Consider the following 1,134,347-nt stretch of genomic DNA (forward strand, 5'->3'; position numbering starts at 1 on the left):
AAGTCAATATGTGTTATTCAGCGCTGGCTCTTGTATTTTAGATTGATCTTAACATTTTCTAGGTGAAGGGCACAAGTTATGCTGCATGATATGGACTACAGTGCTATAGAGTATCCCAGAAACATTAGGAAAAAAGTTTGATGCAAAAGTAAATTTGTTTAGGCTTTTTATTTCAAAAGTTATTTATTTGTATATTTCACTAAATATTTAATTTATATCTGTACATATTTATGATGCAATGTAGGCCTCTAGTCAACATGTGTGATGCTGAAATAGATGCCAATAACAATTGGTCCCACATCAATAACACTGCCTAATTAATTTGAGTCTTCCCCTCCTCCCTCCAGATATTGGCTTTGTAACTTTTTTCCCTGTAGTGAAGAGTGATTTGTAGGGAGGGTGGGGTTAAATTTTTATCCATGCCTGAGATGAGTGTGCAAATTCCTCTAAGCAAAGAGAAATTACATGCTGATTTATAAGATGTGCAACTCTATGTAATGATTCTTCCGTTCTGCCACATATACCTTTAAGAATGGCACCCATAAATTCCTGTTCTAAATGACATATCTGGACAAGACTAAGCATTTGCTTCCCCCACCCAAAGTATACTGTAACTAAATGTGCAAGTACATTGCTCATATTTTGCAATTAGCACACTAGCTAAGACTATTCTATGTAATGGCCAAGGTATTGTACTATAGAATAAACCAAACTCTGGAAATAACCTCTTTCCAGAACACATGCAGTGCTGTGAAATATTCATGTTTTGTGTTACTCTTACTGTACAATTTTTAATAAAAAGCAATGAAATTTGTATTTTCATAGTTTTGAAATTTCAGAATCACCAAGCAAACTCAGCAGTAGGACAGTATGATGTTTTAAAGAGAAAACTTGTATTTTAAATCACCGCATTTCTATATCTTTTGAGAAAACGTTACAAATGTGCTTCCTAAACAAACTCCTATTACTGTATCAGGTGCTTTTTTAAATATCAGATCATAATTTTGGGGAGACCAAAGGTGTTTTTATAGGATGATTTTGGTATTTTGATTTTTCTAACAGAGAATACCTAATTCAATATCAGTTTTTCCTTTTTAGACATTTTCAAATCAATTGGGTCTGGTTGTATGTTGTAAGATAGTGTTCTCATATTAAGAATGTAATTATTTCATTATTGTATTTTTAAAAAAATCATATTTAAAAATTTCTGTGGGGAAAAAAGCATGCAAGAAACATGGAAAATCTTTTGTTTTATTTTTGTTATTGGATATGTTGGCAGTGCCCTTTATAATTGTAAATATATTCTTTCTACTGTATTCCTTAATGTATTTAATTTTCAGAGACACATTCATGGAAAATCATGTTGTTAAAATCCAAAATGGACCCACCTCCGAGTGTGAGTCTTTAGCTTCATTTAACTTTCTGCCTTTCTAGTTTATTCTTCAGGAAATCGTAGTGTGTGATAAATGACCGGCACCTATTAGGTGTGACAGATTTATGTGCATTATTAATAAAAGTTACTCTGTCAAAACAAGAAGTGTTTATATAATTGTTTCTTTGTAGTTGTCAACATAATAAATGCATATTCCTTAGCAGCTCACTAAAGACAAACTGATACCCTGTAAAGGAGCATGGTATTAATACATAAATAGATTAGATAGTAGAAAATCAAAATGTACCTGGCATGACTCATCTAAATGGGTTCTAAAGAAAACACAAGTTATTACCAGTTTTGAAGATACTTGAAATTTTTTTCAACTGCAATCTTATCCTCCTAGTGCGTCAACTTTACAATAAGTCTTTGTGAAGCTAAGTAATGCCCCACAAGTGAAACAAAGGTTCAGAAGACTTAGCATTTCTGGCAGGAGAAAACTGAAGCTGAGCAAAGCCTAAAATCCTGTAAAAATTTGGCCTTTAGGCGCTCAGATCATATTAAAATGCAATGGAATTTGGGCATCTAATTCCATTATAAACTGGGATTATCAAAGGAATCTAAGTGCAGACATGCATCCTTCAGTGTCCAGGAATTCAAAATAGGCTGATAATGTCCCCTTACTGGCAAAACCACATCTATTCATGGTATTGGGGCAAAATATCTTTGTCAGCTTCTCCATCAAAACACAACTGTTTTGTATAGATATGAAAAGCTAAAGCAGTATCTTCTTTGCTGCTACAAATTTTTTTTCCTGTAAAATAACTTCATATTGTCATCCTTTAGTATCCTGGCACTTTTTAAAAGAATTGCATCTTGTGAAGACAGGAAAACATTACAAGGCCCTTCCTGTAGGTATAGATAATTGAATTAATGTAAGGCCTTTCCTATAGGTATAGATAATTGAATTAATTTAATTGCATCAAGGATAGTCCTCTCTAATAAACCCTTCTGATGACAAGGAAATAATTGTAAAAACGACTTTTTGTTCCATCCGTTATATTTAGCTCTATATGTTCCTGATAAGATTTTAAGAAGGAAAAAGCTGCTGTTTCTTGGTCCATTGTTAATTTGTAAATGGGTTGGTAATTGCTGGCGATTAATTATTTCTTGGGGTTATTGCCTTTTAACCTTTTTTAGTCCAGCCTTTTTCCTTGGTACTGTATCTCAGGCCAGCTTGCATGCATGATGCAAGGATGAGAATGTATTTTAAACAAAGATTAAACATGTAGTGAGCGGCTTGTCTCACACACACACACCCCTGCTCTCTCTGCCTTTTGAAAACACTAGGGTTCAGAGTAAACACATTCATTAAAGTAGTGAGCTTCCTGAGAAAACAATGCAGCTTTCCAGAGATAATTTAATAATAATAAAAAAAAAACCTTCTAGAAAATGGGGAAAAACATAGAAGTGAAAAATTGCTACTCTGAGAATAGCAAAGTAATTATCCTAGTGTTTTATTTGCTGTCTGTTTTTAAAATGGTTACAGGCTAAAAAGTATTAACATTCTTTTACTCCCTGTTCCTAGGCAGGAGGAGCTAGAGAAAGCCAACCTTTGTATTAAAGGTTAGCATGTTACATTGGGATGTCATAATATCAATGGACCTGGTTTGCTTTTCACTCTAAATTAGGAGTGCTCCACTGATAGTGATAGAGGAACACTCTTCCTCTTTTGCTGTTTTTAATGCTCCTGCTCCTCCACAGGATGTAGACCAGTAACCTGAGATTAGAAGACACTTCTTTTAATAGGGGAATTAGCTATTGCTCTGAAACTACTTTTTGTTTTATCCTGAAAGAAAAAAAGTGGTTTCAAAAGCCCAGATGATCATCTGAAGCAAACTTGCTCTCTCTCTACACTGTCAGCATGATGCTTTCGAGTTCATATTCATTCCCGAATCCAAATGCTCTAATAGCAAGGGCTGGTCTTACCATGAGGCAGACTGTGTGTGTTGGGGGCGGAGGGGCGCCACTAAGTCCCAGAGTGTAGAAAGTCTGCTGCTGGTGCATATGTATTCTCTCTGCTCTAGATGCACAGTACCATGAGAGTAGAAGAACAGGAAGAAGGCAGAATTGAGACCTTTCAAAGTTTTGGCCCAAGCGAGGGGATATGGGGGGGCGTCATTTGAGCTCCCCGCCTCAGGTGCCATAATGTTGTGGGCCGGCCCGGAGCACGAAAGGTGTGTCATTGAATGGGACGACAAATCTTTGCCCTCCAGATTTCTTAATACAGATGTTTATTTCTGTAATAACTGTTGGAAGCTGTTTCTTCCATTTGTCCAACTTTCGAGCACAACTTTTGCATTAAAAAAACAACACAATCTCCTACTAAAACCTTGTTTCTTTACAGAAACTACTACTTTAACACGTGGATTGATACCAATATTTTTTGCTGTTGCTCACCTGTTCTGGTGGAGCAAACAAAGTGGAAGCCAGGCTGTATCATGAAAGACTGGTATACACTTTTCCAATCAAACATGGTTCACACATACTGTTGGGGTCTTTGACAGTATTAGGTGCCATTGAACTGAACTTTCTTACCTTGAACTTGCAGCATTCTGTATTTTTATTGAGCTGCCTGTCTTTTTCCTGGATGAGTTAATTTGAGAGGCTGGTGATGGATTCCAGCCACATCACTGTTAGGACTGGCATTTAATACACTGGATAAGAGGCATCACATTTTATGATAGGCATGTATAGGATGCATAGATCTTAAAAGGACTGCGGACATCACTGTGGGCAGTGATGGTGTTGACCATTGTAGCCATGGAAATGGTTTTGACTCTGTTGGACCAGTAGAGTATGGTATTGCTTTGAATTGGCATGCCCTATTCTGTGGAGAGTTGAATCTTATGATGTTTGGGTTGTCTACAGACCAGAAGTAGGGGTTCAGGAAAGAGTTCTTTCAGCACTGCGGAAGGGGGGGAATCAAGTATGGGTTCAAGTTTTGTGTGTGTGTGTGTGTGTGAGAGAGAGAGAGAGAGAGAGAGAGATCTGTGACTACTAGAGGTGTGTGGTCAAAGGGGTTTTATTTCTGTATTGAAGCTAGTTTTCCCAGGGTATCAGCAGGTGAAGGCAGTTCTAAATGTCAATAATCTCAAGTTTTCCATTAGTATGTGGTATCTGAGTGCTGCATGGTATATAACAGATTTTTTTTTTTTTTTTTTTTTTGGTGGATTGGGGAGTTTGGCTCTGTGAGGGTAAATGGGTTTCTTGTATATAGTTGTACGTTTCCATTGCTGGAGTAGTAAAGAGAGAGTTTGATGGACAGGTGTTGGTAAAATTGTGGTAGAAATCTCAGGGGCTATGACTACACTACAGGGTTTTTGCGCAAAAGCCTGGGGAGCATCCATACCTCAAGCGCATTTTTGTGCAAGAAACAAGAACAGAGGCTTTTTGTGGTATAGATATATCTCCTCCTACGAAGCATAACTCCTTTTTGCGCTATAGCTCTTGCGCAAAAAGGCAAGTGTGGACGCTCCAGAGAGGTTTCTTGCACAAAAAGAGCCTATCCGAAAAAACACAGGTGCTCTAATGGCCATTCTGTGAGAGCTTTCTTGTGCATGCAGTGTGGACGCTCTCTTGCGCATTGAACTTTTCACAGTGATCTCTCTCTAGCTGACCCATCAGTCCTCTTCCTCAATGGAAACCTGCACAGCACTCTTATAAGAGGAGTCTGGGGCTAAGTCTACACTACGATTTTTGCCAGAAGAGGCAATGCAAATGAAGTGCGGATTAGCATTTTCTCATGCTTCATTTGCATAATCTCTTCCGATCTGTTTTTGCACAAGGGTTTTTGCGCAAAAACAAGCCATGTGGATATTTCCTTTTTGTGCAAAACCCCCCATTTTTTATCGTTATACCTCCTTTTTGAAGCATAAGGATCTTGCGCAAAAGGGGAGTTTTGTGCAAAAAGGAAATGTCTGCTCTGCTTGGTTTTGTGCAAAAACAGATCAGAAGAGATTATGCAAATTAAGCATAGAAAATGCTAATCCACGCTTCATTTACATTGCCTCTTCCAGCAAAAATCGTAGTGTAGACGTAGCCTGGGAGCTTAAATTCATAACTCTGCAAGACACCAAAAATAATGCACTTTATAAGACATTGGTGTTTACAAACCATTCTACCTTGAATAGACCCTTACAACAGTGGGTCTTAGTGGGGGAGGGATGCTGGTTGGGGAGAGGGGTGGAGCAGGGCACACAGCCCAAGCATGAGCTGTGGTTCCTTAGGCAGAGCAGGCCAGGCTATGGGCAGCTGCACACACACAGATGTGCTCCACCTCATCACACCTGGCTGAGGTGCTGTCCTGGCGAGGTTGGCAATGGGAAGCGAAAGCTGGGCAGGGCAGCTGCAGTGTTACTCTCTCGCCTCATGTGGTTGCTACTCGGCCCCAGGGCTGTGGCTGCTCCTCAGCTGTCAGCCCCTTTGACTGCTGGCACAAGTGGTGAGAGCTGCCTGGGGGGGACCCAGGGCCAGAAGAGGGAAGCAGTACTTGCAGGGGCTTAGTGCTGCTAGTTACCCCCAGCCACATGCCACCTGCCTGCATTGGCACCAGAATGGGTGGGCAGAGGGCCATGGTCCTCCCACTTTTTGAATGTGGATGGGCCTGTTCTGCCCACTTTTCACCACACCCCTTTCCTGGTTTAGCAGCCAATGTCCCTTTCCCAGCCCCTACGGGGTCCTAGTGTGTTATAGAATGGTGGGGAGCATCCCCAGCAAGCCAGAGATGGCAAACCTCCATGGCCGGTAGTGTAAAAGTCCAAAGAAGGTGCTACCCTCCCTGGCTTGAGCTGCCATGGTGGGAATTGGGAAACCGGGGTTTGAGCAAGCTTGGAATGTGACTGGCTGTGCCAGGGACAGTCAAGGAATCCGGGAGGGCTGAGCCTCGTGGAAGACGCAGGTCCATGGGGGTCTAACCTCCATGAAGGGGCAGGTGGGGGGAGTAGGCCTGCCCCCCTCAGAGGCAGGGTGTTAGGCCTCTGAGACCTCGCAAAAAGTGCATTACCCCATGTGTGTAACAAACAGTCCCAATGGCTTGTTTAGGGCCACTAACCACACCCCATCTCTTTGAGGCGGTGCAGCCTAGTGGCCACAGTCATTCAGGACACTCCCTTCTTAAAAGGCTGTGAGGCCTGGGGGCCAAAGTCCGTAATCACGCCCTTCCCTCAGGGCCATGATGTCCAGCAATCAGTCAATGGGGATGGGTAAGGATACCTGGGCCCACCCTTCCCACTTGGTCCCAGCCCAGGGCTCAGTCAGTGGGGTGGCCCACCACATGGTCAGGTGGACAGGGCTGCTGCTATAGGGACCTGGAGGACTGCCAGCTGTATGAAAGCGGTGGGGGAGCAGAGGGGCTGGGCTTCTGTTTCATTCCTTGGTGGCAGGGGCAGATCAGAGAAAGAAGCAGCCCTAGCAGCAGCTCCTCTGTCTGTTGTCATACCCCCCAGCACCTTTCCTGGATCGTATAGGGCATGGAGTGGGAGAGCGTGGGGACCCGGGGCTGGTGAGCAGGGTAGAGTCACAAAGAGGACTGTATGAACTTTCCCCTTAGCTGATGTTCCCCTCCTACCACAGTACCAATAAGCAATTTATTTCACTTGCACCATTGGTTAGGCGCAAGGCGGCTCCGTGCACTGGCCTTGCACCTGCAGGCACCGCCCTGTGGTGCAGGTCCCAGCTAATGGGTATTTGAGAGTGCACCTGTGGGTGCAGGGGCAGTGCCTGGAGCTGCCCTTGCAGCCCCTGAGCCTAGGGGCTACTGAGACGTGGCAGCTGCTTACAAGAGCTTTGCAGAGCCATGGTAGGAGGGAGCCCGCGTTCGCCCCAGGCCTCCACTGACTGGACTTTGAACGCTCCAGTCAACCCTGCCACTGGGAGCTGCCTGGCACCCACAGAGCTGCTGCTTTATAACGTGCTAACGCCGTATACGAAACACTCCGCTCCACCTCGCTGTGTGCTCCGGCTGGGCAGTCCACGGCCAGCCCTGACGTTGAAGCAGCATGTTGTGTGGCTTGAAAATAGCACGTGCTCCCTCTCACGCACCAGTAGCTATTGGTACATTAAAACATGTGGCCACCAGCCTGTTTTCCTGTGGCCATGATAGGCTCCTGGACAGAGATCGGGGGGGGGGGAGGGGACGCAGACGTCCCTCCTTGCAATCCTCAGGGCAGGAGGGCATCCGTCTCCCCTCCCCCACCTCAGCTGCAGGGTTCCAGGGCTGGGTTTACGCCCTCTGTGCCTTTCAGCATTGGGGCGCTGACGGCATTTTAGCCCCACTGGGGAAGAGGGGCAGAGTGCTCGGCTTCAGGTCAGCTCACCATTCACACTGCCTCTGGGCTTCAGCTCAACACTAGCAGGGTTCAGCAGAACTGGCCATATTAGGGGCTGCAGTAGAGTGGGGGTGAGCCTGGGGTACAAGATCACAGAAGGGGGCCTTAGGGCATATGTGGGGAGAGTGAGGGCAGTGGGCTGCAGGAGGTAAGAGCAGACCCAGTGGCTGGGGAGGCTGGGACAGGGAGTGGGAGCCAGAGGCAATGAGAGCAGAGTCCCCACAATACAGCTCTAACTTATGCAGGGCTATTTTTTTTGTAGCTTCAATAATACAAATATAGCACAGATTTTGCCATGTATCAACTATGTGTGTGTGAGAGAGAGAGCGTGCGAGAGTAGCTTATCTGTTTGTTCAGGAATTCAGCCTACACCTGCTAGGACTACCAAATTTGTTATGCAGCTTCATCGTATCATAATTTACAATTAAGGGTGTGGTTGTGCCAGGACAATGGGATGTACCTGGCATGTGATTTGGTTTTTCATAACATTGAACAGGAGGGGGCTGCTAGCAGGCACAGTTATACTGTGTAATACCCAAAGTGGGGGAGTTAGGGAACAGAGATGTGGCCCATGACAGTGTTAACTCTATTGGGCAGCAAGGCAGAGGTAAGCTTCCCTTCCACCCTCCCCTCCCCCGGCAGTCCAGCCCCCCCACTTCAGCCAGCCCCACATAGCCACCATTAGGGCTGTGTAGACCCTCCCTGCCAGTTCCTGAATCCCACACCGGTCTGGGCCCCCCCCACCCTGAGACCTGCCTCACCGTGCAACCCTGACTCCTGCACCACCACCCCACAAACCAGCTCCCTGCCCTGAGGCCTCCACAACCCTAAGCCCTTTCCCTGAGTCATGGGAATATAAGCACGTCCATACTGGGTCAGACCAAAGCTCCAGCTAAGGCAGTATTCTGGCGTCTGACAGTGGCCAATGCCAGATAACCCAAAGGGAGGGAATGAAGAGATCAGGTAATCATGACATGATCCCTTTCCTGTCATTCGTTTCCAGACAGGGGCTAGGGACACCATTCTTACCTATCGAGGCTAATAGCCATTGAGGGCCCTAACCTCCATGAATTTATCTAGGTTTTCTTTTTAACCCCCCATCAAAGTCCTCATCTTCACATCATCCTCTGGCAAGGAGTGCCACAGGTTGACTGTGCGCCGCATGAAGTAAAACATCCTTTTGTTTGTTTTAATCTGCTGCCTATTAATTTCATTTGGTGCCCTCTAGTTTTTAATGGGACCAAGTAAATAACTTTGCCTTATTCACTTTTTTCTGCACCCTCTCCCACACTCCCAGCCCCCTGCTCTGAGCAATGCTGGATAAATTGCCTAATACCTGCATAGTTATTGTTTTTACCTGCAGTTAATTAAGGAATTTAGGAACATTTGTCAGTTTGGCCACCAGCAAGCATTGGTGGCCACATGCTGCAGCTACCAAAGAGGTTATGAGACCATCCTCCCCTTCCCCCCCCCCCCCCGGGAATAAATAGCTAAGATGCTAAGGCGCTGCTTAAAGTAGAATTTAAAATGTCAGCTACTTAGGGTATGTACCCCTGCAGTCTTCACTAGATGTCCCCTCCCATTCCCTACAGCAAGGTGTAGCCCTCGGGGGCAGGGAGAGCCAGCAGGACTCCAGTAGGGGTTTTGGCCTCAGGCAAAAGGGGGACTAGCCTCCCCAAAGTCAGGACATCACAGAGAATGGCTCCCCACTGCCTCAGCCCTTGCTGTGTAGCTACACGCCACAGAGACAAATAGGCTGTGACTGAGACTATCTCTGGCATTAGACAGCGTGAGATCCAGCCCGTGCTGGGTTAGGAAGGGCAGCCCCTGCATCATAGGGCTGTGCTGTGGAATCTGTGTTCCAGGAACTCCTCTTTGTGCCTGCGCGCCTTAGGAAAATGCCAGCAGCCTGGCCCCAAGGGCACGCGGACCTGGCTCAGATGCTGCTGCGGGGAAACAGACCTCAAGTGGTGCATGGATATGTGGAGACCCCAGGGTCTGTCCTCATTCCCATTCTCCCCTGAAGTTGTTAGGGGCTCAGCTCCAGCTTGCAGGCTGGAGCTCAGGTCAGCAGCTAGTGGTTGGGACACATGGAGCCAGCCCAGAGATTGGGGGAGCCAGTGCAGCCAGGACAAGGCACCTGGCGTTCCTCTGGCTGCAGAGGGCAGGGGAAGCCCTCAGGACTCCAGTAAGGGTTGGGGCTTCAAGCAGAAGGGGTATGGTTGGGGGAATAGCCGCCCCCCCCCCCAAGTGAGAACTCACCCACCACCAATGGTGGTAACTTAGTAGCAAAAAACCATGGGGCGGGGGGGGGGCTCTGGGCGATAACGTGATGAAGGAATGTGTTTTAAAAAGCAAGGGAGAGGAAATGGATGGGGGAAAGAGAGAGAACATATGTGAAAAGAAAATCGGACACAGGAAGAGCTATGGCACACTCCCAACTTTAATTTGGGTAGCCATTATGGTGACCTCTTAAAGCCAGGGTTAAACTAGGGACCACTAGTGATATAACTCAAGGGTTTGGATTTTTTTCACCTCCTTGGGCAATGGTGTTCTAATGCTCTAACTCCATGTAGACAATGCTATGTCAATGGGCAGATGTCTTCTGTCACCATAGCTACCGTGCCTTGGGGATGCAAGAAGTTCTGCTAGTGCAGTGGTCCCCAACCTTTTGGGACTGCCAGATGCCCGGGGGCAGGGCTGCTCATGTACCACACGTGTAGGGTGCAAGAATGGCTTGGGGCAGCCCTGGTCACTCGGCAGGTGCACATAAATGCTCCGTCAGGCGCCATGGCACCCACGGGCACCATGCTGGGGACGACTGTGCTAGTGGTATAACAAGCTCTCCATATGCCTCCCATGTTTGAGAAAAAGCCCTAAGTGAGTCTGTAACTGAAAGCTTAACAGAGCATTAGCTGCAAAGAGTTATAGATCTGTCTCAATTAGGCAGGGGATGCTAGGTAGAGGGTGTGTCAACAGGGGCTAGGGTCACTTGTTGATTGTCCTGTTCTGTTCATTCCCTTTGACACATATGACTTTCACCACTGCAAGAAGACAGCCCAGTCTGTGATTTAACCCAGCAGCCTGACAGAATTGGCACCACTCAGTAGTAAGCCATACTATAGCACAGCTAAACAGTGCTGCTCTAAGAGGAAAAGGGCTGGTTTAAAGCTGGAGTCTATAAACAATAAAATTACGGTGCTGATACGTAGTGGCTGATTTTTATGCTATTGAACTTCTGACATCTGTTTGTTAATAAGAACTATAAAATTCAGCTATGTCAGGTGTGACGTAGTGGGGGGTAACCTGCTAACTCTCTGGCTGCTGTCTGTAGTTCCACAGAGCAGACAAGCGATGAGTCACTATGCAAAGAGGGTATCCCAACTGGTTTGGCCAGCTGACCCCCATGGAGAGGAACAAAGGAAGGTGGAATGCTGCCCTGGCTGGGGGGCAGGGCTGGAGGAGCGGGAGTTAGTTCCTGGCTGGAAAGCAGGGGAGAAGGAACTGGGGAGGGGGCTGGGATTCCCCTATCTCAAGAGGGGGCACTGAGGCCTCTTAGCCCCAGTTCCTGTAACCAGATTACATCTGTGCTATGCTGTATCCTGGAGGAGCAATAAACCACCCTCAATTCTACTGGCTGGTGGAGTCTGTTTGTGCCATTTTGGGGTGCAGGAGATGGGGGACCCCCCAACGTGCCATCACACTGGTGTCAGAAGTGGGATGCACTGCACCCCGTGTATGGAGCTCCCAGTGGCAAGCGACAAGGCGCAGTAGACGCAAGAGCCCTGGAGCCAGGCATGCTGGAAACAGAGCGAAGCGGTTCCTGGAATCGTGGGGCGCTGCAGCACTAGACTGGTGAGTCTGCACAGAGGGGACCAGCGGGCAGATGGCCTACGCCTGACTCTTGAAGGCAGAGCTGGTGAAGCTGTGCAGAGAGAGGGGCTTGCCTGTGCGGAAAGCAACCAAGGCCCAGCTGATTGACCAGCTGGAAGAGAATGACCAGACACAGGGCCAGGATCTTGTCCCCAGGGGGAGCAGCCAGACCCCCCCTGAGAGTGTGTCAGGCTCAGAGAGGGGGAGGCGCACTGGAACCCACCGGAGAGATGAGACAGCGTCTCCCGGGAGGCCTGCAAGCTCTAGCCCATGTAGGGCAGGGGCCAGCCCAGCAGAGCTGCGGCGGCTGGAGATCCAGCTGCAGATAATGGACTTGGAAGCAGAAGATCGAGAGAGGGCCTGCGAGGATCAAGAGAGGCAGCGACAGCATGAGTTGGCCATGGCAGAGCAGAGAACCAGCGGGCCACCGGCTGTGCCAAGAGTGGAGGGACCCCAGGGGCCTGGGACTGCCAGATGCTTGGAGAGGCTCGTGGTGGCCCAACTGAAGGACATGGGCGACATAGACGGGTTCCTCAGCTCCTTTGAGAGGGCCTGTGGCCTGCAACGGGTCCCCCCAGCTGACTAGCTGCAAGAGCTCGTCCCCGCACTGAGCCAGGAAGCGGCGGGAGTGCTCAGTCAGCTGGAGGACCTACAGCCAGGGGATTACAACCGAGTCAAGGAGGCCCTGCTGCACAAGTTCGGGCTGACCCCCGAGATGTACAGGAAGAAGTTCCGGGGGGTACAGAAAGGGCCATGGGAGACCTATGTGGATCTGGCCTCCCGCATGGCGCAATACTGCCGCAAGTGGGTGTCTGGAGCCGGAGCCCAGACCGCAGAGGAGCTGCTCAAGCATGTTCTATGAAGCATGCCCACCCAAACTGAGGCTGTGGCTCAAGGACCGGAGACCAGAGACCCCCCAGGAGGCCGGGAGGCTGGCAGATGAGTTCACGGAGAGCTGGTCCGGGTGTGAACGGGAGTCCCGGAGAGAAAGGGAATCGCGCAGAGACCGGATCTCGGCTGAGCGACGGAGGGAGTCAACTACGAGGCGAGCCCAAGGAACAGGTTGTCTGTGCCCCAGAGAACCAGCCAGGGCCTGGACAGAGACAGCCCAAAGCCTAACTTGCATTGCTGTGGGCAAAAAGGCCACAAGAGGGCTCAGTGCACCAGGTCCCAGGACCGGGGACTTTCCAGGGATAACTAGCTGGTGTGGGAGGAAGGGCAGGCTGCTCCAGAGGCAGGGGCTGGCTGGCAAACCTCAGCTCAGAGAGAGGGGAAGGATGCTCAGTGCACCTCCCCTGGGAGGTCTGATTCTCAGGAGGCGGATTTCTCCGTGTACCGGGTGGAGGCAGGACGGCCCCTGCGGAGCGAGTGCCTCATACCCCTGGAGGTGGATGGTAGGAAGGTGACGGGCTTCTGGGACACGGGGGCGGAGGTGACGCTGTCCCGATCCGATATAGTGGCCCCAGAGCGGATACTACCCCACACGCAGCTGACCCTGAAGGGCATAGATGGGTCCCCGTTTAAGGTGCCTGTAGCCCGGGTGCATCTGAAATGGGGGGCCAAGGAAGGTGTCAAGGAAGTGGGAGTGCACCCGCATTTGCCCACCAACGTGCTGATGGGGAATGACCTAGAGGAGTGGCCCCAGGAACCCCAGCGGGCTCTAGTCACCACCCATAGCCAGAGCCAGCGAGGGGCTGGCAGTCTGGGTCCAGGGAAGGACGCCCGGCAGAGTCCTCAGGGTCCCAGCCCAGTGGACACGGGGTCCAACCAGGCTGGGACGCCGGACCTAGGCAAGGGTGGGGAACTGGTCCCGATCCCTGCCTCAGCAGCTGAATTCCAGGCTGAGGTGCAGGCAGACCTCTCTTTGCAGAGACTGAGGGACCAGGCTGGCCTCCGTGCAGCTCAGCCCCTGGGAGGAGGTGGCCAGGAGAGATTCCTGTGGGAGCTGGGATTCCTGTTCCGGGAATGGCTCCCCCCCAGGAAGGTGAGGGCATGGGGGGCCCAGCGGCAGCTGGTCGTCCCCCGAAAGTATCGCCTCAAGCTTCTGTATTTGGCCCACGACGTCCCCGTGGCGGGCCACCGGGGGATCCGGAGCACCCGGCTGAGGCTGCTCCAATACTTCTACTGGCTGGGGATTTTTGCAGCCGTGCAGCGGTACTGCCGGTCCTGCGACTCCTGCCAGAGGGGCGGGAAGGCCCAAGACAGGAGGAAAACTGCTTGGGGGCCCCTACCCCAGATAGCGGAGCCTCTGGGCTTGCTGAGAGAGTTATGGGAGGGGAAGACCCCCCTGGATGGAGCGTCGGGGGTGGAAGCTGCCCTGGCTGTCCAGAGAAGGCTCGCTGGGCTCATGGCCCCGGCCCAAGAGACCCTGGCCAGAGATCAAGGCCAGCGGAAGGGTGGGTGTGACCCCCGAGGACAGGCCTGTGCCAGTCGCCCTGGAGCGGTGCGAGTGGACAGAGGGAAGCCAATTCATGTGGGGCCTCGCCACGGCTGGCCAGAGTCAAGGGGAGCACCCATGTCCCCAAGGCGGGTTCCCATGCAGAGGACCCGAACTTCCCTAGGTCACGAGCGGAGTGACCCTGCTCAGTTCGCTCTCGGAGGGGGGAAAACTGTGACGTAGTGGGGGGTAACCTGTTAACTCTCTGGCTGCTTGCTCCATGGAACTACAGACGACAAGTGATGAGTCACTATGCAAAGAGGGTATCCCAACCGGTTTGGCCAACTGACCCCCATGGAGAGGAACAAAGGAAGGTGGAATGCTGCCCTGGCTGGGGGGCAGGGCTGGAGGAGAGGGAGTTAGTTCCTGGCTGGAAAGCAGGGGAGAAGGAACTGGGGAGGGGGCTGGGATTCCCCTATCTCAAGGGGGGCACTGAGGCCTCTTAGCCCCAGTTCCTGTAACCAGATTACATCTGTGCTATGCTGTATCCTGGAGGAGCAATAAACCACCCTCAATTCTACTGGCTGATGGAGTCTGTTTGTGCCATTTCGGGGTGCAGGAGACGGGGGACCCCTAACGTGCCGTCACATCAGGTCAGTATGTTGTTCTTTTGAAAGGGTATTTCTACTCTGCATTCTTCTTTCGAGAGAGGAATACAAATACAGAGAAACGAAATTGCAAATGAAGCGCGGATTTGACTTTCCCAGGCTTCATTTGCATAATCACATCCGGCTACTATTTCAAAAAAAGAAATGCTGTCCAGACGCAGTTATTTCGAAAGAAACCCCTTCTTTTGAAATAAGCCTTAAACCGCATTTTATAAGGAGTAACGGTTGTTTCGAAAGAAGGGGTTTCTTTTGAAATAACAGCTTCTAGACAGCATTTCTTTTTCTGAAATAGCGGCTGGACACGATTATGCAAATGAAGCCCAGGAAAGTCAAATTTGCGCATCATTTGCAATTTCGTTCCTCTGTATTTGCATTCGTCTCTCGAAAGAGGAATGAAGTAGACATACCCAAAGGCTGCATCTAGACTGTCATGATTTTGCACAAAAGCAGCCGCTTCTGCGCAAAATCTTGCCGCCGGTCTACACTGGCCGCGAGTATTTGCACAAGACCACTGACTTTATAATGTACAAAATCAGTGGTTCTTGCGCAAACACTTTGAGACTCCCGCTCAGGGATAAGCACTCTTGCGCAAGTATCCTTGCGCAAGAGGCCACTGTAGACAGCCACGTTAATTTCTTGCGCAAGAAAGCCCGATGGCTAAAATGGCCATCGGAACTTTCTTGTGCAAGAGAGCGTCTACACTGGCAAGGATGCTTTTGCGCAAAAGCAAATCTTTTGCGCAAAGGCACATGCCAGTATAGACGCTCTCTTGCGCAAATACTTTTAACGGTAAAACTTTTCTGTTAAAAGTATTTGCGCAAAATCACACTAGTCGCATCCATAGAGTTTAGCTGGAGTGACTAAAAATATCCAATACGTTGTTTCACAGTAAAAAACCCAAACTCGCTCCCCCATTCTCCCCCTCAAAAAAATACCAATGAATGCAAATAGTTTAGAAACAAATTTTATTAAAGAAAAATCTGTAGTGCAGTTTCTCAAGACAAATGCATACCTTTGGATGCAGTGGAGTACACAAGTACGTATACAGTAGTTTGCCTGCTACATGTTGGAAGCTGAAAATACTGTTAAATCTGCATTGTGCAGGTTATAAGGTTATAAATATAAGTAAAATTTGCCAAAAATTTGGTGGTGGACCACTAACAGATACTTGGTTATGTATGTGCACTACATATTGCACAAGACTTTTGATTAAGCTATTGATTGTGCAACTCAATCACAGTTATGTGTTACATTAAGCATATTCAAACATATAGTTGATTCTTTGTTCTCCAAAACAGCACATCACTACAAAACTGCCATTTAATTCATTACATATTTACAAAAAATATACAAATAACTTTTTTCTTCATTTTTGACAATGCACAAATTATGGATTTAATTACATTTTTTCCCTGGAGCCCAGATACTGTGTACAAAGAGGCTTGGACAAAATCAAAATTTCCAGGAAAGTACGGCAGTATTGTTTTCACTACACTGACAACATGTGGAGGCAAAAAGAAAGGACTGCATACTTGTTGATGTTAAAGGCATATTACTGCTGAGAGCATTTAAGTGGATTGCAGGGTTGTTAGAATTCCAGGTAAAAAAATTAAATATTAAGCAATTGCTGCTACAGCTCATTAAAAACAACACAAAGAATGTAGGAAGCTGCATAAGTTACATCTTGGTGTCTTCTCTTTCATTTGTGATCAATGCTGTCATGGTAACCAGAGGCATAACAGTTACAGGGAACATAATTAGCTGTTTGCTTGAGTATAGCTGGAGTGAGCAGAAGAGGTTAATTTGGTCCACTGCTCTACGTCAGATATCAGATTCTGCCTTCTCTTCTTTAAAATGTAACTAATTAAGTCAACATAGTTGTGCAGTTCTGAGGGTTAAATTTAGTTCAGTAATATCAATAAATAGTAGTATACAGTAGAGCAGTGGTCTCCAACTTTTTACACCCAGGATCACCTTTTAAGTCTCAGAACAGGTGAAGATCTACTGCCTCGCCCCTTCCTTGAAGCCCCGCCTACATTACATGAGGAAATCTAATGTAAATGTACTGCGCAGGTGCGCAGTTCAGAGAGGGCTCAAGAGCTACTCTTCGAGCCCCTAAGATCTACCAGTAGATCGCGATCTACTGGTTGGTGACCACGGCACTAGAGTGATAATGTGACTTACAAACCTTCACAACTCACCTTTCATTTCTACTCCTGTTTCATGTTTTAATCAAGAGCTGTTGCTTGATTTGTCTAAATCCTGCAAGTTTGACCTATAGTCTCTTTGCCAAACCTTTCCTCATCTCACACAAAGTCAGTAAAGGCTCTATGATCATTTGCATGATGTACAAATGCAGGCTACATACATTCTAAAAAAAAAAAGGTCACACTATTACATTTCAGTGGTTCTCAAACTTTGTGGCCCACAGCCCAACCTGCTCAATGCAGACCTGTCTGTGGACCACCAGCCAACCACCCATGATGACAAAATGGGTGGAGAAGTGGGTGAGGGTACAAAGTCTGGGTGGGAGGTTGGGTACAGGGGCAGGTTGAAGGGAAGTCGGGGGGGGGGGGGAGGGAGGAGGCTACAGGGTCTGGAAGGGAGTGGGATGGAGAGTGCTTACCTGGCTACATGCCTCCCACTGCTCCCAGGCACTGACCTCTGCTGCTTCCACAGGTGGTGATTCCAATCAATGGGAGCAGTGGGGAAAGCCTCCAAATGAGCAATTTCCTATGTTGCCATTCCCCCAGCCCAGGGGGGTAGCCACAGTATGTGGAGCCACTTCTTCCCACGAAGCTCACTCCCCAGTCCTCCCCCACAGTGGGAAGCTGGCTCTGACACTCAAACCTCATGCAGGGCTGGAGTGCCAGCGCAGGCTCCCTGAGGTGTGGGAGGAGAGTAAGCCCCAAGCCTGTGGACCACCTGCAAGATGGTCGAAACCACACTTTGAGACCCACGATTTAACCTACAGCCATAAAAGGAAAATTCTCCAGCTCAATTATCTTTTCCCAATAAGGTATCCTTAATTATTCATATGGTAGAATTTGGCCTCCAACCACCATCCCTCCTCTGCCCCCTCTCCCAATTCTAGCTCCTCTACAAAGCTGTGAAGTTGTGGATGTACATCTGTAACTGATGATGCTTTAAGCATCCTCAAATCCATATACTCTGCATTAAAGCATCATTGTTCTGTGACTTTCCTCCTTATCTCTTGATCCAGAGGAAATAGCTTGGGGAGCAAACACACATGAGCCTCAAAACCATTACCCCCATATATACCATTTTATGCAGGGCTATTAAGTGTCACGCTTTGGGCAAGACTTACACATTGGCACCTTATTCCTCCACCCCTGTTGGACTCACATGTAAGCACCAGGCCACCCTTGAAGCCAATGGACAGAGACGCTCTTCTTTATGTACAGAGATCCCCTTGCTGGTGTCCAGACAGTGTGGAATTAAAGGCACTGGAGAGCTGCCAGAAGCAGCTGCCAGTAGCGCCACTCCTCTCTCTTCCTCCCCCCTCTGTTTGAAATGCATCAAAAATCAGGTCCCTGACAACCAAGTAATTGACTTAAAAATAGTGAGCTTTAAATATCAGAAGTTTAGGTACTTTTCATTTTGCCTCCTGGTGTTGGAGTATTCAGGACTCAGGTTTTCAAATTCTCTCTGCAACAATGCAGGCTAAAAACATACCTCAAGACAGTGAAACCAGAGATTGTCATGTAAATAGCTAATTGCAGGCTTGAGAGAGTCGTGATAAAAAAAATCGCAAGAGTTGGCAACACTGCCACTCCCAATCCACCTTACACATCTCAGGCTGCTCCAGAATATGAGCCACAAACCCTTTCTTAGGCCTCTCCAGACTCACTTACGCCTCTTCCCCTGCAACTGCCACCCTCACACTCTCCCCCTCTGTGCCCACAAGCTCCATCCTCCACAGCCACCCCAGAAATCTTGTGATTCTGGCTTCTGCCCTACCTGCCCCGCCCAACGCTTCTCTAGATTCCTCTCATGCACTTGACTCTGCCAAACTCTACTGTCCTCCAGCAGCCCTTGGTTACTGCTACGCTTGGTTGCCCATGAGGGACAAGCTCATCCTCTCAGGACGTCCCTGCTGCCCACTGGGGGCATGTGAGTGGGTAGCAAGTAATGATCCTGACTGGCAAGAAATGCCACATAGGAAGTTCTGCACAAAGTATCCATATGCTTCCCAGTGCGCACACAGCCCCTGCATGTGTCCCTTCCTCTGGTGAATGATGTGTCACATCCTATGTAAGCCATACTCTGGCTCAGTCTCCAGTGATCAATGGCTCGATATCAGGATGGCAGTTGGTTTCTAGTGGAGTGCCCCAAGGTTCGGTTCTAGGACAGGTTTTGTTCAATATCTTCATTAATGACCTAGATGAGGGGATGGACAAGTTTACGTATGACACTCAGCAAGTTTACGTATGACACTAAGCTGGGGGGGTTTTGTCTACACTACCTTCCTAGTTCGAACTAGGAGGGTAATGTAGGCATACCGCACTTGCAAATGAAGCCCGGGATTTGAATTTCCCGGGCTTCATTTGCATAAACTGGGCGCCACCATTTTTAAATCCCTGCTCGTTCGAACCCCGTGCCGTGCGGCTACACACGGCACGAACTAGGTAGTTTGGACTAGGCTTCCTAGTCCGAACTACCGTTACTCCTGGAATGAGTAGTCCGAACAACCTAGTTCGTGCCGCGTGTAGCCGCGCGGCACAGGGTTTGAACGAGCAGGGATTTAAAAATGGCGGCGCCCAGTTTATGCAAATGAAGCCCGGGAAATTCAAATCCCGGGCTTCATTTGCAAGTGCAGTATGCCTACATTACCCCGCTAGTTCGAACTAGCGGGGTTGTGTAGACATACCCGGGGAGAGGTAGATACGCTTGAGGGCGGAGATAGGGTCTAGAGTGACTTAGACAAATTGGAGGATTGGGCCACAAGAAATCTGATGAGGTTCAACAAGGACAAGAGCAGAGACCTGCACTTGGGACGGAAGAATCCCAAGCATTGTTACAGGCCGGGGACCAACCACTCAAGTAGTAGTTCTGCAGAAAAGGACCTGGGGGTTACAGTGGATGAGAAGCTGGATAGGAGTCAACAGTGTGCCCTTGTAGCCAAGAAGGCTAATGGCATATTAGGTTACATTAAGAGGAGCACTGCCAGCAGATCCAGAGATGTCATTATTCCCCTTTATTCTGCTCTGGTGAGGCCACATCTGGAGTATTGTGTCCAGTTCTGGGACCCCCACTACAAAAAGTATGTGGATGCATTGGAGAGGGTCCAGTGGAGGGCAACCAAAATGATTAGGGGGCTGGAGCATATGACTTATGAGGAGAGGCTGAGGGAGTTGGGTCTGTTTAGTCTGCAGAAGTGAAGAGTGAGGGGGGATTTGATAGCAGCCTTCAACTTCCTGAAGGGAGGTTCTAAAGAGGATGGAGAGAGGCTGTTCTCAGTAGTGACAGATGGTAGAATAAGGAGCAGTGGTCTCAAGTTGTGGTGAGAGAGGTCCAGGTTGGATATTAGGTAAAACTATTTCACTAGGAGGGTAGTGAAGCACTGGAATGGGCTATCTAGGGAAGTAGTGGAGTCTCCATCCCTAGAGGTGTTTAAGTCTCAGCTTGACAAAGCCCTGGCCGGGTTGATTTGGTTGGGATTGATCCTGCCTAGAGCAGAGGGCTGGACTTGATGACCTTCTGAGGTCTCTTCCAGCTCTATGGTTCTATGATTCTATAAGAGAAGCTCCGTACCAGGGCAGGTTAGTAAATAAGCCATACTCTGACTCAGTCTTCAGTGAAGCAAGCAGGTAGGTCCGTGGGTGCAGAGCTCACCAGCTTCTTTGCCCTCCCTCTCCTCAGCTCTTGGACAAGCATTTGGCAGGCAAAAGGAATAGGGTTGCCAACCCACCAGGATTGCCCTGGGGTCTCCAGGAATCAAAGATTAATCTTTAATTAATGATTGATGCAAACTTCAGGAATATGTCCAATCAAAATTGGCAATCCTAAAGTGACGAGATGGCATTCTGTGTGGTTACACACATGTGCCAGCAACACTCCTTTCTCCTAGAATCTGAGATGGAGAAGGGCCCCAGAGAGAAGACAGCAGGGGACAGTAGAGGATAGGGACGTTGGTGTGAGTAGGGGAGGGAGGAGGGCTTTAAAAAGGAGATTTCAAAGCAGAATGTGAGTGTGAGGAAGATTATTAGTGGCAGATTTGCTCTGCTGTTGAGGAGGTGCCAACATAACTCACAGCCCAAGCTCAGATTAGTGAGGAAACTAGAGATGAAGAGAACAGAGATGAGAGTCATATGGGGGTAGGGGAAGAAATTGCTCAGAAGAGCCTCAGTGAAGGCAGGAGGATTGAGGTCATGGGCGGAGGAGACAATTTAAAAAAATATTGGACGACCCAAAATAAAGTGAAATGGGGAAGACTGGGACGCTTAGGAGAAAGGGAAGGCAGCTATCAACTTACAGGAAAAGGACTGAGAAAATACATGGACAAAAGGAGTTAATATAAAAGAAAATAGGAATGAGTAGAAGGCTGGACTCCTAGCTTGTGGCTATGGCTTCCACTAGGTAGCAAGGCACCAGTCAGTTAGGCATTGCAATACTGAACACTGTAATGCTAAGAGTCTTTTGGGGACCAAGTCCAAAGGGCTAGAAGCAAAACGTCCAAGAACCTGGCATAGTATAATACACCCAAACCTATGGCTTATATCAAACAAATCAGTCATTCACAAAGGAAGGAGAGGAGCCAATATGAAGGCAGAAGTCATACTGAACAGAGTCTTGAAAATGAGGTTAATGATTGAACCCGATGCAGCTTTTTTTGGCAGAAGAGCAGATGCGCTCATTCGGAAGCCCTGTCTTCCTCCTCCCATGAGGAAGAAGGGCACTGATGAAAGAGGAGGCTTTTCCGAAATTTGGCCTAGTATAGATGGGCCAAATTTTGGAAAAGCCCCTTCGGAAAAAAACATCAGAAAAAAGGTATGCAAATTGCGGAGCGCCATTTAAGCACCTTTTTCCACTAGATCATTGTAGTGTTGACATAGCCTTAGAAAGGAAGACACTAGAACAGGGGTCGGACACCATTCCAAAGTGGCATGCCAAGATTTAACCCTCCTTCCTTGGGCCACAATGCTCTTCTGGGATGGGGAGAAGGGCTCTCTCTACTGTGTACCCCTCCTGGTGTCCTACCCTGGACTCTGCTCCAGCTTTTCCTGTGGGGAAAGGAAGAGCAGCACACAAGCTGGATCCAGTGCAGAGACTTGCCGCTTCCCAGGCCAGCCTGAACTACCAGACTTTGGCCTGGGGGCTATGACGGAGACAGGAACGTGCCGTGAAGTGGCCACCCACCCCCCCCCCCCGGTGGAGAAAGGGATGAGGCCAAGCTGCCACGAGGGGTGGCTCAACTGACTATGTCATTTCCACTTCTGGAAGCAGAGACAAAGCACATGTAATGTGCGGCGACAGCGCATGGATGTGCCTAGACTCTTCCTCCCCCATCCCCGAGCTCAGTCTCACATCTGCAGGGCAAGCGCAATGAATGGGCTCCCCCTCAATCTCCCCACCTCCCGCACAGTAAGCCAGCGCTTACATCTTATGTGCCACTTATAGCATGCGTGCTGGACATTGCCAACCCTTGTACTAAAAAGATATGGAATTGGCGGGGTAATAGTAAGGAAGGAAGAGACTTTAGCTGCAGGGAGTTGTATGGACTTATGCAGGAAGAAAGGAGATTCATAAGAGATGGAGAAGAAGAGGAAGTATTATTTGTCAGGCAGATGTCTCAAATCCACTTTGGGCACTCCTACTGCAATTCCAGAAGACACTAGTCCACTTCACCCTTATCCTTAAAGCAGTTTTTATGATGTGGATGAACAACCACTAGCACCTGAGTTGAAACAACTTTTTTCATGAACCTGACTCACCTTACTCAGACACCATATGGAGAAAAATCATGTGGAAATCTATTGTCTCTCTCCTACACTACCCATGACTTAAAGAAGAGAGAGAGGGAAAAAATATTAGTATGAGCTATAGTCCCGTATATACCAAGTTGTGAAAATATAGTATGTACTATGCCCTGCAATATAGTTCTAAAATATATCTGTCATTGTCTCCATAATCTGAATTTTCTTTCATGAATCTGGGTCCCTTATCAGTGTTTTCTTAGCAAAGCTACATTCATGAGCCTGAGGCTGTAGCCTTATTGCCTCACATTGTTTGTGTGCGCGCAAAGGTGTGTACATTCCTGCTTGTTGAGGTGATAAATTCCTCATCTCACACAGCACTGCCGACCTTTTGTTATATTCCATAACAAGACTGTCTGCCTTAAAGGCCACTGGCCTCAAAAGCTGCTGTTTTCCTACGTGAGCTGTTCCCGTGCAGAACCCTAATTTGGATTGAAGTACGTAAACATGAATGAGAAATGACACCACATTTGTACAGAGTGGGCCAAATTCTGCCCTTGGAGCAGCTAGTGTTCAGGTCAAAGGGAGCTTCTATGAGCATCAAAAAGTAGAATTTGGCCCATTAACATTAGCACCATGCAAAATAAAAATACAAGATACATTGTCAACATATGATATTTAAAAGCCTGGTCTCATCTATAATGGTACTAAGAAAATACACTACAAAGACAAACTATTTAAGAAATGTTGTATATGACTATGTAGCAAGGCTTTACACCATATCACTTAAATGTAAATTCTACAAACAACTATATCAAGAATAATCAAGAAGGTTCAAATATAGTTAATGTTTTCAAGGGTTGCAAGGAAATCATTAACATTAGAGTGGTCAGGGTAAAAAAAAAAAAAAATCTTCATTTTTGCCTTTTACCACCAACTAATGTCACCTGGATTGTTTTCATCCATTTAGAGAGAAAGAGGGTATGCAAGTGTGAGAGTAAATATTTGTTCCCACAGTCCTAAAGCCATAGCTCCCTAAGCCAACAGAACTAGATCACAAAGGGATTTAGGCATGGGCGGCGGGCAAACCCCGGTTTGGGGAGGCAAGTCCACTTTTGCTAAGGTCTTGTCCTTACAAGTCTGAGCCATGAAGAATCATCCCTGTAAAAAGAAAAGTCCTGAGGGAGTCTCCCGGACTGAAGGAGACATGACCCAACTGCCCCAGCCATAGCAAGCTTATCCGTCCCCCCCACCAACATCAAGCCTCTGTTCCCTGGCCCCTGAGCACCAGGCCATCCCAGTGCCTGACTGAGCTAGCAGCTGCCCCCTCCTCCACAAGCACCAGCAGTGAGCAGTGAAGCCTTTGGGTGGGAGATGAAGTGGAAGAGGTGGTTGGGTTCTCAGGGAAGGAGGCTCACTGCAGCCCATTGTATAGCGGCGGGTCAGTGGCAGTAGCAGGGAAGCCATTGCTTTCTCTGGCCTATTATATCTGCCATCCATGGAGTTAGGCACCTAAACCCCAGAATCAGGCCTCATGGGTACTAACAAAGCCCCCATTCACCTGATGCTGAATGCTTTAGGTGCCTACACTCATTTGGCACTTATGTTTTAGCATTAAAAGTTCCCTAGGTGCCTGTTTCTGCATCAGCGCTTATGCCCTGGAGCCTCATTTTAGGCATCTGGACAACCTTAAGCTCCAGAGCAATACATGAACCGGAAGATGGGCATTTCTTCCCTTAACTTACCTCTGGGCACCAATATGGTAGACATGCTCAGAGATTGCTTATTGGTGCAAATCACTCAAGGAAAAATCACACAAAATGGCAGATATTGGGGTGGGACAAGGTAGAATAAGAAAGAACAAGCAAGCATACAAAGGGTTCTATAGCCTTATGGTTAGGGCACTACCCAGGGTCTATGAGATCCCAGGACCTAGTCTTCCTACTCCACAGACTCGAATTATTTCTCTAAAGCGGAACAATTTCAAGAGGAAAAACCAAGGGACTGGACCATAGCTCAATGGATAGGGCAAGCCTTATCCTCATCTCTCTTGCAAGGGCCAGTTATTCAAAGTGCTCCACTCTGAATAATTAAAAAAAAAATGTCCATTTATCTAACTCTTTTGAGAATCTGTCCCTAGTTGAGAGTGAGTTTTTAAATGACTGTCCAGTGATACTCTAAAAATATGAAGAGTATAAATATCAATGGTAAAGATGTATTAGCTATTATGGCTTGAGGGGATTACCACTAAAAATATTAAGAGGAAATAAAAAATTCCATCATTTAGGCTGAATACCATAAAAACCTTTATGGGCAGATACTATTGCTACCTCCAGACACTCAGATACTACAGTGATGGAGATCATAGAGGTACTTCCATAGATTAGCTAGATTAGGCTGTATAAATCACAGGGCAAGTTGCAGAAGCCATATTCATTTGGGACTAGACTGGCGAAAGCAATAGAAGATGAACTGGGAACAAGTGGGACTGATGAGCTGGTATATAATTTGAGTTGGAAATGATGTGAGAAAACTTCCCAACCAAAAGTCATTATTTTGGAGATAATGTGAAGCTTTTATTTTAATCTAAAACATCTGAAATATAAATGGTGATGAAGGTGATTTTAGCGCTGTATCAATCAAATGCTCTTGTACAATAAAGACTTTAAATACATATGAACAGGCAATAAAATAAAAAACCATTCCCTCAAAAACAAATCTATTTTTTTAAAGATATCAATTGGATATATAGGAAAATTGATAATGATGGATGAATGAAAATACCACAAGCCCCTAGTTACGACATAGTAAAACTTTGAGTCTAATAATTCAAAACATACCTAGAACCAAAATGGTTCATAGTCAAGAAGACACATCAAATGAATGAACATATTTCTTATTCTTTGAGAAAGAAAAGTATCTCTTCACACAGAATCATATGGTGTGTACAGAATAGACACCATTGTTGTTACATTTGATTGACCTCAGTTGAAGAGACACTATCTACTGACAGAAGATCCCCCAAAAACACCACAGACAATATTTAAATAAAAAAAAGGGCAAAACTAGTAATCATTAAAAGGTTATATGAAAAATATTTCATTCTTCTAACAGCCCCCAATGATATATAAAAAACAAAAAACAAACAAACCTGATCAGTCTATCCTATTCCAAAAGGAGTAACTATAAAAATAAAGCACCAGAATTTGATTCCATACTAATGCTGAAAAGCATGTTATTCCTTGATTAATCCCATTGAAATCATACAACTCAAGAAAGGTACAATTCAGTGTGAGTATCAGGATCTGGTCCAAGAAAAGAGCAAATAGGATGCAGAATGAAAGAGGATGGGATCCCAATGCCTGATTCTGACACTGTTACTCAGATTTTAGTTTGTTCCATGAGTGGTCCCACTGAACACAAATAAGGCTATTCATGGAGTGAATTACTGCATAGTACACTTAAGGTTATCAAAATAATCTTTTTGTTGTACATATAACTAGAGTACTGCCAACTTATTTCATATGCAAATATTGAATAGTTATTAACACGAAACTAAATCAGGGTGGGCAAATTCTGGTCCAAGGGCCAGATCTGATCTGCAGGGTTAATCCTTGGAGGGCCCCCACCTCTAAATTTACCTGTGTCTCCGCAGGTATCAGATGATCGCAGCTCTCATCGGTCATGGATCACCATTTGTGGCCAATGAGAGCAGCAGGAAGTGGTATCCTGCTCTGTGCCACTTCCCCACTGCTCCAATTGGCTGTGAAAGACAATCTGCGGCCAACAAGAGCAGGACTAACCCTTGTGGGTTCTGGGCTGAACTGTATCACCCTCTCACATCAATTAATACCTGACTCCTCTAGTACTTCCATTTATTTTAGTGTGACTATTTGAGGAGAAACGGATGACTCAATCTGAAGACTGTTTAAGGAGTAAAGAACTATTCATCATTCTAATATAGAAGCATTTTACCTTCTCTGTAACCTGGTGTAAATGACTAAAAAGGGGCAGAGCTGCAATGAACCGGGTCCCAAAAGTATCACAGACACACCTTGGAGTTTATGGGGGGGGGGTTATTTTTGAGAAGTTTACTGATACAATGTAAGAGGAGGTTTTATAAACCTCTCAGATACGTTTGTGAGTATGCTGCAGCTTACGACGAGGAAAGCGTTTTAAAACTGAAACAAACTTGCCTAAAATCAGCCACAGGATGCTGTTCCACATAATGCAGAAAGGAAATCCAAAATGGCAGCCCTAACCCTAGGTATTTATTTAAGAATGCCTCATCGAGAAAAGTGAAGGCAGTAAGGAACATTCTAGATCATTCTAGAACTCAAGACACTTAGCATTTTAAGTAGATGAGGCCAATATACTGCCAGTTTTGCTATTACAGTCTTTGCTATATTCCAGTAGATGCCAACTGTGAACTGAACCCATATTATAAAGCCTTTTACTCATTAACACTGCAGAATGCAAATAAATTTAACACATTAGTTAGCTGTGGGCAGATGAGCAAAATCAAAGGTGATGTCACAATGCCGATATGCAACAATAAACTGTCTTAGAAAGTGTTTTCTTTTTAACACTATTACACCTTTGTATGGAGCTACTGATTTCATATTTATTCATAACCTTTTAAATTATCATTATTGTTATGATGAAAAGAAAGAAAAAGGGAATTAACTACTAATACTCTACACTTATAGGCCTTTCTTTTGGAGGATCTCACACAAGGAGCATTACATTTAGGCTCACAATATCCTTGTGAAACAGATTAAGGATTATCATCCCCATTTTACAGATGAAGAAATTTAGGCTAAATCTATACTGGCACTTTACTGAACCGCAATTTTCTGGCACAGGGTATGACTCTCCCCTTGTTTCCGGCCTCTAAGCACAGCAAGTTATAGTACTGGAACCACACTCTCAGGCTATGTCTGCACTGCCCCGCTCTTGCGGAAAAACATATGCAAATGAGGCTAAGTGTGGAATATCACTGCCTCATTTGCATAATGAATGAGGCTCCGTTTTTGCACAAGAGGTTTTTGTGCAAAAAGGAGCCATCTACACAGCTCCTTTTTGCGCAAAGCCTCCCTCTTGCACAAAAACTGTTCTTCTGCATTTTTTCCAGAAGAATGGCTCTTGTGCAAGAGGGGGTTTTTGCGCAAAAGCCTTTTGCGCAAAAATGAAACCTCATGAATTATGCAAATGAGGTGCGGCAATATGCTTAGCCTCATTTGCATATTTTTTTCCGCAGGGAAAAAAAACAACAAATGGTCTGGTAGCACTTTATAGACTAACAAAACATGTAGATGGTATCATGAGCTTCATGCCATCTACATGTTTTGTTAGTCTATAAAGTGCTACCAGACCATTTGTTGTTTTTTTACAGTAATTAGCTACTCCCCTCATGGAGGTGGTTTACATAGAGTGCTAAGAAAGCTCTCTCCCAGTGCGCCTGCTGTGGCCACACTTTAATTTTAGAAGTGTAGACAAAATTTCAGGTTCATATGGATTAAGACCCAGCTTTTTAAAGCTACTTAGGTACATAATTCTCATGACCGTAAGCATCTAAATATATTGAAAATCTGGGCCTAAATGACTTGCCCAAAGTAATGCAGGAAGACTGACACAGGAATAAAACCCAGATCACCTATTTCTTGTTCTTGAGTTTAACAGTGTCTTTCCTCACTTAGAACTTAATGCAATTACAAGCGTTTGTGTGTGTGCGCGCGCGCCTCTGTGCATATTTATAGAAGTGTGTTTACAACTATATATACACACATATATACAAATATATTTTTGTGCATTTGTCTATCTCACTGTATAAAGAGATACAAAAGAGTGTGGGTGTATACTAGGGATGTAAGAGTTTAACCATTTAACTGGTTAAACCTTATACTGCAGAGCCTGGAGCTCCGGATGGCAGCCATCTCCTCTGGAATGGGGCCAACATCCACCTCCCGGTGCTCACCAGCTCCCGCTGCCTGCCTGTTCCCCAGGAGCTGGCTGCGTTGCGGGCTCTGTAGTATAAGTGAATCCACAGCACATGTAACTGTATAACTGCTAGTATTTGTAATGGATGTGGTTACTTTTTTAAAACCTTTTTTACATCCCTAGTGTATATACACTTCTTCCCTTTAAAAACAAACATGCTCCCATGGACACAGTCAAACAGATTCAAAACCTACTACTGGTTGGTTTTTATTTAAATGAAAACTCATACTTGTACTGCATGGAAATGACATTCTCTCATTTTAGAAAGAATCCTTTATAAAGACATTCTGGTCAGGAACTCCAAAGGCCTGCTTTATTATCTACTGGGTATTATTTACACAGACATAACAATACTGAAAACGCCTCAGAAAATAGTGCCTCGCCACATTTGTGCATCATGTTATACCAGCCTCACAGGTTCAACAATTAAATTAATTAATGTTGGAAAATGCTGGGAAAATTCCAAGCACCACACATAAGTGCTAAGGATTAATGGTAATGACTGGTAGAGTCTTGCACAACAGTTCAATATTATGCTTTGCAGCAGGAGTTTCCTGCCAACAGGAATAATGAATCAAACTGTTGTAAATGTATAAAAATAGCTGTCAAAGCATAAAATTGGTGTATGTGAACTAATCCCTATAATTCCCTTAGCAATTAGGTAGACCAACAAAAAGACCCTCATACAGAAGTTTAATTCTTTACATTATTCAAAAGTTAAATAGTCAACCAATTTTTAGATAACCAGTTTCCTGTCCTGGTCATGTCAACAGCTTTGAATTTACTTCCCAAGAAAAGTGGTTTACAATATTATTTCTATTTCACTTTCCCTAAAAGCCGTAGTGAAAAAGCAAGCCGCTGGTACACCAGTCATGAGGGCATAATCTCAGTAAATCCAGGATTTAGATATTAATGGTCGAATGGACTGTGTCAGAATTATACTTAGTCCTACACACAGCACTGTCAACTCAAGTTCAGTGAAACCTTTGTCATCCAGCACTCTGTTAACAAGAAAACTTTGTTAACTGGCATTGCCCCCAGCCACAATACTGTCACATCTTCAGGCACACAGGCCTAGCTTGGTTTACCATGACTGGTTTAACAATTTTTTATTTAATCATCTTTAACTCAAAACAGAAATGTGACACCAACTGTCTCACACTACAAAACTATTAATATTAAAAACTTGAGTTTTATTGCCCATTGGTTTTTCCTAGGTTGATGGGACCCTCAGATAATCGGAATTTTTAGATAACCAGAATGCCTTAATCCCTGAGCGTCCTGGATAACACAGGTTTTACTGTATTTCCTCTCTCAGTGGATTAGTTCACTGGATGAAATTTTGTGAGATGGTTACAAACAGATCTTTTCTTGAGGAGCTAGCATGTACTTCCCATTCTTTTCAAATGTTCCCATCCACTTTCATACTGCTAATTCCTAAACTTGATTTTCTTGTGCTTTACACAGATTGTGAGCTTTGTATTGCCACACAGAAGGTGGCATGCTAATGTGTTGTTTCTGAAAAAAGCATATTCCATGATATCATTAATTCCCTGGCTACATGGAAGAGCAACCTACTGCATAGGAGAATTTTTAGAAAGTGCCATTCTGTCTTAGCGGCATGACTACTTGTTTATTCACAAGTATATAGTTGACTAACCACTTTAGGGAAGGTGGTACGGACACTTGGTTACAAGCATTAGCACAACATTCAGTGAGTAAAAAAGAGCTAGTCATCTCTTGTTGAAGGCAAAAGGTGAAAAGATTAAATAGGTTTTCTGAGAGAGTCCTAATTCCAGGCAGCTGTGATACATGGGATGCCTAACATTTGGATGAACGATGCTGTGGTTCATTTCCTACACAAATCCCTAAACCACCCCACGTACAAACAACCTGCAAGAAGGGAGGATAAACAAACTCCGAACTGACCCACATGCCTTTCCCAAATTGGCTTTGTTGACAATTCCTCTGTAGTTTCCTGCAGAAATATGGCCTCCTCAGCGAGGAGGGAATAAGAGTGACACCTGGCGGCCAAACTCAGAAACTGCAATCCCTAAAATTGCATCTGTTCCCTGCTACTATCCTTCCTGATTGTCAAACATATCCAGCATGGTGAAATTCAGCTGGGAGTTTGCCCATCCTTACATTAGAGGCAGGAACTGAACACAAAGGGAAACTAAGTATCTATACAACAAAAGTTTGTGGTGTGCTGCACTGACATGGGGGGAGGAGAGGAGGGAGAATTCTTACATGTATCGGGCTGCCGCCCTCAAAATAGAAATTTTAAAAAAACATACAAAAGCTACTTAAAAGAGGTATTTACACTTTAAAAAGAGAAAAAGGGTCAGGCAGTCAGAACTGTTAATTACATAATAACTGGTCTTGCAACTGCCAGGATGGAGGTGCTCAAGTTAGATGATGAGAGAGAAGCAACTTAAACTGGCCTCTAGAAGTGAAGGCACCTGATCTGGAAGTAGAATCAAGCTAGTGGGTTTTCTTGGGTGGGATGGGGGAGAAGTGCTGGGGGTTTCTTAGGACTCATTTTACTTGCAAGAAGATACATCACTTCTTCAGTTTATAGCAGGGACTCACATAGTGAGCTGATGCTCATTAGGCTGTCCCACACATTTTAAAGGTAAGAACTGGAATTGAAGAAGAGCTAAGGAGTTCCTTTGTCTCCTGGCTCATTCCTCTCTTAGTGCTGAACCAGACTGAGTCGTCACAGCCTTTTAAACAAGTATAAATGTATAGCAGTCAAGCAGCCATGTTTGCACTAGTCACTTGTTTTTAAAGTCAATTCTTCAGGGTTGTTAAATTTCAGCCTTCCATTGCACACCCTAGCCAGTAAAAAGAATTCAAGTCCAGTCCTCCTAAAGCCAAACATAAGGAACATATACAGAAATGAGAACATTTGGCATCCAGTGTGCCTAGGGCTACAAATCTGCTACCTTACGTTGAGTTTGAATTGTAACAAATTCCCAGTCTATAGTCTTCCCCCTCCCCCCCCCGGCAACAGATGATGGACATCTGTATTTTCAGGACTGTCTAAGAACCTACTTTCCATCAGCAGGCACAGCCATGTTTGCAACTTGGTGACATCCCCAGGGAAAAATTAAAAGATACAGAGAAGAGTCTTTCGGTTTTTGTGTTCAGCTGTAAACATCAGCTAACCAGGTAACTGTGCATCTCTCTGGAGTTAATGCTCAAAACCACGCCTGAGTGATTGCCTAAAAAATACAAAAACAAAACACTAACATTAGGATATTTTGGGCATTTTACTATGCATTCCCCTTTTATTGCAGAGACAAGTCAATCTAATTAGATGGTGGTCTTATCAAACAACAGTTCAGGTGCAGGTGATGCAGCAGCTCAGTGTACCTACAGCATACTTTCTACTTGAGTGCTTTAAAGTGCCTGCTCATGGTGGTTGGTAGTGAATTCCTAGTGTTTCCATCCCAGTGACAGCACAAGGTAGTTCTCTTTGCAGCTTAAAAAGGTGTAGTTGTCTTGAGGGGAGCAGGTGAGGGAGGAGAATGGAACCTGAACCTTCCATTCAACATGCCACTGACCTGGGACTGGACACTGACCGGCATCAGCAATAAGGGTATTCTGTAGCTGTTCAAGTTTCCACCTCTCCCAGAAGGAGTCACTGCAAGGAAATGGAGTTGAGGAGTCCCAAGGTGGGGGTTGCGATAAAGTAGGCAACATAAAATATATAGAAAACAAAAAAAGTGGATGGGTGAGTTGGGAAATACTGTACTGTGACAATTCAAGAGTTATGAAAAAAGCAAGAGCAAACAGAAAACTAGGTTTATAAAACTCTGCTGTGCATAGAGAGGAGGCTATTATAGTGATCTAGCGTGTGGGGAAGCCATCGGAATAAGCAGGAATCTCTGTATTATATGAGCCATCTGCAAATAATATCATGAAACAGAATTTAATATTTCAGTAGGGATGGTGATATGCTTCATACTTTAGCCAGACAAAACAGCACAATATTGAGATAACTAGGGAGATTTCCTAAGTGGCCTTTTATGTTATTGAAACTACAGGAAAATACTGTAAATACCAAAAAAGTGCAGGGTGTAGAAGTCATAAGAAAGAAAAAGTCATATGTCTGAAAACTGTCTGGCAGCTGATAAACAGAGATGGCTCTGACCTACGGACATGAGTTCTTCCTGTTTCACTGGATATTTGCTGATACCTTGGTAGAATTACAGGTCCCATTTAGATGTGCATTTGTTAATGGTCTAACTTAAGTCATTCTCGTTGGTAGGTCTTGGTCCTCAATCCTTTACTCCTCATTCAAGCAACATTCTTACTGAATTCAAGGGAAGTTTTATGTAAGTAAGGAATGCAAGATCAGACCAAATATAGCTTATAATGAATTATTTTTAAAATGGACTGTAAACCAGGATAGAAATTCTTCATTCCCATGTCCTTCTTCCTAAGCAGACACATACGAATAAATAGCGAGAGAGATTTCACAAATTCAGAAGGAAGATTGTGTTTGTAGAGTACCTGATGCTAAGGGGTTATGAGAGATTCTCACTAACTCCAGAACCCGGAAAGTGCCTCCTTGGTATTCAGAACTCTATTCTAGAGATGAGATCATTGAAACAATCTTGTCATGCACCATCATTTTTGTTACTCTGGATGACATGTCACACAGTACAATTCTGGTAGGGCTTTGTAGTATAATCAAGATTCTCTTTGAAGGGTTTTAATGAAACTATAATGACTTTAGTGTGTACAATTTGTTAAAAAATGTGCAAATCTGGGCAAAAACAATTTTGTATGTGAAATGTGTTTTTTCCCTTTCATCAAAGGTCAAATCAAAACAAGTAGTACCATATGGTTCAGATAAGGAAAATAAAAACAACAAAAGACAATTAGAGATAAATAGTAAGAATAAAAGAAAAAAAAAAAGGACTTCTGAGATGTCTGCCCTATATGGCTGATATTAGGTTTCCATGCAGGGTTCATGAAACCATTTAACCTCACAGTTGTCTCTACCACCATTTCAGACAGTTTTACAAACCTGAGATTTAGGGTCAGATTTTCCATTTTCACAGAGTTGTCAGAAACAGCACTAGATGACTAGACGATCTTCCTTTGTGTGCTACACACTCAGGCTATGTGTACATTGGCAAGATTTTGCGCAAAAACTTGCCGCCTGTCTACACTGGCAGGGAGTTCTTGCACAAGAACACTGACGTTCTAATGTGTGAAATCTGTGCTTCTTGTGCAACAACTATGATGCTCCCACTCAGGAATTTGCCCTTTTGCGCAAGAGCTCTTCCAGAAGAGGCCAGTGTAGACAGGCAACCTGAATTTCTTGCGCAAGAAAGCCCTATGGTTAAAATGGCCATCAGAGCTTTCTTGCGCAAGAGAACATCTATACTGGCATGGATTCCCTTGCACAAAAACACATACCAGTGTAGACATTCTCTTGTGGAAGAGTTTTTGCAGAAGAACTCTTCCGCAAAAGAGTTTTTGCGTGAGAACGCACCAGTGTAGATGTAGCCTTAGACTGCTCTTTTCTCTAAATGGATTTGGTGGAATTTATAGGCTCTCTATATAACATCCAGCAGACAACATTCCTGTATATCACAAATTGCCTAGATAAGCACTTTAAATCACTTGCTCTAAGAGCCATTCATAAAAGATTCCTGAATGGGAAGTCTAATGACTGTCCACTGGATTCTGGCGACATAGGACTCAAAATAGGATGAGCTCAATGAAGTTTTGTATTTGGGAATTAATTTCACATGCCTAAAAAAAGAACACCTTCCTTACAATCTACCACGCATTATGGAAACATTCATTTTACATATAATATCTGTCTAAAATTCACTATGCTTAGAATTCAGGGCATGCATAAGTTAATTTAAATGCTAGTAAAGTTCAATAATTATGGTCTGTGCTGTTTATTGTTTTATCTTCCTAATGTTCACATCATATGTCTCATGACATATTGTATATTTATATGGCATGTCATTTAACAGAATAAACTGAATTTAAAACAAAACAGAGGATAAAAATAGAGGATAAAAAGTTTTTTTCTTGTTAGCAGTTTACCATTCAATGTCCCCTGAAGTGGAGTATAAAAATGAAAATTCTCAAAATGCAAACATTAAAAAGAATTTTAAAACAAAACAAAATACTAATTGAGATGTTAATAAGTGAAGGTGAAGTTACCTCTTGCGTTACCTAGCGTTTGAGAATCCAGATCATCATCAATAAACTCCTCACCCTGGATGATGTTCTGGGTGTCCTCACTGTGATTAACAGGACTGGTCATCTCCTGTTCTTTCTCATTGTGCATCTGGGCATAGACATTTCTGCCTGGCAGTTTCCTAAATAGCACAGGAAAAAAATATCCTTTGATGGAATTTAGCTTCATGCCGTATACAACTGATCATATTATTCTCACACCCCTAACGAAAAATTCTATAGAATTAAATAAAGAATAATGTCTCCATTGAATTTTTAAATTCATCTATAGAACTCTTTCTATTGGATTTTAGAATAACAGCTATAGATTTCCTATTACAATCTACAGGAGTCCATTGGTTTTACCCTGTTACATTTTATAGGAATTTAATAGATGGTATCATGAACTTGCCCGGTTTTGATAAAAGGATTTCTATACAAACAGATTTTTGTTTATTGTTCACATATTTAGCGGAGTCCCAGTAGCTACAATTTTTTCATCAAATTAAAAAAAAAAAACTCTGTTGAAAACATGAATAAATTACAATTTCCTTTCTAAAATAGTGATAGAAATGTAGCCGTGTTAGTCTGGGGTAGTTGAAGCAAAATGCAGGACAATGTAGCACTTTAAAGACTAACAAGATGGTTTATTAGATGATGAGCTTTCGTGGGCCAGACCCACTTCCTCAGATCAAATGTCTTTCATAGAAAGCTGATAAAACATCATTTAGGCTGCAGGCTTCTTGTGCAAGAAGCTTTTTGCGGAAGAGTTCTTTCGCAAAAAGGCGTGTGTGGATGGGAAAAAGGACGTTCTTTCAGAAGAAGAGGAAAGAGGAAAAAGCACAGGTGCCCTGGTGGCCATTCTGTCCATTGCAATCACAGCTTATATGCGAGAGAGCGTCCATTCAGTCTGGACACTCTCTTTCAAAAAAGTAGATCGTTTTGTCGATGCACTTTTGCAGTGTGGACACTCTTTCGGAAGAAGTTTTTTTGGAAGATCTCTTCCGAAAAAAGATTCTTCCAAAAGAAGACTGTAGTCTAGACGTAGCCAGATTATGAGAAAAGACAGATCTTTCTCTTCTTGTGAAGACTCAAATGCACTCCCACTAAAACAGGCAAAATACTTACATAGAGGAACCAATAATCTAATCTAGTATGATGAAACCTATGTTCCTGCTGTGGAAAAAAATGATTTCATCTCTTCTGCCAGTGACAAATACAGGTTAAATCCCTCTCAAGCGGACACCCTTGGGACCTGACTGGTACTGAACCAGAGAATTTACCCAACCACAGGAGGTCAATATTGTCCAGCAGCATTACGAACACTTCCACTGCTTACTGTGCTCTTAAAAGACATTTGGGGTAAATTAGAGCCAAATAACAGCACAGAACACTGGGAACCAGGACAGGTGGCTATAAACAAACTGTATTGTGTTGCGAGAAACTTGACTACATGAAAAGTGAACATCCAGCTAACTAAAATCATGTTAGACCAAGGATGTTGCCAGATCAGAGAGTACCGGATTGGAGAGATTCATCCTGTACATGATAGTTTTGATGTGGGTGAAATATCGTTTTCTTGCTCTAGCCTTTGTGTGGTGGATACTATGCTGTTTGTCTGTATTACTGCATAATGCCCCACATCATGGAAGCCTATGCAAAGTGCAGCTGAAGAGATGAAGAAAGAAATTCTAATAGGAAAAACACAAACATAAAAATGCATTGGAAAAAAAAGAAAGAGAGGGATTTTCTTTGATTTAATTATATTTAATAAAGATAGAATTTCTTTGAAAAACAATGTGTATTCTGGATCCTTGCTAGATAAGAGAGTCACTGGAATTTTCCAGCTGCTTCATGCTGTTCCAGAGAAAGGATGTGCCCTCCCATCCCAGATCGTTTAGCCTCTGAAATATTCAGTTTTGTTCTGTGAATTGTTTCTTCCTTCAGCAGCATTTGCTGCCAAGGAAGCCACCCTTTTGTTTCATTCCCATCCCATAATAATGAATATTTGACAAAATTCTGGACTAACATATTGTTTGTTAACCACTATCATGAAAAAAAATAGGATACGTATTTGTAAAGTATATAACATTAAAAGTTTATTAGGAAGTATAGGTTGAACCTCTCTAGTCCATCACTCTCTGGTCCAGCAACATCCGTGGTCCGGCATGATTTTAGTGAGCCAGACGTCCACTTATCATGGGTGTGGTCAAGTTTCAGGCAATTCCATAAAGTTTATTTGCAGCCACCTGTCCTGGGTCGCAGTGTTCTGTGAAGTTATTGAGCTCTAATTTACCCTAAATGTCTCCTAAGAATCCAGCGAGCAGTGGAAGAGTTGGTAATGCTGCTAGACAATACTGACCTCCCATGATCTCGCACATTTTCTGGTTGATACGGTCTAGAGAGGGGCTGTTACCAGTCAGAACAGCCTCTGTCTGTGGCAGGCTTGGGAACCCCACAGGCAGGGGCTGCTCTGACTAGGATTGTGGGGGAAGTGAGAGCGCAGGATCTCATAGGTGAGCCTCTGCTTCAGGTTGATTAACCCGTTTCTAATCATCTCTGTCTTTTAGAACCTGCTTTGGTGGATCACCTGCTGTCTATTTTGGAAGAATCCAATTTTGCCGGAAGCTGCATGTTGCTGCTGATCCTGCTCTGGAGTATGATTTGTTGAACTGATGAATTACAGGAGTTAAAGTCATGTTACAATTCCTAGCATTCCTACAGTTGTCCTCTGCAATAACTGTCCCATTCAGAAAATAAGTCACTAGGACATTTTAGAAAGGAATCAAGATGAATAAAATTACCTTTTTCTTAAATATGGTATATTTCTTTGTCTGTTGTCAAATTGTCTGCAATTTAAGGGCTAATAAAGAGGGTGTAAATCACAATCTCTCATAAAAGATTTCCCCAACGAGTTTAATAATCATGTAATACAAACAGATAATCCCCGATGCACTGCAAATGAAATAGTATTATTGTATCACATAAACCATTTCTCTGATAATTTATGTTGCTCTGAGAATCCAGAATAGTTAAATGGATTTTTATTATCTATTCAGCTGTTGATAGAGTTTGATATTAAATTCTGTTTTTCAGCCTATAGGATGATAAGTCATAAATATCAAGAAACTTAAGATTCCACAGTTGAAAAGCCAAGAGGATCTTTCTATATGAAAAAAGTGCCTCTGTCAGAAGATAATATTTTTGCAAAGTTGAACTCTCAGTTAAATGCTGTTTTCTTTCTGTTGTTACTAGCTTAGGGTATGTCTACACTACCCTCCTAGTTCGAACTAGGAGGGCAATGTACGCATACTGCACTTGCAAATGAAGTCCGGGATTTGAATTTCCCGGGCTTCATTTGCATAAGCGGGGAGCCGCCATTTTTAAAACCCCGCTGGTTCGAACCCCGTGCAAGCGCGGCTACACGGGGCTCGAACTAGGTAGTTCAGACTAGGTTTCCTATTCCGAACTACCGGTACACCTCGTGGAAGCCTAGTCCGAACTACCTAGTTCGAGCCCCGTGTAGCCGCGCTGCACGGGGTTCGAACCAACGGGGTTTTAAAAATGGCGGCTCCCCGCTTATGCAAATGAAGCCCAGGAAATTCAAATCCCGGGCTTCATTTGCAAGTGCGGTATGCCTACATTACCCTCCTAGTTCGAACTAGGAGGGTAGTGTAGACATACCCATAGCATGGTAGATAGTCTATTCTGTAAAATATTGTTATTTTAAATAAAAATCCATCTTGAAATAATAATGGGCCAAATCAATAGGCATTTTCACTGAATAAGGGCTGCAGATATTGTGAAATGACAATAAATGTTTATTCCCAGGCTGCTCAAACCTGAAGGTTTTTGAGACCCTTAAAAACAGAACTAAAATCAGGAGCATGGTCAAATAATAAAACAAATACCTAAGCCAGAATTAAAATACCAGTAACATGTCACCTTCACAATAATGAATTCACCCCAATAATCAAATGTAGAATAAAAATCTCTTAGAGTTATTAAAAGAGTAAGTATTTGCTTACATAACATATGTGATAGTATATTAGAGAGGAGATGATATCACATGAACTCTATTCTTACTTATTTCTATCACAAACATGCCCGTCAACAAGAGAGAGAAATGGGGGAAACTGGCCTGGGGTTTGGTGATCCAAAAGGGCCCAGGAGTCAGATTCCTGGCTGATGTTGACATTATTGCAGCGGTGGGGGTGGGCTGAGCCCGGGCCCCTTAAAATGCAGCCAACACCCCAAGCAGTGCACTCCGGGTAGCACTGAAGGGCTGGCAGCTGAGCCCCTCCCCTCCATCTGAGGCCCTTCCCCTTCTGGGAGCAAGGAACCCAGATGCTCAGCAATTCTCTCAGCTAACCGGATCGCATATGGATACTCTTAACCTGAGCAGCACCGTTTTGGTAATCAAACTCTAACACGTTCAAAGAGAAATTCCACATAGTTTTGTTTTCTTGGTAAGAAATTAGACTCGTGGATCAATTAAATGTCCAGGTTCCCTAGGTTACTCATTACTCTTAAGAGTAGATAATTAGAGATATATTTTAGAATGGCTATTTTTGGTGGTGGCATTGAGGCAAGCTGAATGGTTCCTGCATTGCTGCTGCATCAGTTATAACCTCGATGTCTGAAAAGCTCAGAAAAACCCTACTGGTCTTTAAAAAGCTAGAGTACATTGCTTCAAAAAAGGCTATTTTTCAAGAAGTGATATGTAAATTTTCTGACATTTGAACAAATTTAGTTCTAAAAGTAAATAAGCTTTACTTGCCTTTTAAACTTGTAGAGAATGAAGGCTCCAATTACAACTAGACAGATAACAAAGAGAACCACTATTGCCCAGTATCCATTGCCTCCACCAATCCTCTGAGAGTCTGAAATGAATAGTAAAGAATAAAATTGTCAGACACGTAGAACATAATTTGTTGGGCAAAAGTCAACATGGTTTCTGTAAAGGGAAATCATGTCTTACTAATCTATTAGAATAGTAATAGAGAGGTAGCCGTGTTAGTCTGATCTTGCTGAGACAAAAGGAAAAACTATGTAGCACTTTAAAGACTAACAAGATGGTTTAATAGGTGATGAGCTTTCGTGGGCCAGACCCACTATGATCTGAGGAAGTGGGTTTGGCCCACAAAAGCTCATCACCTATTAAACCATCTTGTTAGTCTTTAAAGTGCTAATCTATTAGAGTTCTTTGAAGGGGTTAACAAACATGTGGACAAGGGGGATCCAGTAGATATAGTGTACTTAGATTTCCAGAAAGTCTTGACAAGGTCCCTCACCAAAGGCTCTTGTGTAAATTAGGTTGTCATGGGAGAAGAGGGAAGATCCTTTCATGGATTGAGAACTGGTTAAAAGACAGGAAACAAAGGGTAGGAATAAATGGTAAATTCTCAGAATGGAGAGGTGTAACTAGTGGTGTTCCCCAAGGGTCAGTCCTAGGACCAATCCTATTCAATTTAGTCATAAATGATCTAGAGAAAGGGGTAAGTAGTGAGGTGGCAAAGTTTGTGGACGATACTAAACTGTTCAAGGTAGTCAAGACCAAAGCAGACTGTGAAGAACTTCAAAAAGATTTCAAACTGAGTGATTGGGCAACAAAATTGCAAATGAAATGTAATGTGGATAAGTGTAAAGTAATGCACATTGGAAAAAATAACCCCAACTATACATGCAATATGATGGGGGCTAATTTAGCTACAACTAATCAGGAAAGAGATCTTGGAGTTATCGTGGATAGTTCTCTGAAAATGTCCACGCAGTGTGCAGCAGCAGTCAAAAAAGCAAATAGGATGCTAGGGATTATTTAAAAAAAAAGGATAGAAAATGAGACAAAGAATATCTTACTGCCCTATATAAAACTATAATGCGCCCACATCTTGAATATTGCATACAGATGTGGTCTCCTCACCTCAAAAAAGATATTTTGGCATTGGAAAAGGTTCAGAAAAGAGCAACTAAAATGATTAGGGGGTTTGGAACAGGTCCACAACTGAGGTCCATAATATGAGGAGAGGCTAAAGAGACTGGGACTTTTCAGTTTAGAAAAGAGGAGACTGAGGGGGGATATGATAGAGGTATCTAAAATCATGAGTGGTGTGGAGAGGGTGAATAAAGATGTTATTTACTTGTTCCCATAATATAAGAACTAGAGGACACCAAATTAAATTAATGGGTAGCAGGTTTAAAACTAATAAAAGAAAGTTCTTCTTCACACAGCGCACAGTCAACCTGTGGAACTGCTTGCCAGAGGATGCTGTGAAGGCTAGAACTATAACAGAGTTTTAAAAAGAACTAGATAAATTCATGGAGGTTAGGTCCATAAAAGGCTATTAGCCAGGGGGTAAGGAATGGTTTCCCTGGCTTCTGTTTGTCAAAGGCTGGAGAAGGATGGCAAGAGACACAATTTGCTTGATCATTGTCTTCAGTCCACCCCCTCTGGGGCACTTGGCACTGGCCACTGTCGGCAGATGGACCTTTGGTCTGACCCAGCATGGCCATTTTTATGTTCTTATGATTGGTCCTGCTTTTAGCAGGGGGTTGGACTTGATGACCTCCTGAGGTCTCTTCAAACCCTATGATTGTCAGGGATGGCTCAAGTCAAAACTATCCTTGCTGATAAAATATACTTTTTCAATGTATGCTACCTTCACAGAACACCTATACACGAATACAGAAAACTTCTCAGTCCTCGCCTCTGTTTTTTGTATATTTGAACTGTGAGCCCAAATACTTATATAGACTGGCAAATTGGGAACCCTGATATCTTAGATATCCAAAACAGTACAGATACAAATTGAATGCACTAAGTGTTTGATAACCTGTCTATTTTAGTGAAAAGGACAAAAATTAGAGAAAAATATTTTCAAGCTTCTAGGAGAGTATCACAAACAAACTACAAAAACAGTAAATTAAGTTGCGTGGATTGTAAATATTAAATTAATAAACAGCGTAAGAAAACAGTTAATGTGACTCTTCTTTCACACCTCTCAGCAATCTACAGATTGGGGTTTTTACCTGAATCAGAGCTGGCTAACGTCACTAAGACCCAATATCCTCCTCTCAGGAAAAAGCTGATGTTATGTGCATTCAAGGCCTGCTTTATAGCAGCTATTCTCTGGAAACGTAAGAGAGATAATGTTATGCATCTTCCATGTAGCTCCACTTTGAGAAATTTAGTGCACTAAACTGAGAAACCTCAGAGTGCAATTAACATGGTGAAAACCCCAGAAAACATTTATTGACTGTTTCAATGAGTTGTAATTTAGGTAATTCTGGTTTTAAAAATTATCCAAGTCTCTGCAACCCATCAATTCTGGAAAGTGACATATGTTCAAAGCTAAATACCTCTCTCTTTCTTTATGGACCTCTTTAATTTTTCCACATTATGTAATGGACAGCATTTTATTTACAGGATCTCCTGCATGTTCCTGCATTGTAACTTGCACAATGAATATGCCACATTAAAAGGTGCTTCCAACGTACAGTACATATTCTTTTAACCGTATGTAGCCCAAGGTCCAGTGTGCCTCAGCAGCAGCTCAGAGGACTACAAGTTGTGGACTAGAAACTGCAGCATTTTGGGAGAACTTCCTGGTTCCTGACACGATATACTCTCTGCCTCCAGCAGGGTCGCAGCAGGAACTAAGCTGGAAGCACCACACAGACTGCATGCAGAGAGGAGGCTGCTGAACTGTGATCCTGTTCTGTGTTTTTTTACAGGTAGGACCAAAAAGGTCTTATAGGGCATCCTAAGTGAAGTTCAAGTAACAGAAGGAGAACATGGACTTGTGGGGCTTAGTTAGAACATGTTTGTAAGGGGGCTTGTGTTGTATGATGTACCCTCTGCTCTCCCTAGGGCAGTGGTGGGCAATAATTTTTTGCCAGGGACCACTTCAGAGATTTTTGAAGTGGCCCCGGGCCACACTGGAAGGAGCAGGGCCTCAAACAGAAGGGTGGGACCAGGATGCTTCTGGGCTTCCCCACACACAGACCATGACTGGTCTGGGGGTAGGTGAGCCCTTTTGCTCCCCCACTTCCCACTAAGCATGCATGCCCCTGGCGGTGAGAGGGGACTTCCATGCTCCCTCACCCCCAGGCCAATCAGGGCCTGAGGGCGGGGAGCATGTGAAGCCTCCTCCCACCCTGTCAGGAGCTCACGGTGCTTCTAAGTGCCACACGCTCCTCACAAGATGCGGGCAGGATGGAGGAAACTTTGTGCGCTCCCTAGTGGGGCCTGGTGGCGGGGGAGCATGCAAAGCCTCCTCCTGCCCTGCCAGGAGTGCAAGGCACTTCCACACACTCCTCACAGGGCAGGGGTAGGGCAGAGGAACCTTTGCGTGTTCCTCCCAACCCCAGGCCCTGATTGGCCTGGGGGCGGGGGAGTGGTAGGGCCTTCATGGGCCAGATCAACCAGCTTGGCAGGCTGAATCTGGCCTGCGGAGGCCCTTTTCCCCCACCCCTAAAGGGTCTCAGGAGGGACTGAGCTGGAAGCAGCATGCAGAGAGGAGGCTGCTAAAAAGTGATCATGTTCTGTGGGGGTTTTTTATAGAATAAAGTCTATTCCTGGTTGTTTGTCTGAGTGGGTCTGGGCTGAGGTGCACACACACTAATACACAATGCAGAGCATACCAAGGAGCCTCAGGCCTAGTCTCCCAGCATTGTTTAAGAAGTCACTAGGCTTTCCCTATGCCTCTCTGGGATTCAAGATTTCTTACAAAATTTCTATGAGAAGTAACTGTGGCTTGATAGTGCATGGCCTGTCTTGCTTTAATTCATTTATCTATCTCAGGATGGAAGCCAGTTTGTAAGATATTGGTAAGAAGATTCTGTCAAAACAGTTATTTCCATCCACATAGAAACAATTTCTCCTATTTTTCTAATGGGGCCAAAGTATACTAAAATACCATTTTTTGCATTTTTATGGAACAGCCCCATTAAAAGTGCCACCACATCCCACAACTGGCAGACACGTCATCTGGTCTCTTTCTCCTGCTTGCATCTTCAGCATAGGCAATTTCCCAAAGGATCAAGGCTAGCTTTGTAGATTGTTCCTTAGTTCAAAATATTGCTCCCCACAGGATGCCAAATTAGAAGTTTGCATTTATATAGATATGAAACCTTCAGAAGAGGCTCTTTTTATAAGGTTACCTCTTATTGTATTCAGTTTTGACAGGCCTTCACAACCTGTTAGGTAGAAAAGCACCTGCTGTTTCTCTTACAGTATGTGCATGAACTTCAAAGGACAAAACTCTGATCCTTGCACCCACACACAGGCTGACTTTAATAATAATGGTTTCGCTGACTTTAATAAGGCTGCTTGTGGACTTATTGTAAAGGTAACATCATTTGGGCACCTGTTAATGTGTAGGAGAACTCTCCCAGAGATTTAACTTTTGAATCCCCAACTTACTTACTTGGTCACATACTGCTTCCACTACTCTGCTTCAAGTCTGATATGAGGAATAGTTCTGGCAGTTGTATTAACAGCACTTCTAAAATAATGCAACTATGGCTGAAATATATTTACTTAGTCTTTCTCCAACAGAGTTCTATACTGGAACCACCAGCAATTCTCAAGTCACATAAGCATTCTAGATCTAAAAGTAAAAAGTTCTTCCTGCTGTAATTCCTTTGAGAGACAAGCAGGTGAACAACACCTGACATTGAGATTGGATATTTTCAAAGGGATGCTAATTTTACTCACATTTCAGAGTACAGCTAAAAGGTAGAGCCCCTAAGGACTGCCCAGGCTAATGGACAGACTGAGTGCATTCTTGGAACATGACAACTCCTCAACAAGAATGCCTGGACATCAACTTTCAGAACTGGAGCTATCAGGAGAATAAATGTCCCTTTGGTGAAACATAAAAAGGGGGAATTATTGAAGATCTTGGAGGTTCTCCTCTCAGTTATTTATCAACAATATGCCATAAACATGCACTGTTTGCCACAAGGGACAGCTGGGGTCCTGCCAAATTCACAGCCATGAAAAATGCATCATGGACCATGAAATCTGGTCTCCTGGTAACTGACCTTTTGGGTGCTTTCACCCTGTACTATCTCTCAAATTGAGGGGCTTGATTCAAAAGGGAGTTTTAGGGTGTCACAAGATAATTGGGGGAGGGGGGATTATGCCACCTTTATTTTTGTGCTGCCTTCAGAGCTGGGTGGCTGGTGGGGAGTGGCAGCTATTGATCAGGTGCGACCAGCACTGGTGCATAAGTAAGAGTGGCAAAACCATGACATGCCATCCTTACTTCTGCACTCCTGCTGGTGGCAGCTGTGCCTTTGGAGCCGGGCTCCTGGCCAGCAACTGCCACTCTCCAGCTATCCAGCTCTGAAGGCAGCACTATCACCAGCAGCAGCCCAGAAGTAAGGATAGCAGTACTGCACCCCCATACACTTGTGGCCCTCCCACAACTCATTTTTGGGTCAGGACCCCACAATTACAACACCATGACATTTCAGATTTAAAGTTATATGACTGTGAAATTGAGCAAAACAGCCCATAAACTTGGAAGGGCCGTAATGATAACTAAGAGTTTAGCACAACACCCAGTGAAGTCAATGGGGTTCCTTCCATTGACTTTTCTGGACACTGGGTTAGGCCTTAGGACGGTCAGTTTGTCATGGATGTTTTTTGGAAGGATATGTACTGAGTCAAACAGATTTTGGTACCATCACAGAGGTTACAAAAAAATGTGACTTTAAAAAAAAAGTTCACACAGAAATACGCACACACCCGCAGCTTCAGTAGTTTACCTTGCTACATTAAGGTAACGATAAAGCTTCTAATACCTGCAAGTTCCACACAGGGTGTTTCAGTAGGCCACATTATATTATACACTACTAAGCAAGTTGGAGAGTTGTGGTAGGGAAGCTGCATGTTGTACTTCTTCCCATTGTGTAGAAAAGGTTACCAGAGCACACCCTGTGCTCTCTCTCTCTGGTGTCCTTGGAGGTACTCTTTCTGCTCCTGGTACCTGTATGCCCTTTTGTATGCTTCCTCCCCAGCTGAATGGCAACTGGATAGTGCCAGCAACATATAAGTATTATGCAGAATATACAGCTGCTCCCATATTTCTCTTTTCAATCCTGACTTTTGCATCCCTTTGATGCACTACTAGCTTAAATAACTATAAATTAGTTCTTAGGTGTGGACCTTTATCATACAAATTGTGCACTATTAAATTGCTTTCATTTCTAGCCAGTCCTGATATTAAGAATTTCTCCAAATCTTTGGCAGCTCTATGTAGCCTTCATGCCTTTCCTTTTGGAGTATCTGGAAGGGGGGAACAGATCTGACCATGAAGACACTGAGGCAGCACAGAATGTAACTAATGATATTGTTCAAGCTGCCTGAAAACAGATGTCTAATCACAGCTGATATCTGAAGGGAGCTAATCTGAGTAAACCTTGCTATTTTTAAAAAAACAAACAAACAAACAGCAGGGCTATGTCTACACTGGCCCCTAAAAACGGAAAAGTGATGCAAATCAGGTAAGTCAGCATAGGGAAATCCGCAGGGGATTTAAATATCCCCCGCGGATTTAAATAAACATGTCCGCCGCTTTTTTTCCGGCTTGGGGGAAAAGCCGGAAAAAAAAGGGTCTAGACTGGCGCGATCCTACCTGAGGTAGGAATAAGAGATCCTCCGGAAAAGGGCTTTATTCCGGAGGATCGCGCCAGTCTAGACGCTTTTTTTCCGGCTTTTCCCCCAAGCCGGAAAAAAGCGGCGGACATGTTTATTTAAATCCGCGGGGGATATTTAAATTCCCCGCGGATTTCCCTATGCTGACTTACCTGATTTGCATCGCTTTTCCGTTTTTAGGGGCCAGTGTAGATGTAGCAGGACTCTTAATCTGCCTTAATCTATTACTTTTAACTATTGAAAGTGTCTATTCTACATAAACTTGGAACAGAAAGATACAATGTCATCATAAATTGGTATCTCATTCCTTAAAAGGACAAAGTTTAAGACTTTTAAAATGATGACACTCAATTGTCTGAAAGCCACAATTCACAAAGGGCATATTCAAATACAGTGTTTCCTGGAAATTGTGATGTCAGTGTTTCAGAACGTCACATTGAGATGAGAGGGGGAGGCTAAGGATGTTTTTCCTGCATTAGGACCATTCTCAATCCTAATTAATTCAGTTCTGAATGTTTAAAGTTAAGTTTAAAACCATCTGCTTGACTATTCAGAAGCCACATCAAAATACTTTGAGATTTACTTCTTCAAGAGATTCTATGAGTTAGTTGTATTATGACACCCAGGGAAGTTGGCTTGCCTATCAGTAGACATGCTCTGGCTAGATGGATACTGTGTTCTGTTCTCTGAACTCATAAATTTCTAACATATTGCCCTCCTGAACTAGTCTCTTAAACACTATTCTTAATTGATGACTCCTTTTAACTGATAATGCTTGAGACTTTAACAATGGTGCAGCACTAAGATATTCATTTTATGGACAAAGACATAATGTCATAAGTTATGAATTAGAGATAGGGCCAGCAGATAGGGAAATGGGGGAAAATTAATATTTGAGCTTCACCCTGTTGCACTTAAAACTTTTTGCTCCTGTTGCCTCAATATCTAAAAAAAGCTGCCTGACTATTAAAAACCACCAGCTTTACATGACACTCTTCATGTAATACCGGGGTGAGCAAAAGGGCCTCCATGGTCCAGATCCAGCCCGCCAAGAGGATTGATCTGGCCACAGAGGTCCTGCTGCGCCCCCGCCCCTAGGCCAATCAGGGCCTAGGGACAGCAAGTATCCTGGCCCCGCCCCTTCCGTCTGAGGCTCCGCCCTTTGAGGTGGCCTGGGACCACTTCAAAAATTTCTGAAGTGGCCCCCCCCTGTCAAAAATTATTCCCACTCCTGATGTAATAAGCCAAATCCTAAAGCCTTGAGTCAGTAGTATCTGAGATCTAATGTGCTGAAGTTAGAAAGGAGGATTCCTCTCCCATAATAAATAATGTTACTGTTCTAGATATGCGGTTTCCATTCCAGATTAGAAAATGTAATCTACTGGATCACTATAGACCAATGTGTTATCACTGTTGTTCCAAAGGTAACAGACAAACATTAGCCATCCCTGAGAAATATTTATGCCAACTGGGGCTGGATTATTCAAATAGTCACAGTTTGGGGTACAAGTTGGTACAGTGACACTGTCCCTGGAACAGCTTGGAGAGGAATCCAGGGACTGTGGCATATTCCCTACTGTAGGGCATCCCACATTATGGATTGGACTAGAGGAGGAAGAACATCCATGGCCTGGTCTTTACCTAGTGCCTTTGGGGTAGATTCCATCCCAGGGTTCAAAGGGAAGGAACACTCTAAGTACAGGGATTGCAACTGCTGCTAGCCATTACATGGTTCGTGACAGGAAGGAGTGGGGTGGATGGCATTTTGGTGCATAAAACCTAACTCCTAATATCAATGAAGCCAGTGGGACTATCACCACTGATTTCAATGGGATGAAGATTTGAGACACAGAATGGTCTGGCTACCTTATCATTAGTTATACTTCTCTTCTGCTTTGGCTGGTTTGTTGGAAGCAGCACAAGCAAATCAGCAGTTGTGGGCAGACCAGGTTTCACCACAGTCACCAGTGTTTCTTCAGGGATATTCGTTTCCTGCAGAGACAAAGAGATGCAGAGATGTACCAGCCTGTATGCTAACTTTATGCCACCATCACCAGGACCAGATTAACTCTTCTGGAAGCCCAGGGCTATTAGATTTGGTGAACCCTGCCCCAGGATCTTGGAGGGGGCCAAATATGAGGAGTTCAGCATGTACCCAACACACCTAGTGGGTGTGGTTCACTGTCTCATGTAGAGGCACTTAGCCCACTAACAGCAGGAGACAAGAATGAGCAAGTTCTACAGCCTAAGCTAAGAGCCAGCTGGCTATATAGCTCAAGCTGTAGTGGCTCTTAAACTAAACTCTAGAGATCCCGGGTTTGAATCTGTCTGCAGGGTGCTACAAGTGTATGGGAAGGGGCTCTGACTGGGAGTGGGTGCAGGTTCTGGGTTGGGGCTAGGGATGAAGCATTTGGGGTGCAGGAGCAGGCTCCAGCCTGGTGCCACAGGGTGTATGAGGGGACCCAGGACAGGAAACTGGAGTGGGGGATCTGGGGAGGAGTTAAGGCATAGGAGGGGGTTGGGATCTGGGGCCTGCCATCTACAAGGGAGTTTGGGTGTGGGGGTCTGTGCTGGAGGGGACTGAGGGCTGGGGTAAAATGTTGATGTGTGGGCTCTGGCTGAGTATGGGGCCTCTGGATGAGGGATTTGGGGTGCAAGGCCTGGGCAAGAGTTAAGAATATGGGTGAAGGCTCAGGGCACTGCTCCCCACAACTCCCATTGGCTGTGATTGCCCAGAGCCTGTAAGTGAGGGACTGCATGGGGTCAGAACTCTCTCTTCTGACCCCAGAACTACTAAGTGCTGGCAGTTGGAGCAGCAGGTTTGCATACATTTTGGTGGTGGGATAGCGCAGTGGTTTGAGTGGTGGCCTGCTAAACCCAGGGTTGTGAGTTCAATCTTTGAGGGGGCAATTTAGGGATCTCGGGCAAATCTGTCAGGGATGGTACTTGGTCCAGCCATGAGGGCAGGGGACAGGACTTGATGACCTCTCATGGTCCCTTCCAGATCTATGAGATAGGTATATCTCCATATATTTAATGCCCAGAAGCCACACCCGCCTAAGGCTCTGGAGAAGAGGCTGGGTGAAGGCTCGGGGGGGGAGGCAGGGGACTGGGATGTACGAAGGGGTGCACAGTCAAGTTCTGGGAGGGAATGCCTGGGATGCAGGTGTGTGACAGTCTGGGTGCAGGCTGTGGGTTGTAGTAGGCTGGGGGTGCAGGAAGGGGTTCAGATGTGCAAGAGAGTGTAGGGGAAGAGGGTAAGGGGTAACCTGATTTCCTGGGGCACCCAAGCAGGGAGGCTGGGGAGTCTCTGCACACTGCTGTTCATAACTGATGCGGCAAGCCCAGAAGTACTGGGGCTATATAGCCAAGCCTATCAGTGTTGGGACTCAGTTTTGGCAAGCTCCTGCAAAAACGCACTAAATCTGAATCTAAGTCTTATTCATTTCTGCAATCTACATAATCTGGCGGCAACAAATTAATTCCTACACATATTTTCTGTAATTAAGCTCCTCAAAACTGTACATTTTTTTTTCAAAAAAACACACAATCAATTGTATGTCATTGTACTAAGGACATAACATTCATGGCACATTTTTTTCCCCAAGGTCAACAGTATTAGCTAATATTTCCACCTGGTCCCCAAATCCCTGAGAGCAGTATTTATTGTTAATTCCCAGTTAGGCTTTTAGAAATGAATTGACAGTATTGCAGTAGTGTGATCTATGGCCTGTATACACAAGTAACACCGGTCTCAAACTGCTTCCTAATGTGACTCATGGCGATCATTTTGTTGTTCTGCTCTACCTTTTTCTAAATGGAAAGGCATTAACTTAACCTTCAACTTTATGACTGGGGAAGAAGTTTATGAGTAAACTGAGAGAACACCTTTGCAAGAAGTCGTGTTACTACCAGACCTATGTCTTCCCTCCACTCCGGTATGTTGGGGTTGTACATGTCCAGATGTTTAGTAAACTTTAGAGAAAGAACTTGAAAATGATCTGGAACAGGAAAAAGAAACACCTTTGAGCAATTCAAAGAGCACTGGGGAAAAACAGTTTTGCAGAAAAGAGTAACTCTGGGGGGGAAAAAACAACTCCCCCGCCCCTCCCCCCATAAAAACCTACCTCCTGTCCCCAGGAGTTTACAATATAAGTAGCTAGGACCAATACTAAATTTTTGTATTTTCCTCACTGATGCATCATCTTAGGTCTAAATATTCTAGCCATCAGGAAAATGTTAAGTAAAGTTTCATATACTCCACTCAATGATCTTTCCAGTAATATGTCATGAAGACATAACTCCACAGATAAGGCAGAAGTTTTTGTTTTTAATGGGCATGATCCTATAGACTTGATTCTTATAAATATTTGGTTTTTGCCCATTGCATGTTCCTTTTTTAATGCAAAATGAATCAATACTTCTTTATGTTTTCTATAAACTGGCTGTGAAATTATAAACAAAAACTGATATGGCAACCGCTAACTACTGCATTGTTTAAAAAGGATAAATGAGCCACACGCACAACCTTTCTATGAATATAATCCAAAAATAACTGAAATATTATGAATTGACAGTTCCTTAAGAAAACAGGACTCTATTCTTTCCTTTCTCCTTACAGGCTTCTTGGAAGCATACCTGAAGAACCTAATGCAAAGCAGATAAAGATATCCTTTGGAATGCATGAATGATCCAGACACGATCGCTTAAGCAGTTTAGACATTTAATCAAATTTTTATATTTATTTTTTCTAAGGATTTCTTTATTTTCTTCAACCCAATGCCCTGGTAGGTTTTGACTCAGGATTTGCCAATGCTAACAGCAGCTGCAATAATGAAAAGTAATATGCTTACAAGCCATGATAATGGGGTTAATATTTTTAAAGCTTTCTAAAAGGCTGGTGGGTTTATAAATGCTGTCACAAGCATTCATGAAATCCATTTGTTAGAGGGTTTGCAAACCTCTTGCCCTGTATTTAGCTTGAATTCTGTTGTTTAGCATTATGTTATATTAAAAAGCATATCACAATAAAAAAGGGCAAAGTCTGCTTGGAATATTAGGACAATAGCCAAGTATCATTCAATGTGTCCAAGATATATGAAGATTTTAGCTCTCTGTATTTGTAAACCTTAGCAAACTAAGACCTATAATACATCCCAGATACCTAGATATGACAGCAAATATACAAGTTTAACTATTTCCTCTTCCTTATTTCATTTTTCATGGTACATCATGCCTCGTCGGCACATTATACAGCACAGCAAAATAAACTGTTATATTATGCAGCACATTATCTAAGGGGTCATTTGACATTTTTCAGCAGTTCTTTCTAATCCAAACTCAGAGAAATGACCAAATCATTAAACAAAAAGGTTTTATCACAACAGCAAATTCTTTTGTGTTTTTTATTCTGAAATTATATCCCCCACTGAATGCCTTTTCTCTCCACATTGTTGTTTCTGTAGTAAGATCAACAGAATGATTTAACAATTATAAAAACCTGTAAATTCTATAGTAACATATTTGTAGTGTGTTGGAATAATATGGTAGCATTTTTTATAAGGGATATAGGTCAAATTCTCTCTTAGTCTCTCTCCATTGATTTCAATGGTATTTCATTATCATTGGTCTAGAGTCTAAAATTTAGAAGTTTAAAATGGCATTAGATAAAATTTCACAATAGTATCTGGTCTCTAATTGCATTGTAAAATATAGAAGTACATTCAGTGGACAAAAAATATAATGGAGTAAAAGTATCTTACCAAAAACTTGGACAATTTTGGAATCCTGAAGCATGGAGTTCCCACAGGAGGCCTGCACTGTAACTCTCACCTCACCTGTCTCAGCAAATCTTGTGACCAAAAAATTGTCCAAAGTGAGAAGTGGCTAAAATAGAAGATTTTTTTTTTTAAAAAAAGAATGAGCAGAAGAATTATAAAAGAAGTTTTGAGTATGAAGGACTAGTGACCACTGAGCTCTGGGTCAGGCCCTCAGTGTGTAGGCCATTTACTTCTAGACACCTTAGTTTAGAGTCTGTCAATTAAGATTAAATTAGTTTTGTGGCCTGACTTTATTGCCCGATCCATACAGATGCTCTATTGCACACCTGCAATATGCAAAGATGCCAAAAGGGACCTGAGCTGTTCTGTACCTTGCTGAATTAGGTGCTTAGTTCATATTTGTGCACATCAATCTACTACACAATATAATCTGATTTGCATTCTGGGCTAAAGAAAGGCCCAATACTTGCATAATGGACTGGGGCACACCAAGATTATGGTGCAATGGCACAAGTGCAAAGAAAATCATGCTCATCTGAACTATTCCTCTCTCAGGCAGTAATCTTAGTCTCTTATGAGCACTACATTACACTCACAAATTTTAAAATAATTTTAAAAGACAATGAGCTCAAATGAATAGAAAAGAATAATGTTGTCCTAGTAGAAATATTTAGATTTTTAATGTTTTATGATTCATGTATCTAACAGATCTACCCACCAATAACCGGAACTATGGCACATGATCAATTTTTTATTTTCTGACTTTTTAGATTTCAGCTCATCTTTCTATAACAAACTGTAAAGCATATAGCATCACCAACAGTCTTTGTCAGAAATATATCTTTCATGACAGTATTTCAGTTCTTGTCTGTGTTAATGATCAAGTTGGTTGTACATAAACAGAAGCTCTCAGAATTCAGTGATGCCACAATTCCAAATGTGTTACATCATGGCTTCCTTAAAGGTGATGAACTGCAATATAATTCCGACCAGTGTTCCCTCTCAGCTATGTAGGCCAGCACAGCTTCAGAGGAGATTAATGAGCTCTGACCAGTCATGCACAGAGCACTGAGCCTCTTCCTGGGCAGGGATGATTAATCACCTGTGAAGCTGTGTTACCACACAGCTTAGAGGGAACACTGATTGTGACTCTGCTAAAGGAAATGTTATGAAGAAGTAGGCTGATTCTAAATGAGAAATGTGGATGCAAACATAAATAGCAATAATAGACACCAGACGATCAAAATGGAGCCCTTGTCCTCTGAAGTTTGTTAGCACTGTAATACAGAAAAAGACGCCTGATGCATATGCTACTGGACTGTACAATGCTTGGTTTCAGCAAACAGTCTCAGCTACAAACTATACCCTAGGGTTATATACATACTCATATATATATATATATATATATATATATATATATATATATATATATATATATATATATATATATATATATATATATATATAACTCCATCACAAAGACTTCGGTTCCTGTAGGCTACAATGATTATGAAGTGCGTGATATTACAAAAATGGAGGAGTATGTTTATGCCCACATTGTCTAAGTAAGCAGTGAAAGAAAGAACAGCCTATTGGCATAGATTACGGTGACAAATTTAAAAAAATTGGACCCCATTTCTTGATATATTTGGTTAAAGAATTCTGAGGTGGTTCATATAATGCCAAACCTCTATTATATCTGTGACATTCTGCATCCCTTTTCTGCCTATTTGTTTATGTATTATTATTATTACATCCTAATATATTATGTCTGGGTTACTGTCTGATTTTGCAGCTTTGACAATCTGTAAAAGTCCTTAATTGCATCGATCTCTTGGCTATCCTGTGAAATGTATGGTACTTGGCAACATATACAAGCTGCAAGGCATTTATCTTCTTGTACTTTTGTTTGTCTATGGAAATCTATATACAATTAATCAAAAATAGCAATAAAGAAAAACAATAGAGAAAGTTCATGATTATTTAATAGGGTTAAGATAATATCTAATAGATGGTATAAATGACTGTTTAAAACAGAAGACATTCTGCAAAATATCATATATTCTATGAGGGTATTTTCCTGAAAGAAACACGTTAGACATAATCCTTATTGAAGAGAGGCTGGAAAAACCATCTCCAATGAAACCCTATGTGTACCTGAAGATTGTTTCCTATCCACCAGTAGAAGACTGTCAAGTTAGGGTTCTTGGGCAATATGATGGCTGTCAAATTCACTTCTTGGTTTCTCCCAATGACTGGAACCACTTCTAGATGTAAAGCCTGCAGTGGAGCTGAATAGAGTTCCAAAAAGGCCATTAACCAAGAATCTTGTTCAGCAATTCTGCAGGAGTCTCACCTGCACAGAACAAAGTCCTGAACTTACTTTTCTCCTTCCCTGTTCTCTGCATTCATCAGTGAAAGTTGCTAAAGGCATGTTCTGAACATTTTAATTAAACAAAAGAGGCCACAAATAAAAATTCAGATCAATGTGATTTATTGGTGTACTTGTGGGTGTCTACCTGCTGCACGTTTAATATAGAAGACAAGTAAATTTAGCCCAGTTTAAAAAAAATGGGAAAGAAAAGGAATCAAAGATAAAATTGATGGAAATTCTTATCAGGCCTGTGATATTTACCAGGCAATATCTCAAAAGAATGATGCCAACTGTTTAATTTCATTATAAAATATCACCAATCAACCAGTCTAATAGTCAACATAATGTCCAATTAATATATGCTGTAAAAATGTGTCCATTAAAAGCTAATTCATTTGCCAATTAAAATGGATAACTTCTGTACATTAAACATGTACTAGAGTAAGTTTGTTCCTTTCTGAAGTTTTAACTAGGTAGTTGATAGCTGCAGCTATAAGATTTTCAGGCAGTGTACAAAACCTGCAACACTTTGAAATATCTTTATCGGGTTCTTATATTTTGCTTCATAAAATATTTATTAAAATAATATTATTGAAACTAAGTCTTTATAGAAGGCACCTGGAGGCTTTTAACACTATTTTTTTAAACTTATATTGCTCCTTCCATTTCAGAAACCCAAAATCTAGTACAAACATCAGTTAAGTCATTATGTATAATGAACTTATCCAATAATTTCTCACTGTCCTTTACATCTTTGTCATTCAGGGCATGTCTACACTAGAAAATTATTTTGAAATACCTTATTTCAAAATAATAACTCCTGAAATTTCAAAAGAGTGTGTCCACGCCATGGGGAAGCCTTAAAATTAGTCCGAGGTAGGCGCCGTTAATGTGAACGCGCTACCTCTACTTAGAGCCCCAGGAAGCACTGGTGAGTAATTACTCTGAATGATGCTGGGAAGCAGTTATTTCAAAATAGTGGCACCGGAGCGTCCACACTATTGCTAATTTTAAATAACTATTTTGAAATTCGCATTATTCCTCGTGGAAAGCAGGAGTTATTTCAAAATAACCAACCCATTATTTCGAAATAACGGGCTTGGTAGTGTGGATGCTCTGATTGTTATTTTGAAATAAGGGGAATTATTTTGAAATAACTCCCTAGTTTAGACCAGGGATCAGTGCCGTTAGCTTCAACCCAGACTGAGCCTGTCCTAACCCTGGTTGCACTAATTACATCATTACCATTCATTTCCAATTTATGCTACTGTGGGTAACTCACGCTGTGGTGGAGAAAAAAATAAAATAGATAATGAAAAAAAGAGATAATGAAACTGAGGCACAGAAGTTATTGGCCTAATCCTGCTCCTTTGCTTTGACTGGGAGTTTTTGCAATTAATGTATATGGATGGAAGATATGGTTGTAACTGGTCACATAGGTGGTCAAGGCAGAAGGAAGAATGGAATCCAAGTCTCTTTACTCCTAGTCATGTGCATGAATTACTAGGCAATACTGTACCTGAAAAGCTCGGGCTAACTTAAGGGGAAATATGGGTAGCTGGAACCACTGTCTTGCACTAAAATACAGGTAGCTGGAGCCTTTAGTTTAGTACAGGTGTCTTGCATTAAACACTACAATCTGTGCAGAAGCTCCAACATTTACTGTCTTGTATTTGATCCCAGGATTCATGAGGGAGGAAACCCATCCCACTCCCCAAAGCATGAAACTGGTACTTGGAGAACACAAGAGACAGAACCGGCTTTTTTTGACCATATGATTTGTTTCTAGGTTTCTAGTTGACGTACCTAACCATAGGAGAAGCTGTAATGAGTTCTGAAGGGGGAGGAAAATGAAGTTCCAGGGGTGAGCTCCCTTCTTTATTTCAATAATGAGTTGACTGAGGTACATTAAATCTCTGATGGAGCATGCTATTCCTGGTGCATTTCTGTTCCTTTTCTTTGAATTCTATTTTACACTTTTAATTTTGCTTTTAATTAAAAGAAAAATAAATGGTCTGTTTCATGTGGTACTACACAATCTCCCTGCAATATACTGTTAATTTACAGGACTGAGCATTTCTATACTTGGGTAGCTAAAAATAGGCAACTAAATCTAGATTTAGTTCACTTTCTCATTTCTGAAAATCAGATAATCAGTTAAACACCTACTGCTCCCCTTTCTCTGAATATGAGACTTCTGAAAGTCAGGGAAGAGAAGACATCCTTACTGGCACCTCTGAAAAACAAGTCGCATACTTAGGTATCTAAATATGGATTTAGGTGACTAACTTTCACTTCCTAAGATTTACATGATGTTTGAAACCACAGAGAGACTTAGTGTCCGACTTAAGATTTGAACCCCTGACCTTACCCACTAGACCATACTTCCCTATGAAGTAAAGTCTCCTTTTGCTTTAGTAACGTGCTCCCCCATTTGCAATTATCTGCATTAACCATGTGCGGCCAGTGCACAAGCAAATAAATAATGTATATTAGTGGTAGTATCTTTAATATAATTTCCTCTCGAAATCACAGCTCTGTAGCTATCATCAATTTGTTATGAAGCTGCAAAAGTGACACCAGAGAAAAACAAATCAGCATAACTTACAATTAACTTGAACAAACACCACAGCCTCCTCATGCCCGGCAACATTCTCAGCCCTGACTGAGACACGGTAAATCCCAGGGTTCTCATAATGGTGACGAATAGGTTCCCCTGTCATTGTGAGGTTCATGTACATTGCCTTAAAACCATCGCCAAGGTCCACCTGGTACTTGGTATTCAGAGTATCTCCCTAGTGGAAGAAATAGATCAGAGATGTTCTGAAGAGCCCAGACTCAAAGAAACCACACACATTGCTACTTCTTATTGGCATGCGTTAGTGCCTAGAAGTCCCAGAAATGAACCAGGGACCCATTATTCTAGGTATTGTAGAAATACAGAACAGAGATACAATCCCTGCTTCACAGAGCTTTGGACACATGGTGGTGGCGTTGGCACGTGCGTGTCAATATTCCCTTATTTATAACACAGTTCCAGTTTAATTAGGATAAAATATTCCAGATTAGTCACCAGGTTTCAACTATATTATGCTACACATAATATATCTTCTGGATATGATCAACATGATTGTGCAAAGCACAAGTATTCTTTGACCTTATCTAGGACTCTTAAACCCTGTCCTCTTAAATAAACCCTGTCCATTGTGTTAGCGAAAACCCACTTGAGTATGCATGATCGGCAGTGTAGTGTTAACATGCAATAATTAACACAGTATCACTGTAGCTAGCATAGCATTTACACCACCTTAGCCATTTTCTATAATTTATTATTCATTGTTGCTCTTCACAGTGCTTACAGAAATTACACTGTCTTTTTAAAGTCATGCCTAAAATATTGGCATGATGGAGATTTAATGGTGTGGTACACTGAAGAAAAAACAAAAAACAAAAACCCATAATCACTTATAACTTTACATGGTCACTGAGCAACACAGCATGGATATTCATGACAGTGAGTATAGAATTCATATTCTTCCATCTGGACAAAGCCACATGGTGGGAGCTTAAGGAGACTCTCCATTAGCAATCAGCAGTACATGGCCTATGGCAGTCAATGTACAAGTTCTGACTGCATCTAGGAAAAACAATCATGCAACTGGTCACCTAACAATTAATTAGAATAATTATATGACTGTAAAAGGATCACAGCATTCAAAAAATCACGTTATCACCTCTCAAATGACCCTGAAATCTTCAGTTTCATTATCCCATTTCCACCTAGGCCACTCTCTGAAAAAGTCATACTTCAAACAAAACTTATGTCCAAAACATGATATTAACAGATCGAAGGAGCAACAGCAGACAAGATTTTTCAGATCCTTGCATTACTAAGGTGAGGAAAACATTTTTAATACTGCCGTTTGGCAGATTTTTTTCAGTTTTGTCATACAAAAGGAAAAAAAAATGTTCACAATGTGAAAGAATGCTTACAATAAAGATCCTGCATAGTTCTCAAATGCCTCCAGGATGCATCACCCACAAGTACCTTGCATATTCCTCTGCTGGGAATATTTTCTTCAAATTACCCTTGTCTTTGAATGAAGGTGGGTGGAATTTAGTAAAGACGACAATACAGGCAGTCCCCGACTTACGCGGATCCGACTTATGTCGGATCCGCACTTACGAACGGGGCTTTTCTTGCCCCGGTGCTCACGGGCGGCGGGTCGCCACCCGTGTCCTCAGGGGCGAGAAAAGCTTTTCCCGGTCTCCCTAGTCTGCTGGGGGGGGGAGGTCCAGCGGCTTTGCTGGACCCCCCCAGCAGACCAGGGGGACAGGAGCAAAGCCACCCAGGTGTCGGGGGTCCCGCCGCCTGGGCGGCTTTGCTCCCGGGCAAACGAGCAAAGCCGCCCAGGCGGCGGCTTTGCTCGGGTGTCCCTGGTCTGCTGGGAGGGTACAGCGGCTTTGCTGGACTCCCGCAGCAGACATGGGGGACAGGAGAAAAGCCGCGGAGCACGCCCGCAGCAGCACAGCGCAAGCGCGCCTGTGCTGTCCCACTGCGGGCGTGCTCCGCGTCTTTGCTCTCCGTCTCCCTGCAGACCAGGGAGACAGAAAGCAAAGCCTCGGAGCATGCCAGCAGTGGGACAGCCGTGGCGCGCCTGGACTGTCCCACTGCACGCGTGCTCTGCGGCTTTGCTCTGCGTCTCCTAGGTCAGCAGACCAGGGAGACAGAGCAAAGCCGTGGAGGACTTGGGCGATCCCGCCACCCCCGTCTCCCTAGTCTGCTGGTGGGGGAGGGGATACAGCTAGTGCCCCCCTCCCAGCAGACCAGGCTTTTCTTGCCTACCCCTGGGGTAGAGCAGCTGGGGGCTGCCGGGTTGGTCCCGCAGCGCCGCTCCGGACCAACCCAGCAGCACCCCAGCTGCTCTGCCCCAGGTGTCCTGATTCAGCCGCTGCTGGTCAGTTTCAGCAGCGGCTGAATCAGGACGCCTGGGGCAGAGCAGCTGGGGTGCTGCTGGGTTGCTCCAGTAGCGCCGAGGAGCCGCGCTACTGGAGCAACCCAGCAGCACCCCAGCTGCTCTGCCCCAGGCGTCCCCAAGTCAGCCGAGTTGCTCTGCCCCAGGCTTCCTGGAATCAGCCGCTGATCAGTTTCAGCAGCAGCTGACTTGGGGATGCCTGGGTTTCTTAAGTTGAATCTGTATGTAAGTCAGAACTGGCGTCCAGATTCAGCCGCGGTTGAAACTGATCAGTTTCAGCAGCGGCTGACGCCAGTTCCGACTTACATACAGATTCAACTTAAGAACAAACCTACAGTCCCTATCTTGTACATAACCCAGGGACTGCCTGTACCATGTTAGGCTACGTCTAGACTGAAGGTTTCTTTCAGAAGAAGCTTTTCCAGAAGAGATCTTCTGGAAAAACTTTTCAAAAAAGAGTGTCCACATAGTAAAAGTGCATTGAAAAAGCGATCTGCTTTTTTGAAAGACATCTACATTGATTGGATGCTATCTCGCATTAAAGTTGTGATTACTATGGACAGAGTGGCCATTAGGCCACCTGTGCTTTTTCCTGGAGGCCTCTTCTTTTGAAAAAAAAAAGCCTATTCCCCGTCCACACATGCCTTTTCCCAAAAGAGCTCTTTCAGAAAAAAGGCTTCCTCCTCATAGAAAGAGGTTTACAGCTGTCAGAAAAACTCCTGTGTTTTCGACATTCTGCTGAAAGAACGCAATTGCAGTGTGCACGCAAGTGTAGTTTTTCTGGAAAAACTCTGCAGTACAGACATACCCTTAGACTATGTCTACACTGTAGGCTTCTTGCACAAGAAGCTTTTTGCGGAAGAGATCTTCCGCAAAAACGTCATCATGTGCGAGAGTGCATCCACATTACAAAAGCAAATCGCAAAAGTGATGCACTTTTGCTCAAGAGAGAGTCCAGACTGCATGGACGCTCTCTCGAAAAAAAGCTCTGATTGCTATTAGCCCCCAGAGCACCCATGCTTTTTTTGACTGGCTTTTTGCACAAAAAACCCCTGTTGCCCGTCCACATACACCTTTTTGTGCAAGAACTCTTGCACAAAAAGGAGTTATTCCTCGTAGAAAGAGGAATACCTAAACCACAAAAACCCCTCTGTTCTTTTGATTTACTATAAATTTACTTGCGCAAAAATGTGCTTGAGGTGTGGACGCTCCGTGGGTTTTTGCACAAAAACGGCCGTAGTTGTAGATGTAGCCTTAGAGTTTAAGCAAAGGAGATAAGTTAGCTGTCTGCTCATAAGAGCAATTCCTTTAGGTGACATTAAAATGAAAATACTACTTGCTTGCTTTCTCATGCTAGCAAAGCACCTGAGTACTCTCTTCTGTGGGAACAGGGGTAATGCTTTATGTTGTGAACCAGATCTGAGTTTTAATGAACCAGATCTGAGTTTTAATGAATGTTTGCTCTCACAGCGCCCTTCCTACTGTAATACTTTTTAACAGCTCTCTTGTTTTCAAAGCTCTGATGTCATTCTCCAAAATAGTTAGATAATGGTTTGATAACAAAAGGGGAACACACAGCTAAATTAAATAGAACTTGGAAATATTGACATAATTCTTCTGAAAATAGGCGATTTTCTTGACATTGTTTAGTCATACATTTTGTTGACTGAGTAAACAGAGCCCGGGTCACCTTATTTTCTTCTTGTTATTTATAAACTCGGTAATGTAACACCCAGACAAACACAAGTGAATCAAAGCCCTTGCTCCTGTGAAACTAATAACCAGCATTCATGCAGCAATACACTAATACTGTGTGACAATAGATACAGTACTACATCTCTTTGGTGTTAGTGGAAATACCCATTTAGCTCACTAATTGATCCCTTGTGCAAAACTTACCTTCTGTTTCTAATGTTACAAATTTATGGATTCAGCCGTAGGGGGCAGCAAATTATTTTTTTTAAAGGAAACTTACAGTTCAGAATATTATGTATAGTGATCACTAATAAAGAGGGATAGAATACTATTTGTGACCTTTAGCATCTTTGTATGGCTTTAGCTGTTCTATCAGGTGACAGAGAAACACATTCAAGTTTCAGAATTCCCACTTCAACAAAAAAAAATTGTAGATGCCTCATCACACCTAATAGAAATGATAAATCACTGAGCCCTCAGATTATAATCAAGTAATGTCTCTTTACTAATAATGAAATGGTGACAGCACAGAGAATTAGGAAAACAAATGGAGCTCTATCTGACCTTAGCATAATTCAGTCCAATAATTTTGTAGAACCAGATTCTGCCACCTATTAAGTAGTAACTTATTTGGCAAGTATTCCCACTGGCCTCTGCAGGAATGAATCATGCAGGCCTACTGAAATGCATGAATTTTTTTTTCAGACTCTTTGAAATCAATGGGATTAGTGACAGAGTATAACAGTACTCAACCTGGCAGAATCTGGCCCTTCATGAGTGTTAAGAACCACAGACTTAACAGATCTGACTCTTAGAGTGTGGTCGTGCCATTAAGATATTGCCTCTTTCAGTAAACACAGGATAATCTGTCAATAAGGACTGCACATAGTAGATATCATTATTCTTTGCTACCCAGTGATTTTATTTTGTGTTTTACCCAATTACTAAGAAGATGTGATTCACTTTTTTGAGAGGTGAGATTAAAAAAGCTCAGGGACAGATTTTTAGGTGCTCAGTACCCACAAATGGGGCCAGATGTTTAAAAGAGATACAAGTTCCCATTTCAGGCACTGAAATAAAGTTCAGATGCACTCGCAGCTTCCATGTAACACTTACGTGGGTGCTGAACCCTTTTGAAAATCCAGGATGATAGCTAATCCCCATCTGCAGGCCAGAAGGAATCTGTGATGCAAGTTTTATCAACTGCCTTGCTGAAATGCATGGAATTACTTCAGGCTCCTTGACTTCATCAAACCTGCCCACCCCCCAATTCCTTCACTGAGGCTGAACATTTATCTATATTAATGTTGTCTGTACTCCTTTTTTCACATGATTTAAGTACAATTTCTTTACATCTCACTGGACTCCTCTCTAACACTAAAGACTGAAATATTCAAAGCAGACCAAGGGAGTTGACGCTTAACTCATGTATCATGGATTTCAAGGTTAATGATGTCTTTAAGGAATAGGGGAGAAAAATTGCTTCTGTGGGGATGAACCCAGTTTCTTAGATTGAGCTGTCATTTGTGTAGCTCAATGAATATTTCTATTTGGTAAATGCACAGAGCAACAGTAAGGTTTGTGCTCCTGTTTCTAAGCCATGAGCTAATCCCAGTTCACCCATCAGCCAGAGAGGATAGAAATGACTGAAATGCCTCAAGATAATTCCAAAACCAGCACCGCCATTTTTCAGAGGTGGAAGTTCTTTGTTACCTGCTCTTGTGACACTACAAAGGTGACGTCTTCTCCAGGTTTAACAGCCAGGCTCTCTCCTTTGATGCTGATCAACAGTCTTTTGGGAGCAATCAGTGGACACATGTGCTGGGCTAAGTTCTGCTGCAAGTCGACACCACCTTCACATACATTAGACACCACTTTCCTGTACCTGTATAAAACAGTGAGCGGTGAGCACACAGGGCTGGAAAATAGCCTGGGTACCACTGGGGGGCAGGATAGTATAACAATGGCTACTACATGGCAATTCAGTTCTAAAGGGAGCTGGTCAATGTTCCAAAGATCAGAGGGAAATCAGGTCAAACGGCTTCTGCAGAAAATAATTTAGAAAAAGACTATTTCTCTCTCTTTTCTGATTGTTTAATTTGGGCCTTTGAGGACTGTTATTTCTATGCTGCATCTCCCTCATGTGCTGTTCTATCAGGAGTACATTCACGTGCTCCTTCACAGGCTCTGTAAGAAGCTGGTTATTAGTAATACAGGTTGAACCTCTGTAAACTGAGATTCTCTGGTCCAGCAACATCCATGGCCTGGCAGGACCACAGATTTTCCAGGACCAAAGAGTCCCAGTGAGGAGCTGGTGGATAAAAGCCCAGCAGGCTAACAGGACAGTGGGTTGCTAGCAGTGGGTTGCCAATGGGAATAGGAGCCTGGTGTGCTGGAAGCTGGGCTGTTGTGGCAATCAAGGGGAGGTGCAGGAACTGACTGGTGGGACAGCAGGCCCAGGGCAAGGGGGGGGGGACCCATCGAGCAGCCGGTCCAGGATTGGGGGGATAGTGGTGGTAGCAGAGGGGCCAGGTATGACCTCCCCTGGTCTAGCAAAATCCCCCATCCAGGACCAGTCAGTTTCCGAGGGTGCTGGACCAGGGAGTAGCAGCAACACTGACACTGAAAAGACAGCATTTAGGGGTACATGCAGGAGACAAAGGGGAAGCCGTGCACTCTTGCTGACAGTGATTTTTCACTAGTCTCTTCATGATTGCCGCTTTCTTGAAAGTGCCCGCTCCAGGTTATTTAAGAATCTGAGCTTTCACATTTTTTTTAAAGTAACTTTCTAACTCTTAGCATTGTAAAGAAAAGCGACTCCAGCAGCAGGCTTCATTCAGGCTGTGTCTACATTACGGGGCTTTATCGGAAAAAGCCCGGGGTACCATCGGGGGCTCTGCAGGATAGTATGACAAGGGCGGCTACATGGCGTTCTGCAATTTGCGTACCTTTTTTCGATAGCTTTTTCAGAAGAGGCTTTTCTGAAATTTGGCCCTTCTACACTGGGCCAAATTTTGGAAAAAACCCTCTTTCAGAAGAGCCCTTCTTCCTCGTGGGAGGAGGAAGACAGGGCTTCCAAAAGAGCACGTCTGCTCTTCCACAAAAAAAAAAGTCGAAGAGCAGACGCGTTCCCTGGATGTGGCAGAGTTTTTACAGTTCAGTTTACTTCTGGTATCCCGGAAAACCCCCGTAGTCTAGACAGCCTCAGAAACCAGCAGTCCTAATAGGCAGGCCCTGGCTCAACAATTCTTACAGCTTGCAGTGGGGTTTCACTCTGCAGCCAGTCCATCAATTCCCCAGTACCTCAGATTTCTCCTAAACCAACTGGAGAGCTAAGGGGAAGGAAGGGCTATTGGGGGCCCAGGCACTTTGTCTTCAGGGGGTCCCAGGCTAGAGCCTGAGGTGGAGAGCTGTGGAATCCCTCAGTTGCCTCTTCTGGTGCCCCTGCGCTGCTTCCTATCTCTTTGTTCTCTTTAGTTTGGGTTATAGCCCACGTTTCCCAGCAGGAGTTCCCAGTCAGTCACAGCAGCTCAGTCCATCAACTGAGCATTCCCTAGCTCTCTTCCAAGGGTCCTACTATTCTCCTTCAGCAGGGAGTCAAGGGAGGGGTAAAGGTCAGATTGCTTTCTTTCCAGTTTGGTCTTACCCAGAACCTCTCCTGTGAGTTACTTTGTCCTCAGAACCTGCAAACTGGCTTTCTCCCTTTGGATTGCCTTTCCTTAACTCTCCCTGACTGCCTGAGTCTCCTTTTGAGTAGATCCTCCATTTGGAATAGGCTCTGCACCTGCTGAGAGGTGGGCCCTCTTGTCCCAATACTGATCCTTCACTCCTTTGTCACTGTGTGGGGTCTGTAAAGCTGATCACATCTCTAAAAGATTATATACTACAAAATAAATGAAGAAAAAAAAGCTCAAAATCTCTATTTTCAAAGCCTATTTTATGTTTTTTTGGAGCTTGACAAGATTTATGGACACTTAGGGTTTGACCATGTTTTGCACGATTGATGTTTTTGCTTTCACATTTTTTAAAGAAAATTTTTAAAAAGATCAGGGTATATTATCCAGGGTATATTATCTAAAGGACACTCTATTAGTATTAAACACATTCAAGCTGACTGTGCCCTGGCTCTTACTGCAAGCTCTAGCCCTTCCCTCAATTTTCTTTGCTGGAGTGCTCTCACTCCTGAATGCTGGTAAAATATCAAATACTTACCCTGTGCTGCTTGCATAGGCCTGCCCTAATACACAGTCTTCAGGGGGCGATTCTGGGTTAAACCAAAAGTTAGCAAAGCATTTGCTAGATTCTGATTGCAGAGGTGCTGAACGTTCAAATCCATAATCACTGCAAAACAAACCCAATTAATCTGTTAGCTCCCCTGCTTTATTAGTAAATCTGTTTTTGGTGGGTGAACAGAGGTTAGGGAGAGCCTATTTTTAAATATTTCCTCATACCAAGACAACACATCATGTTGAGTCCAATTCTGCCTTCAGAGTGATTTCAAAGGGAATCATATATACATGACTGCAGAAATGGGCCCCAAAAGTTTTGTGAAATGAGTTGCATACAATTCTCTCTATCGGCAGTTCAGTTTTTTACAGGGGTTTTATACAACTTTTTCTCCTCCATTTCATTCATAACTAGGAAGGATATGTATTAAATACAATAAGTCAAATCCTCTGATCATCATTCAAGTTTTCCTCCATGGGAGTTCACCAGAGTAACACATCAACACTTGTCTAGTCATGTGGGGGGAAACCCCCCACCTTACTTCAAAAATGTTAATGCTTTTGTGATTCTATGTTTCAGAAGAAACTTCACAGCTTCTGCACAAACAACAATAGTTCTGCACATTTCTGCCACACTATGACATTCTATATAACTGCTTGAAAAACACACTGGCATAAATAGTAATAGAATTATTGAGGTAATTTTGCCTTTTAAATAGGAACAGATGTAACATTTTGGAAAACAACGTCTCATTCAGATTTTGCTGAGATGTTTTATTGTTGTTTTCAGTTTAGGAAAGTGGGGAAGGGGAGCAAACTTCCCATACTTCATCTTTTAGGATAATCCTGAAAAAAATCCATTGAAAGGCTCACCATAAGAAATCAGAGTTTGCACACTCGCAAACTTTGGATGAGAGTGCAGATGTGAAACTCCTCCCTTTAATGCACCAAGATGAAATCTTCCTCTTCCGAAAACTTCTCTGCTGACCCATGATGCAGCGATTACCCTGAACATTAAAGCATAGGAGTGTAAAAACCAAAGCTATGAGAAATTTTGATTTTCAATGTTTGTCCAAATTGTACTTTTGTCATAAACTCCTCCCACTTGTGACTTAAGACTGTAGTCAGAGAAAGGCTGGTCTTGTGACTAAGGCACTGGAATCAGGTTCAGGAAATCTTGGTTTAATTCTTGACTCTGTAACAGGCTTCTGGGTGAACTCTGGCAAGGCATTTATGTGAAGACTTTTAAAGTGCCAAGTGATTTTGAGTGTCTTGATTTGTGGTGCCAGATGTGAGACACCAAAAGGACCTGGTTTCTTGAATTGGCATTTAACTTCACACTTTCTGTAAAAAAAGTCCATTTTAGAGGTCTCAAGTTAGGCACTCAAAAACAAAGGCTACTGAAATCTTGTCACTTTTCGTTAATCTCTCTGAGCCTCATTTTATATGTAAAATAGGGATAATACTTTTTCCCTTCTGTCCTCTATATCTTGCCTAGTTAGACTTTAAACTCCTCAGGACAGGGATTGTCTCTCACTATAAGCTTGTACAGCTCCCTATCACCATGAAGTTCACATCTCACTTTGCTCTTCAGGTGCTATTTTTGTATTACAAATAAATAATAAGAACAGCAATAGTGGTTAATTGTTTGAGGCTGTGATTTATTTCTGTAGCATAGTTCAGCAACTGCACAGTTTTATACACACTTTTGATGCACTAAAATTAATAACATTTGCTTTTTATTAGAACACTATCTGGATCACTCACCATATAAATATGGAAAACAGAGTAATCTTCTCCAGACACTGAGATATATTTTTTAAGGGGCAGAAGTCTAAGGATATGAATTAAAATGTATGTGTAATTGTGGCCCTAATTCTCCAGTTATATGCACAGCTTAGATACTTTTGCCTCGCCTCGAGAATGGTCACTTATACACTTACTGTACTGGTACATTGGTATTTTTAAATACTTCCCTCAATTTTTCAAATCATTCCAGTAGTTTCCAGTTTTTGAAACTCCACAGAAAGGAGTAATTCCAGTGTTTCAGTTTACTTTTTTTGTTAAAGTGAGGGGCTATGTTACATTCTAAGAACATATTTAGCATGCCCCAGGGGAGGAAGAGCATATCAGTAGTGATAATGTATATAGTGGATGAGCACTAAGTTTGGTTGGAATAAAACAAAATGGCAGATAAAGAAGAGGCACAGAGAAAAGGGAATAAATTCACTAGGAAGAAAATAAAAATAATAGTGGCAGTGACTATCATGACAAACAGGGATATATGTCATTTTATCCAAAAAGATCACAAAGTGATCTAGACAAACACTACACTGTAAAGAGAATAATACAGAGAATGTAGTTGCTCAAAATTGAATTTTGCCAGGATGCTGGGATTAACATAGCATTAATGTATTAGTACAGAACTGTATTGCCCAAATCAATTGGACTCAAATACATGATTAGTCCACTGAGATTCTACATTATTTCTGGTTTTACTTCTATTTTTTTCCATGTGAATACAGTTCATGGTTGAATAGTTGACAGAACATGTTCAAATTGCTTCAAGCAGTGAGATGAGTTTTAATTTCCAGTGTGTGTCTAACTTTTCACACTCCATCACAACCACCTATTACTGTGGCAAGTAATTAAATATACTTCCTCCTTTCCCAGCCCAGTTTAGGTAATAAAAGAAACACAAAAATCTCTCCCCTGTACAATGACTAACACATTCTGAAGTCTCTGATAAAAACAGCAATGGACTATTTTCATCCTTCCGGATATCACTCTAGGGCTGTCAAAGCTGGGTGCTGAAATCCACACTCATTATGAATGTTTATGCAGTACAAAATGGCTATCAAAGTATTACATAAACACGATGTATTATTAACACAAGATCTTTGTGTACCCCAGTACCTGTAGATCTGTGAGATCCCAAGATTCATAGTCATCTTCAGTGCACTCCCTGGGGAAAGATGGTCTGAAGTCTACTTTCACCAGCTCCCAGTCTGAACGATAACTAATATGTCCAAAGACTCTGAACAAAAAGAACAAAAGTTAAAACCCTTTGGAAAAGCAATGCCATACTTTACAGATTTCCAATTATTAATTATATTCACTTTCCTCCTTTATTTATAGTGCCCTCTGCTGAAAATAAAATTACTGCTTCTTAATTTATCTGCTCCCCCCTTGATACTAGTTTCCAGGAGATCTCTACAGCGCGCAAACATCTGCCAGTTGTCTACAGAATCTTAAGAAATCATATACTACTCATTTATTACAAAACTATTATTTTACAATAAACTATTTTGGGATTAAGGTAGAAATATACATGATTTGAATGAGGGCCTGGCATTTTAGATTATTATTCCCTTCCAGTAGGCATTTTGAGTGACTGCAATAAGATGAGTGAGAATGAGTGTTAGTCATTAAAGTAGTGGAATGGGAGTCAGCACTGGTGAGTTCAATTTCCAACTACACCATTATGTGACTGATGCAAATTACTCAGTCTGTCTGTATTTTACCTTACCTACCTACAAAATGGCAATATTAGCAATAACCCACCTCACAGGGATTTTGTGATGTTTAATTAGTTAATGTTTTGTAATGTATTCTTAGATTTAGGATAAAGGTGAGGCATGTACTCCTGTTTATAATTATTTTTTGTCAGTGCATTGCATGAGGAAATTCTGACTCCTGTTCCTAAAGAGTTATATCTAAGGCTCAGTATCCCCATAAGCTGCAGAAGACAGTCCAAAATAGTTTATCTCCTTCTGAGAAAAATGGGAACTTAATTAAAGTTTAAAAACTGGCTTGTGCTTACCATTCAGTAATGAATTCCAAAGTGAGGCCATTTATTTCTAAAACAAAATTAGTAAAAGTATTATCTATTTGGGTAAAAGTTAGCTATATTTGTGCTTTGAATTGGGACCTCATTCACAATCTCATGTGGCTTAAGTGTCAAAGAATTTGTTTCAGTGAGAATCTGAAGTGAAAAGTTAAGGTTCAGTGCTTTCACAGAGCCCCTATTCCAGGATCTAGCAGCATCCCCAACTACTTTACTCTTTTTGTTATGCTCATAAGTTTGGTCAAGTCCACAGTAGAACCATGAGGCAAGCTGAAGATGGGAGGATTTGGGGCCTTCATTTTTTGGGCACTGCAGAATTTCATTACATCTGGTTTTCTATCCTACAGCCCTAAGAAAAGGTAGAAGAATTAAATCAGGAACAATGATGGGGGAATGGTGGATCTAGGACGGCAACATTGCATTTGGATTGCTGCTGCAGATTATGGGCGCAAAGGTCTGAAGGCTCCAGTAGGGGTTGTGGAATAGCTCCACAGATTAAAGATTTGAGGAGGATTTGTTTTTTCTTCACCCATGCCATGGTTGCTATTCAGGCCCAGTGCAGAGATGTGGATTTTGCCCAAGGAACACTGCCCATGCAGTTACACTGCATAGAGTTGTGCATACTCATGGAAAACTTTGCTGTTACACATGAAGGGGATAGAAGTGTCTCATGGCCAAATACTGAAGTCCTTCACAAAACAGAAACATACATTCCTCCAGTTGCCTATTTTACTTTTCAGAGCTGTGATTTGAGCAGTTAGATGACCTGTCTTCTGTCCTATTTCCTACAAACAAGCAGAGTGGCTCCGAGTTAGATGCATATACAAAGTCTAAAAAATGTTGGTGCCTTTTTTCACACAAGGTACTAAACTAAAGCAGACTTTGCGGTTTGCTAATGCAGTTATCTGCCTCTGTGACTCCTTCCTAAGCGGTTGGTCAACTGGGCATTATGGAACTTCTCAATTTATTCATATTTTCATTTTCTTGAGACAGGCCTGCCAATGGGGGGATGTGGGGCAATGGGAGCAGCTGTCATGGGCCCATTGATGCAAAGGGGCCCAGAGCTCCCAGCGGCTGCCACTGGTCAGAGTCCCAAGCCCCTCTGAATTGCTGTGAAAGTGCCAGAGTGCAGCTCTGAGGGCAGGGGGGAGGAGAGGGCGCACAGCAGTCTGGGTGATATTAAGGGCTGACTGCCCTGAGCCCCACCCCTCACTCCTCACCCCAGAGCCCATGGCGGCTGTCAGCCCTGCTACAGGTGCCAATAAGTATAATAAAGAGCAAGGTTCCAATGCTTAGGGCTGGCAATAGACTTCTCTGAGCTCTGGGCATTTTGGGGGCAGCTCATCTTTGGGCCCCTTGTGAGGATGGCTCCAAGGTCTTCTAAAAGTTCTGTCCAGGGTGTTCTCTCTCAGAGGGGGTGCGGATTACTGCAGTCAGAAATCAGCTCATGTTCTATTGGTGATGCTGTTGGTATTGAAGGAAGAATGTTCTGACTTGTAGACATAGGGGGGAAATTTCCACTGATGGGTTTCTCTAAATTCTTTCTTCCAGAGTACTGATGTTTCTGAGGACTGGATCTGATAGAAGAGTAGAGTATGGATACACCCTCTCCCTCCCCTCTCCCCCCCAAGTGTAAAGATCTCAGTTTATCCCTGTGTTTGGGGAGTACTAGGGACTGGTACAGACAGATCCCATGCATTGAAAGGCAGATTAATCATTGTCTGAAATAGTACCACTGAAGGAAAGTCCAGCATGGTATTCCTCACCCCATACAGTAAATGCATCAACAACTATGTACGTCAAACCTGATAATCACTATACTTTTGAATGAACTCACACAGAAAAATGATACAAGACAAAGCACCGTATATCACCAGTGAGTGAACCGTTTTCATGGTGATCATTCTACATCTGACTTATCAGTCCTCAGCCTGCAAGGAAACCTGCACATTAGTTTCAAAAAACGAACCTGGGAGCTAAAATTCAAACCTTTGCTAGACACTAAAAATCATGGTCTTAATAAAAAAACTGGATTCATGGCTTATTACAACAATGTGTAACTCACTTTTTCCTTGGATTACAGGAGTGTAATTATCACACATTTCATCTTGAACTGTCCCCTTACAGTATGTGCCAACTATTTATGCTCAACTAGATGATGAATCTTATATTCAGCTATTACATTCTAAGTACTTTTCCAGACCTGAAGAAGAGCTCTGTGTAGATTGAAAGATTGTCTTTCTTACCAAAAAGAAATTGGTCCAACTATTAAAACAGTGAAAGAAAGAAAGACCGAAAGACAGAAAGACTCAGATTCCGAAAAGAAGAAAGTGAAACCGTAATTAAATGTGAGTTTGTAAATAGACTGGCTACATATATTACATAATTTAATTGCATGTAATGTGGGCAGATCTCACTCTCTTCAGTACCAAAAGTATAAACTCCCATGATATGAATTAAAGGAAAATTTTCATTAGCTAATAGGAGTAAAAGGTCCTATGATCTCTTCTTAGCAGGCCACCTGCTCAAGGAAATATACACAAACACTTGGTTGGTTTGATTCCATCTACTTAAGATCAGTGTTAACTAAAGCAGCACACACACATTCCCCATGATAAAGTATACCTCATTCTTAAGCATCTGGGGTTCACAGGACCTGATCTGTAATAATCCATGGCTTCATATATTTTATAGAGGAAAATGAGCACCAATTAAACTAACCATTCCAGTCTTGGTGAGAGACATGTTGGGCCAGATTTTCAAAAGAATTCATAAATGAATGGGCTTCCATCCTACTGAAGGTCTTTCAAGATTTTGCCCCATGAGTCCTGTTTCCTTTAATAAATGCCTAACACCTGAGCTAAACTAAAGTGGACTTCTCCAAAACAAAGAAATGAGGAGATTCTTGGGATCCCAAGAAAGGCCAAAACTGAAGGATCTGGTGTTGGCTATCATGAAAGCAATCATAATCTAATTGCTCACATGCAAAATATTTCAATAAAATCATGTGAGGGAAAAATGGAATAGTGCAGACAGTGTAACTGATGATTATAAGATAAATACCAAGATGATATTAATTCATTAGCTAGTAAAACATTCTACTTGATTAAATGGATTTCATTACAAAGCCATCAAATCAATTCTGTAATAGCTGTAAAAGATGGTGCTGAGATAAATAATTTTTGAAAGAAATTCCAATTACCTTAGAAATTCATTTACTTTTATTTGCTAGAATTTGGGATCCATAATTCTAAATTCAGTGTTCCAGTTGTCATAACTTAATACATTTGTACCAAGTTCATTTATGAGCACATCATTTTTTAATTTGATTGCCTCATTTGGTGGCTAAGACAGGATTAATGTAGTTTTTAAGCTAACTGATTTAAACTTTGTTCTTGACAGACTCTCGCTATTTCTGTCTCTGATAAGGCTCATAATCAGGGAGAACTAATTTAACAGAAATTAAACAGACTATTTTCTTACCCCAAATCCCTGTTTCTCTACAGCAAAGATTCTTATTTCTTCTTAAGAATAATACTGTCATTTCTTCACCACTTTCAACGTGATCTTGAACCACCTTACTGACACTACCGTATTTTCCGGCGTATAAGGCGACTGGGCGTATAAGACGACCCCCTAATTTTCTAGTTAAAAGATAGGTTTTCGTCTTATACTCGCCGTATAAGACTACCCCCCCTTAAGAGGCCAACCGGCAGCGCCCCAGCACCCCTCCGCCTCCCCGGCTTTGCTCCCGGTGTCCCTGGTCTGCTGGGGACAGTCTCCAGCAGACCAGGGACACCGGGAGCAAAGCCTCTGAGGACGCCGGCAGCGGGACAGCCGCGGCGCGCCTGGGCTGCCCCGCTGCCGGAGCCCCTCCGCGGCTTTGCTCCGCGTCTTCCTGGTCTGCAGACCAGGGAGACGTGGAGCAGCTTTTCTCGCCCTGGAGTACACGGGTGGCGGGACCGCAAGGTCCCGCAGTCTGTGTCCTCCGGGGCGAGAAAAGCCCCGGCGTATAAGATGACCCCCGATTTTTGGGGGATGTTTTTTAGCATAAAAAGTCGTCTTATACGCCGGAAAATACGGTATATTATTTCTGTAAATGTGCACAAGCACCTCAGAATATTCCCTAGGATATATCTGCTCTACTGGGTGAACCAACCCTGTGGTGATCAATCCACCAGAGATTGATGTAGTGGTTCTAGTGAAGACCCACTATACTGACTGCTGATACTCTTCTCATTCTGGTGGAGTATTGGAATCAATAGAAGAGCTAAGAGGAATTGAGGGGAGATGCCTGTCAACACAACATAATGTAGACCCCATGGTAAGTAGATCTAAGCTATATCGACTCCAGTTACACAACTAACATAACTCAAATTGCATAGTTAGATTGACTTTTCCTTAGAGTAGACTTGCCCCTAGTTACAGGGAAGTAATTATATTTTTAGTTTACAGAGTAGAAATGTATGAATAGATGGGTTTAGCAACTTTCCTAAGGTTCCCTAGTGAACATGGGACAGAATTCAAAAAAGGATCCTAGTTCCAGAGCTGTTATTCAGTCACTAGACTTGGTTTCCTTTTTTCCCCTCGAGATTTCTGATTGAATCATAAGAAAAAACATTACATTATTTGCTGTGCTAATCACAAAACATTATCAAAGATTTAAAGTTTTACCAAGGTTCTAAGGGCTGGGCTCTATTTTTATACTCCTATGAAACTCCTGCTTAAAACACTTGCAAAATGGTAGCAAAGTCTTTATTTAAATAAATGCATCCATGCAAATAAATTATGCTGCAAAGCGTGATTAGGGATTTGCTCATGATAGCAGGGCTTCCTTTCCTGCATTAAATATATTAGCTGGGCCTTGGACTGTCTGAGAACTTACGTCTCAGGAAAATACCATTTTAAATGGTTTCATACCTCAGCAATTATTATTCTGGGACTAATGCAATTTCATGCACAGTTATTTAACGAAATTTTTGCCCAGCTAGACATATGAAGGTAACTGTACTATCAGAAATGTTACCTTCTCGGTTTACATAATAATGACCTCTAAGTTAGTTGCTTCCTGACAATTATTAAATGACTGAAGAGTTTAGGTCCTCAACTTCACCTTCGCCTAAACTTTCACCTTTAATTGTGGTAGGTGCTGTACAACACCACAGTAAAAAGAAACCATAACCAAAGAGTTCACAATCTAGGTTGTTAGAAGCTACCACAGGTGAAATAATCAAAGAAGGAGACCCATTAGGTGATAATACAGTGAGTTTGCAACCATATAATCAGATGGTGTCTCAGCTGTGCTCCTGCTTAGATATGGATAGTACTTTGTAGACATCACAGAGAGTTTAGAGATTTCAAAGAGGAAGTGTTTTGGAAAGGTGAGTTGCATATCTCCATGGATGCAATGTACTGAAATTCCTAGCTGTTTAATATCAGTAAAGCATTTAGGAAGGTGCAGACTCTGAATTATGTGGGCTTATCACAGGGTGGGAAACCCAGCTCCTGGGGAAGTCGGGGGGGGGGGGGGGAAGAGAAGGGTCTCTTGAGTCCTGTCTGTGTGGCCAGCAGCCTAGGCTATAGTAACCACCAGTCCACGGGGCAGTATGGCCCAGCAGCCAAGTCTTTAGTAACCCCTGTCTGTGGGGCAGTAAGGCCCAGCAGTCTAGTCCATAGTAACCCCAGTCCACAAGGCAGTAAGGCCCAGCAGCCAAGTCAGTATCACAACAGGCACATCTCCCCACTGGGGGGGGGGTCAATGGGAGAGGGGGACCTGGGCCCTCCCTCTCCACCGGGCCCCAGCTCAGAGCCCTGTCAGTGGTGGGTATCTCTCACCATTGGCTCAGCTGGGAATCCACCCAAAACATGCTGAGCTAGCCAGGAGGCCTTCAGTTCCCCACCCTGGGCTACTTCCTACCCTGTCCGCCAGCTGGTGTCTTCCCCACCAGTGTCCTCCTGGTTAGTTGCTCTCCCTGGTGTCTGCTTGCCACAGCAACAGCAATTACAGCTGCTCCTGTGTTCAAGCAGCAGCAGCAGCAGCAGCAGCAGCAGCAGCAGCAGCAGCAGCAACTCCTTCCCCTCCCATGGTCAGCCTTGACTGAGCTGCTCCCCTGGCTTTTATACTAGGCCTACAGTGGGAGCATGCCCAGCAGGACTGTGGGGGAGCGGCCGTCTCAGCCAAGCAGGCCTGGTTAACCCCTCCTGGGCCAGTGCGTTAACCCCATCACAAGGCTCAATTCAGGAGGAAACTGAACATAAAGTACCACTATTTAAGCTAATTACATTTTGCAGCTGCCATTGCCTTTTTATTTAATAATCTGGCTTCCATTAGTTATTTCTCAAAATATTTTCCATAATGGGCTAACTTTTAACTAACATACCCCATACTTTCCACTAGAGCTATGCAGTTATTCAAAGTCTTGATATATTTTATGATAGGTATAAAATCCCTTTTTGGGACTCCAACATATAAATAAGTGTATAGCAATCAGGCTACATTCACTTATCAGGTGGGTGTCATTATAATGTAGCCAAGGCAATTATATCAACAGATGATAAAATGAATTAAATGTAGGATTTAAATAAAACAGGTAATTATTTTTATTTTAGATCAAGTTTCCTAATTCCCAGCCCATCTTCACTGTTTTGTGGAGATATGAACTAAAAGGGGAATGCCCTCCTGAAACAGGATACATTGTAGCATCACGCATCAAAGTGATACAGACTTGGATAACTGTGAAGAGTTCCATATCACAAAGAATGGCTACAGCTTGTAGACCGCTTTTTGGGGTATTGCTACCACATGGGAAAGGCAATTGAACCATTAAGAACCCTAAACTGGATTCCCTCTATTTGTTTCCATAAGTGTGCAGAATAAAATTTATGTATACCGAGGCATGTGTGGATGTGCACCATCAACAGAAACACAAGCTTCCATCTGTGGGTGCTGTGGGCCCATTGCCTATCAATGGGGAGACATTTGTATCTCTCCTAGGTGACCACCCAAGCACTCAGTTCACAGGGAATACTGTCCCTATGTATAGGCAGCAGTCACAAACCTAGTCAGTTCTTCCAAATATTTCTAATACATGACCCACTGATATTGCCTCTATTTCATCTGAATCAAGCTTACACCAGCTTGTTTTCTGCTTCCACTAGCGATTATGGCCGTGTCCAGACTCAGGGGTTCTTTCGAAAAAAGTAGCCTTTTTTCGAAAGAACTTCCCCTGCGTCCAGACTCAAGCCGCGTTCTTTCGAAATTATTTCGAAAGAACGCGGCTTTTCTTTTGATGGCGGTAAACCTCAATTTACGAGGAAGAACGCCTTCTTTCGAAAGTTCCGCCTCTTTTGAAAGAAGGCGTTCTTCAATGTAAAGAGGCCGTCTTCGAAAGAGAGCATCCAGACTCGCTGGGTGCTCTCTTTCGAAAAAGCGGATTTCTCTTTCGAAAGATCCGCCTGCAGTCTAGACGCGATCTTTCGAAAGAGGCTCTTTCGAAAGATGCTTTCGAAAGAGCCTCTTTCGAAAGAAGCCTGCAGTCTAGACATAGCCATGTGTTTAATGAAAGAGGAAAATCTGAATATTCACTCTGATAGTACTGCAGTCCAAAAATCTCATGACCAACCTCAGCAACCATGTCATCATGTTAAACATCAAGGGTGACATAATAGAACTTTACAAGACTCCAGCAAGGAACTGTTGAGGAAGATGAACATCTTGATGCTAATACTGAACATCTTGATGCTTCAATACATGAAGGAATAGAATCCTTGTAAGGAAACTCCTTTTAAGCAATCCCTACATCTGGTCCAAACAAATGGATCCACAAGTCTTGAAGGCCTGCTGTATCAAAGATGCCACAGATATCAGGGCTATGTTGCAATCCTAACTAAATTAGGTTTTGGGATACAATAATTGATATTGTGTTTATGTTATTTTAAAAAAACAGATTTGAAACCATCCTGACTGAAAGATGTTTTCTTCAAAGAGAGTTGTATTTCACAAACATGTAGAATTCCTTCTTTTTCCACTAAGTGGGGCTATCACTCAACTCAGTGCTAGTAAGTAAAAGACTTTTTTGCAATAGACTGTAAAGTGTAACACTAGGAGATTGTGCTTTTCACTTTTTAAGAGCTTAAGACAAAGTGAAAATGACTGTATTAAAGCATGTGCAATTTCAAATAAATATACTGTTCTTGTTTCATTTAATGTAGAAAAACCCCTTACAAAGCCTCACTGGATTGACAATAAATGATAAAATGTAGTTCTTTATTTACAGAAATCTAATATAATACAACTGCATGTTGATTCCTCTATGGTACATGTTCTGTCCACAGCACACTTCTCAGTGCTTAAAACTTCTTGCTACATCAAAAGCTACATTTCTATTTTGGATATGGCTGTAGAGATGATTTCATGTTTTAATATTTAGATATAAAATACAGACTCAAGTCACAAAGTTGGCTTTGTCCAACATCTCTCTTTCTAAAGAACCCTGTGTAGCTCAAAAGTGTACCTCTATATCTGCTCTGTCTATACCTAAAAGTTCCCCTGGCATTTTTGGAGGAATGTGGATATTCCCTGGAAGGCTTAACCAAAAATGTACCCTCCACGCAAATACTGTTTTATTCCTCACCTAGCAGTGGTTATCGCTCTCCAACACCAGTGTGGTGACATCTCTGATGATATATGCATCTCTGATGATATATGATATATACTGTGATCCTAAATGCTTTACTTGGACAAAACTCCTACTGATTCTTTTTTGGAGGGAAGGGAGGTAAAAGCCCCAAAACATAATTACAGTTTGTTCAAGTAAGAAGTGCAGAAGCAGTTCCCTAATGTGTAATGTGCTTTGGGGATCCCTCATGATGAAGATACTATAATCAGTTTTCTATCAGTGCCATGGTTATTACTAAGTACTACTTTGACTTCGGAACAGAATCTCAGTCTCTGTCTCAAACCATAGTAGAGGTGGACGATATTTTTCTACAGAAAAGTATATCCATGGATGACATTTCTCAGAAGAAGCAAGTTACTATAAAAAACCCCAATCATCGACCCCAGAAGTGTGAAGTTTTAAAAGGAGGCTTTGAATAACTTACACTAAAGGTATGTCCACACAGCAATTGAAAGTACAACTGCAGCTTGTAAAGGCATACCTGTGCTAGATTTAACCTAACTACCAGAGTTAAAAGTCACAGTGAAGCTGCTGAGGTGCAGCTATTCTATTTACACACTCATATTCCTTACCCACTTCAACCACACTTGCTAAACTGAAGTTAGAGCAGGTACACCTATCTGAGCTGCAATCACATCTCCAGTTGCACATAGCTATGCCCCTAGTCAGGAAGTGCAATAGGTTTTTGACATGAAATCAAGCAAAACAACAGTGTGCAAGCGAGAGCATGCAAGGGGAGGGGGGAGAGGCTAGGGGGAGGAGGGAGAGAACCTCCAATTTAATCAAAATTGGTGAATATGGTACAGTGTTTCAAATCTTCCAAGGATCAGATGGTGGTAGTCCTACTCACTTTGAACAGTAACTTACTTCATTTCCAGTGACTTCAATGGGACAGCTTGTGGAGTATGATGCTACTAAATGTCAATAAAGGTATCAGAATCCAATTCCAAATTCCGTACTTTGGAATACAATGATAACTTTGCTCATGAACCTACATTTATATAATCTTAGAGAAGAGCTATAGGTAATTTAAATACTTTGGAGAGCCTATTTTTAACATGTTGCATGTTTTAGAGGATTTGTAATGCCCCATAAAGCTATTATATACAGTAGTGGTCACCAACCAGTCGATCAGGATCTACCAGTAGATCTTGGCGCCTCTGACAGGTGATCCTGACTGGTTCGGCTGGGAGGCTATCAAGTGCCAGCACATCAACTGCCCCTCCTCCCACTGCCCTGTTGCTCCTTCCCAGAGCCTCAGAACAGTCCCCTGGGAGCCTCCTTTTTGTTGCGCAGGATGGGGGAGACAGAGACAGGTGGCTCTGTCCCCCTCCCCTGTACCCCATCTTCAAAGAGAAAGAAGGGTGGAGCCTCAGCAAAGAGGTGGGGCAAAGGCAGAGCCTCGGAGAAAGGGGGGGGGCAGGAGTATGTGGGTTTGAGGTAGATCCTGGACTGACTTAAATTCAAAAAGTGACCTTGTGCTTAAAAAGGTTGGAGACCACCAATGTACAGATTAACAAAAGCAAAGTGGCATAAATCTGATGGAAATGCAGTTGTCCTTATGATATGAAAATAACTGCCCAAATGATCACCATAATTTGCATGAACAAGAGGAAAATCTCTTGTAATCACTCCTGAATAACTACCACGAAATGTTTCAAATGAGAAATGTTAAATTAAGCCAATCAAGCAATTATGTTCAGTTGTTTCCATCATATTTGACACAGATAATATGTGTGAGTAGTTCTCACAATGCTGTGTGTGGATCATCCCACAGAAAGTGCCAACAATTACTTGGATAAGAACTTATGTGAGAGTGATGGTCTATCTCTGTAGATCAAACGAGATACAAAATCAATAAGAGATTCTGAAATAGAACATGCTAGGTTTTCCAAGGGCATGTTAGCCAAACAATTTCAGGCAAGTGTAAAAGCTAAGAAATAACAAATGGAGTAGTTGTTTCCACTCTCAGAAAGTGACAAACACAGTGGGAAAAAACATTGTATAGCAATGAGTTACTGATTTCACAGAAAGATACACAAAATGCTAAGAAAGAAATAACTGAACACGCTTTCCATTGTGTATATTAAACCACAACCAGATGCAAAATGTCATGTGAAATTATATCAGTATAATCTACTATATATTTGAGAGAGTTTGTCTGTGTGTCTGTCTGACTTGTTGTTCAAGAACTCCTTCTCAATGGTAAGAGCTAGGATGACCAAATTTGGTATACAGCTTCCTCTTATCATAACTTAAAGCAATGTAAGGGTTTGGTTGTGTCAGGAAAATGGAATGTGCCTGGAAAGGGATTGCTTCTCATGAAATTATAAGAAAGAGAGACAGAATCACGAGGCAGGTGAAAGGGGCTGGCTAGTGGTATACCCTTTTATTCAGGTCTGCCCCAGCCTCATGCTGCCCACTCCACAGGCACTCATTAGGGAAGGTACAGAAACACTGCTGGCTGTTCCCCTTTGTCAGGAGTGAGGGAAAAGTACACAGTTTGCTTCATTATTCACTCTGGCTGGGAAACATAGGGGGCAGAGAAACCTGGACCTACCCCAGCTGGGGGACATGCAACCCTTCCCCGACTATGCCCACTGCAGCTATAGCAGCCATGGAGAAGTGTTTCTCGCCTGGCCCCAAGCTGCTGTGGTGAGGGAGGGCTGAGGTAGTCCTCTCTCCCTGGGGCAGCCTGTATATTGTACCCTCATCCCCAAACCCACCCCAAGCAATCATTTAAATGAAGCATGTACATTTTCATTTTATTTTCGAGAAACTCCCCAAATTAATTAAGGACTCGAGCAAAGCTGGGTAAATCTATATTCTCACACACGTTTCTGTTTTAGAGCTTTATATTGCTACCCATCTCTGCAGTATCTGCGTGCCTGTCATAAAATCAGTAACATTAACAATAGCAAAGTCCCTTATGGATTTAATGAGGTTTTTGGCCCTCCCTTATTGGGGGAAAATTTATTTATATATATATTATTTATTTTTTTGTTGGTAGTAGTTGCTGTGGTTGTTTTTGTTGACGCAAGGGATGAAGGTGTCCAGTGATAGAGCAGCATGGTTCCCTTCCTACCAACACGTGTAGAGGCTGGGACTCCTGGGAAGGCAGCCTGTTCAGTCCCTTCATGTCACTTTCTGGCATTCTCTCATATTATGTCAATTGAAATATTCATACTAATTAGATGTGGTCAGGGGATCCAACAGAATTGCCAGACCTTGGGCAAGCGGGAGGGAGTTGGCTTCATGCTCTCAGAAAGGGTAGGCAGAAGCAGGAGGCTGGGACTAGCCTCCCTCCACCAGCCCCTCAGGGATGTCCACAGCATGCCGCCTAGCACTGTTGGTGATTTAAAGGGCCTAGGGTCCTGGCTGCTGCAGCAGCTGGAAGCCCCGGGTCCTACTGAATCACCGGGCCCTGGGGCAACTGCCCCCCTTCTGTCCTCTGTCTTCTCCCCTCTCCCAGTTGACGAGTTTGGCTGTGGTAGAACACAGGACCAAACTGGATCTGTCCTAGAGGAAAATCCTCTCATCACAAACAAATAAAACTTTAATTCTGGGATTAATCACTAGTTCAATGCCTCAGAAAGAAAGAACCAAGCTTGACTCTGAATCCAGCTTGCATGCCTGTATCATTTCTGTATCTGAAGTTAGAAATATTGACCATATTTCAAATAGGCTATGTTGGGTTTCACCCCCAACTAGTCCTTCAGATACAATAATGAAAAGCCAAGATGTCCTATTAGCAAAAACAATGGGCCGTGAAAGGGCTTAGTCTTCCTGTGGATGCTCCAGACAGCCTGTGAGTAATGGCTGCCACAGCCCCGCAGGGACATGGATCTGAGTCACCTGGTAGGGGACCCCACACATTTGGAATGCCAATGTTTTTTCACTGGACGACAAAGAGTTCCCACTAGATACAAGAGTTATACAAGGCAGAGGATAGACCCCATCAGGGTTTCCCTCTGCCTCTCCACACAAATTGACACTGGAAAAGACCTGGAAGCAATAACTGAAGTGGAGGGAGAAGAGCTGAGCCCAGACTGGAAGGGCATCCATCTTATGAGTAAGAATACCTGAAGTTCCAAGCTGCATGCCAGTGCAACTGGTTTTGAAGCCTGTCTGTAATCAGCTTGTAACAACATTTATGGTGTTAAATTCTTATTGGTGGCCAATTTTTTTAGTGACTCAAACTTTGTGTGTTTTCTTTCACTCACTCAGTAATTTGCTTTGTTCTGTTTGCTATCCCTTTGTCACTTAAAATCTGCCTTTTATAGTTAATAATGTTGTTTTACTTATTATTAAACCCAGTTCGTGCAATTTCTAACTGGGGCATATTTTTATGAGCTCTGCAGATTTTTTGATGCAGTGCAAGGCAGTATTATTTAGGGTTTATCTTCTAAAAGGGGTGTGCATGTGCGTCCTCTCACACAGCTGAGTTCAGCCAGTGTTTGCAGGTGGATGTGACTCTACCTCTGTGTGTGTGCTTCAAAAGACCTAATTCAGCAAAACAGGGAGAGGGAATCAGGCTGGTGGACCAGAAGAGTCTCAGTGGCTTTGTCTACACTGCTGGCTTTTGCTGGCAGAAAGTATGCAAATGAAGCACTGATTAGCATTTTGTTGTGCTTCATTTGCATAATCTATTTGAGCTGTTTTTGCGCAAGCGGTTTTTGCGCAAAAACAAGCAGTGTGGACGTTTCCTTTTTGCGCAAGATCCTTATCTCTCTCTCAGAGAGGGATAAGGATCTTGCACAGAAAGGGGTTTTGCGCAAAAAGGAAATGTCCACAACTGCTTGTTTTTGCACAAAAGCCCCTTGTGCAAAAACAGCTTGAATAGATTATGCAAATTAAGTGTGACAAAATGTTAATCAGCGCTTCATTTGCATACTCTCTGCCAGAAAAAGCCAGCAGTGTAGACATAGCCAGTGAAACCCCAGTACATCAGGCAGCATCCTGAACGGGGAGGTGTCCTACCTGACACAGCCTCATCCTTCACCACTTACAGAAGGCATAAAGATTGGAAGAGGAGAAAAATCCCAGGAAGATTTAACAGAGAAAGCTTCAATATCCTTCCAGATCAGAAAGTACAAGACATCACGAGACCTGCTTTTGGGAGTAGAAGTAAAGGGAGATGACAACAGACTAAATTCATCATTGATGATTTCAACAGGATGAATCTGCTCCAATTACAGTGGGTCCAATTTGCTTCTGTGCTGCATTCCCATTATGTCACGCTGGTGCTGAGAAGGGGTGTTAAAGTGCATGGAAACAGCTCCAGGGCTGTGTCTACACTGGCATCCCTTCCGGAAAAGGGATGCTAATGTAGCACGTCGGAATAGCAAAATCCACGGGGAATTTAAATATCCCCTGCGGGATTTGCATTTACATGGCTGCCGCTTTTTTCCAGCTTGGAGATAAGCCGGAGAAAAGCGCCAGTCTAGACGTGATTCTCCGGAAAATAAGCCCTTTTCCGGAGGATCTCTTATTCCTACTTTCAAGTAGGAATAAGAAATCCTCCAGAAAAGGGCTTATTTTCCGGAGAATCGCATCTAGACTGGTGCTTTTCTCTGACTTATCCCCAAGCCGGAAAAAAGCGGCAGCCATGTAAATGCAAATGCCGTGGGGGATATTTAAATCCCCCGCGGATTTGCAATTGCGATGTGTCTCATTAGCATCCCTTTTCCGGAAAGGGATGCCAATGTAGACACAGCCCAGGTGTGTAGATAGACTCCCCAGCCAGCAAAGAGCTGCTGACACAGCAGTGTGTGGAGTTCCATTTTCAGCCTCCCTTTGATAGGATGTATGTCAGGGACACACTGTATTCGGGCCAATCTCTACTTTCCAGGGCCCATATGGGGGCCCTGTCACTACCCTTAACTAGTGATTGGGACTGTGCCAATCCAAAACAGCTTCCAAATATATGCAATTGCAATTGAAGCCCCTCTCCCCCACCTCTAATCAACATAACGATAGAGGCACTGACTGGGCTTTTTTTTTTTTAGGCTCAGATTGTTCAGTAATATTAGAATTTGGGACTATATTAGGAAAGTGCATATAGAAAACCAAACTTTGCAGCTCAGGTCCATATTTACAGTACATTCTATTATAGGATCCAGCACAAAAACTACAGAGAAGTGGGGAGAATGTATTTTTACAGGATGTTTGGTTAGACATAATTTATTACAAGGCTAAGTTACTAAGACAACAGCATATTGGTTTACACTGTGCAGACAATTTCTATAACAGAAAAAGTGAGAAACCTATTATTATTGAACACCTTAGAGTCTGCAAAAAACAGAGAAAGATAATTTGAAAGAACTATTTTCAGAGATCCATTTATGCCCATAATTGTTCACCATCCTAAGTCATGAGTTTGAAAAAACAAACTATAAATCACGTTTCATATTTAAAAATAAAATACTTGACTCAGATCATTTCAAGGACAGGCAGCTTGTTAGTGTTGTTCTGACCTGGTCAAGGTGAAAGTCCACATGCTTGAAAGACACTAAAGCCCGTGCTGCAGGGACTACAGTACTTACCTGTTTAAACTTAAGCCATGCTTAAGTATACTGCTGTAGAGTAGCCTAAATAAACAGACACTTACGTCATGACTAATGTCTCGTCTCCAGGTTCACTGAGTAGCCCATCTACAAAAACTGATGTACTGGTGAAATTATGCGTACTCCAGGTCTGACCTTCATCTATGCTGAACCTTTAAAGAGAGAAAGATCTTCCATTCATTGCAGCTCTTAAAGAAATATCATCATTACTGTGTTATGTTGGATAAAATCACAAGAGCATTGTACCAAAAGACTCAGGATCATCAATACACAATGGCAAAAATTGTGAATTCTTTGCCTACTTAATGTAGCAAATTAAATGTGACTCTTCCTTCCCCAACATGCCCTGCAACTCAGTATCTCCATTAAAAGATGTCTGTTAAACTGGCAATATTGCTGGATGTCCTCAGCACTGAGGTTTGTCACTGTATGGTCTTGCCATATGTCCAGAGCTTGTTAAGTGATTTAATTTTACCCAGTTGTATTTTATTTAAACTTGACAAACAGTATGTAGTGAAACATGATTAGACAAAACTGCTCAGTTACTAAAACTCAGACAGTGAGAAAAAAGAAGCCAGCCAAACTTTGACCCTTCACAAATTCAGTCATCTGATCAAGTAGTTTCTAAAGGATTGTATTGTGTATATCCTATCAAATGTTGTATGTAAACTGACTTTGAATTAAAACAAAATAGATCAATGTTCTGACTATGCCTTCCCCCCGCAAAGTGCTTGAATGCATTAACATGCAAACATTTCTCTCTCTCTCTCTCCAGTCAATATATGTGTGTGTTTCAGGGTATATGAAATTAGTGTGACACTCCACTATTTCCTTTATAAAAAGAAAGGAAAACAGAAACAATCCCCCTCTAAATAACAAAAAACCCACCCTCTTTGCTTTCCCATATTTCATATACGTATCATATACGTATCATCATTACGTAAAACTGAAGCATTGATCACTTGTATTCAGTACATATACATTACTCTTTTCATAATTCTAGAGGTGATAGCCCTGCATACTATTTCAAAATTAATGTGGGCAATTGTATACTGCCTATACCTAAATCCATCCTGTAGCTATACGTTTATTTATTACTCCAACCTTCATACTCTACATATTAGAGTATGGAGTTAAAATAGTATGGAGTTAAAATAGTTACTTGATTTTAGCAGTGAATAAACTTTAGGCTACTGCAGTCCACATTGGGAAGCTTTTGAATGAACAGTACTAGCCTGATGCAAAACAAATGTTACCATTAATCATGTAGCAAACTACTTTGCCAACAACTCTACTAGGAATCCTTTAATAAAATGTCCACCTGCATTTTGTTGGTTTAATGAATGTTAAATTAAAATGGCTCCACCTGGATTTCTTACACAAACTTACTGAAAAGCTCATTACTGATTAACTCTGAAGTACGATTGAGGTCTTGAAAATAATAACCCTACTATAACTGACTGCAGCATTACTTGAGTATTTTCAGAGGGATAGAAGTGTCTTTGATGGCCACAATGACTCCACCATGGTCCAGATATAAGATGTGATGTTCTTCTTCAAAGACCTAGAAAACAGATAAAAAAGACCAAGCAGATGTCTGGATTGGATAAAAATAAAATACATCATCAAAACATTATTAAAATACTTGTCAAGTTATAACTTTCTAACAGCCTGCTTTTCAAAATAAATTCAAAAGTACATGATTAGTGTTATTCCTACATTATACACATTTATTACAAGACAGTTTTTACTATGTGGATCGAGTTCTCTAGGTTCTGAAGGAAAAGATATTTATGCTGGTGAACTGGGAAATATTCAGATTCAAATCACAGTCAAACAAAACTATCTGTAGGTGAGCTGAGCCCAGACTTGTGCCTTTAATAACACACATTTTTCATTCTTTTCTACTATATATATTTTTCGTGAACTATTATCTTAGTGTATTTTTCATATTCTATATATCTTGCAAAATAGCATGCCTTGAAATATAATTCTAAGAAAAACAAAAAAGTTATTTCTGCCTTTGAGATTCTAACACAGTGTTTCCCAATTTTATTTGGCCACAGAACCCTTTTCAGCTTAAAAGAATTTCAAGGAACCCCTAGGGTTACCAGGCCAAAAAAAAAAAAAAAAAAAAAGACCCACCAGAATTGGTCAAGCAAAGAAACTCTCACCCCCCCCCCCCCCCCCACAAAACAGACTGTCTCTTTCAGAGGGGGCAAGGGAGTGCTGCATTCTCGCGGAACCGTTACTTTCACTTTGCGGAGCACCAGTTGGGATACACTGTTCTAGCATAGTCTTCAAACTATACAGAACATGATGTAAATTTTATATTTTTTCAGGATAAAAAGCTGCTATCGATACTCAGTTTGTCTAACTATTGAACCTGCGCAGTTTAACAATGCAGTCACTTTATAACTTTTTAACGCTCAGGATATATGTGACATTGGCTTGGTGATACAAGTAATGAATCACAACTAAGATATGGTGATAAAAAGACAGTTACATGGTCCATAACTGGTGTTCTTCAAGATATGTTGATCATGTCCATTCTACATTAGGAATGTGTGCTCATCGTGTCCACTGGTGCTGGAAATTTTTCCCTCAGGACTAGCAATGGGGGAGTGGCTCGGGAGACCCTTGGATTGGCACCTCCATGGCATGGTATACGGGGTGCCAAGTGCTCCCCCACTCTCAGTTCCTTCTTGCTGGAAACTTTGCCAGTGGGAAAGAAGGGCCAGTTTTGGACTTGAACTGAGCAACACATTTCAGAGAACACTAGTTACGGAACAGGCAATTGTCTTTTCTTTTTCAAATGACACTGAGTATGTTTTCAGAGAACTATCCACAATGACTCCAAGATCTCTCTCTTGAGTAGTTGTAGCGAAATTAAGTCCCCATCGTATTGTATATATAGTTGGATTATTTTCTTCAGTGTGCTTTACTTTATATTTATCAACATGAAATTTCATTTCCCACTTTGTTGCCCAATCATTTAGTTTTGTGAGATCTTTTGAAGCTCTTCACAGTCTACTTTGGTATTAGCTATCTCGAGCAGTTTGGTATCATCTGCAAATTTTGCTACCTCACTATTTACCCCTTTCTCCAGATGATTTATAAATGAATTAAATAGGATTGGTCCCAGGACAGTCTCTTGGGGAACACCACTAGTTACCTCTCTTCATTCTGAAAACTTATCATTTATTCCTCCCCTTTGTTTCCTGTCTTTTAACCAGTTATCAATCCATGAAAGGACCTTCCCTCTTATCCCATAACAACTTACTTTATTTAAGATACTTTGATGAGGGACCTTGTCAAAGGCTTTCTAGAAATCTAAGTATACTATATCCACTGGATCCCCTTTGTCCACATGTTTGTTGACCCCCTTAAAGGACTCTAGCAGATTAGTAAGGCATGATTACCCTTTACAGAAACTATGTTGACTTTCTCCCAACAAATTATATTCATCTATGTGTCTGACAATTTTATTCTTTACTATAGTTTCAACCGATTTGCCTGGTACTGATGTTAGACTTACCGGTCTGTAATTGCCAGGATCACCTCTGGAACCCTTTTAAAATATTGGCGTTACATTAGCTATCTTCCAGTCATTAGGTACTGAAGCTGATTTAAAAGATAGGTTACAAACCACAGTTAATGGTTCTGCAATTTCACATTTGAGTTCTTTCAGAACTCTTGGGTGAATGCCATCTGGTCCTGGTGACGTGTAACGGTTAAGTTTATTAATTTGTTCAAAAACCTTCTCTAATGACACCTCAATCTGGGACAATTCCTCATATTTGTCACCTAAAAAGAATGGCTTAGGTTTGGGAGTCTAACATCCTAACATCCTCAGCTGTGAATACTGAAGCAAAGAATTCATTAAGCTTCTCTGCAATGACTTTATCATCTTTGAGTGCTCCTTTAGCATCTCAATCATCCAAGGGCCCCACTAGTTGTTTAGCAGGCTTCCTGCTTCTAGCGTACTTTAAAAAAATGCTATTAATTTATATTTATATATTTTTACACTTAATTTGATAGAGTTTATGCTCCTTTCTATTTTCCTCTCTAGGATTTGACTTTTAGGATTTGATACAAAGTAATATTTATCAAGTTAATATGCAATGGTATGTGACATACACAGTTATTTCCAATTTTAAGCATAGGGAAATATTAGCTCTCTCACACACTATCGTGGTCCAGCTGTAGGTCAGTGCAGAGTTTTTAGTAGCAATTTCTATAAACAATACCTATGGTTAATGGAGACTATATATGAAGAAAATTAAAATAATCCCTTGAAAGCCCAAAGCTGAAATAAATAATGAAAGAATGAGGAACGAAAAGAAAAAAAAGGCAAAAGCTTTGTCTGAATCACTAGAAGCACTAAATATATAAGTATCTTTTCCTCTCTATAGCTGATATTTGTCATAAGAAAATGTCTGCTGCCTTCAGCTGTCTGCCAAACTTCATTTAACATAGCAGTAGGAGATAAAGTGAGTATTAATACACACTCCTTGAAAATTAACACACATACTTTCTACCCCTTATACTACTTGACAAAGGAAAGTGAATGAGACGTTTGCTTTACTTTGCCTTCAAGAATGAGAACTAACAACGCTAAAAGCTTCTCTTTACTCATTTTGAAGCCATATCCGTGATAGAATGAACTGTAGAAGAAAACCCTTAACCCCCAAGCACATTCGCATTCAGTCCAAGGAATGAGGAAGCATTAATAAAGCAGGAAGACCCCAGCTAGGACCTTGGCTGCATGTCTTTCTCTCACCTAATAAGAACATATTTAAAAAGGAATCCTGCAGTCTCAAGAATCCTGTTGGCTGTCTTCCATTTACAGATCTACACCAGATATGAAAAATGTATAGACCTGTCCACTTATTACATACAGCTGCATATTTTAGACAATTCAGTAATGGATAGACACTAATTTTAGATGCACTTCAAAAGGATCAAACCAGTTGCAATCAGATAAGCAAAGTTTGGATTCCACTCCAAACTTTCTCTAAACTTCTGTTCAAATTAAAGTACTTGCCAGATGCACTGGTGCAAGAAGTTTTTCCCCTCAGTTGTATCTGTAGGAGACCAGTAAGATCTCCTTCTCAACTGTGCCTAATTGTGAATATCTTGTATCTTAGCTCTTAGAAAGTTTCTATACAAACTTTTAAAGAATTAGATACAATTAGGCACAGCTGAGAAGGAAAACTTGCTGAGGCAAGGAGACATTCCAGCACCACTGCTGGTGGTATGAAGGAACTAAGGGAATGGGGGGACAGTGACACCCCTTCTACAGGCACATACACATTCCACTCCAGAGGACAACAGAACCAAGCACGTAAGGATACCACTAAGGGAAAAACTTCTGGCACTAGTGCATGTGGTGAGCACACACACTTACAATGAAATTAACATAAAAAATCACTCAAAGGAGAGTGAAACAGTATATGCTCGGATGCGTAGTCCTCCAAGAGCTATACCTCCATACTGAAGAAAAAGGGAAACTGATATCTGTATGATTTTATCCAAATTAGGTGAATTTCTCTGGCCCTGGACAAACTGGCAATACAGCTCTAGTTTGTACAGGTTGAGTAGCACAATTTTACACTATATTCTACTTAAAGCTGTGATTCCATTCTGCTGATACTGGTTACTTGTTTAATTTCACCTATTCTTTTTGTATCTATTTTTGGTGTAAATACTCTCTATAAAAATGGACTGGAATTCATAGCAATAAACAAGATCTTAATTAGAAACAGGAACATTATTGAGTGAATATCTATGGAAGAATATCAGAACGAGTACTGATTCAAAAGTTACTGAAGTCAGTAAAAAGACTGCCAATGAATTCAGTGGGCATTAGTTCAAGTCCTTAGGGCTTAGTTCTAAAGTCTCTATTCAGTCTGGCTATGTCTACACTGTAGAGCTTTTCTGGGATACCAGGGTTATCTCGGAAAAGCTATGCCACATCCAAGGTACACGTCCGCTTTTTTGGAACAATTTCTGAAAAAGTGGGCACATTCTTTTGCATCCCTATATTCTTCATTGTATGAGGAAGAAGGGATGTTCTGAGTGAGGAGGTTTTTACGAAAATAAGCGGAAAAAGATACACAAATTGCGGTTTGCAATTTGCATACCTTTTTTCGACTTTTCTTTGCATTCTAGACATAGCCTTTATGACTGCAGATCAAGGAAGGACTTTTGATCTGGGCCTATAATATGCATGTTCAATAATTCATATAACTTATAAGATTCCCTATAGTTTAAACATAGAAGGTAAAATTCGGCTTCACTGAAGTCAATGAGGGTATGACTACACTACAAAGTTAGTTCGAACTAACTTTCATAGGCGCTATACTAGAGCTCCGTTAGTACGATTAAGCCTAGTTCGAACTAGCTAGTTCGAATTAAGGGGTGTGTAGCCCCTTAATTGGAACTAGTGAGAGGCTAGACCTCCCCAGGTTTCCCCGGTGGCCACTCTGGCCAACACCAGGGAAATTCTATTGCCCCCCTCCTGGCCCCGGACCTCTTAAAGGGGCACGGGCTGGCTACGGTGCCCGTGCCAGGTGCAAGCCTGCCAGCACCCAGCCAGCAGACCCTGCACCTGGCACGGATCGAGCCACCCACCCGATGCCCCCCAGCCCTCCCCCTCTTCCCGGGACCAGGCTGGCGGCTCCCGGGAGCTTGCCCGGGACCGCAAGAGGCGGGCACCCGCCTGGGCTAGTGCAGACATCGTGGACCTTGTCCACGATCTCTGCACTAGGCACAGGGAAGTGGCCGTCCAGGCTGGCAGCTCTCCTGCCCTAGCCACCCAGGAGCAGGTGTGCAAGAGAATCTAGGGGGTCCAGTGAGACTCCCGACCCTGAGCCCTGAGCTTACAATGGCCGTCCTGGGTCAGACCAAAGGTCCATCTAGCCCAGTAGCCTGTCTGCCGACAGCGGCCAACCCTAGGGACCCTGGAGGGGATGGACCGAAGGCAGTGACAAAGCCATTTGTCTCGTGCCATCCCTCTCCAGCCTTCCACAAACCTTGGGCAGGGACACCACTCCTACCCCCTGGCTAATAGCACTCCATGGACCCAGCCTCCATGACTTGATCTCACTTCCCTTTAAAGTCTGTTCTAGTTGTAGCCTTCACAGCCTCCTGCAGCAAGGAGTTCCACAGGTTGACTCTTTGCTTTGTGAAGAACAACTTTCTGTTACTAGTTTGAAGCCTGCTACCCATTCCTTTCCTTTGGTGTCCTCTAGTCCTTCTTTATGGGAACTAATGAAGAACTTTTCTGTATGCACCCTCTCCACCCCACTCATGCTTTTAGAGACCTCTATCCTGTCCCCCCTCTGTCTCCTCTTTTCTAAGCTGAAAAGTCCCAGTCTCTTTAGCCTCTCTTCATATGGGATCTGTTCCCAACCCCTGATCATTTTAGTTGCCCTCCCCTCTCCCAGCCTCTCTCTTCCCCTCTCCCACCTCCTTTTCCCAGTCTCCCCCCGTTTTGTTCAATAAAGACAGATTCCATTTTGGAAGACACATTATCTTCATTTTGTACATCAAGAAGAGGGGCTAGGGAAGGGTAAGTGGAAGGAGGTGAGGGAGGAATGGGGCACGAGCCCCCGATGGGGAGGACTGGGCTGGCTCTGCGGGCTTCTGGGGGTGGAAGCTCTCCTGCAGCCCCCCAATTGCCCCGTCTCCCCAGATGGCAGCCTGCGGCAAGTGCAGCTGGGCTGATGGCCGAGTGGTGTGATGTGCCCAGTGTGGGTAGTCTGGGCAATCCAAGCCAGGACTGCTTTGCAAGCGGGGAACCCCTGAGAACTGTCTGTCCGGGGTGGGGGTCAGGACCCTTTAAGCACAGCCCTCGTCTAGCCTGAGACAGCATCTCCACGCTCTAAGTCCTCCTCTGATGCCCTGCCAGCACTGCTTCCGGCCATCCTTAAGCCCGGTTCAGGGTCCACTTAATGTGGACACCCTAGTTCGAATTAGCAAAAAGCTAATTCGAACTAGTTTTTTAGTCTGGATCCGTTAGTTCGAATTAGCTTAGTTCGAATTAACTAATTCGAACTAAGTTAGTTCGAATTAACGTTGTAGTGTAGACATACCCTGAGTCTTTTGTCATTCATTTGAATGGGACAAGGATTTCATCCTTAGATGATATTATATTGCACATCATCTTTAAGTATTTCATTCTGGCCAATGATTCTTCACCATTAAACTTATTCTATGTATGTGACACAGTGTGGTTTATTGATTCTATTGTCAACACTGCCACAGCCTTAATCTACAATCTTGGGGCAAGTCAATTAACCTCTCTCTGGGCCTCAGTCTTCTCATCTATATCAGATACGTAACATTATGTACAAACAGTGCTTGCATACCCTTTTATGAAATACTTTATACATATGTAAAGTAACTTAATTAGTGTTTTCCTTTGTGTGATATAACTGGAGAGAGAGTAATAAAAAGACAAATAACAATTTAAAAAAACAGAGCCAAAATGTAGCAAGACTGACTGCCTTTACAGTGTTTCAGTCTGAAGCTAAACCAGCAAAATGGCAGAGCCAATAAAATGTTGTTATGAACAACATGAGACACTAATACAATCTAATTCTTGAGTGTGCAGATGAAAAGGGCATAAAGTGTTCCAGGTCTAATTCACTTTCCAGTGAATAATATTGGCCTATTGTCAATTCTTTAAAACAAAGGAATATTGAAATCATATATTGATAACCTTCTACCTTCCATTCGTGAGCAAGTGGTGTAAGTGATACCTGAGTGAATTTGCTCAAGCCTTCTGTTTCTGTTCAGAAAGGGTATAGCACCAATGTGTATCTCTATCTTTTCCCATTTGTCTGTTTGTTTACATTATAAACGCTGAGTATTTGTAGGAGTAGCTTTTGCTCATCAGAACACTGGAATAACATGAACTAATTCTCCCAAGAAATATAGTACAGGAATATTATCCCAAACTTCTAGATAGGGAAACATGGTAACCCCAGTTCCTCCAATGGATTTTCCAAAAGCCACAACTGAAGTTAGCATCAGAGCCACCCTTAGAACACAAGCTCCTGGCTGCTAGTCCACTGGAGCATGCTTATTTGTGCTCATAACCAGCAACGAGATCAAATATGCAAGTCTCAATTATGCAAATCATAATTCTCTGCACTAACTACAATCAAAGTAATGAATTAATCATAATCTTCACTAACTAGAACTTGTTTAGTCTTTCCAGGTGGCAAGCTGCTATAGGGCAACACCACTGGAATCTCATGTATCTTCTATTATTTGTAGCTCTTTTGTAATGTTTACAGAATATTATTTGCTTCATAATAATGCCAACTGTTTTCTCTCTCATGGTGCATTATGTCTTTGTTATTGCAACAGCTGTAGAAACATCAGGACAGATTTTCTACTGGTGAAATTCAGCATAAAGTCTATGGAGCCATGCTGATTTACACCAGGTGAGGATTTATCCTATGAGATTTAATTTGCATTGGCTGAAACTCAAAACTAGGCAAAAATGCACTCAGTCCACTCACCAAGAAAAATCCATTCCTAAATTCCAAGCTTGAAGACTCTCCTACAATCCTCCTCGCAAACTCTCTCTAATCTTACCTGCTGAAATGGAGTGATGCCAGCCCCTCTTTGTTGTGCTTATCAGTGGTGCTACCCATCTCCTGGCTGCTTGGATTAAAAATAAAATCTGAGCAAAGCTGCTGAATTTTGTCCTGCTTAAGCAAAGGTTTCTCTAACTTGCCTAAAACAGAGGTATCAGGTAGAGAAGAAGAATAGTCTTGTATTAAGGCACTGGACTGGGATTCAGGAGATCTGGCTTCAATGTCTGCCCCTGTCACAGACTTTCTATGTAAACTTAGACAAGGCAATTGATCTCTCTGAGTTTCAGCTGTCCATCCTATGAAACAGGGCTAATGCTATTTTTTTCATCTATTTAAATTGCAAACTCCTTGGCCAATTACTGTCTCTTACTATTTGTTTACTCATCCCCTAGCACAGTGGTGCTACACTTTTCTGCAATAATAATCATCATTACTGCCAGAGTGCTATGATGCAGAAACATAGAAAAATCACCATCAACACTAGACAAGCCCACTAGCACTTTAAAAAAAAATGGAGAGCAGAAAAGTGCTCCATGAGGCCAAAAGCAGTTATAAAGCCTGAGAGAGAAGGAATCTTATTCAAAGCTGGGCTTTATTTCCATGAAGGCCCTTAAGCTACTCCCTATTTAATTTAGTATCATGTTAATCTTTCACATTAAACTACTCTGTTTTGTTAAGCATGATAGACATAATGATCCCAAGTAACTGCTAACATGTTACTCTAATCCTAATGTACTCTTTGGCTTACTTACTTTTCCTTTGGCATATGTCACAACTGTGCTTGTATTGCTTCTGTTTCAAGTAATTTTCTGATTCTTATCTTTCTATTCAATTCCTATTGCCAATACTTTTATTATTGCTGGTATTAGCTTATTTCCTGTACTGGCTTTTATTCCTTGCTCTAATACGTACCTTTCTATATTGGCCTATGTCTTTCTGTTATCCATGAGTCATAGTCCAATCTTGTTTTTCCTCTACAAGAGTTTGTAGATCGCTCTGCAGCAATGCTGGGGACGTGCAGTGAGGGATGTGACAAAGGTGCAGGACAATGACTGGTAGTCAGCAGTAAGAACTGCCCAGTCTCCAAGTCAGTGATCTGACCTCATCCAATGAACTGTGACAAAATGTGGGCTCTGCTTGTGCCAGCCTTAGAGACCAGTAATTATTCATCTAAATAATTGCAGTATCATGCAGTTGCTCATGTTTTGTTTTTAGCTTCATGAATTTCAGAGGAGAAAGGAAATGTATAGCCACTTTCATGAAGAACAAACAGATCACAATGAATAAAGGGGATATAAAATGTATAAAATAATCTGCATTCTTCTATCTAGACACCAATATGAAGATTTATGAAGATCTTTCCAAAGCCTTCTTGACAGTTTTAATTAAAATAAAGAAATCAGTGGCACTTTTCATTTTGGCTGTTGTAATGGGGATCAGAGGTTGTGTCTGAGTTTACATCTAGTGAAAAATCACCGAAAGCCTTGATAAACCAAGTTTCATCTCATTAGCTTAATTGTCCCCACAAATGCAAATAGAAAGAAACTGGATGCCAGCCCCTTTTCTCAACAGAAAATGCTATAGAATTTTGGTAAATGGCCATATTAGATATAAGTAATACCAGTTAACCTCTAAGCATGGAGATAAATTCCCACTGCTAAAATGCTAGAAACAATTAGGAACAAAATCTCATCTTCTGAAACTAAAAGAACATCATCATGACAAAAGTAATGTCATTATTTTTTTTAATTGTTCTTTTGTATATTATTACCAATATCCTATATTGCTAGTATACACAAATAAATCTTTTTTTTTTGGGGGGGGGGGGGTCTTTTTATTTAGCCTGGAGAATGAATCTAGACTGCTCAGTTTCACTCCTGCGGTTTCTTGTACTTCAGTACAGTTGTGTTATGTTTCAGTTCAACAGTGGAGTGAGAGCATTTCAATAGCATTTCAATTAAAACAGCTGTTTTCACTGAAATAGAATTATTTTATGACACATTTCTATTCTTATTAGGGCTTCTCACCTGATCTTTGGACATTATGAAGGTTTTTAATATCGCTCTCTTCTCCTCAATATCATCTACTACTTTCAGATTTAAAAACCCAATCTCTCCAAACCATAGAAATGTAAGTCTGGAAGGGACCTCAAGAGATCATCTAGTGTAATCCCCTGCACTAAGATAGGACCTAAGTATTCTTACACCATCCCTGGCAGTGTTTAAATTGAATTAAGACAGGGTAATTTAGAGTAAAATACATCATAAGGATGATATAATTATCCAAAATCCAAACACTGTAAATCCAGGAAATTTAAAACTCAACTGATGTTATGCAGTTATCGTAAGATTGTGATTAAGGTATTTTCATACTTTTGTATCAGGTTACATTAAACAACATTAAAAGTCACATTTTCTCCCTCATGTTGTAATTAAAGGGCACAACTGAAGTTACCCAAAGATTGAATTGCTTGAGTGCCTTCACTGCACTGTAGGTCTGAATTATTTAAAAGTTAAGGTTAACTCTGAATTTCCTGGGATCATAGTGCTTAGTATGGGCACCCACAATTTTAAACTGGGAAAAAAAGAAGAATTCCTTCTTTATTCTGGTTAATCAGGCACAAATCCTTTACATGTGGACATCCTAAGTCTGATCCAGCAGTATATACATTTGGAGTATCCTGAAATAAGACTAATAATTTAAAAAAAAAAAGCCCAACAAAATCTCCAAAAGACTTCTGCCATCCTCGTGCAAGTTACTCAGAAGGAGATTTCCAAATGGACAAAACAGGTGTCCTATTCCCACTGAACATCAATAGCAGCTGGGAATATAATTCTCATTAGTGCCCATGAAAATCTCCCCCATTAATCTGTTTCAAAGTAAAATGTGAATAACAATAGCTACTTACCTCTTCAGAAGGATTAAAAGGCTTAATTAGTTAACACATTAAATGTGACCATTATTGTTACCATCAATCAATAAAAATAATAACTTGATGATCACAGTTAGTTTCAAGTGTTTTATTTCTCCTTCCTTACCTGCTGCCAGGTATTCCCACAGTCAGATGTTATGTACATTTCTTCTTTATACTCAACTAGCTGAGAGCCCAGATTACCTGGACACAAAGAAAGCATACAAACAAACAAACAAACAAACAAAAGGTGAAGCTTGCAGTTAAATAGTACCTCTCTCATTATATAGTCACCTCTCCTTAGCAAAATAATCAGGAAAAAAGATGAAGATTAAATCAGTGGGACAAATTCTGCTCTGGGATCCTTTACTGGCTCTAGGCTGGTTTCAATGAGAGTTACAAGTTCACACTGGCCCTAGATGATGAAGTAGAATTATTTTATTTTCAGCAGTAACAATAGTTAATATAAGCTGTGCTTTTATTATGCATTTTAATGGCTACATTATTGTTTGTTGAGAGATGAATAGTAAATGCAGGATGAGAACAATCAAGATAATCCATCTGATTGAAATTGACTGCTCTGAGTAGTAACAGCACAGTTTGTGAGAGGCTGTGTCATCTTCTTTCTTATTTCTCTCACCTTCTCCCTGACCCAACAACTTTCTCCCTGCACCTGGATTCTCTCGCTTTCTCTCTCTCTCATTCCTCATTCTAATTAGAGCCCATCTCCAACTCTACTGCTCCTGTGGGATGAACATTGAGAGAAGCTGCTTCTGCAAAAGTGCCAGATTGCTGCCACTCACCAGATAGCTCGCCACTCTAGGCTCCATACTTTATCTAACCACCTACTATAGTTTCTCCTATTCCTATCTTGGGGGAGGGGTTGTTGGGGGGTAGCAGAGTAGAACACATTCACATCATGAGTCCCAACCACCTCTAAGTCTACGTCTAGACCACAGGCTTCTTTTGGAAGAAGCTTTTCCAGAAGAGACCTTAAGAAAAAACTTCTTCCGAAAGAGAGTGTCTACGCTGCAAAAGCGCATCGAAAAAGCGATCTGCTTTTTTGAAAGAGAGCTTCCGCATTGATTGGATGCTATCTCACATTTAAACTGTGATTACTATGGTCACCAGGGCACCTGTACTTTTTCCTCTTTCCTCTTCTTTTGAAAGAATTCCATCTTCCTTGTCCACACACCCCTTTTTCCGAAAGAGCTCTTTCGGAAAAAGGCTTCTTCCTCATAGAAAGAGGATTACCAATGCTGGAAAACCCCTCTGTTCATTCAATTTCCTTTCTAAAGAATGCGATTACAGTGTGGACGTAATTGAAGTTTTTTTGGAAAAATGGCTGTTTTTTTTAAAGCTCTCTGTAGTGTAGACATACCCTAAGAGTTCACCAATTTACTTCTTTTTTGACACATTGCCCCACAACAGCATCTCCATTAAACATAGGAAAATGGTCAGTCCCTAAGGATTAAAAATTGCCTCTTGCTGATTCTTCAATAAACTACATTTAGTGCTATTATTTATTAGTATTATTATAGTATCCCTTTGATCTGCCCTTTAGTTATCAGAACCGATTGTGCCAGATGCTATATACACATATAACAAAAATAGATTCCTGTTTAAGAGAGCCTGCAATCTAAGTATGGAACAGAATACAATAGGTGGATCGAGTTGGACAGGAGTAACACACGCTAACTGTGATTACTCCGATGGACATATTAAGAAATAATCACTATATTTGGCATACAAATCTCTAACTCAGGCTGTGTGAATAGTTTTTGAGGTTACCTTGGCAGAAGTTCCGCACAAAATTAACAAACAAAAATTAGTGATTTTTTTTAATTTAGTTTGTTCATGCTAAAATAAAAGGAAAATGAGCATTTATTCAAGATCTATGCCTTTGCAGCCCATTCTCTTGGTATACTTGATGCCAAATCTCTTACAGCATTACATAAAGTACCATTTTAACCTCTTTATTCATCTTGAACAACTGTTCATGTTTTTTTCTGGCTAATTATAGTAAGTGGTAGGAATATTAGAAGGAAGATTTATAGCACTTTAAAACAATAGTTTGGCATTTAAAAACTGTGTAAATTAAAAAAAAAGATTCTGAACTAGGATCATATTTCTTATTCTGAAAGAGGCAAAAAGCTGCTCGGCATTTTGACAATAAACAATGGAGAGCAGCAGCTAGTCTTCAGACGACTGCTAAGCAACCTTGGGGCATAAGATCTCAACAAGTACAGTTCTGAATGCACATCTCCATCATGTGATAAGCTGTTCTTCAAATAGCAAAGCGTTAAACTGCCACATTATAGTAAACTAGAAGAGAAGTGATCCCAGTTTGCTTTTGTACCTAAGTGATACTATTGAGTGGATTTTGCCTTAAATGTATGATTTGTATGTTCTTATGGAAAAAAGATGAATTATGTCAGATATTTTTAAGTAAAAGAGACATAAGAAAGGAATACACTTGAGATTAGTATAGTATTGTGAAATTTTACTAATCTGCTATATAAACAAATGTGTTAGATATAAAAACTATATATTTAGAGTTTATTCAGGAGGAAAGAGACTTGAGAGACTGACAGAAAACACTGCCCAAAGTTATATGCAGAGCCCTACAAATCCATGGATATCTGCTTTGTACGTGCAGGTATCCACATCAGTGGATGTAAAGGCAGATAATACAAAGCTCATTTTTGCAGCTACAGATGTAGATACAAATTTTGTATCTAGAACCCTGAAAATTTATATCTGCAGACATCTGTGGATGTGGATGCAGATATCCGTGGATCATTTTAGCAGATGCAGATGTGTATGCAGGGCTCTAGATATATGTTCCACTTAGACCATCAAGATTATGAATACTTGGCTCTTTAACAGGTTAACTTTACATTATTTAATCAAATTACAGCTAAAATGGCTTCATAAAATTCTTTATATCAGAGAATTTGTGGCAGCTAGCCTAATATTGGCATTTGGCAGGGGCTGTAACTGATGCTTCACATCATCACCAATCCCCCCTTTAACCTCACTTCATCTTGAAAAAAAAATCAAATACAACAAAACAACCCATCCAATTCTTTGAGAGGAAATCTCCTTCTTGACCCTTACAAAGAAAGTTGGCAGACTTCAATTTCTATTTTAAGTTTGAAGGATAATAACATATTGTAAGCGTTTTCCACAGCTGTTTAGCTATTTAAATTTTCACATTAATAGGAAAATATAGTGGGGATCAGACAAGTATTTAGTTGAGAGTAGACTGTTATATTCAATGTGCTAAAGGATTATAAACCGTTAAAACACAGATTGTTACCATCATATGTCAAATTGGATAAAGTACACATTCTCAAATTAACAAAACATACCTGTTCGGACTATTCATTTTCTTCACATATTCATTAATTACTTCATTCATAACAAGACTTATTCAAATATCTAAAGCACTGGATTTTAACTCTAGTAAGTTCTCAAGCAGCATTTTTCTTACTTTGCCTATTTGTAAATTTGGATGATTATTGATGGAAATATTTTTGTCTGTGGATGTATGGTGAAATCTAAGTTTACTGACATTTACTGATAAAACTAGTCTACCGGCAATCACCTGAGATAATGAAGCATGAAATTTGATTACTCTATCCATGTTGGGCTGAATTCACTTTCCCATGCATAATGCTCAACTAACCAAACTTTGGAAGGGTGAATTGCATGTAGGATTTGTGATTAAGGGAATAAATTCAGGATCAGAGATCAGTCATGTAGTTTAGTTCCCCCTGGACATTATGAGATGGAAAAGAGTCGCCCTGTCTACTACTTGTGTTGTGTGCTAAGTCCAGCAAAAACTACAGGACTCTGGAAGAGAAAGTGAAGGAATTGGGGTGCAGTTGTGTTCCTGGCCATCCTCTAAGTTGTGGGCTTAGGACTACAGAGGGACTTGCACATCTTGGAGATGAGTGCATTGCTGTGAATATGGTGTCAATGGGAGGGCTTTAGCTACCTCAATCATGAGATGCTCTTCTGGAAAGAAGGTCTGCTAGGAAGAGATGGGATCTGACCATCTTTGCACCAGTGTACGAACCTAGTGAGGAAGCTTTAAACTAGGTTCAAAGGAGGCAGGTAACAAAAACTCATATATGAGTATAAAAAAGGTAACTTTAACAGAGCTAGATGTTGGGAAAGAAATGGAAAATTACAACAGGGTAAAGGTGCAACAAAGAGGGCAATCAAGGGGGAATCAACTCAACATCTTAGATGTCAAATGCAACCATTATGGGGAATTAACAGAAAGAACTGGGAGCATTAATATGTAAGCTAAATTATGCCTTAATTGGCATCACAGAGACTCATGGGATAAATCTTATGACTGGGATATTGATATAGAGGAGTATAGATTCTCCAGGAAGGAATAACAAGATAAAAAGGGAGCAGGTATTGCATTATACATCAAGAGGTCAAAGACGATGTAAAAGGTAGGCTAGTTAGACATCCCTGGATAAAAACAAAAGGGATAAAATGTAGGGGTGATGCTCTGGCAGGAGATTGCTACACACCACCAAATCAGGAAAAAGGGGTGAATAAGGCATTTCTAGAAGAAACAACAGAAATATCCAAACCACAAAATTGATAGTAATGAGTGATTTTAATTACCAGACATCTGTTGGAAAAGTAATACAGCAGGAAATAAAAGTTCCAGTAAATTCTTGGAGATATTGGGACAACATTTTGTTTCAGAAAGTAGAGAAAAATAAAGGGAATAGCCATTTTAGCCATTTTAGCCTTGTTTATGACCAAAGAACTGATAGCAAATCTGAAGGCAAAAGGCAGTTTGCATGAAAGCGATAATGAAATTATCATGATTGATCATGACAAGTAGATTTAGCAGACTCACAGAACTGATAGGTAAGATCGCACAGGAAGAAAATCAAAAGGAGAAGCTGTTTGAGAAATCTGATATTTTCTCAAGAAGACAAGATTAAAGGCACAATTCCAAATTATCTCAAAGAAAAAATAGGAAGAATAGAAAAAGACCAACATGGCTGCATCAAGAACTGTTTAATGACCTGAAATAATAATAATAAAAAAGTCTCCTACAAAAGGAGAAAGCATGGACAAATTACTGAGGAGAACAAAGGAGTAGCACAAACATGTAAGGACCAAGTTCAGAAAGGCAAAGGCACAAAATAAGTTACACCTAGCAAAGGAAATAAAAAGCCAACAAGAGGAGGTTCTTTAAACACATTAGGAGTGAGAGAAAAATGAAGAAAAGTATAAGTTCTCTACTTAAGAGGTAAGGTAAACTAGTAATGACAGTAAAAAGAGGACTAAGCTGTTTAATGCCTGTTTTTTCAATCTTCACTAAAAAGATTAATGGTGATACACAACAAAATTAATATTAAAAAAAAATGCACAAGCCAAAATAGGGAAAGAACAGATTAAATTTTTTTTAGATAAGTTAGATGTATTCAAGTCAGTGGGGCCTGATAAAATTCATTCTAAGAACTTAAGGAACTAGCTGAAGCTAGCAAGCTAGTTTGGAGCCATTAGCAATTATCTTTGAAAACTCATGGATGATGGGCAAGGCCCAAGAGAATTGGACAAGGGCAAACATAATATGTATCTTTAAAAGAGGGGATACAGAGGACCCGGGGACCTCAACTTCAATACCTGGAGAAATACTGGAATAAATACATTATTCCAAAATAACACAGTCTGTGTCTACACTGCAAACAGTTATTTTGACATAATGTCAAAATAATGTCAAGCTGGAGGACTTCTTACTCTGACTCCCGTAACCTTCATTTTACGAGGAGTAAGGAAAGTCAGAGGAAGAGTGCTCTTCTTTGAAATTCCTGCTGTGTAGACAGCACCGAAAGCCAAAACAAGCTATTTCAACTTCAGCGACACAGTTGACATAGCTGAAGTTGAGTAGCTTATTTTGGCTTTAGTCCCACTGTGTAGATGTGCCCTTAGAGGATAATAGGATTTTTAAGGAATATCTAGCATGGATTTGTCATGGCTAACTAACCTAATTTTTTCTTTGACAGTGTTATTGGTCTGGTTTATTGGATGGGATGAAGTAATAGATACAATAGGTCTTGCTTTTTGTAAGACTTTTGATACTGTCCCAGATGGCTAGATGAAATTACTATAAGGTAGTTGGATAACAGGTTGAGAACTACTCTTTGAGGATGGTCTTTCAACAGTTTCCCATCCCCCTCACACACACACATACAATACCCTAGCCAGCTCTTGCACCCTCCTTCCTGGCCAAATCCTCTCACCCCAAGCCTTCCCCTGCACTTAGTGAGGCCACCAGCCACCAAATTGAGAGAGTGTAACTAATGCGGCTCTGGCAGGGTCATGCCTGGGTCTGGCACTTTTCAATATTTTTTATTAATGACTTGGATAATGGAGTGAAGAATACGCTTATAAAATTTAAAGATTACTCCTGGATAGAAGGATAGCAAGCACTTTAAAGGACAGAATTATAATTCAAAATGACCTTGACAAACTGTTGAGCCAATCTGAAATCAACAAGATGAAATTCAATAAAGGTCAGTACAAAGTATTTCACTTAGGAAGGAAAAATAAAATGCACACATAAAATAACTGGCTACTTACCTTTCATAACTGTTGTTTTTTTAGATGTGTTGCTCAAGTCCATTCTATGTAGGTGTGTGCACGCTGTGTGCACAGATTGTTGGAGAGTGTTCCCTGAGCTGCACCCATTGGGCCAGCAGGGGAGCCCCCTAGACTGGTGCTATCGCAACGTATATATACCTCTGCTGGCCCTCTACCCCCTTAGTTCCTTCTTGCTGGAAGGCTCTGATGCAGGAGAGATGAGTGGGATGTGAAATGGACATGAGCAACACATCTTGAAGAATAGTTACGAAAGATAAGTAACCATTTTTTCTTCTTCGACTGCTTGCTCATGTCCATTCCAAATAGGTGACTCCAAAGCCAAACCCAAGGAGAAGGGGTTGGAGACAGACTGCAACACTGCCCTGCCCATCCCCGCGTCATCCCTGGCCTGCTGCAGTATAGCAAAAGCGTGCACTGACAACCAGGTGGCTGCCCTGCAGATCTCTACAATGGGCTCCTGGGTCACGAAGGTGGCAGAAGAAGCTTGAGCCCTGGTTGAATGGGCCATAATGGACGGAGCTGGCACATACGCTAGCTCATAGCACTCCCTGATACAGGAAGTGATGCAAAATGAAATATGCTGGGCTGACACCGGCAGGCCCTTCATCCTGTCAGCTATGGACATGAATAACTGGTGGGACTTCCAAAAAGGTTTTATCCTGTCTAAATAAAAGGCCCAGGTTCACCTAACATCTAAGGTGTGTAGAGCCTATCTGTCCCAGAACCATGAGGTTTTGGATAAATAACCAGAAGAAATATATCCTGATTAATGTGACCACCTTGGGCAAAAATGCAGGGTATAGGCGAAGTCTAACCTAGTCCTTGAGAAAGATCGTATATGGAGGGTCCACTGATAAACCCCGCAGCGCTGAGACCTTCCTGGCAGAGGTAATGGCCACAAGGAAGAACACCTTCCAGGACAGGTGCAAAAGGGAGCATGTTGCCAGTGGTTCGAAATGGGGGGCCATGAGCCTAGTGAGTACTAGGCTAAGGCCCGAATGGGGCAGGGGCTTATGAGGATATACCCTGTCCAACCCCTTAAAGAAGCGATGCACCATAGAGTCTGCGAAAACAGACTAATCCCGTGACTCCGAGTGCAAAACCAAGATGGCCACCAAGTGCACCCAAACCGAGGAGGGGGCAAGGCCTTGGGTTCTAAGGTCCAGGAGGTAATGCAAAAATAGCTGGGAATGGGGCATTCATGGGGGCAAAGGATGAAGCACTTCCACTTTGCCAGGTAATAGGCCCTCGTAGAAGGTTTATGATTCCCCAAAAGAACCACCTGAACTTGTTCCGAGCTCTGCCTCTTCATGGTGGTCAGCCACAGAGCTTCCACGCCATGAGGTGTAGGGACCAGAGGTTCGAATGGTGAAGCCTGCCAAACTCCTGAGAGATCAGTTCTAGGTACAGGGGGAGGACTAGGAGCTGCTCCACCAAGAGTTCAAGCAGGGCCAGGAACCAATGCTGGTGGGGCCACACCCGGGCTATCAATATCATGGAGGCATGGAACTCCCTGACACTGAGGATCATCCTGTGAATCAGAGGGAATGGAGGGAAGGCATACAGCAGGCCCCGGGGCCAGGAAACCAAGAGTGCCTCCCCCAGAGACCCCGGGTTGTGGTTGAAGATGGAGCAAAAATGGGGGTACTTCCTATTGCCTCGGGTTGTGAACAAGTCCAGGAGGGGAAATCCCCACTCTTGGAAGATGGGCAGGGCACATCTGCCCTGAGGGACCACTTGTGCCCCTCAAAGGATCTGCTGAGGTGATCTGCCAATATATTCTGGGCCCCAGGGAGGTAAGAGGCTACCACACAAATGTCATTAGCTACACAGGACTCCCAGAGGAGGAAGGCTTCCCAACACAGAGGGTAAGAGTGGGATTCACCCTCTCTGTTTATATAAAACATCGCTGCGGTGTTGTCCATCAAAATTGAATTGTGCTTGTTTCAAAGCTGTGGCAGAAAAACACTGCACACAAGGCGAATAGCTCTCAGCTCTCCAAAGGGAGAGATCCCCGATAAACCACATACTTTGAGTGTGATTTCTGGGAGAGCATCACCACCAGTGCCGCAGCCACAGCCGGTGCCAGTACCGGCATTGATGTGTGTGCTGACAAGTGCAGCATCGCACATGCTGCCAGGCCTGAAGTCCTCAGAGAAGACGCAGCTGGTGCCAACCTCGATGACTGTCTGCCAGAGGTGAGAATCCCTGTGCCAATGTCTACCCCCACACTCCCGGCTGGGAAAGCAGAGGTAAGAAGTCACAGGGGACTGGTAGGGTGCTGTGCAGAACTAAGGGGTCTGATTTCAATCCTCCACACTCTCCTTTGTTGGTGGAAGCACTCCAGTGGAGGACATGCATCACCGACAGAAGGGGACTAGTATAAACATCAGCCCCATGCAGTAATTAACATGGTGGCTCTGTCAACTTAACAATGGTTGACTTAAGAGTGCAGTGCAGAAACAGCTTTACATGGTGGAATGTTTCCTTTCTGCATGCATCGGTGACATAACTATAGTTTTCTGCCGCATTTCCAACTCTAAGCTTTCACTGTGATTGCTGATTTCATTTTCTTAAACCTAGAACAGTTTTACCTTAAAAGCAAATAATCATCTTCTGCAATTGCATTTGAGCTCAACTACTCTTCTAATTGGAGAGTTTTCCTAATGTCTAACCTAAATCTCACTTGTTGCAGATTAAGCCCATTACTTTTTGTCCAACGTTCAGTGGATGTGGACAATAGGTGATCACCGTCATCTTTATAACAGTCTGGAACAGATGTGAAGACTGTTACCACATCTTGCCATACTCTTGTTTTCTCGAGACTAAACCGGTCCAGTTTGTTTATAGATCAAGTTTTCTAAATATTTTCACAGTTTTGCTTTTTCCTTCTCTGCGCTTTCACCAATTTGTTCACATCTTTCCTGAAGTTTGGTGCCCACAGTGCTCTAGCCAAATCCCAGTGCCAGATAGATCAAGACAGTGACTTTCAGTGCCTTACATATAACAAAAGACAGAACTATGTAGCACTTTAAAGACTAACAAGATGGTTTATTAGGTGATGAGCTTTCGCGGGCCAGACCCACTTCCTCAGATCAATATGTGGAAGAAAATCGGCACAACCATATATACCAAAGAATGAACAAAATCTATGCAACATTCCTAGTGAATTAAAGCACAAATGTTCTCACCTTCCTTTTGGGTAACTGTGCATACTTGGTATCATGTAATGTCTGTTACACCCAATATAAAACAATGAAAAAAAAGAAAGTAGCAAAACTTGAATATGCTAAGGAGGGAAAATACAATGTGCGTAGGACACACACACACAAAATTCCAAACAGAGAATAATTTGAAAGACAGGTGAGTCAAAGGGAGCCTGGGGCAGCTCCAGGGAATAACCACCATCTCTTATTTTTTTTCTTGGGAGTTATGCAGCATGTTTGTTCACAGCTAACTTTCAACATCTCTTCCACCCCACACTACCTGATCTTTTTTTCATCCAGAATCTCTATGCAAGCATTTTATACAAAATGGAAGAGCTTCAACAAAAGAAATGGAGTGAGACCCAGCATAGAATTGTGTAGCGAGTAGTGTACTCATTGGGAAGGGTGGGAACTGGGATCATATCCCTAATCCACAGCAAGTATTCAAACTTGGTCTCCGAGAGCCCTGATGAGAACCCTAACTGCTGGGGGAAATGTTACAAGGTGGAGGAAGTGGAGGCAATTAATTTGGCTAATTCTTGTCAAATTCACAAATAGTTTTGTGTTAACTGAAATGGCATTTTCAGCAAATAAACTATTTGTCCAAAAATCCCTCACTGCTATAGTCATAAATATTAACCACTCACCCACAGTCTAAGGTTCAATGAATACAATTCATACACACAAACAATTGCAGTACTGCCCATGTCTTCCACTCGTCTAGTGATTCAGACCAAATTCTGCCCCTGGCTACATCAGAGTAAATCTGGAGTAACTCCACTGGATCACAGCAAAAACAAGTATTTTCATTTACTTCAGTGGTGTCTGGATCAGGCCATGTGCACTGTCTGCACTCAAATAATAGCCCTAATAATTCTCTAATAGCTGGAACTTGAGGTATAGAGGTTCACATTCTTTTGAAAAGATATATATACACATTGCCTCTGGTGCCTCAGGTTTAACTTAAAATATCATATAAATCTTTCTCAGCCAATCAAAAAGGTATACTAGTAGGCCTACCCCCTAGCCTGAATTATCGCAAATGAAAAGTTCCCTCAATTTTAGTTTCTGTTCCTTTTACACAAATTAATACTTGGAGCATCGCTGACACCCTTTCCATAACCCAAGCCTGTGTGTGACACTTTTGTTTATTTTATTTTCAAGCCATTTTAACTTCTCAGTGTTACATTTTCCAAACGTGTGTTATGTAATTAATTATTTAATTAATTACTTTTCCGATCTTATTTTCTCATCTACATTATTCTTTGCTTAACATGCAAAGAAATGGGTACCCAAATGTAACACACAATGAGATAGTTTTAAATTCTTCAAATATGAGGTTTCCCCTCCCAAAATTTAGCAAACTTCCTCTTCTGGAAGCTTCTGTAATGTGTCTAACACACAGCTTAAATAGTCATGATTTATTTCAAGCTATGGCTAGCTAACGAATACTTTTTTATTTCAAAACTAATTGTCACAGCATAGAGTAATAAGGCAAAACAATTTTTGGTCAAATGAGACTGCTCCAGCCAAGTGTTATTTGTTTGGCAATAGGAAGTTTTGTTTATAACATGTGTTTTGGGGGAGGGGGTACATATCTTACAATGTCTAGAGGAAGAGAAATTCTGAGGGTCCCCAGAATCTATATGTGTCAGTAAAAGTCAAACATCTGTCTGTTCTTTTTTCCTTAATATGAATGGTGCCATAACATGCAACCTACATTCATGAAGACATGAACATCAATCTGTTTACAGCACATCTGGATCAGAGATGACAAAGAGTAACTTAACCATTTAGCAAAGCAAGTGAAGTACTCAATATATATTTTAATTAACCCTGCAATTTGTTCAAGAATGCAGTGTGCACTAGTAGCTTGATTTATTATCTGGAAAAGAGGCTGAGAACAGAAAGACAGCATACTAGAATCTGAAAATGTACACTTTTAGTATTTTTTGCAGAAGAATCCTTCACAGGTTTGAGGCTGAAAGTAAAAATTTACACATCAATTGCAGCATGTTGAATAGAAGCTTTTGCCAAGATAAAATGCAGTAAAATCAAATATAAATGTAAAAGCCTATTACATTCCTTAAAGAGAGCAGCAGAGTTATTTAAATATAATGTTTTAATGTGCAGCTATTAAATTTAATATTTTGTCTGCATAATTTACATACATTTAACTGCTAACAATATTTATTTATCAGAACTATATATGAAATTTTAATAAAGTAGAATTTTCATTCTGTAAATTACAAATGCTGAGGCTTGAAATGATGCAATGTTAACATCCTATAATTCCCAAGCATTCTAGGTATGAATGCTGTTCTCTACTTAGTTATAATTATTTGAAATTAAAATAAACGTGCAATTCCATATCCTGAACTGTATGATTTGCACACCAACATTCCATTCCTTCTCTCATTAAATTTAATGGTATTATTCAGATTTATTTCATTCAGAGCATGATGTATCCCAAACACCCACACTGTCCTTACTGATTTGCATATGTTCATCAATTCTCTGACCAGGCCACTAGGGAAATATAGTCTGTCTCAGGGTATAAAGTATTTCTGATGAGAAATGTGTTTATTGTACAAATTTTGCCAGATAAAACTGAACACCTCATTTCATTGCTTTGTGCACCAGCAGAGTTGCCAATTTTCTAATGGAACAAATTGGAACACCTTTGTCCTACTCCTGCCCTACCCTTCCCCGAGTCCCTGCCCTCACCCTTTCCCTTCTCCAAGGCCTTGCCCTCTCACTTCATCCCCCTTCCCCCTCCTTCACTTTCACCAAGCTGGGGCAGGTCATTTGAGGTGGAGGAGGATATGAGGGCTCCAGCTTGGGGTGCAGTTTCTGGGGCAGGGCCAGAGGTGATGAGTTTGGGACACAGAAGGGGGTCTCAGGGCAGGGATTGGGGTGCAGGGGGAGGTGTGAGGACTCTGGCTGGGAGTGAAGGCTCTAGGCTGAAAATAAGAAGTTTGGGGTGCAGGAGGGGTTGCAGGCTGGAGCTGAAAGATTTGGGGTATAGGAAGGGGCTCGGGGTTGGGACAAGGGGTTGGGGTGTGAGATGGGATGAGCGATCTGGATGGTGCTTACCTCAGGAAGTTCCTGGGAAGCAGTTGGCAGGTCCCTGCAGCTCCTAGGTGGGAGGCCAAGCAGATGCCACACTCTGCCTGTGCTCACAGGCTGCCCTGCAAATCCCATTGGTAGCATTTCCTGGCCAATGTGAGTTGCAGAACTTGTGCACCGGGCACATGGAGCCACCCTGGTCTGCCCCTACATGTAGGAACCGCAGGGACCTGCCAGCCCCTTCCTGAGAGCTGTGTGGACCTAGAGGAGGTAGAGAGCATCAGCTTGCCTTAAGGTTGGCGGTGCTGAGTGTAGCCACCAGGAACCCTATTTAATCAGACATTCTGGTTTAAAACCAAATATTGGGCTACCCAATGAACCAGGTTTGAAAGACTAGATACTAAGTTAATACATGTTGGCTGACTCAGCCTTTCCTCTTCCCTGGTGCATTCGATTTGCTCTGGAGGGGGCTTTCAGAGGAGGACTCAAATACAAAGGTTTTCTCCCTGCTTACCTAGGATATCTGCAATTCCATGGCATAGTCTATCATCCTATACATTTGCCCAGTATTCTTGGCCAAACTTTCCTCCCCTCCCATCCCATACTGTTTTTGTAGAGATGTCTGCCACCTGTGTTCTTGGTTGTTGCCTCGTGCTGCCAAAACAGCTGTATTTCAGATGTGTACTGACTCTTATATGCACTTAGAGCCAACTCCTTCAAACTGCTAATCATGGAAAATCCTTGTTCACAGATTTCAGTGGGATTATTCCTTGGAATAAGGACTAATCCATGGGTAAAGGTTATTAGGAATAGCCCCATAGCTTGGAAAGCATTTGAATTTGAACTAGACTCAATCAGGTCTAGTTCACGGTTTGGTCCATATCTTCAAAGCTCTCACAGAACTGGGCCCAAGGCATGTAGAAGATGGCCAACTGTGATTGATAGTTCTACTCCTGAGGCGCAGTAGAATTTTCCAAGCCAAGGGTACAGCTCCTCGCTGAAAGAGACAGCTCTTTCTCAGGGGTTGCTCTCAGAGAAGTCTTACCACCAATTCAAAGGGCACGGTGCACTTCCTCTTCCTACCTTTTCTGATACGAACCCACATTTAAAAAAATTAAACAAAAGCAACCCTATTAAACCCAAACACTACATTGCAGACATAGAGGGAGAGGTTGAGAAAAAGAATGAACCATGTGTAACCTATGCTTCATGCACTGGTAGAGGGTAATCGGATACTAGCATGATGAGGGCAGTCACTTTGCTATAATACAATACAGTACATCTGGCAATAACTTGATTCCTATACTGTCATGATTGTCACTTTTACCTCATCTTTCAGGCTTTCGCTGTCATGGATATAGAAGTTAATAAATATTGTAAGATAATTATATGGGCATTAAGTATAAGGGGAAAAAAAGATTTGCTGCTCCACCACAGATTTCCTGTGTGATCTTGGCCAAGTCACTTAGAGTCACTGTGCCTCATTCCCCCACATGGAAAGCAGGGATAATGGTGCTTCCCTACTTCATAAGGGTCATTAGAACAAATACATTAAAGATATAATGACAGTGATGGCCATATATGACTGATAGACAGCTAGATACACAAAATGCACCTGGCCACTTGTGATATTTGGGATTAAAAATTCCTTCCAATCACTGCAGGCTTCTTGTTGATAACCTCCTATTCACCAATTTGACCCATCACATTTGACCAGCCAAATTCAGTGGCAATGTTTATAATACAGTCATAATTATATCATTATTCAGGAGATTAAATGAGAAGTGCAAGAAACAACCAAGATAGTTGGGGGAAAAAAGCATTTTTGTGTATTTACCTGCCCCCATTATGAGCCCTGGTGCAGTGTCCTTGGTATGGACTGTTCCTGACACATATGGATTGTCTGCCCAGCGGAGATGGAGATGAAGATGGCAATCAGGCTTTAAGGAGAAGAGGAAAAACACAGTATTTTACAAGCTGTTAAGAGCAGTTCTCCTACTTTGGTAATTAATGCATAATCAGAAAGTAGCATGCAGTGATAACTGCCTTACAAAAAAGAGGGAAGAGACTAAATTTCACTAAGCAAGGTCCAGAATAAAATATTAGTTTGATGTATCTAGAGGGAACCAATTACCCTGGCTCTGTATATTTCTGTGCCCTTAAAACAAGGTCTGCAATTCAGAAAGAGACAGTGTGAAATTATAGCACAAAATAACTTTCTGACAGAATGACTGCTGAGATCTTTTGAAGAGGCAATAAAATCACCAAAGATTTATTTGTTGTTGTTGGTTATCATCATCCCTCGGCTCCTTTTACGCATTTATCAGCTAACAGAGAATCAGATTAAAAACAACTATTTTACTGAAACATCTTCTGTCAGGGGAAAAAATCATCTGAAAAAATATTTTAAATGACGCTTTTGGAGTGAGTTTGATCGTATTACTCATTAATTAACTTACTGGTTTCTGCTCTTTCCGCAGTGGTACAGGAAGCTCAATATTCCTCCCCAACTAAAGTTAATGGAAGCATTGCTAAGGACTTGACTGAGAGATCATGCCCTAAGTGAGTCCCTGATCCAAAGTCCATTGAATTCAAGAGGAGTCCTCACTCTGATTTCAAGTGGCTTTGTATTGAGTCCTGGGGAATGAACCAAGTATTGCTGTAGCCTGGCCTTTTGAAGAGAGACAATATCTCCCCCAATTTCAGTCTTTTATTCCTACTATGCAGAGAGGGATAAAGATTAATCTGTGCCCCTGAGTTTGGACACATACTCTGGCCAAAAATGCAGCATTCTAAGAGCCCAGGGGAGTAGAGAGCCTGTAAGAAGGACACCGGGGATCTGCCTGTTAGTGCTGTCTCAACACTTATGGGTAGCTGGGGCATGTAAACAAACCACAGTAATTTTTGCTCATAAAAAGAAGTTTTTTGACAGCACTAGCCATTTGACTTACATTTCCAGGAGACTTTCCCTCTCCCTCACTCATTGGGGCAATTGTGTTTTACCATTAAAAAACACGAACACAAAAACAGGAAAAAAAAAGTATTCGTATTTTTAATCCTATTGATGAAGTGCTCTCATTCCCACATCAGTTCACTGTGGTGTAAATTCATTAATAATTAATGAAGGACTGCCTTGAATCAGGATGCCTGGGCAGTCGGTTGGAGCACAATTGTCTCACACTAGTCAAATTAAGCCCCAACAGAAGAATGTGCAATGCTGCAAATGGAGCAAACCACAGATTAATTTGGCCCAATAACTTGTGAAAGCATCTTAAAGGTAGAGAAATGAAAGCATACATCCACATCTGGTGTAAATAGAGGGGAAGGTAGATTGCTTTAGATAACTTAACTACTGTTCACTTATTTATATTTCAACATATTCTACAAATAGTTCTTGTGCACATTGGAGAAAACAATAGGAATCATTAAAAGAAACCACTTACAGGTTTACAGTTGGTTGGTTTACCATTCATATCAGAGATTGGAGGGGTCAGATAGTCCCAGTCACGGCCTTTGTTGTAGCTTATTAGAGTCATAACTTTCCCATCAATTTTTTGATTGGCCAAAAAGACTCCTTTAACACCTCTGACCTGGAGCATAAAATTAAAGAGGGTTAATGACTAGCTTTCAAACACTTCCTCAGTATAGATAATTCCTGGTATAGAATCTCATTAGAAACTGAATATTCTAGCTATTTACTCTTAAAGGGAAAGAGAATGGACATTAAGAAAAAATAAGTGAGCTCGTACTTTTGGTTTCTGAATGTATTTCAAGACATTAGTAGAATGTCTACCCTATACATTTTTGACAACGTATATCACCATATTGCTTGTGCATCATGTGCATGCTTGATACTGAGTTGCACATTGGGATACTCACCTATGGTGCATTGACACAAGCACTCCTGGTGATTATGTACAGTGACAACTCAAGGAGCCATCTACTGCACTCTCTTTAGGGAAGTTTTGGAAATCCATAGTGGGCAGAACATACCACGCAGGGATGACTGGGAGCAAGAGGCCAAACTTCCCAGCTTGTAACTGATTACACCCAATGATGTCATCTATATCCTGTAATTTTCATGCTTTTTAAATAAAACTCCACAAACCCACTCTATTCTCACTGTCCACCATCTCTGACAGAAGCATAAAGCCAGCACAGCTCTACTGTTACCAAGAGCACTGAAAGCACAGGATGCATGCACTTCCGGTATTTGCAAAGCCACAAGAAGAACTGAATAAAAAAGAGCTGTGATGATTCCGTGGAGGACAGACTGCTGTGGGAGATAGCAAGAACCAATTCAAGTTTCTTGGGAGAATTCAGAGCAGCTGCAGATGGTGGACCCTCATTTCTGGGCCTGAGAAATAAGCACTGACTGGCGGGATCACATCACAATGTAGTTTTGGGACAACAAGCAGTGGTTGCAGAAGTTTCAGAGGCATAAATCCACACTTTTAAATTTGTATGCCAAGCTTGCCCAGAACACAGCTGCACGGACAGCACAGCAATTGCACCATCGGAAGCCTGCAACATCGGATGGCTTACTGATCAGCAGGATATCATCTGGGGGTTTTAAAATCCTCTGTGGGGGCTAGTGTAATGTGATTATGCAGGGCCATTAATCATCTCCTGCTATACAGGACTGAGACTCTCAGCAACGGGCAGGATATAATAGAGGAATTTGCAGCCATGGGATTCCCAAAGTGTGGTGGGGCAATAAATGGCACTCATATCCCCATTTTGCCACAAGACCATCTGGCCACAGAGTACATCAACAGAAAAAGCTACTTTTCTATGGTTATGCAAGCTTTAGTGGGTCACTGGGGATACTTCACCAACATTAGTGATGGCTGGTCAGGGAAGATGCACAAGGTGCTGATCAGAAACAACTTGCTTCTTTCCTAACAACTGATGATATGGAAATGACAACAGTGATCCTGGGGGACCTACACCGTCTTCTATTCCCCTTGCCCATGAAGCCATACACTGGTTCTTACCTCAACAGCATCAAGAAAAAAATAAATGACAAACTCAGCACGTGCAGCAAAGCAGTTGAATGTGCTGTTGGTAGACTGAAGAGATGCTGATGTTGTCTGTTCACTAGATTAGACCTTAGTGAAAAAAATCCCAAGGTTATAGCCAACTGCTGTGTCCTGTGCAATATTTGTGAAACAAATGGGGGAAATTGCTGCAGGAAATTGCTGTTGAGTGTGGAGATAGTGCAGCTATCTGCTGAAACTGAATAGCCACTATGAGGACTATTAGAAGAACTCAACACGTAGTTGTACAGCTGAAGAAGGCTTTGAAAGAGTACTTCAACAGTGACCCACAGCAAAGAACCTGTAGCACATTGTGTTCTACGTGGTCTTGCTATTTTGGGTCTTGTTAGGAATTGTGTAGTCCTTGGTGTATGTATATAACCCTCTCAATGCATCTATTAATTTTGTGGTGCTTGCTGTATGTTTATGATTATTACACTGTTTGTCACTGATCCTATGAGTTGTGTCACAATGCACAAGAACAAGTAAGTTGGTGCTTTCAGTACTGCTGGGCATTCTGCAAGATATATTTCAAACTAATACAGATGAATTATTTTCCAGATAAATAATTATTTCCCAGTAATCAAAATAAAGGCAGTCCCCGGGTTACATGGATCCGACTTACATCAGATCCCTACTTACAAACGGGGTGAGGCAACCCCGCATTAGTTGCTTCCCCCCAGCAGACCAGGGAGACGCAAAGCTAGCGCCCCCCTCAGCAGACCAGGGAGATGCGGAGCGGCTTTTCTCAGCAGACACCTCAGCTTGAGAATAAAGGACTGAGGGAAGTGAGGTGTGGGAGAATAAAACTGAGCTCTGGAGAAATGTTTGGCTAGAGTTTCCCCTACAATATGTACCAGTTCCGACTTACATACAAATTTGACTTAAGAACAAACCTACAGTCCCTATCTTGTACGTAACCCGGGGACTGCCTGTACTCCAAAATGCTGTGGAAGTTAAGTAGCAAATACACTACAAATGTAATATATATATATGGAACTTAATAAAGGAGAAATAACATTTAAGGCCATTTCAATACACATACAAGAACCATGATTCTCACAGGTCAGTACATGTGAAGCCAGGGTTGTCATTAATGTCCACAGTGGGGCCCCTTATGTTTAGTGGAATGTTGAAAAGAGTGCTCCCTTTTCCTGCTGAGACTTCTGTGCCTTTCTCCATATAATCTGCAATCGTGCTCCAGGCCCTCTGCTCATGGTCTGGTGGACCACTGCCTTGAAGGATCTCACTGAATAGGTCATCCCAGGTCCTTTTCTTTCTCTGGGTTATCTGGCTTAGGCATTCCATGGGGGCTGGAGGAAAACCTCTTATGGCCACCATAATGGCAGCAACAGATAAAACACACAGATGTACCATTGTCAGCAGAGTCACAACGGACAGGGAAAGTTCAGATTCAAAACTGCTTTCTCTTGCTCCCCTAAAGTTTTATACAAGACATGCTTATTGACACTTCTGGTTTGGCATGCGTGTAAGCACAGCACCACTCCCAATACCAGCTATGATGAATATGGTCCAGTAGGGGAGAGGGAAATGTGGAAGGAATCGCTTGACTGCATGAAACTAAGTACAAAGCTATGATTTTAAGTATTAGCACTGTTTTCCATAGGAGGTGGTGATCTTAGGTGATATCTCCCTCCTGAGGGTGACAAAGGCAGTGAGTACAGCTGCTGGTGGTGTCCCAAAACTGCCCAGGCCTCCATGCTACTAGCCTAAGGATGTTAAGAGGTGGGTAATTAGGTAATCGTGTAGTTGACACAATTTGTATTGTCTACACAATTAGTTGTTAAGGGAAGGTACTATCTCCGCTGTGTCTCTGCAGTTTAAATGTGGTCAGAGCCAGGCACAAAGGCAGCCCAGGTCCTACTCTGTTTAAACTGTAGAGCTGCAGCAGGCATAACTCTTAGACCCAATGCAAACCAGGACTGAGCAGGGCTTCCTCAGTCCAAGCTCTTGACAGGTCCAGCAGCCCCTGTCTGCAGGGGGTCTCGGCGGGAAACTGGGATCCTCCGCGAACACGGCCTGCTGCAGAGCTGGTTCCCCCCAGCACTGGCTTCTGTTCCTCCCTCTTGCTGCTGCTGATATAGAGGCAGCAGGGGGCAGAGGGTGCAAGTATTCAACTTGATTACCCAATAAACCTGGCATTATCGGGTAGTCAACTAATTGTCTACTCTTTTACATCTTTATACTAATCTGTTTACTATAGTGAAGCATAGTGAAGTTATCACCAACTGTCATTGGAAAGTGTTCTGTTTCTGCAAAATACTTAAACAAGCATGTAACTTTACATATGTACTTCTACTGAAGTCTAGAAGACTGCTCATATGAATGAAGTTCATCATTGTAGTAAAGATACAGCAGTCCCGTGGAATGAGGCACACATTTTTGCTTATCGCTTATCAGAGAAAGGTTCAAAAGAATTTTGGTAAACTGGCAACAAAAAACGAGCAACAAAAATGATTTTTAATGTATTGGGGGGAAGGATAGCTCAGTGGCCTGCTAAACCCAGGGTTGTGAGTTCAATCCTTGCAGAGGCCATTTAGGGATTTGGGGCAAAAAATTGTTAGGGATGGTACTTGGTCCTGCTGTGAAGGCAGGGGACTGGACTCTATGTCCTTTCATGGTCCCTTCCAGTTCTAGGAGATAGGCAATCTCCAAATCTTTTTTATCTCTATTTAGAGCCCCAGGAAGGACTGGGGAGAAATAACTTAGAATGGCCCTGATGAGGGTCTATTTTGAAATAGCAACAATGGAGTGTCTACACATGCCTTATTTCGAAACAGCTATTTTGGAATAGGCATTATTCTTTGTAGAATGAAATTTACATATTTGGAAATAAGCCGTCCGTTATTTCAAATTTATTCTGAAATAAGGAAATAGCTGTGTAGACGCTTGCATAGTTATTTTGGAATAATGGCCGTTATTCTGAAATAATTTTCCTGTGTAGACATAAGATGCCATAGGACTACTTAAAGATTGAAAGGCAGCCTAATGAATTCAGCTATGCTACTTTATTCCAGCTCAGGTCCTGGCCTAGACATTTGTTTAGTTATAAAGTGCTCCATCTTTCAGAAGAAAATGAAGGTGATTGGGTACTATAAAGTATACAGAGCTATGGTCATTTATTTTCTTGCATTTTACATTTATCTTTTGTTCTTTTAAAATGTCTATGAAAACTTTTCCAATAAAATTCATATGAAAAGAAAAAAAGAAAGATCGATGTGATGCAAATTCTTTCTTCACTCAGATGCTCTTCACAGAAAGAGTTTTTCTAGACAACATACCGTATTTTCCGGCGTATAAGGTGACTGGGCGTATAAGACGACCCCCTAATTTTCTAGTTAAAAGATAGGTTTTCGTCTTATACTCGCCGTATAAGACTACCCCCCCTTAAGAGGCCAACCGGCAGCGCCCCAGCGCCCCTCCGCCTCCCCGGCTTTGCTCCCGGTGTCCCTGGTCTGCTGGAAACGGTCCCCAGCAGACCAGAGGCACCGGGAGCAAGCCGAAGCGGCGGCGGGGTCCCGCGCCTCTGAGGCTTTGCCAGAGCAAAGCCTCAGAAGCGCGGCACCCCGCCGCCGCTTCGGCTTGCTCCCGGTGCCTCTGGTCTGCTGGGGACCGTCTCCAGCAGACCAGGGACACTGGGAGCAAAGCCTCTGAGGACGCCGGCAGCGGGACAGCCACGGCGCGCCTGGGATGCCCCGCTGCCGGCTTCCTCTGCGGCTTCGCAAAGCTTCGGGGGAAGCCGGCAGCGGGGCATCCCAGGCGCGCCTGGGCTTCCCCGCTTCTGGAGCCCCTCCGCGGTTTTGCTCCGTGTCTTCCTGGGCTGCAGACCAGGGAGACGCGGAGCAGCTTTTCTCGCCCCGGAGTACACGGGCGGCGGGACCACGAGGTCCCGCAGTCTGTGTCCTCTGGGGCGAGAAAAGCCCCATTCGTACCTGCAAGTCGGGGACTGCCTGTATACCCGGCGTATAAGACGACCCCGATTTTTGGGGGATGTTTTTTAGCATAAGAAGTCGTCTTATACGGCGGAAAATACGGTATATAGGACTGGCCTGAAATATTCAGTTGCTTTTCCCTTGCAACAATCATCCAGAAGAGTTTTATGAAACTTTTATTTTTAATGTTTAGTAAGTATGATACTGCTTCAGTGTGCCTCTGAAATGGAGGTAAATCTATAACATTAGCTATGTTAGCCAGATGCTCAAGTAATCTAACTATAGACTTTCACTGTTATTAACCAATTGCAATTGATAAAATATTAAATCTACTTTTTCCTAAGATAATATATATAATATTTAATTTATGTTTATGTGTATACATTAATTATTTCCCATCACACTGTTTCAATATGAATATATAGAATTTTAGTATATGAAAATGAATTCATATTACTGTGGCTCTTTTAGGTAATGTTGATCATTAATTTCGCTCCTGTCCTGAACCACTGAGTTCTGAGTAACACTGCCTTATTAGACGTCCAAAAAGCCAGAATCAGGAAAAAAGCCACCCTGTTTTTTAAAAAAAAAGTTGATTTAGCAGGGAAGGAAAGGAATTTGTAAACAAAAACAAAAACATATATAACATAAGAAAGGATAAGCTGATAGTGATGAATATAAATCAGAAGTTAGCAACTGCAAAAAATTGCCAGAGGAAGCCAAGGGACACAAGGATAAATCTATGGCCAGCAATATTAAGAACAATAAGGAGATTTTTAATGTATTAGGAACAAAACAAATCCCAACTATGGGTACAGGGGAAAATGGTAGAATTACCAGTAATAAAGCAGAAGAGGCATTAAGTGTTCAATAAATATTTCTGTTTTGTATTTTGGAGGGAAAAAAGATGGTATGGTCTCAACATGTGGGGTTGATAGCTTTCTATTAATATCTCTCGGGGATGTTAAACAGCTGCTACTAAAATCAAACATTTTTAAAGCTCCAGATAACTTGCATTCAAGTGTTTTAAAAGAGCTGGCTAATAAATACGCTGGATTAGTAATATTGATCTTCAGTAAGTCTTGCAGTAGAAGACTGAATAAAAGGTAACTCTGTGACAATTTTTAAAGAAGGGTAAATGGGATACCAATTGTCATTACAGGCCCATTAGCCCGACACTGATCCTAGGTAGGATAGTGGAGGATCTGATAAGGGATTTTATTTATAAAGAATTAAAGCAGGTCATTGTAATTTATGCAATAACATGGATTTATGGAAAGCATGCGTCTCAAACAAACATAAAACTTTTTATGAGATTACAACTTTTGTTGATAAAATCAATAGTGTTGACATAATATACTTAGATTTCTGTAAGGCATGTGACTTGGCATTACATGCTATTTTGATTAAAAAAATAGAATGATATAAAATTAACATGGCACCCATTAAATGGCTAACTGAAACGTAATTGTAAATGTAGAATCATCATAGAGTGTACGTGTTTCCAGCATGGTCCTGCAGGAATCTTGACCCTAAACTATTTAAAAAATGTCTCAATGACCTGGAAGAAAACATAAGATCATTACTGATTAAGTTTGTGGCTGATACAAAAATTGGAAGAAGAGAAAACAGGGAGTGGAAATTAATGAAGATAGGTTGCTGATTCAGAGTGATTTGTATCACTGGGTGGAAGCAAACAGTATGTATATGAATACAGCTAACTGTAAATGTATGCATCTAGAAGCAAAGAAAGTATGTAATTGGGAATTTAGTCTTGGGAAGCACTAATTTTGAAAAAGATATGATGGTTGCAGTTAATAATGAGTTGAATGGATACTCTCAGTTTGACAGTGACCTGAGATGTGATCGTGGGAAGCATGAACAGGGGAATCTTGAGTAGGAATAAAAAGGTTGTTTTTCTTATATATTTGGCACTGTGACCACAGCTGGAATACTGTGTTCACTTCTTTGTCCACAGCTCAAGAAGAAAGATGATAAATTGGAGAGGTTCAGAGAAGAGCCATGAGCATAATTAAAGGATTAGAAAACACTCCTCACAATGGTAAATTCAAAGAGCTCAATATACATAACCTAACAAAGACAAGATTAAGGGGTGACTTGAGTATAGTTTATGTACTCAAATGGGGAACAAATACTTAATAATGAGCACTTCAACCTACTAGAGAAAAGTGGAACATGGTCTAATGTCTGGAAGCTAAAGCTGGACAAATTCAGACTGCAAATTTTTAAGTGAGAATAAATAGTTTCTGGAATAATTTATCAAGGGTCATGGTGGATCCAATATCACAATGTTAAAATCAAGACTGGATGTTTCTCTAAAAGATCTGCTCTAGGAGTTATTTTGGAGAAGTTCTATGGCCAATGGTATACAGAACGTCAGACCTCATGATCACAATGATCCTTTCTAGTGTCTATGCTCTCTGACCCTGCTCAGAGGAACCTAAGGGCCCAGAATCTAATGGAAGTACAACAGGAGATCAGAATGGAGAGTGGGGTACATGGAGAGGCAGAGATGTGGAAGAAGAAGAAGAAACAGCAGCAGCAGCAAGGAGTGTGTCTGTGTATGGCAAGAGAGACTTTTAAAGGAGATCTTGCTCTTTGATTTTGGGATCACATTCTTCAAAGCTTTCATCAAGAAGAAAAACACTTTGCAAAATTAAATGACATTCCCTGAATTCAGGCCAAAATGCTTTCTCCCTCTCTTCAGCAGATGTGGCTGCTTAACATAACCTGAGGATTTATTACTGCTTTTTACTTGAATAAGTGTTGTTAGCTCCCTGTATAATCAGGAATGGCTAGTTATACTGACATTGTTATTCTGAATACTCTTTCATCCCTCTCAATCTGTAATATTTAAGAGTATAATTTGTCCTCGTTCTAAACACCAACTCCCTTTGATATTAACATTAATGAAAACTCTGCATGCAGATTTATGGAACAGCAAACCTATTAGCACGGTATAGTTTTAATACTAATTATGGGTATGTCTACACTAGAAAGTTAGTTCGAACTAACGGACGTTAGTTCGAACTAACTTTCCTATGCGCTACACTAGCGCTCCGCTAGTTCGAATTTGAATCGAACTAGCGGAGCGCTTAGTTCGAACTAGGTAAACCTCATTTTACGAGGACTAACGCCTAGTTCGAACTAGCTAGTTCGAACTAAGGGCTGTGTAGCCCTTTAGTTCGAACTAGTGGGAGGCTAGCCCTCCCCAGGTTTCCCTGGTGGCCACTCTGGCCAACACCAGGGAAACTCTATGCCCCCCTCCCGGCCCCGGACCCCTTAAAGGGGCACGGGCTGGCTACGGTGCCCGTGCCAGGTGCAAGCCTGCCAGCACCCAGCCAGCAGACCCTGCACCTGGCACGGCACAGAGCCACCCACCCGATGCCCCCCAGCCCACCCCCTCTTGCCGGGACCAGGCTGGCGGCTCCCGGGAGCTTGCCCTGGACCGCAAGAGGCGGGCACCTTCATGGGCTAGTGCGGACATCGTGGATCTCGTCCACGATCTCCGCACTAGGCACAGGAAAGTGGCCGGCTAGGTCAGGAGAGCTGCCAGCCTGGCCACCCAGGACCAGGTGTGCATGAAAATCAAGGGGGTCCACTGAGACCCCCGACCCTGAGCCCTGAGCTTACAATGGCCGTCCTGGGTCAGACCAAAGGTCCATCTAGCCCAGTAGCCTGTCTGCCAACAGCGGCCAACCCTAGGGACCCTGGAGGGGATGGACCGAAGACAATGACCAAGCCATTTGTCTCGTGCCATCCCTCTCCAGCCTTCCACAAACTTTGGGCAGGGACACCACTCCTACCCTCTGGCTAATAGGACTCCATGGACCCAACCTCCATGACTTGATGTCACTTCCCTTTAAACTCTGTTCTAGTTGTAGCCTTCACAGCCTCCTGCAGCAAGGAGTTCCACAGGTTAACTATTTGCTTTGTCAACAACAACAACTTTCTCTTACTAGTTTCAAGCCTGCTACCCATTCCTTTCCTTTGGTGTCCTCTAGTCCTTCTTTATGGGAACTCAGGAAGAACTTTTCTGAATGCACCCTCTCCACCCAACCCCTGCTTTTAGAGACCTCTATCCTGTCCCCCCTCCGTCTCCTCTTTTCTAAGCTGAACAGTCCCAGTCTCTGTAGCCTCTCTTCATCTGGGACCTGTTCCCAACCCCTGATCATGTTAGTTGCCCTCCCCTCTCCCAGCCTTTCTCTTCCCCTCTCCCACCTCCTTTTCCCAGTCTCCCCCAGTTTTTTTCAATAAAGACAGAGTCAATGTTGGAAGAAACGTTATCTTTATTTTGTACATCAATAAGAAGGGGGGCTAGGGAAGGGCAAGTGGAAGAAGGTGAGGGAGGAATGGGGTACGAGCCCCCGATGGGGAGGACTGGGCTGGCTCTGCGGGCTTCTGGGGGTGGAAGCTCTCCTGCAGCCCCCCAATTACTCCCTCTCCCCAGATGGCAGCCTGCGGCAAGTGCAGCCGGGCTGATGGCCGAGTGGTGTGATGTGCCCAGTGTGGGCACTCAGGGCACTCCAAGCCAGAACTTCTTTGCAAGCGGGGCACCCCTTACAACTGTGTGTCCGGGGTGGGGGTCGGGACCCTTTAAGCGCAGCCCTCGGCTAGCCTGAGACAGTATCTCCATGCTCTAAGTCCTCCTTTTATGCCCTGCCGGCACTGCTTCCGGCCATCATTAAGCCCTGTTCAGAGTCCACTCAATGTGGACTTACTAGTTCGAACTAGCAAAACGCTAGTTCGAACTAGTTTTTAGTTCTAGATGTGTTAGTTCGAACTAGCTTAGTTCGAATTAACTAATTCGAACTAAGTTAGTTCGAACTAGCGCTGTAGTGTAGACGTACCCTATGTTATTACTGATGATTTGCATGAGGACAGTGCTCCCCAACTTTTTTATACCATGGACTGGCAAATCCATTCACAATCTGTTGTCAGACCGGTAACATTTTATTTGCATATTTCCATGTTCATTACATGAATAATGAATATGCAAATATGCAAATAAAATGTTGCCTGTCCGCCTGGCCCCAAACCAGCCCCTTGCTCCCCAATACCTTTGATCTCCACCTTATGACACCCTTTGACCCCCACCCCATGTCCTGTGCCCTTTGACCCCTTAGCTACAGTCCCCCTATAGCCCATGCCAAGACCCTTTTGCAACACCCCTAATCCGTGACACCCAGCTAGTGGTCCCCCTCTCCTCCCCCTCTGCACTGCCCCGAACCCAGGAGGGCCGACTGGCCTGTGGACTAGGCCACAAGGCCGTATTGACCCCCAGAGAAGGGACCTCTAAAGACTGTGCCAAGAGGCCGTATTTACCCTCAGAAAGGGGACCTCTAAAGACTGTGTCAAGAGGCCGTATTTACCCTAGGAGAGGGGAACTCTAAAGACTGTGCCAAGAGGCTGTATTTACCCAAGAGGGGGGAAGTCAAAAGACTGTGCCAGGAGGCTGTATTTATGGGAACTCTAAAGACTGTGCCAAAAGGACATATTTACCCAAGAGGGGGGAAGTCGAAAGACTGTGCCGAGAGGCCCTATTGCCCCCAAAAGGGGGGGACTTTAAAGACTGAGCCATTGGGCCAATATGGGAGAGGTCCCAACCGAGGGGGGGCACCCCCTTGACAGGCACCTAAATAAATCACCATGTTTTCAAATGTGTGCAGCTCCAGTTACATGAATCTAGATCAGTGTTTCTCAAAGTGGTCTGTGGATCCACTCTGAGAAACCTGCTAACTGACTGCTGTGATGTGTTTATTTACCAGCCATGGAGCCTCGCAGCTCCCATTGGCTCCGATTCACTGTTTGCAGCCAAAGGGAAGTGGTGGCTCGGCCCACACCACTTACTATGGCTTCCCTTGGCTGCAAATAGCAAACCGTGCAGTGGCCAGTTAGCAGGTTTCTCAGTGGATCCGCAGACCACTTTGACAAACTGTGGCCAGACAGCCCGCCTCCATATCATCCATCTTATTTGCCTTCCTGAAGCATACAGGACAGAGAAGGAGCAATAAAATCAGCATACTCTATGCTGGCTCATCTGATCCTGAGAAGCTGAAACATAGATATGAGGAGAGATCAGGATATGTGAGACTGCCACCGGCTGGCACCTATGTTGATTCGAACACACACACAGTCCCTGAGAGGAATTTCCCACTGAGAAAACAATGTCCAGTACTTCAAAATTTAATCATCTCAATTCTCTCTTACAAGTGTAAATTAAGTTCACAACTTCCTTGTAAGAACTGGTCTCACAGCAGACAGACCAGCATCAATTGGCATTACAGATAAGAAAGAGAAATACGTGACCCCATGATTATAAAAGATGGGCCCAGCATACACTCACTTTGAGTGTCATTCTACCCTCTACCTGCTGGTCGGGTTAGGTGTTTGACCTCCCGAGGTTCTATGGGGACGCCCACCTCGTATTTTCGTCTTTCCTAGGAATTGAGGGACTGGCCCTGGCCTGACATGCTGGAGTCGAGAGGCACAGAAGGGGGTAAAAATTGTACCTGGATGTGGTCCTCTGTCTTAAGTGTGCACATAGAAAGAGTAAGCTGTTACTTGGTACCATTATTTCTATTTTTCTATCTTTATCTTCTTTGTAACCATTTTTAAAACCTATATTTTGCTAATAGTTAAGAAATAGAACAATAGCCATTACAACCATATGATTTATAAGCTTCCTGAAATAAACCTGTAACTGTTTAAGTTTTAACCTGACTCCTTCAGTTGCTGTAACAGAACCAAGCACAATTTAAAAAAACTTCAGCCGGTCTAAAGGGACAGTTATAGGAAGAGCTTGGGCGTTTGGATCTGTGTCACTCCCAGGTGACAGGATCCACTGGGGCATCTTTCAGTCTTTCCCCAAGGCTGCCCGCTGCAAAGGAATTATGAAATTCTAGCAGCTGAAATCTAAGATGTAATAAGCTCTTCCTATATAACGGGGCGTCTGTTGGCCTGCTGGCCACCCTCTGCGATGGGACCCCGGTCCTAGCAGTAAAGGCACGGACGTTAAACCTTTTCTCGGAAACATACACACACACACTGCCCTGACCGTCGGCTGACACAAACACCGATCAAGATGAAGCAGCACATGTTCAACAGCACTCAGCAGCCAGCAGCTTCTATTGTTCAACAGTAATTTTCTTCTTTTAACTAGACAGTATGATAAACACTAACTACAGGGTGAACCTCCATGGTCCAGCATCCTCGGGACCTAACTGATCCCAAAGTAGGGAGTTTGCCAGACCATGGGAGGTCAATTCCGTCCCTCTGCTTATGGACTCCAAGCTCCCTGGGGTCCGTCAGCAGACCTAGCAGAGCTCCCCTGCCACCAGGCCGCCATCTCCTGGCTCTGTGAGCCACTCATGGCTGCCACTGCTCCACTGCCCCAGGTCATTGTGGCGGCAGGGCTGCTGGGGCTGCCATAGCTCTGCGGGCGGACGTTGGAGCTCTGTTGCCCAGGGCTGCTGGGCTCCGCTGCCCTGGGGCTGCCAAGGGTTCCCAGCTCCAGGGCCGCCAGGGCTCTGTTTTTCGGGGCATCAGAGCTGCCGCAGGGCTGCTGGGACTCTGTTCCCTGGTTCTGCTGTGGCTCCCCTGCTCCGGGGAGACATTTATCTAACCTACTCTTAAATATCTCCAGAGATGGAGATTCCACAACCTCCCTGGGTAATTTATTCCAGTGTTTGACTACCCTGACAGTTAGGAACTTTTTCCTAATGTCCAACCTAAACCTCCCTTGCTGCAGTTTAAGCCCATTGCTTCTTGTTCTATCCTCAGAGGCCAAGATGAACAAGTTTTCTCCCTCCTCCTTTTAGATACCTGAAAACGGTTATCATGTCCCCCCTCAATCTTCTCTTTTCTAAACTAAACAACCCCAATTCTTTCAGCCTTCCTTCATAGGTCATGTTCTCTAGTCCTTTAATCATTCTTGTTGCTCTTCTCTGGACCCTTTCTGTAGAAACTACTGCAGAACTTTTTGTGCCAATTTACTTTGAAAGGGGTGGCCCAGCATTTCTAGCATATATTGTGTGCAGTGCTCACGTAATGGACAATTGTGTGAATGTTACAAACATTCAACTGAAGTCACTGGGGCTAAGTCAGATGACTGAAGAATCAATGTATTAGCAAGGCTGCAGTTTGGGTTTAAAATAAGCAGGTACTAGCACCATCTGTGTAAGCTGTAAAATAAGTGTCCGGTCCTGTAATCTTTACTCGTATGAGAACTATCACTTATTTCAGGATTGGAGCCCTGAAACATGATCTCAACATGCTTGTTTTGCATATCTATGCTAAGCTTGTGGCTGCTTCACCTTGACAACACTTGTTACAATATTTCAAGACCATACTGACTTTGAATCACTGCTTCTTTCTTTCTTTCTTTCTTTTAAAGAAATATTTCAGAGGTTAATCCCTGCACACACATGCAACCAGAGCAGAAAAGATGTACCTTACAAAAAAGATAAAGGATATAAGTGAAAATTAATGCAGACAGGTGAAAATCTCCAAAAGACAATAAAGTAGATGCTAATGTAAAGCATGAAATAAGGTGGAAATAAGGGTGGAAGATAATTAAAACAAAGCGGAATTATGCATTAGTTGAAAGAGAAATTCTTAAATCCCTTGAGAGTTGTCTGCATTTGGAGGTGCAATTTTTTTTCCACAACACTTTTATGGAAACACCCTGGAAGAAATCCCAAGTCAGAAGAAAAACCCAAATCAACAGCTACCCAGTAATCTCTCTACATCCTGGCAGCCTTATTTTTATTAATTATGTTATACTATGTAAATAACTCATCACAGAAAACCCTTGTAATTATTATTTGCTCATTGCATTCCAGTAAAGAAAACAAACAAACATATTTCACCGTAATGCAGCAACAGTTGGCAAGCTTTACATTTTCTATATGTAGGCAGAGAAATTTTCCATTTATAGTGCAGCTCTTCCCAGAGCTGGCCCAAGATACGAGCTGACTGGGCTACCGCTCGGAGCACCCCATTGTAGGGGGTGCTGCATGGGGCTGCCGGGCCGGGCGGGGGTGGCACCACACATGCGCCGTGCACCCGGTGGCGGGGCCACGCAAGCGCCGCACACGTGGGGGCAGGGCCATGCATGCGCCCCGGGCCTCAGGAGCAGGGCCATGCATGCGTCACACTTCCGGGGGCGGCGCTACGCTCCCGGGGCCTGGGACGCACAAATGGCTTGGGCCGGCCCTGGCTCTTTCTTAAACACTGTAAAAATGGCTCCATGTTTATTGTGTCTCAATCATTCCTTATTAAATAGGCTGAGTTTATGGTTTTTTTTTTTTTTTTTAAAAACTAGCTCTACAAACGAAACCAGAACTTTCAAATTAATCTAAGATGCCTTCTTTTTGTTCATCACCAATAACAGAGGTACCACAGGACAGATATTGCCCTCAGTGACACTTTTGCAACTCCTAGAACTTCAGTGGGCTTACACGGATGAAACTGAATGGAGTTTATACTGTAGAGCAGTGGTCCGAAGCCTTTCTTATGCTAACAATTCTGTAGCAATAAGGGAATAGGAGAGTGTTTGTGACCCTCTAACATCTCTTTGTGACCTCCAGGTTGAGAACCCATGCTCAAGATGCTGGAGGAGGAAAAGACCCAGCTTCTTTCCTCTTAGCTGCGCTGGCTCTGCCTAGCTAACAGGAGCCAAAAAGCAGCAAAAACAAATTTTGTCGTTAAAATCGATATATGGGACTTTGATTACACAAGAGGAAGAAGATGGCTTGTTCCCCCATAACCTCCTTTTCCCAGAATACAGTAAACAATGCTGGAATTGGGAGGTTGGACTGGTAATTTTGTCACACCTTCTTTTCTCACTGCAGACTACTGAAAGAGGGAATTGCATAAAGATGGAAGCATGCCATCATCCTGCCCTCCATCTAATTAGAGAAAATAATTTAACTCCTTTCTAAACATATGTGCCAGGATAAAGCACATTGCAAATCCTTTGCAAAAAAGCCTCGTGCATTTAGTAAAAATATTTTTTAAAGCTGCAGAGGAGGCAGACTATTAAGTTCAAGAGTTGTCATCATCATCTTTCTGAACAAGAGAATTGATGGCAATTTCCCCCCTAAACTATTTTTCCTTATTTCTTTAGACAACTGCTAAAGGTTTAAAATAAAGGGTATTTCAAGGATGGCTGCAAGGATGGGTGTAGGGGTCAATTGCGGAAGAACTTTGTACATGTTAGGTTAGGAGTGGTGAGGCCTGCATTCTTTTCCTCCTTTCCCTATATCTGATGAGCCAGAAGCAAGTCTTTGGGAACATATGCCCATGTAGCAAGAACGAATTGTAGATAAGGACGAGAACGCATAAACAATTCTGTTTACCCTAACGTATTGATCATGTAAACAGGGCCAGAGAACAAGTAGAACTAGATCAGAACCAGATTGATAACTAAGAGCTAAGCCCTACATCAGCATGTAATGAGTAACCCCTGGAAATTTCCAAACTGACAAACAAGGCAGGAAAACTGTATTTAAGGCTGCCTCAGAGCCTAGCAAATCGAACCTCACTGATGGGCTTTGGGTACCAGTGCCTCGGAAGCTAAGACAACCTCCCACTTCGTCCGCAGCCTACCCGGGATTCCAGGCTTGCAGGAAGGGATATAAAATATGCCGCTTCTTTGTTACGTTGTTCTTCCATTTATGGGGCACAGCTGTTAGCTGTCAGGAAATAAACGACTTGTATTTGACAGATACCTGTGTGGCGTATTTTGTAGTTTGGGAACCCAATGTCAGACGTTAGACTTACTCTGGCCGGCTACAATAGGGAAAAAGGGCCTACAGAAAACAAGAGGATTTGTGGTATGACTCAGATCTAATATTCTGGCTCTTCATTGTTTGGGTGAATAGTTAAGACTCAGTACTATGTTTGTACAACTGCTATTTGCTGAGATTCTCTTGGCAAAAAAAGCTTCCTGAACATTGAAAAACAAAACCACTGAAATCTGTAAACAAAACTCAATGAATGGACTTACATTGTATCTGATAATTACATTCTCAGACAAAGCTGCCAGCATCTGAAATGCTGACAAATTGTAAAACAAATGTAAGCCAAAAAGAATATTGCTGTATTGCTTACAAGCCAAATTTTGTTACATAAGACAGTTTCATGAATGTTTATAATCCTCCTTTCCCAATTAACTGGTGCTAACTGAATCTTAGTGCTTGACTTCCCAGTACTTGAAATAACCCCTGACCTTGAATTTGAAGAAAGTGAAAAATAATAAACTTGTTACTGCACATTCTTGGGAACTCAGGAAACTGAGTATTTTAGGAGGAAGAGCAGAGAAAGGGAGACATTAGAGAAATGTTGTACTCTCTTTACATCACTCCAGAGGATTAGGGATAATTTTATCACTGTAAAGTTAATTACGTTCATAATTAGAGCTGCTGATAACAAAAAGTAGGAGAAGCAAAGGAAGAGGCAAAAAGCAACAAAATGTTAATATTGGCATGGCTCCCTACCTCCAGAATATCTATCAGGACATTCTCTTCTGGTTGCTTAGTGCTCCTGACATTCTCCAGTAAAATGGAATAGTATACGCCCTGTGGGTCAGACTGGTACAGGTTGTACGTGTCTGTCTGGTACCATTCTTGAACAGCCACAAACACTTGGTTTTCATCTGTGCTGATAATCTGTAAATCCTGCAGAAAAAATAAGATATGAGATAAATTATAATTGGCAATTTAAAAGGCATTATCATGCCTACATAACAAAAAAATAAATTGGTCATGAGACTCAAGTGTCAGAGAGCCCTGACTATGAGCTCCTCCAGTCTGGGTACTGAGAAATCTACTATCTCCTATCTATCACAGATTATGAAAAAAATAATTTGTACCCTAGACTTTGAAATCCAAGTTACATATTAATATCTGAAAAAGATGCTTTAATTTCTTATCAGAAGTGGGTTGGAGTTCTTAAACCAATTCCTAGTTGAAAGATTTCTGCATTACAAAATCTCCACCAATATTTGCAGCAGAGATACATAAGACTGAAGGGACACAGAACGTGACGTAATCTCACAAGACAAACAAAACTTCATGAAATCTCCATATGATCTAAAATAGGATGAGTTGCAACCAACAATTAGGAGACATATTACAAAGAGGCTAGAGAATAACAAAAACTCTTTGTGGCAGAGTATGTCTTCCTATGCAGATCACTGAGCACAGCAGGGCCACTGAGTGTTACTTTAATATAAATATTAAATAACAACAACAACACTCTGCATTCATTTCTCAATAATTTCATGCTTGGATTATTGCAATAGCTTCTTTGCTGGACTCCCTACTTCCTCTCTTCATCCTCTGCAGGGAAAATGCAGGCTAATTCATCTTGTAGAAAATAGTCCAATACACAAATATTCAATCAGAGGAAGAAATCAGAAAATAGCAATGCTGAAATAGGCAGTAATAATGGACTGAAAATTGGACCTGCTTTTGCAATAGGATACACCAGCACAAAGGTCAATGCTGTTTTTGGTTACATACCAGAAGCATCATATCATGGGAAATAAATCATTACCCCTTTCTATGAAGTTGGTTGCAACAACATCTGGAATATTATATTCATTTCTTGTTACCTTATTAATGAAGAAATGCTGATAAAGTAGGAGTGCAGAGAAGAGCTTCCAAAAAATAAATAGGGGTATGTCTACACTACCCTCCTAGTTCGAACTAGGAGGGTAATGTAGGCATACCGCACTTGCAAATGAAGCCCGGGATTTGAATTTCCCGGGCTTCATTTGCATAAGAGGGGAGCCGCCATTTTTAAAACCCCGCTGGTTCGAACCCCGTGCAGCGAGGTGTACCGGTAGTTCAGAATAGGAATCCTAGTCCGAACTACCTAGTTCGAGCCCCGTGTAGCCGCGCTGCACGGGGTTCGAACCAGCGGGGTTTTAAAAATGGCGGCTCCCCGCTTATGCAAATGAAGCCCAGGAAATTCAAATCCCGGGCTTCATTTGCAAGTGCGGTATGCCTACATTACCCCGCTAGTTCATACTAGCGGGGTAGTGTAGACATACCGTAGGTGGCAGGAGGGAATGGCCTCTGAGTAAATATGTAACAACACCTTTATTACATTTATATTTCTTTATATAAAAGCAAGAAGAACTGACCAGATGCAGAAGAAGAGATGAGTACATATAAGAATGAATACACTGCACAGTCAGCACTTCTTTGGAAGGTATGGTGAAAAGCAAGACAAAAAACATTTTTGTATATAAAAGGAATTAACTGCAATGTCTCATTTAATCCCATTCACCAGTCCAAATTATTTAAAAAATGTCATTGATACATCTTCTGGAACAAAACAACCTGTGGGAAAGGTCTTTGTTGAAGACAAAATCTCTCACACATGGTTGACCTCAAAGCCATTCTCCAAAGCCTTGCAAGTATAACTTTGTATTGAATCAGAAGTAGATTTTTTTAATGAATCCATTTAATGGGTCTCTTCATTATTTTTAATTACCAGCACTATTCATAAACAAGCAAGAAGATGGGTATGCAACAGCTAGTAGTTTACCATAACCCATGACTAACATCATATTTGCCTTTCCTGACTCAGCCTGAGAATAGTTATGCTGCTATTCCAATAAACACGTATGGAGGTGGAAGCAAGATAAATTACTAAAGAGTATAGGAATAAAGAGTTTGAAAGGGTATCCATTAGTGAAAAGTTCTAAAAACCCTTTAAATTGTTATCATAGCTATTATCAGGACTTTTGCAGAAGCCTTAAGAGCATTATTACTGTAAAATGTTTATAAAGTGTCATAAACATACAGAATGCTTTACCGAACACAGATAAGATTGTTCCTTGTGCCAAGTGATGAGAATCTAAATAAAGCGAAAAAAGCAAACGCAGGATGAAACACAGAGCAGCAATGCAAAAGAGGGTGCCCCTGAGTGCTACTATTGATCAGAATGTGGAAGAAGAGATTACTTAGGCCACGCCTAGACTACAGAGAAGATTGATGCTACGGTGGTTGATCTTCTGGCATTGGATTTAACAAAGACCCACTGTAGCCAGACAGGAACCCCCCTTGTAACATCCATTTTTGCTTGCCTGGAGCATACAGGGCACACAGAGCAGAAGGCCCAGGCTGTGTGACCGTGAATGGCTGTAAACAGAGATATGCTAATTGCTGACCAAGAGGCTGCCAAGGAGTGTCCTTGACTCAAACCCATATTGATACGAACACACAGCCATCCGCGGGGGGAGGAATCTCTTGCCCAGTAAAAAAATGTCTAGTACACACAATTTAGTTATCTCTCTTGCAAGTGTAAATTAACTTGAAACTCGCTTGTAAGAACTGGCGCCACAAAACGGACCAGTACAATTCGGCATCTTAGATAAGAAAGAGGATACGGGCCCCCAGGGGTCTATAGATGGGTCCAGCAGCGCATTTTCTCTGAGTGTCAATCTACCATCTATCTGCTGGTCGGGTTTGGTGTTTGATCTTCCGAGGTTCCAGAGGGGACGCCCACCTCGTATTCGTCTTTACGAGGAATTGAGAGACCGGTCCTGGCCTGACACGCTGGAGTCAAGAGGCACAGAAAGGGGTAAAAATTGTACCTGGATGTGGTCCTTTGCTTAAGTATATATATACATAGTGTTAGAGCTCTTTAAAGATTAAGCTGTCACTTGGTACCATTATTTCTATTTTCTATCTTTACCTTTTTCCTGTAATCATTTTTAAGACCTATATATATATATATATATTTGCTAGCATTTAAGAAATAAAGCAATAGCCATTGTAACCGTATGATTTAAAAGTTCCTTTAATAAACCTGTAACTGTTTAAGTTTTAACCTGACTCCTTCAGTTGCTGTAATAGAACCAAGCACAATTTAAAAGAACTTCAGCCAGTCATAAAGGGACAGACATAGGGAGAGCTTGGGCGTTTGGATCTGTGTCACTCCCAGGTGACAAGATCCGTTGGGGCACCTTTTCGTCCTTTCCTAGGCTGCCCGCTGCGAAGGAACCCCTGTGTTCTAGCAGCTAAAATCTAAGGTGTAATAAGCTCTTCCTATATAACGGGGCGTCTGTAGGCCTGCTGGCCACCCTCTGCGACGGGACCCCGGTCCTAGCAGTAAAGACACGGACATTAAACCTTTTCTCGGAAACATACACACACACACTGCCCTGACTGTCGGCTGACACCCACTAAATCAAACTCTGAGGGCACCCCTGCCGATGTTCCAACTCCTACTCCTCGCGAGGAGTAAAGAAAGCCAACAGGAGCATTTCTCCCATCAATCTCCTACTATGAGGATGATGCTGAAGCTTAGTTCAAGGTACATTTGACTCCAACTACGTTTTTTACGTAACTGGAATTGTATTACTTAAGCCAAACTTCAGCTGTAGTGTAGAACTGGCTTCAGAGATGTGGGGTTTACAGATTAATTTAAAGGAGAAAAGATAAAGCAATCTTCAGATAAGCTGGGAGATTGGCACCAGAAACAGAGGGAACAAAGCTAGGAATGGAAGATGTAGCTAATCTGATTTTTACCCCGATGTAGCTGTACTGACTTCCATGAAGTTACTCCTAATTTCATTGATGTAAATCAGAGAAGAATCCAACAATAAGGAGAAAAGACAAGAGAACTGGGAAGAGGTAAGTGAGAACAGAGAAGTAGGTGGATGCAAGAATAGATGTGATTTTGAATTGCAGGATGAAGCATTTCAATTTTATGTGGTAGGAGATGGGAAGTCAATGGAAGTTCAGGAGGACCTAACAAGGTTGGAGCAGTGAGAGGAGATGATGCCTTTAATAAAGGATTTTTGGACAGACTGGCAGGGGACAGCTGGAAGGCAAGAAGGCCAGACAGGAGGCGTTGATACATTTCACTAATTCTTCTCTTCCAACTGCAACTATCAATAATAAGAAAGCAAAGTGTGCACTCATCCTGTTCAAGATGTCAATTGCTTCTTTTTCTGTATCTGGCAGGAATTAGGATGCTGGTATTAACAGAGGGTAACCAAATCTGCCTTTCACCCTTCCTGGACATAGCCTGTTCCATTCTTATTATATTTTCAGCAAAGTCTGTTTCAGCATATTTACCTAAGCATTTGCAACCCTGTTACTTGGTTATACTTCTTTCCAGCTGTCCCAAAGAACATCATCTGGCCAAATATTGCTGATATGACTCAGAGTAAATTAACTGAAGTGAGGAAAGCTGCAAGTTTCACACCTGATTCTAAAACATCTTTTAAACTTCCAAATGATACAAGGGTTGTGCAGACCAAACTAAAAAAAATTACAGATAAACTCCCTTTCCTGTTCCTCTTTCTTGTTCATATTGCTACCTTCCATTTTTCGATGTAAGCCAGGGAAACAGTCATTGAGGATTAAAGCTTAACAATTTTGATAAGGTCTATGCACTCACATTCCAATTGACTTCAACGAGTGCTCCACACGTCACCCGGGACAGTTAGCACTTTCCAAGCCAGGGGCCTTAGCGAATGTTGCTAGGCCGGACTTCTTGTCAATAGGGAAAGGGTTAACTGGTAACAGTGTGTGTGAGAGAAAATATCTGGTTCCAAAGAAGGCAAGTTTTATTGCTATATCTAATTCATTGCCTGCAGCCACCTTATCACGCTGTGAACTCAGCAGATCCTGGAAGCTATACATTCATTCCTCTCTTCTGCAGCCTACTCAAAGACATGCCACTCTCTTAATTTGTCATAAACATTCCTACCTGCACATTATTTACTTGATTTCATTAGTTCAGGGCTCTTTGGATGGCTTTAAAAGTCCTTAATAACCTGGAAACTTCCCAGTGTCTCAAACCAGGTTTTGAAGTCTTTTCTTGTTGTGCTCATGTAATGTTTGATCGCGGGTACTTTCATTTCCATATTCAGATTATAGAGCTGCACATTTGGGCCCCCTGAGGCAGAATTGATCTTCCTTGCCACTAAAATGATTTTTGCTGTTTGCCTCTCCAACCATGTCATCTCTTCTAATGGATTTTCTTCACTGGCTTCCTATCTTGCACATCATTTCCATTCCTGCTCTCACCAGTACTAGCAATGCCTCTGCTCCATCAGTCAAACCAGTGTCACACTCCTGTCAGCTCCTTCTTCTGCTGTCATCCTCATACCTTTTCCCATGTGGCTTAATGCTTGGAATTCCCCATTCACTGTGCCAGCTGCCATCCTCCCATCTCTGAAATCACGCCTCAAACCTCACTTTGTAACCCCTCAAGATAACTCATGTCAGGAAAACACCGTCCCTCAATCATTAGAAATCAGTGATGTTCCAAAAACATCCAGGTCATCTCACTGCTTTCTGAGGCAGGGACCAAGTATCCATAAGTGCTTTGTACAACAGGAGCACACATAAATAAAAGTAATATAGTACCTCCTCACTCCTAAGACTTTTGTCATGCCTCACTGTCTACAGCTCAAAACTTGTTTCCTTAGACTCCTCTCTTGTTTTGCCAGCTAATCTTGTTACACCCTCCCCTTCATCATCACCCCTCAAACAGCTCTAATGTGAATACCTGATTTTTCCATCACTTACAATATCTAAAAAACTGAAAAAAAATATTTCGCCTTGACTGAAAAAATAAATCACAATTTTCAGTGGCTCCAGAATTTTTTTAAAAATGGTGTGGAATGAAATATTTTTTTCACTAGACACAAAACATGTTGTTTTGATTTTTTAAAGAAGTTTTTATAAATTTCAAAAAACCCGAAGTGAATTTTGGTACAAAATTCTGAATATAGAAATATAATATAGAACATAGAAATTGAAATGATTTGTTTCAAAAATATAAAAAAGAAACAATTTCATTTTTTCTGCTTCTCTTTTTCCAGGTATCTCTTCCCTCCGCCCCCTTCCCCACAAAATAATTTGCCAAAATCTATACAATTCAGAATATCAGAATATGTTTCAGTTAACCTGAATCTTCATTTTTTAGTGATAAAATGTTTTGGTCAAAAAAATCATTCTGCTTTATTCATGACTCCTTTCCATCCTATCAAGCTAATCCTAATACTTCCTATGTCCTCACTGAACTCCATGGGCCTGCATGGGGGTCAGCTCTGTGGGATCAAGGATATGTCTGGGGTGTAATCCAACCCACTGATAGTAAAACTGGCCACAAAGGGTACGTCTAAACTACATGCCTCTGTCGGGAGAGGCATGTAGATTTGCTTTTTTGGCAAAGGCAAATGAAGCTGCGATTTAAATGATCGCGGCTTCATTTACATTTACATGGCTGCCGCGCTGAGCCGACAAACAGCTGATCAGCTGTTTGTCCGCTCAGCGCGCTAGTCTGGACGCTCCCCTGCCGACATCAAAGCCCTTTGTCAGCAGCCCCAGTAAACCTCATCCCACGAGGAATAACGGGGCTGCCGACAAAGGGCTTTGATGTCGGCAGGGGAGCGTCCAGACTAGCGCGCTGAGCGGACAAACAGCTGATCAGCTGTTTGTCGGCTCAGCGCGGCAGCCATGTAAATGTAAATGAAGCCGCGATCATTTAAATCGCTGCTTCATTTGCCTTTACCTATGTGTCTAATCTACATGCCTCTGACGACAGAGGCATGTAGTCTAGACACAGCCAAAGTGTTGTAAAATGCAGAGAGTAAACCATTTGAAAATGTTTCCCCTCACTCAATTGGTTGTACTCTTAAAAAAAAATTATCTTTCGCAACTGGATTTCCTCCATATGTGTACCTCACATCCATTCCATTGTAGGTGTGGTGCCAGAAGTTTTTTCCTCAGTGGTATCCATAGGGGACCAGCTCAGACACCCTCTGACGTGGCACACATCTGTGCCAGTGTAAGGGGTGCCACTAGCTCGCAGTTCCTTCTTGCTAGACTCCAACGGAGGGGAAGAACGGTGAGTCATGGAATGGATATAATTCAAAGAACAACAGATATGAAAAGTAAACAGCTTTTATTCTTGAAGTACTTGCTCATGTCCATTATATTATAGATGACTCCCAAGTCCCTAAGGGAGGCTGGTAGGAGTTCAAGGACATGTCGATTGCAACACAGTCCTGCCAAATGCAGTGTCATCTCTGGCCTGCTGCATGATCACAGAATCATAGGGCTGGAAGAGACCTTGGGAGATCATTGAGTCTAGCCCCCTGCCCAAAGCATGGCTCGATGGCATAGTGCATCATGAATATATGTACTGAAGACCATGCCATAGCACTGCAGATGTCTGGGAGAGGGACATATGCCAGGAAGGAAGCCTAAAACTCGTGAGCCCTAGTGGAGTGAGCCTAGTGGAGGTACAGCCTGTGCTATCTCGTAACAAATACGGATATAGTTGGTGAACCAATTTTAGATCCCTTGAGTGGACACAGGAAGGCCCTTCATCTTGTCATATTGCAATGAAGAGCTGGGTCAATCCTGCAAAAGAGTGGGGTGCACTCCACATAGAAAGCCAGAGCACACCTGACATGTACAGTGTGCAGCTTCATCTCCTAGTTGGTTGCGTGAGGCTTTGGACAGAAGTCCAGCAGGAAGATATCCTGGTTGACATGGAAATGTGACACCATCTTTGGCATGAAGGTTGTATGCGGCCACAGCTGGAAACTATCCTTGTACAATACCATGTATGGAAACTCTGAAGTGAGAGCCTTAATTTTGGAGACAGGTCCCACAGATGTAATAGCTACAAAGAATTCAACCTTCCACAACATAGTGGAAGAAGAACAAGAAGCCATAGGTTCATAGGACAGAACCATGAACCTGTAAAGAACCAAGTTAAGGTCCCATTGGGGTGCCAGGTCCTGGATCTATTGAAAAAAATCTTCCAAAGCATTTCAGGAACCTAACCAGAATTTCATGCAAGAATACCAGTCTATCCTGGATGTGATGATGAAAGGCTGATATGGCTGCTAGGTGCACCTTAACCAAAAAGGTAAGACCTTGGTGTTCTAAATAAAGCAAAAAGTAATTCAGGATGGACTTCAGAGATGGTAGATATTCCACACCATGACCAGGAAGATATTCCACCCCATGACCAGCAGGTGGAACACTTCCACATGGCCAGGAAAGTTGCTCTGGTAGAGGGCTGTCTGCTCTCCAAGAGAACCTGCTGTACCAGACTAAAGCAGGCTTGTTCCTCCGATTTCAGCATTTAAGATATGAGGTGGAGAAAGGCAAAGTTCAGGTGATGGAGTCTCCTGTGATCCTGCAAGAGTAGATCTGCGTGGCTGGGAAGTGGCCACAGAGCTGCAACAGCCAAGTTTACAAGCATGCCAAAGCAATGCTGACACAACCATGCTGGGGCAGTCCGAATGACTCATGGCTTGTCCTTCTTGATTTTTGAGAAAGTTTGCTGATAAGCAGAACTGGCTGGAGGGCTTACATCAGGTCTACTGATCAAGACAGGAGAGAGGCATCTGACAGTGAGTCTGTGCTGAAGCCTTGAAGAGAAGAAAACTGACGACTCTCTGGTGGTAAACAGGTCCACTCCAGGAGCTTCCCACTTAAGGAAGAGCTTTCTGGCAATCTCAGAGTGCAGGGACAACTTGTGATGAGAAAAGAAGGACCTGCTGAGGGGATCAACCATCATACTCCAGACGCTGCAGAGTTGCGAGGCTTCCACGTGGATTGCATGCTAGATGCAGAAGTCCCACAAGCCGACAATTGAGTCCTCCCTCCTCCCTCCTGTTGACATAGAACACTGAGGCTGTGTCATCCATCAATACCTGCAGCACCTGACTGGACTGTTGAGGAAGGAAGACACTGCAAGCCTGGCAAATGGCTTTGAGAGACATCATATTTATATGCAATGTGAGCTACTTTTGAGACCATAATCCCTGAGGGTATGTCTACACTACAAAGTTAGTTCGAACTAACGGATGTTAGTTCGAACTAACTTTCATAGGCGCTACGCTAGCGCTCTGTTAGTTTGAGCGCTTAGTTCGAACTAGGAAAACCTCATTTTACGAGGATTAAGGCTAGTTCGAACTAGCTAGTTCGAATTAAGGGGTGTGTAGCCCCTTAATTCGAACTAGTGGGAGGCTAGCCCTCCCCAGGTTTCCCCGGTGGCAACTCTGGCCAACACCAGGGAAACTCTATTGCCCCCCCTCCTGGCCCCGGACCCCTTAAAGGGGCACGGGCTGGCTACGGTGCCCGTGCCAGGTGCAAGCCTGCCAGCACCCAGCCAGCAGACCCTGCACCTGGCACGGATCAAGCCACCCACCCGATGCCCCCCAGCCCTCCCCCTCTTCCCGGGACCAGGCTGGCAGCTCCCGGGAGCTTGCCCGGGACCGCAAGAGGCGGGCACCCGCCTGGGCTAGTGCAGACATCGTGGACCTTGTCCACGATCTCCGCACTAGGCACAGGGAAGTGGCCGTCCAGGCTGGCAGCTCTCCTGCCCTAGCCACCCAGGAGCAGGTGTGCAAGAGAATCAAGGGGGTCAAGTGAGACCCCCGACCCTGAGCCCTGAGCTTACAATGGCCGTCCTGGGTCAGACCAAAGGTCCATCTAGCCCAGTAGCCTGTCTGCCGACAGCGGCCAACCCTAGGGACCCTGGAGGGGATGGACCGAAGGCAGTGACAAAGCCATTTGTCTCGTGCCATCCCTCTCCAGCCTTCCACAAACCTTGGGCAGGGACACCACTCCTACCCCCTGGCTAATACCACTCCATGGACCCAGCCTCCATGACTTGATCTCACTTCCCTTTAAAGTCTGTTCTAGTTGTAGCCTTCACAGCCTCCTGCAGCAAGGAGTTCCACAGGTTGACTCTTTGCTTTGTGAAGAACAAGTTTCTGTTACTAGTTTGAAGCCTGCTACCCATTCCTTTCTTTTGGTGTCCTCTAGTCCTTCTTTATGGGAACTAATGAAGAACTTTTCTGTATGCACCCTCTCCACCCCACTCATGCTTTTAGAGACCTCTATCCTGTCCCCCCTCTGTCTCCTCTTTTCTAAGATGAAAAGTCCCAGTCTCTTTAGCCTCTCTTCATATGGGACCTGTTCCCAACCCCTGATCATTTTAGTTGTCCTCCCCTCTCCCAGCCTCTCTCTTCCCCTCTCCCACCTCCTTTTCCCAGTCTCCCCCAGTTTTGTTCAATAAAGACAGATTCCATTTTTGAACACAATTGTCCTTTATTTTGTACATCAAGGAAAGGGGCTATGGAAGGGTAAGTGGAAGGAGGTGAGGGAGGAATGGGGTACGAGCCCCCAATGGGGAGGACTGGGCTGGCTCTGCGGGCTTCTGGGGAGTGGAAGATCTCCTGCAGCCCCCCAATTGCCCCCTCTCCCCAGATGGCAGCCTGCGGCAAGTGCAGCCGGTCTGATGGCCGAGTGCTGTGATGTGCCCAGTGTGGGTAGTCCAGGCACTCCAAGCCAGGACTGCTTTGCAAGCGGGGCACCCCTGAGAACTGTCTGTCCGGGGTGGGGGTCGGGACCCTTTAAGCGCAGCCCTCGGCTAGCCTGAGACAGCATCTCCACGCTCTAAGTCCTCCTCTGATGCCCTGCCGGCACTGCTTCCAGCCATCCTTAAGCCCGGTTCAGGGTCCACTTAATGTGGACATGCTAGTTCGAATTAACAAAACGCTAATTCGAACTAGTTTTTTAGTCTAGATCTGTTAGTTCGAATTAGCTTAGTTCGAATGAACTAATTCGAACTAAGTTAGTTCGAATTAGCGCTGTAGTGTAGACATACCCTGAGTCAGCAGTGTACCAAGATGCACTCCCCACCCAAGTCAGACACATCCAGAATCAGAGAGACTATGGGATGTGGGCTTGCAAATTTGACACCATCAAAGGAGGCTTAAAGATAAACATGGAATGGCTCCCACATTACAATAGGTAATTTCCCCTTCAGGTACGCTCACCTTCTCATCACTGTTGGAGGTAAGCCACATCCACTCTGATTTCATTAGCATTGATGTCACCCTCCCATCTCTGTATCCCTTTCCTTTCCTTTCCTTTCCTTTCCTTTCCTTTCCTTTCCTTTCCTTTCCTTTTCTAGCATCTGGAGAAGTGAGTTGTATCTCATGAAAGCTTATGCCCTAATTGATTGGCTAGTCTTTAAAGTGCCCCCAGATTCCTTGTTACAATAGAGATAGACTCTCCTCAGTTTCCTGACAAATGTTCACAGTGCTCCATTAGGCCTATAATTAAGTACCAGATGACATCTCACAACACCTCTGTGATAGGCGGATAGCATTATGACGTTTTTTCACATCAAAAAAATATGGGGGAAGAAGGGGCAGGGATCAAATTCACATGGCAAGCGTACTCTATAGACAATATTAGTAGAATGGTAAAATGGAGGATGGCATTCAAGGAAGAGAGCAAATGCTGCAATAGCGGCTACTGCTACTGACATCTGTTTCTTCTTCTGCAATTCACCAACCTCTCATATCCAAGCCCCAAGGCCTGGCCCAAGCCAAGTAAGAAAGTAACAGTCTGTATTGGCCAGAGAGTATTGGTGCAAAAGACAATTGATATCTGCAGTCTGCTTCAACTAAAAGAGCAGAGAGAAAATACCTTACACCACCATGCGCACTACAACAGCACTGGAAACAGACACACTATAATCATGCAGTCAAACCAGTGTTGCCAACTCTCCTCATTTTATTTCAAGTCTTGCATTATTTCTTGCTTTTCCTTCATGTGCCTGCTGTCAGAGGCATGTGATTATGTGATAATCTCAGTTTGCCTTTAAAAATGAAGTGAGTTCCTAGCCCACTCTGTTAAAGCTGTAAAATGTGACCTTACAGTACCCAAAGACCCCAACACTGCAAAACAAATATAAATAACCCAACATTTGTAATTTTTAAAAATCTCATGATTTTTAAGATGCCATGATTATTAGGGGGATTCATGCTTTGGGAATGGCAATCCTATTAATCTAAAACTAGGCAACAAATTACACTGAATCCAAAGTCCTTACAAACAGAATCCTGAGTGGATACAACATTTTGTATCTGCATCCGCATATGTATCCGCAAAAATGGTCCATAGATATCTGCATCCACATTTGTGCACATAGATACCCACGGATATAAAGCAGATATCTGCAAATTTGCAGGATTCTAGATACAAAATTTGTATCTGCATCCACTTCTATATCTGCAAAAATGAGCCATGGATCTCCACATCCATAGACATGGATATAAAGCAGATATCTGTGTATTTGCAGGACTCTACTTACTGGAATGATACTCTTGACTTTTATAGATACAAGAGGTGTGAATGTCCAAAGCTCCTACAGACAAAGTTGCATAGGACTTGTATTTCCACCATCCAAGTTCTCCCTTTACTCGCAGTGAATGAGATCAACAAAACTAACTACCCCACAAAAGCCTCATGCTGTCCTAGTGCAGTACTGTGAAAAGGGTGGACAGGAATTAGGGAGGAGAACTGCCTCCTGGGTCCACCTACAAATGTTAATGCTGGTTCTGCTTTTTAATATTTCTAGCTATGTCAGAGGATGAGACTGAAGAGTCTGCTGTTCATGCAGACACAGGCAATTGTCATACCAAAGGTGTGCCTGCTGTGGCACATTCTGAAAGGGGAGCTTCCCTCCTTCATCCCTCAGTCTATGTCTAGACTACAGGCTTCTTGACAAGAAGCTTTTTTTTGGAAGAGATCTTCCAAAAAAACTTCTTGCACAAGGGAGCATCCACACTGCAAAAGCGCATTGAAAAACCAATGCTGCCAGGATGCTATCTTGCATGAAAGCAGTGATTGCTATGGACAGAATGGCCACCAGGGCACCTGTGCTTTTTCCTCTTCCCTCTTATGAAAAAACTCCCTCTTCCCCATCCATACACACCTTTTTGCTCTTTTGCAAAAAGGCTTTTTCCTCGTAGACTAAGGATTACCAATTGTGCAAAAAGCTCTCTGTTCGTTCAATTTACGGTCCAAAGAACGCGCTTGCAGTGTGGACGTAGCTCAAGTTTTGTCAGAAAAATGGCTGTTTTTCCCGGCAAAACTCTATAGTCTAGACATAGCCTCAGTAGCACCACTAAGTGTACGTGTGGGATGTACCATATAGTTCCTGCACTGCTTCCTCACCAGCAATTCCAGCAGTCCCCGAGAAGGACCGAGTAGAAATCCTTTTGCAGCTAATGTCACCCTCCCTGCCAGAGCCCACTATCTAGCTTCAGCTCACAATTTTCATAGTTAGTACTACGAAAGGAACGTGGAGTCCATTCCCCTACTGGATTGCCATTCAGCCAATGGAAAAAATGGGGACCCAAAGCTGAGCTTCTATAGACATGCCCCAGTTAGGCAAGTCCCGTTGGAACTCACTCCATAGCTGGTGGCCTGGTATCACTTACTGTCACAAAAGGGTGTGGGACATCTTCCTGCTGCTACAACTGCTGCTGTAAGGAACAGCTACCAAGGAATGGAGCCACCTAAACAAACTCCAAGATGTGCTGGGAAGAGGGAGAAAAATGAATCAAGACCTATGGGAATGAAGGGACTGATTATAGGCAGAAAGGGTACAAAATTTATGGGTCATTGACAAGAAAGTGACATTTCAGCTTGGGGGTGCCATGTGTATCACTAGCTGACACACACAAGTTTAGAGCAAGCTCTCTTGTAATTTTTGGTGCACATCACTGAGACTGTTGCATGGAAGGAATGGCTCTGTTTAGAGCCATGAAAGAGAAGATGTGGTCTCATGTACATGTGGCTTATTTTGTGAGAAGGGTAATCTGCAAAGGCACAGTTATTCTTTTTGTTGCAATAAAAGCTATATGTCAAACAAAATCGTTTAGAGAAGTTTAACTTTATTTTCCTAACCCATATTTTTCTTTAAGCCTAATAAATATAAATTTTCACTGACAGAAAACCTCCAGGTGGTAGCCAAATAAATAAAAAAATCTTGCTTTCTCTATCCCTGTCTTTATTTGGTGACAGAGCATATACAAATAGTCATGTACCACTTTGAAGAGGTAAAAGGAACAGCACCATTTCTGAGGCAATAACAGGTTATTTATTTCCTATTCTCCTTTAACTTGGTTTCTATTACCTGGAAACTTTTATTTTATTACCCATTTGCCAATATAGTGCAGCTACATAGAGATCAAGTCAAATAATAGAAGTTTTCATTCACAATATTTCCACTCCATTATCTTTTTAGAGCCAGATGTTATGCTTTACTAAATTGCAGTAGGAAATGAAAGAGAATGATGCTTTTACATTATACAATTTTTGTATCTAGTTATGTTAACTTGGAATAAATGAATGAATGAATTCAGGAAAAGCTTGCAGCACTAGCTGCCTATGAAGAGATATTACCATCAGTAAAGGTTATTTGCAAAGGTGAGAAGTGGGTTAGAGTTGTGAGAATCTTCTGTGCAACACAGTAAATTGGTTTCAATATTATTTTTATTACCATAGCATCTAGGAGTCCTAGTCATGTACCAGGACTCCACTAAAGGTTCTTACCCCAAACAACTTACAGTCTAATTTACAACTACTTCAGCATCACATAAAAAGATCTGGTTCAAATATGGAGAGAAGGAAGTAAAGACTCAGTATAGACTCATTACACAGGCTTAACTCTGGTCATCTGAAGAAGTGGGCTGTGCCCATGAAAGCTCATGATACCATCTACATGTTTTGTTAGTCTATAAAGTGCTACCAGATCATTTCGTGAAGGCGGATTTTGGTAAGCTCAGAGAGTTGATAGGTAAGGTCTCATGGGAATCAAGACTGAGGGGAAAAACAATTGAAGAGAGTTTGTAGTTTTTCAAAGCGACAATGTTAAGGGCCCAAAAGCAAGCTATTCCGCTGCGTCAGAAAGATAGAAAATATGGCAAAAGACTGCGTTGGCTTAACCACGAGATCTTGAATGATCTAAAAATAAAAAAGGAGTCATATAAAAAATGGAAAGTAGGACAAATTACAAAAGATGAATCTAGGCAAACAACACAGGAATGCAGGGGCAAGATTAGAAAGGCAAAGGCACAAAATGAGCTCAAATTAGCTACGGGAATAAAGGAAAACAAGAAGACTTTTTATAAATACATTAGAAGCAAGAGAAGACCAAGGACAGGGTAGGCCCATTGCTCAGTGAGGAGGGAGAAACAGTAATAGGAAATTTGGAAATGGAAGAGATGCTTAATAACTTCTTTGTTTCGGTCTTCACCGAGAAGTCTGAAGGAATGCCTAACATAGTGAATGCTAGTGGGAAGGGGGGAGGTTTAGAAGATAAAATAAAAAAAGAACAAGTTAAAAATCACCTAGAAAAGTTAGATGCCTGCAAGTCACCAGGGCCTGAAGAAATGCATCCTAGAATACTCAAGGAGCTGATAGGAGGTATCTGAGCCTCTGGGAGACAGGAGAGATTCCAGAAGACTGGAAAAGGGCAAATATAGTGCCCATTTATAAAAAGGGGAATAAGAACAACCCAGGAAACTACAGACCAGTTAGTTTAACTTCTGTGCCAAGGAAGATAATGGCGCAAGTAATTAAGGAAATCGTCTGTAAACACTTGGAAGGTGGCAAGGTGATAAGGAACAGCCAACATGGATTTGTAAAGAATAAATCATGTCAAACCAATCTGATAGCTTTCTTTGATAGGATAACGAGTCTTGTGGATAAGGGAGAAGCGGTGGATATGGTATACCTAGACTTTAGTAAGGCGTTTGATATGGTCTTGCATGATATTCTTATCAATAAACTAGGCAAATACAACTTAGATGGGGCTAATATAAGGTGGGTGCATAACTGGCTGGATAACCGTACTCGGAGAGTAGATTATTAATGGTTCACAATCCTGCTGGAAAGATATAACAAATGGGGTTCTGCAGGGATCTGTTTTGGGAACGGTTCTGTTCAATATCTTCATCAACGATTTAGATATTGGCATAGAAAGTACGCTTATTAAATTTGCAGATGATACCAAGCTGGGAGGGGTTGCGACTACTCTGGAGGATAGGGTCATAATTCAAATGATCTGGACAAATTGGAGAAATGGTCTGAGGTAAACAGGATGAAGTTTAATAAAGACAAATGTAAAGTGCCCCACTTAGGAAGGAACAATCAGTTTCACATATAGGCTGTATCTAGAATGGCCAGTTTTTCCGGAAAATCAGTCGCTTTTCCAGAAAAACTTGCCAGCTGTCTACACTGGCCGCTTGAATTTCCGCAAAAGCACTGACTTCCTACTGTAAGAAATCAGTGCTTCTTGCGGAAATACTATTCTGCTCCCGTTCAGGCAAAAGTCCTTTTGTGCAAAGCTTTTGCGCAAAAGGGCTAGTGTAGACAGCTCAGATTTGTTTTCCGCAAAAAAGGACTGATCGTGAAAATGGCAATCGGGGCTTTTTTGCGGAAAAGCGTGTCTAGATTGGCACGGACGCTTTTCTGCAAAAAGTGGTTTTGCGGAAAAGCGTCAGTGCCAATCTAGAAGCTCTGTTCCGAAAACGCTTTTAACAGAAAACTTTTCCGTTAAAAGCATATCCGGAAAATCATGCCAATCTAGACGCAGCCATACAGAATGGGAAGCGACTGTCAAGAAAGAAGTATGGCAGAAAGGGATCTAGGGATTATAGCGAACCACAAGCTGAATATGAGTCAGCAGTGTGATGCTGTTGGAAAAAAAGCAGACATGATTCGGGGATGCATTAACAGGTGTGTTGTGAGCAAGACAGAAGAAGTCATTCTTCCACTCTACTCTGCGCTGGTTACGCCTCAGTTGGAGTACTGTGTCCAGTTCTGGGCACCGCATTTCAAGAAAGATATGGAGAAATTGGAGAGGGTCCAGAGAAGAGGAACAAGAATGATTAAAGGTCTAGAGAACATGACCTATGAAGGAAGGCTGAAAGAATTGGGGTTGTTTAGTTTAGAAAAGAGAAGTCTGAGGGGGGACATGATGGCCGTTTTCAGGTATCTAAAAAGGTGTCATAAGGAGGAGGGAGAAAACTTGTTCATCTTGGCCTCTGGGGATAGAACAAGAAGCAATGGGCTTAAACTGCAGCAAGGGAGGTTTAGGTTGGACATTAGGAAAAAGTTCCTAACTGTCAGAGTAGTCAAACACTGGAATAAATTACCCAGGGAGGTTGTGGAATCTCCATCTCTGGAGATATTTAAGAGTAGGTTAGATAAATGTCTATCAGGGGTGGTCTAGACAGTATTTGGTCCTGCCATGGGGGTAGCGGACTGGACCTTAATGTCCCTTCCAGTCCTAGTATCCTATGATTCTATGATCTGTTGTTTTTTTCTGTACAGACTAACTCAGCTACCTCCTGAAGCTTCTACACACGCTTTGTATGGTATGAGTCAGTCTCCCTCTAGTGACTGAGGCTATGTCTACACTATCAGGTTATTTTGAAATAAGTTATTTCAAAATAATAACTCCCATAATAACTATTTCAAAATAAGTTTATTCCTCTTCACAAACAGGAGTTATTGTTTTGAAACAACAAGCCCATTATTTCAAAATAACAGGCTTGGTAGTGTGGATGCTCGCCTTGTTATTTCTAAATAAAGGGAGTTATTTTGAAATATCTCCTCAGTATAAACATGCCCTGACTCAAATGAGTCTGGGTAATTCTACATTGCAAGCTTCTTTCGAAATAAGCTTTTCCAGAAGATATCTTCCAAAATAGCTTATTTCAAAATAGCATCCATGCTACAGGGAAGCCTCAAAATTAGTCTGAGGCAGGCTCCCCTAATGTGGATGTGTTATCTTGATTTAGAGCACCAGGAAACACTGGGAAGGAATAACTTAAGAATGGCCCTGGTGAGGAGCTATTTTGAGACAGCAGCGGTGTAGCATCCACATACACCCTCTTCCGAAAAAGCTTTTTCAGAAAAGGCCTTATTGCTTGTGGAATGAGGTTTACCAATGTCGGGGAAATCCCTCCGTTATTTCAATTTTATTTCAAAATAATACAATTGCTGTGTGAACGCTGGTATTGTTTTTCCAGAATAACGGCTGTTATTCCAGAAAAATGGTGCAGTGTAAACACACCCTAAAAGCTGTTAATCCTCCAGGATAAAAGAATTTGGCCTTGGCAACAGCAACAGCAGCTTGTGCTATGACGTTCAGGTCCAAGGTCCAATAGCCACAGATGACTGTGGTGTTTTCTATGCATGTAGCCATGATGTGCTGTAAAAAGACATTTCAGGAGGAGCTGGGACTCCTGTGGAGGTAGATTCTACCTTGCCTAACAGGGGCAGTATGTAAAATAGTTGCTCAGTACATGTGACCTTGACTAGAGGCTTACCTCAGTAACTCTAACAGACAGATATGTATTTATAACTAAAGGAGGCTTTTGGCGCTGAAGGTCTTGGGTCAATCCCTGTGGACATCCAAGGAGGCTACATGTATGTGTTACATACACATTTGTGAAATGGATGGCCAAAATTTAACCCAAAATAGCCAAGTCTCTCTCTCTCTCTGGGTGTGTCTAGACTACATGCCTCCGTCGACGGAGGCATGTAGATTAGCCAGATCGGAAGAGGGAAATGAAGCTGCGATTAAAATAATCGCGGCTTCATTTAAATTTAAATGGGTGCCCCGATCTGCCGATCAGCTGTTTGTCGGCAGATCGGGGCAGTCTGGACGCGATGCGCCGACAAAGAAGCCTTTCTTGATCGACACAGGTATGCCTCGTGAAACCAGGTTTACCTGTGTCGATCAAGAAAGGCTTCTTTGTCGGCGCATCGCGTCCAGACTGCCCCGATCTGCCGACAAACAGCTGATTGGCAGATCGGGGCAGCCATTTAAATTTAAATGAAGCCGCGATTATTTTAATCGCGGCTTCATTTCCCTCTTCCGATCTGGCTAATCTACATGCCTCCGTCGACGGAGGCATGTAGTCTAGACACACCCTCTGTGTACAAACCTAAAAAGCCAAGAAGACATCCACTTAAATCATTCTAAGTCTCCAAGGAAAACTCAAGATGTCAAACAACATTTTAAAATTGAGCAGTTTTAAAACATTCACCCTGGTTCCCCATGCAAAATCAGAGCAAAACACATATACACAAGGGAAGGATGTGCAAAAAATTCTCTCCCTAAGACACACATAGGATTTAGTGCTCCAGCATAGCTGTTCCTAGCATTAGACACAAAGACACTGACTTTCAAAAGTGCCAGAAGGTGCTCAACACTGCGCCCCAGCTCTGCCCTAGGCCACTCTCCATTCTACCTCTTCTTTCCCAGTTCTGCCCTCTCCCCCAGGCATGCCATGTCCTCTCTCCCACTGCAACCTCCAGCCTCCTGAATGCTGTCAAACAGCTGATCATACTGGGCGGGTGGCAGGAGAAGGAAGGGGGAGGTGTTGATCCATGGGGCCCACCAGCAGGCAGGCAGCACTGGGAAGTTGAGAAGTTGATGGGGGGCTGCCTGTGGGTGCTCCAAACCTGGAGCGGTCATGAAGTCAGCACCTATGACTAGACAGACTCTCTTTCCCAGCCTGCAGCACTTTATGGTTTGTCCACAATTCCCCTTTGTGTTCCTAACAAGGTTATTGAATCTACCCCAAATGAAACCACTAGCATCTAAGAGTATGTCTACACTACTACTAAGCTAATTCGAAATAACGCATCTATACACAAAAACTACTTTGAAATAGCGTTTTGCTATTTCGAAATAGCACATCCACACTGAGTGGACCCTGAACCGAAGTTAAGGCTAGCCAGAACCAGTGGCCAGCAGGGCATCAGGTTAGGACTTAGTGTGTGGGGCTGCTGCCTGAGGCTAACTGAGCTCCATGCTTGAAGGGACCCTACCCCCACCCCAGACAGACAGTTCTCAGGGTTTCCCGCTTTCTTGTCTACCTCAATGAGGGACAGCAAAGCAGTCCTGTCTTGGAGTGCCCTGAGTGCCTGAACTCGGGACACCACAGCACTCGGCCACATGGAGCCAGAGCTGCCCCTGGTCATGCTGGTCTCCCTGAGGGAGAGCGTCCACCCCGAGGAGCCCTCAGAGCCTCCCCGGTCCTCCCCACTGGGGGCTTGTGCCCCATTCCTCCCACATATCCTTCCACCTACCCCTCTCTAGCCCCCCTTGATGTCAAATAAAATACACGTATGTTCAAAAATAGAAACTGGGTTTATTGAACAAAACTTGCGGGGGCGGGGAGGGATGAACCTCTGGGGAGACTGGGAAAAGGAGGTGGGAGAGGGGAAGAGAGAGTGTGGGAGCGGGGAGGGGGAAACCTGCGAGGAGGGAGCTCGAAGGGGGAAGCAAGGGGAAGAAGGGGGAGGGGAAGCTCAGGGATCAGGGTTGGAGGTCTTGTCAGACCAACTTGACTTTCATGAAAACCTGCTCCTGGGTTCACATGTGGCCTTTGGTGGCCAGGCTGACAGCTATCCTGCCATAGACGGCTGTGTTCCTCCATCTAGTGCATTAAGTGTCCACACAGCACTTAATTCAAAATAGCTATTTTGAATTTGGCGTTATACCTCGTAGAATGAGGTTTAACAAATTCGAATTAAGCGCTCCGCTATTCTGAATTAATTTTGAAATAGTAATTTGTATATATAGACGCTATTAAAGTTAATTCGAAATAACTGTTGTTATTTCGAATTAACTTTGCAGTGTAGACATACCCTAATTTATTTATTCAGTCAAGCCTAGAGAGTCCCTGACAGAATTTAGCATCCAGCAGCACATCAAATAATCCAGACTACAACTGAAGCATATCTAAGAGTATGTCTACACAGCAAAGTTATTTCGGAATAATGGCCATTATTCCGACATAACTATTCAAAATAAATTTGAAATAATGGGTGACATCTGTAAACCTCATTCTACGAAGAATAATGCCTATTCCAAAGTAGCTATTTCGAAATAAGGCTCGTGTAGGCGCTCCACTGCTGCTATTTGGAAATAGTCCTTTGCCAGAGCCATTCTAAGTTATTCCTCCCCAGTGCCTAAATCAAGATAGTGCACCAGGAAGCCTGCCTCAGACTAATTTTGAGGCTTCCCTGCAGTGTAGACATGCTATTTCAAAATCAGATATTCTAGAATAACTATTCCGGAATAGCTAAATTTCAAAACTGATGTGCAGGGTAGACATAGTCTAAATGAGCTATGTTTAAAAGTTTTGTATATATTAAAGACGTAAATGTATAACCTAACCAATAAGCCTGGGCTTAGTGGTTAATGTTCATGGTTACATGCAGGCTCCCAACCCGCTCCTGGGGAGCCAGCTGTATCAGAGGCAGCAGCCAGCTTCCTGGGAGCATGACTGCAGGTAGGAGCTGATAATGCACCAGGAGCCAGCATTGGTGTACACCAGCTTCAAGAGAGCCACTGCCGCCCTGCACTACTCCCTCTAATACAGTTGAGTTTTTCAGCAGTTACACGTCTACATAGTTACCCACATTTTTACATCCCTAATATATATAATATAAGAGATAATACTCACTGGATAATTTCATGCTTTTGGTAAACCATGCGAGTGCCCTATACAGATGACACATAGATGTTAAGGCCAGAAGGGATTATTAGATTTTTTTTTCTAACCTCTTGATTAATACAAGCCAGAGAGTTTAATCAAGTTACTCTTGTATTAAGCCCAATAATTTGTATTTGATTAAAGCATATCTTCCAGAAAGGCATCCAATCATTATCTGAAGACTTAAGGAACTGAAGAATCAATCACTTCCCTTGATAGTCTGTTCAAACGGTTAACCACCCACCCTAATAAATAATTGTGCTTTATTTCTAAGTTGAATTTGTCTAGCTTTAGCTGCCTGTAATCGGTTCTTGTATTGCCTTTGTCTGCTAGATTAAAGAGCAATTTAGTACCCATATTTTCTCCCCATGAACCTACATAGCTACCACCAAGTTACCGATTGATTTTCTTTTAAATAAACTGAGCTCCATAAGTCTCTCACTGTAAAGGATTCCTTCCAAAATTCCTTCCACTAAATAAATTTAGTGGCTCTTTTCTGCATGCCCTCCAAGTTTTCAACATCATTTTTAAAATGAGACCACCAGAACAAACTGCAATATTCCAATACCTGTCTCACCAATGCCATTTATAGAGGTAAAATCACCTTCTTACCCCTACACATTACTTCCCTACTTATACTACCAAAATTCACATCATCCTTTTTTCCACAGCATTTCATTGGGTAGTCATATTCAGTTTGTCCAATATGACCCTTAAATCTTTTTTCAGTCACTGCTCTTCAGAATATATTCTATGGGGGAATGTAGCTAGTTAGTCTGCTTAATTTGTTCCTCAATGTATAACCTTGGATTTATCTGTATGTATTAAGATACATTTTATTTTAATGGGCCCAGATTACCAAGTGATTCAGACAGTCCTGTCCTTATCATTAATTACTGCTTTGACAATCTTGTGGCACTTGAAATAAACAAACAAACAAACAAACAAACAATGTGGTCAAAAATTTTAGATTTTCTTTTAGCCTACCAATTTAAGTAACAAATAGCTGCTGATCGAGTACCAATCCCTGCAGAACTTCACTACAGATAACCCTAATGTATGTTTCTATGTTGAAAACTTTTGAGGTCTATCAGCCAGTTCTAAACTCATTTAATATGAGCATGATTGATAGTGTACTTTGATTTTCAAAACTGAATGGTGTCCAGTACTAAATGCCTTACAAATTCCTCACAAAAATTTAATTGTGTTACATCTGTGCAGTTACCTTTAGCATCTAAACTTGCAAGCTTATCAAAAATGAAATAAGATTTGACAAAGGAGTTCTTAACATCTTTTGGAACTTAGGGTATGTCTACACTACCCCGCTAGTTCAAACTAGCGGGGTAATGTAGGCATACCGTACTTGCAAATGAAGCCCGGGATTTGAATTTCCCGGGCTTCATTTGCATAAGCGGGGAGCCGCCATTTTTAAAACCCCGCTGGTTCGAACCCCGTGCAGCGCGGCTACACGGGGCACGGACTAGGTAGTTCGAACTAGGTTTCCTAGTTCGAACTACCGTTACTCCTCGTGAAATGAGGAGTAACGGTAGTTCGAACTAGGAAGCCTAGTTCGAACTACCTAGTCCGTGCCCCGTGTAGCCGCGCTGCACGGGGTTCGAACCAGCGGGGTTTTAAAAATGGCGGCTCCCCGCTTATGCAAATGAAGCCCGGGAAATTCAAATCTCGGGCTTCATTTGCAAGTGCGGTATGCCTACATTACCCTCCTAGTTCGAACTAGGAGGGTAGTGTAGACATACCCTAAGGATCTTCACCATGCATCTGTTTTATTACGATCAACTTTTATATATTAAAGAAGTCTGCTTCCTGAAATCTTTAAATATACTAAATTTCCTGGAAGCAGATGGAATAATATTTCACGCTTGTCTAGGTCTATTTAGCGAAAGACCTAAAAAAATTTACAAATATTGATTGGTTAGGCTCACAACCCCCTTGTTATGTTGGCATATATAAGTTGAGGAGGTAGTTGGGCTAATCATGTCCACAATGCAGCAAACTAGATATCATAGCAGAAACACTGCTTCACTAGTGGAGGTTCTTGAACAGGCTTTGAGGGATAAGAGGAAGAGGCTCCCTCTTCCCCACCATGTATACCTCCCTGCATTAAAATCCTGGCCTGATAATCAGCATAACTAATAATGAATAATAGAAGCAAGCACAAAGAAATAAAAACAATCAACCAAAAGCTTAGTTTGATTGATGTGCTGAGACACTGCAATCAATGTTCCTTGAATTATACAGCAAACTGTGAAATTTATTTGAGAAATATTGTTTCTGTCAACACTTTCACTCATTTATTTCATGTGTAATAAGGCTTAAATTCTGTGACTCTGTAAATTATACTTTGATTTTTTGCATGCTTAGAATTTTATATTCTCTCTCTTGTTGCTTTCCTAATTACATGTTTACCCAGGAGACCACAAAGGCTACTTTGGATGCCATTCCAAACACTCAAAATATATATTATGTATATGAGTTCGATACATTTTTTACCTTGGTTATGCTTTTTATTCTTTTTTTTTAAAATAGTTATACCCAGAGAAGAAGGGGGCTACAGGTTCCTATTAAAACAGTATCTTAGGGATTATTAGGTGCTGTGTTGTATATTTAAAATTAATAAACTACAGCACACTGCTATATTAGAAAACATAGAATAAAACAGAATAGACATGCATCTGACGAAGTGGGTCTTTGCCCACGAAAGCTTATGCTCCTACACTTCAGTTAGTCTATAAGGTGCCACAGGACTCCTCGTCGCTTTTATAGAATAAAAAGAATCATTTGAGTTATTTTTTGCTTTAAAATGAAAGGAACAGGGAAATTCCATACAGCTTGAACAATAAGGTAGTACATACTTCATCAAGAAAATTAAGAGATAAAACCTCACATTTAACCAAGTTATTCCGTTAAGGGATTGCAGCTATTCCAGCTATTTATACATATATGGAGCATACTGTGTGTACTGCAAAACCTCAGTTACGTCAGAAAGACTGTATGCAAATAATATATGTCTGTATTTTATTATCAGTGTGCTATGCAAATACAGAAAGCCTTGCCCTTAGAAAAACACATCAGAGTGCAGAATTTTCTCAGTTAGCTTTGCCAACCTTAACACTTCGATGGGACTACAGAATATCTTGGGATTCTTGGTGACAGGAAACATGGATCAGCTGGTAAAATACCCTTATACTTCCATTTGTGTTTCTAGCACAAAGACACCATATGACATTAAACTGCAATTGTTTCTTGAAAGATTACTTACTATCACCACATTACAATTGGCCTGGTAGCAGTGAATGTTATTGTGATAACAAATGACAAGTTAGCCTCAGCTCTTCATTCTTATGAGTTGTAATGAAAGATACTATACTTCAAAGATGCATATTAAAGCAATAGAACAACAACACACCTCAGGGAGAATTCAGAAATCCTTATGGAAGCAAAAATAAAGAAAATAGTGAAGATTAAAAGGCACAGAAAAAAGCCTACTTCAGGTCAAAAGTGGAATGAAGACAGGGAAAAAATGGAAAGAAAAATAAGTTGTGCGGACTTACCTTCGGTAATGCATATTTTGGTAGCTTCATCTGAACAAAATCCTTTCGACGGTAAGAGACATAATATTTGGTCTGATTTCCTGATGTTGTCTATCCAAAGAAACAAAGGGGATACAAGGATTAGTCTGGCAGTAAGCCCAAGCATCCATAAAGGCAGAAATCAGGTTTTTTTCTGTCACAATTTAAATATACATGCAATATTAGTACCGGATTGTATTAATTTCTGTCGTTTCCACTATCACAGTATTCCTGGGCATTCCTGTAGAAGTGATACTGCAGACTGCTGATAAAAGAGCATGCAGAGTTTGCTCTCAGCCAACAATAGGGAGTAACATATAGTTATGTCACCCCAGAAATGGACAACATGTTCCAACAATCATAATTTCCTCCCTTGTTCTGGTCTATATTGGTACAGGCAGTCCCCGGGTTATGTACAAGATAGGGACTGTAGGTTTGTTCTTAAGTTGAATCTGTATGTAAGTCGGAACTGGCGTCCAGATTCAGACACTGCTGAAACTGACCGCCAGTTCTGACTTACATACAGAATCAACTTAAGAACCCCAGGCGTCCCCAAGTCAGCTGCTGCTGAAACTGATCAGCAGCTGATTCCAGGAAGCCCGGGGCAGAGCAACTCTGCCTGGGGCTTTCTGTAGTCAGCGCTGGTCAGTTTCAGCAGCGGCTGACTTGGGGACGCCTGGGGCAGAGCAGCTGGGGTGCTGCTGGGTTGCTCCAGTAGCGCCGCTCCTCGGTGCTACTGGACCAACCCAGCAGCACCCCATCTACTCTGCCCCAGGCGTCCTGATTCAGCCGCTGCTGAAACTGACCAGCAGCGGCTGAATCAGGACCTGGGGCAGAGCAGCTGGGGTGCTGCCGGGTTGGTCCAGTAGCGCCCAGAGCGGCGCTGCAGGACCAATCGGCAGCGCCGCAGCTGCTCTGCCCCAGAGTCCAAAACAAAAGCCTGGTCTGCTGGGGGCGGGGGTGAGCACACTAGCTGCGCTCCCCCCCCCCCAGCAGACCAGGGACACGGGGAGCAGAGCCGCAGCCGCGGGGGGGTCCCGTGCCTCTGAGGCTTTGCCAGAGCAAAGCCTCAGAGGCGCGGGGGAACCGCCGCTGCTGCCGCTTCAGTCCGGGTGCCTGTGGTCTGCTGGGGGACGGTCCCCAGCAGACCACAGGCACCCGGACTGAAGCCGCAGCCGCGGGGGGGTCCCGCGCCTCTGAGGCTTTGGCAGAGCAAAGCCTCAGAGGCGCGGGGGAACCGCCGCTGCTGCCTCTTCAGTCTCCTCTGTGCTATCTCAGTTCTGCTGGCTGGTGCACTCGGACTCCATTCTTTCCTCATCCCTGGTCTATCCCCACTAGTGTCTCTCTCTCTGTGGGCAGCTCATTCTTCTGCCCTCATAACATGCTGCATGAAAACGTAAGGCAAGAGAGTTTTAACCTAGAGAGGGACAGGAGGATATAAACTGGCAGTGAATACTAGCATCTTTTAAAAGCTTGTTAGCAATGTAGTTGTGGTCATGTTGATCCCAGGATATGAGAGAGATAAGATAGGTGAAGTAATATCATTTACTGGACCAACTTCTGATGGTGGAAAGCACAAGCTTTCAAGCTTCACAGTGCTCTTCTTCAGGTTTTGGGAAAGTAACCAGAGTGTCTGAGCTAAATATAAGATGGGACAAATTGTTAAGCATTAGAGGTCCACAAAATTGTCTCGGGGGAGACCACTCAAAATAGAGTAGGCAATAAAAAATTAGCAGTGGGGTGTAGTAAAATTGTAAGAAGTCAAAAAGCTAGTGTGTTTGTTGAGTCCATGATTTTTGGTGACTAACAGAGTTATGAATTTAAGTTTCCAGACTTGCCTTTTGAAAATGTTGTCCGTGTTTCCTTTGAGGATGAGGACTGAAAGTGATCTCCTATACAGCAAATGTGAACAACTTATGATTACCTGTCTGTTCCAACTGTATAACACTCAGGTTACCAAATCCAGACTAGAAGAGGAGCTCTGTGAAGACTAAAAGCTTGTTTCTTCCTCCAACAAAAACTAACGCAATAAAAGATACTACCTCATCTGCCTTGTCTCTCTTTTAAAACTGCTATTCTAAGTGCACTAATCAAACAGAACACAAGAAGCTGGATAAATCATAATGTCAGCTTTAGATAAAGCATTCTGTATCCCTATATCAGACAAGCATTTTCTAGTTATCAATCATTCTCTAACACAAATGTCCTAGAACTGCTATGGGGGTAACAATGAAACAATTTAACCTAGCGGTGCAGTAGTGATTTTGAAAATAGGTTAACTGTACCCTATAGATCTCATTCTAGCTCCATCTATACTGGTGACATTCACTTGGTTTGGATATAGACCTTTTACCTCCATAAAAAGGGCATAACTGAACTCTATGTAAACAATTCAGGTACCCTGAAAATATTTCCACCCAAAAGAAAAGAAACCACTAGCAGTTAATGAATGGAAAAATTAGCATGACCACCTTTTCCCCTTAATGTTATAACAGCCATATTAGTACTGAAAACCTTTCCTTTCCTTGCAGTTACTAGAATAACAACAGAAGTGTCTTTTTCAAAGTAGCAACATATTTGTGTAGAGTACTGATGGATTAAAACAACTAGGTGACTGGGTGTTCCCTTTGTACCATTCTATCATGGATTTAGGGCAGTTCCTTCACTGAGTAACCTGATACATTTCCACTGAAATCTATGGTGTTCCACCAAATTATGCTAGCAGAGAATTCAGCTCGTAATAAATATTTCACATTTTCCAAAACACTCCTCAGCAACAATGATTAGCACCACTGGCTTCTCCCAGGAGACAATAGCAATGTAGCCACTGACTCTAGATTTATGAAAAGTTATTATTTTATAAATTAACAAACTGATTAAAAAATATAACATTAAAATATACAAAATTCTCCTCTGGTTTATTACCATACCAAAAAAAGCCCTTTTATAGGTCAGCAGCACTAAGATACTAAATTTTGTGCTTTTAGTTAGAAGATATACGTAGCATGCCCAGCCTTGTCTTAGCTACTTGTCTTTTGCATAGAGACAGGTACGATCATGCATCTAGAGAAGGCTGGGATCCTTTATTTAGTCCCAGGCATTGAACAATTATTCAGGCCCTCCCTTTTCTTCCCTTTCAGACTCTATCCTCTCCTTTTGTAGAGGGATGGATATCCTGAATCAATGTAATAATGTTACACATCTGACATAGCCACCTCCATTGTGGCAGGGAAAAGGCTTTTAAATACGGTTTCCTATTTATCAGAAAATATGTGGCAATTTCTACTTCAAGTTCTCAAACAAAGCTTGATTAATACAGAAGAAAATCTTTATTGCCATAGTAGAAGCTGGATTAAAAGATGAATGTGCAGTGAACCTTTCTTTCTGGGCTCAGTCTTCTCTACCTCAGCTTTCTCAGAAAGGATATCCCCCAGAGCACAGGGAGGGATGATGGATAAAAATATCACAATACAGAAGGCAGCTAGTGAGGCAATGTAAGTCCTTATGGAATGCTTTGGTCCTATTCGTAGACGGTACACTGAAAAGCTAAGTTTTGATGTATTTTTCAAAACAAACTCCTAGGACTAACTGCTGGGGATTTTACTCATACAAAACACCCATTTAAATCAGTTGGAGTTTGCTGTAGTTGAAGCTAATTGAGGACCCTGGGAGTTGGCCCTACAGCATCACATATTTAATTACACGTTTAAAAAAAATGAATTGGCTTAAAGAACAAACTATGCTGAAACATGCAAATTCGACCTTTGCTTGATAAAAATAGAACTGCTGCGTGACCACAGATCTATCCACCTGAATATTTTAAATGTAATAATGAACTGAACACTGGCATCATTTTTACACTTCTTTCCCATCCATCTCCTTTTTATTGGCATAAAAAATGTGAAGCTTTTAAGAATGTGATTTGTTAACTAAGAGATAAAACTAAACACCTCCCATTTGCATTTATTTTTGTTAAATACTAGTTTTATTAATTGTAACAGTAAATGTAGACATCCTGGTGTAACAGTTTGAATCAGGGAGATACACCTGATAGTGTCTAGTCCAAGCATGGCATGACTTTCCTCATTACACAAAAGCTACTTCCTTGACTGTGGTAATCTGGCAACAGCTTTATGTTCTGTGCTTTATAATTGCAATATCATCAGTGTATCTGATGCCCTGGGAGACATTCATTTGGTTTCCTCTCCAAATATTGGTCCCTAACTCCATGAAAACTGGAAGTGCTACACGTGGCAGCACATTGTATTTATTAATTACTAGCCAATTAGCCCATCATAAGACGGGATTTTCAGGTCTCTCCTCCACGTTGGTCTTCTCTCCTGAGCCTCTGGTCTCTCACTCCATGTCTCTTTCTTTTTCTCTTCTCCTCCAACTGCCTCCCTCCTCTCTCTCAGCTCTCCTCCGCCTTCTGTCTCTCTCTCTATCTCTTCTCCCTCACCTGCCTCTCACTCTCTCTCCGCTCTTCTCTGTCTCCGTTGGGGATGCACACTCATCCAGGTCCCCCCTTTGCCTCCCGCCGCAGTGACTTCTGCGCCACTTAGCCGGGCCGCTGCGTGGGAGCAAGCAGCACAAACGGCCTCTCTCTCTCTTCTCCTCCTACTGCCTCACCCTCTCTCTTTCTCTCAGCGCTCGTCTGCCTCCTGCCTCTCTCTCCATCTCCCTTTCTCTTCTTCCCCTCCTGCCTCTCACTCTGTTTCTGTTCTCCTCCTCCTGCTGCATCTCTCTCACTCTCTCTCTCTTGCTGTCCTCCGCCTCCTTCATTCTCCTCTCTGTTTCCTCCACGTCCTCTGTGTCTGCTCCGCTTTCTTCCTTTTGAATCCAGCGCCCTTTCCTGACATCAGAGACGCACGCTCATCCAGGCCCCACCCCCTGGCTGTTCCCTCTGGGTGGCGCTGTTGCCTCCCACCATGGTGCTCGGCTGACTTCAGCGCCACTCAGCCGGGCCACCACGTGGCAGCAAGTGGCGCAAGCAGCCGTTTGGGGTCTGCGTTCCCCATGCAGCATGGGGGTGCTGCATGAGGAGCGCGAAGCCCAAACGGCCACTGTGCTGCTTGCTCCTGCACGGCGGCTCGGCTGAGTGGCGCAGAAGTCAGCTCAGTGCCATGGCGGGAGGCAACAGCGCCACCCAGAGGGAACAGCCAGCATTTCAGCATTACAGAGTTACAGACATTTGGCTACTATATATATGATTATTATTATTATTGTGTTTATGTGTGGTAACAGCAATGATGTGTTAGGTGCTTTCTAGACACTGAAGAAAGAATGGTTCCTTTCCTGAAAAACCCACAATCTAGGCCCATGTCTATACCAGGTGAGTTTTACAGTGATCCAGTGAGCGAAAGACACCATATTAATGTGATTTCCCACAAATACTATGAAAGGAAACACTGAAAGAATCTATTCCTCCCATGGAGTAAGGGCACCTCGCATTCACTATCATCGATAATGGCCAGTTCATCAGAAGATGAGATTCCACACCAAGTTTGTTGGTAGTGGTTTTCTGTTACCTTTCAATTTACAGTGGGTAGGTTTCAACTCATTTCTATGTTGTTCAGATCAGAACAACACTGCTTACAAATGTGTACTCTCCTAAAATAACACTGGTGTTTGACAAGGAAACAGCCTGTGTCATACTGAGCATAGTAGTCTGGAAGTACACATTGAGAGAGGCACTTTTCACCATCTAGTAACTGTGAAATGGATTTTAAAACATGCCTCGTGGGAGCTACCTTTGAGTGCAATGGCTGCCTCCCATGCATGGTTTGGGCTGGCAAATGCCAAATTTAATTCAAAATTTCCTTTCCAACTGCATTTTGTAGTTGGTTTGTGGTGATAAATATTTCATGTCATGTGCGCCTCCAGGCTATGTCTAGACTGCAAGCCTCTTTTGAAAAAGAGCGTCTAGACTGCAAGCAGTACTTTCGAAAAAGCAAGCCGCTTTTTCGAATGAAAGCAGCGAGTGAGTCTGGATGCTCTCTTTCTAAAAAGCCCTGTTGGCATTCAAGAACGCCTTTTTTCGAAAGAGCACTTTTGAAAAAAGGCGTTCTTCCTCGTGAAATGAGATTTACCGCCGTCGAAAGAAAAGCCACGTTCTTTCGATTTAATTTCAAAAGAACTCGGTTGCAGTCTAGACATAGGTGAAGTTTTTTCAAAAAAAGGCTACTTTTTTTGGAAAAACCCCTGAGTCTGGACCCAGCCCCAGACTGCAGGTCTCAGCAACATGGATGACAGTTTCTTTGTTCCTGTACTGATGTATTCCCCTGAAAGAAATAGGCCACAAGGGAAAAAAAGCTGTGGAAAAGCCAATCTAATGTACCCCAAGGCTGTGGAGCTGAGAGATCTCTTCTAATATCACCTAGTAAAAACAATATTGCTTTCCTGTAGGCGACAAAGCAAGCAGACTATAACAAATTGGGGCTAAAATGTGGCATTTTGCTACAGAACTGAGTAGGGGGCAGTGCACAGAAACACTACCCTATGAGGAATTTGGGGATGACTGGGGAGGAATCCTTCTCCAAATAGCTTGTAGTAGGAATGCAAAGGCTGCTCCATTCTCTGGGAGAGTGTTGGCTGTTCCCTCCAGCATTTCTGTCCTGCACTGGGGACAGACTCATGTTATCATCAGCTGTTGTGCCAAGCTCACACATAGACTAACTGGGAGGGAGAGGAGGTAGGTGGCCTCCTGCCATATTGCTGCTTCCCAGATCCTGTGGCTGCTAATGGATGAAACAGCCCCAATGTAACTTGGAGAAACCTGAAGGCTAGTCTAAACTACACCACTGGAGTGGTTCTAAAGAGACACTGGGGTCACTCCACCAGCCAACACCGGCCACAGTGCTATTTGTTCCAGAGCCATTCCCAACATCCTGGCTACATAAGCAGCTGAGGATCAAAAAACTGGCTACAATGTCAATTCAACATATACAAATACCCACGGCTGTCACTCAGCCAGCTTTCTGCCTGCTTTGTGCTGTAAAATCAGTGAAAAGAAACTAGAACAAAGCCTGAGAATTTGACTGCAAATACTAAATACTTCCTAATTTACACTAGCATTAACAGGAATTAGCCCATAGAGTCCAACCTAAATCTTGGCAAAGCTAGTGTCATCTAAATGAAATGATAAATCAAACTCCAAAGGTGATATGAGCCCAAGATTTGTGTTGGGTTAAAATGCATCATCTTTCATAAGAACCGTGGAATGTCTTATATATGAAGACTCATAATCTACTTCTAGACTGTGTTAGGTTTCTTTGTTTTCTTATGCTATTGTTTTGCTGTGTGGCTTATTTTTCCCAATTCTGAATTTAACACTGGCCTGTGTCTGCAGTAAGTGACATTACCTGGAGGAATATGTAGTCATCTTGCACAGTCAAGGAATCCCGGTCGATGCTGCCAGCAAACTGGACTGTCAGTGTTTTATCAGAGCAATTCTGAATCTGACAGGTGATGTAGCGATAACCTGAGGGTAGAGGGAGAAACATTTTACAAGGGTTTCAAAGACAGAGAAGCAAACATCTTGAAATTCTGTTTGTGTAGGGGAAGCACAACATTCATCAGTATAGTCATCTATAAAATAATTACACCTACCCTCACACTGAAACCTTTTAACTGCCAAAGTTCTAGATGCACATTAACTACTGAATCCTCACCTCTCTTCTCAGAGGTAAAAAGGAATTTGCCTCATTTCATGGTGAGAAAAACTGAGGCCCAGAAAGAGTAAGGAACAGATGATGTTATAATTCCTAGTAAATGTTTTAGGATTTTCCTTGCAGATTAAAACATCTATTTGAAGGGTAAATGGCCTACATAAAAAGCCTATGCTGATTTTCACCAGCTGAGGCTATGACTCATAGTATTTGCACTGGCCCACAATATTTGGCCCTAATCACTTTTTCTTCTTCACAGAATGAGTCACCCAAGATGGGGTGCTGAGTGGGACTGGTAGCAATCCGTTCCCATCTAATGAATGGAGCAAAGTGCTCCCACCTACTATGTATATCAACCTGCTATGGAACAGAACTCCTCTTATGGTGGAGCCTTGCACATTCTTGTCCCACGTTAGGGCTCTGTGCACTGCGCACAGTCAGACCAGTCCTACAGGATTTGCCCATAACTATAAGGGAAATTTCTGTCTCCCAAGCCTGAGATAAGAACACTATACATCATTTCGCTTCCAGCAGAGTCTGAATCAGCAAAACTTTACCACTCGTCTGTTTCATCATTCCTGCAGTGTGAGAAGAAACTTATCTCCTATGACCCCCTTTGTCTTGATTTTTTTAGAGAAGGTCCAAATCAGAACATGAAATCCAAACAGTGCCAGACTTTTGGGACTGTTTTAAAATCTGGACCAGGATCTGAAGCTGCAGGACTCCACACTCTACTGCTTATCTCCAAACCATCTTCACAAGGAAATTGGAGCAAACACAGCAAAGTGCCTTCAACATTTCTTTAGTTATTCATAATTCACATGGACAAGCATGAAACCACTAAGGCCTCTAATCTAATAAAGGTACAAAGAGCTTCATCCTGCTTCCATTGATGTCAATTGCCAAATGTCTGTTGACCTCAACAAGGCCAAATAAAGCACTAAAGGACTCAGCCAGGAAATAAATGCATGTAAGAGAACAGTGTTCTTTTCTCAGATTCTTCTTTAGAAAATAAGTAAAACACACAAATTACTTGTGATGGTGCACTGAGGGAATCATACCAAATACACGTGGTTGAGCTTTCTCATTGAACTTAAGCAAATAGGTGATAAAATATCATTACACTGATGTTGTTTAATTAATAGCTATATTGCAGATGAGTTATAAAATCAAGAACCAAACATAATAGGTCCTGCTCTTGCCCCCTTTAAGTTTTGGAGAAATTTGTATTCCAAACCTATATGTGGACATGAATTTTGCAAATGGCCACTCTCTATATAGCCTTGATGGCGAATGGAATAGAGAGCCAAAACGCATAGCGTAATTCATATCTAATTAAAAAAAATACCAAGGGACAACTCCCTGACCCTTTTCTTCTAACTGTGGAGAGCCGCGGGTAAAATGGAAATTATTTCATCAGGCAAGTGGAGGTAAGAGAAAGTCTACCAGAAAAAAAAAAGCCAGCACTTCACAGAACCACTCTGAAATATTTTAAGAATCCATTAATCTAATAATAGGAATTATCACCACACAGCAATTTGAGGGTAGGGTTGGATGGAGGAGGAGTGAAGTCATGACAATGGATCTCCTGCCACATGTAAGCCTGACTGGCCACTGTCTTCTGAAGAACAGCTGCAGGGGCAAGAGAGGCTGATGTTGCATCAGGGGAGCGCTGCTCTTTCATTGAAATCCTAACAATATTCTTCTGAATGAATTCGAAATGTCCTTCCATCCAGCTCTTATGAATCTCCCCTCAGTAAGCCAACCTCCTATTCAGGAATTCATTGGGACCTGCAATTGCTCTGAGCTTTTGTGATCTCTGACCACCTGGATTTAGGAGCTGAACTTTAGGTACCAGATTCTTAGGGGTTGGTTTTAATTTTTCTTAGTGGTAAATGTAGGGGTATGGAGAAAGAGCTATCATGTTGAGAAAGGTTAAGTTATACACCCTTTACAATGTGTTTGTCAGCTAGGATGATCATCCACACAACTAAACCATCTTTCAAAGGTACTATTCCTAAGAAGGCAGCCACATTCCTAAGAAGACAGCCTCCAAAAACCAGCACACTTTGGTCCAGCAACATTGGGGGTCAGGCAGGACTACGGGTGCTCCTGGACCAGAAAACGTGGAGCCAAATGGCAGAAGAGCCAGAGGGGATGGGGCAACAAAGTCAGTAGCCTGGCTGTGAGCAGTGTGGAATGAGGGCCTGAGCCTCGCAGCAATCTCCAGCATCCCACAGCATCGTGGGGCCAAGGTCCGGGAGCACCGGGCTGAGGTCGGAGCCCCTAGGCAGTGCAGGGCCAGAGTCTCCTGGCAGCCCCCTGAAGTGTGGGGATGGGACCAGAGTCCCTTAGCTACTTCCTGGAGTACAGAGCTCCAGGGCTGGAGCTCCGCAGATGCTCCTGGATGTGCAGGGCCAGAGCCCTGTGGCAGGAGCTGGAGCATGTGCTGCCCAGGGAGCTGGCAGCAGCTAGGTAAGCAGCCCAGCAAGGCTTGGGGGCTGGAGGAGGCAGGATGCCTGCTGGAGAAGCCTACCAGCAGCAGGCAATGGGCTTGAAGGCCAGCGGCTGGAGACCTCCCCTGGTCCGGAAAATTTTCTTGTCTGGGATTGGTCAGGTCCCGATGGTGCCAGACCAGGGAGGTCCAACCTGTAATAACTTGTTTGTTTGTTTTAAAAAAACTATGCTGAATGTATAACACAAGGATTTTCTTGGAGAAGACTTAATTCAGTGGAACTGACATATGCAAGGATTCACTCTAGCAGACACTTACCCAACACTACATTGCACTGCCAGCTGTATTTGCAAATCGGGAAAAAATGTTCAACGTTTAAGTGCCAGAACAAATTGCACTATTAATGGGCTTTTTCACTGGAGCATAGCATCTTGACTTCAATTTATTTCAGAGTGGAAAACAAGTACATTTTAAATCATACTACATTTTTATATATCAGGACAGTTTTGCTGAATATATATAAACAGAGCAAGAATCTGACATGTGGAAAATGTTTCTTCCCACTGTTTTACAAATGAATACAAAAAGTATTCTTTAGAATCAAAAGAAATAGCCATAGACCAGGGTATCAACTGCTAAAACTTTCATTAGCATACCTCCACTGGGGTCCTGGATTTCCATATGAACCAAATCAGGGTCTCTGTCAATTCCAGCAACGGCCCTGAGAACATAATATAATTAAGTTATCTTGGGTCTGCTACAGGCATAATAAGTACATGGATAGAAAAATAGAAAGATTTTGTATGACACTGTTCCCACATCCTATTTGGACATTTAAAATAAATCCCATTTATAATTTTAGATTACTAACATTTTGATGGAAATCAGACATTTCTTGTTCTCGGTATTATGCTTTGCTTTTTCTGTTTTTACTAGAATCTCCATTATTGGAACACACATACAACCAGGATATACAATAAGTTCAACTGGGGAAAGGGACAGAAATCAGTGGGGAACAGTAAATAACACTCTGTCATTCTGTGGTAATCCCAATTTAATCCTTTCCTAATTTTATAATTATACAGTACTTAATGTTAGCACATCCTCTTTTACAACTATCTCTGACATTAGTGACCGGAGGAAAGATATATTACTAAGAAATGTGCAGAGTTATTTTTGTATTAGAAATCTTCTAATCCTGACAGAGCCACTGTCAGTTATACACGTGCACTGGAACTATAGATTCTATTTTGACAAAGCAATTTAAAAATGAGGAACAATTTTCAGAGGGAAATCCTGAGAATGAAATTTAGTTGGAACTCAAAGGATATTTTAACTTATAAAACTTATAAAAAAAATTACAGAGATATCCAGACTGATTCCCTCAGAATAGATCCAGCATCAGATTGGTTCAGTCAAACGCTGATTTTTAGCCCTCAGAACTTTTATCATAATCCAGGATTAGAAAATGAAATGGTCGTATTTCTGCCTCTTACATTATTTGCAAGGAAGATTCTGTTAGGAAAATTTTGGGGACAATTCTGATGACCCTAAACCCAGCAAAGCAGAATCCAATTCACACTCCCACATCTGCAGTGGCTTTTTCAAGGCCAACCCTAGTAAAATAAAAGAGCCCATAAAATCAGCAGACATGACAAAGACAAAGAGAGAAAATAAATGGACTAAGAAAGTGCAATTTAGATTTTTTTTTAAACCCACTAAAATACGTAAAGCAAATGATGACTTTGAAATGGTTAGTAACAATAAAGAGCAATAAAGGACATTTTATTTTGAACAGACATAATTGTTTAATGACTGATTGATTAGAGGCATTGATGGGATTGTCTTAAGGCTAAAGATTAAGGATCAGAGGCAGTATGATGGAGTGTATCTACCTCGGACCAGGGTTAACTCTGCTTTGCAGGATGAGGAAGCCCCACATCTCTGAGTTTGCTGACATGCTCAGCCTGTAGGCACAGTATAAAAGGAAGCAGAACAGCTCAGTCTGGGCAGCCTGCTGAGGTGGTAGGATGCAAACTGCAGACTCTTTCCAGTGAACTGCTACAGGCTCCAACTATAGAGCCATGGCATGCAGAGCAACAGATGGACTCCAGGCTGCCTGATGAAGAGATAGCACTGGAGGGAGCTATGCCAGCTGAGGAGCCCAGAGACCTGCAGAACCATGGAGCATTGCGAAGGGAGAAAGGGTAGAAAGCAACCCAGGGACTTCTCTGGTAAGTGAATTGGGGCACCAGTCAGTGCGTTCTGGGAGGATTCCTGCTGACTCAGCAGTGAGCACTCTCCCACCCCCATCAGCACTGGACTGGAACTCCCATACCTCCGAGTGGCACACAACTTCCCCAAAAGGGCAATAGGCTACACAATCCCAAAGAAGTGGGCTACTCTATTGACTCCAGCCATTAGGCCATGCTGTCCTGGGAGGAAGGGTTTTTCAGTGATTCCAGCCATTAGGCCATATGGCCTTAGAAGGAAGGGCTGCTTAGCCACTCCGGCCACTAAGCCGCACTGCCCTGGGAGGTAGGGTTGCTCAGCAGCTCTGGCCATTAAGTCACACTGCCCCGGGAGGAAGTGCTGCTTTATTGATATTTGATAGCCAGGGTCACAAATGAAGGGTTAACTGGTGCTATACAGTTTTTTCCTTTTTCTCGGGTGAAGTGACCTCTACTCCTGTAAAAAGGCTGTACCTACTCTGCAACAAGCAGATTAAGGTTTCCTGTGGTCCTGGGTCAAAGCAAGTTGGTGAGGGGGAGCCCTCTGTACTCCTATGGCCTGTGGTCCTGCCTTTGTTCTGCTCCTTCAAACTGTAGCCTTGCCGCAGCTCCAGCACTTTCTGCCTCATCCCTGGGGCCCACCCTGCTCCACCCAGGGTCCTCCCATTTCACCTCTCCCTCTGTACCCCCCACAACATGTATGCTCCTTTCTGCCCCTCCTCCTCCCGAGACCTCAGGACCAGAGAATTTTTGTCCCTGTGCCACTGCCCTGGGGGACACAGGGGGAGTGAGAGTTCCTCCAGTCCCAGGGCTGCAGGAAGGATCCAGGTGCTGGGGCTTCTCCTGCTATCCCCTGAGCTTCTTTGGGGGATCAGCATCAGGTCACAAGGTCTCCTCCCCTTCCCACCTGCTTAGCACTTCTGCAGGAGTACAGGGCTCGGAGCTTACCTGTACTTCTGCCAGGAACAGGGTCAAGAAGTGCTGGGGGCTTCCCTGCCAGCTGCAGCTTCTGCTGGGGATAGGGTCAGAAGCTGCTGGTTGGAGGCTTTCCTAGCTGCCTCATGGTTTCTGCTAAGGATGGAGTTAGGTGGTGCTGGAGCTCCCCTTCTCCCATGACTTCTACTGGGGAAGTCCCACCTGGTGGCCTGGGATTTTTTCAGCAGATCTTTTCTGAGGTCTCCCAGTTGGCTTGGGTATAGGCCTAGTCATCCCAGTGGCTAATCCGCCACTGGCCAAACTGTAACTGGCTACTCCAGGAGTGTGCAAACCATAGGGAAGGCATAAAAAGCCATTTCGCCCCTGTACATCAACTAGAAACAACTGCAAGGCCTGGTTCCTCCTAATACCCTATGGGGGGAAAAAACAACCTGTGGAGAGAACAGGGCCCTCTTCCTGGTAAGCCAGTCAGCAAGGCTAGCCAGATGTGCAGGGTCAGTTTGCTGCATTCCTTGAAGAAGCACATAGTGGACATGGTTTGAATGTCCCCTGTGTGCAGGAGAAAGAATTCTACGTTCCTGACTAGAATTACACCAACTTGCTCTCAATGGACGTTAATGGTTATAAATAAACAATTGAGTCCTAAAAGCGCTATTGTAAATAGAAAGTGTTCATCTGTGTGCAGAGGATCAGCCCAAGGTCAATGCACCACTTCAATCCCACTTAAGTCCTCTAAGTAGGATTGGTATGAGGACAAGGTTAGTATGCACTAAAATGGCGTGGAGGAGAAAATGTGGCAAGAGAAGTGAGTGGAGATGCTGTTGAGTCCTTCAAAGATGCAGATCAAAAGTTTGACCTCTTCATGGCAAAAGAAAGGTAGTGTGACACTCACAACTAGACTATGATTTGGTAATGTGCATGTAGATGATACCCATCCCTCAGACAATGTGTGTTGGGAATAGGTGGAGCCTTGACTCCACTACACAATGTGCTAGCTAGAATACATGAAGCAACATGGTAGTATGCCAGCAGCAGATTAGTAGCCCCATCCACAGAGATGAGAGAAGCAGGGAGGGAACCGTGCTTCTGAAGTGACAAGTTCTCCTCTGAATTGCTCCAGGATGATGCAAACTACATTCTGACTCATATGCAGGCTTTGTAGAAAAGCCATAAGAATAAGGGAAATAACGATCAGATGAACTGATGAGAAGGATATTTGCAGTAGCATTTTGGCCAAAACTAACGGGGAGAGAAATGAGAAGTGGAAACTGGAAATAAGACAAAGCAGGAAACTGCTAGATTACAAATGAGCAGTGTTGTCTTCGAGTCGTCATTGTCAAGTCCAAGTTATGTCTCAAGTCACTACAGTTCAAGTCTCAAGTCAAGTCTCGAGTCCATAAAGTCACTTTCGAGTCAAGTCCCAAGTCGTGTCTCAAGTCTTAATTTAAAAAATGTCAAGTCACTTTTGTACAAGCCATCAATATCGGCATTTTCGGACAATTTTTTCACCAAGTCAATTTAACAAAATTCGAAAGTCTCAAGTTGAGTCTCAAGTCACAAACAATGAACCCCAGTTGAGTCTCAAGTCGAGTCACCAAAGGCAACTTAAGTTGGACTCGAGTTCAAGTCGTGGGACTCGAGTCAACAACTCTGCAAATGAGTAAAATCTTGCTTTTATGGAGAAATCGGTCTGCATAATGCAAAGTCTATTGTGGTATTTTGTGGACAATATCCTAAATCAGAGAAGCTATTAAACCTACAGAATGGCTTAAACTGAGGCATTGTGAATGGCGGGGAGATCTTCAATTTCTTTTACAGCATGGAACATATCTATCTAGTTATATGTAATATGTCAAATCAGCCACAATAGCTCAACAGCTATATTTTAGGGAAGAAGAATGTTGTTTGCTGAATATTTTACTTTTTGCACTTGACCCCATACAGCCGAGCAACAAACTTGCAGAAACTTTCAGCTGAAATTTTCAAAAGCTGAGATGGAGAGACCACTGTCATAAATAATGCAAAGATTTTCTTTTTGGGGTTCACTTTAAATAGCCTTTCGTATCCATAATTTATCACTAGTGGTTTCATAAACATAGATTGAGATGTCTGTCAATAGTTTTAAGCTTTTCATACTTCTAATATCCCAGACTTAACAATGATCCCCTGAAAACTTTATTCCTCACAACGGCACAGCAGTGGCAAAAGTCAAGTATGAATCTGTGCAGTATATTTTTGTTTCCATTGTAACATACTAGAGTGAGAGGCTGCAACTGATCTCTTATAAATGTGGAATGGGCTGACATTTAGTCCCAGAAGCTCTCTTCCCTCTAAAAAATTTATTTGAACAGAAATTAGAAGTTTGGTGGATTTTTTTTAAAGTTCTTTGGGGCTAACTAACGCATATGTGGGGTTTTTTTTCTGGTTCAGATGTTTTTCTTGTATTCTTCCATTACAATCATTTTCCGTAACTTATCCATAAGTCTCTTGAATGTGGACTTGATCCTATTGATAGTCAAAAATGAAACAGGCAAGTTAGCTAAAAACCTTATTCATGTACAGACAATACATGTTTTTATATGTAAACTCTGTTTCACATTATTACAGTTTGGTAAGATACATAAAGAAAAAATGCCAGCTGAGACAAGTTTAATTCAGCATGAAGAGAGGGGCCTCCTTTTTGGCTCATCTGGTAAAAGCATTACTTTTAAACCACTAGAGTCTAGAGTAGATTTGAGTCTCAGCTACACTAATATATGCTAATATCACCCAAAGTATGGGATGACACAAAGGTGAGGCGTGGATAGATTTCTGAATTGTTCTTTAGCTTTCTTTTTTTTTAAATTCAGTCTCAGTAGTTATTCTGTAGTTATGGGAGCAAAGAACATCTGCAAAACATGAATTACATATCACCAATGCACTGAGTTTGCAGACAGCCGGAAACAATAACTGTGAAGTATGAACTGCTTCCTTCATTTAAATAACTCACAGGCCAGCCATGCTTTAAATGCTAACATTGTTAACAATTTCACTAGTCCTCACTGAATTTAACAAAGGAGATACAGTATTAGATGTGACGATTTACACAAACATTTGAAAATTCTATGTCCGTGTTTATATATACATTTGGAAGGAGTAGCCTTTTATCAGTAAATATTGATTTCACTGTACATACACGTCAATAAAAATATTTCCCTGCACAAATAGGCAAAATTAGAAAATGCTGCTTAAAAACTTATTCACGATTGCTAATGTTATTTGCTTTGTGTGTTTCAATATGTGATGTTTACAATATGTGTTTTAATGGTTATAAAGCATTAACTTTTTGAATCTCATCATCTTTGGTCATTGCCTAATTATTGTCTGACCCTCCCCCTCACCATACTTTCCCAAACTGTGAACATTTATATTGATACAAATTTAAAAATGCTTAAATTAACCATATATTACCCACTGAAATGATAAAAAGTAGTTATTTGTCTAGAATCTACCCAGCTAAGTTAGAAGATATTACCATTTCTGTGGGACGTTTATACTCAAATATAGGCAAAGTTATTATTGATACACAAGCAATATTATTCTAGCTGGCTGAGGAATGCCCACACATCCAGTCATACATATTACTGGTACCAAGTGCATAACTGATATCAGCAGTGTGCCGCGCATGGTGGATCTTTGGAGTACATGGTCGAAGGTGTGGCCCACACTCCTTGACATTACCTTAGACTACTCTTTCTGCAACCCTGGAAAATCTATGGAGTGTGGACTCCATAGAGCCAGATTTTCAACTGGCTTGTACTTTGTGGAGCATGGCTGTCTGAAAACATTCCATCAATTTGGGTTTTCAATGAAGCAAACATTTTCTCAAGGTGCCTGCTTTCCTTGAACATTTTTATTTTTTAGTTCCATACCAAAAAAATAAAAATAAATAAAATAGAGACTTCAAACATTTTCAGTTTTCATCAGTCGTCAGCTAAAAAATTCTCAATTTTTGGCAGTTTTCAGTCAAAGATAGTTTGGTATTTGGTTGCTAGCAGCTGACTTAGGAGAGGACTTAATTTGTTGATGAAAATACAAAAATTTTCACTGAAAATTTTGACCTTTTTTGTTTTGTGTGAAATTTTCCATGAGGGGAGTGGTAGAGGACATTAATCGTACCAGACAGCTAAACAATAAGGTAAGGGAAGAGCTATTTATACTAAAGGACAATGTTGGCACAGGAACAAGTGGCTTTAAACTGCCAATGAGCAATGTTAGGGTGGAAATGTGAAGTAGTTTTCTAACCATCAGAGGAAGTTCTGAATAAACTTCCTAATGGGAGTAGTGGGGCAAGAAACATACCTAGTCTGAAAATGGAGTTTGGTAATTATATAAAAGGGCTTATATTGTAGGGTCACTTGTAATAGTAGGGCGCTGGACTTCATGACCCAGGTGATCTTATCCAGTCCTAAATTCTTATTTTTTTATCTCCCAACCAATTGTATTGCGGAGTTGTGCATACCTGTAGCAAATGTGTATAAAAGTACCAGTCTGATCTGGTAGTGGCTTATCCCAACTGTACAAGACTGTAAATCACTAAACAAGCTGCAAATCAGGGATAAATCAGTCCGCATGGGGTTTGGCCTTCTTTGTTCCCATATGTGCACCATGAGTGGCCTGAATTTCATCTTTTGGGTAGATTCTATGCAAATAAGTATTAATAGGCCTCCTAATAACAAATAAATATTAATAGACCACGTAGACCTCTTAATTATGTAGAGCATTCTGCAGTTCAGGGGAGGGGTTAAACACCTGTCCCGTAACTTTGTTACATCAGTTTTTACACTGTTAAAACATTGACTTTAAGGGAGTTGCATAAAAAATTATGTAATGGAATGGTAAAACAAGTTCCTGTGTCTGCATACGTATCCTCACATACATTGTGCAAATTTTACATTTCTCAGAAAGAACACAAAGAATTTCTATCTTCAGAATTCCTTTGTTCTTCTGAGTTTGTGAAGCCTTTAATAGTTTTAACAAATATTATTATATTTAATTATTTGTTATCCTTGTGAGCTTGACATAACAGTTTTCACTTATTTCAATCACACAAAAAAATCTAAAAAGGGGTACTCGCTTATAATTTGATCAACAGTAATATATGGGAATAAAAAACACAAGTTGTTAACACACAATACATCTTGAAATATGAAACAATAACCTTTCACACACTATACATATAAAGTTGATACCTTTGGATATTATCTCTACACGGACAAAACTTCAGTATTTTAAAAGCCCAGTGTTATTTTTTTGGGGGGAGAGAGAGGTGATTTCATTTCTCTCTCTTTTTTTTTAATCTCTTTATTCATCTGAAGTAACACTCTGGTACCTAATTAGGTGGAATCTGTCATGGATGTATAGTTCATCTACACTAAGTAGATTCCACAAGAAGCACACAAAAGGGCTCCACTGTTAAATATTTCATGCAATTCACTGTGGTTCATAGTGATGTCGAGAAATCCTCAACAATGCCATCTCTAAAAACAACAGACAAAACCCCCTCCATTGCTGTACCATGAACCTCCTACCAAAGACCCAGTGAAAACTAGCAGGTATGCGCTGTCTGTTCTTCAGCACCACTATAATATAATCAGTTAATCATATGCTTATTAGCACTTTAATAGGTTCAAGATTTGGAATTGAAGCTGATTTTTATAATTCACACTGTCAGTTGAAGAGCAAAGCACTGCTTAAAAATCCAGAGAAAAGAGTATTTATTCATTGCTTACAATGGAAGGACCAAATAAAAAAAAAACCTGTTTATACTACATATCATACTGTGGGGATTTAAAAAAAAAAGCCTGTTGCAAATGTCTACTCTGATTAACTTTAAAGAATAATGGCTCCTGGGAATGAGAGTTACTTGGTGAAATAAAAAATAATCTGATTTATGCAATAAAATAATATGATTTAATTACAACTGCTTTATGTTTTGGGTGTGGCCAGGGCAATTTATTATGTCATCTTTAAAAATCATCCTTCCAACTGCTCATTCAGTGCTTTCCTACGTCCACTGCTTGGTGTCAGCTCCTCATGTTTAAATGCTTTGTAATAAAAATATGCTCCCAGACCATCTCACCTTAACAGCAGTGCCAGTGCTGTTTGTCATATTGATTTCCACACAAAAATAAAAAAGAAATATTATTTTAACCAATCGAGCCAAATGTCAGAATGACGATCCATACAGATTCTTGGCTTAACATTCAAAAGCTTTTCACACAACATTTAGTATTACAGATTCAGTGAAATCCTGTCTCCACTTCTCTCCCCTTCAGAGCATAACATGTCTGAAATCCACTCTTTCACCTGGCATTTGAATAGGCAGAAACCAACTACAGCTGACATTCATGACTCCAGTAATGACTGATTGCTCATAGGGGAGTTCATGTTAGGAATTGAACTTTGGTCTTCAGAGTGAAATAGGTCTACACAAATAAAGTTTCTTTTATCCATTCATGAAAATAAAGACCCTATATTTTAATAAAATAGATTTCTATAGCACAGGATTGACATTCTCCACTGATTTAAGGATATATATTATTCAAGAATTGAGATATAGCAATAAAGAAACAATTTCCCTAATTCTAACTGAAAATTAGAATTCAAGTCAATGTTCAAGGTGCTGATTGAGGAGGTATCTGAGACATTAGCTATTATGTTTGAAAAGTCATGGACTACAAGACAGATTCCAGAGGACTGGAAAAGGACAAATATAGTGCTAATTTAAAGAAGAGAAATAAGGACAACTCAGGAAATTACAGACCAGTCAGCTTAACTTCTGTACTCAGAAAGGTAATGGAGGAAATAATTAAGGAATCCATTTGTAAACATTTAGATGATAATAAGGTGATAAGTAACATTCAGCATGGATTTGTGAAGAACAAATTGTGTCAAACCAACCTGATACTTTTTTTGACAGGGTAACAAGCCTTGTGGATTGGGGAAAGGGGAAGAAATAGATATGGTATATCCAGATCAGTGTTTCTCAAAGTAGTCTATGAAACCACTTTGAGAAACCTGTTAACTGGCCGCGCCAGTTTGTTTATTTACCGGTGCCATGGCCACAAAGCCTTATGGCTCCTATTGGCTTTGTTTAGCCATTTCCAGCCAAGGGGGGCCATGGGAAGGGGCGATCTGGCCCACTTTGAGAAACACTGATCTAGAGTTTACTAAGGCATTTGATGCTGTCTCCAGTGATCTTGGTCCTGCAGTAAGGGCAGGGGACTGGACTTGATGATCTCTCAAGGTCCCTTCCAGTTCAAGCATTCTATGATTCCATCTTCTCATTAACAAATTAGGGAAATACAATCTAGATGTAGTTACTATATAAGGTAGATGTGTAACTGGTCGGATAAACATTCCCAGAAAGTAGTTATGAATGGTTCACAATCAGGCTGAAAGGGTATAATAAGTAGGTTTCCATGGGGATCAGTTTGGGGACTGGTTCTGTTCAGTATCTTCATCAATGATTTAGATAATAGGACAGAGAATGAACATAAAGTTTGTGGATGATACCAAACTGGAAGGGTTGCAAGTGCTTTGGAGGACAGGATTATAATGCAAGATTTTCTGGACAAACCAGAGAAATGGTCTGAGATAAATAGGTTGAAATTCAATAAGGAAAAATGCAAAGTACTCCACTCAGGAAAGAACAATCAGTTTCACACATACAAAATGAGAAATGGCTGCTTAGGTAGGAGTTCTGTGGCAAGGGATCTGGGCTCCATAGTGAAATATGAATATGAATCAAGCTAAATATGAATCAACAGCATAACACTTGCAAAAAAAAGTTCACATCATTTTCATATGTATTAGCCGAAGTGAATTGGACAAAAACATGATTTTTCATGTGCTTCTCTGGCAACGTACATTTTTCTATACAGATGTAGCTATTACAAAAGATTCATCCTCTATAGATTTTTCCCTCTAGATCAGGGGTGGGAAATAAGCAGTCCGTGGTTCACCAGATGTGGTTCACCAGGGTTAGCCTGTCATGCTTTATTTATCTTTATTTACTTGCATCCATAGATCTGGCCGCTCAGAACTCCCACTGGCCATGATTCACCATTCCCAGCCAATGAGAGCTGAGGGAAATGGTGGCCTGGCAAAGAGCCATGGCACTTCCTGTGGCTCTCATTGGCCGGGAACAGCAAATTGCGGCTGTGAGCTCCAAGCAGAATACCTGCAGATGTGCAAGTAAATAAAGGGTCTGGCGGCCTGCCAAAGGCTAACCCTGGCAAACCACATCCAGCCCACAAGCCATTTATTGCCCACTCCAATCTAGTATGATAAGTCTGGCTTCTAAAGATCAGTTTTATTTGTAAAATGAAGTGCAGTTTGAGTGGACATTAAAATTCTCTCTAAATCCAGATCACTAGACCACCATGCTAAAAACTCCTACACTCAATTCAATGAGGCTGTTTGCCTGAATAAATATGAGTATGAATTTGCAAGATTGGACCCAGGCGAACAGGAGACTAGAATTGCCCCTGCAAAAGATGTCAGCTTTGCTTTATTCTTCTTCCTCCTGCCTCAGGAAAGACCTAGCATGATTAGTATCAGACACATTTTCCTTTCATGTGTTCATTGGAGATTAACAACAAGGTATGCCTCTTACCAAAATATATGATCTTTTGACACTTGTTCTTGCAGAAGAGTCCATTTTTTCCCCAAATCAGCTGACACGTAAAGCTTCAAAGAAAAAAAAAGACAAATATTAAGTGACAGACCACTGCTAACCATTAAAATTTTAAAACTGTGGCTAACCAAGGCTCTTTGAAATAAGCTATTAAAATGACAGATTTCACATCAATCAAAATCAGGTCAAGGAACTTTCCAGAATGCTTTCCAAAGCAACAATATTTAAATCTTTTTGCTCAAATAAAACCAAGATAAACTTCCTCCTATATAGAAGAGAAAAATTGTCAGGCAGGGACTTCATTTGAAAACAATACACAATTTCATTTTGGATCAGTGGCAGCTGTTGTTAATTCTCATGGGATTGTGCAAGAGGAAGGAGTGCAAAGGAACTTTTCCTCCGTTGGTTCTTTCTACGCCACAGCCAGCCAAGTAAAAATACTCCGGGTCCCTATTCTGCAAGGCTTAAGATGCTTACTGTTCAGCACAGGCTTCAGTTTCCTGACAAACCAATCAGATGCTTAATTGCTTTGCTGAACATGGATAGACTTATGCTCATGGTGGACAACCTGTGGCCCATGATGTTTCAGCGTGCAGGCCACGAGATGTTTTGTTTACCATTGCCCATAAGCAAGATTGCTAGATTCTGCTGGTTTCTTTTCACATAGTTTCCCACCCCCACCACGAGTATTACTAAAATGACACACTCCTAAATCAGAGGTATGTGTGTTTCATTCTGATTGTACACAACATTGACTGAGAGAGCCACGCGCTCCTTCTGCATTCAGTCAAAGCGCTGCTATGGTTCAATCGCACATAAGTGCAATTAGCAAAACTACCCTATCCCAGGAGATTGTTTTGGTTATAACCATCTTGTGGCTCACTGAGATGATGGAAGACCACTGATGCAGCCCACTCACTAGTCTAGGTTGCCCACTGATGACTTAGGGTATGTCTACACTACCCTCCTAATTTGAAATAGGAGGGTAATGTAGGCATACCGCAATTGCAAATGAAGCCCGGGATTTGAATTTCCCGGGCTTCATTTGCATAAAGCCGGCCGGCGCCATTTTTAAATGCTGGCAGTTCGAACCCCGTGCCATTCCACGAGGAGTACAGCTAGTTCAAATTAGACGCCTAATCCGAACTAGCTACTCCGTGCCGCGTGTAGCCGCGCGGCACGGGGTTCGAACTGCCGGCATTTAAAAATGGCGCCGGCCGGCTTTATGCAAATGAAGCCCGGGAAATTCAAATCCCGGGCTTCATTTGCAATTGCGGTATGCCTACATTACCCTCCTATTTCGAATACTTGTTTAACAGGGCTCCTAATAAGCAGAGAGACTCCTCCATGCTCACACCGTAGGGAGCAAAGCCATGTCAAAAGAAGTGGAAATGATAGGGACTGCACCATGATTTTCCTCCCTTCCTCTTGCACTGGTCATAGTTGGTAACACTAGGCTTACTTTCCTTCCTCCCATTTTACTTCTTATTTTCAGAAATGAATGTGCTAATAACAACAAAAAGACTGAGACCAAGTATATGTCACTGGCACAGATATAATTCTTGTTCCATGACATGCTCCAATATGTAACACTGTTCATTCAAAGACTCCCTCACTTCAATCAGAGCCTTCAGACAGCATTCTTCTCCCTTGCTACAAAGTCACCACTAGCACGTTAAGAAGTCAAATACATAACATTGAAATTCATTGCTTTTATTTCATTCAATTTACACATGATTGGGTTCCCTCCCCCCACCATATTTCAGATGAAAATCATGGAGAAAGTTACTCCCTTTCAAGGTAGTGCCACATTTACGTGTTTAGTCGCAGTTTGTGTTGCAGTGCGGAGCTTCATAGGGAATACTGAGGCACTTTTATTTGAACTACTCCCATTACAAAAAGTAATGAGTCCATTACATATATATTGCATTTTTATTATGGATATTACATACTCTGTCATTTACATATTTAATAACATAGGGTTATGCATCTTTTCTTGATGAATGTTTGTAATTAAAAAATAATACGAATGGTCAAACCACATTACCCAGGTATCTTGCAGCATATTGCATAGTAACATGACTTTGTTACTAACATGTGAAGGAAAGTGACCAGAATAGTAGACAGTGTTCACTATATAGTGGATATTCACTTGTACAGGGTGTTGCTATTTATGGTAAAAATTATAGGCTTTATTAGGCTGCACATGTGACATAGGAAATGCATGGTATAACAGGAAAAGGGAAATCACATTCTGTCCATGAATTTGGTGACAGCATCTCTGGTATACCATCCTTAACTAGTGCTAGGTCCAATGACTCACTAAGGATTAAAAAAACATAGAAGATACTTTCGTATGCATACAGATATATAGCTTTAAACAGGGAAGTCAACAGAATCGCTGGGCCCCTGGGCAATGTGTGTGTGGGAACCTGGCTCTGCATTCCTAGAAGAGGGGCAGGGCTTCAAGCAGAAGGGGGCAGGGCTGGGGCAGCAGCATGGGGCTCTAGAGTGTGCTGCCTAGTGTTCCAGTAGCAATTCTAAAGGGCCCGGGGATTCACTTCGGTTGGAAGTAGCAGCGATGGCAGCCATGGGCCTTGGTCCTTTAAAATTGCCAGGACCCAGGGCAATTACCCCCATTTCTCCCGCCCCACCTTCCCCATCAGCAGGCCTCGATATATACATGTATATATAAACAAATATGTAGTGGCTGGCAAAAAGCAACCAAATTAACACAAACTTGAAGAGTTTAAAACACAAAAAATGGAAGGAATAATTTATTACAATAAAGAGGTACATCTAAGAAGAATGAGCTAGAGCCCATTTCAGCAAGGCATTTAAGAATGTGTATAACTTGAGTTCAATAAGACTTCTTAACACAGTGTTTCTCAAGCTGTAGTACGAGTACCCTTAGGGCTACTCGCGAGAAGTCTGGTGGGTACGTCAACACAACTGAATTCAGAGAAAATTGAATTTTTGTTTTAAGTTTTACAGCACTTTATTATTTTTGTACTTTTTACACCCAAAAATTTCATCACCCACCTGGCTATGATTAAGTTGTTTAAACAAATGTGTTGCAATGATAGAAAAAATTTTATGTGTCTGAAATTTTATGTGTAGGTACTGAGGGTACTTAATTTTTTTTAAAGGGGTACTTTATAAAAGAAGGTTGACAAACACTGATTTAACATACTTAAATGTACGCATGTGCTAAAGTATCCTACTGAATCTGAACCTAAACAAGAGAAAACTCTGGCTCATTGTGTGTTTTATTTTTGATTCCCCATAACAAAAATCAAATTTGAGTTGTACTAATGGAAAAAGCAAAACCTTCAGTTTCACCAAACACTTCTGAATTATTTTTGATTCTGTTAATTACCAGCCTTGCATTAAAGCAGTCTCTTTTTATAAGGCCACAGAATACATGACTTCAATTTTTAATTTTTTCCCACCCTCACAGTTTTCAAAGAAACAATTAAAATCTCCTGTGATGCCTGTCTAGTCTTAAAAATGAAATCAAGCATTTATATTGTCTCAGTGAACAACTGATTGATGTTCATTATTATTGTGGTAGCCAAAAAAAGAAAGTATAGACTTGAGCCAGTAAGTGGATTAACCCAACTGCACTGACTAGATTTGTATTCATTTACAGAGTGTCAGTTAGAGATTGGAGCTTTATTTAGATAAAATACAGGCTACTGAATACCAGAACAATTCAGGTTTTTCTATATAGAGTAGGAATTAAAATCAAGACAGAAATCACAAGAACATTCAGATGCTCCAGGAGACAGAAGCCTACAGATTCTATTTGTCAAAGAACTCAATCCTACATTCCTTGTACACTCAAAAATGCTACTGCAATTAATGAGCTGATTAGGAAGCTTCTTCTCAGTTTACCCAAATTAGCTCAATTTCTTGAGTCTGCACATTTAGGTTGTAAAACTGAGAGCCTGTTATTATGAACATTACGTTACATTTTTCTTTCACTTAGGACAGAAATATAATTATAAAACTCCAAGATCTAGACTATGAAATCTCTCCAGGTATATTTTACTTCTTGGGCCACGGATTTCAACACAGTGATTCCCTTTTTATGTGAAATCTGAATTTTACCCTCCATCTCTTCCTTCTCTCTCCCTTGCCTTTACCTTTGAATGTCTCTCTCTTACTCTCCGTGGGCCAAATCCCTCAGTCCTTATTCAGAATTTACACAGGTAAATCCCCCTTTCCAGCAAATTATACCTTTCTTTTTGGAATAAAGAATAAATGATTTGGTTTATTATGCCCCTATGATTAACTTATTAAACTATAAGACTAATAGAAAGGAAAGATCTATTAGATCACCTAAACCGTCTCCTGGCTATACAAGGCTTTTACTTACTGCACATTTTCTAGTGTTTTGTCCAGTCTAATTTTAATGGAAGCTTCCACCACCACTTCTTGTGGTGGATTATTCCAGCAGAAGCCAAACTGAAAACAGAGTTTTCCAGATTTAGGTCTTTTGTGGTATAATTTCCCCATGTGAACATTTTTGCAGCTGTAAAATTTTCAAAACATTAGGTATGTACCTAAAACTGAATTTAAAAACAAAAAATTCCACCATGATGTTTGCAGGGCAGATGAGCTAGAAAAAATCAAAGCTGTTATGTTTTCATGTAAATATAGTCCTGTTTCCAAATAATGGAACAGCATTAACCACTGGTGATCAGCTGAGCATAGCTTTAGATTCAATTCCTGAAAGGCAGTTCAATAAAACTTCAGTAATATCTGTGTAATACTTGTCTGCAAAAAGTAACAACTTGCCTGCTTTTATCATGTAAGCAAGAGAAAAAGCCCTCCATACACCATGACAAAGCTTAAAGGGCCTGATTCTGATTACACTCAGTGTTGTACATATCTGGGATAACAGTGGAGTCATACTACAGATTGTATGCCCTTGGTCCGGCACCCTTGAGACCTGACTGGCCCCAAACCAGTGAATTTCCCAGACCAGCGAGGTCAAGGATGGCCCCGGCTGCAGGGCTCTGCTCCGATGTAAGCAGATAGGCTGGCATTGGCTGAGTGGGAACTGAGGGAAGACTCTCGGGGTAAGAGGCAGGGTAGCTGCAAAGCCCCCTGGCCAGGAGTGCAGCCCTGTGGGAGTGTGAGCCATGTGGTTGCTGGTTTGGGCTCCTGGCCCCCAGCCATGGGATTGTGTTTGTGGTTTTGGCCACAAGGCTCCACAGCTACTTAATCTCTTCCCCTGAGAGTCCTCTCCACCCTGTCGCTATTCCCCCATCTCCCTCCCTTAGCTGCAAATGAGCTATTTGTGGTGTTATGGAAGTTCTGAGAAGACAGGGGAAGTGCTGAACCTGTTGCTCTCCCTCCCCCAGATTTTCGTCATGAGAGTTTCAGCCCAGGAGTGCCCACAGGGATGCTGGACCAGAGATGTAGCTGGATGAGAGAAGTCCAGATTACAGAGGTCCAACCTGTAGTAAAAACCTACAGAAAATAAGATCAGAATCATGTAACTGAGCATCTGCAGGCACAGCTGCTTGCAGTTCCCATTAGCTTGAGTTTGCTGTTCCTGGACAATGGGAGCTGCAGGAAGTGGTGGGCAGATTCCATTGGCCAGGCATGGCAGGCAATGGGAGCTGCAAGCAGCTGTGCTTGCACACACTCAGATAAACAAACACTTTTACGGCATGCCAGCAGCTAAGCTTGATAAACCACACACATGTGGCCAGCACATGGGAGGTTCCGTAGCCCTGCCATAAATCTTTATACTTTAAGGAGCATTAATCCAGAACACTATTGAAAATCTACAAATAAATTTGATGTGACTTTTAAAATTTGTCTGAATACCTCACAGGGCGTATTCTACTTTTCTATAGCTCTATTCCATGGTTGCCTGGAATCATGTTCTGCTTTATACCTAAACAAAGGCTTATTCTATTTTACAATCCAAGAAAGACTTTGGAGCTAACATTTAATCTCAGTTAACTTTCTACTGCACTATAAATTAAAGAGCAATTGCTAATGGACAATTTCTAGGGAAAATAAGTTTCTAGGACTGCACTTAACCATAATTATGTTAGAGAAAAGATTATTTTGCCAATATCAGTACCAACAAGACATGACAGAGAATGAAACACTATACAAAGATAATGACATTTTGAGATTTATATAATTTACTGAAATAAAGAAAGCAACATTTCAGGAACTGAGTATTGCCTCGCCACTGGCAACTCACTTTATATAAACCAAATCAGTGAGCCATGACAATTTCATTAGGTTAATACAATACATCTTATGATGGTCAAGAACACCCAAGCTTTACCTTGCCTTCCTTGGTGTAAGCAATCACCTTGTCCTCATCTTTTGGGTGAAAAATCAGGGTTTCCACAAAGAAGGTAATAGGCTGCTTTTGAAAAGTGGCTCCTTCATCTGTGCTCATGAAAAGACTCTGGTCTCGGTCATTATGTGAAGAACTCACAAGAATTATCTACAAAAGAAAAAGAGTAATACATATTAAGTCACAGATTCTATATAAAGAATTGTTCATTGCCAATATCAGAAGCCAAGGCAGCGTTATTTCTGAAGGAGATGGTAAGAATTAGGCAACATGCTTCACAAGAACTCTGTATCTGAGCTTTTCAAAGCCATCTAGAGAACTTGAACACCCAGTTTCCATTAATTTCTTGAGCATGAACTTTTTTTTAAAAATCAGTCCAAGTCTACTTTATATCTAGGGTTCCTAACTCTCAAATCACATAAAACTGAACACCCTTGTCCTGCCCTCTACTCTGAGGCCTCACTCCCTCCCCCTTACTCCATCCACCCTCTCTCTGTTGCTCACTCTTCCTCATCCTCACTCACTTTCACTGGGCTGGAGCGGTGGGCTGTGGTGTGGAAGGGCTGTGGGCCCGGAGAGGGGCGGTGGGCGATTGGGCATTACGGTGATGCCAGTAACTAGAGTTTCAGGATGTGGGAGGGGGATCTGGGCTGGGGCAGAGAGTTTGAGCATGGGAGGGGGTGAGGACTCTAGCTGGGGGTGGGGTGAGCACCATCCATGTGTGGAATGAATTTTGTTATATGGACATGTTGTGTCACACTTCAACTCCAGAAGGCTGCATGTAACATAATGGACATAAAAAATAAGAAGAAACACTGACTATGGCTGCTCTTTTTGTGCCTAGGAGTCAGACATACTGGCTGCTTCCAGGAGCTGCCTATGCTGGCTGCTTCCAGGAATGGCACAGAGCCAGAGCAGGCTGCCTGCCTTAGCCCTGTGTACCACTGACCAGCCTGGCCAGCAGTGATGACTACAGCTGCTAGGTCTCTTTTCAACTGAGTGTTCCAGTCAAAAAACAGAAGCTTGGCACACCCTACTTATATCTGAAAGGCAATGAGTTTAAATCCCACTATTTCTATTGGGGTCCTTGCCCCAGGGTTCCTAAAGCCACATACATTCAAGAGCTCCAAACTACTGAGGAAGGAGTAGTTCTGGTAATATCTTGTTTAATTTGACCATTTAAATAGCTAACCCTTTTGTGTAGTGAAGCTATTTTTATAAACAAATGGCATGCTTAATCACTGCTGTAACTAAACTGAAGTTAATAGACACACACCAGGGATGAAACTGGTCTGTAACATCCACATATGGCTGAATATTCTTCTCTCTGGCTCAGATAACAATCTCACTTTGATGATTTGCAAAAATAAATGCTAGTCAATTATCTGCATTTCCTTTTCATTTCAGGATATTACTTTGACTCCAACCTAATAAAAGTTGCAGCTGCTGGCTGTCTGCTTGCCTGGACCTCATACTGGGCTTTTGGTAACACAGAAATATTTTTGCTGCAGAATCTAATAAGAATAAAAATCCTTTCAGCTTCTTCAAGCGTGCCTGAGTCTTATAGCATGGCTTTTGGAAATGGCATTGTGAGGTTCCATTTGTATCATGTCTCCTGCTTGTAAATAAAAAGATGATTTTACTAAGCACTGGCCCTGCAAATGCAACATCAAATTTAAAAGTCCACATGACTTCTTTCTGGCTCACACATCAACAGCAATTAGAAATTTTGCAATCAAAACAATTAAAATATTCAGTTGATGATGCACAAGCCAGCTACAACTGCCAGCTAGGGTTGCCACCTCTGCCCTATCTCTTCTCTGGGTCCTGCCCCTACTCGTTCCCTCCCTCCTCCCACTGTCACTCACTCTCCCCCACCCTCACTTGCTTTCACTGGGCTGGGGCAGGGAATTGGGGTAGAATCAAGGATGAGGAGTTTGGAGTGCAGGAGGGGGCTCAGGACTGGAGCATAGGGTTCAGGTGCTTAGGACTGGGAGAGGGCTTAGGACTGGGGCAGAGACTTAGGGTGCAGGAGGGGGTTCTGAGCTGGGCAGCAGGCTGGAGTGCAGGAGGAGACTTAGGGAGCAGGCTCTGGGAGGGAGTTAGGGTGCAGAAAGGGGTTCTGACCTGAGGTGGGAGGTGGAGTTCAGGAGGGAGCTTGGGGTGTGGATTCCAGATGAGTGGCATTTACCTTAGGCGGCTCACAGTTGACAGTACAGCAGCGTCTGTGTGGCTCCTGGAAGTGACTGGCATGTCTGATCCTAGGCAGAAGAGCCAAGAAGCCATGCATACTCCCAACACATGCTGTCCACACAAGCTCCATCCCGACAGCTCCCATTGTCTTCAGTTCCTGGCCAATGGGAGCTGCAGAGTCGGCGCTGGGGCTGGAGCATCGCACAGAGCTTCCCTGATTGCCCCTTTGCCTATGGGCCACAGGAACTTGCCAGTCGCTTTTGGGAGCTATGCAGAGCCAGGGAAGACAGGGAGCCTGCCTTAGCCCACTGCACTGCTGACTGGATTTTTAATGGCCTGGTCAGCAATGCTAACCAGAGTCACCATGACCTTTTTTCAGCCTGGCATTCAGGTTAAAAAACAGGCACCTGGCAACCTTAAAACCAGCAGAAAATCCTGATAACATTTTTTTTGCAGAAGAGCAGATGCGCTCTTTCGGAAACCCTGTCTTCCTCCATCCATGAAGAAGAAGGGCTCTTCCGAAAGAGGAGGCTTTTCTGAAATTTGATGCAGTGTAGATGGGCCAAATTTCAGAAAAGCCTCTTCTGAAAAAACTATCGGAAAACGGGTGCAATTTGTGTACCTTTTTCCGATAGATCAGTGTAGCCTAGACATAGCTTAACTCATAGTGGTGTTTATGTCTATGTTTTGTTTAAAAACAAAACAGCATCATGCTCTCATTATATTAAAAATGAATTCCTAAATACAAAGTTGGGGAAATTAACATAGTAAGATGCTGAGAGTCAGAAACATAATATTAGAATAAATCTATCCTCTCACACACAAAAGAGAAAGTAAAGCTGTCATCTATATTGTAAACATTCATTTGTTTTCAAGGTAAGCTATTACTCTTCTGGATCATGTATCAAACACTGATTGCCAAAAGGGTATCTAGTAATTAAATATTGTTAAAACAAGGAGAATTATTTATAGATATTATGAAGACCAGCAGACTTCTGTTCATCCCTTTAAACCTACTCTTGCACAGCTGTCCACCTTGCTAGATCTTTGGCAGGTTTTACACGAAACAAAACAGACAGATTATGATAATTCTATGTTTGGTTACCCATGGTATGCATAAAAAAACAACTGTTCCAAAATTTAATGGGATATCTGGCAAATCTCAAGCCATCTATAGAGGCATAAAACTGAGATAGCAACGCCTAGCTATTAGCACCATTCCCAACTATATTTCCAGGGAAATGTCAATATGAGTTAAATGTTAACAAGACAAACGTCAGTTCCCATGGGCTTATGCACAGGTATTTAGGGAGCAATTATGATGTTGTAGACAGACTCTTGAATGGCTCCATCAAACACAGCACAAAACCTGTGAGGTCCACGTGATGCAGCGATTTCATAAAAGGGCTTCCACAAGGTTGAACGAGTAAGTGCATGATGTAAGCTCAACTTCTGTCCAACCATGAGTCTTGGTCATTTGAAGCACTGCCAATGTTATATGTTGAAAAATCATGAGGCAGGCCCAAAAAATCATGTGAGATTGGATTTAAAATGAGTTTAAAAATAATAAATATGGGGCTCTTTTTATGAGCTTGCTGATATTTTTGAGCTATACAGGTTTATATTTTCAAGTGTTTTCCCCCTGAAACCATGAGGGCTTGTGACTTAGAATTTGTTTTAAATGAAAGCGGAGATTCTCATCAAATAACTTGCTTCCAGGAGTTGAACTTCAAGAAAAACATCAAATATTGTAAGACACTTAATGAAATTGCAAGTTATGGAAGTGTCATGTTTGAAAGTGTTCTCTGCACCCTTCATAGATAATGTAAGGGAGTACTATCATCTGCTTTTAGGAAGTGATTGTTCTGTTGCTTGGGCCTATTATATTTTTCACACACACAGCCTCCGATATACATCAGGATGAGTACATTATTAAGGATGATATTCCAGATAAAATATTGCACATGCATCAGGCACTTTACATAAGTTTTGATTTTTTTTTAAAACAATGAGACAAGTACCAATAGATCTTTCCCTTAGCAAGAGATTCTGTGACTGCTGTGTGACAATAACTGGGACATACTGTCAGTAGAGCTGAACCAAAGGCTGACTGCTGATGATTTTAGCTCCAAATGAGTAACTACTTGCTTGGATGGCTTTGAAGCCAGAAACCAGAATAGATTTTAATCACTGCTAAACTTCAGCTCAGCTTTTAATAATGATTTTATAGCTTTTTATCATTCCCTGTGGAATTCTCCACTATTTCTCATTGAAACTATAAAATTCTATGAAGTTATCCCTCATTTTCCTTTTAACCTTCTGGCATCTAAATAAGGTGTGTATCCATCTCTTGATGTGCTTGGATAATTCACATTAGCATTATCTGGAGTTATGTTAATTGAAAGTGTAAGGCTGCTTGGGTGAAAGTTATGAAATCAGAGTTCATGATTCTAAGGAATGGTAGAAGGTAGAACAGCAAAATAGAGACAATGGATTTCAGGAAGTCAGAATTTAGTAAACTCAGAGAGCTGGTAAGTAAGATCCCATGGGAAGCAAAAGTAAGAGGAAAAACAACTGAAGAGAGTTGGCAGTTTTTTAAAGGGACATTATTAAGGGCCCAAAAGCCAACTATTCCACTGCATAGAAAAGACAGAAAGTATGGCAAGAGACCACCTAGGATCGAGCAGGAGATCTTATATGATCTAAAAATAAAGAAGGAGTCATATAAAAAGTGGCCTTTTTTCCGGCAACCCCCCTCCTTTTTCGAAAAGCTACGTAAACCTTAGTTTTTGAGGAAGAGTGGCTTTTTAAAAAAAAAGCATCCCAACTACTTTCACTTTTGAAAGTGAGATCGGAAGAAGATATGCAAATTCCCATGGAATTTACATATCCTCTTACGGAACTACGGTGTAGTCTAGAAATAGCCTCAGAGAGTACAGGCAGTCCCCGGGTTACGTACAAGATAGGGACTGTAGGTTTGTTCTTAAGTTGAATTTGTATGTAAGTCGGAACTGGTACATATTGTAGGGGAAACTCTAGCCAAACATTTTTTTTAGTTTTGGATAGCATAGGGAAAGGTTAACTCCCCTCTAATGTTTGTTTTGCTGTCTGTTCCCCTGTTCAGAAGATTTCACATCTATTTCTGTCCCTGTGACAAACTCAGGACTAAAGGAGTAACTCATCAAATACCAAACAGCTCTGCACCATGCTTTGAGCTAATAGCTTTATTTCCACACACCACCCAGGGTTCTAGGAGGAGGGTCCTTTTTTTGCTAACACAATGAGGCCAGCACTTTGTTTGTTTTGGTGGAGTCTTTGTTTGCCCAGGGAGCCCAGCATGTATAGGGGGAGGAGGGGAAAGGTGGGAATAATAGGGGGCCGAGAGGCTGCTTTTGTCCGCTGATTTGGCAGCCTGTTGCCGGGGGCAGCCAGGTTGCTGTGGGGAGGGAGGCAGCTTGTTAGTTGGGGGAGGAGGGCACCTTGTTGCTGGGGGAAGGAGGGCATGCAGGCTGCGAGGCCGCAGCAGGCATGGGGAGGCACTTTTCCTCCGCTGGCAGCTCTGCGGGACACCTTTCCCAGTGGCCAGTTGCTGCTGCAGGCAGAAGCCAGAGCCGGAGGAGCCAGCCAGAGGAGGAGGAGGTGGATCCTAGGATCCAGGTGAGTGAGCCTCTGGGATGTATAGAGGGGGGGTGGAAGGGGAAGAAGGGGGGTGGAGGGGGAAGACGGGCTGAGGCTGGCCAGCGACCGGGGGGCAGGCTGCGAGACCGCGGCTGGCAGCGGACTTGGGGAGGCGCGTTTCCTCCGCTTTGCAGGACCCCATTCCCTACGGCCAGTTGCTGCTGCTGCACCTAGGCTCCACGTGTGAGCGAGCCCCGGCATGTATAGAGCGGTGGAGGGGGAAGAAGGGGGGCGGAGGGGGAAGACAGGCTGAGGCTGGCCGGCGACCGGGGGGCAGGCTGCGAGACCGCGGCTGGCAGCGGACTTGGGGAGGCACGTTTCCTCCTCCCAGCAGCTCTGCGGGACCCCATTCCCTAGGCCAGCTGCTGCTGCAGGCGGAGACCAGTCAGAGCCGGCAGGAGGAGGAGATGGATCCCAGGATCCACGTGAGCGAGCCCCGGGGATGCTGCTGCGCATGTGCGGCAGTTGCCTCACCCCCGTTCGTATCTAGGGATCCGACGTAAGTCGGATCCACGTAAGTCGGGGACTGCCTGTAGTTATTAAAGGTTCGCAATCATGCTGGAAGGACATAACAAGTGGGGTTCTGCAAGAGTCTGTTTTGGCACTGGTTCTGTTCAGTATCTTCATCAATGATTTAGATGATGGCACAGAGAGTACATCTATTAAGTTTGCAGATGATATCAAGCTGAGAGGGGTTGCAAGTGCTTTGGAGAATAGGATCAAAATTCAAAATTGGACAAACTAGAGAAAAGGTCTGAGTTAAAGAGGATAAGTTTAATAAGGACAAATGCAAAGTACTCCACTTAGGAAGGAAAAATCAGTTTCACATATACAGTATAGGAAGTGATTGTCTAGGAATGAGTACTGCTAAAAGGGATTTATGTGTCATAGTGGACAACAAGATAAATATGAGTCAATAGTGTGACGCTGTTGCAAAAAAAGCAAACATGATTCTGGGATGCATTAACAGAAGTGCTGTGAGCAAGACACGAGAAATCATTCTTCCACTCTACTCTGCGCTGATTAGGCCTCAATTGGAGTACTGTGTCCCGTTCTGGGGACCACATTTCAAGAAAGATGTGGAAAAATTGGAGAAGGTCCAGAGAAGAACAACAAGAATGATTAAAGATCTAGAAAATATGACCTATGACAGAATACGGCAAGAATTGGTCTGGTTTAGTTTAGAAAAGAGAAGACTGAGGGGGGACATAAGAGGTTTTCAAAGGGTGTTAGGAGGAGGAAGAAGAATAATTGTTCTCCTTGGCCTCTGATGATAGGACAAGAAAAATTAGTTTAAATTGCAGCAAGGAATGTTTAGGTTGGACATTAGCAAAAACTTCCTAACTGTCAGGGTGGTTAAACACAGGAATAAATTGCCTATGCAGATTGCGGAATTTCCATCACTTTAAGAGCAGTGATGGAGATATTTAAGAGCAGGCTGGATAGACATTTATGAGGGATGATTCTAGACAGTGCTAGTCCTGCCATGAGGGTGTGGGGACTAGACTCAATGACCTCTCAAGGTCCCTTCCAGCTCTAGGATTTTATGATTCTAGTATCAGAGGTGTAGCCGTGTTGGTCTGAAACTGCATAAACAACGAGAAATCCTGTAGCACCTTATAGACTAACAAATTTATTGGAGCATAAGCTTTCATGGGCAAGACTGCATCTGACAAAGTGGGTCTTTGCCCATGAAAGCTTATGTTCCAATAAATCTGTTAGTCTATAAGGTGCCACAGGACTTCTTGTTATTATGATTCTAGTGTTTCAAGGAAATAACCTGTCATTTAAATTGTAAGGCGAGCAGTTAAGATAAAGTATGGACTTGTATCACTGTCTTGGAGTGCAGAAAAAAAAAAGCTATAATGTAAATGAAAAATACTAATATAATTGCTTGCATATGTAGTAAAAGATGTATGCTGAAGGGTTTAGACTCCTGTGTTTTACTACCATTACTATCTGGAAGAAGACTGTGAAAAGGATATAAAATTAACTTGGTAGTGATATTGCCCAGATTACTAACATAGCAGAAGCTCAGAGCTTCTGTGTATGTGTATCTCTGCTTGATAAATAAGAATTGATCAGGTGAATGTGATAGCCCCTAACAGATAATGGAAGTTCTCCTTAGCTTAGACTGTAGAGACTTGAGCTTATAAGAGTGGGATGATCTGAGATCTTACCTCACTAAAACCATATCCATGAAGCACTGACTAGCCATGTCCAGCAACAAGATGACTGGGAAATCTTAATTGTAGTTTTGGTACCTTCTCAAAGGTGTGCTGACATGAAAAGTGCCAATAAATATTGGACAAGAACTTCTCCATAAGGAAAGATAACTCTTTTCTTGCACTCAAGGAAGCAGGAGTGTCTCACTGAAGAATCTGTTCATAAGGTTCTCAAAATTGGAGAAAAGAAGACTGAGAGGGGATATGATTACAGCTTTAAAGTGTTTTAAGTGTTCAAGCGTCACTAGCAGAAGGAAGAAAAATTGGACATTAGGGAATTTTTCCTTAATGTCAGGGTGTTAAGCACTGGAATAAATTACTTAGGGAGGTTGTGGAATCTTCATCAATGAAGATTTTTAATAGAAGGTTAGACAAACACTTTTCTGGAATGGTCTACATAATACATAGTCCTGCCATGAGTGCAGGGACTAGACTAGGTGACTGCTCAAAGCTCCTTTCAGTGCCATGTTATGTTAATAGCCAAGGAAGATAAACCTTATCAGAATGGTAAAAGAGATGTAGCCGTGTTAGTCTGGTCTTGCTGAAATAAAAGACAGGACTATGTAGCACTTTAAAGACTAACAGGATGGTTTATTAGGTGATGAGCTTTCGTGGGCCAGACCCACTTCCTCACATCAAATTGTGGAAGAAAATTGGCATGACCACAGATACCAAAGGGATACATTTTTTTTATTGTATCCCTTTGGTATATATGGTCATGCCAATTTTCTTCCACAATTTGATCTGAGGAAGTGGGTCTGGCCCACGAAAGCTCATCACCTAATAAACCATCTTGTTAGTCTTTAAAGTACTGCAGAGTCCTGTCTTTTGTCTCATCAGAATGGTGCTTATTATCAGTCACAGCAATCACTGGGACACATAGATCATACAACAGCAGTTTTTAGCAGCTTAGTCAGTCTTAGGATACATCTACACTGCAATGCTATTTTGGGATAGCAGAGGTATCCCAAAATAGCTACCCCACGTCCAAGGATCTGAGAAATCTGCTACTTCGAAATAATTTTTAAAACAGCAGACACCCTGTTTCACCATCCCTGTAAACCTTGTTGCACGAGGGATAAGAGATGGCTCAAAATAGCACTTTATTTTGAAATTTGGCACCGTGTAGATGTGCCAAATTTTGAAATAGCCTATTTCAATATAAAATTGAAATAAGATACCTTATTTTGATTTTAGACTGCAGTGTAGACATACCCTTAGTTTGCTAAGTAAGGGTATGTCTACACTACAGCACTAATTTGAACTAACTTAGTTCGAATTAGTTAATTCGAACTAAGCTAATTCGAATTAGCGCATCTAGACTTAAAAACTAGTTCAAATTAGCATTTTGTTAAATCGAACTACCATGTCCACACTGAGTGGACCCTGAACCGAGGTTAAGGATGGCCGGAAGCAGTGCCGGCAGGGCATCAGATTAGGACTTAGAGCGTGGAGCTGCTGTCTCAGGCTAGCCGAGGGCTGTGCTTAAAGGGACCTGACCCCCACCCCAGACAGACAGTTCTCAGGGTTTCCCCACTTGCAAAGCAGTCCTGGCTTGGAGTGCCCTGAGTGCCCACACTTGGCACATCACAGCACTCTGCCATCAGCCCGGCTGCACTTGCCGCAGGCTGCCATCCGGAGGGGGGGGGGGTCAATCAATGGGCTTCAGGAGAGCTTCCACCCCGAGGAGCCCACAGAGCCAGCCCAGTCCTCCCCATCGGGGGCTTGTACCCCATTCCTCCCTCACCTCCTTCCACTTACCCCTCTCTAGCCCCCCTTCCTGATGTACAAAATAAAGGACACATGTGTTCAAAAATAGAAACTCTCTTTATTGAACAAAACTCAGGGAGACTGGGAAAAGGAGGTGGGAGAGGGGAAGAGAGAGAGGGTGGGGGAGGGGAGGGCAACTAAAATGATCAGGGGTTTGGAACAGGTCCCATATGAAGAGAGGCTAAAGAGACTGGGACTTTTCAGCTTAGAAAAGAGGATACTGAGGGGGGATATGATAGAGGTCTATAAAAGCATGAGTGGTGTGGAGAGGGTGCATAAAGAAAAGTTCTTCATTAGTTCGCATAATAGAAGGACTACAGGACACCAAATGAAATGAATGGGTAGCAGGCTTCAAACTAACAACAGAAAGTTCTTCTTCACAAAGCAAATAGTCAACCTGTGGAACTCCTTGCTGCAGGAGGCTATGAAGGCTAGAACTAGAACAAAGTTTAAAGAGAAGTGAGATAAAGTCAGGGAGGTTGGGTCCATGGAGTGGTATTAGCCAGGGGGTAGAAATGGTGTCCCTGGCCTCTGTTTGTGGAAGGCTGGAGATGGATGGCACGAGACAAATGGCTTGGTCATTGTCTTCGGTCCATCCCATCCAGGGTCCCTAGTGTTGGCCGCTGTTGGCAGACAGGCTACTTGGCTAGATGGACCTTTGGTCTGACCCAGTACGGCCATTCTAAGCTCAGGGCTCAGGGTCGGGGGTCTCAGTGGACCCTGGCTATCCTGCCCTAGACGGCCACTTTCCTGTGCCTAGTGCGGAGGTCATGGATGAGATCCACGATGTCCGCACTAGACAAAGCGGGCGCCCACCTCTTGTAGTCCCGGGCAGGCTCCCAGGAGCCGCCAGCCTGGTCCCGGGAAGAGGCGGAGGGCTGGGTGGCAGTGGGTGGCTGGCTCGAGCCGTGCTAGGTGCAGGGTCTGCTGGCTGGGTGCTGGCAGGCTTGCACCTGGCACAGGCACCGTAGCCAGCCCGTGCCCCTTTAAGGGCTCCGGGGCCGGGAGGGGGGCAGAAGAGTTTCCCTGGTGGTGCCCAGAGTGGCCACCAGGGAAAGCTGGGGAGGGCTAGCCTCCCACTAGTTCAAATTAAGTGGCTACACAGCCCTTAATTCGAACTAGTTAATTTGAACAAGGCGTTAGTCCTCGTAGAATGAGGTTTACCTAGTTCGAATTAAGCGCTCTGCTAGTTCGAATTAAGTTCGAACTAGCGGATCGCTAGTGTAGCGCCTATCAAAGTTAATTCGAACTAACGTCTGTTAGTTCGAATTAACTTTGTAGTGTAGACATACTCTAAGACTCCATTATTACGTAGCTTAAAACTCAGCACATATCTACTATATCTTAAAATCAGAGGGGCAAATTAAGAAAAATAGAGAGATGCAGGGGAAGGAACCTCCACACACATGAAGCAGGATGAAATGAGCTTTGTGTTTTAAACTCTATTGTGGTTGAATATTAGAAGAAGGGCATTCTTTAGTGGATTCATTTGAAGGTTGAGACTCAGGACTTGCTGAGAATTAGTCCTTATATTATCATAGATTTACTGTGTGATCTCAAGTATGTCAGTTAACTTCTCTGGGTTTCAGCTTCCCCAGCTATACAGTGAGAATGATCATATGCTTTTACTTACCTCCTAAGGGTGTTGTGATGATGAGCTAATGTCTTTACAGTGCTTTGAAAAACTCAGGGACTCTGATCTACTTATTCTAAAGATGCTTATTAATCACTCCTTTCTCAGGTCAAAACTCCTACTGAAATCAACAGTGTTAGGGTACATCTACACTGCACAGCCATTTTGGGATACCGGAGGTACTCAAAATAGCTACCCTGTGTCTACACAAGCCACCCATTATTTCAAAATATTTTTCGAAATAATGGACGCACTATTTCGCCATTCCAGGAAACCTCATTGCATGAGGGACAAGGAATGGCTCGAAATAGCACATTATTTTGAAATCTGGCACTGTGCAGGCATGCCAAATTTCAAATTTCAAAATAGATTCAAAATAAGATACGCAATTTGCGTAGCACAAATTGCGTATCTTATGTTGAGTCTGGGGTGCTGTGTAGACACACCCTTAGTGAATACAATCAAGAGTACTGAAAAGGGATCAGGGTAGGAGTCCTTCACACTGTACCTCAGCATCCATTTTTGGCTGATAATGGAACACCTGATTCAGAGCCAATCGAAGGCTGTAGAGAAGGATGCCCACTGATTTTCCTTGGCTTTGAATCACGCCTCTAATGATCAGGCTGAGATGGAGTTACCTCAGCCTCTCCCTCACCCCTTCCCCACACACCCCCTCCGCTTCCCTACATCTGGCCAACATGCAGTACAGTGTAAACAATGGCTTTTGTGGGAGAAAGGAGGAACTAGAGATGGTTCTGGATTTGGTCCCAGCACCTGGAAGCCTTAAGTTAACAAAAAGACATCCCCCATTTCTGCCTGCCTTCCAACAGAAAGAGAGAAGAAAAGCATATAAGGGGAAAATAAGCTATAAAAATAGTACATTAGCATTCCACAGGTCAAAACACAGGAAATAAAAGGTGTTGGAAAAGTTATAATTACCCCATCGTTTATTTTTATCTTGATAATTATATGGTTACAAATCAGCCAGCAGTGTGTTAAGTACATAAAATGCTTCCAATTTGAACTAACTATAGTAATAATCAAATTATTGGAAATTGGACCAAATGTCTACAAATTCATGCTGCCAACCCTCTGACACACATACTCTGGGGCAAAAAATGCCATCTTCCCAATGTTCCCTCTAATTTTTTCCATCCAAGTGTGGAATCAATTTTGTTATCTGCATTGAGGCATGAGCAGATGTGCACTGCAAGTAGAAACACATTCATCCCATTGTGGGCACTCTGCTAATCAGCTGAACAACATCTGAATCTCTCTTGGGTAGCCAACCAAGTGTTCTTCTTACAGGGAACACGAATGCAAACCCTCTGGTTCATTGCAAGTAGTAGATAGCAGCAGTAGCAGCATAATATCTGATTTAAGGTTACTCCATAGCTTCAGCAATTAACTTCATCAATTAATTCCAGCACTGATTCTCTGTTCTTTCTCATGGCACTTAAAAAAGAATAGTTGAGTAGTATGAGGGATGATCATGAAGAATTATCCATGGTCATGCAGTAATAGAGCTTTCGACTAAGTATGGAGAGAGCACTTGTTTCTTGAAGTTTTACAAGAACAAAAACTGAAATATTCTAAAATGAAAAGAACTAATAGTATCCTTTTTTGTTATGAACAGAGTTTATAATATTATAGTCTACTTTGGTTGGGTGAAATAAATACATCAACTCCTGTTTTAAAAATTTCAGTCGCTTCCTGATAAGACGCTGAATGCTGCCTGTGAGGTTTTGAACATCTTAAATCTTGTTCAAGCTTTTCCATTAAAATGAACTCCCACTGAAGTTGGAGGATATGGCTATTAGAATTAAATCCTGCAAAATGCTGAGCACTCTAGCTTCAATATAGCAAAGCATTTAAGGATGTGCTTTAACTCTGAACACATGAGCTGTGCCACTGAGATTGATTAATTTCCATTAATGGGACAGAGAGAAAGTTAAGCAGAAATTAAGTGTCTCCCTGGACTGGGGTAAGAGTGCTCAATACTCTGAAGGATCCAGCCATTAGTGATGAAATAGCTTAAAACTGCTGATGAATGTGCATCACATACCATTCTCACGGAGTTTTGGACCTAGCTGTGCTTTGTAACAAAATACACATTTCCAGACAATGGTTAACAGTTCATCAACACTGCGGCCACATTCTCAACATTTTTCAAATGTAAGTAACTAACCTGTCTATTTTTGTTGTTTTTACAATGTACATTATTTATGTGTTATTAGATGTGCTTGGTTGATGCAGAAATTACTCTCGTTGCAGGCTCCAATTGTAAATGAGATGTTGTTTCTCAGAGGGCATTCATAAAACACACAAAATGGACTGCCATGGGTTATGATTTTTATCTCAGACAGTATGAAAGACCTGATAACTCATGAGCGGCATAGCCGAAATAAGTTATGGGCCCTTTACTCCCATACTGGTGAAAAAAACAATATCTTAAAAATCAACCCAAGATAATTCCAAGCAGAGAGAGGAATAAAATGCCTTGCAGGTATAAGTTTTATCTTTCAGATTTTCTTCTATGGCTGTCCGTAAATCACCCCACACAAGCCCTAATGTTATTAATGACTTTGTATCAGTTGTTTTAGGTTAACAAGAGCTTGAAATGTAGCTTGTGTTCGTTTACTGAATTTGGTAAGTGCCCACATGTGCTTAACACTCCCACATATTTATATTTCTCAATACTGTGTAGTGGTTACACTCTACTCATTCATAGCCTTTTCAGATCTATAGAGCTTTTCATGTTTTCTTGAGGGGCCTCTTGCAAATGCTTATGTATCACAGATAAATCTCAGGAGATACATTCCAGAACAGCAACTGATTTTCAAGTGAATTGTGAATGGGGAATGTTAATTATATAAGGTGGGAATGTTAAGAAGTGCTCCTCAGAAACCTGCTGAATGTAATCATATAACATCAGGACTAAAATCAAAGTTCATTTCAAAAACTCCTTGTAGGGCTAATGGGAACTGTGCATGGCAGTTTAGTTAATCATCCTGAATGTGACATTACTGGCTATGCTAGTTAATATTTATTATGTAGTACAGGTTGGACCTCCCTGGTCTAGCACCTTTAGGATCTGAGTGGTCCTGAACTGCGGAGTTTGCCAGACAAGAGGAGGTCAAGGCTCCCTACCCATTTGGAGCCTTTGCTCCTGGCTAGGGCTGTGCTCCATACCAGCTGCCCTGCTACCTCTAGCTCCCCATCATGCCAAGCCTGGCTGGGGCACTAGCCTACACTGCGCAGCGCCCCCACAACACACCAGCCCCGATTAAGGCTGTGCTTCTCACTGCATCAGCCCTGGCCTGGGCTGCACTCCCCACTGTGCCAGCTCCAGTAGGGCCTGCGTTCCTCCTGGCCACTGGCCCCACTACCTCCAGCCCCAGTAGGGGCTGTGCTCCTCACTGCCTCGCCAGGGCTGTGCTCTCCACCGTGCTTGCCCCACATGGGACTGTGCTTCTGCACCTCGACAGCCTGGGCTCTCTTGTCCAGCAATATCAATGGTCTTGCTGGACCACAGATATTGCTGGACCAGAGAGTTCCAGATTTTAGAGATGCAACCTGTATCTACAGTGTGCTAGACATTTGCAATGCACAATGAATCTTTCAGTGCTCAGGATGATAAAATAAGATGGCAACCAGCTGGAGAGGTAGCACATGAAGTGTGCTATAGAGAGAGACTGAACATCTAATCTGGCACACCCAGTCAACCTAGCAAGACATGCAAGCACATTTTTAACTTCCAGCACTTTAAGCACAACTTTAAGTGTTCTGAGGTCTTATGAGATATTTACAGTGCAGTACAACACATGCAGCTGGCTCATATCAGCTGCCATGGGCTGCAGGACTGTAAAACTACAGTGCAGCCATTCAGGCTCAGGCTGGAGCCATCAGAACGTAAGCCTGAGCTCTGAGACCGAGGCTCTGAGACTCCACTCACTGGGTCCCAGAGCTTTGCCTCCAGACGAAAAATGTCTACATAGCTCCTTTATAGCTTCACAGCCCAAGCCCTGCAAGCCCTAGTTATCTGTCCTGGGCCTGCCACTGTGTTTTATTACAGTGTCGAGATACCTATAGGGCACTTCTACACTGAAGGGGAAGGTCGACTTAAGATACGCAGTTCCAGCTACATTAATTAGGTAGCTGGAGTCAATGAAACTTAAATCCCCATCCACAGAGCAGGAGGTCTACAGGAGCAAATGCTCCCATCTGCTTCCTTTACTTATCATGAGGCATTCAATTTAGTGCATCTTCACGAGACCCATTAAATTGAACCCTGGAACATCTACTATGGCAGCATTGATCTTCCGTGAAGTGTAATGTAGCCTTAAGACTCTAAATATGGATTAAGAGAACTAACTTCATTTTACCCAGGTACCAGTGTTGGACTAAAATGTGCGTATTTCTAGTGTATTGGGAATATAATTTATGTACAGGGTGTCCCCACTATAAGTCGCCCCAGTATAAATCCATTCCGCCCTAAAGTCATTGATGCTTGTAGGAACTGATGCATTATAAGTCGCACACAATCCCTTCCCCCCCATTTTGCGCAAATGGAAGAAAAAATTTCCTGCTTTAAGTTGTTTCACTATAGGTACATCTAGACTGGTGTGTTTTTCCAGGATACCGGAAAAACTCCGCTGCGCCCAGAGAACGTGTTTGCTCTTCCACTTTTTTTTGCAGAAGAGCAAACGTGCTCTTTTGGGGAGCCCTGTATGCCTCGTTCTATGGGGCCAAATGGCAGAAAAGCCTCTTCTGCAAAAGTGATTGAAAAAAGCTATGGAAATTGTGCATAGCTTTTTCCGACAAAGAACTGTTATCTAGACCTAGCCTGTAAGTCCAAGTTTTTTGGAACGTATCTTGGACTTATAGAGAGGATCGCCTGTATCTAAAACCAGAATAATCTTAAATCATCCTCTTATGTGGGGTAAAGTATCAGCTGGATTCCTTAAACATGCAAGAATTAAATTGGATAGTCTTTATGCTTAGACAACAGTTTGATTCACAATGGCAGTGTGGGAGGCACACCACTAATTCTTGTCACAGTAGAGGAATCTTCTATAACCAAGTTTTATACTTCTGAAAAAATATGGACATTCTGCATGACTTGAAGAAATAATGAAAATTAGATTGCACAATGGAAATGAGCAAATTTCTCTCTATATATATTTATCTGAAAAGAAAGAATGAAAGGAAGACCTTACATCTCCACAATTGGAAATAATTTCCCAGAATGAGCAGGTAGACATTAAGCTTTTAAATTTGGGGGTTTTGCACATTATTATAATTCAAGAAGCTGCTTTACAGACCCCACCTTCTCTCCCTCCCCTCTGTTAAGCATGTATGTATTTTTAGCCTCAGGGCATCACAAAGTACAACTGTGTTTTTCAAGCAGGATACTGCATGCAGAAGAAATGACTGTATATATTCTTAATGAAGGGACAGAGCAAACAGTATCCACTCTCTGGTCTTAAGTTTGCTGGCAGCAAAGACAGCACTAGACTCTGTGGCAGTCTAGTCAAGATCCACATTTTGTCAAGATCCACATTTCTTGGCCAAGGTATAGTCCAGTTCCAGACTCCAGAGAAAAATAATGAAAAAATAACAATAATAAGTATAAAAAAGGATTTTGGCATCCATTCAACAGCATCTGTGGTCCGGATTTGTCCTGCAGACCACCTATTGACTACCGCTGCTCTAAGGGGAATTAAAGCAATAGCAGTAATTAGTTTAGCATATATGACTAAAGAGAAGACAGGAAGGAAAAAAAAGCAGTTTCCATGGCTAAATATTTAGCATATGGGTATTGAACAAGACATCAATGTCTTTCTGCTGGGGAACCAATTATTTTCACTCTCCCAGCTGGGGGCCATATTTTCACTTCATCTTCACAGAATACAAGTAACTCACTGAAATATCTTTCAGCAGGATACTGGTCTTCTCCTGGCCAGGCTGCCTGGAGAATTGAATGTATTTGTTGTATGTTTTATAATCATTTGAATAATGCAATGTATCAAAAATGCATTTCTCTTATAGGTGCCCTTTTCCCCACCTGCCCCTGCTACCTGTGTGGTCACTTGTGCATAGAAAAAGCCAGCCCTATATATTTTATTTCCTCACATATTTGGATTCTTGGACCCGCTTGCTCCTGAAAGATACAGAAAAGAACCAGTAAGGTAGCTGAAACTAGGAAGAAACCTGACTGCAGTAAGAACCTACTGCTGGGGAAGCACCGGGTACTTATAGGACAGTTTGGTGCTGAAGCCTGTACCATGTAATACACAGCCGATTGTGTGATTTATTAGGACACCAAAGGCGTGCCTTGGAAACATAATTATTAATTTCCACTTGAATTAAGCTACATCTCACTCATGTAGGCTACAAAGCTTAATTACAAAAGCTCTTTCTAGTAAGATATTTCCCTTATCTTTGATATTTAGTCCAAATGGACTGGAAAAAAAAGCCCTTGTAGAGCAGAAAGGAAATGTTTTTTAAAGTAATTTTTGGTCTCATCAGGCTGAATCTTATTAATAAAGAAAGGGCTTCACTGGATAATAGATCTTTTATATTTAACATCATTCAATGCTGCTGTCTCTGATTGCAGCAGAATGGTAAATAGCAAACCTTTCACAGGTTGGAAGGCCAGATGGTGGTGATCATCTAGTCTGACCTCCCATCTAACACTGGTGACAGAACTTCAAATTAATTCCTAAAGCATGACTTTTAGATCAGGGTTCAGGATTGTGTAGCTCTGCAGTGCCCACTTTTTAGAAAGGTAGGTTTTTAGAAAACCTACAAACCTGGCAAGATAACTCACTATTCTTCTGATTGTCTCCATGTTCAGGTATTGCTTAGAGCTGGTCACAAACAAGTTTTGTCAATTTTTTCAACCAAAAAATGCTTTTTCTTGAAAACAGACATGTTTTGTATAAACATATCAGCTCTGATGGAAGTTTTGTTGGGTAGAGAGAGAGAAAAAGGGAACATACCCCTGTTGGAGGTGTTTCAGTTTGTATAAATAATTAAATATTCATTGAGCCATTCACCTGGGATACAGGAAACCCAGGTTTAAATCCATGCTCTCAATTTTGCACAGCCAAGATTGGAACCTGGATGTCTCATCTCATAGTGAGTGCCTCAATCATTGGGCTAATTGCTATTCTGGGGTGGGTCTTCCTATCTTAGGTATATATTCCACTACAGCTAAGGGATGTATTGCTTCTCGCTTTAAACACCATTTCTTATTTGGGGCCATATTTTATTGCAAAAAAAAAAAAAAAATCAAGAAAATAGGAAAATGAGAAACGAATCATCTTACTTCAGTTTTAATTAAATTTTGTCATGGTAAAAGGTTTCCAACCATCTTTAGTTAGTTAAGTGTCTTGTTTTGAAATTGCAGATCTTTGTGTACTTTATATCCACATTCAGCAAAGAGGTGTGCAGCAACAAGAAAAGAAAATGTAAGTGATTGATTAAATTATTACATTATTTTAAGGGAAAAAATGATACAAAGGTCTGAAAACATCCACCTCAAGTAAGTCGTGTTTCTTAACATAGAACTGTATGCTGCACTATTAAAAATAATAAAAATGTTCATTAATGGGACTGGAATCAAGTCCATAGATCATAAAGTGAGCTCCTCTGGAATAGGACTGAGGATGATCTTATGGTTAATGCACTGAACTGAAAGTCAAGAGATTGTCTGAGTTCCTGGCTCTGCCAGAATTTTCCCATGTAACAGTGGAAAAGTCACTTAATATCTCTGGGCCTTATTTTCTAATCTTTAGAAAATAATTCTCCAATTTACAGGGGTTTTCTGAGAATTACTTAATTAATGCTTGCAAGGCACTCAGATACTACTCAAATGAAGGCAGTGAAAATGCAAAACAGGTACAGACAAGTGCTAGCACACACTGACAGAGCAACATGAGTTGCATGACAGAGCAAAGAGTACCCTAGAATTGTTTCACATTGCACCCTAATCTGACCAAACCTCTTAGTGAAAAACTAAGCTACCCCGCATTATTTGGTTTTATAATTAAAAGTTATTTGTAAGGTGATTTTTATTAACTTCTTCAGTGATTCAGCTTTTACATTCAGAAAGGACCAATAGAACATCTCATCGGACCATCTATATATTACTAGCCACTTAATTTCACCTGGTTACCCCAACATTCATATTAATAACTAATAATCTGGTAGCCTTAGAATAAACTTTATAAGGCATGAAAAATTCAATCCAAGGCTGATTTCTAATCTCAGATACCCAAATATGCACATCTCTTGTTGAAATCAGATACTGTGTTGGTGTGCACATACTGGTAGGAAAAGGAACAGGGAACAGCATATCTTCACCTCTAAATCAAATGAGTAGTCTTATAAAACCCTCCGTTAGTCATTAAGGATAAAAATAGCCAACCTCATTTAGAGATCTACTGCTGTGCTCCAGCACTGTCCCCATGTTTGGAAACTGCCCAAGAATTCTGTCAAAAATTTACCTCTCAACTTTAATTTGCAGTTCTATAGTTTTTCTCTCTCCTTTTGTTTTCAGATTGACATGTTCTCATGTCTACAATGCAAGTAGAACTCAGCCCACTCTTAGCAATTGTTTCTTCCCTCAGACCAACAACAGTGTTAAGTGATTCCTGACAGGCATCAGATACTGCAAATTATTCACCAAGCACAGCTCAGGTCAAAAGACTTCTATCAGGTGAACCCGTTTTGTTCCTATGATGACTAACAATATAGCAAATGTTTCAAACTCAACCTGTGGAGGAAGCCCAATTCCAGGTTAATCATGTTCTTGCTACATAAGGGTATGTCTACACTGCCACCCTAGTTTGAACTAGGGTGGCTAATGTAGGCATTCGAACTTGCAAATGAAGCCCGGGATTTAAATATTCCGGGCTTCATTTGCATGTTCCCGGGTGCCGCCATTTTAAAATGCCCCGTAGTTCAAACTACCTGCCCGCGGCTACCCGTAGAATGGACTAGGTAGTTCAAATTAAAGCTCCTAATTCGAACCTTGCAAGGAGGTTTAACGGTAGTTTGAATTAGGAGCTTTAATTCGAACTACCTAGTCCATGCCGTGTGTAGTCACAGGCAGGTAGTTCGAACTACTGGGCATTTAAAAATGGCGGCGCCCGGGAACATGCAAATGAAGCCCGGGATATTTAAATCCCGGGATATTTAAATCCATTGACTTCAATGAAGCTACACTCTGAAACGTACAGATATGTATGTTTAGCATGTTATTACTGAATGCAGCTATGCATGTGAATATATACTCACTTTTGAGACCACGATTATTTCTGTCTGTTTCTTTTTACTCCTCGACCTCCTTTATTGATTGTTCTCTCTCTAGAGTCTAGACCCCTTAAAAGCTTAGGAGAGGTCCTTTTGCACACATCAGAGCAGGAACTATTTTTATGGGCAGGCAAAATTTAGCCTCCAACTCTTTATTATATGGAAAATTCTACTCAATCCTCTGTCACTGAGAAAGGACTCAGGTGCAGCAGAATATATACTGTTCCACTGCATGCCGCTTGGATGGGCTAGAGAGGGAGACCTGAAGAACCCACAGAGGAGTCTATGTCTCCTGTGCATTATTACCCTGATCTATGAGGCTCCATACATGTCCCCAACATAGCAAAGTAAGGGATATGTGATAAGTAGGCCAGGGCAGAATGGTTTTCAGACTAGCAAATCTCCCACTACATGGTCCATTGTCTTTGGCCCCGTGAAGTAAGAGCTGTGGAAGTTAATGGGAAACTAGTATAGCCTCAGGTCTAAAACAGTGCCCACAGATCAGCTATACTGCCATTGCAGGATCTGTGTGTGGAGAATTACTTACATCAAACTTCCATGCACCAAATCCAGCTGTTCCAGCTTCACACAGAGTCAATTAAACAAATTTCAGGATGTCTGCAAAGTAATTTGTTTCTGCATTCCCAGATCTTGAATTTGGAGGGTTTAGGGACCATCCGCCCTTGGAAGAAATTCAGGGAACAACCAAAGAAATATTCTTGTTGAACAGTAAAGGGACAACTAAAACAGGCCATCATAAAAGGTAAATATTCTGAATCCTCTAGAATCTCACGTTCTTATTCACATATGTATGCAAATGTGTGGCACAGGATTTTATTTTCTCTATACTTCACTTTAAAACATCTAAGAATCTGCTGTTTGCAGAAAGTAACTAATGGTTTATAAGGTGGAGATCACGCAGCACATAACAGGAGGAACACACCATACTTTCTCATGGACTTCAGTTTTTGTTCTATCTTGTGCAGTTTTATTTAATCCAAAATAAAATGTTGAGGAGCCCTGGCGTACCTTAAAGACTAACACATTTATTTTGGACATTTGCTATTGTGGGCTGGAAACCACTTCGTCAGATACAAGCCTATGCCCAAACAAATGTATCCCATAGAACTCCTTGTCGTTTTTGCTCAAACAGACTAACACAGCTACATCTCTGAAATGTAAATTAAAATGTGCATCAAAAGCTTAATAATTAATCACTATAGATTATGATTTATCCACAAAAACTCATGCCCACTATCTAATTCCAAAGCCTGTTACAGGACAGCAGCATAGAAGACTTAAAAGTCCAGTAACTGTAACTGATAACTGTTCACTAGCCTTAAGAGTGGTGGCAGAGGCACAGAATAATGTGCTAAAATGGAGTTAACCCTTCCCAGGGTGCTAATAGGAAAATGCACCTCCACCACTAGACCCCTCTCTGGTGGAGCCCTATAATGATCTGTTCTCTCACTAGTTCTAGTCAACACTGAGATGGAGCCCCTAAATGAACAGGTCAGACAATATGGACTCAAGTGATAGAAAAATGTAGATGATACAGCTCTACTTCTCTTTCAGCACATGCGACCATCTCCTGCTTCCAGTGTCTGGATAATATCAGGATGTGGATGAAGAACAGCTGGCTGAAGCTGAACGCAAGCAAGACAGAGGTTAAACTGACAGGCAGAAGAAAACATCTCGTGGGCTACGTCTACACTGGCCCCTTTTCCGGAAGGGGCATGTAAATTTCACGAGTCGTCGTAGGGAAATCCGCGGGGGATTTAAATATCCCCCGCGGCATTTAAATAAAAATGTCCGCCGCTTTTTTCCGGCTTTTAAAAAAGCCGGAAAAGAGCGTCTAGACTAGCCCCAATCCTCCGGAAAAAGCGCCCTTTTCCGGAGGCTCTTATTCTTACTTCAAAGAAGGGCGCTTTTTCCGGAGGATCGGGGCCAGTCTAGACGCTCTTTTCCGGCTTTTTTAAAAGCCGGAAAAAAGCGGCGGACATTTTTATTTAAATGCCGCGGGGGATATTTAAATCCCCCGCGGAACGACGACTCGTGAAATTTACATGCCCCTTCCGGAACAGGGGCCAGTGTAGACGTAGCCATAGTGTTTGCAGCCATGGTGCAATTTTCTTTGATTGAAGGCAAACAGGCATAATTGGTCAGTTCAGTTCAGAACTTAAGGGTGCTCCTGGATTCCGCATGCTAAGCTCTCTCATAGTGGACCTCACAAGTAATGTTTATACCACCTCCCGTTGCCTAGGAGATTCCCTCCTGTCCTGGCAAACAATCAACTTACCTCAGTTATTCATGTTATCGCATCCTGACTACAGGAATGCAATATACGTAGACATGAAGCCATCAGCCCAGGAAACTACAACTGATATTGAATATTTCAGTGTTTCTTCACAACAACACAGACTATCAGGAGCCCACCAAACCTGTCCTCACCTCCCTCTACTAGCTAGACTATTCGATCAGGTCAGTCCTCAACTTGAAGGCACACAAGGAACTGTCACCAGGACATCTAAAAGACTGACTAGTGCTGTGGGATGGACACTGTTAATAACTCCATCCCATTAGCACAATGACTCTGACCACAGTAATGGACAGAGTTTGTGTTGGCAGGAGATGGGACTGTGGAATGAACTGTGACAGGAAAAGGATCTTCATAAACTTCAGGCACATTTGTTTGCACTTCCATTTTCTAACACAAACAGATAGCTCTGTGTACGTATGCACGTGATAAGCCTCACAAAAGAAACCACAGCATCTCACACACTTCTTCCCATGGAGAGAGGCTGAGAGGAAAAAAAACAAACCCCATGTGGCAGATGTTAGTTACACGGCTTAATCCCAGAATCATAGAACTATGGATCTAAAGGGGACTGCAAGGGTCATCTAGCCGAACCTCCTGCCCTTAATGCATTACTGGGAGGTGTTCAGACAGCTTCAGTGAAAAGCACGGTATAAGAACCTACAGAGCAAGGACCAGAGAGTTTTAAACTAGCACCAAGTCGCTTGTGTCACAGTTCAGATACAAGCTGCAACGGTATCTCCCCTCACTAGTTCAGCAAGAGCAACCTCTCTCAGGCTTCCATTTGCCCAACGGTTGCCTCGCTTGGGTGGAGACCCTGGACTGTTTCCTACCTTCCCTGCCCATCTCCCAGCAAAGGCAGCCTGCCAAAGCAAACATGCTTCAGAAACAGGTAACAGTGTTTTCTAGGCAAGTCTAATTCATTCTCAAGAGCAAAGTATTGCAGAGAAATCATATTAAAACAAATCCAACCCCCTGCATGAAAATTTACTAGCTTACCAGGGTTTAGCCCAGTTCTCACATGGGCTTTGGCAAGCGTAATCTTTCAGCATCCCACCCTAGAGGCTTCCTTATGGGTACAAGTTCACCAGAGCTTGAGCTCAGAACAAGCACATTCATAACATGTTCAATTTCCTCTTTAAAGAAATCAGGTTCTTTAAACTGGCATTTCCAGAAGCATGTAATTTGTGCACAATGGGTCTCCCCTCTTCCCCCGCCCCTCCCCCCAGTGTATTTTCAAAGGGTTGGCTTTGGAGAGAAGAATTTGCATTCCCATCACCCTAAACTATTTCCCAGGGAATCCATTTCATTTAATTGCTCAAAAAAGACTTTGGAAATTCCGAATACTTTCCAGGGATCACATTAATCGTGACTTCCTGCTAAAGTAGTTCCATGCAATCTCCAAATAGTACATAAACATTTACATTTCTAATACAATGAACTTTAAAGGTATGGATGTTGATTCAGTAAGTTTTAATTCCATAAAGGTATCATACTTCCATAAAGTTAGTTCATCTTATCACAAATATTACCAATCTGTCATGTATTGTACTCCTTGCCTCATGTCACTGGAGTTTGATCTTCTTTCCATGTCAGCCTCAAAGATCCATTAGTCTCATGCTGCAGCATTGTTGGAGCTGACCTTGGGCATAGATCTCATGAATTACCCTTACAAACATAATTTTGTAGCATTATATTAAATTAGAGTTGAGTACTGTCTGCCCCTCTTCATTTTGAGCAGCCTCAGAATTACTTTTCTACTCTTCAAGTTGTTCCATATTTTGTTTCTTTGTACTTTATACCTGTTAATATTACAGGCAGTCCCCGGGTTACGTACAAGATAGGGACTGTAGGTTTGTTCTTAAGTTGAATTTGTATGTAAGTCGGAACTGGCGTTCAGATTCAGCTGCTGTTGAAACTGACCAGCAGCGGCTGAATTGGACACCAGAGTCCTGGGGAAGAGCAGTGGGGGTGCTGCTGGGTTGGGCCAGTAGCGCCGCAGCTCGGCGCTGTGGGACCAACCCGGCAGCCCCCCAGCCCCCCAGCTGCTCTACCCCAGGCGTCGGCGAAAAAAGCCTGGTCTTCTGGGGGTGGAGGGGCGCACTAGCTGCGCCCCCCCCCCCCCCAAGCAGACCAGGGAGATGCGGAGCGGCTTTTCTCGCCGCGGAGGACGCGGCCGGCGGGACCGCGGCGCGTCTTGGCGGTTCCGCCGCCCGAGTCCTCCGCGGCGAGAAAAGCTGCTCCGCACCTCCCTGGTCTGCTGGGGGGGGGGGGCCGCTAGCTCCGCATCTCCCTGGTCTGCTGGGGGGAAGCGCCCCCTTTGCCGCCGGAGGCGGTGACAGTGGGGGAGGCACCCCGCACTAGCGGGCCCCCCCCGGTTTGTAACTAGGGGTCTGACTTAAGTTAGACTGACGTAACCCGGGGACTGCCTGTATCTCCACCACTGGATACATCAAAGACTATTTTCTTCTGTTTACAAATGCCTTTCCCACATATCTCTCCAACATCTTTGTCTTCTCATATTTTAATTCACTCCAGTCCCAGACTACAGTTAGCCACTGATTAAGAGTCCAGGATGCTTTACTGGCTTTGCTATCAAGTGTTTTTTAGATAAACACTGTTAAAAATATCTTTGCCTCTACCTTCAAAACCATGTAATACACCACAATCTGCTGTGTGGAGCCTGGACTGTAAAATAATCTGAAAGGCTGAGTCATAAAACAAAAAAACATTCAGAATTATGAAGAGTCTCTCCGTGTAATTACAAGATCATTAAAAACTCTTGGTGTAATCTACGTTCTCGCCTCTCCCCAAAAAATGGCCTTTTTCTCATTTATGTAAATAAGTTTCCTGAAAAAAGCACTCATCTGAGACTACAGCCCATTCCAGAAAAGTAAATAGAAATCACACAATAATTTCACAGCTCGTCCCACGTGGCATACTAATTTACTAACAGTTCTCGATAATTTATTGCAAGTTAAACAGCCTGGTGGCAGAGGGAAAAAAGGTTATTTCCTCTTCTCTCTGACAACGATGTCTCACATTCAAATCTACCTCGCTTCATCAGCTTGCTCCCAGGCATTTCTCTGAATTAATAAGCAGACAAGAAGGAGAAGTGTATGGAGAATTAAGCCTATAACTTGATTATAGCTTCTGAGAACAAAGAGCCCCATGGGGCACATGAAGGCATACCATACCGTTTACTTTTAAGGGAGAGAATAATCGCTTGGGCAGGCAGCCACTAATGGCAAGATGCCTCCAGACCCATTTTCATTATTTGTGTAATATCCTTTGCTTATTGTTTTTTGTTTGATTACAATAATCATGTTGTACATTTAAAAAGAATCTAATAGATAAGAACATAAGAACGGCCATACTGGGTCAGACCAAAGGTCCATCCAGCCCAGTACCCTGTCTGTCAACAGTGGCCAATGCCAGGTGTCCCAGAGGGAGTGAATAGAACAGGTAATGATCAAGCGATCTTTCTCCTGCCATCCATCTCCACCCTCTGACAAACAGAGGCCAGGGACACCATTCCTTACCCAACCTCCTCAGGCAACGAGTTCCACAGATTGACTATGCGCAGTGTGAAGAACTTCCTTTTATTTGGTTTAAACCTGCTGCCCATTAGTTTCATTTGGTGGCCCCTAGTTCTTATATTATGGGAACAAGTAAATAGCTTTTCCTTATTCACTTTCTCCACACCACTCATAATTTTATAGACCTCTATCATATCCCCCCTTAGTCTCTTCTTTTCTAAGCTGAAAAGTCCCAGTCTCTTTAATCTCTCCTATGGGACCCGTTCCAAACCCCTAATCATTGTAGTTGCCCTTCTCTGAACCTTTTCTAATGCCAGTATATGTTTTTTGAGATGAGGAGATCATATCTGTATGCAGTATTCCAGATGTGGGTGTACCATGGATTTATATAAGGGCAATAAGATACTCTGGGTATGTCTACACTGCCACCCTAGTCCAAACTAGGGTGGCTAATGTACACATTTGAAGTTGCAAATGAAGCCCGGGATTTAAATATCCCGGGCTTCATTTGCATCTTGCCAGGCGCCACCATTTTTAAATCCCCGTTAGTGCGGACTCCGTGCCCGCGGCTACACGCGGCACGGAGTAGGTAGTTTGAATTAGGCTCTCTAATTCGAACTACCGTTACTCCTTGTGGAACGAGGTGTACCGGTAGTTCAAATTAGAGAGCCTAATTCGAACTACCTACTCCGTGCCGCGTGTAGCCGCGGGCACGGAGTCCGCACTAACGGGGATTTAAAAAATGGCGGCGCCCGGCAAGATGCAAATGAAGCCTGGGATATTTAAATCCCGGGCTTCTTTTGCAACTTCAGGTGCCTACATTAGCCACCCTAGTTCGAACTAGGGTGGCAGAGTAGACATACCCTCTCTGTCATATTCTCTATTCCTTTTTTAATGATTCCTAACATCCTCTTTGCTTTTTTGACTGCCGCTACACACTGCATGGACATCTTCAGAAAACTATTCATGAGGACTCCAAGATCTCTTTCCTGATTAGTTGTAGCTAAATTAGCTCCCATCATATTATATACAGAGCTCGACAGATATGCTTATCTACTCGCCTGTGGCGAGTAGATTTCAGCCGGTTGCCCCATTCACTGGCGGTCTACGCATGCGCAGTGCGGGTCTTGCGCAGGCGTGGTGCGGGGCTGGCGGGTGGTTTTCGCCATGATCATTGAGCCTTGATTATACGTATACTTGGGGTTATTTTTTCCAGTGTGCATTACTTTACATTTATCCACATTAAATTTCATTTGCCATTTTGCTGCCCAGTCTCTTAGTTTGGTGAGATCTTTTTGAAGTTCTTCATAGTCTGCTTTGGTCTTAACTACCTTGAGCAGTTTAGTATCGTCTGCAAACTTTGCCACCTCACTGTTTACCCCTTTCTCCAGATCATTTATGAATCAAAGTGCTTTAGAAGCTACCAGTTAAATTCTTCTCTTAGTTGTATTGGGTAAAAGCAAAGTATTGAATGGGGTTGTACAGCTGTAACCTAGAACAGGAGGATACAGCACCATTTTAGCAATAGTAGATGGTTAAAAACCTTATGTGCTACATTTTCAAACTGGTTCAGCATCCGCCATCAGGACAATATTTTAAAAAGATTTCAGCACATTTCAAACCCTATTTATTTAGCTGTCACTTAAATTACCTCTGTTTGGGGCAGGAACTCTCTCTCTTTGCTACATGTCTTCAGTGCCTAGCACGGTAAGACCCTGACTTCTAGCTGCTAGTGGTAAAACATGAAAATAAATAATAACATTTCTAAGTGTCACAGTGTGAGCTGCTGGGTGCAGAGCAATTTTGAAACTCAGCTGTTATTTAGGTACTTACATGAGAACTGCACTGTTCTAAAAATTCACCACTGGTGTAAATTTACACCTGTAAATTGTGTCTCTCTCAACAATTCAGGTGAAAGAATTATACATAATGGGCAAAATTCTGCTGTCAATTACACCAGTGTAAACTTGGTAAAACATTTTTAATTTAATCCAGTTATGCTACTGCTAGAAAGACAATCAGATTTTCAAATTATAGCTCCCATTCACATCAGTTTTTATATTAATGAGTACCTCTGGAAGCCAGGCCAAATTTCTATCTGAAATCAAACCTGAGTTTGCTCAAATCTGTTATTTTTAACTTCATATTGCCTGCATTAGAGTTTCTTGAACCTCTGAATGTGAGGTAGCAAACAATTCTGGATTTCAATCATTGGAATTCAATAAATACTAATGTAAGGTTGTCACGGTGGTTCCCCACTCCGGCATGACAAATGCAGAAGTTGGGGGCCTGCAAGAGCACTCCAAAACCTTGCCTCTACAGCAGCGGTTCCCAACATTTTGGGGACCCATTTTGACAATTCAGGAAGACTTGGTGACCTCAGGTAATTCAAAAACGGGGGGAGGAGGGAGGGCAGAGCCACCTGGGAGACACTTGGTGACCCTTCTGAAATGTAATGGTGACCCATATTTGGGTCCCGACCCATAAATTGGGAAACCCTGTTCTACAGTCTTCAGTACAAAACTTTCCCCCCAAAATCCTAATACCCAGATTTTGGGGAATCCGCTGCCACCACCCAAGTCATTCCAAGAAAAACTAGGGAAGAGATCATTTGGGAAATCTCCTTCCTAAAGTAAAACTCTCGCCCTGCCCCAACCTACGTTTTGCTTGGAGTTGGGAAACACAGAGGGAATCCACATACAACAATGGACTCTGCCTTTGTAACTATGCACTGAGTCCTAAGGACACAACAATCAACCAATCCCAGTTAATTAGAAAAAAAATCCTTTATTATCAAAACAAAACTACAGTTGCAAGCATAGTAAAGTGGCTAGATGGAAAGAGCCACCAATTGACAAAGATACTCAGGGAAACCCCCTGGGCTAAAAGACCTAGTTACAAAAGAAAAAAAAACACAATTAACAGCTCAGATATTATTTCCAAACTAGCCAATTAGCCTGTCATAAGACGGGATTTTCAGGTTTCTCCTCCACGTCGGTCTTCTCTCCTGAGCCTCCGGTCTCTCGCTCCGTGTCTCTCTCTCTCTCTCTCTCCTCCTACTGCTGCTTCCCCCCTTCCCCCCCCCCCCGAGGTCTCCTCTGCCTCCTGCCTCTCTCTCTCTCTTCTCCTCCCCCTTCTGCCTCTCACTCGGGGGACCGCGGAGCCCAAATGGTCACCACCCCGCCCCCCTTCGCCTCCCGCCGTGGCACTCGGCTGACTTCTGCGCCACTCAGCCGGGCCACCGCGGGGGAACAAGTGTCCATTGGGGTTCCCCCGTGGCGGCCTGGCTGAGCGGCGCACAAGTCAGCCAAATGCCACAGTGGGAGGCGAAGGGGGGCGGGGCGTTGACGTACATGCCCAGGCCCTGCCCCCTGGCCATGTACGTCACTGCCCTGGCCCTCTTCCCCTCACGCCGTGGCACTCAGCTGACTTCTGCACCGCTCAGCCGGGCCATTGCAGGGGAGCAAGCAGCCGTTTGGGCCCCACACTCCCCATGCAGCACGGGCCACCCAGAAGGAAAAGCCAGCATTTCAGCAACAACGCCCCCAGAGGGAACAGCCAGCATTTCAGCGTTACAGACTCTCAGACACTGGGCTACTATGTATATATGATCCCCAAAAAGGAAAACAATAAATCCTGATGAACTATCCAAACTTTTCCCTACTTACACATTGTAAGAAGTCCATTCTTGGAGAGAGAAGTGTCTCCCATCTCCCTCAATACGTGGAAGAAACTGCTCTGCCTCTCAAACAAAGAACAGAGAGAGAAAACCACTCTCTTTCAGTTTGAAATTCCTACCTGCATTGTAATTGGCTGACCCCCCGATACCTGGCTAGGTACAGAAGACATTAGTTAACCCCTTAGTTACTGGGTGCTTTTCAGCACTCCTGATTATGACAAAGGTTAGTTGTGATCCAGGTTATTTTAATTGCTACGACCAATGCTATGGAAAGAGGAAGAAAATAAAACTGAAAAATGGAGGTTCATGCCTTAAGAATCTTACATCACCATGCTAACTGACAATTGTGATTACAAGACTTTGAAAAGGTGAACTGATCACCTGGAAAACAAGCTCAGATTAAGAAATGTCCAATTGGCAAGAGCTAGTTGAAACTCGAAAAGAGGAGAAGCTAAGGATGCAAGGATACTGGAGATTGCAGATGGGATTTTGCAATGATTTACCAATGTGCTGTGGTGCTCTGCATCTCTGGAAAAGGCAGGGAATCAAATCGCGGAGGCACATGGTGGACAGAGGCATAGCTTCTTCAGTTTTAAATCTAGTGTGAAAGGTCACAAAGACCATAAATACTGAGTCACACTGAGTCTATGGCCTGTGAATCATCCTGTATGGTGTTTGTGGAATATGTAATTTTGGCACAAGAAGAAACATTTCCAACAGATAGAAATCAATCACATTTCAGTTTGCCTGCATTAGTGGCCTGTTCTGCTTGCTATAATGTTTCACACTCAGAAGTAAAATATACTCCGTAGGTAAATGATTGCTCCTACAGCCTACATTACTTCACTTGTGGATATGAATGAGAATTGTATCCAAAGACATAGATTCTGAGTTCTAAACACTGAGGGCTTTAAATTTCCTAATGCAAAAATCTTTGTTATTGCTGGGCTTTAGTTTTCCACCCTAAACGTTGCTATTGTGGAATATGTAAAACTTCCAGGCTATGTGTAACATTTGATCTGAGATGTGGGATTCCCAGCTAGTGTAGGTTCTGCTTGATATATCACCTATTAATAGCACAGTGTTCAAAGGAACATATGTCATTTCCGCCAGCCCCCTGACTACAAGCCCACCTGGTACCTGGAATATGTACTCAACTGTGCTAGTGCAAGTTCACCTACATGACCTGGGACTCATACTTTCCAGCTCAAATACAGATGTACCCTGTGAAGGAGTCCTCTAATGGAGTTCCCTCCCCTCCATTCTCTTCGCCCTTGACCCAAACCGTGACCCCGGGGGTGGGGTTAACTTTATTCTCGGCGGTGCACAACTCCTGACCAGGAGTGTGAGGGGGTCCTGGGCCCTCCCTCTCTCCAGGTCCCAGCCCAGGGCCCTGAGGTGGGGGTAGTCATCTCCCCCACCTGGCTGGCAAGGCTAACCGCCAAAACTCGCCAGCCCACTGGCAAGACTCCTTCTGCCCGCCCTGGGCCACTTCCTCATCCCCGCTCTCTGGCCCTTCCTCAGGCCTCTCTCCCCTGGCCCACTGACCCCTCACCTGCCTCCACTCCCGTCACTCCCCCCAATCATGCCGGCCCCTCCCATTTTATGGGCTGCCAACCCCCTCCCTGGTTCGCCACCAGCGCACATGCACTGGTGTCCTCCAGCTCTGCCTCCAATGTGCATGCTCCGGCATCCTCCGGACCCGCCCCGACATGCATGCACTGGCATCCGCCGGACCCGCCCCCTGCGTCCTTGACCTGGTGCTCTGTGCCCACTCTCCACAGCGCATGCACCAGTGTCCACCATGCCTGTGGTTGCCGTGCGGGCACCTTCACCATCCTGGTGCAGCCCAGCTGCCGCCACCTTTCCCGCCACCACGGGGAGAGCTGGTCAGCCACCGCCGCCTTTCCGGGTCCTGCCTCCAGCAGTGCACGGTTCCTTCACCCCATCAAATACCCTCAGAAACTTACAACCATATGGGTGATATCTGACTCCATGTAATTCAGGCCTGATTCTATCCAAAACTAGCTGTACTGTACAGTGGTGTTACGTCTCACTAAATGATGTTGCCTTTTACTGAGGTTTATCTGAAATGCAATACACAGCACATAGCATTTTGCTACCTGTGAATTCACATACTATATAGTTAACCATGGGCACAACATACTTGACAGTACTACCTTTCAGGGTGGAAAATTACACCTCATCAAAAAGAAGAATTTTGCATTAGGAAATTCAATGGTTTATTCCAGCGTGATTGAGGACAGAATAACTTTGCATGTCTGCAAGGCACCAGAAAGGTTCACGGGATATCATGCTACAATAAGTATTTCCACTTAACATTGTCGTTAATATACAGGATTTATCATGTTCATGCTGGGAATTCATTTAATTATTTTTCTTAACCCAAGGGTACATCTTTTAGGTTGTCTATATTATTCATGTCTAAGTAAAATTGGAAGTTGACAAGCACTATCATGGAAGGCAAAGGAGAACAAATGGCATAAGTTACAGGCTATTGTAACAAGTAGCACTCATATAAACATGTCCATCAAATGTTTTGGCTAAAAAATATTCTTGCCTGCCATGTGGTAGTGTTGGATCTTGGACAGCTTAGGAAGGGACATTTGATGCTTTAGAGTTCCTATTTTTCTTACATTGTCACAAGATCATATATTGAAAGAGTGTCACATTGACTTATCACATAATAAAAACCTGTTTGCTTAGAGCTCTCTTTCTATGCTGGTGTTTAGCTACATACCCCTGTCTTGATCACTTTCAGTGAGATGTTATTTTATTTTTTCCATTATACATTACTATATTGTTTTCTTGGGTTAACACATAAGAAATTACCTTTATTAACGCTTAAGTTATTTAGCTAAACATGAAGAGAAGGAAAAAAAAAAACCTTTCTTTCACAGCATTTAATTTAATTTGCCAATAGAGAACATATTTGCAGAATGGTAATGGCAACAAAAATTATATTGTGAATACTGTAACACAATGTAAGCTGACAAGGTATAGCAGTAAGTATCTCCCAAAGCTCACGGCATAACACAAGTAAACAAGAGTTGCAAGAGATGTACAGTTTGATTCTAACAGAACATTTAGAATTAAATTAAATATCCTCCAAAAATCTCACTCAGCATAAGATCTAAAAGATTTGTTGACTATGAATATATCATTTACATCTCTTACCCTAATGCTAGATTGCAACGATGGGACGGGGAGGCAGTATAGCTAAAGGTGAGAGCAGGATGAAGACTCTTCAGATGCATTCCACGCTCTCTCAGTAATTTGGTGTGTGATTTTGGAGGAGCACATTAATATCTATATATGCTATAATTTGATCCACATAGTCCAGATCCACATCTGATCTTGCTTAAAGTCCAGGGTTATAGAATTCCATCTTTTGGGCCTAATCCTGTAAACTTAATTCTTTCACAAAAAGTCCAACTGAACAAAGTGAGACTGCTTATGTGATTAAAGGTTATAGAATTGGGCTCATGATTTGTGATCATCTCTAACTGCCACATTTTGCTTTTAGGATTGAAATGTTTTGTGACATGGATGCTGAATCTGAGGGAAATAAACAACATTATCCTAAATTGGCTTTTTGGCTACAGCATGCACTAGCTATATGGCTATTCTCAGTCATACATCGAACATAACATGCCTGTCACTTTGCTCAGAAGTACCACATATGGCACTAAGGCTGTGTCCAGACTCAGGGTTTTTTTCGAAAAAAGTAGCCCTTTTTCCGAAAAAACTTCACCTGCGTCTAGACTGCAGCCGCGTTATTTTGAAATTAAATCGAAAGAACGTGACTTTTCTTTCAACGGTGGTAAACCTAATTTCATGAGGAAGAACGCCTTTTTTCAAAAGTACTCTTTCGAAAAAAGGTGTTCTTGAATGCAAACAGGGGTTTTTCGAAAGAGAGCATCCAGACTGCCTGGGTACTCTCTTTCGAAAAAGCGGCTTGCTTTTTCGAAAGTTCCGCTTGCAGTCTAGACGCTCTTTTTCGAAAGAGGCTTGCAGTCTAGACATAGCCTAAGAGTTGAGTGCCATTTAACTAAAAGAGTTAATATAAAATTACTAGTTCTATATTTATCCAATAATGATCACTGGGCAGTCTTACTGCTCAGTAGAAAATGTTGACTTTAGCACCTACCAATATATTAATAACTTGGAATGGATGATGCTTGGATTACTTAATAAATTAAGAATAATTAGCTATATTCTAGCTAAACAAGTGAGAAAAGACATATGTTGAGTATGAGGAAGTGTAATCCATTCATTGGCTTAGCACCAGAGTCTCTCGGTGAGTGTTACAAGTTCACAGGGTAGTTTAAAATGTGGATTTTTCATAAGATTGTGTGATTTCGTTAGGTTTGATGTGTTCAAATCACACATAGGCTACAAGCTCCATACTGGATACTTTTCCAGGAAAACTTGTGTGCTTTGTTTCTTCCAGATAGTGCATTAAAATATATATGCAGTGTTGTAGTAGCCATGTTGGTTCCAGGATATTGGATAGAGTAATTTATTTTATGAACCAACTTCTGTCCATAAAGAGACACAAACTTTAGAGAAATTGGTCCAATAAAAGGAAGTTACACCCCTCACGTTGTCTCATTAAATATGTAGCGTTCATGAGATGTGTCTCAGTTTCTGACACAAGTATGCAACTACCTGGGTTGAAATCTTGGCCCCACAGAAGTTAAGGAGGGTTTAGCCACTGCCTTCAACAGGGTCAATATTTCAGCCCACTGAGTAAGTCTAGGAACTTCATTCTTGGTCATACCACACCAATATTCTTTACTGATTTTCAACACATTAATATTAGCTTTATCCTAATGTGATTCTTGGAGGACAGCATTTCATACTACAGATCAGGGCTACTCAATTTTGGAAGCCCGGGGGGCTACAATGATATTCACGTAACATGTCGAGGGCCGCAATATAACTGTGGTTGCATATACATGCAAATAGCTTATTTCACATTGACAGGCATGAATACAAAGATTAAGGAAAGACTACACAACACACAGGCCCCATTTAAGTCAGTTCTGCTGATATTAATAAAAATAAAATATTTACCTGATTTCCATCCATATGACAGCATTTTTAATGAGCAATGACAGTCCAGGAATTTAACTACTAAATGCATATCAACAGAAGACCATTATATTGGCTATTTTTTTGTTCACCTGCAGGCTGCATATTGAGCCCCATGTAAACCCAAACCTCCCCGCAGGCCACAAACCAGCTGTGGGCCACATGCAGCCCATGGACCACATGTTGAGTAGCCCTGCTATAGATATAATTGTGAGAAAAGGCTGCTAATAGCCTCTTTAAAGTATATAGTCCCACTCTGCAGAAATATTTGGATCAGAGATCAAAACTAAGCCTTTAATCAGGATTATTTTTGTGAAAGAACAGTTTTTAAAAAGCAAAGTGAAACATATGCTACTGCTCATCTACTAATTTGGATCATCTGTCTTAATGGCTGCTAAAAATCTCAGTCCTCACGAGTTCATCCTTAGACCTTATGCTTCTGTGTGGCCACATATTTTACTGTCTATAAAACCATCTGTCAGTTTCTTGACAATTATTAATAGATTTCCTTCAGCTCACTGGAGTAATTGTAAAATCCACATTGTAGTTCTAAGCAAAATAAAGCACCTGATTCTTCTCTCACTGACACCAATTTTATGTTCTTTACTTCACTGAAGTTAGCCCTATCATAGAATCACAGAGCTGGAAGAAACCTAAGGAGGTCATTCTTGGGGTCCTTAAACCATTTGAGGACTTCAATATCTGAGATATAGGTGAGAAGATTATCCTAGGAGAGGGTGGGTGAGATTCTGTGGCCTGCATTGTGCAGGGGGTCAGACTAGATGATCATAATGGTCCCTTCTGACCTTAAAGTCTATGAGTCTATGAGGTCATCAAGTCCAGCCCCTTTCTGAAGGCAAGACCAATCCCAACTAAATCAACCCAGCCAGGGCTTTGTCAAGCCGAGACTTAAAAACCTCTAGTGATGGAGATTCCACCACCTCCCTAGGTAACCCATTCCAGTGCTTCGCCACCCTTCTAGTGAAATAGATTTTCCTAATATCCAACCTAGACCTCCCCCACTGTAACTTGAGACCATTGCTCCTTGTTCTGCCCATCCATCACCACTGTGAACAGCCTTTCTCCAGCCTGTTTGGAACCTCCCTTCAAGAAGTTGAAGGCTGCTATCACATCCCCCTCACTCTTCTCTTCTGCAGACTAAACAAACCCAAATATCTCAGTCTCTCCTCATAGGTCATGTGCTCCAGCCCCCTAATCATTTTGGTTGCCCTCCGCTGGATCCTCTCCAATGCATCCACATCCTTTCTATCATGGGGGCCCCAGAACTGGACACAGTACTCCAGATGTGGCCTCACCAGAGCTGAATAAAGGGGAATAATCACTTCTCTATATCTGCTGGCAATTCTCCTCCTAGTGCAACCTTGTATGCCATTCGCCTTCTTGGCTACAAGGGCACACTGTTGACTCATATCCAGCTTCTCATCCACTGTAATACCCAGGTCCTTTTCTGCAGAACTGCTAGTTAGCCATTTGGTCCCCAGCCTGTAACAATGCTTGGGATTCTTCCATCCCAAGTGCAGGACTCTACACTTGTCCTTGTTGAACCTCATCAGATTTCTTTTGGCCCAATCCTTTAATCTATCTAGATCATTCTGGACCCTATCCCTGCCCTCCAGCCTCTCTACCTCTCCCCCTCGCTTAGTGTCATCCACAAACTTGCTGAGGGTACAATCCATCTCCGTATCCAGGTCATTAATAAAGATGTTAAACAAAACCGGCCATAGAACCAATCCTTGGGGCACTCCACTAGAAACCGACCGCCAACCTGACATCGAGCCATTAATCACTACCCGATGGGCCCGACAGTCTAGCCAGCTTCCTATCCATCCTACAATCCATTTATCCAATCCATACTTCCTTAACTTGCTAGCAAGAATATTGCGGGAGACTGTATAAAAAACATTGCTAAAGTCAAGGTATATCACATCCACTGACTTTCCCTTATCCACAGAGCCAGTAACTTCATCATAGAAGCTAATCAGATTGGTCAGGCATGACTTGCCCTTGGTGAATCCATGTTGACTATTCCTGATCACTTTCCCCTCTTCAAGTGCTTCAAAATGGATTCCTTGAGGATCCTCTCTATGAATTTAGTGTAAGTCAGAGGAGAATCAGGCTTAAAAAGGGTTACAAAGAAGACCAGAAAGATCTTTTAAAAACGGAACAAAGAGTTATTGTTAAAAAATAAGTTTGTGTATTCCTGCTTCTAAACTTATACAAATAGTAATAAATTTTAATATTGCAATGCATCTACCAATACATAAGTGTTACTATTTCTCTGTAATGACAGATATGGAAAATAAAACAGCCTCCAGAAATACCTAGTTATATATAATGGTTTCTACATTATTATTACACTATTAATGATTAGACCTTGGCAAGAACAAGAAACTATTGGTGCTTATATTCTGCTTCTTCTTCTTGGTTTATTAATTTTTAGTTTTATTTTCCTATTCTTTCTTATGCCATAGCCCCTTGCATAACAACAACAACACAACAACAAAAAGAATTAAAAACGTTATGAGTGTGTTCTCAAGATGCTGATATGAGGTATGCTATATCATCTGGGGCACTGAATCAGTTAAATGTTGGAATTCACAGTGTGACATTGAAACGGTTAGAAGTCGTTCTTAGCATATATTTAAACCTTGAATACCTTAGGATATTTATAGTTTCATCTGAATAATGAAGTTAAATTATTTACTATTTCTATTTATTCTTTATTGTGCTCATAACCGTAGAATAAAAGCACATTTTAGAACCGTAGAATAAAAGCACATTTTAGTGACATTACTAACATCTGTTATGTAGTTTTTTCTCTTGTCATCTTTCCGAGGGAATGGAGTGTTTTGGTAGACTTTTTTGTTTATCTGTTGTTGGGTATTTTCTGGATGTATGTGTGTGTGTTGCTCTGAGTGTATACTTAAGAAGGCAAGATCATACTAGTGCACTTTGCAGTAGGAGCAAAAGGTAGTAATGAAGATTGTGGTGGTCTTTAGTTCCTAATGGAATTTGTTCTACAGACTCAGACTGGCCCATGATAAATCTCTGCCTCCTGCACAGAAGAGTTTCTCCTTTGTTGTATAGAGCTTTCATTGTCCTAAAGCAGCAACATGATAACATGGTAAGAGAAGTTCACACTGTATGTTTTAGTTGCTGAGGATCTGAATTAGAACTGAAGAAGAGGTATGGATTCTATTGCTAGTTCAGGCACTGACCTGACATGTAAACTTGAGCAAGACCCTTCAACCTTCCTATGCCTCTGTTTAATTGTAAGCTCTTTGGGGAAGGCATTATCTAGCAAAATGAAGAAACAATGCCCTGCTGAGTAGAGCACTGATCCAGTTTGGAACATCTAGGCCCAACAGTAATATGCTTAATAGTAATGCACAACTTGGACCATTTAAATATGTATTTGTGTTTCCTCTTTTTAAGTTAGTGTTGAAAAATTCCCTGTCAAACCATAACCTCTTGTGCTCCCTTCTGCCACCCTTACTTCTATTATTTCCATGGGACTGCTTATGAAGTCATGGATATAATTCACATGAACAATAGTGACAGGATCAGATCTGTTGTCCATTCCAGGAAAAAAAAGACCCTGACAGTGCTGCCTAATTTGTGAATTAGTTTCTTTATTCCACTATTACATATTGGCAAACCTCAGTTCTCCTTTGCCCCACCTCATTAATTAATTTTTTTAAAAAGTGAACCATTTCTACAGCTCTCTTAAGTCATTTTCCCTGTGGGCCCTCAGGGTTCTCCCATGCACTGCTGTTGGCCATGAAGCAGAGGAGGATCTCTATAAGTGGCTGGTGCACAACAGAAGAAAGTTCGCTCATCAGTAATAGAGCATATACTCTGATGTCACTGCAGTTTGGGGCTGAGAAGGTCCAACTGTGCCTTGCCAGCTACCTAACTCTTGGGGGGTAACTCCTCTTCTCACACCTTCTGCACTCAGTGATCAATCTGCTTAATCCCACCACACAACTCACAGAGTCCTAAACTACTAATATCAAATGGAACAATTGTTGGGAAGGAGGGAAAGAGGGTGTTTGGGGGATCACAGAGCCACAAGGTCCTGACACAGATTGGAGACAATGGTCTTGGATATAATCAGAAGACAACAGTGTGCTACTGTAGCAACCACACACATTTCTTTAACCCTGGTTTGAATCCAAGTTCTGAAAAGTATACCTTGAATGGCAGCTTGATGAGCATTCATGACATTCCACATGCTTTCACTTTGATACAGTGGGCTTGCTAAATAATAAGTGCTTCACGTGACAATAGAGTGAATGTGATTATTGTTTAATGGCAATAATAGCATGTTCTAATGCAAGTGGGAATATACATCATGGCAGCGAGAGTCAAGAAATATTTTGGTGCAAATTGTTCAGAGACCTCACTGACATTGGGAACATCTCTTAATTATGCTAGGTGGAATACAATATGTATAAAGGGGCTGTGAAAATAATTTCTTGCTGGTTTAGAAATATAAGAACCCAGCAGGATTTTGTACAATTCATCAGGACAAAAATGTTATAAAAACTTTATAAAAATTATCATCTATGCCCAACAGCTAACCTTCATAATACTATGATTTTATGACACTGGTTGGAAAATGTCAGATTTATCCTCACATTGAGCTGTTTCCTAAGAGGATTTACTAACAACAATATTTTTATTACAATCTGAAGAGAAATATAAAAACAGCTGGTATTCTGAGAAATGATAATGTAAAAAACATTCTGGACACATCACTTCTGTGAATAAAAATATCTACTGTATGAAATCTAACTCCTTAATGCCTCAAGTTCAATCTCAATATACAAACCCTTATTAAAGAGAGAGAGAGAGAGAGAGAGAGAAAGAGAGAGAGAGGGGAAAGAGAAAAAGAAGCAGCAGCAGCCCTAAATGACTTTCTCAAGTTTAGACAGCATGGCTGTGTCTAGACTGGCAAGTTTTTCCGGAAAATCATCTGCTTTTCCGGAAAAACTTGCCAGCTGTCTACACTGGCCGCTTGAATTTCCGGAAAAGCACTGACGATCTCATGTAAAATCATCAGTGCTTTTCCGGAAAAACTATGCTACTCCCGTTCGGGCACAAGTCTTTTTCCGAAAGACTTTTGCGCAAAAGGGCCAGTGTAGACAGCATAGTACTGTTTTCCGCAAAAAAGCCCCAATCGTGAAAAAGGCGATCGGGGCTTTTTTGCAGAAAAGCGTGTCTAGATTGGCCATGGACGCTTTTCTGCAAAAAGTGCTTTTGCGGAAAAGCATCCTGCCAATCTAGACGCGCTTTTCCAAAAATGCTTTTAATAGAAAAGTTTTCCGTTAAAAGCATTTTCGCAAATTCATGCCAGTGTAGACGTAGCCCGTGTCTATGACAGAGCAAGGAACTGAAACTAGAACTTCACTTCCAGTTCAGGGCTTAATACTGAAGCCATCTTTTCTCCCTTTTATTTATTTTATTCTGCAATCAAATATCTACTTAGTGCTCTCAACGAATGCCAAAAACAAGTAATACTAGAAGTTTGGAGATACTGTTTTAGATATTATGGTAAATAGTCGGGCTGTCAATTGTCATGCGTTAATGCCTGCGACTAATGCAGTCCAGGATTAATGTGTTACAATTTTTTAATGCATTAATCGCAGGTGTTAATGCTGCACTGCCCCTTTGAAGTGCCGCTGCGGTGTTTCAAAGGGGCAGCACAACACGGAGCCTGGGATCAGCTGGGGACTCCCTAGCTGACCCAACACTCCACTGCCCCTGGGGAGCTGACCCCAGGCTCCACTGCCCCTCACAGTTGAGCCGGGCTCCGTGAGGCAGCGGAACCCCAGGTCAGCTGGGGACTCCCCAACTGATCCCGGGCTCTGTGCAGCATTTCCCCAGAACCTGGGTTCTGCTGCCGCAGGAAGCCCAGGATCAGAGACAGCATTTTAAAGGGGCAGCCGCAAAAGTTGAGCAATTGAGCAGACTGGAGGATGAAATTCATCAGCTCTACATAAGCATTGTGGAAAGGTCATAAAATGTTCTGCAATGTGCCTTCATATTGGGGGGCAAGAGAGAAAAGATCCTTAGCTATCTCAGTTATGAGTCATCCATTTGCCCAGATTCTAGGAGGCAGAATGTGACCCATATGTGCATAATTGAAATGATCAATGTCAAACAGTTTTTAAAAACTCTAATTTACAACACAAGTCCTGAACAATTTCCCTAACAATAAAAAATATCAATTAATAAATGTTAATACCACAAGAGACCATTATGATAATCTAGTTTGTGTATTAAATGTTGCCAAGATTATTTCTAGTAGTGTCACAGCTTTCTAATTGTCCAGTCTCAGCCTGATTCCAATCTCACATCATATTTAGGCTTGTGTATCTTCATTGACTGAATGAAGTTACTCAAAATCTACACTTCTTACACATTTACACCTGGCCTATCTTTCTAATGTAAGAAAACATACACACAGAAACAGGCCTTGGGCTTTTAATTCGCACAATTGAATTCACTGGGTTAGTGCCTGGTAAATATTTTCTTCTTTTAATTTATTTTAACAATATAATTCAGCTAGTAGTAGAGAATGAGTTTCCAAGATGAATGAAAGGGCAAAAGCAATGGTGAGTCATACTGACACCAGCAAAATATTATCAAATCAGTGATTCCCTTGTTTCCTTGACATTGAGCACAGGACTAGCTTATCGCCATACATTGAGATATCATTACTGTCCAAGTAATTTCAATCTATATTAACGGAAGGATAGTTCCATTGATAAAGGGTCCACAGCAGTCAAAGAAGAAAATGTGACTGATAAATAATTGCTGCCCCCTCCATGAGATTTCAGCTGCTCAGTTTTTAAGAGCAATTCTTCAATGCTGTTAGTGACAGATGGGAATATCCTACTTAGGTTATCCAATACTGAATACTTCACTTTAAAAACAAAACAAAATTTAAAAATAGGTCATGTCAGATTATATGTTTGCTTAATGTAATCTGCATTTTAGGTAATGATGCCAAACTGGAAAAAAACTGAGAACAATAAGTAGATTACTCTATATGTGCATCCACTCTAGACAATCCATTCTATAACAATCTATCTATCTGTAGGATGGCTAGCTGGCAAACAAGCTCAAACAACAGTATTCAAAACAGGTATAGCTGTCAGTTTGCCATGTGCATCACTGGCTAAACACAGACATCGGTTAAATCTAAAGTAACTCCAATAAAATTAAAGGCTGTGTTGAGCAAACTCATTCATTCTCTCTGGAAGTGCTCTAAGAGCCACTACATGGGACAGTAATCCACACCAAGTAGGCGGGTTACATACTGACAAATCGAAGATGAAAAACTCTTTCTAGGATAAGAGAGATACCAAATAAAAAGGTAGGAGAAGCATTAAGCTAGGCTTGAGTGTTTTAAGTATATTTAGAAGTATTTGTAAAACCAAAGATTTTCCCAAGAAAGCCAAGCAGAAATGTATAACTTTCTAACATATACAAAAGGATATGAAGTCTATGAAATCAGCAAACAAGCTACCAGATACATCAGACATCATTTTAGAAGATTAAAAACATGGAAATTGGCAGGACATTTCATCAGAACACACACAAGCACAGTGATGGATGCTGCATAAGACCCTGAATAGTTTGGAATAAAACACAAAAGAAAATGACAAAGACTGAAACATTTAGCTGATGTTGTTTATATCCAGTAGTGAGATCTTTAGGAACCTCAGAATTCAGACTCTGGGTCAGAATTCAGTAAGGATAGAAGAGGTCTCATAAAGAACAATATAGGAAGTAATAAGATGGAATACATACTGTTTTTTAAAAACCCCTGGTAACCCAGCTGCACTGCTTAAAATAGTTAGGGATTTGGTATAATTGATGTTGCTCCTTTGTTGTCTCTTTAATATTGGTGTAATGACAGCTTACTGTAGGGCTTTAATTAGATCTTCTTAAAAATATCTGACATTTTTGCAATTTGGGAAACAGCACCATTTCAGAAATCCTTTAGGTAGTGAACTTTACCTAGGATTTCTATAATAATTAGTTTGAGAGCAGAGAATGAAACTGGGGAATATAACGCAAAATGATTCAGCACCCTGATCTGAAAAAAGGATTTGAAAATTATTGCAAAAAACCTGAAACCTCACAATCCATTAACTTAGTATAGAGCAGCAGTATAGACAGACCACCAAAGAAACCAGATTGTTCTTAGCACAAAAATACACCATAAAATAAATATTGCAGTACTATTTCAGGATTTAGATCATATCCAGAATAGCAAATACAGCACAGACTTGCACAACACAAGAAAATATTATTGTCTGGAAGAAGCAGTGTGGTGTGTTGTACCTTAGAACCTGAGTTATAATATAACTCTTTAGTGCCATGACAGAGTACACAGCACAGCTTCAAAGGTGATTAATCAGCTCCGCCCAGTCACTCAGCACCCTGCACAGAGCCCTGAGCATCAGGGTGGGGCTGATTAATCATCTGTGAAGTTGTGCATTCTCCCAGCTTAGAGGCAACACTGCTGATGGCTACACTCAGGTAAAACTGCTTCACACACAGCTGTAGGTACCAAAATACAAGAACTGGTTGAAGTTTTGCAAACAAAAATGTTTTAATTTTAAAACCCCCGCTTTACTAAAACCTGGCAATTTTAAGATTATTTTTTAATTTTTCAATTTTTGACAAAATTAGAAAATAGAGTTTATCCCCCCTTTTCCTGTATTTATTTGTTTTAGAACTTTTCCATACATCAAAACAATCACGTTTATCCCAGTCCCTGTTCTCTGATGGGACTTAGATGGTTGAGTTCAGCACAGAAAGACTTATGTGTTGTTATTCTAACATGTAGCTTCCTGTGAGGCCAGATGGTCCTAAAGAAGCCAGCAAAATCTCTCAGCTCCCAATTGCTCGGGGCAGGGACAGCATGTGAAGTCTCTCTCCCTCCCTCCATACCTTCCATGCCCAGAGTGGAGCCACTTGGAGCAGTCAGCAACCTCCCACCTCCCAGAAATTCAAATAGTGCCTCGTACTGCAGCAGACAGTCTGCCACAGGTTGTTGCAGGGCTGCTGACTGGGAGCCACCTAGGTAACTGCCTCCCAGCCAGAGCATGCCTCTGGCCCCCTGCCCTTTGTCTCCCCCAACTACTTGCCCCAGGCCACCACCACTCAAACCCTCTGTACCCTTTTCCCCTTCTCCCAGGTCACAACTCCCTTCCAGACTCTACATCCGTTCCTGCACCCCACTCCCAGGCCAGAATCCTCTCCTGTACTCATACTCACTCCCTGAGCCTGCACCCCGTTCCCCTGCCCCAGGTCACCACCCAAACCCTCTGCACCACCTTTTCCCTGATCACAACTCCCTCCCCCAGGCCAGAATCCTCTCCTGCACACTTACCCTCTACTGGACCCTGAGCTCCAAGCTCCTGTCCCAGATCACACCTCCCTCCTTCATCCAAATCCCTGTCAGACCCCCACATCCTCTCCAGTTCTCTACCGCATTCCAGACCCCACGCCATAGGAGCGCAGCCCTTCGTCACTTGCCAAAATCTTGGAGTGCCCCCCCCCATCAAATATTATTGCCCACCCCGGTCTATAATGAAGGAGGTAACAAGCAAGCTTTTAAATCAGCATGCAGGGTCTGTGGGTAATGAGCTTTCACAGTTATCTGAAGATTATTGATGTTCAAGTCCTTCAACTAATCAGGGTTCTACCTTATTTTCTGTATTTGTAAACTACGATAACAGAACCAGGCAGGTACCCAGAAGTCACTACAGGACAGACCCAACCAAGAAAAGAGAACACTATTAGCCATTACCTACACCCCCTATCTTAAATCTCTCTACTACATCAAGAAAGATCTATGAGCTATCTTAGATGACGATCCCTTACTCCCATAGACCTCGCTTACAGACAGACCCCCTACCTAAAACATATTCACCACAACAGAAACACTAACATAGGAAGTTGTCCCTGCAACAAACCCCATTGCCAGCTCTGTCCCCACATCTACCATAGTGACACCATCATAAGACCTAACCACATCAGCCATACCATCAAAGGTTCAATCACCTTCACGTGTACTAATGTAATATATTGCTTCATGTGCCAGCAATGCCCCTCTGCCATGCACATTGGACAAACTAGAGTGTTTCTATGCAAAACATGGACACAAATCAGCATCAAGAATGATAACATACAAAACCAAGTGGGAGAGCACTTAAACCTCCCTAGACACAGAGTTTTAGACTTGAAAGTTGCCATACTTAAGGAAAAAAACTTCAAAAACGGCAATATGAAACAGCTGAGCTGGAATTAATATGCAAATTTAACACCATTAGAATGGGACCGAATAGAGACTGTGAATGGCACTCTCATTACAATAAGTAAATTTCACCTTGTAGGTATTCTCATCTTCTTATTACTGAAGGAAGTGAGCCACATCCACCCTGACTGAATTAGTATGGATGTAACACTCCCATCTCTGTAGCCCTTCCATTTGGTTGTTTCACTTCATGCGTCTAACAAAGTAAGCTGCAACTCATGAAAGCTTATTCCCTAATAAAATTGTTAGTCTTCAAGGAGACACGGTAGACTTGTTTTTACTGTAATAACAATATAGAAATGAAGAGCTCAACAGTATGTTCCTAAAACAGTAGGAAGTGAAGGGGTGATGGATAGGAGGAGTGCTGGCCAGCATCCGGTGACTAAGGGGTTAAACTCAATAGCTAGCAACATTATTGGCAGGGAGCCAGAAGAACCAATGGGGCTAGAGTGCTGAAATTTGAATGGTATAAGATACCTTGCCTGTTTTCTTTGTGTGGGATAGCTAAACCAGGAGTTGAAAGACATGGAATGATTTAAACTGAGGCAGGACTACTATGCCTACAAAGAATTTAGGGCATGGAAGTGGACTGAACCTGCAAGGAATCATGAGTAAAAAAAAATAGGGAAAAAGTTGATCTAGTCATGATCAGGGTTATTTTTCTTTCTTTTTTGTGGTTTGGTTTGAACTGCTCTGTGTGAATCTTTGCCTTCTTTTCCCCATTTACCATCTAAGAATTCTTCCCAGAGATTTTCTCTGTGTTTTAATTTTTTTTCCTTTAGTTGCTCTGTAACACTTACTAATCAAGTATGATTTATCAAGTATATCTTTTGTTTTGTAATAAAAATCACTTTTTTAAGGTGATGATTTGATTCTTGTGTCCTGGAACGTAACAGACGGTCTGTCTGTGTCTGTCTGCATGCCTGAGACTAAGAGGTCAGCTTCCAGAGACTGCAGTTTGTTTTTCTCTTCTCTTGTTTTTCAAACTCTCTTGTGGTAAAAGAGCTTGGAGTAACCCTGGGGGAGAATTCAAGTGTTTCCTCCTGTTGTTAGAGATAAATCACTTGATGGTGGCAGCTACCCCCAAAGTCAATAAATATGTGATTCTGGGGAGTTTTTGTAAGCAGAGTCTGTAGAGACAAGCAGAGGTGTGCGCAGCACATTTCATTAGGGTGTGCACCCAAAGAATTTTTTTTAAATGGACTCTTTGACCCCCCTATTAGCCACACCCCCTGACCCCCATTAGCCACACCTCTGGAGGTAACACTTTCAGGGCAATATGGACACATGACCAGAAATAAAAGGTGTCATGTGACACCCCCCCTGCCCCCAAGAACTTTTCCCACCGTCTTCTTACCAATAGGAATTAGTTTGGCCCTCACCAACCCCCCCCATGCAACTATCCTGCAATTGCACTTCCCTCTATGCACCTGCCCTGCCTCTCTCCTCTGGTGCTGGTCCCTCCCCTGCAGGTGTCTGCCCTTCTGCTTCACCCCCCCGGAATCCCCTGGCACCTGCACCTTCCCTTACCCCTGCACCCTCTTGGTGCCTCCCCCTTCCCTCACTGCCCCTGCCCCCTTTCCTTCTTTTTCCCTGATGCCCACTTCCTCACCACCCTCTGCCCCTGTTCCCCTCATGCCCCTGTGCCCTCACACGTGCCTTGCTCCATCCCCGCCTTCCTCATGCCCACCCCTTCTTTCAAGCCTTCTCCCCTCTAGCCCCCAAAGCCTTTCCCCTCTCCTCTCCTAGCATCATCCTCTCCCGCCCTCTCACTGACACCTCCCCTCCTGCCCTTTTCCTCATTGTCTCCACTTGGCCCCCTGGCATTTGTCTCTCTCCTACACCCTGTCCCTTGGTGCCTTCCCCTTTCATCTCCTGACCTGCCCCCCTCCCTCAGCACAAGCCCCTTCCTCTCTGACCCTTACCTTCTATTTTTCCCTCCTCTTCCAGCAGCTGCCAGCTGGTCTGTAACAGAGTTCTAGGGTCTCCCTGACTGTCACCCTTCTGGTGATCCCCCTACTCTGTCTTTCTTAGGTTTCTCAGCCCTCTTTTGGGCCACAAACCCCCACCCCACAGTCTCTGGTTCCCAAAGTTCTGGCAATCCCCATCACTTGGTGCCTGCACCGGGTCCAACTCGTAGGGTTGCCAGGTAGACCCTCCTCAAAAAAACCAGACACACTTGATCTTGGGCAGGGGGGAGGGAGGAAGAGGGACTGGCGGAGGGGGGCAGGGACTGGCTGGGGGCAAGAGGGGATTGGAAGCAGCTCTGGGGGAGGGGCCCAGCCGCGCTGCCCCCGATCCCGACCCCCCCCCTCTCCGAGGCCAGTCGTGCTGCCCCCAACCCGCTTCCGAGGCCAGCCACGCTGCACCCGATCCCCTGCACGGGGCACCCCCTACCTTCCCGCCTGGGGTTTAAACTCACCTCACTTAATGGGGCAGCCAGGTGATGTTGCTGTGTCCCTGCCGCCTCTTTCCGCGGGGTCCTAAGATCCGCTGATTTTGGCCGCGCATGCGCGGCAAACCCAGCACAGCATCCATTCCCCAGAGCACCGCTCCTTCATTCACACCCCCTTTGAAACATTAGTGTGTGCCTGGGCACACCTGGCACACCCCGTGCACATGCCAATGGAGTCAAGTTACTTTTTTAAGGTCTTCTGCACTTGGAATGCCAGAGTGGGGATTAGCCCTGACGGGTATTTCCAATCTTACTTCTGCACAGAGCTGGGTGGCCGGAGAGTGTCACCTCTTGACCAGTTCTTGACCAGTCAGCACTGAAGGTAGAACTCCACCAGCAGCAGTGAAGCAATAAAGGTGACAGTACCATACCAAGTCACCTTTCTGCACTATTACCTTCAGAGCTGGGCTGCTTGTGCATGGCAGCTGCTGAAAGAAGGGCTAATTATTCTGGTAGGAATGCAGAAGTAGGGGGTGGCAATATCATATTGTGCCATCCTTACTTCTGCACTGCTGCTAGCAGTGGCTCTGTCTTCAGAGTTGGGCTCCCAGCCAGCAGCTGCAGCTCTCCAGGTGCTCAGCTCTGAAGGCAAGAAAAGTGCCATGCCAATGCCTGTTCTCACTGTCAGTGGACATTGTGAATAAAAAGCAGGCAGAAATATCTCCTGTAAATGTAAACAAATGTATTTGTCTTCGTGATTGGTTGAACAAAAAGTAGGACTGAGTGGACTTGGCAAGGAGTGGACCTTCTGCTGCCCTGGCTACTTCAGGAGCTATGGCTGATGACTCACCTAGGAGAAGGAAAACTCCAATTTACATACTCTTGAGATGGAAAGAAATTAGAGTCCTGGGCAGTGGAAGTGCTTTTATGGAGTTCTGGAGAGACAACCTGAAATCATGTATATACTTCTGAGAACTGATGGGACAGTGGCAGATCCCATGAAGGAGGAAGCAGCAGGTAGATCAGGGGCCCTGTCAGATACAGTCACAGGTCTAGATCAGGATTCTAGGTTACATGCTGAGTCTTTGTCCTTTTTCACCTTAGAAGGAGAGATGTGTTACTGGTTTTATGTGATAACTAGGTGGACCTGCAAACAACCAAAACTCACACAATAGTAAGGTGAAACAGATGAAAATTCAGAATCATGAAACAAATGACTAATGAATCTTTGAGTTGCTGCCCTTAAAAGCTAATGGCATGGAATCAGCAGGGATGATAGTCTGAAGAAACATCAATATACTCTATGCACCTATATACTCTGCAGGTGGGCACTAGGAAGCCTAATCCAAACTATCTAGTCCGTGCCGTGTGTAGCCGCGCGGCACGGGGTTCGCACTAGCCGGCTTTTAAAAATGGCGGCGCCGGCTTTATGCTAATGAAGCCCGGGAAATTCAAATCCCGGGCTTCATTAGCAAGTTCGGTATGCATACATTACCCCCCTAGTTCGAACTACGGGGGTAATGTAGAAATACCCTTAGAGTGAGGTAGAGATGGACATAGGAGACGGAAGTGTTGAGAGTCTCTGGATTAGGCTAAAAGGGGTTAAAAACAAGGGTGATGTCATGCTAGGAGTCTACTACAGGCCACCTACCCAGGTGGTAGAAGTGGATGAGGCTTTTAATAAACAACTAACAATATCATCCAAAGCCCAAGATTTGGTGGTGATGGGGGACTTCAACTACCCAGATATATGTTGGGAAAATAACATAGCGGGGCACAGACTATCCAATAAGTTCTTGGACTGCATTGGAGACAACTTTTTATTTCAGAAGGTTGAAAAAGCTACCTGCGGGGGAGCTGTTCTAGATTTGAACCTAACAAATAGGGAGGAACTGGTTGAGAATCTGAAAGTGGAAGGCAGCTTGGGTGAAAATGATCACGAAATCATAGAGTTCACAATTCTAAGGAAGGGTAGAAAGGAGAACAGCAAAATCGAGACAATGGATTTTGGGAAGATGGATTTTGGTAAGCTCAGAGAGCTGATAGGAAAGGTCCCATGGGAATCAAGACTGAGGGGAAAAACAACTGAGGAGAGTTGGCAGTTTTTCAAAGGGCCCAAAAGCAAGCTATTCCGCTGCGTTGGAAAGATAGAAAATATGGCAAAAAACCGCCTTGGCTTAACCACGAGATCTTGCATGATCTAAACATAAAAAAGGAGTTGTATAAAAAAATGGAAAGTAGGACAAATTACAAAAGATGAATATAGGCAAACAGCACAGGAATGCAGGGGCAAGATTAGAAAGGCAAAGGCATGAAATGAGCTCAAATTAGCCACGGGAATAAAGAAGACTTTTTATACATACATTAGAAGCAAGAGGAAGACCAAGGACAGGGTAGGCCCATTGCTCAGTGAGGAGGGAGAAACAGTAACTGGAAATTTGGAAATGGCAGAGATGCTTAATGACTTCTTTGTTTCGGTCTTCATCGAGAAGTCTGAAGGAATGCCTAACATAGTGAATGCTAGTGGGAAGGGGAGAGGTTTAGAAGATAAAATAAAAAAAGGACAAGTTAAAAATCACCTAGAAAAGTTAGATGCCTGCAGGTCACCAGGGCCTGTTGAAATGCATCCTAGAATACTCAAGGAGCCGAAAGAGGAGGTATCTGAGCCTCTAGCTATCATCTTTGGAAAATCATGGGAGACAGGAGAGATTCCAGAAGACTGGAAAAGGGCAAATATAGTGCCCGTTTATAAAAAGGGAAATAAGAACAACCCAGGAAACTACAGACCAGTTAGTTTAACTTTTGTGCCAGGGAAGATAATGGAGCAAGTAATTAAGGAAATCATCTGTAAACACTTGGAAGGTGGCAAGGTGATAGGGAACAGCCAGCATGGATTTGTAAAGAACAAATCATGTCAAACCAGTCTGATAGCTTTCTTTGATAGGATAACGAGTCTTGTGGATAAGGGAGAAGCGGTGGATGTGGTATACCTAGACTTTAGTAAGGCATTTGATACAGTCTTGCATGATATTCTTATCAATAAACTAGGTAAATACAACTTAGATGGGGCTACTATAAGGTGGGTGCATAACTGGCAGTATAACCGTACTCAGAGAGTAGTTTTTAATGGTTCACAATCCTGCTAGAAAGGTATAACAAGTGGGTTCCACAGGGGTCTGTTTTAGGACCGGCTCTGTTCAATATCTTTATCAACGATTTAGATATTAGCATAGGAAGTACGCTTATTAAGTTTGCAGATGATACCAAGCTAGGAGGGGTTGCGACTAATCTGTAGGATAAGTTAATAGTTCAAAATGACCTGGACAAATTGGAGAAATGGTCTGAGGTAAACAGGATGAAGTTGAATAAAGAAAAATGTAAAGTGCTCCACTTAGGAAGGAACAATCAGTTTCACACGTACAGGATGGGAAGCGACCATCTAGGAAAGAGTACGGCAGAAAGAGATTTAGGGGTTATAGTGGACCACAAGCTGAATATGAGACAGCAGTGTTATGCTGTTTTGCAAAAAAAGCAAACATGATTCTGGGATGCATTAACAGGTGTGTTGTGAGCAAGACACGAGAAGTCATTCTTCCACTCTACTCTGCGCTGGTTAGGCCTCAGTTGGAGTACTGTGTCCAGTTCTGGGCACCGCATTTCAAGAAAGATATGGAGAAATTAGAGAGGGTCCAGAGAAGAGCAACAAGAATGATTAAAGGTCTAGAGAACGTGACCTATGAAGGAAGGATGAAAGAATTGGTGTTAAGTTTAGAAAAGAGAAGATTGAGGGGGGACATGATAGCAGTTTTCAGATATCTAAAAGGGTGTCATAAGGAGGAGGGAGAAGACTTGTTCTTCCGGGCCTCTGAAGATAGAACAAGAAGCAATGGAGGTTTAGGTTGGACATTAGGAAGAAGTTCCTAACTGTCATGGTTCTTAAATACTGGAATAAATTGCCCAGGGAGGTTGTGGAATCCCCATCTCTGGAGATATTTAAGAGTAGGTTAGATAAATGTCTATCACGGATAGTCTAGACAGTATTTGGTCCTGCCATGGGGGCAGGGGACTGGACTCAATGACCTCTCAAGGTCCCTTCCAGTCCTAGTATTCTATGATTTTATGAAGACAGCTCGACCAACACTACGAACAATAGAACACACACATTCAAATACACACATGCTATTACAATCCCCACCACCCACCCCTGCCAATATAACATACATACATACGTCTCAGGTTTTTTAATACTAGCATTGCATTTCCTAGATCAGCAGTTCTCAAACTTTTTGGGTTCTGGAGCCCTTTACATGTGTAAAAATGTATGCAGAGCCCCAGCGGTCCACTGATTATATATGTTGTACCTATTGATGTTTCCAGTTTGTCAACCACACAGAACCCCTGGAGATGTCTCATGGAGCCCTGGGGCTCCGCGGAGCAAAGTTTGAGAAACAATGTCCTAGATACAGATGTATCAAGTTTTCCCTGTGAGTCTGGTTCTATACCCATTATTGTCCAACGTGAACTTGTGGCCAGTAACAGATCTACTGGGGCTAGAGGAGCCCAAAAGGGAAACAACCTTTTTTCTCTAACTTGCTCCCGCAGATTAAATAAATTGCTATAGCTCACTACTTTACCCCCTCTTTACCTAACTGTTCAGGGGATATAGGAGAGTACCCAACACACAGCCAAGCACTCCTCTCCCAATGCTATCACTCAGACCCAAGATCCTGGAAGCTCAAAGAGAGCCATGTCAAGGTGTGGGGCCTTTAGTCTCCTGCAAAAGCACATTAGGGACAGTCACATTTTGCCCCGTAGGAGGAATGATGTGAAGTATCATCATTATGCTAAATATACCCAGAAGATCAATATTCTGCTGCTACCATCAGTCATCAAGATTCAATCTCTGTTTTACTGTGTTGTCCTATTCAAGTTGTGCATTGTACATGAAACTGTTGGTATAAGCGTGGCCTAGTTCATGTGGGCACAAAATAAATGTTGATTTAAAAAAAAGAGTAAAAGGTATTTTTGCTTTGGGGAGGGAAACTTTTGAAGGATCTTGTTTTTCTACTCCTTCCATATCTATTTGCTCTAAAGATCTGAGAACTGAGTCTAGCCACAAGGAACCACATATGTAAGGGGACTGTTACCCCTTACTAAAACTCTGTGGGAGTTTTTTGGTTTACCAGCTTCAGAAGGGGAAGGGTTCATGAGACTGACAGACCCCAGAGACAATGGAAAGCAGCCAACACTCCAGCTCAGCCTGACTGACAGGTTGTAAGTGGGGATTGTTCTGGCTCTCTCTCTGAGCAAACAGGGAGCTGAAAGAGCAGAGCGAGCTGTGTGCAGGAGAGGTCCTGCAAAGACAGAGAGCTGAAAGAGGAGTACAAGAAGAAGTCCTGCAGCGACAGAACCAGACACAGACAGGCCAAGCAGTGCAGACCCTGTGTTGAGCAGCAGACTGGCAGTGCTCAGAAAGCCAAAAGGAACAGAGAGGCAACACAAGGAGCTGGAACTGGCCAAGCAGCACAGCCTGCAGCTGGATGTGGTGAGCTACTGGGACCTGCAAAGTGTGGGGAAAGGCTCTGGACTGGGAGAGGGGTCTGGCCACTTAGAGACTGAGGCTGTGTGGTCACTGCCAGTGCAAGCGTGTCCAGCCTGCAGCCCCTTGCAGCACATCCAAGGCTTCTAAGGAAGAGACTGTGAACTGTCCTTACACTCTGCAGACTGCTGTTTTGATGTCCCTGTGCTACAGAGCAGGGCTGTGTGTTCTCATTTAACCATTCTCATTGTTTCTTATTCTATTCTCTTTAATCAGTTGATGTTTAATAAATTGTATTTGCTTTGAACCTTATGAAGTGATCACTGGGCCAAGAAGGCCTGCAGTGTAAAGAGAGCACCTCAGAGTGGGGACACCCTAACTCCTGCCCCTAGTGACTACAAGGTCAAGGATTAAGCCCCAGGAAACCTGGGCCCAGCCTTGTTGGGGGTTCAAGGGCTCTACTACTCAGGAGAGTGGAGGGGGAGCCCTCAGGATCAGGGAGCCGTGGGGTAAAGGAAGTGGGAGCGGGGACTCATCCTTTCGCTGGTTCATTTCACCGGGGTGTATAGAAGCCAGGAAAGTTCCCCACAAGAGCGGGACCATTCCCCCGCTTACACATAGTTCTCTCTTCTGGGTGAGTTATTACGGACTTTAAACACTGCACAAAGTAAAAGCAAGCTCAGAGGGTTTTGTCTGTATTACCCAGCCGACCTCCCTGCAAGTGAGCATCTACAGTACATTTTATTTCTAGTATTTTAAGGCTGGGGCAATATCAGTATTATTGACTTGGAGGACTTCCCATCATCCCATTCTTGGGTAGCTAGCTGAATTTGGTAGGAAAGAAACTGCTGCCATCATCAGGTGTTATATCGATGGGCTGATGTGTTCTCCATAGAAGCCAGTAATTCTCTCTCAATCATTATACTCCAGATATTTCAGGCCACACTTAAAATCAAGCAGCCTTTGTGTTTGACTGAACTTTGTTCTGACAGGGTATTGTTTTGATGTATGTTGTGTTGGATTTTTCTGCCCTCTGTGTGTGTTCTTGTTCTCACTTTCACTGTAGTTTACTCGGAAAGATTTATTTAAAGTGTTTTGCTTTTTGTTTTGTTTAAACCACCCAGAAATTTCTGAATGTGGGATTCCAGTATAATTTAAATTTATCAGAGTGTTATGTATGCTCTAAATATGATTATTAATAGCTCTTTGGGGAAAGAAAGATGCTCATACCAGTCTTTTTTACCCCTCTGGCTAACACATAGAGTTGCATTATTCAGATCCAGAGGGAGTTATGCCCAACATTCTTCAGCCAGAGCAACATGTATTTATTTATTACTGCACTTGAGTGTGTTCTCTAAGCTTCACCGATCATGTCTCAGGAATTTTTGGTGAAAGCCAGAATTAAAAACAAGCTTCACAGTGCCTTTGGTTATCTTTAAAATATTCTGCAAAGATATGTATAGAGACTGAAGCTTCTCCATGGCTCTTCACAAGATGCAGAATTCCACATGATGAGCAATTCTCTCTGGCTGTAAAACATACCTTGAAGCTGTCCCTGATTTTAACTCCGAAAGTTCACTATTCCTGCCTGATCTCAATGGCACCTTACTGGATAATAGAGGCAGAAAAATGTTAGGTATTAAAATAAGTAAAATCCTGTTAGCAATAATAAACAAAAACTGTAAGAAAAAATAAAGACCTTTTGGTGCATTTGAATCACCTTTTCAAAAGTGTCTGTGGTTCCCAAGGACAAGAATTTTAAAATACTGTTTACAACAATGGATTCTTGAGATACACTAGGCTTTTAAACTAATCTCTACATGGAAGGCACACACACATGCAGGAAGCAGAGCCTCTTTAAAGCTGTTCAATAGTAAGTGAAAATTAATGTGTCACTTTCACTCTCTTAACATGCCCAAAGGGACCACACTACAAGGCCAGAGTGGTTCTAATTGGTTTTAGTATTCCTAATATGACATCACTGTGAAAGTGCAGGATTCCATTGCCTGGCTTAGAGGTCTGACCTTCTGCATTGCTCATTCACTGACCTCTCTGGCCTTCACCTACTTATGGGACATTCAAAAGTGATATAAGATGTCTGGGCTCTCAAATGGGATGGCAGTTGTATTTAAGTTATGAAATGAGCTATGTCCCGTGGGACATCTAAATGTACTATCTTCATTTATACCATCGACTCGTTACAGCTGGTAGTCAGATACCCCAGAATAAAAATCTATCCCCGCTTTTGGCTAGAATATCTTAATGTCCCTAACATGGACAAACACATATAATAAGAGCTGTTGGGGATTAGGGGAATATGCCGGAGTCCCAGAAAGGAAAGACTCATTGTACTAATGAAATAATACTTAACAGAGTCAAGTAATATTCTTGGGTGGGGCAACATTTTTAAGAGACATTATACATTTTCTTTTCATTATCACCCACCATCATGGCAACTGGAAGGTGAATAGTTCATGTCTTTGCTTGTAAATAGTGCATGACAACTTTGGAAAGCTGAGCCAGCACTTACAGTAGGTAGTCATTTACATTTTCAATGCATTATACAAACATTAATTAATTAACCTTCCTAATCACTTGGAGGTTAGTAATTTTGCATTATGGGCCTGATTCAAAGCCCATTGTAGTTAAAGGAAATATACCTATTGACTTCAATGGCTTTGGATAAGGCCACCTTAAGCCTGGATTAAAAAGGAGAAAAGTGAGACCATAGAATTTGTCTTGCTTCAGGTCACAAAGCAACTCCCTATCAGAGTCACAGGAATCTCCAAGTCCATGAGCATTCAGAGTGTTTCAGCTCCTCTCCCTGTCACATTACCTTTATTAATTGTAGGTCCTACCAAATTCACAACCCTGAAAAAATGCACCACAGACCATGAAATCCAGATTCCCCCAGTGTTATGCAGTCTTTTCATGGGGGCTCTTACCCTATGCTATAAAGATTTCAAAGGGGTGGGGAAGAGACCAGCATTTTTCAAGTTGGAGATCCTCACCCAGAAAGGAGTTGCAGGAGGTCACAACATTATTTTAGATTTTAGGGAGCTTGCAGTGTTGCTACCCTTATTTCTGTGCTGCCTTCAGGGCTGGAGAGCAGCAGCTGTTGGCCAAGTGCCCAGCTCTGAAGGCAGCATCCACCAGCATCAGCGTCGAAGTAAGGGTAGCATATGACCATGCTGCACTGACTTCCGTGCTGCTGCCTTCGGGGTTGGGCAGTTGGAGAGTGGCAGCTGCCAACTGATGGCACAACTCGACAGGCAGAAGTAAGGGTGGCAATGCCATACTAGGCCATCCTTACTTCTGTGCTGTTGCTAGTGGCAGCACTGCCTTCTCACAGCACTGGTCCCACAGCCAGCAGCTGCCACTTTCCCAGCTTTGAAGGCAGTGCTGCCGCCTGCGCCAGCACAAAAGCAAAGATATCAGTTCCACAATTTCTGCTATAAAAAACTTACAATCTGCCTCCCTCCCCCTCCAGCTCAGGACCCCTACAATCAAAACAGTGGGAAATTTAAATAATGAAATCATTACGTTTACAAATGTTGAAATCCTATGACTGTGAAATTGACCAAAATGGACTGTAAATTGGCTAGGGACCTAATTATCTGTTATTTACAACAGGATACAAACAGTATTTCACAACAAGGTCCATAAATCAAGACTTTGGAAAAGTTCATTTCAGGTTGAGTATGAGGGGTGGGGCAGATGTTCAAGAGAAATTATATTTTCTCCAAACCTGTTTACCCATTCCCATTATTTTTTACAAGCAATGGTTATGGCTTACTTTGATGCTCTGCTAATGATATCTGCAAAAATATCAGCATTTACCATACTGTGACTTTCTTGACTGTGGTATTTCCTGTTCTTTTTCTCGCTGTCTCTTTCTCTCTCTTGCATGCATGTTTGGGGAGGAGAGGAGGAGAGAATTTACAGCTATATTTTTATATGTGATGTTGTTTCACTGGGGCTAAGACATTTAGGTGACTGAAAAATTTACTATGTTTATAATTAACATAAGAGATATAAAACCAAACTGAATAACCTGCAACATCTCCCGAGGAATGCAACATCTTCCATTAATATTAATGGAGATTGCATGATTATACTGAGATGAAAACACTAGACTTTCTAATCTTTTTAACCTGATAAAGACCTAGCATACATTTAGAGGGAAAAAACCTTTTTGTACTGAGCAAGCAGAAGGATTCTCTAAATCAAAAAGACATGCAGTTAAACCATAAAATCAATTAAAACAGGGACAGTACAAAACCCATTTATTGCATCTTACAAAACAGACAGAAGTCAAATCAATTCTGATCTGTTGTCTGTATCACTTTGCTCCATACCTAGTTAAATGGTTCAATTTGAGTATACTGCACTCCTATGCCAAATAACAAAACAAATGTCAAAAAGCAAAAAAAAAAATGAAGTGACTCCCCCATCTTATGTACCCAAGGGATCCCCTTCTCCCTAAATATTAGCACATAAACACAACTGGAGATGGTGACAGGCAAGTATCATTAAAGCAAATAATGGTACATTCTAGTATTTCCCTAATGCTCTATTCACAATGAAGCAAGAGAAAAAGACCTGGATAACCTGAGTTCAGGTTCAAAAAGAAAAAAGCTCTGCTCAAAAACACATAAGGCCATCTGGCAGTTGAAAGGCTTAGGCATGTTTCTAGCAGGGTTTAATATCAGCAAGGAACAGATGTATACAATTTTATGTTAGATGTGCATCCTAGGGTTTACCTGCCAAAAAATCAATTTTGTAAAACAAACTTCACACAGAGGCCCGAAGAAAAGCTGTTCAAAGGAACAAATGTTGCGAAAAAAGACCCTCTGTTATAAGCCCAAAAGAACAGCACTTGTTCTTCTGCAAGACTGTTCTCAATGAATCTTTACCGTTCTCCACCCTGAAAAGCTTACAGTCTGAATATGATCTTCTCTTGTATAAGGAAAAGAATATGGTAGTGACTCAGAAGTAGATACTAGCTTCAATTTTTATGGCACTCTTAACATTAGTGATAGAGTACTCACTGTGCGTAGTAAATATATAGCAAAACTGGGAAAAATCTTACATCCTGGAGCAATTATGGGACAGTCACAGCCCTATGAATTTTAGACAACTGAAATTGCGGTGCTTTGCTTCAATCTTCTTTGCATCAATTGTCCACACCCCCACGCCCATATTTTTCAAGGGCTAAGTATTTTTATAGCTAAAGATAATGGATATTTGGCGGTACCTGCTCTTCCAAATGATATTTTACTACTGAACCTTAAAACGTGAAGTCTTCTGGACTTTTCACTGAAGGGAAATGCAAATATATCAGCACACCTTTTTATTGACCACATCTCCTTTTTTATTTTTAAACCCCTTTATTCTTGCCAGATTTATCTTTGATGGAAAGGTGCATTGTTCAGATTCTAAAAATCTGCTAATACTTCAGTGCAATGTTGATCATGTTTTAATAGGATACAGACATGCTACTCCTTTGTGTTATGGAATCTCCAGGTCAAAGACTGAATGGAAATTGGTGTTAGTATGGTGCTATAATTTTATTAATGCACTCACAGTAGAATGTGAAACATATATAAAATGAAATCCTTATTACATGCTAAACAGGATTTAATGATAAAAAATACTGGAAAGTGCACTAACGACTATATTTTCCATCAATATTTCTGAAGCTTTCATCATTGTACTCGCAACCACTATTTAAGATACAGCAGTATCGCAAGGAGAAGTCAGTTCTTCACCCACTGTAATCTGGGACCCTATTCTGGGAGGAAAGTCTATTTTCTGTTCCATTTTGGGAACATGAAAAATGCAGTTAGAGTGATTGCAGAATATGGCCCTTTATCAGACATGTTGACTATTTTGGTAGAGACACCTAGGATAGAATTGTTCTATCACTCTTGAGGATAGCCATAGGCCCTTGGTAACCACTTCAGATTGAGTCAAAATTGAGGTACATTTACAGGGCAACGTGGGGAAAACACTCCGGCTATGTCTACACGGCAAGTTTTTGTGGCAGAAAATATGCTAATGAGGGATGAATTAGCATGAGTCATTATGTCATTAGCATATTTTCTGCCGATTCTTTTTGCGCAAGGGGTTTTTGCACAAAAAGAAGCAGTGTAGCTTGACTCACTGGCCAAGTCTCTTCACCTTTTTAGGTCTTAGATACATCCTCTGAAAAGTGGAGATAACACTTGTCTATCTCCTAGAGTTATATAAGGATTGCTAATGACTTATACAGCAGTTTGAAGATGTAAAGTACTATTGAAATGTTAAGTGTCACTACAATCATGAAGGAAATGAAGAAGCACTCACCAAAGCATAGTAGATGGAGTTAAATTTTATGCTGATTAATGGTACACTGAAAAATTTAAAATCATATCCTCAGAGAGCCAGCATTAATGAGACTCCACTTATACCTGCACTGATATACTATATTTAAATAATAAGAAAAATATTTCCCAATCTTCTAGAAATATATAATCACATCCCATAGGGGTTAATCTCAATCAAGGACTACCAAAATGTTATGATTCTGGTGTGGCAATGAACGCCAAAGACGAAAATTGCTCTTCAAATTAAAGATGATCTTTTTAAAATATCCCTTTAGAAGGATCCCTGTAATTAAAACTAGTATAAGTGATTCAGGCTGTTAGCAACTGAAATATTCTTGTAGAAGAACAGTTGCCATGAAATTCAAGAGTAAAGTGCCACATGTCACTGCTTAGTGAGTTTGGCACCATCTGGTCCTGGGCACAGACATTCAGGATTTTTAAAATCTTAGGTCATAATTCCTAAAGACTAGGCTATTTTCTTGGTGTTCTGGATGCCAGTCATTTGATACTGTTTTTTATAACAATACACATAATATTGAACATTGGTAATAATAATTAACTGCATGCTATTTCTGAATCACAGCTTTGCATATATGTATGTTGGAGGGAACTTAATATAAAGCTATAAAATACTTCTTTGCAATAAGTGTCAGTGACCATTACAGATAAACTTTATTTAATAACTATTTAAATCAACCAAATTCTACTTCTTCATCATTATATCCTTCAAACCCCGTAATGATATAATTGTTGTTATATTGCTGTTCAAATACACAAATCATTTTAACACCACAGATTCAAAATATGAGATGGATATAGAAATTCGGAAAGTACCAATGTGTAAAACCATTCCAAAAGGCAAATAGGAATGTCAGATGATACTCAAAACTGCAGAACAGTCACAGAAAAACCATGAAGTCACAGAAATGAAACAATTATTCAGCTATGACAACAACAAATACACTGATTACATGCTGGTATGGATTGTGATTAATTGCTATTGAAAACCGACAAAAATAATTCAATGTATATTTGTCTTAGCAGAAGCAAAATATATGTACCGTCAGCAAGAATTTTCCTCAAAAGAGGTTTGTAATCAGAAATCAAAATGTACTATAATAATAAAAAAGAAAACCATATCAATCAGCATAGAATTTTACTCAGATCTAGAATTCTGTATATGAAGTATTGCTCCTGCTAACATTCTTTTTCAGCTGTATGCCAAGTAACCTTTTCTTGTGCACCTGTGTGGTGTAGTGATATTGGAACTGATATTAATCTGTACTTTAACAGGGACCAAGTATAGCTTTTGTATGGTCACGCTCAGCTTTTTCTAGTCTTTGGGTAGATGATGGTAATGGGAGCCATATGAGAAAATACCTTGGCTAATAAAATAGATGTTAGTCCAATTTTTTCCATATAAAGTTTAGTATTTTCTCTCTTCCCTTTCATGAACATGGACAATTAATGAGACAAATCCTGCCCTTAGTTCTGTCTGTGTGTGGTTGTCTGGGCATCCCTGGGCTTAAGAATGATGCTAATGACAAAACTTGATCTAATTGTTGCATTTAGATAGCCAGTGCTACCAATGGATTTTAAAAAAATACAAGACATCTTACCACTATTGAGATAGTGTGGAAATATTTCAATATTGCCTCAGAAATTATTGCAACCAAATCTGAAGCCATGTAAATTTTCCCTGATCTGGGGTTTCACAATGTATTCAACTATCATTTTCCATCAGTCAAATGAATTGTGTTTTTTCTTATGATTCCATTGTCTCTATTCCTTACAAATTCAAAAGAGAAGATCAAATTCATTGAAATATTTATTTGAAAAGTCTGTGTGGACTGTGGTTCACCTTCAGCAAAACATAGAACCAACATATGTTTTGCTTCAAAATCCTTTGACATGTGCAGGTCTATGTGATTCTTCTGCAAAATTAGTTAAAATTAGGCAGCTGTGACTCAGTTTTACATTCATAATTTGCCTTTCTTCACACTGGAAATGCAAAGTGAAATATGGATACTGCCATCTTTACAGATAAAAAGAATGTTTGGAGAAGCAAAACCACTGAATTTTGCACAGATCAAATTCTGAGGTACAAGGCTGACTGGTTTGGTATATCATAAATAATCTTTCCATATGCACACTGATGTATGCCATAACATACACCTATCCTGTCAATCTGCTTTTGCATTCACCAATTATCTTTGTATACAAAAAGACCAGTGGGATGGGAAATTGCTGACCAATTCTGCTCCTAAAAAGAAAAATAATTTGGTGAATTGCAGCTATTTCCTTTCAATATTTTGTAGCTGATAGAGCTAAGGAGTTACATGTTTCAACCTCCTTCTGTGTTGTGGTATTATACATCACATGACATAACATTAACAAATATGAACAAAACCTTGTTTGCTGACAAATTATCAATAACAATTTATGAAAGCTTGATTGAGCCAAAGCTCAATAAGGTTGATTGAGCCAAAGCTCAATTCTGTTAGAGACCATGAAAAGTAAAGGGCCTGAGATACTGAATCTCTTATAGGGAAGTTTGGGAAAGAGGGTGACTAATCTTTTGGTTTTCTAACAATAAGAAACCTCACTATAATCAAATGCCACCCTGCATCCACAGCTGCAAATCAGTAATTCTTATAACAGTTTTTATAGCTGACATATGTTATTATAGTAGATTACCCAAAGATGGCAGCACTCTATTCCCTTATTCATTTAATACATCAGCTAAATCCCATACTTTTGTATCAGATGATGTGCTTTCCTGGTCTTTGTATATAACTCTCGAGACTAAAACCCCATATTAAGGCATGTAAAACTTTAAATCAGACATGACCTATTGCCCAGGGTCAATGCCTTTCAAGACATTCTCATTGTTATCACCATGTCAGAGAATATATATCTATAGTACTTTAGAAGTGCTCTTTTAACTGGACAGATGTTGTTCCCTTTGGAGAAATTCTGAAAGCTAAATATATAGAATACAGTGTTCGATACACCATACACAGAACTTCAAATATTGGCATTTCCAGCCAAAAGTAACACACATCATTATAAAGTGATAACTTGTAGGATTGTCTATTCAAGTGGTCTGAACCCAGCTTTTAATTCCTCACATATTCTTTCTGTCCATTTATCTGCACATTGGCACACTGGGTACTATCCAATTTGCAGATATTTTTCATAGGCAAAAATGACTGTGCATGCAGTTTTTGAAACTTTGACCTTAATCTCGTCCTTAAAAAATGCAGCTCGTGGCCTCGGCTGATAAGTAGGTCTTGAGAGGCATTCATTCACGGCTGAATCAAGATGTCTGCCTATTCTGCCTCCATCACTGACGTGAACTAAATCTGGACCAAGGAATAATAATCAAAGTGTCTCATTTCATAGTAGATTCATTTAAGACAATATGAACTTTACAAAGTTTTTCATTTTCACTGTAAAGAAAAGAAAAAACTTTCCAAGAGACTTTTTTAGTTAATCAATTTAATTTTCCAAATTAAGATAATCTTTTTTGTATGATTTCTCCCAGGAACCACATCAGAAATTTTTCTATTTGTCCTAGCTGGCATTTTTTCTGCCTTACAGAATAAGTTTAATTGAATAATGCCGAGTTCCTATTAGAAAAAGGGGACTCTCCTTTCTTAAATAACAGGTAGAATTTTATGGTTTTAAACCTTTATTAATTATTTGTAAATTGCACACATGGTGCTAAGCTCTTTATTAACAGAACTCTGCCCTGAAGAGTACAAAAATCAAACTAGATGAAGAGTGGATAGTGGAAAGATCACAGCATGGTGAAGCTCAGCATACATCTTTTAATTAACTTTGCTTTGCTTTCTCCATTTGCACAAATCTCATTCAGTATATTCATCAAGGGTACGTCTACACTGCGGATTAAAATTGAGTTAAAATACACAACTTCGGCTACTTTAATTGTGTATCTGATGTAGTACCTTAACTCGGCTTTTGGTGTTGTCTACACAGCAGGAATTCGAAGGACGAATACTCTTTCTTCAACTTTCCTTACTCCTCATGAAAGAAGTCAGAGTAAGAAGCCTGTTATTTGAAATTATTCTGAAATAACGGACTTGCTGTATAGATGCGCACTCTTTTATTTTGAAATAACATGAGTTATTTCAAAATAAGCGTGCAGTGTAAACATAGACTAAATGACCAGGGCTTTGGGTTAGACTGTATAGCTGCAGACTGCATACCTCTCTTTAGTGTTGTCTAGACTGGAATGAAGAGCGATTCATCATTGAAGACTCACCCAAGGCCATTTATTCAGTGGTTATAAAAGTATTTTACAATTTTATCTGTTGCCTAACTGATATTACTGTTGGTGCAACTAGGACAAGAGAAGGAATCTGTTTATGTACAATGTCTGCATTCTGGTGCATGCTATGATGTTGTTATTAAATTGTTGCATCATGGTATGCCTCTACATGGATATGAAATCCACAGTTTGCTGACAGGGGCCATAGCACTTTTGACTCTAACCAGACACGATGGTGTATCATTAGACTCTAATGTTCATCTATTCAGGTGAAAGCCTCTTGGGAAAGTGGTACACCTGGATGGAAACAGTAGTTTCTCTAACCTCTCTGTAAAGAGGTGGTGTGGAAAATCCTCAGCAAGATAACAAAGAACCTGGGCATAACTGCTGAACACCCATGACAACCCTCTCTGCTTCCTCCCATCCTCCCCCGTCAGCTCCCACCCACCTCCACAGCACCTCTGACTTTCTGGTGGTCCGCACAGATCAACACCTCCTTCCCCCTGCCTTTCCCCTCCCCCAGCTCACTGAAATCAGCTGTTTCATAGTGTGCAGGACGGAGGCTATAGGAAGAGGAGCAAGAGTGAGACAATGGTATGCTTGGAGGTAGGAAGTCAGGAAGAAATGGGGCAAGGGTGCTGTGATGTTATCTGATTAAAAATGACCATCCAGATCACTGTTGAAACCATTGTTACATATTTGCCACAAGGTGTACAAGGTGTGCCACTTGAATCAATGAAAAGCTTATAATTCACTGATTATGAGTATGTCATTCATATGCATGTATTATTTTTGTATTTGAAATTGTGAGTACTGGCTCTATGCTTGCACTTCAGATGTTTGCTTCTGGGAGACACCAACGGGAGGTTTGGCCAACTTTGAAGGGCCTATTCAAGTTGAATGGCCCATCAAGGAATAACTGACTGACAGTGGGCCTTAGGAGATGCCAGTCCACATCTGATAAGCCCTCCTCTGAACATTCAGACAAGCATGTGGGCAATGTGGCATGCACCTGCAAGGAACTGAGTTATGCATGAATAGGTAATTTGCCCATGTGACTCCAAACACCATCTAGTTGCTGTACTTTTCCACAGCAAGAACAATAGGATTCTTTCTACATGGCAGAAGATATAAAAGACACTAGAAACTCCTCCATTTTGTCTTCAATCTTCTTACCTCTGGACAAACTTTGCTACCAAATGAAGCATAAACAAAGGACTGAACAACCAATTCAAGCTGTGGATTTGAGTTTTGATTTAAGCCAGCAATTTGTTCCATGGGTATTCACTGATACAAGCCTGAACCAAGAACTTTGCAACTGTTGTATATATTTGATTCTTTTAAACTAATTATTTTTCTCTTTTTTCTCTTTCTATAAAGAAACCTTAAGATTTTTTTAAACCAAAGGATTGGCAATGGCATGATTTTTGGGTAAGATCTGACTTATAAATTGACCTGGGCATGGGGCTGGTCTTCTGGGATTGGAAGAACCTTTTATTGAATGAGATTAGTTTTCATAACCACTCGTGTATAAGGAGTGCTACTGGTGGTGACAGAGTAGAACTGAAGTGTCTGAGAGAATTGCTTGTATGTCTTCTTGTTAGCTAATGAATAGCTCTGCAAAGACTAACAAAAAATATAAATGGTATCATGAGCTTTCATGGGCTCAACCTGTTTCTTCAGATGAATGGAGTTAGAGGTCCAGGGTACAAATAAATAGAGAAAGAGAGGAGATGGGGAGGGAAAGAGAAGGGAAAAGATAAGAAAAATATTGGCAATTAGAGTGTCTTTGCTAAAGGAGGCTAATAGCATGGGTTATAAGTACCTGGTGCTTAGCTTTTTATTTCACTAGGGTGTTGAATGTAGTGGCCCATCCAGGTCAGGTGTTTGATTACAGGTGTCAAACTTAGAAATGAAACCAAATTCGGCAGCTTCTCTCTCCAGTTGGTTTCTGAACTTGTCACTTTTAGATCTATTAGTGAGGGCCCATGCAAGTGAAAATGTTCTCCAACAGGTTTCTGTATGTTACCATTTTTAATATCTGATTTGTGTCCATTAATCCTTTGTTGTAGAGACTGTCCAGTTTGGTCAATATACATGGCAGAGGGGCATTGCTGGCATTTGATGGCACAGATCACATTGGTGGATGTGAAGTTGCGTGAGCCTTTGATGTGATAGCTTATGTGGTTAGATCCTATGATGATGTCACTTATATGGATGTGTGGAAAGAGCTGGCACGGAGCTGGTTGCAGGGGTGAGTTCCTGGGTGAGTATGATGGAGGTGTGCTGTATGGTTGCTGGAAAGAATTTGTTTCAGATTAGGGAGTTGTCTGTAGGCAAGGATTGGCCTGTCCGCCAAGGCCTGTGAGAGTGAGGGATCATTTTCCAGGATAGGTTGTAGATTGTTAATGTTGCAGTGGAGGGGTTTAAGTGGGGTTCTGTTGTTTTCTTTGTTAGGCCAATATTGAAGAAGTTGATGCCTGAACACTTGTCTGGCTCTGTCAATCTGTTTTTTTCACTTCCCTGGGAGGGTATTGACGTTTTAAGAATGTCCTATTCCGGCGCATCCAGAAATATAATTTATGTTATCATGTGCCGAAAGTGTCCGTCTGCTATGTACATTGGACAAATGTCTCAGACACTTTGCCAAAGGATCAATGCCCACAAAACAGATATTAGACAGGATCACAAAGAAAAAACAGTTTCTTTCCATTTCAACCAGAAAGGACATTGTCTCAACAACTTGATTACCTGCATCCTGCTACAAAGGCCTTTTAAGAATACACTTGAAAGAGAATCCTCTGAACTGTCATTCATGCTTAAAGTCGACACTTTACACCTAAGTTTGAATAAAGAGTCTAATTATCTTACCCATTACAAAGATAGCTTCCCCAATTATCACCTCTAATATCATTAGCTCACAGACATTTACCTCCCCGCCTCATCCCCCTTCTTTTCTGAAATTTGATTTGTCCTTTTCATATGTGTTCATTTTTTTAAATTGTATCCTTTGGTATATATGGTTGTGACAATTTTCTTCCACTATTTGATCTGAGGAAGTGGGTCTGGCCCACGAAAGCTCATCACCAAATAAACCATCTTGTTAGTCTTTAAAGTGCTACATAGTCCTGTTTTTTGTTTCAGCTATAGAGATCCTGTGGGTGTTTGTTTCTGTTGGATTGGAGCAAATCCGGTTTTATTTTAGGGCTTGGATGTAAACAACTGATTGGGAAATGTGTCTTGGATGGAAGCTAGAGGCATGTAGGTAAGAATAACAGTTGATAGGTTTCCGGTATAAAGTGGTAGAAATGTGGCCATTGTTAAATTGTACTGTAGTGCCAAGGAAGTGGATTTCTTGTGTAGACTGGTCCAGGCTAAGGTTGATGGTGGGGTGGAAGCTGTTGAAATCCCTGTGGAATTCTTCAAGGGCCTCCTTCACGTGGATTCATGAAGAAGTTGACAATGTAGTGTAAATAGAGTAAAGGCGCTAGGGGGCGAGAGCTGAGGAATGTTGTTCGAGGTCGGCCATAAAGATGTTGGTATATTGTGGGGCCCATAGCTGTGGGATATAAATTGTCCCTAAACTGGAAATAGTTGTGGGTGAGGACAAAGTCAGCCACTACATTCCACACACTAATGACATCAAAAGTTAAGCACCGGGTACTTATAGACCACTTTATTAGCCTCCTTTAGCACAACCTCTCTAATTGACAATATTTCCCCCTTTTTTTCTTCTCTTTCCCTCCCCATCCCCTTTCTTTCTCTGCTATTTATTTGTACCCTGAACCCCTTACTCCATTCAGCTGAAGAAGTGGGTTGTGCCCAAAAAGCTCCTGATACCACCTACATTTTTTGTTAGTCTCTTTGGTGCTGCAGAACTATTCATTGTTTTTTAAGTTTTTTTCAGTTACAGACTAACACAGCTAACCCTCTGATATTTCCTGTTAGCCAGTGTGACGAAACAAAAGTTATCTTTATGTCTGGTTTGGTGTACAGTAAAGTGGAGGACTCCCCAGTCTTGGGCAGTAAGCTGCCCTGTCTATAATCAAATTTCCCTGAATTGGTAGTGTCCCCTCCAAAGCATATAGAGATGGCAAGAGATAGAGAGTGGGAGGGGCTATTGGGGAATGGGTGTCTTGAGGTTTGGGCCTGGGCCAGAGTCAGGGGTTCAAACTCACTCTGGCACTTTAGAAAGTCGGCACCTGTGAACCCAGGAATTGGTAAGGGGGACATAGAAACTCAAAAAACTCAGACAGGCTGTGGCCAGGAGATAAGATACCAGTGTCCATTTTTACTAAGGGACAACCAAGTGTTAGGAAAGTTATCCGACCTAAAAAAGCTCCATGATACCAAAAAGAAATCATGAGATGAAGACAACAATCTCAAACACCCCAGAGGACTCTGCCTAAGCCCAAAGAATTTGTGAGAGTAATGAGTAACTCAAGGCAGAGAAATGCTTGATAGTGTGCTAAGTGAGTTCTACAGATCTATGTATTTCTCATGCTACCTAAGTGAAAAGTGATGGTGTTTTTGAATGCTGTGTAAAGTCTGTCTGTGTGTCTGTTTGCTTCATTATCACACACTTCTGCAAAGGTAAATGGAAAATCAGAATGCTCACACCTGCAATGGGATTCTGGGGAATGTGCAATAGCTTCTGGTGAGGCTTGGGGTGTCGTGGGGTACGCCCCCGTCAAGGGGTTCGGCCCCCTCCTACCGGGCCTGTCCAGCCCCCAAAGTCCCAATGCAAAGGTCCCGGCCCTTCTATCCGGGCATATACGGTACTAAAGTCTCAAGGCAAAAGTCCAGGCCCTTCTATCAGGGCAAATACGGTACTAAAGTCTCAATGCAAAAGCCCCGGCCCTTCTATCAGGGCCTATACGGTACTCCAGTCTCAATGCAAAAGTCCAGGCCCTTCTATCAGGGACAATACGGTAGGAGAGGCCTAGCCGCTCTGAGAAGCCTCTCCTGGCCCGGGGTTTGTTTGTCCAGGGTAGGGAGAAAATGGGTGGTAGGGGGACCCGGGCCCTCCCTCTCCACCGGGTCCCAGCCCAGGGCCCTTTAGGCAGGGTCTATGGCTCCTGCCGGCCCGGCGGGGGCTCCGGCCGATACACGCCGAGCCAAATCTTGTTTCCCTTGCCCTGGGCTGCTTCCTACCACGCCCTGGTTCCCCCCCGGGCCCCTTCGCCTCTCAGGCAGTACCTGTCGGGGTTGTGGGCGCGCTCCTGCCGCCCTTGGTCGGCAGCTGCGTCCTCCGCGTCGGGGTCCAGCGCGGGCGGCGACTCGGGGCCCAGCGGCTGCAAGAATACTGGTCCGGCCTCGGCTCCTCCTTCGCCCTGGGGCCTCCTTGACTGCCGGGCTCCCTCGGCCTTTATACCCGGCCGCTGCTGGGAGCATGCCCAGCAGGGTCGGAGGGGCGGGGCCTTCTCTGCCAGCTGGGCCTGGGCTATCCCCTGCTCATCAGTGCGGGGCCTGTCCGCCCCGTCACACACCTTCCCCCTTAAATGGGTAGTTACAGTCTGCTTGGCGCCGGTTTCTTCTTCTCCTACTCGGGAAAAGAAATCAGCATTTATATGAGTCTTACCCGGGCGGTGGGCCACTTCGAAATCGTATGGTTGCAGTGATAAGTACCATCGCATTATCCGAGGGTTGGTGTCTTTCATACTGTGTAGCCATCTCAGCGGGGCGTGGTCAGTTACCAATTGGAAGTGGCTACCTAACAGGTAATATCGGAGTGCGTCTATAGCCCACTTTACAGCTAGGGCCTCTTTTTCAATTGTGGAGTACGTCTGCTCCCGGGGAAAGAGTTTCCGGCTTAGATAGAGCACCGGGTGCTCTCCACCGTCCCCTTCTTGGGCTAGTACGGCTCCTAGTCCCCTCTCAGAAGCGTCTGTCTGGAGGATAAAGTCCTTCTCGAAGTCAGGGGGGACCAACACTGGTTCTTTCACCAGACGTTTTTTTAATGCTTGGAAAGCCTCTTCACATTCTTGCATCCACCGTACCTTTGTCGGCATGGAATTCCGGGTCAGGTCCGACAGGGGTGCCGCCAGTGTTGAAAACTCGGGTATGAATCGGCGGTAGTAGCCCGCCAGTCCCAGGAATTGGCGAATCTGCTTCTTCGTTGTTGGCGTCTTCCACTCCTGCAGGGCTTGTACTTTGTCAACTAAGGGTCTCAACGTCCCTCTCCCCACCGTGTACCCCAGATAAGTCACCTCCCTTCGTCCCAAGTGACATTTCGCGGGGTTTGCCGTGAGGTTCGCTTCTTCGAGGGCTTTTAGTACTGCTTCAAGGTGTTGGAGATGTTCCGGCCACGTGTGGCTATAGATGACTATATCGTCTATGTATGCGGTGGCGTACAGCTGATGAGGGCGTAATAGCTGGTCTACTAAGCGCTGGAAGGTGGCAGCTGCGCCATGGAGGCCGAAGGGCATCGTGACGAATTGGTACAGCCCGAACGGGGTGGGGAAGGCAGTCTTTTCCTTGGAGGTCGGGGTCAGCGGAATTTGCCAGTACCCCTTAGTTAAGTCTAGCGTGGAGAGGTACCGGGCTTTTCCCAGCCTCTCGAGTAACTCGTCCACGCGAGGCATGGGGTAGGCGTCAAATCTTGAGATGGCGTTGACTTTCCGGAAGTCGATACAAAATCGCATCGTTCCGTCAGGCTTCGGGACAAGCACGATGGGGCTGCGCCACTCGCTGCGTGATTCCTCAATCACCCCCATTTCTAGCATCGCCTGGATTTCTCTTTGCACCAGCCCCCACATCTTCCGGGGTAGTGGACGGTGTTGGTCCCGAACCTTGTGGCCAGGTAGGGTGTTTAGGTGATGACTCATCACCCTAGTCCGGCCTGGCTGGGTAGATAAGACGTGGGCGTATTTCTGGACTAGGCGGAACAGCTCGTCTTTTTGGCCAGGGCTCAGTTCTTCCCCCAGAGTGGCTGGTTGGTTCGTGGGGGGGTCGACCACCAACGGCCCCAAGTCTTCGTCCGGTGGGCGGGGATCGATCAGGAGTCCTTCCTGCACCTTCCATTTTTTTAGCAAGTTTACATGATATATCTGTACTCCTCTCTTCCTCCCCGTCAACCTCACCTCGTAATCGACAGGCCCCACTCTGCGCACCACCTCAAAGGGGCCCTGCCACTTGGCTAGTAACTTTGATTCTTGCGAGGGTAAGAGTAGGAGCACCCGGTCGCCTGGCTCGAACGTTCGTAGTTTTGCCCCTCGGTCGTAGTAGCGGGCTTGGGTCTCCTGGGCCTGCAAGAGGTTGGTTCGGGCGAACTCCCCTAGCTTCTGCAAGCGCTCTCTCAATTGTAACACATAGGGGACCGTCCCCATCACACGGGACTCCTGCCCCTCCCAGTCCTCTCTCAGGAGATCAAGGATCCCCCGGGGCTGCCGCCCGTATAGGAGCTCAAAAGGGGAGAAGCCCGTGGAGGCTTGTGGTACCTCCCGTACTGCAAAAAGCAAGGCCGGCAACATTTTGTCCCACCCTCGGGGGTCCCCTTCTACGAATTTGCGGAGCATTGATTTCAGTGTCCGATTAAACCGTTCCACCAATCCGTCTGTTTGTGGATGGTAGACAGTCGTTCGCAGGGCTCGAATGTTTAACAACCGGCACAGCTCAGCCATTAATTTGGATGATACATTGGTGCCCTGATCGGTCAGTATCTCTTTCGGTATCCCCACTCTGGAGAATACCTCAAGGAGTTCCGCGGCTATGGTAGCTGCGGTTGTATTACGTAAAGGCACAGCCTCAGGGTACCTAGTGGCATAATCCACTATGACAAGAATATATTGGCACCCTGAGCTAGCCTTCTCGAGAGGGCCCACCAAGTCCAACCCGATCCGCTCAAAGGGAACCCCCACCACTGGTAGAGCCACCAAGGGAGCCTTGGGTACCCCCTTTGGGCTGGTGCGCTGGCATTCAGGGCAGGATTCGCAGAATTCCCGTACCTCTCGATGGATCCCTGGCCAAAAAAACCTCTGGGCCACCCGCTGTAGTGTTTTCTCACGGCCCAAGTGTCCGGCCCAGGGGCTGGCGTGGCCCAACCGCAGTACCCCCTTTCGGTACCTGGAAGGGACTAGGAGCTGCGCGAATTCCTCTTCAGTCTGCGGGTCCTGAACCACTCTGTAGAGCCTGTCGTTTCGGACCTCAAACCTCGGGCCTTGCGGTCCTCTTTCGCCCCCGGACCGCTTATCCTCCGCCTCCTGGACTTGCTCCCAGGCTCGGCTTAGTGTCGGGTCCTCCCTCTGGTCCCGCATAAAGTCCCCTCCGGCACCTGGCCACTCCGCCTCTCCCTCCCCTATGGGCAGGGGCGGGGGTCCTGCTGTGCCCGATGTCCCCGCTTCAACTCTCGATTCGTCACTGGGTTCGGGGTTGTCACCCTGGGCGGCTACCGTCTCTCCTCGGGGCCGTCTTCCTACTTCGGGAGGTTCCTGCTGGGCCCACTCTTGGACCAACCTGCGGAGACCGGGCCAATCTCGCCCCAGTATTACCGGGTACGCCAGTTGGGGGGCTAGCCCTACTCGACAAATCCTCTCTTCGCAGGAGTCTGCGATCCGCACCCAGGCCGTCGGGTATGCCTTTATGTCCCCGTGCACACATTGTAGCAGGACTGGCCCCCCTGCGGGTTCGGGGCTCTTTACCAGGTTCTCCTGTACCAGGGTCTGGCTACACCCGGAGTCTATTAGGGCCTTGACCAGGGTCCCTTCTACCCGTACCTCCGCCACGGCCTTTGCTGGCCCACTCCCCCGAGCCCTGTGCCCCGAGCTTGGTACCTGGGCATATCCACTGTCTGCGGTCGCCTTGGGTTGCAGTCTCCGCCCTTGCTGGGCGAGTAACCCTTCCGTCAGCTTCCGGAACAGTTGCCCTTGTTGCTCCAGTTGTAGCGCTGTCCACTGCTGCAGACTCCGGCTCAGCTGCAGGAGCTGCTCCCTCTGCCTCTTGGCCGCCTCTTCTAACAATCTCTCCACCTCCATCTCGCTCTCTCTACTCCCGATGATTCTCTCTCCGTTGGGGCGTTCATGCTCCCCTTCCCCCCCTAGGTTCAGGGGTGCAGTACCCACATTCTCCACCATGTTGTCGTGGGGTACGCCCCCGTCAAGGGGTTCGGCCCCCTCCTACCGGGCCTGTCCAGCCCCCAAAGTCCCAATGCAAAGGTCCCGGCCCTTCTATCCGGGCATATACGGTACTAAAGTCTCAAGGCAAAAGTCCAGGCCCTTCTATCAGGGCAAATACGGTACTAAAGTCTCAATGCAAAAGCCCCGGCCCTTCTATCAGGGCCTATACGGTACTCCAGTCTCAATGCAAAAGTCCAGGCCCTTCTATCAGGGACAATACGGTAGGAGAGGCCTAGCCGCTCTGAGAAGCCTCTCCTGGCCCGGGGTTTGTTTGTCCAGGGTAGGGAGAAAATGGGTGGTAGGGGGACCCGGGCCCTCCCTCTCCACCGGGTCCCAGCCCAGGGCCCTTTAGGCAGGGTCTATGGCTCCTGCCGGCCCGGCGGGGGCTCCGGCCGATACACGCCGAGCCAAATCTTGTTTCCCTTGCCCTGGGCTGCTTCCTACCACGCCCTGGTTCCCCCCCGGGCCCCTTCGCCTCTCAGGCAGTACCTGTCGGGGTTGTGGGCGCGCTCCTGCCGCCCTTGGTCGGCAGCTGCGTCCTCCGCGTCGGGGTCCAGCGCGGGCGGCGACTCGGGGCCCAGCGGCTGCAAGAATACTGGTCCGGCCTCGGCTCCTCCTTCGCCCTGGGGCCTCCTTGACTGCCGGGCTCCCTCGGCCTTTATACCCGGCCGCTGCTGGGAGCATGCCCAGCAGGGTCGGAGGGGCGGGGCCTTCTCTGCCAGCTGGGCCTGGGCTATCCCCTGCTCATCAGTGCGGGGCCTGTCCGCCCCGTCACATGGGGAAAGAAAGCACTAGGTTCAGAATCCAGGCAATTGGTCTGCAGGGTCCCCACTGCCAAGAGAGGTGTAAGACATGATATCTGCCCATGGAGTGCATGCCTAGAGGCTGGAAATAAGGGGCAGTGTTTAAACACTGCCCAGGCCTAGCAAGCTAAGACCATGTGGGATTCATCAGTCTGGAGAGAGTCCAAGAGTGAGATCCTAGCCATATCCATGACATTGTGAAAGCCACAAATTATAATTACTTGCCTGCAGAAGGGAAATGTAAAGATTCTAATCATAGGGTTAGAAGAGACCACAAGAGTCATCTAGTCTAGCCCCCTGCCAAGGTGCAGGATTTATTGTGACTATATCATCCAAGACAGAAGGCTATCTTGCCTCCTTTTGCAAACCTCCCAAGGCAGTCTATATCACTGTCCCACTGTTCTTACATTGATGACCCCTGTACTATAGATATGCATGAACACAGCCTAAGAATGGAAACTAGAGCATGGACACAGAAAGGGTATGTCTACACTTGCACCCTGTTTCAACAGAGGGATGCAAATGAAGACATTCAAAATTGCAAATGAAGCTGGGATTTAAATATCCTGTTCTTCATTTGCATTATCACATTATGGCACTATTTCAAAATACAAAATGCAGTGTGGATGCAGTTATTTCAGGAGAACACCGTTCATCCAAAATAACCCTTATTCCTCATAAAATGAGGTTTAACAGTTTTTTCGGAAGAAGGGTGTTCTCTTGAAATAACCACATCTACATCGCATTTTGTATTTTGAAATAGGGCTATTTCGAAATAGCACCATAACACAATTATGCAAATGAAGCACGGGTTATTTAAATCCAGGCTTCATTTGCTATTTTGAATGTCTTCATTCGCATCCCTCTATCGAAAGAGGGTGCATGTGTAGACATACCCTTTAAAGATATTAGAAATAAGATATAATTCTTAAATGTTCCTAGGAAAATATTGTTTTTTGCCTCCTTAGAAAGCCATGGATCACTGTTTAAATGCAACAGCTACAGTTTTGCCTCACAGTATTTCAGAGAACTTTTCACAGAATACATGTGTCATGCATTGTTCCCTTTATACAACCACTGCAGAGATTACATTTTTTCAAGTCTATTGTCAGGTACCAAAGAGACGGAGGCTAAACAGGCTGTATGGATTTGTTCAGTTCTGAAACTCCTCACTTCTACAAAGTAATAATTGGACCCATGGAGCTAGGGCTAAACAGCAACCAAGAGATAATGCACTGATTGCTAACAAACCTGTGGCAGCTACCTTGCCCCTCATCTATTTTCAAGACACATTTTATGTCTAGCTTGACTTTATAGCCCTAATCATCCCACATTTTGGACTAAAGCACTGTAATGAAGAGAGATGAAACTGCTGAAGACCTTTTACAAAATACATACATTTTCTGAATGAAAAAGGTCACTTATTCAAACATGGCTGTCTGGTACAATAGCTAGCCATGGGAGGGAGATGAGACTGCACACCACAGTATCTCCTTACTGGCCAAGGACTGCAAGGTGTTGAGATCCTCCTCTTAGCTCTGTGTGATTTGAATGGTAATGCAAGCTGAGAGATCTGGGCACCTCATGGGACTGGAGGTTTAGTGAATACATATGCTCAAGGGTGACTGGTGCCTGAGGCTGCGGGGGAGGAAGGGTGCATGGAGGGTCAACCAGATGGGCAAGGAGGGGGCATGCTGGGGAACACCATTTAGCAAGTAACATTTTGGCAGAGCCATAGAAGGGCAGTGCACCTCTGAAGTACGAGCAGGAGTTATCTATTCATATGCCTGAATCTGACTAAAGTAAGACTCATGAATTTGTACTACCCTGATCTTTGCAAAAGATGTCTCCGTACAGGCTACATATTTCAAAAATGTATTGAATTATTTGGCCTCCTACACCAACCCTCACCTTTGTGCTGGTCACAGATAGCTTGGATTAGTCACGACTCAGCTTCTGATCTCTGAAGCCCTTCATTTACCAACACAACTGTAATTATCCTTTCAGCTAATTCATGATTGTTACCATAGATTTAAAGACAGTTCAGTAGCTGAATCCTGTTTATATCAGAAAAAAAGAGAAAGGGTAAATGCTCCTGGCAACCAGTCATAGCAGGGTGTCAAAGGAGTAGTAAGCATCACCACTTTGGGAAAAGATAATATGGCAATTCAATAGGAAAGTCACAGCTCATCCTGAAAAATTGAGGCCATTGGAAGTGCCCAGCACCCCCCAGGAAGTCCTGTCAGACTAGCTCAAATCAGTTTTGCTTTCATTTGTTAATAATAAGCAGCCAGTGAAAACAAGAAAGTAAAATTTCAGAGAAGGAGAGAAAGAGGAAGCAAGACAGTGTCGTAATATATAATTATTAATAGCTCCTCTACAAATTAAAAGTTTGTACTGTACCATAGCCTAATACACAGTAGAAACAGACACCACGGGACTACTTATTTTTAAAACAAATACAGGAATGTTATCAATCTTAGAAAATAAGGGTCCTAAAATTAAATAGAAGAGAATGTTGGTACTGTAGTTATTTATTTGCACACTCTAAAATTTGTTTTAAAAAATCACAGTCTAGTCTCAGGACAAATTTCTAAAATGTGTAGTGAGATTCACTATCTACTCTCTACTATGCTTTTTATTAAGAATTTATGCATTTCAATAAATATACCATAGACTACTTATTAGCATCCTAAAAAGTCTTTAATTAAGTACATGAAGCAAATGTATTTTCTTATGCATCATCCTTGCATTTTTATAAAAGAAAACAAATGGTGTATTTGCTTACTCACTAGTTCACAGATTCAGTGATTGTATAACAAGTCTCCAAGTCATTAATTTGAATTAGTGGGATTCTACAATATATCTAACTGGAAAGAAAGGTCAGAGAGAATCAATCAGCAGACAGGAAAATTAAGTTATCATTGTAATATGTTCTATAGAACTGTAAATTCACCCTTTATGAGCTTGTCATGGTGATGCTACACTTGTCCTGTAAGCTGCTTTAGTGCCTTCTGAGTAGTGCCGAGTGCACTCAGTTCCCAATGACTTCAGTAAACAGGGGAGAGGATGGAAAGTTGCACCTTCGAAGGGATGAGTAGTCCTCTCAACTTCAAGCCCTTACTCTTTTTAAAAACTCCATAAGATGGTCAATGGGGAGATTTCCAATATTCTTGTGCTACTGTTGTTTATGGACCTGCTCCAAAACCTACTTAAGTCAACAGAAAGACTCCCAGGGGATTTGTCATTGATTCCAGCAGCAGCAGCACCAGGATTTAAGGTTCTATTTTTCCATGTGTCTCTGTGGCAGAGTCATGCAAAGTAATAACCCCTCCCTCAAAGGTTCAATTTAATTTCTGTGCCAAAGCAAGATTCAATCAGAACACATGCTGCACTTCATTTCCTAGCAAGATCAATAACGATGCGAAGTTTTCACGTTTAAGAAGATCACCTTGATGAGAAGTAATCTAGATTAAGTACAAACAATGAGTTGGCATATAGAAGAATTTACTATCTGAGGATCTGGATTAGTGCCCACAAGAAATAAATAAAACAACAATAAACCCAAGCCATCAGTCTTCTGGACTTCCAAGTTCCATCTCATCTTGTATCTGTCTTTTTTTACACTTCAAGCTCTTAAAGGCAGGGACTACCTATATTTTGTTTTGAACAATACATAAAACTCTATCAGTGTTGAACAACTATTATACAGAAAATGTCGGAGCAGTCCTGTTGCCTCTGCTACAAGGCATTTTGTCAAGCAGACAATGTTTTCCACGTATTTGTAGTCATGCTGCGCCTTAAGGCTTGTGCAATAATGCCACCAATAATTGTCAGAGTTGAGAAAACAGTGGAGAACAAAGAAAGCAGAGTCTCATTCAAAGAGAAAATGTGTTTAGATATTTTCTGCAACCAATATAATTACATATTGTTTATTTCTAAGGTGATTATAAAAATATAGGAAATTGTTTAGTCAAGTTTAAAACTGAAGTCAATTAATATATGTGTGCTTTTTTCAACCTAAAGGTACTCAAATACTGTATATAATAAATAGATGTGAAAATAATTTTAACCACATCCAGTCTTGACAGCACTTGAAAGTAGTCACTCCTTTTCTGGTTGCCTGGTCTGGTGATTTTCAATAGCACTGTTTCAGGAGAGCTTGTTTTCTGCTTAAGATCAAATCACACAGCTAGAATAACAGAGTTCCCAAACATGTCACTATTTTTCATGGGATTTCTACACATTCTTGTTTCTTGTTTCATTTTTAATAAGACTGTGTGATCTGGGGTTTAGATGAGAAGCCATGGGAAAATTAGTCACCGAGCCATGAACTTGACTGTGTAACCTTGGGCAAGTCCTCCTTTGTGCTTCCTTCAGTTCAGCTGGAAAAAATGGGTACAAATTTAAGACCTCAGAGAAAATCAGAGGTGACAGCTGAGCTGAGCTGAGCTTCCACTCCACCACCACCACACCACAGTGGGATGAAGAGTGCTGCTAGGGTTTTAAATTTTAAACAAATAATGAGAAGCAATAACAATACTAGAGTGCATATTATGAGTCAAGTAGATGGTGCCACTGTGTCTAATAATTGAGTACAATTTGGGGCTCATTCTCAGAACTTTGGAACACTGCCTATAAATCATTTGGTGACACTATCCATAGTGCACTTAAAAGCTATGTTTAATCTGATATCCATTTCCCGTTTGTTTGAAATATTCATATCACTAATTCATCAAGGAAAATGAAGTGCAAATAGCTATAGACTGAATAAAGATGACTACAATACAATACATATTTCAATGAAGGGTTTCTAGAATTTATTTTGTTTAGCAGTGACAATGCCATTTTTAAATGCCCCATTAAAAATGTGACAGTTTCAATATTTCTCCATTGTTTCCAGACTATTACTTAAGAAGAGGCCCTATTTCTGGAAGGATTTTTGTTGCTATTTCTTTCTCTTTTCTATGTGTCTGTTCACTCATTTCTTCCTGACACCTGTGTGTGTGTGTGTGTGTGTGTGTGTGTGTGTGTGTGTGTGTGCGCGCGCGCGCGCAGACATCATTTTCCATCCCTCTCTGTAATCTTTATTCTCTCTGCCTATAACTTGCCCAGTGCTCCAAGATGAAATGAGACTGAATTCAGTGCTACCTAACCAAGTTCAATGCTACACCTACACCTCTCTCACTGATGAGCAGGAGAAAAACAACAGCTGAGTTTCTTCTGATAAGCAGGAGAAACTAACCCCACCTGGAAACTAACTCCACAGGTGGAGAGGAGAGAAACAACAGCTGATCAATACAAACCCCAATCAGACATAGAGGCTGTGTCTAGACTGACAAGTTTTTCCGGAAAATCATCGGCTTTTCCGGAAAAACTTGCCAGCTGTCTACACTGTCCGCTTGAATTTCCGGAAAAGCACTGAAGATCTCATATAAAATCATCAGTGCTTTTCCGGAAAAACCATGCTGCTCCCGTTTGGGCAAAAGTCTTTTTCCGAAAGACTTTTGCGCAAAAGGGCCAGTGTAGACAGCATAGTTCTGTTTTCCGCAAAAAAGCCCTGGTCGTGAAAAAGGTGATCGGGGCTTTTTTGCGGAAAACCGTGTCTAGATTGGCCATGGACGCTTTTCCGCAAAAAGTGCTTTTGCGGAAAAGCATCCTGCCAATCTAGACGTGCTTTTCCGAAAAAGCTTTTAACGGAAAACTTTTCAGTTAAAAGCGTTTTTGGAAATTCATGCCAGTGTAGACGTAGCCAGAGAGTTTTTGGTCAAAGAGGACCTTTGGATCATCCAATCCAATTCCCTGTATATCACAGGCTATCAACATCACCTAGCCACCTTCACACTGAATCCAACCACATGAATTAGACTAATGTTCAGCAGTCCACATGAGACTAAACTATTGACTTACAGGTAAGAAAATGCTGCCGATGCTGAGAATGCTAGGAATTATGGGTGTTACATTATTGCAACTTGGATGTACAGTACAAATATTTCTTTTTGAAGTACAACAAAATAACAAATGGACACTACTTATATATTGTACTTTTGAATTTGCTACGGTAAAACTCCACTGGTCTGGCATCCAATGGTCTGGCACTCCTGATGGTCCAGCACCATCTGGAACCTGGAAGTGCTCTGGGTAGCCGGACAATTGGAGCTGCTCTGCCTCCGGCTTCCCCAAGTCAGCCACTACGGGATCAACCTGGCAGCACCCCAGCTGCTCTGCCCCAGACTTCCCCAAGTCAGCCGGTGCTGAAACTGACCAGCAGCTGACTCCGGGAAGCCCGGGGCAGAGCACCCCAGCTGCTCTGCCCCAGGCTTCCCGGAGTCAGCTGCTGGTCAGTTTCAGCACCGGCTGACTTGGGGAAGTCTGGGGCAGAGCAGCTGGGGTGCTGCCAGATTGGTCCCGCAGCGCCGAGGGGCGCATCCCTCCCACTCCATCCCAGACACCTCATAGGTCCCCCTTCTGATAGACTGGCATATTTGATAGTCCAGCACCCCCTGGGTCCTAAAGGTGCCGGATTATTGGAAGTTTACTGTATTTATAAAAAATACAGAAATATAGCCGCACACTACATTTATTCTGTTACCTTTCCATGAAAAAGGATTCAAGGACAGGAAGGAATTTAATTGCCTTTGAATTCTACTACTGTGTGTAAATTAGACAGGTCATTCAAAAAAGCTAGCAGTAGCCTGCTCAATATCAGTACGAATGACAAGCAGTTGGTAAGAGAGACAATTTACAAAATCATAGTTAAGTGTGAATGATGTACTCTGAGAAGAAGTTAAAAAAAAGACATTGGTGAAGAAAATAGGGAAAGTAAATGGGAGTTAGTCAAGAAGTAAACAATTTAAAAAAATTTAATTCTACAAATGTGCTGCTTGGCAGTAGTCGTAGTCTAGAAATAGAACATCTCCACATTTAACAGCTTGACATTAACAGAGATCATGTTTAAGAGGAATATTTTTGAACTTTTTTCCAGCTGAAATTATAGATGTTTTTAGGATCAGAACATAATGATGGTGTATATTTAAATATAAAAACCAGCCATTTTAAAGCTTCAGAAAATATCTGACACAAAAAGGAAAAATCCTCAGTAGGAAATTACTTTTTAAAAAATATTCCCCATGATATGGGAAAATATCAGCACAATCTTGACATCTGTTCTTCAGTGCACCTTCTACATGTGTGCATTGTAAGTCTAATAAGGTAGTAGTTCTTAATAAGAAGTTTTAAAATTTGTTTTCAAAACAAATCCAATTAAAATCTTATTGAAGCCTAGTAATAAGTTTATAGACTTCTTTTCCCATCCTTTGGACCAGGGTCTCAAAGTCCTAGCCCACAGGCCATTCCCAGCCAGAGCACCTGCAGAGGGCACACTCACCAGGAGTCTGAGACCCCTGCTTTAGACAAATATGAATTATTGAGATCAATACAGGAGTAACTCTGAAATATTATTTTCTATATAAAACAGGAGATCAAACTAGATGATCTAATGGTCCCTTCCAGTCATTAAAAATACTACGCTTTTTCTGAGAATAGTCATACACATAGCAGCAGTTACATTGTTTCCTCACATCTCACTCTGGCTCTGATAGCAACAATTGAGATTCTGCTCTCACATACTCAAGCTTTGTACTGATGTAATTCCAGTGAAATCTAGAGGTATGTGGATCATATAAATACTAACAACAATAAATTACAACATACATGAAGTAGTAAGTTACATGAAGACTGACAGAAACTTTCTACTGAAAAAAAAAAAGTAGAGTAGTGCAGTGGTGTTATTAATTCCCTTCTTGCTTAAGGCTGGCACTGAATCCAATAAATCCAAAGAAAAGAGACAAGAAAAGAGATTTACCGAGAAGAACTTTTTTTCCTCGTTCAAAGTATAGAAAGTGGTGCTTATGTGTATCTATTTAATAAAAACACACCAGGAAGAACAGAACTATTTGTAGTATTAGACAACTCTGACCACAAAGCAAACTTCTTGTACCCTCTTAAGTTATAGTGAGAGTTGGGGTACGTCTAGACTACAGGCTTTTGTCGACAGAGGCTTTGTCGACAAAGAGCGTCTAGACTACATCCAGTTCTGTCGACAAAGCAAGCTGCTTTGCTGACATGAGAGTGTAGATGCAAAGGACAGTGTAGATGCAATAACGCCTTCTGTCGACAGAATTCTGTTGACAGAAGGCGTTATTCCTCGGAGAATGAGGTTTACCACCGTCAACAAAACTGCTGAGTTCTGTCGACGTTATGTCAACAGAAATCGGTGGTAGTGTAGATGCAGGTATAGTTTTGTCGACAAAACCCTGTAGTCTAGACACACCCTAGGAGAACTATGAAGACACTTAGGGTGTGTCTAGACTACAGGGTTTTTTCAAAAAGTGGCCTTTTTTTAAAAAAAACATCCCCTGCGTCTAGACTGCTGCCGCATTCTTTCGAAAGTAAATCAAAAGAATGGGGCAGTATTTTCAACCACAGAAAACCTCATTTTATGAGGAAGAATGCCTTTTTTCAAAAGTGCTCTTTCAAAAAAAGGCGCTATGTAATGCAAACTGTGCTTTTTTGAAAGAGAGCATTCAGACTGCCTGGGTGCTCTCTTCTGAAAAAGTGGCTTGCTTTTTCAAAAGTACTGGTTGTAGTCTAGATGCTCTTTTTCGAAAGAGGCTTTTTCGAAAGCATCTTTCAAAAAAGACTTGAAGACTAGATGTAGCCATAGGTATGTTTCCAGTGCTATTTTCTCTGACTTTTATTCTGTTGACTTCCTTCATTTGAACTTTCGTCAATTTGCTATAATCACACCTTGAATAACTTGTGGAGTTCTGGTTGCCCCATATCAAAAAAAAGATATATTAGAATTCAAGAAAGTATAGAGGAGGGCATCAAACATAACTGGGGTATAGAACAGCTTTCATATGAGAAGAAATTAAAAAGACTGAGACTGTTCTGTTCACTCCCAATGAAGTATCCGGTACTGGCTACTATTAGAATATGATATTGGGTTAGATGGACCATTAGTTTGATGCACCATGGCCACTGTTATGTTCTCCGGTACCTTTTGTATCTCCAATCTTTCATTTGCTTACTGTGACGGGGCGGGACACCTCTGCCCTGCCGAGGCGAACCCGCCCCGCACTGATCAGGGAAGCTGCAGCCGGTCTGTGCAGCTTGCACAGCCGCGGCTGGGCAGCGCGCCGCCAAGCGCAGGGGCTGCCCCGACATCCGGCGTGGTGACGTCGGGGGGATGACGTCAGGGGCGTGCCCAGAGCGGGGAGCTTTAAAATGGAAGGAACAAAGCCCGGGGGGGGGGGGGAAGAGAGAGGAAGAGAGAGGGTGGAGAGCCAGTGGGAGAGGCGCGGAGCAGGTAGGGAGTAGGAAGCAGCCCAGGGCAGGGGCTGGAGTAAGCCCGGCAAGCCGGAGGGTTTCGAGGTTAGAATCCCCCGCAGGCTGAGTGGGTCTGGTGGGACCTGCTCTTAGGGCCCTGGGCTGGGGCCCGTGAGTGAGGGTGGGCCTGGGCCCCCCTACTCCCTCCCTTGGCTGAGGAGCGACCACCAAGCACCGAGGGCATGGCAGCTGCGAGAGCGAGCGCATTACGCGCCCAAGCGACGGTATCGGCCCTGGCAAAGGGCCCTGGCAAAGGGGGCAAAGGGGTAAACCTTTGCCGCCGCAGACTGGACTATAAGAGGGGTTGCGCCCCAACAATAGGATCTCAGGGGTTAGCACCCCCACACTTACCTTCTCCTTTCTGTTTTTGTTTTCCCCTGGAAATTCCACTGGTTCCAGAATTCCTTACTGAACCTCAATGCATCTACACTATTCTGTTAAGAGCCGCAAGAGGAAAAGTTGGGAAAAGAATCTCACTCCACAATTTACATTGTAGTAGTAAAATCCTATTTTAGATTATATATGTGTTACGATAAAAATAATATGCATTCATATGTTTTATGAGTATGATTGTGTTTCATATCCTTATGGCCACCAATTGTGATTAGCAGAAAGGAATGGTGAAACAGTTTGGTAGAGATGCATCAGGCAGATTGCTTGTATCTACATTCTCAAGGCAGGAATAGAACCTTATAGTCATCATTCTGTTTTAGGACAACAACAAACGTCATGAAATAATTAAAAGTATGTGATGATTGTTCTTCTTGAAATTGTAACTTGATATTCCTGTTCAAATGTGCATATTGCTTCTGTAACAAAGAAATCAACCCTGCTTTGTGTGAACGAGGAATGTGTGTTTTAAAAGATAAATATGCAAGCCTTTACTGGACTACGTGTTCCAGGGAGGAACCAGGGACAGACGTAAAGGTCCCAGAGATTGTATTGAGATGTAAGAAAAGGGAAGATTGACAATTCTGAAAGGAGGCATGCACCTATCAATTAGGACAGTATATCTGTGATTGAAATAAGCATGATAAAACAACAGAGAAGGGATGAGAAGAACTTAACATAAGCACTTATCAAACAAAACTAACATCTGAAACTCATCAAGCAGCGATAGATTACAGCATGACAGTGCAAAACTTACTGAACCCAATGAAGAAAAGCTGCTATAAAAAGGGAGATGTTTTGCCATAATTTTTGGATTCGTCCTGCCCCTGAAGACTGGAGCAATCCTCTCATGCCAAGTGCCCAGCAGAACACCCACCCAGCTGTCTGTCTTACCCTCAACAAGTGACATGATCTCATGCCCAACTAACTCTGGAATCTGACACTGATGACCTGAACTTCTGTATTCTATCAACCCAGCAATCGAGATGTCCCAGTTGCCATGTGTTGTTCACATTGACATCTGGTAGCAGCGTAAGGCTATGCTTACGCTGCACATAGAGCTACTCCAGAATAGTTATTCTGAAATAGCTTATTTCAACATAGCATGGCTACACTACAGGGAAGCCTCAAAATTAGTCCAAGGCAGGCTTCCCTAATATAGATGTGCTCTCAATTTAGAGCCCCAGGAGGCACTGGGGAGGAATAACTTAGAATGGCCCTAATGAGGGACTATTTTGAAATAGCAGCAGTGGAGCGTCTACACACGCCTTATTTCAAAATAGCTACAGTATTTCAGAATAGGCATTATTCCTTGTAGATTGAGGTTTAGAGAAGTCAGAATAAGCTGTCTGTTATTTCTAAATTATTTCAAAATAACAGAATGGCTGTGTAGACACTCATTGTTATTTTGATATAATGCTAGTTATCTTGAAATAACAGTGCAGCGTAGACACAACCTAAGAGTTACTATTGATCGATACTATGCAAACCCTGTACCTTCATTCCACAAATTACTGGGAACATGTACTCATGTGATACATAGAACCTCACCACTGAGGTAGCAAAAGTCTTGTGCACATAAGGAATGATAGCTGCCTTGATTTTCTTTTAATAGAAAGCATCATCCGGGTCAGCATAACAAAATGAGGAAAGGAGGGAAATGAAAGAGATGTCACAATATGCTCTATGGAAGAAAATGTATTGACTATCCCATCTGTATAAGATTTCATTCTGGGCTTTTTCTCACTACATGTCACCTAGACCTCATCAGCCATCCTGTTTTTGGTTTGAGGTTTTTTAGGTTAGGAGATTATAACTTTACTGAAATAACTTTGTTCAAATAGGGCAAAATCAGAATAAGAGTATTAATCTGGTTTTAACTGGTCTGAGGGATATCTTCCCAAATATTCTGTCCACTGCCAGATTTAGTTAGTTTTTATGCCAAAATTTTGCACATCCAAGATTTAAAACTAAAATTCTTCAACTTTATTAAGGGAGGAAAATTCCACTGAGCATAGTTTTATAAAACTCCCCAGAAAACAAAGTACATCTATTTTTTAATGCTACTGCCAATTAAAAGGAGAGGTTGGGGTGAGTTTCTCTTTCTCTCTCTCGTAGCAATGAACCACTGCATTTCTCTTTATCTACAATTGCATTAATACAATAAACTCTTTTAGAAGAACTCTTTATTACCTACCCTCAGAACACAGACAACAAAATGGATAGAGATGTTTTATGTCTTCTGTAATAACCCCATATAAACACACACAAAGCCAGATGAGAAAGCAACATATACTTTTATCAGAAATCCATCATGCGTGTACAGAATACAATGGGGACTCAAGTGTCAAATCTCACAGTGGTGGACTTCATCAAAGAAAGAATTACAGCTTTATATCTTCTTTTGACTAGGAGATCAAGATTTTATTCAAAGCCTTCAGTGAAATCCACTTCTAACAACCACCTAAATCACCTTTAATCCTCTAAAGCCAGAATCCAAAATGAGGAATTTGAGAGACGTTAAAGATATAGTGCTGAATTCTTTAACCAATTGACTATCTTTATTAATGCAACTTCATTTGATGAAGGCTTGCCTTTGAACGTGGCCAACGTCCAGTTCTAAGAATTCAGTTTCCTTTCTAAATTGAGTATGTCTCAAGGTCTGGACCCTAAGAATGGGACCTGTAACCACAAACATATTTGTTCTTATTCTTTGCTTTGCAAAAATCAGGTGTCATATTATTTTGTCTTATGATTGATCATATAATTTGTGTCCATGGAGGAGAACTTAGGAAGGAAAAAAATAATTTGTCTCTCAGGAAGGGTAAATTGGACAAAACAAGAATTTTCCCTCACTGAGGCTGAATCATATTCAAATCTTGTTTAAAGTGCAGTTCTTCTCTTAAAAGTGACTAAAGCTGTGTCATGGGATTTATTGACTCTCAGGGTATGTCTACACAGCAGCGTTATTTTGGAATAACAGACAAATAATGGTGAGCTGGAGGACTACTTACTTCAACTCCTGTAACTCTCTTTTTGTACGAGGAGTAAGGAAAGTCGGAGCAAGAGTTCTCTATTTTGAAATAAGTGCTGTGTAGATGTGCCCAAATTTGAAATAACCTATTTCAACTTAAGCTACGCAATTAGCGTAGCTCAAGTTGTGTAGCTTATTTTGAGGTTAGCCATGCTGTGTAGACATGCCTCCATGATTTCCATATATAATTCTTCCCTGTATGCTACCTCTGCAACCTCAACCTGAAAACTGAAAGTCAAGCTGGATATTTTTTAAATGCATCACCATCAGTAATAAAGATTCTACAGCCTAAATTATGCCACCTGTGTTACCCCAGTGTCTTATATTATGCCTTTAGTGACACGTGGTCAAGCCCTTGATTTTCAACAGAGATTTAATAAATTGTACTGTTAAGGTATAAGCAAGAAGAGAATCCAATTTACTCTCCTTAATCGATCAGTTGTAAAACACAGTAAAAATATTTAATACTAACATTCAGTAGATGCAACTTTTGAATGTACACAAGAGATACATAAATATAATTATTTTTATACCTCAATGAATAACTTTTACTGAATATTCATGAGAGCAGCTCTGATTTGTCACAGCTCACAATGCAGCTGGCAATATCTAAGCTAGTGACAAATTAAATGAAGAAAACGCAATCAACAGATAAAAATGCCGCCACTTTCAAAAAAGCAGGATCATGCTATAACAAAATGAAAAAAGGATTAAGTAGCATTTGATTAATGGGATCAAGATTCACACTTGCCACGTATGCTCACATTGAAATTAGCCATTATTTACTATTTTGATTAAAATACTGGAATACTGATTAAATACTGGAATAAGTCCAGGCTTCCCTATTGTGACATTTTGTTTTCAACATTGCACTAAGCTACAACAATCTCCCTATTTGTAGTTGTTAACTCTTTCTGATGTAGGAAAAACTGTTAACAAAACAGTAGCTGTCACATTTTATCCCTGATCCTGAGAAGTGATGAGTGCCTTTTACTCCCACTGAAGGCAAAGGGACTGAGAATCTTTATGACTGAAAATAACTAGGATTGTTTACCTTCTGATCAAGAAAAACAACAGTGTGAGAAAAAACAGCTGACATCAGTGTCCTTTGATATTCAATGTTTAAATTGTGAATCCATATTGACATGATCCGTTTTCTTTAGTTGGTTGGCTAGTCTCTCACAAACAGGAGCTAAGGGAGTCTGCTGCATTATTTGTGGGATGTTGCTGTGACTGGAAGATAAATGCAACCGTCTTGTTTTTATCTCTGAATTGCCTTTCTGATAAACAGTCAGACCTGAAATGGGGTCCCCTTCTCTGTTTAAGAACCAAATCAAAAGACATCCATTTTCCAAAAGAACCAGCTCCAAACAGAAAACTGGCTTCAGAATTTAGTGATCTTGACTAGGCCTATGCAAACGGCAGAACAAAAAGAAGCCTGCTGACTGATAAAGCAGTTTTATGTGAGAAAGGTGAAAACAGACAACATTTGAACTTGCAATACTATTGTTATGTTCCTTTGTCTCAGTCTCCACAGTGGAACCTCAGAGTTAAGAGAAGCAGAGCTATGAACTGGCTGGTAAATCACACACCTCATTTGAAACCAGAGCAGCAGAGACATAAAAAAAAAAAACCATCAAAAAACACCACAGTATAGTACTGTATTAAACATAAACTACTAAAAATTAAAGGGAAAGTACAAAAAAAAAAAAGATTTAACAAGACAAGAAAACTGTTTCGCTGCTTGTTTTATTTCAATTAAGACGATTAAAAGCAGCATTTTTCTTCTGAATAATACAGTTTCAAAGCTGCATTAAATCAATGTTCAGCTGTAAACTTTTAAAAGAAAAAACATAACGTTTTGTTTAGAGTTTTGAGTATTTCAGAGTTACAAACATCCCCCATTCCAGAGGTGTTCATAGCTCTGAGGCTCTATTGTATAAGTGTCCAACAACACCACATTCCGATACATTGTTAAAAATACATTAAATCATATAGCGCATAAGAAGCATCTATATTTTTATGAATCTACTTGAATGCAATACATTGTTTTACTTGCAAAATAAGCACCAGATTTACATGTGATTTTGTCACATCTAGTAAACAGCATCCCTCCCACCACCCTTTCCATTAGCCCAGAGGCAAATACAGTGCTGCCTAACTTTGGGTGAGCTTCATTCTTGGAAAAACTTAAAAAGCAATGAATAGTCTAGCAGCACCTTAAAGACTAACAAAACATGTAGATGGTATCATGAGCTTTCATGGGTACAGCCCACTTCTTTACATGAACAAAAGCTCATGATACCATCTACGTGTTTTGTTAGTCATTAAGGTGCTGCTAGACTATTAGTTGTTTTTTAAGTTTTTCCAGTTGCAGACTAACTTGGCTACTCCTCTGAAGTTTCATTCTTGGCATCAGGTTGTTGCCAAATACCATCAGTATGCTTCCAAAAATTCCTATCAGCAACCTTTTGTGCCTGGTCTTCCCACAGTTTCTCCAGTCTGCATCTGGGATCTGCCCATTGTCACTTAAGTTAATTTATGAAGCTTCAGTGTGGGTTAGTTGGAACAGAACGATATTTCCATACTGGAGTTTAGTACCTTCACAAGTTGACTGAGAGTGGCTTCCTGAGATGAGTCTATAATTATTCACCAGTAGCAGATGTCTTAGCTAATATGGGGGTAAGGATGTGGATGGAGAGAGATCTAAATATGTGTTGCTATATTGTCTGAATTCAATTAGTACAAGTCTGGCAACATATGGCAGCCCTCTTTTTTTTTCCTCAGTGGCATGTAATCCTGATATTATGATATGTTCCATTGTTCATGACAGCCAATTAATTTGCAATTACTGAGGCCAAGTGTTTAAAGAGTCTTGAAAGCTGAAATGTGCAGCCAAATATTTGGGTATCTAAAAAAACTCCACAATACATTCTGTTGTATGGATTTCTCATGGTAATCGTAGCCATACTAAGCTATTAGTGATAAATATGTTCGTTTCTAAATATCTTATTATTAAAATGCAGTTGCAGGATAGAAGTTAATGAATTAATGTTAATTAATTCCCCTCAGAACATTTCCTTTTTCTCCCAAAGGGATTTCAGTCATATGTGGTACTAGCAGAATTGATGCCATAATTAGAGTGAAATAAAGCACTGACAGAATGGACTTACCTCTGAGAAGTCATTCTCTTAACAAAATACAGCAGAGAGAGCACCTTCCTTTTCCCTAGATAAATAGTACTCAATACAGCATATGTGAGTTTCTCTCTTCATCTGAGCAAGAGTGATGTCTATATTGTGTGACTGTATACATGCATGAAGATATCAGGTTCTGTGCACTTAAAAAATATAATTGTCAATTGTCAGAGACACAAATAAATTAACAACACAAAATGCTTATCAGTCTATGGCATTTCTAAGATGTCATCATTGTAGTAGCTAGGACCTCATATTAGGCAAAGAGTTGCACTGAAGAGGTCCATAAAAGCAGTCTGCAATACCAGGTTCATCCCTCAGGCAAGTCTGTTTGCTGTTGTATGTTATCTAGTGCCTACATCCTGGCTAGCTAGAAACACTTCACACAGTTATCTCCATTTTCATTTTGAGTCTATTGTAAAGTTCTATGGATATCATTGTTGGAACATTTTCTGGAAATTCATCCAATATTTTTTGCACTTCATCTTACCACTAGTAGTTGCATTGTCTTTAGGGATGCCAATTTTCTAATGGCACAAAAGTAAACACCTTTGTCCTGGTCCCTTCCTTTCCCCAAGGTCCTGCCTCCACTCACTCCATGCCTTCCTCACTTTCATCAGGCGGAGGCAGGTAGTTCGGGTGCAGGAAAGGGCTCAGGGTTGGGATGAGAGGTTGAGGCAGGGAGTTAAGGTGTGGGAGGTGGTGCAGGGTCCAGGCAGTGCTTTGCTAAGATGGCTCCCAGGAAACATACAACATGTCCCTGCTGCTCCTAGGCTGGGGGCCCAGGAGGCTTCACACACTGCCTTCATCTGCAAACACCAACCCCTACAACTCCCATTAGTTACAGTGCCTGGCCAATGGGAGCGTCAGAGCCAGTGCTCAGGGCAGGGACACTGCATGGAATTTCTTGATACCCATATGCCTAGGAACCACAGGGACCTGCTGGCCATTTCCCGGGAGCTGGCCAGAGCCAGGACAAAAAGAGAGCCTGCCTTAGGCCCTCTGTGCTACTAACCGGACTTTGAACAGCCTGGTCAGTCGTCCTGACTGGAGCCACCAAAATCCCTTTCTGAACAGGTGTTCTGGTTAGAAATCAGATGCCGGGGCACCCTAATTTCAAATTGTGTTGTGTGTATCAAGTCCTCCCTAGTCTTCAAATTGCTTAGGCTCTTTAGTTGAAATTTTGATAAAATTCAGAGAAAGGCAACAAAAATGTAACAGTGACCATAGTAGCTGTGTGCTGAAAAAGACTATGAGGCTGAGATATTGATATTTTAAATCAGCGTCTCCAGCCCCACAATCCTTTTTCAGCAGTGAGCCACTATGGCCATTGTTACATATTTGTTACCTTTCTCTGAATTCCATCAAAATTGTCAACATTTTTTTCAGAGTAGAGAGGCTCCTAATATTGAATATTGTACAATACTGTTGGCACATGTATATAAAGAGTGCTAATGTACTTAAACAGTGTTTATGTCTAGATTATACTAAAGGTGCAGTAGTTAGTCCACTGTCATCTGTCTCCTTAAACTCCGGAAGGTAGCATAAATTAGCAATTACTTCATTATTGTTCTTTGTACAGTTCTTTGGTAAGAGAAAATGCTATAATGTAAGTATCATTATAAATCATTAAGATTTACAGAGCCACAGTTCATGCCAGTTTGTCCACAGCCAACAACACTCAGCCCAATAAGGGCCCACAATGTCCAGAGGAAACCTACTTGTAGTTACCTGTTTTCATTAGGAGTTAGACTGGGTAAGTGTTCTTGAGCAACAAGGGCCCAGATCCACAAAGGGACTTAGGTGCTTTGAAAAATCACTGGAATCAATAAACCCTGATCTAGGCTCTGAGGCTCCCTATATAACAAATGGGGAGAGATAGATGCCTGAGAATGGTATCCACAAAATAAAGTAAGTTAATTGGGTGCTGGGTAAACTAGCCCATAGGAGATGTCAACAAGAGGAGCACGTCATGAGCTATACACTTTTCAAGGAGTTAGGCTTCTAAATCTGGGCTGGAATCTGTCATCTTAGCAATACTTAATTTGTACCAGAGCTGAGCCCTAGTGCCCCTAGAATAGGAAGCAGAGAGTCCTGGTACCTTTGGGCTTGTTGCATCAATGATGAATATAAATAATTGCTTGAGCTCTGTTTCCTCCTCCATTACAAATTAAGCTCTGCAGTTTAGGTACCCAACTACCACCACACAATCCAGTCAGGGTACCCGGAAGCATTCTTTATCTTGTTTAGCCTACAACATGGGAGACCCCTGTTCAATTTTCTCCCCTCTGTCTGATGAGGAAAAGAGATTTGAACTGAGGTTCTTCAGTAAGTACCCAAACCACTGACAGACAACAGTGTCTGTCAACATCTTTTGTGAGAATCACTTTGTAAGCCCACTGACTAGGGCAGTGGTTCTCAAACTGTGGGCCCTGACCCCATTTTAATGGGATCACCAGGGCTGGTTCAGACTTGTTGGGGACCGGGGCCAAAGCCAGAGCCCCACTGCCTAGGACCAAACCCAAAGGGCTTCAGCCCTGGGTGTTTGGGCTCAGGTTAGAGGCACCATGTTTGGGGATGAAGCCCTTAAATTTTGGCGTTAGCCCCCTTACCCAGAATGGCACAGCTTTTGTTTTGGCCTGGCCACCTGGGCTCAGATTTTGTTCTCCCCTCCTGAGGTTGTGTAATAATTTTTGCTATAAGAAAATGGTTATGGTGCAATAAAATTTGAGAACCTCTAGGTTAGGTCACTTATCTGAGTGGATCCCTAAGCCCCTTTGTGGATCTGGTCTAAGGATTTCATATTCCCCAGCTAATATGAAGATAGTATTTCAGTAATTCAGGTCTCTTTGGTATCAATTAAAATGCTACCAAGATGGCTTATCATTCAGTTGAAAGGAACATTTTATTACAATAGATATGTGGAATGTAAAACAGTTACATACAACAGAGGAATTTTAGCAGGCAGAAAAATAAGACTAAGTTATTCCTCCTGCTAAAGAATTATAACATGCTGTACAATATCCCAGGCTTCATCACATCCTGAAGATCCAATTTTGCTCACAGTTTGAATATTTATTCTTTTTTATAACTGTAACAAATAGAAATTCATCTGTAGCATGATGGACAAGGAGTAACTCTTTGTACTCTATGCTTATTCCAGTGAAAATGCCAAAATAAATTCAGCAAAGTTTTTAAAAGATGCCGTAATCTGAAAGAGGCTTTATAAAGTGAACAATTCCACAAAAGTTGGACTTTAAAGGTCTATAAAAATAATTTGTGATAAGGAAAAATCAACTGTTCATTTTTCTAAAGAAAATATTAAATTCACTGATACTAAAAACAAACTTTTAAAATAAAATGTTGATAAAACAGAGAAAGTACTGACTTTATAGTTGAAAATTAAAAATGCTGTGCAGAAGAAATATGACGATACTAAACAAATGAAAGAGAAATTGCTGTACATTCAATACATATTATAAAAATAGACTTAATTATTTCAAAACAAATAAACTATTGTTAATTTTGGCTGCTGTTATATTACCTAGATATATTACCTCAAATGCACAATCACTGAGACACAAATATAAAAGGAAGTTCTTTTAGCAATTTCCCAACTTATATCCCATAATGTTCCAAGACCCTTTGATGTTTAAGGCTTTCAGAAAAGATTCATAATCTCATCAGTGTTCATAGTATTTGATTGTTACTCAAGGAGTTAGAGTTCAAATTCTATCTGTCACATTTCCTGTATGCACTTGAGCAAAACAAAATACTCTTAAAATATTTCTTCGCATCACAAAGGGGAACTTTGAGGGTAAATGCATTAATACTGTGAGGTTCTCCCATATTATAGTAATTGAGGCTGCATAAATGGGTAGCATGATGTTGATTTATTTCCATAAGATGTGATGCATTCAATTATAGGAATACAAACAAATGAACAAGAAAAACATAAAAAATAGGATGGGGAGGACGAGATAACAGTAAGTTAAGAAGGCTTAGGTTGCACATTAAAAAATTTCCTGTCAGGGTGGTTAAGCACTGGATTAAATTGCCTAGGGAGATTGTGGAATCTCCCAACATTGGAGATATTTGAGAGCAGGTTAGATAAACATCTATTCAGGATGATCTACGTGGTGCTTGGCCCTGCCGTGAGGGTGGGGACTGAACCTGATGACCTCCTGTGGTCCTTTCCAGTTCTAGTATTCTATGATTTTATTATAATATTAAGATATCATGTAAAATACTGGATTTGAGAATGAAAGAGTTACATCCTAATATTTACATAGGATTAGAATTACCTTCAATAAAGATTAGACACTCAAAATGGTCACTTTATTCAGTTGAATAAAATAAACTGAAGTTCTTTAGTTAATGTAGAAAAGGCTTTTGACTGCGTGGAGTGCAATTATTAAGCTGGAATTTTTGAAAATGTAAGTTTCAGCAATCTTTCCCTGAAATGGCTTTAAAAGATACGTACATAAGACTGAGGATAAGTTTTTGCTAATATGTTATCACCTTCTTTTGTCAACTGCATGCAACTTTTCACCCAAATGATTAGATAGAACTATTATGAACTGGATGTTAAAATGGCAACATACAAATTAATTTTGCCAATATACTTTGTCTCCAATTTACATTTTCTTTGTCAAGCCTAATGATAATCTGTTATGGTTTTTGTTTCGTCTTGGGTTTTAAAATAAACCATAATAAAACTGAGGCACTCCCAATCGTGTTGTGACATTGTTACATTAGCCCTTTTCTGATTTTTTTTAAGTTGGCAAGAGAATATTTAAAAACTTAAAATCTTTATATTTGCAAGATGTGATCAAATTTATTCTACTCTGAGATAAAATATTGAAGAATTTATCTCTGAAATGTTTCAACTTTATTTGGACATCTCAAATTAATATTTTACAATGAACATCCCGCTTGCATTTAATTATGTGTTTTAGCTATTTCCAGTAGATGACCTTGCTTACTACATAAAAAAAAAAAAAATAATTCATTAATTTTATTGAGTCAAATAAATAGTAGAAAAAAATGAGAAGTGAGGATTACCATTACCACACTTTTATTACTGCTTGAAACACTCTCTTGTTCATAACACAATAATTTCTAATAGTTTTGATTAGAAATTGATGAAAATTTGGACATGAAATTCTTATAATTTATTCCAAGGTATGACATACAAAATTATTTGTGCTAATCTATTTTCCATTCATGCTATGACTGTGCTTTATCAAGATTTTTAAATACATGAGTAATCTCATCCCAATTCAGCAAAACATTTCAAATCATGTTTAAATCCCATTGATTTAGGCACATATTTAAGTACTTTAATGAAGGCCATATAATTTAAAATATTTTTTCCTTTAGCCCCCATAAAACATTATTTTTTCATCTTAGAACAACTGTTGGGCTTTAATAAAATGGAATTGCTGAAAAGTTCCATGTATTCCACTATAATAAAAACATGGCCCCATGCCAGAAATTCAATGTTTATTGATTATCCTAATTTGAATAAGCAGCACTCAGTGTATGATGAAAAATACATATTATTATGTCCTTTTACTAAGCATGATATGTTCTTTCAGAAAAACAGTAATAATGGATTGTTAGGTTAGATGCATATTTTATTAACTACTGAACAAACACTAAACAGCTGGAATTGCAGTGAGGCTTGAGAAAGGGATAATGCCAAAAAAAGAAGTCCTAATAAATGATGGTATAAAATGTAGAAATATATTAAATAAGTTTCAATTTGTGGTACTATGGCTTCCTCAATATCTGTATTATACAGAGCTGCTTATAGGGGAGTCAGAAGTCCACTCAATGACTCCTCACAGTTTAGGATATGATGACTAAAGGCAGTGGTGGGGAACCTTTTTTGAGTTGGGGTGCCGCTGACACACAGAAAAATCAGTCGAGGGCCGCACAAAATATCCCCTCATTGATGTGGCCCCTGACTCAGAAGGAGAAAGACACTCCCCACATTCCCCTCACACACTACAGCCTAGGGGGTCCCAGACTAGTAGATTTTGTGTGCTCCAGCCCTGGGGGGTGGGTAAGGGGGAGTTGGAGCATCAACATGAATTCCCCAATGCTGGGGGAGGAAGCCCTTAACCTCGGGGTCAGACACAAGCAAACTGATGGCGCATCTCACCCCCGGCCCTGAGGGTTCCCACCCTGACTTAGTGAAAGATGATGAGATAACTAGGGATGTTAAATTTCAATTAATTTGCATCAAGTATTGGATTGGTCAATAGGGCACCTCTTCCTCCCTGTGTTCCCCATGGCTTTTCAAAGTGGCAGGGTCACCTGAAGCCTGGGGTCAGCTGGGGACTCCCCCGCTGACCGCAGGCTCCATGCAGTGCTGCCACTTTGAAATGCTGCAAGGAGTCCGTCATCAGACTGCACATGGTGTTTCAAAGCAGCAGCACTGCATGGAGTCTAGAGTCAGTCCCCAGGTGATCCCAGGCTCCATGCGGCACTGCTGGTTGAAATGCTGCATGAAGCCTGGGGACACCCAGGCTGGCCCCAGGCTGCATGCGGTGTTTCAAAGTGGCAGCTCCACGTGAAGCCCGGGGTCTGGCCCCAGACACATGGTGCTGCCGCTTTGAAGCACCCTCTCCTCTCCCCCCGGCCTTGCTGCCTATTTCTGTTACTTTAATTCAGATTATGTTTTCTAACTTCTCTTCATAGATATATATATTCACACTTTACAGCAAGGATACTAATTAATATGTTACTGGCAATGTTACACTTTTTGGTATCACAGGATACTTGGACTGTCACTTTTATTAGATGGAAGATACACTAACACTGAAAAGTTGGCTTACAGATAGTTGGAAAGGTTTAACAATAGCAAAATGACTTGATTTAAACTGACAACTTGAACATTTGGCTGCTCTTCAACATTTACAGTCAGAAAAGAAGTAGGATTGAGCTATTTACTAACATTTATTTTATTTATGCAAAGTTTTAACATATTATAGTTGGTCATGACATATTAATTGTTTGATATACAATATACTGAAGTGAAAGCTGTTTATCACAGACTTGCAGCCATTAACAGAAAGATCACATGACTAGACTAAGCCCAAACATCAAAGCTGCATTTTCAAAGAACCAAACTAATTGGAAATACTATCATTTGGAACTTCATTGCACCCATCTTGTAAATAAGGGTTGCTAACTTTCTAACTGCACAAAACCAAACACCCTTGCACTATCCTTGTCCCAAAGCTCCACCTTTGCCCTCCTCTGAGGCTCCATCCCCACTCACTCCACCCCCTCCCCTGTAACTCAGTCTCCACCACCCTTACTCACTTTAATGATGAGGACTCTGGGTAGGGGTATGGAATCTGGGATGGAGCTAAGGATGAAGGGTTTTTGGCACAGGGAGGGGTGTCTGGGGTGGGGCTAAAGGGTTCAAAATGCAGAAGGGGACTCAGGGCTGAGGCAAAGAGTTGGGGTGTGGGAGGAGATTCAGGGTCTGGGCTCCAGCCAAGAAGCACATAGCTCAGGCACTTCTGGGACACAGCCAGCATGTCCAGTTTCTAGGTGCAGGGCTCAAATGGCTCTGCACACTGCCTGTGCCTGCAGGTGCTGCCCCCACAGCTCCTACTGGCAACTGCCAGGAGCTGCACAGAACCAGAGCAGGCAGGGAGCCTGCCTTAGCTGTGCCGTACCAGCAACTGGACTTTTAGTGACCCTGTCAGGGTCCTTTTTTGACAAAGCATTCTAGTAAAAAACCAGATATCTGGCAGCCCCCTATTTGCAAAGATTGGGAAGATTTGTTTGTGCATGCTCCTTTTCCTGTAGTGCTCTCCATTCACAGGCCTGCACTTGTGGAATGTTTGGAACTTCTTCTAATAAATAGCATCAAAATACTCAAAATATTATTTTAATATTGGATCAGATTGTGACATCCTCACTCATACTGAGTAATACCTTTGGGTATGTCTACACAGCAAAGTTATTTCGAAATAACAGCCCTTATTTCGAAATAACTTTACTAGCATCTACACAGCCAAACCGGTATTTCCAAATAAATCAGGAAATAGCGGAGCGCTTATTTCGAATTTGATAAACCTCATTCCATGAGGAATAAAGCCAATTTGAAATAGCTATTTCAAAATAAGTGCTGTGTAGACACTTATATCGAAATAGGGGGCCTCCAGCCTTCCCAGGGTGCCCTGATGGCCACTCCAGCCTCAACCAAGGACACTCCTCTCCCTCCCCCCTCCCCAGAGCCCTTAAAGGGGTTGACTCTGGCCATAGTGCCTGTGCCAGCTACAAGCAGTCACTGCCCCTGACCCAGTGGCCCCAAAACATGAGCAGCAAGCTACTGGCAGCCAGCCCTCCACCACTCCCCAGGAGCAGTCTGCCAGCTCCCAGGAGCCTGCCAGGGCCTGGAGAAGGCAAGCGCCTTCCTGGTACAGGGTGGAGATCATAGACCTTATTCAGGTTTGGGGGGGATGTCCCCAATGTCCATGATCTCCGCACTAGACAGAGGAACGAGGCCGTCTATGGCAGGATAGCTGCCAGCCTGGCCACCAAAGGCCACATGCAAACCCAGGAGCAGATTTGCATGACAATCAAGTTGGTCCGGCAAGACCCCCAACCCTGAACCCTGAGCTTCCCCTCCCCTTTCTTTCCCTTGCTTCCCCCTTCCAGCTCCCTCCTCCCAGATTTCCCCCTCGCCTCTCCCACCCTCTCTTCTCCCCTCTCCCACCTCCTTTCCCCAGACTCTCCAGAGTTTAATCTCCCCTCCCCCAGTTTTGTTAAATACAGTTTGTGTTCATGAAAATACATGTATTTTATTTGACATCAGGAAGGGGGGTTAGGGAGGTGTAAGTGGAAGGACCTGAGGGAGGAATGAGGCACAAGCCCCCAGTGGGGCAGACCAGAGAGTCTCTTAGTGCTCCTCAGGAAGCTCTCCCTCAAGGCCTCCTGGATACTGGCAGCCCCACTATGGACCTCCCCGATGGCAGCCTGCAGAAAGTGCAGCCAGGCTCACAGCAACGCGTCCCAGAGAAGCACCAGAGTGTCCAGGGGCGGCTCTGGCTCCATGTTGCAGAGTGCTGTGGTGAGGACAATCAGATCACGCAGAGAAAAAGTGCTTTGCTGTCCCTCATCGAGGTAGGCAAGGAAGCAGAGAAAGCTAAAAACCGACTTTACAGGAGGGGTTCCCTTTAAGCACAGGCCTCAGATAGCCTCAGGCAGCAGCCACAGAAAGTAACTCCTGACCTGATGCCCTGCCAGACCTGGTTCTGGCCAGCCTTAAATGTGATTCAGCATCCACTCAGTGTGGACACACTATTTCGAAATAGCAAAACGCTTTTTTGTGTAGACGTGTTATTTCGAAATAACGTATTTTGAATTAACTATTTCAAAATAAGATATTTCGAAACAACACTGTAGTGTAGACATACCCTTACTCTACAACCAATCCACAATTAATACTCAGTGGTGCTACTTATTCAAACAGAATACTACTGGTTGCATGAGGGATAACACAATCCAGCCTTCAATCATACAATCATAGGCTTTACAACCAGATCATTGAATTTTACCTCTTGTATATCACTGGCCAAAAACACCACCCAGCACCTGCATTCTAACAACCCAACAACCCAAAATAAACAAATGTATTGCAATACTGTGTGCCATAGGCAAAGAACAGGAAGAACCAACATGCACCAGTGACGGAGGCCCCTGCCATGGCAGAGAATTGATTAAGTGACGTGTACTCTGATGATCCTGGCAAGTAACCCAAACTCCACAGAAGAAGGTGAAAAACCTCCCTGGTCACTGCTAATATGATCTGGGATAGTTACTTCCTATCTCTGTGCTGGCCCAGTAATTTGCAGAGCTACCTCAGAGTATCTTCCCACTCCATACAATGTCCTACCTTCAGCTGTGTCCATCTCTCTTCTCTAATGTTTCACAGGCATGAAACAACAAACACCAACCAAGAAACAGAATATATTGGGGGTACAGGGGAAGAAGGTTATCTCTTCTTGACTCAGGCATTGTGCTCAATGGTGGATAAGAGTTAGAAACAAAGATAAAGTCATCCCATGTGCTAAATAGCTTTCAGTTTATCCAAAATAAATTGCAAAACCTTGTTATTTAGAGCAACAAACTTGACCAACGTTGTAGAACAGCACTAATTGAAACCTGTGTCTGAATGTAGGCAGTCTGCCAGCCTAAGTAATTCTTTGTCAGAAGAAGAGTCCTACAACATAAGAACTTCACTTGATCTTGAGAAAAAGAGATTCTTTCTTTTAATGAAAACACAGCAATTTTCAGCGAAATTCACCCTGCACCTTTTCTGTATTGTGGGGCATATGGAATAATAAAGCTCCAAGACTGTATTTCATGATTGTAAGGAAACAGATTTAAGTAACAAACTGATTTCATGGCCAGAAAATCCATCTCCCTCCTTAAGTGCTGGAGGGATGCTGTGGGGACCTTACTACACAAATAAAATAAATTGGAAAAATATTTCCTGCCAACACGACATACGGGCAGGAAGCCATCTCACAGTCACTGTTTTTCTTCCCCTCTTCCCCAAACGCAGAGCTTCTAGTAACTTTTATCAGACATAATGTTAACATGTGAAAAAGAAAAAGGTCAGAAGGCAAACTTATTTCTGACCCTGCTGCACTGGTGAAATGTTGCTGACTTAAGACACAGTGGAAGAAAAAAAAGATCCCCAGGGTGGGAATGTACAGATGGCCAGTGGTATGACTGTATCTTGCACCAGGTATTTGTGCCTGGGTCATATGTAGGGTTGCCAGATGGTTTTAGAAAAAATACCAAACAACAGAAAAAAAAACACGACAGGAAAAAAGAAAAACCCACTATGTCCCCTTTAAAAACAACACGGTGAGATGATGAGGCTTTTTGGTCCTAACAGGTGGCCGATGGCCACCCGCCATCTTACCTCCCTGCGCCGGGCTGGACAGCTCCCCAGTAAGCAGCCTGGGATTTTCGCCTTCTGGCCGGGAAAAAATCAGAAAGTACCAGACATTTTAGGTGTCCACTATTTTCTGAATTTTTTTTTCCAGACAGGAGGCAAAAATAACGAACTGTCCAGTTCAATACCGGACACCTGGGAACCCTAGTCATATGTGGTTGCACAAAGAATGTAGGCCTCAGACTACACAATGTCTTTATCATCATGTTAACCTCACAACATGTCATTAAAAAAACAGTATTCTGGGAGACATTTTAACTAACTGGCGCTGTACCATTTTACCCAACATAAGGTGTAGCTCTTCTGTCCTTCTGGATATCCATCTTGCTCCTCTCTGCTTTCAGCATCGTAAATTACATTCTGTATCTTCCCCCTTTGTTTATTTATTTATTACTGAAGTGCTGAATATATAATTCAGTTCTCTTGACTAAAAGACAATAATGTAGAAGCCTCTCCCATTCTTGAGTCATGTGCCTAACTCATACACTCAAACCTTTTTGTTTTGTGACACCGTGATTCCCAACAGAGGCAAGAGAAGAAAAACCAACCAAACAAATCACATCAAGAAACTAGCAACCTCCTACAGCAAATATGAAGTTTTGCTTGACTATAATTTAACGTATTAACTTTGTTCTTGGGTTCATTAACCTTCAGTTTATATTTTGTGAACATTCCTTATGTGTGCCTGTCTAGCACCTTCTCATCAGACATTGCAATGGCCGGTACCTTGTTGAGAGGATATGCTCTGTCTTCCTATACACTACCTAAAATGCTCCGTGATCCATTAAAGTCAATGGCAGTTTTGTCGTGGACTTTGATGGAGGCAGGATTTCACACTCAACATTTTATCTGCTCATATTATAAAGGCTGAAGCAAGCATCTTTGCCATTATTATGATTTTTTTTGTTTAAGTGAAAGGCACAGGAGTAGACACTACATTCTCCCAAAGGCCTTTGAAAGTAATTAATATTACTGTGGTACTACCTATTCTGAGTATAGAGATTTAAACTAGCAGACTGTCTGAGCAGAAACAAAACACAGCATCAATCCACAAGGGTTTTCTCAAAAGATAATATTTATAACCTGAGTCTACACAAATAACAGAACACATTCCTTTCCCTACAGGATGAATACAGTGAAATATCTTTTTAATATGGCATAAAATTAACCCATGATATTCCTCACTGCAGCATATTATTGAGACAAATAACTGAGTACAATTTTAAAGGATAAGCTATACCTAAGAACAAGAATGGCATCTGCATATATTCTAGCTATGTTAAAGCAAAAAAGGATATTAAGCCTCATGTTCCAGGACATAAGATGATCAACCGGCATAAAAACGAAATCTCCCCAAGCCCCATGGTACATGAGGTTTTATGCATTCCTTTGAAACTACTAGCAATGGCTGTAGTTAGCACCAGGAATGAATGATCTGTTTTAGTATGGCAATCCCAAAAAACATATGTATTTAGCATAACAGCTATTAACTAGTGTAATTATGTAATGGCTTTCTATTTCTTTCCTGGACAACTGCATTCCAAAAACGAAGCATTAGGCAGATTGCTCCACATCCCAATGTACGCGATCGAGATTATCACTTTCTCCTCTAATCTAATGTAAGGATAGAATATAACTACCAGATCATTTGTTGTTTTTTTCTGTATCCTCTCTGTCTGTCTGCTTCAGGCATCTTAGTGACATGAGTGCTCAGCAGCGCTCTGAGCTAAGTATATCCCTTGCATATGTTTTTTTCGTATTCAGGTTCTTTGTTTCTTTTTTGGTAGTTACCATGGTGATGCAATATCTTGTTTTTAGTGTAGTGGTATTATTAACAGTAATATTTTTATAGTATTTTCACCTGTAAATTTCAAATTGCTTTACGAAGCTCAATACTGATAATTATTCCCATTGTACAGATGGGGAAACTGAGGAACAGAAAGGTGAACTATTTCTACAAATAGAAGCACACTATGACTTTTATTTTATTTAAAAAAATACAGACTCAAAGTGACTTACTAACAGAATTTTTCCTAAGGTCTGTCTGCTGGGGATACTGTAAATTGTACAAGAAATAAAACTTGAAAGTAGTAACATTAATAAGCACTTTTTACTTTAAAAGCACTGCAATATAAAATATCCATTGTTTTGTTAGGGTGTGTCTAGATTACAGGGGTTTTTTTGAAAAAAAAGTAGCCTTTTTTCGAAAAACTTCCCCTGCATCTAGACTGCTGCCGCATTCTTTCAATAGTAAATCGAAAGAACGTGGCAGGTTTTTTGACCACAGAAAACCTCATTTTATGAGAAAGAATATATTTTTTCGAAAGTGCTCTCTCGAAAAAAGGTGCTATGTAATGCAAACTGTGCTTTTTCAAAAGAGAGCATCCAGACTACCTGGATGCTCTCTTTCAAAAAAGCGGCTTGCTTTTTCAAAAGTACTGGTTGTAGTCTAGATGCTCTTTTTCGAAAGTATCTTTTGAAAGTATCTTTAGAAAAAGCCTCTTTCGGAAGAGGCTTGCAGTCTAGACATAGCCGTAGAAAACAGGATCAGGTCTAGGTAGAGATGGGAATGCTGTTTTTTTGTTGGTGGTTACTTGCCTTTCTAGTTTTGAAGTGCAAGATCAAATGAAGTTTTATAAACTGATTAATTTAACGTATAAACTTAACTGACAATGATGTAAATTCTTAGTGCCTGTCAGGGTTGTTCCCCACTCTGGCAGTACAGAAGGTGGGGGCCCACAAGAGACCTTAAAAAAATCTTGCTTCTATAGCACAGGTGGGCAATAATTTTTGACTGGGGACCACTTCAGAAATTTGTTAAGTGGCCCCAGACCACCCCAAAAGGGGCGGGGCCTCACATGGAAAAGGCGGGGCCAGGATACTTCTGTTCTTCCCTACCCATAGACCCTAATTGGCCTGGGGTTAGGGGAGCCCATGAAGTCTTTGTTCCCCCTCACCGCCCCCTAGAGAACTGCCGGCTGTTCAGAACAGTAGGCTGTTCCCTGGTATCCACGCCCCTGGCAGTGGGAGGAGACTTTGCACACTGCCCCCAGGTCAATCAGGGCCTGGGAGCCGGGAAGCACGGAAAGTCTCCCACTTTCTACACCCACCGTGCAAGGAGTACTGTGCTTAGAGTCATCCTCCAGTTGAGCAGCATTTGGAGTTGACTCTAAATATAACGTGCTCCCTGCAGGGCAGGAGGAGACTTTGTGTGCTCCCCTGCCCCAGCCAATGAGAGCCTGGGGCAGGGGGAGCATGTGAAGTCTCTCGCGCCCTGCCCTCCGGCGCATGGCTTTTAGAGTCAATTGCTAGGGTTGACTCTTAAGCACCGTGCACTCTCCCGTCCCTAGTCCCTGATTAGCCTGGGGCGGGGGAGCAGCAGGGCCTCCATGGGCTGGATCAACCCACTTGGCAGGCCACATCTGGCCTGCGGAGGCCCTTTTGCCCTCTCCTGCTCTATAGGCTTCTGTTTAAAAGCTCCCCAAGGTCACAGATTTCATAGAACACTAGAACTGGAAGGGACCTTGAGAAGTAATCGAGTCCAGTTCCCTGCCCTCATGACAGGACCCAGTACAGTCTAGACCATCCCTAATAGACATTTATCTAACCTACTCTTTAAATATCTCCAGAGATGGAGATTCTGCAACCTCCCTGGGCAATTTATTCCAGCGTTTAACCACCCTGACAGTTAGGAACTTTTTCCTAATGTCCAACCTAAACCGGCCTTGCTGCAGTTTAAGCCCATTGCTTCTTGTTCTATCCTCAGAGGCCAGGAAGAACAAGTTTTCTCCCTCCTTCTTGTGACACCCTTTTAGATACCTGAAAACCTCTATCATGTTCCCTCTCAATCTTCCCTTTTCCAAACTAAACAAGCCCAATTCTTTCAGTCTTCCTTCATAGGTCATGTTCTCTAGACCTTTAATCATTCTTGTTTCTCTTCTCTGGACCTTCTCCAATTTCTCCATATCTTTCTTGAAACATGGCACCCAGAAGTGGACACTATACTCCGACTGAGGCCTAACCAGCGCAGAGTAGAGTGGAAGAATGACTTCTCGTGTCTTGCTCACAACACACCTGTTAATGCATCCCAGAATCATGTTTGCTTTTTTTGCAAAACAGCATAACACTGTTGTCTCATAGTTAGCTTGTGGTCCACTATAATCCCTAGATCCCTTTCTGCCGTACTCTTTCCTAGGCAGTCGCTTCCCTTTCTGTATGTGTGAAACTGATTTTTTCTTCCTAAGTGGAGCACTTTTCATTTGTCCTTATTAAACTTCATCCTCTTTACCTCAAACCATTTCTCCAATTTGTCCAGATCATTTTGAATTATGATCCTGTCCTCCAAAGCAGTTGCAGCCCCTCCCAGCTTCATATCATCTGCAAACTTAATAAGCGTATTCTGTATGCTGATAAAGTAATTACTCATTTAACAAGTGCCCGCTTAACACCTTTTCACAATAGCACGATTTTTTTTTTAGGGAATATTTTTCAAATAACACGACCATACCTGAAATAACACGAAAATATTCAAGTGGTGGACTACTTTGCGCGGCAGTATAAATTGGTGAAAACAGTGGTAATACACGAGTGGATGAATACACATGGTCACAGCGCTCCTCCTCTCACTCACATGTTTATCTTTGTGTTTTAATAAACTGCAGCAACTTGTTTTGCTAGATACCTTGTGTTGCTAGATATCTAATGCTGACGTTGATGACCCACCACCAAAAAAAATTGACTTGGCCACCACCACCTGAAACGCATCCCCCATCTTTTCCATTATTTTTAATGGGAAAGTTGACCCCTCATAGCACATTTTCACTTAGCACAAACATTTTCAGAAATGCATCTACAGGCAGTCCCCGAGTTACGCGGATCCGACTTATGTCGGATCCGCAGTTACGAACGGGGTTTTTTTCGCTCTGGAAGACGGGAGCAGCAGGACGCCCAGATGCGCCCCGGTCCCACCGCCCGTGTCCTCCGGGGCAAGAAAAGCTGCTCCGCATCTCCCTGGTCTGCTGAGGGGGGGGGAGGGAAGCCCCCCCCAGCAGACCAGGGAGACGCTGAGCAAAGCCGCGGAGCACGCAGGCAGCGGGAAAGCCCAGATGCGCCGCGGCTGTCTTTGCTCCCCATCTCCCTGGTCTGCTGTCTCCAACAGACCAGGGAGATGGGGAGCAAAGCCTCGGAGAACGCCGGCAGTGGGACAGCCTTGGCACGTTTGGGCTGTCCCGCTGCCCGCGTGCTCTGCGGCTTTGCTCCCCATCTCCCTGGTCTGCTGGAGACCAGCAGACCAGGGAGATGGGGAGCAAAGCCTCAGAGGACACCAGCAGCGGGATAGCCTTGGCACGTCTGGGCTGTCCCGCTGCCCACCTGCTCCGCGGTGCGTCTCGGTCCGCCGCCCGCGTCTCCCTGGTCCGCTGTGGGGGGGGGGGGGGGCGCAGCTAGTGCGTCCCTCCCCATCAGACCAGGCTTTTCTCCGGCCTGTGGTAGAGCAGCTGGGGTGCTGCCGGTTGGTCCCGCAATGCCGCTCTGGGTGCTACTGGACCGACCCGGCAGCACCCCAGCTGCTCTGCCCCAGGCGTCCTGATTCAGCCGCTGCTGGTCAGTTTCAGCAGCGGCTGAATCAGGATGCCTGGGGCGGAGCAGCTGGGGTGCTGCTGGGTTGGTCCAGTAGTGCCGAGGAGTGGCACTACTGGAGCAACCCAGCAGCACCCCAGCTGCTCTGCCCCAGGCGTCCCCAAGTCAGCCGCTGCTGAAACTGACCAGCGCTGACTACAGGAGGCCCGAGGCAGAGTTGCTCTGCCCCGGGCTTCCTGGAATCAGCCGCTGATCAGTTTCAGCAGCAGCTGACTTGGGGACGCCTGGGGTTCTTAAGTTGAATCTGTATGTAAGTCGGAACTGGTGTCCAGATTCGGCCTGTTGAAACAGATCAGTGGCTGATTCCAGGAAGCCCGGGACAGAGCAACTCTGCCTCGGGCTTCCTATAGTCAGCCGCTGGTAAGTTTCAGCAGCGGCTGAATCTGGACGCCAGTTCCGACTTACATACAGATTCAACTTAAGAACAAACCTACAGTCCCTATCTTGTACGTAACCCAGGGACTGCCTGTATAGTGTTAAATGAGGAATTACTGTATCTAAATCATCGATGAAGATATTGAACAGAACCGTTCCCAAAACAGACCCCTGCAGAACCTGACTTGTTACTCGTTTCCAGCAGGATTGTGAACCATTAATAACTACTCTCTGGGAATGGTTATCCAGCCAGTTAAATTTCAGGACCATATCTCATTGGTTCTTCTGGCCTCTGGCCAACACCCTTACCTACTTGAGTTTAACACTTTAGTCACTGAGTGCTAGCCAGCACTCCTCCTATCCATCACAGTGCCAAGTCCAGCTCTTGGGTATGGCTCTAATTTAAATAAACACGAGTCTTAAAGGAAGACTATGGCCCTTTTTCACACAGACACACACTAACTGATAGACAAGGAAAGGAGGACTATTGTTAAAAAATGGGAAATGACCTCAGGCTGAAGAACTGAGATTATGCACTAACTAAAGAATATTATTGGTTATTGAAAGAAACCCTCTTGTAGAATCACCAGTGACTGTAATGTAGCCCTGATATCACTAAGAGCTGCTGCTTTGTATTTGTGGCACAGTAACATCCTTTCCTCTGCCTTTAACAAATGCTACGTATCTCACTTGGATCTATTTAGTATGCTGCTGCAAAGATAATTTCCATGGCCTTTTGCTTTCATCCGCCATCCCTTTCTTTGCATATCTCCACTGACTCTCGCTTTTCTATTACATCAAGGATGAGCTACTTGTCTTTATTTTCAAAGCCCTTCATCGTTTATCCACACTCTACCTATCATCTCTCATTCACTATTGAAATGCAGACTTCCTCTATGGACTGCCTAGTTGGCCAGTGGTCTCTGTTGCCCACTTATTGCATCTTTTTCAAACAAATACCACCAATATTCTTCTAGGCTACCCCTCAAGCTGGGAAAGAACCGCCTAAGAACATCTACACAACTAACTCATTATCCTCCTTTATACTCATAGTCTCAGTTCACAGACTAAAAACTACATTACGAGTTACATTTCACAGTATCACTAATTGAAGAGTAAAAAAAAAATTGCAGGGATGTAATTATCTCTGAACCAAATGTTATAAACACTGGAAACTTTTATACTTAAAAGAAATCCAAACATATTAAGAAATGTAGAATTAATGTACCCAAAGACCCTTAACTCTGCCCTGTAGTTATGTTTTGTAATAATCATGTGATTATAATTAAAGCATTTTACTGGTTTTTAAAGACATAATTTCCCCCTCTCATAGCATTCCTACAGGGTAGAATTAAGGTTCACTAGAACACCAAAGCAGTACAGTGAAAGGCAGCAAGTGCACACTAGACTGCTAAACTGAGTATATAGTAGATTTGTACCGAAGTAATACAAAATGGCCACAAAAATTAATCCTTTATTTAGAGAAGACTTATTGGTTTGGAGAACTATAGTGAGATTGGCATTATGAGAAAAGGGGACGGGAAGAACCCAGCACGTGAGTGTCAATGACTGTGTGCTGCAAGAGCACCCATGAGTTCCTGCTTCAGTTCCCCTGCAGAGTACAGATGAGACAGCAGTGCCATGGGAACCCTTTCAACTACCAATGTCCAAGCTACTGCAAGCCATTCAGATGCAAGAGAAAAGTTTGAAATTTAGGGCAATATAGTGGAAATTCTTGATATTTATAAAGGGGATAGCTTAAAGTACATAATGCTATACAAGACTTATGCTGCATATAAATTGCTATCCAGTTAAATAACAAATTTTTTACTGGAAAACCTTTAAAAACAACAAATAGTCTTGTGGCATCTTAAAGACTAACAAAACATGTAGATGGGATTATGAGCTTTCGTGGGCACAACCCACTTCACTCATGATACCATCTATATGTTTGGTTAGTCTTTAAGGTGCTACTAGACTATTTGTTACAAGGAGTCCTGTGGCACCTTATAGACTAACCTCTGGAAATTTCCACTACATGCATCTGACGAAGTGGGTCTTTGCCCATGAAAGCTTATGCTCCAATACATCTGTTAACCTATAAGGTGCCATAGGACTCCTTGTCGCTTTTGCAGATCCAGACTAACATGGCTACCCCTCTGATACTAGACTATTTGTTGTTTTTAAAGTTTTTCCTGTTACACACTAACTCAGCTACCCCTCTGAAGCTACTTTACAAAATTATCCACGCTATTGACCTGAGACCGTGTATAAGCCTACTAATCATAATGATTATACACAATACTTACTTAGTAACTTAATTTAATTAAAACCATGTTTTTTTCAACTATATCCTAGATGTAGGATTTCAATTAATTTTAATGACATGGAACATTCATTTGGATAAAAGATTGACACAGACGCTAATTTTCTTAAATGACTCAGTTTACTTTTTTCTTTCTTACAAACTAATTGGCTAAAGTTGTAAATATTCAGAAAATTTATTCTGTATTCAGAGTAAGCACTTAATGTTTGGAGGGTATAAGTTGTATTCTTTTTTCATAAAAATCCCAAAGAGTTTCAATCCCTGATTTACAGAAATGAGCCCTAACCCAGGGAGTTACATTCAATGCCTTCATGAAACCTTCTTACTAACCTATCTAAAATTCAAAACTAAAAGCATTAACTTTTGTTCTTCATGAAATCTTTTTTCAACAAATTGCTAGGTTCTGCTATAAGATGGAACTGTATTTTCCTTTTTTAAAATTAAGTACAAGTAATTAAAATGAAGTACAAGTTCATTTGATTTCAATTATGAAAAGCTGAAAAAAGAAGACTGTAAGATTTTAGTGGCAAATATTAATTTGACAAGATTTAGCTTGATTATTTTATGGTTAGGCACAGGACTAGCCAAGAGTTGTCAACAATTTCATAGCCAAAGTTTCTAGCTATTTTTAGGTCACAATATTAATTATCTGTATTCTCAGTAAACAGAACCCTGTACTGGGAAAGAATGTTGTGTGCTAATGTGATTGGTATTGGCCTCAGCTTTTCCTGTTGATTACTAGTAAAATTGGACCAAATTGTGATACCAACATATAGAAATCAACTTTGATATGTACTGAGTAGTTTAAGGTTAGGAATTTCTGACTTTTTAACATGAAATCCCCACACACAAAAAAAATTGAACTTTCCTTACTTTTACAGTTTTAAAGGATAATATATTTATTAACATTTTTCCGTGCAGTGATATATTGTCTTCACTGGACTTAGAAATCCTAAATATGCAATATGCTTTGGCAGGAAGGAAACGGATGCAGCATGGAATTCTAAATTGTATAGGGCAGGAACTGACTTTTTATGTTACATGTTTCTCAAATGAATAGGTCCTGATCGAGGACTAGGGCTCCTAGACACTATGATAATACAAATAATAAAAGATTATTATTTAACGCTACATTTAATTTTACTGTGTGAAAAGGCAACACGAACATTCTCAGATGTCTTTTTTAACTTATCAGAGGGCTTCAGTTCATACACACGTCACAGCGCACACAGCTCGAACTAGTAATTAATATCTTGTATGTTCACTGAGGTGTGACTATCCTCAGCAAACTCTATGGTCTTTACTTCATTAATTCTGAAGTCAGAGCTTTCCAAGAAACTAATTTCTTAATTATGAACTCAGATCAGTCAATTTGTCAAATTACTGAACGGTAAGAATAAATCAATCATTTACCTTTCTAATTATGATAGAACCATTTCATGTTGGACACTTATACAAATGGGACTAATGTGTTTTATTGAAGGCCACAGTTAAATGCTAAAACAACAAGCAATAAGAATGCAGTCTTTAAAGGGAAAGTACAGAGATTAACTTCAAATGCCTTGGCTAGATAAAAAACGGCTACTTACCTTCGTAACTGTTGTTCTTTGAGATGTGTTGCTCATGTCCATTCCATGTATGGATGTGTGCACTGCGTGCACGTGTCGTAAGGAGTTTTTTCTTTGACAGTACCCATTGGGCCAGCAGGGAGCCCCCTGGAGTGGTGCTGCTATATTGGCTAATATGTACCCCTGCTGGCCCTCTATCCCTTCGGTTCCTTCTTACCAGACTACCCCGAAGAAGGGGAGGCAGGCAGGATTTGGAATGGACATGAGCAACACATCTACTTACGAAGGTAAGTAACTGTTTTTTCTTCTTCGAGTGATTGCTCATGTCCATTCCATGTAGGTGACTCCAAAGCAGAAAACCCCAGGAGGTGGGGCCAGAGTTCTAACCTTCCACAGAGCAGATCACAGCCCTGCATCCTCCCAAGCCTGGTGGGCCAGTGCATAATGACTGGCAAAGGTATGAACCTAAGACCACGTGGCGGCCCTACAAATGTCCAGGATAGGAATTTGAGCCACGAAGGCCGTAGAGGAGGCCTGTGCTCTAGTGAACTGGGCTGTAAGGGGAGGGGCTGGCACACTGGTCAAACCATAGAACATCTTGATACAGGAAGTAATACAGGAGGAAATCCTCTGCGCAAAGACCTGCTGCCCTTCTGCCGCTCTGCAATTGCAATAAACAGCTGTGGGGACTTACAAAAGGGCTTTGTCCTATCTAAATAAAAAGCTACATCTCTCCTAACATCTAGAGTGTGTAAAGCCTTTTGTTTGTCAGAAGCATAGGGCTTGGGGTAAAAAAACTGGGAGAAAAATATCTCGAGAGACATGGAATAGATACCACCTTTGGCAGGAAGATGGGGTCGGGGACGTAACCTAACCTTATCCTTGAAAAAACCTGTATAATGTGGGTCTGAGGTAAGAGCCCTTAATGCAGACACATGTCTGGTCAACGTAATAGACACCAAGAATAACACCTTCCAGGAGACGTGTAGCAGCGAACACATTACCGGATGCTCGAAGGGGAGCCCTGTGAGTATGATCAGGACCAGGTTAAGGTCCCACTGAGGGACAGGTTGATGGACATGTGGGTAAAACCTGTCCAACCCCCTCATAAATCAGTGGACCGTAGGGTTCATAAAGAGGGTCTCACCACAGGAGCCCAGGTGAAAAGTGGAAATAGCCATCAGGTGGCCTTTAACTGATGAGGACGAAAGCCCCTGGACCTTGAGATCCAGAAGCTAGTCCAGGACTGATGGGACCTGGACATCTATAGGGAAAAGCTTCCATTTAGTTAGGTGAGTGGCCCTAGTGGAAGGTTTCCTACTCCCCAGCAGGACCTCCTGCACCCACTCTGAGTATTGCAGCTTCACCACTGTCAGCCATGGAGCTTCCAGACCATTAGGTGCAGAGACTGCAAGATCGGATCGGGTGGCAAAGCCTGCCAAAAGTCCTGCGCTATCACATCTGGATACAATAGGAGGGCAATCAGCCTCTCTCAGGAGAGGATCAACAGGGACATGAATCAATGTTGTTTGGGCCACACCGGTGCTATGGGAATGCAAAGCAAGTCCCCCCCCGCTCCCCTCGCCAAAACAAACTACTTACACTAACATCAGGGGATAGCCAAGTTAGTCTGTTACAGAAAAAATCAACAAATGGTCTGGTAGCACTTTATAGACTAACAAAACATGTAGATGGTATCATGAGCTGGTCATCTGAAGAAGTGGGCTGTGCCCACGAAAGCTCATGATACCATCTACATGTTTTGTTAGTCTATAAAGTGCTACCAGACCATTTGTTGTTTTTTACTTACACTAAGAAACTTGGGTATGTCTACACTACCCTCCTAGCTCGAACTAGGAGGGTAATGTAGGCATACCGCACTTGCAAATGAAGCCCGGGATTTGAATTTCCCGGGCTTCATTTGCATAAGCGGGGAGCCGCCATTTTTAAAACCCCGCTGGTTCGAACCCCGTGCAGCGCGGCTACACGGGGCACGAACTAGGTAGTTCGAACTAGGAAGCCTAGTTCGAACTACCTAGTTCGTGCCCCGTGTAGCCGCGCTGCACGGGGTTCGAACCAGCGGGGTTTTAAAAATGGCGGCTCCCCGCTTATGCAAATGAAGCCCGGGAAATTCAAATCCCGGGCTTCATTTGCAAGTGCGGTATGCCTACATTACCCCGCTAGTTCGAACTAGCGGGGTAGTGTAGACATACCCCTATTTACAGAAGATAACAGAACAACAGGAACACTAACTGATCTACAAAACAACTAGGTGAGAACTGCTAAGAGGCACTTCCAGAGCAAGAGCGAAACACATTCCAATAACCTTCAGGAGCGGAAAAAAGAAACAGGGGGTGGAAGGCCAGCAGAGGTATATATTAGATGATATAGCGGTGCCACTCTAGCGGGCTCCTAAAGGAAACTCTTCTGACAGTGTGCACGCAGCTTGCACACATGGAACAGACATGAGCAATCACTCAAAGAAGAACCAGCATTTAGTGATATTTGGTCTATACTACAGGGTTCAGTTCTGGAACTTCAGCTATGTTATTAATGTAGCTGGAGTTTACATAGTTTAGGTCTACTTATTGCAGTGCTGTGTTAGGTTAATGGTAGAAACTCTCCCACTGGATGAATCACTGAAGCAGCAATCCCTGCTATGCGTAGATATACTCTAAGGCTACGTCTACACTGGCATGATTTTCTGGAAATGCTTTTAATGGAAAAGTTTTCCGTTAAAAGCATTTTCGGAAAAGCGCATCTAGATTGGCAGGACGCTTTTCCGCAAAAGCACTTTTTGCAGAAAAGTGTCCGTGGCCAATCTAGACTCGCTTTTCCGCAAAAAAGCCCGATCGCCATTTTCGTGATCGGGGCTTTTTTGCGGAAAACAAATCTCTGCTGTCTACACTGGCCCTTTTGCGCAAAAGTTTTTTGGAAAAAGACTTTTGCCCGAATGGGAGCAGCATAGTATTTCCACAAAAGCACTGACAATCTTACATGAGATCGTCAATGCTTTTGCGGAAATTCAAGCGGTCAGTGTAGACAGTTGGCAAGTTTTTCCGCAAAAGCAGATGATTTTGCGGAAAAACTTGCCAGTCTGGACACAGCCATCAGGTGGCCTTTAACTGATGAGGAAGAAAGCCCCTGGACCTTGAGATCCAGGAGCTAGTCCAGGACTGGTGGGACCTGGACATCTAGAGGGAAAAGTACATCTACCCTGCATGGCTATTTCAAGATACTGGAGGTATCCCAAAATAGCTACCCCACATCTACACAAGCCACCCATTATTTTGAAATACTTTTTGAAATAACAGGCATGCTATTTCGCCACCCTGGTAAGCCTCGTTGCTCGAAGGTTAAGGGATGGCTCAAAATAGCATGTTATTTCAAAATTTGGTGCTCTGTAGGCTTCCCCAGCCGAAAGATCCACATCTAGACTGCCGCGCTGTGCCGGATCAGCTGATCGTCGGCACAGCGCAGCGACCATGTTTATTTTAATGAAGCGGGGATTATTTAAATCCCTGCTTCTTTGCCTATGCCAGGTAAACTAGTTTACATGGCTCAGTTGATGGAGCCATGTAGTCTAGACATACCCTAGGTTATTACATGGGGATTATGAGCTGTCAGCTCCCACCTCCAACCCTGCTTTGCCTCCCTCACTTATAACATAATACTGTTTTTAATTTATAAGGGGGACAATGTTCCCCTATTTTTTTCTATCCATGTGTGGGATAAATTTTGTTATGTGCACCAAGGCATGTGTGGATGAGCACCATCAAAAGAGTTGTGGGTGCTGTGGGTGTTCTGCTAATCAGCTGGACAGCGTTTGAATCTCTCCTGGGTGGTTTTCCAAGTGCTCAGTTTACAGTGAATTCTGAAGAAAGGTCACATCAAAGGGGGGTTTGCTATGTGAAAGGGGTTACCAATACAAAAGTTTGAGAACTACTACCATAGAGGGATGCAGTGTGCTGGTCACTTTGAGGTAAACAGATATGGTCACAGTTTTTCAACAATATGCATATTCATAGAAAAATGGCCTTTTTTCAAAACCAACAATTATCTCAAGACACTAAAACAATTTTGAGATTTTAATTTCCTTTTCACCTTCTTTTTATTTCATTACCAGCTGTAGTAGTATAGTAGCAAATCATGCTGAGGCCTATGGGCCCATGTCCTCCCACCCCTTAAAAGACAGCTACACTCCCAGAAAGCGTGAGGGGGAACATGACATTGCTCAGAAGAGAACAGGAACTGCAACTGTGCCTAGATCCTGTGTACAGGATGAAAGGCTTCTTTTGTCCTCCCCTGCTCCATGGCACACAGCTGGGCCCTAAAAAGAGCATAGCCCAACCTTAAGTAAGAATATAAAGTGTGGTTTGGGAAATGCTTGATTTTATTGTGGACCACTTTCCTTCGTGTCAGAACCTCCATTATTGTGAATAGGACTAGTATCTCTCAGTGACTGCAGCCATTGGATGGTACTGCACTTCCGTGCAGGAAGTTAATTCACACGATGACACACATAGAAAGTGCTGCTCACCACTCAGATGCATGTGAAAAGTCTCAAATTTAGGGCAATATAGGGGAAATTCTTGATATTTATTAAGGGAGTAGCTTAAAGTACATAATGCAATACAAGACTTATGCTACATATAAGTTGCTATCCAGTTAAACAACAAAATCAGAGGGGTAGTCGTGTTAGTCTGAATCTGAAAAAGCAATGAGAGTCCTGTGGCACCTTATAGACTAACAGATTTATTAGAGCATAAGCTTTCATGGGCAAAGACCCAGTTCGTCATGCATGTAGTGGAAATTCCAGAGGCAGGTATAAATATACAGGCAAATGAAAAGAGTACCAACCAAGAGTAAGAGATAACGAGGTCAATTCAGTCTTAAAATCAGGAATAAGGGACCTTTCGGAAAAGACTTTATTTTCCGAAAGATCCCCGTTTAGACTGGCGCTTTTCTCCGGCAAAGCCCCGAGCCGGAAAAAAAGCGGCAGCCATGTTTATACAAATGAAGCGGGGGATATTTAAATCCCCCACTTCATTTGCAATTCCGACTTGTCTCATCTGCATCCCTTTTCTGGAAAAGGGGTGCAGTGTAGACACAGCCATATAGTAGTCTTTGGGCAGGACTTCGAGCACGTCAGGTCATGCCTGTCTCTAAAATATATTTGGCCAGCTCTTCAGTGCTGCAAATCAGTATAGCTCTTTTGAAGTCTATTGAGAATCGGGCCCCGGCAATCTGATACATCAACCTAGGTCATCCTAGCTTTTTGTTGGCTATTATTCTTTCTCTAATGTACAGCAACGAAATCACATATAGAAAAATGGACTGAATTTGTTAGAAAAGGTTCACAAAGTTTACTCCACAAAGTTTGCCTCTCCATGCCTAATATTATGTGTGTGAGGGTATGTCTACACTACCCTCCTAGTTCGAACTAGGAGAGTAATGTAGGCATACCGCACTTGCAAATGAAGCCCGGGATTTGAATTTCCCGGGCTTCATTTGCATAAGCGGGGAGCCGCCATTTTTAAATCCCCGCTGCTTCGAACCCCGTGCAGCGCGGCTACACGGGGCTCGAACTAGGTAGTTCGCACTAGGCTTCCTATTCCGAACTACCGGTACACCCCGCTACACGGGGTTCAAACCAGCAGGGTTTTAAAAATGGCGGCTCCCCGCTTATGCAAATGAAGCCCGGGAAATTCAAATCCCGGGCTTCATTTGCAAGTGTGGTATGCCTACATTACCCTCCTAGTTCGAACTAGGAGGGTAGTGTAGACATACCCTGAGAGAGAGAGACAGAGAGAGAGAGAGAAATGAAAGTCCTAGTAAGGACCCACTAAATCAAGCACCCCATTGACACCAGTGCTCCACTGGGTCACGAGGAGTAAGGGAAGTCGACAGGAGAGTTTCTCCCATTGACCTTCTGCAGTGGGCTGCCGGAGAAATTTGATTTAATGTACGTTGTCTGCAGCTATACTATTCTCATAACTTAAAGTACATAATACATAATATAAGACGTATGCTACATATAAGCTGCATGAAGTTGCGTATCTTAAATCAAATTTTCACATAGTGTAGACCTGGCCTAAGATATCTTTGTAGGAAAAGTAGAAACAAGAAATAACAAATGGTATGTCTAGACTTGCTTTCACTTTCAAAAGATGGGCAAATTTGGTGGTAATTTCCATATCTTCTTCCGATCGCTTTTTTGAAAGAGCTTTTTTCAAAAAAGCAAGTAATTTGAAAAAAAAAAAACTTTTTTCGAAAGAACCTGTAAACCTCAAGAAAGGTAATGAACTAAAGTTAACCCAGCTAGATCAATGCCATTCATCAGCGAAGCTCTAATACAGAGTACTTTAAACATAACAATCAAACAATTTTAAAAAGAGGCTCTAATTATAGTAATTATGGAACTGCCAATAAGTCTGTTTTTTATCTCTGTATGTAAAGCCCAATGTGCAAGACTATTTCTAATATTCAGATGTGCAGAGCACCCACAGGCTTCATTGACTTCAGTTGCAGTTTTAGGTGCTCAGTACTTCTGAAAATCAGGTCAAATGCACTTAAAGTTAGAAACAGAAAATGTAAGGCACCAAAAAACAGGGTAGAGTTGGAAGTTTTTGGCTGCAATTGCAGGCTCCTTAGAGACGTTTATTGTATTGACTCATGACTCCATTCATTCCCCTGCCTCCCCACAAAAACAAACACACACACACACACACACACACACACACGGTTTGAATTCCAAAGCAACTGTGGCCCATGACTCCTACAATCTTTTTCCAACTCGTTGCAGTACCAACAAGATAGGTCTTTATACAAAATGGCATCTGTACAAACTACACAGGCACACAGATGTGATGTTTATAAACTGTGCATGAGATTTTCAGGAGAAAGCCTATGAGACAAGCCTACATTATTTGCTTTTGTTTGGAATGAATTTAGTTCATTTTTGTAGTGAGTACTCGGTCAGGCTACATGGTAGATTACCTTTTTCCTTTTAATGTAGGTAGCATCTGGTTAATGAACAATTCAAATGCACTGGGAATGCACTAAATCACTGGGAAAGAAACAGACACAAGGGCTGATTTCTTCAGGAAAAATCCTGTTAAAGTGGGGAAATAGTAATTACTCTTCCAGCACACAGTCAGCAGCAGCTACACTTGAGTAGCAGTAAAAAAATCACAATCTCAGAAGCAGCTGGTCCAGCGCAGGCAAAATAGACACTACTGGCTGTCCTCCTTTTCTGACTGCTGCACAAACCTCAGAATAGAAATGGAAGACTAAAGAAGAAAGGAATCCAGCCCAAAGAGAACTGTGGCTATGTCAGATTTCACTAACTACTTCCAGATATTCTCTCCCTTCTCCCTGTACTTTCATATTCGGTCTATCCAAAATATCACCTAACTTACCTGTTACTCTATCCATATCCAGCCCCACTTCACACCCCTTCCTACCATCTTGTGCATGTTTACCTGTGTCTTGCCTTCAGGACAATGGATAGTTTAGTGCCTGATTACTTCTGATATCTTGTCATTTTTCACTCTTCTTCATGTTCAAGTCTCTTGGCACAAATAATTCCCTTCTCCTATTTTCATGTCCAGACCGTCTTCCATATGTCCCTAGGAAGGTCTCAGTCCATGTCACATCCTCAACACTACACGATCCCTGAACCAGTCTCTAAAATCATCTCATTCCTGGGGTTTGGCTTTATAGGTATCTAAATAATAACACAACATGACCCTTTAAATACAGACTCCCTACCCTTGGAATCCATTCCCTCACCCAATGTTCCCCATATTTCCATTCCTTTCCTGCCTGTAAGTACACATCTCTATGGCCTTTAAACCCAAGGTATTCCTTCAGGAGCATTAACAAAACGGAAGTTTACCAAATAGTGGCAAAGCAATGCAGTTTGTAAGATGCGCAACAAACTTCACTTCTCGTTCACTTATTTGCTTCCGCTCGTCCCCTTTACCTTATTTATATATATATATACGCGGTCGGTTCAGTTATCCCTGGCATCTGAACTCCACTCAACATGGACAGTCAGCAAGTGGGGTGCCAAGGAGCCAGTTACAATTCTGTGATATCCGTTAGAACAGCCCAGGGGCTGCTCTAACTTAAAAGAACAGAGGACCAACATAGCAGACCTCTGCTCTCACTCACCTGTTTCTTCCCTGGCATACTTCCCTATGCATGGTTTTTTTGGGGGGGAGGGCACATGTTACTGACTAAAAAACCTATCTGCCTATGAGGAATTCCCATCAAACAGGAGAATTCTCCACTGACTAACTACAGCCAAAATCTGGCCTCTTTATTCCACCTGAATAGCATAACGTCTATGGAACAGATTGAGGCATTTGACCCTGTCTATCTAGAGTATGAGCAAAGTACTCAAAATGTGCTTCATTCTAAAGACATCATTATTATTTATCTGTATTTCATTTAGGTGTGATGTTGTGTCTTGATCCCATGCCTTGGTGTTCCAAGGCCTGCTGCATCCTGGCCTCCACCAAACAGCTACTTAAATTTGGTGGCCAAGAATCTAGTAGGATGATAGCTTCTGACAAGGTCTCACCTGTGGGACCCCTGATAGGATTACCCATCTCCACCAATTGGTCCAACCAAAGTATTTAAGTCAGGAGACGGCATAGGAAGTTTGTCTGAACAATAAGGTGATTTTCTGTGTTGGTGGCATTGGACCCTGTGGTGCCTGCTTCCGGCACCCAACAATGCTCCAAATGCATGCTCCATTCTTGGCTCCTGCATCACCACTGTTCTCACTGCATTCCTGCTCTATACTTTATTCTTGCCTGTCCTTGCCAATACCTCACTGCCAATCACCAGTTACCAGTCCTGGCTCCAACTGTGACGTCTAAGCCAGACTCTGACTTGATCCCTGGCTCTAGTAATTGGCAGTTCTGTCCCCACAGTCCCGGCATTAAAGAACACAAGCTAATACGTAAAAAGCTCAAAAACAGTTTCTTGTCACTTCTACATACTTTCTATATGACTTAATTTCCTTGGTACTCCTACATCTGAAGAAAATAATTAGCAATGAAAGCAGCTGTTAATGATGATTGATGTTGATAGCTGTGATTACAAAGAGAGATATAAACCTAATCCTACTTTGAGGGGCAGAGACTGTGCTTTCTGAGTTGAGGCATGGGTCTAGCTCTCTTTCTATATGTGTATATAGTTAGATTTTCACAAAATAGTTGTCAAATGCTTTCTTCATTGTGTGGTTTATGGTGGAGGGGCAACAGCCTATGTATAGCTAAGGTTGCAACCACAGTCCCACTGCAAGAATAATTCTAAGCTCTCATGCAACTTTGAGAAATTTTTCTTATAAATATTAATTCAAAATGTTGCCAGTATGAACTAGTTCCCACCAAGAAAGCAGCTAAAATGTTAGTAAACATTTCAGACAGAAAAAATAAATCATTCTGAAACTTCAGTAAACATTCCTGAGATTAAGGAAGATCCAAGGCAGAGAAAGAATGAAGAGAGAACTAAGCTTGGCATAATTAATTTCTTGGGGTAATGGCTCTCAAGCTTTTCCATACTGCTAATCACTTAAAGCAAATTTTCCATGGACACCTCCCTTCCCAACTCTAATCCCACTCCTTCGTAGTAAACAGAATGCAAATATTGGGCCAGATTCATTGCTATCCTCTGGCTGCCTTCCACTGCTTCAACAATGCAATGCAGCCATAAACCCAATTTAATGAAATTTAATTTTACATAAATTCTTTGTAAATTAACCCAATTTTAAAATTGCAGCCAGAGTGTACTAACTAGACATGATAGACCTTATTCTCCTTTCTCATCATTTTTACATTGCTATAATTCCATTGACTTTAGCAGAGTAATAGCCAGTTTCCACTGGTGAGAGAGAAAAAAGAATGAGACAGCGGAAATAAATGTACTTCACTGCTACCCAGACAGTTTTGTTACAACATCTCACTTTCAATCTATGGCGGGTGCATGACTTTATTAGTACCAAATTTTGCTTTAATGCCTATGGCTCCCATCTCACAAATCTCCCTGGGTTAGTTTAGAATTTTTTTTTCCCGTTTTACTGTTCGGTGACTGCCCTTCTATTTTGGTATCCTCCACAAATCTGACCATTATTGAATATGCATCAAAGAAATATTTAAACAAGGGAGATATGAAACAGGCATAGAGAGGGCACCTAAAGGGCTTTGACTATTTTTAGTACATTTTTAGTCAAAATAGCTTCTAGAAAACCTAAGCAAGTGTCGACCTTGTCTGTAACAAGTAGCAAATATCATTGTGCTTCACCGTTGTGACAAGGGCACTTCTATAGAGCAACTGCAAATGTTTCAGCAGAAAACAGTGGTGTGGGGGCTACAGTGTGACTACTAATGATTGAAAATAAACACTATAGTAACCTTTTATATTATGACCACTTTTCTTTCTTTCTTTCTTATTCCATTTGAGGGCGAATTGCTAAGCACAGGGTGATAGGTCAGATCAAGTCATTGTTCCATTCCTCAACATGATACCACTTTCTTCTGCATTTTTTTAAAATCCCCATTCTGAAACATTTCTACTCGTTAGAGATCTTAAAGCTTTGTTATACACGCTGACTTTAGAGAGTGTCTCTTCTGCTTAACAAGGCTGGGCCAGCAGGCAAACTGATTTATGATGACTAATACATGTATATACTGAAGCAGAGTTAGAAAACTTTGGCAAGTTTCCTCATTAGCTACATAGCTCAAGTTTTGCATGGAGAGTTACAAGCCCACAAACTTTTTTTTTCCCCCTCCCTTAAACTTACTTTTTCATTAAGGGCTAAAATACAAAGAAGGTCAATGAATCTGGCTGCCTAGACCTGGTACTTGAAGAATTTGAAACAAATTCAAGCTAATGGTGCATCTGCTTTTTCTTTAACCTATCTAAAATCCTGTCTTTAACCTATTTTAAAAACAAAATTAGAGGCAGTGGCTATATTTAACTCTTCCTCATTTACTGATTACATATGTTGAATACAGGACTTATTAACCATTTTTCATTTTGTTTGCTTAGTTTGTATTTCTTGTCCTTTTAATAATGAACCACATATGCCACTCAACAGACCATATATAACAGACCAAAGAACTTTAAAAGCATGAATTAATTCATTTTCAGAAGATCATGTGAACAAAGAGGCTAAGATCCAAATGTTCAAGTTTGGGTTTGAAGTGAACTGACTACATTAACTTCAAAAACTGTAGATTCAGTTGCTAAGAGCACAGTAATCTTTCATGCCTAAGAAACCAGAAAGCTTTAGGTTATTAACTAGGTAACCAAAAAGTTTGAAATTTTGGCATGCTGTGAAGTTCTTAGACTTTGTATGGTAAAAAAGCACACACATAACCATTAGTGTATAGTATTATAAACCATCTTGGTGGGGCCTCTAGCTACACTAAAAATTCTCCTTTTCTTAATTACACGAGCTTTCAATTTGCTTAATTTTATAGACATAATCCAAAGGAGCAAATGGCCTAGATTCTATTAACAAGAGCTAAAAATATGGGGCCAGGTTCATTGGTATACTATAGATGTCTTTGCACAAGTGATGAAAAACAACCGTAAACCCTTAACCCAGTTTAACTAACCATTTTTTGTCGTAAGTGTAGACGCTATGCATCACTGGGAGACCCAAATCAGCTGATACCATTGAATACAGTCTTTTGTGCCCCATTCTGAATTCCTCATTTAGTTCTTATTCACTCAGAAACCCTACTGAAGCAATCTTACATCTCATTGGAGGAAATCATTAGCACTGGCAGTTAAGGACTTAAGGCTCAAGCCCAGATTCCAGAGGCCATCTTGCACTGTAAACTCTTCAGGGCAGACACAATCTATTTGTTATACAATTATGCAGTCTCAAGTATGTCTAGTTGAAAATTTCCCATGTAAACACTTGAATGGAAAAATTGAGATTTTGATTAAATTTTTCACAAAGTGTTATTGAAAATGTTAATTGAAAAATTGATATATTTTAGCTTGATAGTCTGCTGCAATATCTCATGTACATATAATTAAAACATCTGATATCTTCTTCATATCAATGGGTTAGCTTCCAGACTTAATCTTCTGTGAGGTACCACAATCTACTTGGCTCTGTTTATGTATTAGGGATGTTAAAACAAATGATAAAAATAGTAATTATGTAACCAATAAAATTATATCAGTTACATGTTTAACCACAGCGCTGCGTACTTCTCCCAGCCCCATGGGGATGCTCCCAGCTGCTCCGACCCCATGAGGCTAATTGGAGCCCCACAGAGTTTAATCATTAACAACAACCACCAATAAGTATCTGCTTGTTGGTTAACCAGTTACATCCCTAGTATGTATCTCCTGTCGCTCACTAAGTGATGGTGGATGAGATTCAGTCATGCAAAACAATCTATACAGAGGAAACTACAACTTTGGCTGCATTCTAAATTGAAATATTTCAGTTTTCAGATGAAATATTTCTGGTTTTTTTTTTTTTTTTTTTTTTTTTTTTAGCAGGATGACTACATTTTCTGCAAAAATATCAAAAGAGCAAAAAAAAATTGTTTTAAATCTAACTCGCTGTAATGTCTAGCACAATGGGGCAGGTACTTCTATGTGCTACCAAAATATAAATAATAAATACATTAAACTTCAAACATAATACAAACTAAAACATTACACAGACCATAAGTAACTGTGCTCAAATGAGTAATATATCAAGAAGAATAAAATATATCAACTTGTTTTGCACTCCCTCTTCCTCTAATTATATGTATCAAAAATGAGTTCCCACTCTCTTCCTTATAGGTTGCATCAATAACAAAGCAGAAAAAACAAATTAACATTTGAAGGCTGCAACCTGTTTGAATATTCTTTGCATTTCTCCTTTGAGCTCATCTTTCCAGCCAGAAATGCATTGAAACTGGTTTAATTTATGCTTTTTGAAATATTGCTGCTATTTTTACTTTAATATATCAGAAACACAAAAGATGACTCCATTCTGATAATGGATAACAATAAATTTTGTATAAAGTTGAATAAATGAGAAAATAAGATAATCTAGCTATATCAGATTTGATGCTTTCAGAAAGTACTTTTATTTTACATAAACAAAAATTTACTGTTGAAATGTTTTCCTTAAGTCTATTTGCTTTTCATCTTACCCATTAACTTAATTTATCTCCAAAGTAAAGATAAATAACCTAAAAATAATTCCCAAGTCACACGACTTGTAGGACCATAGGAATTTATATAATGTCTAGCAGCTGAAATATGACAGTTAGTTAAATTATATGACTGTTATCATCTTCTGAGACGGAGTGACCAGAGCTGAGCACAGTATTCTAGATGTGGGTTATCAATGACTCTTTCTAAAATAGTAATATTATTCTTTGTAACATTCACCTTCCTACTCCTTCTGATGTTCATCCTGATTCCAATTTTTCATGGCCTTGCTATGATAGTGAAAGAGGGGTTTTTTCTATTCAGATAAATCAACTTAAGTACCTATCGACCTGCTTTGACAACACTTCCTGAATGCTGGAAACCTCAAGAATAAGACACAACCTCAGGCATACAAACAACAAGCCAAAAATACTAAGTTTCAGTAGCAGATAACAGACCATAACACTCAGGGCTTGATTCTTCTCTTGCAAGCTGGGTGATCATTTCTATCTGTGCAAAATGGGTGCAGAATACTACCAGAACAGTACCCTTTTATATCCCTATTTTGCACCAATATAAGGGTACATCTACACTGCACATTTATTTTGAAATAAACTATTTCGGAAGAAATACTTTGAAATAGCTTATTTAGAAATAGCATGTCTACACTACAGGGAAGTCTCAAAATTAGTCCAAGGTAGGCTTCCTGAATGTGGATGTGCTATCTCAATTTTGAGTCCCAGGAGGCACTGGGGAATAATTACTTTGAATGGACCTGGGGAGGAGCTATTTTGAAATAGCAGCAGTGGAGCATCCACACTGTTGCTATTCCGAAATAGCTATTTTGGAATAAGCGTTATTTCTCATAGAATGAGGTTTACAGATGTCGGAATAAGCTGTCCGTTATTTTGAATTTATTTTGAAATAACGGAATTGCCGTTTAGACACTTGCACTGTTATTTCGGAATAACGGTCATTACTCCAAAATAACTCTCTTGTATAGACACACCCTAAATGACTACAGTTTGGGCAAGGCTTTGTAGAATATTGGTCTACAAAAACAAAATTATACATTTTCAGTGCAAAAAATATCAGAAAGATCCTAAAAATGAGGAGGGTTTCACAAAGGCAGAAAGCCAAAGGTAGGAAGTTCTTTCTTTTTACAGAAGCAATGCAAGCAGATGTGTTCAGGAGACCTTCCTGGGTTTTTATTTTTGTTTGTTTTTCAATCAAGTGGTATTGATCAACAGTCAGTAGTGTAAGTGGAGCTGTATAAAACTGGGTGTCTGAAAGAAATATGAATGTCAGTACACAAGTCCTGCCTCTCTTTCAATTAAATAAGTTCAAGTCGATTTGAGATAAACAAATGAGCCACAGTAGCAACTCTGTTTGTTGCCTTGGAAGAAAGGAATTTTATTGGAAAAAAATGTTATTAGGCTTCTGCATCTGAACTAAAACAAACACAAATCTCAAAGAATACATTCAGCTGATGTAGAAACTGCAGCCAAATTTCTGCTTGCTTTCTATAATCACACATCAAAGCTGGACTTCAATTGTGAAATGTTGTTTTGTAATAAAATTTAGTTCACCCTCATTTGCATTTCAAATAAACCATTAACATCTTACACAAAGGACTCAGAATGTATACAGCACTTTGATATGTCAGTTTGTCAATGTGCCCGTTACACTACATGGTCCCATAGAACCACTTCACCATTTATTTTTATGTAACCTTGTGCCTTAACCAATCTGAATGTTTAAAAAGCTGTCCTTACAGGGACCTCTAAGCCACATGCCATTCTTTGATATAGAGAGTTCACCGTTTCAAAACCTTTCATAATACACGTATTACCTAATTTTTCCTTCATCCCCATTTAGCGCTCTCAGTTTCACCAGAAATCCCCCTGTGCAATACACTGCATATGGTGCACTTCTTAATGAGTGATGAGGTTTCCTAGTGCTCCAAACTTTTACAAACAGAAAAGAAGCTTATTGGAATGCTACAAAATAATAAGTCACAAAGGTTAATAGACCTGTTTGAGATAATGCTGTCAAGCCATGTGGTGTGAAAGTACCTCTAGAAAGAAGTGAAAATGTTAGTGTGATGATGGTTGTTCCCATTCCAGTAGTACATGCTATGGAATCAGAGCTGGCGACAGACTTCACCGGGCCCTGGGCAACATGGGAAGGGCTCAGCTCTGGGCTCCTGGAAGGGTGGAGCCTCAGGCAGAAGGGATAGGGCTTGGGGCAGCCAACACTCAGTATAACCCAGACCATACTATGCCTCTCCCAGTCAGCCCTCAGTGCTGCCTGGATCATGCAGAGCTCAGGTGGTGATTTAAATGCCTAGAGCCCTGGGTCTTTTAAATCACCAGCCTCAGGGCAACTGGTCAGCAGTCCTGTATAAAATACAAGCTGCTTCATGCTATCTGAGTTACAGAGCAATAGCTGCAGGACAGCAGTATTGTGACCATGTTATTTATCTGTCTAATAGTGTGTACCCACCTTGTGCATGCCCTATTATCTCTTGTTGCAGGGTTGCAGAGTTCTTGTCGTTGGCACCCTCTAGTGGCTCTCCCTTGGCCCTGAAATGACCTTTCCCAGTGTTGTCTTTTCCCATCTCTCCCTCTAGGTATTTTGTGTCTTGACCCCCCAGCCAAGTCACATGGATGTCTCTAAATCCCTTCCAGACTAACAAAGAACAAATTACAAATTAAAATCCAAATAAACTTGCTATCATCATCTGCCCCTCTCAAGTTCCCTTATAATTCTCTTGTGGGTTTCCTGCCCCTTCTGTGCAGTTAAATTAAATAAAAAAAATTAATGGAGATTGCATATCTCCTAGAACTGGAAGGGGACCTTGAGTCCAGTCCCCTGCCTTCACAGCAGGACCAAGTACCATCCCTGACAAATTTTTGCCTGAAGTGCCCTCTACAAGGATTGAACTCATAACCCTGGGTTTAGCAGGCCAATGCTCAAACCACTAAGCTATCCCTTCCCTGATTATCTTGTCACCTAAATTCTACCCCGAGCATTCTCTCTGCAGTCTCCTCTCAACTAAGCTTTCAATCTACTAATAAGGTCTAGCTCCACTTCCTGTGCCCAAAGGCAATTAGTTAAACACTTCCCAAGTTCAGAGCATAACAAATTGGGTTTTCCCTGTTACCTTGAAGGTGTTGGGGGATGAGGGAGGAATGTAAGCCCTATCAAAATCTGGTTTAGTAACCTGCACCTGAAATAAACATACCAAATCCCCATTTGGGAAGGATATGTTTGGTGCCTATATTTGGTGGATGTTTACAGTTCTGCCTGTGTTTAAAAAACAGAGATTGTTGTTATTACTCTGGGAAATGTCTGCCTTCCGAATTAATGGAAGATTGTTACTCCCTCATATATAACTAACCCCCAGGGAAGGATGCATGTTCTAGAAATGCAAATAATACAAACACATGCTATTCCCTAAGCAGAGATGTGGGGCTGCAGCTGCACCTCATCCATGGTCCTTCTGTGAATGATACCCACCCTTCTTAGTAAGCAACCATAATCTGGCTCACTGACCCCTCAATGGACATCAACAAGCACCACCAACACAGCTTACTGTCAGCATTTTTTAATACAAAGCATATATTGTCAAAGGTTTAGCTGTAACTGATTATGATTCATATTGGGACAAAATGTGGCATGTAAGGCTTTAGTCCATGGTGGTATTTATTTTAAACACAAATTTCCAAAGTAAAAACTAGTTGGGCCATTTATCAGAGCATCATCGTGAGATGAACGTTAAAGGCTGAGCTAAGATGGCACTTTCATTATAAAAGTGTTCAGTCATGTGTAACCCTTCCTCAAACTTATCATTGGGGATGAATTTCTCATACCTAGTCTTTGGCTACGAATGAAAATATTTTCGAAAGGTTAATACAATACTCATTCCTACACTTTTGAATTATCCACACATAAAGGAGAAAGCATTTTTCACTTAAGAACAGTATTCCGTAGCACAGTACTGTGAAACATCCACAGATAACAACTGTCCCTAAGGAATTTACATCTATCGTTTCCATGTGTGTTAAAGAATAAGAATAAGAATAAGAATAAAAGGAGACCCATTGTCCCTTCCTGCAAGAAATCTCACAAGTGTGTATTGGGGAGAAGGATGGACTATCCAGAAAATTTTCCTTATAGAGATTTGTCTCATGATGGGGTGGAGTTTCTCTTTCCTAAGACCTGGCCATAGGGATCATTCACAAATCCTTTTAGCAATGGGACAACTTGTATGGTAACATTTGCACAAGCAAGCTTACTGTTTTCAATAAAACCCTATATTAAAACATAACTTGCATTTATTTATTTACTTAACTTTTAAACGCTTTGTTGTTTAAATGAGTTGTTGCATCTTATTAATGTCATTCCTGGGCTTACTGCCAGCTGGATTTTTAGGGAAAAAGTGAAGAGGAAACAACGAAAAGCCTTGGCCTGCAAATTATTACACATGCCCACAAAGGAACACTAGTGAAGGGATAGATTCTAATGTATTCTGTTTAGAAACTACCTGGTTTTCTGCACTACTGAAGTGAGGAGGTATTTTATATTCTCATCTCCATGTGGGGGCTTTACACATGAAAACTCCCATCAATGCTAGTGGGAGTTATATAGGAAAATCTTGTGCCTCAGGATGCTATTATGCAGTACAGCTATGTTTTTGGCAACAAGAAATTCACAATGACATTTATTATGCATTATACGTGGTGCATGCACAGCAAACATATCACCCTGAGAGACCAGAAAGGTGCCTTTGGGCCATGATCATTCTGGTGTCAGACATTCATTTTGGGTAAAGGCTGTTGTGTTTGGTTTTTCAGAAGCAACACAAACTATTCTTAAACAAATAGGCTGTGTCTATATTGGCACTTTTTTCCGGAAAAGAGATGCTAATGAGACCAGTCGGAATTGCAAATGCTGTGGGGGATTTAAATATCCCCCGTGGTATTTGCATGAACATAGCTGCCGCTTTTTTCCAGCTCGGGGCTTTGCCGGAGAAAAGCGCCAGTCTAGACGGGATCTTTCGGAAAATAAAGCCTTTTCCGGAAGATCCCTTATTCCTCTTAAAATAAGGTGGCTGGTCTCTAAATCCAATATGTGGTGGATTAAACTTCTAATTCCAAATTGAACAACAGAAAATCACTCCTAAAATGCACTCCTTTGGTCCTAGCATGGGGGCAGACAGAATTACTGGGCCCCTGGGCAAGGTGGAGGACCAGCTCCATGTTCCTGGAAGAGGTGGGGCCTTAGGAGCAAGGGGCGGGGCTGGGGCAGTCAGCCCGTACTGCCATGCCATGCCCCGCTACAGACAGCCCTCAGGGCTGTCCAGAGCATTCCACTTGAGGGTCCAGCAGTTATTTACAGGACCGGAGGCAGGCCTGGTTTCTAGATAAGTAAAATTTAAGTGGGAATGATAATTGGATATAGAATCTGCTACCTATTGGCTCAGGTTCTTATTAACCTAAAGCCATTATCTGATAATGGTTCACTTATTCACGTTAAATAAATTGGTAAACTTAGTCCTCTAGCTAATGGACAGGTATCAATAACAATTGTCTTCTTTGTGTGATGCCTTCTCTGAGAGGCTAAGGATTGAACAGGTATAGAGGTGATCCCTTTTTGAAAGAGTGATATTCAGAAGTTTACCCAGCTGCTGTGTGTTCTATATTTGTTTCTATAGCTGAATGGAGGATTTCACAGGCATGGGCAATCAGTCTGGGCACCTTTCACAAACATTGCATTCAAGCAGGAAAACAATGAAAATCAATATAAATATACATTACACATTTGCTGGTATCATGTAGTCATTCATAGATGGCTGAGGTGGCACCAGACACCCATTTGCTTGTAATGTAAATCCTTCCACAATAGGCATCAGGTAATATTAATAAAACACATACAACTGTCAATACTTGAATGAACTGTTAACTAACAAAGGTTTTCAACATAAGAATTCCAATTCAATTATAACACAAAACAGAGAATCAATACTGAAAGAAAGATGAATTATTATTCTAAGATTTATTTTCATTGTACAATGATAGGTGAGTATAATATGGTCTTTAGTAGTCTCCACTTTTTGTGACACATTTTAGTGCCTTCATTTAAAAGTCTAGTTCTATATTATCAGGTTTTTTTCCTTCAGAAGTTTTGTCTCAGACATTCAGATTAGTAAAACCAATAGAAATGCTGATTTAAAATTTGCTTAGCATGACAAATCAATTTAAATGAAAAAAGCCATTTTCCCTCTAAGTATATGACATTTTATCTTTGTTACTATTACTAATGTAAGTTCTATAAAATCCATGTTTTAAGTTTGGCTCTTAATACAGAAGACATATGAAACCTTTAAAATGCAAATGTATGCAGTTATGGCATGAAGAATGTGGACACACAGATATTCATATGCATCTCATGAACCTGTCAATTAGCAAAGACAAAATACAGAAAGAACTAATACATTAACACATGACCCCTTACGTATATATCTTTCTGGAGGAGCTGTACTTTATTTGAGTACCAAGAGTAGCTAACTGCATATGAAGTCAACTTAGGTATTTTCACGTATACGATGGGTAATGATTTTGAAATCTTCCTATACAGATTAATTGTGTGTGAGATTATTAATGCCATGTATCTTTACCAAGCTGCAAAAAAATTTTTTAAATGTGCAGCCTGTTGCCTTCTCTATGATCTGTTTGTCTCCATGTTGCACTAATATTCCATGGATTGGTGGGAAAAGAATAACAAGAGAGTTGTCAAAGTTCTCTTTTCTTTGAAACTGAATAGTTATAAACAACAGACTGCCCACCGGAAGAACAACGTTATAGCATGGGAGAGGTCACCCTGGGAATGAAGTAACCCTGGGATTGTGTTCCCATGGGGAAGCTGGCAAAGTGTCACTTGATAAAGGGTGACAAAAGGTTCAAAGAGGAAGGAACTTATAATTTGGTAGTATCTGGATATTCTGTTTCTAGCCCAAAAGGAGAGTGAAGCAATCCAATATGAAGGGGCTGGCCTACTGTTGGGGAAGAAGACTCTATGGCTAGGTCTACACTACAAAGATAGATCGGAAAAAGTCTAGATGCAGTCAATATTTCAGCCAACAAGACATACAGTGATTTATACAGTCTAAGACCAGAAGGGACCGTTGTGGTCATCCAGTCTGATTTCCTGTATACTTAGGCCACAGTATTTCCCCCAAATAATTCCTGTAGCAGATCTTTTTGGAAAACATCCAATCCTGATTTAAACATAGTCAGTGATGGAGAATTAACTATGAACCTTGGTAAATTGGTCTGTAGTTAATTACTCTCATATTTGGTTATGGATATGAGTCAACAGTGTGCCCTCGTAGCCAAGAAGGCTAATGGCATGTTAGGTTGCATTAAGAGGAACATTGCCAACAGATCCAGAGATGTCATTATTCCCCTTTATTCGGCTCTGGTGAGGCCATATCTGGAGTATTGTGTCCAGTTCTGGGCCCCCCACTACAAAAAGGATGTGGACACATTGGAGAGAGTCCAGCAGAGGGCAACCAAAATGATTAGGGGCTGGAGCATATGACCTATGAGGAGAGGCTGAGGGAGTTGGGTCTGTTTAGTCTGCAGACGCAAAGAGCGAGGGGGAATTTGATAGCAGCCTTCAACTTCCTGAAGGGAGGTTCCAAAGAGGATGGAGAAAGGCTGTTCTCAGTAGTGACAGATGGCAGAAAAAGGAGCAATGGTCTCAAGTTGTGGTGGGAGAGGTCCAGGTTGGATATTAGGAAAAGCTATTTTACTAGGAGGATAGTGAAACACTGGAATGGGTTACCTAGGGAAGTAGTGGAGTCTCCATCCCTAAAGGTGTTTAAGTCTTGGCTTGACAAAGCCCTGGCTGGGTTGATTTAGTTGGGATTGATCCATGCCTAGAGCAGAGGGCTGGACTTGATGACCTTCTGAGGTCTCTTCCAGCTCTATGGTTCTATGATTGGTTAAACATTTACACTTTATTTCTAATTTGAACTTGTGTAGCTTCAACTTCTAGCTCTTGGATCATGTTATACCTTTGAAGAGCAGGAAGCAGGTGGACTCTGTATTATCCAAGGGACTCTGATTCCAACCCAAAACAATGCCCTGTAGTGGTGAGGAAAACTGAGGCTGGGAAATGTGTGTAGGGTTTATTTATTTATATGCCCTACACTTTCTTGTATTTTATATGATTAAGTAAGAGAACAAATGTGTTAGACTGTGCGCAAAGTGCCTGAGTGTGTTAAATGTTTTGCTACTACTGTGTGCTTCAGAGAACGTTAAACTTGAAACCAGAAGCTTCACCACTTTGGGATGTAGATCTGAGAGAGGGATGTCTAATTGGAGTATCTTTATGGTCAGCACTTTTCCTAAGGGCCTAAGACAGGGGAGGGAGAGAGTGTGAAGGAGCTCAATTTTTTGAAGGAGTAGCAGAGTCTATGCTCAGGAAACATGTCAAAGAGATCAAGGGAGGACACAGTGCCTCAGTCTGCTAAGATCCTGAGAATTTTAAAATGCTCAGGAGTCCCCGCGCAGCAATCTGGGGGGGGTAGCCAGCTAGATTTGTGACACAGTGCTCGAGTTGGCCTCTAACACATCCTTTTCTGAACAGATCATGTAACCACATATAGCACTCTATGGAGTACCTTTCATTTTAATGTCACAACTTTCCACGAAATAGACAATAGTACACCCTAAAAAGGATAACGTTTTATAGCAACCTATTTAATAGATAAGCATTACTCATGTGATTTGAAGAACAATTAGAATTGATTGCACACCAACAGCAATATAAGCTCCATGGCATTAGAGATTAAAAATCAGAAGAAGAAGGTGCTAAATAAGTGATTTTTATACTAAATACAAATAAGTTTAGTCAAGAAGATGGGAGAAGCCAGGACTAGTGATTCCAAAAGGTGACACGGACACACTGCACACTTGTACAAGCCAATTATCCTGCATGTGTTTTAATGCACATATCTGTGAAATGGGAATAGCACTTATCCCACAGGGTGTTCTGACCCTTACATGAAGTGATGGTTTGACATGTTAAGGCAGGAGTTCTTAAGCTGTGATGTTAGGATCCCAACAGGAGTCACAACCCCATTTTAAGGGAGTCAGCAGGGCTGACTTAAACTGGGGCACCTGTTTTGGTCCTGAGTAGAAGGGCCGATCAGCCTAATCTACATGGCTCTGTGGATGGAGCCATGTAGTTTAGACACGCCCTATGGTTGTGTCTACAGTACAAAGAAGATCGAAGCTGCCACTTTCAAGGGTTCAGGGTTTAAATTAGCAGGTCTAGTGAAGATATTTGACTTCAAACTGAGAGGAGTGCTCCAGTCGATGCTGGTAGTCCTGCTTCTGCAAGGAGTAAGGGAAGATGATGGAAAAGTAATTGAGTTAAGGTACTTTGACTTCAGCTACATGTAGCTGAAGTTGCATATCTTAATTACACTTTATCTCGTAGTGTAGACATACCCGAGGGCTGCGTCTCGACTGGTATGATTTTGCGGAAATACTTTTAACAGAAAAGTTTTTCTGTTAAAAGTATTTGTGCAAGAGAGCGTCTATACTGGCATGTGCCTTTGCGCAAAAGATTTGCTTTTGCGCAAAAGCATCAGTGCCAGTCTAGACACTCTCTTGCGTAAGAAAGCTCCGATGGCCATTGTAGCCATCGGGCTTTCTTGCGCAAGAAATTAACTTGGCTGGCTACACTGGCCCTCTTGTGCAAGAAGACTTGCGCAAGAGGGCTTATCCCTGAGCAGGAGTGTCGGAGTATTTGCACAAGAACCACTGATTTTGTACAGTACAAAGTCAGTGTTCTTGTGCAAATACTCGCAGCCAGTGTAGACAGGCAGCAAGATTTTGCGCAAAAGCAGGCACTTTTGCACAAAATCTTGCCAGTCTAGACGCACTCTAGCTCTGTGTCTACATTGGGCCACTTATTCCGGAAAGTCAGCCGCTTTTCCGGAATAAGCTCCGAGCGGTCTACACTGGCCCCTTGAATTTCCGGAAAAGCACTGACGATCTACTGTAAGAAATCAGCTGCTTTTCTGGAAAAACTATGCTGCTCCCGCTCGGGCAAAAGTCCTTTTTCAGGAAAACTGTTCCGGAAAAGGGCCAGTGTAGACAGCTCAGTAGTCTTTTCCGCAAAAAAGCCCCGATCGCGAAAATGGCGATCGGGGCTTTTTTCCGGAAAAGCGCGTCTACATTGGCCACGGATGCTTTTCCGGAAAAAGGGCTTTTCCGGAAAAGCATCCTGCCAATGTAGACGCTCTTTTTCCGGAAATACTTATAACGGAAAACTGTTCCGTTTTAAGCATTTCCGGAAAATCATGCCAGTGTAGATTAGCCTCTGGGTTTAGATAAGGGGTTTAAACCAGTGTTTCCATGCACAGAGCCCTGAGCCTTTGACTGGGTGGGCTAAATAATCAGCTGTGAAGCTGGGTTGCCACATAGCTTAGAGGGAACACTGGTTTAGACCATCTCTACTGTTTGTTTACTACTCAAAAAACAAAACTTTGCAATATGTCTAAACCAAAGAACCTTGTTTTTAAAATCCACTGACCTTCTCTTTTTCAGCCTATTTCAGAACTGTATAGTCTCCTCTTTCTCTACGGCCTCAATAATCTAGGGAAGTTTGGTTGGTTAAGCACATTTTATGCAGACCTAATTACTGATCAATTTTTCTCCCACTGTTAGTTTGAGGTCATCTTTTGCTTGTAAAACCAAACACCCAAGCTTCTCTTGGCAGTTCCTTACATCAAGCTGCTTCTTCATCTCTTTAAAAAAATTCTCGCATTAGTTAAGTTAAATTAGAACTTTAAGATTCTTTCAAAGCATCCTGTGGAATCTGTCAGTCATATAACTGAGTCCATAAATTTTGACATTATTCTTCACAATAGATTAAAAAAAAATGTGCCTCCAATGCATGAGCTAAAAGCCTTAACTAAGGCTGTAGGACAGTCTGGTCTCTAAATATAAAGATTGAAACCCTCTTTAAAGTACTTTCATAATGGGCAAAACTCTAAGTCAAATGTTTGTATTGTTTACAGACTGCATCCTGTCAAGGAGATTGAATTCAGATTCTGAAATCAAAGGCTGGTCTTGTGATTAGTCCTTGTTGCCAAATAATAAATTCAAAGAATTGTGTTAGCATTTACTTCTAGAATAGAAAGAATGAAAGCAAAACATGATCCACAAAATGTTTTTCACCAAATATAACATAAACATCTGCTGTATTCATGAATGGTTGTTGATAAGTTCATCAGCAGGGGATCCTTCAAAGAATCAGCTTGATCATAAAAAGAACATATCAAAAGAACCTATTACTGGAAGAACAGAAGGAAAATGTCACCTAGACAAGCAAATCCTCAAATATAATCAGATATTTGAGTATGTGTGCTTTATTAGAGAGAGCTTTGTTTTTGGTCTATATGTGTATATAGTGTAGTGAAAATGGCAACCAACTTATTATACCTCAGTAGTTTTTTATATTCTTAACCTCTATTTTCAATATGAGCTTTTTGTGTTGAAATTTCTCATGCTTTCTCTTGTCTAAGATGACATCAATTTGGCCACCTTGAAGGCATGTGGGAGGGTTGGAGAGGAATATTTCACAAAGTTAGGGGGTTGTTTCTGTTTTTTTGCCTCGTATCTCAAATATCTTATTGATGAATTTTACAAATATTTTTTCTCTATAATTCCAGCAACTGTCCTGCTTTTGTTTTCACTGTTCAGTCTTAAGAAAAAGAAATACAAGATTCTGTAGTTGAATTCCGAATACCTAATGGTTCAGGTTAATACTGGCCAAGAGCTAACAATTACAATGTACTCTAATCCTTCTCAGTGCACTCAATCAACAATAAGATGCTGAATTTTTAATGGCATTCTTAAAATGTACCTGTCTGAGAAAATCACATCATAAGAGCAATTCAACAAACTATTTCTGATTCAATTAACCACACATATCTCTGTAAAAATGGGAATTGAGACTCAATGTTTTTTAGATATTTTGAAGAATTATACTAAAAACTTACAAGAAAACAAAACTGCAATCTAACTTGGGTTTGAAGAAACATTCTCAACAGTCTTCTACTACCATTGTCACCATATCACTTGAAGGTTTCTACAGATTCCCTCAATTGCTCTGAAACAAATCATTTAAATAATAGAGTAATAAATTGTTAGAGAAACAGGTCAAAATCTCAGACAATGTTTATCTGGCAAATTTTAGAAGCCTGGTATGCCTTTTTATAGCAGTAAGAGAAGGAACCAACGCATATGACCAGCCTCATCTTTATCCTAGTAAACCTCATAGATACCAAGTTTAAGGTCATGTATATTAACAATGCTCCAATAAAGTAAATGAAGCTATATAATGTAGATTTACACCAGTTACAGTCCCAATTTCAGTCGGTGATTTCATCACCTAAATAATGCAGTGTTATTGAGTATACACATGGATTCTATTTAAGTGTGTATTTGTGGTATTTATTACAATGCCAATAACAGGCAAGAAAGTGCAAAATATATCCAAGTGACTTTGCTTAAATATTAATGATGTATCTTAATAAATTTAAGAAGTGACAATGTTCCAATTAGACCTAAAATAAAGACTATGAGAGCACCCATTTAGCATTTACTTATTGCAATTACCCAACAAATTGACTTATTCTGCATTTTTATTTTCCACAAACAGGAAGAAAATTTTTCTAATTATACCTAAAATGATTATTGTACAGCAAAAAGAATATGTAAGCAAAAAATAACCTAGTCTAACCATAAATTCTCATTCCAGAGATTAACTATATACATACACACTGAGTCTCATCTCATCTTCACTGGTTTTAGGGGTGATACTGATAGAAGGGGGTGAAGTGTAGTAGGAAAAAAGGACCCATAGGCAGCAAGAAAAAAAGTATTTCTTCAAATTCTGCTTAATTGCATAAAACCGTGTTTTATTCATAAAACCATGTTTTAATCCACCTATGTATCTCTGTTGATATCTTTCTACTTTTTACTTCTATATATGAGCTCCAAACCAGGCCCCAAATATCTATTTCTCTGACTACATTACATTTATGAGGCGTTGAGAATTCAGCAGCACTGTTCTGAGGTGGACTAAATCAATATATTTGGTTTTGCTATCTTCCCACCCTCCAAAAGATGAGACAGATTTTCCCAGGCTAATGTCAGCTTTCATCAACCTGGAAGGTGCAAATTCATGTCTTTGAGCAGGACATCATGTTCTGATTCCATGCTCTACTCATGTTGCAATCATGGCATGTGTGTATGCATGTGCTCAAGTGACATTTTTATAGAGTTACCTATATTTCCAAAAGCCTTTCGTGAATAGAACATTATTGCTTTCAATAGAGACTCTTTAGCATAGGAAGGAGACATTAAGAAGGGACAAAATTAAAGTAAATAAAACTATGAATGGTAGAAGGAAGGTAGATAAATAAATCTAGCCTCTATGAGCCTTTATTTTTGCGGTGGCTCTGGGCTAGGCCCGCCTTTCCCTCTGGCTGACCCCTTCAACAATCAGAGAGCTTGGGACCTGGTGAGCTTAGAGGTACTCATGGCCTCTGGATGGCATGAAGTATTTCCATTCAGCCCTTTTTGCGATGGGCGGCAAGGAGGAGAGAGTCTGCCACAAGGTGATTATGATCTTAGATACCCCTTCCTGCAGGGGCAATGCCATCTTAGCAGCAAATGTGGAATAAAGGACACCAAAAAGTGAGTTTGATGGCTTCCCCAATTCCTCTGCCCGAAGTTCCAGAAGGAGGTTGAAATACTGAGGCTGAAGGCCTATCTGGGGCTCCTACCACTGAACAAGAGAGCTGGGATGGCTGCATGATCCCCCACGAGGTACAGTGGTACCAGTCTGTTGCATACTAGCCTTGGGGCCATGAGGAGGGCTGCAATGCTGATGGCACAGAAAGTACCACTGAAGCTGAAGCTTGGTCCACCATCAGCAACAGCTAGCTGATGCCAGAGTCAGGTGGTGATCAGGCAATGGCAGGCAACTAGGAACAGGAGAAGCGGTCACCTCAAACATTAGGATCAGGATGTGTCCCTGACACAGGAAACCAGTGATCGATGGTGCTCAGCAGATTGGCATTCTGTGGATTGGTGGCAATGGCAGAGGTCTAGGATGAGTTTTCCCTCAGACCGGGGAACTGCAAGAGCTGATGTGCAGCGCCAGTTGTAAAAAGGTTTCCTGTGATGCCTGCAGGGCCTCAGGTGTTGACAGGATTTCTAGCTGATAAAGGTCCAATGTAGGAAACGTGGTTGGGGTGGGCTAGATTGCTCAACTTGAGTTGGTGTCCAGCTCCCTAAAGAAGGAGTTGAGCAGCCCAGTGTGGGCCTTGGCTCTCTTCCTCTCCTAAGAGATGAGAGATTTTCCTTTCACAAGTTTCTTAGGCTTCTTGGATTGAGCCAGGGAGGGAGATAGATGTTAATTGGAAGACGGTGCCAGAGGGGTACTCCTCCCTGATGCCATGATGCTCAGGGCACAGTGGGACAATTTTCTCTGGTGCCAGAGTTAATTTTGACTCCATTAGGAGTGCCCAGAGACAGCTGTCCCTCTCTCTCTTTGTCCAGGATTTGAATGACTTACAAATGTGAGACTTATTGCTTCTGTGTCCTTCACCTATACACCTCAAACATCTGCTATGAGGAGAGTACTGACGGGCATTGAATGCTAACAGCAATTGCATAGTTTGATGCCTGGGGATTGGGGCAGGCCACATCTCCAGGCAAATCCCGTCTGGTGCCAATGAACTAATTCTAATTAACAGTAATTCTAATAGGGGATAACTATTAACTAATTTACAGAAAAAGTTCAACAAGCTGAACTACATAATCAGTAGCTCCAGAGGGGTAGCCAAGTTACTCTGTAACTGGAAAAACTTAAAAACTGAATAGTCTTGCAGCACCTGGTGTGGGAATATTCTTCTGCCTTGTGCTAGCATTGATTATGTAAATAACGAATAGTCTTGCAGCACCTTAAAGACTAACAAAACAAGTAGATGGTATCATGAGCTTTCGTGGGCACAAAAAGCCATTCATCTGAAGAAGTGGGTTATGCCCACAAAAGCTCACAATACCATCTACCTTTTTTGTAAGTCTTTAAGGTGCTGCAAGACTATTTGTTATTTACATAATCCATGCTAGCACAAGGCAGAAGAATATTCCCACACCACCACTAGCAGCAAGAAGGAACTGAGGTTAGGAGGAGAAGGTAGCACTCCTTATACCATGCCATGAAGGCACCCCTTGCGGGTGCCAGAGTTGCTTTCCTACAGATACTGCTATGAGAAGAACTTCTGCCACTGGCACATGCGGCAAGCACACATATGTGGAATGGACACGAGCAATCACTCAAAGAAGAACCAAAACTTCAGAAAGAATATGAAACTGCATGGGTCAGGCTTTCAGCCAGTTTTATTACAATATCAGAATGAGACCTAACATGGAAGACAGATCATCTTCTATATCTGTATGCACCTTCCTCTAAAGCACCTGATACCAGCAACAGTTAGAGTTAGAATACTGGATCAGATGAATCAGAGAGAATCATAGAATCATAGGGCTGGAAGAGACCTTGTAGCGGCTTCCCGCTCGCCACAGCGCCACCTGCCGTCGAGTTGGGAAATTAGCACTGCTGGCAGGTGGCCGGATCCCATTCAGGACACTGCCCTCCGGCAATGTCCACAACAGCCGGGGGAAGTCCATGATAGGCCAGTAGGCCTTCAGGAGACGGCTCCTCTGCCTCCCGTGCAGTGGGAGATGGGCCTTCCTCACTGCGTTCCTGTGCCCAAAATAGTCCGGGCAGGCGAGTCTCTTCCCGGCCTTGCTTCAGGTTGGGACAAGAGGTAATAGTTCGCGTGCCCGGCCTTGCTCTCTGGGCCGCAGAGGAATAAGTTCCCCACCAGCAAGTCTATTATCTCACAGTTCTGAACCGGGCCACCGCTTTAGTCCTGGCCCTTTAAAAGGTCCCGCCCGACTCACGGCCAGCCCCCACATGGGCTGCAGGTAAGGCCGAGCCCTCGAGTAGGTGGCTACAAATCCAACCTATAACGTCCGGCCCTCGAGCAGGGCGGGGCAACCAACTCATTAAGTCAAGCCCAGGTCCTAACTCCGGGCGGGCAGCAAATGGTGGCCAGGCCCTGAGGCAAGGCGTGGCCGCAAACACACACAAGTCTGTTGAAGCTCCTACCTCCGGAGCGAGGCCGGTAGTGCACCCGCCGCAGCGGTGAGGGGGAGACTGCCACCCGACTAGTGGGTGGCAGGTGGGGGCGCAGGCCCACCCACTACACTGCGCCCCAGTCCAGGGGCCCTGAATGCAGCCGATTGGCTGCGCCTGGCTCAGCAGATTCCAGCCCGCAACTTGCTGGCCGAGGGCTGCGCTCAGCCCATGCTATCCCCTGGGCCACTTCTTGTCTCCCCCTTTCCCGGTACCTGTACCTCCAGCCGGTCCGTCAGGGAGTCAAGGCGCTGTCGTCCCAGCAGTGTCTGGCCGGCCCAATCCAGGGGTCAAGGTGTTGGAACCCTGCAGCATCCTGCGGGCTCACCCGGCCCCGGCATTCCAGTACCCATCGGGGGTCCAGCTGGTCCACCAGGTTGGGCCCGTCCTCTGAGTCCACGGGTGGTTCTGCTGGTGGGCTTGGCCAGGCCTCAGTAGCCCGGGCAGGGAAGCCTTGGCCGGCCTCCAGGGAGACCGCTGAGGGTGGCCTAGCCCGGGTCTTAGCCTCCCCAGGCAGGAGCTACGGACAGGCCTCTGGCTCCTTCAGAGGCTGGGCCCCTGACTGAGCTCCCTGGCAGCCTACTTATAGTCCTAGCCCCGCCCTTTGACTTCCGGTCAGGCGAGGGGGTGGGGCTAGACTGGGCCCAAAATGGCTCCCAGAGGGGTTCCTCCGCCTCCGGCTCAGTGGGTGGCCATTCCACCCCACTACAGACCTCAGGAGGTCATCAAGTCCAGCGCCCTGCCCAAGCAGGACCAATCCTAACTAAATCAACCCAGCCAGGGCTTTGTTAAGCCAAGACTTAAAAACCGCTAGGGATGGAGATTCCACCTCCTCCCTAGGTAACCCATTTCAGTACTTCACCACCCTCCTAGTGAAATAGATTTACCACAGCAATTCCTATGTTCTTAAATAGATGCAAATTCTATTAAAAGAACTGAATGGGAGAAGACACCACTCTAGTCATAATGCACCCCACACATATTAGTTAGTGTCCTAAATTTCCCTTCTCTCTGGGTATGTCTACACTACCACCCTAGTTCGAACTAGGGTGGTAATGTAGGCAACCGGAGTTGCAAATGAAGCCCAGGATTTGAATTTCCCGGGCTTCATTTGCATAAAGCCGGGCGCCGCCATTTTTAAATGTCCGCTAGTGCGTGTAGCCGCGCGGCACGGACTAGGTAGTTCGGACTAGGCTTCCTAGTAACGAGGAGTAACGGTAGTTCAGACTAGGAAGCCTAGTCCGAACTACCTAGTCTGTGTCGCGTGTAGCCACGCGGCACGGAGTCCGCATTAGCGGACATTTAAAAATGGCGGCACCCGGCTTTTGGCAAATGAAGCCAGGGAAATTCAAATCCCGGGCTTCATTTACAACTCCAGTTGCCTACATTACCACCCTAGTTTGAACTAGGGTGGTAGTGTAGACATACCCTCTTTTATCTTCTAAGTTTTAATATTAACACATAAAAACAGAAGCCTGAGGTTTCCATAAAGTTGCATTTTTCAATGGGATTTTCTCTTTGTAAGGTTTCTTATCTCATCTATCGTCTCTTATGTCCCAAAGAAATATCTTTTATATCTTTTATCTTATGCAGCACTTCTGTAAGTTTGCTAAAGCCCCAAGCACAAACAGATATCAAATCTATTTATCACCATTTATTGTGCAGTTCGCTCGTTGCAGATCATTTAAAAAGATAAATTGTGTTCAGACTGGTTTGTATTCAGTGTTCTTGTAGCCATTTTTGGTCTCGGGATGTTGAAGACATAAGATAAATGTGTCAATATCTATTATTGGACCAAATTTTGTTGATGAGGGAGACAAGCATTCAAGCTACACAGAGCCAATGGCACGGGAACATTTTTAAGAGTGGGAGTGCTGAAATCCAGCCCAGGCATGGGCCTGGCTGCAGAGCCCTTCAGTTCCTGGGGGGTGGCACCCAGACCCCAGGCGCAGGAATGACAGCCAGGACAGCTGGCATGGGGCTGACAGCAGAGCCTCCAGTGCCTGGGGCCAGCAGCCATGACTGCAAACAGTAGGCTGGAAGTGCCACAGCACCTCCTGCCTCCCGCACTCCTAATTCCTGCACCTATGCATAGAGCTCTTAAGGTCCATATTGACTTATGTCAGTTTCAGTATTTGATTCTGATGTACTAGAACAATGCTTTTGTACTTGGAACCATGACATCGAGAAAAACTGCTATATGCCATAAACAGTTTTTATTATGATTTTAAAGCATGAACAAACCTACTCATATAAATAAGGCAAGAGTTGTCAGAAACTCCACTTTTGCCCCTAAAAATCTAAGGTCAGATTTCAATATCCATACTACTAAGTAGTGCCTAATTCTAAATGGTATCCCTCTGAGATTTTCTCATGGAGTGGTGCCTTAAGGAAGTTGAGGGTGTCCCTTTTAATATAATTAAATCAGTGACCAATATTTCACACCATATAGTTTATTTGAAATTTTATCTTAAACAGCAATGAGGAAAACATGTACCTCCATTTCCCTACTCTCTGCAGGGAATGTATGAGTATATGGACTGAGATAGAGGGTATGTCTAGACTGCATCTCTCTGTTGGCAGAGGGATGCAGATTCGGCAGATCGACATTGCAAATGAAGCGGGGATTTAAATATACCGTGCTTAATTTGCATAAAAATGGCCACTGTTTTTGCCGACTCAGCACTTTGTCAGCAAAAAGAGTCAGACTAGAGGGGAATCTGTTGAGAAAGTCTCTTTCAACAGATCCTGTAAACCTCCTTGCAGGAGGCATAAGGGATCTGTCGAAAAAGGCTTTCTTTCTCTACAGATACCCCTCTAGACTGACTCTTTTTGCCGACAAAGAGCCGAGCTGGCAAAAATGGTGGCCATTTTTATGCAAATTAAGCACTGGATATTTAAATCCCCGCTTCATTTGCAATGTCGACACACCTAATTTGCATCCCTCAGAGAGATGCAGTTTAGACATACCCAGAGATAGAAAGAAAGAAAGAGAGAGAGAAGAGAAAGAGAGAAATAAAGGTATTACAATTAAGATGTTGCTGACATTTAAAAATTTTATATTTACTGTATTTATATAGGATTTAGTCAACTGGGAAATGACATTTTACTTCAGCTGTACACAGATAATGGAAACATTTGAATTTGTACAGCTGACATTAACAGGAAAAATATCCACCAATATATAAAGGACAAATAGACAGCTAATTTTTCTATAATTACATGACAATTAGACCTCATATTACTGCAGTGTACTTACACATCTAGTTATGACATGCACAACACAAATTATTAAATTCGAAGCCATTCTGCAATCCACACTTTGTATCAGAAGTCAACACTTATGATTATAAAGCAGAATTGCTATTGTAATTATTATCCTATAACTGAGTAATTACATGGTTTTTGTTGTTTATATGCTATAATATATTAAAGACATTATTATAAGATACTCGACAGTAGATACATGAATATTATGTAGGCATAACTTTCATTTTCCTTTTTTAAAACTGTATTTTATCCAAGAGTTACCACACTTTGCTGAGTGTAGAATTTAAATGATCACATGGGTATCTTTAAACCTTATAGAATAGAGACAGGAAAATGAACTAATACAATCAAAATAGAATTATTGAAGAAGAAATATAGTATTCCATCCAGAAATAGAACCTTGCATTAACAATGAACTAAGAAGCAGCATATTTGACTAAACATTCATTTTCCCCCATGACTTCTACAAACTGTCAGCATCTGTAAGTATACAGCGTTTATGTTGTCAATGATTGCTGACAGCACAGGTAAAGCAATAGGCTTTCCCTTCCCTACATGCTTGAAGAATTGTAATATCATTTATCCACTGCAAAGATTTAGAAAGGTATGATACAGTGAGATTAATATGTGTCTTTATGAACCAAGAAGTAATGTTTATGTTCTCACTTCTCCTGCATACAGATATTACAAGATGTTCATATATTGTTCCAACAGGCATTATTTGAACACCGCAAAAATCACAAATTAAAAAACACTTTACAATAAGTCAAATTCATGAAGAAACCAAGCAACTGCCATCAGAATCAATACGTTTTTTACTTTAGAATTATATAGGACTTCTCATCACTGCCAGTCTTCTTGACAATGCTTTTCTTTCAGCAAAACGTCAGCAGAGTTCTGTCTAGAAATCCCACATATTTACATTGTGAAACCTATTTAAATCTTATTCCTGGTCTTTCAATCAAGTATCTGCATGATTTTTTCAAGTCAAATATAGAACACAGCTTTCTTGCAGACCTGCCTGATGGATTCAGAAAATTGAAAGCCGCCTACAGGTGACATCCTCTGTCTCTTGGGGGAAGAAGTGGATGCTTCTTTCTCACAGGAATTTTGCAAGCTCTCATTCACAAATGACACATCCAACAGTCTCTGAGGAGGCAGTTTGCATGGTCTGCAGCTAAGAGGAAGATGCTGCATGACAGTCAGATGTAGGTAAAATATGATGGATGAACTTTGTCAACCCATTCCTATCATCACAATATAATCTGAGCAAATAGCAAAGCATAGGCCATATTCTGCTGTCAATCAAAGGGATGGAAATTTCCAATAATTCCTCTGAAGTTTGGATTTGGTCTGAATTAATGCTGGTTTAATTGAAGGTAGAATTTAGCCCCATCTCTTCAGTTATTTACAAAAGAAATGCCTTCAAATCCATTTTGAAAACCCACATTTTCTGCAAACCCATTGAAAATGAGTCACTGCATTAAGCCATCTCTTTTCTGGCTCATGAAGGCCGAAGCATGAATTTTCATATTCCTTCCACAATTTTTATCATCATTAATAACAACTCTGAATATTTTTGTTAACCATATCTCTCTCAAATTCTACTGGTGCATTAGTAGTTCAAAGGCAGTATTAGATATGCAGCATTAACACTAGAACCATCATTTCCAATTGACAAGTGGCATGTCAGAGAATACTACCGTGTTCTGTTGCTCCCCAGAAAATAACAGTGACGGTAAAGCCAAAAGACACCCTGGCATACTTGTGCTTTATAATCATTTTAGTACTATTGGTGTTGCTGTCTTCGCCTGATTTATCACAACTCACCTCGACTGTCCCAATAATATCACCCCCCCATCTCCCATTATAATCCTTGAGACCCTCCAAAAATCCTTGTTGACCTAAACCAATCACAGTAGCAGAGGCTATAGCTTGGAGAAGCCCATCTGTCAGAAGCCAGGTAGCACAATCTACTGTTTTCTAAAAGAACTGCTATTTTGTCTGCCTTCTGTACATCTTTGAAGTATCAAAAACTGGCATTGCTCATCTCGATATCCCAACTGCTCCTGATCATCAACAAGAACTATGCCATAAAAAATGGCCCACTCAATAGATGTGCAGTTTTCAGTATTTACATTTTATGACTAGTACTTTTCACAGAGGATGGTAACCACCTGGCACAGGGTGTTATCCAACAGCTGAGAATGAAGGATCATAAAATCCATCCTTTATTAAAAGTACTATGAGATATTTAGCACTCATACAAAGGAAACATGTCTTCAGTTGTTAGAATCTCAATGAAAAGACACATATGTGGCAAGTTTCAGGGATAGATAATTCATTTGGCTCAGAAAGATGAAGAAAAAGAGTCAAACTTGCTGGTAGTTCAACCTGTCACTCCAGAATTCAGGGAATCCAAATCTGATGCATAGGGTCCTACCAAATTCACCATGAAAAACACGTAACAGACCATGAAATCTGTTCCGTGCCCCATCCCTCTGTGAAATCTGGTGTTTTGTGTGCTTTTACCTCACATTATACAGATTTCATGGCACAGAACAGTGTTTCTCAAATTGGTGGTCCTATCCCAAAACTGACTTGTAGAGGGGTCACGATGTTATTTTAGGATTGGGAGTCATAGTGTTGCCAGCCTTATTTTTGCACTGTTGCCTTCAAGGCTTGGCTGCCAGAGACCAGCAGCTGCTGCTTAAGTGTTGTAAGGCAGAGATGTCAAAATGTAGATCTATTTGAATGTAAATGCAAAAGGTCTGATGTATATCACCCTGTAAAATAGATAAACAGTGCAAAAGGACTGCATTATATATTTGTCAATGAACTTTATTCGTAAATGTCTGTATGTTTAGAATATGCCAAGATTTGCCATATTTCAAGATGGAGTCTGAAACTCCATCTTGGATTTAGAAGCTTCTGATACCATCCATATCAGCCATAGGTTCTGTCACGTCCGCAGGTGACTGTTGAGATTTAAAACATCATTCACCTGCCAGTTTCCATTTGCATAATCCATGAATATTCAGTAGCATTCCTACCAGCCAATTACTTTGAACCATGTGTAACGTGCATCCTTGTAATATCCAATCAGTTTGAACTACCAAGGTGATGAATATGCATGAGATCAAGCTATAAAGGTTCTGATTGAACGATGGTTCGTTCTGGTCGTCGGGCTTAACCCGGGATCAGGGCGTTGCTTGTCCGTCGGGTCTTAGGAATAGGCTTAGATTGGAGCGAAAGAGAGTGAAAGAGATCGTGTATAGTTTCTAATGGTACTCTAGTTACCTTTTCCTTCAGGGAGTCTGACAGAAGGTCAGTTCTCCTACTTAGGTTATTTAGTTAGTTAGGTGGTATTAGATAGTTAGATCTCGTCATCGTGTCTGTACGTCAGGTCGCGTCGGTCAACGCATGTCGGCCGTCATCGAGTCTGTACGTCGGGCGCGTCGAGATTAGTGTAAGGTTTTATTTTTTAGGATAGGATTAAGGATACGTAGGGCACAGAGTCGTCCATCGTCTGTTCCGGTCGCTACCGAAACGCGAGAAGGGAAGCTGGCGAGCAGAGATTCCGCGCAAGGTGAATCGTCGGTCGTCGAACCCAACTCCAGCGACGAGGGACCACCTGGCTGTTCCTCGCCCGAGGCTCTAAATCAGCCAGAGGCCAGTAGGTCACCAGTACCGGACCAGCCGACGAGGGATCACCTGGCTGTTCCTCGCCCGAGGCTCTAAATCAGCCAGAGGCTAGTAGGTCGCCAGCTCTAACCGTCCATCATCGAAAGACTCTGTCGTAGGTATAGGGACCTTAAGGGACTTCCCCTTCTGGTCTATTTGTAGTGTAAATGGGGACTGCCCCCGATGTTAAATGGAGGTATTGCTTGTAAATTTAACTTTGCATAATATAGTCTTGTGGTTATCAGTTTGAAACCCAGACTCAAGTTTTCATTTCAACGCGCCACAAACACTCTAACCGGTGATTAGATACGGAAAAGAGGGTCCCATCCTGAAATACCATCCCCAAGCGGATTGGTCGGGGTATTAAATTATCTCTCTGGGAAATGTCCTTAAACACCCTTGACATTTCCTCATTCTGTTCAACATACAGGTAACAGTGTCCAACTCTCAAGGTGGTGCCTTGTGAGCAGCAGCACAAAAATAAGGATGAATTCCTCATGAAAATAGTTGCATATGGCATTAGATGTCTGTCAGACAATCCTCCACAATTCAGCTTACCAATGCAACCTCTTCTGATAAAAAAAATCAAGAGTTAACATTAGATCAATAGACATTTCAAGATTAAACAAAAGGAAAGGGGGTAATATCTTGGAGTTAATTAATGAAGGCCTTGTTTATAAAAGTGCCCTGTGAGTCACTTTATCAGCTATAATCCCACCCTTACTTCACAAAATGTGTAATTTACACCTATTTATACTAAGTTACTGATGTAATATCACTTCTGCATCAGGCCAATATCTGCAGGATTCTGAAAATGAAGAAGCCTATTTTTCCTTTGTACTAGTCACAGTGGCTAATATTTAGTTGGAAAAAAATGCCTGGATGGTGGTGTGTTCACTGAAAATTTAAAAATCCAATGACTTTTTACACTAAGAACAGTAATAGCATTGTCCTGCCAATATCCTCTCTTTCGCCCACACCGCTAATTCATTAACTGAAATTAATGTTGACAGCTGTAAGAGGGATATAGCTAACTGTTAAATGGTAACTGCATTTTCCTATGGATACTCATTTTACTGCTGTTCTGTAATTAAAAGTTTTGTCAAATCTTTTGGGAAATATGCTTATAAATCAAATTACAGAAATGCGAGTTGTTCCAAATTATATTTTCACCAAGCAGTTCAGGCTGCTAGCATGTCCCACCAGTAATCTCAAGAATTGTCTAAACCGAAAATAAGATTACCTGTAATCTGTATATCATACCACTACTGTACTACTTTGATCAGCTATTCTGGATACTGACCTAAACATAAATTACTCTTTGGCCTCATGCACATACAAGTGCCTACCTTAAACACAACAGTTTGCAAAGCAGAGTTCTTCAGCCTCATGGTTAGACAAGGTATTTTATGCAGTGTAAGAAAGTTTCTGATACAGTTACTCCAGACATATTGCCATGTTACCAAGCAGAATTTGGTCCACACTTTCCAACCAGCCCATATATTGTTAATGAAGTGTCCAGGAAACAGGAGTCAGTTCTGTATGTGGTTCTATATGGAATCAGGGTGGCAGCCACATTAGCCTGTAACTTTAAAAACAATGAGTAGTCCTGTGGCACCTTAGGGTACAGTACCTCCACACTGTGGGCTAAAGTCAAATTAAGATACATAACTTCAGCTATCTTAATTGTGTAGTTGAAGTCTAAGTACCTTAACTCAGCTTTGGCACTGTCTACCTTGCAGGAAGTCGAAGGAAGAACACTCTTCCTTCGACTACCCTTACCTTCTTGAAATGAGGGTTACAGAAGTCAGAGTAAGAAATCTGTTATTTCATAATTATTTTGAAATAACAGGCTTGCTGTATAGATGCACACTATATTATTTCAAAATAATGCTACTGTATAGACATGCCATTAGAGACTAACAAAATTAGAGACTTCTTCAGATGATGGAGTAGAAATAACAGAAACCAAGGGTATGTCTACACTACCCCCCTAGTTCGAACTAGGGGGGGTAATGTAGTCATACGGAGTTGCAAATGAAGCCTGGGATTTGAATTTCCCGGGCTTCATTTGCATAAAGCCGGCCGGCGCCATTTTCAAATGCCGGCTAGTTCGGACCCCGTGCCGCACGGCTACACGCGGCACGGACTAGCTAGTTCGGATTAGGCTTCCTAATCCGAACTAGCTGTACACCTCGTTCCTGGATGCTGCATTATAAATAATTTAGTTAATGTTATTTCTACTCCAGCTCATCATCTGATGAAGTGGATTTTGCACACAAAAGCTCATGATAATATATATTTTTGTCAGTCCCTAAGGTGCCACAGAACTATTCCTTGTCTATTAGAAATGTTATTAAAATCCATTTTCTCAGCACATCCTTACGCAGATAATTCACAGTGCTGATAACATGGCTGAGACATTGCCACAACAAAACCAAATGCCACAAACATGAAGTATTGTATGCAGATGTAATCTGAAGTCTGTTACACTGTCATCTCAGCTGTGATTCACCTTCCCCACCCCATCTCTTAATAACAGTGACAGAATGGCTATATCTGATTGCTATGAGAAATAGGCAAGATTCAGCATATGTCTCCATTCTAACTCTCCTAACAGGCTTTGAAGGAGCAGTAAACCAATTTATTCTAATAAAACAAATTGTGAATTCTAAAGCAGATTTATTTCCTATTGCATCCAAAGACATTTACATTTGGTGCAATTAAACATCTCTCATAGGTCAATCAGTATTTACATGAACTAAAAGAAGAGACAAAGAAACCACACAAAATATTATTTTTTCTGCAGTACATGTATAAAATGGATGTGAATGGAGAGGGTCCAGCAGTTGGCAACCAAAATGATTAGGAGGCTGGAGCAAATGACCTACGAGGAGAGGCTTAGGTATTTGGGCTAATTTAGTGGGCAGAAGTGAGGGGCGATTTGAGAGCAGCCTTCAACTTCCTGGAGGGAGGTTCCAAACAGGATGGAGAGAGGCTGTTCTCAGTAGTGACAGATGGCAGAACAAGGAGCAATGTTCTCAAGTTTCAGTGGGGGAAGTCTTGGTTGGATATTAGGAAAAACTATTTCACTAGGAGGGTGGTGAAGTATTGGAATGGGTTACCTAGGGAGATGGTGGAATCTCCATCCCTAGAGGTTTTTAAGTCCTGGCTTGACAAAGGACTGACATACTTTCAAGGACTGACATACTGACATTTGACTGACATACTTGAAAATAGGAATAAAAGATCCTCCGGAAAAGGGTTTATTTTCCGGAGAATCACGTCTAGACTGGTGCTTTTCTCCGGCTTATCCCCAAGCCAGAAAAAAGCAGCAGCCATGTTAATGCAAATACCGCGGGGGATATTTAAATCCCCCTTGGATTTGCCTATTCCAAAGTGTCTAATCTGCATCCCTTTTCCGGAAAAGGGGTGCAGTGTAGACACAGCCCTGCATTTTAAGGGATCTCATTTCATTTAAAAATCTAAGGGACTGACAGCACTTATTACTTTTTGAGGGTCAAGGGCATATAATTGAAATGTTCAGGAGCATAAAAGTAAGTACAAGTTATAACTACTACTACTTCTTTTGATTCTGATCTCATTTACAGTCAGGTGTCAGGAGTAGTTCAACAGATCCTCACAGGTGTACAGCCAACATAAAGGACATCAGAAGTAGGTGATTAGTGATGGTGCCATCACAAAACAAGAGGGCAAATGTGAGATTTAAGAACTGTCTGGATATTTTGCTACGTAGCTGAAACAAATCAATTTTTTCAAACCCTTGCAGGTTTGCATAGATATCTTTAAATCTACACATCATATAGAAATGCAATCTACACATAATACAGAAATGCAATAGGGAGTGTCAATTCAAAGAATTTGGTGTCATTCAATAGAATTCAGCTGTAGGACAGGAAATCTGCTGTAGGACAGCTGGAGGCTCCAAGAATGAACCCATTTAAATTTCCTTGTACTTCTATGCCACTGAATGTCCATGAGATTCGACAGTGTTATGTGTAAGTGGGGGAATGGCTCTGCTATTGTGGGGAACTTTCCTGTCTTCTACACTATCCCGGTAAAATGGACCAGTGAAAGGATCTGAATCCCCACTCCCACTTCCTTTACCCAAAGGCCTCCCTGACCATGAGGGCTCTCCTTCCACTCTCTTGAGTACCAGAGTCCTTGAAATCCCAACAAGGCTGTGCCCAGATTTTCTGGGGTTGAATCCCCAACCTTGTAGTCACTTAGGGTGCATCTAGACTACATGCCTCTGGCGACAGAGGCATGTAGATTAGACTACCTGGCATAGGAAAATGAAGCGGCAATTTAAATAATCGCCGCTTCATTTAAATTTACATGGCTGCCGTGCTGAGCCGATCAGCTGTTTGCCGGCTCAGCGTGGTAGTCTGGACGTTCCGTGGTTGACATCAAAGGCATTTGTCGACCTTCCAGGTATGCCTCCTGTCGCCAGAGGCATGTAGTCTAGACGTACCCTTAGGGCAGGGGGTAAGGTGTCCCCACTCTGGGGTGCTCTCTTCACACTGGATGCTTTCCTGACCTACTGATCATTACATACAGTTCAAAGCGAATACAATTTATTAAACAGCAACTGATTAAAAAGAAAAGAATAAGAAAAAAATGAGAAAGGTTAATTGAGAACACATAGCCCTGCTTTTGTGGCACAGGGACATCACAAACAGCAGTCTGCTGAATGTAAGGACAATTCACAGTCTGTTCCTCATAAGTCCCAAGGCTCTCTCTCAGCCCCTGGCTGTGCTGCGGGGTGGGGCTGCAGGTTGGACACGCTTGCTCTGGCAGTGACCACATAACTTCAGGCTCTAGGTGGCAGGACCCTTCTCCTAGTTGGAGATACAATCCCTCTCCAAGTCTGGCCTGCAGGGTCTCTTGGCTGGTGGTGACTCCCTGCCCAGAGCCTCTTCCCCACTTTTGCTGGCCCCAGCTGCTCACCAGACCTAGCTGCAGACTATGTGGCTTTGCCAGCCTCCAGCTCCATGCGTTGCTTCTCTGACCCCTTTTGCTCTCTGGTCACTGCAGGTCTGCCTCTCAGCACAGCGTGCGTTCCTTGGGCTGTGTGTGTCTGACTCTGTCACTGCAGGTCTGCCTCTCAGCACAGCTTGCACTCTTTGGGCTGTGTGTGTCTGGCTCGGTCTCCTTTTCTCTCTGAGGGGCCCGAAAATCCCAGCTTTCACAGAGGACGGAACCTGGCCTCCTAATTCCCTCATTGGCCTGTCCAACCTGTCAATCAGGCTGACCTCGAGTGTTGGCCTCTTCCCATTGTCCCTGGTGACTGTCAGTCTCAGGGCCCTGATTTCTCATGGACCATTCCCCTTCTGATACTGGCAGCTAGCCAACCAACCCTCCTCCCCCGAGTTTTAGTAAGGGGCTAACAGTCCCCTTACATACGTTACTCAACATTTTTTACTATGTGTTATGCACCCTTTCTGTCCAAAACTCCAACCATAATTCAATGAGTAAGCATGCCAGAAATGCCCTATGCCAAAGCTTAAGAAAGGCAGACAAGGAAGTGAAAGTAGTAATGCACTGTATCTCTATAATGCGCTGAATTATACATTTCTCCATTTTCTTCCAAAAATGTTTTAGCAGCAGTTACTGTAAAATGAAATCTTCATCTAGACCAGAAACGGGCAATAACTGGTCGTGGCCAGGCGCAGTTCAGCATGGTTAGCCCCAGCTGGGCTGCCACCACTGTATTTACTTGCGCCTCCACAATATGGGTGCTTACAGCATCCCAGTCTGCACCATTTCCTGCAACTCCCATTGTCTGGGAATGACAATCTGTAGCCAATGAACGCCACAAGCGCCCGTACCTGTGGAGGCACAGGTAAATACAATGGCAGCAGCCTGCCAGGGACTAACCCTGGCAAATCACTGCCATCCTATTACCCACCCCAATCTAGTCTAATCTAAAAAGTATTTCTTCTAACTAGTTACTTCTAACTAGTATTTCTTCTAACTAGTTAGTTCTATCAAATCCCATTTTGGGGGAAAACACAGGGGCTTTGTAAAGCTTATAATAATGGTAACTAAATTAACTTTTCTTAATTTCTGGAACATCTAAAATTGATCTTTGCAGACTCCAAGGGGTCTGCTTTCTCCTCTGTGTGCCAACGTAACATTATCAAGGGATTTGAACATTGGCAATCTAAGATGAATGAGATTCTCTGTCCTTACATCAGTTTGAAAGTCATAGAGTCTATTTGTCATCCCCTGCAGTAAGCCTGAGTGAACAGGCTCTGGAGTGTGTGTGTTAGTAGACAGAATCTTCTTTACAAAAAGAGAAAAGGTGCAGAGCTGTTTAACCGCCAACTCAGTCCTTAGTACTAATTATATTTTTAATTGTCATAAAATGCTCTCCACTTCATTGTCTGGAGGAGAGTGATTAGGGCGGATGGCATGACTCAAAGGAATAATATAACTATTGTCTTAAATTCTCTACTCCTGGGAAGTCTTTCATTTAATAATGAACAAAAAAAATGCAAAACAAAAGAAAAAAGCAACCCTGATGCTGATAAAGACTGTGACAACGTTTTACTCTTGATAGCAAATAGCTCTCTACTCACTGCTGACTTTGATGTTTCTACCTGAAGAGGAAAATATTTCAAGCTCTGTGTTAGTTTGTAAAAAATACAAGCAGCTGGACAGCCTATGGATCCTTGCACTTCTGCCTCCCCTACAAGGAACAAGCCTCCCCTACAAGGAACAACTATCAGCAAACTATCAGCCACATCCTACTTGGATAGATGCCACAAGGGGAGTGGAACATTCAAAGAATCTTCTCTTCCTGTATAAGGGCCAGGCAATATTATAGTCCCTGTTATAAAGAGTACACCAGATTTCCCCCTCTCTATTCACTTGTAGGGGAATGACACAACAAAAGGAGCAGACACAGATGGGGAGTATGCAGGGCAATAGTTTTATGCCAGCTCATGAAGTAGAGCAGAAGGCAATGCAGAGTGGGCTGCATCTCATAAAGGGCTGTAAATAGTGGCTGCGACCCCTTTATAGGCTGGGTATCTCCAAAAGGGCATTTCACCCTGATTTGGTCTTAACTATCTTGAGCAGTTTAGTATCATCTGCAAATTTTCCCACCTCACCGTCTACTCCTTTCTCCAAATCATTTATAAATAGGCTGAACAGGATTGATCACCGTATGGACCTTTGGGGGGACATCACTTGCTACCTCTCTCCATTCTGAAAATTTATCATTTATTCCTACTCTGTTTCCTGTCTTTTAACTAGTTACCAAACCATGAGAGGACCTTCCTTCTTATTGCATGACTGCTTACTTTATTTAAGAGCCTTTGGTGAGGGACCTTGTCAAAGGCTTTCTGGTCTATTTCTTTGTTTATAATACTCCATTAACTACTATTTTATCAATGTATAACACAATCAGCTAAAGAAGGCAAAAGTATTACAGTTATTTCACCAGAGCTAGTCACATACATAAATGAAGTATGTGACAGAACTGGAACTTAGTTCTGTTCCTGACTTTGCTGCACTTTTCCTGGGTAACCTAGGCCAAGTCATTTAAAGATGCCTTGCCTCAATTTCACCATCTGTAAAATGAAAACAATCATACGGCTAGTTTAGAGTTACATGTGGAAAGAACCTTGAGATCCTTGAATGGAAGATGCTACAGCTGTGTAGGTTGCTATATAGTTCTATACATATTAGATTACAAACAGAGAATCTCAGGTTTTATAGGGTGATTTCTTATAATGTTAATTCATTCCTTTGCTAAGATTTATGGTAGAGGCAATGAAAGGCTAATACAAGTATGGTTTTATTTTTATTGAAATATATCTTGATTTTTATCTCCCATTTCAGCAGTCCCTGGTGTCTCATTCTCTCACTCTTAGGTTGGCCCCTTTATTCATGTTGCACTCTATACTTGGCATAGACTTGGATCACAGGAAGGAGGAGACTATATTAGGCATTCATTAACTCTTGGAGATGAAACAGAACTCTGAATTCATGTCTTGGCAATATTTATGGAAAAATCTCTTATAACTTCACCGAGATAAAATCAATAGGATTCTATAGCATTTAACAGGATTCTAAAGAAATTACTCTAAAACAAATAAGGCCATTTTCAGCCACCATTATTCATGCTGAGCAATACTACATAGGTTTCCCCATGAGCACAATTTAGTATGAATAAGGAAGGCAGAACCTGGCAGACAGAATTTAAGAGTGTCTTTTTTTCTATAACTTTCTTGAACCAGCCTATAAAATTCTATAGCTGAGATATAATTTTATATTAAATTATATAGAATGATTTCATAAAGGAGGATAGGCTCTTAAAAAAACCCAGACAGTATACTTTAAACTTTATTTGGCACTGTTCTTGAGTTATTCCACTCTCAAATCTCCTGCTTAAGTCAATGTTCTCTTTATTTACAACTCCAGGGACAGACATGCAAATTCTTAGGGCCAGATTCTGTTGTCAGCCACACTTGTGTAAAGCTGGAATAAAGCCAGTGAAATCAAAGTGCTTATACTAATGCAACTGGGAACACAATCTGTCCATTAATGACCTCATGCACATTTTATTATTTATTTCTAAACAGAATTTCACTTGCTTGTTAAATGATTACAGTGCTGGTTTGTGGAAATAACCTTGGCAAAGTCTGAATCTTACAGGATGGGATGCAGGACTTCTGGCCAGCTTCTGACACAACATGGCATTTTTACCTCTCTAGCTGCTAGGTATTCAGTCATAATGGAGTAACCCAGAATCATGCCAAGACTAAACCATCTGGGCCAGATTCTCAGATCTTAGTCCAAGTAGTTCCATTAACTTCATCAATTTGCAATGTCTAAGATTCTGGCTCTCTGAAAGCAAATGTCCTCAACAGAGAGTACTGCTGCAGTGGTGGCAGTGCCAAGTCCTTCCACATGTTTCCCTTTCCCCACCTGCATCAATCTTGTCTTTAGGGGACTTAACTGCAGCTGGCTGCTCTTCATCCTAGTGCTGATGTTATCCAGACACAGAGACAGTTCAGAGATGGTGCTGTTTGCCTTTGCTGTAATTGAATCATAGCTCTAGGTGTCAACTGTGTATTGTCAGCAGATGCCTTGCACTAGAAGGGATATCATTATTCTCACTTGGCCCTGACATGGACTTAACCCTGGGTTGCTTCCAAGATAACAAAAGTAGTAGTGTGAGAATGTCAGATAATGCGAAGCAAGTGACTCTGTATATCTCCATCATCAAGATGTGTGAATCTTAAAAATAATGCTGTGTTTTAGCAATCCGGTTTGTGAATTTCTATACATGGAAAGTCAAATTACCAGTCCTTAAACTATGAGAAAAACAGATGAGGAACTCACCTTTCTCCATAATGATGCAGCTACTGTGTTTGATAACATTTTTACTGTTTCAGATGTTACCAGGACAACCTGGTGATAGTGTTTATTTTATGTTAGAAAAACAACAAACTGCCACAGCTGTTTATTCAACATTTTATCACTCCCTTCTCCTTTAAAATGTGTAATAATGAATTTACTGGGTTCATTAACATATAGCAACAAGGCTTCACAAAAATAAGAGTATCGTCCCTGGTAAGTTTATTAACTTGCATTTAAAGTAACACAGAAATTAGAACTGGTAATTAGTTGGTAAGGATCCATGTAGACAGTGTTTGGCTGATGGACACCTTTAGGCTTACTCCCAACATGTTAAATAACTCAGAAATGACTCAGCCACCTATTCAGACGACATTCACTGCAGCACAGCTGAGTAACTAATGGTTCTCTTTTTGTTGACGAGCCAAAATTAAAGGAAATCCTATTATGAATGACAGGAGGGGCATCATCCAAGTCACTGCTCCCTATGAATGAAGAGCACAGCACTAAGAACTAAACACAAAGCCGCCTCCTCTTCAATAGCTACAGTAAAAAGACACATTTTCAAAAGGTGGAGACATTCAGGAAAAGCTGACAAATGCTGAAAGCTGCTATAGACAAGGAAGTTTGCTAAGATGCTGCAATACTGCCGCAATGCTCAACATAAAGAAACTGCATTAGATTTCATGGTAGGTTCCCCCTAGATAATTCACTTTCTTGCACTTCTTGGCTTTTTAGCTATTTGCCCTGCCAATCACAAGCTTCAAGCTTTCATGACCCCTTCATACCTTGTCACATCATACCCATTTGAGCAGGGACAATCTAGGCAGTTGCTACACTTCAAAGGCAAAAGCATCGTGTGGAGCCCGGGGTCAGCTGGGGACTCCAGCTGACCCCAGCCTCAGGCTCCTCGTGGTATTTCAAAGCAACAGCACTCTGTGGAGCTGGAGTCCCCAGCTGATCCCGGCCTCCGTATGACACTGCTGTTTTGAAATGCCGTGTGCAGCCTGGGGACACCCCAGCTAGCCCTAGGCTGCATGCAGCGTTTCAAAGCGGCAGTGCCGCATGAAGCCCGGGATCTGGCCCCAGGCTCTACGTGGCGCTACTGCTTTGAAGTACCCCCTCGTCTTTCCTCCCCACTTTCTGCCTCTTTCTGATGGAAGTAGCAAGGGAGGGAAGCAACTAGGTGAGACTAGCCTGTCGACTATCCGATAAGCATTTATCGCATAGTCGACTAATCAACTAGTCGTTCACATCCCTAGTGTCGAGTTCACTTTCTAGGCTCAGTGTAATCATTTTGGGTGTGTCCACACAGCACACTACACTCGAAATAAGATATAGAATTTGCACTATGCAAATTGAGTAGGTTACTTTGAAACTATTTCAAAATAATGCCCTTTTTCAAGCCATCCCTTATCCTTCGTGCAACGTGGTTTACCAGGAGAAATAGCGTGCCCATTATTTCGAAAAATATTTCAAAATAACATGTGACTTGTATAGATGCAGGGTAGTTGAACTAGCCATGCAGTGTAGACGTACCTTTACAGAGGAAGAAAATCATGGTACAGGGTTTCCTCTGGTTGCTACATAATGCTCTGCTGAATGGAAGCAACCAAAATCCCAGCAGACTGGACTTCTCAGGAGACTTCCAAGATGCAATGTGTGCAGAATGATGTAAGAAGCACGATTTGTATCTGTCCCAGGACACCCATTTCACACAAAAAAATATTAATGTTACTGAGGTGCGTAAGAGGGAGAATAGATCTGTCCCCAGAAACTAAATTTAGATGTTTTGGGGAAACAGTTGTATGGTAGGCACATCCAGGCACAACTGACAACCAGGCATGCTCTAATTTATGTTGGAACTGGCCTGGGACCATGGTCCCTTTCATTTATACTAGCGTAAGTCCTAGGATTTAAATGGATTTCCTACTGATGGATGAAATTTAAGAGTGGGGTTTAGGCTCATTGATATTGTTCTTAAAAAAAGGTAAAACTGAGTTAAACTCAGGTTGGGCTGTAGATGAAATTTAACCTTTGATAAATGTAACAAGGTAATTTAAAACAATTTAAAAATACCTGAAGATATATAAACTTAGGCTATGAGGATTATTAAATGTCCTGTTTCTCATACTAATTTCTTGGGTGGCTAACGAAAGAGCTTTTTTCTCCATCTACTGTACTGAAAATTAATTTTTTTCTTGTTTGCCTTCCTCTAAAATATTGTACTGCTCACTGCTGGGGACTGAGGTGACCAATGGTTAGGTCCAGCATGGTCATGATTACAAGTTCTTTGTGACCACAACTAAATTGTATCATGAGAGCTGTACTGAGATCTTCCTCAGAGCTCCATTAATGCAGTTTCTAGGTCAGCTACAGGAGGACAATAATATGTGCTCTTTGCCCATAAGCCAAAACAGAACGCCCCTCCTCCTTAGCTGCCTCAACTCCTGTCACCTCACAAGAAGCCTACTAATGCCATAATGCACAGTGCTTACCTTTAGGGCACCAAACTGACCTTTCATATGCTTTTTTTTTAATGTGAACTTTAGAAAGCAACCCACACAGTGCTGAGCTCCAGGCAGAGCAGTCTCTATTCATACATTTATCTAGCAAAGGAAAAATGAACGTTGTCTTTAGACTACTGGATATTGATGCTGACACCCATTTCTCTGTCAGAAACAGGCTTGGCATTCTGTTAGTTACAGATTGTTGGAATCTCCTCTCTCAATTACAAAAAACTAATTGCACTTGTTTCTTAACACATATCTACAGCTGTTGTAAGTGATGAGAAGAATCCAGTTCTGAAGCACTGCCATGCTTACACTATGGGGCATTGCATACAACAGTGTAAATGAGGAGTAACCCCATATAAAAATCAGTGGAGTTACTCAGTGAAACTCATGTAATTCAGAGCAAAATCAACATCCTATCATTAAACACTGCTGCTCATACATGTGCTCTCTCAAATTCTGGCATAATTTACACAAGGGAACCACATCAGGGGCTTGTGTTATTTTAAATCTGAACAAGTCATTCAGAACCTCTGAATTCTAGAGCCATTGGTCTCAAAGAGTGGTCCACAGACTACTGGTAGCTTGTGGATCATTGGTTGATAGTACGTACAGAACTAGCTTGCCACCTGCTGCTAACTCTGTTCCTTGCTTTCATCTGCTAAATTGCACTATAATAAAGCTAAAATACATATATTCTTTTCTATTAATTTTCTATGTAAGCAATTGCTACAGCTTCCGAGAGGATGTTATGCAACTGTGGATAGGAAAGGAGCAATCTCTGCAATCATAATTTTAAAGACTGGACATGAGATTATCTAAATTGTCATGGGATAAGAGGGAAGGGCCTTTCATGGATTGATAACTGGTTAAAAGACAGGAAACAAAGGGTAGGAATAAACGGTAAGTTTTCCCGAGTGGAGAGAGGTAACTGGTGGGATCCCTCAAAGGTCTATCCTGGGTCCCATCCTATTCAACTTATTTGTAAATGATGTAGAGAAAGTGGTAAACAGTGAGGTGGCAAAATTTGCAGATGATACCAAACTGTTCAAGATAGTTAATACCTAAGCAGACTATGAAGCGCTTCAAAAAGATCTCCCCAAACTAAGTGATTGGGCAACAAAATTGCAAATTAAATTTAATGTTGATAAATGTAAAGTAATGCACATTGGAAAAAATAATCCCAACCATATATACAATATGATGTATAACAAATAAATTTGGCTACAACTACTCAAGAGAAAGATCTTGGAGTCATTGTGGATAGTTCTCGGAAAACATCCAGTCAGTGTACAGCGCAGTGAAAAAAGCAAATAGACTGTTAGAAGTAATTAAAAAAGGGATAGAGAATAAGACAGAAAATATCTTATTGCCTCTATATAAAACCATGGTATGCCCACATCTTGAATACTGCGTACAGATGTAGTTTCCTCATTTGAAAAAAGATATACGGACATTTGAAAAGGTTCAGAAAAGGACAACAAAATGATTAGGTTAGAAACGGGTCCCATATGAAGAGACATTAAAAAGACATGGACTTTTCAGCTTACAAAAGAAGAGACATGGGGAAGGGGATATGATAGGAGTCTATTTAATCATGACTGGTGTGGAAAAAGTGAGTAAGGGAAAGTTATTTACTTATTCCCACAATAAAAGAACAAGGGCTCACCAAATAAAATTAAGGCAGCAGGTTTAAAAGAAAGCGCACAGTCAACCTGTGGCAAAATGCAGGACAATGTAGCACTTTAAAGACTAACAAGATGGTTTATTAGATGATGAGCTTTCGTGGGCCAGACCCACTTCCTCAGATCAAATAGTGGAAGAAAGTAGTCACAACCATATATACCAAAGGATACAATTAAAAAAAATGAACAAATATGAAAAGGACAAATCACATTGCAGAACAGGAGGGGGATGCAGGGGGAGGGGAGGAAGGAAGGTAAGTGTCTGTGAATTGATGATATTAGAGGTAGGGAGAGTGGGATGTTTGTGAGTTAATGGTATTAGAGGTGATAATTGGGGAAACTATCTTGGTAATGGGTGAGATAGTTCAAATGTTTGTTGAGTCCTTTTTGGAAAGTGTCGAATTTTAACATGAATGACAGTTCAGAGGATTCCCTTTCAAGTGCAGATGTAAAAGGTCTTTGTAGCAGAATGCAGGTGGTTAAGTCATTGAGAGAGTGTCCTTTCTGATTAAGATGGCAAGAAACTGTTTTCTCTTTGTGATCTTGTCTGATATCTGTTTTGTGGGCATTAATCCTTTGGCGAAGTGTCTGAGATGTTTGTCCAATGTACATAGCAGACGGACACTTTCGGCACATGATAGCATAGATTATATTTCTGGATGCGCAGGAATATGTGTTCTTGATCTTATAACTCACTTGGTTAGGTCCAATAATGGTATCAGCAGAATCTTCTTGCTAGAGGATGCGGTGAAGGGTACAACTTTAACAGGGTTCAAAAAAGAACTAGATAGATTCATGGAGATTAGGTCCATCAATGGCTATTAGCCAGGATAGGTAGGAATGGTATCCCTAGCCTCTGTTTCTCTGCAAGTGGGAGACAGAGGAGGAAACACATGAGGATTACCTGTTGTAATCCCTCCTTCCGGGGCATCTGGTATTGGCCATTGTTGGCAGACAGGATAGATGGACCTTTGGTCTGACTCAGTATGGCCATTCTTATGTATGGTCAGTGATTTCCTATATCTGTATCCCTCAGACATATCCCTTGAGGAAGGGCTGTAGTGGAAACACTGTCTTGCCCTTCCTAGGCAGTGAATTCCCCCTGGCGTGCTTGTGTAGTGAGATGCAATTTGCATATGTAATTCCCTTTTTCCTCCCTGGGTTACTTGGGATCAGGCCATGCTCACCTGTGTGCCTGGGCACCTGATGTTTTTAACATAAAAGGAGATCCTGAGTACCCTAGTGGTGGTGGTGTTTTATTGGGGATTCCCTGTCCACCCCCTTCCTGCAGTCCCTTGCTCCTAAAGGAATATACAGTGGCGATGCCTCCACTTGCCTGGCCCTGTACACACTTTGGGAGCCTCCAGGAATAAAATTATTCCAGTAATAATCCGGATCTAACTCTAAAACAACATTTATAAATAATATACATCTAATTAATTAAATTAGAATTAACACACCTTGATTTAACAATTTAAAGAAACAGGGTTTAACATATTAAAAGTGAATAAAATCAAATAACAAAGCTCACAGAAATAAAGGAGACTTATCCATTTGGCATTTGCACTGCCACCATTTATCCCATCCCAGAAGGTGCCCTCCTCTAGATTCAGAGTCCAAGACACTTGCTTGTGTGGGTGTGCTTGAAGGTCTGCAGCTGGAGTGAAGACAGCACTGTGCAGTTAGTGTGTGTGTCAGTCCAGGCACGCAGCCAGCTGCACAATCCCTCTGCTACTGGAGCAGGCCCCACCAAATGCCAGCAGCTCTGGTTCACTAGGCAGATCACTCTGGCTCTCTTCCGACTCAGAGTCAGTTTGTCTTCAGTGCGCTGTCCCAGGCAGCACTTTCCCAAAGAGCCACATTTACACACAGTTACCTTCTGTTCAGAGTTATACAGGGCCTTCTCAGCCATGGGCACAGCCAAAATCTTTCCTCTCCAGGGACAATCACCAACAGCCTCTGAAGCAGTGTGCTAGATCCAAGCCCCAGGAGGCTCAACACAACAGCTCCTGGCCTGGAAAAGGCTCCACACCAGCAATCTAGCTGCTCTCCAAAAATGCAGCCCACCAACTTTCTCTCTCCCTGCCTGGGTTTCCTCTTTTTCCCCAAGAGCTGATGGGAATTGTAGTCTCTAGAGCTAGATTGCAGAACAAAGAATCCTCCTCCTACTAAAAGTCAGAGACTCCGGTAGTAAAATGGAGCCTATGCACATATTTGTACAGCAGCAGTGAGGAAGTATCGAATCACAAGTTACACATTTGTGTCAGACTATGTAGTGGTGAAGTTCCTTCTGTCACTACCTGCAATACTGCATGGAGGAAGGAGTGACAAAATTCTAATGGCATTAAATCAATGAAGCTATGCTCATTTATACCAGCTGAGAATTTGGCCCTGTTCTAGGTAAACAGACACAACAGGAATAGAGAAATAATATATTAAAGCTTATTAGATAAAGTAAAAAGGGAGATACATATGTTGTGCTACCTTCATTCTATGATACTAAACTGTTTAAGATAGTCAACACAGAAGCAGATTGTGAAGAACTTCAAAAAGATCTCACAAAACTGAGTGATTGAGCAACAAAATGGCAAATGAAGTTTAATGTGGATAAGTGTAAAGTAATGCACGTTGGAAAAAACAACCCCAACACTACATATAATATGATGGCGGCTAATTTGGCTACGACAAATCAGGAAAGAGACCTTGGAGTTATCGTGGATATTTCTCTGAAAACGTCCGCACAGTGTGCTGCGGCGGTCAAAAAGGCAAATACAATGTTAGGAATTATTAAGAAAGGGATAGAAAGTAAGACACAGAATATCTTACTGCCCCTGTATAAAACTATGGTATGCCCAAATCTTGAGTACTGTGTACAGATGTGGTCTCCTCACCTCAAAAAAGATATCTTGGCCTTGGAAAGGTTCAGAAAAGGGCAACTAAAATGATCAGGGGTTTGGAACAGGTCCCATATGAGGAGAGGCTAAAGCGACTGGGACTTTTCAGTTTGGAAAAGAGGAGACTGAGAGGGGATATGATAGAGGTATATAAAATCATGAGTGGAGTGGAGAGGGTGAATAAAGAAAAGTTATTCATTAGTTCCCATAATATAAAGACTAGAAGACACCAAATGAAATTAATGGGTAGTAGGTTTAAAACTAACAAGTGAAAGTTCTTCACACAGCGCATAGTCAACCTGTGGAACTCCTTGCCAGAGGAGGCTGTGAAGGCTAGAACTATAACAGAGTTTAAAGAGAAGCTAGATACATTCATGGAGGATAGGTCCATAAAAGGCTACTAGCCAGGGGGTAGGAATGGTGTCCCTGGCCTCTGTTTGTCAGAGGCTGGAGACGGATGGCATGAGACAAATCACTTGATCATTGTCTTTGGTCCACCCCCTCCGGGGCACCTGGCGATGGCCACTGTCGGCGGACAGGCTACTGGGCTAGATGGACCTTTGGTCTGAACCAGTACGGCCATTCTTACGTTCTTCTATACACTGTTTTCCTTCTACAATTATATTGTTCCTGAAACAATAAATATTTAATAGGTAACTACCAGCCTTGGGGAAATTTATGATCATATGAATTAAAGTTTTCTTCTAGCTGTCCTAAAATATTTATATCATTTATCCCCCCTAAAACAATGGTCAGTTTCTCTAAAGAGATACAACAATGCCTGTTTTAGCAAAACCATGGAGAGAGAATATGAGAGAATGGGGACTTGTAGAATTGTGAGCAGGTCTACGCTACAGTCAAAGGTCGGCTTAAGGTACACAATTCCAGTTATATAAATAACACAGCTGGATGTACCCTAAGTTGAGCTTTGGCACCATCCTCATACCCAGAGGTCAACAGGAAAAACACTCCGGTTGACTTCCCTTATTCCTTATCATGACTCAGTCCTCGTGTATACTTCTGCTGAGCCTGAATTTTGTTTTCATTGTGTAACACACACACACACACACACACACACACACACACACACACCAGACACACTAAATCACTTCCACTGATTGACAGGTTCTGTAAATTCTAAAGGAATCAATATGGATACTTTTATTAGATTGCTGAACAGAAATACAACTCTCCAAATGTTATTGTACTTTTGACTATAAATGTAATAAATAAATAATGCTAAATTTGTAGTCAGAGATAAATACTCAATAATTGGCATGTAGGTCACTTTGACAGCTTATTTTATCTCTGTTACTATTAATTAGTGTGCTCAGTATGATATAATACAAAAAGGGAGAGAAGGTCTTTGTCCTAAGATAATTAATTAATTAGCTTTTCAGATAATTAATTGGACTGACACCAACTACTCTTTAGTAAACCCAAAACAGTTTGGTTTGACTTGATGGTCACTGACCTTAGATCTTTTTCAGATCCTATTACTTGGAAAAATTCATTTTTCTTCTCCACCAGAAAAACCCTTGCATTAGTTCCCCCCTTGCATTGGTATGCACAGACCTCCTCCCCTTTAGGGAAAGAAGACAACTGAACCCTTTGTCTTCTCTGACATGCCTCACCTTGTTCTCTGCCCCCACCCCAGATAAAAGAGTAAAAGAACATAGCTATGAGAAAATATAGTACACTCTACAATAGGTAACTCGCTGTTGGTCTTTGGAGAAGAGGACTGTGTAATCACTAAATCCACATGAGTTTTACTGATCTGGGTAGTAACAATGTTTCTTGGAAAAGCTAATGAAAATGACAACAAAAAACACCACTCATCAATATGTGCATTAGTGGGTTATGCTGTGCAGTACAGAATGTATAATACCCATAGTCACGTTCCAGGTATTGTAAATTAACTCCTTTGAGTCTCCTTTAAAAAAAATCCTTCATAAGCCTAAATTCAGGATTCCCAAGAATTCAATGAACCAAGTCAAGCATCCAGAAGTACAATCATTGACCACAGTGAAACTAGGGATGTATAGATGAATCGACTACAGGCAGTCCCCGGGTTACGTACAAGATAGGGACTGTAGGTTTGTTCTTAAGTTGAATCTGTATGTAAGTCGGAACTGGCGTCCAGATTCAGACACTGCTGAAACTGACCGCCAGTTCTGACTTACATACAGAATCAACTTAAGAACCCCAGGCGTCCCCAAGTCAGCTGCTGCTGAAACTGATCAGCAGCTGATTCCAGGAAGCCCGGGGCAGAGCAACTCTGCCTCGGGCTTCCTGTAGTCAGCGCTGGTCAGTTTCAGCAGAAGCTGACTTGGGGACGCCTGGGGCAGAGCAGCTGGGGTGCTACTGGACCAACCCAGCAGCACCCCATCTGCTCTGCCCCAGACGTCCTGATTCAGCCGCTGCTGAAACTGACCAGCAGCGGCTGAATCAGGACCTGGGGCAGAGCAGCTGGGGTGCTGCCGGGTTGGTCCAGTAGTGCCCACGGGCGCTGCAGGACCAATTGGCAGCGCCCCAGCTGCTCTGCCCCAGAGTCCAAAACAAAAGCCTGGTCTGCTGGGAGGGGGGGGAGCACACTAGCTGCGCCCCCCTCCCCCCCAGCAGACCAGGGACACGGGGAGCAGAGCCGCAGTGGCAGCGGGGTGCCGCGCCTCTGAGGCTTTGCTCTGGCAAAGCCTCAGAGGCGCGGGACCCCCCTGCGGCTGCGGCTTCAGTCAGGGTGCCTGTGGTCTGCTGGGGACCGTCCCCAGCAGACCACAGGCACCCAGACTGGAGCGGCAGCAGCGGCGGTTCCTCGCGCCTCTGAGGCTTTGCTCTGGCAAAGCCTCAGAGGCGCGGGCCCCCCGCGGCTGCGGCTTCAGTCCGGGTGCCTGTGGTCTGCTGGGGGCCGTCCCCAGCAGACCACAGGCACCGGGTCTCAAGGGGCAGCAGCAGCGGTTCCCGCGCTTCTGAGGCTTTGCTCTGGCAAAGCCTCAGAAGCGCGGGAACCCGCCCGGTGCCCCTGGTCTGCTGGAGACGGTCTCCAGCAGACCAGGGGCACCGGAGCAGCTTACGAACGGGGCTTTCTCGCCCCGACTTCCGGGGCGAGAAAGCTCCGTTCGTAAGTGCGGATCCGACATAAGTCGGATCCGCGTAAGTCGGAGACTGCCTGTACTCGATTATCCGATAAGCAAAAGCTTATTGGATAGTCAACACGCTAGTCACCTAGTCTTTTCCCTTCTCCTTGCTGCCTCTTTCAGAAAGAGGTGGCAAGGGAGGGAAAGGAGGAAGAAGCATGGGGGGAAGCTGACTTAAAAAACGGTTCCCCTTAGCTCTAGCTCCGTGGGAGGGGGTAGGGGCACAGTGGCGGCATTCCATATTTGAAATGTATAGAGTCCCCACTGGGGCTCTTGTACATTTCAAAGCAGAAGCGCCACATGGAGCTGGCACTAGTGGAGGACAGATAGTCCCCGCTGGCCCCAGGCTCCATTTCAGTCTTTGAAATGCATAAGAGCCCCTGCTGGGGCTCTTGTACATTTCAAAGGTGGAACGCCTCCACACTTCCGACTTTGAAATGTAGCAACAGCCCAACCCTTGCTACATTTCAAAGTGGAAGCACCCTTACTGGCTAATCAAATAGTCATTGGAATTAGTTGATTAATCTAATTTTAACACCCCTAAGTGAAAACATATCTTCAACAAAATAAAGGGAGAAAGCACATAAGCTACTGGCTAGAATGGAATCAGCAATTGCTGTGTGACCTTGGGCAAACTACTCCATCTCTCTGGGTCTTAGGACCTGTCTACTCTGCAAACAGGATGCCATTTGGAGCTTACATATACAAACTAAAGCTACTGCTTAAGCAACAGCTACTGTGTAGCTGCAGCAGCATGGAAAGCAGCACAGAGTAGCTGCTTGAGTGTGTATCTCAGGTCCTTGGCAGGGTTGTACTCAGGAGGTTAGCCTTTGCTACTGCTCTTCCCATCACAACTAAGCTGCTGCTGTTACTAAAACAATTGTTCCATTATGTCTACAGAAGCTGCAATAACTCTTCCTGATATCCTTAGGCTATGTCCACACCACACTTTTGTCAGCAAATTTTTTTCAGTCAGGGGTGTGGAAAACCCTCCCACACATCTACCAATGAAAATTGTATTCATGAAAAGCACCAGTGTGGACAGCATTTTGTTAGCAGAAGACCTCTCTTACTGACAATGCTACTGCCATTGTTGAGGGTGGGGGGCAGCGTAGGCAATCCCCTTCTTTGGTGTGACCATATTCCGGGGTGTAGATGCTGCCTCCTTGGCCACAAGGTAGCTGTCTGTGTTTACAGCCCATGAATCTTCTCTTGTCTCAGGGTAACCCCAAGTCCATAAGCGGTCCTGTGAGCAGGACAGTGAGGCCCAATGGTCAGAGTCAATATACACCCCCTTGGTTCAGGGCAGTGTGGCCTACTGGTCAGGATCAGTAAATAGCCCTCAGTTCAGGACAATGTGGCCTACTAGCCATAGTCAATAAATAGCCTTCTGTCCAGGGCAGTGTGATCTACTAGCTAGAGTCAGTAAACAGCCCTCAGTTCAGGGCAATGTGGCTTACTGGCCAGAGTCAGTACAGTTGGGGCTAATGCCCTGGTAGGGGCACCCTGCTCCACTGCTTAAGCAACAGCTACTGTGTAGCTGCAGCAGCATGGAGAGCAGCACAGAGTAGCTGTTTGAGTGTGTCCCAACTCAGGGCCCTGTGAGCAGTCGAAAGTTCTGCTACTCCCTCAGCGGGAAATCCAGCCAAAACATGTCAACTATACCTAGGCGGGAAAGACTGCTCCTGCACCTTTCCTGGATTATGTCCTACCACTTTGGTCGGATCAATGCCCTACATGGTAGCTGGGTCTTCCAGTTCTCCAGCAGCAGCTTCTCCCTAGAATTCCGTGGGAGTTGCGTTGCGGCCATCTCCTGGGTCTCCGGTTCCCACCATCAGAGTTACTGACTGCAGCAGTTCAGGAGCTTTAGCTGGAGATCCTTCTCCTTCACTGGCCAGCCCTGTCTGAGTTGTTCTGCTGCCTTTTATACTGCCCAGCATTTGGAGCAGGCCCAGTCTAGGTGAAGGGACAGGACTTCTTCTGCCCACAGAGTTTTAGCCCCAGATGCTTCAGTGCGGTGTATACACTCCCCGTCACAGGGTAGTTTTATTTTGTTGGCTGGAGAGTTCTCTCCTGAAAACAAAGATACCTTATAGTAGCACAGCTGTGCTGCTGTAAGGGGCAAACTTTACACATAGCCTTAGAATATACCTTCAGTGCAATCAGAGGGGTGACTTCAGACAGACCCATGCTAGTGGTATCCACACTATGTGACCAAAGATAGTAATGTAGATACAGTGGAATGGGCTAGCAATGTGCACAAGTGCTTAGGGTTCCTGGTGAGCTTGTTTAGCTCACACCAGTTTTTAGCCATGCTATCACAAGTAAAGCTATTATTGGCAGGTCCACCAATGGCAGCGGGGGCAAAGAGAGCAAATGCTTCAGGGCCCAGCAATTCTAAAAGACCCGAAGCTCCCAACAGCAGCGCTCAGAGCCCTGTCCACTTTAGAATTGCTGCCAGAGCACAGCATGCTCCAAATGGTTCTAAGGACTGGGGGGCTGGCATGCTCTGGGGGTGGTACTAAGGGTTGGCTACCCCATTGCTGCCCCTTCTGCCTGAGGCCCCACCCCTTCTCAGAGCATGGAGCCAGCTCTATCCCCTACCTTGCTCAGGGGCTCAGCATGTCTGTTGGCTCCCCTGATTATGGGTAGTTTTACTCATGCTAAAAATCACACTTCAGATCGCAAAGTAAAGGTGGAATAACAACATTTAAACCTCATAGCACAATTGGGAGTTAATTCATTCACATTTGTAAAGAGCTTTGAATCTTTACAAAGTATAAATTCGTTCAGCCACATATATCCATCCTGAAGAGAATTCTGAGACAGAGAAGACAGGAGAAGGTTCCCTTTCTAATTAAAAAAAGAGGAAGAGAACAATAAATAGCAAAGTATGGAAGGCACAGAAAAAGGAAACAAAACTTGGGAGAGGAATACATTTCACTATGTTCCCACAAGCCAGCTCTGCTTTACCAATGAATAAGCCACAAAGGCACTTGCAAACCTTTTTCTAGGAGGGAAACCATAATTAATGACATCTGCCACCAGAACTAAGCAGCATTCAGTGCATTCCAAACCAGAACTTCACACATCTTTCATTCCAACACAACAGAGCCCCAATACCAAACTACGTCCAACTGGTCTTCAAAATGTCATTTGGGCTTGAAAACAGGAAAGCGATTAATTGACAAGTGAGACAAGTGACAAAAGAACCAATATCAATATACATAATGCAACAAAACCAAGCTAGTTTGGGTCATCTTGTTTACAACAGCATGTATTCATGCCAGCCTCTCATGGATTCTTGGTGCTCTCAGTCTAACAAGATACCAATTCTTGTCTGGCTTAGGGGGTGAGACTTTTTTAAGGCCAGGACTTTTTTAAGGCCTACAATCTTGGAAATGTCCAACTCAGATGCTAACAAAGAGGACAGCGTGCCAAGGAGAGGAAATGGGGAATAGATTTTTAAAACAGAATCTGTGACCAATCGTAGGAAAGGAGCAAAACGCATTCTTGCATTATTATTGTCAACAGTAAGCAACTGGTGACTTCAGATCTCAGAATGTCTATTGTAAAGGATTTATACAGCCTGCTTTACAGCATTTTACCTTGCCATAGTGCTTTGTACTTCTGCAGTACATAACTAGGCCAACTGTGTAAGTGGGCTCATCCATGCTGATGGATTCTTTAGCTGTTTTAGACAAATGTTAAAGGCATGGAAGTACAAAATTGAACTCATTGAACATAACTTGAAAGGCCTGACTTGGAGAGGCAAAAAGCTTGAAGACAGAGACTTAGGACTGAAATTTCACACTGAATCTGTCTGACTGGTTTTTCGTATTACAGCAGATATCAACTCAAACAATATTTTGTACTTCTAGCACCTTTCACCTGAGGAACTCAGAATGCCTTAATTAAGCCCCTTCATATTCCTGTGTCAAAGGTAAGTTTTATTAGCCACCTCTGAGATGAGGATACTCAGGAACAAAGTGGGTAAGTGACTTCCCAAAGTAATCCCCAAGGCTATATAATCTGTGATGTATTTTACAGTGACTTTTTTTAAAAAAAATTTTTTTTTAAAAATACAAAATGTGAAATATATAATTAGTTCATTTAGAGTCATTTCAGTAATTCAAACAGTTTAAATAAGTTGAGCCTGAGTCTTCATTTTTACTGTAGTATAAAAGCCTGCACAAATGATAGGCCAGATGAACCAGTACACTTTGGCTCCTTTAGGCTACTGCAGGAAGTCAAAGCAGCTGTAAAACTGCCTTATTTGACAGTTTAGTTGCATCCCGAACCAACACAAAGCAGTCAGGGCACTCCAGGGAATCCGCCCAATGTATTTGCTTATCCAAGAAGTTACATTTATAAATCACAGAACCAGTAAGACCCTGGAAAGGAGACAGCACACATTTTTTGACAACCACATTTCAAATGATTTAAGAAACAGCTATTTTTCTTATAGGCAGAATTAGTGGATTTAATTCCCTGAAACATTTGGTTTCCTACTTTATACTATTCTTAAATGCTCCTTCCTCCTTGCTGTTCTTCTCATTACAAAGAACACCCATGGAAAACCTTCTTTATACTATCTTTTTAGGTCTTATGTTGGGATTATTAGCACTAGTCTTCTCCGTTTCATAGGAAATAATCTCAATGGATGCATTGCTTTCAAACCTTTTCTGTTTTGTTTGTTCCAAGAGACATAATTTAGCATTTAATTTCCTTTGCTTTTAAAAGTATCTGTCCTTCTATTGTAAAGGAAATAAATAATAAGTAAAGGAAATATTTGCCACTTTTGTAATAGACAATGGGGAGGGTTTGACATTCCTCTGCCTTGAATTTTGTGTAGACATGTACTCACAAATGTCCACGTAAAACATTGGGGCCCAGATTCTCAGTAAGCATAAATAGTGCTTTATTGACTTACATTGAGTTATATTGGTTTACATTAGCTTAGGATCTGACCCTGCCATTCCAATTTGGTGGCATTTGGTACCCACTTGGCATTTGTTCTGACTGGATATAAACAACTCTGCAAAGAGCAAAGCAAGAGTGAACCAGGCCCAACATGTCAGACTATTCTGAAGGCACCCAGATTGAACAACTAACTGGGAATTGAATTTTGAAGCATCTGTGCAGCAATAGGGTCTAACATTCCTGCAGTTTAAATACTGCAGAGACCCTGCCCCTGAGTAAGCCTGCACAAATCCAGGAGGAGGGGGCAGAGATGAGAACAGGACACAATAGGACTTGAACTGTCAAACTGTCCATTGTGGACTCTGGAATTGGGTCCATGAGCAGTGACTGAGGGTGTGTCTACACTGCACCCTTAGCTCAAAATAAACTACGCAATTTGAACTACGCACATTGTATAGCTTATTTCGAGTGTATTTCGGAAAAGCTTATTTTGTAATTTGGCACTGTCTACACAGCACCAAATTTCAAAATAAACCACTATTCTGAAATGTCCCTTACTCCTCATGGAATGAGGTTTACAAGGAATAGCACAATCATTATATTTTGAAATAATGGGCATGCTGTCAAGATGTGGAATAGCCACAGCGCAGACATATCCTGAGACCTAGAGGGGCTGGAATGGGCACAGGACAAAGCAGGAACCTCCAGGATCCTACATCCCAGCCAGAAGCCAGCTACCTCAACTACTCCACCAAGTCTTAGTGCTTTCCTTCATACCTCTACCATGCTCCTGCATTGACAGGGAGCCTCCATCCCACTCCTGTAATGTCCAAACTAGCTGCAATAGTATTGCCAAAGAAGGATGACTCTTTAAAAAAAAAACCTCTATTGACTAATGTTTCTTCCTGTAACCACTCTTTTGCACATATATTAGAGCTGCAAGCAATGCAGAGACACACAGAAAAGAGAGCTTTGTCAGCTCTGGCTTTTTACTGGAAAATTCAGTTGCATTCAGAACACTGAATTGCCCATCAATGCACAGCTGAGCAAACCGAGACTAGGGAATCCCTCGGTGGTTATAATCCTTTTATCTCGGCAGAGGTCACCGGGAAAGCTGCAGTAAAGAAACAAAATAAAAATCCATCTGATGTAATAAGCATAGTTACAGAGTTGAGGCGTGCATGAAGGCTCAAAAGCAATAAACACAAAGACAACAAAAGATTTCACAATTCCGTGGCACACACAGTACATCAGCAATTCATAACTAAAAAAAAAGAAACATGCTGATGGAGGATTTCAGTTATACTATTTGTCCAACAAAATGTTCGCTTCTGAATAGTTTAAGAGATGGGTAAGTATTATGCCTCAGGAGGTATCTTTTGAAAACTAATAAATTGCTGGCTCATCGTATCGTGGTGAAATGTATGTAGGAACACTATATGTAAAGTTATGAAATCCCCCTGCATGATGATGATAGCACATTCAAAACCACACAGTGCTGGAGAATGTGTTTACCTCAATTAACATATAAGTGGTAAACAGTGTTCTCAAAACAAATGGGAGAAGAGAGGGCAGGTGACAAATCAAATTTCTGTTTCATCAAACACAGGCGAGAAGAAAAAATATGGAGCCTCCTTCATTCCCAGGCACCATGTTACCTTCTTTACTATTTGAATATACTTTCCTTTGAGTGATACCTTTCAGAAGTATGCATTTTAGAGGTTAACTGCTCCAACAGAGACAGGGAGAGAAACCCCCAAGCTATCTCTCTCTTCCTCTCACATAAGACACACAAACCTATCCTCTGACTTTTGGTTAAAGGGAAACTTGACCTGAGAATTTTGTCAGTCATGTTGCTGGGAATTTGGAGTGAGGACTTTAATGTGAACCAAGTCTAGCTTGTTAAGAAATCATTTAATTGTAATGCTTAATACTTGAATTCACTTAAAATCCTGTCTTCTTTTAAAAAGTGTATTAAAAATTCTAAACAAATTCAGTACTGCATTTAAATTAAGTTGTTTGGTAACTCCAGTTAAAGTAAGAAACCGTTGCATACTGACCCTTTACAGAGCAATGGACCTTTAATATCTAACTTTCCAGGAAAGGTCTGGACAGTGCAGAACACGTTTTTGTGAAAAATTGGCATTGGGAGAATGTTGGGGTCAGCAAGCTGGATAAGTCTTTTGGCATCAGAACTGCTGGGCCAGGGCTGCAGCTCTGTACAAACACTCTGGGTGTGAAATGCATGCTCTTAGGTTGTTTGGGAGTAGCCCTGGTAGGGAGCTAAAACAGTGAAGCATTGTGAGGCAGCCAAGGTTGAAGGGCAGACCGTAATACACAATCCCTCACTGCTCTGAACTTCACCCTGAAATGTGACAGGGATATCCTGAAGGGTTTCATGTTGGTAGTCCAAAGCTTGTTACACATCCAGAGACTGGAACTTCCTGTCCTCCCAGCATGTGGTTTTGGGTAGAAGACAGTAAGTGGATGATCTGGTTCAGGGAAAATTTTGAGATCACCTTCAGAATAAACTTTAGTCTGTAACCTTAGGGAAACTACCCCTTTGGAAAGCTTCATATGGAGAGCTTGTCATAAGGGCACCCAGATCTCCTACTTTTTTTGCTGAGGTGACTACCACCAGAAAGGCAACTTTCATAAGATTATTTTGCCCTGACTGGTGTGATTCCCAGCTTAGATAGACATACCCACATTAGTGGTGCTTACTTGAACATCTAAAAGTTCCACAGTGTCTGCCAGCTACCCTGTATATAATACCACCTGACACCCAGGTACATACTTGAGAAGTTAGCCTAAACTGCTGTGGATATGCTGCTATTTTTAAGCATTAGCCTGAGCACAGCTCACACAGGTAACATCCATGGAAAATGAGAAACACACCTCCCAGCTCAAATATATTTGTGCCCATAGATAGGTAAGCCAAGGCAAGTGAGTCCAAAGGCTTGACTTGCAGGGACTCGTTAATACAGATAGGACTATACCGAGGTCTCATATCTGGACAAGTTTCAGTACGAGAAAGAAGGCTCTGATGAGACCCCTAAGAAATCTCTCTGTAATCAAATGAGCACAGATTGTATAGTTGTTCATGGAGTGAAATGAGTTAAAAGCTGTGGAGAGCACTCAAAGAGTTGAGTGACAACACAGATATTTTCAAGGAGTAGAGATAGTCCAGCATAGCTGGAATCTCAGATCCCTGGGGATAGATGATGATGTTGACACAGTACAGAGTACATCTTCCAAATCCACAGTTCTTTGTAGAGTCTTTTCTCATACTGTTAAGGATATATTGTACAGCCGATGAGCGTGAGCTCTCTAAATTCACTGCCCACACAAAAAACAAGTGGAGAGATGCTGGACTGGTATGGAAAATCTTGTGTCTAACATAAGTCAAGAGGCCTGGCAGGAGCTGAAAACAAATACCTGGGTGCTCAGCCATCTGGAAGATTCTGCTGGACAGGAATTGTCTCACCTTCATGGGAGCCACAAGGATCACCATTGTTTTGTCTTGCCTGATATTCCTAAGGACTTGTGGTGAGAGTGGGGGTGATGGAAATGTGTACATTAGCACTTCCAACCATTATATTCTGGAGTTGGAGCTCTGAGCTACTCAGAGCAACAAACTGAACTTTTCCTGTTCTCACAACAGGAAGATGCTCTCTGCCACCTAGTCATATATTTTCCACTTGTGCTCTTCCAAAAAATGCCTGCAGAGGCCATCTGCCCAAGTGTTCTACGTACATGGTAGGTGCACTGCCAAGAGAAGATATAAAAATGAATACACTAATTCCAGAGATTGATAAGCCTCCATTAAAGGGTAGATTCTGTGCCCTTCCCTGTTTGTTGATGTAACAAACTGTTGTCATGTTTAGCAACATAACTTACATTTATAGGACCCGGAAAATATTCAAGATCTGTTTGCAAGCCTCATGTACTGGACACCAGTTTTAATACATTTATGTGTATGGCCAGTGGAGGGCTCATTCAAAGCTGAGTCAAGTATTCTGTCATAGCTTGGAATTGGTCCTGAGATAGGTGTTCTCTGTCAGTGACCATCCCTATTAGGGATGTAAGTGAGTAGTTGTGTTGAGCACTCAACTACTTGCTCCTCCTCCCCCACTTGCTGTCTCGGTATCAGAGGCAGCAATGGGGAAGGGAGGAAACAGGAGCTGGTGCTGGGAGGACTGCTCAGTTCTGGCTTGCACTTGGTCCTGGACCTACCCTGCTGCAGCTGCCTTTTAAATGTATAAAGAACCACCTGGCTCTTACTACATTTAAAAGGTAGAGCCTCAGTGGTCCTGGAGCTGGCGTGAGCCAGGACTGTTCATGCCAGCTCCAGTAGCCGTCTGTGCTGCAGCACTGCAGAGCACCTTCCCTTATCAGCTAATCGTGTAGTCAATGCAAATTGTATTTACTACACGATTAGCAAATATCCTCTCTGTATCATCCTTAGCTCCTGTGAAATTTATAGTCTGTATGGGAGCTGAAGTGGGCATTTTTGCATTTACCTCAAGTCCTAGCTTTAGAGTTGATACCTGAACTTTTTGGCTTGACTTTACTGTGAGCAGCCAGTCATCCAGGTAAGGAAGTACTGTCATGGCCTGATGATGCACATCCACCGCTGCTATCAATAATACCATTATGAAAATGGTTGGTGCGGTTAAGATACTGAAGTGGAGTATCTCTATACTGGTAACTCTATAGGCCTTAGGTAAAATGCAAGAACCTCCTTGGTGAATATCTGTCTATGTATAAAAAATGTCCTTCAAACTGAGAACTGTAAATCCATCACTTATTTTTAACAAGGGGATTATAAAGGCCAATGTGGTCATTCTAAACCTTAGATGGTTGACAAAAGCATTCAGCTTTCTGAGAGCTAGTAAGGGCTGCCAGATTCCTTTCTTCTTCAGGATAAGGAAATGTCTCAGGTAAAATTCTTTTGCCTAGGGATAGCGTCACACTGTAATTATAGTGCTCAGTTGGAGCAAGGACTTCCTGCCTAAGTAACCTTTCATGAGAGGGGCCCCTGAAGAAGGAGAGGGAAAGGGGTTGGGACAGGAATTCTGGTATATATCTGCTGCTGATGATTTCCAGAAACCATTTGTCTGCTGTTAGATGGCTCCATGCCAAGGAAAAAACAAACTAGATAACCACCAAAAAGAGTAGGGGGAGTTTGAGCTGACTTGGTAGACTTGATGGGAAAACTGGTTTGCAGCTCTTGAAGACCTTACCAAAGAGCTGCACATTAGGAGAGAAAGAATCATGAAGGGGGAACAATCTGCTTTCTGTGTTGTGTTCTTTGGCATCTTTTTGGAGGCTTATAGAAAGGTAAAAGTGTTGAGGGGTGATCCATTGTCCATGGCAGGACTAAGTCATAGAATAGTTTCATTGTTTTGCTCATATCCTGAGAATGAGGCGTTGCTCTTGAGTCTTTGAAGGTTGTAATAACCATCCATTTGTTGAATAAATTATGTTACTTAAAAGAAGATCCTCTGTGGTATATTGAACTTCACTGGGGAATCTGGAAGATTGGAGTCATAAAGCCCATTACCTGTTGCCACAGAGTTCAGCTCTGTCTTTGCTGCATCTATTGGAGCCCAGGGAGAAGACCTGTCCAGCAATTTTCTTTCTTAATGATTTCCTTGAACTGAAACTTATGCCCCTGTAGAAGTTTGTTGACAAATTCAAGCAAAGCATACCCTTAGATCTCTAAAGACTTCCTAAAACCATTCCTAATACTACAGTAAAACTGTTTGCAGATCAGAACTATTTACACTAGACAAAGAACACAAGCTAAAGTGTCGGACACTGGAGAACCTCTGACTCAGACCATAGATGATAGAAAGGCAGTTGGTCTGTACTGCCCCTTATGCCTTCATTTTAAGGAAAAGGAATCAAAGGGAGCATGGGTTTACCAGTGGATACTGCTACTAAAAATCTTCTAGTCTAAGGAGTGTGGATTTCATTCACAACCGAAGGGGAATACGTATAAAGACTATCACTTGAAGAATCTCCCCTTATTTTTTCTACAAGTCAACTGTCAGAAGTTTCATCAAGAACATTATTATTTGATTTACCTCACAAAACTAAACTAGATTTTTTACAGAATTCTTCAAAGACACAGTTGTGGTATGTTACAGGCACAGAATGATAGGAAGACAAAAATAATTTGCACTCTGTTTGCTACAGGTTGTATTGCCTCCTTTAGGGGGAAATTAGTGAAAGTATTTGAGTTTCCATTTCTTTGGAGAAATCTTAAGTTGCTGCTGTTGGAGACGTAAAAAAACAGTGTATCAATTGCTGTAGAAACATAAAAACACGTTGTAAATGTAGAGGTGCTAAGTATGGCACAACAGGATTTGCAATAGGATCCTAATCGACAGGAATTCCTCATCCAAAACTTCCACTGTTTATAACATTCATGTGGGGGAAAATAATTAAGTGATTTAGAGGTAAATACCATGCAAGTAGCAGATGTTCCACATGTTAGATTTCCGTGACTCTTGATTAGCTTCTACAGAACTGATATGAAGAAGGTGTGTATTACAGTCCACACACGTCTCATAGAAAAATACATGACCTGCCAAGTCCAGTTTTCTCAGTTACTAAGTAACCACAGTTCCCACTGAAGTTCAAGGCTACATCTACACAGCAGAATTATTTCAGAATAACTGACATTCTGAAATAACTTAGTGAGCTTCTATACTACACGCCTGTATTTCGAGATAATGTTGAGCTGCAGGACTTCTTACTCCAACTCATAGTAACCCTCATTTCATGAGGAGTAAGGGAAGTCAAAGGAAGAGTGTTCTTCCTTCGACTTCCTGCTGTGTAGACAACGCCAAAAGCCAAAATAAGCTATTTCAATTTAAGCTATGCAATCAATGTAGTGGAAGTTATGTAGCTAATTCTGAGTTTATCCCTGCTGTGTAGATGTACCCCAAGGGACATGCTGATGTTGACAAATTCAAGCAACATCTGAAAAGAAGACCCACTATCTTTGGGACCAATTCTCCAAAGCACTGAGTGCTCTCAGTTCCCATTCTCAGGAGGCCCTACATATATTAGTGGTGGGCAACCTGAGACAACTGCATGAAGCCTATCAGGTTTCTGTGTGGGGCCCACAAGACATTTTGTTACCTGTGCCATGTTGGCAGATTCTGCTGGTTTCCGTCCATGTAGTTTTTTTTCCCCTACTGGTATTACTAAAGTAGCATGCACACAAACCAAGGGCACATGAAGTGAGATGCATGCTGGTTGCACACAACATTGATTGAGAAACATGCACTCTTTCTACAACCAGTCAAAGTGCTGCTATGCTTTAATTGCCACACGTCAGAAAATCTAGATACGCAAGTGCAGTTAGCAAAACTATCCTATCCCGGGAAACTGTTCTGGATACAACAATCTTGCAGCCCACTGATATGAAGGAGAGCCACTCATGTGGCCCACTCACTAGCTTAGGTTGACCATTGCTACTCTATGTACACATTTGTGCTTTCCAGGTGAGAAAATATGACCGCAGTAAGCAATAAATAAAGAGTACCAAACGGAGTCCTTTATTAGCATAAAATGTATCAATGTTTTATAATGCTGTGTAGTGTCCTGACAAATGCATACAGCCAAACCTGAAATATGTAAACTTACCATAAGATTTCTTTTACACGTGAGCCTCATGCACAACATTGCCAGATTTCTAAAAATAAATTTGTAGCCATCTCAAAGTGTTGTTTTCTATTAGACAGGAGAAAACTTTCATTCTTAGCAAACACACAATGCTGCCATCCTCTAAAACAAACATGAAGACATTCTGAATACATGTAATGACAAGAAGCTTATATTTTCTCTTTTTTACTTAAAAACCAATGGTGAACTGAGGAAAAACAGTGCAGGTTAAAAAATATTTGAATATCCATTATGGAAAGTGTAGGGCATTTCAGTTTTTATAAGGAAATGTGGGCAAATTGGACCATTCTTTGTAATCTGCTGGAGATTGTCACAACATCAGGGCAAGAAACAAACCATTTTTGTTCTCCATTTAAAAACTCAGGAAATGCTTTTTATATTTGACACAGAACTTTTCTAAACCCACCACAGCTTTGCTAACAATGATCAGCCCTCAAGTGAGAGATCTTTGAGATGTATTATCCTGACAACCATTTATCTTTGACTTCAATTTGCAAGCAAACACTAACATAGAGAGCCATTAGGGAACAAGTGCTCTCTGGATACTGAAAATCAATAGAGGAGAATTAAAAATCAACAGTTCTCTCACACAGCCTCCTAAATGAAATGGCCCATGATCCAGTCAATCCTTGTTAAGAGCATAATGAAATAAATTCTTAAGCAAGGATGGTGAGCTCTGGTGACTTTTCTTATCATACCTTTATTGCATATTATACATCTCTAGTTATACGTGTACCACAATTATGTAATCAGATAAAGATATCCACAGTATACTTTATAATTAAGAAACTGTATAAAACGCAGCATTTCTTGTGACAGATAAAAGGCTGTAGCCTCTGGGTGGCTGATGAAGTCTGAATAGAGCAAACATAGCATAGGTAAAACTAATTTGTGTTCTGCATAATATTTTGCTAAATGCTCCTTTGCTAATATCTGGAAACCTATCGCTTGTGTGTGTGTGAAATTTTCTAGTTGTACTACTATTTATCAGTCTTTTAAAATTAGCCACTTCAGGTTGAGAAAACATATGTAGTCCCCTTACTAAAGGTTCCTCTGCTTAGTTTCTGGGAAGCCCCACAGACTACAATTCCCATGAGCCCTGGAGGAAAACAGGAAGGAAGTGACTTTTGTTTTGGAGTTTTGAGTCTCTCCACGTGTGTGGAGGAAGACTCAGCAGCCTATGGACTCTTCCCTTTGTTTTTTTTTTTTTTTTTTTTGGAACAAAAAGGAGTCAGGGTGCTGTGGGAGGAGTTTTTATCCAGTTCAGGAGCTCTTATGTTGCAGTTACAGACTGGGGGTATGTCTACACTAGAAAGTTAGTTCGAACTAACGGACGTTAGTTCGAACTAACTTTCCTATGCGCTACACTAGCGCTTCGCTAGTTCGAATTTGAATCGAACTAGCGGAGCGCTTAGTTCGAACTAGGTAAACCTCATTTTACGAGGACTAACGCCTAGTTCGAACTAGCTAGTTCGAACTAAGGGCTGTGTAGCCCTTTAGTTCGAACTAGTGGGAGGCTAGCCCTCCCCAGGTTTCCCTGGTGGCCACTCTGGCCAACACCAGGGAAACTCTATGCCCCCCTCCCGGCCCCGGACCCCTTAAAGGGGCACGGGCTGGCTACGGTGCCCGTGCCAGGTGCAAGCCTGCCAGCACCCAGCTAGCAGACCCTGCACCTGGCACGGCACAGAGCCACCCACCCGATGCCCCCCAGCCCACCCCCTCTTGCCGGGACCAGGCTGGCGGCTCCCGGGAGCTTGCCCTGGACCGCAAGAGGCGGGCACCTTCCTGGGATAGTGCGGACATCGTGGACCTCGTCCACGATCTCCGCACTAGGCACAGGAAAGTGGCCGGCTAGGGCAGGAGAGCTGCCAGCCTGGCCACCCAGGACCAGGTGTGCATGAAAATCAAGGGGGTCCACTGAGACCCCCGACACTGAGCCCTGAGCTTACAATGGCCGTCCTGGGTCAGACCAAAGGTCCATCTAGCCCAGTAGCCTGTCTGCCAACAGCGGCCAACCCTAGGGACCCTGGAGGGGATGGACCGAAGACAATGACCAAGCCATTTGTCTCGTGCCATCCCTCTCCAGCCTTCCACAAACTTTGGGCAGGGACACCACTCCTACCCTCTGGCTAATAGGACTCCATGGACCCAACCTCCATCACTTGATCTCACTTCCCTTTCAACTCTGTTCTAGTTCTAGCCTTCACAGCCTCCTGCAGCAAGGAGTTCCACAGGTTAACTATTTGCTTTGTCAAGAAGAACAACTTTCTCTTACTAGTTTCAAGCCTGCTACCCATTCCTTTCCTTTGGTGTCCTCTAGTCCTTCTTTATGGGAACTCAGGAAGAACTTTTCTGAATGCACCCTCTCCACCCAACCCCTGCTTTTAGAGACCTCTATCCTGTCCCCCCTCCGTCTCCTCTTTTCTAAGCTGAACAGTCCCAGTCTCTGTAGCCTCTCTTCATCTGGGACCTGTTCCCAACCCCTGATCATGTTAGTTGCCCTCCCCTCTCCCAGCCTTTCTCTTCCCCTCTCCCACCTCCTTTTCCCAGTCTCCCCCAGTTTTTTTCAATAAAGACAGAGTCAATGTTGGAAGAAACGTTATCTTTATTTTGTACATCAATAAGAAGGGGGGCTAGGGAAGGGCAAGTGGAAGGAGGTGAGGGAGGAATGGGGTACGAGCCCCCGATGGGGAGGACTGGGCTGGCTCTGCGGGCTTCTGGGGGTGGAAGCTCTCCTGCAGCCCCCCAATTACTCCCTCTCCCCAGATGGCAGCCTGGGCAAGTGCAGCCGGGCTGATGGCCGAGTGATGTGCCCAGTGTGGGCACTCAGGGCACTCCAAGCCAGAACTTCTTTGCAAGCGGGGCACCCCTTATAACTGTGTGTCCGGGGTGGGGGTCGGGACCCTTTAAGCGCAGCCCTCGGCTAGCCTGGGACAGTATCTCCATGCTCTAAGTCCTCCTTTTATGCCCTGCCGGCACTGCTTCCGGCCATCATTAAGCCCTGTTCAGAGTCCACTCAATGTGGACTTACTAGTTCGAACTAGCAAAACGCTAGTTCGAACTAGTTTTTAGTTCTAGATGCGTTAGTTCGAACTAGCTTAGTTCGAATTAACTAATTCGAACTAGTTAGTTCGAACTAGCGCTGTAGTGTAGACGTACCCTGGGACAGAGAGCCTTTGGAACTGGGATCTAGCAGGCTGATTCTGATTACCCTAGAGGGGAGGCCCTTTGGCTGTACTTGTGGATAGAAACTACTCTGCATCCAGCACACAGAAGGAGACTGTGAGTAACTGGGCATCTTTGGGAAAATGCTGCCTGGGACAGACCTCAGAGATACAGACTAAGTCTGGGTTCAAAGAGAGACAGAGAGGCCAACCTGGTGAACCAGAGCTGCTGCATAGCTTGGACCCACATACACACTACCTACAGAGAATCTCCATTACAGATGCAGTTACTCAAGCATGCCCACGCAAGCAAGAGTCTGGGACTCTGAGTCCAGGGGTGTGCACACTCTGGGGTGGGATAAATATTGGCAGTGCAAATGGCAGGTAGATAAGTTCCTTTTACTTCTGTGTACTTTGTTAATTGATGTTATTCACTGTTACTTTGTTAAATCCTGTTTCTTTAAGTTAAGTAAAGGTTGTTCATTCTAATGCAATCTATTAGTTGTATATTATTTATGATTTCTAATTGTTTTTCTGGAGTTAGATCCAGTTTATTGCTGGAATAAGTTTATTCCTGGAGGTTCCCCGGGAACACCAGTAAGTGTGTACAGGGCCAGCCAGGTGGAGGCACTTCCATTGTACATTCTTTATGAGCAAGGGACTGCAGCAAGGGGGTGGATAGGTTTTTCCCCCAACAAAACAACATCACCACTGGGGTACTCAGGATTTCTTTTTATGTCACGACCATCAGGCACCCAGGCACACTTGTGAGTGTGACCTGCTCCCGAGTAACCCGGGGAGGAAAAAGGGAGTTTGCTGCCTCAGAGGTGGGCTTGTCAGCTGGCAGGCCATGCAGCTTGCAGCCAAAAGCTCCTAGCCCCTGCTCTGACTGTGTCTGAGTGGCTGTTAGGGGAACCCAGGCCTGCTCTCCCCTCTGGGTTCCAACTCAGGGATCCTCTAATTCAGTGCTTTCCAGACTTTTTTCTCATGACCCACCTAAAGAAAACTGTGGATGCCCATGACTCAACGTAATTTGACTAAAGTGTGGGCTCCAGGAGGGAGGGGAAGGGAGGCCAGAAGATGAGAGCCTCAGCTTTGGGGGTGGAGCAGGGCTTACCTCAAGCAGCTCCCAGTCAGAGATACAAAGGGGATGCTAAGGCAAGCTTCTTGTCTGTTCTGGCACTGAAGACTACACTGTGCCCCAAAAGTGGCAAGCAGCAGGTTCTAACCAATGGGATATGGAGCTAGTGCTCAGGGTAGGAACAGTGCACGGAACCCCGTGCGCTCTTCTGCACCCGCCCTCACCTCGGAGTCAGGTCTGCAATATCATATATTGCTGCCATTTCTCTGAATTTCTCTTTAATCCACCTCTCACAGGCTTCTACTACACCACCCTTCTAGATAAAGTCCATCTTTCAGGGCTTTGATCCCTGTGTTTTATATTCCCCAACTGGGTTTCCTCCTTTCCCTCTCGAATTCCCTCTCTACAGACTTCCTCACTGCAGCCCTTTTGTCCCTTCCTTTCTTTTTTAAAGTGAAGTTGACATTATTGACTAGTCTGTCACCGCCTCCGGCTACAATTCCACAATACTTCACAGTTTATATCTTCTCACGCAGTTTTATACACACATCTCAAGAAGTTTGACTTCCTTACAAAGATTTTTCTTTATCAAAGCCCTTACATGTTGAGACAAGGGTGATCCATCTTTTCTTCCACCTTATAGAGTGCACATAGTCCATCTTTGTGTCTTTGTATTAAAAAAAAAAGATTTTTCTTTGTCACAGTGTACAGCTCAAGACAAGTGCCCTCATTAGTCTTACCCATGCCCTGAAACATCATAATCCTTAATTCTGTCACAATTAAAAATTCTTCTTTTTCGCGAATCAATTTTTTTATTTCCTTTTTTAATTTTTCTTTACTAATCTTTTGAAATCTTATTTACTCAAAAGTGTTCCTATGTCAGTCCTTTCATTTTTTACACCATTTTTACTTATTTTTTCCTGCCATTTGTTCCCGGTTATCCCAATATACTCAAGGATTCAAGTTAATGCCATATGTACTCCCAGCTGTTCTAACTCTTATTAGAAATAGAGCTTCATTGATTAAATCACTTCTATGTTTTCATCATTGTAAGTCCCAAGACTGCAGCCAAAGAAAATGACCACTGCTGCTGGGTGCACACCCCAGATCTAATTTAATGTTAGCATTATTGCTGCTCATTTAACTGTCATGATAGTACATCTAAAAGAATATCTGACGATGTAGCTAACTTCCAGTTTTGGTATACATTATGCCATCCTTACTCTTTGTGGGTTTTTTTCTTTTTTGGACTCATCTTTATATACAGTATTTGATAAAATACACTCTAACTTTTCAGCTATTATACCGCACAGTTCATTTTAAAACCATACTGTCTCTTTTTTATCCTTAGATTTATAAAATATATTTTATGCACATTTAGACATGTGACATTCCATTTGTAAAAAAATTTTGACTGGAAGTTTTGACATTGTTCAGTTTCTCCTTGCCTTTCAACTCCTTCATCCACACAACCTAGAAACTAACTCCTGCATGTGGATTTCTAACATTGTGTGTTATGGCTTGCCTGTCAAATTCCCAATAATCCTCATAAATTTGTTTGGTAATTTCATCATGCAGTTCCCATTAACTTTGACTCTGAAAGTCAGGTCTACTAGTTTCATTTGTACAACTGGCATTTCACTGGAAGCTATATGTAACACACACAATTCATAGTGCCTGAACTTGTATAAAAACTAAATTTTAAGTTCTGATTTTGATGATGACTCAAAGGCATGGCACTCAAAGTCAATAACTGGTCTGGTTAAGGCTCTATAAATCATTGGCAGTGTTTTCTTATCTCCCTTGTCCTCCGCATTAGTCCAGCAATACTTTTAAGCAGGTTAATCCTTTCTGTACATTTATAGTTAGAGTCCTACCAAATTCATAGTCCATTATGGCCAATTTCATGGCCAAAGATTTGAAAATTGGTAAATTTAACATTTTCAACTATTTAAAACTGAAATTTCACGGTATTGTAACCACAGGGTCCTGACCCAAAAGGATGTTTTGGAGAGGGGGGAGGTTGCAAACCTACTGTAGGGAGGTCATAGGATTGCTACGCTCATTTCTGCAGTTCTCCAAGAGGTAGAAGTGGGCCTGGTCTCCTTTGTGCTTCTGGGAGCACCCAAGCTAGGGGCCTTACTTCTAGTCCTCACTGGCTTTGGAGGGACAATACTTGCTCTCTCTCTGCACAGGATAGCACTGCACCCCGAGTCCCGCACACAGCTGCAGTAACTTCAGGCTGCTGCCCTCTTTCAGACAGCATCAGAGCAGATGAAGATTCCACAACCTCCCTAGGTAATTTATTGCAGTGCTTAACCACCCTGACAGTTTGGAAGTTCTTCCTAATGTCCAACCTAAACCTCCCTTGCTGCAGTTTAAGCCCATTGCTTCTTTTCCCATCCTCAGAGGCTAAGGAAAACAATTGTTTCTGCCTCCTCCTCTTGACTCCCTTTTAGATACCTGAAAACCGCTATCATGTCCCCTCTGTCTTCTCTTTTCCAAACTAAGTAAGTCCAATTCTTTCAGTCTTCCTTCATAGATCATGTTCTCTAGATCTTTAATCATTTTTGTTGCTCTTCTCTGGACCTTCTCCAATTTTTCCACATCTTTCTTGAAATGTGGCACCCAGAACGGGACACTATACTCCAACTGAGGCCTAATCAGTGCAGAGTAGAGTGGAAGAATGACTTCTTGTGTCTTGCTCACAACACTCCTGTTCATGAATCCCAGAATCATGTTTGCTTTTTTTTGCAACAGCGTCACACTATTGACTCATATTTAGCTTCTGGTCCACTCTCATCCCTAGATCCCTTTCTGCAGAACTCCTTCCTACACAGTTGCTTCCCATTCTATATGTGTGAGACTGATTGTTCTTTCCTAAGTGGAGTACTTTGCATTTGTCCTTATTAAACTTCATCCTATTTACCTCATACCATTTCTCGTTTGTCCAGATCATTTTGAATTATGACCCTATCCTCCAAAGCAGTTACAACCCCTCCCAGCTTCATATAATCTGCAAACTTAGTAAGTGTACTTTCTATGCCAATATCTAAATCATTGATGAAGATATTGAACAGAGCCAGTCCTAAAACAGATCCCTGCAGAACCACATTTGTTATACCTTTCCAGCAGGATTGTGAACTGTTAATAACTACTCTCTGAGTACGGTTATCCAGCCAGTTATGCATCCACCTCTACAGTAGCCCCATCTAAGTTGTATTTGCCCAGTTTATTGATAAGATGATTGTGAGACCGTATCAAATGCCTTACTAAAGTCTAGGTATACCACGACCACTGCTTCTCCCTTATCCACAAGACTCATTATCCTATCAAAGAAAGATATCAGATTGGTTTGACGTGATTTGTTCTTTACAAATCCATGCTGGCTGTTCCCTATCACCTTATTATCTTCCAAGTGTTTGCAGAAGATTTCCTTCATTACTTGCGCCGTTATCTTTCCTGGCACAGAAGTTAAGCTAACTGGTCTGTAGTTTCCTGGGTTGTTTTTATTTCCCTTTTTATAGATGGGCACTATATTTCCCCTTTTTCAATCTTCTGGAATCTCTCCTGTCTTCCAAGATTTTCCAAAGATGATAGCTAGAGGCTCAGATACTTCTCTATCCGCTCCTTAAGTATTCTAGGATGCATTTCATCAGGCCCTGGTGACTTGCAGACATCTAACTTTTCTAAGTGATTTTTAACTTGTTCTTTTTTATTTTATCTTCTAAACCTACCCCCTGCCCACTAGCATTCACTATGTCAGGCATTCCTTCATCAGACTTCTCAGTGAAGACCGAAACAAAGAAGTCATTAAGCACCTCTGCCATTTCCAAGTTGCTGGTTACTGTTTCTCCCTCCTCACTGAGCAATGGGCCTACCCTGTCCTTGGCCTTCCTCTTGCTTCTACCTTATTTATAGAATATCTTCTTGTTACCCTTTATGCCAGTAGCTAGTTTGAGCTCGTTTTGTGCCTTTGCCTTTCTAATCTTGCCTCTGCATACATATATTGTTTGCTTATTTTTGACATAACTTTCTCATTTCTGACCTTCATGGTCCTTTTACTTAAAAAGTCTCTAATCCACACCTACATTTTCCATTTATCCCTAGTCCACCTACAAGTATATGAGCCGTCCATCTACAAGTATATGATAGGCCTTTTCATTATCTAGTAATAGAGCTACCATGAACCCATGTACCTCACACTTTTTTGTAGTTCAACGAGATCAACGATACATCACCTTCTTCTTCTAAAACCACTCTGCATTGTTTTCCAAATAGGCAACCAATTTTTCATTCATCATTCTCTCCATAATTTACTCAGCTCATGAGGGCAATTGGTCGATAGCAGGGGTGGGGAACCTCTTCTGTGTCGGGAACCACTGATCCTTCAGAAAAATCAGTTGGGGGCCGCACACACATCAGAAGCAAAAAAAAAAAAAAAAAAGACTCCTCACTTGCACACCAGACCGTGGGGGGGGGGGGGGGGATCCAGCCTAATGGGGAGGGAAGCCTGGAGTGCCAGCGTGGGCTCCCCTATACTGGGGGGGGGGTGTCTCTGAGTCTCAGGCACAAAGTCCAGGCAAGCCAGGGGCTGGACCTGAGGTTTCCCACTCCAGGCAAGTTGGGGGCTGGGCCTGAGGTTTCCCACTCCTGGTCTATAGGCACCCAGTTTTATGGGCAGTTAGCCTGGTTTTCATATTGTTATCACTAATGCATGCTTCCACCTTACAGGTATTCAGTCTCTTTTACCACAGAGAAATAAATAATCCTCAAATAACCGTTAAATGTCTTTCAGTTAGAAATTTAAACTAGGGCTGACAAGCTAAATTTTAATTGTGATTAATCGCGCAATTAAAAAATGTGATCGCGATTAATCACGTGCAACTCCCCTTAGAAATGCCATCACGTTTATCCAGTTCTGCGTTAATCACAGGCATTAACGCAGGTCAATTGACGGCCCTAATTTAAACATTATGGGCGTGTCTACACTACGCCGAACGGTCAAAAGACGATATGCAAATTCCCTGGGAATTTGCATATCTTCTTCCAATTGCACTCTCGAAAGCAGAACTTTCTAAAGTAAAAGTAACTAAGACGCAGCTTTTTCGGCGAGCCCGCCACTTCGTCAAAAAGCCGCTCTTCCTTAAAAAAGGAGGTTTACGTGGCTTTTCAACAAAGGGGGGCGTTCTCCGAATAAAGCCGCATCTTAATTACTTTCACTTTCAAAATCTCCACTTTTGAAAGTGCAAGCGGAAGAAGATATGTAAATTCCCGTGGAATTTGCATATCTTCTTTCAACCAATCAGTGTAGTCTAGATACGGACAAAGTTACATATATTATCTTTACCATGGGATGCAGTCTTACTGATATCAATTGTTTTCTCAAGTTCTCATATGCAAAACTATTATAGTACAGTCTATTCATGTTTCTTCTGATAATGAGAGAGAAGTTTGAGAACATCTAACCGAGCTGTCACTCCCAATAAGCCATGGAATGATTCTTAAATCCATTCATTTTTCTAATTTTCCTAAGTATTCTTAACATCTCATTTTCTTTGTTTATTCACCCACAATATTTCCTCCCATGCTCTTTGATTTTTTTATAATATTTGTGCTGTAACTTTACTGCTTTTAGTCTTTATTATTACACTACTTTTTTTTTCTTTTCTACGGGCTTTGTTCATTTCTTTTGCTGACATTTTGCACTCCTCATTCAACTATAGAAGTGAATTTTTAGTTTTGAGACATCAATTTCTCAGATATGACTACAATGGCTGCTACTATTAATACCCGTGCTACAACATCAGAGAAATTCTCTATCGTCACTCATACAATAGTTATTCACAAATTCAGTACATATACTTGTAAATAACTCCCAGTTCATTTTCTTAAAATTCCAGGTACCGGTAGGTAATTTTCCATTATCTTTAATCTTACCTTGCCCTTGAAAAGTAATAAGTACAGTATAGGGAAATGATCACTCCCCATTTCTCCTTTGTTATATATTTCCCAGTTGCATTTATTTGCAATATCTGCTGTTAAAATTTGCAGGTCAGAATAGGAAAAACTATCATCTGCTGTATTGTATCTAGTTACGGTGCCATAGTTCAAAACAACCAGATTGTTTTCATCAATGAACTTGTGTAAACATGAACAATTTTTATCAATTATCTTTCCTCTTTAGGTCACTCTTCATATAAAAGCTGGTCTTTTTAACATTCTTTAATATTCCTTGTAGCTCTGAATTTTCTAATTTCCCAGATGGGTTAGAGATACTATAAATCTTTAAAGAAATATTACCCTTCAGTATTGGCATCTCAAGAGCATTATACTCTAGCCTTACTGCTCTGTTCTCTACTGCTGTGTAGTTTAATCTTTCCCTTATGAAAGTGCAAGTGCCCCCTCCTCTTCCTAGTTTTTTGGGTCTCCCTTCCCCCATTGGAATTTTAAATACAAGTTGTTCAACTAACCATGTTTCTTGGATAATACAACAACTGATTTAGCTTTCATTTCCTGGATTTTCTTTTTGTTCTTGAGATTCCCCACTCTAGCCATATTTAATCATTAAATTCATTCAAAATTGCATGAAAATGGTCCATTGACAAGATGCTAATAAACCATATTGTTATAATTTTCTTTTTCTGATTTTTTTCCATGTTTGTGATGTACAATATCACTTATTCCATAAACCTTTTTCATATTATTGCCTGTCCCTTCCACAGTATTTATACTTGTATAGATTGAGGTTGTGTCTGCAATTCCCCTTTTCCTGTACTATTGTTTCTTCCTTCTCCACTTAATATTGTAAAAAATCTCCTTATAGTTTCTATATGTAGTGCCCCCCTCCACCCTGTTACCTTCTTTAATGCCAATCTGCTTATAGATTTTGATGGCCAGGTCTGGGTTCTTCTGGATCCCACCACCCACTCAGCAGGGTGAATCCTCTTTATGTTTCCCTATGAATTTATTTGGCGGTGCCTCCACCCCACTCACTCCTTCCTGGCAGGCTCACCAGGGCAGCTTGGGAGGAAAATTCTAACCATGGGGTAACCCCACTTACTTGCCAGATAATTGGAGACTTCCAAGAAATAACAAACACACACAATATATTCAACACAATAATTATATTAAACAGGAGACAAATATAACATAACAGGGTAAAATACTATTTTTAGGTTCACCGGTGCCCATGTTGCTAATACCTGTGACTTGCCCCAGTCACGTGACTTGATGTAGCAAATATAAGATTAGTGTCCCATTGGTACACGTACTTTGTTGGGGCCCTTGATGACCTATGACCACAACATTCTTCTCTGCAGTGGTTTAGCTGTGTGGCTGAATGGGTTCAGCACAGCCCAAAGGACTCACAAGTGGGATAAGGTGTAAATCCCTCCACTGGTTTAATAAGCAGCATGTTATAAAATCCCCAAATCCTTACTCCTTGGCTTGAGGACACAGTTCAGGGAATAGGGGGTCCCCAAAACAAATTTCCTGACTAACTAAAAGATGGTGCACTCACAAGCTCCATGAATGATCCTCAGGTTCAGAGATGACTCTGGATTCCTCCATCACTGCAGAGGGCTGATCTCTGCTAGCAAGGATCCTCTTCAGGCAGAAATCAGGCTGCTTCGGTCCCAGGATTTCCCCTCACCACAAAGACGTGCAGGGCTCAAGGTGCAGATTACTCAACTGTACTAAAATCCAAACTTTAGTCTCCTAGCCCAGCGTCCAGACACACACACAGCAGGCAGCAGCCCTGAACTGGCAAACAGAGCAAAGATGACCATGTGGTGACTGGTCTCACCTAGGGAGCTGGAGGGCTAACTCAGCCTGGCTGGGGAAGTTTCCCAGCAAACTCTACAAACTGGGAATCAGGAGAAAGGAAAAGCCCAGCTAAGGGATCTTGCTTTTGGATCCTAGAGACCAGTTCTCAGGGGGAACCCTGCATTCAGGCCTGGGGCTTACTAGCTCCCCACACAGCCAGCCCTGCCCTTGCTTTAGCTGGCTCCAGGCTCACTCCAAAAAATGGCTTCTCCCCTCTCCTGAACTCCCTCGGGAGGGGCAGCTCACTCCGTATTGGTTGCCGGGCAGAGTCTGAGGATACATCTAGACTACATGGCTCCATTGACGGAGCCATACAAAGTAGTTTACTCGGCACAGTCAAAGAAGCAGGGATTTAAATAATCCCCGCTTCATTAAAATAAAAATGGCCGCCACACTGTGCCGACAATCAGCTGATCCGGCATAGCGCGGCAATCTAGACATGGCGTGGTTGACAAGGGAAGGCTTTGTTGACCTCTCCAGTATGCCTCGTGAAAAGTTTTGCCTCGGTTGACCGCTCTCGGTATGCCTCGAGTAAACTACTTTACATGGCTCTGTCGACGGAGCCACGTAGTCTAGACGTACCCTGAATTTACCTTGGCTCCCGCTCCCTACCAGGAACAGTGTACCTCTTCCTGAACTACCAGCAGACAGAGCCCCAGGAATCTAGGTAATCTCCTTGGGGGTTACATATATTATTAAACATTTTTGTCTTTTGTGTCTCTTTAGCATTCCTTGCTGCAATACACCCTCTACGTGCTCGACTGTAATTACCACCACAGTTACTACATTTGGTTCTGAATATCTGAATCCCTATTGATAGAGCCCCTGCGTTAAATGTAATCAGGACTTTTCTTGATGGCATGCTTCTTCCTCCTTGTTTACTAAATAGACAATTACTTACTCACACTCTATCATCTCCTGGACTTATGGGTTATCTCATCATGGTCAGCTCTAATGGCACTATATTTCAGTAAAATAGTTTGGTAGCTAGCAACTCACTTTAACTTCTCTAACATTTTAGGTTTCAGCAGTTATTGCTTTGTTCTTACATTACGGAAAAAGAACACCATGACACATCCTCCTTGCTTTTACAATATCTTCTATGCTTTTTAAAATCCAATCTGCTACTTTCAAAGAGTTAACATTAATTTGGGTAGTGATCTTACAATTCTGCATCTACTTTTTTTTAACCTTCTCCAATAGCCGCTTATTCAGCTTACAGAGTGATTTCATTTCAAGTCAAAAAATCCTCCATCTCCTACCCCTTTTCTGCTGCCAGCTTCCTGGCTTAATATTAGCTGGAGTGCATCTTCTCAACTGGTTTCCATCATCAATCAGGGATTGCTTAGGCCAATTAATTCCCCTCAGATGGACTATCCAGTTAACTCATTCCAGACTAAGGTGGGGGTGAAAACCACATCATACCATTATTTTGTTTTTATATAAACTAAATGGTTTTTATAATTGAACACATACTCCACTAAACTGTTACATGAATGATCTGTGGAACTCACAACTCTGGGTTCTTGGTCTGACAGGCAAGCCAACATCCTCCTTACGCCCCCCCCCCCCCCCCAAAAAAAAAAGAAATGGTTTTCCTTTAGAATAAAGAAAGGTCCCATAAATCCCTTCAGCGTCAGCATTTAAGTAAATAAATCCATAACTTTTTTGCAAGTTATGGGAGGAGAGGCAGAAAAATGAAGTAAGACTTGTGAGGTTAACTTTTGAAGATACCTAAGTGAGAGAGAATTTAATAGCTTAGTACATATCCCCATCAAGTGATGTTCACAGGAATCATGACAAATGTTCTGTAATGGAAAAAGGCAAATAGGAGGAGAGACAGAGTTGACAGCACTTGGAATATGTTACAGGCTTTTACCTGACAAAGTTAATTTGTCTGTAGCTTGACTCTTAAGACATGGTTTTAACACCTCCTGATATGTAGGAGGTTGATGTTTACATTCCCTGAATGCAGAAACATATTTTGCAAGCCTCTAGACTGCCAGTCATACTTCAGTGAAACATATGCAGCTCTGTTACTTTAGATAATAAATTGCCACACTTCATCCAACAGGTCAGTATGACTAACAACTAATTTTTTACCAAAGAATTTTGAAAATGAGCAAGGGCTCTACAAATAGATACTAATGGTACTATATTTATCATAAGATATTATTTGGCCAGACTGTTAATCAATGTGAGTTAAGTGAGCTTGTCATTTTTTGGAGTTATCTGTGGCAATCATGCCCACCTGATTCTCAGATGAACTCCTTTAGAAAATAGTCGGCAAACTTTTACAGCCCAAAAGTTACTTTAGATAAACAATAAGAAACAAAGTATATCGAAACTCAAAATATTTTACAAACATGTATTATTTCTTCTAATTTCCTGATGAGATAGGATGAGACCATAGAGGTCAAACAGAGTCAATGATCACACAGTGATTTGATGGCAAAGATGGTACAGAACCCAGGAATCTTGACTTCCAGCTGCCAAACCTAACTGCTAGACAGTGCTGCTTCCCATAATATGTACTCTTATTCTGGTGTGGAGAGAATCTGGATAGTTTGGATAAAAGCCCCTCTAAAGAGAATCCTGAATTAGTCTCATATATTGAGGACCAAGAGGGATTATGAAAACCTCAGTAACTATCAACTATTTTTTTTTGTTTTAGTTATTTCTCAGGCATCTATCACCTTGGTATCCAAATACTAAAGGGATTCATTCCTGGAGGTTTTGAAAGAAAGAAACCAAATTAACATAGTATTTTGAAGAAAAAGACAGTGCCCTTTTTCAAGACCATCTGTCTGCATAACTTCAAAGCAGTATATTTTCTCTAGGTAATTCAGGACTAAATAGGCATAGCCACAAGAATTATGTCCCTAATCTTACACTGACTAAAAGGTTGCTATCATTACTAACGGACAAGCTAGGCTAAACTGGTCCAGGACATCCAGGCTTTATTACTGCCAAGTTCTACCTGGAACTTAACACACAAGCCCCCAAAGTCCAGAATGTCACATTATACACTACTAAATAACTCCTCTAGGTGGAGGATCATCAGCCTGATGACCTTTGGACTATACTGGAAACTTAGGATGCCAGATAGTGTTTAATTTAATAATCATGTTACCACAACACATTTTATTGGTCACATGTTTATTTGATGGTCCCCAGGGGCAGTCAATACACTCCCAGCCCCACTCCTGGGGAGCTCCCTGGCACCATATAGTGGTTAATCCTAACAACTACATATGTTCACCCCTCTTGCTGCTGGTGTATCAGATGCAGCAAGGAGGGGAGGTGGGAGACAGTACCATGGGGCAGCAGGCGGGAGGTGGTCCGTGAGGGGAGCCAGTTTAAAAACCAGATCCTCACACAGGGCACCTCCTGCCTGCCACCCTACACTACTGAATGGGGTGGCAGCAGCTGTCCACGGAGGGTCCAAGCTCCTAACAAACAGAGGCCGCCTCTGTACCATGCCTGTCCACACCCCTGCACTGCTGCCTTTGAAGCTGGTGGTCATGGGGAGCCAGCTTTTAAGCCGGCTTCCCCCGAGCACCAGCTCCCATCTGCTTCCCCTCCCCTGCTGCCTCTGTGGGATACAGCAAGGGGGCACAGGCGGCTCCACAGACCTGCTCCCTGCACGTATCAACTCCTGCCTGCCCTCTGATAGAGATGCAGCAGTGCAGGGCGGGAAGTGGCTTTGTGAGAGCTGATATGCATGGGGAGCAGGCTTGCAAGCTAGCTCCCACCTCCCTCCCTTGCTGCCTCTGATACATCCGCAGCAAGAGGGGGGAGCATATATAGTTGTTAGGATTAACCAATAAGCCCAGTCTTATGGGTTAATTGTTTAAATGACTATATGCTGACATCACTGCTGGAAACCCACTGATTATCAGATCCAGGTCAAAAGCGGGAAGCTAATCTTCAACACACTCAGATTCTCTGAGGAACTGCCTTTTCTGTGACATAGGATCTTCCATATTACTGTGCTCCTGAAGAGCTGTGTATAACAAAGTTGTGAGAGCTAAATTCAGAGCAATACACCTGCGCAACTTCCTTCCTCAGCAAGCAAAATGAACTAGAATATCACCACTACAGAGCTGCAAAGATTCTCTTTTCCTCTAAGTTTCCCAAAACAATACTAGTAACTAGCTCATCACCACTGGACTGCAGGGTGGAGCTAGAACTACATAGCAAAGAATTCTCATTCTTCGTTTCTAGCATTTGTTTATTCTTCCATTTTGATCTAGTACCAAAACATGGTATTCACTCAAGCTGAGCCTTTTTTAGATTCTTGTTGACACGCTTCCCTTAAGCCATTACGGACAGACCACAGATCTGATTTACAATTTCAGCTCTTGACATGTATAATTTCATTAGATGAAGAATGCAAATTAATCTGTGGATAAGGAAGGAAGCAGGACTCCTGGATTCTGCCTCAGCATCACATTGTGCCATTTTGTAAATCATGACCTTACCATCTATTTGTCAGCGACATAAGTGCTGAACAGTTTAATAATCTCGTTTTTCTAACATGAACATCTCTGTCTCTTTGTGGAGAAACCTGACAGAAACTGAATTGTGAGCTGTTGGGCCTGATAGGTTGAGCTAGAGTTGCCAGGCATCTGGTTTGCTGCAGAAACATCTGGTAAAAAAAAAGGGGGGGGGACTCTGGCAACTCTCATCAGAATCCCTGACCAGGCTGGTAAAAGTTCAGTTGTTAGCACAGTGGGGGTAAGCAGGCTCCCTGCCTGTCCTGGCTCCACATGGCTCTCAGAAGCAGTTTGCAGATGTGGATCTTAGTAGCCTCCACCCTGAGCAATGACACTACAATTCCAATTGGCCAAGAACCCACCTAGTGGGAGCTGGGGCGGGGGAAGAAGCACCATACTGTACAGACAGTATGCAGAGTCCCCTAGCCCCGCCACGCATGCTGGCAGTTTCTAGGAACCACCTAAGGTAAGCACTGTCTTGCCAGGGCCCACACCTTCTTGTATCCAACCCCCCTCCCCAGGTCAGAACCTGTTGCATAAATTGCAAGGTTCGTCCCCTGGAGGCTAAGTCAATTTGCCCACAGAAGAGAGTCACACTTTTAGGCTGGGTCCAACTCAATTTTATTGGTTGCAACCAAGGTTCAGCTAAGAAGCTCAGTGCTCAAAGCAAAGCCGACCTTGGGTGTTGGCTAAGCATCCTTTTTTTATACTTTCTTTAACTTTCTTATCTAACTTGGCATGTCTTGATTTGTTACCTTAGCTTTGTGTTGCAGCGTTATTGGTTAGCATATTTCAACTCTATTCCACTCAGTAACAACCACCAGTATAGCTTACTTAAGCAATAGCAATTAGCAAATTTCCCTAACTCAAGTAATACGTGTAATCCAGTCCTTGAGAAATGGGTCTAAACAGCTAGTTCCTCTACAGCTTCTAAAACATGCGCAATCAGCTAAATGATACGTGCTGTTTCAAGCTTAAGTAATGGAAAGGGGAAGAAGCACACATAGTTTTTACTATATTTTACTACAAACCCCCTCCTGCATCTAACTCCCACAGAAAGCCTGCACACCAAACATGCTCCTGCACTCCAACCCCCTGCCCCACTCCTGAGCCCTCCTCTCTAACCCACACTTCCTCCTAGAGCCTACATCCCCCCTAATACTCCAAACCCCTCATCTCCAGCCCCATCCCAGACTCTGCCCCCAGCCAGAGCCTGCACTCCCCCTGTACCCTAACTCCATTTCCCGGCCCTGAGCCTCCTCTCACACACCAAACCTCTTGGACACAATCAAGAGCCCTTTTCTGCAGCCCAAATGCCTCATTGCTGGCCTCACCCCAGAGCCTGCACCCCCAGACAGGACCCCCATCCCCTCCTGAATCCCAACCTGCCCTATATCAGTGAAAGTGAGTGAGGGTGGGGGACAGTGAGCAACTGAGGGAGGGGGAACAGACTGAGCAGGGACAGAGCCTCAGAGAAGGGGCAGGACAGTGGCATTTGGTTTGTGTGATTAGAAAAATGGCAATCCTAGGTTGAGCCCGAGTTGGCAGTTCAGATCTAGAGCCAAGGATCATGCCATGGTCAATAGCTGGGGGCAAGAGACTAGGGCTGAACCATAGTCAAGAATCAAACATAACAGAAAACACAGTAATTTAAATTATACCCCTTCGGGGAGGGGTACTGATGGGGGTGCAGAACTCCTCTGGTTGGAGACAGGGAGAGAAGAAACTCCTCTAGACCCAGGGTCTCAGCAAGGGACACAGAGCTCCTCCTGCGCCTGGACTGTAGGGGAAGAGTGACAGAGCTGCTCTCTCCCAGGGCTGTGGCATGGAGAATGAGAGAGCTCCTTCAGCCTCAGGGCTGCAACGGGGAGAGCGAACTTCTCCTGCTCCTGGGATGTGGTTGGGACAGCAGAACTCCTCCAGCCCCAGGGCTGAGGTGGGGAATTTTGCATCCCCCACTGATAACTGAGGGAGCGTGCCCCTCATTGCACATGCCCCGGTTGAAACCACACTAAATAGACAGGAACCAGAAGCCACGTAAAAGAGGCAGGAACAAGGCAAAGACTGTCCCAGCAGCAGGTCAATGACCTCCCTTGTTGCACAGACAATTTCCTACTATGACCTTCCAAGTTTAAATAATAAGTCTGGACCAATCAGAGGTCATGTGGATCAATCTTCTCTATCAAGGGCAGCACTTCCCGAAGTGACTGATCTCACTGGATGTTTGATGCATTGACCAGGGGTGGATAAAGTGCTGCCTGCGGACCTAGGTTCAAGTCCTATGAATCCTCACAGAACCAGAAAGAAGTGGTCTGGGAGATAATCATCCTAACAAGGTGAATCTTCTTTAAACACAGTGGCGGGTAACCTAGAAGTATGTTTGAATAACAAATACTATTTTCTTAGCTGCTGGCCGGCTGAACTAGTCTATCCAAATGGAGTGAAGAAATGGGGGAATACAAACAACGTGTTATCCAAGTGTTCAAGAAAAGATAAACAACCAGTAATTATCCAAATCCTGGATCACCAGGTGAACAAGAGAAAGAAATAGAAGAATATTGCACATAGTCTATGATCATCAATATAATGAATTGTCCTTTTAGTTAAAAAAAAGATAATTCTCTTATTAATGAATAGAAGAATCCCCTGGTGAGAATAAGTAAAACAGAGTGCTTTAAAACTATGAAATAATGTCTGTGTTTTATAAACATCGTACAAGCCAAATGTATTCCTGTACATCTGAGAGAACCATGAATAGCTGAAAGATTTGGACATGTTTACCCTCCCTACTACTTCAATTATCATTTTTGTTTTAATTAGGCTTTAGCAGGAAATCTTGTGCAGGGATTAGAGAGTTCTTGATCCTCCAGATTTACCAGGAACCCTAATGTGTAGCAGTGGAGAGCTTAATAAATGTTGGAACTTCCTGATGAGGGAGTTGTTTAAATGCTGCTTAAAGCACAGCTCTTTGTGTCTATATCCTTACTCTGCAAATGTTAACTAAAGATGTGAACTCTGTGAATTACTTCCCATTGTAAAATAGAGGGCCAAGAGTTTAAAGACCAGGTATCTAATGTTGGATTCCTCCTGACACAGGTCCAGAAAGGGTTAAGCAACTTCTAAGCTAAATGACCCACATTCAATCTTTAAAGACATAATAAAGAAGTACATAAGTGGTAATTAGAGCTCCTCTATATAAATAACTAAAATAGCATGTCAAATGGACTAGAGCTTTGAAATGCAAACCTGGATTGTTAGAGAGTTAGAGGGAATACTAATTGTATATGTTTACTTTTATCTTGTTACATGCTAACCTTGTAAAAAGACAGTTCTTGTCTAAAAGCTTCAGAGGGGTAGCGGAGTTAGTCTGTAACAGGAAAAACGTAAAAAACAACTAATAGTCTGGTAGCACTTTAAAGACTAACAAAATATGTAGATAGAATCATGAGATTTCGTGGGCACAGCCCACTTCTTCAGATGACCGGAGGGTTGGATGTCCAGAACCAAAATAAAAGTCTAATAATTTAGAGCTCAAAGGGGAATACTATCATTTAGATGAAACTTGAGTGTAATAATGTCATGTTTGTATATGCATCTTTGAAGTTTGTAGTAAAGGGTCTATGCATGGTTTACTAGATAATTACCTTATGCTAATAAATGCAACTAGTTACCTATGTATACATAGGAAATAGGTAGTTCTACTTCAAAGCTGCTCTTCTTCATCCAAAGAGTACCTGCTATCAAAAGGCTATCATAACCTGCCAGTGATCTGCATAAAGAAACCTTGGGCCCTGATCCTGAATCTCAGATTTGCTTAAACTTCCTCAGGGTACATTTGAGTTGCAAGACTGAGGTCTCAAGTTACACTCTGGACTGCCCCAATATTTAATATTTGGACATTGGATTATAATCTAATGAACTGATTCTGCAAATGACTTATGACAACTCTGAAGATCACCATCTCTACTATGAAAATGACTTCAAGAACACTATTCATACTCATCTGTATCTTTTAACCAATACGTTCTCTCTCTGTTAATAATTTTAGTTTAAGCTGAATTGGCTGTAAGACTGTATTTGGGTAAAATCTGAGATACATATTCACCTGGTGGGTAATGTGTCCAATACTTTGGGACTGGTAGAATTTCTTTATATGATTAACAAGATTGTCAGTAATCCTCATCATATTTGACTTGGTTGTCTGGGTGGGAGCCCAAAGCTTTAAGAGAACTGTGTTTTGGCTTCTGGGTAACCAGTAAGGTATTCTAGAAGTGTTTTGTTGCAGGCAAGATGAATCCAGTTTTGCAGATTGTTTGCCCCATTCTTTCCAATTTGCCCTAGCTAAGCAATCTCAGAGTGTCTCTCCTGGAATCCTCATCAAACACATACATTCATATTTTGCATGTATATAAATCTGCAGCTATTCACAAGTGTTCCCACATTTCCTCTAACTGTATGAAGGAGAATTTTTATAACATATATATGTTATCTTTAAAAACATTCTATGTTTACCTACACCCGTATAATACTTTTTTCAAATTTCAAACTACAAGATTTACTAATCCTGATATAAGGCTAACATTTTTGCCACTGTAAAGATCTCATAGACTTTATTTCTCCATGCTATTAACATTGGGATGTCTGTTCTTTTCCAGAAATGAACACTTATTGGCTGCTAGTTGTAACCGTGATTCAATAAGTCGTTCCTTGAGTCAGTAATCACCCCCTTTGGACTGTTAGAGAAACCTACTGTATTTAATCTACCTATTGCTTTTTTCTTAAGGAGAAGGAAGTATGGCCTTGTGATTAAGCATCAGAGAAGGGCATAAAGAAACTTAGAATCTATTCAAATCTTTCCCACATATTTCCTTGAACAAGTCACTTAATCTTTCTATGCCTCAGTTTCCACATCTATAAAACGAAAATAATAATAATTATTCCTAAATCCCAAGGGTATGATGAAGACACCCGCTGACCCTTTTCTTTGCAACTGAAACACAGTGGCAGTCCTTGCAATTAAAGTGTCTCTGCACATTCATCTAGGCCAGATGTTGTCACCTTTTCTCTCAGGCTGTGTCTACGTTGCACACTTCTTCTGTCTACACTGCATGTGCATTTTTGCACAAGTAAATTTACAGTATAGCATCAGAAAACAGGGTTTCTTCTGAAACAGTTATTCCTCTCCCCATGAGGAATAAGCCCTCTTGCACAAGAGCTCTTCCACGAGAGGGCAGTGTAGACAGGCAGCATGAAATTCTTGCACAAGAAGCCCGTGGTTAAATATGGCCATCAGAGCTATCTTGTGCAAGAGAGCGTCCACACTGCCATGGATGCTCTTGCGCAAAAGCACATCTCTTGTGCAAAAGTACATGGCAGTGTGGACGCACTCTTGTGCAAGAACTTTTGCACATGAACTCTTGCGCAAAACAGTTCTTACGCAAAAAGCCTTCAGTGTAGATGTAGCCTCATTGAGTAGCACCTTATTACATGAATATCAACATTTGGCCAAATCCTCAGATGGTGTAAATCAGCAAAGATTTATTGACTTCAGTGCAACCAGGCTAATTTACACCAGCAGAGGCTCTGGTCCATTGTGTTCAGTGGGATCACTGAGAGATAAAGTGCTATGCAATAGGAGACAAGGTGGCAAAAATCTGTTTTGTTCATGTCTGTGCCATAATATGTGAGTACCAAAAAGAACAGACTTGAAACAGCTAGGTCCAACTGAAAAACATGATTCAATGTAAAAAGCTTTAGTTCCACAGATGTAACTGATTTTAAATTAACCTGTTATGTGTTAGCCTTAAATAAACAAACAGCAGTGCATGCAATGTCTTAAGTTGGCATGTAAAATGTTTGCTCTATTCCCAAAGATCCAGTTCTGATGCTGGTAGTCATAGTTAAACTGGAAGCACAGCCCTTTGTGCATTTAGCAAATCTTTAGCTTTTGGCAAGACACACTCTCTGGAACTCCCCTGTGCTACCTGGCAGGCATGCCTCTAGCCAGCTCGCTTCACAATAACTCCTTGTGTACATTTAATGCAGTTTGTAAAAGAATGGGAAAACACAACTTCCATTTTAATTAAAATTTGAATCCATTTAAATGTCCAGAGAGGCAGTCTGGGCTGGAGGATGTAGCAAAGTGCTTGGACCAGAATTCAGGAAGGCCTGACTTCCATCCGTTTTCTATAGATGCATCATACTGCATTCAGGGCAAACCATTTAACTCCTCTCCCAATTTCCTCATCTGAAATATGAAAATAAAAATATTTTATCTTTACTTACCACAAAGGAGTGAAACGAACATCTCATGTTTTGAATGAGCAGTGTTATGTAAATACCAATTACATTTAAGAAAAGGGAAGCATATTTACAACATAATTATTTTGATGATGCTCCTGATACTGTGGTGGCACTCAGTTACTATAGAATTGAGACTATAGAAGTGCATTATAAATATGTAGTTCTCTTTAAACTGAATCTTAACAATATTCAGCATTCATACCGGGATCACAGGTGGGAAAACTGAGGCACAGATGCAGCAATTCTGCACCGCTTTGCACCTTGTATAATTTGACATCAGAGTAGGTGTGAAACTATCAAATACATCAATTTCACACAAATATAAATTGCCTATGCAGGGTACAGGGTGGTGGAAAAATCAGGCTTAAGAGAGATTCAGGCTTGCATAAAGTCATAGAAACAGATAGTTGGTCCTGACTAACAATTCCCTGAGGGTGCGTCTACGCTGCAGGGCTTAACTTGAAATAAGCTATGCAAATTGAGCTACGTCAATTGATTAACGTATTTCAGAATAGCTTATTTCAAAACAGGGAGCAACTAGACAGCACTTATTTCGAAATAGAGCACTCTTCCTCTGACTTCCTTTATTTCTCGTACAATAAGAGCTACAGGAATCGGAGTAAGAAGTCCTCCAGCTTGACAGTATTTTGACACTATTTCGAAATACCTGCCTGCAGTGTAGATGCGGACTAAGTTATTTCAGAATGGCACTAGTTATTTTGAAATAACATCGCAGTGTAGACATACCCTGAGATAGACATCAGATTGCCCCAGTGTAGAGACCACTTTTGTGAAATCATAACTGAGTCACTAGCTCTACCATGATCCTGAATGATGGTTCTGGCAGAAACCCAAGATGAATTACTTAGCTACAGGTTTCTAAAAATAATCATTTCAATTTGTTAAACTATTTTAAATGTGAAAGACAACAGCTCCAGAAAAAACAACCTGAGAGAAGAAACAGGTAGTACAAAGACAAAAACTGCATTGAAAGAAAGGAAAAAGAAGAGGAGGAAAGGTTGAAAAACATTAAGAAGAGGGAGAGAGAGAGAGAGAGAAAGAGAGAGTGTTAGTTGTTGGGGCTTGGGAGTCCATCCAATGGTTTAGAGATAGATTAATATACGATGCCTTGTAGAAGACTCCAGTTCAGAATCAACTATTTTTGGTTCATAGAGATCAAGCAGATCACACAGCAAAAGATGGGTGCAGAGTCACTGACACTAGTGCAACAGAAAGAAAAGTCTATCCTTCCCACTATTAGCTGGTAAAGCAAACCAAAATGAAGACTGCTTCAGAAACAGGCTGATCTAGCCCAGGTGTTCTCAAACTTCATTGTACCGCAACCCCCTTCTCACAACACAAATTACGACATGACCCAGAAAAGGCACCAAGCCTGAGATCCACCACCCCACCTTCAAGTGGAGACAGGCCAAAGCCTAAAACACACTATGGTAAGCTGGAGGGCCAAAGTCAAATCCCAAAGCCTACAGGCCCATACAGGGGGCCTGTAACCTAAGTTCTACCACCCACGGGTGAAGCCTTCAGGGTATGTCTACACTGCATCCCTAGTTCGAACTAGGGATGCAAATGGAGACAATCGAACTAGTTAATGAAGCGGGGATTTAAATATCCCGCACTCCATTAACATGATCTCGCCGGCGCGCTAGTTCGAATCACAGCTGATTCGAACCAGGAAGTGTGCGCCGGGACGCGTTAGTTCGGACTAAAGCCCTTAGTCCGAACTAATGTTACTCCTCAAAAAATGAGACTTTGGCTTTGAACCTACATGGTGGGAGTCTAAGCCAGCACTGGTGACCCCATTAAAATGGGATCATGACCCACTTTGAGGTCCCAACCCGGTTTGAGAGTTGCTGACTTAGTCAGATTCACATGGTTTCAAGTTCTGTGATGAAGGAAATGCAAACTCTTTCATAGACAACAATAATCGGCTCACTATCACATAGCCACGTGGTTCTGTGGTATGAAAAATCAAAAATTCTGATTTACCTCTTGATAAAACTTTGACATAGTTTCATTGCTCCACACTCACTCACGTGGCAAAGACTGGGTTAAATAATATTTTCCATGTTGATTCCCCAGACCCCTTTCAGCAATAAAGAACTAATACTGCAAAGTGTTGAAGACCGTCTACATTCACTGAGCCTAAAGTGAGTTAAGGGTATTCATCATTTGCTTTAATATAGGTAGAGAACATAAACACACTAGAAGCAGGTAGCACACTGCCACTCCGTTATCCCTCAAAACAAGTGTCACCCCTTCTTTTGGTAGGAATACACAAGAACACCAGGATATTCAGCTGTGAAATTTACAGTGGACTAACAGTACTGTACAAGGTCATGAACATTCATGTGGTGACAGCATGGCTGCAGCAGCTGACTTGTTCAGACAGTATTTTCATTCCTGTGGGCGTGAAGGGGCTGGCAACCAGAGGGGATTCTCTGTGGGAGGGTACTGACAGCCGCGTTAAATGTTAATATCAGAAATTTAAGCACTGCTATTTGCCACTGTGCTTCCATGCCAACCATTGAAAAAGAAAAATCCTGCTGCACTTCGTCTCCCAGGAGAAGAGGCAGTTGTGTGGTCAGCATGAGCAGCAGGAAGCAGAACAGCTGTAGCAAAGAGAACAGAATGTGACACATCGATAAATTTGAAAATGCTAACAGTGCATGAAGTGTGGAATTTGGGATTCACACTGCTTTTTTATTATTGGCGAAACGATGAAGAAATGCACAGATTCTCAGAGAAATACAAGATGCCTCAGCATGAGGAACACTATGTTCCAAATACATGATAACATTATTTTCTGTCTCTCTGGGGCACATGTATACCGTTATTTGTCCTTGCAGACCTTCTAAGCGCTATTCAATTTTTTTTTCTAAAGAACACTTACAGGTTTTTTTACTCCCTCCTGAGTGTTTCTCCCAGAACTGAATCATTTCTTGCAAGACTTTGATTAAGCCTTAACAGCAACTGGCTTCATCTTCTCTATCTCTAATATGAGAACAGTAACACATGCCTCTAGATGTACGGTGAAGTTTTATAAGTATTCATAAAAGTCCTCTAAAATATTTGGAGGAATGCTGTTGTCTCAATGGGAAAGTATTATAGTATTGCTAAGAGGACTTCCCATGGACAATGGGTTACGGTGGATGGTTTCTCTTACAAAGAAAATTATCTCAAAAGAATTTTCAAAGAACACAATTGAATTTTCCATCCTTCTCTTATAGCCCCACCTTTAATCTATTTTCTCTGTGACTCAACTGCTTAAGCATGCAGTTTGATATACTGTACTGTTAAATGACTGGAAAAACTTTAAAAACAATGAATAGTCTAGCAGCACTGTAAAGACTAACAAAACATTTAGATGGTATCATGAGCTTTTGTGGGTACAACCCACTTCTTCAGATGATACCATCTACATGTTTTGTTAGTCTTTAATGTGCTGCTAGACTATTCGTTGTTTTTTAAGTTTTTCCAGTTACAGACTAACTTGGCTACCCCTTTGAAGCTATTAAATGACTGTTAATTATCACCTTCCCAATCTCTCTACTAATCTACTTTCTGCCGTCTCTCTTTCCCTTCACACAAGTTTAGCTGCCTCCTCTGCAGCTCTGACCATCTGGAGCAGATTTCCTGCATCTCTCTATATCAACAACCCATTGTCTCTTCAACCATTATATGAAAGCTCTCTCCCCTTTGGCCATGATCCATCCTTGCTTCCCCTCCTAAACTATTACACATTACTAGTCAATTATCCATGGTACTGAGCTCTGCAGAAATTTTGGGTCTCCATATCATTTAGGAGAAGCTATCACTCTAGCTAAGTGAAATTCTTTAGTCAAAATATTTTATGCATTGAAAAAAAATATAGAATTGGGTCAACCAAAACATTTTGCAAATTTTAGTCAATTTCGGGTTATTGTTTTGGTCTAAACAGAAAAAAAGACAAAATTCTGAACTGCCAAAATGAATTGTTTTGACTTTATCAAAATGACTCATTCAAATTTTTCAACACAGATTCAAAACTGGATTTAGGCACCATTCACAAAACTGGAGGAAGCAGTGGTATTGACATCTCCTTGTAATCTTTAGCCTACTGGTCAAAGCACTCACCTGTGATGTAAGATCCATGCTCAAATACCCTCTCTCCCTCCTCCAAAATAAGAATCCTAATCGCTGGGCTACTGACCAACTTACTTTTTTAACCAGATGTATGGGGGAGGGAGGGGGGTTGTTTTGGGTCAAAACATTTTTTTCAGAACTACCTTATTGTCATCGCTGTAGCTACCAAGATTACAGGATTTACACAATATTTAAGCCAGATCTTCACCTAGTGTGAATTAGCTATCTTAGAGCTGTAGCCTCAGGCTGTGAAATAAAGGAGGGAAAAATGCAAAGGGAAATGGTAGCTCCACCCTTTTAAAGCTCAGCCCATTTCTCAAGAAAGACCCAAGTTTCTCTGAGCTCTAGTTTCTTGCAGTGAGTCTCATGGCAGGGTCCTGTCAGTCTTTAACACAAACAAATGAAATAAGGAATAAAGCAGTCCTGTCTAAAGGCCTTGTCAGATCAGAAAGCCAACTGACAGAAGTTCTGTGAGGTGGAGCAAACCATCTGTCCGGTTTCCCCTACAAAGTATTTTGTTACACTTTGTCTCCCTGATCCAACGTGGGGGTATTAAAATCCAGCCCTGAGAGAGCGGTTGGGTGGTAGAGCCAGCAGCTGAGGCAGAGTCAGCCAATTAGGGCCCAGATGGGCCTATATAAATAAGGGCTCCTGTGAAGCAGGAGGGACCTAGCTGCCAGGGAGGTGAGACGCTTCCTGACTTAGAGCAGGGCTGGGGAAAGGCATGCAGAGTTGGGGAAGCTCCGGCCAGGCAAGATCCCAGGTTGCAGGGCCTGAAGCAAGGTCTGAGGATTCTAGGGCTGCAGGTGGGGCAGCCAGGGTGGGCAAAGGCAGCAAGTCCAGGGCCCCTCGCCAATGATGAGTGGCCATTTCAGACTGCAGACTTTCAGCCCCTCTGGCAGGCGCTATATGACGACTGGCAGTGGATCACTGAGGCAAGGCTGGGGGGTTTGGGGATCCCTGAGAGGAAGGACCCCAAAGTGTGGAGACACTGCAGAAGGGCAGTTTCCAGAGAGGAGGATGTCACCATCTGGGAGGGACGTGGGTCCTAATATAGAGTAGTGGAACCAGAAATAGTGGGTGAGATACCAGCCAGAAGGAGGTGCCCCAGGGCTGAAGAGCTAATTCCCAGAGTGAGCAAAAGGAGGTGCTGTGGTGGTGAGTCCCCGCCCTGTTACAGGTATAGACAGTATAACTTAAAATCCAATGGATTAACAATCTCGTACAAATGTGTTAAAAGCACAGGACACCTGTTTTATATAAAGAACAGGTGAAAGATCATGGCTGAGGGGATTAATGTCATAAGGTAGATAGGTCTGAAGGAGAAACCAGAAAGAGGAGAGAGCTAGTCAACTATCACTCATACTACATGAAGTGTCATGGGATAAACAAACCCCATACTAGAGAAGAAGAGGTTAAGGTGTTGCTCTGGGCCCTGCAGCCCCAACCCACTGCAGCTGCACAAGGTGGAAGAGGAGCTTTAAAAAGCAGAGTATCTCAGAGGCAGACGGACAGTGGAGACGAGCTGACACACACACTGAGCTCTTGCTGCCTGGGACCTGGAGAAGTTCTTTACTGTAACTTGGGAGAGAAGAGGGTTTATAGGTAATGAACTAGGGTGCAGAGCGTAGCTGATTAACATCAGATCCTGGATCAGAGCTTGGAGAAGAAGGTGGGTCTGGGTTCTCCTATCAGCCCCTAATTAGGGGACAACTATGGAAGCTTATCCCTTAGCAGGGCGCTTAACTGCTGGAGGACCCTGAAGGCACAAAAGTCCGGAACATGAGACCCTATCAAGGGAGAAGATCTGAATCCCTTATTTGATATTGAAGATTTCCCTGATTGTGGACCCTTTATACATACCCAAAAGGAGTGGACTTGCAAGCACAAATTGGCTGGAGGGCTGAGTCATTAGACCACCAAAGGGTGGCTCAGCTGTGAGAAATGGGAATGCCTAGGAGAAGGACACTTATCTGGCCAGTAGGGTAGCAATTTATAAGTGTTCCCCTTCATGGGTATTTTACATATTCCTCTTCCATAGAACTCTGATTCATAGTTGGGGCACGAGCCAAAAAACTCAGATCGGATCATCTCTGAATTTTAGGTTGAAATATTTTGCAATGAGAACCTAGATCTGAATTTTACCAAGTGCCCCAAACGCCAGAAAATCCCATTTCCAGATAAACACTGTACACCTTCCAGGTCATGCCTCTTTATACCTAGTCATTCACAGAGTAATGCACATTGCCTCAAATGCTTAGAATAGCTTCAAACATTCCTTCTCCTAGATGCCTTTGATTGATTTTTTATTTTTCTAATCTCTGTTTGACATAATGGGAAATAATTTCTTGGCACAAATATCATGGTTGGATTCCTCCTCTTCCAAGAAATACCAGAAGTGAAATGGATGTCTTTCAAATACAGAATTATATGCACAGTGATTTCCTACCCCTTGCTCAAAGTTCTTTTCCATTTTCAATTAAGTCTCTTATTTTGTATTTCCACAAAGTAGATTTCTTCCTTTTCACTTCACTACTGTAAATTACATTTTTGTTCTGCACTTGTGCTTTGTTCAGGGAGGAAATTTGTAAACATAAAACCAAGTAATACAGATTAAGCACACAAAATTAGGGGAAGGACTATATCTCTTTAACTAGGAATAAAGCGAAGATCAGGAGAATGCAGAAATTACATGTCAGGACCCAGCCACTGCAAAAGGTCAATGTTAGAAATCAATTGGGCTGTCCAAGTTAAACGTCAAAGAAATAATAGAATACACTAATAATACAAGACTTTTCAAATGTTAACCCATTCAGCTTACACCACTCCTTGACCTTAATAAGTAATTAGCCCACATGCTATGATGAATCCACAAACAATTCATGACAATCTACAACTCACTCATTGCCACATATAATTCACCAGTTAGTTATTATGTACTGGCTTTATATTATCTTTTTCAAAAAGCAAGCTTCTATGTATTAGTGAAACCACAGTCTGTCAATAACTCAAAGCTGGTGAGTTGTAATTACTGTGCAAGCTCAATACTGAGTTAACAGGACTTGTCCGGAGTCATACTGGACACATCCAGGTGCCACTGAAGCAAAACCTCTAGCAGCATGGGTAGACTTGGAAGAAATAGATTTGTATTTTTCTATAACTGACTGATACTACCCGGAGAAAGACAAAAGTTGGTGAGAGCAAATATCTTTTATTGGACCAAGATCTGTTGGAAAGAAAAGCTTAGAGCCACACACAGCCCTTCAGAAGAAAAAGAAGGGATTTGTGTGGCTTGTCTTTCTCACCAACATAAGTTGATCCAATAAAAGATATAACCTCAGCTACTTTGCCTCTCTGATATCCTGGGACTGACACGACTACAACTATGCTGCATAAAGATAATGCCTAAGTTTACTTTTAAGGACTTTTTATTTTTATTCTATTTTACATTTTCACAGTTCTGGGAAATAATGGGGGGGGGGAGAGGGGAATCAGACAATAATTATTAAATGATGACAGACACTGAGTTTCAAAAATTTAAACCAATACAACAAATGGTGAACATTTTATGTGAAAATACACAATGTAAGTATTCTTAAAGCAACAAATCATATCTGTTTTTATAATTCATCTAGCAGTCTATTTTAGGGATGTAAATAACCCCTAAAATAGTGAACTGGATAAACAAATGAAATTATATCATTACCATTGACAGGCCAGTGGATGACAGACAGGGCTGGATTCCTGCCTGCCCTCCCAAGCCGTGTCGGTGCAGTCAGGGTACTGCCTGGCAGCTCATCATGGCTAGGGCTCAGGCCCTCCTAGCTGACTGGGCCCGCTCTGACATGACCAGAAGTGAGATCTTCCAGGACCACTCTGGTGTGGCCAGGGTCCCTTCTGGCCTCTGAGGCCTCTCCAGTGTATCTGGGGCCCCACATGGTCACCTGGGTCACTCTGGTGCAGCTGGGGTCCCACCTCACTGCCTGAGCCACTCTGACATGCCTGAGGCTAGGATCTCACTGGCCTCAGCCTGGCGTCGCTGGGGCCATGTCCTGCCAGCCCTCTTGGGCCACTCCAGCATGGCCGAGGCTGGGTCTCTGCCTGACAACATGGGCCACTCCAGTGCAGCTGGGGCCAGGGGCTCAACCCAGGCATGGCCCTGCTTGCTGCCCCCATATAACCAGATGGACTCAGCCTGGGCTGCTCCAGCCTAAAATGGCTGGCCATCCAACGGAATACCCAGTAAGCTTTCCAGTAAGCCTAATGCTCACCAGGTAACTAATTAATGTCTTACATCCGTAGTCCATTTGTAACTATTCTAATTCAAAAGTCTAAATAACTGGATTTTAACTCTTAATGTTCTCAAGCTGCATCATTTCATTTTGCCTAACTGGACATTTCTATTATATTCAATGGAAATCTTTATTTATTATCTTGTGTCTGTGCTGATATCAATATTTATTGACATTTACCAACAAAAATTTAATCCATCCAAACCTAACCATGCAATAGGGCTGTTGTGAGGACTTCTGACTCTCAGTCCCATTACTTATTCTGAGTTTTGCTAGATGGGAGTGGCCTCTTACTGTAAACCAATTAGTAGTATTCATCTGTATGAGGTGAATTCATTCCCAATTTACAGGTAATCCTTTTTTTTTTTCACAAAGGAGAATACACTGTCCGGGAAGCTATAGCTCAATTATAGTGTCCTGGATTGATTTGAAGTTTCACAGCTACAAGACACTGGATGTCAGTAGAACATTATCACATATTGACACTGTGTGACAACTAGTGGGTGTAACATAATTATGCACTGACTTAGCATTGCAACACATAGGTGCATATGTTAGAACATCACAACTCAGCCTCACAGCAATGTACAGTGAAACCTGTCTTATGCAACTGTAGCCCGAGGTCCAGTGTGTTTCAGCAGCAGCCCTGGGAACTACAAGTTGTGGACTACAAACTGTGGCATGTTGGGAGAACTTCCTCGTTCTTTCCAGGATGTGCCCTCTGCCCCCAGCAGGGTCTCGGCAAGGACTGGGCTAGAAGCAGCACACAGGCTGCATGCTGAGAGAAGGGGCTGCTGAACTGTTTTCCTGTTCTATGTTTTTTACAGAATAAAGCCTGTTCCTGGTGATTTGTCGGAGTGGGACTGGTCTGAGGTGCACTTACACATACACAACGCAGAGCACACCAAGCAGCCTCAGGCCTAGCCGTCCCCCCACAGTGGTGTAAGAAGTCACAAGCTTCCCCTGTGCTGAATAACCTCACACTGGGCTAGCCATCAGAAGGAGTTACACAACCTTTTACAGAACAGGCAGAAAGCATTTGCTTAATGGAAATTGTCTTCTAACAAAGAGGATGAGAATTCTACTTGACATGTTTGGACATAACTCTGATAGGTCTCTTTAAGGAAGGAAGTTACTTAGAAAAGTGGTCTCATGGAAGTTTCATTGTCCATTAGTTTGTCCTGAAAGACAAATGGCAAAATGTGGCAGCCCTACATTTATGTTAAAGTGGTTGAAATCATGTCTCAAAACATTCCTCTTACTAGGGCAATGTTTTTATCTCCATGGGAAATTTCCATTCTCTATAGTGTATATTTTATACTTCAGCTAATATTAAAGTACCATCAGCTCACCTCCTCATTGCATCCAAGTTCTGCGTGATTCATCAAGCATGTAAGTTTTGCCTGATAACATACTGTTTAGATTAGGAAAATGTGCAGTTATTGATTAGCATAGCAACTAGGAAGCTTAGCTGTTCAGCCCTTTTCATTTATAAATCAATATAGCTACAGAGAATGTCTATTTTTCCTAAATCTGAACAAGACTTACATTCCTTATGCAGCAAAAGTGCTACTTTAGCACAACCATAACATCTGGAACATTGGGAGTGAAAATTATTTACTAAATGTAAATGTAAAGTATATTGAAAGCAAAATCTGTAAGGAATTTCCCCATAAAATTCCAAAGGCATTAATTCTAGAAACTACAAATGCTATTCAGGGGTGAACTTAATTTGTCTTTAAAAATCCCAGCATACATTGCAATAAAAAATTCATGCAAATGGCATGTAATTACTAACCATATCACTTTATAACTAATCTCCTTCCACAGGAAAGGTTTCCTTTTTAATTGACTGAAAGGTTGATTCTATATAATATAGGCATTGGGTGGTCCAAGCATAACACATCCAATCCACAGTCAGACACTATTATCTCAAGGAAGTACAGATCAGACTCCATTTTCCTGTAGTGCATTTATAATTCAAGGATGTCTGCACCGATTTTCTGTTAGGGCAATACTAGCAAAAAAGAGAGGCCAATAATTAAATTAGTTCTGTTATTTAAAATATAAGAAAATCCAAGGTCTGTGTGCAAAGCCAAGTAACCCACGTCATCCGCAGGCAGAACTGAACCTGAGATGTTTGGAACTGAGTGCATGAGCCTCTATCGCCTGAATTGAAGGCAAGCTGCCTATTGGCTAAAACTGTAGAAGCTGACTGATTATTGGCTCAGAAAATGGTCTCAGTGCTACTATGCACCACACCCAGAACATGTGTGGGTTATAAGAGAACATATGTGCAGCCCATCACAGATCAAGATAAGCCCTGATGTGCTGAACTAAGATGACAATCTGACATCACAGGTCAGTTCAAAGGCTGTCATTTGCATATGTTCATCAACGTGAACAAAGTAATGCCAAGCTAATTGACCACTCCCTCCTCATTCATCTGCAGCTTCCCTCAATCATGTCAGCGTGGTAGGACCAATAGCCTTGCTGTGATTTGCTGCAGACTCCTCCTGAGCTAAAAAGGGTATCATCACGGCTATGTCTAGACTGCAGGCTTCTTTCAGTAGCTTTTCCGGAGGAGATCTTCCAAAAAAAATTCTTCTGAAAGAGAGCATCCTCACACAAAAGCGCATAGAAAAAGCTATCTGCTTTTTTGGAAGATAGCGTCCACACTGAAATGGGCGCTATCTCGCATGTAAGCTTCTTTGGATACATTCTTGTCTTCCAAAGGCTGAATGGGACAATGGGACTGCTTGTGCTTAAATTTAAGCATACATATAAGTGCTTTGCTGGATTGGAGCCAGAGTAGGGATGTAAGCAACTAGTCGACTAGCCGATAAGCAAATGCTTATCAGATAGTCAAGTAGCGACTCGACTAGTTGCTTCCCTTCCTCCTTGCTGCCTCTATCTTTACTGCAGAGAACCAGTAAAGCCAGAGGCAGAGGCACAGCGGGGCGCTTCTGCGGGCGCTTCTGCTTTTTGAAATGTACAAGAGCCCTGTGGTGAGTGGGGACTCAAGCAGTCCCTGCTTCCCCATGCTCTCTGCAAGAAGGAGACAGGCACTGGTGCTGGGAGGTGGGGGGGTGGCTTAAAATCCATTTCCACCAACTCCGGGGTTCCAGTTGTCTTCCCTACTTCCCCCCCCCCCCCCGCTGCCTCAATAGGCAGCAGGTGGGGGATAGGGGACGCTGCTGTAAAGCAGCCCCTGTCTACAGGAGTCCCAGTGGGGAGCTGGGCCCCACCATGGACAGGGGCTCTTGCCATCAACCAAGCCCTGTTCGTGAATGCCAGCTCTGGCTGCCGTGAACAGAGGCTGGTGCTGGAGCCCAGTGGCTCTTACTACTGTTAAAATGTAGAACTGCAGCGTGGTTGGCTCTGGAGCCAGTACAAGCTAGGACTGCTCAGTCTCGGCTCGAGTTGGCTCTTGGAACTACACCCACTGTGGCTCTGCAGAGCGGCTCTTAACTAACCGACTATACGATTAGCCAGATAACTGCATTTTAACATCCTTAAGCCAAAGTGCTTATCACCTTACAAGATTGAGACGTTACAGGGAAGCAAAAAATAGAAAATTTAAAATTTAAATCTGTGGAACTAAATTAGTGTGAGGGGAGACCCAGGCATATTGTGTCTGTGGATGGCTCCAGAAACAGAGGAGAAAACGGTTACACTCTCATGTAATGCTTTTAGAACAATTATAAATAAGTCCCTCCCCAGGTGCCAGGTTTTCCATAGGGATGAGGCCAGGGATGCAGACAGCTGTGCCAGAAGGGGCCTCAGATAGAAGGGGCAGGAGCATCAAGCCCCCTCCCCCAATAGCCCTCAGTCCCACCTGGAGTATGATGCATCCCCCCAGCTCTTAGCCACCTGGAGACACTGCCTAGCACTCTAGCAGTGAGAACAAGGTACCTCCTTTGTACTCCCCTATCCCCCGTTGGTGGGTCTGGGTGAGGCCAGTGGCTTGTCCTGTCCACCTGCCCCACTTGAGCCTGGAAAATTGCAGACAATATGGACAAGCATCCAGCTCGTGTACTCTTCCATAGCTCTTTGCAGCTGAACTATGATCAGTTCGGTGGCTCATGATCTTGGGAGGGGGATGCAGGACTAACCAGACTGGTAGGAATGTAACATCCTTTCCAAATGACCTTTGTGAAATGAATTGGTAGTCAAGTGCCATTTGTCATAACAGGGATCATAATGGCTGCCTTTGGTTTGGTGGCATGGATACTGAATTTCTTTTGCATGCATCAGCGTGGTTCCTTCCAGACAGTTCTCAAGCATATTGGCAGGGCAGTTTTATTCCTCAGCTTGTATTATGCCTGCATCTTGAAGGACTTATTTCTAGAAATGTTCACTCTAACACCTTAAACAGGCACTAATATGAAAGGAATTTTTTATGTTTAAAGTAGGTTGACATCTTAAGAGCAAAGTACAGAATGTCAAATAGCACATTCACTGAGGCCCAAAATGAAATGAATTTAAGTGCTGAATTCTAATGGGGTCTTTGCACTAAGTGCTAAGTACTTTGAGTTACCTTGAACATAAATCAGATTTTTCTGAGCTTGGGTTAATGTGCCATTTATCTATGTATCGGAATGTCCATTGTTCTTGAAATTCAACGGTAAACCTGCAACAGCTGTTCATTTAATTTTATTTTTTGCAATTGGTAAATTTTACATTATCCTTGATTCCCACAAACCTGTGCCAGTTTTAATGTCCTGCAGAACATAGGAACTGGCTGAGCTGGGCAGAATTTTCACAGGTTTCCCATGTCTTGGATCTTTATTCCATAAAATTGCATTAATACTATTATTTTTTATTAATTATTGTTATCATCATCATCCCTGAAATAATATGTTAACTCCCGATCTGAGATGCATCCTTCTTAGAAACAATTTTGTGCCTGCTGCTTGTTCCATTTTGAAGAATAAGAAAATTGTTACCAGCTTTTAAGATGATTAAATACATATTATCTAATTCATCTACTGCTTCAAGTTGGTCAAGAAGACTCCTGCCATAATTCCCGGAGAAAAAAAAACAGCACTTATTCACCCATGCCTGGATAAACTTTGAGTTTATCATTGATTTTGAATAGGCAGAACAAATAGGTAAGTACAACTAACTTTGTTTATCTTCTCAATCAATGAACCTTGCATGAAATCAGTTCTACTTTATACTGAGATTGAAAAGAACTTTTCAAGACAAAATTCTCATTTCATAGATGTCCTGTTGCACTATTATTTACAATACTCTACATAATTAAAATAGCAACACTTTTTTTGCACTCTGCTTTCCATTCATCACTGGCAGCCACATTTGACTGATCAATTTCACCTCTGTTTATAGTCCATTTCACTTTCAGTTCCTCATGCAGTAACCTAAATGTTCTTGGGGTCAGCAACAGTGCAGTGCGGTGGAATTTTAAAATAAAACTTTTAAAAAAGTAACTTTCAATGATGTAGGATCATTTTTTGAAGCTCAGCATGAGAATTTCCATCCTTTTCCCAAGTGGACGGATTGTCAAACATCTTCACAGTACCAGCTCAGCCCAACCCTGAACCTCACCAAAGAACATGCATAGAGTGAAATAAGGGAATGAGGGTCTGTAGCCTGCTCAGCTGCACAAACCTTAGAGTAGCAGAACCCTCTCAATGTGAACTCCAAGGGAAGAAGCAGGCAGTACACTCCAATGGAGCCAGGCTGCTAGGGAGGCCAAATGGAGTCAGATGGCCCAGAAGCTAATGGAGCAGGACATACCCTATGTACAGATGGTCATTTTTCTCAGGTATATCCCAAGATTTATGTGACACTCAGAGGAACTGCAGATGCTGGGGGATAAACCCTGCTCCTTTATCAATGGCCACACAGATTACTCTCATCCCTAGGCATTCCCACAGTTTATGTCCATGCTGACATTCTAAAAATTAAAAGCTCATAAGATCATCATTTCTTGTAGAGCGCCTCTAAAATGTGTAGCTCGTTTCCATATTGGTGAAAGTCATCAACCTGCTTGTGAAAACTTTTAAATCTAGAAAATGGATCTCTAAGAAAGAAGAATACTTTCTTGCCACATACCTTTTTTTTGTTGGTGGGACAAATGTAGAAATTGTCTATGACTGTAGTAATCCCAGGCTGCAGATTCAGCTTTGTATATAATGTCCCAAAATCTGATGACCTGAAAGAAACATTAAACAGCTGTAAGTGCTTTACAAAGGCCCCAGTATTTCAAGCATATCTGAAATGTACTATGTAACACCAGGTGTCTACATTTGGTGCTTCCCTTCCAGCAATTTAGTTTTTTATGTTGTTAGCTTATCAGGAAATAGAATGGTCTCTCAGCTTCTGAGCAATGCTCAAAAAACTGTTGGCCTCTGTGTATTATCTAATTCTAAGAGGTGACAGCATTTGTACTGCTGCAACATAATATACTTCCAGTCACAGATGTAAAATTTAAAACCACAGGAACTATTATTACATAAGTCCTTGTCCATCACCACAAACAGATAAACCGGCATCAATATCTTTGGATAAACCTGTGAAAATGCTTATCACCATTGTAATGATCAGATGCCTTCCCTGCAGTACTTGCGGACTCAGGTTATTTACCTAGGGTGTATTTCAAGAGGCTAAATCCTGCTCATCCTGTTCACATCATGTTTACATACAGCTCCCAGTGAATTTACTGGGAGAAGCTGATTTCAGAAGGAACTGTATGCTCAATGGGAGAAGGATTTAACATAAAATGTTTAAGACTGAAAGTGGACTTACTAAGAAACTATCTTTATGGAAGACATCCACACATCTGGGTTTTTTTTTTTCAGATCATCATTGTAGGACTAGGTAATTAAACAGCATAGCAAATGTTAACCTCCAGTAGGTTGTATGACAAAAACAAACAAACAAACAAACAAATAAAAAACCCACAAACCAAAAACAAACCAAAAAAACCCCTATGCATATGTGAAAGTAGTAGGCAAGAATAATCTTGTTCTCATGTAAGAACATTTAAGACTGTTTTAAGCACTTACCACTGCAGTGACTGAAAAAAGTAAATACTTTGGCAAAAACTGTAAATTAAAATCACTGATAATAAATTAACTTCAAAGTGGGTCAAATATGAACTCTAAATATCCTGGAGCAAATCCTGCACAGTCATCCATGGTTCAGTAGCGTCACATGACCCTCCGAGGGAGTCCTGTCAGTACAGCCCCAAGTAATTCAGACCATAAAGGGTACTGGTCTCACATGGATAACTCTTGCCCCTGATAATTCTGGAGGAACCAGGGGGTTAATGTGAAAGCCCCTATGGCCATGGGGCTGGGAGAAATCCTACCACCCAATCAAACAATTTGAGAGAAAATTCAGCAAGGGAATTTTTTTTCCCACTAGATTCTTTGTGCTGTTTTCCTGTTAATCATCTTAGGCTCTCGATTGTCTCTTATCAGGTGAACTACCACTAAAGCCAATGGAAACTTGATTGAGTACAGCAAGTGCTAAAAACTGAACAAGGAGCTAAGAAGCTCCTTGACTGTATTCTTGAAAGATGGCTCAAAGCTTAAGGACTTCTTGAAATTACACTAGTAAGAAAGGTCCTCTTGGGACCACTTTGCTGTGTATTGTCCAGGGTTTAGCCATAGCTCCTCCTACTTTGCCTCAGTCCAGTCAGGAATGTTTCTTATGTAGGAGAATAGGGAATTGGTAGTATAGACTCAGTTATGCCCATTTTAATCCATGCAAGGATTCTCCTAAATCACAAACATTTTCTGCCTTCTTTGCACTGCTTTGACCATCACCTACATTTGCCAAGCACAAATATTTAAAACTGAACACAGTTCAAGAAAAAAAAAGGGGGCATTCTGTCCCAATTTATGAGCAACCAGCATTTCTACAGTCAAGAGACCACCCACATCACATGACAGAATGAAAGCATGTGTTCCAACACACAAAAATTGGATAAGCTTACATTCAGGAATAGGGGAGTGCAAAATTAAACAGACTTCCTGCTGTGCTTGCTGCACTTCCTCTCTTTCTCTCTCCTTCAAGCTGCAGCATCTTTGGGTGTGTCTAGACTACAGGGTTTTTTCGAAAAAAAGTAGCCTTTTTTCGAAAAAACCTCACCTGAGTCTAGACTTCAGCTGCGTTTTTTCAATTGCGATAAACCTCATTTTACGAGGAATAATGCCTATTTTGAAAGAACTCTTTCGAAAAAAGTGCTATTGAATGCAAACTGCTTTTTCGAAAGAGAGCATCTAGACTCTTTCGAAAAAGCAGCTTGCTTTTTTGAAAAGTCTGCTGGTAGTCTAGACTCTCTCTTTCAAAAGAGGCTTGTAGTCCAGACGTAGCCTTTGTGTTGCCATCTTTCTTCTATCCACTAAGCAGAACCCTTTTATATTCCTGGCTCCCTCTCTGTTCCTTATCCTTTCCACAGCTTTCTCTCACCTGTCACCTTGTCACTCCACTCAGCAATATCATTCTACCCACTTCAGCATCCTTCTACTGTACTACCTCAGCAGGTTCAGATATATTCTCATACGGTTTAACAGTCAATTTCCACACAAGGGTCTTCTCTCTTTGGATAACTATTCCTGGGACAATAGAAATTGTAAAGAAAGCCAATAGAATCCATGAAGAACCTAACATGTCCTCCTGTTTTCTGTATAATAACCTACCTTCACTTTGATTTCAATGGAACTATGACAATTTAAACTAGCTGAGAATGTGTCCTATACAGTAGTTACTCCCCACAGATATTTAATTAATGTGTCAACTACAAAGTATTAGTTGGACACATTTGGACTCTCCCAAAGTTCTAAATGGCATTTAGCCCTACCTTTCTCATCTGTGTAGGATCTGTACGTTCCACCCACGCTCCTAATTTTGCACTAACAACACTATCCTGTGCAAAGCAAGCAAAAATCACTGTACACACACACATATTGTGTGCTTCTCGAAGGAACTGAGCTGCTCTTGGGAAGTGTTGAGAAGGCACCATCGATTTGAGCACTTGACAATGACTGTGCAAAATACCAAAGACGAAGGTAGCATGGCAACTGGAACATCCAACTTGGATCCTTTTAACCAAGTTCCAAGTTCAAAAGGAGTTTGCATATACAAATAGCTGTCATTTTTCAGTGTCTAGCAAGGACAGGATTTCTTGTTATACATATAGCCCTAGCAGACATAGCTTCTCCAGATGGAAGGACTGCCTTCCTCCCTCAGGAACTAACTCAGAAAAGTTGACAACTGTGCATTCTTGCCTCCAAAAAGCTGTTTTAAGGGAGAAAATCCCTCTTCCAATAACAAAAAGAATGCTTTTGTTAAACTGAATTCATACTAGTGTCATTATTTTAGGGATTTTGCATGCCTATGCAAATCCACTAATAAGGAGATTGAGAAAATCATGTAATATTCATTTAAAAAGCTGGTCAGATGTCTTGGTGGTGATAGGCTGCATGGAGATTGAAGCTGCAACTTGCTGATGATTCAAAGGCTCAAAAGAATTCTGGAATTCCCCCACCTCCTCAAAAAAGTAGCTAAAGTTCCCCTGAACTTTCTCTCTTCCTTCATAAAACTCAAGGGATGTGTCTACACTGGCATGAATTTCCGGAAATGCTTAAAACGGAACAGTTTTCCGTTATAAGTATTTCCGGAAAAAGAGCATCTACACTGGCAGGCTGCTTTTCCGGAAAAGCCCTTTTTCCGGAAAAGCGTCTGTGGCCAATGTAGATGTGCTTTTCCGGAAAAAAGCCCCGATTGTCATTTTCGCAATCGGGGCTTTTTTCCGGAAAAGACTAATGTGCTGTCTACACTGGCCCTTTTCCGGAACAGTTTTCCGGAAAAAGGACTTTTGCCCGAGCAGGAGCAGCATAGTTTTTCCGGAAAAGCAGCTGATTTCTTACAGTAAATCGTCACTGTTTTTCCGGAAATTCAAGGGGCCAGTGTAGACAGCTCGCAGCTTATTCCGGAAAAGCGGCTGCTTTTCCGGAATAAGTGGCCCAGTGTAGACACAGCCAAGAAGTAATTGTTTGAAGGACTCAAATTAGATTAAAATACCTATGTAAAAAAGCAATGGATGATTTTAGAGAGTGTTATATAGCTAAGTATTGCTTATTTGTACAGGATGTGATTTCTGCATTTGCTTTACCAAGTGACTTGGAACTTTATAATCCACAGTGAAAAGCTGTGAAGGATTAACTCAACTGATTTCTTAGATCAAGCCCAAGCTGCTGCTCTTAGGAACATTGCAGTGCGCATTTTTAGCTTTCAGTGAGAAATTCCAGCATAAACAGCAAGTTTTGGATGGCTTGTAAGTCACTGCTCCCTGTCCATCTATTCTAAAAGGTACGAATTTTCTCACAAACACATACATACTTTTTTCAATTTAAGGAAGTGGATTTCAGGAATCAAAGGCAAAAAAGCCTTCAGCATTTGGGGCACATTCCATTTAAGATATGGAAGCTGAGATAAAGTCTCCAAAGTCTCACAACTGCATTATTACTCATGTACAAACTCAGGCACCAGCAACAACTTATTTCTGACAGGTCACAGTAGTAGGTAATGTCTACTTTAAAAGCATATGGTCTCACTGAAATTCATGCCATTCTCCATGATAATTTTTGTTAAAGAAAAATCACTTATCACAGTAATAACACTATGTTGAAATAACACTCATCTAAAGTAAATAATAAGATTACAACAAGTTCAGCACAGTGTATTTTTAACGCATTGCAAGTGTATTGATGTGAGCTCTAGCAATACCTAGGAAAAGCTTCCATGAAGTTTAAAGATGGACCTTAACCAGTCCAGAGTGTTAAATGACCCTAAAGTTAAGAACCATACCATTTGGGCAATTCTTCAATTATTCTAGTTATATACATGCTCTACACCGATGACTCACATAATGACCACTCAATATTATTCACATTTCATTTTGTCAGTCATTTTTATTATTTAAACATAAACTGCTACCATTAGTGTTTTATTAAAAACGTACTAATAAAACTGTAGAAAAACTTCCAGTTTCAAATTTAATAAATCACTAACATTTCTGTCACAAATGTTTGTTCTCCATTTTTCATTTATTCTCAAGAAAAGCACACTGGGAAACAAAACATGAGAAAGGGGCTCTTATAAATGCATTTCCTGACATGCACTCTTCTACTTTGTTCCTTTGTGGGTTAACTCTAGCTTTCTTTCAGCCAAAGGAATCTCTATGGCTAAGAGAGATTCTGTCAACTGGAAGATTTCTGTGGAATCCAGGAAAATTACAATGGAGGTGTTTCGAGGGACACAAGGATTATTCAGCAAGCCAAAATTAAAAACATTTGAAAAACAATGAACAATAGATATTCTGCTCTCTTCATGCTTTTAGCTAGGGGTTACTAATAACTTAAAGATGCTGTGGGAAAATTCTACTGAGAGCTGAGAGTCTCATGATTCAATTCAGATGTACATTCCAGTACTATGGAAAGCTGGGTCTTCTTGTAAATGTATATGCTTAATTCTACAAATGATGTGATATGCTTATTGGATCGATTCCCATATAAACTATTAATATGGACAACTGTTCCAGATAATACTGCGCTCTTATTTTCTCCCCCTTTGGCTAATGAGAGTGCAAAATCTCAAGAACGGTTAAATATTACTTCTATTTTAAATAAATATAATCTTCTTCCTCTTGCTCTTCCTAGTGTCATGGTTAAAGGGCTATCTGAAAATTTGTCTCCTTCCTCCTCTTTCTGGGTATATGCCCTCTGGTGTCAGGCCTTGCTCCTTTACCTCTCCTGTAAAATACAGTCAAAAACTAGTTCTGGGCTTCCCTACACTTAAAACACTACAGTTGCTCTGTTACAGCACTTCAGTGAAGACTGCACTGTTATAAACTACATTGTCTATGTTGGATAGCACGCATTGGAAGACACAGACCAGAACGTGTGCTACTAAGAAAGGAGACAGGGCCAAATCCTTCTCTCACATGGCAGGAGTATATTGTGTAACTGGTATTTTCTCAATAATTTCAGATTTAGAGCTAAAGAAACAAAGTAGTGGGTCAGCCAAGAACATTCCCAGGTTAGAAAAAGTTAGACAAACATATATCCAGGGCTGGTCTAGGTATATTTAATAGTACCTCGCTTGAGGGAGATAAATTAAGTGACCTCTTGAAGTCCTTTCCAGTTCTACATTTCAATGATTTCTATAATGCAATCTTCATTATACATGAAAAAGTCCAGGTAGGTTTTAGTTTTAAGTAGCAGAGTGCAGCATCTAATTTAGTAAGATCTCACCTGGGAATGGAGTTTACAGACACATTAAAAACATAAATAAAATACCACTTCTGATAATTCATATAGTGCTATGTAAAATGATAAATATTAATTTGTTTTCTCTGGTGTCATAAAAATGTTAACTGGATCAGAAAATATGTGAGGAAGATGACTAGTATGCATAAAATGTTTAATATATAAACTCTGCTTCCCAAGGTTAGCCTATTTCTGGAATTACTGAGTTAAAAAAAAGAGAGAGAGTGGTTTCATCTAACTACTTGCCCAGTACCTAAAAAGATGGAAATGATCACTTCAAATCTATCTTCATTATAATGCCTTTATAAGTTCCATCAATTTTGGAGGTGGGCGGGAAGCAGAATATGCTGAAAAAAGGCCCTCAGGGCTACAAAGCAATTTTTCAACATTTCTTTTACTAACTAGAGTGCTAAAGAGCAGAATAATTCTTGCATCCTTTCCAGAATTATTACTCTTGTGTGACTGCTCTGATTGATAATAGGTAATTAACAGATCTATTCTTGTTCAAAATATCCCATGTATGTAGCTCCTCTAGAATGTTTACAATGTTCTTCCACCAAAAAAAAAAAACCCTAGTTATTTTCATTGCTTTTTATTTACACTTACGTGCACAACTGAAAGTATTATTGGGTCAAATTCCAGTCCTCTGTTAACATACTCTGTTATTGCTCCAGCAAAGTCAATGAATTTGTATGGGTGTTCTTGAGGGACGAATTTGGCATTGTGTTTTTAATGAGGTATCTTGAAGCATTTGCTTCTCTGAACAAGTCAGGTGAGCATTTCTGTAATGAACATTTATGCTTGCAATAAGAACTCTCTGGAAAAAGAAAGAGTTGATGATCTTGCAGTAGATTAACTTAAATATGTGTGCACATCTCCTTCTAGTGACTGGCCCTCACAACTATACAACATGCTGCTTACTCACAGATAAAAGGAGATATCCTTTAGCAAATACTGCAGTGGTTTGCACTTTTGTAGGTGAAGGTTCAGGCTTCAATGCATGTGGCCAGAGCTTGTTACCCTCCCTCACTGTCCCTTTTCAGGGACCATCGTCATATGAGTCTGCTCATCAAGCAGATCATCTCTCCGCTGGCACCGGAAGCCAGGAAGGAGGTTCCACAAAAACACAGGGATAACACTAGATGCAGAACATCCTGTATGAAGACTGCAAATAAAATAGCTGTGGCTATGTCCCCTCAGCTAATACAAGCTCATTTGATGAGGGCACAAGCAATGTGGACAGATGAGATGGACAGAACGGATAGCATCTCCTTCACTGGTAGTGAACTCAATGGGCTCTTGAAAGCCAGAACCACGACCAATAATATAGGGTTTCTGCCTTTCCCAGTTGGTACCGGGAAATGATCAGAGGTACCCATGCTGTCCCATCAGCTGCTGCTGACACAGTCTATGCACTTCCTGGGTGAGACAGTGGCTTCTTCACTTTCTTGGAGAGGCACCTGCTCCTGAATGTGAAGCAGCCACACTCTGAGAGCCAAAGGGTGATCACTGGCCAGATGAGGGTGTTGGTACAAGATTAAGCTGCATGGCCTGTTCAAGCAAGTACTGCTTCCAGTGAAGGTTCAGGGCCACTCGAATCCATTTCTTGAATGATATGCGGACTGAGCAATGCTCTTTAAGGTGGCCCTCGCCAAGGCAAAGCAGACACTGTGTGTGATAATTGCTGTTACAGATGGCATTGTTGGGGGGAGCTAACACCTTCATAAAACCCTACACAAAGTGGGGGGCAGCTCTGGGCTCCTGGAAATGATGAGCTTTGGACAGTGTGCCCTAGCTCCTCAGCCCCCAGAGCCGCATGTACTGGTGGTCAGGCCCCAAGGCACTGTCCCTTTTTCACTTCCCCCTCGGTCGGTGGGCCTGATTCCCCTACACAAAGGACAGTGTTTGAATTCTGGCAGGGCATCAACAGAGAGAAAAAAAGACACACACTAAACTAACATTAATACTAATTAAATAAAATAACAGCTAAATTAAGACCGATTGCGAGGTTACAAGCACACAAAACCCTAATGCCAGCCATGAGTGATAAGAACAAACGGAAGGGTAGCACTGCCTCATGTAGCCAGGGGAAGAGCTATAGGTGTGAGGCACAAGCACCACACTTCTACAGGTACCGCTAGGCAAAAATCTCCAGCTCCAGCACACTGGGCACTCGCACACCTAACCAGATATATAGAATCATAGGACCACAGAATCATAGGGTTGGAAAGGACCTCAGGAGGCCATCGAGTACAGCTCCCTGCCCAAGGCAGGACCAGTACCAACTAAATCAACCTAGTCAGGACTTTGCCAAGCTGGGACTTAAAAACCTCAAGGGATAGAGTTTCCAACCACGTCCCTAGGTAACCCATTCCATTGCCTCACCACCCTCATGAAATAGCTTTTCCTAATATCCAACCTAGACCTCCCACACTGCAACTTGAGACCATTCCTCCTCATTCTGCCATCTGAGAACTGCCTCTCTCCATCCTCTTTGAAACCTCCCTTCAGGTATTTAAAGGCTGCCATCAAATCCCCCTCACTCTTCTCTTCTGCAGACTAAACAAGCCCAAATCCCCCAGTCTCTCCTCGTAGGTCATGTGCTTTAGCATCCTAATAATTTTGACTGCTCTCACTGAACCTCTCCAATGCGTTCACATCCTTTCTATAGTGGGGGACTCAGAATTGGACATAATACTCCAGAGGTGGCTTCATTAGTGCTGAATAAAGGGGAATAATAATTTCTCTAGATCTGCTGGCAATGCTCCTCCTAATGCACCCTAATATGCCATTAGCTTTCTTGGCTACAAGGGCACACTGTTGACTCATATCCAGCTTCTCATCCACTCTAATCCCCAAGTCCTTTTCTGCTGAACTTAGCCAGTCAGTCCCCAGCCTGTTACCATGCTTGGGATTCTTCCATCCCAAGTGCAGCACCTGTCCTTGTTGAACCTCATCAGATTTCTTCTGGCCCAATCCTCCAATTTTTCTAGGTCGTGCTGGACTCTATCCCTGCCCTCCAACATATCTACCTCTCCCCCTAGTTTAGTGTCATCTGTGAACTTGCTGAGGGTGCAATCCATCCCCTCATCCAGGTCATTAATAAGATGTTGAACAAAACCGGTCCAAGAACAGATCCTTGGGGCACTCCGCTAAAAACCTACCGCCAACCTGACATCGAGCCATTGATCACTACCTGTTGGGCCCAAGAGTCTAGCCAGCTTTCTATCCATCTTACAGTCCATTTATCCAATCCATATTCCCTTAACTTGCTGGCAAGAATATTGTGGGAGACCATGTCAGAAGCTTTGCTAAAGTCAAGGTATATCACATCCACTGACTTTCCCATATCCACAGAGCCAGTTACCCTGTCATAGAAGGCAATTAGGTTGGTCAGGGATGACTTGCCCTTGGTGAATCCATGTTGTCCGTTCCTGATCACTTTCCTCTCTTCCACGTGCTTCAAAATGATTTCCTGGAGAATCCCCTCCATGATTTTTCTAGGGACTGAGGTGAGGCTGACCAGCATGCAGTTCTCTGGATTGTCCTTCTTCCCTTTTTTAAAGATGGGCATTTGCCTTTTTCCAATCATCTGGGATCTCCCCCGATCTATAAAAGTTTTTAATGGCCAAAGGCTCTGCAATGATATATGCCAACTCCCTCAGCACCCTTGGATGTATTAAATCCAGCCCCATGGATTTGTGTATGTCTAATTTTTCTAAATAGTTCTTAATCTGTTCTTTCTCCATTGAGGGCTGCCCACCTCCTTCCCATACTCCGTTGCCTAGTGCATTTGTCTGAGAGCTGACCTTATCTGTGAAAACAGAGGCAAAAAAAAGCATTGAGTACTTCAGCTTTTCCCACATCATCTGTCACTAGGTTACCTCCCTGTTTATATCTACATGTTTAGCTCTATTCCAAAAGTAAAAATGATTTATGTTGTACAACACCATCTGCCTCAGAGGTATCTGCCCATTCACCAATATACATTGTATTGGATGTCATTAAAATATTCAAATAGTAGTGTAAAAAGATCAGTTTTCCCAAACTCACATTAAAACCACAATGCGTGAGTGTCACCTGGATTATCATTTTGTAGAGCAGACTAAAAAACTGTGTACTTAATATGAGAATTGAGGGGAAGAGGCCTATTTCAGAAACACTGTTGAAGCAATCATGGTGACTGGGGGAATTCAAATATCCCATAATCACTTCAGTAGGATTCATTTCTGAGTTTTTTTCTAATGACAAGGATCATCATTTCCTAATGGTTTTATCCTGAATCTTTTTTATACATTTTTTAAAACTTTGTGTGGCCAAATCATCCCTAAGTTCCTTTAAATTCTCAGTAGTCATTCTTCTATAGCTGCGGTGACACCTGGTGAGGGTAGAGCTGATCAACAAAAGACTGGCCTGCTGTTGAACTTGGCAAGTGGGCAACTCATAAAACCTCAGCAGATGGTTTTCTTGCTTTCATAGTAGCTCTCCCAAGCCCTTTACTAGGAGTAAATCCAAATGAGATCCAGAAACAAGATAAACAGTGCAGTGACACCTCTACAACTCTTAAAATTAGAGGGCAGAACCAACCTGTTCTGCAGGTCTCAGCTAGATCATTAGCAGAAGAGGCAGTGAAGTATTCCTATAGCATGCAGATAGATTACAGAGGCCATCCATGGAAAATGCAGCACATTTTTCCCTCCATCACACTTCACCAGGAAACAGTATCAAAGCACAAATACAGCCTCTAATGTGGGAGTTTCAAAACTGATAACATGATATTTCATAGAAGCAAGTTTAGACCAAGCTATTTTATGTCAATTAACACACCCACATGGACACACAGCCTCTTTACACTATAATGATTGTTCTAAAAATATAATAGACGGATAAATAAAGAGACTATTTGGTAGAGCCAAGACTTAAAAAATATGCCAACCTAAATCCTGTTTATAAAAACATTCTCAGTAAGAAATGTTCACAGCTGACATCATACTTTACAAGATGTCAGGACTGATACACAATAGTAACATGCTAATACATTCATTCTCTTGATGATGACTAACAGTTCTTTATAGAAAATCAGTCCACCATAAATTGTTGCCATGTAATTCCTAACAACCCCCGCAAAATAAAATAAGCTCATTATGATAAAGATACAAAGCATGAAGAGAGCTAAAAACCTCAATTCCAAGATATCATCTGACATTAAGAAAGACTGGGGGGCAAAGAGTGTACAGCTCTTTCAGGGTGTCTGATATCATTCAGGAGCTACCCATAGTGGTAGACACTAACAAAACCATGTGCTGCAGATAACCAAGACAATTATAAATTAACTCACAAAAGGACCTTGTCTAAAGCTTTCCTAGGGTGAAATCCTAGTCCCAGTTCTGAAATCAATGAGATTTTTGCCGCTGACTTCAATAGAATCATGATTCCACTTCTGGTCTGTCAGTTCCAGAAAGGAAGGCCTCCATCACTCACGTTAAAGGAGAGCTCTCATAGCTGGAAGAAATAGCAAGTTTTTTTGTGTGCTTTATCAAACATCTACTCAGACATGTTGAGCCCCCAACTTAAACCCCTCCAACACATTATCATTAACCTACAACCTATACTGGAACAGGATACTACCCTCTGAGAGGCTCTGGGGGACAGACCCATAGTCTCCTATAGACAACCACCTAACCTCAGGAAGATTCTTACCAATAACCACAGGACATACCACATTAATACCAACCCTGGAACTTTCCCTTGCAACAAACTCCGTTGCCAAATTTGTCCACATATTTACTCTGGTGACACCATGACTGGACCTAACCATGTGAGTTATATGATCAAGGACACATATTCCTGTTCATCCAGAAATATAATTTATGCTATCATGTGCCAAAAGTGTCCTTCTGCTATTTATATTGGACAGACTTCTCAGACACTGTGCCAAAGAATTAATGCCCACAAATCAGACATCAGACATTTTCACAAGGAAAAACCAGTTGGTTTTCATTTTAACCTACCTAGACATAGTTTTAACGACTTTACTACATGCATTTTACTTCAGAGAGACTTTAACACCAGATTACAGATGGAAACTTCAGAACTTTCTTTCATGCTTAAATTTGACACTTTACGAATGGGCCTTAACAAAGATGCTAATTACCTTACTCATTACAAAGATAGCTTCCCCACTTAACACTCCTGATTAGCCATTCATTGACTCATAAATAGCTATTCCCTCCCTCCCTCTTCCTCACCTCACCTTCTGTACTAAATCTGAGTTTTCAGTTTAACAACATATTCACGTTTTTCATTGTATTCCTTTGGTACATGTGGTCTCTTCCAGGATATGATCTGAGGAAGTGGGTCTGGCCCACGAAAGCTCATCACCTATTAAACCATCTTGTTAGTCTTTAAAGTGCTACATAGTTTTTCCTTTTGTTTTATTTACTCAGGCTATGTCTAAACTGCAGGCTTCTTTCGAAAGAGGCTCTTTCGAAAGCATCTTTCGAAAGAGCCTCTTTCAAAAGATCGCGTCTAGACTGCAGGCGGATCTTTCGAAAGAGAAATCCGCTTTTTCGAAAGAGAGCACCCAGCGGGTCTGGATGCTCTCATTCAAAGACGGCCTCTTTACATTGAAGAACGCCTTCTTTCGAAAGAGGAACTTTCGAAAGAAGGCGTTCTTCCTCGTGAAACGAGGTTTACCACCATCGAAAGAAAAGCCGCGTTCTTTCAAAATAATTTCGAAAGAACGCGGCTTGAGTCTGGACGCAGGGGAAGTTTTTTCGGGAAAAGGCTACTTTTCCCGAAAAAACCCCTGAGTCTGGACACGGCCCCTGACAGACAAAGCCAATATATCACAATGTGTGTGAGGAATCAAACAGTCTCAAATGTAGATGTTTGGAGCTGGACAACAACTTAGTGGCTGCAGTCTCTCGCACATGTGAGCTGATTTCAATTTGCATGGCAGTGTGTGAACCATTTGTGCTTGCTTGTTTGTGTTGGCATCTGTTTTCAGATTCATAAGCTGATTTTTCTTTTTAGCTTTTGGTTTCAATGTACTCCAAAACCCAAGAAGAAAATGCAGTCAAAATTAAATGAAATTTCTTCTCGGTTTACATAGCAAATAACAGCTTCACATAGACTCCACAGAAAACCATAGATCAGTGAAGGTTCATCTATATGTTATAAAAACTTAGATAACCCTTCTGGTATACCTGGTCTGAGTCTCAGGGTTTTTTTTAAGCCAAATTATCTTTGTTTCACAGTTTTCAGTTCCATTGTGATCATGTTTTCATACTATTCCACAAAGGTCAGAATCTTCTTATGTCAGAACAGACTGGCTGGCAATTTTGGAAATTTCAATCCCCTCGCTTTCAAATCACACTCAAAGAAGTTTCTCTAAAACACATTCTACCACACACTGGAAAAAGTCAAGGAACTTAGCTAACCATTTCCAGAGGCTGAAAAGGTGGTTAATGGTGAGCAGTCAATGGCTTGGAGCCAACAGCCTTGCATTCTACATTTGAGAATATAATCCATTGAAGTCAGTGGTTCAGATTCTTCTCTGCCCCATGCAGGAACATATCTGAAATAACTGTAATGACTTTTATGGAGTTATAATGGATTTAAACAACATCAGATTGTAATCCTGCAATGAAATGAAGGCAGGCTGTCCTTTGGGTCTACTTGGAGCACCATTGAAATTAATAGGTTTCTCCATTGACAGAAAGAGCCAACTAACATCAGAGCACAGGACTGGGAGTGTGAATACACTTTTGGGAAAGTTTGTGTTTACTTCTGTAGCTGTAAAACACATTGTAAGTTTGGGTTATATCACAAAATAAGTAAACAACATTGTATAATAAAATATGCATGATGGGGCATGTGCCCCACTTGGTTTCTAAGGGTATGTCTACACTGCATTCCTCTTTCGAGAGAGGAATGCAAATGCAGAGGAACAAAATTGCAAATGAAATGCAGATTTAAATTTCCCGCGCTTCATTTGCATAATCGCGTCCGGGCACTATTTTGAAATACCCTATTTTGAAAAAAGAAACGCTGTCTAGACGCAGTTATTTAGAAAGAAAACCATTCTTTCATAATTCCCCTTACTCCTTATAGTGTGGAGGCAGGAAAAGGGAATAAGGGAATTTGTGTGCAGCCGTCTTGGTCTTGTTAACAAGAGAGCAAGAGTCAGGCTAAGTCTGTGGCCTGACAACGCGAGATCTGTAATTAGACGCTGCCTTCGCCTCTCGCCTCCATACGGAGATAAGGATAGAATGCTGACTCTGGTAGGGACCTTGAGATAAGGAGCATCTGGGTGGAACTAAATAACTGTTAGCCATTGGTGTTTGTAATGGGAAGGAGACTAATTGTTATTGTTATTATATTTAATAGACAGTATTTAAACTGCTTCATAATTGCTTGTATTCGAAGATCTGCCTCGGGGGGGGGGGCTTCCCCCCTGTCCGAACCAGTTTTTCCCTTGCTGCAGCTCGTAATAAAACTGCCTCTGGCTACTTGTTGCTTACAAACTCAGAGTGAGGACAATGTTTTCTTCCACATACCCTAAGAGGTTAATAGAGCACTATGGAGGCTGCACTGGAGGCAGCTAATCACGGAAGGGCTTACAGGAGCATCCAGTCAGAGCCAGGTAGGGCCACATAAGAAGAGCTGCAGTAGGGAGCAGCAGCAGTCATTCCCCGGAGTTTGAAGAGGGAGGAAGAGTGGCTGTCTTGCAGGAATAAGGCAGCAAACATGCAGGGCAGAGCAGTGCTGCAGGCACAGATCCAGGAACCGAAAGGCAGTTCCTGGTGTCTGCAGGGATCTGCAGGCTGAGGCTTTGAGACAAGGGCAAAGAGGGTGCTGGGACTGCAGAAAAGTGATCCATGGAAATCTACAGAGGAATTGGAGGGGAAGCAGCAAGTGGCAGCCATCTACAGGTTTCCTGAGCCAGGGCCCAGAGTAGTGGGTAGGCCTGGGTCTCCCTTCACTCCTTGTGCCACAGAGCAGGGGCGGATGAGGATTTTGCGGGGCCCAGGGCAGCACAATTTCACGGGGCCCTCCCTTTTGACACAGCGCATGCACCATGGCGCCACAGCGCACGCGCAGGGCTTCTTGAAGCGCGGGGCCTGGGGTGGCCGTCCCGCTCGCCCTGCCCTATATCTGTCACTGCCACAGAGGGGAGTGGCTGGACAGTGGACTGTGATACTGTCCCCCACAAGGGGGGGAGCACAGCCGGAAGAAGTGATGTGGCTCCTGGAACAGAAGTGATGGTGCAGAAGCATCATTAGAAGAGGGAACACTGGCATACAGAGCTAATACACAGGACAGAAAGCAGGAATTACTGCAGCAGTGAGTTGCACCCCATTACGATATGAAATAATACTAAAAATTGTCGCTCTCTGTTACATATGCGTAAATTGAAGTTAAAACCTCCTTGGCAAAGCCTTGGATTTTTACTGGGTTAATGGAAATTAGATGCTCTTTTAGAGGTAATTCAGGGAGCATCTAAGAACTGGACAGACACTGCAAGATTTGGCTTGTAGATTCTAGGGCCCTAGGAAAATATTCCAACCGATGATTAGGTTCTATGAAGTTTAGGTTCTATGAAGTTTTTGTATTGCACTGTATTTGATATTCTAGTCTGGAAAAAAGTCCTGAGTACTCTGAATTTTTTTCCAGAGTAATACATGAAGGAAACACATCTGTAACAAATCTTCCTTAATGACTTGTTCAATTACTGTGGAAACTTCAACAGATCTCACTCAATTGACAAGAGAGGCATGTTTAATACACATATTCTACAGTACTTTCCAAAAAACACCTACATCATCTTTATATCTGCCTAGGAGCTTAATGAAGCTGAAAACAATAGTTATTTTGCTCAGCCACTTTTGGTGAGAAGAAAAATCTTGACCGACATTTCAACTGACGTAATTAGCCCCTTGATATGTCCACTCCAACTCTTTGTGATAGTTTCAGGATTTCTCAGAGTATTAAGTACAACATCACAACCTGATCTAACAAAAAGCATGTAACATCCACTGAGTGTGACAATTATATGACACAAAATCTTGACATCAGATATCAAATACTGGCCCAGACAGCCTTCTGTGTCTTTCTCTTGCATTGATTGCAGGGCCATCCCTAGGAGACATGGATCCTGGGGCAACTCCCTCCACACCTCCCAATGCCCCAGGTGCAGGACCTAGGGCAACCTCCTCACCACAGTCCCCACCCTCACCCTGCCTCTGCTCCTTCCCCTCCCCACACCCTCTCCAGCCCTTTCCCCAACCCCACCTCTTTTTTTGCCCCCCTTGCTCAAAGCCCCCTGCCCCCGAGCAATGCAAGCCAGGGGATTACCAGGGGCTAAGTGCAAGGAGGCAGCAGGGGTTAGCACTGCCTTTCAGCACTCATTGCAGTGGCGGGAGGTGGAGCTACCCAGCAGCCTTGCCCTACTCCACCCCACCACCATCTCCTTTCAATTTCACCAGAGCAGCAAGCAGCTGAGCACAGTGGGGCTGAGGTGCTATGCTTCCTGCTCATGCAGTGAAGAGGACCGAAGCAGTCTGGGAGAGGGTGGCGGAGCGGGACCAGAGCAGGCTGCTGGGTCACTCCAGCACTCACAGCTGCTATGGGCCCTGTCCATAGGGAGGTTGAGGCAGCCGCTGCAGAAGTGCAAAGTGCAGAGGCTGGGGCAGCCACCTCAAACCATACTATGGCTCTGATTGCTGAATCTTTTGTGGTTTTGCTCTAACTTCTGTAAACAGACTGTTGCCATCAGTTACACCCAAGCAACCCCATTGACTTCAGTAGGAGAACACAGATAGTGATAGACCCTCTGTATTTACATGTAAATGACAGATAGTGACAGACCCTCTGTATTTACAATGTGTGTCTCTTAGCATCAGGCCCATTCCCAAGGCACTTTTTAAAAGAGTTCTTAACACTTCATTTCAAATCTTGTTTTGCTAATGAATACTCAGTCACTTTCTGAAGAGCTTTGTAATTTTAAATTATTATTATTACTATTAATAATAAATTATTATTATACATTAATGATTAATTAGTATTTCAGTACTGCCTAGAGTACCTAGCAGAGATTGGAACCACATTCTGATAAGGACTATACAGACATATTTTATGAGGAGAGATGTACTGTTATCTCAAGGGTGATATCAAGTGATGTGCCCAAGGTCACACAGAAAGTCTGAGGCAGAGCTGGGTACTGAAACCAGATGTCCTGAGACGCAGTTCAGTACCTTAGTAATAAGGTTCCCCTTCCTGTAAAGATGTTATACACTAGCATTTGATGGCCCACTAGAAAAAAAAGTCACTCAAAGTCAGATCCCTCCTCTTTCTATGCCCCCATTGATTTAGACACATCCAAAGATCCTCATTCAGATTTCATACTGACAAACTCCCACTGACATCACTAGGAGTTTTCCTGAGTAAGACTGTAATAAACCCATTATATAACTTAAAGCATCTTTTGTGTTGGATGCTTGTGAAGTAATTCTTTTTGATACCACATAGTAAAAGAACAATTAAAACCATCACATGCTAACAAATGAAATACCAAGTCCATAATTTCTATGCAATAGATACGTGTTTTTCTTTTCAAAATTGATCTCTTTCTTTTAACATCTCTAAACCATCCATCTAAATTTGGTACTTGTCCTTATACTCTGGTAGAAGAACTATATTTAATGTTGGACTCCTGCTACATTTTCTTTAATGACTAACTCACCACAATAATGTCACTGTAAATTTAAGGGAAGAAAATATAATGGCACAACAAACATGGAGATGGAACAGAATAATGTAAGTTTCAAAAGTGTCCATCAGAAAGTTAGGTTAAGATGGCCTGGCTTTTGAACTATGTCCAAGTGAACATCTGATTTTCATGTTTGTTGAGCTCACTGGTAGTGAAAATATCCCCCAGCTCACAAAACTCCTACTGAAGACTATTTAATAATTGAAGTCAAGTTATTTTAAGCAGTGTGAGAACATCAGAAAGTCATCACTACTAATTTGATGTTTCCTAGACCAAATTAATGTGTTTCACTTATTTCAGCTGTATGCACTTAATATACTCTTCTTCTAGTAGTGGTGGAACTGAAAAAGCTTTAATTTGACAGAATGGATTTTTTCCAATTTCTGAATTCATTTTTAGACAAGATGCCTTTGAGCAGCTTTAAACTGCAAAGTAGGTTGTTCAATGAGGGGCCAACCCATTTCTAAGCCATACATAATTGATTGTTCTTTATGGACTACTAGTCTAAGAATATGGAAATGGACTTCCTACAAACATATCTGTCAACGCATTATTTTGTCATGTTCCATTCTCACCTACTTTTAAGAACTTCCTAGCAGAACTGATTGATGGTTAGTCTTATTGTACCAGGAGCACTTGTCATTCAACTCTTTGACCTTGTCTTCACACTAACTGTCAAGTGCCTTTGATAGCTGTTTACTTCAAAATTTACAAGAGGATTAATGACAAGATGTCAGCATTTTTTACGCCTGAAAATATCTAAGAATAGTGAAATGTAGGACTATGTAGCACTTTAAAGACTAACAAGATGGTTTATTAGATGATGAGCTTTCGTGGGCCAGACCCACTTCCTCAGATCAAATAGTGGAAGAAAATAGTCACAACCATATATACCAAAGGATACAATTAAAAAAAATGAACACATATGAAAAGGACAAATCACATTTCAGAACAGAAGGGGGATGCGGGGAGGGGGGGGAGGGGGAGGAAGGTAAGTGTCTGTGAGCTAATGGTATTAGAGGTGATAACTGGGGAAGCTATCTTTATAATGGTTAAGGTAGACAAAGACCCCAACTACCTTACCCATTACAAAGATAGCTTCCCCAATTATCACCTCTAATACCATTAGCTCACAGACATCTACCTTTCCCCACCTCTAATATCATTAACTCACAGACACTTACCTTCCTTCCCTCCCTCCCTGCATCCCCCTTCTGTTCTGAAATGTGATTTGTCCTTTTCATATATGTTCATTTTTTTAATTGTATCCTTTGGTATATATGGTTGTGACTATTTTCTTCCACTATTTGATCTGAGGAAGTGGGTCTGGCCCACGAAAGCTCATCATCTAATAAACCATCTTGTTAGTCTTTAAAGTGCTACATAGTCCTGCATTTTGCTTCAGCTACACCAGACTAACACAGCTACATTTCTATTAAGAATAGTGAGTCTGACATGGGAGAGTTATCTTTAATGTACTTTAAGCAAGAGAGAAATCTTCATTATTCCACTCTTTTATTTAGGGAGTATGTGACATCATCTCAGAGGGTCATCTAATATCATGTCATTGTGAGAAAATGAAGAACATATACTGTTCAGTGCTGGATACTTTAATACTGACATCATTGGGAGTTTGCCTGAATAAGATTAGTAAAAACCTCTGATACAACTTAAGGCACCCTCTGTGTTGGATGCTTGTCAAGTAATTCATGTTGATACCACATAATAAAAGAATAAGTAAAACCATCACATGCTAATAAACATGAGATAAGGCATCAATGACAGATGCCAATACACACAAAATAGACTTTAGTGTTATTTCAAAAGAGTGCTATAAAAGATATTGAGTAGCAACACCTGATGGGGGGATTGCAGTTGGAAAATTTTGGAAGGGAGAATTCCGCATAACTTGGGATTATTTCATTCTTTCAAACTAAGGAACTAAAAAGTACCAAGAAGTGGGAAAAAGTGATATTTCTTTCTCAGATCCTCAGCACCAAACCTATCAAATGAGACTTAAAAGTACACAGTCTAGAATTCAAAATTAAATGAATATTTTAATGTTTGGGTCTCTCTCTTATTCATAGAATCATAGAATAATAGGACTGGAAGGGACCTCGAGAGGTCATCGAGTCCAGCCCCCCGCCCTCAAGGCAGGACCAAGCTCCATCTACACCATCCCTGACAGATGTCTATCTAACCTGTTCTTAAATATCTCCAGAGAGGGAGATTCCACCACCTCCCTTGGCAATTTATTCCAATATTTGACCACCCTGACAGTTAGGAATTTTTTCCTAATGTCCAATTTAAACCTCCCCTGCTGCACTTTAAGCCCATTACTCCTTGTCCTGTCCTCAGAAACCAAGAGGAACAAATTTTCTCCTTCCTCCTTGTGACACCCTTTTAGATATTTGAAAACCGCTATCATGTCCCCCCTTAATCTTCTTTTTTCCAAACTAAACAAGCCCAGTTCATCAAGCCTGGCTTCATAGGTCATGTTCTCTAGACCTTTAATCATTCTTGTCGCTCTTCTCTGTACCCTTTCCAATTTCTCCACATCTTTCTTGAAATGTGGCGCCCAGAACTGGATACAGTACTCCAGCTGAGGCCTAACTAGTGCAGAGTAGAGCGGCAGAATGACTTCACGAGTTTTGCTTACAACACACCTCTTGATACAACCTAGAATCATATTTGCTTTTTTTGCAACAGCATCACACTGTTGACTCATATTCAACTTGTGGTCCACTATGACCCCTAGATCCCTTTCTGCCATGCTCCTTCCTAGACAGTCGCTTCCCATCTTGTATGTATGGAACTGATTGTTCCTTCCTAAGTGGAGCACTTTGCATTTCTCTTTATTAAACCTCATCCTGTTTACCTCTGACCATTTCTCTAACATGCTAAGGTCATTTTGAATTATGTCCCTATCCTCCAAAGAAGTCGCAACCCCACCCAGTTTGGTATCATCTGCAAACTTAATAAGCGTACTCTCTATCCCAATATCTACATCATTGATGAAGATATTGAACAGTACAGATCCCAAAACAGACCCTTGAGGAACTCCACTTGTTATCCCTTTCCAGCAGGATTTAGAACCGTTAACAACAACTCTCTGACTACGGTTATCCAGCCAATTATGCACCCACCTTATCGTGGCCCTATCTAAGTTATATTTGCCTAGTTTATCAATAAGAATATCATGCGAGACCGTATCAAATGCCTTACTAAAGTCTAGGTATATGACATCCACCGCTTCTCCCTTATCCACAAAAGAAAGCTATCAGATTAGTTTGGCATGACTTGTTCTTCACAAACCCATGCTGGCTATTCCCTATCACTTTATTACCTTCCAAGTGTTTGCATATGATTTCCTTAATTACCTGCTCCATTATCTTCCCTGGGACAGACGTTAAACTGACCGGTCTGTAGTTTCCTGGGTTGTTCTTATTCCCCTTTTTATAGATGGGCACAATATTTGCCCTTTTCCAGTCTTCTGGAATCTCCCCTGTCTGCCATGATTTTTCAAAGATCATAGCTAAAGGCTCAGATACCTCCTCTATCAGCTCCTTGAGTATCCTGGGATGCATTTCATCAGGACCTGGTGACTTGCTGACATCTAACTTTCCTAAGTGATTTTTAACTTGCTCTTTGTGTATCCTATCTTCTAAACTTACCCTCTCTCTGCTTGTATTCACTACGTTAGGCACACCTCCAGACTTCTCAGTAAAGACCGAAACAAAGAAGTCATTGAGCATCTCCACCATTTCCAAGTTTCCTGTTACTGCTTCTCCTTCCTCACTAAGCAGTGGGCCTACCCTGTCCTTGGTCTTCCTCTTGCTTTTAATGTATTTATAAAAGGTCTTCTTGTTTCCCTTTATGCCTGTAGCTAGTTTGATCTCATTTTGTGCCTTTGCCTTTCTAATCTTGCCCCTGCATTCCCGTGTTGCTTGCCTATATTCATCCTTTGTTAGTTGTCCTAGTTTCCTATTTTTATATGACTACTTTTTTATTTTGAGATCGTGCAAGATCTCCTTGTTAAGCCAAGCTGGTCTTTTGCCATATTTTCTATCTTTCCTACACAGCAGAATTGTTTGCTTTTGGGCCCTTAACAACGTCCCTTTGAAATACTTCCAACTCTCCTCAGTTGTTTTTCCCTTCAGTCTTGCTTCCCATGGGACCTTACTTACAAGTTCTCTGAGCTTATCAAAATCTGCCTTCCTGAAATCCATTACCTCAATTGTGCTGGTCTCCCTTCTACCTTTCCTTAAGATCATGAACTCTATTATTTCGTGATCACTGTCCCCTATACTGTCTTCCACTTTCAAGTTCTCAACTAGTTCCTCCCTATTTGTTAAAACCAAATCCAGAACAGCTTCTCCTCTGGTAGCTTTTTCAACCTTCTGAAACAGAAAGTTGTCTCCAATGCAGTTCAGAAACTTATTGGATAGCCTGTGCCTCGCTGTGTTAGTTTCCCAACATATGTCTGGATAGTTGAAGTCCCCCATCACCACCAAATCTTGGGCTTTGGATAGTTTTGTTAATTGTTTAAAAAAGGCCTCATCCACCTCTTCCACCTGGATTTGCATTAAGATTTGCATTATTCACAGATTTGCATTAAGATTATTTCATGGAATAACCAAACAAAGTCCTTCTCTCAGGTTGCATTTCCTATCAAATGCTAGCAAAACCACTTGAAATGAATATTCATGATTCTTTCAGAGCTATTGCTTTAACACATAGCACTCTCTCAGAAGACAAGGTGATCTTTTGTTTAACTTCTCTCCACTACAGTTAGACTCATTTTGTCATTTCAAATTTTTAGCCATTTTATAATATAACATCTGTGAGCATAACGTATGTTAATTAGATGATCTATCAAGATCCACAAAAAGTTGTCCTCCTAATCTATAATTAATGGTCATGAAACACCTGTATTTGCATTGGCCACCTACAGCCTATTCAACAGATGTGAGGGCTGCATTTTGATTAACACTTAACGCTGTTTATTTTTCCAATTATATCTTGTACATCCATCCCACAATTGGGTAACGATAATTTACATGTTTCTACACAGAGAAACAATTGATTAAACTGTAGATTCCTCAACCTTCCCATTAAAGGAAGGCAGAGGAACATTCAGTTGCTGGCTTACATACAGGCCCTATGAGGAGGGGCCAAAGCGAGCAGTTGCCCCTGGGCCTGGTGATTCAAGGGACCAGGGGCTCCCAGCCACCACTGAAGCAGCAGTGGCCATAGCCCCAGACACCTTTGAATCACCACCCGCTCCATGCGGATCAGTGGGGTGTGCTGCACTCTTGGCGGTATGGGGCGCTGTTTACCCCCGGACCATTCCAGCCATGGCTCTGCCCCTTCTAGGAGCACAGAGCTACGCCTCCAACACACACCTTGGCTAGGGGTCCACGGAGGCAGTTGCCTGCACAAAACTAAGTTAGAAGTATTATTCCATCCATTCTATTTCATTTTGCACACTGCAGAGTCTATAGGGAAGATTAGTACTTTATGAAAGCATAAACACAATTAAAAAGAGAAGTTAAAGAACAGAAAGTGAGCTCAAAGTCACTTATTTTGTAAATGCAGGGACAACCGGCAAGAAGACAAAGGTTTATGGCTTGTTAGGAAATTTTAAATCATTAAGAAGCATTTAGTTATTCACATTGTGAAAAACAATGTGATTGCTTCTAATGTGATACAGTTATTATATTACACCCCTTATTACTTTCCAATTATCTATTAATCATTAAGAAGTCATGAAGTTCTAGTCTGCTATACATTTGAGAGAGTTTGTGCATATGTCTGTCTCTGAGTCTGTGTGTTCAAGCACTCCTCCTAAATGGTAAGAGCTAGGATCCTCAAATTTGTCATGCAGCTTCCACTTATCACTTAAAGCAAGGTCAGAGTTTGGTTGTGCCAGTACAATGGGATGTTCCTGGAATGCAATTGTATTGTATCAAATGGAAATGGAGGGGTATCAGAGCAAGGACAGTTATACTCATGAATTGCCATGGGGAGGCAGCACACGCCCCAGACGCAGGTGCTGGCCAGCCACATGGCCCCCGCCATTCCAGCCTGCCCCTGGGACCTGTGCACTCCTCCCCCCACCTGGGGAAAACCCTGCTTTGGGGGAGAAGCTGCCAGGCAGGCTGAGCTGCCCCCCGCAGCCCTGGGCTGGATCCAGACGAGGGCAATGCTGGGCAAGATTTCTAGTTACCAATAAAAGTAGTTCTGGTACCTATTTGTTTTTGTTAAATAATAACAAAATAATAACAATACCACTAAGCCATTATAGATGTATTCCCATCAACCAGTTTATGAATGTCCAAAAAAAAATCTGACAAATTTTGGGGCTACATTCTTTCTTAATGCTGCTGGAGTTATGTCCAGGGTTAATTTGGCCCTTTAATGAGCATTTACAGGGATTTGATAAGTGGTAGGAGCAGAATGCTGTAGAATTCCAGGAAGCATGACATGCATGACTTGAAGGCCTTGTATCAAGGTCTCTGTGCTGAGTATGGCCAAAAGTCCAGTGGTACAGCCCCTGTTCTCTCAGGGGATGGTAACTGGCTACGATAGACAAAGCCAATCTTTAACTCTTGCTGGACAGAGCACTTTGATAGTCTGCTGAACTGTCAGTCCACTACGTCTGAAGAAGCTAACTTGCTCCTCCAATGGCCCTCTGTGGACCCTTCCTCAGATGAGGTTACTCAGGCTATCAAGCAGCTGTCCACAGGCAAGTCTCCGGGTCCCTACGGTATTCCAGCTGAAGTATACAATTGAGGAGATGCTCACCTGGTCAGGAAACTGAACAATCTTTTCAAGATCATATGGGAATAGGATACCATGTTCTAGGAATAGAAGAATGCTTTCATCAGGGTGGATAAAAATTGGTTATTTAAAAAAACAAAAACATTCTTTTTTATTTAAATCTATTTTTTATTTAAATTGGGGAAACTGATGTTTTAAAAATCATCAAGAAAATACTAAATTTCTCATTTAAAATAACAGTTATAATTAAATCTCATCACAAAAATGCCACACTTACAGCCTCATAAAAATGAATTAATGGCTCTAGTCTTTCCAGCCTAACCACTAGTTCTTGCTTCTTGAAAGTTCTGGGCTTTTAATTTCTGTTTCTCAGCAGACTAAAAAGTAACATGTGCTAAGAAAGACACAAGCTGGATAAACAATGAGAAGTCCTGTGGCACCTTATAGATTAACAGATTTATTGGAGCGTAAGCTTTCATGGGTAAAGACCCACTTTGTCACATGCATCTGACGAAGTGGGTCTTTACCCATGAAAGCTTATACTCCAATAAATCTGTTAGTCTATAAGGTGCCACAGGACTTCTCATTGTTCTTGCAGATTCACACTAATATGGCCAGCCCTCTGATTCAAGCTGGATAAACTGTTTTTGTCCTGTACTTATGTGGTGGTGGACCTTGGCCAAGCATTGCAAAGGAGTTAGTTAAGACAGAGAGATAATATATGGTAATAGTCAGAAGCAGCACAGTAAGGAACAGTGGAGTGGAGTGGAAAGAAAAAGGGAAGACATTATTCAGCACACACAGAACTTCCTATATCCCCCCCACATTTTTGCCACAGAAAAACTATCATGGCTTCCAGGCGTAAGAGGGACACTATCTAGGAATATTTTGAAGAAATTCATTCCCTGGGTAAAAAGGAAAATGTGTCAATTGCAAGCAGTGCAAAAAGAAGATGCAGTGCCTAACTGCTAGAATGAAACATCAGAAGGAAAATTGCTATTGGGAGAAAATTATGTGGATGAAAATGTGGATATGGCTGAGTGGCTCAACTGGTTAGAAACTTAAATAATTCACTTTGCAATGCATCATTCTTTAAGACTCTCTCTATGCCTTTTAGTATAAGTAGTATAAGTGTGATTTGACAAACCCCCAAGCTGTTTGCTGAGTTGGTTATTGCAAGAGAAAAAAGTTTAGCTAAGCTAATCCATATGGTTGGTTAATTAGGGCATATCTACACTGCAGGGCAAAAGTCATATTAAGATACGCAACTTCAATTATGTCAATTGCGTAGCTTAAGTCAAAATAGCTTAATTTGGCCTTTGGTGCTGTCTACACAGCAGGAAGTCGAAGGAAGAACACTCTTCCTTCGACTTCCCTTACTGCTCATGAAATGAGGATTACGAGAGTCAGAGTAAGAAGTCTTCCATCTCGACATTATTTCAAAATAATGGCTTCCTCTGTGGACATGCATTTTGTTATTTCAAAATAATGCCAGTTATTCTGAAATAACACTGCTGTGTAGACTTACCCTTAGTGAACTAGGTTTAGAATCTGTCACTCGAGTATGCACTCAAAGCTGCAGTAAGAGAATTCTAGACTTGCCAGTTACCACTGAATGTCATGTTCTTTATTTTATATTGTATAATGCAGTCCCCTTATTTTGGAACATCATGGCCACAGACCATAATGGTAATGCCACAAGTGCTATTCCCTATTTTACTTCAGCATAACTTGGCTTTTCCAAGGGAACCCCATTCTATTCTTGCTTTCTCAAAAAACAGACGTAACAGTGAGTTCAATGGGGCTTAATCCCACAGTCTGTTTTAGCTTTTTTGGGAACTTGATTTAAATAAATGATTTTTGGTGATTTAAATCATGATTTAAATTGCCTTGATTTAAATCAATCTACTATGGCTTTTCACAGCCCATCTATCTGGAACCCAAGATCCAGTATGATTCAGCAGCAGCAGGAAATCATAGAATCATAAAATTATAGGGTTGGCAAAGCCCTCAGGAGGTCATCGAGTCCAACCTCCAAAATACCACTTGTGGACTACAAATTTCCCCAGGAAGTCCCACTCTGCTCTCCTGGATGTTTCAGCATGACTGAAGCTGGCAAGCAGAAAGAAAACTACCAGACTATAATCCTGCTCTATGTTTCTTTAAAGAATAAAACCTTTTTCCTAGTGGTTTTTCTGAGTGGGTCTGGTCTGAGGTGAACCACACACTGATACACAACATGAACACAGAGCACACGCAGGAGCCTTGGCCCAGTTTCCCAAGTTGTATAAAAAGCCACAAGACAGACTTAACCCGTCTGTCACCTATGGTCGGAATCAAACCAGGGACTCCTGGCGCTTATGAGCCTCTACTGCATGAGATAAAAGCCAGCTTGTTATTAGCTAAGGCTGTAGATCAAACTCATTATTCTTTCTGTACATGGTCTCAGTGCCATTACATGGGACAGTACACCATACCCAGCAGGTTTTTGGGCTACACATACACAAAATAAAGGAAAGTATATTTAGCTTTGACAAACATTACGACTCTCACTCATGTCTACAGAAAAGAGGATCTTGCACAGGTTCTCCCTCAACAGGCTCATCACTCTCACAATGAGCTCAACATAGCCAAAATCACAGAGTGACTTTTGTGCTGACCTTGGTACTATGGACATGATTTTTGCAGCCTGACAAATGTAAGAGAAGGCTTGCAAACAGAACAAGAACCTGTGTACATGCAGATCATTGACTGACCAAGGCCTGTGACACAGTGAATCGCGAAGGCTTATGGGAACTCCTCCATAGATTTGGCTGCCCAGGGAAGAAAATTGCTGTCATCTGCTCATTTCACCATGGGATAACGTCCATTGTTATGGACTGAAGTGCATCATCAGAAGCCTCATCTGTCACCTATGGCACCACACAAGGATAAGTAACGGCTCCAATCTTGCCACTCTTTTTAGCCATGCTCTTGTTTGCATTAAAGGATTTGACAGAGGCATACACATTAGGGATGTAAAATCCCATTTAATTGGTAACTGGGTAAACATATTGTTTAAAATGCCTGCCACTGGGCTGGAACGCTTCCCACCCCTGGCCACAAGCAGGGGCTATTTGCAGCCTAGCTAGAGCAATCCCTGCCTGAAGCCCTCCTGATGCAGACAAGGGTTGCACTGGCCGGGATGCTGGAGCAGCCCCTACCAACAGCGGACCAGGCTGCTCTGCAGGCAGGGGCTGCTCCAGCATCCTGGTCAGAGCAGCCCCTCCCTGCAAAAATATCCCAGACAGAGATGCAAGATATTTTAAAATCCCAAACTCTTTTCTATGTGGCTCACATAGAAATATTTATCTGAAGGGTATCACTGTGTAAAACAATCAGCAGCACTGTCTGATGGAGCAAGATCATCCCAGAAAGATTTTCTTAAAGTTACTTAGGATATTTTCTATCTGAATCTGTAACAGTGGTCTTATCTGGTTGAATCTTTTTTCATTTACCCCATCTCCTTCCATGTGTCTATTCTCGGTATTTTTAGATATCTCATTACTATATTACTACTACATGCATATTTATACACTATAGGACCTTCACTCTAGTCTACTTTGGATTCATCCTCTTTTTTGCAATCTTCTCTCCTTTCACACACACACACACGCGCACACCCCTACCTCTGTTCCTATGGGGAAAAGATGAGCATGGACATGTTGCAGCTCTTTATTCTGGTGTAGTAATCCATATTCTAAGACCCAGAATGGTGGCAGACCCCGAACCCTCCACTGATTTAACAGCAAGGCACCTGAATAACAGACTGCCTAAACATAGTAGGAAGTAAGCTAATTTCACTACATAAAAATATTAAAAAATGGAATGATTTATTCAGTGCATTCCATTTGCTTTTCCATTCACAAATTGTCTGCAAATCACCTGTAGTCATCAAACTATTTATTAAGTAATTCCTGGTCTGTAACTTGTAACAAGAAAATTTTTGAAAGTATTCAGGATGTGGACTTTGAGCAGTTTTGACTAGACACACAGGAGATATAATTTAAGTGCCTAGTCCATGACTGGTTACCTAGGATTCTTAAAATCAGACTGTGATGCTGAATTGCTCTCCATGAGCATTCTGCCACATTTGCTTATAAACACCAGATTTGGCACATCCTGCCATTTGCTAAAATCTATATGAAAGAAGACAAAAAGGAGCATGTGTAAGTCACACACCTACTGGGTGTGGTTCACCGTCCCATTTAGTGGCGCTCCCCAGTAGACAACTTACAGTGAGAATGAATGAGTTTGCTCTATGGCTTAACAGAGAGACAGCTGGCTTTTAATTCAAGCTGTAGAGGCTCATGCACTAAGCTCCAGAGGTCTCATGTTTGGTTCCACCTGTTGGCGTTACACATTGACACAACTAAAAAAATAATTTTAAAGTGTCAGCTAAGATTCACAGAAATAATTTGTAATATTCATCTGCTCTGCTCAGCCAGAACAAGTGGTTTCTATTATTCATGCAGTTTCTTTTGTGTATTCTGTATCTCACTGAAGTCTTAGCTCTTCTGCCCACTGCCATATGCTTCCTGCCTAAAACCAAATTCAGTCATAATCTCAAAATGCACTGAAATATGGGGAAGACATCCAAGAGAAAATTAATGGGCACAGTGGTTCTTTCAACTCCCACCTTTGCCAGTTCCACAGTGGTGATTTTTGGCTCTTCATTCAAACATGAGTGTGAAAGAAATGACACTCCTGACACTGCGCTGCTAATATGTTCAGTGTCACAGGAATGCTTTCCATCAAAACAACACTACGTGAAAAACAGCAGCATAATGCTGATTGCTGATATGATAAAAACCACCCAAGGACTATACAACAGCATCAGTGGTGTACTGGCAATCTGCCCATTCCTCATCTGTTGAAAAAAATGTCGAGAGTGTCAAAATATTGTGAGACAAGAATGAAAGAATTCCCACCATATGCTACACCAGTATGAGGAACCTCTTTTCTAGCAGGGGACACTGACCCCCACACAGTCCTGCATGGGTGAGAGGGCAAGGAGGCCTGGGTGGAGCCAGAAAAAAAGGAATAGGAGAGGAGGCTCCAGGCTTGGGCAGGGGATTGGAGTGAGCTTGGAATGAAGGGCTGGTGCACAGGAGGAAGCTCTGGGCTGGGGCTAAGTATCTGGAGTGCAAGAGTGGGCTCAGGATTGGGGCAGGAATTTGGGGTCCAGGTATAGAATCTTGGAGGCAGTTAGGATGCAGGAGGGGGTTCCAACCTGAGGCTGGAGTTTGAGGTGCAGGATACAGCCTGGCGGCGCTTACCTGAGGCATTTCCAGTCAGGGTGCTCCCTGCTTGTTCTGGCCCCACACTGCACCTGAAAGCAGACACCATGATTGGCCCGCTTGGAAAAGGGGTCAGGTGGCTCTGCTTGGTGCTCGCTGCCCACAACCGCAGGCAACCCCTCTGAACCTCCTGCTGGCTGTGGCTCCTGTCCAATGGAAGCTGTGGAGTCAGGGCAGGGGCAGCACACAGAACTTCACGATCTCCCTTGCATCTAGGGGAACAGCAGGACTTCCAGCCTGTAGAGTGGAGATTTGACGTGGGCTGGATGAAATTAAGTAGCAGGCCAGAGGTACCCTACCCCTGTGCTACACAGCACAGTCCTAGTAACAATTAAGTTAATCCCCAGAATATATAAAAATGTGGAATAGGAATTCAGGAAAAGTGAAGTTCGCCAATGGGAGAACCTCTCAATCAGCAATATATGAGTTGAGACTCAGCCACCAGTTACTCTGGGATGAAAGCCGCTTAGTACTCTAAGATAAACTGACTACATCAGCACAATTACCTCTCCATCTCTACCATCAATTACCAATACCAACGTATTACCAATGCCAACGTATCCCAGGAGAAAATTCTTTACCAATTACAAATTAATTTTAGAGGGTTTTGGTTTTTCCTTTTGAACACTGCACCCAAAATAAGATCCACTAAGTGATATCTAATATTTATTGTTATAGAAATAAAATATTTAAATCCATGATCAGTTTAACTATGCCTAGAACAATTTCATGCTACTTTAGCCTCAACAGAAGTGAGTATCTTCTTAACCAACGTCATCCAGTTCTTAATCTGGTGCTATATTAAATTCTATGCATGTTGCAATAATCTGTTTGGAACTTCAACCTAGACATACCAAGCACCTTCAATACTCTGTGAAGTGAGTTCCTCTCAGAGCCGGCACCCTAGTGTCCCTATACCAACTAACATGAGGCCTTCATGTGCCTTCATATGTCAACTCAGTTGTACTAGGGCCTGATGTGCCAATTAACAAAAGTCCCAGGGTATACCCACACTGCAATAAAACACCCACTGGCAGTCCTTGTCAACTAGAGCCCAGACGATTGCATTGTAATTTTATAGCTCAACAGCCCAAGCTCCACAAGCCTGAATTAGCTGAATCAAGCCAGCCACAAGCATTTTATTGCAATGTAGACCTATCCTCTGTGACTTCAGTGAGGTAAGACCAGACATGTATTTTTCCAGCTTTTGGTTCCACACTGAATTTCACTACCAGATGAAGGAATTTTTAAATGCTTCCTAATGACTAACACCAACCTTCAGACTGAGATCCTTTTGGGAAGCCTTTCCTTGAGACTACAATATCTCTTCCTCTCCCAATTCATAATTTGGATACATTTTCAGTTTCAAAACCTTCATCTAAATGTTTTCCATTTAATCCAGTCTATTCATATTAACCCAATATGAAAATTAAATTGTACAGTTTCTAAATCTTCTAGAATTACTTAAATAACAGGCATATTTTAATCGCTACAAAGAATTAATTCAGGTGTTCCACATTAAACAGTTAACACAGAGAACTCTTTCTGTGTTCTCTTGTGCCCTTCTCCATAATAATGAAACTAATGAGACTATGGTAACTAGGGAAACATCACCACTCTCCTGCCTCTCCATTTCAAACACAGCCCTAGATTACTCTACTCGGCGACATATTTTGTATCGGTTTCCAATCTTCAACTGCTATACACACATTTGCCTATCTTTCATATTAACTTATCATTGCATGTACCAGTAGAACACTAAGCACATGAACTCAGGTTCTCTCCTGATACAACAGAGGCACTTCTCCAGATGCTACTAAAATACAGCCCAAGCCCACAAGGCTAGATTTGGCCTATGCAGCCTATTAACATTCTTACCATTTTTAAAGTGAATTATCACTTTCAGGAGGCTACAAGAGCAATCAGAATAAATCTGATGCTAAGAAAGCCCATAATTGCAACAATATATTTAATTAACCATCAAGGTATCAGTGGATCAGCTTATTATAATAAATCAGTTTATTTTAGGCATATTAATTAAGCCCCAAAAGGCCTCTAAAAGGAGATACAATTTCTAGCAGGTAGGAGCATCTGATTTTAATCTTACTGTAACTTCATTAAAGAATTATGCAACAGTATACTAGCACTGACCTAGCTAATTTAGGAGATTTCTGCATTAGTTAAATTTAACAGTGATTATTGCTGGCACTACATTTTTATTTATTTTTGATCATATGAAAAAAGCAGTAAACCGTCCTGATTGCCATGTCTTATTTTCAGAAAATATCAAAGCCAAATGGTAACTCTTTATTCAATTATATATTTTTGGCCATTCACTTTACTCCTGCCAAAGGATCAGGTAAGGTATAAAAAATTGTGGAAAAAGAGCCACAAAGATTTTTTTAAGTATGTACTGCCGTCAAGACTTCTGTCCATGATCTTGCTGCAGTTTATATTAATGGTGGAATTCCCACTGACTTCAATGTTGCAGCATTGGAACATTAATGTGTTCCACATATGTAACTTCATTATAACACATAAAATGGTCATCATTGGAAAAATCATAATTTGCCAAATACCATACTTTTTCCATAGTTGCATAACTGTAGTAACTGTTATTAAATGCTAACCAAACCACAAATGTAGACCTCATGCCAGCAGGACGTTTTGACTAGAAATCAGAAATTAGATCCTTTTATAACCGTATTCTGCCCTGATCAATACAAGATGTTATTGGGAGAATCATCTACACAATTCCAGACTTAATAGCTTGCTTGTCCAATCTTGCTCCCATTAATTTTAAGACAGGTTGAACCTCTCTAGTCTGGCACTCTATGATCCGGCAACATCTGTGGTCCAGCATGATTTTAGTTAGCAGGATGTTGGCTTTTAATGAGTGTTGCTGAGTTTCCTGTGGTCCCATAAAGTTTGTTTACAGCCACTAGGACTGTGCTGTTGTTTAACACTAATTTATCACTAAATGTCTTCTAAGAGCCCAGAAAGCAGTGGAAGTGTTGGCAATACTGCTAGACAATATTGGCCTTCTGTGGTTCAACAAATTCTCTGGTTTGGCACTGATCAGGTCCCGAGAATGCCGGACTAGAGAGATTCAACTTCTAGGAGTTTTGTCACTGACCAGCATGGGAGAATCCATGGACATCAAGTCACTAATTTAACACAGGAACACAGGTTGGCTATTTCATGGCTCAGGTGAGGCAAATCTCTAAAACATCACTTTCATCTCCTTACTTTATCCAAACTGATGGGCCTATACCAACGTCTGCCTTAACATCACAAAAATAAAATGAGCAAACAGATATATAATAGGCATCTGTACAAAGAAATACAGAGAAGAAAGGAGGAGAGAAGGTAAGACTAAAAGGAATGACCTAAAATAAAAGCAGGGCCCAAACAGCTAAATCCTTATGACTTAGGAAGCAGCAAGTGAAAAAAGGATTCCAACTGAGCAAATATAACAATGCCAGCTAGCATAGCATGCCAAATATTTAACAAATGCAAACAGCCTCCAATGTTGACATATTTAGGCCTCATTAAATCCAAAATATTGAAACTTCTCCATATTTAAAGCGGAGGTGGCTTATTCAAGATGTCTTTTCTCACATTATTTTTACTGGAAGAGAATCCCCCATGTTTCTGCCTGTAATACAGCATCAGAGGCATATGTCTGAACTAAACATTTCCAAGTACAGCTTCAACATCAATTCCTTCCTACAATTTTTATATGGGTGGCATTTTATAAAGATATAGGGGGAATCCCTTATGATTTTTTAGAAGTAGTTTCATGATGTCTAACACACAGCTCTACCCTTTTTTCTCTCCACTATATCTCATCCTTCAATGCAACCTCTATAAAGAATGAATCTCAGACCTAATTTGACACAACACAAGCATGTTAATGAATGAAAACTTCATAACCACATCCATCTGAAAACTCGAGGTAAGTACTTTTAACTTTTAACACAAATCAAGTGAAAACATATTATAACATTCCAACCTAGTCATACCATCCAGCAAATATTTCCCTGGAATAACTAGTATTTTACTACAGGGGGAATACATAATATTTATAAACAATTCAAGATTCAATATTTTTAGCAAACAGAATATCAAATAAAATTGTATCTAATCATTCCATCTCATGTTGTGATCTCAGAAGAAACAGACTCGGGTCTAGAAGATACTTGTCTCCAATCAGGATCCTGTAAGAACTAGTGTTGTCCACTTAAGTCTTTTTTCTGATCAATGTCACAACATAGCACTGGGGAACTGTGCTTTTCAGTGTGATGTAAAATCATATTACTGGTCATCTGTGGCAATTACAAATTCCATGTTTTTTTTTCCCTCACAAAAAGTATTGTTAATCCTGGTGGCCTAAATCCTGCCACTTCAAGTTCTACATCAGAGATTGTAAAGTGATCCAAGTATATATGTGATTTTAGAGCTGATGTGAGTAGGGATGTAGAACCCCATTTAAAATATTAGCTGGTTAAACTATATGTTTAGCTGGTTAACTGGCCTGCTGTACTGTGCTGAGGTGGGAGGGAGCACTAGAGCAACATCCCTGCCTGTAGCAGGGCACGGTGGGCCTGGCCAGGCTGGACCAGCCCTCCGTGGCCTTCTGTGCCATGCTGTGGCTACTCCAACCAGGCAGAGCCCGCCACATCACTCCATGGGTTGGGGCTGCTCTGGCCCACCCGTCTGGAGAGCTCCCTGCCCATGGCATGGCACGGTGGGTCTGCTTGGTCTGGAACAACCTTCTGCACATGACATGACTTGGGTGGGGGCTTCCCCAGCCAGGCTGGGAAGGGCCTGTCTCACCACGCCTTGAGCAGGGGGCTGCTCCCATCCAGCTGGGCTGTAGCGCCCCCACACGTGGCATGGTAGGGATCCGGCCGGGCTGGAGTAGCCCTTCACCTCAGGCGCTCCACGAGCAGGGAGCTGTTCCGGATGGACAGAGTGCTGTCAACCATTTAACCTGATAATCATGCCAGTAAGACAATGCTTCCCAATTAACCAGTTACCTCTTTACGTCTCTCGATGTGAGTTTTCCCGTGATGAAAAGCTGTACTCAAATGTATCATACATGGAGAGATTTTCATAGTTATATCGATATAGTGACCATCACAATGGGAACCTTGTCCTTTAGGGTTCTTTGGAGCTGCCATAATACAAATTAACACTTACCATAGATTGGGTGCTTACCTGCTGTTTATATCTTTGCAAATCTCCTCCATAATAGCGAACGCCACCAAAAATAAGTTCAGTGAAAGCCAGAAATAACTTGACAATGCCTGTTGTTATTATTTCTATCTTTCAAAAAGCACTCATGTTTATCTAAAACTAAAATTACTTTTTTCATAAAGGCCCATACATTTTTTTCAGACGTGACCACTTCTGATTTTAGGTACACCTGTAACAGAGTGATTTCCCCAAATAGAGCATCTGAAAATTGAAGTATCTTTCACCTCTGAGTACCATGGCATGAGTACACATGCATTTGTGTGCATGTTTTATAGTTTAGCACGCAGAGTACTTAAACTTCTTAGAGATAATTCAGTGTACTTTCACTTATCTATTTAATTGGTTCTCCTTCATTGGATGCAATTGAAAAGTGGTCTAAATCCTTATTTTTCATTTAGGAAATATGTCAATACATTTGTGCATGGTTAAATAAAGTAACTGAGATTGTATCAACTTCAATAGCAGCAGTTCAAACTCATCTTCAGAACTCTCTAGTGCTGCTTATCGCTTTCATGTGAATGACTGCAGTCAGCTAGTCACTTTTAGATTAGCTCCATTTTTATGTGCAAGCTGAAAATTAGTGAAAGAGCAAGACTAAAAAGAAACACCAAACACCTTCCTCCAAATTCAGATGTGGCTTAGTGGCAATAATTTGAAATTACTAGCATTACATCTGTTCAGAACATTTGTAGCAACAAAATACAAAAATAAGCAAAATGATAGAACATTTGAGGCTTTTCAACCATACATTTGGTACACTCTGTTTTAATTTTTTTAACTTCCCGAGTTGATACAATTATGTTCCAAAAGTTATTTTTACTTGCCTGACCATTCTTGATACTTTCTTTCATACACACTAATTATAGCAAATGTAGACTGGCCACTATTGAAAAAGTCCATTTAGAAATAGGACTGAGACCCATATATATCTGAGATACTTCAGTAATCCTCTATGTTAAATTACTTATACTCGCTCCTTAGAAGAGAAGGTAACTGTGATACTAGAGAGACAACTCTCCAGTAATCCTATGTTAGAGGTTAGCTGTGCAATACCACAATCAAAGGTCACATCTGAAAACATTTTTTTGCTTCCCATTTACTCAAAGATTGTGAGTAATGGCAGCTTTCTTCTGATTGTGAAGATGCTGATGTATCTTTGCTAGAGATGACCAAGAACATTTCATAAATGCACCAGAAGGGATCACAGACATGCAGCACAAAGTGCATTCTTCCTAAAGGAGAACATCCTTCATCCATAATTCTCCTAGACTTTGGGAAATTAGCCCATACATTTGGCTCACCCACCTAACTGCAATTACTAGACATCCCAATCAGCTTGCCTTATGTTTAAGTACACTCTTACTAGTAGTCACTTTAAAGAATCCAAATATTTAAAAAAATTAAAAAAATATTTTGAATCCTTGAATAGCTGTATTTAATTACCTTGGAGACCTACAGCTCCCATAATTAATTACATTACTTTTATAGTTAGCCTGGTAAAGAATAGCTTTCTTCTGTCCCCACCCAAACGAAAAGTATTTAAAATGTTAAAAAAATAATTTTAAGGAACAACAGGTGTTCCTTGTTTTTATTTTCCAGTGTGCTAATGCCAGAGAAGCAGGGCATTCAGTTGCCATGTGTCCCAACTTTTATTGAGATGGATATTGTATAATTAATCTCAGCCATCAAACAAGCATACTAAGCAGAGGTTAACATTTTTTTCCTACTCCTTTGCAGAGGGGAACACAGATCACAGGTGCATGTGAAGAAAAGTGTTTCGTGCTGTACTATTCATGCGTCAAGCCTCTCGGCACACAAGTTACATTCTGTTGGTAAGTGTGAGCTGCCTGCTAGTCCAGGAACACAAACCATTTCTGTCCAACTTCTCTGGGCAGCAGGAAGCTCATTAATATCACCAGCTTGCCATCTGTCTCTGACGAGGGAAGAATGGAAATTAATGCATAGTGTAGAAAAAACACAGCAAAGAGAACGATGGGTGGAAAGCAGCAGGATGTCATCCAGAAAGACCTAAAATGTCATCTTTGCAACTCGACACCAATACTCTATATTCCTTATAGCAAATGTGGGGAATAGTATGAGTATCCCTGTGAAATGCTTGACAAGGCATTCATAAAGTTCTAAGTAAACTAGGTTAACTACAGTATCTTCCAACTAGCTGTAACGGAGCTAGCCAGTGTTATCAAACAAAGCTGTCAACAGTTCTGTTTTACAAATCCTTCCAAGATCCCTACAGTTTGGGCTAAAGGACCAAGGTAACAAACCTGCTGACACTAGGTAATTTTAAAGCTAATTTTTACAAGCATAGCTCTTCTATCTGATCATACGAGTGCTATGCTGATCAGATATGTCAACAGACCCATCTCGACTTTGCTTCAGCTGTTCCATTGTGCTCCCTCAGTATGCAGAACAGAAAGTACATGTATGGGGGAAACAAACAAGTCAGGAGCTTAGTCATGTCAACTCAACACAACCCTTGTACGCTTCGCGCAGCTTCCCTTGGCTGCAAATGGTGAACCGGAACCAAGGGGAGCCACGAGGCTCTGTGGCCACTGCACCAGTAAATAAACACACCAGCACGGCTAGTTAGCAGCTTTCTCAAAGTGGTTTTGGGGATCACTTTGAGAAACACCGATCTGGACAAGCCCTAAGAATAGAGTATCGCTCACTGTTGTGTACTCCTTTGTACTTCCCTTAGGGTGTGTCTAGACTACATGCCTCCTTCGACGGAGGCATGTAGATTAGCCAGATCGGAAGAGGGAAATGAAGCCGCGATTAAAATAATCGCGGCTTCATTTAAATTTAAATGGCTGCCCCGATCTGCCGATCAGCTGTTTGTCGGCAGATCGGGGGAGTCTGGACGCGATGCCCCGACAAAGAAGCCTTTCTTCATCGACACAGGTAAGCCTCGTGAAACCAGGCTTACCTGTGTCGATGAAGAAAGGCTTCTTTGTCGGGGCATCGCGTCCAGACTCCCCCGATCTGCCGACAAACAGCTGATCGGCAGATCGGGGCAGCTATTTAAATTTAAATGAAGCCGCGATTATTTTAATCGCGGCTTCATTTCCCTCTTCCGATCTGGCTAATCTACATGCCTCCGTCGAAGGAGGCATGTAGTCTAGACACACCCTTAAAGAAGGACAGCTCTTGTTGTTAGTGCTGCAAAAATTATTCTAAAATTATGCTATAAGTGGTGAGTGCAATCATGGGTTAGGGCTAGCACAAGTACTCTTGCTCTCCGGTTTCCATGTTGAAGTTTACAGTAATTTTTTGGAGGCCCTGCAGCTGTGGAATGCAGATCCTCTTGCAGCCTAGAAAAGGAAAGCATAGTGATCTACAGGAATGGGAGCAAGACATAGCCACTCAAACAGATTTTGTAGCAAGAAAAGGGCTTGTTGGTAGTTGTAAAGAGATAGGAAGTGGCTGGGCTTTGTGGTCATGCTCTTTGTGTTGTGATACTGTTTACTTAAACTTATAAACAGTCTCATCTCCTACATGTATGCTCAATCAGCATACATAGAATTTCTAGATATGGATGGTCCCACTGGGATATCTAAAGTATAGGGCAATTTGGTGGAGTTCCAACAGCTTTGGAAATGCAGTTCATCTTGCGCCTCAAAGAACACAAGTGTGGCAATCTTCAAGAATGGAAATAACATGGTGAATACATGAGTGCACCTGTTTCAAATAGGTACTTTCCTTCTGTCCACAAGTAAATGCAAGTTTTACGCATGCAATTGATTCACATGTATGTTTTGGTCTTAACCTGGATACCTGCCCATAACTAAAAATCTGGCCCTATTAATACATTAAATGTAAATAGCAAAAGCCTTAAATAAGTAATTTAATTGCTATGTAATTTACCCACAACAGCATCTCTCTCTGAATGTAAAGCTAGCATGGACCATCTGTTAATCTCTCAATGTAACACTTGATCATGTGAGTCAATGAGCGCTCCAGTCTCCCAATCTGTCTGCAACGGAAGTAGGGTTGTTCTGTAATAATGAATAAACACTAGATTGACCTGGTTATTGAGCCCATTTACTGTCTGAATATATTGGTTTCATTTAGTAGGACGGCTAGCAGGAAACGAAGCAATTGCTCAAGATGAACTAATCTCCAGTAAATAATTAAGGTCCAAACAATTAACTTTGAAGAGCCTACCTCCTGGATCCAGCCAATTTAACCAAGAATTCATTTTGCTGAAAAGGTCCAAAACTTAGGAACCAGTAGAATTATAGCAGCTTAGAATGGAGAAGGATCAGACTGATATATAGGAGCCCACTGGGATGTCTGAAAAAGTTAGGTGTTATCCTCAGCCTTTAGGTAAGGCAGGCATGCATGTCAATACTTTTTCTTGAAGAAGGCTGTTTGGTCCCAGCCTCTGAAAGGGAAGATTCATTGGCTCCAAACACTGTTGAACCAGCTGGGTAAGTAGAACATATTATAGCCAAGGACCACATCAGAGAATGCAAACATTTTAGAATTCCACTGCTATAGGAAAATGCATGAGGCTTAAGGCCCTAAGGTGGTGTGAAAGGGGACAGAGAGAGGTGAGAAAGGGGAGAGAAATGATGAAAACACATTATGGTCCATGAGGAGCAGCCCTAGACCTTCAAGCTCCAGCTTCTAACACTTGAAGGTCATTAATTAGACCTCATCATTCTATCTACCCATCCTTCTTTTCTCTATTGCCACCCTACCACTCTATTCCTGAAGAAAAGAAGAGAACTGACCAGCTACCTACAATGACGTAAGTCGTAAACCACATTCCCCTCAATTTTTTAAAATTTTTTTATTATTTTTTTTTTTTTTGCTGAGCTTTACCCTTGAAGACTCTCTCAAGGTTATATTTATCCAGGCAGGTTTTTAAAAGATTTGGGGTCTTGTTGGTCTAACAAAGTAACTGCCTTTGTAATTAGAAAATGTGTTAAAACTGCTGCCAACCCTAACTGATGAGAAAATGTGATTGGGTCCTAGCAGGGAAGGATTTTCCCTGTTGTGCTTTATTAAAAGAAAGAAAAAACAGCATAGTTCTATTTGAAGAAGAAGGGGGTAGAAATGACAGTCAAATCACCAGGAGAGTGAAGAAGAAAAGAAAAGCCTCAGCAAAGGGTTTTAAATCAAGATGTTCCCTGTTTAGCACTGGTGTATTAAAATGATGAATTTCAAAGAGGGGGGGAGAAAGGCAGATTCTGATACTAATTTGTAAATTGCCTTTCTGAGAAACCACCTCCACATCTGGAATCTGAGCTCCTTGCCATATGGCTCCCACTAGCTGGCTGCCCAACTGTTTTGTTGGTGATCACTGATGCAACTGATTTGGAATGTAGTTTGGTTACAGCGATTTTGTCCTTTGTAACAGTGTACTTTACTTGCTTGTGGAGAGAAAGATAAATTCACATTAAATCCAACTTTCTGTACAGATTGTAACTATGTGTAAAGCACACAGTTATAAAAGCCAGTGTATAACCTTGCTCTAGGTCAGTGGTGGACAACCTGCGGGCCGTAGGCTGTATGCAGCACGTTGGAGTTGTATGTGGCCTCAGACATTTTCTGCTTGGTTTTGTCCCTGTAGTTTTTTTTCCCTACTGGTGTTACCAAAATAACATGCATGTAAAGCAAGGGCACGTGAAGTGAGGTGTGTGCTGACTGCACACAACACTGACTGTGAGAGCCGTGTGCTCCCTCTAAATCCAATCAAAGCACTGCTATGGTTCATTTGGCACACCTCACGAATTCTAGGTATGTAAGCACAGTTAGCAAAATTACTCTATCCTGGAAATTTGTCTTGATTATGACAATCTTGCATCCCAATGAGATGAAGTAGGGTCACTGACGTGGACCACTCTCTAGTCTAGGATGCTCACTGCTGCTCTAGGTTCTAAAATTTTGCTTGAAAAATTAAGTCTCAAGAACTTACAGTTGTCAAAAAACCTTCATAATGTGATAAGAGTGTAAACTACTGCTATACTGTCTATCTAAATTGAAAAAAATAGATCAGATAGCTGTCAACCTGACCTATACATCTCAGGTGGGTGCTAACTGAAATGAGAAAACAAAATTGATAGATCAGTATTAACTGATTCACTGCAGAAAATTTTAGTAGAAGCATCATGCTATTATGATCATTTGGCAGTGTGGGGTACAGTGACACCTTTGGAATTCAGATGAAACTGGGCAACCAACTACTGGAAAGGGCTCCTTGGATAGGAAACAAGGAATCCCAAACCCTCCCTCAGACATAGTCATCGGAATGGTGAATGCCTTTCTAAAAGGGTGAGAGAAAAGAGAAACAAATCCCAACCTCAACATCAAAATGGCTTTATAGGTATGAAACCCCCCCACACACTTTTCCCACCTTTCTTGTGCTAAAAGGGCCAATACTCTATATTCAGCTGTTGAGACCTCCATGTTTCCCCCCTGACAATGACCATGCAATCACCCATGGTCAAGGCAAAAGTTCTGCTACACAGAGAATTTGAAATTAGAGGGAAATGTAAATACTTTTACTGATCATCATTAGTTATTTAATTACCAAATTAATAAGTGGCAAAGGCCTAACTCAGAGCACTCTGAAGTCAATGGAAGGACTCCTTTCTTCATTTCAGTGGACTTTGGTTTGGGGGCAGTATACTGTGCAAGGAGGTGAAAAGAACAGTGCCTCAGAATTTAAGTTTACTATGTGTAAGGGGACTGTTACCCCTTACTAAAACTCTGTGGGAGTTTTTTGGTTTACCAGCTTCAGAAGAGGAAGGGTTCATGAGACTGACAGACCCCAGAGACAATGGAAAGCAGCCAACACTCCAGCTCAGCCTGACTGACAGGTTGTAAGTGGGGATTGTTCTGGCTCTCTCTCTGAGCAAACAGGGAGCTGAAAGAGCAGAGCGAGCTGTGTGCAGGAGAGGTCCTGCAAAGACAGAGAGCTGAAAGAGGAGTACAAGAAGAAGTCCTGCAGCGACAGAACCAGACACAGACAGGCCAAGCAGTGCAGACCCTGTGTTGAGCAGCAGACTGGCAGTGCTCAGAAAGCCAAAAGGAACAGAGAAGCAACACAAGGAGCTGGAACTGGCCAAGCAGCACAGCCTGCAGCTGGATGTGGTGAGCTACTGGGACCTGCAAAGTGTGGGGAAAGGCTCTGGACTGGGAGAGGGGTCTGGCCACTTAGAGACTGAGGCTGTGTGGTCACTGCCAGTGCAAGCGTGTCCAGCCTGCAGCCCCTTGCAGCACATCCAGGGCTTCTAAGGAAGAGACTGTGAACTGTCCTTACACTCTGCAGACTGCTGTGTTGATGTCCCTGTGCTACAGAGCAGGGCTGTGTGTTCCCATTTAACCATTCTCATTGTTTCTTATTCTATTCTCTTTAATCAGTTGATGTTTAATAAATTGTATTTGCTTTGAACCTTATGAAGTGATCACTGGGCCAAGAAGGCCTGCAGTGTAAAGAGAGCACCTCGGAGTGGGGACACCCTAACTCCTGCCCCTAGTGACTACAAGGTCAGGGATTAAGCCCCAGGAAACCTGGGCCCAGCCTTGTTGGGGTTTCAAGGGCTCTGCTACTCAGGAGAGTGGAGGGGGAGCCCTCAGGATCAGGGAGCCGTGGGGTAAAGGAAGTGGGAGCGGGGACTCAGATCCTTTTGCTGGTTCATTTCACCGGGGTGTATAGAAGCCAGGAAAGTTCCCCACAAGAGCGGGACCATTCCCCCGCTTACATATGCAACATAGGACAAGGGGAGTTGATGAAATCGAATGATGTATCTTTTCTGGTGTCAGGCCATTGCTAAAGTGTGAATAAATAATCTTGTGTAACAACACACTATAAACAGTATTTCTACTAGGCCACACTACTGTGTTTTAGAATTTTGCTTGCAGTATCCCCTTAGGTAAAGTTGAGACAACATTAAAACCAGTGAATCACAGCAGCTACCACAGGGGAATTAGCTGGGCAGTGTCCTGTTGTGTTGGCTCCATATTCAGGGGACAATTTGGTGCATGAAAACATCCTGAAGGGAATCTCTTTTTAATCTTACGTGCAGTACTGTAAAAACCTGAGGTGACAAAGTATTTCTGAAACAAAACACAGGACTATGTAGTACTTTAAAGACTAACAAGATGGTTTATTAGATGATGAGCTTTCGTGGGCCAGACCCACTTCCTCAGATCAAATAGTGGAAGAAAATTGTCACAACCATATATACCAAAGGATACAATTAAAAAAATGAACACATATGAAAAGGACAAATCAAATTTTAGAACAGAAGGGGGTTGGGGGAGGGGGGAAGGTAAATGTCTGTGAGCTAATGATATTAGAGGTGATAATTGGGAAAGCTATCTTTGTAATGGGTAAGATAACTAGATCCTTTGGTCAGACTCAGGTGTAAAGTGTCGAATTTTAGCATGAATAACAGTTCAGAGGATTCTCTTTCAAGTGCAGTCTTAAAAGGCTTTTGAAGCAGGATGCAAGTAATTAAGTCGTTGAGACAATGTCCTTTCTGGTTGAAATGGCAAGAAACTCTTTTTTTCTTTGTGATCCTGTCTAATATCTGTTTTGTGGGCATTGATCCTTTGGCGAAGTGTCTGAGACGTTTGTCCAATGTACGTAGCAGATATATATTTCTGGATGCACAGGAATATGTGTTCTTAATCTTATAACTCACTTGGTTAGGTCCAATAATGGTATCAGCAGAGTGAATTTGTGGACAAAGCTGGCAACAGGGTTTGTTGCAAGGGAAGTTACCAGGGTTGGTATTAGTGTGGTATGCCCACAAAACAGATCTGAGGAAGTGGCTCTGGCCCATGAAAGCTCATAATCTAATAAACCATCTTGTTAGTCTTTAAAGTGCTACATCAGTGGTCCCCAACCTTTCAAGGTTGTCGGGCGCCAGGGGGCGTGGCCGTTCGCCCGCCGGGCGCCAAGGGGTGGGGACACTTGCGCCCCGGGGGCGGCCCCCCCCCATAGCTGCATGCCGGGGCCGGCACTCCCCCCGCCCTGCACCACGCGCCCGGGGCCGGCGCTCCCCCCGCCCTGCGCCACGCGCCCGGAGCCGGCGCTCCCCCCGCCCAGCGCCGCACGCCCGGGGCCGGCGCTCCCCCCGCCCAGCGCCGCGCGCCCGGGGCCGGCGCTCCCCCCGCCCAGCACCGCGCGCCTGGGGCCGGCGATCCCCCCGCCAAGCGCCGCGCACCCGGGGCCGGCGCTCCCCCCGCCATGCGCCCAGTGCCAGGCCAGCCCCGAGCACCTGGCGGGCGCATGGAAATGCCCCCGCGGGCGCCATGGTGCCCGCGGGCACCGTGTTGGGGACCACAGTGCTACATGGTCCTGTATTTTGTTTCAGCTACACCAGACTAACACGGCTACATTTCTATCACTAAAGTATTTCTGTTTACTATTCTACTTATTTCTTTTCTTAACTACTAAGTCTCTCTGCTTCTGCATTCTTTTGCCAATATTTAGCTCAATGATTGAGTAATGAAATTCCTGAAGGATTACTTCGACTCTGGTATTTATGAAATTTGTGTCTATGATTGAAAAAGCTCCGGAAGTATCTGGTTTCTGATTCATGCTGATATATGTATATTCTTCATGTCTCCTGAAGCCTCCGAGTAATAGCTTTCATCATATAGCTTGTCTGCAGGAGGTGCTCAGATACTCTAGTACAGAACATTGTGCAAATCTTCTTTGGTGTCTGTAGGATCCCTATCATCTTAGTAACTATCTGCAGTCCTAGACAGAATCCTACCATCATACAGCCCAAACACTAAGCTGGTACAGAGGAACCAGTCAAAGGATTTAAACCAGAATAACTAAGTAGATTTTGGCCACACCTATGAAAAAAACCTGATATCTGCTAGTCCAGAGAGCAGATGGAGACATCTTAATTTATCCCAAACTTGGCTGTCCAGCTTTGTATCATGCAGAATTGCCCCAAGTCCCAGTTACACCTCCTTTTTCATTTTTTAAAAAAATGTTTACTAATCAGATAGTGCGACGCAAAAATTATAGATGCCACAAAAATGCACGAAGGCTGATTTCCAGATGACTCTCTCACAGGCCTATTGTCCTCTTGATTCAAATGTATAGGACCCACTAAAGTCACAAGGAAATATATGAATGTATGAAGAGAATCGACCTTTAAATTCCATACAATGGAGTGCCTCTTTAACAACTTCCTTAATGATTGTCTATTTTCTTGTGTGGAGGCAAGACTCCATTGAGAAATTCCCTGTTTTATTAACTTCCACAGCAACTTCACATCCTTTCAGTGTAATTTTATGGTTATTTTCAATTGCCCAAGAATCATTAATCATTTTAGCCACAAAGCAGATCTGTTTGATTTAATATCCTCGTTACTTATAGCCTCAAAGTTCCAATTTTTCTCTTTTGTTTCATATACTTTTCTCTCTACTCTTCTCTTCCTGTATCACCCTGATGTAATCCCTCTAAACCAAAGCACTGCCTTCATCTGCACGTTCAATTTAAATTCATCATGTCTGACCTCTTCAAAAGCAATGAATGCATAATTAATTGCCATTATAAATTTAGAATACTTCCTCTGTTCTTGCCAGCTGAAGCTTCCTTTAACTTTTTTTTGCTATCATATTTTGTTTCATACTTCTTTCAAAATTCCTTCTAGCAGTCCTCTTGTCTAATTTCACCTCAAAATTCAATTTGATTTTGAGGCATTCATACAGCAGTTATCTTTCCAAGCATGTAGCTAAATATATACATTTATATATCTTTTAAAACTCCCTATTTTGTTACTTTGGATTTTTTGCTCTTTTTAATAGTCACAGGCTGCGTCTAGACTGGCAAGTTTTTCCGCAAAAGCGGTTGCTTTTGTGGTAAAAACTTGCCAGCTGTCTACACTGGCCGCTTGAATTTGTACAAAAGCACTGACGTTCTACTGTCCGAAATCAGTGCTTCTTGCGCAGATGCTTTGACGTTCCCGTTCGGGCAAAAGCCCTTTTCCGGAAATGTTTTTGCGCAAGCGGGCCAGTGTAGACAGCTAAAAACTGTTTTGCGCAAAAAAGCCCCGATGGCGAAAATGGCAATCGGGGCTTTCTTGCGCAAAACTGCATCTAGATTGGCACGGACGCTTTTCCGCAAAAAGTGCTTTCGCGGAAAAGCATCCGTGCCAATCTGGATGCTCTTTTCCGCAAATGCTTTTAACGGAAAAACTTTTCTGTTAAAAGCATTTGCGGAAAATCATGCCAGTCTAGACGTAGCCACAGTGAATACTTTTTCATATTTATACACATTCCCTAAATAGTTGTTATTTAGACTTTAGATATTCATTTTTCTCCATAATTTTTGTTAAGAAGCCTGTTCCACTAAATTGCTGCCCATGGCATCTACAGTTGAACATAAGTAAACAATCTCCTCATGTGGAAAGAAAATTAAGGACATATATTTACTAGCTACTGACTTTGGGAACTAAAAGCGGGTTGCTTCAAAATTGATTTGAGTTCAGCAAGCTTAATTTGATTGCGACCATCACTAATGGGGGCTTGGCAACTTTGTGACACTGAAAACAAAAGATTTTGGTGAGCAACATCATGCTTATCTAACCAAACTGTTTTGGTATTTACTGTGGGCTGATATAATAGATTTGTGGCCCAGTTAGGGCACGGAAGTCGAAAATTTAGTGTAGCATTCTTTGATTCATGTCCAGGTCTCCTATTTAAAAGATGGGCGTAGCAGTACATGGTCTGCTACCCTATTTTGAGGTGACTTAAATAATCCTCTCTGTTCAATAGGAAGCCCGCTAGTTCTAATTTCTGAACTGGGGTGGCTTTTTTTCAAGTTGCTAGCTACCTTTTTGGAAAGCATGAAAACACTGTAAGTTAAACAAAATGGTGAATGGTGAATACCCAATATTAAACTATTCAGGACTTCCAAAAGCAGCTAGTTTTACCAGTTCCCTCATGTCATTTTAAGATCTTTCTTCTCCTTGCTCCCAGCACATTGGGCAAATTTTTTCCTGTAATTTTAGAATCATAAAAGCATGGGGTTGGAAGAGATCTCAGAAGGTCATTGAGTCCAATCCCCTGCTAAAAATAGGACCAATGCAAACTAAATCATCCCAGGACTTTGTCAAACTAAGACTTAAAACCCTCAGGTAGGGATGTTAGATATCAGGTAATTGAATAGTTGAGTAACTGCATGAATTCTTATTGGTTACTCGACTAATTCTATAGTTCCGAGGGACAAGGCCAGCAACCAGTGTGCTCTCGCCCCACTCCCGGGGAGCCTCCGGACACTCTGCGCTGTTGCCAGAGACAGCAGCACGGGGTACCAGGTGGCAGCTGGTACAAAAGCTGCTCCTCTTAATGCAACCTAAATGCCATTAGCCGTCTTAGCTACAAGGGCACACAGTTGACTCATATCCAGCTTCTCATGCACTGTAACCCCCAGGTCCTTTTCTGCAGAACTACTACTTAGCTGGTTGGTCCCCAGCTTGTAACTATGCTTGGGATTCTTCCGTCCCAAGTGCAGGACTCTACACTTGTCCTTGTTGAACCTCATCAGATTTCTTGTGGCCCAATCCTCCAATTTGTCTAAGTCACTCTGGACCCTATCTCTGCCCTTAAGCGTATCTACCTCTTCCCCCAGCTTAGTGTCATCCGCAAACTTGCTGAGGGTGCAATCCATTCCCTCATCCAGATCATTAATAAAGATATTGAACAAAACCCGTACTAGAACCGAACCTTGGGGCACTCCACTAGAAACCGACCGCCATCCTGACATCGAGCCATTGATCACTACCCGCTGGGCCCGGCCTTCTAGCCATCTTTCTATCCATCTCACCGTCCATTATCCAATCCACATTTCCTTAACTTGCTGGCAAGAATATTGTGGGAGACCGTATCAAAAGCCTTGCTAAAGTCAAGGTATATAACATCCACTGACTTCCCCATGTCCACCGAGCCAGTTACCTCATCATAGAAGCTAATCAGATTGGTCAGGCACGATTTTCGCTTTGTGAATCCATGCTGACTATTCCTAATCACTTTCCTCTCATCCAAATGCCTCAAAATGGATTCCTTAAGGATCCCTTCCATGATTTTTCCAGGAACCGAGGTAAGACTGACTGGCCTATAGTTCCCTGGATCATCCTTCTTCCCTTTTTTTTTGAAGATGGGCACTACATTTGCCTTTTTCCAATTGTCCAGGACTTCTCCCGATCTCCACGACTTTTCAAAAATAATAGCTAAAGACTCCTCAATGACATTTGCCAACTCCCTCAGTACCCTTGGGTGCACTAAGTCCGGACCCATGGATTTATGTACGTTTAGCTTTTCTAAATAGTTCCTAACCTGTTCTTTACCCACCACAGGCTGTCCATCTTCATCCCATCTTGCGTCACTTAGCGCAGAAGTCCAGGAGCCGACCTTGTCCGTGAATACAGAGGCAAAGAAAGCATTGAGTACTTCAGCTTTCCCCACATCATCTGTCACTAGGTTACCTCCTTCATCCATTAGGGGCTGCACACCCTCTCTGATCACCTTCTTCTTGTTAACATGCCTGTAGAAACCTTTCTTGTTATCCTTCACATCCTTAGCCAGTCGCAATTCCATTTGTGCTTTCACCTTCCTGATAACCCCCAAGAGAAGGACACTTGGACAAGAGAAAGGTCCCAGTATCATGGGTACAGGAAAACAAAAGGAAAAGGAGCTAAAATCCTTTTGCAAGAAACCTTCTCCAATCGGTTATTCTGTGTGCCATACTGCTGATTTCACCCATTCAGCTTGGATGAAAACTACACGGAAATGAATTGCAATAGGAGCATTCAAAAGTAACAGTCTAAAAAAGTGACTTTGGTTGTGACCTGCAGAGACCTTTTTGTTAGTCTACAAAATGGAATCCAAACAATAGATATAACTAGAATATTTGGAGGAGAAATGTTGAATTTTAAATGTTAAATTTCCTCTTAAGTGACTGGTGGAATGAACATTTGGAGAACCCCAGTTAAAACCAAAACCCCAGATCAACAAAACCCTAATAATTTAAAATTAGCCTGGACAAAGCACTAGACAGTTCTTAATCTGCAGGTTACAACCAAGGCTATGTCTACACTCGCAGCTTCTTGCGTGAGAAATATGCAAATGAGGCTAAGCCTGGAATATTTCTGAGCCTCATTTGCATACCTAATGAGCCGCCATTTTTGCAGAAGAGGCTCTTGCGCCAGAAGGAGCTGTCTACTCTGCCCCTTCTTGCACAAGAAAAACCCTCTTGAGCAATGCTACTATGCCGATTATTTTCAGGAATAACGGCATTGCGCAAAAGGGTTTTTCTTGTGCAAGAAGGGATACTATACACAGCTCCTTCTGGTGCAAGAGACTCTTTTGCAAAAATGGTGGCTCATTAGGTATGAAAATGAGGCTGGGCGACATTCCACACTTAGCGTCATTTGCATATTTCTCGTGCAAGAAGCCATGGGTGTAGACATAGCCCTAGTATCTGTGTCTGGGTTTTGCAACCAAGTGTCTGGGTCCTTTATATACTATAAAATGGAACAGAGTCCTGATTAAATAGCCAGGGGGTTGTGTATGGAAAGGGTTGAGAATTACTACATTAGATGAATATATTGCCCTTGCAAGGAGATGTGCTGGATAACTTAATAGGATTTTCTCATCTCTAAATTCTATTTTTCTTTTGTCCCTAATCACTTCTCTTCCACATCATTAAATTTGACCTTGCTTCTTATCTTTCTTTTTTCAAATCTCATCATTTAATTCCTCCTTTTGTACTTTATCCTTTTTATACTGTAACCAATAAATAGATTGCTTTCTTATATTATGTAGAAAAGAGTTGAAATATTAGTAGGCCCAGAAATTTATTTCCTAAAAAGGGCTTCACAATATTAAGGCAAGGCCTGGTATAAAATATGTATAAAACAAAGTGAGAAATCAGATGCAAGACAGAGTTAGAGGCAAGTATAACCTCTGGTCATGTTGTAAACATGTTTTGGTTCTAACTGGTTTTTACACATGTTTTAGATTAAATATTAATCTGTGTTGATAGAGTTGATCTGATACTTACACTGATGCTACTTAAGATGATGCTTAATGTTAAGCAGCCAATGAGACTGTAGAATATATTTAGTTATGGTAATGGAAATATAGATAAGGTAAAAGATAAACTAAACAAATTCAGTAAGGGTTGTTATTATAATTGATTATAAAAAGAGTAGCATCTGATTTTTAGATTGGCATACCCCTCTATCATCAAGATATCATTAGAGGAAAGATTATACCTATTCTTCCCATTCTGGGAATGATCGCCCATAAATGTGTATATGAATATAAATGTAGTGCATTGTTATATTGTAATGCCTGTTTGCTTAACTATTTTATATAAAAGTTTTTAATTTGATCATTTATTGTGTCATTCACAGTCCTTCACTGAATTAAATTATGTGTAACCATCCCCAGGAGGCTTGAAACCTAAAGAGTTTAATTTGGTTTTTAGTCCTTTTGGCTAAATTACTAATTGGGAATATAAAAATTAAAAGTTAAAATATCTAAGACTTGTTATCTTATTGTAATGTTGCCTCATTTCTTGCTCATTAGTATTTTTCTGCCTCTTTCTTTGTCTCTTTATACGGTAACATCTTGCCATCCTGCCTATATCCATTGCAGTGTTATATAATACTTTGACTACCTTTTTCTTTTTTATAGCAATCAATTCATTTATCCTTACACTTCGACACCACAGTGTCTTTGTCTGTTAACTAAGTCAATTGTGACTCCTTGATTTTTTCTGGCTAGTTATGATAAATATAAAAGCACAGAAATGAGAGCAGCTAGCTTTTTTAATATATATGAATACAATATCCAACCTCCTACACTGTAAATAGTATTGTTATTTGGAATTTGAATACAAGGTAGAAAAACATGACTTGATCTTACCTTGACTACCCCCCCCGCTTCAACAACTGTAACAAAGTTTATGTATTTCAACATCCCAATGTCCTGGGTAGCTTTGCAGTTTGTAGAACTTAAAACAAAAAACACCCCACAAACACAACACTCTCTCATCTCTCCCAAATTCTGGCCCTCCCTCCCAATATAAGCCTTTCTTTTCATCCTTGGGTGATGTGAGAAAGACAATATATATATATTTCCCCCTCACTTCATCTGGTCTTTGGGGTACACAATTATGAGCAATACCCAATTAAAGATAAATACATGATTTATCTATTCTTTTATTTTGCTATGAAAAGGTACCATGGAAAAACCCAAGGAACATTCATATGAGCCACTGAATATTTACATTAGCACAGACAGTATTTTTGTGTAAAAATTGCTAAAATATTTTTAGATTTGCCTTTCTCTAAATGCAGACTTACAGAAGTTCTCAAATCTAGAATAAAAAGGCTAATGTCACTATCTTTAGCAAGAGAAATCTCTTTAGGTTAAAATGTAATCAATATCCAATTACATTTTGAGCTGTTCACTGTGGACACTGAAAAAAAAGCTGGAATGGAAGTTTAATCAAGGAAAGTACAAATAAAATTTTTATATCAAGAAGAAATGATTCTCACACTGTCCAAGCTTCTGAAGTTTAAAAATTCTTTTTAGATCTTTATTATGATTCTAGCCAGAATACAGAAGACAGATTGCAAGAAGGGTGCAACTCAGTGCATACGCAGCAAGTAAATGGCTTCAAGAACATAGTTGCGTGTAACAGTAACAAAATAAAAAAGTCTACATAGTTTAGTAGGTTCAAATAAATGCAATAACTAAATTAGAAGGGCTTGGGGTGGGTTTGGAGGACCATCTCTTGATCTCTCTGGGTATGTCTACACTATAAGGGTATTACGAAGTAAGTTATTTTGGAATGATAACTCCTGAAGTAACTATTTTGAAATAGCACATCCACACTATAGGAAAGCCTCAAAATTAGTCCAAGGCAAGCTCCCTTAATGTGGATGCACTACCTCAATTTGGAGCCCCAGGAAGTACTAAGAAGTAATCACTTTGAATGGCCCTGGGGAAGAGCTTTTTCGAAATAGAAGCACTGTATTATAGATAATCCCTCTGATATAAGCTCCTTTTCTACTCCTCACTGTTTTTTGGTTGTCTGCTAAAGTTATTACCATTATTGTTATGATCAGGGATACTCATTAATATGTGTTTCTATTTTTTCACAAAATGTAAAATCTAAAGATTCTTTATTAAAACATAAATGCTGCATTTTTCCACAGTGAATGAATTTCTAGGATCCCTGGTTATAACACTATCCCCTTAAAATTTATGCTAGCAAAATCCCTAGCTTCCACATATGGGATTTCAGAATGGTGAAGAGAAGACTAAAATCTAAGGATGATTTAGTTGACTCCTGTAATACATTAAGTACAGTTAATTCATTTTACCATTCCTTTTTTATTTAATTTTCTATCAGGATATGCTCTTGACAAAGAGGAGTTAATCTGTGTTTTGTATTCTTGTTATGCTGGGAGATACTTGGATTACAAATAATGCCATGTAAGTGTCTCATTCCATTTTTTCTCTGGAAGTTACTTCATTTAGAAGCATTTAATCACTAATCCATCAATCCAAGAGACTTTTTACAATTATCATCATGCAGGAATTGCCAAATTTTCACTATAGGAGACCCTGATGACCCTGCTGTCCTGCTTAAGTGCCATTTCCATGAAACATATTGGTTTACAAATTTTGGCCCAAGTTACCAATATGCTATTTGAAAGGCTAAAATCCGAACTCAGATATATTAGGGTTAGGGTCTAAGACATATTGTGGATATTAATTCCCGCCAGATAATCAAACATGAAAAAAGGCCTAACCCACTGAGTAATGCCTGCCCCAAGCATGCAACAATTGGGGAAAATTTTGGGAGTAAGATTCCCCAAAATCAAGAGATTGAGATTTATTAAATATTCTTAATTTACAAACCATACATGTAGGTGTCGTTTTATTTATTTATCTAGTGCCAGTTCTCTATATTTGAGGTTTCTGTCCCTCTGTTTTTTTAGCTTTTCTACAGAACCATAAATAAACAAAAGCTGAGATGTTTAGGTAATAACCAGCTTCAGCATTGGATGTTTAAGTAAAAGAGCAAATATTGTGAGACTTGTGATAAAATCATATGCTGGCAACACTGCTATACCCTAAGCTTCCACTGACTTCCAACATCAATCCATGTAAACATACATATTTTACAGGTGGGAAATAGAGATAAATAGAGATTAAGTGACTTCCTAAAGTCACACAAATCTCCTACATCTCTGTCCAGTGTCTTAATCACAAGACCATCCTTCTTTTCTCTTTCTGCTCTTTATGGGGTGAAGAGTACCAGATTTATAGTTGCTCAGTCCCTGATGGCCTGGAAGAATGGAACCAAGACTGGGACCCCAATGAAGATCTCCCTTTACCACTATGCCACCAGACCTTAAGAACTTCCCCAAAATTTAGCATGTGGAAAGTATAATCAAGTTTTCAATTAAAAGGAAAAATATTTGAATTAAATTCAGTTTTTTCAATAATGGTTACATATTTTTAATAAATTGACATAAAATCATGTCAATTCTATCCAAACATTTGACACAGTAGTAAAAACAGCACAAAAAACTTTGATTTTCTCCATTATGTTTCTCAGTCATCTCTTGCAATCAAAGCTCTCACTTCACATTTGAAATACTTAGCATACTTAGCACCTCTATTGTAATCAACTTAATTAATGAGATGTCAAAAATGTAATCTGTGGCATTTATCTAAATTAACAACAAATTTAAAAGTCCTTCGAGGCCAAACTGAGTTTACATTCATTTCATGTATTTTCATTTAGTCTTTCACCGGATCTTTGCTCCTATAATATCAAAGCTACTACAATATCATATGCAAATACATCTGTTGTGTTAACTTGAGCTTAACGTTTGTCCTTACTGAATGAAAAGCTCTTCCCCCCAGATATGATGCAGCAAAATCAGAGAGCATCGTGGACAAAAAAATTATTTAGATGTAATAATACACCAGTAAGTTCTAGTGAATCAAAATACTGAAACATGCTGGAGCTCTTTTTATCTTATTTTTTTCATCCAAGGGATTGGCACTCAGGGGTTAAGAAGCCAAGAGATAAAAATTCAGAAGAACTGAATACACTGTATCTTTAAAAAAACACAATTCCAAGAACACCACACACACACACACACACACAAATAGTCAATCATTCTTCAAGGTCTGAGTTAGTCATTAACTGATGGGATGGGTCATTTGTTCTCAACCAGGGATACACCTACCCATGAGGGTGTGCAGAAGACTTTCAGAGGGTACATCAACCCACTTAGATATTTACCAGGATTTACAACAGGTTACATAAAAATCACTAGTGAAGCGAGAGCAAAATAAATTTTCATACAAAGACTTGCTGTACATAGCGTAAACTGAAATGTAAGTTCAATATTTATATGCCAACTGATTTATTATATAATTATATGGTTAAAAATAAGAATGTCAGTAATTTTTCAATAATAGTGTGTTGGCACACTTGCATTTTTTATGTCTGATTTCATAAGCAAGTATTTTTTGAGTGAGGTGAAACTTGGGGGGTACACAAGACAAATCTGACTCCTGAAAGAGGTCCTGTAGTCTGGAAAGGTTAAGGACTACCAGGTTGGGTGATGTGCAGGAAAGATGGGAAGTATGGTAAGACAGCACTCTGGTTTAACCAGGGGATTGTCAATGATCTGAAACTCAAAAAGTCATACAAAAAGTGGATAATACTTCAAATAAAAAGGACGAATATAACAAAACACCACAAACATATAAGGATAAAATTAGACAGGACACAAAGCAAAATGAGGTTAAATTACCAATGGACATAAGGGTAACAAGAAAACATTTTACAAATACATTAGAAGCAAGAAGTCATCCAAGGACAGGATAACAGAATGAAAGGAAACTCAACAACAGCTGATATGTTAAATGCTTGATTTGTTTTAGTTTTCACCAAAAAAAGTTAGCAGGGAATGGACAACTATAGCGAACATCTGTGTAAACTGGGTAGTTCCTGAAGTCCAAATAGGGAAAGAACAAACTAAGAATTACTCAGACCACATATGTCTTCAAGTTGGCAGGACCTGATGAAACACACTTTAGAATACATAAAAACTAAGGGTCATTAAGCACAGGAACAAATTATCTAGGGAAGTAGTGGAATTTTCTGTCATTGGACCTCTTTAAGGTTAGACAAACACATGTTAGGAATGGTCTAGATAAAACTTAGTACTGCCTCACTAAAGGGGACTGGACCAGATGACCTACTGAGGTCCCTATATTTCCATGGTTTTATGATTTTTAGGCTTGGAAGGACTTTATCAATAAATGTTGGTAAATATCAATTTCACTGTACACAAACACACACACTGAAAACAAAAAATCCATACATCATAATAGAAATGTACTGCTAAGCAAAGTTAGAACATATTGCAGTTTAATATAAGGGTATTTACTTGATGTGTTTTGACATGCCATGTTAACAATTTGTGTTTTAGTGGTTATAAACTTCAAAGCTTTGCCATTTTAAATCTTAATGTCTACTTGCTGACCCCCTTTCCCATAATTTCCTGCAATTATGAAAATATAAAATAGATACAAATTTTAAAAAGCTAAAAAAAACTAATATTCCCCATCAAAATTATAAACAAAAATAAAAAACAACCTCTGCAAAGCCTAGCTGTTCTATATTGCTATTATGACAAGCTCTGCTGATCCATCAATTAGAAATGGAGACTGGATACTCGACTAGATGGACCACTCTCATATATGTTCAGTAAGTGTAAAAACACCTCCCCCTTTTCCCCCCATTGCTCTTTGTGCTATACTTTTATACTGTATGCCAATATTCAATAAAATGAATAGAATAATTGCATCTCATTTGTTCAGCTAACTGTATGCCAGGACAGGGAAGTACCAGTGCACACTCAACTGCAGAATAAGGACTTTAGTTTCCAGTTGGCCCAATATACAGCAGGCCCATTTGTCACAGTCATGGGAAGATGACAGAAGTTGAACAACTGCATTTTAATATTTTACCATTCAATTTAGATTTTGTCAATAATGCACTAACTGATGTCTACCCAGGAGAAAATGTTAACAGCAGTAGAAAACTAACTTGTCATTCCTCTTCTTTTCAACAAAATATGAACTAAATATCAGATGATAGCAAAAGGAGTAACTTCATTCTAAAAAATGTACTTTAATGCCATTCTGCTTTCCTGTCATCTTATATCCTGTACTTTTTCTAAAGCTCCATTCATATTTGTTTATGTCAGGGGTGTGCAATAATTTTTGGTGGGGAGCTATTCCAAGATTTTGGAAAGTGGTCAAAGGCCGCACTTTTCTGTGGAGTAGGTGTGAGGTCTAGGATGGTGCAGAAGGGTGCATGGGATAAGGGACTGGGGTGCAGGACACAGTATGCGGTCTGAAAGGAAGTCTGGGTGAAGGAGGGGGTTGTGATCTGGAGCAGGGGATTCAGGTGCAGGGTCCTGGAAGTCTGGGGCAGAAGAGAATTTTGGCCTGGTAGAAGGGTGTAGGAGAGGGTACAGGATCTGGGGGTGCAGATAGTTTGGATGGTGACCTGGGGAGGGCGTACAGAAGCAGGCTCTGGCTGGGAGGCGCTTACCTAAGCGCCTTCCATCCAGTAGTCCTGCAGCACTCCCGAAGCAGGCTGAGGTTCTTGCCTGCTGCAGCCCCAGATTGTTTAAAACTGCAGGCTGCTACCCCAATGTGGCTCTCAGCTCACGTTTCCCTCTCACCCAAGAAGCAGAACCTCCACAAACAAGGGAAGGAGGCTGAGTACACAGAGGCAAAACATCTCAAAGAACCCAAGTTACTCCACAGTCAGCACCTCTCCTTCTTTGTTCCGATGTTCCTCAGAGTGCTCCACTATAGCAGACTCTCAAACTCTAATTCAGTGATGAGGTGGGTGCTGAGAAGGCAAGTTCCAGGCAATTTAGAGGACTGCATCACCAAAGAGGTAAAACATCATAATGCTTGGCAAAGGTATGAATGAAAGATGAAGTTGTAATTTTACAAATTTCTGTTAGGGGAACATCTTATATTAGGACTTATAGTTGTGGACTGAGATTTTGTGCAATGTGCTGTCAATCTGGGAGGGGACCGCATACCAGTAGTTTCATTATAGCTTGAAAGGCAACCCGAAACCCACTTTGACTATCTAAGTGGAAAGAAGTTGACCCTTCATCTTCTCTGCAAATTTTACAAATAGCCTAGAAGAGGCAGAGAAGATCTGAGTCCTGTCAGGGTAGAAAGTGAAAGTCCTTCTAAGGCTTGTGTACACAGGTTGTTCTCCTCTCTGGAAGCATGAGGCTTTGGGTAGAATCCTGCCAGATAAAAGAGCAAGCCAGGATGGAAATGCAGTCCTTTTGTCATTACAGAAGTTGATATATACCATTTATCTAGCCAAATTAACGGCTATCACAATCTCAGAGTCCAGCATGAGCCCACATGTCTACACTGACAGGCCAGTCACAGCCATGACACAAGTTTTTTTTTATTTCAGCAGAGATACCCTTTGTTGCAGGAATGTAACTTCCTAAGGAAAGGTAGCTCTCATGTCCTTCAGAGCATGTAGGGAGGTATTCATGTCAGCGCTGAAAAGCTGGGGCCCTTGAAAGGAAGGGTCTTCAGCTAGGTTGTATATCTCTCTCAGGAGACCAGCACTTGAACTAGGATGCTCTCTGACTAACCACAGCCATAGGGACCTAAAAGCATTAACTGTAGCATCTTGGATGGAAGCTTTCACTACCAACTAACTTTGCAGTCACGTCACAGGTAGTCAATAAAATGACTGACCTTGAAATATTTATGTTAAAGTCATGGCTTGGTAGTTTGCCACCCAAAATTGAAGAGTCACCAGGGAGTAGCTTATCATAACTCAGAGGTGTAAACATTTAGACTCCTCATAAGATGAGGTTCTAGAAAGGGCCTATTTGTTTCTTTAGCTATATCCACCACCAGGGAATTAGAAGGGGTGTGGGGGGAAAATGTTCCAGAGAAGTCAGGCAGGTATTAACAATGAACTCTTTGAGTTTACTTTTTATCCCCTTTACCAAACAAATGATGTCATTGCCAATTATTGACTTAAGATATGAACCATCCGAGACACACCACAAAATCGATTATCTACATAGAAGGTACTCTGATACCACTGAATATGCTCCAAAAAGAGTCTGGGAAGCACATCTTAACAGACTTAAAATCATATTCACCAAACAAGGAAACTGTACAAGAGAACTAGCTTCATTATGGAATAGGCCACCAAGAGAACCTGTTTAAATAAGGGAAAATACCCTTTAGCTACATCCCCATAGTTATTACCTAATACCTCATGCTGGAAACCTTATGGGTTATCATCAAACACTTGAAATCCATACTCAATGGGCACCCCGCCCTAAAAGAAATCTTTTCATGAATCTACTCTTCTGGCCTTCAAACAGCTCCCCAACCTTGCCAAAGGCAGCATGAAAGGCAAGCCACAGACCAGGAGACACCTACTTCAAGCAGCAGCAGGTCCCACTATAACAGATGAAAAATCTATAGACATATCTCCACTGTTACAAAAATCAACATCTGCACACACATCTTCAAGACCCCTGGGTCCAAATGAACTCACACAGAAAAAATGATAATAGACACAAATGCTGTCTATCACGCATGGACAAACACTTTACATAAAGAAGTCACTCTGTCTCTGATGTCTGAGTACTTGTTCTCAAAGAAAGTCTGCACAACACTTTCAAAACAAAATCTGCACAAAACCTTCAAAGGCACGCCTGGGAACTTAAATTCACAACTGAAAGACACTAGAATGTCGGCAATCTTAAAACACTAAAATGGGAAAGGGATTATTGGGTTACAGATTGTTGTAGATTGTGGTAATAAACCATAAATCTAGTATTTTTATTAAGATCATGATTGTTAAATGGCTACTATACCCCTAACGAGAAAATTGCTTAGCTGTATTTGAATTTAAGCACGACACTTTAAGTACCTTTCCCAGATCTGAAGAAGAGAGCTCTGTGTGAATCGACAGCGTGTCCATACCTCACCAATAGAAGTTGGCCCAATAAAAGATATTACCTCATCCACCTTGTCTCTCTGATATCTTAGGACCAATAGCTCTACCACAATACTGAAAACATTTTATGTACAACAGATTAAGATTTCAAAATGCAATGGAATACTGCATATTCAAATGATGAATATTAAACATAGATATAATGTTAAAAATCACCATAGAATGTTTCAACAAGACAAACGGTATTTTTGAAAACACTCTGGTAATTTTTGTTATTTATTTTGAGCTTCCTGGCAATACAGTGTTTTTATTAACATTTAACTATTTTTCTCTTTGATAGCATAATCCATGTTGTATTACCCTTATAAATTGTATTTACACTGACATCTTAAGTTTCACATGAAAATCAAAAGCAATGACTATACAATTATGAAGAGATACTAGATTACACTTTGGCAATTTTTTATACTGTGCACGGCATAGTACTTGTCAAATTTAGTTTGATGTGTCTTATACCCTAAAGACACAGTCATTATTAATGTTTGTAAAGGTTTTCACACCATCCCGCTTGACAGTGTCATAAGCAAAGTGGGGCAATATGCTCTAGATTAAGGTTTCTCAGCCTTTTTTATATCAGCAACCAGTCAGGACTTGCTGCCTTCTTAAACTATATCAGGGAGCTCACACGGATATCAGTCCAGGGACTGGTCATTGGGAAACACTGCTCTAGATGAAATTACTGTAGCATTGGTGCATAATTCAATGAAAAGCTAAAAAGGATACAGTTTTTAATGGTTCACTGTCAAAATGGGAAGGGATCCTCCATAGGTCTGCACTGGGTCTGGTACTATTCAACATTTTTATTATGTGAGGGGTTGGCAAGCCCTTTGGAGCACAGGATTAGAATTCAAAATGACCTTGATAAATTGGAAAACTGGTCTGAAATCCATGAGGAAATTCAATAAAATACAAAGTACTACACTTAGGAAGGGGAAAAAAAACCCAAAATGGCTAGAATTAGTTCTGCTGAAAAAGATATGTAGGTTTTAGTGAATCACAAATTGATCATAGGCCAAAAGAGACTAATATTCTGGAGCTCTGTGATGGGATATAGAGAGTGATAGGAAGTTGCCCATCACTCCTGGGTGTCCATCCTGGTGTCATACTTGCATGGTCCTAGGCCAGAGTTGGGTGGAGTGGGAGGGTTGGGGGGGTCCCTTACAAACCCATCTCTCTGCACACTGAAGGGCATAAGACAAGAAAAGACCATCAGAGGTGAATTCACATAAATGACATGTAGAAGACATGGGAGGCAACGGTCCTGCTCTATTAGGCACTGGTGAGGCCTCAGCAGGAGTAGATTTTTCAGTTCTGGACAACATGCTTTAAGAAAGCTGTGGACAAGTTGTAGAGAGTTCAGAAGAGAAAAATATAAAAGATACAGGGCTTAGATGCCCTGACTTATGATGAATGGTTACAACAAATGGGAATGTTCAGTCTTAAGAAAAGATGATGGAGGGAGGCCCGGATATAGTTTTCAAATATGTTAAGGGATGTTAAAATAATGATTCCAATCAATTGTTCTCCACATTCAGTGATGGTAAGACAAGAAATAATTGGCTTAATTTGCAACAAGAAAAAATTATATTAGATATTTGGAAGACATTTTCTAAGACATTCATTTAAGTGGTAGGACACATTACCAAAGGAGGCTGTAAAAACCCCATGAATACAGATTTTTAGGAACAGGTTGGATAAACATGACAGGCAGCCTGGGCTTGAAGCAGAAGGAGGGAGGCTTGGAGGCACTCTGCTTGTTGATGTACTCAACTGCTGTTATGTTATTAAAGAACAATTAAAAAAGAAAATCTCCCCCTTAAAAGTAATAAATACTTGTTCTCTGCCTGCTTAGCTGTGGGGGTGGCACATTGCCCACCATGGTTGGAGGATGTCCTTGTTAATAAACAGTGCTACTCTAGAGGGCCCTTGAGGTTGGAGAATATCTAGGAGCTAATCCTGCTGATCCTAAAACTCCTCCAATGGAATACCTAGGTCTGCTGCTACCCTCAAGAGCAAATCTTTTAGTCATTTTGCAGAAAAAGCAAGAGGGGAATAAGCACCTCATCTGACAAAAAGGGAGTGGTCCCTGGAACCAATGGAGCTGGCAGTAGCGCTGCAATGACTGTCTTTTCCTCAAAGATTGATGGTGCTGGTGGAGGACCAGGGAAGGCACAACAGAAGGCTGGGGAGAGTGCATGGCACTGGCAGTTGTGCTCCCCCAGTGCTCAATACAAATGAGGAGGGTCCTGCAGATGCAGCATAACATTGGAGTGAATAAGGTTTCTGGCTCTGAAAACTCCTCCAAGGACTGTTCCCTGACAGCAGAGGAATGGGCACTACACAAGGGCTTCATGAGGTCTAACCAACAAACAACAGAAGAGGTTTGTCTTCTGGACTGCAGACATCTCAGGCAAGTGAGGGCGCCAAGAGGAGAAGAGATGGCAGGTACCAGAGCAGCAGCTCCACTGCCAAAGAGGATCCATGGAGTCTTTATGTGCCTGTGGAGATGCCGAAGGGCCTCAGCAGCATTTGTGGGGCTGGCTCATTCAGGAGAGTGGGGGATAGCAGTGAGATGGACAGTGCACGTACCAGGGAGTGCTGTGGATGTGCAGGCACTAGGGTCACTATGGTACCGTCACAGCTCACTTGCACTGAGTTTTACCTTCCATGCAGGGAAGGTTGGGTGCTGGTCTGACCTGATCCACGCCCAGTTCAAGGAGGAAATGCTACACTTAGGAACAGTCCATAGTGGGGATCTGTCTTATGCCCATGAAATTTTCCGTTGTTCTCATGTCGGGATTGTTCTTCGTCTTCAGTACTGCTGGATCTGGGGCATGCAAAGTATTTACAGGGGTGCTCACTGCAGGTAACAACCCCTCGGAGGAGTAGGGGGAGGCTGATGGTCCCAGATCCAAGTTTGCACACAGTCCCCTAGCCTCTTACAAAGCTTACAAAGGTGGCACTCCCACGGTTCCTAGGTTCTAGGCAAGTGTGAAGGAGTTAACCAGGCTTGCTGGGCTGAGAAGGCCCCTCCCCCGCAGCTCTACTGGGCATGATCCAGCTGCGGGGTCAGTATAAAGGCCAGTGGAGCAGCTCAGTCAGGGTTGACCACTGAAGGGGAAGGAGCTTCTGCCAGACCCGAGGAGCAACCACCTATGCGGGATCAGCCGGAGCCACCGTGCCAGCTGGAGCCGCAGCCACCTCCAGAGCCCCCGTGCCAGCCGGAGCCGAAGCCACCGCTACAGCCACTGTGCCAGCTGGTGTCAAAGCTGCTGCAGCCATCCCTGCAGCCACCGCGCCTGTCATGAGCTACTGCCACAGCTGCGGCGCCAACTGCTACGGCGCTGGCCACAGCCATCCCGGTCACCAACGCCATGCCAAGCTCAGCCACTGGCATGTTCTCCAGGCCAGGTGGGGAGAGGGCTAGTCAGCAGGTGGGGGTAGGAAGCAGCCCAGGGCAGGAGGTAACCCAGAGAGTTTGGCATGCTTCGGGGATGACTCCCCGCCGAGCCAGTGGTGGGAACCACCCGCCACTGATAGGGCCCTGGGCTGGGGCTCAATGGAGAGGGAGGGCCCGGGCCCCCCTACCCTGATACCCCAGAGAGGGGAGCCATTTGGAAGCAATACAGACTCAGCCACTAGGCCACATTTTGCCCAGGCAGGAGGCAATACAGACTCGGCTGCTAGGCCACATATTCCCCCAAGCCAGGGGGCAGTATAGACTAGGCTCTGGGCCATATTGACCACCAGACAGGGGGCAGTACAGACTTGGCCACTAGGCTGCATTTAGCCCAGGCAGGGGGGCAATACAGACTCAGCTGTTAGGCCATATTTCCCTGTCCCAAAGGGGCGCGGGCGCCTGACCCTGTGACAGCAAGAACGACTTACATCTTGGCTTGCTGCTCCATTTGAAAGCCTTGCTGAGGCAGGAAAGGCATTTCTGGTGCTCATGACAAACAGAATGAGTGCAACAGAAGACACAGTTTTTAAAACTTGGAATCCAGAATATAGTTCCAGTTGTGGGAGGATGGGACAGTCCCCAAACAAAGCAAGAACTTTGACTAAACTATCTACAATTATATATGACAATCTATAACAGACAGAGGTCACTCTCTGAAGCAAAAAAGTAAGAACACGAAGGAACAGGGGTTCCGATTCAGGCCATGTGGCAGTAAGAGAAAATTGGAAAGCCATATATTCTATTATGGCCTTGACTGTACTATGCATATTTGGGTCAACAGACACTTCTAACAATCATGCACACCCACTTATGTCATAGAGACATCACTTAGGGTGTGTCTAGACTACAGGGATTTTCGAAAAAACTGGCCCTACGTCTAGACTGCTGCCATGTTCTTTCTAAAGTAAATAGAAAGAACGCAGAAGTTTTTTCAATCTCGGTAAACCTCATTTTACGAGGAATAACGCCTTTTTTCAAAAGTACTCTTTCAAAAAAGGTGCTATTGAATGCAAACTGTGCTTTTTCGAAAGAGACTGTCTAGACTCTTTCGAAAAAGCAGCTTGCTTTTTCGAAAAATCTGCTTGTAGTCTAGACGCTCTCTCTCGAAAGAGGCTTGTAGTCTAGATGTAGCCTTAGAGAAGAAACAATGTTACTAAGAAGATGGTTAGGACACTAAGCTTTATATACGTGTGTGTTGTTTGTTCAGTCTGGTGATAAAACAGTATCATGAGAGTAAATCCTTACCTGGTATCAGTTGTCACAGTTCTTTTAACTTCAGTAGATCTATGCCATTTACATTAGGTGAGAATCTGCCACACAGGACTTAGAAACATATGCTGTTCTCATTTGTGGAAAGGGCTGGAAAAGCTCAGCCCTGTCAATGAATGGATCCGAAGTATGTCAAACCTTGTTGGAGGCTACTCATAAGAGTCACCATCTTTTCTTTCTTCTTTTTTTTTTTTTTTTTTTTTCAGATTCTTGAAAACTAACTGTTCAGGATTTTTCAATTTTTCAGTTTTTGCTCTGAGCAAGCAGAGATTTAAAAACAAAAGAAAACATCCAAGTATGTGTCATCAAATTCTCCTGACACTTAAAAGACACAAAAATAGGTCCGGAAAGAATGTATGCATTAGTAGAGTTTTGTTCAAATTTGGTGACTGCAGACAAAAAAAAAATCAGCTTCTGGCAAGAAAAGGGAACACTGAGGGGGAAATGCATTCAGGAGGGGAGAGAGAAGGATCATTTGAGAAAGAAGATAGCCAAGGAAGGGCTAGATACCAGCGTAGGTTGAAATTCTGAACTTCCATTCCATAAGAAGTGCAGGCATTGCAAAATTTCTTTTTTGTCCCACACTGAAATGAAAAGTTGTTTCAACATATGGTAACTTTCAATGTTCTTATTCCTGATTTTTTTTCAAAAAGTTTCTCAAACATATAGAATTGATACCTTGTCTTGAGTATTTATTTATACAACACCTAAATGTACCTAAAAGTACCACTACGAGTACTGTAATTTGCCCTCCAAAAGTCCATTAATCAATTTAGGCTTCTGCTTCCCCTATCTCTCCTTATGTGTTTTTGCAACTAACATTTCCAGATGTAGTAATGTTATGGAAAAATAAAAAAGGAGATCCACCCTAGATGGAGCAAAAGTCTTGAGCCATTCCTATCACAAGGTGTAAAGAGAATGACTGAGAGTTAGATAGATAGGGTGTGTGTTTGCTCAGTTACATTTCAAATAAATAATCTGATGAAGTTGGGAAGGGAAATTTTGTGATCCTATTTTTTAATAGGTTCATTATTGGGAGTAAAATACAACAGCTCTAATTTTAGAAAATAATGTCCATTTGGGAGTGCCATGATGCCATTTGACAAATAAGGACAGACTGTTTAATTTGGATCAATGATTGGAAAAATTTAGGTAGAGATCTCATTAACATGTTTGAAAACCTCTAGGATACATCTAGATTGCCCTCTCTTGTGCAAGAAAATATGCAAATGAGGCAAAGCAGTGAATATCGCCATGCCTTGTTTGCATACTTAATGAGCCGCCATTTTGCGCAAGGGGCTTTTGCGCAAAAAGGAGCAATCTACACTGCTCCTTTTTGTTCAAAAACCCCCTCTTGTGCAAGAGCCGTTCTTCCTGAAGAAAGAGTATGCAAATAAGGCGCGGAGATATTCACCGCTTCGCCTCATTTGCATATTTTCTTGTGCAAGAGAGGGCAATCTAGACGTAGCCCTACTGAACATAAAGAGGAGAGACCGTTGAAGGAAGGAGTCATTTTGAGGAAAAATACTAATTTGAGGACATTACCCCTCCAAATCAACAGAAGTGGGAGTCAGGCTCTGACAATTACATATCAAGTGATTTTCTGAATTACTAGTTTGCAATTTACCTTAAATTATTTTTATTTGAGTAACTAGATATCTTTCCAAATTTAAATGAATTAGTGGCCACTGGTTGTATCCCAAAAAAATTCTACCCCAGTTTTACTAGTAAAGAACTCAAATGTCCATTTTAAGAGGGAGTTTGGGATGGTGATATCTTCTAAATATCATATAATTGTAAAAATACGAGAGAAATCTTTTCAGTCTGATTATCCAGCTCTCCTTTTGTGTCCTGCAGTGTGAATTCTGCCAAAGCTTGGCTTAAGGTAAGCCATCTCCAGCTATGCATCTTGTGTACCTTAAGCTCACCTTCCTGGTCTAGTGTACAACGGGCCTCTAGGTATTACTGAGGTATGAACAGAGAAAGTGACTGGGGGCTCTTTTGACACATTCCTCTTCCAAAAGGAAACAATTAATAAAATGATTGATTAATGTTGACAATATATCAAACAAATACTAACCACTGGATAAATCTCATCCCCAAACCTTTCTTTTTACCCTTAACTACAGCAAAGGGATATCCCTTGTCTTCAGGCATAAATGTTTTCTCTGAGCCTTTTGTTACAATCTAATTTTCTTGACAGAAATTCTTGAGGGAAGATGATGATATTGGGCAGTCACTTAAATCACAAAAAAGATCTTCTCAAAATAAAGTCAGAATGGTATTCATAAATAATGGTGGACAAAATGTTATATACATGACAAGACAGCACATTTATTTGAATTTTCAAATGTGAGTTCACCAACTTTCTGGGTCATTTGAAGATGAATCAGGTTAGGACCTTATTGGTTTTAAGAGTCTACATTTGAAAAATGAAGTAATTTTCTCAGCTGATAAGGCATAATTAATCATTTGAAGTAAGGCAAGGAAAATCCTTTATACATATATTTAATAAAGGTTGGCTAGAATCTTGTTGGTGTCTGTGATCTTCCCAGAATATTGGTTCTTATCAAGTTCTGAAGCTTCATTTTTCAAATAAGCCTACATCCAGCTGAACTGACATTCCAGAAAGGAGGAATCTGTTTATTTAGTATTACTGTTGGCTTAAGATTTGTGTGTGTTTTGATAATATTCTGAAAAGTCTTGGATGACTTACTGAAGGCTGTGTTTAATGGTTCGGTCATCTACCACACCAGGTGGGGCAGGGTCTCCTCCCAGACATGGAAGAGCAGTTTGCTGCATAGCTGGAGGGCCTCTAATATAGATACAACAAGGGGGGGGGTGCAAATAGCCGACTCGATTATCCAATAAACCTAGACTTATCGGGTAGTCAACTACCCTTTTACTACTCCTGATACATGAATGTTTGTTACAAATCTCACCTCTTTGTGGAGGGATGAGCCCCTTGAATCATTTATATTTTTTAAATAAGAAATGGGCAGCATTAAGTTCTACAGTGGCTTGGGATCCTAAATGCCATTTTCAAAACCACGTAAGTCACTTAGGACCTTCAGTCCCAATTAATTAAATGGAACTTAGACTTTTGGAAATTTTACTCATTTTAAGTATAAGTCACTTTAAGTGCAGTACATGAATCTAGAGTACAGGATAGGTGTCTTTTGAAGGAACACTCAATCCCTTTACAGACAAACTCAAATATTATAGGTGGGAGGAATGAGACAGACTGTGATTTCTCAAAGAAGTTACAGTGCAACTGCAGGTATCAGGAATTGGAGGAATTTTGCAAACCTCCAACATTGTCAGTGATTGCACTATATCCTGGGCAAGCAAAGCCTAATAGATCCTACAAATATATCCCTCAAGAATAAAATAAAAACAATTTAGTCTGAAAGATGCATTCTGTGGAGAGACATAGAATTCAAATTGTTTAATGCCAGGGAGAAACTTAAGCCACCAGACATCCAAAAACACCAATCCTTTTTATAATTTCATATATTGCATTCAAACATATGGCTGAACCAATCATAGCTCTTAGAGATTGCTTTAATGAATATGAGCAATCCAAAGTAGTAAAATAGATGGGTAAAAGATCACTACAAATTGTATTTATATAGCTAAATGCATCCTAACACAGCGTGCACGGGCACACATGTGCACACACAAACTAGGAGGGAGTTTTTGTCCTGATGGCAAATCCATAACTATAAAATAATTTCTTAGGACCTTCTCTTTCTAGGATTATGAAAGTTTATAGATTACACCTCTCCAGGATTTAGAGACCTTTACTGCTGCACAGATTTGGACCACCCACGTTTCATGTTTTCCTTCCCTCCCAGAAGACAGAAAAGTGCAATTTGTACATCCAGCTTTTAAAAAATAGGTATGATTTTAATCCAATTTATGGGTTCATTTAAAACCTGAGCAAGTGTTTTGATTAACTGAGCCACTGTGTAACTTAGATTAAGACAAGCTTGTTCCTGTATAGCAGAATCATTTTTCAATTTCAGAAGATATAAATGGCAGTGTGTGGTCGGTGATCTAGTCATACATTTTATGAAACTCAAATATTATAATGCCACTCTAACACTCCCAATCATTTCTATTTCTAGACTTTTTATGTCCATTTTAATTTTTCCTTCCTTTAAAAAAATAAACACAAGGAATAATTCTGACTACAGTAGCCGGTGATATCTTTGTAGGAAGAAAGGCATAGAAAAAATGAATTTCAAAACCTAAAAAATTAAGGCAACATTCTTTTTTCTCAGCCACACAAACTGGTTATAGCCTCTACTACTCTGCTTCCTCTGGTGTACAGGATCCTTACTGACTATGGGGGAATTATTGCAGATTCACTACAGAGAGCCACAATCTGACTCAGTGAAGTGAATCTTGCAAAAATATTTTAAAATTATGTGTGCTTGCTGAACAATTGAAATCAATGGAAACCAGATCAACACAAAATGTATCTCATATAAAGACCTCAAGATACTTTACAAAACAATTAGTTATGCTGCACCACATCTCTGGGATGCAGGTAAATATAATTATTTGTGGAAGTTTTCAGGGAGGAAAATTAGTTCATTTATAATGTCTTAGAAATACACCACTAATGAACTTTGCTGCCTTTGAACATTACAGTTAATTTTTGGTCCATTTTCCAGTGAAAAAAGTTTCATCCTAACGTATGAAAGGATGACCTGATCCTAAAATCTTCACTCACAACAGAACTACTTGTGTGCATGAAGATTGCAGGATCAGTCCTCTGTGCCAATATTCTCCTTAATCCATAGATCACTAGCATATTAGATCTAATAAAAATTGGTGAAAATGTTCTCAAGTTCCTCCCACCCTGTCTCTTTTTAGGAAAAAGCTTCCAAAATTTCTTTTAAATAACCAACCTGTGCAGAACAGGATAAAAAAAAAGAAAAAAATACTAATTAATATTTTATCAAAACTTTTATCCAAATGTGACAATTTTCTATTTATAAATGGAGTTGGATGAAATTCTAGTCCCAATGAAATCAATGGGCGTTTTGCTTTCATCTTTAATGGGGCAAGGATTCCCCCTCTTCCCAAGTCTAGGTATCAAGAAAAAAAGCAACCAGAGATCTTGATTTTTTCCCCCAGCTAAATCAGTTTGGACCTGTTTTGAGTGGCAAATTCCACACATGATACAGAAGTAATTATATATGGAACTCCAAGTAATCCATTTGTAAAAGGGGCATGGAGAAAAGTTTGGGAAGGGTATAATTATGCAGTGGGGCTCCACCCCCAACTGTAGCTCCACCTTCATTTCCTTTCCACCACAAGGCCAGCTCTACCTTTAGCCCCAGCTCCTTCCCCACTCCCAGTTCTGCCACTATTTCCACTGTCAGCCCAAGCTCTTCCGCTGAGAAAGCCATGCAGTAGTGGGATAGTGGTGTGTGTGGACAGATTCCATTACTGGTAAGGGGAGGGAGAATGGGAGGAAAGGTTTGGGCACTATGGCAACAGATGAACAGTCTTAAATCTGTCATCACTTACTTGTTCAAAGTCGTATGCAGTCAGTTTTAAATCAACTATTGTATGCTGCCAACCATGGATTGATGCCTACTGAACTGTATTTCACATAGCTAATAAAAATTGTCAAAAACATTGCGCTCATATAATCATCATATAGCTTCTAGTAGCAGAGGGGTAGCCATATTAGTCTGAATCTGCAAAAACAATGAGAAGTCCTGTGGCACCTTATAGACTAACAGATTTATTGGAGCATGAGCTTTCGTAGGCAAAGTATTGGCCTTTGCCCACGAAAGCTCATACTCCAATAAATCCGTTAGTCTATAAGGTGCCACAGGACTTCTCGTTGCTTTTCCACGTAGCTTCTGAGAAGCAGATGACCTGAAGATTAATCCTTCCAGATTAATCAATACATCAGATTACACTAAAATGATTTGCTATTCCAGTACCTGTGGAAACAATTACACTTCTGTACTGGCAGTAAACATGGGAACTCATAATAGAAATGAATAGACTATAAACTCATAACAGAATAGAAACCAAATCACCATAGAAAATAAACCCAGGAAACTTTCATCAAAGGCAAGGTGGATTGGAAACTTTCTGGCTACCATAAGGCAGTTCCATAACCATAGTGACTCCACCAGCGTTTCCATTTAAAGCCAGATGAATAGAGAGATTGCCTTGAAAACTGCAATTCTAACTAAGGTCTCTGGATAGAATTTGTAGTGTAAGATAGAGTTTATGGTGAGCTGATCCAGCTTTCTAACATCTGTGGTTTGTTTTAGTGTGATACTGCTATTCTTTATATGGGTACTCCAATGTCACATTCTTCAATGAGTGAATTTTGGAAATTTAACTCCCAAGTTTGTGGGCCGAAGGAACATAAAACTCTGAGGAATTCCCACAGACTTAACTATAGATTAACTCTCTTGCATGTGAATCACGTGAAAGATCAATGAGATAATTTGGAAATATACTGAAAGAAGAAATTGAAAATAAGCTGAAGGAAGAGAACAGCTCTTGGCAGGGTTAAATATGAGAGAAGGAAAAAATTGGTGCAGTGACCTTTAAGAAATGCATTTCCCTCATTTGGACCCTGAGAAAACTCTACACTGAATCCCATATGAAAAGCATCATTAGGATGCCACATATAAGCTCTTACAAAGAGCCTTTATTATCATCTTCTTAAATGCTTCTAAATGAAGTCCCTAAAACTGCCAAAATAGGAACCTGTGTCTTGTTACTACCTTGCCTCTGACTGTATTAAACAGGTAACCTCCAGAAGCGGCAGGTGGGGGAGAGTATTATGTTTCATTTTCTCCCACAAGACTATGATCTGAAATTAAAGGTCAGACACATTATTTTACATCAATGCTACATGCAGATGAATTTGTTCACTATAGAATTAAAGATTAACCAGTTGCCTCATCTGGCACATAACTGTTCAGAATCTGACAGAGGGCAAAAGAGAGAATAAAAGCTGAGAACACCCAGTGAGGATTGTGATACTGATTGTCCCCACAGCCTTGCTTGACTAAATAATCATCACTGTAGAGGGACATGGAAGGAGTCAGCCTACCCAAGAGATTGATCACATTTTGAAAATTAATCTGTAAAGCATCATTTGAACTGTGGAAGCAATTGTGTGTCTCTTCAATCTATTAGGAATAAAAAGCCTATTAGCATATTTTGAGAAATAGATGGCAAATTGGCATGCTAATTAATGTAAGTCATGCTATCATAAGTGGGTCAGTTAAAAAAGTCTCCTCCTCCCACATATGAAAAGTGGTGCATTTCAAATGCTCTGAAAATTTCTTTTTAAACTATTCTTTCACGTATGTGATGTTACAAAAGGGTTTGCTATACACAAAGGTTTGCTATACACAGGGATAGCTCAGTGGTTTGAGCATTGGCCTGCTAAACCTAGGGTTGTGAGTTCAATCCTTGCGGAGGTCATTTGGGGCAAAAATTTGTCAGGGAGGGTGCTTGATCCTGCTGTGAAAGCAGGGGACTGGACTTGAGGACCTTTCAAGGTCCCTTCCGGTTCTAGGAGATGGGCAATCTCCAATAATTAATCTTCCAAAGACAACATTTCCAATTTCCCCTCTTCCAATTTTCTGTGGCCTTGTTCCTGTACCAATGAAGTTTTGGCTTCTATTGAGGAGCAGACCAGTTCCTGAAATGTAAACACTATCACTCTACACATCCACATTCGTGCTACATTTGACTGCTCTCTTCTTATCCCTAAATCCACACTTTTGCAAAATCCTTACAAATAACCCAAGATTTAGCCTTATCACGTCCTCCACTCCCTTCTCCCAATGTTCCAATTCATGCCATGGCCATTTTAAGCCTTAACTACTGCAACCCTCTCACTGGCCACTATAGCTAATATCTCTTCCTTTCACTCTCTCCCAAATGCTCCAGCAACAATCATCATTTTCATCCATTTCTCTAACCGAGTTGTTCTCAGATGAGATCCTTTCAAATGTTTCTCCTCTTCTGCATTCAGTTCAAGGCCATGTTGTAAAGCAAACCACAGTTGCCAGTTACATTAGTGGGAATCCAGAAAACTCCAATGAAATCAATGTACTAAACCCAAATTTACACTTGTGTGAGTACAGCATCTAGCCATAGAGGGTTTTGCAAAAAGACTTTGCAAAAAGAAAGACCGCAACTTACAGCATACACATTTTTCTAATATATTTATAAAATGATTCAATAACAAGGTCTTAGCCATGAATATTTCTATTCATTTAACTGTCATTTCCTCATTTGTCATCTCTTAAGGTGTGTCTAGACTACAGGGTTTTGTTGACAAAAGTGGACTTTTGTTGACAAAACTATACCTGTGTCTACACTACCACTGAGTTCTGTCGACATAACATCAACTGAACTCAGCAGTTTTGTCAATGGCAGTAAACCTCATTCTATGAGGAATAACGCCTTTTGTCGACAGAGTTCTGTTGACAGAAGGCGTTATTGCATCTACACTGTCCTTTGCGTCTATACTCTCATGTCGACAAAGTGGCTTGCTTTGTTGATAGAACTGGATGTAGTCTAGATGCTCTTTGTCGACAGAAGTTTTGTCGACAGTATCTGTCGACAAAGCCTCTGTCGACAAAAGCCTGTAGTCTAGACGTACCCTCTGGTCTACAGCCGATCTTCACAAGTAATATGTTTCTTATTGGGTTGAATAGATGAGTGGAGTTGCACCATCTATACCCATGTTGCTACATTTCCAACTCTTAAAATGCATTCTAGATATTCTCTTAAGGACTGGATTTTGGTGATGAATGTGACCCATTTCCACAAATCAACCTGTGACACTGCTGAATTTCTTCAACAGGTGCAGATTCTCCATTGTCCTGGGATCCGCTACAAGACTTCCAAGTTTATGCAATCTGTTCTTCCTTTGATGTTTCCTCAAAGCCTCATGCTTATATTTTAGCATAATTAGTCTAACAAAATACTTCTGGACTTCAGCGACAATCTAAAATCTCTCGGATAGGGTGTTGTTCATTTTACTTTGAACCAGATTTACCATCTGCATCCAGTAAAGTACCTAAACATTTATTTGAACCAATGTTCAGCATCACCAGCTTTTGTATATTCTAAACTAGTCCTTGAAATGCTTCATCCATCCTTTTGGAGGTACACTAAATCCAGGCATGAATTACTTATGTGCAAAGCCCCTCAGAGGTAGCTAAGTAATTCATTCCTGCTTTTGGTTTCAGATTGCTACCTCAATTGTACCGAGTATCATACGACTACAGTGGCTGCCAGAAAAGAACCTTCCTATGAGTCAGCTGACCAGATTAATTTGACTGATAAATGTTTCTCACTGTGATTTACCATTGTAGATCATTGGGTGTTGTCCTGGTAACTAAATTAAGTCTCACATCACCCCTTCTCATGTATTCTATCATTTACACCTAAGCACAATGACTGCAAAGTATAAAATACTACCAGATTAGAATTCTCCACTCACACTAGTGGAAACATTTTATACCCACTTTGAGAAGGTGTATTCATCTTTGCACAACTAAAAAAAGCACTGGAGAGTCAGATCCCTGTTGTCCTGTGGAGCAGAGGTTATCGTAAAATGTGTAGTGGTTAGAAAATTGGGAGCATGAGGATATAAAATGGAAATTTTACTCACAGCACCTGCAGTTACATTGAAATGGCTATCAGTCTCTGAGACACTAAAGGTAGGGTCTATCTGCTCTTTAATTTTTCCTCTCAATTTATCTTCCAGCTCATTAATCCGTTTCCCAGCAACCTGTCTCCACATTCTATTCTTATGGGCAATTCTTCTTTCAGTTCCTGCTGGGAGAAATCCATCTTTCAAAGCAGATGAACTTTAATTTCTTCTTGTCTAGCTTGAACTACATCAATTCTCCTCTTTTCCTGTTCTACCATCTCATGACTTATTCTTAGATCTGGAAAACGTTGCAGGGCCCAGGAAGGGTTATTCTCTGAGTAACTGACACTTTTGTTGGAGAACAAAATGGAATTAGAACTTTCTACATTCCAACAGAAGTTTGACAGCTTTGAGACAAACAATACCTTTTGGAGGCTAAGCTCTTCAGAGAAGGGACTTGTGCCTTCATCAATAAATTTCCTGACACACTTAAATAGCTCCATAAATATTTTTAAAAGACTCCATCCAAAATATAGCATATATATGCATCTTCTTGCCATCCTTGGGACTATCCTCTTTAACAATAATGGAATTATCCAACCATGGGATTATTTTAATCTATTTCAGGGCAGACAAGTTTTGTAGGAATAACACCTCATACTGAGGATGGGCATTATTTTGTCTGTTTCTGCCTCTGTTGTGCCGTGTTCTTTCTGTGCTGGCTGTACCTGTGAAAAGGAATTCTAACATGACATGCTCCAGATCATCTCTTTCAGAGGCAGACACAGATAATAAATGGGATGTTTTTGTAATGGAAGGCTGCAGGTTGCTTCACAATCAATACCCTCCTACCTAGCATATTAGAAATGTGTTTTCATCCACACTGTTTTCCTCTCTATCAGATTATATATAATTTTTCATACTTAGGGATGGCTGGTTGGCTAGCTAAGCTTGTCCTATTGCTAGCATAATTATTTTAAGGAATGTAACACAACTATTTGTTGCTTCACTGAAAAATATTGCTAATACATCATTTTGCTGTTCTACTCTTGTATTGTTTTTGTAATGCTTAGGCACTGGCATATTTTGCAGTTATTTTGTCGTCGGTGCAAAAATGCCACTTTGTTTTCTAGTTGACAATAAGCACACACACATGGATGTGTCGACAAAACTAAGTATCATTCAACAAGCTAAACATTGTTTAAAGAGCAATATACATGACTAACAGAAGTGAAACCTGATCCCATCCCCTTAATTACTATAGACTTTTTGAGCCATGGAGTTCATATCTGGACTGATATATTTTATCACGTGATTAAAATCAGAGAAGCAGTGGGGGAAGCTGTGATGGAGAATGAAGGGCAGAAATACTGGATGGAACAGCACTGAGTAATCACTACATGGGAAGACAGAGTGTGTCAGAAAAACCCTGAAACACTTCATACACAAGAAGAAATAGGAAGTGTTGGCAAAGTTCTTTTTTCCATACCTTTCTATAGCTATCTTTTCCTTGACTTATTTCATCATCCCTAAAAGGTTCCAATCAAAGGTCAGTGCTTTACTCTTCTAGATGTTTTAAAAGTAAGTCCTTTATACTAATACTATGAAGCAACACTTTATGCAAGTACTTTTATTGGGAGTAATATTTTTGGTACCAAACAACATATGCAGGTTCCATGCAGAATAGCTTGCCCTGTTTTTTCTGGTTTAGTCTAAGGGTGCATCTACGCTGCAGGGCTTAACTCGAAATAAAGCTACATAAATTGAACTACATCAATTGCATATCTTATTTAAAAAATAGCTTATTTAAAAATAGGGAGCATCTACACAGCACTTATTTTGAAATAGAGCACTCTTCCTCTAACTTTCCTTATTCCTCATACACGGAGGGCTACAGGAGTCAGAGTAAGAAGTCCTCCAGCTTGACAGTATTTTGACACTATTTTGAAATAACTGCCTGCTGTGTAGACACGGACTAAGTTATTTTGGAATAGCACAAGTGATTTCAAAATAGTGCTGCAGTGTAGACATGCCTTAAGATACCAAGATGAATCAGGTACACAGTCTTAACCACTATTAATTACTTTCTGCTTCTATTTCAGCTCTAGCAAGTCTGCAGTATAATGATGTTGCATTTCATGGAGAGGATTAAGCAATCTGTTGATGCCAGGTTTGAGGATATATACTATGTAAGTGACAATATCTAGACTGAAGAGTTCAATTTCCCACCTTTAACTAATATTAAATGATTTAATACTTCACTGACCTTGAGAAAGGTTTGCTGCCAGTTTCATTTGGGGATGCTGTTATTATGAATGAACATTTTCTAGGGAATTTCAGCTCAAGAAATCCCTCAAGTACCCCTTCAAAGTCACAAGGTTATAATTGTAACTAAGATAGATGTACTGGTTTCTATTCATTTATCACTACTATTCTCCGGAGAAGGTTTCTTTTACTGTCAACAACTAAAAAAAGGAACAGACCAGCCAAAGAACTGGGAAGAATGACTGAATACAAGATTCAGCAGCCTGAAACAATATAGACTCAGCATAGAACATTGAGAAAGAACAAATTTCTTTCACTGCTTGATGGAATGTCTCTTGCAAACACTATCTTAATTTTTCTTCTTTCCTGACTTCCTTTTTTTTACTGATTGCTATTCAATATTTTTTCTGCCACAGTAATATCTTCACACTGTTGAATCAACTTCCCCTCATACAGTGACTCAAGCAACCTAAAAGTGACAAAATTAAGCAGTCAGTCTGCACTTTGTGAAACAAGTTCATTTCTTGTACATCACATTCTGTCTTTTGGAGCACATATCCAAACTCCATAGCTAAAGTTGAAGCTGGTTTCCCCTTTTAAGCAGCAAATAATCCTTCATCACTCATTAGCACCCCAGTGACTTAAAACACCCATCCAAACTCTCAATAATTGCAAGGAGATGAATGAATGAAATCCCATTTCCAATTCAAGGGTCCATTTGCAATATTATTAACACTAACAGACTTCAACAACCACACACTTCTGTACGTTAGTTGTTACAGAGTAAAATAAAAGATGCATAGGAGCAAGGCTCATATAGACGTGATAGAAATCTTCACCATATGTTCAACATCTGCTATATGTTTGAGAGAGTTTGTCTGTCTGTCTGTCCCTCTGTTTGTTTAAGAACTCTCATGGGCATCCGGTATGTAAGAGAGGGGAAGGCTCTGCCTTCCCAAAATGCCAGCCTAGCCCCACCCAGACTCCACCACAGAGCACCTGCTGTAGGTGTTCTGGGGGTGGAGTGTTGCTGCCCCAGGATCCACACTTCCAGTGCTCCAGGACTGGGGAGGCTAGGCCTGGCCGCCTGGTGCACCCTCTTCTCTCCCTCAGTGCTCTGGGGCTGGAAAGGATAGGCCAGGCTGGGCTGCACGCTCTGTCTCCTCCATACTTGGTGCTCTGCGCGACCCCCACCAACCTCTTCAGGCCCAGAGCACTGAAGGAAGGAGGAGGCAGAGTGTGTTACACCATGCAGCCCAGCCTCTCTAGCCCTGGAGCACCGGGAGAGGGAGGAGGCAGGACTTGCTGTACCATGCAGCCAGGCCTGGCCCAGCTTTCTACCTCCCCCAGTGCTCAAGAGGGTGGGCTGGGCATGGCTGGGCAGCATGGCACGGTGTGCTTTCCACTGGGGAGGGCATGCCTACTTCCCTCCCTTTCCCGTAGTTGTAAAGGGGGAGCATGAGTGGTGAGAAAAGGGTAGGGCCTCAGCAGCCCAACACTGTAGCATTCAGTTTCAGAATGGGGAACTACACAAAAATGAGGAGGTTAGTTAAACAGAAATTAAAAGGCAAAGTGGAAAAAGTTCAGAAAAGGGCAACAAAAATTATTAGGGGTTTGGAATGGGTCCCATATGAAGACAGATTAAAAAGACTTGGACTTTCAACTTTGAAAAGAGGAGATTAAGGGGGGATATAACAGAGGTCTATAAAATCATGACTGGTGTGGAAAAGGTGAATAAGGAAAAGTTATTTACTTATTCCCACAATATAAATACTAGGAGTCACCAAATGAAGTTCATAGGCAGCAGGTTTTAAACAAACAAAAGGAAGTTTTTCTTCACTCAGTGCACAGTCAACCTCTGGAACTCATTGCCAGGGGATGTGGTGAAGGTTAGGACTTTAACATGATTTTAAAAAGAGCTAGATAGGTTCATGGAGGTTAGGTCCATCAATGGCTATTAGCCAGGATGGAATGGTGTCCGTAGCCTCTGTTTCTCTGGAGATGGGTGACAGGAGAAGGAGTACATGACGATTACCTGTTGTGTTCCTTCCCTCTGGGGCATCTGGTATTGTCACTGTCGGCAGACAGGATACTGGGCTGGATGGACCGTTGGTCTAACCCAGTATGGCTATTCTTATGTTCTTATGTAATGGTATTGTTTCTCATAAAACCATACAGAAAAGAGACAGAATCACCAGTGAGGACTCCAGGACTGCCGCAACCCCAAGCCTCCCACCCAGAGGTGCACTTTAGGGAGGGCAGGGAGGCTGAAGATTCTGCTATCCAATTTATACAGGAACATTACTGGCTGTTCCCATTCCTCAGGGAGCATGGGAAAAGTGTGCAGTTCACTGTATTCCTCACTCTGGCTGGGATAAGACAAACCTGGACCTGCCCCAATTGGGGAACATGCACCCCTTCCCCAGGTGTGTCCATTGAAGCTGCAGTGGCCATGTAGTAGGGATCTTAGATAGCAGGCAACTGAATAGTCATGTAATCTCATGAAATCTTTGTGGTTACATGACTATTCGATAGTCCCCAGGGGCGGGGCTGGCAGCCAGTGCGCTCTGGCGCCACTCCCGGGGAGTCTCCTGCCACTCTGTGCTGAAAACCAGCTCTTCTTGCAGACCAGCTGCCTGCCACTCCACACTGCTACCTTATGCTACTGCGAAGCAGCCCCTGTCTGCAGGGGATCCAAGCTCCCCATGGACAGAAGCTGCTCCTCATCTTCCAGAGCAGCCTCTGTCCACGGCGAGCCTGGGCCCACTGTGGGCAGAGGCTGCTTTGCGATAGCGGATTGGCCACTGTCCACAGCGAGCCTGGGCTCACTACAGGCAAAGGCTGCTTTACAGTAGCAGCCCTTGTCTGTAAGGGGCCTGATTTCCCCGTGGACAGAGGCTGTGCTGCATCTCCTGGAGCAGACTTTCTGTGGCGAACCTGGGCCCACCGTGAACAGAGGCTGCTTCACCGCAGCCTCCCTGTCCACCCACCCACCTCCTGCTGCTGGGGGGGCGGGGGAGTGGAGTGGCACTATGGAGCGGTGCTGGGGAGCACTGTGGTGCTGGGGGGGGGGAACTGGCTCCTTCTCCACCTCCTCCCAAGTGCCTCTGTATCAGAGACATCAAAGGGGTGGGGGGATTGAATGTGAGTATTCAGTAAGATTAACTGATAAGCCTAGTCGACTATTCATTGAAATCCCTACCATGTAGAGGCATTTATCATCTGGTTCCAAACTGCTGTGGTGAGAGTGGGCTAAGGTACTCTTCTCTCTCCAGGGCAGAAATTAATTGAGTCTGATTAAAGGCCCTAAGCAATGCCGGGTAAATCTTCTAGTTCAATGTCTTTCACAATATCAGTAAATCAATCCTTACAATTTCTATTCATTATATATTCCTTCTACTCCATCGATACAGGATACTAATATACAAAATTCGAACGTAATATAAAGTACCCTGGACTATATTCATTTCAAACTCTTGGCTCTTTATTTAGGACCCTAATCCAAACCCTACTGAAGTTAATGGAAAGACTCCTATTGACTTCAGTGGGGTTTGTATAAATCACTGATCAGTTGATCATATTCCTTCTCTGTGCTCAATTTGCAGATGTAAATCTGTTACAACTCCCAGAAAATACACTTTCATAGCTCTGAAGGTTGTGCATGTGTGTTTAAATTATATATACACACACCATATGAATATATAATCTTCTAAAAGCAGAGTTCCACTAATTTTTTAAAGAACAAAAATAAAAATTGGATGGATTTTATGCTGGTGCAGCAAGGATGGAATGAAACATTACACAGTAATGTCAAACTGGCTGGATCCTTTAACTCCTCATTTACAAATTTAAAAAATCTACAGTGAAAAATACAGAAATTAGTATGAGGCATTAGACAAAATCCACTGATGCACACTATTTAAGCTTTACCTATTTTTAATTGTTTTGTAACAGAAATTAATAAGAAATTCTTGATAGATCATCAACTCCACAACCTTTGTGTTACCAGCACTTCATTCAATCAGGTTTTAAATATCTAAAGTAATACAATTTCAACCTCTTAGCTAGGCAAAGTATTCTAAGTTCCAACACATTTCATGATATTGAATCTGCATATTCTTTCTTATCTCTATCCTTCACTTCTATTTCACCATCATGTTAGCCCAAACAATCCTTTTCCCTCCGTGCTATACTGTTTGATTAAAGTTGTTAATTTATAGTCATTAGAACTACAGGAAAAAAACAGTGTTTCTCATTAGACTGCCCATAAGAAGTTATGGGAACTTAGAGCCCTGCAAACATATGAAGCAGCAGTAGCACAGAGCTACCATCAGTTGCTGCCTTCAGCTCACTGGCATTTGGGGGATGGACATGCATATCACAAGGGTGGTGGGAATAAGAGGCAGGGAAAGGCAATGCCTTCCCAAATTGTCTGGCTGGCCCACCCACCATTCAGGATGGCTCTCCCTGTCTACTGGGGCTACATGGGCTTCAGGGGCTCCAGCAATGCTGAGGCTGGGGCCCTGCACTGCGGGGCAGGAGAGAACATGAGCTGCCCATGCTCAGTGGATGGAGACACGGGTCACCTATGCTTGGGGTGTGGGGCTCTGGAAGGTTGCAGGCTACCAATGCTGGGGAAGCTTCTCCCTACAATGTGGGGGTTTGGCTCCCCAGAGGCAATGGGTGGCAGGGGTGGGGTCTTGAGAGGAAGGGAGGGCTGAGGGACTTGCCTCCCCCAATTCTAGGTTTACTCCACCGCCAACGGCATATAAGCAAAAAGCAATTTCCAGGGAAACTTTAGGTTCTGGGCCCCGGATACATAGCAAAACCACTAAGATTTCTCCTATTTTAGAGCATACAAAGAACATCTATACATGACTCAGAAAATAGTTAAAATGAGAAAGGCTTAGTGAGCCAAAGAATGAATAAGACCGTGCGATTTCACTATGGAACCAATCTCAGCTTACAACAATACACCATGAAAAACTGTTTTCAAAGTCTTGTGCGTGCCCACATGGACTGAGCTACTTCACGCACAGGTTTTACAAAAACCATCCTGATTCAAAATATTTTGTATGAAGCACTGCATGCCCACAAAAACTCCATGAATGGGATACAGGGCGCGTGCTCAATTGTACAGTACCTGGAACATGATTCAGAGCAGTTGAGATTGTCCATGTATCTGCCAGATACAGCAGAACCCGGCGCTTACTCCTGCAAGATGCTGAACACTCTTGCATTGGGTCAAGTACCGACACCTCTTGTTGTAACGGGAATTGCCGGTACTCAGCACCTTGCAAGATCAAGACCCTGAAGTAGGCAAAAATCTTTGCGAAGTCAATATTGCTTTGGGGCAAGAGATGATACCTGGGCCCTATACCTCTAAAAACTGGAGAAGACCTTTATGGAGGCAAAAAGAAAAATGTTCTGAAAAAAACGTTCCAAATATTATTTAAGGCCAGATTCTGACACTCTTACCTTGATTTGTACTTTGCATTGCCTCAGCTAAACCAACGTAACTATTCATGCATTCAGGTGGTACTAAACATAACAAATATCATAAATATAAATAAAATGATTACAAATAAGATAAAATAGATTAAATAAACTAAACATTCTTCTAAACATCTTTTTTCCTATGAACAAGCACAGGCATACTGAGTTGTTATGAAAGTCTCAATTCCTCCTGGTCTTTAATTCTTTATTTACAATTTCACTTTATGAATATCCATACACAAGTAACCACTCAGTCCATGTAGGCTGAAAAACTGTGATCTGAACTACTGCTGAGTCACACACAATTATTTTGATTTTCATAGACACAAATAGCAGGCAGAACATAAAGTTAATGGGTGATAGGTTGCTAACTTCCATTCATGAAAACTTCCCCCTCTCTACATTTGGGTGGTCTTTTTATGGTATTAACTCCTCTTTTCTGATTTTTTCATGTATTAGAAAAATAGAATAGCAAACAATAAAAAATACCAAGAGGATATTTCACAGCTCAGTGTATACTGGCCTTTATCTTCTCAGCTACCTAAAGCCACATGCTTCATGTGCAGAATGCACAAACAACTCCCTAGCTTAGGAAGCTTACAATAGATTTCTTCCATTATCAATCAGTTTAAATGGACACCATCAAAATGGTTCTTTTTAATCTGTTTGCAAAATTCCATGCAATGCTTTGTTTTTCTTTCAAAGCAGATGCTTCCATGTTCTTTAAAACATTTGTGAGCAAAGCCAGCAGCACAGCTGGTCTAAGAAGTCATACAAACGATCCAGTTAATAAATTAAAAAAACACCACTTCAGTAAGGAAAGCAGTGTCAAGCTTTGATAGAATTGCATTTACATAACAGAGGCAAGTTTGTATTTATTTCTGTTTGAATATTGACTTTGCCTGTGTCCTTTGAAATCCATTACATTTTACTGCTCTTTTGCATTGGACACATTGATCATCTTGAGCTCACAAATAAGTTTTTCAAAATCCAACAAAATGAATGGCATTTCTCCTGATGGAGGCTAATTATCAATGTAAGTAAGAAGCAAACTACCAATTTGAAATGGAATATTCTCCTTCAAACCATTTTACAGCACAGTTTTTTCAGACTGCCAATTTCAAATGGCATATGCTCCTTCAAAAGGTTTTGCAGTGGCTGTAGCAGGCATCACAACATGTGAATTACATCTGTCTGTCTTCTTCTCGCGTCAGGATTTACAATAGAATTGATCCGAAAGCGAAGGCGTATCTACACCTCACCAAATTCAATCCCCATTTACATTCAGACAACCCTTCATTCTTCAACTGACTTACATGTGTGGAATTGAGGAAAAACCAATGTCTCCAAAATACAAAAGATTCTGACCAATCTACTGTATTGCTCCTAGAACCACTGCTAATATATAGCAGTAATTCTATGAATTAATGCTTATTCATTTTAGAGTGTGTAGACTATAGTGTTAAACGCATAATATTCATGATAAAAAGAGAAATTCAAAAACCAAACTGAAAATACATTTCCTTATGTAAATTGGCAATAGAGGTTATTTACTTCCACTCCCACCACATACTTTTACTGTGCCTAGATGTCACATTATTGGATTCTAAAGATCGCTGCTGCACCCATGGCAGAGAGGGGGGTATTTGCCCTAAAGTGTATACAAAGGGGGCCATGTGAGGTGTCACATGAAAGCTTTTGTTCTATTGATTCTGTATGTGCTATTCATGTAACGGTATAAAATCTGTATGTGGAGTTAGAAACATGTACTCTGTATGGATGCTGGAAAATTGTCTGTGGCTGAGCAAAGGGGCAAGGAAAGCTCAGGCTATGGCTATGCTAATTAGCAAGGAGACAATGAATCTCTAGGTGCCAATACACATCTCAGGAATGTGACTGATACCTAAGGGCTATCAGCATGGAACACAGGGATAGGCCACTGACCAGGTGACCTGCTGCAGCCAAAAAGATGCCAGGAGAGGTATATAAGTGCCATGTGGCACCCTCCATCTGGTCTTCAGCTCAGCTCTTGATCCCAGAGGGAGCCTTGCATGGAACCACGGGCCGGAAAGAACTGTGGACCCATCCTGACATAGCATATATACTAAAGACTTTTAAGCCAGCAGTTATAACATCTCTACTAAGAGCCTGCATCGAGAACTGGGTGATTTGATGCATGTAATGTATTATCCTCTAACAACCTTACTCTCATGCTTTTCTATCTTTTAGTAATAAACCTTAAGATTTTAGATTCTAAAGGACTGGCTCAGTGTGATCTTGTGGGCAAGACCAGAGTGTAAATTGACCTTCTTGGGACCGGAAGAACCCGTTTGGGGTAGGTGAGATTGGGTTCTATAACCCTTCACCTGTGCGCAGGCCTGGGACTGATTGGAGCACAGGAAGAGCTAGAGTGTCTGAGGGGTTTTTCTCATGAGGCTTCTGGCTGGCCAGATTGGCAGCTTAAGTGCTCTGTGCGACTGGTTTGTGGCCTGTTTGGGAAGGGCCTCCAGTCAGGGGATGTAAGGAGCCCCGAGTTTGAGCAATTCGCCCTGAGCAGACGCCCTCAGCAGTGCCCAGACCTGGCCCGGTCCGTCACGCTAGATAAAAAGAACCAGACAATCCAGTTTCAGTTCCTAATGCTCATGCATTGGAACAATGCTGCAATGTTTGGATTATTAGGTTGAAATCCAAACAAAAATAGTTATAATCTGTTAAAAAGTGGAATGACCTTTCATTTTACCAAGTGTGTGCTGTCAAGCACCTGTTCAAGTCCCCGTGGATGCTATAGCAATAATAACTGATAGGCTACGTCTAGACTGCAAGCCTTTTTCAAAAGATACTTTTGAAAAAGCCTCTTTCGAAAAAGAGCGTCTAGACTGCAAGCAGTACTTTCGAAAAAGCAAGCCACTTTTTCGAAAGAAAGCACCAAGGCAGTCTCTTTCGAAAAAGCCCTGTTTGCATTCAAGACCGCCTTTTTTCGAAAAAGCACTTTTGAAAAAAGGCGTTCTTCCTCGTGAAATGAGGTTTTCCGCCGTTGAAAGAAAAGCCGCGTTCTTTTGATTTAATTTTGAAAGAACGCGGCTGTAGTCTAGACGCAGGTGAAGTTTTTTCTAAAAAAGGCTACTTTTTTCGAAAAAAACCCTTGAGTCTGGACACAGCCATAGTGTTATTCTTTAAAGGAAAAAAATATTACTCATCTGTGTTTTTACTTATTTCTTTGCAATAGTGAAAGGACATCTGTGCCTTCTTCCACACAGTCATTCTCATGTATAGTTGTTGGATTACATACATATATTAGCCAGTATAAATCTTTGTTGTGAATATAGTCCACATAACATCAGATGCATTTAAAAGATAATGACATGGTATTAATTAGATATTATCTTTCAATTTAAAAAAAGCAGTGTTGTGTAACTGCCATTCCAAATTTGAAATTCACTGTTTAGTTATCAGTAACAGATGACACTGTAGCATTAAATGTTCTACATAGTAGCCCTGTGTGGTAACTAAAGACAGAGACTAAGCCATTGGTAGTGTGACAGACTTGTCCAGAGTCTGTCCATGGCACCTCTGCTGGATCTCTTTGATTATATATTTCAGTGATGTTTAAGTATGCATACTAGTAAATAGCTCATAGTAGCACCCAAAGCCCCCAAACGGGTTGAAATCTCAGTTTGGTTGGTGCTCTTCACACACCAAAAAGAAAGTTGTAAGCCAATACTCCAAATTCTCTGAACAGCTTACTAACTTAACAGCTCTAAGGGTGATCTGATTTAAATCAAAGGAATTTAAATCGCTGATTTTAACCAGGGTTTAAAATCAGCAAGCAGGAAATCTTGATTTAATTTTAAAAATTCAATTTTAACGGTATGTTGCATTTGCTCATTAGTTATTTTCCTAACCAAAAGTTCATTCTTGTTAGTTGGTAACTGTTGAAATATGTTGATTTTACAGAGATGGCATTGATGGACTACGGACAGGTCTGTCAAGCTACCAGTGGCTTAGTATCCTTATCTTTGGTTACCACACAGGGCTACTTCCCTCTTCTCTGTGTAGAGCGTGCAATGCTATAGCCTAGTTTAGTCTTTAAACTAAATCTGGAGCTTCTTTGCAGGATACTGCAATATATTGAGAAATATTTATTTAAGTAATTATATAGCTTAACTTACATTTACTCAGATAATTAAAATTGAAAACATTCAGTATGTTAGAAAATGATAAATGATGTATTTCTGATTATCCTGACAATGATTAATTTTTTTATTTACTATTACATGAAGCTCTATTTGGATGGAATGAAAATGTAATTTAAAATGCAGAAAAAGGGGATTTTAATTTTTTACTTACAAACAAAAGCTATTTAAAATGTGCTGGATACATAAAAATTAATTTATCAAACATGTTTTGCATTAAAATTAACTGATTTATTAAGCGAGGAAAGTATTATCTGTAGTTAGCGAATTGAAATGATTGTTTCTGGTCACCACCTCCAGCGGCAGATATAGGGCAGGGCGAGCAGGGTGGCTGCCCTGGGCCCCGCGCTCACGGGCGGACTGGCCCAGCGGGATACCACACTTGAAATTCCCCAGCGCCGAACGCTGAAACATCGCAACACAGATGAGAGAGGAGACGCGAGGTGAGAGGGGCCCCGCGAAATTCTGCTACCCTGGGCCCCGCAAAACTCTCATCCATCCTTGACCACATCCATTAAAAATTTAGAGTAAATTGATCTCAGAGACATTAAAATCAGAAGGGACCACTGAGATCATCTAGTCTGACCTGCACATTTCAGACAACACAACCTCACCCACCTACTCCTGTGATGAACCCCTAATCTCATCCACTCACACCTAGGAAGAGGAAAACAAGATTTTTCTGCTTTCTTCAACTCCCATTTGGTTTCTCAATGTTGAAGGAATCAGTCATTTAACTGAACTAGCTGAATAAACTGAAATGAAAAAAAATGTTCTCTCTACACTTGTAGAAGAGTATTTCTGTCAAAAGCTGGTTTGTCAATTGAATGCTGTGCCCAGATATTTGGCCAGAGACTCAAACCACTGAGCAAGTAAAACTTTCTTTAAAGCTTGATAGCACTCCATATTGTTAATATTTTTGTATTTTAATAATTTAATAGACTATAAGTAGTTTAAACCTTAACACAAGTTAAAATTAAATTTGTAATTGAATAAATGTTTTAATAAGCCTGTACTTAATTAAAATTAAAATAATTTATTTGTATCTATCCTGACAGCTTTGCGTTTTGGTATTTTTCTTCACCTTTATTCTATATTTTGGTTGTTTAGCAGATATATTGCAACTAGAGCAAAGCTGTGTTACACAGAACTGAGGGTTCACCTGGGAAAGCATTTGTATCGCACTTGTACTTGGTATTATACTTTTATTTTCTTCCATTTGGTCCATTCCGCTGTATTCATTCTTTCCTACCCATTGATGAAGTTTCTGAACTTTATTCATTAAAACAGACTCCTATAATTCCCAACCTTATTTCAAATGTCAGAATCAGGAACACATCTTTAGGCAACAAGTGAGACCACAGGAAAACATTAATTCCAACGAAATGACTCACATGGGTGTTATTGCTACACCAAGATCAAAATGAAAAATCCAATGCAATTATGGGTATTTTGAGGGCAATGCATTTTAAGTGGATTTTCAATTGGAGAAATAATATGATGTACATTAGCCAGCCAGACTGTCTGATTTACATCTCAATGTTCTGTTCATTTTAGCTTTATGAATTAAAGCCTTCCTTAAAAACAGATAATATAATCTCATCATATGGTGATAATATTCTTTCCATTCCATTAGTAACTCTGGAAGATGTTACAATGGAATCTACTAGAAGTTAGACATTTTTATACCAGCAGATTCAGATAATTTGCAACTAAAAGGAAGTGCTGGATGAGGAGCTAACTGGACCATTAATGTTCATATTCAATAAGTCTTGAAGCACGAGAGAAATTTCAGAGGACTAGAAAAAAGCTAATGTTGTGCCAATTTTTTAAAAAGGGGTAAATGGGTAATTATAGGCCTGTCAGCCTAACCAGAATGCCAAGCAATATAATGAAGCAGCTGAGATGGGACTCAATTAATAAAGAATTAAAGGAGGGTAATGTAATTAATGCAAATCAATGTGGTTTTATGAAAGCTAGATCCTATCAAATGAAACTTTATGCATTTTTGATGAGACTGGCCTGGCACAGTACAGTATTTTGATTAAAAAACAAGAGCAGCATAAAATGAACATGCACATGTTAAGTTAATTAAAAACTGGCTAACTGATAAGTCTCAAAACATAACAGTAAACAGGGAGTCATCAGCAAGTGGGTGTGTTTTTCAGTCGCATCCTGCAGGTCCTACACTATTTAATATCTTTATCAATAACTTGTGAGCCAACACAAAGTAATCTCTAGCACAGTTCGCAGATGTCAGAAGAATTGGGGGAGTAGTAAATAAGAAAGAGGACAAGTCATTGAGACAGAGGGTACTGGATTACTTGATAATCTGGGTGCAAGCAAACAATATGCATTTTAATAGGGCTAAATGCAAATATATACATCTAAGATAGTGGCTCTCAAAGTGTCCTTTGCAGACCACTAGTGGTCTACAGGCTCAGGGCTATTGGGGAGCCTACACTCACATGTCAGACCCACACCCCCTCTGTGGTTGGAGCGCCAGCAACAGCTTCCCCCTAATGGGGAGAGAGCCCTGAGCCTCGTGGTCCAGATCTGGCTCGTGGGGGGAGGAAGCAGCTCCACATGCTGCCACTCCCCCGACCCTCCACACAGCTAGGAGAATAGCAGTGCAGGAAACTGCTTGCCTGGAGCCTTTCTCCACTGTACCTATTGGCCAGAATCTTGACCAAAGGGACTAGCAGGGAGCGATGCCTGGGAGCAGAGGGAGGCATGGAGCCAGATAAGCACCCTTCATCCCCTTCATGCTCAGACCCCCGCATGCCAACCCCCTCACGCATCCCCCACCTGCCGAGACCCCGCTCCCCATCTCCGCTCCTGCACCCTCCCTCCCAGACCTCCCCATCTCTAGTCCACTTCTGCATCCTACTTCCCACCCAGACTCCCCCCACCCTCAGCCAGCTTCTGCACACTACATCCTGGCCAGATTCTACACCCCCACCTCCTTCAGCACCCATTTTGTCATGCAGGTCTGCACTAAGTGGGAGGAGGAGGGGCACACACTGAAAAGTTTGAGAACCACAAAGGTCAAAAAATGTAAGCCACACTTATATGATGAAGGACTCTATTCTGAACTTCACGGATTCTGAAAAAGATGTAGTATCATGGTGGATAATCACCTGGCGGGCCCAAGTGTGATGCTGTGACCAAAACGGACAATACAATTTAGGGATGAATAATCAGAGGAATTTGCAATAGAAGTAGAGAGAATATTTTAGTTCTCTATTAGGCTAGGTACAGCCACTGCTGCGTTCAGTTCTAGTGCCCACAATTCAAGAAGAATGTTGACACACTCATGAGGGCTCAGAGAAGAGCCATGAGAATGATCAACTGATTAGAAAACTTTCCTTATAGGAACTGATTGAAGGAGCTTAATCTGTCATGCTGAACAAAGAGGGTTAACTTGAGTATAGTCTGTAAACATCAATGTGGCAAACAAATATTTAATAAAGGTCACTTCAATCTAGCAGATAAAGTTATTACACAGACCAATGATTGGAAGGTGAAGCTCAACAAATTCTGACTGGAAATAATTTATCAGGATTTGAACAATAACATTGTGATAGCTCATTGACTTCTGAAAGCTTAAAGTCAGATGCCATGACTGCTAGAGACTTAAGATTTTTTTTCCCAGTGGAAATAGTCTCAAGCCCTTTTCTTTAGAAAGAGTAATCACAAAGCAGAAACTGTTTGCTAAGCAGGTGCCTTACTGCAGAATTATCAGTAGTAGCAGCACCCAAGAGATTTAGTCATGGATGAAGAGTCCATTGAACGAGGTGCTGTACAACCTTACAATCTATTTTACAAAGCTAAAATAAGGGGTCTGATATCATAGCTTGTTAAGTAATTGTCTTATGATGAGCTCATGCTTGTATGCTTCCAGATTTTGCATTCTAGTAATAAATGTCATGATGACTGAAACCTTCCCATTCCACACTGTTAGCATTAACTGTATTAAGGGATGCAATGTCATTAGGATTATGCAGTGCAGATATGTTTTCATTTCTGTACTGCTGCTACTAGAGGAGAGTTCAGAATATGGCTTCTGTAGTAAGTGATGGACTCCAAAGCAAGGGTGGGCAATAATTTTTGATAGGGGACCACTCCAAGAGCCTGAGGCTCTCTGCTTTGTCCACACGCCAGACCTGGTGCCTTGGCGGGCCAGATCCGGCCCATGGAGGGTATTTTGCCCAGGCCTGCTCTAAAGGCACAACCCAGCAGCAGGAAATTTGGAGGCATGGCTGCATGAGCTCCATAAACTCACAACTTGCACTGAAACCATTCAGAGCTTTCTATTGATTCACATGCATTTACACAGATATTGAGGAATCTACAGGGTTTATGAGCAGACTCCATGGTCTGTTCCATGGGGATCTGGAAGCAAAATGCACCTTCTGGGAAACTGGGAAGAGATCTCCTTATATTTCTTCCCTCTAACTCACTCTGGCTGGTTTTCCCATAAAGGGGGCAAATTTTTGCTTTGTCCAAATTAGGGATGTAAATGGTTAACCAGTAAACCTGACCCTTAACGGGTGAGGCTTACCATTTCTGGTTAATCAGTAGGGGCTGGGGCAGTTCCCTACTTTCCCAGAGAAGGGGGCTGCTCCAGTCCCACAGAGCCAGCCACAGGGACCTCCCCTGATCTTGCAAATTCCCTCATTCAGGGTGCCAGGCCAGAGAGATCCAACCTCTGCTTAAAGATCTCAGAAGTCATCTCAGAAGTCATATAGTCATCCTTCCTATATGCAGCAGCAGTTGAGATAGCTGACCATTTTAGGAACCGTTAGGAAAGGGATAGCTAAAACAGAATATATCATAGTGCCACTGGATGAATTAGAGGTACCCCCACACAATGAATACTATCTGCAGTCCTCATCACACCATCTCCAAAAAGTTAATTTAGAACTGGAAAAAGTACAATTCAGGGCAACAAAAATCCTTAGGGGTAAGAAATTACTTCTATATGAGAGATTTAAATGATTGGGAATATACAGATTAGAAAATGGGATACAAAATCATAAATGGTGTGGAGAAGGTAAAAAGGGAAATGTACCTCTTCACATAACAGAAGAATTTTACCCATTGGAATTAATAAGCAGCAGGTTTAAAACAAACAAAGAAATACTTCTTCACACAACACACAGTCAACCTGTAGAACTCATTGCCATGAGGGGTTCAAAAAGAATCTGATAAATTTATGAAGGACAGGTCCATCAGTAGCTATTAGAGCAAATGGTCAAGAACACAATGCAATGCTCTGGATATCCCTAAACCTTTGACAGCTAGAAGCTGGGATAGGGCACCAGCCACTCGATAATTGTCCTGTTCTGGTCATTTCTTCTAAACTATATGGCACTGGCCACTGTTGGGACATAAGATATTGGGCTACATGGATCATTGTTCTAATGCACTAGGCTATTTTTATACATTTACAAATAAGCTTTGTTCATTTTTACTATTTGTCATTTTGCTATGTTTAGTTTTCCTATTTACTCATGCAGTTAGGGAACAGAAACAACATTGCTGAGCTTTTATCTATATTCAGAGAGTTGTACTGGGTAAACTTTCTATAACCAATTCAGTAAAATTGGTGCAAAAGGCTGCATGAACCATCTTACTTCAGCTTATACCAGGCTTAATTCAAACAGGCACAGGTTATTTTTGTTTAACCTTTCTTACGCTGAAATATGAGACCTTTGCACAAGTTTAACTAAATCAATGCAAATTTGTGTGTAGACAGGACTTTAGATTAAGAGTTATATACCATGAACAGTTCAATGCCACAGTTTATGCACACAAATTTCAGCCTATTTGCCAAATGATTACAAATAATGACTGCATTCACAGAAACCAGGATCAGTTCATTAATAGTATACAGATTGAAATATTCATTGCAAATAAATTATTTATCGGTTGAGCTTGGAAGTACTGCAAACAATCTTGGATACCTTATTACAAAGACATTAATGAATTAGAGAGAAGTCAGAGAGGGGGAACCAAAATGATGAAAGAATTTGAAGATCAGACCTCTAGGAAAGGTTAGAGGAAAGCAATATGTACAGCTCACAGACAGGGCAATAGTTTAAAAGGGTAAGCGAATGTTTACAGTGGTAGAAAAGAGAACAAGGAGCAATGGCTTGAAATTAAAAAATGAACCATATTAATACTGATTTTGTTCCCTTTGCTGATCAGTGACTCGGAAGGAAGCCAGCAAAAGGTAAAATGTACTAATGATGTAAAACTAAAGTTAATACAGAAGCAGGTAATAAAACTGTTAATGTCTTAGATGTGCTAAGAACATCACCAGATAAGTAGCTCAGACAATACACTATAGAGAAAGAGAAGACAAAATCTAGATTAAAATAAAAAAATGGAAAGACTATAAAGTTAGTAATCATATACCACGACACATTCAAGAGAAAAATCTGGGGACATACAAAATTCTGAAGGGAATAAATCAGATAGACTTCACAAGACTGTTTGAACCAGTGTCCTACTCAATAACAAGAGATATTATCTTACAGCAGGGAAAAGGCTACCACAAAAGGAATTAGAGGGATTCTTTTACACAGACCTGTCAATACGATATATGGAAACAGAGTATCAAAGCAGTCAATGCAGTAGCCAGGATGGCTTTATACACAGTATCTGAAGAAATAATATAGTGGGATAATACTAAAAATGCAACTCAACATGAGGGGCAAACCTAGCAGGACTTCTAGATCTTGTATCCTTGGTCCTATATCCTATGAAAAGCACCAACAGATGTATGATTCAGTGGATAGAGCAGAGGAGTACAGGTTGGACCTTTCTTGTCCGGCTCCCTCAGGACCTGACCCGTCCCAAATGAGGGAATTTGCCAGACCAGGGGAGGTCCACTGACACCGGTACTCCTCCTCCCTGTGACTGGTCCCAGTTATTAGTTTATCTGTAAACTAGGCAAAATAGTTCGCTTCATCCCAGGAATGAAGGATTAACAAAATGTCATGTTTATAAACTGCTTTAAAATCCTTGGATGAAAATGGTTATTGATTTATGCAAGTGCCAAGTGTTTATGCAGTGCCTCAATTAATACCATAACATCAGCAGTAAAAAAAATTTTCAAAGCATTGCTCTAGAACATTCTTACAATCCTAAACGAGTTGCTGTTTTGGCCATCATTAAAATTTTCCTCTTCCTCATGCATACAGAAATTATTCAATTCTAAGTCTGTAATGTCCTTATTATAATACTGCCTTGTTAAAAAAGCAACAATGGACTATTGTACAGAGATTCACATTCAACCCTTGTTCTTCACATTGAACTCTAGTTGACATCAATAGGAATTTTGCACAATGATCATGGAGTACACTATGCCCCAAATCATGTAAAGCATGAATTCTGGGTTCTAATGAATACAGAAAATGTGCAACTACAGATGAAGCCATATGATATTGCTCAGCAGGCCTATTAAACTGCATGGTTTCTTACATAGGATGTGGAACTGAAAAAGTTATCAGAAATACTAAGCTACATATTAATTTGGTTCAAATTTTTCATTTAGAAAAAATGTATTATTAACAAGGCCATGGCTTGTGTAGAGCACTAGAATTGAGAAATTGTATTCTCTGCTGTTCCCCAGTTTGAAACAGCAGCAAAGTTTGATGGTTCCTGAAGAGCCTCCTTTATAAAATAGTTTAGTGGAAATTGTTTGGGTTTTCTTCCCTGCAGAATGAACTGCTATTGCCAGCTGAGTAGGAGCCACTCAAGAAATTTCATAAACACTACAAATAATAACAGCAGTTTAATCAATACCATAACATTTTTAAGGAGCCATAAAGTGAGGCAGCATGAGCTAATCTACCCATCAAGTTATTTCACAGCAATCACGGTATGTTTCTACAACATGCTGGCTTGCCTTATACTGGTCACAACTAGAGTACAGCGAATAGACTTTCACTGTGCTATATCTGGAAACACATAGGAAGCTGGTGCATTGTATATGGTACAAGACAAGCAGAGGGTGAACCAACTGCATCAACTGTCATGGGTACCACAAGTTATTGCACAACAATATGGTACGCTGTATAGTCACACCCTTATTTGCCATGGACTAACTTGTTACATGACACTAGAAACTAGAAAACCTACTTAAATCAAAGAATAGTCAAAATTAATTGTGAAGAGCATCTTGTGCTCTAAATGCATGAAGTCTAATCCTGTATCCCATTAAGTCAATAAGAATACTTATATGAAGCTTCAAACCTATAAAATGTTTATTTATAGGTTATTATAAATAAACATTTATTATAAACATTTATTATAATCTAAAGAGACAAACACATCCATACCAAAGATTGTTGCAAGCAATTTGTTCCTTTTATGTGAATTTACTCACAGTCCATCAGCACAAAAAGCACAAGAAGATTTGCTATCCAGCGTATAATGACCTCTGCTATAATAGACACTTCTGTACCCCCCACCATAGTATATGAGCACATATCTCAATGTATTTATCCTCATAGCACCATGAACTAGAGAAGCACTATTACCCCCACTTTAAAGATGGGGAACTCAGGCAGAGAGAAGCTAAGTGACTTCCTTAAGGTCACACAGGAAATCTGTGGCAGAGCAGGGAACTGAACCTGGGTTTCTGAGATCCCACAGTAATGTCCTATCACTAAAACATCTTTCTATCTGTCAGTATTACCATTCATCCCATGATAAGTATCTACCAATGCAGATGAGAGTGAGAAGGGTCTACAGCAAAACTTTCAAACAGCATAAACTATATGCTAGGTACATTGCTCTGTCTCCTTTAAAAATCGCTGAAATCTACAGATGAAAAACCCAATATGGGCCAGATCCTTAGTTCCTGTAAATCAACATACCTCCACTGACCTTAAGTTTTAACTATTAAGTATGTATTATTCCTCTGAACCATTCTGTTGTAAGATCACTTTAGAGAATTTACTCTCCATATTCCAAATGATCACTTAAGAGTTTCTGCTGCACAAAGTGCTCAGAGACCCTCTTAATTTTTTCATTGTGTTAAAAAATGAAATGCAAGGAAGTGGCAATGTCAACTACAGACCTTACCTCACAGGAACATTATTTTATATCTTGCAGACCCCTATCAGAAAAAATATATTATTGTGCACTTTGAGCCTTAACTTACCAATGTGAAACACTTTGAGATTTTAGGATAGAATTTCTAGGGTTAAATAAGTATATCTGTTGTTCCCTTGCGCTTTATAGGCAAATAGGGTTTCGCATGCAACAATTTTTTTCAGTTTCAAGTTTATCGTTGAATACCACTGCTATTTATTCTGACTCTTGCAACCTTTGTACTTGTTTTGTATTGATCATAGTTTAATTATTTATGGTAAATGTCACCTAATTATATTTCAGTTTAAACATACTTACTTTGAAAATGTAACAGGGAAACATGGTAAGATTATGGATTTTCTCATTTTAAAGCCTTTTAGCCAATGAGATTGCAAGGCTGAGTACAGTTGATTATATAGTGCGCTTCTACACACATTATAATTCTCTGCAGTAATGCCTCTCGCTCCCAGTATAACAATAGTGAAACCAATTTCATGCCAGTGCTGTGAGAATCAGTATGCTTGAAGTGTTGGTTTCCTACTGAAAAATTAATTAGTGTTATTTGTATGCATCACTCAACTTTTTGTAGCAGTGAACAAGAACTGCATAACGATTTCCCAAATTCTGCTCTAACTTTTTCCCTGCTATTTTCAAATTCAATAAGCACAAATCACTGCTGTTTTCTAAAGCTAAACAACAAATTGCTTTGCTATGACTCCTACATCTATTTACTTAATGGAGACACTTATAAAGGAAAGCTCTTTGAATACCAATGCTTGTTTCCATAGAGGCATCGTCCCAATTATAAGGGTTGGTAAGTAAATGTTCCAAAAAAAAAAAAAAAAAAAAAAAAAAAAAAAAAAAAGAATATAGACCATGCTGAATTCCTCTACGCTCCTTTGTATGTTACCATTCCAATTTCAGAACCCAGGCTGCTAACACAAATATGGTTCATGTGTCTCACATGGAACCAGATACCCTGCTGGGGTGCTGAGCCTGCAGATAAAGTGCATCTAGGTCTCTAAAGTGGGATTTGAATATGGGACCATCTGGTCCAAGAGACAAGAATGTTGCTGATACTGACTAATATAACCATGCACACATTTTTTACACAGACCATTTCTGCCTAGCTCAGTGCAATTTTAATAGCAATGTTTTAAAAAAACGATGATCAGATAGCCAAAAACAGTCTTTTTCACAGATTCATTGGCAAACAAGGATGTCAAACCATCAATTAAAAAGATTTTAACCATGAAGTAAAACCCAAATTCAGTACAGGCAGTCCCCGGGTTACATGAATCCGACTTACATCAGATCCCTACTTACAAACAGGGTGAGGCAACCCCGCACTAGCTGCTTCCCCCCAGCAGACCAGGGAGACGCGAAGCTAGCGCCCCCCTCAGCAGACTAGGGAGATGCAGAGCGGCTTTTCTCAGCTGACACCTCAGCTTGAGAATAAAGGACTGAGGGAAGTGAGGTGTGGGAGAATAAAACTGAGCTCTGGAGAAATGTTTGGCTAGAGTTTCCCCTACAATATGTACCAGTTCCGACTTACATACAAATTCAACTTAAGAACAAACCTACAGTCCCTATCTTGTACGTAACCCGGGGACTGCCTGTACATATATTTTAAAGTCTGTATATCAGATGTTCAGAACATTAATTTTTTCAACATCTGTAGGTATCCTATTTTCTTCTCAACTATGGAACTGGGTTTAGACTACTGAAAGAGTCAGACAAAGAAAGAATGAAGAAATTATCAAAGAACCTTATTCAAGGGAAAAACCTGTAAATCTTAGGAGATCTTTTATTCCCCTCTGTCTCAAACTTTTCTTCCAAAATACTGTTTTTGTTTTGTCATCATAGGAATAAAACACATGGATTATTTGAGGCTTTAGTAATCACTTATCATATCAGTCATGGCTTTATCCCATTAAAACCCAATCCTGTATGCTTAAATCTATGTAATGGCGCCTCTCAATCTTTATGACATTGGCAAGTTCAAATCAAATGATCAATGGAGCATTTTATTAGTTTTTCCACCATAAACCATGAACAAGTTTAGCATTGCACATTAGAAGCCTGATCAGACTGCATTTGGCAGAAGGCAGCAATGCTGGTTGAATCAGATGGGAAAAGTGGTGAGCTGGAGTTCAAATGAGATTTGTTAATGGTGAGAGAAACTCAATACATAAAAATGGAGCCAAAGAGTGCATGCATATTAATCATTACCATGCCCATCTGTCCTGGCCCAAGAGGCAATATCTAAGGGTAGGAATTTGAGCTCAGGTCTTTTCACCTATAGAAACTTCGGCCATTCTGATGAATTTCAGTTTCAGTTTTCCAAGTGTGTCAAGAAATATTAATTGTAATTATCAGAAGGGTATCTGCATTAGTTTTTATCTGCAAAAATAACAAGGAGTCCTGTGACACTTTAAAGACTCTGCACTAAGGCTTAATTTTGAAATAATCTCCCTTAGGTCAAATTTATAAATGGAGCGTCCATACTACCAAACTCGTTGTTTCAAAATAACAGGCCGCTTTTTTCAAAATCCATACTCCTGCCTTCCTCGGGTAATAACTCTTATTTGAAATAGTTATTTTGAAATAGCATTAGCATTAGCAGGCACAAAAATGGTTCCAGCAAGACAGTCTCCTGGAATGTCAAAGCTTCATGTGGAATCAGAAAGGCCACGTCATATTATTGTGAAACCTGCCCTAGACATAGGAACAAGATGTACTACAATAACTTTGCCATGCCAACTGAATTATCAGCCAATCAATTTTTTGGGGTCTCAGGCTTTTCTTCTCACCCCCTTCCTCTGTTCTGGGACCCAGGAACCCATCTTCAATCCTTTGGCCTATTCAGGAACACAGCAGGGGAGGTGTTGTTCTTGTCTTGGTCCCTCCCATAGAGGACCCAGTGTCTTTTTCTCACTCGAGGTGGTGCCTGGCTCTCTCCCTCCATATTGAAAATGTAGAAAAACTTTCAAAAATATTTAATGCATTCAAATTAATATTCTATTAAGAGACTGATTAATCATGATTACTTATTTAGTTAATCATATGAATTAACAGTGATTAACCAACAGCCCTAGTCAAAATATAAAGGTCTGGGTTGACAGCTATATTTAGCTACAATAGTATGACTTATTTGAAAGCTGTAAGTAAGTTTACATCTGATACCAATAGCTTGCATTATCTAAAATCATACAAAGTACCGTATATTCCGGCGTACAAGACGACCTCTGATGTTAAAAAACATCCCCCAAAAATCGGGGGTCGTCTTGTACCTCGGGTATACATCCCAGGCACGCTTGGGATGCCCCGCCGCCGGCTTCCCCCGAGGCTTTGCAAAGCTGCTGCGGCTTTGCTCCCGGTGCCTCTGGTCTGCTGGGGACCGTCTCCAGCAGACCAGGGACACCGGGAGCAAAGGAGGCGGAGGGGCGCTGGGGTATAAGATGAAACCCTATCTTTTAATTAAAAAATTAGGGGGTCGTCTTATACGCCCAGTCGCCCTATATGCCGGAAAATACGGTATATCCTCTGATCTCAGAACTGACTAGATTCTGTCTAATTGCCTCTTAGGTACTCATTCTTCAATAATGCAATGATTTACCAGTGAAACATAGCTGAGGTAGGTAATGTATCTGGTAATCCCTTTGGATAATGTCCTATGAACCAGGCTATGTCTACACTATAGGGTTTTTCTGAAGTATCCTGGAAAAATTCTACCACGTCCAGGGAATGCGGCTGCTCTTCCACTTTTTTTTGCAGAAGAGCAGACGTACTCTTTTGGAAGCCCTGTCTTCTCCTCCCACAAGGAAGAAGGGCTCTTCCAAAAGAGGAGGCTTTTCTGAAATTTGGCCCAGTGTACATATATGGAGGTTTTGGAAAAACCTCTTCCGAAAAAACTATCAGAAAAAGGTTCCCAAATTTCAGAGCGCCATTTGCGTACCTTTTTCCAATAGATCATTGTAGTGTGGACACAGTCCCAGTGTATCAAAAATCACAATAGTGGATAATGCTATTTGCCAAACTACTCAAACACTAATGAAGCCAAACTCTCCTCAAAATCAGCTAAATATTTTTTTACCCACACAACATTTCGAATCCACAATCAGTTGTAAAAATCTAAGATGGCTGGTTAAACATAACATCCTGAAAGAGACATCCATTTAAATATAAGTATCTATGCAATAATTTTCAGCTTCATCTTAAACTGGATATCTTAAAACTTGGAAATCAATAATGATGCCAAGATTAATCTAGAATCCCAATCAGGTTGTGGAGATATCTTTCTTTAAGCAGATATCTGTAATTTCTAAGAAATGAATAGTGAGACAGAGGATCTAGGTCTAATCTGAGATGTTTTCCCCAGTGCTAACTATCTTATCATTAAGTAGTAGACTGAGGTTTGCTTGGTGCATTCAGAATTTGTGTCAGCTGACTATTTTTAGGGTCTAAATTTCAGCCCACCCTTAACTGAGCCTTTGCCCTTATAGACACAAATATACTGAGTAAAATTAACCATTTCTTTTTCATCAAAAAGGTTTGTTCTGAAAATAATAGGCTGATATTTTATCTCCAACAAGGGGGAAAAAAGACTAAAGGTTTTGACTAAATTTGTTTCACATAATCACTCTAGCACAGCTTTAATATAAAAGCCTGTTTTCATGTCTTGTTCTTTCCTGTGTTTAATCAATAAACTTTTAATTTAAATGAATGCTTTGCGTGGTTTCCAAGTAACTGAACAGTACCAAGACTCCTGTTTAAAACAACCGCAAATCTACCTATCACTGATTAATGCCAGGCAGTGAATTAATTGATAAATACTTTTAACTCTTTGGGTCTTTGAATTTAATATCCATGTCACATCCTTCAATAATCAGCTCACCACACTAAGATCCAAGGTTTCTTGGATGAATGCAATATTAACACTCTTTTTATTCTAATTTTCACTAGCAAAAGTTTCAATTCTCCAATTAAATGAAGGGTTAGTCAGAATATTTAAGTGCCTCCAGCCTTCCAATCACTCATTCTTCAGAATGTCATTCCTATGAATATCAATTATATGCTTTTATGATTTGACTACAAGGAACAACTCCAAGTGGAATCTATTAATTCACTAGAAAGAGTAGATGCTTTCTTCCTCGGTGAGCCTTACTGCCACACAGAGACTGGGTTTCAACTATGTTTTAACAAACTAAATTCAGGTGACTGAATTTTCAACAGCTGTAGGTCTCTTTCAGACTTCTATGTATGCAATACTTTTAAAATTACTCCTTTGCCTCCCAGTGGTGTTCTGGTAAGGATTGGCAGGTAATGCTCACTTAACAAGAATAATATTTCATAAAAATACTTAGTATTTCCCAAAGATGGTCCTTTACAGTTTCCAAGAACTGTATAAATAGTATAGCAAAAGTTGTCAGGCAAATAACTATTGTCCATAGTTTTTGAGATAGAGGGAAAGATTAGAGAGCGATTAAGTGGCATCCCAAAGCAATGCAATTGGCAGAGCCTCAATTCAGAATTTCAGCATTCCCAGTTCCCATCCCAAGATAAATCCATGCTGTCTCCAATAATAATACAATAAAACTCAATGGCTGTGTCTAGACTGGCATGATTTTGCGGAAATACTTTTAACGGAAAAGTTTTTCCTTAAAAGTATTTGCGCAAAAGCGCGTCTAGATTGGTCTCAGAGTTATCGTTACAACTATGCGCTTTTCCGCAAAAGCACGTCTACATTAGCGAGACGCTTTTGCGCAAAAGCAGAAGCCCGGAACCATTTTGAAGAGGGCAAAAGGTCACCAGCCCTTTCCAGGGGTGGGAGCTGGAGCTCCTTTGAGACACGTGCTTAAAGGGATATCCCTGGACAGCTGTTTCTCTCCTGCTGTGTGCTATAGGACCTCTTGCAGAGAATGACAACCATAGCAGTTTTTGTGGTTGCCCTCTGCCTTTTTGGACACCACTGCCTTTTGCCTTTTAGTGCCTTTGCCTGTTTTTTTCCCATCTGCCTTGTTTTTTGTGCCGTGGAGCCAGGGGTGGCCATGTGCCTGCTCTGGCCCCTTCCGGCCATTTTGCAGTGCCTGCAGCTGGTGCTCCAGGCTGGTGCCCTCCTCTTCCAGGACCTGGAGGCACAGATCACTCTGGACTCCCTCACCAGGGAGGCCATGGTTTCCCCGTGGCATCCCCACGCCAGCGTGGAAAGGCCACTGTGGAGACTAGACACCAGTACAGACTGGTGGGACTGGCTGGTCCTGGGGCAATGGGACAACCAGCAATGGCTCTGGAACTTTCACATGCGAAAGCGGATGTTCCTGGAGCTGTGTGCCTGGCTCGCCCCTACGCTCCAGAGAACCACCACCCGGCTGCAGGCACCCATCCCCGTCAACAAGAGGGACGCCATTGCAGTCTGGAAGCTGGCCACCCCAGACAGCTACCGATCAGTGGCACACCAGTTCGGGGTGGGCAGATCGACTGTCGGTGTCGTCGTGATGGAGGTAAGTCCCAGGGGGAGTGGGGTGGGGAGAGGGTGCTGCACTCCATGCCCAGGGGCAGCCAAGACTCCAGGCTGGGTCACCCACGGTATGTCTACACTACAAAGTTAATTCGAACTAACAGACGTTAGTTCGAATTAACTTTGATAGGTGCTACCCTAGCAAACCGCTAGTTCGAATTTAATTCCAAACCCATTCCAAACCCCTAATCATTTTTGTTGCCCTTTTCTGAACCTTTTCCAGTGTCAATATATTTTGTTTTGAGATGTGGCAACCTCATCTGTATGCAGTATTCAAGATGCAGGCGTATCATGGTTTTATATAGAGGCAATAAGATATTTTCGATCTTTTTCTCTATCCCAGGAGTGGCCAACCTGTGGCTCCAGAGCCACATGCACCTCTTCAGAAGTTAATATGCGGCACCCTGCATAGGTACCAAATCCAGGGCTGGAGCTACAGGTGCCAACTTTCCACTTGGCTGGAGAGAGCTCACTGTTCAACTCCCAGCTCTGCCCCAGGACCTTTCCCCCTAGATCCTGCCACTTCCTACCATCTCCACCGAGCCTGTCACACTTATGATTCTCCCCTCCACTGTCTCCAACTGAGAGAGAGCAGATCACAGTGGGCAGGAGGAAAAGAAGGAGGCACTGACCGATGAGGCTGCCAGTGCGGGGGATTTGCTGAGAGTGGGGGTGGGGAGATGATCAGGGCTGGTGATATCTAACTGTTGCTCTTTGGCAACGTGCATTGGTAAATTCTGGCTCCTTCTCAGGTTTAAGTCGGCCACCTTGCTCTATCCCCTTTTTAATGACTCCTAACATTCTATTTGCTTTTTGACTGCCGCTGCACACCGAGTGGATATTTTCAGAGAACTATCCACAAGGACTCCAAGATCTCTCTCTTGAGTAGTTGTAGCTAAATTCATCCCCATCATATTGTATGTATAGTTGGGATTATTTTTTCCTTGTATATTGTGTGCCCATCTACACATGCACAGAGTACAACATGCAGCCATCCTGGTTTCCCCTTACTCACCATAGGTGTTAATGGTTACACTAGGTGCAAGGCAATGGACAATCTGGTTCAGTAGATTTTCAAACACACAGTTTAGAATGTCTTCTAAAAAGCCAAAATTCACACTTCAATTACACTCATGCATATCCAAATAAACTCAGGGCTGTTCCTCACATTTACATTGGGCCAACGGTTCTGATTTGTCTCATCCCATAAAGTTAGATTTTTAAATTTTAAATCGTTATTGTAAGAACCGGGTGATGTTCCATCAACCCTTCCTTACACACACTTTTTTTATATACTCAACAGGAGGATCCGGGCCCTTGAGGGACAACAGAATTCACTTCCATTTGCCTTTGCCTTAGGAGTAAGAAGCAGCAGCAGCCAATGGGCTTAAATTGCAGCATTACAAAAAACTTGATAAATATCAAGGTGAACAATCACTGCGATAAATTGCTTTGGGAGGTGGTGAAATCTCCATCACTGGAGATTTTTTAAGAGCAGACATCTACCAATGATGATTTAGATGGTGCTTGGTCCTGCCATGAGTGCAGGGGACTGGACTTGATGACATCTCAAGGTCCCTTCCAGTCCTGATTCTATGATTCTTTCAAAGTGCAGGCAGAGCTAAACCTTGTACTGACTGCAGCTGCCGTGTGCACATAGCTGGACTTCTCCTTTAGCATGCAGCCCTGTGTTTTTACAGCTAAAGGGCAAGAAGTGTAAACCTGGCTCTCTGTGGAGTACCTTTAATCTGATATCTGTGTGTGGTGTTTGCTTGCAGCATGTGCATGCATTACAAGCTATCTCCTGGACTTTGGATGTGAACTGCTGTGAAGTTCAGCTGCCCAGGAGGTTTCTCAGGTCATGGAAGCCTCTCTTCAAGCTACATGAAGTGGGGACACCGCTGACTGGAAACGTGAGGCACATACTCCCAGGTTTGGTTTTAGCAATCCAAGCAGCAAACTCAGACTCTGTCTCTGCTTCTTCATTTGGAAGTGCATCATATTGTCCCATGACCACCAAGACAGTCCTGCTCATATTTCTTTCATCATTCCACACTTAGAGTTCATTTTACCTACCTGGTTTGTTTAATCCTGTCAGAAACTGCCAGATGCTCCCAAATGCTCCCTCCCTCTGGCTAAATGTTCCATGGGATACATCACAGTCTGAGAGGAATGTGACTTTGGCCAACTTTAGGTTCTTATACTGCAGGATATTTCTCTGTACTACAATGAAATGCTATACTAAGAGAGTCTGATCAATCAAAGGATGGGCAAGCAGGAGAAGCCTTCCCTTACAAGACTTAGGTGAATAACCTAAACTTTAAAGCGGTGGTCCTCAAACTTTTCATGGTCACTCCCCCCCGCCCCCGGCATTCACGGAGCTGAAGCTTGGGTGGCTCTTTGATGGGGAATGGAGCCACAGCCTAGGGCCAAGGTTGGGGGTGGGGCCAGAAGCAGGTGGGGCTGCAGAAGAACTGGGGAAGGAACAGGGCTGGTTGGCACTCCCACCCTGCCCTCTGTGAGGGCTGTCTTGGACCCTGCTCTGCCCCCATCAATGTTCTTCCATTCCACCCTAGCAGGGTATGCCCCACAGCTTGGAGACCCCTTTTTAAAAGGTTCTTGTTCTTCCTGTTGTATAGTAAACCTTGCAAATATGAAAAAATGAAGATGAGTGCTGGGCAAAGAGAGCCTTAAACATCAGCTGTAATAGAGATAAGAATTACCTCTATCTGCTCCCAACCACCTTCCCCATTTCGCCTTTCCCTGGTTCCTAGTTGCAGAGCCACAGGTATACTACAATGAGACAAGTCTGAGCCTCAGAGATATTAAAGCACCTCCTGCCAGTCAGTCCTTATAGCTGCACTAGAAGCATGGGGCTATGCCTATTTTAACCTCACAGTGACACATAGAGACATCTACAGACTGTTTTCATTAAACGTAACCAATGCTGCTAACATGTTTTCTGTTACAATCTTACCAACAAACAACTGGGAATGGATAATTAACAGAGATTCACTTATCTAGATTTATCTCTTGGTTTAGCATGAGGGAGTAAAGAAATCACTATGCTGGAATGATTTTGCATCAAAAAAAGGGCCCTATCACTTTCATGGCTGTGAAAAACCGTGAAATAAGCCCTTCCCCTTGAAATCTGATGTCCCCTTGTTCCTAGGAGCACTCCAGCAAAGGAAGCTCCAAGCTCCAGTTGGGCTGGGGCGGGACAGGACTTGTCAATCTCTTGCACAGCCACTTGGAAGCTGGGGGAGACTAGACCTATTTCTGGGTGCCTCCCCGGTGGCAGGATGCTCTGGGACTGGGCAGCAGTCCCAGAGTTCCCACAGCTGGAGAATACTCATGGAGTTGTGTCCGATCTTTCCTGTGCCCCAGCAAAGTGGACTCCAAGCTTCTAGTCCAATTCAGACTGGGAGGAGTCAGGTTAGGGCTTTCTCTTCCCCTGCAGAGCTGCTGGCTATCCCTCCCAACTGCAGGTACCACCTCCCCCCCCCCCCCACACACACACCCTCCTCTGTACTTTATTTAGCTCCGAAGGCAGCACAGAGGATAGCAATCCCATGACCCCCCTTCCCAGCAAATTTGCAACACCACCCTTTACAATCCTTTTTCTTTTTTGGAGTGGGAGCAGGACCTACACGGTTACAACACTGTGAAATTTCAGATTTAAGCATCTGAACATGTGAAATTTTCCAATTTTCAAATCCTAGGGCTGTGAAATTGACCATAATGAATCGTGAATGTGGTAGGGCCCTAATCATAAGGCATGTTTAGGATCTATATATAAAAGGAAAACAATTTAATGATTTTTCAACAGGTAAAATGAGCCAGCACAGCTCAGAGTACATAGTAAGCTTTCTTCCTGAAATATGAACTAGCTGTGAATGCTTAATTATAATCATTGTCCATAAGACACACAGCAGAGTATCAGACATAACTGCTTGATCAAGAATATGTTAAGACCTATAAGCAACCTAAGAATGTTCCATTTAAGCCTCTAAGAAACAGAAGCAGATATGGTTGCTTGCTGCTTGTATTATAAATCTCAGACAAACATCCAGTTCAGACCTACAGGATGGACAACTCATCTATTTGAATAATTCCTCAAGCTCTGCTGCTACATCACCATTGTAAGCCATTTTTCACCCCAACACCAATCCATATGCATGGAATTTCCTTCCTAAACCAACAACCCTTTCCTATCCTATCCTTCCCTGAGTCTCTCCACAACATGTACCACTGCCACTAATACTGCAAGAAATAATTCTTATTCAAGAGATCATCTGGGGTGCTGGCATGTTGCATTCTCCCTTCTCCTCCCCAATTCTTACTCCATTGTTTATTTTTCGGATTGTAACCTTTTCAGGGAAGCATCCAGTCTTCTTATGCATATGGAAAGACTATAGGACTTTATACATGTGCTATCCTAATCTAAACATCTAAGCATCCACTCTCAAAGGAGACATATATGGTCATTTGTTTTTTGTCTTTAGGGAATCTGGAGAGGGGAAATCATTGTTGAAAGGCTTTGTAGAAAAAGTGTGAGAAAGGAGGGAGGTGAGAGGTTACTTAGTAGTCAACAAGTGAAAAGGCACTGGGGGAGTGATATGGGAATAAAAAGGCCTGAGGATGAGAAATCAGTTGATGTGGTTGGGAAGGAGGCATTTGGGGAGAAGAGGGGGAGGAGGAAATGAGAACAGTGATGTAAACAGAAAGAGAATTGTGCAAATCCTTGAAGGTGGAAACAAGATGTAAACATAACATACAAACATAACGCAGCTTTTCTTGTCTGAATGCTTCCAAGGTCAGCACGCACCAGCTCACCATGCTCTGGGAAAAAGACCACAGCTGAGTTTTGTTTTGTGCCAGCCATTCACGGGGTTAGCATGCTGCTCTTTGTTGAACTAGAGACCGAGAGGGCAGATTAACTCTGGTGTAAGGCCTAAAACACTGGCATAAGTGGGGCTGCTCAGAGATCCCCAGTCCCAAAATATAACATTTATTATAAAGCATCAGTATATTTGCTGGCTGTGCATATTATTCTTCTACAGGATGCACTGCCAACCTCTTTCTGGCATTATTATTGAAGAACTTTACCTCTTTGAATAATACCAAGATCTGTTCCACTTGTGGTTTGCTCAGAGGAGTGAAGAGTAACTCTTAAAGAAATGCATGATAAATGTTTTTTTAATCATCCTGCAGATATTGGACAAGTACTAGGGAAAGCCGATGAATTCCCAGCGTGGGAGCATCTCCCTCAAGACAAGCTGCACAGTGGTTGTTGCAGAATCCCAATACTGTGAGACTCAATTCTTCTCTGTAACTAAATTTGCTCAGAAAATCTGCAAGTTGTGGAGTGTTTTTATTTGTTATATAGTGTTGCTTTGGAGAACTTTTTATTTCTATGTTTACAATGCCATTGCTGTTTTTTAAAGTGATGATTGAGAAAAAGGAAAAGATCTTCAACTTTCAGTCTCCTACATGGCACTCTGTGATGAACAAAGCCTTGCAACTGGAAAGCTTGGTTTCTAGCCTCCACTCTAATAGCAATCCTCAGAAGGGTATATGATGTAGAGAAAAGAAAAATAAGAGACGATACAGTGATAAAGAAGGAAAACTGGGTGAAAAGAGACAGGCTTTGGCAGCTAAAGAATGGCCTTAGTGCACAGGCTAGTCAATCAATTGACAATGTCAACGTAGTCATCAGTAGCAGGTTCAGAAGGTCAATGCACCAAGCCTGGGAGTTAGTTCTTGTCTTCTTCAGAGACACATGCCAAGTGTGAAAATGTACAGAATCAATCACTGGCCCTACTGTCACAGCCTCACATCACTCAGCTGGTAACACTTTGGGCATTAGTGTTGACACAAAAATCTTTGGTAGTCAGAAAAAGGATGAACAGAGAAGGCAGCATGAAGGGCCGTTAAAAAATGCACAAAGGAAACTAAGTTTCCAGAAGATTTCTTAAAAGTAATAGGCTAACCCATTTTTGTAAGGTTCATGTAAAAGTCTGGGACTGCAGCTAAGCACAGAGGATTCTACTGTTGCATCCAGTTTTTACAGAACAGTTGTTCAAAGCTGTTCACTTTTAGAATGGCCCCCACTTTAGCGAAATACCATTTATCATCAAGAGTATAATCTCTGCTTGTGCTAAGAATTCTTTTTTGGAATTCCATCATTTGATGAGCAGACACCACACTTCCCTTCCTCTATTCCCCATTCCATTCTCCATCCCTGCAAAAAGGTATCCTGATGAATGTTTATGGTTCTGCAAAACCAACAGCATTTCTCATCCATGTGCACTGAGTGACACTTGAAATCCAGAAACTCACTCATGCCTCAAATCATGCAGTTTACTATTAAGTGCATTAATAAAATCAGCTTGACAATGCTTTTCTACAATTGCAGTATTAATAAGTCTAGCCTAGACGCTCACAGATGAAGTTCTCTTACACAAACAAACTTTAAAAGGCCGAAGATCATACTCCAGAGCTGAGAGGACCTGGGAATGCGGACGACAGATGGGAACTCATCTGTGGAAGACTCAGAGCACTGTGTTGTTTTCTAACTGTGGCTGTCCTGTAGAATGCGGAGTGGCTGCTGTCCACAGGGAGCTCAGATGCATGTGGACAGAGGCTGCTTCATGGCAGCATCCCCTACCTCCACTCCCCTCCTGCACTGCTGCCACGGATAGAGGCAACAGCATGGGGGGGGGGGGGAGAAGCAAGCGGCACCATGAAGCTGGTGCTGGGGGGAACCAGTTTTAAAATGGACTCCCCCAAGCACTGGCTCCTGCCTACCCCCCTCGCTGCCTCTGTAGGAGGCAGTGAGGTGGGAGGCAGGTTAGTCTGTGGGAGCCGGCTTCAAAGCTGGCTCCCAATGCATATTGGCTCCAGGCTGTCTCCCTCATCCTCCACACTGCTGCTTCTCTATCAGAGGCAGTAGCGCAGGGAGGTGGGCACTGGCTCCTGCCCTACCCCCTTACTGCTGCCTCTGATACAGAGGCAGCAAGAGGGAGAATGTGTGTGGTCGACAGAATTAACCAATAAGTTCCAGGCATATCAGTTAATCGTTTACTCGACTATGCGCCAACATCTCTAATTCAAACGACTGTATTTTTTTAAAGTGCAATTTTTATGAAATTAATTTTTATTTGGGATGTCTTAAAAAGGGGATTGTTACATTTTTTCCATTTAATCATTTTAGAAAGGTTTTCGAAATGGGTATTCCATCAAGTGTGTTTTTTTCTTCATCCCAATAAACTCTTATTATTTGCTGTTTTAATGAAAAGGGGCTATTGTTAATTTGGTCTCAAATAACATTTTCTTAAAGTTTTGAAATCTTAAGCATTAATTTAGCTGAGTCAAAACAGAGCCCTACTCCACATTTCTCCATTTCATCTCTTTTCTGTGAGGTTTATTGAGAAGCAATCTTATACCTGGGCTCATCCTATTTTTCTGGTTCTAAGTCCAGAAAGAGCAACAAAATGATTTAAGGTCTAGAGAACATGACCTATCAGGGAAGACTGACAGAACTGGGCTTGTTCAGTTTAGAAAAGAGAAGATTGAGAGGGGACAACTGTGTGCCCTTATAGTCAAGAAGGCTAATGGCACATTAGGGTGCATTAGGAGGAGCATTTCCAGCAGATCTAAAGAAGTGATTATTGTCTTTTATTCAGTACTGGTGAGACTACATCTGGAGTATTGTGTCTCCTGCTGCCCCCCCCTCCCCCTCCCTATAGAAAGGATGTGGATGCATTGGAGAGAGTCCAGCAGAGAGCAACGAAAATGATTAGAGGGTTTGCGGCAGATGACTTAAGAGGAGAGGCTGAGGAATTTTGGCTTGTTTAGTCTACAGAAGAGAAGAGTGAGGGGGATTTGATAGCAGCCTTCAACTTCCTGAAGGGAGGTTCCAAAGAGGATGGAGAGAGGCTGTTCTCAGTAGTGACAGAAGGCAGAACAAGGAGCAATGGTGTCAAGTTGCGGTGGGAGAGGTCCAGGTCGGATATTAGGAAAAACTATTTCACTAGGAGGGTGGTGAAGCACCGGAATGCTTTCCACAGAGTAAGAATATTAAGTCACGGTTAAGTGACTAGTCGAGTAGTCGATAGAATTTCCATTGACTACTCAATGAGTCAATAGGCACTTCCACCTTCCTCCTTTGAAATTTACAAGAGCCCCTGATGGGATTCCAGGACTCCACGTGCAGAACTCCACATGCAGCCCAGGGCCAGCGGGATGTCCCACTGACTCCAGGCTGCATGCGGCATGCCAGCCTTGAAATGAATAAGAGTCACCAGCGGGAGCTCTTGTGGATTTCAAAGCGGCAGCGCAACAGGGAGCCCAGGGTCAGCAGGGGACTCGGAGTCTCCCAGTGACCCCAGGCTCCATACTGCGCTGCCTATTTGAAATGCCATGTGGAGCCCAGCTGCGCTGAATCCGGGATCAGATGGGGAGTCCTCAGCTGACCCCGGATTCCATGCATGACAGTGCTGCACAACTGATCCTGGGCTCAGCTGTGGGGCACTGTCCCTTTCAACTGCCTCAGCAGCATTTCAAAGGGGTAGCACTGCACCGTTGATCCCAGCAGCTGCTTTGAAGTACCCCTTCTTCCTCCACCCCCTTTGCTGCCTCTAACTACCCAATAAGCATTTGCTTATTGGATAGTCAACTAGTCCTTAACATCCCTACCCCAGGGAGGTGGTAGAATCTCTATCCCTAGAGGTTTTTATCCCAGCTTGACAAAGTGCTGCCTGAGATGATTTGGTTAGGGTTGGTCTTGCTTTTGAGCAGGGGGCTAGACTCGATGACCTCCTGAGGTCTCTTCCAGCCCTAGGACTCTATCATACGATAGCTGTTTTCAAGTATCTAAAAGGGTGTTACAAGGAGAAGGGCCTCTGTTGATAGCGTTTAAATTGCAGCAAAGGATGTTTAGGTTGGACATTAGGAAAAACTTCCTAACTGTCAAGGTGGTTAAATGCTGGAATAAACTTCCTAGAGAGGTTGTGGAATCTGCAGCACTGGAGATATTTAAGAGCAGGTTGGATAGATATCTATCAGAAACGATCTAGATGGTGCTTGGTCCTTCCATGAGGGCAGGGGACTGGACTTGATGACCTCTCAAGGTCCCTTCCAGTTCTAGTGTTCTATGATTCTGTGATCTTGGTTCAGTCTCTTTCAACCTTCACTCAGTTATGTCAGTTATGAGGACTGTACAGGTTTAACCTCTCTAGTCTTGCACCCTCAGGGCCTGACCAGTGCTGAACCAGAGAATTGGCGAAATCATGGAGGATCAATATTGTTTAGCAGCATTACCAACTCTTCCACTGCTTACTAGGGAGTCAGAAGACATTTAGGAGTAAATTAGAGCTAAATAACAACATAGAACACTGAAAGCCAGGACCACTGGCCATAAACAAACTTTATGAGACTATGGGAAATTTGGTCACACCCATGATAAGTGGACATTCAGCTAACTAAAATCGTGCCAGACCACAGATGTTGCCGGACCAGAGAATGCCAGACTAGAAAGGTTCAGCATATATTTGCTATGGTGATTCTTTTTTCTGTTTGGTTTTATGAGAAGTAATCCCATTCCAGGATCATCCTATTTTCCTGCCACAACCAGACCCTTATTTTGCTTTAAGTTATGATCAGAGGAAACTGTATACCTAATTTGGTGATCCTAGCTCTTACAGTTTAAGATAAGTTCTTGGTGAAACAGACAAACAGACAGATACACTCTCTAGAATATATAGCAGATTTGGTGAAGGGAGGAACAGGGGGAAAGGAGGACCAGAGAAATAACCTCCAGACATTTGTAAGAGATGGAGATTGATTAAAAGGGAAATGTGAAGGTCCTCAGAAATAACAGTTAATCCAGTCACAAAAATACAATTTTTACAGACTTTCCCAAATCAGGATTACCTACGAGGGATGCATAAACAAACAGAAGCATAGTAAAATGATTCAATAACCAGAACAAGCTTTGCAATAAGTCTTGGCACTACTGTCTTTAAGAGCTCAAAATGACCTCTTCAGCATTATCCTCTCTGGTATTCATGGATAGGAGCCTATTGACTGCAAAAGAAAAGGAAGTGTTCACATGGGTGATGCTAAGAGTTTGAATAATAGGTCCCCTTCCATTAGGTAATAAAATTAATGTAAAAATGCACAGCAAGCTATAAATCTGATTTAGAGATGGAAGAGTAAAATAATGAACGTGGATGATATTTTAATGAATGTTACATGTAACAGCCATGAACATTAGCAAGTGTGAACATCAGGGAATGAATAGCAAGGCTTACAGTTTGGATATGATGAATCTAACTAGAGCGCCTCTTAATTGTGTGAATTGTTACTCTGTTTTGAGATTCAAAAGTACCTATTGGAGCATTTAATTGTTAACAAAAATAAGAGATTTTGAATCATAGAAGTGAAATGTTTCTTGTTTACTGAACAATTTTAAATGGTAGTATTGTGCTATATTTGAAAATATTTCCATAACCAAGCTGTACTGATGATCTTTCCTGTGATTTCCCCGGTGGCTGATGGGGAGAGTCAGAATAAGATGATTAACAGGTGTGAAGGGAAAGCTCAGGAGTAGCACTGAAGTTGAGAGTTTCAGTTTCAAGGAAAGCCAGCCAGATGTCAGACTGAAAGCATAGCCCATCTTCCAAGAAAACAAACCATAGAAACTGAAATCCCCAAGCTGCAGTCCTCCCTCCCTTCCAGCTGCTGCTATCTGACCAAACTTGCCTACAGCTGTAGATTACTGCATCTCCCCTGCTCTACAGCCTTCCAATGCTGCTCATGTCCAAACTCAAACATGTTGCAATGTCACACCTGTTCATGAAAACATATCATGATAGACCTATCCGCACAGACTTCCAGTGGTTCTCCATCTACTTCCAAAGCCACTACAAAATCCCACCCCTCATCTTCAAGGGCCTTCAAAATCTGTTAAGTACTTCAGAATCAGGAAGCATGCCAAGCAATCAGCGCAGCCCCCGAACAATTGTGATGTTAAAGAAGCCCTCAGTGATGGCAAAGATGTTGTAGAGAAGCTAAATGAATTCTTTGCATATTAGGGAGATTCCCACACCTGACCCACTCTTTTTAGGTGAAAAATCTAAAGAACTATCCCAAGTTGAAGTATCACTATAGGAAATTTTGGAACAAGCTGTTTAATTAAACAGTAATAAGTCACCAGGGCCAATAATTCTGAAAAACTCAAATATTAATTGCATGATTGTGGTAAGTAACTTAGGGTATGTCTAGACTACAAGCCTCTTTTGAAAGAGCCACTTTTTCGAAAGAGAGCACCCAGGCAGTCTGGATGGTCTCTTTCGAAAAAGCACTGTTTACATTTAATAACGCCTTTTTTCAAAAGAGCACTTTTGAAAAAAAAGGCGTTATTCCTCGTCAAATGAGGTTTTCCGCAGTCAAAAAAACTGCCGCATTCTTTCGATTTAATTTCGAAAGAATGTAGCAGCAGTCTAGATGTAGGTGAAGTTTTTTCGAAAAAAGAAGCATCCTGTAGTCTGGACACACCGTTAGTATTCAAAATCAACCTCTGTACAGCATGATTGGAGGACAGCTAATGTAAATGCAGATTTTTAAAAAAAGGTTCTTGAAGTGATGCTGGGAGTTACAGGCCAGTAAGCCTAGCTTCAGTACCTGGTAAATTGGTTGAAACTATATTAAAGACCAAAATTATGAAATATATAGATGAATAGCATTTGCTGGGGGAAGAGTCCACATGGCTTTTGTAAAGGGAAACTATTAGAATTAGGGGTCAACAAGTACATGGATAAGTGTGGTCCAGTTGACATAGTGTACTTGTACCTTCAGAAAGCCTTTGATAAGGTCTCTCACCGAAAGCTCTTATGCAAAGTACACAGTCACAGGACAAGAGGGAAGGTTCTTTCATGGACCACTAACTGGTTAAAAGACCATTTTTTGTGTGTGTAAACAAAGGATACAAATATCTCTTTCCACTGTAAAAATGGAATGTTTAAGTAGTGGGGTCTCCCATGGATCTGTGCTAGAACCAGGCCTCTAATACAAGGGCTTATGTCTTTGTTCCTGCTACAACCAAGCATCCCCATTCTTACATCAGTGATCTTGCCTCAGGACCACCTTGCTTCCCTCAGTTGTACTATATTGTGTATAAGTATTCTGACCTCCTCTTTATTTCAACTTATCCTCCCTCTTTCTCTGTCTTTCTGCAACAGGACTTTTTCAGGCCATTCTCCGGTTCAGCCTTTCCCACATTCAAATATCACTATTTTGTCTGTAGTCATTCTCTATCTACCAACTAGGGATGTGAATGGGTAACAGGAATTAATAGCAGCATAGGCCATCCTGTGCATGGGAGCAGCCAGGAGCAGGAGTTGGCTGCCCTGCACACGGGGGAACCAGAAGTGAAAGTCTCATGCAGGGGGGAGGGATAGCTCAGTGGTTTGAGCATTGGGCTGCTTAAACCCAGGGTTTTGAACTCAATCCTTAAGAGGGCCATTTAGGGATCCAGTGCAAGTCTGTCAGGGATGGTACTTGGCCCTGCTGTGAAGGCAGGGGAGTGGACTCAATGACCTTCCAGCTCTATGAGATAGGTATATCTCCATATATTATTATGATGATGATGACGATGCAAGGGGGAACCAGGAGAAGAAGCCGACCCTCCAATGTGCTAGGCAGCTGGATCCTGCTGCCAGCCATCCCGCACATGGGGGAGTTGGCAGTGGCAACCCCCTACATGTAGGAAGGAGGAGGAAACTGGATCTCACTTAATTGGTTAACTGGTCAAACCTAAGGTTTAACTAATTAACCAGGATTTTACATCCCTACTACCAACTACCTCACTCAGACTCCCCAAACCCAAACATCATGATAGCCCTCTGTGACTATTTACTCCTTTTGCTTAATTTCCTAGATGTTGTTAGTTCAGTCCAGGCTAACTTAACCAACAGACAGCTGACTGGTGTGCTTTCATTGTTTGCATTATTTATCACTGTAACTATTGTTTCTAGGAAGGTATTTTCCGTCTTATTTAGCACAACTGACTTTTGATTCATTTTGGTATTTTTTCCATCCTAGGAAGAGCAGGCTGCCCTTTATACCCTGTGTTAAGTAGTTAAAATTTGGAAGCTTGCCAGATTCTGCAGTGTTATGAATTAATTTCCTACCAAGACGTGTAATTCTTGGAACTAACCTCAAGACAATGAAATGTATAAAAATCCTTGACTATAATAAGACTCCTCACTAAGTGACAGAACACCTTTCAAATACAGAAATCAGAACAAACCAGTTGGTAACAAAAAAATCCAGACAGTAATTATTTTATTACAAGCCTGGAAATGATGCATAATTTAATTTTTGGAAATTAATGTTCTAGTGATTGAATAATAATGTCTTTGGGACTGACGTCATTACAGCCCCATTTATATACAATATCCCTCAATACCCTATTTATCTGCTTGTCATTGAAGCAGAAACACATTCCAAATATCTGGTCTTTGACAGCCAGTACTCTATTTATGACAATTATTTTGATGCACTCCAGAGATTATGGAAGAAAAGTGAAGACAGGGAATCTTAAAAGAAAAAGGAAAATTCTACTAGCAATGTTACTGTGACTCAAAAGGTAGCATGCCATGGCAAATTTAACTAGTGAATCTTTACCGTGTTCACTGAATGAACACAAGGGGGGAAAAATGGTTCTAGATTTCCTACAGAGTTCACAGGGAGGTCAGGGCCACAGATGTCAATACCCGACAACAGACACATTTGACTAGAAGGCTGACTGACTACTAGAAAGTTATCCCTGTGGAATGAAAGTGGATTTGTGAAAGCTTCAGGTTACTAGCTGAGAACTGAACAACCAGGAAGAATGTGAATAACCAGCCAAATCATATTACATTTCTCACCACACTCCCACTTCACAAAAGACTTGACCTTGAAAGAAGTTAATCCTAACAAATCCACATTACAAAACTTTTCCACAAAATTCATACAATCATTTTATTGTTTGTGTATGTATATCTACCCCTCAAAAAGATCTAAAATGCTATGTGTCTGACATACAGTGAAGGATTAGCTAGACTGCTATAGCACAAGATACATTCATGATGTGTTATAACCAAAGGGAACAGATTTGTTCCAAAGTCCTTTAATGTTTTTAAAGCAATTTAACTCAAATTAAACTCTGTATATTGCTTTTATTTTATGCAATCATTATTGTTAAAGGTCAGTAAAAGTTTCTACTATAAACTCATATATAAGGTGTGGGATTTAATATCTTGACCACTTAAAATCATCAGGCTAACATTTGGCGAATTTTTTTTCCAATCTAAATGCAAATTGTTTCTTTAAAAAAGTGTTGCCATAGACTCCCACAACCATAAATATGTTGGGCTGGAAGGGGTCTTGAGAAGTCCAGCCTTCTGCACTGTGTAAGGATCAAGTAAACTTAGACCATCCCTGGACAGGTGTTTTTTTTTTCCCAATTTATGTTTTAAAATCTCCAGTACTGGGAATTCCACCATGTATCTTGGAAGGTTATTCCAGAGTTTAACCATACAGCAGAAATGTTCCTAGTATATAACATAAAATCTCCCTTCAGCAGAATAAGGCCATTTCTTCTTGCCCTGCCTTCATGGGACATAGGGAACAATTGATCACCATCCTATTTAAATCAAGTCCCCCTCTTAAACTTGTTTTGTCAAGATTAAACATACAAAGTTAAAGTTCAGCTTTTCTAATACTTTTACCATTTTTGTTGCTCTCCTCTGGACTCTCTCCAGTTTTTCCACATTATTCTAAAGAGTGGTACCCAAAACTGGATGCAGTATTCCATCTGAGGCCTCACTGGTGCTCAGGGGGACAATTACTTCCCATCTCTGACATACAATGCTACTGTTCTCACACCCCAGAATGATAACAGTTATATTTACAACTCTACATTATTGACTCATATACATTTTGAGATTCACTCTAACCACCATAAGGTTTTCAGCAGTAATAGATCTAACCAGTTATTCCCTGTTTTGTAATTGTACATTCTTCCTTCATTGGTGTCACACTTTGGACTTATCTTTACAGAATTTCATCTTATTGAATTCAGATCAATTCTCCAATTTGTCAATGTCATTTTGAATTCTAGACCTTACCTCCAAAGTTATTGCAACTCCTCCCAGATTGCTGTGACCTCTTAATTGTATAAGCATACTCTCCACTCCAAGTAATTTAATATGCAATGTTTGAATAGTACTGGATACAGCACAGTCCCTGCAGGAGCTCAGCAGGTAGGTCCTCCCAGTTAAACAGGGAACCATTGATGACTACTGAGAGTCTTCAACCAGTTATGCAAACACCTTTCAGTAATTTCATCCAAAACCGCACAGTTCCTTAGTTTGCTTATCAAAATCTCATTGTGGACCATATCAAAAGCCTTACTGAAATCAAGATACGTAAAGTCTATTGTTTTCTCCCTAGTCAGTAGGCCAGTAACACTATCAAAGAAAAGTGATAGAAATGTAAACGTGTTAGAAAGAATCAAAGAAAGAAATTAGGTTGGACAGACATGTTTTTTTAATGATTTGACCAACTCTTCTAGAACCATATTGGAATTTTACTGTTCTTTCTATTTTTCCTCTTTATTTTCCTTCTTATAGTTTGCAGGGTTGCCTTTAATATTGTCTTCTTGAGAAACTACAGCTCTCCTGGACAACATTTTTCCCTTAGATTTTTTTTCCCCTATGTTACCTTATCTACCACTTCTCAGTTTGTCCGCTTTTTTAAAGTTCATTGTCCTTTTTCTGCTGCTTTCACTCCTTTCTTTCCTTAGAATCATGACAATTATCATTTCACAATTAGTTTCACCAAAATTGCCATTTACCTTCTGATTCATTACCAATTCCTCCTCTTTAGTCAGATTCAAATCTAAAATGGTGCCTCCCTGGTTATTTCCTCCACTTTCTAGGAAAAAGTCTCCAGTACACTCCAAAAAACTTATTTGATATTTTGTGTTTTAACATCCTACTGTTCCATGGATATCTGGGTAGCTGCATGGGATCTTCTTAGTACCAGATCTTGTGTTTTGGATATTTTTGTTTTGCTCTACAAATGTATCACCATCTCCTCTTTCCCATTTTCCTGTGTATAATAGAGCCCTACCATGATGTCCCCCTTATTTTTAATATTTTTTATCTTCACTCTCTCACTGATAAAAAGGAGTGTGAATCTTTTTTATCTTCACACTCTCAGACTCTCAAACTGATCTGCTGCCCATATCATTCCAGGCTTCCGAACAAGTGGATATATTTTTGATGTACAGTGCAACATGTCCTAACTTTTTACATTGCCTGAACATATACACCCCTCTATAACAATAGTCTTGTCATAAATCTTATCACACTAAGTCTCTAACACCAATTAAGTCATAATTTAGCTAATGTACGCATAACCCAGTCCTTTCCATTTATTTCTCATATTTTCTTTACTTACAATTGTGTCTAGATCTCTAAAATAGTGATCTGATTCTCCCACTGTTGCTCTTAGGATCTTGTTCATCTAGCTGTTTTTAGGACCAGTGTGACAAAGTGCTAGGTATAAAAGCTGGAGTTAGCACTTTTCTTTGCAGCTCCAATCAGATTGGAAGGACTATGCAAGGGCATGCCTAATTTGTGGGTAGTGCAGGGCAGAAAGGCTATTTAAGCCATTAGCCAGATTCCATGAGGAGGCACAGAATAGAAGAGCACAAGGAGGAAAGCAAGCGGTGAGAGGGAGAGAGATATTGCTCTCCCCCTGTTTGAAAAGGTGCTAGGTATTCTGTGAAGGCAGTAGGACTCAATTCTAAATAATCTGCACAAAGTGTTGTCTGAGCACAAGGGCCTCTGCCTGGTTTATGGATTAAGAGAGAAGCTGGACTACAGAAGCCGTCACAACCTGGAGTAACCTATACAATCCAATGGGGACGAAGCCATGGAAAGCCTTGAAAATTAGGACACCTTTAAAAATACATTTCTTTAATCTTTTCTGGTGTGTTGAAAAGTTACTTTATTTTAGATGAAGATAGTAAAATAACAGAGAGGTAGCCCTGTTTGTCTGCAATTTAAAAAAAGTGTGTGGCCCGGTTGCACCTTAATCTATATCTACACTGCGGAGCTATTTCGGGATGCCTCCAGTATCCCAAAATAGTTATTCCACATGTTAAGAGCAAGCCCATTATATTGAAATATAACAGGCTCACTATTCTGATATCCCTGTAAACCTCATTGTACAAGGGATAAGGGACATTTTGGAATAGTGTTTTATTTTGAAATAAGATCAACATAAGCTACGCAATTTGTAAAGTAAGGGTGCTATGTAGAGACTAACAAATATGTACATATAGTACCATGAGCTTCCATGGGCACAACCCACTTCTTCAGATGACTAGAGCAAAAAGAAACAAACCCCAATTTTTCAAACAACAAACAACACATAAGAAAATGGTGAAGCAGCCACAGGATGATGATTAACCCCAAGAATTAGCATGATTCGAAAAAAGGGATTGGGCATTTACATAGAATAAAAAATATCTAGAGTTCTAATATCAGAACATTCTGGAAGAGATAGGTTAAAACCTCATGTTTCAAGGTTTGGATGCTTTTTGCATATTCTTCGGAAGTATCTGGCACTGGCCGGTGCCAGAGAGTGGATACGGGACTCAATAACTACAAGTCTGATCTAGTTCCTGTGTTTCGTAATCCCAGTAAGGACAATAGGCCTATTCACATCCTTAAAGTTAAGTATGTGTTAAAGGGCTTTGTTAAATCTGGAACTAAATGAATGGCTCACTTTGACTTCAGGTGTCCATCTCATGCAGGGCATGTTGGGCATCATTCCTCATCCACTGCTTATTTCATATTTATTTTTATGTATACAACCATAGTGCCGAAGAGCCCTAGCTATGGACCAAGGAAGTAAGGGCTCATCTAGACTACACTAAAGTGTCGAAAGAGGATATGCAAATTCCATGGGATCTTCCGATCTCACTTTCAAAAGCTCTGAAACATGGCTTTTCGAAAAAGGGGGGGTTACCGAAAAAACCGCGTCCAGATTACTTTCACTTTCGAAAGCTCCACGGAAATCCCACAGAATTTGCATATTCTCTTTCGACACTTTAGCATAGGCAAAATGAGCCCTAGGAGTCTAACCTAAAGGAGCAACTAATACCAAACTAGTACTGCTAATAGCCCATCCCTCACACTGCCTTTCCACCCAAAAACACCTCCTTCTGTGGCTACAAGCACTACTAGTACTTTTAGCTATCATCACCCGTGTGCCTTCCAGTACTGAAAGATAGACTATTCATGTTCCCTACATGGGTATTCTGGTCAGTCACCTAATCTTCCCACAAAGAAACTACACTTACAAACTGCCAAATTCTCCCTTTGTCTCTCCTACTTATCAACTGCAGATTCTTATACCATGCTTGTCAGCATAGTGTCTGAGAAAATATCTAGGTAAAACCCTCACTCATCTCCCGGCAAGCTAACAATCCCTTCCCCCCAGAACCCACAGCTAAATATTCTGGAACTGTCTTCTACTCCCTGACTTGCCGCTCAACCATTGGCATGTTCAGTTTCCAGAATGCCTGCATCTGGAAACCATACAGTGTTTTAGGGGTTAATTCTGAATGTGCTTGTTTGCTTGCTTGTTGGTGTTTGAAATCAGACTCTCAAGCAATTATGGAGGCTATTTGAAAATGTGGCTCTTTAGTTTTATTTTGGGATTCTCTCTCTCTCTGAGTTGGTCTCCCCCTAGTTTATTTTTGTCAACATTTTATATTTGTGTGTTCTTCCAAACCACATCTATCCTCAAGGAAAACGGATGAGGGTTTTTTTACTGTAAGCAAGGAAAAAAGAAGGCACTCAGACATAGTCTGAAATTAAGTAAGAGAATGCCTCAGCATGCCCAATGAAGTGACTAGTGGTCTTTCCGCTAATTGGCAATGAATTAGTTCAATTCAGCTTAAAAATCTTACTAATTTTTGGTGTTTTAAGATACCTTGCTACAACTGATTATCATCAGTTGTATCTGGTGAAGTAGATCCTACTTTTCTATGCTATGGAATATTCTGAACCATAAACAACTTCATAATGAACTCTCCACCTAGTCAAAAGTATTTGATCCATTTTGGCTCCGAAGTTCTGGGAGAGGGAAAAAAACAATTCTGGGTAGTGACCAAGCCTGAATTATTAGAGATTATAACAAGTAATTTGGGAAAGATATAAGTAACGCAGAAGAATAAATTAGAATGCAAACACACAGGCCCTAATTTAGGGTTTTGCGTCCAATTCTGGTCCCCCTCCCATTACAGAAAGGATATGGACACATTGGAGAGGGTCCAGTGGAGGGCAACAAAAAATGATTACGGGGCTGGAACACATGACCTACGAGGAAAGGATGAAGGATTTGGGCTTGTTTAGTCTGCAGAAGAAAGGAATGAGGAGGAGGTGGGGATTTGATAGCAGTCTTTAACTACCTGAAGAGAGGATCCAAAGAGGATGGAGAGCAGGGCTGGCCCTACCATGAAGCAAACTGAGGTGGCCACCTCAGGTGCCAGACTGTGTGTGGGGGGAGGGAGGCGCGCCACTAGGACCCAGAGAATTGGGACCTTTCAAAGTTTTGGCCCAAGCGAGGGGGCATAGGGGTGTCATTTGAGCTCCCCGCCTCAGGTGCCAAAATGTTGTGGGCCAGCCCTGATGAAAAGAGGCTGTTCCCATCAGTGACAGACGGCAGAATGAAGAACAATGGTCTCAAGTTGCAGTGGGGGAGATCTAGGTTGGATATTAGGAAAAACCATTTCACTGGGAAGTATTGGAATGGGAATAGGGAGGTGGTAGAATCTCCATCCCTAGAGGTTAAGTCCCGGCATGACAAAGCCCTGGCTGGAATGATTTATTTAGGATTGGTCCTGCTTTGGGCAGGAGGTTGGACTCAATGACCTCCTGAGGTTTCTTCCAGCCCTAGGATTCTAATTATAGTTATCTGTTCTGTATTCGGTATAGCTCCTTTGACAAACAGTTTCAGGTATTTATCAGGAAATAAAGTTTTCTCTTTCAACAGCATGCACAAAATATAAGAACTTGTTCTGAAAAAGCATCTACCTAAATACATGCAGGAATCTATAAAGTGAATATTTCGGTTTTACATACCCTACCGAGAATTTACCTCAGAGCTGGGTGAGTATCCAAGTCAGATAAATGATCTCTCAATGTATCAAGAGACATAAGTTTCTGGCCAGTAAATCATTGCAATACAGTGGAGCCGGATTAACCGACACCCGGTAATCCGACACTCCATTTTATCCGACCCGACTTTGTCCCCGGGAGCTGCAGGGTCGGATACAGTGCGGGCCAAGAGAACGGCCCCACCTGCTGCCTGTCGCTCTCTAGGAGAAGCTGCTGCTGCTGCCAGGATGCTTCCAGGCAGGAGTGGCAATAGCAGCAGCTTCTCCTAGAGAGCAAGGGAACAGCTGATGCCGCTCCTGCAGGGAATGTCCCCTGCAGGAGTGTCATCAGCTGTTCCCTTGCTTTCTAGGAGAAGCTGCTACTGCTCCTCCTCTTGCCTGGAAGCGTCCCGGCAGCAGCAGCCGCTCCTAGAGAGCAACGGAACAGCTGATGCTGCTCTGCAGAGACTTCATCCCCTGCAGGAGCGGCATCAACGGTTCCATTGCTCTCTACAGTAGAGTCTGTATCATCCGACATATTCAGTAATTCGACCATGTGTCGGTCCTGTTTAGGTCAGATGATAGGGATTCTACTGTACAACCAGTGGTGAAATAAAACATAACCAGTAGGCTCATGGTGAAACTCCAGCCAAGTCCTTTCACACTGTCATAGACTTGTACAAATGTAGTACTGGAGGAACCTGAACAATCAAGTATACCTAAACGTTCCCTGACAGGTGTTTATCTAGTCTTTTCTTAAAACATCCAAGGACAGGAACCAACCTTGGAAGCCTATTCCAGGGTTTAACTATCCTCATAATTTCTAATATATAATCTAAATCTCCTTTGCTATAGAGGAAACCAATTGCTTCTTGTACTTCCTTCAGCAGACAAGGAGAAAACTGATCACCATCCTCTTTACAACAGTGTAACATATTTGTAGATTGTTACAAGCTGCCCCCTCAGTGTTCTTTTCTCAAGACTAAATAAGCCCAATTTTTAAATCTTTCATCAGATCAGGTTTTCTAAATCTTTTGTCATTTTTGTTGTTCTCCCCTGGTGTGATGGGGCAGCCCTACCCCGGCCCCTCAGTGAGGGTATTCAAATCCCGGGCTTCATTAGCAAGTGCAGTATGCATACATTACCCCCCTAGTTCGAACTAGGGGGGTAGTGCAGACATACCCTGAGGGAGTATCCGCTCTCTGGGGCACGCTGTTTGGTGCTCCCAGGCGCTGCTGTGCATGCTCCAGCGGCCTCGCAGCAGGTTTAAAAGCCAAGCCAGTGCACTTGGGAAGGGGGAAGAGCATTGACACGGCGGCAGTGGAACATGTTGGCACGGAAGCCTCTGGTGGCCAGCGTAGGCTGACGGTGGGGGAGGATGCCATGAGGGAAGAGCCCCAGCTGGAGCAGCAAGGGCTGGGGGAAGCCCCAGGACAGCCTGGGTGGATGCTGCCAGGAGCTAGGTAGCACTCCACCAAGTGGAAGGTTGACCGTTCTCCTTCCAAGTCCTTGCCAGGGAATGGACAGACAGGAAAGCTGGTAGGCACAGAGGCGGGATAGCCGCCACGTGAAGCTCCGATTATGGGTGCTCCAAGGGAGAACCGGGGAAAGCTTAGCCTGCCTGCTGGTCAAGGAGGATCCCTCGCGTATACCCCTGATGGCGGTTCATGGACCTTCAGGGTTAACCCCGACATGGTAGGGCCGATGTGTGATGGGCCTCGGTCCCAATGGAAAGGAAGACAACGTGGGGTGTTGCTTCGGGGGGAGTGTGCAGCAGCATCTAGTGGCGGTAGGAAGCGGCCCAGGGAAGGGAGTGAACACCCCCTGAGAAGGTTGATGAGTTGCAGTTCTGTCCCCACCTTCTGGATAACGAAACCGGCTCCTGCTCTTAGGGCCCTGGGCCAGGACCCAGTGGAGAGGGAGGGCCCGGGTCACCCTACCCCACCCCCTGCAACGAGATACATCTTTATAACCTTAAGGGCTGCTGCTGAGAATAGACTAGCCTCACGGCAAGACCCGAAACTGTGACACGGTCGGGAGAGGATGTGGCTCATAGCAGACTGAAGTCCAAGGGTTGACCTCATAGGGGAGCTAGAGTCTAGAGACCCGTGGGTGCAGGTGTAACCCACACACCTTGTGTGGTTACTGAGCAATGCAAGCGGTACCTAGACCACAGAAACAGTTAAGACCAAGAGACCTCTACAGCATGGGCTGGGAGCCAGCTGGCATTTAGCTCAGAAGATAGAGGCTCCTATACTTAGCTCCCGAGGTCCCAGCTTCAGATCCGCCCAGTGGCAGTTACTCAGGGACCTGTCCGAGTCGCCCAGTGGGTTGAGACCTGCCTTGACAAAGGGCTTTGGCCCCGTTGTCTTGGTAGGTCACTACTGCTGCTGAGGTGGGGCTACAGTAAACACGGGATGGGGTGCTCCCCGCATTCGCAGGGAGGATTCTCCGTCCCACAAGCGCTTAGGCCTGCCTGGGCCATTGACACTTGGATTCTCTCCAATTTGTTCACACCTTTCTAAAGTATGGTGCCCAGAACTGGACACAGTATTCCAGCACCTCCCATGTTTTACAGAGAAATACCACTATTCTGCATATACCCCAGAATATTAGCCTTTTTTACAACTGCATCATAATGCTGACTCATATGCAGTCTGAGCCAGTAAAATCCCAGTAAAACCTTTTTATCAATACCATTATTTTATAAGCATGCATTTGATTTTTTCTTCCCCAGTTTGGCACTTCACACTTGTTTTTATTGAATTTCATCCTGTGGAATTCAGACCAATTCTCCAATTTGTCAAAGTCATTTTGAATTCTGCTACTATCCTACAAAGTGTTTGAAACACCTCCCAGTTAGGTGTCATTCACTCTCCACTCCATAATACACATCATTAATAAATATTGACTAGTTCCAGACTCAGAACAGATCCTCTTTCGTTATATTCTCTCAGTCTCTCAGCAAACTATAACTACTCTTTGACTAGTCTCGTCAACCAGTTCTGTGTGCACCTTACATTAATTTTTCTACGCCACATTTTCGTAGGATGCGTCTACACGGCACCGTTATTTCGAGATAACTGGCGTTATTTCAAAATAACAATGCGAGTGTCTACACAGCCATTCTGTTATTTTGAAATAATTTCGAAATAATGGACGGCTTATTCCAAAATCTGTATACCTCATTCTACGAGGAATAACGCATACTCCAAAATAGCTATTTTGAAATAAGGCGTGTGTAGAAACTTCACTGCTGCTATTTCAAAATAGCCCCTCACCAGGGTATTCTAAATTATTCCTCTCCAGTGCCTCCTGGGCTCTAAATCAAGATAGAACGTCTACATTAGAGAAGCCTGCCTCGGACTAATTTTGAGGCTTCCCTGCAGTATAGACATTCGATTTTGAAATAAGCTATTTTGAAATAACTATTCCCCCTTTTCTAATATTAATTATGGTAATTATAATTATGTAGCCGGAATTACCTTTTTAAGTGAAGACTGAAGCAAAATAGGCATAAATACCTCACTGCCTTCTTTTTATCATTCACTGTTAGTTCTTCTTCCTCACTAAGTAGAGGACATATACTTTCCTTTGTCTTTCTCTTGAGTCTAATGTATTTTACATAACCTCTTCTTATTGCCTTTTCATCTCCTAGCTAGGTGCAACTCATTTTGCTCCAGATTGACAGGAGCATCCCTGAAGAGACCTTTTTGGCACTCCAAACAAAACTAGCTGGATCACCCACATTTATTGGTACAGTATGGACTGAGAAGAGTTTCTCTGTTTGACCTGAGCTTCACATACTGAGAGTCTTGAGCAGTCATACTTTAATATAACAGGACAGATGCTTGTTCCATTTCATTTCCTCACACCCCCAGAGAATCCTAACATAAAATAGTGGTATAACAACTATCCAACAACCTGATAAAGTACAGGCTTGGTGCTTCCTTTAACATCAGCATCCATTTATCCTCTCATCTATCACTAGACACTGATGTCTACTTCTCAAGAGTATTTGTCCAATTTTTTCTGAAGCACCACAACATACACAAAATGTTTCCTGGGAAAACATACAATTTACCACCTTTTTGTTAAATTTATTTGAAAAAAAGCCTTCTGTTTTCATCTTTTTTATTATTATTATTATTTATTTCATTTGCTGTCTGTGGTTGCAGAGACCCTGTTTCCTTACCTTCAGATCCATGCCAGAAATAAAATTCTCTCTGAGCTACACCATCAAATTTATTGGCCTTAGGCTGTTTTGCAATTAAGAAAACAACACGAGTACCATTTTGAAAGGCACAAGGATTAACAGAGATGATGAAAACAAGTAATTGTACAACTTCCCCACTCTGACTTAGTCACCAGCCACAATGGCTCTAGTTCCTACATGCCAGCGCCTACATGTTTTCTTTAAAGTTGTAGTTAGTGAATAGAAAATGTGCATTTAAATTTCCTGTTAGTGACAGTTCGGATCATTCATTCTTCACATTGAATTAGACACTCTCCCTTTTAACATTACAACTACAAAGTGAAATCTGTCAGGTTAACTTAATCATGTCTGTAAGGTACTCAACGGTAGCTGGATCAATAGCAAAACATCTATTGAACAATGCACTTTCTTCACATCTTCAGCAGTTCTTTGTCCTGGATTTGAACTGTTTACTGTATGAATTATTAACACAGAGCTAAACCTCAGTTCCTGTTGCATATCTAGTTATCAATCCATACTGGAGATTATACTGGCCAACACAAAAAAGATCATCACTGTTAAATTCTGCAGCAAGACATGGTTTTTTGTAGATAATAAGATCAAATGTTACTTTGATGTAACTTAGAGCCTAATTTACTGAAGATTTGAAAAGCATTTTCCCTGCAGAACTCTCAACCTGCCAAGATCAAGTCAGGGACAAAGACTGGGAAGAGAAGCATGAGGGAAGGAGAGAAACATAACCAAATATGGAGCTTACCAGGGAGCAGCAAGTATTTCTTTAAGAGAAATAATGTGTTCTTCATCCTTAATTGCACAATTTAGCATTTCCAAGGAAAAGAATAAAGGCGATGTTCCAAGGCAATAATAAAAAGTGCGTTTGATTTACAGATACACTTGAGTCTAAAAAAGGGGTTCTTTAGCCCAGAGTTAAGGTTCCTTTCAGGAGTTTGTTGTTTTTTAAGAATGGAATAACCAAAATGGTTATAGACAGCTTTATGGGCAGCTTTTGAACAACTAAGCATGATTTTACTTTTAACAGTACTTGTTAATCAGAAGTAACTCAACTGAAAGAAATAGGCAAGAGAAGAGTCGGTCCATTGTCTCTCATTTCAGAAATACTATTTTCTTTACTCGGTGGTGGGAAGAGCAAACTACAAACATTGTGGTTAGACAAAAAGTACAGAGCTATATTTGTACACAGATCAGCACAAGACACCAATTCAGCGAGCTTGGAGTCAGTGTATCTATAGCAAGGAGATTAAGAAGAAAAATGAGCAGTACATAATGGCTCTGTCTGTCTTTTAGGACCCCATAGACTTTACAAGAAAATGTGCCTACAAAGCATTTCTGTGATGTATGCGGTGTCAGTGATGCAGTTTGGAGTGTCTGACATTTTTATTTAAAATGAACTAATATCTTCTTTTAAGTAAGGTTGCTTTTTCTGATCCTCTAGCAAAAACAACTTTCTGCTCTACATATATAATGGAAAGTACTATCCTGACAATGAAACTGCACCATGGGAGGTCCTTCCTTAAAAAAATGTAAAAGAAAAAAAATCTTCATTGCTTTCATCCACTGGTTGGAACCTATATTCAATCTGAATACTGCAAGTATACTTAAAACACTGCAGTATTGCCTACTTCCTGAGATCCAATATCACGAGTCAACCCACAAATATAAGGAGATTTAAAAAAAATCACCAAATCATTTTAGTCTTTCTTGACTTCTACTCCCCCACTAACACGTGTGGTAATTTCAGAAATGTCAACCTGTAAATGTACACAAGGGTGTTTTTCAAGGCTGTTCAGATGAAGAGCCCACTTATGCTCTCCTCACCCTTCAGACAGGAGAATTGCCATTCACTCCCTATTACTGTATTGATTCTGTCTCCTCCTAGTTAATTTCCTTTGATAAAAGAAAGGCTGGATGTTAAATAGCTTGAGAACCAATAACCCAATTAATGCTTCATGATTCACACTTTGAAGTTATAATGTTTTTTATGGTTGATGAGTTTCAGATATATATTAAAGAGCTTTAAACATGTATCCATCTACTATATATTTGAGAGTTTGTCTGTCTGTATCTGTTCAAGAACTCCTCCTAAATGGTAAGAGCTGGGACCACCAAATTCGGTATGCAACTTCTTGTCATAACATAAAGCAAGGCAAGGGTTTGGTTGTGCCAGTAAAATGGGATGTGCCTGGAATGGGATTGATTTTCAACCCATATAGAAAAGAGACAGAATCAAGCAGGTGAAAGGGGCAAATTATGCACTTTCCCTTCACTTCCAGATGGGAGGGAAGCACTCCCCCAGCCAGATCCTTTCACCTGTCTGCAGATTCTGTCTCCTTTCTCTGTACAGTTGTGTGTGTCCCTATACAAATCAGGAGGAGGAGGGTGAGCTTCAGACCCACCTATCCCTCGCTCATGACCAAACCCTGACCTTGCTTTATGTTATGATAAGAGGAATCTGCATACCAATTGTGATGTTCCTGGCTCTTACTATTTAAGAGGAGTTCTTCAACAAGCATATGGATGGACAGACAGAGACTTGCTCGCTTGCAGACAGACAAACTCTCTCAAATGTGTAGTAGATTATCCTTCCCAGAAGCAGAAAGAAAGGAAACTACCTTCTTAAGAAAGATTCACAGGAGCTACTGATGCCTGTTTGAAGTCTTGGTTCTTGGGGAAGTCTGGTTACCCAAGAAGTTTACCAGTGATTCATGTAATACTGTATAGAACTTATTTGCCACGTGGAACTTGTATTGTTACCATACCAACAACTTGCATCCAGATGTGCAATATGGATTTTATGCTATTCGGATGTATGTAATTCACTGAGTTTATGGTCTTTATTAAAGATGCATATCTAAATGGCCCAGTCATCTGTTATGTCTAGGATTCTCACTCATCTTACAGTGTTTCTCAATTTTTTTTGATTGAATGCAACTGTATATTACATTTCCTACAACATGTATACCAAACAAGCATCACTCCAGAATAGGGATGTAAGCGAGCAGTCGATGACCCAATAAGCACAAGCTTCTCAGGTAGTCAAGTTGACTACTCAGCTACTCTCCCTCTCCCCCACTGCTTCTGTCTCAGAGGCAGCAAGGGGGGCAACAGGAACCGGTACTGGGGGGAGCCAGCTTGAAAGTCAGTTCCCCCAGCAGTGACTCTGCAGTGCCACCTCCCCTACCACACTGCTTTCTCTATCAGAGTCAATAGTAGGTGGGGGCAGGGGACAGCCACAAAGCAATTAAAATGTAGAGCCACAGTGATCCCAGTTCCGTCCTGGATTGCACCTGTCTAGGATCTACTCCTCACTGTGCCTCTGCAGTTTAAATGTAGTAGGGATTTTACTATATTTAAAGTGCAGAGTCCCAGTGGGAATAGCTCCTGGACTAGCCCCAGCCAGGTCAGAGCACCTTCCCTTATCGACTAATCATGTAGTAGATACAAATTCCATCAACTACATGATTAGTCAATTACCCATCATCTAACATCCTTACTCCAGAACTGACAGATGTTGTGTATCAATGCACCAGAAATATTATGTGTACAATACTATTAGACATGGGACATATCAGTACGGTTTGTACACATTTTATTGAAGTCAGAGGTTTTCTGCTCTTACAATCTGACCTCTGCTATTAGGAGTTCTCTCTCCTGAGATTCAGGATCACATTCTCATTAGCCTCTCACCTTTCAGGCTTGTACTGGCTCTCTACCAACCATAGCTGATGCTATCAAAGCTGTGCCATAAGTAGTACAGAACTTTCTCATTTGAGCCGGTTGCTATGGCTATTTGTTCTATGCTGGATGTGCTATTACGTCAGAGAAATTTTAAATGTTTGTGCAGGATTTCACAGCCAATATAGTCCCATCTGTGGGAGGACACATGGAACATCCACCTTCACCAAAAGTACATCCACAGGTTTTCATGCATATTATATATTCATGTGAATTTGATGGGATGACAGATGAGCCTTTGCCATTTCTGCTTCTCTAGGCTGGAGTCTTCATGGAGCATCTTTTTTCTTGCAACATGATCTAAACCAAGGGTCTCAAACTCAATTCACTTTACGGCTAGCGCCAGTCCCTAACTCCTCCTAGTGGGCCAGCAGCAACCCTTCTCTGGCAGAGTTCCGGAGTGATGTGTCTTTGCATTGCCATCCCCGCTGCGCATCTCCAGCTCCGCCTGCCTACTCACATGTTCCCCCCCCACATTCCCACCTGCCCCCGAAACAATTTAAAACTCACTGGGGCTAGAGTGGCTTCTGGCTGCTAGCGCCACACTGCCAGTATATCCCTGTGGCCCGGGGGAGGTGTGTGCAGAGCTGCCCCATCTGTAGGTGTAAGCTGTGAAACTTTTAACTCATTTTGTGAAACTGACTAGATATCAGTGATGCCAGGAGTTTGAGACTCCTTATCTAAAGGGTCTATTTCAGTTCTAGGATTCCTGACTCCAAGTCCAGCAATTTAACTACTTGGCTGCACGAAATAGGAATGGAAGGCAGTATTGTTAAAAGAAGAGATATTTTATGTCCTGCCCTTTATCTGTATTGCCTTGGGAAGAGCAACTTTGGTTTCAACTTTATTCACAAGAGTGCTAATTTCAGTCTGTAAATTGCATTACACACTGAAGAGCTACAGATCACCAGGTAAACTACTGATCTTTCCTTCCTGAAAATACACTCAGACTGGCAGTTAAATGTTCCAATTTTTTGCTTTCCAGTTGCAAAATCACTAATTTTGCATACCATGAGTTAGATTTCTCACAAAATGAACAATCGTGCATGAGACCAACAGTTCTAAAATAAGAGAGCAAAAATCTTTTTTCCTACCCTACAGTAATCTTTATCTTCACGGTCATAAGTGATCAAAAGCAAAAATGCAGAGAACTCTTTATGAGTTCTAATATATTATATTTTCTATGTTGGCTATATAATCTATTCTCTCTCTCTCTCTCTCTCTCTCTCACACACACACACACACACACACACACACACACTCTCTCTCACACACAAATATCACATAGCATAAAATGATTGTACTTGTAATTCATGTTGAATACCATGCGTCCCCAAGACCTCAGTAGCACCTTGAGTGCTCTCATATGACAATAGCTAGAGGAATTTGCACACTGGGATGGAGTTATGGCAGCAGAAAATCTGTCCAATTGAATGCAAGGGGTTGTGCTCTATGAAATTCAAGATGACCTCAGTGGAATGTATTGTACATACCCTACCTCTCCCAACTTTGTGTTACTCTGATTTTGAAAGCTTAGTTCGCTTTAATACAAATTTAATTTGAATTTTAGTGGGACCACTAAATAAAAGTTCACCTTCACATGAAACTCTGCACATAAGAGTTTGTTTGTATTCTTTGCCCAATATACTTAAAAGGGTTACCACTATGCCCTTTATGAGAACAAATGATGTTTGATCTGTTTTTCTTAGCAAGATCCTCCAGAAATGTTAATAAAGGAAATATAGCACAGATTTATAAATCACTTAAGGATGAATCGTTCTAAGTTCTTTCTTATTGAGTCTTCACATATGTGTTCCAAGATATAACTGCTCTTTTAAAAACAGTTTAGGTTATTTGGAGCTGAAGTTTAGATGCCAGATTCTCAAAAGTACACATACCTCAGAGCTCCCCTCCCCCCCCCACCACCACACACACACACACACACACACAAATAAATGAAGATGAGATGGATATATGTGACCAAATGATATTGAAGCATTTGTGCAAACAAACTTGCATGCACGATATTGTGGGGTAGAGGGAGGGTCTTAAGGGTAGATGTATCACATGTTTAAATTCAGTGCACACAAAACTGCAGACTTAAGCATGCACACTGATGAAAATTAACTGATATAATCATGAATGTCTTTTGGGAAGTGAAATCATAGTCTCTATTTCCTGTAGGCTCTTTAGAAGAGGATAGAGGGAAATAAAATCCAGTGGAAGATATAAAATCAAATCATAGGCCATTTTTAGAACAGTTTATGCTAGAATTTTGAGAAAAAATTAAGTTAATCAATCTTAGTAGGTGATAATATTGCAACTGAAAGCCTCCTGGTGCCATTTATCAAATCTGAAAGGACATAGTCCAGGTTTTGTTCTCATATTTTATTTTTTTATTTCAGTTGATCTTTTACCAAAGTCTCTCAACAATGATTCTGGGACATTGGATAAATGTACTGACAGCAGAGAAAAAATTAAAGACACTGTCCTTGCCTCTGACGTTTGAACATTACGTCTGTGAACTGATCATTAAATGTGGTGGGTGGCGTCATAAAGCTAACATCTCTCTCACACACACAAAAAGAAGATGTTCACCTGGGTAGACATCTGGGCCTCTGTAAGTAAGAATAAAAAATGTGGAGCAAAAGAAATAAAATCAGGATTTTTTTACTATAACTCTATGAAGCTCAAATGTACCAATGAAGCAAATGTGGTTAAAATAAGGCCTTTTCTACACTAACCCCTGTCGATTTAATCAACGTGGCTTCAGCCACACTAATAGTGTAATTGAAATCGACATACTACTGCGGAGTCTTGTGTCCAGTAAGGTCAGCAGGTGCTGCTCTTCTGTCCGTGCTTGTTACTCTTCTCATCTTAATGGAGTACTGCCATTGATGGGAGCATGCTCAAAGATCAACCTATCGCATCTAAACAGACATGATAAATTCGTGGCTGGTGGATCAACAGCTGCAGCATCAATCCCGGATGTACTGGAGACTAGCCCTCACAGTGGTCAAGATAAACTTAAGCTTTTGGGCATACTATAGGAAATGGCAATACTAGCAGGAAAAAAAGTGATCACGCTGTCTCCCACATGAGCAGTTCAAAGATGAGATTTAGGTTTTCAGCAGCTGAAGCCATTGCTAAAACTCATGGCGTGAAAACGGACCACTTATCCAAAGCATGCACTGAGGCCATGAAGGACAACAAAGCCAGCTCTACTAAAAGAAAAGTTTTAATAAACAGATTCCACACTAAAAAGGAAAAGGATGATAAGAACTACCTCAGGAGTCAAAACAGGACTTTCTGAAATATCTGAGCAAAGAACTTCAGTGTTATCAGCAACCAACTGAAGTTTCTATATACACAGGGGAGGCGTGTTGTATTATGAACAGGTTTCCCACTAAAACTGATTGTTCTGTGTCATATTTGCCCTTGAAAGAGTGTGTACCAGAAGAGAAGAGAAGAGAAGAGAAGAGAAGAGAAGAGAAGAGAAGAGAAGAGAAGAGAAGAGAAGAGAAGAGAAGAGAAGAGAAGAGAAGAGAAGAGAAGAGAAGAGAAGAGAAGAGAAGAGAAGAGAAGAGAAGAGAAGAGAAACCTACCTCTTTCCTGGGGCAAAGTCAAAGAACAATGGCAAGCCCACAGTTTTTGCATGCATTGTCTTCACTTGGATAAGTAAGTTATGACATAGTGGTATCACCCATTCATATGATATGTTTTCTTGTTTTAACCCAATGAACAACAGTCAAGTAAAAGAGTGAATGCTACTTCACAGTCTTGGGGTCACATGGTGTAGGACCTTAGAACATTTAGGGATTCTGTTTTATTTCAGATATTAAAAAAGGCAGAGTTAAGGTTACATTTAAATGTGTAATTCCTAACATTTATGCACATGTTCTTTCAACCTTTATATTACGTGCCATTGGTGTTTTGAGTGGTTGCAAAAACAAACTAAAATACATGGAAAAAAAGAAATGCAGAGCTACTCTATGAAAAGCACGCAGGCTACCTATCTGTCACAGACAGGGCATATGAATTCTTTAAACTGGAGATGTCAAACTTGAAAAGTCTGAGATTTTTGCTCCAGAGTAATTCAGTTTGTGGTGTCTGTACTCAGACATCCTGAACTGACGCCAATTTGGGTTTGTAAGATAAATGCATTGGCTATATTTTAAAGTGATCAGCAGTGAAATAGTTAAATGGCTGATATTCTCATTTGTCTCATTAGCTTTTAAATTCAGCAACCTACTGAGATAAATGCAAGAGCTCAACCTCCTTCAGGAATACTTTGTATAGGCTGCCTGCAAACTGAGGCAGGCATACTTAACTTTTGCAAGATTTTATTACAGGCAGAAACACCCGTATTTTTTAAATGAAAGGGCAAATACAAGAGCAGAATTCTAAGATAGGGCTGGATTTCCTAGCATATTATACAGCAGTAAAACGGCAGGGTACACAGACCTGTGACATGCATACACCTACCATCCCAACTATCATACTTCACATCCTACCCTTTGCCACACTTAGAAAAATACTCATCTGCAAGCAACACCTGGTCTCTCAATCCGCCCAAAAAAGTTTAAGATCGATACAAGATGTAGAATTGTGCTACTGATTTCTTGCAGCTCCATCCCAGTTTGTCTCAAAGGTCTCACACACGGAAATCTATCACTGATTTTGACACTCCTTTGTAAAAAGGAGTGTAAAAAAACCGACAAAAAAATGCAAGAGTTTTTCTTTACTCAGAGCTACAAAGAGAACACAATCACTTGTTTTATGGCCATGATGCCAGGACTCCAATTTCAAATTTTCTTCCTCCGATGTATCTGTTTCATTACTTTTAACTACCTGTAGCAGAAGACACTGAAAAAAACTAACCAAAAAGTACCTGTTACAAAGAAAGCCTTGAAAACAAATTAGGAATTCTTCCCTGATAAAACAAAGAACATTATGTAAAGCTGTTTCATCCCCTTCTGAAGATTTCTGCATCGTGAGGCAAGCTTTGTTTTCCAAAATGATTCTCAAGTTAATTACAACAAACAGCTCTCTCATTATTTCCTTATCTGTTTGGCATCTGCATTCACTTTAATGAAATCTTGGCCCCATTTTAATTAGTTTTCTGTTAGCATCTAAAGCATTTGCCATGTATACACCACGGTAAAGTAGAAGGTTATTTAGTCACTGACATTTTGCACCAAATACAAAACAAAGGGAGAAGCTCATCTCCCAAGAGCCAATCGTTCTGGCAAGTTAAAGCAGCCACTCAGTATCCTCACATACAAATACAGATTCTACAACTGGGGGGGGAAGGGAGAGGGACTAAGGCGTGGCAGCGTAGTCTGGTATGGTTTTCCGTGACAGAATTACAAAACTGGTGTTTGCTAAGAGCATGAAGCATAGAAAATAATGGAGTGGTAGTAAAGTGCATAATACAATGCCCTTATAAAAAGCTCTTTTGAACCCTGCCACATGGATTGAAAATTTACTGAGGGACCATAAGAAATGATAACATTTCAAGTTACAGAAGGGACTGTTATCTAGTAAAGCTTTATCTTCAGAAAGACAGAGGATTTACTTAGGTTTTATAGATCGAATATAGGGACAGGGGAGAAGCGTCAGAATTTAGGGAAGGGACTCTAAGAGTTAGTGGATATGGAGGGAGTTGGAGGCAAATATGTTAAGTCATGGAGTAAGGGATTAAGGTTAGTCAACTCCTTTTCTGCTGTCCCTTAGTCTCCTGCTGATGCCCACTCCAAATACTTATGTAAGTGTCCTCAACCATTTACCCCAGTACATGCCTTTCTAACCCCTGACCTCATTCGGAGTCGCCTCCCATCCCTGTAGTCATCTTACACAACTTCAGAAAATCCTCTCTTTCCATTAGACTCTGGAAAGTCACTAGCCTCACACAGCTTGATGGATGCATTAATAAATTAATACTGACTTGTGTCTTCTAGCCAGACACCCTCCTAACAAGGTCTGTGAATACTGACAGACAATCCTCAGCCTCGCTGAGACAGATAGAGGCACAGGCACTCCTGAACCTGTCCAGCAACGGTCTTGAGATGAAAGTGGGCCCAGGTCCCCTCCTATTAGTCAGAACCACCATTTCTCTGCAGCCTTAATGCTCTGCAGTCTCCTTTTAGAGGACCACTGGCATCATGAACAGCATCAGCATGACTGCAGCATATCTAGAGCATACCCTCCAGACCACATTTACTGCCCAAGGGCTGGACAGCCCAAATTAGGCAGGAATTCCGTGTCTGAGATTTCCCATTTGCACTAGATACTGCAGAGGGCATCAAGGAGATGCAATACAATCTCATGATCCATACTACATACTATCCCATGTCTGCGTTAGTGCCATTTCCTGTTTTAACCTTCTGTTCTAAACTACAGCTAGAGAAAAGGGAGGCCCAGCAGAGATTCTTGGGAGTTCCATGTATTGCCCTATGCAGCAGAGGGTCCAAAGCGATGTTTTCCCCACTATAATCTGTGTACTATAGCATCATTAAAGGGATAGGGTACTTACAGGCGCCAGATGCCAAACCTCATTCACAGCCTCCGTCTTGGCAGATTTGCTGGCCCCAAAGGCAGAGCAAATTTTAGGAGGCACACGCCTCTCTCTCCATTCGCTGAACATATAATCATGCAAGCAGCCTTACCCCTCAGAGCGACTCTGAGCTGATAATGTGTAAGAACTATTTCATATTTCACATTCCCACAGGCACGCCCATCTGGGGAACGTAAGTCACAGGCCTGCTCCTTCAGCCCGTGGCCCCGTCCCTGCTGCAACCTCACAAACACAGCCCCATGGAGCCCATCCACAAACACACCCCCATGGCAGCGGTCAGCCCTCACCCCAGGTAATTGCCATGAACATCCCCTGGCACTTACTCTCCCTCTCCCAGTGGGTGGGCATAGCCCCAGCACATCTGGACGGCCAAAATACCAGGTAGCTGCACCAGAGCCCCAGCCCTCCCAGGTGGTCGGGACTCGTGCAGCCACAGCATGGGCCCCCCCAGGCGGTCAGGGAGCCAGGAAGCTGTGGCTCCAACCTTCCCAGGCATTCGGGGAGCCAGGCAGCCACACTATGGTCTCAGCCAGCCAGAGTGTAGGCAGTTTTGGGAAGGCAATGCCTTCCCTTATCTACGTTACCCACCCACTGCCTATGCACATTCTAATACCTGGTTTTAGAAACAGTCCTCTCTCAGTTGCATCTGTGATTGTCCCCTGAACACTGTGCTCCTTAGGAATGCTGTGCCAGTGTACACCTTTGCGTGGACTAGAGTTTAATGCCCTGTCCCTCTCCTAGCGCCTAAAAGCAACTCCTATAGAAAAGGGCATGGAGACTACGAATGTAAACAGGTAACCAGTTAACTTAGAGGGTGATGCTTACCAGGTAACATTTAACTGTTACTCGGGAGCAGCCCCCCTGCCTCGCGGGGAGGAGGAGGAAGGCAGAAGCAGCAGCGTGGAGGCAGGGGAGAGATCTACCGGCTCCCCACCTACACGGGCTCGTAAGCTGGGAGTTGGCAGTCTTCCATAAGGCCGGAAGAGGCAGTCCAGTGTGGAGTAGGAAGCAGCTGGATTGGAGCAGCCTGCCCGGATCCATTTAATCAGTTAACATTAAGTTTAACCAGTTAACTAATTAAACTGGATTTTACACCCAGAATTCAGTCATTGAGGATTTTGAGCAAGGACTGCACAAGATCAACTTCTCCACAATCTGGTCCAGAAAGAACAAAAAGAATGAACTTAATTCTTCAGTAACTATTTTATAAAATCCTATGATAAAGAGACATAATACTAAATACTAATATCTTAGCTCCTACATCAAAACAGTATTTTCACAGTTAAACAAATTAACTCTAAACATGTCAGACCCTGTAGAAACAGTGAGAAGTAAATCAGTGCTCCCAAAAGCGTTATTTACCTGTGTCTCAATCTTTGATCACCAAAATCTAAGCAGTCTGCTAAGTCAAAAGCACTGCAACAATATCCTCTCTTCTCTTGCTTCTAGGACCGCCAACTGGTAGCCATGCAGACTCTTCCTCTGCTCAAATCACTCTTTTGACTGGACAGCTAACCAATTAACCAACTACTCAATCTAAGTACATAGATTAAAAAACACTGTTGTAAAAAAAATAATAAACCGAGGATAGCAAAATATAAAATTACTTTCCCCTCTCATCACATTCAAAGAAGAGACAAGCCGGTGAATCACGCTAGTTGAGAATTTCTCTAAAACGGTCTGGTTAAAATCAAATGTTCAAAGCATACAATTAAAAGAAATTAGTTTTCTCTCCCATTTCCCCCTTTCTATAATTAACACTGCCAAGACTTCCCTGTTGGAGGTTAACAGGATCACTAAGCTGCTGTGAAATGTGTCAGAGTCAGGGAAATCCAACCTGCTGTCTGCTCCTGTGGCACACCTTCTCCCAACCCAGCACAAAGCTGTTTGCAGCAAAGCCTCTGCCCTCATCACTTGCCCTCCATGGTGTCTGAGCCCAACTACAGGGAACCGATACAGCATATCCAAAATTACCACACCCGCTTCCAGAAACTTCTAGTGAGGCATGCCAATTGAGCATCTGCCTCACAACAATGACCCAGAAAAACTCATTCCTATCCTGTGCCCCTCTCCCCCGACAGAGCTATTAAAAAGATATCTCCCTTTTAGGCGCGTAGGTTACATCAAGTCTCGTAGATAAGTGTCCTGCATGGATGCAAAATTGGTATCCACATCTGCATCTGCAAAAATGATCCACGAATATCTGCATCCACATCTGTAGATGCAGATACCCATGGATTTAAATTGGATATCTGCGTATTTGCAGGCTTCTACTCATACAAGCTAGCTTTCATCCTCCTAGGAAGAAGAACAGTAACAGCAGCTGAATTCCAATACAGCATCTGCCATTAAATGATGATAAAGCAAGAGATTATCCATGAGACACCAGGAAAAATAAAAGGAAACAATGATAGACCTAGCAGACAACTGTGCGGGGAAAAGGAGCTAGTTGTAGTTTCCATTTACTGATGTTGCATCATAAAGAAACAATTCAATTTCTCTCATTTATTGTCACTCACAAGAAGCAAACTTCCCAAAGGAAAAAATCCCTTGCTAAATATCTTGCATCAAGATCACATTAAATGATCGTAGGTATAAACCACTGCTGCTATTTTTACCTGCACCTCTGGGCTATTGCAGCTCCCCTTCCTGGCCAATGGAAGCTGCAGAAAGCAGTGCGGGCCGGGACACTGGGGCTAACGCTGGGAAACCAGATCGTATCTGCCCATCCCTGTTATAAACCCACAACTGAGCAATTTATTATTTATAGTTTGATTTGATCTGGATATATTTTTAACTGCTGCACAATATCACTTAAGTTTCAGGGGACAGGCTTCTGCCAATACTCTGTGTGAAGATCCTGAAATTTTACTGGAGCTGGCATTTTGTTCAGAGACAATGCAGAAGTGGCCTCAAAACATATTATACATCCCATCTCCTTCATTCTCTAAAAATATCTTCACTCTCAGGGATGGAATCTTCCCTTGTGCTTGGAACACACCTAAGACTCTTTGGTTTCTACCACAATCTAAATAAAAGAATCCTAAAAAAAAATAGGGAGCAAAAAGCAAAAACATAAGCACATCTACAGCGAGATATTCAAATGAGATTTTTCAAAAACAGCTCCAAGAGCCATGGGGAATGGGAGTTGGGGAGTACTCCAGACTTCTGAAAGCCAGGCTACTTTAAGTACTTACATGTTAGGATTTTTTTTTAAATATCGTGACTTCAGACTGTAGGTTAATAGAAGCAGAGAATAAGACATATTAAAGTTTATTCCTAGTATACAAGACTTGGTTGCCTATACCCAGGCCACAGCATAAATTACTCCCTTTGCTTTCCCACCTTTGGCATAAGCTTTCTCATAGGCTACACTGGCCACAATTTCCGGAAAAGCCATGCAAATCAGGTAAGTCAGGATAGGGAAATCCGCGGGGGATTTAAATATCCCCCGCGGATTTAAATAAACATGTCCGCCGCTTTTTTTCCGGCTTGGGGAAAAGCCAGAAAAAAAGCATCTAGACTGGAGCGATCCTCCGGAATAAAGCCCTTTTCCGGAGGATCTCTTATTCCTACTTCAAAGTAGGAACTTCAAAGTAGGAATAAGAGATCCTCCGGAAAAGGGCTTTATTCCGGAGGATTGCGCCAGTCTAGACGCTTTTTTTCCGGCTTTTCCCCAAGCTGGAAAAAAAGCGGCGTACATGTTTATTTAAATCCGCGGGGGATATTTAAATCCCCCGCGGATTTCCCTATCCTGACTTACCTGATTTGCATGGCTTTTCCGGAAATTGTGGCCAGTGTAGACGTAGCCATATTGTTTCACAAGTGTCTAAACTTGGATTATTTGACTTTTGTTCAAATACAAAATGATGTAATGAAAAATTAAGATATCTGTTTAGTTCATAATCAAAAAGTTTGAATGATAATACTGTGCAGGTATCATACCCATTCTTTACTCTGCAAATGTTGGATTCCACTGGCACACTGCTACTCGCAGTCAGTAAAAGTTGTTCCCGTACCAGGAAAGGTAATTGGACTTCTTATATGTTTTGTCACCAAGCAGCCAAAATTCAGCCTTAGTTTAAAATAAAAAAGTAAAAAAATTCAGCACTCAAAGAGCAGAGCCATCAAGGAGTAAATAATGTTGTCTGTGTTGTTGTAAATGTGCCTATTCAACATATTGCCCGTGTTAGTGCAGCAGACAGAGCACAGATTAATTTTTAACATCAGTATTGCTTTCTAAAGCAATGCGTCGTCTTTTCCACACTTGCCTGGTCCTTCTCTTTGCACCTCAATCAAGTTTTCAGCTCTCGACACTGAGATTACCAAAATAAAAAGTATTGCCCGTCACCACAGTATTTAAGTGAAGCTGACAGAGTCTGTGGAAAAATGCTGGAAGATTATAGATCCTCGTAACTGTATTTTCAGGGATCTGGTTCCATTGTAGTTTATCACTATGACATCACCCATAACAGGCCTAACGCTATACTGCCCATGAGCTGACAGAATTGATGTATTGCAGGCATGGTGGAGAGGGAAAGGAAGAGAAAATTGAGGAACAAGGCTACATCAGATGGACACTTAAAAAAATAATGGAAGTTTGCTGTACAAACAGTGGATCCTTACACAGTGAGAAATTGCTATTCCCATAAGACTTAAAATCTGTAGCTATTTGCTTATCTTAAAAAGGAGAGTAAAGAAACAAGAAGAGTCCAGATGTTTTTCAACAGGCCAAGGTAACTTCCCATTTTTCACTATATACATTATGTCATTGTCTTGATGTATTAAGACATATTTCCTATTACTTCTTCACATCAGTAGATTTCCCTAGGCAAGGTCTGTGGGCTTGGAGCCTACGTCTGCAACACCTCTACAAATCTCCAGTTTGGACATCTTCCAGGATTGTCCGCATGCCAAGAACTGGATTTTTGCTTATAGCAGCCTTACCACCCGTTGTTTCCACACTGACATTTTGAGTATTGCTGACATCAAGCCAAGAGATAGGAAAACCAAGTCAGGGTTTAAGTTACATATTTAAAAGAAACCACTGAATTCCTTTAGATATTTAATTTTACCCCCCCCCCCCCCCCCAAGGAAATACCTTCATTTCAGGCCATTTTGGCTAGATTTATATTTCAGTCTGACATCTTCAAGAGCCAATAGATACTGAGCTTCAGGAGTGAACCTAAATTCCAGTGCTCTGGGCTGATGGGTGTTTCTATCAGCTTCAGGTGACAATCTGCAAAGATAACATCAGCAAAACTACTTCTTCATATTGGGCATGATCCAAAGCCCACTGAAGTCAGTGGCTAGGCTCCCATTTACTTGAACAGGTTTTGGACTGGACTCATGATGCATGCAAAGCAAAATTAGCAAAGGAATGAAGCATATGACATCTGGGGGGAAAAGTTGGGATTAGAAAACTAAAAGAAAAAGTGTATTACAAAATACATTAACTATGGAGGCACTGGTGGGGAAAAACGCAGACCACTGAAATAGCCAATTCAGAATTAATATACAAACAAATTAAGCGCGTCTACATTGCAAACATAAGTCAATCTGTGCTAGGTTGATTTACAGCCACAGGAATAACTACTGCAGAGGTTCGTGCCCACTCTAAACTGCTTCTGTTGGTGGTGCACTTGGAGTGCTTCCATTGACTTTACAGGGGCAGCATGGGAGACTGAGAGCCTGTCAGATCCACACACAGCTCCCCACTGACAGCTGGGATACGGTTAGGCTCCCAGTACAGAGTAGGAACCTGGGAGTCCAAATGGCAGCCCAGCTCAGAATGGGGAGAACAGGGAACAGCTGAAGGTGGGGAACCCAGGTGGCAGCCCAGCTTAGAGCACACCACCTGGCTAAGGTGACAGTTTAAGCTGTGAGCTGGTCTTTCTTGTCTATTTTACGGCTCATGTCAGCCAGCAGCCAAATGGAAGTAACCAGTAGGCTTTACACCAGCGTGAGCCCTACGCTTCATATAGGAACCACGGCCCCCTCAGGAGCCGTGAGCAGGTTTTAGAGACTGCCAAAATAAACCAGGGAGCAGGGCTGGTGTTAGAGTCCCTGGGCCATGGGAAGAAAGCCAAAGACCAAGCCTTGCAGCACAGATAAGGTTGTCAACTGCAGAGAAATCAACACACTTGCCTCACTTCTTCCCTGAGGTTCCGCCTCCCAATCATTTCACCACCTGCCACTGTCGCTCATTCTCCCTCAGCCTCCCTCACTCGCTCATTTTCACAGAGCTTGGTCACACTCCGGGAGTGGCATGGGGGAGAGAGTGGGCTCTGGGATGGGGCCAGTGATGAGGGGTTTGGAGTGAAGGAGGGGCTTTGGGCAGCTGCCCTGCTTGCTGCCCTTTAAAGCTGGCCCTGGGTTTTCAATCGACTATATATGCAGAAAAAACATGTATTGTGGCACATAGGGCTGTGGAGTTTTTACAGAATGTGGGGGAGGGGGAGCTCAGAAAGAAAAAGGTTGAGAATGCCTGTAGCAGGCTGCTTGCATCCGTGGGAGCAAGGCTGTGGTGTCAACACTCACAAATTCTGTAGCACCGACCAGACCTCATTGTGTACATTTGTTTGTGAAACATTTATGTGAAATGGTATGGAGCTGTAATATCAGTCTATTTGACAGCACTACATTTAAATGTGACACTGTCAGCTGAATGCACAGGTCAAATTTTGCTCTCATTGACACTAATGCAAATTAGAATAATTTCACTGAAGTAATGTGCTCCCCGGATTTACACCAGGTACCTGAGAGCAGGATTCACACAGATGTAAAGTCATTTTTGAAGTTCCCTTATTAAAGTCTTGCCATGTTGTTTTTCCCTGGTATTGCAAATAATTTTTTTAGGGATCATATAACACTTGCAGATTTTTGTTGGACTCTCACCAACTACAGGCAGTCCCTGAGTTACGCGGATCCGACTTATGTCGGATCCACACTTACGAACGGGGCCCTCTCCCTGGTCTCCAGCAGACCAGGGAGAGGAAGCAAAGCGGTGGAACACGCGGGCAGCGGGCAGCCCAAACGCGTCTGGGCTGTCTGCCGCCCGCGTGCTCTGGGGCTTTGCTCTGCTTTGTTCCCCGTCCCCCTGGTCTGCAGACCAGGAGGACGGGGAGCAAAGCGGGGGAACATGCGGGCAGCGGGAAGCCCAGACGCGTCTGGGCTGCCCGCTGCCCGCATGTTCCCCCGCTTTGCTCCCCGTCCTCCTGGTCTGCAGACCAGGGGGACGGGGAGCAAAACAGAGCACAGCCGCGGAGCCCGAGGGCAGCAGGACAGCCACGGTGTGTCTGGGCTGTCCCGCTGCCCCCGTGCTCCGCGGCTTTGCTCCGGGCGCCTGTGGTACAGCAGCTGGGGCGCTGCTGGTTGGTCCCATAGCGCCGCTCTGGGCGCTACGGGACCACCCGGCAGCACCCCAGCTGCTCTGCCCCAGGCGTCCTGATTCAGCCACTGCTGGTCAGTTTCAGCAGCGGCTGAATCAGGATGCCTGGGGCAGAGCAGCTTGGGTGCTGCTGGGTTGGTCCAGCGGTGGTGCTACTGGACCAACCCAGCAGCACCCCAGCTGCTCTGTCCCAGGCGTCCCCAAATCAGCCGCTGCTGAAACTGACCAGTGGCTGACTACAGGAAGCCCCTGCCCGGGGCTTCCTGGAATCAGCTGCTGATCAGTTTCAGCAGCGTCTGACTTGGGGATGCCTGGGGTTCTTAAGTTGAATCTGTATGTAAGTCAGAATTGGCGTCCAGATTCAGCCACTGTTGAAACTGATCAGTTTCAGCAGCGGCTGAATCTGGACGCCAGTTCCGACTTACATACAGATTCAACTTAAGAACAAACCTATAGTCCCTATCTTGTACGTAACCCGGGGACTGCCTGTATTTGCACTTAGGTGACATTTCCTTTTCCTGCTATTCCTTTTTACTTTCACATATAAGAACTTGTTCTTCCAATGTCACTTAGCCTACAGTCCTATAAAACGCTATAGCTCATACAGGGTATACCCCTGCTCTGGTAGCATTAGGAGCCATCCAGCATCCCTGTTGCCCAGAGATACATCGGGCTTTTGCAAAAAAAACTGTAGGGAGGAGCCAGTCAGATAGTAGAGCAGGCATGCAGTGCCCAAGAGAGACTAATCACAGAATACTAGATCTGAAAGGGACCTCAAGAGTAGGGATGTTAAATTTAATCAACTAATCGACTAGTTGATGGATTTTCCATTGACTAGTCCATTAGTCAATAAGTAGGGGAGCGGCAGCGGGTTTAGCTCCAGGCCCTGGGAGCTAACCCAGCTGCAGCTTTGCCTTTTAAATGGATTAAGAACTGGCAGCTCTTAATACATTTGAAAGGCCAGTGTGCAACAGGGGATCCAGTGCGAGCCCAGAATCAGCGGTCCCCCACAGGCTTTTAATACATTTAAAAAGCAGAGGCGCAGCAACTGGGACTGGAGGTGAGCCAGGAATAAGCTGATTCCCGGCTTGCTTCTGGTCCCCGCTACCCTTGCCCCCCACGGAGATGGTACTAGGGAGAAAACCAGCTTTTAAACCTGCTCCCCCCTAGCACCAGATCCTACTTCCCTGCTTGCTGTTTCGCATAGTTGACTATCCAATAAGTTTTTGCTTACATCCCTACTCAAGAGGGCAACAAGTCCAGTACCTTGGTGGGACGTGGCAGTGCCAATCACCAGCTAGATCATCCCTGACAGATGTCTGCCTAATCTGCTATTAAAAATCTCCAATGATGGAAGTTTCACAACCTCCCTAGACAATTTATTTCGATGCTTAACCACCCTGACAGTTAGGAAGTTTTTCCTAACATCCAACCTACACCTCCCTTGCTGCAATTTAAGCCCGTTGTTTCTTGTCCTATTATCAATGAGGTGAGAGTGCTTCCTGCAGTTTTCTGAACATTGATTAGGACACCCAAATGAAGGACAATAGACAGAGAGATGAATTTTAAGCATCAGGCCACAACCTTATTAAGTTTGACACAAAAGTGTCCCCAAACAAGGCATTTAAATGGGTCTAAATTTGAGATTTACAGGGCTTCTATCATATTGCCCATAACTCAAGCTAAACTCTCCATTGGCTAGACCCAGACTCAGCTTGCTCTGCTGACTCCACTCACTTTCCACGCTGCCAAGAGGACAAAAGATACCAATGTGGATCATGATCCAAACTCTTCAGGTTTCCTCTTTGTTGACAGAGGTCTGGGACCTCATTCCTGAACTTTTAACCACACTAGACAAGGGCCAAAAATTGCAAGTGGCTAAACATTCATACAATTCCTAATGTGATTTCCAAGTCCTATTCCTGTTTAATACAACTGTCTCTCCAATATGCTATAAAGAAACAACCAACCAACCAAAACCACTATCAGGTATTAGCCAATATAAGTCCAAAAGAAAAAAAAATCTTCTTGGTCCCTAAAACAGGCAATCATACACAAAGGCTCTTTAAAACACAGTTCTTAGCCATTATATATTTGAGAGAGTTTGTCTGTGTGTCTGTTTGTTGAAGAACTCCACCCTAACAATAAGAGCTAGGACCACCAAATTCACTACACAGCTTCTTCTTATCATAACTTAAAGTGAGGCAAGGATTTGGTTGTGCCAGTAAAACAGAATATGACTGGAATGGGATTGTTTCTCATAAAAAAAAAAAGAAAGAATCCCTAGGCAAGTGAAGGGGCTGGCTGAGGACATCCCCTCCATTTCAGACTACCCTAGCCCTAAGCTTCTCACCCTCCAAGCACCCCTTAAGGGCTGAAGCTCCCCACCCCCTTTCAGAAAAAAGCTTCTTCCTTGTAGAAATAGGATTACTAAGTCGGAAAAACTCCTCTGTTCTTCTGATTTACTTTTGAAAGAACGTAATTGCAGTGTGGACATAACTCAGGTTTGGTAGGAAAAATGGTCATTTTTCCGACAAAACTCTATAGTGTAGACATACCCGGAGCTAATTTATCCTATTATACAAATAAGTTAGCATTAGTTACTAATAAATTTTCTGAGTTTATGTCTATGTTTTGATAAGTTGATGTTTTGAAAATAATGGCTGAGTATGGATAATGTTTCAGTAATCAATAGACACAACAAGTGACTGCTCATGGCCAAGGTGAAATGTTAGTGACTTCCTTCAGGTAACTCTTGATTACTATAGTGATGAGATGATGTAAATGTTAATGAGTAAAATGGGAACTAGCAAGGAAAAGACAACACCCCAAAATGTGGAAATTCAAATAAGGAAAAGGTGTTAAAACCTTCATAAATATGTATAAAAGCGAGGAAACATCAATGTAATACACTGTTAAGACTGTATTCCTGCCTTCGTGCCTCGGGAGATGCGTAGATGAAGACCATAGATGATGTTGATGGTGGTGAGCATGATGATGAGGTGTATGACAACTGACAATTCAGATCTCTCCTCAATGCAATATAAAACATATCGTATTGTTTTCTCTCTTTACCAGATGTCTTTGAGTTGGCTAAATAAAGTAATTACAAAAAGAACATGGTATTGACCCTGTTGTACACCACAGACTTTCTGGTGTAGTCAATTTGGTGATGAACTCTCAGGGTATGTCTACACTACAGCACTAATTCGAACTAACTTAATTTGAATTAGTTAATTCAAACTAAACTAATTCAAATTAGTGCATCTAGACCTAAAAACTAATTTGAATTAGCATTTTGCTAATTTGAAATAGCATGTCCACATTGAGTGGACCCTGACCTGAAGTTAAGGCTGGCCGGAACCAGTGCCGGCAGGGCATCAGGTTAGGACTTAGAGTGTGGAGCTGCTGCTTCAGGCTAGCTGAGGGCTGTGCTTAAAGGGACCTGACCCCCACCCTGGACAGACAGTTCTCAGGGTTCCCTGCTTCCTTGTCTACCTCGATGAGGGACAGCAAAGCAGTCCTGTCTTAGAGAGCCCTGAGTGCCCTCACTCAGCATATCATAGCACTTGGCCATCAGCCCGGCTGTGCTTGCCACAGGCTGCCATCCGGGGAGGTCAGTCGTGGGGTTGTCAGGATCCAAGAGGCCCTGCAGGAGAGCTTCCACCCTGAGGAACCTGCAGAGCCACCCCAGTCCTCCCCATCGGGGGCTCGTGCCCCATTCCTCCCTCACCTCCTTCCGCTTACCTTTCCCTAGCTCCCCTTCCTGATGTAAAAAATAAAAGACACGTGTTCAAAAATAGAAACTCTCTTTATTTAACAAAACTGGGGGGGGGGGGGAGAATTAACCTCTTGGGACACTGGGAAAAGGAGGTGGGAGAGGGGAAGAGAGAGGGTGGATGAGAGGAGGGGAAGTATAAAACTATGGTATGCCATATCTTCATTACTATGTACAGATGTGGTCTCCTCACCTCAAAAAAGATATTTTGGCCTTGGAAAGGGTTCATAAAAGGGCAACTAAAATGATTAGGGGTTTGGAACAGGTCCCATATGAAAAGAGGCTAAAGAGACTGGAACTTTTCAGCTTAGAAAATAGGAGACTGAGGGGGGATAAGATAGAGGTCTATAAAAGCATGAGTGGTGTGGAGAGGGTGAATAAAGAAAAGTTCTTCATTTGTTCCCATAATAGAAGGACTAGAGGACACCAAATGAAATTAATGGACAGTAGGTTTAAAACTAATAAGCAAAAATTCTTCTCACAGCACATTGTCAACCTGTAGAACTACTTGCCCCAGGAAGCTGTGAAGGCTAGAATTATAACAGAGTTTAAAGAGAAGATAGATAAATTCATAGAGGTTGGGTCCATGGAGTGCTATTAGCCAGGGAGTAGGAATGGTGTCCCTGGCCTCTGTTTGTGGAAGGTTGGACATGGATGGCACGAGACAAATCGCTCGGTCATTGTCTTCGGTCTGTCCCCTCTGGGGTACCTGGTGCTGGCCACTGTTGGCAGACAGGCTACTGGGCTAGATGGACCTTTGGTCTGACCCAGTACGGCCATTCTTATGTTCTAAGCTCAGGGTCGGGGGTCTCACTGGATCAACTAGATTTTCATGCAAACTTGCTCCTGGGTTTGCACGTGGCCTTTGGTGGCCAGGCTGGCAGCTATCCTGCCCTAGATGGCCGCATTCCTGTGCATTGTGTGGAGGTCGTGGATGTTGGAGGCCTCCCTCCAAACCTCGATGAGCTCCACGATCTCCACACTAGACCAGGCGGGCGCCCACCTCTTGCGGCCCTGGGTAGGCTCCTGGGAGCCGCCAGCCTGGTCCTGGGAAGTGGCAGAGGGCTGGGGGGCAGCGGGTGGCTGGCTCATGCCGTGCCAGGTGCAGGGTCTGCTGGCTGGGTGCTGGCAGGCTTGCAACTGGCAGAAGCACTGTAGCCAGACCGTGGCCCTTTAAGAACTCCAGGACGAGGAGGGGGGCAGAACAGTTTCCCTGGTTTGGCCCAGAGTGGCCACCAGGGCAAGCTGGGAAGGGCTAGCCTCCAACTAGTTCGAATTAAGTGGCTACGCAGCCCTTAATTCAAACTACTTAATTCGAACTAGGCATTAGTCCTCGTGCAATGAGGTTTACCTAGTTCGAATTAAGCGCTCCGCTAGTTCGAATTAAGTTCAAACTAGTGGTTTGTATGTATAGATGCTATGAAAGTTAATTTGAACTAACGGCTGTTAGTTCGAATTAACTTTGTAGTGTAGACATACCCTCACAGATTAAAGTAGATACAAAACTTCACCTTGAGGTGAGTAATAGGTTAAAGCAGTGGTGGGCAACCTAGGCTAGTGAGTGAGCTTCATGAGTGGCCCTCCATCTGAGTGGGCCCAGGAGCAGCCCTAAACGAGCTGCCGGCAACTGGCGCCCTAGGCAAAATGCGCGATCAGCGCCCCTGCCTCCAAAGCCCTCAAAGGCTGTTTATCTTGGCGCCCTAGGTGACCGCCTAGTTTGTCTGTATTGATGGGCCGCCACTGAGTGGGCCACAAGATTATTGTATCCAAGATGGCTTTCCGAGATAGGGTAGTTGTGCTCACTGTGTTTGCATACCTAGAATTCGCAGGGTGTGCTGATTGAACCATATTAGCACTTTGATTAGATACAAAGGAAGTGTACAGCTCCCACAGTCAATGTTGTGTGCCTGTACCTCTCTTCACATACCCTTGCTTTGCGTGTATGTCACTTCAGTAATACCGATAGCAAAAAAATGATGTGGACAGAAACCAGCAGAATCTGGCAATGCTGCACAATGGCAGTGGTAAACAAAGTGCCTCGCAGACCTCACATAGAGCCCCAATGGGCCACATTCAGCCTACAGGCCAAAGATTGCCATCACTGTGTTAAACCAACCCAGAACTATAGATAAAGCTACAAGAAGAGGTGTCAGAGAGGAAAGGATGCTGTCAGGAGCAGAATTCTTGAGCGCTGCAAAAAAATAAAGATGAGCTTTAATTTTATGAAGGAAGGCGGCCAACTGAGTTGCAAGAATGTGAGAAAAAACAAAGGTCAATTGTGTGACAGGAAGTAGCTTTTGCAGGGAGGAGGGGAGAGATGCATACTTAACCCACTAATAATTTCCCTAAAAGCATTGGCTCCCCCTTCCAGTTAATCTTCTACCACAGTGACATTTACAAAATGGACAGCCTTTTTCAAACCATTTTCACAGACATTTTTGTCTCTGCCATTACGTAAGCAAGATAATATAACCCTTCTATATGACCGACTCCAAACCATGCATTAGACAGTCACTCTAGGTTAGAGTAGAGAGAAATGAGTGTACTAACAATTGTTAATGATTAGTGCAATCTCCTTGTCTGTTTCCTACTATTATAAAATCAGATGGAAACCTGAAACTGGGTACATTACATTCTCATTAAGCCTTAAAACCAGAATGGAACAAACTACTGCTTAGAAATTCATTTAGTCATGAAATTCAAGCCAGTCACTCAGCTCAGTAAAGGAAAGACAAGCAAATAACAGGCTTTGACTGTCAGTAATTTATGGACAAATGGGCTTATTGGGCAGAACAACTTGGTTTTTAAAATCTGATTTCCACTAAACCAACTCATGCCAAACACTGAAAAGGGACGTTTTGGTTTTCCCCATTTTAAGGGCAATGGAGCACACATTTGTTGTAAAACAAAACACTGTAATGATTTTATTTACAATCACAGGAATAGAAAGACAAAAAATGCAGAGGCCACATAAGTAGTTCAAGTTAATCAAGTTGACAATCTGTAAAAGTAACATCATAGAATCACTCACAACTTCTAGAAGGAGAATAATATTCTGTTTAAAAAAGTAATTATTAATATCCCAGATTATATCAAACATTGTCGAGTAGCTCAATTTTGGTTTTGTAAAAATAGGCTTTATGAAATCCAGTATTAATATATAGTTTTCAGTAATGTTTTTTGAATATTTTCATATATTGGGCCCAGAGGGTCTAATCTTGAAAAGACTGCTGAAGCAGTTCAGTAATATTTGCACATAGTGGTCTTTAAGGGCCAATTTCACAAAACTGAAAACAATTCTGAGTCAAATCAGCTGGGGGAAAGAATATAATCAGAAAAAAAGTGAGTGATAATTGGGAAATCATTTAAGAATACCTCAGTAGATGCCTCAAAAGCCAAAAATGCATTCACAGTAAAGGCAGATAAGATGTCTAAAGAATTGACCTGGTTGAGAGGGAAACTGAAGGCATCTGTACAAAACATAAATAAAGTTTTCCTTTCTTTCATTGTATGTCAGAAGCTAGGAATCACAAAAATTGATACAGGAAACAAAGTTAAAGAAGACTCTATGGTCAGGAGAATTAAGAACAAGAAAATGTTTTTTATATATATAGATGTAAACAGGGTCTGAAGGAATGCTTCCATTACAGCTAGCTGGAAGGGGGGAAAGGATCCAGAGGGTACATCTAGACTACATGGCTCCATCGACGGAGCCATGTAAAATAGTTTATTCAGCATAGTCAAAGAAGTGGGGATTTAAATAATCCCCGCTTCATTAAAATAAAAATGGCCACTGCACTGTGCTGACAATCAGCTGATCCGCACAGCTCGGCAGTCTACACATGGCATGGTCGACAAGGGAAGCCTTTGTCGACTGCTCCAGTAAACCACGTTTCACAAGGCATACCGGAGCAGTCGACAAAGGCTTCCCTTGTCGACCGCGCCACGTCTAGACTGCCGTGCTGTGCCGGATCAGCTGATAAAAATGGCTGCTGTGCAGTGCCAACTATTTTAATGAAGTGGGGATTATTTAAATCCCCGCTTCTTTGACTATGCTGAATAAAGTATTTTACATGGCTCCGTTGACGGAGCCATGTAGTCTAGACACAGCCAGAGTGTCTCTATGTAAAATGCAGTTTGGTACTGCTTTGATTATATTTGTTAGATACTCTGCAGATGGCGTGGTGTTTTGCTCATTGTAATCAACTTAATTTGTGACCCACTACCATTTGTATTAAATGCAGGGATAGCTAAATAATGGTTACCAATATTTATAATTTTATGGGAATACAGAAAACAAGGACTGTGCTAAATTGTTCCAAAGGAAAGGGCTCACAGTTAGCAGAAAGAACTTTGCTAAGCAAGGGCTCAACTTTCAGAGCTCAAGGAGAGGAGAGGTGGTGAAGGAAGATTATTTTGACCAGGAGTCTGCAGACTTTCCCTTGCCTGGACTGGCTTGGCACCCCTCCACCCTGTTCATCAAGAGCCTTTCTTAATTGTCTTGGCGTTGTGTTTCTTCTATTCTGCTTACTAAGAGTTTAAATCAAAGGGAGCTGAAATCATTTGAGACTGATGAGCATAAGCCATAGTCAAGAGGCGTATGGCAATGGATGGTGACTGACAGCCAGCAGGGTTGTGGAGCAGGTATGCAATGAGAGGCCAGCAGGGTGGCAGTGGCAAAGTGATGAGCAGTGAGCAGGAGGGTGGCAGTGATACGAGTGGCCAGCAGGACAGCAACAGAGTGTAGTGAGTAGGCAGATGGCAAGTAACCAGCAAAATGCCCTTTTACTTGCCCCCATCCCCACCCAGAATGGGAGATGAACTCTTTGGATGCACCTCTGAATGCTGAGTCTACAGTAACCAAGAGCAGCAACTGTGAATGGGGTGCAGAGAAAAGATTGGGCATTTGAAGTGGATATTTAGATTTCTGGACTTAAGAACCTGAGAGAGAAAGGACACTACCCAACTTACTTAGGGCGAGACTTTTACTCATGATTTATGTTGATGAACGCTGTTTGTGATGTTTTCCCAAATTAATATCAAGTTACTTCCCTCCCCTTTATTGAAAGTTTCTGTTCTAAACTCAAGACTCTGTGCTTGCAAGTGGGGAAGTATTGCTTCTCAGAGGCATCCAGGAGTGCTGTGTGAATTTCTGGTTACTGGGTGAGGACTTGAGCCAGTTTTGTTTTGGATGGATCACCTAGATCAGGAGTTGAAATAAAAAAAATGGTAAACCAACAGGCTTAGTCCCTGGCGGGATGCTGCTGCTATGTTTACCTGCGCTTCTGCAGGTATTGGATGGTCACAACTCTCGTTGGCCGCAGATCACTGTTCGTAGCCAATGCAAGTGGCTGGAAGCAGCACAGATTGGGACGCTGCTTTCCGTCACTCACATTGGCTGTGTACAGCGATTTGCAGCCAACAAGAGCTGTGATCATCTGATACCTGCAGAAGCACAGGTAAACATAGAGATGTGGGCCTGCCAGGAATTAACCCTGGAATTTGCACACCCATAGCGTAGATATCGAACCCTCTCTGGCTGCTGCTAGCTCCACCTGGACTCCTCTGGCACTCCACTAGAAACACAGCAGCTTGATGACAATTACCCTTCTAGAGTTTCATTTTGGGACCTATCAGTTAGCTAGTTTTGTATCCATTTAATGTGTACCAAGTTAATTTTATATTCCAGATTTTTTAAATCAAAATGTTGTGTGGCACCAAGTCAAATGTCTTACAGAACTCTAAATATATTATGTCAATACCATTATCTTTATCAACCAAACTTGCAATCTTATAAAAAATCAAAATGGTTTGCTCTATTTTCCATAAACCCATGTTGAATTGCATAAATTGCATAATTATTCTTTTAGTTCTTTATTAATGAAGTCCCATATCAGCTGCTCTATTATCTTGCCTGGGATTGATGGCAGGCTGATAGGCCTATAATTATCCAGGGCATCCTAGGTACCCTTTTTAAAAATTGGCACATAAGCTTTTCATTCAGTCTTCTGGAACTTCCCCCATGCTCCAAGCCTTATTGAAAATCCACACTAGCAGTTCAGTGAAGAATCAGGTCTGGCATTTGCAAGTGAAACATTGCAGCATTGTATTAATAGCTAGAGCACCAAAATGTGAAACTTACTAGAAAGCAGTCATTAATGAACTAGTTCTATTCTATCCTACTACATCTGACAACTGGACAATGATAACCAGTAAATACATTCAAATACAAGTTGTCCCATCTTTTGTTGTTGTTCAAATGAAAAGCAAAGCAAGTAGTAAATGAATGCAAACAGTGAGAAGTAAATGTGATTTCTACCCAATTTTAGTTTTAATAATCACAAATAAGGAAATGTACTTTAAAATATATACATTATATATGTATATGAATATTGTCATGTGTTTAACCTGACAGTATTCTTAAACTTTTAAAATGCATACTGTAACAGGCGTACTCACCTCCTGAATGCATCCGAGGAGCTGGATGTGCTAATGCACTCTTTTCCCCCACTCTTGGCACCTCTTGTATATTGGTGTCTGAGCCTTCCAGCCAAGTCACACAGTCAATATAATGATCCCCTTGCAGGGTAGCAAACAGTTCAACAAGCTGTCAGCCATCTCACCAGGGTCTTGAGCTTCATCTCTGGGTTCTTTTAATCCCACCCTTTACTCAGGGTTCTAAAGAAAATTTTCTCCTTCTCAGGGCTTAGACCACTTTGTCAGTGGGAGATTCCAGGCCCACACACTTCTCCAGATACCAATTTAGGACTCTATAAACATCAACCACATGCTGCTTCCTTTAACTGATTGCTGTTACATTTCCTGGGCCCATTCAGTCTCTTTACCTCTGGCTGTTACCATAAGGCTAGTACTCTCAGATCCTCTTGTTCCTAGGTTAAGCAAATGCAACCTCTCTAGCTCTTTTGGACACTGCTATCTTGTTTAACCCCTTTGGCCCACAGCCAGGGATTGTCCTGCTAACATTGCAGCTCCTTTTATCTGAGCCTTCTGGGCTCTGATTGGCTGTTTCCAGGAGGCTTCTCTGGGCAAGTCTGGAGGACCCACCTTTGTTGCTCTTTTCTGGGACAGGCTGTAGTAGGAGTATAGGGCCTCTAGCAGGGCACCACTCCATCACATGGACATACATATATACCATTCTAAAGCAGAGTATTTCTCTGCACTGATTTAGATGTTTGTGATGTCAATCAGCTATGGCACAGAAACAGGAAACTCAGAGCCTGTCAGGAAAATGAAGCAGAAAAGAACCTAAGGCCCGGATTCTGCAATGAAATTCATTTGGGCAGATCTATGTGCTACACGGTGCTCCACCAAAGTCCAGAGGCAATCCAGATATACAAATCCAACTGCAGAATCAAGATCTCATTTATTAATTATTGTTTGTATGTTGAAACAAAATTACACTGTGCTCATCAGCACACAACACACGATCAATTTCAAATGTTAAACAGCTAAATTTCACAGTATTGCTATAAAGTAACTTAAATATTGTGACCCCAACTTACATGCAGCTTGGAATAAAGAGCTAGATCATTTAGACTCCTCCTGGTTTTTGGTTTGTTCTTGTATTGATTAGCCACAAATGTTTCAGATTGCTCCCTCTAATGCATCACATCAAGAATTTTTAGCTGTTTTTCAATCAGCTGCTTTCTGCAGTGTGAGTCAAATGATCATTTGAAAGAAACTCCCTGTGCATAGACTGATGTTATTTCGAAATAACAATGCGAGCATCTAAACAGCAATTCCGTTATTTTGAAATAAATTCAAAATAACAGAAGGCTTATTCCGACTTCGGGAAACCTCATTCCATCAGGAATAATGCCTCTTCTGAAATAGCTATTTTGAAATAGCTGTAGTGTGGACATCCCACTGCTGCTATTTCAAAATAGCTCCTCTCCGGGGCCATTCAAACTAATTACTCCCCGGTGCCTCCTGGGGCTCTAAATTGAGGAAATACATCCACATTAGGGAAGCCTGCCTCAGACTAATTTTGAGGCTTCCCTGTAGCGTAGAGGATATTAATACGCTTTTTTGGAGTATTTCTTCTGGCTTATTATAATAGCTTATTTCAAAATAAGTGTGCAGTGTAGACGTACCCAGAATATGTACATCGGAACTTCAAAGCACAGCAGAATGGTTATGGCACTTTATTTGTAGTTATATAGAAATATTAGTGACATAACAGTGCTGCCAGCTCTCACAATTTTACCATAAACCTCGCAATATTGGATGTTTTTTAAAGCCCAGTTACTGAAGCTATGAGATTCCATCTTTTTTAAGGAAAATTTTAGTTGTCAGTGTTGTAGAAAAGAAGCTGGAAAATATGAACTCTAAAGGCTCAAAACATGGAAGGCCAACAATAAAAATCCCAAATCTTGTTTAAAAAAAATATTTGCGATTTAAGCCAAGTGGAATGATTTTCAAACTTTTGGGCTTGGCAATGCTGCATAGTGACATAGTGCACAGTGGTGTTGGACAGCCTTAAATGATTAAGGCTGAGCCTTAAATGATTAAGGCTGAGGCCAAGTGTACACTGGCACTTTAGAGCACTGTAACTTTCTGGTTCGGGGATGTGAAAAAACACACTCACACCCTCCATTTCAAACTCAGCAAGTTATAGTACTCTCAGCCAGGCTATAGCTCACAGTGCTATTAGCTACTCCCCTGATGGCGGTGGTTTACAAAGAGCTATAGCCATACTTTCAATTTCAAGTGCTGCCGTGGCTGCACTATAAGCTGTTAGGTGTAGAAAAAGCCTCATACTGTTTCCTTGTGTGTGATCACAATTGGTCAGAGTCAGATAAACTTCACTGCTAGGTGAGGAAAGATTCCTAGGAGTCGGACCCCACCAACAGATAATGTCATTCAAATCATGGTTCCTCATTCATAGTATTTGTCTCTTAATTAAATGTTTACAAACATTAACACACACATGGGTGGGTAAGTTACAAATAGATACAGTAGTTGGTAGTCATACTTTTAAATAAGTCAGGGAAAGACATGGTAACTTAGGCTTCTATCAAGGAACAGGGTACAAGCCCAGGACTCTACCTCATCGCAGGCAGTTTTTGCATGCTGTACTACATTAATAGTTGTTCACTGTAATCAGAAACTGCTGTTTCCATAAAAAATGTCAATGTGCATATTTATATTCTGTCTTGATGCTGCATGGTTGGCATAGTTCAAGTTATGTAAATCTCTTCAGAAGGCTCTCCTATTTTCATACAAATGTTCACCAAAATGTACTGTATGTAATGAAGATGGGGCAGAGATTCATAGTGAAGATCCAGATATGAATTTTCACTAAGGTCAGGATGGTGTGTTTGTAATCGGGGGTTTGTTCTGATCCATTAGAGAGAGATTTAACAGGAAAGTATGGGTCAGAGAACTATAAAGCCAAACACAAATAGGCACCACACTCAGGGCTGGATTTCTAATTATGCATAGTAGGCATGTGCCTAGGAGTGCCAGTATTCTAGGGGCACACATCTCTTTAAAATTGCGTGCAACGTGAAAGTCACCTGCTGGCAGAGGCAATGTTGATGCTGCAGTGCCTAGGAGCATGTAAGGCAGAAATCCGCCCTCTCACATGGCTCATAATAGGTAACGCCACATTCCTGAGTAGCTAGGCCAACCAGAACTCCAGGCACTACTGCAATAAAAATAGCAATAGAAGGAAAGACTAAAGGTAATCTCACCTCTACAAGAGAAGGAGAGGTAACTTCCCAGCAAAATATGCCAAAGAATATAGGAACATCCTGGAAGTTTAAACATTTCTTTGAGAAATTGAATTTACCCTGAAGAGAAGCCTCAAAGAGAATTTAGTCATTAACTGTACCTTGGGTATTCACCTGAACACTTCCTGATGCAGTGGGGACCTCTCCAACAGACATTAAGTAAAGCTAAAAAAATATTCATTAAGAAGAAATGATGTGTCTTGAGGCTGCTCTTTAATCTGTCCTAGACTGGGATTACATTTATACCATGATAGATTCCTAACCCAGATCCCTGCGCCTTCCCTCCCATTCTCCTGTAAGCATGTGCAAGTGCGTAAACCCATGCCCAGCATTCTGTTATACTAGGCCAGCTCCTTAGATGCTGTAAATCAGTATAATTCTATTGCAGTCCATAAAGTCATGTTCTTATGCCACTTGAGAGTCTGGCCCAATAACTTTTCTCCCTTAATAGTTGCTATGCAATTGTTGGCAGGCGAGATGTGTCCAAAAGCCATAGTCTACAGAAAGTCAAAGTTTTTAAACTATCAAGTTTGGCATCAAGGAATAAGTGTTCTAGCACAGTCAGTGGGCAACACTAAACAAATGATCAAGAGCACGGAAATAGTATGAATAGTTTTACTTACAAAAGCTATCAACAAAATTAGCACTAATTGGCAATCTCAGTCTCAATGCAATGGATTGAATGGCCAATAGAGACTGAATTCTCACCACTATAAATGGCTCTTTTAAATAAGGTTAGATACATTGGCAGGGAAGGTGGTAGCACTGCAGCAGTTGCTGCACCAATTCTGATAAACAGAGGACTTTAGTCTTCAGAGCTGTCAATCTAGCACAAGTCAAATGTACTAATTTCACCTAAGACTTCCAAGGGGGGGAGAGAGGAAGAATTAAGAGATACTCAGAGGAGGGTTGGGAATTTACACTACTGTACATCTTTAAAGTCCTGTAAAGTGAAAAATAGATCAATATATGCTGAGTCCACTAGAATTTACATAATGCGGATTCTCCACTGCTAGGACTACCCTGGGAAGAAGGGAGTTTTCCTTTGGCCTCCTGTTTAATAAGGCCCCCAAAGTGATGGAGGGATGGTCAGGCCAAATTAGGGTCAGATACATTGTGATCCAATGGACAGAGTCACGGTGCCCCTCAAGTTTGGCATCTTCCATCAACAATGCCGGGAACAACTTGCTCAAACCAGCTGAGCCCCGATCCCACTGCTGATTTCATCACCACACCAAGCCTGAGGTAACCTACCAAGCTAAGTATCTAGGTGTCAGAGCTGAGCTGGAGATACCACTCCAGTAATAGGAAGGCGGAAGCTCAGGAAAAGGCAGGACTGGGAGTGCTCCACCACCTGACTCCATAGCCCAGGACCTTGTGAACCTCTGTCCTTTCCCCTATTTCATCTGCATGGTAATATTAGATTTTGCCCTTGGCACCTAGAAACTTCTGTGCAGTTCCATCCACTTCCCTGCAAAATCATGTATAAAAAGGGCAAAAGCACAAGCATGGGAACTGAGTAATATGTGAGTTGATTTCCTTATGCTTAAAAACAGGGGAAACAACTGGAACTGACTCTCAAAATTAAGGACATTTTTAAAGTGCAAACACTCTACTTAACTACTGTTTACAATACAGCAACTCTACATTTATACACATGAGTAACTTTACTCCCACTTTATTTGCCAGTGACATGAAATGGGGCTGATAGCATAAGTAATGTTACTCATCTGTGTAAATGTTTGTAACATCAGGCCTTAATTTTCAACAGGACACTTTTACAGTAACAGAAGAAGGGAGGAAATGAGATGGAGCAAGGGTTACAAAAATAGGGCCATGCAGTCACTCAGCTTTGATACAAACGTATCTTGTTGATTCCATAAAGGTGGTGATTTTGTTTGGTTTTATATAAAATCCCACATTAGCTCATTTATGACTTTTTTCATAGATTTTACATTTCCTGTTTCATGGTGAAACAGATGCTCCTTACAATATAGTTCCTCCTTAAAGGAAAAGATATTTTAATAGTTAAATAGACTTCATATGCATCTCTTCATTAGATGCTAATAACTTTTTAATATTATGTAAATACATAAACAGAAGCTTTCAAAAATAGAGCTAAGAAGTGGTTTTTTATTTGGTTGGTTTTTATTTTCCTTCTGCTTCCAAGGATTTCATGTGAATTTAGGGGTTATATAAGGCACCAGATTTCCTGCCCTGGAGAATGAAGTTCTCTCTCCAAAGAATACAAACAGCTGAAGTGCAAGCTGCTTGCCCTGCCCCTGCCTGTATGAATAGGCCAAAGTAAGTTTCCATTGGATAGTCTCTCTTTCAATGACAACCCATTGTTAAATATTGCCCTTGTTCTCAGTTTCATTCATAAATAGACAGCAGGTGCTGAATTCTGCATTACTTTTATAATCCTTCAGGCAAATGTTATTCATACTCAGGTGAGGTTGGCAGCAAAAGAGGCAACCAAGGAGGACCAGTTTCAAATGTCTAGCAGTTCCTCTTAAAATGAATGTAAGCAGAGTCCCCGTGATCTCTCCCCTGGCATCTAGTGACGAGCTATGGAAGAGAACTTCAGGAGCTAATCTCATTTGCATAGGCACGCACCCCTTGCCGAGGTGCTCAGCCTCATGGGATTGCTTATCCAAATGATCTTTGCATCTCCAGTCCGCTTGTGATTGGGGAAGGAGTAATAGAGGGTTGTTTTCCTTGTAAGCATTAAAGGCAGCTGAACTGTGCTTGACATATCCTGATTGAGGGACTCACTGTCAACTGCATGTCACTCACTAGGCAGGGGACATGGGTTCCAAAGACCAGAGAGGAGGTACTTGTACTTAGTGGTGGGATTTAAGACACCCCATCCCCGCCACAATTCAACTGAGAATCTTGTTTCACACCACAGAGCTAAAATCACTGATACGTAAGTGTAAGTGTTAGACCTGCTTTGAGTATCTGTGATGCAGAGACTGCTCAGTGTGCACCAGCAGTGAAGCTCCTCGCCAACAGCTGAAATCACAGAGAGCTGTGTTAGGTGGTGAGGCCTTGAGACATGTTGGTGGATTTGTAATCAGCTGGCAGGGCAATTGGTGGAGAGGATGGGAATGGAGCCGCTCAGAGAGACGTGGTGATAGGATAACAGGGTGGCTGGTGTAGAGTCATGGCAGCTGTCAAATAGGATTGGAGAAGCACAGAGATCAACAAGCAGGGCAGGCAGCAGATAGGAGCAGAGCACTGACTGGACAGAAGGATGGCAGGAGCAGAGGTCGGACTGGCCAGCAAAGAGGAGCGGTGAGAGAGTGGCCAGAAGTGAGTAATGTGGCTTCTTATCCCCATCCACACAGAAGCACCTCTAAGCTCTGGGTCTGCACTGGCCAAGGACGGCTGCTGGGAGTGGGGTGCAGAGAAGGGACAGGCACAGTAGAAGGACTTTAAACTTGCTGGGCTTAAGAACCTGAAGGGAAAGGACATTTCCCAATTCATTTGCGGAGGGTTCTTTTTGCTTATAGCTTATTTTTATAAACCCTGTTTGCAGTTTCCCCCCAATTTACTGCCGGGTTACTTCCCTACTTTTATTAAAAGTTTCTTTGCTCCACTTAGACACTGTGTTTACAAGAGGGGAAGCATTACCTCTTCCAGTTACCCGGATTGGTATGTAATTATTGCACATCAGTAGGTGGCTGCCAACTTTGACTGACAGAAGGGTTCAATAAACAAATCACCCTCCATGATTGAGGATCAAAGCAAGACACTTCTATCATACACAGATCAATGTGTTCTCTGAGATGCTTTGGAATAAACTGACCTCTCTTTGCATTTCAGCCCTAGAAAGAGAGAACAGGGAAAACTTCAGTTTGCTAATTTAGTTTCCTAAATTAGTGAGACTGAAGAGAGTGAATTTCTTAATGAATTATTTTGCAGTGGAAATTATCATAAAGTCCCACTAAGAATCAGATTGACATTTGTGTGTGTGCAATCTGTCAGTTCAATGATGATGTTTTGGTGCTGTCTTTTTGTTGATTCTGGAACAAGTCTGCAATCCAAAGTGTGACACTTATGCTTGTGAGCATATCGGGCAAAGGCATCGGTGAGCATCTTGGTCGTTATTGCAGTAGTGTGCCACTTTTTACTGGCAACTAACAATTGAGTATTTCTGTCCTTTCCAAAGGCTTGGAAAGCTCTGTGTGTTCTTGCTGCCATGCTGATCTATTTCATGCATCCCTCTCAAGGTCATCTGGTTCTATTGCACCAAAGTGTATGCTGTACTTGATACTGTCCTGGTAGCACTCTATGGGGCAGCCTTAATTTTGATGTCCTTGTGCCAATTATCTCCATAGAAAATTTTCTGGAAAGTTGATGTTCAGGCATCCTAATGATGTGTCCAAACTAGCAAACTTGCTTTTATCAGCAAGGCATTTGATTTCTGGAGTACCTTCAGATTGAAGCTCATGGCATTTGACTTTTGAAGAATCTTCAGATTGATAATTTTGTCCTGCCAGTGGATCACCATAAAGGCACACAAAGACCGCATATGGAAGGCCTCTAGCTACTTGATATGTTATTTGAATAGTGGCCAGGTCTCAGTGCTGTAGTGGAGAGATGTGGGCACTAAAGCATTATATAGTTTTATTTTTGTTGACAGTGTTGTTGTAGGATTTCAGGACTTTGTTATGTAACTTTCCTATTGACTAAGAAGTTTTCTGTATCCTGTTTATAATCTCTTTGTTGAGAGATCCATCGTTGCAGATATTGCTGCTGAGACAGGTAAAACTGTCAGCTTGCTTTAGCTGGATTCCACTAATGGAGACGCTGGGGGATATGACATGGAGTGGTGAAGATGACTGATGCAACACCACAGTTTTCTTCAGGCTGTTTGTAAGACCAAACAATTTTGATGCTTCAGCAAAGCGATCTGCGCCTCTGTGTATGCTAGGAGGGCACAATCTTCTGCAGAGTTATTAGTAGTAGTTCTGATACTTTTCGTTTTGCTTTAAGCCTTATAAGAGTGAAAACTTAGCTGTCATGTCAGTATCTGACGAATATGCCTCTGTTGAGCCCATTTGTAGCCTGGTTGAGAGCTTGGGTGAAGAAGAGGTTGAACAGTAGAGGGACTCCATTTGAAATGGGGAAAGAGTCAGTAAAATCTCCATTAAAAGTATCTGACCTAGCATTCCCTCATGAAATAAATGAATTATCTTTACCAGTTCTGGTGGGCAACCAAGTTTGCTGAGGATCATCCATAATTCTTCTCTAATGTCTGCATCAAATGCTTTTGTCAGATCACTGGAGACACTTAACAGATCCATATATTTTTCAATACATTTTTCTTGCATTTTCCAGATACTAAAAATCATGTCCATGGTGCTATGACCAAGTCTGAATTCACACTAAGAATCAGACTGATAAATTCTTCCAAAGTAACTTTGACAGGGTTTATCAAAATGGTTTTAAAATTTTCCACTCACCCAGGAAGCAAGAAATGTTTTTGGTGGGCAACCAAGTTTGCTGAGGATCATCCATAATTCTTCTCTAATGTCTGCATCAAATGCTTTTGTCAGATCACTGGAGACACTTAACAGATCCATATATTTTTCAATACATTTTTCTTGCATTTTCCAGATACTAAAAATCATGTCCATGGTGCTATGACCAAGTCTGAATTCACACTAAGAATCAGACTGATAAATTCTTCCAAAGTAACTTTGACAGGGTTTATCAAAATGGTTTTAAAATTTTCCACTCACCCAGGAAGCAAGAAATGTTTTTGGTGGGCAACCAAGTTTGCTGAGGATCATCCATAATTCTTCTCTAATGTCTGCATCAAATGCTTTTGTCAGATCACTGGAGACACTTAACAGATCCATATATTTTTCAATACATTTTTCTTGCATTTTCCAGATACTAAAAATCATGTCCATGGTGCTATGACCAAGTCTGAATTCACACTAAGAATCAGACTGATAAATTCTTCCAAAGTAACTTTGACAGGGTTTATCAAAATGGTTTTAAAATTTTCCACTCACCCAGGAAGCAAGAAATGTTTTTGGTGGGCAACCAAGTTTGCTGAGGATCATCCATAATTCTTCTCTAATGTCTGCATCAAATGCTTTTGTCAGATCACTGGAGACACTTAACAGATCCATATATTTTTCAATACATTTTTCTTGCATTTTCCAGATACTAAAAATCATGTCCATGGTGCTATGACCAAGTCTGAATTCACACTAAGAATCAGACTGATAAATTCTTCCAAAGTAACTTTGACAGGGTTTATCAAAATGGTTTTAAAATTTTCCACTCACCCAGGAAGCAAGAAATAACATACCATTGCTAAGAATCTCAAAAACTGTTATCAGACAACATACAATCAACTATTACAGGGCAGGGCTCTGACTTGCATTCCCTTGTTGACGTATTCCATTTTGGGTCCAGCAACCCAGCTCTAGCTACTGTGTATTCCAATGAGATGGTAAAGAAATGTTGTTCAGCTCCTCCTGCCTGCTATTCAAACTTAATGTGGGCTGAAGATATAGGCTGATAAAAGGTCACCAAGCCAAATGTTTGCCTTGGACTGAATAAGAGGAATCACTTGTCATTAAAATGAAGCTGTTTCCCTCCCGGATTGGCATGCTTCCTTCTTGTTAAGTGCCACTGCTCACTGCCAAACAGGCAGCAATGAGAAAGATTGTGATAAGGAATTCACCTAAAGCTGCCCAACTGTTTTTTCCAGAGTCAATAATAGGTCAGTCAAGTCTCTGCAAGAGCTGCTCCCTGCTCCAGACAGAGACAAGGAAGAACTGCCACTGCAGGGGTTGAACTAATACAGCTGAAATCTAAGTCTCGAGAGTTTAAAGACCAAACACTAAGCATTTTCCCAATGTGTGGAGTTTCTGAATTTCAGCTAACATGGAGAAGGTTTCATTTTCCGCATTGTAATTATTAACAAGTTGACTCCTGAAGAGAAGGCGAGCTTATCTTATACTATATATTTTAGATATGTGCATCTGTTTGTCTTTCCCTCTGTTCATGAATCCATTTGTTCAAGAACTACTCCTAAACAGTAAGAGCCAGGACCACCTAATTTGGTATCTAGATTCCTCTTATCATAACTTAAAGCAAGGTCAGGGTAGGGATGTGCCTGGAGTGTAATTGTTTCTCATGAGATGAAAAGGAAGGGGTCTGGCAGGAGAGACAGTTATACTGCAGAGCGACCAGAAGGGGCAGCAAGGGGCCAGAGATGAGGATGGGGACAGCTATATTCCCGTTGGGCTAGCGGAGGCAGGAATGGAGGAGAGGACAGCTACCTACTATATATTTCACAGAATCTGTCTGACTGTTTGTGTGTCTGTCTGACTGTCTCTCATCCAGGGAACACGCACCCCTCCCCTGGCTGTGCCCACTGCAACAGTCATGGACAAGGCTTCTCATCTGGCCCAAAGCTGCTGCAGTTAGAGAGGGCTGGGGCAGCCTGCATACTGAACCCCTCATCCACAACCCCGCACCAGAACAATAATTTTAATGAAGAAAAACAAAACTTATTTGAATTAAGGGCCCAAGCAATGCCAAATAAATATTCTAATACTAAACAGAGCACAAATGTCAAATGCAATCCCTCTCAAAGAGCATAAGATTTGCCCATTGTGTTGCACTATACTGCAGTTAAGAGCCTGAGCTATGGTTCAAGACATCTTGCAAAACACTAACGACATCTAAATTTTTTTAGTAAAACATTCATGACTATGTTCACTGATGCCCTTAACTGTGTAACTTCCTCATGGCCACATGATGCTGGCCTCAGAAGGTACTTGTGAGTTAAAGGCGATCAATGGATACGTACTACTTTGACATTAATTGGTTCAGTAAACACAAGCTATTTTGATCTCCAGATGAAAAAAACAACTATGATCTCATAGAGAAATTCTATCTTTGAAGTGCCATATAAAAAACTGACAGATAATCACATTAATTGCTCTCATGACATTTTGATTACAGAAATACTCAAATAGAAACAAACATCAAAATACATATTTTAAAATCATCTATGAGGAGAGACAAGTACTTATTAAGGTATTCAGATATGTAGGAGTTGAGCACACATACGTGTACACACACATGGCATGTAAACTTGTCGACTAGTGACTCAAATAGTCGCTTCCCCCTGAAACTTGCTGCCTCTATCAGAGAGAGGCAGAAAGGGGGGAGCAGAATCCGGTCCTGGAGGAAGCTGGCTAAAAAGCCAGTTCCCCCTAGCACCATCTGGGGAGAAGGGGCAGGGGCTCTTGCTACATTTCAAAAGCAGAAGCTCTGCGGGGAGCCTGGAGCAAGTTAGTGACTCAAACATTCCCATGTTGGCTCTGTGTTCCCTGCTTTTGAAACAGGAGAGCTCTTGTACATTTTAGAAGCACAAGCCCCGCCAGGAACATGGGGTTTGGGGCAGGCCCCTCAATTGAGTCCCCCGCTGGCACCACACTCCCAGCAGTGCTTTGCTTTTGAAATGGCACTTCCACGTTTGAAATGTAGCAAAAACTGGCAGGTGGTGCTCTAATCGACTGATCAAATAGTTGGTGCAAATTACCTCAACTATTCAATTAGTTGATTACTTTAAATTTAACATCCTTCACACACACACCACACACACACACACACACACACACACACACACACACACTTTAGGATGCTTTCCCTTTTTGGGTTAAAGATAATTTTCAAGGAAACGGGGAAACTATATGATGATTACAATAATCTGCTGAATATCCCCAATAGCAATTCTAAGAGGCACATTTATTGTACCATAATATAAATTTATCTTTTCCTCATGTCCAGGTACCTAAAGCTGTAGATTGTGGCTCCATTCCACATGGCATCTTATCATAAAGTTTACTAGTAAAATCACAACTAAGGTTAACCAGGCATCTGGTTTTTGAAAATGGAGCCTGGCGGCTCCAGTTAGAATTGCTGACTGGGCCATTAAAAGTCTGGACAATAGTGCAGAGGGGCACTAAAGCAGGCTCCATACTTGCCCTGGCTTCACATGGTTTCCAGAAATGGCCACCAGGTCACTTCAGCCCCCTAGATGTAGGGAGGGTTCCACATGAGAACTGCAACAAATTCGAGCTATGGGGGCAGCACCTGTGGGCAAAGGGGTGGTGCCCAGAGCCTCCCTGGTCACCCATGAGCCTAGGGGCCACAAGGACTTGGCAGCCACTTCCTTGGAGCTGTGGTAAGCACTGCCAGGACCCCACACCTCAAATCTTTGCCCTAGCTTGGAGTTCCCTCCTGTATCTAAACTTTCTCCTGGAACCCACACCCTGTACCTCCCCACACTCCAACCCTGCATCCCAAATTCCTCTTTTCCCTGAATCTTCCTACCTCATCCCAGAACTCTCTCCCACATTCTGAACACCTTATTTCTGGCCCCAGCCGGAGCCCTCACCTCCCCTGCACCCCAACTCTCTGCCCAACCTCTGAACCCTCACCTGAAGCCCAAACCTCTTATCTTTGGCTCCAGCCCAGAGCCCACAGATGAGCCCATACCCCCTCCTACATCCCAACCCCCTGCCTCAGCCTAGAGTCCCCTCTCCCCTCCACACTGAACACCTTAGCCCAAGTTGAAGCCCCCTTCTGCATCCCAAGCCCCTCATCCCTGGCGCCACACTACAGCCAACACCCCCCCAGCCAGAGCCCTCAACAACCTCATGATTAGCAATCCCGTGCCCCAGCCCAGTGAAAGTGTGAGAGTATGGGGGACAGCAAATGATGGCGAGATGGGGGATGGAGTGAGCAGGGCATCCGAGAAGGGTCAAGTCAGGACCTCAGGGCAGGGGAGGGTGGGGAAAGCATGTTCGGTTTTGTGCGATTAGAAAGTTGACAACTCTACAACTACTAAGTAGCCCCACTGCTATCAGGAACTTCACCTTTGGTGGTGAATGCTTTTAATCTTGGCCCAGAATGCATGCAACAGTTCTACCAAGCCAGAGTAGAAGAAACTCCATTGCCCACTCAGTCGTCTACAGAACTCACACACTGCTTGCGCAAACCACTGAGAGGGAAAACACACAAGTTTCACAGTCCTGTACCTCAGGCTAGATTTCAAATGATGCAGCAAATCATCAAGAGATTAATTACTCAGATTTTGATTGGAGTTAATTTAAAAATAAAGTCATTTTTTCATTCTGGACAGAAAGGAACATCTCTAAAATATTAAGTATTTCTATCTTAGGTGGTAATGTGTTTTAGGATACAAATGAAAAGAAGATTTCAACTTTCCCCTTAACAATAAAGCAATTTTAGGACAAAATGAAAAACATGCATATTACATCAATACCTGAAAGTACAGAGCTTGCAGAATACAGTTATAAAATTGCTTACACATTAGTTATGGGTTAATTTTAAAATGAAATCACGATACCAAATAAGACAACAATACCAACTCCAGGTTTAGCACACAATGTGTATGCATCTTAGACGGTGTGAAATAGGTGGACTTTCTGTCCATTATGGCATACAAAATCCCTCTCTGTCTGTGAGAGGAAAGTTGAGACAAAGAGATCTATACACATGGTCTTTAGCATTAACAGACCCTCATGTATGCAAGTGAAGGACTGACAGACAAATTAAGGAGAGATGCTTGTCTTAACACATTTTATTAGCGTAGATATGGATAGCTATATTAGCAAAACAAAAATGTCATGCATATTCTGCAGTAATAACTTCATAATTATAGAACATCTCAGCATTCATTCATATTATTGACAAAAGGCTCAGAATAGTTAGTGTCACATTTGAGGTTTTAGAGCAAAATAAAGTGTCTGGAAATATTCCTTTCCCTTTCTGGAAAAATTTTACATATTCCAACAGAAAATTATAACTTTTCTGTAAGTTTTTCAATCCACATAACAGAACGCGTTGGAAGATTTTATTCTGGATATGGATTTCTAAAAGATGGTTCAAATCACCTATAAAGAGATTTTTTTTTAATGCCATGGTTTTTAGAACAATATTATAGAAAACTATTTTTAGTTAACCCAATTGTTCTTTTTTACTTCTCCATCATATAATTCTGTCATAAAGGTTTAAGTTTATGTTTTTTCAATGTTTATTATCTTACAGTAATTCTTCTACACAGCTAAGACAGGAACATTTTTCCTATTAATTTTCTCTCTTCCATAGCATGCCAGATGTTTGGGTTACCATTCTTCCTGAAGGACAGATGGAGACCATTCACTAAGGCTATTTCCTTTCTTAAGATGAAAGAAAGCATCTATACATTATCAGAAAATTTCTTTGATGCAACGATGTTTCCACCCAGTAACAAGGTCAGCTGCCTTTTAAGCCTCTCCCCTTCCCATGGCCAGAGGTCACTCTGCTGCATCTGCCTCTGTTTCCCCTATTAGTTCCTCAATAACTCAAAATATAGACCACAGTTAAACACTCCCCTTCTGGGGGTTCAATTTATTCAGTCCACTGGGCACATATTGGCTCTCCAGGACCAATGGCTCAATCTTTCTCACCCCCGTCACTCCCTGTGTTAGGAAGACCCAGCCCTTCTTCTCAGAGCTGAGTCCCAATTCAAAATCTCTCTCTCTCTCTCTTCAGGAGTTTGGCCTGCCAGGCCCCAGAGTCCATTCGATGTCTCACCTTTCTCAACCAGCCCTCATTCTAGCAGTTTGGCTCTACTTCAAGAGTAATTCTCAGACTTTACCTAGCTAAAGTTCTGCCTCCTGGCTCTGACATCTCAAGTCCCTAGTATGAGAGCCTTCCATGCAGGAACCTCTCTCTCTCTCCCCCTGCAGTTTCCTCAGCTTCCCCCTTCAGTGCAGCTTTCAAGTGCTCTTTCCTGGGCACTCACTCTTCTAAATGTGGCAATTGCCTCTCCTAGGCCTCGCTCCTCCAGAAATCAGGGTTGGCCAGGCCTAGGCCCTCAAGCATTTCCTATTAGGAGAAGGGACTTGACAGTTTATTCAGTGGGGCAGAGCATTATAGACAGCAACATCAGTCCTCAATATATCCGTCTACATCAGCACCACCACTATGATCACTCCACCACATACTGGGAGCCAAAGATTTACCATGCCCCACAACCAGTTCTTTTCACTGATCTCAATTAGGGTAGCCAGGTATCTGGACAGTCCAGTATGTGAGCTTTCTGTTGGGGAAACAAATTGAGAAAATATAAATGTCCGGTATTTTCTAAATAAGATGTATTGTAGATTGTGATGTAATGTCAAGTGTGTCCAGTATTTTTGTTGAAACCATCTGGCAATCCTAAAATAGGTACTCTGACAAGACTGGCTTAGGAGAGAGAAATCAGGTAGCCTCAACATCACCACCGTGGTGTCCTAACTAATTCCTGAGAAGCAGAACAAACTCCTTGAATGTGTCATTCTCCACTCTCAACTAATTTTTCTCATCCCTTTACTATGGTTCTCTAACAAGAATTTAACTTAGCTGAACTGCAGCTATCAAAGAGAACCTGCATTTTCCCATCTTGTGCTGTTTATTTCTCTCCCAGAAAGCTTTTTTTAAACCAATTTCTTTTCCCCCTCCCCACATGGATATTTTACACCATAGTTAACAAATGCAAGCAAAGATTTTCCCGTTAAAAAAAAGTCCAAAAAGAGACAAGAAAGGGGGAGAGAATGGAGTTTGTTATAGTGTAGATTTATTTATTCCTTAAAGTTTTTAATACCTTGACTCCTCCCACTTTGTTCTTCACTTATGATGTTATTAAATATTTACAAGTAATTTGATTGGTGAGGAAGAACAAATGAATCCAGGTCACGGGAAACAATTCCCTGAATCCAAATTACTCTTCATGTTTTGACAGTAAGAAAATTACTTAAAATATACATCATCCCAATACACCATCCAGTCCTGGCAATGGTAGATAGTTACACATAAATAACACATCATATTATTTAGAGTAGTTACACATAAATAATAAGCATTTTAGTAACTGAGGCCCAATTTGCTGTATGGTGGAAAGCACTTCCACAAAGTTATGATTTCTGTTGAACTGCAGCTGTCTGTAGTTAGTGGGGGGTTTTGACACAGGCTACAAGGAATTCAGCCAGAAATCTGAAACCTGTTACAGTTGGGAACACATTAATGTGCAGTAACTAGGTAACTAATGACTTCATAGAAGCCTTCCTAACCTATTCAAAATTTGAGAAAACAGCTAGAAAATTTTTTTGACTTCCTGGGTAATGCATACAAAAATCAATAAATAAAAAGAAATAGACTTCTAAGGGCATCTTATAGATTAAAGGCTTCCCCAGAGCTATTGAGTATGTAAAATTTTACATACTGTTGCAGAAAGCAATTACACAGTTTCTTACTGTCGCTTGAAGAAAATTAATTAGAAAATTATACAAACACAGACAAACAAGATGGATGGGAACAGGGGCCATCAGTGTAAGTCTCTGCAATTGCAGAAAGTAAATCATGTCCACCTGATCCAAAGATTCCTTCTGTACAGAGGATAGCAAAAATCTCTGACTGCCAAAATACTGTCAGGTAGAATGCAGAGAGATTCATATAACAAAGAGTAGACAGGCCAGAGTGTCTGCTGAGGCCTATTTTTTTCTTCAAAGACCCTGACATTATGGAAATAGTGAAGTGAACCCCCAGTTTCTACTCTGTCGCGCCAACATAGTTTCCATTCTGTCACTAGGACATAGTGAAGAGTGGTGGTGAGAGGCAGACAGACACCACTCGGCTTCTAAAGGACTTGAAAAACAAACGGCCTAATCCAACAGCAAAAACTGCCATAAACTGCTGCCTCCAGCATCTCACCCTGACATCCCTTCAGTTTACTCCTGTCAGATCCCTTCCTCTCCTTCACTTTAGGGTTAAGTGACAGATGGCATACGAGGTGGGTAGACTTCCTCCACCACTTTAAGACCTATAGAGAGTCCTCTTACAAAGGAGGAATTGTCAAATCCAAATCTCTGGCTTGCATATGTACAAGCACTGCAAAATGAGCGTGGCTGATCAGAGAAAACAACCCTTACATTCCAGGAAAGATAGCTAAGAAACACATCAATAGGTACGTCTAGACTACATGGCTCTGTCGACGGAGCCATGTAGATTTATTTGTTCGGCAAAGGAAAATGAAGCCGCAATTTAAATAATTGCGGCTTCCTTTAAATTTAAATGGGTGTCCCACTCTTCCGATCAGTTGTTTGTCGGCAGATCGGGGCAGTCTGGACGCTCTCCTGTCGACAAGAAAGCCCTTTATCCTACAGGATAAAATGAGAAAATTTCACATCCAACTGAAATTTCAAGAGAAATTTTAGGAGGGCAGAATGCAATGCCCTCAGATTTGTCCCAGACAAGAAGGTTAACATGCCTATCTTTGTAAAAAGTGGGTCTTTGATGGACAGAAGTCGTCTTGTTTTAGCATCTCATCAAAAAAGCAACATGCCCAGACACATAGTAGTCCCAGTGTATTTCAGTACTTCTTCAATTAGCCATCACTACTTCCTGCCAAGAACAGAAGTACTTACCTGGTCCACCCTTGCCCTGCTTATGAGATCTGATAAGATCACAGCTTGAAGTGGCTATGGTTTCCCTGCTGAATGCCATAACAGATTCACTCAGTCATACTAGACAAGTTCATTTACTGGATATATCTATCTGGCACATCCTAATGTTGCACAAGAAACTGCTGCCATCAGCAGTGAAAGCAATTAAATAACATGCTTCAGTAGTTGCATCTGGTTTGGTCTTGAAAAAATCCAAACAAAGGGCAATTAGTGCCACCCTACGTGGCCCATATTTTATATTTTTATACACATGCACACACTTTGTATACACACATATTACATGTGTACACAATCATAGTCTTGCACTTCTATTGCAGTGCATGTGAAATAATATACTTATATACACAGTGTATATAGTGGATCTGTCATTAATGAACTAACCATTCAATTACTATATGAAACAATGTGCAGTTTAGTTTGTTTGCATTGGGTCATTTATATTTATAAATGATATCTGTATTTTCTACAGGAAAATAGAGGGGGAGAGAGAGCATGAGATTATTTCCACAGGATTTATCTGCAGTTTTTCATCTGTGACATAGCAGGCTGTCTCTGATATTTTCTTCTTTCTTCCCACAGATTTGGAATCCCCCTGCTGAAAACATATGCAATATATTACAACTTTATCCATCTTCTCTGAGGTAATCCAATTTTTTATTGCTTATTGTGTGAGATAATCAACAAACCACTCCCTAGCAACCAAATTAGTCCACTCTTATAGTATAGGCAGATCGAGGGTGGAAGCAAAATGCAGGACAATGTAGCACTTTAAAGACTAACAAGATGGTTTATTAGATGATGAGCTTTCGTGGGCCAGACCCACTTCCTCAGATCAAATAGTGGAAGAAAGTAGTCACAACCATATATACCAAAGGATACAATTAAAAAAATGAACAAATATGAAAAGGACAAATCACATTGCAGAACAGGAGGGCGATGCGGGGGGGGAGGGGAGGAAGGAAGGTAAGTGTCTGTGAATTGATGATATTAGAGGTAGGGAGAGTGGGATGTTTGTGAGTTAATGGTATTAGAGGTGATAATTGGGAAAACTATCTTGGTAATGGGTGAGATAGTTCAAATGTTTGTTGAGTCCTTTTTGGAAAGTGTCGAATTTTAACATGAATGACAGTTCAGAGGATTCCCTTTCAAGTGCAGATGTAAAAGGTCTTTGTAGCAGAATGCAGGTGGTTAAGTCATTGAGAGAGTGTCCTTTCTGGTTAAAATGGCAAGAAACTGTTTTCTCTTTGTGATCTTGTCTGATATCTGTTTTGTGGGCATTAATCCTTTGGCGAAGTGTCTGAGATGTTTGACCAATGTACATAGCAGACGGACACTTTCAGCACATGATAGCATAGATTATATTTCTGGATGCGCAGGAATATGTGTTCTTGATCTTATAACTCACTTGGTTAGGTCCAATAATGGTATCAGCAGAATGAATATGTGGCCAAAGCTGGCAACGGGGTTTGTTGCAAGGGAAGGTACCAGGGTTGGTATTAGTGTGGTATGTCCTGTGGTGGAAGTTACTTTTTTTAAAACTTTCTTCACGAATACACCAAATCAAATTAAATCTATGGAAACATTTAGGAACTTCTAAAGAGAATTTGGTCCAGACAGTCTGATTATATTTTTCCAAGATGTTTCAGACTCCTGTATTATTGATTCATCTACCTGTGTGCATTGAATAAAAGAGAGAAATTACCACCTCTCATATAGCTGTCGTGATATTAAGAGACAGATAGATGGCTCAAAGACACACACATACACAAATACTCAAGGCAAAACAACTGTATACAAAGAAAGTTAACCGAGGATTCATAAATAGTAATCCATAATGAGTGGAGAGGTGAGAAGAACCTCAAAGATACAGACACCAGAGATACAGACTGACTGGTCACCTGGACACCAAGTGAAACCAGAAGTAACCAATGAGGTAGCAACAGAGAGAGAGGAAGAAAAAAAAGAGCAAATACTGTACTGTACCTGTATTTCATCTTAAATATAGGCACATGTGAGCTGCCTGTCCCCATCCCACCCCCACACTTGGCGCAACCATTTACAGCAAGACATTGTGGCTGCCAGCCCAACGAAGTCAGGGCCAGCCAGTAGAGCAGGAGCAACAGTGGGGCCTGCATCGCTTTCATCTCTCCTGCACACTAGAAGGGGACCTTGCTGTTTTTACCCTACCTTCCCCAGGAGGGGGACACAAACACACACACACACACACACACACACACACACACACACACACACACGCACGCACACAAGATGGGAAGGGGACAAGCTTGAATACAAATGCAGTAGGGAGTAGCTGAGCTGCTGCAGAAGCATGGCCTGGAATGTCAGCTGTTAGATCCAGAACCCAAACTTTACTCTGTTCAGAATTACAAACAGAGTTATGGAGAGCCTCTGTGTCTGTAAGTCTGAGGTTCTACTGCAAAAGACCAGAAAATGAATAATTGTGGTTGCTAACTTTAAACAAAAAACACACGCTCAGAAAATCCACAGCAACTTCATATAATTAGGTGTCACAGTCAACAGATATGAGAGGTTGTATAGATGTAGATCACTAAGGCTACATCTATACTACAGGGTTTTTGCACAAAACTGGCTAGTTTTTTGCAAAAACCCGTGGAGCATCCACACCTCAAGTGTGTTTTTGCGCAAGAAAATCTACAGTCAATCAACAGAACAGAGGGCTTTTTGCGGTATAGGTATATCTCTTTCTACGAGGAATAACTCCTTTTTGCACAAGAACTCTTACGCAAGGTGTGTGTGGATGCTCAACAGGGGTTTCTTGCACAAAAAGAGCCTATCAGAAAAAGCATAGGTGCTCTGATGGCGATTCTGTTAATGGCAATCAGAGCTTTCTTGTGCAAGAGCGTCCACACTGCGTGGACGCTCTCTTCTGCAAAAGCACATTGCTTTTGCGATGCACTTTTGTAGTGTGGATGCGCTTTTATGCAAGCCTGCTATTGACCCCTGTACTGGTTGCTCCCACTGAAATCCTGGCTACATAACACTCTGGCTGATACATGGAACTATCATAGAAAACTTTTACAAACATTAATTGCCTTTCAATTGTATGTACAAGATCTTTGTTTGATTCACTAAAAGCAAAGCAACTGGATTCTGGCTAGTTTCAACTTCTTTTCATGCTAAATGCTATGTATCTGAACTTTTTTTTAAGAAGGAAAAAAAAAGGCCAGATGGCAAATGTACAGAAAACACATGGCCAAATATTTTATGAAGTCCGCCTCTCTGAAAGAGAATTTTCCCAGGGATGCTGCCTGAGGGTGGGGGGAGGCTTTTTCATTGTGGGCCCCCTTTCTAAATTAGTATTAATGCTGCCCCAATTCTAACACCTCCCTCCAAACACAGGCTGACAAAATATCATCTGGGCAGCAAACATAAAAGGGATAGATGCTACCTAACAGCACTCATTTTTTTTTTGCAAAGTAAAATAATATAATGCAGACAACCTGTTATTACAGCTTCATTCCTCACTAGTGAATTTCAAGTCAACAGTGGTGATGGCCATGTGACAAGCAAACTAAAAATGTTTCTGTGGGTGATAATTTACAGTAAAATATTTGAATTTATATGCTATGTTATGTTCCATTTTGATGAAGTCAACAGATTATCTTAATGCAGACCATTCTTCTTGATTAACATTTTCCAGATTTTCCATGTACAAAATACATACATAACTAACATGTATGAGAAAGACTTTAACCTCTTAAATGCAATATCATGCAATGATGGGACATGTGCTTTTTGGGGTGTGACTCTCCTTTCCATTGATTTCAATGGAAATTTGATTCCCAAAGTCTATTTCCTCTCACTTTATACTCCTTAAAGAGAACTTCATGGGTCCAATACTGAAGGCTTCCTCCTATCCTAACCCTGGAGCTACAGGGTCTGTGTGATGAATGGGAGACATACTATCCTTTTCTGAACATCCCAGCCATTCAGTTAACTACATTGCCTGTAAGGGTTAATCCCAGAGACAGTGGATCCTAGAGAGCCTCCAGGATGTTTTAGCAGGGAGCCAGGAGGCCAATAAAAAGGGAATGTAGTTTTCATGTGATCAGAGCAAGTGATGGGAGAGATGAGGTAAGCCAGGAACAAGACATGAAATTTCCAGTGATATCCATGCTTACAGAAGGACCTTGGAATACCAGATATGTGAGTAGAACAGGAAATTTTTAGTTGGATGCGTTCAGGTTATTTTCTTTATTTTGGGTTTGTTGAACTTCTATGTTCTAAGCCCATGTACCCCATGTACACTGTAACTTTTAAACTGAATCTCAGGGAAGCAATTCTCTGTGTTTTTAATCTGCCTTTTTTTTAGTTGCTCTGGAACACCTAGCAATCAAATATGCTTTACCAAGTATGTCTTCTTTGTTTTGTTAATAAAATTACCATTTTAAGAGTATGTTCTGATTCCTGTGTCCTAAATAGGAGGAGGTTCTGTGTGCATCTGCCTAAAATGGAAAGACATTATAGATTGTTCTCAAGCTCTCTTCGGAGCTAGGGTTAAAGGCTTGAGGGTACTGCACAGAAAGAAAGTTGGTCTTCCTGGGTTCTCAAAGGAGTTTTTGCATTTGGGTGAGAGGCATACCACCCAAAATCAGGGAATCTGTGACACTGGGGAGTTTTTAAGTTGAAGAGTATTTTAAAGTCTCTTTCGAGCCTGAACCTTCTGCACTCTAAGGGTATGTCTACACTAGCCCCCTAGTTCGAACGAGGGAGGCTAATGAGGGTGACCGAAATTGCTAATGAAGCGCAGGATTTAAATATCCCGAGCTTGATTAGCATGTTCCTGGGCGGTTGCCATTTTGGAAATTGACTAGCCCGAAGTAACTGTCCGCATCTACAAGCGGCAGAGAAGCGCAATTCTGACATAAACCCCTTAGTTCCAATTAACAATTAAACCTCATGGAATGTACATGTAAAAAAGGGAATGTAGTCTCTGTGTGAGCAGAGCAAATCCAGAAGGGACCATTGTGAACACCATAATCTGATGTTCTGTATAACATCTCCTACAGAAGATCTTTTAGAAGAATATCAAATCTTTATTTAAAAATGTACAGTAATGGAGAATCTACCACAGCATTTGATAATTTTTCCAGTGGTTAATTACCCTGACAGTTATGCCTCAATATGTCTGTATTTGTAGAGCTTCAACTTCATGTCATTAGAAAGGACTATGCAGCATTTTAAAGACTAACAAGATGGTTTATTAGGTGATGAGCTTTAGTGGGCCAGACCCACTTCCTCAGATCAAATTCTGGAAGAGAATTGTCATGACCATACATACAAAAGGAATACAATGAAAAAAAAAGTGAACACATATAAAACTGACAAATCAGATTTAGAACAGAAGGGGAGTGAGGAGGAGGGCTAGTAGCTATGGGTATGTCTACACTAGCCACCCTAGTTTGGACTAGGGTGGCCAATGTAGTCATTCGAACTTGCAAATTAAGCCCGGGATATTTAAATCCTGGGCTTCATTTGCAAGTTCGAATGACTACATTAGCCACCCTAGTTCTGACTAGTGTAGACATACCCTATGAGATAATGATACTAGGGGTGATAATTTGGGAAGCTATCTTTGTAATGGGTAAGGCAATTAGCATCTTTGTTAAGGCCTATTCGTAAAGTGTCAAATTTAAGCATGAATGACAGTTCTGAGGTTTCCCTTTGTAGTCTGGTGTTAAAATCATTAGAACATGGTATTATTTCTTTGCTAGACCGAAGGGCCCATTATGAAATATTTGTACATATTGATTGTAATCAAGTTACCTCTTAATCTCTAGCTTGCAGTCATCCAAACTGTATCTCCTATAATAGAGGATCCATCTTGAACAAGCTCACCAATGGGGAGGGAGAGAAATGGGGCAGTTGTCCTAGGGTTCAGTGATTCAAAGGGGCACAGGGCCACCAGTTGTCGCTGCTGCTACTGCGGCAGCAGTGGCAGTCAAAGCCCCAAGCCTTTTAAATTGCCACTAGAGCACCACATGACATGTTCTGTGCAGCTCTGAGGGCTGTGGGGGAGAGGGGCTGCATGATGGCCCTGCCCCCTCCAGGAGCACAGAGCCAAGGCTCCCCTCACCTTGCCCAGGAGACATGGAGACTGTTGGCTCCCGATCTTGAATATTTTTGCCCTCCATGTCTATTAACATTAAATAAATTCTAACATTTTCACATACTCCAGGCCTAGAAGCTCAGTTCAAAACAGATAATTTTTTAAATTAGTAAACAAATACACACTTGACTGATTTAACAAGAGAGTTACCAAAATAGAAAGTGGCCATTAAAACATTTTATATACAGAGAAAGTTTAATAATCAGTAACATAGCTGTCAAGCATCAATAAATATATTTTTAATACCCAGCTGCTATTCTCTTAACATTGTTATTAAAGCTAAATTAAATCCATATTTGGAAAATGTAATTTAAGCATTTCTGAATTCTAGAAGTTTGCCTCTCCTTCTACAGTGCCATCTCTGTTTTATAAATGCTTAGGTAATTCAAATATAGCAAGGCATTCTTAAGTGTGCATATTAGTATACTGCAAATTTATGTCTTGCACAGATTCATTCCTTTATTAGGATTCTTCTTAGGAACATTAAAATAATAGTAATCGGGAAGATTTATTCATTCAACATTTTCATTTATGCAGCATTCACAGATAGCCTTTTGATTTTGAATATTTGGGTTTCCCTTTATAATTTATTAAACACACTTCTGTGGAATTAATTGGATGGCATAACTCAGCTGGGAGTGGGAGAAAAGATAGCTTGTGGATAAGAAGCCTCCACCTTTGTAACCTCCTTGTATGTTTCTCAGCTATTGAATCAAATGGACTTCAGTATTCAAAAACCCTAATGCTAGGAAAAAATTGCCCAATTAATAACCCGGGAAAATTACGTCCTTCATTTATCCACAGAGCACGTGCAGAACAGGTAGTTACAGTACCATCTTATCTTAAACTATCACCTAATGTGCCAAAACTTTGACCTGAAGAAGAGCAGGGAGAAGAGTGTATTCCAGCTCTACATTCCAGCAACAAAGACTGCCAACAAAGATCAAATCAGTGTCAACTGATGGAGTTTATGATTATTTGAATTCCTTTGCCGGCAACAACAGAATTGAAACCATTGATTCATTTAAACATAAACTGGATGGTATGTACCATTACATTTTATGAAGGTCAAGTCTATCAATCGTGTCAATGTTTCACTTTGTACCATCATTTTAAAAACATTTTTTACATTACAAAAATTTAAGAAAGCTGTTTTTCAAGAGGAATATGTATCTTTTTATATTTATCCTTGCAATAAGAGAGTGAATAATAACATACCCACATAGCAGAGCAGATTTTTTAAAAAAAGCGTCTCTTTCCAAACCCATTGTGACACTGCATAAAAAAAAAGGTGACCATTTATATCACTTGTGCTAACACTGTATCGCTGGAAGAGTTCTGAGCTGCTAAGTCAGGCCTGGCTAAAATACATCCCGTGGGCCGGATTTGGCCCACGGAGGCAGCGGGGAGCCTCACACAGGCTCCCCAGCTTGTCCCGCAGCCCTGCATGTGGTGTAGAAATGCGGCAGCATGGCTCCATTTCTGGTTTAAAACTGAGGGGAGGGGAGAAGTTTTAGGAGCCACCCTGTCCCCAGAACATTTCCATTGGCCAGTTTCGAGCAGAAACCGGCCAATGGGAGCTGCTTGTTAGAATAACGGCAGCTAAGAAGAATCACACCCCCTCTCCTCGACTCAGTTATTCATGAAGCACATGGCTAGGCAAGCAGGCAGGCTGGGAAACATTTTAAGCTCTGCAAGCAGACAGGCTAGTTTGGCAGCAGACAAGAAAGTCTCTTGGCCACAGCCTGCTTCTGCCAACCCAGCCTTTTCCTGCCCCAACTCTCTGCCGCCCTCCCCCCACACTCAACATACCAAAACTCTCTCTCCCCCTCTTATACCCATATCCCGTTCCAGATCCGGCACCCTAATCTCCTGTCCCAGATCCCACCCCTCCTCCATTAACATCATGGAAGAGTGCAGCCCTCGGCCACTTTCCAAAATCTTGGAGTGGGCCCCCCCCCCCATCAAAAAATTTTGCCTACCCCTGTGCTAAGTATTATCATCTGATTTAAATCCATGTATCATCATTGTATCTGAAATTATGAAAATATTCTGTGTTTGTGTTTCAAACAGATCATGTTCCTGGATAACACCCAAATGATAAATTTACATCAAGATCAGTCAGCCATGGTTGATGGGCCATTAACAAGAATCAACTCTTCGAGAGGACCTGTCCCAAGTACATGCTGACAACGGATGCCTCATGACTCAGTGAAGGCATGTAAGAACATGTGATCCAATACTTCAAGTTTGTGGCAGTATCTTTCCATGTACACCGATGGAGGATAAAAAAGAGAAGGCTGTGACATCACTTCTTTGCCTCTTTCCTGCTCCACATGTCTGGATTATGATTTCTAACAAAGAAGAACTATGAACAATAGACTGACAATTCCAATATTTGGAATAAATCAGAGAGACTTATTACAAACTGGCAGACATAAAAACACTGCTATTATCCTGATCTACAAACTCTGAAATCAACGGTAATATATATGATTCAATTTAACCTCTTAATATCTCTCTTCTTTTTGTTCCCCCTTTATATTTAATAAACCTTTAATTTCTTTAGTTTCTAGTTATTTGGCTACCAGCCTAGTTTTTGGTAAGATAAGAAGTATATTTTGACCTTAGGTGTGTGCCTGGTTCTTTGGAACTGGAAGAACCTAATATATTTGATTTCTGGTTTTGAAGTCATTTTTCACAGACAGCCTCATAAGGGTAGCCATGTTAGTCTGTAACTTTAAAAACAATGAGTAGTTCTATGGCACCTTAGGTTACATCTACACAGCAGTGTTATTTCGGAATAACTAGCGTGTCTACACTACAAGCAGTTATTTTGACATAATGTCAAAATAATGTCAAGCTGGAGAACTTCTTACTCCAACTCCCGTAACCTTCATTTTAAAGCAGTAAGAGAAGTCAAAGGTAGAGTGCTCTCTCTCAGACTTCCTGCTGTGTAGACAGCGCCAAAAGCCAAAATAAGCTATTTCAACTTAAGCTACCTAATTAACATAGCTCAAGTTGTGTAGCTTATTTTGGCTTCAGCCCTCCTGTATAGATGTCCCCTTATAGACTAACAAAAATATATATAGTATTAAGAGCGTTCGTGAGCAAAACCCACTTCTTCAAATGAGATGGAAGCTGGGCATAGCTGGTCTTGATGGCCTCTCAAAGTCCTTTTTAATTCCAGTATTCTGTAATCCTAGAGTCAACGAAAGGGCGTAGGTCGTAAAGATTCTTTGAATGCAATATATACTTAAATCAGGTAAAGAAAGAGTTTGACATGATTCCACAACACAAATTAATAGCAAAAAAACCAAAACAAAACGAAACAGACCAAGAGGTAAGCTGAGGGTACAGGAAAACTACCTTGTAAGCAGGAGATAAAGTACAGGCAGTCCCCGACTTACGCGGATCCGACTGCACTTACGAACGGGGCTTTTCTCGCCCCGGAGCTCACGGGCAGCAGGTCGCCACCCGTGTCCTCCAGGGCGAGAAAAGCTTCTCCCGGTCTCCCTGGTCTGCTGGGGGGGTCCAGCGGCTTTGCTGGACCCCCCCCAGCAGACCAGGAAGACAGGAGCAAAGCCACACGGGCGGCGGGGTCCCTCCGCCTGTGTGGCTTTGCTCAGGGGCAAAGGAGCAAAGCCACACGGGCGGCGGGGTCCCTCCGCCTGTGCGGCTTTGCTCGGGGGTCCCTGGGGTGCTGGGGGGGACTCCCCCCAGCACCCCAGGGAGACAGGAGCAAAGCCGCATGGGCAGCAGGGTCCCTCCACCTGTGCGGCTTTGCTCGGGTCTCCCTGGTCTGCTGGGGGGGAGAGGGCGCAGCTAGTGCGCGCCCCCCCCCCCCAGCAGACCAGGCTTTTGTTGCGGGACGCCTCGGGTAGAGCAGCTGGGGTGCTGCCGGGTTGGTCCTGTGGGAACCTACCGGGCAGCGCCCCAGCTGTTCTGTCTCAGGCTCCAGATTCAGCAGCTGTTGAAACTGATCAGGCTGATTCCAGGAAGCTGGGGGCAGAGCAACTCTGTCTCCGGCTTCCTGTAGTCAGCCCCTGGTCAGTTTCAGTGGCAGCAGCTGAATCTGGAGCCAGTTCCAACTTACATACAAATTCAACTTAAGAACAAACCTATAGTCCCTATCTTGTACGTAACCCGGGGGCTGCCTGTATACGCAACAAGTAGAAACTTTCCAAGTGTAAAAAGAGTTGGATGTTCCTGACAAGTGTTCTGTTCACAATGTGCATAATTTTTAAATATAGTAATGCTTTGCACTCATGTGCTGTCTTGTAGCTCTCTGCCCACTATATTATTTTTAAGAGAGTAGCAGGAATAGTTGACTCACCCAAGGTCATAGAGCAAGACAATAAATGACTTGAGAAGAGATTCCAAATTCCCTCAATTTCATGAGCAGAACTCAAGCTGTTTTCAACCACTGTAATTAATAAGGTGAAATTCTGACTCCATTCAAGTCAGTAAGAGTTTTGTCATTATCTTCAAAGGAGTCAAGATTTGACCCAAAAATCTCTGTATTGGCAGATGTTAATACAATGGGAAACAGAGCACATAAAGAACAAAGCGTTTGGTTTCTTTAGATGGGACATGTTCAGGGTTCAGCACAGCTCTTCCCCATACAGCAGGACCTCCCTACATCTCCTGTGACTTCAAGGGGATTTCCTTTCAGCTTTCCTTCTTCCCAATAGCAACTATTGAAAATGCCAGGAAAAGAGTTCACAAGGGGATTTACATGAGATTTTTAATATAGTAAAATGTAACCAAGAATTTAAGAAAGATTTACATTGGTAACACTGGTGACAAATAGAGATGGGACAGGGAAATATTTAATTCAATGTTTTCTCATCTGATCTATGAAAACCTAAACTTTGTGTGTGTGTCTCAAAATTTGAAAAGTCTTGATTTTGTTCTAATACATAACAAAAGCAAATTTTAAAACATCATTTTCTTGTACTGCAGAATTTTTGTTTTCTTGCCAGCCCTAATGACAGGGAAACATAATACAAAAATTATCTAAGTAAGAAGACATCAACCACTCAGGCTGAACAACTTTGTGGAAAAGATTAATAGATTCAAGGCCAGAAGGGAACATGAGATCATCTTTTCCGACCTTCTATATAAGACATGCCATAACATTTCAACCAGTCACATTTATATTGGTCCCAATAATTGTCATTGACTAAAGCATATCTTCCCATGTAGGAATCTAGCCTTGATTTGAACACAAAGAAACAGAATCCACAAGTTCCCTTGGTAATTCTTCTGAGTGGTTAATCAGCCAGATTAGTAAAAATGTATGCCATATTGCTAATTTGAATTTGTCTGGCTTCAGCTTCCAGCCATTATTTCATGTTACATATTTCTCTGTTAGATTTAAGAGCCCATTTTTAATATCTGGCATTTTCTCACCATGATGGTACCTATATAGTGCGTGATCAAGTCATCTCTCAGGGTACGTCTACACTGCAGCACTATTTCGGGACACTTCTGGTATCCTGAAATAGCTATTCCATGTCTTTACAGCACATCCATCACTTTGAAATATCTTTCAAAATAACAGGCATGCTATTCCGACATCCCTATAAACCTCATTCCATGAGGAGTAAGGGACATTTTGGAATAGCAGTTTATTTCAAAAGCGCCAAATTACAAAATAAGCTATTTCAAAATACACTCAAAATAAGCTACTCAATTTGCATAGTTCAAATTGTGTAGCTTATTTCAAGCTAAGGGTGTAGTATAGATTCACCCACAGAGCCCTCTTTGATAAGATAAACATATTAAGTTCCTTAAGTTTCTCACCAGAAAGCATTTTCTCCAGCATTCAGGTAATTGGTGCGGTTCCTTTTCTGTACCCAATTTTTCAATATCCTGGACTAGAACTGCATATAATGTCTCAGTATTGGTTTCATCAATTCCAGAGGTAAAATCACCTCCCTATTCCTACTCACTACTCCTCTATTTATGTGGTCAAAGACCATGCTAGCTTATTTGCCATAATGGTGCACTAGGAGTTTGTATTACATTCTTGGCCAATAGGAGCTGCAGAGGTGGTACATGGGGTGGGGGCAATGCATGCAGCTACAACCTGAGAGAGAGAGATGTCTCTGCTTCCAGGAAGTGGTGAGGAGCTGGGCAGAGAGCCTTCTTGCCTTGCCAAACCCTCGTAGCACTAGCAGGAATCCCAGGCCATAGGCCACCATTTGCACCCCTGCAAACACCAGTGGGGGTCCTGGTCCAATACCCTCAACTACTCGCAATACTCCTCAGACCACCCAGCACTCAATATTTAGTCAGGAATATATAGTACAAGTCATGGACAGGTTATGGGCTGTGAATTTTTGTTTACTGCCCATGACTTGTGTATGATTTTTATTAAAAATACCAACGACTAAAATGTAGCCTTAATTATGATGTATTCTGTTTGCATAGACCCAGCTTACCAAGCCATTCAAATTACTCTTCATGCCATCTCCTCAACAACAGAGACGAATTAGGGTTTTGGCAGAATCTTGGCCAGAGCGAGTGGGGCTCCCTTCCGCCTGCAGTCTTCCTGCCCCAATCCCTAATGCACCTACTAGGAAAATAGGGTTCCCATGACAGTCCGGTATTTCCGATTCCTGTCCAGTAAAAAAATTCAGAAAATACCGGACACCTAAAATGTCCAATATTTTCTGATTTTTTTCCTGGCTAGGAGGCGAAAATACTGGCAACCCTAGTGCCCAGCCCCCGGCCTTCCCACCCCCAGTTCCCCACCCTGGGACACCATGCTTACCTGGTTCCGCAGGGAAGCTAAGTTCTTGCTTGAACAAGAACACAAAATGGACACCGGCAAAAAGCCTAAAGACCAAGGGTAAATAATGCCTTCCTTGGGTCTTAGTGCTCAACCACTCCCCTGTTCTTATCCCTGTTCTAACTCTGCACTCACTCTGAAAGGGGCCATGCTGTTTTGTAATTTAATTGTTTTTCTTAAGCCTCAGAGTCTTTCCCCCCCCCCAACGGAATTTTTTCCCTGGTGGGTTTTTTTTGGGGGGGGAGGGGGAGGTTGGTATTTTTGGTTCAACCATTTGGCAACCCTATAGGGAAATGGGGTTGGGACATTGGGGCTTACCTCACTGAACAGCCAATTTCTGCTGGGGAACAGAGATTCCATTTAGGGTGCAGGAATCTGTCCCACTCTCCGGCTGGCATGCCAGGCAGGCAGAGCGTTGGACTGCAGGCGAACCCATTTTTCCAGGGCCTCCATACTGTCTGAGACTCTTAGGCATAGGCCCATTGGTCCTGTGGCTAATCTGCCACTGCTCATCATTATTTACCATTTGGACCATCTTAGTCAGCAGTGATTTTACATTTACTCCCACATCACTGATGAAAATGTTGAAGAGCACCAAATCCTAATACCAATCCCTATAGAACCCCATTGTACATGCCCCCATTCAATAATGATTCCCCACTGAATACTATTTTTCAGATGTCAATTAGCCAATTCTTAAACTATTTAAGGTGTGCTTGACCGATACTGTATTGTCCTAATTTTTTCATCGGAACATCATAAAGTACTATCCCCACGGAATAATTTAGAGGATAGGATCATTGAAACAGAGTATAAAATTTTCCTCTGGTGATGCTTTCTGTTTCACAGTATAAACAGAGCAGTATGCAGCTTTTCGGGGAAGGAAAAAGCAACTACTCAGCACTAAGTAGCCAACATCTAACATCTGCTGTGTGCAAAGCCTGTTTATTTTTACTTTTTTTTATATTTAACCTTTGCTTTTTTATGGACTTATCTTGGTAAGCAAACACACACAAACGCTGGTGTTTATTTTCCCAACACTAGGGCATGGCAGGAAAGTATTATGTTCACTGTTTTACTGGCAGAGAAGATGGAGACACACGGTGATGGGACTCACCCAAGATCACAAACAAATACAACCCACACTCATTCACTAGGGTACCCCATTAAGATAGAATGGCCCAGCAAAGTCATTTAATCACAAACCATACTTCCGTAGAGATTACCACTTCCTATGAAAGGAAGCAATGGAAATACAGTTATTGAAGAGGCTATGGGTCCCTCATCCCAAGCCCTATCACAGTGGTTAAGACCTGTTGGGTTTTCTTGAAATGGAACTCTTCCAGGCTCAGTAGTAGGCCATTCTCAGTACATGCCCTTTGCTGCTGCTGCTCCTTTCTCTTTTGTCAGACAGGAAGAGCCTGAGCTTGTTAATTTTCCAGGCACAGTGGGGCCTAAATATACCAAAGTAACTAATACTCAATTTTTCAGTGCTCAGCTTGAGAAACTTTAAAAAGAGGCCAAATTTTTAATTGCTGAATATTAGGCTTCTCTAAAGTCTCTCTCAGAGTGGCCAGGAAATTTTCAAAACAGTTTAAGTGCAAATATATTTTCTCAAAGGACAGACAATGTTACATCAGAAACATTCCTGATTTCCTACCAGTTCACAAGGTGGACTTCTGAGAACCCCAAGACATCTAGATTTCACAGCTCCGGGCCAGTTCCATGGTGCCAGAATTTCCTTCCAGGATCCCTGTTACAGAGCTCAGAATCTGGAAACTCTGGAGTTCACTGCCACAGAACAGGCCTCATATGACAGAATAGTCCTGGCGCAGCAGACCTGGGAGCTCTTGCAGCTGCTGACTGAAACTGACAAGGGTGTTTTTAGTTTTCCCTTTACTAAAGAGCAATAGTTAAACCAAAAAGAAATCATCAGCTGCTCAAATCCCAGGGAGCATATTTCATTTTCAGAAACACAAAGTCTGTTTTCCAAAATCTCAGTGAACATTTTGAAAAAACTGGTTTTATTCCACATTGGACAAAAACCAAATTTAAAAGACTCAAAATTTCCCATGAACTAGAAATTCTGAGGTTTGGCCAACTCTAGTTTAAAGCAGGACATTCAAATATGTAGCTAGCCATAAATCAAGTCTTTTTAAAAATCTTTGCCTTATTTTAGATTTAACAGATAAATAAGTGTCTGATTCCAGGCCAAGTGTTGTGGATTGGAGTGTTTCCATCATTTCAATGAGCTTTAGATCAGGCCTCAACAGTACAAGATGTCACTGAGACCTTAAAAAAAAAGGAGTTCTGTGGCACCTTAAAGATTAACAGATTTGCCTGGGCATAAGCTTTGATAGGCAAAGACTCACTTTGTCAGACAGCTATCCCTCTGATAATGGATCCTAAGTTTGGCCAAGCCATATCTGCTTATTAGAAAAACCAGATTCGAGACCTAACGATACCATTGTAACAACGTCAGGCAGAAACGAACCTGGGACCTCTGGAGCTTAGTGCATGAGTCTCTACCATATAAGCTAAAAGCCAGCAGGCTCTCAGCTAAGGCCGTAGAGCAGTGTTTCTTACACTTTTTAAGACCAAGGAACACCAAACAATACATTTTTTTTATGAGAAACACCAAGGATTTTTTGTTGGGGGAGTAAATATGTGGACAAAGTTGGCAACGGGGTTTATTGCAAGGGAAAGTTCCAGTGTTAGTATTAGTGTGGTAGGTCTTGTGGTTGTTGGTAAGAATCATCCTGAGGTTAGGTGGTTGTCTATAGGAGACTATGGGTCTGACCCCAGGGCCTCTCAGAGTATAGTATCCTGTTCCAGTATAGATTGTAGGTTATCGATAATGCATTGGCTGGGGTTTAAGTTGGGGGCTATAGGTGATGACAAGTGGTGTTCTATTGTTGGTTTTCTTGGGCCTATCTTGATGTAGATGGTTTCTGGGTATTCGTCTGGCTCTTTCAATTTGTTTTTTTTATTTCCCGCAGTGGGTAACTGAGATTTACAAATGCTTGGTAGAGATCTTGAAATTTCTGGTCTCTGTCAGTGGGATTAGAGCAGATGCGATTGTATCTAAGGGCTTGACTATAGATGATAGATCGTATGGTGTGTCCTGGATGGAAGCTGGAGGCATGTAGGTAAGTGTAACAGTCAGTGGGTTTTCTGTAGAGAGTGGTATTTAATTTTCCATTAGTGATTTGTACTGTGGTGTCCAGGAAATGGATCTCTCGTGTTGAATGGCCCAGGCCGAGATTGATGGTGGGATGTAGGTTGTTAAAGTCTCTGTGGAATGCGTCCAGTGTTTCTTGCCCATGTGTCCAGATCATAAAGATGTCATTGATGTAGCGTAAGTAAAGGAGGGGTAAAAGGGGATAGGATCTGAGGAAACGTTGTTCTAAGTCAGCCATAAAGATGTTAGTATACTGTGGGGCCATGCGGGTACCCATGGCTGTGCCGCTGATCTGGAGGTATAAGCTGTCCCCAAATTGGAAATAATCGTGGGTGAGAACAAAGTTATATAGTTCTGCTACCAGATTGGCTGTGGTATCCTCTGGGATAGTGTTTCTAATCGCTTGTAATCCATCTTCATGTGGAATATTGGTGTAGAGAGCTTCTACATCCATGGTGGCAAGGATGGTGTTATCAGGGAGGTTATCCATGTTTTGTAGTTTTCTCAGGAAGTCAGTGGTATCTCAGAGATAGCTAGGAGTGTTGTTTACATAGGGTTTGAGAAGAGAGTCTTCATAACTGGATAATCCGGTAGTGAGTGTGCCAATACCTGAAATGAGGGGACGTCTGGGGTGTCCAGGTTTATGGAGTTTAGGAAGCAAATAGAACAATCCTGGTCTGGGTTCAGAAGGTGTTTCTGTGCGACCAGCAGGTGTGTGGGTTACACCATGTCAAGTGAGCACCTTAAAAAAAGGGTTTTGAATGGTGCAATCAAGAAAGTAGAGAGATCCTGCACTTCTCAGAATCGGGTTCTAATGCTTATAGATAATGGCAGTGTTTGGTTACACAACATTAATTTACTTACAGAGAGGCAGAGAGATAGATGTGTTGTGAATGAACTGTGGCATATCTATGTATTGCCTTTAGGCCTGTGACAAAGTCATTGTTACTCAGCTATCCCAATTTGAGTACTGAGGTGGGACTGGGGTAATTTTGCAGGGGAAAGGGTTCTATGCAATACGTCACTGGCATTTCTGCCATTTACTTTCCTAGTTACTCTTAGCCTTCTGGTTGCCTTTGAATCTATTCCACATCCACTTTCCCTTTGGGTATGTCTACATTACAGGACAAAGTCAAATTAAAATACGCAACTTCAGCTATATTAATTGAGTAGCCGAAGGTGAAGTACCTTAACTCAGCTTTTGGCACTTTCTACACTGCAGGAAGTCAAAGGAAGAACTCTTCCTTTCAAAATTATTTTGAAATAACAGGCTTGCTGTGTAGACACGCACCCTGTTATTTCAAAATAATTTGAGTTATTTCAAAATAACGCTGCTGTGTAGATATGCTCTTCCTGACTAGCATCTTATGTCCACTAAACTAACTAAGAAAGATACTGAATAAGGAGGAAAAAGATTAAAGTGTAAATTAAAATAATAATCAGTCTTTTCATCAGAAAAAAAATGCCTGAGAGACTTTCATGCCTACATAATTCAGTATTAAAACAGTCTAACCTGTGCATTCCCATTTTGCCCACTCTCCAGCCTCAAGTCAGCTCATAGAATTTCTACTTTGTGATGCAGGAAAAGCTGCCATGCAAAATGTAAAGCTGAGGAAAGTACTCAATGTTCAGATGGAAATTAACCTCTTCACTGCTTTAGAACCTCATCTGAAAAATGTCTACAAAATTAATCCCTCCCCCAACTATTCCAGTCCTCCACAGAAAACTTGCCAAGATGAATAGACTATCAAAGAAAAAAACTCCCAAACCTACCTTTTTTTTATATAAATGCCACCACACTGTGCAAAGCTTGTCCTAAAAACTAGGAGTCAGCTGGTATAAATAGGAGGGTAAGCAACAAGGCCTGATCCTCATTGATGTAAAGGAGTGTAACTCCACTGACTTCAAATGAGCTAAATCAGTACACCAGCTAAAGATTGAGTCTTCTAGTTTGCAGTAGTGTTACTCTACTTTTGGACCCTAAAATACTGATTGTTTGTTGTTTTTAATAATAAAAATGTCAAGGTGCAAGCAGGGGAGCTCATTTCCTTTAGCAATAATGTGCCATTGTGGTCTTTCTGAGTGACGGCTGCAGTGAAAACCTTTAACGGCTTGCTGAATGGGGAGACTGCCTGGCTTTGACTGATGCAGAACAAGTAGATAACACTTTTTCCAGTTATTTTTTTTCTCCTCCTCGCCACCCACAAGCAGCAAAATATCAGAGGCAGAGCATTTCAGAGAAGCAAAAAGTACAAAAGTGCATAAGAGACTATTAACTGCCATTAGAGAGTTTGCTTTGTAAATATGCACTAATTTATTCACCACGCCAACCTATGAGGGAGAGTGGAAAGAAGGCTCACAAGAAAATTCAACAATAGCTTTCCAGATTAAAATATATGAAGAATCACCAATGTCAAAATAGCTGTGTTCCTGATAACACTGACGTGCTTTGATTAACATTTATTTCTTATCCTCATTGTTAAGTGTCAATAGGAGTAACACTACAGTGTTATTTCGAAATAGTTATTTCGAAATAGCTTATTTCGAAATAATGTGTTTACAAACAAAATGCATTTTGAAATAGCATTTTGCTATTTCAAAATAGTGTGTCCACACTGAGTGGACTCTGAATCACATTTAAGGCTGGCCGGAACCAGTTCCAGCAGGACACCATGTCAGGACTTACTGTGTGGGGCTGCTGCCCGAGGTCTGTGCTTAAAGGGACCCCCCGGGCAGCCAGTTCTCAGGTTTCCCTGCTTGCTTGTCTACCTGGATGAGGGACAGCAAAGCATTTTGTCTCTGCGTGCTCTGATTGCGCTCACTCAGGACACCACAACACTCTGCAACATGGAGCCAGAGCTGCCGCTGGGCACCCTGGTGTTTCTCTTGGATGCGTTGCTGCGAGCCTGGCTGCACTTTCTGCAGGCTGCCATCCGGGAGGTCCATCGGGGGGCTGTCAGTATCCAGGAGGCCCTGCGGGAGAGCTTCCACCCTGAGCAGCACTAAGATCCTCCCTGGTCTGCCCCACTGGGGGCTTGTGCCTCATTCCTCCCTCACGTCCTTCCACTTACTCCTCCCTAACCCCCCTTCCTGATGTAAAATAAAATACGTGTATTTTCATGAACACAAACTCTCTTTATTTAACAAAACTTGGGGGGGGTTGAAACTCTGGTGAGACTGGGGAAAGGAGGTGGGAGAGGGGAGAAGAGAGGATGGGAGAGGGGAGGGGGAAACCTGGGAGGAGGGAGAGGGAAGGGGGAAGCAAGGGGAAGAAGGAGGAGGGGAAGCTCAGGGCTCAGGTTTGTGGGTCTCATTGAACCAACTTGATTGTCACACAAACCTGCACCTGGGTTCGCATGTAGCCTTTGGTGGCAGCTATCCTGCCGTAGACAGCCGCATTCCTCCATCTAGTGCGGAGATCATGGATGTTGGGGGCATCCCCCCCAAACTTGAATAAGGTCCATGATCTCCAACTTGGACCAGGAAGGCAACTGCCTTCTCCGGGCCATGGCAGGCTCCTGGGAGCTGGCAGACTGCTCCTGGGGAGTGGTGGAGGGCTGGCTGCCAGTGGCTTACTGGCTTATGTTTTGAGGCCACTGGGTCAGGGGCAGCAACTGCTGGCTCTGGGCTGGCAGGCTTGGAGCTGGCACAGGCACTGTGGCCAGAGTCTGCCCCTTTAAGGGCTCCAGGAATGGGGATAGGGAGAGAAGTGTTCTTGGTTGAGGCTGGAGTGGCCACCAGGGCACCCTGGGAAGGCAGGGGGCCCCCTATTTTGAAATAAGTGTCTACACAGCACTTATTTTGAAATAGCTATTTCGAATTTGGCATTATTCCTTGTAGAATGAGGTTTACCAAATTCACAATAAGTGCTCCACTATTTCGATTTGATTTCGAAATAGCGGTTGGCTTGTGTAGATGCTAGGAAAGTTAGTTCGAAACAAAGGCTGTAATTTTGAAATAACTTTCCTGCGTAGACATACCTTAAGATAATAATCTTGTGAGTAAGGCTCTCCCAAACACCTCTGTGATCTTGGGTAAATTTTACTTCGTCATAGATTTTAAGGTTAGAAGAGAACCATAAGATCATATAAACCCCACCGAAATAAAATCAATATTTTATTTAAACCAATAACTGAATTGTTAGTCTGTAAAAAAGAAAAAAAAAGAAAGCTCACAATACCATCTCCTTTTTTTGTCAGTCTCTAAGGTGCTGCAGGATTATTCACTGTTTAAGTTGTTTTACTATTTGAATGTATATGCCAGAAAGGTATCTAGATATGATTTGAAGACATCAAGAGATGAAGATTCCACCAGTTTCTCTCTATGCCTCAAGGTTTTTGGTTTGGTTTATATTTTTCTACTTCATGAACAGAGATTTTCAAAAGCAGCCTGTGAAATAGGGTGGCAAAATGAAAAGACCAACATATCAAGGAGTATGTCATTCTAGTGGGTGTGAAAACCTACATAAAGTTCACTCCTGCACAAGTGCTCCTGGCCTGCCCAGAATCTGGGAGGGGTTATGTGAATTCTTTCCCCTCACAAACCTGCTTTGTGAGTTTTCACCTTGTAAATGTCAGAAAAATTGTATAACTAAAAGATTGCAAAGGACATGTGCCAGTTTACCTCCCTCTTCTGCCAAAATTGATCTCCATTACATTGTGACCACAAGTAACAGCACCTGTGGCACACCAATCTTTAAAGGGAAAACACTTCTCAAGCATCTCACCAGATGGATTTATATTTTATTTAAGAGGACCTGTATAGGACCTCATTGCTCTGCATATTGTCTAGGTGTGGGGGGTCACTCATAAGAGACTATAATTTTGTGGATAGAAACAATAGACTGGGAAATAGATTACAGCAGTTGCAGACAAAAGATCTCATAAATAATACCTCAGCAATTAAATTGAAAAGCCAGCAACGTTGTGATACTTAACAAAAGGAAAGACACAAAGTTAAATAGTGGAATCCTTAATTCAACATCCTTGTGCCTAAGTGTTCAGTTCATAAGAGATAAACAGTTAAAAAAAAAGTACTTAGAAGCCTGAATCCTATTTTGAAAAGTGACTTGGGCACTTACGAGTAAGTCCCACAGACTTTCAATGAGTCTAAGTGACTTTTCAAAATGAAATTTAGGCATGTTACTCTCTTGAAAAATTTACTTTACACTTTCAAAAAGGATTCATAAAGGCACATATGCAAAAATTGCAAGCAGATTCATAATTTACAAATTCCCCTGTACACAATTTCCAGTCACTAACATCCATAAGTAAGTTTTAAGTAAACCTTGATTTTATGCCTGAATAGCAGCATGAAAATAAGTGGTTATGGCAAGGCTACAATGATGTGCCTTTTTAATGTAGATAGAAAAATACAAGTATCACATCTACACTTAACAGAGTTGTCTACCTATTTTTAAAAAGCATCAGATAGGACACACAGAAGTATTCGGAAAAATACAGAATTGTTTACAGAAGCTGACCTGAAATATCTAGTGCACATGAAAGTAGTTCCATATTTTTGTATATGAAATCCACAATTAACTTTCCAATAGATGAGAAGAATGGTCATCAGTTAATACAGGAATCTGAGAGCCAGATAACCTGAATCCTATTCCCAGTCTACAACAGATATGCTATGGGAAATTAATGAAATAAAATAATAATAATAATAAATATAATTTACAAAAGTGGAATCTCAAGAAAGCTTTATAAAATGAAGGGATTTCTTTAAAAAAGCATATAAAGTGGAAATCTGGATAGTTGTAATTCAGGAAAATTCATTGTTGAACTGTGTATTTATTTACACTATAATAGCACCTTGAGATCATGAGATGAAAAGTGCTAAAGAAATTCAGTGTGATTATTTATATATGCTCTTTGGAAATTCCAGTCATCTGCTTTTCACTTAATGGTGCAAGTGAAAGGCCGGAATTCTAGAACTGCCTAGCTTTTTTTGTCCGGTTGTGTTGTAGGCATATTATTAAGGCAGATTTCTCTTCTAATTTCCTTGTGTTTTTGCATTTTATTCTACATTGTAAGAAAGCAGTTAAGAGCTTCTTGATTTTAAACTATTCAGACAGTGCAGTAATTTGAACAAAGAAAAACTTATTGTACACAACACAATTTTCTGATCTTTAAATAATTAACTTTCTCTCCTTATTTAATTTTATTTAAATGGGCTTCTTGGCAAGCTATACAAACTAGAATATTGGAAGGTTCATAAATTCACCTGAGGCCATCTAGAAGGCAGAAAAAATGGGCTTTTTTTCTAGTTTACTCTTATCCACCATGTCTGGATGCACTGCCTCCTAGTCATGCAGCAGAATAGTTTACTATCCATTAGAATTTAACTAGAAGAGCACACTGAACAAGAGAGCCAGGCATAAAAGGCACCCAACTAAGCAGCTGCTAACTGTGCCAAAAAGGTGCTCAGAGGTTAAATGCAGTTCACCTGGAATTGGCACAGAACCAGTAAGTAAATTTCATTTTGGATTATTTGAAAACCTGCGGTATAACAAAAATGACTATTATTCTGGTTTATAAGGTGAGTCAAACAAAAGACTAGTTAAAATACTACTAAAATCTGAGAAACCTACATTTAGGATAGAAACTTCATTTAGAGAAAGGAAATCTCAAAGCTGGGGTCAGCACACTTCAGTACAACACAGTTTTATTTTTGACTGCATTTTTCTAAGCAAATTACATTCCAAAGTTGCATTGCAGAATTACTAGAAGACAGCATATGGTAAAAATTAAGATAAAAAGTGATATCAGCATTCAAATACTTGAAGGAAATAAAATTCAAAATCATTTCCTCCTGAAACATTTGTGATATCCACTATTACCCAAGATCAAATGTTAGAGGATGACAACCACATATCCTGTAACAATTTATCTGCATTCTCTGGAAAAAAGAATCCTTACCATCTTTTCCTTTGTGCCAACCAGAAGGGATGGTCTTCACAATTACATATAAAAAGTTGAAAAGTTTGGGGTATCTGTACTAGAGATGAAATAGTGAAGTCAATTAACCAATTAACCGATAAGCAAAAGCATATAGATTAATGCTATGGACTACATGCATTTCTCCATGCCCCACCAGTAAATTTTTTAGCAGGCTGGCCAGCAGCCCAGCTCACTCCTGGCTTGTGATGGGTCCAGGACCTGCCCCTGCTGTGGCTCTGCATTTCAAGTGTATTAGGAGCCAGGCAGGCAGGCAGCCCAGCTCAGTTCTAGCTTGCACCGGGTCTGGGAGCTCAGAGCAACAGCACAGGGTGATAGGCAGACAGTCTGTGAGGGGAGCTGGTTTTTAAACAGGCTCCCCTCGCAGACCAGATCCTGCCTGGCATCACATACTGCTGTCTGGTACAGAGTCAGCAGCACCAAGTGGCAGGGGGCTCCTTGGGAGTGAGGCACACTGGCTGCCAGCCCCGCCCCCAGAGACTATAGAAGAGTCGACTAACCGATAAGAACTCGTGAGGTTATTCGACTATTCAATTAACCAATATTTAACATCCCTATTCTATACTTTAATAATGCTTTTTATTCAATGACACATCCCACTACGGCACGAGCTCTCTATTGCTTGCCATCCTGGGTTCTGCTCTTTCTCCAGAGTTAGTTGTATTTCACTGGTGATGTGATTTCAGTTCAGAAAGTGATAGGCTGCGATTTGGATTACACTTCCCTCCCAATGAAGGGAGATGGTATCTACTTGGTGGTTAAGGCATACATCAGACAAAAATTACAACTAATTCGGCTGCTCTCTACTGAACAACAAAGTCAGACAACAACACATTAATTGCTAGTTACACATTTTTTTCTGGGCTGAATTCAAAATTCTAGTTCTAAGTTACCAAGCCCTTGCCCAAGTAAACCCAAGGACCCAAGTAAACTCAGAGACCACCAATTCTTCCACAATGTGCCAGGAGTTACAGTTAGTAGACAAATTCAGATCTGAGGCATTGTGGGAAAGAGCATTGTCAGCAGCAAGGCAGCAGCTACTTCCAAAGGAAAGTAGACAGAGCTGACATCTGACATGTTTGGATCGAAATGCAAGACCCACCTCTTGGACAGGACTTGGACCCAGATTCTCAAAGGCAGTTAAGGTACCTAATTCCCTTTAATTTCAATGATAGGTACCTAAATGCCTTTGAGGAGCTGAGCTTGCTCCAGTTTCTCCAATGACAATCAGACCTTGACAGGAAGGTTTGGGGGTGAAGAAGATGAAAAGAAAGACAGCACCATGAAGGAGAAAGGAGGCAAATAAAAAAAGAGACAGAGAAACATTGCCAGGTGGAGATATGGGGAATATGCATTTGCTACTTTATTCATGGTGATTTTCAAATGTGCTCTGCAATGAGACAAGTGGAAATGATAGCAGAGAGAGGAGGTGGAACAGAAATAAAACAGTAGAAAGGCAGCTTTGAATGATGGAGTGAAGAACAGCCAACCAATCAATGAGAGGAGACAGGGATGTGAAAGTGGGACCATCCATTGATACATCTGCTGCACCACAAAACAGCAAGACAAATCAGTATATTTAGATTTTTGTAGATAGCGAATTTATCCATTGCATTTCCGCCCTCCCACCTTCTTCCCCAACTTCAATTACAGATGAATTAAAAAAAGGATTGCACTGAGGTCTCGGTATTCCAACCCCTTCCTTTCTGCCAGAATTAAGAGAAAGCTGCATACCACACTGTGTCTGTAATAAATAAATTATGTGGGAAATATTGCCTTAGCCATTGTCATGTTGAAAAATTTATTCCATACTGCAGGGATAATGAGGGTATAAAACATTAGCACTACATTTTTCTATACCATTCTGCATAATTAACTACACAGCTGTTCATTCATTCAGCCCCAACAACCAAATTAATTTGCAGTCCGTTAGCAGGGGATGAACGGGAGCAGTTTCTGCACATACCGCAGGACCAAGCAAAGCTACGAGGATGCCATTCACCACAGAAGGGACATGAGGAGCTGAGTACTCAGAAAAGCAAGAGGAGCGAATCCCTTTGTATGACAGCATTTGCAAACCACAGCTGAGAAGAGTCACTATGTTACAGCCAGCCTGCAGAGACAACCGCTTTCTTGTAGCAAAGAGCAGGATAGGTATTTTCAGATGATGCTCACTATAGGTCAGTGTCATCTGATGGACTCACTATTCCCTTAGCCTTCAGGCAAAAGCTGCAGGGAGACAGAATGCTACAATAAGCACTATATTTAATACGTTTCTAATTACACTAGTATCTAGAGGTCACAACAGCAATTGGGGCCTCACTGTGCTATGCTCTCCTAGGGATATCAGCATGTAGGTGACTGCACAACAAACCAATAAGCCTAGGCTTATCGGTTAATCCTGTCAACTACAGGAATCCTCCCTGCCATGCAGCCTTCTCCAGAGGCAGCAAGGAGGAGGAAGGCAGGAGCTGGTGCTTGAGAAGTACCATCTTAAAAGCCAGCTGCCCCCAAGCACCAGCTCTGAAGACCCGCCTGTCCCCGCTGCACTGCTGCTAGAATTTGAAGCGGTTAACACAACTGTTTAATTACACACCATCTAACATCCCTCCTAGGCTTTGTACAAACATTACTGAAGTCACTCCCTTCAAAGAACTTACAGAGAAAACAAAGGAGATGGAGGGGAATTTGGTGAAGAAATTTGCCCATATCTCTCAGGGCTGAGCCAAGAATAGAACCCAGGTCGTCTTATACCCAGTCCAAAGCCCTCACCTGTATATACATGGCCTTCCATAAACCCTGAACACTCCATTTCTCAGGATGTTCAATATTTCTATTCTTATCCCATTAATTCTATTTCTGTTCTTCAGCTAGTTTTCACGACTTTATTGTCAGGGAAATATGCCAAAATGAAAGTGCAGAAGACTCAAGTTCTCATTTTGGTCAGAGATTAGATTTATCTTTGGCAGTGTCAATAGAAGATTCCTCATCCCTTACGTATGCTTTAGTCATGATTGCATGACCACTAGGGTCAGGAAGATAGTAGTAGCTCCATATTCATCCACGGCCTCTATAATGAGGCTTCAAAGAAAGATACCATTTAGTTGGGGTAGAAGCTTTTGTGCTGTAGATAACTTTGTACTAGAGGCCGGACTGAGAACATGAAAAAGCCAACTGAGGATAAGAACTTTCAGCTATTACTGACCTGGTCTGCCTTTGAACAAGTGACCTAGCAGAGAAGATGAAAAGCTGTATATTTCCAATACCCAGAGTTGAACAACCCATGATATGGAACCCATTCAAGACAAATACCAAATAGATATGCACACATCATGCTGCAAATCCCCACATCCTGTACCTATCGTGAAACTTCAACAAACCTGTTCCTGTTAAATGAATCAGAATCTTATATGAATAGATTTCAGTGAATCACATCATGAAATGGGATTATTGGTTTAAATAAATAAAAAATGTATCTTAAATGTAATAATTCAACAGCAATTAACTCCTGCTTTCATTATAGTCCTCCACAAGCCACAGAAAGCCAAAACCAAAATTTTAATCCACTAAAGATTATCTGTAGAAGTGAACTGTGCCCACGAAAGCTCATGATACCAAACAAAGTTTCCACATCTTGCATTACTTTATGGAGTACTTAAAAACCCAAACGGCTTGAATTAAAAAAAAATTGAAATGGGTGACAGAAGAGGGATCATGTTGTGTTCCCTCCGTCTGGGCATCTGCTATTGGCCACTGTTGGCAGACACGATACTGGGCTAGTTGGACCTTTGGTCTGACCCTGTATGGCCGTTCTTATGGTTTGCAAACAAGTGTTTCAAAATGGATTAGACATTTTAGGTAATTTTAATGAAAACTGCCTATGACTTCATGTAAATTATTATCAATCATAGTAGTTACTTTGTACATTTAATAAAATAAAAATATACAGTAGATAACATTATTATTTATATCACAGTAATATCTAGGAAGCACAGTCATGGACAAAGACCCCATTGTACTAGGCACTTCACAGAACACAGAACAAAAAAGACAGTGTCTCTGCCCCAAAGAGCTTACAATAAGGTAAGTCTCCATCACAGGGCCTGAACCTGCAAAACGTACATAATGCTTTCCCTCTTACCAGTAGTGGGCAACCTGCATCCTGAGGGCTGCATGAAGCCCATTAGGGTTCTACGTGTGGCCCATGAGACCTTTTGTTTACCATTGCCAATGCACAGGGTTGCCGGATTCCGCTGTTTTTTGGCCAGCTAGGGTTCTTTTCCTACTGGTACTGCAAAAGTGAGATGCACTTAAAGCAAGGGCATATGAAGTGAGGTGTGTGCTAATTGCATGTAAGATCATGGAGAGCTGTGTGTTCCCTCTGCATCTAATCAAAATGCTGCTATGGTTCAACTGTCACACTCCACAAATTCTAGGTATGCAAGTGCAGTTACCAAAACTAATATATCCTGGGATATCATCTTGGCTATGACAATCTTGCAGCCCCACTGAGATGAAGGAGAAACACTCATGTTGCCCACTTATTATCCTTGGTTTCCCCTCACTGCCTTACACATAGGCACATCTATACTTACCAGAATATTGACACTCTAGAGGTCAATCTTCTGGCATTTGATTTAACAGGTCTAGTATAGACCTCTAAATTGATTGCTGAGGTCGCTCCCACCAGCATCTGGTACTTCTCCTTTTGTCAGGAGTAAGAAAAGCTGATGGGAGCATTTGCTTCCATCAGCCTCCGCCAGGGTGGATGCCACCAAGGCTAGGCTTAATGTAAGCCAACTCCAGCCTCACATTTTACATAGTTGCATTCCTTAAACCGACCTTCCTGGTCTAGTGTCGAAGACCAGGCCAACAAGAAGTCCCACTGAAGTCAAACACTTACTTAAGCACTGGAGCTTCAGTGTTCTAAGGAAGCTATTTGCAGTCTTTTGGGAGTGTTGATCCTTGGAATTGCCTCATGCTAGATCAAAGAGTACAAAGCATCTATTTTATATCTTGGAAATACAAAAATTAAGACTACCAGAATAGCATGTCTCCACATTGCCTTTATCTTCTGTATATTTCAGCATATATTTGCCTATCTCACAGTTTGCTAAAATAAAATCTTGCTCATGCGCCAAGCATAGGCACATTAAAATTCTTAGTGTAGCTTAGCAGTCAAAAAGCTAAATAAAATTAATACAATAATTGATTGATTGAAAATAAAATTAACTGAAATTATGGTGTACCGTCTCATACAGCATCATACATGGCATGGTATTTGTAACATGAACCCATGACACCGACTTCAATTAAAATATGAAAATCATATATAATTGTTAACCAAGTTCCAATTGCAGGACTGCAGGTGCAAGTGAGGGAACAATTTGAGGAAAACTGAGTTGCACAGATGTAAATGTGGGCAGCCTTCATACTTTAGAATCTTTATTACCTGGCCATGATGCATTAGGCAGTGACAAAACAGTTTGACTTCAGATCCCACACTGAGTTTTCTGAGCTAGTTGTTAGAAATACAGGTTGTACCTCCCTTATCTAGCAGGACCGTGGATGTTCCTGGACCACAGAGTCCAAGTATAAGGAGGATGGGGGTGCGACTCAGCCAGGAAAGGGGGGCACAGCAGGGAGATCAGGCCCCTGATGCCAGATAGTAGCAGGGGGGCAGCAGTGACTGCAGAATCCCAGAAGCTGCAGCAGCCGTGGCGCCCCAACAATCCCGGCAGCTGCAGCAGCCACAGAGCCCCGGCAGCCATGACCAGGCAGGCAGCAGTGAGGATGGTTGGAGTCCTAGCTGGGGGCAGCATGGACCCCCCATTGTTCGGCAAATCCCTGGTCCCGAAGGTGCCGGACAAGGGAGGTCCACCCTCTAATTTATTTTCCCCCCTCATAAAGTTAGCAGATCTGATATGAAAATCAGACTTGGTAGCCAGATGTCTCCACACCAAGCCTATTCTTATGAAGTCACTATTTAGACAAAACTCCAATTTAAGATGATCTAATGGAAGTTAGTGTGGAATAGGATTGCCTACATATTAAGTTGATCTTCATTATTACGCAGTCTACATTGGACTTTTTTTTGTTAGTTTCCAGGAAGTTATATGTAAGGGTTTTTTCCCCCTCTATAAAGCCCTACATGGTTTGGAAGCTAGCTAGTTTGTCTCTGTGAGAGACACCACTGAAATTAAAATCAACTGATATGCTCGAACTAAAAGCTTCATGATTTAAATGGTGGCAGGGTAATTTCTGTGAGGGATACTCCCTCCTGAATTTGTTGAACTATTGAAAAATCAACAAGGAGTCCAGTGGCACTTTAAAGACTAATAAATTTATTAGGGTATTAGAGCATAAGCTTTTTGTGAGCTACAACTCACTTCCTCAGATGCTGAAGAAAGAAAGAAAGAAAGAAAGAAAGAAAGAAAGAAAGAAAGAAAGAAAGAAAGAAAGAAAGAAAGAAAGAAAGAAAGAAAGAAAGAAAGAAAGAAAGAAAGAAAGAAAGAAAGAAAGAAAGAAAGAAAGAAAGAAAGAAAGAAAGAAAGAAAGAAAGAAAGAAAGAAAGAAATGGGAGTTTGACAAAAGTGCTAATTAAATCAAATGGGAGTGTGACAACAGTGCTAATTTAATCAGAATTAAATGTGGCTCATCACTGACAGTGGTGAGAAGGTGAAAGTACCTGAATGGGAAATTACCCATTGTAATGCAAGAACCACTCCATGTGTTTATTTAGACTGTTGCTAGAAAGGATTGTCTGAAGGACATGGGTGATTGCATGGAGAGGTTATTTTGCTGGGGGGATATTTGGTGAATCGAGACAGGTTTATAAAGGGCAAGACAATTTATTTTGTATTTCTATATATTTGTCTAAGTGCCTAGAGCTTTTGGGAATTGGCACTTTTCAAAATGTGCCTAAACAAACAAGTTTCTCTCTTAAGAGGATATTAGCTATGACAGCCTAGGGTCATTAGACGTTGATGCCCCACTGATGTCTAAAGGGTTTCATAAAGAGTGTGTGTGTTTGTGTATGTGTAAAAAGAAGCAGCTGCCTCTCCTAAGAAAGTGATCTTTCTGATCTAGTCATTCCCATTCACAGCAGGTAAACTGTGTAAAATCACCCACTGTTCTGAGAATTGACAAATGTTAGAATGCTAAGAAGAGTTAAACAGCATAGTTAGCATAAAAAATGCAGGATATTTTGCTGTAGCAAGGCATTAACCACATGACAATGCCACTGGGAACAATGGCAATTACATGGTGAGTGGCATTAACACTACCATATCATTACAACCTGATAATTATGCAATTAAAACTTTATTAGTAATCATCATCATCTATTATTCATAATCTATAACAAGTTAAGCAGGGGAAGGTAAATCCATATTGGAGACAGTGTGTTCAGGCCCATACACAGGAGGGGTGCAGATACACCCCCCTCCCATGGTCCCCCAAGTAAGCATGAGGGGCTTGAGCTTAGCCTACTTCCTTTCCCCTCGCCCCCCCCCCCCGCGCAGTGTTCCAGCCTCACCCTCCTCCTTGTCCCCCTCACTGTGAGATTGAAGCATCAGAGTTGGCTTCCTGCTGGGGTGGGGGGAGAGAAAATCTCAAGCCTCACTGCACTATCTGGCTCGCAGGGAAGAAGCACTTCCGCTCTCCCTCCCCCAGCTAGGGGAAGACCAGTGAATGGGCACGCTGCCTGGAGGCTTTCCCCACTGCTCCCATTGGCTGGATTCCAGACAATGGGAGCACTGGGAGGCCATGCCTGGAACAGTGCAGAGTGCAAAGGCGAGTAAGTGCCACCCCATACCCTCGTGCCCAGACCCCTGCACCTCCGCACCTATATGCCCCCCCATCGAGATGCTGCACACTCCCCGAAGGACACACATCTCCCCCAGCCTGCTCCTGCAACCTCCTTTGCTCCTGCACCCTCTCCCCTAGGCTGTTCCTGCTCTCTCTCCTCTTTGGCCAGACACCCTGCCCCCACACACTCTCCCCTGGCCAGACACCCTGACACCAGCCTGCTCTACACCCAATCCTTGCTTCTGCACTCTCCCTCCTGGCCAGACATCCTATCCCAAGCCTGCTCCTGCACCCTACCTCCTATCCAGTCCTTGCACCCTCACCACCTCCTGTACCCCGCCTCCTGCCAAGATCCTGCATCCCCATTCTTCTCACTGGCAGCCCTGACCAGCACACTGAACCCCCCTTTTATCTCACTTGTGTGGTCCAACTGATTTTTTTGTGGGTCAATGGCCCCCAACCGAGAAAAGGTTGTCCACCCCTGCCATAAACAAAGAAAACGTGGGAACCTTTTGTGTGGGACATAAATTAATTTTAACTTTATTTAAAATTAAATTTGATAAACTAACATGAGAAAGTTAAAGCGCTTAGTCTGTTTAATAATTCTAATTTATATTTCCTTTCTTACTAGTTAAATTAAACCATTCTCTCTCGCTGCAGAACTAGCAAAATGGCTCAGGCATAATTATGTAATTAACATTGAGTTTCCATTAGAAACTGGTAGTCCATGAAAAGGTTTGCATTGAGCCAGGTGGGCCACGGCCCAAAAAGCTTGCAAGCCACTGTGTTAGGGGAATGGGAAAGCCACTGTATTGCAAGGGGCTGGTGGCGGGGCTGGGGGAATGGCACCTCCCACTCACAAGGGGTGGCTCATGCCCTGCCCCGCTGGCCAGAAGCCCCACCTGTACTCACCTGGCACTGGCCTCACCAAGCAGGTAGAGCAGCAGCACACAGAGGCAGGCCATCATGGCTGCATGCCCGCCATGATCTCAGAAGGTAATTTCTATAAAACCTTATTTACTGTATACATTTTAGTATGTTGTAACAAAAGCATTTTACAATCACTGTTTCCACTCTCTTACGCACACTATTTTAAACTCCTTTATGTTTAAAAAATTGCAGTCCACATTTACAAAAAAAGCATAGTTCCTCCCCCCAAAATTTCCTGCATACAGGCCAGGTGTTGTCTAGTGGTTTGACAACAGGTTTGAGAGCCAGAAATTGGCCACTTCTAACCATCGACATGCATGCTTCTAAGTTACTATGTAACTTTCAGTGAATTGCTTAATAATTATCCCATTTGTAAAATGAAGATAATACTTACTTGCCTTTTCCCAAGAGGTGTTATGATGGCTAATTAGCGCATGTCTGAAGAGAAGTGTTAAATGTATGAATTTCCTAGCTGTTGATTAGTTAAAATAGAATACTTGTTCCTAAATTTCAAATATATGTGCCCAAAGTTGCATCTTTAAAATATATGCATGTATGCACATAGAGATTCTCGTGCATACAAAATGCATATAGGTTTCTGTTTGTGCATAACTTGAAATATTTTTGGATACAAAACTGTACACTTATAGTAAATTTTCTCAATAACTGATTCTTCATTTAAGTTCTGCACAGCCCATAAGGCAGTGGTTCTCAAACTTTTTGGCTTGTGGCTTGCCTTGCTCAACATAGAACCTTCTGTGGACCACCAATCCACCACCCATGATGACAAAATGGGTGCAGGAAGGAGTTGTGGTGTAAGGTATAGCCAGGCAGTAGGGTGCAGGAATGGACTTGGAGTTTGTCCAGGAGGCAGGGTGCAGGAGCAGGCTGAGGAGTCTGGGTCAGAGATTGGGTGCAGGAGCAAGTTGAGGTCAGGAGGGAGGTCAGAAGTGAAGTAGCAGTGCAGGGGCTCAGCGGGAGGAGGGTGTGTGAGAGGATTGAAGGTGCAGGATGTGGGCATGAGGTGACTGAGGGTCACTTACCTGGCTCCATGCCTCCTGTTGCCCTCAGGCATCACCCTCCTCCCTCCTCCCCCCCCCCCCCCCCTGCTGCTCCCATTGGCTGTGATTCTGGCCAATAGGAGCAGTGTGGGAAAGCCTTCAGATGAGTGATTTCCTGCACTGTCGTTCCGTGAGCCATAGGTAGGGTGAGCAGCAGTGCAGAGCCATTTTCTCTTCTAGTGAGTCAGATTTGGTCCATGAGGCTTGCCCCCCACCCCCTCACCACACACACACACACACACACACACACACACACACACACACAGAGTAGGAAGCCAGCACTGGAACTCCAACCTCGCTGCAGGTCGAAGAGCCTCGAGCTCACGACCCACCTGCAAGACAGTCATGGACCACTAGTGGTCCACAGACCACATTTGGAGAACCACTGCCCTAAGGTGAACCCTCTGTGGTGAATGGCAACTGCACTTTAGTTGATGTTAATGGTTGTTAACCAGGGGTCCTGAGCCCTTTGGGAGGCCTTTGAGCTGGTTACTTCCATGCTTCCATGATGTTTTTTGTTTCTGTTTTATCAGTGGAACTGGCTAGTGCCTCTGATGTAGCAGTGTTGTTAGTACACTCATTACCTAGTACCATTCTTTCACTAGTTTACTACTCAGATAGTAGACTTCATAGCTGACTGAAATACCGGCATCCAGTCCTTTAATCTGACCCACATTGGCAGATTGAAATTACCTACTAAAATTAACAGGACTCTGTATAGGTACAAGGGTCAGCCCGTGCAGATACAGATGCGAAATCAGGGTTTTTGCTTATTGTATGAATCCCAGTCTAACCCTGCCCAAAATGCCATTTTCTTATCAGTCTGATCTGAAGTATTAGAGTCCCTCTCCTGTTTCCCTCCCCAATCCAAGATCCTATTGCAACAGCAATAGCACAAAGAAAAGACACCGACCACCACCCCTTTTCAACTCAGCCACTGATCCTCCCAAAGCCCTCTGCTAGAGAGAAGGCTAATAAGGGTATGTCTACACTACACTTCGTGCAGCTGTGTTGCTTGTACCTATGCTGCTGTAGCTCGGTAGTATAGACACTTAACAATAGTGATGGAAGGGGTTTTCCCCAGCTGTGTAGTAGATCAACCCCCTCAAGAAGTAGCAGGTAGATGAATGGATGAATTCTTCCACTGACCTACCTGCATCTATGGTGGGGGTTAGGTCAACATCACCAAGTCACACAAGATGCAAAGTTTTTCCACAGGCCTGAACAATGTAGGTTAAATTGAGATCCAACTACCTATGTGAAATGTGTGGGGTGAAAGAGAGCGGGGGGGAGAGGAGGGAGGATAATGGCATAGCAAGTTTCAGGAGAACAGAAAGAGACTTTTCAATACACTGGGGATAATAATACTAGTTAATATTTATAGATCTAAAGCTTTTTTTAAAGGCTTGAAGCAATCAGTATGATCATCTAGTCTGGCATCTGCATAATGTAGGCTCTAGAACTTCACCCAGCATGCAGATGGCAGAGATCAGCAAGTGGAGTTGTTATAGTCTTACCTGGCTCTTTTTCTCAGCATGAGATTTTAGTCTCAGAAGAAAATGCTATGGCATGGGTTTTCCGATGCAGGTTTTTTGGAGTAGCTGCGATAAGCAGCATGGGAGTTTGCTCTCTGCCTCTTAATCTCTTTATCTAGAGTCAATCCTTGAGGCAGAGTTGCTCTTTGGGAGTGAGGCTCTTGAGTTTGCATTGAGATCCCTGAGAGGATTGCCAGTCCAGCTCTGCTCCGGAGCAGGTATATGTATGTCTACACTACAGAGTTAGGTCAATGTAAGGCAGCTTACATCAACTTAACTCTTAAAGAATCCACACTAAAACGTAACTCCCACCGATGTAACTCACCCCTACACTGACTCAATAACTCCTCCTGAGAGGGGTAGTACCTAGTACTTAGAGGTCATTGCAGAGTAAATGCAGACACTTACATCAATTGTCGCTGGCTTTCAGAAGCCATCCCACAATGCCCAATACTGACAGTTAAATCAGTGCGAGTGCTCCTGAGAAGTACGCAAACATAAGGAGCAGAGTGTAGACATGCAAAAATACTTTAATTACTGTGGTGGCTATATACCACGGTAACTTAGGGGCACTTCATCTTGCAGAGTAGACTTGCCCAAAATTAAACAAGTTACATGAAGTGTATGCCCAAGAGGTGTCAGCAATTTCTCCTCCAATGGATAACTGACTGCAAAGCTTTGCTTCTCAGCAGAGGGACAGTATTGTCTGGTGGCCTGATAAATGGGGCAGATCTGTACTAAAGATTCAGAATATACTGATCAGAGTTAATTATTCTTAACTCCTAATGATCACAATTGGATACTAAATAATTCTCTAAATACTGTCTGGAGTTAGATTTTAGAAAAGGACGTGGGGAAAGGGTCTGGAGGTCTTCATCAAAAAGGGTGAAACTGATAAAAAAAACCCGAAAGTGTTCCTTTTCAAGTAACCCATGAGTAAATTAAAAATCAGGGGAGGTTTTCAGGGAACGGATGGCTCTAGCGTACAAAGTGAAAGAGACTGGTGCCCCTTAAGGGCATAAGAATAACATGAAACAACATGCTATTAATTGCAAATGAGGTTGATTGCCTAGATGTAATTATCTGGGCTAGGGGACTCAAGCCTGGAGGTTGATCCTCTCATCTCCGTGGCTTCCATTTTGTGTAACTAATATAATTTTTACTGTGGATATGATTCTGATCTCTTTTACACTATTGCAAAACACAATGAATTCAACCAAATCCATAGCATTCAAGATCTGAAACAGACCCTGTACATGAGCTGCACTAAGAAATAATAAAGAGCTGTTTTGCTGTGCAGCTAACAGAGAATTCATTAGGTAAAAGCATATTTTAAATAGCCTTGTTTTAATTCTAGGATTCTACAGGGCTTTGGTGGAAATCTTGTATGCTACTGTACGAGCAGCCACAGTGCTACAATACCTTTAACTACATTTTCTAATCACAGATATGGACGCAGCAAACATATTGATAATGCCAGCCCAAAATCACAGTTTCCTGATCGGCACAAGCAATAGGGACAAAAGACAACAAACAAAAGCACTTACAAAATCAAACTGGAGGTCAGACTGTAAAGTAACTTTTTCCCTCCATACAGAGAACAATGAATGTGTGGGATTGTTCTAGCCAAGATGACAGTTAAATGAGAGAGAAATTCTGGACTTATTCAGTAAATAATATGACAACATCCGTTCCCATTAGAACATACAAACCTTTCAGAGATGAATGACTTATACCCATAGCCAAAAGTCTCTGAGTTTTTTCCACATCTGTTTTATTGCATATTCGTTCTGATGCAAATAAAGTGTCAAGGGCAAAAAAAGTCTTTAATAAAATATTAATTTTACATAGACACATTCTGGGGCAGGTTATCTGTTTGGGTATTATGATGTAATTCCACTGAAAGTCAATGAAGTACATCAATTTATTCCAGCTATCGTGAAATAACAATATCGAGAAAGTACAATTGTTCAGTTTTCTATTATGTTATGGCTCACCGTTTACCAATAGTCATGTTTTTTGCACACAGCTCAGTACAGTCTAAAAAAACCAGGGTTTATTCTAAATTCTATTCTTATTCTCTTTGGACCCTTCGGTCCAAGTTTTGTAATCCGAGTACACTCTACACTCTGAGTACATTCACTTGTTAACTCCTGTTTACAGAAAAGTATATTTATGTCCAAAGCATGAAGTTCATTTCCAGTTTCAAACCCCTGTGCTAAGATCCTATTTGAGCTGCATTTTAGAAATATAAGTTGAGGCTACTGTCAAGCATCTTCCTCATGTAGTGCTTCATCCTGGTTTTAAAAGTCAAGATATCTTGTATAATCATTGCATGAAAATGGAGGGGAAAGACCAATTTCTTCTCATACCAATTTTATGACATAACTCCATTGGTTTCAGTGCAGTTATTCCTCATTTATATGAATGTTCAGACCAAAATTAGACCTAAAGCAATTGGTTTAAAAATCACATTATTTAGAACATGTTTAAAGTTTATGTGGGAAGTCCAGGGTCCCAATGGATAATTTTGAAAGTCTTTTCTGATAATCTTATTCAGAGAGTAGTTATCAATGGTTCACAGTCAACTGGAAGGGCATATAAAGAGCGGTACCATAGGGATCTGACCTAGGAATGGTTCTATTCAGTTCTATTTGAAGAATAGTCTTCAAATATATACAATGCTGTAATAAAAGAACTGAAAAATGGCATAAATGATACCAAGATGGAAGGGGCTACAAACACTTTGGAGGACAGGATAAGAATTCAAAATTATCTTGACAACCTGGAGAAATGGTCTGAAATAAATAGGATGAAATGTAATATGGACAAATACAAAATACTACACTTAGAAAGGACTAATCAATTGTACATAATGGAAAATGACCATTTAGGGAGGAGTAATGTAGAAATGCATTGGGGAATTATAGTGAATCACAGAATAAACAAATTAGTTTGTGATCCACTATTACGTGTAATACTGTTGCTAAAAAAGCAAGTATAATTCTGGGAGTTACTAGAAGAAGTGCTGTAAGCAAGATAGGAGAAGTAATTTTTCCACTATACTCAGCATTGATAAAGCCTCAACCGGATTACAGGATCCAGATTACTGCACATTTCAGGAATGATGGGGGAGAAATTGGGAAATAGCCAATGAAGAGCAAAACAAAATATTATTAAAGGTTTACAAAACATGATTTACAAGGAAATATTGCAAAAATTGGGTTCATTTAGTCTGGAGAAGAGAAGATTGAAGGGAAGACAAGAATAGTCTTCAAATATATACAATGCTGTAATAAAGAGGAGAGTGATATATTGTTCTTATCCACTGAGGACAGGAAAAGAAGTAATGGCTTAAGAAGGACTTAAATTGCAGGAAGGGAGATTTACGATAGACTTTCTGAAAAAAATGTCCTAACTAACTGTAGAAGAGGCAAACATTGGAACAAATTACCTAGGGAGGCTGTGGAAGTACATAATGGTGTCCCTAGCCTCTGTTTGTCAGAAGCTGGGAATGAGCGACAGGGGGTGGGATCACTTGATTACCTATTCTGTTCATTCCCTCTAGGGGTATAACAACATAAGAGCAATCATACTGGGTCAGACCAAAGGTCCATCTAGCCCAATATCCTGTCTGCCAATAGTGGCCAATACTAGATGCCCCAGAGGGAGGGAACACAACAGGTAATCCTCATGTGATCCCTCTCCTGTCACCCATATACAGACAAAAATGTGGCACCTAGCATTGACCACTGTCAGCAGACAGGATACTGAGCTAGATGGACCTTTGGTCTGACCCAGTATGGCCATTATGTTCTTAAGGAATCTCCATCATTAAGAACAGATTAGACAAACATATGTTAGAAATGGTCTATATAACATTCAGTCCCGCCTTAGAGCGGGACCTGAGATAACCTACTGATGTTTTTATTTCATTTTTATATTTCTGTGATTATACTGAATTGTAGTTAGTGAATTGGACATATACCACATCCAGGAATGGCCCAGCCCTGAACCTCCCCCACGCCCAGGCACCCTTTAGAAAGAGTGGAGGGCCCCCTCCCAATTTATACAGGGACATTGCTGGCTGTTTCCCTTCATCAGGGAGCAAAGCGAAATTGCACAGTTTGCTACATTCCTTACTCTGAATGGGAAGTGCAGGGGGCAGATGAACCTGGACCTGTCTCTGTGAGGGGACATGCACCCCTCCCCCAGCTGTGCCTACTGGAGCTGCAGTGGCCACAGTAAGGTGATTCTCACCTAGCCCCACGCTGCTGACATGAGAGGGGGCTTGGGTTGTCTTCTCTCCACTGGGCAGCCTGAATACTGAACCCCTTTTCCCTAGCCCCACGCCAAAACAATGATTTAAAAGAAGAAAAACAAAAATGAATTGAGTTAAGGACCTGAGCAATGCTAGGAAAATCTTCTAGTATATTATATATATATATATATATATATATATATATATATATATATATATTTTACAAAATGTAAAAACTGAAGATTCTCTGTAAAAATGTTTTCCATGGCAAATGGATTTCTAGGATCCCTGATTATTACTGATACCAGAAACACTTCTATATTTAAAATGCATGTGATCTATGCATGTGACATGAATACTATGTTGAAACCCCATCTAGGTGGATGGAACAGCCAGGTAAACTAGGTATATCTAGCAGTACACGGACAAATATATTTCCGTGACATTGAATGTACAAGATGTGGCTTGTTATTTAGCAGTAATGTGCTTCAATGAAAGATTTTCCAAAAGGAAGTATGATTTTTTTTAAATACATACATTAAAGTGCACCCATGACTTCAGCTGGATATTTGACAACAGTTCTTCTGGGGGAAAAACAGCACTTTGGCAGAACAACAGTATGGAACAGTAATGGCTCTACATCTGCCATTGGTGATCTTTAAAAGTTGTTAAGAGTAAGGATATAATAGGAAAAATATTTATCTTGATCAATGGGATTGTAGTTGCATAACAAAATGTCACTATTTGTGTAGATGTCTGAAACTCTAAAACACCTGGGTGTTTTACATGTGTCACAGTATGAGAGTGTATGAGCATAAAAGAGAAAGTTGAAAAATTATTTTAAGAGTTACATTTGAAATACGACAAGTCTCCAAATATCAGAAGATGCAACAACAACCTGGACAGGCTTCAAGTTACAACTAGAAAGATAAACCACACCTACTGATAATTTACTAACCTAAATAGGGAGCTTAACAGCAGAAGCTACTAACAATTAAAATAATGACTACATTAAGTATCCTTTATTTGGTACAGATCTTTGAAAGCTCTAGGAATTTAAAAATAAAAGCAGGAGGAGAATTGCGTCTGGACGCCAACTTACAATTAGACTTCTGTTTTTCTTTAAAATGTGGTCTCAGAAAGATACCTTATCCTCTAATGTTGTTTATTTCCACTGCATAAATTGTTAATCCCCTTTCAAGATCTCCTTCACACAGCCACAATCCACAAGAAAGATGCAAGTGTGGGCAACCCTATATCGGGCATAGAGTCAGCTATTCAACCCATTAGGCAACCTCAAAAGATAAAAGGAAACAAGAAGCAGTCATACTTTGGTCAGCATAGGAAACAAGAATATAGAAAAAGTCTGAGTACTTACCTCCACAAAGAGCTCTCTAGCACCTTTCCCATGTCAGTATGGTAATACTTGGTAAGGATCAGAATCACCTGCATAGGGAGAGAGTAAAAATAAATATGGGTATATGAACTAAATTTTTTAAAAATAGAGCATTTTCAAAGCTGTTCTAACCTCTATAGTAAAAATCTAGTTTCCTGAACCTTGGGGAGAACAGAATTTATGGGGTTGGGGCATGACTGGGGCAGTTACAAATCTGCTGTAACCATCTCCATATTATAAAACTTCCCTGATTTATTTCAGTGGGGAGAGGGAGAAATTGTCACAAAAATTCATCTTGGCTCACAAACCACAAGGTCCAATCAGTCTGAATAACTTTCACAGCAGGAAGGGTTGAGTTAGTCCCCGATCCTAATTTACAATGCTGCTGTCTTGACTTCTATGGACATGAATTTATCTTATCCAAAGTGTTAAACAAAGTTATTGGATTTCATCCAGAAAGAGGCACTTTGGTCTCCTGTTCAAGACCAAAACCCAACACTGAACTATGTTATATTATTATTTTTCTTGAAGAGGAGGCTGTTTTCCAAGAGAGCATTGTGCTGTCTGTGTTACTCATCCATGTTACCAAATTTTTTAAAAAAATGCACATAGAGTAAATCCCACTAAAAATAAGGTCATCAGTCTAGAGAGAACACTCAGTAGCAAGAAATGTTTTGTTAACTCCTAATCTATTGGCAAATTAAGACAAACTAATTGGCTATATAGGGTAAAGAGTTCATTCACAACTCTTCTATCATGCTGCTGGCTGTTACATTTTAGATTTAGATAACTTAAATAAAATTTCCTTTCACTCAGTGCCAGACCATATTAGTTCTTCTTACACCAGTTACCATGGCAACTCTAGAGAGGTAAAATTGGAAGAACCCCTGGTTCCTTGTGCGGCTGTTAGCTTGGTTAATGTGGGGTCAACATCAGTCATCTCCAACAGGGTGGAGCATGCTTTTATGTATCTATCACTAGCTTTGTCCCAAAGCACCAGATGAAGTCTTTTGCAAACAGAAGTTTTAGCCATTTGCTTTGATTATCCAAGTAATTAGTACTTTGGTACAGTATTTATGCCACATTTCAGAATGTAGGTTGTTGTACCCTGGAGATGATAAGTGAATAAAGACTCTACAATTCTAGGCCATTTGCATTATTTACATAGTGCCATAAATGTGCAAGGGGCTATGCAAAATTGAAAGTGTTTGGATCTCACTCCCTGTGGTATAAGACTATTAAATTCAATAGAGTTACTCCTGGATTTATATTGATGCAGAAAATTGCATAATCAGACCTTAATTTTCCAAAATATAATAAAGTTTTCACATTGTTATAAGAAAGCAAAATCCGAAGGCCACTCTGTTCTATTGCATTTTGTTGGTGTTTGGTACAAAAACCTAAAAGATTGGGGGGCATCTTAGAAAAGAGGGTTTAATTTTTTTTAAATTAAAAATATTAAATTGTTTAGTTCTAACCATTTTATTTCATGTTATAAGCTAAAACTCATGACCCAAAATTTTTCAGGAAACTGACCCTGAAGAGAGAGATCTACTGCAGAAATTCCTGGCTCCCACTCCAGGCATATTCCAATCATGTCAGCTACTTATTCTGTTGCTAGTATCTTACCACAGGTTTGCTGGGAATTCAGTCTGGGTAGGGAGAAAAAGGAAAGTTCACTATCAGATACTAGCTCCCATTGGCTCAGTTTATTAAGGGACACTGTTTTGGCCAGCACTTTCTTCAACCAATAGCTATTTGTTCAGATTGCAGAGACCTACCCAGATGATTTTTATGAGCCCTGGGAATATAATTTTGGCCCTTCAGACCAGAGGAAAAATGTTTAGAAGACATAAAAAGTGATATTCCACTACACATGCCAAAACACAAAAACGAATCTGAATTGTATTAAACCAACACTTCGCATCCCTGTGCATCCCATACGTATAATTTTTAAATTACTCCTTATTCTCAATGATGCTGCAATGTACTATGATGTCTGTCAAGACAATGCAAGAAACTTTTATTCTTTAATTAGGCTGCCTGGACATCACATAGAAAAGTTTGTTAGGTTGTGCTTTTTTTTAAATCTCAGCTGTGCCCTTTTCTCTTACCTCTTATGGATAACACTCCAAGATACCATTATATAGACAAAGACGGAACAGCATTGTCACATCCTTCCTCAGAATACAGGGGTTCCAAATGGAAAAATTCAAACAAGAGACGCTATGTACCCATCACTTCGCTGACTGTCAGCAAGTCACCGAATCAGAAAGCCAGTGTACAGAGCATATCTGACAACCATTCATTCAGGGTAATTGTAAATTGTACTCTATAACAGTCAAGTGTAGTAAAAGAATGCCTCATTGAGGTACCCATTCTGTAGTCCAATTGTGGTCCATAAATAGTGAGTTATAGCACTTATGAATATATGGAAATTTTGTCTTCTCAGTGGGGCTGATAAATTATTTGAAAATGAAACACCTACACAGCACCAGAAATGAAGTTATGAAAAATGACTCAGTGACTAGACAATGCCACAGCCATCTTTGCGCCCTTATACAACATTAACAGACTTACAGCACTCTAAAGCACTATGGCATAAGTTGTTGGAGAGCTGACAGCCATTTCAGTTATGCCAAAACATTTTATCCCACCATCTGAAAAACAAAGGTCCACTATTTTACAATCATCTTTTAACATAATCCTCTGTATTACAATAATCTTTCATGGTACCTAAATAAATGTCCTACCATCCACAGCTGCATTTGGTCTCAGACAATTAATGACGAATCCAAACATTTACAGGAATCTCTTTAGAAAATTCCAGAGGTGAGTTTGTTTGGACCTTTGGCATTCCACATCTCACTTAGAACAGCGGGCTCTTGATTTACTGAGCAGGCATTTCATTTCATTTTAGTGGGATTTTTTAATTATAAAGCATTTTGGAGGTTGGATCGCAGCCAGATATTTGTACATGCTTCTGCCCTAGTGAGTGATAGAGCTGCCTATGAGCAAAGAGACTGGAGGCTCATAAGTAATGAAGACCTGATCCGTCTCCAGATTATTATATTAAATCGCGGGTAATGCCAAAGAAATTTATTAAACAGAGATAGAGGAGAATTAGTCTAAACAGGTTCTCTATTTTAATTAAATATTAGCTCAACCTGTTAAGCCACTTGCAACCATTTTACCTCAGACATCCCCCAGAATCCTCTAATGCACTTCAAGGACCGGCACAAAGAAGGTAGCAGTTACCATGGCGTTGTGAAAGGGCATGCATACCATGGCTGGCGGGATGTTTCTGAACAAATGTTTCTAGGAAACACATCCCTTTTCTCTCTCCCTTCCTCACACCTGGCTGTAAGTCTTATTTCTTCTTGGTTTTTCTTCTTCCCAGTTTGCCACACTTCTCTTATTGGCATCATTAACTTCACTGTCATTCTTCCTGAATTGCCAAAACCAAACCAAAAACCTTAAAGGAGCCATGAAGCTTAAAAAAAAAGATAAATGAAATAAAAAAACCCTATTAGCAGAAAGTAGGAACAAACACAGATATCAGGACAATTAGGTATCAACAGAGGTCCAGTACCTTCCATTACTGGGCATCTGTTGGTTCCAACCACCACTCTACCTCTGTGGTTTTCTGATTCACAGTTATTTCCTGTGCTCAAGGCTATTTCATGTGTCCAAAGGAACTATGTGGAATGTGTGACCCTTCTGATGTTGCTTCCAGGAACATTTGGCAAAGCAGCAACTTTAATTGCAATTTTCCAGGTTCCCTTTCTGTCTGTGGGATTCAGATGACTTCCATTTCACAATGGGCCTTGGGTATGTAAGGTGCGGGAAGGCTCTGCCTTCCCAAACCGCAAGGTATAGCCCTGTCCACACTCTGACCCCAAAACACCTGCTGTAGGCATATTAAGGGCAGAGTGTTGCTGCCCCCAGTGTCCTGCCCTCCCAGTGCTCGGGGGTGGGGAAGCCAGGCCTGGCCCTATGGCACGCTCTCCTCCATCCTCTGCTGGGCCGGGCTATGGTGTAGCACACCCTGCCTCCTCCCCCTTCTGGTGCTCAAGAGGCTGGGTTCAGCCAGGCCATGCAGTGCAGTGCACCTTCCACCTGGGCTTGAGAGGCTGCGGTGAGTGCACATCCCGCTCCTCTTCCCCCCTCCCTACGGTTGGAAGGGGGAAGTACGTGTGTGGCATACTCCCCATCTCCCGGGGCAGGGGAGGAGCCTAGCAGGGGCGAGGCTGGAGATGGGGTATGGGGCTTACCTCCTCCAGCCCTGCCTTCACCAACCGCCCATGCATTTTACAAAGATTTGGTTTCTTTTGACACCATGAAATAAGGATGTGGCACACAGGAACTAAAGACCTAAATAACAATGGCTAAATGGTACCAGATCCCTGACCATTATCCTTGCCATCTCCTACTTCCTTTATTTCATTTTAACCTTCCGTCTCCTTCACCCTTTCCATAATACTTCTTTGGTTAAAATATGATTTCCGCAGAAATGCTAATTCGGGTTGTACCTCCCTTAACCGGGACTCCCTGATCTGGCAAGGACCACGGATATTCCTGCACCACAAAGCCAGGGAGGTCTGACAGCAGGGCAAGAGTGCTGTAGGGGACACCGGCGACTCAGCCGGGAGCCCCGAGTGTGGAAGCAAGGGAGGGCAGACAGGTGGCATAGTGGGGAGTTCTGGCCCCAGTGGAGCTCACTGGCACCAACATCTGTGAAGCTCTAGCCTGGCAGCAGCCATGGAGCTCCAGCAGCAGCCAGGGGGCTCTGGCCCCGGCCCCAGACATGGAGCTCCAGCCAAATTTTGGCTCCAGTGGCTGAGGAGCTCCAGACCCAGCCCTAGCAGCAGCCAGGGACTCCAGCCCATTCCTCTGCCCTGGCAGCAGAGCTTAGGCCCCACCTGCGGAGCCAGGTGGCTGTGAAGCTCTGCCCAGGTTGTGCAGCTCTGCCCATGGTGCTCTGGTCCCAGCAGTAGTGTGGCCGGCAGCATGTAGAGAGCCAGCCACAGGGCGCAGGCAGGCTGGAGCCTGAGCCAGTGGAAGCATGGGCCATGAGAGGAGGGACCTTTGCAGGTCCAGCAAATTTCCTCATTCAGGAGCAGTCAGGTCCCAGGGGTGCCAGACCAGTGAGGACCAGCCTGTACTCTGTTCCTGTTCAGGCATGTGATAGAACATGGTAGGGCTCAGCTTCTTAGTGTCCCGATCCACTTTGGGCTATTCTCATCTTGCTTATTACAGCAAGAAAAATTAGGACTAACTCCAGTGAAGTTAATGGAGCTCAACTGATTTAAGAGATCAGCACCAGACCCTCTGGGAGGTGCAAAATACATTTAACCTTCAGCATTACGTCTGAAGCAGTTGAAATCAAGTATCTGCATCATTGGAAAGGGTGCAGGAAAGGTGAAGGAGCATGCAAATGGGCCAGCAGAGCATTAGAAAGAGCTTGGGAGCAATTGCAAAAACTGTTTAGCAGCCAAATACATTTAAAAAACCACTGGGAAGGGCCAGGGGGGCATTGGAGAGATCTCTACATTAAGATTCAAAGCCAAACCTGAAATTTTCTAATCTGAATGTACAGTTTTTTGGCAGCCTACAGGCTTCTCTCATACTTAATTTCACCCCACCCCATCCTAAATGTCATTTACTTTACTAGTCCAGAACCACCATAATCAAGTGGAATCACACCAAATCTGCTAGAAGGTATGCCCATATTCACTGAGGTGCTATGCAGTTTGGATAGCTACCAACCATGTTCTATCACATAGAAACTACAATCTATCTGAGCCACTTTCCGGAGTTTTAGTGCAATTGGGTATCTTAAAGCCAAGTTTCAAGAACTTTCATAAGTTCCAATTTTAAAGCTCCAATCTATTTTTCAAAATGACCTCCACATCACAGAACTACAAGCAAAAAAGGATGCCAGGTTCCGATTAATCATATATATATATTTCACTCTCTCTGTATATATATAAAAAAGTGTTTCCTGCTGTGCAACAGAATGACATCATCAGCCTTCTTGAAAGTGGAGTCTCTGCATCTCACTTACTTGTGCTTCAGCCAGAACCAACTACAAAACTGAGATCTGCCTGTAACATGTAGTACATGAGCAATAGACCAATTAACATTTTTTCTATATAGCTTTGTTTGTTCACTTTTCTGTATAATCAGTGCAAGATTAATAGGCTCTCTAGCTGTGAAAGTGACCAGAGAGAGGAGGGTTGACGAGCATAGCGAGCACGAGGTGCAGCCCCCTAGTAATAAAGAATTAATATTGCAACAGACTCTTTGGAGGCAGTCTCTTATTTTTCAGTGTGTGCTAGGGTATCATTAAGGCTGCAATGGAGTTTCAGAGAAGCCTCTTAATGGAGTTACTCCCATTAGGTCTGAAATTTTACATACTTGGTCTTTTCCCAAAAGTGCCCAAAATTATGTTATGAAATATTTTAGCAAGATCTTAAAAATGTTATTGGGAGTAATCATGTTCATCCTTGGCCTGTAAAAGTCTGTGCCTTGGTCTAATAGCATAAAGCACAGCAGATGAGAAACATTATAACTCATAGCCCCCTGGAAACAAATGTTCTAGAATCATTTTGATTCATGTATGGGCCCATTATCACAGAATCCAAGCATCTCACAGTCTTTAATGTACTCTTCCTAAGATGCCTGTGAAATAGGACAGTGCTATTATCCCCATTTTACAAATGGTAATGGCAGCACAAAGGGTATGTCTCTACTGCAGTTAGACACCCGTGGCTGGCCTGTGCCTGCTGACTCAGGCCTGCAGGGCTCAGGCTAAAGGGCTAATTAATTGTGGTGTAGATATTCATAATCAAGCTGATGCCTGGGCTCTAAGATCTTGAAAGGTATGAAGGTCCCAGAGCTCGGACTGTAGTCCAAGCCGGAATACCTATGCCACAATTAAACAGCCCTTTAACCTGAGACCTGCAAGCCCAAGTCAGCTGGAACAGGCATGTGTCTAACTGCAGTGTAGACATACCCAAAAAGACTAAATGACTTGCCCAGGGTCACACAAGAGATCAGTGGCAGAATGGGACAACTTTAGCATTCTGATCTGCTAGGAGTAGAAGAAAACTTCTATGTCCCCCACTGAGAAGCAAGGGCTCTCCTTTTCCAAGAGTACAAACAGCACAGACTCAATTCTGTTCTCACCTCAGCTCTCCACTATGGACTTTAATGGAGTTATTTCTGATTTATACTGCACTTGTGCCCACCAAGTTTTAATCCTACAGTGTTTATGAGATATGACTCCTTAATGTGTGACATGTAACACTGGTGAAGAATGAAACACCAACCATCCCCAGTCTCAAACTAATTTACGTTTTTGAATGGAGGACGGAAGTGAGGAGGAGAGCAGAGAATTTTGTTGTTTTGTTTAAATGAACTCGCTCCAAAACCACAACGTGTGCAGCTCCAAACAGTCAAAGGTTTGGAGTAGTAGCTGTAGTCCTGCCAGAGATGGATTAGTGAACATAGTACAGGCAAAGTAGCCCAAGAGGCATAAATGCAATTTAATTACATGGTTATTATTACTAAACATGTGTCTTTTCCTCTTCCCTCCCTCCTCCCCCAAGCATTTATTATGAACCTGATCCAAAGACCACTGAAGTTAATGGGAATCTAAACAAAGCCACAACTAAGATGGCTGGAAAGATGCAGGAATTGTGAAGAGATTAGAAGTGAATCTGACCTTGAAAAAGTTCTTAAAAAGCAAAAAGAAATCCTTGCTGACAAAATCAAAAATTCCCAGAGGACTCCAAGTTTTGATGTGTCTTACATGCAGCAAATGCAACTAATGCTGTATTTTTAAATAAACACAGAATTTCACAGTTTGTGACTTAATGACACTGCAGTTCATAAGGGACCTGTAAGCGTACCCTATAGGAGAGAGCTAATTAAATTTAATGATACACTTTGTTGTATCCTGAAAGTAGGCCAGTAAGGCTATACCTATACTGGGAAATTATTTCAAAATAAATTATTCTGAAATAACTCCTGAAATAACCATTTTGAAATAGCATGTCCACACTAGAAGACACCATTAAAATAGTGCAGAATTATTTTGAAATAGTGTGTCCACACTGATTGGAGCCGGCACCGCATTTAAAATCCCCCAGAAGCATTCTGGGGACGGAAGGAGGAAAGCAATCACTTCCTGTAGCTGTTTCCTGAAGCTAGCTGAGACTTGTGCTTAAGGGGACTCCTTTCTATAGCTGCATCTCATACTCCTCTTCTCCACTGACTACCCGCTCAAGGGACACCAAACTCACGCTGTGTGCTCTGGTTGCCTGTGCGGATAGCACAGCACTCTCATCATGGAGCTGAAGCTGCTACAAAACAGTGACTAGCTCTTGGACCTCCTGCTGCGCCTCATGGCACAGTTCATGCAGACTGTCCACGTGGGGCTTGCTGGAGCACAATGACCAGCCTGCACTGGGGGGCCTCTTGACCCAGGCCCTGGTGGTCCTCACGCACCAAATTCTCTTCCATCCTCCCCTGCACACAGTGCACCGCTGCTTCTGGCAGTGGGAGACCAGTTCTGACTGGTGGGACCTCATCGTCATGCAAAGGTGGAATGACCAGCAGTGGCTCCAGAACTTCCACATGCGGAAGGCCACCGTCCTGGAGCTCTGTGAGTGGCTCCTGGTTTTTCCCCCCCTTATTTCTTCCCAATCTTCCCTGATATTTTTTGAACCATGTCCTTCCTCCTCTTAGGAAATGAATGGAGTTTCCCAGGCACACCAACCTCATAAATGGTGAAATAACTGTTCTCAGTTCTGCTTTAATCTGGTTTTCAAATAGTTCTACACATGTATTAAAAATACCTTTAAGATTACTACAGGAGCACATAATCAAAATGACTGAAGCTTTCCTTTGAAGATTTGAAGGGAGAGAATACAGTGTGCGAGAATAAGCTTAGTTACTCAACACAGTATAACTTTGAATTTCATAGAAAGAAAAGAACTGTTATGTCTTAAATGAAAGAGCACTCTTAAAGCAGAAAGAGGGGTTTTAATGTGCGTGTAAAAACAGGAGGTATTTACAATTCAACACATAAAAACCCAATTTCAGGTCTGTATTTTCAGGCTGCTCAGTTCAGAGATCCATCTTCTATCTGCAGAAATCTGTTCAATTTAAAAGACACTCATTCTGCATTTACCAGGGAAAGAAATCATGTTGCCTTCTTATTAAAAGCTGCCCTGGGTCCAGAGAGGGTGAAAGGTTTTTTACTCTCTGCAGACAGCAATTTAGCTCAAATGACAACTTTTCCCCCTTAAATCATTAAAACTATGACAAATGCTATCTAGAGCGTTCAGTCCCTTGGGAAGAAGGGGTAACCCATGCCACTCGTCAACAATCACTCTGAGCAACTAAGCCATGAAAATGAGGAGGGGCTCCAAGGGGGTTGCAGCTGCAGTCCACTCCTTGGTAAGGAAAGAGTGGCTGCAATATGGGAGCAAAAGGCAGCCAAAGATTTATAACAGGGAAAAAATATGGAAGCCTTCAGAATTCCATGTGGGCAATGGAAACTCCATGAATAAGATACTATAAGAACTATTCTACACTAGTGGGCAGATGCATCAATTAGGTAAGATAAAGTCCCAAACTATAGTTCTGTTCTATGGGCCTTATCCAGCTTCACTTGTGGTCAATGAATCAGGCTGTTTAGGTTTCTGTAGTGGCCATAGATGGGGTCTCTTCTATTAATACTACTTGGAGCTCAGACTCTCCAATTCCATAGAAAATTAAATCTTAAAGCAAGGAACTTGAATCTCTGATCACTGATTAGAAGGAATTTTAATATATCATGGCTATGTCTAGACTGCAGGCTTCTTTCGGAAGAACACAGCAAAAACAACACGGCTATTCCTCTGATACACAGCAAAAATGCATCAAAACAGTGATCTACTTTTTCAAAAGATAGCATCCATTCAGTGTGGACAGTATCTCGCATTTAAACTGTGATTGCTATGGCCGGAGTGGCCACCAGGGCACTTGAGCTTTTTCCTCTTTCCTCTTCTTTCAAAAGAATTCCCTCTTCTCCATCCAGACATGCCTTTTTCCGAAAGAGCTCTTTCACAAAAAGGCTTCTTCCTTGTAGAAAGAGGATTACCAACGTCAGAAAACCCCCTCTGTTTCTATTTACTTTCAAAAGAACACAATTGCAGTGTGGATGTAACTCAGGGTTTGTCAGAAAAATAGTTGTTTTCCCAACAAAACTCTGTAGTGTAGACATTATCCCATGGTATTTGGGGATAGCCATATTGTTGTGTTCTGCATACCTTGTCCCCAAGGTAACAGACATTAAAGCTCCAGGTAAGGCTGCGTGCAGCTTACTGGTATGCACAAAACCGTCACTAATTGTATGTCCAATTCAATTGTTGTATAAAATGGTTTTAATACTATGAATGATAGCAAGGTGTTATAATAAAATTTGATTGTGGATATTTAAAATTAAAGCTTTCAAACAACAGCATCAATTTTAGTAAAAAGAGTCTATCCATACATGCACAATAGAATAGATCCACTATTCTGGATCTTTAATTATTAGCCACAAATTGCTCTGCAGTGACTCCTCTGGCTGTTTTCCATTGACAGATCATGGAGAATGTCTCATCCGATTCATTTGGAAGGATAGATTTGTTATGATGTGAGGTCTTGAAGCAAAATAAAAGGGGAAATGTAGAGGGATTATGTAGCTAGGACTCTAGGACAGTCTGTTTCAAAAGAACCACCTTTGTGCTGCTTACAAAATTATATTTTAAGTAAAAGAAAAACCACAATAAAAAGCAATTAAATAAAAACTAGCTTGCTGAAGGAATTGCTACTGCAACTTTAACTCCAGTGCTATGCTTTCTGAAGTCCTTCTAGCTAATAATACTAACCTCACCTAAATAAATTCATCTGTTCTATGTCTAAATCCACAGTGAATCCATACGTGTCAAGGAAACAAATAAAGGTGTTAAGTGAACTGGCAGATAAAACAGTTTCTCTCTTGAAACCAGCTAAAGCAGGAGGATGACAGGGTTGAGGAAATTAACATTTTGCTTCCTGGTGGGATTGCTTCCCAACAGTGGCTCCATTTCAGTGCTGGTTGAGCGATATCTATTATAAAATGACCATAAAATACTTTGGGATCTTTCAGGATGAAAGATGCTTTAAAGAAATGTAAGTTCTTATTATTCTCACTATGTACTAAAGGGCCAAGTTTATTCATACATTATTTCATCATATTTTGTACAAAATCCCTACAGTTGTTCCTAGTTGAGCTTTCAAGAAGTCAGCGTGATATTTTGAATTAAAATAATGTGTAGTTGTGACTTCTTACACTAAATCACAAAAGATGTAACAAAATATATTACAAGTGCAATACAAAGAAATATGAAAAAATGTACTGTCCTTTAATAATGGCTTCTAGACCCATTTTTGTATCGTATCAACATGATATCTACTGCAATGGTGGTTTTTTTTACATTATATGCAAACAATAGAGACTCTGGTTTTCACAGCAGTATGGTGAGTCTAGAGAGGACAGCATCTCCATTGTAACCACCTTGTTTCCACTCATTGACTCTAAAATATCCAAATCATTTTCATGACATAATACACGTTTTGCATACAGAGTACTGTTGGGGTTAATTTTAATCTTTTACACAATTTGCATGTCCATATCTGTACCTATTAAACACAGTTAGTGGATTTAAAAAATCCTAATGGAAGAGCTTAACCAACACCCACTTACCCACTAAAATGTATCCATTTATGAGAATAATAGCAATAGCTTGCTTTTATAGATCACTTATCAATCAGTAGATCTCAAAGCACTTTACAAAGATCAGTATCACCATCCTCATTTTATAGATGGGGACCTGGTGCTACAGAGAAGTAAAGTGACTTGCCTGAAATCATCCAGAAGTCAATGGCAGATCTGAGTCTCTTGAATCTCATTCCAGTACTCTACCTCTTAGGAGACACTGTCTTCAGACACTTGAACCCATTTTCCCAGGATGGTATTATCTTTCACACATACAATACAATGTTCAGATATGCATTAGGGATGTGAACGAGTAGTCGACTAACCGATAAGCAAATGCCTATTGGATAGTCGACACACTAGTCGCTTCACCCACTTCCTGCCTTACTCTGAGTAAAAGGCAGCAAGAGAAGGGTGGAAGAGGAGGGGCTGTGGCCCGACCATGGGCTCCACACGGCACTGCTGCTTTAAAAAGCCGCATGCGTTTCAAAGCAGCAGTGCCATGTGAAGCCTGGGGTCTGCCACTTTGAAACACTGCATGCAGCCCGAGGCTAGCTGGAATTTCCCAGCTGACCCCGGACTGCATGCGGTGTTTCAAAGCAGCAGCGCCACGTGAAGCCTGGGGTCAGCCAGGGACTGACCAGTGGCTCCATGCAGCGCTGCTGCTTTGAAACACCACATGCAGCCTGGCCCCATGCTCCCTGCAGCGCTTTCACTTTTGAAGCTTAGCAACAGCCCTGGGGCTGTCGCTATACTTCAAAGGCAGAGGTGCCCTTATTGACTAATCAAAAAGTTGATGCAAATTGCACTGACTATTCGATTAGCCAATTGATCTAAACTTAACATCCCTAATATGCACTAAAATCTCATAGCTACAGACACCTCGTGAATGGTGGTTGTCCATAACTCTGTAACTCTGACTTCCATAACTTCATCCACACTGGGGGTTGAGACTAGAACTGTGGGGGAGAGGAGGAATCAACTTCTGTCCCACGGGAGCACTGGGTGTCAGTGCTTTTGACCTGGGAGGGAACACTGGGACTCAGGACTTCATCCCTATGGCTTCATTTCCAGTTTCAACATCACAGGGAGGGAGGTGTGGGCCAGGGCTCAGAGCTTCAGGTCCATGGTGGGAGCTATGACTCTGGTCTCCCCACAGCTCTACTCCTGGCTTCTAGGGGGGCATGACAGAGCTCAAGACTTCAGCTATGGGGTCGGGAGGAGAACAGGGGTTGAAACGAGCACTCTCCTTGTAGTTAAATCCCTGAGCTTCAGTGCCCCTTGCAAGGCTAAAGCCAGAAATAGAACCACAGGGCTAACACCTCAACCCCCAGCAACCTCGATCAGGCTGCAACTATGAGTGGAGCTGTGGGACTGAAGCCCTGAGCCCAGCTTTCTCTCTCTCTCACACACACACACACACACCAAAAGCCCCAGTACTCCTGAGGGCCAGAAGCTGTGAGCACCCTCTACCCAAAGTCGTGACACACAACCTCATTGGCTACATCTCCAACAACCCATGGCTGTAGCACTGAGCCCCAGGGTTAAAGCCCTGAGGCAGTACAATGTTTGCTAGCTTGGACTTCCAGTTCCACTGCATGTCTGGAGTTGATTAGTAAGTCCGTAACTCTGGTGTTTATATCTTTGACATACAATATTGTTATGATCACAAGCGTAAAACTAAGGTTCTAACTACTTGTGATCATAATGATATTGTAAATTAGGAGGCGGGCAGGGAGTAGGTCTGGTATGGTCTAGGAGGCATATTCTAATTGAATATTTACATATTAGCCTATACTATTTTCACACATGGTGACAAACGAGAAACACTTTCACATCCACCTTAAGCATTTTTGTGCAGTGCTCTGTGTGTGGAATAGCCACTGAACATTAGTGATAGATGAGTGATCCATATGTGTGTGCTTTGAATCATTTTGAATGAAAAGCTATATGGAAATGCGGCGAGGAGTCCTGTAGCACCTTATAGACCAACCGAAGTGCTGGAGCATAAGCTTTCGTGGGCAAAGACCCACTTCGTCAGATGCATGTACTGGAAATTTCCAGAGGCAGGTATAAATATGCAGGCCAGAATCAGGCTGTAGATGATGAGGTGGATCCAATCAGGGAGGATGAGGCCCACTTCTAGTAGCTGATCTGGAGGTGTGAATTCCAAGAGAGGAGAAGCTGCTTTTGTAGTTAGCTAGCCATTCACAGTCTTTGTTTAATCCAGAGTTGATTGTGTCAAACTTGAAGATGAACTGTAGCTCAGCAGTTTCTCTTTGAAGTCTGGTCATGAAGATTTTTTTGCTGCAGGATGGCTACCTTTAGATCTGCAATTGTGTGTCCAGGGAGACTGAAGTGTTCCCCTACAGGTTTTTGTATGTTGCCATTCCTAATATCAGATTTGTGTCCATTGATTCTTTTACGTAGGGACTGTCCAGTTTGGCCGATGTATGTAGCAGTGGGGCATTGTTGGCACATGATGGCATATATTACGTTAGCAGCTGTGCAGGAGAATGAACCAGTGACAGTATGGCTGATCTGGTTAGGTCCTGTGATGGTGTTGCTGGTGCATATATGTGGGCAGAGTTGGCACCGAGGTTTGTTGCATGGATTGTTTCCTGAGTTAACACTTCGGTTAGTCTATAAAGTGCCACAGGACTCCTCACCGCTTTTGCAGTTTCAGACAAACATGGCTACCCCTCTGATACTTGACTATATGGAAATGTAACTTTTTCTTATATTAGGAATATGGTAATGTCCCATCAGTTAGCCTAAAAAGGAAGATACTGAAGTTTGCTTCCTATTCATATTTATATGAAAGGAAAGGGGATAAAAAGGTAATGGCAGAATGGCTCATTCTGACAAAGGACCCTGTAGCAACCATATCAATTAAGTGTTCATAGATCTCCAAGAGCGAGACCGTTAATGAAACACTGATCATTTTCCTTAAGCCTAACTTAGACATGTTAATTAAAAATTAGAGGAAATCATCATAATATAAAATGAGTTCACTGAGTATAAAAATACCTACCAGGCACAGCTCTGTATAAGAGACTTCTTTCAAGCACTAATTAAAATGGATATTTCTGCACATGCGAGTCTTTCCAGTGAAATGCAAATAATAGTGTGAGTTTAACATTTAATGATTTCTGTGAAAGAGAAAGCTTTCATTCAGGAATGCTATAATTTACTCCAAATAGGATCCACTTAATCATCATGTTTATGGATTCTTTTTTTTCTCCCCACAATTTCTTTTCCGGTCAGTCATGCAACTGGTAATTTAAGATTCACTTTTTAACTGCTTAAAGACCTTTATCAGCTGCATTCCTTCCCTGCCTCCTTCCTCTTTGAAACACAGTTGATCTATCCTAAAATCTACCACAGCTGACAGCATGCATTGGTTCCATAAGAGAACAAACATTTAGGGTATGTCTACACTTGCAGCCTATTTCAGAATAGGGCTGCAAATGTAGGCATTCGGAATTGAAAATCAAGCCCAGAATTTAAATATCCCACGCTTGATTTGCATCTTCCCGGCCAGGCACCTTTTTTTTTTTTTTTTTTTTTTTTAAATTTACAAGCCCGGTATAACTGCCTGTGTCTACATGCGGCAGTGCAATGAGCGTTCGAAATAAAGCCCTATTTCGAACTACCTGTTATTCCTCCTGCAATGAGGTTTAACAGGTAGTTTGAAATAGGGCTTTATTTCGCACACCTGTTTCACTGCCGCTCGTAGACGCAGGAAGTAATTCCAGTCTTGTAAATTTCAAAAATGGCTCCCGGCCGGGAAGATGCAAATAAAGCACGGGATATTTAAATTCTGCGCTTGATTTTCAATTCCGAATGCCTACATTTGCAGCCCTATTCCAAAATAGGCTGCCAGTGTAGACATACCCTTAGGGATAAAACTTTGCCCAATAGCTGTGGAAAATTCCCTGGCAGTAGAATTGGTGCCATTGTGTCATGCAGATTAGGGGGTACAGCCAGGACTCCAGGAGGCTGTGCAGAGGCTGGGTGGAGATGAGGCTGGGCCAGGCCATACTATGGTTGAGAAGAGGGGTGACTTTATGGAAAAGATGCAGGACTGGCACTTAGTAGATTGGGGTTCTAGTCCCTCTTTCCCACAGATGCCCAGTGTCATTTTTTAGCAAGTCCCTTTCTCTGAGTTTCAGTTCCACAAGTCTAAGTAAAAGTCCATTTATTCATGTCTGAATATTGCTGACATAATAGATTTTTCAAAAGCCTTTCTCAATCCATTGCTAGCTTTGAGTGCTAAAGCAGCTGACCTCCATGTGATCTGCCTTCTAACCATCTACCATAATGACCCTTCATCTTTCCTTCAATGATAACTTTCTCTAGGTTCATTCTCATTTCTTCACCTGATATGAGGAATGTACATATGGTTGTGCCTGTTGATTTCTGATTGCAGGGTCTGCTTCTCTCTAATAATATTTCTAACATAAGCATGTGTGTGTGTTCTCTTCTGTTTTGAAAACATAAGTTTTTTGCAGCATCGCATCTCAAGGGCACCAAAGGGTTTTTCTTCTCCATGGCTCTAATTTCCCATGATTCACATCCATAAGTCAGTATAAAAAAATTAAGCTTTTCACTCACTGAACCATTGTACACTGCAAGAAGCTACAGTTTTTCCAGATTTTCTTAAGAGAAGTTGTTGCTGAGCAAGCATTCAACAGCCTCCATAGATTGACTGCCGCACAATCCCAGATAACTGAATTAATCTGTAACAGCTGGACTGTTAATCATGATGTCCACTTGCTGCTTCTTTTTTTGTCAGTCAGATCATTGCAGTTTGATTTTTGCCATATTCAGGGATAATCCATATTCCTCATTGACTGTTTTTACAGACTCCAACATTCTCTGCACAACCAATGAAGTAATACAAAAGGTGTTGTATCATCAGCCTATCCAAGGTAGGTTAAGCATTGTCCAGCAATGGAAATTCCCAGCTCCTTCCATTTTGTCTCATAATAAAGTCTGCGTACCTGTTGAGAAGGCTTGTGGAGAGAATATACCTTTGTCTCAAACGTGCCCAGTGGAAACCCACGTACTGTTGCCTTCTGCCGTTCACATCAGAGTCTGGTGGTGGAGGTGGTAGAGACTTGGGAGGAGTCCAGTGAATTCTGTGGAATCCTGATATCAGCCAGTCTCCTCCCAAGACAGTCATGTGGGACATTACTGAACACTTCTGAGTAGTGTGTAAAATGGAGATAATAGTATTTCCTCCTCTCCCTTAGATTTTGTCCGATTAATGTAGATTGTAAGCTTGTGTCTGTGCAGCATGGGATAGAATTGGACTGTGACCTTGATCGATAAACTAAACTAATGTTACAAAGAATGTCAAAGTTTCAAAGTCAAGCACTCAAGAGTTAAGAAATGCAGACTTACAGTTACCCCAGCTTTGATTCTCCTCTTACTCACACCACAGCTCCTGTCTGCCTCACCCCATCATGGGGTTCTTGTTCCTGTCCCATCTCTGTTCCCCATGACTCTTCATCTGAAAGTTTGCCTACACTGCAGTTAAACATTCGCAGCTAGCCCATGTCAGGTAAGCCCTGATTCCCCATTTTACCCCACACAACTACTTCCTGGGAACAGAAGTCACAACCTATTGTTTTGTATGTATAGGACTCTAGCATGCAAAAGGAGTAGCTCCATTAGCTGAACTTTGTAGAAGGATCATCGTAAGCCAGGTATTAGAGAGAGACAAATTTACACACCTTTTGCCAGTATGTTACATGTTCTCTTAACTTGGAAGGGTGAGCCCATGCATCTGAGGTGCCCATAAATTTAAATTTATAAACCACGCAATCATGAATCGTTCACAGAGATCAACAATGCACTTTCAAGACTGAGGCCTTGATTCAGCAAAACAGTTAAGTACAGTAAAATTCCAATTGTCTGGCATCCAGTAGTCCAACACTCCTAATAGTCTGGCACCAATTGGACCCCGGAAGTGCTCCAGCCAGCCGGACAATTGGAGCTCCCTGTGAGCCCCACGCACGTTCAGAGGCTGGGAAATGGGAGGAGAGGGAAAGGGGATTATACCCCTGTGATGGGTTTGCTGGACCTGCAGTGCATCCAGCCAGGAGGCGGGAAGGGGGGGACCGGCAGGGAATGGCAGTGACGAGGGGTGAACCTTCCACCATTTTGCAGAGAGGCGGGGAAAACCCCGCGCAGCCGCCTGCTACAGGCCAGCTAGGGCTGCATGCGGCAGCAGAGGAGAGGGGGCGAGGCGAGGGGCAGCGCTGCAGGACCAACCCAGTAGCACCCCAGCTGCTCTGCTCCGTCGCTTCCCCAAGTCCGCCGCCGCCATTTGCCACCTGCCTGCAAGCGGCAGCGGACTTGGGAAAGCGGCGGGGCAGAGCAGCTGGGGTGCTGCTGGGTTGGTCCCGCAGTGCCACTCCTCACCTGAGCGGCGCTGTGGGACCAACCCAGCAGCACCCCAGCTGCTCTGACCCGCCGCTTCCCCAAGTTCGCTGCTGCCACTTGCAGCCCCAGCTGGCCTGTTTCCAGTGGCTGCATAGGGCTTCCCCCGCCTCTTTGCAAAATGGCAGAGGGTTCACCCCCTGCCGTGCCATTCCCCTCCCAACTCCTCCCTCCCCCCCACCGGTCGCAATGCAGGTCCCGGCAGACCCGTCACAGCCCCCCGCCCGAGTATCTCCTGATACTCCGGCATATCCGATTATCCGGCACCCCCTGGGTCCCAAAGGTGCCGGATTATTGGAAGCCTACTGTACTTGTGTACGTGCATGTGCTTTAGTGCCCTGTTGAATCACTACCCAAAAGTTCAAGTTTGTTATCTTTTGTAAACTCTATTTTGCTGACTTACAGAGAGAGTAGTAACTGCCTGCAAAACCCATTTTCATGCCATTCATGCAGTTGGCCAATGTCTTTTACTTATCAATAGCAGATTGGCATTTTACATTTAAAGAATTAGTGCATTTTAATAGAAAGTTCCTCCCTCAGAATGTATTTTATCTGTACTAGTGATTTTATAGTAGGCACATTTTCTTCAAACCTGAGTGAATTTCAATATAATGAAGAGAAGGAGAGTGATTTAATTGCTTCTGAAACACTGTTACCTTAACAAGTAAAAGATTTTTGTAAACCGTCTTCTACATTCCATCAGCACCTGGTGGTGTCTGCATTTCTCAGATATTTGATAGCCATAAACGGTAATTGGATAAGATAAAAATTACTGTCATGCTTCTGTAAGTGCTGAGTATACAGCAAAATGCAAGTTGCTGATCTTCTTTTAAAAGAAGAAGAAATTTTACTTCAGCATTGTATATTTTCTTCTCCACCATGCAGATAGCCATATGTTCACTAGGTCAAAGAACTTCAGGACTTCTTTTTAAGGAAATCTTATTTCAAAGGGTTAAGATAGATAGATAGTGTAAAATTCTTTTTGAAAAATAGAAATTCACTATTCATAGTATCATAGAGCTGGAAGAGACATCAGGAGGTCATCAAGTCCAGCCCCCTGCCCAAGGCAGGACCAATCACAACTAAATCAACCCAGCCAGGGCTTTGTCAAGCCGAGACTTAAAAACCTCTAGGGATGGAGATTCCACCACCTCCCTAGGTAACCCATTCCAGTGCCTCACCACCCTCCTAGTGAAATAGTTTTTCGTAATATCCAATCTAGACCTCTCCCATTGTAACGTGAGACCATTGCTCCTTGTTCTGCCATCCATCACTACTGTGAACAGCCTTTCTCCACCCTGGTTGGAACCTCCCTTAAGGAAGTTGAAGGCTACTATCAAATCCCCCCTCACTCTTCTCTTCTGCAGACTAAACAAACCCAAATCCCTCAGTCTCGCCTCGTAGGTCATGCTCTCCAGCCCCTAATCATTTTGGTCACCCTCTGCTGGACCTTCTCCAATGCGTCCACATCCTTTCTATAATGGGGGGGGCCCAGAATTGGACACAATACTCCAAATGTGGCCTCACTAGAGCCGAATAAAGGGGAATAATCACTTCTCTGGATCTGCTGGCAATGCTCTTTCTAATATACCCTAATATGCCATTAGCCTTCTTAGCTACAAGGGCACACTGTTGACTCATATCCAGCTTCTCACCCACTGTAATCCCCAGGTCCTTTTCTGCAGAACTGCTACTTTGCCATTCAGTCCCCAGCCTGTAACAATGCTTGGGATTCTTCCATCCCAAGTGCAGGACTCTACACTTGTCCTTGTTGAACCTCATCAGATATCTTTTGGCCCAATCATCTAATCTGTCCAAGTCACTCTGGACCCTGTCCCTGCCCTTCAATATATCTACCTCTCCCCCTAGGTTAGTGTCATCTGTGTACTTGCTGAGGGTGCAATCCATCCCCTTATCCAGGTCATTAATAAAGATGTTGAACAAAACTGGTCCAAGAACAGATCCTTGGGGCACTCCACTAGAAACCTACCACCAATCTGACATTGAGCCATTGATCACAACTGTTGTGCCCAAGAGTCTAGCTAGCTTTCTATCCATCTTACAGTCCAGTTAGCCAATCTATATTCTCTTAAGTTGCTGGCAAGAATATTGTGGGAGACCATATCAAAAGCTTTGCTAAAGTCAAGGTATATCACATCCACCAACTTTCCCATATCCACAGAGCCAGTTACTTCCTCATAGAAGCTAATCAGATTGGTCAGGCACGACTTGCCCTTGGTGAATCCATGTTGACTATTCCTCATCACTTTCCCCTCTTCCAAGTGCTGCAAAATGGATTCCTTGAGGATCCTCTCCATGATTTTTCCGGGGACTGAGGTAAGGCTGACTAGTCTGTAGTTCCCTGGGTTGTCCTTCTTCCCTTTTTTAAATATGAGCACTACATTTGCCTTTTTCCAATAATCTAAAATCTCTCCTGATCTCCATGAGTTTTCAAAGAAAAATGGCCAAAAGCTCCGCAATGACATTTGCCAACTCCTTCAGTACCTTTGGATGCATTAAATCTGGGCCCATGGATTTGTGTATGTTTAGCTTTTCTAAATAGTTCCTAACTTGTTCTTTCCCTACCAAGGGCTGTCCACCTCCTTCCCATTCTGCTTTGCCTAGTGAATTTGTCTGGGAGCTGACCTCATCCATGAAGACAGAGGCAAAGAAAGCATTCAGTAATTCAGCTTTTTCCACACCATCTGTCACTAAAATACCTCCCTCATCCAGTAAGGGCCCCACACCCTGTCTGATGACACTCTTATTGCTAACATGCCTGTAGAAACCTTTCTTGTTATCCTTTACATCCCTTGCTAGCTGCAATTCCAATTGCGCTTTCACCTTCCTGATAACTCCCCTGAATTCTCAAGCAATATATTTATACTCCTCCCTAGTCATCTGTCCAAGTTTCCACTTCTTGTAAGCTTCCTTTTTGTGTATAAGCTCACCAAGGATGTTCCTGGTAAGCCAATCTGGTCACCTGCCATATTTACTTTTCTTACTGCGCATCGGGATGGTTTCTTCCTGTGCCTTTAATAAGACTTCTTTAAAATACTGCCGGCTCTCCTGGACTCCTTTCCCCTTCATGTAAGCATCCCAGGGAATCCTGCCCATCAGTTCTCTGAGGGAGTAAAGTATGCTTTTCTGAAGTCCAGGGTGTATATTTTGCTACTCTTATTTCTTCCTTTGGTCAGGATCCTGAAACCTACCATCTCATGATCACTGTCATCCTCCTCTACTTCCACTACTAGTTCCTCCCTGTTTGTGAGCAGCAGGTCAAGCTGTACATGGCCCCTGGTCAGTTCCTTCAGCACTTGTACCAAGAAGTTATCCCCAACATTCTCCAAAAACTTCCTGGATTGTCTGTGTACTGCTGTATTGGTCTCCCAACAGATGTCAGGGTGGTTAAAGTCGCCCATGAGAACCAGGGCCTGAGATCTGGAAGCTTCTCTCAGTTGTCCAAAGAAAGACTCGTCTATGTCATCCACCTGATCCGGCGGACTATAGCAGACACCAACCACATCATCACCCCTGTTGCTTCCACCTCTAAACTTAACCCATAGACTCAACAGTCTTTTTTCCCTCTAAATACTGGACCTCCAAGTGATCATACTGCTCTCTTACATACAATGCTACTCCTCCTCCTTTTCTCCCCTGCCTGTTCTTCCTGAACAGTTTATACCCTTCCATGACAGTGCTCCAGTCATGCAAGTCATCTCATCAAGTCTCCGTTATTCCAATCAAATCATAGTTCTAATTCTTCCTGTTTGTTTCCCAGGCTTCTCGCATTTGTGCATAAACACCTTAGATAACCCGTTGATCGCTCTACCTTCTCCATCTGAATCAGGGGTCCTCCTTTGTTGCTCGTTCCTCCTTGTGATCCTTCCCGGTGTCCGACATCCGCACTTACCTCAGGGCTTTGATCACTGTCCCCCAACGAACCTAGTTTAAAGCCCTCCTCATTAGCTTTGCAAGCCTGCCCGCAAAGGTGCTCTTTCCTCTCTTGGTTAGGTGGATCCCATCTCTTCCTAACAATCCTTGTGCCCAGAACAGAGTCCCATGGTTGAAGAAACCAAAGCCCTCTCTCCGACACCTCCTGTGCAACCACGCATTTACTTCCTCAATTCGACAACCTCTATCCGGACCTTTTCCTTAAACCAGAAGGACTGACGAGAACACCACTTGTGCTTCAAATTCCTTGATCCTTCTTCCCAGTGCTACATAATCTTCTGTGACCCGCTTAAGGTCATTCTTGGAGGAGCTGGAAGGGGTAGCGATCTGAAGGTTTAATCACTTCCGGAAGACTCTCAGTCACATCCTGAATGCGAGCTCCTGGTAAGCAGCACACTTCTCGAGATTGCAGGTCTGGACGGCAGATGGATTACTCAGTCTTTCTTCCCCCCATAGACTCAGCCAGTGTTACAGGATCAACAGTTACATGAGTATCATTAGTTAGATGCACCAGGATAACTTCTATTAGATGCTATGCAGGTACACCCACAGAAGAATGTACAGGCAGTCCCCGGGTTACGTACAAGATAGGGACTGTAAGTTTGTTCTTAAGTTGAATCTGTATGTAAGTCGGAACTGGCATCCAGATTCAGCCTCTGCTGAAACTGATCAGTTTCAACAGCGGCTGAATCTGGACACCAGTTCCGACTTACATACAGATTCAACTTAAGAACCCCAGGCGTCCCCAAGTCAGCTGCTGCTGAAACTGATCAGCAGCTGATTCCAGGAAGCCCGGGGCAGAGCAACTCTGCCTCGGGCTTCCTGTAGTCAGCCGCTGGTCAGTTTCAGCAGCGGCTGACTTGGGGATGCCTGGGGCAGAGCAGCTCGGGTGCTGCTGGGTTGGTCCAGTAGCGCCAAGGAGCGGTGCTGCGGGACCAACCGGCAGCGCCCCACCTGCTCTACCACAGGCCCCAGGCTTTGCTCCATGTCTCCCTGGTCTGCTGGGGGGGGCACTAGTTGCGTCCCCCCCAGCAGACCAGGGAGACGCTGAGCAAAGCCACGGAGGACCCGGGCCGGACCCACGGCACTTCCAGATCAGCACCGCGGGTCCGGCCCGGGTCCTCTGCCGCTTTGCTCCCCGTCTCCCTGGTCTGCTGGCTCCCCCAGGCGTCCCGCCGCTCCAGTCCTCCAGGGCGAGAAAATCCCCATTTGTAACTGCGGATCCGACATAAGTCGGATCCGCGTAACTCGGGGACTGCCTGTATTCTATTGCAGCTGCTCCTTTTTCTATATCAATTTACCAGTTTTTAAAAGAAGGCATTTATAATACATCACCACTTATCAATTATTTGGCATGGTGATTCAGAAAAAGCAGTTTAAAATCCATCTGTCCTCCAAGCTAAAAGTTATACTGTTCAAGCTGTTCAGCCCAAAATTTGGACAACAATTCCCAAATTCATCCCAAATTTGATATGTTCTTACTGCTGTAATGCCTGGTCTTTGGTAAATAGCCCAAGCAATCTTACTGAAATACCTAATGGGTCAGTTAATGATTCCCAACTCCAGACAACATATTCATATTAGCTTTCATCAAGCTAATGTTCTAATAATAGTAGTGTAGCCATGGCAGCCAGAGCAGCAGCAGCAGCAAGTGGAAGCAGGAACTAGCCATCAGTGTTCCCTGTAAGCAAAGCACTTGGGCAGCCACCCAGGGGGAGACTCAAATGCCACCCAGCTGATTAACAGAGTGCCTACAGCCACCCACAGCTGGCAGTATGTGTTTCTATGTTGTATGCATCTGCATATGCCTTGGTGCATATAAAAAAAATATTCCACTCATGCATGGAAAACGTTAGAGGGAACATTGTTAGCCATCCCAGTTTCAAACTTCAAGCACAGCTTGATCCTGTTGTCCGATTCCTGTTTCTAGCACAGAGATGCCATGTCTTCTTGAGCTGTGAATTGCACCCTTAGCTCCAAGTACAGAGACATCCTGAGAGACCAAATCTCCAAAGGAAAGAGTAAACCTCTGATAATGCATATAATTGTACAATAAGATATAGTATCAAGTATCTTATCTTAATTCCCTCTTAGGGTACGTCTAGACTACATCTCTCTTTCAACAGAAGGATGTAAATTAGACACTTTGAAATTGCAAAAGAAGCCGGGATTTGAATTTCCCACAGTTCATTTGCATAATCGCGTCATGGTGCTCTTTTTAAAAAGCGCTATTTTGAAAGTGAAACCGTAGTCTAGATGCGGTTCTTTCGAAAATAGAAGCCTTTTTCGAAAGACTGAGGTTTATAGGATCTTTCAAAAAAGATTTTTTGAAAGAACGGCGTCTAGACTGCGGTTTCACTTTCGAAATAGCACTTTTTCGAAAGAGCGCCATGACACGATTATGCAAACGAAGCACTGGAAATTCAAATCCCGGCTTCATTTGCAGTTTCGAAGTGTCTATAATTTACATCCCTCTGTCAAAAGAGGGATGTCGTCTAGATACACCCTTAGAGATGACTATATGGCCTGAAGCCTGTGGTCTGATATTGTCCCTCCAGAAAGAATTCTGTAAATGTGTAATGCTTAAATTTACCTTATTTGCTTTAGTTATATTCTGCAAGGTAATTATGTGGACATCTACTCAGACAGATGACTGTGTAACAGTCTCTGCTGTAAACTGTGGGATACTGATCCACCTGAGTGATGGTCTTTTGCCTTTTGTTGCAGACAATCAATATTAAAGTGCTAACAGTAAATTTTTAAATATAGGACTTTTAAAAAGCCTTTAGAAGAATTTTTTCTAATTTGCATGGCAAAAAAAAAAAAGGATGTGCAGGACATTTCCCACAATGGGGGCTAAAGATTTTTCATGAAAGTCAGCACAATACAAATTAACGCTACATTTTTGTTTAGGTCAGAAAATGATTAAACAAAACCATCTGATGAGCTGTAAGGCACTATCTTCAGAATAGAAAGTCCTCTGCTGCCAATAACAAAGGAGTTATTGCAATTTGTTTCTCCCCTAAAAAGAAATATTGGAAAAAAGGACAATCGCAGGGGTGTAGATATAAAACATTATAAATGAATTAAGTTTAAAAAAATACTTTGTTTTTAAAAATAATTCTAATAATGAGCCAAATTGTGTGTTGTTATAAATTAACCTTAGTGGAGTTTCACAAATAAAGAAATTGAGCCCCGATGATCTAATTTACATCTAAATTTAGGATTACCCAGCATGGATGGCTGGTTACAAGCTACAGTACTAATCGAGGCCAATTCTCTCTCCTGATAAGAGAAATTTTCAAAGCAGTCCAGGGGATTTCACCAAACATTTCCCTTTAAATTTCAATATGATATTTGGCTAATCCCCTGTATTTCTTAGAATATTTCAATCACATATTGTACATGAGTACATTACCCTGAATTATTCCTGATTTAGACTAGTATAAGAGCAGAATGTGGTCTACCTAATGTATAAATGCTCATGTCAAAACTCTGACCATCTACATTCCCTGCAGTTACAGAAGGTCCCAAAAACTCAAGAGAGAGAAGGGATGACATGCTGCGGTCCTGTGAAGATCCCATACAAGAAAAACTTCCTGCCACACTGCGTGGAGAAGTTTCCATTCATAGTCATTTAAAAGGGGTGCAGAGGCATAGCTAGTTGATTCACTATTATGTAGATCCAAAGGCCAAACAACCCTCCTCTTCGACTTGAGAGCAACAGCATTATAGCAACTAACATTTTTGGCCATAGATACAGTAGAATTCAGCTCTCCAGTCACTCAATTCAATGGTTTGACACGGATGTAATTTGGGACAAATATTTTTAGCATTACAGAATCCATGCGCTACTCAGGCTATGAGTTATATTGCCATTTTCAGTACAAAATATTCAGTCTTAAAACTACCACCTGGCACAATCAAACAGGCATTATGAGATATAAGCAAAAGCTTAACATGCGGAAATGTGAAATTGACATATGCACATAAATAGACAATTCAGAACAAAAAAGTTGTCCCTCTCACTGAAACACAGCCAACCTGTTTTGGTCCCCCAGTTTTAGGATTGCCTTTTGCACTGGGATTTAAATCTCCTCTTAAAGGAAAAAAAAAGCTCATCTGTCAGTTTAAAAAGGCAATACCACAAAAGCCAGTAAGAAAGCGAAGTGAGCCATGGATATGCACGAAAGGACAGAATATGGCCACTGTAGAATACAGTAAATAATCACCTAAATTTATGGTGTCATTGAGGACTGTGGCACCACTACTGTTTTTGCCAGTAGAGAATAGTGTTAATAGAAAAGGATAAAATTACAAATCTAAGCAGAGTACTCTGTATTATGGTCCAAAGCCTGTATTCTTGCTCACTGAATAGAACCTACTCTTTGAATAGTTCCATGATTTAAATGGGGCTGTTAATGAGATTAGGTGCTTTTCATCATGAAAAGGGATGCCAGATCCTTGTACTTAGTGCTTCTTAAGTCATAGGTTTTTTTTTTCTTATATAGCATCTTTCACACTGGTATTTCAAACACCTTACAAATACTTAAGCCTCACTAACACGCTGCCTTAGGCAGTAAAGTGAAATATAGATACTACCATAGGAAGCGGTCCTGCAATCCTCCTCGTGTTGGTGAGTATAGAATTTGACTCTCCCTATTCCAGAGACACACTTGTGCTAAAGTTGCATCTCCATTAGCAGTACAGTGCCTCTCACATAGTAAAGTGGTTCCAATGCCATCCACTAGAGGGTGCTGGCATACAAAACACCTTCAGTCTGTTCAGCATTGCAACTTCAAATTCTGAAGGAAAGAATACATTAAAAACAAACAGAAAATGGGTTAAATGCTACATGGGTTTAGCAAAGGGAGATCATACCAGACTAACCTGATAGCTAATTCTTTTTTTAAGACGAGAGATGTGGGAAATCTAATCAATGCGGACTTCTGGTAAGACATTTGGACTCATGACCATATGAGAACTTATTAAGTTGGAGGGGATGGGATTTAGTAGAACTGTAATATGGATAAGGAACTGGTAAAAGAGGCAATAACAGTAAGTTATACTGAAAGGAGAACAATTGGGCTGGAGTGGAGGGAGACTACTAGTGGAGTGATTCAAGGATCAGTCTTGGTACAGATCTCATTTAATATTTTCCATGAATGACACTGCCACACAATGTAGGTGTGTGTTAATGAAGTGTGCTGAGTTGGGACGCATCATCAATACAGAGAAGGATCAGAATATTATGCAGGAACAATCAGATGAATTAGATGACTGAGGACTGGAGTGACAGAGATGGGAGGAAATTTTCTAGTGCAAAGTCAAAGGTCTAATAAGAATTTTTGCTTTAAACTGAGGGCTCATAGTTGGAAACAACAAAAGAGGAGAAAGACCTGGATGCATTAGTCACTCTCAGAAATGATTAAGAACCACCACAGAGATGGTCTCGGCTTGACAAAATCCTAGCTGGGTTGATTTAGTTGGGATTGGTCCTGCCTTGGGCAGGGGGTTGGACTTGATGACCTCCTGAGGTCTCTTCCAGCACTATGAATCTATGGAGCTGTGAAAAGGCAAGTATAATCCTAGGATATACAGGGGGTCCCCGCTATAAGTCGCCCCGGTATACATCCGTTCCACACTAAAGTCGTTGAAGTTTGTAGGGACTGATGCGTTATAAGTCCTCCCATTCCTCGCTATAAGTCATGCGAAACACTCCCCCCATTTGCTTAAATGGAAGTCAGCCGCGGGAAAAAAATTCCCTGTTTTAAGTTGCTTTTCTATAAGCCCAAGTTTTTTGGAACATATCTTGGACTAGTAGCGAAACCCCCCTGTATCAGACGATGTATTTCTAGTAGAGATAGAGAAGTACTGGTGCCCTTGTGCAAGACACTGTTATGACCTCCTCTGGAATACTGTGTACAATTCTGGTCACATATGTTAAAGAAAAATAAATTCACACTGGAACAGGTGCAGCAGAGAAGAGCAACCAGGATGATTGGGGAATGGAGAGCTTATTTTACAAAAAATACTAAGGGCTTGGATTCTTTAGCCTAGCTCTCATCCATGACTGGGGCTTCCGAGATTCCAGGTGCTATACAGTTTGTACCAACAAAATGAGGCACATGCTTAAGAACATTGCTGAATCAGAACTTATACTGTATACACAGATAACTCAGTGATAATACTGTAATGTGTGAGTGCCAGTTTGCCTACAGTACCTGGTGCAAACATCCATAGACATTTCTGCATTTGCTCCCAATTTTAAGTTACTTCAAAGTACCAGTGGTTTATTAGTATGGTGCTAAGACAAGCACTACAAGTAATATCTCAATTTGCTTTGTTTGCAACACGTTGAGTAATTCCCTGACAACGGAGATGTGGAGGATTCTGCTTATCTGAACTGTACTATAAATAATTCTGCTGTGTACATACTTTTAAATGTATAACTGAAAGAAGCTGTCAAACATGATTTTCATTCCTTAATGCCTTGTGCCTTCATCAAAACAAATGTACAGTATTGTTCATGATGTGTTATGTTTTATTTCTGTGGGATTATATATATCTCTGTGGATCTGTTGATATGTTACAGTTTTTAATTACTTGCTTTTATTTTAGTATCTCATCTGCTTAATGACTAATAGAAATGCCTTTTTTAGAAATTGAAACAAAATATAATTGTCAACAGAGGAAAAATATACAGGTCTTTCATTCACTTTTACATAGGGACATAGGACTAGAAAAGACCTCCTCACTAAGGAAGAGGCAAGCCCATTTTCTTGTTGCTATAAACTTATAAAGCTTCATCTTAAAACTAGTTGAGTTGTTTGTTCACACACAAAAAAAATGTTGGAAGGCTGTTCAAGAATGTTAGTCTTCTGTTAGAGACTGTGATGGGGTCGTCTGCCATAGAGAACAGTCTAGTGGTCAGCCCATCCAACTACCTGGTATGGCTCTTTAGGATTCATAAAGGACCAACATATGCAGACCTAAGGATTCTGTGAATGAATGGTGTGTAGCAGGTTCACTCCTTCTGCACGGCTTCTCACTTTTTTGCCCGGATGACTCCCTTAGGGTGGCTTGTGGGAAAGTCACCCACCGCTCTGACATGCCCCCTTTGGGAGAGGTGTTCTCTTCACGTCACTGCCCTCTGGCAGTGACCACTCCACTGTTCATCCACGCCCCCTTCCGGGGGGAGTCACTATTCTTCTGGTAGTCCCAGGGTCCTCCCTATTCCCGGGGACCCCTAGCTCTTCCTGGGAGCACTCAGCTTCTTCCTGGAATACCCAGTTCCTCGGTCTGCCCGGTTCCCTCCTGTACCTCTGCCTTTGTGCCTTCTGGCCTACGGCTTCCCTGGCTCAAGCGCCCCCACCCCACCGCAGCTGCCTCTGTGCGAGCCACGGCTGCCTCCCTGCAGCCCGGCCTTTTAGGGCTGCCTCCATGCAAGCCCCCGCCCTTCATGACTGCCTCCATGCAGCACTGGGCCTCAGGCCAGGTAGTCTGGGTTCACTTGGCCCAAAGCCTGTGGCTCTGTGCCGGCAGACCCCTCTCTACCTCCCAGGAGCTGCTCTTATAAGCTCCAGCAGGGCCCTCCTTAATTGCCCTCAGCTGGACTTCTCCTTGACTCCAGGTCTCCCAGCCCCTTAAAGGGCCAGTGGAGGGCAACACCCTGCCACCAATGCTTGGGGACATAATTCTGACACTGCACTTTTAAGGACCTGAAGCCTTGCAGAGATGGCAAGGCAAGGTGCCCCTTACATCCAGTCAGCTGGGAAGGAAGCAGGCAAAGGAGCCCGACATAAAAACTGTGCCTTCCCTCGCAGCAAATGGACACTGATGGGGAAGGCAGCCAGCTGAGATGTCCCGCTTGGAAGGCTAAGTAAAGCAGCTCTAGCAGTTGAATGGATGCGATCTCACATTTAAGCTGTTATTACTATGGACAGAGTGGCCACCAGGGCATCTGTGCTTTTTCCTCTTCTTCCGAAAGAACCCCCTCTTCCCCGTGCACACATGCCTTTTTGCAAAAGAGCTCTTTCAGAAAAAGACTTCTTCCTCATAGAATGAGGATTACCAATGTCGGAAAAACCCCTCTGTTCTTTTGATTTTCTTTTGGAAGAACGCGATTGCAATGTGGATGTAATTGAAGTTTTTTCAGAAAAACGGACTTTTTCCAAAAAACCTCTAGGTTGTGTCTAGACTGGCAAGTTTTTCCGCAAAATCATCTCCTTTTGCGGAAAAACTTGCCAGCTGTCTACACTGGCCGCTTGAATTTCCGGAAAAGCACTGACGATCTCATGTAAGATCGTCAGTGCTTTTCCGGAAATAATATGCTGCTCCCGTTCGGGCAAAAGTCTTTTTCTGAAAGACGTTTGTGCAAAAGGGCCAGTGTAGACAGCACAGTACTGTTTTCCGCAAAAAAGCCCCGATCGCGAAAATGGCAATCAGGCCTTTTTTGCGGAAAAGCGCGTCTAGATTGGCCATGGACGCTTTTCCACAAAAAGTGCTTTTGTGGAAAAGCATCCTGCCAATCTAGACGTGCTTTTCTGAAAATGCTTTTAATGGAAAACTTTTCCGTTAAAAGCATTTTTGGAAAATCATGCCAGTGTAGACGTAGCCCTGTAGTGTAGCCATAACCTGACGTTTCAAGGCAGAGGCCTGAGACACAAGCCCCAGCTCTAGAAACAGGGGGGAACTTCTGATTGCAGGAAAGGAAGGACAGCTTACCTTAAGGCAAGGAGCCTGAGATATACTCTGAGGCCCAGAGGGAAGTCTGAGGGGAACTCCTGTCTGGAGGAGGGAGATAGAGGAACTGTTCACAGTACAAGCTATACTGCTGGACAGAAGGGCTGGGAATGGTCTTTGACAAAGTGCCTCCTTAGCTGGTTTCAGGGAAGCCCTGGAAAACCACTGAGTCAAGCAGTGGAAGCTGCTCAAGACATTGACAAGCAGGGTAAAGAAAGGAACAACTCGGGGAAGTGATGAAGGGATTGAAGAAACAGTCCTTATTCACTGAAAACAGGGTTCCTGGGCTGGAATCCAGAGGAGAGGGCAGACCTGAGTCTCTTTCCCCTCTAGACCCATCAAAAACTGTGAGCCTAGGATGGAGGTAGTAGGCTAGGTTGAAATCTGGGTTTTCTTATTTTTTAGACTTTTTATTTTTCCTAAAAGGGAAATGTACTGAGTCATATTCGGGCTAGAGGAGTACACCACAAGCAATGAAACTATTGCGGTGCCAGAACAATTAAAGTGTATGCTACACAGAGAACCCATTTAGAGCCGCAGCTGGATGCTAGGAGATGTTGTTGAGATGAGAAGTGCAAATACAGACATCTTTTATCTCCAGTTGTTCTCATGCCAACATTGTCCTTCAGTATTTATGGAGAGCAATCATAACCTCACTCAGCCTTAATTTTATAGAGCACAATCATAATCTCTCTCAGCCTTAATTTTGCAAGTCATGGCATCAGGCACTACCACAATACAAATAAGTAACAACAACCCTAAGTAATTGATTAGCCTCCCTGAAGTCAATGAATTCATAAAAATATTTATACTTAACTACTGCCCGTTGTACATCGGGGAAAAGATGGCACAAGAGTCGAATGACTCTGCTGTAGTCACAGAATAAAGTAGTGGAAGTACAGGAAATAAACCTGAACCTCTTCATTCAAAGCCCAGCGATCTATTCATTGGACCAAATATATTTAGGAACGCCCTACAGCCACGTGTGTACCATCTGCACTGGTGTGTGGGGTTATGATGATGGGATTTAATCTTTAGCAAATTACTGTATTTCAAATGCAGGGAACTATCTGGGGATTTTCAAGCAGAATTCATTTGCATTGGCTGTGGAAATATAGGAGAAATTATTAATCAGCTGTATTTTAAACATGGTTTATTATGACAAAACAATCTGAGATACTTTTTTTATCTGTGATAAATTCCATAATGAATATTTGTCCATGGATATCAGGTCTTCTGCCAGCTTCAGAACATTACATATTATTATTATTATTATTATTATTATTAAACCCCTCTTAACTACCCAGATGAAAGGGGCCAGTTGAGCTTATGAAACTAAGTTTGGCTAGCTAAATTGATAAATGCATCAAGGACCAATTTATAAGTCTATTAATTCTATGCAGGTTTATACACCTCACTCACAGTCTATGAGCCCCTGCCAGTAGTGCATTAGACTATGTGCCTAATATCAGTCATCTGTGGTTCATCCTCTCTCATTCCTTCCTCAAGGGGCTAGTGGTGTGTGCACAGGGAGTGGTTTGTTTTGGTAAAGTTTGGGTGGCCTTTTTTTGTTACTTTTAAATATAAATGCTGCTGTGTGTTTAGGTTACAGAAGGAAGGTCACAGGAGCATGCCTTGCACTTGGAGCAGAAGGGGGTGTGATGTGTGTCCTGTTCCTTTGTTCATTCCAAGCTTCAGCAAGCTTAACATGTCACCACCCTGGCTCTCATATATCCTATTGTAAGACCTCCCAAAGAGTCCTTATTCTGCTTGTGTCTGACACACGCTCCCCTACCACAGTACTACGATCCCTAAAATAATCCATTTGTGTACACCTTAACAAAACCATACTTTGCATTACCTTCATAATTGGTCCAATTTACTCTGGCAATCTGTTTATCCTAAAGATGAACCCTATTAAAATCTATCATGGTGATGAGATAAGAGACATATTATAAAGTCAAATAGCTCACCTCACTTGAGCATCACTCACCTGCAGAGAGGTCAATTTAGGGCACAAAAGCCCACATGCACCCAATGTGAAAAATAAAAAAAACCTGTGACTTTTCTGGATACATTTTCTTCTTGGATATTTGAAGATATGGCTCATTCTAAATGGGAGAGGAACATCACTCAGCTAAGACAACATTAAAATTCGAGCCATTTTCATCAACTTGACAAAGATGCATAACTTGAATAAAAATTCATGTCCAAATTATCAACAAATGAAAGTTAATTATGGATCAAATTTGGCAGAACTATTCAAACATGTAACACAATTTGGTAGCTGGCTTTCAGAAGAGAAGTTTAAGTGATAAATGGTTGCTGGAGACCTTTCCAAGATAATTGACATGCTATACTGCATTAATATTTCTTTCATTAGTCTCAATCTGCAGCACTCATCCCTTGGCAGAGGGCCTAGCGGATTGTCTGAACAACACCACTGCAACCAGTCTTCTATGCACTAAGCAATAGGAGATTTTCAGGAAGCCAGACATTTTTACCTTACATTGGTTAGTATTCAGGGAATTTTTAAACCCAACTTTAATCTGTTCTTAAATGTGCATCTTAAATTTCTGCATAAATGATTGTGGCTGCCGTTTTAGTTATTTCTTCCCCTATGTATTTGATTAATAGGTGCAATCAGGTGTTTTGATATGAACATGACCTGACTTTCACCTGCAATTATTTATATCCACAGATTGAAGGTAAAAAGGTAGGGTGTCTGATTTTGACCATTTGGCCTTTAGTAAGAGTAGTATAAATTCTGAGTTTTCAGATAAGAGGGTAGATTCTCTCATGAGGTATTTTGCATAGAGTTGGACAACAGGTTCCTGACCAGCACAAGACAGACAGATCAAAAATGTAGTTTGTTACAATATTTACAACTAAATTAGAGGGAAACCTGGGGCTGCATCTGCATGATATGTAAACTGGAAACAAGGAGGCGGAGTATATGGATTTGCTCCACTTAGTGAGAAACGTCACAGTGGTGAAAGTGTCTGAGTGAGGGTTACTCAGAGATTGGGATGCTGCAGTGAGAGCTAGTTTAGTTACAAGCATGAGAGTGTTTGACTCGCTGTGATTGGGTATCAGCCCCTCACTGGTCCTATAAGGGCTTAAAACCAATTTAGAGCTTGGGGGTGGAAGCCAAAGGTGCTAGAGCTATGGGAGACGGGACCCAGAGAAACACATGGTGGTAGAGTGGAGGAGGGTCAGTGACAGGCTGCCACTAAATGGTTGTCTCTGGTTTGGGGCCAGAGTAGTGGACAGGCCTGGTTCCCTTCTCCTGCTACACTTCCTAGTGATGAAGGTGGCCAGGATAGACTGCAGTTTACCCCCGGAGTAAGGGGCTAGACTGAGGACTATATTGGATTGCTGAGGCAAGTGAGTAAACAGTGGCTTGCTGAGGGCCAGGCCCCCTGACGGGAAAAGGGAGCAGTTGCCCGGGCCTAGTGACTCTGAGGAGCCTGTGGCTCCTGGCTGCCACCACTGCTGCTGTGTCAGTAGCAAGGGTTGAAGGCCCTAGCCCCTTAAATCGCGGCTGGAGCATCATGTGGTGTGCTCCATGAGGCTTTGCGGTCCGGGGGTGAAGGTGTGCCACACTCCAGGCATTGAAGACAGCTGGCTGCCCCTGGCCCTGCCCCTTCTTGAAGCACAGAGCTGGCCCCTTCACCTTCCTCAGGAATCCATGGAAGCTATTGGCTTCCTTGGGGAGGGGTAATGATGCCAGGGCTTGGCCAGAGGGTTGTGCCCCGAAGGCAGATGCCGGAGCTCAAGATCAACGGAGGTCCGGACTAGGGATGTAACAGTGTAGTCAATTAACCAATAAGCAAAAGCTTATCGGTTAATGCCTTAGACTACATGCATTTCATCCCCCTCCCCTCAGCTTTGCCAGTAAATTTTTTAGCAGGGTAGCCAGCAACTCGACTCAGGGTATGTCTACACTACCCTCCTAGTTCGAACTAGGAGGGTAATGTAGGCATACCGCACTTGCAAATGAAGCCCGGGATTTGAATTTCCCGGGCTTCATTTGCATAAACTGGGCGCCGCCATTTTTAAATCCCTGCTCGTTCGAACCCTGTGCCGCGCGGCTACACGCGGCACGAGCTAGGTAGTTCGGACTAGGCTTCCTAGTCCGAACTACCGTTACTCCTCATGGAGTTAAATGGAGTAACGTGTAGCCGCGCGGCAGGGTTCGAACGAGCAGGGATTTAAAAATGGCGGCGCCCAGTTTATGCAAATGAAGCCCGGGAAATTCAAATCCTGGGCTTCATTTGCAAGTGCGGTATGCCTACATTACCCCGCTAGTTCGAACTAGCGGGGTAGTGTAGACATACCCTCAGTCCTGGCTCGCATTAAGTCCGGACCTATCCCTGCTGCAGCTCTGCATTTAAAGTATATTAGGAGCCAAGTGGGCAGGCAGACTGGCTGTGTTCTGACTCACATGGGGTCTGGGAGTTCAGCCCTTCTCCCTTCCCCCCCCCCCCATGTTGCGCAGCAGTACGGGGTGACAGGCAGCAGCTGGTCCATGAGGATTGCTGGTTTTTAAACTGACTCTCCTCATGGATCAGCTCCTGCCTGGCACCCCATGCTGCTGGCTCTAGTAAAGCAGAGGTCTTCTCGGGTGTGGGGATGGAGCGCACTGGCTGCCAGCCTTGTCCCCGGGGCCTATAGAATAGTTGACTAACCGATAAAGATTGATGAGGTTAATCGACTATTCAATTAACCAATATTTAACATCCCTAGTCCAGGCAGGGAGTGGAAAAGAAGTGATGGTGAGACACTGCTAGTAGAGCAGGCGTAGGCAATAATTTTTGACCAGGGCCACTTCAGAAATTTTTGGAGTGGCCCTAGGCTGCCCCAAAAGGGGCGGGGCCTTGGGCAGAAGGGGCAGTGCCAGGACACTTCCATGCTTCTCCACCCACAGACCATGAGTTGTGTGGGGGAGGGAGTGTGCACAAAGTCTTTGACCCCCCCTCTGCCCGGGAGAACCGCCAGCTGTTCTGAACAGCTGGTGGTTCCCTCTAGGTACCCGTGCCCCTGGCAGTGGGAAGAGACTTTGTGTGCTCCCCACTGCTGCCCCCAGGTCAATCAGTGTCTCACTCCCTACCCCTGCCCTGCAAGGGAGCACCTCACATAGAGTGCTGCTCAGCTGGCTCAGCTCGCGGTTGGCTAAGTGCTGAGCCCCTTGCAGGGGAGGAGGAGACTTCACATTCTTTCCCTTCCCCGAAGCCCTGATTGGCCTGGGGGTGGGGAAGTGCACGAAGTCTCCTTCCTCCTTGCCCCAGTCCTTCAAGGAGTGTGTGGTGCTTAGAAACGCCACACCCTTGCAGGGTGGGAGGAGATTTCACATGCTCCCCACTGCCAGGCCAATCAGGGCCGGAGGATGGGGGAGCATGCAAATTCTCCTCCCACCCTGTCAGGAGTACTCCTTGCAGGGTGGGGCCAGGGTGGAAGGAGACTTCACGCACTCCTCTACTCCCAGGCCAATCAGGGCTTTGAAATTTTTAGAGTGGCCCCAGGCTGCCCCAGAAGGCAGAGAAGCAGAGAACCGAACACCATAACACTCACTAGAAAACATAACTGTATTACTCCCTAAGCAGGCTCTTCTTCCACAATGTACTAGAGTGCCACTAACAGAGGGTACCACAGAACTCAAGGACAGCTCCTAAGTCAGTATCAATGCTCTGCTTTCCAGGCTACTGCTGAACTACCACATCCCTCATGACACCTACTCCTAGGTCTCCATCATTAAGTTATTTAAACTTTTGGATTTTATTGCAAGTCTAGTATCTTGGAACTCTATTGTGAAAAATAATGGTGTCTGGTAAGTAGTACTACATTTTCAAGTTCCTACCACTTGCTCCCAACTCCCAGTACAATAGATCTTGTCCTAACTTTCAATTTGGCTGTGCCTTTACTTTATAATAGTCAGTTTGGTAGCATGTCAATGCAAGCCGCTTAACAGAATCATTAGTCATTGTTAAAATCTGTCACTCTTACAATAATAATCTTCCAAATTGGCCAGAAACCCCATTATCCTGAAACTAAAGCTGTTCTGGTAGAGGTTGCCTGAATTTCTAGGATTGCTATTTACACCTGCTGTGAAGTAGGAGGGGAAGCCAAAAGGCTTAGGCCAATATGAAGAACTTGGTGAGAAGGAAAAGAAAGGGTGTTAACAGGACAGATAATGTAATATTGAGTATAAATTCATAGACTCCAAGGCCAGCAGGGACCACTATGATCCTTTAGTTTGATGTGCTGGCTAACACAGGCCGTACAACTTTCCCAAAATAATTCCAAAAGCAGATCTTTTAGAAAAGCATCATATCTTGATTTAAAATGGCCAGTGAAAGCAAATCCACCATGACCTGTGGTAAATTGTTCCTGTGATCCATTACTTACGGTTACAAACATGCACCTTATTCCAGTCTGAACTTGTCTAGCTTTAACTTTCAGCTATTCTATCATGTTAGGCCTTTGCTCGACTCATGAACCCACTATCAAATATTTGTTCCCCATACAGGTACTTAGAGATTGTAATCAAATCACCCCTTACCCTTCTCAATATTAAGCTACATAGATTGAATTTCTTTTCTCATCCTTTACATGGTCTCCTGATTCTTCTGTGAATATGCTCCAATTTATCAACATTCCTCTTGAACAGCTGATGCCAGAACTTATCCAAAAGAGGTAAAAATATTCTACTCAAGATTCTCCAGTTTATGTATCCCAGTGTCACATTAACTTTTATGGCCACAGAGTCACACCGGGAGCTAATGTTCAGCTGATTCTCTGCCATGACCCCCAAATCTGTTTCAGAGTCACTGCTTCCCAGGATAGAGTCCCCATCCTGTACTAGGCTACATTCTTTGCTCCTAGGTTCTGCTAGGGCTTGGTGCAAACTACATACTTACTTGGGTGTAACGAGAAATAATTATACAAACCTTAACTCCTCCTCCCTTGCAGAGAGTACTTTGTCAACAGAAGGGTTTCCCCTACCCGCGTAACTACCACTTCTTGCAGAGGTGGAATTAAGCCAACGGAAGAGCTCTCTTCCACTAGCTTAGACGTGCCCTTGCCCTTGAGTAACAATGCTCAGTTACTGTCAGCATCCCAATGAACTCAGGGCAAGTATGGCAATATATTGGTATATGTCTAAGCCAGTGTTTCTTAAACTTTTTAAGACCAAGGAACACCAAACAATTTTTTTATGAGGAACACCAAGGATTTTTTGTTGAGCATAAAAAAAAAAGTCCAGGGGGTGGGGAAGGGTCGAGGGAAAATTATTGAGCAAAAAAAAAAAAGTCACCTGCACCCTTAAGGGTGGCCATTTTGAATTCTGTTGTTCCTTGTGGCACACCAGTGTGCCGCAGAACACAGTTTAAGAAACACTAGTCTAAGCACACTTCCTGTTAGGGGGAATCTGTGGTCAGTGTGCAAGGTTATATGGTTATGAGCACTACAATTTCAGGTAATAACCAAAAAAGGGAGAGATGGAATTTTCACCTATAAGCATTAAGCCAGACAAACATTACATTAGTCTGTGTGTCATTTTCAGTCTTTTTTTCTGCTTAGTAAAAGGTTTCACTTAAAGTGCATGAAATGCTTTTATAATCCATTGATCATAGTCATGGCAAGTAACTGTTCTGAGGAGTAGACTGTTTCCTGCTAACAAAATCACATAATTAATCTAAAATAATAACAAAAATGTACAAGCTGCACTGTGGGCCTTTTGCCCCTTCCTTCTACCAAAAATGCGGAAAAGATACACTAGGTATACAGAGTTGCATATTGGAGAAAGAAATACTAGCAGGACAACATTGATTCTGGATTTGACCCATATTGCCTCATTGCTTGTCTGCATTCATAGACTGTCACTTGTCTTATGCTTAGGTTGTAAGCTGTTTAGAGCAGGAATCATCTTTTTTTTTCTGAGTTTGCATGGGACCTAGCACAATGGGGCCCCCGGTGCACGCCTGGGGTTTGAAGCTACTAGTGAAATACAAATTTAAAAAATTGTTAAAAGGGTTCCTTAACCAGAAGGAATTGAGAAGACTCAAAGAGCTATAAATATTAATTTACTTTTCACCCTTTTTTGCTGTTGTAATTTAGAGATGAGAGTTTGACCAACAGACTACTGGGGTAGACTTTTATATTAATTTTTAAAATTGCTTTTAAAACAAAGGTAGCAATGAGGACTTCCAGTAAGAATCTGAGAAGCAAAACTCTCAGATTAGTCAGCAAATTCCCACTGACTTACGTGCTCAGGATGGGCCCTTAATTATCTTAGTAAAGCAAGGTTTTTGGGGGAGTAACAAACAGGAGGGAGAGCTGTGGTCTGAGAGTTAACATTACACTAGGATTCCTTTATACCAGCTACACATGCACATAGATTTGTGAGCCTATTAGAGGCAGCCATCAAGCATTTTCTCAGCGCAGTAATCGTCCCTGTATAGAACACAGCTTAAATTTACAACTCCACACCATCCTTACCCCTCTCCAGACAGCAGTCTAGATGGTATGGCCGAGGAAAGGGGACAGGATTGGAGAGATGATGTGTTCCAGCTATTCCAAACTTCCACAATGGCCTTTTCAGGCCACAGACAACAAGGGACAATAGAGAGCAGTGATGAGGCTCCAGAAAAAAGCCGTGGAAACATATTTGAGCCTCCTAAACCCAATGAGCTCCTAATTCACAACAAAGATCAGTTTGTACATGAATGGCATTTGTACTGGAGCACTTGTACAAATCCTTAGCCACACAAATTAACCCACTCACTTTAGAATACTTGTCCCAATAAGGATTTGCAGATGAGGGATTAAAAAAAAGACAAGGATGAGACTGAGGAGAGCACAAAGAAGACTCTGCAGCACAATGCTCAATTCTTTAAAGTCAGGTAGATATTCTCCCTCAATGGACAAAAATTGGATCATAACAGGTCTTGGACAAGCTTCAGTGAAGGAAACATATTTAAGGGACCTGATGTACACGGTTATGTATTAGTAAATAGGGCAAACTTCATCTGTCCTGATCTGTGACTTCAGAGGAATGGAAAGCAAATAGCCAATACAGAGGAAAGGAAAATCCTTGCCTTAGAAAGCATGCAACAGCATTTGGGAGAGTAAAGGTCAACAGCAAGGACAGCACAGAAAAGCGGAAATCCCAGATAACAGAAATCCTGTCCTTCTAAACAAGACAAAAACAGATGACCTGAAGTTAAGACATTACACACTTATCAGCCTTCTGCCTCCAGTCACCCATGTCTTCTTTGTGAAGGTAGATGGCTGAGCAGTCTTCTCATTGCTACATGGAGCTCCAGCAAAAGTAGATAGAGACAGGCTTTCAAGTTTCACTTCCCCACAGAAAGGCATATAGTTTGAAACTAATGTGGACTGAAAATGCTATACTAATAGTCACCCCAAAAGAGCCTATTTTAGTTGAATTCACACACACACACACACACACACACACACACACACACACACACACACACACACACACAATCCCTACTCTTACAGGTTTAGGAATGGCAGAACTGAGCTCTTCAGTTTATCTGGATTACTCCTTGGGCTTCTCAGATATGCTTATTGCAAGTATTCTTACCTTAGCTGGAAGTAATATAGTATTGAAATATTACTTTAAAAAAAATCCATTCAACTAGGTGTTCCTTGGGCATTGGAGTTAAATGAGTGCCAGGAGAGGGTGGATGTCTTTCAAGAGTTTCCCAAGATAGGCAAGACCTGAATTTCCAATGTTAAAAAAAACCCTAGCATGAAAAAGTGCAGTTATCCTCCAGCTAAAGAAGCTAAAAAAAACAGAAGCCCTTGCCTACGTAGTATACATAAAGCGCTGGATATTCTAGTCACCTCTGTAAGAAAAAGGCTCCAAGAGTCAAGTCAGATGAAAATCTGTCTCTCTTCTGCTAATGAAACCACAGAAGAGTGACAGTGGCATTGCTTTTATACCATCACACAGACAGCTAAAAAATAATAATCTGAAGCAAGATGCTCAGTAGTGCAGTAAAATTAAATAAACACCATGGAGTGCACTTCCAGCAGTCCTGACAATGAAATACCACATACAGTAGTAGAGCTAGTTAGAGCCCTTCATGCACACCCATCCCCACCACCTCACCGCTTACTGATAGGCTTATTAATAGAAACTCTTTAATAGAACAGAATGGAAGTAAAAGGGGACTAAAACACAGTTCTGTCCCCCACCATCATTTTATTCTATCAACTTTAACTGAGTTACACTAGTGTAAGCGTGGAGTAAGTGAGCAGAAAGTCCAGCTCTTATTGGAAGAGAGACTTAACCTTTTATATTTCAGGCAGTATTTTCTCTGAGAAAACACAAATGAAAAGGGCTTGGGTAGAAAGTCACAGAAGCATGTGAGGCATGTGCCCCCCTTTCCCTATTCATCATGCCTGCCTTCTCACTTACACAAAGAAGTGCTGCCACATAGCCAGTGGAATCGTTTACCAAACTAGGCAGTGTTCATGCCAGGATCCATTCAAACTTGCCCTTCTTGATTTAAATCTCCTTATGCTTATTTCATAGACATAGCCACTGCCTCTGTCTGTTTTTTGACCTTGCTGCTCCCTCTGCTTTTCTATTACTGGCTTCTTCCTCATACCTTTATACAATCCTGCCACATGTGCCTTCCCCCTCAACAGCCCCTGCCATATGGAATTGTTTTCCTTTGTCTGCACATCTCTTTCCTCCTCTCTCTCCAATTCCTTTTTTCCTCCCTTGCCTATTCTTAAAATTTCCTTTGGCTAGTGTTCATAGAATCATAGAGCTGGAAGAGACCTTAGAAGGCCATCACGTCCAGCCCCCTGCCCAAGGCAGAACCAAGCTGGGACTTAAACACCTCTAGGGATGGAGACTCCACTGCTTCCCTAGGTAACCCATTCCAGTGCTTCACCACCCTCCTAGGGAAATAATTTTTCCTAAAGTCTGCAAATGTATTTAACGCCATACGGCTTCAGGGGTATATTTTGAGGCTTTACCAGTGATGAACTGTTTGTTCCAGAACAGGAAGATGTTTTCTGGTAAGATATATCTGAACAAGGCTGCATTGGGTTAAATGCATCACAAAGCATGCCCAAGTTGTGTGTAGTCGGAACATGAAGGTAATCATAGCAATGAACTGCCGACACTAGTAGCAGGGGTTCGAGGCTGAAGAGTCTATGAGGATGGATGCATCAGCTGGAATACTCCACCAAAAGACATACTTGCCAGACATGATGTAAGTCAGCTGATAAGCACAACCATGGGGATGACACAAAATGAGTACAGAGATAGAACCTGAAGTATCAGTTGTGGAGTTTGATTCCCCCTCTCAGTAAATAGAAACACTGTGTACCCTTTGCCATACAGAGAGGTTGGGAGACTGATATGATGGTAATTCTGTCTGAAGTAACCATCATGCCATCATCTTTTGACTGTAGCACAGCCACACAAGCTATGCTATTTTGGATCCCACCTCTACTAAACTGTCTTTCGGAGGCTAGTCACAATGCATTTTCTAAGACTATCTGTCAACATCATCATACCACTACTCATGCCACTTAGCAAGTTGCTTTTCATACATGTATAAGTTTCATTAAATTAGATTCAGTTGTTGATTTGGTCAGCTAAGTGACTGGTCTGTGCTTCCATAATTAAATGACCCATATAAATACAGAACATAAGATTTGTATGACATACTGTGGATAACATGGAACACATGCAGGAACGTTAACAATAAAACAGCAGGAATTCTCACTAGACTTAAAAAAAAGCACAAAGCTTTATTTTTATTCTGTTCTCAATAATAGAAAAAATAGACCAAAGTTCTGAATCAAGAGCATCTGAAAAATCTGAAATTGAAATTAAAAAGAAAAAAATGAGATTATAAAAAGCCTTGTATCTCTCTGAAGTGTAATAATTTGAAACAGGAAATTGACATCACTATAGCAACCACAGAAGTGTCATAGAATGACTGAGAATGAATTTTAAAATGGGCAAGGGGAGACACCAAGGATGTCTTAAATGTATTAGCAATATCATATTATTTACAGTTAAATGATAAAAATTAAATCAACTAAATACTCATGTCACAATTTTGAATATATTGAAACGCACAGCTTGAGTACATCTAATTAACCAGAAGTCTAATTACTAAAACCCCAGATGGAAGATTCTGCAATCTGAATACAAAGAGACTATTTTTATTCAGACAACACCTTACATTGGCAAATCTGCATGCACAATATTATCATCGACTGGAAACATGTAAACAAATTTCAAGTCACCAATACATCTTCTCCAAGAGAATGATTTGTAGGAACAAACAGATGAAAGGAAATGGAAGCATGTAAGATAAAATTTATTTCAGTATGAGCATCTCGTAGGTATTATCCTAAGCAATGGGTTGAAAAATTCCTCTTCCAAACAGTTGTCCAGAGAGGCAAAAAAACAGTCCCTATTGCTATTTGATCCTTGATTACCATACTTCTTACTGAAACGTTCTTTAGCTACTCTTGTTACAAGTACAGCTACTATTGTTTCAAATGCTAAACACCATTTTAATGGAACGCAATGGAAGAAGAATAAATTAACTACTTTCGTCAGTTTCTTCCCCCACTTTTACATACTTCTGGATTTTATGGAATCTGATGTTTAGTCTGTTACACCATTTTTCCTATAGTCAGAAAAATTTCTTCTGCTGCAGGATGAAAGAACCAGAATAAGAAAAGCAGTTTTAAAACTACAGTAAACTTCTGATAATCCAGCATCTTTAGGACCCAGGGGGTGCCGGATTATCAAATATGCCGGACTATTGGAAGGGGGGGCTATGAGGAGTCTGGGGTGGCATTCCTCCACCCCATCCCAGACCCCTCATAGCCCCCCCCTTCCGATAATCTGGCTCTGTCCCAGGCGTCCCCGATTCAACCGCTGCTGGTCAGTTTCAGCAGCAGCTGAATCCGGGATGCCTGGAGCAGAGCAGCTAGAGGTGCTGCCGGGTTGGTCAAGTAAGGCCGCCCTTCAGGGCTGCGGGACCAACCTGGCAGCACCCCAGCTGCTCTGCCCCCAGCATCTCCGATTCAGCTGCTGGTCAGTTTCAGCAGTGGCTAAATCGGGGAAGCCGGGCGCAGAGCAGCTCCAATTGTCCGGCAGCCAGAGCACTTCCGGGTTCCTGATGGTGCCGGATCATCAGGAGTGCCAGAGCCTTGGATGCCGGACCAATGGAGTTTTACTGTAATTCAAATCCAAAAAAATTGTGTGGTGATTCAGACGTTGATGTAATTTTGATGGGGAAAAAATGACGAGATTTCAAATTGATGGGAGCAGGTGAATCTAAAATGAGAAGTGACACAAAAAAGCCTCTGAGGACAGTTATCCTGCTTTGGCATAGGTAGCTCCATGTTTGCTCTTGTGGAATTCTGTTTTGTACATTCTGTACTTGGATTGTGAGATGGAGTTTGTGAATCCCTTACTAGGCAGAAGCCCCTCCACAACCACCTCCCAGTCATTGGCTTAAGGAACTGTAATGGACTACAGACTAATGCCCTCGCCTACCATGGTCAGACTGGAGGCGGGTTTAAAAGCCAGCCAGGCAGGTCAGCCAGGCACTAGCAAGCCAGGGAGAAGAATGCACTTTGGGAGCCCCAAGGGAAGAACCGAGTAGAGTCAGCATTGAGCTGGTGAGGGGAGACCACTCTGGCAAGCAATGATGGAAACACAGGGCAGATGTTCAAAGTGATGTTCTCTGGAGCCGTTCAATAGCCAGAGGAAAAGCAGACTGGAGTAAGAAGTAGAGAGGTTAAAATGCGTTTATTTCGGTAAACATGTAACCCCTACAATTTTCAAGGTTATATGTTTATGTTCTGGGGGGAGGGAGGGACAGAGATAGCTCCACAATAGTCAGTGTCTGTGGGGAGATGGTTTAAAAGCCAGCTCCCCTTTTCTACCAGTTCCTACCTTCTCCCCTCCCCTCCCCCCCCCCCCCCCCCCCCCCGCGCTGCTGCCTTTGGATTACAGGCAGCAACACAGTGGGGCTGATAGCTCCCTGGGAGTCTGTGCTCACAGCAAGACTCCTTAAAAACTGGCGTCCCCTAATCACTGGCTCCTGCCTGCTCCACCCTCATGCTGCTGCCTAACCGTGAAGGTTAACGGATGAGCCCAAGCTCATCAGTTAATTGTTTACACATTTACACTGTCATCACCCAAGGAAGCTGAACACTTCAAATAGATAAGCAGTCGAGTCAGACTCAGAGGCCTAGCTTGGAACCCCATAAAGTAAGAAGAGCTTGGTGGGATTGCTGCCACTGAACCAAGGTTGCCAGCAGATTTGCTGGGACCCTGGGCAAAATGAAGCAGCTGGCTCTACTCTCCCAGAAGGGATCAGCCAGGTGGTGGAAGGGGGAAGGACTGGGGCAACTAGTCCTCAGTGCTGACTGAACCTTTGCCGTGAGATCCCCCCATCCCTCAGTGCCATCCAGAGCATGCCGTCCAAAGCACTGAATTGCACTACATAGGGCTCTGGCAGCAATTTAAAGGGCCTGAGGCATTGGCAGCTAGGAGCACTAGGCCCCTTTAAATAACCAGGGCCCCCTTTGCTCTGCTGCCCACCCTGTTAGCAGTTCTACACTGAACTATTGTGAGTAGGTGGTATCTCTGCCACTGAACTATTGCCTCAAGGGAGCAAGGATCTTCTCTTGGTTCTGTGTTTGTACAATGCCTACCACAATGGAGCACAGGGGCAATGAGGTGCAGAGGCAATACAAATAATAAATGTGTGAGAATCATTAGGGCTGATAGTTTGTCAATACCGAGTACACATACAATATGTTCAATGAGGCTACAAAATGTTGATGATGGCCTTGAGTAGCTTTTACTTTTAAAAGGGAGGAGGTCATTTAAATCTGATTATTTCAACCTTCAGTGTCAAAGGAACAATTGATTTTTTTTAGACATGGAAATCTCGCCAGTAGGAACTAGTCTAGGCAATTCATTTCACACAGGCCCCTTACGGGTCCCAGATAGCGAAAACAACTCCTTAATCTTGCCATTTTTTTCCAGGAGCCCACGATCCTTCTGAGTGAATGAACCCATACACCAACCAGGAATCCCAGTGATGTCTAAGATTCCACAGGGCAAAAGCAAACACTTGTAGGGAGCACAGTGCTGGATTAGGGTCTTGGATTGGTCTGCACAGCAAGGCCCACATCTCATTCATGTTCCATAAACAACTAAGCATGCTGCTGATCCTCAAACAAACAGTAATAAGGCATCTCTATATACAGTAAATAAACAACAACAGGTCATGTGCCCCCTTGAGTTTGCTCACCCCAAGTCTATGTCTACACCACAGGTGGGTAATAAACAGCCTATAGGCCAGACATGGTTCACCAGGGTTAGTCCCTGGTAGGTTGCTGGCACTTTATTTACCTACACATCTGCAGGTATGGTCACTTGCAGCGGTGTTCTGGTCTCCACCACAGCTCCCATTGACCAAAAATGGCGATCTGTGGCCAATGGGATTTGGTAACAGCTGCACCTGTGGACACACAGGTAAATAAAGTGCCAGTGCCTGCCAGGGGATAACCCTGGTGAACCACCTCCACCTTATTGCCCATCTCTGTTCTACACAGTAGCTGGAAGGGTGTTTCCCAGATCAGGTATACTTATAAGGGCTAGCTGAAAATAGCCATGTGGCTGCAGTAAATACCTGTTAATATCTGGATCAGAGTACCAAAGAATGGAGATGAAAGCCCAAGTGACAAGCTTCCAAGACCAAATGGCAGTGCAGATTTCTAGCAATAGAAAAATAATGCTGATGGCTTAAAGATTCCAGTTTATGTAGAATATTATAGCTGGACACTAAAAGAATGAAGACGACAGGGAGGATAAATAAGGAAAAAACAACTGCACTGGTTTCAGTTGCCCAAGATTCACTGAAAAAATTAATGATAGCTTAAAAGAAAGGCCAGGTTTACAGAGAATCAAAGAAGTGCCACCATGGCTTAACATCTAAGTAAAAGAAGCAGAGAGAGATAAAAAGGCATTGTTTAAAAAGTGGAAGTTAAATCCTACTGAGGAAAATAGAAAGGAGAATAAACTCGTCAAATGTGGTGTAAAATATAATTAGGAAAGCCAAAGAGGAATTTGAAGGACAGCTAGCCAAAAATTCAAAAAGTAATATTTTTTAAAGTACATCAGAAGCCGGAAGCCTGCTCAACAACCAGTGGGGCCCCTGGATGATTGAGATGCTAAAAGAGAACTCAAGGACGATAATGTCATTGCAGAGAAACTAAATGAATCCTTGCATTGGTCTTCATGGCTGAGTATGTGAGGGAGATTCTCAAACCTGAGCCATTCTTTTTTATGTGACAAGCTCAGAAAAGGACAAGAAAAATGATTAGGGGTTTGGAACAGCTGCCATCCGAGAAGAGATTAATAAAACTGAGACTTCAGTTTAGAAAAGAGGAGACTAAGGGGCGGAGTGTGATAGAGAGCTATAAAAATAATGAGTGGCATGGAGAAAATAAATTAGGAAAAGTTATGTACTTGTTTCCATAACTCAAGAACTAGGGATCACCAAATGAAATAAATAGGTAGCAGGTTTAAAACAAGCAAAAGGAAGTTTTTCTTCACCCAATGCACAGTCAAACTGAGGAACTTCTTGTCAGAAGATTTTGTGAAGACAAGGACTTTAACAGGGTTATAAAAAGAACTAGATAAATCTATGGAGGGAAGGTCCATCAATGGCTATTAGCCTGGATGGGCAGGAATGATGTCCGTAGCCTCTGATTGTCAGAAGCTGGGAATGAGTGACAGGACAGAGATCACGTATTGATGACCAGTTCTGTTCATTCTCTCTGTGGCACCTGGCATTGGCCACTGTCAGAAGACAGGATACTGGGCTAGATGGAGTACGGCCGGTGTAATGTTCTTATGTCGAGAGATGTGAGTTGATAATTTTCCCTACACCAGAGCCTCAAGACAAAAGAGAAAGACAAATGAGGAAAGAGATTTTTATGGGGAAGACTCTTCCACTACATTCATTACGACTTCGGGTGATACATTGATATAAGAGACTTTTGCATTCTTTGACTTGTAGCTATTAAGGCAGACCAAAGGGGAAAAAAGAATAAAGAGGGGCACTCTGGAGATGAAAGACTGGGAAGGAAGCTAATAGACAGGCAGAGTTTATTGACAGTATTTCAGCCAAGAGATGGTTATTCACATTGTAAAGTTTGCTTTCACTAAAGATTAAAGCCCAAGAGGATGCTGAACATATTTTCTACTCTCTGGCTAGCAGTATTTTCTTAGGGAAAAAAAAAATCAATATCCTTCATTATCAGCTTAGCTTTTATTTATGCGGGAATTTGAAACAAATATGCATTCTGGCATCACAGTACAGAATATAGTAGGATGTACATGAACAGTGACTTTTATCTTTAAAAAATATTTTTGGCCAAAATGAGGTAGGAACACTTTGGAATTTAAAGAACTGGTGATTTTTAATATGGTAAAATACCTCAAAGTTGAACCCTAAATCATTTGATAAGCTTCTTAATTAAAAAAAATCCTACCCACAAACACCCTATTGACATCAAAAGCTAAGTATAGGACACTTGCAGCCCACTCAAATAGCCTCCTTAGCACCTGGACTACAACTGACAGGTAGGTTTTTTTTTTCTTTCCTCTGTTCCTTCTTATTCTGAGGGTCCCCCTTTTTTTCCCCCCACCAACTTCAATGGATTTTGCCCACAAAACCTCACGATACTATACACACTTTTTTGTTAGTCTCTAAGAGTACATCTATACTCTGGTATCCCAAAACAGCTATCCCACGTCTTCACAGCAAGCCCATTATTTTGGGCTTGCAATTCCGATGTCCCTGTAAACCTCATTCTACAAGGAGTAAGGGATGTTTCAGAATAGCGCTATATTTCAAAATTTGGTGCTGTGTAGACACCGCCATATGACAAAATAAGCTATTTCAAAATAGTATCAAAATAAGATATGTGTTGCGTAGCTCAAATTACATATCTTATTTTGTGTTATGGTGCTGTGTAGACACACTCTGTGGTGCCACAGGATTACTCTTTTTTTAAATAATTGTTTTTATAGCAGGTTATAGTTTCACAAAAACATCCAAAGTGGAAGGCTGGAAATTAAAATTGAAAGTAACCGAGAAATATTACATCACTAATGGACACACAACAGTAGTATTTTTATAGTGATGTAGTGTGGTTGTTGCTCTAGAGAACAAATCAGGGACAGAGATGCATGATCCAAAAAGTGCTTACTATATAGATTTTTACTCATGACAGGTGACAAACAATGGGGGAATGGGGAAGTATTACAGTAAACCAAGGGGGTCCAATCACCCTACACACAACAATATGCTTAGTGGGTATGGGGGAGAGGATCGACATACAGACAGAAGGTTAGGAACTAGAGGGATTTGGAGAATTTGAAAGGAAATAAAAAGAAGAAACACAGGCCAGATCTAAGTTATATAGATCTTGAAAAGAAGGCCTGGACTTTTGAACTTGACAGAGGTGCTATGAGTACACAGTGAAGGCCATCAAAGAGGGTTGAAATGGCCTGAGCAATATGTAAAAAGCAGCAGCATTTTGAAAAGCACCAAGCTGAATCTTAAGAACACAGAGGAGGAGTAGAATGATGTAATCAAACCAGGAGATTTCTAAGGCCTAAGAGTGATTTTGCTGTTGGGACAAAGAGAAGGGGTCAAGACTGCCAGATTATTGAAGTGTTATGATTTTCATCATAGTCTGGATAGGAAGTGTGGGACATGGAAAAGGAGGAAAACCCCTTAGGCTGCAAGTTTTGATGATATGGAGAAGTATGTTGTCAGCAGTAGTTAAGAACAAGATATGTGCATGTGATATATATCAGGAAAAAATTAGGGCTTCATTTCTTGTCCTACTGACCAAGAGGACAACAAGTCATCCAAAGGGAGACTTCAGTCTTCTGGGTCTTAATATCTTTTTTCTTCCATTTTTCTTTTAACAAAAAGAAAATCCTAGCTTCAGTAGTACACAAAGTGCTTCCATTTTATAATGCTATTTAAGATAGAGGAGCAAGAAGAATACAATCTGAATAATGTGTGCTGTATTTTCATAACTATGCATTCAGTCCAAACACCCTGGTGCAGGGAGCACTAAATCTGTTAGTATCATCATATTTTATAGTCACCATAAATATTCCTAATCACTAATGGTTTAGTTTATGCAACATGATCTTTACACCGCAAGATATACAGCCCCAAACATTAGGCAACCAATCTTGCTGCCCAGGAGCTAAAAAGGAGTTCTATAAGATTGGTGCTATAACTGTTTTGGGTTTGTTTATTTGTTTCTGCTTCCAATATAGGTTAATTCATCTCTCTATTTCCATTTTAAGTAGCTGTGTCTTAATCCCAAATCAAACTGAGTGATTTTTTAATTCCGAAAATGCTTTTCAATTTTTGTATTCAGATTCCTTCATACTGTCACAATTTTACTATTTTTAAAAGGGGGAAGGGAATTGCATTACATCATGGAAGCATACATTTTCAGTGTTTACTTTAAAAATCCATCTTTGCTTATGTTTTTGTGTAGGGTGAACAAATCTATTAATTTTTTTCCTTGAAATTGACTAGTATAAATTGTAAAATTCATTCCATGCAAACTCTGTGAAATTCTACAATTCACCATTTGCAATGTAGTGAATTTTCTAAACAAAAAAATGAAAGGTGATTTACACACAGCCTTAATCATGATATATAAAATCACAATAATTTGTTAAACAAAACAACTGTAGTCAAGCAGAGACTTCCACTCAGCTTGAGTTCCAGCTTTGAGTCCCTTATTCAGCAGGGGGCACCTCTTGTCTTGAGCATAGAGAGACATCTAGTGTCTGAATAGTTACTGCAAATATAAGTTGAATTACCACTAATAGGGGAGTCTCACATATGCAACTGATCAGTGATTTGTAATCTGTCTTTGAGACAGAGAACTCTCATTTACTTGCATTTTTGCCCATGTGAATTTAGAATTTGAAAAACGTGAAGACAGAAATACCTTGCCTCTTCACACAACACACACAGCATAGGCATATTCCGTGTTGAGAATCTTACACTGCTATGCCTTCACACCACAAACCTGACACACAGATATATGGACCATTTCTGGGGTTGTTTAGGGAATTCAACCTTCATGGATCAGATTTTTAAAGGCATTAGATAGGTGCTTTTGAAAATCCCATATAGTGTCACACATGCATCTTTAGGTACCTAACCACCTTTAAAAATCTAGCCTGTCTTCTCTGCCAAGACTACTTACAATAGCCAGTTATGATGGTGGCTTTATTAGTGTGGACACCTGTGAAAGAGTACTGAGCATGACAAATTTGCATCACAAAGGACACTAATTAGTTTGTAAAGCAATTTACCATAACTACATAATTGGACTAGATTTAATCCAGCATCCTAATAGTGAGCTAACAAGTCCCTAAATCTAGGTTTATTCCAATTAATGTTTTGTTATTACAATGATGAATAAATAACACTAATCCACTTCTTTAATAAATCACAGACACAGTTAAACCTGGATTTAAAGCTAAACCTTTTTTTTCCACTTACACAGCTGAAACATTCTTTGACATACTGTTCATTTACCAGATATTCTGTGTAATAGTTTAGCTGGTTCTGAAGTTCAAGCTTCATAAGGGAGTTTAAACATCTCCTCCATTCAAACTGTGCTCCTAGGAGAAGAAAGCACAGAATGCAAACAACTGTCATTAGCAATGTTTAAAGGAAAGTCTTTCAAGCTTTTATTTGGTTTCAAATGGAGAGCAAGTCTGGGGAGGGGAGAGAAGGAATTAGGGGTTTTTTTTCTCTCTGCATCAGCTCTTCATTCAAAATTTTAGAGCCAAAAGTTCACCACCCCTGCAACAATTTCCCAGAAAGATTGTCAGCTCCAAAGTAAGACTTCACTGAAACTGCATTTAAATGGAGAATTAGGAAAAAGACAAGCGTTAGTAGTATACTTATTCACAGTAGGGAGTCTGAAAAGTTCAAGTTGTCTTTCCAGCCTACAGAATCAAACTATCTGAAACCACAATACAGTATTTCCTGCTGCAAATAAAAAAGCAGAATGACAAAACTATTTAAGTGGTGCCTAGCAGAACTGTCCTTCATTTTTTGGTACCTGATTTTTTTCCCACAAAAGTCCTCCAAAGAAGGGTGTCTTGTACATATTTTATATATTAGAGTGTCAATCACAGCACAGCACAGATTGAGTCCGTCTCTCATGACATCTGCAGTGCCATTCAGGAGCTATGAAGCATTATTGTCCCCTCTCCCTCCACAAAAAAAGAAATAGACTTGTCAGAGAACATAGCAGTGGAAATACAGTTATTTGGGGGCTTTGTTATTGACAGCTGAAAACCTGAAGGTTCTGAAAGTCTCCAGCATTATTTTCCAATGACATATATTGAAGTTGTTTGTTAAAAAGCATAATGACAAAACTATTTAAGCATGCTGGAATATCTGATGAATTTAAACTCCAAACATCCTGAGATTACTTTGAACTGCATGACAATTTCCCAGATAGTTTAGAATACAAATGCTCCCTGGTTTTTATATAAAAATTGGAGGAAGGCAGGCACCAGATAATGGCTCACTTAGTGAAATATACGTTTTTATTATTATTCTATTGCTCCTGTAAATAGTTATGATACAAATAACATTTTCTAAAAAAATGTTAATGTACAGTACTTCAAATTAATTTCAGATCAAACCTTATGCATGTTTCAAATATTTTTGGAATACCTGTGAAATAGGACTCTCACAACAATGGCATTGCCATGGAAGCTGCTGCTTCTCTCAAGATGGAGCCTGAATGAGTCAATTTTTGTAAGCTGTCTTTTCCTGCTCTTTTTTTAAGGGATCCCACACATGACTCATGGGACTTATAGAATATTTCCTCTATCCCTGATTTATTCTCCCCCTTGAAGGCATTGTATAAAAGCAAGCTTTCTTCCAGCCAATCCATTCCATTCAAAGTCTATCAGTTTGAATTCAGATCAGCATAAGGAAGCACTAGGGCAGTGGTACCCAACCTTTTGGGGTTGAGGGGCGCCTGGGGGTGGTACCGCACATGAGCCCCACGCCGGGGCGGGGGCCATGCATGAGCCGGGCGCCCAGGGCGCAAGAATGGCTTGGGCCGGCCCTGGTCATTAGGTGGGCGCACATAAATGACCCGGTGGGTGCCATGGTGCCCGCGGGCACTGCATTGGGGACCACTGCACTAGGGTGTGGAAAATATCCTCTCCATCATAGGTCAGAAACTGCTGGTTCTGCCATGTTTATGTTGAGACAAAATTGGAGCCAGAAGGGTTTGTAGGCATTTTGGCATTGCTGTACTCAGTTTTAAGAGCCTAAATCTCAGTTTTGAAAGTGCTTTAGGGACTTAATCTAAATCCTATTGACAGTCTGTCAATGGGATCTAGACTCCTCATGTTGAAGAGGAATTCATGAGTTTAGATTTAAGCCCCTAAATCAAGTAGGCCAGGTCCTACACTAGACCTGGCAGCTCAGCTCAAGGTACTCAACTCCAGCTACGCAGAATATGTAGCTGGAGTCGGCCTACCTTAAGCGGAGCTTGGGGGTATCCCAACAGCAGGAGGCCAAAAGGAGTAAATGGTCCCATCGACATCCCTTATTCCTCACAAAAGGAGGAGTACTGGATGCTGGAGGGAGCACCATCTGAGTTTGATTTAGCAAGTCTTAACTAGACTTGCTAAATTGAACTCTGGAAGATAAATCGTGGCAATCTTCCCTTCAGTGTAGACAAGCCCTAAAGCTAGGTATGTTTAAAAAACTGGGCCTCAGTGACTTGTGCTAGATCAAAGGAGTCAGTGTCAGTGTTTCTAACCATTGCCATTTTCTTGCTATTGTGATTTTCAGAGGGCAGATTGAAACACTACATGCTGGTGATATGCTATTGGATGAGAATTGCAGATTTTTTTTAATGTTTCTAGTGCCCATGGCCATAGAGCGAAGCTTGAGCATATATAATGAGTACACATTTAAAGGCTCAAAAGCTAAAAACGAAATAAGAACCCACCATCTTTTTAAATAAAACATGATTTTGGGAGGACTGAACTTGTAATTTGGGGTTATTTGGAATCAGCAATATTGCAGTATTCAAACTCACTAGATTCTGGCTTTTAGATAAGTAGTTTCCTTTGATCCCAGGACAATCCTTCCATGCTTCTTAAAGAGATTTACCTTTAGACCAAGCCAATGCTGATATTCCATTATTCCAACAGAGTTCTGTACACTTCTTGTGAATATGGTTCCACTTTCTTTTAAGGCTCTCCTCTACCCCAGAGTAACAGCACAGTGTATCAAGACCAAAACTCAGTTACAAAAACCTCTATGTTTAGGCAACAGTAAAAACCTGATTTATAGTCACACAGGCATAGAAATTCAAAGTTGAAGCTGAAAATCAAGGCTGACACCCCAGCCTCACATCACACCATTGTGAAAAAGGTGGCACAATACTGTTCCGAAAGACTGATTGTCAACACGGATTTTCAGCCTGAACTTTGAATTCCCTTGAATTTTTGAGCTTACGCCAAAACCCTAAGTATTACTCAAATGTCTGTTTTATATTTCTTAGCTGAATTTTCTTTTGTTTTGTGCTCCCAGTAGTATGAAAAAAGACCTTCTTCCAAAGTCAATGCATGCTTTAACAATTTTCTAACTACCTAATTACCCAACAATAGTCTGTGACGGCTCTAGGCAATAGAGTATGAGGAAATTTGTTTAGTTTTGTTGTTTTACTCAATAAATATGTAATTAGGAGTTATGGGATGGGGTGGGAAAAAATGAGCTTCTCCTTCAGACCTGTAGCTAGGGAGGCTATTCAAAACACTCTACATATAACAGACTCTGATGGATTCCACGGGGTTATTTCAGTCCATGGTGATGGCATGTATATGAACTGAATTCTCACACTATTAAGAATACGTGTTTAAGCACAGCTGGTACATGCATAACAAACCCCCATTTCTAGACCTACTTAGGGCCAAACCCCATCACCCTTATTCAGCAAAACAGTCATTCAAGAGGAGTGTTATTTGCATGTAAGTTGCAGGATTTGGCTTTTAATGTGTTGGGTTTTTTTCCACTTTGAGGCACTGACCTCATCTCTAGACCCAACCTATTGAAGCTGTGCCCTAAGGAGAAACCCACTGTATGTGGATTGCCTGTTACATGAGGATAAGAAGTTGCCTCCCCTCCACCCCCCCAACTACTTCCTAGGACACTACTTAACTTTATCTTGGACTTGCTTTCAATAGTTGAAGCTCATAGCACTTCTCAAGCTTTATATTAGCTATATCTCCTCTCTAAAATTTCACTGTGGTAAAAACCACTTGCCTGTTCAATATGTTTTTAAAACTTGTGACAAGGTCAGGGTGGAGAGCTAGATTAGAAGGAGAGAAAGGCAGCTCCAAACAGCAGAAAGCCCTTTCCTAATTAGCCAGAGCCTAATACAGGGCAGCCAGGAACAGCAGACCCAGAGTTATTGGGGTAGGGCTGCTATAAATGAATTAAGGGCCAGCTGATTTGACTTGAGGTGGCCACTGGACCTCTTTAAAAAAAAGCCTTCTCTGTGGGAGGGGGGGGGGGGTTGAGGGACAAGAAAGCACAGAAGAGTAGTTTGGACGGTGGAGCTAGGGAGGAACTTGTAAGTGATAAGGAGAGTGTGAAAAGATGAGAGAGAATTATAGAATCCTAAGGCTGGAAGATAATTCAGGAAATCATCAAGTCGAGCCCTCTGCCCAAAGCAGGACCAATACCAACTAAATCAAACCAGACAGGGCTTTGTCACGCTGAGACTTAAAAATCTCTAGGGTTGGAGATTCCACCACCTCCCTAGGTAACCCATTCCAGTGCTTCACCACCCTCCTGGTGAAATAGTTTTTCCTAATATCCAACCTAGACCTCTCCTACTGTAACTTGAGACCATTGCTCCTTGTTCTGCCATCTATCACATCAGCCTCTCTCCGGGTATGTCTACACTACCACCCTAGTTTGAACTAGGGTGGTTAATGTAGGCAACCGAAGTTGCAAATGAAACCCGGGATTTGAATTTCCCGGGCTTCATTTGCATCTTGCCGGGCGCCGCCATTTTTAAATCCACGCTAGTTCAGACTCCGTGCCCGTGGCTACACGCGGCACGGAGTAGGTAGTTCGGATTAGGCTTCCTGTTCCAAACTACTGTTACTCCTTGTGGAACGAGGTGTACCGGTAGTTCGGAATAGGAAGCCTAATCCGAACTACCTACTCCGTGCCGTGTGTAGCCGCGGGCACGGAGTCCGAACTAGCGGGGATTTAAAAATGGCAGCGCCCGGCAAGATGCAAATGAAGCCCGGGAAATTCAAATCCCGGGCTTCATTTGCAACTTCAGTTGCCTACATTAACCATCCTAGTTCAAACTAGGATGGTAGTGTAGACACACCCTCCCTCCTCTTTGGAAGCCCCCTTCAGGCAGTTGAAGGCGGCTATCAGATCCCCCGTCACTCTTCTTTTCTGTAGACTAAATAAGCCCAAACCGTCCACCGGACCTCACAAGTCATGTGCTCCAGCCTCCTAATCATTTTTGTTGCCCTTCGCTGGACTGTCTCCAATGCAGCCACATCCTTTCTGTAGTGGGGAGGGGGAGGCCAGAACTGGATGCAGTACTCCAGATGTGGCCTCACCAGTGCCGAATAAAGGGGAATAATCACTTCTCTAGATCTGCTGACAACGTTCCTCCTAATGCAACCAAATACTCCATTCTCCTTCTTGGCTACAAGGGCACACTGTTGACTCATATCCATTTTCTCATCCACTGTAATCCCCAGGTCCTTTTCTGCTGAACTGCTACTTAGCCAGTCGGTCCCCAGCCTGTAACAATGCTTGGGATTCTTCCGTCCCAAGTGCAGGACTCTACACTTGTCCTTGTTAAACCTCATCGGATTTCTTTCGGCTCAATCCTCTAATCAGTCTAGGTCACTCTGGACCCTATACCTGCCCTTCAGTGTATCTACCTCTCTCCCTAGCTTAGTGTCATCTGCAAACTTTCTGTGTGTGCAATCCATCCCCTCATCCAGGTCATTAATGAAGATATTGAACAAAACCAGCCCTAGAACCAATCCTTGGGTCACTCTGCTGGAAACCAACCACCAACCTGACATTGAGCTGTGATCACTACCCATTGGGCCCAAGAGTCTAGCCAGCTTTCTATCCATCTTATAGTCCATTTATCCAATCCATACTCCCTTAACTAGCTGGCAAGAATATTGTGCAAGACCATATCAAAAGCTATGCTAAAGTCAAGGTGTATCACATCCACTGACTTTCACATATCCACAGACAACATCAGCATTGCCAGAGACTGCGGGGGAGGTGAGGCACTCCAACAAGGAGCGTTTGGGCACCCTTCTCCAAGTAGCCTGACACTCTAGCCAAGTAGCTGGGAAGGACTGGTTGCGCCACCCAGGCTGACCAAGGGGCATCTGCCCCACACCCTTTTAGCTGGAGAACCGAAGCCCAACCTCAGCAAGAACAGATGGAGCCTGGTCCACAATACCTAGACTATGGGATAGTGGACTGACCAGGGGTATGGGACCCTGGAGTGGGACTGACCTTGCCACACACTCTTAAAATCCTAACATTTAATTCAACAAGGTTTGTCAAGAATATTGATGCATTTATAAAAGTGTACAGTAAAACATGTTCAAAGTATTTAAAATCCTTTCATTTGGGAATAGATACAGCTTTTGAGAGTGGCTATTATTTGATTGATAAAAAAAGCTAAACATTCTCAATGGTTAGTTACAGTTGCAAATGCAGTAAGTGTGCTAGTTTGGTAATTCTGTTAATCCGTGACATGCCTACATACATCAGAAAAATACAACAAATCTGAATGGAAGTGTGTCTGTGGTTTCTGTCACAATTTGTTATAATATAGAACTAAATAGCACAATACAGCTGCGGAGAAAAGGGGTAGTGAAATGTTATCGTTGCTGTGTAGATTCTGAAGCATGTAAAGGCAGGAGGATTTCCATTGGAGCACAACCATTTTGACATGTTAAAAAATTCTTAATTTCTACTGAATAGTAAACAACTAGCTCCGAACATGGAAAATGCAAAAAATGCTTTGTATAGCCAATTTTATGTCAGTGCTCTTCCCTCTAACAGCGAGGAAGCAGAATTTATCACTGTCCCCTCACTCTATTCTTAAAAAGGGAGAGAGAGAAAAGTACAGGAACCTGAAAATGCACTGCCTAACAATTGGAACTAATTACCATTCACAGTTCTTCTCCTATCACGCCTGCTCAAACATAATTACTGTTAATGAAAGTGGTAGATGCTGGCTTCTTGGCTGTGCCTATGTTGCCTGTTAACAACAGGCTGCTGAATATCCTTGGCATTCTGTACACCTTGCCATGGAGGAATAGCACTGCTCCACACACCATGACACCCAATTCAGACTAAGGGGCTCATTTGTGAAATACCTAACATCTTTTCTTTGGAGCACAAACTACAGTTCTTTCATGCCAGAAAACACAGTTTTCCCACATGACAGTGCAATTCCCTGACATAAAGCAACATTAGAGCAAAGTTACATGAGACTTGTCTCCCTCCCTGAACACTCTTAGGCCACCTCTACACTTGGAAGACTTTGCCAATATAGCTAGCATAGAATCAAAGAACACTAGAACTGGAAGGGACTTCAAGAGGTCATCAAGTCCAGTTCCTTGCCCTCACAGGAGGGCCAACCACCATCTGACAGGTGTCTGTCTAACCTGCTTTTAAATATCTCCAGTGATGAAGAGTCCACAAAACTCCCTAGACAAGTTATTCTAGTATTTAAACACCCTGACAGTTAGGAAGTTTTTCCTAATGTTCAACCTGAACACTCCCTTGCTCCCATTTAAGCCCATTGCTTCTTGTCCGATCCTCAGAGAACTATTTTTCTCTCTCCTCCTTGTAACGCCCTTTTAAATACTTGAAAACTGCTATCATGTCCCTTCTCAGTCTTCCCTTTTCTAAACAAACCCAATTCTTTCAGTCTTCACTCACAGCTCAAGTTTTCTAGACCTTTAATCATTTTTGTTGCTCCTCTCCAGACCTTCTTCCATTTCTTCATATCCTTCCTGAAATGTGGTGCCCAGAACTGGACACAATATTCCAGCTGAGACCTAATCAATGCAGAGTAGAGGGGAAGAATGACTTCTCATGTCTTGCTCACAACACTCCTATTATTGCATTCCAGAATCATATTTGCTCTTTTTGCAACAGCGTCGCACTGTTGACTCATATTTAGCTTGGGGTCCTCTAAGACCCCTAGGTCCCTTTCTGCACTACTCCTTCCTAGACAGTCACTTCCCATTCTCTACCTGTGAAACTAATGGTTCCTTCTAGGGATGTTAAATTTAGTTTAATTGGCTAATCGAATAGTTGATGCAATATGCATCGACTGTTTGATCAGTTGATAAGGGTGCCTCTGCCTTTGAAGTGTAGCAACACTTCAACACAAGGAGAGGTTGAGGGAGTTGGGTCTATTTAGTTTGCAGAAGAGAAAAGTGAGGGGGGATTTGATAGCAGCTTTCAACTTCCTTAAGGGAGGTTCCAAACAGGCTGAAGAAAGGCTGTTCACAGTGGTGATGGATGGCAGAACAAGAAACAATGGGTCTCAAGTTGAGGTGGGAGAGGTCCAGGTTGGATATTAGGAAAAACTATTTCACTAGGACCGTGGTGAAGCACTGGAATGGGTTACCTAGGGAAATAGTGGAGTCTCCATCCCTAGAGGTGTTTAAGTCTCGGCTTGACAAAGCCCTGTCTGGGTTGATTTAATTGGGATTGGTCCTGCCTTGGGCAGGGGGCTGGACTTGATGACCTCCTGAGGTCTCTTCCAGCTCTATGGTTCTATGATTCTATGAACAGTCGCAGGGCTGTTGTTACACTCCAAAGATGAAAGTGCTGCAGGGAGCATGGGGCCAGCGGGGGATTCAATTAGTCTCCTGTTAGCCCCATGCTCCCTGCAGTGTTTCAAAATGGCAAGGCCGTATGGAGCCTGGGAGACAGCTGGGGAGTCCAGCTGACCTTGGGCTCCATGAAGCACTGCCACTTTGAAATACTGCAGGAAGCCCGGTGTCAGGCTTCACGCAGCATTTCAAAATGGTAGCACTGCATTGAGCCCATGGTCAGCGGGGGAGTCTTCGGGCTGCATGCGGAGATTCAAAGTGGCAGATCCAGGGCTCCAGGTGGCGCTGCCACTTTGAAATGCCATGTGCAGCTGGCCCCAGGCTGCACACAGCATCTCAAAGTGGCAGTGCTGTGTGGAGCCCAGGGGCTGGCCCTTAGGTTCCACAGTGTGCTGCTTCCTTGAACCACTCCCTCTTCTTCCCCACCCCCACTGCCTCTTTCTGATAGAGGCAGCAAGGGGAGGGGGAGTGACTAGTCGACTAGTCATTCACATTCCTAGTTCCTTCCTAAGCAAAGTACTTTCCATTTGTCCTTATTAAACTTCATGCTAGCCAATGGGAGCAGCAGGAGGTGGTGCCTGAGAGTGTGTGGCACGGGGTGCAAAAGCAACTAAGTGCTCCCCACCACCTCATGCCCAGACCCCGCACCTCCATGCTCCTCACACACACCCTGCCGAGACCCCACACTCCAGCCTGCTCCTACACCATCCAGCCCTCTCCAACACCCTCCCTCCTAGCCAGGCCACTACCCCCACTGGCCAGACATCCCATCCCCACGCCTGCTCCTGTACCCTCCCTCCTCGCCACACACTGCACCTTTCTTTGCTCTTTCCCCCTCCCTCTGGACAGATACCTTACTCCCAGCCTGTTCCTGTACCCTACCTACAATCCAGACTTTGCACCCCACATCCTGCCTAGATCCTGCACCCCCATCCCTCTCACTGGCAGCCCTGTCTCAACCCCAGAGCCTAGTAGGGGTCCACAAAATCCACTAACCCTGGAACCCCCAAAGAGTAAATCTGGCCTATAGGAAGCCCTGAACCTCAGTCCTCCCTGTCCCTCTCCCACCCCGATGGGGCTGGAGTGCCAGAGGAGTGAAGTGTCTTAGCTGGGAGCCTCATTTAGGACACTCTAATTGACCCAAAAAAATTCCTTCTCTTTCCCTCCCTATTCCCTCTTTTTCTGCTATTTATTTGTACCTCTGGACCCCTTGCTCCATTCCATCTGAAGAAGAGTCCCACAAAAGCTCATGATACTATTTACATTTTTTTGTTTGTCTCTAAGATACTGCAGGATCATTAGTTGTTTAAGTTTTTTCAGTTACAGACTAACACGGCTACCCCTTAGAATAAGAAATATAATAAGAATATAAGAGACTCCTAGATGGAAGCGTCTTATCACAACAAACTGTACTTTTGTCAATATCAATTCACTGCAGGTTGGATAGTGACAGGGAGTGGAATAAACTATATTAGTAAAATGTTTACACACTGGTGAAAATGTAATTTTGCCACGAACATCGCATCTGCACTTTTCTTGGTCCAGCTTTTGTTGGCACAGCTACGTTGATCATAGATTACTCCCTGACTGGTGTACCGATGACAGCAGAAGTTTGTAGTGTAGATCTGGCCTTTGTCTGTCATGCACATATGGTCTGGATGGTCATGTACACCTCTGCAAAGGGGATTCAAAATGTTCCATCATATCAGAATGATAGTTTCATGCACACTTGTACTGGGGTATATAGTTAAAATAAATAAAAGGCAGAGAAGCAGCATGAAGCCTGCAGAGACTAACTCTACTCATCCACTGGGTACATCAAGAGCAATTCCATTAAGTGAATGGATTTATTGTGAATCAAGCTCACTGTGTAAAAGTTTAATCTCCAGAAAACATAGAAGTACTTCCACGTCAAAGCACTTTCCTCTGATATCTTTTCCCCTCACACTTGGTATAATAGCAATCACAGATGGCAGCAGCTTTCTTTGTGTTTCAAATAAAAAAAATGTTCTCATTCATTTTAATAGGCAATGGTAGCAAAATAATAGTGCTGTCCCTCTCCACTACCCACATTCATTCATTTAATCATCATAGATAAGCCAACCTGATTATGCAGTTTTACAACACAGAGATGTGAGGTGATAGGGAGTTTTCCAGCAAATGAATCTCATTGCTGCAGAGAGATAGGCACCAGGTAGAATTAACATAATTGAGCAAATTTTATGCAACTTGTTCCTGAACAGTCTCAAACAAACAGTATCCCCAACTTTCTTAAAGAGTGAAATACAGTTAATGATTGAATGAGAGTGAGGGGGAGGAATTAAGAGATATACACAAGGGAGGAAAGATGTTTTCAGATTAAATCTGATAGTTGATGGAGAGTCAATACGGTTGTCATGACTGCTCCAAACAGCAGAAACTGGAGATGAGAATGATGATTTGAAGTGACCAAGAAGAAGAGGTCAGTATTTTACAGGCACAAGGGAAAAACAAAGTTCAATTTTTATTTAAAGCATGCATCTGCAAACAGGCAAGCACTGAGTTAAAGAGATTTTTTTGTTTGTTTTAATCAAAGAAAGGTTGCAAATGCAAAAATATAAATATCAATGGGACAGCAATATAATCTACATGTTATATTTACAAGTACTCCAATCGAAATATTTTTGTAAGTTTTGTTTTAAATTCAGCGGATTGTGGAGCTTCAGATCATTAGCACTTATGCTATGCATTTGATAGTAGCCTATAACTGCCCACTATAGTGTTTCTTACAATTGTCTTTGAAGCATTAGCACTGACCAATAAGCCAAGTGTATACTGGTGAGTTACTGTGCAGTAAATCGGCCCGAAGCATTGTAACTCCCAAGGTGTCCACACTGTTGAAAAGCAGCTGTCAATGCAGCAGGATGAGCATGGAGGATTGGGAAACCTGCATCATGTGACACTGATTGCCCCACGCAGTATTACAAACCCTTCCAAAGCCCACTATAGACATTTGCACAGTGGGATAACTACCACAATGTACTGCTTTCCGTGGCATTGCAAGAACTGCTAATGCGGATATGCTCCACTGTCACAACGAGCACAGTGTGGATACACAACAGTGGTTTCCCTGCACCGCTCTGTGAGCAGCATTGTAACTACCAGCACTGTACATCTGCCAGTGTAAACATAATATTAGCAACAGTGACTGAACTACATGGACCATTGGTCTGCTACAATTTGTGTTCCTTTTGTCAGTGGGTTTTTTTTTTTTTTTTACAGTTAGATTCATGATTTTTTTCTTGGAGAGACAGGCAGCATCTGATCCTGCAAGTATTTATATACATGAATAACTTTTGCATCCAAACAGTCCAACTGAGATTGACACTATTGTGTGAACCCAGGGGTGAGTGGGAAACGCATGCAAAAAGTGTGTGTGTGTATGTATATATACACACACATACACACACAAGTGCTTGTAGGATCAGACCATAATCGCCACTTCTTTTGTTTGGTGATGGAGATGTCTGTCACCTACCTGGGGGAAGAGGACTTTTTATTTACTGTAACTGGAGATAGGACTGCAACATTTTAAACACCAATTAGTGCAGGAGAGGAAGGAGGTAGACAAAACACCTGAAAGTAAGCTTGGCATGTGCCAATTTACCTCTAAGGAAGGAGGAGACGGAAGCCCAGTCAGTTTCCCATTCACTTAATTCAAGGTGAAAGCCATGACTTGGGCTCCAATGCCACAATATAATTTGCATGAACAGACCTCCACACACACTGGAGCCCCATTGACTTTAATAGGATTCCACACACAGGCATAAGGGTTGGCCCACGGAGATCAGATTCTAAGATCAAGATTTTAACCTGAGCAATAAGACCAAGCAGATCTTGGGAGTGAGTTCTAGTGTTTTGAAGCAGAAAAAAAACCCCAACTCAGCTACTGAGAAGACATGAATCTGACGAAGTGGGTCTTTGTCCACGAAAGCTTATGCTCCAACACTTCGGTTAATCTATAAAGTGCCACGGGACTCCTCGCCACTTGAGCAGAAACCGTAACTCATTCAACATTTTTGTATGAGGAATGCTTGTGTTTGCTGCATACCAAGACTGTTACTACATGATTATGTGTCCAACATTTAATTCTTTTTTCCTGGTTCTATGCTTTTGGTGCCATCTGGAACTGGATTCACTTTAGCCAGGACACTCTTGTTTGTTAGAAAAGATAGGAAAACTTTACTTTTGATTATACTATATTAGTAAGTACAAAAATATTAAAATACATGGGGTGATTGCATCCCCAAACAAAAAACAGCATTAATTTGGAGAAAGATACTGCAGACTAACATGGCTGACATCAGACTTTATGATAACATATTATTCTATTAGCACTTACATTGGTATTGTAGTATCAGCTAGAGACTCCAAACAGGAATCAAAGCCCTGTATGTGCATAATACAAGAAAAATTCCTGCCTCCAAAGAAATTACAGTCCCAGGCTCCAGGATTACAATGTGCAAGTGGACAAGTGGACCAGCTGATGTTTACATGACATTATAAGTTGTAGGAATGGGGCCTAAGTAGATAAAGTACATTAAATTCACGTTTTGGGGTTTTTTTAATTGAGATGGTTGCTGCAAGACCCAATGCTAAAAAAAGAAAAAAAAAACTTGGAAGCCAAACTATAAATCTATTCTTAACTGATCCCTATAATGACCAGGCACAGGGGGATCTCAATAGCAAATGCTATAGTTAGGTTGCAAAGCCACTTTCATTTTTACCGTGTGTAGGAATGCCTGGGGACAACGTGGTATGCCAAGGATAAATAGTGAGCATTAGCTCAGCAGTTCCTTGCTTTTGTGGATTTATATCAAGACCTTAATGCTATTTCAAATCCGAATGGCCATGTACACTACAAATAAGATTGAAGCAGCTGTAGTCGATATTCTGGGATTCGAATTAGTGGGTCTAGTGAAGACACGCTAATTTGAACTGAGAGGGTGCTCCTGTCGATGCTGGTAGTCCTGCTTCTACGAGAAGTAAGGGAAGTCGAAGGGAGACTGTGCTCCCTTCCACTTCCCACAGTGTGGACGTGCCAACATTCAAGTTAAGATTCTTTGACTTAAGCTATGCAATTAACATAGCTGAAGTTGCATATCTTAAGTCAAACTCATCCCCAGTGTAGACCAGGCCAATATTGGACTTCAGCCAAGCCTTAATTGTTAAAACATTTCAGTGGTTTATTAATCTCCAGTAGCTTTTAATTAAGCAAAGGCAAGAAGTAAACTAGTAGTTTACCACACATACAATCTGTTCAGTAACAACTTCCTTTAGTCTCAATGTATCCATAGTTAATTTGTTTCTTTCTCTGGATCATGCTGTAAACTGACAGAGAGATGATAAAAATTTTCTGTCTGTCGCTCAAAAGATGAACAAACTCTCTTGATTGCCTTCAGTTACATGATTTAAAAAAAATCCCCAAATCTCTTCACATTAATTCTGTCCATCTAGGTTGACAGCCTTCACCTGTTACATTTACAAAGGAAACAATGCTTACCATTGCAACATTCTGCTGAGTGTTTTGTATCATTGCCAACTACCCCTCAATAAAGATTCTCCACTCCATTGCACTCAATTTGATTCCCATCAGCTGACAAAAATGTTATTTTATTCTTCTCTTGACTTCTTCCCTCTTTGGAAAGTAACAACCCTTTCCAAATGGAACCACTAGTAAAAAGCCTGGGAGTGCATGCAAGAGTAATAACTCATCGTTCTTTTTTTACCCTATCCCTTCCCATCAGCCATTTTATGAAGCCTGGAAGACCTGGACTGTGGTCTTTGATCAACTATGGCTTTGTCTACGCTTGAAAGTTTAACACACAGGCCTGGTAATGCTTTAAACTGAAAGTATGGCCACAGCACAAGCTCTGAAACTTGCTGTGCTGGGGATAGGGTGGAGGTATTTTTACACACCTTTGAGCCAAAAATTAATAGCACTGTAAAGTGCCAGGGTAGCCCTTCAACAAGTTTTCTTTTAAAAACCCAAAGTATCTACTTCTTAAACCACACCCTCACCTGATTTCAATGGCCCTGAAGAAAAGTTGCTGGAGTAGCAGCACTGGAAAATATTATCTTCTCTTGTAACCAAGTGTAATGTAAGGTGTGGGAATTGTAATTTTCTTCTCATCTCTTCTTCAATTACCCTTAATTCTGAGTTGGGGTAGGCCCACTCTCAATTTATGTAAAAGGCACTTTAGCCCTGTTTCTGGGGCAGATTACTTGGACTTTTAGTAGTGTCGAAACTGTGCAAACTGTGAAGGGTGATCTGAGACATGAAGTACAGGGAACCCAATTTATTTTACCTAAGAACACCTGAGGTGCCTTAAAGTCTCAGAACTCACTCTCATAAGCAAACAGACCCTGCTTCATTACTACCATTACCTGAGCATAATTCACCAGTGTATTTTAATTATTGCTAAAAGTCAAGCAATAAGTGACACACTATTTTCATCCTCTGGGAGCAATAGCAATTTACCTCTCCAAGAATAATATCATTTGCAGCAAAATTAAAATCCCAGTGTGGATAATAATTTTCTAAAATGTACCCACTGCTGTCAATCAACCAAAGCAGATCTAAAACATTAGCTAATGCACCAGATCATTTAAACATTATAATATCCTTTAAAATCCCATAGAATATACAATACCTCACCCAAGACTAAGTCTTTATCATTTTCATTTCACTTCCTAGACAGTTCCTAATAGTATTTCCTCTTATAATACACGTGAAACATATACTAAGGATAAAAAGGAGCTATGCACAATCAAATAGGAAATCAGGGGTGCAGACTATGATTTCAGTTATACCGCTCAGGATTAAGGACCATCTGCTGACATTAGTATAAATCCAGAATAATTCAACTGACTTGAAATATTCCATATTTACACAAATTACGGATGTCAATGTATAGTCAACTATACGATTAACTGATAAATCTAGGCTTATTGGTTAATCTTGTTGACTACATGCATCTCCCCCACCCCCACTGCCTCTGCATGAGAGGCAGCAAGGGTGGGGAAGCGGGAGCTGGTGTCCATTAGAAAGTAGTTTAAAAGGCAGCTCCCCATAAGCACCAGATTCTGCCCCCACAATCCTGTGCAGCAGCGCAGAAGTTGGGGTGGGGGAAGGCTGGAGCCAATATGCTTGGGGAGCAGGTAACTGGGGGGCAGGCAGGACCTGGGTTGGGTGGAGCCAGCTTAAAAGCCGGTTCCCCCCAGCACCAGCTCCGCGGCAGCAGCAAACTCCCTGCAGACAGAGGCAGCTTCACTTCCCATGGAGCAGCCTCTGTCCATGGCGAGCCTGGGCCCACCGCAGGCAGAGACTGCTTCAGGGCAGCAGCCTGTGTCTGTGGGAGGTCCAAGCGGCAAAGGCAGAAGCACAGGGTGGCAGTCAGCCAGTCCATGAGGGGAGTTGGTTTTTAAAGGGGAGCGGATAGAGGTAGCAGCATGGGGTGGCAGGGGGTTCCCCGGGAGTGAGGCCAGGAGCATACTGGCTGCCAGCCCCGCCCCAGGGGGACTATAGAATAGTCATGTAACTGACAATATTTTGTGCAGTTACACAACTATTCAATTACCCGATAACTATCATCCCTAACACAAATGAAAGAGACCAGAATCTAACCCTAGATTCTTAGCATTTCCATAAGGTAATGCTCACCTTCCTCAAATATTTAATGGAACAGCTTGAAAGAAGCCTTAAATATTGTGTGTAATATAGAGAAACTAATGAAAATACTGTTACAAGACACAGATGGGGAATGTAATTGAATGTGAAGGTACATTACTCACATATGAGGAAATTTACAGGGAAGCTACTTCGCAGTTAGGATTATTCCTGTTATTTCCTTTCACAGACAGGAAGAATAATATTTACACAATCTCTGGTCACTGGATAGCAAAGAGCCAACCCAGTTTATTCCCTGCTGAACATCCACTTGATGTACCCACTCAATCCTTTTTTGATGCTGGAAATAATAAAGGATTATTATGCTTGTAATTGGACTGTTATATTTGCAGTAGAAACCAGCCTGAGCAGCTGGAAGAGTCCATGAAATGTTACATTCCCAAAATTAAAGCAAAAGCCCCTATTAATTGGCATTCAGTTTAGGGGCTTGGGCACTGTATTTACAATACCATAATGGTCAGGTTTTATATAGCACCACAGCTGCTGGTAGCAATACTTTCCCCAGGTCTTTCAAATTATAATATCTTTTTAAGCAACACTAGCCTTTTGTTCTGGATGATGGTACACAAGTTATTTTGCATGGTTCGCCTCCAGACCTTCCCCCATTATAAAAATGTTATTCATAAGCAGGCTCTCCGACGTGATTCTAATAACAGTGCTCGATTGCTATACTGTTATTACAGTCCATCCATGTGCCAACAATACCAAACAGGAAACAAACAACTGATATTATCTTTGACAGACCAGTCCTTCTCTTCTGGGGGTGGCTTACGCTGGGTCTTCCATGCAGTGAGTTGCTGAAATGGGCAACAACGGTGGATGTGGGGTGGAGAACAATTATTCATTCTTCTAAGGCTGGGTGAATTCACCCCAAATCTCTTTGTGCCACGTAATTTATTTACTTATTAACAAATAAATTATGCCTGTGATTCTACATTTCATTTACGGAAACATTGTGTTAGCAATAGTTGACAAAGACCATTTCTCATAAACTGTAATTAAACTGACAGTATACTTGGCAATTATGCCAAACCATTAAGCATAAATTAATTTACTGAAAATGACAATGGACAAAATTCATCTATGTCATAACTCTAGTGACCTCAAAAATGTTTCACGAAGGAAGAATTTGATCCACTTTACTTTTGAAGCAAATGAAAAATGTTACCTAATGGGAACAACCTGTAGCTAACTATTTACAAAAAAGACACTTCTGACACTTTTTAATTTAAAAATGATATTAAATGCATTTATCCTCATGCAGAATTTTTAAATTATGTATTAAATATCATAATATCAGAATGAGAAACAATTTTTTTTTTACCTTTGTGTCAAAGAAAGAAAGAGACTGAGTTCTGAAACTACTAGTTAGAAATAAAATGATGACAAATCTAGACAATGTTGACTTGAGTTTGATGGGGTAAAGAAGAATTTGGTCTTTGTTTCCACATCTGTACGATTTATTGAGGAATCCTGAGGAAGAGTAGAGAGGTTATTTTACTCTGCATTTGGCGCTGGTGCAATCACCACTGGAATACTGTACTCAGTTCTGGTACCCACAATTCAAGAAGGTTGTTGATAAATTGGAGAAGGATCAGAAAAGAGCCTCAAGAATGATTAAAGCATAGGTGGGCAATAAAAACAGTGGCAGTTAACCAGGAAACTGTGATGCACAGCCAAGTGGAGCTGTAACCACCCAGACTTGTGGAGGTGCAGGTTAATACAGCATCGGCAGTCCGCCAAGGGCTAACCCTGGCAAAGCAGATCCCTCCCACAGCCAGGATTTGCCCACCACTAGATTAAAGGATTCAAAGAAAACATGCCTAATAGTGATGGACTCTAGGAACTCAATCTCTTTAGTATAAAGAGAAGGTTAAAAGGGTGATGTGATTACAGTCTGTTAATAACTAAAGGGGGAACAAATATTTATTAATGGTCTCTGCAGTCTAGCAGAGAACACTGTAACACTCTCCAATGGCTGAAAGTTATAACTAGACAAGTTCAGACTGGAAATAAGGTGTAAATGCTTAACACTGAGAATAATTAATCATTGGAATAATTACCCAAGTTCATGGTGGACTCTCCATGACTGACCATTTTTTAAATCAAGATTAGATCTTTTTCTAAAAGACATGATTCAGGTATTACTTTGGGGAGGTTCTATGGCCTGTGTTGTACAGAAAGTCATTCTACATGATTGCAATAGTCCCTTCTGGCTTAGCATGTATGAAATCTGTTGCCAACTTTTCTGCTTACAGGCATAGACACATGCTCACGTGTGTTCTGAACTGCCCACAAAGAACAGAGAATTTTAAAAGTTTTTCATTGCTCTTTTATTGTTATATATTTATGTATATTAATGCAAGGTGTATCTAAAATAAGTCCTCTATCTTCTTTACCTATCTGTTCTCATTTTAAAAAGGGTAAGTACCACAGGTCCAAAATGTAGATGTATTTAAGCCAAACAAAAATGTTGAAATAATGTAGTATTAATTGAATATTTTATAATTGTTTTAACAATTCAGAGAAAGGTATTCTGTTAGAACTAAATGTTTTCTAGAGACCCAGGAAATGGAATACTCCAGAAAATGAAAATGAAACTAATGTTGCTTAGTTGTTCAGCTGGGGAGAAAATAGCATAAAGTAAAGGCACATACATGGAATTAAATGGTGAAAAGAAAAATCAATTTTTACATCTTGGTACCTTTAATGGTCTCAGGTGTTAGAAAAAAGTATGGAATTTTTGTCCGAAAATAAATTATTTCCAACCTCCTCTAATTCCCACTGAAGTAAAACAGGAGTTGTGGCTTTGGCATGAGTAAGGAGGAGAGCAGATTGGGTCTATAATCTTTTTGTGCCTCTTAAATATTAAAAATATTCATGCCATCAAGCATTGTACCCATATCTGCATATTAATTGGACACTTAGATGTGTCTGAAAGCATCTGTCAGGAAACTAGCTTAATCATCAGTCAGCCCTTAATAAACTTCTCTTTTTTTAACTTGATAAACTTCTATTGAAAGAAAGTCGCAATGTAGATGTTAGGCACCAATTCTGTGGGTGCTACAGGGCAAAGTTTAGAAAGCATTCACAGGGCTCAATCCCGAGAGATACTGAGTACTCTCAACAGCTATTGAATAACATGAGAGGCAACCAACAAGATAAAGCCTTATTTCCCTGTGAGTGTTCACTTGGCATAAGGGCATATTGAATTTCAAAATGCTCATGCATGCAAGTTTCAACAACATTCAGAAAATAAATTCCATCTTTGACCTTTTTAAAACACTGTTATATCATCATTCTGTAAGAAGAAATTTATTTTTCTACTCGATATATTCCATTCAATGGCTGTAGGCATTAATGTAGCTAGGATTAAAATCAGGTCAACAGTGCTGAGAATAAATAGCACTTCAACCTGGAGAATACAAATGTGCCAGAACACCCAAAATGTTTATAACTGATCTGCTTGCTTTAAGATTCAATATTTTTAGTGCCAAGCTAATGCTCTTTCAGCTTTCTCTAGGTGGAACAACAGTGAACAGCTAGACATTTTATGGAGGATTATGTATAAACTATCAAAGTTTAGAGGTGGAAAAAATACATTATTATTATGAACTATATAGTAGCTCCTCAATCCCCCCCTCCCTCAAGACCATGGCTGTTGAATGCTAGGAACTATACAAACACATAGTCCCATCCCCAACAAATTTAAACAATGAAGACAGACAAAAGGTGCGTCTACATAGCAAGGCCTAACTCAAAATAAACTGCGCACGTTTATTTATTTATTGTTTATTTAAAATATTTTTACCCCACCTCTCTATTTAAAAATATTCAAGGCAGCTTACAAAACATTTCACACACAATATAAATATATATAAAAAATTAAAATACGAGACCCCAGGTGGACATAACACTTGCTAAGACATCTCAAGAGGAGGGACACACACACATGCACACAGCCTCAAACACCAATAAAAGCATGAGTGAAAAGGGTGGCTTTAGCCTGTTGCTGAAACAATACTAATGTTGGTGCCAGACGAATACCCCGGGAGAGAGAATTTCACAGCCTAGGAGCAAAAGCTGAGAAGGTGCTGTTCTGCGTAGCTGTAAATCTTATCTCCACAAGTGGAGGAACATGGAGCAGAGCCTCCCCAGCTGACTTCAATCCCCAGGAGCTTCATATTGGAGAAGACAGTCCTTCAGATACCCCAGACCCAACCTGTTTAGGGCTTAATAGGTCATAACCAAGACCTTAAATCGTGCCTGGAAACATACGGGAAGCCAGTGCAGCTGCCAGAACACCAGCATAATGTGCTCTGTATAATGATTATTAGTTAAAACTGAAGCATCCGCATTCTGCACCAGTTGAAGTTTCCAACGGTTCTTCAGAGGCAGCCCCACAAAGTGCATTGCAACAATCTAATAGGGATGTAACAAGAACATGGATCATTGTGGCCAAGTCATCCTTAAGCTGAAGCTGAAGTCATGCTGAAGCTGCCCTGAAGCACTCCTGGCTAAGGAGGAAATTTGGTTCTCAAATGTTAAGAAAAGGGTCCAGGAGGACTCCCAAAGCAGCGTACCTGTTCTTTCAGTGGGAGCGTAACCCCGTCTAGAACAGGTACCACACCATATTCCCAGACAGATGGCTTCCTGATTACGTAGTTTATTTCAAAATTAGGAGCATCTACACATCACTTATTTTGAAATCGAGTGCTCTGCCTCCATTTCCCTTACTCCTTGTACAACGAGGGTTACAGGAGAAGGAGTAAGAAGTCCTCCAGCTTGACAGTATTTTGATATTATTTCGAAATTACTGCCTGCTGTGTAGACATATGCAAAGAATGGGAGGCAAAAGACACAGAGAGGTGAAGCCACTTGCCCAAGTTCACACTGATCAGTAGCATCCACCTCTCCTGAATCCCAGTTTGGTGATCAACTCACCAAACCCAACTGCCCCTTTAAAGTAGTGAATCCATCACTGGAGTTTTGCTAGATATTTTATGTCTCTCTCTCTCTCTGTATATACCTACTAGAATATTTACTTAGCATTGCTCAGGTCCATAACTCGAATAAGTTTTGTTTTTCTTTATTTAAATCATTGCTATGGGGTTGGGGATGGGGATGAAAGGTTCAGTATACAAGCTGCCCTGGGGAGAGAACAACCCCAGCCCTCTCTCACCGCAGCAGGTGAAAAGAAGCCCAGTTGAGAATCACCTGTCCAGGGCTGCTGCAGCTACGGTGGGCACAGTCAAGGGAGGAGTGAATGTCCCCTAGCTGGGGCGCAGCTGGGAGACAGACACACAAACAGACAAATTATCTGAAATATATAGTAGATAACTGTCCCTTTCTCTGCCCCTTGCTCCTTCTGGCCCAATGGGGTGATAGCTATCCCCATGTCTGGCCCCATGCTACTGTAGTCATTCTGCAGTATAACTCCCTCCTAACAGACCCCTCCCCTTCCATTTTATGATTCCAGGCACATCCCATTATTCTGGCACAACCAACCCCTGATCTTGCTTTAAGTTATGATAAGAGGAAGCTGCATACCATTTGGTAGTCCTGGGTTTAGGAGGAATTTTTGAACAAACAGACTCACAGATAGATGGATAGACAGACAGATACACATTTCTAAAATCTATAGGAAGAAGATGATGATGATGATGTAGGGGATGCGTCAGGGATGTCCTCATGCCTAGTAAATTTAGAGCAAAGAGGACAGAACTGCAATAATACTCTAACACAACTGCATTTTCGACTGCGATAGGGTTTAATTTACAATCTCCTGAGCTAAAGCAGGACTTTCTACAGCTTGTGCAAAAGGGCTAAACCCATACATTTACCAGTGGGGTAGCACATTCACCATGACGTGGGGAGTGATTTAGGTTCCTGTGGAAGTCCAATGCACAGATTTCTAATATGATCTGTGTATCTAGCACTGCCCTCTACTGGATGATACAATCAAACAACAAAAGGGTAATACAGTGCTAATGCCAGATCCCTTTCATGTACACATTAGTTCCATCTACACATTAGTATGGTTCATCAGGAAAAGGCTTGTGGCTTTGGTGCCAAAGATCTTAGATTCTACTCCCCAAGGCACATTTATGCAGTTAGCTATCTATGGTGGCATTTGTATGACAGTGATCATGGATCATTTTATACTTGTGGGACACGCACGCACTGTACTTCTAACACACTATTATGCACTCCTTTTTAATCTGTATATACATAGATGTTCCTTTATGGCATTTTAGCTGAAAGTCAATAAAATGTCAGTAATGAAGAACAATAGGAAGGCAGCTTGGTCTAGTGGTTAGAAAGCCTGGTTTCTAGTCCCCATTCTGCTTCTGTCTCACTGTGTGACCTGCAATGATGGGCATATGTTAATATTATTGTAATTCTATATAACATATGGTGAAAAAGATAGACCCTGCACCGCTGAGTTTAATCTTGTATGAGATGAGATGCAATAGAGGGATGAAACAATCCAGTGGGGACAGGGACCACAAGATAGCAGAAAGTTCCTTATTTTGTATCTCAGTTTCCTTGTCTGTAAAACGGAAAGAACAACACTCACCCATCTTTGCGAAGTGTTTTGTGCCATGTGAATGTGTTGAGATTTAAAATCTTTTATTTATTGAAACACTTTCTTAGATTAAATGTTCCCATTAGGATAGACACTGAGGAAGCTTTCTGAGGAAGCTTTCTGAGGCTAAGCTTTTGTGGGCTGGAACCCTCTTCATCAGCTGCATCTAATGAAGTGGGTTCCAGCCCACGAACGTTTATACCAAAATAAATGTGTTAGTCTTTAAGATGCCACAGGACTTCTTGTTTTTGCTGAAATAGAAGAACACTGTTACCCCCTGAAACGTTTTTGTGGGTAGAATACCATGGTGCCAAAATACAACACGGCTGTGTGTATATTCACTTATTTAAATGCTGCCTTTATCACTAGAGGTTAAAAACTCTGATGCATTGTTCTTTGGTATTTCACTCATAGTTGTAGTTTCAAATAATGGCTGCTTATAGACAGAAATAAAAAGATTCAGGGAGAGGAATTCCATATAAAGGTTTGCTACTTAACAGATGTCCACTGAGCTGACAGAGGAAAGAAAAGCCTCAGAAGTTAAAAACACAGCAGGTTTTTTTCCTTTTGATTTTTTTTCCCCACTGGGGCTGGTTTATATGCATGTGTGCCAAAAGCTCTCCTCTCTGTCAGTCCAGCATTAATGCAAGCTTAATCCTTGCTATCAGGCTGTCATCGCATTAAAATTAAACTGCTCATTTCTTACCAAAAGAAGGGTTTTTATTACTTGTCCCCCACCCCCTGCAAAACCATCATCCTCTGCTAATAAGGTATTCTAAGATGGTTCACATTGTGAACCACAAGATCAGCTCTCAAGGCTGAGCAGAACATGTGCTGTGGAAACTTACACAACTGCTCAATCTGCTCACTCATACATGCTGACTGTTCATATGCAGGAAAAGAGACACCCTATTTTGTCCCTCCAGCAAGCTTTTTATTCCAATGCATTTCAAGAAAAATTAAAAGTTTGGGGTCCATCTGGCATAGACTTATTCAAGCAAGCAGTCCCTTGGTAAATTAATGGAACTACTCATGTGAGTAAAACTTTGCAGGAGTTGGCTCTGGCCTTATTTTTCACCCCATCTTCGTATTTGTAGTGTCATATGTTGATTAGTTTGTAGGATCTCCACCAAACCTCAGAACTGTAGCTGCCAAAGGATTTCCTTATTTAATGGAAGCTGGGTTGTTTGGGGTTTGGTTGTTTGAGATTTTTTAACATAAAAAAAGAAATGTACTTTCAAGCAAAATTTTAACTTGCATATTGCTGTATGGGAACATGCTCCTATCTATAGCCTGCAAACCTATGCTGCAGTTAAAACAATTTATTTTAACAATCAACATAAACAACAACAAAAAATAACAAAATGTTAATTTCCCTTGGCAAAATTCTGAAGGATAACAAAGCCTGAAAAGTTCCACACATGTCAAAAATGCAAAGAAAGAATAACTATGGGTACCATTCAATTAGCAAGTTGATCTCTTATGTTTGATGGACCGTGGTCTTGTAATCAGCCACACACACACACAAAAATGCAATTCTTCTGTCAGCAAACCAACTTCAGAGCTACCACTAAGGAACTTGAAATTTGTGGTTGCATGGATAGTTCAGACAATCACAAGAAACAGGACAAATATGGAATGTTATAAACTCTGGTCTCATGGATGATTGCTAGCAAAGCCAGGGCTGTTCTCCAATCTCTAGTGAGATAGAGAGTAAGTACATAATTCTCTCTATTTTAGGGCAGCCCAGTAAAACTGGCTAGAGAGCTAACATGTCCTGACTACATTCTCTCAAACTGGTGGGCTGAACTTCTTAAATCTAAACTCTGTGATCGTGCACAAGTGCATTTGAGAAATGCTAATTTATAAAGCCTCCTGAAAGACTACTTTTATTTTTAATTTACAAAATTCACCTAAATCCTGTTCTCTGGCATTCACACAATATGGGAACACTTCCAAACTAAACTAATATTGAGTACAAACCTTCTCTCACACACACACGAAATATCAAGGCTAATGGTTTCCATTGCCCATTAATTTATTTAGATCCCAAAAAACACGAAGGCACATGCATAATTTTGCACCCATAAGTAGCCCCACTGTGTTTAATGGGATATTTTAGGCGTAGTGTTATATACTCACTTAAACATGGGTGGGATTGGGGCTCTCCACTCCATAATCTAACCCCTTCTCATGAGGGTGGGTGAATGGGTCACCCTGCAGTGTGCTCTGTGAGTCAACTGACTTTGGCCCTGTGTGGGTGGAAGCAAGTTCCTGTGTACATATGCATTGCTTGGCAGCCATTACCACGCCTACTTGATTTAATGAATGTAGTTTCACAACCCTCCACCCCCCTTCGAAGTACAGAAGTATTTTTATCCTGCCTTTTCATAGATGGGGAACTAAGCCGCAGGGAGACTAAGTGACTTGCCCGAAGTCACACAGGAATTCTGTGGCACAGCTAGGAAGTGTTCCTCCTAACTCTAGTACCGGAGGCCACAGTTCAAACCACAAAAACAGTCTTCCTGATTTAAGGATCCTATCCAGAAAATGCCCTGCAGTCACCTTACTCTGGAGTACTGCAATTCTGGTATAACAGAGAGAGACGCAGTCTCTGAGGTAACCAGGATCCAAACCACTCAGATGGTTATAGGTCAAAACCACCATTGTCCTATGCACCCAGTACCAGACAGGAAGCCAGATTTATCACATATTTTCTTTCTATCACTAGGGAAAATAATCGACATACAAATATTAATTATTTTACACTGTTATGTTCATTAACTATTTTGCAGTGGAGAGGTAAGGGGAAATTGTGATTAATGTAAAGTTAATGTTTAACGGGGGGAGGGCAGGCTGGAACAATTTGTCTAGTGGGGGCACTGAGAACCACTGAAACAAACTGTAAACCTTGTACATAATGGAAACCACTTCAAGCCGGGGGTACTGCAGCACACCCCTACAATCCCTCTGCCCCCGCACTCCTACTTCCAGTACTTATGCATTTAACCATGCATTCAGCTATCAAAGAATTCTCTTTTTTGTAGGTTTCTCCTCTGCATCTCTGCTTTTCCCCAGACCCGTCAAGATAGTTGGTATCTAGACAATAGTTCCCTCACAGGCAGTACACAAAGAAACCAGACAAAAAGAGAAGAGAAGCTCCGCAGAATGTGGCTTCTCTATCTCTCACAGCTGTTCACAGCTTGCAGGGCACATGAAAAATCAAATAAATACCTTGTTCTATTTTGCTAATCTGACACACATTTTACTGAAAAGGAGAGCCAACTACTGTTTTATTAATAATAATTATTCCCTGCAAGAAGGAAAATCAGAGATGCTTATTGAAGGAGTGACTTGACTTAAAAGGAGAGGATAAAAATGGTTTTTAAAATATGTATACAGTTAAGAGACTATCTCAAAGGAAACTATGTGTCTGTATCATGGTTGGCTACTGAATTAGCCATGTTTTAAATATTTATCTGATGAAATCATTATGCTTCTCAAAAAGATCTGTTCATGAGTCCTCAGATTCTCATGGCTAATAAAAAATTAAATACTAAAAACTATGCAAAAATAACAGTAAAGATCTGACTTCATATGCCCGAAGGGGGGAAAATGCCAAATGCAGAATGCGGCTCCGTCTTTAGTACGCTCAGTCTCTCTTGGGTAGCTTAGAGGAAGCAGGATTTTGTTTAACAATCCTAAGTCTGAAATCAGATCTGCGTGAGTGGACTCCTGCATCCATGCAGAGCCTGGTTGATTTCCATATTCTGCTTACATGGGACTGATTACAGGATTGGGCCCCATGAGCCAATAGTTCTCAACCAAGGGCCCAAGACTTCCTGGTGGGCTAGAAGCAGGTTTCAGGGGGTCCTCCAAAATAAACCAGAGAGCAGGGCCAGTGTTAGAGTTATTGGGGTCCAGAGTAGAAAGCCCAGTCCTCTCTGTTTAGGGCTGAAGCCAAAGCCTGGAACCTGTCATATGGGGCTAAAGCTAACTTAGCTTCATGGAGTCCCTCTGGAGAAGGGGTGGCTCTGGGCAATTGCTCTGCTTGCTATCCCCTTAATGCTGGTCCTAGCTTTTTATCTCCTGGATATGCAGAAAAACTTTTTTTGCAGCACAGATGGGCCATGAAATTTTTATAGCATGTTGAAGGGACCTCTGAAAGGGAAAGGTGGAGAACCTCTTCCATATGCATGAATTAAGAATGGAGACACAGACTCTCTGGGATTTCAAACTTTTGTGGACTTTTGTACAGTGGCAACATTTAACAAATGATTTCCCTTTTGATAAAGTTTCTACCGGTTTCAGAAACTCCTCTATTTAAAACCACTGGAAGGGCTTCCAACTCAGACAGGGGAGGAAACAGTTTTAGTATCTATTAGCAGTTTGAAGTTCTGCATTCAAAGCCTCAGAGCACTTAACAGGCACTCATCAATAAAACTTCTAAAGAACCATGTAACAATATGGAAGTGATGTAATTCCTATTGTACAAAAGGAGACACCCCCAGCAACTGGAGATGGACTAAGGAGTTCTTCACCCTGGGTGTGTCTAGACTACATGGATCCGTCAACGGAGCCATGTAGATTAGGCAGGACAGCAAAGGGAAATGCAGCTGCAACTTAAATAATCGTCGCTTCATTTAATTCAAAATGGCCACTGTGCTCTGCCGATCAGCTGATTGTCGACACAGTGCAGCAGTCAAGACGGGGATCTGCTGACCCCAGAACCCTTTGTCGGCAGAGCCTTTATGCCTCGTGAAACGAGTTTTACAGGATCTGCCAGCATTGGATTCTGGGGTCAGTAGATCCCCATCTAGACTGCCGCGCTGTGTCGACAATCAGCTGATAGACATAGCACGGCGGCCATTTTGATTGAAACAAAGCGGTGATTATTTAAATTGCAGCTTCGTTTCCCTTTTCCACGTAAACTAATCTACATGGCTTTGTCGACGGAGCCATGTAGTTTAGACGTACCCCCTGTAGCCCTCTTCTCATTTGGGCTTCCTTCCTTTATGCTCATCACTCGGCTCCTCTTCTGGATGGACTTCAGTTAGTCCTGGCCCAGCTTTCAGTTACAACCAGCTGCCTTAATTAAACTCTAGTTCCAAGTAAACCTTTGAGTGCCAGTGTGGCATATGTACTGCATCAAAGACTGGAAAAGATAAGAACCACCAGGTGCCATGAAGTTAAAGAGGATGAGGTCTAGTATAACAGTTGGCCTGGTTTGGCAACAAGCCGGGCCATTTTACATACAGCTGGACCAAGTGTTTCAGACTCTCACCTCCACTCAGCCCATATACTGGTAGACCACACATCAGTAACCAACTCTTCAATCATGCGAGAAAGAGGAAAATATTGGCTCCATGAATCAAGAAGAAGAGAAAGAATTGGACCAGGAGATGCCCAATATGTCAGGATCATTGTCAGTGACTCAGGATCCCAACAGAGCTGTAGAGATGGAATGTGTGCCAGTTCACCAGGAGGAGAACATCCAGGGATAACATCTGGGCATAACTCACCTAATAAAGTGCTCTTGGGTAATGGTGCCATTTTAGTTTCCCCTGTTCTTAGCCTGTGGCATACAACAGCTTAGTCTCCTGAGGACTGAAATGCTTCTGTCTAACTCAAGTTACTGGACTCATTACTGCCATATCTGGGTGATGTACAGGAAGCCAGACTAGATTATCTAGTGATCCTTTCTAGCCTTAAATTCTATAATCAAGTAAGAAACCAATTGCTTTCTACAGCTGCTCGTGCTTTCAGTTTGCGCAGTTCTGGTCTCCCATTTCTTACCCTGTAATCTATACATCTTCCTGACATCCACACATGCCCCAGATTACTGCACCCTTCCCACAGTAGCAACCATGTCAAAAATTAGATTTTAACCCCCCTTATAGGTTTCCTGCCTACTGGTGCTAGAAGATGGGGGAGTAGCACCTCAGAAGTAACCAAGGAACTCACAGAGTATGAGAGCGAGGCCCAAACCATGAATATCTGCATTTACCATTGGATTAAGGAGTAGTAGTTCCCTTTGGTGGGCAGGAGCTTCCCTGGCTAAAGAGGAGGAACTAGTTTCCTTACATTGGATTATTCTACAAATAATTTAATGCTACCCCCTGAAAACACGACCCTGCAGGGTACATCCATGTGACCCATTAGAACCAAACTTGTCTGTTATTATTCACCTGTAAATAATGCTTATTCCAAGAGTGCAATGAACTTCCATTTGCTACAATAGGTTTATAACCAAAGATATAATGAGATATCAGCAGTGCTACAGCTAAGAGTCTGTCATCTCTTCTATTAAAGAACTTTTATTGAAGGTAGTTATAACTCTGGCCCAACTGTGTCCCATAACGCACATATGGAAGGTTCCTTCTCTTCAAATTCAGATGAAAACTAGACTCAGCCAGCTCTGGCACAACTACTGCCTTAGTCCTGGCAGAATATTCTCCACACAGCCCTCAATTTGGAGGACAGACCCTGGTTGGTCTAGAATGGAGGAGTACTTGGGTTCAGGCTATACTGTATTTTCTGTATAACTCCCTCATGCTTCCTCATGGACCCAAGAAACAGTCTCATGCAAGAGAGTCCCTGATAAACTCCCTGGTAGTATGGCTCCATTGCTCCATGTTAAGGTGGCCCTACTGTGGACTCCATGGGGATGTCTAAACTACATCCCTCTTTCGAAAGAGGGATGTAAATTAGACATATTGAAATTGCAAATGAAGCTGAGATTTGAATTTTCAATGTTTCATTTGTATAATTGTGTCATGGCATTTTTTTCGAAAAACACTAGTTTGAAAATGAAACCACAGTATAGACGTGGTTCTTTTGAAAAGAAAAGCATTTTTCGAAAGATCCTGTAAACCTCATTTTTGAGGAGTACGGGATCTTTCAAAAAAGGCTTTTCTTTTCAAAAGAACTGTGTCTAGACCGCAGTTTCACTTTCAAAATAGCGTTTTTCAAAAAAATGCTGTGACGTGATTATGCAAATGAAGCACAGGAATCAAATCCTGGCTTCATTTGCAATTTCGATATGTCTAATTTACATCCCTCTTTCGAAAGAGGATCCCCCAGGAACCACCAGGTTCTGGAGATGGGCCCAAGAGGAAGAAACGCCATTCTGACAATACAGAAGGGATTTTCAAAGAGGATCCTTGTAGACATTCTCTCCCCCAGTGTTCCCTTCTCTAACGTTTTTCCACATGAGGTGATGATCTAGGTCTTTGCCTTCATTCTAGACTACAATTTTGAACACGATCTATCCAGTCAAATTCAATTTTTAAAATCATTCCTTTATGTTGGTTTGACCAGCTTTGGTGTAGCTAAAGGACCCGAGGAATGCACAGAATAAATGTTCACGTATAGGGAGGGTAGCAGCCAGAGGTATGCTCCCTGTGCATGGGCATTCTTTAACTGTATCTTATTGAAAGTTGTGATCCAAAATTGTAACAGGTCAAACCTTTGCCTGCCAGTCTAATATTGTCTCTCAGAGAAAAACTAAAATCATCATGCAGTTGTTTAGAAATCACCTCTCCAAACACTGCTCTTGGATGTATGCCTAGAGTTAGGTATGGTGTTTGGGGCAGAAATAAGATAAAGCAAAATGGACAGGTTATGGACACAGGTCACTGGAAAATACTATTTCTCTTTATGTTACTGTGTAAACATGTCATGAAAAGAATTTTATATGTGAAGATCACAGTGAATGCTTTAATGAGGTTCAGAGCAGGGTCTGAGCTACACTTCTGCTTCCAGCATCTAGCTCAGAGAAGAAATGCAGTATTTCTTTCTACTCATCCTTGGCTCATATCCAGATTGCCCATTAAACTTTTCATAAAAATATATTTCAGATTTGTAATCAGGATTATAATAAAAATTAAACACGTTGAGCAAAAGGGAAAAATTCTCGACATTGTCCCCTTTCCTCGACTTGAGTACGTTTTGCTGCAGTTACTTTAAATAACTGCATCAATATACAGCAGCCACTAGGATCCGTAACTTAAGTGTTTCACTCTAAAGGTCTCAGTTTCTACAATGTATTTTCTAAATTCACCACTTTTCTATTTTGTGAGCCGTAACAGAGTGCATTCATTCAGTCCTTTCCCAACGAAGCAAAACGCTCACTGGGATTTCCTTTTCAAGCCTGCTAATTGAAAACATTCTGCAGTTTATTAGTCACCATATAGATTATCTGCTGACATGCAACCTCTCCCTCATTCCAGACTTGTTAATTAACACATAATTACTGATTCCACAGAGACTGGACTGCAGGTGTGGTGCTCTATGACCTACACTAATAATCATTTCACTCAGACCTGAGCACAGATGGAGTACACAGCTAAGTGACTTTCCCACCACACCACCTCACCCATCCAAAAAGTGCTTGAGCTTTGTATTTTTTTTAAGGAATCATTTTTGCTTGTGTTCATTATGGCCAACTTCCACCCACAAACTTTCAGGGAAGAAGATCAAAAATCTTCACTCCCAAATCCAACTGGCTCAGCAGTGATGAACTGAAATAAGAAGAGCTAGAGACTCTTACACACACACACACACACACAAGGAGATAAAATTAGGAAAGAAATGGATATGCCCATCTAAGTTGACTAGCTAACGGATGATCACATATCACTAATCAATTACAAGATTATATTCCAATCAAGTTTTTGTTGTGATAATTTCTGGAAGTAGGTCAATATGACCATGAAGCAGCTGTGGCTGTCCTGCTGGTCTGGCAAGCCTGCACTCCTGTTCCTGCATTACAATATGAAGGAGAAGAGGACGTAGGGGGCTGAGCACAGGGGGATGTCCCACCTGTGCCTGGCAGCTGCCTTATCCGCCAGTTCCCCTAACTTCAACTCTCCTGTTTCCCAGACTGAGTTTATTTTTTGAATAAAACAGTTGAAATTCCTGCTAAAAAACCCACAACCCTTGCAACTGAAATGTCACTTTCCATTCAATTACTCTCCCGTGTAAAGTCTTTTGTACTACAGCTAAATCCTTCTGTCCATCCTTTGGTTGATGAAATGTTCCAAAAACACTTTTTTGCCATTTTTTTATGCAAAACTTACCCTTAGACTTCAAATATTTGAAAGCAGTCTTGGCTTTCAAAGGGAAGATTGTGGCCAAAAATGTTACCATGCAAAGAAACCAACACATTATAGTTAGAGTTAAAATACTCATACCTAAAGTGTTTCTTATTTACACAAGGTCATGGGAATGATGTGTACATATAGGTACAAAGAGAATTACATTTAAATAATGTGCATTTAACAGAGCATTTTCACATCCTAATTTGGAACAAACAACTACAGGGGCTGATTTTCAAAAGTGCTCACAGTTGACCAAAAATGTTGCTCCCATTTACGTTAATGGTAAGACTACCTTTGACCTCAGTGGGAGCACAGTTACGCCAACCCTTAACACTTTTCAAATTTCCACCGTAGGTGTATAAAAGGCATAATGGACCAAATAACATATTGAATTTTGATGTTCCTGCTGAGCTAAAAGCGTCATCAAATATAACCTTTGATCATGCCAATAGAAGGCATGATAGATTATCTTTGAACAAGACAGAATCTTCGAAATTTGGCTTAAAGCCATTTGTCATGAACCACTGAGTACAAGCAATAAATGTGATATTTCTGTAACAGTTCACCAAAGATCATCAGTCTAGCATTTTACAAAAGTAATATTACCTTCTTCCAGGAGGCAGGTGAATTGGGTACAAGGCCTCCAGGTTCAGCCAAGAAAATAGAAGATAATAAATGGAATTGTTTTTAATGGCATATTTGCCTAATATCAATTCATCACTAGGGTAGACTATTATCAATGAGGACATGACTCATCTCTGCAGGTTTCAGTCATTATCAGTCCCCAGTATAATGTGAACATTAACCTAAGTTAAATAATCATTTTCCCCCATTCGCTAGAAGATCAACCTATCAACCTTTTCCAAACAGAATGGATAAAAAAAAATCGTGTAACAATGAACTGGCAATTAAACATAAAGATGGGCTTCTAGAATGTCAAAAGCTTTTTTTGTGAAGTGAGGGAAATTCTACTTGGAAGAAGCTGAAAATGTATATCAGCTGAGAGATGTTCTTCATCAACAACCAATTTACAGCACCTGCACACAAAAGAGGATGGAAATTTTATGTCCAGAAAATCTTATCAAATGATGATGATTAGATCCAGATTATATACCTCAGAACAGTGTTTCCTTTTCTGACTGTGCCACATTAACAGTCTTAAAGATAGACACTTCCGGACTAGTTGTAGAACTGGTACAGGAAGGACAGTACCAATGAAACCTTCCCCACAATGGCTCAGCAGCACACCTTGAACTTGTCTTGGAGGGAAAAACTCTGGAGGCTGTGTCATTTTAAACACCGAGCTAAGAAGATACCTATCACTTCGTATCTAAACACTGAACAGCAACACGGGTCGTTGCTCAGCCATCACATGTAACCAACATCTTTAGGATACTCTCAACCGTGGCTAGATTTGGACAAGCATTTGCTGAAAGGCTCCACAGTCCATTACTAATCCCCCTGAGTGCCAAATCACCACTAACATACATTTATTGACACCTCTGTTGAAATACCAGAAATGAGACAGCTGTGTTGGCAAAGCTTTGGGCTTGTGTAGATTATTTTTCAGAATGCAATATGGCATTTCTAAAAGATTAAATTAGTTGAGGTGAAGCTCTGTCTGGCTATGCGGTAATGCTGTGAAGGAAACTATGCTCCTTGTGCAATGAGATGATATAACAATCTCATCTCTGGCTGACAGGAAATCTCTTTATGCAACTTGAGTCTCCAAAGCAAATTGGAGAGGAAATAAGGAGGCCTCATAGATGCCTCTGCCAAAAGGAACCATAATGGACGTGTTATTTGTGCATGCAGAGGTGCAAGGTGCAAGAGAGAAATGACCAGATTCACGTAACCAGTGTTAAGAAATATCAGATCTACTTAATATTTTAATGATGCTGATGGCTTACAGACACCCTGGTAGATAGCTGACTATATATTATTGCATGACAGCATGCTGAGGTGCACAAAGCCTAGGGAACAGAAATTCCAGCAGTATTCAGCTCCTGCAGAGTTACAGTAATTCGATGAGAATGAAGCAAATTCTGCTTCTGATCTGATTGTGATATTGCCGTCTTCATCATCTTAAAGTGGAGTGACCTCTCCCTCCTGATAGAATAATGAAAGGAAAGCTACCAGAGAGACTCAATTTCAGATCTTAGCTCTCTGGAACAAAAGGCAGCCATCACCCTTTCTGCATGAGACTATAGGAAGGCTCAGACCTACCACAAACGGTCATTAGCTGCCCATGACAGAGTTCTGACAGCCAATAGCGGATCCAGTACTCTGGTCACTTAAGCACAAGAAAAGGCCTGATGGAGGAGGAGAGTACTTAATTGTCTAAGGTGATTTGTGAGCTAAAAAGCTAATTATCCCAACAGCTGGGATGACGGATTGAAACCCAAGAAAGAAGCGCAAAGAAAGGCAGAGATAGTAGAGTCCAAAGGAAGCTAGGTATCTGGCAGGTAGGATCATTTGTGCTTCCTAGAGAAATGTCTGGAGGACACTTTTGTTAGAAGGGCTGCAAAGGGAATGTAACAGAGGGGGTGATGGTGGTATCATCCCTAAAACTCACAGAGGTGTTAAGAACTGTTTGTGAAAGACCGCATGATAGAAGACTGCCTCTTCTAAAATAGGGTTAAAAGACTTCATCTACTCTCCACTAACGTAAGACATGTTAACTGGCCATCAGTCTAGCAGCAGCACAATGCAATGCCACACAGACACTCGGGCTCCATGTTCAAGTTTGCATTTTTCATTCCCAGCACAACAGAGTATTTAGAGATCTGAGAAGGAAGTACGAGTCTTGGTACCCCCTATTTCCTCACCTCCTGGGGGTTGCCCTGAAGGATGGCCGCCTACCATACTTCCAGGTTCAAGCTTTGCATATTTCTCTCTTCTCATCTTTAATTCAATTAAAATAACAAACTAATCATGTTACTAGTCTTTTAAAGTTGAAAACCTTTGCTTTTTCAGGAGGCTCTCACATTCAGACTTATGCATTACCACAGAGCATGGTATGATGGTTTTTCCACCAGCTTTCCCTAAAATCTTGTCAACTCAGGTAATTATCTCATTCCCTCTTCTCTCAGATTCTAAAAAAAATGATCTCTGTACAAGTGACCTTGCTTACAAGGAGGGTACTGGATGAAGTAAAAAATAAATATGCAGGGAGGGACCTCTATGGTTCCCAAAAGTAGACCAGAGAATTCAAGGAGTAGGACCTTTGGCAAGTGGAGAAGAGGTTACACCAAGAGACTGAATTAATGAAAAATTCTCTTTCTTCCTTTACAAAGGTAAAGTATGTTATTTTCTGTCTCCTAATGATTTGTTAACCTCCCAAAGCAAGAGAAAGTAAGGGATGGTGTTCATAAGTTATTCTTTTCATGCTGAATTAAACTTTTTTGTAACAGTTATAATAAGACGAGGTCACTCAGGCACTTCCGTGTAGCGATTATTTCCATAAGAATTACTTACAATAGGCTAAATCTAGAGAGAAACAGAGGGGGAGGAGGTTTAAAAAGACAAAAGAAACATCTAGAAGACAACTCTTCATTACACTAGCTAACACTGTTATCTCAGCTATTCTTCTGCATGCATGGAGGACTGCGTTAATTAACTTTTATTTCATTTTCTATCTTCAAATCACTACCATATCACAGAAATCTTACAATATTGAAATACATCAGAATGTGTATTTAAGATATTTGCAGACTTTCTATCTTCTCATTTAATGCATTCCACAGCAGAGCTGTCCTTTTGAACTATCATGGTATATTGTTGTAAAAAAGTCTATGAACACAGTGACTGTAATAATGAATTAAAATGTACATCAAATGTAATCTCATTAATTGTATGATCATATCTGGTTTGACAATCTTAATGCATTACTAAGAAAATATATTCTATTACATGACATGAAAGATCTTATCAAGGTTAATTTACTTAAAAATGTGGTCGCAGCATAAATCTTCATCTTGATTTTACACATCTTCATTTAAAGACCAAACAGAACTTTGATTTGGAAAAAACCAAAACCAGTGAGATGGAAAAATCTGAACTCTGCCCTAAATTGCAGAAGTCCCCAAACCACAGACCATACACATCTCTGCCTTGTACTTACTTTCCACTAAGTCCATTTCCCCTCCTTAAAGATTGCTACAGCTAGAGGTTTGTTCATGGTGACAGATTGAAAGGGCTGGAGACTGAGGTCCTCCTACTCGACAAAACAGATAAACCACTGAGCAATGCCACATACATGAACATGTGATTATAACTTGAGATGGAAAAATGATCTCATTACATGTCAGGGTAGCTTGGTTCCGATGCCCATTCTATTTGTGGCCTCTCTCTAGAAAAAGCCAGGCCAGGGTGCCACTTCTGATGGTCATCTTTATGATGTGACATGTTAGGCTGCAAACACATTTCACCCAGCCCAGACAGCTATCAAACAGCACTTGCTTGACTACATCTAAAATAAGCTGGATTTGAACTACTGATTGAGTGGAAATTCAGTTGGATTACTTACGTGTTTCATTTAAATACACATTTAAATAAATGCTTTTCTGGATCAGGACTGGAATAGTCAGTAATTTGGAACTTGATCCTGGTAAGTAACATTTTTAGACCAGTCTGAGTCACTACTATGAAATGCAATATGAAGTGGATGTGCTGATTTTTTAGGAATGGGTCCAAATCAAAGTTGTATGTAAACACCCTGGACTCTTAAGATTTTTATTTATTTATTTAAATCCAAGTGCAATTGAGGTCTCTTACTATTCATAGATATAGCCAATAATTACATTTTTTGAACATATTCCAGTTTTGAAAATCTGATTTCATTCCAATGTGGAACAAAATCCACATTGAAATTTGAAAATTGTTCATAAAAATACAAGAGCAAAAGAAGCACCCAATAACCAGATAAGCAGGGCACTCAGCTGGGATGTGGAAGACCCAAGTTCAAGTCTCTGATTCGCAGCGACTTCAACTTGCATCTCCTATATCATCTCTCTCTCTGCCCAGAAATTCCATTCTGGATCTGAGAAATCTTCCCACAGATATATAATCAAAACTGATATGTTTCAACAAAAGCATTTTTAGCAGAGAAAAGGTAGAGTCAATAGCTTTTCAACCTGCCCTGCAACAGAAACTGTGCAAATTATACAGAATCTGCCTTTTCATTTGTTGGCCTGTTGTGCATAGATTGGGAACCAACAACTTTTTCCAAAGCATGTCGACATTTTGTTCTGTAATTGCACATGCCGTTGACCAATTTTTACCTAATCGCTATTCCTTCCTGTTCAGCTTTCATTTAAGTATTTTAAATGTTTAGTAACAATTGCAAATCAAAATATAATTACTCATTCAGAGCCTGAACCAATGCTACTGACTTTAATTGATATCCTCTCTCTGACTTCAGTGGGGTTTACATCAGGCCTTTACATTCTTCAAGTTAGGCTCCCAAATCATTGTGTAGGAGCCTAAATAAATGGGCTAATCTTGAGAAGTGCCCAATTAAAATCAATTAGAGCTACAAGATGCTTAGATGTTCTGAAAACAAGGCCATTCATTTAGGCACCTAAGTATAACCTACAGGTATGATTTTCAACAATGCATAACAGAACCCAAGTACCTAACTTCCTTAGGCACATTTGAAAATCCTACCTTAGAAATCTAACTATAGATGCCCCATTTTGAAAATCTTGGCCTTAGAATGTAAATGTATCTGCCAAAGATCTCGGAGAATTCTAGAAATTAGAAATGAAAATGCTCATCTGCCACAGTTCCTTGGGGATCGGTGCAAAATTGTGGGCCTGAACTGAATTCAGGATTGGAATCCCACTCCTGCCTCTCTCAACTTTGAAGAAGTTTGGACACAAATTGAATTCATATCCTGGCCTGATGGCTCTAGATTGTAACAAATGTACTAAAAATGTACGGAGACATGATGGCTTAAAGTGCCAGGTGTTATTCCCCATCAAGTGTGTTTCAAGGTGTGTATTCACACAGCCCAGGATGGAGTTATATCAAACCCATATAGTTCCTAAAGGGGTGATTACGGTGCATTCATAAAAGCCAAGCAACACACAGATTAAAGAAGGAACAGTTGGTGAGAGGAGCACAACATGTCACACAGAAATCTCTCACAATGACACCGATCAGGCAAACATGGACTAGCAGGATAGGAGGTCGGGGCAGACATGGCCAAATTGCTGGAACAATGGGTCATCAGAAAGTGGGATTCAGGAGACAGAGAAGGTGATAGAAGAAACACAGTACATGATGTAAAAACATTATGGTGGGCACAATACTCCACAGTGCAGAGCTTGACCTTTTGAATGGGACTACTCAAGTGAGGCAACTGCAAGGTGTGACACAGAACCGGTTATTAGGATCTGCAGGCAGCCCTGCTTCTGCAGACTAGCATAAAGACTTCAGTGAGGAGTAATGCAGAAGCTTTGTTTCGGCCCAGTGGGGGCCTAGGAGATCCGCAGAGCTGATTGTCCCAATTACCCAACACCTGTGTTTAGTTACACGGATTAAAAAATAAAATCTATATGTGGGTGAAGCGAAGAGATCATGAGGGCCCCAGTAGCAGGCGACTATTACTCATTTCACATGCTGCAGGACATGTCAGGAAGCCCAGGCACAAGAAAATGAGCATTGATGAATCTATATAACTCGTTCTGTTCTACTCTATGCAGGGTTTTATAACACATTCGTCACCATAGCAACATGCTCGAGAGGTTAGCAGGTTAACTCTGATTGGGCTCAATCAGGACTCTGGAGAATGTAAAATTAAAATCAGAGGTGGGCCACAGACTGCTAAATTTAGATCCATACCCACTTTCCCAACGTTTACAGATATTACTGTAAAAGATGTTGGCTTGTCCAATTTTAGGACAAGGAGCCACAGGCAAAGTTTGGGTGCCCTCCAAAACTTCCCAAAATTCTAGTAATCTGTATCCACTGCTTGGTTCGATAATTAAAATGTATGTATTACAACAATTCTCTGGTCCCTGGTACTGAAGCTGGTAGCAAATTCATGGAACACCAGAATGCATACCAAAAAAAAAAAAAGAGCTGTAGTTGTATGATATTGACTACCACATCAAATCACATCTCCTGCAGATATTTACTGCAAACTTTTAACACTGCAGCACTCAAAAGAATGTAGCAGCAGGGCGCACGCGCATGTGTGTGTGTAAAATGTTGGTGTGTAACTTACGAAATGCTCATGTAAATACAAAAGTACTAGCATTCAAAATACGTGATAAGAAACACCTGTGAATATTTATCTCAAAGCTTGAAACATAATTAAAAAAAGTAAATGTAACAACAAACCAAGTTAGTAAGTAAATGAAGACTAGAACAATTACATATGGCCTGCTTTAAAGGAACAGTAGTTTTCCCTTTCAAAGCACTAGATCAAGTTAATTCCTCAACAAAACTAAAAGCAGGTAGAATAGCACAGCAGGTTTTTGCTTATCAAACCACGGGTGCCAGAGGCTGTCATTGCAATGTAGTGCAGTGGTTTGTAACTCTCAAATGAATAAATCTCCTTTTTGTTTAACAGTGAGCATCTTCAGGTCCATGCCTTTGTTGGCTTAATGATTTGTTTGTTTTGATGATACTGCATTTTGTCTACCAATCTTGCTCAAATAGTTCATGGATGTTTTTTCTTACTAATGACAAATGTCCCATTTCTGCACTGTTAACTTTAAAAATTCCCAAAGCATAATGCACTGGGACAGATTGATGGTTGCAACTGTAGAGAGTAAAGGAGGAGAGAGGAATCAATGACAGACATACTGTATTACGAGCCAATTATTCAGCAAATCTCTATGTATATTTGAATTAATTATTGTTGTCACAGCAATAATTCTCCCAATCAGCTTCTCAAAATTGGTAACTATCTTGTATTAGAATCAATCTATTTATACTACTTACATCTAATGAACTAGTTTGTAGTTTAATTACAAGAATTATCAGATTATTCCTAGTCTAGTAAATTAAGTTAGATTTTCTTCTTGTGCATTATTGCTGAATAAGTGAAGGTAACACCTACACCACATGTTTCTCTCTTCATTACATCAATGAAAATCTAGAGTAACTGCAATGAAGCAAACAGAATTATTCTAATGTACCTGGAGATACCACTGGAATCCCAGTTGTGTAATCCCAGAATGTTGTCCCAGGGGTATGTAAATTACTTTCATATTGATACAGGGGGTGAGTTTTCCACTGATGAATTAAATGACATCAATGTTAAAATATATAGTTATTTACGAGAGGATAAAATGAACAGAATTTTTAGCTCATGGAACTGCCCATCAAATGAATATTCAATGACTCTTAACCAAAATGATAGCTACTTTTAAAAAATAGTAGATCCAGCAGAACTTAAAAGCAACACAAGTGAAAGTGTAATAAGCTGTAGCAACTGATTTAAATTTTGTCATTTGGGAGTAATTAAATTATTCCCAACTATGAAATTGACATCAAATAAAAGGGTGGGTATGTAAACAGAACATAAATATAAAGAAATCCTGGTACAAAAATATTATAAAATAAGTCAGGCTAAAATACAAAGTGATCACTTACAAGGCTCTGGAAGGCTTTACACTTTACATTGTAATTTACACCTATTCAGAGTGAGTGTAGAGCTCTACCAAAAGCACAATTCTCCACTCATTTCCAGCATTAATAGCATTTTACACACACATTGTACAGGTATATGTGCAAGGCAGCTGGAAACCAGGCCCACAATATCTCACATATCTGCCCCTGTAGTAAAGCAGTGGATTCCAATGGATTCCAAAGCTGATTCAGCTCTCACTGGCAGCGATACAAACTGGTGGTGCAAAGTTCTGCTCAAGTTAATGGAGTTCTGCAGATATAAAACTACTTTAGTCCTGCAGTTCCTATTTGGGATGTCAGGTTTGGGGGTGACACGGAGCAATTAATTGGAGGGTCTCCCTGGGTAACTTATGAATTCGAGTTGAAGGGAATATCAACATTTATAATTAAACTTTATTGAAGTAGTAGTATTGTTTATATGTCTCTTGGAAGGTTGTGGTAAACTGTATGTGACCTTCCCAATGGATAAATTACCTTGTGCTAATTGCCACAATGTTTGGGAGACACATCTACACAGTTACAATAACAGTTTTTTAACATCACTAGTTTGGACTTCTGATTAACCAATAAAGTAATACACAAGCTGTTTTATGCTGGCTTGGTAACTATAACTATTGGATTAACCACCAGTTTTGGTGATTAGCCATCCCATTGCTTGCAGTACACTCTAATTGAGTGAGTGACCTCAGTTTATTCCCCTGGGATCCCATGTATCACAGTAGGTAAGAGTGTATGTACATGTCTCACAGATCATCAGAGGCTGCATTCATTCTTGTTTGTAAAGGCGTGTGTGATCTTTGTGTGGGAGGCATTATACGACAGAATATAAATCACGTTTTTAGAGAAACACACCAAATATTCCGTTGAGCTCAATAGGCTTTGAAACAAGGTCATGAGAAGGAAGCTAAAATCAACATCAAAGAGACCTGGTTCAATGCCCTGCTCTGCCACATATGTCCAGGGTGACCTTAGTCAAGTCACTAAATTTCTTACTGCTTCCTTTTCCTATCTGTGAAATAAGGATATTTCCTTTTCCCTACATTTTCTCTCTCGTCTATTTAGATTGTAAGTTTTGGGAGAAGGCACTGACTGGCACCTGGAGCACACATAGCACAAGCACAGTATGACACCAGTCTTTGATGGGACACCAAGGTGCTACCAAAATAAAAACAACAAATATGAATTCTATTGAGCAGGCTTTTTTAAGTGAATTTTTGGGTTTTGGAAAACCACTAACGTCTTCATTTATTCAAGAAGCATTTAAAGGTTCAAAGTTTAAAAAAAAACTGTACATCTTTTCCTATATTTCTTTTAACTCTGCATTTCATTTTTAATGAATGAGAGCCTTTTGACTAGAAATATTAGTACCCTATGAGATACTGAAGCCCATAGCAGCTTATATGATTCAACAACTTCAGTCCGATATGCGTAGCCATCATAGGAAGAAATATCTTTCAAGTTTCTGTGGGCCAGGGAGCAGCATGATCTTAATCTAAGAAGCTGGAATTTCATAAAAAGAAAAGCGTTTGTTTTAATTAAAAAAAAAGCTGATGGGACCTGAGCTTTAAAAACATCAGTGCTCAGCTCCAATCATACTAATGACAGCTTTAACTTCTCAAACACTAGCTTCTCTTTTGAAAACCAGATTTTTCCTCAAGCCATAGCAGTTTCAAAACAGCCTGCCAATCTGTATTTCTGCAGAGCAGGTAAAGACCAGAGTATTGGTTTAAAGAACCCCATGCTGGCCTGTGTGTGTACAACTGCAGAGAGAAGGGATTTTTTTCTAAATCCTTAAATATTATGCACATGCACGCACGCACCTACCTTCCTTATTGAAATTTCACAATAAAAAGCAGATACAAAAGATATCAGTTAGGATCTACTATTGAAATTCGCCCCCAAATGTGAGTGTTTTCTGGCCCAAATTTTTGGCTTAGGTTATTACAGAACTAGGGGGCATTTACAAAATTAGGATAGGAGTTTGGATTTCAAATATTCCTAAAAGTTAGTGCTAATTTCTAAACAACTAAATATAACTAACACCATCCTTAAAACCATCCTTAAAACCAAGAAAACTACTGCACCTGCTGTAGATTCAAATCCCCAAGTGGACAGCCCTAGCACAAAACACTAATTAAAAAAACAATCAGTAAACAGAAGTAAAATGGAAGAGAAAGAAGAGATGAGGAGAAAAAAATGGCCCGGTGGTGTCATTTTTCTTCAGATCCTATTCAAGCATGCATGCGTACAGAGCAACTGTGCGGGTATTACCCACACTGATCACTGTACAGAATAGAAACCTAAATGCAACTTCCAAATGAATTTATAATAGTTTCATCACTGCCCTTAACTATCTCCTGTGTAGGGGAAAATATGTGTATGCCAGATCTATATCATTAATTTTCACCACAGTTACTACTTACACTGGTGGGAAATTATGTGCCTGAATTTTATTAGTGTAGCTGAAACTCATGTGGCAGAGGCAGCTGAAATGTTATCACATCAGCTTCTCAGAACCAACCACATAGTCAGTTTGGCAAGGAACAGCAAAGCATTCAAGGATAAAGAGTTCAACTTGTCTTTTGCACCTGCCTTGCATTTATATATTGATCTTCATGTGTGTGAGAGAACCACACATGTTTAGCATGGCTGAGCCACTGATGACCTGTATCGGGTCATTTTCAAAAAAAGAATGATCAAAGTATCATTGATCTTTTCCTCATGTGGTATTGTATTGTAAAGAAAAGGTTCCTCCTTTCTTCACTGAACTCCTAACCTCTCCCTTTTCAGATAACAGCTCTTGCTGGTGCTTGTAGAGTGAAAATACACAAGGATAAAACAAGACACTTATGGAGAACGGAACAGTGGCTCATTAAATTGATAAAGGTGTTTGCTTCTTGACCATATTAAGTAAAAAGTCAACATAATTTTAAATTCATTTTTTTAAAGAATGAAATCTGCCAAAAGTGTGAACTCCTCAAGTTAGGTAAGACATAGGTATCACACAGAAAAAATAAGGGCATGCTTTCCCTCACTGCCACAGTGATGTGCTTCTGCTCCCTTCAGAAGAGGCAATCTCCATGGATCAATCTCTATTCCCATTTAGCCCTTCTGAGACTGCTAACTGATGTAGGTTTTCATGACAGGGACACTTCCCTACTCATAACTGCATTGAGAGCAAATGCATTTAACAGGATCTTCTAACAGCGATCAGTGGGTAGTGACCAGTAATCATTATGAGCTTGCATTAGATTCAAATAATCCCTAGAGGAGATTGTATCTCTATTCCACTAACCCCATCTGAAATCATTGTTAAAATAGTCACACATTTAAACTGATTTCCAATATGCATGCCATTTAGGTTCTGGAAGAACACAAACTTTACTCAAAGAAGCCAAAACCCAAGATATAAGTGTGCACAAGTTCCAAAAAATCAAGTTAGAGCCTTTTATCTGAAATATCTGGGAACTACAGGGATAATAATGACAAAAATATGTCAGCTTTCAAGACAGAAAAAAACATGGAGTAAGAAAGCAAGATAAGGCATGTGCAACTTTGCTTTTCTTGGCACCAGTCTGCACCATATGCAAACAGACTATTAAAATGTACTTAAATACAAGAAGAAGGCCTTTTTAAAATGTACTACACCGACTGAGTCAGTGTATTCACTTGTTTTGGTCAGAGCAATTGCATTTGTTGTAATTTAAAATAAAACGCTAACATCAGTAAAAAACATATATATATATTATATACACACACAAACACACACACACGCCACTGGGGTTCTATTAGACTTTTACAGCAAAAGCACAACTATTTACCTTACTCTAGTGCTTATTGGAATTAATATTTTTAATCATCACCATTCTCATTTAAAAGTTACCCATTAATAACTCCAGGAATGTTGGGTGGGTTTGTTTGTTTGTTTCCCTCCTAGCTGAATTAAACACATAGCATATGGCACTCTTGTGCATCTCTGCTTCCTGCTTTAAGCACGGTCATAGTCAGGCCTTCATTCACATGATTAACTGCTAGTATTATGTCAAGATGCTGCTCTTGTGAATAAAAAGCACATGGAAAAATGCAGGCATGTTGAAATTGTTTTGTCTTCAGGCTTACAAATAGGAGCTTTCCTTCATCAGCTGTTTCTAACACTTGGGCACATGTAAAGATAATTTTCACTTCTCTTCTGCACATAATTTATCATTGTAAAGTCCTAAATAAAGGGGTTTTTTTTCATTCAACTACAGGACTTAAATCTAAGATACAGTAGAAATGAGTCAGAGATAATCATGTGAATGTTTAACCAGTAAGTTTAAGCTTAATTGGTTATGCTTAAGTGGTGGAGGCAGGAGCAGTTCCCCACATGCCATCTGCAGGAGGTTGCTCCAGCCCTGGGGAAAAGGAAGAAGTATGGACAGGGGCTGCTGTGGCCAGTATGGAGCAGCTCCTGCTTGTGGGGCACCCTGACCCATGCAGGCAGGGCCTGTTCTGGAATCCACAATGGAGCAGCCTCTGTCTGTGGCAGATCTGGCCCGTGCAGCCCCTGCCTGCAGCTGGGGAGCTGCTCCAGTCCAGCAGTGGATGTGGGGGGACACTCCAGTCAGACTAGAGTGGCCCTATCCCCTGCCCACCACCCCCTTTAATCAGTTAACTAAACAACTAGTTAACCAATTAAATGGGACTTTAGATCCCTATTATGAGACAAAGCCAACATATGGGACCCTATAATTTAGGCCAGTGCTACGTGTAACTTACCATGATGAAGAAAAGCACTGTCACACTCAGATCTGTGTTACATCACTGTAAATCAGGAATAACTCCACTGAAGTCAGGATGTGATTCTCAAGTTCATTACACTAGGTTTATGCAAATGCAACTCCACCAAAACCAAATGGAATCACAACAGCTTCTGATGCAGGGGTGAGTAATCAAATTTTTGAAGTGGCCATGGGCTGCACCAGAAGGGTCAGGGCCTCAGGCAAAAGGGGCAGAGCCAGGATACTTCCCTTCTTCCCCACCCATAGACCATGAGTGGTCTGGCAGTGCGGGAGTGCGAGAAGTTTTTGTTCCCTCTCCCCCAGAGATTCCCGCTAGGTGCCCATGGCGGTGGGATGAGACTTCACAGACTCCCCCTTCTTCATACAGGCCAATCAGGGCCTCGGGGCCAATGGAGCAGCAGGGCCTCCATAGGCTGGATCAACCCACTTGGTGGACCGGATCCGGCCCACAGAGGACTTTTTGCCCACTCCTGCTCTGATGGCTACAATGCAATGGAGAACTGTGTGTGTGAAATCAGATTCAAGCTCATCAGGGTCATAGTCTGCACACATTTTTGGTTTATTATTTAAACTAAAAAGGGAAAAATCTCTGTGTGTTACTTTTAAGGGACATTATCGAGATTTAAAGCTTAAACAAATTTATCTGTTTTGACAATATAATCACTCTTATCTGTAATCCAACAATGGCACACATTTTACTGTTAGTTAAACCAACGTCAATCCAAAATAACTTAGTTGAAGTAAAAGACTTAAGAATATTTTTATACTCATTCCAATATACCTCTGGGTAATTTAAATACCCCACCCAAAACACTCAACACATTATGCACTGTCAAACTAACAATGAACAAATATATTAGCAGTGACAGGACATATATAATACATCGTTATTTTCAGATAAGACCTTTCCATACTGGACTTCTGCCAAAGTAGGTCAATTTTTTTTAGCTTAAAAACCCTGAAAAGTCAAAAACACTTTGGGGAATTTTTACTTCTCCTATTGCTGCTGGGAAAAGATATATGCCTGCAATTGACCCTGCTGGCTGCAAATAAAACATTTCTTATTCAAGTAAAAGTAACAGCATATTTGGTGGATACATATTTAGGGCTGGATTAATACTAGTCGTACACAATGGGAGTGAGGTGGAAGGGGAGTGCACAGAAGCAGCACTGGGGCTAGTTATAATTCGTTGATTCATTCCCTCTGTGAGTCTTCTCATACTGGTTGGGAAGAGGTATAGGCAGAGCCCATGACCCTGCCCATGCCGCCATACTACTCTGCAGCACTGATCCAGAGCCAAAACTGGTAGCATGCCAGCTGCATTCTTTAAGGGGCATTTCAAGGGCTACTCTGGTCTGCTTTCTCCTCAGCTGTCTATCGAAGACAGCAGGCGGAATTCTCTTTCCAGGCTGGAGTAAATCAGACCTGACATCTCTAGGCATTCCTACTAGAGTAATGCATATCCAGCCTTCTCCCATTTGCACACACTGGCCCAAAGCTTTAGTTAGGCCGTTATCTATGTTTACACAAGAGGCCATGGCATATATGAAGATGAGGGATGAAATCTTGGCTTTGTGGAAGTTAACAGCAAAACATCCATTGACTTCAGTGGATCCAGGTTTCCCTCCCTGAAGTCTTTGCCCGTATACGTATTGTACAAGATTCCTCTTTTTAATTCTAAGGAGTTATTTTTGTGATTCAGCTAAAAGAATATTATAAGTAGATGCTAACATGGAAGAATGGCTTGAAGAAAAGAAAGTTAAGGACTGCAAATTCACTATACCTGTTTATCCATATCCACTCTGTGTGGTCTTATACATCATGGCTACATCTACACTGCTGGTTTTGCCGGCAGAGAGTATGCAAACAAGGCGCAGATTAGCATATCACCACGCCTCATTTGCACAACTTATGCAAGCCATTTTTGCGCAAAGGGTTTTGCGGAAAAAAAAAAGTAGTGTGAACATTTTCTTTTTGCGCAAAATCCCCATTTCCTGCCAGATCCTTATGCCCCAAAAAAGGAGGCTTACGGATCTGGCAGGAAAAGGGGTTTTTGCACAAAAAGAAAACGTCCACACTGCTTGTTTTTGCACAAAATCCCTAACGAAAAACCAGATCTGCAGAAAATATGCAAATGAGAACATGATTCATGCAAATGAGTCCCTCATTACCATATTTTTTGCAGAGAAAACTTGTAGTGTAGACGTAGCCTGTGGGTCCAACTGAGCCCTTGGTGTTACTGGGTTTGATTCCACTGAAGTTAATTTGTTACAATGGGCCTAACTATCCATTATCTAAGCCCTTGTGGAGCTAAGTGGGTATAAAATGTTACTATTCTGATTTGGTAGCACTTTACTCACCTTTTACACAAGTGTAATTCCCTCCACAAGATGCAGGGCAGTTGAGAATGAGGCTCACTGATTTCAAAGGCTGTGTTTGGTTCTAGCGACATGCTGCAAAACCGAGGCCCAGCAGGGTCAATTCAAAATTGTTTTGGGAACCGTGGTTCATGCCATTCTTTTGTTATGTGTACTGTACGCAGTTTGGAAGAGTTCATGTGCACTATCCTTTAAATTCCTAATTTATGGATTTTTAAATTTTTTTGTATTTAAAAGGTTTCTTTAAAAAAAATAACGCAAATGGCAGCTCTCCCAGGAACTGGCTCACTGAGGAGGTCAGCATCTACCCACCCTGTGAAAGGCTGCTCTAAGGAGAATGTGCCAGTTCAGATATTAGTCAATATCCTCAGGGGCTTATTGAAGGAGGAGAAAGCTTGCTTGCTTGCCACATTTGGCGGTCTTTTAAAGAAACTAGACCCTTGAATGGGCATGGTTCATTTAATACCAGCCTCACTGTACTTTTTGCTTCTTTTTCCCCAATGGACTTTCAATGAGTTAACCCTGGCTCCACAAAACTTTCTAGTCACTTTCACTTCAGCCCTGGTCTTAGTGAAAGATGAAGTATGATCTGAAAAAATATGCCAGGGTATGATCTGAAAAGAAATACGCCAAGGCTTTCATCAGTTCAACACATCACAGATCACTCACTTTAAACACATATAGTCATGATGGATTCTGTCAACTTATTTTTCAGAGAGGTGATTAAATGGATCACTGACATTTGCTGCTTCAGTATATTATGCTAGTGAGTTTTCTAAGACATCAGAGGCTATATTTGTTAGCAGATCTTTCAAGTCTATTAGAGTGCATCATATCCAACCATGGTCAAATTGGTAAAGTATGTGTTGGGAAACATTAAAAATGAGTTTCTAATTATCCCTAATAGCCAGTTTTTTGAAAATGATGATTACTCTCTCACACATCTAAATCCATTCAGGACTATGGGAACAGGCATGTAGAATCATACAAATGTAGAGCTAATGGGACCTCAAGAAGCCATGAAGGTCCAGCTCCTTGCATTGATGCAGTACCAAGTAAGTTTTTGTCCAACCTGTTCTTTAAATCTTCCAAGGACTGGGATTCCATAATCTCCTTTGGAAGCCTATTCCAAAGCTTACCCACCCTTAAGTTAGAAAGTTTTCCCTAATATCTAACTTAAGCCTCCTTTGCTGTATATTTAGCTCGTTACTTTTACTTCCTTCAGTTGATGTATAGAACAACTGGTCCAAATCCCCTTTATAACAGTGCTTAACATATCTGAAGATTCTTATCGGGTCTCCCCTCAGTCTTCTTTTCTCAAAATTAAATAGGTTCATCTGTCAAGGTTAGCAAGATGTGACGTGTGTGCAAGCACGCATGTGCGTTTAAGTCTCCTCTCACTAATGTAAATCAGGAGTAATTCCAATAAAATCAATATCTCCAGGAACCGCACGTCCACACTGCTCATTGATCAGCTGATGCCTGAACCATAATTCGACCTTTACCTTACATATCAGTACACTAGGGCTGTGTCTACACTGGCAAGTTATTCCGGAAAATCAGCCGCTTTTCCAGAAAAACTTGCCAGTTGTCTACACTGGCCGCTTGAATTTCTGGAAAAGCACTGACAATCTAATGTAAAATCATCAGTGCTTTTCCGCAAAAACTATGCTGCTCCCATTTGGGCAAAAGTCTTTTTCCGGAAAACTGTTCCGGAAAAGGGCCAGTGTAGACAGCACAGTAGTGTTTTCCGCAAAAAAGCCCCAATCGCGAAATTGACGATCAGGGCTTTTTTGCGGAAAAGCGCATCTAGATTGGACACGGACGCTTTTCCAGAAAAAGTGCTTTTCCGGAAAAGCATCCTGTCAATCTAGACGCGCTTTTCCGAAAATGCTTTTAATGGAAAACTTTTCCGTTAAAAGCATTTCTGGAAAATCATGCCAGTGTAGACGTAGCTGATATGTGTACACAAGAAGCCAAAAAAGTTGTGACCGTCTATTATCTTATATATACACTGGTTACAATAGTAAAAATCAGAGTAAATTTGAAAAGGGCCATATATTACACACACACACACACACACACACACACAGGACTTGAATCTCTTCCCACTTACGCCAATGTAAATCAGGAGTAACCCCATTGAAGTCAATTGAATTACACCAGTGTAAACTGGTATGAATGAGAGAAGAATCAGGCTCAAATTAGATTAATTACCAGTACTAGCTAACAATACTAATAATACAGCCTTTCTCTAAGTAAGAGGAGCAAACACCAACCTACATATCTACGGTTGGCAGATGGTTTCAGAAAAAAATACCAAAAAAAAAATCACGCCAGGAAAAATTTGTTGGGGGGGGGGGAGAGAGAGAAAAACCCAACCCACCATGGCCCCTTTAAAAACTGCGTGGAGAGCCTTTTTGGCCCTAACAGGCTGCAAGCTGCCAGCAGCCACCTGCCATCTTGCCTCCCTGCACGGGGCTGGACAGCTCCTCGGTAAGCATTAGGGTTGCCAGGCTGCCTCCGTATTGAGCCGAACAACCTGGGAAAAAAAAAATCAGAAAGTACCTGACATTTTAGGTGTCTGGTATTTTCTGAATTTTTTTACTAGACAGGAGGCAAAAACAATAGACTGTCAAGTTCAGTGCCGGATACCTAGAAAAACTATACAGAACCATTCCACATCTAAACATTTTATGCTCTAACTTAAAAAAATGCATCCCATATCAATTTATGTTAATTATCTGCATTTAAAATAAAGATAGGGGGGAAGACTTGTGTCTGAGTTATTTAAAGGCAAGTTTCAGCTCAGAACAGTACAGCTGAGTTATAAAGTTCTATACAACAGGGTTAAAATGGAAGCACTGACAGGCTATAATGATGCAATAAAAGAACCAAAACTAACCTCACAAGCCATTCTGATTTGGAAAGAGACAGATGTGGAAAGCATATCATTTTTCAGAGAACTTCAGAAAAAGGAAAATATTACAAACATAATTAAGCCCATTAGGAAAAGCAAGTATAAAGCCATGATCCTGACGTCAATAGGAGTTTTGACCACAGCTGGAACAAAACACAAGCCCAACATGTTATTTTTTCAAATATTCTGAAAAATAAAGAATAGATGAATCCATCCAGCTCTAGTATATACCCAGGAACCGACAGGATAGCTTAGCTACCTGACCACAGAACCGGGAGCCAGGAAATTCTGCTTTCAAATCCTGCCTGTGATGCCATTTCCCTGAAGACTTTGGGCAAACAGTTTAACTCCTATGTGCTAATATTAATTCTGACTTGCCTCTAATGCAGCTTGAAGGCATACAGCAAGCAGAACCCATTCATATCCAAGAATCTCAGTTTCTCCTTTTTATAAACTGGGGATAATGTCACTTCTCTCAATTACTAGGCAATTGTGACAGCTTTAAGCTTTAAGATTTCCACGGTTAAAAGCAAACAAATTAATCAAAGAAAAAAGAAAATCAGACTGGACAAAATTCTGTCCCAATTTGCACTTCTGCAACAACTCTGAGAAATTAGCCCTGTATATCCATAAAACGCCATTTAAAAATACTCATAAGAATAAAGAAAAACTTTCATTAAATGTAGCAGACTTTTGCACCTAAGAGGTGTAGTCACTGATCTGGTGCCTTAAATAATAAGACATGACCTGTACAATGCATTTAGGTAGATGCAATGTTACTGCTGTTCCTATCTCCAGGCAGCATTAAAAATAGGTGAATAATGTTTCTCCACCAGATTTCGAATGCCTATGGGACATGACCCATCCCTTTATTAATAAGAGTGAGGATTGCCATCTCCAAGATTGGCACTCTTAAGTATCCTTGTTAATAATCACTGCTGAGAGGCCTATGATAGGCATGAGAATTTAATTACTCATACATCCTTAGCCAAAACTAGACACAGATTAAATCTTCCAATTTACAAAAAAAGGCTGCAGAAGTCCTCATAGTTCGCAGAATTAGCAAGGTTCTGATGAAAGAATGGAACATAGCTATGAAGAATATTTGTATCAAACCTTCCCATTCCTGTGCACCACAACAGCAGAGAGAAGTGTTAGAGGATCAAGTGGGACTGGATAGCAGGGAAACAGAGCTGGAGAAATGACTAAGGGTTCTGAAATTATAGAAATCCACTGGCCAAAACACGTGCAACTGCCATATAGGAGACTGAAATAATACTGTCCTAGCAGCTATGTGGAGCTTGTGTAGATGTTCTACAACCTGCTAGTGAGGAAAGAGGAAGTTCCTTTTCCCTTCAACCCTTGCGGAAAGTGATGCACCAAAACCAGTTCCTTGGGCTTTGCTCACGGAATGAGGATTAGTCTTATTACTATTTACATGGTCAAGTTGGGGAATCTTGCAAACAAAGCTTCAGAAACAGTATTTTCATAGATCTTAAGAGTAGAGGGAATCCTTACTATCTGTTCTTCTATGTAACACAGAATTTTACCCAATCATTCCTTCATCAAGTTTTTTTCTTTTAAAAGCAGCTCTATAGCCAACATATCTGGGCAGATAAAATAATCCCATACGATTTTAATGTTATATTCACAGAGGAACTCAGCCGCAACCTTTTCCTGATTTGGTGCCTTCTCCCACCATGAATCCTCCAGTGTTCTTTGCCTTCATCTTCATTTAAAAACTTTCCACATCATTATCTTTTCTGCCTCTGGACCGGCAAACATTTTTTCCAGACATTTCTTTTATTATTTTCAAGATACAAAGAAAAAGAAATAAAAAAAAGTCACAAAAGTACCTTTGAAACAATCCTGAACAGTCAAAATGCAAAGATTCTAGCTGTACAAGGAGATTACTCTTCTATCTCTTTAGCAGTTACATATAGCTATTTTCTGGAAGCAGCTAATTCTGTAGTAACTAATAATAATGTGAAAAATATTATGTGCAGTAAATAGTATTATTTGACATGTCCAAAATGTTAATAAGATCTTATTTCTCAATTTTCTAATTATGAATTTCTCATCTGAATTGCATTTGTACTTGTTATTACTGCTATAGATTTATGAACATAAAAATAGAAGAAAATAGGCAAATAGTAATATGTTAGGCACATTCTTGATCTATGGTACAGCATTCTCTCCCACACCTCTTCACAATTTATAGCCTTAAACAGGGAGTCCAATGGCTTGAGTTAAAAAAGTGTTTAATTTTAAAGTGTAGGCAGAACAATCACCTTGAAAAAATGGCATTTTTTTACTCGTCATATCTGCCATTTTTGTGTCCTCCAGTTTATTTTGCCAAGTCAAATTTTTAATATTGCTAGCACTCAAAAGACAATAGAGGAAGAAGCTGAGCTGGATTCTATTCTCTCTCTCTCACATCACTAACCAAGCTGTCAGTCAGTTTCCAATTAAAGCACCCTTTCTTCCAGTAAGTGATGCTAGACGTAGAAAAGAACAGAGCTTGATTTTCTGACTTCGGCCTAAATTTTAAGGCATCTAGAAAAATCACCTTTGGACTTGGAAAATGTGCAAATGTGATAATAGAAGCCATTGGGAGACGACAAATTATGCAGTCCCATAATGTCATTTTTACAATCACTTTTCTGTCAATGTCTCTACTTTAATCTTGAATATAGCCTGACAGTAATGTAAATGTAGTTAATATACCCCATAATCTAAATCTAAATGAGTGTTTCTTTTATTCATAATGTTCTTGTGTTTTGCTGTCCAAAGTCACTCAGGTGAATTCAAGTGCATATATTTACCCAACAGTATATCAATTGGAAAGGCTTAAAACACATAATTATTCCATATCACTGCATTTTATTGCTGTCATGGTATAAAGTTATCCAAAGTAAGAGAAAATAATCCATTCCACAGCACAGAGAGGTTTGGGGGTTTTTTGAACATCCCCAGCTCTTACACTTTCATAGGCAAAATGATTCACTGCAGGAAATGAAGCATTAACAAAGCTTCACTACATTTTGAAGCTACGGCCCTTTCAATAGACAAGATTTTAGCCCTGAATGTACAAGTAGGATTTGCAGTTGAAAGCTTCCATTGAGTGAAGAAGAGGCTGAATCTTTGACTTCAAAGTTGTGAGTCATATGGCCTGGAAAGAATCCCCAAACTCTTTATAAATAATAAAGTGACATAGCAGATCCGCTCTGAGTGTTTATCACGAAAGCCACATTCACCACTAATTTATCAATATGCACAGAGCTACATAAATGAGTTTGGAACTCTGAATTGACCCTTTTCAAAAGAAAACACAAACAAAGAAATACACAGATGCACTCTTGTTGCCCCACAAGCAGAGAATAAGCTGCTAGATGTCATTGATTTGAGAGAAGTTGGTTCCGTTCCCAATGCTGCTTTTGGCAGAACAGTGGGCCACGCACTATAGTGGTACAGCTTTAGCCTATAATCTCATTGAATTTCATGAGCCAAGCTGAATCAGGACTGGGCACGATTTAGAAGGAAGACCTCCAGGGCTCAAAAAAGCCAACAAATCCTGCACTTCTTGCCACCATACCACTAGTAATACTTGAATTGGTTTGCTGCAGCACAGTGAACTGGAATTACTACATTACTCTGCTGAATCTTCTGCACCATAGACAGCTTTATTATTTGTAGTAGTGCACTCATTACTTTGGTTCTGAAAGCTTCATCCTAACTGCCTAGAGGATGAGCCATCTATCACATAAACCCCTGCAAGATCAAGCTCTGAAAGGAAATAAACATTCTGCAGACCTTTGAAAACACCCAGTGGTTGTGCTTGGGAGCCCAATGTAATTACAGCAGGTGTCTGGGATGGCTAGATAGATGCCACTGGAGATCACCCCTGACCACAGAAGGGGGTACAGGAAGAGAAGGAGAAGAGGAGACAGATGAGATGGGAGATTGTAGTGGGCTACAGCCCCACTATGAAATAAAGGAGAGAGAGATGGAGAAGAGAGAAGCTGAAAAGAGGAAGCACAGCTGCTGGGAGGAATAGGGAAAGATTAGGGAAATCAGTTAGGGAACTGGGAAACAGATGGGTAGGGAAGAGGAATTAAGGGAAAGAGAACTGGAGGCTTTGTAAGGAAGAAAGATGGAAAAGTCAGGTGGAGAATACAAAGAGGAGGACGACTGGGGAAAAGACAATGGGTTACAGTTACAAAGACTAATCGAACACTAGAATGTGTTTATTCCTTGTTATGTTTTCCTGTGTGCAGAGTTGCTGAAAGGAAACAGGAGTAGCCATCTTTCACCCTTGTAAAACGCTGCAAAGACTATGGCCCAGTGATATTAAAGTTTATGACTTCTTTGCATGGATGAAAGTAAGGAAATTTCTATCCCCAGAGCTATTTTTTGCAGGTAATAAAGTAGAGGCACTGTCAGAAATAGGAAGAAGCTGACCATTAAAACTGCAGTGTGTCATGGGGAATGAGGTATAATTCATCTAAAAGCTGCAAGGACTTTCTGTCCAAACTAAAATATCTGTGTCTCAGACATCTCCTTGCGGATTTGTAGCAGCCAGCTCAAACTCAACACAGCTAAACCAGAGCTCTTAATCTCTCCTTTCTCCTCCCCTCCCCCACCGCATTCACTCTCCACAAACTCCCGTCTCAATCACGGTGGGCAGACAGTCATTCTTCCTGTCACTGAAGCCCACAACCTGGGAGTCATCTTCAGCTCAGACTTCTCTCTAGGTCCCCACATTAGGCTATGTCCTAAGTCTTGACGATTCTTTCTACAAAACAGCTCTCGGACACCACCTTTCCTTTCCATCCACACAAGTAAACTCTCAGCCACTCATCTTGAGTTCCCATTAGTACATCGTCTATTCCATGGCCTTGGTAAATGCAGTCTTTCCCTGCTCAGATCCATCCAGTGCAGCAAGGATAATTTTCCTAGCCAGGCACTTTGACTATATTATTCCTCTTTTTGCATCCCTCTTCTCCAACGCATCAAACATAAGCTGCTTGTCTTCACTTTCAAGTCGCACATGCTTGGAGGTACTCCTCATAAATACGTCCAGTGCCCCTTCTTGTTGTGCTCTGTCAAATCCCTCCTCAAATCTTTCCTTTCCCATGATGCTTATAAAAACCTTGGCTGCTGGTATGCTGACCAGTTCTACTAGTCAAATGCACTGGTAGGCACTGGAATTACAATTTATCCACAAATTCAGTTCTCACTCTGATCATCATCTCCTCAATCGGGACAAAGGATGGCTGGGACATTACCAAACTAACATTCAATGAAGGTGCCAACAGCTCTCTGCGTGGATTCTTGTGTTAGTTCCCTTTGATCCGTATCTGCTTCCTTTTAACTATCCAATCTTCAGGTGCTTACTTGTTTTTCCCTTTGATATTTTCATTTCCCCCTCCTCCCCGCTTCCCTATTTATTTTGGGTCTGCACATCCTAAACTCATACCTCCTGTCATCTGAAGAAGTGGGCTGTGCCCATGAAAGCTTATGATACCGTCTATATGTTTTGTTAGTTTATAAAGTGCTACCAGACCATTTGCTGTTTTTTAAGTTTATCCTGTACAGACTAACTTGGCAACTCCCTGAAGCCACTGTCTATCAGATTGACCATTAGTGTCTCACTGTTTCCTCATACTCCATCAGTTTTTCAGGACCCTTCTCGTGTCCCATACTTAAATTGTAAGCTGTTTAGAGCAGGATCCTCCTTTTTGTTCTGTGTTTATACAGCTCCTAGCACCATGGACTCTTGGTCCATGATGGGGCCTCCTCTGCACAATGATAGTGCAGATAATAAAGAGATGAAGGAATGAATTTAGATTTTAAAAACACAAAAATCAATATTCCAAATTAGTTTGTGTATAAAATTATCTCCCTTATGGGAGGATAAGGAAATAGATGTTAATCAAGTAGCTTAGAGCCCTACTTGAAGGCGCTCATACTAAGTGATGAGTGCAGTATAAGAGCCTAAATAGAATAGAATGCCAGAGGATATGAGGGTAGTATTGACCTTTAGCAATATGGCAAAGGCTGATCATAATAATTAGGAACCAGTAAAAAGAACTGAGTGGGTAAAAAGGGTGAAATTTTTGGGGGAGGGTACATTTCCCCTCCTGCCCCCTCCCCCATTTAAAAAAAATACCATTTCTATTGTGGGGGAGAAATATTTTAAATATCAAAACTGAAAAAATGTAAATCAGGTCTACCAATTAGCTTTATGTCTATAAGGCTATGTCTACACAGCAACACTATTTTGAAATAACTAGCACTATTCCAAAATAACTCAGTCCACATCTACACAGCAGGCAGTTATTTTGAAAGTGTCAAAATACTGCCAAATAGGAGGACTTCTTACTCCAACTCCTGTAACCCTCATTAAACAAGGAGTAAGGAAAGTCAGAGGAAGAGTGTTCGATTTCTAAATAAGTGCTGTGATAGGAGCACTGAAGTCAACAGAATGATGTCGACTAATGGCAAATGAGGATCTGTTTCTCTGTATAAATAAGATATGAGAGGGACAACCATAGAACAACTAGTGTAAAGCAAAATCTTGCCTCTCTAATATCTACTATAATTCTTTAAGGGAATGAAAAAGCAATGGACAAACAATAGATATTCAGTCTTTCAATAGCCTTTGCCTTTTTTGGGTCAGGGGCTGATGACCCACAGAAATATCATAAAAGTGAGAAGCAAAGTGGGAAGCTTCTGACAGAGAAGAGAAAGACACTTCCCACATTTCCCTTGCACACCAGAGCTTAGACGGGCCCAGGCTAGTAGATTTTGTCTGCTCCAGCCCTGCGGGTGGGTGGCTAGAGCACCAGCATGGGTTCCCCATTTCTGAGCCTCAGGAGGCCGATCCAGGCAAGTTGGGGGCTACATCTGGCCCCTGGGGCTGAAGTTCCCACCTGGGGTATAGGCCCTAACAACTAGCAACCAACAAAAAGCTATTGAAGCAATCGAAAGAGAAAATTCTGCCATTGATTAGAAACTGGTTAAAAATGTAGCACATGAAGAATAGACTTTAGGTGGTCATTCTCCATATGAAAGGTCAATAATGGAAGTCCCAAGGTTTCATACAAGGGCTGGTGAGATTTAATATATGAATGATCTATAATAATTTAATAATAGATTATGGAGGATATGGAATTATTCAGGTTAAAGTCCAGAGGTGTCTGAAAAACTGCTGAAGGGCCTAATAAAGTGGGGTCTCTGAGTAATATGATAGTAAATGCAATTCAGTGTAGACCCATGCAAAGTAATGCACTTTGGAAAGAACAATGTGAACTACTCATACAAGTAAATGGATTCTAAATCAACTGTAGCCACACAAGGAAAAGTTCTGGCTATTTGTGTGGACAGCTCAATGAAAACTTCTGCTCAGTACAATAGAAAAGACCCTTCCATTATCCAACTCATTTTCCTATTAATGCAGAACTATTCCCTAAAGTAACAACTGCTTTCCAAAGTACTTTGGTCCCTAAAGCTCCCATAATATATTGCATGATCTTTTGGGACATACTATAAAGGAAGATGCCAGGAAATACAAAGAGAGCTCAAGAGTAGACTTTTCCTTCCTCTGCTCAAAATGAGACAGTTTATTCAATGTACATGGAAGGGTGGGGGAAAATATGACACATTTCTGACTGATCTACAACGTGTTGTGGAAAGGGATCAGGAGCAGTTCACCCGCTCATAAAGTGACCCCTCGTAATACTGCCTTGGCAAGTGTCAGCTTGGATTACCAGATACGTAAGTGCCAGCTGAGCAAGTTGAAGCTGTCTGGCAGCAGCTTAGCCCTGAGAATGCTAGCTGATTTCTCATTGCCAGCAAAATTAGTATGTATGTATATGCTACAAAGGGTTATTAACTGCCATTGTTCTGTATGGTTGTTCTTCTGTTCAAAACTCAGAGCAACCAGGGGGCAGACAGAAATGCTGGACTCAATGGGAAAGGTGGGTGGGGCCAGCTCCACGGTCCCGGAAGGGGTAGATCCTCGAGAGGAAGGGGGCAGGGCTGGCTTCCAGCCCTAGGAGTCACCTGGACAGCATTGTCTGGGACCCTGGCAGCAATTGAACGAGCCTGGGGCTCTGGCTGCTGCTGCTGCCATGATAGCAACAGCAATGGCTAGGAGCCTTAGACTCTTTTGAATTGCCAAGGCCTAGGGCATCTATCTCAATTGCCCTGCACATCCGTGGACCTGAGTGCAACCTGCTTACTTTATAACATTTGTGTTAGGGATCACACAGTGAAATTATTTAGACATTTTTGTGACTCAGAACTCCCTAATTTGTTGTGGTCTGTTTTGTTCATGTTTTCTGGTTTCAGATACGAAGGGCTCAATTGTGCTCTCAGCTACTTTGGTGTAAAGAGTAACCCCATCGATGCTAGTCTGGATTTACATTCGTGTAACTGACAGCAGAATCTGGTCCCTCATGTCTGTGATGTTATCAAAATCCCATGAAAGACCTGACTGGATTCAGATCTTTTCATCTGAGGGCACAATAACAGGCCAGTGCCTCAGATGGTGTAAAGCGGCATAATGCCTCTGAAGTCAAAGGAGTGATGCTGATTTAGAGCCCTTTAGAAATCAGGACTCTTATCTCTAAAATGAAAACAGCAGAAGATAAAAGCAATGCGACCCTTCCAAAATGAAAAATCTTGTGTCAGACATGCATTTGTTTTGTCGTGAGGCAATATACACCTATTTGCATCTGAACAGGTTCCCTTCTTGAGTGATATGAGCTCTCAAAGTGCAGCACCTCAAAATAATCAAATATGTTGAGCGTGACATGGATATTTGAATGCCACACATCAGTGCCCACGGCTAGTGGGATAACAAAACTTATGAATGTTTGTAATTAAAGGCAAAAAACAGCCACAGTCATCTGACACCATCCAAAAAATGTCAATGTACTATACAGGATGGGATCTCACCAGAAGAACATTATGGCTGTCGACAGAGGGATATAGTCTAGACATACCCTATATGTTTTGGGTTCAGTCCTGCATCTTAGTGAAGTCACTAAGAATCTCCCCGGACATTTTCCATAGTATTTAAGACTGGGGAATAGTCCATTATAATAGGGCTAACACTTAATATGAATGACTGTTTTTCATTATCAGGGAGTGGCATATTCTGTCCTCCTTCCTTCACTACCCATCTCTCTCCCATTGATCCCAGTGTGAATTGCATGCCACTGGCTATTTACTGCTATAAACCCACATCTACAATGCTTGAGGGATAAATCAGACTGATGAGAACTATGGCTTCTCTCCCTCCCTCCCCCGTTCCCCAAAAATACATTTGGTCAATGCTTTAGTGGACTGTGGAGAAATGTGAGGCCCGTCCATTTCACAGCAAAAGAATCAATTAAAGACTAGTGTAGTAGGATTAGGGCCTGAAAGAGAAACCCATGTAGCATTGGCCTAGTGTGAGGCCTGAGGCCTAGCCAACAGTAGTCAAGACTTTGCTAACAAAGTAAATCTAAGTTGTAAGCAAGAGGCAGGCCCCTGTTCACAGAATTTGACAAGAACAGGCTGATAGTGTAAAACACTAATTAGTATTGGGTACAGGTGTAAAACACTAATTGGTTGTATGCTCAGGTTGAAAGCACGTTCCAGAGGAAGGATAAGAAAACTTCATTAAGAAGCATCTTGGTACCCACACACTCCCCACAGATAAGAGGGGCATACTGACCTGGGTTCAGGACAAGGTCTAAAATGGCAGCATGATGAATAGAAATATTTTGATCAAACCACCAGCTGCAAGAGGATGGGTGTATCTACAGTAATGTCAGAGGATGGCAACCTGACATGGCAGGAGTGATGTGTAACTTGTTTGTACCCGTATATAAAGTTGTGTCTTGGAGAGACTGTCTTTTTCCCGGCCTAGGAGGCAGTGGGACCTCCCACTGACTGAGCTGGTCCATTGGTGGGGGTGCGTAGTGGTTTGGTAGAGTCTCCTGACAACTGTACTTCATATGACAATAAACCTTGTTGGGTGCCTTTGATTCTCACCTGATTTTTTGGTCTCTCGGGGCTCTCTCAGGGTCTGCTGTGTTGACTATTTGTGCAAAGTCAAAACAACACAAAGTGAAGCACACACTCACACAGCCGAACAGTTATCCTCATTGACAGAGCAAGAAACCTGTCAGGACACCACAATGGTGACTTCTGGCCACAACAATTAGTGTCCTGGGAGGCACAGTACCCTTACCACTGAAGCCGAGTTCACTTGTAGTAGCTGGTACATTGCACTTCTCAGAAACAGATTACAAACTGGGCTTTGAATCTATCAATGGAAATCTTCCTGCATGGGGTTTCAAAGCCTACTGAAGTCAGTGGGGTCTGTTCACTGGTTTCAAATGGCTCTGGAATTAACTATTCATGTTTGAAATTTTGCTACAAATTCTGTCTTTCTACTATGGCCAGTTCTAGCCCAAAGATCAAGCAATGTGTAAGTGCCACTTCCTCCTCTTCTTGTACAGGATCCTGCAACCGTAAAGCCAAAATGCCTTTAGTGTTCCCTCCTTAGCTTATGTATATAAATAGTGGTGATGCTTGTAATACTCCATAAAAGGAACCTCATTTTCCAAATCTGGATAAGCCTCATCCAATGTGATTCTTCAGAAGCCAAAGTTCTCAAAGATTCTAGGGTCTTTGCTCAGTGATTGACAGGGCAGATGTCCCTCCACTAAAGATGCTGTATCACAGAGGATTTGTCTATTCCTATAAAATCCAGGACGAACTGGACGGAAGGAAACAAGGAAGGATCTTTTATCATAGCCAAATTTCTTAACAAGTAGCAGTTACAAGGCCAAACTGCCTGAAAATTAACCCAAAAGTCACAACCTACAGGATGACAGATTACATCCATGAATACTTCACAATTGAAATACATGTTCCCCATGGGACTACATCACTGCTTGATTTAATTTTTCTTGACATTTGGCCTAGAGCTTCTTTAAAGAAATGAACTTATGATTGCTTCACTGACAGCGAAGGACAAACCGCTGCGATGTATCCTACTCCTACTTAAATCTCACACACTGTTCTCCTAAAATACTAATCCTATGTAAATTGCAGCACAGCCACTGAAGTCTATTAATCACAGTCCCATCCTCTGTTTAAGGATGAGCTATGCGTCAAAATAGGATGTATAAAAAGTCTGCCATAAATCAGGGGACTGTCTAGGGGGAAAAAAATCTTTCATCAGTGATAAGGTTATAGATATGGAAGGAGATATGCCAACTTGTCAAAATCCTGACCTGTGTTTTTTTACAACCTCAACTCTCACTTTCAAATTGTTCATATTCCGTTTTTTTGTGGGGCTTTTTTTACTATCCTCTACAATGTATTTTAAAAATGGAGATCTATAAAAGAGGAGCAAGTGCTGTTCCAGTGACATTTCTTACAGGGAAAACATCAAACAGACTAACATACTTTAAACTTCAGGTAAGGGGGAAATAGGAATTTTTACACCTCAGCTGACAAAACTGGTAGCCAAAGAGTCTGTTCATTCTGCAATTGGGTTCTCTGTTTCTTCTTCATATTGTGAAGTAGTTCTGAAGAGCTGAAATTGGATTATTCCAAATATTAAATATGATGCCCAGGAAAAGTGAAACATTGATAGAAAATGAAGTCTTCCAGTCACAGTGTAAGTGTAACATGAGCAACACCTATGCAGAATTTCCCACAGCTACCCATCACTGCCTCTCAACCCTGTGCCAGAGCCAGCTGTGATCTCCACCCTCACTCGAATCCAGGTCCTTGCTGCAGAGGAAGAGCTATGACTGTCTATTGCAACAAAGGGAACCCAGAGTTACAGATGTGTAGAAGACACCAGTAGGAGCCTAACGAAATTTGATTTGCCTCGTTCACAAAAATGTGGATAGGTGTTTGTTGCAGCTAAAAAAAAAATCCATTCAATTTTGGCATGTGGCTTCAGAATCAATTTAAGATATTCTGGTCCGAGTCTCTTCTTTGAGGACTGTTTTCTCCCAGCCCTGTATTTTCACCTCAATCTGGTCTAACAGTAAAGACTTCCCAGCACCAACTGTGATCTGGGAACAAGAGTTCAAGCGGGTGAAAGAGACAAGCTTTCAAGCTACATAGAGCTCTTTTTTCCCCCTCACTGGAATGTTTCAGGTGGTCTGTTCAACAGCAGCTACAGCAGCATCACATACACATAAATTAGTCACGAAATAACCACTGAAACAAAATAGGCCTAAGACTAAAGTCACTACTATCTCTGCAATGCTACTATTCATTTATGATTCTTGGTACTTTTACAACCCCTATATTGATTGGGATTCTGGATTCTCAATTCAATATGTGGTGCTGATGCTGCTGAATTTCCTGCCCAATCCTTTTTCTTTCTTGTTTCCTAAATCTCCTTACATCACACTTCTAGCTTTGTACTTTTTATCATGCTGCCTCCTATGCCTGAAGCAATTTCTAACTGTCAAGTGTCTTCACAGCCCTTTCTCAGGGTTATTGCAGCCAGGCATAACTTCATCTTACTCTTACTTCACTAACATTATCTCTTCAATCTCGCCCCTTTTTTTAAGGCAAAATGGTCCAAAAGATGGGTCACTGGACTGATACTCAAGAGAAAGATTTTATTCCCAGATTTGCCTCTGACCTTTATTCCCTGACTGTGTGCCCAAGGGCAAGTCACTTTACCTTATTTGCTTTGATGTTCCTTACCTCATTCTGTCTGATCTACATAGATTATAAGATTTTCATGGAAGGGGTGGTCTCTTACTATGTGTTTGTACAGCATTTGGCACAATGAGGCCCTCATCTTACTTAATCATAGAACACTAGGACTGGAAGGGACCTCGAGAGGTCAGAGTCCAGTCCCCTGCCCCCATGGCAGGACCAAATACAGTCTAGACCATCCCTGATAGACATTTATCTAACCTACTCTTAAATATCTCCAGAGATGGGGATTCCACAACCTCCCTGGGCAATTTATTCCAGTGTTTGACTATCCTTTTGAGGTGTTACTATACTATTACTATTAGTAATCTACCTCAGATTGTAAACTCTTTGGAACAGGAAACCTGATTTTGGGTTTGCACAGTGCAGAGTATATTTATTCGATTTTAACAACCTGAATATCTGAAATAAGGCATAAGCACTAAAGCAAGAGCAGAACATGTTCTACTCAATATTTTAATACCTACACTGGTTCATCGGATTATAATAACTAAATCCAGCTGGGAGTCCCACAGGTTATAACATTCTTTTCTTGCAGATGGACAACAGTTCAAATGGTGAAACAAATTTTCCTATCCAGGTAAAGGAAAAAAAAATGTCAAAAACTACCTGCAACCTCGTCTTCGCAGCCTCACCAACTAGAGTCAGTCAGATGTGAACAATATCAGCATCTACAGCGAAGTGTTTTGGAAAGTAACTTTTTCCCCCCAAGAGCCAAATGATCATTGAGACTTGAATCCCACTGTATATTAAACAAATGGAAAACCCATCGATCAACATTCTTTTCTACACTATGCAATAGTGAGTCTGTACAGTGTATTACTAGAAATCTCTCAAAGAATTTTGGAGCTGTAAGTATTGAGGAATTGAACTAATCCCATCACTATGGTGTAAATTAAACAATGTATCATTTTAGTGAATACAGTTTGCATGTATATAGCTTGAATCGATAAATTCAACTAAATATCATCCAAAAAACGTCTGTGGTCATTGCATCAGATTCTGATCTCACTTTATATCAGTGTAAATCCTGAATAACTAACAATCCCAAGAGAGTTACTCCAGTACAACTGGGATCAGAATCTGGTCCAGATTTTAGAATATGACTATGTCATTCTTCATTGTCAGACAACATCAAGTTTTAAGGTTTGGCTATTCTTCCACTGTTTGAGATTTCGGGGGTGGAGTATGGAGAGTACATGTACATGATTGTGACTATGCATGTGAAATGGGCTGCAAAGCCAGATCCTTTAATAGAAAACTAAGAATAATTGGAGCCACAAATATACGTCCCAGACTGCTTGCTCAGAGAAAATGTACAAGCCTCTTCAAAATAAAACAACAAAGTCATTTTGTAAAAACACATACTAGATTTCTCCCATGCCACAGCTGTGCCCACACCCCAGGCTAGTCCATGTAAAAATGATCCTGTTTAATTCTACTGTCTGGGCAGAACATTCAATGCATGGCTCTAGAGTCACACGTTTCCCTTTAACTGGAGGTATGTAGAATGTCCCAAGGCATTAAAGGGATTAAAATAGACTCCTGTCTAAAATTTTAAAAGGTCATAATGTTCTGTCCTTGTTAAGGAGACAAGGAATCCTTCTTCTCCCTCCCTTTATTCCCCTCTCACAAATGTCTTCCAAGAAACTAGAAAAGCCACATTCAAAAAAATGTACACCTGCAGTGAGATGCAGGCATGGGGTTGGAATGTTTGAGAAAGGCAAAGAGCTTTTCTCTCATGAACAGGGACAGGCTCAAAGAAGAAGAGGCTCAAAATTCCAGTCCACTACCCCCCTGCCCTCCCGATACAGACATTCTTAGGAGATAAAGCAAATGGATAAGACTATTTAAGAACAATGACTGTAACACTATAAATTAAACAAACATTAATAAAGCCAGCAAAGTTATTTTCTTAATGGAAAGCCACCCTTGCTCAGCACAGCTCTCATGCTGGCGATTCATATTGTTAAACAACACTCATGTTTGAAAGAAGGTTCCACACAAGGCTTGTATTAAGAAAGAGTTTACTCTCTACAACAGCTTTTATTATTTCTGAACTATACCAGGGTGAATAAAAAGAGCTATGTTAAACCAGCTTTCCCCCCTACCACCACCTGTTAGAATGCCATAATCTGACTTACAGTTTGCTTTGTTTAGCAAAGCAAACACTAGCAGCTTTCCAGCTTTCTGTAACTGGAATAATTTTGTAATATCAGAGCTGGCCCAACAAAGCTCACATTGTATCAACCTGCAAATCACAGAGCATAAACCTGCAGACTGATATTAACTCCCACTATAATTGGTTAGACTGAGAAGCTCAGTGACTTAAGGGTTAATTTCCCATAACAAGGATCACTTGAGGCTACAGAACATAGGGGCTGAGGAATAGCTTTTTGTTTGTACCTGATGGCAAAAGATGTATTCCAGATGGCTACAAACTGGTAAGTTAAAAAGCAGCAATTCTGTCTTAAATTACAGGCCAGTCTAGCAAATGTTGTGCAGCTGTTATCCTTGTTATACATTATCTGTCTGTATATTTTAGAAATGTGCGTCTGTCTGTCCATGAGTCCATTTGTTCAAGAACGCCACCAAACAGTAAGAGCTAGGACCACCACATGTGGTATTCTGCTTCCTCTCCTCCTCACGTAAAGCAAGATCAGGTTTTGGTTGTGCCAAGAAAATGGGAAGTGCAGGGACAGGGACTATTTTCCAGACATGGAGAGGGAGGGGCTGTTTGAAGGGAGGATATATTCCTAGTTACTGCTGGTGGCAGCGAGTGCGGGGAGAAAGCTCTACTGTAAAGTAACCACGTGGGCAGCTGCACCACCAAGAGAGTGGCCAGCTGGGGACAGGGCTCACCATCTCGCCTGCCATCTGACTGGGTAAGTGGGGCCCCCCTGCGCAGGAGACAGCCTCCACTGACCACCTCTCATCCCAGGAGGGGAAAGGGAAAAATCACCTCTCTCCTCTAAAGAGTAGGGTGGGAGGGGGAGGCTAAGGAGAAAGCCCCAGCTGGGTCCCCTACCCTAGGATTGATGGGGGAAAAGGAGAAAGCACCTGCCATTCCCCGCATCCTGGGAGAGGGCAGGGGGTAAGGAGAAAGCCCCTACTAGCCCCGCCCCGCCGGCTCTCCTCACCGCCATGGGAAGGGTTCTGGGGGAAGGACTCCCTGTCAGCCCCCCTTCCCAGGAGACCATAAGGTTGGGAGCCCCCTCAGCCTCTCTCCCTGGGAGGGGCCAGTAGAGAGGGAGGGGGCCTTCACTGGCCCCTCTTGCCCTGAGCTTTCCACACCCACCAAGATCTTGAAGGACGTGGGCTACGCTAGGTATGTCTTCTAGTTCTGTATAAAAATGATGTTAATTTTTAGCAAGAAATGCATAGATAAGCACTGGAGTCTGGAAATACCAAAGTTAAGTATCATCCCACTGTCTCCTATGTTGGCCCTCACATTTGAAAATCACTCCCCATAAATATTTGCAATCCCACAGCAGTCAATGGGATTACTCACATACTCAGAGTTAACCAAACCACTGGTTTCTTTCAAATCAGTTTATATTTTTCCAAAGGCTTGTCCACATCATGCTACATATATAGTTATGTGTACTGTTCAGATTTTAGAACATAATTATCCCATTCCTCACTGTCAGACAACATGAAAGTAAAAAAAAATATATACCATGACCAAGTTGCCCCTCATGTGCAGTTTTAAAATGTGATATCAGTATGCAGCTGCACATTTCACTTATTGAGAGCCAATTCCTGAAAAGCCCACTGAGTAAAAGTTAAGTTTCCAGGATTAGCCTGACTTATTAGACTATAGGGCATAGCATGCCTATGTTTTCAAGATGAGTGAAAGCTTACTCCAGCAAAGCACAAAAACTACAAACAGCGTCATATCTTTATGTTACAGGTTCCCATTCCACCAAGTTCATTGTAGATTTCCAAGCATGTGCATCTCCAGATGTCCCAAAAAAAGTTTCACTTGCCACAGAGCTTTGTGCCTAAAAATACAATTTGCCAAGTTCAAGATAATCAAAGCTACAAAGATAATTAAGATACATAGTATATGAATCAATATTAAGGTACAGCAGTTGTTAGCACCCTCAACACTGGGGAAATGGAATCACTGCTCAATTTTTAAAGTATTCCGTATTACTATTATTAAGAATATTTGCAGAAGTTACTGCCTAATCATGGAATAACATAGTGAAGTGATATGAATTTCTTCGTTTTTCTTCTAAACATTTAATGGGTCTTTACATATAAAATTAGAAATTCCACAGCATTCTGATTCTTTCATCTGTAAGGATGATCATATTTTTCTTCATTCATGAAATGTTTACTTTTCTCCAAAACCAGAGAGGCTGGTTCTCAGCTGCCATAAATCAGAATCATTCCTCTCAAATCAAGGAAGCCATATTGATATACACCAGCTGAGAATCTTGGCTAGAGTCCATATCTTGTACCTCTTAAGAAAAATAATCCAATTAGTGCATGCAGATCATTCTGAGACAATTAATGAGGTCCTGATTCTTAGTGGCACAGCTTAGCCAAACTACTCCCCTCTTCTTTTCTGCTGTCATTTACTACAATCAAATATATGGGGCCACTAAGGATTCAATCATGTGTGATGAATATTATCACGTCTCTATCAGTGCATATGTCTGGGCCCTGTAGCTGTAAAATAAGCCAGGAATATTCTTGCTGAGCATTTAATTCTCACAGAAAACGATATTAACCTGCTGCTGTAGAAACCAGGACTAAGTGATATATGTAACAATGATGGGAGTGGCTTCAAAAAGGTACAACTCCTTCAGACAGATAAGGGAAGTGGGAAGCAGAGCTTGAGGGGAAAGGGAGATTTAACACTTCTTCAATTAAAATTATAAAAAAGTTGTCAATGAAAATGTCTGCAATGTGTGTCAGATCTCTCAAGGGGCTGTAAGGTAGAGCAAGTTAATCTTGCTCCCACACTAGGACATGTGATCTCACACCAGAGCAAAGCCGCCGCCCCAACTATTTTAAAATGGGAAAAATATGGCATGAACTGGGAGGGAGACACAAGATTCAAAATTGCAAAGTGTGCCTTTGGTTAAATAGGTACTGTACAGAGATAAAGGACCATGAAGGAAATAACTAGACTTTAGATCCAAAGCGTTGCACAAGCTGGATTCAGTTGACAATGACTCTTTTAGATGTGAAATATTTCATTCATATTTTACATAATAACTACATGAGTAATGAACAGATGGTTTTGCAATTTGCACACCTTAGTGAAGCATGAAATGATGTACTGACAGGTAAGAGAAGGAAGGTTTGAAGCAGGTGTTGCCAGATAGGATGGCATACAGAACATCAAAATCTAAGGTACAAAATATTTAAAAGAAATCTGCTCTTAGAAATGAATTGGAATTTTCCAGAATATGGAAAAATGATAACAGGCACAAGGGATTTAGGTGAATTATGTTTGAAATGCACATAGGCTTGCATGTTCTCCTTAACAGCGCAAGACAGAGAATGGTAATCCATCTATGTGTGACCTCCAAGCTTGACTACTAGAATGCACTATACACCAGGCTGAAAACTAGAGGTCTGCACACACTGCAGCTGGTACAGCATGCCGTTCACCATGCATTAGTGAAACAGGCTATTGTAAACATTTCATGCAAGCATTCCTGTCACTACAATGGCTTCCCACAGAACAGCAACTCAAAGGTCCTAATCTTCTAGCCAACCATACAAGTATTTGGCAGTTTCCCAATTCTTCTCAATGGGGTGCTGCAATACTTCATTGTGGCCAACATGTGATGCTGTGAAATACTATAAATTAGCTTCACCCTCACTGCTTTTGATTGGCTATGTGTGTATATGTCCACAGATAAGCACTGCTGGCTTCTCATGGAGCAAATCAACAAAACTTAAAACACAAAAACAAAAAACACTCCACTGGGGTAAGAAGCCCAGGTGTCTACTTTTGGTAATGTAAAGGAAAGAGAAAGGAGAGCTTTTTTTCATTTGGTTTTTCGTTCCCTATCTTACCCTGTGGAGTGCTGCCTCAGATAAGGTTTAGAAGGGGCTTTAAAATTATGATACTCTTTGTTATTAACCCTTTTATGCTCTCTCTCTCTCTTTGGGCTGTCTTTCATCACCAGTGGTAGATAACCCTGCCACAGTGAACACACAAGGAGATGAAAATTCATATGCTCAGTAGAGAAGATCTTAGATTATACAGTAAGCCTTCAGGCAACTTTAGAGCAGTTGCTTAAATCAGTACAAGGCACTACTAGCTCTACTGGAGAGTGTGTGCTTAGTGCAGGTTTCAGCTTATGTATATTGTATGTGAAATTTTGAGTTTACAAACCAACTCCTGGAGTGCATTTTGTTAGTTTGAGTGCCAATAGCTAATCTAGATGTTTATTGAACATAAATTTAACATCTCTTTCTATTTAATGTTATTCTCATGGACAGAACCAATGAAAACTTCCTGTGAAAAGGGCATTTGTAGTTGTAAAGAAGTTGTAACATGTCTCACATCTGTCTTTTCTAAGGCCCGTTTAATTTAGCTTTGGAAAAGTAAAATGAGGAATGAATGGAATTTACACATATTCCAGCTTTGAACATGAGTCATCTTCTTATTGGGACTAGAAGAAACACTTTATCCAAAGAGATATTTGTTTTGAATTTGGGAGATTAGAGAAGGTTTTTTTTGGAAGCCTATTACCTACCCCATAAAACATAGCCATACAACGTGTCCACAAAAGCTCATGATACCGTCTACATATTTTGTTAGTCTGTAAGGCGCTGCTAAGCCATTCATTGTTTAAGTTTTTCCAGTTACAGACTAACTTGGCTACCCCTCTGAAGCTTTTGAGCAATAATAGGGTGGGGTGGTTTTTTTCAAATCAGGATTAGCATCAAAACAGTATAGTTTTGTAGTGATTTTCATGCAAAGAATCATATTTTACATTGATAAAAGTAATAATTATTTGCACTTGTATACCTCCTCCTATCCAAGAATCTCAAAATGCTTTACAATCATTACGTAGTCCTTTCAACATAGGACTGTGAAATAGGTAAGGAATATATAGGGAATATTTATCCTCTCTTCGTACTCCATTCTCCTAGGTTTATATAGTTCAGGACAGGAAGAAAAAGATATATTGTCCAATTGACACTAGAGAAGGCCTCCTCAAGTACTTTTTCCATACTGCCCCTTCAGGAAAGATTTAATTCAATTACAGGCAGTCCCCGGGTTACGTACAAGATAGGGACTGTAGGTTTGTTCTTAAGTTGAATCTGTATGTAAGTCGGAACTGGCGTCAGCCGCTGCTGAAACTGATCAGTTTCAACCACGGCTGAATCTGGAAGCCAGTTCTGACTTACATACAGATTCAGCTTAAGAAACCCAGGTGTCCCCAACTCAGCTGCTGCTGAAACTGATCAGCGGCTGATTCCAGGAAGCCTGGGGCAGAGCAACTCTGCCTGGGGCTTCCTGTAGTCAGCCGCTGGTCAGTTTCAGCAGCGGCTGACTTGGGGACGCCTGGGGCAGAGCAGCTGGGGTGCTGCTGGGTTGCTCCAGTAGCGCGGCTCCTCGGTGCTACTGGAGCAACCCAGCAGCACCCCAGTTGCTCTGCCCCAGGCGTCCTGATTCACCCGCTGCTGAAACTGACCAGCAGCGGCTGAATCAGGACGCCTGGGGCAGAGCAGCTGGGGTGCTGCCGGGTTGGTCCGGAGCGGCACTGCGGGACCAACCCGGCAGCCCCCAGCTGCTCTACCCCAGGGGTAGACAAGGAAAGCCTGGTCTGCTGGAGGGGGGGCACTAGCTGCACCCCCCCTCCCCCCCAGCAGACCAGGGAGACGGGGGTGGCGGGACCGCCCAAGTCCTCCACGGCTTTGCTCCGTCTCCCTGGTCTGCTGACCTGGGAGACGCGGAGCAAAGCCGCAGAGCACGCGGGCAGCGGGACAGTCCAGGCGCGCCGCGGCTGTCCCACTGCTGGCGTGCTCCGAGGCTTTGCTCCCCATCTCCCTGGTCTGCTGGTCAGACCAGGGAGACGGGGAGTAATGCCGCGGAGTATGCCCACAGCGGGACAGCCCAAGCGCGCTTGAGTTGTCCCCCTGCGGGAGTGCTCCGCGGCTTTGCTCCCCGTCTCCCTGGTCTGCAGGGAGACAGGGAGCAAAGCCTTGGAGCACGCCCGCAGCGGGACAGCCCAGGCGCGCTTGGGCTGTCCCGCTGCGGACGTGCTCTGCGGCTTTGCTCGCCATTTCCCTGGTCTGCTGGTCGGGAGACGGGGAGCAAAGCCGCGGACCACGCCCGCAGGGGGACAGCCCAAGCGCGCCTGGGCTGTCCCTGGCGTGCTCCAAGGCTTTGCTCCCCGTCTCCCTGGAGACCAGGGAGACGGGGAGTAGCTTTTCTCGCCCCAGAGGACGGGGGTGGCGGACCGTGGCGCATATGGGCGTCCCGCCGCTCCCGTCCTCCGGGGCGAGAAAAGCCCCGTTCGTAACTGCGGATCCGACATAAGTCGGATCCGCATAACTCGGGGACTGCCTGTAATGTGCAAGGCAACCTCCTTTTCGTTCTAAGCTCTCCTCTGCAAATCCAGTCAATGCCACTGTTGTCAGCTCTTGCAATGTTACCAGGAATCTTACAATATTTAGTGATGATCTTGATCCTTCAAGCTCCTGGAGTCATGTGATCATTGACATTCTCAACTTTAATAAAAAATAAAAAATAGTAAGTTTCTAGTCCTTCTGGTTGCAGAGAAAAGCTTGAAAACACAATCCAAGTATCCAGTAAAGACTCAAAAGCCATAAAACAAATACAAAGAAGCCAGTATGCAACATCTCTCATGATTTTTGTGGCCTGGCTCAGAGTTGAAGACTTGTATGAGCACTATTGCAATGCTAATTGACCATGCAAAAACTCCTGACTCACAGACAAATAAAATATTTTAATAATAAAAGTAACAAAAAAGCTCAGGAGAATAAATAACTTTAACCTCTCACTCTAGTTTTAACATTTTTTATTACTAGAAGATTTACCTGGCATTGCTCAGGTCCTCAACTCAATTTTTGTTCTTGGAAAATAAAATGAAAATGTACATGCTTCATTTGAATGATTGTGCCGGGGTGGGGCTATGGATGCAGGCTGCCCCAGTGAGAAAGGACTATCCTAGCCCTCTCTCGCTGCAGCATATTGGGATCAGGTGAGATGTGCTTCCTTATGTTTCTGCAGTTCCAGTCGGCACAAATGGGAGAGGTCATGGAAGGGCCACAAGTCCCCTGCCAGTGGCAGCTCCAAGGGCAGCTCGAGTTTGGGTGTAATGGCTGAGGAGCAGGCATCTCCTCCCATGGACAGCCCTGTGGGGAAGGCACAGCCCCCCGCCAACCCACAATGGTGCTGGGCCAGTGGGCAGAGGTGGCACTCTGCAAGCCTGCTCTGAATCCCTGCCCACCCTCAGCCCTCTCAATAGTCTCTCAGTTATGCCAGTTTTGAGGACTATACTTTACTTGGTATTTCTGTCTCTTTTCTGGTAGGTTTTATAAGAAGCGATGAGTTGCAGCTCCAGTGGACACCACCGGGGGAGGAGTGCGTGCCCCTGGCTGGGGTAGGTCCAGGTTTGTCTGCCCCCTGCACTCCCCAGATTGAGTGAGGAATGCAGCAAACTGTGCACTTGTCCCTTGCTCCCTGACAAAGGAGAACAGCCATCAATGTCACCTGGGGGGCAGGAAGCTCAGGGTTGAAGCAGACCCAGATGAGGAAGAGGGCATGTTTCCCAGCCAGCCTCTTTCATGTACCTGGTGATTCTGTCTCTGTTCTGTGTGGTTTTATGACGAGCAATCCCATTCCAGGCACATCCCATTTTCCTGACACAACCAAACCCTTATCTTGCTTTTAAGTTATGATCAGAGGAAACTGTATATCGAATTTGGTGATCTTAGCTCTTACTGTTTAGGAGGAGTTCTTGAACATGCAGAAGGAGGAACAGAGAGACAAACCCTTCAATATATAGTAGATTTGTATTACAGTAATCAAGGATCAGGGTTCTAATAGGGGGTTGTGGTATAGATAAATAATAAAAAGACAACATCTGCCCCAAGCAGAGCTCACAATCTCTCAGCAAGAAGCTGTGCCTGGCAAGGGGTGGGTATTCCTCCTGCTTTTACACACCTCTAGGATGTTTCCCAAATGAACAGGCTCTCTACTAAAATCAATGGCTCTATGCTTGTGAGTGAGGTGAGAATCAAACCTGTTGCCTGCCTGTAAAGTACCATACGCACCAATAGTACCATCTACATGGTAATAAATGACTTAGGTGAACAGAATGCAATTGCCTACGTTGCAGCTTGGCCAGGTTTAACACTCCTTTTCTTACTAAATCCGCTATGAGACCTTTGTTTACTCTAATTAGTCAGTCTCTTGGTTTGATTAATGGGTTCAGTACGGACTCAGAGGGGAGACTGCCATTTATTAAATGATCACATCTATTTGCAAAGAAAAGGTTTGAAAACTGAGGGGAGGGTTCACATACTCAGTGATCCAAAGTTAACCATGACAGCAACACTCTTTAGTATTCCTGCACTGCTCCCCCAGCTACTGTCCCTTAGTCAATAAACTGATTTTCTACTGGGGAATTCTCCATTCCGTAAGTACTTTTATACCATCTGACCCCCATAATCCTTTTGCTCTGAAAGAGACAGATTGCTACTTCTGCTTTTTACCATACTGAAGCAGCATAAGGAAAACTAAGTGAACTACCGGAAAAAGAAATTGAAAAGGATAGTGAAAATACCCATAGGAAGGGAGGGTTTTGCACAGTGGCTGGAACAGTCTCTTTAAAAGAAAAGAGTTCGATCCATTTACGTGAAACAGGCAGTGAAAAATACCATAGAGCCAGAAATTTAAAGAAACACTATGACTAAACCAGCATTGTCCAGTCCTAACTGAAGGTGCAGTGGGGAATGCTAATTGTAAATGTGGCTAACTGAAAAGCCAGATAGCTAAGGCAGTCCTGAGTCATGGTCAAGAGCGTGCATTTGGCTAAAGAGCCAGCAAGTCAATCTGAATGGTCAGAAACTGTCCCAGGCAACCGTCAGTGTTCTCACTGTAGTCAGTAGCTGGGAGATCCAATCCAAGGAGCCAGCAAGCAAGTCAGGAAGGCAAGTGTAGGTGTAAAGCTGACAGACAGAACCAAACCTGGGATCTCTGGAGCTCAGTGCATGAGCCTCTACAGCTTGAGCTAAAAGCCAGCTGGCTCTCAGCTAAGGCTGTAGACCACATTCAGTCTCTCTCTCTGTAAGTGTCACTACTACACAGGATAATGAACCACACACAGTAGGTGTGTGGGTTACACAGGCAAGGCAGTGGGTGACAGGGTAAGGTTCCACAAGGTAGTGAGTCGGCAACAGCCAAGAATGAATGGCCTGTTGCATAGATGGATAACTGGCCTGTAGAGCAGGAAGAGAAAGCCAATGAGAGTGCTGTGTGTCCAACCAGTTGGGGCTGGGTCATGGCTGTTGTGAGACCACAGGCACTGAGCACTCAGGCTCTTAATCGGGGTGGTGGTCAACATGTCATGATGCAGGTACTAGGGGCACTGTCTAAGGACCCAGCAGATGGTAATTCTGACACTAACATTAAGGTGTGGACTAATAATGCTTACCATGAAGAGTCCTGAGCATGCAGGGGCTGAGAGCCTTAGATTCCATTAGCATCCATTGGTGCTGAGGATTCTCAGTACCTTTCAGGATCAAGCCCTAACTGATGAAGCCTCACAGCATCACCTTGAGGCCTGTATTACTATTCCAATTAACCACAATGAAACCAAGGGAAAAAGGGACCCAGTTCTCAAAAGTGATTAGTTCCCCTGACTTCCCTGAGCATCCTGGGTGCTCAGCACCTTTGAAGGCCAAGCACAGCCATATTCAGGCTAAGACTTGCAATCCTGACGTGCCTCTATTTGTGTTTAGGTGACAAAATAAAAAGACCTAAATTGTAGAGCTCTGGATGCTCATAATGAACTGAAGGGAATTGTGCATTCACCTCTGAAAATCTGGTCGCTTATGTAAACATCTGACTGTGGACACAGACACTCTGTATTGAAAATTTTGGTTTAAGTGACATTTCCAAGGTCGGAGAGTGAGGCACTGTCAGGCCGAGGATTTGAATGTCAGTTTCTTACTCCCACCTCTACAAGCCAGCCTCCTGCTCTTATGAAAAATGAACCAAAGAGGGGGAAAAACTGATTTTGAACCAGTATCTATCAATTCAGTTTATCCAGTTCTGCCCTGAAGGAACTAAACTTCTCCATTTTCCTTCTCCCAAATACTGTTACAAGCATTACCGTATCATTTCAGCAGGCTGCACCTGTTCTTGACAATGTCACCCTCCAACCATGCGAAGATTGGGAACTGGCTATTAAGCCCTCAAAGTATAAAAACAAAATTGAATCGGAATGGATTGAACCACACTCCAAAGAACAGAGACAGGTGGCAAAGGCATGCTGCTCTGAGGAATCCTATCAGACACCGCTGGTGGCATTGTGGCTTTTACTGACTGACTGCCATTTCAGGCTATCCATTCAAATTGATTTTCCTTACATATTAAGAGAGGTCTTGTTTGGTTTGCTTCTAACAGGATGCTGAAAATGGCCACCCTCACAAGCCTTTGTGCTGAGAGAGTCAGCATGCTTGTTAAATATGAAAACCAGGGATTTCTTCAGCTCCTTCAAACCTTAGTTATCTTACACATTTTACAGCAGGATCACCATTTCCCACCCACACATTTAATGCAGAAATGTCTAGAGTAAAAACCCGTCCTTGCTCTATCACTTTATTTCCATAGAGGGGAAAAGAAATTGGGTTTCCAAGCAGCTCATCATCTAAATGCTGTAGCCAAAAATATTTACTGAAATAAGTTCTCACTTGTATGGCTTCTTGGAGATCACATTATCTCACCTCATTGAGACTCTCAAAAGCAGCGGATCCTGTGAAAGGTAAAAGCTAAAACAGAGAGCCTTCTGGTTGCAAGTTGCTTCATTTTGACTAACTTAAACAGAGTGTTGTCTGCTAGCGCCAGCTCATGGTGATCCCATCAGTGCTTGTACTTACAGCTCTCAGCAGCAACTGGTACTAATAGAAGATTAATTGTGTGGGAGTGTGGTAAATACCTTGAGTCTCGCAGTAGTTAGACACAAAGGGACAAATGTCGTTCAGTTGTACCAGAGAAACGGAGAGCAAAATCTGACCCAAAAGAATCTGATTTGGTTCTCATTCACAGTACTGTAAATCACAAGCAACCAACGGATGCACCGTTAGTGTAAACCAGGGGTGGGCAATAATTTTTGCCCGGGGGCCACTTCAAAAATTTTTGAAGTAGCCCCAGGCCACCCTGGAAGGGGTGGGGCCTAAACAAGAATTGCAGGGATACCCCACCTCCAGACCATAATTAGTCTGGGGGTGGAGGAGTCCCTTTGCCCCCCCCTTCCCACTAGGCACCCATGCCCTGGAAGAGGCTTGGCATGCTCCCACACCCATAGGCCAATCAGGGCCTGAGGGCGGGGGAAGGCCCAAAGCCTCCTCCCGCCCTGCGATGAGCACATGGCACTTTGAAGAGTTGCAGACTCCTCGCAGGGCTGGGGCAGGGCGAAGGAAGCTTCACGCAGCTCCCCCTGCTCCAAGGCCCTGATTGGCCTGGGGGTGGGGGAGAGCACGAAGCCTCCTCCGCTCTCCCCTCCCCCCTCTCCTGAGAGCAGCACGTGCTGCTCCCAGGGTAGGAGGAGGCTTCGTGCCTCCCCCCCAGCCAATTAAGGCCTGGCGGTGGGGGAGCAGCAGGGCCGCTGCAGGCCAGATGCATCTGCTTGGTGGGCCGGATCCAGCCTGCGGAGGCTCTTTTGCCCACCCCTGGTGTAAAACACAAAAATCAGGCAGAGAGTCCAGAGGTGAGGGATTTGGCAATTGCTGAGTCTTGACTCCCTACGTGTATTCTTGCCATATTATGAATGCACCAGATGTAAACCATGGCCTTCTCCGGCCATCCCAATATCCTTGTTCAAAAGTGGATGGGATGGACAATATTTTCAAAACTGGATACATAAACTATCCCCCCAATCAGACACCTACATCAACATGGCTTGATTTGTATGGGTGCGGGACACCCGCTGACTGACTGAGCCACAGATGCTCACTATTTCTGAAAAAAATCAGGCCACACAGCACAGACGTACAAATAAAAACCCACTGCAGTAAGGCTTAGAGCCCAGGCTCAGATGTGAAAGGCTCATACTACAGCAGTAAAAATAGCAGTGTAGATGTTTCTGCACAGGCTGGAGTTGGGGCTCTGAGACCAACCCTCCCCACCAGGTTAAAAGCCCAAGCCCCAGCCCAAGTGAAAATCATTTCACTGCTATGATTAGTGCCAGCTCTGTGGCTCACTGCAATGGGTTTGGTTTGCTGGTGATGGCTTGCCATGTAGACAGACTCCTGCACCAAACTCTATATCCCTAAATGTAAGCTACAAGTTGTAACATTTTGTCCTTTGTAAGTAAATTAGGTTAGGATACAGTATGCTGGGTGCACTCATTTTCTCTAGGAGCTTCTACTGAAGAGCTTCTACTGATGAAAGCTAATTCTTTCAGAGTAGGGATGTGAATATTTAACCAATTAACTGGTTAACTGATAAGCCTTACCTGTTAAGGTTAACCGGTGGGGGCTGAAGCAGCCCCCTACCTGCCACAAGTAGGGGGCTGCTCCAGCTGACCGGGGGCACTGTGGACAGAGGCTGCTCCCACTCAGCTGGGGCAGCCCCTACTGCAGTGGGCCTGAATGCCCCACAAGCAGGCAGACAGGCCTACAATAATAATGTTCCGGGAATCCCATTGGGATTTAGTTTAGATCAGAGCCTGACACACACTGCATTTCTTTTCAGTACTAAGAGGAGGTGTTTTATTTTTAGACTGCCCACAGATAATTAAGGTCCAAATTTTAGAAAGTCCAGATTTAGAGTGTTTCCATTTCTGGTTAATAACAAAGATTTGGGCTGTAATTATGTGCGTGCTGCAGAATTTGCCCCCATTTCCTCTCATTCATGGCAGCAGGTTGCATGATTTGGAGCTGAAGATTACATTAGAGGGATGCTGTGCCACTTTTCTGCTCAACAACAGCAAAATGTTAGTAAATAATGGCTTTCTTGGCTATCTAAACAGTTATGTTATTATAACAGGGTGTGTGTGGGGGGGAGTGTGGTGGTGAGGGAAATGGTCCAATCTCATTTGTTATGAATGGTTCACCTCTGCCAAAGGCAATCATCATTGAGAAAGCATGAATCCTTAAACACAGTGAAAATTGGAAAGACTGAATGCCCTCAGGGAACTGATAATGGGATACAGAGCTTTTCACCTCTGGGTCACTGGCTCAGATCTGCCTCAGCAATAAGCAGAATATAGTGCCAGAGCCTCAGCTAGTGTAAATGGAATCTGAAAATCTGGCTCAGTATCATCAACATTCAGTGGCCTATGAAAAATACATTGAATCTCTCAGTCCAGTTCCACACACAAAAGAGGCATTAACTTTTGCACCCATTAAGATGGTTTCTAAACATCATATCAACAAAGTATGGGGCAAGTATGCGGTTCCAGTACAAAACCAAACATCTGCATTTTCCAGTGTTTTTACTGCATTACTGTCCCCAGTACTAACTACATTTTAAAATGAACGGGGGTGGAGGGAAGAGGTATGAGGGATTATAAAATACTAAGGAATTGATCTGTTAGTTTATAGAAAGCACTTAGAACTTTAGTTATGGACGTGCTATAAAAATCTGGATGGATTAGGAAGAAGCAAACAGGCATAAAGGAGTTGAAAGAATACACTTTTCCCAATTGCACCAACCAGTGTTATTGATCCAGGGGCCTTGTGCCTAAGACCATACCACATAAAGTAATTTAAAATGCAGTAAAAACACTGAAATAAAAGACCACATTCTAAAACCACAGCAAATGAAACCAGCCAAGTAGGTCTAGAGAAGAGATGGGGAGAGGAAAAGTCAAGCTAAGAAAATAAATACTGGCACAACAGTGGACAAAGTAAAAGTCACCACTGGATTAGTGAGATTTCTTGAGGTATTTTTTTGCAATGGAGAAAGATGGAATGAGTTTGACACTTTGGGTTCTACAGTTGAAAAGTGACAGTGATTTAGGGCCTGTTGCAGTCCTCAGTGAAGTCTCTCTATTGATGGTAGTGGACACTATCGCAGCCCATAGTGGTTTAAGGCCTGTCCCAACTCCCACAGATGAAGTCAAACAGAGTGTCTCCACTGGCTAGATATAATGGGAGTTGGACTGGGCCTTTTGGATGGAATGAAGTGACATCAGTTGAACTACATCACTGATGGAAGGCTCAAGGTGGAGGTTCTTAAAACATCTAGACTTCAATTCCCCAGTTTGCTCAAAAGCCTTACTAATATCAAGATTTCTCACATTTACTAATTCCCTCTCCTCATCCACCAGGCCAGTTATCCTGTCAAAGGAAGTTTATTTTATTGGCATGATTTCTTCTTGGCAAATCCATGCTACCTACTGCTTATGACCCTGTTATCCTCTATGAGTACTTCTAGACTGAGGTGCTATTTTGGGATACCAGAGTATCCCAAAATAGCTACTCTGTGTCTTTTAAACTAGCCCATTATTTAAAAATAAATTTCAAAATAATGGGCTCACTATTCCTACTTCCCTGTAAACCTTGTTCTACGAGAGTTAAGGGACATTTCAGAATAGCAGTTTATTTAGAAATTTGGTGCTGTGTAGACAGTGCCAAATTTTGAAATAACCTATTTTGAAATTAGATAGAAATAAGATATGCAATTTGCATAGCTCAAATTGCATATCTTATTCTGAGTTATGAGTGCAGGGTAGATGCACCCTAAGTGTTTACAAACTTATTGTTTAATAATTTGTTTCATTATCTTTTCAGGTACCAAAGTTAGGCTGACTGGTCTATAATTTCCCAGGTCCTCTTTGTTCTGCTTTTTAAAGCTAGATTCTATGTTTGCCCTTCTCTAGTCCTCTGGGATATGACCCATCTTCCATGAGTTCTCAAAGATAATTGCTAATAGTTCTGTGATTGCATCAGTTAGTATCTAAATTAAGTATCTAAGATGAATTTCACCAGATCCTGCTGACTTCAATGCATCTAACTTAACTAAATATTCTTTAATCTGTTCTTTCCCAATTTGTTTTACATTCCTTCCCCTTGTGTTGAGTAATTGGTCACCATTACTTTTTTACTGACAACTAAAGCAAATTAGGCATTAAACACCTTAGCCTTCTTGATACCATCAATTATTAGCTCTACTTCCCCAATACGTGGAGGACCTACACTTTCCTTCCCCCTTTCTCTTGCTCCCCATACAATTCAAGAACCTCTTCCTATTGCCTTTTACATTCCTTGCTAGGTATAACTCATTTGTGTCATAGCCTCTCTAATTTTGTCCATGCATGATTGTGCTATTCTTTTGTACTCCTCCTTAATAACTTGCATTGTTTAATTTGTGCTAGGGCAGAGCCTCAGTGCCCTTAGGTCAGCAGTTCATAGCTCAGGTATCTCTGGGCTTGTTGCATCACTTATGAGTGTTAAACAATTGCTGGAGCTCTGACACCTAAATGTACCCTGGCACCTCTTTCATTACAAATTAAGCACTGGTAATTTGCCCATATTCCCACTTTTTGTAAGATTCCAACTTTGCTTACTTGATACATTGGAATCCATTAAATGAACTGTTGTAATTCTCACTGTCCCCAGAAATCAAACTACAATGTGCTGAAGCAATCAATAATGATATCAGCCTCAGATTTACAAGTGGAGATTGTCTCTCCCTCTCTTCCAAACCACAATGCATACATCTAATACTATTAACAGTGCACAACTGTTCTCCTACCTTTCTAAATTTGCACTTTGAAATCACACTCTGATTATGCAATAAACTATAGGAAGCAGTATACAGGGACATTATATTAGCCACAATAGGCAGTATGATTTTGGTGAATTTACACTATGGATTAGGCAACATTAAAATATCTTAGTCTCGGTGACATTAACCACTTAACAGATACAATAGGCACCAATAAACCTCTGCTAGGTTGTCTTGTAGCTGTAAAATTTATTTTATAAATAGAAGTGATGGGAATAAAGTCAGTTCCTTGTTCTAACTAGGTGCACAGACATGGGTGTGGCCTCATAAGATGCTAATGGATCTTTCTAATTAGATGTGGGATTTTTAAATGAATTTGCTGATTAAGCAACATGTCATGCTTTTCTGATCTATACAGCACAATTTGCCCCAAGGGGTGTTCGGAGAAAAAAAAGACAAGTTCAACATCAGTCACTCTGACCAACTTGTACTCCTTGAACTTTGTGCTATTTATACATTGAGATGTCTAAGACATGAAATAGCTTCTGGGGAAACTTGTTGGACAGAACAAATGTGTCTCTTTAACTGATTCCTTTCCAATTGTTTTTGGTTTAGAGGACTCCACTTGCCCATGTTAATTATTCTGTCTCACTCCTATAATCTCTCTGAAAATAGAAAGCTTTTCCTAGTAAAATTTAAGGTTTCTTTTGTGGGAGATTTGGGGGTTTTTTTAATCTGCTTTTGCATGAAGAACGTAACAGAAAAACTGAAACTCATGGGTCAAAATCTGTTTTCAGTGAGATCTGTACAATCTCTTATGAGACACTGAAGTTTACCCAAAAAATACTGGGAAAAACGTGGCCTCATGTCTTTCAGAAATTATTTAGAAGGGTTCTCACAAGAGCAATATGTTATAATGTGAACCAGGTCAAACCTCTCAGAAAAATCAAGCAGAATGATATGGAGAAGTAAATTAAAGTTTTGACAATGTCTTTTGCCTACCATGATGTTTTTGTAACTGATAACAGTAAGGATGGTTATAAGGCAATACGAATAGCAAATAATTTGATCTTGTTTGTAGCCTGCAAAAATATGATGGCTCTTTCCAAATTTTAACTTATTAAACTTCAAAATATTCCTATAAAACAGGTAAGAGAGAGAGAGAGAGAGTGTATTTCAGTTGGGGGAAACAGAAGCTGTTCACTATCAGTAATAGCCTAAAGTTTCAAAGTCATTAGGGACTTTGAATATCTCAGTTACTGAGTGCTCTGTTTGCAACATCTTAAAAAGGGACTGATTTTCAGAAACTGCTCACCATCTTCCCTTCAAATCCTTTCAAGATGTCATAAATTGGGCATCCAAAAACTGAGACCCCTAAAATCACTAGTGACTTGTGTAGACCAAGGACTTTATCTTTTTAGGCTCTTATGCCCATGTGAGTGGTGTCTGAACAATTAATTCTACACCCTAATTCAAAAAACTATTAGAGAGTTGGTAATTTTCCAAAGAGACATTATTAAGGTCACAAGAGCAAATTATCTAACTGTGTAGCAAGGATAGGAGGCATGGCAAGACACCACCCTGGCTTAATCATGAAATCTTCAATTGTCTGAATGGCAAAAGAGAGTCTTACAAAAAGTGGAAAGTAGGTCAAATTATAAAGGATGACCATAAACAAACACAAGTATGCAGGGACAAAATCAGAAAGGGCCATGTCACAAAATGAGATTAAATTAGCTAAACACATAAAAGGTAACAAGAAAACATCTGCAAATACTTTAGAAGCAAGAGAAAGACCAAGAATGGGAGAGGCCTGTTAATCATTGCAGGGAGGAAGGGAGAGATAACAACAGAATGTGTGCAAGTGGCAGAAGTGCTAAATGATTATTTCAGTTTTCACGAAAAAAAATCAGTAGCAACTGGACATCTAGCATTGTGAACACCAGTGAAAGTGAGGTAGGAGCTGAGATTAAGATATAACAAGTTAAAAATGACTTAAACAAATTAGATGTCTTCAAGTCTCTATGGCCTGATAAAATATATCTTAGAATAGCCCTCACTGCTCTTTCCCCAGATTGTTTCCTACAGTTTCTGGTTCCTCCTCTTTATCTGTGTGCACTATTCCAAACCCTCCTCCCAGGAAGGAGCTACTCCCCCAGCCTGTTGCCCGCTTCCTGGTTTTATAGGCCCTGGCTTTTCCTTCTCAGCTGAGCCTATTGCAATCAATCCCTGCTCCCTGGCTCTTGCTTCATGTGTCATTGTGGAGTTAATTGGCCTAATCTGGTCCCTTGAATCCCTTCCAGCCCTTGGGGGGGTGGGGAGAATATTCCATCACAGATATATTAGGAGGAGTGTTAGAAGCAAGACAGGAGACGTAATTATTCTGCTCTATCCCACTCTGATCAGGCATTCGCTGGAATACGGTGTCTAATTCTAGCCACCACCAGCGGAGCTGACAGCTTCACCGGGCCCCTGACCAGATGGGGGGTAGCTCCACACTCTAAGTGGTAGAGCGTCAGACAGAAGGTGCAGGGCCGAGGCAGCCAGCCCTCAGTGACGCCTGGAGCATGGCGCCCCGCACTCCCACTCCTCAAAGCCATCCAGAGCATGTCACACAGCACTCCAGTTTTGATTTAAAGGGCAGTAGCAGCTAGGAGCCCTGAGCTCTTTTGAACTGCCAGGCCCTGGGGTAATTGCCACCTATCTCCTCTCCCCACTCCCGCCTGTGTCGGTGGGCTTGGGTACCACATTTCAGGAAAGATGTGGAAAAAATTGGAGAAAATCCAAAGAAGTGCAACAAAGATGATTAAAGGTATATAAAACATGATTTATGAGGGAAGATTTTTAAAAACGATTTGTTTAGCCCAGAGAAAAGGAAGGGACATGATCGTTTTCAAGTACAGTTTAGACCTCCCTGGTTCGGCACTGTTGGGACCTGACCAGTCCCGAATGAGAGAATTTGCTGCACCTGGGGAGCACTCCTGCCACCGGTCCCCAAGCCCATCGCCTACAGCTGGCAGACTGCCCCAGCATGCACCCTGCCTCATCTTCCACCGCCCCCAACCTGGTTGGCCCCACTCTCCAGGAAGCTGCTCCCTGGGGCTGCCGTAGTGCCTCAGCCCTGCAGTCCTGGGGGGTGCCAGGAGACTCTGGCCCCACACTGCCACGGGGCTCTGAACTCAGCCCTGAGCTCCCGGGCACTGCCACGGGGCTCCAGCTCTGTACCAACCCATGCTGCCAGAGAACTCTGGCCTAGCCCTACACTGCTGCGGGCTGCTGGAGTCTGCCACTGGGCTTCGGCCTTGGCCTTACGCTGCTCTCAGCCGGGATGCTAACCCTGTTGCCCTGGCCCCGGCAGGCCCGCCTGCCCTTAGGCTACCAGACTCTCTGGTCCAGGAGCATCCGTGGTCCTGCCGGACGACGGATGTTGCCAGACCAGAGAGCACTGTTTTTCGGAGAAGGATGAAAAGTTGTTCTCAATCTCTGAGTACAAAGCAAGAAGCAATGGGCTTAAATTGAGCAAGGAAAGTCCAGATTCCTCACTGGCAGGTAGTTAAGCACTGGAATAAATTGCCAACGGAGGTTGAGCAATCTCCATCATGGATGCCGTTTAAGAACAGGCTAGACAAACAGCTATCAGGAATGGTCTAGTTATTATGTAGTCCTGTCTTCACAGCAAGGGATTGGACTGGATGTGACATCTCAAGGTCCCTTCCAGTCCTACATGTCTATGAAAAACAGGATGTGAATACAAATGCCATATCCAACTGAAACTGCAGAGGGATTTCAGGTAGGCAGAATGTAATTAACCAAACTGTAAGACACCTTAGTTAATAAAGCTACACAGAAACACCACAGAATCTATAATGACTCCACGTGTTTAAGACTTTAGTTTTATGCTTCATGCATAGACTGAAGTCTCTTGAGAAATCAAGCACAATACCTAATGATATGGAACAAACCGAGAAACATTAAGAACTTGGAGGGCTCTGGGAACGTCTCTTAGGATTACACTAGGAAGTCAGAAACTGACTTTATTCTAAAATTATTTGCAACAAGTCAGATCTGTTGGAGAGATGTTTAGATTACCATCCCATATTTCTTCAAATACTACAGTGATTTTTCCCATCTCTCAAAGCAAACATGACAATGCCAGCAATGATTTGATGTGGCCTTCACAGTCATGCCACTGTTTGGGGAAGCTTGTAACACGGCTAGATTATTTTTAGATAATATTAGTTGACACAAGAAGAGTGGACTTTAGAGGGCTGCTCAGTATTTTCTATATTGGTTTTATTATAAATATTTCTACCCAAAAATATGAAAGGTCTTTGAAGAATTAAAAGTGCTTTGTTTTGTGTAACAGTGTGATTGCTATTACATTCAATCACCTCTACTAAAAAGATGTCAAGGCTTTAGTTTTGACAAATTGAGAAAATGAATTAAATTGTTTGATGTCAATTGTCATTTAGAAAAGAGATCTACCATGAAGATTATGAAGGGCGGAACAGTTTTTCCTCCATGCTTCCAAAACCTTGCATGACCTGGCTATTTCTTATAGGAAGGGAACTGTTGTATCACTCTCTATTCATACAGACCCTGTTTCCACTGTATCTGAGCACCTCAGAAGCATTAGTAAACTTACCCTCAAAACAGATGTGGAACTCAGGGAAAGAAGGATTAAATGGACTTGGGGAGGTTCACACAGAAAGTCTTCCCCGGAGACCAGCACTGAACCCAGATTTCCCAAGACCCCATCCAGCATCTTAATCATAAAACCATCCTCGCTCTACAGATTAGAGGAAAGCAAGCAGCCAGAGTGGGCACCAACACTTGCTGGAACAATGCCAGTTTATGAGAGGGAACTATTTCCCCACTCTGACACAGGACTGATTATATAGGGACTCGGGTAAAAATAGCAGACCTGTGATATATTCATTTGCCTAATATTTTCCTTGTAAATGTGTCATTTTTCATTATTTTGTTCAGTATATTTTGGAGCTAACACAGTAATACATTGTAACATGAATGACAAGTCTCTCCCTACGAACTTATCATTTTACTCAGAAAACTGTCTATCTGATTTCACTTTCTTATCCACAGATCTGCTCCCTGTGTGCACCCAGAGTCAGACCTGCAGACTGTAGTAACAAAAATTAGGTTTACTGACTTCTGTAATTGTTAGTCCTCAAACACAGCACAGCTGAACAAGAGAGTGAGCTGGAATTTAATCTGGTTCACAGAACATCAACAGGGCTGTTAACTGAATTCCAGGCCTTTACACCTGTGCAACCCCACTAACAGCATCTCTTCCATCAGGACATATCACTAGAGAAAACTTGTAATGAATAACAGAAGTACAATAGAGGACAAAATTATAGTCCTTCCTTGGCACTTTGACTCTATTTCCTTTTGAAGAGAGAATTAATGTCATAGCTGAAAAAAAAAAAAAAAAAAAAAGGTTACTTCTTGCAGAAAATATGAAATCCCTCTTCACTTACTATGGAAAATCTGGATTTAGCATAGTTATTCTTATTTTAAAACAAAAAGGATCTTCAAACCCAATAATTCCTGAAAAAGGAAATCAGCTGTTTGTTAGTTGATGTTTATTATTATTTTTATTCAGAACAGTCCCCATCAGAATAAGAAATTGCCAGTTTTGAGACTGCACTGTGTACACATGTGGATAACAAAGGATGACATTTTGTGTACCGTAAATATCACCTAGTCTTGCTGTGGCATCTGCCTAAAGTTATCTGTGATGTTCCTAATACAGCTCCTTTTTTAATTAAAAACAAAAACTAACAGGCCAGATTCTGATCTCAGTTATATCACTAAAATAAAAGGAGTCACTCGCCCTGTGGCTAGATAAGCTGTCGCCAATAGTATGTTTAAAGGGACCATAGAGGGCATCACAGAGCAGGCAAAAAACCTATACTAACTGAGTTAATGCCCTAATTCCAATATCTTCCTTGGCTCTGGGACACATATTAGAAGCTTAAAGTTGCTGTGATGGATTTTCCTACAATAAGCTTAACATCTGCAAGTCATGTTCAAATTCGTATTCATTGCCAGTGCCAAAAATGTGAAAGGACATTACTAAGCATGCACAAGCAGGAGCCAGTTCATCTAAACTCAGCATGAAAATGTGCTGTTACTATTTAAACCAGAAGGCACAAGAGGCAAGGACTTTCCGTTGCAGTCTCAGAGTTGATCAATTACCAAGTACTACACATTCTGTTTGAAAGAAGAGCTGATCAAGTCCAATAAAAGAAACTTTCCCCTAGGACTAGCAACTAATTTGAAGCTTTCACAGTATAATTCTGCCTTTTGATTATAGCAGAATATCACTGAAAACAACAGACAATGGATGGTAAGTCCAATGCTGCTAGTCCAGTTTATGGACCGAACTAGAAAGCTACTTATGCATAATTAGTAACACTGAAGTCAATTAAGTAATTTATGTGCTTAAAGTTAAGCATGTGCTTAAGCAGATTGCTGACCTGGTCATAAGAGAAATTAAGGTAATTCCTGGTGGATGTTAAACTCTGGTCACACTCCACAGATTCCCTTGCTGGAAGTGTTCAAATATGAGCAAAGCTAAACTGCATATGGAAAGCAGAAATATATGAAGATTTGTATGTGTTATTTACATAGTGCCTACTGTGAATACAGAGGTCGAGACAAAGTAACGAGACCCTTGACCCAAGGAGAAGCCATGAAAGCACTGAAAAATATTCTGCAATTACAGATTTAATCTCTCCAATCAGCACTCGGAGAATTTGCCAGATCACTAAAGGTCAATATTGTTTAGCAGCATTATCAATACTTCCACTGCTTACTGAGCTCCTAAAAGACATTTAGGGGTTAATTAGAGCTAAACAACAGCATAGAAGACTGAGAGCCAGTGCTAGGGCCATAAACAAACATTATGGGGCCACAGGAAACTTGGCCACACTTGGCCCATGATAAGTGGACATCCAGCTAACTAAAACCATGCCAGAAAAGAGATGTTGCCAGACCAGATTAGAAAGGTTCAACCTGTAGAAGGAAAGATTCATTCAATCTCTTTTAGTAAAAGGGAATTGACTAGAACACAATTTGTTCCTTTATAATTTTTACTTGATAAAATTTGCTGGATAGAATTCCTGGGTTCTCTTCTCAGCTTTGCCATTGACTCACTTACCAGGGGCAAATCACTTAACCTCTGTCTCTGTTTCAGATTACCCATTTTTGAAAAATACTTTAATAAGTCCTCCCTGCCTCGTGGGAGCGTACAGAGGTTTAACTGATATATGTAAAACATTTTCATGTCTCTGCGTAGATTACATGTTGTGTCTTCTTGCATTACGTGAGGTATCATTATTATATATTTTATAGCATACTTTGGATAAACTTCTGTCTTTGTCTTTGCATTAGTTATTTGCAGTATAAATATAAACATTAGCTTGACTGTAATTTTAACCTTTCCCTTTAGTCTTCTGCTCCCAGTAATAATTCTTCCAGCCTTGAGTTCCTTTTGTTTCTCGCTCTCTCACTCACTGGCAGCACATATTTTATAAAGAAAGGCAGGGTTGGATTAACTCTCCAGAAACATCACTGAGGAAGCACAAAATACTGCAACTCATCCAGTCTAATACTGATTTCATTTACCTTCACTGGCGTATTTTATATTCAGCATGATTTTGTTACACATTAGGCTACATACAAGTGCACTTTATCTTAAAACATAAATCCATTCAGACATGCATTTGGATAAACAGTGTTTATAGATTTTTGCTGAATGTTAACATAATCATCCCTGCAAGCAATTGCTCCAATGGCCAGTAACTACAGGATAGTACAGACAGTTTATACAAGCAAATTAATTTTACTTTTCAAACCATTATAAAAAAGGCTTTTTAAAAATAAGAGCAGGAAAGAGGTCAGGTGTAATGTCACCTAACCACTCAGGAGGAAAATCCCCATGTGAAGGGCAATGTTAAATCAATAAAGCTTAGCAAATTCTGAAGCAGAATGTTTATAGCTATTTTGTACAAAAAAAATAATAATAGAAACATAGTTTTGCTGTACACTCTTCCCCTGCCTCTATCCTGCTCTTCATTTCTCCCAAAGAGAGCTAAGGAAGATGATTTTTGTATAAACATGGGATTAGCTTCCCCTCTCATTGTTCACTCCATCTTTGCTCCGTTTTGACATCACAACCTATCACTAAAAGAATAACATAGTTTGTTCACTTCATTTCAGGTATGGGCTGGAAAACATCTTATCTGAAGATATAGCTGAAAGGAACACTCAACGAGTGTGATTATATCATACATTAGGCAGGCCCACAAAAAAGTAGGGAGAGGGTGTAAGAAGACTCATACATTCCTTAAGCACGGTCATGCCTCAGTCCTCACTCCCAGGCTACGTCTACACTGCAGGCTTCTTGCTCGAGAACTGTTTTGTGCAAGAGTGCGTCCACACTGCCATGTGCTTTTGTGCAAGTGATATGCTTGGGGAGAGGAATAACTCTTGCACAAGAAGCCCTCTATTCCAACGCTTTACTGTAAATTTACTTGTGCAAGAACGCACGTGCAGTGTAGACACTCCGCAAGTTTTTGTGCAAGAACAGCTGTTCTTGCACTAGAAGCCTGCAGTGTAGACGTAGCCCCGAGAGCACAACAGCTGCTCTGGATTAGCAATGCTGCTCTTTCTTAGTCTTTACAATGGGCAGTAAGGAGGGGAAAGGGTAATAAACCTGTTCTCTTTCCACCTGAGCTGGACCCATGTATAGGGGCTTTCATTATTCATCAAGGATGGACAACAACTATGTTCCCCCAGGCTCTTGTTGAGACCAAAGGCCATGTGGCATTCTCCCCAGATTTCTGTAGCGCCACAGTGACCCTATCACTCGCCATAGTTTAGTGCTACACTAAACCTGCATGCAACATGTTTATTCTTCAATTTTCCCACCTCATTCAGCATGGAATGTGAAACAACAATGGTCACTTTCTGGGCCAGATGTTGCTTTACCAGTGATGGAAATCCAGAATAACACTGTTACCCTAGACTTACATCAATGTAACACTAGAATCCAGCCACTTTGTTCATAGAGAGTTACACTTTCTGGCTCTCATGCACTAACCCAGATGCTGATAAGTTTCCTGTACTACATGGGTACATTTAACTTGAAAACACATTCATTAAAATGGAAAATCATTAAAACATTTCCATGTGCCTTTGAGGTTTTTATATAATTCTCCTTTCCTTTAAGCTTTATTTAATAAAACCTAAATATGGAGCTTGCATGGCCTGGCACCCATAAAGACTCAAGCAAACAATTTAGCTGAAGTTTGAAGAACTGTTTATCTGAGCAAGATTTGGCCCAGAATTCCTGAAAGAAGAAAGACTGAAGGTGAAGAAGCTGAAAATTAGAAATAGAATTCCCCCCAGGCCTAGTGTCACCATGTCAACATCAATGTCAACGTGTGTACGGCTCTATTTTATTTTATACAGGGAGGTGAACTTTAACTATATTAAAAGCCAAAGCTATCTACAGCTGTTCTTTGATGTCTGAAGCCAGATGGTTTCAGACAGTAACGTATTCAACTCATTGTAATCCATATGAAAATGAAGACCATAATACTAACAGTCAGCATAAGGTGAAAGAACCTTCAATAAGGGAAACAGGAAAGAGAGAGCAAAGTTGATCAGCATCAATTGCTCTGTTCCATCTACTTGATTTGCATTTGCTGTTTACTGAACACATTTTCCTTTGCAATAGGTTAACTTACTATAATACAACTTTCTTTCTACATCCATCATTCCTAAGTATTATGGCCCAAGTTAACGGACTGTTTGCAACATGCACCATTTTGTCTAGCCATCACTAATGTTCAGAGAACAAAAGATAGGGAAAAATTAACTCTGATAGCAAACCTACACTTTTAGCTGTATTGCTTGGTTACCTTCTTTCCCCTGCCATTTTTTAAAATTTCTTTGCTCATTTGGTACCAGGCTTTTCACATCTTCCCCTGTCATAGTTCACTGCTAATCTCACCTTCTGCACAAGTCCATAGTGTTAGGCCAAGTTTAATTATCCTCTTTTTTTCTATCCCAGTCTCACAAGACAATTATAGAATGCTGCTCCTAATAATGTAACTACATTTCCATCAGTGCTGGCAGGGGTACTCAAGTTCGCTCTTAGCACCCACTGTCACATGTTAAATCTCATTATTTTTGGAACCTCAACGAATGGCCCAAATGTTATTTTACTATCACCTTGTAGTGGAGGTTCCAGATAGCTCATACCACATATTAGGTCAGGGGTGGGCAATAATTTTTGATGGGGGCCACACCAAGATTTTGTAAAGTGCTCAAGGGCTGCACTCTTCCATATATTAATGAAGGGGGTGTAGGGTCTGGGATGGAGGTTGGGTACAGAAGGGTGCTTGGGGTAAGGGACTGGGATTTAGGGGTTTGGTTATGACCTAGAGCAGGAGGAAGTTGTGACCTAGGACGGGGGATTGTGGTGCAGGGCCTGGGAGGGAATATGGGCTTAAGAGTGGACAGAGAATTTGGCTTATGTGGACTAAAGGAGGCAGAGGGCTGGCGGGGAGTGGCTAGGGTACCAGAGGCAGGCTTTGGCCTGGAGACTTAGCCATGAGACTCCAAAAAACCAGCCAACAGGATTGTGCTGGGGGTGGGAGCAGCCACAAAGCACCACTCCCCCCTCCTTGCAGTTTGTTAAATGCAAATGGCCCGGCAGCTGCTTATCTGATCTGCATGTGGGGGCGAGGCAAGCGGAGGAGAAGGGGTTGTCTGAGGCTCCCTGCTGAATCCATGGGCCGCGTCCGGTGGCTTGGTAGGCTGAATCCATCCTGCAGAAGGTGTGTTGCCCAGACCTGTATTAGGTGCAAGTCTATAGGAAAGTAATCTTTTACCCCACAGCCCGTCATTCTGTGCCATCTTTTTCAACATACACACAGCCTTCTGCTTGTACCCATTTACCTCTATATGCCTATCTCACAAATATTTATGAGGTGTCCAAAGTTTGAGAAAAGACACAGTCCCATCCCCAAGTGTAAACAGCGACAAGATAAAGAAAGAAAACATGAAAATAGAAAGAGGAAAATGAGGACAAAGAGGCTCACGAGTTTCCTTGGTTGTTCTGGAATGTGTCTGATAAATTGTTTTTGGTAAGGCCATGCTACACTTTATGATGTAAGAAATATGCTCAAATTTTTAATCACAGTAGAACACTAACAAAAGGATGTGACTGGTTTGGCTCATTTTCTTTAAAGAAAAGAGGAGAAGAAGCCTCCTTCAAAATTCCAGAACTAGCCACTATGGAGTTCAAAACAATGTCATGGTCCCAAAATAGGGTTGCCAGGTATCTGGTATTCTACCGGACAGTCTTGTTTTTGCACCCTCCGTCTGGTAAAAAAATTCAGAAAATACCACACACGTGCAATGTCTGGTATTTTTTGTTTTTCCAGCTGGACACCGGACAGAAGCCTGGCAGGGGTGGGGGGAGTGGCTGGGAGGCGGGGCTGTGATGGGCGCTGGGAGCCTGTGGTACTGTGCAAAAGCCTGGTGGGCATGGGGGGAGTGGCTGGGAGGCGGGGCCTTGATGGGTGCTGGGAGCCTGTGGTACCGTGCAAAAGCCTGGTGGGCATGGGGGGAGTGGCTGGGACTCCCAGCCATTCCCCCCAGTCAGGCTTCTGCTCACAACCAGAGGGAGTCCCCGGTTGGGAGGTGGGGCCATGATTGGCATGGGGAGCCTCTGGTTGCGTGCAGAAGCCAGGCAGGGGTGAAGGGAATGGCTGGGAGGCGGGGCACAATCAGCGCTGGGAGCCCTCAGCTGATTGCGTCTGAGGAGGAGTGACACCTTGGGGAAGCGGAGGAGCCCTGTCCCTGCTCCTGAGCACTGTTCAAGCACGTTGTGGTGCCGTAGTCCAGGAGAGAAGCCTGCAGGTGCTTTGTAGTTGCGTTTAGCTGGCTTCCATGGGCTCTCAGCCAAAACTGACTTGGGTGGAATTTCTGCTTCTTCCCACTGGGACACCCAAAGACCTGGCTATGGGGGAGTCACCTTCCTACTCATGGTCACACACTCCCCCCGCCCTGTCATGGTGTTGCCCTGGGTCTGCCTTGGGTAGCAGGCAGCTACTTTGCAGAGCAGGCTCTACTGCCTTCCCTTGTGTTCCCAGCTTGGTGGCTCTTGGTAGTAGCCACACAGGAGGTGTTCGGTGGGGGTGGGTTGTTTTTTTCCTAGCTCAACATTTTTAGCCCGTGTGTTGGCAACCCTATCTCAAAATCTTATAGCTTTGCCTTCAGGTCATCCTCTCAAGGATACTGTGAAGTCAATTTAAGTTTAAAATAGCCCAAACTGAGCTCCTTCTAGCCTCCAAGCCCTCTCTACTACCCCACCCCCACTCTCTCTGTGAGAACATAGCCATCTTCTCAGTCATTCAGTCTCTTCCTGAATCTGCATCAAGTTCTCTGACTGTCCCAACATCCAGATTATTGCCAGCTGCAAACATTATGTTACTAGCCCATCATTTTGACTCTCATATATATAGGCTCCTTGTCCTCAGCATTAAGATCCTTCAGAATCTAGCTTCTCCCTACTTCTCTCATTTTATAACTCCCACCTCTCCACTCCACCAATGAGATCAGCCTCAAGTGATCATTTGCCTCTTTCTGCCACAAATTCCATAGCGTTTTCTTCTATGCCACCCCTTACAAGTGGCAAGCCATCCTACACCTAACCTGTCAAGGCACAATCTTGTCCTTCAAGATCTGCTTAAACCTCAGTGCTTAAAATTAATTTGCAACTGACTATGGCTAGCAAGCAGCTTTTAGAACTTCTGAGATGTCCTTTTATATATTTTTCAATCAGTTTCTGCTAATTTTGTAAAATTAGCTTTTGTAACCCTGGTGTATCACTGTTACTCTTACCTTCCATTTATCTTTTTATACTCATTTGATGTGTCTTGTGGACAAGGGGGCCTGATTTCAATGAAGACCTCTGGGGACTGCTATAATAAGTAATTATACAAAATGGAATTAAAAACATTTGTATCAGGAACAAGTTTCTGGAGGTTTCTTTTCCCTGGAAATTCCTTGAGCAAACTAATGAACTGCAAACACAGAATAGATTATTTATTTTTAACTAACAGGCAATCATGGTTTTCCCTATGATACTAAATTTCAAGTCTTCTGCTAATTCTGAACCACTCTATCCATGGTGGTGGTCAAGTTCTGGATAGTCTCAGACTCTTTCATATTAGGATTTTTGTTCCGTGTCTCTTTGGGCTGCTTGTTTTCCTGCTGCAGCCTTACTTTCTTTGTGCCACAAGCAAAGGGGACAGTCCCCACAATCCTCTTTGATCATATTTATGGTTTGACTACATTTTACTTGACCCGGTTCCAGGAGACTGAGCAGGAGAGAGAACACTAACACTCAGCTGGCAAGAGCGGAACAAGTACCTGCAGCAGATACAGCTGTTAGGAGGAAAGAAAGCTGGAGTTACCTACCCTGCAGATCCAGAATTGAACAGAAGAGGCCTCCTGCTCAGGGGACTCCTCCATTGTGCTATCTAAGTTTGGGAAGAGAGCAGTTGACAAGGAAAGCCCTCAAGAAAATGAACCAGCAAGTGCAGACACAAGCAGCTGCAGTGGAGAATTTTGGACATTAATGTCATTGACAGGGCCGTTCTTACCCAAATGCAAAGTACACAGCTGTATAGGGCACCCAAAAACTTGGGGTCCTACTAAGTCTTAATATTCATCTACCCACCTCTTCCTATTCGGTGGTTCTGCTTCCTCCACAGCGGTTCTAGTTACTTAAAAGTGAAAAAGTCTGCCAGACTTATAAGAACATTGAACCTGTGAAAGAGCCATTTCAGTGGTAATGAATCCATGAAACAGGCATTGGCCAACCCCAGGTATATACTGTCCGTTTCTGAATTTATTGTATTAGTCTATTGGGCCTGAGTTTAAAATTGGCTTGACAAATATTTCATTAGTGTGTTGCTGAGGATTTTAAAATCACAACTCTAAAAAAAGTCATCAGCCCCACCTGGCTGCCATTGTGCCTTGGGCACAGTACTGTGTAGGGCCCAATAAATCCACAAGACAAACCTGATCATTGGTATCTGATTTTTTTAAAATACAGTTTTTAATCTGGACATTCTTTTCCCTTTGCTGGTTCGCTGTTTGCTCCAGCTCCCTCTGTAGTCCCCTAATTACACACAATCCACTGGCACTGAAGGAGTTAAGAGGTAGGACCCCTTGAAATTGTAGTGGGAGGAGGAACAAGAGTGACAAAGTACACCTTAATTTATTTTTCTCCTGTAGCAGCTTAGCAGATATTGACAACTCTCCCAGGATGAAGCTGCATTAATTTATACTGCTGAGCCATAATGCTTTTAATTTATTTTGTAATTTGCTTCACATCCCCATATGCCCTAAACTGCCTCTGACTGCTTAATATGAAGGTTAGCCAAGGCACCACCAGATAAATCCACCTTAAGGCTATCAGAAACCTTTTGTGAAGCAAGAGTATTCCCTTCCAAAGAGGCCTTTCTTCTGTTCATGAAAGGACTATTAATAACACAATTATTCCTGTTGAAAGAAAAGGCCATAATTAACAGACTGGAGAGCAAAACATCCATCCTACAGGAGAACAGACTTTCTGCTCCTCAGGGCAACATTTTAAATCCTGAGCATTGTTTAGGATGAAGAATCCTGGTTTCATTTGTGGAGAATAATAGCAGTAAAGAATACCCAAAAGAAGCTGCAATTTCCATGAATAGCTCATCTCTCTATGTGCAGAAGAAAGGACAGGCTACAGCTCCCATATCAGGCCAGTCAAGATTGTTGATGTCAGCTGTACTTACCATTCATAACCTGGCCTGAGCCAGATGATCTGCACACACATCTTGTGTGTGTCTGTACTAAAGCCCAGCATTTGAAAGTATAAAAAGTTAGGACACAACTACATCATAAGATGTATTTTAACATTTCTAATCTTATACTAGGACAGGCGATGGTTGAACAAAATATTAACAATATTATTTAAAAGACTTGGGGGAAAGACAGCACAAAAAGGAGTTTGGGGAAAATGAACAAGAGGAGACATAAAACTCAAGGCACAGAAACATTTTGCAGAGTAAAAGGATTAGACTAACTGAGTCATGAGTCGGGCCCTATCAAATTCTCAGTCCATTTTGGTCAATTTTATAGTCATAGGATTTTAAAAATGGAAAATGTCATGATTTCCAGATATTTAAATCTGAAATTTCTTGGAGTTATAGTTGTAGAGGTCCTGACCCACAAAGGAGCTGTGTGAAGGAAGCAAGATAATTGTAGTGGGAGTGGGTGGCACTGTTACCCTTGCTTCTGTGCTGGTGTTGGTGATGGCCCTACCTTTGGAGCTGGGCAGCAGGAGAGCGGTGGCTGCTGGCTGGGAGCCCAGCTCTGAAGGCAGATGTACCACCAGGAGCAGTACAGACATAAGTACAGTATGGTCTTGCCACCCCTATTTCTGCACTGCTGCCTGCAGCACTGGGACTTTAGTCAGCAGCTGCCACACCCTGGGTGCCCAGGACTGAAAGCAGTACAGAAGTACGAGCAATATGGGTATGGTATTGCCAACACTACTGCTGGTTGGGTGCTGCCTTCAGAGCTGGGCATCCAGCCAAGATTACAGCCACTGCTCTCCAGCTGCCCAGCTCTGCAGGCAGCATAGAAATCAGGGTGGCAATACTGTGGTCTTCCTAAAATAACCTCATGATCCCCCTGCAGCTCCATTTTGGGTCCCAATTTGAGAAACACTAGTCTCCCTCATGAAATCTGCATAGCATAGAGTAAAAGCACACAAAAGGCCAGATTTCATGGGAGAACACCAGATGTCCTGGCTTAGTAGGGCCTTAGTCATGAGTAGGGTCTTAGTCATGAGTGCTCTAAACAGTGTAGCTAAGGTTGTGCCAAACCTCATGATTTACAAGACTTGGGTTTGGAGAAACTGAGCTCCACTATAATTTGAACTAAACCTAATCAAGCAGCAAGCAGGCACTAAACTGATACGGAAGCCAATGCATAGGGTAAAACAGGGAGCTCCTGAAGCATCAGTGATAAATGTACCAATGCTAACATCCCCAACAGCAGTTAGTTCCTAGCTTCTTAATATTTCATTGGTATGAAAAGTCAGATAAGCATCAGGTGTTTGTCGGAGGTAGCTCCAATCTGCTTTGGATTTTCTCTCATGTCCATTTGTCATAAATTCCTATTCCCAATTCACTGATAGGCTGCTACCTAGCAGGCTGCCATCTCTATTGCTTCTTTTCCTTCTTCCAGGGTTAACTACAGCATCTTCCTCACTGCTTTTAGACAAAAAGTCTAAGGTCTTGTCTACTGCAGGAAAGGACTGTCAGCACAGCTATATTGGCAAACCCTGCTAATGAAGAAACATTCTCCCTCTCACCCAGCCCAACTGCCCTCCAGACCAGGATCTTGGATGCTTTCAGAGTCCTTCCACTGTTTGTGACAAGGGAATTTTTTAAGTGCAGATCAGGCCTTATTACTAATAGTTGAAGGAACTGCTATTTTTCCCCTAACACTCCCACTTAGTTTGGACATTAGAGAAGAAAATGCCTCTTTTCGAGCTCTCCTCTGTCACACAAGTTGCACAGTATCAGAGGGGTAGCCATGTTAGTCTGGATCTGCAAAAGCAACAAGGAGTCCTGTAGCACCTTAAGCTTTCGTGGGTAAAGACCCACTTCATCAGATGCATGTAGTGGAAGTTTCCAGAGGCAGGTATAAATATACAGGCAAGAATCAGGCTAGAGATAACGACATAAATTCAATCAGGGAGGATGAGGCCCACTTCTAGCAGCTGATCTGGAGGTATAAACACCAAGAGAGGAGAAACTGCTTTTGTAATTGGCTAGCCATTCACAGTCTTTGTTTAATCCTGAGCTGATGGTGTCAAATTTGCATATGAACTGCAGCTCAGCAGTATCTCTGAAGTCTGGTCCTGAATTTTTTTTGCTGCAGGATGGCTATCTTTAAATCTGCTATTGTGTGTCCAGGTAGACTGAAGTTTTCTCCTACAGGTTTTTGTATATAGCTATTCCTAATATCTGATTTGTGTCCATTTATTCTTTTACGTAGGGACTGTCCGGTTTGGCCAATGTATATAGCAGAGGGGCACTGCTGGCACATGATGGCATATATTATGTTGGTAGATGTGCAGGTGAATGAGCCAGTGATGGTGTGACTGATCTGGTTAGGTCCTGTGATGCTGTAGATATATGGGCAGAGTTGGCACCAAGGTTTGTTGCAGGGATTGGCTCCTGAATTAGAGTTACTATGGTGCGGTGTATAGTTGCTGGTGAGAATATGCTTCACGTTGACAGGTTGTCTGTGGGCGAGGACTGGCCTGCCTCCCAAGGCTGTGAAAGCAAGGGATCATTGTCCAGAATGGGTTGTAGATCACTGATGATGCATTGGAGAGGTTTTAGCTGAGGACGGTAGGTGATGGCCAGTGGTGTTCTGTTGGTTTCTTTTTTGGGCTTGTCCCGTAGCAGGAAGCTTCTGGGCACACGTCTGGCTCTGTTTCCTTACTTCCTCGTGTGGGTATCGTAGTTTCAAGAATGCTTGTTGAAGATCTTGTAGGTGTTGGTCTGAGGGGTTGGAGCAAATGCGGTTGTACCTCAGTGCTTAGATGTAGACAATGGATCGTGTGGTGTGTCTGGGATGGAAACAGGAGGCATGAAGGTAGGCATAGTGGTTGGTAGGTTTTCAGTATAGGGTGGTGTTTATGTGACCATCACTTATTTGTACCGTGGTGTCCAGGACCTCCCTTGTAGACTGGTCCAGGCTGAAGTTGATGGTGGGGTGGAAGCAGTTGAAATCGTGGTGGAATTCTTCTAGAGTTTCCGTCACATGGGTCCAGATGATGGAGATGTCATCAATGTAGCGCAGGTAGAGAAGGGGCGTGAGTGGACAAGAGCTGAGGAAGCGTTGTTCCAGGTCAGCCATAAAAATGTTGGCATATTGTGGGGCCATGCGGGCGCCCATAGCGGTGCCACTGGTCTGGAGATATATAGTCACCAAATTTGAAATAATCGTGTGAGAGGATAAAGTCACAGAACTCAGCCACCAGTTGTGCTGTGGCATCAGAGGGTATGTCTACACTACCACCCTAGTTCGAACTAGAGTGGTTAATGTAGTCATTCGAAGTTGCAAATGAAGCCCGGGATTTAAATATCCCAGGCTTCATTTGCATCTTGCCGGGCGCCGCCATTTTTAAATCCCCGTTAGTGCGGACTCCATGCCGGCGGCTACACACAGCACAGAGTAGGTAGTTCGAATTAGGCTAATTCGAACTACCGGTACACCTCGTTCCACGGCAAGATGCAAATGAAGCCCGGGATATTTAAATCCCAGGCTTCATTTGCAACTTCGAATGACTACATTAACCACCCTAGTTCGAACTAGGGTGGCAGTGTAGACATACCCAGAGATACTGTTCCTGATAGCTTGTATTCCATCTGTGTGTGGGATGTTTGTGTAGAGAGCCTCTACATGCATGGTGGCTAGGATGGTGTTTTCTGGCAAATCACCAATGCATTGAAGTTTTCTCAGGAAATCAGTGGTGTCAGAGATAGCTGAGAGTGCTGGTGGCATAGGGTCTGAGTAGCAAGTCCACAAATCCAGACAGTCCTTCAGTGTAAGTTGCACAGTCCTCTCAAAATTTACACTGTGCTTTAGGTACCCCAGTTTCTACCTCTACTCATGCTTGTGCAGCCAACTCGTCCAGTGCCTAACACAAAAGGTCCCACTACTTGGAAGTAATACAGACATTGCTATATGACTGCTGGGAGGAGACAAAACCCCACCTCTATTCTCTTTTCTCCTTCCTGAGCCACAACAGGATATGGTGTCACGTGATGGGTACAGACTCCAAACTCACCATTTAATCACTGAAGCACCACTCAGAAGAATAAAACATATAACCCAAACTCAGAACTTTCACACAAGCCTTTAAGTGCACATTTACACTACAGCAGGGAGCAAACTTCCCAGCATGGGTAGATAAACATGCATGAGGTTCACTCAAGCTAGCATGCTAAACATAGCAGCAGAGCTAGTAGGGTTGCCAGATACTTTCACAAAAAATACCGAACATGGCGGGGAAAACTTGTTGAGAAGAAAAAAAAAAAAAAACCAGGGGAGGGGGGGACTAAAGTTGTTGGGCCAAAAAAAAAAAAAAACACCCCCACACACAGCAGACACCTGGAAACCCTAACAGATAGGATGGCATGGCAGCAGCTGGGGCTGGCCACCTAAGTGGTGGCTAGGCTGAGCCACCATCTGCACTACTTCCAGCCACCTGGCCACTTTTAGTGATCTAGCTCTCCAAGAGCTAGCATGTCTGCCTACCCAACTGGGAAGCACGCTCCCAGTAGCATTGTAGAGGTACCTTGTAAGTCACAGCTACCAACAAGCACGACCTGTTTGTACCCAAAAGATACAGAGAAGAAGGATATCTGCACAGTGACTGATGTTGGACTGTCCATGATTGCATGAAATAAGAATGCCTTGGCATTTTGGCAAGCACCTTTATGAAAAATACTGCAATATCTGATCCAGACCAATACAGCTTTGAAGACGTTATTATACCATTAAAGTTTGCAGTAACGTGTGTGTGTGTGTGTGTGTGTGTGTGTACACACACACACACACACACACACACACAGGCAGTCCCTGGGTTACATACAAGATAGGGACTGTAGGTTTGTTCTTAAGTTGTATGTAAGTCGGAACTAGTGTCCAGATTCAGCCGCTGTTGAAACTGACCAGCAGGGGCTGAATCGGACACGCCTGGGACAGAGCAGATGGGGCACTGCAGGGTAGGTCAGCGCTGCGGGGACCAACCCGGCAGCCCCCCAGCTGCTCTATCCCAGGCGTCGGCGAGAAAAGCCTGGTCTGCTGGGGGGGGGGGGGTGCACTAGCTGCGCCCCCCCCCCCCAGCAGACCAGGCAGACGCGGGCGGCGGGACCGCCGAGACGCACCGCGGTCCCGCCGCCCGCGTCCTCCGCGGCTTTGCTCCGCGGCTCTCTGGTCTGCCTGGGGGCCCCCCCCCCCAGCAGACCAGGGAGACGCGGAGCAGCTTTTCTCGCCGCGGAGGACACGGGCGGTGGGACCGCCGCGGCACGTCTCAGCGGTCTGCTGCGGGGGTAGGGGGGCCCGTTCGTAAGTAGGGATCCGACATAAGTCGGATCCACGTAACCTGGGGACTGCCTGTATATATTATACATACGTATATACACACATATGCTTAAATAAATTGGCTGAATGGCTGAAGAAAGTGTTCTTTTATCCAGCCATCAGTCCTTTGCCATCAGATAGTTTCACTGAAGGGAATTGGAGTTATTTTCTGATAAGAAATTGACATACAAACCAGTGGTCAGGAGAAGTTTGCTCTAGTTCTGAGCATGTGTTCTGCAAGGATACCAACTTTTGTTAGTAAGAAGTGCTTTAAGGACCAAAAAAAGCCATGAACGTTCTATTATTTTCCTAATGCACGGAGCCAAAGAATATGGTCAGGGTTGCTAGTAACGCCTCTGGTTTGAACTAATAAAAAATTATGCTTTGATTGCGTTATTTCTGTATTCACAAGACAACCACTATCATTAAAATCTGCTTATGTTTACAGAGCAGTGTTGTTTTAGAATTAGTACATATTCTCTAAAGAGACACCTTACATATTCAGCCTTCAGGGAGAAAGTATGCTAAGTATTATTACATCCTGATGGCCAGGCTCAGGAAGAGTACATAGGATTAAGTATTAGAATATAAGAATCTGCTCTTACTATGTAGCTATAATAATTCTTCAAAGGAGTTCCCGAGACCCATGCTGAACTTGCAGATTAGATTTCTGCATGAAACATGACCACCAAGCTAGGATTCTTCTATGTCCCACTCTGGAGTGTTCCATCTATTAAAGATAGTAGTTAAACCCCTTTATTAGGTTCTGCAGTTCAGATGATAAAAAAGCAGAGGGTGATGACCTATGAGCAAATGGGTAAATGCTCTTGTACTCACAGTTTTCATAATAGTGCACACATTCATAGAAATGTGTAGGCAAATGTTAGTTAGATGTCTATGGGAAGAACAAAATTACCTAGATCAGGGTGGGCAAATACTGTCCCATGTGCTGGATCCAGGCCACCAGGGTTAGCCCTTGCCAAGCTGTATTTACCTGCACTTCTGCAGGTACGGGGGATGGCAGCTCCTGTTGGCCGTGGATTGCAGTTCCTGGCCAATGGGAGCTGTGATCACCCGTACCTGCGGAGGCGCAGATAAATATAGCAGCAGCAGCCTGGTGAACTGCCACCATTTTATTGCTCACTTCTCTTCTAGATTATGTCTGGATTCAAGGTAGCTGCTTCTGAAAATGTGGTCATTTATTTTAATTGTGTTTTAGGATATGAACTAAAAAGATTATCACATCCTACTGAAATGAGAGATTTAGGTTGATTATTACCTAAATTGGAATTTAGTCCAGACTGTGACATGCACTCCATTACACATAAAAAGAGCTAAGTGATCTTTGAAAGGCTATAATGACCTGTATCTTGTTTTTGCTTGTTCCAGATTTGGTACATATTCTCATCGACTTCTAATTCCACCACTGAGTTATTTTCCTGAAATATGCCCACACAAAAAGGCAAAGGAGAAACAGAAAGGAAAAAAGGAAAAAAGAGAAAAGATGTGACAAAGCAATTTTGCTCTAGGACAGTGTACAGTGCAGAAAAACTTACGTGCTAGGGATTGGAATACATGGAGAATCGCTTTACCATTGGCCACAGGGTGGAATCAGATATGCAGTCATGTGTGCACATCAATTAATTGTAGGTTATTTAGCACATCGCAATCTTTACTGGCCCCATTTCTAGCAAGGCCTTTTCTTATTTTTTTGCACATGCTTACATACAACCCATCTGAGTTTTCTGCACGTGTCGACCTTTTCTGCATTTTGTCTGTTCTTATTGAAAGTCTGAAATGTTTTAGTTTTTCACACTACAATAATACAGAAAAGCATTGCCCACATTCCAATTAAATTTACTCCAGAAGATTCCACCCTTTACACTACTGAGAGTAATTTACTCAGTTTCACTACCACTAACTTCAGTTTTGTTTATGAATGTACAAATCAAGGAGCTGCCATTGCTAGCCTTTTTAAGAAAATATGAGACTCTGTTCTTTCATGTTCTGCCTCACGTACTGGCAAGATTTTTCAGTTCCTTTGATTTCTCCCAATTACCAAGTGGATTTCAACCAACAGCATCTAGGTCAGAGCTTAGATCTCTTTCTGCAGCTTATACAAGAGTGTTCTCACAGGGCAGGAGGACAAAGTTGGGTACAAGAGATGGAAAGCTGCCTCAGAGCCCCAAGAACAATTGAAATGTCACTTAAAGGGCTTTGAAATCTCATTTTTAGTCCTTCCATGATACTTCCCTATAGTGATGCTAGTTGTTTTAAAAAATGAGATCACTTGTGGGTTGAGAACTTTCTTAGAGGTTTGTGCTCTTTTGTTTCAAATTCCTTGCGAAATTCTTAGGGTGGATAATACTGCTATTTAATAAATTCAGCCTTCCACGCATTAGGGTCAGTAATCCAGTCCTATGCCGAGCCAGATCTCCAAGCTGGCTGTAAGCTTCCATGATGATAACAAACTGGAGATAAACATTAATGAAACACATGGAGCCCCCATGAGCAACGCCTCACAAAAAATAGCCTGATATGGTGACTTTTTTTTTTTCTTTCAATGTAAGAGATTTTCCACTGATATTTTGGTTCATGATAACGTTTCTATAAGAGTCCCTGTGACAGATCACCATTAAAACCCAGAGAAATTAACTGTCTGCATTTCTTAAAACATCTGTTCCTAATTCCCCTTTTAGATTTTCTTGTCTATATTTGGCATATACTGTATGTTCATCAGCATAAGCGGTATGCCGAGCGTTAATGGAGAAGTGCTCATCCCACACTACTTTATCTTTGAAGTGCTGATAAGAGAGTCAAAAAATGCTAATATATTTGGAAACTCCCCACAGAGCCATAATGAAAAGCTTTACATAAATTGCAGTATTTTACTAATGTCTGGGGTGTTAGTATTCTCTATTTAAAAACACTTTTTTAAAGTCATCCATGTTGCTGGCTTCAGCTAGCACATATAAACAGCAGCTTTTTTCTAAATCTAAATTTCCCCTTGTGAGTATACACCTTGATAGGTTATGTAGTTAAATTCACACTATCTGAACAGTCCAGTTCTCAATCTAAAACCTTTAGCTACCACAGAGTGTCACAAACAAACACGAATCTCAGTGAATTTGGTTCAGGCTTGAAGACAACACATTATTACCTAGCAACCACAGAGCAGTTTAGCTTTTGCAAGGTGACTCTTATGTGGCATAGCAAAGAGGCCTTGTGATTAAAGCTCCTGGGAGACTGGAAACTCAGGACACCGAGTAGCTGCTGATGAACAAGTCTCTTAACCTTCATAGAGCCTAAGTATTCCCACTTGCAAAACAGAAATAATGGTATTTTCCAAAGCTCATGAAGTGCTATGAGATTACTGGATACAAGGTACCATATAAAAGTAACAGCTGTTAATAGGATGGGATTTCAAAAATCACGTTTGAGTGAGAGGGATTGATCATGCTCTTCGATGCTTTCACAAGCATCTACTTAGGAAGAAGTTGCTCTTGGATGCCAACAGTAATCCCGAGCTGTGAGTTAGCACTGATCCACTGACAGTAGATCTCAAAGTACTTTACAGAGACAAGTCTCTTTATTTAGCTCCATTTTAACGGGGAGGATGCTGAGGCACAGAAAAAGGAAAAATGTCTCCCAGCAGCAGAGCTTGGAAATAGAACCCAGGTTTTGTGTATCCCAGCCCAGTGCCCTGTTCTTTAGAATTACCTCCTCTGAAATGGACCTCACTGTATTTACACACTACAGGTTGAACCTCTATGGTCCAGGATTCTCTGGTCTGGCAACATCCATGGCCCAGCAAGACCACAGATATTCCGGGACTAAAGAGCCCCAGCAGCAAAAGTCGCTCATGGCTCAGAGCAGAGCTGGCCAGAGGGGACAGGGGGCAGCAGAGCCCACAGGGCACCAGAGCATGCAGCTGGCAGGGAAGCTGGTGGGATGGCGGCGCTCTGGTGGAGTTGCTGCATGTTGTGGACTGGGAGCTGTGGCAGGGCTGCCACAGCTTGCAAGGTTGGGAGGCTAGGGAAAGAAGGCTGCGGAGAGGAGCCCAGATAGCTGGTGACGGACATCCAGCAAGGAGGCTGGCACTCCCCTGGTCTGGCAAACTCCCTTGTCTAGGACTGGTTAAATCCCGAGGGTGCTAGAACAGGGAGGTCCAACCTGTACCTTCATAGAAATATTTCTTCTCAACAAAGCAAGCAACTTTTCCTGCTACACATAGACCACTAACTCCAGGAACTGAGATGGAGCTAAAATTAATGGAAGGATTATATTTAATATAACAAAATAATTTTACACTTAATAGGCCTTTCACCTCAAAGCTCTTAAAACACTCCACATGCAATACTGAAACACAATTTTATAGTACAGGGTGGCAGGAAGCCAGCCAACAGCTGCTGCAAACCAGTTGGAAGGTAAAAGAATAATTTTGGCCAAGGACAATGAGGCAAACTTGCATTATTATATGAAAAAGCCAAAGTGGGATGTTTAATGTCTGTACAGAATAGACAAGGCTGAGGTTTTTTGTTAGTTTAAAAAAGGAGTTTTGTCCTAAATATCCACACATGTTAGTACAGTTCTCCATGTATATTATGCAGAAGGATAGCAACCCTGCTGAGCCTGCTAAGATTTCAACTTGTGGTTAGATTAAGTCTGTGTGTTTCGAACCTGACAAGCACTATGTAATTGGTTTTGTTGTTCTATTTAATTTTATGTTTCCTCTGTATCCTAGTTATATTACATGTTTGTTCTACCGGATTTTAGGCATCACTTTGTTTATAGAACAATTGAAGATTTACTCATCATTGCTCGGATCCTTAACTCAAATACATTTTATAATTTTCTTCATTTAAATAATTGAAAATAGGGTGGAGCTGAGGGTGGAGCTGTGGATGAGGGGTTCAATAGGCAGGCTGCCCCAGAGAGCAACTATAACCCCAGCCATCTCTCACTGGAGAAGCTTGGGGCCACATGAGATGTTCCTGTCCATGACTGCTGCAGCAGACACAGCTGGGGAAGGGGTGCATGTCTCCCAGCTGGCACACAGACACATAAATACACAAATAGACAAACTCTCTGAAATATATATAAGGTAGATGTCCCTTTCTCGCTGCCCCCTGCTGGGGCAATGGAGCTATAGCTGTCCTGGCCCCCATCTCTGGTCCCTTGCTGCCCCTCTGTGGCCATTCTGTAGTAGAATTCCCTCCTACCAGACCCCTCCCTTTCCATTTGATGAGAAACAATTGAATTCCAGGCACATCCCATTATCCTGGCACAATGAAACCCTGACCTTGCTTTAAGTTATGATAAGAGGAAGTTGTATGTCATATATGGTGGTCCTAGCTCGTGCTATTTAGGAGTTCTTGAACAAACGGACTCAGATTGACAGACATGTTTCTAAAATATATAGTAAGATGTGTCCTTAAAATATAGTCTTTAAAATCAGTTTACAATAAGGTGGGGGAGAGAGAATTTCATTACTTTAAAGCTACAATCCCATTTGAAACATTTTTAAAAAGATGCTTCTGTGAGTGTCCTTTTCCAGTAAGCCCCAGTCTTGAGACAAAGAGAAAAGCACTGATGCATGCAGTAGGGAGAGGCAAGCTGACTGAGGAAAGGGATCCTTAGTTCCAACACATGCATTAGCAACAAGACACCTGTTTGGCCAGGGTAAAAACTCTGCAGTTGGGAATGGGGAAGAGTAGTATTTGCTACTTGTTCTCCTTTACAGGGTTTTCTGACCATCTGGATCCATGATGTGTGCAGATCTGCTATCCACACGCCAATTTGTTTCTGGCAAGTTCCTGTGGTTTATGTCTAGCACTAAGATGTAGTAGGAACTACCAAAATAAAAGCACTATGATTTAAGTCCTATTGCACAACTAGTCCCACAACACTGACCAGCATCTCAAGGTGGGATTTTACAAGTTGTTGATGTAAGTCCATTTCCATTATAGACAGTGACTTCTATAGGAGCAGATTAGTCAGAGCGGATCAGATGAGAAAATCTGACCCCAAAACCACTATCCTATTGGGCTTCATGTAAAACCTGAGATGGATTCTCTGAGCTAATCTCTTGTTGGTTGTTCCCCAACAAGAACTTACTCAGAAGTGGTTTCCAAAAGGTATAAGCGAGAAAAAAATAAGACTACTTGTTGGACCCGATCTGTAATTTGTTTTAGGAAACAACTCGGGTGCTACACTGATGTCTGACTGATAAGAGCTTAAGGAGATAGAGAAGAGCCCATGACTAACTCAAACACCTGCTAGTAGAACTGCATTATCTCTACTGCAGAATTGGTCTCAGGACTAGGTCCCTATGGGAAGCTATAACAAAAGGAAAATACTTGACTGCAAAGCTAAATCAATAATCCTGAAGCTTTTTATTCCTTTCAGTCAAGAGTCAAATGAAAGACAAATCAATTCAATTATTGTAGCTTCTGCCTTAAAAAGCAACAGAATCTATTCTATGGACTCCAGGACAACCCAAGCATAGCATCCAAAATTAGTCCTCTTCATCAGGGGATGTCAATAGCACTCTAGTCTAGCCTGCCAAACCTACAGTAAATAGATTCAAAGTCCAGGTTACCACCATTATCATTTCAATGGCAGCATTATGAAAAAAGCTTCCACTTCTGTGTGTCATTTTAATCTCTTGCCAGCTGAATGGAAAGCCCTGTGGTGTGCGCCAAATCCAGCACTAGTGGCAGACTTTAATACACTCACACCAATAATGATTTTACACTGAAGCACCTATAGCAAAGACAGGAAATAATGTTAAAAAGCCAATTTTCTTCATTTGCATTCTCAACATCTTCATTTCCTTCCCCCACCTCCCATCACATTTATGGGTAAAAGGTACCAAACAACTTTCACTCTTACAGCTATCAACTGGAATGGGAGCACAGGGCCCTTATCAGTTGTACGCTTTTGGTGGCACAACATTTCACAAACAGTACACAGCACTGACATGCAAACATCATTGGCCCAAAAGAGAAAGCCAAGCTACAAAATCAGAAGAGGGGGTATTTTGGCTAAGCTACCATCTAAAAGTGCTGTGCAACTCCCAGTTCCATACCATTAGAGGGGATCTGGTGTTTGAGAAAGTTCCCTCTGCCACAACAGTGAATAGAATAAAATTTGGTGTGTAATTCAAAAGGAAGTATGGTCCAATGAGCCTATGACTGAAGACCTTAGTGCAAGTTATATCTATGTGTAAAATGACACTGCTTTGCCAGACTTCCTTAGGCAAATCACCTATGTGTAAAATGAGAGGAGCTCTTCATACCTCATAGGGGCATTTAAAGGATAAAAATATTACAGATGGTGAAATAATAGGTACAGATACTATAGTAATGGGAGCACAGAAGTATCTTAGATGGTGTGGCAGGGTAACCCCACTCCAGGGTCCCAGTACTCTGATCTCAGTACTGTGCTATTAGCCCTGGCAGGATTTAGGCTTTGGTCCCTCAGCCACAAAGGACATTACAGCTAGTGCCCCATGGTCAGCCTAGGCTGCCAAAACAGTCCTTTCCACCTCTCAGCTGCCAGGAAAAGGAGGATCTAAAAAAACCTCTATTTGGAGGTCCTCATCCCCCTTTGCTGTCTCTAGCAATGTTACTGTTACCTTTCTTACTCTGTTCTGGAATCCTCTCACTCCACGCCCACTCCCCTCTCTGTGAGGAGGGCTTCCTTTTAAAAGGCTCTGTTGCAGCCTCAGGTGAGATCAGCTGGCTCTGATTGATTTACAGCAGCCCCCTCTGCTTTGCTCCTGATTGACCAGGGCTGTTGCTGCCTTAGAGCTGCCTTTCTCTCAGTTGTAGTCCTCAAGCCTGATCCTGTCACAATGGATAAAGAGTATGGTCAGCCATGCTAGGATCTGACCCTGTGGTACCAAAAAAAAAATATTTCCGATCTGAAGATTAGATCATCTGGCAATCTCTTCCCACAATAGAAAAGAACCCAACATATAATTTGTTTTAATCTGTGAGGTGGTCTTCTCTTACTTTCAAACAATAAGGAAGTCCTTATGTATTAGACAGGGCTGGTAGAGTCACCTATTATTGCCACTTCCCCTTATAATTTTCAGTTGCTTATAACTTTGCCAAACTTTAACCTACCAAACTCTAACCTACCCTATGAAGTTATTCATCCTGAGTATCTCCCTCATGCAGTTTTTTTCTGGGGCTTGGGGAGGATGGCATGAAAAATAGGAAGGGAAGGTGCAAATTGAGACAAATAGTGTGGTGAGACTGAGATAAGATGCAGAGGGAACAGATAATGTGAGTAGGAACCAGGAAGGAGTGCAGGGAGGCTAGGGTTGGATGGGAGGCAAGGCTGCAAGGGGAAGGAGACTAGGACTGGGTATAAGGTTGCCAGGCCAGTTTTAGACCAGAAGTCCTATTGAAAAGGGACCCTGGCAGCTCTGGTCAGCACCACTGACCAGACCATTAAAAGTCAGGTCAACTACATAGCAGTAAGCTGGGGCTAGTGGCTCCATGTAGCTTCCAGAAGTGGCCAACAGGACCCTGCGACCCTTGCTGCAAGTGCTGGAAACTGCAACCAGTGGGGGGGGGGGTGGGTGGCATGGTGCCTTCAGGTACGAGAGCAATGCGCGGAGCCCACCTGTACCTCGGGGCCACAGGGACCTTGTGGCCACTTCTTGGGAGTCATGGTAAGTGCCACAAGGACTTTGCGCCCCACTCTCTAACTCCCAGTCTAGTCTCCTCCTGCACCCTAAGTCCCTTCTAGAGCCACACCCTACACCATCTCCACACCCCAACCAGCACCCCAGTCCTAAGCCCCTGCTGCTCACCAAACACCTCATTCCCAACTCTACCCTAAAGCCCATGCCCCCAATCAGAATCCTTACCTCCTGTACCTCAATTCCCTGCCTAGGTCTGAAATGCCATCCCACATGCCAAAACCCTCATTTCTGGCCCCACATGGAATTTGTACCTCCAGCTGGAGTCCTCACACACCCCAAACCCCTGCCCCAGCCTGGGGAAAGTATGAGTGTGGAGGACAAGGCTTCAGAAAGAGGCAGGACAGGAGTGTTTGGTTTTGTGAGACTGTAAAGTTGGCAACCCTAACTGGGTGCTGATGAAGAAACTAGGATGATGACTGGGAACCAGTTGGCTAGAGATTGAAATCAGGTAAGGAGCTTGGAGGAAGGGAGAGACTGCAGCTGACTAAACGAGGAAATGGCAGAGAGGAGAATGGGGGCAAAGAGACAGAACTGAGAAGATGTTCTGAGAAGGTAGAGGGAACAGATACTATGAGTAGGAACTGGGAAGGAGGTCAGGGGGGCTAGGGAACACAGGCAAAAGAAGGATTAGCTGTGGAAAAAGACTGAGATAGTCAGGGTGAGGAAAACATATTGAATGTGAGCCTGAAGAGGAAGCCTAGTTAGGGAGACTTTAAGAGTGCAGTGAAGAGAAAAACACACCAGACCAGGAGCTGGAATGAGAAATGGGAAATGATTGGACCAGGAGCCTGGGTCTGAGAAGGGGAAAGATATTGGGAATAGGAGGGAAGGTTGGTATTTGGACAGAGAGTGTGGAGGAGACAGCAAGGACAGACTGAAGAGGGGAACTATGAATGGAATGAGAAGCATGAGGAATGAAGACTGGGGCTGGATAGGTAAGCATAATGGGATTAAGACAAGGGGGCAGGGAAGAAATGGGACTGGGACAGAGGACATCACAGTTCCCTCCAGAGCCTGGAATGAAACCCAAAAATCATCAATCTCACCATTTCTCTGCTATCAGAAAATATCTCTAAAACCCACTGATAAAATGTACATCTCTTCTTTATTGCTGGAACACATAGAGGATGACAAGCTATTACTGCCCTCGGTTGCTGACAGAATTCTTTTAGTTTGATTTTTTAAAATTTAGGCAATTACACAAAGACTATATTAAAAGAATATTATGAAGGTTGCAAACTCAAAAGCTAGGCAATGCCAGAATTAAGATTGCCTGTGCAATCTTAATTCAGGCCTCTTGTGTGCACACATCATACACCAAACTTAAATTACATGATCACATACTACTTTTTTCCACAAAACCTCAGTCTCATTCAGTGCACGGAATAAACCAGCTCTACAGATGAGCCAAGGTCATGAAATGAATGGTGGCTGTTGTCTGTAGGACCTTTGACTCATTTGTCACTTAAATTGGAAGGCATGTAGTGAATGAGGCAAGAGGATCACAGGAAGAGAGAGGATAGTTTTGTGATTATGGCAGTTGAATGTTGCTCTGGGGAATGGGATTCTATCCCTGCATTCCTGTGTGATGCTAAAAAGTAATTTAAACAAAGCTTTTCATGGATGGTGACTTTGTTCTTTATTTTCTGGGTGCCTATCTTGATACACCAAGGTTTGATTTGCAGAAGTGCTGAGCGCTCACATCTGCAGCTGAAATCATTAGAGCTGTGCTTACTTATACAAAGTGCTACACAATATTAACGACTATGAAAACTCAGTTTCTAGGGGTCTCAGAATAAGCACCCAAGATTAGTGGAAACATTTGAGCTAAATCTCTTCATGTCTCAGTTCCATCTGTCACTTGGGAATACTATAAGTGTCTCACCTCCCAGAGGTGTTGTGAAGATAAACAAATTCATATTTATGAAGGCCTCATGGATGCTAATGAAAAAAGCCCTTAAGGAAATAATAATTCTTCATTCAGAACACAGTTTTTATGCAGTAAATAAGACCAAACATCGAGGAGAAAATTAAATAATGAATAACTGAATACTCTCCATCCTGTGCACTGAAGAATGCAAGAATCTGGGGGGGAAACATATGTGACTATGTAACTGAAGATTATACCACAAAGCATATATATAAGGGGGTCAAATGAAGATATCAGAGGTGACCTGAATTCTGGCATTTCCTAGCATCTGAGTGCTTGACTCTGCAACCTTAATAATGTGTTTTTAAAGGAGAGAGCACATGAAAGCATGAGCATGCAATGTGAGAACCTGGGCGGAGAAGGGGAAGGAGGACATTCAGCAATAGAACAACAGTGGGGAGGGAAAGGAAAAGGTCACTGGGTGGTCAGGTTTGACTGCAAGTCACCCTTCTCCAGGTAAGATCTAACTGTAGGGTTCTGATCTAACCCAAATTGTCACTAACTTGGCAAAAGTCTAGCTGCACATTTCTTCCAGACCAGTTCAAAAGCAGCAACTCAAAAGTACAAAATATAGACCACACACACAGGATATTTCCTATACAGGCAGTCCCCGAGTTATGCGGATCGGACTTACGTCGGATCTGCAGTTACGAACAGGGATTTCTCGCCCCGGAGAACTAGAGCAGCGGGACGCCTGGTCCCGCCGCCCGCCTTCTCCGGGGCGAGAAAAGCTGCTCCCCGTCTCCCTGGTCTGCTGGCGGAGCCAGCAGACCAGGGAGACGGGAGCAAAGCGGCGGAGCACTGGCGGCCGGACCCGCGGCCGCTTCCAGATCAGCTGGAAGCGGCGCGAGTCCTGCCGGGTGCTCCGCCGCTTTGTTCAGCATCTCCCTGGTCTGCAGACCAGGGAGACGCTGAACAAAGCGGCGGAGCACCCGGGGCCGGACCCGTGCCGCTTCCAGCTGATCTGGAAGCGGCGCGGGTCCAGCCGGGTGCTCCGCCGCTTTGTTCAGCGTCTCCCTGGTCTGCAGACCAGGGAGATGCTGAACAAAGAGGCGGAGCACCCGGGGCCGGACCCATGGCTGCTTCCAGATCAGCTGGAAGCGGCGCGGGTCCAGCCGGTGCTCCGCCGCTTTGTTCAGCATCTCCCTGGTCTGCAGACCAGGGAGACGCTGAACAAAGAGGCGGAGCACCCGGGTCCGGACCCACGGCCGCTTCCAGATCAGCTGCTCTGCCCTGGGCTTCCTGGAATCAGCTGCTGATCAGTTTCAGCAGCAGCTGACTTGGGGACGCCTGGTGTTCTTACCTTGAATCTGTATGTAAGTGGAACTGGTGTCCAGATTCAGCGGCTGTTGAAACTGATCAGTTTCAGCAGCGGCTGATGCCAGTTCCGACTTACATACAGATTCAACTTAAGAACAAACCTACAGTCCCTATCTTGTACGTAACCCGGGGACTGCCTGTACTTCCCCTATAAAGCTCCCTTTCTTGGCTTCTACTCAGCATTAGCGGCGGATATAGGGCAGGGCGAGCGGGGCGGCTGCCCCGGGCCCCACGCTACAATAAGCCCTATGCTGAGCCACCACGTGGGGCCAAAATGGCCACTTGAGCCACTTGCTCCCGCATGGCGGCACAGATGAGTGGCACAGAACTCAACTGAGCACCACAGCGGGAGGCAAAGGGTGGGCGGGGTGGGGCAGTGATGTACACGGCCAGGGGGCAGGAGGCAAAGGGCATGACAGAGGCTCCAGGTCCTGCTGCCTGGATGTGTACATCACCGCCCCACCACCCCTCTGTCGCCTCCCGCCATGGCACTCAGTTGTGTTCTGCACCGCTCAGCCAGGGCTCCGCAAGTGAGAGGCAGGAGGGGGAGGACTAAGGAGAAGAAAGAGAGAGTGAGGCAGGAGGAGGAGGAGGAGAATAGAAAAAGAGAGAGAGTGAGGCAGGAGGAGGAGGAGAAAAGAGCGAGTGAGGCAGGAGGGGGAGGAGACTAATACAAATGAAAATTTTTAATTATTAATGCAGAATTTTGTTTAAGAATAACTTACAATATAATTAAAATAAAAATTATCCAACTAAATTAAGTTTCTATCAAATTTGGCCAATTCACATTTAATATGAAAATAGCCTTCAATTTATGCATTTGCTGCCTTTTTTCTATTTTTTCTCCCAATGGGGGGACCCCACCAAATTGTGCTGCCCTGGGCCCTGCGAAACTCTCATCCGTCCTGCTCAGCATAATCAATTTCATTCCAGCTCAGGGAGTAACCTAAACTTCTTTAAGGTACTAAGCCCAATAGGCTTTGCTGTATCTAAATAACAGCCAATGAAAGGCCTCCTTGACTGAACCCAGGCTGAGAAAATTAACCTCTAATGTTTTAGGGTAAGTGTGCACTTACCAGGAGATCAGCACTGTAGCAATCAATCCCCCGGGGGCTGATGTAGTGGGTCTAGTAAAGACCAGCTAAATTAACCACTGATGGCTCTCTCTTTGATTCCAGTACTCTACTAGAATGAGAAACATAAGTGAAGAAACACTCATGTTGACCCCCAGCAACTCAACCTAAGGTACGGTGACTCCAGCTACATTAGTTGGAGTTGTGTACCTTAGGTCGATGTTGCCTTGTAATGTATACCTGCTCTGAGGACACTCATTAAGTTGGCAGCGTCTTAATCTAGAAGGACCACTAGGGTGGTGTGAGGCAGGACTTCAGGGTCCTCTCCAGGCAGAGACTTCTCTCTATATATATGTATAAAACAGTGAGGGACCAAGTGTCATGTATAATAAGGCCCCTTTTATTCTGCCAAAATGATATAGGCTCTAAGAGTCCAGAAATGTCAGTCTTCAGCCATATCATCTCTGCTGGCACTTGATGCCTCAATGCCTTCCCTTTCTAATGTCACTTGTCAGGTGTCTTTTATCATTCATCCCTTTGTCCTGTATACAGTGTGTTTCAGAGCAGGGAGAGAACAAGTCTTCTGACAGGTTGCCAAGATATCTGGCACTTCAGTCTTCTCATATTACCTTCCGATAATCTCATTCCATTCCCTTTTATGTGGGTTGCTGTCATTATAACCCCTCTATAGTTTCTATTCTGGCTCTGTCATTAGGTGGATTTCCCAGAAGAATTTTCCCAGGGACTCTGAAGAGATCATTCCATCATTAATAAGACGATTCACATTCACTCATCAGTTTTTCTTTATCTTTTCGCTACAAGAATTACAGATCAAACTTGCTCTGTGCATTTAAATAATTGAAAGCAATTAGGAGCGTGCAGCGCTCCTTGGTAGATGCGTTTTTAATTTTGGTTTCCTTTATTTACATTCAGTAATTCCCTGTTTTCGTTGTATACTCCATGGTTCCTCAGCCAATGAGCCACATACTGAAGAACAGTTGGCGCTGGGGCACAGCATGACCATTGATAATGAGTAAGGGGACTGATTCTCTTCTTGCTTATTCCACTGTTACACGACTGGAAATGGTGTTATGCCTGGTTTATGACAAAGTGAGAAGAGAATACAGCACCAGTGTCTTAAAACCAAAATAAGTGAGCCACTAGTGCAGTGGGTTGTCGAGTTTCTCAAGCTCACTGATATTCAACGTGAATTACTCAATGTAAATAATTGGGGTTCCCCTACAAGCTGCATCTTCATTCTACAGCAAGACCTTTAGGCTGTGTCTAGACTGGCAAGTTTTTCCGCAAAATCATCTGCTTTTGTGAAAAAACTTGCCAGCTGTCTACACTGGCCGTTTGAATTTCCGCAAGAACACTGACGATCTCATGTAAGATCATCAGTGTTCTTGTGGAAATACTGTGCTGCTCCCGTTCGGGCAAAAGCCCTCTTGTGCAAATCATTTGCACAAGAGGGCCAGTGTAAACAGCAATGGTGAAAATGGCGATCGGGGCTTTTTTTCGGAAAAACGCATCTAGATTGGCCACGGACGCTTTTCTGCAAAAAGTGCTTTTGCGGAAAAGCGTCCTGCCAATCTAGACGCGCTTTTCCGAAAATGCTTTTAACGGAAAACTTTTCCGTTAAAAGCATTTCCGGAAAATCATGCCAGTCTAGACGTAGCCTTAGTGTTCATGGCATCCTGGAGCAGCATAAAGGAAATTCTGCAGCATTTTCATTTTAATTCAAAATTATATTATTCCTTTTTATATTTAATTCAGTAAAAGCCTCCTTTCAGTTCTATACCACTTGTGTTAATTATTTTGGTATGAAATTCAACTCATTTCGAAACAGCTAATTCAGGAACAGCAGGAAACAGGTCTGCTCTGAAAAATCAGGCCAACTAATTAGATGCTGTAGGACTGTAGGCCCACATAAGAGCTAGGTGAATTATAGTTTTAAATTGAGTTGGGATAGTAGCATAAGCAACAGGCCCAAATCACACATGAGAAAGAAAATTTCTTGTGTTGAACTCATACTGATCTTTCAGAAATACAAGTGTTATTTTAAGGTTTGATCTGAGGTAACAGAAATTAAACATGTTTAATTGGCTATCAATAAATAATTGGATATATAAGTTTATTTAAGGTATTATAAAAGAACACCCTGCTTCATCTGCATTAGCTGGGGTCCAACAATTGGCACAGACATTACTTGCTTGCTAAAAAGTAAAAAAAAGCAAACCCTTAAATGGTTCATTGTGAACACTTGCCCGACCAAGTTAGAGCAGACTAATATGGGTTGAACCATCCCTGGAGTTAGCCTTTTTGTAAGTAGTTTAGTCACATGCTTATATATGTTTTGTTACTGTTTCGATGTAATAAATTAGTTATTATTTAAACCTTTTAGACATTTTAGAGCAATTGTAGAAATACCACCCAGACTTTATTAACTCTTAAGGCAATTATGGTTAAATTGATATGGTGACAGTATCCTACATTAATAATTCTCACAGGGTATGTCTACACTACAAAGTTAGTTCGAACTAACGGACGTTAGTTCGAACTAACTTTAATAGGTGCTACACTAGCGCTCCGCTAGTTCGAATTTGAATCGAACTAGCGGAGCGCTTAGTTCGAACTAGGTAAACCTCATTTTACGAGGACTAACGCCTAGTTCGAACTAGCTAGTTCGAACTAAGGGCTGTGTAGCCCTTTAGTTCGAACTAGTGGGAGGCTAGCCCTCCCCAGGTTTCCCTGGTGGCCACTCTGGCCAACACCAGGGAAACTCTATGCCCCCCTCCCGGCCCCGGACCCCTTAAAGGGGCACGGGCTGGCTACGGTGCCCGTGCCAGGTGCAAGCCTGCCAGCACCCAGCTAGCAGACCCTGCACCTGGCACGGCACAGAGCCACCCACCCGATGCCCCCCAGCCCACCCCCTCTTGCCGGGACCAGGCTGGCGGCTCCCGGGAGCTTGCCCTGGACCGCAAGAGGCGGGCACCTTCCTGGGCTAGTGCGGACATCGTGGACCTCGTCCACGATCTCCGCACTAGGCACAGGAAAGTGGCTGTCTAGGGCAGGAGAGCTGCCAGCCTGGCCACCCAGGACCAGGTGTGCATGAAAATCAAGGGGGTCCACTGAGACCCCCGACACTGAGCCCTGAGCTTACAATGGCCGTCCTGGGTCAGACCAAAGGTCCATCTAGCCCAGTAGCCTGTCTGCCAACAGCGGCCAACCCTAGGGACCCTGGAGGGGATGGACTGAAGACAATGACCAAGCCATTTGTCTCGTGCCATCCCTCTCCAGCCTTCCACAAACTTTGGGCAGGGACACCACTCCTACCCTCTGGCTAATAGGACTCCATGGACCCAACCTCCATCACTTTATCTCACTTCCCTTTAAACTCTGTTCTAGTTGTAGCCTTCACAGCCTCCTGCAGCAAGGAGTTCCACAGGTTAACTATTTGCTTTGTCAAGAACAACAACTTTCTCTTACTAGTTTCAAGCCTGCTACCCATTCCTTTCCTTTGGTGTCCTCTAGTCCTTCTTTATGGGAACTCAGGAAGAACTTTTATGAATGCACCCTCTCCACCCAACCCCTGCTTTTAGAGACCTCTATCCTGTCCCCCCTCCATCTCCTCTTTTCTAAGCTGAACAGTCCCAGTCTCTGTAGCCTTTCTTCATCTGGGACCTGTTCCCAACCCCTGATCATGTTAGTTGCCCTCCCCTCTCCCAGCCTTTCTCTTCCCCTCTCCCACCTCCTTTTCCCAGTGTCCCCCAGTTTTTTTCAATTAAGACAGAGTCAATGTTGGAAGAAACGTTATCTTTATTTTGTACATCAATAAGAAGGGGGGCTAGGGAAGGGTAAGTGGAAGGAGGTGAGGGAGGAATGGGGTACGAGCCCCCGATGGGGAGGACTGGGCTGGCTCTGCGGGCTTCTGGGGGTGGAAGCTCTCCTGCAGCCCCCCAATTACTCCCTCTCCCCAGATGGCAGCCTGCGGCAAGTGCAGCCGGGCTGATGGCCGAGTGGTGTGATGTGCCCAGTGTGGGCACTCCAAGCCAGAACTTCTTTGGAAGCGGGGCACCCCTTAGAACTGTGTGTCCGGGGTGGGGGTCGGGACCCTTTAAGCGCAGCCCTCGGCTAGCCTGAGACAGCATCTCCATGCTCTAAGTCCTCCTTTTATGCCCTGCCGGCACTGCTTCCGGCCATCCTTAAGCCCTGTTCAGAGTCCACTCAATGTGGACTTACTAGTTCGAACTAGCAAAACGCTAGTTCGAACTAGTTTTTAGTTCTAGACGCGTTAGTTCGAACTAGCTTAGTTCGAATTAACTAATTCGAACTAAGTTAGTTCGAACTAGCGCTGTAGTGTAGACGTACCCACAGATACATCATGCCAGGGACCCAGTTTTGAAAAATGCTGATCTTCGAAACTAGAGAGCACACAAGAATGAAGGATGGGATTCAAAAAAGGAAGTGAAAGAGCAATAATTTTTAGCATATGCCTTCTTGATTCCATTATTTGCTTGATTCCTTCCCTCACTCTTCTATTTTGATAAATTCACTTGAAGGGAAGAGATAAGAGTTGGCATATATTAGTATTATTGGGGAACTATTTTAAAGGGACAGTAAATGTGTGTGTATTTTTCCATATGTTGTGTAAATTGTATCTAAGATACTTACAGGACCTTACATTACCATAACTTTTGAGCCTCTCACAGTCTTTAATGTATTTATCCTCATAACTCCCCTGTGAGGTGCAGAAATACTATTATCATGTCTTTACAGATGCAACATAGATCCTCAAACATATTTCAGTGCTTATATATCTTTGAGCAAAGGGGACCAGAAAAACCAAGTAACTTGCCCACCACAATCTTGCCTGTGGAAAAGCAGAGAATTGAAGCCAGGTGTCCCAAGTCCCAGGCCAGCACTCTAACCATTTGGCTATCCTGTCTCTCTCTCTCTGAGCCATATGAGGTCTGCAGAGTTAGCCAAATACAATACCTGTGACTGGTATTGTATATATAATACATTATGTCCACAAAAAATAGCTAGAAAACCCTGTGCTGGATTGAAATGCAAGATAAGAAGTATGTGTTGTATATAAAAGTGTACTAGAAACAGATATATGGTGATAGGTGTGGGTTAAATACATAGAAGGACAGAGTTGGAAACCAGACACCTTAGATCTATCAACACAAAGAGAGAGGCATCAGTTTCACTGACTTTGTGGTATATAGAGATACACATTCTTTTTCTAATCATTCACTGTTTTCATAAGATCAGAAGTCGTTAGTGTCTTTAATACTCTAGGGTATTATTATATCAGATAAGCTCTACCCAAAGTTTTCCTTCATCCTTTTATTATTTAAAAAAACCATTATTAATGAGGAACAACATGCAATTTTGTGCTTGGAATCAGATGAGATCAGAGATATCTCCTGCTGTGTTTTAATGTGCAATTGGAACAGACCTGTGAGTTAGTCACGAATAATGTAGCATCAGCTGTTACATTTATCTTAGTAGTATTTCCCTCAGGAGTTTAGCCAGATATTTGATTATGCATGTGTAACTAAGAGGGATTTCATCATGAGTAAAATATCTTAAAGTTGAGAACATACAACAAACTTTCTCTTTTCCACAACCAATAAAATTTGCCATTGACATATCAAAAGCGTTCTAGAGAAGAGCTGATTCCAATACACCGATTTAATAGGAACATTTGAGCGGGGACAGATCCAATAAACAAAACCACAGATCCAAACTCTGTCAAGCATAGGGAGAATGGCAAGTTCAGTATCTTATCCCAGAGACAGAGTCAAATTTCAGATATAGCATGGGCTGAAACAAAACTCCCATCTGAAATCCCCCTCTCTGAAATCTACAATTCACATCCATCACTAATTTAAACTGAAAGGAATAAAATATTTGAAATGTAACTTATTCTCTGGGCCATCTTGCTTACAAGTTCACTCTAAGTTTATGAGAGCTAAGCTGGGTACACATTCATCAGATCCAGTGTTTTGTTATGTAATATATATTTGAGAAAGTTTGCCCATCCATCTGTGAGTCTGAACACAAGAACTCTTCCTAAACAGTAAGAGCAAGGTCCACCAAATTTGGTATGCAGCTTCCTCTTATCACAATTAAAAGCAAGGTAAGGTTTAGTTGTGCCAGGACAATGGGATGTGCCTGGAATATGATTGTTCATCATTAAAAGGAAAGGGTGGGGTCTGCTAGCAGGGACAATTATACTGTCTAATGACCACAGGAGGGCAGCAAGGGGCCAGAGATGGGGACCAGGAGAGCTATAACTCCAATGGAGCAGCAGGTGAAAAAAGGAACAGGGGTGAAAAAAGGAACAGCTATCTACTATATATTTCAGAGAGTTAGTTTGCATGTCTATTTGTGTGTCTGTATGTTCCCCACCTGGGGGACATGCACCCCACCCCCGGTGCTGCCCACTGCAGCAGCCATGAACAGAGACTTCTCACTTGCCCCAAGCATTTGTGGTGAGTGAGGAATTGTCCTCTCTCCTTGGGGCAGCCTGTTTCCTGACCCTCTCATCCCTAGATTCACCCAAGAACAATGATTTACAAGAAAAAAACCCAAAATTACTTGAATAAAGGGCCCACGCAATGCCAGGTAAATCTTCTAGTTTACTAATAATGATATAGCCACATATGAAATTTTAAATTAATATCCCATGCTCCAGGATAAGGAGAAAAATTAAATAAAGTTTATATTTCATGTATCATGTAACATACTAATCATGCTTAATCAACCTTTATTATATGAAGGGGTTCTGGTCCGTGCATGCTCCCTATGAGTAGGGGAAGCTGCTGCAGGAGCCGAAACTGTGCGTGGCTTTGATGATTCTGCCACAGACCGGGAAAGTGCTTTAGATGCTGGTCGAATGCCCACTGTTGCTGCCTCAGACTTCTCCTGACTCACCCGCGGCAGGGGGACGGCGGGGAGAGAGCGGGCAGGAGAAGCCTTTTTCTTTTTTGTTTTAGGCACTCCTGGTGATAGCGCCTTTCTTTTCGGAGCAGTTATTTGCTCCTGTGAAGTTTGTACAGGCTGAAGAGCCTTGTCGCAGAGAAGAAGCTTGAGCCGGAGATCCCTGTCCCTGCACTCCCGCGGGGTTAATTTCAAGCAATGAGCGCATTTTTGGGGTACATGGGACACCCCCAAACAACGGACACAGACTGTGTGACCATCTGAGGCTGGCATAGCCTCTTTGCACTGGGAACACTGTTTGAATCCTGGTGTCCCAGGCATGATGAAATTGACTAGGCAAACTGCCGCACTGGCAGAAATTGACTAGAACAACGTCTTTCTCTCTTTTTTTTTCTCCAAAACTAACTAACTAATTAACAGGAAACTAACTACTGAACAAAGACTAACTATTTTACAATTCTTTCTGACAGGATTTGCTCTGTGTCTGAGGAGATCACAAAGCTTCGCCAGCAACCTAGGACAGTTGAGAGGAACTGGCGGGGAGGGGGCAGGTCTGCGCTCGTGATCAAAGGCACGAAAGCCGCGCGCTGCAGGGGGCATGCGCAGACCGGCCAAAGATGGCTCTGAAATCTTCCAACCAGCGGCGCCAGGATGGACCCGACACCTAGAGTGGAGCACCCACGGGGCCACTCGAAGAAGAATATATCTTTTCTTAATCATTCTGAATCTTAAATGAATGTCAAAGCATTTTCTACTCTTGTTTATTTTAAAAGGTGATGAATGGTACTTACAACAGTTGAATGAAAGTCAGTGCTGATGACAACATGCATCTTATAGGACTAATCTTGTTCCTAACCAGGCCAATAGCAAAATTGCCATTGACCTCAATGGTGCAGGATTGAGCCTTGTTTGCCATAAATATATTCTTGTGAAACCGACACAAGGGATTCGTTCAGAATGCCAGAAATGCATGCTGTTCCCTTTAAAGACACTGTTGAAATGTATAGGAAGAGCAATTATATATGCATATATCTTATAAAGATGTGTTTGCCAATATACTTGTAATAGAGCTCTCCTGTATATACATATTTTAATATTGTTTCAAATGTTTAAATCACTAGGCTGATACTACCACCTCTGGGCATCTGATTACCTGAAAGATGTAGACAAATTGGAGAGCGTTCAGAGAAGAGTAAAAAAAAAATGATTAAAGGCTGGACGGATTTACTTCTGTGAAAGAATAATAAAGCTGAATCTGTATAGCTTAGGCTAAGCAATAGCTATGTTGTGAGGTAGGAGAGGAAGGATATATGAAAATAGTCTATAAATAGTTGAGAGATGGAAAGAGAGGGATTATATAGCAGCAGTAAAAAGCAAGGGTTCAGCAAGGAGTCCTAATACCAAGAAAAAATGAAATTATGACTATAAAATAGTTTTCCAAAGAAAATGATGGAAAACCTCTCTCATTACATCAGGGGAGGGGAACCACCAGCTTTCAGGCTGCATTAGGCTCACTACTTCATTTCATCTGGCCAGTGGCAAATCTGCTATTTCCTTGTGGCCCCAAGGCACAGGGGAAAATCAGATAAGCACTATGTGCTGCCCCCATCGCCAATGTCAGCTCAACAGCTCCCATTCATGGGAACCGTAGCCAGTTGGAACTATGAGGGCAGAACCTATGGGCATGGTAGAATGCACCATGCAGTGCCAACTGGAATCTCTATATAGAGGATGGATATGATGGCTGCTTCTGTGAGGCCCAGGATTGGCAGGGAGATTGCCTTAGCCCTGCTGTTCCACTGACGAGGAGCCAGCTCAGGTAAGCCAGAGCCTGCACCCTGAATACCCTGCCCCTGGTCAGAACCAGCTCCTACTCCCAAATACTCTCTCATAGCCTGCATCTGGCACCCTCTCCCACATCTTAGCCTCTAGCCAAAAACAGAAACATGAAATAGGGACATTGTCCTAATACATTATGCTGCTTAATTTCATGTACCTCTAAAATAAAATGCTGACCTGATGGTCCATAAAATGATAGGTGATCAGATTTCATGCTGATGGACATGGTATAAATATACTTAGATCAGTAGATCTGAACTATACGTGTACTTTTCAATAGCCATTTGTGTTATGGACATGAAAAACGGAATATGTTTATGGAGGAATAAGCATTTGTATTAGATCCAAAATGTTAAACTGAACAATTTTAGAAGACTTATTTTAACCAAGATAAAGAGAAAATAATAGTTGATAGTGGATGCTCCAAAAGTTTCTGTGTCTTCTCATATTCTCAACTTAGAACACTATTTGGTACAATACTCATTTTAGGTGAGATAAGTGCTATTTTGAAGCTGGACAATGCAGAACAGCTATCATGTTAGCCTCACTCACATACACAGTATATAATGTTTCAGAGGTAGCTGTGTTAGTTGTTTTTGTTGAAACTGATAAGGACTCTGGTGGCAATTCAAAGACTAACAGTTTTATTAATGGCATCTCAAAACTTAGGCCATAATAAAATTGTGAATCTTTAAAGTGCCATCAGACTCCTTTTTGTTTTTACTGTATGTAAGAAGTTAATTACAAATGGACTCAGGAAATGTCATGTTATGCAACCATATTTTTGGGTTTGCTTCAGCAGAATATTGCTGCCTGTCACTAGTCACATGAATGTAACACTTTTTCTTTATATAGCTTTGTTCAAGACATACCTTAGCTAGAACAATACAGATTTGTGCAACACATGACACTATATTCAAATTTTCCCATCACTCATGAACCACAAGGAGCTAATTAGGAGGTGTCCAGGGACTCTCTATTATGACAAGCAAAATATGTAGTGGCGGATCCAGGATGGCTGTAAGTGCTGCTTTTTCATATAAAAATACATTCTTAATTTTACTGATTAACACATAGAAATGGTTTATGTGGTTTATACTGACGTAAGTGTATATCGTCTGCAAGGAATGTGGGCAAAATCTGAATAACTCCACTGAACTACAAGTACAGGCAGTCCCCGGGTTACGTACAAGATAGGGACTGTAGGTTTGTTCTTAAGTTGAATTTGTATGTAAGTCGGAACTGGTACATATTGTAGGGGAAACTCTAGCCAAACATTTCTCCAGAGCTCAGTTTTATTCTCCCACACCTCACTTCCCTCAGTCCTTTATTCTCAAGCTGAGGTGTCTGCTGAGAAAAGCCGCTCCGCGTCTCTCTGGTCTGCTGGGGGGGGGGGGGCGCTACCTTCGCGTCTCCCTGGTCTGCTGGGGGGAAGCAGCTAGTGCGGGGTTGCCTCACCCCGTTTGTAAGTAGGGATCCGATGTAAGGGATCCATGTAACCCGGGGACTGCCTGTACTCTGACCAAATCCACTGTATTCACACCTGTTGAGATCAGAGAACAGCCCTACGGTCATATTCTATTTCCATATGTAATTTTCAATTACAGCCTGATCTGCTAATGCGCTGACCTTGTTCTCTGTGAAAACGAGTGCCATAAATTCCAATTACGATCAGTAGAACTTTAGGGTGCTTAGTATCTTACTCGATTGGTTCACTCACTACCCACAATTTTTTTAGCAAATGAAATGAGATGAAAGAAAAGAAAAAATTGAAATGTTAAGACAAAGAATAAAATCCACTGAAGTCAATAGCAAAACTCCCATTCCAGTGATTCCAGCGAGGCCAGGATTCTACCTGAAGTCTCTAAAGATAGTGAAATCACAACAGCTAAAAACGGGAAGGAGTAATCGGCACATAAGGAATCAGACCAAAGTGTTGAAAGCAAAACTGAGAGGATAGTTTATAGGTACTCTGTTCCTACTCGTGCTGCTTATGATTACTGTTAGTGGTTATTTGATCCCAAAAGGGGCAGCATGTGGAGAGTTGAGAAGAAATGAATGGGTAGACAATTATACTCCATCAGATGTACTTGAAATCAATCACAGAGCAGTTTACTCAGTTAGGCTGTTTTTCTGAGCTCAATGATTGCCCGAACAGTTCACTGGAGAACCTTAGTAATGATCCAGCTTTCTGCATATTGATTTTTTTAACAGCATTGTCATTTCAGCCAATAGACGTCATGTAAAGGCTAAATGAAAATGTTCCCTTTTATAGGACAACAAGTGTATCCATGTAGGAACTTTCCAGGCAAACAGAGGCAACAAAAAAAAAGAAAGTATCTCTTCAAACATTTTAGCAAAGGATGGGATGGAAGAATGGATAATAGGGGAGAAAGGGAAGGGGTTACAATTGGTTGCATTAATATGACTCAAGAACATTAATTCTTATTTAAATTTGTTTTGTAAAAAAGTATTTGAAATCACCTGCATATTAGATATTTTGTTATTTAACAATGTAAAATATATCGTATATTTGCCCAAATCATTCCACAAATGTCATCCACTATATTCTGAAGTAGGCCTTAGTCTGTCTGGTCAAATGTGGATCCATATTCAAAGTTTTGCTCAGGTAAAGAGAAGCTTTTACAAAATTTACAACCAGAGGAAAATGTTATTTATTGATCAAACCCAAAGTTTTTAAAAATATATACATTTTCCTAACATGTTAGCATGCGGGTGTTGAAGTTTGAATTGCAAACACACAACAGCCAGAAAACCAGAACGAAACTGACACACCACATTGTTTAATAGAAACGCATTGCACATTAAAGTTTTTAATATAAAGAAATTTTAAATACATTAATTTTAACTATACAGTGTCCTCTAAAGGCGCTCTAAAATCCCAAAGCAATGGTTTCTAACAGAAGCGTGTCACCAGTGCTGTTAGTTTTGTCATTGCAGCTACTAGTAAACTCAAATTCCGTTAATGCCTGACCACTACAAGACATATTGTAATGCTCTGTAGCCCTCAGGGATTTTTGACAAGTCAATGGGTCTGATCTTCCATGCCCTCTGAGCATAAAATTCCCATTGATCTCAATAAGAGTTCTGATCTTTCCTGCATCTTATGTGCAGAGCCTTTAAGAAATAAAGAAAGCAAATCAATGCTGCCACACATTTTAATTTACTTATAAAGACTGCTATATATAGCTCTCATAGAACTCCATAACACTGGTAGTAGAGGGAAGGTCCTAAGTGAATGACCAAATACCAGGGTCATGAGTGCAGCCTAAGAACCCAAAACTAGATGTGAGAGGGGCAATGTTTTAGCACAGGGCTACTAGGACCCAGGGATTTTTTAGTTCTAATCTACTCACTCTCACTCCATCTCAGCTTTGCCAGCTGTAAAAAAAGGGATAAAATTTACCTCTCTCATCAGGGGGCATGAAGATTAGCTAGCAAGCATCTGGAAAACCCTTTGAAGATGAAAAGTGCTCTGCATTATTATACAATACCAGCATTCCAATTAAAACTTCTTGTCCTTCTTACTTTAGAAACTGTCAAACATGATATACTGTTCCATGCATCACAAAGATTAAATACATCTAATAAAGACAGGTTTAAGATGGACAGGATATTATCTTAACAAGGTTACATGCAAATGTAATTACTTGTTTGCTAATTCATTTCACTTAATGCACGAATTCTGTCAGCTTGCATCCTGCTTCATAGGATTCTAGAGTTCTGTGAATCAAGAGGCTGTTACTTCCTTAGCACGAGACTGAGCAACCTACTTACTGCTTCACCACTAGCTTGTTGGATGCAGCTCCATATTTCACAATAACTTTGTGAAAGTGTATTGCATCCTCTAATCCTCCTGCACTCTGAATTCAAAGTACTTTTCATTCTTCAGACAATTTCCAGACTGTTCATTCTAATCCCACCCCTTTGAGGTAGGGATCTAAAAAGGGTTTTTAAAAAGTAACCATGTAACCATTAAAAATCCTAGCAGTTACATGTGCTGCAGATTCTGCAATATAAGGCCTATACTGCAGAGCCTGCAGCGCAGCTGGCTCCCTGGGAGCGGGGCTGGCAGCTGGAGCCGGTGAGTACCAGGAGCCGGCTTATACTGTACTTATACTATACAATAAAAGCTGGCTCTTGGCATGCACTGGCTCCAGCTGCCAGCCCCCCTCCTGGGGAGGCAGCTGCACTGTGGGCTCTGCAGTATAAGCCTTACACTACAGAGCCCACAGTGCAGGGCTGGCAGTCAGGAGGCAGCATGTGCCAGCAGGGCAGAAGAGTTCAACCAGAACTAGAATCAGTACATTCATGCTTATCGATTAAATGCTTAAACTCTTACATCCTTATTTTGAAGTAAGGTCAGTAGTATTATATCAATTGTATAGTTGAAGAAACTGGAGTAGATAGCCTAAGCTCCTAGATTTCTAAAGGTATTTAGGTACCTAATGATGAAAATCCCACTAGGTGATTTTACAAAACTGGTTTGGTGACTGCTTAACGCCCAGTGAAATCAGTGTACATTAGGTGTTTAGTATCAGAGGGGTAGCCGTGTTAGTCTAGATCTGCAAAAGCGACAAGGAGTCCTGTGGCACCTTATAGACTAACAGATGTATTAGAGCATAAGCTTTCGTGGGCAAAGACCCACTTGGTCAGATGCATGTAGTGGAAATTTCCAGAGGCAGGTATAAATATGCAGGCCAGAATAAGGCTAGAGATAATGAGGTTAATTCAGTCAGGGAGGGCGAGGCCCACTTCTAGCAGCTGATCTGGAGTTGTGAACACCAAGAGAGGAGAAACTGCTTTTGTAGTTGGCTAGCCATTCACAGTCTTTGTTTCATCCTAAAATGATGGTGTCAAATTTGCAAAGTAAGTGTTTAGGTATTTTTTGAAAATCCCACTAGGAGCCTACCTGCATCTTTAGCTGCCTAATACCTCTAAAAATATAACTTTAAGTCACTTGTCTAAGAATACAGAAGGAGTTAGTGTCTCAGAGTGAGGACTAGAACTCAAGAGTCCCTGGGTTAGGCTCATCAGACTCAAGAGTCCCTGGGTTAGGCTGAGAACCAAGGAGATGCATAAGGAGTTGATTTCCTGGATTGACATCCTAGGCCAGTGGTCTCCAACCTTTTCACACCCAAGATCACTTTTTAAATGTCAGAACAAGCCAAGTTCTACCACCTCATCCTTCTCCCAAGAACCCACCCCTTCCTTGAAGCCCTGCTCTCTCTATTCTCCTTCTCTCCATCACTTGCTATCCCCAGCCCTTATACACTCTCACTAGGTTGAAACAGGAGGTGTGGGGTGGGAATGAGGGATTTGGATGTGGGAAGGGGTGAGAAGTACAAGCTCTGGGAGGGAATTTGGATGCAGGAGAAGGGGATGTTGGCTTGGGGAGGGGGCTCCAGGCTCGGGAGTGTTGGGCTCAGGTGGAAGGCTGGGGTGCTGAGCAAGCCATGGGCTTGTGGATGTGAGGGTGCAGGAGTTTGGGCTGGATATGTGAGGGACTCAGGGCAAGAAGGCTCTGAGTATGACGGGCTCAGGACACAGATTTGGGGTCAGGTGGAGCAGGAGTATTATGATGCTGCAGTGAGATGGGGGTTTGGCCCCAATTGGGGGCTTGTTGGCCAGGCTTCAGTTTTAAATAAAATATGTCAACCTCAAAAAGTTTTAGCATTGTCTCTATTTATGAGAGGGGTGAGGAACCTGTTTTGAGTCAGGGGTCACTGACCCACAGAAAAGTCTGTTGGGGCCACACAAGTGAGATGCAAAATAACCCCAACAACCCTCCAAAGACCCCGAAGCCTCACTAATGTGGTCCCAAATGTGCTGGTGGGAGCAGGGGACAGAGTTCTCAGGTATGAAATCAGAGCTTCTTGCGCAAGAACTATGATGCTCCTGCTCAGGAATAAGCCCTTTTGTGCAACTGTTCTTGCGCAAGAGGCCAGTGTAGACAGGCAACATGAATTTCTTGTGCAAGAAAGCCCTATGGCTAAAATGGCCATCGGCACTTTCTCGGGCAAGAGAGCGTCCACACTGCCATAGATGCTCTTGTGCAAAAGCACAGCTCGCACATGGCAGTGTGGACGTGTTCTTGCACAAGAACTCTTGTGCAAGATGTTCTTGCGCAAGAAACCGCCAGTGTAGACATAGCCTAAGAGTTTCCTCGCGTGAGCAAAATGAATTTTGTGTTATGCACCAGTACTGAGTTCATGTGGCTTGTTTGGATGTGGCGCTGTGGCACCCAAGTTATTAATAAATATTTTTAAACCTTTACCTTCTCTCTGCTGCCATGTCTCCTCCCCTTGTTCCATCAGCTCCCCTGGTGCCTGCTGCCTCCCAACTCCTCACCCTCCTCTGCTGTCCTGACTCCTGCCCTTCTCACAGCCCTCAGCCCTCCTGCAACCTGCCCCCCTCCACCAGCCCTTCTCTCCTCCCTGTTCCCACTCCCCCAGTAGCCCCACTCTGATCATGTGAGCTACCCCTCCTCATCCCCTCTTCTAACACCTCCCTCTACACACCTGCCCTTCGTCTCTCCTCTGGTGGTGGTCCCTCCCCTGCAGGTGTCTGCCCTTCTGCTTCACCCCCAGAATCCCTTGGCACTTGCACCTTCTTTTATTCCTGCACCCTCCTGTTGCCTCCCCCTTCCCTCACTGCCCCTACCTCCTTTGCCCTCTCTTTCCCTGATGCCCACCCCCTCACCACCCTCTGCCCCCGTTCCCCTCATGTCCCTGTGCCCTCACACATGACTTGCTCCATCCTGGCCTCCCTCATGCCCACCCCTTCTTTCAAGCCTTCTCCCAGCATCTCCCCGACCCCTCTCTAACCCCCAATGCCTTCTACCCTGTCCCTTTGGTGCCTTCCTCTCTCCTCCCCCTCCGCAAAAGCCCCTTCCTCTCCTAGCCCTTCCCCTTCCCCTACCTTCTGCCTTCCACTTTGTGGAGCTGGAGTCTGCACTCCGTCCCCGGACTCCGAACCCGCAACTCAGCCATACAGCGCAATGCAGCACCCAGCAGTTTTAAAATCCTGGGCTGTGACATTACGTCACACCCAGGCATCTCCCCACCTACCAGTTTGAGCACGCCATGCAGGGCAGCAGCAGCCAGCAAGGGGAAGCTCAGTGAAGGTTGCGCACGGCAGGGACGGGCACAGGCACGGGAACAGGGGAGAGATGCTCTGGGACCGGGGTAGGAGGACGCATGGGGGGGGCGAGGCTCGCTCTAGTTCCAAATATTGGTGGAGCATGGGCACCACGAGTCCATACAACTCGCTGCCCATGCCTCTGCTGGCTAGCCAGTTCTTTATCTTTCAGAGGGGGCGGGGAAGTGCCAGCTCCTCACGGAACCCCTAGCTTTGCATTGCGGAACCCCAGGGTTCCCCGGAGCACCAATTGGGAAACACTGCTCTACACTGATGCTTTTTTTTTTTCAATTCTTCTGTAGGAAGAGGTTTTTCCAACATGTGGTCTGTCTAGACTGCAGAAAAAAACCTTCTTTCGGAAGCTCCCTTATTCCTCGTGGAACGAGGAATACAGGGGTTACTGAAAGAGCATGTTTGCTCTTCCACTAAAAAAAGTGGAAGAACAAACACGTCCCTGGATGCAGAAGAGTTTTTCCGGGCTCTCTCTGGAATCCTGGAAAAACTCCTGCCGTACCCTCTCTGGGTTGAGACCGGATATGCGGGCTCTGGGGTGGGAATGAGGGATTTGGAGGTGGAAAAGGGTGAGAGGTCCAAGCTCTGGAAAGAAATTTGGATGCAGGAGGAGGAGGAGAAGGGGATGCTGGCTTGGGGAAAGGGCTAGAGTACATAAGGGGTGGGGGTAGCAAGTGATGAAGAGGAGGAAAATAGGGCAGGGCTTCAAGGAAGGGGTGGGGTCTTGGGGGAAGGATGGGGCAGCAGATCTTGGCTTGTTCTGAAGTTTAAAAAGTTATCTTGGGTGTTAAAAGGTTGGCCTTCCAAGGGAAGTAGTGGGGGCAAAAGATCTATCTGGCTTCAAGATTAAACTTGATGGGTTTATGAAGGGGATGGTTTGATGAGATAACATGATCTTGGTAACTAATTGACCATTAATTATCAGTGGGAAATAGGTCAATGGAAGGATGATAGGAATTACTAGAGAACTTTCTGGGTGTCTGGCTGATGAGTCTTGCCCACATGCTCAGGGGTTAGCTGATCGCCATATTTGGGGTCGGGAAGGAATTTTCCTCCAGGGTAGATTGGCAGAGGCCCTGGAGGTTTTTTGCCTTCCTCTGTAGCATGGGGTACAGATCACAGCTGAAGGATTCTCTGCATCTTGGGGTCTTCAAAGTATTTGAAGGCTTCAATATCTAAGATATAGGTGAGAGGATTATTCCAGGAGGGGTGGGTGAGATTCTGTGGCCTGCACTGTGCAGGGGGTCAGACTAGATGATCATAATGGTCCCTTCTGACCTTAAAGTCTATGAGTCTATGAGACCACTGCTATAGAAGTTACTTCACATAACAGTGATAACTGCATTGTCAGCAGCAGAGAAGGTGTAAGAATGGAATAACCATAAAAGCCAGGATGTTGTAAGGTGCCTGGGAGAGTCCTAATGTTGCCCTGGCAAACATTTGGGGTTCCTCTTCCTGTTCTTTTGGGTTTTTTAAAAATTATTTGCACTCAGTACTGTGCCCCCGATTTAAATCTTGCTTGTAACTATTTTGCAACTGGCGGGCCTTGCCCGCTGACACACATGCTGCGCCAACCACAGATCACAATCTTAGCAGCAATGCAGTCCGTACACTCATTTGCAGCAAAGGGGAGGCAATGGTGCAAGGCCCTGCTAGATGACCAGACACTGGCCATTTTTTTTACTATTTAGTGGAAGAAGAGCAGAGCAGTGACAAGATGCAGAAACATACACGTGGAATAAAGGGAACACAGGAGTTTTCTATGACAGTTGGTCTTAAAAATATCCATGTCAGCTCAGGTTGTAATTGACCCACTGGCTGACAAGAATTAGTTAATCTCCTTGAAACTGAATTGTACAGATCATCATGTTTAATTAAATGAGTACTTCAGAATTCAATACCATGACTATTGCCTATTTAAGCCCTTTATATTATTGATCTAATATACAAAAGAAACTCGAAACAGATTAGGGTTTTGAAAAAAATAAGAGAACAGTGAATCATGTTAGTGATGCAGATCCTTATCTTTAGAGAATCTGTTTCATTGCTCTGTAGTAAGTTACAGACCCATTAATCAGTTTACTCAGCAAACCATGGTATTGTTTTTTTACTTTTCAAACTGGGCTGTTAGCCAAAGTTTTGATCCCTGAAGGTTGTTTCCACGAGAAGAAACTGATGGTCTTGGGTATCTTTGATGCAATTCTGTCTGTTTATGATGAATGTACAAAAAGTCCTATTTTTCTGCACACATTAATAATCAGATTCACGTCTCTTTGGTGAGAAAAGTTCTGAAATCCACTCACAGTTTATGAATAAAGTGAGATGTGGTCATTGGGTATTAAGGAGAATGGGGGGAAACTATTTTTCCACAAGAAAAAAATCAATTTCAAACAATAGATATTTCTTCATTCCTGTAACATATTTAAGTTGTAATTCTCTTTTATACTAAGACCACATTACACCATGTTGGCAGTGTAAAAGGGCATTAAAGCAAACACAAGATTAGACTTTAGTGTAAATGAGAACCAGGACTCAATTCACCCAGGAGATTTAAGGTTCTTAAGGTCAAGGAGATTACTCACATGGTTCAGTACCTTGCTCAAGTGGGGCATTAATTCTGTACCCTGTTAACCAAAACACGTACTTCTACATTATACTAGGGATGTGAATGAGTAGTCAACTAGACGATTAACTGATAAGCCTAGGCTAATCAGTTAAATCTGGTTGACTACTCACATTTCTTCCCCCCTTGCTGCCTCCGTGTCAGAGGCAGCAGGGGATTGGGTGGGAGCAGGAGCTGGTGCTATGGGGAGCCGGCTTAAAAGCTGGTTCCTCCCAGCACCAGTGACATCTGTCCCCTCCCCCACCTGTGCTGCTGCCTCTGCATCCCGCACAGCAGCCTCTGTCCACAGTGAGCCTAGGCCAGCCATGGGCAGAGGATGCTTCACAGCAGCAGCCCCTGTCCACGGGGGGTCCAAGCTCCCTGTGGATAGGGGCTTCTGCCAGAGCAGCCTCTGTCCGCGGCGAGTCAGCTTCATGGCAGCAGTCCCTGTCCACAGAGGGAGGGGTGTCTGAGCTTCCCACAGACAGAAACTGCTACAGGCCCTTCCCTGTAGATAGGGACTGCTGCTGTGAAGGGCCTGGAGAGAGAGAGACTGGGCACTACGCAAGGTCGAATTTAGCATTGCTCCTTGTGAAAAGCAGGAGTACCAAAACCAACTTTAATACCCTTAAAGTAGAAGGAACGGGCTCGGTGGTGTTATATTATTAACTCCTATCAGGGACATACCTACTATCTCTTGCCTTCAATAAAATATTATCAGGAAGAATCAGCTCAGAAGTAAAACACCAGCAATGAAAAGAGTTAATGGGAAAAACAAATGTGTAGCAGATCACCCATTTTACAAATTATTCCTTTCCAGAGATAAATGTTCATTTTTTAACCAGAGTTAATTCCTGTTCATGATTTCATAAAGATTCCAAATGTTCCAGGTGAACAGAGTGCTCAGAATTATAATTTGCAAGTCACTTGAAACTTTTTTTTTTCAGAGCAGCAGGCATTTGATGTACATACTTACAATTAGTTTGCTATCATCACTTGATGGAAGAGAAGGGAATGGAAAGTGACAGATTACTCTTTGGACAAAACAGAGAGAGGTCTGTTTGAACAAATTATTGTCTACTGGTTGTCAGTTATTTTCCTGAGAGACTGAACTTTTTAAATTTCCACATGCGCCTGAGGCAAACTTAACTCATTGCAAAACGTGCTGCTAAACATATAGCCCTACCAGCCAGGAATGTTTTCCTTCTTCAAATAAATACTAGAATTGAATATTGTATTATTTTATTTTAAATTCTTCATCACAGAGCACATTCACACCCTGTTTTACTGAGGGCCACATCAGCATATTGGTAGAAGTCCAAAAATGACACCTACAGCAATCTGTATAAAGAGGTTACCTTTGTCTTCATCTTTAACAACAAAATGTGGTTCACAGAGCATAGATCCAATAAGGCAACCACCCATCTTGATCTGAGCAGTGGAGTTACAATCCCCCAGAATACTAATCACAGCAGTCAATGCTCCACCCTGATTCAAACTGTCTCCACATCTGGGGGACGTACTATCTCTGTGGCCAACACGTCAATAGTAAAGATCAGACAGAAAATTACAGGTGTAGAACTCCAGTGGCTGTATTTGGTATGAGGACAATATTTGGCTACCATTTATTATCTCTGCATGGCCCTTAATTTTAAAACTGATGTTGCTGTGTTTTCTTCTCATGAACAGTATACATGTTTCCTACATATGCAATCTGGATATTTTGTTTATATAAACTGAATCTGGAAAAGTTTTTCTTTATTGGATCCATATTTGCCAAGTAAATTGGTCTCCACCTCTAACACAACAAAAACACCAGCCCAGCCCACACCTGTTAAACTGAAATCTCTACTGCTCCCAATAAGAGTGTTTAATTGTCTTGGTCCCTGACCAAGCTAAAGAACCCTCACTCTGTGCTCCCTTATGAAGTTTCCTCACCCCTTGCTATATCAATCAATAGATGTCACTGAGACTTTCATTACCACACTGACTGCCATGACTAAGACCCATTTGCTGGAACTGTTCACAAAGAAGAGTTGCCCTGGTTTAAGATGTCTCAGAAGGGTAGCCATGTTAGTTTGTACCTTTAAAAACAACGCATAGTCTATGGTGCCATAGGGTATATCTAGATTATATGCCTCTGCCAACAGAGGCATGTAAAATTGGCTACCCAACCTGGTCAATGAAGCCAGGATTTAAATATCCCCAGCTTCATTAAAATAAAAATGGCCGTCACACTGTGCCAGCTCAGTTGATCATCGGCACAGCGCGCAAGTCAAGACGCAGATCGGTCAACAGGAGAAGCCTTTATCAACCGCTCCTGTAAACCTCGTTTCACGAGGCATAAGGGAGCGGTTGACAAAGGCTTTCCTTGTCGACCGATCTGCGTCTTGACTCGCACGCTGTGCCGACGATCAGCTGAGCCGGCACAGCACGGCGGCCATTTTTATTTTAATGAAGCCGGGGATATTTAAATCCCAGCTTCATTGACTATGTCGGAAAGCTTATCTTACATGCCTCTGTTGGCAGAGGCATGTAATCTAGACATACCCTTAGAGATGAACAAATACATAGTATCATGCGCTTTCTTGGGTAAAAGCCAATGTTGATCTATTTAGCCCTACAAGACACTGATCTATGTATTCTATAAAAACTGGTTCCTAATCAACTTACAGATCACCTCTCTTGCACTGGGCTGCTACAGCTTTTGGGATAGCACCTCCCACTTTTGAGCTTAAGGAAGCTAAGAGCAGGACATTCTCAATGGAACAAACTCCTCAGCTGGCCTTTGGTTTCACAGTTGGCCTCTCAGTGCCCAATTTTGTTAACCTGCAGCACAAGGTTGGTGACTACGAAACTGCAAAGCGTAAGGAAAAGTCAATGTGAGCACATGACATCTGTGCTCGTGAGTGCTCCTTAGTCATTTCATAACTGATTTTAAAGTTCTGCTCTATAAAGCTTCTTAACTCACCGCCTTAACGATTACTTCATTTTCCATGGCCTTCCCTACACTCCAGAAAGACAAAGCCGCATGAGAGAAGTGGTGAAGGCAGAGTGTTCTCAATAGCTATGAAATCTTAGACCCTACTAATCAATACAACCTGGGTTCACGAGAGGATGCAGAGAAAGAACACCATTTGAGAGATCACAATTTCTTTTTTAAAATGGGTACCCAGAGTTAGGCTTCTAAATCCATCTTTAGGGAAATACATATACATGATCTGATTTTAAAACATCCAACAATAGGATATGCAGGTACCCAGTACCCTTGGGGGAAAAACATTTTAAGTTACCTAAATAGGAATTTAGGATCTTAATTTTAGACATCCATATTTGACAATCCTGGCCTAAACTAATATAGGCTTTAGAATAAACAAATAGGCCAATCTGCTTGCATTTACACCTGAGACATGTTCATGTATAAATTAACCCTGGTGTGAGTCTATGTACTTATACTAATAAACAGTAGAATTATGTAAACCTGAATCATTTGGGAACGCCAAATAGGTTTGGTTGATCAAGAGTTTTCATAAATTAAAGAACAGACATCGTGTCATGACAATAGAGTTTAGTAGACAGTCATGTATGGATCATCTGGGTTAAATTAATCCAGTTTTGTGTTAGGAACGCATATATACACACTAGCGAGGTTAAATATCAGTTAACTGAATAGTCGATTAATCTCATGAATTCTTATCAATTACTTGATTATTCTATAGTCCCAGTGAGGCTGGCAGCCAGCACGCTCCAGCCCCAAGAAGCCCCCTGTCACTCCGTGCTGCTGCCTCTGTATCAGAGACAGCAGTGCAGGGTGCCAGGCAACTGCTTGTCTGGGGGAAGCTGAGTTCCTGGATCCAGCACAAGCCAGAACTGAGCTGTGTTGCCTGCCCACATGCCTCATAACACACTTTAAATGCAGAGCCACAAAGGAGGTAGATCCCGGACTCAGCGCAAGCCAGGACTGAGCTGGGCTGCTGGATAGGCTACTAAAAAATTTACTGGCAAGGGGGGAGATGCATTGACCTATAAACTTTTGCTTATCGGTGAATTAGTTAATCAATTACAGCCAGTCCCCAAGTTACAAACGGGTTACGCACCAAACACTTGGCCATAACTCAAAATGTTCGTAAGTTGGACCTCATTGAGTTACATTGCAACCGCGCTGTTCGTAAGCACAGGTCACGTTCATAACTCGGGGACTGCCTTTACGACCGCTTAATAGGAGGTTTGGTCCTAAATGAGAACGGTCGTAAATCGACCGTTCGTAACTCGGGGACTGACTATACAGTATTATATCCCTAATACACACTCAGGCATTGTGATGAACACATTTTAAATATAAGAACAATAGCCTAATTCTGCAACCTCTACTCATGCTAAGTAAAACTTACACAAGTATTTCCACTAAGCTGTAAGTAACATACATATAGGTATTACTCAGTGAGTGAGGACTGCAGAATCAGGACCAAAATAAAATGCTCAAAAAAGATGAAGCCAACTACTATCATCCACTGTGGTGCAGGATGCCATGGATTGTGTGTGGTTCTACAAGTTGGATGCTACACGCAAGTTATTTACAGCACACAATAGGGGGAGCAGCATAAAAAATATAATGGTCTGTCATAGACGCTCTTATTATATTGGCTTTGTCCTTCCAACCTCACTCCTGCCCTCTGAAAAGCAAGCAACTACAAGTGCAAGTTTCTTGAAAATAGGAGTTCTTCCCAAACAGCTGTTTTTACCTGCTGCTTCTGAGATATTGTTGCAAACTGAAACCCTAACTAAAATGACTGCTATAATTAAAAGGCTGATATATTTTCTAAATGCTTCAACAAGCTACAATATACACAAAGTTATCATAGCACACTTCCTCAGCTTGCAGAAAACTGACCATCCTGCTGATTGCAGCTTTATATCTAGAATCCAATAATGAAAGCTGCTTGAGGTTGGCCAGCAACTTACTTAGCTCCCTGGAAGTCAGATAATTACCAGAGGTGATTGGAAAATTTCAAAGAAAATAAAATTTCCTCTGGACAATTTTTTTTTTCAAAATTCCATTCTGCCATGCTCTATAATATGTATTTCCCATGCAAAGAGAAAGAAAGTTTCTTTGCTCTGAAGGCCACAGCACAAGATATATTACCCTCCGCAACCTCTTAAGGGAGAACCTTGGCTTTTTCTCATTGTCCATGCAGGAACATAATGATAATTATATATTCATGCCCCTCCGGGGAAACACTTGTTTTGAACCCACGGGCACCACAAACTAGAAGAGGAAACATCTCAGTTTGATAGCAGGAGCCATTGTTAGCTTAATTATAGTCTCATCCTGGGCTATTTTTTGGACAGTTGGGCTGTTTCTTGACACCACACGGGCACCATAAGTGATAGATCTGAGAGGCTGAGGAAAGCAGCCTACAAGCCAACTATTTCACTGCCTAGTTTGCAGCCAGCATTCCCTTCTTTAGGGAAGTGTGTGAGATGCCATTTTGGGGGAATTAGATCACAAATCTGCCCAAATTATCTCCTGTTTATTTTGGGAGATGATAGCCAGGCACAGGTACTTACAAATCCATAACACAATTATTTAAGGAAAATAGACATAACTCAGAACTAAACCTGCATATGTGCAAAGTTTCAAAATAACTATTGCAGCAAAAGTCCATTGTAACTACCAGCCAAAATTCAATGTATTTGACAAATACGTAACTGCCATTTCAATATTTTTCTCCCAAATGTGGGATTAGCTGTTAAAAGGCATAATCATTTCAACTACAGGTAGGAACTCCCTGGTCCGGCACTCTTGGGACCATACAAAATAATCTTACTAATTAGAAATACTTCAGATGATTTACCAAAATCAACACTGTGTTAAAAGGGAGATATTTATATAGAAAAGTTATTTGCTTGTTCCCATAACACAAGAATTAGGGGACACCAAATGAAATATAAAATAGATTTCAGGTTTAAAACAAATAATAAGAAGTACAGTAAAACTCCATTAGTCCGGCATCCAATGCTCCGGGACTCCTGATGGTCCGGCACCATCAGGAACCCGGAAGTGCTGGGGCAGCCGGACAGGCTTCCCCCATTCAGCTGCTGCTGAAACTGACCAGCAGCTGAATCGGGGAAGCCGGGAACAGAGCAGCTGGGGTGCTGCCGGGTTGGTCTGGTAGCGCTGCCCCCTGGGGCTGCGGGACTAACCCGGCAGCACCCCAGCTGCTTTTGGGGATGCCTGGGGAAGAGCAGCTGGAGTGCTGCCGGGTTGGTCCCGCAGCGCCAAAGGACGGCGCTGCGGGACCAACCCGACAGCACCCCAGCTGCTCTGCCCCAGGGGTCCCCAAGTCAGCCGCTGCTGAAACTGACCAGCAACGTCAGTTTCACCAGCTGGCTGAATCCCGACGCCTGGGGCAGAGCAGCTGGAGTGCTGCCGGGTTGGTCTTGTAGCGCCGCCCCTAGGCGCTGCGGGACCAACCCGGCAGGACCCCAGCTGCTCTGCCCCAGGGGTCCCCAAGTCAGCCGCTGCTGAAACAGATCAGCGGCTGATTCCAGGAAGCCCGGGGCAGAGCTGCTCTGTCCGGGGCTCCCTGGAATCAGCCGCTGAGCTGTTTCAGCAGCAGCTGACTTGGGGACCCCTGGGGCAGAGCAGCTGGGGTGCTGTCGGGTTGGTCCCGCAGCGCCGAGGGGCGGCGCTATGGGACCAACCCGGCAGCACCCCAGCTGCTCTGCCCCAGGTGTCGGGATTCAGCCGCTGCTGAAACTGACCAGCAACGTCAGTTTCACCAGCTGGCTGAATCCCGACGCCTGGGGCAGAGCAGCTGGGGTGCTACCGGGTTGGTCTTGTAGCGCCGCCCCTAGGTGCTGCGGGACCAACTCGGCAGGACCCCAGCTGCTCTGCCCCAGGGGTCCCCAAGTCAGCCGCTGCTGAAACAGATCAGCGGCTGATTCCAGGAAGCCCCGGGCAGAGCAGCTCTGCCCCGGGCTTCCTGGAATCAGCCGCTGATCTGTTTTAGCAGCAGCTGAAATCGGGGGCCCCTGGGGCAGAGCAGCTGGGGTCCTGCCGAGTTGGTCCCGCAGCGCCGTCCTTTGGTGCTGCGGGACCAACCCGGCAGCACTCCAGCTGCTCTGCCCCAGGCATCCCCAAGAACAGCTGGTGTGCTGCCAGGTTGGTCCTGCAGCCCCGAGGGGCAGCGCTACGGGACCAACCGGGCAGTACCCCAGCTGCTCTGTCCCAGACATCCCAAGAGCAGCTGGAGTGCTGCTGGGTTGGTGCCGTAGCGCTGCCCCTTGGGGCTGCGGGACCAACCCTGCAGCACCCCAGCTGCTTTATTGCAGGCATCCCCGATTCAGCTGCTGCTGAAACTGAACAGCAGCGGCTGAATCAGGGACTCCTGGGGCAGAGCCTGACTATCGTAAGGGGGGCTATGAGCGGTCTGGGGTGGCATCCCCTCCCACCGCACTCCAGACCCCTCATAGCCCCCCCCCTTCTGATAGTCTGGCATATCTGATAATCCGGCACCCCCTGGGTCCTAAAGGTGCCGGATTATCGGAAGTTTACTGTATTTCTTCACACAATGCACAGTCAGCCTGTGGAACTTTTTGCCAGAGGAGGTTGTGAAGACCAGGACTTTAACAGGGTCCATAAAAGAAAAATTCACAGAGAATAGGTCTGTCTAAGGCTATAAGCCAGGATGGATGGGAATGGTGTTCCTAGCCTCTCTTTGTTAGAAGCTGGGAATGGGAGACAGAGAGGGATCACTTGAGGATTACCTGCTCTGTTCATTCCCTCTGAGGCATGTGATACTATCCAGTCAGGAGAGAGGAGAGGACACTGGACTAGAGGGACCTTTGATCTGACCCCGTATGGCTGTTCATATGTACTTCTGTATATATAAAATCTTCCAACATATGCTAACAGCAACATACAAGCCTTTACACCATATTCAAATACTAGAATTTCATTACTTTACTACGGTCAAACGTCATAAGAAGCATCAATTCCTGCCTTCCACCAAATTGTCCATTCTCTCTTTTTCCTCTCTCTCATATATATATGGCAAACCATACCTAAATAGATTGAAGTCCAGCTTCTCATTCTGACAATATACAAGGCTGCCTACTACATTGAAAAACATGTATTCCATACACAAACACCACTGAAACAGGAGATAAATTCAAATAAAACATGGGTTATGAGAAAGGACAAGTACTACTCTAGAGCGTGCTTACAGAGATGAGCTACAATTGAATATGTTTACAATAGAAAGCACAATAGAAGTTTGACAATATTTTTTTCTCTCTCTTTCTCTATCCCCTCTCTCTCTCAGCTATTTGTACCCCTGGATCCCTTCCTCCAGTCATCTGAAGAAGTAGGTTGTGCCCATGAAAGCTCATGATCCCACCTACATCTTTTGTTAAATCTCTAAGGTGCTGCAGGGCCATTAATTGCTTTTTAAATTTTTTAAGTTACAGACTAAGATGGCTACAATAGAAGATGGATCCTTTCTGTAAGTTAGGAAAACTTAGAAACAGAGTGATAATCTGCAATATAAAATCAGATTCCAAAGTCAACTGTATGTTTTCTGCAAGTGCTGAAGTATTTGATGGCTATATTTTAATATTTCTTACTTGTACTACCCAAAATGATGATTAGCACAAACATATTGTTTCCACATTTTCTCATTTTGACTCCTAATAAATTAACATTTAAAGTATTGAAACAGTCACCAACTGGCAGCACTGCTTGCAGAGAGAGAACTTAATGTCCTGTATCACATTAACTTCATGGTATTGTGCTAAACTGCATTATTATTTGCATAATACTAATGATATGGTAGGCACTTTGCAAATAGATAAGATGTCATGGTCTCAACCTCAGAGAACCTGCAGTCCAGGTAATATATATGCTGGGCTCCCTTGAACTGACAAGACTCCAATTAGTGTCAAAGGCAAGTTTCTAAATGTTCTAGGAATGCAGGCCCAGGATAAGAACAAGGTGGATAGAATAATATATTTTGTGTTTATCTGAAGATGAAAGACATTCTTTGCAGAATCATAGGGTCATGCTCCTAAACAACTAGAAAACTATAATTCAAAGAAATTCAAACATGCTTAGGAAACAAGGTCACTGAAATAGTGGCCAAAATTCTGATACCTAGATACCTAAAGTCAGGTCATAAAATGCATTATTAGGTACTTAGATATAAAGGGCATATTTTTGAGAAGTACTGAGAACCTATTAATCCCAGCAGAGTCAATGTGAGCTGCAGGCATTTACCACCTTTATGAGACTGGTCACTATGTCCAGCAATAGCAATTTAGGAGCCTAATTTTAGGTTTGAAAATTTTGGCCAGAGTCATTTAGTTGCTTCTATTGCTCACACACATAGGAAAAAGCAAATGATACCCTCTCTCTCTAATCATCTACAAAATATTATATTCTCAATAACACTTGTTTTTGAACCTAATAAACCTATTACTGCCCATAAGCATGAGCATATTTCTGAATTTTAAGTAACTAAAAAAGTGTTTTTCTTACAGTAAGGAAAGAACCCACACCTTTTCTAGCCCTTGGCATAAAAGAATATAAAGCCCTTGAGGTCATATTTTACAGTTCCCTGATAGCACGGTGTATTAGCAAGGAATGTCTTATGATATATTAGAGTAGACAGAGAATAATCCACCTCAGCAGGTTAGACCTCAAAACCACTTAGAAGTTTATTTTACACTAATGTCTTCCATGCTAAGGATTTGTGAACATGTGCACCCAATTGTTTCCACTCACTAGCCCTTCCCAAATAAAAAGCAATTTGGAAAAGAGAAATGATAAAAGGCTGATGTCTGTCATGCTCAATATATTACTTTAGGGGACAGGGACATTATTGGCTTATATTGAAATTGATAAATCTTCAGGTTAATTTTACGAGAAGAAATTAATCATGCAGGATAAACATGAAATCTTAATCACATATTGCCTTTGCCTCCTATCCAGGAATATGGCTTGCCTGGAGGTGAAATTTACACTGCAGGTGTTAAATGTGGAGCCAACATGAAATATTTAGTAGCCTTTTGTTTTGTGACTAGACAAGACTACTTTTTAAAAAATGATTAAAATATTTGCATTAAAATGGATTTAGTTTATGCAGAGTTTAAATATTACTAAGCTAAAAGTTCAATGGTTAATTCAAAGAGGAAAAGGTTGGAAAGTCTACATTGGTTGGAGACTGTAGTTACAAGCGTCTTACATGGCTCAAATGATCAAAAGCTATAATTGAAATGTTTCTCTGCTGCCACACTGTAAATGTATCAGCTGTTTCCCAGAGTAACAAGCTACAGACTATATTACCTGGATATACTGTCCTCATAGCTTCCATACCATAATACGGCCTGCACCAGAAAGGGATTTTTTTAACATTATTTCCTACTCATTATCCGACAGGAAATGAAAGGAAAGCATCTGCAGTTTTCAGAAGTACCATGCTTCACTAATATTAAGTCATGAAGTGCATCCAAGCCTTGACTAACCCATACAAAAGCATTTAAAAAAAATCAAAATACCAGCTTCAAATATGGACATCACATTAAACAAATATTTCACTAGGGTGCAGTTTTTCCTTTAAATTGAAATGCAGTACAGCAGAGTATTTATTATTGTTCAACATACATAGTGCTGTTTATTATATAGGCCTAAGTCGCATGGTGGCCACACTGTCACTGGACAAATATGCAGTCAAGGACAGTCAGTGTCCAAAAAAGTTTACAATCTAGAAGACTGTTCATGTTTGAAATAGGTCGTCAGAGGAACAGGAAAGGTTTCACTGATTTAGATACCATTCATTTAGGTAAAACCCAGTAAAAACGCTACTTGTCATGAAAGGCACTTTCTGTCCTGCAAGGGGAATTCCATTGAAAAACGCTGAATTCCTGCAAAAAAGATTCTTCCTTCCTGAACAGGAGGTAGAATTGTAAGGCTTCCGGCCTGGATTACATTTTTATTCGTATTTATCTACATGTAGTATAACATTAAGACAGATATAGAGTCAACTCAAAATCAGCTCATCTCAACACCTTAACTCTAGGATGCACATGGATCTGAATTTTATTGAACAGACCAATTTCTCAAGATAAATGCCATGACCAAAACAGTTGGAAAAGAGAACAGACGAAAGTTGGCCAGAGCATGCCAAAACAATTTCACATAAGTTTGCCCCTTCATAAGTTTCACCAGCATGTTGAGGGTTCAGCAAAGCCAAACCATGGGAGGTCAATATTGTCTAACAGCATTACCTACACGTCCACTGCTTCCTACACTTTTAGAATACTTTTAGAGGTAAATTAGAACTAAATAACAGCACAGAACACTGAGAGCCTGGACTGGTGGTTGTAAACAAACTTTATGGGACCTCGGGAAACTTGGTCACACTGGTAATAAGTGAACATCTGGCTAATTAATCATGCCAGACCATGGATGGTGCTGGACCAGAGAGTGCTGAACTAGAGAGGTCCAACCTGTACTTACAGAATAGCACAATACTGTTTTTCACACAGAGCCTCTCAAACATCATTCTCCCCTTATTTTCTAAAGGCAATCAAAATATTTTTAATTTTCCCAGTAACAAAAAGAATATTCAGTAGAAGATTGGGACAAGTAGTACATATGAAGTTCACAGAACTGCTCCATTTGTAACGCCTCTCTTCATCTTAGCAATTGTGCAGCTGTTAGCAGTTGTTTGCAATTGTGAGATGCTCTATTATTACAATAAAAACTAGAGGAGGTAAAAGGCCTCCCATGATGGTCATCTCTCTTCACCCTCTTTCTGACTCTTGACAGTCAGCCTGAACTTTTTGATTCATATCAAGAAAAGGCTACAGGAGACAAAGGGTTTAATGAAAAATTCCATTCATCATGGGTAAAAGCAGTTTAAAGAACCCGACTGAAAGTAGGATCCATACCTTTTTTCAGAATTCAACAAAGTAAAGAATATTAAATGACTGACAGGTGTTTGATGAACCATATCCCATAAGGAAACTCAGTATGACTGGAAATCACCATGCAATGAATCAAAACTATCTTTTTTGAAAACTCTTTGAAGTACATGTCCATTGGTGCAGATGAGGAAGATGGGACAATACAAAGCTCACTCTAAAAGGACTGCTGTCCTTTTTGAGGACCTGAAGAGACACTAGCCCCAGACACTCTAAGGATAAATTTAATTCCAAAGGAGGTTTGAAACTAAGTCGAAGTTCAAACACAGACATTTATTCTCCCCAAGTGTTCTGTCCTCATTCTAAAGGCATCTTTGTATGTTAAATATCCATTCAATGTACAACGTCCCAGAATGGAACACACAGTAAAAAAAAGGTAGTTCCATTGAAGCCAATAAACCTGTACTGAGAATTGCAGGATTGCAAGCAATAGTGTTGCCTACAGCAATAGCTGGACCTACTGATGGGGAGAAAGGGTGGCAGTTGCCTCAGGGCCCAGCAATTCAAAAGGGCTCAGAGCTCCCAGCTGATACCGCTGCTACAATGGCAGCGATGCTGGCCGGACCTCTGGGCCCTTTAAATCACCATGGGAATCCCAGTACTGAGTGTTGCCTTGGGGAAGCTCGCCCTAATCCCCATGCCTTCTGCCTGAGGCCCCCCCCCCCCTTCCAGGGATGCAGAAGCACCCTACACACACACCTTGGCCAAGGGCCTGGTGAATCTGTTAGCTCCACTGGCCATAGCAGCCCCATAGGAACACTGGTCACTGCTGCAGCTTTGTGCAGGTCAGAGATCACTGGCAAGAGATATTGCTAGCTATGCTTTAAAAAGCCATTAAGGCAAAGCTGCATTAATACTAACATACTACATCACATATTACTTATTCAGGATCAGGTTAATATTCAAAGACACTGGCTAAAGATTCTGACTTCCTCGCTGGGGAAAACTCCTCCTTCTCTGAGTATGCTAAAAAGGTGACCACATTTCCAAATATCTATTCTCTTTTGAGGCTTCTCTTGTTTATGTACTTGATGTGAAAGCTTTTCCATTATGAAGACAATCCGTATTTTCTATATCAAAGTTCCATAGGAGGACGGGCAACATTTTTCTCAAAAATGTGCACGACAAAGTCTAGCTACCGCTAAAATAGAAATTAATTTATAGTTCTGTTTAAAATGTAGAACCTTTACTGGAGATTAAATAAGCAGTAAGTAAAGAGGTCAGGGGATCTCTGGGAAGCTGGCACTTTGTCATAAGATTATAATGTCCTTCTAAAACCATCTAATTCCTATGTGCAAGTATGTTCCCCTTTCCCAGCTACCCCTCCAACAAAGTGCCTCTTAACTGGAGTCAAATACCATCAATAAAGTACATAATGCAAGTTTATGAGCCACAAGAATTAAGGTATATATCCTCTTTCGCATGTAGAGACCCACCCATCTGGATCACTTTATTGGTCCAAATCCCTCTCCCATCTTTCCTTCTGGGTTGTTTTCTTATTAACATCTTTTTTAATCAAAATCATATACATATCTTGGAATTAAACTTTGTTCCTGGGTCAACTCCTCAGTGTGTTTAGAGGTCTTGGTAGAGCTGCCTCCTATCCAAATTTTCTAATAAAATGTTTGACTTGTAAATATTCAAATTACAGACTCTATATTATTCACACCATCTCATATTGCTTGGTAGGATTTCAAATCAGGAAAAAGGTGTCTGCATTGAGTAACATAATTTGATACTCACAAAAAAAATAGCAACTTTGATATTTCCTAGAGATAAGAACGTAAGAACAGCCATACTGGGTGAGACCCAATGGTCCATCCAGTCCAATAGCCTGTCTTCAAACAATGGCCAATGACAGGTGCTTCCAAGTGAATGAATAGCTTGTTATGTAGTTCATACCCTGCCACCCATTCCCAGCTTCTGGGCAAAGAGACACTAGGGACACTTCAAAACATGGTTTTGCTCTTAAATTCCTAATTATTAATTAAAATATTCAAGGAACAGGATTTCAGCAACAATAATTTAGAAATTTGCCCAAAGCTGCCAAAGATGGGTCTGGGTGATTTTTTTTTAATTATTTTTGGTGACCAAATTTTCTTTTTAACCCTCAAAATTGCTATGATTGGTTATATTTGGGCTCAGTTCTTGTTGGAGTTTTACCCAGAGCTTGGATAATCTATTTTCAAACCAACTGATCACATCTTTTAACTGTGATGCATAATAAGAAGCCAAATTATAGAAACTTTGTTCCATCCCACTTTGTATGTTTATTACAGAACTTTTGAACTCATCCTTTGTCATTTATGTTTCCAGATTAAATTTAATGAAGAAAACAGCAAGTCTCACTATCCAGTTCCCTCTTAACATCTCAACGTCACTGCTGGGATGATTTACCAGCAATGTGTCTCATAATATTTGAAAAAATCTTTTGCCTCTTAAATGGAAATTCAGTGTTTCAGAGAGGGTGATAATGTCTTATAGCCTGGATGAATTATGCCTAGATATTGCAGCACAAACATTACACAAAACCACACAATCACTACAATACACACTGGAATGAGCGTAAGCCGGGGTGGGAAATAAAAGTGCGGCAGTTTGACAGAGTTAGCTCCTGGTGGGCACGCTGCTTTATTTACTGATGCTTCTGCTGGTATGGGTGTTTGTAACTCCCACTGGCCACAGAGTGCTGTTCCCAGCTAATGGGCACTGTGAGAAGCATCGCTGACTGCGACACCACTTCCTGCAGCTCCCATTGGCTAGGAACAGCAATCACTTCCAATGGGGGCTGCAAGTGCCTGTACCTGCAGAGATGCAAATAAACAAAGTGGTGTTGGCTGGTGAACCACAACTGGCTTGTTATTGCCCACCGCTTGCATGAGCCACGATTCAACAAAACATTTACAGATGAGCTTAACTTTATCAGGACTTCAGTGGGACTTAAGCATGCATTTAAACATCTTCTTGAGTAACCCTGGATTAAGCACGTGCTTAAAGTTAAGTTCTGTTTTGCTAGCAGGTGGCCGCTATGTCAGTCTTAAGTTTGAAATTGCTTTGCTTCTTTAGGTGGGGTGAGTTTGTGTTAGTTTCTTTGGTGGATTTCTAGGTGAGGGTGGAGCTAAAAAAATAATTAATCTTCTGTGGTTCCAAAGTCAGCAGTCAGATTTTTCTGTAAGAGACTGTGACAGGAACAAAACTCAGAGATTGTGTAGAATGAGTTTTGCAAAATGCTTTCTAAGATCGGCTTATAGAATTTTACTCTCAAAACAAACTTGCTTGAAAAGAAAAGAATAGGAAGGCTTCCAGACCACTAAATAATAATCCTTTTGGCTCTGTTCAAACTTTTTAAATAACTGAGCAGAATGAAACCATTTGAGTAAAACAGAAAGAAAAATGGGCTCTAGCCAACAACAAAGTTCAGACCCTGATCTTTAGTTATGCCAATGTAAATCCAAAAGTCCACTGAAGCCACTGGACTAAACCAGCCCTGGATCAGAATTAGTCTTAAGACTCCACTTACAGTATACTTGACAGACAATCTTTATGCTCCTAAGAATAAGAGTTCAATAGAGTTAAACTGAAATTAAACTGGTTTAATGGACTGGAGGAACAGATTTAGACGTCATTTAAAAATATACCAACATGGTGCTTGGGCTGACCCTTTAACTGTTCTTCACTAAAGCTCCTGAGATTGAAACCATATTTAGATTTCAAATTAGAGAATATTAAGGAGAGCAACCATTATGAGTACACTGCCAATGCCATAGGGCTTTGTGTATTTCCTGGGCTCAAAATGGATATATACTGTATTTCTTTTGAAGCAAGGGTGAGGAACCTTTTTTGGGTCAGGGACCACTGAACCACAGAAAAATCAATCAGAGGCCACACACAAGTGAGAAGCAAAAAAACCCCAAACAAATCCTCACTGATGTGGCCCCCAACTGAGGAGAAAGACGCTCACCACATTCCCCTTGCATATCTAGTGGGGCCCAGGCTAGTAAATTTTGTGTGCTTCAGCCCCATGGAGAGGCTGAGGGGGGAGCCTTGAGCCTTGGGGTCCTAATCCAGGCAAGCCGGGAGCCACCTCCAGCCCCTAGGCCTTAGGTTCCCCACCTCTGCTTTAAAGGCCAATATGTTCAAAAAGAAGATGACTGAAGACAGACACCTCAGAGCCTGAGCTCACACTACTGACAACAGCGGGAGCAATCACAATATAGGCACCAACACAAGAGACCTTTCCAACTCCTGAACACACACAGCCCCTTTGAGTGGTTATAGGAAGCTATATATGTACATCACTTTTTAAAGTTACAGGCCAATTCCTCAGGTGCCAAAATAGAGATTTAAGGTACCTAACTTTGGGAATATAAGACTGTCAATGGTGATCAAAAGCATTCACTACTAGGGTCCTGCTGTGCCTCCCCCAGGCAGCTCTCAGTGGTGTTTGTAGTGCAACAGGGATGGGATGGGATGGGATGGGATGGGATGGGATGGGATGGGATGGGATGGGATGCAACAGGTGGCCCTAGGCTCCATGGCTAGGGTTGCCAGGTGTCCTGTTTTCTACCGGACAGTCCAGTATTTGCACCCTCTGTCCGGTAGAAAAATTCAGAAAATACTGGACATGTGCAATGTCCGGTATTTTCTGAATTTCCGGCTGGGCGCCAGACAGAAGCCTGGTGGGGGAGCGACTGGAAGGCGGGCCGCGATTGGCGCTGGGAGCTCTGCGGTCGCGTGCAAAAGCTGGGCAGGATGGGGTGGAGTGGGGGCCGCGACTCCCAGCCACTCCCCCCACCCAGCTTCTGCACACAACCAGAGGCTCCCAGCGCCAATCGCGGCCCTGCCTCCCAGTGGGAAGCCTCTGGTTACATGCAGAAAACGGGCTCCCAGCCACTCCCCCCGCCCCCGCCCGGCTTCTACTAGCAACTAGAGGGAGTGCCAGCTCTGCTTCCTGCCCCCCTTCCTCCGCCCCCCTCCTTCTGTCCAGCCCCCCCAGCCCTAGATCCCCTCCAGCTCTGCTTCCCGCCCTCCCCTTCCTCCCAGCCAGCCCCATAGCCCCCATCCGCTTCCTCCCGGCCAGCCCCACCTCCCGCCTCCCCCCTACGATCAAGTGTGTCCGGTATTTTGGGGGGGTGTCTACCTGGTAACCCTATCTGTGGCAGCCAGGAGCTCTTGGCTTTTTTGTATCACTGGGCCCAGAGACAACGACCTCCTTTGCCCTTCTCCTCTGTCAGTGGGCCTGGGTAATAACTAAGATGTTGGACCTTCAAATCAGAAGGCAGGTTTTAATAATGCCAGGGAAATAATGAAAAGGTTTTTATCTACAGGAGCTGAGTAAGAATTTAAAGAATCTTCTTGAATGAGAAAGGAGGAAAGAAGGTGCAAGCCAGCCAAGGCATGGCAATCTCATTCTGAATTCTCATGCAGTCATTAGTTTGCAATGCAATCTTAAGATTAGATACACAAAGTTTTTATGTATGTTAATTTTATGTTGCTCCTCTCACTCATGGGATCCATATATCTCACTTTAGTATACATAAATATGTATTTCATATAGTTTTTTCCCCTGGAATGAAATGCAAATTACATTTCATACATAATATAAATCCCCTGATCATGCACAAATCTAATGCAAAGGACACTTTTTGTTTGTTTTGTAATGTCCATTGCATTTCAAGTCACATCATTGCAGAAAACTATTTAGACTAGGTTTGGGTGGCTTTTAAGAAATGCTGATAAAATAGGTTTTATTGATCAACTTTATGCTTCATCTAGCTCACTGTGATGTCTGATGTCTGGAACTGAATAAGCAATTTTTTGCTTCCTCAATTATTGCATTTGTTAAATGCAGAATATATACAGCTGATATTGCAAGGAACTAATTTGTAGTCTGAGGCACTTGAAGGATTGTTTGAAGAGCAGATCTATGTATTTCATAAATCTGGCGATGTAGAGTAAAAAAGGGGAATAACCAGCAAACCAATAATAATTTTTCCACGCAGTTTAAATTCAACTTGTATGGCTTCATAATTTTGCCTTAGATACATTAGCTTCCAAGAAACACATTCACTAAGGATCCATTATCATTATTATTATTACAAATTATGTATTACAAGTGCCTATCGCAAGCCCTAGGAAATTTTAGCAGTTTTATTAAAGCACAAACAAAATGACATAGTGGGTAATCCTCATTGCATAACAAAAGTAAACCTGCCAAATGATAGTAGAAAACCTTCATGCTCCCCAGACAACCATATTTACCATTCCTCCCCAGAACCCAAGAAGAGGATGAGCTTTGGTGAGCCCTGAAGATCAACCTATATGTGCTATTTCAAATCAAGGGACAGGAACAAAGTTCCCTAGTCAGCACCTTCTATGTTGAATAATTTGCCAGCAGTGCCCCCCTTCTCTCCCTTTAACAGCCAGTTCTCCAACTTGAGAATCTCCACTGATCTCAGATGCAACATCCCTAGCACATGGGGAGAGAGATACTCTCCCAAAGTCCTTTAGGGAACAAAAACGCCACCTAGCCTAGAGCTTGGCAAAAGATGATCTGCGAGCTGGATCCGGCCTGCTAAGATGCCAGATCTGGCTGGCAAGAGCCTCAGCCAGCTCCCTGCATGTCCCACCCGGCACTCAGGAAAACTGGCTGCAGGGCTGTGTGTGTTTCTGAACGCTGAGAGCCTGGAGGAAGGGGGAGACAGGCTTCTCAGGCTGCCCCTGCCCCCAGTAGCTCCCAGTGGCCAGTTTTGGCCAATAGCAGCTGCCTGTTACAAGACAGGCAGCATGTGAAGTGCCCCTCCTCCTTCCTCCCCCAGGCTTACAGCATTCAGTTCAGAGCAGTAAACATGGTTCCTGAAGCTCCCCTGAGCACTACAGGGGAGTGGAAGGCAGGGATCCTGACTAAGGAACCTGCTAGGCTGCTGGCTGGGAGCCAGGTAAGGCCTCCCGGCCAGAGCCTGTATCTTGCACCCCAGCCTCTCCTTCCTCCAGCCCTCTTCCCTCCTACCTCATGTAACCCAAATCTTCTGCACATCTGCTCCAGGCCCCATACACCTTCCCAGACACTATATCCCCTCCTACATCCCTCCTCAGATCACAACACCCTCCCAGACTTTGTACCCCAATCTGCAGTCCTTGGTCACAGCCCAAATCCCTGCACCCCCTCCTGCACTCCTGTACCAGGTCACAACCCCAACCCAGGCCCTACACTCCCTCCTCCTACACCCTTCCCCCAGGCCAGAATCCTATCCTGCACCTATACCCCTCCCAGCCTCTGCACCCCAATTTCCTGTCCCAGGTCACAACCCAAATCCCTGCACCCATATCCCAGATCACACTCCCCTCCCAGAATCTGTTTCCCCTCCTCATCCCAGTCCATTGCTCCAGGTCACGATCCCCTATTTCACCCAATCCCTTATCCCAAGCTCCCTTCTGCACTCAACCTCCATCCCAGACCCCCACACCTCCTCCATTAATATCATGGAAGAGTGCAGCCCTTGACCACCTACCAAATTCTTGGAGTGGCCCCCCATCAAAAATTATTGCCCAGCCCGACCTAGCCAGTGCAGGTCACAAAGTACCCGATGTAACATACTCAACGAGACACCTTGCCGCACTCTACACCAGCTTCAGCTTTTCTGTCTATATATAAAAATATTTTTTCCTGTGGGACGACAAAAGTGACATTATTATGTCACAGCATCCACAGGCTGGGGGGGTAAGACATAGGCAGATAAAGCCCTACGCCCGGTGCTGCAACATCTGCTCCCTGGAGCCAAGCCCCACCTGCTGCCAGCATGGCCCTCTCCAGCTGCTGGGAGCAAAGCTGGGCCTGGCATGCCTTGTCTCTGCCCCAGTGGCCAGGGAGGCCAGGCAGGTCTGGCGTGGCCTCGACCAGGAGACAGGGTTATGCTGCGGCTGGGCGGGGGAAGGAAAGGGCCCGGACTAGTGTGGCTGGTGGGGGGAAGGGGTAGAAAGGAGAAAGACAGATCCTAAAAGACAGATCCGGTAACAGCAGCGACAATTGTTTGTTTGTTCTTTTTCTTCCTCAGATGCAGATGCCTTTAGTAGCATGTATCTAACTGCTGCTATGAGTTAACTGGTAACTCAGATATCAAATACAGACTCACAGAAATCAGCAGATAGAATCTCTGCCATAACTTCTGGTTACTTTTCTTGGTGTACTGCCATCCCCTCTTTCTTGCCAGTATTAAGCCTTGGCCAACTGGCCTTCATCCATGTTCCAATATCAATCCCGTACTAAGGTACTCAGCCACATCTTCTATGTTGGAACACATGGAATAAGAGATCAGTATCAACAGTAATTGAAATGGGGGAGGGAAGACAGGAGAATGCCCACACACAAGCTAAGCAGGAGGGGAGTAGCCTAGGAGATGAGACAGAACTATCCCTCTGCTTTTAGCTGTTCTGAGAAGCTGCATTATCAACTATCTCCTTACTTTAACCTTTGGACATCAGCATTCTGAAGGTACTGTAGTCCACACTGTACACTAATGCCTAAAGGTGCCACAGACATATTGATCAAGAGAAAAGATGAAATTCTGTGGACATACACATGAAAGCACCATTGTGGCAGAACAACTGTCCATCACTATTCTCAGAAACAAAGCAATAGAACTACTTACAAGCAGCCCTGTCCATTCCCATTGTCATCCCCAAGGAACTCACCTTCTCATGATGGACAAGGGTATTGAATAGACCTAGAGATCTAAAACAACCAGTATGAGGCCTTGATATACGTTCATGGAAAGGAAACAATCAACTGCAAATGTAAACAGTGTGGTCTTCCAGCACAACTGCTATCTCTGTGAGCAACAAAGTCTGAAACTCAGGGAAAGAAGACTTATTAGTATTCCCGCATACAATCTCACCTTGCCACCATGGAAGCAAAGACATTTTGTCTAAAACCATGTGATTTTAACCTGAAAAAGAGCAAGTATTGACTCACCAGGTATAGAAGACAACCTAGAATGACCATGCTATTCACTATTCAAAACAAAATCAGCAGATAAAAATCTGTAGATGCTTCAATTGAGAAAAAATATCCTGTTTCCCTTCTCATGCTTTGTCTTGTCTATTTATAATGTAAATGCTTTGGAGCAGGGACTGATTATTACCCTGTCTGGACAACAAACAAAATGGGAATCCAATCTTGACTTTGACCTCTAGGTGTTACCATACCATTTTCTTTACTTCTTCCACAAGCACAATACAAGAGTTGAGAAAAATCAATTTTACTCAGTGTTAGATGCTTACTTTGACAGATACCGTATTTTCCGGCGTATAGGGCGACTGGGCGTATAAGACGACCCCCTATCTTTTTAATTAAAAGATAGGGTTTCATCTTATACCCCAGCACCCCTCCGCCTCCTTTGCTCCCGGTGTCCCTGGTCTGCTGGAGATGGTCCCCAGCAGACCAGAGGCACCGGGAGCAAAGCCGCCAGGAGCGCCTGGGCTGCCCCCTCTCCCCCGCCGGAGCCCCTCCGCGGCTTTGAAAGCCTCGGGGGAAGCCGGCGGGTGGGCATCCCAGGCGCGCATGGGCTGCCCCCCCTCCGGAGCCCCTCCGCGCCGCCGCGGAGGGGCTCCGGAGGGGGGGCAGCCCATGCGCGCCTGGGATGCCCCGCCGCCGGCTTCCCCCGAGGCTTTCAAAGCCGTGGAGGGGCTCCGGCGGCGGGGCATCCGGCGTACAAGATGACCCCCGATTTTTGGGGGATGTTTTTTAACTTCAGAGGTCGTCTTGTATGCCGGAATATACGGTATTTCCATTTCCAACTATATATTTGAAAAACTTTGTATAATAAAGTTTATGAGTTATTATGGGTCCAGGATTTTATGTAATCTCTCCTGAGGTTGGATATGACAGACATAGGAGTGGAAATTCAAAAAGACAATACTGACTGGATACCAGACAGATATGTACTTTCAGGATAACAAATGTTAAACAGGTTTCATGGAGAATCCCTAGGGAGAATTTAATGCAAATATCCCACCTCCAGTTGTGCAAAAACCCAACCATTTGAAACTACACCCTGAAGAAAGAGTCATTGTCTGCTGATAACTTATTACAGAAGGCTCAGATGAAAGGCCCATGATATACAAAAAGAGACAGCTGTTCTGCCCAATGAATGAACTGGTAACCAAGGGGGAAACCCAACTATAGGTTCTAAAAGACTAAACCTCTGGTTGAACTAGATAACATCATGTCAGAACCCAGCATGAGTTTAGATTATTTATTATTTATGATATACTAGGCAGCTGCACCCTGTGCTCGCTGCACTCACCAAGCCACCTCTCTCTGGCTGCTTTCACAGCCAGAGACCTTATAATCTTGCACTGATTATAGAGAAAAGTGAACAAATGAAATTGTACAGAAAAAAACAGTTAATTGGTCTATTGCTCACATACTACATGTTACAGACGGATCTACAGACAGATCTCGGTTTTGCTGTTGGTTCTGGTTGAAGCGCAAGTAAGCAAGACACCGAGACTCCACTTTCAAGTCGGCTGATGACGTCATTCTGTTGCGTGGCAGGAGAAAAATTAGCAAAAAGCCACAGCTCTCGGCTCTGACTCTGACTTGCAACAAGAGTAGCAGCAGTGAGGTGCTATTTCACAGTGAGAGTACATGTCCTGGGGCCATACAGAGTCCTACTGTTATACTGTCCCCACTGGGAGGAGGGAGGGTGAAGGGCCTCAGTGATCACCTGAGGTTAGCCTCAAAACTCCCAATTTGGAATTCAAGCAGAAGCAACTGACGGACCTTTTTTTTTTGGGGGGGGGGGGGAGAAAACTAGAGCTGCAGTAGATCATTAACTAACTTCAACTATCCAGATATATGTTGGGAAAATAACACAGTGAGGCACAGACTATCCAATAAGTTCTTGGACTGCACTGGAAACAACTTTTTATTTCAGAAGGTTGAAAAAGCTACCGGGGGGGGGGGGGGCGCTGTTCTAGATTTGATCCTAACAAATAGGGAGGAACTGGTTGAGAATTTGAAAGTGGAAGGCAGGTTTGGTGAAAGTGATCATGAGATCATAGAGTTCACAATTCTAAGGAAGGGTAGAAGGGAGAACAGTAAAATAGAGACAATGGATTTCAGGAAGGCAGATTTTGGTAAGCTCAGAGAGCTGATAGGTCCCATGGGAATCAAGACTGAGGGGAAAAACAACTGAGGAGAGTTAGCAGTTTTTCAAAGGGACATTATTAAGGGCCCAAAAGCAAGCTATTCTGATGTGTCGGAAAGATAGAAAATATGGCAAAAGACCGCCTTGGCTTAACCACGAGATCTTGCATGATCTAAAAATAAAATAGGAGTCATATAAAAAATGGAAAGTAGGACAAATTACGAAGGATGAATATAGGCAAACAACATAGGAATGCAGGGGCAAGATTAGAAAGGCAAAGGCACAAAATGAGCTCAAACTAGCTACGGGAATAAAGGGAAACAAGAAGTCTTTTTATAAATACTTTAGAAGCAAGAGAAGACCAAGGACAGGGTAGGACCACTGATCAGTGAGGAGGGAGAAACAGTAACAGGAAACTTGGAAATGGCAGAGATGCTTAATGACTTCTTTGTTTCAGTCTTCACCGAGAAGTCTGAAGGAATGACTAACATAGTGAATGCTAGTGGGAAGGGGGGAGGTTTAGAAGGTAAAATAAAAAAAGAACAAGTTAAAAATCACCTAGAAAAGTTAGATGCCTGCAAGTCACCAGGGCCTGATGAAATGCATCCTAGAATAGTCAAGGAGCTGATAGAGGTGGTATCTGAGCCTCTAGCTATCATCTTTGGAAAATCATGGGAGACAGTGATAGAGAGATTCCAGAAGACTGGAAAAGTGCAAATATAGTGCCCATTTATAAAAAGGGAAATAAGAACAATCCAGGAAACTACAGACCAGTTAGTTTAACTTCTGTGCCAGGGAAGATAATGGAGCAAGTAATTAAGGAAATCATCTGTAAACCCTTGGAAGGTGGCAAGATGATAGGGAACAGCCAGCATGGATTTGTAAAGAACAAATCATGTCAAACCAATCTGATAGCTTTCTTTGATAGGATAACGAGTCTTGTGGATAAGGAAGAAGCAGTGGATGTGGTATACCTAGACTTTAGTAAAGTGTTTGATACGGTCTTGCATGATATTCTTATCAATAAACTAGGTAAATACAACTTAGATGGGGCTACTATAAGGTGGGTGCATAACTGGCAGTATAACCATACTCAGAGAGTAGTTATTAATGGTTCACAATCCTGGTGGAAAGGCATAACAAGTGGTCTGTTTTGGGACTGGCTCTGTTCAATATCTTCATCAACGATTGAGATATTGGCATAGAAAGTACGCTTATTAAGTTTGCAGATGATACCAAGCTGGGAGGGGTTGCGACTAATCTGTAGGATAGGGTCATAATTCAAAATGACCTGGACAAATTGGAGAAATGGTCTGAAGTAAACAGGATGAAGTCTAATAAAGACAAATGCAAAGTGCTCCACTTAGGAAGGAACAATCAGTTTCACACATACAGAATGGGAAGCGACTGTCTAGAAAGGAGTACGGCAGAAAGGGATAGAGGGGTTATAATGGACCACAAGCTGAATATGAGTCAACAGTGTGATGCTGTTGCAAAAAAAGCAAACATGATTCTGGGATGCATTAACAGGTGTGTTGTGAACAAGACATGAGAAGTCATTCTTCCGCTCTACTCTGCACTAGTTAGGCCTCAGTTGTGTCCAGTTCTGGGCACCGCATTTCAAGAAAGATATGGAGAAATTGGAGAGGGTCCAGAGAAGAGCAACAAGAATGATTAAAGGGCTAGAGAACATGACCTATGAAGGAAGGCTGAAAGAATTGGGTTTGTTTAGTTTAGAAAAGAGAAGATTGAGGGGGGACATGATAGCCGTTTTCAGGTATCTAAAAGGGTGTCATAAGGAGGAGGGAGAAAACTTGTTCATCTTGGCCTCTGAGGATAGAACAAGAAGCAATTGGGCTTAAACTGCAGCAAGGGAGGTTTAGGTTGGACATTAGGAAAAAGTTCCTAACTGTCAGGGTAGTCAAACACTGGAATAAATTAAGAGTAGGTTAGATAAATGTCTATCAGGGATGGTCTAGACAGTATTTGGTCCTGCCATGAGGGTAGGGGACTGGACTCAATGACCTCTCGAGGTCCCTTCCAGTCCCAGTATTCTATGATTCTGTTATTCTAGATTTCTCTGGCAGCTTCTAGATTCTAGATTTCTCTGGCACAAGGCTGCCTGGAAAGGTTTATCAGAAATCAGAGGCTACTCTATTGATAGTGGATGCCTCCTGGGAATGCTGGGTCATTGGGGCACAGAGATAATTGGTGGTAACACAAAAGTACCATCTTAGGCTACTCAGTCTGGCCTATGATACGCCCATCTCAGAGCACATGGGAATACCCCACACCATATAGCACTTACTCCAGAATTTCTCCTGAACTGGTGTTTTTGAAGCAGTGCAAAAATACTGTAAGTCCTATGACCCATGCCAGAGGGTTAGAAAGGACAGGAGTAATGGCAAGGCTGCCCACATCCCCCTTCCCCATCATAGAAGAACCCTTTCAGAGGGTCACTGTGGACATTGTGGGACCCCCTTAGTAAAGATCAACTGGGGAAGAATATATTCTGGTGGTAGCAGATCATAGAGATCAGAGCTACACTTCTGGATAGTGTGTGGCATAGAGCAGAGATGATGGTGAAATCTTGTGAGCAATATTCAGCTGGGCAGCGTTTCCCCATGAGGTTTTGACTTTTTGGGGAGAACTTCTTGTCAGCCTGGGTCAGCAATACTGTGCAGAAGTCGGCTCCAACCTGAGCATCAACAAAGAGATATTATCAGCCTTGCAACCTGAGCCCTGTGAGACCACCATGGGGGGTTTTAGCCCTGTGTAGACACACTCTGAAGTTGTAGAAATGCAGGGTGAAGATGGCAAAAGCAGGCTCTCTCAGTAAGAGAGAGATGGGAGCAGCAGTGCAAAACCAGAGCCTGCCAAAGTGGAGGATATTAAGAACTGACCTATTCCCCAGACAAGACAAGAGGAACCATCTGCAGGTCAGGACAGCGATGTAGTATATTCAGGATTCACTGGTATGGCGTCCTGACAGGCCTCCTGCTCCGTGAATGATGATAAACGTTTGGCTGCATGTGTTTTCGTATGCTCCCTTGGTCTATGATGCCAGCTCTGCAGATGTAACTAACATCATAAACTTCAAGAGAGCCCCTAAAGACCACAGACTCAGATAAAATGCAAAAGTACTGAGTCAGGTTTATTGGCAAACAAAGTACAATTATAGTCATCCATGGCCAGATGGCCTCCGAGCCCCTATGCATTTGTACCCATAATAATGGACTTGGCTCACTCAATACAGTAAACTTCTGATAATCCAGCACCTTTAGGACCCAGGGGGTGCCGGATTATCAAATATGCCGGACTATCAGAAGGGGGGGCTATGAGGGGTCTGGAGTGGGGTGGGAGGGGATGCCACCCCAGGCCCCTCATAGCCCCTGCCTTACGATAGTCCGGCTCTGCCCCAGGCTTCCCTGATTCAGCCGCTGCTGGTCAGTTTCAGCAGCAGCTGAATCGGGGATGCCTGCAATAGAGCAGCTGGGTTGCTGCCGGGTTGGTCCCGCAGCGCTGAGGGGCGGCGCTACGGCACCAACCCAGCAGCACTCCAGCTGCTCTTGGGGACGCCTGGAACAGAGCAGCTGGGGTACTGCCCGGTTGGTCCTGTAGCGCTTCCCCTCAGGGCTGCGGGACCAACCCGGCAGCACCCCAGCTGCTCTTGGGGACACCTGGGGCAGAGCATCTGGAGTGCTGCCAGGTTGGTCCCGCAGCCCCGAGGGGCAGCGCTACCAGACCAACCTGGCAGCAGCCCAGCTGCTCTGCTCCCGGCTTCCCCGATTCAGCTGCTGGTCAGTTTCAGCAGCAGCTGAATGGGGGAATCCTGTCCGGCTGCCCTAGCACTTCCGGGTTCCTGATGGTGCCGGAACATCAGGAGTCCCGGAGCATTGGATGCCGGACTAACGGAGTTTTACTGTAGTATGGATTTCACTATTGCCCCCTAGGCTGGCCAAAGAGTTAAGTCGAGGTACTCCAACATTTATAGACAGAGATAAACAATCTGTGATATACACCTTATGTATCATCTTACACATGTTTGGTACCTCCCCTTGTACTTTCCTCCAAAACATGTGCTTCTATCAGTGCTAGCAGTTCTAGTGCCGAGAGACACTGACTTGCAGGCAAACATCTGCTTTTGACATGGCTTGTCTGTTACTCACAGTATAACTCTTGCTTACTTCGGTTCAAGCACCGGGCCCATGCTTCAGGCTCTTTCTTTCTCCTGCACCGTCCTATATTGGGATGGCCATATCTTACCCTCACTTTAGTATTCTGACTGCTCCTGTCCCTGGGAAGTCAAACAAGTTCATCTGGTCCAACAGTGTCACATGGCCTTGTATGGACTGAAAGACGCCTTAAGTACAGACCTAATTCTGGCAAGCCCAGACTTTCACAAACCTTTTACGGTGCCACAAACACAGGGTTTGGGAAGAGACTCCATAGTGCATCCAAGCAAGAAATAACTTCCCAGAGGAAAAAAGAATGCATACAAAAGTGGGAAAAGAGTATTTGGAAATGGTGCAGGCCCTACACAAATTACAGCCCTGACTTTTTGAATGGCATTTCACTGTGCACACTGACCACTCCTCACTCAGATGGCCACATCAAATGAGAGGAACAAACGCTAAGTTGCTAAAATGGAGTTGAGAGCGCCAAGATTATGATATTGAAATGGCTCACATTAAAGGAAATGCAAATGTGGTTACTGATGCTCTGTGTAGGAAATAAGTTCCCCTAAGGTGCCCGTAAAACACCTTAGCTACACACACTTCTTGGGCTTGGGGGGTGACAGATGTGGCAAAGTCCTGCAATATCTTTCAAAGGCAGTATTGTATTAAGTTCATGTATCATTGTGGGCCAGGATTGTATTCAATCTTGCCAGTGGAGAAATATGATACTTACATAGATCGTGGAACTCAATATCTGCTTTACGGTTAAAAATGCAATTCTATTTAGGAATATAATCTCAGAAGAATTCCACAGCCTCAGGATTTTCAGACAAATTTTACTTTATTTGTATTGATGTCATTAAGCATGTTGTTTGAAGAATTTAAATAATACCAGCTCTCAACAGAATTTTTTTAAATCATGTGTTCAGCTGAACTTTCAGTTAAATCAGCACAATTTGTCAACTTGCCAACAGAACAACTAATTTGAAGAGACAGATCGTTGGCTTATTCTTTAGTTGACACACATTTTACTTCATTTCAGTTACTTTTGCTTGACACTTTGCACGGAGTCAGTCAATCACATTAAGGGCTGATAAAGCACACAAAGAAAGCAGATTCCAGTGACTCAGTTAGTCCAGAGCATAACTTGATATCCACAATTACAGTTCTAGGGTAGAAAGGCTTGACTGACATCACACCTCAGTAGACATTAGTGATAGTTTAATCACAACATGTTTCCCAAAGCTTTGGGATTGGTGATAATAAATTACTGGAATTTTCTGGATTAAAAATTATCTTTGAATCCTGAATAAACAACAAGTAGTCCTGTAGCACCTTAGAGACTAACAAAATATACAGTATCATGAGTTTTGTGGATAAGACTGACTTCATCGGATGAGTGGGCGTGGAAATAACAGAATCCAAGATATATATAACAGCAAAAGAAGTACCTGTCAATTGCAGGGCCTGTGATAATTAATTAAGTGGGCCTGAAATGCTGGATCTGCATTCCCTCTGGGTATAGCTATGGCCTACTTCTGCTTAGAGCTTTTCTAAAGATGATTTGAAAAGAAACAAAAATCTAGACAGATTGACTAGCATTCTTTGAGTGTAAACCAAAGCCCACTGGAGTCAATAGAAGGACTTTGTATCAAGCCTACATAAACCTTTCAAATGGAGGCTGGACTGAGACCATCAACTCATTTCACATTAGTTAACCAAGAGCTATTGTCTGGCACTAACTTTGTTTCTACTGGTTTATTAAGGTCTCCATTCGCCTTAATATTTTTAACTAGTCCATTTGTTTTAGTGAAGTGCTTACTGGTGAGCCACCTCTGAAACACTATTAAGAGAGGGTAGTCATGAAAATGACAACAAATCATGGCAAAACAACCCTCAAGCTCCCTTTGCCACTCTTTCCCCACCCCACACACATACAAATAACTCATGACTCTAAAACTCAGCAGGTTCATTTGCATATGAAAATGAACTTCATACTTCTAACAATGAAGTGTAATGGTTTTGCCCAAATTAGCTCTTGAATGGAGTTCATATATATTTTAATGAAGTGATAGCTAACATGGGGTTTAGTCGAGTGAGGAAGCCATAGCCTACATGAGAGATTGTGATTACTTTCATCCTTGGTTTGATTAGTTTCAGCAATCATAGTCATTTACATAAATTGTAAATATCTTACAAAGGAGAAATCACATCTCATGGAGAGGTGAAGAAATGAATGTACAGTTTATTTATAAAAAGGCTTTAATGTGCAAATAAATAAATATCAGGTAATTTCATTCTCTGCCTGAGAGGCTGTAAATTTTGTTCCTTGTTAACAATGCAGTTCTGGTCGATCATACACAGGCATTTTGAAATGTGTGTCAAAGTCTAAAATAGACACTACCATGAAAAAACAGTTATGAGCCTAGGGAAAAGAGAGATGAGAACTTTCCTTCTGACCACAAACTCAGAGGATGTGTCTAGACTATGGGTTTTTTTCAAAAAAAGTGGCCTTTTTTCTAAAAAACTTCACCTGCATTAGACTGCAGCCGCGTTCTTTCAAAAGTACAGGCAGTTCCCGGGTTACGTACAAGATAGGGACTGTAGGTTTGTTCTTAAGTTGAATTTGTATGTAAGTCGGAACTGGCGTCCAGATTCAGCCGCTGTTGAAACTGACCTGCAGCGGCTGAATCGGACAAGCCTGGGGCAGAGCAGCTGGGGTGCTGTTGGGTTGGTCCCGCAGCGCTGCTCCTCGGCGTTACTGGACCAACCCGGCAGCACCCCAACTGCTCTGCCCCAGTCGTTCCCAAGTCAGCCGCTGCTGAAACTGACCAGCGGCTGACTACAGGAAGCCCGAGGCAGAGCTGCTCTGCCCCGGGCTTCCTGGAATCAGCCGCTGATCAGTTTCAACAGTGGCTGACTTGGGAACACCTGGGGCAGAGCAGCTGAGGCACTGCCGGGTAGGTCCCCGCAGCACCGCACCCCAGCTGATCTACCCCAGGCGTCAGCGAGAAAAGCCTGGTCTGCTGGGGGGGCGCACTAGCTGCGCCCCCCCCCCCCCAGCAGACCAGGGAGATGCGGAGCAGCTTTTCTTGCCGCGGAGGACGCGGGTGGCGGGACTGTGGCATGTCTGGGCGGTCCCGCCGCCCACGTCCTCCACGGCGAGAAAAGCCCCATTCGTATGTAGGGATCCGACGTAAGTTGGATCCACGTAACCCGGGGACTGCCTGTATATCGAAAGAACACAGCAGTTTTTTGGATTGCTGAAAACCTCGTTTTACGAGAAAAATAACACCTTTTTTTCGAAAGTGCTCTTTCAAAAAAAGGCGCTATGTAATGCAAACTGTGCTTTTTCGAAAGAGAGCACCCAGAATGTCTGGGTGCTCTCTTTCGAAAAAGTTGCTTGCTTTTTCAAAAGTACTGGTTGTTGTCTAGTTGCTCTTTTTCAAAAGAGGCTTGCAGTCTAGACGTAGCCAGAGGTATGCTGTGTCAATAGTCATCATCTACAACAAACACATTACTGATCAAAACAAATATTTAAGTTTTGACTCTGTTTTGCCAGCAAAGGCAAACCTTAGCAGATCTAATTTTCTTAAATAACACTGCAATGTCACAAAGTTGTCATGGGGTGAGAATGGGCATAGTGAAAATGAAACAAACAATATTAGTTTATAATTGAGTATGAATTCCATTGTAGTTTTGTCTTTGAAGGTTGTGCTGGGGTTTGGGGTTTTTTTTATGATGGATACCTGTAATGGGTTTGGGACTAACCTCCCACGAGCACACTCCTGTTTGGCCGAGTGCAGGTTCCTGAACTGTCTCAGGGTATGTCTACACTAGCTCGTTAGTTTGAGCTAGGTAGGATAATTAGGGCAAACGGAGTTGCACATGAAGCCCAGGATTGAAATATCCCGGGCTTCATTCGCAAGTTCCCGGGCGCCACCATTTTTAAATCCCCCTTAGTCCAAACTCCATGCCCGTGGCTACACGTGGCACAGAGTAGGTAGTTGGAATTAAAGATCCTAATTTGAACTACCGTGGAATGATTTGGGGCCAGAATCAAAGTCACTGAAATCAGTGAGCATACTCCCATTGATTTCCATAGGCTTTGGAATAAGCGCTTGGATGTATTTCTATGAGGGACTGGATTCAGACCATCAACTCACTTCACATTTGTAAACCAAGAGTTATCAGCTGGCATCAGCTTTCTGTTACTATCAGACCTCTAAGGCAACCCTAACATTTATTTAACTAGTGGATGTACTTTTGTGACGTTCCTAACGTTCCCTGGGTGCATATGCATATATGGATGCATATATATATTTTTAGAGTGTCTGTGTCCATGAGTCCATCTATCTGTCTTTCTTGCAAGGTCTATTTGCTCAAGAACTCTTCCTAAATGGCAAGAGCTAGGGCCACCAAACATGGTATGCAGCTTACTCTTATCCTAACGTAAAGCAAGGTCAAGGTTTGGTTGTGCCAGGAAAATAGAAAGTCCCTGGAGTGAGAATGTTTTCCATAACATGGAAAGGAAAGGACAGAGAGAAGGGACGCGATACTGACAGTGGCCACTGGAGGCAGTGAGCCTTCGGGGGAGAGTTATACTGCAGAGAGACCACTGGGAGCAGCCTCACCACCAAGAAAGTGACCAGCAGGGCTGGGGCTTATCATCGTGCCTGCCACCAGACCAGGTAAGTAATCCGCTGCCCCAAGCCTTTGCTGCACTGGAGTGGGGGGAGAGAAAAGCCCCTAACATCTGCGGGAGGGGGTGGAAGAGAGAAGGCCTCTATCAGCTGGGAGGGAGAGGGCTGTGCTGGTGGGGGGCCTGGGAAGGAGAGAGAAGGCACATGCTGGCTGGGGGCAGGCTGAAAAGGAGAGAGAAGGGCCGTGCCAACTGGAGAAAGCCCCACTGGATGGGATGGCCACCCTGAGCCTCTCCTCACCTTGCAACTCTCACTCTTGCACACACCCCACACCATCTGCCCTACTCCCCTATATTCCCTATAACCCTGCCCTGACTCCTACACCCCCTCACACTGCAACCCCCTGCCCTGAAGTACCTGGGCAACTTCTAGTCTATATAGTTTCTCCATATATTTTTAGAGTGTGTCTGTCAGTCTGAGTCCATCTGTCTATCTACACGTCCATTTGTTTAAGAACTCCTTCTAAACAGTAAGAGCTAGGGCTGCCAAATTTGATATGCAACTTCCTTTTTTCTTAACTTAAAGCAAGGTCAGGGTTTGGTTGTGCCAGGATAATGGGAAGTCTCTGGAATGGGACTATTTTCCATAACATGGAAAGGGAGGGGGGCAAAGAGGAGGGACATGATACAGTGGCCTCGGAGGGCAGTGAGCACAGGAGAGAGCTATAAAATAGAGTGGCCACTGGGTGCAGCCATACAACCAAGAGAGAAGCCAGCTGGGGCTAGGGATCACCATCTTGTCTGCCATCAGATTTGGTAAGTAGCACCTTGCCCCAAATTCTCACATCCCCCCCAACCAACCCTTGGCTGCAGCGCAGGAAGGGAGGGAGAGAAAAATTTCTACCAACCAAGGAGGTTGGAGGGGGGGAAAAGATCCTGCCAGCCAGAGGGGCTGGGGTTAGGGGGAGAGAAGACACTGCTGGCTGGGGGATGGAGAGAGAAAACGCCACCAGATGGAACCTCCCACCTTGGGCCTCTCCTCAGCCCCAACCCTCACTCTCATACACCCCCCACACTGCTAGTCTCCTGCCCCAAATCCTGCACCGCCCACATGGCCAGGCCCCTACATTGAAGACCAGAGCAACGCTGGGTAAGTCTTCTAGTAAAATAATAATTGCAAGTGTTGTCGAACCAAGTTGGGTACTGCATCTTACTCACAAAACAATACATTTATCTGAGTAAGTAATAGAATTCCCAGTTTAAAATGTATCAGTGAAGAAGGTTAAAGAGTAACGGATATTTAGATAAAATGGATGTATTTTATTCAGCAGGGATTGAGGAAATTCATACTAGGGTACTTAAGGAACTAGTTGAAGCAACCCTGGAACCATTAAAAATTATCTTTGAGAATTCATGGAAAGCAGGGGAAGTCCCAGAAGACTGGAGAAGAGCAAACATAGTACTTATATTTAAAAAGGAGAACAAAGAAGGCCTGGAGAATTATAAACCAGTCAGCCTAACTTTAATACCTAGAAACATACTGGAACAAGTTACTAAACAATCAATGTGTAAGAACTCACAGGATAGTAGAATTATATTGACTAACCAGTCAATCCTAACCCCTAGAGCCTTCCACTAGCTCCCAGCACTAGCCACTGACCCCAGAATCCCCTGCACTCAACCCCGCCACCCAGTGCCAGCCTCCCACCCTCAGAGTCCCCCAGTGCCAAATGCCAGTCCCATCCCAAATTCCTCACTGCCAGCCCCCTGACCCCTTAGTACCAACCTCCTGTTTCCAGAGCCCACACCTCTCCCAAAAGTTGCAGCGAGAGCAGTATACTCCAGACCTGGCCCCCAGAGACGCCGCGGCCTGGCAGCCAGAGGTATGCGGCCCAGCAGCGAGCCATTGCCTGGCGGTTGGGAATCGCTGCTCTAGTAAATTAGTGAGGCATGATTTCCCTTTACAGAATTCATGTTGTCTTTTTCCCCAACAAATTATGTTCATTTATGTGTCTGACAATTCTATTCTTAACTATAGTTTCAACTAATTTGCCCAGTACTGACATTAAACTTATAGGTCTATAATTGCCAGGATCACCTCTAGAGCCCTTTTTAAATATTGCCATACATTAGCTATCTTTCAGTCCTTAGGTACTGAAGCTGATTTAAAGGATAGGTTACAAACCACAGTTAATAGTTCTGTAATTTCACATTTGAGTTCTTTCAGAACTCTTGGGTGAATGCCATCTGGTCCCAATGACTTGTTACTGTTAAGTTTATCAGTTTGTTCCAAAACCACCTCTAATGATACCTCAGTCTGGGACAATTCCTCAGAGTTGTCACCTAAAAAGAATGGCTCAAGTTTAGGGATCTCCCTGACATCCTCAGCCAGGAAGACCAAAGCAAAGAATTCATTTAGTTTCTCCACAATGACCTTATCGTCTTTGAGTGCTCCTTTGGCAAGCTTTATGAGTTTTCTCTGTATAAAACTTTTATACAGAATAAGACAGAATTATTTGGTGATTTGGTCTCTTTTGAGGTTGGTTTCCTGGGTGCTATCAAGTCCCTGTAATGGAGCCCTCCGAGAGCTGATGTTAATCAGCATCTGTGTTACTCTGCTGGGGGGCTCTTACCCCAATTTTGTGCCTTTACGGGTGAGACTAGAGCTTTTGGCTCAGCAGGACAGGATAGTGGGGTGCCCCAAAGGGTAGGTAGGTGGGATCAGTGACATGATTAACACATCAAGTGACAGTTTCAAGGGGATCTCTGTGAAAAAGCCTGTCACGATGAGAACATCCAGAGTTACCACAGAACGGATTTTTAAAAGGCTGGGAGAGTATAAAATCCTGACAGAGTTTAGTCAAAGAAAGCTTTTCTTTGACTTCAGTGGAGTCCCAATTTTACCCCACGGTATCAGAAGGGAAAGATGCCCTCCTACTTTAAGGCAATATCATCTCTAGTGGGGATTAGAAAGAAAATTCCTGACTCAAAGATTGATACATGTTAATTTTATATTATTATCAATGGATCGCAAAACCCATCTGATATATGCTGACAGCATCTCTTCTGTTTTGTTTTCCTTTTTGCTTTTCTTTAAATCATTACTTGTCCCATTGCCATCCTTTATGCCACAAACCCTGGGTAGATTTCATTCATAACCACAAACACCAATAAAAACTGCAATAAAATCAGAAGTGTTACAATTGCTATGTCACTTTAAATTCACCAAGTGTTAGCAACTAAAATGCAAGTAAGGTCAGGGAATTGAAAAGAGCCAAAGCTTTTCAAGTAGCAAAAGGTTAAATATCCTCAAGTTCAAATATCCTCACAGCTCATACAGTCTCTCTAATAAGATATGACACTGAAATTCCTTTAGGATTAGGCATGTAGTTATTTGTTGTTTCCCCTGAGCATCTTGTTAAAAAGTCTGCAACCGCTCTTCCAGATTTCAGAAGGTCCAGAGAGGCACAGTGAGCATTTCAGATGGTTTGCACAGCCCAAACGTATACTCTGTAAAATGTTTACTGGAGACACTGTTTATGTTGTGGCTCCTGCAGACTTCAGGATAAGAGAGTTTCTGAGATGAAGAAGACTACTCAGGGTCTGTGGTGCAATCAGACTTGCAGGGTTGAGACACGCCAGGGGATTCCCTGCTCCCCGTTTTCTCCATGATTCCTACACTTGCATTACCTCACTGCATTCCCCTTTCCCCCAATACTCTCCTGTCTCATATCAATCCCTCTGGTAAATCACATCCCTTCTAAAGTCCACAGAATATAGAAACCTTGAGAGATCCATGAATAGTGGCCATCTGTGCTCTTGCCTCACATGTATTTCATTAAAAGCACTATTTCAGAAGAGCTCCTGACTTTGCAGAAGTGATAATGTCCATGAAGACGTTAGACAAGTTCAGAGATGGTAGCTCATTGAAGGAAAAAGGGAAACAGGGGAGCTGTGTCGCTTGGGTGTAATGGAATGACTCTGCACACAGAAGGGGCACTATCTGCAGAGGGAGATGAACTGAACTTGTCTCTTGCCCAGCATCAACAAAGCAGCTGTGAGGGGCTCAATATGCTATCCCAGTATGTGCAGGTTATATGGAAAGATCACCCTAGTCACCTGGAATAGGCAGTGGGAAAACATTCACACATTTTGTTGGCAAAGCTAAAAAAAGACTGAGACCTCTTTGAGGAACAAACAGAAACCGCTTGAAACGGAAAGGACTAATGCCTTAAGACACCTATACACATCCTCATTAAGCAGACTTATTGTCCCCATTAAACAGTAGTTACTATTAGTAAGTACATGCAACTTTAAGTAATTTGCTGGGAGATTTCCTGATTAAATGGAACACACTGCATTATTTCTAAATTTTATACAAACAAGTTATGGTAGTTAACTACATACGCTATCCAACAGCCAACAAGAAACACCACAGAAAACATCAGACAAGGGATAAAGGTATCACTTTGTGATGCTCTGTCTCTGAGCATACAAAGTAAAAGCAGCACCTTGGATTCCATCTCCTTAATCCTGATATGGATGAATGAGGGCAGAAAGAGGGACATCAAAGAAAGATAATACTCAGTATTTTACTACATTCAGAACATGAGTGGAAACAAGTCAAACATATACCTATAAGAATCAAAGAATTGGCTTTAGCACTCTAGATGATCTCCTAGTAAACTCTTTGAAGATGAAGGAATTAGATTAATCCTGATTGAAAACTGGTAAATATTTATAGACAGATTGTGCAACACTATAAAAAGGAAGGGGAAAAAAATCAGACAAAGATGGCTTTTAAGAAATCCAAAAAAGAATTTACTTTGCTTCTCTCAATCTTTCAAACAAACATTTTCTCAGGCATATTCTGCAAATATGTACACATGAGCTAAAATTCATCCCATGAAGGGGACTCTGCCAAGAAGCTACTGATGTAGAAGCTCAAAAAAGAAACAAATCAAGCAGTCTCATCACATATAGTCCCTATACTGCACAAGCAATTCTAGTCGCTAAAAAAAAAAATCAAGGCTCAGAAGCTCTACCATTTTGGAGATTTAAAAAAACCAACAATCCACTACAAAAACTGAAATCAAGGTACTTTTTATAAATGATGATTGTTTAAAAATATAAAACAGAACTCTCTCACACTCCTCCCCAATAGCCAAGTTCTGAAAATTTTAAATCAAGGGTTTATTGAATCAATATGCTAAAAGATTGCTCTACCAGAGAGTCATGGAGAGAATTTGTCAGCAATGGATCTCAATCTACCTCAGAAAAAAAAATAATTTTACCCAGCAAAATAAAGCCTTTCAATGTTAATGCAATGAAGTGAAAAATGCTGTCCTACACCTCTTACAGAATCAAACCCAGCTGAGAAGGACTTTCTCTTCACCACAGCAGAGTTCTAAAGGGAAGTTGGTTTCAGAATTAAGCATCTGTCTGTTTAGACTGGGAGCTTCTTGGATGACGAATCCTGTCCTCCCCTATGTTCTGCACAAGTCCAGAGGTGCTCAGCTCCAGAGGACAGTCAATGGATGCTGCAGAACCAGTTATGGTAAATTACAGTAATAGGGATTCAATCTAGGTCAGTGGCAAAATTCATTAAATTCAATGAGAGAAAAAGCAGGCTTCGCTGAATGGGAGGTGTGCAACAATGTATTCTTTAAACTACAGTCGAGTTTGAAGAGCCCCAAACTGGCGGACAGTGGTGCGCCCACCCTCTACACACTCATTCCATATTAATGTAGAGGTGAGGGAGCCTAGAGTTTCAGACCTAACTACCAAAAATTGTATTAATATACATTGGGAACCAATGTATCGTACATGCCATGTCAGGCTGAAACTGACAATACTTAGGCTAAGTCTTAATTTAAATAGAAGGTCAATGCTGCAGTCATCGATCTTCCGGAGTTCAATTTAGAGAGTTTCACTAAATCAAACTCAGAAAGCACCCCTGCCTGCGGCTGGTACTCCTGCTTCAGTGAGGAGTAAGGGAAGCCAACAGGAGTGTTTTCCCCTGTTGTGGGGGACAGTGGGGAAACTTGAAACAAAGTTCCTCGACTCCAGCTATGTAACTGACATAGTTGGAGTCAGATATCTTGATTCAAACTTCCCTTTTAGAGTAGACCTGGCCTCAGCAAATATACTTGCTGCTAAACCATTCATTTTAAACAAGTCACATGGCATATTTTTCCTATATTAGCATAGGGTGGAGAAGTACTGGAATGGGTTACCTAGGGAAGTGGTGGAATCTCCATCCTTAGATGATTTTAAGTCTCAATTTGACAAAGCCCTGGCTGGGATGATTTAATTGGGGTTGGTCCTGCTTTGAGCAGGGAGCTGGACTTGATGACCTCCTGAGGTCTCTTCCAGCCCTATGAGTCTATGATTCTATGCTGACTTGATGCATATATGCTATTATCCCCTTTGGAAATAGATAAGTAATTTAAAGGCATGATTCCAGTTGTTTGGTCCAAACCAAGAGGCACATAATCCAACTGAATCAGCTATACTGTATAAATCCAAGCCCCTCCGTTGTCTTCAACGGGGATACACAGAATTACAACAGTGCAAATGAGATCAGACTCGGGTTTAGAAACTTTGCTGAATCAGTTGACTTCTCTGTGATATATTCAAGCAATTTCATTTCAAGCTATGCAGTCAGTGTGCTCACGAATCCAGAGACTGTAACAAATGAACTCTTACCTCATCAATCTGATATTGCACATGCCACTCAGAAGCTAGCCCACTGCTCATTAGAAACTGTGAATTATATGGTTTGGTGCATGGGCAGAATAAGGTGGGTTATGATTGTCACCACAGTTCTGAGCCTCAGAAACATCCTAGATATCTCCATTGCTACATGAATGACTGCACTGTGTTTGGGGAATCGGTTCAAAGTAATGTCTTCCTTTTGCTGTAACAATACATTCCTTTATTCATAAGCTGTAAAATACCAGCCACTGTTTAACCATAAGAACTTTTTAAATCTGAGACACTCAAAGGACTGTATCGACATTTACAAATCCTCATAGAAAATCCCTTGAGCTAGGTAGACTTATTATGTCAGTTTCACAGAGGGGTGAATGGAAGATGTACTCATAGGTCAAGGCTGAAATTTTCAAGTCTTGATGTCTAATGTTAGGCTCATAGATTAATATTTAGTTACCTACATTGAACCATCCCAGTTGCCAGAAGTGCTGTGCATCCACAATCCCTATTGAAGTTAAGGAGATCATGGGACTCAGCACCTATGAAAATCAGATTGCTTCTACTTAGGTGTCTATATTCTGATTTAGGAGACTAACTTTAGGCACTCATGTCCAAAAATGTTGAACTAAGTAATTTATTTAAATTCACAGCAGGAATCAGGAGCAAAGACCCAACTCTCAGTACTCTGAGCTATCTTCTGGACATACTGCTTTTCTAGTAAACAACAATACAATTTTAATTTACTTCTAGCATAGAGGTGATGGTTAGGGTGGAAAAAACAGCTGTGGAGATAGATTTTTCAAATTGCATCAAATATATTGTGCATGGAAAACTCTCTTCCCTTTCATAAAGATGCTTAATACAGAGGGCCCTAAAATGAATATAACTTCTTCTCAAGCATAATTATATTTAGTTACTACAGCGATGAATTTCCAGACAACAGTTTACACACTATGCTCTTGCAACAAGTAGAACATTTGGATGAAAAGACCCAACCTCAAAACTAGCCTTCATTTTTACAAATAAAAAGGCATTATGGGAGACCTGTCAATGTGTTTTCCATTCTTTATTTTATCTGTGTATCACTTAGCACCCTGTACGATAACTAAGAACTAATGACTTTGTAACCTCTTTGTATACCATGAACAATAGTCAATTCATAAAGCATTATTAGAACTTCACCTCTCTTGTGTCAGGGCATCATCTGATCACATGATCGTGTGATAAGGTAGAAATTCCACTTTCTACCCAGCCACAGACCAGCATTAGCGGGGAGACATAAGAGTGGAACATTCAGTCTGAAAGCAGAGGGAAGAACCTGACTGCGTCAGTGCTCTGAGAAGAAAATGAACGCAGAAACAGTGAGAGCAATTTAACATTCAAATGGCTTGTTGTCCAGTTCTGCTTTTTGCAATGCCCAGGTCGTCAGGTAACTGGTGCTCTCGGATGGAGGAAGGGGCTGTAAGCCCTGGATGGACACAGATCTAAGCATTCAAAGAAGCACTAGGTTAGCTTCCTGTCCAGCTGCTGCACAGATGCATTCATTGACAGGGGACTCCCTGTGCATTTTCTCCTGCACCCAACATGCATGTGCACACATATGCACACAGAAAGAGACAGAGAGCAGAATTATGCACTAAATGATTTTAAAAAATGAAAAATTCAGAGTTAAGACTCCAATCCTCTCTGTTACGTGCCCCCGCTGCGCTTAGTGGGTCCCACACACATTACGTGTCATACTAGTTCACAATGCTTCCAAGGACATCAACAAAAGCAGCTCCAAAGAGTGGGTTAAAAGCTGTGAGTCTGATGTCTCACACTTTCCTTTCCTATTTCCTTAGGGTATGTCTAAACTACATGCCTCTGTCGGCAGAGGCAAGTAGATTTGTTTTTTTAGCAAAGGCATATGAAGCCGCGATTTAAATGATTGCGGCTTCATTTACATTTACATGGCTGCCGCGCTGAGCCGACAAACAGCTGATCAGCTGTTTGCCCGCTCAGCGCGCTAGTCTGGACGCTCCCCTGCCGACATCAAAGCCCTTTGTCGGCAGCCCCGGTAAACCTCATCCCACGAGGAATAACGGAGCTGCCCACAAAGGGCTTTGATGTCGGCAGGGGAGTGTCCAGACTAGCGCGCTGAGCGGACAAACAGCTGATCATCTGTTTGTCGGCTCAACGCGGCAGCCATGTAAATGTAAATGAAGCCGCGATCATTTAAATCGCGGCTTCATTTGCCTTTGCCTATGTGTCTAATCTACATGCCTCTGATGACAGAGGCATGTAGTCTAGACACAGCCCTAGTGTGGACTGTTTGTTATTTCACAAGAAGTTTGCTGAGCTGCACAGTATAGCTTGGCTTCCCTGCTCTGAAGAAATGGCAGTTAAATACTACTTGTAACTTAATGAAGGGACAAACAAGAGTGGAGAGAGGGATCATGGTAATAATATAATGTTACTTCTCATGTCTTGCTTACAACACAGCAAGAGCCTGGGCCTCGCATGCTTGAATAAAAATGAACTGTTTCATTTGTCTAGCAGCACCTTAAAGACCAACAAAGGTCAAGCAGCACCTTAAAGATGAAAGTGGGCTGTGCCCACGAAAACTCATGATACCATCTACATGTTTTGTTAGTCTTTAAGGTGCTTCTAGACTATTCGTTGTTTTTTAAGTTTTTCAGTTACAGGCTAACTCAGCTACCCCTCTGAAGCTTTTGTTTCATTTGTGATAAACATATTGTTATATAGATTAATGTATGTTTTATAAAACAAATGCCGTGGCTGACTGGCTTCTTGCTGGCATCACAGCAAGTGGTGAATCTTAAGGAGTTATTTGAATGAGGGGGAGATCTAGTTTGGGAAGAATATTGCAGGAGTAGGCACTGGTGCAGAAAAGGACCAATAAAAAAACAGCTGAATGGGCATCACTAAGACTGAAGAGGGAATGGCTGATGTAATAAGAGTGGGCGAGTGTTTTCTTGCACTACTTTAAGGTGATAACATCAGGGCTGGTTCTTAAAGAGCTGACTCAACCTCAGTGGGAAGCTAACAAGACAGATGATCCTATCGCTGTGAGTATAAGATGTTTTTAATTTGGCTTTCTTTAACACATCCTTGCCTTTGGAAGAGGACTCTGGCTTTAGCACATTCAATTCCATAACAATGTTAAACCAAACTCTTTATAAAAATCATTTAGAGCTAATGTTTGGGTCTGTACAGTAAACTCAATGTGCATTGGGATGGACATTCTACATGGTCTACCCCCTGCTTCCACTGTAGTCTGTGGTAAAAGTCCCATTGGTTTCAATGGAAGCAGAGTTCAGCCATTGCAAAAGTATTTCTAAAAACACCACCTTTATTGTAAACCTGTGTTTCTCTACTTCTGTGAACTCCACTGAATAATGGATTTCGGTACACATATAATTCAGACAACATTGTAACAAAAACAGCCATTTACTGTAAATCATTCTCAATCAGTTTCATGAACTCAAGTAAATAGCTACATACGTTTTCACAAAACAGCTAATATTTACAACTTACATGATTTAATTCCTATTTAATTATCATGCACCTGACAGATCTGGGGTTCTATTAACGACCAATAAAAGTGTCTACACTAAATATTAACGAAGTACAAAATTGATAGCCATAGTAAAAACCATCATACTTCAACTTATACTTACAGAATGCTTTTCTGACTTTGAAAGCCAAGTCCTATATGTTGGGATATGGGCATAATTGCGGCATTATGCACACTGTCCGCTATACTAGGGAAGAATTTCAAGGGACATCTGAGCTAATATAGCAGTCATCTCCTAATACCAATCAGAAAGTAAGGTATTCCTTTGGAAGATCCACTGCAGTTCTTCCGCCATCATGTATTCCCACTGGTGCCAAAGAGAGGGCATACCACAATGGGACTACCTGCCACTTTAGCTCTAATTAAACTGAGTATGACCCACATTAAAATATTTCATGATCCACTTCAGCTGAATGACTATTTCCCCAAGCAAAAATGAAAGACAGACAGTGAAGAAGGCATGGGACTGAATTGAGCCCAAAGGAGCCGCTTTGTACCAGAATACTCAAATTTGGAGATTTTAATCTCTTTACGTGCTCTAAAACAGCCTACTAAAGAGCTACCCACTTCCAATATGATACTTTTGGAGTCTCTGAAAATTCATGAATTTATTCTTTATTTGTGGCACCTCCCTATTACCTAAGTATTAGCAATTTATGAACATCTTTGCTTTCTACCTTGTTATGGGGTGTCCTCCCAATACTTGCCCTGAAAGGGCTGAGGCAGGCCAGAGAAGCTGGAAACATAAGGAGCTACTGGGAGAGGTTGCAGTCATTTCCTGGGAAGAGAAAAGAGTGTTTGGAGGCTGTGGTGACATGCTCCCCAGGACAAGGAATGGTGAAGCACCTGGCAGACCCAGAGAAGGAAGAGAGAGCCAGAAGATTAGGAAAAGGCCCAGGGAGATGCAGCAAAGTACAGGGCTGGAACAGGCATTGACTGCTGACTAGGGATATGTCTACACAGCAGTGTTATTTCAGAATAACTGGTGTTATTCCGGAATAACATAGTCTGCATCTACACTACAGGCAGTTATTTCGACATAATATCAAAATAATGTCGAGCTGGAGGACTCCTTATTCCGACTCCTGTAACCCTCATTTTATGAGGAGTAAGGGAAGTCAAAGGAAGAGAGCTCTTTCTCGGACTCCCTGCTGTGTAGACAGCACCAAAAGCCAAATTAAGCTATTTCCATCTAAGCTATGCAATAGACATAGCTCAAGCTGTGTAGCTTGTTTCGGCTTTAGACCTGATACGTAGCCGTGCCCTAGATGTCCATGAGACCTGGACTAGTGAGTGGGCCTGAGTTCCCCAGTCAGCCACAGGGAAGAGGCACTGGCAAAGCAGTGCACAGGAAGAACCCCTAAACCTATCTAAGTGAGAAGACCTCATTCTCCTCCCTTGAAAGGGGAAAACCACAATAATGCCCTAGTCAGAGTGCTAAGTGACAAAGAGGCCATGGTAGCAGCTCCTGGAGTCAGAACAGGGTGGCACACAAACAAGTGGGGCAATGGCTTGCAACCATGGAGAGAGGGGTCAGCTTGGTGAGCTATTCCCCAGAATGCCCAGGAGGAGATGCCATACTTGTGGTGAGTAGAGCATCCAGTCACACACACACCTGTTGTAGTGAAATATTTATTTTATACTGGGCCCTCTATATTTAAACCTGGTTTCATCTACTATGTTTAATGAGAGACTAATGAGTTTGGTACCTGATTTATTTTAAAACAATCAATACATTTACTGAAATATATCCAAACTCCACAGTCCCAGTTACGCCCCATATTCAGAATTCAGGCTGAGAAAAAAGCTACAATAATCTTAACAAAGTAAGAGAGAGGCACAGAGAACGCAGGGCCCGATTCTCCTCTTACATAAGTGCAAATGAGTCATTCTGCTGAAGACAGGAGAGCGATGGCTGGTGCAAGCAAGAGAAGAATCAGGAACCCTACATTTCATAAATAAATCAAATCAGAGGGTCAGATAGTTGATGTCAGATCCACCTCAATTGATAGCAGCTGAGGATCTGGCCGAAAACTCATTTAGGTTATATGGATTGGTTTGTTTTTATGGAGAGATCTAGAATTAGTGAGGGAAAGGAATATAAGATATTCTAGTCAGGAAGGGATCACACTACTACTAAGTGTGTCTGCCATTCCTTAGTCCCACTTTCCTACTACCTCACTACAAGTCATTCCACCACCTTTTTGTCCACAGACAGAATCAAGTGGATGTTTCACCCATCACTATGTTGTCTAGGAACTTCTCCATTTATACTGAGTCTGGGCTAGTTTTAAATGTCTACCAAAACAATGTCTCTCTATTGACTTTTCACTAGGGATATGATCGTATAAACAGTTAACCAATTACACGCAGCCGCCTTCCCTTCCCCTCCCCCTCTCCCACCCCCCGCCCGTGCTGCTGCCTCTTTGTCAGTGGCAGGAAAAAAAGGTGCCCACGGAGTTGGCTTTTAAGCAGCAGTGCAGGGGAGGGGAGGCACAGGTAAATGTGTAACCACTGACATTTCAGTAGTTACACATTTACCTGAATAAATACATTTTAATATCTCTATTTTTCACAGATACCTTTCACAAATGTGTAAAGATAGCTTGTTCTGAGTATTTAGAAAAAGGTGGTCCAATGGTTAGGGCATTAACTTAAATGACCTGTATTCAAGTCCTTTCTCTTGTGTGACTCTGGTTAAATCCCTTTGTCTCTGTGCCTTACAGCACCTATTTCTAAAACAGGAATATTAGTATTTTCCTACTTCACAGAAGTGTTCTGAGAATAAATAAATTAAAATTTGTTATGTGCTCAGATAAGTCTCTAGGGGTATGTCTACACTACAAAGTTAATTCGAACTAACGGACGTTAGTTCGAATTAACTTTGATAGGCGCTACACACGCGAACCGCTAGTTCGAACTTAATTTGAACTAGCGGAGCGCTTAATTTGAACTAGGTAAACCTCATTCTATGAGGACTAACGCCTAGTTCGAATTAACTAGTTCGAATTAAGGGCTGTGTAGCCACTTAATTCGAACTAGTGGGAGGCTAGCCCTCCCCAGGTTTCCCTGGTGGCCACTCTGGGCACCACCAGGGAAACTCTTCTGCCCCTCTCCCGGCCCCGGAGCCCTTAAAGGGGCACGGGCTGGCTACGGTGCCCGTGCCAGGTGCAAGCCTGCCAGCACCCAGCCAGCAGACCCTGCACCTGGCACGGCTTGAGCCAGCCACCCGCTGCCACCCAGCCCTCCGCCTCTTCCCGGGACCAGGCTGGCAGCTCCCGGGAGCTTGCCCAGGTCCGCAAGAGGCGGGCACCCGCCTGGTCAGGTGCAGACATCGTGGACCTCATCCACGACCTCTGCACTAGGCACAGGAAAGTGGCCGTCTAGGGCAGGATAGCTGCCAGCCTGGCCACCCAGGAGCAGGTTTGCATGAAAATCAAGGTGGTCCAGTGAGACTCCCGACCCTGAGCCCTGAGTTTAGAACGGCCGTACTGGGTCCATCTAGCCCAGTAGCCTGTCTGCCGACAGCGGCCAACACTAGGTACCCTAGAGGGGATGGACCGAAGACAATGACCAAGCCATTTGTCTCGTGCCATCCATCTCCAGCCTTCCACAAAGAGAGGCCAGGGACACCATTTCTACCCCCTGGCTAATACCACTCCATGGACCCAACCTCCATGAATTTATCTAACTTCTCTTTAAACTCTGTTCTAGTTTTAGCCTTCACAGCCTCCTGCAGCAAGGAGTTCCACAGGTTGACTATCTGCTGTGTGAAGAACTTTCTGTTGTTAGTTTGAAGCCTGCTACCTATTCATTTCATTTGGTGTCCTCTAGTCCTTCTATTATGGGAACTAATGAAGAACTTTTCTTTATGCACCCTCTCCACACCACTCATGCTTTTATAGACCTCTATCATATCCCCCCTCAGTCTCTCCTTTTCTAAGCTGAAAAGTCCCAGTCTCTTTAGCCTCTCTTCATATGGGACCTGTTCCAAACCCCTCATCATTGTAGTTGCCCTCCCCTCTCCCACCCTCTCTCTTCCTCTCTCCCAGTCTCCCTGAGTTTTGTTCAATAAAGAGAGTTTCTATTTTTGAACACGTGTCCTTTATTTTGTACATCAGTGGAAGGAGGTGAGGAAGGAATGGGGTACGAGCCCCCGATGGGGAGGACTGGGCTGGCTCTGCGGGCTCCTCGGGGTGGAAGCTCTCCTGAAGCCCCTCGATTGACCCCCCCCCCCCCTCCAGATGGCAGCCTGCGGCAACTGATGGCCGAGTGCTGTGATGTGCCGAGTGTGGGCATTCAGGGCACTCCAAGCCAGGACTGCTTTGCTGTCCCTCACTGAATTAGACAAGCGAGCAGGGAACCCCTGAGAACTGTCTGTCCGGGGTGCGGGTCGGGTCCCTTTAAGCACAGCCCTCGGCTAGCCTGAGACAGCAGCTCCACGCTCTAAATCCTAATCTGATGCCCTGCCGGCACTGCTTCCGGCCAGCCTTAACTTCGGTTCAGGGTCCACTCAATGTGGACATGCTAGTTCGAATTAGCAAAATGCTAATTCGAACTAGTTTTTAGGTCTAGATGCACTAGTTCGAATTAGCTTAGTTCGAATTAACTAATTCGAATTAAGTTAGTTCGAATTAGTGCTGTAGTGTAGACATACCCTAGGATAGATATTCAGTTTCAGTATACGGTAATAAGATGATGTACAGAGCGAACAAAGAATATAAATGCTTTGCTTTGGAATGGCATGACAGTGCAGCCATATGGCTCCAGTGACTTTGGGAGGGGGAGCACAGTTTGTTCTCCTAGCGGCCTTTAGCTACTTTTGTTACAAAGATTGAGATGAATGTGGTGGCTAAAACAAGGACCCTGAAGATGGGTGATGCTGGAAGTAGAAGCACAGTGGGGTAAGCATACTTCTCCCCCCCTTTCTCCACGAAGGAGGAAGTTGTCAAACTCCACTATACAAGCGGCATTTGAAATATTTGCTTTTGTGAAAACTTAAGGCTTATAAAGAATAGATTTATGAACACTTACTACCTTCTTGTGTTGCAACCCTGCCATGCTGGGTAAGCTGCTTGGAGAGGAGACATTCGTCCATTCTCCACAGCAGGCATATTCAGGTGTAAAGCCCCTGGGAAATCTCAATCCTTACCTTTAGCTTTTCTGCTCCCTTGCCCTGTACTACAGATCTGGCCAAAGACTTTTACATAGCAATTTCACTAATCAAAAGAAACATTGTTTGTTTGGGTGATTTCTTTGCTGCCACCTTAGCTGAACAATTAAACATGGGAATAACAAAACACAGGGCTGATTCTCATGTCACACGCTTTTAAACTCATGAAAAGAAAAGAATCAAGCACAATAAGTATTCTGAGATCCAGACTTTTCTTATTTACATGAATAGTCCTCAGGTGAACAGTCCCACTGACATCAACAAAACTATTTGAGCAGAGTAAAGATTACCCTGACAAATCAGAACAGCTTGTAGCCTTTACCAACTTTCACATTGATACAATATTTGTTTCCTCAAAAAGGCATTTGGAAATTGGACAAGGCCTCACAGTTGGGACTATTTTGACTGCCATTGCTTTTGCTTAATTGCCTTTGAAAGGTTTTGGCTTAATTATTTAAACAGGATTTTAGGAAGAGAAAAATCCAGCACTGAGGCTGGTTTTTCAGCACTTAAACATTTCCAAGGAGATTTACAGACATGATCTTTGGTGGTCTAGAATAATCAAACGCAATCCCAAGTTCGAATCAAAACATTAGCCTACTTAGGGCTTTTCATCTCTCTTGAGAAAGCATGGGTTCTTAAAAGACTTTGGCAGACCTGGCTGGATACTATGGTACTTAATATGCAACAGCAAGAGTGAACAAGCTTGTGAACAGCCATTAAATCACAATCAAGGATGAAGTTTAATCAAGTCTAAAAAGAGCAACATTACGTTCGAGCATGCAGTTTGTTATCAGCTGAACACATTAAACCATTTAAAGCATTCACACATGAATATGATGAATAATTTCACAGATAGATAATACCACGATTTGAATATAAATATAAGCTGACTTTGGGTTGAAATGCCTTTTATGTTTTTAAATTGATGCCTTGCACAGTAGTTCTTGTCTGGGATGACTCACACTTCACAGCTACACAAAGGTCTGGGGTAGGATGCAGGAGATGGAAGAAGAGACATTACTATTTAAAGGATAAGTCCCAAAATGAGAAAAGCAGAGGGAGAGAAGGGGTTCAAGTAGCAAATATTTTCATCTCAACTGTTTCCACCTGCAGAGACAAGAAGAGACGTTGAATTCTCAGTTGTAAGTAACTATTACAGGGAAGGATACTGCCAATTTTACTTGGACTTCCTGTCTCCATCTGCTGGTGGAAATGCATATGATTAATATCCAACTTAATGTAGACGATTTTTATTATATTAATGTTAGGGAAAGACTGATACACAAAAGTTAAACAAGCAAGCATCACAGCCAGGAATAATACATAAATGAATATTTTACACTTATATAGCAAGTTTTCATGGAAGGACTTCAAAGTATGATGGGTATGATTATGCCCATTTTGCAGAGGAACAAACTGACACGTGAAAAAGTTAAGGACAGTGTTTCCAACTTTAAGAGCCTAAAGTTGGTCTGAATATGAATTTAGAAACCCAAGATTATTACAAGTGATCAACGGACCTGAACTAAAATGGATCTGATTTTCAGAAAGTACTGAGCCCCCACCATCTGACAGTCCCTTTAAAAAGTCTCAAGTTAGGATCCCAAAAATTAAGGTATCCATAACCAGTCACTTTTGAAACTCTTGGGATTAGTCTACTAAATAAATCTGGCTTTATTTAAAGGTACTATGCATCCATTAAAGGCAGGGAGAGCTGTAAGTACTCAGCACCTTTGAAAAATCAGGCCCATTTTTGTTTAAAGGCCTAAATGTGCATTTAAGAGCATTAACTTCTGGAATCCCACATCACAATTTGTAATATTCATACAGCACTTAGCACCCTGGGGTCCTGGACCAGGAGAAGGGCTCCTACTGCTACAGTTATACAGTTAAGAAAACAACAATAGTAGAGCAAGCAATAGCATCCAGAAGTCCTGGCTCCATGTCTCTCCTATAATATGCCTCCCCAACAGAACCCGGGGTTTTGGCTTCCAGTCCCATACTCTAACAACTCCAAATTTAAAGTCACCGAAAGTAGATTTAGTTACATCACTTCTTAAAAATAATCTCTGAACTTCAGTAAATCCTGAATGTGGCAGCAAACCAGAAGATAAAACAGGAGCATCAATAACATGGGGTTGCACACCAAAGATGGTGGTAATGTTAAATAATGACAAGTCTGATTTTAATGTCACGCAGGTTGGGTGGTTGGGGAAAACTGATGGGGAAAAATTCCATTAATTACTAAGGTGAATAATATAACTCGGCATTTCCCAAACTATGGGCCGCAGCCCGGTACCAGGCCGCGGGAAAAAAATACTGGGCCTCAGCATGGCTGCCGGGAGGGGAGCAGAGCGGGGCGGGCTGGGAGGACGGGGGGAGGAACTGGCCACCGGGAAGCAGTGCTGGGGGCAGCGGGGCTGTCTCAGTGTAGATCCGGACAGGCGGGCGGCCAAAGCAGGGCTGGAAGCGGCGCAGCTCTCCCGCGGAGATCCAGGCAGGTGGCAAAAGCAGGACTGGGAGCAGCGGGGCTGTCCCTAGAAGATGCGGGAGGCAAAAGCAGGACTGGGGGAGTGAGGCTATCCTGTGGAGATCCGGGCATGTGGGCAGGCGGGCGGTGGAAGGAGGGTTGGGGGTAGCAGGGCTGTCCGGCAGCGGAGATCAGAGAGGGCAGGTGGCGGAACCAGGGCTGCACGGAGGAAGGGGGAGCTGGCTGGGGGAGATCAGGAGGAGGAGGACAGGAGAATCAGCTGCTGGAAGCAGGGCTAGAGGGGGCAGCGAGGCTGGTGGGGGGGTCGTCAGGGGAGCAGGGCTGATCATGGGAGATTGGTGGGTGGCGGCGTGAACCGGCCGCTGGAAGCAGGGCTGGACGGGGGCAGCAGGGCTGGACCGGGGAGATCGGGAAGAGAAGGGGGGGTGGGACTGACCTGGGCACATACAGACCCTGCCAGATGAGTGAGTCTGGCCGGGGATTCCATTTTGCCCCCTTCCCCCCCCCCCCATGCCCTCCCTGGAGTAGTTGCAAACTGCATGGCAGGTAGAAGCACTCAGACAGCATGAGCACATCTACCAGCAAGGCAGCTAAGGACTAATACACCTAATTATAATAAAACGTACCTAATTTAAAAATACCAGGCATTTTATATGTCTGGTAATTTCTTTCCCAGACAAAACCTTCAAATACTGGACTGTCCAGTACAAAACTGGACACCTGGCAACCCTACCCTTCCTTGCACCCTCCCTCTTAGCCAGATACCCTACCCCCAATCTGCTCCTGCTCCCACCTCCTGAAGTGCCCATGTGGCACCGGATCCCCCAAGCCCTGGCCTAGGCTGGGTGGAGGATGCAGCCGGGTGAAACACTGAACATTTATTCATTTTTCATTCTTTTTTTTTAATACGTGTTTATATTTTTGGGCTGCAAAAGACAGTACTGAAAAAAAAAAACGGGTTCCAACTAAAGTAAAAAGTTTGGGAAACCCTGATCTAGCCTACTTTCTATCCATCTTACAGGCCATTTATCCAATCCATATTCCCTTAACTTGCTAGCAAGAATATTGTGGGTGACTGTATCAAAAGCTTTGCTAACGCTGGCACTAGGGGCTTTGGGAGGACCAGAAACAACTTATTTGAATATTCATCATTTGCTTATTTAATATGCAAATATGCAAATGAATGTTATCGGTCCACCAAAAGCTTGTGAATGGATTTACTGGTCCCCGTGTCAAAAAGTTTGGGAACCTCTGATATAACTGAAAGCAGGAAGAGTATAAAAGGAGAAAGTAAATAAAGGAGCAAAGAGGGGAAGTGAAAACAATTCTAATGCATAATACATAGGACTGGATTACACTCATGCAGCATCTCCGAGTACAATGGGTTACACAGATATCAGAATTATTCTATATACTTTTGTGGATGTCAAGCAGCTTTCAGTAAGTTCTCAGTACCTCAGAGGATTGGGCCCTTCAACCTATGGAAGAGTTTTTCCATAGTATGTACTTTCCATACCATATACAAGACACTATTTGAACCAGCCTAATATTTAAAGGACAGCAATGGAGCTTTATTCCGGCAATAAAGCACAGATTTCTCTTAAGCTAAAAAAAAAATAGGTGACTATGTTCTTAACTGAATCAAAATGGAAAGGAATAAACAAAGAAAAAATTGTGGAACCTCAAAATGAACAAAACAAGAAGTCTTCAATCACATAACTTCACAGGTTTTGCCCAGGCCTCAATATGCCTAGCAACATAATCTTCTACTCAGAAAATATTTTAGCTATCAAACCTAAAAGGCATACGGTTAGATAATACTAACCCCCACTTTAGGTACTCATTTGGCCCTCATCACCATAATATCAGATAATATCAGATCACCAAGCATACCTTAATGAATTAATTCTCACAGTAATCCTATAAAGTACGGAAATAATATTAATCCCATTTTACGGCTATAGAATTAAAGCACTGATCTTAAGGCCCTGGAACCCTAATATTTCAACTTGGGCATGCAAAAGTCATTGCTCCCAAAATATTCACTTTTGAAAATTTTCATCTGTCTGTCTGTCTGTGAGTTCATTTGTCCAAGAAGTCCTTTTAAATGGTAAGAACTAGGATCACCAAATTTAGTATGCAGCTTCCTCTTATAACTTTAAGCAAGGTCAGGGATTGGTTGTACCAGGATAATAGGAAGTGCATGGAATTTGATTGTTTCTCATACAATGGAAAGAGGAGGGGTCTGGCAGGAGGGAGTTATACTGCAGAATGACCACATGGGGCAGCAAGGAGCCAGAGATGAGGACTGGGGCAGCTATAACCCCATGGGGCCAGCAACAGGCAGGAGAGGAGAAAGGGACAACTACCTACTGTATATTTCAGAGAGTTTGTCTGTCTGTGTGTCTAGGTGTCTGCCTGTCCCCAAGCCGGGGAACATTCATGCCTTCCCTGGCTGTGCCCGCTGGAACAGCAGAGGTTATGGACAGGCGCTTCTTGCCGGGCTCCAAACTGCTGCAGTGAGAGGGGGCTGGTGTTGTCCTTTCTCTCCAAAGCAGCCTACATACTGAACCCCTCATCCCCAACCCCACCCCAGAACAATGATTGAAATGAAAAAAAAACTTATTTGAGTAAAGGACCGGCACAACACCGGATAAATCTTCTAGTACACAAATACAGTAGCAATGTACGCTTTTCTTATCATCAGATGAGTTCGAATTATGGCTGTAGCATTTTCCCAAATCAATGCTAGGTTCCCTTCCCTTTTTTATTAAAAGTTGTCTCTGCTAAACACAAACTCAGTGTTTGAGTGGTGTTCAGTTTTACCAGATTACTGGATATAGGCACAAGTCAGTTCTGTATTGTACAGCTAACAAGGATCCTTGGATATTGTCTCTGCCTTTGTTGCTGGCAACTCTACCTCGCAGAATGGTTTCACCTGAGACAACATAATCATCTGGAGTCTACATCTCTAGCTGTGCTTCCTTTATATAGTGATGTAAAGACAGTAGAAGGAAATTAGATGGCAAAAGCAAATACTGATCCTCTCCTCTAATTAATATCACATTTGCCTTCCTGTTTCCTGGCAACTCCAAGTTTCACTCTTGTCAGATGGCAAGTATTTGCTTGATACAAATCACCAGAAATCCCTCCTCACTATAACAGTTTTTACAGGGAGAAAAAATATTAGATTTGTGGGGAGAGAGGATGGTCAAGTCCATTTCTTTTTTAAATGAGACAAAAATATATTGTTCAGTTCTAAAATGTATCACCCCTTGTTTCACATGGAAGACAAAACAACCTACACTCATTTCACGTGGATGACCAAAAAAGGTTCTATGTGGGTGGATAGACTCTCTTTGGACATACTTTAATTAGGCCTGTAATCATGTATGAATTCATCTGGCCTGCTCTTTTTGCCAAGAATCTGTACACCCATTTGTGAACGTAACAAGCAGTTACTGCCTAGGCTGTCAAGACAATAAGAAGAAATGCCCTCTACTTGACTGCTAGAAAGCTTGTAAATTCTTGAACGTAAATAGGAGGGACAATACTAAATATAGTCTTGCATAGATGGCCCAAATTTAGAGTCGCACAACCAAAAAGGGTGACAAGAGACCTTCCTTATAATGTTTGCTCCCACATAGAAGACTCAAGAAATTAATTCTGTTCTATTCAGGTTCTTATACCGCCCCTGTCACCATGGCATCCCAACACACTTGTGTAAATCAGGAATAACTCCAGCGAAGTCACTGGAAGGAGACTCAGAGCCCCCTCAGCAGACACCATTTCTAGCTCATTTTCTTCTGCTTTTCTACTATGGGGCCTAATCCAAATCCCACTTAGTTCAAATCTTTCCATTAACGTCAATGAATTTTTTGGATCCAACCCTGTATCTGGAAGTTTCTACCTTGTAAGGGGAAAGAAGCAAGTGTTTTCAGAAACCCTTTTTAAAAGGGTAACTTGCTGCTCCAGATTGCTAGTTCTTCCACTAGGTTTGTCCAGAGTCACTTTAATGGAAACAACATGCCTAGGCCATCTTCCATGAAAAACTAGTCTTGGAATCCTGACAGAAGTCACTTCACTTTTATGGCAATCTAAGAACAAATCTTTCTGTTAAAAATACAATGTCTATAACCTGGCTTCACTAAATATCTCTGCTACAGGTAGCTAAGTACTGCTAAGAGGTCCTAAATCTTAGTCTGATACAATCGGTCCTCTTCTTCCTCTGTTCTAAATCAGAGAATTTTACATCCAGAGGGGACTCAGAATTATACAACAAAACAGCCAGAATGTCTTGCAACTGCTTTTGAGGCTTTCCTGCATTAGCTCAGAACAGAAGTCAATGCCAAAATATCCATTATCCCCTCCCAAACCCATTTCAGTTATTTGGGTGGGGGGGTCAGTGAATAAATCCCCTCACTTTGTTTTGCTCTATTTTCCAAACATAAGACATATGTCCTTTTGGTGTGGATGACTGATTAGAGATTAAAGAAATCAGCAAAAAGAACAAACAACTCTGAGGGAGAGCACATGATGTGTTACTCAGGAAAAGATAAACTGAATGGCTCATAGCACTATTCCCAGCAAACGAACATGTAAGCTAACATTTTACTGTGCAGTACACAAACCAGAATCAGATACTATTCTAGGGATGTGAAGGACTAGTCGACTATCCGATAAACAAATGTTTATTGGATAGTCGACAGGATAATCAACTAGTTGCTTCCCCCCCCCCCTGCTGCTTCTATCAGATAGTGCCGCTTGAAGCCTTGGGCTTTGGAAAGACACATGCAACCCAGGGCCACCTGGAGTGCCCCCAGGCTGCACATGGCATTTCAAAGGAGCAGTGCTGTGTGAAGACTGAGCGCTGGAGACTCCCCTGCTGACCCCAGGCTCTGTGTGGCACTGCCGCTTTGAAACGCCTCGGAGAGCCCAGCATCAGGAGTCCCCAGCTGATCCTGGGGCTCCATGTGGCACTTTCACTTTTGAAGTGTAGCAGCAGCCCTAAGGCTGTTGCTATACTTCAAAGGCAGAGGTGCCCTATCGACTAATCCAATAGTCAACGCAAGATGCATTGACTTTGATGTGTCAGTTACCTGATACTTAACATCCTTACATTATTCCTTTACCAGCTCATCTTACTCACCTATTTATATGAATTTCTATGATTTTCTGCCTTTTTGCTTACTGAAAAGAATGGAATATGGATGCTGCCACGGTAAGGTGACTTGGCCTACTCAGCATCTAGCAATGATCAGCAAAAAAAACCAAGCAGAACAATCTCCTGACAGATTTTCAAAGCAACTACATCCTTAAACTAAGGGTATTCAAAGCATCTTCATTTCTCCTTCCCCACCCCATAAAAAAAATCTGGTTTCTGCACAGTTAGGGGAAGGAAGAGGCATATTCTGTTTAGCTATCCCAAGCAGCAGAGATTCAAACTATAGGTTTTGCAGAAAGGAGGTCAATGTACTAATGGAATCAATAAACTTAAGTGTGATGAAACAACCTGCCACTTCAATTACTGTACAAACCCTAAGTCATCTACAGGCTTGAGAAAAAACAAACAAACCTGTTCTTCAACAAACCTGTTGTTTAAGGAGTTAAAGGCAATACATGCTTTTGTTAATGGCAACACAGCCATAGTGTTCTTTATACTCACTCAGAGCCTCTACCTATTGTACTGATTCAGAACCAGTTCCCCAGAGACAGTACTAAGTTAAGACCCTGCTGTAACTGTTCCCTGTGTGATTAAGCAGAGGAATGAAATAAGGAGCCTTCCTCCTCTCTTTTGCCTTCCATACCTCAGTCACTTATAATTGCAGGTGCCAAAGAAGGCAGCAGGATGGGACTGTAATTCCATCTCCTTACTCAGCAGCCAGTAAAGCTGATCATATGCAGTCCCCCTGGGAGTTATAGGCACAAATATCCTGTGTACCAGTGCCTGTAATTTTTAAAACACAGGTTTTTAGCATGCCCGGTAACTACTCTAGCTTGCCAAATGGAGGCTCAAATATTTAGCACTGAGGTGTGACACATTCTTTTTTGTAGCTGCATATATGAGTGTTAAAGATGAATATGGCAGCAAAATACAACTGCGTCCTCCCCTTGGCAGTACCCATTCACCAATTAAATCTATCCACCATGGTTTGTTTTGGGGGTGGGGTTCCATTCTCCTTCCCCATACTAGATGGGATGCTTCCTGTCAGACATGGGTCTGAGCCACAAAGTTCGGATCTGGATTATTACTATTTAACAATAGTGTCTATTGTGGTATCAGTGTGTATAGCACTCCTTAGAGAGAACAAAGACTTAGTTGCAGGCCAGATAAATACCAGATACAGGGAGAGAACGTCAAACAAAATTCTTTATCTAGACTGTAGCTGTTTTGTGGAGTTGCTGCAGCACAGATTATAAAAAAAAATTGAAGCCAATACACTTGGTCTGACATTTTCTGCAAAAACGTGGTAAGAAAAAGCTAGTGCATTGAACAGTTTACCATCTAAACAGGCAAACCAAGATGGGGAGAAAAAATGTATTCCTGTTTTAGAGATGGGAAAATGAGGAGAGAGACTGTGTTCAATTCTGGAGCACCCATTACATATAGAAAGGATGTGGATGCAATGGAGACAGTCCAGCAGAGGGCAATAAAAATGACTAGGGGGCTGAAGCACATGACTTGTGAGGAGAGGCTGAGGGATCTGGGCTTATTTAGTCTGCAGAAGAGAAGAGTGAGGGGGGATTTGATAGCAGCCTTCAACTACCTGAAGGTGGGGTTCCAAAGAAGATGGAAAGAGATTATTCTCAGAGGTGACAAATGACAGAACAAGGAGCAATGGTTTCAAGTTGCAGTGGGGGAGGTCTAGGTTGAATATTAGGAAAAACTATTTCACTAGGCGGGTGGTGAAGCACTGGAATGGGTTACCCAGGGAGGTGGTGGAATCTCCATCCCTAGAGGTTTTTAAGTCCCAACTTGACAAAGCCTTGGCTGTGATGATTTAGTTGTGATTGGTGCTACCTTTAGCAGGGAGTTGCACTCAGTGACCTCCTGAGGTCTCTTCCATCCCTGTGATTCTAAATGATTTGTCCATAATGCTATGACAGAGCATTATAGCCTTAATTGCAAGACCATCCTTCCCCACTAGACTTACCACTTTTCATCTCTCTGAACACACCTCCATCTTTCTTTCTTTGTCCTCACACCGGATGGCAGATCAGTTTTCCAAGATAGCTGATCATCTGAGAGTCTCCCTGCTCTCTGTCCCTAGAGGTCTCTTAAACCATTTTTCCGAGGCCCTTTCTTGTCCTGTGCCTACATGAGCTCAAAATAACTTGCTCTCATTCCTTCACTAATAAAGCATTTTGACTCATGAAGTCAATGCATATCATCAAGAATGACTCCAAGCAGCAGCACTGTCAACTTCAGAGGTGTTTAATGTTCAATGTGCATATTCCTAAACACTCCATGAGTAGTTTCTTAAGGCCCTACAAAACAGTTAGGTCCTCTCTCTTCCCGCATGACAAGCTTTCTCCCTCTTCTTCATATCTCTTGTTAAAGCCCATTCTCTTTTCATAGCACAGATCACCTGTGACTCAACCCATGCCAACTCTGCACAACATCCTTTAAAGGTCTCTTCACTCTACAGGTCCCACAGTGGTGGGAACACGTCTTACTGTAGGTTTATAAACATCATACTTATGGCACTATGTAAGCAATATTAATAACATCCTATTTCTTTACATTTCACTTGTCCTGTGCTCAATCATTCTGGCCATTACAGCCATCAATTATCTATAGGGAAGCCTCCAGTAATATACACAATTCATGCTACTTGTAGAATATGTAATTAGCTGTGAAACACTTCCCTACAGACTGTGCCAGGTGCAATTAAATAGCATGTGATAGTATTATCACAGCACCCCCAGATGTATGAGTTTTCATATGGCTTCTGTTACAGTGCTGGCTATTCTTTAAAGGTTCTTCTCATCACCTGTACCACTTATGTTGGCTGCCTCAATATTTCTATATTAGCCCCCTCGCTCTTCCTTACTAGTCTTGAATTCAGAAACCTTTAGATTTCTGTTTGTCTGAAAACCCTATTCCAGTCTTTATGCCAAGAGCTATTTTATTTCTCCCTTCCACTGTCTGAATGATCCTGTAGGAAATCCTACCACTGGCTAGACACATGGCTTTAATTTATCTTACAGAGCTTGTGCATGATAATAGCTCCATTTTATCTTTCCCTAGGAAGTTGAACAGAGAGGGAATGTATATTTGTGAGCATTATTGCACTGCATTGTCACTGTCGCGCTTCAAGATCCTGAAACAATTTATTCCACTCAATAAATTCCATAGAACTGATTGGAAAGAGCTTGGGCCAATTAAAAGCTTTACAGTAACAGTGAGATACCTGCTTCTGCCATACACAGAGCACTAATACTTGTTTTCTATTATTATTTGTATTGCAGTAACACCTAGACATGCCTACCAAGATCACAGGTGATATATGAACACACAATAAGGAAGTGTCAGTGCTCCAAAGGCTTACACTGCTCATAGGCAAAGAGGAAAGCAAGGGATACACGTTTAAAAACATTATTTCCATGCTTTTTCAGAGGGCTGGAAAGGAAGAAGATGAAGGGATGATTCAAATATTTACACACATCAACACTCTGTATTAGAGTGTATACATAGGATCAGACCCTCCACTGATTTCAATTAAGCTATGGACCAGCTGATTCCTATATAGACATGTTTACACATTCACATATAGTAAACATGTTATGGACCACATTTTGGGCGGAGAGGGAAGGAAGGAGATTAGTTAATAGGAAAAGGAAAAGAAGTGACAGGAAGGTAGGAAAGCTGCAAGAGGAAAAGAAGAGGGGATTAATTATGGAGGAGCAGGGAGAACAAAGCTGCCAGTGAAGGTGATGTAAGGGATTGGGAGGGAGGAGGTTGGAGCAAAGAGTCTATAAATCAGAGGTGAAAGAATATCCAGACCAGTGGAAAACTGGTAACATCCCCAGTGTCCAAGGGATGATGCAAGTAGCAATGCATTAGTAAGTTAGAGATAGGTCAGAACACAATAGAAGCAGCAAATTCACATTTAATGGTGAAAAGCCTCTTGTAACATCTGCTCTCCGCCACCTATGCAATAGGGTAACACGTTTAGGAGTCAGATAAGACAGCATGCGCACACACAAAAGCACAAGAGACAAAAGAGTGTAAATAGCAGGAGTGCTGCAGAGTTATTTTGGGACCAGATTTTCAAGACTGGGTGTCTAAATTAAGCTCACAAAAATCTGTGCATGAAAAAGTAGTAATCGCTCACATCAGTTAACACTTGTGTACCTTCAAAGGTTGAATCCTCCCTAGCAGCACACTGCCTGGCACTGCTGGGGAAGGGATTAACGTGCACACCAGTTTGGCCAACGCGGCTGTAAGAGTTTAGTGTAAGTTGGCTTATGCAAGAAAGCAAAGACTGTTAAAAGGTTTGGGGACACCCAAGAGACTTCTTTATGTTTCTGTTCTCTCATTCCTGTTCTGTAATATTCCCACCAAGCACCTGCTGGGTTCCATTCTCATAGCATCAGATGATGGATTGTCGAATACAATTCCACACACATCAAGAGAATGCTACACACGTATCTATGTCACATCCAAGCTATACCACCAGAAAGTGCTCCTAATTGGGCTTCTTTTAAACGGATTTGAAGGCTGTGACTAGAGCAGAGCCTTGCTTGAAGCAATGCAAAGAGAACTAGAGAAACAGTCAATACTGCTATTCAGTCCAGAGCCTTAGTGTTAGACAAAGTCCTTCTTTGGTTAGGATCTAAGCACTCAGTCACCTCTAAGCCTATTACCTTGCCCAGTAACTAGAACTGACCAAAGCAGCTTCCTAGGTACAATCAAGAATGGGCTGGGGGCAAGATCATCTCAGCCAAAGGAACTGGGCCACATCCGTCCGTCCTAGAGGTAGTCTGCCAGGTTTCCTTTTCGGCTGACTAACATTCTGCAAGTTCCATTCATTTCAGAGATTGATTCCAAGCCAATTTTACATCTCCTTTTGTCTGAAACAGTGTCTGCTATCACCATCCTGCCCTATTTTTGTGCTAGTTGAGACTAGACTCCTCTTGTTAGCAGGTGGCGGGCTTGTGTGATATTGGGTTTGTCATGTGCCCAATTCATTGACATTGTCTGGCTCCATAGTTAAGCTGCCTAACAAAAAACTACTAGCCTTTACACAGCTTTGTATCATGTTTTTATAGGACACTTTCAGTAGCTTTTTTGCAACAGGCAATTTATATGTTGATTCAGTCGAGGATAATACCCCTTTTCTGTACATTACTGTCAAAAGTAAGCAATCAAAGCACTGATAATGGAAGTAAAAGGTATGATGCTGTACCCCAAACCTAAAATATTTACATTAATTTCTTATGCGTAGCCAGGAGCAGATGGTGAAATATTCATTATTTTCCAATAAATCTTAAAATAGGGTAGTCCTTTGAAACCAAATGCATTATGATCATTAGCAATGTTAATGCAAAGCCCATTAAAATGAATTCTCTACAGATCATAAATTAAAATTCCATTCAAGTATATCTAGGTGCAAGATAAATACAGAGATTTATTATGTCTATAATTATAAACAGTAGAGTATTCAACATTAAACCATCTAGCTATTTACCTGTTTAAAGCCTACTTAATAGAGCAGTCAACCTTCTGTATAGCAGATGTGTAGATTCTAGGCCTCCAAAGGAAACAGTTTAACAGATTATGAAGTAGGTACATTTAAGGTAAATCAAATTTGCAGTCTAAACATTTTAATAATGGTCCCTCTAAAAATTAATATAAGGGCATAGTTAAATTCACATCCTCATTTCAGACACAGAGAAACTGAGGCACCAAGAGCGTGCCTAATCTCAATTCTGCTCCCATCAAAGTCAACTGGAATTTTTCATCAAATTCAATGGGTGCAGCACCCAAGAGAGTATTGCCTGAGGTCACAATGACAGTTCCCGGAATAAAACTCAAGCCTTCTAACTCATAGCCTTGTGCTCATTTCTCTGGTCCAGAGACATCTCATTATAGGACTAAAACTTTACACGGTAGGTTTCTGAGCCCAAAGAAAAAAAATTACACTACTTCACTGCTTTGTAATTCTTCCACTGTGAAAAAATGGTTTTGTTACTTAGCAAACATCTTAAATACCAATTATTTTCTTTGTGGAACCCTGCAGTGAAATTCATAACTAAAAGAGCCCCTGTAAAAGCATTTCTAATACTCTGCTGTTCAAACAGCACTACTCCACATCCGCCTCAGTGATTTCCTACCCAACAGGTATAGAAGTGATATAATGAGCATTGTAAAATTTAATATAGTGCCGTATATATTTTATGGCCCTTCAGATTCAGATCACAGACCATCCAGATTGTTTTTGGAGAAATAATGCTGAATGCATCTCTAACAGCTATGCGCATGGTGATTCTTCACATAAACTTGCAAGTTTCTTACCAAATTAAAGCAGAGAAGATACAGTAATAAAAATGTATTAAAATAAATGTTTAAGGAAAGTTAAGTGGCTTTCTAAACACTATGCCATCCAAAAGAACACTGCACCAATTTTGTTCAGCATAGCAAAGTGAAAGTTGACATAGTAAGAAATATATATATTTCACAGAAAGAACATAGAAGAAAGATGATCATTCTTAAGACCCTATTCCTGGCATGGTAACAAGTAATATATTGTAGGACTATAAGTCACATGGCAGCGCAGTGTAAGAAATTATACTGGTTGAACATCAGAAATATGAGTTAACTATTTAACCTGCAACTTGTCCCTTTCATTCACTTGAGCTACCTTATAATACCCTCATTATCACTAAGGCCTTACCAAATTCACAGCCATAAAAAACAGGTCACAGACTGAGAAATCTGGTCTTAAGAGTGTTTTTACCCTGAACTATACTGATTTTAAAGGAGAAACCAGCATTTCTCAGATTGGGAGCCCCTGGCCCAAAAGGAAGTTGCAGGGGGGTGATAAGTTTATTTTAGTTGTGTTGCAGTGTTCACTTCTGCACTGTCTTCAGAGCTGGGCTACCGGAGAATGGCAGATACTTGACTGAGGGCCCAGCTCTGCGAACAGCAGTGTAGATGTAAGCAATACCATGCGCATCCTCACTTCTGTGCTGCTGCTTGTAGCAGCCCTGCTTTCAGAGCTGGGTCCCTGACCCGAAACTGCCACTCTCCAGTTGTCCAGGTCTGCAGGCAGCACACTGCCAGCAGCAGCACATAAGTAAGACTAGTACCCCCACAACACACACACACACACACCCAATAAACTTGTGATGTGGCCACTGTTACTTTTTTGGGTCAGGAACAATACAATTACAACACCATGAAATTTCAGAAATCGTGAAATTTACAATTATTAAAGCCCTATGACTGTGAAATTGACCAAAATGAACTGTAAATCTAAAGGTCTCTAATTATCACAATACCTAAGCACATCTGTAATTTTTAAGGTACCCTTATCACACGTCTGTCAGATAAGGGATTAGAGGGAAGCATTGTGCAGATGGGGAACTGAGGCACAGATTAAGTAACTCACCCAATGTCACAAAGGGATTCTGTCCTACAATAGGAAATTGAACATGGTTCTCCCACCACCCAAGCTAGTGCCTTAGCCATTAGACAATCCTTTTTTGATAATTCAGGAATAATGATAGTGTGACATTACCTGAATAGAAAAGGCATAAGCCACCATCACTCTTTCCCTACATGGGCCCAGAATCTACTACATTTTAATCTCATTATATTGCTCAGTCTGGAGGGAGGAGGGGCTGAGCTTGTAGGATTGCAAATCCCAGAAGAGAGGCTGATTTCAGAAGATTTCCAGACCAAACAGGCTCAGATAAGCATCCAAACACCCTAACCAGACGTTCAAGTTGAGTGAAGTTGGTTTATCTCTGTTTCCAGCACCTGATCTAGTCTCCCCAGAACACAGAAGAATTATGAACTTGCCCCTTCACCCACTTCTACTTGGGAAAATTGAGATGCATGGCTGTGCATTCAACACCAACTCAACGCCGATAGAAACAGTGAGTGTGAAAGCACAAACGCTCAGCTCTCTAAAAGCTCTCTAAAAGTAAAACCTGAGGAAGAGGGTACTTAGAACACCCTTGGACTGACATGTCCTGGCTTCTCTCCCTTGTCTCAGGGTGATTCAGGGACCTCTTATTCTTGAGTGTCCCTACTTACCACCTTCATTGTAAACTTTCATATGGAGTTTTTATTTGTAGATGTGCATAATTTAAAAACATCCCGAAAGATGTTTACATGAGCTGGAAGAATCTTAGCATTAAAGTGAGAAATGTTATTAAAAGAAATACACTAGATTCTAAAATTGCACATGCACTTTTTCATGTCTCCATTTTTATCTATTCAGCACCTCAGACTTTTTCTTACAATCTGGTAAGTGTTGAACCAGCTGATTTTTACATGTAACTTCAATTTGCACGCAGAAATCTGAGATTTTGTGCATTCAAACACTTTAAAGGTGAGAAAACCAAGACCTGGAAAACTGCAGCTGCAATTTTCAAGGCCACTTTTAAAATCCAATAAAATCATTTCATAAAGGGATCTCTAATCAAAGGTTAAAACTTATCACTATAACACAAAGCTTAAGTAATAAAGGATTGTTTCCTTCTCTCTACAAATTTCAAAAAGTTATTAAAAAAGAATCACTGACCAGACCATCTGTAGACAGGACCAGCCTACACAGACAAACCACCTAAAACTTGAGCAACGCCAAAGATCAGATTTGTGCATGAAAATCAGAGACATTTCAGCTTGGAGAGCAAACACATAGTTTCACAACTTTCTGATAGGAAAACTCTCCATCAAAATGCCTTTAGGGCAGTGCTGGTTAGATTAGGTTCCCTTTTCAACATTCTCTTATATTTTAAAGACACTGTGTTTGATTCTGCAAGGCACTCAGGGTATGTCTAAACTACACTCCTCTGCCGACAGAGGAATGTAGATTAGGCACTTTGAAAGTGCAAATGAGCCCCGGATTTAAATATTATAGGATATTTAATTTGGATACTCACTTTCGGGCGCTGTGCCAATCACGCGCCCTTTCAAAAGTGAAGGTAAAGTCTAGCTGCGGCTCTGCCAATAGTGGGGAGCTTTTTCGGCAGATCCTGTACTCCGAGCAGAGCCGCGGCTAGACTTTACTTTCACTTTTGAAAGAGCGCATGTCCGAACGTGAGTATGCAAATTAAGCCCGAGATATTTAAATCCCAGGCTCACTTGCACTTTCAAAGTGCCCACTCTACATCTCTCTGTCAGCAGAGGAGTGTAGTTTAGACACACCCTGAGTGCCTTCTGAACGGTGCCATACATCCTCAACTTCCGTATCCTAAAGCAACTCTCAAGAACCGGCATCTTAAAGGCTCAGGCCCACTGTGTGGATATGTTTGGATATTGCTTTAGGCTCGGGATGTTTAGTTAACTGAATAAAGCTATCCCAGTTGAATATGCTCTGAAGCTGGAGCATAAGAAATACTGGCTGGTATGTTTTGGAATTGCCTCTAATTAGTCTTGAACAAAGTATAATTCAAAACGAAGCTATTGTCTTCTATGTCTCCCTTCCTATAGCATTTAAACATCTGCAAGTTCAAAATTGTTCCAAATTACTTTATGACTAGAAGATTTACTCTGAGTTCCTCGGGTCTTTCATGGCAGGGGGCTGCTGATGTGGAGGAAGCAGCACACAGGACAGGTACTTGGTTGTGGGGTGCTCAGGGAAGGTGGATAAACGTGGGGGTTACAGAAGTCAGGTTGGGGGATGAGGAGGGGCTCAGGGCAGAGCTCAAGGCAGGGGTGGGAGTGCAGGAAGCAGGGCAGGGGGTTGGGAAGCATGGGAGTCAGAATTGCAGTATGAGGGAGGGGGCTGTGCTGGCCAGCCAGCAGCTGCTCCCCATTGCCAGCCTGGAACAGCAGGAGCTGGGCTGGTTGGCCAGGTGCTGCTCCCAGGGCCAGCCCAGGATGGTGGGGGCCATGCTGGCAGTCAGCAGCTGCTCCCTGTGGTTGGTCCAGGACAGTGAGGGCCAGCCTGGGACAGTGGGGCATATCCAGTGGCTGCTCCCCAGAGCTGGCCAGGATGGTGGGGGATGTGCTGCCCACCCAGTGGCTACTCCCCAGGGCTGGGGCATTTGCTGCCCCCCTGTGGTCATTCAGGAGTGTATCTGTCCCTGCTATCCACACCCTTCCTTTCCATTTTATGAGAAACAATCTGATTCCAGGCACGTCCCATAGTCCTGGCACAACCAAATCTTTATCGTAACTTAAAGCAAGCTAAGAGGAAGTTGCATACCAAATCTGGTGGTCCTAACTCTTACCTTTTATGAGTTCTTGAACACACTCACAGATAGAAAGACACACACACTTTCTAAAATATATATGGATTCTAATGTTTAAATATGAAGATCCTATATTAGTTCCTGATCCTGCAATGCTTACAAAGACTTCACCTGAATAAAGACAACTAAGTAAGAGTTGTAAAGTTGCCCATGGACTGATTCATAATTTGTATGTGTCAAAGCTGAAGAATGCTCCAATTAAACACATTCAGTTTGTGCATTCTTCAGTAGCTAGTTTATTCCAATATCTTTCTACATATCAAAGTTAGGCTGGCTGGTCTATAATTCCCCAGGTCATCCTAGTTCCCCTTTATAAAGGGAGGAACTATGTTTGCCCTTCTCCAGTTCTAGTGGCACCTCACCTAACCTCCATGAATTTTAAGAGATAATTGTTAACAGTTCCAGGACTGGTTCAGCTTGGGTTACTTCCTTAAGTAACCCAAGGATTAATTTCATCAAGCTCTGCCAACTTGAATACATCCAACCTAATTAAATGACCTTCTTTCCCTGTTTTGAAATATGTTCCTTCTTCCTTGTTAATATTAAATGTTTTAAGTATTTGGATCCAATTTACTTTTTAGAGAAGGCTGAAGCGAATATGCTCTAAACACCTTAGCCTTGTTGATGGCATGTGTTACAAGTTCTTCTCCTCTAGTAAGTAAAGAACTTACAATTTCCTTCTTCTTTCTGTAGCTCCTAACGTTCTTCTAGTCTAGGAACTATTCTTATGGTTGGTTATGCCCTTTGCTAGGTGTAATGCATTTTGTGCCGTAGCCTCTCTCATTTAGTCTCTATATGCTTCTGCTATTCTTATGTACTCCTCCTTAGCAATTAGTCCATGTTTCCACTTTTTGCAGGATTCTTTTTGATTTTCAAGTCATTAAAAAGAGCTTTGATGGAGCCATACTGGCCTCTTACTATTCCTCCAAAGGATTGAATACAAATCAGATATTCAAAATGGTCACACACTGAAACCTGTTGGGGAACATTTTAACTTGCCTGGCACTCATTAAAGGATCTAAAAGTGACTATCCTCTTACAAAGCAATTTCAGAAACCAGCTAGAGAGAAAAACTGCAGAACTTGCCTCACTATGCAAATTTGACTCATTTAACCAAGAATTGAACAAAGACATGAACTGGATGGGCCATGATATTCAACACCCAAATGACATAAAAAACTAAGTATCAGGCACTTACAGCCCACTCTCTTAGCATTATTTAGCATGAACACTTTAATTGACTTTTTTTTTCTTTCCCTTTCCTTCCCCGTCTCCCCTTTTTTTCTGCTATTTATTTGTACCTCTGGACCCTTGCTCCATTCATCTGAAGTAGTAGGTTGTGCCCATGAAAGCTCATGATGCCATGTACATTTTTTATTAGTCTATAAGGAGCTGCAAGACCATTCATTGGGTTTTTTTAACTTTATTTCTCCCTTGTATCTGGATAATTTGCTGTCTTAAATATTGTCTCTTTGAGAAACTGTCGTTTCTTCCGATCTCCTTTTACCTTTATGTTTTCTCTCCATAACACCTTCATTACTAATTTTCTAAGTTTGTTAACGTCTCCTCTTTTGAAGTCCATTGTCCTTGCTACTGCTCTCATTCCTTCCTTTCCTTACTATCATGAAATCTATCATTTCATGATCACTTTCAGCCAAATTGCCTTCAATATTCAGATTTGTAACCAATTCCCCCATTAGTCAGAATCAAGTCTAAAATGATCTTTCCCCCAATTATTTCTGAAACAATAATAGTATATTCTAAGAATCTAGTCGACATATACATGTTCTGCCATATGACTTTTACAACAGACATCTGGGCAGTTAAAGTCCTACCTTACTACTAAGTCTTATTGTTCTGCATATTTCTGTTTGTTCTAGAAATCCCTATCCACCTCATCCTGATTTGGCACCATGACGTCAACATATAACAAAGGCCCTCTAAGAAATTAAAAGTAATAACAAATTAGTGTAAACTTTTGCTTTCTGGACTTCTGATTGACGTTGTTTACCTCATATTTAGGAATAATCCAAACAAATTCTTTTTTTTCCCAGATCAGGTAGGGTTTTCCTTTTTTAAAAGCCTGTCTTTAGGGATAAATTTGTCATATCACAATATGGTGGCATTTGCATCATGACAGGCTGACAGTATACTTCCGTATCAACAAGAAAATGTCACTATGTTGTGACAAAACATTGCCAGACAACCACCTTCTGTTAGCCCCAGTGATGTTGCGAAGCAACATTTTGACTCCACCATGAAAACTGGGACTAACGGCACCCCTGGGATCAACGCTAGAATGAATTTAGGACACATATATGACAATTTATTTCCAAAGCTACTGCACCATAAAAGCTCTAGGTAATGTGTGTTCTGATACAATGAAGATAAAAAAGGCATATCAAAATAAGAATGATGCTCCCTTCCAAAGAGTTCAACCATTTAAATAGTCAGGCTAAACAAGACAATATCAAACCCCTCACTTGACAGTTCTAAATCAAGAGATAAGGGAAGAGAGACCCAGTTAATCTATTAGTGGTGTCCTCTAACTTGAGATACAAGGTAAATGAGTTACTATCTTTTACGGGGCCAACTTCTGATAGTGAAAGACAAACTTTTGAAATTATACAGAGTTCTTTTTCAGAACTCTCTTAGGGTACGTCTACACTAGCCCCCAGATCGATCTAGGGAGGCTAATGAGGGCGACCAAAATTACAAATGAAGCACGGGATTTAAATATCCCACGCTTGATTTGCATTTTCCCAGCCGGTCACCATTTTTAGAAACTGACTAGCTCGAAGAAACTGCCCGCATCTACACGTGGCAGTGAAACGAGATTCTGAGATAAAGCCCTAACTAGAATTAGCTGGTATTCCTCCTGCAATGGGGTTTACCAGCTAATTTGAGTTAGGGCTTTATTTCAGAATCCCGTTTCACTGCCGCGTGTAGACGTGGACAGTTACTTCAGGCTAGTCAATTTCTAAAATGGCGACCGGCCGGGAACATGCAAATCAAGCGCAGGATATTTAAATCCCGTGGTTCATTTGCAATTTCAGTCGCCCTCATTAGCCTCCCTAGGTCGATCTAGGGGGCTAGTGTAGACATACCCTTACTCTTTAACCTCTTTAACTTGACTGTTTAAGCCATTATCTAAGTTCTACAGAATTTAAATGCAAGAATTTTGTTTCAGTCAGATATGATTTGATGCATTCTTGGTCCTTAATCCAAAAAGTGAAGGAGGGGAGGAAAAAAATTAGAATACTCCCACATTGACTATAATGATGCTACTTATTAAAATATTGCTTCAGTCTCCTTAATAAAGATACTTACTAAACGGAGTTTGCATATACTATTACAATAAATACCAAAAAAAGAAGGAAGTTGCCAAAGTGAGTTTAATCAATAAAATATCCCATCAAGATCAGTCTTCTGAAGTAGGGATGTTAAATTTTGATTAATCAGTTAATCGAGTAGTCAATGGAATTTCCATTGACTACTCGATTAATCAATAAGGGGGGCGCTCGCTATCCCGCTGTGCCTCTGCCTTTGAAATGTACAAGAGCCGCCCACCTCTGCCTCCTCTGTCCCCCCGCGGAGATGGTGCTGGGGGGAACCAGCTTTTAAGTCAGCTCTCCTCAGCACCAGCTTCTGCTTCCCCCACCCTTTGGTGCCTCTGATACATAGGCAGCGGGAGGGAAGCGACTAGTCGAGTATGCCTAGGCTTCTCAGGTGGTTAACTGGTCACTTACTTCCCTATTCTGAAGACTGCAAGTTAGGGATTTCCTTTGATATTTTTTGTATATGCCGGGTTTAGTGCACTATGGCGGACATCCACTATGCTTCACTGTCACTGTAGATGCATCTTGATTAGCAGACATGAAAGCAGTCTAGCCAATTTGGTATTTCAGCGGTCTGATCCAAAGCCTACTGAAGTTAACTAAAAGGCTCCTATTAACTTCAGTAGGCTTTGGATCAGATCCTGGGAAAGTGAGGCTTTGTGGACCTGATCCTCAAGGAACTGAAAGCCACAATTCCCTATACCTAGGTGATATGAAAGTGTTCTGCATCTCTTAAGACTTAGTCTAAGGGAGCCTTCTGCAAAAGGAAAGTGATTGGATTGGGCAATCTGGGCCACTTCTTGCCTGCAGCTGGTGCAGTGAGCAGAGAGATTAGTGAAGAAGGCCATTAACTAATTCCAGTCAATTTCCTTCTGTAAGTAGCTGCAGCAGGAAACTGACCAGGATATTAGTTTCCTTTCAGCTGCCAGCCCTTCCATATGTAAAGTGCTGTGCTGGTTTATTTATGCTGACCCTGAAGATACTGAAAAACAAATACAAAAAGAAAGGAGGAAAAAAGATTAAATAAACAAATCCACAGAATGGCAGAAGGAGGGAATCTATGATTGAACTAACTGAGTCTTTCTACAGAATTACAATACAAATGTTAGAGAAAGAGAATGGTGAAGATGTAAAAAGAAGACAAAAGCCAAGAGAAGAATGCAGGGGAAGAATGTAGAATGTTATCTGGGTCTGTTGTGAATGTTTCTTGTTCCCCTGTTCCGCCTCTCTTCTTTCATCCTTTCTTCCAACGCTATTGAAAGGGGTTCATTCACAGCACATAATGCCTCTTTGTAGCTGCTCTGCAGATTCACCATCACCTGGTCTAGCACAGGCATGCTCTTCCATTTGTTACTCGAGCTATGACCCCTCTCTCTCTCCTCATATCAGGGTGCTCCCTCTTTGTTATTGGGCCCTCTCACCAAGTCAGCATATACTTCTCTGGCCCAGGTAACCAAGTCTCTCTAGACCAGCCATCTGTCTGGCATCTCCAATGCTCCTGCAACATTTCACAATGGCTGGTAGGGGAACCTAGACTCTCCCTCTCCACTGGATTCCAGCCCAGGGACCCTATAAACAAGCATCCAAGCAAGGTCTGCACAGTCCTACCCTGGCTGCTGTTTCCATGCACTTCTTCCTACCTAGCCTGTGCAAACTTTCTTTCCCGCAGCTCCTCTGGAGTTGGTCCTTCTTCCCTGGCTAAAAAGCTTATTCTTCCCAGGCTTATTTTCTTTTCTTCTGCCTCTCTGCTCCTAGAGAATGACTGCAGAGTTTCTCCCTGAAGACTCTTTCGGATGCAAACTTCCTGACTTTGTAATCCAACCCCACCTCACCCCCACCCAGCTAAGGTTCTTGTTCAGTGAAGTCTGGCTCTCCCACTAGGTTTAGCCAAGCACCCAACTGGCCTCCCAGGCCCTGTCTGGGGTGCACAGCCTATCACACACTGGCTTCTCCTCTTTTTATTCCAGTGAGAACTACAGAAGAGACTAAAATTTAGAAGCTAGATCCACAGCTGATGTAATTCAATATAGCTTCACTGAAGTCAATGGCACTACGCTGATTTATACTACCTGAGAGTTCCCGTGGGGCCTAGAGATAGCCTACTAAATTGTCACGCCGTAGAATAATTTAATCACTGCCCTTCTAGTTAATTTTAAAACTATAGAGGAAGATCTAGATACCTTTTTTAAAAAAAGATCATGAGACATTCATAAATAAGAAAAGGCAAAAAGGTTCTCAAATTACCTTTACCTGCAGCCTTTTCCGAAACCCTAGAGAACAGACAGGCAATGGTCTGCAATACACACACACACGGCTTCAAGTCACTGCCATGAATCTCTGTTTGATCAGAAAGTTTGGTGGGGCTCTTTGTTTGATTTTTTTTTAATATTTCCACCAACAGTTTTTACTGAACCAGAAAACCAAGCCTAATTATGCCACAGATACCTTGAGCTAACATGAAGCAAAGCTTGTGCACACACATCAAAACAGCTTTCCCACACAGCACGAGGAAGGATCGACTATTTAAAGTCAAGCATTCAGGCATCAAAAGCATCCTTCTCTTAATGATTTTGAAAGGGCCAGGCATTTGAATAATGTCAGGTAAACCTTCATAAATAAAAGATGAGACCTCACTTGTAGTTAAGAGCAGCTACTGGGCTGCTCATATACCAAGACACTAATGCCTTGAATTCAAGATTAATCCTCAAGCAGACAAGACTGTCCATTTAACTAGCATTAATTCAACTTCAAATAACTAGAGAAAACATTCAGGACATGTATCTCATCTTTCAAATGAATGAATTATTGAAATATTTCTTTTAAAAAATGCTTCAATAAAACACACCAAGATGACAGTTTTCAAGGGATGTTTCACCTCCTGAAATAACAGTTTCTAACTCCAGCAATAATACATGCTCCTCACTAGGTAGGAGCCTGCTACTAGATTTTAAGAGCAAATGAAAACAATAAGCTATTTTAACAACTGCACATGCTGTGCAGGCCGTGGCAATGTTTTTGAACATCCCCATAGTCTCTTAAAAATAGTAAATAAGACCTCTGCTGGAAATAAGATGCCACTTAAATCAAAATATTTAGGGATCATTTTCAAGATTCTAAGCTCTGTGTGCAATGACTAATATTTGTGCTACTTAGAATATTCAGAACCCAAAACCTCAAATCTGAACCCCTTTCAATTTGCAGCATGAAGGGGTGTCACGCTGTCTGACGTGGTTCACGACTATGAATGCCAACCTCAGAGCAGAATGTTTTGACAGGGCAGGGCAGGGCAGTCATCCCAAACTGGTTGTATGTTCTGTAATTAGATTTCACCAACCCAGTAACAAATGTGAACTCCTGATGTAATATAACAGTCTTACCACAGAGTCACAGATAGTCCCTGTGAGCATTCCAGTCTATCTTGCGACTCAGGCAAGCTGGCCTTAGTGATAAATGATCACTCATACCAAAGATCACAAAATATTCAGGCTCAAAATATTTGCTCTGAGTCCCAAGAGTCACTTACCCCAGGTCAATTTGTACCGCCAATCTCACATCAAAGACAATGCTTATAGCCAATCCTGTAATAAACGAACTGAAGGTTTATTAACTCAGAAAAAGCAATAAGAGTTATTTACAGGTTACAGCAGGCAAAACATACCACACAGGTTACAGTTTATGGTTCCAAAAGGTGATAAGAGTTCTAGGAATCTGTCAGCACTGAATGTATTTTAGGGAAGTGCTTCTCAACCAGGGGCCTGAGGGCCCAGGGAGGCCACAAGTAGGTTTTGGGGGTCTGCCAAACAGGGCCAGTGTTAGACTTGCTGGAGCCCAGGGCTACAGTGACCAGGCCAGAAAACCAGTCACACTGGAAGTCACATGATCCAAAGGAATACATTTGTGCTCTAAAAAGAAGAAAGTCAGAATTAAAAATTCCAAATTAGACATCACAGAAACATAGCGAGTGCAATACTAGAAACACAGGTGTTTTTGCTGAACCTACTAGCAAGTACGTACTTACACATATATTCAATGAGTATTTGTTATTAAAATATACATTAAATAAATAAATGATGAAGTGCTAAGAGTAATTAAGAGAATCAAGGAATCCCAGCTATGAGATTTTATGTAGTCAAATACATAAAGGGATTTTATGATAAGGGATTCATTGTTTCTGAGTGGGTATATGTACCCACAACCACAACCTCTGCAAAGTGCAAGAGACCTAGTTTAGCTCCTGTGCCTAACAAAATGCCAAGAGCCTCCAGCACCTAAGTAGGTTACATCAGACACAGAAGAGCTGCCATGCAGAGGCATCCTGTCCACAGGACAGGTTTGGGATGCCCCCCTCCGCCCAGCTCCCATGAAGTGGCCACCTCAACTGTCCTATGAATGGGATGGTCCCCCATGTTAGCCATGGATCCTAGGGAGGTAAAGCCTGGCATGGGGTAGCTGCAGGGGTCTGCAACTCCCCCTTCATTTCTCACACACACACACACACACACTGACGACAGCAGCTGGAGACAGAACTACCCGGCAGCCTGCTCCCCTCTGCTGCCCTCTCCTAGCCCACTACGCTCTGCTTCACTGTGGTGACGAGAAGCACAGAGCCCCGGCCCTGGCCTGCCCCACTTACAAAAGCGGTGAAGTGCAGCAGGCTGGGAGATGGGTGGATGAGGTGGAGTGGAGCAGGCTGCTGGTTGCTCTGGCTCCCATTACCATGGTGAGTACAGGAGCCCCAACTCCTGCTACTGCCCTGCACCAGGCCCCCCAGGGAATCCTCTGACTTGTATAGCTCAGGATAGTGGGCAGGAAGAGGCAGGATGGGGTGGAGCTAGGGTTTCCAGATGGTTTCAACAAAAATACCGGACACACTTGACATGACATCACAATCTACATTACATCTTATTTAGAAAATACCGGACATTTATATTTTCTCAATTTGTTTCCCAAACAGAAAGCTCAAATACTGGATTGTCCAGTTCAAAACTGGATACCTGGCAACCCTAGGTGGAGCAGGGGAAGAATGGGGGTGAGGGCAGAGCAGGGGTGGGAAGAGGAGGAGCTTGGGGCAGGTAGGGAGGATTGCCCTAGGCCCTGCACTGCCAAGGATGGCTCTGCTGCCATATATAGACATTGGAATGCCTGTGCTTTTAAGAACCCAGCCCTGGGAGAACTTGTGCTCACTGAGATGTACTGTTCCTGTGAGAGGGGAAATAAAAAAGCCCCAACACCTTATTTTTGCAAACATCGGTGCCTCAGTCACCAGCATAACTGTTACCACCTCTGCCCCTGCCTGTGCCAGGGTATTGCCCTCTGTCCCCTCTGGCAGCGCCTCACCCGTGCCCTTCAGCCCCTCTCATAACCCTGCCTCCAGCTGCTTGACTCCCCTCACCAGCCAATTTCTGCCCTTTGTTCACCCGTTGGCCTCCCCCTTCATCCAGTTTGCCCATTTGCCTCTTTTTAGCACTGTGTAAAAGCAGTCTGCATAATCTGATGCCAAATAAAGGCAGGGTGAAGGCAGTGGCCCCAACCTAACCCTGCCTCCAGCTGCTCAAACCCCTCCCCCACCAGCTCATTTCTGCCTCCTGCTCACATTGTTTTCAGTTATTATAATTCAGCTTCTTAAAACAATGTCACTTTCATATTAGATCAAAGCACTCTCATTTTACCAATCACCTTCATCCACAAACTGGAGGGACTACACAGCAACTGCTGATATCAGTGAAACAACTTCCTCCAAACATACTAGATAGCCTTAGTACTTGGTTGCATATATTGGCATCAGCTGTGTTTGTTGCTTTTAACTTCACCTTTGCAAGGCTCAGTTACAGTCAGGAGCAGATTAACCTAAATGTAGGGCTGCAAAGTCCCCATTCATGACAGCTTCACATACATTTGCTGTCTGTACTCTCCGCAGCTCACATTAGTTTTTCAAAGTGTCGTTCATTTTAATTCTCGCAGATGTATTCTTATTCAATAGCTGCATTATGTCACAGCCGGTAAATATGTAACTTTAAGGGGAAACAGATTTGTACCAATAGGTTGCAACAACAAAAAAAGTTATGAGGCCTAAACTGAAGTACAATGTCCAATTCTAGGCATTACTCTTCAGCAAAAAAAGTGGATAAATTGGAGAGCAATAAAAATGAAAAAAGGTTTAGAAATCCTTACCTGTGAGGAAAGGATAAAAAAATGGGCATATTCGTTCTTGAGAACAGATGACTGAGGAGGGAACCTGAGAACAGTGTTCAAATATGTTAAGGGCTTTTATAAAGAGGACAGTGACCAATTGTCCTCCATGTCCACCGAAGCTAGCAGATGAAATAATAGCCTTATATTGCAGCAGGAAGATTTGGATTAGATATTAGGGAAAATCTTTCTGACTATAAGGATAGTTAGTTCTGGAATAGGCATCCAAGATAGCAGATCCCCAACCTCATAGGTTAAGAACACATAAGACAAACACCTATAGGGATGCTCTAGGTTATTTGATCCTGCCTCCATACAGGGTGGATGAACTTGATGACTTCTCAAGGTATATTCCAGTCCTGCATTTCAGTGATTATGTCACATGAATTAGGAGTATCCACTAATCTCTGAACTACATTCAGGGGATAAAATCCTTAGTAATATCAGGAATTATAGCAAAATACATTGCCTTCTCCCGCTCCCAAGCCGCATTCATGTATTAAACATAAAATATTTAAGAGTTTTTATAAAACTGGGTGAGTGAGGTTGGATGACTCGGTATCACAGATACCACAGTAAGGGGGAAGTTTATAGAAATACTTAGATTAGGACAGTGCAGATGGAGAGGTAGATTACACAGCTGGACTACTGGTAAGAGGATATGGAACTTTTCATTTCCAAACTGATCAATCAACTCCCCCCAGGAAGGTGATGGCTGAAAGCTGTTACCCTCCATGGTAAGGATGTCAAACATACAGCCCACAGACCAGATTCAAACCACAGCATATGTTTATCTTTCATTTTAAAAAAAATGTGTCTAGCCCATTGTGGCTGCAGAGGCAGTTTCCAAATGTGAGCCAAGGCAAGGAAGTCTGTCTGAGTCTATGCGAAACAAGGACTAAGAGGAGTGAGCACAGCTCTGGTGGCTCCACTGTCTGTTTCCTTACCTGATTGTGGGAGCCCTAATAAGAGCAGGATCAGATCTCAAGTCACTTTGCCAGGACTGACTCCCCTGCCTTACACAGCCACCCATACCAACCCAGGGAAGGAGAGAGGCACAGAACCAACAGCCTTTTATGACTCCCTCATGCTCTGTCCCAGCCATGACAGATGAAATCAGTCTGGGAATTTCCCTAACCCCTGCCAGCTAGTTATGGTAGACTAGTGATTATACCCACCACTGGTGACTGCAGGAATGCAGCTCCCTCTTTGAACCTATTGAACCTCCTGAAGCTAAGGTATTCCCAACCAGAACTTGTGGCATGTTCTGCTCTCCTGATGCTGCCTGAGCCAGAAAGAGGGTGCACAAGAGGGCAGAGAATCAGCCCCACACTGTTTCTTGCATCCCTTTGACTGAGTTTAAATCATGTATTTGGCCTGTAACCTGGAAAAGTTTGGCACCCTTTTTTTATAGAGGGACTTCCAGAGTCCCACCAAAGTTAACAGGTTTCTCTCAAACAAGAGTTGCAACTTGGATAAATTCCCAAGCTCTCTGCTGAGCAGCCCAGCCCAAGGGACAGGATCCCATCTGAACACTCATGCAGCTGCCTGCTTTAGTCTAGCCACAAAAGATACAGAAATATGCAAGAATCCTAGTCAGGTGTTTCTCATTTCCTAATACTCTTGCTGATCACAAAATGAAAAACAGCGGATGGGAGAAGCGATGTACACATGCAGATCCACAAACCAAAGAACAGCTGCCAGGTCTAATTTTAGGTCTCCCACCCTTGTCAGTGTCTTTTAAAGTAGTCAGAAAGATTACAGAGATCAGGCTGCCAGTAGTCAGTAGCTGTGAATCCAAGGCAGCATGTAAATCCACAAAAAGGAATAAATATGGGCATTCAGAACACTTCTTGTCTATCAAAGAAGACCAATATTAAGATTTAATGAGCACTGCTTATGACTTTTGTGTGACAGACCCACAAACAACTCTGATCCTGCACAAGGAACACCTGATAAGGGCACTCCCAGGGAGCCAGACATGGAAGAATATCCCATAGAGCTGAAGATCTGGTGACAGCCTACAATCCCTTGGTGCAATCATGTTTGCGATAAAGAAACAAATACTTCTTCAAAACTGGTCACGTTGAACAAGGTGAAACACTGCCCGAAGCTGAAAGTGCAGTTTCAATGTATTCCTGCTAACCCTTTAACTTCACTCCCTCGAGCATATGCCTTTCAGGAATGATGGTTGTTGGAGGCAAGTGTGGGTATGCATTAATCATAAACAGGCTATTCTCCAGTAGCTGAGAAAAACAACTCCATTATTCAGTAGCTTAATGAGAGGGTCTAGGGAGATGGAAGTTTCACAGAGTTACAACTGAAGGTGGGGTGGGGGGGGGGACACAGCTAAATTCTCAATTATATCACCATTATTTATTTGCATTACAATAGCATCTAGAACCCCAGTCAAGGCTCAGGACCCCAAAGTACTAGCTTTTGTTCAAACAGAAAAAGACAATCCCTACTCCACAACTCTTACATTCGGGGGAGGAGGGACACGTAACAATAAAAACACCATGATTGTGTTTTTGCATGGACTTGTGCTGCACAGTGTAGTTTACCACCTGCCTACCCAGCACACATTAGCCTGAGGATGAAATAAACCATGTGCCCATGCCCCAATGGGTATGGAGATACCCTTCAGCTTCCTGGCAGTTGGGACTGGGTTTATTCAGCATTGCCTGTAGAACTGGGAGGAAAATGGTTTTCCCATCCAGCAAAATTTAAGATTAAAAAATAAAAAGCCTACAGAACAAAAAGTTTTAAAAAAAATCAAAAAATGTTGGAAGCCAGAAATATTTCTTTTTATTCAGATCAATTTTAAATTTTTAACTTAGCTTTTTAAAGTGCAAATTTAGTAAATCCTAAAGCAGTCATTTTGACTCAAAAAATAAACTTTTCATTTTGAAAATGTTAAGCATTCCTGTTTGATAATATTGAAACTTGTTTTCCAATAAACTTTCAGACTGGGAATTTTGTAGAAATCAACCCTGTTTTGCAAACTGTTGTGAGTTTGATGAAGTCAATGCCTCCTCCCCCCAAAAAATAGTATACTGAAAAACTCCTGCCCAGCTCCAGTTGTCCATGTAGCTCAACCATCTGGCATGTGCTTAAAAAAAGACGAGACACAGATCTCGTGGGAAATGGGCAAGAACATGTATAAATTGTTAATTTGTTGACAATTTAATCTAAAAGAACAAAACATTAACAATGTAATTATAAATAATGCATAAAAATGAGCTTTAACCCTTTGGAATTTAAGTACTGGCCACATTTACTGAAGTACTTTTAAATTCTCATTATGAAAAATATAAATCACAGTTTACACTTTTCTACAGTTTTATTTTTGGAGGACAGTGCCCCCTGGAGCTGGCCCTTGCCTATGGAGTCCAGCAGCTATGAGATACTCCTAGAGGCAGTTGCTCACTGCTCCCCTAGTACTCCTAGTTCTGCTGCAGGGCTATGTCTAGACTGCAAGCCTCTTTCGAAAGAGGCTCTTTCGAAAGATACTTTTGAAAGAGCCTCTTTCGAAAGAGAGCATCTAGACTGCACGTTGAACTTTCGAAAAAGCGGCTTGCTTTTTCGAAAGAAAGCATCCAGTGTGTCTGGATGCTCTCTTTCGAAGAAGCCCTATTTACATTGAAGACCGCCTTCTTTCGAAAAAGGAACTTTTGAAAGAAGGCGTTCTTCCTCGTGAAATGAGGTTTACCGCCATCGAAAGAAAAGCCGCGTTCTTTCGATTTAATTTCGAAAGAACGCGGCTGCAGTCTAGGCGCAGGTGAGGTTTTTTCGAAAAAAGGCTACTTTTTTCGAAAAAACCCCTGAGTCTGGACACAGCCCAGGAGTTGGAAAACTTCCTTTCACTGTTCAAAAACCTTTGCACTAAAGGCAAAAATCTGAAGGAGAGAGACACATGGTCCAGTGTACCACCATCCCCACCCCCAACCCGCATTGCCTCTAGGGGGCACAAATGATGCATGCTCGCCTTGGGCATTAGAATGCCTAATTATGGTTCTGAAGAAGGGTGTAAATTGTGATGGGTGACATGTGAGCAGGAACATGGATGTAAGATATAGCATTCAAAACCATTCCTCTACTCAAGATCTGTCTTTAATCTTAACAGAAAAAGCAAATCTCTAAAATAAAGACTGTGGAGGTCTCAGGGGAATGAAGAAAGAGAACTATTCTCTCCATCCCTGTTTATAATAAAGGATCAGTCATCATGGCATGATTAGAGAGCTGGCAAGTCTTCTTTTAAGAAGGAAGCATTAAATGAGTTTTACTTAATGAAATGATGATTAAAGGGGAAACATGAATACTGTTTCAAAGAATCTGAAAGATATGGAGACTAAGAAGGAAGCCAAATTTATGCTAGGTAGCATAAAGGAGTAAGTAGGAATAGTGAGATTAAAATAAGAAAAGAAAATGTAGGCTAAGATACATACAAACAATATCACTGTCCTAATAGTGGTAACTCAGATTTCTGAACAAACCGTCAACAGATGGAATGGAAGTCCTATCACTTAAGTCATGGATTGAACTTAGTGCTATAAGATCCACTCATGAAAACAAATGGGCATTAATAATAGGTTAAATTAGATGATAAAATAGAATACAATTTTTACATCTCTTATTTCCAGGATTCTTCAATTTTAGAGCATTATGAAGTGGTTGCAAGAAAGCTAAAAATTGCTAAGACTGTAGAAAATCGAATGTGTCTAGTGAATACATATACACTAAAAGTATCCATCCAGAAGGGAAAGGCCCTTTTCTTCAGTTACAATCATCCCTACTTCATCCTTCCAAAAAGATTCTCCTATGTCAGTGAATATCAGCAGCATTAAAAGGAGTTCTCATTTTCCTCTCCAAACATCTCTATTTATAGAATTCTAATATTGTCATGTCTGCAAAGGGTAGTGTCTGAAATTTCTACTTCAAGATATATTCCTGATGCCAAAAGCCTAGATACATCTCTAATGAGATATTACAAATCCTGGTTTGGTTGTGTCTGCAGTATTAGAGATGTTACTCTTTCATATGTCTTTATTGGTAGTTGCTAAATTTATTTTACCTCCGTTTTCATTTTCTCCCACACTCGTCCCAGCTCCTTGCCTCTGGAGATGACAATAGGGAGGTACTTCTTTTTACTCTGCTCTTTTCCTTCATGAATCATGTAACTCTGAAATCTAATATATCCTTCTACCCACCCAAAAATAGCAGTAGGGCTGGCGCACACATTTAATTATTAACTTCTAGGTCAATTTCAGGAGTCCCTTAGAACAGGGGTCTCCAACCTTTTTAAGCACAAGATCACTTTTAGAATTTAAGTGCCATCCAAGATCTACCTCAGACCCAAATACCCTTGCCCCGCCTCCTTTGTGCCCCTCTCCGAGGCCCCACCCCTGCTCCCTCCATCCTTCCTCCCGCACTTTCACCAGTCTGGGGCAGAGTGCTGGGGTGTAGGATCTGGTCTTGGATTAAGGGATTTGGAGTGTGAGGGGCTCTGAGCTGAGCCTGGGGCAGGCAGTTGGGATGTCAGAGGGGGTTGTAGGTGCAAGCTCTGGGAGGGTGTTTGGATGCAGGGGTGCTTGGGGCTAGGGCAGGGGCTTGGGGTGCAGGAAGAGGTTCATGACACGGGTAGGGTTTGGGGATGTGGGCACCAGCTGGAAACTGCTTACCTCAGGTGGCTCCTGGGTGTGGTTCAGTGGGGGGGATAAGGCAGGCTCACCCTTGCCCTGGTCCTGGCCCTGCACCACTCCCAAAAACAGCCACCAAACTCCATCCCAAGTCCTATTGAGCCCTCTCTCTGCTTTGTGGAGAAAGGATACAGGGTGGGAAAGAGGGCATCTTGACATCAGAACCCTCCTCTCCTTCCCCTGCCCTGCATAGAAAGAAGGAGGCTCCTGAGGGGACAACTCCAAGACAAAGGGCAGATATGCAGCAGTCTGGGTGGAGGGGCAGCTGAAGTGCTGGGCTTGATAACCTCTTGGCCAAATCAGTCAGGATCACCTGTCACAGGCTCCAAGATCTACCAGTAGATCCCGATGGACTGGTTGGTGACCACTGCCTTAGAAAATGCTGGCACTAGGTTGTCTGTGTCTACAGAGGTGCTGCCCCCTACTTTCATTTGGTGGAATTATTATGATACAGAAAGCCTCCAAAAGAAGGAAAAAGCTGTGAAATGGAGGAAAATATAATACAAACTGCATAGTTTATGTTGTTTTATCATTATATTAAATCTAGAATATAATTCAGCCAGTTAAGAGATCAATAAGAAGCTCAGTGCTTTGGTGTAAGATTCTGTAAGTCCCTTCAGAATAACTTGTTTTTATTCTTACCAAAACCCCAAAGAATCTTTAAAAACAAAATCTTCCCTTTGGGAAACTTGCCTTGCAGTCTGCTATACATCTGTCATTTATCAAAGTCAAGAAAGTTAGGATTTTTTACTATGCGTTTTGTTTGGGGGGTTTTTTGGTCCCATAAGTAGTAATCTGGCCACTCCTGATAAAGAGAACCAAAAATCACGAAGATGGAGTACTGCTTAGTTTAGATAAATACTTACATTTACAGTTACATATATTGCTACAGGAATATTGAAATCAATCTTCTTTATGGATTCCAACCGTGCAATTTATTGCAAATTGAACAAAAGAGAAAACCAATTAAATAAAATATCTGCCAAAAGAATACATTCAGTGGTTACCAGATTGCATAAATCACATATGGTGAAACTAACAGTGCAAAAACTAACATTTTTAAATTAAGCAAAATACTTGTTTATTAAATAATGAAAGATCTGGATTAACTGGGCTATTAAAATAGATAAATTTCTAGTTATAATAACTGCTATGTATATACACAACAAACCTGTCTGATAAACAACTACTAAATACTAAATCTTATTAAAGGTATATAAATGCATTTACTGTATCCCTGTGCTACACAGGACCAAGACACCAACCTACTGGGCAAATGAGTGACTGCACAGACTCAGTATTGTCAAGCAAACAAAAAAGGATGTACAGACATTGAAACTGAAGACTTAAGAACCAGTTGACTACAGACTTGTTCACAACACTTTAGCAGTCTGCACACAGTATCCAATGAATCAAGATCAAATCTGAATATAAGTTTCATTTATCGAGTATTTCTCTGAATTTTGATTTTTTTAAACACAAGTAAACACTAAGGTAAAGTAGATATTCCCTATGGGGGTCAGTAAAAGTCCAAATGCGGTGAAGAAACTGCTTACTTTGTAATCACAGCACACTGAATGGCTTTAAGTTCTCTACTTCTAAAGAATATGTTTGTTTAAAGTTTTTCACTAATAAATTAAACTTCCCTAAATCAGATATGAATGCTGTATATCCCTAATCAATTTTTAAAGCAGCATGTTAAATTTCACACAGCATAAAAATGATTTGTACAGATGGAAACTGTCAATATTACGAAACATACCATGATAGATTTAAGTATTGTTACTTTATCAGATAAGTGACTACCAATCAGTAACTCTTGTGGATGTTTATGGCACATTGTACTACCCATCTGTCAAGCCTCCTGTTCTTGATTTTTTTGGGGTAGGTTAGGAAATGAATGCCACTTGCAAAAACTTTTGTTTGGAAGTTGAAGTGCAAGACAGCTCTGCTTGCACTTTTGAAGCAGTAGGGGAAACAGGAGTACAAACACTGACTGGAGGAATGAACTAACTAGCTACACTATTGACATTAAAAGTACCAGCTCTGCAAGGCTTGCATTCCCAACAATGCTTTCGACTAGACAGACTACTGTCAGAAAAGGTCAGGGACAAGCTTGCTGTTTATGGAATTTATAAATAATTAATTTTTCAGAATACAAAACAGAGTAATAAGGACACAAAACAGGAAGCAATTTACATAACTCCCTGCACAGGTTTCCATTAACAGAGTGAGGAAGTGCACAGTGATGTTCCTATATATTCAAGCTCACTTTACAACCATATATACTCCTCTGCTATCAAACCCAACGTTTCCTTAATTGTGAAAATAATTACATTAAGAAAGGATAATAAAAGTACACAGCAGAGTTCTAAAGCAAAGAAAAGAAGGAGGAGGGAGGGAAAGGATACAGTTAATGTATGGCCTCCTCATGCAACAATTAAGCACTTCCTTTAAGGCACAGTAGGATTTACAAGAGGAGCACAGAGCCTTTTAAAATTCATTTATATCAAGTAGTCTAAGCCCTTTCCAAGTTTATTTATTTGTCCTTGATCAGCACATGAGTGTTCTATGGCAGTGTTTTCAATGAACTACTCATGCAGGGGAACATCTTTCTGAGAAGCAACTGCCCACTCACCTTTTATGATTATTTGTCTCTCCGTCAGGGAGTTCAAGGGAATAATCTTACTGTGTGTTTCTCCTTTATTTATTTGACAAGGTAAAGTGTTTAACAGGATATATGGTTGACTAGAGCTCACTGCTATCAAATTTTCAACCACAACCTCTGCAAAGTGCAAGAGACCTAGTTTAGCTCCTGTGCCTAACAAAGTGCCAAGAGCCTCCAAAAAAGTTCCCACATCCTCAGGCATCGGTACTGGAATTAGGGGTGCAGAGATTGCAGCCCCCTGGCTGTAATAGTAATAACAAGGCTTCTACTTTTAGTATTCCCAGTATAAAAATTGTTCCACCACCACTGACCTCAGGTTATCTCCACACTGCAGCAGGGAGGTGTGATTCCCAGCATGAGTAGGCAAACTCATGCTAGCTCTGCTGGAATTAGCATGCTAAAAATAACAGCATGGCTGGTGGCTCATGCTAACCACCTGAATCTAAGCCTGCTGCCTGACCATCTATGTTTCAGTTTCGGTGGCTAACCCAAGCCACCATGTGTGCTGCAACCTTCACAGTGTTATTTTATGGTGGTAACTCAAGCAAAGTTAGCATGAGCCTATGTGAGCTGAAAAAAAAAATCACACATCACAGCTTCAGTGTAGTACGCATATGCTCAGTCAGAGGCATCAGAAGATACTCAGCACCTCACAATGAGGCACTCAGGGCCTGATCTAAAGTCCATTGTTATCAATGGGAATCTTTCCATTTATTTCAGGGCTTTGGATCAGGCCCTGAGTAGCTTCTGGCTCCCATCCTTCCCTACTTAGGTGAAGGGCAGTTAGGACATTCTTACAATAGTGAAGGATGAGGCACAAGGTTGGCAACCACTCATTAATTTCTTCACATAGAGGATTGTTCTTGGCTCCAAATACTTATCTGAAGTACAGGAAAAGTTCCTGTTGCTTTCTAATATGGATAAAGAGCCTGAAACAGAGCCCAGTGAAGCCAATGAAGACTCCTAAAGACATCAGTGGATTGTAAATCGGGTCCTTGGTTAAACTCAATAGGAATTTTTGTTGCCTGAGGTATTTAAACTCACAACAGACTGAAAAACGGTGACATTTGCTTGTACCATTTTCATCTCATCCTTACTGCACGAACTTGACACACTTCTACACTTTTTTCAGACACAATAATTTTGTACATGTTTTGCAGTCCTCAGATCACTTCTTTCTAGCAAGCTTTCGCTGCCTTGTTGTTCTCAATGAAGGACCATCAACTCATATTCTACAACACAACCAACCAAACAGGTTAGCGGAAAAGTCTAATGAATGGGGAGGGGTGAAAATTCCTCCCACCTAGCTATTTATTAAAAGCATGCCAAGCAAAGAACTATGATGTGTGGTAATGGGATATAGAGAGCCTTTTTTATTTAGGTTATTGGTCCAGTTGAATCTGGGACAGCCCAGCTGATAGCAAGCACGCTGAACAGCATGAATTCAAAATAGCACAGCACAACTAAACATTCTTGTCACAGTAGAGAACATCTATTTGCACTAATGGTGTGGTGTTCCATCACACATTAATGAATTTAGTAAATCAGTAAGTGCACAGACAATAAAAGAATAAGATAATGGAATACAATGATGCATTTTCAGAGTGATTCTGACAATATCATGAATTTTTGCTATGGTGGAAACTATATACGTATATTGTAGAATACCATAAAAAATTAAATCTTAACAATGTAGGCTAACACTGCAGCATCTATTAAATCTTTGCAGAGAGATGGGGAGAGACTATCAGATTTAACATAACATAAGAACATAAGAACGGCTGTACTGGGTCAGACCAAAGGTCCATCTAGCCCAGTAGCCTGTCTGCGGACAGTGGCCAGTACCAGGTGCCCCAGAAAGGGTGGACCGAAGACAATGATCAAGCAATTTGTCTCCTGCCATCCTTCTCCAGCCTCTGACAAAGAGAGGCCAGGGACACCATTTCTATTCCCTGGCTAATAGCCTTTTATTGACCTAACCTCCATGAAATTATCTAGCTTCTCTTTAAACTCTATTATAGTCCTAGCCTTCACAGCCTCCTCTGGCAAGGAGTTCCACAGGTTGACTACACACTGTGTGAAGAAAAACTTTCTTTTATTAGTTTTAAACCTGCTACCCATTAATTTCATTTGGTGTCCTCTAGTTCATCTATTATGGGAACTAATAAATAACTTTTCTTTATCCGCCCTCTCCACACCACTCTTGATTTTATATACCTCTATCATATCCCCCCTCAATCTCCTCTTTTCTAAACTAAAAAGTCCCAGTCGCATTAACCTCTCTTCATATGGGACCTGTTCCAAACCCCTAATCATTTTAGTTGCCCTTTTCTGAACCCTTTCCAAGGCCAAAATATCTTTTTTGAGGTGAGGAGACCACATCTGTACACAGTATTCAAGATGTGGGAGTACCATAGTTTTATACAGGGGCAGTAAGATATTCTGTGTCTTATTTTCTATCCCTTTCTTAATAATTCCTAGCATCCTATTGCCTTTTTGACCGCCGCTGCACACTGTGTGGAAGTTTACAGAGAACTATCCACGATAACTCCAAGATCTCTTTCCTGATTTGTCATAGCCAAATTAGCCCCCTCATACTGTACGTATAGTTGGGGTTATTTTTCCCGATGTGCATTACTTTACATTTTATCCACATTAAATTTCATTTGCCATTTTGTTGCCCAATCACTCAGTTTGGTGAGATCTTCTTGGAGTCCCTCACAGTCTGCTTCTATCTTGACTATCCTAAACAGTTTGGTATCATCTGCAAACTTTACCACCTCACTGCTTACCCCTTTCTCCAGATCATTTATGAATAAGTTGAAAAGGACTGGTCCCAGGATTGACCCTTGGGGGACACCACTAGTTACCCCTCTCCATTCTGAAAATTTACCATTTATTCCTACCCTTTGTTTCCTGTCTTTTAACCAGTTCTCAATCCAAGAAATGACCTTCCCTCTTATCCCATGGCAATGTAATTTACACAAGAGCCTTTGGTGAGGGACCTTGTCAAAGGCTTTCTGAAAATCTATATCTACTGGTTCCCCCTTGTCTGCATGTTTGTTAACCCCTTCAAAGAACTCTAATAGATTAGTAAAACATGATTTCCCTTTACAGAAACCATGTTGACTTTTGTCCAACAAATTATGTTCTTCTACTGCCTCACAATTTTATTCTTTACTATTGTTTCGACTAATTTGCCCAGTACTGAAGTTAGAGATGGATTATATGTGAGGATTGGATTATATTTAAGTATGGATTATAGTATGAGGATTAGCAAGGTATTACTGTATTTGTTTTAGAGCACAAAATTTTGCATGAAATCTGTTACATTTTTGAATGTCAAAATCTAAACTCGAGCCAACTTTTTTAATAGTGATCTATTCAAAAAATATCCTGAAAGCACTGCTCACAAAAAGAAATGACATTATTTTGAATGCAAAGACAGGGGAAGGACAAAGCCGGAGAAACAGATGCTGCGAGTGATTTGCAATATTTTCTATGGAAAAGAAATGTCCATTGGTTCACATTTCCCTCCTAAACACATCAAGTAGGTGGCAAGCTTTGTGATGCTGATTCCGATGTGAAAATGTCAGATTATATAACAAGCCTTATTACAAGCAGCCAGCCTGCTCCCTGGACCATCTGCCTTGAACAGCTCTTATTCTTGTGTGGCCCACTAGCAGAACTGGCACAAAGTGGATTTAACAATCCAAAGGAGAAGATGCTAATCCATACATCCATATGTGCTTCCTGAGCCAAGTCAAGTTTAAATGAACACTATGCATAAATTGCAACATTCAAGTTCAAACACAGGCCAGGATCTCAGCTGAACTACAAAAATATAAAGCAGAGGTTTTCCATAAATACTAAAATCTTGAGAAGAAAGTCATTTTCATAACAAGATTTTACTGCCTATGCAGTTATATAGACATTACACAATGCCTGGTGTGGTGTAATATTTACCTATGTTACACAGTGCTATGAAATAATATCTTACTGCAGGATACATTGAGAAGCAGCAAATCCCAGAAACCATCTGTGCAAATATATACCCATCATCTATGGCTACAGAGGAAATAAAGATGAGCTTAGATTGAATACTAGTTAAAAACAGATAATAGGCTAAATCAAAGGGAATTACCGCATCAGAGAAGTCAGTGTCCTATGATTATTTAAAATTACACACTGTTTTGACTATGAAAAGTTATGAAACTTGGTGTACAAACATACAAAGAGTGCACCTGTGCCAGCAAAATATTTTTATAAAACTACACTCAGTCCCTAACAAACTCGCTTGTTAAAAGACTAAAAGAGGGGCGGGGGAGGGGGCAAGTATAAGGAAGTAGAAAAGCTACAAAGCGTTCACCTTTCATTTACACCATAGGCCACAATGGGTCTGTGGGTTTCTTTGCTGGGAGATCAAGACCCCTGACTCCATAAACTCTACCCAGTTTGACTCAAGCAAACAGCGCTGGAGCCTTCCTGCGCGTGCTACTGGCAGAGGGGGGGCCAGAACAGGGTCCTGCCGCTAGACGGCTCCCTGGGGCTGGGCAGCCAATAAAGTCTAACTGTGAATGAGACGGACGGGGCGCACGGCGAGGCTGGAGCGGGGCGGGGGCTGCCCGCGCTAGAAGGCAGCGCGCTACCTGCCGCGTGCCAGTCCCCTCCACCCCGAGCCGTGGCCGGTGTCAGACTAAGCTCCAGCTGAAACCAATGACCTGGCGCTACTGACGCGCGCCCTCCAGCCCCGTGAGGGCGATTTTCCAACCTAGTGCCCCCGCCGTGGCTTTTACCATCTCCGGCCTTTGAGCCAACGCCTTGCCAAGGGGCCGGGGATTAGAAGCAGGCGACTGATTGGAGGCGAATCGATTGAGGCTCGACAGTTTAAGATGGCACTTTTATGAAAGGCTGGCGGGGATTATCTCCCGGCCGCAGCGCTCTGCCTCTCCTCCCCCAGCGCGCGGGGTGGGTGTGACCGGCCACGAGTCTCCTGAAGCTGCTGGCAGCCTCCCGAGGATGGGAAACTTGAACCAACTTTCCAGCTCCCGGGTCCCATCCTCACTGAGAAGCCTCCAAACCTGCCCCCGCTGCCGAGGCAGCCCGAGCCCGGGAGCCGTGCTCCAGGTCCTGGCTCCCCCCGGCCCTCCTCCCGCTACGTGCAGGAGGCGCGCTGCAAACTTTCCAAACTTTACGGAGGAATCGCGAAGCCGGGCGGGGGCTCGCTGCTGCCGCTGCCCCCGGGCTGATCTCCTTCCCTCCCGGCCTCCCCCAAGTCAGGGTGATCCTCCTTCCTCCCCTCACCCTCCCGCATCTGCCTTGCGCCCCAGCCCAGGATAACTCCAGCCACGCATGCAGGGGCTACACTGGTGCCCCGACCCCAAAGACACCCTCACGCGATATCCCAGCCTCCTCCCCTCTCTTCCCCAAACCAGCGCCAAGGGCTGGGCCGTGCGGCCAGAAGAGGCTGTGCCTTGCAAGTTACAGCGCTAGGGCGGCAGCGGCTGTGCTCTCCGCTAGGGGGTGCCACGCCTTGCTGCCCCTGCCGGGCTAAATGGCTTTGACTGGGGAGGACCCTCGGCCCTACTCACGCTGCTGTTCTCGCCAGTCCAGTGCACCATCGCCTGGTTGTGGGACGCGTCCCCTTTGAGCACGAAGGAGGTGCTGATCAGCGAGACCTGCTCCCTGGCCGGACGGGAGGAAGCGGAGGATGCTCTCTTGGAGCGACTCCCTGCAGCAGCAGCAGCCCCTGCTCCGTCGCCAGCGCGCCCCAGCTCACTAGCCTCCTCCCCGCCGCCGCGGATCAGCAGTCCCCGCGGGCTCCTTCTTGCCCGGGTTACCCAGCTGGAGCCAGGGCCGCCCCACGGCTCCGAGGGGCGCGCAGCCCAGCAGACACCGAGCAGCAGCAGCAGCAGCAGCGCCAGGCTAGGGGCCGTCCTGGGGAGGGTCCCCGCTGGAGACACGCGTGGCCCCCTTTGCGCCATGCTCGCCTTCGGATGCGATAGTGACAGGCTGGGATGTGAATGTGAGACAGATACACAGCCTCCGGAGGGGGAGGGCGGGGAGGGAGGCAGGGTTTGTAACCAAAGCGAGGGTTTACACTGGCAACAACGTGCTCGGGACTCCGCTCCCAGCCAAGGAGAGGCGCCGCCATCTGCTGGCTTCTCTCTGAAGCCCAAGGCAGCAGGAAAGAAGCAGAGCCCGGCACAGCCGCACATAACGCATTGGGGAAGCAGCGACCCATTCACCCACAGACGCCCTGTGCGATCACCCGTGGGCTTGGGTGTGGTACAGCTCCCCGCTGCAAATAATGGGCGTCTGGCGGACAGGCGCAGCACTGCTGTGTTAGCTCCTGGCTTGTAAAATCTAAACTCCTGCGGTTCTTGAATGTTCTTTGTTCACTTCTGGTCGGTATGCATGGACCAGGCACCCTCCCCGCTCTCCCAGATGACTTGGGTGCAGCCTCCGTCTTGTCTTTTGGCGAGTAGAATATTTGGTCACATGAAGTATCCTTCTTGTGTGACCCGTGCTCAGACTTACACACTGTAAGTGCTTGATAAATAATGGTGGGTACATATATATTATCTACACGGCACACACACAAATCACGTTAAAAGAACACTGGGGTTGCGAAGTAGAGCACACAAAAGTTAGGAATTGCCAGAATTAAGGCTGTGTGTGGAATCTTAATTCCACCACCTTGCATTGTAGTACAAATGATTTAATTACATTATATATTTCTCCATGGGACTCCCTAACTCAGTCAGTGCACTGCACAGGTGCTCAATTCTGGAACAATTATTCAGTTTTTGTATCCTTGCTGTCCAGTGGCTGGCCTTAGACCTCATTTATAACATACTATTCAAACCCTGAAGAAATAATGATTTCCTTCAGGGTTTTCCCTGCACTGCATCTCTGTAGTATTGGAGTGCTTCATAAAAGTTACATCTTCACAATAGCCACATGATGGGACATGGTGGTATTACCTCCCCTTTTACAGATGGGAAACTGAGTCAAAGATAGATTGTAGTCAAAAGTATCCATTAATTTTAAGTACCCACCTTCAGACATGAGGATGTTATTTTTTAGAACATTGCTCATTATACAGCACTTTATGTAACCAAACTCAGCTCCAAGCAACTTCAGTGATCACTGAATGTCAAGACTTCTTCTGCCTTTGAGCAACTGTTCTCAGTTGAGTCCCCACCACCACTCCATTCTCCATTCATCAGACTCTTTGTCCCAGTCTATTCCTTCCTCTTGTGCTGGCCTGGCTTTCATTCAAATGCAAACTGAGTGGGGCAACTTCCTCTTCTACATTAGCTTGTGCGGGCAAGGGGCACTTCTACAATGGGCTCAGCAAATGTGGAGTGGTGGTTGAATGTGCCTTTGTTCTCTTGAAGAGTTGCTGGCGCAGTTGTTTACTTGGTTAGATCTCATGGTCATAGCTGCCTGCTGTATGTGGCAGAATCAGGGTGACCATTTCATTCATTGGGCATGTCTTCTCCATGCTCCACACATGCTTCTGCCGGGAGTACATAGAAGGTAGTGAATCTTCTGTGGGGAGAAGAGGCTGTCCAGGCACAGCTCATTTCAAGCTGTAGAAATGTGTTTCTAGAAAGCCAAGTTCCCTAACTTTCTGAGTCATTGAGAATTCACACAATAAACTGAAAAATAAACCACCTCTGGAATGTAAATCAAGAGGATTTCAAAGCAAACTCAACTAGATGGCTCAGGCAATTCCCATTTCCCTCCGTCCCTCACCATGGCATTTGAATGCACTGATATATATGTATCAGCATTAAAATACCTACTGTGTACTTGCCATTAACAGATTCCCTTCATCTCCAACTCAGAAGTGGCCAAGGATTGAAAAGACATGAAAACTGATTTTTTTTCTTTCACCTTTGGAGAGATAGTAATGTTTAAGGCTGAAAGGGGAATGATGTTATGGAAGAAGCCTGTACTGAACATAAGAACAGCCATATTGGGTCATACCAAACGTCCATCTAGCCCAGAATCCTGTATGCCAACAGTGGCCAATACCAGATACCCCAGAGGGAGGGAACACAACAGGTAATCATCACGTGATCCTTCTCCTGTCACCCATTTACAGACAAACAGAGGCCAGGGACACCATTCCTACCCATCCTGGCTATAGCCATTGATGGACCTAACCTCCATGAATCTATCTAGCTTTTTTTAGAACCCTATTAAAGTCCTAGCCTTCACCACATCCTCTGGCAAAGAGTTCCACAGGTTGACTGTGCGCTGAGTGAAGAAAAACTTCCTTTTGTTTTAAACCTGTTGCCCATTAATTTCATTTGGTGACCCCTAGATCTTATATTGTGGGAATAAGTAAATAACTTTTCCTTATCACTTTTTCCCTCCATCATCCCGTCATATCCTCCCTCTCTTCTAAACTGAAAAGTCCAGGTCTTTTTAATCTCTCTTTGTATGGAACCATTCCAAACCCCTGATAATTTTTGTTGCCTTTTTCTGAACCTTTTCCAGTGCCAATATATCTTTTTTGAGAGGAGACTACTACATCTGTATGCAGTATTCAAGATATGGGCGTACCATGGTTTTATATAGAGACAATAAGATATTCTCGGTCTTATTCTCTATCCCTTTTTTAATTATTCCTAACATTCTATTTGCTTTTGTGACTGCTGCTGCACACTGAGTGGATGTTTTCAGAGAACTATCCAAAGATCTCCAAGATCTCTCTCTTGAGTAATTGTAGCTAAATTAGTCCCCATCAAATTGTATTTATAGTTGGGATTAATTTTTCCAATGTGCATTACTTTACATTTATCAACATTAAATTTCATTTGCCATTTTGTTGCCCAATCACTTAGTTTGGTGAGTGAGATCTTTTTGAAGCTCTTCACAGTCTGCTTTGGTCTTAACTATCTTGACCAGTTTGGTACCATCTGCAAATTTTGCCACCTCACTGTTTACCCCTTTCTCTAGATCATTTATACATAAGTTGAATAGGATTGGTCCCAAGATAGACCCTTTGGGGACCCCATTAGTTACCTCTCTCCACTCTGAAAACTGACCATTTATTCCTACCCTTTGTTTCCTCTCTTTTAACCAGTTATCAGTCCATGAAAGGACTTTCCCTCTTATCTGATGACAACTTAACTTTACTTAAGAGCCTTTGGTGAGGGAACTTGTCAAAGGCTTTCTGGAAATCTAAGTATACTATATCCACTGGATCACCCTTGTCTACATGTTTGTTTACCCCCTCCAAGAATTCTAGTAGATTAGTAAGGCATGATTTCCCTTTACAGAAACCATGTTCATTTTTCCCCAACAAATTATGATCATCTATGTGTCTGACAATTTTATTCTTTACTATAGTTTCAACTACTTACATTAGACTTACAGGTCTAATTGCCAGGATCACCTCTAGGAGCCCTTTTAAAATATTGGCGTCACTTTAGCTATCTTCTGGTCATTAGGTATGGAAGCTGATTTAAAGGATAGGTTACAAACCACAGTTAATAGTTCCACAATTTCACATTTGACTTCTGACATAACACAGGCATAACACAAACTCATTGGTTAATTATAGGGACTTCTATCAAGCCAGAAAACAAATAAGCAATCAAATCAGCTTTTAAAAGTGTTTCACATTATTAAACAAAGATAAAATGACATGCTTTGTATATAAATAATTCACAATGATGAAAGGTTTGTGACTCTGCATAATAGGGAAATAATCATAGAATCATAGAATAATAGGACTGGAAGGGACCTCGAGAGGTCATAGAGTCCAGCCCCCCGCCCTCAAGGCAGGATCAAGCTCCGTCTACACCATCCCTGACAGATGTCTATCTAACCTGTTCTTAAATATCTCCAGAGAGGGAGATTCCACCACCTCCCTTGGCAATTTATTCCAATATTTGACCACCCTGACAGTTAGGAATTTTTTCCTAATGTCCAATCTAAACCTCCCCTGCTGCACTTTGAGCCCATTACTCCTTGTCCTGTCCTCAGTAACCAAGAGGAACAAATTTTCTCCTTCCTCCTTGGGACACCCTTTTAGATATTTGAAAACCGCTATCATGTCCCCCCTTAATCTTCTTTTTTCCAAACTAAACAAGCCCAGTTCATGAAGCCTGGCTTCATAGGTCATGTTCTCTAAACCTTTAATCATTCTTGTCGCTCTTCTCTGTACCCTTTCCAATTTCTCCACATCTTTCTTGAAATGTGGCACCCAGAACTGGACACAGTACTCCAGCTGAGGCCTAACTAGTGCAGAGTAGAGCGGCAGAATGACTTCACGAGTTTTGCTTACAACACACCTGTTGATACAACCTAGAATCATATTTGCTTTTTTTGCAACAGCATCACACTGTTGACTCATATTCAACTTGTGGTCCACTATGACCCCTAGATCCCTTTCCACCATGCTCCTTCCTAGACAGTCACTTCCCATCTTGTATGTATGGAACTGATTGTTCCTTCCTAAGTGGAGCACTTTGCATTTCTCTTTATTAAACCTCATCCTGTTTACCTCTGACCATTTCTCTAACTTGCTAAGGTCATTTTGAATTATGTCCCTATCCTCCAAAGAAGTTGCAATCCCACCCAGTTTGGTGTCATCTGCAAACTTAATAAGCGTACTCTCTATCCCAATATCTACATCATTGATGAAGATATTGAACTATACTGTAATATCTGTACTATACTATACAACTTTAGTATATGCCTAATGAGGTTTTTCAGAGCCAGCTAGGGGATATAGCCATCTAACTCTTGTTAATTTCAGAGAGAGTCCTGTAGCTAAATCTTGCACTGATTCTTATTTATGTATATTGCAGCAGCATTTAGAAGCCTGAAAAAGAGTGGACTCACTGCTAGCGCACCTCCTTGTGGCTAGGCATGGCATAACAGCTCTCTCCTGTGTAATGCCCCCCTGTTGACAGTCACTCCAGCAACTGTGCTGTGACTTGGGCATTTAAAGTCTCCCCTTCTGAGGTAACTGGAAGTCCAACATGACAAAAATGATTTTGGTGTCCTTCCATCAGTTTTTCTGGCCCCAGTGACCTCACACCCTTCTTGGTCATCCTTATCCCCTTCTCTGGTGGCTGGGAAGGGAACTCAGGCTCTTTTTCCTCGGGGTTCCAGCCCAAAGATATTCTAGTTAGCAGGGAAAGTATGTCTATGTTCACCTCCTTCCCCTGCTACCTTTTGTAGGCTGCTTCTTACCTGTGGCTGTCAGCAGAACTCTCCACTTCCTCTCTAAACTCTGCCCCCCGGCCCTCCCCTCTTGCTGGACTAGGACTCACTTTGTTCTCTCCTGCAATCCTCCAATAAATCCCAGCATAAAAGTATAAACTTAAACCTACTCCTGGCATCCCCAGGCTTGGTCTGTCATTTCTCTCTGTTCCTCTCCAACACTCTTGGGGCTCTCTGCCTAGAAGTCCAGTTACTGCCTTTGTTTCCTAGTGCACCCTCAGAGCTTGATGACTGCTCCTTCCATCTCCTGCCTTCTCCTCACCGTTTTTGTTCAGGCAAGTGTAAGCAGAGTCTGAATGAGTTCTCCCCTGACATCTAGTGGTAAGCCGTGGAAGAGGACTCTATGAGCTGATCTCACTTGTATGTGCACATGCACCCTGCCTAGATGCTCAGCACGATGGGATTGCTTGCTCAAATGATCACTTTTAGCTGGTGTTGTATCCCCCAGTTTCCTTGTTATTGGAGCAGGCATAATAAAGGGTTGTTATTCTTGTGTGACTGTAAGGCAGCAGTACTGTACCTGGCATACCCCAAAGAAGGGACTCACTCTTAATTAAATGACATTCACTAAGCAGTGAATGAGTTCCAAAGCCATGAGATAAGGCGGGGATAGATATTGGTGTTGGGATGTGTAGGTTCTGTTTAAGGGCCCTAAACATTATTTGACTGGTTTTTTTCTCTGTGATATAATAATGGAGCTAATTTACACTCAGCTGAGAGTCTTGATATGTGCTGCAGAGCTGAAATCACTAATACCTATGTCTAAGCCAGGGGTCTCAAAATCCTGGCCTGTGGGCCATCCCAGAGCAATTGTGTAATCTAGCCCAGGAATCCTGGTGGGCTGAAAGGGGCTGTCTCTTACCGTTCCCCAAGACTCACCCCTTCCTGCTATCATACCACCCTCTCCCACCATGGTCCTCTGAAGATGTGGATTTAGGGATCACCCAGAAGGGGCCTAGCACGGCATGGAAGCAGTGATCAGTGCCCCCCACACTGCCTGTAGTGGCAGGAGCTGTGGAAAAGTGGAGCACAATGGACAGGTGCATTGTCTCTGCTTCCCCATGGCTCCTGCCACTGCATGCAGGTGGGTGGAGGCAGGCAAGCTGCTGCTGCTGCTGCCCTGTGGTCTAGCTTCTCTGGTAATTCCTAAAGCTGCATCCTTGGTCATGGGGTGCCCTGGGGGGAGAGGGTGAGGAAGGGGCGCGGTTTGGAGAATAGGAATGGTCAGATGGCCCTCTAGAACTCCTGGATTATGCAATTGTTCTGGCCAGAGATGGCCTGCAGGTCAGGAGTTTGAGACCTGGTCTAAGCATTAAACCTACTTTGGGATAGTGTTTCTGGTGTAAGAAGAGTACCCAGTGCGTACCAGCAGTGAGGTTTCCCCACTAACAGCAGAAATCATTGTGCGCTGTGTTAAATGGGGGCTCTGCAGACATGGTGGTGAACATGGTGGCTGATAGAGTTATGCGGCCAGTAGAGCAGCTGGTATAGAGGTGTGGCCAGCAGGGTGGCTGGCATAGAGGAATGACCAGCAGCCATCAGGATGGCTGGCAGAGAGGGCTGGAACCAGAGCCTTGAAGAGAGGTGCAGCAATTGGCTGTTGAGGCAGCAAGTGAATGCCTGAACAGTGAAGCATGTAAGGTGCCTCTTTGTCCCCCTTCCAACCAAACTGAGAGGTGAACTCTGCCAATGAACTTCTGAACTCTGGGGCCGCACTAACCAAGGACAGCAACTGTGAGTGGAGGGCAGAGAAAGGACAAAGAGAAAGGACAAAGCATGTTAAAGGGGCTTTTGAGTTGCTGGACTTAAGAACCTGCAGGAAAAGGACACTGCCCAACATACTTGGCTCATGGTTTAGGTTTAGTTGCTGTGTTTTCCCAAATTAATGCTCAGTTACTTCCCTCCTTTTATTAAAGGTTTTTGCTATATTCAGACTCTGTGCTTGCTAATGCTACCCTATTTCTCCCATGTTTTTATTAAAGAATAAAAAATAAGAATAATGTATCTTTTGTTACCGTCAGCAGTTGACATTCCTCAGAAAGCGTTTCCCTTCTTTTATCAAAGCACTTACATGCAATAAAGATGCTCAGTTGTCTCTTTTACCTTACAGCATTCATAGTCCATCTTTGCATTCACTTATCCAAAAAAAGATTTCCCTTTAAACCACAATAGTCAGGCAGTACTCCAAACAAAAATTACTTAATTTTCCCCATACAGGCCCTGAAGTATGTCATTACTCCCAACTCTAAAGCACATTTAAAAAATCCTCCTCTTTATTCATTGTTCCAACTTTTTTGCCTTTCCCTTTTTTATACTAGGCTTTAGAATTTCTGTTTACTCAAGGGTATGTCTATCTCAAGCTTTCTACAGAACTCTTTCCTGCTCTGTTCACGATTTCATTTCCTGTTATCTTAATATCCGCTTGGATCCAGGCTATCGCTACATGATCCTATATCTGTACTATTTCCATTATTTGAAATATACTTTCATTGATTGAATCACTTCTACACACCCATTTTAATGCCATAAGGCCTGATACTAAATCCAAAATAATCACTGTCCTTGCTAGCCATAAATCTCAGATCCAGCTCAATGCTAGCATTATTGCTACTAGTAAAATTGGATATTCTTTTAGATGTGTTAATTTTGACACACAATATGGCATCTCTACTCTTTCTGGGGAGGTTTCAGACCTATTTGTATATATTTGCCAAAATAACTCCACTTTTGATCTATATATTGATACACTTCCTTTTTATACCTATTGTCTCCTTTTAACTCTTAAGTTCATAAAATAAATCTAAATCCATATTTGGACATCTGCCTTTCCATTCACAACTAATTTTCTCCTAGCTGAATGGTCTGACTTCATTTAGCATTTTTGTCTTTCAGCTCCTGCATCCAGATTTTAACTCAAACAGAATGTGGCGTTCTAACAATGCATTCTATAGTCATTTACTGTATTCCTAAAAGTCCTCATATATTTGACACTTTTGTCACTGCAACTCCCATTAACTTTGCTCCAGAAATGTAAACACATCGTTTTCATTCATAGTGTTACTGACCGCTATGTTTGGTGCACAGACCAGTGTTGTAATAAATGCCCTGTGCACAAGGGATGTTAAAATGCCTTTAGATAAGTAATTAGGTAACCACTGAAAATTTCAGCAGGTACACAGTTATTCATGGGGCAGGCAGCTCCTGACTGCTGCCCTGTGCTGTTGTCTCTGACACAGAGGCAGCAGCACAGGGGGAGGAGGGACAACAGGCTCCACTGGAGCTGTACCCATGGGGATCTGGCTTGAAAGTGGCTCCTTGCATATACCGGCTTCCGCCTGTCCCCTGCCCCACTCTACTGCCGCTGGTACAGAGGCAGCAGAGGGGAGGGGGGCTCCTGCATATAACTGTGCACATTAACTGACAGGCCCAGGCTTATTGGTTAACAGTGTACACAGTTACACTTTCACATCCCTACTATGCACAATTTCTCCTTTTATTGAAATTATTTTTTAAATTCTGATTTTGATGCTGCCCCAGAAGCTTAGCAGCCATAGTCAATAACTGGTCTCATTAAAGCTCTGAATACCATCAGCAGTATTTTCTTACCCTTGCCCAATTAGTCCCAGCACTTATAACTGCAGGTCCAACTGCGGCTGCCCTATCCATATTCATGCCATCAAACAAGATAATAGACATCACTGAATGCAACTGTGAATGAAATTACTGTGTGTCATTCAGCTCAGGATATCTAGAACTATGAGCCACTGTGTTACCTCATGCCTTTGGTTAGGTCTACACTACATGAGAAATCCACTGAAAATATGCAACTCCAGCTATGAGAATAGCATATCTGGAGTCAATGTACCATAAATTTAATTTTTATGGTGTCCCCACAGCAGGAGATTGATGGGAGAAACTCTTCCATTGACTTCCCTTATTCCTCACAACCTCATGGAGTACAGGGGTCAACAGGGGCACCACCAGTAGTTGACTTAGTGGGTCCTTACTAGACTGCAGCCTATGGCTAAATTGAACCCTGGAAGATCGATCTCCAGAGCATTAATATTGGAGTAAGTATAGACCTGGACTAACCAAGAGTCAGAGGGGCTTTGCTGATGCTAAGCTGTGTGCCAATTCCTAGACACAGGAACATATGTGCCTTGCCAATAAACTCTTGCCTTGCTCATAATAATTGGTGAACCTTAATTTCTAAGTTCCTCAGAAATGTCTTCCTGCGGTGTCTGGTCCCTCTCACAGGACATTCACAGAAATTATTACGTTTGTTGCTGCCACAGATACAGAGCATGTATCAGCCTGTAAGGTTAGCTCAATACATGACACTGAAATGGTTTTATAATCAAAGAAGAAAAAAATTGTTAACAAAGAAGAAAGATTTAAGTGATATTAAGTGAGAAAAAATGAGGCAAATATGATTCAAACAAAACAAAACACACTTTCTCATAACTAAAACTCAACTTTAGCAAGCTACAATCTTTGTGTAAAACAGTTTCCTCACTTCGCCAGCAAGTTACCAACATCTCTAGCCCTCCAGACTAGGGAATCCAACTTTCCCAGGCTCAGAGGGTACTGTATCCTAAGTGAGGGACAACTAAAAAATTTTTATACTATCCAAAGTCCACATAATCTGTCTCAAGGGTCAGAAAGATGTTATACAAAACAAATGTCACCTGAAAAAGAAATAGTCGCTTACAAATCCAGTGCCTCTAACTAAATTCTGTGTATAATTATGTCAATTATTTTAGGCTTCTATTTCTGAAAAATGTGCTACTAGTAGATGGGGAACCAACCCGTGGCTTACCTTGGCATCTCCCCACCCTGGGTGGCTGGAGCGCCAGCAGTGGCTCACTTTACTGCAGGTGGGGGGCAGATCAAGGCTAGCCACAGGCTGCATCTGGCCCACAGGATCTACCTGGCAGGGGAAAGGAAACAGCTCTAGGTTAAGTACATCTGTAGATGCCATGTGTTTAAGACAGACACTGTTCTGTGTGTGGACTACAGGGAAAGGAGCAATGGTATGGAATAGGTAATCGTCCTCATGCCTGGTGAGGTTGACTAAGAAGACTCTGGTGGAGAGGGTGATTTATTTTGGATAGGCCAATTTTACATAGTACCAATCAAAAGAGGTACCAATATGATCCCTTCGAGAGTCCTATCACAAATCCAAATTTCTGTTTTACTCCAAAGTATTCTACTTTAACCAAGCAATTTCCCCTATTTCTCTAGGATTATCATTGTTAATAAAGTCATTGTTTTCTCATAAAGAGATCCACTTCATAGAAATTATTAACAATATGGATAAAACAAAAGAAACTTCCTCAATTAATGAGAGAAGGTAATAAGTCTTTAACAATCCCTGGTGTGGATGTTGAATTAAAAGGATGGTTTATAGATCAGGGATTATTGAGATTATTTTTCATTATTCTAGGATACACATAGGCTGTGTCTAGACTGGCAAGTTTTTCCACAAAATCATCTGCTTTTGCAGAAAAACTTGCCAGCTGTCTACACTGGCCGCTTGAATTTACGGAAAAGCACTGACAATCTCATGTAAGATCATCAGTGCTTTTCCGGAAATACTATGCTGCTCCCGTTCGGGCAAAAGTCTTTTTCCAAAAGACTTTTGCGCAAAAGGGCCAGTGTAGACAGCACAGTACTATTTTCCGCAAAAAAGCCCCAATCGCGAAAATGGCAATCGGGGCTTTTTTGCAGAAAAGCGCGTCTAGATTGGCCACGGACGCTTTTCCACAAAAAGTGCTTTTGCGGAAAAGCATCCTGCCAATCTAGATGCGCTTTTCCGAAAATGCTTTTAACAGAAAACTTTTCCGTTAAAAGCATTGTCGGAAAATCATGCCAATGTAGACATAGCCACAGTGTTAATCTAATAGGGATAAGCAAATACCTAGACAGGTACCAAACATTGATGACAGTGAATATATGTATATATGGTGCACATACAAGAAATGTATCAAAAGTATCATCTTTATGATACTCCTCCTTCACCCTTAGTGGGGTAACAATAGCATTAAAACTATCCCTACAAATATCTGACCATTTACATCCGTACCAGTGTGTCAGGGTTCATTTTACATATCACCCCGTCAAAGGGGTATATGTAGCCTATCAAGCACAGGCTTTTCAGGAAGGATAGGCTTTGAAGGAAGGCTGAAAGAATTGGGTGTGTTTAGTTTAGAAAAGAGAAGATTGAGGGGGGACATGATAGCAGTTTTCAGATATCTAAAAGGGTGTCATAAGGAGGAGGGAGAAAACTTGTTCCTCTTGACCTCTGAGGATAGAACAAGAAGCAATGGGCTTAAACTGCCGCAAGGGAGGTTTAGGTTGGACATTAGGAAAAAGTTCCTGTCAGGGTAGTCAAACACTGGAATAAATTGCCCAGGGAGGTTGTGGACTCGCCATCTCTGGAGAAACTTAAGAGTAGGTTAGATAACTGTATCAGGGATGGTCTAGACAGTATTTGGTCCTGCCATGAGGGCAGAGGACTTGACTCGATGACCTCTCGAGGTCCCTTCCAGTCCTAGTAGTCTATGATTTTATGATTCTAAGGATAACCTGTTTGCTTGCCAATGAATATTCTTACAGATTTATTATTTCCTTATGAATTTGACTATATGTTTATTATAATAAGTTACAGTAGGTTTATATTAAATAGTTTGGCAGTATGGCTGTAACGCAAGGGACTTACCGGCCATATCCTGTATGTTGAGCTAAGGCAAAGCTAGCATACACATGCCTGGGACCTTTCACCCAGGGAACAAAGTGAATGTGCATATATTCAGGACCTTTCACCTTGATAAAGCAACCTTTAATGCAATAGGGGCTTTCAAGAATACCCTCAAACTTAGCAGGCACATAAGTACTTCGAAAAACCCAAATAAGAAATCCAAAAAATAAGTGGTTAATACCAGACTGAAAAACTGGGTAGGAGAGAAATAACAAATGTGATACATAACCACAAAAGGCCCATGGTAATGAATTGATGTATATGATAATAAGTGGAGATCGATGATATACTGACCTATAGGAAAAAGACACTTCACCATTAGTAAGGTGAGGAAATACAAATAAGGAGAAAAGGAAACATCTCCTACTGAATATGTATCAAACATAACAATATCGGAGTAACATACAATAAAAGTGGGCAGCAGGAAAAGTAGATGTCTTTGGAGGTGCCAGAATGATGGCCACTGGTAACAATGGGGAAGGTGATGGTAATGAGAAAGATTATGGCTAACACTTCAAAAACAACAAGTAGTCCCATGACACCTGAGGGTATGTCTACACTACAGGACAAGGTTGAATTAAGATACACAACTTCAGCTACATTAATTGCGTAGCTGAAGTCTAAGTAGTTTAACTCAACTTTTGGTGCTGTCCTCCCTTTGACTTCCTGAAGTGTGAACACTCTCCCTTCGACATCCCTTACTCCTCATGAAATGAATGTTACAGAAGTTGAAGTAAGAAGTCCTCCATCTCGACATTATTTTAAAAGAGCAGCTTGCTCTATAGACGCGCATTATGTTATTCCAAAATAACACTGCTGTGTAGATGTGCCGATAGATAGATAGATAGATAGATAGATAGATAGATAGATAGATAGATAGATAGATAGATAGATAGATAGATGTATACTGTATATAAATAGTATCATGACTTTTCATGGGCAAAACCCACTTCTTCAGAAGACATGATCTTGAGTGCTAACACATCAGGTTGTCCTAGAAGCAATGGTCTGAGTATAAGGAAATACATGTACATTACCTATTTGTCTTGTGAAGCTGGCATGTTTGTGACTGTGCTAAATGTATTAATAAACCATATTTGTAAATATACAAGAGTTCCTGTAGTGTAAGTTTTGCAACTGTGCACATCAGAGTTCCCAACCATAGAATAATTTAAATACTGGACAAAGAACCTGTCAACCCTAAAGGGAGTATCTGGAAATTCATAAGTAATCTAAGATCAGGCAATGCTACTCCTGTCATAGATGGAAGCTAGTATGGTCTTTTGTAGTCTCTTCTGTGAAAGCCTCTCTTGGCATACATAAACCAATGGTTCTCAACCAGAGGCACACATACCACTGGGAGTATGCAGAGATCTTCCAAGGTTATTCATCTAGATATTTGCCTAGTTTTACAGCAGGCTACAAACATAAAAAGAACAAGTGAAGTCTGTACAAACTAAAATTTCATACACACAATGACTTATTTATACTGCTTTATATACTGTACAGTAATTCCTCATTTAACACTATAGATATGTTTCAGAAAATAATCGTGTTAAGTGAAAACGTGTTATGCAGGGTCAATTTTCCCATTGAAAATAATGGAAAAGGTGGGGGTTGCGTTTCAAGCAGTGGTGTCTGTTGTGACCAGGACATAAGGTTGGGGGAGAAAGGGGACTGGGTTACAGCAGAAAGTGAAGCTGTTTGGCTCTGGGGAAGGGAAGGGGAAGGGAGGAGAGGGAAGGGGGATTGGGTTGGGAATATGCCCCTGTGACGGGTCTGCCGAGACCCGCACTACATCCGGCAACGGGGGGAAGGGATTGCTGGGGAACGGCACGCCAAGCAGTGAGTGGCGAATCCTCCCCCACTTTGCTAGGAGGCGGGGGAAGCCCCGCACAGCCGCTGGCGATGGGCCGGCTGGGGAAATCGTGTTATTCCGGGGATGGTCATGTAATTCAAAAAACGTTCCCTAAAAAAATTGTGCTATCGCAAAAACGTGTTAAGCAGGCACGTGTTAAATGAGGAATTACTGTACACTGACATTTAAGTACATTATTTATATGCAAATTATTATATAGTTGTATGGTAAAAATGAGAAAGGAATCAATTTTTCAGTAACAGAATTCTATGACACTTTTGTCTTTTATGTATGATTTGGTAAGCAAATACTTTCTAAGGTAAAACTTAGGGTATGCAAGACAGATCAGACTCCTGAAAGGGTTACTGTAGTCTCAAAAGGTTGAGAACCACTAACATAGACCCCTATTCTTACTGCTTCTCAGTCGAAATAGTCAATGTTAGCCCACCAAAGAGGCGCTAAAGAAAAATAAAATATTCTCAGTTTATGGAGTACCCATAGTCATCAAAACTGAAAATGGCCACCACCACTACAAAATACTAGCCTTGGATCCCAGCACTGCATATTATTGACCACAAGACAATGGTGAAAAATAATGTTTCATGAGGACATTGAAGAAAATCTTGCATATTGCCATTACTTAGTACTGATTTGAGAATAAAAGTTATTGAGATTTCTGTGCAAACCCCAGGTTCTCCCCTCATAGCCTGATTGGCTCCACATTGGACCCCTATTATTTTCTCTGTTTCACAATAATTTTTTCTTAATCCATCTTCATACATACCTATGATGGATAGAAGGAGTGCTGGCCAGAAGTGGGTGGCTAAGGGGTTAAACTCAGGCTAGGTCTACACTACGGGGTTTTTCCGGGATACTGGCGGTATCCCAGAAAAACTCTGATGCATCCAGGGAACGTGTCGGCGCTTCTGCTTTTCTTTTCTTTTCTTTTTTTTTTTTTTTTTGCGGAACAGCCGACACGCTCTTTCGGAAGCCCTGTCTTCCTCCTTCCATGAGGAAGAAGGGCTCTTCTGAAAGAGGAGCTTTTTCTGAAATTTGGCCCAGTGTAGATGGGCCAAATTTCGGAAAAGCCTCTTCCGAAAACACTATCAGGAAAGCATATGCAAATTGCAGAGTGTAGTTTAGACATAGCCTCAGGTAGCTAGCAAGAGTGTTGGCAGGGGGTCAGAAGAACCAATGGGGATACAGTACTGAAATTGTAATGGGCTATAGCTACCTGGTCTGATTTTCCTTTGTGAAGATTTCTAAGAAAAGGGCTGGACAGAGCAGATGCAGGCATCAGAATTACCATGCTTATAAGAAATACTGGACATGGATGTGAACTGGACCTTGAAGTACAAATCAGCATGTATCACAGTAGAGGAAAAAGTGTATTTTTCTTTATTTTGGCTGTTTGGTTTAAACTTCTCTGTGTGAATCAACACCTTCCCTCCCCCATTCACTATCTAAGAGTTGTTCCCAGAAATTTTCTCTGTGTTTTAATTTGCTTTACTTAGTTCCTCTGTATATCTAGCAACCAAGTATGCTTTATCAAGTATATCTTGTGTTAGTTAATAAAAATCACTTTAAGGTGATGATTTGATTCTTGTGTCTTGGAAAGTAACAGAGGATCTGTGTGCATATTTGCCTGCCTAAGATTGGGTGGTCAGCTATCAGAGACTGAAGCTAGTTTCTCTCTCTTCTTTTTTCAAGCTCTTTTTGGGCAAAAGAAGGAATTCAAGTGTTCCGTCCTGATTTTTTAGGATGAAATCACTTGATGGTGGCAGCTTTGGGGGTTTTCTCCCCTCAGAGCCAGTGTATCTGTGACTCTGGGCAGTTTTTTGGTTTTGTAAGCAAAGCCTATAGAGGTAAGGTATTTAACATCTGTGTGGGCCCCCACCTTTTGCACTAGCCCTGACAATACACATTACCACTTTCTAAAAAAAAGCAGGTTGTAAGTTTATAAAAGTTTTCAAGGCAAGCTTTTAATGTCTTGTGCTGAAAGTATGTTTCTTCCCATTTAAAAATAAATTTGTAGGAAAACCCCAGGTTATGCCATGCATTTATGGGGTGCTTAAAGTATCTAGTTAAATTCTGGCTCCCTTGAAATTAATGGGAGCTCTGTCCGTTTTCTTAAATGAGGTCAAGATTTCACCTAGTATTTATCAGTCCAAAAATAAATTTCTACTCCATGTTTCCACAATGAAAAATTCTAAATGGATGTTGAATGTGGGGAGTAGGAAGCGCAACTGCTTGTTAGTACTGCCTCATAACTAATTATCACTTAATCCTGAAAATACCAAAAACTAGGTAAAATATTAAGCTATTTTCAACAGTCGATTCTTTTATATACATCTTAGGACTGCATACTGGAAAAAATTAAGTATCCAAAAGAGATGCGCTTCTCTATTTCTTTCCTTTGAAAAAGTTTGCTTTCTGATCCCAGAGAACATCCTTAAGTATTCAAAGAGTAGCCTCAAGAAATTCTCATTGGGCCATATTTCTAAAGGTATTGAAGTCAATGTTCCCTCTAATTTTTTCCATTCATGTGCAGAATAAATTTTGTTATATGCACAGAAACGTGTGGATGTTTACCAATAGAAAAAAACATGCTGCCAGCTGTGGGCACTGTGGGATACTCTGCTTATCAGCTGGGCAGCATTTGAATCTCTCCTGGGTGGATGCCCAAGAGCCTAACGATGCAGAAAAGCCCCTAGTGGAATTTTCAAATACAACAGAGTGCCTAAATTCCTATTGAAATTAATTAAAATCAGTGGGACTTAGGCAGCTAGGTACTTTTGTAAAATCCTACCAGGTGCTTAAGTGGCTTTAGAAATCTGGCCATTGTCAGTTTCAGGTTTGTATGGGGCTGTAAAGAGGCCTTGGGGCACAAGCATGCTTTACAGCATACTTGGTAAAGCCTTGGGACCTTCAAAAGGGGGAGCTATAGTCACAGGACACAGCACTAGAAGTAAGTATGTGAGCTACATGAAGCCAGATGTAAGGCTAAAAAGAAAAGAAAAGTTTTTTTCCTGGTGGGTGACAGAATGATGCCCTCGCGCTCTCCGGCTGAGAAAGGAAAAGCGGCCAGAGAGGGGAGTTGGCGAGCATAGCAAGCACGGGGTGCAGCCCACTAATATTTTTTTTAAATACAAAGATTTCACACCAATCTAATGACAGGGGAAGGACTCAATTTTTAAAGGTTTGGAGTTGGCCATATTGGTAAGGAGTGCACTAATGTGGGTCTATAGTAGCCAGGCAGGGTGAGCCGTCTTCCATCCTTGCTTTCAGAAGCTGGAAAAGCCTACGGTGGCTATTATGCTGTGGAGTATGAATTGATTTCTTCTGGTTTTGAATTTGTGTCTTGGATATAAAACAAGCCCTTAAGAAAGAGATGTAAAGGGACCTATTGTTGGGACTACAGTTCTCCATCTTCAGCTGGTGAGAATGCACATTGGCTTACATGAGCTATAATTGAGAGCTGGAGAAAAAGAATAGAAGAAATAACACTACCAACAAAATTCACTTACAGCTATGCTTTATGAGAGTGCACTGGGAAATCTGGGGTTTTCAACATCTAAATTGTAAAAAATGTTAAGGGAACAGAAGGCTACTTTTAAATATTTTAGTGCCAAGGTGCTTTTTAAATTCCCATACAAAATCTTGTGATTTTATATGAGAAACAAAGCCTAGTATCTGGAAAAAAGAATGCATTTATCCTCATAAGTAGATATTTTGAAATAAAAAAAATCAAACAACTGAAATATGAATATGGAATTTTATTTTATTTGCAAGACAAGCCAATCAAAAAAGTAACTGAAATTAGGAAATGGATTTGTGTCTACTATATTTTTGTAATTTGAGTCTGTTATAATTCTATAAATTCAGCCATCAATAAACAAATACTGTTGCTTTTTCAGGAAAAAAACCAAACAAGCTGTGAAAGAGCAGTTGCTGACAAACCTTTCTCTGACAGCTTTATTTTTATAAAACCTAAAATACCTACACAGTCCTGTCAAAATTACTTTTCCCTGTGAATTTTTTTAAAAACTATTTCATGTGGCAAAAATAATCACCCTTTGTGCCTACAGTGCAGTGTTTATGTGTTTTCCCTTGTTCAGCTTTCAGCCAAGGAATAAATCACTGTTTCTCCAATTTTCCAGCAGTGCTCTTATAGTTTCAAGATGCATGAAACAGCTTTGCAAGACACACAAATCTTGTTTTGGAAGAAAGGAGAAAAATGCTCTCATGGGGTCTCTGTCTTCAGTAGAGAAATATTACTGAAGATACTTAGTTACAGCTCACTTAATGCAGAATTTTTTTGCCTCCTCTGTTTATTCTTTCCCATCCATACAATAGCTTCCTTTTCTATGTTCACCATCTCTTAGCCGCAATTACTGGGTGTTAATGGTCCTGCATCAAATGATAAATGGAACTGGATTAATTCAAGATTTTTTTAATATACTGATTTTTTTTACAAAATATATACTATCAAAGACCAGACTAGATCTCTTGAAAACTGCATGTGGCCTCTGGATTTCATTATGTAAGGGGACTGTGGTGGCCTCTTACTAAAAAAATGTAGGGCTTTTTTGGTTGGCTAGCTCCCAGTATCAAAAGAAAGAAGAAGAGTTGATGGGAAATCAGTAGAACACTGCAAATCAGCAGATATCTGCTTTATCTGTGGGTATCCGCATTTATGGATATGGATGCAGAGATCCACAGCTCATTTTTGAAGATACAAATGTTGTATGTGTGCAGAAACCAGGACCCTGAGACTGAGTCCCCTGGGCAATGGGGAGACACCAATGCCCTAGGTTAGCCTGATTGACAGGGTTGGCTGGCTAATCAGGGAGTCCCATCCTTCCAGTGAACTGGAATTGCCTGGAACAGGGTGGGCCAATCTAAGGAGAGCACAGGGTCCGGAGCAGAGCTGGGGAGCAGAGCTGTTCCAGCCAGAGAAGCAGCCCAGGGAGTCAATCTGTGCTGGGAACAGGGCCATGGCAACAAAAGCCAAAGAAGCAGCTCAGGAAGCAGGTCGTTCCTGGGGTAGAACTTCAGAAGCAGCCCAAAGAGAAGAGATATGCTGGAAGCAGAGCTGTAGCCATTAGGGTGACCAAGTGACCTGTTGGGGTTACAAGGACTCTGCCACACAGGAGAGTGGAAGGGGAGCCCTGGATGTCAGGGAGGCCTCTAGGTAAAGAAAGGAGGAGCAAGGACTCAGATCCTTTCATTAGCGCCCAGTGGTCCCCAACGCGGTGCCCGCCGGGGCATTTATGTGCACCCGCCAAAACATCTGGGCTGCCCCCCCCTCCCCCGGCGCACGGCACACGTGTGGTGCCGGCCCTGGGCGCATGGCGCGTTGGTGGCCCCTACCCCGGGCACGCGGCACATGCGTGGTGCCGGCCCTGGGCTCAGGGTGTGTGGGCGGCCCCTACCCCTGGTGCACAGCACATGTGCAGTGCCGGCCCCAGGTGCAGGCCGCGTGGGCGGCCCCTACCCCGGGCGCGTGGCACATGTGCAGTGCCGGTTCTGGGCTCAGGGCACGTCGGCGGCCCCAACCCCCGGAAGCGCAGTGCATGAGCGGCCCCGCCCCTGGGTGCCTGGCAGCCACGAAAGGTTGGGGACCACAGCATTAGCCCATTTCACCAAGGTAGTGAATAAACTAGGAAAATACCCCACAAGGGCGAGACCACTCCCCCACTTACCATCAGTTCAAACAAACAACCACTAAGTAGCAAAGCAGCATTTGATAAAGTGCCCTGTCACAGCCAGACTATAAATTATTATAAAATAAAAATGTAATATGTTCCATATCCAGAAAGAAAAATAAAGGACCATTCTGTGCAAAGGCCCCCACCTCAGCAACATTCTTGAGAGCATGCTTAATTTTAAGCAAGTGACTAGCCCCATTGACGTCAGCAGGTTTGCTCACATGCTTAAAATTAAGTGTGTTCGTGTTTGCAAGATCAGGGATTAAACTTGCACAAGAACAGAACCCCACAGAATCTATTCCTGCATCCCTTGAGTTCATTGGGTATGAATGCCTCACCAGATGATAATCAGCATGTGGAGTATCAGCCCCAAATAAATACAGTATTTGCAATACTAATGATGCACTATAACCCAAAAGCAGATTGCTGTATTTGTGTAATTCTGTTTTTTCACATGCAAACTATATGTAGGGCTTATCTTCTGTACTCAAGCAAGGGACCCAGTTGCAGCACAATTAAAATGACCTAATGGTGTCCCCATAACCATTTACTTTTATATTTTCCCTTTATGCTATGCATCATTCTCTCCAACCCTTGGGCAGTCTAGCTGTAATGTGTAGAGAGGGCAGACCTAAAATTTCCTTTTTATTTGTTTAAGTGAATTTAATGCCCATGCAGTATGCTGAACTAAACCATTCGATAAAACAGATAATATTTGTAAATAAGTTATAACTAGATGTGACTGTATTAAAGCCACAGTTCTAGTGAAGAATTGTTTTCCGAATAGCATCCTGAATTGTCTTACTCTCAATCTCATGCCATTACTCCTAATTAGACAGCAGTCCCCAGGGCCACCCCAAACAGCTCCAAGTCTTCATTACAGTGTTTCCACCCTTCAAATAACTGACCACATCCACTGCTCACCTCTTTTGGTTGCGTTAGCTAAGTTTTATATGTATCTGGCCAGATTAACTTGTGTTGACAAACTAAGTGTCAACAGATCCTTTGTGAACCAGTCTGGCTCACTGGGTGAATCTCTCCCTGGGATACAAAGAATTTGCTTTCCCTCTTATTTGATTTCTGCAAACATATGTCAAGGTAAATTTCCTCTCCATAAAACTCCCACTGATGAATTCTGCTTAGGGAATGAGCAGATGTTGCCTCCCCAGCCAGTGTACCTGTTTTAGAGGCTGAACTAATGAGCTGGGCATCTCACACCCTTATAATCCCTCTGGTGGGGGACTTTGCAGCTACAGAACTTTTCAATATGATCTGTCACAGGCTGGCTGCAGTGAACTGGCCCATTTTGTGATTTGACTCTTCTTGTATCAGCATTTCCAGTGTATATTTAATTTTAGAGTACTATCTTTGAAGGACAACTGTTCAGCTAGTACTGTTTCTGGTTTTCAAAGGAAACTGAGATGGGGTGCATTAGAAGACACAGGGCCACTCTTACTTATGCAGAAGCAACTTCTCTGAATTCAGTGAAGTGTGAAAAGCAATAGGGATAATAAACCTATCCTGACATTGCAATGACAAAAGTTTGTTGAATAAAAATCATGTGGAACAAGGATGGAAATCCCTCATTTTAAAGAAAAGCAGATGTGAAATGTAACCTGATAAAATGTTGCTAAGGGACACATTGAAGATCGGGCACTAGACAGTAATACCTGCTGAACAAGGCTCAATCTTGCATGGTGTCAAGTGGTTCCTACAAGGTTCTGCTAAGCATTTTTCTCTCCCATAAACTTCAGTGCAATAAAGGCATTTTTCACTTCATAGGATTGCGTTCCCCCTATAGGCTCCTTTGACATATCTGTGCATGCCCCCTCAATTATCTGGTCTGGGGGTACTGGTACCTTCTAGTTTAGAAAAGATGCTGATTGTCATTTTCACATTTAAAACATGGGCAGAACGGATAGAAAGGTGCTTTGTTTAACTGCCAAAATATTCTTCACTTGCACACCTGCACTCTGGGTGAAGATCAAAAGGCTTGGAGACTGTAAGTGATACTGCTGTATGACAAATACTAATGTTGACATGTTATTAGCAGTTGTGCCTTTACTGAGCCAATCTAAGTTACATGGATGGCACTGTCCAATCAGCTAAAAATATAGTGAAATCATATATATAGGGAAGACAAATCAGAAATGTGGATTTGAACTCAGATGTTTAGGAGTTTAGATTTATTTATTGACAGAGTATGTTATGTTAATAATCAATGCTAATAATCATTGTTCAGCTATCTTTTGTCTAAGCTTCTTTTTAAGCCTTCAAGGAAAGATATTTGATGAGACATTTAAAAATCATTTGCGCTTCCAGATAGTTATCATATTTACTTGTATTGACAATCATCTCTTTAGGATAAAATTTCAGCACAACATATGCTACTTTACAGTATTTAATAAGAGCCAAATCATTAGTATCCATAAAATAATTAAAAAATTCCTTTCTTGTTGCATGAGCAGTATGTCAACTCTGTTTATTCAGAATGTGTTGTCATACATCTCCTTTGTTTTACTCGGGTTTCTTCTCTGAGCATCTTTCATTGTTGAACAAACCTGCCCTTGAGCTGAACACTTCAAACTCTAGATGAACATTTGAAGGATTTTTTGTCAATTGTTGATAAACAATTGATAGAAATTGTTCGTGCTCTTTTTTTATAATGCGTTTCTTATATAAGTGCCACTGTGGCTTATCTATCTAGAGAAATAAACTTTCCCTTTTTTCAGAACAGTTCTAGCTGACATTTCATATTAAAATGACGTAATTTTCCTTTTTTCCTCTTTACCACATTTGCATGTTTGTTCCCCCAAAAACTATGACCCCATTTTACTTACATATTGTCAGTGGCATTATGTAATTAAAGACAGAATTTCATCCTAATATATAACATGACAAACCACAGTCTTTACTTTTGCATCAAGCTGTCAAATCACACTTTGATATGCAACCCCACTCTAAGTTGTTTGTCACAAGGTGAGGGCCTGCCAAGTGAATCAGGGCCATAACATTATTCCTCATTTTTCCCTTGCAAGCCTACCTCACTTTCTTTGTCACAATGGACAGCATCACTATTCTCCCCACCATTTAGGTTCACAACATTAGGGTCAACTTTCTCCATTTCCCCTTCACTCTCCCAGGCACGGACAGCAAGTGAATCTCCCATTTAGGGAGTGTGACTGGGCGCCACAGCCCCACACTCTAGAAGCGCGTACGCCGGCCCAGCATAGAGGGAGGCCAGAAGAGACACGGGCATGCACAGCGTGCTCAGAGCCGTAAAACAGCTGGGGCGGGCAGAGGTGGGAGGGGGAGAGACAGCTGGTAGGGGCGGCCCATTTTGTGTACCTTTTTCCAACAAAAGCTTGTAGTCTAGCCGTACTGTTAGAGATAAAATAATCTCCCATTCCACCAAGCCTTTACTCTGCCTTTGTGCAAAACTCTTCCTAGAAATCAGAAGCATAAGAAATGCAGGAGGAGGGCTACCAGATGTAATATTTGTGCAACAAGCCAAACTACTGCAAGAGCCTTGATTTCATTTCTTCCTGCCAAACACATGACAACAGGTTTACAAAGTAAAATTAGATGTTCCGGTCTCCACAGACTGATGTTATAATAGGGGAAACAAACACTCCTCATGGAATCCACCAATGAGAGAAAACAGTAAGTTAGAAAATAGACACAATTTAGATCTTCATGAGCACTAAACAGAACAAGACTTTAAACCAAACACTGAAAACCTGCAGGAGACCCATAGTTACTCTAAGCCAAGCAATTAGACAACAGAAATGTGGGCCAGAACCTCTCCTTGCATCTTTACAAGCTGAATATTCCTTTTTTCCTGTTTCAGATTACAGTCCTCTTAGAGAAATACATGCATTAGCACCTCTTGCCCCCTTTATAAAAGTGTTATCAAAGCTCACAATTCTTCTGTACCTTAAGCTTACATTATCATTTAGCTTTCTAGTCTTTCTGCACACCAGTTTCTTCATCCTCCATTGCCTTGTCTGATAGAATTTAAATTGCAGTTCCAGTATCTACTTCACCACACCATTTAAAAGTCATTCTTAAGCACTCTAGTATTATTTCTATAGTGACTTTCACTTATTATTCTTCAAAAGTTTATATGCTGTATGCACAGCTCCAACATAACCTCTGAGATTAGGATACTAAAACAAAATTAAAGAGGAGAAAAGTACCCCTCAGGTAAATGTTTGTTGGTAGTGGAGTATTTTATAGGGATTTTTTTAACTGTTGATTTATCTATCAGTTTATCTTGTTAGGATGTCGTCCCTGCAAAAGCCTTCCTGTGCATTGTATGACTGCAATGTTTCAATATGACTGTGACTGTAGTAAGCCACATTCTGTAATTTGTTTTTTTTCAGTACAACTGCATTGAGCTTCCCCACACACACCTTTATTTAAACATGGGTCCACACTTTGGGTATGTCTACACTGCATCCCTAGTTCGGACTAGGGATGCAAATGGAGACGACCAAAGTAGTTAATGAAGCGGGAATTTAAATATCCTGTGCTTCATTAACATGACCTCGCTGGCGCGCTAGTTCAAATCACAGCTGATTGGAACCAGGAAGTGCGCGCCGGGACATGTTAGTTCGGACTAAAGCCCTTAGTCCGAACTAACATTACTCCTCATTTTTTGAGGAATAACGTTAGTTCAGACTAAGGGCTTTAGTCCGTACTAATGCTTCCCGGCGCGCACTTCCTGGTTTGAATCAGCTGTGATTCAAAATAGCGCGCCGGCGAGAGCATGTTAATGAAGCGCAGGATATTTAAATCCTCGCTTTATTAACTACTTCAGTCATCTTCATTTGCATCCCTAGTCCGAACTAGGGATGCAGTGTAGACGTACCCTATGAAAGAAGCAGCTCTGGATTTTAACACCTCTTTTTCAGAGTTCAGTAATGTTCAAATAAGGCATTTGATTCAGTCATTTGTAAACATTTTAGCAATACTTAGATTTGGATTTTGAGCCCAAATTCTTAGATCAAAGTTCAAGGATATTTAAGTGTCAAGGTTTGGGCTCAGACCCATATCTACTTTTAAACAATTGTGATAGCTGCTTATTCTATTTATACTGTGTCATTATTACCTCTTATTCCACTCTTTCCCTTGTCATACCTAGTTATTGGGATAGGGTCTTTTTGTTATGTTTGTACAGCACCAAGTGCAATTGGACTCTGGTCTTAAAGCTCCCGTAAGTTTTGTGCAATGCTTAGCACAATGGGCAATAATATCATCTCTAGTTTTTTTCCAGAAGTGGTAGGCCTGGGAGAAGGGGAAGGAAAACAATGTCAACAGAGCAGAGATGTGGGAGATGCAGAGGAGAAGCAGTGGAGGAAGGAGAAATGAAGTCAGGAGATATAGGCAAGGGGGACTGCGAGCCATGTGAGATGCTGAATGAATGAGGTAACTAAGCAGGGAAGTAAGCACCTGATAGGTTGCACCTCGACACAGTCAATGTAGGAAACAGCAGCTGTATCCAGCAAGCATGCAGGACTAGGAAAGTGCACGGTGTATGGAGGGGAGGGAAGGGGAGTGAAGAAGCAGGCCTCTGAGGGATAAGAAGAGAAGGTGGGAGACTGAGCATACATGCTGAACTAGGGGTGTTGCACACACCATGGTTTGAAGTGGTTTAAATCATATTCTGGGTTAACAGTTTGGTTCAATGGCTCTCAGCACCCCAACTATACAAATTGTTTCAACCCTTGAGAGTGAGGAACTTCTCAACCAGCCAAGAAAACTGGGCCTTCAGACTAATTCTGATTCAGCCCTTCAGAGCAATGAAACCTGGAAGTTTAAGTGCTCAGACTTGCTCCTTTTGAGGTCAATAGGAGTTTTTGGCAGTGAACCCAATAGGAACAGTGTATTTTTTGAGAAACAGGTGGAGGTGGCATGTAATTGTTTAGAGTAACAGTGTCGTTCCAGTTACAGCAGGGCCAGTGGCCAAACAGCCTCAAGAACTGTCACACCTCATTTTATTTGTATCACCATTTAATTATCAGGGAGCTTTACCATAATAGGGGAGTGGTGACAAACACACTTTACTGCTTCTGCAAGAACATTGTAGCTCCAGATACAGAGCGATGCTGGCAAAACATGAGAGCTTGATGGAGGTGAAGTTAAATTATTTATACAACACTTTTCACTAGTTTCAAAAGGTCTTACCAAATTGGAATGACAAATATCAGAATCATGTCATGTTACCATTAACCTGATGTAAACTGATAGCATACTAGTGAATATTTTATAAGTGTATTCTCTTTCACAAGCTGTTGAGAGAGTCAACCAGAGGAACATCCTGGGTCCCAGCAAGATAGAATATGATGTGTGAAGGCACAGGGCACAATTCTACTCTCAATTATCCCTGTTTTATAGTATAATTACACTGTATTCAGTGGAGGAACTCCTGATTTACACCACTTGGATAGACCACAGAATCAGAGCCATAGAGTTTAAAGCGGTAATTCTCAAGCAAGCTGCCAGGGCTCCCTGGAGTCCACAAGCAGGTTTCAGGGGGTCTGCCAAAATTAACCAGAACATGGCCAGTGTCAGACTCACTTAGGCCCAGGGCAGAAAGCTCAAACCTGATCCCCTCTGCCTGGTTAGAAAGTCTGAGCAATTTAGCTCTGTGGATCCCATGTGGCATGGGACACTGTATAAATGTGTTGCTTGCTTGCTCTAATGGTAGCCCTGGCTTTTAATCTACTGAAAAACACTTGAGACACAGGTGGGTGGTAGAATTTTTATAGAATTTTGAGGAAGCCTCAGAGAAAGTTTGAGAACCCCTGGTTTAAAGACTAGTTTCAGAATGGTAGCTATGTTAATCTGTTTCAGCAAAAACAATGAGGAGTCCTATGACACCTTAAAGATGCAACATAGAGTGAGGTGCAGAGAAGAGAGGAGTCTCTGTAGCAGAACATACAGAAGATACAGTAAAACTATATCCCTAGACTACATCCATACTTAAAGCATGACAAAACGCATTACATACTGAGTCAATTATAAATTAAAAGAAAAGGAAAGCTTTAAGAGAAGATTTTAAAAGAGGAAATTACTCAATGTCTCCAAGACAGTGTGATGGCAGATTAGTGTGTATATATCCTGGACTGTTGGGATAGATTCCATTCATGCAGCACAATTTTTAGCTCTGGTATTTAAATGCTTAGGCTTAAAACATCAGATTGGAGAGTGTATCCCTGCTAGCTAGATTATTATTAGACCTTTTGAGCAACAACTTTTGTATAAAGTTTAAAGAACTCTTAGGCATCAAGTAATACTGAACTGGATGAGTAATCTACAAACTATTAAGTTCCTGAGCAATAGACAATGGGTTTTATAATCAATTCTAAATCTCCTTTATAGCAGTGTTTCCCAATTGGTGCTCCGGAAAGTAAGGGTTCTGCGAGAATGCGGCACGCCTCCACCCCACTTAAAGTGACAGAGTCTATTTTGCAGCTTTTGGTGGATCTGTCTTTTTTATTTTATTTTTTTTTATGACAAATTTTACTTTGACAACCCTAGGGGTTCCTTGAAATTCTTTTAAGCTGAAAGGGTTCCATGGCCAAATAAAATTGGGAATTACTGCCTTATAGTAACAGCTTCATTTTTAGGGTTTAATTATAAATGGATTTTCATATGTTTACTGCTCACATGCATGAAATCCAGAGAACTGAAACCTGATATGGTACATTTATGTGATTGTGGCGTTGTACCAATATATAAGATCTTTTGTCATATAGATCTGGGCAGTTTTGTCATAAACCTATCATAGTATCAGTGATTATAGATCTAATCCAGTTCCCACTGAAATGCACACGAGTTCTGATACTAAATTTATGGTAGCAGAATTTAATCCATTGTTAGGAAATAAAATGTAGATCATAAACCTGAATGATTAGTGGAGGATGAATGCATGGGCACACAGTCCATGACCAATGTGGAGGTCTAGGTAAAAATGGAGAGGGGTTGGAACTGTGGCCCTGTCTCCTGCTCCTCCTCTTCCTCCAGGGACACCACCTGCTGGCCGGGCCAGAAGCCAGAGCCAGGCTGTGAAAAGAACCACCTAAGGAGCCTGAGCCGCCGTGAGGAGCCTTGGCCCTCCACCTTCCTGGGTGGAGTATGGGGTGCCCAAGAGCAGCCTCCAACCTGTTTCCCCATCCCCTGGGGGGGGGGGGGGATGATGTCAGTAAGATGCAAGGGTGGAGGCTCTGGGCCAGCCTCCTGCCCCTTCACCTTGATCTACAGACTAGGGTTTTCAACTTTCTAACTGCACGAAACCAAATACCTCTGCCACACCCCTTTCCTGAGGCCCAGCCCCTTCCCTGAGGACATGCCCCCCCCCACACTCCATCCCCTCTCCTTTCATTGCTTCCTCTCCCCCCATCCTCTCTCACTTTCATTGGGCTGAGGTAAAGCGTTGGGGTATGGGAAGGGGGTCAAGGGCTCCAGGTGCGACCATAAATGAGTTTCAGGGTGCAAGAGAGGGCTCCCGGGTGGGGCAGAGGGTAAAAATGCGGGAGGGTGAAGGCTCCAGATGGGGGTGCAGGCTCTGGGTGGGGCCAGAAATGATGGTTTCAAAATATAAAAGGGTTTCAGGGATGCAGTTTGGGGGGGCAGTGGCTTCCCTGCCTCCCCCATACTATGTCCATGTTGAAAAATAGGTGGACATGTTCCATGGGGAAGTTATATTCCTCCATGGTTCTAGTGCCCCAATAAATCTGAATCCGCCTCTGCCTGATCAGTGGTGGTAACCAAAACAAAGTATATTTTACAGACATGAACAGAGCTCAGTCCCGTCTCATTTGACTAGAGGGTACATTTTCTATTAGATTCTTTCATATGATAGATGACTTTACAAACAGTTGAGCAAGTAGGACTATTTTACAGACTTATAGTCTCCATTACTCAGGAAACTGCCACAGTACTACATGGCTGTTATGCATACTGGCTGGGTTTGCTTACAGAATATATTTAACTGATCTTCATGACTGAATTTTTTTACTGTCCTGACATATTATCCCAACATAAAAGAGGCTCTGGAAACTAAGTTTTTTTTCTCTCTCTCTGTTTATTACCTACTACAGTTTTAATCTTCCTACCAAACATTCTTCTTGTTTGAATTATAACCCTTATGTAGATTTCTCCCCTCATTCTTACATGTATCCTTAGTTTACCTGTTGAAAGACTGAGTAACAGATGTATTCAAATAAATTATGTAGTAATTGTTACAAATGAGGAAACAGGAAGGGGGCCAGATTGCAGAAGCAGAATGTATATGTGAGAACACAGATGACTAGCAATTGGAAAAGTCACCTGGCATAGATTTATAGGGAGATTTAAAAACCAGAAGGACAATTCAACAGGATTTAAATGGGTAAGAAGACAGCATAAATTGAGAATGAAAATTAATATGGGCCCACTTTCTAAAACAGGGGTGGTAAACAATTTTTGATGGGGGCTATGCCAAGATTTTGGTAAATGGTCAAGGGCCATACTTTTCTATTGAGGATCTGTGGGAGGTTTGGTGAAGGGAGCTTGAAGTAAAGAACTGGGGCTCAGGAAAGGATGTGGGTCCTGTGAGGAATTTTGGGTGAAGGAGGGGACTGTGATCTGGGGCAGGGAATTGGGGGGCAGGAGAGAAGTCTGGCTTGGGGAGGTGGAAGGTCAGGGGGAGTTGTAACCTGGGGCAAGGAGAGGAGGATAAAGAGTGTTTGGTTGTGACCTGGGTCAGGGGATTGGGGTGCAGGGTCCAAGAGTGCAGTGTGGATGCAGGAGAAAGATTCTGGCCTGAGGGAGGGCTTAGGAAGGGTGCAGGATCTTGGAGGGAGTTGCGGGGGAAGAGAGGCACAGGGGTGCCAGAGGCAGGCTCTGGCTAGGAGGCGCTTACCTAAGAATCTCCCAGCCAGCAGAGCTCTCAGGCAGACTTTCCCCCCCAGCAACCCCAGACCACTGGCTGGCTGTATATGTGGCTCTCTGCACAGCCAGAAGGTGGGGGTGGGAGAGGCTTCACGTACTGTCCTTGCCCCTAGCAAAATCTCTCAGATCCTATTGGTCAGAAACCAGTCAATGGGAGCTGAGAAATTATGCTACACTACCCATCTCTGCAAAATCTCTCAGCTCCCATTGGATGGTTTCCAGCCATTAGGAACTGAGATATTTCGCTGGGGGCAGAGGCAGTGTGCTGAAGCCTCTCCCTCCCTTCTCCTCGCAGTGCGGAAAGCAACAGGGAGCAGCAAGCTGTTTTGATCAGTGCTACTCCCTGTTGCAGGGGCTGAATCAAAAGGCTTGGCGACCAGATCCAGACCACCCTGTTCTAAAACAAGAAAGCTCTGAATGTACTCTGACATATTGATGAGAGTATGTGTACCACAGCCCTCTTCTGCTTATTTGGGCCTCGTAGAGCCTATACTACTGGAAGTTAAAAGAAGATTCTTCTTTAGGTCAAGTGGTAGGCTGTTAAACTTCCTAAAACAGGAAAATCTGCTGTTGCCCTAAAGTTTCCAGTGGCCATGATATGACAATTATGAAGTTCTTAAACAAAACAACAAATACACTACTAGCACCTTAAAGACTAACAAAACATGTAGATGGTATCATGAGCTTTCGTGGGTTCAATCCACTTCTTCAGATGACAGCTACCCCTCTGAAGCTCATGAAGTTCTTAGGTAGCCATGGATTTATTATGTTAACAGTCTGCCTTTATCTCCCCTTGGTAGTTCAAGGTCCTGCTATAACATTAGAAAGGTAATTTTCAGTAGATTTTAAGGCTATAAGAGACCATTATGATCTAATCCTTGATAAAACAGCTATAGAATTTCATCTAATATTACCTAATAATTTAGAGTTTATCTTTTACAAAGCTATCCAATCTTGAGTTAAAAGACTTAAAGTGATAAAGAGTACATCATATCACTTGGTTAGTTTTTCTAATGGTTATTTACTCTCTCTGCTCAAAAAATTTGAGTCCTGTTATTATTATTAGCAATTATGGGTGGCTGACTGGCTGGTGCAGTTCCCAGGGAAAGGAAACTACTGTATTTATCAAGCTGTGCTGTCAGCTGCAAAGTCACAATTTAATTCACTGTCTAGGTGTAAAAAGAATGGATTCAGCTGCAGGAAGCCTAACAGAAAAGTAAGATGCCTCTAGCCATTTAGCACTTTGATCTAAGGCAGTGGTCACCAACCAGTAGATCGGGATCTACTGGTAGGTATTGGAGCCTGACAGGTGACCTTGACTGGTTTGGCCAGGAAGCTATCAAGCACTTCAGTTGCCCCTCCAACCGCTGTCCTGCTGCTCCTGCCTTCTGCCTTGGAGCTGCCCCCCTGGGAGCTTCCTTCTTGCTGTGCAAGGTGTGGGAGGGAGAAGAGAGGGACATTGATGTCAGGGTGTCACTCCTCCCCCCACTTCTGTACCCTGTCTCACAGAGAGAAGGGGATGGAGGGAGCTTGGCAGTGCAAATCTCTGTTACTCTCACACACTGTGTGGGTCTCTGTCATTCTCACAAACACACACTGTCCTCTCATTTCCTGACCCAACACATACGTGGGTTGTTGTTGTTACTTTTACTGCTTGCAGAGTGTGTTAGTTTTGGGATTTGACTGGTTTGTGCATTTCATAATTTTCATTTCTCTCTTACACTTACATTTAATTCTTTGAGTTGTGTGTTCTAACATGCCTAACCTGGCGAGGCTGGAGTCATTATCCCCATGGTAACTGCTGCTCCTGGACATGGCTGGCATGTCCCTGCAGCCCCTGAGAGAGACAGAGCAGGGGGTCTCCACATGCTGTCGTTGCCTCCAGCCCCAATTCCTGCAGCTCCCATTGGTCAGTAACTGGGAGACATGGCCCATAGAAGCTGTGGGCTCAGTGCCTGTAGCTAAGGGACAACACATGGTGCCATGGAACCATTGCTATACATACCCGCTGCTTACAGCCAGGGCCAGGGCAGGAGTGAGCCTGCCTTAACCCCACTGCTCCACCACCTGGAAGCCGTCTCCGTTAAACGGTGCCCAGCCAACGCTTCCTGAACCCCTGTCCCAGCCCTGAACCTCCTCTTCCACCCAACCTCCTGGCCCAGAAGTGAGTCCCCCTGCCTTCAAACCCCTTCTCAGAGTTTTCACCCTGAAACCCCCTCCTGGACCCCATCCCCTGCCTGGATCCCCTCCCACTCTCTGAACCCCTTGGCTCAAGACCAGAGCCTGCACCCCAACCCCTACCCCAGCCTGGTACAAGTGAGTGAGGATGGGGGAGGAAGAGGGATGCGGTGAGCAAGGTGAGGCTTCAGAGAAGGGGCAGGAAGGAAGTGGATCAAGGGTATTTGGGTTTGAGGTATATCTTACATTGCACTTACATTGAAAAAGTGATCTTGTGATTAAATAGGTTGAAGCCAATTGATCCAAGGAAGGAGACCCTTGCAGGACAAAGGCCAGTTATGGAGGCAAGCCTAGGAACAAGCAGCCTGACTCCCTGTCACTGGGTGAGTATACCAGCCCCCTCAGGGGCAGGGCACTAGGCCTCTAAGACCTCTCAAACCATGTTCTACCCTATGTGCATCTCAGTTCCTATGGCTCAGGGTCAATGATGAGTCAGTCTCCAATCTCCAATGAGGCAGTCTAGCTACAGTTAGTAAAATACTCCCGCCCTTGAAGGGCAGTGAGGTCCAGCAGCCAGTCAGTAGCAACATTCCCTGCTCACAGGGCATTAAGGCCTAAGGGCTGCAGTCACTAATTGTAGTGCCTCCATTGGGGGGCTAACAGAGGTGGGGTAGGAAGACCTGAGTCTACCCTCTCCACTGGGTCCCAGCCCAGGGCCCCTGTTAGTGGTAGAGTGGCCTACCACTAGCTCAGCAGGGAATCCGCATAAAACATGCTGAGCTCTGGCAGGGGCCAACTCCCCACCCTGGCCTACTTCCAACCAGACTCACTGAAGGAGCCTTTTTCACCATTTTCCTCCAGGCTGGGGGCTTCTCCATCCATCCATTCCTCACTGGCTGGCCTCAGATCACGATAATGATTGATATTGATGATGCTGCTGCTACAGCAGCAGTCAGCTCCAACTGAGCTGCTCCACCAACCTTTATAGATGGCCTGCGGTTGGAGCATGCCCATCAAGACTGTGGGGGCAGGGCTCTCTCGGCCAGGTAACCCTGGTTAACCTTTGCAGTTAACTCAGTGTGGGGGTTGGCACCCTATCACGCTCCCAATAACCACTCACTCCTACTTATAGCATTTTCCTCCATCATTTCTAATTTCACATAAAAGCCCATTCTCCCCCTCTCTTCCCCGGGATTTAATAAAAAGAGCCAGATTCTGAGCTCAAGTGCCCCTGTGAAGTCCACTGAAAATACTCAAAATTTAGGAAACAAGACAAGAATCTGGCCCAGCTACTCTTCAAAAGTATATAGGTCGTTTTGTCCTTTCACCAAATGATGGGCGGTGGAGAAGAGAGACAGAGGGTATCTTACAACAATAATGGAAAAATTAGTCACTGGATGATTTTTTTTTTTTTTTGAAACTTCGTATGACTTTATCAATTCAATAAATCCCTGAGCTCCAACATAAGAGATACTACTGATATGTGCATGGCCAGCATAAGTGATACTACTGATATATGCATGGCCAGCATTTCAGACATATAAAAAAGGAGAACCTGTTAAAAACTGATTATCAAGAGTCCTAATAACTTTTTTTTCCTTATTTAATCAGAAACAAGTGGCTGGAGAGATAAGATGAAAGCTAATCAAGCATTACCCTACACTGGCCAAATAGAGAAGAATCAAGTGATAAGAATATTATGATCGATCGTGTCAAAGGCTGCAGTTAAATTGAGCAGATTCTAGACTGACTTCAAGCCTTGGAATTTAGTAATAGATAAGTAACTAGAAACGGTGTCCAGGGCAATTTCAATGGAGTAAACAAATCTAAAGATAAACTGATAACAGTCAAGCCACAAAAACAGTAAACTATGTTGTAATCACACTAGCTGCACAATCTTGGAGCAGTAGAGTGGGAGATAGAGACTTGTATTTTACTTATTTGGTGCATTCAGTTATTTTTTGCAAAATCACCATGAAAAAACTTACTGATGAAAGCAAAAATATCTACTAATCAATTTTGACCATCGGTAAGATAATAAACTGAGCTCATAAGGTTTGTCATTCCATGTTCAAAGCTAATTGCAATCTATGGGAGGGGGATGAAGTGGAAGGGACCCCAACAGCACACTCCTGGGCAAGTGGTATTTGCAGCCCACAATACCCTCCCTCACTCTCCTCCAGCAGGCAGAGATACAAGTCCTCTCCCTGTGGGACATGGCCACTACCAGACCCTGTGTTTGTGTGGCATCAAGGGAAGCTAAACTGCCCCGTCACCTGCCTCCCTCCTGGCCTGGCCAGCTCCTTCCCATGCCTGCTTGTTCCCAGGGCAAAGCAGCAGTGAGGCTCCCTGTGGGACATATGTACCCCTACAGGAAAGGGCCCACTGTGTAGGCCACAGATGGCCTTTCGCCGCCTTCTGATCTGAGACCTTTTGCTGTCGGCTCAGAGATGAGGGCTAGGCTTCATGCACCCTGTCTCCTGGGATGGCCACCCTTCTCACTTTTCTTCACAACTGGACCAGCTGTGAGTGAGGTGTGATCCACACCTGCCTCCCAACCCTATGAAAGAACCCTTCCTCCTGAAAAAAATGAGGTTTAAAGGTCCTTTTGAAAAAGGGGGGTGTTTTCAAAAGAACCCCGTTTAGGCTGTGGGGGTTTTTTTTTTTTTTTTGAAAACCCTTTTTCGAAAAAGTGCTCAAATGTGATTATGCAAATGAAGCGCGAAATTTGTAAATCCGCACTTCATTTGCATTTTCAATGTCTTTCATTTGCATTCCTCTTTCGAGAGAGGAATGCAGTCTAGACATAGCGACAAAGGAACATAGGAAGACAAGATGCCGAGAGCCTGATTTACTAGAGCAGAGAGAAATTATTATAATTTAAATGACTTTAGCTTGTGATAAGTTCCAGATTGACAAAAAGCCCTTCTCATTCTTCAGAACAGATATATCATGGCAACAATGCCAATTTTCTCAAAATACCTCACCACACTGAGTTTGAGGGGATGACCTCTACACAAGTGCTGTGTCTATGACATCCTTGGTCTCTCCATTGTGGCTTCCCAAAAGGGCACCAATTGTGAAAGTAGGTTCTGCAATGTGAACCATGAGGAGTAAGTCTATGATTTTGTCACAGCGGTCATGGAAATCATAGAATCCACAACTCCTAAAGACCTCTGTAACTTCAGCACAGGCTGGCACCTGTGGATCCTGCTGCCTTCCGCAGCTGCAGGGAGCTGTGAGGTATCTCTGCCACTTGAGGCAGTGGGGCCCAAAGCTCCGTAGATGTAAGGGTACCCCCTGCTCTGTGCAGCTCCGAGACATGTGTGGAAGGGTTCCTGGAGATCCCTACATTGGTGTGGGGCCCTGGAGCTCCCAGCCATTCCACACTGCCCAGCCCCTTCCCATTTCATCATGGGTATTTTTAGTAAAAGTCAGGGACAGGTCACAGGATTTAGTGAATATTTCTTTATTGCCTGTGACTTGTCGATGACTTTTATTAAAAACTAGTAGACTCACCTGGTGTTGCCAGGGTCCTTCAGAGCAGAGGGCTGGCAGTGTGTGTGTGGGGGGGGGGGTACAAGACACAAGGCAGGGCCTTGGGGATGTGGGAGGGAGGCATGTAGGAGGCTGGAGAAAAGGGGTGCAAGAGTGAGGGTTGGGGGATGAGGAGGGGCTCAGGGCAGAAAACATGGACATTTTCTCTCCCCCTAAACCTCCCTGGTGGTCAAGGGTATTTTTTCTCCCTCCACCCCACTCCACCCCCAGCCACCAGAGGGCTACATCTACAGTGCGCATTCTTGCGCAAGAAGATATGCAAATGAGGCACGGCGATGAAAACAAGCGGCAGAACGGTTCCTGTGCAAGAGGTGGGTTTTGCGCAAGAAGGAGCAGCGTAGACAGCTCCTTCTTGCGCAAAAGCCCCTTGCGCAAAAAATGGCTGCTCATTAAGTATGCAAATGAGGCACAGCGATATTCATCGCCATGGCTCATTTGCATATCTTCTTGCACAAGAATGTGTAGTGTAGACTTAGCCGAGGCATTTTCTCTCCCCCAAATCCCCACCCAGCTGCCAAGAGTATTTTCTCTCCCCCAAGGTCCTACTGGCTGGCAGGAACATTTTCTCTCCTTCCAGGACTCCTCCTGCCCCCCAGCCACCAGGCTCCTTCCCCCACAGTACTACTGCCAAGGGCCGGGAGAGAGGGAGGGAGGGAAAAGGTTTGGTTGAGGGAAGCTACTTATTCAGTGTGCTGGCAGGCAAGATGATGGAGCTGTAGCCCTGCTGGCCATTCCCGTGGTGGTATGACTGCCTGCAGTGGACACTCTGCAGGATAGTTCTCCCCTGCGAGTTCAATTCCCACAGTGGCTACTATTATATCACATCCTTCCAAACAGCATCTGTTCCCTTTGCATATTACGGAAAACAGTCCCTATCCTAGGGCTTCCAGTTGTCCTGGCATAACCAAACTCTGATCTTGCATTATGTTAGGAGAAGAGGAATACCAAATTTGCATACCAAATTTAGTGGCCCTAGCTCTCACCGTTCAGAGGAATTCTTGAACAGACTCACAGATACAGACAGACATTTAAAATAAGTAGATAGATGACCATCCAAGTCACACCATAGAGAATTTAGGAATTATCTTCAAGATGGAGAATTAACCCTGATGCTTCAGAGAATAAACCACTTACTGAAAGGAATAGGAAGAGTCGTCCTCTTTAGGCATGTTATTGTCTAACAGCCAGCCCACTGTAGAGTTTCTTGCCTCTTTCTCTGAAGTAACTGATACAAACCACAATCCAAAGCAGGATACTGCTTAGTTGGAATCAGTGTTCCCTCTAAACTACACAGCAACACAGCTTCACGGGTGATTAATCAGCCCTGCCCAGTCAGTCAGCTCCATGCAGGGAGCCCTGAGAATGGGCAGGGCTGATTAATCACCTGTGAAGCTGTGCTGATGCACAGCTTAGAGGGAGCCCTGGTTGGAATACAGTTCTGACCTGTATGGCAAGTACTATGTATTCCCCCGTCATTATTCACAAAGATGACATTTCATTTCAACTTGGGCCCTATGTATCTTCAATGGCAGTACAAGATAACACATATTGCCCACGCATATTTTATCCATTTTAGACCAGTACAAAGTACCTGTCATATTGGGGAAATACATTATAACTTCAATTTTCTAAGATGCTACCACCATTTCCACCCGAGGAAATCAACTTCAATTATTTCTGAATTTTAATTGGTTTGCTTTTGCATACAGACAAAACACTCTCTTTACCTTGGCGTCTAAGCCTGGAAAAATGGTGTTCTTATGCAGTGATGCCTGACAACATTCTCAGCTACTAGCAAGATAGGTGTTTATTAAAATGAAATATGAAATTCATATTAGTTTTCTGTTTGATCAGAATTTGAATTTCATATTAGTTAAATGTTTGTTTAGATCTAGTAGCATCTGTCATCTGAAGCCTACCAATCAAAATTTCATTCATCACATTCCGTCTAACTCCACTGAGAGCAACCTGAAGACACAGCACAGAGAAACTTTACAATTAAAATACAGCTCGGCATTTTCAACCCAAATTAATCCTCTCTTGATTTTTTGAAACAAGTTCATATGCAAAGGTGAACTGCATTTGTTGATCCAATTTCCATGTTTCTATTATATTTTAAGTACTCCTGGACATTAAAAAGGTGGAGGAGGGCCCGAAGGAAGTAAATAAGGGGAATAAGAAACTAGAAGACTCTGGCCTTATCTACGTTTGCACTTTCGGTCGAGAAAAATTGCCCGTGAATGACAAAAACTGCTGAGTGTCCACGCTATAGTGTGACAACTGTCACTTGAATCAGCATTTTGTCATGACAGAAACTTCCACCTCTGCGAGAGACTTTTGCCACAATGGTGCCATGAAGTATGTACCAGGCAGATTTTTTGTGAAGTTCATTGGACTCCAGTATGTATCTCACAATGCCTTGTTTAACCACTCTGGACATCAACATGAACTTGACTGCCTTTCACCTATGTAATGTTTAGAGGTAAAATGCTCCCCTCCCACCCGCAAACTCCACAAAATTTAAATCCATTTCCTGTGTCTCTGGCACATTGTATGGTAGTCCTCATGTTGTCTTCAGGAAACCGAAGTAACATCTCTAAACCCAAACACTCCCCTGATTGGAGCAATGCAGAGCTTTTGGGTCTAACTGATGTGTATGGTGAAGATTTGGTGCAATCAGAGCTGCAGATGACCCATAAGAAGTGACATACAGTTGCATTTATCAAGCCCTACATGCCAAGCAGTATGAGAGAGACACCCTACAATTCAGAGCCAAAATCAAGGAGCTCTGGCAAGTCTACCACAAAGAAAAGGAGGCAGACAGCAAGTCTATAAAACCCCAAACTTGCCAGTTTTATAAAGAGCTCAATGAAATTATGGCTGGGCACCCAACAACCAAACCCAAGAACAACATAAATAGTTCTCAGAAGAGAAAAGAGCCAGAAATACTTGCTTCAGGTACACAAACACAAGTTGATGAAGAGATTGAAGAGATCAGGAGGTGAAGGTCAATCTGGTAGCAACCTATGCACCAGGCCGTGAGGAACTGTTCTCAAATGATGTTTGCGAGGATGTGGAAGAGACACCGTATGTTGAAGCAACAGAAGGGACTCAGGGTACGATGCTGTGCAAATGGGGAGGGTTGTTAGCTGAGTGGACTGGTGCTGTATCCATGTGGGGCAGGATGGAGGTGGCTCCCCAGCAAGCAGTTGCTGTGCAGGTGGGTGGGGCTGGAGACTAAGCTGACTGGCGCTGCGGCTATGCAGGGCAGGATGGAGGGGGTTCGCTGGGGAGCACTTGCAGGCTGAGTTGGGGGTTGAGTGTGCAGCAGCCATTGGCGGCCATGCAGGGCAGTCTATGCAATCATGGAGGGGAGGCCGCAGTACAGGAAGACCATTTCACTATGGCCAAATACAGCATCGGTGCAGGCACAAAGAGCAATAGAATCTTCCTGGGAAACAGTGTCGAAGATTTGCCTGATGTCCTTATTGATTTTTTCACAGAAGTTCCGTAGCAGGGCTGCCTTTGCCCCAGCTCCCTGGTATGACACTTTCCCAAACCAGCCCTCAATGTGTGCTGCCAGAACAAGGCAGCACACACTTTGGCCGCATATGGACCAGGGAGCCCCCACCCACTTCCAAAAGCTCAGCCCAGGTTGGATTGTTAACCTTCAGCAAAGATATGTCACTGACTGCAGCCTGTGGACTGGTGTAGGATAATTTAAAAATGTTTCCATGTATGAGTGCTGCATAACTGTAATCTGTACTTCGGGGGAGTCATAATTAAAACGTCTTACCCCCACCACTTCACTCCCAAATTTAAAAAAACTCTCTATGATACAGAAGTGTCTGCAGAGCAGAGGTCTGCTTGCCTCCAAGAAGATCTCACAAAAGGGGATATTTTTTCAGAGGCATGCATGTTACAGACAGTACTGTAACAATTTTATCATGAGCAGTACAATAACTCTATTGTTAATGGTTACCTTTTGCAGACAAGACCTTGAGGAGTCTGCAATCTTGTATAGCAAGCAAGAAAAAAAGAAGCCAAGGGGACATGTGCTGATAAGCTGAAGGATTTGTTGGATCACGCCTCTGCTCAGTCAGAGAAAATAGAACATAGACAAGCTATGAAGAGACCAAAATACTATGGTGAGGGAGCTAAAGGATCATGAAATTGATTGGGTCAGGAAGCAAAGAGAGCGGGACAGGGAGCAAAGATTTAAGGAGAGAAAGCAAAGAAAGCATAAACGGGACAAGAAACAAGACAGGGTCAATGAACAGAGACAGGAGACCACTGAATGCATGCTACAGCTCATGAAGGACTAACATGACATACTAAGATGCATAATACTCCTGAACAATACTAGAGATCATAACATAAGCCCCCTTCCCGCCCCAGCTATAACTCTTTTACCAGCAGCTGTGCCTCTACCCTCTCCTCTCCCCCCCCCTTCCCCCCATCATGCATGACTGCAAAGGTGCAATTTTGCAACCAGTAACCCCCTTTTTCCTCAACACTCTCATCATAGTCCAGCAATGGTTTCTTCCCTCTGCACTCCAGTCCCTGTGATCTCAATTACGACAGCTGGATGTTAGCTCAGATGTGAGGTTTTAAAATACAATAAAAGACAAATGTCATGCATGTTTCCAAGAGTTTTCATTTTGTGTTAAAACAACCCATGCCACATGCTCTGGCAAGAATGTCTCGCTTAGAAAACACACAGAAATCTGAGGCCTACTCATTGTCAAAGAGGCTCTCTGATATTGATGGCCAACCTATGTCGTCACCTCCTCTGACAGCTGGAGTGTCTGGCTGTTCAAAGTGTGTGTCCAAACCCCATGCCTCAGTGCTCCACCCACAGAGAAAGAGTTCATCTTTACTCTCAGAAATTATGTAAGCAACAGCATACAGCCACCCCTTTGGGGATATGATCCTCCAAAAGGTCCAGCCTGCTATAGAGACACCTCCATCTCTTTTCAATATGCCAGAGGCACATTCAACAACCATTCGGCAGCGGCTTAACCTGTTGTAGAATTGCTCCTTACTGCTGTCAAGCTGCCCAGTGTAAAGCTTCATGAGCCAGGGCTGCAAGGAGTAGGAGTAGGCATTTATGTGCACCCGCCGAACGATCTGGGCTGGCCCAGCCCCAAGCGCCCGGAGCATGTGCGATGTTGGCCCTGGGCGCGCAGCGCATGGGCGACCCCGTCCTCGGGCGCCTGGCAGCCCCAAAAGGTTGGGGACCACTGGGTTAAGTGATTTGGACTAAAGTTCTATTTCATTTCTATGTAGGCTTTCAACACATGCTGAAGCCGACTTCTACTGGGGCCTTCCCGCCTCACAGGGTCATAGAGCCCGGTCTCCACTTCAATTAAACAGCCCCTTAGCTTGAGGACTGTGAATCCAAGTCACTTAGCAAGAGCCAGCAGTGTAGGTGTACGCTCAAGGACAATGTCACAGGACTACCAGTGATCAGCCAGCTTTCACAGAGCACAATGCAGTTGAGGATGCAAGCATTATAGAGAAAACAGATGACAAGACAATAAGCAGTCTACACTCTTGCTTAGTTTACTGAACTCTTCCTTTCCAGCTGGGTTTTGCCCTCTTAGCTATAACTTCATATCATTTTTTGATCAAAGTGAGGGATCTTCAGCAAGTTCATGCTGAGCAATATATACAAGCTTTCTTTGTCCCCTCAGCCTCTTGACCAGGTCTGAACCAGTATCATATGGGGTGGTACATCTCTGGAGTTGCTTACCTGTCCTGGGATCTGGAATAATTACTCTCACATACACAGATTTTCGTTTTTGAAGGTAACTTATAACCATCCCTCCTGGAGCTACAATCACTTGCTCAAAAGAGGTACATAAAATAGTTATAAAGCACAAAAGTTTATGATTAATCCCATCACACATCTCAGTACAACAGGCTTGAAGTTTCCATGGTTCCAGGAACTTCTATCTGTCATATGAAAGGTACAAAGAAAATCCCAGTGAAGACGTAGTTTTCACGTGTGTGAGCAGGTCAAGATAAACCGTAGGCATCCCCATAGTTTTAAAGCTGGACTTTAAAGAAGAATTTTCTTGCATGTCAGGCCAGACACTGGAATTAAGGTCAGGTACCCTGTCTCTCCTGTGCTCTGTGACTCCCCTGCATTATTCTCACCCTGTCAGTGTGGAGGAGGAAATCATCTGATTTAAATACAGAGCGGGAAACAGATAGAAATAGGGGAAGGAAAGAAGCCTATTGGGACAAGAAATCTGCCAAGTTTGAGACAGAAGGTAACAAGATAAACTGGAATTAACTGGGCAAAAATACTGGGAGCTTGGAGTGGAGGAAAGACTAGGACTGGCCATCTTAATTCTGGCTTTACCTAATTTAAGAGAGCTTGACTCTACAACCTTTATAATGTTATTTTACTATAGAGTTTTTGTATAGAAATATATATAGTTACACAGCTCAGTACAATGAATACACAGATACAAAGAAAATTTGGTTTTGCTCTTGAATAATTTATTGAGCAAGAATCTGATCAAAAGCACTGACTTTTCATTGAATTTAGTCACCATGGGATCATTCTACAAAAAGGTAAATTAGTAACTAGAATTATTCATAAAGAATAGAACTGGTCAAACTATTACTGGATAAAGAAATTACTTCAGTTTTCAGATATATTAGTGTTGCAACATGCGTGAACACTGGAAGTGCGTAACATTTTTAAAAAGTTAACAAAAGACTAAAATGAGAGACTTCTACGAAAGTCATAATCCAAATATAATACGTCAAGCCAGCGTGCTAGCAGACTCGTATATGAGTTCTGTTGTTACAAACATAAGGAACATGTAAATCAATGCAAGGGCCACATTTTAGGGAATGTTAGGGAAAATCAGGGGAAAAATTAAACTAAGCTCAAAAACAGTAGCCTAGAGAACAAAGCACACCACAGAGTTTGAAACACCAAATCAGAGCTAAGAATATAATAACAACATTAATATCTATGTTAAAATGTGCTTTTGTAAGAGAACTATAGACTCTACTAAGGCAATACTCATTGCAGTTGGTGAGTATGACGAAACAAAAGAAAATGCACCCTACTGGCATATGGCAGAGAAAACAAGTCTTCATCGTAATGTTTGGCAGTAATAATTGGTCAGTGGGTGGCACCACTGGAGATTAATAGATCAACTGTGTGACAACTTTTAAATTTGATCCAGATGCAAATGCAAATTTGATCAGCACGAATGACAAAGATCCTGAAATTAAGACCACGCATCAAAAACAGGAAGTTTGGACTTAAAAACAAAACACTAAATGCACTGAAAACTGTGCATGAAAACAAAAGATTTTAAAAAGTCACATTTTCATTAAGATTCATGTTATACATAGCTTATAAATATTACATGATTAATACATGTTATAAATGTTACAGATATGAATATGTGTTATGACTATAAATATAACAAAGTGTATACCAGACAGTGTGAGCAAGGCACGCTTTTCACAAGGTAAGCCCCTTTCCTGCTGAAAAGAATAATACTATTTACAGAAATATTTTTTTAAAACTTGTGTTTAAAATTGGCCCCAACTCTCTCCCATTTCAGTCTGCAAAAATTGTTTTAGTTCTCTCCCTTTCAGTATGTTTCCCAGGTGATATATAGTTGTAGGTAACAATGAAGCAGAGATACAATTAAAATAAATGCAGCTGATGACATGAGCAGATGCAAAATCTGGTTCTATGCAAGATTCTGAGAGAGAGAGAATGAACTACAGTCATCAATATGAAGAAAAAAAACCCAGAAAAAAGGGCACTTCTTCCCTCATTGATAGAAATGTTACTGAACCACTACAATGGTCAATTAACCAGGACATCATTGCAATATCAATTTCCACGTGTCTTCTATAATCCTATGAAAATCAATGACTGTACTATTTGGTGCATATTAGTTTTCAATTATGGTAGAAGCGGTCATATCTTACAACTGCTGAAGCCAGTAATTGTTATTACAGTATGCTTTTCATATAGTACTTAATAATGAAATATTTTTAAAGAGACAGTGTGACACCAACAGGACAGATGTCCTCTTTTGCTAAGGATGCAGCTATTGGCTAAGAACTGAAACTCATAGCTGGAGATCAAACTACTTCACCTAAATGTTAGTTTAGCTCAAAATAATCTTGTAAGAATGTATATCGCATTTAGACTTTATGAAATGGTTGCAAATTGCTATATGTATTAATCACATTTCCAATATTTGTGTTCCATGCTATAAGAAAATACATACCATAAGTTTTGCTTTGTAACTTTGAAAATGTTTCCTCTCAACCTACGAGTCCAGTGATGGGAATTGTCGTTTCCTCCTCCCCTCCCCACACACAAGGACTATCAAAATCACATGAGTCATCAAGGATCATCATAATACAAAGGATTGGCTAATGGTTCTGTCACACCTGAGAAATGTTGCATGCAAAGAAGCCCATCCGGGTGGGCTTGAAAACTGAATGAAGGAAAGAAAACAAAGCCTCAGGAGAAAAATGTTTTGGCTATGGATGAAGCATGCTCCCAGATGCTATGCAGACAAGCCACCACTTCCTCCTTCAGCTCTCTTACCTGGTTTTTAAGAAACTCTACCAAACGACACCTATCACACTGGATAGTTCTTCCTGTGTGGCTTTCTTCAGTAGGGACATGCAGGCAACTTTCCCAGAATTCAAGACCAGGATCTGGATAGAAGCCTCCAGGGTCAGGATGCCTATGTGGCCAGGGTAGCCATGGGCAATGGCAGAGGAAGAGATCACAGTTGTATTGGTTGTCATCAGGAATGCGAGTACCTCGGGGCAAACTGTGAAGGAGTAGGGCACAGACCTAATAGATTTTATCAACCAGGTGTGAACTCATGTACTATACAATTTTAACATATCCCCCACTTGGATATTCCAATATATCTTGTGCTTACCTAAGCAGCTCCCGGCCAGCAGCACTCTCAGACAGGCTTCCCTGCCTGACAGCAGACCCAGATCACTCAAAACAGTGGTCTGTCTGTTCCATGTGGTTTCCAATTTCTGTTCAATAGGAGCTGAGAGCCGAGAGCCCCACAGCTCCAGGAGGGACAGGATCTCTGCCCCAACCCAGGAGGGTCCTGGGATCCCTGTGGCTGCTTCCTGTGAGAGCCAGCAAAGTTGCGGGAGGCTTGTGGCTCCACCATGGGTGGCAAGACCTGTGGCAGGGAGAGCCACGTGGTGAGGTGCTGCTCTCAGGCTGGCTTCCTGCCACAAGGCTTGTCCAGGGTGCCTGCAGCTTTAAGAGGGGCCAGGAGACAGGAACTATGGTGTTCTGATTAATTTGGATGGAGTGGCCACAGGGCACCTGTGTTATTTCCTGGAGGCCTCTTCTTTTGAAAAAAAACAAAAAAACCCTCCTCCCTGTCCACACATGCCTTTTCCAAAAGAGCTCTTTCAGAAAAAGGCTTCTTCTTCATAGAAACAGGATTATCAACACCAGAAAAAAACCTCGATTTACTTTCTAAAGAACGTGATTGCAGTGTGGACATAACTCAGGTTTTGTCAGAAAAACGGCCACGTAGACATACCCTTAGAAGCTATGTTATAGGATCTCCAGAGCTACCTCCAAGGAGTCTGTAAAGTTCTACATCTCTGACTGTGGCTCTGGTTTTCTTTGTGACTAAAAAGGATAACTCTCTGCAGCCTTGTGTGCATTATCAGACATTATACAGGATTACTATCTGAAACGAACTCTTGGAAAGATTCCACTCCAAGATCTTCATGAAAATAGACCTACATAGGTTTTATAATTTTGTTCAGATTAGATTAGTTTAGACATTTCGGCCTGATTTCCATTGCTCTGACTCCTAAAATGGTACGTCCTGGTTTGTGACAGTAGCTCTCTGACACTAGTAGGAGACTGTTTTGGTTTATTGCAGAAGCCAAACCAATCTGAACCTCAAGTAGTTAGTTATTCAGGCAGTTTGACATTGTTCAAGCATCCAAATCATCCCTTTTTTCTACTTCTTCCCCGGGCTGCTGTTTCTGGGACCAGAAGGAGATAATGACAGAGCTGCTAAGGCATCGCTCTGCTACTGGTGGATTTTCTTGCACAACAGTAATCCTCCACTAGGCCAGGGGTGGTCAATCTGTGGCTCTTGAGCCACATGCGGCTCTCTGCTCACAGAAATGCGGCTCTCAGGGTTACGGCTTGTTCGGAGCTGCATGCCCGTTTTGTGCACACGTCCCAGTTCCTGGAGGGAGAAGTACATGGCTGTGGCAGTGACAGCACCAGTGAGACCCAGGCATTGGGTTAGAATGGGAGGGGCCTTGGGGTGCCTGGGTCTGGGGAAGGGGGAGGGGGAGGGCATTGGGTTGTGGCAGGGGCTGAGGGGAAGTGGCAGGGGCTGTGGCAGGGGCTGGCTCTGGGGGAGGGATGTGTGGCTCTTTACACTACTATCCACAGCTCTTTTGGCTCTTTGTGTCTAACTGATTGGCCACCCCTGCACTAGGCAGTTAAGTCTACATTATGACTCCTTTGTACTGCCAGAATGGTTGCAAGAAGCTGTTGTGGGAACTAGAGTCTGGGCCCCTGGACTCAATTTACAGGACTATCATCCAGAGAGCTCCACGTAGCTTGAAAGTTTGTTTCTTTCACTAACAGAAGATGGTCCAGTAAAAACATATTACCTCACCCACCTTCTCTTTCATACGCTGGGACCAATGCCGTACAATACTTCATACACCCAATCTGGACATGACACGTTCATTTTGATGAATGACCTAATGTAATTGCAAAAGAATTTGCCAGGAAAGGTTTTAGTAGCAGCAAAGTTTGCCAAAAGAGAATTTCACAAGCCCATGGCGATTTAGACAACCTCAGAAGAGGTCAACAGTACAGAGATTTTTCTGAACAATTATAGCTCTTAATCCTGCAAGCATCTCACATAAGTCAGTGAGAGCCTGGGTGCTCGCCACTTCAACTTGAAAGTACAGCATCAATACAGAGAAGGTCGAGTGATAAGCTGTATAAATCATGCTGCTACATTTTATTTTTTAAATTTGAAGAGTGAGGAAATGGGTAAGAAGGGGAGGGAGGAAGTGAGCTGGGAAAGGGACTGGGTCTCACGTGAGGATTACAGATTCTTCTTCAATATCCTCCTCCTGGATTATTTTAATTAGCCTCACCGCTTAGCCCCCTCTCCCTCCACTACACACACACACTTCCCAGCCACTATCACAGTAAAATCAACAACATACTGTATTTTGTTATTTGCATCACTGCAGCTCTGAGCATTTTTGTATTCTCAGCCTGCCAAGCCATTTGATCCTGCCCCCGGCCACTCTACTGCTCCCCACCAATCAAGACCTGGGAACAGGGGAAGTGCACAAAGTCTCCTCTTCCCCGCCAGGGGCATGCGGCACCAGGGGGAACCACCAGTTGTTCAAAATGGCTGGCGGTTCCCTCTAGGCACTGTGTGCCCCTGACAGGGTGGGAACGGGGGACGAGAGACTTTGTGCATCCCTGATTGGCCTGGGGATGAGAGGAAGCAAGCAAAATCTCCTCCTGCTGCCAGGGGCATGTGGCGCCACCCAGCTGATTAGCAGAGTACACACAGCCTCCCACAGTCAGCTGCATGTGTTTCTATTGATGGTGCACAATTGCACATGCCTAGGTGCACTGGGTTCTGTTTCTGAAACTGTGACATTCTGTGTGTCCTTTGCCAAGACATTTAACCTGTGGGCTTCTGTTCATCCATCTCAGAAATGGGGGCAGTAACATCTAAATCAGAGGAGTGTATGTAAGCTTAACGTGATACGGCCAATATTTTCAAGAGTAGCCCCGGATTTTGATTGCCTTCTTTTTGGGAGACCTAATGTTAAATATTAAAGGGTAGTTTCAAGAGATGTTGGGTACCTACAATCCTAACTGAAGTAAATCAAAGCTAGTCTGCTGTAGGATAATTGAGGGGTGGGGAAGGAGAACAGGAATCAGCATAGTTGTGTAGTTAAGGCTGGGCTGAGTTTTGCACTTAAAGCAGGGATTTAACCATTGTTCTGTCTGAAGGATAAAGCATAACTCCCTCCCCTACAGTACATGCTGGAACAATTTTTATAGTGGGGGTGCTGAAAGCAATTGAACAAAACTGCAAACTCTGTATTTAATGGAAACTACTTCAAACTGCTGCACCTCTGTAATTCTGAGAGTAGAATTAGTTTTCTGAGCATTTACAAGTAAACTGGATAATTTATACGTTAAAAATCATTAGAAGAAGGGTCCTTTAATAAATTTAGCATTAGCACCCAACCTTCTCTTGGCTCTAGATTTTCTTAATAGAATAATAGACAATTTAAACTTCCCTTATAGTTAAATCTTACAGAAATCTTGCACGTAGACTACGCTGGTAGCTTTTCTTTTTAAGCTTAATTGATCATTTCCTGTCCCCCCATCATTCTTCATAACTCAAAGCTTGTCTATCAGCATAGACTGAAATATAATATTCTACTATGGAGAATGGCATTTAGAAATGCCCTCTTTCAAAATGGCTGTCATTCATTGATCTCAAAAGAACTGACACCACAAACATAACAAAGATGTCTGCTAGCTTCAGTCTCACTGGAAATAATGGGATGTTGTGGTCATTTTAAAAGAGGGTACTTTAACTCAAGGCAGCCATAGCATCAGTCCCAATAAGAACAAAGGGAGATGTCAGCCATTTGTCATGAGTTTCTCTAGAGACTTTTTGCATCAGCTTCTGCTGTCAGATAATCTTTCAGTTATGAAAAATAATGGCAAAAATATTACCATTAAAGCTAAATATTTATTTTCAAAAGTATCCTATTCAATCAGATCTACTCAAGCAGAGTGTAGGAGTAACAGACCATGGGCGAGATGAGACCAGTGTGTGTATACATGCATGTACATACACACAATAAAACAGAACCAAGAAAGTGAAGGACAGAAGGGGAAATGGGAGCGGTTGTGTATGGGGGAACGTGCAGGTCAGTAAGGAGAGGGAGTTTGCACGGAAACATAGAGAGATGCAAGAGACAGAGAAAAATCAGCGGTCTTGAGATTTGGGGAAGCAGGAGTGTTCGGCTCCCTGAATGATCTACCCTGTGCTGGTGACAGGAGGGTAAGAGAGAACACCTTGAATAGAATGACATCTGACCAATTTAGGAGCAGTGTAGTTGCTGTGGCCATGTCTACACTAGAAAACTATTTTGAAATTGGTAAATTTTATTTAACTCACAATTTAACAATTTCAAACTAGCGTGTCCTCACTATGGGGAAACCTCAAAATTAGTTCAAATTAGTCCAAAATTGCGCATCCATATTGAATGAAGCCTGCCTCAGACTTAGAGCCTCCAGAGGCAGTCTGGGGAGGGTACCAGAAGGGTGAATACTTCCTGTGACTGGTTGGTCTGGCTCACACAAGAAGGAACCTGTCAGAAAGCAATTAAGCTTCTTGCCCAGGCTCACACAAGAAGGTTGTGGAGTAAGCCCCAGATTTCTGACCCTCAGTCCTGTCCATTGGCCCTATTTATACTATCTTGGTTCTCCTGCTTCTAGAAAGGATGTCACATCAACAAGCAGGCTTGAAGTCAGCTGTGGACCCTCATATTACCAACAGGCATATGGAAGGTTGACTGGGAGATGAAAAAAAATCTCAAAACAAGTCTTAAAAAAACAACTACCCCACACATCAGCCTATGAACCGAAATATCTTTAAAATGTTTCTTTGGCCTTGCATAAGGAAAGAGTTCAGAACATTCCGAACTGACAACTGCTGTGCTAGTTTTCCACCTGGAATGCTGTTTATAGCTGACATTTACAGCCCTGAAAAAAGGGAGTTATAAAATCCCAGATTTTCTGCTATGACAGCAAGTATTGATGATACTATATTCAAACCTGTTTTTCATTAGTATGGGAACAGAAAAAAATGTTTCCTCCCTTTAAGATCCTGTCACACATGCATAAATGGTTCTGTGAAATTCCTTGCTCACTCTCACATAGCAGGGAAGAACAAAAGACAGCTGGAAAAGATACAAAAAGTTGAGGGAAGGGAAATTGGAAAACTGGAGGACTCATCTTTGATAGACCTGACCCAAAGCCCTCACAACCTTCCTTTTGACTTTTCAAAAGGATCAGACCTCTAATGCCAAATCGACTGCCCAATAAAGTCAATAGAGAAGCTCCCTTTGACTTCAATACGTTTTGGACGGGGGTCTTACATAGGTGTAAATCAGATGTAGTTTAACTTAAAAATCAACCGAGTTACAGCTTATGAGACTGGTGTAAATGAAAGGAGAATCAAATTCAGGACGTATGAAACCTAGCACCACAACCAGTTATTGCCAATTATGAATGGAATCAATAATAATTTTCATTCTGAAAACATTGTGGTATTCAAAATTAATGACAGAATCTTTAAAATAAAAAACATCTGTATTACCACACTGACAATTAAACAGAGCTAAAGGAGAGGAGAATACTTGGGAAACACTGCCATATTCAGCTCAATAAATTAAACAAGATGTTATTTTAACCAATATGGCTTCAGTGGAGTGTTTCCTGGAAAGTCCTAAATAAAATAAAAATAAAAAACCTTTCAGAACCTAACTTCACTTCATATTTGTGGAGACATCTCTATATGTAAAGTTTCTTCTGTAATATTAATTTGTTATTTGGTACTTTTCATTTCTTTCCAGTAAATCTTTGACAGAGATTTTGGTTACCATTTTTCTTCTAGATATTTCTCCTCCCCTGCATCACTCCTTTCTTTATATTTCCACACCGCAAGAAAATAAAGATCAAGACCTGGGTGACCAGGATGAGTTACAGTTCCTTTCACTGGTACAAATTTAGTCCAGATTAGGGGTGGGCAATAATTTTTTGTGGGGGGCAAAAATTTTGGAAAGTGGTCAAGGGCTGGACTTTTCTGTGGAGGAGGTGCGGGGTCTAGGATGGAGGTTGGGTGCAGAAAGGTGCATGGGGTAAGGAACTGGGGTGCAGGAGATGGTGTGAAGTCTGAGAGGGAGTTTGGGAGGAGGAGGTTGTGACCTGGGTCAGGGGATTGGGGTGTACAGTCAGGGAGGGAATATGGGTGCAGGAGAGGATTCTAAACTGGGGGAGGGGCCCTAGAAGGGGGTTCAAAGTCTGAAAGGGAATAGTGACCTGGGAGAAGGAGAAAAGGGGGTGCAGACTGCAGAGGGGTTGGGTGGTGACCTGGGGCAAGGGAATCAGGTGCAGGGTCCGGGGAGGGAGTTATGACCTGGAGCAGGGAGTGCACAAGGTTTGGATGGTGATGTGGGGGAGGGAGTCAGGGTGCGGGAAGAGCAGGGGTGCCAGAGGCAGGCTTTGGCTGGGAAGGCATCTCCCGGCATGCAGCACCCCCAAGATAGGCTGGGCTCCCTGCCTGCTGCAGCCCTAGATCATTTAAAACTGCAGGTTGAGAGATTGGTTGGGGTCAGTCCCTACTGGCTGGTTGTTTCTAGGCAATAAGATCTGAGGATTGGGCTGGGGGCATGGAGATCACACAAAGCCTCTCTTCCCTCTAGAGCAGTGGTCCCCAACCTTTCAAGGTTGTCGGGCGCCAGGGGGCGTGGCCGTTCGCCCGCCGGGCGCCAGGGGGCGGGGACACTTGCACCCCGGGGGGCGGCCCCCCCCATAGCCGCATGCCGGGGCCGGCGCTCCTCCTGCCCTGTGCCGCGTGCCCGGGGCCGGCGCTCCCCCCGCCATGCACCCAGTGCCAGGCCAGCCCTGAGCACCTGGCGGGTGCATGGAAATGGCCCCGCGGGTGCCATGGCGCCCGCAGGCACCGTGTTGGGGACCACGGCTCTAGAGCAGAGAGCCACATGGAGCAGTCCTGCATTTAAAACAGTGACAGCTGTTCTGTCACTGATCTGGAGAAAGGGGTAAGCAGTGAGGTGGTAAAGTTTGCGGATGATACCAAACTGTTTAGGATAGTCAAGCCAGAAGCAGACTGTGAGGGACTCCAAGAAGATCTCACCAAACTGAGTGATTGGGCAACAAAATGGCAAATGAAATTTAATGTGGATAAGTGTAAAGTAATGCACATCGGGAAAAATATCCCCAACTATACGTACAGTATGATGGGGGTTAATTTGGCTACGACAAATCAGGAAAGAGATCTTGGAGTTATCGTGGATAATTCTCTGAAAACTTCCACACAGTGGGCAGCGGCGGTCAAAAAGACAAATAGGATGCTAGGAATTATTACGAAAGGGATAGAAAATAAGACAGGGTATGTCTACACTAGTCCCCTAGTTCCAACTAGGGAGGCTAATGTAGGCATTCGAAGTTGCAAATGAAGCCCGGGATTTAAATATCCCAGGCTTCATTTGCATCTTCCCGGGCGCAGCCATTTTTAAAAGTCCCTTAGTCCGAACTCCGTGCCCGCGGCTACATGCGGCACGGAGTAGGTAGTTCGAATTAGGATCTCTAATTTGAACTACCGGTACACCTCGAGGAGTGGAACAAGGTGTACCGGTAGTTCGAATTAGAGATCCTAATTCGAATTACCTACTCCATGCCGCGTGTTGCTGCGGGCACGGAGTTCGGACTAAGGGACTTTTAAAAATGGCAGCGCCCGGGAAGATGCAAATGAAGCCCGGGATATTTAAATCCCAGGCTTCATTTGCAACTTCGAATGTCTACATTAGCCTCCCTAGTTCGAACTAGGGGGCCAGTGTAGACATACCCACACAGAATATCTTACTGCCCCTGTATAAAACTATGGTACTCCCACATCTTGAATACTGTGTACAGAAGTGGTCTCCTCAACTCAAAAAATATATTTTGGCCTCGGAAAGGGTTCAGAAAAGGGCAACTAAAATGATTAGGGGTTTGGAACGGGTCCCATATGAGGAGAGGTTAAAGTGACTGGGACTTTTCAGTTTAGAAAAGAGGAGACTAAAGGGGGATATGATAGAGGTATAAAAAATTATGAGTGGTGTGGAGAGGGCCGATAAAGAAAAGTTATTTATTAGTTCCCTAAATGGAAGAACTAGAGGACACCAAATGAAAATAATGGGTAGCAGGTTTAAAACTAATAAAAGAAAATTCTTCTTCACACAGCGTATAGTCAACCTGTGGAACTCCTTGCCAGAGGAGGCTGTGAAGGCTAGGACTATAACAGAATTTAAAGAGACGCTAGATAATTTCATGGAGGTTAGGTCCAATAAAAGACTATTAGCCAGGGGATAAAATGGTGTCCCTGGCCTCTGTGAGGCTGGAGAAGGATGGCAGGAGATAAATCGCTTGATCATTGTCTTTGGTCCACCCTCTCTGGGGCGCCTGGTGCTGGCCACTGTTGGCAGACAGGCTACTGGGCTAGATGGACCTTTGGTCTGACCCAGTACGGCTGTTCTTATGTTCTTGGCTGTGTGCCTGAGGTCCTGGAAGTATGGTCCACAGGCTGGATCCGGTGACTTGGCAGGCCAGATCTGGCCTGAGAGGGGTATCATGCCTACCCCTCCCTCCCAGTCCAGATCTTATCTCCTCTGTGGCCGGTACAAAATGAATTTCTACTAGGGCTAGGGTACAACTTTCAAAAGCACCTGGGTTACTTAGCAGCCTAAATCCCATTGACTTTCAAAGAGATGGGCTCCTAAATGTCAGAGGTCAGATTAGATGACATAACTGTCCCTTTTGACCTCAAACTGTAAGAAACTATGAAAATGGGACTTAGAAGCTTTTGAAAATGTTACTCCCCAGTCTACAAAGTGACACTACGGCTGCATCTAGACTGGCATGATTATGCACAAATACTTTTAGCGGAAAAACTTTTCAGTTAAAAGTATTTGCACAAGAGAGCGTCTATACTGGCATGTGCCTTTGCGCAAAAGGTTTGCTTTTGCGCAAAAGCATCCGTGCCAGTATAGATGCTCTCTTGCGCAAGAAAGCTCCTATGGCCATTTTAGCCATCAGGCTTTCTTGCGCAAGAAATTAACTTGGCTGTCTACACTGGCCCTCTTGTGCAAGAATACTTGCACAAGAGGGCTTATCCCTGAGCGGGAGCGTAGGAATATTTGCACAAGAACCACTGATTTTGTACAGTACAAAGTCAGTGTTCTGGTGCAAATACTCGCGGACAGTGTAGATAGGCAGCAAGATTTTGCGCAAAAGCACCCAGTTTTGCGCAAAATCTTGCCAGTCTAGACGCACCCTAGGAGTACTGTGGCACCTTAGGATATGTCTAGACTGCATCCCTCCATAAGCAGAGGGATGCAGATTAGGCAGGTCGACATTGCAAATAAAGCAGGGATTTCAATATCCCGTGCCTAATTTGCCCAAAAATGGCCACCATGTTTTGCCTATTCAGCACTTTGTCGGCAAAAAGCAGCAGTCTAGAGGGGGATCTGTTGAGAAACAAAGCCTTTTTTCGACAGGTCCTGTAAACCTCCTTGCAGGAGGCATAAGGGATCTGTCAAAAAAGGCTTTCTTTCTTGACAGATCCCCCTCTAGACTGCCACTTTTTGCCAACAAAGTGCTGAGTCAACAATACGTGGTGGCCATTTTTATCCAAATTAAGCATGGGATATTGAAATCCCTGCCTCATTTGCAATGTCGACCTGCCTAATCTGCATCCCTCTGCCGACAGAAGGATGCAGTCTAGACATACTCTTAGACATACTCTTAGGGTATGTCTACACTACCACCCGAGTTCGAACTAGGGTGGTTAATGTAGTCAATTGAAGTTGCATCTTGCATCTTGCCGGGCGCTGCCATTTTTAAATCCCCGGTAGTTCAGACTCCATGCCCGCGGCTACATGCGGCACGGAGTAGGTAGTTCGAATTAGGTAATTTGAACTACCGTTACACCTTGTTCCAAAGGAATTGTGGGAAACATGCAGGAGTTCAATAACCTCAACAAAAAACCTACTGTGGTACACACTACACAACTGCCAAAGGGAGGAGGAGACACAAAAATCCATTATGGAGGTGGAATTTTTTTGTCATGACTTTTGTCGCATTGCAGTATGAACACTCTCTGGGTTTTGTTGCCAAAAAGGGTTTTTTTGCAGGCAAAACTTGCCAGTGTAGACAAGTCCTTAGAATAGGACTTGAGCTATATTGATCAGGAAAAACAAAGACACTTATTACCATTGTCTACACTGCATCTCTTCTGTAGATTAGGGATGTCAACTAGTAGTCAACTAGACGATTAAGCGATAAGCCTAGGCTTATTGGTTAATCTAGTAGACTACTCACATTCCACCCCCATCCCGCCTGCTGCCTCTGTATCAGAGGCAGCAAGGTGTGGGGGAAGCAGGAGCTGGTGCTGGGTGGGGAGCCGGCTTAAAGGCCAGTTCCCCCCAGCACCGACTCCATGGTGCCGCCTGTCCCCCACTGCACTGCTGCCTCTGTCACGGGGAGCAGGCAGGGGAGGCAGCCGCAAAGCAGCTTTTGCCCTCATCAGGCCCTGGCTTGCTGTGGACAGAGGCTGCTTTCATAGCAGCAGCCCCCGCCCATGGTAAGCCTAGGCAGCAGCCCCTACCTGTGGTGGGCCCAGAGGCTGGAACAGCCTATGTCTGCAGGAAGTTCAAACACCCAATGGACAGGGGGTGCTGCTGGAGCAGCCTCTGTCCACAGTCAGCCCGGGCCACCATTGTGGCACCTTTCCCCATCCCCTCCACCCCACCAGAAACATCTGTCTGCAGGGAGCTCAAACCCCCCACAGACAGGGGCTAATGCCACCTTATGCTGTTGCCTCTGTATCGGAGACAGCAGTGCGAGGCAGAAGGCAGCTGGTATGCACAGGGAGCTTGTTTTTAAACTAGCTCCCCTCATGGACCAGCTCCCGCCTGAATGGAATAGTCAACTAACCGCTAAGAATTCATGCAGTTAGTCAACTACTCTATTAACTAGATAGCCTTTGAAACAGTAGTTATCTCAATTTTTATACATACTAATTTCACTAGTAAAATTAAACAAGGAACTTACATTCAAGTAGAAAATCAGTACAATGATTAAATGTCAACAAACTAGTCTGAGCAATTTAACCTTAGAAGAATGTTAAAATAATCAAGCAAAGAAGTATATCTTGGAATTTATTTTATATTCATCTCCATGGTGCTTGAATGGCTTTGAAATAAACTTGTCACCATTGCAGTATTTGGTGCAATTAAATAACAGCATTTAAATTCCATGTTTCAATTTAGCATTCAGGGCTTGAAAACGTCAGAAAATGCTGAAGTATTTACTTTGGAAATGTCTTTTTAAAAATTACTTGAACTTGGTAGAACACCAATTTAGGTCCCAGTTCGGCTACTGTATCTGTGCAGGGTGACTCCTGGACTCATTGTCAGAGCAGGACAATAGGAAGCACCCCTTAGTGTGATGTACACATGCTACTTCTGAGAGAACAGCAAAGCTTCTGATTTCTTTTAACTTAGCTGGAATAGACAATAAGCCAGGAGACTCCTCTGTTTTTTCCTTAATGAGAAAGGTTTTAAAGTAACTTTTTTTCCACTCTACTTCAGCCTCATTTTCATCACACTGAAAATCAATAGTTTCGCTAGCCCAAGCAATCACAACTTGTTTTATATCTTTCCATTTTAGAAATGGGGGGGAGGAGGAATTTGATTGGTAGAGTGACCCTTGCCTATGTCTATAATTCTTATTGTACGGTTTTGGTTTCTTAAAGTGCATTTATTGATCTGTGGTAATGCAAGCGATGCAGCACAACTGGGTCCCATATAACATTCTTATGTTATATTGCAGTATGGGAACCATTACAGAAATCCATAAACACAAACCAAACCTTAAGTCTTGAGAAGTATTGTTAGGTCGAGTGGAGTTTTCTCATGGAGCCCAATTCATTAGGACAATTTTTGCAAGCTTATCAAAGAAAAGTACAATTTTGTGGATTTTTATTGTAATAAATTAAATTCAGCAGTGATAACAGAAAATAGTTGGTTTTGTGCAGCTTTTATAAGACTATGAGAGACCAACAATCACAGCATAACTAATTCAGTTAGACTGAACAAGGGGGGGATGCAGTGACAAAAAATATTATTTAGTTTTATGATGAATAAGGGAAGATGTAATGGGTGTCTGTCATATAGCAATCTGGGTTCTGTTCTCATTTGATGTAATCACTCAGTCTACTCTACAGGATAAAGTTGAATTAAGATACGCAACTTCAGCTATGTTAACTGTGCAGCTGAAGTCAAATTACCTTAACTTGACTTTTGGCACTGTCCACACTGCAGGAAGTCGAAGGGAGAACACTCTCCCTTCAACTTCCCTTACTCCTTGTGGAAGCAGGACTACCAGTATCAAAATGAGAGGGGCACCCTGGTCAAATTAGCATGTTTTCACTAGACCCACTTATTCAAACTCAGGAAGATCTACAGCAGCAACTTCAATCTTATCTGTAGTGTAGACATACCCTCAGTGGAAGTGAAGTCTCTGTCAGTAACGAGAGTGATGGTAGCAACATCCAGGCGATGTCTAGACTGCAGACTTCTTTGGAAGAAGCTTTTCCGGAAGAGCTCTTCCAAAAAAACTTCTTCTGAAAGAACATCCACACTGCCAAAGCGCATCAAAAAAGTGATCTGCCTTTTTAAAAGATAGCATGCACACTGAACGGACGCTCTGTCACATTTAAGCTGTGATTACTATGGACGGAGTGGCCACCAGGGCACCTATGCTTTTTCCTCTTTCCTCTTTTTTTTGAAAGAACTCCCTCTTCCCTGTGCACACATGCCTTTTTACAAAAGAGCGCTTTCGGAAAAAGGCTTCGTCCTCATAAAAAGAGGTTTACCAATGTCTGAAAAAAACCCACTGTTCTTTCAATTTTTTTTCAAAAGAACGCAATTGCAGTGTGGATGTAAGTGACTTTTTTTGGAAAAACGGCCATTTTTCTGAAAAAACTCTGCAGTATAGACATACCCCCAGAAGTTCAGTTCAGTGAAACATGTTGAAACAAGGGGATGGGAAGCACATGCAATGCCAATGTATCCAGTTTTGTCGGCAGGTGCGATTGAACATGGGACCTGTGGAACTAAAGACATGAGCCTCTACTGCATGAGCTAAAAGCCAAGGTCCCCTGAGCTAAGGCTGTCCTGTAGACTCTCTCTGTGGGCTCAGTGCCACTAGGTTACATAGATGTCACCCCCAACAGAATGAGCAGGGGCCTGTAGCAGCACTCCCCACTGAGCCAGGCACAGATGGGAACAGCAATTTTTAACTGGCTGTAACTCAGCCAATTTTGCATGGATTTTCCAGACAGTAGCAAAAAGGAAGCTCTCTAACCCCATCTAGTCCAGTCGTCTGCACACAAGGCAGGACTATGTAATAACTAGATCATTCCTGACCAGCCCACCAATGAAGTGGTGGGGGGAGGAAGGAGCAATTTCACAGGGGCCCAGTAGAATTAAGGGGCTCCGGTATCCTGACGGGGTCCTTTTAAATATCGCTACGGTGGCAATGTGGCAGCAGCTTCAGGGACCCCTGGAGCTCAGATCCATGGGGCAGCAGCACAGGAGGTGGGCGCAGAGCTCGCTGATGCTTTAAGCCCTGAGCTCAAGAGAGAAGCTCCCTGCTGCTTTGAACCCCTGCCAGGGTTCACAGAGTGGCAGGACAGGGAGGGGAAAGCCAGGCTGGAAATGGAAGGGTAGAGCCAGTCTCGGAAGAGGAGGAAGCCGAGCTATAGGGGTAAAGCTAGGCATAGGACTGCGGGGACCAACCGCCGAGGGGGGCGGCAGAGGGACCAGGCTGAGAAGTCAAAAGTGAGGAGGGATGCAGGCAGGGATGGCTGGAAGAAAAGTGCTGAAGGGGGTAAAGAGTGGGAGGGGCACCTCCAGCAGATAGGGGATGAGGCAATGACCAACCATTGCAAGGGTGGGCAATAATTTTCGCTGGGGGCCCACAATGAATTTTGGTATGTGGCCATGTACTAATTCCACCACTGGAAGGGATGGGGCCTGGTGCAGAAGGGGCAGGGTTGGGAACTAGCCTCCCCTCAAAGTTGCCTGGCTTTTAATTAAAAACAGGAGTTATTTTGAAATAGTGGCAAAATATTGTCAAGGTGGAGGACTTCTTACTCTGACTCCTGTAACCCTCATTGTACAAGGAGTAAGGGAAGTCGGAGGAAGAGTGCTCTATTTTGAAATAAGAGCTGTGTAGATGCTCCCGATTTCGAAATAAGCTATTTTGAAATAAGATATGCAATTGACGTAGCTCAGTTTGTGTAGCTTATTTTGAGTTAAGCCTAAGTGACACAAAGGTGGTGCACAACTGCAACTTGGGTGAGTCCCCTTCCCTCAGGATGGGACCCAGGTATGGAAATGGAGGATTATGAAATCACTACCATATCTTGCAGCTCACGGACCCTCACAGCGGCGGGACAGCTCTGGATTCCATCACCAGATGGTCTCACAGGTAAAGAGCAACCAGGCTGCATTAGCTCTGCTCCAGCGATGATCGGCCCACTCCCCACCCTGCGCCGTCGTGGGGGCGTGTATGTTCTTGGTGACGAGGGGTGGCAGCTGGTGGCACACCCCTTGAGTGCAGGTAAGTTCATCCTCCCACAACCGAAACTTATCTGCGTGGTGCTGGAGTACTCCTCAAAGTAGCTCCAGACTCTGCCACTCGGAAGGGCAGCCCCTTAGAACTCAAGAGGCTGCCCTCAAATAAGCTGCTGTTGCTGGGCAGAACCTAGGTCAAATGTCCTGCCAAAATGCCAAAAGAGCAGGAAAATGCCAAAAGAGCAGGAAAATGCCCTCAGGAGAGGAGGGAGAAGGGCGACCAAGATAGAGCCCATGTTGTTGTTTGGACTTTTCAAAAATGGCGTACCCGTGTTATTGGTTATCAGAACGTTCCCCCTACATGGGCACTGCTGGCACCCACATGTAAGCCCCAGCTCCACAGTTCCCAATGAGTGGCAGCTGGAATCTGTGCTTCTGGCAAAAGCAGCATATGCAGGCTCCTTCCCACCCAACTGCTAGAAATCTAGGAACCAGAGACATGCTTCCCAGCAGGAACCACGCCACATAAGCACCGCCGGGACTCCACCCTGAGGTTGGCAAGTCCCTCTGGCTCACCTTGGGGTGAGCAATAGTTTTTGAAGGGGGGCCAGTGGGAAGGGGTGGAACCTCAGGTGGAAGTGGTGTGGTGTTGGCTAGAAGGGGGCTGTTCCCTCTAGGCTGGCAGTGGAGGAGACTTTGTGTGCTCACCTACCCACAGGCCTTGATTGGCCTAAGGGTGGGAAGCATGTGAAATCTTTGCCCCCTCCCCTGCCCTGTCAGAGATGTGTGGCACCTCGCAAGAACCACCAGCTGTTTTGAATGTTCCCTCTAGGTGCCTCCTGGCGGGGAGAGGAGACTTTTTGTGGTCCTTCCATCCCCAGCCGAATCACGGCCTAGGGGCAGGGGATCCCGTGAAGTCTCTTGCCCCCCGCCCTGTCAGGGGCATGAAGTGCCTAGAGGGAACCGTCATCTGTTTTGAACAGCTAGTGGTTCCTTCTGGTGCCGCACACCCTGGTTGGGGAAGGAAACTTTGAGTGCTCCCCTGTCCCCAGGTCTCGATTGGCCTGGGATGGAGGTGTGGCAAGGTGGCAGCAGGCCAGATCAAATGGCTTGGTGGGCAGAATCTGGCCCACAGACCCCGCCTTTCCCACCCCTGCTCTGGCGCTTAGGGTCAGGAGTGGGCAGGGGGCTCTCTGCACTACTGATGCCTCCACAAGCCCTGCCTCCACTGCTCCCAGAGTCCAAAAGTGTCAAATCTAACACCTAAATTATTAAGGAACTCTCAGGGAACAAATTAAGGCACAATCAGAAAACAATTGTGACACTATCAAAAGTACTAGTAGTGTCAGAGCATAACTACTGCACACAAGAGCTTCTATGTTCCCTAAATAATATAATCACAAAATTCTTTCCTTTTCATAGCAGGACCTTTGTTTCTTTAACTAGGAGGGAATAGAAAACATTCCTTTAAAGTACAAAACTTCACTAGTTTGCTCTCATTTTCCCAGTGACACTATTGCAGCAAGGTGTGAATAAATGTGTTAAAATAGCATATATGCACATGACCTTCACTACAATGTGGTTTTTCTAGCAACTATGAGGTAGTTACAGTGGTGACATTTTGAGTTATTGTGTGTGTGTGTGTGTGTGTGTGTGTGTGTGTGTGTGTGTGTATCGATCACATTATAAGATGATCTGAGGTTTCATGTAGTGGTTCCACTTTGCTCAATATAGTTAGTGTGACATGCTTCTTTGTGTTATAGAATAGAATAATATGAGCTGCTTTTATACATTTAATAAGAGTTATATTTAAAACAAGGCCCAGCTCAAACCTTGTTTATGGGGCAGGAGTTCTCATGGCTAATGGGATTGCTCATGAAATGGGTAGAAAAAAGGGCCACTTGCCAATGGAAATGCTTGGCAACGATTTGAGAGCATTTTCTAAACTCTGTGTGGGCTGGGTATGTTAAAAAGTGTCATGTTCGTAAAGCACATTGAAGATGTAAAGGGCAGGCATAAGTTAATAAACCCTCACAACATACCCAAGCATTGTTATTTATATTTAAGTAACTGGAGAGATTGTTCCAAGGCTCAAGGTCCCTGAACACTCCATTAATAATACAATTAAATCTGCTCTTTACAACAACCTATTCAACAATCAGTCAGACATTCACCTCCCAAGGCCTTTCTTCCCCTTCATTGTCCAGAAAGAGAAGCAGCATCAGCTCCTCTTTACAAATGAGAAAACAAAGCTGAACTGCCAGATTTTAAAGTTATTTAGGCACCTAAAGACTCAGACTGAAAAACTCACCGTATGCCCATCTGCATCTGTTCATGCCTAAATACCATAAAAAGTCTGGTCCAAAGTGATTTACCCAACAATGCAGAGTTTTCTGATCCTCACTGTGATAACCAGGAGCAGGGGCGGCCCTAGACTAGCTGCCAGCAACTGGCGCCCTAGGTGAACCATACAATCGCCCCCCCCCCCACCTCAAGGGCAGATATCAACTGAGGGTTTTGGTTCTGTGCTGGGGAGAGGGAGGCTGGGGATGCAGTTCTGTGCTGGGGAGAGGGAGGCTGGGGATGCAGTTCTGTGGCTGAGGGCCGGGGAGAGGGAACAGGGTGCCAGTCAGGGAGAGATTCCCCTGCACCCGCCTCCTCCCAAGATCCCACCCCCCCAAAGAGAAGCCGGCATGCGCCTCTCCCAGGGCGACAACCCCCCGTGTTCCCCCCACGGGGCAGAGGAAACCCCCGTGTTCCTCCTCCCCCGGGGCCAACCCCCCTCTCCCGCTGGGCAACCCCCCTGCGTTCCTCCACCCCCGGGGCCGACCCCCCTCTCCCGTGGCACAGGGGAAATTCCCCCGCGTTCCTCCTGCCCCCACGGCACAGGGGAAACCCTCCCACGTGTTGCCTCTCCCAGGACTTACCCCCCTCCTGGCTGCAGGGAAGCCGTGCTCCAGGTAAGGAATGGGAAATGGAAGGGGCAGGGTTTGGAATTTGGCGCCCCATGCAACTTGGCACCCTAGGCAGCTGCCTATAGTTTGCCTATAGGCACGGGACGCCTCTGACCAGGAATGCCATTCTCAGCCCTGTACTCTTACTGCAAAATTGCTAAATACTCATGCACAAAAAGTCCCTCAGTATTTCAGTTTGTTAGCAACTAATCTCAGTCATCACCTTACTCACTGCTTGACTTTCCCATTAGCTCTCTCATAAGAACATGAGAACAGCTGTACTGGGTCAGACCAAAGGTCCATCTAGCCCAGTAGCCTGTCTGCTGACAGTGGCCAGCACCAGGTGCCCCAGAGAGGGTGAACCGAAGACAATGATCAAGCGATTTGTCTCCTGCCATCCTTCTCCAGCCTCTGACAGACAGAGGCTAGGGACACCATTTCTATCCCCTGGTTAATAGCCTTTTATTGACCTAACTTCCATGAAATTATCTAGCTTCTCTTTAAACTCTATTATAGTCCTAGCCTTCACAGCCTCCTCTGGCAAGGAGTTCCACAGGTTGACTACACGCTGTGTGAAGAACTTTCTTTTATTAGTTTTAATAAATGGATACAATTTCAGTTTATTTAATGCAAGCATTTCTTTGAGCAGCTATAATCTGATAATTTGTGTTACACCACTGATGCTAGACATCCAGGATGAAGAGATACCTTAGCTTCCTTGGAAACAGGCTCCCGTCCTAAATTGTTGAATAGTTCCATTGTACAGTATTCAGTTAAAACTGCTGTGGCAGCATTTGATCCAGAGACGGCTAAAATAATTTCTACACACACTTAGGGTATGTCTACACTACAGTGTTATTTCGAAAGAAGTTATTTTGAAATAACACGTCTACACACAAAACGCATTTCAAAATAGCATTTTTCTATTTCAAAATAGCGCGCCCACACTGAGTGGACTCTGAATCGCATTTAAGGCTGGCCGGAACCAGTTTCAGCAAGGCACTAGGTCAGGACTTATTGTGTGGGGCTGCTGCCTGAGGCTAGCTGAGGTATGTGCTTAAAGGGATGCCCCCCCGCCCCGACAGCCAGTTCTTAGGTTTCCCTGCTTGCTTGTCTACCTTGATGAGGGACAGCAAAACATTTTGTCTCTACGTGCTCTGTTTGCCGTGATCTCCTCCCTGGACCAGGAAAGCGCCCACCTTCTCCAGGCCCTGGCAGGCTCCTGGGGAGTGGTGGAGGGCTGGCTGCCAGTGGCTTGCTGGCTCATGTTTTGGGGCCACTGGGTCGGGGCAGTGACTTCTGGCTCTGGGCTGGCAGGCTTGGAGCTGGCACACGCACTGTGGCCAGAGTCTACCCCTTTAAGGGCTCCGGGGAGGAGAGAGGGAGAAAAGTGTTCTTGGTTGAGGCTGGAGTGGCCACCAGAGCACCCTGGGAAGGCTGGAGGCCCCCTATTTTGAAATAAGCGTCTACACAGCAAAGTGTCTATACATAGTCAAAATAGCTATTTCAAATTTGGCGTTATTCCTTGTAGAATGAGGTTTATCAATTTCAAAATAAGCACGCCGCTATTTCGAATTTATTTCAAAATAGCGGTTTGGCTGTGTAGATGCTAGGAAAGTTATTTCAAAATAAGGGCTGTTATTTTGAAATAACTTTGTTGTGTAGACACAGCCTTAGTAACTCTATATCTAAACCAGTTCACCTTGACTACAACAGAAACATGATCAAGTCCTTTTTTCATATACACCCATCCCCAAAGGCTAAAGCAGAAGAAGACATTGATGTACAATGTACATGAATAATGTCATCAATAATTATCTAATGCACTACTATAGCGTTTCTATTCACCAGTATTATCATCCCCAAGTAACAAACAGAAGAACTGAGGTACAAAGAAATTAAAGGCCCAATTTTTACATTTGGATGCGTAAAGTAGGCTACTTAAGCTTACAAAGTCTTGATTCAGTGACTTAAAATGACTATTTATGCCTGACATTTGATGCTCACATTTGTCCTAAGTCTTGCCTACGGTGATCCAGCACATCAGGTGCAAACTCAAGAATATAATATAGATATCCCAACCCAATTCCAGTTCTGTACCTTTACCATAAAACCATCCTACCTCTTTTAAAACCAGTTATATCCTTTGCACTCCCTTTTTTCTGTACTGCATTCACTCTATAAGTTGGAGATGGCTCTGACCTAAAATCCTGAATCCAAACAGTCCTGGACTTTAAGGGGCTTAAAATCTAGACCTTAGTTTTGTGCCATGGGTCCCATCTGGAGTGAAAAGTAATATTTCTTCTACAAGCTCATTTCTGTTTCTTCTGTTACTACTGGTTTGCTTTACTAACCTAATATCCCACATTTCCTTCTTATTTGGCTGCTATGATATTATTATGCCTTGGAGCTTTCCCTGTCCTGGAGATGATGGAAACTGCAGGCAAGGGACAAAATATGAGAAGCAGAGTATCTCAGGAAGAAGACAGTGTTAGCTTCCTATATTAATATTTACTGTGCTACTCAATAAAAATTTCATACTTACCATAGCAACCTCTGTACCACATGGTGCACATGCTATTGACAAGACTAAAAGCATCCTTAAAAGAAATAAAAATAAAAATCAGACAGTAACACAGAGCATGTACATTTTTAGACATTTGATAATTTCAGGAAATGGAAAAATAGAATCAGCTTTAATAAAAATCAGATTTTCATAATCAATGTTGCGCTTGTCCATAAAAAAGGGATTCATATTTCATGTTGAGGCGCATGGGTTTGTGAGGGCTCCTTAGAAACGTAAGAGTTAACCATGGATTTTGAACTGGATTATTTCAGGTTGGACCTAATTTCATTACAAAATGTATTTCATTCTCTTTCGCCTTTCTTTTTGACTTATTAAAACATGTATTGAAAATAGAAACTTTAGGAAAGGTCATGTCAGCCCATTTCCCTTTGTACCATTGCCTATTCTTGCATAAAGGCAAGAAAAGATGCTAATGAAGTGACATGAACCTGTTTGGTCTACCAAAATCTAGCAGTCACAGAGGAAGTAACTCCAACCAATTTCCACTATTCTAGGACCACTGCTGAGAAGGGCCATTGTTCTATAACTTCATATTGTGGAGTATTCTAGAATAGTCTCTCTGCAAGATGAAGTTATAGAGCATGGACTATTAACTCTCCCCTAAAGCATTAGTTACATTCAAAAGTCATCTCACCCCGCGGACAGCTGTAATGTCTAACACAGTGGTTTCCAACCTGTGGTCCGCGGTCCCCTGGTGGTCTGTGACAGTACTGTAAGGGGCCCGCAAAAAGTTTAAAAGTAAGGATTGGGCCCACCGCAGAACTGGGACTTTCCACAAGGTCAGTCTCACCTGGGGATCCCCATTTGCGACCATCCATTCTCCCGCTGCTAGCTGCGCTGCCGTTTATGCTCTAGCCCTCTCCCCCATCCCAGTCCCACAGTGGGTCCAATTTTTCTTTTCTTTTCAGGGCTCTGTGCCCAACCAAAGGCAGAGTTCTGGGTCAGGAGCTGCCTTTGGCCATGACAGCCCCCTCGCTGTATCCTCCGTGGAGGGGCAGGGTGCAGGAGTTGAGAAAGGAGTGCAGGACAAAGGACATGCTGGCCACTACTTCCTGCCACTCTCCTTGACCCACAAAGGTGAAAGGCAGGAACTGGGAGGTGAGAGGCTCCAAGCCTGCAGATACCCCATGTAGATAAAAAATCCCAGTGTGCCAGTAGTTTGCCCTGCTGGGCTGGGAAGTGACCTTGGGAAGTACTGAAGACTCTACTGTACACTGCTGGGACATTTGTTTGCTTGCAGACACAGAGAACAGAAGCCGATGGGAGCTGAGAAGCTCCTTGCCTTGCAGTCTGCACATCCCTCAGCCCGTGCTGAAGCTGACAAGCTATGACTGTACTCTGGAGTCGGCTTATAAATGGGTCGGTCATTTTTTACCATTTTTTCTTTTTTGAAATCATCATGTTTCGTGAATATGTCACACCACTCTAACCATTCAAAAGCTATTAGAGTGGTGGGAAGGGCTTAGTAGGGCCACTAGCAAAAACGGATCAGTGGATCAAGACAGGGACGCTGAAAAGAAAGGAACCGGGAGACCATTGTGGAATGTTAATACAAACTTCAAAATAAACACAAAATAAATGGAAAACATGAAAATATAGCGATGTGTACTTGGAGTTAGAGTTTACATGCACTGGGAATGAATCTCAACCATATCCACTATGCTTACTCTCCTCATTGCAGGAGGAGTAACGGTAGTTCGAATTAGGAGCTTTAATAAGCTAGTCTGTTCCACGTGTAGCCGCGGGCAGGTAGTTCTAACTACAGGGCATTTAAAAATGGTGGTGCCCGGGAACATGCAAATAAAGCCTGGGATATTTAAATCCCGGGCTTCATTTGCAAGTTCGAATGCCTACATTAGCCACCCTAGTTTGAACTAGGGTGGCAGTGTAGACATACCCTAAGGAGGTACTATCAAATGAGGACTTAAAATCAGCTAATTTTTGGCATCACATTGAAACAAAACATGCGAATATGTTTACTGGAATGTCTGAAAACTCTCCCACTGACAGTGTTGTCCACTCTAGCAACTTAGGTTGGAGTAACTTACGTCACTCAGGAATGGCTTATTCGCATCCCAGAGCAACATAGCCTAAATCACACACCAACCCCCTACATATATAGGGCTTAGTCCTGCAAACAATTGCATGTGTAAATATATCTCCAGGGGTGGGGGTTACTCACATAGGTAAAGTTAGTCCTGTGCATAATTGCTTCCAAGACTGAGTCCATAAGGAGCACGGATTTCTCCCATATTCAGCAAGGCCAGACTGAATGACATTATCTCCAAGAAGGATCACCCTAGCACTATGAAAGTTGATAAGGAGATATTTATTGAGGGTTTGCTAATCTTCGAAGTGAGGAGTGATAGGAAGGGTCTCTCTCTCTCCTGTTTCCCACTGCTAAATGTTCAGGTGCACACAAAAAATGATTTTGCTAGTCACCAACATTTCTTCACTAGCCATTCCTACTTCTTAGTTAATTCATTTCAAAACATGGAAGCTGGCACTGCTGCTACCTGTTACTTGTTTGTAGCAAAAGAGATGATTTTTGGCTTTGTAGTGAAAGAGATTACAGGCAGTCCCTGGGTTACATGGATCCGACTTACATCGGATCCCTGCTTACAAACAGGGTGAGGCAACCCCACACTAGCTGCTTCCCCCCAGCAGACCAGGGAGACGCAAAACTAGCGCCCCCCCCCCCCCCCCCCAGCAGACCAGGGAGACTTTTCTCAGTGGCTTTTCTCAGCAGACACCTCAGCTTGAGAATAAAGGACTGAGGGAAGTGAGGTGTGGGAGAATAAAACTGAGCTCAGGAGAAATGTTTGGCTAGAGTTTCCCGTACAATATGTACCAGTTCCGACTTACATACAAATTCAACTTAAGAACAAACCTACAGTCCCTAACTTGTATGTAACCTGGGGACTGCCTGTATTATATTTCCTTTGCTTTTATTTCCTAAGCACAAAACAGTTAACTACTTTCAGACAAATATGCAGACATATTTATGTTATACCATGCCACACACAGCCTTGTTCTATTTTAAAAGTACTGTATTATAAAATAACAATTTTCCCCTAAGGTGTACAGTGTGTGGATATATGTAAACAGAGAATGGAAATTCTGCATTAGAATTTAGTCTCTCTAAAATAGCAACTAAGCGAGAGACAATGAGAGGTAGCAGCCCAGTTTCCTGGCTGGTGTAACTCAAATGACTTTAGAGAAGTTACACTATGGATTAATTTGACCCTGCAGTGTAACAATGAAGGCAGCTTCACTACAGCAGAATGATTAGTTGCAACCTGTCTCCATTGACTAGAATAAAACTGTAGAGGGAGAACATTCAGTATGGTCTGTATATTTTTTTCCTCTAGGCACCAATTATATGCCAAAGGATAAAAATATTTATTAGTTACAGCCAATCACTTCTATATTTTCTGTTCCTCTTTAACTTGAAAAGAGATTCCAAAACATCATGAATTATGGTTTTATATGGGATTCCATTCACCAATGACTATTTGGCCAGCACGAATAAATATAAGAAAATACAGTCTTTTCAAAACACTACAATATCCCTGTGACAGGTTGCCCCCGACCCGCACGGGGAACGGCGGGGGCCGCCGCGCCGTGGGAAGCGGCGGGCATACCCAAGCCCCTCCCGGCGGCCCCGGCGCAGGCAGGGAAAGCTGGCAGGGCCGCATTCAGCCTCCATGCTTCCGTCGGCCGGAAAACGCTGGCCCCTCCCCAGCGGCCGGGCCAGAGGGGAACGAGGCGGGGCTAGACGGCCGCTCCACGGCCGAGAATGCCGTGGCGCCGCCGGAAGGGGAGGAGCCCCAGGCAGCGTCCGGCAGTTTAAAAAGGCCCGCTGCCAGCGAGGAAGGGGGAAGCCTCCTCGCAGAGAGGGAGGAGAACCCCAGGTCCCAGGACGGACCCCGAGTGGCACCGAGGCCGGCAGTCGGCTCGGCCCCGACCTCGGGATCCCCGAGATGGTCACCGCGGCTGGCGGTCGGTCAGCCCCAGCTCTGACGGGGATTGGACCCCGCTACGCCAACCCTGGAGAGGACGGCCTGGGTGGGAACGGACCCGGCGGTGGGAGCAGACCCCCGAGGGATCACCGGGACGACCCCAGACTCGACCGCTTGAACCAGGGTAGGTTCTGGAGGTTGGGGCAGCGGCCCCAAGGGACTTGGGCAGGAAGGAAGCAGCCTGGGGCAGGGCGTTTTTGGCGGCAGTGGGTAGATGGGTTACAGCTGGAGTAACCCCATCTACCGCGTTGGGGCGCGAGCAAGCCCCGACGCTTAGGGCCCCGGGCTGGGACCCGGAGAGAGGGTGGGACCGGGTCCCCCTCCATCCCCCTCAGGAGCGTTCAGCTCAAGATAACTTTGATTTAAACGTGCTAGAGAACTAGGGCCCCGAGCAGGGGGTGCATGGACTGTGGGCTCAAGCCCCTCCCGCAGGGACGGGTGACATCTGTGGGGTCCGCTGACCCCCCTCCCCGTGGGGGAGGGGGTGATCGCACCCTATTACCCGGACCCCAGAGTAGGGTCCTGGGGCGGGACACGAACGGAAAGAGGGCGAAGGGGTCCGCTGAGCCCCCCTCCCATGCCGGGAGGGGGTGATCGCACCCCCGAACCTCTCACAACCCCGGATCCAATTTGTTCTTATTTATTTTTAAAGAGATTAATAGGATACAAAAATACAAGAAGTGAGAATATTTAAATAATACATTCAGCATGCTGCTTTCACTGCAGATCTTTAGAAAAAGAGTTGAAGACATTTCCAATCTGCTGTGTTTGTTGGCTGCCACTTCAGAGTGGCACAAAATAATATTTATGATGAAACATGGTGCTTTTCATCTCCAGTATGGTCAGGGCACCTGGTGAACATTATTGTTTATGTTACAGAAGTCAGCATGAGCTCTGATAAATTAATGAGTAGGAAAAAAAAATAGTATGTGGCATAACTGAGAAGAGAAATAAGCAAGAATACATAGTAACAGCAGTCTTTGAAAAGCTGTCAGTGTTACTTGCTTTATATTCCATGAAATATATTTTATTATTTTCTTTAATTCAATCTGTTATATGCATCTATCCAGAAATCAAAGCACACGTACAGTACATTGAAAAACAGAGCCTCATTAAATTATCCAAATGAGGTGCTACGATATTCCACGCGTCGTCTCATTTGACTATTTTTTTGCACAATAGGGGGCAGTGTAGCCATAGCCCCCGCCTTTTAAATCTCTCTTCATATGGCACCCGTTCCAAACCTCTAATCATTTTTGTTGCCCTTTTCTAAACCTTTTCCTCACAAGCACACACCCTGGAGATGGCCTAGCGGAGTTCTAAAATTAAGAGAGTGACCTCATCACACAATCTTCTCTAAAAAAAAACCTCATGATTTGGAGGGGATCCAAGTCATAATTTTAGATTTCTTGAAGTTGACAATACTTGCAGTAGGACAGGAAGGCCTCTGGAATGAGACCGTGAAGGGCCAGGTACAGCCTGCTACAATATCTATATTCAAGCACTTGTAAAATACAATCTTATACAGAAATTACAAAATCTTATTAGAAATTAACTGGGACTGCAGGGGCATAGCACCTCTGAAAACCAGACCACTAACATGAGTAAATACGGATTTAACTGCACAATTTAAGCCACCCCAAATTTGAAATTTTTGGCTTAAATGAACTGTTTATGTCTGCACTTCTGTAAAGTTTTAATTAAATTTTAAAAGTCATATTCCCACGAGGGGTGTAAAATCCCAGTCAATAAGTTAACTGGTTAAACATTATGTTAACTGATTAAACTGAGATGAGGGCCTGCAGGACTTATTGCAGGTGGTGGCTTCTCTGGCCAGGCGATACTTAAGGTGATGCTTACTGGTTAACCATTCACATCCCTTAAGAACTGTTCCAAATGGAAATTTATTCTTTATGAACCAAGAGCAATAACAACCAGGGTGATTCCAGTGACACACAACTATCTCCTGTGCTGTAATTGTTTGACCTTGCCTCAAGGTGAGATGGCCAACTATTCACAAGATCTGCATAATGTACAGGTTAGACCTCTCTGGTCCAGCACCCTCAGGATCTGACCAGTCCCAAACAAGGTAATTTGCCTGACCAGGGGAGATCCCCTGCTACCAGCGCCACAGCCCACCTCCCCTCCCCACTGCCAACCTTAGCCACCCTCCCTTCCGGGCTGACATGCTGCTGTGCCCTGGCAGCCTGGACTACTGCATCCCTGGCCCCGCTACTAGGCCTGCCGGGGCTGCTGTGTTCCCAGCCCTGCTGCTGGAGCTGCCGCGGCTCCGGCCCCACTACTGGGGCTGCCGTGGTTGTTGTGTCCCCATCCCGCCTCCACTACCGGGCTACCATGTCCCCAGCCCCATTGCTGAGGTTTCCACGGCCGTGGCCCTAGCTCCGCTGCTGGGGCGGCCACAGCTCCAGCTGTGCTACCAGGGCTCCCAGCCCAAGAGGCTCTGAGCCACCAGCCCTCATGCCACTGGGGCACCCAGCCAGGACTCACTGGTCCAGGAACATCCATGGTCTGGCAGCACCACAGATGTTGCCAAACAAGGTAGTCCCGGTTTTTGGAAGTCCAACCTGTGGCTAGTGTTTACTGATATATTAGCTCTAAAAGGCAGAGTGATTTGTAATGTGGGAAAAGGACTAGAGTGGAGTATGTATGCCATTTTCCCCATTAGAGTTCTGCTTTGCTCTATGAGAAACAATTCGTGCCATCCTCCAGCACAGCCAGTTGATTATATGAGGCTATGTCGATATTATGGGGGTTTTCTGGGATACCGGAGGCAGGGCTCGACAAACTATAGAATTTACTCACCTGTGGTGAGTAGATTTCAGCCGCATGCCTCATTTACCGGCGGCGCGCACATGCGCAATGAGGCTCTTGTGCATGTGCAGCGTGGGGCTGGTGAGTGGCTTTCGCCACCGTTTGTCAAGCCCTGACCAGAAGTATCCTGGAAAAACTCCGCCGCGTCCAGGGAACACATCTGCTTTTTTTTGTGGAAGAGCAGATGCATTCTTTCTGAAGCCCTGTCTTCCACCTTCCACAAGGAAGAAGGGCTCTTCTGAAAGAGGAGGCTTTTCCAAAATTTGGCCTAGTGTAGACAGGCCAAATTTCAGAAAAGCTTCTACCGAAAAAACTATTGGAAAAAGGTACGCAATTTGCATCCTTTTTCTGATAGATCGTTGTAGTGTAGACATAGCCTGAGAGGGGGAAAAAAGGCATTCTCCAGTCTCAGCCTTAATGATACAGAGTGTGTCTTCTTTATGGCTAAGAGAGCAATTCACTCTGATGAGAAAGAGGGAGTACATGGTCATAGGGCTGGAACTAGGGGAGCTGGAGGTACTGCTGCCTCCCCTGGCTTGAAGTGGTTTTCACTATACTGTATACAGGGTTTAGAGTTTATTTAAATGGCTCGCCATTCACTCTGAGACAGTTTGCCTAATGCAGGTTTGTTCTTTCCTACCTAATGGAGCCAATCTTTATTTGCAGGCAGCTCCCAAAGCAGTTTTACGGTGTAGGGTGAAGGTGAGAACTGGAGTTTCTTCCCTAATGCATGTGGGGGGAAAAAAAATCAATATCACACCACTTTCCACTCCAGTCCCACTGCAGGAGACTAGCTTATGACTTGCAAAGTGAGTTCAAGACTTCAAGCCCTTGAACTATCACTTTTATATCTTATGCATAAAGAGAGACCTCCTACAAAGCACATCATGTTGAGCTGATGTAGTTACGAATTCTTATTGAAAAGAAAGGAACTGACAGCCTGAAACAGTTCTTTCCCTGCAGAGCAAAGAAAAGGTGGCATTGGTGCATGAGTAGACTACAGAGTTTGGCAGGATGGAGGTGATACTTACCTGGTCATAACTGCAATTGCAATCAACAGAATCTGTTTAAGGATATATTCTAATTTTTTCACTCCACGTTCCTTAAAAAAATGTTAAGGGTAATTTTACGCCAGTGGCTAGTCTTCCCATCTTTGTCACCTCTTTCAAATGTACAAGTCTCATTCACAAGGAGAAAATATTTTTATAGGTGAACATGATAATTATATTTATCAAGCATTCATCAAACAAGGCACTCAAGGAGTCATACAACATAATAAACAGCTGATTAAAAAGCATAATTTTAACATAGATGCTTAAAACTCAAAGTAAGCCAACTGAGGGGGATTAATTAATTAATACGATGGCAGCTCTGTTGGACAAAATAAATAGCCCTCTTGCAGAGGTAAGATTTGTATTTGTTTGGGTTTGATTTTGTTATTGTAGGGAGAGATGAACTGAGACAGATGTCTAGAGGCAAGGGAGTTCAGTTCCATCCCCACAGGAAAGGCAGATGCTAGCTGACCTTAATAACTATAGGTGTCTCCAAAAGCACACATCATGCTGTATAAAGCAAGTTTAGCGTCTGACAGGTGAAGGGGTTCCTGGCCAGAAGGGATCGCATTCTAAATCCACTGATGAAAACAGACATTACAAATGGGAACATGCAGAGTGGGAGTTCTGTTATCAGATTTGCCCATTACTTTGGGTTATGTTCATTTATTAGGGTTTTGCTTCTGGGAGGAGTTCATTAATTCTATCAATATACTGCTTGTGTCACTTGTGTTTTCATACAGAGGTCTACTTCTCCCGTCTCCAAGTTCTCTCCCTGACAGGATTGCTGAGTGCAGCTGCTGCTGCTACAAAATAACAGCTCATATGAAATAATTGGCAACAGCATGATTTTTGCTTAACATCTGAGTATATTGACCAGTGTGTGGCTCTACTGTTTTGGGAGCAGAAGAATGTGTTATTTGATGAGGCTGGTTTTAAAGAACTGCTTATCTTAAAATCATGGGTTTGGGGTGATATAAACATTGGAATGTCTCAGGTAACTGATTTTATGACTTCTTGTTAACACAGTGTAGTAAGATAGAAGTTTTATTTTGTGGCCAGTTTGGTTACTCTCCCATAAGAGATACCATCAGCATTTTGGGATGTATTTGCCCTGTTTCTCCACACTGTGATCTGAATTTGGTATTCTTAGCTGTGACCCACCAGGACATGGTTTCTTAGGTCAGGATCTTCTGGACCTCTAATCCAGGGATCACAGCTTGTAAAGGCAAGCGGCTAGCTGACTATGAGATGATTTGTTTACCTGCGCCTCTGGAGGTCTGGGTGATCGCAGCTTCTGTGGGTCAAGATCAGTAACTTCAAATACAAAAATGGTACATTTTTATGGGCCATTAACTTTGAAAACTCATGGAGATCGGGAAAGGTCCCAGATGACTGGAAAAAGGTGAATGTAGAGCCCATCTTTAAAAAAAGGGAAGAAGGACAAACCAGGGAACTATAGACCAGTCAGCCTCATCTCAGTCCCCAGAAAAATCATGGAGGGAATCCTTAAAGAATCCATTTTGAAGCACGTGGAAGGGGAAAGTGATCAGAAATATTCAACACGGATTCACCAAGGACAAGTCATACCTGACCAACCTGATTAGCTTCTGTGATGAGGTAACTGGCTCTATGGACATGGGAAAGTCAGTGGATGTGATATACCTTGACTTTAGCAAAGCTTTAGATATGGTCTCCCACAATATTCTTATCAGCAAGTTAAGGAAGTATGGATCAGATAAATGGACTGCCAGGTGGCTGGAAAGCTGTCTAGACTGTCGGGCTCAATGGAAAGTGATAAATGGTTCAATGTCTGGCTGGTGGTTGGTTTCAAGCACAATTGATCCAAGGATCTAGGGCCAGTTTTGTTCAACAGCTTTATTAATGACGTGAATGAGGGGATTGATTGCACCCTCAGCAAGTTTGCAGATGACACTAAGCTAGGGGGAGAGGTAGATATGTTGGTGGGTAGGGATAGAGACCAGAGTGACCTAGACAAATTGGAGGATTAGGCCAAAAGAAATCTGAGGTTCAACAAGAACAAGTGCCGAGTCCTGCACTTGGGACGGAAGATTGTTGCAGGCTGGAGACTGACTGGCTAAGTAGCAGTTCATCAGAAAAGGACCTGGGGATTACAGTGGATGAGAAGCTGGATATGAGTCAACAGTGTGCCCTTGTAGCCAAGAAGGTTAATGGCATACTGAGGTGCATTAAGAGGAGCACTGCCAGCAGATCTGATTATTCCCCTTTATTCGGCTCTGGTGAGGCCACATCTGGAGTATTGTTTCCAGTTTTGGGGCCCCCGCTATAGAAAGGATGTGGATGCATAGGACAGGGTCCTGTGGAGAGCAACCAAAATGATTAGGGAGCTGGAGCACATGATCTATGAGGAGAGCCTGTGGGATTTGGGCTTAGTTAGTATGCAGAAAAGAGCGAGGAAAGATTTGATAGCAGCCTTCAACTTCCTGAAGGGAGGTTCCAGAGAAGATAGAGCGAGGCTTTTCTCAGTGGTGTCAGATGGCAGAACAAGGAGCAATGGTCCCAAGTTACAGTGGGAGGAAGGGTGTCTAGCTTGGATATTAGGACAAATTGGCTGATGATTTAGTTAGGGTTGGTCCTGCTTTGGGCTGGAGGCTGGACTTGATGACCTCCTGAGTTCTCTTCCAGCCCTAAGATTAAATGATTCTACATGCATACAAATAGCATAGTCATTCAGCACATCATAGCCTTTTCACAGGTACCCTTCATGACACATTTTGTACAAGCTGTGTTGTACATATAAAACAGGGATTCCAAAAATTATTTACATGGTCATTTTTTAAATCGGATAGCATGACAGTAGCAGCATAGACTAGGGACTAAATCCTTGTCATTTAACAGAGAACTTGTAAGACAGTCAGGGGAAAACATTTGTGCAAGTCACACCTGAACAATACTTTGCTTGACTTACCGTATTTTCCGGCGTATAAGGCGACTGGGCGTATAAGACGACCCCCTAATTTTCTAGTTAAAAGATAGGTTTTTGTCTTTACTCGCCGTATAAGACTACCCCCGCTTAAGAGGCCAACTGGCAGCGCCCCAGCGCCCCTCCGCCTCCCCGGCTTTGCTCCCGGTGTCCCTGGTCTGCTGGAGACGGTCCCCAGCAGACCAGGGGCACCGGGAGCAAAGCCGAAGCAGCTGCGGGTTGCCGCGCTTCTGAGGCTTTGCTCTGGCAAAGCCTCAGAGGCGCGGGACCCCGCCACGGCTGCGGCTTTGCTCCCGGTGCCCCTGGTCTGCTGGGGACCATCTCCAGCAGACCAGAGGCACCGGGAGCAAAGCCACAGCCGTGGTGGAGTCCCGTGCCTCTGAGGCTTTCCCAGAACAAAGCCTCAGAAGCGCGGTATCCCGCCGCCGCTTCGGCTTTGCTCCCGGTGCCTCTGGTCCGCTGGGGACCGTCTCCAGCAGACCAGGGACACTGGGAGCAAAGCCTCTGAGGACAGCAGCGGGACAGCCGCGTCGCGCCTGGGCTGCACCGCTGCCCAAGCCCCTCCACGGCTTTGCTCCGCATCTTCCTGGTATGCAGACCAGGGAGACGCGGAGCAGCTTTTCTCGCCCCGGAGTACATGGGCGGCGGGACCGCAAGGTCCCGCAGTCTGTGTCCTCTGGGGCGAGAGAAGCCCTGGCGTATAAGACGACCCCCGATTTCTGGGGGATGTTTTTTAGCATAAAAAGTCGTCTTATACGCCAGAAAATACGGTATGGGAGTTGTACTAGTACATAAGGGCAAGGAATTAGCCTACAATTATCTATCAATCTGTAGACCCTTAAGGAGGAAAAAAGGAGAAGAATATTATGAATTCTGTAAGTAGTACTGTAAGTCTTGAATATCACTGTTCAAATATCACTCTTTGCATGTCAACCTGGAGACAAGATCACTGCACTTTGACAGCCACCTACAATTTGAAATACAACATTCTGCCTATATAAATAAGAGTAAAAACAAAACACTAAAAGCCCATCAGAATCTCCCAGATGAAACCTGTGACCTCCACTCCTATCTACAGTTCTAGGAAAGAAAATAAACTTCTTTTTAAGAAAAACAGTCAGTTGATGAGACCCTCAACTGATTTGAAACCTCCTGTTCCAGAGTCAATAAATTAGTCTTGTACCAAGGCAAAAAGCCACAGCAGCACAACAGAAAATTGTTCAATTGCTGAGGAACAGCCTCAGTCTGATCTGTAACTAGCAACTTCTCTTTGAGCCAAGATAGATGATGCTTTGACTGTCAGAGTTATTCAATTTTTATATCTTCATGAATGTTACAGGACATCCATGACTGTCCATAATAGCATGAGAGTGACGAGAACAAACCATAACAGTCTGCTAGATTTGCAAATCTTTGTGATACCAGATGACTCAAAGGAATATTATAATACATTTTCTCTGGTGTGTTGCTGTGGGGCAGGATTTCTTCTCAATCCACTGCAGCAATAGAAAGCATGCTTCCATAAACTGCTCTCTTGGATTAGCTCTCTTCTCAGCCCCATGCCTATAATTTCTGATTTCTGAGAGACAGAAAACATTCTACAAGAAACAAGATTGTTACGCTACGTGTACATGGCAGGTATGTCAGCAGAGAGTATGCTAATGAAGCAAGATCCCTTATACCTCAAAAAAGGAGGGATACAGGATCTTGTACAAAAGGGTTGGGGGTTTTTTGTGCAAAACGGACCCGTCTACACTGCTTTTTTTGTGCAAAAACCTCTTGTGCAAAAAGCATCGGCGGAGATATGCAAATGACATAGTGACAAATACTAATGAGTGCTTCATTTGCATCCTCTCTGACGACAAATACCTCCAGGCTACGTCTACACTGGCCCCTTTTCCAGAAGGGGCATGTTAATTTCCGCTATCGTAGTAGGGAAATCCGCGGGAGATTTAAATATCCCCCGCGGCATTTAAATAAAAATGTCCGCCGCTTTTTTCCGGAAAAAGTAGGAATAAGAGCCTCCGGAAAAGGGCGCTTTTTCCGGAGGATCGGGGCCAGTGTAGACGCTCTTTTCCGGCTTTTCTAAAAGCCGGAAAAAAGCGGCGGACATTTTTATTTAAATGCCGCGGGGGATATTTAAATCCCCCGCGGATTTCCCTACTACGATAGCTGAAATTAACATGCCCCTTCCGGAAAAGGGGCCAGTGTAGACGAGCCCCCAGTGTAGACATAACCTTAGAGCACATAACCTGCTGACTCTGGGCACTGAAGCTAACAAAAGCTATGGGAATTTGGAGCAAACTGTCATCTTTTAAAACTCAAAAATGGCAAATTATTCCACATAGTCTCTGTCAAACATACATAGAGAGTAGAAAGAAAATATTTCAATTTGTTTCTTGGAAGGTTTTCATAAAAATTGTAAATTTTGAATGGTCAGATTCATTACTTTAACAACGTCCAAATTAAGGGAGTATGACTACTCCATACCCTCCACTTCTTATTGCAGCTGGTTCAAAATTCCCCAGTTTAAGCACTGGGTTGTGTCAAGTATGGGTTCTCTTGGCCAGGCCTCACTCGCACATAGCTGAGATCTACCTCAGCAACCTCACCAGTCACATGGATAGCAACAAGGCTTATCTACCAATAAAATGGAGCTTGCCAGAGTCCCCACACTCAACACCATATATGGGCATCACACTGCACCCAGACCACACCCATGCCACTCCCAGAGCACAAACAATACCAAATATTGTAATAGGCAATAACATAAAAAGCCCTGAGCCCTAAGCTCGGGGAGGACTCCAGAATATTGGAAGACAGAATCTGAGTCTGGCTTAGGACTGATCACCCAAAGGCCACCTCCCACCCACCAAATCTAAAAAGGGGTGTACGAATCTCGGAGTATGCTCCGATTCCTTGTATGTCTTTGTAGTGTTGTTGTTGCTGAGTTCCTAAGTACCCTCACTGTTGTTAAGTGGTTTAAGAGAGACAGGTTAGAAAATATATTGCTCAGTTGTAACTTTTACCTTTGCTATTGTCAGTGTGTTTAAAGAAACAGTTTTTGAAATGTGTATATATTTGACTTAGCTGTAACTTAGGTAGAGTTTTAAAAACTGTTGTGGTTCAATTGTTTTGTGGCAAATATTGGGTAACTGCTCATTTTAAGTTGTTCAGTTTAATAAATCATTCCTTCTTTGTTAAAACTTGTTGTTTTGCCATCATTCGATGTTTTCACTGGGTATTTGGCCTTAAGCCTCTGGGACTCCCGGCATTTTACTGAACCGAACCGAGTACCCTCTGGGACTCCCGACATTTTACTGAACCGAACCGAGCACCAACAGGTTGTAGGCCCATTTATTGCCTTTATCTGCAGTGGATCAATGGTGTATGTGACTCTCAACCTCGATAGTCTTTTTAGGGGGCATATAGGGGACATAATTTATTATATTCAAAGACAGGTACTCTTAATTTTTTTCCATCTATAATGCTCTTTGGGATACAATAAAGTATATTATGGGCAAATGGTCTTGTCAGAGACATTTTCTAAAGAGCACAGATAGAAGTAACAATTTTGTCTTTTTTTTTGGTAATTTGTTCAGTAACACTCTTGCAGATGGGATAACTTTTTAAAAAACGAAGTTCATTTTATATATCCATATAACTGGTTAAAAAGGGTAAGCACTAATATACAAGATATTTTTGTTTTTCACTTTTGTCTTTTTCCCTTCAATTTTTTATTAAAATTACCTACAAATACCTGATCAGAGGAGAGAATACAAGGAAGTGTCACATTTGCTCTCTTCTACTCTTAATGCATAGTTAACACAGTTATGGTTCACATTTGTAACAGAATGTAATAGTACTGTATTCTACTTGCCTGTTGAATACCAATGGACTGAACCTTAGCCTTAAGAGACAGAACTATTACTATGTCTCTTCACTGACATAAAAAGAATTTGAAATTTAGCTTCACACCAAAGCAGAGATTATCAAGAAAAACATACAGTATTTTTCATCCCCAAAGCGCTTTACTACCAAATAAATCAGAAAAGACTTACTGCTTATCTGACACTTCAGATTACCATACAAAATATTAACTTTCACAGATCTATTGGGAAGGCTCTACATCACAGATACAGGAACTAGAACTAGTTACGATTTTCAATTATTTTTTAATCAATTTGTCAAAACTGAAACAGGTATGGTATTTGACAAAACTTCCCAATCCTGAAAAATTGTTGAGAAAGTTTTGAAATTGTGAAGATGTTTTGTTTAGAATTTTTCATTTAGAAAATGACCACTTTTCCTGTTTCAAGCAACTTTTATTTTGAAATCTAAGTGTAGACTGGAATAAAGCTGAAGAAAAAAGGTTGAAATATAAATGAAGTATTTCAAAGTTCTTGAGGTGAAACATTTTAATAGACCCAAAGGGGGGAAAAGAAATTGGCTTTTTATTCCACACATTTGAGATGTCAACTTATGATCATGATTTAAGACTAGAACATAGTCATGGACTGGGAAACTTAGGTAGAGAGTTTAAGTGACTGACATGGGCCACGGAGGGAGTCTCATTAGCAGAGCTGGGATTAGTACTCTGGGATTTCCAGCTTTGTATCCCATATTCAGACCATTAGCCCATGCAAATAGCAGAATAATTTCTTCCACCTCTTGGGCAAAATACTGCATGAATCTGTTTATCATCTCTCAACACTTGGGATTTTGAATGACAACTAACAAAAAGTATGGCTGAACAGTGCTATGCATTATGCAAATAAGGTATTTATGTGTTGGGCAAAGGAATGCCCAGCTTTGACACCATGAGAACTAGTCAATAACACAGTTGTACAAGCTAGTCAACTGTCACTACATAGAACAGTTCAGCAAATGATTATTGGCCCTCTTATTTGCACATATAAAATAAACTCACCAGGTGGCACTATAACCAAAACAATGCAATCTGCAGTATTTTAAGAATGAGAGTGAATACATTCTCACCATATTTTAAGTCTGAAATTAAGCATTTTGGAAGTAGAACTTTCTTATTATGAGTGTTTTGCATAATGAGGCTCCAAATTCAGCTGAGGTTTCTAAGTGTTATCTCAATACAAATAATAATGTTCTTTTAACTGGAACATGAGCTTTGCTCAGTAAGTCATAATGCAAAAAGACAGTGCTCTGCACATACTCCTCATTCTTGATGCACCAACACCTATGCTATTCTAGTTGAGTATTTTCTTGGCAGCTGTTAAAGTTGAAAATCCCAACAAACCTCACTTTCAGAAAGCAGGGACCTTTCCAAATCTTCATTTGCCTTAAGATTGTTTACTTGCAGAAAGTTTCTATACTCGGATTAATGAATTCTAAAGGGCAGAAAAGAATCATATTCACATTGGAAATATTTAATCTAATATGCATTTCTCGATAACTAGTCACACTTACTACTAAGAGGCTACTCAGCCCAGCCCAGCTCAGCTCAGCTCAATCCTATAAACTTCTTTTTTCTAACAATCATAGCAATTGCCATTTTCAGAGGTAGTAATAGTACTGCATGAGGATCAGAGGGAATGAGCAGAGAAGGGCTAAACAGGAAGATCCATGCAGAAGGCATTAAGGATTAGGGAAAGATGACATGCACAAAGAATGAGGAGGATAGACTACTATCTGAATTTTTAAAAACAGACTGGTAGTCTCTCCAGCCAGATATTGAAGAGGTCAGATATTGAATCTCCACTCCTTGTTCAGATTCTCGTATCTTCTAACCCTTCTGCATGCATCTCCTTTTATGACCTTCTCCACTCGTTCTCCCCATGCACAATCCTGCTACACAGTGTTATTATTTTTGTCAGAATCTACAATGTTTTTGTTAAGTATTGGTAAGAACAAAAGAAATTCAACAATATTTTTGAAAGCAACAATGTAATAACACAAAAATCATTGTTTTTCATGCTAGTAATGAAACTCCCCCAATGCACGTTGCTAATTCTGATGTTAAAAGTGGAAATTACAATGTCTGTTGCCACTACAATTAGTACAGTTATTGGGATTACCAAGAATCTTCCATAGTGTTACATGCTAACAAAAGCCCCACTTTCACATAACTAGGGGACAGTGCTAATAAAGATGCATTTGCTATATTCATTGTTCTACAAATATACGATAGGCCACTATTGGCAGACAGGATACTGGGCTAGATGGACCCTTTGGTCTGAACCAGTACAGCTGTTCTTATGTTCTAACATATGATTGATTGCATATCACAAGGCCATTTGTCTTGTAAGTTATATATGCTGCTTCCTGAAGCAGCCAAGAAGCAATGCTTCAGAGAAAGGCAACCACTACTAAGAAATATATGCTTAAGACTGTGAGCTCTACAGCATGCATGACCTAAAAGTTGTGCATTAAGGCTGCAAGATTCTACATCACTCTGGTATAGTTGCAGCAGCATTTCCAGTCTGCTTCAGATGAATTATTAGGGAAGGTTCTTTTTATTGAATGTTCTCTCCGTGGTATTTCTTATATTTAATTGGATAATACATTTAGTTTATTATCCTTTTTTTTTTTACTGCTTCTAAGTTTTCAGGTTGCTTCAGATTTTGTATGGACAGTCCACAAATGAAGCAAGACATTGTCAGGTAGCAACATTATGATATATGGAGCTTTTAGCTTCAGTGAAGGTATGGGAACTGGTTTGAGATACACATAAGCTTGATGTTTCTATTGAAATTATAACAGATAATTATCAACTATAGCATCACAAATATCCCTTTAAATTAACAAGGGCAGTTCACACAAAATATTTTATAGCCTGATCACATATTCAGGCAAATACAGCATGGCTGTGTCTACACTGGCATGAATTTCCAGAAATGCTTAAAACGGAATACTATTCCGTTTTCAGGTTTTCCGGAAAAGAAGCATCTACATTGGCAGGCTGCTTTTCTGGAAAAGCCCTTTTTCCGGAAAAGCATCTGTGGCCAATGTAGATGTGCTTTTCCGGAAAAGAGCCCCGATCGCCATTTTCGCGATCGGGGCTTTTTTCCGGAAAAGACTACTGGGCTGTCTATACTGGCCCTTTTCCGGAACAGTGTTCCGGAATAAGGCTTATGCCCGAGAGGGAGCAGAATAGTTTTTCCGGAATAGCGGCTGATTTTGTACAGTAGAGCATCGTTGCTTTTCCGGAAATTCAAGGGCCAGTGTAGACAGCTCGCAGCTTATTCCGGAAAAGCGGCTGATTTTCCGGAATAAGTGGCCCAATGTAGACACAGCCCATGTGTTTATGCTGTTCACATTTGGAGACTCATATGTGGAACAAATGGAAAAGAAACTTTAATATTCTTAAATAAAAGCATAGATTCTAGATGACAGTTGTGCATATATTAGGGTTTGGTCTGCAGCTACAGCCATAGGATTGTACTTAAACCTAATGAATTATGCAATGCTATACATGGAACAGAGTAGAACATTAATTATTGATGCATTGCCAGCTGTTTCACAGAAACATTGTTTCTCATATATTGTCTGAACTGGGTCATGACTTTACTTGCCTGTCCCTATTCTTAAATTTCAAAATAAAATAAAGGGGAGGAACTGACCAACTTCCACACCAAATGTTCTAATTATCCCATATTCTGACTATCCCACTACCTTTTCTCACTGTATTGTTATTTAAATAGCCTACACTTATATAGAATGGCTTTATGTCACACTTTGTAAGGGTGGGTTACATTTATATCACAGCAATCTCAATCAGGGTCAGGAGAACAAAGAATCGCTGCCCTAGAGAGGCCAGTAATTACAATAAAGTAAAGATGGACTAGTTTTCATAAGTTAGTAGCTTTAGAGGTCAGACTTATCTTAAATGACCAGCATGATAACTAATGCTAAATCTCGGTCTAACCAGATAAAGTCTTCAGTTCTCATCTCTCTGTATCTATACATTCAAACTAAGCACTATATTTCCTAAGACCAGATAACCAAAATGGAAGTACAGGGACACTGGGAGAAAAAAGGATATACCTTACCTAGATACAATTTTACATAGCAAATTAGATTATGTCTGTATTTATGGTAACCTGTACACTACACACCCACTTAGCACTGGTATATGTAGCAGCATGGGTAAAATGAAGTGGATAAACACACTAGAACTTTAGGGTGTGTTCCTTACACAGATCTAGATACACCCAAGCAACAATGTAGTGACTGGTGCTATTATTAACAATGTAGCCTCCCACTGTCTGACCTACCCTGAGAAAGACACGGGCCTTGGGGAAAAGCTGCATCAGTTTCCCCACTGCCAGAGCCTTTCATTGCTGCCTGTAGCTATGCTACCCTATATACACCACAGCTAGCCTAGCAAAGCTCCTCGCTCCCAATGCACTCCACTAGCCTCCTTGGCTTTTTAAGCTGGGGCAACTCTGGGGCAGAGAGAACCACAGGAGGTTCCCGCACCACAGACAGACCTGGATGAGGCAAGGGGAGGGGAGACCAAAGCCCTGCCTTAGGCCAGCCTAGGGGCTTTGAGTCCCTTTCCCCAGGGAGCCCTGAAGGGCCTGAGCCCAGCAGTGCAGGAAGAGGGCAAAGCCAGCCCTTCCCTCACCTCCCCATAGGCCCCGCCCCCTTCCCCAGTGACCACGCCCATCGCTCACCAGCGGGCCCGCCCCTGAGCGAAGGCTACCCAGAGTCGTCTGCGACCTTTCAACTTCTTCTCCCGCAAGCGTGCTAAGAGCCAGGGAGGGGGCAGGCCCCGCCCCCAGAGGAGGCCGCCCCAGCTGATTGGAGCACGGTCCCGTCACTCCCGGGCCAGGCGGGGTGCCTGGCCCGCTGATTGGGCCGCGGCTCGGCCGTGACCCCCAGGGCATTCGGCGCAGAGCGAGCCGCGCGCACTCAGCGCGGAGGGAGCCATGGCGGCGGCGGCTCGGTGCGTGCGGCTGCTGCTGAGGCCGCGGTGCTACCCGCTGCTGAGCTGCCCGCCACGGTAAGGGCGGGGCTGCGACTCCGCTGCGCTCCGGGCCCGCGGGCGGACGGGAGGGGCTTGGCGGGCGGCGCTGGCCCCGCCGTCGTTCCTGCGGGGGGGCGCTTCCCCGGCCCCCCAGGGGTCCCCGCCTGCGAGCCCGTAGGCCCGGCTCTCCGAGCTGCGGCTTCGCGCCCGACCTGGGCTTTATAGGCACGGCGGTGGGGAAGCCCCGCCCACAGCAGGGCCGCTGCCCGCACCACCGCGTCCCTCCCCAGGGCTCGGCCCCTCTTTTCCCGTGGCCGAGAGAGGCTCCCGGAGAAGGGACGAGGGGTGGCTCCCTGGCAGGGCCCGAGCGGGGCGTAAAAAGTTCTGGGCCCGCCAGAGATGGGGAGTCCCGCGCTGACTCCAGGGAAGGCAAGGTTGGCTTGAGGGGACGGCGTTGTGCAGCTCCATGGTGGCTTGTCTCTTTGCCATCAAGAGCAAAAACAAATCCTCCCCATGGGTGGGCAAGGTTCAAGCATGACCCGCTTATTGGGAGGCAGGCAGTGCATGTGAGGGAAATCATGTGAGAAGTGTCCCGCAGGGAGCTGCACAAAACTCTGACGTTCTAGTGGCCACGCTTTTCACTGGTACTATAGAGGCTACAGGATTGTGTGTAATACAGTGCTTGATCTCCAGCTCAGAGGCATTTTAAATGCTTCAATAGAAAACCTTGCTATTGCCCAACTTACATGAGTCATGTAACAGCAGGGAGAAATCTCCTGTGAAAGTAAAATAAACAGTAGCTAAACCCAGTTTGCTGCTGTGCTGTCTTGACATGACTGCATGTCATGTTTCACAGCTCATGCAGTTTGGATACATTTCTGAACCAGTTGGTCAGGTAGACAAAGCAAGCTAAGCAATATATTTACTTAGTAGTTACTGTTATTCAGCTGTGGGTATGTAGAACAGGCCTGCACAACATTTTGCATGTGGCCCGCAGGGGCTCACTGTGTAGCCTGTGACAACTACACACGGTGTGGCCCCATCCGATCAGCTGGCCAGGCAGAGGAGCGGAGCACCACCGGGGAGGGGGAAGTGCAGTGATTCTTGCCGCTGGGCTGCCTGCGTGCAGCTCTGGCATGAGGAGGTGGGGCGCGAGCTAGAAGGCAGGACGCTGGCGGACTCCAGGATGCTGGCGTGATGTGGCGTCGTGATGTCACAGCTGGCAACCGCCGGATTAAAAAAGGCTCCTGCAGCCCCGCAAACCGGAAGGCAAAAGCCAGGTAGGGGAGGGGAAGGGGCTTGTGCTGAGGGGATGGGGGCAGGTCAGGAGAAACGGGAGGCACCAAGGGACAGGATGCAGGAGAGACACATGCCCCAGGGCCAACTGGAAACAATGAGGAAAAGGGCAGGAGGGGAGGTGTCAGTGGGAGGGGGGGACAAGGTGATGCTGGGAGAGGAGAGGGTAAGGGCATTGGGAGCAGTATGTTGTGCAGCCCTGATTTAATTAAAAAATTCTTAATAAAGTTTCACCCCACCCCCCCAAACCTACCCTTGCGGCTAGGGTTGCCAGGAGTCTGGTTTTGTACCGGACAGTCCGGTATTTGCACGCTCTGTCCAGCTGCACACTGGACGGAAGCCTGATGGCGCCTCCTGTGGTTGCGTGCTGAAGCCGGATGGTGTGAGGCTTTTTTTGTATGCCCAACACATGGGGGGGGGAGGGGGGTTCCCCTTGACAAACATTTTTAGTCCGCGTGTTTGGTATTTTTTGGGAGAGCATCTGGCAACCCTATTTGCGGCCCGCAGCTGTTTTCTTTGGAGTAATATGGCTCTTGCCGCTTTCCAAGCTGTGCAGGCCTGATCTGGAACAAGGATGCTTCATTTCCTAAAAGAGATCACAGGTTGGCATGAAGAGACTCAGATAACTCAAACTCAGGTTAATCAGCTGCATCTATATTTATTAAGACATCTAAATAAGGCTTTTAGTTTTTAAGTTATCACTGCTCTATAGCCACAATGCTTCTGAAATAAATGTAGTCAAACTTTACTAATTCTGGGTCACTGAGAAAGAAAATGATGCTTAAAATTGTTGATTGGCTCTAGTTTTCAAGATATGCTATTGGGTCAGTATATATGACCCTTGACTTGCGAATGGCGGAGGATTAAGTGAGTTATAAAGGAAAGGAATCTCAATTTAAACCAGAAATGACTAAAATACATCTTTGACTAGATCTATGAATAAATCTGACTGGGTTTGGACAGTACTTGCTTTTTAGTCAAAACAATGAATGATGCAATCTGAAGCTGGTATTGCATCATACATGATATGAATTGCATCATGTTATTCCTAGAAGTCATGGATGATGCAATCATAACGAAGCTTACATCACTCTGCTGAACAAATTGCCCTATATCAGCTCTAGAAATCATACAGTGTCGTACTCTCTCATTTGTCAGTGTTTGATTTTGCAAAGGGACACATTTCTGTTTAGCCAAAGTGAGCAGAGACGCCTCGTACTTGTGTGAACAGTGCAGATAACTTCTGCTATGTTTGTGGTGAAGTGACTTTTGCATCACAAAAGCGCAGTATAACCACGATGGTTAAGAAAGCCTATCAACTTTATTTTGGCTGCAAAACTGGAGATCAGGACAAGAGGTGGGCCCCACACATATCCTGCAACACTTGCGCAACAAATCTTCGCTGGTGGTTGAACAGGAAAAGGAAATCTATGCCTTTTGCAGTGCCAATGATTTGGAGAGAGCCAACAGATCATACCAGCAATTGTTACTTCTGCATGGTGCCTCCAGTTGGGAAAGGTGTGTCAAAGAAGAAAAAAGTGGATTGTGCATTATCCAAACATTCCATCAGCTATACCCCCAGTACCCCACGGAGAAGGACTGCCGGTTCCTGATGCACCAGAATCATTCTCACTTGAGTCAGACAAGGAAGAGGATGAAACTTCTGGTCCTGAACCATCAATGTCACAGGACCCACATTTTCTCCCATCCTCCTCCTCTGAACCACACCTCATAACACAAGGTAAACTGAATGACCTTGTCAGGGATTTGGAACTACCCAAGAGTAAGGCAGAGCTGTTGGGCTCCAGACTACAGCAGTGGAATCTCCTGGCAGGTGATGTTAGGGTTTCCATGTTCTGTGACCGTCAAAAGGATCTTGTCCCATTCTTCTTCATGGAAGGTGTTCTTGTAGCCTGCAACAACATCGATGGTGCAATGGCAGCCCTCAACATCGTTCACGATCCAGATGAATGGAGACTGTTCATTGATTCATCGAAGACGAGTCTTAAAGCTGTTTTGCTGCATAATGGCAATGTTTTGCCATCAATTCCAGTTGGTCATGCGGAGATGGAAATGGTGGAGATGCTCAATGATTTCTTTGTTTTGGTCTTCACCGAGAAGTCTGGAGGTGTGCCTAACGTAGTGAATACAAGCAGAGAGAGGGTAAGTTTAGAAGATAGGATACACAAAGAACAAGTTAAAAATCACTTAGGAAAGTTAGATGTCAGCAAGTCACCAGGTCCTGATGAAATGCATCCCAGGATACTCAAGGAGCTGATAGAGGAGGTATCTGAGCCTTTAGCTATGATCTTTGAAAAATCATGGCAGACAGGGGAGATTCCAGAAGACTGGAAAAGGGCAAATATTGTGCCCATCTATAAAAAGGGGAATAAGAACAACCCAGGAAACTACAGACCGGTCAGTTTAACGTCTGTCCCAGGGAAGATAATGGAGCAGGTAATTAAGGAAATCATATGCAAACACTTGGAAGGTAATAAAATGATAGGGAATAGCCAGCATGGGTTTGTGAAGAACAAGTCATGCCAAACTAATCTGATAGCTTTCTTTGATAGGATAACGAGCCTTGTGGATAAGGGAGAAGCGGTGGATGTCATATACCTAGACTTTAGTAAGGCATTTGATACGGTCTCGCATGATATTCTTATTGATAAACTAGGCAAATATAACTTAGATAGGGCCACGATAAGGTGGGTGCATAATTGGCTGGATAACCGTAGTCAGAGAGTTGTTGTTAACGGTTCTAAATCCTGCTGGAAAGGGATAACAAGTGGAGTTCCGCAAGGGTCTGTTTTGGGACCCGTACTGTTCAATATCTTCATCAATGATGTAGATATTGGGATAGAGGGTACGCTTATTAAGTTTGCAGATGATACCAAACTGGGTGGGGTTGCAACTTCTTTGGAGGATAGGGACATAATTCAAAATGACCTTAGCAAGTTAGAGAAATGGTCAGAGGTAAACAGGATGAGGTTTAATAAAGAGAAATGCGAAGTGCTCCACTTAGGAAGGAACAATCAGTTCCATACATACAAGATGGGAAGCGACTGTCTAGGAAGGAGCATGGCGGAAAGGGATCTAGGGGTCATAGTGGACCACAAGTTGAATATGAGTCAACAGTGTGATGCTGTTGCAAAAAAAGCAAATATGATTCTAGGTTGTATCAACAGGTGTGTTGTAAGCAAAACTCGTGAAGTCATTCTGCCGCTCTACTCTGCACTAGTTAGGCCTCAGATTAGTACTGTGTCCAGTTCTGGGTGCCACATTTCAAGAAAGATGTGGAGAAATTGGAAAGGGTACAGAGAAGAGCGACAAGAATGATTAAAGGTTTAGAGAACATGACCTATGAAGCCAGGCTTCATGAACTGGGCTTTAGTTTGGAAAAAAGAAGATTAAGGGGGGACATGATAGCGGTTTTCAAATATCTAAAAGGGTGTCACAAGGAGGAAGGAGAAAATTTGTTCCTCTTGGTTTCTGAGGACAGGACAAGGAGTAATGGGCTTAAAGTGCAGCAGGGGAGGTTTAGATTGGACATTAGGAAAAAATTCCTAACTGTCAGGGTGGTCAAATATTGGAATAAATTGCCAAGGGAGGTGGTGGAATCTCCCTCTCTGGAGATATTTAAGAACAGGTTAGATAGACATCTGTCAGGGATGGTGTAGACGGAGCTTGGTCCTGCCTTGAGGGCGGGGGGCTGGACTCGATGACCTCTCGATGTCCCTTCCAGTCCTATGATTCTATGATTCTATGCAGTCCATATGAAGGAAACCTATGACAACATGAAACAACTTTTGAGGTGCATAAACTATGACCAACATCAGTGGCAGCTTTGTGGCGATTTGAAGGTTGTTGCTCTCTTGCTTGGTCTGCAGGCTGGATACACAGAGTACTACTGTTTTCTCTACGAATGGGATAGTCGTGCAAGAGATTCCCACTACATCAAGATAGATTAGCTACTGCGACAGTCATTGGAGCCTGGGAGGAAAAGTGTTCAGAATCCACCACTTGTTGAATCAAGGAAGATTTTGTTACCACCCTTACGCATCAAGCTGGGTCTGACGAAGAAGTTTGTCAAGGCCATGGACAAAATACAAGCAGCTTTCAAGTACCTCCGTGGAAAATTTCCAAGGTTAAGTGAAGCTAAAATAAAGGAAGGTGTCTTTGTTGGTCCTCAGATTCGTGAACTTCTTCGAGAGGATGCATTTGACCATGTACTGCGTGGCAAGGAAAAGACGACATGGAAAGCCTTCCAATTAGTGGCAATAAACTTTTTTCAGAAACAACAAGGCAGACAACTACAGGTTGGTGAAAAACCTCCTCAAGGCATGCAAAAGCCTTGGTTGCAACATGTCACTAAAGATACATTTTTTGCACTCTTATCTAGATTTTTTTTTTCCCACAAACTGCAGAGCAGTGAGCGACGAGCACGGCGAGCGATTTCACCAGGACATTGCAACAATGGAGAAACGCTATCAGGGCAAATGGAGCCCATCAATGCTTGCAGACTATTGCTGGACAGTGACAAGAGATGCTCCATTTAATGAATACAAGAGACAAGCCAAGAAGCGCCAAATAGACACTGAATAGGGCTAAACTATGTACATAATAGTTTTTTGCCTTTTGTTTCATAATAAATTTTATTTATGTAACCCTTTTCCTGATTTTTAAAGTGTTACATAAACAGGACAGGTGAAATATTATCATGTAAAGCAACCATAAACACATGAAAAGACCTAGGTTTACAATTGATGATTAAAACTATCTACACAATATACATAGACGTAAAATGTAAAAACTTAAATATCTTGGAAACAGTAGCCAATCAGTTGTTTTAATTGCCATATTTGAATTCAGCACATCAAAATACATAAAATGTGCTATTTATTATCTCTGAAGCAGACAACTTCTAAAAAATTGTATACCAGTGTTATTAATTTTGAGGCAGAGTAAGAAGGAGGTGTTCTAAACATATGAGCTGCATCTAGACTGGCAAGTTTTTCCGCAAAAGCAGTTGCTTTTGCGGAAAAACTTGCCAGCTGTCTACGCTTGAATTTCTGCAAGAACACTGACGATCCCATGTAAGATTCTCAGTGTTCTTGCAGAAATGATATGCTGCTACCATTCGGGCAAAAGCCCTCTTGCGCAAATGCTTTTGCGCAAGAGGGCCAGTGTAGAGAACGCGGTATTGTTTTGCGCAAAAAAGCCCCAATCGTGAAAATGGCGATCAGGGGTTTTTTTGCGCAAAACCGCGTCTAGATTGGCACAGATGCTTTTCCGCAAAAAGTGCTTTTGTGGAAAAGCGTCCGTGCCAATCTAGACGCTCTTTTTCGCAAATGCTTTTAACGTAAAAACTTTAAAAGCATTTGCGGAAAATCTAGACATAGCCATGGGCTGCATCTACACTGCAGGCTTTTTGTGCAAGAATGGTTATTCTTGCGCAAAAACTTGCGGTGCATCTACACTACATGCGTGTCTACACTGTGTGCATTATTGCTCAAGTAAATTTACAGTAGAGCATTGGAACAGAAGGCTTCTTGTGCAAGAGCTATTCCTCTCCCCACGAGGAATAAGCCCTCTTGCGCAAGAAGGCAGTGTGGATGGACAAGTGTGGACACTCTCTTGTGCAAGAAACCCCTATAGCTAAAATGGCCATCAGAGCTTTCTTGCTCAAGAGAGTGTCCACACTGCCATGGACGCTCTTGTGCCCGGCTCAGTTCTAGCTCAAACTGGGTCCGTGACCTACCCCAGTTTCAGCTCTGCATTTTCAAGTGTATTAAGAGCTGGCTGAGCAGGCAGCCCACCACAGTTCTGGCTTGTGTTGGACCCCGCCCCATCCCCAGAAAGGATCTGCTGCTGCCTCTCTCAGAAGCACAGGGCGACAGGCAGCTGGTCCACGGAGGGAGCTGGTTTTTAAATTGCCTCCGCTTGTGGACTAGCTCCCACCTGGCACCCCGTGCTGCTGCCTCTGATATAGTGGGTGGCTGCCAGCCCTGCCCCTTCCCCAAGGGATTATAGAATAGTTGAGTAACCGATTATTAACCGATATCGAACATCCCTAATGTGAACAGTGGCTTGCAGGAGTGTAACCTTTGTTACTTCACAAATAATTTTTCAGGCTTTAGGATGGCAGTTTCTTCTATATGTGTTCAACATAAGAACAGCCAAACTGGGTCAGACCAAGGTCCAGCTAGTCCAGTATCCTGTCTTCCAACAGTGGCCAGTGCCAGATGCCCCAGAGGGAGTGAACAGAACAGGGAATCATCATGTGATCCCTCTCCTGTCATCCATTTCCTGCCTCTGACAAACAGACACCATTCGCTAGGGACACCATTCGCACCCATGCTAGCTGATAGCCATTGATGGACCTAACCTCCATGAATTTATCTGATTCTTTTTTGAATGCTGTTAAAGTCCTGGTCTTCGCAAGGCAAATCAAGTGTCCAGTATGTCCAAAAACCATTAATATTTCCTATGATGAGTAGCTGACTAATGCTGTATGTTTGCTTTAGCACTTCTCCACGGTTGCTTTGCATAGCAACACAACAGAAAAGCACTGGACAGAATTTAGAAGATGACCAGAGTCAGAGCCAGAATGAGCCAAAGGCTGAACTGAACTCTCCTGAGAAGATATTAATTGAAGAGAAAGCCAAACTTGAAGAGCAATTAAAAGAAATTACAGTAAGGGTCTTTTGATCAGCCAGCATACCTTAGGCAAAGTATGAAGTTCCAGCTACACAAGCTGTAAACAAGCTGGATAAGAATATGTAGCAGTTAGATCATGAATGAAATATTACAGGTTTGGATTACACTAATTGGACTCTTCCCTTTAAAAGTTTAGTCCATTATTAATACATGTTCTTTTTGCTGGGAACAATCTGCTCATAGATTCTCTGGGCTTCAGTTTCAATCTAGAAAAATGTGGGGAGTAATACTCATCACTGAGGCCTGGGACTGTAAGCTACTTTCTTTACTCAAATTGATTCTCCTTGGCCTGTCTTTTTCTCTTTTAGTAATCCTGGAATTTTAAGCTTTTTTATTATTATTATTATTATTATTATTTATAGAATTAAATCTGAGAGAGGTGCTTATATTGATATCAATAGCAGTGGCATGAGCGATGATTAACATATGAATGTGTTCTGCAGAGTAGGTATGTAAAATCCTGTTTAATTGGCTAACTGACATTTGGGAGCCTTAAATACCTCAATGGAGTTAGGCCTGACAGAGTGGAAGCACATCTGTTCTTCCCATGCCACTGCCTTATATCTCCTCCTTTCCCCAAGTCCCCTTAAAATATCAACAACAAAAAACTAATTGTGGGCAAAAGAGTGAACACAGCAGTACTGATTTCCTCCCTCCCCGTTTTTTTCCATCTGTCAAATGAAGCTAATACATGCCTACATCACAAAGACATAAGGATCAGTCTTCGTACACTCATTTCAAGTGCTTAGAACAAATAGTTTGGAGTTTAATGTAACTTTTAATAACATAATAAACCACAGGGCCTAGCTTGTTAAACTGTGCCTTTGTAATGAAATTAATAAAATGAGAGCCTTGGTTTAAATTATTGGCATGCAGTATACTGGCTGCATTGGGATATCTTCTGCAAATATGCTTTATCTTCTTCCCCAGGACAAGTACAAGCGAGCTCTGGCAGATACAGAAAACTTGAGGCAAAGAAGCCAGAAATTGGTAGAAGAAGCAAAGTTATATGGTGGGTGGAAACTTTGTGTGCCTGTGTTGTATTGAGATACTGTAGTACTAACTTGAAAGCCACAGCTTGGAAATTCAGAGCGGATGTTGCCACTTGCTCACAAAGCCTGTCATTTGGAACTCCCAAATATTTTGCAAATCCTTGTTACAATGTGTTGCTGAGAGCATGAAATGTTAGACAGTGTCCTGATATAAATTTAAAGTGATTTGAGATGCTTCAGCATCATTATGATTTCACTGGATGGGTGTAAAACTTTATGGCTGTGTCTCGACTGGCAAATTTTTCCACAAAAGCAGCTGCTTTTGCAGAAAAACTTGCTAGCTGTCTACACTGGCCGCTTGAATTTCCGCAAGAACACTGACGATCTCATGTAAGAAATCAGTGCTTCTTGCGGAAATACTATGCTGCTCCCATATGGGCAAAAGTCCTTTTGCGCAAAAAGGCCAGTGTAGACAGCTCAGATTTGTTTTGCGCAAAAAAGCCCCAATCGTGAAAATGGCGATCGGGCTTTTTTTGCGCAAAAGTGCATCTAGATTGGCACGGACGCTTTTCCGCAAAAAGTGCTTTTGCGGAAAAGCGTCCGTGCCAATCTAGACGCTCTTTTCCACAAATGCTTTTAACGGAAAACTTTTCCGTTAAAAGCATTTCCGGAAAATCATGCCAGTGTAGATGTAGCCTATGAGTTCTAGAAGCATTAGATTTAGATGCACTCAATTGCCTGATGACTACAAAATTTTCCAGAAACTTATAAGTAAATGAGTTATAATGGCACTTGTACACGGACATGATATATAATCTTCATGATTGGATCTGCATTTGTTGAATGTATTGTGGCATTATTATACAGATTTCACAAGGAAAGTATTTACCAGAGTGCAATGAAATGTTGCTTCTACTAGGAAAGATGTAGCTCAACTTTGAAAGTCCCAGGGGCCACAGTGATACTCTCAGCACATGCAGAAGGCCTCAACTTAAGTGTGGTTGCATATACATGAAAATACATATGCAAATAGCTTCTTTCATACTGACATGCATAAATACAAGGATTAAGGCAAGACTATAAAACATGCAGGCCCCATTTAAGTCAGTTCTGCTGATATTAACAAAATGCAATATTTACCCGATTTCTACCCATATGACAGCATTTTTAATGAGCAATGACAGCCTGAATTCTCTTCCTTTTTCCTAGGTTCCTTTCCACCCCCTTTCAACTTAAATTTGAGTACAAGAGATCTGAAACCAGTAGTATTCAACTACTTGCTTTCTTATTAATATGTTAAAGTAAATAGATTTTTCAGAGTGCTGAGCACATGGAGGTAACACCAACTTCAGAGTGCTAATAGTGCTCAGTGTCTTTTAATGTTATGCCATCTAGGTAGATCATGCTAGAGTGTAGGCATTTCGGAGACACAGTGTGGATTTTAGTCATCTACCAACTTAAGGGACAGCCAAGCAGAGATCTTGTGGATTACAGTGGTGCCTAAATCTGGGTTTTAAGTTCCTTTTTGGATCTGATCCTACATGATGCGTATCCATAATTATTTCATCTTCTTTCCTAACTTACTGTTGATAAAATATATCAGTATGAGCTATTAGGGTAACATTAGTTTAACTCCTCAGTTAAAGCCTAAAAACAACATGGCCAGTTAATTAAATATTAAAAAGAAGCAGACTTGGGGTGTGTCTAGACTACAGGGTTTTGTCGACAAAAGTGGACTTTTGTCGACAAAACTATACCTGCGTCCACACTACCGCTGAGTTCTGTCGATATAACGTCGACAGAACTCAGCAGTTTTGTCGACGCTGGTAAACCTCATTTTACAAGGCATAACGCCTTCTGTCGACAGAAGCCTGTAGTCTAGACGTACCCTTAGTGAAGTTCAACACCACTCAGAACTGTTTTACAATTTCCATGAGCATATGAATACATTAATTTGAAATTCACTCCTCACAAGCATCCTTCTTAGTATGGTGCTTAGTAGGGATGTTAAATTGCGGGTAATTGACTAATCGAATAGTTGATGCATTTTGCATTGACTAGTCAAAGGTGGAAACGCCCTGTTGCTACACTTTAAAGGTCAAAGTGCCACATGGAGCCTGAGGTCAGCTGGGGACTCCATGCTGATCCTGGGCTCCATGTGGTGTTGCCACAGGAGCCCGAAGTCAGGCTTCCTATGGTGTTTCAAAGCAGCAGGCCGCATGGAGCCCGGGGTCAGCAGGAGAGACCCCACAGGCAGGGCCGGATTAAGACCTTTAGAGGCCCTAAGCACTGAAAAGATTATGGTTGTGGCCCCCCCCATGTAATTCAAAATAAAAACAATACTATACTGTAAATTTTTTTTTTTGTGCCCCTGCTTTGCTGGTGCCCTGAGCACATGCTTAGTCTGCCTATTGGGTAATCCAGCCCTGCCCATGGGTTCCCACAGCAGCGTTTCAAAGCAGCAGCGCTGCATGGAGTCTGGGGTCTGGCACGCAGTGCTGCTGCTTTGAAATACCCTCTCTTCTCTCTCTCCCTCCACCCCTTGCTGATAGACTAGTCCTTCACATCCCTAGTGCTTAGTAGGAATTTCCATTGATTAGTCAATAAGGGTGCTTCCACTTTGAAATGAAGCAAGAGCCCATCTGGCTGTTGCTACAATTCAAAGGCAGAAGTGCTGTGTAGCACTCCTAGCACATTGGGTTTTTTTAATATAAATTTAACTATCTCCCTTAACAAGTATTAATTTGATTTTGCTTGTGATTTATGGCTGTTCATCTCATTATAGGGATTCAGAGCTTCTGCAAGGACTTATTAGAAGTTGCTGACATTTTGGAAAAAGCAACTGAGAGTGTTCCAAAAGAGGCGCTCAAGGAAGAAAACCCTCATCTGAAGAACCTGTATGATGGTCTTGTCATGACAGAAGTGCAGATTCAAAAAGTATTCAAAAAACATGGCCTGCTCAAACTGAATCCTGTTGGAGCCAAGTTTGATCCCTATGAACATGAAGCTTTGTTCCATGCTCCCATGGAAGGGAAGGAGCCTGGCTCTATTGCATTAGTATCCAAGGTTGGCTATAAGCTGCATGGGCGTACCTTGAGGCCTGCCTTGGTGGGGGTTGTGAAAGAAGCTTAGTGGCTCAATTTATAAGAATTAAAAATGCCATACAACTATTAGATGGCTCAATAGTTTTCCTCTTCCAACATGCTTACCCCCCCCCCCCCCCCATTCTCACACTCTCTGCGAAAGGCTTAAATTAAACCAGTGAATCTGAGGAAATGCTGAAATTGCATTTCTTAAGGGACCATGAATCTGACTTCACAGAATTTTTTTGTAGTTTGCACATAAGAAGCAGAGCTGACAAGAGCTATTACATCAGATGTGTTTTGGATAACATTTTATCTGTAATAATCCTGGCTACTGAGGGTATATTAAGTTGAAACAAACATACCTACAGGAAAGGGCCTGGTAACAGTTGGATTACTATCTGGAATGAAGAACAATTTGATGTGTGTCTCGTGTTGCATTTCCTAATATCACAGTAGTATCTGAAACCATACTTGCATTTAGTTGTCTGCAGGTGTCCTCACCAGTTTTCACAAAGGAGATGTGGTAATCAGCTGCTTGTTCACTTGTTTGTGTCATGTGTCTATTTCCTGTAATAGGGTCTTTGAACAGCAAAAGTTTAAACACCTTAGGGATTCCAGATTTAAGAAGTTGTAAATTAAAATGGGGGGGGGGGGGAGAAAGGAGGAGGACTGGCTTCATAGATATTTTTAATATTTGTATGCTGTATATTTTATTGAAAAAGCCATTTAATATATGTATGGCATTGGACAGGATTTTTCCTATAGCTACTTCAAATCTCTGGATTTTTTTTAAATCAGTTTGCTATGCAAATTTTATTTGCAACTGTATTGAAGGTCAAAATAGCAACCACCAGAAAAGTTAAGTATATAAAAGTAGTTTTGGTATCTGTTACCCTTTTATAATTCATGTGGCTGTCAAAATAACAATCAAACAACATAAATGAATACTTTATTTACATGCATTAGTAAAACTTACTTTCCTGCAAGGACACCTATGCTTTTACTAGAAACCATACTAAATGCAACTCATGATAGTTTACTTTTGTTATTTATTAGTTTTGTATTTTAGTCTTGATTGATTCTGCTAGCTTGAAAGCCACATCAGTGCTCCTATGTTAGCCACTCATATCTGAGGTGATAACCATACCAATCCCCTGCTCCTTGGTCAAAAAGTACCAGTGGCGTATATAACACGCATCCTCACAATCCACCCATTGGACACAGAGCATAGGCTATTCAAATGCACTCAATAGAGTCCTAACGGTTGCCACTGGTGTCTAGGGTAAAACTTTGTGTCTTTGATTGGAGCAATTAGGTCAATGCTGAGCACTCTTTAAAAATGTTGGTTTGTGGTTATAGGAGTGTGTTTCCTTAAGCCCTGTGAGTTAACTTTGGAGAATTCTTATTTTTACTTACTGGACTGCCTCTATACATGTATTCTCTAAACCAGGGCTGAGCAAAATGCAGCTCGAAGTCAGCGGATCCAGCTTGCAGACCACCTTGCTAGGACCCTCAGGCACACAGCTGCTGCAGGTTTAAAGCACAGTCCAGCAGCTCTCTGCTCTGGAGTGAGGGGGAGGCTTTGTGTGATCTCCCAGCCCACTCCTCAGCTCCTGTTGGCCAGAAACAACTGGCCAATAGGAATTGACCCCAGTCAATCTCTCAGCTGGAAATAACTAGCCAATAGGAGCTGAGAGATTGGCCTAGGGGAAGAGCCTCTTCCCTTAAGGAACTTAGAGCCAGTGGAGGGAACCAGCCTACAGCTCTAAGGCTGTCTACACTGCAGAGTTATTTCAGAATAAGCTATTCTGGAACAGTTATTTCAAAATAGCTTTTTTCAAAACAGCACGTCTGTACCGCAGGGAAGCCTAAAAATTAGTCCAACAGGCTTCCCTAATATAGACATGTTATCTTGATTTAGAGCCCCATGAGGAATAATTTACTATGGCCCAGCTGAGGGGCTATTTCAGAATAGCAGAAGTGGAGTGTCTACATGTGTCTTTCAAAATAGCTATTTCAAAATAGGTATTATTCTTTGTAGAATGAGGTTTACCAAAGTCTGAATAAGTTGGACATTATTTAGAAAGGAATTGCTGGGTAGACACTTGCGTTATTTCAGATTAATGGCTGTTATTCTGAAAACTTTTCTGTGTATGTAAGAAAAACCCTCTTGCGCAACGCCATCTTCCTGAAAAGTAATAACTGTAACAGCATTGCACAAGAGGGCTTTTCTTGCGCACGAAGGGGCAGTGTAGATGCTCCTTCTTGCGCAAGAGCCTCTTCTGAAAAAAAAGGTGGCTCGTTAGGTATGCAAATGAGGCTCAGCAATATTCCATGCTTAGCTTCATTTGCATTTTACTCACGCAAGAAGCCTCGAGTGTAGACATAGCCTAAGTGATCTAGAGCTGCAGCAGGCAGGGAGTCAGCCAGGAGATGCTTAGGTAAGCACCTCCCACCCAGAGCCTGCCTCTAGCATCCCTGCCCCTCCCTCACCCCAACTCCCTCCCCTAGCTCACCATCCAAATCCTCTACCCTCCCTTGCCCCAGGTCCTAACTGTCTCTCAGGCCAGAATCCTCTCCTACACCTAAACAACCTACCAGGCCCTGCACCCCAATTCCCTGACCCAGGTTACAACCCCCTCCTTCACCCAAACACCCTCTAAGACCTCTCACCATCTCTTGCACCCTAGTCTCTTACCCTGTGATGTGCCCTTCTGCACCCAGCTTCCATCCCAGACCCTACCCTGCACCTCCACATAAGTGAAGTCCTTGACCACTTTCCAAAATCTTGTGCCCCCCCCCCAAAAATCTTGCCTACCCCTGTTCTAAATCCAATCTGTTTTAGTGCTGAGAGAGAGAGAATGGTTTTTAAACTTTGTGACACCTCAGGGGATTGTTTGACAGCACCATGGCAATGATTTAGAATAGTACAAGTGCTAGGTTGTTCCCTTTATAGCCAGACTTGTCTGTCTGAACAGAGACCAGTTTAATGTAGGACAGCACTAACTTAGTTTCTAACCTGACCAATTAGAAAGCAGAACAAACACTTTTTTTCAGGTGGAAAGGGTTTTTAATCTTTCAATACATACATAGAGATTAATCGCTGTTGTCTTAGAATTATAGAACACTAGAACTGCAAGGGACCTCAAGGTCATCGAGTCCAGTCCCTTGCCCTCATGACAGGACCCAGTACCATCTAGACCATCCCTGATAGATGTCTATCTAACCTCTTAAATATCTACAGAGATGGGGATTCCACAACCTGTCTAGGCAACATATTTCAGTGTTTAACCACCCTGACAACGAAGAAGCTTTTCTTAATGTCCAGCCTAAACTTCCCTTGCTGGATTTTTAAGCCCATTGCTTCTTGTCCTATTCTCAGAGGATAAGGACAATGTTTTCCTCTCTCCTCCTTGTGACACCCTTTTAGATAGCTATTTTTCAGGTGTCATGTCCCCCCTCAGTCTTCTTTCTAAACTAAACAAGCCCAATTTTTTCAGTCTTCCTTCATAAGTCATGTTCAAGACCTTTAATCATTCTTGTTGCTCTTTTCTGGACCTTCTCCAATTTCTCCACATCTTTCTTGAAATGTGGTGCCCAGAACTGGACACAATACTCCAATTGAGGCCTAATCAGCGCAGAGTAGAGGGGAAGAATGACTTCTTGTGTCTTGCTCACAACACTTCCGTTAATGCATGCCAGAATCATGTTTGCTTTTTTTGCAACAGCATCACACTTGACTCCTTTAGCTTCTGGTCCACTATGACCCCTAAATCCCTTTCTGCAGAACTCCTTCCTAGACAGTCTTTTCCCATTCTGTGTGTGACACTGATTGTTCCTTCCTAAGTGGAGCACTTTGCATTTGTCTTTATTAAACTTCATCCTGTTTACTTCAGACCATTTCTCCAGTTTGTCCAAATGATTTTGAATTATGACCCTGTCCTCCAAAGCAGTTGCAACCCCTCCCAGCTTCATATAATCTGCAAACTTAATAAACAGTCTCTCTGCCAATATCTAAGATATTGAACAGAACTGATCCCAAAACAGACCCCTGCAGAACCTCATTTGTTATGCCTTTCCAGCAGGACCGTTACCTACTCCCTGAGAATGGTTATACAGCCAGTTATGCATTCACTTTATAGTAGCCCCATCTACTTTGTATTTGCCTAGCTTATTAATAAGAATATCATGCGAGGCTGTATCAAATGCCTTACTAAAGTCTCGGTATTCCACATCCACTGCTTCTCCCTTATCCCCAAGACTCGTCATCCTATCAAAGAAAGCTATCAGATTGGTTTGACATGATTTGTTCTTTACAGATCCATGCTGACTGTTACCTATCACCGTATTATCTTCCAGGCATTTGCAGATGAATTCCTTTAATTACTTGTTCCATTACCTTTCTTGGAATAGAAGTTAAACTGATTGATCTGTAGTTTGTGTTGTTGTTATTCCCCTTTTTATAGATGGGCACTATATTTTCCCTTTTCCAGTCTTCTGGAATCTCTCCCATCTTCCATAATTTTTTAAAGATGATAGAGGAGGTATCTGAGCCTTTAGCTATCAGCTCCTTGAGTATTGTAGGACGCATTTCATCAGGCCCTGCTGACTTGCAGGCATCTAACTTTTCTAAATTATTTGTAACTTTTTTTAAAATTTTATCTTCTCTAAACTTACCCCCCTTCCCATTAGCATTCACTAGGTTAGGTATTCCTTCATCAGACTTCTTAGTAAAGAACAAAAAAAAAAGTCATTAAGCATCTCTGCCATTTCCAAGTTGTCTGTTACTGTTTCTCACTCCTCACTGAGCAGTGGGCCTACTCTGTCCTAAGTTGTCTTCTTGCTTCTAATATATTTATGGAATGTCGTCTTGTTTCCCTTTGTAGCTACTTTGAGCTTGTTGTGTGTCTTTGCCTTTCTGATCTTGCCCCTGCATACCTGTATTATTCTCATTTATCTTTTGTAACTTGTCCTAGTTTTCACTTCTTAGGATTCCTTTTTGATTTTTAGATCATGCAAGATCTCCTGGTTAAGCCAAGGTGGTCTTTTGCCATACTTTCTCTTTCCTACGCAGCGGAATAGCTTGCTTTTGGGCCCTTAATAATATCCCTTTGCAAAAATTGCTAACTTTGTTCAGTTGTTTTTCCCATTAGTCTTCCTTCCCATGGGATCTTACCTACCAGCTCTGATCTTACCAAAGTGTGCCTTCCTGAAACCCGTTGTCTCTATTTTGCTGTGTTCCCTTCTAATTCCTTAGAATCATGAACTCTTATTTCATGATCACTTTCACCCAAGCTGCCTTCCACTTGCAGATTCTCAACCAGTTCCTCCCTATTTGTTAAAATCAAATCTAGAACTTCCCCGCTAGTAGCTTTTTCAACTTTCTGAAATAAAGAGTGGTCTTCAGTGCAGTCCAAGAACTTATTGGATAGTCTGTGCCCCGCTGTGTTAGTTTCCCAACATATGTCTGGATAGTTAAAGTTCCCCATCACCACCAAATCCTGCGCTTTGGATGATTGTTAGTTATTTTAAAAAAAAAATTCTCATCCATCTGAGTAGGTAGCCTGTAGTAGACCCTTAGCATGACATCACCCTTGTTTTTTACCCCTTTTTGCCTAACCCAGAGACTTTCAACATATCTGTCTCCTATGTCCAAGGCTATGTCTACACTTGCAAGATTTTGTGCAAGAGATGTGCTTTTGCGCAAAAGCATCTGTGCCAGTGTAGATGCTCTTATGCAAGAAATTCATGTTGCCTATCTACACTGGTCACTTGCGCAAGAAGAGTTGCGCAAGGGGGCTACATCTAGACTGGCATGATTTTCCACAAATGCTTTTAAAAAAGTTTTTCTGTTAAAAGCATTTGCGGAAAAGTGCGTCTAGATTTCCGCAAAAAATGCTTTTGCGCAAAAGCGTCCGTGCCAATCTAGACGGGCTTTTGCACAAGAAAGCACCAATCGCCATCAGGGATTTTTTGCGCAAAACACTTTAGCTGTCTACACTGGCCCTTTTGCGCAAAAGCATTTCCGGAAAAAGGCTTTTGCCCGAATGGGAATGTCAAAAGCATTTGCATAAGAAGCACTGATTTCGGACAGTAGAACGTCAGTGCTTTTGCACAAAATCAAGCAGCCAGTGTAGACAGCTGGCAAGTTTTTCCGCAAAAGCAGCTGCTTTTGTGGAAAAACTTGCCAGTCTAGACACAGCGGAGGGCTTTTTCCTGAGCAGGAGCATCATAGTTCTTGCGCAAGAAGCACTGATTTCACACCTTAGAATGTCAGTGTTCTTGCACAAAAATTCCCTGCCAGTGTAGACAGGCAGCATGTTTTTGCGCAAAATCTTGCCAGTTTAGACACAGCCCAAGTGTATACATTTTTAATATAAGACAACCCCTCCTCCCTTTTTTCCCCTGCCTATCCTTCCTGGGTAAGCTGTACCCTTCTATACCAATATTCTAGTCGTGTATTATCCTACCTAGTCTATGATACCAGTGATGTCAGTTGTATTTATTTATTAGCACTTCAAGTTCTGCTTGCTTATTAACTATACTTCTTGCCTTTCTGTATAGGCATCTAACATACCGATTTGATCTTGCCTCCCAGTTCTGCCTTATCCCTCCCTCCTTTTTCTTTGCTATTATAGCCCACACTTCCTCATTTCCTTCCCATCTCCCAGGTCTCCATGTTCTTCACTTACCTGTGGGCTTTGGGAACTTGTCCCTGTTGAATCTAGTTTAAAGCCCTCCTCACGAGGTTAGCCAGTCTGCATCCAAATACGGTCTTCCCCTTCCTTGAAAGGTGAACCCCATCCCTGCTTAGCAGTCCTTCCTGGAATGGTATTCTGTGGTTGAGGAAGCCAAAGCCCTCCTGGCAACACCATCTTCACAGCCAGACATTTGCCTCCAGGATGCACCTATGTCTGCCTGGTCTCCAACCTTTGACAGGAAGGACTGAAGAGAATACCACCTGCACTCCAAACGTCTTCACTGGTTCTACCCAAGCCCTGTAGTCACTCTTGATCCGCTGTCACACCTCGCAATATCATTAATGCCCATATGGATGAGTAGCATGGGGTATTAGTCAGAGGGCTAGATGATCCTCAACAATGCCTCTGTAAATGTCTCTGATACGGGCCCCTGGTGAGCAGCATACCTCCTTAGTTACATGTCAGGGTGATAGCTGGGTGTATCAGTCCCCTCAGAAGAGAGTCTGTGACCACCACTGCTGTATGTTTCCTCCTCGCCTTGGGGGTACAAGGGATTCTCCTCAGCTGTAGGGGGTGATTCCTTATCGCCTGTATCAAGAAGAGCATAGCTGTTTGCTAGTACCATGGTGGGAGTACCAGAAATAGCCAGCTGCCAGTGTCTGCCCTGAGCCATCTCCTCCACCAGTAGTGTGGCACCAGTCTTGTGTAGTGGGACAGCTACCTCAGCTGTCTCCACATGAACATTGTCCAGGAATTGCTCATGGATTCGGATGTCCCTCAACCTAGCCACCTCCTCCTGTAGCTCTCTCACCTGCTTCCTGAGAGATTCCACCAGCAGGCACCTTTCACACTGGTTGTCCTCCCCCCAGCCTGGATATCAGTAAGTGGGAATTGCAAGCCACAATCCCTGCAAAACCACACCAGTGTCTGGGTAGAGGCATCTATGGTCAGGTGGTTTTTCTGGCTCCAGGTGGAGGGAGACTGAAGCACTGCTGGCACAGGTCTTGGCTCACAGCTACTGATTTCGTGTCAATTAACTGTCTCACACATAAGTCAACAGGTACTAGTACATTAGCCCATGGAGTCTGTCCTTGAAGTATTCTTCTAAAATAACATGCTGGAAAAATGCAGCAATGGCAAAACTCCAAATCTGGCTGCATTCATTAAAATCATTCTGGGAACATAAGATTAACACCATAATAAGAAAACAATTACTAAAGTACTTTGTGTGCTGACATACTTTGCATCAGTGGATATATGCTATGTGCTCTGATGGAGTCTAGCCTCTCTGAGGTTTGGGTGCCTCAGGTGCATGTCTCTGTGAGGCAATGCTGGTTACAGCCTCATGCTTTTGTTAAGTAACTGGACACCTGTGCCACTAGCACTAACAAGATTGATTGCTGCATGTATGTATTAACTGACCTACAAAGCAGAGCGGCTGGACCAAACATTAAAATTGTCTGCAATGAGCTTTTGGGGAGCAGAGCAAAAGTGGCACATACATTTTTGATTTACTCCTATCCACAGGCAGCTTTTTTACTGCTTTCCCACCTAGTTAGTTACTGAGCAATGGTATACTTGGGTAATGTTACATTTACAGCAGCTTAATATGCAGTTTTTGGTCAGAGAAGTTTGCTGTTGGAAGCAGCCTGATGTCAACACCACCGCAGTAGTAAAAAGCTGTCCCTAATGCTTTTGAGACACCAACACTGAGTGCCTATTTAAGACAGAAAAAGGTACTTGGAGAGAGTATCCTGTATAACTGCAGGATCACAACTCTTCTCCCCCCAGAAGGCTAGTATTTTGCCTGTTTTTAATAGGGATGTAAGTGATTAGTTGAGTAGTTGACTACCCTATTACCCAATAAGCCTAGGCAGCTTGGGGGGGAGGGGCGGGGGGAGAGCGAGCAGCAGCCGCCAGGTAGCTCCTATTACATTTAAAAGGCAAAGCCGCTGTGGGGTTAGCTGCCAGGGCAGAAGCTAATACCATTGCAGCTCTGCAGTTCCCCATTTATTGACTAACCAAATAGTTGAGGGAAATTCCATTGACTACTTGATTAGCTGATTAAATGCAATTTAATGTCTTTAGTTTAACTGCATCTCTTCAAAAAGCAAAAGCTGCTACAAACAGCTCCCACTTATTTTTTCCCTCCCACCTAGGAGCACAAATTCATAAGCATGTCTAACTGCCTTTCTGTAAAATACAGGCTCTATTACTAACAGTAATAAAAAGACTTTATTAATGTAAAAATCTCAGTTATACAATGGGAAGAGATCTGTTCAAATGTGTTTGTGCACAGTGTTCCCATTTAGTTAGATTTTACATGACTGCAGCAAAGGCAGTTATGGGTATAGCATAGCTGCACTAGAGCACACTTCAAATGAATGCATGGTTTGATTTGATTTACAAAAAAAAAACCACACACACACACCCCCATACCGACACACCCCTACTGAACTGAATACACTTAAACAGGCAGCTGATATCCTCCTTGCAGTATTTTCTTACCATGGTTTAAAAGTAGTTGGGGTATATGCAACAGCCTCTTGCAAGATCTCTCTTTAAAAAAAGAGATTGGCATAGTACCATAGCACCAACTGTATGGAAGAAAAGTGGTAAAGTACTTAGGAAACCATAAATGAAGTCCAAAGCCATTCCTGGACCCTGAATCACAAATGTCCACTGGAATCATTCTAGCATCCTGAACAGCTACTTAATACTAAGGATGGTTTTCCTACCTCAGGTATGCAGATAGCACTTCTTGCTGCTGAAGAGCTTGTAACGTCAAAGCTGATTAGTACATATTTGTAAAGTGAAGATAAAAGTTTCATTGTTACAGAAAAAAAGTTGGTTAGGGAGGGGCTTATTGGAACTTGGTTGGGCACAATAGATACACAATGTTAGGGACAGGATATAGTAGTATACTTAAAGGCGAGGTCATCACTGTTCTTGTACAGGTTGAAACTCTCTAGTCCAGCAACATCTGTCAACTAGCACAATTTTAGTTAGCTAGATGGCCACCTCCTCATCGGTGCAGCCAAATTTTCCAGTGTTATTTACAGCCAGCAGTCCTAGGTCCCACTGTTCTGTGCTATTATTTAGCTCTAGTTTACCCTTACATGTCTAAGAGCCCAGTAAGCAGTGGAAGTGCAGGTAATACTGTTACATAATCTTAACCTCCCATGGCTGGCAAATTCTCTGGTCCGGCACCAGTCAGGTTCTGAGGGTACTAGACTAGAAGGGTTCAATCTGTAGTACAGGGTCAGTGCTCTGAACACAAGCTCAACTGTCACAGTTTAAGCTAATTTCATTTCTCAGGACAGAGACGATAGTCTCAGAGGGGTAGCCGTGTTACTCTAACTTTAAAAACAATGAGTAGTCCTGTGGCACTTTAAAAACTAACATATATCATGAGCTTTCATGATTCTCTATATATTTGTTAGTCTCTAAGGTGCCACAGCCCTACTCATTTTTAAAGAAATTATAGTGCTATTTGAGGCATCCACAGACAGTCAAATAGCAAGTTCCTTGTAAATTAGCAACATGTATGTTAGGATTAATTCAGCATAAAAAAGGACGTGTATTATACATGGTGGTATGGTTTGAAAAGCACTTATGAAATATTACTGAAGTATCCAAAAATAGCAATGCTGTGTCTTTAAAAGTGCCTGCTATTTCCCAAAATAGCAGGTGCGTGCTATTCTGGCATCCCTGTAACATTAAAGGATTTATCAGAATAATGCTGTCTACACAATGCCACATTTCAAAGTAAGCTTTTTCAACAGACTCTGAATAAGCTACACAATTTACATAGTGCAAAATGTGTAGCTTATTCCAACAGAAGGATGCTGTCTAGACATACCCCTAGGCTAAGAGAGCAATGTCACGTGAGGATGCTGAACAGTCATTTCCTCTAGCACAAGTCATCTTTACTTAAATAAAATAGTTGACAATGAAACCTTGCTGCTAAGGAAGCCCTTTCTGACAGAATAGCATTCAAAGGTAACAGAACACTTCTGCATCCTTGAATCTGCTTCCAGGGATGAAATAACTATTGATATCCATGGTTTTCATACATTAAAAATACTTTATTTTACATTCATTCAGATCTTCAATAAGTTATATCTAGCACCAAAGTAACATTTTTGGAAGGGCTGAGGAAATAGGAAACTACAAAGTGTAAATGTAGAAGAGCTGATTTATACAATATTTAGTTGAATGTCATGAGTGCTTAGAAGGCTGATTCTTTTAGTTATCCATCAGATGGGCTTCCAAATATTGCTTCAGTTAAACCAATTAAAAGTTTTGCTAGAGCACCTTCAAAGTAAAAGTGATGTAGATTTAAAAAGTTACTAAATGAAAAAGTTACTTATGCAGCTGATGTTCCAGAATACTGAATGTATGGTGATGGTATGGCACCCGGATAACAGGATTTACAAATTGAAAAGAACAACCAACCATCTTATCCAGTAACCATGCTTGAAAATAGAGACAGATTGAGAATATTCTCCCTTTCCAAGTAAGTAGGGCATGAAAATGCATCATGGTTTGTAGTATCTGAACTTGTGTATGCACAAAAGGATACACACAAGTGACAGAGGTGGTTCTCCTAGCTGTTGAGCACACTGCAGTCACTTGTACTGCAACAAAACAAATAGTGGGACTGACAGTTTTATCTTAAGCATTTTACAAGAAGCCATTTACAATTATGACAAAAAGCTTTACACAACTGGGGACATAGCCCTTGCCTTTCTGAAGAGACTTTATACCACAAGCTCAAAAGAAAAAGCCACCATGAAGTCCCTTGGAAATTCTTACTTCTGTACTAATACTATTATTAGCACTCACTGTTAACACTGTTTTGGTAATGCTGAATACATTGACAATTAAGAACACTCAATTCCATGTGTCACATTCTCTTCAGCTTGAAAGAATAATTACATGGCTTGAGGATTACTTCTCTGTCCACTGCATGAAATATCAAAACAAGTGTTAGACATTCTGAATGCTCTATTTTTTTCTAGTTATCTTCAAGTACCAATTTTCAGAGTGCCTGCATTCCAAACACATCAAGTTAGCTAACTTCCCAGTTTGGAAAGGTCTCTTAAGAAAAAGAAGCCAGCAAGAATATAGGGAACTAGGAATTAAAACCCAGAAGACCCTAAATAGCACATAGTTCCCTGCAATTTGCAAGAATATCAGCTAGAAGCAGGTTTTTTTTTTTTTTTTTTAAATTTGCTACATTCAGATAAGGTATTTGTAACAAAAATCCTACTTTAGTTCTTCAGAATTGTTCCCTGCTTCACAATTAAGAATTTGATGCACAAGATTAACATTTTATTGATCAGATACTGCTCATGTATGCTCTGCTTGGAGAGAAATTTGTGCTTGTTGCAAGCACCAAATTCATAGTGTAGCCCTTAAAAAAATCCCAAACCAACAACAAAATAAGCACCACAATCTCTCCCCCAAAAGTTGGTATATCACATTTTAGTGAAATGCCACATTATTTGCACTGAAGCAGACCACATAGCAAATTAAGATTTCTGCTGCCACTTGCAATAAATTAATCTCAAAATATTTTAAGCAAAATATGTGCAGTAGGCAACATGTAATGGCTTGATTTAGGTTTTGTGTTTTTAAACAAGCAGGGAACTTTAGCTGCAAGTCTAAAGTAGCTCCCATGTTTTTACAGTGTCAGTGGTTTGTACATCAGTAATAGATGAAAGTGTACAAACAACAGGCCAGATTCAGAAGGACATTACTCTTCCCTGGACCAGTTAAGCTCCCCTCCTCCCCCCACCACCACTTCCTGTGTCCGGAGTAGGGGCAAGGAACTTAGTTCCTATTGAATTATCTGTCACAGGAGTTTTCTAGAGAGCCTATGCCAGCACAGACCCTTAAGTTGTCTGCCTAAGAGTACATTCAGTGTGAAAATAAATCTTAAATAATCTGTTCCATGAGGGAAGTGACTGGAAGCAACTTATCCACCATATTCCATGTCTTTGTCCCATCCTGTTGATTCACCTCCTCTTGCATTTTCTATGTGCTCACATCATTCTACCATACTACAGGTCCTTGTTGTTACTGAGTAAAGAGTGCTGGAAACTAATCACTGTTCAAGAAATGCTCACTTCAAGTGTTCTGTACTTCAAAGCTCAGGATTTTCTAAGTATGGTTTGGTTACCAGCACCATGTATTGCTGTCTCTTCAAGACAGGCTCCACCAAATGAATGCTTCCCCACCCCAAAATAAGCAAGTGTTGCATTATTAACCCTTTTGTTCAACAGTAGAGAGTGTAACAACTAGCCTTTGGCTACTGGAGTTGAATAAATCAAAGTAAGAACCTATCCATTCCAATAATGTTCCAAAATATAATAAAATTTGATCACCTCATCTGCAATGAATATTTAACAGCAAATCCTTCATCTTAAAGTAGTTAACTCTGAAATCAAACAAGAAGTTACAGTTTGATATTTTTCATGATCCAGCGATGTAGAGTCCTTTTGGACAGGACAGTAAATACTCATATTTTACAGAGAAAGAAAAGCCTATCTTCAGGGAAGGAGAGAAAGTATTAGAGCCATTTAGCTCATGATGAGCCATGTGTTCACAATGACTCAGCTTTCAGATCAGTTTCATGAAGCGTCCCTAGATATCCAACCACTTTCTGTTAGGAAATTTAAAATCCTTTTCTTTAGTACCTTGTCCAAGTAACTGGGAAGACGACTTTTGGAAGGAATACCCTGTCTTTTTTGGAGATGGTCTTTAATAATTATAGTTTTCACAGTCACATAACGTGCAGGACTCAGATTTAGAGAACTACAGAGTACCTTTTCTCTGTCTGATAAGAGTTCAAAGCCAGGCAGATTTTCAATTGCAGCAAATTCCCCATCTTTACCATCTTCCTTTCCTCTCTTGGAACTGGCTATGTTTTTATTCTCCTTCCTCTTCTCCCGTTTATGTCTAGCTGCCTCATACTCCGCTGACTCTTCCATTTTGGTAATTCCATTTCGCCGGTACCGCTGCAGTTCTCGAATCTTTGCTCGAAGTATCCTCTCTTTGTGCATATTTTCAAAAAAGTCTTCAAACTCCTTACAAGACATGAATTGATAGAGAGGCCTCAGTTTTAGCCTCAACTCCCTTTCTTCTTTTGTGATTTTCCGTTTTGGAGCTTTTTCTTTGTCCTTTTTATCTTTCCCAAGAAAGGCAGGCACCAGATTATAATCTCGTGCAATGTTTTTTCGCCGCTGCCTCTCCTTAAGCTTTCTTACATACATATCAACGTGAGCTCTTTTCAATTCTATTTCCACATCATCATCATCATAGTTCACTGAAAGGCCACTGATCAGAGTCTCAGCATCTTGGTCATACTCAATCTCATAGTCATCTCGAAGTGGCATATACCCCAACTGCTGCTGTTCTGCCACTGATATGTCCAAAGGAGGGAGGGGTGTGGTTAGGCTAGGAGAAAGTGGGCCACCACTGGGACAAGTGTGATCTGTCACTCTATTAGGGATAGTGTCAGGGATGCAAGCTTTTCCAAGGTTGCCATGGATATACATGCTCACATAGTGTTCCATCACTTCCTGGGGAGTTCGGGATGCTCCAACGTGAGCAGCCATATCCTCCTAGAAGGAGAGAGTTCAGGAAATTAGTGCCAACTTGATTAGCTCAGTTCTAAAAATACACCAAGTTATCAAGAATAACGTCTCAAGTTATCAAGAATAACATCAACTAGGGATATGAATGATAGTCAACTATCTGATAAGCAAATGCTTATTGTATAGTCGAGTCAACTAGTCGCTTCCCCCACCCCTTGCTGCCTCTATCAGAAATAGGCAGTGGGGGGGGGGGGGGAATGAACGACAAGGGGGTACTTCAAAGAGGCAGCATCACATGGAGCCTGGGGCCACACCCCGGGCTCCGTGTGGCCCTTTGAAACACCACATGAAGTCTGATGCTGGACTCCGCGTGATGTTTCAAATTGGCAGTGCCACACAGAGCCCTGGGGTCAACGGGGGAGTCCCCAGCCAGCCCTATGCTCCCCGCAGTGCTTTTGCCTTTGCAGTATAGCAGCAGCCCTAGGGTTATGGGAGATTTGATAATGAGCCTGAGGATGTCCCTTCCTGGTGTTGCTCATGCAGATACTGAGGATGTGTTGGAATTCATCGAGAAACCATTGTAGTTTGCTCAGTCTGAGAGTTTAGGCACTGAGGTGCTGTTGGCATCTGTATGTATTTGCTACACTTCAAAGTTAGAGGCGCCCTATCAACTAATCGAATAGTCGATGCAAATTGCATCGACTATTTGATTAGTCCATTACTTGAAATTTAACATCCCTAACATCAAACAGAAGTGTCTTTTTCTCAGCAATATATAGATTACCCATTCTAGTGTGGGTTCACACCATCTTGTTCAAAATGCATCAACTATTCGATTAGTCAACCACCTAATACTTAACATCCTTATGCTATACCGTGCCAAAACAAGGAAATGTTGTTAATGTAGTTTAAAGAGTAAGAATCCATGTGACTTAACAGTTGTCACATACTGGAATGAAAAACGAACAGAGGTGTAATTAGAAAACAGAACAAGTTAGCAAACTGAATCAGACCTGCAATAAAACTGGATAGGGTTATGTACAAAAGGACATCTTTACTGTTCTTTTTAAAGGACAGATTTTGTTGCAAGTCTTTGGGGGGGGGGGGGGGCAAACACTTCTTTTACTAGAATCACTCCCGCACATACTAATTATGCAATCTGTGGGCTTCTTTGGTGACTATTTCTCTTCAAATACACACACACACACACGGACTGTGAAACAGGTACTGAAAAAAGGCAGGCTATCAAACAAGTATGAGGGGGTCACCAAATTAAATTAATAGGCAGCTTGTTTAAAGCAAACGAGTAAGTATTTCTTCACACAACACACAGTCAACCTATGGAAGTCCTTTACAGAGGATGTCATGACAGCCAAGACTATAACAGGGCTAAAGGAAGAACTGGATAAATGTATGGAGGATAAGTCCACCAATGGCTATTAGCTAGGATGGGTAAGGATGGTGTCCCTAGCCTTTGACTGCCAGAAACTGGGAATGGGCAACGGGATAGATCACTTGATAACTAACTACCTGTTCTGTTCATTGTGTAGGGGCAGCAGTTCCTAACCACTGGTCCACAGACTGGCAGCGAGCCATGAACCCCTGCCTGCCGGGTCAACGCACACTGCCATGCCATGTCCCCAGATGCTAATGAGCCCACCAGCTGGAGTTCCCCATGCAGTAGCAGGCTGGGTGGCTCAGAAGACAACTGGGTGTGCTGCAGCTGGTGCCGCAATAAGCTGTCCCTATTGGGGCAGCCTCACCGTGGCCCCAGCTCCAGCAGCCGCTACGCAGCCCGGCTCGTGGGGCCACACGACGGGCAGCTGCAGTGCTCATTGGGGCCAAGCGGCGTGGCGCTCGGTATCAACACTACTAGCCCGTCTGATGGCCTGCGAAGTGGTGAGGTTTCAGTGAGCCGCGAAAGGCAAAAACCGTCTTGAAATGCCTGACACTGGAGCACGAAGAGCAGCTGAGGGGAAGGGAGCCGCTGGGGTGGGCAGACGAGCTGGCTGTCAGCCCCGGGACGCCGTGGAGCTGACACGGGCAGAAGGGGCGGCGGGGAAGCGCGAGGCACGGCTGGATGCGGAGCGTGGAGGGAACGACATCTCCCACCCGGAAAAGCCGCGGCCGTGACACACCGACCCCGAGACCGGCTCCCTGAGCAGCCCCCCCCCCCGTTTGACAGGCCAGGGCAATGCCCGGCCCCGAGGCTGCCAGGGGAGGCGGGGTGAGCGGCTGCCGGCTCCGCGGCCCCCTGCGCTGCCCGGCTCGCTTACCCAGTTGCCGAAGCCGAACTGCTCGATCGCGTCCAGCAGCAGCTGCTCCTCCCGGCTGCTCCAGCCGCCCTCGGCCTCGGCCCCCCAGAGGGTGAAGCGGCCGCCGTCCACCAGCTGGTAGCCGTGCCATCGGCGGTGCGGCCCGATCTCGGCGCCTGCCGAAAAGCAGTCGGGGCAGAGCTCGATGTCGGCGCACTCGGTGCAACGGAAGCGGAGCGAGCTCACCTCAGCCAGGCAGTACACGCAGTACTTCTTCCCCAGTTCCGCCATCTTACCCCGCCCGCCGCGCGGCCCTGCGCACGCGCGGCGCCGCCCATTCCCACAGACGGCCAATGGCAGGGCGCCCGACGGTTGCGGACCCGAGGTGGAAGCCCAATAGAGCCCAAAACATCTGACACGCCCCTCCTCAGTGAAACCAATAAGAGGAGGGCGAGGAGGCGTGGCTACAAACGGAAGGCCAGTAGAAATCGAGGCTCTGCTTCCGTCCGCCTCTACTACAACCAATCAGGTAAGCGACCCTAGGCAACCCCTTCGCGGAATGGTCGGCCAACGGTTTGTGGCGTCGGCGCAGTGGCGCAGCAGGGAGGGGGCAGCTCCTCCTATTGGCTGAAGGAGTCCGGCCTTGTCGCCTTGGCAACGGGGAAGACACGTAAACAAGGAAGCAGCGGGACTGAGACTGAGGCGCCCGAATCGCGCCGGGGCCAGCCGAGGGGATGGAGGAGGAGGGGGAGGAGGGCGCGGAGGCTCCCGCGCAGCCGGGGGAGGCCCCTGCGGAGCCGGGGGAGGCCCCTGCGGAGGCAGAGGGCCCGGGGCCCGGGGCGGAGGAGCAGGCGGCCGGAGAGGAGAGGCCGGAGGAGGCCGGGGGCGAGAGCCCCCCGGAGCATCCGGCGGCGGAAGAGGCTGCTGCGGAGGAGGAGGAGGCGGTGGGGGCGGCAGAGCCGGGGGCGGGCACGGAGCCTCCCTCCCCGGCCGCGGAGGGAGCAGCCCCCGAGGCAGAGGCGGGAGCCGCCCACGCGGCGCCCCCGAGCGCCAGCTTCGCAGAGGGCGAGGCCGAGGAGCCGCCCCCGCTGCAGGTGGGGGAGGTGCTAAGCCCCCAGGTGAGCTTCGGGGAGGGGCCGCCGGGCCTGCCCCTGCTGGAGCTGCGCAGCCCCGCCGAGGAGGAGGAGGACGAGGAGGCGGCGGCGGCAGGCAGGGAGGCGGCGGCCGCGGAGGAGCAGCGGCAGCGCGCGGAGCTGACCGAGCAGTACCGCCTCCTGCTGGCCGAGCGCGAGCGCACGCGCCAGTACAACGGGCACCTGCAGTTCAAGCTCTACGAGATCTTCCGCAAGAAGGGCGAGGAGCCGCCCCGAGCGGAGCTGGACGAGCTGGTCTCCGACAAGGAGCAGCGCTACGCCAGGTACCTGACCATGCTGGAGGAGCTGAGGAACCAGCTGGCCCAGCAGAAGGCCTGGTACCAGCTCCAGATAGACGACCTGGAGCAGCAGTGCACCGAGAAGCTGGGCAAGGTGAAGGCCGATTGGCTCGCCTTCCAGGCCTGCAAGAAGGAAGTGGCCCTCTTCACCATGGGGCGCCAGATGGGGGGCAAGGAAGCTGCTATGAAGGAGGTCGAGCAGATCCAAGCCAAGGAGCAGCGTAAAGAGAAGGAGATGAGTGAGGTGAGGACACTGCTAACAAGGGACATGTGCTGAAGTTCCTGAGCAGTGCCCATGAAATCTTCCAACGGGGCCTTAATAGCATCTCTTTAGTGTACTTCCCACTCCCATGCATATATGCACACATTTTAGATGATAAAAGCAGTTAGGCAGCTAACAATGAAGGAGTCACACACAGCAACTTTTGAAAATCTCGGCAGGTATCTAGCACCCGCTAGAAGTCAGTGGAAGATGCTTAATGGGTTAGGTCATTTATACTTAGATTTGACAAAGTGTAAAGAAGTGCAATCCCAATAGAGAGGTGGACTAGAAAAGCTAATAAATCTTTCGTGGTCTCATTTCTACCATGGTCTCATTTCTACCATTCTAGGTTCGCCTTGAAAACATCAAGTTGCAGCATAAGGTAGAAAAGCTGGAAGCAAGCCTGAAAGCACAAGAGGAGCTGGCAGAGGGGCTGCATTTGATTGACTTTGAGCAGCTGAAGATAGAGAACCAGACCTACAATGAGAAAATTGAGGAGCGCAATGAAGAGCTTCTGAAGCTCCGGAAGAAGATCACTAATACCGTACACATCCTGACTCAGCTCAAAGAAAAACTGCAGTTTGTGGAAGCTCAGAATCAAAACCAAAGGGCCCACCTAATCGAGACTGAAGCACTGGTGACCCAGAAAAGAGAGATTCTGACAAAAACAAAACAGGCTAGGGATAGTTTACGAGTGCACAACCTGAAATTGCGACAGAAGTGTGGGCTTCTCGGAAGTGAGGCACTGTTGCGGGACTTTGAGAAGAAGGTGGATGCTGCTGAGGTGCTAAGTCAGCAGCTAGAGATGCTGAAACGTCACTATGCTGGACTCACCCTTACTTGTAAAGCCATAAAGAAAAAAATCAAGGAAGCAAAATCCTTTCTATTGGAATGAGGGGTTTTAAGAGGGGAGGTTAAAGACAAAAACAAAAAATGAGAACTTAAGTTGGCTTAACTCTGAAAGTGTTTTCCATGTAAAGGCTTGATGTAAAAGGATGGAATAAGCTCAATTTCACATTAATGCACATTTTGATTCCAAGTCTTAATGTTATACTTTTCATCAGGAGACTGCCATGAAGTTATGTTTTTTTCAGTGGCTCATGAAGAAACCTAGCATATTTGCCTAATCACTGTCCTACTGATATATTTTAAACTAGATTTACCCAGCATCGGATCCTTAACTCAGTTTTTTTTGTTTTCCATTTAAATCATTGCAGAGGGGTGGGCCTGGAGATGAGGGGTTTAGTATGCAGGTTGATTACCCCACCCTTTTCTCACCATAGCAGCTTGGGATCAGGTGAGAAGCCTCTCTCCATGGCTGCTGCAGCTACAGAGAGCACAGCCAGAGGAGAGTACATGTCCTCTGGCTGGGGTAAGTCCAGGTTCATTTGTTCCTGCACTCCTGGCATTATACTTTCTCCTCATACCCTGACGAAGGAGAACGGCCAGCAATGTTCCTGTCTGAATAGGGCAGCAGGGGCTTCAGGCCCCCCTTCTCTCCCTAAAGCCATCGTCACCAACCAGTCAAGTTGATCCCGAGGGCTCAACGAGTCGATAGCGAGGTGTTTGGGCCCCCCCCCCCATTTGTTCCCACCTGTGAGAAGCCCCACTACCTACCTCCAATGAAAATGAGTGCCAGCGTCCTGCAGGGTGGACAGAAGTCCTGCAGCTGCGCGCCACTTCCGGGAGTTCTGGAAGTGTGCTGGCCGCTGTCCTCCCTCAGGTCTGTGGCGTGCCAAAACTTGCGAGGAGGGAGAGTCCCCAGAGGAGGCATGAGGGGGCTTCCCTGCGCCATGGGAGGGGGGGGGGAGTTGGCCCCGGAGGAGGCGCATGCAGGGGCTTCCCTCCTCTGCAGGGGGAGGGGAGTCCTGTGGGGAGGCTGGTGCAGGGAACTCCCTGCCCCCACTGGCACCCTGTCCCCTCTCTCCTGTTCCCCACTGGCACCCTGTCCCCTGCTGCAGAACCCTGCCCCCACCCCAGCACCGTGTCCCCTGCTCCCACTGTACCCTGACCCCTGCATTTGTTCTGCCTTTTTTTAGTGGAATATTCCACGAGGAATAAGGGGGATTCCAAAAGAAGGGGTTTTTCTAACATTTGGTCCAGTCTAGACAGGCCAAATGTTGGAAAAACGTCTTCCTACATAAGAATTGGGGGGAAAAGTGGCAGTGTAGAGTGCATAAAAGCTGGGGATAGCAAGTGATGGAGAGGAGGGCTGTGTCTAGACTGGCATGATTTTGTGCAAATACTTTTAACAGAAAAGTTTTTCCGTTACAAGTATTTGCACAAGAGAGCATCTATACTGGCATGTGCCTTTGAGCAAAAGATTTGCTTTTGTGCAAAAGCATCCGTGCTAGTGTAGACGCTCTCTTGAGCAAGAAAGTGCTGATGGCCATTTTAGCCATCGGGCTTTCTTGCACAAGTAATTAACGTGGCTGTCTACACTGGCCCTCTTGCACAAGAATACTTGCGCAAGAGGGCTTATCCCTGAGCGGGAGCGTTGGAGTATTTGCGCAAGAACCACTGATTTTGTACAGTACAAAGTCAGTGTTCTTGCGCAAATACTCGCGGACAGTGTAGACAGGCGGCAAGATTTTGCACAAAAGCGACTGCTTTTGCGCAAAATCATGCCAGTCTAGACGCACCCGAGGAGAAAAGAGAGGGCAGCGCTTCAAAGAAGGGATGGGGTCTTGGGGGGAGGGGAGGGGAGGGGTGGGGTGAGGTGGTAGATCTTTGCTTGTTCTGATATTTAAAAAGTGATCTTGGGTATAAAAAGGTTGTAGACCACTGTCCTAAAGGATGCTGGGGGAGAGAGGCGGGGAAGGAGGCTCAAGGTTGGGACAATCCTTTCTGGCGAAGGAGGATGCACTGCCCTGAGACTCCCAGCCCCCATCTCTGCGCCACTCCTGCTGGTGATTGTCTCTTTTCTCTTATATGAGAAACAATCCCATTCCAGGCACAACCAAACCATTACCGTGGCTTAAGTTATGAGAAGAAGTTGCATACTGAATTTGGTGATCCTAGCACCATTTAGGAGGAGTTTTTGAACAGACAGATACATTCACAGGCAGACAAACTCTCAAATATATAGTAGCTATGCATTTAAAACACACACACTCTCTTCTAATTGCTAATAGCATCAACTTGTGGTATAAGCAAAAAACAATGAAATACCCTATAATGGGGTGTCTGCTCCTCACTGGTCCTTTAAGAGTAAAACCCAGCCCTAGGAGAGGGCTGAGAGAGCAAAGCACCACAGCTGAGGCAGGTACTAGCTAATTAGGGCCCAGCTGAAGGGACTATAAATAAAGGCTCCTGGAGAGGAAGAGACACAGACTCACTCCTGCTCTAGCTGGGAGCAGGAAGGCATCTAGATGCCGGGGGAGGGGGGAAGGAGAGGAGAGAGAGACTGACTGGTAAAAGGCAAACAGCTGGGGAAACTCTGGCCAGGAAAGGCCCCAGGTAGCAAGGCCTGAGAGTACTAGGGATGGGGGAGGGGTGGTTGTCAAAAGTAGCAAGTCCACACTTCCTTGCCAATGATGAGTGGCTATTTCAGACTGCAGTTTGCCCTGAGATAAGGGGCTGATGAAGCTGCAGTGGGTCACTGAGGCAAGGTAGGCATAAGGAAGTGGGGGTTCCCAGAAGGGGAAAACCCCAGAGTTTGGGGCACTGTGATAGGGCAGTATCCAGAAGTGGAGAGAAAAATAGGTAATGGTGACACAGGTCAAAAGGGGGCACTCCAGGGCTGGATGAGCTAATTCCCAAGTGGCCAGCAGGAAATACCTGTAGCCCTGAGGCATGCTCCATTACATACCCTCAGACTCCAGTCCTGGCTTTGCCACTAACTCATGTTGTGGCCTTGACAATCTGTTCCTACCAACTATAAAGCAAGTGCTGACCTGCCTGTGTGTGTTGTGTTTTGAGGATTAATTTTTGTAACACTCTGAGGCTACGTCTACACTGCAGGCTTCTTGCACAAGAACTGTTTTGTGGAAGAGTTCTTGTGCAAAAGGTCTTCCACAAGAGTGTGTCCACACTGCCACGTGCTTTTGTGGAAGAGATGTGCTTTTGCACAAGAGCATCCATGGCAGTGTGGATGCTCTTGTGCAAGATAGCTCTGATGACCATTTTAGCCATAGGGCTTTCTTGCACAAGAAACCTGTTGTCTCTCTGCACTGCCCTTTTGTGGAAGAGCTCTTGCGCAAGAAGGATTAATCCTCGTGGGGAGAGGAATAACTCTTGTGCAAGAAGCCCTGTTTTCCAACGCTTTGCTGTAAATTTACTTGTGCAAGAACGCACGTGCAGTGTAGACACTGCAAGTTTTTGCACAAGAACAGCTGTTCTTGCGCAAAAAGCCTGCAGTGTAGACATAGCCTCATGAAGATATAAAGTGGTACATGTAGACTGTATTTGCAATGTATCAGCAGTCTAATTAAGAACAGAGGACAGGAGCTTCTTTTAGTATGAAAATATAGCAGTTGTATCTTATTTGCACAGTACCCTGTACAGGTGTTTGACTAACGTAGTTATCCTCAAGGTACGGTTGATGAAGCACTGGTGCTCTGGAGCATCTTCCCTATTTGTTCACAGAATTAAAGCCCCAAGCCTCACGGCTGGATCCAGCTCATGGGAGGAGTAAGTGGCTCTATGTGCTGCTGCTCCCTCTCACCCCAGCCCCCTCCAGCTAGGGGAACACCAGCACACAGATGCACTGTCTAGAGGCTTTCCCCACTACTCCCATTAGGTAGAATCATGGCCAATGGGACCAGCGCCCAGGAGTGGTAGGGAGCACAAAGCCCCCATATTGCTGATGCCCAGACCCCTGCATCCCCATTTCCCTCATGTACCCCTCCCCCCAAGACCCTGTACTCCTAGCCAGCTCCTGCACTATTCCTTCCCTCCTGGCCAGACATTCTACCCACAAGGCCACCCCTACAGCCTCCCTCCTAGTCAGACTCCCAAACACTCACCCCCTCCTGTATCCCCATCCCTGTGCCACTCACTGGCAACCTTAACTCCTAAGTTTTGGCCTCATCCCAGATCTTAGGGAGGGGTTACAAAATCTACCAACCCTGAGATCTCAGAGTTAATCTGGCCAGGGGAGCCCTGAACCTTGGTCCTCTCTGCCCTTTTTCTTGCCTACTCCCCTCCCGCCCCATGGGGCTGGAGCAGCAGGGGAATGAGGTCTCTCAGTTGAGGGCCATATCAGTGAGGGTTCAGGGTAGGAATATAGAAGAGTAGTCCATTAGTCATTTACCGATAAGCTTAGGTTTATTGGATAGTTGAGTCGACTACTTAAGCAGCCCTTGTCCGCAGGGTGTCCCAGTGGGGAGTTGGAACCCCTGTGGACAGGAGCTGCTGAGGCTTCCTGGGACTCTCCATGGACAGGGGCTGCTGGACCTGGCACAAGATGGGAGCGAGCAAGTCCTGTTCAGTCCTAGCTCATGCTGGGTCCAGGAGCTACCCCCACTCCAGCTCTGCAATTTAAATGTAGTAGAAGCTGGGCTGTCTGCATGCCCAGATCTTACTACATTGAAACTGAAGAGCTGCAGCGAGAGTAGCTCCTCCTGCGTGCCTCCCTTATTGACCACTACACGATTACTCAGTTACTGCTGCTTAACATCCTTAGTTAATTTTTTTTTGGGGGGGGGGGTAGGAGAGGGTTGCTGCCTCTCAGTTGTGTGGCCCTTGACTGATTTTTTTCTGTGGATCAGTGGCCCCTAACCACCAAAAAGTTCCCCATCCTTGCCACAAAGACATTACTTTAAAAGTTACATTTGGTAAACTAACATTAAGTTAAAGTGCTTAATCTGGTTATTTTGCTTTAGATTAAGATTTACTTTCTTATCAGTTATATACACCCCCTTATGTTAGAGCTGCATATTTAAGTTTTTATGCTCCAGTAGCCTAATATGAAAAACTTATTTAAGGTGTTCAGAGATAATCCAAGAGGAGATATGAGCCCTTAGCTATCATCTTTGAAAAGTCATGGAAGTCAAAAAATTCTAGAAGACTGGAAAGGGGCAAATATAGTACCTATCTTTAAAAAGGGAAATGAGAACCACCCAGGAAACTGCAGACCAGTCAGCTTAACTTCTTGTGCCAGGAAAGATAATGGAGTAAATAATTAAGGAATTCATCTGTGAACATCTGGAAGTTAAGGTGATAGATAACAGCCATCTTTCTTTGATAGGATAACAATTCTTGCGGATAAGGGGGAAGCAGAGAACATGATATACCTGAACTTTAGTAAAGCATTGATACAATCCTGCATGACCTTATCAATAAATTAAGGAAATACAACCTAGATGGGGCTGTTACAAGGTGAATGTATAACTCAGCCAAATAGATTAGCTCTTCACCAGCTAAAATTGTAAGTGAAGAGAGATGTTCTGTTGTGCAGTCAAGCAGCCATTTAGTTTCTAACTCAACAGTTCTAGTAAAAATGAAGACATAAGAAATGGACTCCCCGTAATCAATGTTCCCTCTAATCTTTTCCATCCATGTGCAGAATAAATTGTACAGCACCACTAACAAAAACACAAAACCTAATTACAGGTGTATTGCTAATCAGCTAGGAGGTTTTGAATTTCTCCTAAGTAGTCACACAAGCCCATAGCTTACAGGGAACACTGTATTTCTGTTACACTCTTACTTCAGCCTCTGTATGATGATCAAGTTCCAGTTTTCTCTCCACTATAGAATTTATGAAGTTGTACTTACTCTCCTGCTACTCCAGAGAGACAATATTCCTACTTTCTGGAGTATATTCCAAGCCCTACAAGGGTGGCTGGATTTCCTTTAAATAGTCATCTTACACATTGTTTCTTTTGCCTGAACTCTAAGTAAAGAAAAGCGTCACAAATAATTTTCTTTAAGGACTATTAAGCAGCAACATTTTTCACTGTCAGGTACATTTGGCCAAGGGAGAAGAGGCTAGTATGCAGGGGGGGAAAAGGCTGGGATTACTCAGAAGCTCCAATGGGTTAGGGTTTGTCAGATTAAGAATTTAGGGAGTAAGTGCACTCTGCAGTTGTTAAAAACAAAAGCTTATACTGCCTCCTTGGGAATTTCTTTTCTTATTGGCTGTGTCTAGACTTGCGCAAAACTTTTGCACGAAAGGGCCAGTGCAGACAGCTGAGATTTGTTTTCCTCAAAAAAAGCCCCGATCGCGAAAATGGCAATTGGGGCTTTTTTGTGCGAAAGCACGTCTACATTGGCACGGACGCTTTTCCACAAAAAGTGCTTTTGCGGAAAAGTGTCCGTGCCAATCTAGACGCTCTTTTCTGAAAATGCTTTTAACAGAAAACTTTTCCGTTAAAAGCATTTCCAGAAAATCATGCCAGTCTAGACGTAGCCATTGTGTACCAATGTTGGAAGACAAACAATTACCACTCTGGGCTTCTAAAGCCTGCCCTCGTGAGGAAATTGATTACAATGTGTAACATGAGACTCACCAGATCCATGGGCCCTTTAATGCTGGCGTCAGCACTCTATGGGTCACTAGGGAGCCAGATATGGATCTTCTGGAGCCGCAACTCAGTGATCCCTCCCGTCCCCCGCCACTTCCCTTGCACTGGCACTACAGCCTTACACCCCGCCAAGATTGGTGCACCAGTGCTGGCTTCCTGCAGGGAGAGGCAGGGGAGAAAACCCCAAGCTTCCCTGCCAGATCTGTGTACTGTGCCATTTTCCTTCCCACAGCATGCAGCGAACAGGCTGAGTAAAAAAATGGCTCCATGCGCTGCCTTTTCTTCCCCTGCAAATCTGTCCTGGAGACATCCTTCTGGCAAATTGGAGCAGCAGGAGGCCATGTTACATTGTGCCTGGGACGTGGCATGAAAACAAGTGCCCCGCACTCCCTCATGCCCAGACCCCACCCCCTCACTCACCCATCCGGGCCAGCTCCTGCACCTTACCTTCTACCTAGACCTCACCCCTCCTACACTCCATCCTCTGCCCAGATCCTGCACCTTCATCCCACTCACTGTCAGCCCTATCCTGAACCTTTAACCCCTCATTTTTGGCCCTACCCCAGAGCCTAGAAGGCCCACAAAGTCTAACCCTGGAACCTCGAGTAAATCTGGCCTGAAGCCTTGAACCTTAGTCCTCCCTGCCTCCCCCGCCACTGGAGCACCAGGAGAGTGAGGTGTTTCAGTTTCAGTTGGGGGCCACATCAGGGAGGCATTTTATTGGGGTTTTTTTGCTTCTCACTGGTGTGGCCCCGACCCAAAAAAGGTTCCCCCCACCCGCCATAAATAAAGACAGTGTTGAAACCTTTTGGCTACATCTACACTGGCCCCTTTTCCGGAAGGGGCATGTTAATTTCAACTATCGTAGTAGGGAAATCCGCGGGGGATTTAAATATCCCCCGCGGCATTTAAATAAAAATGTCCGCCGCTTTTTTCCGGCTTTTGGAAAAGCCGGAAAAAAGCGGCAGACATTTTTATTTAAATGCCGCGGGGGACATTTTTATTTAAATGCCGCCCGCGGATTTCCCTACTACGATAGTTGAAATTAACATGCCCCTTCCGGAAAAGGGGCCAGTGTAGACGAGCCCTTTGTGTTGGACATAATATTTTACTTTATTTATAAATGAAGCCTGGCCAACAAGCCCCCAAATGGGGCCCAGCACCCATCTGGCTGCAGCATCATAGCACTCCTGCACCCCATACACCTTGAGCCTATCGTACACCTGAACCCCCTGCACTGAGCCCCTCATACTGCCACATACTCAGTCCCCTATCATAACACTCCTGCATGCCACACACCCCAACTTCATGCCGAGTCCATCATACACCCAAATCCCCTGCCTTGAGCCCCTCAAACCCCAACCCAGACTCCTTTCCCCCACATCCCCAGCCCCCTGCCATAATATTGACAAAAGAGAGCCTGAAGTTGGATTTGACCTTCAAAGAAATGTGTGAAAAGATGCAGCAGCAGAAGGCCCATTAAATAACATCTGAGTACAATGTTTAATTTACGGCATTAATTTGTTGTATATTTTCCATCATACAAATGGGCATTCTTATATGGCTTTTTGTTGACCATTTGGTTTGAAAAGGTTGCCAACCTGATTTAATCCTTTCTTAGAGGTAGGGAACTCCTACCATCTGAGGAGATATTAATAAATCTGGGAGTTTTCATCTTGAAAGATGACTAATGGGGAATATGATAGGCATCTATAAAATTATGACTAGTGTGGAGAAAGTGAATAAAGAAACATTTTTTACTTGTTTCTATAACACAATAACTAGGTAGCAGATTTAAGCAAACAAAAGACCGTATTTCTTCACACAATGCTCCATCAACCTTTGGAACTCCTTGCCAGAGGAAATGAAGACCAGGACTTTAACAATGTTAAAAAAGGAACTAGATAAATTCATGGAGGACAGGCTATTAGCCAGGATGGGCAGGAATGGTGTCCCTAGCCTCTGTTTGTCAGAAGCTGGGAATTACCTGTTCTGTTGATTCCCTGTGGGGCACCTGGCATTGGCCACTGACAGAAAACAGGATACTGAGCTTTGGGTTTGACCCACTATAGCTGTTTTTATTCAATAGGGCACTATACTGGAACTGTTAAACATGATAGAATATGCTAGTTGAAAAAAGGGAAAATTTTATTCTAAATATTTTCCAGCAGACTGGGATTATATCAGTATGAAGAGGGAAGGAAAAATAAACACTGTTTAAAAATACATTATGAAATTGTAGTATATGCAAAATTGGGGTTCCTGTTTCATTCAGTGTATGGAGTCATGAGAAGGAAATGATTCCTTGTCAACAGGCTGGGTATTGCATATAAACTCAGGAATTTTGGCCCGGATTTCACTGTAATTGACTCCACATGAACTAGATAAATGTACATGACTTTATTTAATAAAACCATATTTACAGTTCAAAAAAGTTCCAGTGTGATACACTTACCTGAACAAAAAAATGTAATACCCATACATAAAAACAAACATATAGAGGGAGTGTATCAATAGTTCTTTACATATTGTTCTAGTATTTAAAACATTCAAAAATAGAAGCCATTATAAAGTACCTTTCAAAATGAAATTCTTTATTAAATAATACATTTTGACTATTACTGATTGAAGTAATTTGTTTTACTGTAAAGTGCAGGTTGCACAAAATATTAAGCCTGGTTGCAGTCTTCCTAGTTTCTCTTAGTTGCCACATGTAATGTGGAAGTTGCAGACTTCTAAATTATTGCAGCATTTTCATTTTTTTAAACCCATGGGAGAAAAGAACAGCTTCTGTTTTGATGGTAACATGCTGAAATAAGGGGACTCAATGCATCATGGTACACATATCCTTGAATACCTGAACAATAAAGTCAAGTTGACAAAATTTGGTATGCAATTCCCTGAATGTAATTACGAAAACCTCTCTTAATTAAGAGATTTGGTATGCTGTCAAACTTAAAAAGCTATAGTGGCAAATAATCCTATTCCATTATTACACATCTCAACAGCCTTATCAAAATTCAAGCATATTTTCAAATCAAGTATACTGAAAAGTTGAAACAACTGCATCTTTAGGCAAGTGAAAATTTTTCCCAGATACAGGTTTTCTTTTTAAAACTGTGCAAAGCCCCTTATTGTATTGCTTTTCTCCATTAAAGAACATATCTTTACATACACAAAGAAATCAATTAGAAAATATATACATCTAAGAACGAAAAAAATCAGAACAATTTCATCTGCAAGTAACAAACAGTGCACACGTGTAGCAGCAGGCCTTTTTCACAACCAAGTCCATTTACAGTATTAACATTAGTCATTTTTGTTAGATGGGGAGCAAAAGGAGACCAGATTGGGGATGGCTGTTAAATATCCTGTGACTAAACAATGCATTCCAATAAGGAAGGTGAACCACGTTCTGGATACTTGGTTAAAAGGACCTACAAATTAAGTTGCAATGACGATTAATTTACAATTTCAAAGCCAGCTACATCTAACTCAGTGAGGGGCAACTGGGGCTAGTGAGTGGGCTGCATGAGTGACCCTCCATCTCAGTGGGCTGCAAGATTGTCATAATCAAGGTAGTCTTTCAGGACAGGGTAGTTTTGCTAAATGCTTGCGTACCTAGAATTTGCGGGTGTGCTGACTAAGCCAGAGCAGCACTTTTGCTGGATGCGGAGGAAGCTCACAGCTCTCACAATGCTGCGTGCAATCAGCATGCACCTCACTTCACATGCCCGTGTGTGTCACTTTTGTATTACCAGTAGGCAAAAAACTACATGGATGAAAACCAGCAGAATCTGGCAAGCCTGTGCCTGGGCAAGAGTAAACAAACTGTCTCGTGGGCTATACATAGAACCCTGATGGACTGCAGGTTGCCCACCACTGATCTACCTGGATGTATACTGGAGATAAAGTTGATCTACATAAATATGTAATGTATAGTACATACAAGTATAGTGCAAATGTTCTGGATTTTAGGCCTCAATACACCTTAACTAGAAGGCATATTTGTGATATTAAAAAGATAATGTAGATCAAAAGGTACTGACCTTCCAACTTTCTATTGCACTTCATTGCATCTACAATGTCAGTACCACTCAATGAAGGGACCAAAGCTTAGCAATTTTTGCCGTGAAAATGGAAATAATGCCACCCTGATGCCTGGATATTTTACTTTAACAAGAATTTTACTATGCTGCTAGTTACTGAAGAAATTAATAGCCAGCACAAAAAAATAAGCTAAGTAGCTAAATATGGTAGATATATGAAGTGAGAAAGGGGAAGAGAGGCCAAAGAGGTAACAGATTTGCAAGCTGCATTTGTATTACATACTCTGACATGATAGAGTCCTGAAGCACTTATTTGGAAAAAATGGTTGCATTTTAGTCTTTTTAAAAGATTACAGACAAAATACCACTCAAAGAAAATATATTACTGTACTAATGGGTAGTATTTTGCATGTATCCTTTAGTCATTTTACGTTATACACTATACACCATTGGAATTCAAGAGTGTGTAAGTATACTTCCACTTTTAATCCAGTTGTTTTCTCACCTTTGCTTTTTTCAGACAACATCAGAGCAGACAGCATAAAGACAGACTAAAGAGTGATAGTGAACCTAAATAAAGCTAGAGAGGATTCAGAAATTCCCATTTACAGCTATCGAATACATATTGCTTCAGTTATTTTCCCTTTTCAGTGTTGAAATTCATATTATTTATAAAGCATTCTATGCCACATAGCTTTTTGTATAGTGTACAATGTAAACTCACAGACACGATTTACTATCCAGGGGTACGTCTAGACTACATGCCTCTGTCGCCAGAGGCATGTAGATTAGGCTACCAGACATAGGAAAATGAAGTGGCGATTTAAATAATCGCCGCTTCATTTAAATTTACATGGCTGCCGCGCTGAGCCGACAAACAGCTGATCAGCTGTTTGTCGGCTCAGCGCGATAGTCTGGACGCGCGGGTGTCGACATCAAAGGTATTTGTCGACCACCCAGGTATGCCTCCTGGGATGAGGTATACCTGGGTGGTCGACAAATACCTTTGATGTCGACACCCGCGCGTCCAGACTATCGCGCTGAGCCGACAAACAGCTGATCAGCTGTTTGTCGGCTCAGCGCGGCAGCCATGTAAATTTAAATGAAGCGGCGATTATTTAAATCGCCGCTTCATTTTCCTATGTCTGGTAGCCTAATCTACATACCTCTGGCGACAGAGGCATGTAGTCTAGACGTACCCTAATATTCAGCTGATGAAGGCAGAGAAAAATTTTAGCTGAATAATGGAAATAATCTGCAGTTTGCCATCTGCGTAACTTGCTCAAGTGTAGTATCATGTGGCATAGGCTGGTCTTAAAACACCATTATTTAAAAAAAACAAAAACACAACAACCCTAGCTCAATGAATGAATTTTACTTGTCCCTTTAGTGAATTACTTTCCCCCCCACCCCCCATACACACTTTCCCCAGCCAACTTCACTTGGTAATGATCATTTACTAGCATCTTACCTCTGTTCAACAGGAGCATGAGTGTGCTCCAATGGGAAAAAATTCTATAGTAATAGCACTAACCTTGGAAAGCTTATTATCCAGTGGGATTAATGTGGCACTTTCCCAATGCATCCACATTGGGAAACACCATTGCAAGGCAGGTTGAAAATTGACTCTGCTGCTCTTCTGGTAGCCTGACTCTTCTTCCTTAGTTTTTAAATGTATTTTCTACTTATCATGGTGTTTTTGTTTGGTCTTTGTTTGCAGTTAATGGGATGGAATGTAGTAATATTTTAATTTCTTTGGTAAATGAGGCTTACGGCTTTTAAAAATAGGAGACATTTCTAAAGAACTGGTCCTCACTTCACCTAACTATAAACTCCAGCACCAGTTACAGAACAGGATCTTCAAATCCACCTACTTTTATGCATGTGTATTCTTGTGGTTAAGAATCAAACTGGGGAGTAGGTTTCAAAGCAACCCACACTGTTACCAATTACCAGTATTTAAAAATACTTATATACTGAAATAAAAAAGACAAACTTAAAATTGCCTGGTTTCATTATCTTCATTAAAAGTGCAGAATGTATAATGATGTCCACACCAAACAAACAGTCATTCTAGTAAGTGTTTTAAGGTTACGCCTCGGTTTCATTACTTAAAAAGTTGTTTAAGGCCAATTCCAGTACTGAACAAAACTCAAAACACACTTATTTGCAATCTGTGTACTGAGTTCAGCTTGACAAACATCTGTCACTTTGGATTCTTTTCCCTTGGGTGTCAATTTGAGGCAACTACAGTTTCAGCGTTTGAGTGAAGGGCTTCCTCTTTCCACTTCCCGGTTGTCTTTTTGCAGTGCAGCCAGTACCTAGATATTCCAAAAAGGGAATTGGGAAAGACTCAATGAAATTAAAAATATACTTTCACACGTTTGGTTACAGAGCACCAGCAACCTATTGCATGTTCAGTTACCTCAAACCAAGAATATGTATAGAAATGATTTTCAAAAAGTTTCCAACTTTGAAAGAATCCTTGCATTTAATGGGAGTGCTAAAATATAGCTAATATTACAAGATTTTTGGGGCACTCTGTCACTTACCTGTCCTTTTGACAAGAAACAAAAATCTAAGTTGGGAAGGACCACATGCACCACAAAGCCTAAGGGTTAAGGTTCTCCACTCTGCCATGCCTATCATTGAACATATTCTTCTGCCTATGAAAAAAACTGATTTTAATTGCTGAGACTGTAGTGAATAAATGTTACATTATGAATGTGACCGTGATAGCAATAACTATCAGAAGAATTGAGGTACAGGCAGTCCCCGACTTACGCGGATCCGACTTATGTCGGATCCGCACTTACAAACGGGGCTTTTCTCGCCCCGGAGCTCACGGGCGGCGGGTCGCCACCCGTGTCCTCCGGGGCGAGAAAAGCTACTCCCGGTCTCCCTGGTCTGTTGGGGGGGTCCAGCAAAGCCGCTGGACCCCCCCCCCCCAGGCAGACCAGGGACACCCAAGCAAAGCCGCCCAGGCGGCGGGAGTCCCGCTGCCTGGGCGGCTTTGCTTGTTTGCCCCGAGCAAAGCCGCCCAGGCAGCGGGACTCCCGCCGCCTGGGCAGCTTTGCTCCTGTTCCCCTGGTCTGCTGGGGGGGTCCAGCAAAGCCACTGGACCCCCCCAGCAGACTAGGGACACCCGAGCAAAGCCGCCACCTCCAGCCTTGGAGCATGCCCCCAGCGGGTGAATCAGGACGCCTGGGACAGAGCAGCTGGGTTGCTGCTGGGTTGCTCCAGTAGCGCCGAGGAGCCGCGCTACTGGAGCACCCCAGCAGCACCCCAGCTGCTCTGCCCCAGGAGTCCCCAAGTCAGCTGCTGCTGAAACTGTCCAGCGGCTGACTACAGGAAGCCCGAGGCAGAGTTGCTCTGCCCCAGGCTTCCTGGAATCAGCCGCTGATCAGTTTCAGCAGCAGCTGACTTGGGGACGCCTGGGTTTCTTAAGTTGAATCTGTATGTAAGTCAGAACTGGCATCCAGATTCAGCCGCGGTTGAAACTGATCAGTTTCAGCAGCGGCTGACGCCAGTTCCGACTTACATACAGATTCAACTTAAGAACAAACCTACAGTCCCTATCTTGTACGTAACCCGGGGACTGCCTGTACTGGGTTTCAAATGGAGATCTCAAGCTAAACAGTTCCGTACCATTTGTCTAAATCAAAGCACTTAACGTTTTTATGCCTGTTAGCCTAGACACTTAAAACAAACATTTGCTGAATTATACAATTATTTGTAGTTTGCTCTAGGGGTTAGCTAAGGTGGTCTCTACATTTTTTCACTTCAGCACTCGAAAGAAAGAAAGAAAGTTACTGGTAAGTAGCTTCTTTCTCTGCAGAGAACAGAAAGCCAAACTTGCTTTGCCATATTTGACCAGTATTTGGCTGTGTTTCTGACCAGGGATCCTGGTTTTCAGTGATAAAACAACAAAATAATCTGATTTTAAAAAGACTCATGCAAATTGCTGTACCACAATTAATATGATATGCAGAACTTTAGTTATCAATCGAACACAATGTTTTATTGATAGATTTAACATTTTTAAGCAAGTTTGAAGCCTACCAAACATGACTGATCATGGCATAGTGTCAATCATCATAAAATTAAATTAACAGAATAATCGAGTCTCAGGGCCTTATTTCTTTACAGTTGTTGATGGCCCTGATGTTTTAGCCTCTCATTTCTGTTTCTATTCATTCAGTTTACATTTAGAGTTTTTCAAGTATTCCTCAATTTTCTGTCTTTTAATGTAATCTATAGCCCTGTGACACACAGTTCAAAAATGGTTACTCACTTTGTTTTTCAACACGTTCATGTTGATTCCAGTTAGGTGTGTTAGCACTGCATGCAGTGTCTAAGTTTTTCTTCTAGCACCACCCATCGGATTGGTTATGGAAGCCCCTGAAGTAGTTCCTTGATGGGGCTCAATATATGATCCTACCGACCAAGTACTTCCTCAGTTCCTTCTTGCCAGCTACTCTGACACAGGGCAATGGTCTTCAACACAGTGCCCGCAGGTGCCATGGCACCTGCCGGGGAATTTGTGTGTGCCCGCCCCCGGCTGCGTGGTGCACAGGGGCCCCCGCCCACGGCGCATAGGGTTGCTGGCCCCAAGCACATGGCTCATGGGGGACCCCACCCCCAGGCATGTGGCGCATGTGCGGCCCCGCCCCTCAGTGTGTGAGCGGCCCCGCTTCCTGGCACCCAGCAGCTCCAAGTGGTTGGGGACCACTGACATAGGGGAAGGTGGGGGGGGGACGGTCTGGAATGGACACGTGCCACAAATCTCAAAGAACAACAGTAACGAGAAGGTGAGTAAACATTTTTTTCTTCTTCAAGTACTTGCTCATGTCAATTCCAGTTAGGTGACTATCAAGACTTACTTTGGGGGTAGGGTCAGATCTATGATACAACCAACTGGAGCACTGCTCTATTTCTTGTGTGCTGGATAATGGCATTGTGAGCAGCAAAGGTGTGTACTAGGGATGTAAACGATTACTCAACTATCTGATAAACAAAAGCTAATCAGATAGTCAACACACTAGTTGCTCCCTCTCACCATGCTGCCTCTATCACAAAGCTCCATTTCTGTGGTAGGGAGCAGGGGCGCAGCAATGGCCAACTTTGAAATGAACAAGAGTCCCCACTGGGGCTCTACTACATTTCAAAGTTGAAATGCTGCACGGAGTCTGGGACTAGTGGGCAGTCCTCGCTGGGGACTCTCGTACATTTCAAAGGGGAAGCACCCACATAGACCCTGGGGTCAGCAGGACTCCCCGCTGGCCCCAGGCTGTACGTGGTGTGCTAGCTTTGAAATGTACAACTCATGTGCATTTCAAAGGCAGAATGCTAAAGTTCTTATCGACTAATCGAAATTTAACATCCCCAGTGTGTAACAAGGGACCATGTTGCCAATCTGCACATCTCTTGAACTGGACTCTGGGCCAGCAATGGTATAAACGCATCAGCCCTGGTAGAATAAGCCATGAGAGCCAGGGCCCGAACACTGGCTAATTCAAAGCAGGCGCATATGCAGGTGGTGATCCATTATGGGATCCTCTGCAATGTGACCAAAAGAATCTTCATTTAGTCTGCCACTGCCATAAACAACTAGTTCAATTCCTGGAAAAATTTCATGAGTTCGATGTAAAAGGTGAGTGCCTGTCAAACATTCAGAGTGTGGAGACACTGCTCATGGCTGCTCACAGGAGGTTTGGGGTAAAATGCAGACAGAAGGATGTCCTGATTGGAGTGAAATAGGAACACAACTTTTAGATGGAAAGCCGGGTAAGATCTAAGCTGTACCTTGTCCTTGAAGAAAACCATGCATGGACAGTCCAAGAGTAATGCATTGAGTCCAAGACCCTCATTCCCAAGGTAATGGCAAAGAGAAAAGTGACCTTTTATGACAGATATAGGAGCAAGCAAGTTGTTGTTAATTCAAAGGGAGGCCCCATCAGTTTGGAGAGAACCAGGTTAAGATCCCATGCAGGGATCAGCTGCTGAACCTGTGGGTATAGATTCTCAAAGCCCTTGAAGAAGCAGCCAACCATGCACTTGGCAGAGATGGAGCACTCAGCCACTCATAGGTTAAATGCAGATAGCTTCCAGGTGCACCTTAATGGAAAAAGCAGCTGGACCCTGGTGCTTGAGGTGTAACATACTCCAGAATGAGGAATGGGGGCCTGCAGTGGCCGTCTCCCCCGGAAGCACAAGATGGCAAATCTTTTCCAATGGGCTGAATAGGTGACCCTGGTGAAGGTTCCGGCTATAGAGCAACACTTCTCTGACTGACACCAAGCATTGAGCTCCCTGGGGATTAGTCATGAAGCTTCTAGGCAATGAGATGGAGAGGCTGGAGGTCTGCATGAAAAGATGACTATGGGTCTGGGGGATCAGGTCCAGGAACAGTGGCAACATAACTGGGGCGTCCGCTAACAGCTCTATGAGCATGGTGTACAGTGCTGTTTGGCCACACTGGTGCTACTAGTATGATCATTGCTTTGTTCCTGCAGATCTTGAGCAGGGCCTTGTGTAAGAGTGCAAATGGCAGGAACATATATAGCAGATGATCCGATTACGATAGCAGGGACACGTTCATAAGGGAGCCCTGGCTGTGGTCCTGAAAGGAGAACTGCTAGCATCTTCTGTTGCTTCAAGTGGCAAAGAGATCGATATGGGGAGTTCCCTATATCAGGCTGCACTCTCAGTGCTGTTTCCATGAGGACCTGCTTCAAACAAAAGTTTTTTTTCATTCTGGGACTGAATCCTTTGCCAATTGTGCACATCCCCCTGACACTTGAGACAAGACTCATAGGGGTCACTCATTGGCATGGGCCTGTGGCAAGATTTTCAGGGTTTGAAGCCTTCAGATTGAGGCACTCCCAAGTTCCATGGGGGAACAGAAAATAGAGGTGGAAAAGACCTTCCCCTTTCCTAAACTACTAATTAAGCTAAATGCATGCAGTGAACACACACTAGAATTAAAATGAGCAAGCACTTGAAGAGAAGCATATTACCATCAGCATGAAATTTGTCCTTGCCGAATTCAATGATATGGAGTTTAAGAGTGACAAAGCTTTCAGGAGCTTTTCATAGCTTAAATTACATCAGGAGGCTGAAGTGATATTTGAGATGCATTCGCTCACAAACCCTATATGCTGTGGAATAACTTCTATCTGCTGAAGCAGTTTATTGAAAGCTATGTACATTTAAAGTGTATTCAAAAAATCAACCACAAGGGGGGGGATTGAATGCACTGAATAAAGGTGCGCCTACAGCTGAAAACAAGTGTCATAATTTGAGCTATGCAAATTGCATAGCTTATTTCGAGATAGTTACCTGAGCCCACTTTTTGTTTCTACTTTGCATCTGAATTGCAGTAATAGATGTGAAGAATTCTTCTGAAGGCAAGTCCTCTGGTAACTTTGTTAAAAACTGGGCTATGTGAATAAAGTCCATTTTGGTCAAAATATCTTCAAAAAGTCTTAATATTCCCAAGGCTGTACGGAATAGGAACTCCTCTCCATCACGGCAGAACACATCCCAGACCCGACATGCAAGGTCTAGTGGCAAAGACTTGCTGTACAATGTGAATATCCTGAAAAAAAAGGAAAAAAAATTAGGCTTATGGTTTAAGAAAAAAATTAAGCAGCAGCACAAAGGTACACAGTGTTAAATAACAGTTACAGTTTGTAAATGATCAGGTACTGGAAAGTTCATTTATATTTTTATTTTACTCTTTCACAGAAAGTATCATTTAGATTGCAGCACTATTCAAATATACTACATACCTATAGGAAGAGCCTGTTTCCTTTCCTAATGGACATACAATCCGTAAAAAGAGGGTGTGTAGGGGAGAGGGGGAGATTCAATATACAAAACTGCCCAAGTGCCATTAGACATGCCTCACAAGTTTTCTCCACTGCATTCCCCTGCCCAACTCCTTTTGTCTTTTCCCACGCTAATTTTCAGCTTTAATTCCAGGGATCTTATGCCATGTATTTCCCAATGTTTGACTCTGCTCCTCTCAACATATGAGCAGTAATGAAATAGGGAGCTTATGTAGTTTGTACCAGTTGCCTTGGAAGAAATAGGTCTTCAGGTGGGATTTGAGTAAAGAGAGTAGTATGGTTTTGATATCCAACTCAGAGGAAGATGATGTTTGACTGCAGGCATGCTGCGCAATGTGATCGACACAACTGATGGAACACAAGGGCGGAAAAGATCTCATTACCAGAAAAGAAGGTAAGGGCACAGTGTTTCATCTTGAGGGTGATCACAAGAAGCATGAACTAATGCAACGGAGAAGAGGAAGCAGTTGGTAGGTTTGAAAAAGGACAAACAGATGGGCCAAGAGGATTACTTTAGACAGAGGCTGTATTTTGAATAGGGCCTGAATGGGGCATCATAGGTGTTTAGGTGGCTAAAGAGGAAGCAGTTCTAGTCATGATAGCAGATGGAGGCTTCAACAACAGCTTTAGTTACGTGACCTAGCTTAGATTGACTCTTACTTATGTCCTGCAGGAAGAAACTGCACAATTTGGACATGCCCATGGAAGAAAGAGGCACCGAAGGTTAACCCCAGGTCTGATTGACCAGGAAAACAGTTGTATTCAACAGTGACACAGAAAATGGAACTGGGGAGAATTCTGGAATTCAGGTTACCCTGAGTTTAAAGAGATAGCAAGATCCACAGCATAGGATATATGAAAGGAGAGACAAATGTGTCAATCATAGGCAAAAGATGGGACGTTTCAAACTGCATGAACAGACAATGTGCCAGACAAGAGGCTACAGAAAGAAAAGTATAAGAGAGAACCTGTTCTTGGTTACCGAACCACATCCCCACTAGCCTCCAAGGGCCTACAGGCTAAGTTCCCTCTAGGGTGTGTGCCTGGCTCAGGCACACAAGGAATTTGAAGTTCACCCACCTCCTGAGCAGAGCCGTGCAGTAGTAATCACCTTCCTGGAAGGTAAGCTGCTGGTGGTGGGCTCAGTAGGAGGAGGAGGAGGGGGCAGCTGCTCCTGGAGTGGGCTGCATGGTGGGCAGCTGCTCTGTGTGCTGCAGCTGCTCCAGCAGCCCAGGCCATGTGACAGGGCTCTGCCCTTTAGGTTTGGAGCTACGGCCAGGACTGCGCGGTGGCTGGCTGACGGCTCTGGCAACCAGGACTACGTGGCTGCTCGGAGCTGCATGTTGGGCTGGCTGCTTTGGTGGCCCAGACCACATGGAAGGGTGCTGCTCTGGTGGTCAGGGCTGCCCCATTGGTGGGCCATGTGGCAGGGGTGCTGCAGCTGGAGTAGGGGCCACAGTGAGGCTGTCTTTACTACGGCAGCCTCACTGCAGCCCCAGTTCCAGGTCCAGCAGGCGCCACATAGTAGGGCGGCATGGCAGACAGCTGCCCTACATCTCCCCACATACAAGTGTCCATCCCAATCCTTCATAGTTTAATTTTAACTAAACTTTCAGCTCTTTGCAGCAGGGAGCACATATTTTATCGCCTGCTAAGCACCCAGAATGTTTATAGAGATGAATAATGAGCAGCTTTCCGTGTACAGGTCCCAGCACGTGCCATTCTTGCACACTTGTGATTAGTACTGCAGGGATGCACGCACCACTACCTTGTGTGGATGAGCACATCTAAACACTGCTGCTGGCAGGCACAAGAGACAGAAGGTGATGAACGTACACACAAGTGAATGTTTGTGCAAAGCTGGGCATGCACAAGAGGCAACTGGGGGAATACCTTTAGTCAAGGTGGCCCCATGTGACCTAGTCTGGCAAGGAGATCTTCACAGCTACCTTGGGATGTCTTTTGAACCCTTTCCATGTGTGACTAGAGGTAAGTCAGGCAATGCCAATACCCAGGGTGACATAGCCAGAGGGTGAGGGGCAACTGAGTACAGGTGTTGCTGGCCTCTGGGCAAGGGGGGGAGGAGCAGTGCGGCACAGCATGCTAGAAGTGCAGGAGGGTTGGAGCACAGCTGGGAGGAAAGTGCAGGGATTGGGGTGAAGGGGGCACTGTGCAGAAGTTAGGGACAGAGAGGGCACAATGAAGGGTTAATGGTAAAGAGTGCACAGCTTGAGGTTGTAGGGGCACATGGATGCAGGAACGGGTGGGAGTGAAAGCAACCAATCAACTACCTGATAAGCATATGGTTATCGGATAGTCGAACAGTAAATTGACTAGTTGCTTTCCCACCTTGCTGCCTGAGAGAGAGAGAGAGAGAGAGAGAGAGAGAGAGAGAGAGAGAGAGGTGCAGAAACAGGGGGAGGGGGGAAAGAGAGGGAGGAGTAGGGGTTGGTGCTCGGAGGATAGGGGAGGCAGAGGTTTAGCGGGGAAATCATCTGATTCCCAGCTTGCACCCTATCCCAGATGCTGGCCTCTGCTTTTTAAATGTATTAAAAGCTTGGCAGCTCTTAATACATTAAAAAGGCAGAGCCACAGTGGGGTTAGCTCCCGGGGCCAAGAACTAACTCTGTTGCAGCTGTGCAGTTTCCCCCCTTATCAAGTAATCGAGTAGTCAATGGAAATTCCATTGACTACAGGCAGTCCCCGAGTTACGCGGATCCGACTTATGTCGGATCCGCAGTTACGAACGGGGCACTTCCTCTGCCTGGTCTCGAGCAGACCAGGGAGAGGAAGCAAAGCGGCGGCGGAACGCGCGGCCAGCTGACAGCCCAGACGCGTCTGGGCTGTCAGCTGGCCGCGCACTCCGCTCTGCTCCCCCCCCCCCCCCCCCCGTCTGCAGACCAGGGGGAGGGGGAGCAGAGCAGAGCAGAGCGGCGGAACGCACAAGAAACCAACTGAAAGCTATGTCACCCTGGGTTAACAGTGCACAAGAAACCAACTGAAAGGAATCTATCGTTAAGGCTGAAATATAAAACAGGATCAACCATTGGCAGAAATGTCTCTATGTAATTTGACCATATTTGAATGCTAATATAGTTGTGGCCATTAATGAAATTTCAGCTCCATCCAAACCTAAACCTGCTGTTCTGAAGTCAACATGCTACCAAAATGCTACGAAGTGCAGCCTCATATTCAGAGATTCAAATCCAACTCCTATCTTCACCCCGAAATTCGAAGGGGTTCCAGGTTTGCAGTCCATTTCCAGTCAAAAGGCACTAACTCAGAATAAGGACTAACTGAAGGCAATTTCACATTTCGAAAAAACTTTCAACTGCCAGAAATCAAGAGATACTCTTCTATTCTTTCCTAGCCAAAATGTGTCCCTTCTATATGTCTACTTTTAACTTGTCTGTACCAACTACTGGCAGAGTTCAGTCTAAATATTATTTGTGTTCATACACACACTACAGTTAATACTGGGTTAATTATTCTGCAAACTAATGATAATTGACCCAACTAGACACAGGCCTAAGACAGCCCATTTGTCCTCTTGTAACCATTGATACATTGCACAAAAACACCAGGTCTGTGCAACCTGTTTTTCTGGTTCTCCTTTCTTCCCGTTTGGTGCAGAAAACCGCATGCCGCACCTACTCATTGTTCTATATGCATATCTCCCGGATTTTCCTAGAATGTGCATTCAACTGTGCAGTAGATATGTGGCGCAAACTCTGACGCGCAGCTGTTCCATGAAATTACACTGATGCATCAATGCAACTCAGATATGAGTATTATAAAAAGCTTAGATGAACTTCATAAACTGCTCACAGAAATATGCTTCTACTTACAGTGTGGGCAAGAGTGTTTCAATTTTAACATTAAAAACTAGATTTTAACAGTGGACAGTTTTGAAACAAAGTTTTCTGTTGAAATCAAAGTACTTAAACAGAAATGCTGACTAACCCTTACCAATGTTGTTAATTGTTATCTATTATATAAACACGTATACGATGTTAACAGTATATAACAATACAGTACTTCAACAGTCTTACCAATCAATAAGATAGATGTCAGGAGTCAAATTATTTTTTTTGAAGTGAGCAAATAACTTTGGCAGATTTTCTTCAAAGAATACCTCAAATGCTGCAAAATAGGTCAACATCTGGGGAAAAAGAAAAATCATTAGGTATCATTTGACCTTTATTTTCTAATGAAGTTCTAAGGATCTTAATTTCAGGACTGCTTCTTGAAACACGCATAAAACAATATGAATGATACACCATAAAGCATGCAGGCAAATGTTTATAGTTCCTTTCTGTATATCCTCCTAAAAGCAATTCAATGGAAGAAATAATTGTTTTGGATTTTGGCCAGTTTCCTTTTGGGAAGGAAAATGCCAGCAGGGGAAATAAACAATTTACTAGCTATTGCACTTGAATGTAATGGAAGATTATCTATGTCAGACATAGAAAGACATCTACATCTATATTTTAGACCGAGTGTCTGTCTGCAAGTCCATTTGTTCAAGAATTCCTCCTAAAGGGTTTACAGTGCTGGGGAGGTGGGGCAGGCGCACCATGGTGGCCAGAGGGCAAATTGGAAGGGGGAAGGCCCATGCTAGATGGGACCCCCCCCTGCCCTGAGCCCCTCCTCACCCCCCAACTTTGAGTCTTGCATCCCCACACACACACTGCCAACCTCCTGCCCTAAAGTACTGGAGCAACGCCATCGTCGGTAAATCTGCTAGTTACTGTATAAACAGAAAGCACCCTTAAGTCACAATAATAATTATCTTAGACTGAATGAATTGCATCCAATAAGTTCAGGTGGGAAGCTAAGAAGCTTTTAAACCTTACTAGAGAGTAAATAATGCTAAGTTATACTCTTACAGCTTTCACTCATAGCATTCACAGTAAGCCTTGTTTGCATTTTATAGGAGGGGAAACAAAAAAAACTGAAGGCCACTCTACAAATCAATATCACAGATGAGAAGAGAAATCAGGTTTCACTCCTAGTGCAATGCCCTACTAGGTCTTTAAGAGAAGGACAGAAATGACAGTGAAATGTGTGATTAAAAGATAACTGTTAACGAGTTTAAAAAAATTGCTCTTCTCTTGTTCTTTCCTCATTGTGCCTTCTCTCAAGCCTACTGGCTCAGCCAGGTTTTCCCCACCACGATTAATGTATTTTTGGTTAGAATATGCACCAAAACTAAAATGGGAAGGAAAGGCTGAAATTCTCTCAATACAAATACAACCGTTTTGGTGAGAACAAGAGTCCTGCTGGTATGAATTAAGTGGACAGATGGAAGAATGGAAGTGAGTCCATGTTTGTTTGTTCTTTAAGTCCCCTTGAACTATTTGACAGACCCATTTTCTTCACTTTTTAATACACCCCACCCTTGCCCATATACATTATGGTGCTTTTCTGTTTGCCTAACACTCCAGTCAGTTGAAACAGCTAGAAAACTGAGCCAAAGAGCACAGTGATTGCATGGCACAGAATAATTATACAATAATTGTGTAAAAACACTGCATTCAATGTGTCATTGAGGAAAATCTATATAGTGAACCTGCAAATCAGAACTAGAATGCAAGGAATTCCCTAACGAGAGGAAAACTGTCCAGGTATTCCTGTAGCTGGCTGCGAGCGAGCGAGCGCTCTCTCTCTCCCCCCTCCCCCCGCCCCCCAATTTCACAGCCATGAAAAACATGTCATGGACTCAGAAATAAGCCCTTTCAGTGAAATCTGCTTACCCCTGTGACTCCCACCCAGGCTCAGCGACCTGGGCTGTGGACTGCCACCCCCCTGCACAGCTCCTGCAGAGCTCAGGGTACTGTTGTCCCTCTCCCAATCCCAGCAGCTCCTGCCAGAGCTGGGTGCACCCAGGCTCCAGCCAGGACCTTTGGGCTTCCACACACTGCAGCTTCTGCCCAGGCTCAGGGACTTGAGGTGGAGGCTGCCACCCTGTGTGGCTCCAGCTGGGACTTAGGGCTTCTGCATCCCCACCACTCCTGCCTCAGGCTATATCTAGACTACAGGGTTTTTGCAGGATACCTCCAGTAACCTGCAAAAACCCCTCCGCATCCAAGCAACGCGTTTGCTCTTCGCCTTTTTTTTTTTTTTGTGTGGAAGAGCTAACATGCTCTTTCAGGGAGCTCTGTATATCTTGTTTCACAAGGCATAAGGGCTCTGCTGAAAGAGGAGGCTTTTCCGTCATTTGGCTCCGTCTAGAGAGGGCCAGCCTCTTCCGGGGAGGAGGGGGGAGAGGAGAAAGAATGGAAAAAGCTACACAAAATTTGGAGCACATTTTGCATAGCTTTTTCTGCAAAAACGCTGCAGTCTCGTCCTAGCCTCAGACTCCAGGCTTCTGCCTCCTCTGCCATGTCTCCCACCCAGGCTTGGGGCTGCTCTCCACTGCCATGGCTCCACCTGGGGCTCAGGATGCCCAATCTCTGGTCTTCATCCTCCATAGCACATGCTAGGCTTTGGAGCTTCCAACCTGTGGCTCCTGCTAGGGCCCCTATTTTCAAGTTGGCCAGGGCCCCTGGGCACAGGCCCATGCATTAACACACTACAGGCCCAGACTAGCATCTGGGATCCCCTAATTGGAGTGCGCCCAGCAGCACTGGGAAGATCAGATCTACTTTCATCTCCAAGAACCTCTTTCAGCTGCAGGAGGTGGGCTCTGAAGACAGCACAGATATGAGTATGTTGACCCTGCAGCCCCCACTGTTTCAGGAGCAACATACAAGAGCTTTGGGACCCCTTTCAATTCCCCTTTGGATGCAGACCCCCAACTGTTACACCACCAAGATGTCAGATGTAAACATTTGAAATTTACTCATTTTAAGACCTTGTGAACATGAAATTGACCAAAGCGAAATGGGAATTTGGTAGGGTCCTACCTATACTGCAATGTTAAAAAAAAATCTACATGGAGGTTATGTAATGCATTGTCCAGTCCTAGCTTCTATACTCTCTCAATGTTTAGATGTTAAAGCCAGTGCATACTAACCCTTTCAATCGCACAGCATTCCAGATATTGCATTTAACGTAAAACACAATGGTCTGAAAAAGTTGGTGCTCTATTCATTAGACAGCCATACTAAAATTGAAATAGTAGAAGGCTATTTTATCTTGATTCTGAGGATTAATTGGTAGGTGTTTTTAAATTGTATGTCACATTATAGTTTTATGGCATGTTTCAAAAACACAGCTTGGATGTATAATTATTTATAAACCAGAATAAAATGAAGCCCTGAAATGAATACGTAAACAGACTCATCAAGTAATAAGATTCAAAAAAGCAATTATTCAACAAGCTACAAAAAAAGCAATTGAACTACTAGAAATATTAATTGGGGATGTCAACATGAAGATAACTACACAATTAACTGATAAGTTTAGGCTTATCGGTTGATCTTGTCAACTACACACACATCCCTCTCCCCCCCCCCCCCGCCCTTGCTGAGGCAGAGGCAGTAAGGGGGGAGAAGCAGGAGCCAGAGTCAGAGCCCGTGAGGACCAGATCCACCCCTGTGCTGCCACTTCTGATAGAAAAGCAGCAGCATGGGGGAGAGGGGTGCGCGGCTGGAGTCAATATACACAGGGAGCCAGCTTCCAAGCAGCATCCCCGCACATGCTGGCTCACGGACCCACCTACCCCCACCCTTGCTACCGCCTACAGAAGCAGGGAGGAAGGAAGGAGCCGGTGCTGGAGAGAGCCAGTTTCCCCAGTACCAGCTCCGTGGTGCCGTTTGTCCCACACACATGCTGCTGCCTCTATGAAGCAACAGTGCAGCGGGGGGAGGGGAGGATGTCAAGAAGCAGTCTCCATCTGTGGCAGCCCGGGCTCGCTGTGGAGAAAGGCTGCTTTGCAGCAGCAAGGCCTACCCATGCGGCGGGGCCTGAGTTCCCTGAAGACAGAGGCTGCTCCAGCATCCCATAGAGCAGTCCCTGTCCACATGGAGCTCAAGCCCCCTGTAGACAGGGGCTGCTCCCATCCCACGCTGCTACTGTATCAGAGGCAGCAGCGCAGGGCAGCAGGCAGAAGCCAATTAGTGCAAGAAACTGTTTTTCAAACTGGCTCCCCTCGGGGAATGGCACCTGCCTGCCACCTAGCACTGCTGTCTCTGATAGAGATGCAGCAGTGCAGGGTGGCAGGGGACTCCTTGGGAGTGAGGCCAGGAGGGCATTGGCTGCTGGCCCCATGCCAAGGGACTATTGAATAGTCGTGTAACTGCTAAAATTTCATGTGGTAACACAGCTATTCAATTACATGATACGTAACCTCCCTAGTACTAATAGTGCTATGGCCATAAACTGAACATTTCAGGTTTTCTAAACTATATGGAAGAATGTGTGAATATAGGGATACAGAAAGAGAAATGGGAAATCCGCTATAAGTCACCCCAATATACATCCGTTTGCTGTAAGTCCAAGTTTTTTGGAACGTATCTTGGACTTAAAGCAAGGACGGCTTGTAGTACATATGTTGAGTTCTCATTTTGTCAATCAAGATTTATTGAATTTCTCTTGTATCAATGAATCTCATTTACCTTGGAAGAAGCGTAGTATCAGCTCATTGTACCTAGGGCTCTACCAAATTCACAGCCATGCAAAACACGTCATGGAACACTCCCATGACATCTGGCCTTGTGTGTGCTTTTACCCTATACTATACAGATTTCAGACAGGAAACCAGCACTTCTCAAATTCGTGGTTCTGACCCAAAAGGGAGTTGTGTGTGTGAGGGGGGAGGTGGGAGGGGGGGGTCACAAAACTATTTTGGGAGGGTCACAGTATTGCCATCCTTACTTGTGAACTGCCTTCAGAGCTGGGCAACCGGAAAGCAGTGGTTGTAATGTTGGCCAGATGCCCAGCTCACGAGAAAAGCTACAGCAGATCAGTAAGAGCAACTGCAAGGAGAATGAAGTTTTAGGATTTTGTTATTTTCCCCACATAGTGTGTTGTACATGCTAACTGGCAATTTCAAAGGAACCTTAGGAAATAAGGAATTGATTGCCTAATTCCCTTAGCCAGCTGCCACAGCAAAACTATGAGAAAGAGAAATGGGAAACCTGCTTCTCACTGTAAAGCATCAACAGTTTATTTTTAGCAAACTATTACCATGGGATAAGAAGTGCCTTCCAATCCATTTTTGTAAGGCTGTTAAATTGGTCTGGGCTCCCACCTACAATAGATGCATTAAATCAATGCACCTAGAATAATCATGCTCATAATAATCTCTGAATATTGCACAGTACTGGGCAGCTAGAGAATTTCATTCAGTTTCCCCTTTCAGTACATTTTATTTTTTAATGTGGCTTTAAAATTAGATGTTATAGAACTTCTAATTCCAAACTATGAACTCTCTCTGAAGTGCTGTCTTGTTCTTGACCAGATCAGATCTTCATTATAAACACAAAGGGATTAGAGTTTCCTGTATACTTACAAGGCCATGGTCCACTCGAAAAAATGCCATCTGACACGGTTTATTCAAAAGATTAGAAAAAGCAATGAAGGCATCTGCAGTATCCAAATTCAAGATCAATACTGCAGCTATGAATGACATGCCCTGAACCTAAAAAAAGAAGATAGTTACTGGTGAATAACCTATTTTTGCAGGAATGTTGCCTCTTCGCAATTATATTGTATGATGCACCAGTGAGTTCTCTCTCCTTCTGAGATAGCCTGTGCATGGTCCACTTGCAGGATGCTGGGTTGTTAACATGCTTCAGATGTGGCATGTTACCTGAGTCCAGGGCCAGTTTAACATCTATTTCCATACCTTCTTCCCTTTGTGGGTTTTTCATTCATTTATTGGCAGCATGAAGTGCTAGAGGTAATTTTGCTAACATATATAAAGCCAGTATACTTATAAGCTTGTCTACATTTATCCACAACAGCTGGGCTGTACATTTTAATGCATGTTGCACATTAACTAGCCTACGTGGATCCTGCTAGTACATATTAATACTACTCATGTAATCCTGTTTCAAACAGTAGTTTTTAAATGTGTACTAGGGAACTTGTAATGCACCAACAAGGTCCACCCCCATAAGAATTTACACCCAGCTGGCATGGATTAAGGCACGTTGTATTTGAACACTATGCTGCCTAACATTTCCTCCTTTTTAAGTTTCTGATCTGTCCAACTGATATATCTTATCCTGATTTGCCTGACACTGAAGTAAAAAATTGTCTCTGCTGTCCCTTTTCAGAGATACGCAACAGAACTGATGCTTGATTCATGGACCAGGCCTTCTCAGTGAGGAAAGCTTGGAGGCCCCGCACTGCCAATCCAAGTAGGTATGAGACATGAAGGCCCTGCAAAGGATTGGAGGAATGGACATCTTGCAGATACTTAGAACAGGCCTCCAAGAACAGAGGAGCATGAGCCATACCATATACATGATGTTATCTGTGTATCATGTTCTTCTCCAGTTCCTCAGGAACCAGATCAGCCAAAATCCACAGAAACAATTACTGAAACATCAAAAATATACTAACTGACAAATGAGGAAAAAGAAATTGTTTGGGTATTGCCACCTCCTCCACTTCCACCCAGCCAAAAATATCTAATGCACACCCAGACTAAATGCCATGGAAAAAGAAAAGAATTAAACAGTTGGGGCCATGCAGTCATTTTATAACCTGCACTCTGACTGTTCAGTGATGCAAGGGAGCTTATGCAGCCCCAATGGGCACTGCTTTAATAGAATGTTCCAGAAGCTTTGCAGCACCAGGGCACACAACCTAGAAATGTGAACACAGAGGCCATCTTGAAGACCAGATGTATTTTTAACAAGCTGTCACCTCAATAAGGTGCACTGAAACACAGTATGTGGTTCAAAGGAGTGACTTAACCAGATGGCTTATATTTCAATTTTTATTCAGCGCACACTTGTGCCCTAGAATTTTTTGAAGTCTTATCTCTACTTCATTACAACATTAAAATCTAGCAGTGTAACAGCAAAACTTAACAGTGCACATATCCCTTAATATAATGTTCTGTATAAAAATATACCACAATACAATGAAAATACACAGCAAAACCCACAAATCCTCACAATCATTTTAAGCAGTCTTGCAAATGACTTTAGAAATGCTCCCACATAATTACAACACGTAACTTCACTTACATAGCCAACATCGGGTCTGTAACATGTATAGGCTCCTAAAATACTGTGCAACATGTCATGGTAAGGACCTCCCTATAATGAAAAATTAAAAATGAATCATTCAATTTCACAATGCATGAAAGCTGTGTAGAAGATTTAGGTTATGTCTACAGAGCAAAGAAAAACCAAGCCTGGCCTGTACTAGCTAACCTGGGCTCAGGCTGTGGGGCTGCTTAGTCCTGCGTAGACTTCTGGGCTTGCAAGATCCTGCAGCCTGGACTCCAGGCTGTGCCCAGAAGTTCACACAATAATGAAACAGCCCAGATGCCCAAACCCTATTACACCTAGGCAGCTGGCATGGGCCAGCTGTAGATTTTTCTTGCATGTGTAGACATACCTTTAGACACATATTCCATTAATTTTATTAAAAGATGTGTCCAAATCCTCTAGACAGGCTTTGAAAATTTTAAGTTCATTCAACTTTTCTATGGAACGCATCATTGTAATGTCACAAAGGAACATCTTCCCATGGCTTTTTCAGTACAAGGAAGATAAACACCAATCAAGTTAGTTTAACTCTATAGCAAGAAGAGCCTTAGCATATTAAGATTTTCATTAAAAATACCATAAATTAATCTCAAGTCCTGGGAAGTGCTACAAGTTTCCATATATTAAAAATGAGCAGTCTTAGGCTCTGCTGAAATCCTTTATATTTGTCACTGAGGAACACAAGACATGAATTTTACCACAAACTACTGATAGATAGATTAGATAGATAGATGCATTTAAATACCAACATGCAAGTTTGCACTACAGATTTTTTCTACAAACATTTGGAACTCAATACATTTATTTCAGTGAAGACTTTAAAAAAAATGTATTTACTATTCAAGTGTACACTGCAAAATAGTGTGTGATTAAAACCTAAAATAACTTACTTGCTGGAAAATACAGAGATTAGGAAATGTTCTAGAAATATCCAGTTTTATTAATTCCAGACTTGCTTCCCTGTCTGCTGCAGAAAATCCAACATCTGCATAAATCAAAATAAAATTACTGTGTTTAACACACATGCACAGTTGTGCCTTATCCTCCAATTGTACGTCCAATTTTGTACATTCAATTTGGCATTTTATTTATACTTACAGATAAATAGTATTGTAATATTCCTCCAGCAACTTAAATTTTAAGTAAAGAAAACATGCACCTACAACATGACCTCCCCCAACCAGTGTCCAAACATTCCTATCCGGGTTTTGTCTGTCCTCCTCAGTATCATCATCAAGTTTATCTGCTGCCTTTTTTTTAGTGAAGGCAAGTTGCTGCTATCTTACACTTACATTAACCACATGTTGATATCAACTCTGAATAATGAATAGTAAAGAAAGCTAAAAAACCATATTTGATACCATCCCTGTATCTCTGCTCAGCACCGCTCCTTAATGAGGTGATCATTTTAGCAGATTAAATATCCTATTTCAAGGACCCTGATTTTTTTTCCTCTTTCTTTGCACCCAGCCAACTGGAAAATCTCAACATGCTGAGTCTGAGCAACAGGCTTGCAGCTCTCTCATGGGTGAGCCAATAAGAAAGTAACTTGCTACTACTTAAGTTTCAAAGAATTTAGATCCTCAAACAGAGAAAGTGAAAGTAACATCTTAAGGTGTTACAACACCAAGCCTAAAATATTTATTTATTTTCTCTCTCTCACACACACACCCCCTAAAAATCTTTCAGCTATTGGTAAAAGGAGGTTTTGCAAAACCATTTTTTAAATTACAGACAACTGAATTTAAAGATACTTTAAAGAGGAAAATAATGTCAATAACAGCATGCAAGAAATTAAGACTTCCTATAAAAACTTGTGCAGCTTAACCAACCATTTATCCCACACCTAAAACAGTGAATTTTCTTCTAGCTTTTTAATCTGTATTATTTTAGTTTTAAAATTTAGGAATTATTTTAACCCACTACCTCCTTTTGTAATGAAGAGGAAGTTACCACACAACACAGAATTATATTTTACAAAATAAAATGTACCTTCACAATCTCCTTCAGAGCCTCCTATGCTAAGTGATCGCCACCTCTCTTTGGCACGAGCCAAGCAAATATCATAGAGTTCTGAAAAACAAGTACTATTTTAAATCTATTTTCAATTACTGAGTACATGTCAGCATGCTAACAATCCATCCCCTTCGTAAGAAGAAATAAAGCAAAACACTAATTGAATTTTAGGTAAGACAGACAGCTGGAAGATTTGTTTCACTGGGATATAATTTTGACGTAAGTTATAGCCTATAGGCCCTAACTTGCTTGCCTATAGAGATATAGATTTATTATTTCTTTATGGTTTTGATTATATGCTTTATTATAAGAGGTTATAGTAAGTTTATAGTGGCAGTTCAGTTGTAACACAAGGGACTTACAGGCCACATCTTATATGTTGGCCTAAAGCAAAGCTAGCATTCACGTGCCTGGGACCTTTTGATCTAGATAGCAAAGTCAATGCTCATATATTCAGGACATTTCACCTAGATAATAAGGATGCGATAATGTACACATGTAAACAGGTAACTGATGAGCCTGGGCTCATCAGTTAACTTTCACTATTCCATGCAGCACCACAAGCACTGCCTCTCACCTGCCTCCCATACAGAGGCAGCAGCCTGGCTCCACCTCTTCTGCCTGTCCCCGTGTGTAAATGTGTAACAGCAGAAAAATTCAACAGTTACAATTTACCAAAATAAGCACATTTTAACATCCCTACTAGAAAACAACCTTCAGTGGGCATAGGGGCTTCCAAGAATACCCTCAAACTTAGCAGGTACATCATTACTTGGAAAAACCTGAAATAACCAGTTAAGATGAGATTGAATAATTGGCTAGGACAGGAACAACAAATGTGATAGACAACCACAAAATGCCCATCCATGGTAACGAATTGACGTATATGAGAATAAGTTGAGATCAATGATATGTTGACCTATAGGAAAAAGACTTCACCATTAGTAAGGTGAGGAAATACTAATAAGGGGAAAAGGAAACATCCCCTACTGAATATGTATCAAATATAACATCAGAGTAACATAGTATAAAAATGACATCTCAGCCTAGGGGCAGTAGGAGAAAATACTGAAAAAACAACTTAGTACAAAATCAAGGAAATGGAGATTAATGTATTACTGCTATTATCACTAAAGAACATGTGGGAAAGAGGACTAATTCCGTACCAGGTTTAATTTCCAAATCAGTTACTCCTTCACTCACACTTGCTTTATTCTGAAGTGAGAAACTTAGTGTGTGTACATCCATAGTCACTACATAATTCACAGTAATTACATGAAATATCACATTTTCTATTGAAACTGAAATGGGGTTAATGCTGAACATTTTTACTTGACATCAAAGCAGTCCACAGCAATATTTCAGAACTATGACACAGACTCAGCAGCAGAAGAAAAAATCCTAGAACACCCTCAAAATTAAATACTACATTCAGCAAAAGGAAGATTTTATGCACTGTGGAAAAGAACACGTGGTATCCATTAATGAAAGCAAAGTACAACTGACCATGACTTTGTCATTTCCCCAAATTTTGACATGTTCTAACTGAATGGAAATATCTGCTAATGGGTTATTTATTTGAGTGCCTCAAAATGCAGAGGGAATACAAATCAGCCTCACCATGAGTGATATTTAACTCGTTGCCGATTGCCAAGCTCCAGACTTTGCCCCTCACACTTGGAGGAATACCCTGCCACCACAATTCTCGAACTTTACGAGAGCAGCACCTGTTTAAAATAAAACATTCTACTGAACTATAGGTAGGAGAAGGTATTTTAAAGGCGGATGCAAAATTCAGGTCTACATGTATATCAGCCTGCCATAGACCAACTCCCACCCTGCCACGCCCAGAAATCAAACAAGGATTGTGCAGCATTTATTCATGCTTGTGTACTGTCTATAACAGTTAGAACTTTGTTGTACTACCACCTTCTTCCTCAAACTAAAGCTTTTGATTGGAACACTGCTAGCAGTCTATCACTCTGTATGAGCCAATGAGACAAAGACAGAGGGGGAGGGGAGAGGAAAGGATCAAGAAAAAAAATGTTGTACCAGAATTTCCCCAGGAGTAAAAGTTCCATTCAGGAATCACTGTCAGTCAAAGGGAAATGAAACAGTTAAAACCCTTAAAAAGGTCAACTGTTGAATGTAGCTGCTGTTGTTTTTAGTCATGTTAATTACCTGTACACATCTTTTTAAAAGTGTTAGCTGTGAAAAGAGGGGTTTGGGTTTGTTTGTTTGTTTTTTAACTACTGCTTTCCCTATTTCTCTTTTTCCCCCCTACTTGTTTGGCATACACAGTGTATCACACCATAAATGTAAGAGGCTTAATATTGTTATATTTGTGCAGACATCTGAGAATTCACCATCAAACCCCCAAGCAGTCAAGAAGAACCAGGTCCTGACAAATGGATGTCTAAGTGCTATGTTTTCTAGTATCTTTTTAGCAGAGGTCCGAGTCACCAACCACTCCCTGATCTTAGATTATTTCTGAACATCACTGCTGTATGCGACATGCCAAAAAGGTCTGAAGAAATGGACAAGAAGTTTCAGAAACTCACTACTTTTCATTAACAGCAGTAAGGGAAAAGTAGTCATTGTGATGAAGCACATGTCTGAAACATGGATTTTATTCTACATGCAAGTGAGATCATAAATTAACACGCTCAAGGCAGTTTAAATTATATTGCTATATACAATTAGGCTGTGTCTAGACTACATGCCTCTGTCGTCAGAGGCATGTAGATTAGACACATAGGCAAAGTCAAATGAAGCCGCGATTTAAATGATCGCGGCTTCATTTAAATTTACATGGCTGCCACGCTGAGCCGACAAACAGCTGATCAGCTGTTTGTCCGCTCAGCGCGCTAGTCTGGACGCTCCCCTGCCGACATCAAAGCCCTTTGTCGGCAGCCCCGTTATTCCTTGTGGGACGAGGTTTACCGGGGCTGCCGACAAAGGGCTTTGATGTCGGCAGGGGAGCGTCCAGACTAGCGCGCTGAGCGGACAAACAGCTGATCAGCTGTTTGTCGACTCAGCGCGGCAGCCATGTAAATTTAAATGAAGCCGCGATCATTTAAATCGCGGCTTCATTTGACTTTGCCAAAACAACAAATCTACATGGCTCCGCCAACGGAGCCATGTAGTTTAGACGTACCCTTAGAGTCAGAAAATGGATGGCTACATAGCTCTATGTAATAGGAAGTTATGCACATAGTTATGTTCAGTCTAATTGTCTAATTTGTGAAACTATTAGATGTAACAAGCAAATGGAATTAACAAAATTCCATCACTTTGGCAGCCCCACCTGAATGCCTTCTTAAACAGGACAATTCCTTTTGCAAGTCACCTTTGACTGCAATATGCAGCTTCTGGAATTGTTTATTTGAAATAAAGTAATCTTGACTAATACCATAACTTTTCAGGGTACAGAAAATTACTTTTAAACACAATATAAACATGCTGTGTCTTACATAGTTTCCCAGTTGGGTAAGATTTCATTGTTCCAAATTAAAACTGCATTGCCAATACTTTCTTCTAGTCTACATCGTTCTTCCAGTTGCTTCTTTCGCCTCTGGGCTTCTTTAAGCTCTGAAAAAAGAAAATTATATAGTTAAAGGTATACTTAAAAAGGTAAGAGCCATTAAATACTTCAATCATGGCTAGAACCATTTTAACCTGTATATGCCTGAAATCACAGTCTCCTATTCAAGCAATTCCAAAGGGCATCCTGGACATTTTACAATTTTCTATATGACACCAATAATGTTGTGTGTGAACACAGTTCAAAACTGAACTACACATTAGTATTATATTGGATGAACTGGTTGAAACAGGAGAAAATTAATGGAATATAGAGTCTTTCAACCTCTGAGTTACCAATTCAAATCTGAACAAGTTCGGTAACAACTGAAAGTTATCACCTGATAGCCTCTGTGGAATAAGAGAAACCTGCTTTTACTGGTAATCTGAAAGGCAAGGACTGTACAGATAATATATTTGATTGTGCTCTTGTTCCTACAGGTGGTCTTCCAGGGAGATGATTTAGGCATATTGTTAGGGCATACACAAATCTTCCTATTGCTGAATCCTATGCTGAACTTACTTTGTGGTTCACTAGAAACTTTCAGTCTGTAAGACTGACACTGTAGCATCTTCTTTAAGGAACATTACCATTTATTTCATTTACCAAAACTAATACCTAATGCTCTTGATCATGTAACGCTTCCCATATACCAATATGCCATTAAATGCATCTTGATCCTTCATTCTTTATGCACATAAAACTATTATTGGACTGAAACCTTTAATAGACTGTAAAGTGCTTAGGGCACAGGTTCCATCTCTATATAAATATATCAAAAGGACACTACTGCTACATAGGAAATAACTGGGATTTGTCCACTGTGAATCAAATATACATGATGACCTTGAGTAGTTCAAAGTTGTTGGCTTTTTGTTTTGTTTTAAGTATAGCAGGAGCACTGCCTAAACAGAAATCACAAAATGATATCTTAGGTCTTGTAATGTTTATTTTGAAATAATTGTTCTGTGATCCTATCTATACTAGTTATCACTTTCCTATTACACATTAAAGTAGCAAGTTCTTATCTTCCCCCAGTTTCATTGTTTTCTTACACATTTTACCATTCCAGGTCTCAAAGAACAGATAAGAAGTCACCTTGCAGAACAATGCATTATACCTGAGGGAATTCTGCGCCACTGTGCATGTACAGAATTCATGTACACCACAGAAAGTCTGCCAGGATGGCACTAAATAACAAGTTTTGCCCACCAGGACTACTGTAGTGCCAGAAGAGAGGGCAGCTAGCTCAGCCAGACACAGAGAGGGGAGGAGAAGGGGTGAGGCTTTGAATTTCTCACCAAGGCCCACCCATGGGGCTAAATCACAATGCATGAGATATGGGGGGAGGGGATGGACAGACCAGGGCACAATCTGGGGTTCAGAAAAGTTAGTGAGGGGAAAAGATGCTATGGGAGTTAATGGGCTGACAGTACTGAGGCAGGGGCTGAAAGGGAGTGGGGGATGTAGGGCCACCAGGAGTAAAGGTGAAGGGCCACACAGTATCAGGACAGATGTGCCTGACTGAATGAGAGACTAGGGAATCAGTGTGAGTGAAGGCTCCCTAACAATCCCTTCCCCCCCTTAAAAAAAAAAAAAAAAAAAAAAAAAAAAAAAACTGTTCCTACTTCTCACTCCCACACCCAACAACCCTCTAAGTTCACTCCCAGGCTCTTTTCCAGAAACTACTTCCCTCTCCATCAGTTCCTCTGTTATCCCTGACCTCCACAAGCCTTTGCACTGTTTCTAAGGGGTGCAGAAAATATTTTCTGTATTGTAGCTGTGGCAAGACTGGGCTAAGCCCCCAGGTCCTGCATTTTTCGGTGGGACCTTTGCGTATGTGTCAGAGGCTCACAGTGTCCCTACCACTGCCGAAAAGGCAAGGGTACCCTGCTCCAAGAGCCCTTTTCATCAGCGGCCAATCAGGGGTTTGTAGGTCAGGCCCTCCGATAGTCTAAGGGTCCTTCTTTCCTTGCTGGCAGCCCACCAGCCAGGAGGTGGTTGGGGGGGAACCCAGAACCACCCACATGCTCTGGGTTCTGGCCCAGGGCCCTATGCAGTAGCCCCAAGTGGGGGTGAGACTTGACTCTTGCCCCACTGAATAGCAGCCCCTCCCCGGGTACCTCCTCCCTGGCATCTGGGAACAGGCCCTCTTAAGCTTGCTGCCTTCCAGGTTTGTCTTCTGCTTAGCCTCTCCTCTGGTCCATCCCTTTTCTTCTCCCCCTACCTTGCCAGAGGGAAGGTTTTTATTGTGTGCCCATAGGCCTTAACTGGTGGCAGGTGTTCTAATCAGCCTTCCTTTCAGGCTGACTCCAGATGGGCTTCAGGAGTCCTAATGGCTGAGCCAGAGTCTCTGGAAGCCTACTTGGGGAACATAAACCCACATACCCAACTACCTGTGTACCTGCCTTCCACCAAGCTTCTGCAGCCCCCTGTTTTCGGGCTGCAACATATTTTAAATTAATTATTATTCAAAGTTCTGTGTGAATAAGTCTATTAAGGAATCTATATCAGAAATCCACTTCTTGACTTTGTATTGTTAAAGACCTACTTGCTGACATACAGGCAGTCCCTGAGTTACGAGTTACGAACAGGGTTTGCTGCCTGTCTCTGATCACGCCGGCAGCGGGACAGCCTCTGAGGACGCCGGCAGCGGGACAGCCGCGGCGCGTCTGGGCTGTCCGCTGCCCGCGTGCTCCCCGGCTTTGCTCCCCGTCTCCCTGGTCTGGGGAGACGTGGAGCAAAGCCGCGGAGCACGCGGGCAGCGGACAGCCCAGACGCACCGCGGCTGTCCCGCTGCCGGCATGCTCCGCAACTTTGCTCCGCTTTGCTCCCCGTCTCCCTGGTCTGCTGGTCTCCAGCAGACCAGGGAGACGCCTGTGGTAGAGCAGCTGGGGCGCTGCTGGTTGGTCCCGCAGCACCGCTCTGGGCGCTACTGGACCAGCCCGGCAGCACCCCAGCTGCTCTGCCCCAGGCGTCCTGATTCAGCCGCTGCTGGTCAGTTTCAGCAGCGGCTGAATCAGGACGCCTGGGGCAGAGCAGCTGGGGTGCTGGTGGATTGGTCCAGTAGCGCCGAGGAGTGGCGCTACTGGAGCAACCCAGCAGCACCCCAGCTGCTCTGCCCCAGGCGTCCCCAAGTCAGCCGCTGCTGAAACTGACCAGCGCAGACTACAGGAAGCCCGAGGCAGAGTTGCTCTGCCCCGGGCTTCCTTGAATCAACCGCTGATCAGTTTCAGCAGCAGCTGACTTGGGGACGCCTGGGGTTCTTAAGTTGAATCTGTGTGTACGTCGGAACTGGCGTCCAGATTCAGCCTGTTGAAACTGATCAGAGGTTGATTCCAGGAAGCCTGGGGCAGAGCAACTCTGCCTCGGGCTTCCTGTAGTCAGCCGCTGGTCAGTTTGACTGCCTGTACTTTGAAAGAAATTACCAAATAATTGAAATTGGAGTGATCATACTGTGTTTTGATAAATAATATATGCATAATCATGAAGATTTTAAAAATAGTGTGCGCAGAATTTCCTCAGAAGTAATGCATTTATTATCAGGGCTGAAGAGAAGAAATGGAGTTGGAAGGGCTAGAGAGAAAAATGCCTCAATCTTTAGCTGGGGGTGAAAAACATGCATTTATTTGGCTCTTTACAGTGTAGGAGTGCTTGAATGATAAGATAACCTGGATGGCATATTTGTGCTCAAGGGGCAAAAACTGCTTACGGCACATGTATAGAGAAGAGAGGAGCAACACTCCCTTGTATTATTGTCTGAGAAATGGACACAGTGATATAATGCTGCATGATGAGCACTGACAAAGGAAAGAAGATTAGGTTAACTACTAGACACAAGACACTCAAAAACTCTACAGTAAACACTTAGAGTAGAAGATTAAGAGCAGGCAGCAAGCAGATTCTTGGCCTAGATGTGGTCCTAGGCGTGCTGTCCAGCAGATGGGACATTATCTCCAAGAAAATCTTAAACAACAAATAATCTAGTAGCGCCTAAAAGACTAACACAACATGTAGATGTTATCATGAGCTTTCGTGGGCAAAGCCCCCTTCTTCAGATGACCAGAGTGTTGGAAGTCCAGATCCAAGAATAAATTCATAAATAAAGAAATACATTTTATAAATAAATATTATAAATGTATTCTTAGATCTGGACTTCCAACACTCCAGTCATCTGAAGAAGTGGGTTGTGCCCACGAAAGCTCATGATAACATCTACATGTTGTGTTAGTCTTTTAGGTGCTACTATACTATCTGTTGTTGAAGTTTTTCCTGTTACAGACTTACTTGGCTACCCCTCTGAAGCTTTTCATCTCCAAGGACTGCACTTGGACATGAGTGCAAATACTCATGAGACCCATTATCCGACTGCTCATTGTCACCATACACGATCTGCTTCCCTGCACTGGGAAATGGTGGTAGGCAGTCAGAGCTGGAATCTGCATATAGCAGGGCCAATCCACTATTCACAGTGCCAGCTCCACCTTGAGTTCACAGCACAGCAGGAAGAGGATGAGGCATTTCCACTACCCAACAGCTGCAGATAATGTAAACCATTAGGAAAGCCTGATGCACATGTACCCAGGTCTGTGAAAAGGACACAGATTGCAATACAAATCATCAGTGCAGTCTTCTTCCTAAGATTTCCCTTAGTATCTAAGCCCTGGGATGTTTCAGTATTGTAATTTTTCAGTAGGTTTGTGGAATTATGAGATTAGCAATTGCCACATAATTTAGCTCTTACCTGCAGGATTCTATGGTGTGTGGGTTTTTGGTTTTTTGTTTTGGATAAACGTACTGAGGAAAAAGTGTCTGGATTCCTCTAGACCAGGGTGGGCAACAATTTTAGGAGGAGGGCCAATTCACAAATTTTTGAAGTGGCCCTCGGCCATCCCGGAATAGGCTCAGGAGCAGGGACAGGACATTTCCGTGCTCCCCTGCCCACAGATCCTGATTGGCCTTGGGGTGGGATAGCATGTGAAGTCCCTGCTCCTCCCAGAGAACACCGCCAGCTGTTCTGAAGTGCCACGTGCCCCCTGCAGGGTGGGAAAAGCCTTTGCGTGCTCTCCCTGTCCCCAAGTCAATCAGGCCCTGGAGGCAGGGGAATAAGCAAAGTCTTTTGCTCCCTTGCCCCAGCCCTGCAAGGGGCATGTGGTGCTTAGAGTGAACCACAAGTTGAACAGCTGGCAGTTCACTCTAAGCACTGTGTGCCCCTGGCAGGAGAGGACACCCTGAATGGCCCAGGGGCATGGGAACAGTAAGGCATCTGTGGGCTGGATCTGGCCCGCGGACGGTCTTTTGCCCATTCCTGCTCTAGACTGAGGGGGCTGCAGAAACATCACAGCAAGCTAGGGGAATTATCCACCAGCCGAGCAGAGACTGTATACTGGTCCCCTTCCAGCCACTGGTCTCATAGTAATATCCACAGTCAACTGGAGATGCTGCACTGTGGAACAAGCCATAGGTAGCCCAGTTAAGGTCACTGTAAATCAGAGCAGCCTACAGGCTACATTAATTTATCTCATGTGCTTCATCAGCCTTCCAAGTGACTAGAACCTAAGTAATGTACGGTTGATTTAAAACCATCTTTGCCTGTTTTCCTTGACTGGGTTTTCTATAAGAGACGGCAGATAATCTGTTCCTTATATTAAAGGGTAGTTACTGAGGCAAGTATATTTTTACGTTTAATATCCCTTTACATTTCCTGATGTAAAAGTAAATCCATCACCTCTTTTTTTTGCTTGTACCACCATTTCTTCGTACTGTTGTCTATGTTTCTGAGCTTCTTCTGCTGGTTTTGCAGGGAGGTTCCTTGATCAAAAATGTAATATTTTAGTTTGGCATGCATAACTTTAAAACCTCTGGGCAAAGTAAGAAGGAAGCATGATACTGCTACTTATCAGTTTTTTTGTGGGAGATTTTTCCACAAAGGATAACAAAAGAGAAGGAAAGAACATTGACAGTGTATAGTCAATCTCCTACACAGAAAAAATGCCCAGTAATTTTGTTTTGTTTTGTGATTTGAGCACATTTTAATGAACACAGTTGAGCCTACTGAATAATTTTGTAAATCAATACAATATACTGATGCTTATCCAGTTTATGTTTGATTAAGTTTGCTATTCTGAAACAGTATTTTCTGTAATTACTTGTCAAGGATGCAAAATTTTCATTTGACCCATCTTGTTTCTTCTTTCACACATCTTCAGTACACATCCATCCTTTATCTGTGCAGTCATGTCTCCCAATTCCAATTCATTTTTTCTCTGCTCTTAGTGATCTTTCAAAGTGCTATCCCTAACTCCTCCAGTGACACGGGTCCTCTGTTCCTCTTCCCACTACTAGCTAATCACTGAATCCAAGGCCAACCATTTGGTGTTCAAATGCTAAAAACCTGGATTATAGTCTCACCACACAAAAGCACACTGTCATACAAAGACCATTATTATCTTTCAGTTAATGCTACTGAAGTAATTAACATGACCATTATGCAAAATATACATCTGCAGCATTATCTAGAGAGGAAGTGACAAATAAATTTTATATATGGTATCCTTTACAATTTATACATTTGGTTAACACTGACAATATTACCTCACCCATATTACGTCTCTAATTCACCTCTACATTTTTTACCACCTCTTACGCTAAAGACACGCTATCGACTTACAACATCAACATAGGTATAGTTGAACATTTAAGTCATTAATTCCGTAATTGTTACATTTGTAATGTATAAACTAAAAGCATTCTTAGGTATATGTCTTGTGGTTAAGACTCAGGGTTGCTATAGGAATGGGTAAGATGAGTTCCTATGGAACAATGAAATATTTAACCACATATTAAACTATAAAGGTAATAGGTTACTCGATGTAGGTCACTTCCTGTTATCTTAATGCCTTGGTTTCTTACAGGTGAGGCTGAGGTTCTGTGTTACATAACTGTTGAAAGGGAAAAAATCAGGGATGATAAGAACACAGGGGTTGATGAAGCGCCAAATAATCCCATTTAAACTTTTTGTTTTGGAAATTGGGGTGGGATCTTCCTTAACCTATGCTTAAATTATTAGATGTACAATGTGTTAAAATTGAGGTTTGTGCCTTCGGAGAGCATTACAACTAGAAGAATCCAAAGACAACATTAACAGCAAGATCACATTTTTAAAAGAGTTTTCCTTCAAACTCCCCTAAATTACCTAAATATTTTTTTCCCAGAACTTTCATTTCTAGAAAGTTTTATCTGTGGCCTAAGAATGAGTTATAATCTTTTAGCATAAATATTCTTGGGATGTAATACCCATTGTAACTGTCTGAATGCAACCTTACCTATAGTGCTACAAACAGGCTTCTATGAAACTCTAAGATCATTAAGGTGCGGGGCTTCAAGAATGGTGAAACCAATATGTATTCCACAACTCTTTTCTCAACCACTACGCCTTCAATCACATGCTAGAAATCAACAGAAAATCCAAAAAATAGAAGTAAATAGAGATAGCAGCTGCCAGTTTCCAGAAAAAAAAAGTAAAATAAAACTCAATTTTCTTGAATCGGATTATTTCTTAGAGGATACCAACTAAACGCAACAAGAGTCTCTGAAGTTCCATATGACAGCAGGGAAAAGTGCAGTGATAGTTGTTGCTTGTACCTCCTGAAATGACTGATCCATGACCAGCCAATCACCCAGGTAAGAAAACATCAGTCTTCCTTGATATGCAGCCACCACTGCAAGAACTTCATATACACCCTTGGGGCCATCAAGAAACTGAAGAGGAGCACCCAGCATTGGAAGTGCTCTGGACCCACTGTGAAGAGCAGCAGGCTGAATATCCAAAAGAAAATATGAATCTTTTGTATTGATGGCCATAAACCAGTAACTTGAGTAGAAAGAGGTCATTATGGGAAAAGTTTCTTAAGGGGAAAAAAAAAGTCTTTCCTTACACAAGGGAGAAGCACAGGCTCTACTGTCCCCAGGTGAAGACCAAAATCCACCTCCTGTTTCAGAAACTTCTCAGGGGAAGAAAGCCATTCTAGTCAGTAACCATTTGATATAATATCCAGGACCCATCTGTCCACAATAATAGGGCACCACATTGGGAGAAAATGGGCCAGGCAGCCACTGCAGCAGGTGGTAGAAGGCAATGTGGAAACTGGTCATCAATTCTCAGGTGTGACACAAAAAATGGCTTTCTAAGAGGTGGCAAAGTGAAGGATGGTCATGGGGGTGCCTATCTCGCTGCACTCTCTAATTTTTTTTGGGGGGGTGTCATATTTACTCTGTTGAAGGAAGAATGAAGGCAGCAGATGATGCTGTAATGGAAAAGGCCTGAGGTATTTGCTATAAACATCCAGAGAACATTATGTAGTTTATCAGTCTGAGGGTGTGCAGCAATTCATTGGTTGCTATCCCCAAAGAGAAGTTCCTCCATGGTGACTTGGATCCCGCAGGGGAACCAATAGCCTTACAGACACAGTCTGTCTCTCATAAATACAGAGGTAGCCATGCCGTGTGACACCGTGTCAAGGGATGCCTGAAGGAAAATTCCTCTAACTAGTTTTCTCTCATCCAGGATAACCAGAACAGGAGTCCACAATCCTGAGGGTGTTTGTTCATCAATGCCAATAGCTTCAAAAGGTTGTAATTCAAAAGGTCACACTTGAACGACAACAAAAATGGTAATTTGCCATTCAGAATGCTAAACTAGATGAAAACAACATCTTCCTTCCAAAAAAGCTCAAGTCATTTGTCTGGAGCAGAGTGAACTGGTATAACTGAATTCTTTCTGTAACCATCTGAACCACCGGGGAAGGAGGATTAGGTTCCAAAAACTAGAATTCCACTTCCTTGGGGAGAATAAAGTAGCATTTCCTCAGGTCTTTTTGAGGTCTGGGCACAGGTGGCAGAATGGCAGAAGTGCACAGGTTCACTCTGGCAGGTTTCAGGCTCATCTCATTAATGGAGGGTTGGATGTTAAATCCCATTTCATTGGTTAAATGGTTAAGCATATTATTTAACTGGTTAAGGGGGGCAAGCAGAGGGGGCAGAAGGGACCACTCTAGCCCGGCAAGAGCACCTGGGCTGGAATATCCCCACACAGGCTCATCTCCATGGTGGGCCCTGTGGGGCTCCAACCCTCCCCCCCCCAGTTAACCAGAACCGGTAAGCAGCACTCATTAAAGGTGACGCTTCCCAGTTAGCTTTTCACATCTCTAATTGGAGGTGTCACTTCAGCAAGAACCGTAGCCTAGTCCAAGAGTGTGTGGGTTGCATCCTAGTACTCCTTCAGTGGAATCTGGAGAGAGCCTATGAGTCTCCCAAGAAGGGTCTGGTACTGTTTAAAATTATCTGGGGGTGAAGAAAAGTCTGACAACATTTCTTCATCAGGAGAGAATGAAGAGTAACAGTGGTGGCTCTGGCAGCACCAACAGTTCTGGTCAATGCTCTTCCATCCACTGATCCTGTGGCATCTGCAGTTCTCTGGTGGTAACCATTACTGGGTATGGAACAGAGCTGTCATATTCAGGTGCCCAAAAAGGACAATAAGATGGGCTGTAGGAGTATGGAGGTAGCTCCACAAAGGGTATCACTCGCTCCTGGGCCACAATTGCTGATGGTGAAAATGTAATGGCCAGAAGAATGGATCTGAAAGTCCTGTCTGGATTAGGGATGTAAGCAAGTAGTAGACAACTCACATTCCCCGCTCCCCTCCCCTCCTTGTTGCCTTTGGGTAGCAGGAGCCAGAGTTGGGGCAGGGGGGAAGCTTAAAAGCCGGTCTCCCCCCCACAGCACTGTCTCTGTGGTGTCACCTGCCCTCCCTCCTGCACTGCTGCCTCTATCAGCGCAGGAGGTAGGAAGGGGGAGTTGGCCAGGGGAGGCTGCCACAAAGCAGTCTCTGCCCATGAGGGGTGTCCCAGCTCCCCACTGGGATCCCCCCACAGACAAAGACTGCTGCTGTGAAGCAGCCCCTGTCCATGGCAGCCCTGGCTCAGTCCTGGCTCGTGCTAGGTCCCAGACCAAACCCCACTGTGGCTCTACAAATTTAAAAGGAAGTCGGAGCCAAGCAGCCTGCCCCCGGCTCCTACTTCCTTAAATTGCAGAACCAGAGAAGGAATTGGTTCCAGGCCCAGTGCGAGCCAGGACTGAATCAGGCTGCTTTCCCCCATCGACTAATTGAATAGTCGATACAAATTCTATCAACTTCTCAATTAGTAAATTAAACTCATTTTAACATTCCTAGTCTGGATTGATAGCACAGGTTGAGCCTCTCTAGTCTGGCACCCTTGGGATCTGGCAGGTGCCGAACCAGAGAATTTGCCAAACCATGGAGAGAACAATATATAAAACAGCATTACCAATACTTCCACTACATACTGGGCTCTTAGTAAAAACTTAAAACAACAAATAGTCTGGTAGTCAGAGTATTTGTTGTTTTTTAAGTTTATCATGTACAGACTAACTCAGCTACCCTCTGAAGCTTTTGGGCTCTTAGTAGACATTTAAGAGTAAATTAGAGCTAAATAACAGCACAGAACACTGAAAGCCAGGACTGGTGGCTGTAAAACTTTATGGAGAGGGGAACTTGGCCATACCCATGATAAATGGACATCCAGCTACCCATGATAAATGGACATCCAGCTAACTAAAATCATGCTGGACCAAGGATGTTGCTAGTTCAGAGTGGGACAGATTAGAGAGGTTCAACCTGTAACTCTCCATCAGGCATCTGGAGGCATCATTACCACTGTGTGTTCATCCAACAAACAGTCCTGCCCCAACACTAAATAGCAGTGGTCACTTTAACAACATGTAACATACTTTAGGATTGAACACATGCACCTAGTACTTAATACTATGTGCTTTAGCCCAGCCAAACAGCTTCATAAACTAACAGGATATATTTGAGAATTTTATATGATCTATTTTCACTGTCATTAAACAGTGGAAATACACTTACAGAATAATATATTAAATATTTGAACATCAGGTTTTGTTTTCACATACTCTTATCTTTAAGCTGCATACACAACTACTTTAAATAGACTATTTAAAATTCAGCCTGACATGGTTTTTAGTTGTCTTTTATCTGTCTCTGCAAGCAGTAAAGTCAGATGTTCAGAGTAAATTCTACAAAAAAGCCAAGCATATGTAGAAGTAAAAAGAAAAACCACAATACAGTCCCTTCTAAGAAGTTTGATATGGGTTTGGTTATCTAAGCATACTTCTGCATAAAATGAGAGAAAAATAAGCCAACATATCAAGTGTCTGACACCCTTCATACTGTGACATTAAATCCACCGAAGAGCATTTTAACGTACACTGTTTCATTATTTATGAGAATTGGACATCCGCTATGGCAGGGACACACTACCCTTGCTATACTCAGATTCTTCAGCAAGTGCTTTGTTAATTTTTTATTCCTGGGTTACCTTAAAAATAAGATAGTCATTCATGTTTGTAAGCCAATTTAAACAAATTACCACCAGCACCACTGCTAGTGTCAGACAGTCATTAATTCATTTTCTTTTATCCAAAAAGGTTGAAAGTAGAAGTGAAATAGATTTTATGAATTTGCCTTAAAAATATGCCACTTGTTTACACAGTAGTTTGGAAGAGTCTATTTAAGCTCATCTGCTTAAGTATTTTATAGTAATGAATATCCACAGATATGGACATGAATATTCAAGAGAATGGCTTTGCTACCTTAAGCCTAAGAGGTCTCTACTATGGTTCGATGCATAACTTACGCCGGCCTGTCTTCCAGAATAAGCGCTGTAGTGGAGAGTGGTTCAAAGTCAAGATTTTTCCTCACATTCTGTTTAGGAGAGGGTGGCTTGTGAGACTGTCCAGTTTTTTCTTCATATTCCTGAACAAAATGAATATAATTGGTTACACTGATGGAGAAAATCAAAGCTGTACACTGCCTCTCAACAGCTATAGAAACATGTAAGATGAGAACACTTTTAGAATAACTTATGAAACCTCTCTGTACAATTCATAATCGAACTCCAATTACCATTTTAAAACATTTCTTGACTCAAAATCAATAGTAATCCCCAGAGTGAAGACAACACTTGAAATTATATTGAGTAATATTGGTTGAACCTCTCTCATCTGGCACACTCTGGTCCAGCAAAATCTGTGGTCCATCATGATTTTAGGAAGCCAAATGTTCACTTATGGGTGTGGCCAAGTTTCTCGTGGTTCCATAAAGTTTGTTTATAGCCCCTAGTTCTGGCTCTCAGTGTTTGCTGATGTTTAGCTCTGATTTACCCCTAAATGTGTTCTAAGAGCCCAGGGAGTAGTGGAAGGGTTGGTAATGCTGCTAGACAATATTGACCTCCCATGATTTGGAAAATTCTCTGGCTCAGCACTGGTCAGGTCCCAAGGGTGCTGGTCTGGAGAGGTTCAATCTGTAGTCTAATTCTCTTCATTTAAAAAAAGTTAGTCTACATTTCCTTCTAAAAGCAATGTTTTAAAAACTCTTGAAGATGAAGACACTGTACATGAGCTATTCCTAAGAGTAATACTTGAATATGCTAAACATTTTATGCTCCTCTTTAAGATGTGACCTATTGATGAGCTGCAGAAAAATAATAATTTCATGACCACATGCTTCCAAATGAAAGCCACAATAAACATTATTTCTTTATTTCTTGCTATAAACTATTTCTCCTATTCAAACCATTTGTAAATATATCCTAGCGGGGTGAAGAAAAATATTGTGATTAAATAGAAAACCTTTGTTGCTTATTTCATCTTGGGCCAAAGGTCCTAAACATCAATATCCAGCACAGTACTGTATTTAAAACTCAAACTACCTTAATTTTTTTTAAATGTAGTTTAAAAGGATTCTCATTCTGATAAACCAACCTATGTAGCATCTTACTATGGCATGTGAACCAGTGAATTAGACACATCATTAATGATGGTATTCTAAAAATAAAGCTAATTTTGAAGTGTTCACAATTGGTCAAGTAGTGCTATGAGAAAGTCAAAATCACAAACACGTAATATATTAAATTCTTATGTAGCCAGTCACCTTCAAAAGCTTTTATTTTGATGTATAGTCACAAGAAAATGCAATACTGTCTGCAAAATCTGCAAACAATGTGGGAGTACAGGCAGTCCCCGAGTTACGCGGATCCGACTTATGTCGGATCCGCAGTTACGAACAGGGCTTTTCTCGCCCCTGAGGACGGGAGCGGCGGGACGCCCAGATGCGCCGCGGTCCGCCGCCCCCGTCCTCCGGGGCGAGAAAAGCTGCTCCCCGTCTCCCTGGTCTGACCAGTAGACCAGGGAGATGGGGAACAAAGCCTCGGAGCACGCCAGCAGTGGGACAGCCGCGGCGCGCCTGGACTGTCCCGCTGCCCGCGTGCTCTGCGGCTTTGCTCCGCGTCTCCCAGGTCAGCAGACCAGGGAGACGGAGCAAAGCCGTGGAGGACTTGGGCGGTCCCGCCACCCCCGTCTCCCTGGTCTGCTGGGGGGGGGGGGGCAGTTAGTGCCCCCCCCCCCAGCAGACCAGGCTTTTCTTGCCTACCCCTGGGGTAGAGCAGCTGGGGGCTGCCGGGCTGGTCCCGCAGCGCCGCTCCGGACCAACCCAGCAGCACCCCAGCTGCTCTGCCCCAGGTGTCCTGATTCAGCCGCTGCTGGTCAGTTTCAGCAGCGGCTGAATCAGGACGCCTGGGGCAGAGCAGCTGGGGTGCTGTTGGGTTGCTCCAGTAGTGCCGAGGAGCCGCGCTACTGGAGCAACCCAGCAGCACCCCAGCTGCTCTGCCCCAGGCGTCCCCAAGTCAGCTGCTGCTGAAACTGACCAGCAGCTGACTACAGGAAGCCCGAGGCAGAGTTGCTCTGCCCCAGGCTTCCTGGAATCAGCCGCTGATCAGTTTCAGCAGCAGCTGACTTGGGGACGCCTGGGTTTCTTAAGTTGAATCTGTATGTAAGTCAGAACTGGCGTCCAGATTCAGCCGCGGTTGAAACTGATCAGTTTCAGCAGCGGCTGACGCCAGTTCCGACTTACATACAGATTCAACTTAAGAACAATCCTACAGTCCCTATCTTGTACGTAACCCCGGGGACTGCCTGTACTTCCATTAACAGGTTTTCAGCCATGAGACTCTTTTATATTCTGAGGCAAAAAAATTTCAAAGCATACTAAGAGGCTGATATATTTTAAAATTCCATTTAAACGATATAGAAAAATGATAGATTACTGCAGCACCTTAGAGACTAACAAAAATGTACATGATATCATGAGCTTTCGTGGGCACAAAGGAAGTAATTTTGAAGTTCCTAGAACAACTGCAGTAGGCTAGGTGATTTAGGATTTCCAAAGTAGATTCCTAGTTTACTCAAAGGTATGAAAAATACTTTTTTAAAAGTACTTTCATTCCTGACATTCAGGTGAAAAATTATTATTATTCAGGTACTGAATAATATGACAGTCTGTCTTAGGTCCACATACACAGTGCAGACTAGGGATGTTAAATGGCATTTAATCAGCTAATTGACTAGAGAGGGGAGATCTACAAAGAAATGTTCCATGGGTGGGGACATAGAACAGACTAAACACTCAAACCAAAAGATAAAATAAAGTTGTTCTTAAAATTTTAACAAACCCCGGAAAATAACTGATCATAACTAAGAAAGAAGTGCATTCAAAGGCACAATGCCAAAATATGCCCTCAATTACACCATTATAAATGTGGAGTACATCAGTTGCATTTGGTTGAATGAAGCTGTGTAACAACCAAATTCCACTTCATCTCCCAATTCGTTTGTATCAATTACAAGCCTGCATTTCTATTCTTACATTGCTAAATTAAATTAATTTTCAAAAACAACTAATCAAACATCAACCTATATTACTGCTTCCAGTGGCCAACTGATCCTTGTCCCTAAACATTTTAATTGTTTGGATTACTACTAATAGAAAGGAGATTAAATTAACAAAAGACTTGAAGATCATGTACCAAACTCGCATATTCTCTCTCTGCGTGCGCGTACGCGCGTACACACACACACACACACACACACGCGCGCGCGCGACCATAAAAAAATCAATACTTGGTTTAAAAAAGGAATGAATCAAGTGTCTAGCTTGGTAAGATTTATGAACACACATTTTAGAAAAGGGTTTGCATTCATTCAGTTGAAGAGTGAATAAAAACAGCGGCTTCTAGAAGGTTTAAGAGGTTGACATACTGTTCAGAGGATTTTGTTTTCTTAGAAGACTCACTTTTTGAAAACACTTCATTCACATGAGATCCAGTTTTTTCCAGCTCCACATTTTCCCCTATACATACAGATGCTCTATAATATTACATTGAAATTCATATAAGTTTAATTGTAGAGGCTATTTGGCTGGGGGCTTTTTAAGATGCTGGCTCATTAAGAGAACCATTCCCTCAAACCCAAATCATCCATCTCTGCATTTTAGCAAATGTTTTTGAAATTTTTCTGAACACTACAGCGTAAGAGAGACCAGTGGACTTGTATCACCATCAGCTTGCTCCTAAAACAGGAGTGGCATATTTTAGAAAACAAGCTGTATGAACTGTATGTAGTATTTTTACCATTTCAAATAATATCAAAAAAGGAGTAAAAATGATGGCCTTTGAGAGTCAATATTCACAACTCATTCCAAAATATGTTTATTTTATTTAAAAACAATTAGAGGACAATAGCTTTTAAATAATCCTCATGTTAATGAGGAGAGGATGCAATCTTTGGCATAGCATACTCTGAAGATTCAGCTATGAAGTAAATTCTGAATTCTATACACAAATGCACATTAATATCTGCTGACTGAATGATATGCAGACATACTGTAGCTATCAGACTTGCTGAATTTCTGAATAGCGTTTTATAAGATAACTTCATTACAGTTATTTGTTTATGTATATATACAGATTAAGGGCTTTTAAATCTATACAATAAAAAGATATATAAAAGGACAATTAGTATAGGATGAAACAATCATTTGAGACTTAACTCTCCACATGAACTTTTACAATATGTGCCACAACAACAGGCCTACTTTAAAATTTTAAGTGAAATGACAAAAATAGTTCAACACCAACATGCACCCATTTTGCTTGCTTTACACTTCTTTATCAATAAATATTTTTAAACCTTGATGTATAAGGGATCTGGAAATTGTTTATATTGTATGTTTGTTTCAAAAGCTACTGAGATAAACATGTACCAAAAATCTTGCTAAAGATGCAAAACAGCCCTGGTTTATTTTTCATTTAGCAGTGGTATATTCTCTTTAATCACCACCTCACGAAGATATAGTATTTCAATGTGTTTAATGGCCAAACAACCTTGCTTTGTACAAAGCAAAATATTCTCATTTTCGGAAGCTGGTTTTACATTGTTTTATTTTTTAAGGATTTTTAATATCTATAGAAGACTATCTTGAGATTTACATTTGTAACTATGCATTTGAACGCTAGCTTCTAGTCTATTTTGTTTTTACTAGTAATCAGCTCAGTAACATCCTACTATTCTCCTTGGCAAATAGCTATTAAAACAGCACATTATGATGATGCATAAATTCTGAGCATCATGTCTGAGGCACTCACCATGAAAGCCGTATTTCTTCAGAGATTGTTACACTGGAGCCCATTTCACCGTCATTTAAGGCCTTGCTGATTCCATAATATAAAATTAAAGACCTTCATTGTCTTGATTCCGAGAAAAAACACTGAACAGGTATGCATGAAGGAGATCAGATATCATTAAGACTAAAAAGGCTATCATGTGTTACTCCTTCTTGCTTTCTTTACCACAATCAAAGCTGTCTAGGGACTCTGCAGTTGAATGCTCCAACACTAAGGAAGCAAGCTGCAACAGTCATGTTAATCATCTGCAGATATAACACATCCAATCAGTTCTCTCCTTTTCCTCCAGTTATGCCTTAATTTACAAAATGCACAAAGAAATGAGAGGTCAAGAGCAGATCCATATTCTACAAGCAGCTGCTCACTGCATCAATACACTTAAGCTATTTGACAGTACAATGTCTAACTGAACAAGAAAGCAGAAACTATGTAAGAATTTGGTAATGATTTGCAAATTCAGTATATTTTTAGAAAGCAAGGACAATGTTTAAATCCATTGGCCAGAGAATTGGGAAGACTCAGTCTATAATCAAAGGAAAAGGAGTTTTGAACCTGCAGCATAGCTCTTTTAACAATTGTCTGTACAGTAGATAAATTAAATATTTAAATCAAGAAATAGAAAACAGTTTCAGACAATCTAATAATTTATTCCCCTCTTAAAAACTTAGCTTCGCTGATATTGTTATCCTACTAGACCCTCCAGGAAAAACAACAAGTAGCTGGAACAAGACCGGCTGGGCACCTAGGAAACTACTCATCCTAAACAGAAAGCGTTGTCTAAACTGGAAAAATAAATGGTGTTTCAAAAACATGTTAATTATCTCTTGTTAGCTAACATGCCTTTAAACACAGTTTACCAGACATTGCAGAGTCAGATTAGGATTTTGTGGAGTCCTGGGCCAGAAAAAGTGGGAACCCGGCAAAAACATGGCATTTTTCTGTAGCCATTCTGGAAGGCCTAATGCAGGGGTCAGCAATGTTTCAAACCAAAAAGCCATACTACCTCAAAATTCAGAACAAGTGGTCAACAAAGAGCTGTATAAGAATGCTCATTTCCATGACTGAAAATATACAACTTAATATTATTGATATTTGACATGATTAATAGCAGCATAAAATGAAACATTGTACTTACAGACTTTATTTAATGGGACATCTACTGTTGCATCTTTTCGCACATTTCTTCAAAGTTTACATCATAATTGGTCAAATCCCGCTTTATGTATATATTCAGACGGCCTTCTGTCAATCTTATGACAGGGGGCTGGAGATGTGAGGGTGCAGGAGTCTGGGGATGCAGGAATATGAGGGGCTCAGGGCAGGGGGTTCAGGTGCATGATGGGCTCAGGGTTGGTGTGTGAGGGAGCGAGGGAGCAAGGGAGTTATGATGCTGAGGCCAGATGGGGGCTAAGAATGTTAAGTATCGGATAATTGGCTAATCGAATAGTTGATGCATTTTTTTAATAGACTATTTGAGTAGTCGATTAGGCACCTCCGCCTTTAAAGTGTAGCAACAGCACCAGGGCTGTTGCTACACTTCAAAGAGGAAAGTGCTGAAGCCCAGAGTCAGCTGGGGACAGCCCTGCTGATGCTGGGCTCCATGCAGTGCTGCCACTTTGAAACACTGTGGCAGAGTTTCAAAGCAGCAGTGCTGCACAGAGCCTGCGGCTAGCAGGGGAGTCCCTAGATGATTCTGGGGTCCACGCATCACTGCTGCTTTGAAATGACTTGGGCAGTCTGACACTGGGCTTCTCGTGGCATTTCAAAGTGGCAGCGCCACATGGAGCCTGGGGTCAAGTGGGGACTCCACAGCAGATCCCAGGCTCCTCATGGCATTTCAAAGCAGCAGTGCCACACAGAGCCGGGGACCAGCTGGGGATTCCCAGCTGACCCTGGGCTCCCTGCTGGTGCTGCCGCTTTGAAATGCATGAAAAGCCCGATGCAGGGCTCCCTGTGGTATTCAAAGTGGCAGCGCTGCATGGAGCAGCTGACCCTGGGCTCTGTGGGGCTCTGCCATTTTGAAGTACCCCCTCTTCTCTCTCCCCTCCTCCCCTGCTACCTTTACCTCCGAGGCAGCGGGGTGGGGTGGGGAGCGGAGCAGACTGGGGGCAGGGTATCTGGCTGGGGTGTTGGTGAGTGAGGAGAGTGCAAGGTCTGGGCACGATGGCTGGGGGGTCACTTACTTGCTTTTGTGCCACATGTAGGTGTGCCTAACATAGTGAATACAAGCAGAGAGAGGGTAAGTTTAGAAGATAGGATACACAAAGAACAAGTTAAAAATCACTTAGGAAAGTTAGATGTCAGCAAGTCACCAGGTCCTGATGAAATGCATCCCAGGATACTCAAGGAGCTGATAGAGGAGGTATCTGAGCCTTTAGCTATGATTTTTGAAAAATCATGGCAGACAGGGGAGATTCCAGAAGACTGGAAAAGGGCAAATATTGTGCCCATCTATAAAAAGGGGAATAAGAACAACCCAGGAAACTACAGACCGGTCAGTTTAACGTCTGTCCCAGGGAAGATAATTAAGGAAATCATATGCAAACACTTGGAAGGCAATAAAGTGATAGGGAATAGCCAGCGTGGGTTTGTGAAGAACAAGTCATGCCAAACTAATCTGATAGCTTTCTTTGATAGGATAACGAGCCTTGTGGATAAGGGAGAAGCGGTGGATGTCATATACCTAGACTTTAGTAAGGCATTTGATACGGTCTCGCATGATATTCTTATTGATAAACTAGGCAAATATAACTTAGATAGGGCCACGATAAAGTGGGTGCATAATTGGCTGGATAACCGTAGTCAGAGAGTTGTTGTTAATGGTGCTAAATCCTGCTGGAAAGGGATAACAAGTGGAGTTCCGCAAGGGTCTGTTTTGGGACCCGTACTGTTCAATATCTTCATCAATGATGTAGATATTGGGATAGAGAGTACGCTTATTAAGTTTGCAGATGATACCAAACTGGGTGGGGTTGCAACTTCTTTGGAGGATAGGGACATAATTCAAAATGACCTTAGCAAGTTAGAGAAATGGTCAGAGGTAAACAGGATGAGGTTTAATAAAGAGAAACGCAAAGTTCTCCACTTAGGAAGGAACAATCAGTTCCATACATACAAGATGGGAAGCGACTGTCTAGGAAGGAGCATGGCGGAAAGGGATCTAGGGGTCATAGTGGACCACAAGTTGAATATGAGTCAACAGTGTGATGCTGTTGCAAAAAAAGCAAATATGATTCTAGGTTGTATCAACAGGTGTGTTGTAAGCAAAACTTGTGAAGTCATTCTGCCACTCTACTCTGCACTAGTTAGGCCTCAGCTGGAGTACTGTGTCCAGTTCTGGGTGCCACATTTCAAGAAAGATGTGGAGAAATTGGAAAGGGTACAGAGAAGAGCGACAAGAATGATTAAAGGTTTAGAGAACATGACCTATGAAGCCAGGCTTCATGAGCTGGGCTTGTTTAGTTTGGAAAAAAGAAGATTAAGGGGGGACATGATAGCGGTTTTCAAATATCTAAAAGGGTGTCACAAGGAGGAAGGAGAATATTTGTTCCTCTTGGTTACTGAGGACAGGACAAGGAGTAATGGGCTTAAAGTGCAGCAAGGGAGGTTTAGATTGGACATTAGGAAAAAATTCCTAACTGTCAGGGTGGTCAAATATTGGAATAAATTGCCAAGGGAGGTGGTGGAATCTCCCTCTCTGGAGATATCTAAGAACAGGTTAGATAGACATCTGTCAGGGATGGTGTAGGTGGAGCTTGGTCCTGCCTTGAGGGCGGGGGGCTGGACTCGATGACCTCTCGAGGTCCCTTCCAGTCCTATGATTCTATGTAACATGGCCTCCCACTACTCTCATTTGCTAGGAAGGATCCACAGGGGAAGCCTGTAGGAAGGGTGTCCCGGGGGAAAGAAAATTGCTCCCCAGTGAACGGGGCTGAAGTCAGCAGCCTATGGCTCTTTTGTAGCTACACCTCAGCCCTCTCAGCTTCCCGTGCAGCAGGGAGCCAGCGCTGGCGCTACAACCTTACGGCACTCACAAAAGTGGAACACCAGCGCTGGCTTACTGCACGGGGACAGACGAGAAAGCCCCAAGCTCTCTGCTGGATCCAGCATGCGGGAAACAAGTGGAGCCAAAAATGACTCCTTGTGCTGCTGTTTTCCTTCCCCCAGCTGGGGGGACAGTCTTGCAGGGATGCACTTCCTGGAAGCTTCTCCTTAGCCAGAATCCAGTGAATGGGAACAATGGAGGCCCCCCAACCTCCTCATGCCCAGACCCAGCACTCCCATCTCCCTCATTCACTCCACACCCCGCCAAGATCCAGCACCCACAGCCCACTCCTCCCCCTCTGTCCCGGTCCTGGTCTTCCCCTCCCCCCCCACGCCCCGAAGCTTTTTTACCCTGCCCCAGCCAGACCCCCTCCTTCCTGCTCCACCCTACCTCCCACCCAGACTTCACACCCTCACCCCCTCCTACAGCCCACCTCCCGGCCAGATCCCATACCCCCGTCTTATCCCATTCACTGGCAGCACTGTCCGGAACACTTAACTCCTCATTTTGGCCCCACCCTAAAGCCTAAGGGGGGAGGGAGGGCCACAAAATCCACCAACTCTGGAACTCCAGAAGAGTAAATCTGTCCTGAGGCCTTGAACCTCAGTCCTCCCTATCCCTCGTTCCACCATGTGGCTGGAGTACCAGGAGAGTGAGGTGTTTCAATTGGGGGCCACATCAGTGAGGAACAGGGTTTTTTGGAAGGGTCCTTTTTTCTTCTCACTTGTGTGCACTTCAACTAATTTTTCTGTGGGTCAGTGGCCCCTGGACCAAAAAAGGTTCCCCACTCCTGCCATAAATAAAAACAGTGTTGAAACCTTTGGTGTGGGACATAATATTTTGCTTCTTTAAAAATTAAGTCTGGCCAACAATTCCCCAGTTGGGACCCAGCCTCCATCTGGCCACAGTGTCATAACACTCTTGCATCCCACACACCCCTACCCGGGGCCCTAAGCCAATCACACACCTGAACCCCCTGCCCTGAGCCCCTCATACTCCTGCATCTCCAAACTCCTGCACTCCCATATCTCTAGTCCCCTGCCATAACACTCCTGCATCCCCACACACCTCAACCTTGTGCCCTAAGTCCATCATACACCAAATCCCCCTGCTCTGAGCCCATCATGCATCCCAACAGACTCCTGCACCCCCACATCCACGTCCCCTGCCATAAGACTGACAGAAGACAGCCTGAATGCATGAATGAAGCTGGATTTGACCAGTTATGATGTAAACTTCAAAAGATGAAGCAGCAGAAGGCCAATTAAATGAAGTCTGTGAGTACGTTTCATTTATGCTATTATTAATCATGTCAACTATCAATAATATTATGTTGTATATTTTCAGTCATGCAAATGAGCACTCTTATACAGCTCTTTGTTGACCACTTGTTCTGAATTTTGATGTAGTTTGGCTCTTTAGCTTGAAAAGGATGCCAGGCATAGGCCTTCATCTGCAGCTAGACTGAGGGAGTAGCAATCACATTCTATCTAAATTTCAATAAAATAGTGCAGTGGTCCCCAACCTGTGGTGGTGGCCGGGCGCCAGGGGGAGTGGCCGTTCGCCCGCCGGGCGCCAGGGGGCGGGGCTCCCCATAGCCGCGCGCCGCCCCCCGCCATAGCTGCACCCGGGGCCGGCGCGCCCCCCCCCTCCAAGCGCTGGGGGCCGGGCGCCCGGGGCCCCCCCCCCCCAAGGCGCCCCCCACCCCAAGCGCCCGGGGCCAGGCCAGCCCAGAGCACGTGGCGGGCGCACACGAATGCCCCCGCGGGCGCCATGGCGCCTGCGGGCACCGTGTTGGGGACCACGGCAATAGTGTAATACCAGGCTATCCTAACGGCAACCACTACCTCCAGATAAAGTAACAGAACTCAAGATGGATAAAGAAAACTTAGTTTGATAGCATCTCGTCTGGCAAAGAAAATATCAGTTAGGGACATTAGATATCACATAATTGAATAATTGTGTAACTGCATGAAATTTTAGCAGTTACACAACTATTTGATAGTCCCTGGGGTCCTCGGACCAGGAAGCAGAAGTGGGCTAGACACAGCTACTGCTGCCACCCCCTAGCCCTCCTGCAGGGGGACAGGGGTCCTGTGGGGAGCCCAGGGTGCTCCCTGAGGAATACAGGGTAGGATGGGGAATTTAAGCCCTGGCCACTGCTTCCCCTTCTGATCCTGTGGAGACTGGGAAGGAGGGTCAACACAGGTGGCAGCTTCCCCATTGGAGAAACAGGATAAGCTTCCGGTGCTTGGAAGTGGTGTATGACACGAAAAGTAGTAAGGGATCCTCATGCTCAGACCCTGCACTCCCAGCACCTCATGCACCTCCTCCCCTGCCGTATCCTCCAGCCCACTCCTGCCCCCTTTCCCTGGCCAACATCCTGCTCCCAATCCCTCCACCTGCCAAATACCCTGCTCAATCGGGGCCCAGCCCCCATCTGGCCACAGCATCCTCTCCCTGGCCCTGATCCTTGGGCAGGCCTCACAGTCCAGCCCCCATCTGGCTTCAGGAAGGGCTGGTGGCAGCCCCATTCCTGCTGCACCATGGGTAGAAGGGGAGGCCACGATCTGGCTCCAGCAGACAGATTGGAGGGGGGGAGGGGGTTGGTGAGCATAGTGAGCAGGGCATGCAGCGCCCTAGTAACATATAAAAGGGAGGAGAAAGTGTTCTTCTGGTCTGTGAAGTGATCAGTTAACGGGTGACATTCAGAGGCACCGCTCCTTTAGTTTACTATACTTTCAGTACCTAGAAGAACATCGTGACAATTAGGAGAAAACTAACTTTACTTTGACCACAAGCTACAAATGATGCCATAAAAACAGATGAAAGTTATCCTGGTTTGAAACTTTCACCTTGTGTGTATCACCAACTCAGAGAAGAAGTCCCAGAGCAAATTAACACTTGGCTTCATGGTTTATAGACAGATCCACGTTTCAAAGAGTTGGCAAATAAGGTTTCATCCTATAAAACAACTAGCATCACACCTAGTACTTGCTACTTCTGACCCATAAGAGCCAGAAATCTACCAGACCATAGAATCATAGGGTTGGAAGGATCTGGCCTTAATGCAATACAATTTACCATGTATTAATTATTAACACAGGATTAAAAAAAAATCAGTAAGATCAGAGTTTTAGGTATCTACAACACTCCAAAAAATCTGTTAAAAGAATCTTTTTCTTTCTTACCTTAAACGGTTAACACCTATGTAAACTCTGTTTGAAATGTAATCATGCACATGTCCTGCTTCCCCCCGCCACACAGCCAGAGAGGCTCTCACTCTCCCATCTGGACTGCACCAAGTGAGTCAGGACACCCCTAACAAACTCCCCTCTGCCTCAACCTCACTGCACAGATGCCAGCACCCACCCACCCACCCTTTCCCCCACCAACCCCTGTGCCGTCTGCTCCCCCCAGCCTAGTCAGGACTAGGATACAATCCTGCTTCTCAAAACTTGCAGGCACCAGAAGCCAAGATTGGAGTCACAACAGGATACACAGCACAAACAAGCTCTCCACCCCCATCTCAACCCAATGCCACACACACGCTGGCAAGCCTGTTTCTCCAGTGCTGTCATTGATCCCACTGCTGATGCCCAGGCAGCATGAGGGAAGAAGCTGCCTAATTCAATTCCAGGGAGAAAAAGCCAGACTGGGGAAAAGAGAAAGGAGTAGATTAACCAAATTCCTTGTCCCAGAGTGGGACAGAAGAGGACGAGAAAAAGAGAAACTAACTCAAACCGGGGGAGGGATCCTTACACCCTGATGATGTAGGTGTCAATGACAAATTTCTGTTTTTCAGTTTGCTTTTATAAAAGCCTAAAAAAACCTGAACATAAAAAGTATATGAAAAAAAAATCCACATGATTATATAATTAAAGACTGCATGGTAATGCATACATACAGAAAAATAGGTGAAGTAAATGTGCACTGGCAAGTTGATAGTGCTTCATTTTGCCACCTTGATAAAGTTCTTAGGGTAATTTTTTTAATATAATAAAGCATCATTTACAGCTGATAAAATATATTAAAGACTGAATGAGACATTTTAAATTATTAGCATTCACGAAGCTCTTACCATGTGTGCTGAAATATCCATCCTAATAAACAATTATTCTAGATTTAAATCTTTATAGAAAAGACTTATCACAATATACAAATGACTGAAGGTAAGTGGTTCATTCCTGTCTACCAGTAGAGAAGCTATGCTACTTCTCACGGTCCCAACTTCTCCTTCTTAGAAGGTGCAGTGCCTAAGAAGCTTGTCTACAATCCTGAAGTTTATTTCTTTAAGTCTTGCTCACAGAAAAGCTACTTCCAGTTCGACCAATCTGTAAAACGAATACCTGATTCACTGCATGAAGGCAGTCAAAAACCTGCCTTAGCTCATTCATCATGCTGGCCATTTTACTCCCTTCTATACCATTGGCTATGAAATTGATATTCCCTAACCATATCAGCCTGATGAGCCATCGACTCCAGGGAACTATGATACCATTTCAGTAATTTTAAGAGTTTTCAGGGAAAGGAATACTTCAGGGCAGAACTTCAAAAATCTTCTTACTTGATGTAAGCATGAAGCTCTTTCCAATAACAGAGGTGAAAGAGTTCAAGCAAATTTCTGAATAATTTAACACTTCATTAACAGAGTGAAATGTCTAGCTATTTTAGTTGTGAAGATATTGTTTCACGTGACAACAGAGGATTTGCATACACAAAAAAAGTTGTCAAGCTTTAATTACAGCGCTATGGTTAAAGCACTAAAAAGCCCAATTGGCATGGGTGTATTTACACTAACAAGTGTGCTTATACCAATACATCTTATTACCATACAAAGAGACCAATAAAACGTCCCAGCATAAAATATCTTTATTTATTGGTGTAGCTGCACTCACACTAGAGATTGTACTAGTACAGAAGAGTCTCGATTTTCCGACCTTCGCTTATCCGACATTCCGTTTTATCCGACGTGTCACCCGCCAACGTGATGAATAAGAACGCAGTATGTACAACAGCCAATCACAATCAGCACCGCGTACCCACACCACGCACATGAGTGTGGTTGTGCTTTTGTTTGATGACGCCTAAGTAGATTGAAATTTCTTTATCAGCATGGCAAGTGAAAAGAGAAAGAAAGTAGTTGTTTCAATGGAACAAAAACTTGAAGCCTTACAGACTAAATAAAGGCGAAACTCTGCAAAAAGTGGCATCAGAATATGGTGTGGGGCATGTTACTGTTGGCAACTGGAAGAGAAAAATAAATGAAATTGAAAAATGGTGCTCTGATAGGGCTTCAAATAAAGGTCTGAAAAAGACAAAGTGAAAAAATCTGAGTATAAAAAGGTGAGTGAAGCTTTATTTTCGTGGTTCATACAGCAGAGACAAAACAGCTCCTGGCTATAACAGAAGCAAAGAAAGAGTGACCATTCTTGCTTGTAGTAACGCCTCAGATAACCTTAAACTCAAACTTGCTTTAATAGAAAAGTCCAAAAATCCACATGCTTTCACAAAAAAAATAGCTCCTACAGCACTGCCAGTTTGGTATAGCAACCAAAAGAGTGCATGGATGAGTTCTGAAATTTTTCAAAGCTGGTTTTACAATTAATTCGTTCCATCAGTAGAAAGATTCTTGAATTCAAAAAACCTAGAAAGGAAAGCTATTTTGGTTACTGATACAGGTCGCCCCAACTTGCAACGCAATCGGTTCTTGGCATAGCGTCGCAAGTCAGGGGTTTTCGGCCCCTTCCGCACTTAAAAAAAATGGCCGGAAGTGCAGGGGTTCCCAACTCGGGCCGCCATAAGGCGGGGATTTCCTGTAATGAGCTCTCTCATTCTAACGCAGATGGACTGAAGGATGGGGACTTAAGAGTGATTTTTTTTACCATCAAATGTCACCTCATTGTGCCAACCTATGGACCAGGGTATTATTGAAGCTTTCAAAAAAAAAAAAAAAAAAAAAAAAAATGTCAGCTTCTTAAATCACTTATAGATGTGGTTGATGATGGAAACAGCATGCTAGATAAATTGAAAAAAGAAACTTAAAAGATCTTGTTTATTGGGTTGCGCAAGCTTGATAAGAAATTGAAAAAAAAACCCACTGGCAAGATCATGAAAAAAGCTACTTACAGACGACGAAAACAGAATAAATGAAGATGAATATAATGAAGAAACAAGTTAAGAAAGTTGTGAAAATCTTTTCATCTTATTGAAACAGTTACCAGGCTGTGATGATGTAAGCAACGACGACGTACAGGAATGGATGGAAGAAGATGAACAGCTGACTGATCTAGATTTGACCTTGTGAATCATGGTGATGATCTCAATATGGAAGAGGATGTTAATGAACTAGAGAAAGTGGATAGATTGAGTCACAGTGAGGGAGTAAAGGCTCTCGATGCAGCACTCATTTATGTTGAGCAACAGAGGGAAGCGACTGCTAAAGACTTACTGTTGTTCAGACGCTGGCGTGATCTTGCCGTGAAGGAAAGCAAGAACGCCCAAAAACAATTCCCGATCACTCATTTCTTTAAAAACTAAACTTTTTATATTCACAAAAGTGTTGTAAATTCTATTTATGTTTGTTGAAACTTTAATTTTTTCCATTAGAATTAGTAGTAAATTGAAGTTTATACATATTTGTACCCATGTTTTATATTAGTAGTCTGTATTATCCGTACTGTACTCTTATTAGCTGTAATCTTTGAAGTACCCCTTCTTCCTCCCCTATCTGATAGAGGCAGCAGGAGGGTGGGAGGGGGAGAGAGAAAGAGAGGGGAATCAACTAGTCAGCTAGTCAACTGACTATCCAATAAGCATGTGCTTGTTAGATAGTCGACTAGTCCTTACCATCCCTATATTGTACCCCCCTCAAACTGCACCCCCAACATTTCATTTGCAATTTTGTTTATTGGAAGAGCTAAATATACCTCAGAGACAAAGACATAAATCTTACAACTTAACTAGCTTGAATGTGTAACTGTAACCATAAAGCAAAAGAAACCCCCAAAATAAAGGATAAGCAAATACCTTCTGTACACTTCTTGCAGCTCTCTCTGAGTTCTCTTTCAAAGGTACTTTTCCAAATAACTTCCAGCCCAAATCATTTTGTTTCTCCCGTCCTGTATTTTGCTTTCTAGAAAACAAATTTCTAAGTAAAAAAGAAAGATTCATAAGGGTTAAAAGGAATTTAACATTAACCAGGAAAACAGTTAACTTCACATTTTGTTTATTCACGGCACTATCCGTGTGTGGTACCAGTTATACCTTCAGAAGAAGTGATTCTAAGGCAGGTTTCCCTTCTGTGTGGGGTAGCCCATACAAGCTAAATACTTTCATGTCTGATCTATTAGAAATTCTTTCCTAATCAAATGTATACACCATGTCTGCAACAGACCAGTGTTTCTCAACCTTTTTTATAAAGTACCCCTTTAAAATACACACACACACACACACACACACACACACACACACCCACCTCCTTTTTTAAAAAAAATTATAAGTATTCCTAGTACTACAGTTTTCAGACACACAACTTTTTTTTCTACTATTGCAACATGCTTGTTTAAACAACTTAATCGTAGCCAGGTGGGCGACGAAATTTTTGGGTGTAAAAAGTACAAAAATAATAAAGCGCTGTAAAACTTAAAACAAAAATTCAGTTTTCGCCAAATTTCAGTTGTGTTGATGTACCTCCAGACTTCTCTCAAATACCCCTAAGGGTACTCATACTACTGCACTAGACCATTTCTCTCTAAAATTTCCTACCATAGCAACTCCAAAGGACCTAGTGATACCAGGAACAATAGAATACACAGTGTTGCTATCATCCTCAGAGAAGGATGACAAGATTTTTTAAGTACCATGTCATTTAACTCTACTTACAGCAAGTTTGCACAAAACATCAACAGCTACCAGTATATCACACGCCACAGGGACTGCACTGACAGCAGTAAGCATGAAAAAGTTTAGAAAACTACTGTGTACATGAGGCATTTGATATGGAAGTGACATTATTAAGACTTATTACATACGCTTGCTCAAGTTCCTTCCTTCGGTCTCATCTACAAGCATTTATTGAAATTTTCCCACTGTTGCTACCACTAGTTCAGGTCACCTGGTAGTAATTAACAATAGGTGTGTTAGTTTAGGGACAATACCATTGGTCATTGGCCTCTGTAAGCAGTTTTGCATACACCTTCTCTGAGCAGGATTAGCCAATGCAGTGTTTACAGTATCAGATGGTTCCTTCTTTCACTCATGATCCCAATATTGTTACCATAGGTGGCAGCAATAAGTAGCACTTGAAGCAAAAATATCCCAGTATAGCAACAATCACAGTTTTAGAGGAAATCTAATAATCAGTTTATTACTAGAAGGGGATGAAACAGACAATTACTCCAGATGCCTTGAAACAAAAACCCACACAGAAATGAAAAGAAACTCAAATACAAAAATCTCCTCCATCCTGCATGTAAGTGTTACAAAACCAGATTTTTAAGTTTTACATTTAAGGAAAAAACCTTCAACTCTTCCCTAGTTTTGGTTGCCTGCTTCAGTTGCAATGGAATGTATTCTAAAGCACCACGATATTTAAGGCACCCCTTCTATTTAATTTATGACCAATAATCTCTTAGTAACCTTACCAGCTCAATATCTCCAACTACTTTGTCTTATAAGACAAGTACTATTGCAGTTATGGAAACTGTTACATCATATATATTTTTCAGCATTTGGTCTGCTTCAACAAACAAAACAAAAAACAAAAACAAAACAAGACCTTCTCTCCTTGAAGAAGTCTACAGCAGCTATGAAATGTACTAATTCTGATGTCTGCTAAATATCTCTAATTAACCTATTTATAAATATTCTATTACAGGACAAACTAATTCCTTTATCAAAGGTTGTACAATTTAGACCAGTACATGTTTAAACATAAGGAAATAATTTTCAGAAGTTTACACTGTTTTATATTAACCTGCCATCAAAAACTGTCAAACTGTTCAATTGTTTTGTTTCTGCCAAGCATGCCACAAATGCACCAGTTACAGACAACATATTCCAGAATTGCATGGAGGAGTAAATTAAGCCGTGCCTTGAGGAGGTGAGCGCCATAGCCTATGACCCTGCCCATATTCCACCCTTGCTCTGCCCAGACTCTGCCTCCTCCACACTGTTTCTCTCTTCTCTTCCTCTCCCGCACTTCCCTACACATACCCTGTTCCAGAGGAACCCAAATGTATCAAATGACATTTGGAAAAAAAAACAAAACTCATCCTCTAAAATTTCTTTCCAAACAACACGGAGCATGTTTTCCACTGTATGTCAGACTGCAAAGACTGGATGTATAGAAGGTACCTAATAAAAAGCACTAAATTTGGGAATAAATGTCACAGGTTTTTTGTCAGATTTATTTCTGCAAAAGCTTTGTAGTAAGGGCCAAGGATATAAGGGAATAGTTGACTACCCCATAAGACGGGATGGACAATAATTTCTGACTGGGGGCCACTTCAAAAATTTTGGAAGTGGCCCTGAGCCACCCTAGAAGGGGTGGGGCCAGGACACTTCCATGCTTACCCACCACAGACCCTGATTGGTCTGGGGGGGCATGCAAAGTCTTTGCCCCTACCCAGAGTTAGAACCGCCAGCTGTTCTGAACTGGCAGTTCCCTCTAGGTACCCCTGCCCCTGGTGGTGGAAGGAGACTTTGCCTGTTCCCCGCTGTTGTCCCCAAGTCAACCAGGTCCTGGGGAGGGGGAGCATGTGAAGTCTCTCACTTCTTGCCCCCATCCTGCAAGGGAGCATTGCACTTAGAGTCAACCAGAGAGCAGGGTGGAAGGAGACTTCACGCGCTCCCCCGTCCCTAAACCTGAATGGCCTGGAGGCGGGGGGAGCGCACGAAGTCTCCTCCCACTCTGCCCCCATCCTGCAAGGATCATGCGGTGCTTAGAAGCACCGCACCCATCGCAGAGCAGGAGGAGACTTTGCGTGTCCCTACTCCCCTGGCCCCCAGGCTAATCGGGGGGTGGCAGGGCCTCTGTGGGCCATGGGGCCAGATTAACTCTGGCCCACCGCGGCCCTTTTGCCCACCCCTGCGAGAAGCATATGCTTACTGGTTACTTGAGTTGACTACTCGCTTCCCCGCCCCCCCTTGCTGCCTCTGACACAGGTGACAAAGCCTGTTAAATGGCTTCACTGCCACTTACTGGCTTTTCCCCAGGTTCAATGTTATGCTAATAGGTCTGGCAAGCTCAAAAGCTTTTCACTTTTTAGTTATTAGATTCTTTCTTCCACTTCCCCTATTTCGCCTGCTGAGGAATATTCACCAGGCTGCAACAGCCTGTCGTGGGAGCCTGCAGAATGGTCAGCCTTGAGATAGGAAGTTGCAAGATGTTGGGCATTGAGACCCAGGGAAGGCAATGCCTTCCTTTGCCTATTATACCCACTGCCTAAGCAGAACTATTTAATTTGAAGGAAAGCACAAATGAAGACTTAATGTCACGACAGCATACTTGGGTATGTATTTTATTGAAGCTATTTCACTAGTTTAAGGAACACTTACTTCAAACACAAAAATCTTACTTACAAGAATGGATTACATCTCTCAATACCTTCAAGAGTATAGTTAACTTGAAGGCCCTTTTCAGTTATCAGATTAAGATACAGACAAGATCAAGAATGTATTAAAGGATTATGGAAACCACTAATCACAGAAAGATGGCATAGAAAGCAAGTGATGGGGCTACACTTCCTACACGTACAAGAGGTACATTTTTCCCCATAATGAAAATATGAGACAATGAGGTAAAGGAATGTTTTGGAAAATGACTAGAAAAAAGAAGAAACTAGTGTCCATTCTCTCATCTTCATCTCCTGATTACTTTCTGAATGTAAAAAAAGACATTTTACAAGAAGTGGTGCAAAGGGAAAAAAGTGTTAAACCCCAATTTACGCTCCCCCATTCTTTGTATTCTACCTACATGCTAATTCACTCAAAATCAGGTCTATCAACCCAGCTCAGATCTACCAAACCTTGTTGTGGAGTCTTAACCACAAAACAGTATGTTGTATTGGCTCTGACAATACAACAGCAACATCGGTAGCAATACAACATCAGTGGGCTTAGTCCCACCATCTTTCAATGATCAACCCTCTATTCAAATATTACCACCTCGACCAGTGTTCATATATCAACAGCAGTAACAAAGGTATGGGTGATAATTATTCACAAAAATTTGACTGTTGTTTTCAATAGTAATGAGCTACTGGCATGCACCACGGGAGTTGATGACTAGGTAGAATTTACAAGGCAATTATACAACCATATTTAAACGTACTTGTGAGTTAAAATGAGATTACTGTATGAACCCATAATGCTCCACATTAGGAAGATGACTTTACTGAGTTTGATTTTTTTGTTATTTACACTAAATATACCTCACTGCCTATCCACAATTAAGAAAAAACAGTTCTACCTGAGCAGATTGCCTAATTATGAGTTTAACTGTGGAGAAATAAACTTTGGAAGAAACAATTTCACACAACATTTAGTACATGTTCAAGAGATGGTAAATAGACAAGAAGATTGCTGTTGTGGAAAAAGGGGCACAGGGAATATGAAAATGTAAAGAAGTGTGATGAAAATAGAATAGCAAACATAGCCTGCTGTCAGAGAGAAAACTCTGCACAAACAAGTACAGCCAAAACTTCTGTTAGAGCCAAGATTTTCTTTAGAGCCATCATTAGATTTGGAACCAGGCAGGGCTGGATTTCCCATTAGGCACATACCTAGAGGCACCAGCATTCTAGGTGCACTTAAAACCTCAAATTTTGCTGCTCTCTGGTCCACAGTATGGGGAAGCATGGCCTGTTGGAGTGCTCCTCACTCAATCCGGTGGACAGTCACCTACTGGAGGGGCCAATAAGTATAGCCGGAGACAAGGCTTGGGAGATCAGCTCTCTGGAGGGGCGTGTGTGGGGAAGATCTGTGTGTGTTAGGGCAATAGGGGAAATTTGACTGTGGAGGGGTGCTGAGTGGCAAGGAAGCTAAAAGTTTCATGGGGTGAAGTACCACTGCTGCCCAAGGCACTTATGTGGACAGTGGGGGCCCCTGGAGATCCCAGGTGCTGTGTGTGATAGGCTCTGAGCATCCACAGTCAGAAGCAGCTCCTGGCTAATTTGAGCAGTGGGGAAGTCTCGGACTCCCTGTGCCTCAGGGCACCCAAGATGTAAATCCAGCCCAGGTCATGGGCTAGCATTTTTAACTACAAACTATCTTCAGTCCCTCAGCAAAACAAAAAGTCTTGGATATTAATGAGCTCATGACGCATACAGAAAGATCATAAAAAGAGCTGGATATATATAGCATGGTTAAGAGAAGACTGGGGACATAATCTACAAATATCTGAAGCTTTCAAATGCTGTGGAATGACAAGAATTTAAAATAGTAAGCAAGAGGTACAACAGTACGTGAAGTTAAGCTAATACAAATTTAGACTATGCATCCATCATGAAGTGCTCTTGCTATCAAGCTGTATTAGGTTACGAAAGTCTTGCATAGTCTCCCGAGAGAGTATCACTTTTCACTTGTAGAATTAGACTAGAACAAACACAAGGATATGTACTGTAGAGAACAAAGCTGCACTGCCTCAAGATGATGATGAACAAAGCTGTTTTCCAACTCCAGACTTTGCAAGGCCTGCCCAGGGCCATCCTTAGGATTTATGCTGCCCTACGTGAGATTATTAAACTGGTGCCCCTATGCCTGACTTGCTCTTCCACGCCTACTACCTCCCCTTCCCAAAAACCCCAGCAGCCAATCCCTTCCCTCAGACTGTGCTGTAGGCAGTGCATTCGGCTCTCTAGGACCCAGCCCTGCTGTTATATGCTCTACTGCATCCTGTCATAGGCATGCGCAGCACATTTCATTAGGATGTGCACCCAAAGAATGTTTTTAAATGTACTCTTTGATCCCCCATTAGCCACATCCCTGACCCCCGCGAGCCATGCCTCTGGAGGCAACACTCTTGGGGCAAGATGGACACATGACCAAAAGTAAAAGGTGTCATGTGACCACTCCCCCCCCCCCAAGGACTTTTCCCACCATCCTCCTACCAATAGGGATTAGATTGGCCCCCACCAACTCCCCCCCCATGCAACTATCCTGCAATTGCATTAACCCAATGTGTGTGACATTAACTCGGGGGGTGGAGAGGCTGGGGGAAGTGTTCCATCTCAGGCTGTGTCTGCACTGGCGCGATCTTGCACAAAAGCAGCCATTTTTGTGCCAAAACTTGCTGCCGTCTACACTGGCCGCGAGTTCTTGCGCAAGAACACTGACATTCTAATGTATGAAATCAGTGCTTCTTGTGCAAGAACTATGATGCTCCCGCTCAGGAATAAGCCCTTTTGTGCAACTGTTCTTGCACAAGAGGCCAGTGTAGATAGGCAACATGAATTTCTTGCGCAAGAAAGCCCTATGGTTAAAATGGCCATCAGAGCTTTCTTGTGCAAGAGAGCATCTACACTGGCGCGCAAAAGCACATCTCTTGTGCAAAGGCATATGCCAGTGTAGACGCTCTCTTCTGGAAGAGCTTTTGCACAAGAACTCTTCTGCAAAAGAGTTCTTGCGCAAAATCATGCCAGTGTAGACATAGCCTAAGAGTTTCCTCCTATGAGCAAAATGAACTGTGTTGTGCACCAGTACTGAGTTCATGTGGCTTGTACTGCCACTTGTACTTGGCACCCAAGTAATTAATAAATATCTTATAAACCTCTACCTTTTCCCTCTGCTGCCATGTCTTCTCCCCTTGCTCCATCAGCTCCCCTGGTGCCTGCTGCACCCAAACCCCCACCCTCCTCTGCTGTCCTGTCTCCTGCCCTTCTCATTGCCCTCAGCCTTCCTTCAACCAGCCCCCCCCTCCACTAGCCATTCTCTCCCCCTTGTGCCCACTCCTCCAGTAGCCCCACTCTGATCATGTGAGCTACCCCTCCTCATCCCCTCTCCTAAAACCTCCCTCTACGCACCCGCCCTGCCTCTCTTCTGGTTCCTCTCCTGCAGGTGTCTGCCCTTCTGCTTCACCCCCAGAATCCCTTGGCACCTGCACCTTCTCTTACCCCTGGACCTTCCTGGTGCCTCCCCTTTCACTTACTGCCCCTTTGCCCTCTTTTCCCCTGATGCCCTCCCCATCACTACTCTCTGCCCCATTCCCCTCCTGCCCCTCTGTGCCCTCACATATGACTTGCTCCATCTCCACCTTTCTCATGCCCACCCCTTCTTTTAAGCCTTCTCCCCAACACCTCCCCCTCTAGCTTCCAATGCCCTTCCTCTCTCCTCTCCCAGCATCATCCTGTCCCCCCTCCCACTGACACCTCCCCTCCTGCCCTTTTCCTCATTGTCTCCACTTGCCCCCCCCCCCCACCGCATTAGTCTTTCCTACACCCCTGCCCCTTGGTGCCTTCTTCTGACCTGCCCCCCTCCCATCAGCACAAGCCCCTTCCTCTCCCACTCCTCCCCCTCGCCTTGCCTACCTTCTGCCTTCCCGTTTGCAGGACTGTAGTTTGCTGAGATCGGGCCCCAGAAGCCCCCGTAGCCAGACTATGTGCTGGTGCCGGAGATGGAGACCGGCTGCTTGGTGCTCGCAGCCCTGGCCCATCACAACACGGCCGGTCCCGCCCTAGCGAGGCTCTGCTCCCTCACGCCCCGCTCAACGCGTCTCCTGCTGAGGCGCAGCTCGGGTGTTTTTAAAAACGGCGCCACAACGCCAAGCCGCACATGACCCCACCCCCTCCGGCTCGCCACGCGTGACCCCGCCTCCGGCGCACTCCCGGCTCCTCCCAACGCTTCCGCCCAGGTTGACAGCTCCCCTTCACCACCCGGGGTCAGCTTGCCGGCCTCCTCGCTGGAGTCCCTCGGCCCGGTGGGGTCTTCTGACGGGGCCCCTACTGGCTCCAGCGCAGAGTGCACGCGTATGCTTCCCCTCCGTGCCGGGCCCGCAGAGTGGTGCCCTACACGACTGCGTACTTCGCTTATGCCTAAGGACGGCCCTGGGCCCGCCCCTTGGTCAATGAATATTGTATTACAAGAGCAACCATGATTGACACTGACTGTAATCCTTTATGGCCACTTCCATGAATGACAAGACTCTAATATACAGATTGTACCTCCCTTAACCGGGACTCTCTGGTCTGGCACCATCTGTGGTCCAGCAGGAGCACATGTACTTAGACAACAGAGCCCAGGTATAGGGAGGTTGGGTCGTGGGACAGAGGCGGGGGGGGGAGGGCTGCGGAGACTCAGCTGGGGGTTTGGGGGAGGGTGTGGAGGGGCAAGCGGTGCAGCACGGAGTTCTGGCCCACACGGCAAGGAGGGTACAGCTCTGGGCGCTTGAGGACAGCCAGCAGCAGCCAGGGAGAACTATCTCCAGATGTGGAGCTCTGACCCTAGCAGCAGCTACAGCCAGGCAGGCAGCAGCAGGGCTAGGCTGGAGCCCTACCTGGGGGCAGCAGGACAGCACAGACCATGTTGGGAGGAACCTTCCCTAGTCCAGCAAATCAGGGTGCCAGACAAGGGAGGTCCAACCTGTACTATGAAATCTAGAAGCGAGTGTCCCTCTCAGCATTAAAGTACATTCTGTTGTAAAGATATCCAAGCTGAAATTCGCTCCTTTGCAAATGAAATGCTTCTAGGGAGCTGGGATCCTTTTCACAAAGATAGCAGTCACGTGAATTTTTTCTTTCATCCCCCTACTTCCTGCCCTGAAGGGTACTAGTACTTGGTATGCCTGAACAATAATTTTCCCCTTCCAGTGAGATTTTGAACTACAATCTCTTCTTATCCTGAAAGTAAAGAGAAGATAAGCTAGCACAATAAATGTACAAATAAGATATTTGTTCTACTCTCTGCTAGGTATATGCACAAAAAAATGAAGGCACAAAACCCAGGAAATCTAGTCTCAACGTTATTTCTAGACTTTAAAACAACAACAAGAGGACAGTTCTCTTTTTCTGTTTGTTTCTGTTGTGGTTTGTATTTATCCTGCAACATTTACTAGTCTATTTCAGAGGGTATGTCTACACTGCAAGCTTCTTTCAGAATAAGCTTTCCCGGAAGATATCTTCCGGAAAAGCTTATTTTGAAATAGAGCGTCCACACTACAGGGAAGCTTCAAAATTAGTCCAAGTCAGACTCCCCTAATGTGGACATGCTAGCTTGACTTAGAGCCCCAGGAGGCACTGGGGAGGAATAATTTTATAATGGCCTTGGTGAGAAGCTATTTCGACACTGAAACACATATATTTAATCATGCAAGACAAATTACAGGCGCAATTTATGTCCAAAAGCTCTGTTCTTCAACTCTCACAGTGAGGTCTAAATGGGAGCAGCATGGCCCAGTGGACAACAGTGGATCAAGAATCAGGAGACCTGGGTTCTATTCCATGGCTTTACTGGCTAGCTATGAGTAACTTACTTACCTATGTGTCCCAGTTTCACCATCTGTAAATAGGGATAATGATACTCAGCTCCCCTGTAAAGCTCTATGAGGTGTGCAGATAAAGATTAGCATATAAGAACTGTATTTTTATGATCACCATGATTATGGAACACGCCAGCTGTGGTCTAGGCTATGAAATTTAACCCTAAGTATGGACTCAAACATGGGTGACAAAGCTATAGGCTGACAGGATTTACTACTAGCCACAGGCAAAAAAGCCATATTCAACACTGTCAGCTAACTGTATACACTGATACAAGGTCTTTTGCATAAATCATTGAGAAAAATACTGATTAGATAAATGAACTTTGCATATTGGGCTAATTGGTGACCACCTCTTTACAGCAATCAATATTTTGTCAGACACATATACTGTTTGCAACGCTAACTGCACCTAGCTGTGTAACTCCTATAGCACTAGAACTTTACACTAGGCATTAAGAGTTTACAGGGTTTTGGTGGGGACAGAAAAATAGGGGTCAGTTGGAAAAAAGCCCACTATTCTCCTCCCCAAGCTAAAACTTGAATGTGCAAGTCTGGGGGAAGAGAGGAGGGAAACAGATTAAGTACCTGATCAGACAATTCATTTCATATATTTTGCAACTCTCATTCAACTTATCATACCTAAACAACTTGATTCTGTTAATTGAAATTTTGTCTTTATAGCTTCTACTATAAGGTTTTGGGGCAGAGGCCATATCTTCCTCTGCCTGTTCTGTGTCAAGGACCTATGCTCAATTGGTTAACCAGAAAGGCAGCTTTTCTCTTTCTTTCACATCCAAATTTCAATAATTTGTTGGTCTCCAAATCCTGTTTGGTCCCCTCTATTCCCAGTGCACCCACTCCTCTGACTACCTGCAGTTAGAGCCACAAGATAGGTGAGGTAATATCTTTGGACAGGTCTACACTACGGGATTAAACTGAGTTAAATTATGTAACTCCAGCTACATAAGTAATAGAGTGAATTTATTGCAGTGACTACAACATGCTGGTTGATGGGAGACGCTCTTCTGCCAACTTTCCTTAAACTTCTTATTCTAGTGGAGTACTGGAGTCAATGGAAAAGCGATCTGTAGTCATTTCAACGGGCTTTTATTAGACCCACTAAATCAATCCCTGGGGGTCAACTGTCGTAGCATCAATCTCTCAGTAATGGAGACAAGCTATTTTTTTGGCCCAACCCCTGTTTGAGAGTCTTCTTTGGGTCAATGTAAGTATCATTTGACATAGTGAAGATGTGGATTCATCTTGTCTTGGGTGATATGGGAGATTAAAAAAAAGTAGTGTTTTATCAAACTTCTTGCACATAATAAGCCCTCTCATTTTAAGTTCTATGCTGTAATCCCAAAACTAGATTCCAAATTCAGCAGGTTGTATAGCCCTTCATATGACCATTACGCATTTAATCAGGAGTAAAATAATTGTCGACATTTAAAATGTTAAGCTTCATAATCAACATGTATTGCATTGGGATATAAGCGACTAGTTGCTCCCACCCACTTGTTGCCTCTGTCAGAGAGATAGCAAGGGAGAGGAACAAAAGCTGGTGCTAGGGGAGCTTTCTTAAAATCCGGTTCCCTCCAGCACCGTCTCCACAGGAGGGGGCACGGAAGGCAGAGGCACAGTGGCGGGGACGCTGTCTTGGCTCATGCCCAGTCCACCTCACTACACATCTGCCTCTTAATAAATTTAAGAGCCTAGTGGCTCTTAATACACTCAAAAGGCAGAGGCACAGTGGGGTGAGCTCCTGGGGCCGGGAGCTAACTCCGCTGTGGCTCTGCAGTTTCCCCCCTTATCAACTAACCGAGTAGTCGATGGAAATTTTATCAACTATTGGATTAGCTAATTAAACTCAATTTAACATTCCTTGTATTGCATTGAACTAAGACAGTTAAACTTTGCTCAGAGCTATAGTTGTTTGTGGACATCTAGACACATGGCATTGGCTTATCCTTTGTTCGTGTATGGACAGGGCTACACAGCCATGAAGGGCAAGAGACTGTGTCTCAAAATAAAAGTTTACCTTTTGGAACACAAGTCTCCTAAGACAAGATGGCAGTCTCCTAAGACACCCCAAATGGACCCAAATTAGGTTCTGACAAATATTGCAAAATCATCTAACCTTCCTGTACCTGTGATCTTGTATTGTCCTAAAACCTTGGTCTATCCAAGGATGTGATATTGTTAAACCACATTTAGGTCTTAACTACACAGCAAGACAAAAGTGTAAAAGAAAAATCTTCAAAAAAGAGCGTCAATATTTTAATCTTGAACTTATCTATTCATCAAGCTGCATGTTAAGTTTAATTCTAATGCCACCTATGCTAAAAAAATTGCTGCAATGTGGGGTTCGGTTATAACACTAGTTTCCAGCATTTAAAATACTCTGTCTTGCTATAAGGACAATTTCAAATTATTTTGGTATCGTTCCCAAATCCTGCAGAGTTCAAAGAACCCCAACGTGATCAGGAAATGGGATTTGCTCCTATTTCCAGTGCTAGATTCAACCACTAGAAATATATCTGACATTATACTGCTGTACAACTAAAGTCTCCATTATACGCCACCACCACTTCACAGGCAGGGCTCTGCAAGTCTGAGGAAGGAAATTATAGCTTCCTCTGATGTACAACTCAATTCACAATAAAAAACTTTGCTTTTAAGTGTGAGTTAACAGAGCACAAAAAACAACCACCCCACACTGTTAGAGGGAAACAGGCTTTTCTGACCTGAGCAGCTCTGATCAGAGGTTTTAGAAAACTAAATCAAGCAGTCTCACTTCTGAGTCCAGTTCATGCATGAAAAGTTTCATTCCAAAGGCTCAGTCATGGCTAATAAGAACATCCGATTAAACTAAAAACTGTGCTAGGATATTATGATCCCTCACCCCGGCTGGGAGCAGGGGCAGAATCTATACTTGATTTTTAAAATAAATTTACAAACCTCAATTTTCACAGTAGTTTTGTCACAAAAAATTGTTTGGATATCTTACATTTAAAAAAAAGGGATGAGGCATCAAAAAAAGCATATGCCAAGTGTTCTCAATCTACTCTAATTAATCTCCTTTACACCCATTACAGTACATAAAGCTAATTCACAATATGGAGTTTAACAGAAATATATGACATGATGCATCATGTCCATTGGATTATTAGTATGGAGGAGTTAGGGTTTAACTCATGAGTTAGGGTGTCATGAGTTTAATTTGCATTCATAACTGCAGCAGAAAGTTAAAAAAAGTACATCACACCACACTTAAAATGAGCCTTCTGCACAGTCTCCTGAAAAGTGAAGTGTGGCACAGAAAGAATGTTTTGCCTTGTCAGTGTGGAAGTATTTTCCAGTAATTTGTGAGAGGAAAAATTCTCAACCTGGAGAGAATATAAGTTTTCACTGAAGAGTGAGCTTTTATAAAATGACTGATCTTTTACTTATGTAACAAAACAGTACCATGGCTAAATAAAGTTTCTGGCTTAGCTGCTAGTACTTTTGGAAAGCAGTTTTCCATATAGAGTTAGCAATAAACTATGCAGAAATGGGGAGGAAAGAAAATGGCAGTAAAGGACAATTAGCTATCTTCTTCACTATATTCTAAGATCATGTAATTTATCAGGAATAATATATTTATAGCTAACCTCAGTTTAATCAAGAAAGTCTTGTTTTACAATAACATTTAAGAACAATTCAGTATTAATTTAAGATGTGTATCTAATAGCCAAATTATTTTATAGTATGGGAACTTTATTTCAGTTTGCACAACTTCCATGTCCTCTCACAGCTACCTGGAAACCTTCTAGTATATCTGAATATCAAAAATACTAAAATAAAATCAATTTCACTGGCACTCTCTCAAAAACTTTTCAAATTCACATTTTTAAATACACCATATACAAAAAAAATTTTTTTTCTACTGCTTTCAACATTCCCAAAAAGGCTAGGGGATCCCCTACAGAAAATCTCAGCTCCCAATATTAGCTGAACAGCTTATGTAGCCATTCCATTAGCTTTGTATTGTCCATTCAAGTATTTTCACACACTGATGTGTCTTATCTACATAGGAGTTTAAAAACTGTAAAAAAAAAAAAAAAAAAAAAAAAAAAAAAAATTTTACTCATGTTGAACTGCTACCTTAAGGGAATACAGTCACTTTCCACCAAAACACCCCACACACAACAAATTCAAAGAAATTGTGCATACAAACCTGTCCATTAAGAAGAGTATAGAAGATACTGCCATAGTTCCTGCTATTTTAGTCCAGATTTGAAAGTCAGCTGCAAGTGTCCTTGAAATGGTTCAGTATCCATTCAGTCAAATCCACACAGCTAAAGATTTAATGTTCTACCTTCACAGAACACTGCCAGAGTCAAGGAACTCTAAACTGCTCAGTAATTGTCACTGTATCAACAGGAAAAAGGAAGCACACACGAACAGCGTATTCATCAAAGGGTGGGGAAAAAGCAGAAAGTCAGGTAGGTAGACACACCTTTTGAAATCAGCTGCATACAAACTCAAATTACAGTCTCCTTTCTGGCCACGTGTACAGTATTGTGTCCATAGTAGAGTTGTCAATCTTAGAAATAAAACCTTATAAAAATGAGATTTCCTAATTTGGCAGCTTTTCAAACGTGTACATAGCGGCTACGTCTAGATTGCATCCCTTTTTCGTAAAAGGGATGCAAATTAGATGTATCACAATTGCTAATGAAGCGGGAATTTAAATCTCCCCCGCTCCATTAGCATAAAAATAGCTGCTGCTTTTTTTTCGGCACGGAGCTTTGCCGGAAAAAAGCGCCAGTCTAGACGCGGAAAATAAAGGCTTTTCCGAAAGATTCCCTGAACTCTGTCCCCACTGGCACCCTGTCCCCTGCTGCAGAACCCTGTCCTCTGCCCTCCCAGCACCCTGTTCCCTCTCCCCTGCCCCCAGCCACAGAACTGACCCCACAAAATGTATAATTATAAATGCTTAATTTTAGATGTAAATAGCATGAATAAAAAACAGATCATTTATTTCATAACTATAAACACGTGATTTTAATTTTATACATCACAATTTAAAAATAAAGTGTTTATCACAGTGTGTAAGTAAGGGTTGGGGATAGCAAGTGATGGACAGGAGGAGAATAAAGAGGGCAGGGCTTCAAGGAAGGGGCGGGGCGGTAGATCTTCGCCTGTTCTGAGATTTTAAAAGTGATCTTCGGTGTAAAAAGGTTGGAGACCACTGCTGTAGGTAATGGAAACCACTTCAATCCCGAGTGTGTGGCAGCACTCTAAGCATCCTTAGTACCAGCATATAAGAGAAGGATGGTGTTTTGGTTTCTTTTGGAATTTTTGCCAATATGGAAATTGCACTGTGACCCAGGAACCCCCCTGATGTCAAATGGCACAATTCACAGCTCTCCCTCTTCTTTGAGAGACCCTTTAAAGTACAGGTTGGACCTCGCTGGTCTGGCACCCTCAGGCACTGAGCTGTCCCAAACCAGGGAATTTGTCAGTGCGCCTGTTTGATGCTCTTCTCTCAGGCTCCTTTCCCTTGGGCTCGCTGCCCTGCCACTGGCCTCGCTAATGCTGGCCTGGCATGGACTCCTCACACTGCCCAAAGGTCTCCTGGAGTTCCCAGCTGGGACAGCTAAGCTGCTGCTGCCATATGCTGCTCCCTCGAGTTCCCAAGCTAGGGCCATCCAGCCACCGCCATTCCCACTGCCACTGGGAGTTCCAAGGCCAGAACACAAGAACGGCCGTACTGGGTCAGACCAAAGGTCCATCTAGCCCAGAAGCCTGTCTGCCGACAGTGGCCAGTATCAGGTGCCCCAGAGAGGGTGGACCGAAGACAATGATCAAGCGATTTGTCTCCTGCCATCCTTCTCCAGCCTCTGACAAACAGAGGCCAAGGACACCATTTTATCCCGTAGCTAATAGCCTTTTATGGACCTAACCTCCATGAAATTATCTAACTTTTCATTAAACTCTATTATAGTCCTAGCCTTCACAGCCTCCTCTGGCAAGGAGTTCCACAGGTTGACTACATGCTATGTGAAGAAGAACTTTCTTTTATTAGTTTTAAACCTGCTACCCATTAATTTCATTTGGTGTCCTCTAGTTCTTCTATTTAGGGAACTAATAAATAACTTTTCTTTATCCGCCCTCTCCACACCACTCATGATTTTATATATCTCTATCATATCCCCTCCCCCCTCCCCCAGTCTCCTCTTTTCTAAACTGAAAAGTCACAGTCACTTTAACCTTTCCTCCTATGGGACCCATTCCAAACCCCTAATCATTTTAGTTGCCCTTTTCTGAACCCTTTCCAAGGCCAAAATATCTTTTTTGAGGTGAGGAGACCACATCTGTACACAGTATTCAAGATGTGGGAGTACCATAGTTTTATACAGGGCCAGTAAGATATTCTGGGTCTTATTTTCTATCCCTTTCTTAATAATTCCTAGCATCCTATTTGCCTTTTTGACCGCCATTGCACACTGTGTGGAAGTTTTCAGAGAACTGTCCACAATAACTCCAAGATCCCTTTCCTGATTTGTCGTAGCCAAATTAGCCCCCCATCATACTGTACGTATAGTTGGGGTTATTTTTCCCCAATGTGCATTACTTTACACTTATCCACATTAAATTTCATTTGCCATTTTGTTGCCCAATCACTCAGTTTGGTGAGATCTTCTTGGAGTCCCTCACAGTCTGCTTCTATCTTGACTATCCTAAACAGTTTGGTAACATCTGCAAACTTTACCACTTCACTGCTTACCCCTTTCTCTAGATCATTTATGAATAAGTTGGAAAGGATTGGTCCCAGGACTGACCCTTGGCGGACACCACTAGTTACCCCTCTCCATTCTGAAAATTTACCATTTATTCCTATCCTTTGTTTCCTGTCTTTTAACCAGTTCTCAATCCAAGAAAGGACCTTCCCTCTTATCCCATGGCAATGTAATTTACACAAGAGCCTTTGGTGAGGGGCCTTGTCAAAGGCTTTCTGAAAATCTAAGTATACTATATCTACTGGATCCCCCTTGTCCGCATGTTTGTTAACCCCTTCAAAGAACTCTAACAGATTAGTAAGACAGGATTTCCCTTTACAGAAACCATGTTGATTTTTGTCCAACAAATTATGTTCTTCTACATGCTTCACAATTCTATTCTTTACTATTATTTCAACTAATTTGCCCAGTATTGAAGTTAGACTTCCCGGTCTGTAATTGCTAGGATTGTCTCCAGAGTCCTTTTTAAATATTGGTGTCACGTTGGCTACCTTCCAGTCATTAGGTATGGAAGCCAATTTAAGGGATAGGTTACAAACCACAGACAATAGCTCAGCAATTTCCTATTTGAGTTCTTTTAGAACCCTTGGATGAATGCCATCCGGTCCCGGAGATTTGTTAGCATTAAGTTTTTCTATTTGTTCCAAAACCTCCTCTAATGACACTTCAATCCGGGACAGTTCCTCAGATTCATCACCCACAAAGGACGGTGAAGATTTGGGAATCTCCCCCACGTCCTCAGCCGTGAAGACTGAAGCAAATAAATCATTTAGTTTCCCCATAATGGCTTTATCATCCTTGACTGCTCCTTTTATAGCTTGATCATCTAGAGGACCCACAGGTTTTTTTAGCAGGCTTCCTGCTTCTAATGTATTTTAAAAACATTGTTATTTCTTTGAGTTTTTGGCTAGCTGTTCCTCAAAATCTTTTTTTGCTTTTATTACATTTTTACACTTGATTTGACAGTGTTTATGTTCCTTTCTATTTATCTCACTAGGATTGGACTTCCACTTCTTAAAAGATACCTTTTTGTCCCTCACTGCTTCTATTACATGGTGGTTAAGCCACGGTGACTCTTTTTTAGGTCTCTTGCTATGTTTTTTAATTTGGGGTGTACATTTAAGTTGGGCCTCTATTATGGTGGTCTTTAAAAAGTTTCCATGCAGCTTTCAGGGATTTGGCTCTAATCACTGTGCCTTTTAATTTCTGTTTAACTAACCAGGATCACACGCCAGGATCACCCCATCACACTGGTCCACTGCCAGGGCTACCCTCTTCTGACGCTCCCACTTCCACCACAGGTTCCGCAGTTGCGGCTGCCCAATCCAACTCTGCTGCCATCCTGGGATTCCTAGCTGGGGCCGCTCAGTCACGGTCAGCACTGCTGCTATGGAAAGGGAGAAGGGGAGTCCTCAGCGGGGCTGCCTGTCATGGGAAGCCCTGCTGCAACTGGGGCTGAGACTCCCAGGCCACCTGACCCAGCTGACACTAGGGGTTCCTTGGCTAGGGTGAGAGCTCCCCCAGCTGCTGCCTTGTGTAGCCACTGATGGCCCAGCTGGGGCTCCCCGACCTCATGTTCTCTTAGCTGGCTCCCGCTCCCACCTCCGGTGCTCTTTGGTCCAGCAACGCCCATAGCCCTGATGGACCACGGATGTTGCCAGACCAGAAAGAGTCCTGAATGTGGGAGGTTCAACCTGTAGTTGAAAGCTTTTATCATGACCGCATCCCTTCCTTGAGGTTCTACTCTCTCCATTCCCCTCCTCTCCATCATTTGCAGTATCCAGCCTTTACTCACTGTCACTGAGTTGAGACAGGGCGTGTGGGCTCTGGGATGGGAATGAGGGATTTGAGTGTTGAAAGAAGTGAGAGGTGCAAGCTCTGGGAGGGAATTTGGATGCAGGAGGAAAAGGTGAAGGAGGAGATACTGGCTTGGGGAGGGGGCTCCAGGCTGGAGAGCGTTGGGATCTGATGGTGGCTTGGGGTACTGAGCAAGCTGTAGACTTGTGGATATTGGAGTGCAGGAGTTTGGGTTGGAGTATATGAGGGACTCAGGATGGGGGGTTGGGTATATGATGGGATCAGGTTTGCGGTGTGTGGGTGGTGCAGGAGTGTTGTGGCACAAGATTGTGTAGCCTGCTCATTTTTGACACCTCATTAATATGTATAATTTGTTATGAATATGTAGTAGCTGTTAGGAATGTTAATATAGAAGTTTCTAGGAACGTTGCACACGGCACGCAAATAGCTGCACGTCACACTGTGCTGCTGCACATGGCACGCTGATCCAGGCTGTTACAGCTTGTTTATCAAAGCACCCAATCAGGGACCCTTGTTTTCCTGTACAGGGTCCAATGATTGTAAAGATAAAGATCATGAATATTTATGAGAAGGGTGCTTTGAAGGCCTGGCTTACAGTTGTCTGTGTTCGTTCCTGCCACCATTGTCCCTGCTTGTCTCCTGTCTGTTTATGTTAATCTATAGTTAGTTAGGGTTAGCTAGATTTCGTCATCGAGTGTCCCCGTCGGTTCACCGCACCAGCGGCCGGGTATTTGTCCGTGATGGGAGCGTCGAGTCTAGCTAGTCAGGTTTTGTTTCCAGGTATTATTATTCCAGGTAGCTGTCTATCATTGGTTCCTGCTGAAGAGCAGAAGCCACCTGAAGATCAGCGCCAGGCAAGTCTCCACCGGTGATTCCTGCGCCTAGGAGCGGAAGGCCCCAGACGAGGATCATCACCACCTGCCTGCACCATTCCCGTCCCCAGGGTCTCGAAGGGATCACCTCTCTGTTCCTCGCTGAGGGCTCGGAAGGAGCCTAAGGCTTGAGGTCGAGAGCACTGCAGAGGGTCACCGCTGCGAGGGATCTCCTCCTTGTCTTTCACCAGAGGCTTTCAATTAGCCAAAGGTTTGAGAGACAGGAGCTTCTCACCCCTTGTCAACTACTGGACTGTGTAATCATTGTATTTTGTGTAACCTTGTGTTTGTGGGGTACTTTTCTATCTTCTTTCCTTCTTGAGGTTGGGATAACAAGTGTTTACCTGTTTTTCCTTGTTGTGCTTTTAAAACTTTTACAATATACGGTTTGGCCCTTTTAAAGTGAGTCACGTTTTCATTTACTGCAGCATTCTTGGGACATCAAACACCTATGATAGATGAGGTCTGGTGTTGACTGCAACTTCCACTGAGGTTTTAATAACGTAAATCAGATGCAAATTTAGGCCTTAGTTATCCTCAGTGCAACAACTGGGGATGTGAAGTGCAGGAGTTTGCGGATGTGGGGGGCTCAGGGCAGAGGGTTCAGGTGTATGATGGGCTCAGGTTTGGGGTATGTGGGGGATGCCTGGGTGTTATGATGCTGCAGCCGGATGTGGGCTTGGCCCCAATTGGGGGCTTGTGGCCAGGCTTCATCTTTAAATAAAATATTATGCCGAACACAAAACGTTTCAACATCATCTTTATTTATGGCGAGGAACATATTTTGGGTCAGGGAGCCACTGACTCTCAGAAAAATCAGTCAGGGACCACACAAGTGAGATGCAAAAAACCAACCCCTCCAAAAAGCCCCAATCCTCACTGCTGTAGCCCCAACAGAGGCTATGTCTAGACTGCAGGGTTCTTTCGGAAGAAGCTTTTCCAAAAGAGATTTTTCAAAAAACTTCTTCTAAAAGAGTGTCCATACTGCTCATGCGCATAGAAAAAGTGATCTGCTTTTTTGAAAGATAGCATCCACACTGGACACTATCTTGCATTTCAGCTGTGATTACCAAGGCTCACAGAGCCGCGGCGAGCCCCGCTCGCCAGCCGCGCTGTCCAGCGATCTGAGCAGGCGCAGATCATTCTTCACAGATCGCCCAAACCTGGCTCTTTTAGGTTGTAATCCACTCGCCACGGGCGAGTATATTACATAGATTGTTGAGCCCTGGTAATTACTATGGCCAGAGTGGCCACCAGGGCACCTCTGCTTTTTCCTTTCCTCTTCCTTTCCTCTTCTTCTGAAAGAACTCCCTCTTCCGTGTTCACACACGCCTTTTTCCAAAAGAGCTCTTTCAGAAAAAGACTTCTTCCTCGTAGAAAGTGGATACCAATGTCAGAAAAACCACTCCGTTCTTTCGATTATAAGTCACAAAAATGCAATTGTAGTGTGGATGTAACTGGAGGTTTTTTTGGAAAAACAGCTGGTTTTTCCTGAATAAAAAAAAAAACAAAAAACACACACCTCTGTAGCGTAGACATGCCCAGACACACCTCACTCCCCTGGCACTCCAGCCCCACGGGCAGGGGCGGGAAAGAGTGTAGGTACGTCTGAGCTTCAAGGCCTCAGGCCAGATTAATTCTTCTGGGGTTACAAGGTTAGTGGATTTTGTGCCTCCCCGCCCCCCCCCCCCCATGCTCTAGGGTGGGGCAAAAAGTGAGGGATCCATTGTGCGGGATAGAGCTGCCAATGAGTGGGATACGGATGCAGAATCTGGGTGGGATGTAGGGTCCAGGAGCAAGCTGTAGTAAGTGTCTAGCCAGGAGGGAGGGGAAAGGAACAGGGTGCTGGTGAGCATCTGGCTAGCAGGCAAGGCGCTGGGTGGGTGTCTAGCCAACAGAGAGGAGGCAGTAGCAGCTTAATCGGTACCTTGAGGGGGAGGGGGGGGTTCAGGGACAAGTATCTCTCGGGAGGGATCTGCAGGCAGTACTGGAAGAAATGCACATGAAGCTCCTTCAAGAAATCCGGCTGCTCTGGATCCGCCACTGCCATCTTAAAACCCCGCTTCCCTGAACCTGCCTCCCTGGTGTACGGGGGGAAGGAAGGCAAGACAAGAAAGTGTGCACGCACTGGGGAGGAGGGAGAGTGCGCGCGTGCTTCCTGAGAAGCCAGATCTGGCACGAAGCTGCAGGACTTCTACCTCCCCCCACTGCCGCAGGAATCTGGCTTTGGCTCCAATTTTGCAAGGGGCAGGAGGCTGTAGCGCCACCGTGGGCTCCTCACTGTGAGTGAGAGGGAATATAAGGAGGTTGGGAACATTGCATGGAGATCAACTAGTTGGTGACCACTGGCAAGACTGCATAAAATGCTTTATTAAATCGGTTGTAAAATCTTCTACTGAACCAACTTCTGTTGTTGGGGGAGACAAGTTTGAGACATTTAGTATAAGTTCTACCCAGAGCCAAGCAGGGCACATACGCTATCGGAGATATCAAAGCGCATCCAATGTTAGTTGTACATGTAGGCCGTAAAAAGGAAAAAAAAGCAAAACAAACAGTCAACAATTCATTGTAGGAAAGAACAGCCCAATACAATGCTGGGATGAGAACGTCACATTTGTTCTGGCAGAAGTATTTGCCTTCCAACGGGCACTGCCAATCTGCAGGTTCTTTTAGCAATCAACAGATAACAATTACACAACCTTCATTGTAAACCTGCTCACTGGCAATAACGACTGACCTGACTCTCACATATAGGCTACCACAATTTATTATTGACCAGCATCAAAAGTTTATTTTTGTTATAATGGGAATCATAGAACACTAGAACTGGAAGGGAGCTCGAGAGGTCATCGAGTCCAGTCCCTTGCCCTCATAGCAGGACCCAGTACTGTCTAGATCATCCCTGATAGACAACTATCTAACCTGCTCTAAAGTATCTCCAGAGATGGAGATTCCACAACCTCTCTAGGCAACTTATTTCAGTGTTTAAACCACCCTGACAGGAAGTTTTTCCTAATGTCCAACCTAAATCTCCCTTGCTACCATTTAAGCCCATTGCTTTGGGTACGTCTAGAATACATGCCTCTGGCGACACAAGTATGTAGAATATACTACCTGGCATAGGAAAATGAAGTGGCAATTTAAATAATCACCGCTTCGTTTGAAGTTTAAACAGCTGCCCAGCTGAGCCGATCAGCTGTTTGTCAGCTCAGCGAGGTAGTCTGGACGCTCCGTGGTTGACATCCAAGGCATTTGTCGACCTCCCAGGTATGCCTCCTGGGATGAGGCATACCCGGGAGGTCGACAAATGCCTTTGATGTTGACCGCGGAGCGTCCAGACTACTGCACTGAGCGGACAAACAGCTGATCGGCTCAGCGTGGCAGCCATTTAAACTTAAATGAAGCGGCGATTATTTAAATCGCCGCTTCATTTTCCTATGCCAGGTAGTCTAATCTACATACTTGTGTCACCAGAGGCATGTATTCTAGATGTACCCTTCTTGTCCTAATCTTACATTCGGTCACCTTTACCTACCCATGGATGAATATGGACAAGCATGTGGGGATGAGAAATTTCAATTAGACTTCCCGTTTAGGAGACTGTTTCCAAAAGAAAAGCAATCCCCTCGCACCCACTACTTCTCTGAGCACATCACTTTTGGGAAGATTGATGCTTCGGAGGCCCATCTTCCGGCATTCAATTTAGCGGATCTAGTAATGACCCACTAAATTGAACAGTGGGGCTGCCCCCATCAAGCCCAGAATGTCACAGTCGTGAGTGTTAGAAAAAAAGCCTGCCCCCTCCCCCAAGTAAAAAGTTTGGCCAGGCCACTCTTGCTATAGTGGGCTGCAGTACTCCTTGGGAGAAACCGGACACAACCTTCCTGCATACCATTGCATTTAGAAAATAGCCTCAGACTCTCCTACCCGTCACCTTGTAATGAGAACTGCAGGGCTTACCTGGTCTCATGAAACCTGCACAGTTTCAGTCCAACTCCTGGGACACAGACCTCTCACTTGGTGACCATTGGGCCATATATGGTAATATGCAAGCGCAGGAAAGCGATGTGCAGATTTGGGGCTAAATACCCATCGCACAGTTTTCTCGAGGAGGTCTTCACAACACACATACCGCCGTACGTGTACCTTCCTGTATACTTCAAAGCACTGCCGGCCTGATCTACCAACCAGCCACCTTCCCCGACTCTCGGGCGTAACCAAGGCCTTTGCAACCGAACCGATATCTTTGAAATGTTCCGTGTGCTGTGTAAGTTGGTATGTATGATTTGATTTTCTTTGTTGTATAAGCTTAGTGTTGTAGTTGTTTTGGGCAGCGTTTGTAGTTATCACTTATTTAATTAGTGTAGCTGGATATTGTTAGAATAGAGACTATTCCCCTCGCCATTCCCATCCTTATATCTGACACGTTTAACTAGAAATCGTAGAATATAATAAATACTGTAAATTCATTATTAACACTGTCTATTAAAAATCTCAGAATAAATACTATAAATTCATCACTGTTATAAATAAATATTTTTATTTGATAAAACGGTCCACCTGGTTCTGTCCTTCCCCCCTTGGGTATGCATCAGACCTGTGATTTTCGCGACAGTGAGTAGGAAGGGAAGTCGATAGGAGAGTTTCTTCCCAACTCCCACTGTGAGACCACTCCAGAAAAATCAATGCAAGGTAGATTCATGTAGCTGAAGTTGCATATCTTTATCTTACATCGATTTTCTCTGCCAGTGAAGACCTGGCCTCTATCATACTTTTGGTTTGGTTTGCCCTTATATCCCTTCTCTACATTAATTCATCTAGCACCCAAAAGTACACTTAATTCTTTAACTGAAATAAGGAAGATTTACATTTGCTCCTTGACAGACATCCATTTCTCCAAATTAAAAAAAGCTGGGTTCTCTCACTCTCTATAGCTTCTCTGTACCCACAGCTAGTCTCGCTGGCAGTGAGCAGAGAAGGGGGAAGATATATAGAGCATGCTGAATTACTTCTTTTGTTGGTCTCAAAGAAGTTGGCAGGGGAAATGAAGTCTGAAGAGACATACATAAACTCCATTTGGTGAGCAGGTCCAGAATTGAAATCTTTGAGACACAACTTTAGACTCCACCCTCCACCCTATTGATGTTGAGCTACAGAGAAAAATGGTCTCAAATGTATCTAATGTAAATGCTTATTTTATCTATATTTCTTCTGTCTTCTAAATAGTTAATTATACGGGTTATAGTGTCTCTGATTTTACTCAAATGCTACTTAGATCTCATATGTACTTATATGTAAAATGTCTTAATTGAGACAATTTTCTGAATACATCTTGTGAATCTGGTTGACATTAACTTGTTCATCATGGACTGCCTCTGTGGGAATACTGAATGCACAATCTGCTGAAAGGATTATAGCATGTCTCCCTCAGACCACATATGCTGGCAAGTTTTGAGATCTTTGAGTTACCTATTCAGGTGAAAGCTATGGCGGATTGTACCCCTATGTTTACTCCATTTACAAGATTATGCTAAATTTTGTAACAACCAGAGTGTGGACAGCATTTTCATCTGAAAACTCATGATTTGCTGATTACCATCCTTTTAAAAATGTGTGGCAACATTGCATATGAAGAAATAAGATTTCTCTTTATATTACCAGACATTCCAGCATGTTCAGTCACAAACAAGTTCCCCAGAAACAAAAGGCTAGCCAACACCCAAGTGAAGTGTCAACAAGATCAAGTGTATCACCATCAGGATAAGTGGCTGCTTTTCAGAAGGAAAGAAACAGGCAAAAACCTACATTTTGACAAAGAAGCAGCTTAAGAGTTCCTGTTCACTCAAACTGGGTCTCCTGAATGTTGGCTGGATAGGATTCTTGTGCAAGAGAAACAGCTACAAGAATAGAGGGCCAATGCCCCAAATCATGTCACTGTTGCTCTCTCCCCATAGCACGAGGAGCAGCAGCTGAAGTAGAAAACATTAGCTTTAGACTCCAGGAAAGAGGAAGATCCTGGCTAAAAGGAGGTTCAGCAAGTTAAGACTGCTGGATTGTGGTGGCATTCGCTTAGTTTTGCTTTTTTATTTGTTTGTAACCAATTTTGAGACACATGCATCATTAGCCATCATGACAAACTTTCTGTAGTTATTAATTTTGCTTAGATTTCAGCTAAACCTGTATATTGAACTTGAACTGTTTGAGAAACTCCATTTGGCATAAGATCTATGCATATAATTTTAATTTATCAATAAAACTTTATATGAGCTAAAGTGCAGGAAATAAACTTGAAAGAAGATTCAAGGAGAAAATTGGAAGCTTTGGGCTGGAAAGAAGAGATGAGCATGCTTTTGTAGCCAAGAAATTCAATGAGCAGAGTTCTCTGATCTAGAAAGGCTCCCTGATTCTGCAAAGAAGATATGAGCTGCTAGGCAAGGATCCCAAACCCTCTCTGCAGGACTCTGCAGAAACCTACAGAACATTCCAGGGTGGTGAGTAGGGATGCAGTAGTGTAGCCCAGGGGTTCTCAAACTTTGTCATAGCGCAACCCCCTAAAATTCTAAATGAATTTGTGCAAACCGCCCCTCCCCCACTGCTCCACAAGTAAAGGGGTGGGGGGGGGGGGGGGTTGGGTGCAGCAGGGCTGGCCAGAGGACATCAGGAGGAGAAGGGGAGAACCGGCCAGCGGAAGCAGGGCTGGTGGGGGCTGGAGGGTTGTTGGGGGCAGCGGGGCTGGCTGGGGGAACCAGCTGGAGGGAAGCACGGCTAGAGGGGGGAGGGGAGAGTTGGGGACAGCGGGGCTGGCTGGGAGAGATGGGGCAGAAGTACCGGCCAGCGGGAAGCAGGGCTGGTGGGGGGTGAGGTTGCAGCGGGGCTGGCCAGGGTACATTGGGAGGAGGAAGGGAGAACTGGCTGCCGGAACCAGGGCTGGCCAGAGGAGATGGGAGGTCATATGGGGCAGCGGGGCTGGGCGGGGGAACTGGCTGGCGGGAAGCAGGGCTGGTGGCGGGGGTAGGGGGGGCGGGCTGCAGCGGGGCTGGCCGGGGGACATCGGGAGGCGGAGGGGAGAACTTACCACCGGAACCAGGGCTGGCAGGGCAGCGGGGCTGGCCGGGGAAGATCAGGAGGAGAAGTGGGGGAGAACCGGCCATCTGGGAGAGGGTCGAGGGGAGTGTTAATTGGCTGGCGGGGAGGACGACTGACCCGGGCATAAGCAGATCCCAGGGCACTGCCCGTCCTGCACACAGTCCCGGTGAAGCACAAGTGAGTTCGGCTGCGGCTCCACCACATGCTTGACCAGAGCTCAGGAGCACATACAGGGCTTCCCCTCCTCCCCAAGGCATCACATGCAACCAGAGGCTATCCGCGCTGATCGTGCCCCACCTCCCAGCCACTCCCCTCGCCCGCGCCAGGCTTCCGTTGTGCGCCCAGCCGGAAAACTAGAAAATACCGGACATTGCACAGGTCCCGTATTTTTTCAATTTTTTAAAATCAGACTGTCCCCAAACCCCAAAAAACCAGACTGTCCTGCGAACCCCCCTCTAAGTTGCTTGCGACCTCCCTGGGAGTCGCAACCCACAGTTTGTGAAACGCTGGTGTAGCCAATTAACTGATAAGTAAAGGCTTATAGGTTAATGCTATAGACTACATGCATTCCTTCCCCCAGCCTTGCCAGTAAATTTTTTTTTAGCAGGCTAGCAGGACTCTGTCTTGGCTTGTGCCGGGTCTGAGACACACCCCGGGTGTGGCTCTGCATTTAAAATGTATTAAGAACTGGGTGGGCAGACAGCGTGGCGCTGAGTTCTGGCTTGCTTAGGGTCCAGGAGCTCAGACTACTCTCTCGGACAGGAGCTACTGCTACCCTGCACTGCTGCCTCTATATCGGTGAAGCAGCATGGGGCAACAGGCAGCCAGTCCATGGAGCAACAGGGAGCTGGTTTTTAAACCGGCACTCCTTGTAGACCAGCTCCTACCTGGTATCCTGTGCTACTGCCTCTGATACAGAGGCAGCAGCGCAGAGTGGCAGGGGGCTCTCAGGCATGGGTCTGGAGCACACTGGCTGCTGTTCCCCCCTCCCCTCCCGGGACTGTAGAATAGTCGATTAACTGATAAGACTTCATGAGGTTAATTGACAATTCAATTAACTGATATTTAACATCCCTAGCGGTGAGGAATTCCAAAGCAGGGCAATGGTATATAGGTATATGTACTGTTTGTATTTATCTTGCTACCTAAGCAAAGGGCAAAGACATTGGGATTAGGTTCTCCACTGCAACCAGAATGTCAAACATGAAGTCCACACCTGGTGTGCATGCTTACAGGTCCAAACACAAACAGTGCCTAAAATTCTGCACCATTCCAGCAAGTTAGAGCAGGTAGGATTCAGAATTTGGATCCCATCATAACAGAACTGACAACAAGCATAAACTCATCCTCAACAAAGACGATTTAGCAACAGGGATGTTAAATTTTGATTAATCAGCTAATTGAGTAGTCAATGGAACTGCCATCAAGTACTCCATTAGTCGATAAGGGGGGCACTCACTATCCCGCTGCACCTCTCACTTTGACATGTAGAGGAGTGGGACCGAAGCAGTCCCCACTGACACATTCCCCTCTGTGCCTGTTTCTTTGAAATGTACAAGAGCCATAGACAGTTCTTGTACATTTCAAAGGGAAAGGAGCAGCAGTCAGGACTGCATAAGCTGGCTCCCCCAGCACCAGATCCTACTCCCCACCTTGCTGCCTCTCTCTGATAGAGGCAGCAAAGGCAGGGAGGGAAGCAACTAGTCGAGTTCCTACTCAAGCAAATGCTTATCATGTAGTCATCGGGTAGTCGACTAGTCGCTTACACCTCTATTTAGCCACTGTAGAAGACACTCCCACATTCTGACCACTTCACATTACCCTTGAAAAAGAATCCTTTGTAAGGACTCAACTTTTATTTATTCAATATCTAGTCCCATGAAGAGCAATTCAGAGTTTAAGTTCATTGCACAGATGAGTAGTAAAAGGACACACGGATGCAACAATACAACTGGCAAATTTAGTTTGACATATTAGATTCCTTTTTTCTAACAGTAAGCACCTTCTGCATTCAATGTAGCCTATTATACAAGTGCTATTTGACAATACGTGAAGGCTAGAGGTTAGAAATGTTTCCATTAGAGAACTTTAAGAAGTCTGATAATAAAGGGCACCTTGCAGATAATCAGTCCCTTAATTCTTGTATGATATCAACTGACCTTGGAAAGCTGATTATTCCAGAACAAATCCTTAAACATTTTACTCAAAAAACCTGGCTATATAGCTGGTTTTGTTGGCATCCCCAGCATTTATAATGGCTAATTATAACCAGCAGCTAATTAGTTCCAAAATATTTTTTTTGCTGCTTAACAAGGAAATAGGAGCTATATTCTGCAATGTTTTTCCAAAGAACTCCATAAAAAGATATGTTCCTCTATAAAAGCCTGCAGACTAGACATGATAGAACTACATCTTTAGAAAACACCAAGAATTGAATATTAAAGTCTTAATACAAAAATGTATAATTGGAAAGTTAGAGTCTTGCACACCTCCATATATTGAGAATGGAGGTGTTGCAAATGAATAAAAGTCAGCATGACAAGGGGAACATCATGTGGGAAAGATATAGTAACAGCTGATGGTGTAAATGTTTAGGTTGTGATGCAGCTCCCCGTTCATATATTTGCAGCTACTATACACCATGTCCTGACCACATGTAATGCCTCGTCATTATCTCTTTCTATATATAAAAAAATTGTCCTGTGATAACATCATTCTGTCATCTCACTTCAGGGCCAACAGGCTGTGGGGGAAGGGGGTGTAGACAAGAGTGAGAGAGATTTCACTCAGTGATGCTGCGATACCGGAAGAGGAGGCGACGGTGGTGAGGCGGGCCCCTGGCTCAGTAAGGTATGGCCCATGACAACGAGCGCTGGCTGAAGTACGCAGTGCCCTGATGCTAGGGGAGCCAAGAGAGCTCAAAGCGCTGCAGAAAGTAGGGGAAAGCCAGCCTGGCCACAGCCCACTGTCAGCAGGCACAACATGGAAAAGCCCTGAGCACGGGCCAGCAGCTTCACCACAAAGGGCTCTTGTGTGCCGCCCACATCCCTCACAGGAGAAGCCAATATAGAGGGAGCCCTATGGGCAGCATGGTCCACAGTGGTGGGATGCAGTAAACTCCCCGCTCACCCTGCTGGCAGCTTCCTCGCACCTGCCTCTCGACCCAGCCCCCTCACTCACCAGCTCCATCTCAGCCTCCACCCCACTCCCTTCGCAGCAGGGAGCACGCACTGGTACTCCAGCCTCAGAGACAAACCCCAGTCGAGATCCCACATCCCCATATTGAGCAGCAGGAAAAGCGTCCTTGAAACGCATCCTTTTGCTGCTGTTCCCCCCAACTGGGGAAGGGAAGCAGCAGCGTGAGGGAACCTCGGGCCTTTCTCTCCCCACCCATCCTGCAGGAAACTGGTGCTAGTGCTTCAAACTTGCATGGGGGAGAGGGAGGCGGAGGTTGGAGCGCCAGTGCTGGCTTCCTGCAAGAAGGGAGCCCCAAGGCTCCCTGCGTACTACTGCTTCCCTTGCCTCTCCCAGCTGGGGGAATAGCAGCACAAGGACATGCTTCAAGGAGACTTTTCCTGCTGCTTGGCGGGGCAGTAAGTGAGAGGAATGGGGGCATGGGGTTTTGGCATGGGGGCAAGGCTGGAATACCAATGCGGGCTCCTAGCGTGGCCCCAATCCACTCACTCACTGCCCTGCCGAGATCCCACACCCACAGCCCGCTCACTCACCTGCCCTGCAGAGACTGTGCACCCTCAACCTCCCCCACACATCCCCTCCACTGAGACCCCCACACTCCCAGCCTGCTCACTCAGCACCCTGCTGAGACTCCTCACCCTACTCACTCACTGTCCTGCAAGACACTGCTCCCCCAGCCCCCTCCCACATCCCTTCTGCTGAGACCCCACACCACCAGCCCCCTCACTCACATTTTCCACTGAGATCCCGCACCTCCAGCCCCTTCCTACTCCCTCCTTGCTGGCCAGACACCTTGCCCCCAACTCACTCCTACACCCTTCTCCCGCCAGCCCAGTGAGAGAGGGGGGGAGGGAGGGGAGAAAGATTATTAGCGAGTGTAGCTATCACGCACTCTGGCCGTGAAATCCGCCAGAAAGAGGAGGGTTGGCAAGGCAATGTATATTTGCTTTCCTGTGATCTGGTGTTAGTGACCATTATTGTACTAAACATCTCACTCACCGCACTGTATTTTTGAACTGAAAGAAAATATTGAAGAATCAGAAATATATATATGAAATTATGCACACTTTCAGTTATCAAAGAATAAAAACCATCTGAAAAAATTACAGGCATTTCAACCAATCTATTCCATTTATTTATGCTGGTAACCAATTAAAGTAGAGTTTCTTGCCAGCAGAGTGGAGCACCTTTCTCCCTACCCCTTCCCAAAGTAGCCTCTCAAAAGAGTTTTAGTAAGTAAGAAGCTAAATCAGCAATAAACACACTATCATTCAAATTACATAGTACAATTGTCTAAAATCTGCACAGGAGGAACATGAACTAAAATTATTTTTGATAATTTAACTTCAACATCTAGTGCAGAATAGGCCACATGACAAAGGTCATACTTTTGCCTAGCAATTTAACAATATTGCAAATGACCTTCCACCCACTTTCAGCAATCTTTATTACAGCTAAGTATTGATTAATGATAATCCCAACAACTTTGCAAGAAAAAAGAGACTTGCTGAAAATAGTGAACAGGATTTTAAGTTATTCAAGTTATTTAGTTTGTTTTGTTTTTCTGCGATACGAAATACCAGGAAAGGAAAAGCACTGCCCTTTGATTCTTTGAATCAGCTTGCAGTAACTCAGACCTTAATACAAGCATACAGATCACTAATTTGCTCAAATTCTAAAAAAATCAACCGTCAAGACAGAGGGTATGTCTATACTATCGGATGGATTGATGGGCAACGACTGATCCAGTTGTAGTCAATTGTACTGCATCTATACTCTATCCAGTACTCTACCTCAATGAGAGACAAGGAGAATCGACAGGAGAGCATCCCCCATCAATACCAGTGTCTTCACTGCCGTATAAATAGATCTCAATGTCAACTTCAGCTACATTACTCATGTCACTGAAGTTGTGTAACAGATTCATCTCCTCTGTTAGTGTAGACCAGACCTGAATCTCTGCCCACAAACAAGTAAGAGTACCTGTCTCTCACACTTGATATCAAGTTCTGCAGTCCATGACTATTTTAAAAATTGCTAATTTTAGTCTCTCCCTTGCTACCAAATTATGTTAACAGAAAAAAATCCTCCATTACCTGTCACCTTCCTGTGCTGTTCCCCCATCGCTACCAGTAGATAGGGCTCTGGGGAAAGTGGGAAAGCCACCTAGCAGCAAGGCAAATTTAGATAGTATATATGCCCTTCCTCACTGGAGCCAGGAGGAACCCAACTGGGGTCAACAGGTTTCAGCAGACGCCACCGCCCCCGCCCCATACACACAAAAGCAAATAAGGTTAAAAAGTCCTGGAGCCCACATCTGCTTCATTAAAGGTTTAATGAAAATTTATGGAATTCAGACTTTGGAGCCCTCCAGCTACAATTTTTATTTCGTCTCCTTCACACTGCTTTCTGTTCCTATTGTCCTTCATAACTTCACCCTTGATTATGTTAATCATCTTCTTACTCCTCCCAGCAATCCTCTAATAAAATTATATATGTATTCACTTAAAGATAGAATATGAACAGGAAAAAAAGTATGGTTTGAACATTCCAGCTTTGCATACTATTAAACTGTTTAACTACAAAATCTTACAAGCATTCTCCTCCTGCTTCTTCCCTCCCCTTGTCCTTCACCCACTTGTGTCTTCTCAAACAGGATTTTAAACACTGTAGAGCAGGGACTTTTCTCATAGTATCAGGGGATACCAGTCCTGATTGGGACCTCTGGAAATAGACACTACTGGAAATATAAACAGTCAGCAGGTGAAGCCTGTCATTGACCAGGCAAAGTCACTTTGCATAGATTACACTTATAGGAAAGTTCAAGAAATTGAATATATGTAATAGAAATGTTTATTAGTGTGTTTGCAAAAGAGAAGTAAAAGAACAGTTTTAAATTTGTAGTATTTCAACTTCAAAACATTTTATTTAATAAATACCATACATAGTAAATTTGAATCAGAAACTTAAAGCTTCTATTAATCTTCCCATAACTAATTTGAATTTTGTGATTTGTAGCAGTAAAAAGCCTCTTTGCACTAAAATGATCTTAATTTTGTTAGCAAATATTTTTATGAATTCTAATCATAATAGTCATGATTTTTTTCCAATGAAAATCAAAAATAATAATTTAAATCTTTCACCCAACATATGCTGGCATAAAAAAGGAGTGCATTCAATAATTTTCAGTGACAGGATCGTTTGACATTCGTAGGTAATTGAGAAGTATGACTTTATTTTGCATAAACAAATCCACAAACTCTTCAAAAATATATAATAGATGAGTAAGGGACAGATTAAAAAAGATAAAGGTTCATTTATTTATTTAGAGATTTTTGTTGCTACACTTCAAAGGCAGAGGTGTCCTTATCGACTAATCGAATAGTCAATGCAAATTGCATCGACTATTTGTTTAGCCAATTTATCTAAATTTAACATACCTAGTCTGGAACTAAGTCATGCAGTATGTGTCAATCTCATGGAAAAGTTCACTGTACTAATTAGCTTTAAAAAGGGGGTTTTTTGTTTTGTTTTTAATACTCTCTCTTGCTTTCTTGAAACTATGAAAAGAGAATAAAAAGAGTTTTGCTTTACTGATACAATTGGGAAGGCCTTACTTTTCCCCTGATAACATTTAGGAAATATGATAGTGGTATGATCATGCATTTCTTTTTGAGAAAAGGGGGAATGACTAGTCGACTAGTGTGTCAACTATCCAATAAGCAAATGCTAGTTGTCCACATCCCTATTCCAGTCAAAGCCAATCATCCCAATATGCAAGAAACAATCTAACAGTTTCGGTGTTTAGTCCAAAGTGCCAATCATTACTCATATCCTCAAGCCCACTATCAACAAACCCATCTATTTTCCTCCTCGATTGCAAATTAGAGCAATTCTTTTTTCAGGTGGCTACAACCAGGTATTTTGCATTGGGAGTAATAAAATAAGGACTAGCATGCTCTCTCCCCGTTCTCTAGGATTAAAAGGACAATGACTGAAGTAAAGCAGTAACAGACCAGTCATAAATGTGTTGACTAGACTTGGATTACATGTACGGCATCCAGGTCCGATCCAGATCCATCTTTCCAAAAGAAAACACACCAAATGATCCTTTCTTGGGGGAGGGGGAGAAGATGGAAAAGTTAAGACACACCTTGGCAGCAAGGAAAAGTTCTGTGGTGCCTGCTCTCTCCCAAGAACTTCATACAGATTTTAGTTCCTTATCAAGTGTCCTTGAACACCTGGATTAAAAAAAAAGCCTACCACGCCCTTGTGGAAGAATGTATTGGCTCACACTACTGAGGGTTTGGCTCCTACTTCTACAGAAGCAAACGCAGAGAAAAAGTCAAACTCCACAGAGGAGTTCCCAGCACAGCATACTCAAACAGAGAGCAAAGACTAATGTGAACAGCCTCATACAGACAGCACATGGAAAGCTGGACCTGGATGCCAGTGCTCAAAATAAAGACTGACTCAAAACTAGTTAAGCACATGAGTACACTTATGAATTAAGCACACTTTCACATGTAGCATCGTATTATTAATTTATATTTTCCTCCCATCATTCATGACATTGGAAGGAAGAGAAGAGCCACTGACTCCCCTTTCTATATGAGGACTACCTACAGGACAATATTCTTAACCTGTGTTCCTTTTTTAGGGCAATTTACTTTAGTCAGTGTTTCCAAAGTGGAACTTCAAAAAACTCACTTCTGTCTGAAAGGGTGGGTTTTTTGATTGGAGGTGGTAAAGGGAGATGCCTACTTCAGGTATAGTAACTAATTTCACTTACTTTGTTTTTTGGCAGAACTTTTTCCCCTGCATCAATTTGTGTGGCTATATTTGCAAGCAGCTCACCCCCCTCTCTCAAGAACAAGTTAGATTACACTATTTTTTGGCTTGTTCTAGGAGGAATTTCACACTTCAATAGGGTGGCTACCATTAAAAAAAAAAGTTTGTATTTGGGTGGCATTAACACACCAGTGCAAAATTCCTTGCTATAAGGTTGATTTTTTCCAGGACCAAAAAGTGTCACTAAGGTAGTTCCTCTAAGGTTTAAAAATGCTGCAGATTCATTAAATATAGTTATCCCCCCCGCAAAAAAAATTAAAGGAACTGTGTGTCTAAGTGCCTTTAAAGGCATCACGCACAGTATTAAGGGTTTGGAAAATATGACTGAGCTATCTGGGAAGTGGACAAATAGTGCACAAGAATGTTGTGTGAAAGAGGTCAGGCCATTCAGACAATGGTAATTTCAACTTCTAAAAGACAAATTCCAACCCTGAACAGTGTCTATAATCCAACCAGTAAAATAGGCTTTCCATGACTCTTTCAGTTGAACCAGATGTAAGTTCAAAAGGTTTTTGCTGGTCTGAGCCACTTGAAAGCTACCATTAGTTAAGGAATGGAATAGATCATTTAGCTTCTATACTAAATTGACTGCATTCCTGGTTGTATCATCACTCAATACCAGAAGTTACCTCTGAGACACAACATAGTCCTTTGCTGCAAAATATGTGTCTTTCAGGGGATACTGATGGTGTCAGTTTTGCTTTCAACAAGGGTGGATAAAAATGTCCTTTTTAAAAGATGTAACTACCAATGTAACTATGAAAACAAACTTTTGTAAAGTGATTTTGAAATTACAACTGTTAATGCAAAAAAAATTCCCATTAAAATCTACTATATATTTGAGAGAGAGAGATTGCATGCGTGTGTGTCTGTCTGTGCCTCCGTCTGTGAGACTGTCTGTTCAAGAACTCCTCCTAAATGGTAAGAGCCAGGACCACCAAATTTGATATGCATCTTCCTCTTATAACTTAAAGCAAGGTCACAGTGTGGTTGTGTCAGGATAATGGGGAGTGCCTGGAATTTGATTGTTTCTCATCAAACTTAAAGGGAGTGCTCTGAGAGAAGGGATAGTTATACCCAACAATGACCTCAGGGGCCCCGGGACACACCCAGGGAGCAGCTGCCAGTCGGCCCCTGCCCTGGCTCCTGCACCTCTTACCTAAGTTTCCTATATAGTGCACACCACGCCTGAGTAGGCACAAAAAGAATTTTAATCCTGTCCACCTCCTTAACAGAGCTTCACAGCAGCACTCACCTTCCTACTGGATGTGGAAGGTAAGTGGCAGAGGTGGCTTAGTGGGAGAGTGGAGGGAGGCGCACGACAGCCCCAACTCCAGTGCAGCTTCAGCCCTGTGGAAGGGCTGGAGCTGGGGCCAGGGCTGTGTGGTAGCTGCCTGGCTACTCCCAGGTCAGGCAGCTGCCAGAGCTGGAGCCAGGGCTGCAGTGTTGCTTCTCCTGGTGCCAGAGCCGCCTGCTTCCTCCCCCCTCCCCCACACACCCCTTCCCTCTCCCCCACTGCCCTCCAGCTCTCAGAGCTCCCTGCCAACTACACCCTTCTGGCTCTCCACATGTTGCTGGTCTATCCATATTGATTGTAACTGCTCTGATATCAATGTTTATTCAACGTTCAGAGCAATGGTGGAACTCTATCGTATATAATTCAGGTTGGCCTCCCTGGCCCAGGACCCTCAGGACCTCACCAGTCCCAAACAAGGGAATTTGCCAGATCGGAGAGGTTTCCTTCCATCAGGACACTGCCCCTCCCCTGGGTTGGCTCTGCTCCAGCCCTGCTGCTCTAGGACATTTGCTTGGGTCTGGCCTGCTTCTGCCAGCTGGCTAGGGCTCTCCAGGGATGGAGCTCCTCAGCAGCCACAGCTCTGCTTCTGTCCCTCCTGGCTGAGGCTTCCTGGGGATGGCGCTCTGCGGCTGCCCCTCTTCCGTCCTGCCTGTCGGGGCTTCCCAGAGACAGGGTTCCACAGCTGCCCCACTGCTGCCACACCAGGTCAGGACTTCCTATGGCTAGGGTTCCATAGCTGCCCTGCTGCTTGTGCACCAGGTTGGGTCTCCACAGCTGCACCACTCAGCTGGGGCTCTCTGGGATGGGGCTCTCCAATCCCTGATGGTAAGGGTCTCCTGCCACTGGACTCCCAACCAGCTTGCACTCCTGGGCACCAGGGTCCTCTGCTCTGCTGGACCAGAGAGTCTCAGATTTAGGAGGCTCAAGCTGTAGTATTAATTCTGTGTGAAGAATAGGAAATACTGAAAGTAGGTCAGAGCCTGCTTAGGGTTATACATTTTTTTTTAAACACACACACACACACACGGCCAGATTCGTTTGTGCTATGCTTTGCAGTACTCCGGCAAAGTTTAACCAGCCTGTTTAGAATCACTCCAGCATGGTGGGTTGCCTCTTGATTGTGTGGAGGCAGTATAAGAGAGAGTGTGTTTTCCCAGAAATTCCCAACTGCTCTAACAGCTCTTAGGAGCTGTAGGCTGACAAGCACAAATTCAGTTAGCACTTGGGTTACTCTCTGTTGCCCTAGGGATTTGCCTTGTCCATGGCTGGCCCAAGGATTTCATAAAAGTTCATTCACTTTTGCTTCTCCCTCATCTCCTAAAGTGCACTTAGTGCAGAAGAGACAGTGTCTATGACTGAGGCCAATATTTAAAGTCATGCACCTTTTTATTATCGTTTGTTTTAGTATTCTTTCTTCAAGAACATTTTAAAAATATTTATGTATCTAAGATATTTGTTAGTTAATGGTGGATGCCATGGTAGCACACTCCCGAACAAGTGCATAAGACAAAAAACTCACTCCACTCCTGGGTGGAAACACTGCCTCTCACCTAAGTTCCCTTTAGGGTGCACACCTGCACAGGTGTGCACAAAGAATTTTAATTTCACCCACCTCCTCAGCAAAGCTGCACAGTACCACTCATCTTCCTTGGCTGTGGAGGGTAAGCTGGGAGAATGGGGGGCCAGTGATGTATGGTGGCTGCTCAGCTGCTCCTGGGGTAGGGATGCCTGGCGGACAGTTGCCCCGTGTGCCGGAGGTGAACCTAGCACACCAGCTCCCACCCCAGCACAAGGGGCAGCCTCTTGCCACGGAGCCCACCCCAGGAGCAGCTAGACAGTCACCACGCAGCTCTGGCCCCACCATCAGCCCTTTCCCAGGGCTGGAACTGCAGCCAAGGCAAGCCACAGGAGCAATTGGGAAGTTACCACATGGCCCTGGCCCCAGCAGCTCATGGGGCAAGCTGCATGGTAGGCGGCCGCCAGATCTGGGGCCAAGCTGTGGTGCAGCTGCTTCAGGGGTTGGGGCATACTGTGGTCCTAGCCCCAAGAGCAGCTGCACTACAACCTGGACTCCAACCCATGGGGCAGCCGCCAGCCACACGGAACTGCCCCGGGAGTAGCTGGGCAGCCACCATGCAGCTCTGGCCCCAGCTCCAGGGAGCTGCCAGGCTATTCCCAGGGCAGGTCGTGTAGTGGGTGGCTGCTTCAAGAGCCAGGAAGTAGCATGGCCTTAGCCCTGGCCCCAGGAGCAGCTGCACCACAGCCTGGGCTCTAGCTCTGGCAGCCGTTATACAGCCTGCCCCCTGGAAGCAGCCACCATGCAGACCTGGCTCCAGCTCCAGCCTTTCTTCGGGGCCAGAGATGGGGCCAGGGCCACATGGTAGCTGCCCAGCTGCTCTCAGGGCAGGGCTCCATGTGCCAGAGCTGGAACTGGAATTCGGAGGGAGGTCGGGGGTGTCACTGATTTGAAGATCCTGCAGGACAACATCTGTCCCCACACACAGATAAGAGGCTTATAACAAAAGGTGTAGAGTAAAGCTACCTAACTTATACAAGTAATTAACAGAAAAATCATCTGACACTTGCTTGGATTGGAGCCATTGAAATCTGCAAGAGCTGCCAGTCCTTACAGACAACTTTCAAGAAATGAAACTCATGGACATAAAAGAAATACAGGATGAAACAGAGACCTGAGTAGAAACTCAGTGGCTCAAGAAGCATATTTGACCTATCATGAATTTGAAAAATAGATCAAACTCTGTAAAATGTTGTCAGAGTTTGAATACCAATCTGTCCTATCCCATCAAATTCAGTCTCACTGACACATGAAGTGTGGACTCTAGCAATTCTACAGGTATGTGGAAGGTAAAACAGAACAAACTGATAGACACAATATATACTTTTTAGAGCTGCAGCCAGGGCCACCTGTGGTGGCTACTCCTGAGGTACCAAATTTTGAAAGTATTAATTTTCTTTTTGATCACATATTAAACAAATATTTAAAGTCATGCACCTTGTTAATTATCTCTTGTTTTAGTATTATTTTTTCCATAACAGTTACATATTTATTTACTTATTTTTTAGTGACTGATGGTGCCACAGTGGCACACAGCCGAACAATCACACATGACCTTAATATTGGTGCATGTAGGGGGATTCCCTCATATCTGAGGAGGTCCCCCCCGCTTTTCTGTAGTCCCCCTCGCAATGAGGAAGGCTCCTTCCCCTTTGTTTGGGGTTCTCACAGTATCTCTTGTATCCGTTATATAATTTCCCCTCCACTCGTGTATAACCGCACCCGAAGAGAGGGCCTTTTTCCTCTTGGGGATTACATTGGGGTAAGAGGACCCGGGCCCACCCTCTCTACCGGTTTCCAGCCCGGAGCCCTGGGGAGGGATTATAATGCTCTCCTCTCCATATCGGTTGACGAGGTGACCACCCGTAACACGTCAACCCACGTCAAGCCCTGCTCCGAGCCACTTCCTATCCCGTCAACGGTTCCTCTTACCCCCACGATGGGTCCTCGGTCCATTCCCCCCACTCTCCTGCGAGTCCTCCGGATCCTGGCTCAGGCTCACAGATCCACAGTCGTCAGGGGTTGCAGTTTGCTGGGGCATCTTCCCCGCTGCCGGTCCCAAAGCTCTGCCACTCCGGTCCTAATCCTGAGCCTTCACGGTCAGCTCCCCCACCCTCCTGAGAGCCGTCACCACTGAGACTCACCACCCTCCTCTGGGCACGGGGGCTGCCATTTTTAAAGTTCACAGCGCACTTGGCCATAGAGCGCCCCATGCTGTGCCTAGCTCCTCCCCCTTCCACCATTCTTCCCCTCGCGGGGGTCTCTGGGCAACCCGGGACACCTGTGCGTCCCAGCCTGAGCAGCTCTCCCCGGCTGTCCGCTAGAGTGCAGGGCTTGCCTGCCCCGTTGCCCAGGCAACCTGGGATGCCTGCTCATCCCGACCAGCGCAGCTCTCCCCGGCTGTCCGCCAGAGTGCGGGGCTTGCCTGTCCCATCACAGTGCACAAGACAGAACTCACTCTGTTCATGAATGGAAAAAACCCTTACCCTAAGCTCCCCCATTTCCCCCAAACCTCTACATTAACTCCTATACCCCATATATCGCCAGCCCCTGCAGTGAGCCCCCCAACTTCCTTCTTTGACTCCTGCACCCCCATATTTCTCCGCTTAGCCCCCTCCAATACTTCCCAACCCTCTGAACCGACTGACACCTCCAAGTCCCTGACTGAGCCCTCTTCTTACCCCAAACGTAAGTCTCTTACCCACCCACACCCACAACTCCCTACCCTGCCTCCTGCATCACCACCCCCATCCCAATCCCTGCCCTGAGGGACCCAAGCAACACCCGGTAAACCTTTTAATTTCAAGATAAATATTTAAGCAGTAATTTTTGCTGTCAAAATGTTTTCAACAAAGTCAGACCATTTAACTGGTGAAAGTTAATGGCTAAACATGTGGATCCAGAATTTGCTTAAATGCTAAACCACCTGATAGCAGTAGCCTCATCTGCAGATGTACAGAGAACATTTGTTAAATTTCAGTTTCTTCACCATGAGTTCAGTTCAAAAGTTAGTTTGTTCTAATTTGAGAAATTGAGTGAGAGCTGAAAAGAAGGAAAGCTTGTTTTCTTCCTTCAATCTATGAACTCCCACTTCGAAAGAAACTAAGTGAGAACCTTGGTTAGTAGCCAAAGAGAATCAACTTTCTTCAGTGAAATAATTATTTAAACCAAGGTTTCCTGCTTGCTGATTTTAATTTAAGTCAAGTAACCCTGCTTCCATAAACACAGACACACTAATGCCTTCTAGACAATGCTTTTTAAGGTTAAAGTATTTCTATTACTTCAACACTTGTAGCAGAATAACCTACACTAGTACTTCCATTAATGGATTCGCACTAGTGGTATGCTTGTTTTATTTTGTTGGGAATTTTTCTGGGGGTGGAGGTGGCAATGAATTGTAAAGAAAAAAAAATCTGCAAACAAAATCTTAGCATGCCAATGCTCTCTACAGGCAATTCACTTGCTCGCTACAGCATTCACTTGGGCTCATAACTATACTGAACAGGAATGAAGACAAAAGTTCTGGGTCTATAGATTCTAAAGTACAAATTATCCTTTTGTTCCTGAATTAAGTCTGGTTCCATGGCAACCAGTAGGTACAAGTCCACAAAAGCTTTTGTGCCTAGAACTGCTTAACTATTACTGATGAGCCATACCCACAGCGGCATACTCAAGTATACTGCAACTTGAAAACAACAAGATAAATCACAGCTTAGAAAACATCTTTAAGAGTTAGTTTAATTATTCCACATAAACAATTATTGTCCCTCCCTTCCCCCCCCCCCCCCATTAAGACACTCAGAAGTACCAGGAATGATTGTTATGCCAGTGTTTTATCAGTCTTTCCTTATAGAAAATGGAAACATTTAAACAAAGAAAAGTGGTTCACTGAAATAATCAGAGAGGCCAAACAGCGGTTTTTATAGCCAAACTGTAGAACTCAGAGAACGTCTAATCAGTTACTGCTTTGAATTCTACAACATATTGGATACCTTGCTCCAAAAATCATCTTAACTCATATACCTCAAACAAATATTGTTTTGGATGGCACATTATGTTTTTGTTTGAGATAAATACTGTATTAATCTAAATACGTTATTTTTAGTGTAGGAAATCAGCAGACTTTCAGAAACGTAAACTGCTTCAGTGCTGAACAGATGTTAACAATTTCAATAATTAAGAGCTCAAGTTCCACGTTCTAACTCTGGTCTCCACATTTTCCCATTATGGATACAAGCAAACAAGGTAGTCAACAGTATTGTTTCTAATCTTTGTAGAAAAATAAGTTGTCTAAATATCATTTGGTAATAAAGTTTAAGATTGTGCCATGGTTATTTTTAGTTAAAAAAAGTCATGGACAGGTCACAGGAAATAATAAACAATCCATGAAAGCTTATGACTTTTACTTAAAATAACCAAGGGACAGGGGAGAAAAGAGGAACGAGAAAGAGAGAGAAGTAAGCTGATGACCTTAAATCAAACAAAATAAAGTGGCTCAGAGTTTAAGTGGAATGTCTTTACATTATAATATTGAACATTAGTAGAACATTTTCCATTCAAAGACTATGCTTTACAATAGTGGGCTTTACAAAAGTATCTTAATTTGGCAGCTAGGATTGGAAGGGACCTGGGGGGGGGGGGGGGGGGGGGGGGGGAGAAAGGAAGAGGATCCAGCCCCCTGCACTCATGGCAAGATCAAGCACCATCTAGACCAGGGGTTGGCAACCTATCATTCACAAGCCAGATATGACTCTTCAGGAGCCCCAGCTCAGACCCCCAAGTTCTCCCCAGAGCAGGGAGCCCGCGTTGATGCTACAGCCTTTGGCCCCCACAACACTCAAATGCCAGTGCAGCTTCCTACAGGGAGAGGCTAGGGAAGAAAGCCCCAAGGCTCCGCACTGGACCCAGCATGCGGGGAACAAGCAGAGCTAAACGTGGCTCCATGCAACAATGTTTTCCTTCCCCTCAATGTGGGGGAACAAAGAACAAAGATGGCTCCCTGTGTACAGTATTGACATTTCCTTCCCTCGAGACACATCTCCTGCCAGCCTCCCCTGCCAACCCTTCCCAGAGGCTTCCAGAAGGCGTGTTACAGGATGCCTGCCATGCTGTGAAAAACAAGCCCCCATGCTCCTAACCCTTCCACCCCTGCTCCTAACCCTCCCACTGTGTTACATAACCATTACACTTTACTTTCAGCAGGAGACAAGGAGTCACCCCCCACAGTGGAGGAGACCAGGCCTTGCACCACCAAGGTTGAGCAGTCTCCTGCCACCACTGCGAGGAGGAAACGTAGGGTAGTGGTGGTTGGAGACTCTCTTCTGAGGGGAACGGAGGCACCCATCTGTCGCCCTGACAGCTCATCTCGAGAGGTATGCTGTCTGCCAGGGGCCCGTATCCGAGATGTTACGGAGGCATTGTCGAGGATTATCCGGCCCTCCGACTACTACCCCATGCTACTCATCCACGTGGGCACAAATGATACTGCCAGGTGTGACACTGAGCGGATCAAGTGTGACTACAGGGCTTTGGGAGTACGGGTGAAGGAGTTTGGAGCGCAGGTGGTATTCTCTTCTATCCTTCCTGTCAAAGGTAGGGGCCCGGGCAGAGAGAGGTGCATCCTGGAGGTGAATGCCTGGCTGCGACGATGGTGTCGCCAGGAGGGATTCGGCTTCCTTGATCACGGGGTGCTCTTCCAGGAAGGACTGCTTGGCGGAGATGGAGTTCACCTTTCTAGGAGCGGGAAGGCCTTGTTTGGACACAGACTGGCTAACCTTGTGAGGAGGGCTTTAAACTAGGTTTGTTGGGGGCAGGTGAGCAAAATCCACAGGTAAGTGCTGCATGTGCGGGACTGGGAGATGGGTTGGAAATGGGGGGGACTACGGCCTATAATGGCAAGGAGAAAGGAGGGTCAGGGCACAACAGGGAGGCAAGATCAAATCAATATCTTAGATGCCTATATACAAATGCGAGAAGTATGGGTAATAAGCAGGAAGAACTGGAATTGCTAACCAATAAATACAACTATGATATCATTGGTATTACAGAAACCTGGTGGGATGGGACGCATGATTGGAATGTTGGTATGGAAGGACACGGCTTGCTCAGGAAGGACAGACAGGGAAAAAAGGGAGGAGGGGTTGCCTTGTATATTAAAAATGTACACACTTGGACTGAAGTGGAGATAGCTGTGTAGAGAGTCTCTGGGTTAAGCTAAAAGGGGTAAAAAACGAGGGTGATATCATGCTAGGAGTCTACTACAGGCCACCTAGCCAGGTGGAAGAGGTGGATGAGGCCTTTTTTAAACAATTAACAAAACTATCCAAAGCCCAAGATTTGGTGGTGATGGGGGACTTCAACTATCCAGACATTTGTTGGGAAACTAACACAGCGAGGCACAGGCTATCCAATAAGTTTCTGGACTGCATTGGAGACAACTTTCTGTTTCAGAAGGTTGAAAAAGCTACCAGAGGAGAAGCTGTTCTGGATTTGGTTTTAACAAATAGGGAGGAACTAGTTGAGAACTTGAAAGTGGAAGACAGTATAGGGGACAGTGATCACAAAATAATAGAGTTCATGATCTTAAGGAAAGGTAGAAGGGAGACCAGCACAATTGAGGTAATGGATTTCAGGAAGGCAGATTTTGATAAGCTCAGAGAACTTGTAGGTAAGGTCCCATGGGAAGCAAGACTGAAGGGAAAAACAACTGAGGAGAGTTGGAAGTATTTCAAAGGGACGTTGTTAAGGGCCCAAAAGCAAACAATTCCGCTGTGTAGGAAAGATAGAAAATATGGCAAAAGACCAGCTTGCCTTAACAAGGAGATCTTGCATGATCTCAAAATAAAAAAGGAGTCCTATAAAAAATGGAAACTAGGACAACTAACAAAGGATGAATATAGGCAAGCAACACGGGAATGCAGGGGCAAGATTAGAAAGGCAAAGGCACAAAATGAGATCAAACTAGCTACAGGCATAAAGGGAAACAAGAAGACTTTTTATAAATACATTAAAAGCAAGAGGAAGACCAAGGACAGGGTAGGCCCACTGCTTAGTGAGGAGGGAGAAGCAGTAACAGGAAACTTGGAAATGGCGGAGATGCTCAATGACTTCTTTGTTTCGGTCTTCACCGAGAAGTCTGGAGGTGTGCCTAACGTAGTGAATACAAGCAGAGAGAGGGTAGGTTTAGAAGATAGGATTCACAAAGAACAAGTTAAAAGTCACTTAGGAAAGTTAGATGTCAGCAAGTCACCAGGTCCTGATGAAATGCATCCCAGGATACTCAAGGAGCTGATAGAGGAGGTATCTGAGCCTTTAGCTATGATCTTTGAAAAATCATGGCAGACAGGGGAGATTCCAGAAGACTGGAAAAGGGCAAATATTGTGCCCATCTATAAAAAGGGGAATAAGAACAACCCAGGAAACTACAGACCGGTCAGTTTAACGTCTGTCCCAGGGAAGATAATGGAGCAGGTAATTAAGGAAATCCTATGCAAACACTTGGAAGGTAATAAAGTGATAGGGAATAGCCAGCATGGCTTTGTGAAGAACAAGTCATGCCAAACTAATCTGATAGCTTTCTTTGATAAGATAACGAGCCTTGTGGATAAGGGAGAAGCGGTGGATGTCATATACCTAGACTTTAGTAAGGCATTTGATACGGTCTCACATGATATTCTTATTGATAAACTAGGCAAATATAACTTAGATAGGGCCACGATAAGGTGGGTGCATAATTGGCTGGATAACCGTAGTCAGAGAGTTGTTGTTAACGGTTCTAAATCCTGCTGGAAAGGGATAACAAGTGGAGTTCCTCAAGGGTCTGTTTTGGGACCCGTACTGTTCAATATCTTCATCAATGATGTAGATATTGGGATAGAGAGTACGCTTATTAAGTTTGAGGATGATACCAAACTGGGTGGGGTTGCGACTTCTTTGGAGGATAGGGACATAATTCAAAATGACCTTAGCAAGTTAGAGAAATGGTCAGTTCCATACATACAAGATGGGAAGCGACTGTCTAGGAAGGAGCATGGCAGAAAGGTATCTAGGGGTCATAGTGGACCACAAGTTGAATATGAGTCAACAGTGTGATGCTGTTGCCAAAAAAGCAAATATGATTCTAGCTTGTATCAACAGGTGTGTTGTAAGCAAAACTCGTGAAGTCATTCTGCCGCTCTACTCTGCACTAGTTAGGCCTCAGCTGGAGTACTGTGTCCAGTTCTGGGCGCCACATTTCAAGAAAGATGTGGAGAAATTGGAAAGGGTACAGAGAAGAGCGACAAGAATGATTAAAGGTCTAGAGAACATGACCTATGAAGCCAGGCTTCATGAACTGGGCTTGTTTAGTTTGGAAAAAAGAAGGGGGGGCTTAAAGTGCAGCAGGGGAGGTTTAGATTGGACATTAGGAAAAAATTCCTAACTGTCAGGGTGGTCAAATATTGGAATAAATTGCCAAGGGAGGTGGTGGAATCTCCCTCTCTGGAGATATTTAAGAACAGGTTAGATAGACATCTGTCAGGGATGGTGTAGGTGGAGCTTGGTCCTGCCTTGAGGGCGGGGGGCTGGACTCGATGGACTCGATGACCTCTTGAGGTCCCTTCCAGTCCTATTATTCTATGATTCTATGATATCCTCATGTCCAGACCCTCCCTCACCCCCTGCCAGACAGCCTGTCCCCAACCCCCTGGCCAAAATCGCCCCTGCCCCCAACCAGACACCCCCTGCACCTGTCTAGACACCCCTTGCCTCCAGCCCCCCTCACCAAAATCCCCTGCCAGATGCCCCCGACCTCCAGCCAACATCCCCCCTGCCTTCTGCTCCCTGACAAGACACCCTAGTGGCCAGATACACCCCTGCCCTGAGCCACTGGCCAGACCTCGCACCCTCACCCCTCTTACACCCTACTAGGGTTCCCAGGAAGACACCCCCCCCCTCAAATACCAGACACACTTGATCATGGGCAGGGTGGAAGGACCGGCCAGGAGAGGGGCGGGGCTGGTTGGGAGGAATAACGGGGGGGGGGGGGGGTCGGAGGCTGCGAGGCTGGCCGGGAAGCAGAGCTGGCGGGTGAGTGAGCGTGCGTGTGTGTGCGCGTGCATGCATGCACAGCAACTGACCACAGCTGGAGTCTGACAGGCTGCGCCCTCGGCAGGCACTCCCTCTAGTTACTAGAAGCCAGGCAGGGGCAGAGGGAGTAGCTGGGAGCCACTCTTCCTGCCCGGCTTCTGCATGTAACCCAGAGGCTCCCAGGTGGGAGGTGGGGCCACGATTGGCACTGGGAGCCTCTAGTTGTGTGCAGAAACCAGGTGGGGGGAGTGGCTAGGAGTTCCAGCTACTGCCCCAGTCCTGCCCGGCTTTTGCACACGGCCACAGGGCTCCCAGCACCAATCATGGCCCGCCTCCCAGTTGCTCTCCTGCCCCGGCCAGGCTTCCGTCCGGCGCCCAGCCGGAAAATCAGAATACACCAGACATTGCATATGTCCAGTATTTTCTGAATTTTTCTACCGGACAGAGGGCCCAAAAACCGGACTGTCTGGTAAAAAGCCAAGTATCAGAGGGGTAGCCGTTTTAGTCCGAATCTGCAAAAGCGGCGAGGAGTCCTGTGGCATCTTATAGACTAACTGAAGTGAAGGAGCATAAGCTTTCGTGGGCAAAGACCCACTTCGCCAAATGAAGTGGTCTTTGCCCACAAAAGCTTATGCTCCTTCACTTCAGTTAGCCTATAAGGTGCCACAGGACTCCTCGCCACTTTGATAGAAAACCAGATACCTGGCAATCCTACACCCTACCTTCCTCTCAGATCCTGCACTCTTATCCCTATCCCATTCACTGGCAGCCCTATCCTGCACACTTAATTGCCTCATTTTTGGCCCCAACCCAGAGCTGGGGGCGGGGTGGGGCGTGCCACAAAAATCCACTAACCTTGGAACCCCAGAAGAGTGAATTGAGCCTGAGGCCTTGAACCTCAATCCTCCCCTCCACTATGGGACTGGAGCACCAGGGAAGTGAGGTGTTTCAGTTGAGGGCCACATCGGTGAAGGTTGGGGGAGGTTGGGTTTTTTTTTGCTTCTCATTTGTGTGGTCCCCAACTGATTTTTCTGTGGGTGAGTAGTCCCCAACCCAAAAAAGGTTCCACACTCCTGCCATAAATAAAAACCAATGTTGAAATCTTTTGAGCAGGACATATTTTACTTTATTTTAAAATGAAGCCTGGTCAATGAGCCCCAGCACCCAACACTGCCTCCGGCAACCCTTAGCCCATCATACACCTGAACCTCCAGCCCTGAGCCTCTTATACCCCCACATTCCCCAACTCCTGCACCCTCACACAGGAGGGTGCAGGAGTTGGGGAATGTGGGGGTATAAGAGGCTCAGGGCAGGAGTCCACCATACATCCCAATCTCCTGCCATGATCCCCTCACACTCCAGCCTAGACTCCTGAACCCCCACATGACCAGCCCCCTGCCATTAAAGAGTGACAGAAGACAACCCAAATGCCTGCGTGAAGCTGGATTTGGCCCGTTATGATGTAAACTTTGAAGAACTGTGCAAAAAGATGTAGCAGCAGAAGTCCCATTAAATAAAGTCTGTGAGTACAAGGTTTAATTTATGCTATAATTATTATGACAACAATATTAAATTGTATATTTTCAGTCATACAAATGGACATTATTATACGGCTCTTTGTTTACCACTTGTTTCAAATTTTGATTTAGTTTGTCTTTTTGGTTTGAAAAGGTTGCAGACCCCAGATCTAGACCATTGCAGACAGGTGCTTGTCTAAACCAAGGCTCTTGCTGTCTAGTGTCTTGCCCAAGGTCACACAGTAAAATCAACAGCAGAGCCATAATGAAAACCCAAGTTTCCTGGGCTCCAGTTCAGAGCCCTTTCCCCTGAACCATTCTTGCTTCCTTCCTTTAACCACAGTAGAAAACAAGAGAGTGCCACATTCATTCACTTTATGTTTGAGTTCAAGCTTCTGAGGATCCCAACCACAAAGCATGGAATTTCACCTACTGCAGTGTTTCAGCATACACAGGCAGAGCAGAAAGATGGGAGTAATTTGATACCCAAAGGAGCTAGGCTAGAACTGTGAGCTATAGGTGTAACTCCTCAACATAAAATCCCTTAAGTGTCTCATATCACCCAATTGATAAATGCTGTAATTTTCTTAAGTATCAAAATCCCATTACCTGGCAAAGAAGCTAGTGAAGGGTCCCAATATTTTCAACTTATTGTCCGCATCTGTTTCTTGACAACATGCCTGCTGTCTTTGATCACCGGCCTCCTTAGTGGAATTCAATGTAACATCTGAAAAGCGCACTTCATCACTCTCCAGCGTCACAATTGCACTTGAGCTGCTTGTGACCATAAAGTCCAAAATGTCCTCATTGCTAACAGATAAAGTTGTTGACAGTTCTGTGCTAAGACTAGACACACTACAGACAGAGATATCATCACTTCGGTTCAGAGCTTTGGAAGTTGGACTGTATAGTTTCACTGTGTCATATCCAGTTCTTGGAAAAGTGGATGATTTTTGTACACTGTGTTCATGTTCAGCATTCAAAGAAAGTGGAGGCACATAAGAAAGCAGCATGCACGCACTCTGAAAAGTTCTCTCTGGCATGATTTCAGACTCAGATTGTTTTCTCTTCACATTTACCACACTGCAGTGAACAGGCTCTGGATTCCCTATTTCTAGAGTTGGAATACCAGAATCTATAGATTTAAGGCTGTGGCTATCTTCTAGCACACTAGAGTGCTGGTTAGGTCCATACTCAGGCAATGAGAATGCTCTTGAAGTCCCTGAATTCAAATTTTGAAGATTCTGGATACTGTTGCCCACTTTGGTGTCCAGAATTCCCATCATGCTCAAACCATTTAAGGAGCTGGATACATTTACATCAGTCATCTTGGTCCAACTGGAAACTAGTAAAAGAAAACAGTTTTGTTTTATTAAACACTTTAAAAAGTCTATCAAAGAACTAAATTACTAATTATGTAAGTCAGTGTACATAGAAGGGGGAAAAAAATCACATGAATAAACCAAGTGAATCAGGTAGAGGAGCACTGGCAAATGTTGTAAACAAACTACTTTATATTGTTACTAACAACTCAGATGATTAGACGTTAAAATGTTTTTTCTTAAAAACTACTTACTTGTTATGGTACTATATATTTTAGAAATGAACAAATGCACTGACAGATGCACAAGAATTCCTCCTAATCGTTAAGAACTAAGACCAGTGTTCCCTCTAAGCACAGCTTCACAGGTGATTATCAGCCCCATCTAGTCAGTCAGCTCCATGCAAGGAGCCCTGATTATCACCTGTGAAGCTGTGCTGCCCCACAGCTTAGAGGGCACACTAATAGCACCATGGAATTTGGTATGCACTAGTGATGTTAGCCATCAGGTATGTGTATAAACATTTAACTGCTTCAAATTTTAGTGTTACACATTTACACTCAAATGGGGGAGGCGGCGGGAGCCAGTGCTCACAGGGAACTGGCTTAAAAGCCGGCTCCTGAAGAGCAGACTGCTCCTCCCGCATGCCGTAGTGCTGCTGCCTCTGATTGAGAGGCAGCACTCCTAGTGGTGTGGAGGAGGGCAGGCAGGAAGTAGACGTGGCTGCGATAAGTAGCAGAGCAGGGAACAGGAAGGAGCCGGCATGCATGGGGAGCCAGCTTAAAGGCCAACTCGCCGCTTGTTCCGACTTCTGTGGCTCTGCCTTTCCTCCCGCACCTCCCACAGAGGCAGCGGGGGGGGGGGGGGGAGGGGAGGCAGGCGCCAATGGTCCGGGGGGGGGGGGAGGGGGGGAAGAAGCTGGCTTTTAAGCCAGCTCCCCCTCCGAGCATTGGCTCCTGCAGAGCTGCCTCTTTCCCCCCCCCCCCCAAGCTGCCGCCTCTGATACAGGCTTATCAGTTAATCATGTAGTCATGTTGACATCCCTAGCATGCAGCTTCCGTTTAACATAAAAATCAAGCAAGGTAAGGGTTTGGTTGTGTCAGGACAACAGAATGTGCCTGGAATCCAACTGTTTCCTCATAAAATGAAAAGGGAGAGATCGGCATACTTCAAAATAACCCATGGGGACAGCAAGGGGACAAAGACGGGGACCATGACATTTATAACTCCACTGGGCTAGAAGGGGTGGCGAAAGGGACAGTTATCTACTATAGGGACATAAGCGAGTAGTAGACTACTCCCTCCTCCCGTCCCTCTGCTGCTTCTGATAGAGACAGCAAGTGGGGAATAGGAGTCGGTGCTGGGGGGAGCTGGCTTAAAAGCTGGTTCTCCCCAGCACCATCTCCGCAGTGCGGCCTCCATCCTGTCCCGCTGCTGCCTCCATCAGATATACGGGAAGCTACTCTGGCAGCAGCCCTTGTTCACGGCGGACAGGGCTGACCACCGTGAACAGGGGCTGCTGGACTTAGTGAAAGCCAGGACTACTCGGTCCCAGCTCACGCTGGTCCGTGATGCTGAACCTCTTACTACATTTAAAATGCAGAGGTGCAGCGAGGATGGCTCCCAGAGCTGGCACACAGTAAGCCTGCTCAGTCCGGGCTCAAGTTGACTCCTGGAGCTACCTCCGCTGTGGCTCTGCAGAGCAGTCCTTATTGATCAGTTGTGTAGTCAATACAAATTGTATTGACTAGACGATTAGATAAACTGTAGCTTAACATCCTTAACTTACTGTATATTTCAGGGAGTTTATGCATCAGTGTCTGTCTGTCCCCCAGCTGGGGGACATGTACCCCTTCTCCAGCTGTGCGTGCTGCAGTGGCCATGGACAGACTCTTCTCCCCTGGTGCTATGCTGTTGTGGTGCAAGAGGACTGGGGTTGTCCTCTCTTCTTGGGTAGGCTACATACTGAACCACCCAAGAATAATTATGCAAATGAAGAAAAACAAAACTTATTTGAGTTAAGGACTCAAGCAACGCTTCTAGTTTGTTATTCTCTTGACTTTGAAAACTTCTCTCAGCACAAAGTAAAAACCAAGCATAGCGAGTTTCACTTTCACTGCTTCCATGAAGAGAGTTTCAAAACAGGTATTTTCCTATGGAATCTTAAGGTGTCAAGAAAGCTTTGCAATGACACTCGAACTCCACTTTAAGATTACATCACGACATCTATATGAAAGTGGACCTTTTCAATTCTGCAGGATCCATATGCATAATTGAATTTATTTAAAATATGGAAAACATCAGAAGATTGCACAGCAGGGTTAAGGATACAAATCTGGAGTCAGTTGAGATCTATTGATTCTGGAGATACATGTCCTCCTACCCCAGAAACTTTTTAAAAAGTTTCTAGAGTAAGATTTTTTTTTTCCCCTCTCCAGAGCTATCGATCAAGCTATTTATGTGATTTGGGTCAGAATGATCTCTAAGTGTCAAGATTTACCCACGATAATGTATGGCACCCTACCCTCTCAGTTTTCAGAGGATCCAAATTAAGAACATTTAGGAAACTGGTTTTGTATACACTGCACATATAACACTACAGAAAAAACAGCTATAGGGTTTCCATTCCTGCCACTTTATTATGCTTTAATGTTGATTCTTCTAAGTGTACTACAATCCAAACTAGGGATGTTAGGATATGTCTACACTACAGCATTATTTTGAAATATTTTATTTCGAAATAAGTTATTTTGAATTAACTATTTATAAATAACTCATCTACACACAAAATGTATTTTGAAATAGCGTACCCACACTGAGTGGACGCTGAATCGCATTTAAGGCTGGCCAGAACCAGGTCCAGCAGGGCATCTGGTCAGGAGTCACTTTGTGTGGCTGCTGCCTGAGGCTACCTCCCCCTAGACAGCTGGTTCTCAGTTTTCCCTGCTTGCTTGCCTACCTCGATGAGGGACAGCAAAGCATTTTGTCTCTGTGCTCTGGTTGCCCTCATTTGGGACACCACAGCACTCTGCAATACGGAGCCACAGCTGCTCCTGGGCACTCTGGTGCTTCTCGTGGACGCGTTGCTGCGAGCCTAGCTGCACTTTCTGCAGGCTGCCATTCAGGAGATCCATGGGGGGGGGGGGAGAGGGGCTGTCACTATCCAGGAGGCCCTGCGGGAGAGCTTCCACCACTGGGGACTTGTGCTTCATTCCTCCCTCACATCCTTCCACTTACCCCTCCCTAACCCCCCTTCCTGATGTCAAATAAAATACACATGTTTTCATGAACACAAACTCTCTTTGTTTAACAAAACTGGGGTAGGAGGGAATGAAACTCTGGTGAGACTGGGGAAAGGAGGCGGGAGAAGAGAGGATGGGAGAGAGGAGGGGGAAAACTGGGAGGAGGGAGCTGGAAGGGGAAAGCAAGGGGAAGAAGGGAAAGGGGAAGCTCAGGGTTGATTGCTGGACCAACTTGATTTTCACAAAAACCTGCTCCTGGGTTCGCATACTGTCTTTGGTGACCAGGCTGGCAGGTATCCTGCCATAGACGGCCGTGTTCCTTCATCTAGTGCAGAGATCATGGACATTGGGGGCAACCTGAATAAGGTCCAGGATCTCACCTTGGACTAGGAAGGCGCCTGCCTTCTCTGGGCCCTGTCAGGCTCCTGGGAATTGGCAGACTGCTCCCAGGGAGCCGTGGAGGGCTGGCTGCCAGTGGCTTGCTGGCTCATGTTTTGGAGCCACTGGGTCAGGGGCAGTGACTGCTGGCTCTGGGCTGGCAGGCTTGGAGCTGGCACAGGCACTGTGGCCAGAGTCAACCCCTTTAAGGGCTCTGGGAAGGGGGGGGGAAGAGGGAGAGAAGTGTTCTTGGTTGAGGCCGGAGTGGCCACCAGGGCACCCTGGGAATGCTGGAGGCCCCCTATTTCGATGTAAGTGTCTACATAGCACTTATTTTGAAATAGCTATTTCGAATTTGGCATTATTCCTCATGGAATGAGGTTTACCAAATTCGAAATAAGCCCTCCGCTATTTTGAAATAATTTTGAAATAGCGGTATGGCTGTGTAGATGCTAGTAAAGTTATTTAGAAATAATGGCTGTTATTTTGAAATACTTTGCTGTGTAGACATACCCTTAGATAGCAGGTAACAAAATAATTGAGTAACCACATGAATTCTTAGTGGTTAGTTGACTATTCTATAGTCCTCGGGGGCAGAGCCAGCAGCCAGTGTATTCTGGCCCCACACCCAGGGAACCCCTTGCTACCCTGTGTTGCTGCCTCTCTGTCAGAGGCAGCAGCATGTGGTACCAGGCAGGAGCCAGTTCGCGAGGGAAGCCAGTTTAAAAGCCAGCTCCTCATGCAGACTGGTTGCCTGCTGCTTCTGATACAGGGGCAGCAGCCCCTGTCCACAGCAGGGTCTGATCTCCCAGCAGACAGAGGCTCCTGCCATGAAGTAGCCTCTGCCACAGCAGGCCCAGGCTCACCATGAACAGAGGCTGCTCTGTGGGACACCGAATAGCCGGGGCCCACCACAGGCAGAGGCTGTTTCACGACAGTCTTCCCTGCCTCCTCAGCAGCAGTGGGGAGCAGGCAGCATGGCAGCGCTGGTGCCTGGGGAGGGAGGGGAGGCACGAGAGAATTGGCTTTTTTAGGCTGGCTCCCCCCAGCACTAACTCCTGCTTTCCCCCACCTTTGCTGGAGCGGGGGGGGGGGGGGGGAGACAATGCGAGTTTTCGACTAGATTCAACTGATAAACCTAGGCTTATTGGTTAATTGTATAGCTGACTAGTCCTTTAAATCAATCATCCAAACTGTTACTCTGACTGCTTTGAAGCACAGGGTAAGTCTAAGGAATACAAATTTGGGGTAATTTGATTTAGGAATTTTCAAGTTAGACCCCGCAAAACCCACTTTCCTTCAGCTGCTTTGTACTGTTAAACTGAGAGGTTCTAATAACTGGATCAATCACAGACCTGTTCATGGTTGTGAACTCATCCTTCCTTAAATTATCTAAGGGTAAATAAATCAAGACCTCACCTAAGACAAAAGAAGCTTTGAACTGAGTGGCTAGAGCATGCTGCAATTTGTGAATCATGGGTGGCAATTTAATTGAGGGGAGGAATAATCAAAGTATTTTGGGGAAAGAGCAAGATCTGAATATTTCCTGGTAGAAAAAAGTATCAGGGTAGAGAAGAGGATTATGTCACTAGATGGAGGAATAAATAGGTGAGAGGCATTGGGTGAGTCAGGTCAATGAGGTATGGCACCCCTACCTGTGACAGTACATCAACTGGCTGCACACTCCAAACACAAAATCCTCCCTGCCAAACAATGCATGTTTTAATTAGCGTTGGGAACATGTAGTCAACAGCACGATTAACCAATAAGGCCAGATTTATTGGTTAATCCTTGCTGTATCAGAGTGAGCTATTTTAATTAGCGACCCCCAGGGCTGGGAAAATTTTTGTTGAGCACAAAAAAAAAAAAAAAAAAAAAAAAAAAAGAGTTGGGAACATTTTGTTGCAGACCCTTTAATTTACAGCACTGGTCCTCTCTCCTACCAAATGCTCTCCCCCCCCCCGCCACATGTATGGCAGGCGCTGAGCCGGGAAAACAAAATGGCAACTGGCCCAGTGCTGTGAGACCTCAGGAACACAGCCACGGGTTGTGCACCGCTGAGCTAGACAGAGGAGAGCTGGGAGCCATTAGTCATGGGGAGACTGCTTTTGTGTGGGGGCAAGAGGCAGAAGCCAGTGCTTGCAGGGAGCTGGCTTTTAAACCGGTTCCCGAGCATCAGCTCCCATCTATCCCACCATGCATGCACACAAACAGCTAAAATTTCAAGCAATTACATATATACACAAATACCCTATAGTTAACATAGTTAACAATTATATTGAATACTATAAGTGAGAGTACATGAGCTGTACAAACTCCTCAGCTCTTTTTACATTTCAAAAACTGTAGAACTGGCAGAGTAAAGGTATGTGTGTTAATGGGCATAACAAGGCATTGCTAAGCTTGCATGAGAAACCTTAAATCTGCATTTCCTTACGTTCAGATGTTTGCATTTAGCTCAATTCAATGTTCTGCATGAGACTGACATACTACCAAGCCTGTGCATCTTAACGTAGTTTTTGTCCACTGAATATTTGTTGATTTGGGGCTGTTATATAAGCTTGTTTTCACAATATTTACACCTAACCCAAAAGCTGCATTCTTTCAAATATTTTCCAGGCCAATGTCAAGAAATTATCAACTCTGAAGATATATTTATGCCACTCACCTTAAACTTGCCTTATTAAGCGAATCTACTTAGTTCCCGTTCATGCCACTTTTATATTTTCCATAACATGTTCCTCTTAAGTATAGGAAAAGCTGTAAGTGTTGACCTCTCTCTCTTTTGTAGGTTCAAAAGCTTCAGGGGATAGCCAAGTTTGTTGTTTTTTAAGTTTATCCTGTACAGACTAATAGATGGTATCAGAAGTGTTCGTGGGCACAGCCCACTTCTTCAGATGACCAGAGTATCTGCCTCTTGACTATCTGGTCTTTAGGTGCTTACAGACTACAGGCAGTCCCCGAGTTACGCGGATCCGACTTATGTCGGATCCGCAGTTACGAACGGGGCTTTTCTCGCACCGGAGGACGCGAGCGGAGGGATGCCCAGATGCGCCGGGGTCCCGCCGCCCGCGTCCTCCGGGGCGAGAAAAGCTGCTCCGCATCTCCCTGGTCTGCTGGGGGGGGGGGGGCTTCCTCCCCAGCAGACCAGGGAGACGCGAAGCAAAGCCGCGGAGGATGCGGGTGGGACCAGCAGCGCATCTCGGCAGTCCCACCACCCGCATCTCCCTGGTAGGCTGGGGCGGGGGGGGGGGGGGGGGTGAGGCGCAGCTAGTGTGCCCCCCCCGCCCCCCCAGCAGACCAGGCTTTTCTCGCCGACGACGCCTGGGGTAGAGCAGCTGGGGCGCTGCCAGGTTGGTCCCACAGCGCCACTCCTCGGCGCTACTGGACCAACCCGGCAGCACCCCAGCTGCTCTGCCCCAGGCGTCCACAAGTCAGCCGCTGCTGAAACTGACCAACGGTTGACTACAGGAAGCCCGGGGCAGAGCAACTCTGCCTCGGGCTTCCTGTAGTCAGCCGCTGGTCAGTTTCAGCAGCGGCTGAATCTGGATGCCAGTTCCGACTTACATACAAATTCAACTTAAGAACAAACCTACAGTCCCTATCTTGGACGTAACCTGGGGACTGCCTGTATTTGTTTTTCCTGTTACATTCCAGTTCGGCTTGCCCCTTGTTACTGTTATACCCACTATCTCTTCTTGTTTCCTCCTTCCCATTTTTTTCCCTTCTCCCCCACCCCTATTTATTTTAGTTCTGGACATTCAACACTCTGGTCATCTGAAGAAGTGGGCTATGCCCACGAAAGCTCATGGTGCCATCTACATGTTTTGTTAGTCTTTAAAGTGATACCAGACTATTATTTGTTGTTAAGTTTTTTATAGGAGTAATTTATATGCCTTTTTTAACTAACAGTTCTCAAAAGTTCTCAAAGACAACTAAATTTTATACACTCAAATTAGCCAACGCATCAACTGCCCCCTCCGCCAAGGCATCTGTTAAGAAAAAAAAACTGCTCCCCCAGTAAAAAAGTTTGGCCAGGCCGCTCTTGCTATAGTGGGCTGCAGTACTCCTTGGGAGAAACCGGACACACCCTTCCTGCATACCATTGCCTTCAGAAAAAGGGAAAGTGTGAAAGGGGGAAAATAGCCTCAGACTCTCCCACCCGTCACCTTGGCGTGCCAACTGCGGGGCTTACCTGGTCTCATGAAACCTGCAGTTTCGGCCCAACCCCTGGGACACAGACCCCCCCACTTGGTGACCATTGGGCCACATATGGTAATATGCAAGCGCGGGAAAGCGATGTGCAGATTTGGGGATAAATACCCATCGCACAATTCTCTCGAGGAGGTCTTCACAACACACGTACCACTGTGCATGTGCCTTCCCGTATACTTCAAAGCACTGCCAGCCTGATCAACTGACCAGCCACCCCACCCCCCGCCCGACTCTTGGGCGTAACCAAGGCCTTCGCAACCGAACCGATATCTTTGAAATGTTCCGTGTGCTGTGTAAGTTGGTATGTATGATTTGATTTTCTTTGTTGTATAAGCTTAGTGTTGTAGTTGTTTTGGGTAGTACATAGAGTTTGTAGTTATCACTCTTATTTAATTAGTGTAGCTGAATATTGTTAGAATAGAGACTATTCCCTTTGCCATTCCCATCCTTATATCTGACATATTTAACTAGAAATCATAGAATAAATATAATAAATACTGTAAATTCATTATTAACACGGTCTATTAAAAATCTCAATAAATACTATAAATTCATCGGTCATAAATAAATATCCTTTATTTGCTAGAACTGTCCACCTGGTTCTGTCCTTTCCCCCTTGGGTATGCATCATCGGACCTATGATTCTCATGACAGCATCATACGTAATAGTGATGTAAAGTCCCATGTAATTGGTTAAATGTGATGTTTAACCAGTTAACTGCTTAAAAAGAAGCTAGGCAGGGGGCTGCAGTACTCCCTCCTGCCGCAGGCAGAGGCTGTTCCAGCCCTGTGGAAGCAGATGTAGAAAGGGGCTGCTGTGGCTGAGTTGAAACACCCTTGCCGGCGGCACTGGGGCCGTTGAAGTCCACTGCAGCCCCCACCAGTTAACCGGAACCAATAAGCATCACACAGTTAACCTTTCATATTCCTCATACTTAATAGGCTGATTTGTCAATTAAATGAGACAAACGTGAATACTATCAAAATTATGGAAGGTACTCATTCTGTACTTTCCCTAACAGTTGGTGATCGCGGCCATGTTGTTGTATTGTTAGGATTTGGGAACAAACTATGTTCTTATCTTTTAAGAAGATAGCAGTAGATAACAAAAATGAGGAAAAATACAAATAGGAGAATACAATTGTAGTATTAACTTATTAACACTGGCCTGGCCTACACCAATTTAGGTTCAACTAGCCACATTGCTATGGGTTGTGAAAAATTCACAGCCCTCAGAAACATATTGCTGTGATCTAAATCATGCTGTACAGACCTCTAGGTTGAAAGAATAATGCTGTAGACATAGTTACCACCTCCAGGGGATGGATTTATCACAGTGATGGGAAAATCACTTCCATAGCCGTAGCAACTATCTACAACACAGCCGTATAGCAACAGTGCCACAGCTACGTCAGTATACTTTGTATACTAGATATACCCACTAGAAATGTAATAGTAAGGATCCTTCTCCCTAGCCCAGTGTTGTAGGTTGACCTACTAATGTGTGAGAACTACATATGGTCTTGCCTTCATTAAGAGTTTACCTGAGTTACCACACATGAACACACCCTAAACCCAGCAGATGGATCAAAAGCCTCCACACCGCCTCCCACAATCACATCCTCTGCCATTTAAAGAAACAGGAGCATAAAACTGACAGATTTCATTGCAAAATGTCCAACTTTCTATATTGAACTACAAAGACCAGCAACTCAGAGCTGAAAAATAAGCTTATTGACTACATTTGATTAATTTCAACAGTATTCTAGCATTTAATAAACTGTAGGCTGAACCTCTCTAGTTCAGAATTCTCTGATCTAGAAACATCCATCGCCCAGAATGATTTTAGTTAGCCAGATGTCCGTTTTTCATGGATGTAGCTAAGTTTCCTGCAGTCCTATAAAGTTTGTTTACAGCCACTAGTCCTGGCTCTCATTGTTCTGTGCTGTTATTTAGCTCTAATTTACCCCTAAAATGTCTTCTAAGAGCCCAGTAAGCAGTGGAACTGTTGGTAAAGCTGCTAGCCCAGCGTTTCTTAAACAGTGTTCCACGGCACACCACAGTCGGAAGTGTGCCACAGAGAAGAGAATTCAAAATGGCCACCCTTAAATTGGTAGGTGACCTTCCCCACCATTCCCCCCCCTCTAACTTTCCTCCGACCCCCCTCTTCAATAACTTCCCGCTCCTCCCTCCCAACAAAAAATCCATGGTGTTCCTCATAAAAAAAGTTATTGTTTGGTGTTCCTCGGTCTTAAAAAGTTTAAGAAACACTGTGCTAGACAATACTGACCTCTCATGGTCCAGAAAATTCTCTCATTCAGAACCAGTCAGGTCCTGAGGGTGCCTGACTAGAGAGGGTCAACCTGTATCAAGGGGACATGATAACACAAAGTAGTAATTGTTGAGTAAGTTACAATATTTTAAATTTTTATGGTCTTTATTAAGGATGTTAACTAACAAGTAATTTACTCGACTAGTCAATAGGCATTCCCTGGAACCCGGGATCAGCTGGAGACTCCCGAACTGACCCCTGACTGCACATGGCATTTCTGGAGAACCCAAGGTCAGTTCCGTGGAAATGCCGCAGGGTGTCCCCAGCTGACCCTGGGCTCCACGCAGCGCTGCTACTTTGAAACACTGAGGTAGCGGGGGGCTGGGGGAGAGATCAACAACTAGTCAACTCTGATAAGCAGAGTTGACTACAGGCAGTCCCCGAGTTACGCGGATCCGACTTATGTCGGATCCGCAGTTACGAACGGGGCCCTTCCTCTCCCTGGTCTCCAGCAGACCAGGGAGAGGAAGCAAAGCGGCGGAACACGCGGGCAGCGGACAGGGCTGTCCGCTGCCCACGGGCTCCGCGGCTTGGCTCTGCTTTGCTCTGCCCCCGTCCCCCGTCCCCCTGGTCTGCAGACCAGGAGGGGGGGGGGGGGACAAAACAGAGCCAAGCCGCGGAACGCGTGGCCAGCGGACAGCCCAGACGCGCCGTGGCTGTCCTGCTGCCCTCGGGCTCCGTGGCTTTGCTCTGCCCCCCGTCCCCCTGGTCTGCAGACCAGGGGGACGGGGAGCAAAGCGGCTGACCGCACGCTCCGCGGCTTGGCTCTGCTTTGCTCTGCTTTGCCCCCCCCCCCCCCGGTCCCCCTGGTCAGCAGACCAGGGGGAGGCGGGGGGCAAAGCAGAGCCAAGCCACGGAACGCACTGCCAGCTGACAGCCCAGACGCGTCTGGGCTGTCCGCGTGTTCCGCCGCTTTGCTCCCCGTCCCCCTGGTCTGCAGACCAGGGAGAGGGGGAGCAAAGCAGAGCAAAGCCACGGAGCCCGAGGGCAGCAGGACAGCCAAGGCTGTCCCGCTGTCCCTGTGCCCCGCGGCTTTGCTCTGGACACCTGTGGTACAGCAGCTGGGGCGCTGCCAGTTGGTCCCGTAGCGCCGCTCTGGGCGCTACTGGACCAACCGGACAGCACCCCAGCTGCTCTGCCCCAGGCGTCCTGATTCAGCCACTGCTGGTCAGTTTCAGCAGCGGCTGACTTGGGGACGCCTGGGGCAGAGCAGCTGGGGTGCTGCTGGGTTGGTCCAGTAGCTCCGAGGAGCGACGGCACTACTGGACCAATCCAGCAGCACCCCAGCTGCTCTGCCCCAGGCGTCCCCAAGTCAGCCGCTGCTGAAACTGACCAGTGGCTGACTACAGGAAGCCCCTGCCCCGGGCTTCCTGGAATCAGCCGCTGATCAGTTTCAGCAGCAGCTGACTTGGGGACGCCTGGGGTTCTTAAGTTGAATCTGTATGTAAGTCAGAACTGGCGTCCAGATTCAGCCGCTGTTGAAACTGATCAGTTTCAGCAGCGGCTGAATCTGGATGCCAGTTCCGACTTACATACAGATTCAACTTAAGAACAAACCTACAGTCCCTATCTTGTACGTAACCCGGGGACTTCCTGTAGTTGATCTCTTCCCACCCCACCCTCCCCGCTGCCTCAGTACTTCAAAGCGGCAGCTCTGCATGGAGCCCAGGGACAGCTGGGGACTCCCTGCGGCATTTCTACAGAACTGACCTTGGGTTCTGCAGAAATGCCATGCAGAGTCAGGGATCAGCTCCTTACCCCCCTCAAAAAAACTTCTAGCATCTTCTAATTAGCTAATTTGATACACATCAAGTCCCTTCTTCCCTTTCTCGAATGTCATTCACCTTTTGGTCATCTCTGTTTCTTGTTCCTACTTCCAGAGGTAATTTCTTCTATGTTACCACTCCACAAGCCTCCCAGTTGCTGCAATGCAAGGAGGGCAAGACATCCTCACTATTCTACCCTTCACACAGCTTTCCGGTTGATACATATGGATGTCTCGGTTATGTGCCCCAATCCATGAGTGTCTAACTTTAAACTCTCTTCTCCAATGAAAAACTCCTAGCCTCTCATGCTGCTTAGTGCTTTCTCAAGCCCCAACTAAGTGAAAGTAACCTGTTACTCCATATGTTTCACAGCAATTTTATCATATGCTTCTTTTCTGGATACTTACAAAGTGTTTAAGCATTTCTTGCTGAAAGCAAGAAAATAAAGTAACTCAAGAGGCTGATGAACAGTTTTCTCATTTCTTGGAGAAGTGAAAGTATGTATGTTTCAACGTGTGCTGTGCAAATGCTCTGATTTGGTTCAATGTCCTTCCTTTACACAGGAAACACAACAGGAAGAGCGACTTTAAATATGCAGTCTGAAAATGGAGAAGCACAACTAAGATTTTCTGTAGCTTTCTGCTATATAAAAAATTAAAGAATGTCATTTTTGCTGTTCAATGCATCAGCAATATATATACACACACACACACACACACACACACACCCACCCCCATCCTCAGGGCCCCGCAGACAGGTATCCAATCGTTAGTTAAAAAAAAAAAAAACCACACACATGGAACTTGCATTCAATTTATTATGTCTACAACCTGGCCACGTTTTTTGTTTTACTATAGTGAGAGGATATTTGTTTTCCTAATCTGATAAGTGCCATTTCTGGAAACTGATGCTGACAATTCCAAAGGTTGTTGCTATCTCTGTGAGCGAGTGACAGCCATGAACTAGCCTGCTGCAGAGCAAACACTACATGAACTTTTACAAATCCAATTTATGGGTTAGAAAATGGAATAGTGAACATAGGGTTTTAAATGGCTTTATTTTCCCTTCCCCTGTCAGTCTGAATTAGAAAAGTTCATTATAACTTTATGAATAAGTGTAACAGACAGCTCTTTCCAACAACACGGAAAACAAATATAAAGTCATGTAAAATTGGCAGTATCCTGTCATAAGTCACTACTTTAACAATATTTCATGCACTCTTCAGTGGCATTTCATTGACTCTTTGAAGCCCAATTAATAGAGCTGGTGGAAAACCATTGTTTCCATACCACAGGGTTCATATTGGATGAATGTTTAGGTCTGCCATTCCAAACCCCCCACCCAAACCCAAGACAAGACACCCCACAAGCACATTTGAGAGAATATTGCATTAAAAGTTTCAGAAAGTTCAACAACTTCTCTTAAAACGCTCTTAACCACTTTTTACCCCCAAAATGGGGTTTGACGTTTTTCGACCAGCTGTACCAACAGCTCTCTCGCGCGCGCCCCGCCTTCTCCCTCTAACTGAAAACAAGCGAGGGGAGCCAGCAGGCGCTTGAGGGAGGCTGGGAATCAGTCACCGCAAGCGAAAACTGAGGCGGCAGCGATTGGCTCCCCGAGTCGGCCCCTCGCAGGCGCGGCTGGCCAAGCCCAGCAGCACCCAGAGGCGCAGCCTGGTGGGGTCCCGAGAGCAGCCAGGCGGCCGGAGGGCTCTGCGCCTGCTGAAGCTGGCGGGGGCTGGGAAGTTTCGCCCAGGCACCTGCGGGGCTGGCTGGCCGGGAGCCCCGACTGGCTTTGTCCCTCGCCACACGACGGCGGGCGAGCGGCAGAGGGGCCAGGGCGCGTGTCCCCGGCAGCGCCGCCCCCGGCCCGCGCAGGAAAACTTTCCAGACTGGACTTTACCTGGTTAGCGCCGCCGTCCATTGGTCTTCCCCCGCCGGGCGCTACGGGGCAGCCGGAGGCGGGTCCATTCTCGGCCAGGTGCCGGAGGCTGGGCTGCTCAGCAGGGGTGCGGCGCCTCAGCCCCGGTCTGCAGGGAGCCGCCCCCCGCGGGCAGCGGGCTCCCCATGCCCGGGACACACGCAGCCCGCACGGAGAGAGGAGGCGGCGGCGGCGGCAACCGGAACGCTCGAGTCGCTCGCTCTTCGGCAGCAGCCGCTTGGCTCTTCCTGGAACAGTCACGTTCTTCTCCCCGCCTCCTCCCTCGCCGCTGTCCCGCCTCCACGCCGCTCCCCGCCTGCCATGGGAGTAGCCTGTCTGCTGTTCCCTATATTCGTCTCTCCCCCCACCGCTGACGCAACTCCCGTCTCCAGCCAGTCTTCTCTCCCCCCTCCCTCCCTGCGGCTGTTCCTCTTTCTTACCATTTCACCTCCACCCACACTTGGTTGCGGCTGTTCCTCTTCCAGCCGCTGCCCCTCCGGCGCACACTAGCCCCGCCCGCTACCGAACGAACCAATCGGCGCTGAGAGAGCGACCGACGGGGGGAAGCGCCCAATCAGGCGCGAGAGTGGCCTCACAGACTTTGCAGAGGAAGGGGCGGAGCTAGCCGTTTCCCCGTGGGCTTTTCGGCGGCTGGGCGCAGGGTTTGACCCTAATCAGCGCCGCCATTTTGAATCTTCTCGCGGGAAGGCTGGGGTCAGTGTGGTCGGGCTGCCCATCTACGTCTACAAGGCAGGAGAGGGGAGGGGCTGCGGTGGAGCAGGAGCAGCTCCTAGGCCAGTGGTCACTGACCAGAGGATCGGACCTACTGGTCGATCGTGGAGCCTCTGACATGTGATCCTGACTGGTTTGGCCAAAAGGTTCCCAAGGGCTGACACTTCAGCTGCCCTCCCCCCACTGCTGCGCCTGGAGCTGTTCCCCTCTCTCACCACAGAACAGGGGCAGGGAGCACAACAGGGTTTGGGGTGGAGGGAGTTTTCTGGCTGCTTTCAAAAGTGGTGCATGGCCAGGGTAAGGGTGAGCCTGGCTTAGCCCCACTGCACCACCCCCCTGGAGATGAAAAGGGCAAGTCTTTTTAATCTCTCTTCATATGGGACCTATTCCAAACCCCTCATCATTTTTGTTGCCCTTTTCTGAACCTTTTCCAGTGCCAGTATATCTTTTTGAGGTGAGGTGACCACATCTGTACATAGTATCATAGTTTTATATAGAGGCAATACGATAGTTTCTGCCTTATTCTCTATGCCTTTTTAAATGACTCCTACCATTCTATTTGCTTTTTTCACTCCCACGGCACACTGAGTGGATGTTTTCAGAGAACTATCCACAAAGACTCCAAGATCTTTCTCTTGAGTAGTTGTAGCCAAATTAGTCCCCATCATGTTGTGTATATATAGTTAGGATTATGTTCGGCATTACTTTAAATTTATCAACATTTAATTTCATTTGCCATTTTGTTGCCCAATCACTTAGTTTCATGAGATCTTCTTGAAGCTCTTCACAGTCTGCTTTGGTCTTAACTATCTTGAGCAGTTTGTTATCATCTGCAAATTTTGCTACCTCACTGTTTACCCCTTTCTCTAGATCATTTTTTAATAGAATGGGTCCCCGGACAAACCTTTGGGGGACCCCACTTGTTACCTCTTTTCATTCAGAACACTTACCATTTATTCGTACGCTTTGTTTCCTGTCTTTTAACCAGTTATCAATTCATGAAAAGACCTTCTCTCTTATCCCATGACAACTTAACTTTATTTAAGAGGCTTTGGTGGGGGATCTTGTCAAAAGCTTTCTGAAAATCCGAGTATACTATATCCACTAGATGCCCCTTGTCTGCATGGTTGTTGACCTCCCTCAGAAACCATGCTGACTTTTCCCCAACAAATTATATTCATCCATGTGTCTGACCATTTTATTCTTTACTATAGTTTCAGCTAATTTGCTTGGCGCTGACATTAGACTTACTGGTCTATAATTGCCAGGATCACCTCTACAGCCCTTTTTAAATTTTGGCGTCACGTTAGCTATCTTCCAATCATTAAGAACGGAAGCTGATTTAAAGGATAGGTTACAAACCACAGTTATTTGTTCTGCATTTGAGTTCTGTCAGAACTCTTGGGTGAATGTCATCTTGTCCCGGTGACTTGTTCCTGTTAAGTTTATCTGTTTTTTCCAAAACTTCCTCTAATGACACCTCAATCTGGAATAATTCCTCAGGTATGTCACCTAAAAAGAATGGCTCAGGTTTGGGAATCTCCCCAATATCCTCAGCCGTGAAGACTGAAGCAAAGAATTCATTTAGTTTCTCAGCTATGACTATCATCTTTGAGTGCTCCTTTAGCCTCTTGATCGTTCAAGGGCCCCACTGGTTGTTTAGCAGGTGTCCTGCTTCTCATGTACTTAAACAATATTTTACTATTACTTTTTGAAAGGGAGGAAGGATGGGGGAGGGAGAAGGGTGGAGTGAGCAGGGACACAAAGGAGGTGAAGCAAAGGTATTTGGGTTTAAGGTAGATCCTGGATTGCACTTACATTCAAAAAGTGATCTCATACTCTTAAGCCAAGCCAGGAGATAGTTGCTTGTTCAGCATCAGAGGGAAGCAACTGTCTCTGCGGGTCTTTGTCACCTGCTGGCGATTGACCAGGGAACCTGTGCACCTGAAGTCTACCTGGCAGTCCTGACACAGACCCAGAACAAGGGCACAAAGAAACCCATCCTCTCTGGAAATTTAAAATGCAGGGAGGGGGAAGCCTTCTTGTGGTCTAAAATAAGCTCAAGTTTCATGGGGCAGAATTTCTTCCACCTCTCCTCTCCCCAACTTTCCTGTGTGGGGAGATGTTGCAGCTGTGGTCCTGCTGTTGCATAAGCATGACAGTCACCTGGAGGTGGACTACCTACATCTAAATGACCCTCCCCCAGCCGAAGGGGAGGATCCATTGAACCCAGAATTCAACTGATTATCAAGGGGGGGCAGGAAGACAAAAAGAAAAACAGGCAGATGCGAAGGTCAAAGGGCCAAAACAAGGGAACCAGATGGGGATACCAAGCAGAAAGTCCCTGACAATACCACTACTCCACAAACATATTGAGGGAGCCAGCAGACACCACTCAGAGGAATTCTGCCCACATGCATGAACAGATAGAAGAATGGAAATAGGTCCTACAGTTGCAGGTCCTTCCCTCAGCCTTTGCTTAGACACAACCGTTACATAAGACAGCTGTTGTAAATCCACCCGTTCCAGAGGTGGTAACTTGGGCTGTGGACTAACTTTCTTTTTGCCCTAGCTGTCCCTGTAGTGAAGGTTAGATCAACCTAATTACATTGCATTGGGCATGACATTTTTCACAGCCCTGAATTGTGTCACTTAGTTGACCTAAGTTTTAATGAAAAAGCTAATATGAAGAGTTTCAGTGACTTGCTTTGAACCTCAGAAATATTAGGCACCAGGTTTGCAAAGGAGATCAGTCCATTGGAAGAATCTTCCTGTGTGGGTCACAATGAAAGTGGTTGTTTTGAAAAGTTGGCTGATATTTAGGGACCTAAATAGGAGCTGAACTCTTTTGGAAGTCTGTTCCTATGTAATGCCAAGTGTGGTGCCTCTGGAATGATAAGAACTATTGGTTCTAGTATTGTGTAAGACTTTAAAATAGTCTCTTAAAAGAAAGTTCAGTCCCTGAAAATACTTGTAATTAAACTAAAGAAAGCAGTAGAATAATCCTGTACCCTCAGGGTATGGATGAGGACTGGGCTTTTCAGCGCACACAAAGGCAATTAGGCATCTAATTGAAATTTGAACTCAGGCACCTAACACCTTTTGGAGCTCCTTAAAAATCCTAACCCAAATGACTTACTGTAAAAGGGCTGCCCCTATATAATTTCTTCCTCTCCAGAAGACAAGACTTCTGTTATACAGTTGCAACAGTTTTATTATTTTTTACTGTTTACACTGCAGTAACACCTAAGGAACCCATCCATGGACCAGGATTTGGTTAGGTTACGTACAGTATAAAAACAGAACATTTTACACTGTTTCCAAGATCTTACAAAATTCTTGTCTTGACCAAAGTCATAGAACCTACCTTTTTTGTTATTCATGGCATCTGATTTTATTAAGAAACTTAGGATAAGAATAATAATTTTGTTGGTTGGAGGTAACCTGTTAGAAGATGTTGACTTTAATAGGTTTCTGAGGGGTAGGCGTTTTAGTCTGATGTCCAGAGCATGTAGCCTCCTTTCGTCATTAGTGGTATGTAGCTTGGAACAAAACAGTAGGAGGAAGATGTCCTTGTTAACATGAATGGAAGATACCACCTTAGTCAGAAAAGTTGAATTGGGTCATAGTTGAACTTTGTCCTTGGAGATGTTGTATACTGTGATATACAACACCATCTTGCCAATATATTCACCACAAGCAAAGCAACCTTCCATGACAGATGGGAAAAGGAGAAAGGATCCCATAGTCTCAGAGGGCAAGTCTCTGAGCCTAGAAAAAAATAAGGTCTCACTGTCAGACAGGAGCCCGGGCCAGCAGGAGGAACGACTTGATTACCTGCATCCTGCTTTGAAGACCTTTTAAGACTTCACTTCAACGAGAATCCTCTGAACTGTCATTCATGCTTAAATTCGACACTTTACATGCAAATTTGAATAAAGACGCTAATTATCTTACCCATTACAAAGATAGCTACCCCAATTATCACCTCTGATATTAGCTCACAGACATTTACCTCTCTCCCTTCCCCTCCCTCTCCATCCCCCTTCTATTCTGAAATTTGATTTGTCCTTTTCATGTGTGTTCATTTTTTTAAATTGTATCCTTTGGTATATATGATTGTGACAATTTTCTTCCACTATTTGATCTGAGGAAGTGGGTCTGGCCCACGAAAGCTCATCACCTATTAAACCATCTTGTTAGTCTTTAAAGTGCTACACAGTCCTGTTTTTTGTCTCGGAAATTGGACTGACATGTTCTGCAAGAACACCGTCTGACTTTGATCAGCAAAAGAAAAGCAGAGATGGCTACAAGGTGCACTCTTGAAAGAGACAGCCAGCCCCTGGTTCTTAAAATGGAGCAGGTAATCTAAAATCGATTATGAGGAGGAACACAATGAAAAGATGCTACACTCAAACACCCAGTGAAAGAATATGGTCCACTTGGCCAGCTAGGTTGCTCTAGTGGAAGATTTCCTGCTTTTTAGGAGGATTTTCTGAACCTCATTAAAGCAGACCCATTCCTTCAAGTTTAGCCACACAAAATCTCTGCTGAGGTGGAGAAGGATGAGATTGAGGTGTATGGGATGCCTGTGATCCCATAAGAGAAGATCTGCCTGGTTGGAAAGAGGCCAGAGAGTGGTCATCAACAAGTCTATCAGCTGGTGTTACCACGGCATGGTGCTCTTTGTGACTTGGACCTGGTCTCTCTCAATCTTTGATAGGACTCTTGCTGATGAGTGAAATCAGCATAAACACATACATCAGACCCTCCAAGCCATGACAGGAGTAAGGTATTGGAGAGGAAGTCCTTGCCTTAGATCATGTAGAGAACAGAAGTGATTATATTTCCTGTTCCATCTGGTGGTAAACAGATCCACTTTGGGAGGTCCCAACCTCCAGAAGAGTGTCCAGGCTACCTCTGGATGAGCAACCACTTGTGGTGAGAGAAAAAGGACCTGCTAGCATGTTCTTGATGCTGGGTAGGTGATAGGCCTCCTGGTAATCCATCAGGTTGTACCGCTTGGGGGAAAGAGCTTGCAAGAAGGTGTGCAATGGGATGCAGGTGGAGCTGGGTGGGTCTTTGATGAAGATATGGAATAGGGAGGGTTGTTCTGGATCACACATCCCCCTAAGGATGGCCCCATGTGCCACATATCTAGAGCCTGCGACTGATGCC

General features: G+C 42.8%; 5 protein-coding genes and 2 long non-coding RNA genes across 16 annotated transcripts; 3 read left to right on the forward strand and 4 right to left on the reverse strand.

The window, feature by feature from the left end:
* Positions 1-23,502: 23,502 nt before the first annotated feature.
* SORCS2 (sortilin related VPS10 domain containing receptor 2) lies at positions 23,503-887,494 on the reverse strand. 6 transcript variants are annotated; one of them, XR_012904391.2, is made up of 29 exons: positions 887,046-887,494; positions 613,524-613,591; positions 401,708-401,807; positions 184,364-184,528; positions 178,024-178,097; positions 166,854-166,918; positions 163,437-163,555; positions 156,058-156,147; positions 130,602-130,781; positions 113,531-113,677; positions 111,925-112,027; positions 97,292-97,368; positions 86,112-86,203; positions 84,684-84,791; positions 68,465-68,585; positions 66,422-66,555; positions 65,535-65,663; positions 63,036-63,207; positions 57,260-57,446; positions 54,435-54,568; positions 52,260-52,383; positions 50,386-50,498; positions 48,364-48,489; positions 41,862-41,961; positions 39,613-39,715; positions 34,818-34,975; positions 32,186-32,265; positions 31,740-31,843; positions 23,503-31,486 (listed from the first exon to the last, which is right to left on the reverse strand). XR_012904391.2 is itself a non-coding variant. In XM_075930785.2 (28 exons), exons 1-27 carry the CDS (start codon positions 887,436-887,438, stop codon positions 31,779-31,781), a joined length of 3,447 nt encoding a protein of 1,148 aa, XP_075786900.2. In that variant the 5' UTR covers positions 887,439-887,494; the 3' UTR covers positions 23,503-31,486; positions 31,740-31,778. The 6 variants fall into 6 exon arrangements, 5 of the variants coding, with proteins under 5 accessions (XP_075786900.2, XP_075786897.2, XP_075786901.2 ...); XM_075930785.2 differs by lacking the exon at positions 32,186-32,265; XM_075930782.2 differs by having other exon boundaries at positions 23,503-31,843.
* On the forward strand, positions 203,232-206,912 carry LOC142829682 (uncharacterized). The gene is made up of 3 exons (XR_012904393.2): positions 203,232-203,352; positions 205,847-205,961; positions 206,774-206,912. It is a non-coding gene; the product is annotated as an uncharacterized LOC142829682 (long non-coding RNA).
* A 10,032-nt stretch (positions 887,495-897,526) lies between the features above and the next one.
* LOC149524495 (uncharacterized) lies at positions 897,527-971,386 on the reverse strand. The gene is made up of 3 exons (XR_016349389.1): positions 971,271-971,386; positions 951,707-951,761; positions 897,527-897,637 (listed from the first exon to the last, which is right to left on the reverse strand). It is a non-coding gene; the product is annotated as an uncharacterized LOC149524495 (long non-coding RNA).
* A 74-nt stretch (positions 971,387-971,460) lies between these two features.
* GRPEL1 (GrpE like 1, mitochondrial) lies at positions 971,461-984,082 on the forward strand. The gene is made up of 4 exons (XM_075930792.2): positions 971,461-971,599; positions 979,387-979,555; positions 980,510-980,591; positions 983,357-984,082. Exons 1-4 carry the CDS (start codon positions 971,526-971,528, stop codon positions 983,701-983,703), a joined length of 672 nt encoding a protein of 223 aa, XP_075786907.2. The 5' UTR covers positions 971,461-971,525; the 3' UTR covers positions 983,704-984,082.
* A 5,533-nt stretch (positions 984,083-989,615) lies between these two features.
* Positions 989,616-1,000,570, reverse strand: TADA2B (transcriptional adaptor 2B). The gene is made up of 2 exons (XM_006128227.5): positions 1,000,239-1,000,570; positions 989,616-997,989 (listed from the first exon to the last, which is right to left on the reverse strand). The coding sequence occupies exons 1-2, from the start codon at positions 1,000,506-1,000,508 to the stop codon at positions 996,997-996,999; spliced, it is 1,263 nt and encodes a 420-aa protein (XP_006128289.1). The 5' UTR covers positions 1,000,509-1,000,570; the 3' UTR covers positions 989,616-996,996.
* A 320-nt stretch (positions 1,000,571-1,000,890) lies between these two features.
* CFAP184 (cilia and flagella associated protein 184) lies at positions 1,000,891-1,003,078 on the forward strand. The gene is made up of 2 exons (XM_006128272.5): positions 1,000,891-1,001,893; positions 1,002,261-1,003,078. The coding sequence occupies exons 1-2, from the start codon at positions 1,000,952-1,000,954 to the stop codon at positions 1,002,804-1,002,806; spliced, it is 1,488 nt and encodes a 495-aa protein (XP_006128334.3). The 5' UTR covers positions 1,000,891-1,000,951; the 3' UTR covers positions 1,002,807-1,003,078.
* Positions 1,003,079-1,014,558: 11,480 nt separating this feature from the next.
* TBC1D14 (TBC1 domain family member 14) lies at positions 1,014,559-1,128,807 on the reverse strand. 5 transcript variants are annotated; one of them, XM_089777799.1, is made up of 16 exons: positions 1,128,420-1,128,807; positions 1,126,925-1,127,116; positions 1,124,710-1,124,782; positions 1,113,872-1,114,607; positions 1,065,752-1,065,857; positions 1,049,797-1,049,915; positions 1,043,784-1,043,866; positions 1,037,946-1,038,063; positions 1,036,093-1,036,199; positions 1,034,449-1,034,529; positions 1,033,347-1,033,441; positions 1,032,430-1,032,501; positions 1,030,740-1,030,868; positions 1,025,335-1,025,444; positions 1,020,771-1,021,029; positions 1,014,559-1,015,750 (listed from the first exon to the last, which is right to left on the reverse strand). In XM_089777799.1, exons 3-16 carry the CDS (start codon positions 1,124,714-1,124,716, stop codon positions 1,015,685-1,015,687), a joined length of 2,088 nt encoding a protein of 695 aa, XP_089633925.1. In that variant the 5' UTR covers positions 1,124,717-1,124,782; positions 1,126,925-1,127,116; positions 1,128,420-1,128,807; the 3' UTR covers positions 1,014,559-1,015,684. The 5 variants fall into 5 exon arrangements, with proteins under 5 accessions (XP_089633925.1, XP_089633923.1, XP_075786895.2 ...); XM_089777797.1 differs by having other exon boundaries at positions 1,065,752-1,065,872; positions 1,128,420-1,128,805; XM_075930780.2 differs by lacking the exon at positions 1,124,710-1,124,782 and having other exon boundaries at positions 1,065,752-1,065,872; positions 1,128,420-1,128,805.
* Between the last annotated feature and the right edge of the window lie 5,540 nt (positions 1,128,808-1,134,347).

This window comes from Pelodiscus sinensis, chromosome 4, assembly GCF_052426305.1.
Source record: "Pelodiscus sinensis isolate ZL-2025 chromosome 4, ASM5242630v1, whole genome shotgun sequence".
NCBI lineage: Eukaryota > Metazoa > Chordata > Testudines > Trionychidae > Pelodiscus > Pelodiscus sinensis.

Excerpts from the sequence above, each read along its gene's own strand:
- SORCS2 (XM_075930782.2), bottom strand. The coding sequence starts at position 887,438 with ATGGCGCAAAGGGGGCCACGCGTGTCTCCAGCGGGGACCCTCCCCAGG. Across the intron at positions 163,556-166,853 it reads AATCCAGGACCCCAGTGGAG|GTTATCGCTACATCACCTGT; the intron begins GTATGCTAATGA and ends CTCTACCCTCAG. Across the intron at positions 112,028-113,530 it reads AACCAACCAACTGTAAACCT|CCTGATTGCCATCTTCATCT; the intron begins GTAAGTGGTTTC and ends TTCTCCTTAAAG.
- GRPEL1 (XM_075930792.2), top strand. The coding sequence starts at position 971,526 with ATGGCGGCGGCGGCTCGGTGCGTGCGGCTGCTGCTGAGGCCGCGGTGC. Across the intron at positions 979,556-980,509 it reads AGCAATTAAAAGAAATTACA|GACAAGTACAAGCGAGCTCT; the intron begins GTAAGGGTCTTT and ends CTTCTTCCCCAG. Across the intron at positions 980,592-983,356 it reads AGAAGAAGCAAAGTTATATG|GGATTCAGAGCTTCTGCAAG; the intron begins GTGGGTGGAAAC and ends ATCTCATTATAG.
- TADA2B (XM_006128227.5), bottom strand. The coding sequence starts at position 1,000,508 with ATGGCGGAACTGGGGAAGAAGTACTGCGTGTACTGCCTGGCTGAGGTG. Across the intron at positions 997,990-1,000,238 it reads AGTTCGGCTTCGGCAACTGG|GAGGATATGGCTGCTCACGT; the intron begins GTAAGCGAGCCG and ends CTCTCCTTCTAG.
- CFAP184 (XM_006128272.5), top strand. The coding sequence starts at position 1,000,952 with ATGGAGGAGGAGGGGGAGGAGGGCGCGGAGGCTCCCGCGCAGCCGGGG. Across the intron at positions 1,001,894-1,002,260 it reads AAGAGAAGGAGATGAGTGAG|GTTCGCCTTGAAAACATCAA; the intron begins GTGAGGACACTG and ends CTACCATTCTAG.
- TBC1D14 (XM_089777797.1), bottom strand. Across the intron at positions 1,038,064-1,043,783 it reads GGTACAAGCAAAAAAAAGAG|AGCTTAAAGAAGCCCAGAGG; the intron begins GTGATGGATTTA and ends TTCTTTTTTCAG. Across the intron at positions 1,015,751-1,020,770 it reads GAAACAAAAAGTGGGCTCAG|GTACTGGCTGCACTGCAAAA; the intron begins GTAACTATCTCG and ends TGGAATATCTAG.